Here is a 1,153,433-nt window from a genome sequence, read left to right as displayed (position 1 = left end):
TAGCTTTTTTTCCTTGGAATGTTCTTCTGTGACGTCCTCTCTTTTTAACACCGCAGTGAGTCCATCGTCAGGCACTGCGGCGATTCAGCATTTATGGAAAAAATGAAATGTATTCGCAGTTGCGGATATGGACAATCATCTGCTGTGTAATGGAATGACGACAATGAAAATTTGAGCCGGATGGGAACTCGATTTCACTCTTATCGCGAGCGGTCGCCTTACCATTTGGTTATCCGAACACGACTCATGGACGGACCTAAACTTCCATATGTCGTCAACCATGTGTCTATCACCTGTACTCGTATATCCATTATGTATATTTCCGTACAGGCGAGACATTTTACTTGGAAGCTGCTTGCCCGGCGTCGCCGGATAAATACAGTATGCAGTGCCTGACTCATTCCGAATTACGATGCAATGTGCTTGTCCAAAGGAACATTGCATCGTAATTCGAGATAACAGAGGCACTGAAATATCGTAGTTGTTTATCATACGTTGGTATCTGACAGATAATGTGATTAGCGGGTGCACTTGCAGCAGGGTGCTTGATGAGAAGCGGAAGGAGGAAATAGTGTGAAGTGATGAAACGGGCACGGCATAAGTGACCCAAAATCATACGGATACTGCTGGTCATATGGGGCTTCCGCCACTGCAGCAACTGAAATTACATCGCAACGTAATTTCAGTTCCCTTTCAGGAGGCACTTTGCGAATTTCTGATAGAAATGTCAGGAGGGAATGCCTGTGTTTAGCATTCGCTTCTTCCTTGGAATGCTCTTCTGCGGCGTCCTCTTTTTTGAACACCGCAATGAGTCCATCTTCTTGATTTTTACATACTTTCTTTATTCTATTTTTGGGTTTACCAGTATAGGATGCAATTAAACGTACCATGATAGACCCCGTGCGACAGTTCTAATGGTCATGGCTACTATCTTCTTCTTTAAAACTGCCTGTTGTTTTCTTGGAAAGAGTTTCCGAGAGACACAGTTGATCAAAATATACCTATTGCTCTTTGTTAAAAGCTTCTGCCCCGTTTTTTTTATGTTTTTCACCAACTGAAGCTCCTGGGCAAGAACCAACAGATTTCCATTTCTTCTGTACGACTGCCACTGGAAAATAATTACATGACGTAGAGAGAGATGGAACACAGAATGTTGTGAGACACTGCAACAAGCACGATCTTCACCGTGTTGTATAAAAAAGTAATGGAAAAAAACTGTGCGACTGAGAGCACATGCTCAAGTCACGTATCACATGTGCGCGAAGGTTCATCTGGTGAAAAGTGGCACCATTCACGACTAATAGGCTACATACACTGTGTATCCGGACACCTGGCTGAAAATAACTTACAAGTTCGTGGCGCCCTTCATCGGTAATGCTGATACTCATTTTGGTGTTGGCTCACCCTTAGCCTTGATGACAGCTTCCACTCTCGCAGGCATACGTTCAGTCAGGTGTTGGAAGTTGCTTGGGGAATGGCAACCAATTCTTCACGGAGTGCTGCACTGAGGAAAGGTATCGATGTCGGTCGGTGGGGCCTGGCACGAAGTCGGCGTTTCAAAACATCCCAAAGGTGTTCTATAGGATACAGATCAGAACTCTGTGCAGGCCAGTCCATTGTTGTTGTTGTTGTGGTCTTCAGTCCTGAGACTGGTTTGATGCAGCTCTCCATGCTACTCTATCCTGTGCAAGACTCTTCATCTCCCAGTACCTACTGCAACCTACATCCTTCTGAATCTGCTTAGTGTATTGATTTCTTGGTCTCCCTCTACGATTTTTACCCTCCACGCTGCCCTCCAATGCTAAATTTGTGATCCCTTGATGCCTCAAAACATGTCCTACCAACCGATCCCTTCTTCTAGTCAAGTTGTGCCACAAACTTCTCTTCTCCCCAATCCTATTCAATACCTCCTCATTAGTTACGTGATCTACCCACCTTATCTTCAGCATTCTTCTGTAGCACCACATTTCGAAAGCTTCTATTCTCTTCTTGTCCAAACTGGTTATCGTCCATGTTTCACTTCCATACATGGCTACACTCCATACTAATACTTTCAGAAACGACTTCCTGACACTTAAATCTAAACTCGATGTTAACAAATTTCTCTTCTTCAGAAACGATTTCCTTGCCATTGCCAGTCTACATTTTATATCCTCTCTACTTCGACCATCATCAGTTATTTTACTCCCTAAATAGCAAAACTCCTTTACTACTTTAAGTGTCTCATTTCCTAATCTAATCCCCTCAGCATCACCCGATTTAATTTGACTACATTCCATTATCCTCGTTTTGCTTTTGTTGATGTTCATCTTATATTCTCCTTTCAAGACACTGTCCATTCCGTTCAACTGCTCTTCCAAGTCCTTTGCTGTCTCTGACAGAATTACAATGTCATCGGCGAACCTCAAAGTTTTTACTTCTTCTCCATGAATTTTAATACCTACTCCGAAATTTTCTTTTGTTTCCTTTACTGCTTGCTCAATATACAGATTGAATAACATCGGGGAGAGGCTACAACCCTGTCTCACTCCTTTCCCAACCACTGCTTCCCTTTCATGCCCCTCGACTCTTATAACTGCCATCTGCTTTCTGTATAAATTGTAAATAGCCTTTCGCTCCCTGTATTTTACCCCTGCCACCTTTAGAATTTGAAAGAGAGTATTCCAGTCAACGTTGTCAAAAGCTTTCTCTAAGTCTACAAATGCTAGAAACGTAGGTTTGCCTTTCCTTAATCTTTCTTCTAAGATAAGTCGTAAGGTTAGTATTGCCTCACGTGTTCCAACATTTCTACGAAATCCAAACTGCTCTTCCCCGAGGTCCGCTTCTACCAGTTTTTCCATTCGTGTGTAAAGAATTCGCGTTAGTATTTTGCAGCTGTGACTTATAAACTGATAGTTCGGTAATTTTCACATCTGTCAACACCTGCTTTCTTTGGGATTGGAATTATTATATTCTTCTTGAAGTCTGTGGGTATTTCGCCTGTCTCATACATCTTGCTCACCAGATGGTAGAGTTTTGTCAGGACTGGCTCTCCCAAGGCCGTCAGTAGTTCTAATGGAATGTTGTCTACTCCCGGGGTCTTGTTTCGACTCAGGTCTTTCAGTGCTCTGTCAAACTCTTCACGCAGTATCTTATCTCCCATTTCATCTTCATCTACATCCTCTTCCATTTCCATAATATTGTCCTCAAGTACATCGCCCTTGTATAAACCCTCTATATACTCCTTCCACCTTTCTGCTTTCCCTTCTTTGCTTAGAACTGGGTTGCCATCTGAGCTCTTGATATTCATACAAGTGGTTCTCTTCTCTCCAAAGGTCTCTTTAATTTTCCTGTAGGCAGTATCTATCTTACCCCTAGTGAGACAAGCCTCTACATCCTTACATTTGTCCTCTAGCCATCCCTGCTTAGCCATTTTGCACTTCCTGTCGATCTCATTTTTGAGACGTTTGTATTCCTTTTTGCCTGCTTCATTTACTGCATTTTTATATTTTCTCCTTTCATCAATTAAATTCAATATTTCTTCTGTTACCCAAGGATTTCTATTAGCCCTCGTCTTTTTACCTACTTGATCCTCTGCTGCCTTCACTACTTCATCCCTCAGAGCTACCCATTCTTCTTCTACTGTATTTCTTTCCCCCATTCCTGTCAATTGTCCCCTTATGCTCTCCCTGAAACTCTTTACAACCTCTGGTTCTTTCAGTTTATCCAGGTCCCATCTCCTTAAATTCCCACCTTTTTGCAGTTTCTTCAGTTTCAATCTGCAGGTCATAACCAATAGATTGTGGTCAGAATCCACATCTGCCCCTGGAAATGTCTTACAATTTAAAACCTGGTTCCGAAATCTCTGTCTTACCATTATATAATCTATCTGATACCTTTTAGTATCTCCAGGATTCTTCCAGGTATACAACCTTCTTTTATGATTCTTGAACCAAGTGTTAGCTATGATTAAGTTATGCTCTGTGCAAAATTCTACAAGGCGGCTTCCTCTTTCATTTCTTCCCCCCAATCCATATTCACCTACTATGTTTCCTTCTCTCCCTTTTCCTACTGACGAATTCCAGTCGCCCATGACTATTAAATTTTCGTCTCCCTTCACTACCTGAATAATTTCTTTTATCTCGTCATACATTTCATCAATTTCTTCATCATCTGCAGAGCTAGTTGGCATATATACTTGTACTACTGTAGTAGGCATGGGCTTTGTGTCTATCTTGGCCACAATAATGCGTTCACTATGCTGTTTGTAGTAGCTAACCCGCACTCCTATTTTTTTATTCATTATTAAACCTACTCCTGCATTACCCCTATTTGATGTTGTATTTATAACCCTGTAATCACCTGACCAAAAGTCTTGTTCCTCCTGCCACCGAACTTCACTAATTCCCACTATATCTAACTTTAACCTATCCATTTCCCTTTTTAAATTTTCTAACCTACCTGCCCGATTAAGGGATCTGACATTCCACGCTCCGATCCGTAGAACGCCAGTTTTCTTTCTCCTGATAACGACGTCCTCTTGAGTAGTCTCCGCCCAGATATCCGAATGGGGGACTATTTTACCTCCGGAATATTTTACCCAAGAGGACGCCATCATCATTTAATCATACAGTAAAGCTGCATGTCCTCGGGAAAAATTACGGCTGTCGTTTCCCCTTGCTTTCAGCCGTTCGCAGTACCAGCACAGCAAGGCCGTTTTGGTTAATGTTACAAGGCCAGATCAGTCAATCATCCAGACTGTTGCCCCTGCAACTACTGAAAAGGCTGCTGCCCCTCTTCAGGAACCACATGTTTGTCTGGCCTCTCAACAGATACCCCTCAGTTGTGGTTGCACCTACGGTACGGCCATCTGTATCGCTGAGGCACGCAAGCCTCCCCACCAAAGGCAAGGTCCATGGTTCATGGCTGGGGCCAGTCCATTACGGGGATGTTAATGTCGAGTAACCACTCCGCCACAGGCCGAGCATTATGAACAGGTGCTCTATCGTGTTGAAAGATGCATTCGCCATTCCCGAATTGCTCTTCAACAGTGGGAAGCAAGAAGGTGCTTAAAACATCGATGCAGGCCAGTGCTGTGCTAGTGCCACGCAAAACAACAAGGGGTGCAAGCCCCCTCCACGAAAAACACGACCACACCATGACACCACAGCCTCCGAATTTTACTGTTGGCACTGCACACTGTAGCACATGACGTTCATCGGGCATTCGTCATATCTACACCCTGTCATCGGACCGCCACATTGTGTACCGTGATTAGGCACTCCACACAACGTTTTTCTACTATTCAATCGTCTAATGTTTACGCTCCTTACAGCAAGCGAGGCGTCGTTTGGCATTTACCGGGGTGATGTGTGGCTTACGAGCAGCCGCTCGACCATGAAATCCCTGTTTTCTCATCTCCCGCCTAACTGTCACAGTACTTGCAGTGGATGAAGTTTGGAATTCCTGTGTGATGGTCTGGTTAGATGTCTGCCTATTACACATTACGACCCTCTTCAACTGTCGGCGGTCTCTGTCAGTCAACAGACGTGGTCGATCTGTACCCTTTTGTGCTGTACGTGTCCCTTCACGTTTCCTCTTCACTATCACATCAGAAACAGAGGACCTAGGGATATTTACGAGTGAGGAAATCTCGCGCACAGACATATGACACAAGTGACACTCAATCCCCTTACTACGTTCGCGGTCCGTGAGTTCCACGGAGCGAACCGTTCTGCTGTCTCACGATGTCTAATGACTACTGAGGTCGCTGATATGGAGTAACTGGCAGTAGGTCTCAGTACAATGCACCTAATATGTGTTTTTGGGGGTGTCCGGATACCTTTGATCACATAGTGTATACCGCAATGCTCTGTAACGATCTCGGGCAACTTCAAGTGGACAGAGCTGTTACCGGATGCGGCAGCTACTGGATTAGTGGCGCCAATAGTTGCCGCTGGTTAATGGGCTCCTGCCTCTGCTCAGAAGAAACAGTGCACTAAACCCTCTGAGAACCAGTGGCGGCACTCATGACATCAGAAGTGGCGCCATGAGATCCCTCAGCTAATAGGGGCCAGCCGTGGGTCAACAGTGGCGCAACTTCTTGCCCGATCAACGCACGCGCGCATACTGTAAGTCACTCCAACTCGTGCCTTCAGCTCCACCGCCCTTCAATAACTTGTTGCTACAATACAGTGAACATCATGTTTCTTGCCGTGCGTTACAGCATCGCCATTTTTTAATAAATAGATGAATATGAAACCAACAAATAATGTAGAACGAGAAGAGAGAGAAATGAATAAACCGTTCTAAAGTATAATGAATATGTTGACGGAAAAATCCGCAACACCGAGAAGAAGTTGTGTGACAGAAACGAACGTTGGTAGATGTTTCCTACATCTGAAAGATGGTGTATGTTCAAAATTAGCGCCATACGCGTAAGAGTGGTCTAGTAGCACCACTGTGAGGATGCATATCATATTTGCTTTAAATAAACGCTGTAACGGTTGTCAGCTTTAGTTAAATTTGAGATTGGACGAGGTGAGATGATGATAGTCTAGAATGGGTTTAAGGGTGCAAACACGCTGTTAACAACACCTCACTGGGTCTAAACGAGAAGCTAGAGGATCTTTCTGCAATATTGCAATACATGATTGCTGTCAGCGGTGGTCACGAGAATGTACAGCCGGAAGATGACCGGCCTCCAGACGGCCTCGTGGCACTACCGAGAGGGAAGGCCATTGTGTTCGGCGTATGGCTCTGGTGCATTGTACTGCATCTGAGTGCAGCAATCTCAGCAGCAGTTGGCACCGCAGTGGCACAGTGAACAGCTACAAATCGGTTACTTCAAGGACAGTTCCCAGCCACTCGCCCTGAAGCGAGCATTCCACTGACCCCAACCCACCGCCTTTTGCGACTTCAGTGCTGTCAAGCGAGAGCTCGTAGGAGAGCAGGGAGCTGAAGTATATCGTGTTTTCCGGTAAAATGGCTCTGAGCTCTATGGGACTTAACATCTGAGGTCATCAGTCCCCTACAACTTAGAACCACTTAAACCTAACTATTCTAAGGACACCACACACATCCCATGCCCGACGCAGGATTAGAACTTGCGACAGTAGCGATCGCGCTGTTCCAGACTGAAGCGCCTAGAACCGCCCGGCCACACCGATCGGCTTTCTGCTAAAAGCCGGTTCTGCTTCAGTGTCATGGATGGCAACCTGTCTGCGTGCTAGACACACTGGATCTACAACTGGAGACATGATCTGGGGTGCGATTCCGAACGACAACAGAGGCACTCTTGTGGTTGCCTCACGCACCCTGGTTGCAAATTTGTACGTCAGTCTGTGATTCGTCCTATTGTGCTCCCATTCGTAAACAGCATTCCAGGGGGTGTTTTTCAACAGGCTAGCGTTTGGCCACATACCGCTGTTGTAACCCAACATTCTCTGTAGAGTATCGATATCTTGCCTTGGCCTGCTCGATTACCAGATCTGACTACAGTCGGGAAATCATCGGAGGATAACACCAACGTTATCGATAACTAATATTAACCGTTCCTGTATCGGTCGACCAAATGCAACAGGCATGGAACTACATGCTACAAACTGACATACAACACCTGTACAACACAATGCATGCACATCTGCACGCTTTCATTCAACATTCTACCAGTTACAATGGTCATTAATTTACCAACATTTCACATTTGCAATGGCTTATCTCGCGTTTGCATTAACCTATGATCCTGCAATATTAATTACTTAAATATCTCACTTAGGCATCATAGCTAACACTTGGTTCAAGAATCATGAAAGAAGGCTGTATACATGGAAGAAGCCTGGAGATACTGACGGGTATCAGATAGATTATATAATGGCAAGACAGAGATTTAGGAACCAGGTTTTAAATTGTAAGACATTTCCAGGGGCAGATGTGGACTCTGACCACAATCTATGGGTTATGACCTGTAGATTAAAACTGAAGAAACTGCAAAAAGGTGGGAATTTAAGGAGATGGGACCTGGATAAACTGAAAGAACCAGAGGTTGTAGAGAGTTTCAGGGAGAGCACAAGGGAACAATTGACAGGAATGGGGGAAAGAAATACAGTAGAAGAAGAATGGGTAGCTTTGAGGGATGAAGTAGTGAAGGCAGCAGAGGAGCAAGTAGGTAAAAAGACGAGAGCTAGTAGAAATCCTTGGGTAACAGAAGTAATATTGAAGTTAATTGATGGAAGGAGAAAATATAAAAATGCAGTAAATGAAGCAGGCAAAAAGGAATACAAACGTCTCAAAAATGAGATCGACAGGAAGTGCAAAATGGCTAAGCAGGGATGGCTAGAGGACAAATGTAAGGATGTAGAGGCTTGTCTCACTAGGGGTAAGATAGATACTGCCTACAGGAAAATTAAAGAGACCTTTGGAGAGAAGAGAACCACTTGTATGAATATCAAGAGCTCAGATGGCAACCCAGTTCTAAGCAAAGAAGGGAAGGCAGAAAGGTGGAAGGAGTATATAGAGGGTTTATACAAGGGCGATGTACTTGAGGACAATATTACGGAAATGGAAGAGGATGTAGATGAAGATGAAATGGGAGATACGATACTGCGTGAAGAGTTTGACAGAGCACTGAAAGACCTGAGTCGAAACAAGGCCCCGGGAGTAGACAACATTCCATTAGAACTACTGACGGCCTTGGGAGAGCCAGTCCTGACAAAACTCTACCATCTGGTGAGCAAGATGTATCAGACAGGCGAAATACCCTCAGATTCAAGAAGAATATAATAATTCCAATCCCAAAGAAAGCAGGTGTTGACAGATGTGAAAATTACCGAACTATCAGTTTAATAAGTCACAGCTGCAAAATACTAACGCGAATTCTTTACACACGAATGGAAAAACTAGTAGAAGCCGACCGCGGGGAAGATCAGTTTGGATTCCGTAGAAATATTGGAACACGTGAGGCAATACTGACCTTACGACTTATCTTAGAAGAAAGATTAAGGAAAGGCAAACCTAAGTTTCTAGCATTTGTAGACTTAGAGAAAGCTTTTGACAATGTTGACTGGAATACTCTCTTTCAAATTCTAAAGGTGGCAGGGGTAAAATACAGGGAGCGAAAGGCTATTTGCAATTTGTACAGAAAGCAGATGGCAGCTATAAGAGTCGAGGGGCATGAAAGGGAAGCAGTGGTTGCGAAGGGAGTGAGACAGGGTTGTAGCCTCTCCCTGATGTTATTCAATCTGTATATTGAGCAAGCAGTAAAGGAATCAAAAGAAAAATTTGGAGTAGGTATTAAAATCCAGGGAGAAGAAATAAAAACTTTGAGGTTCGCCGATGACATTGTAATTCTGTCAGAGACAGCAAAGGACTTGGAAGAGCAGTTGAACGGAATGGACAGTATCTTGAAAGGAGGATGTAAAATGAACATCAACAAAAGCAAAACAAGGATAATGGAATGTAGTCGAATTAAGTCGGGCGATGCTGAGGGAATTGGATTAGGAAATGAGACACTTAAAGTAGTAAATAATTTTGCTATTTTGGAGCAAAATAACTGATGATGGTTGAAGTAGAGAGGATATAAAATGTAGACTGGCAATGGCAAGGAAATCATTTCTGAAGAAGAGAAATTTGTTAACATCGAGTATAGATTTAAGTGTCAGGAAGTCGTTTCTGAAAGTATTAGTATGGAGTGTAGCCATGTATGGAAGTGAAACATGGACAATAAGTAGTCTGGACAAGAAGAGAATAGAAGCTTTCGAAATGTGGTGCTACAGAAGAATGTTGAAGATTAGGTGGGTAGATCACATAATAATGAGGAGGTATTGAATAGGACTGGGGATAAGTTTGTGTCACAACTTGACTAGAAGAAGGGATCGGTTGGTAGGACATGTCCTGAGGCATCAAGGGATCACAAATTTAGCATTGAAGGGCAGCGTGGAGGGTAAAAATCGTAGAGGGAGACCAAGAGATGAATACACTAAGCAGATTCAGAAGGATATAGGTTGCAGTAGGTAGTGGGAGATGAAGGAGCTTGCACAGGACAGATTAGCATGGAGAGCTGCATCAAACCAGTCTCAGGACTGAAGACCACAACAACAACAACACGAATATGTTTGTAAGACGTGTATATTTCTATTGTCTATTGGCAAATCATAATTTATGAAAGATGTTTATATTATATTAATAGGATTAAGTAGGAATAATTAATATTGGTCATGTTTGAAATAATTGGGGTAGCAGGGAATGTCTGCACCAAAGTATTGTTGACAAGAGAGACCGTAAATCCATATAATTTTAAAAAAAGGTCGGGAGAGACCGCGTATGGGTACATTTTAAGAAAAGAGCGGGAAAGACCGCGCATTGGTACATTTTGTAATGGTAGCAGGGATTGTCTGCACCAGAAAGCATTGTTGGCAGGAGGGACCGCACTTTAGCGTTCGTAGGAAGTCAGTAGTAAGCGGGATGTGAAGCGAGTTGGTAGCAGGTCTGAAGCGAGATGTTAAGAGGAGCGGTGTGCCTGCCAGCCACTAGCTATGATTTACAAGTGATTATAAACGGATGTACAGAGACATCAGCTAACTGTTATAATAAGAGGAACTAATATTATTGAATTAATTTTTTAAGAAACTCAAGACTACTGAAGTTATGTTTGCGCATTGCTTGTTGTAAGATTATTGTAAAAAGTAAGTCCCATTTGAACGTTTGTAAAATCATTTCATTCAGAATATAATTAACTTCTGCCAGCTATATTGCATTTCTAATTATAATCCATCCCAAAAACCATCAGCGTAAAACTTTGCAAAATTTTATTGTTGTCAAGAAAAAGTTTAACTATGAATTACGTAACTTCATCAAATTAATTAAAGAATAACGTCAGCTTTGCTATTAAAGAATAACGTCAGCTTTGGTAATAAATACAGCCACTTATTATGAAAGCCCACCAGCAGCTAATAGAGGATAGTGAAACTGAGTAAGTATATTAATGTCGCAGTTCGATGTAGCAGTCAGATGGCGATCCAGTGACAGTAAAAAAGGTAAGGAACAGTTTTGGGTTATTGCAGATAACGACTGAGGGGCACACGACGACGACACATTCTATGTTTCGTCGAAATAATCCGAAAATCACTTTTAAAAAGCAGCATTTAAATTTGTATGCGAAGATTGAGAAAGAGAATAAATTTCAAAGGGAAGATTTCATTTGTTATTATTAAGCAAGAGATAGAAATCCTACGGAAAGGTTCCATAGTTTATTGAAAAAGGGAGGGTTATAATTAACAAAAGAGGTATAGAGGAGACGGGAAGGTTTCACGATACTACACGAATATGTAATAAAAAATGGGGGTTCCTATTTAAAAAGACGCAGCTGATATCTGTTTGACCTATGGCAGCGCCATCTAGCGGGCCAAACATAGCGCCATCTGGTTTCCCCGTTCAAGCTAGACGAGTTTCGTTTTTTGTAGTTTTTTCGTTTGATACTTATTTCGTGAGATATTTGGCCCGGTCACTATCAATGGGCCACCCTGTATAGTGTATCATTTCAAAGTCCTTGTGTCAAAGTATTGGCTAGGAACCATTCATTTAATGTCCATGAAAATTTCAGAAACCGGACTTTGTGAAACCGTACTTAACTTGATATTTATTGCAATGATTGTACGAGTTGCAAACAAGACTGTCTTACTAATGAGAGGTCATTACCACAAATAATAAACAGTAAGGCTAGCATTGGCCTATCGACAAGGAGATCGTCAGATGAGTCACGCTTTGGATTCAACGTATTGTAGTTCTGAGGAGGAGGAGGTGAGACATTGACTGCTGGCACGGCAGAATGGCCCGCAGCTGGCACTAGGTGGCGTGGCTTACCGCTGGCCGAGGAACCACGTGTACGCGCTAAGCCGCGCGGCGGACAGGTTCAACGGCCGCCGCTGCACGGACACCTTACACCGAGGCTAGACCAGGAACCGGCTGTGCCCAGTCCCAGGCGAAGGCGAGGGAAAAGGATATTCCCCTGCGGTCTCAAGCCTCCAGCTGGACGCTCCTGTTGTGCCGACTGCCACCCGAGACAAACGTCTCGGAGTTATGGCGCACCTCGATACGTTTGACAGATGAAACGGAGTCCTGTAACTTGTACCCAGTGAAATTGGCGCCTAGTGAAATTTGCGCCCGGAAAAAGTCGAGAGGAAAGTTCTACCTGTCCGAACTTCAGATCTTGCTGTTAGGCAGAACATTCCGAGAGCTCTTGCGTGGTCTACTGAAGAACAGGACTGGAGATGCCTGAACAAGAGCTGTAGTGCCAAAATTTTTAGTCAGGAGTGACATAAATTTTATTTTTTGTCGGACACAATCACAAAATTTTACTTATGACTAGATCTTCAGATACTACACTACTCGCCATTGAAATTGCTACACCACGAAGATGACGTGCTACAGACGCGAAATTTAACCGACAGGAAGAAGATGCTGTGATATGCAAATGATTAGCTTTTCAGAGCATTCACACAAGGTTGGCGCCGGTGGCGACACCTACAACGTGCTGACGTGAGGAAAGTTTCCAACCGATTTCTCATATACAAACAGCAGTTGACTGGCGTTGCCTGGTGAAACGTTGTTGTGATGACTCGTGTAAGGAGGAGAAATGCGTACCATCACGTTTCCGACTTTGATAAAGGTCAGATTGTAGCCTATCGCGATTGTGGTTTATCGCACCGTGAAATTGCTGCTCGCGTTGGTCGACATCCAATGGCTATTAGCAGAATATGGAATCGGTGGGTTCAGGAGGGTAATACGGAACGCCGTGCTGGATACCAACGGCCTCGAGATGACAGGCATCTTATCCACATGGCTGTAACGGATCGTGCAGCCACGTCTCGATCCCTGAATCAACAGATGGGAACGTTTGCAAGACAACAACCATCTGTACGAACAGTTCGACGAAGTTTGCAGCAGCATGGACTATCAGCTCGGAGACTATGGCTGCAGTTACCCTTGACGCTGCATCGCTGCCAGGAGCGCCTGCGATGGTGTACTCAACGACGAACCTGGGTGCACGAATGGCAAAACGTCATTTTTTCGGATGAATCCAGTGTGGTGTCACCGCCAGACACCACACTTGCTAGGTGGTAGCCTTTAAATCGGCCGCTGTCCGGTAGTATACGTCGGACCCGAGTGTCGCCACTATCAGTGATTGCAGACCGAGCGCCGCCACACGGCAGGTCTAGAGAGCCTTCCTAGCACTCGCCCAGTTGTACAGCCGACTTTGCTAGCGATGGTTCACTGACAAAATACGCTCTCATTTGCCGAGACGATAGTTTAGCATAGCCTTCAGCTACGTCATTTGCTACGACCTAGCAAGGCGCCATTATCAGTTACTATTGATATTGAATCATGTACCGTCCAGACCGACGTTCACCATTAATGGATTAAAGTTAAGTATTCCACCAGCTACGTCCTTTTTTCTAAATTCTAATTTCCTTGTCCTGTTCCAGACCTCACGCCAGCCTGCGTGAGCTAAAACGCGTGCCTTTCGGCTTCCTCTAGTAACACGGTGTTGGCTCTCCTGCCAACCAAAACATCCAGTTTCTGTTTACAGCATCATGATGGTCGCATCCGTGTTTGGCGACATCGCGGTGAACGCTCATTGGAAGCGTGTATTCGTCATCGCCATACTGGCGTATCACCCGGCGTGAGGGCATGGGGTGCCATTGGTTACACGTCTCGGTCACCTCTTGTTCGCATTGACTGCACTTTTAACAATGGACGTTACATTTCAGATGTGTTACGACCCGTGGCTCTACCCTTCATTCGATCCCTGCGAAACACTAAATTTCAGCAGGATAATGCAGGACGGCATGTTGCAGCTTGCATGGGGGCTTAATTAAAATAGAATGCAAATAATTTTATTTTTTTGATTCAGTAGCTGTCTGTTCGGTTACGAAGTCTCGTAACGGTTGGCTCTGACTAGTATTATTACGCTATCTGACTGCATAGAACAACAACAAAGAATGAAATGGAAATTTTCATTAACACAATTAATTAATTAAGTCCCCAGCAACTATAAAACCTACGAAACCAAAGCACAAGTATAACTGTTCTGTGTGTGGAAGTGTGATTCAACGTACGCATCTGGCACGGTTCTTCTTCAACAACACATGACTTTTTAAATATCATTTATACTGAATTAATTAAAGAAAATAGAAATACCATAATTACTCAAGAAAACCAGAATTACACTCTAATACAAGAACACAAGCCAGATGCTTTGTTGACTGAACCTGTAATTTATATTGATGAAAAGCACTCTAGACATTACAATCTCTCCACACCGACTCGCTACTATCACATCTCAACAAGAACTTTTCAGTGTCACATCTCAGCAAGCACTGCCTACTAGCTCATCTCAACAAACACTACTCACTACGACATCTCAGCACTGACTACCACGAATTCTCCCAAAGCACTGCCCACTACGAGTTCTCAATAATCACTGCCAGTGGAGGCGGCGGAACAATGCTCTCTAGCGCGATCTCTGGCGCTGTGGCTCAGTGTAGCCACCTTTCATATGCCCTTCCTCCACGGCTAGAATTTGATGGTATTTTTGCCAGCATTGGTGGTGAAAATACCACCAAATTCGTCAAAAAAATACAGACAAAAATAAAAGATAATATTAATACGTAAATATCATATAACTAGATAAAATTTTGGCTTTGCACTGACCTTTCAATAACCTAATATGTAAAATACAGTAAGCAATACAAATTCTTTCATACATGTGACTTTACATAACAGTTTACACAAGTATTATGTGGTTAAACAGTTCAATCAATAGCGTCAGCAATGACGAATATGTGCAGGTAAGAGTCTCATAACTTTTCACAAACAGTAATACACAAAAAATCAGTTTATACAAATATTCACATAAACGCTTTCCATAGCTCAAGAATAAGCAGTTGACAGTTCCAGCAGTAGCACCCAGCAATGGTCAACAGGTGCAAATACCAACAAGTAACATTATTTCAGTAGAAACAGTCCATCAGTGGCACCCAGCAATGTTGAGCAGGTGCCGACACCAACAAGTAACACCATTTCAGTAGAAGCAGTCCATCAGTGGCACCCAGCAATGTTGAGCAGGTGCAGACATCAACAGGTAACACCATTTCAGTATAAGCAGTTCCATTAGTGGCACCAGCAATGTTGAACAGGTGCAGGTATCAACAGGTGACATCTTTTCAGTAGAAGCAGTCCATCAGTGGCACCCAGTAATGTTGAATAGGTGCAGACACCAACAAGTAACACCATTTCAGTATAAGCAGTTCCATTAGTGGCACCCAGCAATGTTGAGCAGGTGCAGACATCAACAGGTGACATCTTTTCAGTAGAAGCGGTCCATCAGTGGCACCCAGCAATGTTGAGCAGGTGCAGACATCAAATAGTAACACCATTTCAGTATAAGCAGTTCCATTAGTAGCACCTGCAATGTTGAGCAGGTACACACAGCAACAGGTGACATCTTTTCAGTAGAAGCAGTCCATCAGTGGCACCCAGCAATGTTGAGCAGGTGCAGACATCAACAAGTGACACCATTTCGGTAGAAGCAGTCCATCAGTGGCACCCAGTAATGTTGACCAGGTGCTGACCGCAGTCCATAAAATTCACTTTCACTAATCACACTGTTCATCAGCAGAAATTAAACATGTTCTAGTGGCACCAATCATGTAGAAAAAGTGCAAATAACAGTTCATAATATTCCCTATCACTAATCACACAGTTCATCAGCAGAAATTAAACATGTCCAGGTGGCATCCACCATGTTGAAAAGTGCAGCACCATCACTAATCAGACAGTTCAGGCATGAACAATAGTTTGAATACACATACAATGCTTTTACACTAAACATACAAATCATAACAAACACACAAATGATATCAGATAATTGTCCTATTAACTATTACAATACACAAATACCAGTAAACCTATAATATTTGTGGGTGTCAGTGCAAGCCACAACAAACAAGTAAAATAATATTTAGGAGATAGGTTGGGATCACTTCTCTGGGATTATAAAAGGAAAACACACAAAAGACACTCACTCATCTTTCATCCACATTAGTGCTACTGTGTAATTGAATAGTGTTAACTGTGTAAATGCAATTCTGTCAAAATTTTATGTTCATCATGTGTATCAAGTAGTAGTGGCAGCAATGTATAACAGTCAATAATAGTTAGTCAACGTCATAGTCATCACGTCAAGACCAATGTTTGCCAAGCCAGATCAAATTGTACGGTTGCTGAACAACTGTCAGTGAGCCAAGATATGCAAATGCTTCCTCTCTCAAAAAAAAAGTATATACTGCTTACTGATTTAACAAAGTGTGTGTGTAGACAATCTTTCTTCTACTTAAGTGTTCTAGTCTGCCATCTTCATCCTCCTTGTTCCATATAGACCAACAAAAAAAAATGCTCCTCACTTACTTTACCTCTTATCCACCAAAACTCCAATAATCATCAGCATCAATACATCGATACATATAAACCTTTGTCCACGAAAACTCCAATAATCATCATCATTACTTTACCTCTTATCCACCAAAACTCCAATAATCATCAGCATCAATACATCGATACATATAAACCTTAGCACCAATATCATTTCACTTCCATAACAACTCTTTCCTCTAGTCAGTCTCCTCGAACAAGTACAGACAAAATCCTAGTGCAACTTCAATTCAGCATCCCATACAATCCGAAGACACAGTGTCCACACACACCTCTGTATAATCCATCTCACCCAAATCTTCTACTCATTATAAATTATAAGATGCATTTTGGTTCCTTGTCCATCATTAAATAAAAGAAATGCGTACATGACCTCTAACAGATTTAGTTCGAATAACTCTCAGTAATAAATTACGATTACGGAGTGTGAATGATCATAATATTTCACAGTGTGTACACCACTTCAAGAATCATGGCAGAAGCAAACATGTGGAGTATTTCTTGTGTCAAGTGTCACTTCCTATTTCAATTGCTCACGAAGAATGCAGTGTAATAACTCTCAATGGTCTAAACCTAGTTTTGGTATGTCATGTCGTTAGCTTCCTTCCTATTAGCATAAATTTATACAGCTTCCATAAAACCTCCAGCTCATGTGACTTCTATGCAGTTTCTTGTACCAATGTCGTTCGTAGAATTATAGCAGTTCATTTTCTTATCTTAAAAATATAAAGCACTGAGCGTAAGCAAAACATGCAATAGCGCGTAAATATACCAGTAGAGAACAGAATGTCAACAAGTGGATGCAGCGCAATCCTTACAACGAGGCTCTGCCAAGCGAACAATCTATAATTAATACCATAGTGTGACCTAAACTCTATGTTTGTACACAGTATATCAGCATTTCTATATACCAGCTTATAGTTATGACAACAAAACAGAAGTGTGTAAATATGCAATCCATACGCACAGCAGCAAACATATATCTTACGTAATAAACAAGTCATTAGCATCATTCAGCATAAGCAAATAAATGTTCGTGTGTCATCTTAATAAGTAAACATAAGGCGCAAGCAGATAAATCACAAAGTGTAACCCACATACCTAATTACAGTCAGCACAATTAATCAGGTGACAATTATAATTTAAATAAATAAGCACAGCAGGCACATAATAGAAAAATATGACATCAGTGAAAAAGCAGTGCAGCCAAGCGATGCATAATATATACAAATAACAAGCCTGTTCATTAATCAATCATCGTCAAAATCAGTTAATGTGCGTAAGCACGTCGCTTCACAAGTAAATTCATAGAACATGAAATTTAGCACAAAGTATGAGTCACGTAATCGCAAGCAGCAAATTACGTCTAAAGTACGTACCTAAGTGGAAATATGTTACCTGAAAAATAAACTCAATTAATAGTTACCCTTTTTGGTTTTTTTTTTCTTTTTTCTTTGAAATTACATTCTTCCTGAAATTTTCTCCATAGCAAGTCGTCTTTACGTCGGACACGCACAGAATTTACCTGAAGGTCTTAAATATTTTACACAACAGTATCCTGAAAAATACTGAACGTTAATAACATAATTTATAAAGTCACCATAGCTTTATACAGAATTTAGTCGGAGAAATTAGACTGTGTATTTGTTTACGTCTGTCAGTGCATTCGCACTGAGCGCTCGATCAGCTGTAGGCGCGTGACGTAGGAAGTAATTGTTTGCGGTCAACGACTGCCTTGTGCGGCGCGCAGACTGACTGTTGCTTTGAGTATCTGCCGCCGCCGGAACACGGCGCGGTATCCTTGCATTCTCCGCATGTTTACGTATAACTGTTGGTTTCTCAGTAGTATGTCATTCCACAAAAATTTTAACGTTAGATATGTGATGTATTCCCTTAGAGCGCCGAGATTTAAGAGTTTCTACTTCAATAGTGTTATCATGAATAATTTTGCGAATTCTATATGGACCGTTATAAAGCAGAAAAAATTTGCGACATAAGCCTTTTCCTTTGTGAGACAAACGATGAGACTTAATTAATACCTTCTGACCAACTGACAAAGTTTTTAAACGACCAGGACGCTTCGCTGATTTTTCTCTTCTAGCAGCCGCAGATGCAATATTTCGTAGAGCGAGGTTGACAACTTCAGAATGCCGCAGTTTCCGTGAAGGCGGAAAAGGAACAATTTCAGAAATGCGATTAGTCGGTGTTTTTTTTTTAATATCAATAGAGGCGGTAAAGAAGTTGAGTCATTAGGAAGTTCATTCAGAATGTTTTGAAAAATATGAAGATACTGATCCCACGTTCTGTGATTCTGATGACAATAAAGACGGCACAATTTATTGATTTCCTTCATCCATCTTTCTGAAGCGTTAGATTGAGGGTGAAAAAGTGAAATAAAAATTGGTTTAATCTTACGACGCCGTAGAGTACGAAGCCAAATTTTAGAGCGAAACTGTGATCCATTATCTGATATAACCTTATCAACATGACCCACTTCTTTAAGAAAATGTTTGATGAAAGCATTAGATACTGAACGAGCTGTTGCTTTGCGTAAAGGTGTAAAACACACATATTTTGATGTTGATTCCACTGCTACGAAAATGTACGCAAAACCATTAGTAGAACGAACCACTGGACCGAACAAATCGACTGCAGCCATGTCCTTTAATTTCGCTGGAATGATAGGAAACAACGGTGCTCTGTGAGAAACAGTTGGCGGCTTAGCCTGTTGACATAATTTGCATTTGGCAAGAACAGAACGAATACGTTTTTCCATATTATTGAAGTAGCAATTTTCCCGTAATTTATGAAAGCATTTTCTGGGACCAAAGTGTGCATAACTGAAATGCGTATACCAAATCAGCTTATTAACCCACTCATCAGGAATACAAACTAACCAAACACAGTTGTCGACCGATTTTCGTTTAAAAAGAATGTCGTTGCGAACTAAATAATGCTGTCTAATCGCTACGCTTTCCTTTCTCCTCCACTTCTCCTTAATGTCCTTCCAGATTGGATCCTTATTTTGCTCCTTAGCGATGTCCTGGAGCGAAGACGAAATAAAGTTCTCAAACGCAACACCTTGAATGTACATCAAACAATAATGGTTTTCTTTGCAGTCCTCCTCAGCACTTTGTTTCAAACCCATAGGTGCACGTGATAAAGCATCAGCAACAATATTTGAAGATCCCTGTATGTAAACAATACTAAAATCAAACTCCTGTAGGTACAACGCCCATCGTGACAATCTGCCATGAGTTAATTTTGTTGACATAAGAAATTCCAGAGCTCGATGATCGGTGTAAACCTTAGTATGTCTGCCAAACAAAAATGTGCGAAATTTTGTGAAAGCCCAAACACCAGCCAAAGCTTCAAGTTCCGTAATCGAATAATTCTTTTCGGATTTAGAGAGAACACGACTTCCAAATGCAATAGTCTTCTGTACTACAACGCCGTTTTCTTCTATCTCTTGAAATAAGTGTGCACCTAGGCCCTTGTATGATGAATCCGTTGCAAAACAAAAATCTTTAGATAAATCCGGGTGTGAAAGAAGTGGAGCAGCAACTAAAACATCACGAAGTTGTTCAAATTCTGACTGAGCTTCCTCATCCCAACACCAGTTAGATTTCTTTCCAGATAGTTCACATAAACGAGGTGTGGCCAAATTGTCCAATCTAACAAAGCGTCTAAGAAAATTACAGACACCAAGGAAACTACGAACATCACTTTTTGTGGTAGGAACAGCATAATTACGAATAGTGTCTAGTTTCTCTGGATCAGGGAGAATACCTTCTGTAGAAATAATGTGACCGAGAAATTTCACCTGTGAACGACCAAATTCAGATTTTTCTAAGTTCACTGTAATGCCAACTCTTGCAAAAATACGTAATAATGAATCTAAAATTTTTTTGTGCTCACTCCAAGAATGTTTAGCAATAAGAATGTCGTCAACATATGAAGTAATATTGTCACGAAGATAAACAGGTAAAATTTCATTTAAACTACGAATGAATGCTGCAGAAGACACAGTAAGTCCAAACGGTAATTTCCGAAACTGGTAACAGTTACCAAAGGCTAAAAAGGCAGTGTATTTTCTACAATCAGGGTGGAGTTCTATTTGCCAAAAACTTGCGCGCATATCAATCGTGGATAAAACTTTAATTCCATGGAAATGTTGAAGAAGTTCATCTAAATTTTGTGGACGGTCAGTTTCAGGAATAATAATATTATTTATCTGTCTGGAGCCCAGAACCAAGCGAATTGACCCATTCTTTTTAAGAACAACGTGTAATGGGCTGGTATAAGGGCTGACTGCTGGCTCAATAATGCCCTGATCTAACATGTATTGAAGTTCATTCTTAACCTTGTCTCTGTAAGCCAAAGGAATAGCGTACGTTTTCCCGCGAAATGGTGTGTGTTCTTTTACTTTAAATAAATATTGTAAGCCTTGTATAGTTCCTGTGTGATGACTAAACACTGTAGCATGTGAAGTCAAAATGTGGTGCAGCTCTTCTTTTGCAACGTCATCTGGCACTTCAGCTTTCTTAACCTTTTCATTAATTAATTCTTCGCTATTAATTATATCCTCCATCGCGTCTCTGTATCTGTTGTCATTGTCATGAATAAACACACTGTCGTCATAATGCTCAACGAAAACATCAGAAGTAAGAAACCTTAAACATTTTGTATCTGATTCAGATCTTGCTAAACACTCGAAAAATTTCAGACATTTCGGCATTCCGGCAACAGTCAAATTCACACTTCCTTCTTTAAAGTTCAAAATTGCCTTATGTGTGTTAAGAAACTCCATACCTAATATAATCTGTGTGCTGAGTAATGGAACAATAATAAAATTAGCAGAAAATTCGTATCCTTGACAAATGAAATTTAGGTTGGTCTGTTGTTTAACTTCCACACCTTTTCCAGAAATCGCTCCTCGAATTGTAGTTTTAGAAATAGGTAACACAGGACAGGCAATAGTTCTTTCACATATACGAAAAACTGATTCACTAATGACGTTCAATGGGCTCCCAGAATCTAGAACTGCAGTGAACTTATTCTTACCCACACATACTTCAATAACAGGATGTAAAAATGCGTCTACATTATTTTCCTTTTCGCCTAGCAAAATGTCTCTCATATCTTCCAGGCGTACGTAGTGTAAAGTTGTAGTGTCATTACTTTCTGAACCGTCTATATTGCTGCCAGAAGCCGAAGCTGCTAGTCATTGTCGATTGTTTGCGTCACGTCTCTGATTATTCCCGACATTTCGCGGATCAATTTCTACTATTTCCACTTGTCTCTCTGAATTTCTGTCACGCGGAGGATGCCAATTAGGTCCTTCCTGTCTGTTAGATGCAAATTCTTGGTTGTGTCTGTTATTAAAATTTCTGTTTTCCTGTCTGTCTGCATAACTACTTCTTGTATAATTTCGACTGTCACTTCTGAAATTATTGTTGTATCTACTACCCTGGTTATTTCTGTAGTAAGAATTTCTATTATTGTATGAATAATTTCTGTCTTGATGATACCGATTACTGTTTCCGTATGATTGATCATTCCGGTAGGAATTACCGTTATTATAATTGTCTGTGTAATTTCTGTTAGAACGTCTGTTATTGTCATAAGGCTGGTATCTATTGTCCTGTCTGTTTCGTCTGTCATTCTCAAAGTTACCCATGTAACGCCCGTTCCTATCACTATCCCTTTTCTCTGAAAATCTATCGTAATTACTGTTACTGAAAAAGTTACAAGAAGTCCCGTCGTCGTTGTCATACTCAAGTTCTTGTAACAAAGTCTTAAAAGTCTCAATGTCGTCTTTACATCTTCCGGCTAAAGCAATTTGTCTTATGGATTGTGGCAGCTTAGTTAAACAAATGCGAATTAATTCAGTCGGGCTATAAGGGTTGGACAAGAACTGATTCTTTCGAATCATGTCTTCAAAGTATTCTGCCGGCGTGCGGAACTCAGTTTAAAATTACGCTGCATAATCAGACTATGTTTGACTCTGTCTTGTGTGTTTTCGGACCAATATGCCGATAGAAATGCATGATAAAAATCATTCAGATTATTACAATCTCTAATGAGTGCGCGCATCCGCGTCGCCGGTTCGTTTTCTAAATATCCACACATAAATTCCAGTTTGTGACTTAGTGGCCAATTTGGTGGGAGTGCATACATAAATTGATCTAACCATGCACATGGATGTATGTCATTCTTAGAATTGCGGAAGATCTTAAATTTCCGAACAGTCAAAAAGTGTTTATAGTCAAAGTTTTCGCCTCGTGGCGACAAAGACCTACCGCGTCTGTCCCAGTTTGAATGTCGATTATTGTCAAGTTCGCGCGCCTGGCGCTCTCTTGTTGCGTCCCGTAAATGAAACAAATTATCTTCTTCAAAGCCCTCTGCTATCTGTGATTCTAAATTTCTTCTGCTGTCTTTTCCTACGATTTCGCCTTCAATTTGTTTGACTTGCTTTCGTAATGCCTCAACTTCCCTTTTAACGCGTTCATTAAATTTTCCCTGATTTTCAACATGCTTATTTATGTTCTGGTACTCTTCGGTTTCTGCAAATGGTAATGGGGCTGTATCATCTGAATCTCTATCCCCATTTAAACTAAGACTTGTCAATTTATCTGAAATCTCCTCAACTCTTTCCGATAAGTCACCTATTTTTTCTTTCTGTTTATTTACGTCTTCCGTAAGTGTCGCGACTCGGGTTTCAGTATTGTCACATTTAGTAGTTAACTGTTCACACTGTTGCGTTAAGTTATTTATTCTGTCATTTGGTACGGATTCCTCGATTCTCTCAAATATTTCTTCCTTATCGTGTGCACGTTGTAAATTTAACTCTGAAAATTTTTGTACTATCACGCGATCTCTTTCTTCCTGTTCTCTATCTTGTTCCCTTTGTCTAATCTCTACTGCAATTAATCTATTATTGTGAGAATTCAAAATCGGTTGCACTTCTTCTCTGATTTCTTTCTTTAACTCATCTTTCATATTTTTGAAACATGTCCCTATTCGTGAATCTAACCGTTTCCAAAGTTCCCATCTCTGTTTTAAATTCAGATCGAAACTGCTCCATTGTTCCCCTATCTGTTTTTAATTCAGATCTCAAAGTTCCCATCTCTGTTTTAATTGTTCCTATTTGTGATCCCAGTGAGTCTAACCGTGTTTCCATTGTTCCCCTTTGTAAGTCTAACCGTGTTGTCACTGTTTTTAATTCAGATCCCAAATTTAATATTGCACCCATCAACTGCTCCATAATAGCCGGTTCGAAATTCTTTTCGCCCCTAACATTTCCCGCGAAACCAACTTCTTTCGTCATGGCTGTAAAGCTATCTGTGTTCGATACTATTTCAGAATCTTCTATCGTTAATCTCGTATTCTGTGAATTTTCTGATTGAGAAAAATTTTGAAATGTTTCCGGACTATTTTCCCGACTTATTAAATTGTTTTCCACTTCATTATTCAACATACTGTTCTCCTGTGTTGGCGAGTTCGCCATGTCAACAACTTCGTCATTCTCACTATTCATCATTTTTGCCTTTTTCATTGATCGCGTAATCATTTACAAAATATACAAAACTCGTCACTGCACGAAAATTACACACAATGACACTATATCTCCAACAATACCATTCACACGAAATGTTTCGCTCAAACACGATTAATCGAACAATTGAAATAATTGCACTAATTGTCAAACCCGTAGACAAGACAACAGAAATGAAATTTTGCAAAAAAAAAAAATACCATTAGAAGAATGACAATTACCAAATCTACACATGCAATATAGACTACAATTACTAAACTACAAATTACTACAACAATCCTACTGTCTACTATTTTTTACAATCAGAAGAATTCCAAGGGACGATCCGAAGCAGCGGTCGCCACGTGCATGGGGGCTTAATTAAAATAAAATGAAAATAATTTTAATTTTTGGTAGCTGTCTGTTCGGTTACGAAGTCTCGTAACGGTTGGCCCTGACTAGTATTATTACGCTATCTGACTGCATAGAACAACAACAAAGAATGAAATGGAAATTTTCATTAACACAATTAATTAATTAAGTCCCCAGCAACTATAAAACCTACGAAACCAAAGCACAAGTATAACTGTTCTGTGTGTGGAAGTGTGATTCAACGTACGCATCTGGCACGGTTCTTCTTCAACAACACATGAATTTTTAAATATCATTTATACTGAATTAATTAAAGAAAATAGAAATACCATAATTACTCAAGGAAACCAGAATTACACTCTAATACAAGAACACAAGCCAGATGCTTTCTTGACTGAACCTGTAATGACGCATTATTCAGGACATTGAAATAATGAGAAAGAAAAGAAAAGTAGTTTGTTACCTTAATTTATATTGATGAAAAGCACTCTAGACATTACAATCTCTCCACACCGACTCGCTACTATCACATCTCAACAAGAACTTTTCAGTGTCACATCTCAGCAAGCACTGCCTACTAGCTCATCTCAACAAACACTACTCACTACGACATCTCAGCACTGACTACCACGAATTCTCCCAAAGCACTGCCCACTACGAGTTCTCAATAATCACTGCCAGTGGAGGCGGCGGAACAATGCTCTCTAGCGCGATCTCTGGCGCTGTGGCTCAGTGTAGCCACCTTTCAAGGTCCTGTACGGGCCTTTCTGGATATAGAAAATGTTCGACTGCTGCCCCGGCCAGCAAATTCTCCAGATCTCTCAACAATTGAAAACGTCTGGTCAGTGGTGGGCGAGCCACTGGCTCGTCACAATACACCAGTCACTACTCTTGAAGAACTGTGGCATCGCGTTGAAGCTGCATGGGCAGCTGTACCTGTACACGCCATCCAAGGTCTGTTTGACTCAATGCTCAGGCGTATCAAGGCCGTTATTACGGCCAGAGGAGGTTGTTCTGGGTAGTGATTTCTCAGGCTCTATGCACCCAAATTGCGTGAAAATGTAATCACATGTCAGTTCTAGTATAATATATTTGTCCAATGAATACCCGTTTATCATCTGCATTTCTTCTTGGTGTAGCAATTTTAATGGCCAGTAGTGTATAATCTGCGGCTGCAAGCTCGACTCCAGTTCACCACCAGCAGTGAAGGGTGAAGCTTTGACAATGTCATCTGCGCGTGCTGGCGAAAGGTCACAGAAATCGTCAAACATACGCCGGCGCCGGCGAAGCACCCGAGGCAGAAGCCAACACGCTGTTTGTCAACAAGTGGACACGAAAGCCTTAACAATTTTTTACATACACTCTCTACCAGTAGAACACTATTGGCTACATAGAGCATTCTGTCATTCACTACCTTCCTTTAACTCCTTGTAGCGTTAGTCTTCGAACAAGCAGCGTCTCGAATCTTGTGGCTAACATTTATACCGTTGAACAACCTATGCATTCTCGATCTCAAGTTAGGTTACTTAGCTAATACCACAACTTTGACAGCTGTGCACAAAAACGAAGGCTATGTCAAAAATGGCAACTATTACCTAATTAGGTAATGCAAGGCCTTATCTAGTCAGAAATACCTCCATAATCTTCTAAAATCAAGTGTACCTGCCAGGCCGCCTATCTCCATACAGGAGAGCTTATATACTCACTTGTCAGTCTGGCATAAAAAGTGAAGGACTCAGGAGGAGAGGAGGAAACAAAATGAAACTTTACGGGTTGAGAGGGGCCGAAGTGGCCGTGCGGTTCTAGGCGCTGCAGTCTGGAACCACGAGACCGCTACGGTCGCAGGTTCGAATCCTGCCTCGGGCATGGATGTGTGTGATGTCCTTAGGTTAGTTAGGTTTAATTAGTTCTAAGTTCTAGGGGACTAATGACCTCAGAAGTTGAGTCCCATAGTGCTCAGAGCCATTTGAACCATTTTTACGGGTTGAGAGGGTATTTGATGTTGTTTCAGTGATTACAATACCGATTCGAAATTACAAAGAACTTGTCAGTATGCGCCCAGTCATCAATACGACGTTGCACACCCTGTGTACTGGCTGCGTGCAACGATGCGGTTTGGTTTCCGGGAGGTTCTCATAAAGCCATTGTATCCTCTTCTGAGGGCTCGTGTCCCGAGTACTATTGCAACTGGTACATGATATCCTGTATAATGTTAACTAGGATGAAGTTGACGTCCGAGCTGCTACCACACATATGATACCGGGGACAGATCTGGGAATCTTGCTGGCCGACGAATACCTTAACATCACGCAGGCGGTTCATACCGACATGTGCCGTTTAGGCAAAAATTGTCGTGTTGAAAAATGGGATAACGGTAACGCCGTATGAGAGGTAACACAGGACGACGCGGGATGTCTGTCACATACCGCTGTGCTGTCATAGTTTGCTCAATCACTACCAGCCTTGACCTGAAGTCATACCGTATGACTACTCCCATCACGACGCCAGGAGTAACATCGATGTTCTTCTCCAAATCAGTGAAGAATGAGATGTGTCCCCAGGTATCTGGAATTATGCAGAACCGCGATTCGTCGTTGAACACAAGCTACACCATTTATTAGCAGCCTGTGCTTCCCGCTAATGGCATCACGGCAAACACAGTCATCTGAGTTATGGTGTCGACGGCAGGCTACGCATGGGACGGTAATTCCTTCGCCCGGCTGCCGCTACTCTCCGACCAATGGTGTAAGATGACACAGAATGTAGCCTGAGTCCATTACATGTTTTCGGATGGAAAGTAGAGTTGAGAAGGTGTAACGATGCGCTTGGTGCACAATACGGCGATTCTCCTTTGAAGTGATCAGCCGTGGCCGACCCGAACCTCAACGAAAATCATGCTTGCCCCTCATGTCCTCGTGCAGTCCAAAATCGGGCCACTGTCACATTCGAATGCACCCACAGCCAAATTGCTGACCACCTAATAGACTATAACCACCACCCAACTACAACAGAAACAGGTTTAAAAATACTGTAATCCAGCCACAGCCCATACCACACAGTGACAATAGAACTACAACATTCAGAAGGCAATATCAGAAGGTAAACAAGTTGTAAGTGATAAGACTACACTCTGTTAAAGCATTTAACAGATTAAAGTAACTTTGCAGGAAAGAAAAAGCAAACAGTTAAGGAGCTTACACACACACACACACACAGAGAGAGAGAGAGAGAGAGAGAGAGAGACAGACAGACAGACAGACAGAAAGAGAGAAAAAATGTAAACAAAACTCAAATTCGGCACCAAACTCTCAGTCGGCCGGGGTGGCCGAGCGGTTCTAAGCGCCACAGTCTGAACCCGTGCGACCGCTACGGTCGCAGAATCCTGTCTGGGGCATGGATGTGTGTGATGTCCTTAGGTTAGTTAGGTATAAGTAGTTCTAAGTTCTAGGGGACTGATGACCTTAGACGTTGAGTCCCATGGTGCTCAGAGACATTTGAACCATTTGAACCAAACTCTCTAGGGAAATGTGGCCGTTGGGATCCAGCACGGCGTTCCGTATTACCCTCCTGAACCCACCGACTCCATATTCTGCTAACATTCATTGGATCTCGAACAACGCGAGCAGCAATGTCGCGATACGATAAACCGTAATCGCGATAGGCTACAATCCGACCTTTATCAAAGTCGGAAACGTGATGGTACACATTTCTCTTCCTTACACGACGTATCGCAACAACGTTTCGCCAGGCAACGCCGGTCAACTGCTGCTTGTGTATGAGAAATCGGTTGGAAACGTTCCTCATGTCAGCACGTTGTAGGTGTCGCCACCGGCGCCAACCTTGTTTGAATGCTCTGAAAAGCTAATCATTTGCATGTCACAGCATCTTCTTCCTGTCCGTTAAACTTCGCGTCTGTAGCACGTCGTCTTCGTGGTGTAGCAATTTTAATGGCCAGTAGTGTATGTACCTGGCGCGCAACGTCCACTCCTGCTGGCGAACCGTCAGACAAATCATCAAACAAACGTCGGCCGAAGAAGCCGAGACAGAAGCCAATAGGCAGTTTGTAAGGTTTATGTAAAGAAAGTAAACCAGTTCAGATGACCACTGTCTTGTTCTTTCTCAAAACTGCTAGATTCAAACTCCAATTGAGATTTCTCTGCTGGTTGTCTGCTGCTAACCAGGACGCTGTCCATCGTAGGCTAGAATGATGGTCTCCTCGTCATCACAGTACATTGCTTCGCCTCTACTCGTCACAAACTGGTTAAGTATCTGTCTGCTACTAACTGATATCGAGTGGATACGCCATAATTCAAGAGAAGGTAACGAAAAAGGAAACATTCACGACTTAAACCAAGAATCGCTGTGAGAGTATCGGAAGCAACAGCTTTCGACAGTTTGGAGGTTCTATTTATTACTCTCTTTCCGACGTTTTAGCTTACTCTTTCTGCAGGAATCAACTGAAATTTCAGTAAATATTCTGAGACAGTTTCTCATGGTTATTGGAAAACTTCAAAATAGTTTCTAAAATAAGTAAAGCAGATCTGTCTTTCTAATCGCAGTCATACGACAGATACTCGCAACTTGCTCTCAAAACGAATGTTATTTATACGTCACATTTGTCTTTATTATTGCGGAACAATCTTTTCTTAGATAAATAATGAATTACGAAGAGATTACTGTACCTCATAAAATATTGCCGGGAAGATAATGTGGACGTCTGAGTTTCTCAGAGGAAAAAACACGGCCTGGCATGGGGGTTCGTGAACCTCATCTGTTTTTGCTGTAATAACATGATACTCGAGAAAACTGAGACCGATATTTTGTTCCCGACTGTGTCGTGTGCGGTCTTGTGGTTCGAATTACCCATAAACCACACAACAGACTTACGCAACTGCGTGTAGGGTAAACGGAAGACAATACACGCTCGCCAGCTTATCGGGCGTGACTTAAAAGAGCCGTCCCCGAGGAACATAGTGCACTGGAACGCTCGTTCGATTAAACGTAATTAAATCAACAACCAGCGACAAGTCGAACACAGAAAGACAAGCGACATCTAAGTACAAGGGCAAAGATTATGTGAACCCAGAGCTGATTTCTAACGTCTGGCACGAGAATAACCGATTTTCCAGAAGTCTCACGAACACTATAAGGTGGCTTACACTCAAGCACGGCTGTTGCAGGAAGCATCTACATCGCTCTGGTCTGGTCGCGACCCCATCGTGCGAATATCGCGAAGTCAGTCGCATCTTTCTTGGCAGCACTAACAGATACAACACTAGAAGGCTCTCCTGTAACGTCTAGTCACCATCGGTTGCTGTTTGCCGACGTGTCTACTTGAAAGACTTGAGAAATTATCGCCTTTTTATGTCTTCTTTCTTTCTGCAAAAGCATATGAACTTCCGACATGATTCTACTATAATTTTATGTGTATGTTTGTGTTAAATGTTATATATATATATATATATGACGCTGGCTGTATGAGTTCTGCTCGGATGTTAAAATGAAAATAATTAAATAAATAAAAAGTTGAGCGGAAGACCTACTGAAGTGACAGTCATAAAATTAAATTATTAATTCGCAGTTCGACAAACTATGCTGCTATTACGTATCCGATTAAAAAGCACTCTATTCAGCTCGAATAATGCTGCACTGCATTAATAAGGCGCACAGAATAGCAAACCGATTTTCTCATTCTGGTTTTCTTTAATTTCGTCAAGCCTCAATAAGTTAATGTTACGCGAGAACCGCAAGCAACGTCATTGGCATACTTGAACATCCGTTTCACCTCACATCTGAGTACACAGGAAGAAGGACTAATAACGCCTTCAGCCAAAAATTTTCGTCTTTTATTATATCACCTCACGCATTTTCACCCTTTGGGACCACAAACAGGTGCAAATCGCTTTAATACATTTTGTGCTTCTGTTCTTGAGTGAAGTGATGTTAAGCGTATGTTCCTGTTCTGAGAAGGTTGTATGTTAACTTTCGAAATCCGCCAATCAAACAACGGAAAATGTGATGAGAAACCATGAAAAACTTACCGAAAGATCTAGGAAGAACATTTTAAAGCTTTACTGTCAGCAAACGTTGATTTATTTATCCACACTGTAAGTGCGAATCACGTCACTCAAGGCGAACACTTGGTTGTGTTATTTCAGAAACGCTTCACAGATACACTTCATTGTTTAACATGGGGTGAGCAAAGACGAAACTTACTATGTAGCGTGAGATATTAGAGTTTTAAAATAAATTGACATATGTAAGCTGCTAAATTTAAAGTAACTCTTTAAGATTATTAAAATAACATGGCTAGCGTAATCTGTCTGTTCACTTAACACTTGTAAATAATTTCATCGTCCGCTAATCGCCATATAGAAAATAATGTCTAGAAAGTCACATGAATAAAGATTTGGAGTAAAATGTAATACACCCAAAAACTGAATGTGTTATTATGAGGATATCGCTCGAGGTGAGTTGAGGTATGTACTGTGAAACATCCTGGGAGATTGAACGATAGTTTTCTGTTCACCGGTACTTGTAAATGAGCCGATAAAGTAGTAAGATTCTACCTTTAAAACTGTTTGCGAAAATACTTACCGGATATGACACACTCCAGTGCATTCAACTTTATTGATCTTTTTCGCTGTATAAAGCTCTGTACGCACCAGAACTTAGTAGGTCACATATTTTTTCCTTATAGACTTCCAGAGTCACAGAATTTATCAGTACGCCGGAGGGCCGTGTCAGTATCCTCATGCAACTTTCGTATCGCAATATTTCCTTAGAAGTATTACTTCTTTGTGGAAGATGTTTCGTAAATGCTAGTGGTACCCCACTTTCAGACAGTCTTTTAAATAAACAGGAACATATTCGCTTTTTTGTGCTTCGATAGGAACGTTTTGACGCTGCTAGCTAAGTGAACTTTGTTAATTTTTGATGGGATTGTACAGCTGTGAATCACGTAAGTTGTGGCCATGCGTACTAGTTGGTCACGTGGCCGTTCAATCTAAGAAGCACTAATTTAAACAAAGAAGCAACTTAATTTCCTGTGACTTTTAATTCAAAATTGATCACAGGAGATATTACGAATACAAAAACCTCTCTCATCAAACAGGAAACGTCTTACTCCGAAACTAGCTGTGCTAGATATACGAAGAAGCTGTAATGGCCATCTGTCAAAAGGTTTAAGAGAATCTCATCCATAAATATTCAGTTACAGAATTTTTTTAAAACAAAGTGGTTAATCTGACCGCTTTTCTGCTTATTAAGATATTGAAAAACATTCCAGCGAACCATTGCACTGTGCAAAGTAAGTTTATCCAAACACTATTTTAATATTCCAATTTGTCTTTATTAAAAGAGATTAAGTTAGAGAGTGTATGATAGATTCAGATGATGTGTGATGAATGCAGTGTTCTGGACCAGCCATGCTCAAGTGAATTGTCAGTCATCAAAATGGATGAAAACCTTAAATAGTAATGGAGTTGTCCAAACCTGATGAATCACCACGAGGTAGATCATGCTTGTAGAGGACACATGCATAGCAGAAAATTCTGTTGGGACAGACAAAAAAATATACTTCTTGCTTGTACCCCCTCGACAGAGGAGATAATTAAGACCGGGAAGAACAAGCAGAACTTTGGCCCTATACCTGTGAAGATTTCTCACAGTGGTGTTACAGAGTTATTATTTGTGTTGAAATTTCATTGCTTCATTTCGCTCTGAGAGTTAAGCACCGTCATGGAGCTGGAACGATTCAACATATACGCACCGAGCTAAGACATTGGATGTGCATTCGGGAGGTTGGCGATCTAAATCCATCAATGAGTATTTTGGTTTCTTGTGCTTCTGCTAAACCGTATACGATAAATGATGTAGTCGCCTTTCCCAGTCCCAACTTGTTCTCCGTCTCTAATGGGCTCGCCGTCAACCTGGACATTAAACCCTCATCCTCTTTTCTTCCATAAACATACGAGTATGCGCGTCGAAAGCAGCCACGACCTGTCAGGCCAAGCTATAAATTGATGCCGGCTGGTTTGAAATGAAGGGCGGCGGGGGAGGCGGTGAGAGAATAAGGATGAGGAAGAGGAGGAGGAGGAGGAGGAGGAAGTGGTCGGGGCAGCTGAAGTAAAAAGTCCGGAGAAGTGCGAGGTTACACCAAAATATGACGACAATGCCAAAGAGAATTCTGCACGCATCGGTTCAGAAGATAGTTTCGGTAAAGAATAATTGGATTTCCGTCTACACAGAGGAAAGGTAAGCATTCGGAGAAACAAGTTTCTTACAGACTCACTAAAAAAGATTCATGTAGGACATCTGACCATAAAACCTCAATGGCAACTCGTCTATCCGTAAGAAGGGCTATGCGTTCAGCCTACAAGAATTTTAACCGATGCTGCTGACAGATCTAGCGGGTGATAAAAAAGCAGTATAAATTTGAAAACTGAATAAATCACGGAATAATGTAGATAGAGAGGTACAAATTAACACACATGCTTGGAATGAAAAGGGGATTTATTAGAACCAAAAAAATACAAAAGTTCGAAAAATGTCCGACAGATGGCGCTTCATCTGATCAGAATAGCAATAATTAGCATAACAAAGTAAGACAAAGCAAAGATGATGTTCTTTACAGGAAATGCTCAATATGTCCACCATCATTCCTCAACAATAGCTGTAGTCGAGGAATAATGTTGTGAACAGCACTGTAAAGCATGTCCGGAGTTATGGTGAGGCATTGGCTTCGGATGTTGTCTTTCAGCATCCTTAGAGATGCCGGTCGATCACGATACACTTTCGACTTCAGGTAACCCCAAAGCCAATAATCGCACGGACTGAGATCTGTGGACCTGGGAGGCCAAGCATGACGGAAGTGGCGGCTGAGCACACGATCATCATCAAACGACGCGCGCAAGAGATCTTTCACGCGTCTAGCAATATAGGGTGGGGCGCCATCCTACTTAAATATCGTACGTTCCAGCAGGTGTTTATCAGCCAGGCTGGGGATGATGCGATTCTGTCACATATCGGCGTACATCTCAACCGTCACGGTAGCAGTTGCAAAACCAGAATCACGCATTTCCTCGAAGAGAAAACGCCCGATAACGGTAGATGTGGTAAATCCAACCCATACTGTGACTTTCTCGTCGTGCAATGGAGTTTCCCCGACAGTTCTAGGATTTTCGGTAACCCACGTTCTGCAGTTGTGGGCGTTGACAGACCCTCGGAGCGTGAAATGAGCTTCGTCGGTCCACAACCAATCGTCATCTTCCGCCATATTTTGAAACGCCCACACCGCAAATGTCCTCCGCTTCCTTAAATTGCCAGGTAACAGTTCATGATGCCGATGGATTTTCTACGGATAGCATCGGAGGGTAGGCCTAAGTGCCAACCAAACAGTAGTGTATGGAATGCCGGTGCGACGTGCGACTGCACGAGCGCTGACTTCCCCGTGCATAGACGAACCCGCTAGTCTCCATTTCTTCCTGAACTGTCTCAGCAGCATTACACCTTGTGCTCGGTCGGCCACTACGGGGTCTATCGTCTAAACAACCCGTGGCTTCGAACTTCGAAATCATTCCCGCCACAGTTGCATTTGTCAACGGATCTTTACCCGTTCGAATCCACTTCCTATGCCGATAGGATCGTAACGCTGAACTAGCACATTCCCCATTTTGATAATACAGCTTCACTAAAATCTCCTTTTCAGGTAACGTCAACATGCTGCGACTGCTGGCGCCTCTGATTCTCTCTCTTTTTTTTTTTTTTTTTACTTTATTGTTATTTTAATACCTGTACAAAGCAAGTAGGCTGGCAGCGGCACACTACGCCGCTCTTCAGCCACAGCGGTTTACAAAAGTAGAAAAACGGAGAAAGACAATGAAACAAAGTGACGGGCAAAAGAAAGATGTCACATAGACACAAAAAATACGGAGTCGTTCATACGTGACGATAACAACACTGATAACACATTGGCACGGCGCACACAACACTGATGAATCCGACGGCACAAGTGAACGTAGTAGTGGGACGGCGGACACCAAAAACACTAAACGGCGGCACACACACGAGACACAGAAGGCGATGATCTCCGGCGCGCGAATGTTCACTATGCGTGTGCGAGTCCGGGGACCTGCCAAGAGAGGAGGAGGAGGAAGTGGAGAGGGAGAGCGAGAGGGGAGAGCAGGGATGCCATGGGCAAAGGAGAGAGGGGGAGGGAGGAAGGGGGTGGGGAAGCCCGGGGGAGAGGGGAGGAGGGAGGGGGGAAAGGAAAGAGAAGGGAGGGGATAGGAGGGAGGGAGGGTGCCTAAAGGATAGGACACAGGAGGAGGGGGGGGATCAAAGTTGATAGGAGGGGTAGATGGAGGGGAGGAGGACATCATCAGGGAGAGGGAGCTGGCGGAAGCCACCTCGGGAGAGGGTAAGGAGGGTGGAGAGATGGAGACCGGGTGGGACATGGGAGTACAGGCGCGGCAGCGGGCGGGGGTGGGAGAGGATCGGGGAGACGAGCGGGTGAGGAGGATCGAGTTTACGGGAGGTGTATAGGATTCGTATCCTTTCGAGGAAGAGGAGGAGGTGGGGGAAGGGGATAAGGTCATACAGGATCCGCGTGGGGGAGGGGAGACGGATGCGATAGGCAAGGCGGAGAGCATGGCGTTCAAGGATTTGGAGGGATTTATAAAAGGAAGGGGGGGCGGAGATCCAGGCTGGATGGGCGTAACAGAGGATAGGGCGGATGAGGGACTTATAGGTGTGGAGGATGGTGGAGGGGTCCAGACCCCACGTACGGCCAGAAAGGAGCTTGAGGAGACGGAGTCGGGAACGTGCCTTGGCTTGGATTGTCTGGAGATGGGGAGTCCAGGAGAGACGACGGTCGAGGGTGACGCCAAGGTACTTAAGGGTGGGGGTGAGAGCGATGGGACGGCCATAAACGGTGAGATAGAAATCAAGGAGGCGGAAGGAAGGAGTGGTTTTGCCTACAATGATCGCCTGGGTTTTGGAAGGATTGACCTTGAGCAACCACTGGTTGCACCAAGCGGTGAACCGGTCAAGATGGGATTGGAGAAGGTGTTGGGAGCGTTGCAGGGTGGGGGCAAGGGCAAGGAAGGCGGTGTCATCGGCAAACTGGAGAAGGTGGACGGGGGGTGGCGGCGGCGGCATGTCCGCCGTGTACAACAAGTACAGAAGGGGGGAGAGGACGGAGCCTTGGGGCACACCGGCGGAGGGGAAAAAGGTGTAGGAATCGGTGTTATGGATGGTGACATGGGAAGGACGGCGGGAGAGAAAGGAACCGATCAGACGAACGTAGTTAATGGGAAGGGCGAAGGTTTGGAGCTTGAAGAGGAGACCGGAATGCCATACGCGGTCATATGCGCGTTCGAGGTCAAGAGAGAGGAAGATTGCGGAGCGACGGGAATTGAGCTGTTCGGAAAGGAGATGAGTGAGGTGAAGGAGAAGATCGTCGGAAGAGAAGGACGGCCGAAAGCCACACTGGGTAACGGGGAGGAGGCGGTGCTGGCGGAGATGCTGGTGGATGCGGCGGGTGAGGATAGATTCCAGGACCTTGCTGAAGACCGAGGTAAGGCTGATGGGACGGTAGGAGGAGACGGCGGACGGCGATTTGCCAGGTTTGAGGAACATGAGGATACGAGAGGTTTTCCACAGGTCGGGGTAGTAACCGGTGGACAGGACTACATTGTAGAGCCTGGCCAGGGTGGAGAGGAAAGAGACAGGAGCTTCACGAAGGTGACGGTAGGTGACACGATCGTGACCAGGAGCGGTGTTGCGTTTGGTGCGGAGTGTAGTAATGAGATCCTGTGTAGTGATGGGGGCATTAAGTTCCGTGTGTGGAATGTTGTCCAAGTACTGGAAACCAGGAGCGAGGGGAGGGACAGAGGTGTCAGTTCGATCGCGGATATCGGGGAAGAGGGAGTAATCGAACCGGGGATCTGATTCTCTCTCTCATTACAGCTCCTTTTATACACGATTGTCATGCGCAGTCACTGACGTTTTGCTGTCCAGCGCCATCTGTCGGACATTTTCCGAACTTTTTTTTGTTCTAATAAAACCCCATGTCATTCCAAGCATGTGTGTCAATTTTACCTCTCTATCTACATTATTCCGTGGTTTATTAAGTTTTCAAATTTATACCGACTTTTTGATCACCCGGTAATTCTATACTTCATCAATGATTTATTCCCAAAATTCCACCCTGGCTCTCGTGGATCAGTCTAGTGCTGAAGCTGAAGGCAACAGAGAAAAATACGAAATATTAACTTCCGCTTTAGAATACTTCCAGTGTTTCAAAGGTGCATTCATTCGTGCAAGGGAGATGTTTCGAAATACAAGTATGTTCATATGCATTCAAAAAGTAATGAAAACTAAATATACGTAGTACCAGCTGTTGACGGAATTCATATTAGATAATATACTGTATGTACTGCGAGATCACTACTTTCCACAATTAATCGCTCGCGATTGGTAAAGAGCGTCGGCCATCTTCCTTCGCATAAAGGCTAAAAGGAACATTGTACTGAACTAAAGAGCAGCTACATTATCCGACTATCCTAAGTTGGATTTTTCGCGATGTCTCTAAATCGCTCTGTGCAAATGCTGGGATGGTTGCTTTGAAAGGGCACGGCCGATTTCTGTCTCCATCCTTCCATGATCTGAGCTTGTACTTCGTCTCTAACGATCTCGTTGTCGACGGGACGTTTTTTCAAAGAATTTTTAACTACTAGAACCTAGTACGTTATACTGGCTGGGGAGTGTTGAAAAGAAACGAAAGAATGACCACATATCGACGAGAAAGGATGCGATAGGATCCGGTTACTAGATCGGCGGTAAACTTCTGGAGCAAGTTACGTTCTTTAAATATCCAAGAGTAATACTAAGAAACGACATGAAGTATGGCGAACACGTAAATTAGACTTGCGAACGAAATATGCGTCTTTAAAGGAAAAAAGCTACTGGGACCAATTGCAGACTAGCGTTCGAGCATTTGGGGTTTGTATCAAGTAAGAAACACAGCAGGCTTCGAATGAATCCAGAAACTCATTATTAGAATCGTAATAGGTCAGTATAGTTTTTAAAAAATGCAAGAGAAGTCTTAAATGCAAATCTTAGGATGACGTCCTACGTTGTTCCCGCGACGCACTTACGGGTAAATTTAGAGAATCGGTTTCCAAGGAAGACTACCTGCATCGCATTTGGTACGTATGAACCATGAAAATAAGAAACGTTAGGGCACTTAACGAGACATAACATGTACATATCCTTAATTCCATACACGAATGTAACAGATTTGGAAGTCGTTCTTTACAGACGAATGGAAAAACTGGTACAAGCGGACCTCGGGGAAGATCAGTTTGGATTCCGCAGAAATGTTGCAACACGTGAGGCAATACTATCCTTACGACTTATCTTAGAAGAAAGGTTAAGGAAAGGCAAACCTACGTTTCTAGCATTTGTAGACTTAGAGAAAGCTTTTGACAATGTTAACTGGAATACTCTCTTTCAAATTCTGAAGGTTGTAGGGGTAAAATACAGGGAGCGAAAGGCTATTTACAATTTGTACAGAAACCAGATGGCAGTTATAAGAGTCGGGCATGAAAGGGAAGCAGTGGTTGGGAAAGGAGTGAGACAGGGTTGTAGCCTCTCCCCGATGTTATTCAATCTGTATATTGAGCAAGCAGTAAAGGAAGCAAAAGAAAAATTCGTAGTAGGTATTAAAATTCATGGAGAAGAAGTAAAAACTTTGAGGTTCGCCGATGACATTGTAATTCTGTCAGAGACAGCAAAGGACTTGGAAGAGCAGTTGAACGGAATGGACAGTGTCTTGAAAGGAGGATATAAGATGAACATCAACAAAAGCAAAACGAGGATAATGGAATGCAGTCAAATTAAGTCGGGTGATGCTGAGGGAATTAGATTAGGAAATGAGACACTTAAAGTAGTAAATAATTTTGCTATTTTGGAGTAAAATAACTGATGATGGTCGAAGTAGAGAGGATATAAAATGTAGACTGGCAATGGCAAGGAAATCGTTTCTGAAGAAGAGAAATTTGTTAACGTCGAGTATAGACTTAAGTGTCAGGAAGTCGTTTCTGAAAGTATTTGTATGGAGTGTAGCCATGTATGGAAGTGAAACATGGACGATAACTAGTTTGGACAAGAAGAGAATAGAAGCTTTCGAAATGTGGTGCTACAGAAGAATGCTGAAGATTAGATGGGTAGATCACATAACTAATGAGGAGGTGTTGAATAGGATTGGGGAGAAGAGACTTTTGTGGCACAACTTGACTAGAAGAAGGGATCGGTAGGTAGGACATGTTTTGAGGCATCAAGGGATCGCAAATTTAGCATTGGAGGGCAGCGTGGAGGGTAAAAATCGTAGAGGGAGACCAAGAGATGAATACACTAAGCAGATTCAGAAGGATGTAGGTTGCAGTAGGTACTGGTAGATGAAGAAGCTTGCACAGGATAGAGTAGCATGGAGAGCTGCATCAAACCAGTCTCAGGACTGAAGACCACAAAAACAACAATACTGAAAAATTATTTTTTCCATGCGTATAAAATAAAAGAATGTATTTGTATGGTCCATCTTCCTGCGATACTATTTCGAGATGATAGCGATCTTATGTGAATAAGTGATATATCGATCAACTTTGAGAGTTACATGGCCTTTCATTCGTGTCGTAAGTCAACAAACTATACAAATTTCTTCAACAGATAGTAGAAATTAGGGGGAGAAGACAGCCAACAGTTGCAGTCACCAGTCTCAGTGAAGAAGATTCTACAGAGACAACTACAACACGCGAGGAGCCCGTTGAGCTGTTTAGCATACACCTAATATGATGTAGGTCCGATCCTTGGAGACCTACAGAGACGAGAAGATCCCAATAAGATTATGCAAATTTAAGAAAGAAAACAGTGCGCACAACGGAAACGTTTTATTGAAGGAAAACTAATACGGGTGGCTCAATCAGCCGGCCCGAGAGTCCAAGCGGTTCTAGGCGCTACAGTCTAGAACCGAGCGACCGCTACAGTCGCAGATTCGAATCCTGCCTCGGGCATGGATGTGTGTGATATCCTTCGGTTAGTTAGGTTTATGTAGTTCTAAGTTCTCGGGGACTGATGACCTCAGAAGTTAAGTCCCATAGTGCTCTGAGCCATTTTTTGGCTCAATCAAACGTGAAAACACGAGTGCAACACCACGTACATGGATATACACAAGTCGTGGGTTAAGCACGTATATGGCTGGCGGTAGTATCACGAACACAAGGTATAAGAGGGCAATGCACTGTATCCAGGTGCTTCATGCGAAAGGTTTCCGACTTCATTGCGGCCGCGCGACGCGAATTAACCGACTTCTGACGCAGAATGGTAGTTGGAGACAGACGCTTGGGACATTTCGTTTCGGAAAAAGCGAATTCTTTATCCCGAGTTTCAAGAGTGTGCCGAGAATACAAAATTTCAGGCATTACCTCTCGCCACGGACAACCCAGTTGCCGACGGCCTTCGCTTAACGACCAAGAGCAGCGGCGTTTGTGTAGAGTTGTCAGTGTTAACAGACAAGCAAAAATGCGTGAAATAACCGCAGAAATCGATGTGGGACGTACGACGAACGTATCCGTTAGGCCAGAGCGGCGAAATTTGATGTCAATGGGCTATAGCAGCAGAGACGGATGCGAGTGCCTTTGGTAACAGCACCACATCGCCTATAGATCGGTTGGACCTAGACGACTGGAAAACCGCGGCCTGATCAGATGAGTCCCGATTTCTGTTGGTAAGCGCTGATGGTAGGGTTCTAGTGTGACGCAGATCTCACGAAGCCATGGAGTCAAGTTGTCAATAAGGTACTGTGAAAGCTATTGGTAGCTCCATAGCGGCGTGGGCTGTGTTTACGTGGGACGGGTTGGGATTTCTGGTCCAACTGATCCTATCATTAACTGGAAATGGTTATGTTCAGCTACTTGGAGACATTCTGCAGCCATTCGTGGATTTTATGCTCCCAATCATTGATGACATGCCACCTGGCCACAACTGTTCGCAACTGGATTGAAGAACATTATGGACAAGTCGAGCGAATGATTTGGTCACCCAGATCGCCCTACATGAATGCCATCGAACATTTATGGGACATAAACTAGAAGTCAGTTTGCACAAAATCCTGCACCGGCAGCAGAAGAAGGTCCTACATGATATTAGGAGGTATCCCATGACTTTTGGCATCTCAGTGTATTAATGAAGGTGCTCGTCTGTCTACAACAGAAACAACCAGTCACTTTAACAATTTGTTTTACTACTGTAGGGCATCAACATATGAATTACTCTGTGAAATACGCGTGTGAACATTTAATAAATAGTTAAGGGAATGTAGTTATGAAATCTAACCTTCGCACAGATGGGCGAACACAATAAATGCTAAATCACGGATATGGCCAATGACTGTGAAAATCGTTTGTTATTAAAGAAATAACATGTAAAACTAAGTATGAACACTAGGATAAGGGCCAAAGCGCATGATGGAAACAGCTAGCTGGCTACGAACATTAAAATTGTGCAGTTAGCACTTGATGGAAGCTAACTGGCACCGCGTTCCCCTTGACTTGGTGATTGCATCAGAGCCTCATCTTGCCACTCCTATAAGGTGTGCCTGTGGAAGATGGCGGCGTCAACGGCTGTAAATTCTGACACCAGGAAGATTTATGTACTCTGTTCTGCTATGGAGACATCCTTCTGTATGACAGCACGTCACGTCTTATCAGTTGCCTGGCAGCGACTCTTTACTCTTCCATCTCCCAGTAGCAAGATTCTTCTGACTTAACTTTCCGAAACTCGGCTGTTTTTCCCAGCGTAAGGTACTTACTGGTCAATTGCAGTAGACCTCGTGTGTTCTGTCTAATTATAATTTCTTAAATAAGCTACACAACCTTTTACTTCTGTGGATTTTGTCATAATTAACCAATGATGGCCTGGCAACGGAAGAAGACAATTTGGAAATTTGTGGTAAGTTCCTATGGGACCAAACTGCTGAGGTCATCGGTCCCTAGGCTTACATACTACTTAATCTAACTTAAACTAACTTACGCTAAGGACAACACACACACACATGCCCGAGGGAGGACTCGAACCTCCGACGGGGGGAACCGTCCGAACCGTGGCAAGACGCCAGGAGGAAGATATACAATCTCTCCTACTCTATGACAGGTATTTGACCTTGGCCTACTGAATGGCTTGCATGCAGGCACACATGGGAAAGTGCGTGTTCAACAAAAATAATTATAGTGAGCCAATCAGAGGACCTATTGCAAGGATTTTAAACTAATATTCTTCAGTGCTGAGCCAGCAGAGTATTTGGCATATTCCAGACATCTCCTGTTCTGACGTCTGCACCTCGCTACACACGCTATCTTTCCAAAATGATTTCTTTATGGGTCGTACAATGGAATTTAACGACGGAGAGGCTATTCAGCTCTGAACACGTTTATAGCCTCTCCTGGTCCATTTAAGCAAACTTTTATGTCGCCCAAGCCTGCTAGGAAGTTTTCAACGTGGTAGAAAAATAACAGGCCACTCACCGTAATGAAAGGAAGGAAAGAGAAGAAGTAATTAGTGGGCAATCACTGTCGGCGTAAAAGGGTCTGCTACACTGACCATGGACAGGTGCATACAACATCGTATATTAACAACATTAAGAATATATAAAATATATAAATATGTAAAATATATAAATATGTAAAAATTTCCACTGCCTTCATCGCAATTTACATAAGAGAGTTGAAACATGATGACTATATAGTTTCGGTTGTGTACAACAGATCGTAAAAAAGGATGAATATGCATCGATAATTTCTGGTAATGTCATGCATACCTGATTATGAAATACACTACTGGCCATTAACATTGCTGCCGGCCGAAGTGGCCGTGCGGTTAAAGGCGCTGCAGTCTGGAACCGCAAGACCGCTACGGTCGCAGGTTCGAATCCTGCCTCGGGCATGGATGTTTGTGATGTCCTTAGGTTAGTTAGGTTTAACTAGTTCTAAGTTGTAGGGGACTAATGACCTCAGCAGTTGAGTCCCATAGTGCTCAGAGCCATTTGAACCATTTGAACCATTAACATTGCTACACCAGGTAGAAATGCAGATGATAAACACGTATTCAATGGACAAATATATTATACTAGAACTAACATGTGATTACATTTTCACGCAATTCGGGTGCATAGATCCCGAGACATCAGTACCCAGAACAACCACCTCTGGCTGTAATAATGGCCTTGATATGCCTGGACATTGAGTCAAACAGAGCTTGGATGGCGTGTACAGGTACAGCTGCACATGCAGCTACCACAGTTCAACAAAAGTAACGACTGGCGTACTGTGACGAGCCAGTTGCTCGGCCACCATTGACCAGACGTTTTCAGTTGGTGAGAGATCTGGAGAATGTGCTGGCCAGGGCAGCAGTCGAACATTTTCTGTATCCAGAAAGGCCCGTACAGGACCTGCAACACGCGGTCGTGCATTATCCTGCTGAAATGTAGGGTTTCGCAGGGATCGAATGAAGGGTAGAGCTACGGGTCGCAACAAAACTGAAATGTAACGTACACTGTTCAAAGTGCAGTCAATGCAAACAAGTGGTGACCGAGACATGTAACCAATGGCACCCCATACCATCACGGCTGGTGATACGCCAGTATGGCTATAACGAATACACGCTTCCAATGTGCGTTCACCGCGATGTCGCCAAACACGGATGCGACCATCATGATGCTGTAAACAGAACCTAGATTCATCCGAAAAATGACGTTTTGCCATTCGTGCACCCAGGTTCGTCGTTGAGTACACCATCGCATGAGCCCCTGTCTGTGATGCAGCGTCAACGGTAACCGCAGCCATGGTAACCGAGCTGATAGTCCATGCTGCTGCAAACGTCGCCGAACTGTTCGTTCAGATGGTTGTTGTCTTGCAAACGTCCCCATCTGTTGACTCAGGGATCCAGACGTGGCTGCACGATCCGTTACAGCCATGCGGATAAGATGCCTGTCATCTCGACTGCAAGTAACACGTGGCCGTTGGGATCCAGCACGGCGTTCCGTATTACCCTCCTGAACCCACCGATTCCATATTCTGCTAACAGTCATTAGATCTCGACCAACGCGAGCAGCAATGTCGCGATACGATAAACCGCAATTGCGATAGGCTACAATCCGACCTTTATAAAAGTCGGAAGCGTGATGGTACGCATTTCTCCCCCTTACACGAGGCATCACAACAACGTTTCACCAGGCAACGATGGTCAATTGCTGTTTGTGTATGAGAAATCGGTTGGAAACTTTCCTCATGTCAGCACGTTGTAGTTTGTCGCCACCTGCGCCAGCCTTGTGTGAATGCTCTGAAAAGCTAATCTTTTGCACATCACAGCATCCTCTTCCTGTCGGTTAAATTTCGCGTCTGTAGCACGTCATCTTCGTGGTGTAGCAATTTTAATGGCCAGTAGTGTATATTGCGTGACAGTATGGGAATAAACTGTCACTTAACAAAAGGATCCTGCGTAAAATGCAGCTGGCAGACAAATTATCTCTTAAAGAAGCAGGTATTTTTTAGAATTGTATGTCCATTACGAAAGTGGTGTGGACTTGCCGGAAGGGGCATTATGTGTCACGAAGCGCCAGTTTATTCATTTCGAAAAGAAACATGAGCCGAAAAAAGTGGCGCTGTCATTGATATCGAATGTGGCAACTCAGAAGAAAAATTGTTTTGTGTGATTTCTAAACGATATATCTGTAGGATAAGTTTCCCGGCTACTAGATCTCATAAGAATGGTACACAGACATGTCAGAGCATTAGTAAATGGAACAATTTAAGGTGTAAGAGGTGGATATGCAGATGAGGGTCCGGCTTCATTGGTTGATGAATGTCCTTGGGAAAGTAATGCGACATCTTCCAGGTGGATAGATTGATCGCACATCGTGCGCCTCCCTGCCTGCCTGCGTGATTTCTTTCTTTGTGGCTTCGTCAACGTTAAAATTTGTGTTCCTCCGTCACTATGTTCACATGGTTTTACAAATCTGATTTTCTATAAACAAACTGCCCAGTTTTAATTTCATTCATTGTGATCAATGTTTATAGAAAACTTGCAGCTCTGGCATTCACGATTTTAATGATAAAGCACTGCACGCGATACGAAGTTTTTATGCGCGAAAAGTTTCTTACTAGCATGTGCAAATAGTTGCATAGGTACATCTTGCTATATTTATGTTTGTGTGTGCTATGCAGCTACCTGTATGAGAAACAGAATACAGTCGCCCACGCAAACATCACAAAAATGCCAATTTACATATGTGCACTTGATAATGAGAATAAGTTTTCGAAACGCATCACGCTATGCATGGAAAATGTTCAGCTGGCGCTGAGTTTTATTATTTAAATCTTTAATTTCCGCCGCACGGGGTAGCCGAGCGGTCTGAAGAGCCTTATCACGGTCCGCGTGGCTCCCCCCGTCGGAGGTTCGAGTCCTCCCTCAGGCATGGGTGTGTGTGTTGTCCTTACCGTAAGTTAGAGTAAGTTAAATTAAGTAGTGTGTAAGCTTAGGGACCGGTGACCTTAGCAGTTTGGTCCCATAAGACCTAACCACAAATTTCCAAATTTTTCCTTAAATTTCCGAATACCGTTTGGCTTCCGGATTTCAGTTCCCAGAATCTATTTCCGCTCTATGAAACGTTCCAATGCATTTGAGTCACGACTGGATAGTCAAGTCCCTAATTACGTTATAAAATTTTGTTTAATGTGGATGCAGTTGGTTTGTGAAGAGAGAAAGAAAAGAAATACTAGTGGTATTGAAGTGTCAATAAATTTCGAATTTATGAAGGTGGCAGGGAGAAAATACAGGGAGCTAAAGGCTATTTACAGTTTGTATAGAAACCAGATGGCAGTTATGTGAATCGAGGGGCACGAAAGGGAAGCAGTGATTGAAAAGGGAGTGAGATAGGGTTTTGGCCTATCCCTGATGTTATTGAATCGGTATACTGACCGAGCAGTAAAGGAAACAGAAGAAAAACTTGGAGTAGGAATTAAAATCCATGGAGAAGAAATAAAAACTTTGAGGTTTATCGATGACATTGTAATTCTATAAGAGACAGCAAAGGACCTGGAAGAGCAGTTGAACGGAATGGGCAGTGTCTTGTAAGGAGGATACAAGATGAACATCAACAAAAGCAAAACGAGGATAATGGAATGTAGTCGAATTACATCAGGTGATGCTGAGGGAATTAGATTAGAAAATGAGACACTTAAATTAGTAGACGAGTTTTGCTATCTGGAGAGCAAAATAATTGACGATGGTCGAATTATAGAAGAAATAAAATATAGACTGGCTCTGGCAAGGAAAGCGTTTCTGGAGAAGAGAACTTTTTTAACATCAAATACAGATTTAAGTATTTTCTGAAAGTAGTTGTATGGAGTGTAGCATGTTTGGAAGCGAAACATGGACGATAAGTAGTTTAGATAAGAAGAGAATAGAAGCTTTCCAAATGTGGTGCTATAGAAGGATGCTGAAGATTAGATGGGTAGATCACGTAGCTAATGAGGAGGAACTGAATACAATTGGGGAGAAGAGGAATTTGTGGCACAACCTGACAAAAAGAATGAATCGGTTGGTAGGACACGTTCTGAGGTATCATGGGATCATCAATTTAGTATTGAGGGGAAGCGTGGAAGGTAAAAATCGTAGAGGGAGACCAAGAGATGAAAACACTAGGCAGATTCAGAAGTATGTAGGTTGCAGTAATTACTCGAAGATGAAGCTTGCACAGGATAGAGTGCATTAGACCAGTATCCGGACTGAAGACCACAACAACAAAAAGTGAAGAAAAGCACAGTTGACATTAATAAGATCTAAAGACATAGATAAATGCTGATATATTTGTTAAATTAGTAAGTCGAACGGATTTGCAAAAGCGCTGTATTCTGCATAGCTCTCTCTTAGTGGCAAAGGCTGTCACATACAGTCAATGGCTGGTAACAAAACATTCGCTATTCGGGTGCCCAGAAATAGTAACATCTCTTTACTCGTTTAGATGGTTCAAATGGCTCTGAGCACTATGGGACTTAACTTCTGAGGTCATCATTCCCCTAGAACTTAGAACTACGTAAACCTAACTAACCTAGGGACATCACACACAACCATGCCCGAGGCAGGATTCGAACCTGTGACCGTAGCGGTCGGTTGGTTCCAGCCCGTAGCGCCTAGAACCGCTCGGCCACGCCGGCCGGCTTACTCGTTTAGAAGTTTTCTATTTTCAGCTTCCACAACGTTAGAGTATAAAAAAGTTCCACCAGCGATCACTTCACACTTTTCCCCACAATCTTCACGGTTTCAAGAAAATAGTAGCACACTCGGTAACTGGCTTGTATAACATTCTTGAAATTAACTCTTGATCCAGCTCTAACACGTGCGCCTTACGAGTTCACTGGCATCCTTAACGAAATCGTATTCATTCTTTATGAAAAATATTGCGGAATAAAGACTGCCTTCGTAGTAGATACTGTCGGAAGTTCCTTGCGGCTTTTCGCGGATGATGCTGTAGCATACAGAAAAGTTGCAGCATTAGAAAACTGTAGCGAAATGCAGGAAGATCTGCAGAGGATAGGCACTTGGTGCAGGGAGTGGCAACTGACACTTAACATAGACAAATGTAATGTATTGCGAATACATAGAAAGAAGGATCCTTTATTGTATGATTATATGATAGCGGAACAAACACTGGTAGCAGTTACTTCTGTAAAATATCTGAGAGTATGCGTGCGGAACGATTGGAAGTGGAATGATCATATAAAATTAATTGCTGGTAAGGCGGGTGCCAGGTTGAGATTCATTGGGAGAGTCCTTAGAAAATGTTGTCCATCAACAAAGGAGGTGGCTTACAAAACACTCATTCCACCTATACTTGAGTATTGCTCAACAGTGTGGGATCCGTACCAGGTCGATTTGACAGAGGAGATAGAGAAGATCCAAAGAAGAGCGGCACGTTTCGTCACAGGGTTATTTGGTAAGCGTGATAGCGTTACGGAGATGTTTAGAAAACTCAAGTGGCAGACTCTGCAAGAGAGGCGCTTTGTATCGCGGTGTAGCTTGCTGTCCGGGTTTCGAGAGGGTGCGTTTCTGGATGAGGTATCGAATATATTGCTTCCCCCTACTTATACCTCCCGAGGAGATCACGAATGTAAAATTAGAGAGATTTGAGCGTGCACGGAGGCTTTCCGGCAGTCGTTCTTCCCGCGAACCATACGCAACTGGAACAGGAAAGGGAGGTAATGACAGTGGCACGTAAAGTGCCCTCCGCCACACACCGTTGGGTGGCTTGCGCAGTATAAATGTAGATGTAGATGTAGAAATGAGGAGACTAAATCAGCTCATTTGCGGTCACCATTCGTCCAAAACAAGTGACACTCGAAGCACCGATGTTTGATCAGGCTAGCAGGCAGGAGTGGTCGAGCGGTTCTACGCGCTTCAGTTTGGAACCGCGCGACCGCTACGTTCGTGGATTCGAATCCTGCCTCGGGCATGGATGTGTGTGATGTCCTTAGGTTAGTTAGGTTTAAGTAGTTGGTTGGTTGGTTTGTGGGAGTAAAGGGACCAGACTGCTACGGTCATCGGTCCCTAGGTTTAAGTAGTTCTAAGTTCTAGGGGACTGATGATGACCTGAGATGTTAAGTCCCATAGCGCTCAGAGCCATTTGAACCATCTTCGATCGGGCTAGCTAAACCCGATTCAGGTATCGTCTGTGAACGCGACAGCGAATATCGTTTTCCTAAATTATAGTTTCGTCCCCCGCAAGCGGTGTGGCAGGTAAATGTTGGGACTGTAGGGTTTAATGGGGCTGCGAGATGAGAGAGGCGTCTCGTGTGAAGCGAGTCTGGTTCGGCTTAATGAGGCAGCGCCCGCAGGTGTTAGCCGGCCGGCCACCGGAAGCACTGCACGCAGGCGCGGTGGCCCGATCACGCAGCGGCCGTCTGCGCCGCTTCGTGTGAAAAAGGCAGCCGAGACCCGGCCGACCCGCGCCTGCCTCGCCGGAAGCGACGTCAGCGAAACCGGAGCGCCCGAGCTGATTCCGGGAGGTGAGGCGGCTGCCCCGGCAGTCGCAGTCAGCACACCGCACAGCCGTCCAGCCGCCACCTTAGCCCTGGCTGGCCACAGTCCTCCAGTTTCTGCGGCGTGAGCACAGCAAATCCATTGCTGATTGCTACCGTCCTGTCACGCAAAGCGCCAAGCTCAGTGGGAAGATTGCGTGGCTCTCGGGACTCCCTGTTGCGTAAATTTAGAAAATGTTCAAATGTGTGTGAAATCTTATGGGACTTAACTGCTAAGGTCATCAGTCCCTAAGCTTACACACCACTTAACCTAAATTATCCTAAGGACAAATACACACACCCATGCCCGAGGGAGCACTCGAACCTCCGCCGGGACCAGCCGCACAGTCCACGACTGCAGCGCTCGAGACCGCTCGGCTAACCCCACGCGGCTGCGTAAATTTAGAAAACCCTTATTCGGAGAATATTGTCCGATAATTATGCTATAGCTATCGTATACGAGATATGTTCAAAAAATTCCGGAACTTTGTCCATAAAATTTTCCTACGCTTACGTTTTACTTATTGTGCATTGTCTCCTTCGAAATACTCCACTACACAATTGACACCGTTTCCACTCCCGGAAGCAGTCTTGGTACCCCTCTTGCTGGATCGCGCGAAGCGCCGTCTGCTAATTTTCTTTTACCTCGTCTATCGTTGCAAATCTTCGTCGTTTTAAGGGGTTTTCAACTTCAGTTTTCCGTCATTCCTTCACGAAAGAAGACGAAGTAAATATTCCAGAATTCCAAACCAGAACAGCTGTTAGCATGAGTGACATAAAAGTAGATATCATAGGTGTTGCGAAACAACTCAAATCACTTGAGAAAGGTAAGTCTTCCGGTCCAGAAGGTATACCAATCCGATTCTTTTCAGAGTATGCAGACACAATATCGCCTTTATTAGCAATCATATACAACCGCTCACTTGACGAAAGGTCTATTCCTAAAGACTGGAAAGTAGCACAGATCACACCAATATACAAGAAAGGAAACAGGTGTAATCCATTGAATTACAGACCCATATCATTGACTTCAATTTGCAGTACGATTTTGGAGCATATATTGAACTCGAACATTATGAATCACCTTGAAGAAAATGACTTATTGATACATAACCAACACGGATTCAGAAAATATCGGTCTTGTGCAACACAACTTGTGCAGCTGTATTCCCATGAAGTAATGAGTGCTGTTGACAAGGGATCTCAGATCGATTCCATAATCCTAGATTTCCAGAAGGCTTTTGATACCGTTCCTCACAAGCGAGTATTAATCAAATTGCGTGCATATGGAGTATCGTCTCAGTTGTGCGACTGGATTCAAGATTTCCTCTCAGAGAGGTCACAGTTCGTAGCGATAGACGCTAAATCATCGAGTACAGCAGGAGTGATATCTGGCGTTCCGCAAGGTAGTGCCATAGGCCCTCTGCTGTTCCTGTTTTACATAAATGATCTAGGCGATAATCTGAGCAGCCACCTTAGATTGCTTGCAGATGACGCTGTAATTTACCATCTAGTAAAATCATCAGACGATCAATTACAATTAAGAAGTTGAAAGGTCTCTGTTGGATTCCTTTCATGTTAATTTCTTAAATCTGTTGTCATTTACGGCATAAATTCCTTTTCTAAATTTACTGTGGTGTTTCTGACTATCTGGGAGGAGACTGAGCAGTGAAACGTGTTACTTTTACACATAAACAAGAACGATGTGTCACACTACTACACTTTAAAACACAGTTTATATGTAATTCATGTCACACAGTCTCATACGGAACCTACATCCACTTTATTTTTTATACCGTATATGATAAGATACTGTCATCCCCCTTCCCTTCTCTGTGAAAGAATGAATGAGCAAATGTATTTCTAGTTGCATGCTGGATGGTAGCAGACAAGCCTGTCTGCTAGAAAACAGTTGGACCAAACGCGGAACAGGTAGCTACGCTTTCTAGAAGCAAAGAGGTTTCTATTCTTAGTATGGTCCTGTCCGTCCCGTGTCATGTTGGTATAGGGAGCTGCCTCTCTATTCACTTCCGTTTGTATTTGTGAAGCACGCTCGGTAGGAGTCCAGCAGGTCAGTCTGTCCGCGGCGAGCGTCTGAAGTGGTTAGATCTCCGGCTAAGCGCGTGTCTGCTAAGTCCGTAGGACAATGGATTTCTTAAGTTCAGCCTAACTGAAAATTTAATCACCTTTATTTCAGGTTTAGCTCTAAAATATCTAATGTTATCTTAAATTGCAGTGTAATTCGCGTGTGAAGTTCAGAATATCTTCCGGTAGTTGCTTTGTCACTACTTTGTGAGTAAAGTGGAACCACGTGTTGATCAGTAACTCTAACTAAGATCATTAATCTTAAATGCGAATGTGCGTGAGATTGTAACATCTCGTCTTGACAATATTTTTCAATATAGCAACTTTTCTTCATGTTCAACCCACGTGGGGTGTGCTTTGTGAGACCAGTACCACGTGCTTATACAATTGTTTGACCCATCAGGTTAATAGTAAGACGATAGTAACCAGTTCGAGGTTATTTCTTTTGTAAATTGCGTTTCGATGTAATTTATTTTAATTATCAAAATTATTGTGGAGTTACACTCTTTGTGTAAACCAAGTTGACCACGTGAAGCATGTGGTGTAAGCATCAAAGTAGCCCTCAGCTATGCTTTTCAGGAAGATTTCACAGAGGGTTAGTATGAATTTAGTATACCAGTGTGTGGTAATTTCATGACGGACAGGATTGCGCTACGAACGTAACTTCTTTGGGTGAAGTTTGAATCGGTTGGTTGTGGTTAATTTCCTCTTTCATATGTTTCAACGTTCTTTGTGTGTTATTTTATGAATGCAGTGTTGTATGCAGTCTGCCAATCTTTACTCCATATTTGATGTGTTCTGTAAGATTACAAACTCACATTTTCACAATCCTAAATAAGGCACCAGTTTAGTTATGAATCAAGTTCAATATGCTGAAATTTCAATGATCAATGTTAAAATAAATTTCCAAATATAAACTGATTTATTTCTTTTTATTTAAATTCTCTTTTATATATATATATATATATATCACCGGTTGTTGTATGACTATTAAAAGATTATAATTAATGTTAGTCTGGGTGGGAATTTGGTAAGCTAGACTGGATACCTGGTGAAACTGTTGCTCAGTAATGCAAGGTTAACTTCCCCAGACAGCTCACAGCTTTTAAACCACTTTTATTGTCTATCAGCACCGTTTTCAGAAGAAATTAAAGCAACAACTTACACATGGCGACCCTGTTCTGTGATTCCGCTAGACTCTGGAATCTCGGAAACGTTAGATTGCGAGCGTTGTATAATCTTAATTTTTTTCCCTGCAGCGCTCAAACAACTTCTCCGTTGTTTCTGAGGAGACTTTCCAAAGATTCACTGCGTTGTTGTGCGGCGTTGTGTTGTTTGTCTTTTTTTTGTTTTCTATATTTGTGTGATTTATATGTACATGTTTTTTTTCTAGCTTGTAAATTGCACTGACTTCGATCAAAGATATAAATTTGTTTTGCGTGTGAAAAAGTGCGTACTAGGTTGGGTACCTTTCGTGTGACTGTCGTAATTTTTGGGGGATACATTTATTTTGATTAGTGTTTCGCGTACTGGGTATAAACTGAACTAATGCAGACACGTAACCAAGCTAAAAGTAGGCGGTCCAACAACTTAAGCAACATGGACCGAGGGGATAATTTGATTTCGAATATTAACGCGTCGGACGGCTCCGAAAATGCATTGGGGAATACTTCAGAGGAAATGCAAAACAGGACGAACGGGCTCACATCAGAGCCAGAAATTAATTTGCCTCCAACTAACCAAATTGATTTGGCAGAACTCATGAAAGCCTTATTGCAACAAAATAAAGAAAACGCAGAGAAATCTGAAAAATCGATCCGAGAGCTAGGCGATAAAATGACGCAAAAATCTGAAAAATCGATCCGAGAGCTAGGCGAACAAATGACGCAGAAATCTGAAAAATCGAACCGAGAGCTAGGCAAACAAATGACGCAGAAATCTGAAAAATCGATCCGCGAGCTAGGCGAACAAATGACGCAGAAATCTGAAAAATCGATCCGAGAGCTAGGCGAACAAATGACGCAGAAATCTGAAAAATCGAACCGAGAGCTAGGCAAACAAATGACGCAGAAATCTGAAAAATCGATCCGTGAGCTAGGCGAACAAATGACGCAGAAATCTGAAAAATCGAACCGAGAGCTAGGCGAACAAATGACGCAGAAATCTGAAAAATCGATCCGCGAGCTAGGTTAACAAATAGACGAAAAACTAATCCAGCAGACAAATAAAGTCGACAAGTCGATGCAGAGAGTGTCCGATGATATCTCACAAAGAATAAACAATCCGGCAAGTGAAATAAAAAGTGATATTATGAAAGAATTAGGCCGTACATTTGAACAAATCGATGATCGTCTGCAAGCCTTAGAACAGGGCAAGCGGAGTCGCGATGCGGAATCGAAAGAGAGCGAAGAACAGCTACTTAGGAATTTCCAAGTGCTGAGAGAAGAATGCCAAAGAGAACACCAGCAGGTACTTTCCAGGGTCCAGGAGGCGGAAACGCATTGTCCCGCGTCCATTAGCAACACAGTAGCAGACAACAGTTAAGCGATTCACGCACTCGAACAACAAGTAGAACAATTGAAGCAGACTGGGACGGAGGACAACAGACAAATACATGATAAGATTGCGGCATTAGCGGACATCATAGGCACAATAAAGGTGACGGAGAGCGATAACTATACTACACCGGTAGCGGTCGCAGAGACCGAAGAAGTGCGTTCACTTCTTAAATTTCAGAAGGGACTGTTCGAAGTGAACAGGCGAGACAAAGCTGTAACAGGCGAATTACAAGAACGCGTGGCGCATCTGGAAAACCGCATGGCGTGTGATTACGAACTCGCCAATAGCACTAAAGATAACTGTACGAACAGTGCAGAGAGGGACTCGGGCCACGAGGGAGATTTTGACGACAGGGAAGAATGTACTTTGAGGGGCAGACATGAGAAAAATAGAAATATTCAAGGGCCTTGCTGGGAGGAAATGCAGGGATTTGATTTCAGACATTTCCTTACGGTGAGAAAGTTTGAGATATTCCGAAATTCGCAAAAAGGAATACATCCACAAGCATGGCTCGAGCAATTTGAGTTCTGTCTTCCTCCCGACTGGGCAAGTTCACATAAGATAGAATATATGTGTGGCTATTTGGAAGGTGAACCGGCGATTCGCATGAAGTCGGCAGCGCGTCACTGCAACTCCACTCGGGAGTTTCGACAAGCCTTTCTGTCCGCCTATTGATCGGAAGCGGCACAAGATAGGGTCAAGCATGGCATAATTATGCTGCCAAATTTGAACCAGTCTGGTTTCGGCAGCCCAGGACGCCTATTCGACACATACTGCAGGCAAATCAATTTCTATACGACTCATACGGGCCTGCGGTACTAATTAGGATATGCTGAAAGGTCTGTTGGATTCCTTTCCTGTTAATTTCTTAAATCTGTTGTCATTTACGGCATAAATTCCTCTTCTAAATTTACTGTGGTGTTTCTGACTATCTGGGAGGAGACTGAGCAGTGAAACGTGTTACTTTTACACATAAACAAGAACAATCTGTCACACTACTACACTTTAAAACACAGTTTATATGTAATTCATGTCACACAGTCTCATACGGAACCTACATCCACTTTCTTTTATATACCGTATATGATAATATACTGTCATCCCCCTTCCCTTCTCTCTGAAAGAATGAATGAGCAAATGTATTTCTAGTTGCATGCTTGATGGTAGCAGACAAGCCTGTCTGCTAGAAAACAGTTGGACCAACGTCGGAACAGGTTGCTACGCTTTCTAAAAGCAAAGAGGTTTCTATCCTTAGTATGGTCCTGTCCGTCCCTTGTCGTGTTGGTATAGGAAGCTGCCTCTCTATTCACTTCCGTTTGTATTTGTGAGGCACCCCTCAGGAAGGGACCACGGCAGTCTGTCCGCGGCGAGCGTCTGAAGTGGTAAGATCTCCGGCTAAGCGCGTGTCTGCTAAGTCCGTAGGACAATGGATTTCTTAAGTTCAGCCTAACTGAAAATTTAATCACCTTTAATTCAGGTTTGGATCTAAAATATCTAATGTTATCTAAATTACAATGCAGTGTATTTCGAGTGTGAAGTTCAGAATATCTTCCATTAGTTGCTTTGTCACTACTTTGTGAGTAAAGTGGAACCACGTGTTGATCAGTAACTCTAACTAAGATCATCAATCTTAAATGCGAATGTTCGTGAGATTATAACATCTCGTCTTGACAATATTTTTCAATATAGCAACTTTTCTTTATGTTCAACCCACGTGGGGTGTACTTTGTGAGACCAGTACCACGTGCTTAAACAATTGTTTGACCCATCAGGTTAATAGTAATACGATAGTAACCAGTTCGAGGTGTTTCTGTTGTAAATTGCTTTTCGATCTAATATATTTTAATTATCAGAATTATTGTGGAGTTACACTCTTTGTGTAAACCAAGTTGACCACGTGAAGCATGTGGTGTAATCATCAAAGTAGCCCTCAGCTATTCTTTTCGGGAAGATTTCACAGAGAGTTAGAATGAATTTAGTATACCAGTGTGTGGTAATTACATGACGGACAGGATTGCGCTACGAACGTAACTTCTTTGGGTGAAAATTGAATCGGTTGGTTGTGGTTAATTTCCTCTTTCATATGTTTCAACGTTCTTTGTGTGTTATTTTATGAATGCAGTGTTGTATGCAATCTCCCAATCTTGACTCCATATTTAATGTGTTCTGTAAGATTACAAACTCACATTTTCACAGTCCTAAATAAGGCATCAGCTTAGTTATGAATCAAGTTAAATATGCTGAAATTTCAATGATCAATGTTAAAATAAATTTCCAAATATAAACTGATTTATTTCTTTTTATTTAAATACTCTTATATATATATATATATATATATATATATATATATATATATATATATATTCCTGGAAATTGAAATAAGAACACCGTGAATTCATTGTCCCAGGAAGGGGAAACTTTATTGACACATTCCTGGGGTCAGATACATCACATGATCACACTGACAGAACCACAGGCACATAGACACAGGCAACAGAGCATGCACAATGTCGGCACTAGTACAGTGTATATCCACCTTTCGCAGCAATGCAGGCTGCTATTCTCCCATGGAGACGATCGTAGAGATGCTGGATGTAGTCCTGTGGAACGGCTTGCCATGCCATTTCCACCTGGCGCCTCAGTTGGACCAGCGTTCATGCTGGACGTGCAGACCGCGTGAGACGACGGTTCATCCAGTCCCAAACATGCTCAATGTGGGACAGATCCGGAGATCTTGCTGGCCAGGGTAGCTGACTTACACCTTCTAGAGCACGTTGGGTGGCACGGGATACATGCGGACGTGCATTGTCCTGTTGGAACAGCAAGTTCGCTTGCCGGTCTAGGAATGGTAGAACGATGGGTTCGATGACGGTTTGGATGTACCGTGCACTATTCAGTGTCCCCTCGACGATCACCAGTGGTGTACGGCCAGTGTAGGAGATCGCTCCCCACACCATGATGCCGGGTGTTGGCCCTGTGTGCCTCGGTCGTATGCAGGCCTGATTGTGGCGCTCACCTGCACGGCGCCAAACACGCATACGACCATCATTGGCACCAAGGCAGAAGCGACTCTCATCGCTGAAGACGACACGTCTCCATTCGTCCCTCCATTCACGCCTGTCGCGACACCACTGGAGGCGGGCTGCACGATGTTGGGGCGTGAGCGGAAGACGGCCTAACGGTGTGCGGGACCGTAGCCCAGCTTCATGGAGACGGTTGCGAATGGTCCTCGCCGATACCCCAGGAGCAAGTGTCCCTAATTTGCTGGGAAGTGGCGGTGCGGTCCCCTACGGCACTGCGTAGGATCCTACGGTCTTGGCGTGCATCCGTGCGTCGCTGCGGTCCGGTTCCAGGTCGACGGGCACGTGCACCTTCCGCCGACCACTGGCGACAACATCGATGTACTGTGGAGACCTCACGCCCCACGTGTTGAGCAATTCGGCGGTACGTCCACCCGGCCTTCCGCATGCCCACTATACGCCCTCGCTCAAAGTCCGTCAACTGCACATACGGTTCACGTCCACGCTGTCGCGGCATGCTACCAGTGTTAAAGACTGCGATGGAGCTCCGTATGCCACGGCAAACTGGCTGACACTGACGGCGGCGGTGCACAAATGCTGCGCAGCTAGCGCCATTCGACGGCCAACACCGCGGTTCCTGGTGTGTCCGCTGTGCCGTGCGTGTGATCATTGCTTGTACAGCCCTCTCGCAGTGTCCGGAGCAAGTATGGTGGGTCTGACACACCGGTGTCAATGTGTTTTTTTTCCATTTCCAGGAGTGTATATATATATATCACCGGTTGTCGTATGACTATTAGAAGATTATAATTAATGTTAGTCTGGTTGGGAATTTGGTAAGCTAGACACACCGGTGTCAATGTGTTCTTTTTTCCATTTCCAGGAGTGTATATATATATATCACCGGTTGTCGTATGACTATTAGAAGATTATAATTAATGTTAGTCCGGTTGGGAATTTGGTAAGCTCAGTAATGCAAGGTTAACTTCCCCAGACAGCTCACAGCTTTTAAACCGCTTTTATTGTTTATCAGTACCGCTTTCATAGAAAATTAAAGCAAGAACATTACAATGCATCACCAAATTGCCGATGCACTTGCGCCACGTCATTCTTGCGGGACGATGCAATGAAGACGTGGAAACGTTTAAGACACTTCTCCAAGAGTTAGAACATAATACAGCAGAATGCCCGCCTAATCAGGCACAAAGCTATTACGGGCACAGAAGCGCGATCGCAGTCGTGGCCGTAGTACTAATCAACGGCGTGACTGGTCGTCGCGACGCGAACGGAACAATAATCGGGACCGGCCGTATAAAAACTGGGGTAACAGTCGCGAACACAGGTGGAACAACGGAAATGATCGAGGTCGTGGACAGGATCGTGAACGCAACAGTTACGGCAACCAGAATCGATACGACGGTGAACACGGTGGGAATAGGACTGTAGGCGGAGCACCTCATGATGTAGAAATTCGGCCGGCTAACCCTAGACATAATCCAGCAAATGGAAATGAACAAAACCGGCAATGACAAACGATCAGTGCAGAAGGCGCCCAATCGGAACAAATGAGTGACATGGCAAATGAGTGCATACGGTATATAGAGAGGGAAGATATTAGAGAGGATTTGTTGCAAGAAACTACGAGTGCTAAAATTTCGGGAATAAATCCAGTCGTGACAGTTGCAGTAAACGAAATATGTTTTAAGTGTGTCATTGACACTGGAAGCCCTTTCTCCATAATGAGTGAGGCAGCATTTCAAAAATGCGAAGGGACTGGGACTTGGCCCGTTTTTCAAGTGCGAGGAATAAAGGTGAAGGGCGCAATCCACGGTAAGAGCGTAGAAATCCGAAGGCAGACTCGGCTTAGTTTTACCTGCCAGGGAAGAGAGTTTGAGTACAACTTCTTTGTGCTCCCAATGCTGAATGTGGCAATGATTTTAGGAAATGACTTCATGAATATCCACCATGCAGTAATTGACATGGGTGGAGGAGTAATAACAGTTCAAGTTGGGGATCAGCCAATTAATTTAGTATTTGATGAATGCATATTACGTGCCGAGTCAGAAATTAGTTGCCTAAAATTTCAAGCTCAAACCGAGTCGCTACCCAGACTGGAGCTACTCGTGAACTATGTAAGTGAGTCGTGCTCTACGTCTGGTGAGCAGGGGAAAGATGTTTTTGCTGATGCACTGAGAAAGAGCATCGCGGGTGTCAGAACCACGGACAGGGAAAAGGAGAAATTGTATTGCCTACTTAGGAATCATGAACGGGTATTTTCTGAGACTCCGGGGGCGATTAAGGGTTTTACTTACCAATTCAGAGTACGTGACCATCAGAAGTTTTCTGTTAGACCATACCCTATTCCCGTGGCGTATAAAGCCCAGGTGGAGAAGGAAATAATCAAGATGTTAGAACAAGGAATAATTGAGCGGGCAGTAAGCTCGTACAACTTACCCTTGCTTGTCGTACCAAAACGCGACAACTCGGTTCGTTTGGTACTAGACTCGAGACAGATAAACACAATTATTATGTCGGAAACGGACAGGCCTGAGAGCCTTGAGGAACTCTTACAACGTTTCCACGGGGTAAAGGTACCTCTGTCGACCTCCGTTCGAGTTTTTGGCAAATCGTGCTACACCCATCTTGCAGATTATATACAGCGTTCCTGTGTTATGGAAATTGTTTCCAATTCCGGCGTCTCCCGTTCGGACTAAACGTCTCATCAGTTGCTTTTATAAGGGGATTAAATAGCATTTTGCCTGATGATTTGAAACAGCGAGTCACAATTTACATGGATGACATATTAATTGCGGAAAAGTCGTGGGAGGATCATAATGACGTTCTGAACAGACTACTGTACCTTTACCCCGTGGAAACGTTGTAAGAGTTCCTCAAGGCTCTCAGGCCTGTCCGTTTCCGACATAATAATTGTGTTTATCTGTCACGAGTCTAGTACCAAACGAACCGAGTTGTCGCGTTTTGGTACGACAAGCAAGGGTAAGTTGTACGAGCTTACTGCCCGCTCAATTATTCCTTGTTCTAACATCTTGATTATTTCCTTCTCCACCTGGGCTTTATACGCCACGGGAATAGGGTATGGTCTAACAGAAAACTTCTGATGGTCACGTACTCTGAATTGGTAAGTAAAACCCTTAATCGCCCCCGGAGTCTCAGAAAATACCCGTTCATGATTCCTAAGTAGGCAATACAATATCTCCTTTCCCTGTCCTTGGTTCTGACACCCGCGATGCTCTTTCTCAGTGCATCAGCAAAAACAACGTCTTTCCCCTGCTCACCAGACTACTGGATGTTTTTGAGAAGGCAGGTGTAACAGTCAACTTAGATAAGTCACAGTTCGCACGAGAGAACATAAAATTCTTAGGCCATATTGTCTCAGCAAATGGAATACAACCTGACCCGGAGAAAATTGCGGCGATAGCGGAGTGTGCAATGCCGACAAATAAAAAACAGTTGCGAGCATTCTTAGGCCAGTGCAATTTTTATAAGCGATTTATAAATTTTAGTGTACTTGGTACACCCCGTCTATGTGGACTAACAGGGAAGAACGTTTTGTGGGTCTGGGATCAAGAGGCACAGGATGAATTTTATAAATTGAAAAAGGCATTGGTAGAGGCTCCAATCCTCGTGCATCCCGACCTGACACAAGAATTCTGTTTAATGACGGACAGTTCCTTGTCAGGATTAGGTGCGGTACTGTTTCAAACGGAAGGAAATGATGATATTACAACTTGAAAAAGGCATTGGTAGAGGCTCCAATCCTCGTGCATCCCGACCTGACACAAGAATTCTGTTTAATGACGGACAGTTCCTAGTCAGGATTAGGTGCGGTACTGTTTCAAACGGAAGGACATGATGATATTACAACTTGGAAAACAGTCTCGTTTGGGAGCAGGGTGCTCTCTCGATGTGAAAAAAATTATTTCGTGACAGAACTCGAAGCACTCGCGATAGTTTGGGCATTCTCAGAATTTAGGTATTTCTTATTTGGGAGGACCACCAGGGTGTACACCGACCATCGTGCACTCCAATTTCTTATGAGCACAAAAATCACGCATGGGAGACTAGGACGCTGGGCACTATACCTACAGGAATATAATTTCACTGTAGAAAACATTCCGGGACAGAAAAATGTAATTGCTGACGCTTTATCGCGCATTCCTATAGGTTTGGTTCACACAGAAGAAGGGGAACTCGGTGTAAACAATTTTAGCATCCTATACTTACAGAATGTAGCGTTCGAGAACTTTGTTACCACCTCTTTAGGGAGTATAGTGGGCGAACAGGATAAGGACGCAGTATTGAAAGATATAAAGAAGAAGTAGGAGGACAAGGAGAATGTAGGAATACGCCAGTACTACTCAGTGCGCAATAGAATACTATTCAAGAAACGAGCCCCGGACGACTCCAGATGGGTGTTGGTGATTCTGGAGGAACTCGTAAACAAAATTATATGGTACATACATTTGAGTTATGGTCACTTCGGAGCACAGAAATGTTGTGAAAAACTGAAGGAGACATGCTATTTTAATAACATGCTACGGCGTATTCGTTGTGTACTTAGAGTGTGCGGACCTTGTCAGCGAGCAAAGGCGGCCACAGTGACGTATGCTGCATCATTGCACCCGATAATACCAAGCAAACTTTGTGACCTCGCGGCCGTGGATCTATTTGGGCCACTAATACGATCTAAAGCAGGTTTTTCATATGTTTTCGTAGCGGTGGAGCTAACCTCCAAGTTTGTGTGTCTGACTCCGTTGAGGCGAGCCACAGGAAGGGCAGTGGCAACTGCATTTGCAAAGCACTTTCTGCATGAATTGGGCGTGTGAAAAGGGTTATCTCGGATAATGGACCACAATTTAGATCGCAATACTGGCAGCGGACGCTTCGAAGGAGAAGAATTAAACCTATATATATATATCTCTATTTCACCCCAGCTCGAACCCCAGTGAGCGTATTATGCGTGAATTAGGAAAATTATGTAGGTTATACTGCAGTCGTGATCACCGATCGTGGGACATACACATAAAAGGATTTCAGAACATAATTAATGAGTTGCCTAATACGTCAACAAAGCTTCCGCCAATCACTGTGCTAAAAAACAAGGAGCCCCCGAGCAAAATCAAAGAGGTGGTGCCTTGGCCACTAGAGCCGAGACTACGCCGGAACGCAATTGTTGACTTAGCTTTACGCAACATCAAGCGTGCAGCAGAAGCCAGAGTCAAGGCGTATAACAAAAACGTGAGAGAAACAGTGTTTCATGTAGGAAAAAAAGTTCTTATCAGATCACACAAGCTGTCTAACAAACAGTCAGTTGTCTGCAAGAAATTTTTTAATCTCTTTAACGGCCCGTATCGGATAAGGAAGATTCCTCATGAAAACGTCATAGAAGCTGAAACTCTTCGATCGAAGAAATCAAAAGGGCTACATCATGTGTCAAACGTAAAACCATACATTGAGTAGAAAGGACAGTGAGGAGTAGAGAGGACGGTGAAGAGAAACAATTGATTAGTTTACATTTGTGATAAATGCATTTTGAATAATATGTTGGTAAAAATAATGATAAAGATGTTTCTATGTGACTGATTGAAGTGATGTTTTTAATTTTTTTTCTTTCCTTGTGCAATTAGGATTTAGGTTGGTTCAAATGTGAAGATAAAAGGTTTCTTTGCGAACGAGTGAAATGCTGTTTATGTTTTTTTGTGTAAATTGAAAAGAGTCGCTCCTGATAGAAGCAAGATCTGTGTTGAATTAATGCAAAACTCAGGGGAATATCCGATCTGTGGGTATTATGGGTCTGGCAAACCCAGGTCCCCAGCTGTTAGTAGCCTTGTTTCCGATTATCTGCTTTCAGTGCTACTATCTATCTATTACTATTCTATATCTGTCAATATAAATGAGCATTTCTTACTATAGTATGCGTGCTGTATGAATATTTTAAGATAGGAGAACTCTGAGAAAGGAATGAGTAAGTTTGGAATCTTGAAAACAGGATGCGATAATACGATTGTTTAACCAATGGCCTCCCAATATGCGCTAATATGTTAATATTGATGATATATGTCTTTTTTGTTCTTTATAGCTGAGTATGTAAAGTGCTGTCTGTGGATTTCGTCAGTATATTGATTCCCTTCAAGGTGAAAGAAGAATTGTGGTTTGTGTAATTTACGTGGCCCTGAAATATTATTGTGGTAGTCAAATACGAGCAGTTTTTCAGCAAATGGAGAATGGAACGGAAATATGGATCCTTTTTGTAGTCTGGCTTGATGTTGAGCCAGAGCCTAAAGAAATTATTCTGCGCTAATACTTGTCCTAGAAAAGGGACGTTTATGTGTTTTGTTGATGCTGTGAGCATTACAGCTTACTGTTTTCGCTGGTGCTGGATGCACTGCAGCCTATATGAGTTGAACTGAAGAAATTTCCCTTTGAAGGTAGAGGAAGATTAAATAATTTTGATTATGGGACCGAAGGAAAGCTTGGTTTAATGTACTAAGGATGAAGCAAAACATTTGTCATTTAAACTACAGGAGGATTCGGATCTTTTGTGTCTGTTGTAAGTTCAATATGTTAAGATGAAACTGTTTTACAGAATAGATGTGACCACAATTTTGCCATTCATGAGAAATGAATCCAGAGTGACCACCACAGGCGAAATAACTGATTTGGAAGCGAAAGGTAACTTAAAGAAGGAACGAAATGGGTAAGAAAATGTAGTATAACCCGTATAATGAAAATATTTTTACCCTTCTCAGATTTATCTACGTGATTAATTCTTGTGATAACGTAATTTTAGACGAAATTGTCTTACTGTTTTATGTATAAACATATGAGTATGATAAATGTATAATTGCGAGTCTCTTATCAGGTGTGTCAACTGGTATAAATGTTTAGGCGTGTAAATAACCATTGTTCTTTTTACTGTGTATGTTTAGGGAAAGTTCCTCCATATTTATCATGTGACAAGACGTATGCCGTGAGCGTCAAGAAGAGGACGAATTAGAACAATGTTGTAGTGGTATAAACGCTGTGTTGAAGTAGCATTGGAGTAGCCTGTTGGATTAACTAGTAGTGGATTGAAGTAGAATTTTGAGTAATACATGTTTATGGGTAGTTAGTTTGTAGTATAGACAACAGGTGTGCATGTGTGTGTGTGTGTAAACAACATGTGAACCCTATGCTGTCCTGACCTATACTTGCACAAGGCATAATCCTATTCATTTTAGTGAATTAATAAGTAGCATTTGATTTATTAAAATGGAAGTGAACCACATTAGTGATGTGGATTTAGATATTATATTGTCAGTTCATTTAATTTTTATTTTTATACTGTCAAGTAATTTCACTTTTATTTTTTATATTGTCAAGTCATGTAACTTTTATTTTTATATTGTCGATTCATCTAACTTTTATATTTAAAAAAAATTAAGTCTCACTTTTGTTCTTAAAAATTGTGAAAGACATTACTAAGTGGTATTACGTATGACATATTGTAATCACATAACTATGATGAACAATTTCTGTGAATGCAGTTGAGAACGTGAAAGCGAAGCGGCTAAACTCTTACGAGACAACGGGAGCAGCGAAGAGGAGGACTAGGTGTTAACAGGCGGGTTTCCCAGCAGGACACACTGTCAGCCAGGCCACTTCTGGAGCACGCTCGCCAACAAATGAAGGGCTGCGGGGCAAACACTTTCCCTTGCACCCGGAGCTAATGGCTGGCCGCACCAGTGCGACCCTTTGTCGAGGCGATGACCTGAGATGGCCGAGCGGTCCACCGCGCGGAAATACTTCTGCTGGCAACGCACCACACGCACGCGACCGTGACGAGACGGCCGCGGGGAAACGACAAAAGACAGGGGATAAAGGGGCGTGGAGCCTTTTCACAGGTACTGTCCAAAGAAACTTGCAGACGTCAACGACGAATATCAACATTTCTTGGCGGAAGCCCATTGTCAAGCGACAGTAAATCATGGTTCAGTGTTCTCTGGTTGCTAAGGGAGGCACAAAGAAGAGCCACTAAGTGTCATCCTTGCCCAGGAATATCAAACCGGCGAGCCAATTCAGGATAAGAATTTAAAAACACAAGGGGCGTGGAGCCTTTTGACACGTACTGTCCAGAGAAATTGGCAGACTTCAACGACGCCTATCAACATTTCTTGACGGATGTCCACTGTCAAGCGACAGTAAATCATGGTTCGAAGTTCTCTGGTCGCTAAGGGTGGTACAAAGAAGAGCAATTAAGTGTCATCCTTTCCCAGGAATATCAACCTGGCATGTCAAACGAGGATACCGCACGAATTTGACAACACAAACATGGAACCAAAATCGAGATGTACGTGACACGGGCCACCAAGAGAAACTTCCTGAGAGGGCAGAGACGGCGGGATTGCACGCAACAGATGGACAAAAATCCCTACTAACAGCTGCGGCGACGAACCCCCCCCCCCCACCCCTCCCCTTATATTGTGCCTCGGAACAGTGGAACTACTGAATGGGTCAATGAACAATGATGAAACGGTTCTTAGTCCAATGCATATACGTGTGTTTCTTTCAGAGAAACTTTGATTGTGTGTTTTGCAGGGGTTCGATTTATTGGTATTTTTTTATTAGACTGACTCTTGTATTTTGCAGGTGTTTTATTTATTGGTGTTTTGTTTAAGACGTTGACTACTGTACTTTCAGAGCTGTTTTATTTCTCAATGTTTGTTTTTGTGTGTTGTATTAGATTTGTGATATTTTGTTTCGTAAATTCATTCCTGTGGCATTGCTTCGTTTATCAGTCAGATAGCTATTCATGCTCATTGGACAATGATCGATTAGCTTTTGCATGGGGCATATTTATAGTGAGGAACCCCTTAAGGGTAACAATCACATAATTAGTTGCAGTTTCAGTATAATGACACAGTGATCATTGTTTGCTAACTAACTGACATATAGTAGAGTGATTAAATTAGTGCCACAAAGCTATTTTAATTCTACAAATTATTAGTTTTATAAGAGATAGAATTTTTTGCGATAACCACTTTGTAAAACATGTTTTTTCTCTTATTTTCTTTTTGCTATTGCGGATTGTGCATTGTAATGTTCTGATTTATAATACTGATGTTATTTTCATGTTCTTTTTAAATTGCTGTGGCACCTTTGCTATTTTCATAAATTTTACTTGTTGATAAACATTCATAAATTTTCCTGTGATCAGTTGGCTCTTGCAATGAGAAAATACTGGTGAACTCCATAAGGGTAACAACCAGAAAATGTTTTCATATTAATGACACAGGAACCATTGTTTTTACTTGCTGACCGAATTAGGTCTACACTATCTTTTAAATAGGTGTCACAGATTGTTTTTTTCTCTTTGAAATTGGTAGATTCTAAAGATGCGTTGAAATTATTGTGTTTTAGCAAGTAGCTGGTGACCTTTTGCCTTTTCTTTACATTTTTGAATTAATTTGGGTGTGAGAAGCCTGCTTGGGAATGTCCTAGCATGGCCAGAAAATTCCCTGCACAGTCTTTTCCCGGAGCGTTGGGGTTATGAAAGGTCTCTGTTGGATTCCTTTCATGTTAATTTCTTAAATCTGTTGTCATTTATGGCATAAATTCCTCTTCTAAATTTACTGTGGTGTTTCTGACTATCTGGGAGGAGACTGAGCAGTGATAGTAAGACGATAGTAACCAGTTCGAGGTTTTTCTTTTGTAAACAAGAACGATATGTCACACTACTACACTTTAAAATACAGTTTATATGTAATTCATGTCACACAGTCTCATACGGAACCTAAAGCCGCTTTCTTTTATATATGGTATATGATAAGATACTGTCATTCCCTTCCCTTCTGTGTGAGAGGATGAATGAGCAAATGTATTTCTAGTTGCATGCTGGATGGTAGCAGACAAGCCTGTCTGCTAGAAAACAGTTGGACCAAACTCGGAACAGGTAGCTACGCTTTCTAGAAGCAAAGAGGTTTCTATTCTTAGTATGGTCCTGTCCGTCCCTTGTCATGTTGGTATAGGAAGCTGCCTCTCTGGTCACTTCCGTTTGTATTTGTGAAGCACGCTCGGTAGGAGTCCAGCAGGTCAGTCTGTCCGCGGCGAGCGTCTGAAGTGGTAAGATCTCCGGCTAAGCGCGTGTCTGCTAAGTCCGTAGGACAATGGATTTCTTAAGATCAGCCTAACTGAAAATTTAATCACCTTTATTTCAGGTTTAGATCTAAAATATCTAATGTTATCTTAAATTGCAACGCAGTGTAATTCGCGTGTGAAGTTCAGAATATCTTCCGGTAGCTGCTTTGTCACTACTGTGTGAGTAAAGTGGAACCACGTGTTGATCAGTTACTCTAAGATCATCAATCTCAAATGCGAATGTGCGTGAGATTATAACGTCTCGTCTTGACAATATTTTTCAATATAGCAACTTTTCTTTATGTTCAACCCACGTGGGGTGTACTTTGTGAGACCAGTACCACGTGCTTATACAATTGTTTGACCCATCAGGTTAATAGTAAGACGATAGTAACCAGTTCGAGGTTTTTCTTTTGTAAATTGCTTTTCGATGTAATTTATTTTAATTATCAAAATTATTGTGGAGTTACACTCTTTGTGTAAACCAAGTTGACCACGTGAAGCATGTGGTGTAAGCATCAAAGTAGCCCCCAGCTATTCTTTTCGGGAAGATTTCACATAGAGTTAGTATGAATTTAGTATACCAGTGTGTGGTAATTTCATGACGGACAGGATTGCGCTATGAACGTAACTTCTTTGGGTGAAAATTGAACAACGTTCTTTGTGTGTTATTTCATGAATGCAGTGTTGTATCCAGTCTCCTAATCTTGACTCCATATTTGATGTGTTCTGTAAGATTACAAACTTACATTTTCACAGTCCTAAATAAGGCACCAGCTTAGTTATGAATCAAGTTTAATATGCTGAAATTTGAATGATCAATGTTAAAATAAATTTCCAAATATAAACTGATTTATTTCTTTTTATTTAAATTCTCTCTTTTATATATATCACCGGTTGTCGTATGACTATTAAAGGAATATAATCAATGTTAGTCTGGTTGGGAGTTTGGTAAGCTAGACTGGATACCTGGTGAAACAGTTGCGCAGTAATGGAAGGTTAACTTCCCCAGACAGCTCACAGCTTTTAAACCGCTTTTATTGTCTATCAGCACCGCTTTCATAACGAATTAATGTAACAACGTTAGAAAGTGATCTAGAGAGAATTTTTGTATGGTGCGAAAAGTGCACTATGGGACTTAACTGCTGAGGTCATCAGTCACCCTAGAACTTAGAACTACTTAAACCTAACTAACCTAAGGACATCACACACAGCCATGCCCGAGGCAGGATTCGAACCTGCGACCGTAGCGGTCGCGCGGTTCCAGACTGCAGCGGGGACCGCTCGGCCAGCGACAAGTGGCAATTGGCACTAATCAAAGAAAAGTGCGAGGTCATCCACATGAGTACTAAAAGAAATCCGATAAATTTTGGGTATACCATAAATAGCACAAATCTAAGGGCTGTCAATTCGACTAAATACCTACGAATTACAATTACGAGCAACTTAAATTGGAAAGACCACATAGATAATATTGTGGGGAAGATGAAACAACGACTGCGCTTTGTTGGCAGAACACTTAGAAGTTGCGACAAACTCACTAAAGAGACAGCCTACATTACACTTGTCCGTCCTCTACTGGAATAATGCTGCGCGATATGGGATCCTTACCAGGTAGGATTGACGGAGGACATCGAAAAAGTGAAAAGAAGGGCAGCTCGTTTCGTGTTATAGCGTAGTAGGTGTGATGTGTCAAGTTTGCACCCGTGGCACGTATTCACGTTGAACGAACCCTTCCAAGTCAAGGAAAACTATTGGCATGGCTTTGACATTTGACTTGGCCTGACGAGCCTTTTTTGATCTTGGAGAACGTTTTCCGATCCATTGTCGAGATTAAACCTTGGCCTTAGCTGGTCGGTATGGCCGAGCGGTTCTAGGCGCTTCAGTCTGGAACCGCGCGACCGCTACGGTCGCAGGTTCGAATCCTGCCTCGGGCATGGATGTGTGTGATGTCCTTAGGTTGGTTAGATTTAAGTAGTTCCACGTTCTAGATGACTGATGACCTTAGAAGTTAAGTCCCATAGTGCTAAGAGCCATTTGAACCATTTTTTGAACCTTGGTCTTAACATCATAACAGTAGACCCACGTCTCATTACCAGTTATGATTTTCCTAAGGAACATCTCTTTCTTATTTGCGCGATCCAAAAGCTCTTCACAGATTGCGAGGCGAAGGCCTTTCTGGTGTTGACCGCCGGCCGGAGTGGCATCATCGAAAACTTTTTAATACATATCTGTGTATGATCTTTTCTAGGGTTACCAACTTTTTGGGTTATCATATTCTTGTATTTCATTCTTACATTAGTCGAGCGGTTCTAGGCGCTTCAGTCCGGAATTACGCGGCTGCTACGGTCGCAGGTTCGAATCCTGCCTCGGGCATGGATGTGTGTGATGTCCTTAGGTTTTAGTTAGGTTTAAGTAGTTCTAAGTTCTAGGGGACTGATGACCTCAGAAGTTAAGTCCCATAGTCTTCAGAGCCACTTGTTGTTGACTCGTGAACCGTCGGACGAACTTGGTGGCAACAAGATGAATTCTAAGATGCTGAATCAGGATTTCATCTAACTGAAATGTTACATTCTTCTGCTATCTCTCGGACAGTCAGTCTTGGCACGGTTTCGTTGACGTTCCTGATGTGGGTTCAAAATGGTTCAAATGGCTCTAGGCACTATGGGACTTAATATCTGAGGTCATCAGTCTCCTAAACTTAGAAATACTTAAACCTAACTAACCTAAGGACATCACACACATCCATGCCCGAGGCAGGATTTGAACCTGCGACCGTAGCAGCAGTGCGGTTCCGGACTGAAGCGCCTAGAACCGCTCGGCCACAGCGGCCGGCCATGATGTGGGCGTTACCGGTAGATTCGAAGGGCGTCCTGATCGAGGGTCATTTTTAATTTCCGCCCACCCAATTTTAAACAGTGTGAATCATAAATAACACCGAGTACGGCTTAGGGCTCATGAGCGTAGGCTTCCTGTATCATTTGGTAGGGCTCATGAGCGTAGGCTTCCTGCATCATTTGGTGCGTCACTGTACTTGAGTTTGACGCAAAATTTAATGCTGACTCTGCCGTCTCGATATTCGCAAACTGTGTGGGGCAATGTTCTACCCTAACCACTGGACAATAACTAATAGAAATACAAGAATGAAACTTACAGAAGGTACACTTTAAACTCAGGCGTGTGTAAGGATGCCAACCGCATTTATTTCCAACACACCATTGGCGCGAAATTATGGATGTTCCGGAACTTTTTGAACAGGCTTCGTAAGCACCTCGCTTAGGGATCGTAAGAATAAGATAGGAGAGATTAGCGCGCGTGCAGAGATATAAAGTCATGTCCTCCTCCCTCCGCTCGGCATTCGAAAGGATCAAAGTCGATAATATTGCACCCGTAGCCATGCACTGCACAGTGACTTGCGTAGCATATATTTAGACATAGATGTAAATCCACATTTAAACCTTTATTCTGAAGTTTTTTAGAAGGCCAAATTTTTGTGTTATTATTATTATTATTATTATTACCGAATTCTCCCTATAAATGGAAGACTTTAAAGCAAATAACTAGGTTCTTAGTGTTGTTCCAATATGCTTTCATTCTTGCCGAGAAGGCTTGTTTATGTTTTTCCGACAACTTTGGTTTCTAGTGGCTTCTGATGATGAACCTGTCGATTCGAAACCGGTAATGGAGCTATTTGTGTGAATGAACAGCATTATCAAAAATGGATGGTTTCTGTTTTTTTCCCTGCAAGACTCAGCCTGCAATACCCATGACTTCTTTCTTCAGTTCCTCTTCATTTTGAAGTTTACAGTTTGGCATTCTATTCCGTTGGATAATTCCTACACACTGAATCCCCGGCTTGAACGGGTATACAACGAGATCCACTGTGTGACTCGACATTTTTAATATTAACGGAGACGAAACAGGGGCTCTGCGACCTAGGACCTACTCAATATCGTGTACTCGGCCATTTTATTTGTAGACTGACGCCTAGGAATCAAACAACACAGATGTACTATTCAAATTATGAAACTACAAGAGAGCAGTTAGGATCATAAAGTTAGTTTTCAAAACGTATAAATCTAAAAATCCTTCCCCATGAACCATGGACCTTGCCGTTGGTGGAGAGGCTTTCGTGTCTCAGCGATACAGATGGCCGTACCGTAGGTGCAACCACAACGGAGGGGTATCTGTTGAGAGGCCAGACAAACGTGTGGTTCCTGAAGAGGGGCAGCAGCCTTTTCAGTAGTTGCAGGGGCAACAGTCTGGATGACTGACTGACCTGGCCTTGCAACATTAACCAAAATGGCCTTGCTGTGCTGGTACTGCGAACGGCTGAAAGCAAGGGGAAACTACGGCCGTAATTTTTCCGGAGGGCATGCAGCTTTACTGTATGGATAAATGATGATGGCGTCCCCTTGGGTAAAATATTCCGGAGGTAAAATAGTCCCCCATTCGGATCTCCGGGCGGAGACTACTCAAGAGGACGTCGTTATCAGGAAAAAGAAACCTGGCGTTCTACGGATCGGAGCGTGGAATGTCAGATCCCTTAACCGGGCAGGTAGATTAGAAAATTTAAAAAGGGAAATGGATAGGTTAAAGTTAGATATAGTGGGAATTAGTAAAATTCGGTGGCAGGAGGAACAAGACTTTTTGTCAGGTGAATACAGGGTTATAAACACAAAATAGAATAGGGGTAATGCAGGAGTAGGTTTAATAATGAATAAAAAAATAGGAGTGCGGGTAAGCTACTACAAACAGCATAGTGAACGCATTATTGTGGCCAAGATAGATACGAAGCCCACGCCTACGACAATAGTACAAGTTTATATGCCGACTAGCTCTGCAGATGACGAAGAAATTGATGAAATGTATGATGAGATAAAAGAAATTATTCAGATAGTGAAGGGAGACGAAAATTTAATAGTCATGGGTGACTGGAATGCGAGAGTAGGAAAAGGGAGAGAAGGAAACATAGTAGGTGAATATGTATTGGGGCTAAGAAATGAAAGAGGAAGCCGCCTGGTAGAGTTTTGCACAGAGCATAACTTAATCATAGCTAACACTTGGTTCAATAATCATGAAAGAAGGTTGTATACATGGAATAATCCTGGAGATACTAGAAGGTATCAGATAGATTATATAATGGTAAGACAGAGATTTAGGAACCAGGTTTTAAATTGTAAGACATTTCCAAGGGCAGATGTGGACTCTGACCACAATCTACTGGTTATGAACTGTAGATTAAAACTGAAGAAATGCAAAAAGGTGGGAATTTAAGGAGATGGGACCTGGATAAACTGACTAAACCAGAGGTTGTACAGAGCTTCAGGGAGAGCATAAGGGAAAAATTGACAGGAATGGGGGAAAGAAATACAGTAGAAGAAGAATGGGTAGCTCTGAGGGATGAAGTAGTGAAGGCAGCAGAGGATCAAGTAGGTAAAAAGACGAGGACTAGTAGAACTTTAGATAATTACTATTAAAAACAGTCTTGATCACGATTTATTTAACAAGGTGACCGGTCTCAACCACTACTGTGGTCATCTTCAGACCCATAAGTTGTATACAAAGCTCTAATTAGAGGGTTACATACATTAAACAAAATACATAAAGTTATAAAGCTATAAAACGTTGAATTACCATTGAGTAGGAACCTCTTTCTGTTGAAGAATCACTACTAGAGAAACCAGTGCACGTCTTACTATATATAATGGAGGCTCCACCCACTTCTGACTACATGATGTCATTATTAACCGATGAGTTATAAGTCGAATTACAATTTAAAATTTCTTAGTTAAAAGAACATTGTCAAGAATTAGAAATAAATACACACTAAACTTAGCTTATTAAACAGCTATTGTCAATTAAGAAGCGTTAAAAGTATTTAAATATGTAGGAAAATTAACTTCGGTTTGGCAGTACATGGGTTGCCCTCTCAAGGCCTGTCAGTGAACCATTTGGAACCACTTGTTGCTATGGTGAAGTGGCCTGCTGCCATATCTTTGCACTGGCGTTTGTCCTCACCATGGCAACCACTAGTTCGACTATCGACCTTACAATAATTTCAGTGAAAAAAGCATGCTGCTTCATCTTTGCAACGGCGTCTAACTTCACCATAGCAACAAGTGGTTCCAAATGGTTCACTGACAGGCCTTGAGAGGGCAACCCATGTACTGCCAAACCGAAGTTAATTTTCCTACATATTTAAATACTTTTAACGCTTCTTAATTGACAATAGCTGTTTAATAAGCTAAGTTTAGTGTGTATTTATTTCTAATTCTTGACAATGTTCTTTTAACTAAGAAATTTTAAATTGTAATTCGACTTATAACTCATTGGTTAATAATGACATCATGTAGTCAGAAGTGGGTGGAGCCTCCATTATATATAGTAAGACGTGCACTGGTTTCTCCAGTAGTGATTCTTCAACAGAAAGAGGTTCCTACTCAATGGTAATTCAACGTTTTATAGCTTTATAACTTTATGTATTTTGTTTAATGTATGTAACCCTCTAATTAGAGCTTTGTATACAACTTTTAGGTCTGAAGATGACCACAGTAGTGGTTGAAACCGGTCACCTTGTTAAATAAATCGTGATCAAGACTGTTTTTAATAGTAATTATCTATAAGACATTGATCCCTGCTGTGCCCATAATGTATTCAAAAGTAACTAGTAGAACTCCTTGGGTAACAGAAGAAGTATTGAACTTAATTGACGAAAGGAGAAAATATAAAAATGCAGTAAATGAAGCAGGCAAAAAGGAATACAGGCGTCTCAAAAATGAGATCGACAGGAAGTGCAAAATGGCTAAGCAGGGATGGCTAGAGGACAAATGTAAGGATGTAGAGGCTTATCTCACTGGGGGTAAGATAGATACTGCCTACAGAAAAATTAGACCTTTGGAGAAAAGAGAATCACTTGTATGAATATCAAGAGCTCAGATGGAAACCCAGTTCTAAGCAAAGAAGGGAAAGCAGAAAGGTGGAAGGAGTATATAGAGGGTCTATACAAGGTCTATGTACTTGAGGAAAATATTATGGAAATGGAAGAGGATGTAGATGAAGATGAAATGGTAGATACGATACTGCGTGAAGAGTTTGACAGAGCGCTGAAAGACCTGAGTCGAAACAAGGCCCCAGGAGTAGACAACATTCCATTAGAACTACTGACGGCCTTGGGAGAGCCAGACCTGACAAAAGTCTACCATCTGGTGAGCAAGATGTATGAGACAGGCGAAATACCCTCAGACTTCAAGAAGAATATAATAATACCAATCCCAAAGAAAGCAGGTGTTGACAGATGCGAAAATTACCGAACTATCAGTTTAATAAGTCACGGTTGCAAAATACTAACGCGAATTCTTTACAGACGAGTGGAAAAACTGGCAGAAGCCGACCTCGGGGCAGATCAGTTTGGAATCCGTAGAAATATGGGACACGTGCGGCAATATTGACCCTACGACTTATTTTAGAAGCTAGATTAAGAAAAGGCAAACGTACTTTTCTAGCATTAGTAGACTTAGAGAAAGCTTTTGACAATGTTGACTGGAATACTCTCTTTCAAATTCTGATGGTGGCAGGGGTAAAATACGGGGAGCGAAAGGCTATTTACAATTTGTACAGAAAGCAGATGGCAGTTATAAGAGTCGAGGGGCATGAAAGGGAAGCAGTGGTTCGGAAAGGAGTGAGACAGGGTTGTAGCCTCTCCCCGACGTTATTCAATCTATATATTGAGCAAGCAGTAAAGGAAACAAAAGAAAAATTCGGAGTAGGTATTAAAATCCAGGGAGAAGAAATGAAAACTTTGAGGTTCGCCGATGACATTGTAATTCTATCAGAGACAGCAAAGGACTTGGAAGAGCAGTTGAACGGAATGGACAGTGTTTTTAAAGGAGGATATAAGATGAACATCAACAAAAGCAAAACGAGGATAATGGAATGTAGTCGAATTAAGTCGGGTGATGCTGATGGAATTAGATTAGGAAATGAGGCACTTAAAGTAGTAACGGAGGTTTGCTATTTAGGGAGAAAAATAACTGATGATGGTCGAAGTAGAGAAGATATAAAGTGTAGACTGGCAATGGCAAGGAAAGCGTTTCGGAAGAAGAGAAATTTGTTAACATCGAGTATAGATTTAAGTGTCAGGAAGTCGTTTCTGAAAGTATTTGTATGGAGTGTAGCCATACTGTGGAAGTGAAACATGGACGATAAGTAGTTTGGACAAGAAGAGAATAGAAGCTTTCGAAATGTGGTGCTACAGAAGAATGCTGAAGATTAGATGGGTAGACCACATAACTAATGATGAAGTATTGAATAGAATTGTGGAGAAGAGGAGTATGTGGCACAACTTGACAAAAAGAAGGGACCGGTTAGTAGGACATGTTCTGAGGCATCAAGGGATCAGAAATTTAGCATTGTAGGGCAGCGTGGAGGGTAAAAATCGTAGAGGGAGACCAAGAGATGAATACACTAAGCAGATTCAGTAAGTACTGGGAGATGAAGAAGCTTGCACAGGATAGGGTAGCATGGAGAGCTGCATCAAACCAGTCTCAGGACTGAAGACCACAACAACAACAACAAATCTAAAAATAAAAATGATTACCAGACAATAAAATTTGCTTGATGCTAGCGAAGCGAGTACCTTTTGAACATAATATTTGAAATGGAATCTACTGTTTGTAGTATTCTAAAGCTTAAATTGAGCCAATACCTGTAACAGATTACCTGCGGGAATAATGGCATAATTGGCTTCAGTACGTCAAAACAATGGAATGTTTCAGAGTTTCGCCATTCTGAATTAAATATCTAGCGTCATCCATAGAAGTGGTGCAAGCAGATCACAACAGGCCATTAGGGCTGTTATTTGAAAGGATGATGACCATAATAATATGTATTGTTAGCTCCGCAAAACTGTTTTTCTTGTACGCTTAATTTCGCAAATCCCTTTTTTAGGTTTCTGCCCTTTCTTCAGATGTGCTGTACTGATGATCACCAGCTCTTTTGGGTATCAACGTGTCTTTCTGTAGTCCTTAGTTCATTGCTAACAGAGTTCAACACGTCGTTCTTAACGGGACGACAATGTCTACAGGAAGACGGCAACGCCAGAAAACTGTAACGAAATGGAGGAAGACAGCGACTGGCAGTTGACTCTCAGCGCAAATAAATGTAGCACATTACATATAAATAGGCAAAGAGATCCACTGCTATTCGATTTCGCTATTGCCTACAAACCACTAGAAATAGAAAGGACCATAAAATATCTAGGACTAAGCGTACAGAGCGATCTGAGGAGGAATGAACACTACTGCAGGTAGATTAGGTGCCAGACTGACGAGGAGAACACGGCAAATACCATAACCTGATTTCTCAGAAACTTCTTTCATTCGAAGAGGAGTTAGAATAAGCGAACACGTGGCTCAGCTTATCTGCAGACACTCGACCGTTTCTGAGAAAACGACCGTCAGGTTTTTTAGGAACTTTATATGCCTTTCAGCGCCCAATAGGCTCAGCGGAAATGGTGGCACAGTGATTGCCCTCGGGGCTTCTCAGATTTGCGGCCTGTGTTCGAAATCCGGTTATTGGTTGTATTTTTTTTCCATTTATTTACCCATATCTGCAGGAGGTTACTGCAAGAATGCTTCTATCAAGTTAGGAGATACTAGAGAATTATATTAATTGTAAAATTATAACCGGGCACTGTGGCAAACGCGCCTTCGCGCGATTCCTGTTGTGTTCGGAATTTCAACGTTTGGGATGTTTTTACGATCGGTATCACTGAAGAGAATCATCAAATCTTCCGGAAGAATAAACATAAGAATAAACTATAAGAATTAATGTAAGAATGGTTCAAATGGCTCTAAGCACTATGAGACTTAACATATGAGGTCATCAGTCCGCTAGACTTAGAACTACGTAAACCTAACTAACCTAAGGCATCACACACATCCATGCCCGAGGCAGGATTCTAACCTGCGACCGTAGCAGCCGCGTAATTCCGGACTGAAGCGCCTAGAACCGCCCGACTAATGTAAGAATGAAATACAAGAATATGATAACCCAAAAAGTTGGTAACCCTAGAAAAGATCATACACAGATATATATTTAAAAGTTTTCGATGATGCTAAGTCACAATTATGCAACTTTTTCGAAAGAATAGACCGCCACTTGACTGTGTATTAGTGTATTTATCATCTCTACGATCTAGATCTCGGCTTTTATGCCATTATCGAGTCAATGCTAAAAGTTCTTAGACCATTAACACATAATATCTATCTATCTGTATATTGAGCAAGCAGTAACAAAAGAAAAATTCGGAGTAGGTATTAAAATCCATGGAGAAGAAATAAAAACTTTGAGGTTCGCCGATGACATTGTAATTCTATCAGAGACAGCAAAGGACTTGGAAGAGCAGTTGAAAGGAATAGACAGTGTCTTGAAAGGAGGATATATGATGAACATCAACAAAAGCAAAACGAGGGTAATTGAATGTAGTCGAATTAAGTCGGGTGATGCTGAGGGAATTAGATTAGGAAAGGTGACACTTAAAGTAGTAAAGGAGTTTTGCTATTTTTGGGGAGCAAAATAACTGATGATGGTCGAAGTAGAGAGGATATAAAATGTAGACTGACAATGGCAAGGAAAGCGTTTCTGAAGAAGAGAAATTTGTTAACATCGAGTATAGATTTAAGTGTCAGGAAGTCGTTTCTGAAAGTATTTGTATGGAGTGTAGCCATGTATGAAAGTGAAACATGGACTATAAATAGTTTGGACAAGAAGAGAATAGAAGCTTTCGAAATGTGGTGCTACAGAAGAATGCTGAACATTAAATGGGTAGATCACATAACTAATGAGGAGGTATTGAATAGAATTGGGGACATGCGGAGTTTGTGCCACAACTTGACTAGAAGAAGGGATCGGTTGGTAGGACATGTTCTGAGGCATCAGGGGATCACAAATTTAGCATTGGAGGGCCGCGTGGAGGGTAAAAATCGTAGAGGGAGACCAAGAGATAAATACTCTAAGCAGATTCAGAAGGATGTAGGTTGCAGTAAGTACTCGGAAATGAAGAAGCTTGCACAGGATAGAGTAGCGTCGAGAGCTGCATCAAACCAGTCTCAGGACTGAAGACCACAACAACAACAACAACAACAACAACGACATCTATTAAGGCAGTCCAGAGCAGGTAATGGCATCAAAGACGAAATCTAAATGGTACGGAAGGTAAATGCAGTAATTACACAGTCAAATAGTAGGTTATTTTTTAAATAAATAAAAGAAACAGATATTATATACTAAATGTATGACATTTACTAAGGGCGAGCGAGGTGGCGCAGTGGTTAGTACACTGAATTCGTGTTCGGGACGACGACGGTTCAAACCCGCGTCCGCAAGCCTGATTCAGGTTTTCCGTGATTTCCCTAAATTTCAAGTAAATGCCGGGATGCTTCCTTTGATAGGCCGCGGCCGATCCTTCCCCATGCGTCCCTAATCCGAGCTTGTGCTACATCTCTGGTGGCCTCATTGTCAAAGGTACGTTGAACACTAATGTCTTCCTGCTCCTCCACTTACTGTGAAGCCGAGTCGTAATTTGATACGAGGGTCATTCAATAATTAAAGAGACAAATAGGTCTGGGGGAAAAATTGTTAGTAGGGCAAGTCTGGTGCTTTTATGGCTTTAAGTTGGCACCACTGGGATGAGCCCTGATCAGCTGATGTATCAACATTTTTTTGTTTATAATCTCTTTCAAGTTGGTAAGTCCGCTTGAAACGTCCACATTAGTTGAATAACCACTGTGCCAGCGTTTCCGGTGAGATTATTGTGCGCTAAAAGGCAGATAAAACATCTCGAAAATTTTGAACGTCTTTTTCTCAGAAACGATCGAGTACCAAGGGTTAAGCCGAGACAAGACTTCCCTTCCACTGTGCTAAAGCTCTGGGAAATCGAGTTATGGCACGTGCCGTATTCTCCTCGTGACATTCGTCGGAAGAACTTCAGGAAATGTAAATCATCCACCGAATACGTGGTTAACAAAACACTCGTTCAACTGAGTCTTGCTCAAAATCAAGGACCGTTTCCAGGTTGAGTTAACAGAAAAATTTTGTCACAGTACCTTTTAACAAACGCGAGAGTGTTACTGAGATGCTCTACAAACTTTAATGCCAGACGCTACAAGAGTGGTGTCGTACATCACGGGGAAGATGCTAAAATTCCAAGAAAGTACTTTTCAAGAAGAGCCAGACAGCACATTACTTCCTCCCATTTACTTTCTGCGATATGACCATGACGAGCAGTCAGAGAAATTAGATCTCATACACTCGTTCTTCAACGTACAATTAACCAATATAGCTGGGTATGGGTATTTGATATTAGTGTCACAAGTATCCTCTGCCACACACTGCAAGGTTCCTCGCGGAGTGTAAACATAGATTTAGTGTTGATGACAAGTAATATTGTTGATGATAACTGATTTAAGTTGAGCGCACAAGTCAGATCGCTTATTGCTCCATCACAGACATTTCCCCCTTCAGCAACAAAAACTTCAGATCTTGAGAAGGGGCTCTCGGCTTTGACCAAGCGATTCTTTGCATTCGACTGACAGAGAGCTGCAGAAATGCTTGTGTCGAGATACTTTTACTGTGTCTGCGCGTTTGGGTTACATCAAACTGTTTCGTCATGTTCGCACATAACATAGTCAGCTAGGGTAAGATATTACAATCAGGGTTCCCAACTAGTAGGTTTTCCTCTCTCTGGTCCATCTCTCACCAATTGTTGCAACCATGTTGTGTTATTATAGTATGTAGTGTTAATAATGTGTTATTAATAAAAAATGTGCTCTAACGGTAAACGAGATTGATCACAGAGTGGCGTCACCGCGAGGTATTGTCGAGTAAATAACAAAACTTCTCATTAACCAGCTACGCCCTATATTTACCTGACACCTGCTGAGCTAACTTCACGAAACACAACTGATTAAGGAATCTAGGAACATCATTCGTCCTGTTACAGATTGCCCTCGCAGAGATAATCAAGTTAACATAAGATTAGAAACAGCTCTCACAGATAGACGTCAGCAGCTATTTCACCATGTTTCACACGGAAATGTAACCGGAAGAATCATTAAAAGTCAGTAAAATAAAATGTCATTTGTTGTTGCTGAACAAAACATAGACACATTGTTGAAGGATAGATGCATTAAAAACAAAAAGCTATGCTCAGCTACTATGGATACTACAGTGAAGAGCCAAAGGTACTGGTACACCTGCCTAATATCGTTTAGGGTCCCTGCTATTACGCCGAAGTGCCGCAACACGACGTGAGATGGACTTCACTAATGTCTGAAGTAGTGCTGGAGGGAAATGAAACCTTGAATCTTGCATGACTGTCCATAAATCCGTAAGAGTAAGAGGAGATGGAGATCTCTTCTGAACAGCTCGTTGAAAGGCTTACCAGATATGCTCAATAATGTTCGTGTCTGTGGAGTTTGTGGCCAGCGGAAGTGTTTAAACTCAGAAGGATGTTCCTGAAGGCCCTCTGTAGCAATTCTGGGCACCTGCGATGTCGCATTGTCCTGCTGGAATTGCCAAGTTCGTCGGAATGCGCAATGGACACGAATGGATGGAGGTGATCAGGCTGCTTACGTACGTGTCACCTGTCAGAGCCGTATGCACACGTATCGGGGGTCCCATATCACTCCAAGGGTTAGGTTAGGTTAGGTTAGGTTAGGTTAGGTTAGGTTAGGTTAGGTTAGGTTAACCATTACAGAGCCTCCACAAGCTCGAACACTACCCTGCTGACATGCAGGTTCCATGTACTGATGAGGTACACACCCATCGGCTCGATACAATCTAAAACGAGACTCGTTCGAGCTGGCAACATGTTTTCAGTTATCAACAGTCCAATGTCAGTGCTGACGGGCCTAGGCGAGGCGTAAAGCTTGTGTTGAGCAGTCATCAAGAGTATACGAGTGGACCTTCGGCTCTGAAAGCCTATATCGATGATGTTCCGTTAGGGTTGCACTTCTGTGACGTTGAACGATTCTCTTCAGTCGTCCTCGGTCCCGTTCTTGCACGATCTTTTTTCGGCCGCAGCGATGTCAGAGATCTGATGTTTTACCTGATTCCTGATATTCACGGTACACTCGTGAAATGGTCATACGGGAAAATCCCCACTTCATCGCTAACTCGGAGATGCTGTATCCCATCGTTCGTGCGTCGACTATAACACCACATTTAAACTCACTTAAATCTTGATAACCTGCCATTGTAGCAGCAGTAACCGATCTAACAACTGCAACAGGCGCTTGTTGTGTTTTGTAGGCGTTGCCGACCGCAGCGCCGCATTCTGTCTGTTTACATATCTCTGTATTTGAATACGCATGCCTATACCAGTTTCTTTAGCGTTTTAGTGTAAATATAGGAAGGAATATGAAGATTCAACGTCCCATCGATGACGATGTCAATAGAGCTGCAACACAAGCTCGGACTGGAAAAGTTGTGGCCATTTCGAAGGATTGAGAGCGGTATACGCCCTAAGTGATTTGCGGTAAAGCAGATAGAATCAAAATCTTGGTTTCAGTGCAGTAATTTGAAATGCACAACCCATTTCTCTCGAATGCGAGCCCAGTATATAAACAACTGCCCCACCAATCTCTGTGCTCCTACCACCATCGTAATTTTTTTGTTTATCAGACTAACAGTAGAAAGAATGCTCCTGTCGGAGCACAGCAAAGGCGAATATGTTTCTCTTTAAAAGACATTTACAGAAAATTTGGCAACTAGATGAACCAACCCTCATTCCGCCTTCCTCACCAAAAATTTTGTCATGCGACCACATTAGCGCGCTTTTTACACTGAACATTCTAAATCCTTTTACCCAGTTTCTCTTTGTAGTTACGTCTTTATACTCAGCAGCTCCCCCCTACTGTCACTGTCTATGTGTGTCTCTATCCCACTGTCTCCTTTTTCTCCCTTTTATAGTCTATCCCACTGCCATTGTCCCCTCTCTCACTTATATTGTCTCCTTTTGTCTTTCCTTCCCACTGTAGCTTTCTCCACCATGTGTTAGGAGCTCGAAAATTGTGGGGTCTTCCCATATGTCTACGTGTTAAAGTTCACTGGTCTGGCACCGCCTACATCACCTCCCCCTCCCCCCCCCCCCCAAAGCCTACATACGGTCGGCACTCATCTGTATTTTTCATTTTTCATTTGCATTATGTCCTTTCTCTCTTTCGCCCCCTCTGATTCTATCTCCAGCCGTCTCTCTTTCTCTTTTATTGCAATAGTCTCTCACTGACCATCTATTTCTCCTCTTTTTTGGCTCGTACTGCTGTTCTCTCCATCTACCAGCGAATCTTATCACTGATATGCTTTCACCTTGAATTTTTAATTTCGGTCTTGAGCTTTTCTTTTATGTCCGTAATTGCTTCTTCGACGTATAGATTAAACAGTAGGGGCGAAAGACTACATCTCTGTCGTCTTATTACCCTTTCTAATCCGAGCACTTTGTTCCTCGTCTCCCCCTCTTACTGCTCCCTCTTGATTCTTGTAGATATTGTATAATGCCTGGCTTTCCCTGTAGCTTACCCCAATTTTTCTCAGAATTTCGAACATCTTGCTCTATTAGATACTGTCGGATGCTTTTTCCTTGTCGACAAATCCTGTGAATTTCTCTTGATTTTTCTTCAGTTTTGCTTCCATTAGCAACCGCAGTGTCAGAATTGCCTGCCTGGTGCCTTTACCTTTCCTAAAGTCAAACTGATGGTCATCTAACAGATCCTCAATACTGGATTCCCTGATTCTTCTATATCGACGTCTATTTCTCCTCCTATCACGTCATCAGACGAGTCTTCCTCCTCATAGATCCCTTCAATGTGCTCTTTTCACCCATCCCCTCTCTCCTCTGCATTTAACAGTGGAATTCCAATTGTACTCCGAACGTTACCACCCTTGCTTTTAATTTCACCGAAGGTTGTCTTGACTTTTCTATGCGCTGAGTCAGTCCTTCCGACAATCATTTCTTTTTCGATTTCTTCACATTTTCGTGCAGCCATTTCGCCTTAACTTCCCTGCACTCGGTTCTAGGCGCTACAGGCTGGAACTGCGCGACCACTATGGTCGCAGGTTCGAATCCTGCCTCGGGCATGGGTGTGTGTGATGTCCTTAGGATAGTTGGGTTTAAGTAGTTCTAAGTTCTATGGGACTGATGACCTCAGAAGTTACGTCCCATTGTGCTCAGAGCGTATTGAACCATTTTTCCCTGCTCTTCCTATTTATTTATTTCCTAAGTGACTTATATTTCTGTATTCCTGAATTTCCCTGAAGGTTTTTTTCCTGCTTTCTATCATCGATCAACTGAAGTATTCCTTCTGTGATCCATGGCTTCATCGCAGTTACCTTCTTTCTACCTATATTTTTCCATCCAACTTCTGTCCGTGCCATTTATAGAGATGTCCATTCCTCTTCAGCTGAGCTGCCTACTCAGCTATTCCTTATCGCAGTATCTACAGCCTCAGAGAATTTCCTTAGTAATTCTGTGTCCCATATCTTTGTGCGTTGATTTTTCCTGACTAGTCTTTGAAACTTAGCGTACCCATCATCACTACTAAATCTACTGCTGAAATTTTCTCGTATCTCCCGGCCTTTTCCAAATATACCCTCTCCTCTTGTGATTCGTGGACGTGTATTCACTATTAATAGCTGAAATTTATTGCAGAAATCAACTAGTCTTCCTCCTCTCTCACTCCTAGTACCAAGCCCACATTCTCTCATAACTCTTTCATCTACTCCTTCCCCCACAACCGCCTTCCAATTCCTCATGACTATTGGATTTTTATCTCCTTTTATGTACTGAATTGCCAGTTCAGTATCCTCATACGCTTTCTCTATCTCTTCATCTTCGGTTTGTGAGATCGACATGTATACTCGCTATCGTTGTTGATTTTGATGAGAATAACACTATCATTGAACTCTACGCTACTTTCCTGTTCATAACGAATCCTATACCCGTTACACGATTTTGTTATGCTATCGATAGTACCCTATATTCATCTGACCATAAATTCTAGTATTCTTTTCATTTCAGTTCACTGATCCTCCACTATATCTGGATTGAGTTTTAGCATTTCCCTTTTCAGATTTTCTAGTTTCCCTATCACGTTACAGCTTCTGACATACGACGCCCCGATTTGTAGAACGTTAATTTTTCGTTGGCTATTCAATTTTTCCTCATGGTCACCTCCCCCGTGGCAGTCCCTTCCCGGAGATCCGAATGGGGGACTCACTGAGAATCTTTTGCCTTTGGAGATATCATCATGAAACTTTTTCAGTTACAGGCCACATGTTCTGTGTCTTTAAAGCAGTTGTTTCCATTGTCTTCTGCATCCTCATGCCGTTCAACATTGCTGATTCTTCTGCTTTTGGGGCAGTTTCCCACCAAGAGGGAAACGGAGTGCCCTGGATCTCTGTCCGCGTCTCCGCCCTCTGTTGACAAGGTCGTTGGCAGAATGAGGTTGACTTCTTATCCCGGAAGTCTTCGGCTACCATTGCTGATATCTTTTATTCAAAATTTAAGCGCTGGCGGGGTTCGAAACCGGGACCGCTACCCCTAGGCCAATGGTGCATCCAACAGCTGTACAACAATTGACTACAACTGTTATTTTACATATCGAGGACCCACTGCCACGTGTTGATGTAGATACAATGACATGCTTTCATTCTCGTAAAATGTTGCATATGGACTAGTTAAAATATGGCCTCAAGTGTGGTACAGAAATTTTAATTATGTGCCACATCTTATGTGATGCACCATGCAGTACTCATCCACACGTGCTTCATAATGACGTAACTGCACAAAACGGCCGATAGTAGACTAATAAAATAATAAAAACAATACAGACTACTATGGACCATGCTCTCCTTCATACAATTTCTAGTGGTCGTGGTCGTGGTCCCACACAGAGGCAAAATTGTAAAGAGAAAGTGATGCAGGGTAGCAGAAATAAGATTAGTGATAAACTTAACATTAACGAAGAACACCTAGTTGACAAAGTGAAGAAATTGTCTTTTAAATGATAGACCACAGCATGCACTCGTCCTTTTCTTTCAGGTTTAATTAGGCAAATCTAGATTCCGGCTAGAGCCTAGCCATTATCAATGCACTATTTCATAGCATCAATGCATGTCCCAGTATGTCAATCCGCTGTTGTTCGGCATTCTGTCACAGTTCGTTCAAAACTAGAAATCTAGATTTGTCTAATAAAACATGAAAGAAAAGGACGACTCATTGCTGTGCGCTATCATGTGAAAGTCATACCACGGTCGTTACTTGCAGCCACATTCCTAATGGAAGGTAACTTGATGAAGGAGTTGTGCTACCTTCGCAGCAAAATAACTTATAACGGACGAATACGGCGCATAAAAAGCAGTCTAGCACAGGCAAAGATGGCATTCGTGGTCAGTCATTTACGAAGACAGAATCTTACTTTGTTCGTATCATGTTGCAACATGAGCTGTGGTCACACCTCATGTTGTACTGGTATTACATCTGCTGTAGTTCTGGATGGTTTGAGAATGGGCGCAAGTATGAAACTAGTAACCATCAATAAGGAAAGGAGACTTCAAAACGCAACTTACGACAGTACTCCAACCATTTATTTCATGAAAGATAAAGCTGCGGTCCTGCTTCACCGCCGGATGCTGGAGACCTGTAAAAATAAGTCTAAAAGCAACAAACATTGGCCTTAATTTGAAAGAAATTTCTGAGAATGTACGTCTGGCGCACAGTAAATGGAAGTGAATCATGGATTTCGCGGAAACCGGAGAAGAAAAGAATCAAAGCGTTTTGAGAAGTGATACTACAGAAGAACACTGAAAATTAGATGGATTATTAAGTTGAGGAATACCGTATATTACGGACTATAAGATGGACTTTTTTCTTCGAAAAATTGCTTCCAAAATTCAGACTGGTCTTATAATCGAAATTAATATAAAACTACTTCATTTGTGTGGTCATATTGTCCGTAGTTGCTTTACAATTCTTGAGGCTATTTTTGTTCTCTCGTTTTAATTACAAAAGTGCGTGGTTTCTTTCACCAGACGCGTTTCGTTTCATTGACAAAAGTACAATCAGCGGTCTCTAATTACGTTATTTACATTTTGATTGTTTTAGATCGAAAAGCAGTTCGTTATGAAAATGATGATTTGTACTTACGGTGATTTTCGCTTGATTTCTCGCTTACATCGGGAAATGCCGTCTGTTAGCACATAGTTAATGTTTTTCTGCATTAGACACTGATAATTTTGGTCTAAGTTTTAGTTGTTCTTCAGCACTATTCATTTCTTATGTGTTTCATATCACACTTCTAGTCACACAACTGTTTTCTGTTTGTTTTTGCACTTATTAATATGTGTTGTGGTTTGTGTTTTGTAGTGTCGCCAATATAACCTTTCCACTAGTTTGTCTTTGGTCTACAACCTTTTTTTCATTAGGGTATTGTATGTGTGTAAATCAATTTAATTATGTCGCTGTGTATTTATATACTGTGTGAAAGTAGGGAAGGAATAGTGATGGAGGGCTTTTCTTTTGGTGTGGGGGAGGGAAAAACCATGATGAGTGCACGTATGGATACAGCAGTGTGATGGACTGTGAGGCCAAGGAGAAGGTGAGGAGCAAGAAGTGAAATGAAATTGTGAGTGGGGGGGGGGGGTTGTGGGAGAGTGGGAGGGGGTTGAAGTATGGAAAAGGCTCTTTACTTTTTCATGCAGTTTCATCAGTTGTTTTATATAGAGTCTGGTTTCCAATATTTATTTGGTCATTGAGCAACTGTTTATTTTCTGTTAACGCTTTGTGAAACTTTTCAATATTGCATGGTGTGTGCGGTGTTCTTGTTTTAGATGATCTGCAAATGTTCAATGGTTTGTACCATACTTAAATGCTCTGGTGTGTTCTTTATATGTTGTGTTAGATGTCCTGCCAGTCATTCCAACGTATATCTTTTCACAATCTCTGCAACTGAGCTGATAGATACCACATTGTCGGTATCTGTCTGGTTCTGATTTCAGTTTTGGGATGCACTTTTGTATTGGGTTGTTTGTTTTGTAAGCAATGTTTATGCCTTGTTTTTTGAATATGTTACCTATTTCATGTGTGAATTTGTTGTGGTAGGTCATTGTATGCTAGTTTTTTAGTAGCGAATTGGTATGGTTTGGTTAGTTTTTTCATTATTTGTCTCTCTATATGTTTGTTTAGTTTCTCTACCATTGTTTCTTTGTGTCCATTTTATTAATGCTACTTGTTTTATAAGGGCTACCTCTTTCTGACAATCAGAAGTGTTTAGGGACATCCTGTTCAGAGTTTTTAATATGTATCTGCATGTTTGTGATTCTGTGGGTGGTTTGAGATTGCATTTAAGATAATGTCACTTGTTGTGTGTTTTCTGTATCTGTCAAATGTGTGTTTATTATAGCCTTTTCTTATGGTTATGTCTAGAAAGTTGAGTGAGTTTTATTGTTCTTCTATTGTGAACTTTATGATTTTGTGTACTGTTTTTATGTCTTTGTGTAGTTGCTGTATTCTGTCTTTAGGTTCATCTACCATGCATATTATGTTGTCCACGTATCTGTACCAGCCAATGATGTTGTTGCTTTTCTTTGTTATTATGTCTTCAAATATTAATTTTTCTATACGATTCATGAAACTGTTGGCAAATGTTCCTGAAATAGGTGAACTCATGGATAAACCTTCCTTTATGTAGTATTCTTCATCGAATTCAAAATAATTTTGTTGTGTTATTAACTGCAATGATTTTATTATTTTGTCTGAGAGTTCATGAGGTAGCTGGTTGTTTGTTTTCAGGTTTTCATCAATTATTTTTATGGTTTCGTTAACAGGTATGCAACTGTTCATAGTGTACATAGTGTAAATAGACCAAGCACTATTGAAAAAGATATGAATATCATAAAACTCAGGAAAGACAGACACCTCCTCCCTTTCCAAGAAAATTTCCACATACAGAAAGCATTAATACAAAATAAACAGTTGCTCGATGACAAAATAAATATTGCAAATGTAGTTGCAACGTCAGAACAAAAATACCCTCAAGTATAATAAAAATGTCCAGTTTTTATTTAAAATTCCCACCAGCCTTATAATGACCATATACTTGATGCCGCAGGAAATCTATCTCTGTCTGGTAGTATTGGATTCAACTGGCAGCAGCGGTCCACCGATGCGACGAACACCAGTTGTGGGGGGCGATCGACAACACTGTCTCCTTCCCGCCCCGTCTTCACAAACCCAGAACACCGTCTAGCCTATGATGCATCGCTGCAGTGTACGTGCCAGTGAACTCGAAAGTGATTTGTGTGATCAGTTACAGTCCAATAATTGCGTTAGTGGCTAGTTTCGTAATGAAAAAAAAAACCTAAAACGTATTCATATGATGCGGGCTATAAATTGAAAGTAACAACATATGCCGAAGAACATGGAAACAGAGCAGCCTGAACGGCATTTTGGCCCTCCACCTAGAGCCAACACTATTCGCGATTGGCGGACTGGTGAAGAAGAAGTAAAAAAATCAGGGAGACTAAACGTTCAAATAGAGGACCGAATGCAATATGACCAAAACTATAATGTGACGTATTGAAATGGATTCAAGGATCCATCAAAATGGCGCTGGAATTATTACAAAAACGATTCAAATAGACGCTCATAAGCTAGCGCTACAGTACAACTTAACAGACTTTAACAGTGGAGTTGTTTGGTTCAAATGGTTCAAATGGCTCTGAGCACTATGGGACTCAACTTCTGAGGTCATCAGTCCCTTAGAACTTAGAACTAGTTAAACCTAACTAACCTAAGGACATCACAAACATCCATGCCCGAGGCAGGATTCGAACCTGCGACCGTAGCGGTCTTGCGGTTCCAGACTGCAGCGCCTTTAACCGCACGGCCACTTCGGCCGGCGGAGTTGTTTGGTGCTGCAGGTTTATGAAGCGTCATGAACTTAGCAAGCCAACAAGAACCAAAATACCTCAGAAAATGCCACAAGAGTACGAAGAGAAAATATTATCTTTCCATCGCTTTATTATTCAACATCGAAAGAAAACTAGTGTGGAATTAAGGCAAATAGCGAATATAGACCAAACTCCTCTGACATTTTATGTGCCGAATAACAGAACTGTTGCCACGAAAGGTGCTAAAACTGTGACTGTAAAAACAAGTGGACATGAAAAAATCCACTACACTGTTGCGCTGACAATACTAAACTGACTGCAACAATCAGTAGCAAGCGCAAAACAATGCCAAAACCTGAAATACCACCAGGTTTTGATGTTCAAGTGCGTGATAATGGTTATACTGGTATGAAATTGTGGATTAACAGAGTGCGGGAGAGAAGAAAAGGTGCTTTATTGAAGAAGACTTCTCTTCTTGTGCTAGATCAGTTTAAATGGCTCTGAGCACTATGGGACTCAACTTCTGAGATCATTAGTGCCCTATAACTTAGAACTAGTTAAACCTAACTAACCTAAGGACATCACACACATCCATGCCCGAGGCAGGATTCGAACCTGCGACCGTAGCGGTCTCGCGGTTCCAGACTGCAGCGCCTAGAACCGCACGGCCAATTCGCTAGATCAGTTTAACAGTCATCTGAAAAATTCTGTGAAAGAAAAATTTAGGCAGAGAAATACAGAGTATGCTGTAATTCCGGCAGGACTTACTTCAAAACTGCAACGTATTGATGCCTCGATAAATAAACCATTTAAAGTGTATATGACAGAGGATGGAACAAATGGATGATGAATGAAACCCAACATGAATTCACGCCGAACGGAGCCTTAAAACGACGTACAATCAAAGAAATGTGTCAGTGGATAAAACAGTCGTGCTCTAGAGTGAGAGAAGACATTATTGTTAAATCTTTCAGGAAGTGCGACATGAGTAACGCTCTCGATGGCAATGAATAGCATCTTATGTATGAAGAGGGCGACGATGACGACGAAGAGAAAGAAGAAGAAAGTTCAAATGACGATTTTCAGGGATTTTATAGGTTAGTTCAGTTTTATAAACTAAGGAATTTTTAGTCTGGCTTTGCAATCTAATAACAAAAATAGTTAAAATGTTAGTTTTTAAAACTGCTAAAAATTTAAGGTGCGTCTTACAGTCCGTGGCATCTTATAGTGCGTAAAATACGGTAAGTAGTTTCTCCGCAGAATTGGCGAGGAAAGAAAATGTGGAATACACTGACACGATGCTGTGCGGCGAGCCTTAAGTTGGGAATTTGAGGCTGACGGAGAGCGTGTCCAGAAGATGAGGCGAATAATGCAACCGTTCTGGAGAAGCAAACATCCGGGTTCGAACACTTGCTACTGACCAGGTGGTTACACGCATTTTAGCCCAACCATCGAACGACGTCATTCGACATGCTAGTACAGCCGAAGTCTCCTGGGCTATAATGCATTCCGCTGCTAGGAAAGCCCCTGGTCATGATGGCATTCAAAACCGTGTCCTCCAGGAGTTCACGGACAAAGCCACAGAATACCTAACACACATAACGAATGCCATACTAAAACACCAACACTTCCCCGCCTTTTGGAAGACGGCCAAGGTCCTGACGTTCAGGAAGCCGGGGAAAGACCACAGCCTCCCACAAAATTACCGACCCATCAGTCTTCTGAGTTCGCTCAGCAAGATTGTTGAGAAGGTGATTCTCAAACGCATCACTAGGCACTGTATAACAAATCCTGAGACGGGGGCAGTTCGGCTTCAGGAATCACGACTCCACAACACAACAACTCTTACGGGTCGCTGAACATATAACACGTGGCTTCAACACAAACAAAGCAACATGGGCGGTGTTCCTGGACATCGAAATGGATTTCAACCGTTTATGGCACAACGGCCTCATTCGCAAACTCTGCGACGCGGGGTTCCCCGACGGGCTGGTGCGTCTCATACACTCATACCTCACAGACAGGAGTTTCAACACTGACGTGCAGGGAAAACAATCAACACGACACGGTATACACGGGGAGTACCCCAGGGAAGCATCCTAGGGCGCCTACTATTTAACCTCTAAATAAACGATCTCCCAACCACACACAACACAACGATGGCAATCTAAGCGGATGGCACAGCCATCCTCGCGCATGATTGGAAACCATCAAACATCACGTCACGCTTACAGACCGCACTCAGAGTGGGTGAGCCTTGGGTAGAGAAATGGCGTATTAGAGTAAACGTCGACAAGTGCGAAGCCGTTCTGTTCACTAGAAGACGGAAGCAACTGTGCAAACACCGATACTGCAGACCAATAACTCTACATGCACGATCAATACGTTTCCGCGAGAAAGATACCATGGTGTCTGGCTGGACCGGAAATTACTCTGGGGGGACCACATAAAACACATGACCAACAGAGCAAGCGCGAGGCTAAAACAGCTCTACCCTATGCTCAACAGGCGTAGCACACTGAACAGACGGGTGTCGAGGTCCATGTACATGACACTTATTTGACCCCTGATGACGTACGCAGCCCCTGTCTGGGGATACGCTGCGTCCACACGCCTGCGCCGTCTGCAGATCGTACAAAACAAAGTACTCAAAATCATAAGCAATGCTCCACGATAAGCACGCATCGCGGATCTTCACCGGGAATACCGACTTGAGACTCTCACGGAGGTAATCCACAAACTCACCACAAGACTGTACAGAAACTCCAGACATTCGCACAAGCTGTTCATTCTGAATCTGGGGAACTACGACCACAACCATAGATGGAAACATAACAGACCAGAAGATATACTTGCAAAGACCTAACGTCTATGGCCAAGTACACGCAAACACAACGGTACAGGTGAGCCCCTGTTAATCAGCCACCATTACTGGATATCCAGTTGGAACGTACTTGCCTAATAACTGGCACCACGCAGGGAGCTGTACCGTACACTACATGCAGACAAGTTATACACAACCCCCACACAGTGAGATGATCTATGGCCGATCTCCCACTAATATATAACGACCCTGATTGTTCCAGGAATGCAGCGGCTGCAGCAAACCGGGATACATCGCCATCGCTTGCCACAGTAATGATGCATGATACCCACACTAACAAACCCAACCTTGCATGAACTATCGCAGCAAGTAAGCCACTACTGCTGTTACTGCCCATCCCACTGTCGCAGAGGTTTTTTTCACTCGGCACGAGCCTTGGCACTTTTTTCCCTCTGCTCTTCAAATTGCTACCCTCATTCGCGTTTCGTCCACTTCCTATCACCTGATGGACCGTGTTAATGCGTAGTCTTACCCAGACGCACGGATAACATCACAGCCCAGCATCCTGTGATCCACCTATTAGATAACTAACATGTTGACGGAGGTGACAGTAGAACTTTTGGTTTGGTCACCACGTTGGTGCGGGCGTGGAGGGGCCCTATCTCTATTAAAATCCGGGTTCGAGTCTCGCTCCGGCACAGATTTTCAGCTCTCGCCGTTGCATTGCTCAGTATCCTGACGTACATGTTTCTAGAGGGGGCTTTAGAGGACGTTTGATGTAAGATTTAACTCTGAGATGGAGAAGGTGGCACATGAGAGGAAGTCGTAGAGGGCTGCAAACGAGTGAGAGGTCTGGAAGAATGTGGATCACCTCCGTCACTGCCACTGTTACCCCACTATTACTACTGCTACTATTACCACACCTACTACCGTCTATCATTGCCTCTGCTGATCATGATTACTATTTTCCCTTCTCTTAATGCATGTATACTTTAACCAAGGTAGTTAAAATACCTCGTCAGTTTTTTCCAGTACTTCAGTTGCCGCTGGATGCGTCTTCTTATAGTATAGCTCAACTCATGTGAACACTGAAAATACTGAACTGTGTGAGAAGTAACCGTTACCGTATTAGTCCATTACTGGACTGTGAAGTTTTTACTATGACACACCTGGTATCATCTTGTTCTGAGGCAGTGACTTTGCATTTCAGAGCAAGCTCAGTCACTGTCCACAGATGAGCACCTATCAGAAACGCTCCGCGCTTCCTACTTCAAATCTTAACTGGTTGTTATCACCCGTTTTCTTTCATCCAGAGATTTTTTCAAGTTTGCTAATTGTTGCTGTTGAATTGGCGAGATCTCTGACACTTAAATGTGACGCGCTCCTCTCCACATTGTTATCGCGGATTTATCTGAGATCTGAAAATGGTCATCGCTGACAGAAACTAGTAGTCTAAGGACCTAACAATTTTGTAATCGTAAACTAAGTAAAAGAAAATTACCATCTGAGATAGACATCGTACTGCCTCCTCCGCAAGTACCCACTTGGCCCCTTTACAATTTTCAATTTCCGTTTTATTGTTCTGTTTGATGACCAAAGGCTGACAGCCTGTGGCGTGCTCGTTTACAAGTAAGGAATCATTGTTGTAAAGACTGCTTGTTTGGACAACTACTTATGACTTGTAGTGTATGACTCAGAAGAGCTTATTGAGCGAACGGTCGGTAATAATAGTACTGCGAGCAAAAGCTGCCGCTATTATCCTTTTCATTTAGCATAGACAGCGACGTCGCCTTGAACGAAACGCTTGTAGGCCCAAATCAGGACGTGGATGCTGCCTTGCCTGAAGCTTAGCCTACTAAACGCCTCAGACACAATGGAGGTCAGACAGCCAGCCAAGAGCGCTGGGGACCGGTTCTGGGGCGCGGGGGCGGATCTCCAGACGGGGTCACGGTCAACAATGCCCTCCGTCTCGATACAACAGGTACCGCTAGCGCCCTTCGCAACTGCAAACGCCTCACCTCCCAACACGCAATGCGTCATGCAGCTCAGCTACAAGCACATAATACAATCTTCACCAGCAGTGATAGGGTTCCTTAGATAATGATTTAGTTATTAGTACCTGTACGCAAGAAATCGCTCGTCTCTGAGAACGTATTCATTCTTAAACATTATGTTTTGCAGTGTCATTAGGATTCTCTATGAGTTATTTTGATAAAACAGTGTACCACTGCCGGCCGGAGTGGCCGAGCGGTTCTAGGCACTACAGTCTGCAACCGCGTGACCGCTACGGTCGCAGATTCGAATCCAGCCTCGGGCATGGCTGTGTGTGATGTCCTTAGGTTAGTTTCGTTAAAGTAGTTCTAAGTTCTAGGGGACTGATGACATTAGCAGTTAAGTCCCATAGTGCTCAGAGCCAGTCGAGAGTGTACCACTAATGGAAGCAGGGATTGGTTAAGTCGCTGTACTCAGATTCAACGAAGCCTAGTTAACATTCCGTCCTACTTTACTATTCAGGTTTTCATCTTTTAGTACTTTAATAAAAATGCCAAGAGAGTAGTCCTGAAAAATACTTGTCCCATATTCCCTTGCATTCAGGCGAAGAATCACTAAGAGAATCAACAGCGGAACAGTTCTCAAACAATGTATAAAGTACTATATGAATGATTCTTTTTTAAAAATTTCTGTTAAAACCTGTAGTTACCGTACTAAAGACGACCGTGTTAAAGTAAAGCTAATCTGCCTCTAAACTTAAATACCGTGAACTATTTCCGCTGCCTGTGACTCGAAAACTCCAGTATCGAAGTGCAGTGACACATATTGGATTCTGTTTCTCACACAAAATATTAATTTTTGAATGAAACGTAATTATTGCCTGGACTGGTTATGGCCTTGACATTCATCAGCACGTAATCACGCAAGAAGACAGAAAAATTATATAAAATTACCTACTTGAAAACAATGCACACAGACACATATAAAAACAAAAACAAAAAAATTGTGAAACACTTTTCATTAAAAATGTAATTTAAGTGAGCACATGTCTTTGCAACACGCATGTACTCTCAATGCAGCAATATCACTGCAAATGAAATGTAACAGTAAGACCCAAAGACGAGAAACACTTTCGCTTTCACACTCGGGTTAGCACAATTACACTGGATCCACTCGCTGATCATAAATAATTAGAACAATGCTACAAACGTACTTGCAATCTAGTGGCAAAAAAATATATCATGATTTCACTGAACAAGTGTCTAGTGCCGCGTAACCACTCTTCTTGTGAGTTTGAAATGGATACTTTACTAATTATTCTACAGTGACCAATTTATGAAACAGCAATGGCTCATGTCTCTTGAGTGTAATTTCGAAAAGAGGGACATATTGAAGCTCAGGATAAAACATTTTACACAGTTGTAGTTCATTTGAAGCATCATATTTCCAATTATAATGTGTATGAAGTTTCTGAGTGGTCCATCAAGAAAACTGGGTGGACCTTAGCAGAGGTATAGCAGTTCTTCAGCACTTAGCACGTAACAGTAGCTGCTGACACGTGGGAATATGTTTCCAGCACTTTCATCTCTCTCAGCGAGCATATCTACATTTACATAATCGCGTTGCATCTCCTCGAGTATAGCTGCTGATAACCTTGTCGTTGAGCGCCGATAACCCACAAACACACACACCCTTCTCGATTAATGGTACGGCCATCATCTCCATATATATAATTATCTTGATAATGCCCATTTGCATATGCTCACCAGTGCGAGGACGTCCTCGTGCATTCCTCGCTAGCTACATCCTTATTGCTCTGTGACCGTAACGCAACAGATATTTATTTGAAACGCGCAACAATGCCATACTGGCCATTCACGAAATAAATATTGTTTACAAATATTTCCCCATACAACAGCTTTCGATGATAAGGTGACAAATGAGCCCATATACGCATTATACGAAATCTGAATATGACAATTTCCAAAAAACATAATCTTACGTAGTGCATAAACCACCTAAATAAACGGCTAACAAATCTACATCTACATCTATCTCGATACTCCGCAGTCCACCTTACGGTGCGTGGTGGAGGGTACATCGTATCACTACTAGTCATTTCCTTTCCTGTTCCACACGCCAATAGAACGAGGACAAAACGGCTGACTATATGCGCTAATTTCTCGTATATTATCTTCGTGGTCTTCAAGCGCAACGTATGTTGGAGGCAACAGAATCGTTATGCAGCTAGCTTCAAATGACGGTTCTCTAAATTTTGTCATTAGTGTTCCTCGGAAAGAACGTCGCCGTCTCTCTAGGGCTACCCATTTGAGTTCCCGAAGCATCCCAGTAACACTTACGTGTGGTTCGAACCTACATGCGCCGCGCGGTTTGAGGCGCTCTGTCACGAATTGCGCGGACCCTCCCGCTGGAGGTCCGAGTCCTCCCTCGGGCATGGGTGTGTGTGTTGTTCTTAGCATAAGCTAGTTTTAGTTAGTTTAAGTATTGCGTAAGTCTAGAGACCGATGACATCAGCAGTTTAGTCCCTCAGAAATTTACACACAATTGAACATTTTTTTCGAACCTACCGGCAACAAACCTAGCAGCCCGCCTCTGAATTGCCTCGATGTAATATTTCAATCCGACCTGGTATAGATATCAAAACTGGAGTAGTACTCAAGAATAGGTCGCACCAGCATCCTGTATACGGTCCCCTTTACAGATGAACCACACTTTCCCAAAATTCTCCCAGTATACCGAAATCGCACATTCGCCTTCCTTATCACAATCCTCACATGCTCGTACAATTTCATACAGCGAAGCCGGATATCAGTGTGGGAAAGAGTGACAATTTATTTATTTAATTGATCACATGTGCACTCCCACAAAGTAAATCCTTACATCCAGTTTGGTGAGATCTGTGAAATGAATGAATGTATGGTCGTCTGCTAACCGCAGATAGTGAATGTGAATATATGATCATCTTTGAGACGATCCTTTGGCCACCTTTGGTGGAACCAAAGAGATGAAACTTACCGGAGCTTTAAGCGCCTGAAATGTGGCTGACCAATACGGTAGCAAGGTGCTCCCCCACTTCAGCAGAGGTGCGAGAGGACCTGAACAACGGCCATGTTTCAGGACTCTGCCGCTGTATCTTGTGCTGTTAAGACCTGTCTTAGTTGTGCTCCGTAAAGACAAAAGAGTGGAGACATGGTATGCATGTGGAATATTTAAGAGTAGTTTGAAATAATAATTTCTCTATTTCAGGAACTTTTGTGGGGAGAATTAAATGTCAGGCAGGTAATATTAATGGGATCGTAGTAATCTTCGGAAGTGACCAACGGTCACAATGAAACCACATGTAGCAATAAGTTGAAATACTTCCGTGTGCTTAAGTTAAGCTGAATTACTAGCGTGTATACTATAAGTTGAAATATTTAAGAAATAGCGTGTGCAGGACTTGAAATTAGAGGCGAGTACTTCCACGTGGTGAGTACTGTGTGAGTCTCAATCTGTGTATGAGACAAAGGATAAAGAGAAGTACTCGTCCATGGTATCAGTTGAGGACTCGTGTGTGTGATGAATATGTTCTTAATATTACTTTGCGAGATATGTTTCCGTGTGACGCTTGATTCAAACTATAATGCTCTGAGAGAGAAGCAAGGTGAGTCAGCCGTCTATCCAGCAACGCCACATGGCTTGCATTGCACAGGAAGATGTGCTTATATCTCCAGAGTTCATAGTAGGAAAGTAGAATTACGAAGTGGGGCAGTGTCGTCTGAAACTGGGATAAATACTAATTGAAGTGGGAAAGCTGAAAGTGTTAGTGTTGTGACTATTTATTGTATTGTATTCCATGTTGTAGTGTGGTGTATGTCATGTAATTTGGGTATGTGTGGTTTGGATGGGAGAGTAGCAAGGTAGTTTCAAAAGATTAGTGGGTTATGCTTGTCCTTCTGTACCGCTCGATCTGGAGGAAAGTTTCGTGATGATGATTGTGAGAGTCGAAGTGTGAGATATAATAAAAGATCCACCATCCTATCCAGAAAGTGCACTGTAGTGTTAAATAATTACGAGACCATAAGGTAGAGAATCACCAATGTAAAGCCATGCCCACTGGGCGGAATTTCTCATGTGTTATTGTTGTAGGTTATAGAATTTGTGTGTTTAGGTTAGAGAATTTATCGGAATAAATAAGATAGTGAAAAGAAAAAGATTGGTGGACTTTTCCTTCGAATTGTATGTTGTCATGATGTCCCGAATTTATAATGTGTGCGCCATTCATATTCAGTGCGGTGGCCACGTGTTGACAAAAGCCGTTAAATAAAAAAGAAAGAAAATGTGGTATTGCCAGTGCGTAGTGAACAGTCGGAGTTCTGTAAATTACTGATAGTCAGATGCGTGTTTCCGTTGCGTATTAGTCATATAGGAGGATAACTTGTAACTTAATTGTGAGTACTAGAGTTCATGTTACTCGATAAATAAGAATGAATCCACTCGCTTGGCAGACCACTCATCCTGCAGGCCTGACTGCTTGATGCCACAGTATGAGCAAGGCATGTGGGTGCCTCTCAATTTAAACGACGTGACAGTGTCAAGCAAGACACTACCAATGCTGTATCCGAACATTATGGGTTTGTTTTTCCTTCTCATCCGCATTAAGTTTCATTTCCAACACTTAGAGCTAGCTGCCATTCATCACACCAACTAGAAATTCCCTACCTTACGTACACCATAGCACCATCAGCAAACCACGGAAGATTGCTGCCCACTCTGTCCGCCAAATAATTTATGTGTACAGAGAATAATAGCGGTGCTATCACACTTTCATGGGGCACTCCTGACGAAACCCTTGTCTCTGATGAACACTTTCCGTCGAGGACAACAGACTAGATTCTATAATTTAAGTAGTCTTCGAGCCACTTACACATCTGTGAACCTATTCCATATGCTCGTACCTTTTTTAATAGCCTGTAATGGGGCATCGGATCAAACGCATTCCGGAAATCTAGAAATATGGAATCTACCTGTAGGCCTTCATCTATGGTTCGCGGTATATCATGTGAGAAAAAGGGAAGCTGAGTTTCGCACGAGCGATTCTTTCCAAAACCGTGGTGGTTCGTGGGCATAAGATTCTCGGTCACAAGAAAATTTATTACGTTCGAACTGAGAATATGTTCAACGATTCTGCAGCAAACTTGTGTTAGGGATAATGGTCAATAATTTTGCAGGTCCATCGTAAACATAGGAGTCACCCACGATTTTTCCCAGTCGCTTGGGACTTTACGCTAGGAAACAGATTCACGATAAATCCAATCTAAGTAAAGGACCAATGCCACAGAGTACTCTTTGAAAAACCAAATTTGGATCACAACTTAAGATGGGGACTTACTTTTTTTTTCAAATACTTCAGTTGTTTCTCCATGGATGCTTATTACTGTCGTCTATACGGGAGACTGTTCGATGCTCAAACAACAGTACGAAGTGTGACAATAAGTAATGAGACTAATGTGAAAAAAAAAAAATTTCCAGCGCTTCTGCCATTGATGGTAACATTTCTGGAACTCATCTTCTGTAATAACCTCTAAGACCCTCGTCACAGCTTTTTGGACATCTGGTGTTGTTTGAAAATGGTGTCCCTAGACCGCCGTTTTGACTCTTGGAAATAGAAAAAACTCGCACGGAGTGATATCTGGTGAATAAGGTGGCTGTGGTAGTACTGAAATTTGTTTTGAGGTTAAAAATTGCTGTACTGACAGACCAGTGTGGGATGGCGCATAATCGTGATTTTTGTAGAAATTTTTCTCATACCAAGATCTTCCGTTATTATTAGACGGTCCGTTTTTCGATTGATGTTCAGTTCTTCTGCAACCATTTTCACAGATAATCTTCGATCAGATTGTACGAGTTTATGCACCCGGGCCAAGTTGACATCCGTCTGTGAGGTAGATGGTCGTCCACTGCGGTCTTCATCTTCAACATTAGTTCTGCCTTCACTAAACATTGTATGCTAAAGAAAAACTTGAGATCTTGACATAACCTCCTCTCCAAAAGCCTTCTGAAGCTTACCGTAAGTTGTCGTCGCATTTTCACCCAATTTAACGCAAAAAGAAATGACATACCGTTGCGCAATATTATGCAGTTCCATTTCCGTGACGAGAGACACAAACACGTGTTAACGTATTACAGCTCAACTCACGACTTATGAGTTGCATCGATGTGCTGCTTGGAGTAGAAGCAGCTTATAGAACAAGGTCAAAGATATTGTGCCTGCACAAGCCTGCAGGGTTGCCACATCTTGCAAAGAAAATCAGTCTCCTTACTTTATTGTCGCACCTCGTATGTCTGTGTGATTCTTCTGGGTGAACGATTTCTTGAATGTGAAAATAAGACTCTGGCTTTCGTTTTGCTGTCTTCAACAGGCAGACCAGATTGGCCAGTAAGCGACCAGATGGAAGCCTTAGGCTCAGTGATTTTACATAGGGCAAAAATTTTCTCGGGTTCTCTGTCAAGTAAGGTATGCTAAGTTATGACAGTGGTAATAGTTGTATGCTTCGTGCATAGATCTTCTCACAGACACACAAATCTCCACTACCCTTTGTTTTTTGTCATTTGCGCCACAGTATTGCAGTTGTTCAAAATGTGTGTGAAATCTTATGGGACTTAACTGCTAAGGTCATCAGTCCCTAAGCTTACACACTACTTAACCTAAACTATCCTAAGGAGAAACACATACACCCATGCACGAGGGAGGACTCGAACCTTCGCCAGGACCAGCCGCACAGTCCATGACTGCAGCGCCTTAGACCGCTCGGCTAATCCCGCACGAGTATTGCAGTTATCAGAACAATGAGAAATCCAGCGGTATAAGTACAAAAACACAGCATGGGAGTTTGATAGCCGCTTGTTTCACAGTTCTGGGAAATTGGGCAGGCTCCTCTTCTGAAATGGTTCACTGTTTCTTCAAACCGTTATTCACATTTATTTGATTGCAACGGTAATGATCATATGGCTTCTGAGGTTTTTCTCGCCCCCTTGTTACTTATTTCCGAGCCTCAATGAATGCGCGAAAGACTTCTTACTCGCACCAGCTGTCAGCTTTCGAGCAGCGCCTCCATTTCCTTCGTTCTCCTCGCACGTAGCTCGGGAGTGGCCAGGGTGCCCCCCCCCCCCCTGAAATTAGTCGTCACATTGTTCCCGTTGTGCAGGTTTCAAGCTCAGGGAGAAAGACGGACCGGCGACTCCGCGTCGCCAACCGGCTTAGCGTTCTTCCCCAGACTACAGACGTGGGCAAAGGGCGTTCCCACTCATTCCCGTTCATACTCTAAAGCCCCTTTTACACGAGCGACTGTCTTGTCTCAATGGACTGAGCGTCGTAAGTCTACTGCAGCGCCCCTGGCGTTTTATTTCTATACGAGGTGTGGCTAGAAAAAAACCGGACTAGTACTGGTGAAACAATAAAACGAATGCAATAAGGCTGAAAGTCGCGTGGCCTGTCACGTGACTCTCGCTCCGCCTACTGCTCGAGTTTCATCTGCCTCCTGCACTCAGTCTGCCCGTGGCGTCTGTTTTAAGTAGTTGACGTTTTGTCTGTGCGTCGGAAAATGTTGAGTGTACAGAAAGAACCAGCGTGTTAACATCAAATTTTGTTTCAAACTAGGAAAATCTGCAAGTGAAACGTTTGTAATGTTACAACAAGTGTACGGCGATGATTTTTTATCGCGAACACAAGTGTTTGAGTGGTTTAAACGATTTAAAGATGGCCGCGAAGACACCAGTGATGACATTCGCACTGGCAGACCATTGTCAGCAAAAATTGATGCAAACATTGAAAAAATCGGTAAACTTGTTCGACAAGATCGCCGTTTAACAATCAGAGCAGTGTCTGAGTTAACAGGAGTTGACAAGGAAACTTGTCGAACAAGTTTACCGATTTTTTCAATGTTTGCATCAGTTTTTGCTGACAATGGTCTGCCAGTGCGAGTGTCATCACTGGTGTCTTCGCGGCCATCTTTAAATCGTTTAAACCACTCAAACACTTGTGTTCGCGATAAACAATCATCGCCGTACACTTGTTGTAACATTACAAACGTTTCACTTGCAGATTTTCCTAGTTTGAAACAAAATTTGATGTTAACACGCTGGTTCTTTCTGTACACTCAACATTTTCCGACGCACAGACAAAACGTCAACTACTTAAAACAGACGCTACGGGCAGACTGAGTCGCAGGAGGCAGATGAAACTCGAGCAGTAGGCGGAGCGAGAGTCACGTGACAGGCCACGCGACTTTCAGCCTTATTGCATTCGTTTTATTGTTTCACCAGTACTAGTCCGGTTTTTTTCCAGCCACACCTCGTACTGAGTATCGTCTGTCACAAGTGGTAGTTTACGTTTACACGGCAGCGTCGAAATGGCGTATGTTCTCAAACCTGTCTGCAGTACAGTCTTGTATGTGAATGGTGAAAGTTTCGGTTCACGAAAATATCGAAATAAAGTAACAGCTGTAGGAACACGAATGATAATAAAGTTTCCTAATGACGACAAAAGCAAAATTCGTAGTAGAAGTTCTTGACAAGGATCACTCGCCAGGGTAGCCGAGAGCACTAACGCGCTGCTTCCTGGACTCAGGTAGGCGCGCCAGCCCCGGATCGAATCCGCCCGGCGGATTAACGACGAGGGCCAGTGTTCCGGCTAGCCTGGATGTGGTTTTTAGGTGGTTTTCCACATCCCGCTATATGAATACTGGGCTGGCCCCCACGTTCCGCCCCAGTTACGCGCGTCGCAGACATTTGAAACTCGTCCGCACTCTTTCACGATTTCAACTACACGCAGACAGTTGGGGTACACTGATTGCGTCCTGGGGGATACGGGGTGGCGGCAGGAAGGGCATCTGGCCATCCCTAAAACTAACCTTGCCAAATCCATTGTAACCTCGCCGACACTGCGATCGCTGCGGGACTATGGCGTAAGCGAAAGAAAGAAAGGTCTTGACAAGGATCGTATGATAAATTCCCTACACTGCTGAAAGCTGAAAGAAAGGGAAAAGTGGCGTTGAAACATTTCAAAACACCTAAATTCATTGCTCGAGAAAATATATACTTACAAACACATCAAACAATGCTAAGAAGGTAAAACATAGCACCTTTCTACTTTATCTTTTGAATATTATTTCCTTTCTAAATTTCAAATAACACTGGAAATCATTTTCCTCATTAAACATAGCGGTTGGAAACATCGCGATAAACGCAGATGCTAGCGAAACCTGCTTGTCGCCCTGTTGTATCTGACCACAAACGACACCTGTGTTCTGTTCACAATACGTTTCAGTGAATTAGAGCGTGAGAAAATTGTTGGTGCTCGTATGGTTGATACTTCCGTAACCGAGGTAGCCGAAGTGTTTGTTGTTTCAAGAGGCGTCGTATCGAAGGTTTATATCACATGTAGGAGTAGAGGAAAACCATTTTGCCAGACTTTTGTATCCCGCGGCGCGTGGGTTGGATCAGGAAAGTCCGCAGCTCGTGGTCGTGCGGTAGCGTTCTCGCTTCCCGCGCCCGGGTTCCCGGGTTCGATTCCCGGCGGGGACAGGGATTTTCTCTGCCTCGTGATGACTGGGTGTTGTGTGATGTCCTTAGGTTAGTTAGGTTTAAGTAGTTCTAAGTTCTAGGGGACTGATGACCTCAGATGTTAAGTCCCATAGTACTCAGAGCCATTTGCACCATTTGGATCAGGAAAAGGTAAAACACGTCGGTACTGCTGTATGAATTTAAATCCCCGTTACTCAAGCAATAAGAATACATAACGTGCAAGGTGGTGCGCAGTTGAAGCGAAGTGTCCTGGCTGTCTGCACCTGATGAAATGGGGCAGAATCTGTAGCGGAGCTCGTAGCGCTGCACAGCACCAGCTAGAGGGCGCTGCCGTCGGTGTCTCGTGGTCGTTCCAACTTCTGAAACTATGTGGCATCGTTATTATCGATACCACACATTTACTAAGTCACAACGCGGAGGAAAGTGTGTGTTGAGTAGGAGAGAGAGGTGGTTATTGAAGAGGATTGTGACGAAAGAGAACTACAGCAGCAAAAGTCGCTGTAGAACAGAATGTCGTCCTCCCGAACCCTGTCAGCACCGAAACAACACGAAGGGAGCTCCATAAACAGCAAATTGCAGGACGGGTTGGAATTCCTAAATCACTCATCAGCGATGCAAGTATCCTTACTAAGAAAACGTGGTGCCGAAGCCACAAAAACCTGAACTATGGATCTGTGGAAGTAAGTCATTGTTCAGATGAGTCTTACTTTACACTGGATTTCCGGCCGAGGTTACGTCACAGAAGTAAAACATGGCTGGGGTTCGGTGGCGATTTGGGCAACCATATCGTGGCATTCCATGAGCCCAATGTTCACTTTGCAAGGTCGCATGCTGCCAAGGATTATGTGACCATTTTGGCTGATCAGGTCCATCCCATGGTACAATGTTTGTTCCCCAACAGCGATGCTCTGTTCGAATTGACAGAGCCCCTGTTCACACATCTCGCATCTTTCGAAACTGTGTTTGTGAGCAGGAGGATGAAGTGTCGCATCTCCCCTGGCTACAAGTCACTACATCTCAATATTACTGTGCCTTTGTTGCCCACTTTGGAGAGACAGGTGCGTGATCACTATCTACGTCCATCTTCGTTACCTGAACTTGTTATTCTTTTGCAGGAAAAATGGTATGTATCCATTCCGGGACAAGTGGAAGCTGTTTCGAAAGCCAACGGATTTCCGACGCCATATTAGCCATGGTAATGTATTGTGTGTTTGATGTTTCCATATTTTTGTCCAACCCATGTAGAACTCACTTATTCATTGTTCAAACAGTTCTCATTAAAAATATTTATCCAATTTACGTCCTTATTTGTGAAAAATTTAGGCTTTTTCTATGTCCAGATATTGTAGAACGTAAATACCTTTTTCTTTTCTGATATTTCATTACTCTTGTGAAAGAACATCAGTACGAAAAGATACCAGTTCAGAGAGTAACCTCCGCAGTATGTCTCAGAAACAAAGTAAACAACTTTATAAATATTAAAAAGTCACAAAATTCATTAACATGACAGGAATGAGTTCAGCGAGAATATGTGAACATCTTACGTCCCTCTTCTTGCGCGTGAGCACTGTGCAGCGTATTCGTACTCAGCATACTCCACACACAGTCAACTGACCATTGACGTCATTGATCCCCGTGACATGCTTGGCGGTTAATTTACATGCAAGTAGAAGAAGCGGACCCATAACCAAAGTCGATTTTGGCCAGAAAGTTACTCGTGTAAAACTGGCTTAACCGGAGAAGAGCTTTGAAACTCATCGTATAACACGGTGCTATCCATTCACCGATTCTGGTATGTGTGGTTTCTCAAAACGTCATTTAACAGCTAGTTTATTTTTTAACCGGCCGGAGGAGGCAAGCACCCAACTCAAGCAGATCGAATGGTTCAGATGGCTCTGAGCACTATGGGACTTAACATCTGAGCTCATCAGTCCTCTAGACTTAGAACTACTTAAACCTAACTAACCTAAGGACATCACAGACATCCATGCCCGAGGCAGGATTCTAACCTGCGACCGTAGCAGCAGCGCGGTTCCGGACGGTAGCGCCTAGACAAGCAGATGACTGCCAGTTGTGATGTGCCTCCAGCTTCTTACCGCCACTGCCACTGGACTGTTTCACTATATTTCTCCGTTCATCTGGACTCGACTTCTCCAGAGATTGTCCCCAGCTACTGTACACCTATGTCTTATCACCGCCACTGGCGCTGGACTTTGTTTCACGATATTGCTGCACTCATCTGGACTCAACTTCTCCGAAGATTGGCGGCAGCTGCGATACACCACAGTCTCCTCATGGCCAATGCCCTCAACTCTGTCTCGTGATATCGTTCTGCTAATTTGTAATCGACTTCTCCAAAGACTGTCGCCAGCTGCGATACGCCCCCGCCTCCTCATGGTCAGCGCCCCTCAACTCTGTTGCATGATGTCGCTCAGCTCATCTGCACTCAACTTCCCCGAAGATCGTCGCCAACTGTGATACAGCCCGGTTTTCTCACCGCCACTGCACCTGGACTCTTGTCTCACATTAGTCCATTCATCTGGACTCGACGTCTCCGCAGTTCGTCGCCAGTTTCGACACGCCCCGTGTCCCCATCGCAACTACCCCTCGACTCTCATGATCTCGCTCCTCTCACGTAGATTCGACTTCTCGGAATCCGACTCGCCATGTTACACGATCATGGGTCTATCTCAGAAGTGTTCAACCACAGGTGAGAGACACTGAAACATTCTGTCAGCATACACTATGTGATCCGGAGACCCCCAAAAACATTCGTCTTTCACATTAGGTGCCTTGTGCTGCTACCTACTGCCAGGTAGTCCATATCATCGACCTCAGTAGTCATTAACATCGTGAGAGCAGAATAGAGCGCTCCGCGGAACTCACGGACTTCGAACGTGGTCAGGTGATTGGCTGTCACTTGTGTCATGTCTGTACGCGAGATACCCACACTACCAAACGTCCCTACGTCCACTGTTTCCCAAGTGATAGTGAGATGGAAACGTGAAGGGACACTTACAGTACAAAAGTGGACAGGCCGACCTCGTCTGTTGACTGACAGAGACCGCCGACAGTTGAAGAGGGTCGTAATGTGTAATAGGCAGATATCTAACCAAACCATCACAGAGGAATTCCAGACTGCATCCACTGCAAGTACTGTGACAGTTAGGCGGGAGGTGTGAAAACTTGGATTTCATGGTCGAGCGGCTGCTCGTAATCTACACATCCCGCCGGTAAATGCCAAACGACGCCTCGCTTGGTGTAAGGAGCGAAAACATTGGACGATTGAACAGTGGCAAATCATTATGTGGAGTGACGAATCATGGTACACAATGTGGCGATCCGATGGCAGGGTGTTGGTATGACGAATGCCCGCTGAACTTCATCTGCCAGCATGTGTAGTGCCAACAGTAAAATTCGGAGGTGTGGTCGTGTTTTTCACGTAGGGGGCTTGCACCCCTTGTCGTTTTTTGTGGCACTATCACAGTACAGGCCGACATTGATGTTTTAAGCACGTTCTAGCTTCCCACTGTTGAAGATCAATCCGTGGATGGTGATTGCACCTTTCAACACGATCGAGTACCTGTTCATAATGCACGGCCTGTGGCCGAGTGATTACAAGAAATTAACATCCCTGTAATGGATTGGCCTGCACAGAGTCCTGACCTGAATCGTATAAAACATCTTTGGGATGTTTTGGAACGCCGACTCCGTGCCAGGCCTCGCCGACCGACATCGTTATCTCTCCTCAGTGTAGCACCCCGTGAAGAACGGCCTGCCATCCGCCAAGAAATCTTGTACCACCTGACTGAAGGTATGTCTGCGAGAGTGGAAGCTGTCATCAAGGCTAAGGGTGGACCAACACCATATTGAATTCCAGCATTACTCGATGGAGGGCGCCACGAACTTGTAAGTCATTTTCAGCCAGGTGTCCGGATACTTTTGATCACATAGTGTATTTGGTACTTCTGTGGCCGATGTTGCGTGGGAAACTAAACTTGGTCTCTTCGTTATCAAGACTGTGTAAGATCTCATGTTTATTTTAAACACTTCAATATAGGAATAGTAATTCTATTACAATATATTTTAATATGCTACCCTCTGTGATTCTTAGCAAGGCAGCGATTTACATTCTTTAATTCCCTGATCGAGCACTTGTCTTTCACTCCACAAAGACCCAGACAAAGTCAGGTATTAGCACCTTGACACTTTTTGTAATAAGCTCAGCCACTGTTTTGTGGAAGCATAATACGATTAGTTATTACTGCGGTTCTCACGTATTTAGCACGAAAAGGTAGCATATATGAGCCCTCGTTGGCATTCTACAATCTACAGTGCTCTAAAGAAAACTAAAGAAAAGTCAAGAGAAGCTTTCTCTCTATCATTTAATAGTCACTATTAAACCCCTCACATTTCCATGTTCACAGAAAAAGCTGCCGGACAGTGAAGAAGTTGTGCAGAAAGTAAATTGTTCTCGTATCTCATAATTTCAACCACCACAATAATAGTATTAACGGAAAAGGGATTTAAATGTAACATAATATTCATTTATTAAATCACAAACTTAATATTTAATGAAAGAGGAGAAGCGGTTGCACGCATAAACAGCTTTAAATATTATTGCAAATTTAGCTATTTGTCTTGTACCTGTTTAACTGTGGATCAAATAACTACATTTTGAAAATTTTGTTGCATGTACAAAGTGTATCCGGACAAGGACCTGAAATATAAACAACCATGAAAGCAATTACGAAATCAGATAGATATTCACTTGGATTTTTCATGCAAGTTGACCAATATTTTTACAGCTTTATAAAAATTCCCAGTAACGAATTCTGCACTAACTCATTGAAGCAGATATTTACTTTCAGCTGTATTAATAAATAAAAATAACTGAAGTGTGCAGAGCTTTTGCCATGACAGTATTTTACATTTTACTGTGATTTTTGAGCAAGCCATTATGTCCACATAGCATTAGTGTAGCATGGTTCTCTTTAGCACAACGAGATTTTTTAGTTATCCATCCATTGTTGTTTGCAACTAACTATTATGAGCAGTGCAGCTCCAATTAACATTATTGATTAGTGCAAATACCTAAGAGCATTTAATAATCTTATTGTTTAGTCAATATTTCAACTTTTCTTATGTATTTACATAGATAACCATTCTGCTCTAGGTCGGATTACTTGAGTTCACCAGCTTTCGAGCCTGACACTGTGCCGGAATGTGCGATGGTATTAAATGCTCAACAGAAAATGAACGCTAATATGGCAAAGCTAGAGTAAATAGTACACGTAGTAGATGTCGTGGCTTGCTTTGTGACGAAAGTTAATGCAACAGCTTCTATTGCAAAAGAACGAACACGCATTACAACCAAAATAAATATAATAGATTCTATCACGGAGAATATGAATATGATAGATTCCATCGCAGAAACGATCGATACAATTGAATCCAAAATGGAAAAGAGACATCAGGTAATAGCTGAGCAAGAAAACATTAACGAAACTGGTAAGGAGTTCTCATTTTCAGTCAGAATAGACATATAGGTATACGAAAAACTGAGTGAGCACGTTCCTTGAATGAAGAAACAAGTGTCTGATTGGGTACCTTACCAAGGCAAGAAAACTGAATAACCTGTTGAAACAAGACTTCCACATTGAAGCAGGTTCATACTGAGCACATTGCGTAGTAGAGTCAAGACCAGAATAAATGACTCAATGCTGCAGTCGGAACGACAGTCCATTTACATTTACGTGACACGTAAGTATGTGATTCCAAAGTTATGAGAAAGAAACTACCAAAGCATGATGTGAGCCATGATAGTCGCAGGGTCCAATTAGGTGAGGAAACGCAATACGCGTACCTAGAAATTACTGTCTTGAAAAACAATCTGAAACTATTAGAAACTGGCAGGCCGTTGTTCGATGCGGATGACACTTCTAGTTAGTGGAAGCAGCCATGCTACACATAGTATCATAACAGTGGGCGAAACGATAGTGGAAGTAGTCAAATAGAATTAACCCAGTACATCATGTTACGGAGAGGGGGGGGGGCAGTGCCACGTCTTCTTACCTATTTCGTGGAGGAAAAGGTGCTCCGGTAGAGACAGTTTGCCATTTTCTCGCCAGAACGTCAGGATACGCACCCCGTCGTATCATAACGTCACTCAAAGGTGTTGTTCCAAATAGCTGGAATGACACACAGTAGATTCAACTCATGGCTGGTTTTATGCATGGTAATTCTTCCTTGTGGGAAACCGAAGCTTCAGAAAAATATCTGCCAGTAAAGTATTACGACCTCGATGAGGTTCCCTTGAATAGATATTGGTCTAAAGGTCAACAAGAGAGACTAAGAAGTCAGGTGTTTAATACTGTCACCTATCAGAGTAAGCAAGGCACCTTGCATTCTTACGGAGAGAAATATTTAAATAAGAGAAAGTATTGGAACCAAGAAACGACACCCACAGACGTTATGATGATTTTGAACGGAAAGTACCCTCTAATATTCGAGAAAAGCCCGTGATCATTCCAGATCCTGATGTTGATGAGTTTTTTTTTTGTGCAGTTGGCACGATCAACTTGCTGCACGAAGATCGACGCTGCACTGAAAACAATAGTCGTGCGTTGCATGACAACAATCATGGAAACATAATGGTAGCCACTCTCGCGATAATTCGCGTGAACGGCAGGATCCATCGCCGCAAGGAAAATTGTGCCATGAGTGGCAAAACATTAGTGAAAGCAAGAGAAACAATACGAGACAAACCACTGGGTGATGGTAGTTAGCCCCAATGTATTGGTCGATGGGGATTAAGGGGCATCGAAGTTGACGTCCGCATTTTGCGATATAGCGGTGGAACAGATAAGTGCCTTAGAGGAAGACACAATCAGGAATACAGCCAACAAACAATTGAGGACGTAGGTTGCAAATGTTACACTGAGATGAGAAGGTTGGCACAGGAGGAATTCATGGCGGGCCGCATCAGACCAGTCAAAAGACTGATGACTCAAAAATAAAGAAAAAAAAAAAAAAACTCGCGCGGGTCTGAGGCGTCTTGTCACGGTCCGCGCTGCTCCCCCCGTCCGAGGTTCGAGTCCTCGGTCGGGCATGGATGTGTGTGTTGTCCATGGCGTAAGTTAGTTTAAGTTAGATTAAGTAGTGTGTAAGCTTAGGGACCGATGACCTAAGCAGTTTGGACCCATAGAGTCTTACCACAAATTTACAAATTTTTCAAAAAAAAAAAAATACTTGCTTGTTATCAGCGAAACATATCCTCAAATAGATCCACACGATCGGTCAGCACACACGAAACTGAAGCAATGAAAACTGTGACAGTTATTGATTCGTAAGCACGGACGATGCTGAACTCCACTGGATTATTTAAGCAGATTACATAATGCAGGGCGGTGCCAACTCTACCTGTTAAGGCTTGTAGAATCCTTGCTGCCGTAAGTACACGAAGCCAGGCTGTTAAACTGCAAGCACACATTAAAGTGAAACTAGAGAAACAGATAGCGTTTCATACCTTCTTCATTGTCGATGGCCTTGTTCCAAATTGCATCCTTGATGTTGATTTCCTTGCGGAGAAAAATACAATGATCGACTTTTCTGCCAAAGCCTTTGTTTTGCGTTTAGGGGGTCAAACCTTGAAGGTTAATTTGCTTGATTCAGTAGAAGGCCGTGGCCAGCTCTGTCCGCAGATACAAGAACACTTGGTGACTATCAACCACAGGCCTACATACCACAGCATCCAAGGTCCTTCTATTCCCATTAACGCAACAACTACCACTGAACAGAAGTTAGCCGAGGGGTGTCATAACGACAACCACCAGCGAGCCAATTTGCACCGTATCTTAGCTGATACAATGATATACTCAAAGAAAACCTGGCATGACGAACTGATATGAGTATTGACTAAATGGCGTACCTCATGAACCCTTCAATCTGACGTATTACTCCAGCCCCTGTGCGAAAAGACATACCGTTTCTAGTTATGTCAATCAAATGCTACATTGCGGTATCATCAAATGATCCACCAACAACAATAATTCAGGGTCTATGCTAGCCCTATTTTGGCAATAACCAAACCCTCAGGTGAGATCAGCTTGTTCTCGAAGCCAGAAGCATCAATAAAATCTTGGTATCAGTACTGTGACCTGTGGTCTAGGGGTTGCGTCTGTGATAAATAATAAAAACGGCCTCAGTCATGGCTTCGAAATCCGCCACCGTCCGCATTTAGATTAATAATCAAAACTGCCGGCCGAAGACTTCCAGCATAAAAAGTCGCCCTCACTCTGCCATCGGCCTTGTTAAAGAGGGCAGAGGAGCGAATAGAGGTTCAGGGCACTCTCGTGTCCTTGGGGAGCGAAACTGCCCCTAAAGGCGGAAGAATCAGCAATGATCAACGGCATGAGGATGCAGAAGGCCATGGAAACCACTGCATTAAAGACACATAACGTGTATCCACAGGACTTGTGGCCTGTAATTGAAAACGAGACCGGACTGTCTAAGGGGAGGTGACCATGTGATAAATATTGAATAACCAACGAAAGGATAACGTTCCAGGAGTCGGGACGTGGATTGCCAGAAGCTTGAACGTGGTAGGGAAGCCAGAAAATCTGAAAATGGAAATGCTAAGGCTCGGTTTAGATATATTAGGGGGCAGTGAAGTGAAATGGAAAGAAAACAAGGATTTCTGGTCAGCATAATATAGATAATATCAGCAGCAGCAGAAAATGGTATGAAGAGAGTAGGATTCATTATCAATAGGAAGGTAGGGCAGAGAGTGTGTTACTGTGAACAGTTCAGTAATAGGGTTGTTCTCATCAGAATCGACAGCAAACCAACACCAACAACAATAATTCAGGTCTACATGCCGACGTCGCAAGCTGAATATGAAGAGATACAGAAAGTAAAAGAGGATACTGACAGAGTCATTCAGTACGTAAAGGGAGATGAAAATCAAATAGTCATGGGGGACTGGAATACAGTCGTAGCGAAGGAGTAGGAGAAAATGTTACAGAAGACTATGGGTTTGGGACAAGGAATAACAGAGGAGGAAGACATTGAGTTCTGTAATAAATTTCAGTAGGTAATATCGAATGCTCTGTTAAAGAATGACAAGAGGAGGAGGTGTACTTGGAAACGGCCGGGAAGATTTCAGTTACGTCAGAGAGAGATTCCGAAATCAGATACTGGATTGTAAGGCTTACTCAGGAGCAGATATAGACTCAGATCACAATACAGTAGTGATGAACAGTAGGTTGACGTTTAAGACATTAGTCAGGAAGAATCTATACGCAAAGAAGTGGGATACGGAAGTACTAAGTAATGACGAGATACACTTGAAGTTCACTAGGGCTTTAGGTAGAACAATAAGGGATAGCTCAATAGGCAGTACAGTTGAAGAGGAATGGGTGTGTCTAAAGAGGGCAATCGCAGAAGCTGGAAAGAAAGATATAGGTACAAAGAAGGCAGCTGCGAAGAAACCATGGGCAACAGAAGAAATACATCAGTTGATTGATGAACGTAGGAAGTACAAAAATGTTCAGGGAAATTTAGGAACACAGGAATACAAGTCACTGAGGAATGAAATAAATAGGAAGTGCAGGGAAGCCAAGACGAAATGTCTGCTTTAAAACTGTGAAGAAATCTAAAAGAAATTATTGTCGGAAGAAATGACTTAGCATATAGGAGAGTCAAAATAACATTTGGTGAAATTAAAAGCAAGAGCGGTAACATTAAAAGTGCAATGGAACATTCTCTATTAAATGCAGGTGAAAGGAGTACACTGAAGGCCTCTGTGAGAGGGTCGATTTGTCTGATGTGATAGAAGAAGAAACAGGAGTCGATTTAGAAGAGATAGGGGATCCAGTATTAGACACATAATTTAAGAAAGCTTTAGAGGACTTAAAATCAAATAAGGCAGAAGGTGTAGATGACATTCGATGATAATTTCTAAAATCACCTGGGGAAGTGGCAACAAAACGACTGTACAAGTTGGTGGGTAGAACGTATGAGTCGGGCGACGTAGCATCTGACTTCCGGAAAATTACGATCCACACAACTCCGAAGACTGTAAGAGCTGACAAGTGTGAGAATTACCGCACCAGTTTACCAGTTGATGCAACCAAGTTGCTGACAGGAATAATATACAGAAGAATGGAAAACAAAATTGAGGATGTGTTACATGACGATCAAGCGATGATGGAAGCAAGACCAAAGAAAAATCACGACACATTCATAGGATCTGTTGACCTTGGAAAAGCGTTCTACAATGTAAAATGGTGCAAGACGTTCAAAATTCTGAGAAAAATAGGGGTATGCTATAGGGAGAGACGGATAAAATACAAATTGTATAGGAGCCAAGAGGGATTAATAAGAGTGAACGACCAAGAACGAAGTGCTCTGATTAAAAAGGGTGTAAGGCAGGGATGTAGTCTTTCGCCGCTACTGTCCAATCTGTACATAAGCAATGATGGAAATAAAAGAAAGGTTCAGGAATGGAATTAAAATTTAAGGTGAAAGGATATCCATCATTCGATTCGCTGATGACATTGCTATCCTAAGTGAAAGTGAAGAAGAATTAAATGATATGCTGAATGAAATGGTCTAGAGAGTACAAAAAATGTATTGAGAGTCAATCGAAGAAAGACGGAAGTAGTGAGGAATAGCAGAAATTAGAACAGCTAGAAAGTTAACATCATGGTTGACGGTCTGGAAATACTTGAGGTTAAGGAATCCTACTCCCTAGGCAGCAAACTAACCAATGACGGACGGAGCAGAGCCACATCAAAAGCAGGCTAGCACTGGCAAAAACGTCTTTCCTGGCCCAGAGAAGTCTACTAGTGTAAAACATAGGCCTTCATTTGAGGAAGAAATTTCTGAGAATTTACGTTTGGGGCACAGCATTGTATGGTAGTGAAACATGGACTGTGGGAAAACCGGATCAGAAGAGACTCGAAACATTTGAAATATGGTGCTACAGATGAATTTTGAAAATCACTTGGGCTGATAAAGTAACGAACGAATGAGGAAGTTTTGCGAAGAATTGGAGAGGAAAGGGATGTATGGGAAACACTGACAAGGAGAAGGGACAAGGTGATAGGACATTTGTAAGACATGACCGAATGACTTCCATGGTACTAGAGGGAGCTGTAGGGGGAAAAACTGTAGAGGAAGACAGAGATTGGAATACATCCAGAAGATGGTGCACACCGGTCTTCAATTAATCCGAAGTAGAGAATTATCACACAATCAACTCAACAGCTCAAGCATCCAAGCTACTGACCGGAATAATATACAGAAGAATGGAAAAGAAAACAGGGTTTTGTTAGATGATTGTTTGGCTTTAGCAAAGGTAAAGGCATCAGAGAGGCAGTTCTGACTTTGCAGTTGATAATGTAAGCAAGAATGAAGAAAAATCAAGACATGTTCATAGCTTTTGTCGACCTTGAAGAAGCGTTCGACAATGTAAAATGGTGCAAGATATTCGAAATTCTGAGAAAAACAGGGGTAAGCTATGAAGAAAACAGGTGATATAGAGGCAAAAAAGGAAGTAAATAAAGAGTCAAGAGAGGAATTAAAATTCAGGGTGAAAGGATATCAATTTTAAGATTCGCTGATGATTTTGCCATCCTCAGTGAATGTGAAGAAGAATTACAGGATCTGTTGAATGGAGCGAACAGTCTAATTAGTACAGAATATGGAGTGAGAGTAGATAGAAGAAAGACGAAAGTAATGAGAAGTAGCAGAAATAAGATCAGCGAGAGGCTTAGCATCAAAATTGGTGATCACGATGTAAATGAAGTTAAGGAATTCTGCTACATAGACAGCAAAATAGCTCATGATGGACGGGGCAAGGAGGACATAAAAAGCAGAGTAGCACTGGCGAAAAGGGCATATCTGACCAGTCTAGTACTATCAAACATTAGCCTTAATTTGAGGAAGACATTTCTGAGAATGTATGTTTGGAGAATAGCATTGTATGGCTCTGAAACCTGAATTGTGGGGAAACTAGAACAGAAGAGAATCGAAGTTTTGAAATGTGGAGCTACAGAAAAATTTTAAAAATTAGGATGACTGATAGGGTAAGGAGTGAGGAGGTTTTGCTCAAAATCGGCGAGTTAAGGAATGTATGCAAAACACTGACGAGAAGAAGGGACAGGACGATAGAACATCTGTTAAAACATCATGAAATAACTTCCATTATATTAGAGGGAGTTGTAGTCGGTGAAAACTGCAGAGAAAGAGATTACAACCAGCAAATAATTGAGAACACACGATACAAATGCTACTCTGAGATGAAAAGGTTGGCACAGCCGAGGAATTCAAGGAGGTCCACATCAAACCCGTCAGACGACTGATTATCTACATATCGTCCACTCACGACCTACTGCTTGGACTAACTGACTAGCAAGTCGCATTGCAATCAGGGAACACACAAGAACACTGTAAGAAAACGTAACAACATCATACCTAGCAACTATGCAATTTGAATGGCACAAACAAATGTCGGTGTGGGAACTTTGCACAATACAGTATCACGTAAACGACTCGCACTAGAGTCTTGCAACGAACACCACTGACATTCTAATTTAACCCACTTTTAGTTTGTTAATGTCAATAGGCATTGTCCCATTTGAAAAAAAATGTATGTTTGTACAAAAACACGCTTTATAGGTATTATTACAGTACGTTTACTAGCTAACCTTACGAACCCCTGACTACCAGTTCATTCTGTGAAAACCGCACATCAATAGCATCTTCCATTTCTGTAATATTTTTGGTGCATGTGTTGGGTGATTCGCCGGCCGCGGTGGTCTAGCGGTTCTGGCGCTGCAGTCCGGAACCGCGGGACCGCTACCGTCACAGGTTCGAATCCTGCCTCGGGCATGGGTGTGTGTGATGTCCTTAGGTTAGTTAGGTTTACGTAGTTCTAAGTTCTAGGGGACTTATGACCTAAGATGTTGAGTCCCATAGTGCTCAGAGCCATTTTTTTGTTGGGTGATTCACTCTGTACACAAAGATTAAAAAATGAGAATTCCTGTTGATTGAACCATTCGAAATAACACGAATTCCATCTCCTGGAACATACTCGATAAGCTTTCCAGGTTCAGGTAGACTCAACAGATTGTATCCCTACCAGCATACGAAATATTTTTACAAGTGAATGAGGCCGTAGGATATCAATGGTGTGTAGAGTATGTACATAGTTTTGTTTTGCTATTTTTTAAATTTATGTGACTTGCAGTATATTTGACTTTTCTATGTGTTTCTGTGATATTGAGTACGATATTCTCATTTTCTATGTAGGAAGAGAAAAATGTTTATTTAGTACCGAGTTAGACTACGCATGTCATAGTAACCTGTACTGCAAAAGTAGGATACAGGCGGCAAGATGACTGCATTACTCATAGTTGTTATGTGCGTACAATACTGATCAGCTGCAGTTATGGTCTATTTTTAAATTATACGCTATCTTGTCTTGTACCCACAACAGACACATTCACTTCATTTCACATCACATCCATGTACACCAATATCTCCACCACAGAAACCATCAACATCACCAAACAATAATTAGAAGAACAAGCCAAAATTCCCAAACATAAAAGAAGTAGCTAGCTTTCTAAAACTAATCACAGAGCAAAACTATTTCTCATTTGACAATAAGTTATACTCACAAGGAGATGGGCTTCCAATGGAGTCACCAGTCACTGGACTCCTAGCCAACATTTTTCTCAGTCAGATTGAAAATAAAATATTTGAAACAACAGTAAGACACAAACAATACCGGATAATATATTGGTACCGTTGTGTAGATGATATCATATGGCTTGTAGATGAAACACCAAGTCGCATCCAACAACTCTACAGTGATATAAACAAAGTACACCCAAAAATTAAATTCAGCATACAAACAGAACAGCACAAAAGTTTAAACTTCCTTGACCTCACAATATACAGACACAACAACCAACACCAGTTCTCTATATTCACGAAAGTGACCACCACCAGCACAGCCATTCACGAAGATTCTAATCATCCGATTACACACAAACTAGCCAGCTTCCAGTGCTTGCTACACAGACTGAACAAAACCCCACTCACTGAAAACAGCTACAAGAATGAATTACAGACAATCAGACAAATAGCAGTAGAGAATGGATATGACACAAACACTATAGATAAACTGAACCACAAACTTACAACAAAATTAAAAAGGAGACCCAGCACACAAAAACAAAAGCCTCCTCATCAACTTACAAACATACAGAACCCACATATGAGCACACATGAACAAGAAACACCCACAATGACAAACAAGTGGTTCACTCCCACCTACAACAACAAACCAGTCCACAGAATAGGCAACATACTCAAAAAACAAGGGGTAAAAATAGCCTGCAGGACAAGCAACTGCCGGCCGAAGTGGCCGCGCGGTTCTGGCGCTGCAGTCTGGAACCGCGAGACCGCTACGGTCGCAGGTTCGAATCCTGCCTCGGGCATGGATGTGTGTGATGTCCTTAGGTTAGTTAGGTTTAACTAGTTCTAAGTTCTAGGGGACTAATGACCTCAGCAGTTGAGTCCCATAGTGCTCAGAGCCATTTGAACCATTTTTTTTGACAAGCAACTCAACACAGAGAAAACCAAGGACAACCAACACAGTCACAGACAAACACAACACATCTGGTATTTACCAACTAACATGTGAAGACTGAAAATCATTTTATATAGGGCAGACAAGCAGAAACTTTAATATCAGATACACAGAACACAGAAGAGCATTAAAAATTAACAGCTGTCATTCCACATTTGCTGAACACCTCATGGACAAGAAACATAACCCAACAAACATCAATACCGATTTGAAAATTCTCAAATGCAGCAACAGCCCCCCATATAAACTAATAAATGAAGAAAATTCTCAGATACAAAAAGCCATAGTAGAAGGGAAAAAAGTGGTAAATGAATACACAGCTCTCTGCAATGGAACTCTGTTCTCTGTCCTCAAAGAATTATTCGACAATACCAACCTATAGAACACTCGCCCACACCCACCACCACCCCAGCCCCCCCCCCCCCCCCACACACACACACACCAAAAAAATCCTGAAACCTACTGTCACACTCTCTCTCTCTCTCTCTCTCTCTCTCCCTCTCTCGCTCTCCCTTTTCACACACCATACACACACACACACACACAAATAAAAATAAAATAATCACAGACACCTCTGAAAGATTCAGAACAACCTCCAGGAACACCTTCAACTGTTCCACTGTCAGCCATCTTGTTTTTACAGCTGGTAAACAGTGAAACAGTGACAGTGACAGTGGCAACTCAATATTTAGTGTTTGACAGTCATGAAGATGAGAAAAAGAAAACGTAAGTGAAACATTATGTAAATAGACACACACACACACACACATTTCAACTTTTGTCTGGGGCAGTGGTCAACATATCCTCCCAATTTAGAACCCTTCTGTTCCACACCCTCTCTACTGTGATATTTGGATTGCAAGAGAAACAGAGTTTAACATGGTAAACAGGATATCAGGCAGCCAAAAAGAACCGATAAAGGTACCGTGGATATAAATATCATTCTTTCAGAAGACGGGTAAATCACTGTAAGAAAATATGGTATAAACCAGATGAAGAGTAGCCAACACGAGGAAAAGCATACGAAGGGACAGAGCTGATAGATTTGACAGAATTAAAACAGGCATTCAAGGAAAAAAATAGAAAAGCATCTGTGTTAGATGCTTTTAATTCAGAACTGTTAATATACAGCGGAACTTTTCTAGAGTTCAGAAAGCACCATCTCTAAAACATATATTGGCTTACAAGTGAAATATCAGAAGAATGAAAATTCGCTGAAATTATTTCACTGTTAAAAAAATTGAGACTGAAGTAACACAAATAACTGCGGGAGGACCAGTCTTCCGAAAGCTTCTTATAAGATCTACAGGAAAATAATTAATGATAGGTTTCGAAACATCTCTGACTCAGTTTTATTAGGACGGCAAAAAGGCTTCCGCACAGAAAGATTCCGTGGCAATGATATTTTCACACTGAAATAAATTACACAAAAAAAAATGAGAATTCAATTTGGAAACATATCTAACATTTATCGATTATGAGAAAGCTTTGACCGCATCCACAGAAGAAAGGTGTGGTCAATAATGGAGAAAAGAGGTTTCCCCAGGCACCTTATAAAAATATGCCAAGGGTTATATAAAAACACCAAATTGATACTAGCAAAGTTCCAGCACCAGAGATCGACTTAAATGATAAAGTACAGAATAACTCAACACATAAGAATTGGGACAGATAAATTTTTAAATACAATGCTTTTTGCCGACGACCAAGTAATCATACAGGACAATGAAGACATATTACAGATAGCAATACATAGATTAAACAATATCAACCTGAATTATAATCTGAACATATCAACAAACTATAAACAAAACAATTTTATAAACATGGATATAAGGACCAAAATGGTAATTAGTAACATAACAATAGAACTGGAATCCCATTTTCAGCATCTAGGATACGATATAGATTTTGAAGAAGAGAAAGACATAAATAAGAAAATTGGTACCTATGAACATATGTGGGGCGATAAAAAGAATATTAAGGGGTAAAACGAGAAGAGATACACAGATTAAACAATATAAACCTGAATTATAATCTGAAGATATCAACAGACTATAACCAAAACAATTTTAGAAAAATACATATAAAGACCAAAATGGTAATTAGTATCATAGTAATAGAACTGGAATCCCATTTTCAGCATCTAGGATACGATAAACTTTTGAAGAAGAGAAAGACATAAATAAGAAAATCAGTACCTATGAACATATGTGGGGCGATAAGAAGAATATTAAGGGGTAAAACGAGAAGAGAAACCCAAATTAAATTTTAGAAGGTCTTGACACTATCCAGCATTACTTTGACAGAAAAAAATCGAACCACAAAAAATAATTAATGTAGAGTAATGAAATTACGGGAATACATTTTTGTAGGTAACATGTAAGTGATTAACACTGAAAGATTACAGATAATGTAAGCGCGAGATGAGCCATTGCAAATGTCAAATGCTGGTACATTAATAACTGGTGTAACCACAATAATGTTGAATGCAAGCATGTAAACGTGCCTGCATTGTGTTGTGCACCTGCCAGATGTCAGTTTGTGGAATGGAGTTCCATACCTGTTGCGCCTGATCGACCAATACAGGGACTGTTAATGCTGCTTGTGAATGACGCTGGATTTGTCCTGTCATGCGGCATATGTGCTCAGTTACAGATAGATCTGGTGATCGAGCAGGCCAAGACAACATATCAAGACTGTGTAGAGTATGTTGCGTTACTTCAGCGGTATATGGCCGAGCGTTATCCAACTGGAAACACCCCCTGGAATGTCGTTCATGAACGACAGCACAACTGGTCGCATCACCAGATTGACGTAAAAATTTGCAGTCAGGTTGCGAGGGATAACTACTAGAGTGTTCGTGCTGACGTGCGAAATCACACCCCAAACCACAGCTCCAGGTGTAGGTCCAAAGATCTAACACGCAAACAGGATGGTTGCAAGCCCTCAACTGGCCTCCTCCTAACCAGCACACAGCCATCACTGGCACCGAGGCTCAACCAGCTTTCATCAGAAAACACAACAGACCCTCAACCTGCCCTCCAACGAGTTTTCGCTTGATACCACTGAAGTTGCGAATGGGAGTGGTTCGTGGCCAGTGGAATGCACGCTACAGGGCGTCTGTCTCGGAGCTGTCGTTGAAGTAACCGATTTGTAATAACTTGTGAATTATAGACTACAGCGATCAGTCGTCCTTTTTAAATTTTATTGTGCGGATCTAGATTTCGGCTAGAAGCTAGCCATTCTCAATACTAAGAATATAATAAGTACATAGATCATGTCATGAAAAGTTACAAGTAATGGCTCAACTCATATGGTTTGTATATTACATACCACTATTATTTTCGCACAATGCATGGAATGCCTGTTGGTTGGGCTTCATTCACAGTTCATTGAATGCTACTGTTTGCGGAAGGCAGGCTGTATGGAGAACACATCGGTTGGTTGCATGTTACATGGTTCCCTCTACGTATATAAACTTCAAGAGAAGTAAACCACTTCAAATTTGCACGAGAATTACATAAAATGAAACAAGTAAAATTCTTACATTGTCGTCCGACTTATTTCACATTTGCCAGCAAGTAATAAAATTTCCATGTTCACTTCTCGTGTGTCCGTTATTAATATTAAAACGTTTAAATTACGTCACGTGGGTAAAACTTTTTAATTTTTTTAATTTATAAAACACAAGAAGACACGTGCTGTAAACACCTATTAGTTGATATGGCTTAAATATATTTATCTTTATATTATATCTCCCTTTCTTAAAACTTAATAAGTATACTGTTCCTCACATTTACTAAATAGTTCATAGATGGCGCCAAATGTCAGTCAGATGCATGGTTGGTGCAATTTGGCTATTCCGCTATAGATATAGAGGATGCTAGTCTCTTTATCCCTTCAATCGATTTTCGTTGTAAATGCAAAACAACCAATATATTGAATTGTTGTTAATAATACTGTTTATGCACCTGAACTAACATATTATGTAAGAAGTTCTGTTGGTTCAGAATTATGATCATTGTACTCGTTTAGTACGATGCAAATGGCTGCTACATATTGGCAAGACAGCAGGTGTTACCTTCCCGTCCACCTTCTCCAGTTTGCCGATGACACCGCCTTCCTTGCCCTTGCCCCCACCCTACAGCACTCCCAACACCTTCTCCAATCCCATCTTGACCGGTTCACCGCTTGGTGCAACCAGTGGTTGCTCAAGGTCAATCCCTCCAAAACCCAGGCGATCATTGTAGGCAAAACCACCCCTTCCTTCCGCCTCCTTAATTTCTATCTCACCATCTATGGCCGTCCTATCGCCCTCACTCCCACCCTTAAGTACCTTGGCGTCACCCTCGACCGTCGCCTCTCCTGGACTCCCAACCTCCGGACAGTCCAAGCCAAGGCACGCTCCCGACTCAGTCTCCTCAAGCTCCTCTCCGGCCGTACGTGGGGTCTGGACCCCTCCACACCTATAAGTCCCTCATCCGCCCTATCCTTTGTTATTCCCATCCGGCTTGGATCTCCGCCCCCCCCCCCCTACCTTTTATAAATCCCTCCAAATCCTTGAACGTCATGCTCTCCGCCTCGCCTATCGCATCCGTCTCCCCTCCCCAACGCGGATCCTGTATGATCTCATCCCCTTCCCCCACCTCCTCCTTTTCCTTGAAAGGATACGGATCCTGTACACCTCCCGCAAACTCGATCCTCCTCACCCGCTCGTCTCCCCGATCCTCTCCCACCCCTGCCCACTGCCGCGCCTGTATTCGCACGTCCCACCCGGTCTCCATCTCTCCACCCTCCTTACCCTCTCCCAAGGTGGATTCCGCCAGCTCCCCCTCCCTGATGATGCCCTCCTCCCCTCCATCTACCCCTCCTACCAACTTTGATCCTCCCTCCCTCTTCCTGTTTCTGTTCCCTTGGGCACCCTCCATCCCTCCTCCCCTTCTCCTCACTCCTCCCCCGGGCCTCCCCTCCCCTGTCCTTCTACTCCTCCTCCCATCTCCTCAGCCATTGGCATCTCTGTTCTCCCCTCTCCACCCTCTCCGCCCGCCCTCACCCTTCTTCCCCTCTTGGCAGGTCCCCGGACTCGCACACGCTACGTGGACTTTTGCGCACCGGAGATCATCGCCATCTGTGTCTCGTGTGTGTGACGTCGTTTGTGTTTTTAGTGTCCGCCGTCACGCTTCTACGTTCCTTTGTGCCATCGGATTCATCAGTGTTATGTGCGCCGTGCCAACGTGTTTTCAGTATCTTTCTCGTCGAGTGTGAACGGCTCCGTGTTTTTATGTGTCTGTGCCTACTATTTTTTTGCCCGTCTCTATGTTCATTTTCATTCTCCATTATTGTACTGTGATTGTCAACTCTCTGGCTGAAGAGCGGCGTAGCATGCCGCTGTCAGCCTACCTGATTGTTCAGGTGTTAAAATAACAATAAAGTAAAAAAAAAAATAAAAGGTGTTACCTTCTTTCCCCTGGGCCAAACCCTACACCGTTTTCCAGCAACAAATCTTCGAACGACTCCCAGAACCGCACATTTTTCGTAACAACCTGCTCATTAATCAGTTGCTGCCGATTTCTGTGTGATGCCAGAAGATGTTGAGCTGTTTCAGGGGGTCGAGGAACCTGCACTTTTCACGCTTATGCAGCAACCTCACATTGGGTGTAATGATTAGTTGGGTCACTATGGTGCCAACTGCTGTTCAAATTGCTGCTGCAGATGCAGTACAACGTACCAGAGCCATACGCCGATTAGGATGGTCTTCCCTCTCGGTAGTGCCACGTGGCCGTCCGAACCAGATCGTCTTGAGACCGTCCATTCCAGTGATCACTACTGCCAGCAATCACGCACAGTGGCTCCATTCGTGCCAAGTCTCTCTGCAGTATCACAGTAGGAAAATCCAGCTTCTGTCACACGACCTAGTTCAAGCGCAGTGAGGTGTTGATAATGTCTTCGTTGCCTTAAAGGCATTCTTGACTAACATCAATTCACCAAATCCAATCTCAAAGGTAACTTACGCTCACAACTTTTTTTTATTATTATTATTGGATTTCAATCCCCTCCCCAGAGGGAGGGAGGGCTGGCAGCAGCGTAATATGCTGCTCTTCAGCCCACAGAAAAGTTAAAAAACATAATGAGAATAGAAACAAACAAGAAAAACAGGCGATGAAACGGCACGCTCACGAACTTTACAGTGAGTATTTAAAGCAAATCTGATTTGCATACTCACAGTGGCGCTGCTGGCGCCAGTGTTATGCGAAAGGCGCGAAATTTGAATAGACATCGTCTTTCAGCTGTAGAAACAGGCCTACCAACTTTCGTTTATGTCGCTCAACTTCTTCTTGGCGTTGCAGTATTTTTCTCCATCAGTGTATGTGGGGCAGAAAGGTTGACATAAGATCAAAAGACTTAAGACAACTTGAAATATCAGAAATTAAGGTCCATAGATCAGAGGAAGGCTGTTCCGTTAAAACATTTTGAAGTAGTAAAAGTTTTTGGTTGGGTTGTGTGGAGTGCTAAGTACTCCACTGGGGTTTTATGAAACACAAAATATTTCATATTACCCCGATATTCCACCTTGAAAAAGTAACTCTTCTAACATCTATGGACAAGGAATCAATTAAAAAATAACCAATTCATTATAAATGTCAGTTTGAATGTACATTACATTTAATCTCAATGTCTATGACACACGTCTAATAGTTACTACAAAACCTTGAAAACTTACTTGCAGAAATTTCAGAAAATTGAATCACAGTTTTCCTGAACGGCTAACGATGCAGTTCTAGCAAACTGTTGACACTCACTACTAAGATCATGGGGAGGCTTGTGTACGATATCACCGCGACGCAGCAGCACTATTATGGCATAGTTGGGCACTATGGAATACCGAGGTTGGTCCTCAAACCTCGGTATTCCAAAGTGCCCAACTATTTCATAATACCCTAATCTCCTCTATACGCAGTCGTTACCTAATAAATGGTAAACCTGTGGATAATGGAAAGAGGAGTTTAAAGAAAGGCAGAAAAGTTCATATACACATATCGTAATTTTTTTTTACTTTTATAGTTGCACACTATTTTTTGTTGTTACTCTCATGGATTTTCTCAATCGCTCCCACATTCCAGGCGTTTGCTGTATTTACTGAAATCCTTCGTGAACATTCTGACGAGGGATGTCAACATTCGCAACAGATCTTGAATAGTTTCTTGATGATTGGATCTGCAGTGAAACATATGTCTTGAGAGGATACTGCAAGTTCCAGTATCACTGCTTATAATATTTATTGATTATTACTACAGCTGTTTCGAAAGATTTCCATTTTCAAGTACGTCTACGTTGTACTGACGTATATATAACATCTTAACATCCCGTGTGGCTGTATCTGGTGATTGTTTTCGTTAATTTTCACATAAAATTCTAAAATGTTTATTTCATGTCAATCTTGTGCTATTTTTTCAGTGTGGCGTAATATTTTGGTATAATACTATAAATATTTCCTCTAATTTCCTCTAACAGTTCACCTCAGGGATGTTTCATATACTATATTATATTATATGTATGAGTCTGTTAATTTGCAAATATAAAACGTCTACGGTGTGAACTGTCAAAAAATTAGAGGAAATATCTACAATATTATATCAAAATATTGGGCCACACTGTAAAAAAGCAGCACAAAATCGATGTGAAATCGACATTTTAGAATTTCACGTGACACATAACGAGAAAAGTCATCAGATACAGTCACACCACATATTACATACAGGGTGGTCCATTGATCGTGACCGCGCCAAATATCTCACGAAATAAGCGTCAAACGGTAAAACTACAAAGAACGAAACTTGTCTAGCTTGAAGGAGGAAGCCAGATGGCGCTATGGTTGGCCCGCTAGATGGCGCTGCCATAGGTCAAACGGATGTCAACTGCATTCTTTTAAATAGGAACCCTCATTTTTTATTACATATTCGTGTAGTACGCAAAGAAATATGAATGTTTTAGTTGGTCCACTTTCTTCGCTTTGTGATAAATGGCGCTGTAATAGTCACAAACATATGGCTCACAATTTTAGACGAACAGTTGGTAACAGATAGGATTTTTAAATAAAAATACAGAACTTAGGTACGTTTGAACATTTTATTTCGGTTGTTCCAATGTGTTACATGTACCTTTGTGAACTTATCATTTCTCAGAACGCATGCTGTTACAGCGTGAGTACCTGTAAATACCACATTAATGCAATAAATGCTCAAAATGATGTTCGTCATTCTCAATGCATTTGGCAATACGTGTAACGACATTCCTCTCAACAGCAAGAAGTTCGCCTTCTGTAATGTTCGCACTTTCATTGAGAATGCGCTGCGACCGCTACGGCCGCAGATTCGAATCCTGCCTCGGGCTTGGATGTGTGTGATGTCCTTAGGTTAGTTAGGTTTAAGTAGTTCTAAGTTGTAGGGGACTGATGACATAAGCAGTTAAGTCCCATAGTGCTCAGATCCATTTGAACCATTTTGAACAATGCGCTGACGCATGTTGTCGGTGGATCACGATAGCAAATATCCTTCAACTTTCCCCACAGAAAGAAATCCGGGGACGTCAGATCCGGTGAACTTGCGGGCCATGGTATGGTGCTTCGAAGACCAATCCACCTGTCATGAAATATGCTATTCAATACCGCTTCAACCGCACGCGAGCTATGTGCCAGACATCCATCATGTTGGAAGTACATCGCCATTCTGTCATGCAGTGAAACATCTTGTAGTAACATCGGTAGAGCATTACGTAGGAAATCAGCATACATTGCAGCATTTAGATTGCCATCGATAAAATGGGGGCCGATAATCCTTCCTCCCATAATGCCGCACCATACATTAACCCGCCAAGGTCGCCGATCCTCCACTTGTCGCAGCCATCGTGGGCTTTCCGTTGCCCAATAGTGCATATTATGCCGGTTTACGTTACTGCTGTTGGTGAATGACGCTCCGTCGCTAAATGGAAAGCGTGCAAAAAATCTGTCATCGTCCCGTAATTTCTCTTGTGCCCAGTGGCAGAACTGTACACGACGTTCAAAGTCGTCGCCATGCAATTCCTGGTGCATAGAAATATGGTACGGATGCAGTCGATGTTGATGTAGCATTCTCAACACCGACGTTTTTGAGATTCCCGATTCTCGCGCGATTTGTGTGCTACTGATATGTGGATTAGTCGTGACAGCAGCTAAAACACCTACTTGGGCATCATCATTTTTTGCAGGTCGTGGTTGACGTTTCACATGTCGCTGAACACTTCCTGTTTCCTTAAATAACGTAACTATCCGGCGAACGGTCCGGACACTTGGATGATGTCGTTCAGGATACCGAGCAGCATACATAGCACACGCCCGTTGTGCATTTTGGTCACAATAGCCATACATCAACACGATATCGACCTTTCCGCAATTGGTAAACGGTCCATTTTAACACGGGTAATGTATCACGAAGCAAATACCGTCCGTGCTGGTGGAATGTTACGTGATACCACGTACTTATACGTTTGTGACTATTACAGCGCCATCTATCATAAAGCGAAGAAAGTGGTCCAACTAAAACATTCATATTTCTTTACGTACTACATGAATATGTAATAAAATTGGGGGTTCCTATTAAAAAAAAACGAAGTTGATATCCGATTGACCTATTGCAGCGCCTTCTAGCAGGCCAACCATAGCACCATCTTGTTTCCCCTTCAAGCGAGACGAGTTTCGTTCTTTGTAGTTTTTTTGTTTGATGCTTATTTCGTGAGATATTTGGCCCGGTCACTATCAATGGACCACCCTGTATACCTCAGGAAAACGTAGACGTACATGAAAATGTAAATCTTCCAAAACAGCTGTAGTAATAATAAAGAAATGTTTTAAGCAGTGACACTGGAACCTTAATTACAGGGTCTTGAATACGCTGCTTCCTTTGAATGCAACCAAAAATGAAAACTCTATGAACTGAGATCAGGAGCTCCAGCAAGCCAAGAAGTTGCCACCTCACGACATATCCATTTATTTGGGAAACTGTCGAGTAAGATATGACTACTGATTGTGTTCTCAGTACTAAGAGGATTTGTTTATTTACTAGCACCATGACAAATACGATAAACATAAGAAGGGTTAGACTCAACACTTATCAAAACAAACAGCATTTAAAAAGATAAAACATCTGTAGAACCAAGATGCAAATTTCAAAGCAAAAAGACAAAAATGAAGCAATTACGTAACAACAGCAAAATTTCTGTAACTAAGGAAATAAAAGATAGAAGCGAAGCAAACACATACTAAAAATGAGTATCTGTAAGTAACAAAGTAAAAAAAAGTCGACAAAATCGAACTTATTTAGCCTATATATACATTGACAAAATGTATAGGTAGCAGGGGTAAAATGCAGGGAGCGAAACGCTATGTAAAGCTTGTACAGAAACCAGATGGCAGTTGTAAGCAGTGATTGAGAAGGGAACGAGGCCCAGTTTTAACCTATTGCCAAATTTATTCAGTCAGTACATTGAACAAGCAATAAAAGAAACCAATGAAATTATTAATTAAAGTTCAGTGAGAAGAAATAAAAACTTTGAGGTTTGCCGATGACATTGTAATTGTGTCAGAGACAGTAAAGGACTTGGAAGAGCAGCTGAGCGAAATCGACAATGTCTTGAAATGAGGGTATAAGATGAACGTCAACAAAAGAACAAGGATAATAAAATGTAGTCGAATTAAATGAGGTGATGCTGATTACATTATGAAACGAGACACTTAAAGTAGTAGATTGGTTACTTGGAAACAACTGATGAAGACCGAATATAAAATGTAGAAGAGAATACAAGCTTTTAAAATGTGGAGCGACAGAAGAATGCTGATGATTAGATGGATAGATCACAAAACTAACGAGGAGATACTGAGTAGAATTGGGGAGAAAAGGAATTTGTGACGCAACCCGACTAGAAGAAGGGATCGGATGTTACCAGTTTAGTACTGAAGGGAAGTGTGTGTGTACGTGGCTGCGGGGGGTGGGGATGGGGGTGGGGGGTAAAACCATAGAGTGAAGCCAAGAGATGAATACAGTAAGCAGATTCAGAAGTATGTAGGTTGCAGTAATTAATCGGAGACGAAGAGGTTTCTACAGAATAGAGAAGCACGGAGAGCTGCATCAAATCAGTCTTCGAATGAAGACCACTACAATAACAATTTATATGAACTTCTTTGCTTATTTGTAAGTACTGTGTCTATTCCAGAGGTTCCCCACATTTTAGTTAACACTCTGTATCGTTCGTTTCAAGGATTAATGTCTTCCGAGTTTGATTCGAGGCCAAGGTCGTGGGCGTGCAAGGATGGCAAGACTGATCGCTAATGACAGGTGACAGGTTAAAGTTGCAGTCTGGTATATGTATATTCAGAACAGTTGACACTCAGCAAAGAGTGAAAGAATTACATCACCGGAGCAGCTATGTTGCGACACGTGCCTGTTCGCTACTGCGGGGGTAGTTGAGGTACGACCGAAGATGTTAAGTAAGCAAGGGACCGGCATCACCCACTGGTGGGGGTCTGCCCTGGGTCTCATTTGCTCCGGTGTAGCTCTGGAAATGACGACGTTTTGCTCTAATATGGTGGCCAACAGATGGCTGCAGCGCCGCGTGGAAGTGAGTGTGGCATTCGGCGGCTCGGCAGAGGGTGAGGGAGCAGGTAGTCAGTCGCCTGTCCCTGGAGAGGCACAAAAAGCTGTCGGTTTTTGTGAACGGCTCGGAGCAGCCAGTGAAAGAGACGTCGAGGGCCAAAGCGCCGCCAGTTATCGAGATTGTGCATGTGTGTGTTGTGGGGAGGGCAGGGGAGGGGATGGGAGAGGAGGGGAGTGTGTGAGGCGTCAGCGGCTCTCCCCTCCCCCCTCCCCCCACCCCTTGCCATGGCGGCCCGTGCCCCTTGTTATCTTTACATCCCCCGCTCGGCCCTTCCGATTCATTAGCGCACAAAGAGGAGTCTACAGCTGTGGTACGCGCGACACGATCATTCGGCGCCGTCTGATAAAAGGACGCGCCGTGCCTCCTAACGAACGGTCGGGTTTTGAGACTGTGAGCTACGTAATGCTAATGGCGGCCAGCCGGCGGCTTCCAGCACTGTCGGTCTGCACGAAGGGGCGCGGGTAAATATTAATGTAGCGCGCCGCGCACGGCTAGGACAGAGGGAGAGAGAGAGAGAGAGACGGAGGCAGCCAGGCATCGGCCCTTCAGAAGCGGACCGGATGGAGGGCGCTGGAGGCTGAGGGCCCTCGCAACGCGGCCTCAAGTGTCGGCCGAGAGGAGCTCCGCCTGTGACCTAAGCCTTCCGTCGCCTCAGACGACGTATGACGTCGGGCTGATCCCGGGTTGGCGTTTCTTCTTCGCCAAAGTTGAAACTGAGTAGTTCCAGAACTTTCTCTTTACTGTTCAGAAAATTCCGGAACATTAGTAATTTCGCGACAATGGTTTGCTGAAGTGTGGTTGGTATCCGTGCACACGCCTACGGTGATGAGTGCTTAAGCCGTACTCGGTGTTAAGAAAGGTTCACACAGTTTAAAAAAATGGCTGGACGGAAGTAGAACATGAGCCGTTTTCAGGACACCCTTCGACGTCTACGCTAATGTCAACGAAATTGTTCTTGCCAGTCGCAGACTCATTGTCCGAGAGACTGCAGAAGAATGTTCAATTGGATAATGTCGTGAAATCCTGACAGAAAATCTTAAACTGCATTTGAAACGTCCCCTTAGAAAAATTTATGAATTACTGTGCTGGTAAACCCCTTACGTTATTTGATTTTCAAACAGTTGAGCAAAACTGAACGTACTCAAGACATTTCTTTCTTTACTTGTTCTGATCAACACTAAACTGATCACACAATATTACAACCGCAACGCAATCTACAAAATCCCTACAAAAGAATGGCCCTGACTAACAATACCCTATACCTTTCATGAATCACTTACCTCACAAAAATCTTCATTACTCGAACTACTGCAATACAGCGAGCGCTAATACTGCCAGCTAAATAAAAGATTCTAACTACTGAAGGTACTAACTACTGATAGGCATAGTCAGAAAATGAAAGATTTTGATAGAGAACAAAAAATGTATTTACCTTAATCAGTTCATGATATCTAGTATTACAAATTTACTCTTTCTGATGGACACACGTCCAGATCGTCCGCTCTCAAAATTCTGCCATCTCTCTCCCCACATCCACCACTGCTGGCGGCTCACCTCCAACTGCGCAACGCTTTGTGCTGTTCACATCCAACTGCTCACCACTACAATAGCGCATATTGCAACAATGCCAACCAGCCACAGACTGCACACAACACAGTCAGTGATTTTCATACAGAGCGCTACGTGGTGTTACCAACATAAAAACCTAAACAGCCTACTTACACATTGTGTTGCCGTAAAACTCGTCCCACGACTCATGAGTCGTCACCAGAAAGACCTTCGCCTGGCAATCTGTGAAGAGCTTTTGGATAGCGCAGATGAGGAAGAGATGTTGGAGATGTTCCTTAAGAGAATCATAAAATGATTCAAATGACTCTGAGCACTATGGGACTTAACTTCTGAGGTCATCAGTCCCCTAGAACTTAGAACTACTTAAACCTATCTAACCTAAGGACATCACACACATCCACGCCCAAGGCAGGATTCGAACCTGCGACCGTAGCGGTCGCGCGGTTCCAGACTGTAGCGCCTAGAACCGCGCGGCCACGCCGGCCGGCAAGAGAATCATAACTGGTGAAGAGACGTGGGTCTATGGTTATGATGTTGAGACCAAGGTTCAGTTTTCACAGTGGGTCAGGAAAGGTTCTCTAAGACCAAAAAAGCTCGTCGGGTCAATACAGATCAAAATGCAAAGCCACGCTGATAGTTTCCTTTTACTTTGAAGGATTACTTCATCATGAATTCGCGCCACAGGTACAAACTGTTAATCGAAGGTCCTATCAAGACGTGTTGCGACGCCTGCTACAAAATGTGAGAAGGAAACGGCCTGAAATGAGGCGAGACGATTCATGATTCTTGCATCACGATAACGCACGCGCGAATTCATCCCTGTTGGTGCGTGACTGTTGCATAAAAAACTAAATCGCTGTGCTGCTTCATCCTCCGTAGTCTCCAGACCTGCCTGGCCTCCGCAAACTTTTTATTATTCCGAAGTTGAAAACCCCGTTGAAAGGACTAAGCTTTGCAACGATAGATGAGATAAAAGGAAATTCGCAGACGGCACTTCGTACGACTCAGCGTTGGGAGCGATGTATCAATTGTGTTGTAGAGTACTTAGGAGACAATGCACAATAAGTAAAAGGTATGTGTGCAAAAATGTTGTGCGCAGGGTATAGCGACGTCAGCGTAGTTAACTACGGCGGCAGGTTGAACTGACAACTATTAAAAACAGATGTGCATTCGACCAGTTGTAACGCAGTGACTTTGCCAAGCACAAAACGCACGTGGCAACGCCTCAGCATCTGTCCATACCATGGAGGAAGAGAGTAAAAATACTAATCCTTTAATTTCGATCACAGATTCGAACTCCAAACATAATTCCGAGTAAACTGATTCCTAACTCAGACCAGTCGACTAATTGATCAACAGGTAGTCAAAGTTAATTACTCAATTGATATTGCTAAATTAATTTTCCGAAGTCCACAGACAGTACCAAGGTATTTTCTACAATGAGGACCTTAGATTGGAGGAGTTTAAATAATACAGAAAACTCCCAAGATGACGAAATCTAGCTTGGTCTCCTGGCCGTTATTTCGAGTCGTTGTTGAAGCCATGCGGTAGAGGAGCCACACACAGTTCTCCCACGTTCTGAGAATTCGTGCCAGTTCAGGTCATCCACCAACTTGAGGGCCGGAACTCGGCCACTCCAGGCGGCAGGACAGCAGGAACGGTTCCACCTCCTACCCCTGCTAGGGTGACTACAAGAACCTTATCACGTACCGCGGTGGTGCACCGTAGCCAAAGAAACTAATACACCTGCCCAATATCGTATAGGGCCCCCGCGAGCACACGGAAGTGCGGCAACACGACATCGCGTGGTCTCGACTAATGTCTGAAGTAGTGCTGGAGGGAATTGGCGCCATGAATCTTGTAGGGCTGTCCATAAACCCGTAAGAGTTCGAGTGGTTGAGATCTCATCTGAACAGGACGTTGCAAGGCATCCCAGATATGCTCAATAATGTTCATGTCTGCGGAGTTTGGTGGTCAGCGGAAGTGTTTAAACTCAAAAAAATTGTTCCTTGACCCACTCTGTAGCAATTCTGGAACTGTGGGCTGTCGCATTGTCCTGGTGGATTTGCCCAAGTTCGTCGGAATGCATAATGGACATGAATGGATGCAGGTGATCAGACAGCATGCTTACGTACGTGTCACCTGTCAGAGTCGTATCTAGACGCATCAGGGGTCCCACATCATTCCAACTGCACAAACCCCACATCATTACAGAGCCTCCACCAGCTTGAACAGTCTCCTGCTGACATGCAGCGTCCTTGGATTCATGTGGTTGTCTCCATACCCGTACATGTCCATCCGCTCGATACAATTTGATACGAGACTCGTGCTACCAGATAACTTGTTTCCAGTCATCAGCAGTCCAATGTTGGTGTTGACGGGCCCAGGCGAGGCGTAAAGCTTTGTGTCGAGCAGTTATCAAGGGTACACGAGTGGGCCTTCGACTTCGAAAGCCCATCTCGATGAAGTTTCGTTTAATGTTTCGCATTCTGACACTTGTTGATGGCCCAGCACTGAAATCTGCAACAATCTAACGAAGAGTTGCACTTCTATTACGTTGAATGATTCTGTTCAGTCGTCGTTGGCCCCGTTTTTGCAGGATCTTTTTCGCGTCGCAGTGATGTTAGAGGTGATGTTTTACCGACTCCCTGCTACTCACGGAACACTCATGAAATGGTCGTACGCGAAAGTCCTCACTTCATTGCTATTTCGGAGATGCTGTGTCCCATCGCATGTGCGCTGACTGTAACACCACGTTCAAAGTCACTTAACAGAAGTAACAACTGCGGCACACACTTGTTGTCTTATACAGGCGCAACCGACCGCAGCGCCGTATTCTGCCTGTTTACATATCTCTGTATTTGAATATGCATGCCTATAACAGTATCTTTGGGGCTTCAGTGTATAACCTGGGAAGCAGCTCTTCAGACCATTCCATTGCAGTTTCTAGTGATGTCAACACCGCGTGGTTCAGTGTATGGCAGATACCGCCATTTAGTGGTTAGTCATCCGTGAAACACTCGTGACGTTTAAAGTTACTAAGCACATCGCAATTACAGTGGTTGCGACTGTACTGCAGCTACGTCTGCTTTGCAAGATACTGACGCTGCAGATGGACATGTAGCGTGATAACCCATGGTTGATTTCTTCTATTTAATGATACACGTAATTTCATTTCTGTGCTCTCTCTGGGGACGATTCTTTATTCTGAAGACGATTTTGTCGTGTGAATCTGTTTACTTTAAACTTCTCTTGCAGCACGTCTAATGCTCGTCAACGGCTACATTCTGTGAGTGATAATTTATGGAAACTTGTGACAGCGCTACCTCTCATTTATGTGTTCATTTTTGAATACACGGTTCTCAAGATTATTGCGACTTTCGGTGTCTGTAGCTTCCCTACTGCCCCTTTTGTATATCATTTTGTTACTAGAAGATGAAACACCAGCTGTAAGCAATGAAGACCGACATCTGGGTCAGAAGAGACACTGGTAAGTGATCTGCTAGGGAACAATGTTAGTCGGTGCTTCTTTGCTAATCTGATACAGTTACATCCACCAACACCCAAAGGCTTGTGTGCGGGCAGTGTTAAGTGGCGGACGTGTGACAGTGGTGTGTCAACGTTGTTGCGTAACAGATCCCAACGTAACAACTTCTCTAAATCATGTGTTCAAGACCACTCCACAGAATGTTTCGAAGAAGAGAAAAATGTGTGTAAAGTTTGTCCTGCACGCCTTGACACCCGAACAACGACGCGTGTACGCCTTCCGTGATTTGATTGAAATGAAAAAAAGGACTATTATTTTATGCACAAAATGTCACAAGTGACGAATACGAACCCACCACAAGACGACAATGTGCAGAAAATTGCTTGAAAGATCAATACTTTGACGACACAACCGATATTGAAGCCAGTGTGACCTACGAGTTGAACAACATCGTAATGAAGACTTGTCTGACCGTTTCACACTGTTATATGAACATTATGTGCGCTGTAGTCAAGAGGGTGAAGACTATGCTGAACACCACTGCCTAAACGTTTCTCTATTTTTGTATTAATCCAGTCTCGAATCTTCTTGAACTTTCTGAATACGTCTACGCTCAACAGGGTGTTTCCGTGAGGTGTTAGTTTGAGCAACACCAGTTTTTTAAGATCGCGTAAGTTGGAGTCACGAACGATGTCGGCCGAGTTTAGACTTGTTGTGCGCACCTACGTCACGTGTTCTCCAACAGCCGATGAGCGTTCAATACTGTTGTGAACGCTCTGCTGCAAATGCCGGAGCTATAATGCGAGCATTAAAAGTGATCGTAGCGAGTTGTTTAGTGAATTTCGATTCCGTTTGTTGCGACTTGTCACCGCTGATTGTAGTCGAAAGTGATAAATTGTGCACAAGCAACGGAGAGAAATGATTTGCAGGATATACGCTTTCTTCAAGTAGAAAGCACGGGCATGCGCGTACCGCAACAGTCGCTTGGAATCGTTAACATTGCAATCCCTGTCCGTGCGTAAACATGCACGAACCGCCTTCGTTCGTAGATCGGACGCCCATGCTGTAACCATTTACCCTGAACTCTCGTCTGAAATGCTGCAATTGAGTATAAAGACTAACGTGTTCAGGACGGCTTTCTTGTGTGCAGAGCGGTGAAAACTATTGGCGTTTAACTATCGGTCAGTGTGCGTTGAATTTTCCGTAAACTGGATGATTACTCCGGCCTGTTGCGTTCCGCTCAACTAAACTTCCAAAAACGGTTGCTTCCTTTCCCTCTCCATCCAGCAGTAAATTTATTGTTGGAGTGGACACCGTTCATGTGATCGACGAACTGCTGGAGTGCATTTTCACCATGAGGCCATATTAAGAAAGTGGCGTCAACGTACCGTAGGAAGTAATATGGACGCAACATCGCTGAGTTCTGAGCTTGCACGTAAAAGTACTTCATGGAGCTAGCCCTGGAAGTCAGTGGTTATTTACTCGTAATGACGATAGAGGGGACAACTGTCGAAAGCTCGAGTATTTTATTCGGAGTAACGTAGCTTGTAAACCGAATTCTTTTTTTAAATTCATTATAGAGGACCAAGACCGCTCATGCGATTCTGAATCAAAACAACAGTACGTTTCCGAGTGTCAAATAGTTAACAGTTTCTGCTGCGTTTTACAACGATGCACATACTCTAGTGTTGTTTTCTTTTCTTATAAGTAATATTACATTTTCATTGTATCTTTTGATACAACTGATACTATTCTCTACGTTGTAGGCTGTAAGTGTCTCTCCCAAGTAGTAACAGTGGGAATCTGAACTGCCACAGGGACACGTTCAGGTTGTATCGGACAAAGCAATTTCGGAATGTGCTGAAGAAAACAGATACTATAATAAACTAAAATTTTATGTTTTTTTTCTTTGACAGACAACAATGGAGAAGACATGACATAAATGGGATAAAAATAGCATGAAGCCGCAACAAAAAGGTCAGACTTCTCGAAATAGCTGTCAGGGAATCGAGCAAGAAACATTCAGTTCCACGTAGTACGTTACACGATAGATTTCAAAGTTTGCGAGATAATAAAGAGCCTGTGAAGCATGTTTTAGAAAATAACAAGCTTTTCCCGAGAACATGGAACAATCAACAGGAAACAATACTGTACCTTCAATAAACCTTCAAAGAGGACTGCATGAGAATTGCGTCCAGAGAAAACTCAACAGCTATTATTCTACACGTGAAAAACGTTTCATTGAAGGCTGAAGCAATGTTTTGATTTAGGTCTACACTGTTCAAAACTTTAACTTAATAACTTTTTGCTTATTGAACCAACTTCCACCCGACATGAAAAGTTAGTACTAAGAGATATAACTTGTACTTACTTAAGTTTACTGTTTATAACCATTTACGGACCAATTAAAAGTTTATGCAACAAAAACATCTTCTTCGCATGTTACAATTTCATGACCGCTACTACCCTTAAACATTTTAAACTATCAAATTACAAAGAGTGGAAAAATGAAAAAAAGGAAAAAAATCAGTGAACTGATATTCTTATGTCACTGAGTTGTATAACTCTATTAAGTAACACATAGTAATTTTTAGCGCGAAGAACGTTACGGCACAACCTCCAGAGAAAATTATTTCGAGAAAGCTTACGCGTCACTAGGTGACCTTCCCTCACACATTGCTGAATAGGAGTCCTGCAGTTCCACTCGCGCATGGTGTCTGTCCCGTGCGAACACGGTGGCACATACATGGGTCAAACTGTTCGTACCCTTGCTGTGTTGTGTTGAGTACACGCGACATATGAAAAAAGGAAACTTGAGAAGCCGACGGTGACGGAACACCTTCGGAAAAACAGACAAAAAATGGTTCAAATGGCTCTAAGCACTATGGTACTTAACATCTGAGGTCATCAGTCCCCTAGACTTAGAACTACTTAAACCTAACTAAAATAACGACATCACACACATCCATGTCCGAGGCAGGATTCGAACCTGCGACCGTAGCAGCAGCGCGGTTCCGGACTGAAGCGCCTAGAACCGCTCGCCCACAGCGGCCGGCAAAACAGACAAGAAATACAATTTGTAAAGACAAGAATCTTGGCCATGCGTCTATATTTTGGGATTCCGTTGTAAAGGAGGCAGCAGGGTTTCGAATAAACCGCAAAAACGTTAAAACAGACCAGAGATTCGACGTATTAGGACATGAGAGTGGTCTTCGGATATCGAACGCAAGCCTGCTTGATGGATGTACGGAAGCCGGAGCGACAGTTATAAACGTAGTGCCGGCCCCTCGTGCTCCCTGACGTCACCAGTCCAGCTGCAGAGCCATCAAGATGTGCGGGCCCTGCAGCGAACTTGTGACGTCACACTAGCAGGCTTGTCCACCACACTTTGGGAACGTCCAGCTCCGTACAGGGCTTACAGGAAACCAAAATTTAGTTGAAAAGGTGCCCACTAAAGGTCTCAGTTTTCTATTGTGCATCGAGAACTTGCATCCATTTAAACGTGCAGTTAAGAATTATTAAATTGATCTGAAATAGTTACTCGCTCCCCTCCGCAGACGTTTGCTGGCACTCGTAAGATCTGCAGTGTCACGTGCTGTGATCTGGCGTAAGCACCACAGCCTGTCTTTCTCGTGGGCCTACTCCGGCAAAGGGGCGGAGCTGCTATGAGGTGCCCAGATCATCTTCGGGCGCATCTGTCACTCTGGCCCTCCCTGGAAGGATCCAGACACAGCTATCGCATCTGTATAAGCGGAACACCATGCTAGCCCTGGCAGTCAATGAACTGTTACTCCTGATACGATACCAGAGACAGCTTTCAAAAGCTCGTGTGTTTAATTCGAAATGTTCAAATGTTTGTGAATTCTTAAGGGACCAAACTGCTGAGGTCATCGGTCCCTAGACATACACACTAGTTAAACTACAGGTTGATTCAAAAAGAATACCACAACTTTAGGAATTTAAAACTCTACAACGACAAAAGGCAGAGCTAAGCACTATCTGTCGGCGAATTAAGGGAGTTATAAAGTTTCATTTAGTTGTACATTTGTTCGCTTGAGGCGCTGTTGACTAGGCGTCAGCGTCAGTTGATGCTAAGATGGCGACCGCTCAACAGAAAGCTTTTTGTGTTATTGAGTACGGCAGAAGTGAATCGACGACAGTTGTTCAGCGTGCATTTCGAACGAAGTATGGTGTTAAACCTCCTGATAGGTGGTGTATTAAACGTTGGTATAAACAGTTTACAGAGAATGGGTGTTTGTGCAAAGGGAAAAGTTCTGGACGGCCGAGAACGAGTGATGAAAATGTAGCACGCATCCAGCAAGCATTTGTTCGCTGCCCAGGAAAATCGACTCTCAGAGCTAGCAGAGAGCTGCAAATTCCACAATCAACTGTATGGAGAGTCCTACGAAAAAGGTTAGTTATGAAACCTGAACGTCAACTACCCGAGGCGATGGATCGGCCGCCAGGCAGCCCGTGACAGAGCACTTCATCACTGGCCTCCAAGAAGCCCTGATCTTACCCCCTGCGATTTTTTCTTATGGGGGTATGTTAAGGATATGGTGTTTCGGCCACCTCTCCCAGCCACCATTGATGATTTGAAACGAGAAATAACAGCAGCTATCCAAACTGTTACGCCTGATATGCTACAGAGAGTGTGGAACGAGTTGGAGTATCGGGTTGATATTGCTCGTGTGTCTGGAGGGGGCCATATTGAACATCTCTGAACTTGTTTTTGAGTGAAAAAAACCTTTTTAAATACTCTTTGTAATGATGTATAACAGAAGGTTGTATTATGTTTCTTTCATTAAATACACATTTTTAAAGTTGTGGTATTCTTTTTGAATCACCCTGTAGCTTATGCTGAGAACAGCACACACACACATGCCGGAGGGAGGATTCGAACCTCCGGCAGGAGGGGCCACGCAATCCGTGACAAAGCGCCTCAAACCGCGCGGCCACTCCGCGCGGCTAATTCGAAATGACACAGTTTGTAAACTGTAAAGATTTTATTCAGGCATACCACCGTACAAGACTCGGAGGACGCATTCTTCCACCACAGTGCAAACTGAAGTGGCACTTAGATGTTTCCACTAGCGCTATAGTTTATAAAGAGCTTGCGCCCAACACGATTCGATGGCTGATACTACTTCGAGGTGACAAAAGTTATGGAATAACTTCTAATATCGCGTCGGACTTTTTGCCTACCATAGTGCAGCACTCGACGGGTCCTGAACTCAACAAGTCTTTGGGAGCCCCTGCAGAAATACTGAGCCTTGCTGCTCTATAACCGTCCATAACTGCGAAAGCGTTGTCAGTGTAGGATTATGCGTACGAACTGACTTCTCGATTATGTCCCATAAAGGTTCGATGCAATTCAAATCAGACTATCTGGGTGGCCATATCGCTCCAACTGTCAACAATGTTCTTCAAACCAATCGCAAACACAGACAATCCTGTTGGAGAAACATCTGCAGCTCAGCATTATACAGGGTGTTACAAAAAGGTACGGCCAAACTTTCAGGAAACATTCCTCACACACAAAGAAAGAAAATATGTTATGTGGACATGTGTCCGGAAACGCTTACTTTCCATGTTAGAGCTCATTTTATTACTTCTCTTCAAATCACATTAATCATGGAAACACACAGCAACAGAACGTACCAGCGTGACTTCAAACACTTTGTTACAGGAAATGTTCAATATGTCCTCCGTTAGCGAGGATACATACATCCACCCTCCGTCGCATGGAATCCCTGATGTGCTGATGCAGCCCTGGAGAATGGCGTATTGCATCACAGCCGTCCACAATACGAGCACGAAGAGTCTCTACATTTGGTACCGGGGTTGCGTAGACAAGAGCTTTCAAATGCCCCCATAATGAAAGTCAAGAGCGTTGAGGTCAGGAGAGCGTGGAGGCCATGGAATTGGTCCTCCTCTACCAATCCATCGGTCACTGAATCTGTTGTTGAGAAGCGTACGAACACTTCTACTGAAATTTGCAGGAGCTCCATCGTGCATGAACCACATGTTGTGTCGTACTTGTAAAGGCACATGTTCTAACAGCACAGGTAGAGTATCCCGTATGAAATCACGATAACGTGCTCCATTGAGCGTAGGTGGAAGAAATTAAAATGAGCTCTAACATGGAAATTAAGCGTTTCCAGACACATGTCCACATAACATCTTTTCTTTATTTGTGTGTGAGGAATGTTTCCTGAAAGTTTGGCCGTACCTTTTTGTAACACCCTGTAGAAGAGGTTGACAATACCGGTTCAGTTGCAACGTTCTTTTTATTTAGAGCACGATAGGTTTTCGGCGCTTATATGCCCATCATCAGATGTTGTACTGAAAATAAACAAGAGACAGTAACTAATAATAGTTTTTACTCCCAGTCTTCTTCTTCTGTAGTGGTCAATCCAAGGATTGGTTTGCAACAGGTACAATGGCAGCTTGTCTCTATTCTGTGCGTCTTTCAGCTTTTCTCTTCATTTCTTTATAGGTGTTACATCTCACATCTTTCACGATTTGATCCTTGTACCTCAGTCGTGGTCTTCGTCTTTTTCCCTCGACATATCCCTCTATGATTGCGTTCTGGAGTCCTTTATGTCTTAATAGATGGCCTGTAAATTGCACTCTTCTTTTAACAACGAAACTCCAGAAGCTTCTCTTCTCATCTGCTCTTTCCAGAACCACTTCGTCTGTAAGCTTGTCGATACATTTTATTTTGAGCATGCGTCTGTAGCACCACATTTCAAAAGAATTTAGCTTCTGGTCTTCCTCTGTCCCGAGAGTCCATGTTTCACACCCATAGCATGCCACACTCCACATATATGATTTCAAAAATCTTTTCCTGATTTCAAGGCTGATGCTCTTAGATGTTAATATGTTTTTCTTCTTGTTAAAAGCAGCCTTTTCTTGAGCTATTCTACTTCTCACTTCTGCCTTGCTCCTTCCATCCCTGGTAATATTACTGCCCAGATAAGTAAATTTATCAACTTGTTGAAGCAGTTCATTGCCTACATGAATTTGGACTTTCACTTGATCTTCTTTGTCGCATGCCATTACTTTTGTTTTTACTTTATTAATTCTCATATTATTTTCTTCACCCATAACTTTATCCATTCTATTCAGTAGGACTACAAGATCTTCTTCACTTTCAGCCAGGACAGCTATATCATCGGCATATCTTATCATATCTATCCGTTGGCCATGAATTACTACACCTGTCTGTGAATTTTCCCTTACTTTTTTCAGCGCCTCTTCAATGTATACGTTAAAGACAACAGGGGATAGTGCGCAACCTTGTCGGACACCTTTCCGTATCTGCACCTCTTCTTGTTTTGTCCGTCCACGGATAACTGCTGTCTCGTTTTTGTACAGGTTCCATTTCATTTTTCTATCCTTGTGGTCTATTCCTACTTTTTTGAGTACCTCAAACATCTTATCCCATTTAACATTATCATAGGCTTTCTCTACATCTACGAAAGCTATGTATGTTTTCAGGTTCTTATCTAGTCGTTTCTCTATTATTAGTTTTAGAGCAAATGTTGCTTCTCTGGTTCCTCTATCTTTCCTGAATCCAAACTGGTCTTCGGAGAGTGTAGCTTCGACTTTTTGTTCTATGCGTTTTAGGATAATTGAGGTTAATATTTTAGAGGCGTGCGTAACTAGGCTGAGCGTCCTATAATTTTCACATCTTGTAGCATTTGCCTTCTTTGGAATGGGGGTCATAATGTTTTTCTCAAAGTCTGTAGGAATTTTACCCTGCTCGTACATGTTGAAAACAAGATTATACAACTCCTGATTCAGTTTTGCTCCTCCAGATTTCAGAAGTTCGGCTGGGATATTGTCTATACCAAGCGATTTGTTGTTTTTCAATTTTTTCAGAGCTAGTTCAAACTCTTCCTTTAATATAGGTTCACCTATGTTGTGTGCATCTACTTCTGTTTCTTCTTCCATGATGTTTTCAGACAGGTCTGGTTCGCTGTACAGTTTTCCTATATATTGTTTCCATCTTCTTGCAACTTCATCATCGTCATCCAACATATTGCCATTTTCATCCATCACAGCCCTACACTTGTTTCTTCCGTCTCCAAAGCAATGTCTCACACATTTATAGGCCTTGTCGATATTTCCCTTGCTCATGTTGTCCTCAACTGGAATACAGAGATCATCAAGGTTATTTTTCTCTTGCTTGTTTTGCCTCTCTGTTGATTCTGTTTTTCAGACTCTTGTATTTCTCTTGGTCTTCCTTCTTCACAGAATTTTTTAATTTCCTTCTTTCTTCCATCATATTTAGTAGGTCATTAGTGATCCATTCCTTCCTTTTCTCTTCCCTTTCTTTTCCTATTACTTCTTCTGCTGCTTCTAAAATACCAGTTTTTATTTTTTCCCAGCTGCTTTGGATGTCATTGCAGCCCTGTGTATTTGTTTCTTGTCTGTTTCTAGTTGATAGTGCTTCAGTGTATTTTCGTTTTTCAGGTTTGTCAAATCCCATTTACATGTACTTCTTTTTTTAATGTTCTTGAATTTTATGGTGGTGGTGGTTAGTGTTTAACGTCCCGTCGACAACGAGGTCATTAGAGACGGAGCGTAAGCTCGGGTTAAGGAAGGATTGGGAAGGAAATCGGCCGTGCCCTTTCAAAGGATCTTGAATTTTAGTTCAGTCGTCATCATAACGAGTATGTGGTCACTTTCCACATCACAGCCTGGATACGATCTGCTGTCCTTAACTTGGTTTTTAAATCTTTGCTTCACTAATAAGAAGTCAATTTGATATCTGTTAATGTCACCAGGCATTTTCCAAGTATATCTTCTTCTTGGATGATGATTAAAGAAGGTATTTGTAATGCAAAGTTTATTTCTTTGGCAGAATTCTACAAGTTTATCCCCTCTTTCATTTCTTAATCCTAATCCAAAATTCCCTGTCACATCCTCTTCTTTACCTTCCCCAACAATGGCATTCATATCTCCCATGATGACAAGGTTTTCAGCTCCTTTAATTCTGCCAATTACTTCTTCATGGTGGTCATACATCATGTCGATTTCATCATCCTCGTGCCTCGTAGTTGGCATGTATACTTGGATTATGATTGTGCGTCTTGGTTTAGTTTCCAATCGGACATAAATTATCCTCTCACTGTGTTGAACAAATCCTTTTACTCTTAACCCCATCTCTTTACTGAGGATAATTCCCACTCCTGCAATCCCGGGATTGTCTTGTGCTGTTCCAGTGTGTATGATTCTGTAATCCCCTGACCAAAAGTCGCCAGCGTTTAGCCATCTCATTTCTGAGACTCCCAGTACATCAATATCCATTCGTTTCATTTCCATTTTCAAGTTTTCCAGTTTACCACATTTAAGAAGTGAGTTGACGTTCCATGTTGCTATCCTTCTTACATTAATGCTTTTGGATTTTGGTATCTCTTTAGTTGTCCCCGCCCGGAGATCCGAATGGGGGACTATTTTACCTCCGAAGAATTTAACCAAAGAGCTTTCCATCATAAGCTGTTGATACTTGGGATACCCGCCCGGGTCTTTATTGGAGTGGTTTCCCGTTGCCTTCTCCATTCTATGCCGTTGGCCACCTTGTGGCTCCTCCGCCTTTAGGAGCAGTTTCCCACCCCAAGGGCAAGAGAGTGCCCTTCCTTCTAGCCGCTCATCCGCCCTCCTACAAGGCCGTTGGCAATTGATAGAAGACAATCTCCTTATCCCGGCAGATATTCGGCTCAGTAGAAGTATAGGTTGGAAATGGAAGACCCCTAGCCCTCGAAACCTAATAGCGTCAGGGTCGGAAAAGAACAAGAGTTGCCCGAGGGTGGCCAAATAGGAAAGATAAAAGTGAGGAACCTGGCATAAGTAAGTGGAAGCAATGCCAGGACTCAGCTCGGGACCCCGTGGCCGCCAGTCACGTACTCACTAGGTGTCAGTCCCAGTAATACCCATAAAAAAATAAAGAAGTTCCATATAACATTTTAGAAACCAACGGTCAGGCTAAGTGCTGTAAAACCTAAGTCCATGTGGCAAAGCGACACCAGATAATACGACGGACGACTGCCTGGCTAAAGAATAGGACACTTACACTTTGTGCTGCGACATCGAGCTTCGCGGTGGACGAGTACAGGACGCGGTGTTACCACCAGCGAGCGCAGGGGAGCGAAGGGGAAAGCAAACTGGTGAACCAGAATGGCAAAACTACTGCCGAGAAGAAGAACGCGGGGCCACTAGCCCGACCGTTCACAATTTGAATTATTGATCTACATTCAAAGTGAAGAAAAAAGTCGCATAGAAAGTTAAAAGTAGATTATGAGTGGTAAAGGAACATAGTGAACAGGACAGTACAGAACTGACTGGAAGGTGGCGACATAAAATTTATGTAGAAATCGTAAAACACAAAGAAAATCTTTCCCTTTCTACGAGTGGCACGCAAGTTTTTAATTTAGTGGGAATATATATGGCGCTGTGGACAACACGCCAGTCATCATTTAAAAGAACATACACATGTATCGCTCCTATTAAAAATCATCTCGGTACTGAACAAGATGGAAGGTACCAAAACCTTACACTCCAAATTGTCAAACACTACTATGCCAATGAATACGTAGCTGCAATAGCACTAAAGGAACACATTAAAAGTGGGATCAGCTTACAACCCGATATCTAAAGGCCGACGACTAGAAGAGGCTTACATAAGATAAGACATGAGACTGATTTTACATCATGAAAGACAGGTAAACTTAAAATTAGTGAGGACACAGGTAATGACGCACAATAGTGAGCCGAAGTAATAGGATAAAATATGAAAAATATGCAAACTTCTATTAAAAGAGGACACTTTACAGTTATGTAAAATAAACTGGGTGGACCTTGCAGACCTCTCTATAGGATGCAGGCATATGCCGTACATTCGCTAAGCCTAATTAAGGGCCACAAAAGTATTTGCAAAAACACTAATCCAATTAAGAGGTACACATGTGTACAATAATCAGAAACCGGAAGGGGAAGGAAATGAGGCTGGACGCTGCTTTAAAAAAAAAAAATATTCTGCAGGACTGCGCGTGCTGAAGCGCAGTGGATAATTACTGTTTCTTCCAAAATGTTTGAAACAGGCCAGTTGCGTTGAATATGTAGAATGCTGCAGTTCGTGTTTATATAGGAAATGGAATGATTATGATACTTCAGATGGTTAGTGAGAGCAGATTTAGAATTGCTAAGGTCCTGGTGGGACGCCGGACTACTCAGGAGGACGTCGTTATCAGGAGAAAGATAACTGGCATTCTACGTATCGGAGCACGGAATGTCAGATCCCTTAATTGGGCAGGTAGGTTAGAAAATTTAAAAAGGGAAATGGATAGGTTGAAGTTAGATATAGTGGGAATTAATGAAGTTCAGTGGCAGGAGGAACAAAACTTCTGGGCAGGTGATTACAGGGTTATAAATACAAAATCAAATAGAGGTAACGCAGGAGTAGGTTGAATAATGATTAAAAAAAATTGGAGTGCGGGTAAGCTACTACGAACAGCATAGTGAACGCATTATTGTAACCAAGATAGACACGAAGCCCACACCTACCACCTTAACACAAGTTTATGTGCCAACTAGCTCCGCAGATGACGAAGACATTGATGAAATGTATGATAAGATAAAAGAAATTATTCAGATAGTGAAAGGAGACGAAAATTTAATAGACATGGCAAACTGGAATTTTGCACAGAGTATAACTTAATAATAACTAACACTTGGTTCAAAAATCATGAAAGGAGGTTGTATACATGGAAGAGGCCTGGAGACACTTGGAGGTTTCAGATAGATTATATAATGGTAAGACAGAAATTTAGGAGCCAGGTTTTGAATTGTAAGACATTTCCAGCGGCAGATGTGGACTCTGGCCACAATCTATTGGTTATGAACTGTAGATTAAAACTGAAGAAACTGCAAAAAGGTGGGAATTGAAGGAGATGGGGTCTTGATAAACTGACGGAACCAAAGGGTGTGGAGAGTTTCAGGGAGAGCATTAGGGAACGATTGATTAGAATTGGGGAAAGAAATACAGTAGAAGAAGAGAGATGAAATAGTGAAGGCAGAAGAGGATCAAGTAGGTAAAAAGACGAGAGCTAGTAAAAATTCTTGGGTAACTGAAGAAATATTGACTTTAATTGATGAGAGGAGAAAATATAAAAATGCAGTCAATGAAGCAGGCAAAAAGGAGTAAAAACGTCTCAAAAATGAGATCGACAGGAAGTGCAATATGGCTAAGCCGCGATGGCTAGAGGACAAATGTAAGGATGTAGAGGCATATGTCACTAGGGGTAAGATAGATACTGCCGGAAAATTAAAGAGACCTCTCGAGAAAAGAGAACCACTTGCATGAATATCAAGGGCTCAGATGGAAACCCAGTTCTAAGCAAAGAAGGGAAAGCAGAAAGGTGGAAGGAATATATAGAGGGTCCATACAAGGACGATGTACTTGAGAACAATTTTATGGAAACGGAAGAGGGCGTAGATGAAGATGAAATGGGAGATATCATACTGCGTCAAGAGTTTGACAGAGCTCTGAAAGATCTAAGTCAAAACAAGGCCCCGGGAGTAGACAACATTCGACTAGAACTACTGATAGCCTCGGAAGAGCCAGCCCTGACAAAACTCTACCATCTGGTGAGCAAGATATATGAGACAGGCGAAATACCCTCAGGCGTCAAGAAGGATATAATAATTCCAATCCCAAAGATAGCAGGTGTTGACAGATGTGAAAATTGCCGAACTATCAGTTTAATAAGCCACGGCTGCAAAATACTGACACGAATTCTTTACAGACGAATGGAAAAACTGGTAGAAGTAGACCACGGGGAAGATCAGTTTGGATTCCGTAGAAATGTTGGACCACGCGAGGCAATACTGACCCTACGACTTACCTTAGATGATAGATTAAGGGCAGGCAAACCTACGTTTCTAGCATTTGTAGACATAGAGAAAGCTTTTGACAATGTTGCCTGGAATACTCTCTTTCAATATTGAATTTGGCAGGGGTCAAATACAGGGAACGAAAGGCTATTTACAATTTTTTACAGAAACCAGATGGCAGTTATAAGAGTCGAGGGGCATGAAAGGGAAGCAATGGTTGGGAAGGGAGTGCGACACGGTTGTAGCCTATCCCAGATGTTATTCAACCTGTATATTGAGCAAGCAGTAAAGGAAACAAAAGAAAATTTCGAGTAGTAATCCATGGAGAAGAGATAAAAACTTCGAGGTTTTTATGATGACATTGTAATTCTATCAGAGACAGCAAAGAACATGGGAGAGCAGTTGAACGGAATGGACAATGTCTTGAAAGGAGGATATGAGATGAACATCAACAAAAGCAAAACGAGGATAATGGAATGTAGTCGAATTAAATCGGGTGATGCTGAGGGAATTAGATTAGGAAATGAGACACTTAAAGTAGTAGATGAGTTCTGCTATTTGGGGAGCAAAATAACTGATGATGGTCGAAGTAGAGAGGATATAAAATGTAGACTGACAATGGCAAGGAAAACGTTTCTGAAGAAGAGAGATTTGTTAATATCGAGTATAGATTTGTCAGGAAGTCGTTTCTGAAAGTATTTGTACGGAGTGTAGCTATGTAAGGAAGTGAAAAATGGACGATAAATAGTTTAGACAAGAAGAGGATAGAAGCATTCGAAATGTGGTGCTACAGAAGAATGCTGAAGATTAGATGTGTAGATCACATAAATAATGAGCAGCTACTGAACAGAATTGGGTAGAAGAGCAATTTGTGGCACAACTTGACTAGAAGAAGGGGTCGGTTGGTAGGACACGTTCTGAGGCAACAAGGGATCACCAATTTAGTACTGGAGGGCAGCATGAATGGTAAGAATGGTAGAGGGAGACAAAGAGATGAATACACTAATCAGATTCAGAAGAATGTAGGTTGCAGTAGGTACTGGGAGAAGAAGAACTTGCACAGGATAGAGTAGCATGGAGAGCTGCATCAAACCAGTCTCAGGACTGAAGACCACAACAACAACAAGGTCCTGATGCTCTCTGAACCGTATGTTAAAGAAGCGGCCAGCTTGGCCTCTGTAGGCGGAAGGACACAATGCAGATAACCGCTGATCATGTGAGATGTATCATTTCTATGAAGCTGCTCCTTTAAAGCTATGGTATTCATGTTTCCTGTGTTCTGATTAAAGTATAGTTTGGCTTTGAATTCATTTACAAATGTCAACAAGAATAAGTGTATATAATGTGTTTGTTATCAAGGAAATTAGAAAACTGTAAGTAAATTAAAAGTAATGTGTGATCGATGCTTTGTGAGTAATAGAAATTTAAATGAAATATTATTATTTAAGTTTGGTTATGAGCCAAAGACATGCCAGTCTTCAGGAGTCAGCCAGTTATCGACATTGAAAATGCAGCTAAGTTATGCAGAATAGTCAGCAGGTTATTGGGTCTAGATAACACTTTAAACAACTACTGTGAGGCGTCTCCCTCTTCTACACAGGCATCGCACAAAATTCTGTTGTACCTCATCAAACAACCCCGATATTATTAGAACAGTGTCAAAGGTAGTGGGAATTCTTCCTGGGCGATCCTCTTCAATCTCGACAGGTACTTAGTATACAAGAATTTTCATATGACCCCAGAAAAGGTCATAAAGAGGAGTCAGATCAGATGAACCTATGAATTTTCACGCTGTAGCAGAATGTATATTTGAAACTGTCTGCTGGGCTGGAAGCCGATCCCGGTCCGTTCATTGGTTACCACACTGGACTTACATCGGGAACACGACATTTCGAGTCCGCATCCTGTCACCCAGATTTCCGTCGTGCGCTCCAAGCAATGTTGGGATGGTTCATTTCAAAGGGTAAGGGCAATTTCCTTCCCCATCCTTGACCCAGTCGGATCATATACTCCATCTCTAATGACCACGACTTCGACGGGATGTTACACCGTAATATTCCTTCCTTCCTTCTTCCTGAAACTGTGACACTGACGGGTAAGTGCTCTATCGACTGAATTGTCCACGATGATGATGATGATGATGATTAGTGTTTTAGGGCGCACAACAGCGAGGTTATCAGCGCCCGTATTGTCCACGCACGACTCATTATCCGCTAGTTCCACCAGTATGTTTCTCCCTCTTTCCAAACTTGACAGATGTGCTCCTGCATTTTTCGTGGGATTGGCACTCGAGAAAGAGACGATATTGCGGGAAAATGGCTTAGGCACATTCCAGGAAATTATTTCCAGAGTAAATTTTCTCTCTGTAGAGGAGTGTACGCTGATGTGAAATTTCCTGCCATATTCGAATTTGTACCAAGAGATGTTCGAACGCAGAGTCCATTGAGATATTTGAGAACTTCCGTAAATTTTGGGAAGTAGTAGAGTACTGGCAGAAGTGGAGCTGTGAGGGCGGGTCGTGGGTCGGCCCAAATACTTCAGCCAGTAGAGTAAAATGGAAAGGTAGAAGTTACTTGTTCAACACTTTTTCTGAAGCACAGTCTTAATTTGCCACGAAGCTTCAAAGGCAGGGAACGAGTTGTGCGTGGAACAGGACTTCCTCGTTCTCTCCATCATTTACTGAATGCCAGACTCAAGTTTTCACGAGCAAAATGTGCAAAGAGACCTCGGACTCCATCCAACTAGAACCATACGAAGATCTAGTAGGAGTTTCCTAATGCGACCGTACACAATGAATGCTTAAATATTGCTCTAGTTCGCAGATGTTAGAAACACGTCCATGATGATGATGATGTTTGGTTTGTAGGGCGCTCAATTGCATGGTCATCAGCCCCCGTACAAAGACCCAATCTTTACACAGTCTAGTCTAGCCACTTTCACGAATGATGATGAAATGACGAGGACAAAACAAACATCCAGTCCCGGGCAGAGAAAATACCCAACCACGCCGGAAATCTAACCCAGGAGCCTGTGATCCAGTGGCAGGAACGCTAGCCGCTAGACCACGACCAGCGGACTGCGTCGATGATGAACCAGTGTATCATATGATGCAAACAACTATTTATAAGTTAACAAACTCCTGTGGCACAGCTATCCCACAGCACTTATGGTATCGTTACTTCCGACTCTTCCGTTTCTCAACCAGCGTTCCTTTCCCTTATTGATATAGTTACGCTTCTCCATCTAACTCAAAAAAAATGGTTCAAATGGCTCTGAGCACTATGGGACTCAACTGCTGTTGTCATCAGTCCCCTAGAACTTAGAACTACTTAAACCTAACTAACCTAAGGACATCACACACATCCATGCCCGAGGCAGGATTCGAACCTGCGACCGTAGCAGTCACGCGGCTCCGGACTGGAGCGCCTAGAACCGCATGGCCACCAAGGCCGGCTCCATCTAACTCTGACAGTTTTTACCGTCCTCATGCAATCACCTTGTATACGCATGTGATCTCCTAAGTTGCATGTGAGGAGACTCACGCCTGAATCTTCAAACGAATTAAATGGTTTACTACATTAATCAATATTTTATTGTTGCTACATCTCTATGTGTAGCAGGCGATGTCCTGACAAACTGAATCATCAACGCCCAGCCTAAACCGCTAAGGATATAAACTTGAAATTTGGGAAAGGTGTTGATCTTATACTGTAGGCATCATTTACCAGGGGTTTGTCGACATCGTATCCCTAAGGGGTTGAAAGACGAGATCTCTAAGTGTTATTGGAAATTCAGCTCGTAAAGGGGTGAAATACGACCTAACTGATTCATTGTCTCATCATCAACCAGCCCAAACCGCTAAGGATAGAAACCTGAAATTTGGAAAGGGTGTTAATCCTACACTGTAGGCATCGTTTAGTGATGGGTTGTTCTTCGAAATTCTATTCCTAAAAGGGTGAAGTAGTCGATTGGAAGATGTGTGGAGTCGCTATTAAAGCAATTTTGAAGCTACAAGTACAAAAAACAGTAATTGGTTTCTCGGTCAAAAGTAAAAAAAAAAAAGTACAAACTTCATCATTTTTGGACATTTAATCACTAACGGGGTACAAAAGTGGGTGAAAGTTCTTTTTAAAAATAAATCATTATTGATGTACTAATAAAGCAATTATAAAGCTACATCGATGATAATTGGTATTTCGCTTCTCAGTTACATACAAAAAAAATACATGTTTCAGTATTTTTGGAAATTCAACTCCTAAGGGGTAAAAGGGATGAAAATTTTTATAGAAATACTTCATTACGAAAGAATGTTTGAAACTAAATCTCTGAAAATTTGTATTTTGTTTCTTGGTTAGAAATTTAAAAAAACACGTGTTTCAACGTTTTTTTGGGAATTCAACACATAATTGGGTGAAAGGGGGGATGAAAATGTTTATGAAAATATTTCGTTGTTTTAAGGCATATACAAAGCTAAATCTATGAAAATTTGTATTAGACTCCTAAAGAAATATGTGTCAGATGATGACAGTGCCTGGGGAAGTGTCGCCAGAGGAACTCAAATGCAGGGCTAACACAGGCCTGGCTTCCAGAATCGCTTTTTGTTGAGAATATATGCGGGAAAGACTATGCTTTTATGGTCGTAATTATAGTGCAAAGCTTAGAATATGTTGCAATTTGGTGGTAAGTTCCTATGGGACCAAACTGCTGAGGTCATCGGTCCCAAGGCTTACACACTACTTAATCTAACTTAAACTAACTTACGCTAAGGACAACACACACACGCATGCCCGAGGGAGGACTCGAACCTCCGACAGGGGGAGCCGCACGAACCGTTTTAAGACGCCTGAGACCGCGTGGCGTTGCAATTTGTGAACAACATAAAAATTAGATTCAAGAAAATAAAAATACCCGTGCAGACCCCATAGTCAATGCGAGCGAAGCAGCGGGGGCCAAGCTAGTCTACACATATATTCTGCAACAGACTGATACAGCGCATAGCAGAGGGCACTTCTTACTGACACTACCTAATTTCTGTACAATTTCATTCACGAGTGGAGAGAGGGAAGAGTAACTGCCTGTATGGCATTCGGACGGCATTTGCTTCCATACCACAGTAAATACAAGATCGTGTTCATGCCCATGCATGCCACACTTCATACTGATGCTGATGACGCTCGTCAGATGCGAATGGGATGCCATTTTAATCATTTAATAGATGAACATATCCACAATGTTTGATAAATATCGGGCTGATGTTTCATCATGCAACACAATTTTCGTCATGGTAATTTTGTTCAAAGGCAACTGATGATGTCCTCTCGAGGAACATCGTGCCAATCACAATAGATTAACCTTTGAAATAGTTAATGTTACTGAAAACCAATTTCATTTACATATTGCCTCTTCTGTGGAAATCAAAGTAAAGTAAGTGATAAAGTTAACGTTTTAGTTTACCTGTATTGGATGAATAAAATAATATGATCATCCATCTAATGTGGAACATGTGGAATATTACAACTTCTGTATTTAAAAAAATCTAAATCTTCGTAGCGATTGATACCTGTGAACCCTATGATCAGGTTAACCTGTTGTCTTTCCAATCAGTGGAACTAAATTTTATATAAGAGCCACTGAAAAGAAAAAATACAAGCTGATAACAATACTTGTTGGGTTATTTAATCTTCTCATCGCCTCCCCCCTCTCGCTCTCCCCCCTATCGACTCATACACATTCATTTATATACAGGACGACGCGCCTTCATTTTTCACCATAAATTACTTTTGACCCACTGAAGACGTTTATAACCTTTCACTTAGGAAAGCGTTTCCGCAACTTCCCTAAGTACCAAGATACAGGCATCAACTTTGTTTTTAAACTGAACAGTGCTATCATTTTCTCCAGAATAGCTGATCTCTACGAGACAAATTCAGTTATATAATTTTTTCATAGATCTGACAAGAAATTATGGAAGAAAGAAATGTTAAATAACGAAATTTGTGTGCTCCTGTTGTGGCCATTGAATTGCCAGCCACTTGGATGTTTACGACACTCTTCAAAGAAATTTACGCCGCCGATGCAGTTAGGTACTCTTATGTTTACGCTACTCTCTATGGAAACCTGTGATGTCGATAAAAGGGAGACGTCGTCAACTTTGTTTTTCCCTTCGGTGCAGTTAAGTGTAGCGACAGATTGCAGGGCACTCTCACTTCTGATTCATGCCATTTAATGCCACTTAATGTTCTTAGGAAAGGTGATCCTTATTACGATCTGACTTCAGACATCATGATGAAATGGTGGGCAGTAGTTATCGCTGTTGCTTGTGTGCTCTAGTGAAGGAATAGCAGTAAGATTTACCTGCGTCCAGTGGAATAGGGTGCTGTTTAAAACGACTACAGTAAAAGCATACAGCGACTGAGGGCCGAGAGGAGCGTTTTTTCTGCAGAACCTGGGTGAAAACGTTTGCGGACTGCTGAATTCGGCGGTCTTATTGTGCAGATACGTTCGATGGCAGCGGTCGGTCGACAGCTGCGTCCAGGTAGGCTGACTAGCGCCGAGAAGTAGGCGCTGCAATGGGCAGTGCATTAAAGACCGTCAATAAAGCAGAGGGTGGGCCCTTGTTAGGCAGGAAGTCGATGAGACGACTGTGAGCTTTCTGCGAATTTCCGTGGGATAGATCACTGGCGCCCAGACGTGTAGACTCTGTTACAAAACATATTTGTGAAGGCATAATGCTTTCAGTGACTTTATGGCCGTTTTTTGAAACATCGAAATGGAGGCAACAGAGGAGATAACGATATTTTTATGCAAGGCTGTGGTTCCATCCTGCTCATGTTGTTACCAGTAGACAAGACAAACGCGTGGGAAAGAGGCTGTGAAGTTGAATCTTCTTTTTTCTTTTCTCCTAATTAATTTAAAAGTCTCCAGAATGAGATTTTCACTCTGCAGCGGAGTGTGCGCTGATATGAAACTTCCTGGCAGATTAAAACTGTGTGCCCGACCGAGACTCGAACTCAGGACCTTTGCCTTTCGCGGGCAAGTGCTCTACCAACTGAGCTACCGAAGCACGACTCACGGCCGGTACTCACAGCTTTACTTCAGCCAGTACCTCGTCTCCTACCTTCCAAACTTTACAGAAGCTCTCCTGCGAACCTTGCAGAACTAGCACTCCTGAAAGAAAGGATATTGCGGGGACATGGCTTAGCCACAGCCTGGGGGATGTTTCCAGAATGAGATTTTCACTCTGCAGCGGAGTGTGCGCTGATATGAAACTTCCTGGCAGATTAAAACTGTGTGCCCGACCGAGAAAAAAGTCTCTGATTGGTCAAATCTGTGTATGCAGAGCGAGAGAGAGTCTCCCATTTTTGAATGCGGCGCTCCAGCTCGTGATTGGGTTGTGATAAAATGGGAGTAGTCTAAGATGAAAATGTGCTTTTCTACCGAGCTGTTGAGGAAAGCGGTGAGAAAGAGGACACACTTGTACTGGCGCTTTGCTAGTAAAGAAATGCAGGTCTCTACCTAAACGGTGAGAGTTGTATCCTTTGCTAGTATGCCACTTACAGCCTGTGCCAGTCTTCTTCTGAACCGCCAGAGGTACTGCTTCTAGAATCACACACACGTGGGTGTACTTATTTGTCTTGAGTCGACAGTCCAAACATTTGACATGTTCCGTCACGCATAGTCGTGGGACATAGTCAGATTGGTTTGGCAGACCAGAAAACGGGTCCACCTGCACACGGGAATCCACCGGGGTTTCGGAGGTTCATAGGCAAGTACCTGCGTTCCGAATTAGCCGAACGCAAGACCGCGTACTTTCATTTCTTTCGGGCGCGTGCCATTAATAAGAGATTGTTGCCGTCCATGGCTTCAGCCGCCAAACGCATCGTGGTGTGCCACCCTGACCAGGAGAAGCGTAAAGCATTCGCTGTTACGGCGTAGGACTCCAATATATGTTTCTCAGCAACCTGTTCTTTAGAACCACATTTTTCTTTTTGGAATAATTGTTGTTGTTGTTGTTGTGGTCTTCAGTCCTGAGACTGGTTTGATGCAGCTCTCCATGCTACTCTATCCTGTGCAAGCTTCTTCATCTCCCAGTAACTACTGCAACCTACATCTTTCTGAATCTGCTTAGTGTATTCATCTCTTGGTCTCCCTCTACGATTTTTACCAATACCAATCCAATACTAAATTGGTGATCCCTTGATGCCTCAGAACATGTCCTACCAACCGATCCCTTCTGCTAGTCAACTTGTGCCACAATCTTCTCTCCTCCCCAATCCTATTATGTGATCTACCCATCTAATCTTCAGCATTCTTCTGTAGCACCACATTTCAAGAGCTTCTATTCTCTTCTTGTCCAAACTATTTATCGTCCATGTTTCACTTTCACACATGGGCACACTCCATACAAATACTCTCAGAAACGACTTCCTGACACTTAAATCTATACTCGATGTTAACAAATTTCTCTTCTTCAGAAACGCTTTCCTTGCCATTGCCAGTCTACATTTTATATCCTCTCTTCTTCTACCATCATCAGTTATTTTGCTCCCCAAAAAGAAAACTCCTTTACTACTTTAAGTGTCTCATTCCCTAATCTAATATCCTCAACATCACCCGACTTAATTCGACTACATTCCATTATCCTCGTTTTGCTTTTGTTGATGTTCATCTTATATCTTCCTTTCAAGACACTGTCCATTCCATTCAACTGCTCTTCCACGTCCTTTGCTGTTTCTGACAGAATTACAATGTCATCGGCGAAACTCAAAGTTTTTATGTCTTCTCCATGGATTTTAATACCTACTCCGAATTTTTCATTTGTTTCCTTTACTGCTTGCTCAATATGCAGATTGAATAACATCGGAGAGAGGCTACAACCCTGTCTCACTCCCTTCCCAACCACTGCTTCTCTTTCGTGTCCCTCGACTCTTATAACTGCCATCTGGTTTCTGTACAAATTGCAAATAGCCTTTCGCTCCTGTATTTTACCCCTGCCCCCTTCAGAATTTGGAAGAGAGTATTCCAGTCAACATTGTCAAAACCTTTCTCTAAGTCTACGAATGCTAGAAACGTAGGTTTGCTTTTCCTTAATCTCTTCTAAGATAAGTCGTAGGGTCAGTATTGCCTCACGTGTTCCAAGATTTCTACGGAATCCAAACTGATCTTCCCCGAGGTCGGCTTCTACCAGTTTTTCCAATCGTCCGTAAAGAATTCGTGTTAGTATTTTGCAGCCATGACTTATTAAACTGACAGTTCAGTAATTTTCACATCTGTCAACACCTGCTATCTTTGGGATTGGAATTATTATATCCTTCTTGACGTCTGAGGGTATTTCGCCTGTCTTATACATCTTGCTCACCAGATGGTAGAGTTTTGTCAGGGCTGGCTCTTCCAAGGCTATCAGTAGTTCTAGTCGAATGTTGTCTACTCCCGGGGCCTTGTTTTGACTTAGATCTTTCAGAGCTCTGTCAAACTCTTGACGCAGTATGATATCTCCCATTTCATCTTCATCTACGCCCTCTTCCATTTCCATAAAATTGTTCTCAAGTACATCGCCCTTGTATGGACCGTCTATATATTCCTTCCACCTTTCTGCTTTCCCTTCTTTGCTTAGAACTGGGTTTCCATCTGAGCCCTTGATATTCATGCAAGTGGTTCTCTTTTCTCCAAAGGTCTCTTTAATTTTCCTGTAGGCAGTATCTATCTTACCCCTAGTGACATATGCCTCTACATCCTTACATTTGTCCTCTAGCCATCGCGGCTTAGCCATATTGCACTTCCTGTCGATCTCATTTTTGAGACGTTTTTATTCCTTTTTGCCTGCTTCATTTACTGCATTTTTATATTTTCCCCTTTCATCAATTAAAGTCAATATTTCTTCAGTTACCCAAGAATTTTTACTAGCTCTCGTCTTTTTACCTACTTGATCCTCTTCTGCCTTCACTATTTCATCTCTCAAAGCTACCCATTCTTCTTCTACTGTATTTCTTTCCCCAATTCTTATCAATCGTTCCCTAATGCTCTCCCTGAAACTCTCCACACCCTTTGGTTCCGTCAGTTTATCAAGACCCCATCTCCTTCAATTCCCACCTTTTTGCAGTTTCTTCAGTTTTAATCTACAGTTCATAACCAATAGATTGTGGCCAGAGTCACATCTGCCGCTGGAAGTGTCTTACAATTCAAAACCTGGCTCCTAAATCTCTGTCTTACCATTATATAATCTATATGAAACCTCCAAGTGTCTCCAGGCTTCTTCCATGTATACAACCTTCTTTTATGATTCTTGAACCAAGTGTTAGCTATGATTAAGTTGTGATCTGTGCAAAATTCTACCAGGCGGCTTCCTCTTTCATTTCTTACCCCCAATCCATATTCACCTACTACATTTCCTTCTCTCCCTTTTCCTACTACCGAATTCCAGTCACCCATGACTATTAAATTTTCGTCTCCCTTCACTGTCTGAATAATTTCTTTTATTTCATCATACATTTCCTCATTTTCTTCGTCATCTGCAGAGCTAGTTGGCATAGAGTATAGATATTAGTGAAAACGTTTGTCAAATGAAAATTTTCCTGAAACATTTCTTTAGCCTTTTTTTGTCTGTGATGTTTAGAATGAATAAAGCTATTGTTATTTAGATCATAACTCCTCCCTGTATTCTGATTAACAAGACCTTTCCATTTTTATTGAAGTCCTGATTAAAAAAGAAAGTAGCAACGTTGCAGTAATACAATGCAATCAGTATCTGTCTACAAAAGGTTTCTCATGAGGAATGCAATAATTGACGTACAGCTTGTTGTTTATAAACATTCGCATTGTTTAATAGCTAGTAATGCATAAACCTTTTTCAGGATTACAGTGCATTTAATAATGATGAATTGATCTACGTGCTATTAATTTAGGACCTGTGCTACCAAAAAGCATCTTCCGTGAGTTTTATGTGTTGAATTCTACAGTGTAGCAACTTATCGCCCGCTGCTGCCCTCGAGTAGACTGTATGGTCAGCATAATTTTTTTTATTTTTTGTTTCCTTTTATCGAATTTTTAAGTTGCTGACAAATTGCAACATCTTCTATACTTTTCGCACAAATTAAGGCCATAGAAGAAGCATGATCTGACAAAAAAAAAAAAAAAAAACATGCCTTTTGCGTTCATGTGGTAATAGTACCATAGAAACTTTCACCACCTAACTTACTGTTCTTTATAGCTCACCGAAAAGTGGAATACCAATAGATTTAGCTTAAGAAATTTTTTAATAGAGCGAAATATTTTCTAAAAGTTCTCATTCACTATTTCACACCCTTAGGGACTGAATTTCCAAAACAGTGAAACACTTTTTTGTTTGTAATAGAGGTCAAATACAAATTTTCATAGATTTATCTTTGAAAATCCATTCATAATGAAATAATTTCATAACACTTTTCATCCACTGTTTCATTCCCTTAGAGGATTGAATTTCCAAAAGCGCTGAAACACGTTTTCTTTTATTCGTAATCAAGAAGTCAAATAGCAGTTTTCATAGGTGTAGTTTTAAAAATACCCTAGTTGTTTACATATGTTTCTGGATGGGGTTCTCCTTTACCCAAGCACAATTTTGTTTTTTATCCCAGACATGTTTCACTGCAGTGTCAGCATCAACAGTGGGCTTTTATTTTATGGCTGTGAAAGATAAAGAATGCTGCAACTGCAGTGAAACATCCTTGGGATAAAAAACAAAATTGTGTTTTGCTAAATGCGGAAAACGTCCAGAAACGTATGTATTGTTAAAGCAAACACGGGAAAACAGAGCTTCAACCTCAAGATGATTATCTTAGTTATTCTTTAACAGTTATTTATTTTTTTCAATAAAACTTTTCATCCTGTATTTCATCCCTTAGGGATCGATTTTCCAAAAACGATGAAATACGTATTTCTTTATCTCTGACCAAGAAACGGAATACCAATTCTAGCTTCGAAATTGCCTTAAAAGCGACATATTTTTACAAAGCCTTTTGTCCCCTATTTCACCCTCTTAGGGAAGGAATACGGAAAATTCCCTTCTTAAACAACGCCTACAGTATAAGCTCAACATCCTCTGCAAATTTCAAATTTCTATCCTTATTTGTTTGGGCTGGGCGATGATGAGTTAATGAGTGAGTGAGTTAGTGAATCAGTCAGTCAGTCATTGGTTTTTAATACGGAGTTCAGTGACCTGTTCCTTTTGTTTCACCAGTCAATAATAGAGATTGCAACGGCGTGGTCTGGGCTCTAATCCCCACTTGTGGTTTCCTTGTTTTTTCTAAATGGGGACGATTCCTTCGAGAAGAGAATCAGTGACCAGCGACGTACGTAGTGACTGTCTCTGATGACCTCGTTGTAGATGAAACATTAAAGCATAAAAAATAAGCCTTTTATGTGCATGTTACCGGTAGTGGCTGCATTTCAGTACACGTAAATGACAGTACTTGTACCAGAAATTGAACTATTATACGAAGTGAAGGATAATTCTAAGTTTTGCGGTGAGACAAAGTAGGGAACAATTTCTTGCCCGTGTGCCTAACGATACGGTGGAGAGACAACGTCCGGCGGTAGAGGTAATGGCCGCGATGAAAGCCCGTTGGTGGAGCAGAGGGGACGCCGACGGGGTGTTACTAACCTCCCGTCTCAGCGGCCGCGAGAATCCATTACAAAGTCGAATGCACCAACGCCGGATGTTATCAGTTCTTTCGGTCAGGTCGCTGGACACGCTACCCTGGCAGGTTCTGTGCAGCATTTGCAATGATTTTGCTCAGCTGCTGCCGAGGAGAACCTGTGAGTAGCGCGAAAAATCTTTTTCGTTCCATGTAATCAAGGTACGAAGCATACTAGCAATAACCCTCCTGATGAGGTGACCCACTTACTGTAATGTGTTTGCGATCTTTTTATTTCGTTTTTCCGTGAAACAAACGGACGGCAACTAAAATTATTAATGCTACATGAACATCAATTTTCTGCTGGCGGTTAACATCGCAACACCACGAGCGATACCAAGTAATGTCATTTTACTTGTATATATGCAGTAAAGTAAGAATAATATATTATTAAATTTGCAGCTGATTTAGCGCATGACTTGACTTATTTTCTGTTGCGCTCACGCGGAGTATAGGGCTTTGATGAAGCTCCGCCAGCGGACTCTATTTCTTGGAATCTTCACTCTGCAAGTGTTTTCCCGTCTTTCTTGGCTTCTTCCTGCACTGTCCTCCTCCATGATGTCTTGGCCTTCCTCGTTTCATTTTACTCTGTGGCTCCCGGGAGACAGCTCGTGTCTCCAAGGAATTCTGACTTTTTCGGAGGATGTGGCCGATCCAGCTCGAATTCCTTTTCTTGATTTGGATGACGGTAGGTTTGTAACACGCTTGGCGGTACAACTGGTGAGGGCCCTTAAACTGCTCTCGCTTTGACCTGTGCCCTGTCGACGCCACGTACCTGATACTCCCGTGGCGGTCGTATTATTTCTCCACACTGCTGCTGGCTTGCCTGAAATTATATATATACATTACTGGCCATTAAAATTGCTACACGACGAAGATGACGTGCTACAGACGCGAAATTTAACCGACAGGAAGAAGACGCTCTGATATGCAAATGATTAGCTTTTCAGAGCATTCACACAAGGTTGGCGCCGGTAGCGACACCTACAACGTGCTGACATGAGAAAAGTTTCCAACCGATTTCTCGTACACAAACAGCAGTTGACCGGCGTTGCCTGGTGAAACGTTGTTGTGATGCCTCGTGTAAGGAGGAGAAATGCGTACCATCACGTTTCCGACTTTGATAAAGGTCGGATTGTAGCCTGTCGCGATGGCGGTTTATCGTATCGCGACATTGCTGCTCGCGTTGGTCGAGATCCAATGACTGTTAGCAGAATATGGAATCGGTGGGTTCAGGAGGGTAATACGGAACGCCGTGCTGGATCCCAATGGCCTCGTATCACTAGCAATCGAGATGATGGGCATCTTATCCGCATGGCTGTAACGGATCGTGCAGCCACGTCTCGATCCCTGAGTCAACAGATGGGGACGTTTGCAAGACAACAACATGGCTGCGGTTTCCCTTGACGCTGCATGACAGACAGGAGCACCTGCGATGGTGTACTCAACGACGAACCTGGGTGCACGAATGGCAAAACATCATTTTTTCGGATGAATCCAGGCTCTGTTTACAGCATCATGATGGTCGCATCCGTGTTTGGCGACATCGCGGTGAACGCACATTGGAAGCGTGTAATCGTCAACTCCATACTGGCGTATCACCCGGCGTGATGGTATGGGGTGCCATTGGTTACACGTCTCGGTCACCTTGTAACCTCCACACAAAATAATTTAAAATCATTAATATAAATAAATATCGTCATTCAGTGTAACCTGCCCACAAAATTCTTTCTCATTTGTAACCTCCCTACAAAATTCTTTCTGATTTGCAACGTCCCTACCAAATTCATTTACATTTATAACCTCCCTACAAAATTCTTTTCACATTAACCTCCACACAAAATTCTTTCTGATTTAATCCAAGCTCAAAATTCATTCTAATTTAGCGTAACCTCAAAACAGAAAATATTAACATAAATAATATTCACGTTTAGTGTAACGTCCCAATAAAAAATAAATGCAGTAACCTGGTAATAAAACAATGTAACTAACCTCTCAATTAAATTGTCGCTCACTTATGACTTTTCAATAATTAACTGTGAATTTAACCTGGTAAATTTTGGACGACAGCAGTGCTGCGTCATGGCCCTGAAAGATCATTCTGAATAAGAAAAGGAAAAATTCTTACCTCAATGAAGTCGCCGGATATATCTGCTCTAACAATAAATTTTTCCGGCACAGCTCTGTGCAATGCTGGCCGACCTATCTGTCATTTATGAAAGGAAGCAACTGATTTTTCTATTGCAATAATCGGGATGATCATGGATGGGAGAAATTAGTAAATTATTTAAATTGAAATGAATGGTTGTTAAAAGTTACGTTTTATGAGGAAGATTATTATTACGAGAGTTTTAAAACATTTACATACGACTTGAGATAACATTAATACATATGCGCGAGGCTGCTTTTTTACCTTATACAATAATACTCAGGCTCCGACATCGCTGCACCACGACCGGGCCAGCCAACACGATACACCAGACCAGACCAGAGCAGACTCCAGACTAGCAACAACTTAAAGCTACACAGTTCCTACTGCAGTCAACACTGCTCTCTGGTCAGAGACCTTGCATATCGCAGGCAGCGCATGAGAAATACATCGAAATTACATCTGCTCGGACCTCTTACAACCTCTTATTCGCATTGACGGCACTTTTAACAGTGCACGTTACATTTCAGATGTGTTACGACCCGTGGCTCTACCCTTCATTCGATCCCTGTGAAACCCTACATTTCAACAGGATAATGCACGACCGCATATTGCAGGCCCTGTACAGGCCTTTGTGGATACAGAAAATGTTCGACTGCTGCCCTGGTCAGCACATTCGCCAGATCTCTCACCAACTGAAAACGTCTGGTCAATGGTGGCCGAGCAACTGGCTCGTCACAATACGCCAGTCACTACTGTTGATGAACTGTGGTATCGTGTTGAAGGTGCATGGGCAGCTGTACCTGTACACGCCATCCAAGCTCTGTTTGACTCAATGCCCAGGCGTATCAAGGCCGTTATTACAGCCAGAGGTGGTTGTTCTGGGTACTGATTTCTCAGGATCTACGCACCCAAATTGCGTGAAAATGTAATCACATGTCAGTTCTAGTATAATATATTTGTCCAATGAATACCCGTTTATCATCTGCATTTCTTCTTGGTGTAGCAATTTTAATGGCCAATAGTGGAAATATGCAAGCGTTTTTGGGGGAGCCACTCAACTCAAAACGCAACACTCTCCTACGTCTGGTACGAAAAATTATATTGTGAGAGGAGAAGAAAATCGCAGATTGCACTGTTTACACACCAGGTCGTAAGTGTTGATGCCAATTAACATTCCTGCTAATCTAACGAGAGGTCATAGTTATCATTCCCTTATTATTGTACAATATTCTTGACGATGTTAATGACTGTCGCTATTGTACTTCACGCCGTCCCACGTATTTCACAATGTTACTCTAGCCGAATCTTCAGTGATAAATATGCAGACAGTGATTGTGATTATCTGTCTTCAGTTATCACGCGTAACCGACACGACGAGGATGATTGTTGATTATGCGGAAGCCGAATGGTCGAACTAAAGTTCTCACGCTCGTTACGCACACAGATATCTGGTACCAGTCCTTCTTGACACTTGTGATAATAGAACATCATTCATGAAAGTTAATATACAGTACACAGTTCTCACTTGTTCAAATTCAAATGGCTCTGAGCACTATGGGACTTAACATCTATGGTCATCAGTCCCCTAGAACTTAGGACTACTTAAACCTAACTAACCTAAGGACAGCACACAACACCCAGCCATCACGAGGCAGAGAAAATCCCTGACCCCGCCGGGAATCGAACCCGGGAACCCGGGCGTGGGAAGCGAGAACGCTACCGCACGACCACGAGATGCGGGCAGTTCTCACTTGTACGAACGCGCATAACTGTCGCTACGCAGCTGGTTGTTGATGATGCGGAAACGCGATGACCGAACGCATGTTCTCACGCTTGCGACAAGATACTGGCAATTGATTGCTCTCCTTTGTGGTAAATAATATTATTGATTCACATTAGTTTCATTCTGGGAGGCCGAACACGACGCAGATGATTGATGTTGTGCGGTACGACTCGCAAACGGGCGGATACTGAAATACGTTATCGGCGGCATTGCTCATACGTAATTGATTCTTTACGCACTTTTTACTGATTCCACTTTCATATCTCATTACTTCACAATAATAGTACTTCCAACCACACTAGAAATTCCATAATAATGCCTTTGCCATGCAGAGCTACCCACAATAGAACAGAGCAGTTTCGTGTCTCGTGCTCGATTCTGCAAATGCGGCCGCCGCAAAGATACTCCGCAACCAAGCCAGCGATATGACAATACGTTTACAGGTGCTTCTCTAGTTCTGTTTCAAAGGTCTTCGTCGGATTTGGCATTTGGCTAACAGATTTTAAGGATTTTCATAAGACATCTCTTGAGGAAAGATTCTAAACTCTTAGTGGTTGTAGAGGTAACCTTCCAATTTTCACATTTGTATAGCAACACTCTCTTCCCCCTCCATAAAGGCCCCATTTTCGCATACATGCACGGAACTTACAAGGGAACCTCCCCATCGCACCCCTCTCAGATTTAGTTATAAGTTGGCACAGTGGATAGGCCTTGAAAAACTGAACACAGATCAATCGAGAAAACAGGAAGAAGTTGTGTGGAACTATGAAAAAAAATAAGCAAAATATACAAACTGAGTAGTCCATCTGCAAGATAAGCAACATCAAGGGAAGTGTGCGCTCAGGAGCGCCGTGGTCCTGTGGTTAGCGTGACCAGCTGCGGAACGAGAGGTCGTTGGTTCAAGTCTTTCCTGGAGGGAAAATTTTACTTTCTTTATTTTCGCAAAGTTATGATCTGTCCGTTCGTTCATTGACGTCTCTGTTCACTGTAATAAGTTTAGTGTCTGTGTTTTGCGACCGCATCGCAAAACCGCGCGATTACTAGACGAAAGGACGTGCCTCTCCAATGAGAACCGAAAACATTTGATCGCAAGGTCATAGGTCAACCGATTCCTCCACAGGAAAACGCGTCTGATATATTCTATACGACACGGCTGACGGCATGTGCGTCACATGACAGGAATATGTTGTCGACCCACCTAACTTGTACACTTGGCGAATGGGTAAAAAGATTCTTCTACCTTTCCCGATTTAGGTTTTCTTGTGGATGTTGAAAGATTGTATCTCTAATTTGCTTTGCTGAATAGCTTAAGATTGTGACTTGAATTTGGTATGCTGAAATCGAGTGCTAATTAGACCATGAAAGCGGTTACAAGCCGTTGAGCTGTCTGGGGAGAAGTTAACCGTGCGTTTACTTGCCCACTGTTTCACGACTGGGTAACTAGTCTAGGTTTACCACATTACCAATCAGACTAACATTGATTATAATCTTTTACAGTCATACAACAACCGGTAATATATCTATATAAAAGGAGAATTTAAATAAAAAGAAAGAAATCAGTTTATATTTGCAAATTTATTTTAAAGATTGTTCATTGAAATTTCAGCATATTATACGTGAGTTATAACTGAGCTGGTGCCTTATTTACGATTGTGAGACTGGGAGATTGGAATATTACGGAACACATAAAATATGGAGCCAAGATTGGGAGACTGGATACAACACTGCATTCATAAAACAACACACAAAGAACATTGAAACACATGCAAGAGAAAGTTAATCACTACAAACAGATTCAAATTTTTACCCAAAGAATTTCCGTTCGAAGCACAATCCTGTCCGTCATGTAATTACCCTTCACGTGGTCAACTTGGTTTACAGAAAGCGTATAACTCCGCAATAATTTAGATAATAAAAATACATTCGATCGAAAACCAAATTACAAAAGAAAAACCTCGAACTGGTTACTAACGTCTTACTACTAACCTGATGGGTCAAACAGTTATATAAGCACGTGGTACTGGTCTCACAAAGTACACGCCACGTGGGTTGAACATAAAGAAAAGTTGGTATATTCAAAATCTTTTCAAGACGATACGTTATAATCACACAAGCATTTGCCTTTAAGACTGATCTTACTTAGAGTTACTGACCAACACGTGGTTCCACTTTACTCACAAAGTAATAACAAAGCAACTACCGCCAATTAATCTGAACTGGACACGAGAATTACACTCCGCTGCAATTAAAGATAACCTTAGCTATTTTAAAGCTAACCCGAAATAAAATGATTAAATTCTCAGTTAACCTGAACTTAACAAATCCATTGTCCTATGGACTTAACAGACACGCGCTTGGCCGGAGATCTTACCACTTCAGACGCTCGCACCGCCAGACTGCAACTGCTGGACTGCCCTGCGCTACTACTGGACTCCAACTGCCTACTCTCCAGCTGCCAGACTCCTACTGAACTACCCAGCGTGCTCCCGAGAGTCGCTCACAAAGACCAACGGAAGGCGCCAGAGGGGCAGCTTCCTATACCAACATGACAGGGGACGGACCGGACCATACTAAGAATGGAAACCTCTCTGCTTTTAGGAACCGTAGCTACCTGTTTCAACGTTGGTCCTACTGTTCTCTAGCAGACAGCCTTGTCTGCTACCCTCAAGCATGCAGCTACAAACACATTTGATCATTCATCCTCTCACACAGAAGGGAAGGGGGATGACAGTATCTTATCATACACAGTATATAAAAGAAAGCGGATGTAGGTTCCGTATGAGACTGTGTGACATGAATTACATATAAGAATTACATATAAACTGTGCTTTAAAGTGTAGTAGTGTGAGAGATCGTTCTTGTTTACGTGTAAAAGTAACACGTTCCACTACTCAGTCTCCTCCCAGATAGTCAGAAACGCCACAGTAAATTTAGAAGAGGAATTTATTCCTTAAAAGACAACAAATTTGAGAAATTAAACATGAAAGGAATCCAACAGAGACCTTTCATAACCCCAACGCTCCGGGAAAAGACTGTGCAGGGAATTTTCTGGCCATGCTAGGACATTCCCAAGCAGGCTTCTCACACCCTACTTAAACCAAAAGTGTAAAGAAAAAGGCAAAAGGTCACCAGCTACTTGCTAAAACACAATAATTTCAAACATCTTTACAATCTACCAATTTCAAAGAGAGAAAAAAAAACACACAATCTGTGACACCTATTTAAAAGGTCGTGTAGACCTAAATCGGTCAGCAAGTAAAAACAATGGTTCCTGTGTCACTGATATGAAAACAATTTCTGGTTGTTACCCTTATGGAGTTCACCAGTATTTGCTCATTGCAAGAGCCAACTGATCACAGGCAAATTTATGACTGTTTATTAACAAGCAAAATTTATGAAAATAGCAAAGGTGCCACAGCAATTAAAAAGCAACAGGAAATAACATCAGTATTACAAGGCAGAACATTACAATCCACAATCGGCAAAAGCAAAAAATCGACAAAAAAAACATGTTTTACTAAGTGGTTATCGCAAAAAAATTCTATATCTTATAAAACTAATAATCTGTAGGATTAACCTAACTATGTGGCACTAATTTAATCACTCTACAATATTTCAGTTAGTTAGCAAACAATGAGCACTGTGTCATTATACTGAAAGTACAATAATTGTGTGATTGTTACCCTTAAGGGGTTCCTCACAATAAATATGCCCCATGCAAAGGCTAATCGATCACAGCCCAATGAGAATGAATAGCAATCTGACTGATAAAGGAAGCAGTGCCACAGTAATGAATTTATGAAACAAAATATCACAAATCTAATACCTAACACAAGAACAAACATTGATCAATAAAACAGTACAATAGTCAACATCTAAAACAAAACACCAATAAATAAAACACCTGCAAAATACAAGAGTCAGAGTTTAATAAACACCAATAAATCGAGTCCCTGCAAAACACACGAGTCAAAGTTTCTGTGACAGAAACACACGTATATGCATTGAATTAAGAATCGTATAATCACTGTTCACTGATACACTCACTAGTTCCACTGTTCCGTGGCACAATATAAGGGGTGGGGGAGGGGGTTCGTCGCCGCAGCTGTCAGTAGGGATTTTTGTCCATCTGTTGCGTGCGATCCCGCCGTCTCTGCCCTCTCATGAAGTTTCTCTTGTGTCACGAACATCTCGATTTTGTTCCATGTTTGTATTGTCAAATTCGTGCAGTATCCTCGATTGACATGCCAGGTTGATATTCCTGGGCAAGGATGACACTTCAATGGCTCTTCTTCGTGTCACCCTTAGCGACCAGAGAACATCTAACCATGAATTACTGTCGCTTGACAGTAGGCATCCGTCAGGAAATGTCGATAGGCGTCGTTGACGTCTGCAAGTTTCTTTGGACAGTACCTGTCAAAAGGCTCCACGCCCCTTGTGTTGTTTCTCCGCGGCCGTCTCGTCACGGTCGCGTGCGTTGCCAGGAGATGGATTTCCGCGCGGTGGACCGCTCGCCCATCTCAGGTCATTCCCTTCAGCTAGGGTCGCGCGGGGCGGCCGCCCATTAGCTACAGGTGCAAGGGAAAGTGTTTTCCGCATCCTTTTGTTGTCGGCCGCGCTCCCGAAGTGGCCTGGCTGACAGCGTGTCCCGCTGGGAAACCCGCCAGTTTACAACTAGCTGGCTGCTCCCGCTGTCTCTTAAGAGTTTTGTCGGTTCGCTTTCACGTTCTCTACTGCATTCACAGAAATTTTTTTATCATCCTTATGTGATTACACAATGTCATACATAATACCACTTAGTATTGTCTTTCACAATTTTTAAGAACAAAGTTATATGAATCGACAATATAAAATTAAAAGTTAAATGACTTGACAATATAAAAAATAAAAGTGAAATGACTTTACAATGTAAAAATAAAAATTAAATGAACTGACAACATAATATTTAAATCCACATCACTAATGTGGTTCACTTGTGTTTTAATAAATCAAATGCCACTTATTAATCCACTAAAATGAATTATGCCTTGCGCAAGTATAGGTTAGGAGAGCATGGGGTTCACATGTTATTTACACACACACATGCACACCTGTTGTCTATTCTACAAACTAACTACCCATAAACATGCATTACTCAAAATTCTACTTCTATCCACTACTAATTAATCCCACAAGCCACTTCAATGCTACTTCAACAAAGTGTTTACACCACTACAGAAATGTTCTAATTCGCCCTCTTCTTGACGCTCGCGGCATACGTCTTGTCACATGATAAATGGAGAACTTTCCTTAAACATACACAGTAAAGAGAACAATGGTTATTTACACGCAAAAACATTTATACCAGTTCACACACCTGAAAAGAGACTCGCAATTATACATTTATCATACTCATATATTCACACATAACACAGTAAGAAAATTTCATCTAAAATTACGTTATTACAAGAATTAATCACACAGATGGCTCTGAGAAAGTAAAATATTTTAATTATACAGGTTATATTACATTTTCTTACCCATTTTGCTTCGATTTCGTTCCTTCTTTACGTTACCTTTCGCCTTCAAATCAGTTATTTCGCCTGTGGTGGTTATTCTGGATTCATTTCTCATGAATGGCAAAATTGTGGTCACCTCTATTCTGTAAAACAGTATCATCTTAACATATTGAACTTACAACAGACACAAAAGATCCGAATCCTCCTGTAGTTTAAATGACAAATGTTTTGCTTCATCCTTATTACCTTAAACCAAGCTTTCCTTCGTTCCCATAATCAAAATTATTTAACCATCCTCTACCTTCAAGAGGGAAATTTCCTCAGTACAAATCATATAGGCTGCAGTGCATCCCGCACCAGCGAAAACAGTAGGCTGTATTGCTCACAGCATCAGCAAAACACAAAACACATAAACGTCGCTTTTCTGGGACAAGTATTAACGCAGAATAAGTTTTCCAGGCTTTGGCTCAACATCAATCAAGACTACAAAAAGGATCCATATTTCCGTTCCATCCTCCATTTGCTGAAAAAAAAAAACTGCTCGTATTTGACTATCACAATAATATTTCAGGGCCACGTAAATTACACAAACCACAATTCTTCTTTCACCTTGAAGGGAATCAATCTACTTACGAAATCCACAGACATCACTTTACGTACTCAGCTATAAAGAACAAAAAAGACATATATCACCAATATTAACAAATCATCGTATATTGGGAAGCCAATGGTTAAACAATCGTATTATCGCATCCGGTTTTCCAGATTCCAAACTTACTCATTCCTTTCTCAGAGTTCTCCTATCTTAAAATATTCATACAGCACGCATACTATAGTAAGAGATCCTCATTTATACTGACAGATATAGAATAGTAATAGATAGATAGTAGCACTGAAAGCAGAAAATCGGAAACAAGGCTACTAACAGCTGGGGACCTGGGTTTGCCAGACCCATAATACCCACAGATCGGATATTCCCCTGAGTTTTTGCAATTTCAACAACGATCTTGCTTCTCTCAGGAGCAACTCTTTTCAATTGACACAAAAAAAAAAGCATTTCACTTGTTCACAAGGAAACCTTTTATCTTTACGTTTGAATCAAACTAAATCCTAATTGCACAAGGAAAGAAAACAAATTAACAACATCACTTCAATCAATCACATAAAAATATCTTTATCACTATATTTACCATCATATTATTCAAAATGCATACATCACAAATTTAAACTAATCAATTCATTCTCTTCACCATCCTCTCTACTCATTTGCCATGTCGCTCATTTGTTCCGATTTGGCGCCTTCTGGGCTGATCATTTGTCATTGCCGGTTTCGTTCATTTCCATTTGTTGGATTATGTCTGGGGTTGGCTGGCCGAATTTCGACATCATGTGGGGCTCCTCCTACAATTCTACTCCCACCGTGTTCATCGTAGTAACGATGCTGGTTGCCGTACCTGTTGCGTTCACGATCTTGTCCCCATCCTCGATCATTTCTGTTGCTCCATCTGTGTTCGCGACTGTTACCCCAGTTTCTATACGGCCTGTCTCGATTATTGTTTCGTTCGCGTCGCGACGACCAGTCACGCCGTTGATTAGTAATACGGCCACGACTGCGATCGCGCTGCTGTGCCCCGTAATAACTTTGTGCCTGATTAGGCGGACATTCTGGTGTATTGTATTCCAACTCTTGGAGAAGCGTTTTAAACGTTTCCACGTCCTCTTTGCATCGTCCCGCAAGAATAACGTGCCGCAAGTGCATCGGCAATTTGGTGATGCATATCCTAATTAGTTCCGCAGGTCCGTATGGGTCGTATAAAAATTGATTTGCCTGCAGCATGTGGTCGAATAGGCGTGCAGGGCTGCCGAAACCAGACTGGTTCAAATTTGGCAGCATAATTATGCCATGTTTGACCCTATCTTGTGCCGCTTCCGACCAATAGGCGGAGAGAAAGGCTTGTCGAAACTCCCGAGTGGAGTTGCAGTGACGCGCTGCCGACCTCATACGACTCGCCGGTTCGCCTTCCAAATAGCCACACATATACTCTATTTTATGTGAACTTGCCCAGTCGGGAGGAAGACAGAACTCAAATTGCTCGAGCCATGCTCGTGGATGTATGCCTTTTTGAGAATTACGGAATATCTCAAATTTTCTTACCGTAAGGAAATGTTTGAAATCAAATCCCCGCATTTCCTCCTGGCGAGGCCCTTGAATGTTTCTATTTGTCTCATGTCTGCCCCTTAAATTACATTCTTCCCTGTCGTCACAATCTCCCTCGTGGCCGGAGTCCCTCTCTGCACTGTTCGTACGGCTATTTTTATTGCTATTGGCGAGTTCGGAATCACACGCCATGCGGTTTTCCAGATGCGCCACGCGTTCTTGTAAATCGCCTGTTACAGCTTTGTGCTGTCTGTTCACTTCAAACTGTCCCTTCTGAAATTTAAGAAGCGAACGCACTTCTTCGGTCTCTGCGGCCGCTACCGGTGTAGTATTGTTCTCGCTTTCCGTCAGCTTCATTGTGCCTACAATGTCCGCTAATGCCGCGATCTTCTCATCTATTTGTCTCTTGTCCTCCGCCCCAGTCTGCTTCAATTGTTCGACCTGCAGTTCCAACGCGTGGATCGCTAAACTGTTGTCCGCTATTGTGTTGCTAACGGCCGTGGGACAATGCGTTTCAGCCTCTTGGACACTCGAGAGTACCTGCTGACGATCTCTTTGGCATTGTTCTCTCAGCTCTTGGAAATTCCTAAGTAGCCGTTCTTCGCTTTCTTTAGATTCGGCCTCGCCACTGCGCTTGCTCTGTTCTAACGCTTGCAGACGGTCATCGATCTGTTCAAATGTTCGGCCTAATTCTTTCATAATATCGCTTTTTATTTCACTTGCCAGATTGTTTATTCTTTGTGAGATATCATCGGACACTCTCTGCATCGACTTGTCAACTTTATTTGTCTGCTGGATTAATTTTTCGTCTATTTGTTCGCCTAGCTCGCGGATCGATTTTTCAGATTCTTTTTGTTCTCGGAACAATTTTTCTGATAATTCTTTTTGTTCTCGAAACGATTCTTTATTTTGTTGTAATAAGGCTTTCACGAGTTCTGCCAAATCAATTTGGTTAGTTGGAGGCACATTAATTTGTGACTCTGATGTGAGGCCGTTCGTGCTGTTTTGCATTTCGTCTGAAGTATTCCCCATTGCATTTTCGGAACCGCCCGACGCGTTAATATTGGAAATCAAATTATCCCCTTGGTCCATGTTGCTTAAGTTGTCGGACCGCTTACTTTTAGCTTGGTTACGTGTCAGCATTAGTGCAATTTACACCCAGTACGCAACACACTAATCACAATAAATGTGTCCCCCAAAAATTACGACAGTCACACGAAAGATACTCAACCTAGTACGCACTTTTTCATACGCAAAACAAATTTTTTATCTTTGTTCGAAACAGTGGAATTTACAAGCGAGAAAAAAAAACACACATATATAGAACAAACAAATATAGAAAACAAAACAAGACAAACAACACAACGCCGATCAACAACGCCGTGAATCTTTTGAACGTCTGCTCGGAAACAACGCAAAAGTTGTTTGAGCGCTGTAGGAAAAAAAATTAAGATTATAACACGCTTGCAATCTAACGTCTCAGAGATTCCAGAGTCTAGCGGAATCACAGAACAGGGTCGCCATGTGAAAGATTGTAACTCTAATTTGCTTTGCTGAATAGCGTAAGATTGTGACTTGAATTTGGTATGCTGAAATCGGGTGCTAATTAGACCATGAAAGCGGTTTAAAACTGTGAGCTGTCTTGGGAGATTAACCGTGTGTTTACTGGGCCACTGTTTCACGACTGGGTAACTAGTCTAGGTTTACCACCTTACCAATCAGATTAACATTGATTATAATCTTTTACAGTCATACAACAACGGGTAATATATCTATATAAAAGGAGAATTTAAATAAAAAGAAAGAAATCAGTTTATATTTCCAAATTTATTTTAAAGATTGTTCATTGAAATTTCAGCATATTATACGTGAGTTATAACTGAGCTGGTGCCTTATTTACGATTGTGAGACTATGAGATTGGAATATTACGGAACACATAAAATATGGAGCCAAGATTGGGAGACTGGGTACAACACTGCATTCATAAAACAACACACAAAGAACATTGAAACACATGCAACAGAAAGTTCACCACAACCAATAGATTCAAATTTTCAGTTAAAGAAATTATTTTCGTAGCACAATCCTGTCCGTCTTGTAATTACCCTTCACGTGGTCAACTTGGTTTACAGAAAGCGTATAACTCCACAATAATTTAGATAATAAAAATAAATTAGATCAAAAAGCAAATTACAAAACAAAAACCTCGAACTGGTTACTAACGTCCTACTATTAACCTGATGGGTCAAACAGTTATATAAGCACGTGGTACTGGTCTCACAAAGTACACGCCACGTGGGTTGAACATAAAGAAAAGTTGGTATATTCAAAATCTTTTCAAGACGATACGTTATAATCACACAAGCATTTGCATTTAAGATTGATCTTACTTAGAGTTACTGACCAACACGTGGTTCCACTTTACTCACAAAGTAGTAACAAAGCAACTACCGCAAATTAATCTGAACTGGACACGAGAACTACACTCCGCTGCAATTAAAGATAACCTTAGCTATTTTAAAGCTAACCCGAAATAAAATGATTAAATTCTCAGTTAACCTGAACTTAACAAATCCATTGTCCTATGGACTTAACAGACACGCGCTTGGCCGGAGATCTTACCACTTCAGACGCTCGCACCGCCAGACTGCAACTGCTGGACTGCCCTGCGCTACTACTGGACTCCAACTGCCTACTCTCCAGCTGCCAGACTCCTACTGAACTACCCAGCGTGCTCCCGAGAGTCGCTCACAAAGACCAACGGAAGGCGCCAGAGGGGCAGCTTCCTATACCAACATGACAGGGGACGGACCGGACCATACTAAGAATGGAAACCTCTCTGCTTTTAGGAACCGTAGCTACCTGTTTCAACGTTGGTCCTACTGTTCTCTAGCAGACAGCCTTGTCTGCTACCCTCAAGCATGCAGCTACAAACACATTTGATCATTCATCCTCTCACACAGAAGGGAAGGGGGATGACAGTATCTTATCATACACAGTATATAAAAGAAAGCGGATGTAGGTTCCGTATGAGACTGTGTGACATGAATTACATATAAGAATTACATATAAACTGTGCTTTAAAGTGTAGTAGTGTGAGAGATCGTTCTTGTTTACGTGTAAAAGTAACACGTTCCACTACTCAGTCTCCTCCCAGATAGTCAGAAACGCCACAGTAAATTTAGAAGAGGAATTTATTCCTTAAAAGACAACAAATTTGAGAAATTAAACATGAAAGGAATCCAACAGAGACCTTTCAATGTGATAATCACTCCCAAAAAAGTGATGAAAACATAAGAGTTTGTCGCATAAACTGCAACAAATGAATGCAACAGTTTCACAGTCGCACAGTTTTCCCTGTATTCTGTCAAAACATGTTTTCTAATTTTTCCATGTGTAGACCGCCAAATCCTGCATAAGTCCAAGCAAATCTGAACATCTACTGGAATTTTGGAGTGCGAAGTTGATTTTGTGTGAGTGCCTGAAGTTTGATAACTGTCTGAAAATAAAAAATTAAAATTTTCACTCCAGGAAAGACTTTAACCAAGCACCTCTGGTTCCGCAACTGCTCACGCTAACCACGGGACCACGGCGCTCCTAAGCGCTGATTATCCTTGATGTTGCCTATCTTGTAGATGGACTACTCAGTTTGTAATTTTGCTTATTTTTTTCATAGTTCCATACAACTTCTTCCTGTTTTCTCGATTGATCTGCGTTCAGTTTCTCAAGGCCTATCCACTGTGCCAACTTATAACTAAATGTGAGGGGGGTGCGATGGGGAGGTTCCCTTGTTAGTACACAGAACTGCCGCCTCGGGTAGTAAACAACGGCACCTACCCGGTTGGTCATCGAATCAAACAGTTGTTTAAAATTACTTGATAGTCGACACTTCACGAGCTGGATCTGGTTTCCTCCAATCAGAGCGCTCAACGTCACGTCCAAACCGTTTGCCAAACTGCCGTAACAATTGCTCAGTTCACTTCCAGTCCCTTGTCCGGTAGTCTTTCTTGTTGTGTTTGGATCCCGAATAATTTAATTACTCGTGGTAACCACACAAAAAACAAAATGCACGCGCAATGATGCTCCTGAAATCCACACGATCCACACAGAGCACTAACCAAAAACTACTGGATTCTTCCGCACAAAACGCGTTTGTGCGTCACGTATACAGTTATCAGTGACTGGATAACCACAGTCATAAATGTAACCACAGTACCTAGCCCTATTGCGTACCGCAATCGTTATCGTTTTAACCTGACGTGTAGAAGATTGTAGATTCGAATCTCATCAAGTGTGCTGAAACTTTTCTTATGTATCGAAATTTAATCGAAAGAGTTTATTACTTTTATTAAATTAATTGGTTTAAATGTAATTTTTTGTTTATTTTCGTCATCGTATTGACTTTTTTATTTGTTCTTATTTTTCTTCCTGTAATTCTACTTTCATTTGAAAACTGCCTATATCGCCTGTAACCTGAAACCAAGTGCCAACGAAGACGGGTCATCGGTTGGTGACGCGGCAACCAGTGTGAGGATAGTTTCAGTTAACCAATGTTAGCCAGAAATTACAGTTTGCTTTTAGCGCTGCAACTGAAATATTTCTGTCTAAATTTGCTCTTAAAGGTCAATTTTAATCACCGTGAACAAAACGATCGTGACTTTAGTTCTGCCAGAGATTGTTGATCGCCGTTTTCTCGGATAACATTGCACATCACGAGGTTGTGTCTAGCTTAGGACATCAGTTCAAATCCGCAGTTAGAAAACGCGTCGGCTGCAGCGGTTCAGTCATTAGTCACTTAAAATCAGCTGTCGACAGAGAATCTCGCATTTCCGGCATAACTTGCGGCGCCCACTTCCTTCATTGCTCCGCGACACACATTAAAAGCCTATGTGAAATGAGCCGCCATGTTCTTGCGCCACATAGCCACGAGCGGTAGTCGGCAGCTGATGTGGCAACGCTGTAGCGACGAGTGACAGACATCAACTACCAAGTAATTTTAATCGGACAGAGACGGGTACGTCATTTCAGTGTGCTTCACCTGTATGTCAGAGTTCATCAATCGTAGTGATTTGTGGGTGATGACGTACCAGTTTCTCTGCAGCCCTTGTGAGCAAATGTCTTCAGTGGTGGGAGATCAGGAGGCGTGCTGGCCAGGGCAACAGTCAGACAGCCCCCCCCCCCCCCCCCCTATAGGACAGGACGGGTAAAATGTAGCCTTGTGTTTCTCTGTTGAAAAATAGCGTCGTGGAGACATGAAAGACTGGCCAATATGGAAGTAGAAGGTCTTGTCGAATTCAGATTCAAGCGTATACTTCGAGTGCAACAACTTATGTGTGCAAAAGCTGCTGAGAAGAAACTCTTGTCGAATGTCTGAATCCCAGCTTAGGCAATTCTGTCAAGTCCTTGTTCTTAAATATTTCTAAATATTTCTAATTATAGACTGAAGTTATTTGTTCTTATGTTTTAGTTCCTTGATTGCAATAAGCAAGAAAACACGCAGGTGTTTTAGTCACCTGCTGCATTTTAGAATCTTTCACAAATATTTGGTACTTACCTTATTTTTCTACAAAAGTAAAAATACTATTAACACTCACATAAACAATATGTTTTGCTTCTGTTTCAATCTTTTTATAAAGAAAAACATTATAACACTCTTTTACTTACTTGTTTTAACGACGATTGATGAAAGATCGTGAATTTCTTCCGAAAACTTTAAAATGAAAAAACTTTACTCCCAAAAACTTATGTTTGACAGTGTACTATTCATTTGAGAAATGTATTGTCAACATTAAGACACTGAAACTCCACCCAAATACGAATGAAACGGTGGTTTTCTACTATGGGTCAAAAATGGTCCATATGGTACTACTAGGGGTACGACGAAGTCCGGTACTTCTAGTGTGAAATTGACAAGTGTCAATTGGAACTGGTAAATTCATTGGAGAATTTAAAGATGTCTAAGCGCCGAGTTAAACTTAAAATATAATTTGTTTGAGTAAACTGCCTGTCTAGTTCGAAAATTTAGACGGACAGTGCCGATTCACATTGATTCAAAGGCGGCTAAGCTCAGAGTTAAATTTCATGTTTTGTTTCCGCAAACTTCAGACCACTGGTAAATTTATCTTATTTTATATTGTGTGTAGATGGTAATAAAGTGGCTGTTGCCAGTTCAAGTAGGGGAGTCGAGTTAAGTGTTTTAAGGCAGTTACACGTCGATTAAAATTTTAGCATTTTGATTGTTGTGTATTGCTTATATGGTTATTCCCATTGAGCGGTTAGTGCCAACTGGAAGCGAGAATCGTAAATGATCATTTTAGGTGAGACTGCTGAGAATCTTGGGTAATGTTAAGCTATTATTGTCTCGTAACTAGCTAGTACCGCAAGGCTAGTTCAATTTGGATTGCTTGTTAGCTTGTGTCATTTGTGTGAAAGACGCTTTGGGCCGTTTGAAACTTAAGAACCTTGATTAGTCGGTTCTCGATTAATTAAACTGAAAACTGGAATGTGTTATTGTGGTGTCACCGCCAGACACCACACTTGCTAGGTGGTAGCCTTTAAATCGGTCGCGGTCCATTAGTATACGTCGGACCCGCGTGTCGCCACTGTCAGTGATAGCAGACCGAGCGCCACCACACGGCAGGTCTAGAGAGACGTCCTGGCACTCGCCCCAGTTGTACAGACGACTTTGCCAGAAGGGGATCACTGACAATTACGCTCTTATTTGCCGAGACGATAGTTAGCATAGCCTTCAGCTACGTCATTTGCTACGACCTAGCAAGGCGCCATAGCATTTAATAATTAATATTGTGAAGCATGTACCGTAACGAGAGATGTTCACCAATTGTGGATTAAAGTTAAGTATTACAGCAACTGCGTCGACGTCGCAGGAAATCACGTCAATTAGCAAGTGATCCTGTACCAGTGTCTGTTCACGTTGCACGAGACAGTCGCTCTTGTCGTCAGCAGGACAATAAACTTTTTGTAGACTTGGACATTCATGGCCACGTAATACCATTCCAGCTCGATACCGGAGCTGCAGTTTCATTGATCAATAACGACACGTACAAACATCTGGGCAAACCTCCGTTGCGTGCCGCAAATGTTAAGCTAACTACATATTGAGGACAAGCTATCCCTGTGTTAGGACAGTGCAGCCTTCTTGAAACATACAAGGGACAAACAAAACTTGTGTCGTTTTACGTACTTCGTTCTTCTTCTGCAGTGAACTTGTTTGGTTTAGATTTATTTCAGTTGTTTAACTTGTCTATAGTCAATCAGGTCCTCTCAGTGAACCAGACTGTGCCTTCAGACAGTGTTTCTCGTCTATGTGAAGAATTTGCAGACATTTTTGCACCGGGCCTTGGTTGCGCTAAGAACTATCAAGCACATTTGGACCTGAAAGTAAACGCGCAACCGAAATTTTTCCGAGCGCGCAATGTTCCCCACGCATTGCGTGATGAGGTCACACAAACCTTACACGATTTGGAATCACAAGGTGTGATTGAACGTATGCAGGCTTCTCTCTGGGCCTCACCCTTAGTAATTTTGCCAAAACCTTCCGGAAAATTGAGACTTTGTGTGGACTTCAAAGCTACAGTGAATCCACAACTAGTGATTGCAACTTTTCCTTTACCCCGCCCGGAAGATCTTTTTGACAAACTGTGCCCGGGTAAATATTTTTCGAAGTTGGACCTAGCAGACGCGTACTTGCAAATACCAGTGGACGACGAATCCCAGCGCATCTTGGTGGTTAATACGCATCTTGGTTTGTACCGATTCAAAAGACTGTCATTTGGGTGTGCATCCTCCCCTGCATTGTTTCAGCAATATCTGCAAACTGTTTGTGCCTCGGTCCCTACTGCAGCAAACTATCTGGACGATATTGTGATCTCCGGAAAGACGGCAGAAGAACATTTAGTCAATCTCCGAACATTATTTCAGGTCTTGCGACAAAATGGTCTTCGCTTGCGGAAGGACAAATGTGTGTTATTTGCTTGTGACTTACCCTATCTGGGACATGTAATCAATGCTCAGGGCATACATCCCAGTCCCGAGCACCTCCGTGCCATACAAGACTTGCCTTCGCCGCAGAATTTGAAGCAGCTACAGAGTGTGCTGGGAAAAATTAATTATTACAACCGATATGTGCGCCATGCCTCTTCCATTTCAGCTCCGCTTCATCGCTTACGCCGTAAAGGTGTTCCGTTTGTCTGGACGACGGAATACGAACGCGCCTTTCGCCAGTTGAAATCGGCGTTGCTTTCAAATACTTGCCTTACGCCATTCGATCCCCAGAAACCCCTTTTGTTGACGGTCGATGCATCGGATTTCGGGATCGGTGCTGTGCTTGCGCACAAAGATGGATCGCATGATCGCCCTATTGCCTTTGCGTCCAAATTGCTCTCGTCTGCGCAAAGAATTTATTCACAGATCGAGAAAGAAGCTTTGGCTCTCGTCTTTGGTGTTACTAAGTTCCATAATTTCTTGTATGGTCGTCACTTTACCATGATCACAGACCACAAACCTTTGACGTCGCTTTTTCATCCGAACAAGCCTGTACCTCCACGTACAGCGCAGACATTCATTCGCTGGTCTATTTTCCTCTCGCAGTACCGCTACGATATCTTGTATCGGTCCACTGCTAAGCGCGGAAACGCCGATGCGTTGTCCCGTTTGCCTGTTGCTGAGGATAGAACATTCGATTCTTCCAAACTTGCTTGTATGTTCATTGATTCAGAAACCGATGACGTGGTCGAATCGTTACCGATTGATTTTCGTCGTGTAGCTACAGCAACAGCTGCTGACCCTGTCCTTGCTACCGTTCTGCGTTTTGTTGCTACGCAATGGCCCTTGTCAAAGTCACGGATCGAGGATCCGTTGGTTCGCCGATTTTTTGCTCACAAGGAGAGACTTTTTGTTCGACGTGGTGTTTTGCTGTTGCGTTCTGATAATGATCAGTCCAGGGTCGTGGTCCCACGTTCGTTCCAGTCCTCTGTCTTACGGCTTCTCCACCAAGGTCATTGGGGTATAGTGCGAACGAAACAACTTGCTCGTCAGCACTGTACTTGGTTCGGAGTCGATGCTGCGATTGCGAATATGTGCTCTTCTTGTATGGAGTGTGCCGAACACCAATCCGCAATGCAAAGCCACTTCCCCTTGGCAACGCTTACACATTGATTTTGCTGGTCCATTCTGGAATGCTCGATGGTTGGTTGTGGTAGATTCATTCAGTAATTTTCCTTTTGTTGTCAAGATGCCTTCCACGACGTCATCTGCCACCATCCAAGCGTTATCCGCTATCTTTTGCATTGAAGGTCTTCTGCAGACTATTGTTTCCGACAATGGCCCACAATTCATCTCCGGGGAATTTCAGTCATTCTGCAAGGCCAATGGTATTCAACATCTGACATCCGCGCCGTTTTCGCCTCAGTCAAACGGTGCCGCTGAACGTTTGGTCCGGACTTTCAAGTCACAGATGTTGAAGTTGAAAGAGTCCCATTCTCGGGAGGACACGTTATTGCTCTTTTTGTCTTCGTATCGCTCTCAGCCCCGAGATGGTCGCTCGCCGGCTGAGTTGTTGCACGGTCGTCCTCATCGAACCTTGATGTCTTTGTTACATCCGCCGCATCAGGTTCCTGTGCAGCGGCAGCCACCTGCTTTTGCGCCAGGCGACGTTGTCTACTATCGCAACTATCGAGGTTCACGGCGTTGGCTCGCAGGGCGCATTCTTCGTTGCCTCGGCCGCGCTATGTATCTGGTTTTGGGGGCCTCTGGTGAGGTGCGTCGGCATCTCAATCAGCTGCGCCTCTGTCGTCGCACGGGTTCTGCCGCTCCCCGTCTGCTTTCAGCGACGGTGCCGTCCGGTCAGCGCCCTGGGGACCCATCTACTGGCTCGCCTCATCCCCAGGTGTTACCGACGATGCCTTCCATTTTGCCCCATGGCGAAGGGCCGCCGCCGCCGCCTGTTCTCCCGCCGGCGACGCCCTCAGTGGACGCGTCGCTGCAACCGCCGGGCGCCTCCCTGGGTCACGCACCGCCGATCGCTTCCCGTGACCAGCTGTCCTCCGAAATGGAACTCTTGCCCGCTCCGGACCAGATGTCGTCTTCGCCCGTCGGGTGCCCCGACCACATGGAGGTCGACCCTTCGGCCCCTCCTGTCTCTTTACGGGCGCATACACCGCATGTTGGCGTGCACCCTGGACTAGGTTTTCAGGCGTTTCCTAGCTCCCCTCAGACCGAATGGCAGGGTGCGGGTGGCACAGCCTCGCCTGTTGTTAGGCTCCCCACCTCGTCGCATACGTCAACATGGGGTCCTCCCCACGGCGGGCGGAAGCCTTATAACACAACCGTTCGCCGATTTGCGGGGGAGGAATGTGGTGTCACCGCCAGACACCACACTTGCTAGGTGGTAGCCTTTAAATCGGTCGCGGTCCATTAGTATACGTCGGACCCGCGTGTCGCCACTGTCAGTGATAGCAGACCGAGCGCCACCACACGGCAGGTCTAGAGAGACGTCCTGGCACTCGCCCCAGTTGTACAGACGACTTTGCCAGAAGGGGATCACTGACAATTACGCTCTCATTTGCCGAGACGATAGTTAGCATAGCCTTCAGCTACGTCATTTGCTACGACCTAGCAAGGCGCCATAGCATTTGATAATTAATATTGTGAAGCATGTACCGTAACGAGAGATGTTCACCAATTGTGGATTAAAGTTAAGTATTACAGCAACTGCGTCCGTTTTCTACGTTCTCATTTCCTTGTAATGTTCCAGACCTCACGCCAGCCTGCGTGAGCTAAACGCGTGCATTTCGGCCTCCTCTAGCAACACGGTGTTGGCTCTTCTGCCAACACATCAGTTATTATCTAATGTCACTAATGCCAATTATATGCTGTTTTCTTAATAATTGTGTACACTGCTCAAGTGCCGAAGTACGATTTTCTGAATAAAGTAAATTTCATTTTTTGTGCTTAATACCTTTCACTCCAAGACTGGTCTGTCCTTTCTACTCCTGCTCCAAAGATATCCCCATTCCTTGTTTCTGTGCTAGGACAAATGGTGGGGGGAGGATATCAGTAACCTCCCACATAACTGAGATTCGCTCTGCCCCTCTCTCCCCCCTCCCCCAAGTACATTTGGCTGGAAAGAAGTGCCCGCTTTCCTCCATGGAGCAGGAAATAAAAATTTCAAAACAAAAAAACAGTCTAAATCAATTAAAATGAAAATACATTATTGTCATTAATTACTGGCAGTTACATCATTTCTTCTCTTACCGCCCACTGCTATGACATACCACACTCCAAACATTTTCTTGCAACCTCCACGATAGTTCCACTGAGTCAATACAATACATAGCCTACGACTTTGCAGGGTGTATAGTTTACAAGTTAAACAAGATGAGAACTAACATCCCAAAGAAGTTCAGGCTCACATGCGGTTCCTCTTCGTCGAAATGTCTTGGCTCAAACTCGTCTAGGGGTTGAACCGCACGTATCGCATTACACGCCCAAAATTAGACACTTTGGAACCTTTTGATAAATTGTCTGGCTGATGGCAAGTTTGCGAAATTGTATGAAACATACAAAGTTAATATAACATATAATAACAATAATAATAATATCTGGAGCTAAATTAACAATCCTTAAATGATGTATGCCACACAGTTGCGATTTGGTTAGAATAATGTTTATTCAGAAAGCAAACTAATAGCGAAAGTGGTCGTATTTAGAGTTACTGTTATGCACGAGCGCATATCCATTTGACACAATTCGATCATTCACAATCTCATCCCGATATACAAGTCCAGTACTCCACCTCGTTATCTATGCGAAAAGTTAAGAGTTCACACCAGGCGCGCGGCTGTTCACCGCTCAGAGACAATGTCACGCGATACCACACAATGAGAAATTTTCTAAGTCGTTTCACTTCCTAGCTACTTAAAGATCGACTGTCCGCTTTCGCGTCTCAATCGAAACTGTACCCTTTGGTGTCTGGACCAGCACTGTGCCTCTGCCCGTCTCCGGCCGCGTCTCCCGCGTGCCAAACATCGTCGCTCAACAGACTGGTGCAGTTACGTTCCCTGAAGCCGTCCATCTGACTGGCTACATCTTATTCTACATTATTTCACATTTTAACATATTTAAATAATCAAAGCTTGTCCACTTTCACATTCTAAATAAAGCAACAATAATATCCATTACATAATAAATGTTAAATTCTTTTACATAAAACAAATACAATTTCCTTCTTAACTTTGAATGTCATGGCCAGTAGCCTTGCACCAATGTGTTTTCTGATAGATAAATAAAGAAGAAAAGTAACTATTATGCACTAAACTTTACAACAAATATTCTATTGCCTAATGGGTGTCATGCTGTCATCGTTCAATGAGTTTTGTGTGGAGGAAATGGTGATCTGATCGTTAACTGAAAATACTGATAATTTAAATTAACTATGTGTTTTAAACAAATAAAGTTACAGACTTGATATTTACAAAATTTGTCATTTTAATGTTGCGCTTTTATATGAAATGTCGATCGTTAAGATCGACCAAAGCGTTCAGGTCTTCGTTACAAAACTTGTTAATCTCCTTAAACAGTAAACTCTGAACTATTATGTTGTTTGTTGTTGTTGTGGTCTTCAGTCCTGAGACTGGTTTGATGCAGCTCTCCATGCTACTCTATCCTGTGCAAGCTTCTTCATCTCCCAGTACCTACTGCAACCTATATCCTTCTGAATCTCCTTAGTGTATTCATCTCTTGGTCTCCCTCTACGATTTTTACCCTCCACGCTGCCCTCCAATACTAAATTGGTGATCCCCTGATGCCTCAGAACATGTCCTACCAACCGGTCCCGTCTTCTGGTCAAGTTGTGCCACAAACTTCTCTTCTCCCCAGTCCTATTCAGTACTTCCTCATTAGTTACGTGATCTACCCATCTAATCTTCAGCATTCTTCTGTAGCACCACATTTCGAAAGCTTCTATTCTCTTCTTGTCCAAACTATTTATCGTCCATGTTTCACTTCCATACATGGCTACACTCCATACAAATACTTTCAGAAATGACTTCCTGACACTTAAATCTATACTCGATGTTAACAAATTTCTCTTCTTCAGAAACGCTTTCCTTGCCATTGCCAGTCTACATTTTATGTCCTCTCTACTTCGACCATCATCAGTTATTTTGCTCCCCAAATAGCAAAACTCTTTTACTACTTTAAGTGTCTCATTTCCTAATCTAATTCCCTCAGCATCACCCGACTTAATTCGACTACATTCCATTATCCTCGTTTTGCTTTTGTTGATGTTCATCTTATATCCTCCTTTCAAGACACTGTCCATTCCATTCAACTGCTCTTCCAAGTCCTTTGCTGTCTCTGACAGAATTACAATGTCATCGGCGAACCTCAAAGTTTTTATTTCTTCTCCATGGATTTTAATACCTACTCCGGATTTTTCTTTTGTTTCCTTTACTGCTTGCTCAATATATAGATTGAATAACATCGGGGAGAGGCTACAACCCTGTCTTACTCCCTTCCCAACAACTGCTTCCCTTTCATGTCCCTCGACTCTTATAACTGCCATCTGGTTTCTGTACAAATTGTAAATAGCCTTTCGCTCCCTGTATTTTACCCCTGCCACCTTTAGAATTTGAAAGAGAGTATTCCAGTCAACATTGTCAAAAGCTTTCTCTAAGTCTACAAATGCTATTATAGATATGACCAATATTCCAGTTATATTGAGATCACCATGAAAATTTATGAAGGATGGTAGATTAAAATTACTTTGGCTTTATTCCCTGGATCACTACAGAATTAAAATGGTTTTCATAAATGTTGCCCTTTATGGCCGATCTTAGGTCCGCCGTATTTAACACTGCTACGCCTCCTTGGTCACAAACAGCTCCTACGGAGTTTCCCTGTGACGTAGGTTCTCGTCTGTCTCACTCGCACACTACAGCGCTTAGGCCTGATCAGCCTGGCCTCATTCGGTACAATAGATGCCTGTGAGTTTCCCTATCTCGTGGCGAATCTGCGCTCTTTGTGGCCCACGGACCTGGACGACAGGATTCGTTTCACAATTCCTGGAAGGCTGTCACTTTCGGCCATACACTTAAATGAGAGAGAAATGCTCGTTAACTCACAAAGACTGTTTTTAATGGTTCCAGATAATGTTTAATTTATAACATGTGCACACTTCTCATATTTAGTTTACAGTTTTTAAGTAATCGTGAAACTGATTATGCATAATAAATGCATGAAGAAAACTCATATTCGTGAAAAAGAATAAAATTAAATTTTTCAGTATAATCATGTGATATAGTGTTGCATATTGTGCTGTAGTTTAACAGCATCGTTAAACAGAACCACTTGAGACAAAATGGCGGTTGTAAGTAGCGGTTGTTTCTAAGCTCTCATAACAACCAGACCCGTAAATGCTTTTCCCTGACATCTTTAGTGTTCGTGATGAAAACATTCTCATCTTCAGGTGTATTTTAGGTAACCTTACGTCAAAAACAACTCTAATTAAATTTGATATTTGCAGTACACTTTACAAATTTACATCATAAATTTAGATAAACTAAAATCTATGTTAAGTGATGCTAGCAAGGAAGTTGGGACTGCGATGTGCGTCAGCTCTATCGATGTCCTTAGAGGTTAGTGTCGATATAGCAGCAGACTGACGTATCTGTGGCGTCGACCGCCGTCGACAGGTCAGGAGAGTTAGTGGATAAAGGAGATTTTAAGTTTGGCTGTGCAGGGCGAGGGAGATTGGTTGGAGTTGGACCGGAGATATGCTGTGACAACTGAGGCGGCACATGACCGCGAATCCAAAACCGCAGCAGTGGATGCTTACATATATCGATGTGCAGTGCCGGTGGCGGCAACCGAGATTTGGATCTGCGCGGTCTGTTGTGGCTCTAAAGTTTCAGTTATGGTCCGTTGAGTGGGCGCATTGTGGATTAATTCATGACTGCACTTCCTGGTTAATGACATTCTTAGTCGGTCTCTAATCACTAGCATTCTGTTCACCACATGTCATCATTGTGTTCATTGAATACAGAAGGTGCACAGGTCACTTGGTGGGTTTTCAATATTTATTAAATTGTTTTGTTGTAATGATGTGCGCGTAATTGCAACGAGCGGTTTTATGTGTGCATATGTATATGGCTATCATACCGTTTGGGACATTCAATTTCCAGTAGTTTTTTGCCGCTTCTTTCATATGTGGATTCGTCATAAGTTTCAGACAGTCATGGCATCAATGTTCTGAACCACCAAAACCTTGACTGGCACAATTTGTACTTAGACCACTGACTTTTAACATTTGCTGTGGGATTCTTAAACGAGTGGTCTTGCTGATATCTGCCACTGTATGAAAAGGTGAATTTCTTTGATCGCTTGCTATTATTTAATCTTGTACGTTTGTAAGATGGCATGGTCTCCTGACCTTAATTTCTTACATATTCCGTCCTCACGATCGTATTCTGCACATCAAGACGCTTCATTCGAAACCAAACTCGATAAGTCAGAGTCAATTTTGTATGAATTCATGTAAGCGATATGCAAATCTAATAAGTAAATCACAAGTGCGCACCAAGATTTAAAAAGTTGAGGCTGGCGTACACAACACGATAGCCATAGCAATTTTCGTTCTAAAGATGCAACCAGCCCGCTGGGAGGCCCGTCCCGTCAGAGGGGTGAGTCAACACACACCTACTTCGGCAGGAGCGACTGCCCAGAGAGAGGACAGCTTTTGCCAGAGCGAAGGGATAACGACCCCCATGTTTGACTTAAAAGCAAATTCCGCTACATTGTGTGGGAGCGCCCAGAAGACGCATTTTTTGACAGACTGACTGCATAGTTACTGAGTTCTCACAGGAGGACAGTATACACCTAACGGAGATCCTATATATTTGCGCATTGGTCGACTTAAACGAAACGTCATTCTCCCGTTTAAAAGAGCAACGCTAATTGGCGGAATATTGCTGACGCAAAGAGCCAGAGGAGTGAAGGAAGACAGCGAATGATATACCCTTGCAATTTTTCCAGATAAAGGGGCCATTCCGTTGTTGCTCTTGGAGTGAGAACACATAACGAGAGCGAGTGCGCTCTTACGTGTACACAAAGAGCGAGGAACAAAGTCTCTCCTCAGTACTTCACTCGGAGAGCGCCTCTGTCATTAGTGAATCGGAGTGATACTCTATATTGAGTCGCTCGTGATTAAGCGTTGCTCACTGTGTTGGCCACCACACTTATTGTGCGGTGTGAACACGGACAGAGTACTAGTTAAACGCATGTGAGCGAATTTTGAGTGGCATCGCGGTAGACTGATTATCTGACCGGTGTACTGCGCCAGTAGTTAGACTAGGGGGGGATACGAGTCCTTGACTTCATCCAGGCATAGGGAGAGTTTGATTGGCGAAGGTCAATCCACATAGAAAGAGATAGTTGTGTTATTTGTCAGCAACGAGCGACGCAGGCAGCAGTTGTTGCAGCTCACAGTATTGTGCGCTACAGCGTATGCGAGCCCCATCTGTCCTCCATAACAGTACACTCCATTACATTTCTCATGCAGCAGCCTTGACCGTACCTAGAATAGTTATTCAAGTTGTGTAGGCGCCTCTCTCAGCCATTCTGCCGAGTAAATAACATTTTTAAAGGAAATGGAGAAAAGAACCTTTCCATACTTTGTAAAATAAGAGGCAATCTACTGTTCCGAAAAGAACCCGGAAATTTATTAATTTATAAGAAAAAGTTTCACTTGATTTCTCAGAATTTTTATGCAATAAATAATATTTTTCGTTCGTTTAATGTTTTTCTTACACTAACTAGCAATACTCCAGCACCTGAGTATTCCACTAGTTAAGTAAGAATATAGAATATTTTTGTGTCTTTTCCTTACAGCGGACGACTCCAGAAGATATTTGCTGCTGAATGTTCTTCAAGCAGTTGTTTTTGGTACATTAGGAGCTTCTGTCTGACTTCTGTAGTAGTGTGAGGTGGAAATTGTTTCTTGCAGGAGCCAAAGGGTACTTGTTGGATCAATCCATTGCACAACTTGACAAAATAAAACCCACACACTCACACGATTATCATAGTCCTTAGATAGGTTTTAAGGTAAATTACTAGCTAATGTATGTGACTAAACTGTGTGACCCTCAGGCACTGCGTTTTCACATGCAGGTGCCATGCTATTACTATTGAATGTGTTCGCTGTAGACGCCATTACTTGCTCGCGTTGAGGCACATTTTCCTCCGCCTGACTTGTTCGCATACTTTTGTGCCCCCCCTTTTTTTTCAAAGGTTGTGGCCTATAAATAAGGTTGGAGGTTACAACACTTAACCATTACTTGTGAGACTTGTATAGAACTTGATTACCGCTTGACTGAATTACTTAAAACGTTCATTTGATTACTTGATACCTTTGATGCGAGCTGTGGCAGCAGTGGTGTAGATGCATTAGGACGACTTGTTTTTGTACTAGCTTTTATCTGAATATGATTGTCATCGTATTGTATTTAAGACCTGTTAAAGGTCAATCAAAACACTGAGTTATATGACTGTGAGTGTTGAAGAAATACTGTTTACTTGAATCTGTTCCTTAACACTGTAATTCAGCTTTTGCCTAACATATATATAATAATTGTTTCCATGATTTCAGCATTGAAACAAGCTACATAGTAACTGTTTAAATTTCCCATCTTGATTAACCCTGTATTGTTTCAGATAAAATATACGTTAATTAATTTTCTAATAAAGGATGTTAAGTCATGCTTTTGGATTTAATGGGCTCAGCACCTTACCAATCATCACAGTGACACTCTACCAGAATAATGGTAGCAGAGCGTGCTCGCGTTGAGCGGTGGGGTTCTGATCCGGTGCTGGGTGGGAAGTTTGAATTCGTGGGTTTTAAAAACGATTTGTGTACTGGATGATCTGGTTTTCGGGGTTGCAAGGTAACTGTGTTGGTGGTTGACTATGTACGAGGGGCGTTTGAAAAGTCTTTGCAAAAATAAAAACAACTTATGTGTTTGAGGTAAACCTTTTTTTAATTTTTCGACATAGTCTCCTTTTAGACTTATACACTTCGTCCAACGCTGTTCTAATTTGTTGATTCCTTCCGAATAATAGGAATTGTCTAAGTCTGCAAAATAGCTATTAGTTGCTGCAATCATCTCCTCGTTTGAATAAAATCTTTGTCCCGCCAGCCATTTCTTCAAATTTGGATAACAAATAGTAGTCCGAGGGAGCCAAGTCTACCGAATAGGAGGGATGTGAAAAGAGTTGGAATCCTATTTCCATTAATTTTGCGACCACAACTGCTGAGGTGTTTGCTGGTGCATTGCCATGATGGAAAAGGACATTTTTGCGAGCCAATCGCCGGCGTTTTTGTTGCAGCTCGCTTTAAAACGGTCCAATAAGGATGAATAATATGCACCTGTAATAGTTTTACCTTTTTCCAGAGAGCCGAAGAGGATTATCCCTTGCGAATCCCAAAAGACAGTCGCCATAACCTTTCCGGCCGAAGGAATGGTCTTCGCCTTCTTTTGGTGCAGATTCTCCCTTGATAACCAATTGTTTAGATTGTTGTTAGGTCTCAGGAGTATAGTAATGTATCCATGTTTCATCCACGGTGATGAAACGACGCTTAAAGTCCGGCGGATTCTTCCTGAACAGCTGCAAACCAACCTTGCAACACTTCACACGATTCCGCTTTTGGTCAAGCGTGAGCAATCGCAGAACGCATCTTGCGGATAGCTTTCTTATGTCCAAATGTTTATCCAAAATATTATGTACCCGTTCATTTGAGATGCCCACAGCACTAGGAATCTCACGCACCTTAACTCTTCTCTCATCCATCACCATATCATGGATTTTATCAATGATTTCTGGAGCCGTAGTCTCCACAGGGCGTCCAGGACTTTCAGCATCACTTGTGCCCATATGGCCACTCCGAAAAGTTTGAAACCACTTATAAACTGTTCTAATCGAAGGTGCACAGTCACCGTAGTGTTTATCAAGTTTCTCTTTAGTCTCCTGAGGCGTTTTGTCTTTCATAAAGTAATGTTTAATCACCTCACGAAATTCCTTTTCGTCCATTTTTTGACAATCACTCGACTTCCTTGATTCACACGAATGCCAAACACAAAGAAACAGACCAATATGGCTGAAACTTGGTGTGCGTTCTTTCCAAAAATGCTACTAACTAAAGATGACCTCGATACGCCCCAGTGGTACCATCTCTCGGACTTTGCACGGACTTTTCAAATGCCCCTCGTATCCAAGGAAGGTAATAGGTATTTTTATTTACGTAATAAATGTGCATGAAAATGATAGTATTTTTGGGCACTTCTAGGAAAACAACAAGTACCTAAGTAATTCTACAAAACAGTGAATCTGAGGACATTTAACCTCATGTAACAGTATCAAACAACATACTTTTATTATTGTGCACATAAATATTACTATCGTTGTGGTGTCTGCCAGATATACTTCGATATAACAAGATGTAATGAACTTCGCCGTGACATATACCCTTCCTTCCAACTATAACGTAGCCTTGTTCCCCCCCTCTCGAGGGCCCCCTTTTTCCTCTTCCCTCCTTCTCCCAGAGCGTATTTTCCTCCTCAACCCCCCCCCCCCCCCCAAGACCTTGCACCCCATCCTTACCTCTTTCCGTCCCTCATCCCTCCCTATCTGACCCTCCTCGGCGCCCCCCCCCACCATCTCCCCCACTCTCTTCCCCTCCCTCCCTTCTTCCATTCACCCTCATATCCTGGCGGCCGAGCGAGGTGGCGCAGTGGTTAAATACTGGACTCGCATTAGAGAGGACGACGGTTCAATCCCGCGTCCGGCCAGCCTGATTTAGGTTTTCCGTGATTTCCCTAAATTGCTCTAGGGAAACGCCGGGATGGTTCCTTTCAAAGGGCACAGCCAACTTCCTTCCCTGTCCTTCTCTAATCCGATGAGACCGTCTGTCTGGTCTCCTTCCCCAAGACAATCCAATCCCATATCCTTGCGCCTGGCAGGTCCTCTGTTTTGATCATCGACAGTGTCCCACGTCAGTGCTGTGTTTAGTGCTGTTTCTCCTGTGCGTCGAGAGGTGTGATTTTAATTCCGTGCTGGCCTTGTACTTAGTGTTACTGTCAGTGTTTGTTATGTGCTACGCCGTCCGTAGATACTTTTATGCTCCTGTCATACTGTGCCTTGTGTTCTTTAACTGTCCCATTGTGTGTTTTTTTGTGTGCTACTTTTTTACGGTTTTTATCTCCATTTTACAGTCGCCCCTTTTTTGTCTATTGTCTTCCATGATGTTCCCCCTTTTTTATATCTATGTTCACCATGTTTTCTCCTTTGTTATTTTTAAATGTCTTCTATTGTTTGTTCTATGTCTTTCGGCTGAAGTGCAGCGCATATGCTGCTGCCAGCCCGCCCCGATGGGGAATTGACATACAATAAAGGGGGGGGGGGGCAAAAAAGATGTCGAAGCTAGTCAAGAACATGAGAAGCTAAGCAATGAATGTTTCACTTATAAAAGATTATGTAATTTTTTGTTTACAATCGCCAGAGGCACTTAGTGTCTTAAATAAAATGAAACAATATTTGAAAAAAAAACAACATAGCATGCTATATTATATCATACAAAGGGCTAAGCAAAAAACGGACATCACAAGTTCGATGCAGGATTGTACCTAACTGAAGATTATGGTGGGGGGGGGGGATAGGGAGAGAGGGTGAGAGAGTGAGAGAGAGAGGGAGAGGAGGGAGGAGGGGGGAGAGAAAGAGAAAGAGAAGGAGGGAGGGAATTAAATCCAGCGTGCAGTCGTGCCACTTTGGCGTAGCGACGCCTGGCTTATTTAACGGGAGCTCGGCGCGAATGCAGGCGGTGTTAGTTTACTGGGCGGGCCGGAAACGGCGACGGCGAGTCTGGCGCGCCGGCAGCTGTCGGCAGGCGGCTCTGGGCAGACGTGCCGCTGTTGGCTGCTGGCACCCTCTCCCTGCGACTTCCAAAACGCACGCACTTCTGCCCTCCGAATAGGGCTCTCAACTTTCCTCAGAGAAAATAAGGGGTCGAGGAGGAAGCCTACAAAATAAACATTGCAAATAGTGTTTTCTGCAAAGAACAGTAGGAATATATTTTAAATGTGCGTGCATGATTTATTTTACATTATTACTTGTATTTATTTACAGACTTCGATTCTTTTTGCAAAGATACACTACTGGCCATTAAAAATGCTACACAACGAAGATGGCGTGCATCAGACGAGGAATTTAACCGACAGGAAGACGATGCTGTGATATGCAAATGATTAGCTTTTCAGAGCATTCACACAAGGTTGGCTCCGGTGGCGACACCTACAACGTGCTAACATGAGGAAAGTTTCCTACCGATTTCTCATACACAAACAGCAGTTGACCGGCGTTGCTGGTGAAACGTTGTTGTGATGCCTCGTGTAAGGAGGAGAAATGCATACCATCACGTTTCCGACTTTGATAAAGGTCGGCTTGTAACCTATCGAGATTGCGGTTTATCGTATCGCGACATTGCTGCTCGCGTTGGTCGAGACCCAATGACTGTTAGCATAATATGGAGTCGGTGGGTTCAGGAGGGTAATACGGAACGCCGTGCTGGATCCCAACGGCCTCGTATCACTAGCAGTCGAGATGACAGGCATCTTATCCACATGGCTGTAACGGATCGTGCAGCCACGTCTCGATCCCTGAGTCAACAGATGGGGACGTTTGCAACACAACAACCCATCTGCACGAACAGTTCGACGACGTTTGCAGCAGCATGGACTATCAGCTCGGCGGCCATGGCTGCGGTTACCCTTGACGCTGCATCACAGACAGGAGCTCCTGCGATGGTGTACTCAACGACGAACGTGGATGCACGAATGGCAAAACGCCATTTTTTCGGATGAATCCACGTTCTGTTTACACCATCATGATGGTCGCATCCGTGTTTGGCGACATCGCGGTGAACGCACATTGGAAGCGTGTATTCGTCATCGCCATACTGGCGTACCACCCGGCTTGATGGTATGGGGTGCCATTGGTTACACGTCTCGGTCACTTCTTGTTTGCATTGACGGCACTTTGAACAGTGGTCGTTACATTTCAGATGTGTTACGACCCGTGGCTCTACCCTTCATTCGATCCCAGCGAAACCCTACATTTCAACAGGATAATGCACGAACGCATATTGCTTGATGGTATGGGGTGCCATTGGTTACACGTCTCGGTCACTTCTTGTTTGCATTGACGGCACTTTGAACAGTGGTCGTTACATTTCAGATGTGTTACGACCCGTGGCTCTACCCTTCATTCGATCCCAGCGAAACCCTACATTTCAACAGGATAATGCACGAACGCATATTGCAGGTCCTGTACGGGTCATTCTGGATACAGAAAATGATCGACTGCTGCCCTGGCCATCCCATTCTCCAGATCTCTCACCAATTGAAAACGTCTGGTCAAAGGTGGCTGAGCAACTGGCTCGTCACAATTCGCCAGTCACTACTCTTGATGAACTGTGGTATCGTGTTGAAGCTGCATCGGCAGCTGTACAGGGTGATTCAAAAAGAATACCACAACTTTAAAAATGTGTATTTAATGAAAGAAACATAATATAACCTTCTGTTATACATCATTACAAAGAGTATTTAAAAAGGTTTTTTTCACTCAAAAACAAGTTCAGAGATGTTCAATATGGCCCTCTCCAGACACTCGAGCAATATCCACCCGATACTCCAACTCGTTCCACACTCTCTGTAGCATATCAGGCGTAACAGTTTGGATAGCTGCTGTTATTTCTCGTTTCAAATCATCAATGGTGGCTGGGAGAGGTGGCCGAAACACCATATCCTTAATTTACCCCCATAAGAAAAAATCGCAGGGGGTAAGATCAGGGCTTCTTGGAGGTCAGTGATGAAGTGCTCTGTCACGGGCTGCCTGGCGGCCGATCCATCGCCTCGGGTAGTTGACGTTCAGGTAGTTACGGACAGATAAGTGTCAATGTGCTGGCGCTCCATCCTGCTGAAATAGCCGTTTGTCGTTGCAGAGTTTTAAATTCCTAAAGTTGTGGTATTCTTTTTGAATCACCCTGTACCTGTACACGCCATCCAGGCTATGTTTGACTCAATGCCCAGGCCTATCAAGGTCATTATTGCGGCCGGAGGTGGTTGTTCTGGGTACTGATTTCTCAGGATCTATGCACACAAATTGCGTGATAATGTAATCACATGTCAGTTCTAGTATAATATATTTGTCCAATGAATACCCGTTTATCATCTGCATTTCTTCTTGGTGTAGCTACTTTAATGGCCAGTAGTGTACATCTGATTTTACAAACGTAAACAATTCCCTGCGGCTAAAATTCACAAGTACTTGCAGTTCTGCTTTTGTAAGCCCTGTGGTACATTTGTTGCGCATTTCTGTCCGTTTATGGTTCATTAGAGAAAAAATACTTTCTGCCTCAGCATATGGACCAGGAACGCTAAATACAAACCCAGCTACTTTCAGAAAATTGTGAACTTGCACGTCTTCGGCGCTCAAAATACTGAAAACATTAATCCACCTTGTGTGTTACATTACCGTCTATGGATATGCCTTGCTTCAAAATATCCTTTGCATTACAAAATTTGTCATACAATGTTCAACTACATTCCCGACCTGAAACCAATTATTTCTTGAAGATGACTAAATTTTAGCTCGGAACTTAGACTCTAATGACGTTAGCACTAGATCCTCAAATTTGACATTTCCTTATTACAACAAGAAAGCACTAATGCCGAATCTGACCAGACTAACGCTCACGGCGTCTAGTTTAGCGTAATGTGGTCCTTAGTCCAGTTTCCGGGTCACCGACTGGTAGAGCAGACTCGTAACGTAAGAGGTGTTGACGGTTTACTTGTTTGCTCGTTCACCACAGGACCCGAGATTGTAAGGAAAGCCGTGGCGTGTCAGGAGGAATAAATTATCTTAACTACCGTTGCAAAAGTTAGAAAAAAAAAGGAATGGATTGGAAACAATACGAGACACTGGACTTTACAAGAAAAAGTAGCTAAAATACGGGATTTCCCGGGAAATACGGGTTAGTTGGCAGCCCTGTCTCACAACTACGCCATTCACTATTAAAATTAAATCATTAAGGCAGCATGCAACGAACTTCAAATCGGCATAAACTATCTACATGCTTGCGTACGCAAACGATTAGCATTTGAGAGCAATCGCTTGAAGTTTGTAGGAATAACGCCATGTGTTTCAACCGTCCTACGAGTACAACCACTTTCCATAGATGCTCACGACAATAGTACACTAACAGTCGATCAGCCCCATTCCCAGGCAGCGGGCCATAACAAATGGCTCTGAGCACTATGCGACTTAACTTCTGAGGTCATCAGTTGCCTAGAACTTAGAACTAGTAAACCTAAGTAACCTAAGGACATCACACACATCCATGCCCGAGGTAGGATTCGAACCTGCGACCGTAGCGGTCGCTCGTTCCAGACTGTAGCGCCTAGAACCGCACGGCCACCCCGGCCGGCAGCGGGCCATAACAATCTGCCCTTTAACAGTCTCTCTACGTCAGAGGATTTCGCATTTGCACCCGTATTGTAGCTAGAAGGATCCCCATTCAACTCCGCTTCGCATATGTAGGCTGTTAAAAAAAAGTCACATATTCCTACACGAAGAAGAAAACTAAAAAAACACTTCGTACAATTATACGAGGGCCGTTCAGAAAGTAACCTCCGGTTGATTTAAAAAAAATACACCAAGTTAAATAAAAATATTTTAATATATACATCTTACAACTACATCTTTGCACTATTTTTCTACATAGTCTCCATAGCGATTGAGGCACTTATCGTATCTCTTCACAAGCTTTGAAATTCCTTCTGCATAAAAATCACCCGCTTGTGCCTGGAGCCAGCCTGTGACCGCATCTTTGAGCTCTTCGTCGTCATCAAACCGCTGTGACCCGAGGCATTTCTTCAAATGCATGAAGAGGTGATAATCACTTGGCGCCAGGTCTGGGCTGTAAGGTGGATGGTTGATAACGTCCCACTTGAAGGACTTAAGAAGGGCCGTTGTTCTGCGAGCAGAGTGAGGACGGGCGTTATCGTGCAAAAAAACGATACCGGAAGTCAGCATACCACGGCGTTTGTTCTGTATAGCCCGTCGTAACTTTTTTATTGTTTCACAGTACACGTCTTGATTAATGGTCGTACCACGTTCCATGAATTCAACCAACAACACCCCTTTGGCATCCCAAAACACCGTTGCCATCAGTTTTCTGGCAGAAAAATCTTGCGAGGCTTTTCTTGGTTTGGTAGGCGAATTTGAATGTGCCCACATCTTTGGTTGTTCTTTTGTCTCAGGGTTCACGTACTTAATCCAGGTTTCGTCACCGGTCACGATTCTGTTTAACAATGGTTCTCCTTCGTCCTCATAACGTGACAGAAAGTACTAATGCAGAGGCCATTCTTTGAGTTTTGTGGTGGTCGGTAAGAATTTTGGGCACCCATCGTGCACAGAACTTACGGTAACCCAATCTTGCTGTCACTATCTCGTACAAGAGAGTCTTAGAAATCTGTGGAAAACCAGTAGACAACTCCGACATTGAGAAACGTCGATTTTCACGAACTTTTGCATCAACTGTCTGAACGAGTTCGTCAGTCACCAATGATGGTCTACCACTCCTCTCTTCATAATGAACGTTTTCTCGTCCACTTTTAAATAAACGTACCCATTCACGGACAACTCCTTCACTCATAACTCTTGGTCCGTACACGGCACAAAGCTCACGATGAATAGCTGCTGCAGAATATCCTTTGGCTGTAAAAAACCTTATGACAGCACGCACTTCACATTTGGCGGGGTTTTCTATTGCAGCACACATTTCAAACTGCCACAAAAACTAAACTAGCGCAGGTACGACGTTCACTCGACCACGGCTTGATGCCGACTGACCTGTTGAGTGCGTGAACGCACAGATGGCGTCGCTACTCCCCCCACAACCCGCACTGTGACCAATCGGAGGTTACTTTCTGAACCGCCCTCGTATATCTGGAAAGCAATAACAGCTGAGACTCGCAGCCAAGGCGGTGTGTCTCGATCCGCAAGTATATCAGTGTGGCATCCCCCTGCACACACTCACGTCGCTGTTGGGCTCACGAGTCATGCGTCGGAGGGAGGATGAGTGGCTGGAAATGACTGACAGTAAGCTCCGTTCAGTCAACCCCACAACGCGTGTGTGGTGTACTTCTTTCCAACCCCGTAGACGCGACGAGGTTCTCCTCACTCGGCTTCGGACAGGCCACAGCCCTACAGCGCATGGCTTCCTGCTCCGGCGAGAGGACCCTCCAGTGTGTGATGCTTGTGGCGTCCAGATCACTGTCCGCCACGTTTTATTGGATTGCGTTGTATGTTCTGACCAGAGGGCAGCGGCTGACTTGCCGGCGGATGTGCCATCTCTTTTAGGAAATGCTCAAACAAATGTGGTTAAAGTTTTAAAGTTCTGTGACTTGTCCAATGTTTTACCAAGATTTTAGGGAGAGGGTCTTAATTTGTTCACAGGATGACAAGCTCGCCCATATTTTATGTAAGTGACCAGCCAATGACAATTTACTGTGACATTCTTGACGCTCAGTTTTCGCTTTCTTTGCGTTTTACTTTCTTCTACAGCATTTTCCTTCTTTCTAGTCCGTCCACATTCGTTTCTTTTAATGTGTGTCAGGGCGCTGATGACCTCGGCGTTGAGCGCCCGTAAAGGCCTGGCCAGACAGAATCCGGCCTGCCGCTGAGACGGCCAGGGACGCCACACAGGCAACGGCCGGCCGCAGCGACTCTTGATGCGTCAGCTGTTAACACTATAGAAATGGCCGAACCCCATTATTAAGCTTGCGTGTGTAGCGCAATTGTCCTGGCGTTAGACGATTTGGAAGCTTCACGTGGGACACGTTATCTTTGTGCGAGTTATTATTATTATTATTATTTTAAGTGCAGAAATGAGTAGCTCGCACTAGCCATACGAAATTGCACCAAGAAGAGGAGGTGTTGGGTGCACGACATTAATAGCAAGAGAGAAAGCTTAGGAGAGAACTGTCATCTGTGTATTGATCTAGAGTCTGACGAAGATTGGATCTTCAAATATTTTCGTATGTCGCGAGAATGTTTCGAGGAACTGCATCGCCTGATAAAAAAGGTAGCACCGAGAAGTGGACAACGAACTGTAGAAAGCCAGTTGATACAGGGCACAGACTAGCCATTTGTTTGCGGTAAGTTTTGCCATTTTTTGCCTTTTTGTGCTTCAAACAAAGTCTTATACTTTATTCCATTTCAGTTTTGCTGTATCATATGAAAGATTCGGCGGAAGAAAATGCTATCCCACAACGTAGTTACGAGTGAAGTGATAAATTTATCTGAAGTGTTTACGAATACAGCAAACGATAGTTACATCTAGTTCCGTATGTCCCACTAGAGAGAACTTTCTACTTAATAGATTGTTTTGTTTCATTGTATTCATAACATTGTCATTGAATTTAAACAAACATATCTTTGATCGTTAACTCATCTGTTCGTTCTATCGGCATAAGATACTTGACTACAGGCAACAGTCACCAGACCATAGCTTTTTCTTTTCGATTAGGACGTTCAACAGTCTCAGAAATTGTGAAACAAGTGTGCCAGGCAATATGGACTGTTCTACAACCCAAGTATTTACCCACTCCTACAACAGAGATGTGGAAGAAATCTGAAAAGGATTTCTAGAACTTTGGGGGTTTCTGAACTGCCTTGGAAGCATAGACGGAAAGCATATCAGGTTAAAATGCCCGAAGGATAGTGGATCCCAGTTCTTCTGTTACAAACAATTCTTTTCGATGGTTCTCCTGGCGATCGTTGATCCATACTACGAGTTTACAGTAGTTGATATTGGATATTATGGACGTCACGGTGACAACACTATTTCTGAGAATTCAGCTTTCTATCAAGAGTATATGGAGGGCAAAATTATTCTACCTCCAAATCAGGATCGCGTGTATCGTTCAAAAAGTTGTATTGTCTCACCTCTTCTATAAGTCTTTCTGTGTCCATGATGCATGCCCAACGAGCTGCAAGACAAAAACCGCCTCACGCCGCTGCTTCCAGTGTGACCACAGAGCGGTTGAGAGCGCCAACGGAGGCAAGCAGCCGCTCCGGCTTGCGGCGAATCTGTAATCTGTGACAACCCGGCGGCGGCCGGTGCGGCAGGCCGCGTGCCGGTGCGTCAGTGCCGCACTCTGTGTGACAGCCACCATACAATAACGAGCGATTCAACAGTGCGGCCTGCCCGCTGCGGTTCAAGGCCACAGGCTGGACGGCCAGGCCGCATTCTGTCTGGCCAGGCCTTAAGGCCAACACACACACACACATATACACACACAACAGCTGAGATATGGTCGGTGGAGATTTGCAGTTCGCAGCCTACATTTTATTTACAAATGAGGCAGGATTCACAAGAGATCGATTGGTAAATTACTATAATACGAATGTGTAGGCAGGTGTGATGCTCGAGCAATTATGAAGGTGGATTATCAAGATCGTTTGAGTATCAATGTACGGGAAGTCTCACATAACCTTTTTCTTTTTTTTTTTTTTAAGTCTTAATTCTTGTGCTGGTTTGACGCGACCTGCCACAAATTCCTCTCCTGCGACATCCTTTTCATTTCAGAGCAGCATTTGCATACTAGGTCTTGAATTATTTTCTGGATATATCCAAATCTCTGGCTACCCTCCAGTTTTTACCCCCTACAGTTCCTTCTAGTGTTATAGAAGTTACTCCCTGATGGCTTAACACGTGTCCTATCATCCTGTTGCTTCTTGTTGTCAGTGTTCTCCATACGTTTATTTCTTGGTCGATTCTGCGGGAAGACCTCCTCATTCCTTACCTTATCAGTTTACCTAATTTTCAATATTCTTCTTGAAACGTCCCCCTTAGAAAATTAAGAATGACAGTGCTGGAAAAACTCTTACGTTATTTGATTTTCAAACAGCTGAGCAAAACTAAACGTACTGAGACTGTTTTATCTTTTCTTACTCTGATCATGTCTACTCTGACACACAATATTTTAGCGCAACGCAATCTGACTTCCAATAATCCCTACAAAAGAATAGCCCTGACTAACAATAACCGATACACTTCACGAATCAGTTACCTCACAAAAATCTTCGTTACTCGAACTACTGCAAAACAGTGAGCGCCAATACTGCCAGCTAAGTAAAAGATTCCTACTACTGACAGGCGTAGTTAGCAAATGAAAGATTTTGATAGAGAACAATGTATTTATCTTAATAGTGTTCGAAAGTCATAATATATATATATCAGTTCATGACATCCAGTCTTGCAAATTTCCTTTTTCTGACGGACACACGTCCAGATCGTCCGCTCACAGCAACCTTACAAAACTCTGGCATCTCTCTCTCCACATCCACCACTGCTGGCGGCTCACCTCCAACTGCCCAACGCTACGCGCTGTTCACATCCAACTGCCCAACACTACAGTAGCGAATATTCCAACAATGAGTCCAACCAGCCACTGACTGCACACAGCGCAGTCAGCGACTTTCATACAGGACAGTAAGTGGCGTTATCAACATAAAACCTAAACAGCCTACTTACATTCTGTAACGCCACTTTTCAAAAGCTTTGACCCTCTTCTGGTCTGGTTTTCACACTGTTCACGATTTACTAGCATATAATGCTGTGCTCCAAAGGTACAGGTCCATTGACTACACAAAAATCCGTTGGATTTACGGCGGTGGGGAGATTGAAAGGAATTGTGCGGTGTATCGCCAGTTTCTGAGCGATGAATTACCAGCGCCTTTGGGGAACGCTACCGTTACTTCTGTGTGGTTTGTGAATGTCGGGGCACACCTGCATTTTGTACGGATCGTACGGAGGTAACACTTCACAACGTTTCATAAGCGGACGTCCGGTAGGATGGCCACGCCGTTCACCACATCTGAATCCGTTGAGTTATGGCGATGGGGAGATTTAAAGGAATTGGTGCACGCGCAGCTATGGACATTATAGAGATGTTACAGGAGCGTATGACCAACGCAAGTGACGCAATTTGAATGGAGCCAGGTATATCTGAAAGAATGCGAGAGTGACTGCGAAGGAGGACTGTGGGATGTTGCAGGAAGCGATGGAACCACTGCCTATAGAGCCTAATTGTGTGTGGCAGACAGATGGGTGTGAGAGAACTGATTGCCCCATCCCGCTATAGGTATTACTTTCCAGACACATCGTTATGGGATCTTTTCTTTTCTTTTGTTTTTTAAAATGGCTCTAAGCACTATGGGACTTAACATCTGAGGTCATCAGTCCCCTAGACTTAGAACTACTTAAACCTAACTAATCTAAGGAGATCACACATATGCATGCCCGAGGCAGGATTCGAACCTGCGACCGTAGCAGCCGCGTGGTTCCGGACTGAAGCGCCTAGAACCGCTCGGCCACAGCGGCCAGCTGAACTTTTCTTCCAACACAGTGTGCCATCCTTGTTTAAGTCTACGTGCCACGGCGATAAAATAGGAAGCAGTGTCGTTTGGTGAAAATATGGTGAAGTGTAAAATGAAAGCCAATACAGTGCGTCCACAACTCGTAAAATGTATAAAGAATAGTAGATGACAATGTTTGGCTTGGATAAACTCAACAACCTCTCTGGCGTAATAAACGTACAAAGCGCCGACAGAGAGAAAACACTCTTTTGTCTCGCTTACTGCTTGCAAAACCAAAACGTATGTATTATAAATGTATTACTTTGAACTTAATTTCAGAATATAATTCAATAGTTAAAATATTAACCTACATTGTTCCTTTCTGAAAAGCTTCTCTCCTTGAATCAGAAAGTAATTACGTAAGCGTTTTGTAACGGTCATAAGCCACTGAACATCATTGCAGCATCGCGTCCATAATCCGCTAACAGCTTTATATTTAAAAATTTTAAACATATTTATTGGCTGAGGTCCAGCAACCTTGCGTTAACTTAATTACAGTATGTAATTGTGCAATCGAGGTGGCTATACATCCTGTAATTTAAAATAAATGCTTTATATTTATGTAATGATTTGCGGGCTTCACATGTCTTCTTGAATAATATTACAGCAACAAATGGCTCTGAGCACCATGGGACTTAACTGCTGAGGTCATCAGTCCCATAGAGCTTAGAACTACTTAAACCTAACTAACCTAAGGACATCACACACATCCATGACCGAGGCAGGATTCGAACCTGCGACCGCAGCGGTCGCGCGGTTCCAGACTGTAGCGCCTAGAACCACTCGGCCACTACAGGAATAAAAACCAGTAGAATATTTAGTCTTTTAATGATACCATAAAACATGAATTCTCAGGAATAATTTATTTTGCTTACGTTATAAAATGCACTTACTTGCTCGATTTCGCTTCACAAGCTCTGGTAAGAGTGAATGTTTTATTAAAGAAGTAAGTTGAAGACAGAAACTGAACAGATAACCGACGTCGAGTTTGTTTCATTCTGTATGCTCAAGTAATAATAACTTCGTTTCAATAATTTTTCGTTACTTGAGTGTTTGTATTGGCAATACCTCTCGATAGTGCACGTTGCATGTCGGGCAAACCTAAACAATTTCATACTATTGACGTCATGTACGCGAAGCCTTATCAGACAAATTGGTTTGGAAGATTAAGTTTAACAACGTTTCAGAACCTATTGCTCACGTAATGTCAAAATCATTAACAATGACAAGCGCAAGGCAAGTTTCTGCGCTTTGTCGCTGTATTCATTTCACTGTTTTCATATGCCGAGCAGCTGCGGCGTGGGTGTAATGTAAATCATTACAGGCAATTCCGGTCGCGTAACCACCGACCAAGTAAGATGATTCATTCTTAAACTTTATAATGATAAGGTCCCGTACTCCGAGGAGCGTAGGGGATGATGCGGGAGACCCGCACCGCCAACTAGGCAAGGTCCTAGCGGAGGTGGTTTGCCATTGCCTTCCTCTGACACTAATGAGGATGAATGATGATGATGAAGACGACAAAACACCCAGTCATCTCGAGGCAGGAAAAATCCCTGACACCGCCGGGAATCGAACGCGGGACCCCGCGCGCGGGAAGCGAGAACGCTACCGCAAGACCACTTTTTTTTATCTCATTTTGTTCGTTTTCGTTCGTTGCATTTGCTCGGGGCGGACGTCACAAGACACCCGTTTCACTTCGTCGTTGACCCATTAACTCAGTTTTTTTTTTCTTACAGAAAGCAGCTAACCCTCTGACCGAACACCCTAACACCCTGAGTTACAGTGCCGGGTCATGACATCCGTTCAAGTTCGCTGTTGATCTTTTCACTCAGTTTTTTTATGACAGAGGCCAGCCAGCTGTCTGACCGAACACGCTGAGCTACCGTGCCGGCAAAATTTTACAGTTCAGGTGAGTTTTGAACTCCCGACCCTCCATACAACAGCCTAGTATCATAACTACAACACCACGGTGCCTGTAATATTTTTTTCTCATTTTGTTCGTTATAGTTCGTTGAAACTGTTCGTGGCGGACGTCACCTGACGCCCGTTCAAGTTCGTTATAGGTCCATTCACTCAAGTTTTTTTTTATTACAGAGGGTAACTAATCCTCTGACCGAACACGCTGAGCTACCGTGACGGTGCCACTTGAAATATAAAATAAATTCTATTAAAAATATACACTAAACAATAGATTCGATATGACGTCACGAAGGGATTAGATACAGGCTCCCAGGTAGATGCTATTTTCCTTGACTTCCGGAAGGCGTTCGATACAGTTCCACACTGTCGCCTGATAAACAAAGTAAGAGCCTAAGGAAGATCAGACCAGCTGTGTGGCTGGATTGAAGAGTTTTTAGCAAACAGAAAACAGCATGTTGTTCTCAATGGAAAGACGTCTACAGACGTTAAGGTAACCTCTCGCGTGCCATAGGAGAGTGTTATGGGACCATTGCTTTTCACAATATATGTAAATGACCTAGTAGATAGTGTCGGAAGTTCAAAGAAATTGTTCAAATGGCTCTGAGCACTATGGGACTTAACTTCTGAGGTCATCAGTCCCCTAGAACTTAGAACTACTTAAACCTAACTAACCTAAGGACATCACACACATCCATGCCCGAAGCAGGATTCGAACCTGCGACCGTAGCGGTGGCGCGGTTCCGGGCTGTAGTGCCTAGAACCGCTCGGCCACCCCGGCCGGCCGTCGGAAGTTCCATGCGGCTTTTCGTGGATGATGCTGTAGTATACAGAGAAGTTGCAGCATTAGAAAATTGCAGCGAAATGCAGGAAGATCTGCAGCGGATAGCCACTTGGTGCAGGGAGTGGCAACTGACCCTTAACATAGACAAATGTAATGTATTGCGAATACATAGAAAGAAGGATCCTTTATTGTATGATTATATGATAGCGGAACAAACACTGGTAGCAGTTACTCCTGTAAAATATCTGGGAGTATGCGTGCGGAACGATTTGAAGTGGAATGATCATATAAAATTAATTGTTGGTAAGGCGGGTACCAGGTTGAGATTCATTGGGAGATTCCTTAGAAAATGTAGTCCATCAACAAAGGAGGTGGCTTACAAAACACTTGTTCGACATATACTTGAGTATTGCTTATCAGTTTGGGATACGTACCAGGTCGGCTTGACAGAGGAGATAGAGAAGATCGAAAGAAGAGCGGCGCGTTTCGTCACAGGGTTATTTGGTAAGCGTGATAGCGTTACGGAGATGTTTAATAAACTCAAGTGGCAGACTCTGCAAGAGAGGCGCTTTGCATCGCGGTGTAGCTTGCTGTCCAGGTTTCGAGAGGGTGCGTTTCTGGATGAGGTATCGAATATATTGCTTCCCCCTACGTATAGCTCCCGAGGAGATCACGAATGTAAAATTAGAGAGATTCGAGCGCGCACGGAGGCTTTCCGGCAGTCGTTCTTCCCGCGAACCATACGTGACTGGAACAGGAAAGGGACAGTGGCACGTAAAGTGCCCTCCGCCACACACCGTTGGGTGGCTTGCGGAGTATAAATGTAGATGTAGATGTAGAAGGGAGTACGCGACTATGTTGAAAAATATATATGCGGTCTGCCACATGTCGAACAGGTCTCTGAGAAAACAATTGTTTTGCCAGGATGCAAACATTTTGCGGACTGCTCATACTTTTCTTCCAGTTTGCCTGCTGCAGGAGTACGCGAGACTCATTTTTTTAAACAGCCTGTACAGTTTCCTTACGGCGTCACGTGGCCGCAAAGCCACGAGGCGGCACGCAGTCTGGCTGACCTGTGTGCGGACAGCATTCCGCTATGAGAATGCCGCCAGCCAGCCAGCCAGCCGGCAGTGAGTGAGACGTAGCAGGCTCGGGCAGGCGCAACCGCAGCACGCCCGCGGTCGGCTGCAGCCACGTCTGGTTTCGCGTATCGCGACCTTGTACGGCCCGTCTGCGGCCAGTGAGCCGTGCAGCCTCCGCTTCCCGGAACACTGACTCGTGGGGAAAGCACGCCGCCGGGGATTTCTCTCCCGCCTGCCGGCCACCGTTCGAGGCTCGGCACCAGCTTTGCGTCACGAACCCCTAGTTTACACTCGCAAGTCTCCAAAACATGATAAAAGGAACCATACGTTGCTTTTAACAAAAATTAGTTTATTATGCGATCCCCTGTTATGAAGGATAAAATCTATGACATGTTTACATTGTTGTTGTTGTGGTCTTCAGTCCTGAGACTGGTTTGATGCAGCTCTCCATGCTACTCTATCCTGTGCAAGCTGCTTCATCTTCTAGTACGAACTGCAGCCTACATCCTTCTGAATGTGCTTAGTGTATTACTCTCTTGGTCTCCCTCTACGATTTTTACCCTCCACGCTGCTCTCCAATACTAAATTGGTGATCCCTTGATGCCTCAGAACGTGCTCTACCAACCGATTCCTTCTTCTAGTCAAGTTGTGCCACAAACTCCTCTTCTCCCCAATTCTGTTCAATACCTCCTCATTAGTTATGTGATCTACCCATCTAATCTTCAGCATTCTTCTGTAGCACCACATTTCGAAAGCTTCTATTCTCTTCGTGTCCAAACTATTTGTCGTCCATGTTTCACTTACATACAGGGGTACACTCCATACAAATACTTCCAGAAACGACTTACTGACACTTAAATCTATATTCGATGTTAACAAACTTCTCTTCTTCAGAAACGCTTTCCTTGCCATTGCCAGTCTATATTTTATATCCTCCCCAAATAGCAAAACTCCTTTACTACTTTAAGTGTCTCATTTCCTAAACTAATTCCCTCAGCATCACCCGACTTAATTCGATTACATTCCATTATCCTCTTTTTGCTTTTGTTGATGTTCATCTTATATCCTCCCTTCAAGACACCATCCATTCCGTTCAACTGCTCTTCCAAGTCCTTTGCTGTCTCTGACAGAATTACAATGTCATCGGCGAACCTCAAAGTTTTTATTTCTTCTCCATGGATTTTAATACCTACTCCGAATTTTTCTTTTGTTTCCTTTACTGCTTGCTCAATATACAGATTGAATAACATCGGGGAGAGGCTACAACCCTGTCTTACTCCCTTCCCAACCACTGCTTCCCTTTCATGTCCCTCGATTCTTATAACTGCCATCTGGTTTCTATACAAATTGTAAATAGCCTTTCGCTCCCTGTATTTTACCCCTGCCACCTTCAGAATTTGAAAGAGCGTATTCAGTCAACATGCACCAACCAAAACTGTTACGAAAATTGATTTTTCTGCAGCCGGCCGGAGTGACCGAGCGGTTCTAGGTGCTATAGTCTGGAACTGCGCGACCGCTACGGTAGCACGTTCGAGTCCAGCCTCGGGCATGGATGTGTGTGATGTCCTAAGGTTAGTTAGGTTTAAGTAGTTCTAAGTTCTAGGACACTGATGATCTCGTATGTTAAGTCTCAGTGCTCAGAGCCATTTGAACCATTTGATTTTGCTGCAACTAATTTCAGCTATTTCGTCATCATCGGGTGCAAATTTCAAGCTTTTGGTATGGACCGCCACAAATTCCTCTCCTGCGCCAAGCTCTGCATCTCACATTAGCAACTGTAACATACGTCTTCAGTTATCTGCTTGATGTATTCCAATCTCTGCCGTCCTCTACACTTTTTAACCCCTGCAGTTCCCTCTAGTGCCATAGAAGTTATTCCCTGATGTAGCACTTGTCCTTTGATCTGCCCTCTCTTCTTGTCAGTGTTCCCCATATCTTCCTTTCTTCAACAATTTTCAGGAGAACCTCCTCACTCCTTGCTTTAGCAGCCCACCCAGTCTTCAACTTCTTTCTGTAGCACCATATCTCTAACATTTCGAGTCTCTTCTGTGCCCGTATTTCTGAAGGCCATAATTCATTACCATACAATCCTGTGCTCCAAGCGTACGTATTTCTGAAATTTCTTCCTCAAATTAAGACCTTTGTTTGATAGTCCTATATTTCTTTTGAACAGGAATGCCCTGTTTGCCTGTGATAGGCCACTTTTTATGTCCTCGTTGTTTCGTCCGCCATGTATTACTGTGCCTCAACCGTAGAAAAACTCCAGGAATTTCTCTACTTTCTTATCACTAATTTTGATTTTAAGTTTCTAGCTATTCCTATTTATGCTACTTATGACTACTTTAGTCTCTTTTCGGTTTGTTCTCAATCCATATTCTCTGTTCAATGCACTCAATAGATCTTGTAATTCTTCTTCACCTTCACTGAGCATAGCAGTCTTACCAGCCTTTCACGCTAAATGTCAGTTCCACTCTTCGATTTGTAATCTCAACGCCAATATTTTGTGCCGCCAGTGTATGAGACAGTGCTCGAGATTTATGAAGCGATGAATACTTTTTCAGAAATGACTTTTAAGCCTATTTGTCAGACCTGTGGAAAGACATATTATTATATTGTGAAATTTCGACCAATAGTAGGTTTTATTATTTTTATAAACAGTTTTCTATAGAGAATAATCGTACAACAAAGGATAATACCACTAAAATAATTCATTGGCATTGTATTCTCTGTGGAATTTTTCCTTCTTCTGTTCTTATCTATGACGTATGAAGTGGATGTGATCGGAGATAAGCTGAGATCCGTCCTTTTAAATATTGTAAAAGGAAGTCGTAAGTGATCAAAAGAAAAATATAAGTACAATTTATTAAATGGAATTCTAATGTACGGACTTTTATTTGAAACTAAACCACGTACGGATGCTTTAGGTTTTGTGTCCGCAGCAGTCCAGACTGTGCTTTGCCTGCCGCCATTAGTGAGCGTATGGGGCGGCAATTTCAAACTGCAGAAATAACCAGACATTAATTCTTAAGAAGAAGACAAGAACCCACAGGTATTTTTTTTCTATTCTAACAGTGAAAATAACATTCAGTAGCAGACTTTAAGTAAATTACATAATTTTTATGGCTGGTGCGTAAGATTAATTTTCCTCAGAATAATTTATCAGTGACTTTAAATAAAAATATTTACGACATCAGTGTTGTTATGGGTAGAGGTTGTGGTGTGATATATTAATTATTTGGTGCATATATTTTAATGTCACGTAAAGAATTATTGAAACTCATTATAGTCGGGCTAAGCAGCACATAAATAAGAATAATGAGAGATTATTTATTTATTTCAAACAATACTGTTATTAAACTTCCTGGCAGATTAAAACTGTGTGCCCGACCGAGACTCGAACTCGGGACCTTTGCCCTTCGCGGGCAAGTGCTCTACCAACTGAGCTACCGAAGCACGACTCACGCCCGGTACCCACAGCTTTACTTCTGCCAGTACCTCGCCTCCTACCTTCCAAACTTTACAGAAGCTCTCCTGCGAACCATGCAGAACTAGCACTCCTGAAAGAAAGGATATTGCGGAGACATGGCTTAGCCACAGCCTGGGGGATGTTTCCAGAATGAGATTTTCACTCTGCAGCGGAGTGTGCGCTGATATGAAACTTCCTGGCAGATTAAAACTGTGTGCCCGACCGAGACTCGAACTCGGGACCTTTGCCCTTCGCGGGCAAGTGCTCTACCAACTGAGCTACCGAAGCACGACTCACGCCCGGTACCCACAGCTTTACTTCTGCCAGTACCTCGCCTCCTACCTTCCAAACTTTACAGAAGCTCTCCTGCGAACCATGCAGAACTAGCACTCCTGAAAGAAAGGATATTGCGGAGACATGGCTTAGCCACAGCCTGGGGGATGTTTCCAGAATGAGATTTTCACTCTGCAGCGGAGTGTGCGCTGATATGAAACTTCCTGGCAGATTAAAACTGTGTGCCCGACCGAGACTCGAACTCGGGACCTTTGCCCTTCGCGGGCAAGTGCTCTACCAACTGAGCTACCGAAGCACGACTCACGCCCGGTACCCACAGCTTTACTTCTGCCAGTGCCTCGCCTCCTACCTTCCAAACTTTACAGAAGCTCTCCTGCGAACCATGCAGAACTAGCACTCCTGAAAGAAAGGATATTGCGGAGACATGGCTTAGCCACAGCCTGGGGGATGTTTCCAGAATGAGATTTTCACTCTGCAGCGGAGTGTGCGCTGATATGAAACTTCCTGGCAGATTAAAACTGTGTGCCCGACCGAGACTCGAACTCGGGACCTTTGCCCTTCGCGGGCAAGTGCTCTACCAACTGAGCTACCGAAGCACGACTCACGCCCGGTACCCACAGCTTTACTTCTGCCAGTACCTCGCCTCCTACCTTCCAAACTTTACAGAAGCTCTCCTGCGAACCATGCAGAACTAGCACTCCTGAAAGAAAGGATATTGCGGAGACATGGCTTAGCCACAGCCTGGGGGATGTTTCCAGAATGAGATTTTCACTCTGCAGCGGAGTGTGCGCTGATATGAAACTTCCTGGCAGATTAAAACTGTGTGCCCGACCGAGACTCGAACTCGGGACCTTTGCCCTTCGCGGGCAAGTGCTCTACCAACTGAGCTACCGAAGCACGACTCACGCCCGGTACCCACAGCTTTACTTCTGCCAGTACCTCGCCTCCTACCTTCCAAACTTTACAGAAGCTCTCCTGCGAACCATGCAGAACTAGCACTCCTGAAAGAAAGGATATTGCGGAGACATGGCTTAGCCACAGCCTGGGGGATGTTTCCAGAATGAGATTTTCACTCTGCAGCGGAGTGTGCGCTGATATGAAACTTCCTGGCAGATTAAAACTGTGTGCCCGACCGAGACTCGAACTCGGGACCTTTGCCCTTCGCGGGCAAGTGCTCTACCAACTGAGCTACCGAAGCACGACTCACGCCCGGTACCCACAGCTTTACTTCTGCCAGTACCTCGCCTCCTACCTTCCAAACTTTACAGAAGCTCTCCTGCGAACCATGCAGAACTAGCACTCCTGAAAGAAAGGATATTGCGGAGACATGGCTTAGCCACAGCCTGGGGGATGTTTCCAGAATGAGATTTTCACTCTGCAGCGGAGTGTGCGCTGATATGAAACTTCCTGGCAGATTAAAACTGTGTGCCCGACCGAGACTCGAACTCCCCCAGGCTGTGGCTAAGCCATGTCTCCGCAATATCCTTTCTTTCAGGAGTGCTAGTTCTGCATGGTTCGCAGGAGAGCTTCTGTAAAGTTTGGAAGGTAGGAGGCGAGGTACTGGCAGAAGTAAAGCTGTGGGTACCGGGCGTGAGTCGTGCTTCGGTAGCTCAGTTGGTAGAGCACTTGCCCGCGAAGGGCAAAGGTCCCGAGTTCGAGTCTCGGTCGGGCACACAGTTTTAATCTGCCAGGAAGTTTCATATCAGCGCACACTCCGCTGCAGAGTAAAAATCTCATTCTGGAAACATCCCCCAGGCTGTGGCTAAGCCATGTCTCCGCAATATCCTTTCTTTCAGGAGTGCTAGTTCTGCATGGTTCGCAGGAGAGCTTCTGTAAAGTTTGGAAGGTAGGAGGCGAGGTACTGGCAGAAGTAAAGCTGTGGGTACCGGGCGTGAGTCGTGCTTCGGTAGCTCAGTTGGTAGAGCACTTGCCCGCGAAGGGCAAAGGTCCCGAGTTCGAGTCTCGGTCGGGCACACAGTTTTAATCTGCCAGGAAGTTTCATATCAGCGCACACTCCGCTGCAGAGTGAAAATCTCATTCTGGAAACATCCCCCAGGCTGTGGCTAAGCCATGTCTCCGCAATATCCTTTCTTTCAGGAGTGCTAGTTCTGCATGGTTCGCAGGAGAGCTTCTGTAAAGTTTGGAAGGTAGGAGGCGAGGTACTGGCAGAAGTAAAGCTGTGGGTACCGGGCGTGAGTCGTGCTTCGGTAGCTCAGTTGGTAGAGCACTTGCCCGCGAAGGGCAAAGGTCCCGAGTTCGAGTCTCGGTCGGGCACACAGTTTTAATCTGCCAGGAAGTTTCATATCAGCGCACACTCCGCTGCAGAGTGAAAATCTCATTCTGGAAACATCCCCCAGGCTGTGGCTAAGCCATGTCTCCGCAATATCCTTTCTTTCAGGAGTGCTAGTTCTGCATGGTTCGCAGGAGAGCTTCTGTAAAGTTTGGAAGGTAGGAGGCGAGGTACTGGCAGAAGTAAAGCTGTGGGTACCGGGCGTGAGTCGTGCTTCGGTAGCTCAGTTGGTAGAGCACTTGCCCGCGAAGGGCAAAGGTCCCGAGTTCGAGTCTCGGTCGGGCACACAGTTTTAATCTGCCAGGAAGTTTCATATCAGCGCACACTCCGCTGCAGAGTGAAAATCTCATTCTGGAAACATCCCCCAGGCTGTGGCTAAGCCATGTCTCCGCAATATCCTTTCTTTCAGGAGTGCTAGTTCTGCATGGTTCGCAGGAGAGCTTCTGTAAAGTTTGGAAGGTAGGAGGCGAGGTACTGGCAGAAGTAAAGCTGTGGGTACCGGGCGTGAGTCGTGCTTCGGTAGCTCAGTTGGTAGAGCACTTGCCCGCGAAGGGCAAAGGTCCCGAGTTCGAGTCTCGGTCGGGCACACAGTTTTAATCTGCCAGGAAGTTTCATATCAGCGCACACTCCGCTGCAGAGTGAAAATCTCATTCTGGAAACATCCCCCAGGCTGTGGCTAAGCCATGTCTCCGCAATATCCTTTCTTTCAGGAGTGCTAGTTCTGCATGGTTCGCAGGAGAGCTTCTGTAAAGTTTGGAAGGTAGGAGGCGAGGTACTGGCAGAAGTAAAGCTGTGGGTACCGGGCGTGAGTCGTGCTTCGGTAGCTCAGTTGGTAGAGCACTTGCCCGCGAAGGGCAAAGGTCCCGAGTTCGAGTCTCGGTCGGGCACACAGTTTTAATCTGCCAGGAAGTTTCATATCAGCGCACACTCCGCTGCAGAGTGAAAATCTCATTCTGAATACTGTTATTCTTGCTGCTACATTTTCATGCGTTTTACAATAACACGTGCACACCACCACAACTGTAAATCGATCCCATTACTCGTTACAGACTTTACTTTTATTTCTGTCATTGCTTCTTCAATGTATAGGCTGAACGACAGCGGTGAAAGACTGCAGTGCTGTCTTACCCCCTTCTTAATCCAAGCACCTCGTTCCTGGTTTTCCAATCTTATTGTCCCCTCTTGGTTCAAATGGCTCTGAGCACTATGGGACTTAACTTCTGAGGCCATCAGTCCCCTAGAACTTAGAACTACTTAAACCTAACGAACCTAAGGACATCACACACATCCATGCCCGAGGCAGGATTCGAACCTGCGACCGTAGCGGTCGCGCGGTTCCAGACTGTAGCGCCTAGAACCGCTCGGCCATTCCGGCCGGCCTTGTCCCCTCTTGGTTATACACTGTGTTCATTACGCGTCTTTCCCTATAGCTTACTCCTATTTTTCTCATGCTTTCGAACTTGTTGCACCACTTCACGCAGTCGAACGCATTTTCAAGGCTGACAGACTCTACGATCGTGTCTTCGTATTTCTTCAGTCTTACTTCCATTATCAGGACTGATTCCCAGGAATCTCTATCTTTCCCCAACCCAAACTGATCATCTCTAACAGTTCCACTCTTCTGTATACCGCCTAAGACCACAAAAACGGACGACTCACCTTGAAGTAACTATGCGAATGGTACAGAATTCGGCAGATGTGATGTACATGTACAGAGAAACAAGTGATTACAATTTCAGAAAAATTGGATGATTTACTGAAGGGGAAGAAATTCAGAAATTGAGCAAATCAATAGCATGTAGGCCCACCCATCGCCCTTATTGCAAGCAGCTATTCTGGTTGGCATTGACTGATATAGTTGTCGTAGGTCTTATTTAGGAACATCGTGCCAAATTCTGTCCAACTGGCGCATCGGATCGTCAAAATCCCGTGGTGGTTGGAAGGCTCAGCCCTTAATGCCGCAAAAGTTCTCGATTGCGGAGAGATCTGGAGATTTTTGCTGGCAAAGGTAGGGTTTGGCAAGCACGGAGACAAGCAGTAGAAACTCTGTGTGCGGGCGGGCGTTATCTTGCTGAAATGTAAGGTCAGAACAGCCTGCTATGAAGGGCAACAAACTGGGGAGTAGAATAATTTTGACGTATCGCTGTGCTGTTAGGATGCCACGGATGATAAGCAAAGGTATGAATAGAAATGGCACCCGAGACTATCACTCGTGGTTGTTGGGCCATATGGCAGGTGGCAGGTGGCAGCCAGGTTGGCAGACCAGAGCGTCTCCAGACACATCTCCACTGGTCATCGGGCCTCAGTTCGTAGAGAGACTCTGAGCCGTGACGCGGCTGGCGCCAGTGTTCTGGCACTTAGAATGGCATCACTGCCATCGAGTACAGGGTCACCATCTTTGCCTCCCGCGATTCAGGCCTGTGGTCGGGTGGTTAACGAGGGGAGAGAAAAGAGAGCGGAGGGATTCGCAGGGTGGGAGGTGGCTTGTTGACGTTTACCGTGAGGCCCGTGGTACGACGCCTGTACGCTATGGGCAGGGTCAACGAGAGATCCCGGCAGTGACTTGATGGGACCTCTGGTTTGGTATCGCGGTGGTGCACTGTTGTGTTTTCGGGCTTTTCTGCTGCGAGGGCATGTATAGGTTCATGTTACTGGCCATTGAAATTGAGATGTGTCTATGCCGTGACGGAGGAAGTGTGTGAAGCTCGCCGCTGTTGCATGTGAAAACGCTTCGTCTGCCCTGTGTCTGTTGTCTGTGCAGGAAATTATGTGAAGTGAATAGCTGATACCGCGGCGACGCCTTGCTCTCACGCGTTGTTGAATATATTTCGGAATTACTGAATGGTGAAGATATCCCACGTGTAAAGCAAATAAACCCATTTGCGCCATACTAAGGTACTGTTTTCTTCTGCTTAAATCTGTGTCAGTTATATGTGTATTTATGTGCCCTTCTTTAAAAAAAATGGTTCAAATGGCTCTGAGCACTATGGGACTCAACTGCTGAGGTCATTAGTCCCCTAGAACTTAGAACTAGTTAAACCTAACTAACCTAAGGACATCACAAACATCCATGCCCGAGGCAGGATTCGAACCTGCAACCGTAGCGGTCCTGCGGTTCCAGGCTGCAGCGCCTTTAACCGCACGGCCACTTCGGCCGGCCGCCCTTCTTTAGTTGCAGAACTTATAGACGTGTGTAAACAGAGAGCTATGTGGAAAGGGATGTAAAGTTGAAACCTTTCCAATAAGTGAATACACTCGAACTCTGTATTACTAAAGGTACCTTTCGATACCAGCACCTACCTTGGGTAATAAGTGTTATTCGGAGGTTGTCATGGTACTGTAAGTAATTATTATACACAAAATTGTTTATTCTGATTATACTAAATTGGAGATGTAAGGTCGGTTGTGTGCCGCTGTAAGTTACTATTGTCTCCTCTGTGTGGCAGCCTAGCATTGTCAGTGGCTTCAATCATTATTCCTGTCATATTTCGAGTTTTGTATTCGCGGGTTTGCTTAAGCTGACACTGTTGAGTTGTAAGACCTATAAACAGGCAAGTCAAACTGAGTATTCTGTGAGCTCAAGACGACATTCTATTACGAGGTACCTTCGGTTGTTATAGGTAAGAAGTATTTTACGTGTTATTAATATTCTGCTGTTTGCTTTGTCTAAAGAGGAGCTAGTTCTGTGAAGTAGTCGTTTATATTTTATTAGTGTGTTCCGCGTTGTGCCTTTTCATGTTAATTGGTTTAAGAAGCTACAAATGACTGTGTATGTTGCAGGTAGCTGAAACTGACGTGTTCACAGGGGTCGTGTCCTGACGGTGTTGATAGTGGCCCTTTTTACTACGGCATATACGGCTATCCTCCTTCAGTACAATTGTCTCGCTTATATCGTTACTACTTTTGTCGAGTGGAATTAGGACTTACTGTAATCATCTTATATGTTGAAGTTTGAAACGCGTTTGTATTCAGTACAACGATGGCGAGGCATGACAGAATCTCTGACCAGAGAGTTATTTATCGTTGCTAGTCTGCGCTTGACCGCGCGAGAGTTCAGTGCAGTTGCGGTCGAGTTGCGAGAGAGTTCAGTTGCATGTAGGGAGTCAGTAGTAGCAGTTGCTAGTAGCACTCAGGCAGTGCTAGTAGCGCGCGAGAGACAGTCGGAGTTGTGTGTGAGGAGTCGGCGGGCGTCGACATGGCCCTCTGGTCAAGATTCAGGACGAGGTATATTTTTTTAAAGGTAAGGTAATCAAGCAGCATTGCGCACATCTGAGAATGTAATGTGTCTTAACTGTAATTAATTTGTTCAAGAATCGCCCCAATAATAATTTTGTTTTCAAAGTAATTTTTTTTAAGAAAACAATCATTTGAATTGAAAGAAAGTTTCCCATGCATTTCCTTAAAGAAAAGTTTCACTTAAATTCAAAGTTGCACTGGGCCTAAGATCGACATTTCGGTCTATTTTGCGTTTTCATTGTCACTGAGATTTCATTATCATTGAATTGACTTACATTTTTGTGGGAGCTCAACAACATTTGGGTCATTATTATTCAGTAATCTTGTGGGGAAATAACTTTTGGCACGTTTTCATTATCATAGGCTTTTCTTTTATTTTTTCTGGGAGGTTGCGTTGAACACTATTTCCATTCACATTTAAAATTATTGATTTTTCTTTTATTTTTGCTGGGAGGTTACAAGGTAAGTATCTCCCATGCCAGGGCGCGAACATCCGAGGATATAGTCGTATTCTCATCTGTAAAGACTGATAGTGTTATTCATTTGTTATTGTCACATGTATGATTATTTATCTTGTTATATTTAATGACCCCCCCCTCCCCCATGAACCATGGACCTTGCCGTTGGTGGGGAGGCTTGCGTGTCTGAGCGATACAGATAGCCGTACCGTAGGTGCAACCACAACGGAGGGGTATCTGTTGAGAGGCCAGACAAACATGTGGTTCCTGAAGAGGGGCAGCAGCCTTTTCAGTAGTTGCAGAGGCAACAGTCTGGATGATTGACTGATCTGGCCTTGTAACATTAACCAAAACGGCCTTGCTGTGCTGGTACTGCGAACGGCTGAAAGCAAGGGGAAACTACAGCCGTAATTTTTCCCGAGGGCATGCAGCTTTACTGTATGGTTAAATGATGATGGCGTCCTCTTGGGTAAAATATTCCGGAGGTAAAATAGTCCCCCATTCGGATCTCCGGGCGGGGACTACTCAAGAGGACGTCGTTATCAGGAAAAAGAAAAACTGGCGTTCTACGGATCGGAGCGTGGAATGTCAGATCCCTTAACCGGGCAGGTATATTAGAAAATTTTAAAAAGGGAAATGGATAGGTTAAAGTTAGATATAGTGGGAATTAGTGAAGTTCGGTGGCAGGAGGAACAAGACTTCTGGTCAGGTGACTACAGGGTTATAAACACAAAATCAAATAGGGGTAATGCAGGAGCAGGTTTAATAATGAATAGAAAAATAGGAATGCGGGTAAGCTACTACAAACAGCATAGTGAACACATTATTGTGGCCAAGATAGATACGAAGCCCACGCCTACGACAATAGTACAAGTTTATATGCCGACTAGCTCTGCAGATGACGAAGAAATTGATGAAATGTATGATAAAATAAAAGAAATTATTCAGATAGTGAAGGGAGACGAAAATTTAATAGTCATGGGTGACTGGAATTCGTCGGTAGGAAAAGGGAGAGAAGGAAACGTAGTAGGTGAATATGGATTGGGGCTAAGAAATGAAAGAGGAAGCCGCCTGGTAGAATTTTGAAAAGAGCATAACTTAATCATAGCTAACACTTGGTTCAAAAATAATGAAAGAAGGCTGTATACATGGAAGAAGCCTGGAGATACTGACAGGTTTCAGATAGATTATATAATGGTAAGACAGAGATTTAGGAACCAGGTTTTAAATTGTAAGACATTTCCAGGGGCAGATGTGGACTCTGACCAGGGCGAGCACTAGGAAACCATTGACAAGAATGAGGGAAAGAAATACAATAGAAGAAGAATGGGCAGCTTTGAGAGGTGAAATAGTGAAGGCAGCGGAAGATCAAGTAGGTAAAAAGACGAGGGCTAATAGAAATCCTTGGGTAACAGAAGAAGTATTGAATTTAATTGATGAAAGGAGAAAATATAAAAATGCAGTAAATGAAGCAGGCAAAAAGGAATAAAAACGTCTCAAAAATGAGATCGACAGGAAGTGTAAAATGGCTAAGGAGGGATGGCTGGAGGACAAATGTAAGGATGTTGAGGCTTATCTCACTAGGGGTAAGATAGATACTGCCTACAGTAAAATTAAAGAGACCTTTGGAGAAAAGAGAACCACTTGTATGAATATCAAGAGCTCAGATGGAAACCCAGTTCTAAGCAAGGAGGGGAAAGCAGAAAGGTGGAAGCAGTATATAGAGGGTCTACACAAGGGCGATGTACTTGAGGACAATATTATGGAAATGGAAGAGGATGTAGATGAAGATGAAATGGGAGATGTGATACTGCGTGAAGAGTTTGACAGAGCACTGAAAGACCTGAGTCGAAACAAGCCCCGGGAGTAGACAACATTCCATTGGAACTGCTGACAGCCTTGGGAGAGCCAGACCTGACAAAACTCTACCATCTGGTGAGCAAGATGTATGAGACAGGCGAAATACCCTCAAACTTCAAGAAGAATATAATAATTCCAATCCCAAAGAAAGCAGGTGTTGACAGATGTGAAAATTACCGAACTATCAGTTTAATAAGTCACGGCTGCAAAATACTTACGCGAATTCTTTACAGACGAATGGAAAAACTAGTAGAAGCCGACCTCGGGGAAGATCAATTTGGATTCCGTAGAAATATTGGAACACGTGAGGCAATACTGACCTTACGACTTATCTTAGAAGCTAGATTAAGGAAAGGCAAACCTAAATTTCTAGCATTTGTAGACTTAGAGAAAGCTTTTGACAATGTTGACTGGAATACTCTCTTTCAAATTCTGAAGGTGGCAGGGGTAAAATACAGGGAGCGAAAAACCATTTACAATTTGTACAGAAACCGGATGGCAGTTATAAGAGTCGAGGGACATCAAAGGGAAGCAGTGGTTGGGAAGGGAGTGAGACATGGTTGTAGCCTCTCCCCGATGTTATTCAATCTGTATATTGAGCAAGCAGTGAAGGAATCAAAAGAAAAATTCGTAGTAGGTATTAAAATCCATGGAGAAGAAATAAAAACTTTGAGGTTCGCCGATGACATTGTAATTCTGTCAGAGACAGCAAAGGACTTGGAAGAGCAGCTGAACGTAATGGACAGTGTCTTGAAAGGAGGGTGTAAGATGGACGTCAACAAAAGCAAGACGAGGATAATGGAATGTAGTCGAATTAAGTCGGGTGATGCTGAGGGAATTATATTAGGAAATGAGACACTTAAAGTAGTAAAGGAGTTTTGCTATTTGGGGAGCAAAATAACTGATGATTGTCGAAGTAGAGAGGATATAAAATGTATACTGGCAATGGCAAGGAAAGCATTTCTGAAGAAGGGAAATTTGTTAACATCGAGTATAGATTTAAGTATCAGGAAGTCGTTTCTGAAAGTATTTGTATGGAGTGTAGCCATGTTTGGAAGTGAAACATGGACGATGAATAGTTTGGACAAGAAGAGAATAGAAGCTTTTGAAATGTGGTGCTACAGAAGAATGCTGAAGATTAGATGGGTAGATCACATAACTAATGAGGAAGTACTGAATAGGATTGGGGAGAAGAGGAGTTTGTGGCACAACTTGACTAGAAGAAGGGATCGGTTGGTAGGACATGTTATGAGGCATCAAGGGATCACCAATTTGGTGTTGGAGGGCCGCGTGGAGGGTAAAAATCGTAGAGGGAGCCCAAGAGATGAATACACCAAACAGATACAGAAGGATGTAGGTTGCAGTAGGTACTGGGAGATGAAGAAGCTTGCACAGGATAGAGTAGCATGGAGAGCTGCATCAAACCAGTCTCAGGTCTGAAGACCACAACAACAACAACATTTAATGAGAGTGAAATGTAAGTGTTAGCGAGGTCCGAATGGGACGTTGTATTCTCCTCTTGTGGAAACAAATTTAAGTGATTTTATTCCATTTTTAAGTAGCCTTTAGGTGCGTACATTTTGCCTCCATGTTTGGTGATTTTATGGCTTTCACGTTAATTAAAATTACAATAGAGGTAAATTTGGCAACGGAGGGTTTCGTGTATTTATTAGTTGCTAAGTTAAGTGCAGGAACCCTACCAGACTGATCACTGCAAACAGTTCTACTCCAGTCAATACGATTCCAGGTCGAATGTCTCAGATACGACTCCAAACGGGCTTGTTGGTGTACAGAGGTGAATGTTACTCGGCGCAAGACGCGCCGTGGCTTGGCCCCCTTTCTGTGAGTGGCCTATTAATGGTCGTTGTGCTCACTGAAGCACTAATTGCTCGTCGAATCGACGATAATAAGGAATCGGGGGCTCTGACTGGCTCTCTGACGATTGCTTGTTCCTCACGTTCTGGCCTGTTTCTAGGTCGACCGCTTTCTGCTTAGCGCTGTGTTCTGCAGCGGTTCACCCATTCCTGCCAACATCGTCAAATATTGGCATCGCTCCTATTCAAACTCGCCGACTACTCCAACAAATTTCTTTGAGCCCTGCTACACAACTTGTGCGTACATTGTTCTCTCGTCTCCCTGCAACATCCGCCTGCAACACGTAGTTAAGGTCCAACTGAGTACACGAAATGAAATTCTCAAAGACTTTATGCTCTGGTGTCGACATGTCCCCTGTATTCTATGCTTGCCAGTTGCGTGGTGAAACTGTGCTGTAGCGTCACACATTCATCCATCGTCCGCCAAGGTTTACAGTTTTGCATTTTACGTCGATACGTGTACGAATATCAGTTTTTGACCAATTTGCATAGCTCCTTCGTGGTGCGTAGCTTCTTTTGTCTTAGAGTGTAGTACTGTCGTCAGCAGCGTGGATATACGAGCGCTTAAGCTGACTGTGCTATATGAGGGGAGGGGCGTTTGAAAAGTCCATGCAAAAATAAATACTACTTACGTGTTTGGGGTAAACCTTTATTTTTCGACATAGTCTCACTTTAGACTTATATACTTTGTCCAACGCTGTTCTAATTTGTTGATCCCTTCCGAAAAATAGGAATTGTCCAAGTCTGCAAAATAGCTATTAGTTGCTGCAATCACCTCCTCGTTTGAATAAAATGTTTGTCCCGCCAGACATTTCTTCAAATTGGGGAATAAATAGTAGTCCGAGGGAGCCAGGTCTGGAGAATAGGGGAGATGTGAAACGAGTTGGATTCCTATTTACATTAATTTTACGACCACATCCTCTGAGGCGTGTGCCGGGAAATTGTTGTGATGGAAAAGAACTTTTTCCGGCCCATTCGCCGGCGTTTTTCTCGCAGCTCGGTTTTCAAACGGTCCAATAACGATGAATAATTTGCACCTGTAGTAGTTTTACCCTTTTCCAGATAATAGATGAGGATTATCCCTTGTGAATCCGAAAAGACAGTCGTCATAACCGGTCGAAGGAATGGTCTTCGCCTTTTTTGGTGCAGATTCTCCCTTGTTAATCCATTGTTTAGATTGTTCTTTGGTCTCAGGAGTATAGTAATGCATCCGCGTTTCATGCACAATGACGAAACGACGCTTAAAGTCCTGCGGATTCTTCCTGAACAGCTGCAAACCATCCTTGCAACACTTCACACGATTCCGTTTTTGTTCAAGCGTGAGCAATCGCGGAACCCATCTTGTGGATAGCTTTCTCATGATTATCCTAAATATTATGTACCCTTTCATTTCAGATGCCCACAGCACAGGCAATCTCATGCACCTTAACTCTTCTCTCATCCATCACCATATCATGCATTTTATCAATGATTTCTGGAGCCGTAGTCTCCACTGGGCGTCCAGGACGTTCAGCATCACTTGTGCTCATGTGGCCACTCCGAAAAGTTTGAAACCACTTATAAACTGTTCTAATCGAAGGTGCAGAGTCACCGTAGTGTTTATCAAGCTTCTCTTTAGTCTTCTGAGGCGTTTTGTCTTTCATAAAGTAATGTTTAATCACCACACGAAATTCCTTTTCGTCCATTTTTTGACAATCACTCGACTTCTTTGATTCACACGAATGCCAAACACAAAGAAATAGACCAATATGGCGGAAATTTGGTGTGCTTTCTTTCCAAATGATCGTGGTGGCAATACAGGATCCTCAACCATCTTTCAGCCAATGCGTCGCTAAGTCTGTACTGTCGACGAAGGTCACGACACATAGTTGTAACTCAGTTTTAACAAAACAGACTAGATCGCGACTAATTTTTATTGAGGCAAACGGTTTCATTCAAACATGACCATCTTCATACGACTAAATCCATGGTGATGTGTTGCGATGTTATCTATCGGTTTCCTGGTGCTGAGTAGTTGCTCTTTAGATAGCGACCCACACTAGCAAAACAGTTGTGACTTTAACTGATGTTGCTCTCGCCTTAGGTAATTGGGTTATTCTACTGATTTAATTAATAAATTTAAGAATAATAATTACGATGGAAATTTTCTGGCTCCGCACAAGAGGTACAACAATAGTGAGTTAGCTCGGGAGCGTGTATCTCAGCTAATTTACGCACAGGAACGCACACTCCACTCAGGCTTACTATTTTTTGTCTACACAAAAAATCTATAACATATAATGTTAAATTATTAGATGATATTGCTTCTAACCTTGAAGTTATTTACCTCCTCCTCTTCTTTGAAGTCAATGTTACGGCGTCCAGCTTGCTCTCCTAAAAGTTTGTTTCTGCGAGATATTGCATGTACTGGTGACACAGAGAGATCATGTGAAATAAAGGACTAATAAGGGACATTGGCTTATTACTATAAGAATTAATATATTCATCACTTAGATTTGCAGCTCCTTTTGTTTACCGTATTTGCAGTTAAAATTGTAGGATGTGAGGTCCGCCAGTTATGCAAAGCACCGTTTTATCTCAGCACACAAACATGTTTAAGCACCACTACGCCATCATCAGTGGATTTCCGTTTTATTTAATCTGTATGTGAAACATTTTTACTAAATGATTACAAAATTATGTAGATATTTAGTTCAAACAATAGTTTGTTTCTTTTTGTTAACACCTTTACACTTGGTGTGCATGATTTTTCAGGACCACTTGTGTATTATTTATTATAGGTAGTTTGTCATCTGCAACCAAATGATGTGGATGAGAAATTTTGTTGGAAGTTAACCTTTCATCTAAGCGCAATTTAGTTTGTCGCGATATTTCGCGCCTATATTCGTTTTTACTTAGGTTTTCGTGTGGCAAGCCCTTTCATACAGTGTATTACGTAAATATAACAGGTATTTTCACAAATAAGATCATAAAAACGCTTTGCACTTCACCAAAACACAGTGTAATTGTGGTTGTTGTGTGTCACAGCCCAGCCAGCGTTCATTTGTCCACCAGAGAGTTCGGCGACAAATTTGAATTTTGTTTACACTTTATCTGTGCGTGTGTGTTTTCTGTGCGCTTCTCAGCTCTTTGTGTTGCCTTTCACATGGTGTTGCTTTTGTGTGTAAAACGGAGAGTCTTTGCAGAGTGCCGTGTATCCAGTTTTCGTGTGTGTGTGCGGGGGGGGGGGGGGGGGCTTTATATGTTTGTGTTGTCTTTTTTGTAAAGTTCTTTTAATACGTTAAATAGTGTGCCCTTTCAGAGTGAAGTGTATTCATTTATGAGCTGTTTTCCTTCTGCTATTGCCTTCTGTATGTGGAAGCTTCCCTCAATAGTTTGCTGTATAGGCTGTGGCTGGGTTTTAGTATTCTTAAGTCTGTTTCTGTTGTAGTTGGGTGGTGATTGTGGGCTATAAGGTGGTCAGCAAATGTGCTATGGGACCTGTTGCATTTTAAAGCTCTGAGATGTTCTGAATAATTAGTTTCGAAGTTTTCCTGTGTACACTGACTGACAAGTGTTGGATGTGAGTTCCTATACTCCTGATCTGTTAAATTTATTAGTGGGTGTTTCTTGTGTTCCGATCTTTTTCTGTGATGTGCTCTCTGTCCTGTATCCCCTTTGGAGTCCCTGTTTCTTTAATATGTTGCCTATTCTGTGAACAATCTTTTTATTGTAGGTGAGTATGTGCCATTTCGTTTTGTGTGTGTGTTGTTGCTCTGTTGTGTCTTGTTTGTCGTCATAGTTCGTGTTTTGTGTTGTTCTGTGTTGGGTGAGGATTTGTGTGCGTGTGGTATGTTCATTTTTGTACTGTTTACATATTTTTGATTTAACTTGCATACCACATGGGTATCATAACTATTTTCTACCGCCATTAGTTTTATTGTGTTTAGTTCTTGAGTGTAGTTCTGTTTGTTCATGGGTGCTCTGTTTAATCTATGGAGCATGAATATGAAACAGCTGTCTTTCCGGTTTCTTTCAGCTTGTATGAAAGTCTGCAATTCCTGGGGCATTTCGCATTCTTCCAAGCGACCGAATTCTGTACAAATTTCCAGTCGTGGGGTTTACCCGTTTCCTGTCAGGCCTTTGTAACCACACCCGGGCTCGCAGCAACGGTCGCTGCGACTCAACTGGTCGCAGCACTTTAGCAGTCCTAGGGCTTTCCGCCAGCGCTCAGCCTTACAAGCAGTCACATCACCTCGTACCAATTCTAGGCCGTCAATTAACACGCCTCTATAAGCATAACATTACAGTGTGGAGTTGGTGCTTGGAGCTGCTGTGTGCACCAAAAGGTAACAATCAACAGCTAGTTGCTGAAAATTACTTGTGAATGGACAAAGACACAGATTACCCTGGATTACAAAAAGGAGAAGGTAGTAGTTAGGTGGACTAAACTGGAGGGGTACTACCATCTCTGCAGTAACATACAGATCTAAAATATTTTTCCTCAAACCAGAACTGCCACACTACAACACTATAGTGAGATTTTCAGTGCTATATGGCTCAGAATTCCTGAACATCAAGAGAAAAGGAAAACTCAAAAGATAGAACTAAATAGCAGAAATACTCTGACAAAACTAGTAGGCCCCATCAAAGAAAGTGGGACAAGTAGAATTAGACACAATAAGGAATTCTACCAACATGGAGCGCAATACCACAGGAGTGAGAGAGAGGAGACTAACCATTTACGATTATATACTTAGGATGGACAGCTGGAGACTCAGAAACCTTGGAACTGTCTGTAGAGGGAAAGCGACTTTTGTCACGTAAGTTGGATTAATAGGAAAGACCTTGGGCAACTAGAAATTAACAACCACATTGGCGACAGAGACCAATACAGAAAGCCTGTCAGAACACCAGATTTTCTCCATATATATATATATATATATATATATATATATATATATATATATATATATATATATATACTGAGTCCATTTCCCGGGCGGCGTTTTACTGATATTTGAAGAAGATCTGGTGGTCCATTGATCGTGACCCGGCCAAATATCACACGAAGCAAGCGTCAAACGAAAAAACTACAAAGAACGAAACTTGCCTAGCTTGAAGGGGGAAGCCAGATGGCGCTATGGTTGGCCCGCTAGATGGCGCTGCCATAGGTCAAACGGATATCAACTGCGTTTTTATAAATAGGAACCCCCATTTTTATTACATATTCGTGTAGTACGTAAAGAAATATGAATGTTTTAGTTGGACCACTTTTTTCGCTTTGTGATAGATGGCGCTGTAATAGTCACAAACATATGGCTCACAATTTTAGACGAACAGTTGGTAACAGGTAGGTTTTTTAAAACTGGTTCAAATGCCTCTGAGCACTATGGGACTTAACTTCTAAGGTCATCAGTCCCCTAGAACTTAGAACTACTTAAACCTAACTAACCTAAGGACATCACACACATCCATACCCGAGGCAGGATTCGAACCTGCGACCGTAGCGGCCGCGCGGTTCCAGACTGTAGCGCCTAGAACCGCTCGGCCACCCCGGCCGGGGTAGGTCTTTTAATTTATAATACAGAAAGTAGGTATGTTTGAACATTTTATTTCGGTTGTTCCAATGTGATACATGTACTTTTGTGAACTTATCATTTCTGAGAACGCATGCTGTTACAGCGTGATTACCTGTAAGTACCACATTAATGCAATAAATGCACAGAATTATGTCCGTCAACCTCAATGCAATTGGCAATACGTGTAACGACATTCCTCTCAACAGCGAGTAGTTCGCCTTCCGTAATGTTCGCACATGCATTTACAATGCGCTGACGCATGTTGTCAGGCGTTGTCGGTGGATCACGATAGTAAATATGGCTCCTTCAACTTTCCCCACAGAAAGAAATCCGGGGACGTCAGATCCGGTGAACGTGCGGGGCCATTGTATGGTGCTTCGAGGACCAATCCAGCTGTCATGAAATATGCTATTCAATACCGCTTCAACCGCACGCGAGCTATGTGCCGCACATCCATCATGTTGGAAGTACATCGCCATTCTCTCATGCAGTGAAACATGTTGTAGTAACATCGGTAGAACATTACGTAGGATATCAGCATACATTGCACCATTTACATTGCCATCGATAAAATGGGGGCCGATTATCCTTACTTCCATAATGCCGCACTTTACATTAACCCGCCAAGGTCGCTGATGTTCCACTTGTCGCAGCCACCGTGGATTTTCCGTTGCCCAATAGTGCATATTACTCCGGTTTACGTTACCGCTGTTAGTGAATGACGCTTCGTCGCTAAATAGAACGCGTGTCAAAAATCTGTCATCGTTCCGTAATTTCTCTTGTGCCCAGTGGCAGAACTGTACACGACATTCAAAGTCGTCGCCATGCAATTCCTGGTGCATAGAAATATGGTACGGGTGCAATCGATGTTGATGTAGCATTCTCAACACCTATGTTTTTGAGATTCCCGATTCTCGCGCAATTTGTCTGCTACTGATGTGCGGATTAGCCGCGATAGCAGCTAAAACACCTACTTGGGCATCATTGTTGCAGGTCGTGGTTGACGTTTCACATGTGGCTGAACACTTCCTGTTTCCTTAAATAATGTAATTATCCGGTCAACGGTCCAGACACTTGGATGATGTCGTCCAGGATACCGAGCAGCATACATAGCACACGCCCGTTGGGCATTTTGATCACAATAGCCATACATCAACACGATATCGACCTTTTCCGCAATTGGTAAACGGTCCGTTTTAACACGGGTAATGTATCACGAAGCAAATACCGTCCGCACTGGCGGAATGTTATTATTATTTTTTTTTCTTTATTGTGATTTCATTCCCCTGCCCCATATGGGCAGGGGAGGGCTGTCAGCAGCACAATCCGCCGCTCTTCAGCCGAGTGACATGACAACTAAAACAAGAAGAAAATAATACATACAGAAGGAGGTAAAAAAAGGGGAACATAAAACAGAGGAAGGGGAGAAAATGGAGGTAAAAATACACTGATATGTAGACGTTAATTGGGGACAGTTAAAAAAGTCAGCAGAAAGTTAAAAAACACAGTTGGCGATTCTTAAAACACGGAGAAGTCACTGGATGCGCAGGCACAGGTTAAAAGTCGGCCACAGTATTAAAAACACTCAGAAACAACACAGTTAAAACCCACTTGGAGCACACACGACGAAGAATAAAACTACCAGGTGGGACCTGCCGAGGGAAAGGTCAGAGAGGATGGAAAAGGAGGGGAGAGCATGGGGCAGCTGGGGAAGCGGCGGGATGAAGAGAGGAGGGGTAACCGTGGGTTCACGAAGAGGCAGGAGACACATGGGGCGGGAGAGGAAAAGGGAAGACAGGGCAGGAGGGAGCGCAGAGACACTGAAAGAAGGCACAAGAGATGGAGGGGGAGTAGGAGGGCAAATCCGCTCAGAAAGAGGGAGGGGGAGGAGAGGGAGCCCTGAGGAGGAGGCAGGAAGAGGGGGTTAGAGATGGTAGGAAGGGTAGATGTCAGGGCGAAGCTCATCATCCGGGAGTGGTAGACGGTGGAAGTTGTGGCGGGAAAGGAGATGGAGGGTGCGGACATGGAGGGACACAACAGTAAAGGCGCGGCAACTGGTCGGGAGTGGAGAGGAAGGGAGACACCAGGGGGTGAGGGGGATCAAGGCGACGGACAATATATAGTGTGCGGATGTGTTCAAGGAAAAGGAGAAGGTGACGGAATGTTACGTGATACCACGTACTTATACGTTTGTAACTATTACAGTGCCATCTATCATAAAGCGAAAAAAGTGGTCCAACTAAAACATTCAAATTTTTTTTACGTACTACACGAATATGTAATAAAAAATGGGGGTTCCTATTTTAAAGAAAAACGCCGTTGATATCCGTTTGACATATGGCAGCGCCATCTAGCGGGCCGACCATAGCGCCATCTGGTTTCCCCCTTCAAAGTAGACGAGTTTCGTTCTTTGTAGTTCTTTCGTTGTATGCTTATTTCGTGAGATATTTGGCCCGGTCACTATCAATGGACCACCCTGTATATGTTGGGACAAGGTGGTACGGACTTCTTTTGGTCCAAGATTGTCGCAGTTCTGGTTCACCCCGTATATACACCTTCATAAGCGTCAGTAGTTTCCTATTTAGTTTTGCGCGAGATTGTTTTTTAATGATATATGGTAGTCTTTCGTTTCCTGGGCACCATACAAGGACACATTACGTAAGGGGTTATCAGAAAGTTTCCGTTCGCAGGCCGAATAGTCCTGAATTGGTCGGTGTTTGTCCTTCGGCAACAATGAGAAAAATAACAGCACGTTGTCCATGTCTGGTAACATCACCATAGTGCGTTTCCGCATTTACTGCACGCTTGTCGGAAAGACACGAATGCCACACTGATCCCCTGCCTCCATATCAGTGCTTCTGTATCCGCAGCAGAGTTTCGCTACGTTGCATATACTCTGTTTCGATGCCCTCAAACGGAAGCTTTTTGATGGCTTCTTATATTTCAAGATGCTACTACATAACATTCGAAATTGCTACTTTATCTATGAATAAACAGGTTAGTTCTTAATTCATTTTTATTAATAAAATCCTACGCATTTCATTGCTATAGAGAAAAGTCTACAGAAGAACAGCAATTGCCATTTTCCTGGAGTAGACCAGCTGTAATATCGTGACGCCGTTTCAAAGTAAAAGGAAATATTAACATAAGAGAGGCTGAGAAGGAGGGTATGGGTATAGATAGGTAATGGTAGATAAACGGAGATATCATACAGTGCAGATCGAAACAATCTGTGTAAACAATATAATACAAAGGGGAAAATTGTTAGCAAAGTATCTTGAAATGTGCTAGACCGATTTAATTCAAATTTTACACTTTACTGCAATAAAAATTGAGACTGACGTAATCTATATACTTTTGTAAACAACAATGTACAGATTTTCTGTTAAAACCGACTGCGAGAAAAAAAATTTTTTGTTATGCTGTCCTGTCAAAATACGCGATTTCGTTATCTTCCTCGCAGTCCGGTTTCACAGGAAACAAGTAAACTGTATTTATGACTTATCTGCTTGTGGTTACAATAATACTACGGAATTTGAATCGACTAGAACTTTGTAATTCTACCAATTCGCAGATTAAAACTGTGCGAAATACTGTAACTGCAGCCACTGTTCTCACAGATCCAGCAGCAAGAAAGCTCTCTCATACACCTTATGCTTATGATTCCAACTTATTTACCTGTTCATTTGTTCTACTTCTATTCCCAGCCAAGTTTTGTTGGCAATGACAAGACTAAATCAAGGTCAGAGAGAAGGGGAAGAGGAGATGGACATAGGGTGGGGTGGGGGGGTAAAAAGATACGGAGGGTGGGAGAAGGAGAATATCAGCAGAGAGGGAGGGGAAGGAGGAGGTGGAGAAAGAGAGGGGGATGAAGGATATAGACAGAGAGAGATAGTGATAATCAGGGAGAGATTTCTTCTAGAGGAGGAGGAGGAGGAGGAGGAGGAGGAGAAGAAGAAGAAGAAGCGCATACATATGAAACGATATCTATTAATGTACAGTTACACTATTGATGAAATTGTTCAGATTGCTCTAACTATGGGACTTAACATCTGAGGTCATCAGTCCCCTAGATTTAGAACTACTTAAACCTAACTAACCTAAGGACATCACACACATCCATGCCCGAGGCAGGATTCGAGCTTGCGACTGTAGCAGCAGCGCGGTTCGGGACTGAAGCGCGTAGAACCGTTCGGCCACACTATTGATGACAGACCGCTGGAAGCAGTATCTACCGTAAAATATTTAAGAGTAGCCATCCAGAGCGACTATAAGTGGAGTGACCACGTAACAGAAATAGTGGGAAAAGCTGATGCCAACCTCAGATTCAGAGGAAGAATATTAAGGAAATGTAACTCATCCACGAAGGAAGTGGCTTATAAGGCGCTTGTTCGACGGAGTCTTGAGTACTGTTGATCTATCTGAGATCCCTACTAGGTAGAACTGTTATAAGAGATAGAGAAGATCCAACAAAGAACGGCGCGTTTCGTCACGGGATCATTTAGCTGGCGAGACCGTATTACGAAGATGCTCAACGAACTCCACTGGCAGACGTTATAGTAGGGTCGTTGTGGGTCACGAGGAGATTTACTATTGAAATTTCGAGAGAGCACTTCCTGGGGAGAGTCGGACAACATATTACTCCTCCCCGCCCCCCCCCCCCCCGCCGCTCCCACCCCCATAAGACTCCCATAATAACCATGAGGAGAAAATGCTAGAGATTAGAGCCAACGCAAAGGCTTACCGACAGTCGTTCTTCCCAAGCACTATTCGCGAGTGGAACAGGGTTGGAGGGCTCAGTGGTTCAAAAACCACTCTCCGCCACACCATTAAGAGGCCTGCAGAGTATGATGTAAAACCAAAAGAAATGGTGGAGGAGACGGACAGAGAAAACAGGCAGAAGGAGATTAGAATGTGTATCCAATTCTCATATATATTTAGCAATTGCGAAGCATTTCCGGGTTCTAATGAAAAGATCACTCAGAAAGTTGAAGATATTGTACAGAGCACCACATATTCAGAAAAAGTTAAAGAAAGTGCACTGGAAAAGATTGGGACGCGGAACGGTAATCTGAGATAGGTACGGTTGTAAACGAAAATGTCCTGTAAGAGTGGAGATAAGGGGCGGTGAGAACACGAAGGTGCAGTGGAAGTGTTATATAAGTGAGTGGCGTGTGTCGGCAGGAGAGCAGCCACTGGCGGTTAGTTTGAAAGAACTGGACCGGGGCGCGGTATCAGAGCTGGTCCGCCTCGCGGCAGCAGGTGTCCCGCTATCTCGCGTGTCCAGAGGCGGCGCGGCGCGACAGGTGTTTTGCGGCCTGTGTCACGCAACGGTTCGCCGTGACGGTCGCCGATGACATCCGAGAGATAACCCATTGCCGCTGCCACTGCAGACGCCGCCTGCCCGCTATTGTCTCCAGTTGCACCGCCGACCGGCCGCCTATTCCCAGGGCGCGGCGCAGCTGACTGCGCGTAACACGATTCTCCCTCCTGCACTCTGCCGCTTTCCTCTGAATAGGGAAGTAAAACGTTATCCCTCTCTCTTGTTCAGTATATGGCACATAGTTAAAAATTAATATTAACAATTATCTCAGATTATGAACTAATATCCAGGCCGCGAATGTCGCCTCTTGATCCCTTCGTCGTCACCAGGAATTGTATTGGTTCGCCAGAGAAAACTCTCTGAGGGCGTTCTTGAATAGAATGGTAAACAGTCTGCTTTTCAGCGATGCAGTCACGATTTGGAGAAGTTATCTCCTCCCCTATGGCTTACGTGCCATTAGTTGTGTATGACAGAGTCATCTTAGAGAAGCTGGACATGAGCAGAAATGATTAGCGAACAAGTTAATACAGTAAACAGAAGATTACTTAATTTGTATAGCATCACATAACGAAGCGGCTCCTAGTGTTGTATTGGACAGTGTGGCTGCTGCGGCCGTCCTCCATTGCAGCGTCAGAGGCCACTAGTAGGGGAACTAGGCCACCGTCACCCCAACTACCGTTATCCAAGTTGGCGGCGGTGACGTCATCCAAGATGGCGGCTGTGACGTAATCTGATGACATCATCTAAGACGGCGGATTTTGGCGGGAAGTTTGAATTTTGTTGGGAAGATAGGTCAATTGGGCTACTTCCACTAACCTTAACCCCCTCCCCTCCCCTCCCCCAGAAAATGGTGGGAAACTCAAATTCCATCAGCACACTGCAACACACCACAGCTACCTCTACTAACCTAAGAAATTGGCGAGAAGATAGATCAACTGGGCCACGTCCACTAATCTAAGTCATCCGACCGCCACCTCTCCTAGGGATTGAATGGAAATTTGAATATTGTTGGTAAAGAAAGGTCACGTGGGCTGTCTCTACTAACCTAAGAAAATGGTGGAAAGAAAGGGCACTTGCGCTACCTCCACTAACCTAACTCATCTGACCGCCACATCTTCCTAGGAAATGGTGGGAAGAGGACTCAACCTGCGCTGGACATATAAGTCTTTGAATTCAGCCTTTATTTAAACAATTAGAGGCAGTACCTCCATCCAGTGTGTTCACCCACTGACGTACGTTCCATGATGTAATCCAAGACGGCGATCTCGGGTGAGGGAAAATGGGGGGAAATAGTGTGTTCACCATGAGGTCTAGACCTAGTACACAATACCACCACCCGAGAGCACTGTCATCCCTCCCGTGACGTAAACCAATATGGCGGTTAGGGGTAGGGGAAAATGGCAGGGAAAGGACTCAGCACAGATACTGTGCTGGATAGGATGGACGTAGGTCTTTATTTTGCATGTAGTCTTCATTTAAACAATTGAGGCAGTGCATAAATCCAGTGTGTCCACCATGAGGTCCGGAGTCAAAATGGCCGTTCGTAGCTTGTCAGTTCAGTAAAACCTCACACGCCACCTGCTGAAGTCTGGGGAAAGGGGTCACAGCATATGGGGCGGCCAGAGCTCCCTTCTAGAGATGGGCAAAGTCGTTCATCCTTGGGAAATAGTTCACCGGTGATCGCTCTTTTTTGGGAACCAATCATTTTTACTCGTTCACCGTTCACTGTGCTTGGTATATGGTTCTTATGAAAAATTGAATATTAGTAGCGTAGGTGACTGAAGATGGAAGGCACCGAGAGGGGGCACTTGCCTCTCCCTGGAGTACAGAGTTTTTATTCATAACAGAATTCTCACACACTTGTAATTTTCGTGATTCTGCAAAACATCTCGTTTAGTGATCGCAGTGGAATAATATAAGGTGGCGCACGAAAAACCGGCCTCGAGTATAGACTGCTCGCCAATTACAAACGATTTGTGGACCGCTACGAGCAAAATAGATAAACATGAAATAACAAATAAGCTAATACAAACAACTTCGAAACAATAGATGATGATTGGTAAACGACAATGAGCAGGGCCGATTTTTCGTGCGCCACCCTGTGCCACTGAAATAATATTGTGGAAGTTATCGTATTCTCTTTACAAACTGTAACACCATACATTCGATTACGAAGCGCGGGCTTCATTCGGTTATAAGTCGGTCTACCTTCTATAACAATGAACATGCTGTTTTGCCTTGGATCAAAAAAAGAAGGAAAATGGTCACTCGTGTGTGCCGTGCCGACGTCCTTTGCATGTGTAATAACGAAAAATCTTGCCTTTTTACAAGTATTTCTTCTGCTGTTTATCGAAATAGTGAAGTAAGATGATACGCCGTTTTGTTACCTGAAGAAAAAAAAATGTTCAAATGTGTGTGAAATCTTATGGGACTTAACTGCTAAGGTCATCAGTCCCTAAACTTACACACTACTTAACCTAAATTATCCTAAGGACAAACACACGCACACCCATGTCCGAGGGAAGACTCGAACCTCCGTCGGGACCAGCCGCACAGTCCATGACTGCAGCGCCTAAGACCGCTCGGCTAATCCCGCGCGGATTACCTGAAAAGATGTATGTATTAAATACCATGTAATTTTTATATAGTTTACATAATTATAAAATACATTTTAATTACCGGTCGTGGACAATGAATAGAATACGCAAAGAACCAGGAGTTCAGAGTTCAAAAAAGGTTTGAAACAGATTTAGAATGGGTGTGCGAAGCGAACGAAACGAACAACAACAACAACTCGATACTGAACTATGAGCAGTCGGCAGTGGAACTGCGACGAGTGGCCACGCGAAGGACGAGTCCGGCCGCGCGAGACCGAGACCGAGACAGACGGGAACGGGACAGAGGCTGGAACGAGACCGACCGACGTGCCGCTGCGGGAACGGGACCGACCGTTACCCGTTCCCGGGAACTATAAGTAGAAAGCCGCGACCGAAGTGAACTACGAAAGACCGTTCCTTAGAATTCGTTCCTCGCTCGTTCCGTTCATCTTGGTGAACCGTTCCTTTGGACCCGTTCGTTTGCGAACGACTCATCTCTACTCCCTTCCCAGGTACTAGTGGCCGCGCAAAGCCGGACACAACCTATGCGAATCTAAAATGTTATGAGAACGAAGCTCACGTATGCCTTGAATGGTTTAAAGTGCCCAGTAATCGGTGTTGCCAAGCACCAAGCCAGCAAGATGAGTTCACAGATCAAGCTAAACAACTGCCTTGGCCCTCTGCTGTTCAATTTGTACATATCAGATACACCTGGAGCCACATCAAAAAAGGTTGGATATTCTGATGACTGGGCACTCGCTATCAGGAATAGAGATCTCGAAGCTTCCGAATCCGCATCAAGCAGCTGTTTATCAATTATTGGTAAATACTTCCGTCGACAGGGAGGAGACAGGGGATGTAGTATTAAAATAAGAATTTAAACGAGCTATGGACGACTTAAAATCAAACAAGGCAAAAGGCATAGATAACATTTGATCGGAATATCTAAAATCATTGGGGAAAGTGGAAACAAAACGACATTCACGATGCTGTGTAGAATATATGACACTGGAGATATACCATCAGACTTTAGGAGAAACATTATCCACACAGTTCTGAAGATAGCAAGAGCCGACAAGTGCGAGTGTTGTTGCACAATCAGCTTAACAGCTCATGCATCCTACTTGCTGACAAGAATAATATACAGGATAATGGAAAAGCAAGTTGAGGATCTTCTCGATGACGAACAGTTGGCTAAGACACCAAAGAGGTAATTCGGAAGTTGTGATTGACAATGGAAGGAAGGAGGGGGAAAATCAAGACACATTCGTAGGATTTGTCGACCCAAGCGATCCACAATGAAAAATGGTGCAAGATGTTCGAAATTTTAAGAAAAACTGGGCTAGACTATAGGGAAATACGGGTAATATACAACATTTACAATGAAGAGCCAAAGAAACTGATGCACCTGACGAATATCGTCTACCGCCCTCGCGAGCAAGCGTGGCATGGACTCGACTAATGTCTGAAGTACTGGTTCAAATGGCTCTGAGCACTATGGGACTTAATATCTGAGGTCATCAGTCCCCTAGACTTAGAACTACTTAAACCTAACCAACCGAAGGACATCACACACATCCATGCCCGAGGCTGGATTCGAACCTGCGATCGTAGCAGCAGCACGATTCCGGACTGAAGTGCCTAGAACCGCTCGGTCACAACGGCTGGCCTAAAAGCGTATTGATCCACCTTTGGCACACAATGCGGTAGTGACGTTGCGTGGTATGAGTTTGACTCCTTGGTAAGTTATCAGAGTTATGTGACACCGGACTCCAACATAAAGATCACGCCATTCTCGCAAATTAAGCGCTTGTGGTTTGTGGGTGCTGAGTTGGCGTCCGATAGCATCGCGGACGTCCTCCGTTTGTTTCAGATTTGGTGAAATTAGTGGCCAATGCATCAACGTGAGTTCACTTTCACGCCCCTCAACCCACTGTAGCACGGTTTTGGCCTTGTGACACAGCCATCCCACTGAACGATGCCTCGCTGTCAGGGAAGACATTAAGCATGGACGGATGCAGTGGTTCCGCAATAATGCACGCGTTGTTAGCATGTCATTGTGTCATCGATTACTGCCAGAGGCCCCATGAAAGCCCAGGTGAATGTCCGCATAGCATAACGATATTGCCTCCGACCGAACTGCGTCCGTGACACAGCGCATGTTCCAAGCAACCATTCGCCTGGATGACGGCGTATACAGATACGACCATCGGCGTGGTGTAAAAAGAAACGTGATTCATCCGACCAGTTGACACTTTTCCATGAATCCACAGTCGTATCTCGATGAGACCGTGCCCACTGCAACAGTGTTAGGGGCGATCAAAATGTTTCCGCTTGAGGGCGTTGCTGCAGCGTCTATGCAAAGTAGCGCGATTTCGATGCGGTTATATAAGCACAAACATGTAGGCAAGGGTTTAGTGTGGCTTTCGTGTCTTTCCGACGTTTTATTTATTTTTATTTAGCTATGGCATCTACAGAGTAAAATTGTACACATACTATTAATTAATATAATAAACGAATTACAAATATTTTACTAAACGATTGATTGCAAACAACAATATGCGAAAGATTAGAGAGACAGCCACTGCAGCTATTACAAGTTCACATCTAAGCAGGTCACCCACTGAACAGCACGTGGAGTAGCATTCATGATATCCCTCCACTCTCCTTCAAACATTCGAAGATCAGGTGAGGGATTGTTTGTTCTTCTGCACTACAGTCGCATCGTGGTTCATCAGTGAGTTTCCATTTGTGGAGAATGGCCTTAAACCTGCCGTGGTTAGTCCTCACACGATTAAGTCTGTACCAAGTTCTTCTGGTCATTTGCATCCCTTCCACCGGTACCGAAGAATCAAAATCAGTGATGAGAGGATGGTGATTATTCAGCGACTAGTATTTCCTCCATTCCCTTCCTATGTCGTACCTTTCTGGGAATTTGAGGACTTCGTCTTCCCATATAGGTTTCCTGGATTTTATGCGGGTAGTTGGTAGAGGGTCCAATATTTTTCAGACAGGTATCTCTTCAAAGACAGAGGGGTCATTAATTTTCTTCTATTCTCGGATAGCTGCTTGTTGCCCTCTGAGGGAGGAAGGAGCTATATTGCAAAGGGCATGAAGCCAGGGAAGTGGAGTTGATTGCAGAGTTCCTGAGACAATCCTCATGGTGGTATTAAGCTGGACATCTATTTTCTTCGTGTGCCTGCTCTTGTACCAGACTGGGGCGCAGTATTCTGCCACCGAGTAAACATGAGATTGTGCTGCGGTGCGTAGGGTGTTAGCTTGAGCTCCCCAGGAGGTTCCAGTCAGCTTTCTTAATGTTATTTCGATTTTTTATCTTTTGACTGGTTATTTCTAGGTGTTTTTTATAGGTTAGTGACCGGTCAAGACTGATTCCTAGATAATTTGGATGGCTGTTGTGCGTCAATTGCTCATTTCAGAATGTTGCTTCTAACTCTCGTCTTACCTCATGATTGTTCAGGTGGAATACGGTTACCTCAGTTTTATTTGGATTTGGTCAGAGCCTCCATTTCGTATAATACTGGTTAAGAAGTTGAAGGTCAGTTGACAGAGTAGCTTCCCCCTCTTCGAATGTCTCGCTCTGAGTGGCTATTGCAATGTCATCTGCATGACAGAATTTTTGCTATTTAGTTGCTGGCATGTCACTCGTGTATAGGTTGAAGAGAAGGGGAGCCAACACTGATCCCTGTGGGAGCCCATCTTTCCGACTTTCTTGTGGTAAATGCATAAACGTGAATTATGGCGACATTATTACCAAATGCGTCCAAACAGGACCAATGTGCTGTTATTATTTTCTTGGTTGCTGAAGGATAAAAACTACTAAATCTCCAAAGGAGAATGAAAAATGTGTACCGGGTAATATGCCAGACGAAAATTACCGTTATGGAATGGTGCACATAGTACCATGCTGCTGTTTCATGATAACGCATGTCTACATTTCGCAAATGTCGTAACGCAGAAGTTACGCCAACGCAAATGGGAGATGTTTCGAGCGCCCGCCCTACAGTCTTGTGTCTCCCAGTGCGATTATCACACATTCGGCCCCTTAAAAAAGATATTGAAGGGTCAGAGATATCTGTTAGACGAGGGTGTGCAGCAGGCAGTTGCAAAGTTCTCCACGCAGCAGGACACGGTGTGTTACCTAGCAAACGGGTATCTTCAACCTGGTGTACCGATAGGATGATTGCTTCAATGCTCACGGTGATTTTACCTGATTGGCACACCGATTCTGGACTACACAGCCTTCGAACGGAAACGTTTTGATCGCCACATATAACTGACAATGTCGTTGAGTCAACATGGAAATACGAAGGGGTCGCATGCTGTGGAGCCCCATCTTCAGCAATGTGCGCTGAACGATGTGCTTCGAAACTTTTGTGCCTGCACCGGCACTGTATTCTGTCGTAAGATCCGCCACAGTTTAGCGCCTGAGCCGCTTTACAGATTGGGTAACGCTGCGACCTTCATATTCTGTGATGAGGCGCGAGCGTACGACAAATTCTCGGCTACTCTTGGTATTACTGTTCTCCAACAACTTTCAGTAGACGATGATGACAGTAGCAAGAGAACAACCGACGAGCTTCGCCGCTTCCGGCAGACGCGTTCCCAGGCGCCAGACAGTAACAATCCGCACTTGTAGTCAAAGTCACTTGTGCCTATGGTATTCCCCATTTGCGCCCGTATCGTGGCTATAATCGTTTCCCATTCGTCCCTGCTCTGCATGTGTACAGTACTTTCCTTGCCGTGTAACATGTCTACAGTGCCATCGGGCAGCTTTCAGTCTTTTATTGAGCAGTGGTCACACTGTTTTGGCTCCTCAGCATACATTTTCTGTGATTTCCCATAACTCGCTACAAACAACTGCCTGTATGATTCTTTCGACAGACGTGGTGCATTGGTTAAGAATCTGTGTAATCTATCTTTCTAATCTATCTTTCCCATGCTCGTAGCATGTTCTCAGAATGCTAATTCATGAAATTTATTCGCAGTAGCCTATACAGGTTGTAAATTTTAAGTTGACAAATCAGAATAACTCGAAAAATAAGCTTCACACGAAAAAATGTGTAGAATCCAAAGATGATTATTTTCGAAGGGGACATCTGCCGGTGCTAAAATTAGCCAGCAACCTCAGCCCCATGGGGGTGGGCCGGGAGACAACTTTAAAATTTCAAGTGGAAACCCCCATTGTTAATTGCAGAATCAGATTTTACATTTTGTCTTAAACATCTGTTTTGATTCTTGGTAGTTGGCACTGTAATTCAAGAAAATTCTCATTTTTGCGTGGAAAATGGTTAAGGATAAATACAAAATACTTATTTACTTCGTAAATTTTGATTCGCTAAAACTCTCCCTCTCTCCCCATAGTGTGGGGTTTGAGGGAGAGGAATTTGAGTTTTAGAAATGTTGACCCACATATTAATTTTTTCCGCAGATTCGGATAAGTTTTGTTTGTTTCGTGGTCATGATGCCACACAACTTTGAACTATCAAACACATCATCTGACTAGCTAGCTAACTAACTAACACAAACATCCTACTTACTTACGAGTGAAATCATTGACTAACAGGCGCCGGCCGGTGTGGCCGAGCGGTTCTAGGCGCTTCAGTCCGGAACCGCGCGACCGCTACAGTCGCAGGTTCGAATCTTGCCTCAGGCTTGGATGAGTGTGATGTCCGCAGGTTAGTTAGGTTTAAGTAGTTCTAAGTTCAAGGGGACTGATGACCTCAGATGTTAAGTCCCATAGTGCTCAGAGCCATTTGAACCATTAACTAACAGAGTTAACAAAATAAAAGACTAACTGAGGAAAAGATTTTCTTGAATTACAGCGTCAACTACCGCGAATCAAAACAAATGTTTAAGACTAAATGTACGTAGTTTTTTATGTAGAATCTGATTCTGCAATAAAAAATGGGGGTTTCCACTTGAAATTTTAAAGTTGCCTCCCGGCCCACCCCCAGGCGGCTGGGGTTGCTGGCTAATTTTAGCACCGGCAGATATCCCCCTCGAAAATAATCATCTTTGGATTCTACACATTTTATCGCGTGAAGCTTATTTTTCGAGTTATTCTGGTTTGTCACCTTAAAATTTACACCCTGTATATGGGAATTACGACAGTGAAAATTTGTGCCGGATCGGGAATCGAACTCGGTTTTATTGCGTTACACGAGCGGTCGCCTCAACCGGTTTCGCTCTCCGTGCACCACGCACGGCCAGACCTAAGCTTCCATCTGTCGTCGCTCGTGCGTCCAAGCGTGCACCAGTACACGCGTTAGGTAGTTCGTGTTCAGGGTAGGACATTTCAATTGAAAGTCTCTGCTTGGTATCAGCGGATAAATACGATACTGAAGTGGCTGTGTTGTTAAGAAAAACGATGAATGTCTGGCCGTGTGTCGTACACGGGTAGTCAAAGCGATTAAGGCGACAGCTCGCGTAAAGCTCGGAATCCAGCTTCTAGTCCCGGTCCGGCACAATTTTCAGTGTTGTCATGTCTTATGCAGCTGATGGCTGTTCATGTTAGCAACTGTGAATACATTTCATGTATTTCATAACGTCTGTAGTCGCTGAAGTGCCTGTTCCTTCGGACATGCGTGCATCTCGGAATTAACACTGCATCGTTCTTCTTAACAAGTCAAGCACTGAAATATCGTAGAGAGCTAATTATTAAATCCAGATTTCAATCGAGAGAGTAATTTTATGCGCTTCTTTTGCGAGATAACTGACCGCTATAGTCATTGAGACCAACGTAATCCTCAGAGCGATTTTTTTGAAAACGTTCGGAAGTGCACAGGAGCTGGAATACCCTTTTTGCTGGTAACCTCAGTGGTAATTTACAGCCGGTTTCCAAAATGCTATGATAATGTTGGTCTTACGGTGCTCAACGAGAAGGTCATAAGAACCCTCGAAGGATATCAACGCATACACTATGTGAAAAGAACACTGCCTTTCCTCACAAGCTATCTTTTTGTGACAATTCATGCGGTGTTGAGAAAATCGACTCGTAAGCTCCAAGCAGGCAGAAAAAGCAAACCTCTACACCATGGGGCTCCTGGAAACTCCATAAATAGCTAACTCCAAGATCAGGTCCCAAAGGCGCGGCTGTCTGTCCTGTCAGACCCAAAAGAAAGTAAAATCCTTATCCCAATTTAAATTCAGATTGCGTAATTGCTTCTCGAAAGCCTCGTTCAACAGGCACTGTAATAACCTGTTACACGCTGGACCTGCGGCGAGCGGACAGGGATTAAATTATATGTACGACCAACCAGCTGTTTGTTTACTGTGGTTTTTCTAAATCACTTTAGGCAAATGCCCTGATGTTTCCTTTGACAACCGCACACTAAGTTTCCTTCCATGAAAAGCACTTTCCTGAAATATAGTTTCGTGCTAGACTGCACTGAGAAGCATAAAGAATACGGTCATTACTATATACTATGAGTTCTTTGAACGTGTGTGAACGCGCTGTCCATCCATTTGTTAGTGAATGCATTTCCTGTGCTTTCATTCGCTGATTTCGAGGTAATTGATGCCTGTTGCGTGGTCTACATGCATTGCTATTCAGCAGTCCATTAAGTGTGCTCAGTTATTTTTCATTTTCTTTTCTGTTGTGTTAAATGTTGTGCAGCAGTGTTTGTAAATGAGTACATATACACTTTGGAAGAGAATTGTTTGGTGTTTCAATTTGTACAGTTACGTAATGTCCTTCCCATAGGTCAGTCAGTTAATTTCGACCGTAATCAGCTGACTACCGTTAAAGAAATGGATAAAAGGCCTGTTTAGCTGTGGAATTAACTTCAGCGAGTACGTCCACCCTAACGAATATACAATGCTCCGTGCTGCGGCTCGCCTTGGTGCCATTGATAGGTTGCCGTCGTGTGCTGGGATTGTCACCTCTCGTTTTCTTACTCTGTTCACTGACGCCACTATGTTTGCTCACTTTGTCTGTCCGTCAGTGGCAGCAGCAGCGCTTATCGATAACAAGTACTGTGGTACTATCTTTGGAGCGACGTCTAGTATTTCCGGGTCGTCGTGTGTCAGGCAGTTCGCGTAGTACAGAGGAGCAGTGAGGTCCGCACAGCGCCAGTACTCGCCGGGACAGCTGGCGATACACGCACTGCCCGATGGAAGGATGTGGTCGCGAGAGTTCACGACCACGTCGAGGTCCGGATTCAGCGAGTTTAAGTTGAAGGGTCGTTATATTCGAGTAGTGCTACCTTCACTTGCGTCTGTGTATCCGTCCGTGGTAGTGACCTCATGGCGATAATCTGTCAGTCGACGATTCATGTTACGTTATGTTAACCGGGGACCTAGAAACGCCGGAGAGGCTCCGTCCCCGCAACAGCCGCAGTGGTCCACAACCCCACGACGACTGCCGCAGTCCGCCGTCCCACACCGAACCCAGGCTTATTGTGCGGTTCGACCCCCAGTGGACCCCCCAGGGAACGTCTCACACCAGACGAGTGTAACCCCTACGTTTGCGTGGTAGAGTAATGGTGGTATACGCGTACGTGGAGAACTTGTTTGCGCAGCAATCGCCGACATAGTGTAGCTGAGGCGGAATAATGGGATTCAGCCCGCATTCGCCGAGGCAGATGGAAAACCGCCTAAAAACTATCCACAGACTGGCCGGGTCACCGGACCTCGACACAAATCCGCCGGGCGGATTCGTGCCGGGGACCAGGCGCTCCTTCCCGCCCGGAAAGTCGTGCATTAGACCGCACGGCCAACCGGGCGACGATTCATACTGCCACCTTTCCCTTGCCTGACTTGAGCGGATACGACCGTTGGTTGGTCGTTCGGTCGGTCGTCTCATCGGATGACGTGTATTTGGTCTTCCGACCGCTTCTGGGCTTTGTTTCGACTTGTGGTTCGTGCTTGTTGTTCCACAGTGACTGGTTTTAGCAGTGTTTGAGTTGTTAGTGGAATTGTTTTCACGGGTCCGTGTGTATCTAGTGCGTTTCAATGAGCAGTTATTTTAACGCTATCTGCGTACTGCATTTACGACGTCGTTCCTTCTGCCTTTCGACGTTTTAAAAGCCAGATTCTCCAGACGCGCCCTCGCCTGAATTATTACATCGTTGTACTGGTTATCAGATGTTAGGTGTATTTGGTAAGAGGGTTGGTCGGCGTTTAAACTGTCCCTATTTTGTGTTTCCAACCTGTTACGTGAGCATAACGCTTGGCTGCCTGTCTCACTGCTTACGCAGCTGTAGGGACTTTCTCAGGTCGATCCTTGGAGCACTGTCTGTGGATCACTCCCTTCTTTATTCGGTTTGATTGTGTCAATTGTTTAAAAATAATATTTCGTTTAAATTATTCCTATTGTGGCTGAGTGGTTCTAGGCGCTACAGTGTAGAACCGCGCGACCGCTACGGTCGCAGGTTCGAATCCTGCCTCGGGCATGGGTGTGTATGATGACCGTAGGTTAGATAGGTTTCAGTAGTTGTAAGTTCTAGGGGACTGATGACCTCAGATGTTAAGTCCCATAGTGCTCGGAGCCATTTTTATTCCTATTGCTTGTGGCCTTCAGCCGACAAATAATTTTGAATTCGTTCGTAATAAGACCTTCAGCCGTCAGTGTAGCTTGTGTTACAGTCAATTTTCTTAAAAATGATTTTTTTAAATTATTTCCTTAAATAAGGTGTATGTGTTTACCGTGCAACCAACGGTAACTGATTAGGCTCCGTCCACACCTTTTCCTGCTTTCCCTAAGTCCCATGTTTCATTCAAGGGCGGCAAAAAAAGAATAAAAGAAAACAGCAGCACAAAGGAGTTGTGCGACATACTCGAACGGCGGTGGGCCTGTTTCTAATCATATTTCGCGCCATTCGCATAAGAGTGGCGCTAGCAGTGCAATTATGAGGATGCAAAGCAGGCTCGCTTGGTTACCATTGAGATTGGACGTGGTGAGTTGGTTAGTCACCCTGACTTTAAGGCGACGAAGACGCCATTATCAACACCTCACTGCACTAGAACGAGGTCGTGGAAAAGGGCTACAGGAAGATGGATGTCCCTTTCACGATACTGCAGAAAGACTTGGCAGGAATGTATCCACTCTACATGACTCCTGGCAGCGGTGGTCCCGAGAATGTACGGTCGCAAGAAGACCGGGCTCCGGCGAGTCATGTGGCACTACCGAGAGGAAAGACCATCGTACTCGGCGCTTAGCTCTGGCGCATCGTTCTGCATCTGTAGCAGCCATCTGAGGAGCAGTTGGAACCACAGTGACACAACGGACTGTTACAAATCGATTACTTCAAGGAGAACTCCGAGCCAGACTCCCTGTAGCGTGCTTTGCACTGACCTCAAACCACCGCCATTTGCACCGAGCGAGGTGGCGCAGTGGTTAGACACTGGACTCGCATTCGGAAGGACGACGGTTCAATCCCGCGTCCGGCCATCCTGATTTAGGTTTTCCGTGATTTCCCTAAATCACTCCAGGCAAATGCCGGGATGGTTCCTCTCAAAGGGCACGGCCGACTTCCTTCCCCATCCTTCCCTAATCCGATGAGACCGATGACCAAGCTGTCTGGTCTTCCCCAAACCAACCAACCAACCGCCATTTGCGACTGCAATGGAGTTAAGCTTCAAATGGTTCAAATGGCTGCAAGCACTATGGGACTTAACATCTGAGTTCATCAGACCCCTAAACTTAGAACTACTTAAACCTAACTAACCTAAGGACACCACACACATCCATGCCCGAGGCAGGATTCGAACCTGTGACCGTATCAGCAGCGCGGTTCCGGGCTGAAGCGCCGAGAACCGCTCGGCCACAGCGGCCGGCTTGGAGTTAAGCGAGAGCTCACTGGAGGGCAAGGTGGAAGTCTATTGTGTCTTCTGATGAAAGCTGGTTCTGCTTTGGTGCCAGTGATGGCTGTATGCTAGTTAGGAGGCGACTTGTGGGCCTGCAACCAAACTGTCTGCATGCCAGACCCACTGGTGCTACACCTGGAGGTACGGTCCGGGGTGCGATTTCGCATAACATCAGGGGCACTTTCGTGGTTATCCTCCGCACCCCGACTGCAAATTTGTACGTTTGTGTGGTGATTCGACCTGTTGTGCTGTCATTCATGGACAGCATTCCAGGGGATGTTTGCCAACGCTTGCCCACATACCACTGTCGTAAATCGACATGTTGCCTTGGCCTGCTCGATCACCAGATCTGTCTCCAGTCGAGCACATATGGGACAACATCGGACGAAAACTGCAGCGTCATCCACAAACAGCATTAACTGTCCCTGTATTGACCGACTAAGTGCAACAAGCATGGAACTCCGTCCCACAATCTGACATCCGGCACCTGTACAACACATTGCACGCACGCTTGCATTGTGGTACATTATTAATGTCCCAGCATTTCACATTTTCAATAGCTTACCTCGCTCTTACATTAACCTGTGGTGTTGTAATGTTAATCACTTAAATATCTTACCTAGACAAAAGTGATCCAAAAATTTCATTACTCTGCATTCATTACTTTTTGGTGTTGCGACTTTTTTCGTCAGTTTATTTTATAGAGCCAGTAGAAGTGATTGCGCCTCGTTTTAATCCAGATTGAGTATTTTGTGCATAGCTATACAGGGTGTACATAAAGTCCGGGAACACTTTCAATTATTTAATGCACAAGAACTAAACATTGTACAGATATCATACATATTGCATTTTGAAGAGAAACTGTGATTTTTTTTTTTTTTTTTTTTTTTTTGCAAACATTCGATATGTGAACCACGACTGACAAAGCAGACGTCAATTCGGTAATCGAATTCTTGCCACAGAAGTCCCATATGGCATCATCGACTATGGCAGTCGCTTCCCGGATTCTCTCCCGGAGCTCTGCTACATTACATGGTAGAGGCGGTACATACAAAAAAAAAAAAAAAAAAAAAAGTTTCAAATGGCTCTGAACATTATGGGACTTAAAACCTGAGGTCATCAGTCTCCTTGAACTTAGAACTACTTAAACCTAACTAACCTAAGGACATCACACACATCCATGTCCGAGGCAGGATTCGAACCTGCGACCGTCGCGGTCTCGCGGTTCCAGACTGTAGCGCCTAGAACCGCTCGGCCACCCCGGCTGGCACGGCACATACAACAGATCTTTAATGTGTCCCCACAGAAAAAGGTCACACGCAGTAAGTGAGATCCGGTGATCGGGGAGGCCATTTCATGACCTCCAACCCACAGAAAGCTCGCTCCGCACCTGAACTCGCCGTGTTTGCGACTAGCGCCGACTATCGGAAAATTACCAAACTACGCTGTGGCGGTATACACGAAAAAAAAAAAAAAATACCTTTCAGGGTTTCTCTTCAAAATGACGTATGTATGATATCTGATGATATCTGTACAATGTTTGGTTCTTGTGCAACAAGTAGTTGAAAGTGTTCCAGGACTTCATGAACACCCTGTATTTACATATGCAAAGTCGTTTGGCTCCCAGCTGGCGCAGGATAGGCGGCCGAAGTGGCCGAGCGGTTCTAGGCGCTATAGTCTGGAACCGCGGGACTGCTACGGTCGCAGGTTCGAATCCTGCCTCGGGCATGGATGTGTGTGATGTCCTTAGGTTAGTTAGGTTTAAGTAGTTCTAAGTTATGGGGGATTGATGACCTCAGATGTTAAGTCCCATAGTGTTCAGAGCCATTTGAATCATTTTTTTTGGCGCAGGATACACATAACGTCGTTTACGCCGTTGAACGCGACTATAGTTCGTAACCAGACCTTCAGCTGCCGTTTCCTTAACGCCCATTGTTTGGCAGCGACCAAATGTTGCGTTATTTCTGCTTTTTGGTCAGGACGGCGCCGAGGCCACTTACGGGAGCAGACAGCACCGCCCTCTCGCCCCATCCCTCCCTCTCATTCAGCGGGCACCCTCGTATCGCGCTTCTCGTGAGTATCGTCGGGCCCCACTAATATGGACCTTAGTTATCAGCCACGTAGTCCAAAATGGCCTCCAGCAATTCGTGCAGCTGGTCAAACTGTCGGAGACTTCCGGCTCGTCTATGAAGAAATTCGCATGCCATGATTTTCATTTTCGCGTGTAATACCGCAGATATAGTGACGAGACTTAAAAAATCTTTCATTACCACAATCGCAGCTAATGAAAAGCACAGTATTCCCACATCGGTCCTTTTCTCTCTTTAATATTACACTACTGGCCATTAAAATTGCTAAACCACATGCTACAGACGCGAAATTTAACCGACAGGAAGAAGATGCTGTCATATGCATATGTTTAGCTTTTCAGAGCATTCACAAAAGGTTGGAGCCGGTGGCGACACCAACAACGTGCTGACATGAGTAAATTTTCCAACCGATTTCTCATACACAAACAGCATCTGACCGGCGTTGTCTGGTGAAATGTTGTTCTGATGCCTCGTGTAAGGAGGAGAAATGCTTACCATCACGTTTCCGACTTTGATAAAGGTCGGATTGTAGCCTATCACGATTGCGGTTTATCGTATTGCGACAATGCTGCTCGCGTTGGTCGAGATCTAATGACTGTCAGCACAATATGGAATCGGTGATTTCAGGAGGGTAATACGGAACGCCGTGCTGGATCCCAACGGCCTCGCATCACTAGCAGTCGAGATGACAGGCATCTTATCCGCATGGCTGTAACGGATCGTGCAGCCACGTCTCGATCCCTGAGTCAACAGATGGGGACGTTTGCAAGACAACATCCATCTGCACGAACAGTTCGACGACGTTTGCAGCAGCATGGACTATCAGCTCGGAGACCATGGCTGCGGTTACCCTTGACGCTGCATCATAGACAAGAGCGCCTGCGATGGTGTACTCAACGACGAACCTGGGTGCACGAATGGCAAAACGTCATTTTTGCGGATGAATCCAGGTTCTGTTTACAGTATCATGATTCTCGCATCCGTGTTTGGCGACATCGCGGTGAACACACATTCGAAGCGTGTATTCGTCATCGCCATACTGGCGTATCACCCGGCGTGATGGTACGCGGTGCCATTGGCTACATGTCTCGGTCACCTCTTGTTCGCATTTACGGCACTTTGAACAGTGAACGTCACATTTCAGATGTGTTACGACCCGTGGCTCTACCCTTCATTCGATTCCTGCCAAACCATACATTTCAGCAGGATAATGCACGGCCGCATGATGCAGGTCCTGTACGGTCCTTTCTGGATACAGAAAATGTTCGACTGCTGGCCTGGCCTGCAAATTCTCCAGATCTCTCACCAATTGAAAACGTCTGGTCAATGGTGGCCGATCAACTGGCTCGTCACAATACGCCAGTCACTACTCTTCATGAACTGTGGTATCGTGTTGAAGCTGCATGGGCAGCTGTACCTGTACACGCCATCCAAGCTCTGTTTGACTCAATGCCCAGGAGTATCAAGGCCGTTATTACGGCCAGAGGTGGTTGTTCTGGGTACTGATTTCTCAGGATCTATGCACCCAAATTGCGTGAAAATGTAATTACATGTCAGTTCTAGTATAATATATTTGTCCAATGAATACCCGTTTATCATCTGCATTTCTACTTGGTGTAGAAATTTTAATGGCTAGTAGTGTAGTTCTGAAAAGTTCTGTTTTATATTTTAATCGCTCTGAAAGTTGTGTCTGATGTATGCCACATATACCTCGAGAAGCGTAAGTGTAATTCTCGTTATAAAAGAAACCTTCGATCGTACAAGAATTTCTTACATCGGATTCTTAATACAGCTCATCGTTGGGTTTGGACTCCGCACACAGCGAAAGTCTGGAAGACCAAGAACGGAGCGCTCGGATAAAACAGGTGTAAGACAGAGATATGGATAAAAAAGGTGTGAGACAGGGGTGTAGTCGTTCACTCCTACTATTAAGTGTATACATCGAAGAAACAATGACATAAATAAAAGATGGTTTCAAGATTGGAACTGAAACTAACGATGAAAGGATGTGAATGTTAAGATCCGCTGATGACATTGATATCCTCTGTGAAACTGAAGAAGAATTGCAGGATGTGTTGAGTAGAATGAACGGTGTAATCCGTACAGAATATGGATTGAAAATAAATCGAAGAAAGACGAAAGCAATGAGAAATAGCAGAAATGAGAACAGCGAAAATCTTAACATCAGGATTGGTGATTACGAGGCAGATAATTGTGCTACCTAGGCAGTAAAATAACCCTTGACGGACGGAGCGAGGAGGATATAAAAAGCAGAATAGCACTGCCGAAAAAGGCATTCCTGGCCACGAGAAGTTCGCTAGTATCAAACATAGCTCTTAACCTGAGGAAGAACTTTCTGAAAATGTACGTTTGGAGCACAGCATCGCAAGGTAGTGAGACATGAACTGTGGGAAAGTCAGATCAGAAGAGAATTTAAGCATTTGAAGAGTGGTTCTACAGATGAATGTTGACAATTAGGTGAACTGATAAGGTAAGGATGGTTCAAATGGCTCTGAGCGCTATGGGACTTAACATCTGAGGTCATCAGTCCCCTAGACTTAGAACTACTTAAACATACCGACATCACACACATCCATGCCCGAGGCAGGATTCGAAGCTGCGACCGTAGCGGTCGCGCGGTTCCAGACTGAAGCGCCTAGAACCGCTCGGCCACATCGGCCGGCCGATAAGGTAAGGAATGAGGAGGTTCTCCGCAGAGTCGACGAGGAAAGGTATACATGGAAAACGCTGCCAAGAAGAAGGGACAGGACGACAGAACATCTGTTAAGGCGTCTGGGCATAGCTTGCATGGTACTAGAGTCAGCAGTAGAGTGTGGAAACTGCAGAGGAAGACAGAGAATGGAATGCATCCACCAAATAATTGAAGACGTAGGATGCAATTGGTCGTCTGAGATGAAAATGCTGGCACAGGAGATGAATTTGTGGTGTGCCGCATCAAACCAATAAGAAGACCGATGACCAAAAAAAGCATCGCCAGAGTGAGAATAACAAGATTGGATGTATAAGAGACTGTTATTTGTGGGTCGTCTAACTATGGAAAAGTGGCGTGACAGTGAGAGGTCTTGAAAGCTATTAGCTCTAATCACTGGCATAAACCACTTTACAATTAACAGAGAGCAAAGTTTTATAAAACTCAGATCAAATTACAAAATGTCTAACATTGTGGGGAGGTATCAAAAAGCGTGGAGGACTGAACGGAGAAAGCGTAACAAGATCTGTTCATACGGACAGCTTACGAAATCGCAGTTAACGATATAACAAGATGTCACAAGTTGTAACCAAATCAAGCATCACGAGTTTTGTGGCAAAGGAAGCTAATACGAGCAGCTCAGAATGCAGACCTCGTTATCGCAATTTGTGGCACTTAAATTTCTCCAGATCATCTAGCACGTGGCAATCAGCACAAGATGGCCCTAAGATACGAACCCCCTCTCAACTACGGCCCTGAGACGACTGCCCAGAATCTACGTTCACAGCCACCCACTCTGTGCTTTCAAAAACTCTGCGTGGAGGGGACAACTCAATGCTGTTGCCAATGTGATGGACAATAATATCCCTTATTTTACGAAAGAAACAGGCGAAACTGGAACAAACTTCCCACTCTTGACACACAAAACTTGCAGTAACAATCAGAACGTTGGTAACAACCAGGAGAAGTGTTTCCCTGGTTCGTGAGGCCCTTCGCCTCAAGCACAGTGCACTCAGTTAGACTGGATAGCAAACATTGTGGAGTGAAACCAAGCGCCATTCTCACGTTTGCCAGGTAGTGCTGCTGTGTCTAGGCCTTTGATGTTCGGGCAGAAGAGGCAGAAATGCCCACAATAGCACGAAACACCCAGCAGCACCACTTCTACAGGAACTGCCCAAGCCCCTGAGGAGGGACGTGTCTCATAATGAAATTCACAGACTGCCTTCTGTCGACAATGGAACCCTAGGACCACGCTGATAGTGTCACTCTATTTGGTATGCCTTAGTCTGATCCTTGAATTGTCTTACACACCCAGATACATGGGTCTTAGTTTGATTCTGAAAGATGTTGGAACTGACACAGGTCCAGTAGCCACAAAATATTAACCATTAAATAGTGGCAGAGAATGAAAATCGTCACATAGTGATATACACTACTGGCCATTTAAATTGCTACACCATGAAGATGACGTGCTACAGACGCGAACTTTAACCGACAGGAAGAAGATGCTGTGATATGCAAATGATTAGCTTTTCAGAGCATTCACAAAAGGTTGGCGCCGGTGGCGACACGAACAACGTGCTGACATGAGGAAAGTTTCCAACCGATTTCTCATACACAAACAGCAGTTGACCGGCGGTGCCTGGTGAAATGTTGTTGTGATGCCTCGTGTAAGGGGAGAAATGCGTACCATCACGTTTCCGACTTTGATAAAGCTCGGATTGTAGTCTATCGCGATTGCGGTTTATCGTATCGCAACATTGCTGCTCGCGTTCGTCAAGATCCAATGACTGTTAGCAGAATATGGAATCGGTGGGTTCAGGAGGGTAATACGGAACGCCGTGTTCGATCCCAACGCCTCGTATCACTAGCAGTCGAGATAGGCATCTTATCCGCATGGCTGTAACGCATCGTGCAGCCACGTCTCGATCCCTGAGTCAACAGATGGAGACGTTTGCAAGACAACAACCTCCTGCACGAACAGTTCGATGACGTTTGCAGCAGCATGGACTATCAGCTCGGAGACCATGGCTGCGGTTACCCTCGACGCTGCATCAAAGACAGGAGCGCCTGCGATGGTGTACTCAACGACGAACCTGGGTGCACGAATGGCAAAACGTCATTTTTTCGGATGAATCCAGGCTATGTTTACTCATGATGGTCGCATCCGTGTTTGGCGACATCGCAGTGAACGCACATTGGAAGCGTGTATTCGTCATCGCCATACTGAGGTATCACCCGGCGTGATGGTATGGGATGCCACTGGTTACACGTCTCGGTCACTTCTTGTTCGCATTGACGGCACTTTGAACAGTGGACGTTATACATTTCAGATGTGTTACGACCCATGGCTCTACCCTTCATTCGATCCCTGCGAAACCCTACATTTTAGCAGGATAATTTACGACCGCATGTTGCAGGTCCTGTACGGGCCTTTCTGGATACAGAAAATGTTCGACTGCTACCCTGGCCAGCTCATTCTCCAGATCTCTCACCAATTGAAAACGTCTGGTCAATGGTGGCCGAGCAACTGGCTCGTCACAATACGCCAGTCACTACTCTTGATGAACTGCGGTATTGAAGCTGCATGGGCAGCTGTACCTGTAGACGCCATCGTAGCTCTGTTTGACTCAATGCCTAGGCGTATCAAGGCCGTTATTACGGCCAGAGGTGGTTGGTCTGGTTACTAATTTCTCAGGATCTATGTACCCAAATTGCGTGAAAATGTGATCACATTTCAGTTCTAGTATAATATATTTGTCCAATGAATACCCGTTTATCATCTGCATTTCTTCTTTGTGTAGCAATTTAATGGACAGTAGTGTATTACAGTAATGGCACGACTGTCTACAGCCATTCATGGGAAAACATTATTTTGTGCAGTTTCTGTGTTGACAATGTAAGTGCTTATTGAGCTAAAAGGGCTCTCAAATTTATTTCTTTATTGTGTTCGTGTTTACCGAACGTTGCTGTGCTCTCTTATGGATGGTTCATAATTTTACAGGATTGGGGAAAACCAAACCTACTTATAAGTGAATTCCAGTAGGACTTGGAGCCAACATCAGATTTAAATGGATAATCTGGCGACGTCAAGTAGACTCAGTTCCACCGTCTTCCTTTCTTATTTCGCCCTTTGTCATTACACCAGTAAACAAAAATGATGCTCTCTGCAGGTGACGTCCTCCCTCGGTATATGGCCTTTTTGCTCAGTAGTTTTATCAAATCTGTTCACTTTCTAGTCGTTTTACGCTGAAGAGGCAAAGAAACTGGTACACATGTCTAATACGTGGAGGGGCCCCGCGAGCACGCAGAAGTGCCGCAACACGGCATGGCATGGGCTCGACCAGAGTCTGAAGTAGTGCTCGAAGGAACTGACACCATGAATCCCGTAGGGCTGTAAGAGTACGAGGGGGTGGCTTTCTCTTCTGAACAGCACCAGTGGAAGTTATTTTCTTCCTTTCGTCTTGGAAACATAATTTTCCATAATTTTGACAGCTAAATTTGTACATATAACAAAGGAAATAAGATAATCAATCCTTAAGCATGTTCAGCTTTCACATTTGGTAACTATTCGTGTACAGTGAGGTTACGGAAGAGATGGGATATCGATATGCACATATGCAGACGACAGTCATATCGCGCACACAAGGTATAAATGGGTGCTGAAATGGCGGAGCTGTCATTTGTAGTCAGGAGATTCATGTGGAAATGTTTCCGACGTTGTTATGGCCGCATGAAGGGAATTAACAGACTTTGAACGCAGTCTGGTAGTTGGAGCTAACCGCATAGTACATTCCATTTCGGAAAGCGTTAGAGAATTCAAGATTTCGAGATACACAGTGTCAATCGTGTGCCGATAATACCAAATTTCAGACATTGCCTCTCAAAACGGACAACACAGTGGACAACAGCCTTCAGTTCATGACCGAGAACAGCGGCGTTGGCGTAAAGTTGTCAATGCTAACAGACAAGCAACTTTCCGTTAGGACAGTGCGGCGAAATCTGGCGTTAACAGGCTATGGCAACAGATGACCGACGCTAGTGTCTTTGCTAACAGCACGACATGGCCCGCAGAGCCTCGCCTGGGCTCGTGACCAAATCAGTCGGACCGTAGAAAACTGAAAAACCGTGTCCTGATCAGATGAGTCCCGATTTCAGTTTGTAATAGCTGACGGTAGAGTTCGAGTGTGGCGCAGACCCCACGAAGCTATGGAGCCAAGTTGTTCAAGCTGGTAATGTCTGCATAATGTTCTTGGCTGTGTTTACATGGAATGGACTGGGTCCTCTGGTCCACATGAACGGATCTTTGACGATCTGTAGCCATTCATGGGCTTCATGACCCCGAGCAACGATGGAATTTTTATGTCCGACAATGCGCCATGCCACCGAGCCACAGATGTTCGCGGCTGGTTTAAAGAACATTCGTGACAATTCCAACGAATAATTTGGCCACGCAGATCACCCGAAGTGAATCCCATCGAACACTGACGAGGCAATCGTGAGATCAGTTCATACACAACATCCTACTCCGGCAACACTTTCGCAATTATGGAAACTGCAGATTTGTGGTAAGTTCCTGTGGGACCAAACTGCTAAGGTCATCGGTCCCTAGGATTACACACTATGTAATCTAATTTAAAATAACTTACGCTAAGGAAAACACACACACCATGCCCAAGGGAGGACTCGAACCTCCGACGAGGGAGCCGCGCAAACCGTGGCAAGGCGCCCGAGACCGTGCGGCTTCCCAATTATGGACGGCTGTACAGGCGTCATGGCTCGGTATTTCTTCAGGCGATTCCAGTGACTTGTTGAGCCATGCCACGTATAGTTGCTGCACTATGCAGGGCAAAAGGAGGTCCGACACAGTACGAGGGGCGTTTGAAAAGTCCGTGCAAAATCCGAGAGATGGCACCACCGGCGCGAATCGACGCCATGTTTAGTTAGTAGTATCTTTGGAAAGAACTCACACCACGTTTCAGCCATATTGGTCAATTTCTTTGTGTTTGGCATTCGTGTGAATCACAGTCTAACATAACAGTCGCGACACTTCGCCTCGATTTTGTTGCCTTCAGCGCCAGCAGCGCTCCAAGCGGCCGGTAGGTTGAACTGTGAGTTCGGCGCGATCGCGAAAGCGAATAGTGATTGTTTATTTTGATTTATACAATGGTTTTTACCATCGGGAGCGTTTGTAGCGCAATAAATTGCAGCAGCAATAGGCAGAAGACACCACAGCCGTCTTTTTTAGGTTTCCTAAGGATCCTGAGAGCATCATGTTACTAAACTGTATCGTCATGATTCACTTGCAAATGTATGTGTATAAATGATGAATGTTTCGTTTCAGGAGCAAAAATATGGCTAGTTAATAGCAGACGAGAAGACCTTATGAAGAAAGACCCGGTTTACCTGTATAATAACATTAGGTTTTGTTCGCTACATTTCGAACAAAACCAGTTCATGGACGCAGACAATAACAAACTCGCGTGAAACGCAGTACCCACACTGCTTGACATTCCAAATAAGCCACCTCAACTGACGATGAAGAGGAAATTGCCACAAAGATTCGACAGTCAATCTAAAGCTGTAAAACAGTCCTATGACACAGAAGCAGCCAGTTCAACTCTCCATGTATTAGTGCCAGATTCTTGAGTATCGTCAACACAGACCTGCTTTGACGATGAAGTGGTTAGATTAAATGCAGCTGTTCGTGTCTTACAAAAGCGTGTGAAGTGTCAGAATGTGCAGATCGCTAGACTTCGAGCGAAACTATTATGGGACAAGGAAAGTGCCTACAGACAGATTGTTTGAAAATTATTCAAATATTTGATTTTTCGTGAAATGTAATGTAATCAGCTCATTATAATGTTTTCAGCATATTTCTCCCACTATTTGTCAGTTGCTTAGAATAATATAAAGATGAAGGTCGTACTTGTGGCAACAGGCGACAATGACACACACAACAGGCCTACAGAACGATAAACGAGCTGTCCATCGCTTTTACATGTCTGTGCTTCTTACATGTGAATCTGTGTGTTTATATTCTTTTGATATCAACGTGGTAAGCTGCAATTCTGTCCAATGTCACAAGTGTTTCTTCACGAATGTGTTGTAGCTTGCCACACTATTCATGGTTTTTGTCCACACTTGCGCTTATTTTAGAATCATTTTTAGAAACATATATGCCTTATGATACTACACAAACTCTTGGAGGCAAGAAACTAACTCGAATAATTCGAAAATTACGTAGGAAATGGATGCAAACAAACATTATGCTTACGACGCGTCTGACGTTCACCTTACCTGCCGCTTGGAGCGCTAGTGTCGCTCCATCTGTCAAACGGCAACAACTTTTACAGCAGTGAGTGTCGCGACTGTTATGTTAGACTGTGGTGTGAATCAAGGATGTCGAGTGATTGTCAAAAAATGGATGAAAAAGAATTTCGTGTGGTGATTAAACATTACTTTATGAAAGGCGAAACGCCTCAGGAGATTAAAGGGATGCTTGATAAACTTTATGGTGACTCTGCACCTTCGATTAGAACAGTTTATAAGTAATTTCAAAATTTTTGGAGTGGCCATATGGGCACAAGTGATGCTGAACGTTCTAGACCCCTGTGGAGGTTATGAGTCCAGAAATCATTGATAAAATCCATGATATGGTAATAGATGACAGAAGAGTTAAGGTGCGTGAGATTGCTAGTGCTGTGGGCATCTCAAATGAACGGGTACATAATATTTTGGATAACCATGTGGACATGAGAAAGCTATCTGGAAGATGGGTTCCGCGATTGCTCACGCTTGACCAAAAACGGAATCGTGTGAAGTGTTGCAAGGATGGTTTGCAGCTGTTCAGGAAGAATCCGCAGGACTTTAAACGTCGTTTCGTCATTGTGCATGAAACATGGATACATTACTACATTCTTGAGACCAAACAACAATCTAAACAATGGGTTACCAAGGCAGAATCTGCACCAAAAAAGGCGAAAACCATTCCTTCGGGGGGAAAGGTAATGGCAACTGTCTTTTGGGATTCGCAAGGGGTAATCCTCATCTACTATCTGGAAAAGGGTAAAACCATTACAGGTGTGTATTATTCATCGTTATTGGACCGTTTGAAAACCGAGCTGCAAGCTGCAGTGATTGGACCGCAAAAAAGTCCTTTTCCATCACGTCAATTCACCAACACACACCTCAGCAGTTGTGGTCGCAAAATTAATGGAAATAGGATTCCAACTCGTTTCACATCCCCCCTATTCTCCAGTCTTGTCTCCCTATTTGTTCCCAAATTTGAAGAAATGGCTGGTGGGACAAAGATTTTATTCAAACGAGGAGGTGATTGCAGCAACTAATAGCTATTTTGCAGACTTGGACAATTCCTATGATTCGGAAGGGATCAACAAATTAGAACAGCGTTGGCGAAGTGTATAAGTCTAATGGGAGACCATGTCGGAAACTAAATAAGGCTTACCCCAAGCACATAAGCAGTTTTTATTTTTGCACGGACTTTTCAGACGCCCCTCGTATTAGGAGGTATCTCATGACTTTGGTCACCTCAATGTATTTGGTAAATATAGAGTAGTGCCGCCGTTCGGAGTTCAGTTAAACTATTGGTTTCTATGTAGCTGCTTGGGGAAGTTGGTTCGACTGTCATTCGGAGACAGAGTTGAATGGTAGCTTCCACTGTACCTGGCTCGGTACGTCAGTTCGAAGTTCGGTCAAAGTATACCAATTAAAGCAACATCATCATTCTGAGTCTGCGATAAAATGTAGCTGCCCCTGTACCTGAATGAGAAAGTCAATTCGAAGAATGGACGAAGGTGTACCAACTGAAACATGCCTAGTAAAGCACTGCAGTCTTCGTTTTGTGGACAGGACGTAATATCTATACAGGAAATAGAAGTGTTTCCCCGCTTTGTTCATTTTTCTGCTTTCAATGTGTCTGGTATACATATCATATTCCTGTATGTTACGTTTAAAAAATGAGCAAAGAGGACCAAGTAGTCATGCTTCGTATCTATGCTGTGTATGTGGAGTCCAATTGTTCTTGCCTTTTCCATCATTTAACGTACTTTCATGTCATTTCATCGTAAAACTGAAATTTTTACTTTTAGTATTTAACTGGAATGCCAATCCGTATTCAACAGTAGCGCCGATTGCGGCAGTTGGTTGTTGTTACCTCAGTAAGCTGAAACGCGACTAAGTGTGGCACTTATCACTCAACTCAGTACAAAGATTAGATGCAACACTGGATATGATACACCGCTGTCTCATTCCTTTCTCACTTTAGAAAGCTGTACAATAAAGTACGCTGCTTAAGGACCAACTCGGGTGGCCACGATCTTTAGCTTAAGCTACGAGGGTAAGTCAAGAATTATCCGCAGTGTTGACATAACTCTTGCTGTTGTAGTCCTGCTATGAAACTTTGGTGCTAATTCCTCCATTTGTCTTCCTTTCGTGGTAGACAGGTCATGGCGACTCCGTTAGAAGTTCACACCAAAGAGGGACAACGAACGGTAATTCGTTTTTTGTGGTCGGGAGGTCTATCAAGGGCCGCAGTCCATCAACGACTTTCAGCACAATACGGGAACAGCGTCTTGTCGCAACGAAGTATCTACTAACGGATTACAAAATTCAAAAACGGTAGCTTAAGTTTTAGCGTGAGGAAGGAGCCGGACGATCATCCACGGCCACAAATGGTGACAACATTGAGCTTGTTCGTGACGTGCTTCTGGTAGACTGCCGAGTGGCCATTGATGTAGTGGTACAAGGCCTGCAAGTTAGTCATGGTTCCGCCTACAAAATCACCCACAACAGACATGAGTTATATAAAGTCTGTGCAAGATGGGCCTTGAAATAACTCAGTGTTGCATAAACAAACGCGCTTGGATGTCTGCCAAAAGCCGGCCGAAGTGGCCGTGCGGTTAAAGGCGCTGCAGTCTGGAACCGCAAGACCGCTACGGTCACAGGTTCGAATCCTGCCTCGGGCATGGATGTTTGTGATGTCCTTAGGTTAGTTAGGTTTAACTAGTTCTAAGTTCTAGGGGACTAATGACCTCAGCAGTTGAGTCCCATAGTGCTCAGAGCCATTTTATTTTGTCTGCCAAAAACATTTGGATCGCTGTGGTAACGAACGTGATGGCTTCTCAGACAGAATCACGACTGGTGACGAAACATGGATCCACCATTACGAGCCGGAAACTAAGAGGAGGGTCTGAAATGGGAACATCCACAATCGCCCACCAGGAAAAGATTCAAAACTCAGCCATCCGCAGGAAAACTGATGCTTACCGTTTTTTGGGACGCACAGGGTCCAGTACTGCAAAAGTATCAGGATAGTGGCACTATACTAAACGGTAAGCGTTACAGTGAGATGCGTACAGTAGGCTAAAGCCTGCAATTCGAAGCTAACGCCGAGGACCAGTGTCGAAAGCTGTTGTGTTATTGCATGGCAAAGTCCGCCAACATACCGTTCCCCGCACTGCTGAAACAGTCCGGAAACTCAAGTTTCAAGTAATGGCTCGTCCTCCGTATAGCCCTAACCTTGCCTCTTCCATCTACCACTTCCTTCGTCCACTCAAAGAAGCATAAGGTGCAGTCGATACACCTCGGACCAACAAGTGAAGGACGATGTGCGTATGTGACAAGCCGAAAAACTTTTCTGAGGGCATCAGGAAGCTTGGGCAACGATGGGCCAAGTGTGATGAAAAGCATGGGAAAAATTATGTTAACGTACGTGTCCTATTTGTAAATTAATAAACGTATAACTGCGTTGCGGATAATTTTTTACTTACTATCGTAGATGGAATATCTAACTGCGCTCATCCTAAATAAGAATCCAAGATTCAATAGCTAGACCACCTCGCTCAGCCTTTTAGTGAACGGGGATACGTCGTTCGGAAATATTTCTCGAGGTTTTTGTCGCGAAAACAAAGGAATGTGACACGAATGTAGCCGGCCATTCTTGGCGTGCCTTCCACACGTCGCCTTCAGTTGTTTATGACGCACTGCCGCCATATTTGTCTTCGTCTCTGGGAGATGTAGGCACGAAGCTAGGAATATCTGTGTATCTTAACAAATATATTGTACACGAAGAAAATATTTCTTAAAAGAGAAAAAAAAAATTGGTTTTGTTGGAGAAACCAAAGGAAACATATGCAGTTTCAGCCAGAGAATGAAAAAAACAGCACTATGTCACTGATTACAAGTGCAGCATTCCGCCTCCCCCCCATGAGCCATGGACATTACCGTTGGTGCGGAGGCTTGCGTGCCTCAGCGATACAGATAGCCGTACCGTAGGTGCAACCACAATGGAGGGGTATCTGTTGAGAGGCCAGACAAACGTGTGGTTCCTGAAGACGGGCAGCAGCCTTTTCAGTAGTTGCAGGGACAACAGTCTGGATGATTGACTAATCTGGGCTTATAACACTAACCAAAACGGCCTTACTGTGCTGCTACTGCTAACGGCTGAAAGCAAGGGGAAACTACAGCCGTAATTTTTCCCGACGGCATGCAGTTTTACTATATGGTTAAATGATGATGGCGTCCTCTTGGGTAAAATATTCCGGAGGTAAAATAGTCCCCCATTCGGTTCTCCGGGCGGGGACTCCTCAGGAGGACGTCGTTATCAGGAGAAAGAAAACTGGCATTCTATGGCTCGGAGCATAGAATGTCAGATCCCTTAATCGGGCAGGTCGGTTAGAAACTTGATGATGATGATGATGATGATGATGATGATGATGATGATGATTGGAAATGGATAGGTTAAAGTTAGATATGTCCGCAGCTCATGGTCTCGCGGTAGCGTTCTCGCTTCCCGAACACGGGGTCCCGGGTTCGATTCTCGGCGGGGTCAGCGATTTTTCCTGCCTCGAGATGACTGGGTGTTGTTGTGCCGTCTTCATCATCATCATTCATCCTCATTACGGTCGGAGGAAGGCAATGGCAAACCACCTCCACTAGGACCTTGCCTAGTAAGGGGGCGCGGGTCTCCCGCGTCGTTCCCCTACGCTCTGTAAAGAAGCATGAGACTTCATCATCATTATCATCATCATCATACAGTTAGATATATGGGAACTAGTGAAGTTTGGTGCCAGAAGGAACAAGACTTCTAGTCAGGTGAGTACAGGATTATAATTACAAAATCAAATAGGGGTGATGCAGAGTAGGTTCAATAATGAATAAAAAAATAGGAGTGCGGGTAGGCTACTACAAACAGCGTAGTGAACGCATTATTAAGGCCAAAATAGACACGAAGAACACGGCTACCACAGTAGTACAATTTTATATGCCAACTAGCTCCGCAGATGATGAAGAGATTGATGAAATGTATTATGAAATAAAAGAAATTATTCAGATAGTGAAGGAAGTCGAAAATTTAATAGTCATGGGTAACTGGAATCCAATAGTTGGGCCGGCCGGTGTGGCCGAGCAGTTCTAGGCGCTATAGTCTGGAATCGCGCGACCCCTACGGTCGCAGGTTTGAATGCTGCCTCGGGCATGGATGTGTGTGATGTCCTTAGATTAGTTAAGTTTAAGCAGTTCTAAGTTCTAGTGGACCGATAACCTCAGAAGTTAAGTCCGATAGTGCTCAGAGCCATTTGAACCATTTCAATGGTAGGAAAAGGAAGAGAAGGAAACGTAGTAGGTAAATATGGAATGGGGGTAAGAAATGAAAGAGGAAGCCACCTGGTAGAATTTTGAACAGAGCATAACTTAATCATAGCTAACATTTGGTTCAATATTCATGAAAGAAGGCTGTATACATGGAAGAGGCCTGGATATACTAGTGACAGATAGATTATATACTGGTATGACAGAGATTTAGGAACCAGGTTTTAAATTGTAAGACATGTCCAGGGGCAGATGTGGACTCTGACCACAATCTGTTGGTTATGAACTGTAGATTAAAACTGAAGAATCTGAAAAAAGGTGGGAATTTAAGGAGATGGGACCTAGATAAAGTTGATAGAACCAGAGGTTTTAGAGAGTTTCAGGGAGAGCACTAGGAAACCATTGACAAGAATGAGGGAAAGAAATACAATAGAAGAAGAATGGGCAGCTTTGAGAGATGAAATAGTGAAGGCAGCGGAAGACCAAGTAGGTAAAAAGACGAGGGCTAGTAGAAATCCTTGGGTAACAGAAGAAATACTGAATTTAATTGATGAAAGGAGAAAATACAAAAATGCAGTAAACGAATCAGACGAAATACAATACAAACGTCTCAAAAATGAGATCGACAGGAAGCGCAAAATGGCTAAGCAGGGATGGCTAGAGGACAAATGTAAGGATGTAGAGGTGTATGTCACTAGTGGTATGATTAATACTGCGTACAGGAGAATTTAAGAGATCTTTGAAGAAAAGAGAACCACTTGTATGATTATCAAGAGCTCAGATGGAAACTCAGTTCTAAGCAAAGAAGGGAAAGAAGAAAGGTGGAAGGAGTATACTGTATAGAGGGTGTATAGAAGGGCGATGTTCTTGAGGACAATATTATGGAAATGGAAGAGGATGTAGATGAAGATGAAATGGGAGATATGATACTGCGTGAAGAGTTTGACAGAGCACTGAAAGACCTGAGTCAAAACAAGGCCCCGGTAGTAGACGAAATTCGATTAGAACTACTGATGGCCTTGGGAGAGCCAGTCATGACAAAACTCTACCATCTGGTGAGCAAGATGTATGAGACAGGCGAAATACCCTCGTACTTCAAGAAGAATATAATAATTCCAATCCCAAAGAAAGCAGGCGTTGACAGATGTGAAAATTACCGAACTATCAGTTTAATATGCCACGGCTGCAAAATGCTAACACGAATTCTTTACAGACTAAAGGAAAAACTGGTAGAAGCCGACCTCGGGGAAGATCAGTTTGGATTCCGTAGAAATGTTGGAACACGTGAGGCAATACTGACTCTACGGCTTATCTTAGAAAATAGATTAAGAAAAGGCAAACCTACGTTTCTAGCATTTGTAGATTTAGAGAAAGTTCTACAATGTTGACTGGAATACTCTCCTTCAAATTCCGAAGGTGGCAGGGGTAAAATACAGGGAGCGAAAGGCTATTTACAATTTGTACGGAAACCAGATGGTAGTTATAAGAATCGAGGGGCTTCATGGAGTGGTTGAGAAGGGAGTGAGACAGGGTTGTAGCCTCTCCCCGATGTTATTCAATCTGTATATTGAGCAAGCAGTAAAGGAAACAAAAGAAAAACTCGGAGTAGGAATTAAAATCCATGGAGAAGTGGAGAAGAAATAAAAACTTTGAGGTTCGCCGATGACATTGTAATTCTGTCAGAGACAGCAAAGGACTTGGAAGAGCAGTTGCATGGAATGGGCTGTGTCTTGAAAGGAGGACATAAGATGAACATCAACAAAAGCAAAACAAGGATAATGGAATGTAGTCGAATTAAATCAGGTGATGCAGAGGAAATTAGATTAGGAAATGAGCCGCTTAAAATAATGAATGAGTTCTGCTCTTTGGGGAGCAAAATAACAGATGATGGTCGAAATAGAGAGGACATAAAATGTAGACTGGCAATGGCAAGGAAAGCGTTTCTGAAACAGAAATTTTTTATCATCGAGTATAGATTTATGTGTCAGGAAGTCGTTTCTGAAAGTATTTGTATGGAGTGTAGCCATGTATGGAAGTGAAACATGGACGATAAATAGTTTAGACAAGAAGAGAATAGAAGCTTTCGAAATGTGGTGCTACAGAAGAATGCTGAAGATTAGATGGGTAGATCACATAACTAATGAGGAGGTACTGAATAGAATTGGGGAGGAGGGAAATTTGTGACACAACTTGATTAGAAGAAGGGATCGGTTTGTAGGACATATTCTGAGGCATCAAGGGATCACCAATTTAGTATTGGAGGGCAGCGTGGAGGGCAAAAATCGGAGAGGGAGACCGGGAGGTGAGTACACTAAGCAGATTCAGAGGATGTAGGTTGCACTAGTTACTGGGATATGAAGAAGCTTGCACAAGATAGAGTAGCATGGAGAGCTGCATTAAACCAGCCTCTGGACTGAAGACCACAACATTCCTCCTATCGGAGAACAAACAGTACCTAAACAGGACTGGATTCTTTAGACGGGGATCAAACTGTGACTAACTGAACATTGTTGGATAATCTAGTACTGCAGTTTGTTATTATTGTTGTTGTTGTGGTGGTGGTCTTCAGTCAGAAGACTGGTTTGATGCTACTGTCGCCCACCCTGCCCAAGTCTCTTCACCTCTGCACAAAAATGGGTCAAATGGCTCTGAGTACTATGGGACTCAACTGCTGAGGTCATAAGTCCCCTAGAACTTAGAACTACTTAAACCTAACTAACCTAAGGACATCACACACATCCATGCCCGAGGCAGGATTCGAACCTGCGACCGTAGCAGTCGCGCGGCTCCGGACTGAGCGCCTAGAACCGCTAGACCACCGCGGCCGGCTCACCTCTGCACAACTACTGCAACCTACATCCGTATGACTCTGCTTATTATTATTGAAGCTTTCACGCCCCACTCTTCCCACACGGACACACAGGCAATTTTTCTATTTCCAAGTGACGATTCTTTCATCCCTTGAAGTGTCCCGTCAACAGATTCCCTCTTTTAGTAAAGCTGAAACGCGTCAGCTATATGTGTGCCTGCAGATTTCATAACTCGCTCCACATTAAGACCCCAAACGCGGTCAAGACGAAAGAAATGTACATAAACGAAAAAATTACTAGTAGTTTTTGAAACTTCATGCATGTTTTCAGTTTCTCCTTCCTTTATCAATATAGTAATCATAGTTAGGATCCTCTCTGAACTATCTTCGATAGTACAGCTGACAGTTTCAAAGTAAATCGATACTGTGTCTTTGGTTCCGTGTTTTGCAAACACAGTTATTGGGCAGCGTAGTTTGCGAGGCATTCATTGAGCCCACGTTGGCAGCAACCGCATCTGTGAACTCCTCTGGGCTACAAGGGGCAGGAAATGAGCGACTGTGACCCGTCATGGTGGGGTGTTCGTTCACTGGTTGCCGGAGGAGCCGCACCCACGACCGCTGCTCTTGTAAGCATACACTACCTGAGACTCCGTTAGAAGCTGATGGTAGCTAAACCGCACCAAATACTGAGTTACTGTCGAAATTTCTGAAGGTACATTTGTAACGTGCTCAACGAAGTTATCTGTGTGGCACCGTGGGTGTTGCCGTAAGAGGGGAGGGGTCTTATTTACGCACGTGATGTAACATTTGAGTAAAAAATGTATAGTGTCTGTCTTTGAGAAAATTGAATATTTTGTTTTCCAAAGCTTTCTCCTCATGCAACGTGTACTTAAGTGTCGTGTTCTGTTGCTGAGCAGAACTGACTGTTCCCTCGCTGTGTACTGCGCATGTGAACAGCGTCGTGAAATAAAACTTTAAATTTCACGAAATGCAAAGTTTGAAATAAAGAAAATGGATCTAATTAATTGTGTGCTCAATGAAATCTATATAGCTAAAACTCAGTACTGAAGTACAATATGAACGTAGCTTGATAAGAAGGCCAATGTTTGTTTTTTGTATCTTGAGTAATGACATTCGAGAGCAAATAAAAATCAGTATATGCAGCAGCTAAAGATATAGTCTCCTCTAAAACTGTTTGTCAGAAAGTCTGTGACTTTGTGTGGCGTAAGGTTCAGTGCACACACGACAAAATCGTCACAACTTTGCTACGAATCATGGAGGTGGATATTGCTATAAAGAAAATCGTTCTTCAGAAATCAAGACCTGTTTACTAAGAAAAAGACAATACAACGTAAGAAAACTTTAACAATTACAAAATTCTCTCATCACAGAAAGTACAAACATAACTTTAAAATTCCTTCAAAATATTTTCCATCAATACAAGGAAGAAGAAAACGTTATAAATCAGTTTCATCTCCATAATAAACCATAGAAGATAGTTTCTCCCAGTATCACAAATAACAAATCTCTTATATCTCAAACGAGAATGCCCCAGCGCCTCGTAACTAATTGACTAGCAAGTCAACAACAGATAAAACTACACATACAGTCATTAATCTTATTCACTACTCATGCAGTACGCTTATTCATCTTTGTCTCATTAGAGTAAAGGTGAATTATTTACAATAGCAGAAAACGAATCAGAACATCACGGTGTTAATGTTGCACTACGGCGTGGTCACGACACAGAAGGGGTTGAGAAAGCATTTGTACCCTTTGATGCTTCTTATCACGTTCAAATTTCGCAAATGGTTTTCAACGGTCCCTTATGATCCCACATTCACACGAGGGAAAAAATGGTGGTCGCGCTGCACTCCAAAGGAGTGCGATCACGTTCAATTGACTTGAAGCATCCGAGAGTGTCGAAAGTGTCAAAGGTTATTAACATCATCTTCCTGCTGCTCATCGCAGCGCGAACTGTCGTTTCCGACCGCGAAATGTGTGAGAATCAGCACCACAAGGAAGGGATGATCTTATTGACGCCCTTTATGCCACCTCGTGAGACCAGTTCGTGTCGATTCGGAGCAGCATTGTGTCTGAAATATTTTCCTTGCCACCCATAAGCAACCGCTTAAATTTCAACGAAGAGCGCGGTTCGATTTCCATCGCAAAGACGTCAAAGGAAAGGACGAAATGTGTGTAAGGATTGTGTTACACGTCCAGGGTGGCATTGGTCAGAATTTGGTGAAATTTGGTGCCAATGTGACATCATTAATGCAGCTTTCACGTCACATTATCTTCTGAGATGTGGCCTTTTCATCGTATGTGTCGACACTTCGCTGTCTGAAGAGTTCCGAGCCCAAGGGTGACCATACGGAGCGCCACGCTTTTTCAGCTTTGCGGAGGATGTTCTTAGGTACATTTTAGCCAAATTTTGTAACGTCCCCTTAAAAATATTATGAATTACTGTGCTGGTAAACTTCTTACATTATTTGATGTACAAACAGCTGAGCAAAACTCAACGTACTCAAACAGTTTTCTCTTTACTTATTCTGATCATCACTAAACTGACACACAATATTTTTAGCGCAACGCAGTCTGACTCTCAATAATTCCTACAGAAGAATGGCCCTCACTAACAATAACCTATACTTATCATAAATCACTTACCTCACAAAAATCTTTGTTACTCGAACTACTGCAATACAGCGAGCGCCAACACTGCCAGCTGAATAAAAGATTCTAACTACTAAAGGCACTAACTACTGATAGGTATAGTTAGCAAATGAAAGATTTTGATAGAGAACAAACAATGTATTTACCTTAATAATGTTCAAAAGTCATTATATCAATTCATGACATCCATCTTTACAAATTTCCTTCTTCTGGCGGACACACGTCCAGATCGTCCGCTTTCAAAACTCTGGCATTTCCGAAAAAGTGATCCTTTAATTTTGTTGTGCAGTGTACGAGTAGATTGCCGATTTAATTGTTCGGTTTTGTGATACTTTGCTTTTGTAATGGATCATGTGGATAGGAGCCACTGAGGGCAGATGAATACTTCCATAGCGTCTCCTTTCCCTCTCTGACTGATATAGAAAGGATTTCACTTGTCATTCTACTACAAATGAAGGGATGATTTGGTTCATTTCGGAAAGCTTGCATTGTCTGAAAGTCCATGTGCATTGTGCCACGTGAAGTTCCAGGAATGATGTCATGGTATGAAATAATTTTCAATTCGAATTCACCGCTGGACTATGTCGCCTTGTGTTCAGTCAGCGCAGTTATTGTGTGTGCAATACCTTCGTACCTTCTTTTTATGTTTTCCTAAGCCTACATTACTATAACAAAGTTATTTGAAGGAGTCGGCGATTTGGTAAGGACTAGTTTCATCAACGTATCTGCTGTACACTGAAGCGCCAAAGAAACTGGTATAGGCAGGCGTATTCATATACAGAGATATATTAAAACTATAAACTGAACTCCTCCCGAACAGGTCATGATGGCCCAACAGTACCGACCAGCCGCCGAATCATCCTCAGCCCACAGGAGTCACTGGATGCGGGGTTGGAGGAGATGTGGTCAGCACACCGCTCGCCAGGCCATATGTCGGTTTTCGAGACCGGATCCGCTACTTCTCAATCAAGTAGCTCCTCAGTTTGCCTCGCAAGGGCCCGCTTGCCAAAAGCGCTCGGCAGTCCGGATGGTCACCCATCCAAGTTCAAGCGCAGCCCGACAGCGCTTAACTTCGGTGATCTGACGGGAACCGGTGTTACCACTGCGGCAAGGCCGTTGGCACTACACGGATATATGCGAGATGCGGCTAGAAAAAAACCGGACTGATGCAGGAAAAAACATTTATTTACAATTATTTACAATTTCATGTTATCTCCTTCAATGTACTCTCCTCCTCGGTCTCTACACCGCTCCATACGAATTTTCCACTGTTCATAGCAATGCTGCAGATCATTTTCGGTAAGTCCATACATTACTTCCGTCGCATTTTCTTTTACTGCTTCAACAGTCTCAAATCTAGTTCCTTTCAAAGCTGACTTGACTTTAGGGAAAAGAAAAAAGTCACAGGGGGCCAAATCAGGTGAGTAGGGTGGATGATCTAAGATGGGAATGTTGTGTTTTGCCAAAAACGTCTTCACTGACAACGCACTGTGAGCTGGGGCATTGTCTTGGTGAAGGATCCATGACTTTTTTCTCCACAAATCGTTCCGTTTTCACCGTACTCGCTCACGTAGGGTAGCCAGGACGCTAATGTAGTAATGCTGATTCACTGTTTGTCCCTCTGGTACCCAATCAATGTGCACAATACCTTTGATGTCAAAAAAAACAATCATCATTGCCTTGAATTTCGATTTTGACATTCGTGCTTTTTTTTGTCGTGGAGAACCAGGAGTTTTCCAATGCATCGATTGGCGTTTAGTTTCGGGATCGTAAGTAAAAAACCACGATTCATCGCAAGTAATAACATTTTGTAAGAAGGTGGGATCACTTTCAATGTTTTCCAGGATATCAGAACAAATCATTCTTCGGCGTTCCTTCTGTTCAATTGTGAGACACTTTGGAACCATTTTTGAACATACTTTGTTCATGTTGAAACTTTCATGAAGAATCTGCCTAACACTTTCCTTGTCAACTCCTGTTTACTCAGACACTGTTCTGATTGATAAACGGCGATCTTGTCGAACAAGTTTACCGATTTTTTCAATGTTTGCATCAGTTTTTGCTGACAATGGTCTGCCAGTGCGAGTGTCATCACTGGTGTCTTCGCTGCCATCTTTAAATCGTTTAAACCACTCAAACACTTGTGTTCGCGATAAACAATCATCGCCGTACACTTGTTGTAACATTACAAACGTTTCACTTGCAGATTTTCCTAGTTTGAAACAAAATTTGATGTTAATACGCTGTTCTTTCTGTACACTCAACATTTTCCGACGCACAGACGAAACGTCAACTACTTAAAACAGACGCCACGGGCAGACTGAGTGCAGGAGGCAGATGAAACTCGAGCAGTAGGCGGAGCGAGAGTCACGTGACAGGCCACGCGACTTTCAGCCTTATTGCATTCGTTTTATTGTTTCACCAGTACTAGTCCGGTTTTTTTCTAGCCACACCTCGTAAACAGGCAAAAAAGGGGGCTGCGGTCGGCATCGCCTAAATAAGACAAGAAGTGCCTGGCGCAGTTATTGGATCGGTTACTGCTCCTACAATGGAAAGTTGTCAAAATTTAAGTGAGTTTGAACGTGGTGTTATAGTCGGCACACGAGCGATGGGACACAGAATCTCCGAGGTAGCCGTGAAGTGGGGATTTTCCCGTACGGCCATTTCACGAGTGTACTGTGAATATCTGGTATCCGGTAAAACACCAGATCTCCGACATCGCTGCGGCCGGAAAAAGATCCTGTAAGAACGGGACCAACGACGGCTGAAGAGAATCGTTCAACGTGAGAGAAGTGCAATGCTTCTGCAAACTGCTGCAGATTTCAATGCTGGGCCGTCAACAAGTGTCAGCGTGTGAACCATTCAACGAAACATCACCGATATGGGCTTTAGGAGCCGAAGGCCCACTCGTGTACCCTTGATGACTGAACGACACAAAGCTTTACACCTCGCCTGGGCCCGTCAGCACTGACATTGAACTGTTAATTACTGGAAACATGTCGCCTGGTCGGACGAGTCTCGTTTTAAATCAGATCGAGCGGATGGGCGTCTACGGGTGTCGAGACAACCTCATGGATCCGTGATCCCTGCATGTCAGCAGGGGACTGTTCAAGCTGCAGGAGCTCTGTAGTGGTGTGGGGCGTGTCTAGTTGGAGTGGTATGAGGCCCCTGGCACGTCTAGGTACGACTCTGACAGGTGACACGTACGTAAGCATCCTGCCTGATCACCTGCATCAACTCATGTCCATTGTGGATTCCGACGGACTTGGGAAATTTTAGCAGGACAACAAGACATCCCACACATCCGGAATCGCTACAGAATGGTTCCAGGAACATCCTTCTGAGTTTAAACACTTCCACTGGCCACCAAACTCCCCAGACATGAACATTATTGAGCATATAGGGGTTGCGTTGCAACCTATTGTTCAGAAGAGATTTCCACTCCCTCGTACTCTTACAGAATTAGGGGCAGCCTTGTAGGATTCATGGTGTCTATTCCCTCCAGCACTACGTCAGTGATTTAGGGAAATCACGGAAAACCTAAATCAGGATGGCCGGAGTCCAGTGTGCTAACCACTGCGCCACCTCGCTCGGTCATATTTGAATTTAATAAAACATATAACACCCAGTATCTCTAAATACGTTCTTGTGGGTTAGCACTTTTTCCGCCGTCCCTCAGCCTTCCCCATGCGCGTTTGAAGCGTGAGTTAGTCCTTTCTAGTAGTATAATGTGTTCTGCCCCGGCAAAGTGTCAGCTGTTAGAATCCTGTACAATAAATGTTACCCACTAACCAATTTCTACCGCATCATGCAAAAATGCTGACCACTGTTTTAGTTGCACTCAAATTCAAAGGTATCACATTAGTCAACCTGTTTCATCTATTCTCCTTGTGTACAAGGTAGAACTGAGTGCTGAAATATGGACGTGTGTCATAAGGGCCATATATAATGACTTTAAATTTTAATTTACGTAATCACTGCCTTTGCTAAATTTTGTTTAAATGGATCACCTAGTAGTTTGCGTATCTTTTGATGTAGAAAATAACACCACGCTTCTTGCAGAACTGAGCTACAATTTTTTCTCCTCACGTTGATTCAGTACCTATTCACTATTTGTTCGAACTACGCATCTAATTCTCAACATACTTCTATAGGACCATATTTCAAAAGGTTCTTTTCCCATCTTGTCTGAACTGCTGATCGACCATGTTTCACCATCGTACAAGTCCACACTCCATACATGTTCATTCCTCCAAACACTGTAGAATTGGCGTCGCAAGTCCAATTTCTTTTTACTAAAGAATAATACAGCTATCGGTTCGTTTACAGAGGACTCTTAGCGTGCAGTGAACGAAACCAATTTTATTACATGCTACTTACTTGTAAAATAGCCAGAATGAGAATCTAGAACACTGTACATTATGACGTTGATTTCTGCGATTAGTTGATTTCCAGCCGATTGACGCTCTACCAAAAGGTGGCGTAAGTGAATCGTATTGAAATGTCACAAACCACAGAAAACCTTGAATTGAATGGTTCTACGGGGATTTCAACCCTGCTCCTCCCAAATCCCAGTCTTGTTTCGCAGGCACTGCGCCACTCCTCTCAGTTCGGGGTCCATATCCCCGTTTGCCACCCTGATTTACGTTTTCCATTGCTTCCCTAAATTGCTTCATGGGATTTCCAGGACGATTAATTAGTTGGAACCAGAACCGATTTCCTTTCCAGTAACTGTCCGAACTGAACTTTTGTTGCGTTACTGTTCATCGTCGTGTCGGCGGAATGTTAATTTACTGATCCATACTTGCCCCAAAACTCTTTTATACCTCTTTCCTTTCTTTCTTTGGAACCTGAATTTGTTCTTATAGGGTACAAAACGCGCCTTATGCCGCTACAATATACGCTGAAGTACTACAGTTATATTAATGCATACCAAGTTGTGAAAAGTGAGAGATGTTTGGGGAAAGCTGATTAACGCCCTGCCGCATTTATGTATCAGAAAAACGTTTTTCCTCAAGTGAAAACAATATTTTTTGTAACCATATAACACTTCAACTACATTTACGTAGCGTGTGCAATCAAATACCAAACTTGGTTTATTGCGTACTATGCCCCAACAGAACAAATAGTCCTGTCAAGGAAAAGGTACGTTTAACACTACCGTCTGCTGCTACTGCTATACCATAACCTCTAAGTTGGAGGCAGTTCGTATGGTAAAATTATTTTTGTTAAACCTATTATGGTATAAAGTGACAGTGCCGTGTTACCCTCTGAAAGGAATTTTGTTGAGTTGACCGTGATACACCTAACGGAGGTCAGAATTACGTAAATATTTAAACAGTAACAAACAATAATTTACCTATCCACAGTGTCCAAATGATAATAAAAAATGGTTCAAATGGCTCTGAGCACTATGGGACTCAACTGCTGTGGTCATCAGTCCCCTAGAACTTAGAACTACTTAAACCTAACTAACCTAAGGACATCACACACATCCATGCCCGAGGCAGGATTCGAACCTGCGACCGTAGCGGTCACGCGGTTCCAGACTGAAGCGCCTTTAACCGCACGGCCACACCGGCCGGCAAAATGATAATACAAACGGTCGCCAGCCTCATTAGGCATAAGAATGAGTAACATTCTTGTTCAAGAAACTGAAAATAAGTAACTTCAATGGCAAACACAGCCTATATTTTGTCACACGAGAGTGCGATGAACTCTGGCATCTGCATATGTTAGCGTTAACGTTGGAGCTGACAGTTAGAGCAGAACAAACTATTTGCATAAATATAACATATAACAATACAGACTATTACCTTCAGGACTTAGTCAAATTGATTCGTCTCAATAATATTGCTATTAATATTCACTGTAGAATCATAAATTGGACATAGGTCCAGTATTACTTTTCAAACATTTTCCTATCTGACAAAAAATTGTAAATGTAGTTCACTGCAAAATTAAGGACTGGGCATAGGTTAAGTCTCTCTCAGCTAAATACTTTTCTATTTAGAATGAATGTTAAATGTATTTCACTAACACTTTCGCACTGACCTTTGAATAAAAGAAGTCACTGTTATCATAGATAGTGGTCTTTCTATTAATCGTTATTTAGCTTAGCACAATAGACAAACTGTGGGTCTTGTTACACTATTAATGAGCACTTTCAATACACAAGAGGAACCCATTAATGTACAGAAATTGACAGGAGTAGCAGGAGTAATTGAAACTGTCTATAATTAAGTAACTTTGTGCATGTAGACTACTTTCAATTGGGGGAGGGGGGTTAATCTTGACCACTGTAGTAGAGTAAAATAAACGCACTTTCATTACATTAGTGAAACAAGCACTTAGCAAGCATAAACATGTAACTCTCAACAGTTGAACAGTAGCAGTTCTGAACTTTTACTTCAGTGAAACACAAAATTGAGATACTTGTAAGATCCTTTCAACAAACAATAGCCGGCCGGAGTGGCCGAGCGCTTCTAGGCGCAACAGTCTGGAGCCGCGCGGCCGCTGCGTCGCTGGTTCGAATCCTACCTCGGGCATGGATGTGTGTGATGTCCTTAGGTTAGTTAGGTTTAAGTAGTTCTAAGTTCTAGGGGACTGATGACCACAGCAGTTAAGTCCCATAGTGCTCAGAGCCATTTGAACAAACAATATTAATTTTAGCACACTCTACTGCCACATTAATTTTAAGGTGCTTTCAATAAAGGACACTCGTTAAGCACTTGAGCGTGGGAGGGTCCCTAAGTGGATATGTGACTGAGGATAAATCACGGTAGGTACAAGAGCTTAGTTATAATTTACCATATATTTGACTACACTATAACATCCAATGAGCTGATCCTTCACTGTACATTACTATAGTTCTTCTGCTCTATTGCAGTGATTGCGCAATTTGGTGGCGAGTGCATGTTGGCAGGTGGATTTGCAGGTAGAATTGCTGGACTCTGTCATTTCTTGGTGGCGATGGTAGATATCAATTCCAATACAATTTTAGCTAGTTACTGCATCCATCCGAGGCTTTGGCACATTGGAGAACGGCACAAAAAGCCCTTCTCGGCACCAGCACAATTCACAACCTTTTCGTGAGCTGTTGGTGGTTCAGTAACTTATCCCCGACTGACTATTGGTTCCACCTTGCTATCCCTGCCAATCACATTTTGCGCACGCTGCACGATTCCGTTCCCGAGGGGGACCACACCACCTTCTACATACAAAATAACTAAGAACCCTAAGTGAATGTCAGCAGTTTACGTAACAACAAACAATCACTTTAAACAAAACATATCGTTTGCACATATTGGTAGTTCTACACAAAATTATTTAAATAAAATTATTCAGTTTTAAAGATAACCAAAGAGATTATATGAGAAAGACAAAACATATCATTTGCTCATATTGTACATATTACAGAGATAACACTTCCTACACTCTAAAAGCCATCAAAGTTTTTAACAGAGAAAAAAATAAACACTCTTATGGTATCGATTCAATCCAACATTTACAGAAACTCAGCTATATAACATTAAATAAAACAAAAGACAAAATAAATCAGTAGAGCATTAGAGCTATGGTGTTACAACTACAGAGGAGACAATGCTAGGTTTTAGATAACACTAATTTTAGGAAAAATATGTACCAGACAGGTTCTTTGAGAGAAAAGAAAATGGGATTCGAAGTAGCTTGCAAAAACCTGCTAGATTTTAGATAGAAAGGTTAAATAACACTAATTTTAGGAAAAACATATACCAGATTGAGGTTCTTTGAGAGAAAAGGAAATAGGATTCTAAGTGGCTTACAAAAACCTTGTTCTATCGAATTCTGAATATTACTCGTCGGTCTGGATATCGTACCAAGTTGGATTAATAGTAGAGATAGAGTGGATCAGTTGAACAGCTGCACATTTCGTCAAGAGAACGCTTAATCGGCATGAGACGTTAGGGAGATGACTCAAGAAACTCCAGTGAAAATTGCGGCAAGAGGGCCGTTGTGCAGCACAGGTCATTGCTAGAAGAGTCTGACAATGCACAATGCATTACTTGCTCCTAGGTGCGTCTCGCGAAATGACCAGGACGAGAAAATCAAATTAGTGCTCATGCTGAGGATTACCCGACAATTGTTCTTGCCACGGACTATTGGCAAATAAAAGAGGGAAGGGAGGAAAAGCTTGTAAGTAGGCTGTTTATGTTTTCTTATTGGTAACGCCACGTAGCGCTCTGTATGAAAATCACTGGCTGTGCTGTGTGCAGTCTGTGGCTGGTTTGCATTGTTGTTGGCCATTGTAGTGTTGGGCAGTTTGCTGTTAACAGCGCGTAGCGTTGCGCAGTTGGAGGTGAGCCGCCAGCAGTGGTGGATGTGGGGAGAGAGATGCGGAGTTTTGAAATTTGTAAGACTGGATGTCAATTATGACTATTAAGGTAAATACATTGTTTGTTCTCTATCAAAATCTTTCATTTGCTAACTACGCCTAACAGTAGTTAGTGCCTTCAGTAGTTTGAATCTTTTATTTAGCTGGCAGTAGTGGCGCTCGCTGTATTGCAGTAGTTCGAGTAACGAAGTTTTTTGTGAGGTAAGTGATTTGTGAAAGGTATAGGTTAATGTTAGTCAGGGCCATTCTTTTGTAGGGATTTTTGAAAGTCAGATTGCGTTGCGCTAAAAAATATTGTGTGTCAGTTTAAACACAGTCGTGTATAAATTTTTCTAAGGGGACGTTTCAAGCTAGAGGTATCATAAGTAATAAGTACCCGCCGCCGCATACCGTCAGGTGACTTACGGAGTGAAGATGTCGACTGCCAGAGAGAGATAGATAGAGAGAGAGAGAGAGAGAGAGAGAGAGAGAGAGAGAGTTGACTCTGTGTCATACGTTTGTCACAGAAATGCACAACACATTCCAATAGAAGTCGATTGTGTAAAGCTTTACTTGTAAAATTTTGAGAGTCCTCTCTACTAAACGAATTACCGGCTGTGTTTCTATCCATGCACCATGGAACACTTTAGCGAAGTATAATAAGTGCCCACCGTCACGCACCGTATGGTGGTTTGCGGAGTGCGGATACAGATTAATTCAAGCCAGCGTATTAACCACTGCGCCAGAAAGAGATGGGGCCCCTCCACGACCGCACCAACGTGGTGACCATACCAACAGCTCTACTGTCACCTCCGTCAACATGTTAGTTATCTAACAGGTGGATCACAGGATGCTGGGCTGTGATGTTATCGGTGCGTCTGGGTAAGACTACGCATTAACACGGTCCATCAAGTGATAGGTAGTGGACGAAACGCGAATGGTTCAAATGGCTCTGAGCACTATGGGACTTAACATCTGAGGTCATCAGTCCCCTAGAACTTAGAACTACTTAAACCTAACTAACCTAAGGACATCACACACATCCATGCCTGAGGCAGGATTCGAACCTCCGACAGTAGCGGTCGCGCGGTTCCAGACTGTAGCGCCTAGAACCGCTCGGCCACCCTGGCCGGCAAACGTGAATGAGGGTAGCAATTTGAAGAGCAGAGGGAAAAAAGTGCCAAGGCTCGTGCCGAGGGAAAAAACCTCTACGACAGTGGTATGGGTAGTAAGAGCAGTAGTGGCTTACTAGCTGCGATAGTTCATGCAAGGATGGGTTTGTTAGTGTGGGTATCATCCATCATTACCGTGGCAGGCGATGGCGATGTATCCCGGTTTGCTGCAGCCGCTGCATTCCTGGAACAATCAAGATCGTTATATAGTAGTGGGAGATCGGTCATAGATCATCTCACTGCGTTTGTGTGTGGGGGGGGGGGGGCGGAGCTTGTCTGCATGCAGTGTACGGTACGGCTTCCCTGCGTGGTACCAGTTATTCGGCAAGTATGTTCCAGCTGGATATCGAGTAATGGTGTCTGATTAACAGGGGCTCACCTGTACCGTTGTGTTTGCGTGTACTTGGCCATAGATGTTAGGTCCTTACAAGTATGTCTTTTATGTTTCCATCTATGGTTGTGGTCGTAGTTCCCCAGATTCAGAATAAACGGGTTCTGCGAATGTCTGGAGTTTCTGTATAGTCTTGTGGTGAGTTTGTGGATTACCTTCGTGTGAGTCTCAAGTCGGTATTCCCGGTGAAGGTCCGCGATGCGTATGTATCATGGAGCATTGCTTATGATTTTGAGTACTGTGTTTTGTATGAGCTGCAGACGGCGCAGGCGTGTGGGCACAGCGTATCCCCAGACAGGAGTTGCGTACGTCATCAGGGGTCGAATAAGTGTCATGTACATGGACCCCGACACCCTTCTGTTCAGTGTGCTACGCCTGTCGAGCATAGGGCAGAGCTGTTTGAGCCTCGCGCTTGCTCGGTTGGTCATGTGTTGTATGTGGTCCTCCCAGAGTAATTTCCGGTCCAGCTAGACACCGAGGTATTTCACTTTCTCGCGGAAACGTATTGGGCGTGCATGTAGAGTTATTGGTCTGCAGTATCGGTGTTTGCGCAGTTTCTTCGGTCTTCTAGTGAACAGAACGGCTTGGCACTTGTCGACGTTTACTCTAACACGCCATTTCTCCAACCAAGGCTCAGCCACGCCACCTTGCTTAGTAGGCAGGTAGGGTGTTACCCGCATAGCCGCTAGACGGTAGCATGCAAGTGAACAGGATCCACTTACAGACAGAAACGAACTCTCTCAGGAACCGGGAGGATGTCTCAGCAGAGATAAGAAGGTAAAAGAGGCCGCCCGGTGTCAGGACGTGGCTGCCCGCTCTGCCGACACGTGGGACAACCCGCAGGTGAAGCAGGCGCTGTGGACGCGATGGGGCTAGTGGATCACGGCAGGACGAACTCTGGTGGCCTGTAACAGCCTCTGCTATGGAAACTAGTACCCTCCGCTTTCAGTGTTTAAACTAGGAAAAAATGGTGCTAACTCGATCAGCTGCTCAATGCTGAAACTGCATCATAACTGCAAAGCTTTGTCACACTCTCAGTTGTGGTGGACAGCTGTAGCCCACAGGACAACAGACAGTCTGGTTTAAACGAAGTAATGTCATTTATCAGTAAAGGATGAAGGAAATACCTTGTTGATGTGGTAATCCTTCGTCTCTCGCCGTCTGACATTAGACTGAAACTGTTTCATTTTGTTCTACTGAACGCACTGTGCAGCATGGACGTTTTACACATTCCTCGTGCCTTTTTTCGTCACAGACAATGAAAAAACCAAAAAACAATGAACAAATAACGAGGACAGGTATCTGGAATTGAAAGGGTCCTGTGGTCCCCTTTCATTATCATTTTATTTGCTTTCCAGTGATACAGAACTCTGTGACATGCGTGAGTGAATGAATGTGAGTGTGTCTCATTTTGCTATACGGTGGTTTAGTCTGCTGCAGAGAATCATCGTACAGAATGGCCAACCCTTGTTGTTTTCAGGTAGGCAAAGAGGTTTGCTCCACTTGCTTGAAAGTTACTTTCGTTATGTTGGTGGCGGAAGCCTCATCTCTGGGTTTTCCTGGCCAAGGGGTCGCGTGGGAGACGTTGGAGTGGGTGAGACGGGCAGTCTGCTTCCAACTCGCCGAGGGTCTGCAGCCGAAGTCTCTTCAAAGAAGCGTGAGTTGACTTAACCGCGTGGCGCGTTGTCTCATAGCAAGAGTAGAGCTTTTAACTTTTGGTCTCGCGTTTCATCTCATAAAGATTGATTTGCTGGGTCGCAGCAGTGAATGCAAGGCTTTTGCAGACTTTCAGTTTGATTCCTAATGCAGACTTGACTTTGATCCGTAAGAAGAACGTAGCACAAAGGCGTTGCATATGCCGAAGCGCCCTCGGTTCAGTTTGAATGTTTGTGTGCCTGCAAATGCGTGTGTATACATTCTAATCTTTTCCGAATCTTGGTAATTTTTGCTTCTTTGTGAATTTTCTTTGTGTCATTACTTTGTCCGGTGGAAACCATCCACAAGGGTTAATATTAGTTTGTTGGCCGTCTGCCATTATCCATTGTTTATTCAAATGTGTGCTCTGTAAAATGTTAATTGTTCGCGACTGCGTAGTTTGATTTACTAAAATTTGGCCGCGGTACGTAATAATTGTCTCTCCGCGAACCACATGGGCACACGAGTCTGTCACAAGCAATTTTACTTAGTTGCCAGGCAACAACAGTCTATAGATGCATTACATCAATGTTCTAAGGAGTAAATAATTTTGCCTCCAATCTCTTCCAGTGTACCGATGTTACGTCTCCGTTGCCTACGCCATTTACCTTGCAGTTTTCCTTGTTAGCCCATCCATTGCGTTTCCATGTGCACAGGTCCAATAATTAGTGTCATTTTTTATTTAAAACAAATGTTCTGGAATAGATTTTGTTTTCAGGAATGTTGCTGCAAGCTGCACTTATGCACAGTGTTTGCGCACTCTATACTTTTTCAATATTGGATTCACGGGAAGAATTCCTGGATCATATTAATAATTACATTCCGTTCTTTATCAGTGACTTTGCAATGAATGCTCTTTCGTGAGTTTTTCTTATGAATAAATTAAGTAATTTTCCGCCTCAGCGCATCCTCTTATTTGTCGTTTGGCTGGAGTTGGTGGCGACCCAATCTTTTACGTTGATTTCAGTGTCAGATAGCATTTTCTTATTCAAGTGCGCGTGGCTCTTATAGCCATCAAGATACATTCAAAGTGCGCTTCACACTACTTACAGCATATGAGGATCAAGCAGTATCTCAAAATATACGGCCAGAAAAAAAAAATTAGTACACCTGGAAAGACGACATCGATTTTGATCCGATGACGGCATATGCCACCTGGGGGATAGTAGGTGTACTGATTCTGGTTTCAGCGTCGTCCGCCAACAGATAGCGTAGTGGCATAGCTACCAGAGCGTCCTCTGTGCCTACCCTTTAATAAGGAATGCTCACAGCCAGGAAGCTCTCCCCCCCCCCTTTTCGTTTTTGCTCTCCTCCCTCCTTGTTTCCCCCCCCCCCATCTGTCCAGGTCCCCCCCCCCTCCCATCTGCCCTTGGCTATGGTGTGTCATCTTTGTGCCGAGATTTTAGTGCAGTGTTTACAGTGAGTGTTCAGTGTTGTCTGTCTTGTCCGAAGTGTTGCGAACGGACATCATACTGTCGCTGGGTGTGATTTTTATGTCTCTTGCGAACAGAAACCAGGCTGTCGCCATGTTTTTTTTAATTTTCTGTCTACTATGTTACCTGTCTGCTTCCTGTGTATTTTATTAGCTTTGCCAACCCTTTGCTTTATGTTTCAACATTCCCCAATTTTCCACCGTTTTACAATTTAAGTCACGGTTTTATCACCTGCTTTTATTGTTTCTTATCTACTTCTTACGTTTTTAAAAAGTCTGTAGGCCGCAGAGCAGCGTACTAAGCTGCTGCCAGCCCCGCCCCCTTCGGGGGGGGGGGGGATCGAAATTCAATAAAGGAAAAAAAAAAAAACAGAAAGCTCAGTGTGGTGCAAAAGTGTGAAACAAGCAGGCAACCACGCCACGGAGAGGCATTCGTGCTTCCTACGGCCAAATTAGTGAGATTCAAAGGGATCAAATTGTAGCCTTCCGAGTGGTCCGAGATGGTCATTTCGGAGAACTGTCACAAGAGTTGGACGCGTTGCACCAGTTGTGCGAAATGGCTCTGAGCACTATGGGACTTAACATCTGTCGTCAACAGTCCCCTAGAACATAGAACTACTTAAACCTAACTAACCTAAGGACATCACACACATCCATGACCGAGACAGGATTCGAACCTGCGACCGTAGCAGTCGCGCGGTTCCGGACTGAGCGCCTAGTGTGCAACAATGCCTGTATCAATGGTAACGTGAACATTCTCACACTCGTAGACGAGATGGTGGATGTCCACGCAGCAGACGCCTGCCAGGATCGTCATATTGTAAGGGCAGCAATGGCAGGTCGTTTAGCTACCCTAGCGCAGATAAGAGGGCTTATGAGCCCAGACGTGTCAACATGAACTGTTGCGAACCGTTTATTAGCAGTGGGACTACAGCATACCTCTAGCTCGTCTTCCACTCACGCCACAACTTTGACATGCCCAGCTCGACCGGTGCCATCAGAAGATCGCTTGGTAGTTGGAATGGCACGCCGTGGTCTTCAGCGATGAAAGTGGACTCTACCTACACATTTGCGCGTACAACGTAGATCTGGTGAGCGCTGTCTAGGGTGCAATAATCTAGCTCTTATTCACTTTAGGTGTTTTTGGGCCGGCCGCTATGGCCGAGCGGCTCTAGGCGCTGCAGTCCGGAACCGCGCTGCTGCTACGGTTGCAGGTTCGAATCCTTCCTCTGGCATGGATGTGTGTGCTGTCCTTAGGTTTCTTAGGTTTAAGTAGTTCTAAGTTCTAGGGGACTGATGACCTCAGATGTTAACTCACATAGCGCTCAGAGCCATTTGAACCATTTTTTTTTAGTGTTTCTGGACCAGTGCTAGATACGTGTAGAATGTTGTTAGACCTGTTCTTTTGCCATTCCCGCAACAGGAAGCTAATATGTTGTTCTAACAGGATAATGCTCGCCCACAAACTGCCTGTGTAAATCAACGTGCTCTGCAAGACGTGCAGCAACTTCCCTGGACAACACGATCTCCTGACTTGTCTCTAAACGAGCAACTGTGGGATGCAATGGGACGAGAAGGAACTCTTGCGACTAGCGTGACAATTCTTACAGAACTATGTGAACAGGTCGAGCAGGCGTGGCATAATGTATCCCAGGACAGTATTTGCTAATTCTGGGAACGACAGGACTCCAGAGTTAGCGCCTGCATTACCGCCTATGGAGGCTACAGTACGTACTAAAATGGGTGTTCTGGCATGGGTCGAGCCTGATATCTCAGAACCGCTTGTGCTATTGATCTGTAAATGTAATCATTTCATGTACTCCTTATGTACTGCTGTAACAATATCTACATCTACATACATACTCCGCAATCCACCATACGGTGCGTGGCGGAGGGTACCTCGTACCACAACTAGCATCTTCTCTCCCTGTTCCACTCCCAAACAGAACGAGGGAAAAATGACTGCCTATATGCCTCTGTACGAGCCCTAATCTCTCTTATCTTATCCTTGTTGTCTATCTGCGAGATATAAGTTGGCGGCAGTAAAATTGTACTGCAGCCAGCCTCAAATGCTGGTTCTCTAAATTTCCTCAGTAGCGATTCACGAAAAGAACGCCTCCTTTCCACCAGAGACTCCCACCCGAGTTCCTGAAGCATTTCAGTAACACTCGCGTGATGATCAAACCTACCAGTAACAAATCTAGCAGCCCGCCTCTGAATTGCTTCTATGTCCTCCCTCAATCCGACCTGATAGGGATCCCAAACGCTCGAGCAGTACTCAAGAATACGTCGTATTAGTGTTTTATAAGCGGTCTCCTTTACAGATGAACCACATCTTCCCAAAATTCTACCAATGAACCGAAGACGACTATCCGCCTTCCCAACAACTGCCATTACATGCTTGTCCTACTTCATATCGCTCTGCAATGTTACGCCCAAATATTTAATCGACGTGACTGTGTCAAGCGCTACACTACTAATGGAGTATTCAAACATTACGGGATTCTTTTTCTTATTCATCTGTATTAATTTACATTCATCTATATTTAGAGTTAGTTGCCATTCTTCACACCAATCACAAATTCTGTCCAAGTCATCTTGTATCCTGCTACAGTCACTCAACGACGACACCTTCCTGTACACCACAGCATCATCAGTAAACAGCCGCACATTGCTATCCACCCTATCCAAAAGATCATTTATGTAGATAGAAAACAACAGCGGACCTACCACACTTCCCTGGGGCACTCCAGATGATACCCTCACCTCCGATGAACACTCACCATAGAGGACAACGAACTGGGTTCTATTACTTAAGAAGTCTTCGAGCCACTCACATATTTGTGAACCAATCCCATATGCTCGTACCTTACTTAGGAGTCTGCAGTGGGGCACCGAGTCAAACGCTTTTCCGGAAGTCAAGGAATATGGCATCCGTCTGATACCCTTCATCCATGGTTCGCAAGATAAGATGTGAAAAAAGGGCGAGATGCGTTTCGCAGGAGCGATGCTTTCTAAAGCCGTGCTGATGCATGGACAGCAACTTCTCTGTCTCAAGGAAATTCATTATATTCGAACTGAGAATATGTTCGAGAATCCTGGAACAAACCGATGTTAAGGATATTGGTCTGTAATTTTGAGGATCTTGATTGAACTGGAAACCTCTATAAGGGTGCACTAATTTTTTTTTTCCTGTCATTGTGTGTCGGTTACTAGTGGTATTTACTCTCGGTCTCACAGGGTAAGTTTGAGCTGTTCTCGAAAGTTGGTACACTTCTCAGATATTAGCCGCATTAAAACGTGTTGCATGAACGGTAGCATCTTCTATGTAGACCACAAACATGAGCACACAACTCTCTACATGCTTCATTATCGTGCTGTATCGATGATGTCCTGTATGTTTCAAATGTAAGTTATTTACCAAATCTGTGTTCTTATGTCTTATATATGCTCGATCTACACTTTCGGTGTCCCGCCTCCGAGTTTGTTAATGCATGCTTGTGCAGTGACGTTCGGCGCAGAGGTAACCGGTTCCAATCATGGTAGCGGCAAATTTTCAAAATCAAATGGCTCTAAGCGCTATGGGATTTAACATCAGAGGTCATCAGTCCCCTAGACTTAGAACTACTTAAACCTAAAGAACCTAAGGACAGCACACACATCCATGCCCGAGGCAGGATTCGAACCTGCGACCGTAGCAGTCGCGCGGTTCCAGACTGTAGCGCCTAGAACCGCTCTGTCACAACGGCCGGCGGCAAATTTTCACTTTGGCCGGCAGGGAGAGGCATGGTGATGGCGTAAAGGTCGTATCACCACTCTTTGCGCCAATGTTCTGGTTTAAATTCCTAATCTCTGTGCAGTGACTCATGGAGTGAGGGTTTGTGGTGGTACGTCCATCAGATGACGACAATAAGCTCGGCACGCTCTTTGGTGGTATTAGTAGGCTACGTGCTAGCACCACATTTCTCCCTTTCCCTTGCTTCCACCCGTAACAACACAAACCAGACATGACGCCGCAGAAGAACTCATTATGTTATTTACACGACTCTGATAAACACATGACACTTCCTAACAGGTCGGAGGAAAGCAATGGCAAACCACCTTAACTAGGGCCTTGATTGGCAATGCAAGATCTGCATTTGCACGGCTACCCTGAGTATGGGACCACTTTGACTTTGATACATTAGGTAACTTTTATCGTACGACGGACATAACTCGAAAAATATCTTTGCAGTTGTGAGATAGCTACTGTGTTGGAGATATGATGCTTCTGTCTTCACGTCGTATAATCATGATGGGCTTTGTGCTTAACGTCGGTTCAGTGGAGGGTACGGTGGGCAAAACATGCGGTACCAATGCCTTTGATCGTGGTCACATCATGTGAACCTGACATATTGTACTCTACATTACGAAGTGGTTCTTCACTATTCATGTGCCAGTGTGTCAAGAATGTTTCTGGAGTAAGGAGGGTAGGACGTCAAACGGGCCGACTTGGAGCAGGACAGGCACCACAGGACATTTTAATTTCCTTGGTCTATACCTTTACAAATAAATTCATAAAACTTTGTCAGCATGGCCAGGAAGGATTCAGGGTTCACACTCATAGCAGTGGAATTTCAAAAATGTAACGAAATAATTTTTTTTACATGTGAAATTTCATCAGTTTTGTAACTACTATTGGCTGCAGTTGTTGCTATGGGTACACTTTTGTTCATAAGTAAGCGAGATTCTTCGATGAATTTTGCACAGCATACAAACCATACTTACAAGTATATGAAAATCTAGAATTTATTTAAAAATGAATGAGCTGTTACATTTTAAACATCATGTTTAGAAAAAACTCAAATTTTATAGTTAATTATCTCAATTTTTATCACAGTTTTTAGTAGATTTGGAAAATTCTAGAGTTTTGCATTGAGGAGTTTGTGTTTGATAAGAATACCAAGTTTGAAAGTAATAGGATATTTATTCTGGATGTTACATGAACCTAAGTACAGAAATTTGTGTTTTGCAGGAAATGGCCGCTAAAGTTTCTTCTTGTATTTGGCATTCTTTTAGAACTGTCCAGCACCGTAAGCAGGTTCTTTTTCATTTTCTAAATCAGTCTTCTTCCTTTTCACCTTCCTATGAGTTACTCTTTTTGATTTTATCACCACCAAAAATGATTTATCTGCTTTCACTATATGCCCTCTGTTGTTCACATCGGGCTTAATTCCCATTTTCTCTAAAACATATTCCCTGCTTTGCACATCATCATTAAAACATGAAACTGCATCATAAGCACCAATAGCAAGTGCATTTCTTCCCACAGAAATGGTTTATGGCAATCTTTCCCATACACCTTGGTTAAAACTTTCATTTGGGTTTTGGGTACTGTCATGAAGACATTTTTGCAAGGTCTGTCAATATACAGTAGGTTTCATGGCTTCCATTACAACAGTTAGGAGAGAATTCCTGTGATGTTATTCTTCGCCACCAACAATTCTTTGGTAGCCACACCATGATTCACTTCCTTTTGGGCACAAGTTGAGGATAGCGTTATTATCTGTGGACATTTTGTGGAAGTATAAGGCCCAAACTGCTTGCTTCATATTTTTCAAGTCCCCTGTGTTCCTTCTTATTGCCAAGCCAAATGAAAATCGTTTCGAAATTCACAACACCACATTGCAAGCCTTTCAAAACAGAGAGCAAACAAAATCAGTGATCAAAACAAGGCACATCGACATCGACAACAACAGAGAAAGCAAATTTTTGACGTCCTACCCTCCTTAAAGGAAAACAACCAGAACACTTGCTATGCAGAGCTACCTTTTTATAGCAGAGGTCGACTTCCACCACTGTGGATTGTCAGTGGATGGCATCAACAGCAAATTAAAGGCAGGACAACATACCACTCAGCACTACATCCTTGCTGCACACCATAGGGTACACAGATTAACACGTGGTGTATCCAACTCAGAGTTAAACAGCAAACCCAGAATGGATATCATTATCATGCAGATGTTTATACCAGTTAGCACCAGGCGGAGCTAGCCACCTGGTCTGAACGTTACACGGAGCTCACACCAAATTACACAGGCAGACAAAGTGATGCTACCTGCTCTTCTTCCATAGGCTCCTCAAGTCAAAATGGCTGCAAGCTTGAACCTTGCCAACAACTCGCCTACAGGTCTACACAACTACTCAGTTGCCTCATAGGACCCAGACTTACTACAGGAACGTCCTTGGACTTCAGTGTATGTTGTGATTATTTTGATCACCGCCCATGGACTATTCTGGTAAACCACCGACCTGTCTTGACGTATGCTTCCGCAGCTCGTGGTCGTGTGGTAGCGTTCTCGCTTCCCACGCCCGGGTTCCCGGGTTCGATTCCCGGCGGGGTCAGGGATTTTCTCTGCCTCGTGATGACTGGGTGTTGTGTGATGTCCTTCGGTTAGTAAGGGTTAAGTAGTTTTAAGTTCTAGGGGACTGATGACCATGGAATTTAAGTCCCATAGTGCTCAGAGCCATTTGAACCATTTTTGACATATGCTTCATGACAAATTGGCCATTCCACCATTCTGGAACAATGAAGAAATTGTATTTTTAGTACTGTGTAATAAATGGCTGTCACATGACACAGCAACGTGGTTGCAGTAACAATGAAGCTTGGCGCTTGGTATCGCTGAATAACAGTGATATGTAGCTTGCAGCTATTCTTGCACCACCAAGAGAGCTACCAATGTGAGGCTCTAAGAGACACCACAAGTACCACTATAGTCACGTCTCGTGAGCAACTCCTCTGTCCCAGATCTGCAAATAAGGGGACCATCTCTGCAGCTTACAGCTCACACCCAACCAGTAGGTTGTAACTTTTCAAAAGAGACTTTTATGTTCAGTATAATTTTCGAATTTCATTATCTGTTAGTGTAGTGCAAGTTTCCAACTGTGTTAACTTTTCAAAAGAGAGCTTTTTTCATTACTGCCTCTCAGTGAGACCTTTTCATGTTAATTGGACAGTGTACATGATGTCTCTTTATGTTCAGTAATGGTTTCATGTAACCATTAATTGTATCACATAGGAAGCTTCTATGTATAAAAGTATGTATGTGCAAAATTTTATACTTTATCTGCATTTCTCATTAAAATTATGCATCTGACTTACTATATGTGATAATTATATTACTGTATAAACTTTATAGACAATTTCAGTATTTAGATTTCTAGTGCAAAATACTTACACAACCATTGAACTAAGTAATACCATAAGGGATTTCAAACTAGCTATTATTTTACTTAATGTAATCTGAATATACAGTCACTGTTCCCTAAGTCGACAAATCAATATTCAATTCTGGCTGTATGAATTACTTGCCTTACATGTGCAATAATGGATAATCTGGCAGTTGTAGTGCAACTGCATTTCTCTGGAATATGCTGAAATATATAACGCAGTTATTGTCATTACTAAAATACAGCCTGCAGACAGTAACGCTAGTAAAAATCAGATCCTGTGAGCTGCCATGCGACTCCAAATGGCTATGTTATAAAAGTTTTAAGTACTAAGTGGGATATGACGGCTCATGTCGAATAATTTAAAAACTGTTTTGAATTACCTCTATATTAATCAATGAAATTTGAACAAGACACCATTACTGATCATTGTTGGTAATGTGAATAGCAAACACAATGCTCAGGAAATTAATCTATTAGACAAAACACCTTACTTTCATGACATTAACTCTTTAAACAAAACGTACATTCAGTGCAATATTTAAAATTAAAAGGGACAAAGAGAGACGTGTTACCTTGCAGAGCTAAAGCATTTATGAGGTAGTTGTAACAACAGTACCAAATAGTCAAACAATATGAGTTACGAAATTTACAAAACTGAAAATATTTCCTAAACACGATACCCACTTTGTGCAATGACAGCGCACGCCGTAAATTATCTTCTTTAATATGCAGAAAGCTGTAGGACCAGTGTTCTGAAATATGGCCTTCACGCTAGCAATACACACCTACTTCAGCCAACGCCGGACATCGAAGTCTTCCCCATGCGGACTCAATACATGACAATAATATAGACTTTGGAATCTGTACCCTATCCTTTATACATGTACTCAGGAAAAGTGTTTGCTGTGACAAATATCACAACCAAAATTGTCATTTCTCATAACGAAACAATGTTTTAAGATACTACGACATTACTTTGTATTTACCTATACAGTTTCTCATGTCCGAGGCTTTCGGTTTTTTGTCTGTGAGATATCGTCCCAGAATTACATAAAAACAGTTCCCATTCCCCTGTTCTGACCATGGTTTTCAGGAGGTTTCCTTTGATTGTGAGAAAAATCCTGGAATGGGAAATCCTCTCCCGAATGTTGAGACTCCATCTCGCCTGATATTTGGATGAGAATCCCCCGTGTTCACAATGCGTCATTACTCAAACGGCAAACTCTGTCCTGAGAATAGAAAGTATACAGTGCTGTGGTTACCAAGAATGTCACTCAACTCCTCGCTATGGAAATTTATCGGATCAGCGCTGCAAATTGCTTTTTCTTGGCCTGCTCTTCAGACTCTATTGACGCAACTTGTGAAATGATCTAGTTCCTTTTAAAAAGGGTGCTACACCGGATTTGTTCTCTAGGCTTATCGTTGTTTGTATCTGCATTGATTCCTCCAGAGGTTCTACTGTACAGTCATAATAAACTGTTCTTTGGGCAAACACAAAACAGTGCATGGAAAAAGGCCGCCTGGTGCAGTACATCTTAGTACACAATGAGGGCAAGGTAGCAGTATTCCAAAATCGCATAAGGCAATGCATCCCATCTGGCAACAGGGCATCATTCACACAGATAGCGAAGGTATTCTCCTTAGTGGGAGGATTACATCCGATGAAAAGGGCCCCTGATACATCAGCCATCGTTTCACATGACTGAATGACTCAGGAGCCTACTGTCCAATTATGTGCATCCCTTTGCTTACATGCAGCATCTCCACAGGTGATTCTACTTTTAGCAAGATAATGCAACGCTTTCGTTCCAGTATTGTGTCACAACGATTTCAGGAAAACTTCTACGGTGTAAGAGTGCTTGTTTGGGCTCCTTGAATGTCTGACCTCAATCCTGCTAAGCGCGTCTGTGACGCCTTTGAGGAAGATATGCACACGTTGGTCACACCTGTGACTATAGTGCGCGTCATTTACGACGGCGGCCGAGTTTAGTTTCGTTCTGCGCGTCTGACGTCACAAAACGCAGTCAGCCAATGAACAGAGAACGACGTTGCCAGAGCTCGACAGCTTTGCAGAGCACGGACGAGTGTCTTCAGTTTTAGAAATATTCAGTCATAAATAAAGTAATTGAACAAAAGCAATGCCTTGATAGCAGACTTTCTTTTATAGAAAGTTTGGAAAAAGCATTCTTTATACTAGTTGCTTCATATTCTATTAATTAATTAAGCCAAACAAACAATAAGCCTTCTAATTCAGGCGATAGCAAGGAAAGGTGTTTGTATCATTCTCACGAACCGCTTTTTCGCAATAAAGAACAGCGGTAATTGTTTATTTTCTATTTTACTTCGACGAAACGTGAGTAATTCATAGTCATACCAACAGTGTTTGTCGGTATTTTGCGTGATATTTTAGAGTTCTCCAGGAATTCTGTCGGATGATGAGCTGTGGTAGCGTAATGGTTAAGGTGTTGCCGGCACGGTAGTTCAGCGTGTTCGGTCAGATGGTTAGCAGCCCTCTGTAATAAAAAAACTGAGCTAATAGATCAACAACGCCCCGAGCAGATGCAACGAACAAAAGCGAACAAAATGAGATTTTAAAAAAATTAAGGTGTTGGGTTGCAACATGAATGGTTCCGAGTTCAAACATTGATCGGTGCTTAATATTTTCTTTATTTAAAAACAATATCGAAGTGTCTTACTTCATGAATTTTATTCGTTTGAATGTAGTTTTTTGAAATTTCTAGTGGTTTGGCTCTTCATTATAATCATAATAAGTTTTCTGTTTTTCTAATTTTGGGGCCAAATAGCTTTTATGAAATCGAATGATAAGTGTGTCAAAGCAGTCGGAACACCATGTGTCTGCACAGGCGAGCAGTGCAGTGATGACAAAATCGCGCACAGCGCGGAATGCGGGAAGCACGTCTCTGTAGCATCGAAAGGGTTAATGCGGCCGTGGTGGCTTTACTTCATAAACACCGCGCTTCCCCCTAAACGTAAGTTTGCGAACTATGCTGTACTATGGCTCTGCTTCTCTTGGCGCGTGCGTCGTTTGCAACTGGCAACGCAGCAATCTCCCGCGTCTGGGCGGGCATGCGCGAGCCGCCAAGATAAAAGAATTGAACTACAATATCCACCAGTTGTGGGCAGCAGTTAAACCGCCAGGGCTAAAGATGACTCCTGAACGCTTTCTGTTTCTTACAGAGTCCGGGTCACAAGCATAGTTGTCACCGTGAGAGTGAAATAATGTACCACACGCCCACGACTCTGTTACGGGAGGTCTGCTTGGTTTAATGATACAATAGGCAAATGCGTTGTTCACCTCTTGCTTGTATCGCCCTGGGTACGTATCAACAAAGCGCCAACTATTAAATACATTGCAGGTGCTTTGTACACTACAGGAAATTGACTATGTTACGCTATGAAGCAGCACTCTCCACGAACCTACTACGGTGTCGTAGCAGGCGGAGAGTTGATACTCCGACGTGGCGCATCCCAGGTGGCGGATAGGGGGGTCCTCACCGGTTTACCGGCGGACTTGAGCGAAATAAAGTAGCTCTCGCGGACCAAACACTAAACAACCTCTACGGCTAACAACCGTAGTTGTAACTCGGAGCTTGCTCCATACAAGGTTGACTACCTTTGAAAGTCAAACATGGAAGGAAATCTTTCAAGGAATAATCCACCTCTTGGCAATAACCAAGGAAGACTGCACTCGGATATGGTGGGCAGTCACCTGAAAGATAACTTGGATGAGTCGGAGCATCTGAAAATACCCAAAACGGACAGACGACCAAAACTCAAGACAGGACAAATAAACTACATTGCGACACACAATATAAATTCCCTCATACAACCAGGCAAACTCAAAATTCTGACGGATGAAATGGATCGCAAGGGGATTCTCATAACCGGACTTCAAGAAATGAGAAATACTGATCAGGAGCCGATAGAATCACAAGGATATAGGATTTATAAGGGAATACCAGGGAAAAGAGTCATGAAACAGTGTCCACAATTTGGAACAGGATTCGTGGTGAGTCTGAAAATAATAGAGTCCATAATAGAATTTAAAGCACAATCTCCCAGGCTCTCAACATTAACTCTAAAAGCTGCAAATAAAATGTACACAATAATAAATGCCCATGCCCCGACAAATGATAAAAATAATAAAAAAAGAACACAGAGAAGAGGTAGAAAAATTTTGGGAGCTCTTAGATCAAACGACGAATAACATTAATAAAATCACATCAAAATTTTAATTGGAGACTTCAATGCCCAGTTAGGAAGGGAAAAGAGATATAGAGACATAATAGGGAAATGGACAGCACAAAGAAGAACAAACAAAAATGGCATAAGACTAGTGGAATTTTGCAGAAACCATGACATGATCTCAAAGTCGACGTATTTTAAGAGAAGACCAAGTAAACTAAAAACTTGGAAACATCCAGACTGGAAAAAAGGAGAATGGCAACTGGACCATGTCTGCATGGATAAGAATTACCACAAGGAAATTTACAATGTGAAAGTACTGAGAGATACAGATACCGGATCAGATCATTACATGATAAAAATTAAAATTAAATTAACCCCATTAGCAAAGAAAAAATCCCACCAGAAGAAGAAGAGAACCTATGACCCTCATAAACTGATACAAAATGAGGATTATGAAGCACAAACCAGGGATATAAAAATAACAGATGATCTGGAAGAAATAATTCCCAAATTGAAACAAATAGCTGAACAAGTTGCCCCTATAAATCCAAGGAAAAAACACCAGTGGTGGAACGATGAATGTGATGAAGCAGTGTTGGATCGACACCAAGCCTGGTTAAGGCATCAAAATGAAAAAAACAGAAAAATCATATTTGGAACTCACAAAACAAAGGAAGACAACACAAAAAATAATAAGGAGAGTTAAACGTCAGTACCAAAAAGATATACTTCTAATGATAGAAACAAATATAGAAAAGACAAACTCAAGAGACTATTACAAAATATTTGGCAGACAATTACAAAGATATGATCCTCCAACATTAATGTTAAAAGATAGCAATAGTAAAAATACAGAAATTCTAGCAGAAACATTTAACAAGTTACTAAATTGTGAAGATCCCCCAGAACTTCTTCAGATAAACACAGAAACCCCAATTAAAACACCAGCAGAAAATATAAATCCACCTACAATTAATGAGGTCTACAGAGCTTTGAAAGAACTCAAAAACTACAAAGCAAGTGGAGAAGATCAAACGTTTGCTGAACTTTGGAAATATGCAGCAAAACCAGTAAAGATAGCATTACACCAATGCATAGTAAAAATCTGGAATGAAGAGAAATTACCAGAAAATTGGACTACTGCTATAATACATCCATTACATAAGAAAGGAGAAAAATCAAATCCAGACAACTATAGAGGAATTTCCCTTTTGGACTGCACGTATAAGATCATGTCAAGCATACTATACAACCGCTGTAAAGATCAACTAGAACTGGAACTGGGAGAATATCAAGGAGGATTTAGACCCTGGAGAAGCTGCCCAGAACAGATAATCACCTTGAAGTTAGTTATGGATGTCTACAAAAGAAGGCAAAAACAACTAGTCATAACCTTTGTAGATTTCAAAAAGGCGTATGATTGCATCCATAGATCTTCAATGATGAAAATATTAAGGAATTTTGGACTTCATCCTAAATTAATAAAAATGATACAGTTAACCTTAACAAACACCAAATCCAAAGTAAAATTTAGAGGAGAAATATCTGAACCATTTACGATTAAAACAGGGTTGAGACAGGGAGATTGTTTATCACCATTGCTATTCAGTTGTGCTCTTGAATATGTAATGAGAGAATGGTACAAGGAAAATCCTATGAATATTAAAATTGGAACTAAGAAAGATAAAATAAACCTAAATTGCTTGGGATTTGCTGATGACCTAGCATTACTAGCTAATAATATTCAGGAAGCCACGAAACAAATAACAAGCTTACAAAATATAGCACAAAAATTAGGACTCCAGATATCATTTGAAAAGACTGAAATAATGGTAACGGATCCACTTGTAATAGATCACATCACAGTGAACAATAGGGAAATTAAAATAGTGAAACAATATAAATACCTGGGTGAAATTATAACACATAAATTGGACGAGAAATCTGCATGGCGAGCAAGAACTAATAAAATGATAAAAGCTCAAAAACTAACATGGTCTACGTACAATAAAAAATGTCTATCAATTAAAACAAAATTAAAACATTACAAGACGGTGGTTCAACCAGAGGTTACATACGGAAGTGAAACTCTTTTTAAAGTCACCCAGAAAAACAGAATTGACAAAATTTTAAAAGTAGAGAGAAGAATTGCTAGAACATGCATAAATAAGAAATATCAAAAAGCTGGGCAATGACGGATAGTTCCAAATGAAGTGTTATACAGAGAACTGGAGCCCATCACTGATACTATACGAAAGAAAAGGATCTCTTTTTGTGGTCACATTCTGAGGACACCAGAAACCAGATTATCAAGGAAAATTATTGAGAAACTCTGGAATTTGAAACAACAAGGAGGATGGCTTAAGGAAATAAGAGAGGATATGGAAGAACTGGAAATAACTCTGGATGATTTGCAGAACAAAACGCCAAATTTAAAGAAGTTGAGGGACACAGAAATAAGATTTAAACCAAAAATTGACAAACGACATACAATGAAAAGGGTATTTACAGATAAGGAACGACGAAAAGCATCGGAACGAATGAAGAGATACTGGGCCACTCGGAAGGGGAAGATACCAAAGAAGAGGACCAGAAATGATTGACTGAAGTGGTCCAATGAGGCCGTAAAAGCAGAAGAAGAAGAAGAAGAAGCAGCACTCTGATAATAATAAAACTTTATACCTACATACATCACACTACAGGTATTAATCAAACAATGGAAAATCCAGGATGGAATGTAACAATATTAGAGAAGGAAAGTTGCTACTCACCATAACGGAGATGTTGAGTAGCGATAGGCACAACAAAAAGATTCACACAATATAGCTTTCGGCCATTGGGGCCTTTGTCAGCAATAGCCACACAAACACACACACACACATACGCAACTTGCACACACTTCTGACGTGTGTGCTAGTTGCGTATGCATGAGTGTGTGTGTGTGTGTCTATTGTTGACAAAGACCCCAATGGCCGAAAGCTACAGTGTGTGAATCTTTTTGTTGTGCCTATCGCGACTCAGCAACTCCGCTGTATGGTGAGCAGCAACTTTCTTTCTTCTCTAATATTGTTACACTACAGGTATTAGAGGATTGAAATTTCGTACCATTCGAAATTGATTCCCATCATCACAATCAGTATTACGTGTGACGTACACGTACACGAATATGCTATTGTATTTTTTCTAGCATTGAAGCAAACAGTAAACGAATAAGTTAAGGAACTTCTGGTCTCAAAGTCAGACAGAAGACATAAACTGCGATTCCATGTCACTGGGTATGCTGCGTTGTGATAAGCATCTGAAAATTTTCTGTAACTTTAGAAATTCATATTTCTGTAAAAAAAAAACTCGCGTAAGAATGACATTTTGATCAACATATTCCACATGCAAAGAAATGCTGGAGTACCAGTTCGGTAGCGTTCGGACACAATGTTCGTGATGTAACATGTGTAACATTTCCATCAGAGTAGAATGAGCAAGTTTTCAAACGTATTAGGCGCGTTGTGCCACTTAGACTCTACCATATGAGTGACTTTCCTACAGGGAGTGGCCGTGTGACAGATGTTATACTTCTGCGGTGAGAAACCGCGCGTACGACAGGCAGAGCTGTGTAGAAGTGAAAATGAGCAGAAAGCAGGCGGCCGCGAACTTTCCCTTGTAAACGTACAAGAAACTTACACTTTACAAGCCGTCCTGAAAAGTGGTTTTCACCGCAGCGCATTTTGCAGCCAAAACATTGTCTTGTCGCGTTTATCCGTCGTATCTTGTTAATGAATATCCGTGACTCAGTAGCCTGACGTTATCAATTCTGCACTTATTCAGTGTAAAAAAACTACTCACGTCTCTACCACCTACATATGATTGGAACCTCAGGTAGAAACAAGTTTCCAATAGGTAAGGACAATTTTTAAAGTGAATGTGTGATCTTAAGCTTTCTCACCCAGTCGACTGTTCGCACTGCTCTCGGGTGTCCAGTCATGTACGGTCGTCTTCGTAATACGAAATTTCGACAGCCTACCATGCCCTCATCTTCAGGCGATACCTGCAGGACGAGCGTCTTCACTACAATCCGCCACTGTGACCCTTCCCCGACCTTTCCCTCAAAACCCGGTCTCACGACGTATCGGGGGGAGGGGGGAATGACATCGTCGACGGCTGGGTTCGAACCCGGTCCCTTAGTGGTTCGGGAGGCCGCGTCGGGCGCGAATGTGGCTCTTGGCCGACGCTGAGATTTTATTTGGCTGAAGTACACTTCAATAAAGTATGAAGTACGAAGATACGGAAGTGTTAAGACAGACGTTGTCGTTTCGGATTTGTGTTTTGAGGGAGGCTATTGAAATTCGAGTGACCGAAGGGCTGATCAACAAAGACAGTGGTTAGACGCTGAGCAAAGCTTACAAGCGAGCTCTCAGCCAACTAAAATCACAGACTCAGTCGAGAGCCATAGAAGCACTGAGGGACCGGGATTCGAGACCAGCCTTCGGCGATGCGGTTCCCCACCACTACACCCGACGCGTCGTGTGTCCGAGTAGTGGGGGAAGGAGTGGGAGCGATCATAGTATAAAGGAGGCAGGATGTAGCGAAGACGCTTATTTACAGTTATCACCTGAAGATGGCTGCAAGGTACACAGTCGAAATATCGTGCTATGAAAGCAACTACACCTGTCTGGACACCCAACAACAGTACAAACGGATCCCGAATTTTGGTCATCATTGGAAATTCTATTACTGAATAGCGCTGGAAGATGTTAATCACGAACCAAAAACAGAATAATGACGAAGTAAGGTCGAGCGAAGCATCATAGATTAAATTCTGTAAAGCTACTGCAACTCAGTTCGGAATGCTAGTCAGGGAAAGAGTGCCAACTAAATTTTACTATAAAAACACAGCGACCAGCCACTTTTTTTTTAATTGCGTTTTATTTATGCCAATATGCATTTCGAGTTTGCACTCATCTTCAGCTGGCAAATTACATGTACACTCCTGGAAATGGAAAAAAGAACACATTGACACCGGTGTGTCAGACCCACCATACTTGCTCCGGAGACTGCAAGAGGGCTGTACAAGCAATGATCACATGCACGGCACAGCGGACACATCAGGAACCGCGGTGTTGGCCGTCGAATGGCGCTAGCTGCGCAGCATTTGTGCACCGCCGCCGTCAGTGTCAGTTTGCCGTGGCATACGGAGCTCCATCGCAGTCTTTAACACTGGTAGCATGCCGCGACAGCGTGGACGTGAACCGTATGTGCAGTTGACGGACTTTGAGCGAGGGCGTATAGTGGGCATGCGGGAGGCCGGGTGGACGTACCGCCGAATTGCTCAACACGTGGGGCGTGAGGTCTCCACAGTACATCGATGTTGTCGCCAGTGGTCGGCGGAAGGTGCACGTGCCCGTCGACCTGGGACCGGACCGCAGCGACGCACGGATGCACGCCAAGACCGTAGGATCCTATGCAGTGCCGTAGGGGACCGCACCGCCACTTCCCAGCAAATTAGGGACACTGTTGCTCCTGGGGTATCGGCGAGGACCATTCGCAACCGTCTCCATGAAGCTGGGCTACGGTCCCGCACACCGTTAGGCCGTCTTCCGCTCACGCCCCAACATCGTGCAGCCCGCCTCCAGTGGTGTCGCGACAGGCGTGAATGGAGGGACGAATGGAGACGTGTCGTCTTCAGCGATGAGAGTCGCTTCTGCCTTGGTGCCAATGATGGTCGTATGCGTGTTTGGCGCCGTGCAGGTGAGCACCACAATCAGGACTGCATACGACCGAGGCACACAGGGCCAACGCCCGGCATCATGGTGTGGGGAGCGATCTCCTACACTGGCCGTACACCACTGGTGATCGTCGAGGGGACACTGAATAGTGCACGGTACTTCCAAACCGTCATCGAACCCATCGTTCTACCATTCCTAGACCGGCAAGGGAACTTGCTGTTCCAACAGGACAATGCACGTCCGCATGTATCCCGTGCCACCCAACGTGCTCTAGAAGGTGTAAGTCAACTACCCTGGCCAGCAAGATCTCCGGATCTGTCCCCCATTGAGCATGTTTGGGACTGGATGAAGCGTCGTCTCACGCGGTCTGCACGTCCAGCACGAACGCTGGTCCAACTGAGGCGCCAGGTGGAAATGGCATGGCAAGCCGTTCCACAGGACTACATCCAGCATCTCTACGATCGTCTCCATGGGAGAATAGCAGCCTGCATTGCTGCGAAAGGTGGATATACACTGTACTAGTGCCGACATTGTGCATGCTCTGTTGCCTGTGTCTATGTGCCTGTGGTTCTGTCAGTGTGATCATGTGATGTATCTGACCCCAGGAATGTGTCAATAAAGTTTCCCCTTCCTGGGACAATGAATTCACGGTGTTCTTATTTCAATTTCCAGGAGTGTATCTTCAGTTTCTACAGTGAAGATGGGTGCAAACCCGAAATGCATATTGGCATAAATAAAACGCAATAAAAAAGTGGCTGGTCGCCGTATTTTTATAGTAAAATATCATTATCCACGGCCACGGAGCTCAACTGGCCACATAAAATGGACAAATTGTTATTGCTAACTAAACTGCTACAGTAAGCATGTGGTACATAAAATAGTAGAACGAGCACTCCAAACAGTAATAATACGGTAACGGTGGCTCTTGACAATGATTAACACAAAGGAGGAGTTAAAGAAGGCTGAACTATACATCATAGAGGCCGTTACAGATGAAGTGCTCGTTAAATCGCTCATCTTCATTTACATCCAAAATCCGCATACGCCTCACTTTCTTTAATTTTGCTCTCGTGGCCATTAAGCGAGATATAGATTGGGGAAAGTAATAGTTTCCTGACTCTTATTGCAACGCGAACTCTTGTGATTTTGCGCATTAGGATCTTCTTGCAGCGATTGTGGCTAACGCCACTGCAGACAAGCAGAGACCTGAATTTATTTACATTCTCAATCCCGTTTTGGATAAAGCTTTTCCCCTCTTCGCCACGTCCTGTGACAGCTCAGTTTTAGGAATTGAAGCACATGAAAAAAGCTGTCTTGTTTTTCAGTTTACCTTTACAGTGCTTACATTGGTATTAAAGATAAACGAACTAGTCGGTTTTGAGTACCCTGTCTCAAGCATCTAATGCTACTCAAAAGATTAGTAAGCAAACTGATTTTCTCTTATGCTCATTTTTGTGTTCAGTGTCTGAAATGCAATAACACCTGATAAAGTAGCTGAAAATATCGATGTGTCAGCGTAGCATTTCCACACCCTCTATTAAAATGAGACTGGAAATGAAGTCCCATGCTTATTGACAGAGCGTAGGGGAACGATGCGGGAGACCCGCACCGCCGTACTAGGCAAGGTCCTCATGGAGGTGGTTTGTCGTTGCCTTCCCCCACCGTAATGGGGATGAATGATGATGATGAAGGCGACACATCAACACCCAGTCATCTCGCTTCAGAAGCGAGAACGCTACCGCTAGACCACGAGCGGCGGATTAAAATGAGATCATAATAATGACGCAAAAGATGTAGAAAAGTTCAGTGCATCGAGAGAATATAAAATAAAATGTCCAGAGTGTGATAAGTTTTACAAAGGACAGATAGAGCTCGGTTAGCCGCGCGGAATGGCCGTACGGTTTAGGGCGCCATGTCACGGACTCTGCGGCCGCTCCCGCCGGAGGTTCGAGTCCTCCCTCGGGCATGGGTGCGTGTGTTGTTCTTAGCATAAGTTAGATTAAGCTAGTTTAACTAGTGCGTAAGTCTAGGGGCCGATGGCCTCAGCAGTTATATCCCTTAGGAGTTCAGACACACACACATGAATCCCACTGAACATTCATGGGACGCAATCGAGATGTCAGTTCGTTCCCAAAATCCTGCACCGGCGACACTTCCGCAATTATGAACGGCTATAGAGGCTCAATATTTCCGCAGGGAACTTACAACGACTTGCTGAGTCCATGCCGAGCCGAGTTGCTGCACTATGCAGGGCAAAAGAGGGCCGACATGATATTGGGAGGAATCCCATAACTTTCGTCACCTCAGTGTATAAAGACATTGTTTAGACACATACCGCCATATACAGTACAAGCTGAAGCAGTTACGCAGCTACACAGTTTACACCGGCCGAAGGGGCCAGCTCGGTGAAGACGAGACCAGCCCAACAGCAGAAATGAACTACAGGCTGTATTTGTTGTACTAAGATACAAGATTGAAGAAATTTTGTGTGAACCGCGAGATTCTCTTCTACTGCAGTTTTAGTTTGATTCACAGACCAGAATTTTATCTTTCTTACTTTTCTGTAATTACACAAGGACTTTACCATCTTGATGTAAACATATGCTCTCAAAAAGTTTCGGAACATATTTCCACAGGACTTGAAACGCCAGCTCGTGCAAGCACTCGTTCTACCGAACCTCCACTATTGTGATGTGATTCAACAAGGCATGAGTAGTGAAAACAAAAGACGGCTAGAGCTAACCATGAATGCCTGTGTGCGTTACACCTGCAACATTCGCCGATATGATCATGTTAGTGCTTCATACTCCGAGCTAGGGTGGCTGCGGCCGGACAAATTGCGTGACTACCACACTCTATGTCTGCTCCACCGACTCCTCGTCGCGCAAGCACCCGAGTACCTTGCTTCAGAGATTAAAAACCTGTCATGCCATCATAATCGAAACACGAGGTCATTCTTATTTGGTATCCTAACTGTGCCCACTCACAAAACCAAAACTTTTGCAAACTCCTTCTCAGTTGCCGCTGTCCGCCTCTGGAACAAACTACTCCTTACCTTGCGCAAAATTCAATCTCCTGCTGCTTTTAAGAAGAAGTTGAAGCATTTCCTACTATCATCCTCATAAAGTTCTCCACAAAATTAATGTACAAGGCCAATCCTCTCATCTCTCAAATAGCAAAGCTAGCGTCTCCTATCTTTCTCCTGAGATGCCTTCCTCTTCATCTATCTCTATTAGCCACGCAATCTTCTTTTCCTTTATATTTCCTTAATTATGTTTCATCATGTCTCTCTATTCTTCTCCTCCCTTCACCATCAGTCTCCCTCATACTCCCTGCTCCCAGCACTCCTATCTAAAATCTGTCTCTTCAATAATGTCTAATTATAACAGTACTTATGATCTAAGAATATAAACTCTATATGTATGTATTTTTCCAGGTGTACCTTTCTAATTGTTTATTTCACTTTTTGTACTAGATGTAGTTTAACATGCCTACTAAAACATATGAATGTAAAATAAGTAGAATGCCTGGTTACATGTAAGAGAGGGCCTGATGGCCCTAATCTTGCCAGGTTAAATAAATCAATAATTAAAAAAATAAAAAAATATAGAGGGTGGCACCGCCTGATATGTTTTTCTACATTGGTTTATAATTGCTGACTTTGTAGTGCAACTACATTATCACAGGGAGGTTATAACTGCATTTATTGACAGAGGTTTAGTGCGGGCTAAGACTATTGTACGACAGCGAAACTTGGTACATATTCTAATGCGTTAATATCAACGAATTTACGATGGAAAATAACTGGTTCCAATTTTGACCACCAGTTGTAAATCTGGCGCTGTGAATGGAAGAAAGACGTATAGAAATATGTAACGGTTTAGAAACGGCTCGTAGATAGGAAATGTCAAAGAAGTGAGAAAGGTATAATCTTGGTATTATTACTAACCGCAGCTTATACAATTTGTTCAATATGAGCACCGGAGACTTCGACGAGATGCTGCATCCGTAAAATGACGTTATCAACAGCTACTGACAGCAGTCACGGTGGAATCTGAGCAACGTGCTCCTGTACACTGGCTTTCAGATCAGGTAGACATTGAACATGTCGTTGGTTTTAGCGTTGTTCTAGATACCCCCGAGCCAAATTTCTCATGGATTCAGGTCTGGCGATCTTGCAGGCCAAGCGCATGGGAAGCCTCTGGAGGTAACATGTATGTGACAGGTTGCATTAAGGACATCCGTCACTGGGCGAGCAACATGAGATTTTGGCCATCTTGCATGTAATTTCCACACCGTTGCGCTCTTCCAAAGCGGGAATCACATGCTGTACAAGGAGGTCTCTATAAGTTGCAGTGGGCACAGTACATCTGACATTCTCTTCAATGAAGAACGGACAGAGAACAGAGTTGCTTGTGAATACACACCATAGGGCCATACACAGCGAGCTCATGGCTCTTCATGAACAACACACGGTTTAACAGTACCCCAAATTCGTTAGTTATATGTACTCAAAACTGCACTCTGTAACGCAAAATATGCCTCGTCACTCCACAGAATATTGCCCGGCCACATGTCATTACTTTTGATCCATGCCAGAAACTGAAAAGCAAAATCAGAATGTTGCTGCCGATCATGAGGTTTCAGTTGCTACACCATCTGGATCTTGTACAGGTACCAGTTTAAAAAGACGCATAATTTTCTTCACTGGTGACCGTAGGATGATCAGCTCTCGTGACACTGACTTCGGGCCTCTCATTAGAATTTTCAGTCAGCAATACTCTCTCACAGGCCGTAATTGCTGCAGTTCATATAAAACAGTTACACTGACAGCTCACAGTCTCTATGCTCGACAGTCATTCTGTTCACTCTCGTTATGCCTTCTCAAATGACAGTGTGGTTGTCATACTATCTTACTGTGTGCAATGCCAGGTTTGCACCTGGTGCCCAAAATTGGAACTATTTGTTTTTTAGGCGTGAGTCAGTACTGCATTAAAGCATTTTCATATCTACGAAGTTTCGCTGCCATACGGTAAGCTCAGCCCACCTGGTACTTATGGAAGCTTCGCGCAGCACACTAAACGTAGAATAGGTATCACATAAACGTTTATCTATACTAATAATAAAACTGTAAAAATGGTTCAAATGGCTCTGAGCACTATGGGACTCAACATCTTAGGTCATAAGTCCCCTAGAACTTAGAACTACTGAAACTTAACTAACCTAAGGACATCACACACACCCATGCCCGAGGCAGGATTCGAACCTGCGACCGTAGCAGTCCCGCGGTTCCGGACTGCAGCGCCAGAACCGCTAGACCACCGCGGCCGGCAATAAAACTGTAAACCACCGTGAATGTAAGAGGTCTGATCGAGAAAGACTGAGGCTTTTTTTGTCACATGTGTTTATTACTCCATTTTCGTGTTTACATGGTCTTTTTCAAAGTATTCCCCACCTACTTGAATGCACTTTTCATGGCATCTCTGCCAGCCCTTGAATACAGATGCATACCTTTCGTTGAGAATCACCTCACTTTTCTTGAGCATTGCTTCAGAATTCTCACGTTGAATGCACCCGAAGATGTGCCTTTAGTGATGGGAATAGAAAAATCGTAGGGTGCAAGATCAGGGTTGTAAGGCGGATGCAGTACACGGATAATGTTGAATTCAGCCAGGAACTGCATGACTAGTTCTGCGACCTGAGGGCGCGCATTGTCTTGATGAAGTCACCACGCAGTCCGCAAAAGCTCTGGGCGTTTCCTTGCAATATCGTCCCTCAGGTTAGCCAATGCTGACGTGTAGTATGCTGTAGTAATTGTACTGTGAGATGAAAATGCATACTGGTAAAACATTATATTTCAGTCAAAAAAAATGTGATAAATGTGACAAACATCACTTTCCGTGCAGACGAAACAACTTTCGCATTTTTTGGTATTGAAGAACCTAGCGATTCCCACAGTCAGGCTCGTTTCCCTTCAGGACCACAATTACGCAATTCTGACTCATCACCGATGATAACCGATTCCAGAAACGCATCCCTCCCATCACCAAGAAGACGCAGCACCTCACGGCTGTCTCCATTCGCTCAACCTTTTGTTCGGGAGTCAACAGACGTGGCATTCAACGGGCGCAAGCACAGGTCATATGGAGACGATCATGCATAATCGTAAAGTCACTGCCATATGAAGTTCTCAACATTTCACTGATCCACACGGACAATCACAGCAGTTGTGCTGATGTTGACTTCAGTCACAGCAAAAACCGAAACACTATCTTGCGTAACACAGACAAGTCAGCCTTCTCTGAAGTCCTTGAATCACCTAAACACTGCTGCACAAGGTAATGCATCTTTACCGTACGAAGCGCCGCAGCTTTCCGCCAGCTTCAGTAGCTGTACGTTTAAACGAACACAGCATTTTATTCTGGTATACTGCTCCCATTGCGTCACCTCAAATTGTTTGGTACGTGAAATGCAAAGAGCGTCTACAAGACAGAGCATTGCTACCAACCTACCTGTATGAGAGTGCTGCCGCCTATGGACGTTATACAAAAACCGGCTCTTTTCAAATATTCGTGGTACAGTTAGGAAACTGTCAAGGAAAGTACAACTGCCAAAAAATGATGGCGGGTGCTGCAGGGAGTGTAACAGAATACAATAAGATTATTTCGAAAAACTTTGTATGTCTGTTAGAACACGCTAATCTTCTACACTTCTGGACGAATTTTCATGGAGTTTTCACAGTTTACTTCAGCGTAGTTTCGACCAGCAAGTAGGCTTTATTTATTAAAATCGATCACGGAAGAAAAGATATCTTAATTTAAAATTTTAGTAGTCACCTCAGTTTAATAGTTCGAACGTTTACCTCAGTGACATGATTATCATGGCGTGGTACTCCAAAGAACAATAGTTGGCGCTGTTAGTTTCATAGTACACCAAAGAACCAACAGATGGCACTGTCAGGTTTTCTACGTCAGGGTCAGAAGTATTTTCGGAAGTTTACGTGAGCGATAGAATTAGGCGCAGCAGTTTTATCTTTACAAATACAAACTAACATTGAATTTATTTGGGTAGGATATATGTATGTACTGATTTCGCTTTGTGTGTCAAAAACTTAATGAAATCTTTCGATAGGTTTTAAGGTTTACTTTTTGGGTAGGAAAACAAAATTATTAAGTTTGCTTTGGGATGTGGTTGCCTCCTTATTACATTTTGATACCATTTTGCTTATAAATAAAAATGTAGAGAAAATGTTCGAGTCTTATTCAGCTCACTAGAATGGGTAAAAGACTGAGGACTACGCACTTTTAAGAATCCAATGAAGATAGTGAGGCGAGGCTTGCTGTGGTTCGAGAATATCAAGCTTTAACTCACACTTTGGAAACTCCTTCCGAAAGCGAAGTGCGAGATGACTCTGATCGAGAACGTCATGCATTATCTCGCTCTTCACTACATATTATAACAAATCATTCGGCCAGAGATACTTAATGCTATCCATTCGAAGCTGGAGTGGATCGCTAATATTTATGATATGTGTATCAGATTGGTTATATAAGATCAGACTTAGCATGTATTTTATTTGTTTTAACAGATCTCAAGGGATTCGAAATTTGAATGAAACTTCCAATCTCTATTTTCACACCTCACAATGGGCTGTAATAAAAAATATTAAAGTGCTTGAATAGTATCTGACAACTAGCGAAAACGAAATTTATGCTGAATTGGAAAGCCTCATATCTTATCACCTTCTTGTGGTTGATGCAGCTCTCCTTTCTACTCAATCCGGTACAAGCTCCTTTATCTCAAAGTAACAACTGCACCCTACATCCTTCCGAATCTGATTAGTGTATTAATCCCTTGGTCTCCCTCTACGATTTTTACCGTCCACGCTGCCTTCAATACTGAATTGGTGATCCCTAGATGCCTCAGAACATGTCCTACCAACCGGTCCTTCTTCTTGTCAAGTTGTGCCACAAACTCCTCTGCCCGCATCTCGTGGTCGTGCGGTAGCGTTCTCGCTTCCCACGCCCGGGTTCCCGGGTTCGATTCCCGGCGGGGTCAGGGATTTTCTCTGCCTCGTGATGGCTGGGTGTTGTGTACTGTCCTTAGGTTAGTTAGGTTTAAGTAGTTCTAAGTTCTAGGGGACTTATGACCACAGCAGTTGAGTCTCATAGTGCTCAGAGCCATTTGAACAAACTCCTCTTCTCCCCAATTCTATTCAGTACATTCTCATTAGTTACGTGATCTACCCATCTAGTCTCCAGCATTCTTCTGTAGCACCACATTTCGAAAGCTTCTATTCTCTTCTTGTCTAAAATATTTAAAGTCCATGTTTCACATCCTTACATGGCTAAACCCCATACAAACACTTTCAGAAAAGACTTCCTGCCCTTAAATCTATACTAGATGTTAACAAATTTCTCTTCTTCAGAAACGCTTTCCTTGCCATTGACAGTCTACATTTTATATCCTCTCTACTTCGACCATCATCAGTTATTTTACTCCCCGAATAACAAAACTCATTTACTACTTTAAGTGTCTCATTTCCTAATCTAATTCCCTCAGCATCAATTGATTTAATTCGACTACATTCCATTATACTCGTTTTGCTTTTGTTGATGTTCATCTTATATCCTCCTTTCAAGACACTGTCCATTCCTTTCAGCTGCTATTCCAAGTCCTTTGCTGTCTCTGACAGAATTACAGTGTCATCGGCAAACTTCAAAGCTTTTTTTTCCTCTCCATGGGTTTTAATTGCTGCTCCAAATTTTTCTTTTGTTTCCTTTATTGCTTCCTCAATATATAGGTTGAATAACATCGGGAATAAGCTACAGCGCTGTCTCAGTCCCTTCCCAACCACTGCTTTCCTTTCATGCCCCTCGACTCTTATGACTGCCATCTGGTTTCTGTACAAATTGTAAATAGCGTTTCGCTCCCTGCATTTTACCCCTGCCACGTTCAGAATTTGAAAGAGAGTATTCCAGTCAACACTGTCAAAAGCTTTCTCTAAGTCTACAAATGCTATAAACGTAGGGTTACCTTTCCGTAGGTGCAACCACAACGGAGGGTTATCTGTTGAGAGGCCAGACAAACATGTGGTTCCTGAAGAGGGGCAGCAGCCTTTTCAGTAGTTGCAGGGGCAACAGTCTGGATGATTGACTGATCTGGCCTTGTAACATTAACGAAAACGGCCTTGCTGTGCTGGTACTGCGAACGGCTGAAAGCAAGGGGAAACTACAGCCGTGATTTTTCCCGAGGACATGCAGCTTTACTGTATGGTTAAATGATGATGGCGTCCTCTTGGGTAAAATATTCCGGAGGTAAAATAGTCCCCCATTCGGATCTCCGGGCGGGGACTACTCTGAGGACGTCGTTATCAGGAGAAAGAAAACTGGCGTTCTACGGATCGGAGCGTGGAATGTCAGATCCCTTAATCGGGCAGGTAGGTTAGAAAATTTAAAAAGGGAAATGGATAGGTTAAAGTTAGATATAGTGGGAATTAGTGAAGTTCGGTGGCAGGAGGAACAAGACTTTTGGTCAGGTGATTACAGGGTTATAAATAAAAAATCAAATAGGGGTAATGCAGGAGTAGGTTTAATAATGAATAAAAAAATAGGAGTGCGGGTTAGCTACTACAAACAGCATAGTGAACGCATTATTGTGGCCAAGATAGACACAAAGCCCATGCCTACTACAGTAGTACAACTTTATATAAGGAAAAGGGAGAGAAGGAAACATAGTAGGTGAATATGGATTGGGGGGAAGATATGAAAGAGGAAGCCGCCTTGTAGAATTATGCACAGAGCATAACTTAATCATAGCTAACACTTGGTTCAAGAATCATAAAAGAAGGTTGTATACCTGGAAGAATCCTGGAGATACTAAAAGGTATCAGATAGATTATATAATGGTAAGACAGAGATTTAGGAACCAGGTCTTAAATTGTAAGACATTTCCAGGGGCAGATGTGGATTCTGACCACAATCTATTGGTTATGAACTGCAGATTGAAACTGAAGAAACTGCAAAAAGGTGGGAATTTAAGGAGATGGGACCTGGATAAACTGAAAGAACCAGAGGTTGTCGAGAGTTTCAGGGAGAGCATAAGGGAACAATTGACAGGAATGGGAGAAAGAAATACAGTAGAAGAAGAATGGGTAGCTCTGAGGGATGAAGTAGTGAAGGCAGGAGAGGATCAAGTAGGTAAAAAGACGAGGGCTAGTAGAAATCCTTGGGTAACAGAAGAAATATTGAATTTAATTGATGAAAGGAGAAAATATAAAAATGCAGTAAATGAAGCAGGCAAAAAGGAATACAAACGTCTCAAAAATGAGATCGACACGAAGTGCAAAATGGCTAAGCAGGGATGGCTAGAGGACAAATGTAAGGATGTAGAGGCTTGTCTCACTAGGGGTAAGATACACTCCTGGAAATTGAAATAAGAACACCGTGAATTCATTGTCCCAGGAAGGGGAAACTTTATTGACACATTCCTGGGGTCAGATACATCACATGATCACACTGACAGAACCACAGGCACATAGACACAGGCAACAGAGCATGCACAATGTCGGCACTAGTACAGTGTATATCCACCTTTCGCAGCAATGCAGGCTGCTATTCTCCCATGGAGACGATCGTAGAGATGCTGGATGTAGTCCTGTGGAACGGCTTGCCATGCCATTTCCACCTGGCGCCTCAGTTGGACCAGCGTTCGTGCTGGACGTGCAGACCGCGTGAGACGACGCTTCATCCAGTCCCAAACATGCTCAATGGGGGACAGATCCGGAGATCTTGCTGGCCAGGCTAGTTGACTTACACCTTCTAGAGCACGTTGGGTGGCACGGGATACATGCGGACGTGCATTGTCCTGTTGGAACAGCAAGTTCCCTTGCCGGTCTAGGAATGATAGAACGATGGGTTCGATGACGGTTTGGATGTACCGTGCACTATTCAGTGTCCCCTCGACGATCACCAGTGGTGTACGGCCAGTGTAGGAGATCGCTCCCCACACCATGATGCCGGGTGTTGGCCCTGTGTGCCTCGGTCGTATGCAGTCCTGATTGTGGCGCTCACCTGCACGGCGCCAAACACGCATACGACCATCATTGGCACCAAGGCAGAAGCGACTCTCATCGCTGAAGACGACACGTCTCCATTCGTCCCTCCATTCACGCCTGTCGCGACACCACTGGAGGCGGGCTGCACGATGTTGGGGCGTGAGCGGAAGACGGCCTAACGGTGTGCGGGACCGTAGCCCAGCTTCATGGAGACGGTTGCGAATGGTCCTCGCCGATACCCCAGGAGCAACAGTGTCCCTAATTTGCTGGGAAGTGGCGGTGCTGTCCCCTACGGCACTGCGTAGGATCCTACGGTCTTGGCGTGCATCCGTGCGTCGCTGCGGTCCGGTCCCAGGTCGACGGGCACGTGCACCTTCCGCCGACCACTGGCGACAACATCGATGTACTGTGGAGACCTCACGCCCCACGTGTTGAGCAATTCGGCGGTACGTCCACCCGGCCTCCCGCATGCCCACTATACGCCCTCGCTCAAAGTCCGTCAACTGCACATACGGTTCACGTCCACGCTGTCGCGGCATGCTACCAGTGTTAAAGACTGCGATGGAGCTCCGTATGCCACGGCAAACTGGCTGACACTGACGGCGGCGGTGCACAAATGCTGCGCAGCTAGCGCCATTCGACGGCCAACACCGCGGTTCCTGGTGTGTCCGCTGTGCCGTGCGTGTGATCATTGCTTGTACAGCCCTCTCGCAGTGTCCGGAGCAAGTATGGTGGGTCTGACACACCGGTGTCAATGTGTTCTTTTTTCCATTTCCAGGAGTGTAGATACTGCCTACAGGAAAATTAAAGAGACCTTTGGAGAGAAGAGAACCACTTGTATGAATATCAAGAGCTCAGATGGCAACCCAGTTCTAAGCAAAGAAGGGAAGGCAGAAAGGTGGAAGGAGTATATAGAGGGTTTATACAAGGGCGATGTACTTGAGGACAGTATTATGGAAATGGAAGAGGATGTAGATGAAGATGAAAAGGGAGATAAGATACTGCGTGAAGAGTTTGACAGAGCACTGAAAGACCTGAGTTGAAACAAGGCCCCGGGAGTAGACAACATTCCATTAGAACTACTGATGGCCTTGGGAGAGCCAGTCATGACAAAACTCTACCATCTGGTGAGCAAGATGTATGAGACAGGCGAAATACCCTCAGACTTTAAGAAGAATATCATAATTCCAATCCCAAAGAAAGCAGGTGTTGACAGATGTGAAAATTACCGGACTATCAGTTTAATAAGTCACAGCTGCAAAATACTAACGCGAATTCTTTACAGACGAATGGAAAAACTGGTAGAAGCCGACCTCGGGGAAGATCAGTTTGGATTCCGTAGAAATGTTGGAACACGTGAGGCAATACTAACCTTACGACTTATCTTAGAAGAAAGATTAAGAAAAGGCAAACGTACGTTTCTAGCATTTGTAGACTTAGAGAAAGCTTTTGACAACGTTAACTGGAATACTCTCTTTCAAATTCTGAAGGTGGCAGGGGTAAAATACAGGGAGCGAAAAACTATTTACAATTTGTACAGAAACCAGATGGCAGTTATAAGAGTCGAGGGGCATGAAAGGGAAGCAGTGGTTGGGAAAGGAGTGAGACAGGGTTGTAGCCTCTCCCCGATGTTATTCAATCCGTATATTGAGCAAGCAGTAAAGGAAACAAAAGAAAAATTCGGAGTAGGTATTAAAATTCATGGAGAAGAAGTAAAAACTTTGAGGTTCACCGATGACATTGTAATTCTGTCAGAGACAGCAAAGGACTTGGAAGAGCAGTTGAACGGAATGGACAGTGTCTTGACAGGAGGATATAAGATGAACATCAACAAAAGCAAAACGAGGATAATGGAATGTAGTCAAATTAAATCGGGTGATGCTGAGGGGATTAGATTAGGAAATGAGACACTTAAAGTAGTAAAGGAGTTTTGCTATTTAGGGAGTAAAATAACTGATGATGGTCGAAGTAGAGAGGATATAAAATGTAGACTGGCAATGGCAAGGAAATCGTTTCTTAAGAAGAGAAATTTGTTAACATCGAGTATAGATTTAAGTGTCAGGAAGTCGTTTCTGAAAGTATTTGTATGGAGTGTAGCCATGTATGGAAGTGAAACATGGACGATAACCAGTTTGGACAAGAACAGAATAGAAGCTTTCGAAATGTGGTGCTACAGAAGAATGCTGAAGATAATGTGGGTAGATCACGTAACTAGTGAGGAGGTATTGAATAGGATTGGGGAGAAGAGAAGTTTGTGGCACAACTTGACTAGAAGAAGGGATCGGTTGGTAGGACATGTTTTGAGGCATCAAGGGATCACAAATTTAACATTGGAGGGCAGCGTGGAGGGTAAAAATCGTAGGGGGAGACCAAGAGATCAATACACTAAGCAGATTCAGAAGGATGTAGGTTGCAGTAGGTACTGGGAGATGAAGAAGCTTGCACAGGATAGAGTAGCATGGAGAGCTGCATCAAACCAGTCTCAGGACTGAAGACCACAACAACAACAACCTTTTCTTAATCTATACTCTAAGATGAGTCGTAGGGTTAGTACTGCCTCGCGTGTTCCAACATTTCTACGGAATCCAAACTGATCTTCCCCAAGGTCGACTTCTACCAGTTTTTCCTTTCGTATATAAGGAATTGGTGTCAGTATTTTGCAGCCGTGACTTACTAAACTGATAGTTTGGTAATTTTCGCACCTGTCAACACCTGCTTTCTTTGGGATTCGAATTATTATATTCTTCTTGAAGTCTGAGGGTATTTCGCCTGTTTCACACATCTTGTTCACCAGATGGTAGAGTTTTGTCAGGGCTGGCTCTCCCAACGCTATTAGTAGTTCGAATGGAATGTTGTCTACTCCCTGGATCTTGGTCCCACTTAGGTCTTCCAGTACTCTGTCAAATTCTTCACGCAGTATCATATCTTAACCTATGTCCGCTTTCATTTCCAGAATATTTCCCTCAAGTACATCGTCCTTGTATAGACCCTCTACATACTCCTTCATCCTTTCTGCTTTCGCTCCTTTGCCTAGTACTGGTTTTCCATCTGAGCTCTTGATATTCATACAAGTCGTTCCCTTTTCGTCAAAGGTCTCCTTAATTTTCCTGTAGGCAGTGATATATGCATCCTTACATATGTCCTCTACTCATCCCTGCTTAGCCATTTGCACTTCCTGTTGATCTCATTTTTGAGACATTTATGTTCCGTTTCGCCTGCTTCATTTGCTGCATTTTTATATTTTCTCCTTTCATCAATTAAATTCAATATCTCTTCTGTTACCCAAGGATTTCTACTAGCCCACGTCTTTTTACCTACTCTGCTGCCTTCACTATTTCATCTCTCAAAGCTACCCATTGTCCTTCTATTGTATTTCTTTCCCCTGTTCTTGTCAATCGTTCCCTAATGCTCTCTCTGAAACTCTCTACAACCTCTGGTTATTTTAATTTATCCAGGTCCCATCTCCTTAAATTCCCACCTTTTTTGCGGTTTCTTCTGTTTTAATCTACATCTCATAACCAATAGATTGTGTTCAGAATACACATCTCTCCCTGGAAATGTCTTACAATTTAATACCTGGTTCCTAAATCTCTGTCTTTCAATTATATAACCTATCTGAAACCTTCCACTGCTTCCAGGCCTTTCTCATGTTAGCTGTGGTTAAGTTATGCTCTGTCCAAAATTCAACCAGGCGGCTACCTCTTTCGTTCCTTACCCCCATTCCGTATTCAACTACTACTTTTCCTTCTCTTTCTTTTCCAACTACCCAGTTTCAGTCACCCATGACTATTAAATCCTCGTCGCCCGTCACTATCTGAATAATTTCTTTTATCTCATCACATATTTCTTCAGTCTCTCCTCATCTGCGGCACTAGTTGACTGCTATGGTACGTGGGCCTCGTGCCTGTCTTGGCCACAATAATGCGTTCACTATGTTGTTTGTAGTAGCTTACCCGCGCTCCTACTTTTTTATTCATTATTAAAATTATTCCTGTATTACCCCTATTTGATTTTGTATCTATAACCGTGTATTCCCCTGACAATAAGTCTTTTTCCTCCTGCCACCGAACTTCACTAATCCCCACTATATCTAACTTTAACCTATCCATTTCCCTTTTTAAAATTTCTAACCTATCTGCCCGATTAAGGGATCTGACGTCCCATGTTCCTATCCGTAGAACGCCAGTTTTCTTTCTCCTGATAACGACGTCCTCTTGAGTAGTCCTCGCTGGAGATCCGAATGGGGGCCGGTTTATCTCCGGAATATTTTACCCAAGAGGACGCCATCATCATTTAGCCATCCAGTAAAGCTGCATGCTCTCGGGAAAAATTACTGCTGTAATTTCCCCTTGCTTTCAGCCGTTCGCAGTACCAGCACAGCAAGGCCGTTTTGGTTAATGTTACAAGGCCAGATCAGTCAATCATCCAGACTGTTGCCCCTGCAACTACTGAAAAGGCTGCTGCCTCTCTTCAGGAACCACACGTTTGTCTGGCCAGTCTACAGATACCCCTCCGTTGTGGTTGCACCTACGGTACGGCTATCTGTATCGTTGAGGCACGCAAGCCTCCCCACCAACGGCAAGGTCCACGGTTGATGGAGGATGGGGGGTGCTTATCAGTATATACGCATGCAAAACAGAAAGAGGTAGAATGCATATTTAGAAATGTTCAGAGTTCCGAGAACAAAAATGATGGCTTTATTGGAGTGCAAAGAATAATTTTATAGCACATTACACTCTCTCCTTTCCTACGGGAGACGCATGTGACGGCAATTATGTGATGACAAATAGAAGCAGATTCAGATAATTTTATACATTTGTGAAATGTCTTTATGTTACCTACTTGAAGAAACTTCAGATATTTTAATATTTTATTATTTCTGTAACAACTTGTAATTACGATACCAGCAGTTACGTCTATACTAAGAGAAACGTAAATGTGACTTCTCTTGTACCCTGCAGAAAAAAATAAAGAAATATTAATCTTTCTTTTCCTTCCCGCCACTTAGTAGTGTACTGTGTCATGTTCGTGTCCGTAGATGAACAAAAATCAAAGATCACTTAAATTCGTACGACTCATAACACACGTGTTGCTGCTCAGCTTCGTCACTAACCACCTCACCATGTGGTGTCGTTTCACTTATCTCAGTACGCTCTAATGCCTGCAAGCGGTATCTCACGTCATAGCTATTCGAGAACCACTCGGTGTGATAGTGTTATAGTGGTCATTTTAAAGACCGGTAATGTAACGAAATGATGTTAACCCCTTTTGTATACCAGCCCCTTTAACTCCACTTATATTTTATTGCATATCATGCCATGCAACTGCCTTATAACAACGTATCACCAACGTAAGATTCGACCGTGGCACAAATATGTCTGTTTGAAGGATTAAACTATTTAAGTTCCCTCTTTTTTTCTGCCAACAACCAATGGTTATTTTGTACCTACATTTTAATGATGGTACGTCTGGTATGATTTTAGACACATGAAAATACCTATACACTTGAAGCTGTGCATTCGTGAAAGAGGCAAATTGAAAGTATATTCTGACTGTCATTAAAAAAAAATTAAGAATCATTAACGGTACTCTTTTTTCGGTGTAGAAAACTGACTTGAATTTTCTCATATCTGTCTTTAACACTTCAGATGCAATCATTTGTAACTGCTGCTGGCGTTCTGTCCAGAGGAACTAGTCATACGAGTAACGCAGCTGTAGGGCCGCCAAAACGAAGCAGTTCTCTCACAGATCTTGCCTGTGTATCTGGTCGTTAAAAGGAGAACGTGACTTTTTTTAAAAGTGTTGCCATATATGAGAGATAGACCAGTTTAAGGAGCGAGGATGTGTTCTGCCTTCTGGTCACATGGGCGTGCGCACCGACGACATGTCTGACCCAGTTTCCTTCGCAAGAACGGAGCTGGTCGTTGTTCGTTAGTGAAGAAGAGGGCAGCGCGCTCATGGCGACGTGAAATGCCTCTCTAATGGATTTTGTTTCTGAGGAGACGTTTGGGGTACTACTTTGATAGATGGTAAATGCAATGCATTTACTATTACATATATGTTTTCTCATCAAAATAAGTAATTTAGTAATCAGTTTTATTCTTGTTCAGTTCTGACGCCTGGCCCATACAGTTAGTGCAGTTCGCTGATTTCCATATTTCTCCTTCCTCTCCTCTAAGAGCCTGATGTCACTGCCAGCAGCCTTGGAAGGAGAGGAGTGGAGAGCGGTGCGAAATTTGTATTTAGAACAAAGTGTAACACCATAGCTTGCACCCTACATACCTTTTGTTGATTCATTTAGCTTTCTATTTTGTTCAGCATCCCATCATTGAACTTCTGTAATTATGAATGTTTAATTTGATACTGTAATGAAGTGTAATCTCTGTAATATGCACAATATGAGCAAATGATATGTTTTGTCTTTCTCACATAATATTTTTGGTTGTCTTTAAAACTGAATAATTTTATTTAAATAATTTTGTGTAGAACTACCAATATGTGCACATAATATGTTTTGTTTAAAGTGATTGTTTGCTGTTATGTAAACTGCTGACCTTCACTTACGGTTCTTAGTTATTTTGTATGTAGAAGGTGGTGTGGTTCCCCTCCGGAATGGAACTTAGTAGTGCGCACAAATTGTGGTTGGCATAGGTAGAAGAGGTGGATTAAGAGTCAGTCGGGGACGAGCTACCAAACTGTCAACTGCCCATGTAAAGGTTGTGTATTGTGCTGGTGCCGAGAGAGGCTTTTCGTGCCGCTCTCCAATGCCTCGGATGGATGGATAAAGAGCTGGAACTACTCTGGAACTGGTATCTATCATCGCCACCAAGAAATGACAGAGTCCTACATTTCCGCCTGCAAATCTGCTCACCGACATGCATTCGCCACCACGTTGCGCAATCACTGAAAAGTAACTGTAGAAATGTACAGTGAAGGATCAGCTCATGCGGATGATTTATTTGTTTTCAGTTACAAGATAAACCAAAAGACTATTCATAGAAACTTACCTTGATTTATCCTCTGTCACATTTCCACTTACGATCCTTCCATGCTAAAGTGATTACCGAGTGTTCTTATTGAAAGAACTTTAAAGCCCAGTGTTTTACTAATTAATGCCACTTCAAGATAGTAATAAGAAACTAAGTTAAAGTTAATGTAGCAGAACTGAGTAATATAGTAAATGTTGCTTGCTGAAAATAATTTTTCTATTAAAACTGCTTATTAATATTTTGTTGCCAATTTCTAAAGTGAATGTTCTCAAAACTGTGGCTTATAGAGTTTTACAAATTAAATTATCACAGTGCAGCCTGTTGGAAATCACCCAACGGTGAGCTACTGTCTTATAACCACATCAAGTTGTGTTCTACTGCAGTAAAAGTTGAGAACTATTACTGTTGGAAGTTACATGTTCATGCTTGTTAAGAGCTTGTTCTCTAGTGTATTGAAAGTGTGTTTAGTTTGAGCTGCTACAGTGGTTAAGATTAAGGGCCACCCTCCACTGAAAACCGAGCGAGGTGGCGCAGTGGTTAGCACACTGGACTCGCATTCGGGAGGACGACGGTTCAATCCCGTCTCCGGCCATCCTGATTTAGGTTTTCCGTGATTTCCCTAAATCGTTTCAGGCAAATGCCGGGATGGTTCCTTTGAAAGGGCACGGCCGATTTCCTTCCCAATCCTTCCCTAACCCGAGCTTGCGCTCCGTCTCTAATGACCTCGTTGTCGACGGGACGTTACACACTAACCACCACACCACCTCCACTGAAAGTAGTTCAAATGCACGAAGTTACTTAATTATAGAAAGTTTCAATTACTCTTGCTATACAAGTCAAATTCTGTACAATATTGGGCTCCTCTTGCGTATTAAAAGTGCATATTAATGGTGTAACAGGATCCACAGTTTGTCTATTGTAGTCATGCTAGATAAGGCTTAATAGGAAGACCACTATCTATGAAAACAGTAACTTCTTTATTCAAAAGACACTGAGAAGTAATTTGTTGGTGAACTCCATTTAATTTTCATTCTAGGTAGAAAGGTGTTTAGTAGTGAGAGACTTAATCAATGCGCAATAACTAATTTTGCTGTGAATCATATCCATATTTCATGTCAGATAGGAATATGTTTGAAAAGTAATATTGAACGTATGTCCAATTTACGATTCTACAGTGAATATTAATAGTAACGTTATTGAGACCATTCAGTTTGACTAAGTCCTCAAGGTAATAGTGTGTTTCGTTATCTGTTATATTTATACAAATAGTTTCTTCTGTTCTGTCAGCTCCAACCTTAACGTTAACATATGCCGGTGCCAGAGTTCATTGCACTCTCGTGTGGCAAAGTATAGGTTGTGTTTGTCCGTTAAAGTTACTCATACCTATTTTCTTGAACAAGAATGTTAATCATTCTCATGCCTAAATAGGCTGGTGACCGTTTTCTTTATCCTTTGAACAGTGTGGATAGGTAAAATATTGTTTGTTACTGTTTAAATATTTACGTAATTCACTTCCGATAAGCCACCTCCGTTAGGTACATCGCGGTCAACACAACAAAATTCCTTTCAGAGGGTAACACTGCTCTGTTGCTTTATACCATAATTGCTTTAACAAGATAGTTCCATTTTACGATCTGCCTCCAACTTTAAGGTTATGGTATAGCAGCAGCAGACCGTAGTTATAAAACGATTACAGTTAAATGAAATGTCTGCGGAAAGTATGATGGGAAAGGCAGTGAGGCAAAGCTGCTGTCTTTCCAATCACTAAGACAAAAACAAAGTGCATGGTGATTGGAAAAGGAGATAAAATAACTAGTATTAAGATATGACGAATTAAAGTTAGATAATTGACAACTTTCAAGAACATAGGAAGCATATTAACGGAAGATTTAAAGTGCTGCCAGAAGGCCGAAGTTCGAATTGCGGTAGCCAAGGAAACTAGCGGTAGAAAGAGAAACTTATTATTTGTGAAGCTAGATAAAGAGCTCAGGAACAGATTAAGAATAATTTGGTATGACTCCATGGCCTGGTGCAAGCCTTTCAGTCGGACGCCAGTTTAGTGACTTTCATGTCCCAAATCTGCCTCACTTTTCAAACCGTGGAAAGAGTGCCTACCGTTTAACGTGGAATCCAAACCACTTGTTGTACCGGACATAGAGAGTAACCGTGTGAAGCACAGCCTTCTGGGAGAACATTAATAACAGCAGCTGTATAAGAATTATGATCTGTCGATGTACTGTAGCTCCGTAAAAGTCCCGCCTCAAAGTTTCAAACAGGTGTGCTAGATGTAGCATTTCTCTCTTACCACACTTCCCCTCTAAAATAGTCTCCAGTAGCGTTACGTATCGCAGGATGCTCCTCATCAAGTTACTCATTCTTCTACTGGTGTTCCATAGTTCCTGTCACTCAGTGACTTTTCTGTACTGTGACAGGCGTGGCCAAAATTATACCGTTGGCCTGCGACCATTTTTGAAGTTGTCAAGGTGGTAGTATTCTAAGAGAGACCTTTCGTAGTTCTTTAGTGCATCAATAAGGACGAGTTGAAAGTTGGAGAATATGTTTCATGACTTTGTCTAAACCCAATTGTCCTTGATGTTGGGACTGATGTAGCCCCACCTCGTTAGCTTGGCTCAAGACATGCTCACTTCTCAGTCTGTTCAAACGTTTCCACGATCCAATTACTGAATTCATGGAACTCAGTACTTTCAAAAAATTTGCTATTTCATGTGAAGCAGCCAGTTCTTTCGATGTTCACAGGCCAAAGGCTACCTAGCGAGCTGGAGTTATTTCGGTCCCAACAATATAAAGTGCCAGTCGGCCAAGACCAAACTATAAAATATGCACCAGTGTTCAGTTTTTGCTCCTCTTTAAACAGACATCAAAAAAAGTTTTGCATCACCTCGGTTCCGAGAGTTCCAGAACCGGTACATAAAATTGCAATAGAGATCAACATAAACATCACTTCCACCCTTTTTATTGCTCATGGAAACCACTCATTGCATGTTGTACCACCATACAGAGGTGGTGGTCCAGTTTGCTGTACACACGGGTACCTCTAATACCCAGTAGGGCGTCCTCTTGCATTGATACTTGCCTGTATTCATCATGGCATACTATCCACAAGTTCCTCAACGCGTTTCGGCGTAGCTCCCTCGGAGTGGTTGGTGGGTCACGTCGTCCATAAACAGCCCTTTTCAATCAATCCCAGCCATGTTCGATAGGGTTCATGTCTGGAGAACGTGCTGGCCACTCTAGTCGAGCGACCTCATTATCCTGAAGGAAGTTATCCACAAGATGCACGATAGGGGCGCGAATTGTCGTCCATGAAGACAAATGCCTCGCCAATAAGCTGCCGATATGGTTGCACTATCGGTCGGAAGATGGCATTCACATACCGTACAGCGGTTACGGCGCCTTCCATGACCACCAGCGGCGTACGCCGGTCCCATATAATGCCACCCCAAAACAGTAGGGAACCTCCACCTTGTTGCACTCGCTGGACAGTGTGTCTAAGGCGTTCAGCCTGACCCGGTTGCCTCGAGACACGTCTCCGACGATTGTCTGGTTGAAGACATTTGAGACACTCACCGGTGAAGAGAACGTGATGCCAATCCTGAGCGGTCCATTCGGCATGTTGTTGGGTCCATCTGTACCGCGACGCATGGTGTTGTGGTTGCAAAGATGGACCTTGCCATGGACATCGGGAGTGAAGTTGAGCATCATGCAGCCTACTGCGCACAGTTTGAGTCGTAACACGACGTCTTGTGGCTGCACGAAAAGCATTATTCAACATGGTGGCGTTGCTGTCAGGGTTCCTCAGAGCCATAATCCGTAGGTAGCGGCCATACACTGCAGTAGTAGCCTTTGGGCGGCCTGAGCGAGGCGTATCATCGACAGTTCTTGTCTCTCTGTATCACCTCCATGTCCGAACAATATTGCTTTGGTTCATAAGGAGACGTCTGGGCACTTCCCTTGTTGAGAGTGGCACAAAGTAACAATGCGGACACGATCGAACCCCGGTATTGGCCGTCTAGGCATGGTTGAACTACAGACAACACGAGCTGTGTACCTCCTTCCCGGTGGAGTGACTGGAAATGATCGGCTGTCAGATCACCTACGTCTAATAGGCGCTGCTCATGCATGGTTGTTTACATCTTTGGGCGGGTTTGGTGACATCTGTGAACAGTCAAATGGACTGAGTCTGTGACACAATACTCACTGTCAACGTCTATCTTCAAGAGTTCTGAGAACCGGGGTGATGCAAAACTTTTTTTGATGCGTGTACTAAAGATGTACTGTTTGAGACAATGCAGGATGCACCCGATGTTGTTCAACACAGCTGGAAATGGTTGTTCATTGCGATATTTAACTGCGTAAAAGTTTCTGACAAGAAAGTAGTAATAATTGATTTTCTGTTGGACTACTTCGTTTGGAACTATCTTCATCAACTTTGTCCTCAGTGTTTACGTATAGCAGCGTACCTCGAACGAATCGATCACTCCCATATGTAATTCCGATACACACACAAATCTCCTCTTACCTTCATCTGAGGAAGCTATTTATAACATCTGAAGTGAGTATGGGGGCTGGACAAAAATATGTAAATACCAAAAACACGACACGTTAGCATGCCTAATTCGGTGTAGGAAACCCGTTGGCATTCAAAACAGCTTCCAGTCGTCTCGGAATGGATAAATATATGTCTTGTACGGTTTTCTAGGGAATCTTATACCATGCTTCCTGCATGATAGTGGCAAGTTCAGGTAAGAATGTTGGAGGTGGAAAACGGTCAAGAAACCTTCTCTCCTAACTATGCCACAAAGACTCATTAATATTAAGATCTGGTTAAACTGATGTCGACAGGGAAAATGCAAAAATTCATCCTAGTGCTCAAAAAACTAGTGCTGGACGATGCGAGCTGTGTGAACAGGGGCCCTTTCATCATCTTGAAACACATAATATTTTGTCGTGTGTGCATTGCACCTTACGTCACAAGAAGCCAGATAGTTTCTGACAACAAAAAGTAAATTTTGTAGTGAGGGTAGATTATTTTTCCTTAGGTGCTGCATTTGCTGATTTCAATTTTCTTTCGAGAACGTCAGTACGCCATAAACAAAACATGCTGAGCACGAGGGAAGTTGCTTTTATTTCAGAGCAAATCTCACTTTGCATTCTTGTGAGCAAACAGGTATTGTGGTTATTAAGCAGATTAATTTACAGTGAACAATGCAGGTAATGTTAAACAGCTATTTTCTGTCAAGTGGAGGAGTATTTTATTTCGTGGACAGTTCAAGTCAATCTTTGCACTTCATGTTACGTAACTTTCATAACATCATTCAGTATTGAGTTACAGTGAAATAGTTTTCACTGAGCACACTAAGAGTTTCTTTTGGGATTTAACCAGATTAACTTTCATTATTTCAAATTCAGCGTTTCACTTCCGCACTGTTCACAAGCGCAACAAAGGACCGACAACAGTCAGTATTTCTCAGCAGTTGAATACGACATCTGAAGCTCACAGTACTGCTTGCCTTCTGGAGCAGACACTTGTGCCATAAACTTCCGTGAAAATAAACTTTATTTACAGGGAAAAACTCCGTTACGAGTTATAAAGTGTCAAAACTGATAAAGAGGAGCTTTCTTTACAAAATATTACGAAAAAAATTAATTAAATGTACCATGGCCTACAAAGAACTGTTATATCGTAAACTAATATCTATGATCATTTTTATTCTTAGAACAAAAATGCTCTGATGGTTTTTTTGTTCTCCTTCTTCTTCATCATCGATTTCTGACGGTGTATCTTGAGCGTGCTGGAGGCCAGACGTGATTGCTGTAAGTGTAATTTGGTAATTTAAAGCAATTGATGAAGTGTTACGTAATTTTGTACTCTCTTATTGTAGTATTTTATAACCCCACCAGCCTACGCTTTAAGAAGTGTCTGTGAATATTTTAAATAACGCGCGGAGACGCAGATGCTATTCATATTGTTGTCGGCCATCTTGAGACCTATTACGTTATTTCACTACATTTCTGAACTGATTAATAATATTCAGCTCAGATTTATTTTAAAAGATAATACTAATAATACTCCTTCTGAGTTGATAGTAATTTTACGTAAAAACATCGTGCTTCTGTGTTCTGATCGAATCTGTGGCAAAGACGATGTTTATTTATCGAGAGAAGTTTTAAATATTACCAGATGGTACATACAATTGTTCATGCTAGGACGTAACCCATGATAGCTGTATACTTTATTAAAGAAGTACAGGGTCACGTCATTTCGTAACTCATTTGTTTTTCCAAGCTCTGCTGGTACTGCTGTAGAGATCCCAGCGGGATATCTAATGTGCGTCGTAAATTGCGAAAGAAACAATTGGTAACACATTTAGTGCGCCACCCTGTATATTTGGTATTTAATAAAAAGATAGCCCTGAGAGCTTACTAGCCGGAACTTACAACTGTACCCACCAAAGACAGTTTAATATCATGTGGTTTTGGTTTGGCGAGGTGCGAGTTGGTGAGATGTATTTTCTGATAAATCAGATGAACAATTAATAGAATCTTACCACCAAATGGAACTGCTGTTACGTATGTGCATGCTGTTTCAATTTAAAGGATGTTTCAGAGGTAAAGCTAGTTACCTGCTTTTTAATAATTCATGATCCTCGCAGATTGTTTTCAGTGTATGTTTTGAAAGTTTCACGTAACATTTTACGCAAACAATATTAAACTAGGCCCACATCCAAAGATTTACGGGACACAAACAAGCTTTGTGAGATATGAAACTTCCTGGGAGATTAAAACTCTGTGCCGGACCGAGACTCGAACTCGGGAACTTTGCCTTTCGCGGGCAAGTGCTCTACCATCTGAGCTACCCAAGCACGACTCACAACCCATCCCCACAGCTTTAATTCCGCCAGTACCTCGTCTCCTACCTTCCATACTTCACAGAAGCTCTCTTGCGAACCTTGCAGAACTAGCACATAGTCACAGCCTGGGGGATGTTTCTATAATGAAATTTTTACTCTACAGCCGAGTGTGCGTTGGTATGAAACTTCCTGGCAGATTGAAACTGTGTGCCGGACCGAGACTCGAATTGGGGATCTTTGCCTTTCGCGGACAAGTGCTCTACCATCTGAGCTACCCTAGCACGACTCACGACCCGTCCCCACAGCTGTAATTCCGCCAGGAAATTTCCGCCACAGCTCACACTCCGCTGTAGAGTGAAAATTTCATTCTAGTAACATCCCCCACGCTGTGACTAAGCCATGTCTCCGCAATATCCTTTCTTCCAGGAGTGCTAGTTCTGCAAGGTTCGCAGGAGACCTGTGAAGTTTGGAGGGTAGGAGACGAGGTACTGGCGGAATTAAAGCTGTGGGGATGGGCCGTGAGTCGCGCTTGGGTAGCTCAGATGATAGAGCACTTGCCCGCGAAAAGGCAAAGGTCCCGAGTTCGAGTCTCGGTCCGGCACACAGTTTTAATCTGCCAGGAAGTTTCATATCAGCGTACACTCCGCTGTAGAGTGAAAATTTCATTCTAGAAGCTTTGTCAGATTAGTACGATGCATTTCAGAGCGTGTTCTTACAACCGTACCACACAAAGGTCAAAATTTTAATAACGATTGTGGTGTTGCTCACGCTGCTAAATACTGCATTTTCGGGCAACAACAGTCATATTATGAGGCAGGTGTCATTAGAGCACAGTTAATTAAGTCATTTCATGTAATAATAAAAAAAACTAGGCACTCATCTTTTTGTGTTTCCCACGCTGGTCTCGTATTATCATGGCTCAATCGTTGAAAGTCTAGGTGATTGTGATTCCAAGCTCGGATGCAAAGAGGCCTAGGTTTTATTCTGCTATATTCAAAAGTTTTTGTAGATGCGCTTCACAAACCATTCTTGAAGATTACAATTTTGCTGGACAATGGTGATGTAAAAAAATAATCAGCACTCCGAAATTAAGTTACACTTCCTTTTAATTGCTTTTATTGCAATATCACGTGACACAAACATCACTTCACAATACAAAACATACTTGAAAACCTCTTACTCACAGTCACTGTTAAAGTTCACATTTTATAAGCTGACAACGTTATGCGTCTTTCCAACGTGACGTCCAACACTTGACTTTCGCAAGGTCCGACTCTCTAACAACTTAACAACTAACAATGCTTACGCGCCCAAAAATCAGAGTTACAAGTACGTCAAAGTTCATAGTGACAAAAGAAAGAATACACATAAGAATAAATTCATTGCAATATGAACATATCGATGTATCAAAAGCGAAATCAAATCTGAATGTTGCCTCAGAAATATGTTAAGTAGTTAACAGAAATACAGTAGAATATTAGTGGTATCGAGAGGTTCAGGTGAGGTACCATAATGGTTACGTAATTCAAGTACCATTATAGTGTGCCTGTCTTTAATACAATAACACGATTCATACAGACAGACATTCTACACGCCACGACACCGTACACACCACATCACATTATACGAGGAGAAAGTTTTTGAAAAACGAATATTCATTATTTTCATTAACAGATAAAGTTTTATAGGAAGCCTCAACCATAACAGCAACCAACGCTGCTTCGATAGGAATGTTAATGCGAGGAAAGTGCCCGCGGAGAGACAGAGCAGGCCGTGCTTTACGGGCTGCTAGGGCAGGAAGCACGGGCAGCGGTATCAGCAGGTCAGTGGACCAGGAGCGCGCGGCTGTCTGGGCAGTAAACAGCCGCATATGCGGTCGGCGCGGGGTCTGTTAGGCGTCACTCGCTGCCGCCCTTTACACGGCCGGCGGTCTCTGCCGCAGCAAAGCCCGGCGGGACTCGCCTGTCGTCGGCGTTGATTACCCAGCGCTCAGCGGCCTACTGAGCGCTCTGTACAACTAGCTCCATGACAGTTCTTTCGATATGAGTTCAAAGCAGCCGCATTAGGGCCCCGGTTAAAATAAGAGACAGCTATGTGATTCTTTCGAAGCATCTGTTATTGTTTTGTTTCGGCGCTATTCATAATAAGTTTCAGGCACGTGGGCTTGCATTGTAAGAATGGGCATCCAACTTCTAGTGGCAGCTGACACGGAGGTGACTTTCGATAGGTTTTTGTTCTCGAATGGGTGCACATCCATGTTATGTTAGTAATCTGGCTCCTTGCTTTTTTTGTTTGTACACGTCGAGTATGACGAGTAGACTATATTTGCTCTTGATGTTCACTCTCATTAGTGTGCTACATGTAATGTGTTGTTATCAGAATATAAGTATTATGAACAATTTGTTACTTATCTTTTTCAATGCCTAACCTTGCTCTGCTAACAGGTTATGAGCCCAGAATGGTAACTCTGTGGAGTGAACTATGTTTCTTGTGTGGGTGTGAAGATAAATAACTGAAGAAGCGTGTTAGGTTATGTGTCCGCGTTGTGTGTGATACTTGTTTTGATTTGTGTTTTGTCAACTTCATCAGCATTTGAACTCTCGTTTTTTCAGAAGAAATCAATCACCTATTCTAATGCTTTAAATTCGAGTGTCTGAAAATGGCTTCAAATGTAAGTTTGACAAAAACCATTACTCCAGTGGTAGACAAACTGAGAAACAAGGACAATTATAACACGTGGAAGTTCGGAATGGCTAAATGGCTCTGAGCACTATGGGACTTAAATTCTGAGGTCATCAGTCCCCTAGAACTTAGAACTACTTAAACCTAACTAACCTAAGGACATCACGCACAACCATGCCCGAGGCAAGATTCGAACCTGTGACCGTAGCGGTCGTGCGGTTCCACACTGTAGCGCCTATAACCGCTCGGCCACTCCGGCCGGCAGTTCGGAATGAAACTCATTCTAATGGGCGAGAAATTATGGGATTATACCATAGGTGCAAGTACTGCTACAAATTCAGAGAAGGATATAGATGCGTGGACACTTATTCTTTTGCATGTGGATAAATCTCTGTATGCACACGTGGAAAACACAACAAAAGCAAAGGAAGCTTGGGATACTTTGGAAAACCTGCTTGCTGGTAAGAATAAAACCATCTCTTTGCCCAAATGCAAAGGAAATATTCATAATTACGTTACTCACATTTTGGATGTAGCCAACACACTGCAGAGCATGGGCACCAGTTTATGATAGGCTAATTGCACTGATTATGCTTAGAGGTTTGCCAAAAGTTTGTTTACCATACCGGATGGGTATAGAGTCCAGTACAACAGACGAAAATTTCACATCAGAAAATATCAAAGCGAAGTTGCTGAATGGAAGTGTGGAAGAATACCTCAAGTTGGACAAAGATGGCAGTGATAGTTCCTTATTTACAAGGAATTATAAGAAATCGCAACAGGATTTCTCAAAAGACAAGCAAGAAAAGAAGATAGTGAAATGTTTCAATTACTGGAAGTATGGTCACTTCAAGTCCGAATGACCTCAAAAGCAAGTATCGTCAAAGACAGAATCAAAGGGAACAGAAAACTCATTGTTTTGTGCACTTGGTATGTCAGATTTCAACCAGAATGAGTGGATCATTGATTCCGGAGCATCGTCACACTTATCAAGAAAGGAATGGCTTAAAGATTTTGAAACAGAAAATACCAAACAAAAAATTGTGAAGTGTGCTGATAATGTTGAATTAGTGAGCGAAGTGAAAGGTTATGTTATTGTCAATTCACCGGGTATATCCTCAATAAAGAATGTTATTCTTGTCCCTCGCTTAGCGACTAATTTGTTGTCACTTTCTGCTTTAGTCAAGAAAGGAATAAATGTTGTTTTTGACAAAGATGGATGTAAGATGCTCAAAAGTGGTGAGATACTTTGTTCTGGATCAGAGTCAAATGGCATTTATGAACTAAAAAATGTTGAACCTGTGCTGTCAGATAAGCATGCTCTCGCTGTTAAAAATTTTATTTATCTGGAAGACTTATGGCATCGTAGACTTGGTCATGTTGGAGTTGACACTGGACTTAAGCTATGTTTACAGAGTGGTGGCATAAAGTTGGAGTGTTGTAACTCTGAAACTCTTGACAAGTACAAATCGCGTGTGCTAGGTAAGATGTCGAAACTGCCATTTGCTAAGGCTGGATGGCAATGTGCATCTGAGCTGCTCGGCCTTGTGCATGTGGATTTATGTGGTCACTTTCTTAAGTGTGCTACATGTAATGTGTTGTTATCAGAATAAAAGTATTATGAACAATGTGTTACTTATCTTTTTCAATGCCTAACCTTGCTCTAACAATCCTGAAAGGTGGCTACACTGAGCCACAGCGCCAGAGATCGCGCTAGAGAGTATTGTTACGCCGCCTCCACTGCCAGTGATTATTGAGATGTCGTAGTGGGCAGTGGTTGTTGAGAACTCGTAGTAGTCAGTGCTTGTTAAGAACTCGTAGCAGAGAGTGTTTGTTGAGATGTGCTAGTAGGGAGTGCTTGCTGAGATGTGATACTGAAAAGTTCTTGTTGAGATGTGGTAATAGCGAGTCGGTGTGGAGATATATTGTAATGATTGGAGTGATTTTGGTCAATATATGAAGGTAACGAAACTTGATTTATTTTTCATTATTTAATGTCGTAAATAATGCTTCATTACAGGTTCAGTCAACAAAGCATCTGGCTTGTGTTCTGGGATTAGAGTGTAATTCTGGTTTTCTTGAGTAATTATGGTATTTCTATTTCCTTTAATTAATTCAGTATAAATGATATTTAAAATTTCTTGTGTTGTTGAAGAAGAACCGTGCCAGATGCGTACGTTGAGTCATACTCCCACACAAAGAACAGTTACACTTGTGCTTTGGTTTCGTAGGTTTTATAGTTGCTGGGGACTTAATTAATTAATTGTGTTAACGAAAATTTTCATTTCAGTCTTTGTTGTTGTTCTATGCAGTCAGATTGCGTAATAATACTAGTCAGGGCCAACCGTTTACGAGACTTCGTAATCGAACAGACAGCTACTAAATAAAAAAAAAAAAAAAAAATTATTTGCATTTTATTTTAATTAAGCCCCCATGCACGTGGCGACCGCTGCTTCGGATGGTCCCTTGGAATTCTTCTGATTGTAAAAATAGTAGACAGTAGTATTGTTGTAGTAATTTGTAGTTTAGTAATTGTAGTCTATATTGCATGTGTAGATTTGGCAATTGTCATTCTTCTATTGTTCGTTAATCGTGTATGAGGGAAGCATTTCGTGTGAATGATATTGTTGGAGATATAGTGTCATTGTGTGTAATTTTCATATAGTGACGAGTTTTGTATATTTTGTAAATGATTACACGATCGATGAAAAAGGCAAAAATGATGGATAGTCAGAATGACGAAATTGTTGACATGACGAACTCGCCAACACAGGAGAACAGTATGATGAATAATGAAAGGGAAAACAATGTAATAAGTCGGGAAAATAGTCCGGAACCATTTCAAAATTTTTCTCAATCAGAAAACTCACAGAATACGAGATTAACGATAGAAGGTTCTGAAATAGTATCGAACACAGATAGCTTTACAGCTATGACGAAGGAAACTGGTTTTGCGAGACTTGTTAGGGGCAAAAAGAATTTCGAACCAGATCATATGGAGCAGTTGATGGGTGCAATATTAGATTTGGGATCACAAATAGGAACAATTAAAACAGAGATGGGAACTTTACAATCTGAATTAAAAACGGATATGGGAACTTTACGATCTGAATTAAAAACTGATATGGGAACTTTACGATCTGAATTAAAAACTGATATGGGAACAATGGAAACACGGTTTGGATCTGAATTAAAGACAGAGATGGGAACTTTGGAAACACGGTTAGATTCACGAATAGGGACATGTTTCAAAAATATGAAAGATGAATTAAAGAAAGAAATTAGAGAAGAAGTACAACCGATTTTGAATTCTCACAATAATAGATTAATTGCAGTAGAGATTAGACAAAGGGAACAGGATAGAGAACAGGAAGAAAGAGATCGCGTGATAGTACAAAAATTTTCAGAGTTAAATTTACAACGTGCACACGATAAGGAGGAAATATTTGAGAGAATCGAGGAATCCGTACCAAATGACAGAATAAATAATCTAACACAACAATATGAACAGTTAACTACTAAATGTGTCAATACTGAAACCCGAGTCGCGACACTTACGGAAGACGTAAATAAACAGAAAGAGCAATTAGGTGACTTATCGGAAAGAGTTGAGGAGATTTCAGATAAATTGACAAATCTTAGTTTACATGGGGACAGAGATTCAGATGATACAGCACCATTGCCATTTGCAGAATCCGAAGAGTATCAGAACATAAATAAGCATGTTGAAAATCAGGGAAAATTTAATGAACGCGTGAAAAGGGAATTTGAGGCATTAAAAAAGCAAGTCAAACAAATTGAAGGCGAAATCGTAGGAAAAGACGGCAAAAGAAATTTAGAATCACAGATACCAGAGGGGTTTGAAGAAAATAATTTGTTTCATTTACGGGATGCAACAAGAGAGCGCCAGGCGCGCGAACTTGACAATAATCGACATTGGGACTGGGACAGACGCGGTAGGTCTTTGTCGCCACGAAGCGAAAACTTTGACTATAAACACTTTTTGACTGTTCGGAAATTTAAGATCTTCCGCAATTCTAAGAATGACATACATCCATGTGCGTGGTTAGATCAATTTATGTACGCACTCCCACCAAATTGGCCACTAAGTCACAAACTGGAATTTATGTGTGGATATTTAGAAAACGAACCGGCGACGCGGATGCGCGCACTCATTAGAGATTGTAATAATCTGAATGATTTTTATCATGCATTTCTATCGGCATATTGGTCCGAAAACACACAAGACAGAGTCAAACACAGTCTTATTATGCAGCGTAATTTCAAACAGTCTGAGTTCCGCACGCCAGCGGAATATTTTGAAGACATGATTCGAAAGAATCAGTTCCTTTCCAACCCTTATAGCCCGACTGAATTAATTCGCATTTGTTTAACTAAGCTGCCACAATCCATAAGACAAATTGCTTTAGCTGGAAGATGTAAAGACGACATTGAGACTTTTAAGACTTTGTTACAAGAACTTGAGTATGACAACGACGACGGGACTTCTTGTAACTTTTTCAGTAACAGTAATTACGATAGATTTTCAGAGAAAAGGGATAGTGATCGGAACGGGCGTTATATGGGTAATTTTGAGAATGACAGACGTAACAGACAGGACAATAGATACCAGCCTTATGACAATAACAGACGTTCTAACAGAAATTACACAGACAATTATAATAACGCTAATTCTTACCGGAATGATCAATCATACGGAAACAGTAATCGGTATCATCAAGACAGAAATTATTCATACAATAATAGAAACTCTTACCACAGAAATAACCAGGGTAGTAGGTATAACAATAATTTCAGAAGTGACAGTCGAAATTATACAAGAAGTAGTTATGCAGACAGACAGGAAAACAGAAATTTTAATAACAGACACAACCAAGAATTTGCATCTAACAGACAGGAAGGACCTAATTGGCATCCTCCGCGTGACAGAAATTCAGAGAGACAAGTGGAAATAGTAGAAATTGATCCGCGAAATGACGGGAATAATCAAAGACGTGACGCAAACAATCGACCATGACTTGCAGCTTCGGATTCTGGCAGCAATATAGACGGTTCAAAAAGTAATGACACTACAACTTTACACTACGTACGCCTGGAAGATATGAGAGACATTTTGCTAGGCGAAAAGGAGAATAATGTAGACGCATTTTTACATCCTGTTATTGAAGTATGTGTGGGTAAGAATAAGTTCACTGCAGTTCTAGATTCTGGGAGCCCATTGAACGTCATTAGTGAATCAGTTTTTCGTATATGTGAAAGAACTATTGCCTGTCCTGTGTTAACTATTTCTAAAACTACAATTCGAGGAGCGATTTCTGGAAAAGGTGTGGAAGTTAAACAACAGACCAACCTAAATTTCATTTGTCAAGGATACGAATTTTCTGCTAATTTTATTATTGTTCCATTACTCAGTACACAGATTATATTAGGTATGGAGTTTCTTAACACACATAAGGCAATTTTGAACTTTAAAGAAGGAAGTGTGAATTTGACTGTTGCCGGAATGCCGAAATGTCTGAAATTTTTCGAGTGTTTAGCAAGATCTGAATCAGATACAAAATGTTTAAGGTTTCTTACTTCTGATGTTTTCGTTGAGCATTATGACGACAGTGTGTTTATTCATGACAATGACAATAGATACAGAGACGCGATGGAGGATATAATTAATAGCGAAGAATTAATTAATGAAAAGGTTAAGAAATCTGAAGTGCCAGATGACGTTGCAAGAGAAGAGTTGCACCACATTTTGACTTCACATGCTACAGTGTTTAGTCATCACACAGGAACTATACAAGGCTTACAATATTTATTTAAAGTTAAAGAACACACACCATTTCGCGGGAAAACGTACGCTATTCCTTTGGCTTACAGAGACAAGGTTAAGGATGAACTTCAATACATGTTAGATCAGGGCATTATTGAGCCAGCAGTCAGCCCTTATACCAGCCCATTACATGTCGTTCTTAAAAAGGATGGGTCAATTCGTTTGGTTCTGGATTCCAGACAGATAAATAATATTATTATTTCTGAAACTGACCGTCCACAAAATTTAGATGAACTTCTTCAACATTTCCATGGAATTAAAGTTTTATCCACGATTGATATGCGCGCAAGTTTTTGGCAAATAGAACTCCACCCTGATTGTAGAAAATATACTGCCTTTTTAGCCTTTGGTAACTGTTACCAGTTTCGGAAATTACCGTTTGGACTTACTGTATCTTCAGCAGCATTCATTCGTAGCTTAAATGAAATTTTACCTGTTTATCTTCGTGACAATATTACTTCATATGTTGACGATATTCTTATTGCTAAACGTTCTTGGAGTGAGCATAACAAAATTTTGGATTCATTATTACGTATTTTTGCACGAGTTGGCATGACAGTGAACTTGGAAAAATCTGAATTTGGTCGTTCTCAGGTGAAATTTCTCGGTCACATTATTTCTACAGAAGGTATTCTTCCTGATCCAGAAAAACTAGACGCTATTCGTAATTATGCTGTTCCTACCACAAAACGTGATGTTGTAGTTTCCTTGGTGTCTGTAATTTTCTTAGACGCTTTGTTAGATTGGACAATTTGGCCACACCTCGTTTATGTGAACTATCTGGAAAGAATTCTAATTGGTGTTGGGATGAGGAAGCTCAGTCAGAATTTGAACAACTTCGTGATGCTTTAGTTGCTGCTCCACTTCTTTCGCATCCGGATTTATCTAAAGATTTTTGTTTGGCGACGGACTCATCATACAAAGGCCTAGGTGCACATTTATTTCAAGAGATAGAAGAAAACGGCGTTGTAGAACAGAAGACTATTGCATTTGGAAGTCGTGTTCTCTCTAAATCCGAAAAGAATTATTCGATTACGGAACTTTAAGCTTTGGCTGTTGTTTGGGCTTTCACAAAATTTCGCACATTTTTGTTCGGTAGACATACTAAGGTTTACACTGATCATCGAGCTTTGGAATTTCTTATGTCGACAAAATTAACTCATGGCAGATTGTCACGATGGGCGTTGTACCTACAGGAATTTGATTTTAGTATTGTTTACATACAGGGAGCTTCAAATATTGTTGCTGATGCTTTATCACGTGCACCTATGGGTTTGAAACAAAGTGCTGAAGAGGACTGCAAAGAAAACCATTATTGTTTGATGTACATTCAAGGTGTTGCGTTTGAGAACTTTATTTCGTCTTCGCTCCAGGACATCGCTAAGGAGCAAAATAAGGATCCAATCTGGAAGGACATTAAGGAGAAGTGGAGGAGAAAGGAAAGCGTAGCGATCAGACAGTATTATTTAGTTCGCAATGATATTCTTTTCAAACGAAAATCGGTCGACAACTCTGTTTGGTTAGTTTGTATTCCTGATGAGTGGGTCAATAAATTGATTTGGTACACACATTTCAGTTATGCGCACTTTGGTCCCAGAAAATGCTTTTATAAATTACGAGAAAATTGCTACTTCAGTAATATGGAAAAACGTATTCGATCTGTTCTTGCCAAATGCAAATTACGTCAAAAGGCTAAGCCGCCAACTGTTTCTCACAGAGCACCGTTGTTTCCTATCATTCCAGCGAAATTAAAGGACATGGCTGCAGTCGATTTGTTCGGTCCAGTGGTTCGTTCTACTAATGGTTTTGCGTACATTTTCGTAGCAGTGGAATTAACATCAAAATATGTGTGTTTTACACCTTTACGCAAAGCAACAGCTCGTTCAGTATCTAACGCTTTCATCAAACATTTTCTTAAAGAAGTTGGTCATGTTGATAAGGTTATATCAGATAATGGATCACAGTTTCGCTCTAAAATTTGGCTTCGTACTCTACGGCGTCATAAGATTAAACCAATTTTCATTTCACTTTTTCACCCTCAATCTAACGCTTCAGGGAGATGGATGAAGGAAATCAATAAATTGTGTCGTCTTTATTGTCATCGGAATCACAGAACTTGCGATCAGTATCTTCATATTTTTCAAAACATTCTGAATGAACTTCCTAATGACTCAACTTCTTTACCGCCTCTATTGACATTAAAAAACAAAGCACCGTCAAATCGCATTTCTGAAATTGTTCCTTTTCCGCCTACACGGAAACTGCGGCATTCTGAAGTTGTCAACCTGGCTCTACGAAATATTGCATCTGCGGCTGCTAGAAGAGCGAAATCAGCGAAACGTCCTGGTCGTTTAAAAATTTTGTCAATTGGTCAAAAGGTGTTAATTAAGTCTCATCGTTTGTCTCATAAAGGAAAAGGCTTATGTCGCAAATTTTTTCTGCTTTATAACGGTCCATACAGAATTCGCAAAATTATCCATGATAACACTGTTGAAGTAGAAACCCTTAAATCTCGGCGCTCTAAGGGAATACAGCATATATCGAACGTAAAAATTTTTGTGGAATGACATACTTTAGAGAAACTAACAGCTACATGTAAACATGCAGAGAATACAAGGATACCGCGCCGTGTTCCGGCGGCGTCACATACACAAAGCAACAGTGAAGTCTGCGCGCCGCACAAGGCAGTCGTTGACCACAAACAATCACTTCCTACGTCAAGCGCCTACAGCTGATCGAGCGCTCAGTGTGAATGCACTGACAGCCGTAAACAAATACACAGTCTAATTTTTCCGACTAAATTCTGTATAAAGCTATGGTGACTTTATAAATTATGTTATTAACGTTCAGTATTTTTCAGGATACGGTTGTGTAAAATATTTAAGACCTTTAGGTAAATTCTGTGCGTGTCCGACGTTAAGACGACTTGCTATGGAGAAAATTTCAGGAAGAATGTAATTTCGAAGAAAAAAGTAATAAACTAAAAAGGGTAACTATTAATTGAGTTTATTTTTCAGGTAACATATTTCCACTTAGGTACGTACTTCAGACGTAATTTGCTGCTTGCGATTACGTGACTCATACTTTGTGCTAAATTTCATGTTCTATGAATTTACTTGTGAAGCGACGTGCTTGTGTACATTTACTGATTTTGACAATGTTTTATTGGCCGGCCGAAGTGGCCGAGCGGTTAAAGGCGCTACAGTCTGGAACCGCACGACCGCTACGGTCGCAGGTTCGAATCCTGCCTCGGGCATGGATGTGTGTGATGTCCTTAGGTTAGTTAGGTTTAAGTAGTTCTAAGTTCTAGGGGACTTATGACCACAGCAGTTGAGTCCCATAGTGCTCAGAGCCATTTGAACCATTTTTTGACAATGTTTTATTAATGAACAGTGTTATTACTTGCGTATATTATGCATCGCTAGGCTGCTATGCTTTTTCACTGATGTCATATTTTTTTATTATGTGCCTGCTGTGTTTATTTATTTAAATTGTAATTGTCAACTGATTAATTGTGCTGACTGTGGTTATGTATGTAGGTTATACTTTGTGATTTATCTGCTTGCGCCTTCATGTTTACTTATTAAGATTACATATGAACATTTATTTGCTTATGCTGAATGATGCTAATGACTTGTTTATTTCGTAAGATATATGTTTGCTGCTGTGCGTATGGATTGCAAATTTACACATTTCTGTTTTGTTGTCATAATTACTCTTCAATTTAGAATATAGAAATGCTGATATATTGTGTACGAACATAGAGTTTAGGTTACACTGTGGTATTAATTATAGATTGTTCTCTTGGCAGAGCCTTGTTGTAGGAATTGTGTTGCATCCACTTGTTGACATTCTGCTCTCTACTCGTATATTTACTCGCTATTGCATGTTTTGCTTACGCTCAGTGCCTTATATTTTTAAGATAAGAAAATGAACTGCTATAATTCTACGAACGACATTGGTACAAGAAACTGCATAGAAGTCACATGAGCTGGAGGTTTTATGGAAGCTGTATAAATTTATGTTACTAGGAAGGAAGCTAACGACATGACACACCAACATTAGGTTTAGACCATTGACAGTTATTACACTGCATTCTTCGTGAGCAATTGAAATAGGAAGTGACACGTGACACAAGAAATACTCCACATGTTTGCTTCTGTTTGCCATAATTTTTGAAGTGGTGTACACACTGAAATATCACGATCATTAACACTTCGTAATCGTACTTAATTACTGAGAGTTATTCGAACTAAGTCTGTTAGAGGTCATGTATGCATTTCTTTTATTTAATGATGGACAAGGAACCAAAATGTATCTTATAATTTATAATGAGTAGCAGATTTGGATCAGATGGATTACACGAGAGGTTGTGTGTTGACATTGTGTCTTCGGATTGTATGAGATGATGAATTGAGGTTTGCATTAGGATTTTATCTGTACTTGTTCGAGGAGACTGACTAGAGGAAAGAGTTGTTATGAAAGTGAAACGATATTGGTGCTAAGGTTTATATGTTTCGACGTATTGAAGAGGTATTATTGAGATTATGTGAAGTTGATGATTATTGGAGTTTTCGTGGACAAGAGGTAAGGTAAATGATATTGATGATAAGGTTTATATGTATCGACGTATTGAAGAGGTATTAGTGAAGTATTGAGATTATGTGATGCTGATGATTATTGGAGTTTTGGTGGATAAGAGGTAAAGTAAGTGAGGAGCATATTTTTTTTGTTGGTCCATATGGAACAAGGAGGATGAAGATGGCAGACTAGAACACTCAAGTAGAAGGAAGATTGTCTACACACACACTTTGTTAAATCACTAAGCAGTATATACTTTTTTTTTGGAGAGAGGAAGCAATTGCATATCTTGGGTCACTGACAGTTGTTCAGCAACCGTACATTTTGATCTGGCTTGGCAAACATTGGTCTTGACATGATGACTATGACGTTGACTAACTATTATTGACTGTTATACATTGCTGCCACTACTACTTGATACACATGATGAACATAAAATTTTGACAGAATTGCATTTACACAGTTAACGCTATTCAACTACACAGTAGCACTAAATGTGGATGAAAGATGAGTGAGTGTGTTTTGTGTGTTTTCCTTTTATAATCCCAGAGAAGTGATCCCAACCTATCTCCTAAATATTATTTTACTTGTTTGTTGTGGCTTGCACTGACACCCATAAATATTATAGGTTTACTGCTATTTGTGTATTGTAATAGTTAATAGGACAATTATCTGATATCATTTGTGTGTTTGTTATGATTTGTATGTTTAGTGTAAAAGCATTGTATGTGTATTCAAACTATTGTTCATGCCTGAACTGTCTGATTAGTGATGGTGCTGCACTTTTCAACATGATGTGTGACATTTAGAAATGTTTAATTTCTGCTGATGAACTGTGTGATCAGTGATAGTAAATATTATGGACTGTTACTTGTACCTTTTCTACATGATTGGTGCCACCTGGACATGTTTAATTTCTGCTGATGAACTGTGTGATTAATGATAGGGAATATTATGGACTGTTATTTGCACTTTTTCTACATGATTGGTGCCACTAGAACATGTTTAATTTCTGCTGATGAACAGTGTGATTAGTGAAAGTGAATATTATGGACTGCGGTCAGCACCTGTTCAACATTACTGGGTGCCACTGATGGACTGCTTATACTGAAATGGTGTCACTTGTTGCTGTGTGTACCTGCTCAACATTGGTGGGTGCCACTAATGGAACTGCTTCTGTTGAGAAATGTGACTTGTTGCTGTGTGCACCTATTCAACATTGCTGGGTGCCACGCATGGAACTGCTTCTACTTAAATGAAGTCACTTGTTGGTGTCTGCACCTGCTCAACATTGCTGGGTGCCACTGGTGGACTGCTTCTACTGAAAAGATGTCACCTGTTGATATCTGCACCTGTTCAACATTACTGGTGCCACTAATGGAACTGCTTATACTGAAATGGTGTTACTTGTTGGTGTCTGCACCTATTCAACATTACTGGGTGCCACTGATGGACTGCTTCTACTGAAATGATGTCACTTGTTGATGTCTGCACCTGCTCAACATTGCTGGTGCCACTAATGGAACTGCTTATACTGAAATGGTGTTACTTGTTGGTGTCTGCACCTATTCAACATTACTGGGTGCCACTGATGGACTGTTTCTACTGAAAAAATGTCACTTGTTGGTTTTTGCACCTGTTGACCATTGCTGGGTGCTACTGCTGGAACTGTCAACTACTTGTTTCTTGGGCTATGGAAAGCGTTTATGTGAATATTTGTATAAACTGATTTTTTGTGTATTACTGTTGTGAAAAGTTATGAGACTCTTACCTCCACATATTCGTCATTGCTGACGCTATTGATTGAACTGTTTAACCACATAATACTTGTGTAAACTATTATGTAAAGTCACATGTATGAAAGAATTTGTATTGCTTACTGTATTTTATATATTAGGTTATTGAAAAGTCAGTGCAAAGCCAAAATTTTATCTAGTTATATGATATTTACGCATTAATATTATCTTTTATTTTTGTCTGTATTTTTTTGACGAATTTGGTGGTATTTTCACCACCAATGCTGGCAAAAATACCATCAAATTCTAGCCGTGGAGGAAGGGCATATGAAAGGTGGCTACACTGAGCCACAGCGCCAGAGATCGCGCTAGAGAGTATTGTTACGCCGCCTCCACTGGCAGTGATTATTGAGATGTCGTAGTGGGCAGTGGTTGTTGAGAACTCGTAGCAGAGAGTGTTTGTTGAGATGTGCTAGTAGGGAGTGCTTGCTGAGATGTGATACTGAAAAGTTCTTGTTGAGATGTGGTAATAGCGAGTCGGTGTGGAGATATATTGTAATGATTAGAGTGATTTTGGTCAATATATGAAGGTAACGAAACTTGATTTATTTTTCATTATTTAATGTCGTAAATAATGCTTCATTACAGGTTCAATCAACAAAGCATCTGGCTTGTGTTCTGGGATTAGAGTGTAATTCTGGTTTTCTTGAGTAATTATGGTATTTCTATTTCCTTTAATTAATTCAGTATAAATGATATTTAAAATTTCTTGTGTTGTTGAAGAAGAACCGTGCCAGATGCATACGTTGAGTCATACTCCCACACACAGAACAGTTACACTTGTGCTTTGGTTTCGTAGGTTTTATAGTTGCTGGGGACTTAATTAATTAATTGTGTTAACGAAAATTTTCATTTCAGTCTTTGTTGTTGTTCTATGCAGTCAGATTGCGTAATAATACTAGTCAGGGCCAACCGTTTACGAGACTTCGTAATCGAACAGACAGCTACTAAATCAAAAAAAAAAATTATTTGCATTTTATTTTAATTAAGCCCCCATGCAATCCATCACAAAGAGTAGCTGTCATTACATCGAAGTTAACGTCTCTCACGCTGAACACTAATGGTACAATAAAGACTGGCTGTTTGTTATAACCAGTCTGTTAAACTCTTACAGGGAGAGTACACACTTTGCTAAACTCAGATTTTGACGAGCTTCTGCATACTAACCAAGGATCACTCAAATGTAATGGGTTAAATTAGTAAGCGTTCTTCTTCGAAAATTTCGAGATCAAAGATAATGATGTAGTTTAATGTTACCTCTAATTTAACTGAAATGTGGCAGGGGGATTAGATAAATAATTAACTGTTGTTTCTTGTCTCACTACTGCTACACCTGAAGGAAATAATCAACAGAAATAAGTAATTACGAAGTTAACCAATATGAAAGCTCCTTGCAATTAAGTTATTTTGGGACAGGGAAGATTCTCATTAAAGTTCGACTGAGTTAAAATGCTTCGTTGTTATCTATTAAGAGAAAATACAGATTTCTTCCACTACCTTCAATGCTCTGGTTTAGATTTCTTCCTGTATTCTGTTCAAAATTCAATAGTCACTGCCAAGAAACGTAAGACGGTAATTAATGGCGCTCGATGATCGCTTGTGTAGGAGCAGCTGCAGATATCCATCGGTTGCCTGTATATTGCTAGTAATGTTTAGGGCTTTGTATAGAAGCTTCTGAAACTGATCCAGTGCAATTGCGTTACCATTTGGTTCGACGGTGCGTAGCCGGACAGCAGATTACTTCAATCATCGGTAAAAACACCTCTCGATGTATCCTAAGTCCTTGACTCAGATTCGTCAGCAAACATAACGAACCAAATGTCCGAAGGTCCTACGGAAGCATTGCACGTACGTCCACTCTTGGAAATGTACTGTTTACAAAATGAAACTTGTTTATAAAATAAAATTTGTTCAAATAACTTTCCAAAAGTATATTATATCCTTATCAAAAGGGTATATCGGTACTTTTAACACATTCGTCACAGTAGTAAAGTAAAATAAAATTGCATTTAATGACGCGCAACAATGAGTTACAACTCTGTTCAAGACTTGGGCACGTCCATTTTCGATCGCATACCCTTACAGATTGTGTCATTTATCTCTGCTTATTGCTCTAGACACAGTCTAATAAATGTTACATATGTTGGATTTGTTGTCACCAAGATTAAATTGATGAGACTTGTACACACCACGTTCAAAATTAATAGTTTGATAAAATTAAAGAATTAATTGTAAGTAAGTTTTCAGTCTCACTGTTTAAAACATTTCTTGATTATTACGACAGTTGCTTCAACAATTTCCATTTTCAAGTACCTGCGTATACAAAGTTTGAGAATTGCTATGTGCTATAGTTCTATTGCAGACTTAATTTTTATAAGTGAAGAATTTCGTTAGTTATTGAGGTATAACAGAAATTGTAGTCGTAATTTTAATTATCACGAATTACACAAACAACTATGTTGTAATTATCAAAATATCCACGGGTGTGCTGCCGGTCTATAGTGTCCAACAGGCACAATATTTCGGCGATCATACATGTCGCCATCATCAGGTGAACTGACGGACTGAGCTCCTGTGAACGTGCCGGCACGGAGATACGTACGCTATGGCTGCTCAGAGGGAACTGGGTTCGGTCGCGGCAGCGGCCGATTTAAATACCCTCCGCCCGCGGCGCGCTCCCTCCGCCGTCCGCGCCCCGCGCCACGGTCGCGCGGTGGAACAGATTGCGACAGCGTCTGAGATGACGTCGGTGTGATGACTCTGTCCGCCGTGGTCGTCACAACTATACGTTTGCTCGATTTACTCTTGATTAACCCAATCGCTGGTTCCCAAGCCTTGCTGATTATAGCCACAGTCACGGTTTATAAGGTCGTCATAGGTGCGAATTTCGATGGCCTCTCTAACAACGCTGTCCCAGTATCTCGACGTCTGTACCAGAATCCTCGTGCGGTCATACTCCATGGCGTGATTTTCCGACAAACAATGTTCAGCGACCGCCGACTTGCTCGGATACATCAGTCGAGTGTGCCTCTGGTGTTCACGGCATCGATCCTCAACGGTACGCATCGTCTGACCAATATACGACTTGCCACATTGACACGGAATCTGGTACACGCCGGCCTTCCTCAAACCGAGGTCATCTTTGGCGCTCCCCACCAGTGCACGGGTTTTATTCGGAGGACAAAACACAGTTCCGACCCGGTGTTTCTCCAGAATGCGGGCGATTTTCCCCGAGAGTGCGCCTGTGTATGGAATAAATGCAGTGCCTACCTCCTCCCTCGTGACTTCATCCATCTGAACAGGTTGTGCTGCAGTGGTTGGGCGGAGAGCACGTTGAATCTGCCACTCTGAGTACCCATTTTTTCGAAATACAGTTCTCAGATGTTCCAATTCCTGGGGTAGACTCTCTGCGTCAGATATAGTGCGCGCCCTATGTACTAGAGTTTTAAGTACCCCATTCCTCTGTGAAGGGTGGTGGCAGCTGTCTGCGTGCAAATACAGATCAGTGTGCGTTGTCGTCCGATACACCCCATGACCTAGGGTGCCGTCAGCCCTTCTCTTGACCAAGACGTCAAGGAAAGGTAATTTACCCTCCGTTTCAGTCTCCATAGTGAATTTGATGTTGGGGTGTATGGAGTTTAGATGTGTAAGGAAGTCAAGGAGTTTATCCGTACCATGTGACCAGATGACGAACGTGTCGTCCACGTAACGGAAAAAGCAAGTGGGTTTACATACGGATGACGACAGGGCTTCCTCCTCGAAGTTCTCCATGTACAAATTCGCTACCACCTGTGAGAGTGGGCTACCCATGGCGACCCCCTCCGTTTGTTCGCAGTATTCTCCATTAAAAAGAAAATACGTGGAAGTCAAGACATGCCTAAAAAGTTCAGTGGTCTTCTCGTCAAACTTCTGACTAATAAATTCTAGTGACTCTTGCAGGGGTACCCTCGCAAACAAGGAAACGACGTCAAAACTCACCATGATGTCTGACTCATCCAACCTGAAGCTATCAAGGCGTTTAACAAAATCCACGGAATTACGGATGTGATGAGGGCATTTATCCACATAAGGACAATATTCCCGTCAGGTATTTGGCCAACAAATATGTAGGTGCCCTGATGTTGCTGACAATGGGGCGTAATGGTACCCCCTCTTTGTGAACCTTCGGGAGTCCATATAGTCTAGGCGGTACCGGACCTTGGGGTAACAATTTCTTAGCGTCACCCTCCGGTAAATCTGCGTCCTTGAGAAGCGCCCTCGTCTTGTTCTCCACCTTCTTTGAAGGGTCAACGCTGATCTTCCGGTAGGAATCGTCATTTAGCAGGCTCTGCATCTTATCAGTGTAGTCCTTATGGGAGACAACAACTGTAGCATTGCCTTTGTCAGCCGGCAAGACAACAATTTCAGAGCGCTCCCTCAGATCACGAATGGCCGCCCTCTCTTTACTGCTGATATTTGACTTCATCGGCTTGGATTTCGTCAGCGCACGACAAGTTTCACGACGTATTTCCTCGGCTGATTCTGGCGGAAGTCGAGCTGCAACCTGTTCAACAACACTAACAATTTCTGCGACCGGAGTGAACTTGGGGGTGGGAGCGAAGTTGAGACCTTTCTGCAAAACCGAGATCGCATCATCACTCAACACCATGCCACTCAAATTGATGACAGTCTTGCACGGAACCTGCAGAGATGGTTTGTCAAGGAGACGTGAGAACTTAGCTGTTTGACGTCCCGTAGCCTTCTTATGGGCGGAATCAGCTGAAATATTGTGCCCGTTGGACACTATAGACCGGCAGCACACCCGTGGATATTTTGATTATCAAATACGCCGGGAGAAACTCAAGAATCATATGTTGTAATTAATTTTTACATTTCTAAATTATGTAAGTAAGAGGGAGACTTCCTTCTACGCTGTCCTGACGTATCTGCTGTGGTTGTATCTGATGACTGTTCTCGTTATATTTCACGTGAAATTCTAAAATATAGATTTTACGTCGATTTTATACTGTATCATAGAGTGTGGCGTAATATTTTGATATAATATTGTAGATATTGCTCGTAATTTTTGATAGTTCACACCACAGATGTTTTATATTTACATAGTAAGAGGCTATGGTCAGACGTGATTACATCTTTAGGCAAGGTTACTAAATAATAAGGTTGGGCAGTAAGCGCTCTGCTCTGCCATTGGCTGGCCTAGTGACGTCAGCGTGGAAGCAAGCGCTCACAAGCAGAGGACACGGCATGCGCGTTTACGTCAAGTTTTTGGGGGAAGATTTTGTTTATACCAGAATTGAGATGTCTAAACTGCTTTTCTGCTGCTAAACTATCACAGTTAAAACTGATGAGTTATATTCTTTCTCAGCTTATGCCTCACACATCGGTAAAATATCAGATCACAGCCACACTGACACACACTTGAAATTCGAAACCTCGGCTCAAATAAATCAGAAACTATTGATTTAATCGCATTGAAATGAATATACTTAAGAGCTCGAAGTTGCACACACTTGTTTGTAAGAACAGCATTCCTTCTTTCTAAAGCCGCTATAGTATTCATGAAAGTAACTTTATCCCTGCCTGGAAAAAAAACTGTCATCTGTACATGTGCTCTTATTATGATGTTTCTTATTTGGTGACAGCTTTTCCAGAGTTTCCAGAGATCTCTTATGTAGTTCTCGTTTCTTATACCGTTTGGTTCTGTCTTCTGTTGCGGGTGACACATTGACAGTCGCATTACTGCACGGCAAATTGCACGAAGGAACTGCATCTGGCTTGAGCATTCTTTTTCGGGGCAAATTAAACAATTCAGACTTAAAATCCCTTAAGTAATCTGTTTCTGCGAAATGGCGAGAACATATTCGTGCATGCGCAACATTTACACTGTCTTTCCTACAACATTTCGACAACCATAGTTTTTGTAATGTTTCATTACGCGGGGAACTGTATCACATTACGTCAGTTCCCTTTGTGCTCCGGTTGTAGGAAAAACAGCCCGTAAAAGCAGAGCCTGGCATTGTAAAAATTAATTTTCTCACTCACTTGTAGATTCTCCAATAAGAATTTCACAGGACGAACCATAAACTATAGAGCTAGCGAACACAATGTTGATCCCGCTGTCCACTGTCGCTAACTATTTCAGTTCCGAATCAAATATCAATTACAGCAAAAACCGTTAACACTCCAGAATTCCGAATGTTTCCGCTGTTGACTGAGTACCTCAGAGAAAGAAATCAATCAAAATACTCCTTCAAACACAAAACAACGCAAGAAAAACAATCACACACAATTCGAACTGTGTACTGTTTGGCACAGCTGCTTCCACCGTGACGTCATGCGCACAACTGAGAAAACACGTTGCTTTCTGCGCATAGCTTTCTGCGCCCCCCTGTCTTTAGGTATCTGAAGTATGTGTGTCTTATCTTTGGTTCCCAACTTATGTCAACGTTTTTCTGACGTATAAATAATATCTGGTGTGACTGTTATTTCTACAATTCATGTAAAATTCAAGAAATTCCGCTGCCACTTTTCTAATACACGATAATTAAATTGCTTTTCGCACTAACAACAATTTATGAGCGAAACTACATTTCGCAACCACTAGAAATTACCATTACTCAGAAACAGGAATTTACAAAATCACATGCGCTAACTGCAATAAGTTCTACGTTGGTCAGCCAGGGCCACGGCCGACTAAAGACGGTCGGTCGTGAGACAGGACGTAATTTCATCATGCGTTTCCGTGAACGCGTAAGAGTCAGTGAAAACAACCAATCAAGTTTCTATCTACACCTAAAGAAACCTAAAACCACTCTAACAACATTACACAAGACACCAAAAGGACCAGAAATAAATATTTTGGAAGAACTTGTGGTACATATTCACACAAAAATACCCGAAGGAAAATCTTAATGAACACAACGAATTCAAACGCAAAAATTACTTATATAACTTTATTGAGTTAATCGATATAGGTTGAGAGCGAAAGAGTGGATACACATGCCAAGGATGCCTAAAGACATCGTCATCTCTGACCAAAGTCTGCTCTCACGTAATGTAAAGCATCTGTGGTGTCGACTATCATACATTATGCTAAATATTTACGATTTTACACTATAATGTCATTTCCTGCTGTACGAAACCTAACAGCATAAAATCAAAATGACACCGAAATTTATTAAATTTCACATGAAATGTCGCAAGAACAGTGGCACCAGATATTATTTATACGTCAGAAAAACGTTGACAGTAGTTGAGAGCCAAAGATAGGATACAAATACTTGAGATACCTGAAGATATAAACACCTCTGCCCATAGTCTGTTACTACGCAAGTATAAAACATCTATAGTGTGAACTGTCAAAAATTACATGAAATATCTACAATTTTATATCAAAATGTTATGCCACACTATATAAAACAATACAAAATCGACGTGAAATCAATACTTCAGAATTTCATGTGAAATATAAAAAGAACAGTCACCAGATACATTCACAGCAGATGTCTCCCTCTTACGTGTATAATATAAAAATTAATTACAACATAGTTGTTTGTGTAATTCGCCATAATGAAACTTACGGCTACAATTCCTGTTATACAGTAATTAACGAAATTTTTCATTCTTAGAAATTAAGTCTAAAATTCCTGTAGAAGTATAGTCCATAGTAATTCTCAAACTTCGAACAAGCAGGTACTTGAAACTGGAAGTCTTCCGACACAGCTGTCATAATTATTACTTATTTTAAGCAGTGATACTGGAACCGTACTTACAATGTCTTTTCAAGATATATATTTCACTGCAGCCCCAACCATCAAGAAAAAAAAATAAATTTTTTCGAGCCATTGAATAAGTCATCCTGTTTCCCACTATTCGGTGACCAAATGGTATGAGGCTCTCTCTTGTATCAGTTACCTTCAGTGCACTTGGGCACGAATCGTACTTAATACAATAACAGAAAATACAACTTATCATGGGAAGGTTTGAGAACTGGGTATAGCGCAATGGACCTCTTGCAAGTCATGAAATTAAATTCTACAATGGAGCAATGTGCATCAGTTACCACCCTGATAACAATTCGTACGTTTTGAGAAGCATGAGATTCAATGTCAACAATATATCTACTAAAAATTGTTGGGTAATATGATAATGATTCTTTACGTCAGTATACTGAAAAATATATACCGTTAGGTTCATCAAGATAGTGAGATACTCAGAATTAAAAGAGGAAATAGGCAAAGAGAATCTGTATCACTAAAACTATTCTCAGAAGTTGTAGAGGAAGTTTTCAGATCGTAAAAGTGGTAATACGAATAATTACGCATTGGTGGAATGTTCCAGAACAAGATACAGTTTAAAATTCAATAAAACAGTCCTCATCGCAACAGATGTTTATTTTAGTTAGCAACCGGTTTCGGTTTATAACTCGGACCATCTTCTGGCCGTAAGCACCATGATGACAGCTGGAGTCTGTGGACGGAACAAGATCCGTAAGGGCGCGAACATCGACCTCAGTCATAGAGACAGTAACGTTTTTTATTTGCTTTTTTTACGACAACGACAGAAGGACAGTAAAATAAACAAGCTGAGAGTATATATCGCGTGGAGTGAGTTTGGCAAACTAAACATGGTTTACAGTAGTAATGCAACAACAATTCAAAAATTGTATCTGTCTCATCGCGCTATGGCCTGATGCTTGCTGGGATTTACTACGATATACAGACAATCAGACGGGCCAGGAAACATAGTAGCGAGGAAAAAGTTATTACAACTCACGAGCTGCAACATAGTTGCAGAAAAAATACGCAACTAACCAGGAACGGCGATTTCGTATTTATTCCAGTTACGAACATCAAAAGTTTACAAAGGGTTATTGATTTCGGCTTATGCTGGCCATCTTCAGACCTGTGGACAAACGATTTTTCAGACACATCGAGCATATATATGTAAATATGGTACAAAGTAAGAAGCCGAACAAGCTTCTTCGTTTTTACGTAAAACTGTAAGTACCACATACACTGTGCTAACAGACATGTTGACTGTATAATCTTTACAGACTCTAACAGTCTGTGACTAACGAAAATGACGTGGAGATGGGTAGGACATGTAGACAGACGCAAGGACAGTATGTGGTCCAAGGAACCATTTGACTGGATTTGAATAGATAGGAAGAAAACCTTAGGAAATGTGCGTAGATGGCATTGTAAAACTTACTGGGACAGCATGTCTGCGCTTTAATGAAAATTGTCTTCGTTGGAAGTTCCCAACAGAAATTTCTAATCACTAGTAGATGATGGTGATGGTGACCTCTTGGAAGCACATGGTCTGGATTGTATAATACACGTGAAGGTACGTCTTGCATTACATACAGCTGAGCTGTACATTTTCTCCAATATTTTCAAATTGTTTTTCAGTACGGGTTTTCTCATTCTCTAAGCACAGAAGCCAAGTATTTGCAATGTGAGTCAAAGAAGGGGTGACTGTTTTGATACTACTTCGTGTACTCTCTTGCACTAAAAAATTTTTTGTAAAGTTTGCGTCAGTAACAAACGGTGTTATTTTGCTCGCTTTAAAGGAGAACTAAATAATGTGTACTGCTGTGTGGATCACACAATAGGACTATCTCTCTGATGTATACTTCTAAAATTTAATAGGTATCTAGCAGTGGAAATGCTCGCATGAGTTGCTGTTGAGCAACTGGAAACGCTGTACGGTGTCCATTGGTGGCGAAGATAATATCAGAATCTGCAGATATTTCGTGATTATATCAATCTTAAAAATGTTGATGGAATGAAGCGACAACAGCCTTTCCTTACGCAGTAACTTTTCTTACACAAACCCTTACCGACTAGAACATATGGGCTCTTTCAGATTGCTAAATTCACGTGTCAGTACGTCAGATAGCAGGGGCTATAGGCAGAATGTTGGCAGTGATTTGCTATGGGAAAATAATTTTTTACATCAGCGCCGTTTTCGATGGAGAAATTATAGGTGTGTGCTTTGTTTGCGAATGTGTTGAAAATACCGGGCTAAGGTAACCTTAGATGGTTTGGCAGTAAGACTCGCTTGTCCCAAACGCTCAATAACAAGACGTAGTTTCTCCAAATGATACCGTTCGTGGCTCAGATGTAGCAATAATTATGGAATTTCTGTGTTGGTAAACAATTTTATTGCATTTGACGTTTTATTAAGACGTCTGTGTGGTTTTCCCTTTATCTAGAGTTATGGTGGTTTAGTTGTAATGTCAAACAATGTGAGTGTTACACCCCATACAGGTTTCCTACGTTCCACCTTCACTGATTTTGCTGAAACTGTAGGAACAAAACTTCGCGCTATTGGGTGGATATAAGACGTATTACTGTAAAGGGTCATATCTTCTGGTCTTTACTAGAAACTTTTTGTTATTAAAGGAAAACTGTCCTGTAGTGTACCAACTCACACCGCCCAGGGTCTTTAGGAAACTAAAGAATGACAAATGTGGTGTTATCTTCTAGTTATTTTCGATCTTTATGGCACTAAAAACGCTCCTTGCTTTAAAAAGTATGCTGTAAATCAATATAAACGAAAGTATTCGTACTCATCCGATACCATATTCAGAAGTGCCACTTGCTAGCCGCTTCTCGCGCTGATATCGCAGTGGGTAACAAAAACGCGACTGTTACTTTAGAATGCGACATTACTAAGCGTCTAACCCGGTTCATGGTTCATTATATCATTGCAGTTTGCCTACCTAATGGCTTCCAGGGCAACAAAAATTTGAATTTCAGTGTTTCTTAGAATTATTAGCCTAACTTAGAAACTTAAAATGCTATCATAACCTAGAAGATTTAACACAGTAAGACAAGTATTACAGTTAAAAATCGCGTTACGTCTTGAGACAGCATAAATAACTTCCCGCAAGTACCCAGACTGTATTCATTTACTGCACTATTTGAGAAAGAGAGTAAGTAGCCACTTCCAACGAGCTTTACACACAATTTCAACCTACTAACTCTATTCGCAACAGATTTGGCAGACGGGCTCTTTACATACTACTGAGTGTACCTGCGAAATTATACCGCGAAATTATATCATTGAACGACGCAAAGTTCAGGAGATAAGATGTATAAACATTGAGATGCGCGAAAAAACTAGCTTTTACTTAAACCGAAGCGCAAATTATCCATACTGTACTCATTCAGTTGAGAGAACTCACCAACTTCCAACAATCTTTAAACAGAATTTCAAACCTTTGGCAAACTTTTTCTCGCTTATATACTTAACGTCAAACACTTAACATATTAACTCATCTGTAAAACAACAAGAAGTTTGAAGCTTTTTACGCATGGGGGATCGATTCCTTAAAGACTCGAGGGTTTACTTGTATGAAACAAATCTCTGTAAATTCACAAGCAAGTAGTTCCAAAAATGTTTTGCCGATTTTTACTAATGGATGTACTGTTTTTGAAAACACATTACGATAGTTACTGTACGGTAAAACAACTGAGTGCTGGCATACAAGAAGCACAGATCTTTTACCTTTTCTCTTTTCGAAGTTATTTTTACAACCTTAAATTAGCACTCTTAAATGCCGTAGTACTTCCCTCGTAGGCACGCGACCAATTCAGACTCAAGTGTTCCTCCTAAGCCTTTTGCACTCCAGTGGTATTCGAAAATAAATATTCTCCAGTTTTATCTTCATCGTCTCAAGAACACTCAAAGCAAACTCTCTCTCTCTCTCTCTCTCTCTCTGTCTCTCTCTCTCTCACACACACACACACACACACAAAAAACCTAAACTAAGATCTTAAAAAACTAAAGTGACATGTATTCGTTGTAGCTGAAACTTAAAAACACATGCTTATATGTAAGAGATACCTCATAGGAAATTGTAAATTATTTAAGGGACCTCTAATTCTGAACATGAGGTGGTTCATTGTGGGATTTTGGCTCAGGAAGCGATTTACCTTTGTTGCACAAATCACGCCTGGCTTTAATCAGGAAATTTTAGTGAGATTTGAATCGGTGATCTGTTTCTCTAAGTTCACGGGCCTTTGAAGTTTCACAAGTGCGGTAAATCTATTATTTTGGTAATTAATTTAAATCTGTTACGTATGTTTCCTAATTGTTTATGTTTGTGATTACGTATACTGAAAACTATTTATTGAATACGGTACATAATGCGAGGATGTGTGGTCTCCCCTACACTTTTCAGTCGAGCTAATCGATGTCATGCTTTAATCAAATGTTCTTAGGGGTGAACGCCAAACTGCACTACAGTCCAAAAGGAGTAAGCTCGCGTTGGGGTCAAGATCGCATTTGGGATTGCTACTCGGATTTTTCACTCACCATTGGTTAAGCTTACGCCATATAAGGACTGTATGAAATGGTAGGAACTTTACAGCTACGTCCGAGCGGTTCTAGGCACTTCAGTCTGGAATCGCGCGACCGCTACGGTCGCAAGTTCGAATCCTACCTCGGGCATGGATGTGTGTGATGTTCTTAGGTTAGTTAGGTTTAAGTAATTCTAAGTTCTAGGGGACTGATGACCTCAGATGTTAAGTTCCATAGTGCTCAGAGCCATTTGAACCTTTTTTTACAGCTGTACGTCTGTAGTGTTTTGGGGGAAACAATGGATACTACCTAAATCCGAATTTTCATCAGGCGTTGGATCCTCATCTTTATGTTACTAAAGCACTACCATACTTTGTACTTAACTGCAGCCGTGTCTTACCCAATAAGTTACGAAATTTGCACATATTGTTATTACACGTTCTGCAAAAAATTCTTGAACAAGTATTTTTGACGAATAATATTTCATGGTGCTAATCGTCCACCGTCACAGGTACCTATCACTGATTTACGAGTAGGTTTTTTTTCTCCTTGTGGCGCTTTCATTTTCCGCTCTTTAAAAGGAACGGAAGGGTTCTTTAATTTACGAAGTCAGTCATTCTTCTCGGAATCTTTGAGAGCAGCGTAATATCGATAACTGGCTATAGAGTTGTAAGAAATTAAAATTTTAAATACGAGTACACCCGATCCTTCAGAAATTTAATAACGCCAGTGCTGAGAGCGTACGAGAGCCGGGGAAGAGAAGTCACACAAGCTCGCTTAATGAGATAAAAGAGAACGCCAGACCGTTCACTGAGACCGAGGGAATTCTGAGCGACTTTCCCATGAAAAGTGTAATCCCTGTGTCTGTTGTGCTCAAGAGTAGAGCAGTGTGGTTTATCTTTTACGTTACACTGGACGCTGTGATCAAAGTAATTCCTGCACACTAACTCTGTAGTCATAAATTATAACTCCGTCGTTAGGAGAAACGCTTTCTAACTCTTTGTTAGTCGTGACGACATAAAAGTGTTAGCTGACAGGATGAGATGTGATTTCCAAATGATATAGAACGAAGTGAAATTGAAGTTTCTTCCTTCAGCACAGGAAAATTTTCTGCGGCGAGAAATCTTGCACCTATTCATTGTCTTGAGACGTTTACTAACATGTACAAAGACTGGAATGAAATCTTCACTCTGCAGCGGAGTGTGCGCTGATATGAAATTTCCTGACAGATTAAAACTGTGTGCCGGACCGACATTCTAACTCGGGACCTTTGCCTTTCACGGGCAAGTGCTCTACCATCTTTGTTTTCTCTGTATTTTGTTGACTTTTGTTAGTTGCATTTCATCGTAGCGGACGTCACATGAAATCCGTTGAAGTTCGTTATTGACCGCTTCACTCAGTTTTTTTTATTACACAGACCACCCAGCTCTCTGACCGAACAAACTGAGCTAGCGTGCCGGCATCAGCTGAGCCACCCAAGCACGACTCAATACCCGTCCTCGCAGCTCCAGTTCCGCCAGTTCCTCGTCTCCTACTTTCCAAACTCCACAGAAGCTCTCCTGCGAACGTTACTGAACTAGCAATCCTGGAAGAATGGATATTGCGGAGACATGGCTTTGCCACAGGCTGTAGCTAAGCCATGTCTCCGCAATATACTTTCTTCCAGGAGTGCTAGTTCTACAACGTTCGCAGGAGAGCTTCTGTGAAGTTTGGAAAGTAGGAGACGAGAAACTGGCGGAATTGGAGCTATGAGCACCGGTCGTGACTCGTGCTCAGGTAGCTCAGATGGTAGAGCACTTGCCTGCGAAAGGCAAAAGTCACGAGTTCGAGTCTCGGTCTGGCACACAGTTTTAATCTGCCAGGAGGTTTCACGTATAAAGACTTTTCTGATAGCATGGAAAACTATCAGAACTGACTTACAAAGTTAGGGTTGTCCCTTAACTTCATTTATGCCAACAAATATCAGTATATGCCTGTGAATCAGTAGTGGTAGAGGAGGGGGGGGGGGTGCTGGATCGAGATTGCTTTACACATTTTACAAGAAAATTATTTATTACATAGAGATTGGATTTTAATATTAAGGCTCAGAACTTGGTTGTCCTTCAAGTTAAACGTCAAGAGTAACAGCTTGACAGTTTGTTAGCAACACACATGAAATCAAGTTTTACACACTGACTGTAACTCAGGAAAAGAAAGTTTTAAAACTAACATCAGTTTCACATAGCTTAGGTAACAACATACAAGTTAAAGTATGAGTTGGAAAACTTAGCTGCGCTTTCGCTTATTTTGACGTAATCCATTTCCAAAAGAATGAACTTACAATTACTACATATTCTGACATGACTGTCGTAAAGAGTGTGACTAAAATATAACTTAAATGTTTATTTGAGACTACAATACTGAAGCCATAGTCACAGTATATAATTTTTTTCTTTAAAAAGAAAGGGTTACATTACCGGTTTCAACGAACTACGTCGTCAGTTTTAAATGTAAAACATCAGTTGGAGAATATATAATGGGAATTATGGCTATACATCTGACAAAAATTACGAGAAGTAATGAGACCAGGTAACTGAGGCAATGGTGGCACGACCACGTCACTAAAAGTTATGCCTATGCTTACCCAAACGTTTATTCCATGTCCTAATATGGATTAGGTAAAAACTACACCACGGTGAAATCTGCCAAGTATTCTTGCAATGTGTCCTGCTGTGACACAACGACCGTATGGCTGATATAAATTCACAATTCGTAATTGTATCAAGCACAGCAAGCTTCCATATAGAATGCAGCACGTAATTTTACTATGGTCCGAAAAAAGAATATCAAAACACAACGTAATTTCATGTAGAACTGACACACTAGTAAGCCGCCCGCGGTGGCCGAGCGGTTCTAGGCGCGCAGTCCGGAACCGCGCGACTTCCTCGGTCGCAGGTTCGAATCCTGCCTCGGGCATGGATGTGTGTGATGTCCTTAGGTTAGTTAGGTTTAACTAGTTCTAAGTTCTAGGGGACTGATGACCACAGACGTTAAGTCCCATAGTGCTCAGAGCCATTTCAGCCATTTGACACACTAGTAATTTTGTAACATATCATTACCCCATTTGCCCGGTAGCCCATTCTGTCACTCATGACAGGAAAATTTCAAAGGCACACCCTCAGCCACTAAAGTCATGGCGACCGTCTTCTGGATCTCTGAAGGGGTTATTTTGTTTGATGTCCTCCTTCATGCCACAACGACCAACTCTGAAGTGTATTGCACTATCCTCACGAAATTGAAGAAAAGACGTCATCGTGTCCGTCGCCACAAAAATCAATCGAACTTCTCCTTCTCCATCACAGAGCAAGGTCTCACACATGTCTGAGAACGCGAGAAGAGCTCACATACACTATGTGATCAAAAGTATCCGGACATCTCCAAAAATACACGTTCTTCATATTAGGTGCATTGTGCTGCCACCTACTGCCAGGTACTCCATATCAGCATCCTCAGTAGTCATTAGACATCGTGAGAGAGCACAATGGGGCGCTCTGCGGAACTCACGGACTTCGAACTTGATCAGGTGAAAGGGTGTCACTTGTGTTATACGTAAGTATGCGAGATTTCTACACTCCTAAACATCCTTAGGTCCACTGTTTCACATCCTTAGGTCCACTGTTCCCGATGTGATAGTGAAGTGGAAGCGTGAAGGGGCACGTACAGCCAAAAGCGTACTGGCTGACCTCATCTGTTGGCTGACAGAGACCGCCGACAGTTGAAGAGGGTCGTGATATGTAATAGTCAGACATCTATCCAGACCATCACACACAAATTCCAAACTGCATCAGGATCCACTGCAAGTACTATGACAGTTAGGGTGGGAGGTGAGAAAACTTCGATTTCATTGTCGAGCGGCTGCTCATAAGCCACACATCACGCCGTTAAACGCCAAACGGCGCCTCGCTTGTGTAAGAAGCTTAAACATTGGACGATTGAACAGTGGAAAAATGTTGTGTGGAGTGAGGAATCACGGTACACAATGTGGCGATCCGATGGCAACGTGTGGGTATGACGAATGCCCGGCGAACGTCATCTGCCAGCGCGTGTAGTGCCAACAGTAAATTTCGGAGACGGTGGTGTTACGGTGTGGTCGTGTTTTTCATGGAGGGGGAGCTTTCTCCCCTTGTTGTTTTGCGTGGCACTATCACAGCACAGGCCTACATTGATGTTTTAAGCACCTTCTTGCTTCCCATTGTTGAAGACCGATTCGGGGATGGCGGTAGCATCTTTCAACACGATCGAGCACCTGTTCGCAATGCACGGCTTGTGGCGGAGTGGTTACACAACAATAACATCCCTGTAATGGACTGCCTGCACAGAGTCCTGACCTGGATCCTATAGAACACCTTTGGGATGTTTTGGAACGCCGACTCCGTGCCAGGCCTCACCGACCGACATCGACACCTCTCCTCAGTGCAGCACGCCGTGAAGAATGGCCTGCCATCACCCACAAACCCTTCCGGCACGTGATTGAACGTATGCCTGCAAGAGTGGAAACTGTCATAGAGGCTAAAGGTGGGCCAACACCATATTGAATTCCAGCATTACCGATGGAGGGTTCCACGAACTTGTAAGCCATTTTCAGTCAGGTGTCCGGATATCTTTGATCTCGTAATGTAGCTGAATTAGAATGTTCTTCCTCATCTACCCTACAGCGCGGATCTCGCACCTTCAACTTGTTTGGCTCAATGAAGGATGCACTCCACGGAAATAAATACGTGGATGTTGAGTAAGTTATTGACGCAGCAAGCCGTTCGCTCAGACGTTGACCAGTAGAGTTGTACACACGGGCATTACAGGCTCTCCCAGCAAGGTGGCGTAAGTCCGTCGCATTGAAGAGAGTCCGCAGCTCGTGGTCGTGCGGTAGCGTTCTCGCTTCCCGCGCCCGGGTTCCCGGTTTCGATTCCCGGCGGGGTCAGGGATTTTCTCTGCCTCGTGATGACTGGGTGTTGTGTGATGTCCTTAGGTTAGTTAGGTTTAAGTAGTTCTAAGTTCTAGGGGACTGATGACCATCGATGTTAAGTCCCATAGTGCTCAGAGCCATTTGAACCATTGAAGAGAGGTTATGTTGAACAATAGACTTTTGATGCCAAAAGAGTGGGGAATAAAACGATGTACTTGAATCCGGAATAAATTTTACCTGCTTTCAGAAAAAAATGAGTTGCATTAGTTGTTGAATGCCCCTTGTAATATGGAGATCTTCAAATTGCATGAAAAGTATTTTTGAAAAAGAGGGCTCTGTTAACATCTAATGTCCCTAAAAGTGTCGGTGAGTCTTTTGTGAAAGTGTTTCTCTGGAGTGTAGCATTGTATGGAAGTGAAACACGGTTGACAAACAGTTCAGATAAGAAGAGAAATTTGTGGTAAGTTCCTATGGGACCAAACTGCTGAGGTCATCGGTCGCTAGGCTTACACACTACTAAACTAACTTGCGCTAAGGCCGACACACACACTCATACCCTCCGACGGGGAGGGGGGGGGGGGGTGCGAAGCCACTCGAACCGCGGCAACGCGCCTGAGAACTCGCGGCTACCGCGCGTGGTGGTAAGAAGAGAGTAGAGAGTAGAAGCTTTTAAAATGCGCTATTATAGAAGAACGCTTTAGATGAGATGGATTAAGAAATGAGGTACTGAATCGAACTGGGAAAAAGAAGTTCATTCCAGAATGTGACTAGAAGAAAGGGTCGATTGATACACCCCTCCTGAGGCATCATGGAATTGTCAGTTTCGTAATGGAAAGAAAACTGGGGTAATAAACGTACAGGGAGTCCAAGACATGAGTACGTTAAAGAGATACAATTGGATGTAAGCTGAGATAGTTATGCAGAGATGAAGAGGTTTGCATAGGACAGACTATCATGGAGTACTGCATCAAACAAGTCTTCGGACTGAAGACCACGACTACATTAAATAGATATGCAGTGCTCAAAAGTTTCACCATTAAGCGTGTTGTAAGGCGACCAAACCCTCGTAGACCTCACATGCCACCTCACACCTTTATTAATACACAGATGATTAAAATTCTTTATATGTACATAAATATCTAAATTCGACCTTGAACTCTCTGTTCGTTTGATGTTGCTATTTGATTATAAAAATATCGGGAAAAAAAAGAATTATCCACTTACCTCACTGACATACGAAAGGCGGATATTTTGTTGTTGTCAACAACCCACGCCGTTCACGAGATTACAGCAGACGAGCCCGGCGGAAGGAATACGAATTTAGTGTGAGCGAGCCGGTACCAGCGAAGGGAACGGCGATGGATGACGTGGAAGAATGAGAAAAGCATTTCTAAAATTAACATTTGGGACAATGTCGAGGCTACAAGAAAGGCGCGAGTGTTACACGCAAAATAATAAAACAAGTCACTAGACCAGGGAAACATCAAAAGGACTGAGAAGTTTAAGTATTTCGGCGAATGGATTGAATCCAGCTTATTAGAAAAAACGTCATTATTCATGGGAGTCAACAAGTGAGAACTAGCCTATCAACTGACTGTGAACACCTACAACAAAAAATGCCTGTCACGCAACCTGAAACTTAAGCACGTCACATCAGTCATACGACCAGAAGCCCTGTATGCCATGGAATGTCTTTCTATGAACCGGAGTGGTCTGATGGTGAAATTGGAAGTCGGAGAAAGGAGAATCCCCAGGAAGATCGTAGGCCCGGTAGAAGAAATGGGGATTTCAGAAGGCGACATAACTCTGAGCTATACGAGGATATCGAGAGGCTTTCTGACTGTGCAAGAAAAAGAAGGGCAGCTTTCTATAGCCATGTTGCAAGATTGCCTTCTAACAGATTGACCAACCGTCTGTTCGCCTTCTGGCAAAACAAGAAGGTTCGCGCCACTTGGGTGACAGAAATTGAGAAGGACATTAAAGAACTGGGAATAACTGATCTCCGGAACTGACAGCCTGTGAGACGTACCCTGAAGGAAGCCCGAGGATTTCAGGAAAAGCCCCGAAGAAAAGGTACCCCCTGGAAAGAAGAAAGGAAGCAGTTACATCGGCAGCGGATGGGAAAGTACTGGGCAAAGATTAAGGCCCAACAGTTGTGAGAGGTGGCCATTGTTTTTGGAAATGGCAACTCTCATTTATATTTCTAACAATGTAACAATACTTAATGCAATTGGTCGTCGTGTTCTTCAAAGAACGCGAGTTTGATCGAAATAACATCATTTTTTGATCGTAATAATATCATTTAATTTACTAAGCACAGACTTACTGTCGGTGTCTGCAAACCATCACCAAGTTATAAAAGAATGACCAGTGGAATCGAACTGTTTTTATTGATTGAACAAGTTAAGAATGCCCACTGTTTCCTATATTTCCTTATCCTATTGAGTCCACAGCAGGAGGGAGGAAGAAATGAATGTATGAAAATAATTGCAGGAAGAATATTTGGGGAGAGAATAAGGATCGAACGAAATTTAGCGATTGTGGGTGTACGATAGGAAACAATTAGTCGATAGGCAGCGATAATGGAAGCTCTGAAACTTCAACCTTTGGCTGTAGCAAGGTGTACGAAGGTTAGATAGTCTGCAAACCTTACGTTTCAGTCTTTGGGAAGCAAAGCGCGGGATCTTTCCCATTATGTAGAAGGGTGGTTTGACCGGCAACTTTAAACCGGGGAATTTCTGAGCTGATTATTGGCTGGGAGCCGTCCCCACCATGAGCTGTCAGGCGAGCAGAACCGTAGCGTGGGTGCGAGTCGGGACGCTTTTCTGAGATGGGTCGCGCCATGCTCGATTTAAGTCTGGGAGATGTGCTATATTTATGATTAATGGTTTCACATTTGGTGAACAAACATTTTTTGCAGCTAGACGTAAAGTAATACTAATATTTTGGGGGAACGAAATTTACTAAGGTAGGTAATGTGCAGTAGTAGGTGATGTAAAAATTGTTGCTTTCCTTTGTGATAGTAATTTGCAACTTTGGGGTTTTATAACAATTTCGCAGTGAATAATTTAATCTAATTTGTTTGAGCAAGCAAGTCCATCAGGAAAAATGAAATATTTAAGTGCGTGTGGCAATTTATTTAGTTTTACACCTGGCACTCACCACGTGGTGCTGATCAAGAAGTTTATAACTAGTGGATAAACGAGTGCTAGGGACCTATAGCATGTAAGTAAGAAGAGTGCTATTACATGAAATATGCGTGTGAAATTAAGTACTGTTATAAATTTTCAATTTTCTAACATATCTGCAATCTTGAAAGATTTAGTAACGTGGATCCATTGTTAAGGACACGTGGTGTCTCGTGTGAAAGCGTTTGTAGAATTTTCGCGAACCAAGTGAGGATAATGATTGCTTATTCATGTTTATTGGAATGTAGAGTCACGTGGGGAGATTTTCTGAATAATTAAAATTGCAAAGCGGGGAAAGAGATTAGTAAACTGATAACGTAGCCATGAATTTTGGCTGCAACAAAGTAAGTAGTTCATCTTGAGTGTGTGTTTTTTTGTATGTGTAATTTTGGAAGGGTTTTCATATTTCAGTGGGTGAATTTGAGTCGCGGGTAGCCAGCAGTACAATAGTGGCTATTAAAGGGAATGGTCAAATAGGCGCGGAAGTTATATGTAATAATTTTGGTTTTCGGTGGAATAATTTTGAGTAGAGATAGTTACTGTATGGTGAATATCGGAACTGCTAACTGCTCGATCCTTACGTTTCTCCTGTGCATATGTTGGTGCAGTAATTGTTTGTGTATGTTGATTAATGGATACAGTCGTGGAATATCCTTTTCTTCCGATCTAAAAGAAGACACTTGTGGTAATAAGAGATACCATTCTGTAGGAGACGATAGTTTTAGTAAAAAGTCAGATGCGTTAACGAAAAATAAAGATACAAAGTCAGATGCGTTAAATTTTACATTGTTAATAAGAAAGTCAGATGCGTTTAAATTACATTATGGAATCTGATGCAAATTTCATGCTGTGTAAAGATCAGCAGCTTTAATATTTGTTTAAAGAAGTGAATTTTTTATTCTTATACTTATCTGAAATGCTTAATGAATAAACCAATTTGTGCTATAAAAATTCAAATTTGAGTCGGAACATTCTTTCTATAAGAATAGACAAACCTTTCATTGTTTTCAAGTTAGGGCATTTATGCAAATGTCCCGCAAATAAATCCGTTGCGCACAGTGTTAAACTGAAGCAGTAGTGGGTACTTTGCAGTTGAACAAGCGTGGTCCAAAGTAGTCCCATTCGAAACAAGAAGAAGAAACAAGTATAGAAACGCTGTCGATGTTCGAAAAAGCATCTATCATGATTAGGGCCCGTTTAATGCCCAAGCAACACAAGCCGCCACTTCCGGCGACAAGCTGATAAGGGTGCTAGTGGCGCCGAAGTCCAAGATTTGAATACAATGCCTTATCACAAATAGTAGCGAAAACTGGCACGGGCGGAAGCGTACGAGGGAAAAGGGGGGGGGGGGGCGGGAAGTTACCAAATAATTGTGTTCGTAAAAGACTTCGAAGCCGGCCAGAAAATGATTTATCAATTTTTGGAATGACTTTCCGACATTTAACTGTATGTTGCAAAATTCATTTATTTCACGCTATCGCCATTTCAGCTTTACGTCCATTTTGAAGTGCAAAGGTAAAATATCACAAATGTCGGAGCTGCCTGAATGACATGTCATTGTCGAAATATTTCAAGATGTAGTGTCGGAAAAAAAAATCACAACACCGAGAAGGAGCTTTGCGACATAAACGAAAGTTGGTAGGCGTGTTTCTACATCCGAAAGATAATGTCTGTTCAGATTTCTCGCCTGTCGCATAATAGTGGCGCTAGCAGCGCCACACTGAGGATGTAAATCAGGTTTGCTTTAAATATACGCTGTGTTGTTCCTGAGCGTTAGTTACCTTTGAGATTGGACGTGGTGAGTTCAGGTCAGTCAAGAATGTTTTTAAGGCGACAGAGATGCCATTATCAACACGTCACTGAGTCTCAACGAGGTCGTATAATAGAGCTTCGAGAAGCGGGATGTTCCTTCTGCGATACTGCAGAATGACTTGGCAGGAATGAGGTGACTGTACATGATTGTAGTCCCGATAATATACGGTTGCAAGAAGACCAGGTTCGGAAGGCCATGTGAGACTACCGAAAGGGAAGGCTGTCGTGTTTGGCTCTGCCGCATCGTACTGGTACTGCAGCATCAATCTGAACAGCAGCTGGCATCACAGTGACGCAACGAACTGTTACAAAGAGGTTACTTCAAGGACAGCTCTGAGCCAGACGCACTGTAGCATCCATGCCACTCAACCCAAATCACAGTCTTTTGCGACTTCAGCTTATTGGAAGGGAGGGTGGAGGTCTGTTGCGTTTTCTGATGAGAGTTGGTTCTGCCTCGATGCCAATGAGGGTCTGCAACCAACCTGTCTGCGTGCTTGACACACTTGATCTTCAACTGGAGGTATGGTCTGGGGTGATGTTTCATATGGCAGTAGGAGGACTCTTGTGCTTATCCCAAGCACACTGATGTCAAATTCGACCTGTTGTGCTGCCATTCACGAACAGCATTCCATGGGGTGTTTTCCAACAGGATATGCTCGCCTAAATACCGCTGTTGAAACCCAATAAGCTCTACAGTGTCGACATATCGCATTGGCATCCTAGATCACCAGATTTGTCTCCAGCCGAGCACATACTGGACATCATCGGACGACAACTCCAGCGTCATCCACAAACAGCTTCAACCGTCCCTGCTATTGACCCACCAAGTGAAGCAGGCGCCGAACTCCATAGCACAAACTGACATGCAGCACCTGTACAACATAATGCATGCACATTTGCATCATGCATTAAGCATTTTGACGGTTACACCGGTTATTCGTGCACCAGCATTTCACATTTGCTATTGCTTATCTTGCGCTTACTTTAATCGTAGTTTTGCAATGTTATTCACTTATATATGTTACCTTGACAAACGTGTTCCCGACATTTCATTACTCTACATTCTTCTTCTTCTTCGCGAATGGATCACTTAGGACCACGCGTAATCAACATTTGTTGGCCTTCCTTTTCGCCCAGTATTCCTTCATAAACAACGAATGGGCTAGCTTTCGTTGCGTAGACCATGTATGTCAACATGGATACAGCACCTTCAAAGACAAATTACTCTACATTAATTACGTACAAATACTGCAAAATACTAACGCGAATTCCTTACAGACGAATGGAAAAACTGGTAGAAGCCGACCTCGGGGGAGATCAATTTGAATTCCGTAGCAGTGTTGGAAAACGCGGGGCAATACTGACCCTACGATTTAAGTGTCAGGAAGTCGTTTCTGAAAGTATTTGTATGGAGTGTAGCCATCTATGGAAGTGAAACATGAACGATAAATACTTTGGACAAGAAGAGAATAGAAGCTTTCGAAATGTGGTGCTACAGAAGAATGCTGAAGATTAGATGGGTAGATCAGATAGGTAATGAGGAGGTACTGAATAGAATTGGGGAGAAGAGAAATTTGTGGCACAACTTGACTAGAAGAAGGGATTGGTTTGTAGGGCATATTCTGAGGCACCAAGGGATCACCAATTTAGTATTGGAGGGCAGCGTGGAGGGTAAAAATCGTAGAGGGAGGCCAAGAGATGAATCCACTAAGCAGATTCAGAAGGATGTAGGTTGCAGTAGGTACTGGGAGATGAAGCAGCTTGCACAGGATACAGTAGCATGGAGAGCTGCATCAAACCAGTCTCAGGACTGAAGACCACAACAACAACAACATTAATTATTTTTTGTTCTTGGTATTTTTGTCCGTCAGTGAATACACCTGGTTTTACAAACCAGCCGTCATTTTATAGGGTATGAATGCAGTTTAAAATTATACAATATAGGTTACACTGTGCACAGCAGGCAAACGTCGGCACAATGTATTGCGTATATGAAAGCTGATACAGTGCTATGACATACATCACATCCATAAAAAACAAAGAGGTCATCGGTCCCATCGGGTTAGGGGAGGATGGGGAATAAAGTCGACCGTGCCCTCTCAAAGGAACCACAATCGGCATTTGCCTGAAGCCATTTAGGGAAATCACGGAAAACCTAAATCAGTATGGCCGGACACAGGTTTGAACCGGAGTCCAGTGTGCTAACCACTGCGCCATCTCGCTCGGTAATCAGGATTAATCAAGGTGGTGCAGTTGGTAGTAGCTTTCTATGTTAACAGTCGGTGCTCCCTGATAACTTCGGCGCTAGGCAGCCGTAAGCTCCTCCCAACAGTCTGTGCCGAAAAAGCAAAGTCAAGAATAATAATTTATGACCTCTGGGTTTCTTTTTTGATGTAATTCACTTTTCACACGATGTCCCCATGAAAGGAGTGACGCATTCAGCCAGAGCTCACGCCGTGTAAAACAGAACACGTTACTGGCATGCTCTGGAAACTATGTCTTCAATAAAAAAGACAAAAATAGTTCAAATGGCTCTAAGTACTATGGGACTTAACACCTGAGGTCATCATTCCCCTAGACTTAAACCTAACTAACCTAAGGACATCACACACATCCATGCCCGAGGCAGGATTCGAACCTGCGACCGTAGCAACAGCGCGGTTCCGGACTGAAGCGCCTAGAACCGCTCGGTCACAACGGCCGGCTGAAAAAAGACAGATCAGAACACATTTTTTTTAAATATAAAGTCTGTGGGATTAAGTGGCAAGTATAAATAATGTGTGTCGCAGGTTCTCTTATGTTTCCTTTCACAATCAGATCATATCGAACAAAAAATAAGCCACTGTACAAATATAAAGGTAAAAAGGTTGACATTAAGAGAGCATGAGTATTAACAGACAATTCTTATTATACAGAGTAAACATTCAGAAATGATGTAATTAATCAGCTATATACGAATTCCGTTACAATTTCATCACGAGGTTCACTCTAACCAGATACTGTACTGTAGGCATTACCTCATATGGAAACAGACCTTCCATTCACTTCACGACGTGCAAATTTTGTGCGAGTCTTTCCGTAGACAATAGCATCGTCACAATCTTATAATTTTGTAGGTCCTATCTGATAAACCATTTTATGTAAGGGTGATTGAAGAATTGTTAATTTATGTGAAGGAAGCACTTATTCTGGTTATACTGCCATCTTCTAATTAAGTACTGCAGTGAAGTACTGAACTGGCAGTTCCCTGTTTCAGGCACTGTTACTGTCATTTAAATAAGGTTTATATTCGGAAACAAGCAAATAATCCTTATTCACAGACCGATCGTAACTGTTGAAGTAACTAATTATGGCGAACGACACAAGACTTGAAAAGTCAGCTGACAGGCGAAGATTCTCTGCTCCTTTACCAGAGTTCTCCAACTATTCTGTTTAGAGATCGCTGTCTGCAATGTTTACAGCAAACTCATAACTTGAGGTTTCCCGGTAAGCTGCGTGCCGGATGCCCAGCAGCTTGTGTTCCGCTCACAGCAGTGCAAGGACGTCGGCGTTTTTTGAAGAATCAGCAACATCCAGATTTAATGCTGTATCAGTGGACACACGCGCTCTTCACCGGTATTGCAGAAGACTCCACTGATGCTTTCGCGTTGAGTGGTGGTGGGATTCTGGTTTGGAGATGAACCGCTTTGTGGGGGTGGACGGAGTTTCAAGCTTCATTCTTGGTGGGAGCAATGCTTTTGAACACCAGCTGTGCAGGCATGAAGCACTGCAGTCACATGCATTGCTTTGAATGGTGCAGTTGCTCCAGATTTCATTTTAATGTTTATAAATGCCCTTCCATATCGAACTCAGATATCTGGTTAGCGAGGTACCCAGTTCGGAATCCTTCAAGTGTTCGGGGGCGCATTACTGGAGTATCTCGTGGGTGCGCCTATGTTTCCAAAGAAGGTTTGAATAAATATTATATTACAATTCAACAGTCTTTTTTATAGTAAAATTATGACAGGTTAGCTTAAAATGAAACAAGAAAAGTAATTTATTGAAAGAAATAGATTGCAAACTGAAGTTGTTTAAAGTACAATATTTGTTTAAGAAGCAGGAATTACGAACAGTATAACAGCTGACAAATTGCTTGTTGGCTTCTGTGCCGGGTTCTTGGAGCGACGTTTGTTTGATAATGTTTCTGACCTTTTGCCAGCACGGGTGGGTTGCATAGTCAAAGCTTCACCCTCAATTGTTGATGTTAGTGGGAGATGCTTTAACAATGTCAGCCTCTCGTGCTAGCGAAACGTCAGAAAAATTACGAAACAAGAGTCAGTCAGCCAAAGAACCAGAGACGGAAGCAAACAGGCAATTTGTCAATAAGCGGACATGAAAGCCTCAAAGATTGTGCAATGTACATAGTCTCTATACTTTTCTTCTACTTGCACGTACAGATCAATATTGTTGCAGTTTCAAAAGCAAATTAAAATAACATGACTAATTGGGAAAATATTTTTTCGATCTAGCAGTACAATGAAGTCCAGAAAAGATTATGTGCAGTACATTGAATGTGAGTGAAAATATAGAAGAAGATCGATACATTTCGAAATGAATGCGGTACACGCTACTAAAAACAACGTGTGATATTTACGAACATAATCCTATAGGTACCTGAAGAACAAAACTGACTTAAGCGTCTTCTGTCTGGAAAGTGTGATGTTAAAGAAGCACCTCAACAAAGCAGCACTGGAACCGTCAATGAAACGACGAAATAAGTAGAAGAACACTGATAATTAGAAACTTTAGTCAAGAAACAGTTTTAAAACATTCAGGTCAGGCTGTATTTTAGTGGCTCAGTTACACGTGATCTCACAATAGACCATCAGTGAACATTATGTGAAACAGAACAAATGTTTACAGTTTTTCAAACTGTTAGTTTTTATTTTCTTTTATTTTTTGTACTTATCGGCCATCCTTCCCTTCTTCTTGTTAGTGTTTTCCGTATATTACTTTCCTCGCCGACGATTTTCCGGAGAACCACCTCATTCCTTACCTTAACAGTCCACTTAATTTTCAATATTCTTCTGCAACACCAAATTTCAGATGCTTCGATTCTCTTCTTTTCTGCTTTCGCACAGTCCAAGTTTCACTGCCATACAATGCTGTGCTCCAAACGTACATTCTCAGAAATTTCTTCCTCAAATTAAGGTCTATGCTTGATACTAGTAGACTTTTCTTGGTCAGGAATGCCCTTCGTGTCAGTGTGGTCTCCTTCTTATGTCCTCCTTGCTCCGACCGTCATTGGTTATTTTGCTGCCTAGGTAACAGAATTCCTTAACTTCATCTACTTCTTGAACACCAATCCTGATGTTAAGTTTCTCGCTGTTCTGATTTCTGCTGCTTCTCATGACCCTCTTTCTTCGATTTATTCTCAATTCACATTCTGTACTAATTAGACTGTTCAGTCCATATAGCAGATCCCGTAATTTTTTTTCACTTTCAGTCAGGATAGCGATGTCGTCAGCGAATCATATCATTGATATCCTTTCATCATGAATTCTATTTCCACTCTTGAATTTTTCTTTTATTTCCGTCATTGCGTACTCGATGTGTAGATTGAACAGTAAGGGCGAAAGGCTACATCCCTGTTTTTCACCCTTTTTAATCGTAGCACTTCGTTGCCCGCTCTTATTATCCCCTCTTGGTTCTTGTACGTATTGTATATTACTCGGCTTTCCCTATAGCTTACTCCTATTTTTCTGTGAATTTCTAACATCTTGCACTATTTGACATTGTCGAACGCTTTTTCCAGATCGACAAATCCTATGAAAGTGTGTTGATTTTTCTTCAGTCTTGCTTCCATTATCTATTTCATCATCTACTTTAAATGGCGACCTCGACGGGGCATACACGTATATTTTGCTTGTTAATTTGTATTGCAATATAATGTCGTTTACATTATGTGTCATGAGTGGTCATTGGAGGAGTCCAGTGTTCAGTAGCAGAGAAGTCCAGTTCCCTCACATGAGAATTTACCATCACTAAAGAACAGCGAACAGGCAAGCACTCACAGCAGACTTCAGTTGTCACTCACTTATGGCATTCAGATAATTTAGATTTCTCTTCAAACTTACAGAAGCAGACTGATGGTATTTTGTTTTACCACTATCTTCTGCGTAGTGTCTTCAGGAGTGTTTATTCTTTTCAGGAATTTTTGTGCAATGTGAAGTGATTAGAATAAGTTGTGCAATAGTTATAAGAGTCTCATTTGTGAGGTTACTGTTTCTTAACTGAATTTTTCGTAATATGGTAAGGACTCGGTCTCATATTAAGATGGACCCAGATCATCAATTAGATGTTCAACCAGTGAGGGAGATTGAAGAAGTTCAGCAACCGGCCACATCGACTATATTTGTAGTTGATCCACTGACGCAAAGATTGCAACAGTTAAAGCTTTTGTCTGCTAACATTGACGGTATGCCTACTAAACAGAATTTTTAGCGGTCACAACACAAGTGTCCACCATTGCTCAAAATCAGATAGATATCTCTGTTGGGATTAGTCAACTGCGTCAAGCTGTGGAGCGTTTTCCTCTGCAATTACAAAAGGTAACACAAGAAATACAGGATTTGCGAAACAGGCAAGAAGAAGTAGAAATTATGTATGACAGTTAGCTGATATAATAACGAACTTAGCTTCTGGTTGTGATCAGCTGACTGAACAAAAACTTGAGGAGCACTAATTAAAATTTTCAACCAAATTAGACGAATGGGAACAAGGTGAAGAACAGCAAGCAATTCGCTATGTTAATAAAAGTATTAAAGAGACAGTAGCAAATCTTTCGCTGGAGAATGTACCTTCCACTAATGAAGTTAAACAGAATTTGCAAAAAGTGAAAGACCAATTAGAATCCGATTTCTCGCAATGGTGGAAAAATATGATCCAGTCCGTAGAGACATTCAAATGAGATACACAGGATGTCCGGAGGTGGGGGAGGGGATAATAAAAGAATATCGATCCTAATGGTACAAGGAGGATGGACAACAGACCTCGAGCACCGCTTCAGAATATGGTAACATGCATGCTTACCGAATGATTAACAACAATCCAAATAGTGCGCAAGCCGTTCTTTGACCGACAAATCTTTAACGACTATGCTGATGGAGGAAAAACTCTGAAACCTAGATAATTTGAAATATTCTCGCCCGACCAGAAAACTCTGAATCCAGTTGTTTTTGTACGAGGGAGTATTACCGAGCTCCTGGAGTGAAACTAAAAAAAATAAATTATATATCAGGATACATACAAGGAGATGGCGCATTATGGCCTACAAATATGAAGGACTCGTGTGGAGCATTCATAGCCAAATATTGGCCTCATGGAATACAAGAATGCACGAGGAAGGAATTTTCCGTCCGGGACCTTTCTCTTTTAAAGCCAGTGTCTTGTGGTAATACTATGAAAAGCAGTTAAACAAAACAAGGTACTGGGACTAATAGTCCAGTCAAATTGCAGAAATACCTTGCAAAAGGTGGGGTAGAAGAGTTTATTTTTTCAACTCGTTCAAATGGTTGGAAATACTAGAAAACCGAGTTTTGCCAACAAAATTTCGCTTGGGAAAACTTTCTGCAGTCAAAAAACTTGGAAAATTTCGGTCTTTTTTTCGTTTTTTCAAAATATCTCAGTTTCATTTGCTCCTATCGCTTTAACGTCTATTTTCTGTTTTAAAGAGCACAAAATTCTCTACAAATTTGATTCTTGCCATTTTTTTCTACTCCCAATATCTAAGGCGCTACAGCGCCTCAAAAATACCAATTTTTCAAATTTTTAGCATAGTGGCAAGATACCTTATTTTTGAACACTATTTTTTCGGTTTCTGTTTGTGTAGTATAAATACATTATACATCATGTTATATGTTGGAATTTACCACCTCACTTTCAAGTATTCAATTTTTCTGTATGCAACATAAGGATTGCTGGGCACCCAACTATTGTGATTCTTACTGTTGTGTCTAGACCATACAGCCCAGACACAATGCTGTAGCCGATAGGGCACGCAAGGCTAACGCAGACGGGCGTGAAGTCTGGAACATGAGACTTATAAATGCACTAAAGAAAAATACGTAGCTTTTTTAATACTTAACTTTATTCTCTTGTTGGAATACATCTCTCCTGCATACTCGTAAGCTATTGGCACTGATACAAATGGCGCCTTGCTAGGTGGTCGCCTTTTAACTTAGCAGAGGGCTATTCTACTGTCTATCTCTCGGCAAATGAGAGCAAGGCTTAGCACGTCCATTCGCTAGCTATGTTGTCCGTACAACTGGGGACGAGGTCTCCTCAGTCTCTCGAGACCTGCCATGTGGTGGCGCTAGGTTTGCGATCACACAGTGGCGACACGCGGGTCCGACATGTACTACAGGACCGCGGCCGATTTAAGTTACCACCTAGTAAGTGTGGTGTCTAGCGGTGACACCACATTCCTCCCCCGCAAATCGGCGAACGGTCGTGAGATAAGGCTTCCGCCCGCCGTGGGGAGGACCGCATGTTGACGTATGCGATGAGGTGGGGAGCCTAACAACAGGCGAGGCTGTGCCACCCGCACCCGGCCATTCGGTCCGAGGGGAGCTAGGAAACGCCTGAAAACCTAGTCCAGGGTGCACGTCAACATGCGGTGTATGCGCACGTAATGAGACAGGAGGGGCCGAAGGGTCGACCTCCATTGCGTCGGGGAATCCGACGCGCGATGACGACATCTGGTCCGGAGCGGGCAAGAGGTCCATGGCGGAGGACGGCTGGTCACGGGAAGCGAGCGGCGGCGCGTGACCCTGGGAGGCGCCGGGCGGTTGCAGCGAAGCGTCCACTGCGGGCGGCGCCGGCGGCGGCTGCGGCGGCGGCGCGACGCCATGAGGCAAAAGGGAAGGCAGCGTCGGTAACACCTGGGGATGAGACGAGCCAGTAGATGGGTCCCCAAGGCGCTGACCGGACGGCTCCGTCGCTGAAAACAGACGGGGAGCGGCAGAACCCAGGCGACGACAGAGGCGCAGCTGATTGAGATGCCGTCGCACCTCACCAGAGGCCCCCACCAAATACATCGCGCGGCCGAGGCAGCGAAGAATGCGCCCTGCGAGCCAACGCTGTGAACCGCGCTAGGTGCGATAATAGACAATGTCGCCAGGAGCAAAAGCAGGAGTCTGCCGCTGCACAGGAACCTGATGTGGCGGATGCAGCAAAGACATCAAGGTGCGATGAGAACGACCATGGAGCAACTCAGCCGGCGAGCGACCATCGCGGGGCTGAGAGCGATACGAAGACAAAAAGAGCAACAATGCGTCCTCCCGAGAATGCGACTCTTTCAACTTCAACATCTGTGACTTGAAAGTCCGGACCAATCGTTCCGCGGCACCGTTTGACTGAGGCGAAAACGGCGCGGATGTCAGATGTTGAATACCATTGGCCTTGCAGAATGACTGAAATTCAGCGGACATGAATTGTGGGCCATTGTCGGAAACAATAGTCTGCGGAAGACCTTCAATGCAAAAGATAGCAGACAAGGCTTGGATTGTGGGAGAAGACGTCGTGGAAGACATCCGGACAACAAAAGGAAAATTACTGAAAGCATCGACCACAACCAACCATCGAGCATTCCAGAATGGACCAGCAAAATCGATGTGCAAACGTTGCCAAGGGGAAGTGGCTTTCGGCCATGCAAAGAATTTCCGCGGTGGTGCGGATTGTTGTTCGGCACACGCCACGCAAGAGGAGCACATATTCGTAATCGCAGCATCGATTCCGAACCAAGTACAGTGCTGACGAGCAAGTTGTTTCGTACGCACTATACCCCAATGTCCTTGGTGAAGAAGCTTTAAGACAGAGGACTGTAACGAACGTGGGACCACGACTCTGGATTGATCATTATCGGAACGCAACAACAAAACACCACGTTGTACAAAAAGTCTCTCCTTGTGAGCAAAAAAACGGCGAACCAAAGGATCCTCGATCCGTGACTTTGACAAGGGCCATTGCGTAGCAACAAAACGCAAAACAGTAGCAAGGACAGGGTCAGCAGCTGTGGCTGTAGCTACACGACGAAAATCAATCGGAAACGATTCGACCACGTCATCGGTTTCCGAATCAATGAACATGCAAGCAAGTTCGGAAGAATTGAATGCTTTATCCTCAGCAACAGGCAAACGGGACAACGCATCAGCGTTTCCGTGCTTAGCAGTGGACCGATACAAGATATCGTAGCGGTACTGCGAGAGAAAAAGTGACCAGCGAATGAATTTCTGCGCTGTACGTGGAGGTACTGGCTTGTTCGGATGAAAAAGCGATGTCAAAGGTTTGTGGTCCGTGATGATTGTAAAGTGACGACCATACAAGAAATCATGAAACTTTGTAACACCAAACACGAGAGCTAAAGCTTCTTTCTCTATCTGGGAATAATTTCTTTGCGCAGATGAGAGCAATTTGGACGCAAAGGCAATAGGGCGATCATGCGAACCATCTTTGTGCGCAAGCACAGCACCGAACCCGAAATCCGAGGCATCTACCATCAACAAAAGAGGTTTTCGGGGATCGAATGGCGTAAGGCACGTATTTGAAAGTAACGCCGATTTCAACTGGCGAAAGGCGCGGTCGCATTCCGTCGTCCAGACGAACGGAACACCTTTACGGCGTAAGCGATGAAGCGGAGCTGAAATGGAAGAAGCGCGCGGCACAAACTTTGCATAATAATTAATTTTACCCAACACACTCTGTAGCTGTTTCAAGTTCCGCGGTGCAGGTAAATCCTGTATGGCACGGAGGTGCTCGGGACTCGGATGTATACCTTGGGCATTTATGACATGCCCCAGGTAGGGTAAGTCACGAGCAAAAAACACACATTTGTCCTTCCTCAAGCGAAGACCATTCTGACGCAAGACCTGAAATAATGTTCGGAGATTTTGCAAATGTTCGGCTTCTGTCTTTCCTGAGATCACAATATCGTCCAGATAGTTCGCAGCAGTAGGGACCGACGCACACACAGTTTGTAAATATTGCTGAAACAAAGCAGGGGCGGATGCACACCCGAACGGTAGTCTTTTGAAGCGATACAAGCCAAGATGCGTGTTAACCACTAAGACGCGCTGGGATTCTTCGTCCACAGGTATTTGCAAGTACGCATCTGCTAGGTCCAATTTGGAAAAATTTTTTCCCGGGTACAGTTTGTCAAAAAGATCTTCCGGGCGGGGCAAAGGAAAAGTGGCAGTCACAAGTTGTGGATTCACTGTTGCCTTGAAGTCCACACAAAGTCTCAGTTTACCGGAAGGTTTTGGCAAAATTACTAAGGGTGAGGCCCAGAGAGAAGCCTGCACACGTTCAATTACACCTTGAGATTCTAAATCGGCTAATGTTCTGGCGACCTCATCACGCAATGCGTGGGGAACATTGCGCGCTCTGAAAAATTTCGGTTGCGCGTTTTCTTGCAGTTCCAAATGCGCTTCATAGTTCTTAGCGCAACCAAGGCCCGGTGCAAAAATGTCTGCAAATTCTTCACAAAGACTAGAAACACTGGCGGAAGGCACAGTCTGATTCACTGATAGGACCTGATTTACTATAGACATATTAAACAATTGAAATAAATCTAAACCAAACAAGTTCACTGCAGAAGTAGAACGAAGAACGTAAAATGATACAAGTTTCGTCTGTCCCATGTATGTGGCAAGAAGGCTGCACTGTCCTAACACAGGTATATGCTGTCCAGAGTAACTATGTAACTTAACATTTGCAGCACGCAATGGCGGTTTGCCCAGTTGTTTGTACGTGTCGTGATTGAGCAATGAAACTGCAGCTCCGGTATCGAGCTGGAAGGGTATCACTTTGCCTTCAAAGTCTAAGTCCACAAAAAGTTTGTTGTCCTGCTGACGACAAGAGCGACTGTCACGTGCAATTTGAACTGATACAGGTACAGAAGCACTTGCGACTTCACGGGATTTTCGGCGACGTCGACGCACACTGTTTGTGGGACGAACACAGTCACCGTTAGCTAAAGTGTCACTGGACGGGTGGGAATGAACTACATGAATGTCCATGGGCGAAGGTCCACGAGCCTGAGTGTCCTGGGTTCGATTCCGGCGCGAAGCAAAGGGCCTGGAATTATTGTGATTGTCTGATCTAAGCTTTTTCTGGCAAACACTTTGAACATGTCCTTTCTTTTGACAGTAAAAGCAAATAGCTTGGTGTGACGGGCAATTTTCACGCGAATGTCTAGCTGCACACCGCGGGCATGATTTCACTACAGTTGCTTGCGTACGCGGCGCACGTGTTTGCAAGGTAGGCTGCCGCTGCCGTGACGGGCGCGAGGGCCGCGGAGCGTCCCGTGCAGCGGGCCCGGCGGGCCGGTTAATGTGACACACTGCTGGCGAAGTTTCAAATGAGTCCTGAGCAGAGTCAAGTGTGTCTTGCCTATCCAATATGTCTATCACTTGTTGAAGGGAGAGATTTACTAGTTTCAAAATCTGTTCCCGTATGCGAACATCAGAAACGTTCTGTGCAATTGCATCACGCACCATAGTATCTGAATAAGGGAGGCCACATTCACATTCAAACGCACACTCCCTAGTAAGTCCTTGCAATGTCGCAACCCACTCCCTATTAGTCTGACCGGCCGTACGTTTTGTACGAAAGAACGTATACCGTTTTGCAACAACATTTACTGTTTCTTTGAAATAGGCATCTAACGCCGACAAAATTTCTTCGTAGGACAGAGTTGCTACGTCGCGCCGGGGAAACAACTTCACTATCACACGGTAGGTGCACACACCGACACAAGAAAGCAAAAACGGCTGCCGCTCATTACCTTGAATTCTGTAGGCGGCTAGATGAAAGCTGAACTGGCGGGACCATTCCGGCCAGGACTCCAAGGATGAGTCAAAATGACGGAAGGGCGGTGCAATGGCGTGTGGTGGCTGCGGTAGCGATGAAGCGGCGGCTGCCGCATCGTGTTGCAGCACACGTTGACCCTGGACGAGCTGTCCCAGGGCATCCAATAACGCCTGCGACTGCTGATTCTGCAAGCGAAAAAATTCGGACAGTACATCCGGAGATTGTGGCGAAGCCATGACACAAACGAATTAATACAAACTCTTTTTCTCGTCGCCAATAATGTTGTGTCTAGACCATACAGCCCAGACACAATGCTGTAGCCGATAGGGCACGCAAGGCTAACGCAGACGGGCGTGAAGTCTGGAACATGAGACTTATAAATGCACTAAAGAAAAATACGTAGCTTTTTTAATACTTAACTTTATTCTCTTGTTGGAATACATCTCTCCTGCATACTCGTAAGCTATTGGCACTGATACAAATGGCGCCTTGCTAGGTGGTCGCCTTTTAACTTAGCAGAGGGCTATTCTACTGTCTATCTCTCGGCAAATGAGAGCAAGGCTTAGCACGTCCAATCGCTAGCTATGTTGTCCGTACAACTGGGGACGAGGTCTCCTCAGTCTCTCGAGACCTGCCATGTGGTGGCGCTAGGTTTGCGATCACACAGTGGCGACACGCGGGTCCGACATGTACTACAGGACCGCGGCCGATTTAAGTTACCACCTAGTAAGTGTGGTGTCTAGCGGTGACACTACACTTACATCACTACCTGAAGTTCAGTATGGGCCACCTCAGCCCTGGTATTTGTAAAACTATAAATATAAAAATCATCATTAAGAGACATAGACACACACACACACACACACACACACACAAAATAAATTGTCTCAGGAAACTGAACTATTATTAGCTGCAATAGGCAACCTAATTAGGTAGGTAATTATTCTTGTGTATAAAAGCCACACAGTTGACATTAAAAATAACTAGCTTTATTACAATTAAAATGCATTGTCAGTTACTAAAAAATGTTGACAGTTCTGGGTGTGTAATACTTGTAATATCGCACATTAGCGCACTTGAGAAAGATATGAGCATCACTTCCAACGTTTTGATGGGCCAGGTTCCTCAGTGTCACCAGAAATACCTTGAGTTACGGATTCAGGGTCTGTACCTAGAGTTGATCCCAGATTGACCTCTTCTTTAAAAAGCGAGTCAGCCTCAGCAAGTTCCTCAACATCCTCCATAACATCTTCTTCACTGTCTTCATATAAAAATTTTGGCACGTTTTCACAGTTTACCCCAATACATTTCCTGCAAATTGAAGAACATTTCACACCCGCTTTTCTGCAGGAGCACGCTCCGCCACAGTTCAGCTTGCATGAGCATGAAACAATTTGAAGAAGTGCTTCAGGTGCTGGATCTTGGCTCATTATAACGGGTATTGGACCGTGGTCACTGTGATTCCAGCCCCATTTCTCAGGAGGTTTCCAGTTTCCCATCCAACTTTGCACTTGTTGGTAAGTCCGCAACGAATGATGTTGTGCAGCATCTTGTGTAGGTGTCAACCGTGCAAGATTCAGTTTGCTTTTTGTGGCAGACTTGGCGAATAGCTGGTACCGCAAATGGTCTAGTGTGTGGGAATTGCTGACACCTCCACTATACAATGCGATGGTAACCTGTTTTCTTGCTGTTGTTATTTCTTCACGGGTAGCATGTGGTTTATTGAACGTGCAAAGCGCTGAGGTTAGGTGTTCATTTTTCGCAACAATATTGCAGCACTTAATTTTTCCTTGACCAAAAAAAGCGGATGTTGTATCACATCCGCTAAAGGCGTGAGTGAACAGAATATATTCACTGTCAAACTTGTAAGATGCAGTGGAAAACCAATTGTCTTCTGCATTTCTTCTTCCTGGCTTTAAGAAAAATAAGTTTTCAATGCCTTGCCCCAAACCGGTCATGAGCACAAGCAGGTCAACATCTTCTCCTACAATGACAACACTTCCAAAATCTTTGCTTCTTGAAATGACAGATGTTACAATTATAACGTCAGCATCTTCTTGTGGCTGGTGCACTTCAACGCTACACTCCAGAAATTCCTTTTTAAGAAGTGTGATCAAACGCATCTTGTTTCGTTCGTTGTACAAGAACTTGTCCTGAGGGACTTGGTTCACCATCCCTGATCCAACCACAACGTCAACCGAAGAATGTTTTTTGGACCTACGAATCCTCTCAGCACTCTTTGTGCTACATTTGTCTCCCTCACATGGATACCCATCAAATACAATAGCAAATTGAGATCCAAATTGACGTTGCAAGTAAGAAACATAGCTTTGGGCTATTGACTTGAAGCAAACAGTTCGAGTCCAAGTCACTTTGTGGATAAGGTACCCTCCATCAAAATTTCGTTTGGCATATGGCAGTATTAACTGCTTGGTTTAAAAGTCATCAGAATTCCCTTTAGCACATAAGAAACATTTTTCTTTGAACTTGAACTGACCTTTTTCCTGCGACCGACGTAGCACGCCTGTTGGTTTCTGAGGATGTCGAAGGCTAGCTGCTATCATTCTCTCATTAATGTACTCCTTGTAGCATGCTTCATGCACCATCACTTCACTGAGCGTTTTCAAAAAACGGGTGTGAGCAGACTCCCTGCGTTTAGCACTACAATCGATAAGTGTGCTCAGTCCCTTGTTTCTCACATTGCATCCACCACTCACCATAGTTTTTTCGCAAATGAAACACAAATTCATGTCAGACATACTCATTTTCAGCACCACAACATATACTGAATGGAAGCGACTCCCAACTGTAGGACCCTTATTGTTGTGTGCTAATAGCTGTCAGCGCCCTGTGAACAATCACTAGAGATAATTGCCATCCGCCCGCCAAAGAATAAATACGCTTTTGTCCGCTAAAGAACAATTCCTACATACTTTTTCTTATAACTGATCATTAACGTCAATCAACTGGAGAAAATGTACGGCACCTGCATGCAATCGAATTACATATTGTAACACAAATAAACTTCACGCAATCCGACGTGAATGTGTTCGTAGTTACTGAATATGAGGCTGTTTGTCCTGGCCCTGCAGCAGAGTGAGATGGTACATTCCAATGAATAACATGATGAGTAATATGTTTATACCACACAAATAGAAACTGAAATAACAGTGTTCAAAAAGTAGGTAATTTGCCACTTTGCTCGCAATTTGAAAAATTGTTATGTTTTGAAGCGCTGTAGCGCCTTAGATATTGAGAGTAGAAAAAAATGGTAAAAATCAAATTTGTAGAGAATTTTGTGCTCTTTAAAAAAGAAAATAGACGTCAAAGCGATAGGAGCAAATGAAACTGAGATATTTTGAAAAAAAACTGAAAAACGTCCGAAATTTTCGAAGTATTTTGACTGCTGAAAGTTTTCCCAAGAGAAATTTTGTTGGCAAAACTTGGTTTTCTAGCCTTTCTAACAATATGAACGAGTTAAAAAAATAAAATCTTCTACCCCACCTTTTGCAAGGTACAGGCTTTTTTTCTGACAGTTTCACTGGACTGTAACTCATTATTGATAAGGATGTATTAAGAATTCTACAAGCAAAACTACCAAATATGATTCGTAAGAAGGGAATTCATACTTGAGAAGAAAATCTGGACGAATTTATGCCTGTCTTTGATTCTGTTGACTTAATACAAGAAGGTTAAATCAAGACATGGACAAAGAAACTTATGTGTGCCCAGCGCTGGCTCGCATAACAGTCATGTTACATGAAACAAGTGCCAGCTACGGTAATGGACAACATGATAACCGTAGATAAAATGGGAATGGTAATGATTTCTACCCTAATCATGGTAGACAGAATTAAATGGAAAGAAGATTTAACTTAGGAAATAATTCCAGTGTCAATAAATTGCACTGCAATTACAATAATAACAGATGCAGCCACCGTCGCTGTCGATTTTATTTTAACGGGCACCGATCATGTAATTGAACAGCATCGTCGACCGCTTCCGTTATCACAGGTGGCTGTTCTCGCCAGATTATAACAGGCGAGAACAACCACCTGTAGTAACAGTGGTAAAACAAAATCGACCGTATTGTGCCCCAGAGGAGTAATGGTCGATTGCAATAGAGGCTATGATGGAACGAATATTAAGAAACGCTGCTCATATGTTAATCAGTGTGAGAGAGAATATCCATCAGTGCCCATATCAGCAATTGAAGCTGCGGATATTCCAGTTACCGTTGTCTTAGATACTGGTGAGTCGGTGAATGCTGTTTCTAGTAGCTTCTTTCAGAAAGTGTTCCAAAAAAACCAAGCCGCCCACTTTTCTGGTGCGTAATTGTAAAATTGTTGGAACAGTAGCACATTGTCACAGGCTATAAGAATACAGACACGGCTGGAGCTTAAACTTGGAAATTCTGTGATTACATGCACCTTCCTCATTATAAATAAATTGGTAGTCGACTGTATTCTAGGCATTGAGAGTACCTAAGGGCAAGGTGTTCTTCATAATCGACAGAGCTGTTGCCCCAAGTAGACCTGCTATGGAAGGAAGGTTTTACTACTGAGGTGCAAGTATACATTTAATTATGAAGCAGAACATGTGGGCCTGTACGTTTCCGGTAAATGTAATGAGAGTATTCAGCTTGTCTGACCAAGTACTACACAAGTTAACTGAACCAGAGCACCTGACAACTAAACAAATAAACCAGTTAGCGGACCTTCTAACAACTATTATAAAAGATTATACTTGCCATTTAGATGTATACCCTGAAAGAACGTTTCGCCATAGCTTCTGCCCAATTCCATAGCAGATGAAGAGATACGATTACATGGAATTTAATTGAACCATTAACCAGCTCCTACTGCAGTCCACTCCTAGTGGTGCCCCAACCTGAGGAGAAAGTAAGAACCATTTCAGCCGATCTGACCGACAGAGCTAAGAAAAGAAGATTGATTTGCAATAAAAGAGAGTGCGATTTCAGCTTTTCAATTTAAGAGGAAAGGTTTTACTATGAACTGCTGTCTACTATGAACTATTGTCTACTGGTCCATTTGTGATTTTGTGAATATATCATTCTGGATCATATGTATTAGGATATCTAAATACCATTTTAATCAAGAGACTGTAACCTCGACAAGGCCTCAAGAAATACCATGCTTAATGCTGAGAGGAGAAAATAGTTTTCTTGTGCTTAAGGATAAATATGTCTACTTTGTTTCCAGACATGTATTGTGTCAGTTCTACTGTGAAGATTTATGTTCTTTAATTCTTTTCAGCAAGTGGTTCCTGTAATAGAAATCATGTAAGAGTGAAGAATGATTACTTATAACAAAGTAAGTATGCCTGTAAATGTACTAATGAAATTTTTATTTCAGATAGTATACAGCTCATTAATGTATCTATATTGTGAATAGTGAGGACTAAATAGTGAGGAATTTTCATATTTCATTTGCCATTAGTAAATAACATCAAGGACGATTCAATAACAATACACAGTAAGATTGTTTACTTTAATGGTTTAAAATGATTGTATTTTTCTGTTAAAGAGAAAATGTTTAGCGATACTTAATGAAATGATAAATGCGAGTGAGCAGTAAACACTTTTCTGTCATGAATGAGGTGATTATATAACACGTTGTTAAGGCAGATAAACTCACTCCGATATGAAGAATAAACTGAAATGTTATCTATTTGTTCTCTTTGGTCAGTAACAAGTGCAATCTGGTACTCGTACATATAAGAGAAGTCTTGAGACTGTTGCGACATGTTCTGCGCTCAGAACTTACGATCCTACATTTGAGCCGAATACTAGGTTCGCAACGTCAGTACTGAGTGTGGTGTCACTATTTGGATAAATTTCTGAGCTGAATTCATTTCGAGTCATAGGTGGTAATTTTAATAATTATTTTGTTGTTGTGTCTTATAATGGATCGAACTTTCAGTTTCCAAAATCAATGAAATAGCGTAACGAGTAAATGACTAACAACCAGAAACTAACTTCTTATGAAGATTTTGTCTCGTATGCTATTTTTTATTTCAGATAGTATATAGCTCATTAACGAATATATATTGTGAGATGACTTTTCACGTTTCATTTGCCCTTACTAAATAACATCAAGGACAATTCAATAACAATACACAGTGACATTGTTTACTTTAATGGTTTAAAACGATTGTATTTTTCTGTTGAAGAGAAAATGTTTAACTATTCTTAATGAAGTGATACTCAGTTGCGTGTGAGCAGTGAACACTTTCCTATCATGAATGGGATGGTTATCTAACCATACATGAGGACATGTGTCTGCAGCAATATAAGAATGTTAAAGGTATGTGTACGTATGAACTATGAAAATGACTGCAAATTGGCGGAATGTTACGCAACAGTCGGCCAGCGCGATATAGACGATTCTCACCGAGTTGTTAAGAAGTGCATTGGCTGCTATAATTCAAGTGACGAATATGTGAAACTGTGACTAAACCAGGGACAACCAGTGATAGCTGAGATAACTATCCGCAGTTCACAAATGAATAGAAAAGGGATGTCAGTATACATCGCAAGAAAAGCAAGCTCTCGACTCATATTGAGATAATTTTGTGGCACACATCTTACAAATCCAAGAATTCAAAACTTGAATAAACTGTTTGTACTATCACCATTTTTCCAGGTCTATAGCCTTAATTCAGTTCTCCTTTAAACATGAAAGGCAACGGCCTTGCCGCAGTGGCTACACCGGTTCCCGTGAGACCACCGAAGTTAAGCGCTGTCGGGCGTGGCCGGCGCTTGGATGGGTCACCATCCCGCCGCCATGTGCTGTTGCCATTTTTCGGGGTGCACTCAGCCTCGTGATGCCAATTGAGGAGCTACTCGACCGATTAGTAGCGGCTTCGGTCAAAGAATACCGTCCTAACGGTCGGGAGTGCGGTGTGCTGACCACACGCCCCTCCTTATCCGCATCCTCCTCGGAAGATGACACGGCGGCCGGACGGTCCCGGAAGGGCCACTTGTGGCCTAAAGACGGAGCTTTTTTTTTTTTTTTTAAACATGAAATATATTCACACGCCACTGCTACAAGCGTAGTGCTATGAGGATATGATCCTAACTACTTTCCTACCTGAGGAAGAATCCTGTTCCTGTTCCATTCACACAACCGTTCTGGTACCAAGAAGGGCTCCCTTCAGTTTCAGGTGTACACCACCGGTCCTGCAACTTAACCTGACTTCGCCATGTCGTCGTTTTGGGAATTTGTGGTAAGTTCCTATGGGAAAAACTGCTAAGGTCATCGGTCCCTAGGCTTACACACTACTTAATCTAACTTAAACTAACTTACGTCAAGGACAACAAACACACCCATGCCGCAGGGAGGACTCGAACCTCCGACGAGGGGAGCCGCGCGAACCGTGGCAAGGGGCCTTGACCACGTGGCTAGATGTCGTTCCCAACTTGTTACGCAGACTATAGTATTTTCGTGTGTTGCTGTTTCACACCTGAATCCGTCAACCAACTTAAACCGAAACCAAATTTTGAACAATATGAATTTATGCAAACTATTCTGGTGTCAACATGTACCACCACAATTATTTTCCGTTACTATAAGATACTCAAACAATTAGTACTACAGTAACTGAAGTTTTTAACTCTGTTTTTAAGTTTCACAGATGTATAACATTCTGATCATCCATTTCTGTGGAGGAGACCGCATATAAAACAATAGTGCGAGCTATTATTGAGTATTGCTCGATTTCTTGGGATCCCCAAGACATCGGATTAAAGGAAAACATCGAAGAAATAATGAGGCGTGCTCCTAAATTTGTTACCCAGAAATGCCCCGGAAACTCAAATCGGGATCCCTGGAGGGAAGACGATGTTCTTTTCGCGGGTCAAAACCATTCCGCTGCTGCCAACCAACGTACAAGACCAGATAACAGAAATCAGGGCTCGCACGGAAGCACGTAGAAAGTCGTAATGTCCTCACTCCATTTGCGAGTAGAACAAGAAAGGGAAAGGCTACCAGTGGTACAAGCTACCCTCCTCTACGCACCGTACGGTGACTCGTGGAGTGTAGATGTAGATGCAGATGATGGGTTGGTCACTTTCTAATTCTTATACTGCTAGGAAAGTCTGAATAACACGTGTTGTGCGCTCCTTCGATGAGTCATCTCTATCGGTGAGAAAAAAAAAATGCATTGCACGTACTAATCCTGCTCCTACTTACAAGATAATTCTGATTCGTGATATGTGTAAGATTGATGTCTCATTTTTACAGATGGGTCTATGTGCTATTGTTTGTTTTTCACACTCTACTTAACTGTGATTTGCAGGGGTGGGCTAAAATACTGATTACATGTTGCAACGGTCCAAGTTCAGCCAGGTTCCAGAAATCTGTTGTGTGATAGGTTCCACGAAGCTCATGACATGCAGTCAAATCTGCGAAACAGACTGCATTGGTGAAGCACTGTTCAAGCCGGTGGAGGCTCTGTAATGGTATGGGGCGTGTGCATTTGGAGTGATATGGAACCCCTGATACGTCTAGATACGATTCTGACCGGTGATACGTACGTAAACATCCTGTCTGATAATTTATTTTTATTTATTTACACGTCAAGTTTCGTAAGACCAAATTGAGGAGCACATCTCCAAGGTCATGGAACGTGTCAGTACATGAAATTACGACATAAAAGTAATAACAGATAAAAATAAATGTTCATGAACCTGAAAAAAGTGAGTTCATAAGTTTAAGTAAACGCTATCAGCAATACAATAAGAATCAGCTTAATTTTTCAAGGAACTCTTCGACAGAATAGAAGGAGTGACCCATGACGAAACTCTTCAGTTTCGATTTGAAAGCCCGTGGATTACTGCTAAGATTTTTGAATTCGAGTGGCAACTTATTGAAAATGGATGCAGCACTATACTGCACACCTTTTTGCACAAGAGTTAAGGAAGTCCGATCCAAATGCAGGTTTGATTTCTGCCGAGTATTAACCGAATGAAAGCTGCTTATTCTTGGTAGTAAACTAATACTGGTAACAAGAAACGACAATCAGGAATATGTATATTGAGAGGCCAATGTCAAAATCCCAGACTTGTGAACAAATGTCGACAAGAGGTTCGTGAACTAACACCACTTATTGCCCGTACAGCCCGTTTCTCAGCCAAAAATATCCTTTTAGAATGGGAAGAGTTACCCCAAAATACAATACCATACGACATAAGCAAATGAAAATAAGCAAAGTAGACTAATTTTCGTGTCGAACAATCACTCACTTCTGGTATCGTTCGAATAGTAAAAATGTCGGTATAAAGTCTTTGAACAAGATCCTGAGCGTGGGCTTTCCACGACGGCTTACTATTTATCTGAACATCTAGAAATTTGAACTGTTCAGTTTCACTAATTATATGCCCGTTCTGTGAAATCATCTGCATCCATTCATATCCATTGTGCATTCTGGCGGACTTGGGCAACTCCAACAGGGCAATGCGACACCATATACGTACATAATTGTTACAGAGTTGCTCCTAGAACACTCTACTGAGTTTAAATACTTCCGCTGGCCACCAAACCCCCTAGACATGAACATTATTGAGCGTATCTGGGAGGCCCTGCAACGTGCTGTTCAGAAGAGATCTCCCCCCCCCCTCCCCCCCCCACTCTTGTATTCTTGCGGATTTATGGACAGCCCTGCAAGATTCATGGTGTCAGTTCCCTCAAGCATTACTTCACACATTAGTCGAGTCCATCCCATATCGTATTGTGGAACTTCTGCTCGTGCTACACGATATTAGCCAGGTGTACCAATTTCTTTGGTTTTTCACTGTAGTATTGCACATCTGTATACTACGCAAGTACACGACTCCACTCAGTAAAGCACAACAATCTTGTAGCTGTAAACGTGACACAGCTGCCGCAGTGGAAGTGCGACACAGCTACCGCAGAGGAAAAACTCTGCACTCGGTAATCCTCACCTGGTAACTCTTACCAAACGAACGGGTATGTGCGGGGCGCGAACAACACCCTGACTACATGGAGCATAACAGATTGAGGGCCAGAACTCGGAGGCTGCCTGTTACGGTGACAGGGAACGAGTGGCAGGGTACTGTTTGTTTTAAATTGATAGAACTTTAACAGCAAGAACAAAAACATTGTAATGAAAAGTAAATGTTTCCAGAATTAAAATTTCGCTCTGAATCAGAATGTACGCCGATATGAAACTTCTTAGCAGATTAAAACACTGTTCCGGAGTGGGACTCCAACCCGCAACATCTGCATTACGTGGACAAATGTCCTACCAACCGAGTTATTCAGGCACCCGTTTTTAAACTGACAAGAAGTTTTCAAAAATTGAATCGTATTCCCATTGCCATTTCAAAAAGGAAGCAAATTGTCAAAACTCGCTTTTATGTTGGCCCATTTTCCCCAACTAAAATTCAATAGGGTCCATCATTGAACATTTTATTTTCTTAAAAGATACGACACAGTGACAGCGTTGTTTTAATAGGTAAGTTAATATCACCCATCCCAAGTCGTTCGTGACTTAAGACGCAGTTTCTAATGGTATTACTAGCGCTCGGTTTATGAGTTATGGTGATCTTTTTTTCCATATTGATTAACGTACTCACAATGGACAATAAGCAACAAAACGTAATGCTGTACGTCAGTAGCTTGAGCCATGCACATCGAATTTCCTGCAGCAAGTCTACCCTCTCATTACTGCTCGCGATAACTAAAATACATTCTGGCTCACGCGACTTCTACCAGTAACATAACACACTTCCTATTTCTCACTCTTGACACTAACTGCGCTCGGCTCTGGCATTGGTAACGCAAAGACACCGCTATTACGGATTTTCCGCCCCGTAAATGGGGTAGCTTGTGAAATGAGCAGGCCACTGAAAGGAAGGAAAATCATCTTAAAATGGCCAAGGAATGGCGTCGGATGTACGCATGTCCGAATTCTATGTGTGTAATACAGTTCCCCGTCCCCAACAAATAAAACATTGTCTTGCCTCTCCCTCCCAAGCGAATATTACGGACGTACTTACAGGATTTGATTCCAAGTATCCGGACATCAGTTTCCTATAGTAGTGCAACGTAATTAAAGAAAAGGTATTTAAAAAATCACCTTTGAAAATTGGGAGCTTTTAGAGCGCTGCAAAGTATATTTCGATAAAATCGCCGCTGGCTGAGTAGATAATGTATTAGAAATTAGTTAGAAAACAGTCTAGAAAGCAAAGGCATGTTTATTACAAGGTGACCGGTTTCGATCATCACTTGATCAGCTTCTAACCTTCAGTGCTGTAACATGATAAAGTATATAAATGAGAGAGATACAGAAAAAGAACTTAAAATTAGTTATACAATTACAAAACATAAATACAACCATACTGAGGGACAATGCCTGCACAAGGAGCAGGAACCGCTGAATGACTGGAGAGGGGCTCAACTAGTTCTTAAATACTGGCGGCTCCGCCTGCAGCTGACAGCTTGATGTCAGTCGGGGGTAAGTCGAAAGAATTATGTACCAAAAGATGTACTTCTCAGTAAATAGAACATCAGAATTACATAGACTAATTTTATAGTAAATAAGTTTGTTAGTGCAGCTATTGTCAAATATACTAAGAGATTTAAAAAGGAAAGAAATAAACATCGCATTCGTTGTGTATAGTTTGCCCTCTAGGGGCATGCTAGAAAAATAATTACGATGGTGGGTGCCGTTCTAAGGTTGTAGCAGCAGGGCGATTTCCAGGAAGATGGTGGTGAGTGTCGATAGGTGATATTCAGCAGACTACATTCCATAGATGTACGAAGTAGTTGGTAACTATGGACATGGTTGACGGTGACTTCGGACGGTTTTTGATATAAAAAATCGACTTTACTAGCACTAAAGTTATTGTTAATAGAACTTTGTTCTAGTTTCTTTTTGAACTACATGATGTTGAAGAAGTAATTTCATTAGCCTATGTATCATTGTTTGGAAGAACTCTTTCTTAGACTTAGTAGAGTGACATGAAATGGCATTAATTATTATATTCGTTGATGGCAGAGCTCTGTAAATAGAGGTACAGTGTTTCCATATTGATTTAAGATTGTAAGGTGTAGAAAATTAATACTTTTTAGCATTTCGTCCTCTACCGTGAAAGAAAAATTAAATATAAAAAAAGTTCTTCCAACAATGATACTTAGGTTATTAAAATTACCTCTTGAACCTGGTGCAGTTCAAAAAGAAACTGATCTTTCAAAATAAATTTTTGTTGCCAAGAACTTTAGTGTAAGTCAAGTTGACTTTTCATATCAAAAATGAGTACAGACAAATTCCAGTGGTAGGTTTACTAAAATGATGATTTACGTAGGACTTATTTCAAACAAAATAAACGGATTATTTAAAAAACCAATCTGATGATAGTCTTCACAGATTACAATCTGTTACAAAAAATTGAAACACACAATTGGCAAATACAACAAATACGAAAATTCTGGCGTCTGTAAAAGACAGTGTAGCGACTGCGATAAACAACATGTCGAGAAAATTGTCCATAACTTTTTAATACGTTACAGAGAGCGTACTACTGTTACTGCAGGTTGCAAATCACTGTTTGGTCAGCTTCGTGATGACCATAATCACTCTGATAGTTCATTTCAACAACATGAAAATTTTACTTAATACACCTAAAGGGCTATCTCATAACGCGTTAGAGGAAATAGAAGTATTCACATTAAACAAATAAAACCTCATCTTTTATAAGTGAGCATCTAGACTTCAAAGACAACTTTGAACTTTTTGACGATCTGCTGTCCAATTCTTACTCTGATGTCTTGATTTTATAACTATACAAATCTATTTTATAACCTTCTTCACACTCTTTTTATTGAGACTCATACTATTGTGCTTCATGTTACTGTATTTAAATATTAGCGGAGAATCCCGGCATCGGCCAGGTGTTTATTTATAGCTGTGCATATTGCCCATGCCACACAGTGTCTGTCTGGCCTTGTGCTTAACATTAATGACGTCATATCTCCTGAACTATGTGTTTTACAATGGTGTAATTTGGTAGGTACATTCTGCGGCATATGCAGATTCTGTTTGCAAAATGTGTTGCGACGGGCTTTAGTAGCAACAAAGTAATAAATTTACACGTCATGCAGGATGCGGCAGTTTTTTACCTGGTATAATAGTCTAGATACATTCAGTAGCATATGTAGATACTGTCTGCGGAATTTATTGCGAAGAGAGTTAGTAGCAAAGATGTAATAAATTTAAAGGTCATGAATGATGCAGCAGTTTTTTACGCTCCTTATTGTTTATGACATCATATCTCCTGAACTATGAGTCATATAATGATACAATTTTGCACTTACATTCAGTGGTATATGTGCATACTGCCTGTAAAATCTCCAGCGAATACACTGAGTAATAAAGAAGTAACGAATTATAACATATACTTCATGCGGTACTTTTACTATACGAAGAGCGGAAAAGTAGTAAGCAATAAACGGTGTAGGGTTGTCAGTGAGTAGGAATTTCGTAAAGTTTGAATTTATGTGAAAAGTTTATTGCATGTCCCTAAGTGCACCCATTCTAAAATACTGGATGAATAAATTCTGAGAATTCACCCGTCACGGGCTACGCTCCTTTTTCACCCCATCCACACTCCTTTGAAAGGTAGGTGGTTCTTACCCCCACAGCGATTGCCGCCTAATAGTAAGGTATATGTGTACCAAATTTGGTTGTAATCGGTCAATTGTTTTAGGAGGAGATGCAGAATATAAACGTACACACACACACACACACACACACACACACACACACATATATATATATATATATATATATATATATATATATATATACGTGTGTGTGTGTGTGTAATGTTTATGTAATGTTTTACATTGTACGGAAAATCGGCGCGTTGAGTCAGTCAGCACAGTATTTTTTATTTATACTTGTTCATCATGGAATTATCTCAATTTATTATTCTTTGACATTACTTATTTTTTCACTAGTTATTACATTATGTATTTTAGAAATATGGGCATGCATTTTTCTTTAATATTACTAGCCTCTGAAACCACTTTCGTTATTATCTCCTAGCATATTACGATAAAAAATCTGTTAGTATAGATCGGTACGTACAACAATGGATACCACTTATTTATACCCTGGGATTGCATCTATGTATTGTTCTCTACTAAGCTTCATTTCTCGATATTTCTGGCCGTTTCAATGGAAACCTTCTCCATAGTAACCAGCTACCTCGTGCTGCATTTATGGAATATCGCCTGCAGGATATCACCTATCGGTGCTCACCGCCATCTCTTTGGAAGTCGCCCAGCTACTGCATCTTTGGAACGGCGTCCACCATCTACATGGTGCCAACAACATCGCAATGATTTTTCAGAATGCGCCTTGAGGGCAGCCCATGCGCAACGAATGCGATTTTTATTTGTTTCCAAGTGAAAGGTCCTAGAATATTGATTTGACAACCGTCGGATTAACAAGCTCTTCCTTCTGTATTATAAAACTGTTCTACGGAATTTTGACGTTCTATTTATTAATAAGAACATCTTGTCGTACATAAGTCTTTTGACTTATTCCTGATTGGCTAATACTGACATCATGCTGTCAGATGTGGACGGAGTCTCCAGTATTTAAGAAATAGCTGCGCGGCTCTCTCCAGCAGTTCACTATCGTCATTCAGCCATTGTCCGTCTATATGGGTACATCTGTGTTTTGTAATTTCATTGCTAATTTTAAGTTCATTTTATGTATCCCTCTAATTTTGATGTCGGAAAAGGTTCACATGATGACCGAAACCGGTCACCTAGTAATAAACGTGCCTTTCCGATCTAGAATGTTTTATAATTAATTTCAAATATTCTATTTTGATCGCTGACTGTCTCCAGCAATGTTTTCAAAGATTATCGATAGTGTATTAGCCTAGTGATCAGAAAACCGGTTTCTAATATTCGCCAGTAGTAACTTTTATTCTGCTTTTGTGTAAATTGGAAATGGGAATGTTAATTAACAAATGGTGAATCATAACATTTACTGAAACCAACAACTTTTACTTTTAGTTATACCTACATGAAAATAAATTAGAATTTGATGCATGCCTCAGTGTTAAATAAGGAATTCTATGTATCAATAAAAATAAGAAAACTATTTTATTTTCTATTTGAGGTTTCATTTTTCTGAACCAAATTTTAATCTGTTGTAAATATTCACATTTTCATGCCGCTACTAATTTTTAACAAATGTTACTTTTATTAAAAATGATTGAACATTGGCTAACTAATATTCGCATTTGATAATTGAAACAGAATTTAAATTAAGTTAAAAAAAGTACCTACTAGCGAGAAGTGAACCAGTGATTCGCGATTACTACCCACATAGCTATTGTTAATTTCACTGAAATACGTCAAATGCATTGTACTTAACACGGTTCGGAAATCATCTAATCTTCAACAGCAATTCTTTCGAATTATTTTTACAGCTGCGTCATCCTGCTTTAGCAAATTGGCCAGCCAGTCACTACCCTCGGTTCTTTACGGAACCGAATCACTGCTGTATAAGAAAAGGTAGTTTTTCACGCACTTAAACTTTTATGACGACATCTCTTGAACTTCATATCATACAATAATATAGTTTTGCAGATAAATTCATGATATATGTGGATACTGTCTGTAAAATAGGTTGCGAACAGAATTAGTAATAAAGAGGTAATAAATCAAAACGACATACCTAATTCTGAAATTATGTGTAAATTTTGTTGGAAATGGCTAAGTGCTTTCATTTTCAAATATAGTCTGGTAATTTGCGCAGCATCGTTTATGCTGCCTCAATACTTATACGCAGTTTCTAAATTTAGTACTTATTGCGTGTAATCTTTAAGGTAAGGTTATACCTCTTCATGAGTAGATTACACAGCATTTCAAATTTTTCATTTCGATCAATAAGATACCTTTGGAGAGAAGAGAACCACTTCTATGAATATCAAGAGCTCAGATGGCAACCCCGTTCTAAGCAAAGAAGGGAAGGCAGAAAGGTGGAAGGAGTATATAGAGGGTTTATACAAGGGCGAAGTACTTGAGGACAATATTATGGAAATGGAAGAGGATGTAGATGAAGACGAAATAGGAGATAAGATAATGCGTGAAGAGTTTGACAGAGCACTGAAAGACCTGAGTCGAAACAAGGCCCCGGGAGTAGACAACATTCCAGTCGAACTACTGATGGCCTTGGCAGAGCCAGTCATGACAAAACTCTACCATCAGGTGAGCAAGATGTATGAGACAGGCGAATTACCCTCAGACTTCAAGAAGAATATAATAATTCCAATCCCAAAGAAAGCAGGTGTTGACAGATGTGAAAATTACCGAACTATCAGTTTAATAAGTCACAGCTGCAAAATACTAACGCGAATTCTTTACAGACGAATGGAAAAACTGGTAGAAGCAGACCTTGGGGAAGATCAGTTTGGATTCCGTAGAAATGTTGGAACACGTGAGGCAATACTAACCTTACGACTTATCTTAGAAGAAAGATTAAGAAAAGACAAACCTACGTTTCTAGCATTTGTAGACTTAGAGAAAACTTTTGACAATGTTGACTGGAATACTCTCTTTCAAATTCTGAAGGTGGCAGGGGTAAAATACAGGGAGCGAAAGGCTATTTACAATTTGTACAGAAACCAGATGGCAGTTATGAGAGTCGAGGGGCATGAAATGGAAGCAGTGGTTGGGAAAGGAGTGAGACAGGGTTGTAGCCTCTCCCCGATGTTATTCAATCTGTATATTGAGCAAGCAGTAAAGGAAACAAAAGAAAAATTCGGAGTAGGCATTAAAATTCATGGAGAAGAAGTAAAAACTTTGAGGTTCGCCGATGACATTGGAATTCTGTCAGAGACAGCAAAAGACTTGGAAGAGCAGTTGAACGGAATGGACAGTGTCTTGAAAGGAGGATATAAGATGAACATCAACAAAAGCAAAACGAGGATAATGGAATGTAGTCGAATTAAGTCGGGTGATGCTGAGGGAATTAGATTAGGAAATGACACACTTAAAGTAGTAAGGGAATTTTGCTATTTAGGGAGTAAAATAACTGATGATGGTCGAAGTAGAGAGGATATAAAATGTAGACTGGGAATGGCAAGGAAATCGTTTCTGAAGAAGAGAAATTTGTTAACATCAAGTATAGATTTAAGTGTCAGGAAATCGTTTCTGAAAGTATTTGTATGGAGTGTAGCCATGTATGAAAGTGAAACATGGACGATAACTAGTGTGGACAAGAAGAGAATAGAAGCTTTCGAAATGTGGTGCTACAGAAGAATGCTGAAGATAAGGTGGGTAGATCACGTAACTAATGAGGAGGTATTGAATAGGATTGGGGAGAAGAGAAGTTTGTGGCACAACTTGACTAGAAGAAGGGATCGGTTGGTAGGACATGTTTTGAGGCATCAAGGGATCACAAATTTAGCATTGGAGGGCAGCGTGGAGGGTAAAAATCGTAGAGGGAGACCAAGAGATGAATACACTAAGCAGATTCAGAAGGATGTAGGTTGCAGTAGGTACTGGGAGATGAAGAAGCTTGCACAGGATAGAGTAGCATGGAGAGCTGCATCAAACCAGTCTCAGGACTGAAGACCACAACAACAACAACAACAATAATTATATCAAATATCGAACACCAAATTTTTGTTGCCCCTGAAAGCCATGTATTAGGCAACCTGCAACTGGTTCCGGATGACCGTTTAAGACAGGGGGTAACTGGTATAACTGCAGATATTTTTATGTGTGGTGCCTTAATTAACACACATCAGTTTGTTGCTTGTTTTTTCTCTGCACCGAACAGTCTTCCCACAAACACGTCACAAACTTTACGACCTGTCGTTTTCTGCGTGGTCGTCACTGCATCGCTGAGTAGACTATGCCTGTCAGTATAGACTAACCTTTTGTGTCCATGTGTCTACACTTCAAAACCTGATCTGCTGCCCAGGGGAAGGTATTAATGTTTTGCTATTGCCACACGTTCTTGGAGGTACTAACCAACCTAAAACATACTAGTTGTACTAGCTGTAATCATTCGTCTGCAGTTGACGTAAATACTAATGTAATGTCGTTCAGAACACAGTCCAATAGGAATATCTGCATTTATATCCGTTACACCGTGTATATCCGAGAACTGACCTTCAAATCCTGTACGTCTGATGCAAATTGAAGAGTAGTAGTAGTAGTAGTAGTAGAGGGTTTTTTGGGCGCACGACAGCAAGGGCTTTAGCGCCTGCTCAGTAACATAGTGAGACGGGTGTCAAGAAAATACTCAGAAAGGTAAGATAAAACAGAACATAAAACACAGGTAACAAGCTTTGAAAAATATGTGCCTACCCACACCGAAGCGTGGGACGAAGCATGTCGTCAGCAGTAAAACATGGACAACACAGGAAGAAAGTGGAAGAGGGAGCTAAAACAATATAGCAAATAGAAGTGGGTGGCAAGGGAAAAAGGTAGGAGGCAGCCACTCTGCAATACACTAAAACCTCCAGCCTAAAAGTTGAGGCCAGAGTCCAGACACATCACAAAACTTTAAAACCCTAGACACACACATCTCATCGTTAGCTAAAACACAAGGCAGATCCCCATCAACTTGTGCTTCTGCCCTTGTATCACAGTATAAAATGTAGTCTGTTAAAATGTGCCGGACAGAGATGTGCACACGAAAACTGAAGAGGGGCCAGTACATCAAGTCGCCGTGTAAGCTATTATAATATACTGCATAGATGAAATAAGACAATTATAATATGTCAGTAACTGGTTTCGCAAAAATTTGCGACATTTAAATATAAAGAGTGAAGCATCAGGATAATAAGAAGAAACCATAGAAATACCGTAGATTGAAACTCAGCTGCGATCGCATTCATACCAAAAAAATTCCCGCATCCATATCGCTAGTTTTAATTTGGAAGCGAAAAACGATTGATAATTTTACACGTATAACTGTGAAGGTGTCTGATAACAGTCTAAAATTTGTAATATTTTACAGACGACAAATATCAGATATCTAAGTGAGTATAACGAACCATTATTTTACAGCAACAGCATTGTGAACCGACAAAAGTTATTTTCAATGCTATATTTAACTCGATATCCGAATCCTTCATTTAACTATGAGTGCATCGTATTCAAACGTTGCTTATTCCTTTTTCTCCTGGTATATTCTCCATAAGCATGAGTAGCAGGGCGAATTCCAAAAACATGGCGGTGAGCATGGATAGGTGATATCCAGCAGGTGGTATTCCATAGATGCACGATTTAGTTGGTTACTATGGAGACGGCAGAAGCTGACCTTAGACGGTTTCCACTGAAACGGCTAGAAATATCGATAAATGAAGCTTACAAGGGGAGGCCGCCAATTGTGAAATTCAGATTCGATTCATACTGCGCATAATAAAAGCTCATGGCCAAAGGTGTAATGTGGCAAAGCACCAAGATGCACTTCTCAGCCGTTGTCGAGAAAATCGACAGTTAAAAGAAACCATTGCGGTGAAATACTCTCGACGATTGATAAATTTCTACAGCGTCGTGGTGCAGCGGTAAACGCTCGCGTTCGTAATCCAAAGGCCGCCGGATCGAATCTCGCGCCATGAAATTTTTTTTTATTAGTTTTTTGGAATTTTATATATATATATATATATATATATATATATATATATATATATATATATATATATATATATATATATATATACTATTAATGAATTGCTTATGCATGTTGGTGAAGGCGGATCGCTCTCCAATTGTACCGCCTCCATTTTTCCGTTTTTTTTAACAGGGTGTACCAAAGCTCTCCCGTCCGCACTGATTTTCGACGATGTTACAAGTTGCGCTAGGGACCGCATCTACCTTCTTTCGAAGTTAGCAGGCAACTACGCTGTTATGCGGCGGCTCGTTTCGGCCCATTCAACATCTGTCCTTCAAGTGTAACGAGCGAGTAACGGAGTTTATATTTCATACCCGCCACAGCAAATTTGTGTTCGTGGGGTCTCTATTCTAATTCGAACGTTTGACTTACGCTATACGTATTCGTTTCGGAATATCGTTTCTACGTCTTCCGTTAACTATGAGTGGTTAACATTATGAAGACAATTAATAACATTTGTAAAATACAACTTTGTTTGCGGAAAACATAATGATGTTCGAAGTCGCCAGTTTTTCCACGACAAACGACTTTCAACAACTTATTATATGCATAATTGTTGCAACTGATTGCCGGGAATTATATATATATATCTATATATGAATTATAAAAAACAAATACTAAAAAAAAAGTTGCATAGCGCGAGATTCGATCCGGCGACCTTCGGATTACGAACCAGAGCGCTTACCGCTGCGCCACGACGCTGTAGAGAATTATTAATCGTAGAGAGTATTTCACTTCAACGGTTCCTTTTAACTGTCGATTTTCTCGACAACGGCTGAGAAGTGCATCTTGGTGCTTTGCCACATTACACCTCTGGCCATGAGCTTTTATTATGCGCAGTATGAATCGAATCTGAATTTCGCAATTGGCGGCCTCCCCTTGTTAGTAGAGAACGCTCCATAGATGCAATCCCTTTCTTGTGAAGGCTGCCACTTACGGAGGCAAAACGTTTGCACACTCCCGCACAATCCGCGCGCCTAGATTTGTATATAGATTTGCCACAGAGTCCTGTTTCCTGTGTGAAGCCAGACATACCAACATCTCATCTACGACGTACTGCAGTGCAAAACAACTCCTTATTTCGGATTTTCCCAGTAATATTCCCATAAATTTTACTTATTTTAATAAATATTTTCCTTACATTACAAATATATAAAAGAAGCTGTATTTATTGTGAATATTTTAATTTACAAGGTAAGATGTGATTCAAACTCAACACTAAAGTTATAACTGTAAATCTCATGGGCTCCGTCTTGGTACTTTTGCATTGTAACCTGGTGTCATCTTCACTTCAACAGTGTTTCTATTGAACTCGCGAATAACTGGGAACATTTTATCCATATATAAGAGGCCTTCTAGCCATCTAAAAAAATCTCGCGAGGTAGTGAGGTTATACATTACACTATTACATATTAACAAACCACAGTAAACTATCAATATCGATTTATTTGTTTACTAGTCAATGCAAACAAATGAGATAAAAAAATGAAATACCTTTCACTACTTTCACGTTGCAAGCTACGCGTTGGTACCTTCGTTTGTGTAAATAAAATTACATAGAAACCCGTTTGTGGAAAGCTAATTTCGCGTTCCTCAGTATGAGAACAACGCATAGCGGGGTAGGTATGGCACGGCAGGAGTAGAAGGAATATCAAAGTCCTGCTTCTTACATACAGGTTACCTCAAGTTTTTGAAAGTGCTTTTTCTTCAGTGCAGAGCGGAAAAAAGTTTACCGTGGTGGTAAACCAGCACAGGCGCACCTACATTACGGACTGGCGTCTGGTAAGAGTAACGCTTTTCTACACTACTGACCATGAAAACTGCTACACCACGAAGATGACGTGCTACAGACGCGAAATTTAACCGACAGGAAGAAGATGCTGTGATATGCAAATGATTAGCTTTACAGAGCATTCACACAAGATTGGCGCTGGTGGCGACCCCTACAACGTGCTGACATGAGGAACGTTTCCAATCCGATTTCTCATACACAGACAGCAGTTGACTGGCGTTGCCTGGTGAAACGTTGTTGTGATGCCTCGTGTAAGGAGGAGAAATACGTACCATCACGTTTCCGACTTTGATAAAGGTCGGATTGTAACCTATCGTGATTGCACAATATGGAATCGGTGGGTTCAGGAGGGTAATACGGAACGCCGTGCAGGATCTCAACGGCCACGTATCACTAGCAGTCGAGATGACAGGCATCTTATCCGCATGGCTGTAACGGATCGTGCAGCCACGTCTCGATCCCTGAGTCAACAGATGGGGACGTTTGCAAGACAACAACCATCTGCACGAACAGTTCGACGTTTGCAGCAACATGGACTATTAACTCGGAGACCATGGCTGCGGTTACCCTTGACGCTGCATCATAGACAGGAGCGCCTGTGATGGTGTACTCAACGACGAACCTGGGTGCACGAATGTCAAAACGTCATTTTTTTCGGATGAATCCAGGTTCTGTTTACAGCATCATGATGGTCGCATCCGTGTTTGGCGACATGGCGGTGAATGCACATTGGAAGCGTGTATTCGTCATCGCCATACTGGCGTATCACCCGGCGTGATGGTATGGGGTACCATTGGTTACATGTCTCGGTCACCTCTTTATCGCACTGACGGCACTTTGGACAGTGGACTTTACATTTCAGATGTGTTACTATTCGTGGCTCTACCCTTCATTCGATCCCTGCGAAACCGTACATTTCAGCAGGATAATGCACGACCTCATGATGCAGGTCCTGTACGGGCCTTTCTGGATACAGAAAATGTTCGACTGCTGCCTTGGCCAGCACATTCTGCAGATCTCTCACCAATTGAAAACGTCTGGTCAATGGTGGCCGAGCAATTGGCTCGTCACAATACGCCAGTCACTACTCTTGATGAACTGGGGTATCGTGTTGAAGCTGCATTTGCAGCTGTACCTGTACACGCCATCCAAGCTCTGTTTGACTCAATGCCAGGCATATCAAGGCCGTTATTAGGGCCAGAGGTGGTTGTTCTGGGTACTGATTTCTCAGGATCTATGCACCCAAATTGCGTGAAAATGTAATCGCATGTCAGTTGTAGTATAATATATTTGTCCAACGAATACCCGTTTACCATCTGCGTTTCTTCTTGGTGTAGCAATTTTAATGACCAGTAATGTATCATGGTTGCGAATGGTGAAATCCAGTTGGTAAAACCGTTTAAATGTACGATACATGTTCGTCGCCACCCATTCCTGCATTCGGTGCTCTAGGCTGCTGCCTAGTTGAGCTACGCTGTACGGTAGCGCAGGCTCTGCCAAGAAATGCAAACTAAACTGCGTGGATAACCAAAACAAGTAGTTACACAACAGGAACAGTCGTGGAATGACCATATCACGCCTACCGTTTACTTAGTTTAAACTCTCTCCAAAGGAAGTGCAGCGGCACTTAACGGCTGCAAAAGTGTTCGCGTGGGATGCAGGATAAGGCGAGCAGTGGTAATGAGGATGATGTGGCGATGCTGTCAGCTCGTTTGGCGACCTCGCATGCATCGCGTCATTTTCCGCGTCTTTGTCTCATTTATGTCTTGCAGCAAGTTTCGTTTCGTTCCAGACTCTGGTGCACGCGCATCACACACACACACACACACACACACACACACACACGCACACGTACCCTCCTACACACAGACACTGACCGACCCTACCGCGATGCTTTTCGCCGATTAACAAACAATGGTGACTGGCTCGCAGACTTCCTTCATTGAAAGTCACAACTGATTCGAATGCGCGCCGGCAACACACATACGATTACGTTACACGCCTCACGTCTTCAGGCGAGGAGCTAAGAATACGCCACATGTTCATTCATTCAAACTGCCTGGTGTATTTGCACGTTTCCTTTCAACGTTACTAGGCCAGATGGAAAGTGTTATTTATTTTTTGCATGTTTTTTTTCTATCTGGATAGAATTTTAATTCCTCATTTGTAGAGTTTTATCACTTACCTGGCGTCTCGCTTATAGAGATTGAGAAGCGGTTACTCTCACTTCTGGATTATTTCCTCAGTCCACGTGTAGCAGCTATGTCTCTCGCTTGTCTAGGTTTAAGAAAAGAAGGGAAACTGGATAAACTGTGGTAAATACTATAACAAATAACACCATAATCTAAAAATATTATGGGCAATCATGTACTTAAAGAGGTCTGTCAACTACCTTCGTTTTCAATTTTGTTATCTTGAACATTATTTTTACCTTCTAACCAACCAACCACTGCTAGCTGAAAACTTCTGTATTCATTTTTTTGTGGCCAAGCTAGTAGGATTACCATCCAGAAAATCATACAGAAACCACTTTAAATGTCTCGGTATTATGACGTTACCTAGCCTGTACGTGTGTATAACTGATATATGCCAGAGAACATCTGGAAAAATTCAACATGAGATGTGTTGTGCATGTGCACAGCACTAGAAAGGGCACCTGTTGGATTTGCCTTCCTCAAGACTTGTTATAATTCATATTAACTAGAAATAGTTAAGTATAAAAGTTTTCAGTGGACTACCATACTCAGCTCGTATAGTACCTGTAAATAAATGTAACAGCGTATTACAAATATGGCTGAAATAGCGTGAACTCTATTCAACTGAAGAATTCCTATAAACTAATAATTGTAATAGTTGTTTTTCCCGAGCGACAAAGAAAATTAATTCGTTCTTAAATAAGTCAGTTATCTCCTGTGTTATGTCCTGTATATGTAATTGACTTTAGTATAAAACGTGACACCACTGTAAACTTTGACGAAGCTCATTGTATGAAAAATACTGAAACGCGAATATAAAAATATTCCATGCCGTACTGTTCTTTTAGTTTCAACAATGCTTCAACAATCGGAATATTTTTATCGATTGTTTTATCCATGCAACAAGACACCTTTCAGAATTAGGAATTCAAAATTTCAGTTTCTATTAATACTAACATATCGCTTGAGCACTGAGACATTTTGGAAATTTTCTCTATTACCTTCTTATAAAAAGTAGACTGAAGCACGTCAAACTTAATCAGAATCTCCGTACATGATTTCTCGTCGAGGGATGCACTCACAATTATATTATGCAAGGCGAATGCGTTATTCTTTGTAGACACTCTGAGAATGCGACACATCTTCTCTGCGGTCAACGCTTGTGAACTACACTCCTGGAAATGGAAAAAAGAACACATTGACACCGGTGTGTCAGACCCACCATACTTGCTCCGGACACTGCGAGAGGGCTGTACAAGCAATGATCACACGTACGGCACAGCGGACACACCAGGAACCGCGGTGTTGGCCGTCGAATGGCGCTAGCTGCGCAGCATTTGTGCACCGCCGCCGTCAGTGTCAGCCAGTTTGCCGTGGCATACGGAGCTCCATCGCAGTCTTTAACACTGGTAGCATGCCGCGACAGCGTGGACGTGAACCGTATGTGCAGTTGACGGACTTTGAGCGAGGGCGTATAGTGGGCATGCGGGAGGCCGGGTGGACGTACCGCCGAATTGCTCAACACGTGGGGCGTAAGGTCTCCACAGTACATCGATGTTGTCGCCAGTGGTCGGCGGAAGGTGCACGTGCCCGTCGACCTGGGACCGGACCGCAGCGACGCACGGATGCACGCCAAGACCGTAGGATCCTACGCAGTGCCGTAGGGGACCGCACCGCCACTTCCCAGCAAATTAGGGACACTGTTGCTCCTGGGGTATCGGCGAGGACCATTCGCAACCGTCTCCATGAAGCTGGGCTACGGTCCCGCACACCGTTAGGCCGTCTTCCGCTCACGCCCCAACATCGTGCAGCCCGCCTCCAGTGGTGTCGCGACAGGCGTGAATGGAGGGACGAATGGAGACGTGTCGTCTTCAGCGATGAGAGTCGCTTCTGCCTTGGTGCCAATGATGGTCGTATGCGTGTTTGGCGCCGTGCAGGTGAGCGCCACAATCAGGACTGCATACGACCGAGGCACACAGGGCCAACACCCGGCATCATGGTGTGGGGAGCGATCTCCTACACTGGCCGTACACCACTGGTGATCGTCGAGGGGACACTGAATAGTGCACGGTACATCCAAACCGTCATCGAACCCATCGTTCTACCATTCCTAGACCGGCAAGGGAACTTGCTGTTCCAACAGGACAATGCACGTCCGCATGTATCCCGTGCCACCCAACGTGCTCTAGAAGGTGTAAGTCAGCTACCCTGGCCAGCAAGATCTCCGGATCTGTCCCCCATTGAGCATGTTTGGGACTGGATGAAGCGTCGTCTCACGCGGTCTGCACGTCCAGCACGAACGCTGGTCCAACTGAGGCGCCAGGTGGAAATGGCATGGCAAGCCGTTCCACAGGACTACATCCAGCATCTCTACGATCGTCTCCATGGGAGAATAGCAGCCTGCATTGCTGCGAAAGGTGGATATACACTGTACTAGTGCCGACATTGTGCATGCTCTGTTGCCTGTGTCTATGTGCCTGTGGTTCTGTCAGTGTGATCATGTGATGTATCTGACCCCAGGAATGTGTCAATAAAGATTCCCCTTCCTGGGACAATGAATTCACGGTGTTCTTATTTCAATTTCCAGGAGTGTATATTATGCAAGGCGAATGCGTTGTTCTTTGTAGACACTCTGAGAATGCGACATATCTTCTCTGCGGTCAACGCTTGTGAACTATTTCCCGTCTAATTGCTAAAGCGCTGGCCGGTGTGGCCGTGCGGTTAAAGGCGCTTCAGTCTGGAACCGCGTGACCGCTACGATCGCAGGTTCGAATCCTGCCTCAGGCATGGATGTGTGTGATGTCCTTAGGTTAGTTAGGTTTAAGTAGTTCTAAGTTCTAGGGCACTCATGACCACAGATGTTAAGTCCCATAGTGCTCAAGAGCCATTTAATTGCTAAAGCGTTCATGCCATGCTGTGTCAAGAAATAATAACCACAAGCTTGTTTAACGTAACAAAACACCAGTAATCAGCTACATTTCCCGGGGTATGTACAAATAATCAAAATACAGTTTATCAATACGGTTACAAATTACCCAAACTTCCCTTGTAGATATTTTAAGAGATTAAAGTTACGAAATCTAAGTGACAAGTCTGATTCGTAGATTTTTCTCGTCCAGTATCGATTGAACTCCTATGCAGAGAAGATGGTTGCCATACAAGATGTCTGAAATAAAATAATGAATACGTAGTGTTAATGGCCTGAAATTAAAATGTTGGAATCACCCCCGAATTACAAACCGCTACATCACACATAACGTCAGTGTTGTTTACGAAATTGTACGTTGAGTAACAAGTTCATACCGACTTCCGCTTTCGTTACGTCCACAACTCTAGCTCCAATTTTCACAGTTTGCCTTTTCAAGCACCGCCTATTACGTATTTACAAGTAATGGAGATAGTCGTAAGATGACAAAATCTGATCCAGCCACATGCTAGGTATTTCAGGTGGAAACGTGACTAATTTCATTGACACATTGCACCATCTGTTGCGAAAATTTTGATGAGACTTTTTGCTATCGCAAGTACACGTCATTCCTTGTTGCCTGCAATGATTCCGTCCGTTGGGGCGACTGTGACTATGATTATGTGTAGTCACAAGGATCACTTGACCTTGACGACTACTTTCCGGACTATAGCTCTGCTGAAGGTCAGAGTCTAAAAACAGGAAGTTAAAACAAGAGAGGAATTACTTAAGCCCGTTGGAAGCGGCTGTGCACGCTTTAATATAGGTAGAATAAAGACGCAAACTATGTTTAGCAACACAGTATTTGTATATATGAGTTTTAAACTATATTTAAGTTCGAGACAGCATTTTCAAACACGATTAGGTAAATAATACTGGCATTAGAAAATTAGTGACGAACTGTTGATCTCCTATCAGCTACAATGAAACAAATGAGATTAGATCAGCAATTTATCTTATGTTTTCTGTTTAGAATTTCCCACTCTATTATCTCATTTAGATATCTGTCTCCTTCTGAAATATGCTACAGATACTGATATTTTTCGCCGATAAATTAAGCTGAAAAAAGGCCTATAGGAACTTTATCAAATGGCTCTGAGCACTATGGGACTTAACTTCTAAGGTCATCAGTCCCCTACAACTTAGAACTACCTAAACCTAACTAACCTAAGGACATCACACACATTCATGCCCGAGGCAGGAATCGAACCTGCGACCGTAGCGGTCGCGCGGTTACAGACTGTAGCGCCTAGAACCGCTCTGCCACCACGGCCGGCTAGGAACTTTATCGTCGATGTCTGGTAACTACTGTGTATGAGTTAAAATTTCATTTTTCCTCGTTACGAGCTACCAGTCTCCAAGAACCAGAAAGATGGGGAAGGATGAAATTGTATTATGACAGGTATCTCTCTATAGGCGTTGTCAAATTACAGTGGCAAAAAAATACATAAACGTGGCAAAATGCCTGCTGGAGAATCAGGGGTCAGTTTGTGATTTCTTTTCCCAGAATCAATCCATCATTCTTCTGCAGCGTGTAGGCTGTAACGACATTTCCTGAAAAATTAAACGATGTGGAGTACGGAGACTCGAACACGGATATTTCCAATCGCGCACATCGCTCTTAACGATTAAGCCACCACGGATAATCCTCAGGTTCCCATTTATTATACATCAACTGGTACTAAACTGTCAGAAAATTTCAATTCTTACGTTATACTGTTCTCTGGCGTTATCTCTTCTATCTTGTGGAAACGGCTACATAATAAGGCATATTTCATGTAGTCTTGATAGAATAATAAGTAAAAGAAATTAAATAAGTATACGTATTAAAAGAGTATCACTTTGGAGATATAATCAATTTAAAGATATTGACAGCTGAAGAAAAAATCCGTTTAAAGCAATCCTTGTGTGCAAGAATTCTTTCAAAGATTTCTCACACATAAAGATTTACCGTCTGCATTTTAATAAATTCTGTCCCTGAGTTTCCGTCTTCCCTGGAATTTAAATATATTAATGCCAATAAATAAATCTTTTCAATTTCTTGCAGTACGTGAATTTAGGTAATTTCATTCGGCGTGTTGTTCTGATTTTGAGGAACCATATTTATATTATAATTTTCATAGCTCTAAAATATCTTTCAGAAATTACTGTATAAAGACAACCATTGATTACTGAAAAAAGGAGACAAAGATTATAATTTTGTGTATACAAATATAAGCTGAACTTCTGTCAACACCATTGGTTTTATCTGTTGAAGGAAGGTTTTCGAATCGATTTAACTTACATGAATTGGCTATTTTTGTCACATTTAATTCCTGTTGTTGATGTGGTCTTCGCTTTGAAGACAAGTCTGGTGCAGCTCTCCATGCTAGTCTATCCTGCACAGACCTCTTCATTTCTCCATAACTAGCGCAATCTATTTCCCATTCAACCTTTTTACTGTACTCAAGTCTTTGCCTCCCTCTACAATTTTTATCCCCCACATTTTCTTCCACTGCCAAATTGACGATTCTGCGTGCCTCAGGTTGTGTCCTACCAACAGGTTCCTCCATAGGTCAAGTTATGCCACAAAATTTCACTTTTCCGCCAGTTCGAGTCAGTATCTCCTCATCTGTTATTCGATCCACCCATCTAACTTCAACATCCTTCAGCAATTATTATTCTCTTCTTGTCTGAACCATTTACATTCCGCGATTCATGATACAAGGCTATACACCAGACAAATACCAAAATTTGAGTTAATATTATATTTTAACAAATCCCTCTTTTCCGGAAATGCTATTCGTGATATTGCCAATTTGCATTTTATATCCTCTCTACTTCTACCATCAACTATTTTGCTGCCCAAGTAGCAAACCTCATCCACTGCTATTAGTATCTTAGTTTCTAGCCTAATTCACTCATCATTAATTGGTATACTTCGACTACATTCCATTATCCTTATTTTACTTTTATAGATGTTCATCTTACAATCTCTATTCAAGGTACGATCCATTCCGTTCAGCTGCTCTTTCCAAGTCCCATGCCGTCTCTGACAGAATTATAATGGCATCCGTAACTCTCAAAGTTTTTGTTTCGTCTCTCTAAATTTTAGTTCCATTTCCAAAATCCTCCGTCGTTTCCTTCACAGCTGGTTCAATGTGCAGATTAAATATAACCTGAATAGGCTACACCCTGTCTTTCACCTCTCTCGACTGCAGCTACCATTTCATGCATTTGAATCTTAGAACGATTGTCTGGTTTTTGTACAAGTTGTAAATAACCTTTTGAATCCCGCATTTTACCTGTCCTACCTTCGTAATTTCGAAGAGTGTAGTCGATTTATCACTGCCAATAGCTGTCTCCAAATCTACAAACGCTATAATCGTAGGTCTGCTTTTCTTTAAGGTCTGTTCTAGGATAATTCACAGGGTCAGTATTGCCTCACGTGTTCCTGCGTTTCTCCGGAACCAAAATTGACATTCCCTGCGATCGGCTTCTACCAGTTTTTTTCCATTCTTCTGTAAATAAATCGTGTCAATATTTTGCAACCATGATTTATTAAACTGATGGTTCGATATGATTGCCGGCCGGAGTGGTCGAGCGGTTCCAGGCGCTACAGTCTGGAACCGCGCGACCGCTGCGGTCGCAGGTTCGAATCCTGCCTCGGGCATGGATGTGTGTGATGTCCTTAGGTTAGTTAAGTTTAAGTAGTTCTAAGTTCTAGGGGACTGATGACCTCAGAAGCAAAGTCCCATAGTGCTCAGAGCCATTTGAACCATTTTTCGATATGATTCATACCTTGACGAGGGTACGTTTTTTCGCCTCCCTTTCAAAATTTCGTGTATTTTATAGCGTAGTGGCCCGATATTGATATTGATGCGCACATTTCTTTCATTATCTCAAAACATGCTGACAGTTGGGGGATCGTTGTAATAGTTTATGGTTTTCCTTTTATTTTCAGGAAACAGGCACCTACTTCCCTGTGTCCATTGCTAGTTTCCGTCCTCCTTTGTCCGTTCCGTTGAAAGCATGGCTGAGTATTTTTGCGTGTCCCTTAGAGACCAGAGAAGTTTCTTTTTCCTCTGGTGTTACCAACTTTTAGATTTATGCTTCTCATTTCTCAGTTTGAGGCCCAAAGATGCTTTGTGGAATAATCTATAGCAAATCATGATTTTTCGCTGTTCTTTCTGCTTTTCCAGGAACAAAGCATGCAGCAAATAACGGTTTTTCTTTCCTCGCCATTGGCCAGTTGAGATGGTGCCACCGCGTAAACTGGTAAAAAAAAAAGTAATGTGCGGTTCCTAACGGCGGAGCAGAGGCGTATTTTTGACAGGGAGTTGTGCTGCAGATCTTGTTGAACATGTTAGTATGAGCACTTTCATATTCCATTATTAATTAATTACGTCCCTTTCGATAATATTTGTGTGTTAAGAGTAATAAAAGTGTGAATAACGTTAAATCTTCTGTTCATACTTTGTTCGTTAACAGTAGTTGTCCATGTGATGATTTCACATTTCCTTGGAATAACTTTCTTGCATTAGTCATTACACGTTGTTTCATTTATCAAAGAGTAATCTGCCCGGAATTCTTGTTTGGAAGGAAAACTTAACATCAGAGTAAACTTCGTAGCTGGCTTGAGCGCCAGCACCACGTGTGTCCCTTGTAATCTTTATTTCCGTTCAGCATTCCTTGTTTTATCGACTTCATCGAATTCTTATAACAGTAATTCTAGCATGGGTGGCAAGTTACTTTCTGACAGGAACGTAACATTTCCTAAAGCCACGTAGCTCCGTTTTTGTAGTGTTCAACCACACGCATCAAACAAGTTCTGCTGTTTCATTAGACAGAACTCGATCTTTCAAGTACAATGAATACAGCCACTGGTAGTCTTTGCATTTTATGATATATTAGCTGAGAATCTGGTATTGCCCAGGTATTTATTTTTAGCTGAGACTTCTGTGCACGCGGAAATTGTTTTTGACTTATAAAGCCTCTTTGTACAGAATTTTGAAGTTGCATGATTGCGGACGTGAACGAAGAGCTTGTTTGCTGTAGTTTCATGGGAGAGATCCACGAAAAACTGGCCATGCAAAATGTAACTGACGTGAAGATGCACGCCCGCAACATCCAGCGTCTGGCCTTGTGCTTTGTTTATGGTCTAGGCATAACATTAGCTCACATTTAAAGTGAAACGGTAAATTTCCAGGAATAATGGGGATGCGGAGTATAAAAACTCACTCGGCTGCGCCACTTCCTGTCGAAATTTCCTCTTCTGTGATGTTACATTGGAGAGAAATAACTTTAAGCCTTTGTGAATGAAGGGTGTTGAGAACTGAGCCAGTGCATGACCCTCTCGATCAGAGCTACTTCGTGGCTCGCTTTCGGGAGGCGTTTCCAAAGACCAAGTTAAAGCCTGATGTTCTTGAGCTGCAGTAACTCTCGCCTCACAATCTTCATCGTATTTCTGAACTGCATATCCTCTATGTTTTGGCCAGAATGTATTCACAAAGGCTCTTCTGTTTCCTAGGAATTTTTATTTGTAAACAAAACAAAATCAAATTGTAATGGGTAGGCATCCAAATTAAAAGCAAACTCAATAAATTCGTTTTTACTGGGAAAGAATATGAATAAAATCAATCGAAAGAAGCAAAGCAATGTTGATAAGTTTTTAATGCACAATGCGAAATCAGGAAATCAGTAAATCTGTATATCCTAGCCAAGTCATTATTCATTCATTATGAATAGTATTCATTTATTATGAATAGTATTCATAACGATAAGAATGTGAAGCTTAATTCTGTCATTGACGTAAACTTCCGCAAACACATCTTTCACTGAGTTAAAAAAACCAACAGTGCTATTTATTTGTTCTTTGGTGCACTACGAAACTAAAAGCGTCATGTATTGGTTCTTTGGTAAATACACCATCACTAACTAAATATCGGAATTACTAAGCTGAGCAGATAATTTTAGATAAAACTTTAAATTACAGTATACTTTTTTCCCATGTTCCGATGTTGATGAAATAGAGCCTATATGCTGCCCCAAGCTACTCTCAGATTACCTGTGAAAACCTCATGAAAATTTGTCTAATAATTTTGGAGATTACTGTGTTCAAACAGACAGACAGACAGGCATGGTGGTTTTAGATAAAACTTTAAATCGCAATATCCTTTCCTGTGTTCCGATTTTGGTGAAATAAAGCGTTGCCCCAGATTACGCACAAATTACTTGGGAAAACGACTTGGAAATTTGTCTAATAGTTTCACAATTAGCGTATTCAGACATACAAACACACAGTTAACATTGCCTAATGCTCCCTCTGAAACTCTGAACAACCTCGTGTTCCTTCATTTTATTCAGCTCCCACTTCATTTCCTACCTTTTTGGAATTTCTTCAGTTAAAAATCTGTAGTTCATAACCGGTCATAATATATATTTGCCCTTGGAAAATGCCTTGCAGTTAAAGTCTAGGTATGAAACCTCTGTCTTACCATTTCATGAACATTATAATTTTCATGCTTCTTTAACCAACTGTTAGCTATGCTCAAACCATACTCTGTGCAAAACTCTACCAAGTGAATACATTTTTCATTCCTTTCCCCCATTCCATGTTCTCTTACTATTTATCCTTCACTTCCTTTTCCTGCTATGGAATTCCAGTCAAGATTCACAATTTAATTTTCACCTCCCTTAACTATTTCAATAATGTGCTTTATCTCACTATACATGCATCGATCTTTTCATCATATACAGAACCAGCAGCCATATAAAATTGTACTAGTGCGGTTGGTGTAGCCCTCATTCATATTGTAACCTCCCCGCAAAAATAAGAAGACAACATTAATGAGCTAAAAGTGTAACCTCCCCGCAAGAATTTTAATATTAAAAGAATTGAATAGAAATGCAAATAGTGCCAAATGTTAGCTTCCCACAGTGATAAAATTCAATGATAATAAAATGTGCAAAAATGTTATGTCCCCAGAAAATTAACGTTACGATGAACATGATAAATTTTATAAGGGCAGCTGCGCTGACCTTCGGCCCTGTGCAATAATTAAACCTGAACACAAAAACCAAAATTCTTACCTCAGTAAACTGCATCTATATCTGCTCTTATTTTTACTGCATCTACATCTACTCTTATTTTTCGGCACAGCTCCGTGCAATGCTGGGCCATGTTTAATTTTGATTCTTGGAGGGAAAGCCTGGGAAATATTATTTAACTTGAAATGAATCCTTTTTGTTTAAAACAGTTACTTTAAAAGAAAATTATTATTGGGGCAATTCTTGAACAAATTAATTACAATTAACATATGTTATTGGCTGAGCGCAATGCTGCTTCATTACCTTCGATAACAATATACCTCGTCCAGAACCGTGACCAGAGACCCATGTCGACGCCCGCCGACTCCTCACACACTCGCAACTGTTCCTCGCGACTCCCTACACGCAACTCCTACTCGCAACTGCCTACTCGCAACTGAATACTACCGCAGACAGAGTGCAACTCGCAACTGAACACTCGCGCGGTCAAGCGCAGACTAGCAACGATAAATAACTCTCTGGTCAGAGATTCTGTCATGCCTCGCCATCGCTGTACTGAATACATACATGTTTCATAACCCTCCACTGGGGGGGGCAAAAATTTGGCAGCGATGGTGAGTCATTTGGACTTGCCATGAGCAACAAATTTTTTCTTAACTGATTAACATTACAAACAGATGTAGAACATGAAGTAAATATAGTGCACATGCACCGAGTACACAACATATTAGGCAATAACAAAATGTGAGTACAAAAAATATTAACAAATGACATAAGTGCACATGCACTGAAAAATTCTTCAATGTTTGCACAACAAATAGACATAATGAGTACAAATCTCATTAATAAATGACATAAGTGCACATGTACTGTAGTTCAGAACATATCAGCAAATGAAAAAAATGTACATACAATGAGTAGAAATCATGTTAGAAAAATGACAAAAGTGCACACGCACTATAATTCAAAATATATCAGCAAATCAAAAAAAATGTATTGGTCATGAATATAAATTATATTAGCAAAAAATGATTTTCACTATGTTACAAGAATTAGGATAGAAAAGGGAAGGATTGCATCATGGTTGTAGCACTTTAGGTTGCACGCAGCTGCACTAAAAGTCCATATCTTTCTACTGTAGCACAACACCAAGTGGAACAATCTGAAGTTCTTTTCCCAGAAGTATTTATCAGCGTAGCCAAGACACTGAAATGTCGTAGTAATATTCCATGTTATCATTTTAGCAGTACATTAGGTACACCAAACAGTGGGACCATAATAACATCTCCATCGCTCAAGGTGGTAGACAGCATGTCGTGTCAACACCACGTTCTTGTAAAGTACACCAACGTAGAATTAGTGCAAAAACCAAATATAGTGCTCCATGATCAAGAGGATATACAGGATAAACGGATATTGCAGTAATTCAGGGTAGTTAGGTCAGAAGATGAAGGACATTAAGTCACATACTAGTCTTCACTGAGAATTACATTAATAGTTTGCGGCATTCATTGCCCAGTTATTGAACATTTCTGTACCATGAATAATGTTCATAAATTGGCGTTTTACAGAGAACATTGGCACTTATTGCGTAATTATAAATCATCAGAAGTCATAATATTCATATGGTGTTTTACAGAGAACATTGGCACTCATTTCCTAATTACAAGTCATCAGAAGTATTAATGTGGTGTTTTACAGAGAACATTGGTACTCATTTCCTAATTACAAATCATCAGAAGTCATTACATAATAATATTCATATAATGATTTAAAGAGAACATAGGCACTCATTTCCTAATTACAAATCATCAGAAGTCATTATATTCATGTAGTGCTTTACAGAGAACATTGGTACTCATTTCCTAATTACAAATCATCAGAAGTCATTATATTCATGTGGTGCTTTACAGAGAACATTGGTACTCATTTCCTAATTACAAATCATCAGAAGTCATTACATAATAATATTCATATAATCATTTACAGAGAACATAGGCACTCATTTTCTAATTACAAATCATCAGAAGTCATAACTTAAAACAGGAGGTAGTCAATAACATAGTATTACAGAATAATGTTCATAATTAATCATTGCTCATTTCAATACAGTAATCAGTAGCATTAATTTCCCAGTTACAAAGCATTATTATTCATTATGCAAGTGACATACTATTCAGAGCTGAGCAGTATTGCTCATGACTTTCTTAAACTGGTATCATTATTTGGGACTGGTAATACATTTTTTGTTAGCAATGCATTGTGTTGGGTAATTACAGGGGAAAGAAAAAAAATTGCTTTTGGGTTGTTGCTGTAAATGAAAATGTGTCACGTCATTCGTCATGAGTCAGCTGTAGCAAGATTATGGAACAAATAGAGTATATGTAATCACATTCATAAGTGACACAGGTTTAATGACTAACTGCTTATAGCACATTAATTTCGTAAATAATTTCTCCTGCAAAAAATATACAAAAAAATGGATTATTAATCTGAAGGAAGAAACGCATTTTATGCTGAAAAGTAGTGACCTCGAATTAACAGGTAGTGAAATGTGTATAAAAATGTGTTCCATAGCTGTCCTTTCCAAAACCTTCATTCATCCTACTATGCCATATAACACATACTGTCAAAACGAACTGCAACAAATACTTAAATAACTACATAGCATAAATACATAGCTTCAACATTATCCTCATCTGTAAAGAAAAAACTTCATTATCCATATTATCATAACTCCATTATTATCATGACCTGTAAAGAAAAACTTCATTATCCATAGTAGCATATTCTTCATCATTATTCATCAGCATTCATTATCATCTGCAAAAAAAAAAAAATCACTTCATTACTCATTACACAACTATTCCCTATTTCTATCATATTTCATCACTAAAACTAACATGTGTAGTTCTGTCTGACAGCCTGCATCAATCGCCTTGTATTCTGAAAGAAAATATTGGTTAAGACTGCTATTCTACGATGTGTATAGTATATTCTTGTTAATGCTTGTTAATTCTGATCCATTTTCTCTTCATCACGAAGTATTGCATTCTCTTTCGATCATTCCGAAGGTGAAATTCCCATTTTTGTTTAATTTATTTCTTTTACTCATCATTTCTTTCTGAAATTGACGAACAAAGATTAATGTCTTGCATTTAAATCATATACCCATTAGATAAAACTGGTTTATAGTGATATAATTAAGCATACAGCATAGCATAACACAAAACGTATTATGTCAAAAAAAAAAATAGAGAGTGTTCAAATGCAAAAATGTACACAGAATATCACGATGCAGCAGCAAAAATGTAAAACAGTCACGATGTTGAGATATCATAGGGCAAAAATGTCAAATTCAACTGGTGTGTTTTATATCTTAACTATTTTATAGTACATACAAAGAAAACAGGAAAACAACCATACATACATAAAAAATGGAAAATATGCACGGTCTGATGTGTAACGACAAGAAAAGCGACCTGCTAACCTTACCTTGCCGGGCACTTGCCAAGAAAAAATACGATAATCATCAGTAAGTAGTCATGTGAATATAATTGCATAAGTGATCATAAAATTAGAAAATGGCATTATAGCATGTTAAATCATAAAGTATCTTCATTCAATAAAAGGTTTGATGTTTGACCAGTGGTGGTTTCCTTTCGATTTTCTGGTTCTCAAAGTTTCGACGTGTACAACATTGGGGTGAGGAATGCTGCGAATCCGATATGGTCCTGCGTATAGAAGTTCAAATTTACTGCACCTACCTTTTCCTTTATTAGATAAATGGTGTGTACGTACTAATATCTTCTCTCCAATGTGAAAGTCACGGCGTGTACAAACCTGTTTTTGTTGTGTTCTCCGGCGCTCTGCGGCACGTTTGATGTTGTTCAGCGCAATGTCAATTATTTCATGGTGTCGTAGTCGACGAGATGTAGGAAATGTTACTAATTCTTTAATTTTGTTAGGTGGTTCAGCATTTTTCAGTATAACAGACGGAGATAGCATAGTGGATTCATTTGGTATGGAATTAATTACATCCTGGAATGAGAGTATGTGTGTGTCCCAATCAATATGTCTTTTATGGCAGTATATTCTACACAGTTTACCAATTTCTTTCATTAATCGTTCACAAGGGTTCGAAGAAGCATGGTACCTTGATATATAGATCGGAGAAATGTTTCTAGCTCGTAACATACGTGTCCATATAGCAGAACGAAATTGTGATCCATTGTCGGAAATTACTTTCATCACATGCCCTACATGAAATAGAAAATGTTTTACAAATGCTTTCGAAACAGTTTTAGCAGTAGCTTTGCGTAACAGAGTGAAGGTAACAAATTTTGAAGTGAGTTCGACAGCGACAAAGATGTAGCAAAAACCTCTATTAGTTCTGGGAATCGGACCAAAAATGTCTACAGCGGCCATGTTTCTTAATTTAACAAGTACAATTGGATGTAATGGAGGAATATGTGAAGTTGTGTCTGACTTAGCTTTCTGGCAGATTTTACATGACGCTAAAACTCGTCGTATACGTTTCTCCATGTTGGTAAAATAACAGTTCTGTCTCAGTATAAGAAAACATTTTCTAGCTCCGTAATGTGCGTAACTTAAATGAGTATACCAGATTAATTTGTTAACAAGCTCGTCAGGAATGCATAATAACCAATTGTTGCTGTCAGGATGAGAGCGGCGAAATATAATGTCATTGCGTACAGTGTAATGGTTTCTAATCGTAACATTATTCCTATCTTGCCAGAGGTATTTAATCTCTTTCCATACGTTGTCTTTATTCTGCTCTTGTGCTATGTCCTGTAATGACGATGAAATGAAATTTTCAAATGCAACTTGTTGAATGTACATGACGTTGAAATTTGCTTTGCAGAAGTTGGTTGCGATGTCTTGCTGATTGTTGCTGAGAGAACGGGATAATGTGTCTGCTACGACATTTTGTGTGCCGGGAATGTGAACAATTGTAAAATTAAATTCTTGTAAATAAAGCTTCCATCTACTTAACCTGTCGTGAGTAAATTTAGCTGAAAGTAAAAATTGTATCGCTCTGTGGTCTGTGTAAACGGTGGTATGTCTGCCATAAAGAAAGTGCCTAAATCTCGTAAAAGCCCATACAACACATAATGTTTCCAGTTCTGTAACAGAATAATTTCGTTCAGCAGCTGACAGAATGCGACTTGCAAATGCGATGTTTTTAATTACATTTGAGCCATCTTCTTCAATTTCCTGGAAAATATGTATGACTAAAGCGGTGTTAGAACTGTCTGTGGCAATGGAAAAATTTCTGGTAAGATCTGGGTGCGATAAAAGTGGTGCATTCGACAAAACATGTTTCAAATAACATTCTCGTGAACAAGATTCTGCGTGTCAAAAGTATTGCTTGCGTTACTGGAATATGCAACCTGTACTGTATTTAATTAAATTCTATCTGTCGTGTTATTATTTTCGGGAGGATGCTGTGGCAGTTCCACTATTTGTACTGTTCTGTTAATTCTTCCTAACGTCTTACGTTCTAGATGATATCTACTGTCTGGTACATTCATGATTATTTGTTGTGGCGGATGTTCTTGTTGCTGATGAGACCGACTGTTATTATGCGTACGCTGAAAATTGTGCTCATTAATTTTACGTCTGTCATGATAGTCATTTCTATACGGTGCATTGCGATAGGAATTGAAGTAGTGTGTCTTCTGTACGTACTGATTTCCTTGTTGCTGTGCGCTACCATTTGTTGGAGCTGAGACTATACGTGCACGCGGCGAAACATTAAAGCCTGGCTGACCTTATGCATTACATTGTTGGTTATGTATGCTAACCGGCTGACTTTCATACTTTCATACTGTTGTGGTGAAAAACGTCTATTGTTACCAAATTGTGGTCGCGACTGCTGATGATTTTACACATACTGATGATTACAATTTTATCTGTTATTAAAATTACGGCGGTAGTTGTCATTTCGGGAGTGTCTAAAGAGAATTGTTACTTTCGGTAAAATTTGTCTTATCGGGTTTTCTTTACTCACTTTTCTTAATCCTAGATAGAGCAATAGTTAAAGAGCTGTTTTGATAGATATAAAGGATAGTAGAAGAGAAGGCAGCAGTGCAGAAAACTAAAGATGAAACAGCACTACTACAGCTCGGGGCCCTATGCACGCTACGGCACATATTCATTAAAGCGTAATGAATCCCCTGAGGTCAATTACGCGCTACAGATACATTTCAGCTTTTGCGTTACAGGCAATGGCGGTAAAAATTCAGAAGTAAATTGTTGTATCCATGCTAATTCAAGTTTCTTCATTACAGGCAATGCTACCGAAACTACAAAAATAAATTGTCGTATACAGTTCAAAGCGTGTACCTGTGCTCTGTCATTATTAAGTTCCTTATATTTTCTTACGGATAAAAATTGGTCGTAATCTACGTTCTCGTCTCTGAATTTGTGAACACGTTCAGGTTTGTGTGAGAATCTGTTTGTCTGTGTCATTTCGGATTTCAAGTTGCGTAGCTTTTCAGATTTTAAGTCGCGTAGCTTTTCGATTTTAAGTTGCGTAGTCTCTGTAAATTATCCAAATTACACTGGCTGTGTGAGTGTGACAAATGCTCGCAACGTGGCGTTTTCTGTGACGTGTTATTAACTGAAATAATTTTAATTTCTGCTACTTTAATACTTTGGTCAATTTGGCTGATCTGTTGTTCAAATTTCTTATCGTTTTCCGTATCCAGCGTGTGTGACACTTCTGGTGACTTTAAATTAAACTCGTCGCGTATCTGTGTTGCGTTTCTAGGACATTGTTCAGTGACTACATTAATTTCGTCTTTGACTGATTCTGTTGTGCCTACACGTGTACTACTTAATTCTTGTGCAACAGTTCCAACTTCTTCATTACTGTTACTAGCACAAGCCTTAGTATCCTCACGTAATTGTTCTTTCGTATCGTGACGTTGCACGGTAACATCTGTAATCTGTGCACTAACTTGTTTGTTCTGTTCGTTAAGGTTGTCGTGTTTTTCGTTCGTCAGTTTGAAAGTTTCATTAAGTTGTTTGAAATTGTTCTCTTCTCTTTCATTCTGTTGTTTGAAATAGTTGTCTAGTTTTTTATCAAGTTGTTTAAAAAGTGCCATAACTAGATCCAACCCAATATAACCTACTCTATTCTCTGTGCTGTTTGATGGTGTATCTGCAATTGTCGCGTATTGTATGACCATTTGGTCATTCTGTAATTTACAAAAAGGTTTGCCAGTCGGATGTACACTGTCAGTCACTACCTCGGAATTAAATAAATCTGTCGTATTCTGATTACACTGTTCATTTTCATTAGACAAATTTGTCTGTTCGTTACGTGAATTTTGCAAACCGGTTGTGTTAAGCTGGGCAGCGCTCATTGCAACAGAACGCCCCGCGTCATCAGTTGTCGTTAAATTAACAGACGACGCAATTGAATTTATCTGTTCATCAATAAGATCAAAATCAACATTGGTGGTCGGTATATATTGATTGTCAGTAAACGGAGGATTGTCATCATTACACTGCGTGTCACAATTACTATCGGTCAAGTTGTTTAATTCGGCTATTTCACTCATTATACCTCGCGATGTACTATTAACAGTTTTTCGCGGCATTTTTACACAAATCACAATTATTCACAAATGAAATAAGCACAATGCAAAAAGCAACAAATACAAATACAACAAAGAGCAACGAATTGCCGATGATCTGAGGAAAGAAAGTCACAAAATTAGTAAAAGCGTTGCGCCAAATGCTAATTATATTTTAATAAATAAGAGAAGATATCTGACTGCTTCTCAAAAGATTCTCAAAGAAATACGATCCTGGTCCGGATGTCGCCAAGTGTAACCTCCCCGCAAAAATAAGAAGACAATATTAATGAGCTAAAAGTGTAACCTCCCCGCAAGAATTTTAAAATGAAAAGAATTGAATAGAAATGCAAATAGTGCCAAATGTTAGCTTCCCACAGTAATAAAATTCAATGATAATAAAATGTGCAAAAATGTTATGTCCCAACAAAATTAACGTTAAGATGAACATGATAAATTTTATAAGGGCAGCTGCGCTGACCTTCGGCCCTGTGCAATAATTAAACCTGAACACAAAAACCAAAATTCTTACCTCAGTAAAACTGCATCAATATCTGCTCTTATTTTTCGGCACAGCTCCGTGCAATGCTGGGCCATGTTTAATTTTGATTCTTGGAGGGAAAGCATGGGAAATATTATTTAACTTGAAATGAATCCTTTTTGTTTAAAACAGTTACTTTAAAAGAAAATTATTATTGGGGCAATTCTTGAACAAATTAATTACAATTAACATATGTTATTGGCTGAGCGCAATGCTGCTTCATTACCTTCGATAACAATATACTTCGTGCAGAACCGTGACCAGAGACCCATGTCGACGCCCGCCGACTCCTCACACACTCGCAACTGTTCCTCGCGACTCCCTACTCGCAACTGCCTACTCGCAACTGACTACTACCGCAGACAGAGTGCAACTCGCAACTGAACACTCGCGCGGTCAAGCGCAGACTAGCAACGATAAATAACTCTCTGGTCAGAGATTCTGTCATGCCTCGCCATCGCTGTACTGAATACATACATGTTTCAATATTTTCTTGCTAATTACTGGGTCTAGTCTGGCACTATGCATATTTGATTTTCTGTTGGAAACACGGAGCGAGGTGGCACAGTGGTTAGCACATTGAACTCTCATCTCGGCCATCGTAATTTAGGTTTTCTGTGATTTCCTCAAATCTCCTTCCTTTGGAAGGACATGACCTATTTCCTTTATCAACCTTCGATATTCCCAGCTTGTACTCCGTTTCTAATGACTCTGTAGTCGTCCAGAACTCCTGTTCCTCTTACCGCAACGCTTCACTAGCTCCCACTGTATCTGGCTTTAAACTATGATTTCCGTTTTTAAATTCTCTAACCTACCTACCTACTAAAGGGATCAAACTTCCCACGCACCTACCGGTAAAATGCTAGCTTTGTTTTTTCTGATGACGACGTCCTCCCCAGTCGCCCATGCCTCCAGATTCACTGAGCAATATACACTACTCGCCATTAAAATTGCTACACCACGAAGATGACATGCTACAGACGAGAAATTTAACCGACAGGAAGAAAATGCTGTGATATGCAAATGATTAGCTTTTCGGAGCACTCACACAAGGTTGGCGCCGGTGGCGACACCTACAACCTGCTGACATGAGGAAAGTTTAAAACCGATTTCTCATACACAAACAGCAGTTGACTGGCGTTACCTGGAGAAACGTTGTTGTGATGCCTCGTGTAAGGAGGAGAAATACGTACCATCACGTTTCCGACTTTGATAAAGGTCGGATTGTAGCCTATCGCGATTGCGGTTTATCGTATCGCGACATTGCTGCTCGCGTTTGTCGCGATCCCATGACTGTTAGCAGAATATGAAATCGCTGGGTTCAGGAGGGTAATACGGAACGCCGTGCTGGATCCCAACGGCCTCGTATCACTAGCAGTCGAAATGACAGGCATCTTATCTGCATGGCTGTAACGGATCGTGCAGCCACGGCTCGGTCCCTGAGTCAACAGATGGGGACGTTTGCAAGACAACAACCATCTGCACGAACAGTTCGACGACGTTTGCAGCAGCATGGACTATCAGCTCGGAGACCACGGCTGCAGTTTCCCTTGACGCTGCATCACAGATAGGAGTGTGAGCGATGGTGTACTCAGCGTCGTCGTTGAGTACACCATCGCAGGCACCTGGGTGCACGAATGGCAATACGTCATTTTTTCGGATGAATCCAGGTTCTGTTTACAGCATTATGATGGTCGCATCCGTGTTTGGCGGCATCGCGGTGAACGCACATTGGAAGCGTGTACTCGTCATCGCCATACTGGCGTATCACCCGGCGTGATGGTATGGGGTGCCATTGGTTACACGTCTCGGTCACCTCTTGTTCCACATTGAACAGTGGACGTTACGTTTCAGATGTGTTACGACCCGTGGCTCTACCCTTCATTCGATCCCTGCGAAACCCTACATTTCAGCAGGATAACGCTCGGCGGCATGTTGCAGGTCCTGTATGGGCCTTTCTGGATACAGAAAATGTTCAAATGGCTCTGAGCACTATGGGACTCAACTGCTGAGGTAGAACTAGTTAAACCTAACTAACCTAAGGACATCACAAACATCCATGCCCGAGGCAGGATTCGAACCTGCGACCGTAGCGGTCTTGCGGTTCCAGACTGCAGCGCCTTTAACCGCACGGCCACTTCGGCCGGCTAGAAAATGTTCGACTGCTGCCCTGGCCAGCACATTCTCCAGATCTCTCACCAATTGAAAACGTCTGGTCAATGGTGGCCGAGCAACTGGCTCGTCACAATACGCCAGTCACTACTCTTGATGAACTGTGGTATCGTGTTGAAGCTGCATGGGCAGCTGTGCCTGTACATGCCATCCAAGCTCTGTTTGACTAAATGCCCAGGCGTATCAAGGCCGTTATTACGGCCACAGGTGGTTGTTCTGGGTACTGATTTCTCAGGATCTATGCACCCAAATTGCGTGAAAATGTAATCACATGTCAGTTGTAGTATAATATATTTGTCCAATGAATACCCGTTTATCATCTGCATTTCTTATTTGTGTAGCAATTTTAATGGCCAGTAGTGTAGATGTGCTGCACGCCTTCGGGGAAGTGAATTACGTGTTAGTGTGCCCTCTCCACAGCTCCCCCTCCGTTGTGGTTGCATCTACGGTAGGTCTACCCGTGTTGTTGATGCTCTTAAAATACCCCACCCCTGCAAGATCCTCGTTCATGGGGAAGGGTGGGACTGATTTCATAGTCATTAATACTCATAAATGCTTTATTATTTGTAGAAAAACGTTATGAAATTAAAACAGACAATTAATGGATTATTTCTCATGGGCTTACTTCCACAATTCATTCATGCTTCTTGTGATATGCTCTGTCCTTTTTGTTCCTGTGTATGGTGTCAGTCTAGCACTCCCCCTCTGTCAACGAGAGATGAACTCAACAGAAATTTTAGATTACGCTCAGAGGAACAAGAGACGCCGAGCTGTCGCCATGTCACCCTCTGTCATATAGCATTATTCGGATGCGGTATGGAGGAATATGGACTCACGATTCGGCTCTCCAGATTTCCAGACCTTGAAGCCGCACAGTTAGCACCACGAGACAGATTGGACCCCGTTGGAGCCCTCCCACAAAGGAAAAATCTATGGCAGTACCGGAAGTTAAGCCTTGGCCTTTCGCACGTCAGTCAGACGCGTTTGTCACTCAGCTGCGGAGACAAGCGTACCAACGAGAGATGTGCGTAACAATTTTCACTTAAATTAAAATCACTTGTCTCCACAAGTGGAGGTACAGTGACAAGCAAAGATCTTTTCGCAGCAAGGCATTCCGATTGATAATTTGGGCACAGATACCCGTCTTCAGTCAACACACATACGTTTCTGGATTCTTGAACAAAAAAGTCAATAGAGTGGCACCTCAATCTCATGTTAAAACCTAACAAGCTTCTGAAAACTATAACACAACGAAAATATTACGTTTGGGTCCCAGCAGAAGTCACTTTTTGCATCAAACGCCTATGCGTTTCAGCATCTTGGGAACTCGTAGGTTTCTTGGCATTTTTTACGTCTGTTTGCGACTGACTACGCTATTTATGGTAACATGCCGTAACAAGACTTTTTATCAAGCGATTCAGAGAGTGGAGACGGATGATGTATTTCAGCCATTGAACATTCGCAGTCTATGATGTCATGCTCCGGAGTTTTCCGCTGAACCAGAGAGCAGAATTCGTTTCTGCTTCCTTCTGGTCACGGAAATATTCATGCGACCACCATCCAGCGATTCAGATTTAGGTTTCCCATCGTTTAAGGCGAATACTAGGATGCTTCCTCTAATGAGAACGTGGTCGATTTCCTCCATCTTTGTCATATCTGAGTTTGTAATCCGTCTCTAATTACTATGACGCCGACGATACGTCAAACTCTAATGTTCTTGTTTTCCCAGAATATTCACGCAGTCGGGAACTTAGTTGTTTCTGCAGCATGGTGTAGAAAATTGTTTGATAGAGTGGTACAGCCACAGCCAACAGTATTTTGGTGACCATTAAAGGACCATCTCCTAAGCAAGACTAGAGAAATGACTTTCAGTGTAGCCAAAATCCACACTTTTTCTTGTTGGGAAAAGATGATGCCTCTAGATGGACAGACAATGTGACGGTTTGTTTTCCAGGATTCAGCAACACAAGTTACAAATTATTACAACTTTTTTTTATTAAGGTACTTGCTATAAGCTAGTGTTTCACAAAAGAAGTTAAAGGAGGGCCTTTGTATGCCATCGCTGTTCAAGATTCCCTAATTTTTGGTAAAAACGGAACCCTTATAGAGTCACTTTGCCAATAAATTCTTTTTTCCTAGACAAGAAAATTAATATAAATGAAATCTATCAAATGGAGGAAAGCAATTTCGTTAAGATTTTAATACACAAAATGATATTAGTAAATCTTTATATCCTAGCTAAATAAAATTCAGTGTTGGACTGTATTCGTAAAGATAAAATTGCAGCGCATAATTCTGTCACTGACGTAAACTTCCGACAATATTGCTGTCACTAGCGCCATATATTTGTTCTTTGACGTATTACGAAACAAACAGTACCACATAATGGTTATTTCGTGTACTAGCTGTCACTAAGATAAACATCTACACTACTAAACTGAGCAGACTCCTAAAACTTGAAATTACGGTAACTTTTTTCCCACTATCCAATTTTAATTAAATAAAGCCTACTTGTTGCCCCACGCTATACTCAAGTCACTTGTGAAAACTCGATGAAAATTCGTTTAGTAGTTTTGGAGATTAGTGGGTTCAAACAGACAGAAAGTCACGACGGTTTTATGTTTTATTATTAGTAGGACTATAGATAGAAGATGTGCAGTCTTGGTTTATGGAAATCTCAACCATTTTATGCAGTGGCTTAGCACATTCTCTCAACATGACCCCAACAGATTTTTGTAGGATGTTATCGAGACTCCAGTCCTCTTCAAGAAACCCCAGGTATAAAAACAAGACTGCAGTGAGCAGTGGGTTTCGATATTTCTCCACAAGCCGTACAAGACAATGTATCATACTGGGTAAGACACTGCACACCTATTCAGGAGAAACGGCTTTCAAATCCACGTCGTTCTGTTCTGACATGTGTCTTTCATGGTTTCCCTAAATCATTCGAATTCCTTGCTGGATGCCTCAGTAACGTCACATCAGATTTTTCTTCCCGTCCTGGACCAAATATATGACGACGGAATGTAAAACTCAACAGTCCTATCTGTATTTACATCTAAAATTTACTCTTGACTATTTCTCTTTTTTGTGATAATGAAACTCCTGGCAGGTTTCTCATATTCTAAGCCTTATCTCCCCTACGAGCTTGGCTATCCGCGTTTTTGCTCATTAACAAGGGAGCGCCCATAATATCAACCGGTTGTTTTTGCCTTCTAAGAGCGTTCAGTTTCATAACTACCAATATATTTGTGTTGATCGCAGACACAAAAAAGTATTGCAACTGTAAGATAGGTAAAAAGACGTTAAATCTACAGATTAATAGTTTGGCTGAACACTAGTTCAAATGGTTCAAATGGCTCTGAGCACTATGGGACTCAACTGCTGAGGTCATTAGTCCCCTAGAACTTAGAACTAGTTAAACCTAACTAACCTAAGGACATCACAAACATCCATGCCCGAGGCAGGATTCGAACCTGCGACCGTAGCGGTCTTGCGGTTCCAGACTGCAGCGCCTTTAACCGCACGGCCACTTCGGCCGGCTCTGAACACTAGTCGAGGTTGTGTTACATGCAGTGTATCTTGGTGGCTGTAATACTGGTGACTAGAAAGTACTCAATAGCTTTGCAGCATCACAGACACAGAAATGCTCGCAGGGACACAAGTCACGCTTTTGTTCGAAAAGGCGCTGGATGTTTTACTCTGGGAGGCAACATTCCCGATTGTTGTATCACGCGTATTTCTCCGTCACTGTAGTACATTCAGCTAAAACGAGCATTTGTTGCCAAATATATCGCCACTGTATTGAGACGCCCATAGCGGTCTGAGGCATTGTTGTTGATGTTCAGGTCTTCAAAAAAGGAATGGTTCAAATGGTTCTGAGCATTATGGGACTTCACATCTGAGGTCATCAGTCTCCCAGAACTAACCAAAGGACATCACACACATCCATGTCCGAGGCAGGATTCGAACCTGCGACCGTAGCGGTCGCGCGGTTCCAGACTGAAGCGACTAGAACCACTCGGACACAGCGGCCGGCTGTTCAGGTCTTCAATCTGAAGGATTGTTTGATGGGCGCTACACAATATTGCCCAAGTATCTTTACACCTGCATGACTGCTGCATCAGACTAGCACTGGCAAGAAGGGCATTCGTTCTTTTGCTGGTATCAAACAAAGACCTTAATTTGAGGAAGAAATTTCTGAGAATGTACATTTGGAGCACAACATTGTATGGCAGTGTACTGCGGGAAAACCGGAAAAGAAGAGAAACGAAGCATTTGAGTTGTGGAGCTACAAAAGAAAAGAATGAAGTAGACTGATAAGGTAAGAAATGAGGAGGTTGTCCGCAGGGTCGGTGAAGAAAAGGAAACGTAGAAAACACTGACGAGAGGAAGGGAGAGGATGATACGAAATATGTTAAGACATCAGAGAATAACTTCCAAGGTACTAGAGGGAGCTGTAGAGGATGAAAACTGTAGGGAAGACAGAGATTCAATTAATTGAGGACGCAGGTTGTAAGTGCTGCTCTGCGATGTAGTGAAATAAAAAGGAAAGGAGAAGAAGAAAAAGAAAGCTGCACCCAACAGCCATTTAAACCTTCATAATGTGTATTGTCTCCCACTACAAATTTAAACCTCCACGATATCCTACATAAGCAAATTAAATAGACTTTTGGTGCCTCAGGATGTATCCTTATCAACGTACACGTCCATTTAGACAAGGTGTGCCTCAACGTCCTCTCCTCAGCTTCATTCAGGAACAAACGAGCAATAAATTACAAGGAGATTGCAGTAACATGTTGTCATCTTATGAAAAACTTGGTTGCAACATGTCATTGAAAATGCATTGTTTACATAGTCATCTTGGCTTCTTCCCAAATGATTGTGGTGCAGTAAGTGATGAACATGGGTAGCGATTTCATTAAGATATTGCCACATTTGAGAATAAGTATGCCAGAAAGTGGAGCCGTACTAGTTTAGCATATTACTGCTGGACTGTCATAAGGGATGTTCCCGAGTATGTGTATAAACGTCAAGCCAAGCGAAAACGGTCATCTTCTGAATTTATCTCTGAACAAAGTATGTAATTGTACATACTGTACATATGGACATTTAACATTCTTAATCCTTTATATACATTTTTGACCAGTTAATTTATATATTTTCTTTTGTGCTTTACACAGTTCTGGTGCAAAGCAGACTTAGAAAGTATTTCCATTCATGTAATATTATCTTAATTTTTTCTTAATATTTTACTTTTGTACTTACAGAATGGCACTGAAATTTATCAATGCATAACACATAACACAATTCAACACTTAAAATTTGTTATGCTGACTCGTGGAACATGAATGCATATTTAGTTAGTGAGTTATTTATTCAAAAATGTAGATTACTTTTTTTAAAAAAAAACTAGAGCCAAATATTTATGAAGATGATGATTTTGTATCATTTTATACTGAAATAAACATTACTAATTCAAAATCATGCAATTTACACACTTTCACTTCAAATTTGTTGTTCAGTATTTTCTTCCAGTGTTTAGATGCGACTTTTCTGACAGCCTCGTTGCTGATTGCCTCTACTGCAGACAGTGTAATTTTTTATACTTTGGATTCATATCAGTTAAACTGGTAGAAGCAATAGTGACAAGGTGAGAGGCTGATGACTGACTGCATATATGTTTTTGCTAGTTCGTTGATTTCGTATATGGGAAAAATGGTTCAAATGGCTCTGAGCACTATGGGACTTAACATCTATGGTCATCAGTCACCTAGAACTTAGAACTATTTAAACCTAACTAACCTAAGGACAGCACACAACACCCAGTCATCATGAGGCAGAGAAAATCCCTGACCCCGCCGGGAATCGAACCCGGGAACCCGGGCGTGTGAAGCGAGAACGCTACCGCACGACCACGATCTGCGGACTCGTATATGGGAACTGTGGGTTTTGGAGAGATATTAGATCCATAAAGTCCACCTTTTTTAAAGTTTTCACTTACTTCGGTGTTTAGAACCTGAAGCCAATCATCTCCTTTCGCTCTGCGATGGTGGGCGTCTTGTCAACAACAACTGAATGATTTGGAACATTATCAAGAACAGTTGTTGACGCAGTAGACACTTAACACACGAACCATTTCACTCGACTAACCTTAAACAGCAATGTTCTTGTCGAAAGAGCGATGTCGAACGTTTTCAGTGAATAGCATTTGTCGAAACTGCTTCTGACATTGTTTAATATCATGCAAAAAACAACAGTTAACAACAGTTAACCTTGCAAATGTAAGAAATTAAAACAAACAAAATCTCAGCGCGCAACGAACGATCCCACAGAACAGGAAGCTGTCTGAAACAAATCACAGTGATTGAGAAGTCGTAATTTCCACAACAGCGACTATGCAGTATCTGGCTGCGATTTCAGTCGCAAATAGGAAATAATAATAGCATTTCACATTCAGCATCATATATCATTAGCAGACACCCGTTCATACTTCCTTCTAAGAACCTTGCATCTCATGGCATGGATGTATAATCTGACTGGGGTCGAAGAAAAGAACTAAAAAACTAATTTTCTCTGAGAAAAATTTACGCTTGGTTTTTTACCTGGTAGCAGCACTATTTGTTTGGCTACAGTGCGATACTGGACACACACACACACACACACACACACACACACACACACACACACGCCCCTCACCCCGCCTTGAAATTTTGGTTGTGGTGACAGATTGATCAGTAGCGTAGTCCTCGGTCTTGGTTAGGTTCAAAGGTAATAATTCGTTTGAGAGTTTATGAATGCGAAATAGAGGTTGTAACTACAGACTGACCTATATACTTTAGCCTAATGTTTACTTTCGCGTCATACTTAAGCAGACACAAAGCACTTTTCATCATAAATACTAAACTGGAAGGATAGGTTAAAAGTAGTGTCAGGTGACGAGTCGAACCCACATCTTTGCCATTTACAGACAACTCTTCTTCATGCAGGCATCTCGCAGTCTTTCCTCCCGCTTTTTAAGCCAAGTAAAAGGAGATTATAACGAAGAAAGGAATCACGTTACATTCAAAATGTGGTTCGAAGATTCAGTAATATCAAATCTTGAAAAATCGTCAACAATGTTTCTAGGTAATGCTTCTTGCTATTCAGTTGTTCCTGACAAGGCACCTACCATGGCAAAGCGAAAGAAGGAAATGATTGATTGACTTCAGCGTCATAACGTCAATGTAAATGATGACCTTAAAAAGATGGAGCATATGGAAAAAATATCCCTCCAAAAGCCATAGATTCCCCTAAACGAAATCGACGAACAATCAAAAAAAAAAAAAAAGGCTTATAATCGTTAGACTAGCACCTTACCACTTGTCATTTCAACCCAATAGGATTAATATGGGTCCAAATTGAAGGTTGCATTGCCAGAAATCATAACAAATTCACCCTCTCTGCAGTTGAAGCATTCACAAGACAAGCTGTCAGGAATGTTGCCTCTGAAGCTTGGAAGAAATCCATCAAACATTCACATGGAAAGAGTATGGCAGAATGAAGCTCTTTTGGAAAATTCAGCAGAAGAGATGATAATTTCATAAATGACAATAAATACAATGATAACGACACTTCAAGAATTCTTCATAGCAACGAGAGTGATATCAGTGAATTTTTTCCATTATCCACATAGAAATAGATCACAGGCAGATTCAGCTACATGTTTAGTGTGTGCAGTTTACATCTGCAAATACCTACATAACAAAATTATATCATCATAAGTTTTGAAATTTTAATAAAAAGGCTTTAACAGCAACTAATTTCGAAGGAAGTTTAACATAGGAATCCAGTGAATCACAAAATAAATATTACTGTTTACAATAAACTGTAATACAGGAGCCCTGTTATTTATATTGTTTATGTACTTTCTAAACAACTGAGGTTGGTCTATTTAACATATGGTTTCCCACTGTGGTGAACACGATTAAAGTTATTTTTTGTTGTGTTAGAATTAAGTAGGCCATAATGTAAATTTCAGTAACAAAAAGTTTATGGGAGGTCAAAAATTTGGTAACGGCACGACGGAAGATATTTTGGTAAACTGTCTTTATATCGTATTACTAATTTGTTTCTGCAGATAAAACTAAAATTAAAACGTAGCGTATCTCTTACAGAACACTCTGATGCAATTTAAGTCAATAGTTTGCCTGTTTGAGCAAGACGAATGAAATATTGAAACTTCCCCTTTGAAAATTAAGGAATGACAGTGCTGGAAAACTCTTACGTTTTTTGATTTTCAAACAGCTGAGCAAAACTGAACGTACTCAGACATTTCTCTCTTTACTCATTCTGACCATCTCTAAACTAACACACGATATTTTTAGCGCAACATAATCAGACTTTCAATAATCCCTACAAAAGAATGGCCCTGACTAACAATAACCTATACCTTTCATGAATCATTTACCTCACAAAAATCTTCGTTACTCGCACTACTGCAATACAGCGAGCGCCAATACTGCCAGCTAAATAAAAGATTCTAACTACTGAAGACACTAACTACTGATAGGCATAGTTAGCAAATGAAAGATTTTTATAGAGAACAAACAATGTATTTACCTTAATAGTGTTCAAAAGTCATTATATATATGACATCCAGTCTTACAAATTTCCTTTTTTTGACGGGCACACGTCCAGATCGTCCGCTCTCAAAACTCTGGCATCTCTCTCCCCACATCCACAGACTGCACACAGCGCAGTCAGCGATTTTCATACAGAGCACTACGTGGCGTTACCAACATAAAAACCTAAACAGCCTACTTACAATATAAGATTACATGCGTGTTCATTCCGTGTGTGACGTGGCAACTCTGTTTCACGCCTCTACGTGCTCCCGCCGATGTCTCACTCCTAAAGTACTATAGTGTGCACAGAAAAACGTGGCTGGTAGAGTCGCATGTTGCCATGTTAAAGTTTGCTTCTTTTGCCGAAACAGGAAGGATTTTACATAATATCACCGCCCTAATATGTTGTGCAGACGCAACTGCAAGAGGATTCTGAAACAGTGGTCTATTAATTTCATTAAGTGAGGAACTGAGAAAAAGTAATGTCAATAGTTTATGAAAAAGCAGTTCCTCGGTACAAAAATAAGCATGTAATATCTTCAATTATATTGTTCCAAAACCCGCAGCATTTCTTGCATTACCACCTATTTGTGGCCCTTGTAGATTTTACATTCTTTCATCGAAAAAGTTAGTAGTTTGTGGAATAACACAGTAGATAATGAAGTTTTCCGTAATAACCATATTGCAAAATACTCACCTTTTTATGTGCTATCATTTCGCCAAAATGTCATTTCGATATCTGAGACCGTTTATGAAATATGAGTAACGCTGTGGAAATTTCATTCTGGCTTTATCACTGGCGCTCACAATCGCAAATGTGTGTGTTGGATCAGAACAATTTTCTCGAGGTTGGAGACAGAAAGCTCGACCAAAGTCTAAAGAAGAAATCAATATGTTCGCTAAATTTCATATCAAGCAACATATTGTGTTATAAACGCAAAATCATAGCGACCCCTATTTTTCACTGCAACCTTTTTCGAATTTCGGGAAGTTTCTTATTTAAATGCAAATATCACAGTAACTATCATCATTATCGAAATGATGGCACTCTCGCATCCGTCGCCCGTCGTATTTTAATTTATTATTTACTACAGAAATTTATTGGTAATGGTGATTGTTGCCGACTTACGTGGTGGGCCTAAATCAAAATGATATTTCATTCAATTTTGATTTACAATGAAATGCTTTTGTGAAGTTCTCTTTTTTTAACGATGTTAATCTTCAGTGGAAATTATTTGGTTCGTTAATGAACGTTAGACTCGCTGAATCTTAAAACATGAGCATATAAGTTGAACAATGGAATAAACTTTTCATATTAATTTCCTCGGATAGTCAGTTCATTTTAAAGCAAAAAATCTTAAGTTATTAATTACAATTGCGGCCCACACACGAGCGAGAGTATTTTTTCTTACCTCTGTTGACCATTGCCTTGTAGTCGGAGTCCTGGCTCTGGCTCTCGGCTGTTGCACTGAAAATAAGAATCTTAAAGCCATGTATTTTCTGCAACGTCGGCGGCTGTGGAGAAAAATGAATATTATGTTAAAAACAGACAGGGTTTTTCGCTTCCGCTACTTTTTATAAGTTAATACCCCCACGTAATGGCGGCACTGACTGCATCGGCCGCTGCTATTGTTGCACTGTAAATTACTAGAATGCAGGTTAATTCAAGGAAGGTGGACATGAAATCGGGATCACCTCTTACAAATTAAAAGTGATCAATAATATTAAATCAATATATTATCTGCTTAACTAGTACAAATATGCTTACATTTGTCAGCACTCGCAAGATGTCCGTCTACACGCATCCAAGACAAGAGAAGAACTGAAGACGACTTAAAAATTAACAAAAGAGCGTATCTTGTCGTCTCTTTAGATCATTTTGCCCTCGAAATTTACACAGAGAAACTATTATAATACGGATACATGAGAAAATTGTATGTTCGCCTGAGTGCTTGGTGTCCACTCATTATTCAATTTTTAAATGTCTCTTCTTTATAAATAATGTTTTTAAGCCCTTTTCCCTCCCCCCAAGAACCATGGACCTTGCCGTTGGTGGGGAGGCTTGCGTGCCTCAGCGATACAGATAGCCGTACCGTAGGTGCAACCACAACGGAGGGGTATCTGTTGAGAGGCCAGACAAACGTGTGGTTCCTGAAGAGGGGCAGCAGCCTTTCCAGTAGTTGCAGCGGCAAATCTGGATGATTGACTGATCTGGCCTTGTAACACTAACCAAACCAGCCTTGCTGTGCTGGTACTGCGAACGGCTGAAAGCAAGGGGAAACTACAGCCGTAATTTTTCCCGAGGGCATACAGCTTTACTGTATGGTTAATGATGATGGCGCCCTCTTGGGTAAAATATTCCGGAGGTAAAATAGTCCCCCATTCAGATATCCGGGCGGGGACTCCTCAGGAGGACGTCGTTATCAGGAGAAAGAAAACTGGCGTTCTACGGATCGGAGCGTGGAATGTCAGACCCCTTAATCGGGCAGGTATGTTAGAAAATTTAAAAAGGGAAATGGATAGGTTAAAGTTAGATATAGTGGGAATTAGTGAAGTTCGGTGGCAGGAGGAACAAGACTTTTGGTCAGGTGACTACAGGGTTATAAATACAAAATCAAATGGGGTATGCAGGAGTCGGTTTAATAATGAATAAAAAAATAGGAGTGCGGGTAAGCTACTACAAACAGCATAGTGAACGCATTATTGTGGCCAAGATAGACACGAAGCCCACGCCTGCTACAGTAGTACAAGTTTATATGCCAACTAGCTCTGCAGATGACGAAGAAATTGAAGAAATCTATGATGAAATAAAAGAAATTATTCAGATAGTGAAGGGAGACGAAAATTTAATAGTCATGGATGACTGGAATTCGGTAGTAGGAAATGGGAGAGAAGGAAACGTAGTAGGTGAATATGGATTGGGGCTAAGAAATGAAAGAGGAAGCCACCTGATAGAATTTTGCACAGAGCACAACTTAATCATATATAACACTTGGTTCAAGAATCATAAAAAAAGGTTGTATACATGAAAGAAGCCTGGAGATACTGACAGGTTTCAGATAGATTACATAATGGTAAGACAGAGATTTAGGAACCAGGTTTTAAATTGTAAGACATTTCCAGGGGCAGATGTGGACTCTGATCACAATCTATTGGTTATGAACTGTAGACTAAATCTGAAGAAACTGCAAAAAGGTGGGAATTTAAGGAGATGAGACCTGGATAAACTGAAAGAACCAGAGGTTGTACAGAGTTTCAGGGAGAGCATAAGGGAACAACTGACAGGAATGGGGGAAAGAAATACAGTAGAAGAAGAATGGGTAGCTCTGAGGGATGAAGTAGTGAAGGCGGCAGAGGATCAAGTAGGTAAAAAGACAAGGGCTAGTAGAAATCCTTGGGCAACAGAAGAAATATTGAATTTAATTGATGAAAGGAGAAAATACAAAAACGCTGTAAATGAAGCAGGCAAAAAGGAATACAAACGTCTCAAAAACGAGATCGACAGGAAGTGCAAAATGGCTAAGCAGAGATGGCTAGAGGACAAATGTAAGGATGTAGAGGGTTATCTCACTAGGGTAAGATAGATACTGCCTACAGGAAAATTAAAGAGACCTTTGGAGAAAAGAAAACCACTTGTATGAATATCAAGAGCTCAGATGGAAACCCAGTTCTAAGCAAAGAAGGGAAAGCAGAAAGGTGGAGGGAGTATATAGAGGGCCTATACAAGGGCAATGTACTTGAGGACAATATTATGGAAAGGCAAGAGGATGTAGATGAAGATGAAATGGGAGATAAGATACTGCGTGAAGAGTTTGACAGAGCACTGAAAGACCTGAGTCGAAACAAGGCCCCGGGAGTAGACAACATTCCATTAGAACTACTGACAACCTTGGGAGAGCCAGTCCTGACAAAACTCTACCATCTGGTGAGCAAGATGTATGAGACAGGCGAAATACCCTCAGACTTCAAGAAGAATATAATAATTCCGATCCCAAAGAAAGCAGGTGCTGACAGATATGAAAATTACCGAACAGTCAGTTTAATAAGTGACGGATGCAAAATACTAACGCGTATTCTCTACAGACGAATGTAAAAACTGGTAGAAGCTGACCTCGGGGAAGATCAGTTTGGATTCCGTAGAAATGTTGGAACACGTGAGGCAATACTGACCCTACGACTTGTCTTAGAAGCTAGATTAAGGAAAGGCAAACCTACCTTTCTAGCATTTTTAGACTTAGAGAAGGCTTTTGACAGTGTTGACTGGAATACTCTCTTTCAAATTCTGAAGGTGGTAGGGGTAAAATACAGGGAGCGAAAGGCTATTTACAATTTGTACAGAAACCAGATGACAGTTATAAGAGTCGAGGGGCACGAAAGGGAAGGAGTGGTTGGGAAGGGAGTGAGACAGGGTTGTAGCCTATCCCCGATGTTATGTATATTGAGCAAGCAGTGAAGGAAACAAAAGAAAAATTCGGAGTAGGTATTAAAATTCATGGAGAAGAAATAAAAGCTTTGAGGTTCGCCGATGACATTGCAATTCTGTCAGAGACAGCAAAGGACTTGGAAGAGCAGTTGAATCGAATGGACAGTGTCTTGAAAGGAGGATATAAGATGAACATCAACAAAAGCAAAACAAGGATAATGAAATGTAGTCTAATGAAGTCGGGTGATGCTGAGGGAATTAGATTAGGAAATGAGACACTTAAAGTAGTAAAGGAGTTTTGCTATTTGGGGAGCAAAATAACTGATGATGGTCGAAGTAGAGAGGATATAAAATGTAGACTGGCAATGGCAAGGAAAGCGTTTCTGAAGAAGAGAAATTTGTTAACATCGAGTATTGAGTTAAGTGTCAGGAAGTCGTTTCTGAAAGTATTTGTATGGACCGTAGGCATGTATGGAAGTGAAACATGGACGATAACTAGTTTGGACAAGAAGAGAATAGAAGCTTTCGAAATGTGGTGCTACAGAAGAATGCTGAAGATTAGATGGGTAGATCATATAGCTAATGAGGAGGTATTGAATAGGATTGGGGAGAAGAGAAGTTTGTGGCACAACTTAACTAGAAGAAGGGATCGGTTGGTAGGACATGTTCTGAAGCATCAAGGGATCACCAATTTAGTATTGGAGGGCAGCGTGGAGGGTAAAAATCGTAGAGGGAGACCAAGAGATGAATACACTAAACAGATTCAGAAGGATGGGAGATGAAGAAGCTTGCACAGGATAGAGTAGCATGGAGAGCTGCATCAAACCAGTCTCAGGACTGAAGACCACAACAACAACAAGCCCTTTTCTTCGTATTTAACTGGGGACGGTATAGCACATCGTCATGAAGCTAAATATAAAGCTATAAGTAAAGCAAAAACGAATTTTTTACAGAATAGTTTCTGTAAAATCATTTGGGAAAGATTGCAGTGCGTGCGCCTCGACTCTGACATCGCAACGTGTCGCCGACCGGCCGTAAGCGGGCAAACGATATTGGCCTCCGCTTGACGAATGAATTCACCCAGCGCACTGGACGAAAACTGGTCACTCCGCGTCGGCGACCGTATCCTGCGCGGATCTTATAAACCATAATTTTGGATTTGTTGCTCGCTACCTGCATGGTGAATCGTCACTGTTAAGTCGTTTCATAAGACGGTTGTCAAATTCGGTACAACGTATTCACTTTACTACCTGATTTTAGCACAATTAGTGAACTCTTCCAGAAAGACTGAGCACTCAAATAAGGCCTATTGAATATTATATGTGTGTTTTAATGTGGGGTTTCGGTTTTGTTTTGTGAGAAACGCTGCTGAGTTGGTCATCGTCTGCTGGGAGCAGACGATGTTGCTTCTCGTTCGAAGGAAAGCACAGGATGACCTAGGTTTCCAATACCTGAACAGAGAGGTTTACACATCTTAGTCGAAAGCTGTTTTTGTGTGTGAGGTTGGTGACGGAGGGCTACCCCTCTGGTAGCTTCCGCTGCACGGAGAGCTAGGTAATCTCGAAAGAGAAAGGGGCACTCTTCGGTGAACGCTTGGTGAGTACGGATCGTAGCTCTTACGGGCGGTTTCAGGTGTTGGGAAGCAGGATGAGTTAGGACTTCGTTATGTTTAACTGGTGAAATACTTAAGAACTTCAGCTTAAGTGAAACGTGTGAAGCGAGTTATTTTTCCGAATGTGCCATAATTATATTGCTTTAAATAGGCGATTTTTGGGTGTTTGAGTTAAAAGTGTGCAAGTTACTTAGTTCATTTTGAACAACGATGAAGTAGAATTTCGAACGGTAAATCTGATTAGGAAAAGCTGGTTAGGATCACTTCAACCGTACATGAGTGTAATACTGTGTCGAAGCAAGTGTGATATTTAATGATTTTTAATCTTGTATTTTGTGGAAGTTGCTTTTGTCTTTGTGTGTCGGTTTTGTGCCACGTGTTTGGTAATCAATGGCCATTCTGGTCCACCACAGCACCGCAATAGGCTTTATTTTAACAGTTTGCTTGTTTAATGAGCTATAATTTCTGCAAGAATATCTGTCCTTTCGTGCGCTTTCTACAAAGCAGCACAACAGTTTGATTCGGGATGCACCACGTGCTCTAGTTCGGCCGTTTGCACGCAACAGACGCAGTTAGTATGTTGAATTGGTTAAATCTCTGTCCAGAATAGTGCATGCGTAGAATCGTAATGCGAATCTCACTGAGATATTTTTATGGTATGAATGCAAAGGACATTATAGTATCATTGTCTCCCACCCCCGTTTGCTGTGTTTCTTCTTGCTGTAGTTAAATAGTGCTCTGTTTCATTCTCACGTAATTCTTACTTAAATATTTCGAGTCAGGCACCAGTTATGTGTAGTTAGGATGTGCAACCATATATTTGGTTACAATAAATAATCTACGTAAAAGATAAATTCTTCGGAGTCGATCTAACCACCTTACTCCGATTTCCAATCCTGAATTAATCAAGTTGCTTCATGTACGACATGGAGTGCTGCTTATCTGGCTGCTTAAAGAAGTTTGCGTACTTGTGATTAAATTGTTAAAGTAATTAAACTAATAATTTTCCAGCTCCTTTTTTTCTAAATGATTAGGAAGGGCTTGGGCTGGTGGCGACCCAGAATTTCTGAATTTTTATCATTAATTGTGTGAGAGAAGCAGCTAGAAATGCGAGATAATGTATATGGCACGATGAGCAACGTCTTAAAAATAGTAATATGTTACAATGGTGTCGCAGTTTCAGTGGCCAGCAGCGTAGTATTCAGTCTCGCAGGCTCGGACGGCCTTCCGAAGCAATTAGGTTCGTATGAGCAGTTGCCAGCGGGCTCGTGCGCATGCGCAGAGCTGAATTCGCGTACGAGCAGTGCCTTCTTCCCGCTTCTGGCTACTTGAAGTGTGGCTGTATGAGCTGTAGCAGCAAGTAGCCAGATGCTACCCGGAAAATTTTTTCCGGCGCGCCCAAGCTGCCAGATTAGCGCATGCGCAGAGCAAGCTGAGTAACATAGTATGGGGGCGGGGGTAGGGGGGGGTCCTTCTCCACGTGACCCGTAAATATGTTTCGTGATATTGCTGGTCTTTTAGTTTATGGCTCCCATGTCAAATGAAAACAAAACAGATCTCTGTGGTCGGGAGCCATCAAGTGAATTAATATAATAATGGCGTGTGACGAGGGCCTCCCGTCGGGTAGACCGCTCGCATGGCGCAAGTCTTTCGATTTGAGGCCACTTCGGCGACTTGCGCGTCGATGGGGATGAAATGATGATGATTAGGACAACACAACACCCAGTCCCTGAGCAGAGGAAATCTCCGACCCAGCCGGGAATCGAACCGGGGTCCTTAGGATTGACAGTCTGTCGCGCTGACCACTTTTTTTTTCTTTTTTTTTAGTGTAGTGGACCGGTGGGGGCTCGGGGGGCAAAGTGGGCAGGGGTCGAAACCCGAGGCCTGGCCACAGTGTCCTCCCCACCACCACCGGCTCGGTGGTGCTTAGGGAAATGGGAGACACAGGAATCAACAGTAGTGGAAGGCGCTGTTATTTATTTATTTGCATGTGTTTGTGTAAGATTCACTAATATCAAGAAATTATGTGAACACATCGGCGAAAGAGAAAGGAAGTATAAATTCTGGTTAAAGAAAAAGAAAGGAAAAAGGAAAAGCAAAAAGAAATAAAATCCGCGCAATCTGCGACGCGCTCTCCCATCCGCGGATGTCAGAAGTAGAATAGATGGTAGGCGGTTGAAACTCAGACACCCTCTGAGCGAGGCACCCCCCAAATCAGTGGAGGTCTAACAAAAACCGTTCGAAGATAGTTAGCAAATAATGTTCGGTAACGTGGCGTGTTTTCGAGAGCTGCATGGGCTGTTCGTAAATAGGTCCAGAAGTCGAGGCGTGATTTAGGTCCCTCATGAAAGAGATAAGCGACCGCCCACCCTTTGACCCACGTAATAGCATGACATTTGGCGGCGGGAAAATGTCGGTCCTCCGGGTATAGAAACATTCGAGGTTCGATTGTGTCTGGTGGCACCCGGAGATAGCAGGCGATGATTTGCTGCACGAAGCGCCATACATCTTGCGATGAGGCGCATGTCAGACGGTGTTCATCAGTGTCCAGTAGCTGGCAAAGAAGACAAAGAAGGGATTCTGACAAGCCAATGTTGTGCAGGCGCTGCTTCGTGGCCAATTTCCTGTTGACTATGTGATACCACAGTGCCCGGACGTCCGTAGGGAGGAAGGGCTGGTGGACGGTAGTCCACACTATGGGCCACTGGATGGAGGGATGTTTGGTCTCCATCACATTCCGGGCAACACAGCGCAGCAACAGGCTGTAAAAATCCTTAGTCCTAGGTGGGCGTGTATCTGGGAGACTGGTATGTATGTAACTGTAGTCGACGAAAAAGGTCGAAATATGGGACAAATAAGGCACGATATGGCCGACAGACACCGGTGGTGAGGTGGAAGCAGGTAGGAGGACCTCAAGCAAGCTGCGTGTCAGAGATGTACCCTGGCCCATCCACTGTTTTCTCATGGTACTCATGTACAAGGCTGCAGCTCGCATACGGACACTGACGAGCCCGACGCCACCATACCGTGAGGGCAGGGTAAGTGTCTCATAACGGACTTTAAACATTGAACCAGCCGTGAGATAATAGCCAAAAGCCGCCTAAAGGTTGCGCCCAATTACAGTGGGCAGAGGGAGAACTTGCGCGAAGTGAACCAATTTTGATGCCACATAAAGATTAAGAAACTCAACCCGTTGAAGGGTGTCCTGGCGGCGCAAGAGGTTCTGGCGGACGTCGTTGCGGATGACGTGTAACAGGCGACGGACGGAAATTCGTTGCCACTGTGCGTGTGACCGTGGGGGTAAAGGTAATGCCCAGGTACCGGAAAGTCTGCACAAGCGGCAGGGGGGCCACTTCACCCTCCTGGAGGCCTCGTCCAGTGTGCATTGCAGAAGATTTGGCGACATTCATGGCACTGCCAGCGGCAGCCCCATAACGGGTAATCAATTCGAGGACGTCTCGAATCTCAGAGCCGGAGCGAATGAGGAGGAGGAGGTCATCAGCATATGCCCGACAGCGAAAAGTGTGTTGGCGTAGGGTGAGGCCAGAGAGCTTGGTCGTCAAGCCACCAATAAGGGGCTCAACGGCAATGGCATACAGGAGGGTAGAGAGGGGGCACCCCTGCCGTATCGAACGGCAGATAGGTACCGGCCCTGCTAAACGTCCATTGACTTGGACACGTGAACTGGCACTGTCGTAAAGACGCCGGATGACGTCGAGGAACGGAGGGGGGATGCCCATTCGGGCTGCCACCGAAAACAGGAAACGATGACGCACTTTATAGAAGGCGCTGTCGAAGTGTATAGCGACGACCGCTGCCCGGAGTTTGCAGGCCGCCGCTATCGCAATAAGTCGCGGCATTCCCCTGTGGCAGTCTGTATGTTAACCTGTCCGCCAGGCGTCGTTTGCTCTGGCGAGAGGATATGAGGGAGTGTTGTTCGGAGCCGCATTGCCAGTAAGCGCGCGAAAATCTTGTAATCGGCATTGACTAGGGTGAGCGGTCTGTAACTCGTGACCATCGAACCACGGGCTGGTTTGTGGACTGGTATGATGATGCCCTCAGCAAAGGCGGGTGGGATTACTTGGTCAGATGTCATCAGTTCTTGATACATAGTCGTCCACCGTGGTGCCATGAGGTCCCGAAAGGTACGGTAAAACTCAATCGGTAAGCCGTCAATGCCGGGCGATCTGTTGACTGCACCCTTGGCGATTGCGTTGTTGACTTCGTCTAGCGTGACCGCCACTGTCAAAGCATCCGCCTCCGTGTGGGGGAGGGTGCGCGTGACGTAATGCAAAATGGAGTCGTCTGCTGCATTATCAGCGTCTTCATCACTATAAGTACGACGGTAGTGCTCGACGAATGCGTGGACGATGTCATTCTGAGTGGTCACCTGCGTTCCATGAGGCGTGGTCAGAGTGCTGATGATCTGCCGACGCCGCCTTCGTTCGTCGGACACTATATGATGCATGGATGGAATTTCTAAATCCGCGTGATCGTGGCGCCGCGTCCGTATCTCGACCCGTTGCAGTTTCCGGCGTGCCAGCGCAATTATCTTCGCCTTAGTTCTTTGCCGTTCCAACTGGTTGTCCGGGGTTGGCGGTTGAACGTCCAGATCTCGGAGAATCGCGTAATAGAAGTCAACAGTGGTGCGATGCCAGTCAGCCATGTCCTTCCCGTATCTCATCAGTGTCCTCCGGATCGCCGGCTTGGCGCAGTCCAACCGCCATGTCAATGTCGAGCGGTAGCGGGGAAGGCGTCGATCGCAGGCTGTCCACGTTTCAGTGACGTGTTGGCGACACGCCAGGTCATGCAAGTGTGAGGTATTGAGTCTCCATGGCGCACGGCTGCGCCATACTGATTGTGGCGGAAGGAGGACCGTACAGATGTAAGCACAATGGTCGGAAAAGGCCAGCGGCTAGCGTTCGGCGCCCCGTATCGCAGATCTAAGAGTTTGTGAGACATATATCCCGTCTAGTCGGCTTGCGGAATGACTTGTAAGAAAGGTATGGTCAGAAAGGTCGCCGTGTTGAACTTCCCAGGTATCGTGAAGCAGGAGGTCTCGTACCACTATACGTAGCTCCTGGCATGTAGTATAGTGGGGAATCTGATCTTTAGGACGCAGAACGCAGTTAAAATCACCTCCTAGTAGGCAATGGTCATAACGCCCTAAAAACAGGAGAGCGATTTCCTCGGAATAAAACTGGGCTCTTTCATGCCGTCGGTCGGTGCCTGAGGGAGCGTAGACATTAATGATGCGTGTCCCCATGGCAGTGAATGCCATGCCCCGAGCTGATGGAAGGAAGGCGACATCGGTCACAGAAATCCCGTGGCGGACGTAGATGGCCACTCCGCGGCCCATAGGATCACTCGCGGAGGCATGGGCGGTATAGCCATTGATATCCGGGAGACTAGCCAAGTGAACTTCCTGCAGAAGGGCGAAATCAATATCCGAAGTCCAGAACATCTTCTTCATAAGGCGGATTTTCACCCTGGAAGGGATATTGTTGGTGTTGATGGTTGCTATCCGGTAGGCCTGGTGTCGGATTGCTGGAGGCTGGTCCACTCCGCTGTCCGCGCAAAGGTGTGGGCGTCGCAGCGGAACGTTATCCCGCTGGCCCGCAGGGGAGTCTGGGGAGAGTATGATTAGTGGTGCGGCCGTGACGGCGCAGGGTCCCGTAACGGGTCCTGCTCCTCGACCTCCTCCTCGTGCCACGCCGTGGAAGCGGACACTGGTGTATCTTCCATTTTGTCTGCAGAAGATGTTGTAATTGTGCGTGGTGTAGTGTCACCTGTGATACGTTCATGATTTAGTTGAGCGTCAGCACGGGGCGCAGGCACACCGATAGATGTCTCCGCGCTCATTACGTCTTCGTCAGCAGTAGCGGGTTCTGAGGCCTCGTGCTGGTCGACGGTTACGTCCTCCTCGACTTGTAACGTCTCCTCTTGGCCGGAAACGGTGCGACGTCTTCGCTTGCGACGTTTCGGAGAACGTTGTTTCCTTGTGCGACCCTCCGTGTCCGACGACGAAAGGGAGTCGCGTCGTTCTGGCAGGAAGGCCGCTGTAGGAACGATGAGCGAGTCGATCGATATCGTGTTTCCGAGGTCAGGGTCAGCGTCTGGTTGTGCCGGCATCTTCGGAGCGGCGTCGATGGCCGGCCGAGGCGGCGGGCCGTCCGAGGCGCTCTCCGTCGGTGTCTGGTCGGGCTCGTTGGTGGCGTCGCTTGTGGTGACCGGGCGACGTTGCAAAGCGGTAGGAGAAGCTAGAGCAGCGGCATAGGTCACCGGTAGCACTGTAGGTTGCGACGTGGGTGGATCTTCGGCAGCTGGAAGTTGCGTAATACGCCGTTGTAGGCATTCGGATCTAAGGTGGCCTTCTTTGCCGCACCCGGAACAGGTCCGAGGCTGGCCGTCGTATATAATTATTGCACGGCATCCCCCGATCTGTAAGTAGGACGGGGCGTGGCTTCGGAGATCAATGGTGACCTGTCGGACCCCGTTTAGGAGAGGATACGTCCGAAACTGTGTCCACTTCTCCGCAGTGTGGCCGTGGACTGTGCCGTATGGGCGCAGTGCCGCGACGACTTCCTCAGCAGGAAATTCGAATGGCAATTCGAAAATGCGTATCGTTCGCATACCTAAGCCTGCGTGGTCGACGGTTACCTCCCCCACATTGCCATCAGCGTGACAGAAGCGGAGCGCCTGTTTGGTCTCACGTAGTATGCGTTCGCACGCCGCGTCGTTAATGATTTTCACATAGACCGTGCTGCTCACTATGGACAAATGTATGCCGATAATATCGGTCGCCGGGATCTTCACTTCCTCTCGCAGAAAACGCTCCACCTCGAGTGCTTTGGGTCGGGCATAATCGTTGCAGAAAATAAATCGGAGTGTTGATTTACGGTAACGGTTCGCCATGGATTGTACAAGGTAAGCCGGCACTTAAGCAACAGCCGTCAGAATGTAAACAAGGCGAGCTCGCGCTCCGCACGAAGACAACACGTACGCGTCCGCTCTGTTGCCCTGCCGAAGGCAGACTGTCGACCACTCAGCTACCGGGGGCGGACATCAAGTGAATTAATATACATTCTCATAATCATGAAAGACCATAATAAGTTAGTAGTTTCTGTTTTCTGATTTTATATTATTTCCACGTTATTAGCAATCAACCATTAATGTCTTAATGAAGCTATTTCTGTCTGTTTTATAGAAAAATTTGCTTCTATTAATTTTTTTTTTCCGATGAGGCAGTTAGTTTATTTGAAACGAAGTGTTTCATTCCGCACTATTGGCTACTTTCAACCTCGTTCAATTTAGAGCGCAAATTTTCATTTTCTGGGACGAATAACGTTATACCATAATAAAAAACCAAACATGAGAATACAGTACTGACCTCCAAGAAAATTGGTATCACGAAAACCACATCAATAGCTGAATAACAGGTACTTCAGAGTGCATTTGGACATAGAAATGTGCAATTAGAGCGGAATGAAGCATTTTAGTATGGTTTATGAAATTCTGATGCTGCTGGAGTAGTCTCTGATGTCCTGTTCCTTTTATGACACTGTAAGGTCTCTTAATGCTATACACGTACGAAGATACGTAAACATTGACTTAAAGCTGACTAAGTAGGCAAATTTGGTCACTAGCTTTGAACTAAATATTTTGTTTCAAATATAATGACAGCTGTAGCAGAATTATACAAATCTGCCTAAAGTGTTTTTTGATGACAAGGCACTTGTCTAGTACTTCCTCTAGGCCTGAAGTTATTTCTTAATGTGTGTTTACGTCTTAAATTTATAAAATGCCATTCTACGCTAAATTTTAGACTGGCAGCATACCGTGTTTTATCGTTATAACTCCCCAAATGGCTTCATATTTATTCCTAGAGTAGAACATAAACTGTCAGTTGTACAGTTTCTTTGCCTCACAGACAACCCATGTTAATTTTTTCACATTTTGAAATAGTCATGAAATTTATTGTCCTTTATTCCGGTGTAACCTACACAAGAAACTGTCCTTTCTTTTTTTTTGCAAGAAATTTGTATTCCATCCTACTAGCTTTTTGCAGTGCTGTGTAGATGTAAACGTGTTGGAAATGCTACATAACAATATTGCAGAGTACGAATTTAAAGAAAAAATCCGTCAAAGTCACCACTTAGCAAAATTTTATGGTACTTTGAGCTGTGGAGTCTAATTTTGAAATGATATTATGCCAAGAACTGCTTCCTCATTTGCATCCTTTATCTGGGCGGGATACGATAAAACAGTTGCTCTAAGTACAACTCAGGATGTCCTCTCAACAACATGCCGCAGGGCTGCACATGGCCACGTGGTGATGCCCCACCACGCACGAAATTCCACGAGAAATACGACGAAAAGCGTAAGAGCAGAGCAAGCTCCAAGCACGGGCTGCCTACGTCATCGTAGCTGCGCATGCGCAGTGCAGCCTGGTCTCTGGCGCTTTCTGGTAACTGCTCAAACGAACCTAATGTAACATACGACGAGCAAAGATACGGTTTGAAGTTCTCGTTGGGGATACAGTTTCAAGCTGGCAGGCAAACAACAGATCAGGAGGCAAGGCGCGTCGACGGAATCGCTTTCTCCGAAACCTGACAGCGCGGCGGGCGGTTTCACATTTTCCCCGCGACCCGTGCGCCACGCACAGCTTGTTCTGCGACGACAGCTGTCGCAAAAGGCAGCCGCCCGCGCCCCGGCGCCACGAGGAGGACGTGGCCGGCGCGGCTCGGCCTGCAGCTCGTTAGCCGCGGGAAAGCCGCACCCCGCGGGGCCCGCGCTTCGTTACGCCGCCACTCGGCTCTTTTCTGCGCGGCCCACAGATGCGCGGTCCCCTAATGGGCGCCGCCGAGGTGGCGTTCGTCAGTCGCACCATCTCGCCCGTCGATCACACCAGAGCTACACACTTTTCAAAACTGTCCAATAAAAAGTGTTACAAAAATTTCTATTTTACACAACCGTTTATCCTGCTACTTTTTCAGTATTTCGAAAATTTTATTTAATTATACTGACGAAAAGCAATCGCAGCATCCAAAAATAATTGTTGTTGTTGTGGTCTTCAGTCCAGAGACTGTTTTAATGCAGCTCTCCATGCTCCTCTGTCCTGGGCGTGACTCTTCATCACCGAATAACTACTGCAACCTTCATCCTTCGAATCTGCTTAATGTATTCATTTCTTGGTCTCCCTCTACGATTCTTACCCTTACGCCTCCCTCCAGTAATAAACTGGTGAGCCCTCGATGCCTCAGAATGTATCCTACCAACCGAGCCCTTCTTCTAGTCAAATTCCTCTTCTCCCCAATTCTGTTCAGTACCTCCTAGAAGGCTTCTGCGGCCGAGCGATTCTAGGCTCTTTAGTCCAGAACTGCTCTGCTGCTATGGTCGCAGGTTCGAATCCTGTACGGGCATGTCTGTGTGTCATGTCCTTAGGTTAGTTAGGTTTAAGTAGTTCTAAGTCTAGGGGACTGATGACCTCAGATGTTAAGTTGTAAGTAGGCTGTTTAGGTTTTTTTATTGGTAACGCCACCTCTGTATGAAAATCACTGGCTGTGCTGTGTGCAGTCTGTGGCTGCTTTGCATTGTTGTAATACTCGCCATTGTAGTGTTAGGCAGCTGGCTGTGAACAGCGCATAGCGTTGCGCAGTTGGAGGTGAGCCGCCAGCAGTGGTGGATGTGGGGAGAGAGATGGCGGAGTTTTGTAATTTGTCATGAACTGCTATATATATGATGATATCAAGGTAAATACATTCTTTGTTCTCTATTAATATCTTTCATTTGCTAACTATCCCTATCAGTAGTTAGTGCCTTCCATAGTTTGAATCTTTTATTTAGCTGGCAGTAGTGGCGCTCGCTGTATTGCAGTAGCTTGAGCAGCGAAGATTTTTGTGAGGTAAGTGATTTGTGAAAGGTATAGTTTAATGTTAGTCAGGGCCATTCTTTTGTAGGGAATTTTGAAAGTCAGGTTGCGTTGCGCTAACAAAATATTGTGTGTCAGTATAAGCACAGTAGTGTACTATTATTGAAAGGGGACGTTTCAAAGTCCCATAGTCTTTAGAGCCCAGAATGAGATTTTCACTCTGCAGCAGAGTGTGCGCTGATATGAAACTTCCTGGCAGATTAAAACTGTATGCTGGACCGAGTTCGAGTCTCGGTCCAGCACACAGTTTTAATCTGCCAGGAAGTTTCATATCAGTGTGAGAGGTGGCAGAAGCCCCCTCTCATATTTCTATCTTACTCTGAGTAATTCGATTTTCCTCTCTAATTGCATGCAGTGAAAAGTTGCTATTCCTTCACACGCGGACTTCCCACGCAGCGTGTCTCGTCACCTGGGTGGTCCGGTGACAGGCGGGCTCTGCTGATCTTGTAAGGGTTAAGCCGACGGGTGTGAGGGAGTCGAGTGAATGCTTTCCAGACGCCGACATCGTCATAATAGCAGCGGAGACACGCCCGCAGGGGCCTGAAGGAGCGGCTGGGCTAGAGATTCCGTTACTTCGCAGAAACTTAGCGAAAACACTTTCTGGCAGGCTACCAGCGAGGCATGGGAATGACTTCTGTCCCCAGGCAGTCTTTGCGGGCAAATTCCCGCGTTTTCTGCAAAATCGTAACTGTGATAGGATTGCTCAAGACATAGCTCCGTGACGTAGCAAAATCGGCGCAGAAATTGGCGCCAAGAATCTCCATTGGTGGAATGGTAGTGCTTCGGCAATAGAGTGGAATTTTCCGCCGGTTTTCGAGTTGCTGATTGGAACGTTTAACCACGACCACTGTCGTGGGGGCGGGAATGTTCTGTAATCGGTTTGTACGGGTGCTCTGGTGGTAGTCGGTTCTCGCCTTTCCGTCGGAGTAGGTTACAAGACTGAGCTCTCGCTGCTCTGGACAGCCTGCCTTCCGTTGGCTGTCTAATATACTTTTATTTGATTGTAACTGTTTAACGAAGTTGCTGAAGTTTCGACTTCAACGTAAATTTCCAAGTACAGTTGGTAATTGAGCATTCTGCGTACAAGCGGCTTATGTTGTCTGTCTTGGGCAGTTTTGGCTAAAGTTGACTGTATTGGAGTTACTGTGTGACTTCGCTTGTTAAAATCAATCACTGTACCGTCAGTGATTGTGTGGCGAGCCTTCTTCGTCTCCCTCAGAGGCGCATTTGTATTGATAGGAAGTCTTTAGTCTGGAACAACCAGACCAGAACAATTTGTTTCGGACTATACTCGCGGCATTATCATCACCACGACGGGATGTGGAAGCAACCAGCCATCGCTTCCGGTACGCCAGATCGTGTCCTTGCAGTTAAGAAGACAGCTTGGTAATGTATGTCCGCAGCACCGGCAGACTAGGGAATTTGCACTGTGATAATCAGAGCTCAGCAGAGCACGCCTGTTCGTCTTTTCTAACTTTGTTCTGTCTTGGGTGTTCATTGTCTGAGTTATCACTACCGTAGCAGCAATTAATGTTGAGTTGGCTGGGTGTTTCTCTTAATATTTGAGTTGCAAGGAATTGGCTCCACATACCACTTCGTTATAAACGTCACAATCTAGTTTATGGACAACTTCACCTTCACAGCATTTATTTGAGTATCCAATTTGATCCAGTTTGATGTATTGTAAATGTTTCGTGTGTTTTTGATTTTGAGTTTAGTCATAATAAATCAAATTGTTATTTTGGACAGAACTTTCATTCTGTTAATCGGTAGAGCAACCCTTTCATTTCTTACTATGTTACTGAAACTTTCCTTTATTTAATTAATGTCTATCAAATTAAATTATTGCAGGTGCCAAACTCTTTTCTACTCCACTTGCAGGGACGATTACAGTCAGTTTGCGTTTCTTCTTAATCCATGTGCAACAGCAAAAGTAGGAGTTAGAAAAGGGGAGGCTTAGAGCATCATTTCCATATGAAGATTCGAGAAGAATTTAGTGTTAAATACACTGTTAGCCCCGGCACCTCGCAAGTGCACACTCCGCTGGAGAGTGAAAATCTCATTCTGGAAACATCCCCAAGGCTGTGTCAAAGCCATGTCTCCGCAATATCCTTTCTTTCAGGAGTGCTAGTTCTGCAAGGTTCGCAGGAGAGCTTCTGTTAAGTTTGGAAGGTAGGAGGCGAGGTACTGGCAGAAGTAATGCTGTGAGGACGGGGCGTGAGTCGTGCTTGGGTAGCTCAGCTGGTAGAGCACTTGCCTGCGAAAGGCAAAGGTCCCGAGTTCGAGTCTCGGTCCAGCACACAGTTTTAATCTCCCAGGAAGTTTCCGTCTTTAGAGCCATTTGAACCATTTGAGTACCTCCTCATTAGCTACTTGATCTAGCCATCTAATCTTCAGCATTCTTCCGTAGCACCACATTTCGAAAGCTTCTACTCTCTTCTTGTCTAAACTAGCTATCGTCCACGTTTCACTAACATGCATGGCTACACTCCACAGAAATACCTTCAGAAAAGACTTACTGACACATCTGTACTCGATGTTAACAAATTTCTCTGCTTCAGAAACGCTTGCCTTGCTGCAGCCAGCCTACATTCTTTATCCTCCATACTTCGTCCATCATCATTTATTTTGCTTCCCTATAGCAAAACTCATTTACTGCTTTAAGCGTCTCATTTCCTAATCTAGTTCCCTCAGCATCACCTGATTTAGTTCGTCTATAATCTATCATCCTCGTTTTGCTTTTGTTGATGTTCATCTTATATCATCCTTTCAAGACACTGTCCATTCCGTTCAGCTGCTCTTCCAGGTCCTTTGCTGTCTCTTGACAGAATTACAATGTTATCGGCAAACCTCAAAGTTTTTATTTCTTCTGAATTGATTTTAATTGTTACTCCGTTTTGTTTCCTTTGCTGCTTCCACAATATACTGATTGAATAACATCGGGGATAGGCTACAACCCTGTCTCACTCCCTTCTCAAACACTGCTTCCTTTTCGTGCCTCTCGACTCTTATAACTGCCATCTGGTTTCTGTACAAACTGTAAATAGCGTTTCCCTCTCTGTATTTTACCCCCGCCATGTTCAGAATTTGAAAGAACGTATTCCAGTGAACATTCAAAAGCATCTAAGTCTACAAATGTTAGAAACGTAGGTTTGGCTTTCCTTAATCTTTCCTGTAGGATAAGGCCTAGGGTCAGTATTGCCAGTATATACTGTTTTCCCTTCTTTGCTTAGGACTGATTTTCCATCTGAGCTCTTGATATTCATACAGTAAATAATTAATGTACAGTAATGCAATTTTAGGAATACATTTGTTCAGGTACCGTTTGTAAGTGATCAAAATTGAAGCTGACACGTTAATATAAGCGCAAGATAAGCCATTGCAAATTAGAAATGCTGGTACATTAACAAATGGTGTTACCGTCAGATGGTTGAATGCAAGCATACAAGCGTGCATCCATTGTGTCGTATGGGTGACTGATGTGAGTTTGGGGGATGGAGTTCCATGCCTGTTGCTGTTGCACCGCGTCGGGGAGTACAGGGATGGTTAATGCTGTTTGTGGATGATGCTGGAGTTGTCATCCGATGGTGTCCCGTATGTGCCGGATTGCAGACAGATCTGGTGACCGAGCAGGCCAACGCAACACGTCCACACGCGGTAGAGCATGTTGTGTTACAATAGCGGTATGTGGACGAGTGCTGTCCTCTTGGAAAACACCCCCTGGAACACTGTTCATGAATAACAGCATAACAGATCGAATCACTAGACAGGGTACAAATTTGCAGTCTGGGTGCGTGAGATATCCACGGGCGCGCTGCTGCTTTCATACGAAATCGCATCCTAGACCATAACTCTAGGAGTAGGTGAAGTGTGTGCAGCACGCAGACAAATGCGGGTCAGACCCTCAACTGGTCTCCTTCTAACCAACACATGGCCATCACTGGCACCGAGGCAGAACCAGCTTTCATCAGAAAATACAACAGACCTCCACCCTGCCCGCCCAATGATCTCTCGCTTGACACCACTGAAATCATTAACGGCGGTGGTTTGGAGTCGGAGGAATACACGCTACATTGCGTCTTACTCGGAGCTGCCCTTGAAGTCACCGATTTGTAACAGTTCGTTGTGTCACTCTGATGCTCAAATTCATCCTCGGTAGTGCCACGTAACCCGTGGTCTCGGGGTAGCGTCTTTGATTCATAATCAAAACGTTTTCGGTCACGGGTTCGATCCCCGCCATTGCCTAAATCTTGATAAATAATCAGCATTGGCGGCCGAAGACTTCCGGCATAAGATGTCAGCCTCATTCTGCCAACGGCCTTGTCAAAGAAGGCGGAGGAGCGGATAGAGGTTCAGGGCACTCTCTTGTCCTAGGGATGGGAAATTGCCCCTAAAGGCGGAAGAATCAGCAATGATCAACGACATGAGGATGCAGAAGGCAATGGAAACCACTGCATTAAAGACACGTAACGTGTATCCACCGGACATGTGGCATGTAATTGAAGAAGTGTCATGATGATCTCTCCATTGGCAAAAGATTCCGGAATAGTCCCCCATTCGGATCTCCGGGAGGGGAGTGCCAAGGGGGAGGTTACCATGAGAAAAAGATTGAATAATCAACGAAAGGATAACGTTTTACGAGTCGAGGCGTGGAATGTCAGAAGAACGTGGTAGGGAAACTAGAAAATCTGAAAAGGGAAATGCAAAGGCTCAATCTAGATATAGTAGGGGTCAGTGAAGTGAAGTGGAAGGAAGACAAGGATTTCTGGTCAGATGAGTATCGGGTAATATCAACAGCAGCAGAAAATGGTATAACAGGTGTAGGATTCGTTATGAATAGGAAGGTAGGGCAGAGGGTGTGTTACTGTGAACAGTTCAGTGACTGGGTTGTTCTAATCAGAATCGACAGCAGACCAACACCGACAACGATAGTTCAGGTATACATGCCGACGTCGCAAGCTGAAGATGAACAGATAGAGAAAGTGTATGAGGATATTGAAAGGGTAATGCGGTATGTAAAGGGGGACGAAAATCTAATAGTCATGGGCGACTGGAATGCAGTTGTAGGGGAAGGAGTAGAAGAAAAGGTTACAGGAGAATATGGGCTTGGGACAAGGAATGAAAGAGGAGAAAGACTAATTGAGTTCTGTAACAAGTTTCAGCTAGTAATAGCGAATACCCTGTTCAAGAATCACAAGAGCCGGAGGTATACTAGGAAAAGGCCGGGAGATACGGGAAGATTTCAATTACATTACATCATGGTAAGACAGAGATTCCGAAATCAGATACTGGATTGTAAGGCGTACCCAGGAGCTGATACAGACTCAGATCACAATATAGTAGTGATGAAGAGTAGGCTGAAGTTCAAGACATTAGTCAGGAAGAATCAATACGCAAAGAAGTGGGATACGGAAGTACTATGGAATGACGAGAGACGTTTGAAGTTCTCTAACGCTATAGATACAGCAATAAGGAATAGCGCAGTAGGCAGTACAGTTGAAGAGGAATAGACATCTCTAAAAAAGGCCATCACTAAAGTTGGGAAGGAAAAAATAGGTACAAAGAAGGTAGCTGCGAAGAAACCATGGGTAACAGAAGAAATACTTCAGTTGATTGATGAAAGGAGGAAGTACAAACATGTTCCGGGAAAATCAGGAATACAGAGATACAAGTCGCTGAGGAATGAAATAAATAGGAAGTGCAGGGAAGCTAAGACGAAATGGCCGCAGGAAAAATGTGAAGACATCGAAAAAGATATGATTGTCGGAAGGACAGACTCAGCATACAGGAAAGTCCAAACAACCTTTGGTGACATTAAAAGCAACGGTGGTAACATTAAGAGTGCAACGGGAATTCCACTGTTAAATGCAGAGGAGAGAGCAGATAGGTGGAAAGAATACATTGAAAGCCTCTATGAGGGTGAAGATTTGTCTGATGTGATAGAAGAAGAAACAGGAGTCGATTTAGAAGAGATAGGGGATCCAGTATTAGAATCGGAATTTAAAAGAGCTTTGGAGGACTTACGGTCAAATAAGGCAGAAGGGATAGATAACATTCCATCAGAATTTCTAAAATCATTCGGGGAAGTGGCAACAAAACGACTATTCACGTTGGTGTGTAGAATATATGAGTCTGGCGACATACCATCTGACTTTCGGGAAAGCATCATCCACACAATTCCGAAGACGGCAAGAGCTGACAAGTGCGAGAATTATCGCACAATCAGCTTACCAGCTCATGCATCGAAGCTGCTTACAAGAATAATATACAGAAGAATGGAAAAGAACATTGAGAATGCGCTAGGTGACGATCAGTTTAGCTTTAGGAAAAGTAAAGGGACGAGAGAGACAATTCTGACGTTACAGCTAATAATGGAAGCAAGGCTAAAGAAAAATCAAGACACTTTCATAGGATTTGTCGACCTGGAAAAAGCGTTCGACAATATAAAATGGTGCAAGCTGTTTGAGATTCTGTAAAAAGTAGGGGTAAGCTATAGGGAGAGACGGGTCATATACAATATGTACAACAACCAAGATGGAATAATAAGAGTGGACGATCAAGAACGAAGTGCTCGTATTAAGAAGGGTGTAAGACAAGGCTGTAGCCTTTCGCCCCTACTCTTCAATCTGTACATCGAGGAAGCAATGATGGAAATAAAAGAAAGGTTCAGGAGTGGAATTAAAATACAAGGTGAAAGGATATCAATGATACGATTCGCTGATGACATTGCTATCCTGAGTGAAAGTGAAGAAGAATTAAATGATCTGCTGAACGGAATGAACGGTCTAATGAGTACACAGTACGGTTTGAGACTAAATCGGAGAAAGACGAAGGTAATGAGAAGTAGTAGAAATGAGAACAGCGAGAAACTTAACATCAGGATTGATGGTCACGAAGTCAATGAAGTTAAGGAATTCAGCTACCTAGGCAGTAAAATAACCAATGACGGACGGAGCAAGGAGGACATCAAAAGCAGACTCGCTATGGCAAAAAAGGCATTTCTGGCCAAGAGAAGTCTACTAATATCAAATACCGGCCTTAATTTGAGGAAGAAATTTCTGAGGATGTACGTCTGGAGTACAGCATTGTATGGTAGTGAAACATGGACTGTGGGAAAACCGGAACAGAAGAGAATCGAAGCATTTGAGATGTGGTGCTATAGACGAATGTTGAAAATTAGGTGGACTGATAAGGTAAGGAATGAGGAGGTTCTACGCAGAATCGGAGAGGAAAGGAATATGTGGAAAACACTGATAAGGAGAAGGGACAGGATGATAGGACATCTGCTAAGACATGAGGGAATGACTTCCATGGTACTAGAGGTAGCTGTAGAGGGCAAAAACTGTAGAGGAAGACAGAGATTGGAATACGTCAAGCAAATAATAGAGGACGTAGGTTGCAAGTGCTACTCTGAGATGAAGAGGTTAGCACAGGAAAGGAATTCGTGGCGGGCCGCATCAAACCAGTCAGTAGACTGATGACCAAAAACAAAAAAGTGCCACGTGACCATCCGTAGCCCGCTCTTCTTGCGACCGTACATTATCGTGACCACCGCTCCAATCAATCATGAGCAGTAGCAACATTCCTGCCATAGGCGCAGAAAGAACATCGAGCTTCTCGTAGCCCTATTACACGACCTCGATCAAACTCAGTGAGATGTCGATAATGACATATTTGTCGACTTAAAGGCTTCAGCTCAACACGTCTAATCCCAAAGGTAACAAGTGCTCACGACCTTTGTAGCGTGTATTTAAAGCAAACCTGATTTGCATCGTCATTGTGGCATTACGGTCGCCACTCTTAAGCGACTGGCGTGAAATTTGAATAGATATCATCTCTCTGATGTAGAAACACGCTACCAACTTTCGCTTATATCGCACAACACCTTCTTGCTGTTGTTGTTTTTTTTTTTGCCATCAGTGTTTTAACTTTGCGACCGGATTTCCTTGCTGACGCCACAGTCGTGACGGTAACGTTAAGTCGTGAGCGCCATCTGTCTGTAAATCGTGTAACCTTGTTCCATGTGGTATTGTTTTTAACTGTTTGAGGCGGAATTAGGGAACCAGCACAGCATTTTCCTAAACGCGAATGGGAAACTGCCAAAAAATGTCGGCTGGTATACTAGCCCATAGTCGTTAATCCGCCACGCGATTCCATCGCGGGTCTTGCTCACCTTGCCCCCCAAGTTAGAGCCCTTTGACCTGTGAGGCATGCTGTTCGAGCTGGTCGTTATGTGCTTGGATTTTTCTACAGTGCTATGGACGTTTCAATGCGTCCCCACCCGCCGCCCTCTCACTGGTGAAGACGACTTTTTTCCGTATCTCGGTGAATACAAACTTTTCGATCATTTATCATACGACAAATGTGCCTCATTGCGTGCTATCATTTGCAGAAAACCTCGTTTCGATATCCTGAAGCCGGCCGCGGTGGTCTCGCGGTTCTAGGAGCGCAGTCCGGAACCGTGCGACTGCTACGGTCGCAGGTTCGAATCGTGCCTCGGGCATGGATGTGTGCGATGTCCTTAGGTTAGTTAGGTTTAAGTAGTTATAAGTTCTAGGGGACTAATGACCACAGTAGTTGAGTCCCATAGTGCTCAGAGCCATTTGAACCATTTTGATATCCTGAATCGTTTATGAGTTGTGACGATTTTAATGACCACGTGATTCGTGATGCGCAAGGATGTGAACGGGCGTGTAGCGCGAAACCGTCCTTTGGGTCGAGCGAGGTGGTGCAGTGTTTAGCACACTGGACTCGGATTCGGGAGGACGACGGTTCAATCCCGCGTCCGGCCATCCTGATTTAGGTTTTCCGTGATTTCCCTAAATCGCTTCAGGAAAATGCCGGGATGGTTCCTTTAAAAGAGCACGGCCGATTTCCTTCCCCGTCCTTCTCTCATACGATGAGACCGATGACCTCGCTGTTTGGTCTCTTCCCCCAAACAACCTAACCCAACCCGTCCTTCGGATATGAAACGCAATAACTCGAGAACAAAATGAGATATCCTCCGGCTCTCAGTTTTAAATAAAATATTGATATGTTGTCCACACTTCATTTGCAGAAACGTATGAGCTAAAACCAATCATACGCGAAGTTGATGCAATGCTTTTTTGCTTCTGAAAAATCTTTAAAATTTCGGGCACTGTTTTAGTTAATTTGATGCAGCACAGTAAGTATGATGGGTAACGAAAAGAAATTCAGTTCTATATCGATTAATGATATCAGACTGTAAGATGCCCAACAACCAATTTATTTTCACCTAATAATTTTAGAAAAATCGGGTTATAAGTATTTCATATAGGCCGAACGTCGTCACTCAGCACAGGCAATAGCATTTGGCAAACATACAGCCATGACAGTAGAAAGCCTCAGCACGGGACGCAAAGATGTCGTCTGTAGCAGCGAAAGGGTTAAACGTGTTACATACCTCTCCTTTATTTAGCTACCTAACTAAATACGTTTGTTCACATTCGGTTGCCTCCAAGACGTCCCCCCAACAGTGCTAAATGAAATTAACTGGGCCATCAGCCTTACTATAAAATGTTCACCCCGTGAAATTGGAAATTTGTGGTAAGTTCTTATGGGACCAAACTACTGAGGTCATCGGTCCCTAAACTTACACACTACTTAATCGAACTTAGACTAACTTACGCTAAGCATAACACACACACACACGCATGCCCGAGGGAGGACGCGAACCTCCGACACGAGGAGCTGCGCGGACCGTGACTGTGCGCCCTAGACCGCACGGCTACCCCGCGCGGCTGTTCACCCCGTGAGAGAAGGGTAATTTCCCAACTGCGAATCATCGCGACACATCTCGAAGATCCAGCATGAAGTATTCAGCTTTGAAACTGAATGAAATTTTTGACATCGAACTGCTGTAGAAGCTTAGAACATCCTCTCACTTCAGATGTAATGAGGTATGTATAGCCGAATAATACCCTCCATGTTGATCAGTGAATGTTCTGAAAACAACAGTCATGCAAAACACAACTCACTCTTTTCTCACATGACATTCTGGCGCCATGTAGTAGGGCAGTCAGGTAAAAGCAGTGTTTCTTGACCTCTGAAAAACTTTTGACTCGTTGTCATACCAGCGTTCATTAGCATCACAGTCACAGTACAACATATGAAATACGGGGATAATCCCAAACGTAAGGTATCCCATTTTTTTATAAGTAGAGAATTCTTCTTATGTGGCAGTTGGTCACACTGTTATGAAGAGTGCTTCACTCGCTGTGTGTAGACATGCGCACGCCTCGCTGAGGCGCTCAGTCTTGGCTTGGCAGCCGTTGAGAATGGAGCTTCCGTTGGATGTTACCGCCAAGTGCGAACTGCACGCAGTTATTCGGTTTTTGAACGCAAAGGGCACTGCGCCGGTTGAAATCCATCGCCAATTGACGGAAGTGTATGGTGAGTCGTGCATGGATGTCAAAAATGTTCGTAAGTGGTGTTCTCGAGTTCGTAGCTGGTGGGACCGAAATTCCCGACGAACAAAGCAGCGGGAGACCGTCAATTTCTGAGGAGACAGTGTTTAAGGTTGAGCAAAGTATGCGTGAAGATCAGTGGATCACCCTGGATGAGCTCTGCACGTTGGTTCCTGGGGTTTCCCGAAGCACCGCTCACAGAATTTTAACGGAAACATTGAACTACAGGAAGGTGTGCGTAAGATGGGTACCACGCATGCTGACTGAAGACCACATGCGGCAACCAGTTGATGCTTCCCGCGCATTTCTTCACCGCCTTGCAGCCGAAGAGGACAACTTTCAGTACTGGTTAAAATAACATTTTGCCGGAAAGCAATTCAGCTCCGACGACGAGGTGAAAGAAGAGGTTCATAACTTTCTGAACAGCATGGCGGCGAGCTGGTATAACATGGCCATACAAAAACTGCCAGAGCGTCTACAAAAATGCATCGACAGAAATGGTGATTACGTCGAAAAGTAGCCAAATGTTCAAGCTGTAAACTGATGTAAACCATTGTAGAAATGAACAGGTCTATGTGCTTATAAAAAATAGGAGACCTTACTTTTGGGATTACCCTCGTAATTTGTAACCCTTCAGTACCGAGTCAAAGTCCACTAGAGCCCAACGGAATGAAATAGCTGACCCAGAATCTCCAGGTATCCAAAGCCAAGTCATCGTTCACGATAACAAAAGTCCTTCAATGTAGTAATCCGGTACGTATCCAAGTCCACAGACAACAATAGCTTTGTGTTTTTCAAGTGTTGTCGCACTTCAAAGTGGGATAACGTTGTCTGGAAACATGATTGGCACTAATCACGCGATTGATAACTGCGCTGAATATCCTTAATATTGGTTGAATAACAGTTGTTCGATGGCTTCACGACAGGCAAGATGGTACTACAGTTGGAGTCACGAACGATGACGGTCGAGATTAGGCTTGTTCTGCACACCTACGTCACGTGATCTCCGACAGCCAATGAGCGTTCGAAAGTGTACTGAGCGCTTTGTTGTGAATGTTGTATGCTTTGCCACCGATTAACGTGATCGTAGTGAGTTATTTAGTGAATTTTTATTCCATTTGTTGCGAGACGTCATCACATACGGTGGGTGTAAGCGACAAATTCTACGTAAGCAATGGAGATATACGAGGGCGGTTCAGAAAGTAACCTCCGATTGGTCACAGTGCGGGTTGTGGGGGGAGTAGCGACGCCATCTGTGCGTTCACGCACTCAACAGGTCAGTCGGCATCAAGCCGTGGTCGAGTGAACGTCGTACCTGCGCTAGTTTAGTTTTTGTGGCAGTTTGAAATGTGTGCTGCAATAGAAAACCCCGCCAAATGTGAAGTGCGTGCTGTCATAAGGTTTTTTATAGCCAAAGGATATTCTGCAGCAGCTATTCATCGTGAGCTATGTGCCGTGTATGGACCAAGAGTTATGAGTGAAGGAGTTGTCCGTGAATGGGTACATTTATTTAAAAGTGGACGAGAAAACGTTCATGATGAAGAGAGGAGTGGTAGACCATCATTGGTGACTGACGAACTCGTTCAGACAGTTGATGCAAAAGTTCGTGAAAATCGACGTTTCTCAATGTCGGAGTTGTCTACTGGTTTTCCACAGATTTCTAAGACTCTCTTGTACGAGATAGTGACAGCAAGATTGGGTTACCGTAAGTTCTGTGCACGATGGGTGCCCAAAATTCTTACCGACCACCACAAAACTCAAAGAATGGCCTCTGCATTAGACTTTCTGTCACGTTATGAGGACGAAGGAGAACCATTGTTAAACAGAATCGTGACCGGTGACGAAACCTGGATTAAGTACGCGAACCCTGAGACAAAAGAACAATCAAAGATGTGGGCACATTCAAATTCGCCTACCAAACCAAGAAAAGCCTCGCAAGATTTTTCTGCCAGAAAACTGATGGCAACGGTGTTTTGGGATGCCAAAGGGGTGTTGTTGGTTGAATTCATGGAACGTGATACGACCATTAATCAAGACGTGTACTGTGAAACAATAAAAAAGTTACGACGGGCTATACAGAACAAACGCCGTGGTATGCTGACTTCCGGTATCGTTTTTTTGCACGATAACGCCCGTCCTCACTCTGCTCGCAGAACAACGGCCCTTCTTGAGTCCTTCAAGTGGGACGTTATCAACCATCCACCTTACAGCCCAGACCTGGCGCCAAGTGATTATCACCTCTTCATGCATTTGAAGAAATGGCTCGGGTCACAGCGGTTTGATGACGACGAAGAGCTCAAAGATGCGGTCACAGGCTGGCTCCAGGCACAAGCGGGTGATTTTTATGCAGAAGGAATTTCAAAGCTTGTGAAGAGATACGATAAGTGCCTCAATCGCTATGGAGACTATGTAGAAAAATAGTGCAAAGATGTAGTTGTAAGATGTATATATTAAAATATTTTTATTTAACTTGGTGTATTTTTTTTAGATCAACCGGAGGTTACTTTCTGAACGGCCCTCGTAATTTGCGGGATACGCGCTTTTAGACAGCGCATAGAACGTATGCGCGTACCGCAACTGTCGCTTGGATCCGTCAATAAGCCAATCCCCGTCCTTGTCTCGAACTGCGCGAACCGCCATCGTTCGTGGATCGGACTGTAGCTACTTGGTATTCCGAAGTACTTCGGCACGACCGATATACATCCCTAAATAACCGGCCAACTGCTCTACCTGAAGGTCCACTTAATGCACCGACACTAGGATAACCCTCCCGAGAAGGATGTGTGTTCAACAGTCAGCGATCAGAATAACATTAATGGCCGGCGCCCAACAGGTACTACACAGCGTTAATGCTTAAGCTCCTATTGCAGTATAAAATATCGTATAATGTTAAGGCCTCCGGTCCAGATTGTGTACCAGCCAGGTTCCCCTCAGAGTGTGCTGATAAAATAGCTCCATATTTAGCGATTATATACAACCACTCTTTCACAGAAAGATCCGTACCTAAAGACTGGAAAATTGCTCAAGTCACACCGATACCCAAAAAGAGAAGTAGGAATAATCCGCTGAATTACAGGCCTATATCACTAACGTCGATTTGCAGTAGTGTTTTGGAACATATACTGTATTCGAACATTATGAAGTACCTCGAAGAAAACGATTTATTGACACATAGTTGGCACGGAATCAGAAAATATTGCTCTTGTGAAACACAACTAGCTCTTTATACTCATGAAGTAATAAGTGCTATCGAGAGGCGATGTCAAATTGATTCCATATTTTTAGATTTCCAGAAGGCTTTCGACACCGTTCCTCACAAGTGTCTTCTAACCAAACTGCGTGCCTACGGAGTATCGCCTCAGTTGTGCGACTGGATTCGTGATTTCGTGTCAGAAAGGTCACAGTTCGTAGTAATAGACGGAAAATCATCGAGTAAAACAGAAGTAATATCCGGCGTTCCCCAAGGAAGTGTTACAGGCCCTCTATTGTTCCTGACCTATATTAATGACATAGGAGACAATCTGAATAGCCGTCTTAGATTGTTTGCAGATGAAGCTGTCATTTACCGTCTTGTAAAGTCATCAGATGATCAAAACGACTTGCAAAATGATTTAGATATGATATCTGTATGGTGCGAAAAGTGGCAATTGACCCTTAATAAGGAGAAGTGTGAAGTTATTCACATGAGTAGTAAAAGAAATCAGTTAAATTTCGATTACGCGAAAAGTCACACAAATCTGAAAGCTGTAAATTCAACTAAATACTTAGGTTCAAATGGTTCAAATGGCTCTGAGCACTATGCGACTTAACTTCTGAGGTCATCAGTCGCCTAGAACTTAGAACTAATTAAACCTATCTAACCTAAGGACATCACACACATCCATGCCCGAGGCAGGATTCGAACCTGCGACGGTAGCGGTCGCTCGGCTCCAGACTGTAGCGCCTAGAACCGCACGGCCACTAAATACTTAGGGATTACAATTACAAATAACCTAAATTGGAACGATCACGTAGATAATATTGTGGGTAGAGCAAACCAAAGACTGCGATTCACTGGCAGAACACTTAGAAGGTGCAACAGGTCTACTAAAGAGATTGCTTCCACCACGCTTGTCCGCCCTATTCTGGAGTACTGCTGTGCGGTGTGGGATCCGCATCAGGTGGGACTGACGGATGACATCGAAAAAGTACGAAGAAGGGTAGCTCGTTTTGTATTATCGCGAAATAGGGGAGATAGTGTCACAGACATGATACGTGAATTGGAGTGGCAATCATTAAAACCAAGGTGTTTTTCGTTGCGACGGAATCTTCTCATGAAATTTAAGTCACCAGTTTTCTCCTCCGATTGCGAAAACATTCTTTTCGCACCCACCTACATAGGGAGAAACGATCATCACGATAAAATAAGAGAAGTGAGGGCTTGCACAGAAAAATTTAAGTGCTCGTTTTTCCCGCATGCAGTTTGAGAGTGAAACGGTAGAGAGACAGCTTGAAGGTGGTTCATTGAACCCTCTGCCAGGCACTTTATTGTGAATAACAGAGTAATCACGTAGATGTAGATGTAGAGAGATCGTTACGTTTATTTGCGTACAGACTCATTCACTTAATAGTTCTGAATGCTATACAGACAACGACAATACTATTGACAACCAAAGGCCAAATTGCTCTGTGGTGCAACATATCGACTATAAAGACTGCTGTCTGAAAAATATCCAGTGTACAAGTATAAAGCATAACACATCGAATAAAGAGAGAACTGACGTCACTCTCATCTAATACTAATAACAAACTAGAGACTTCACACATTATCGCGGAGGAGCGTTGAGAGGGAAATCATTCTAACGACGATGCGGGCTTTCGCGCTCTTGAAGCAAGGCAGGCGGTAATCTGTGGTAGATCTCACGACAGAACACCATATTGGTGCAGACGATGGTGTTTCGGAGCACATCGTTCAGCACGCATTGCAGAACATTTGAACATGTGGTTCCGCAGCAGGCGACCCCTACGCGCCTTCATGTTGACCTAAAAATGTTCAAATGTGTGTGAAATCTTAAGGGACTTAACTGCTAAGGTCATCAGTCCCTAAGCCTACACACTACTTAACCTAAACTATCCTAAGGAGAAACACACACACCCATGCCCGAAGGAGGACTCGAACCTCCGCCGGGACCAGCCGCACAGTCCATGACTGCAGCGCCCAAGACCGCTCGGCTAATCCCGCGCGGCCCATGTTGACCTGAAGACATGGATTAAGATTACTGAGAACACGGGGCCATGGGAATTGGAGCGCGGATTAATGGAAAACCTGTCTCCAGATCTAACCAATCATGTTTCTTGTAACACCAGGGTCTGACAGCTAATGCCGTCGCGCTGGCGAAGGGCTGCTCGGACCGTGACAGCGCCACGGACCCAAGATGGCGCGGGCAGTACTGTGCTATGCAGGGACATTCACCTGAACTTCCATGAAACGCGCGGTAGTAATCGAAGGCACTGTAAAGGCTGTGGACTAGGTGAACATTATTGTGAACGTCCTGTATCTCTTCATGCTTGATGTCAAGTCCGTGTCTCAAGGTCAGAATAGTGCTATATAGTTTTGAGCAAGATGATAGTGAACTCATGTTGATATCTTGGCCACCAAATCCTCTCTATTTCTATCGCGCGGAACGCATCTATGTTGCTACTGGGTGCCAGGTCCTTGCCCACAAACCACCAGACCGGGAATTACGTGAGCTCTACTTTCTGGTGTGGCACACCTCCCGAAAACAATGTCGTGGGCTTTCCGACCGTGGGCGTTGCGACCTGTGCCTACCCAGGCATTTTAGTTTTCAATCCAGAGAAACGTCTTTCGTATGTATTTTGACTTTTGTCTGGGAGCAAAGCAAATAAAAAAGGATATATCTTCGTCTCTTCTTCTGTGCTTCAGATATCAACGTGTATGTTGTTCAGTTCTATAAACTGTTTCGAAAAACTGTCAAATGTCCCGTCCATACGGACAGTTCCACTCCATACAGGATTTTCTTGGCTTGTTTAGATCCCAACACCATGATTCTTTAATCAGGACGAGACCCATTGTCAGTTTTCAAAAAAACTTTTACCTTCAGTTATCTTCAAAATGTCTTACCTCAGTATCTCCGAATTACACATTTTGTTTTCTTTGTTTTTCGGCCTTTTTTCCGCAGTTGCAGATATAGAAGTTCAAATGATTCAAATGGCTCTGAGCACTATGGGACTTAACATCTGTGGTCATCAGTCCCCTAGAACTTAGAACTACTTAAACCTAACTAAACTAAGGACATCACACACATCCATGCCCGAGGCAGGATTCGAACCTGCAACCGTAGTAGTCGCGCAGTTCCGGACTGAGCGCCTGAGATATAGAAGTTGTTTATAAAACACAAACTCTAGTCGTAAAATATAAAAACACTCACAGAGCCATAGCAGACGCTTCCACCACTACCAAAACAAACAAAAAACAAAAGACGAACGCATTCTGCAATATAAATACATAACACATGAAACAGCGAGATGTCAGTGGTTCTGCTCAACACAGACAATTGAATATATACAGCCGGCCGGCGTGGCCGAGCGGTTCTAGGCGTTTCAGTCTGGAACCGCGCGACCGCTACGGTCGCAGGCTCGAATCCTGCCTCGGGCATGGATATGTGTGACTGATGACCTCAGATGTTAAGTCCCATACTGCTCAGAGCCATTTGAACCATTTGAATATATATAGGGCAGTGAAAGTGGTGTGCGCAGAAGCCATCACATACACGTGGAAGAACAAGGAGAATGAAATAAAGAACAAAAAACCGTGGGTAACGATAAGAATTAAAACTATTTGTAGTAGTAAGTAAAAGCCTGCGAACTGTTCATGATCCTAGCAAACAAAATTGTAAGAGGAAAAAACCATATGGTTACAGTGTCCACCGAAAATGCTTTAGAATAAAGCGAAAAGCGTTTTATCTTAATAAGACCTTCATTATAGTTGCAAAAGAGGTAATTAACCTATAAAACTTATACCTCCGAATTGGTGCCGGGATTCTTGGTCGTCCCAGTAGTTTCCGTTATTGCTTTACACAATGCCGTCTTAGAGTTCTCAGAATTTGGCATATTTGCGACCAAACTTAAACTTTTATCCTTCAAACCTTTGAATAAATCTGTAAGTAGGCTGTTTAGGTTTTTACGTTGGTAGGGCCACGTAGCGCTCTGAATGAAAATAACTGACTGTGCTGTGTGCAGTCTGTAGCTGGTTTGCATTGTTGGAATATTTGCTATTGTAGTGTTGGGCAGTAAGACGTGAACGGTGCGTAGCGTTGGGCAGTTGGAGGTGAGCCGCCAGCAGTGGTGGATGTGAGGAGAGAGATGGCAGAATTTTGAGAGCGGACGATCTGGACGTGTGTCCGCCAGAAATAGGAAATTTGTAAGACTGGATGTCATGATTAGTGCCTTCAGTAGTTAGAATCTTTTATTTAGCTGGCAGTATTGGCGCTCGCTGTATTGCCGTAGTTCGAATAACGAAGATTTTTGTGAGGTAAGTGATTCATGAAAGGTATAGGTTATTGTTAGCCAGGGCCATTCTTTTGTAGGGATTATTGAAAGCCAGATTGCGTTGCGCTAAGAATATTGTGTGTCAGTTTATTGATGATCAGAATAAGTAAAGAGAGAAATGTCTGAGCACGTTCAGTTTTGCTCAGCTGTTTGAACATCAAGTAACATAAGAGGTTTATCAGCACACTCATTTATAATTTTCCAAAGGGGACGTTTCAAATCTTTCAGTATTTGTAAAATAGGCACTGTGTTTTCTTTGTAGGCTCTTTCCCTGAAGTTACGCATTCGTTTCTCAGTCTGTACATCTGCTTCGTCGGGTGGGCAACAGTGTTGCTGTTCAGCCACTATTCTGCCATTTGCATTGTTTGAACTGTTTCGGCACTTACTTCGTTCCGAATTCAAGCACAACCAGTTCGTATACCCACCATTTCTGTGCACCCCTTAGCGATGAGCATTCTTGGGAAGATACCGCTACCTTTCATTGCTGTAATTATTTCCATTGCTCACAGTGTGTAGGACTCAACTAGCTTAGACGTAGGAAACTGTACGGAAACTGACTGACAGCGACAACATATACGCTGCTGGTGAACGACTGTTGTAAATCAGCAGTTGGGAGGCTCTGGTCGGAAAAACCACAGTGCAAAACTAGTTGGGCGGAAGTCCCACGGCAACTCCGACACCTGCAACAGGGTCAGAAACACCGCAGTCGGAAAGCGCACGCAGTCCGGAAACCTAGCGAGGGAGGACTTGCCGTACTAGTGACACAAAGAATCGCTGCTGCACTGCGTTCCAAAAGTGGACCAACATGTCCCTAAGCAGGCTGACAAAATGGGATGGCTCATCAACGACAGTTAGGGTTGCACCCTATGCCTAACCGAGCATACGGGAAGACAGCGAGGCCGATCGCCAGACTACTTTGTATCAAATACGTGCGCTTGTGTGGGGAAGTGAAGGCGCCGTATTTGCGGGCGCAGCCGATAAGATAGCGCGCTCCGTTCACAAGGTACCAGCTGTCGAGGCTGACGGCCGCTTCCGGTGGTCCCGGGAAAAAGCAAACACTCGATAGGCCGGCGCGGCTTAGGTAGCGACGGCCAGGCCTCTGCGGTTTCATTCTTCCCTCCTCCAGAAACCAGAAAGAGCACGCCAGCTGCTTCGTTATGACATTGTCTCACACGCGACTTCCAGCTGCGTCTGCAGCCTCCTCAGCACTCCAATTACGCGTGGTCTGAAGTAATTGACCGGAGCGTGCCCAGTTTCTCCTTCTGCCTCTTATCCGGCTCTAAGCGGAAATGGAAGTCCTATGACGACGTTGGTATTCCTGCACGACATTCTGCAAATCCTTATATTAGTACTTCTTAAATGATTCATTCGTTTTCAAAGCCCTATAGAATCCAGAGTATTACATTCATAAATATGAATGATTGATGAACAGAACCGCAAACTGACCGAGTTTGCATTCCGCACACGCCCAAACGGTAATCCGTACCTTGTGGTGTCTCATAACATTTCCGTGGTAAAGGCCATGGCACATCAAAAATGGTTCAAATGGCTCTAAGCACTATGGGACTTAACATCTGAGGTCATCAGTCCCCTAGACTTAGAACTATTTAAACCTAACTAACCTGAGGCCGGCCGAAGTGGCCGTGCGGTTAAAGGCGCTGCAGTCTGGAACCGCAAGACCGCTACGGTCGCAGGTTCGAATCCTGCCTCGGGCATGGATGTTTGTGATGTCCTTAGGTTAGTCAGGTTTAACTAGTTCTAAGTTGTAGGGGACTGATGACCTCAGATGTTAAGTCCCATAGTGCTTAGAGCCATTTGAACCATAACTAACCTGAGGACATCACACACATCCATGCCAGAGGCAAGATTCGAACCTGCGACCGCAGCAGCAGCACGGTTCCAGACTGAAACGCCTAGAACCGCTCGGTCACAACGGCCGGCATGGCGCATCCTTAGGCTCTTCAAATTGAGAAGGATAGCCGCGTGAACGAAATAAAAAGAACTGTATGTAGCTTAGATGGACGTTGTAGAAATAGCACACCGGCGAGAGGGTCTCTTTCTACAGAGTCAAGTTAGATATGGCGCTACCTTGGTGTGCAGCTGAGCGGTGAGCGGACGTGTACACTTGCTGCTGAAGTGCACTATTTCATGCTGTCGCCAGTTGAAGGTGCTTTACAGGTGCGCCACAGAATACGCAATCAGGCCACTCCAAGAATGTTAGTACTAGTAAAGACGTAAAACAGACTTGTTGATTTTGGGTGAAGGTCCTGATCAAAAATTATTGTTATACGGGGTTACTCTGAATGATGGACCCAGTTTCAAAAATTCGTACACTACTGGTCATTAAAATTGCTATACCAAAAAGAAATGCAGATGATAAACGGGTATTGATTGGAAAAATATATTATACAAGAACTGACATGTGATTACATTTTCACGCAATTTGGGTGCATAGATCCTGAGAAATCAGTACCCAGAACAACCATCTCTGGCCGTAATAACGGCCTTGATACGCCTGGGCATTGAGTCAAACAGAGCTCGGATGGCGTGTACAGGTAGAGCTTCCCATGACGCTTTAACACGATACCAAAGTTCATCAAGAATTGTGACGTATTGTGACGAGCCAGTTGCTCGGCCACCATTGACCAGACGTTTTCAATTGGTGAGAGATCTGCAGAATGTGCTGGTCAGGGTAGCAGTCGAACATTTTCTGTATCCAGAAAGGCCCGTAAAGGACCTGCATCATGCGGTCCTGCATTATCCTGCTGAAAGGTAGGGTTGCGCAGGGATAGAATGAAGGGTAGAGCCACGGGTCGTAACACATCTGAAATGTAACGTCCACTGTTCAAAGTGCCGTCAATGCGAACAAGAGGTGACCGAGACGTGTAACAAATAGCACACCATACCATCACGCTGGGTGCTACGCCAGTATGGCGATGACGAATACACGCTTCCAACGTGCATTCAATGCGATGTCGCCAAACGCGAATGCGACTATCATGATGCTGTAAACAGAACCTGGATTCATTCGAAAAAATGACGTTTTGCCATTCGTGCACCCAGGTTCGTCGTTGGGTACACCATCGCAGGCGCTCCTGTCTGTGATGCAGCGTCAAGGGTAACCGCAGCCATGGTCTCCGAGCTGATAGTCCATGCTGCTGCAAACATCGTCGAACTGTTCGTGCAGATGGTTGTTGTCTTGCAAACGTCCCCACCTGTTGACTCAGGGATCGAGACGTTGCTGCACGATCCGTTACAGCCATGCGGATAAGATGCCTGTCATCTCGACCGCTAGTGATACGAGGCCGTTGGGATCCAGCACGGCGTTCCGTACTACCCTCCTGAACCCACCGATCCCATATTGTGCTAACAGTCATTGGATCTCGACCAACGCGAGCAGCAATGTCGTGATACCATAAACCGCAATCGCGATAGGCTATAAACCGACCTTTATCAAAGTCGGAAACGTGATGGTACGCATTTCTCCTCCTTACACGAGGCATCATAACGACGCTTCACAAGGCAACGCCGGTCAACTGCTGTCTGTGTATGAGAAATCGATTGGAAACTTTCCTCATGCCAGCACGTTGTAGGTGTTGCCACCGGCGCCAACGTTGTCTGAATGCTCTGAAAAGCTAATCATTTACATATCACAGCATCATCTTCCTGTCGGTTTAGTTTCGCGTCTGTAGTACGTCATCTTCGTGGTGTAGCAATTTTAATGGCCAGTAGTGCATTTATTCAAGTACAAATCCAAAATGAACAGCGCAGTGGTTAGACACTGGACTCGCATTCGGGAGGACGACGGTTCAATCCCGCGTCCCGCCATCCTGATTTAGGTTTTCCGTGATTTCCCTAAATCGCTCCAGGCAAATGCCGGGATGGTTCCTCTCAAAGGGCACGGCCGACTTCCTTCCCCGTCCTTCCCTAATCCGATGGGACCGATGACCTCGCTGTCTAGTCTCCTTCCCCAAACCAACCAACCAAAATGAACAATCTTTATACCAATGAAAAGAGGAAGTTTCAAAGTTTTTGGCGGGCGGCGGCGGGCGGGCGGTGATGGTTTCAGAAGCGGCCGGTAGAGTTCGCGCGGCAGTAGGGCTGTCATTCTATTTCACTGTCAGTTGTGAGTGAGATAGTGACTGTGGAGCACAAGGTTTCTGCGTTCTTGACTTCGCGAAAACTGAGTCGCAAACTGCAGTGCAGCGGGCATTTCGTACCAAATTCGGTATTCAACCACCAACTCGCAAAGGCATTAGCCATTGGTTTAAGGGCCGGCCGAAGTGGCCGTGCGGTTAAAGGCGCTGCAGTCTGGAACCGCAAGACCGCTACGGTCGCAGGTTCGAATCCTGCCTCGGGCATGGATGTTTGTGATGTCCTTAGGTTAGTTAGGTTTAACTAGTTCTAAGTTCTAGGGGACTAATGACCTCAGCAGTTGAGTCCCATAGTGCTCAGAGCCATTTTGAAGCATTGGTTTAAGGAATTTAAATACTGGGAGTGTGTGCAAAGAAAAGAGCACAGGCCGATAGCGTGGGTCAGAAGATGATGTCTGACGGATTCAGGAAAGTTTTGTGCGCAGTCCCAGTAAGTCTACCAATACCGCAACCAACTGTATGGAAAGTTCTGAGACGGCGTTTGCTGTACAAGCCCTACCGATTACAACCTGTAGAGGCTCTCAAATCCAATGACAAAGAAAAGCGTCTCGCATTTTGTGGTTATGTGCTAGCAAAGATGGAGGATGACGCATTTCTACAGCGTGTAATTTTTAGCGATGAAACAACGTTCCACCTTAGAGGAAAAGTCAACAGCTACGATGTTCACATATGGGGTTTCGAAAATCCACATTCACCATTGCAACACGAAAGAGACTCACCGGAGATCAACGTGTTCTGTGCCGTATCCCGTAAAAAGGTTTATGGTCCATTTTCCCTGGCGGAAAGAACTTTAATGGGAATCACGTACCTGGACACGTTGGAACAATGGCTGTTCCCTCAAGTCATGGAAAATTCCCAGGACTTCATTTTCCAACAGGAGGAGCTCCGCCCCATTGGCACCGTGATGTACGAGGCTTTTTGAATGACTCCCTTCCTCAGCACCGGATCGCCCGCAAGGGACTTGTAGCGTTGCTCTTGGGGGGGGGGGGGGGGGTTATGGTCCATTTTCCCTGGCGGAAAGAACTTTAATGGGAATCACGTACCTGGACACGTTGGAACAATGGCTGTTCCCTCAAGTCATGGAAAATTCCCAGGACTTCATTTTCCAACAGGAGGAGCTCCGCCCCATTGGCACCGTGATGTACGAGGCTTTTTGAATGACTCCCTTCCTCAGCACCAGATCGCCCGCAAGGGACTTGTAGCGTTGCTCTTGGGGGGGGGGGGGGTGGAAGAATTGTTATTTTATATTTTTTTGAAAACGTCGAAAAAGTGAATATTTTGGTGGGCCACTTGGCAACAGAATCAGGGATTGATTACACTATTATAATAACATACGTTGAGCATTAAATACCTGGTTCGATTATTTTGAATAAGAGCAGCAGATTAATTTATTTGACATCTTTCGGAAGAAACATTATCATTTCTGTGCATTTTTATAGTCGCGATGTAGTCATACCCGGAACAACACTAAGGGACCAGAAGATTTACAGACTTTAAAAGAAATGCAACACTACACAATTAAAAAAAGAGCTGATTCAGAAACAATAGGAAAACGACAATGTTCCTTCTGCCTCATGCTGCGTTCGGCCCATCAGCGTGATCGTAATTTCTCGTGATGAACTAACACAAAATAATTAACATTCAAGTAAATGAGGAGATGGAAATCATCAAGGTTAATTTAATAAAGTAAGCACACTTATCTTTAACACACGTTTTTTAATGCTACGTACCTTTCCATATTAAATTACAATAGATGACCATTGTGATTAAATACTTTATACATAACAGTCAAAATGTCATCTTGATGCTGTCTGTTCGTAATCAATTACAAGAAACCACATGTTTTCTGATTGGAAAAATAACAATTAGCATATTTACAGAATATTTTCACATAAAATATAAAATACCGATGCGGAACGCAGCAAGTCCGCGTCCGCTTTTCATGGAATACAAACAGTAAAAGGCGAGGCGCCCAATGCCTCATTTGTCTTGAAACAACAGAATTCTTTTTTATATCATTAATCGATACATGTGCATAGAGATATACAGGCACCGCGCAAGAACGGCAAAGATAAAGAATAATAGATTCTGTCGCTGCTGTGCGATGGTTCATTTCTTACTTTACAATTGTTTGATAACTTTGGGGCATCTATTGAGCGTATATTAATGTTTGTGAGGCGAAAAATACTAATATTACAGCCTTCAAAAAGTGGTTAACATGGCTCTGAGCACTATGGGACTTAACATCTGAGGTCATCAGTCCCCTAGACTTAGAACTATTTAAACCTAACTAACCTAAGGAGATCACACACATCCACGCCCGTGGCAAGGTTCGAACCTGCGACCGTAGCAGCAGCGCGGTTCTAGACTGAAGCGCCTAGAACCGCTCGGCCACAGCGGCCGGCCACTTGAGAGCCTTACTCTGCACTTCTAGCTACCGAGACCTCTTGATCTCACACCCTACGACTATTTCTTATGGGGTTATGTGAAGAAAGCTGCTTACGTCCCGCCTCTACCAACCACTCTTGAACGATCTGCGGAGCCGGATCACTGCTGCCATGCACTCAGTAACAGCAGATAAGCTTTCGCGTGTGTGGGACGAGTTTTGCTACCGCGTCGATGTTTGTCGTGCAGCCAACAGTGGCCACATTGAACATTTATAACATTCATCACATTTCTAATTATTAAATAATTATTAAAAACTAATAAATTATTAAATTTATTAAATTGATATCAAACATTATGAAAAAAAAACCTTTGAAAATTCCTCTTTTCTTTGGTATAAAGCTTGTTCATTTTGGATTTGTACTTGAATAAATACGAATATTTGAAAATGGGTCCGTCATTTAGAATAACCCTGTATGGTTGCGAATTATAATTGTGTACGTTTATGGCAGAAAATGCAGTGTTTAAAGCAAATTCGCTGTCGAAAATAATTTAAGTACCTAAAGATAGCAGAGACCACGATCTCTTTCAGGGAAGCACTAGTACTGTGGAAAAGAACTTACCGAACACGGCAAAAAGTCAAGTTGGAATTGACTAGCTGGTCCAGGTCATGATTGTTATTAAAGGTGATCGTAAGTCCAGTGTTAACATTTTTACATTCAACCAACTAAAGAAAAGGCGGCGTTACTACCTGGTTTCGAGTACGGTGAAGCACAGCAACACCAGGGAACCTTCTTCAATAAAATTCTTCAGGGTATCAGACCGCATCGTCATAATTTAAAATGCGCCAACGTTTCGGCCAGCGTTGCAGCTAGCCTTCATCAGGGCCTTACGTTAACTGCTAAATGAACACACTTGGTTCCTTAAATAGCTGCACGAGAAACCGTGTCGTTACTTGATTGGCTGTAAAAGGAGGAGGAGGAGGGGTGAAAGGTATGCTTTATTGGTGTTTCCTTTATTATCTGTCATTGGCAACATGAATAGAGAGGACGGGTACAAGCTTCCGAGGTCTTGGCTGCCTGCAATAGCAGGGCTACGGAGCGGCGGCAGAGCCGTGGCGGCCCATGCAGACACGCGGAGAGCCGCAGTAGTGGTCGCGAACACACAAAGCAATGGCACGCCGCAGCCGGCTTCTGGACAGCATGGAAACAGTGTGACGTCACAGCCATCACCTGTTCGCTATTCGTCCGTCTCCTCCAATGGGGTGGATTAATATAAAGACCAATAGAAAACAGCTATTTCAGCCAATAATAAAGGAAACACCAATAAAGCATACCTTTCACCCCTCCTCCTCCTCCTTTTACAGCCAATCAAGTAACGACACGGTTTCTCGTGCAGCTATTTAAGGAACCAAGTGTGTTCATTTAGCAGTTAACGTAAGGCCCTGATGAAGGCTAGCTGCAACGCTGGCCGAAACGTTGGCGCATTTTAAATTATGACGATGCGGTCTGATACCCTGAAGAATTTTATTGAAGAAGACAACGGCCGCGGAAGCCTACGCTTACACCAGGGAACCTGATAAACCCCGTAACCTCATGTAGCAGTATCCTGCCATAGTCAACACAGCAGCACTGATGCAATCTTTGAGCTGTTCCATTGTTCTTGGTAGTGGGGGTACATAAACACGGTCCTTATTGTAACCCCTAATAAAAGAAGTCACAAGGCATTGGGTCAGGCAATATAGGGGGGACAAGGAAACAGAGCCACAGTATCTTCCCTACTATGCCCAATTCAGTAAAGCGGCAGTTCGTCGTTTACATAGTGACGAACATCGATACTCCAACGCGGGGCGCGGCATCTTGTGGAGATGAAGTTCTCTGGATTAGCAGTCAGTCGTGGGAACAACCTCAGCTGCAATATATCAAGGTAAGACATACCTGTCACAATCTTCTCGCAGAAGAAAAACGGCCCATACAGCTAGCTTCGCCTGTGACACTGCACAGAAAACGTAACCCTTCGGCGAATCTCATTCGTGCGCCACAATTTCATGAGAGTTTTCAGTGTCCCACACTCTCACATTGTGGTGATAAATCTTTCCAGATAAATGGAAGGTTGCTTCGTCGCTGGATACCAACATGGAGGCGAAATGTTCACCTTCAACTGCTTCCAGCACTGTGATGTAAAATTGAAGACGCCGGCCATAATCTTCCGGTTTTAATTGTTGCACGAGTTGCGGACGGTTCGGTTTGACATGTAACCTCTACCGCAAAATTTCTCACACCGTTTGCGGTGAGGACCGTTGACGTTTTTGAACTGCGCATGAAACTTTCCTTCGCCCTCCCCACGGTTGCATGTGGCAATTGATCGAGCTGTTACTTTTCTGTCTACAAAGACAACCAGTGTCCCTAAACTGTCGACACCAACGCACAATGGTCTGTTTACATGGCGCTTCTTTTCCATAATTCCTTCCGAATGCACATTGCACTCCTGTAGCAAATAAACATCTCTACTGTGTGGTGGCTAGCAATCTATACTTTTCGTAATATTGTCATTATTCCATCCCGTATTCCATTGTTAGATAAACATCTCTCATATTTTAACACACAAAAACAGTTTTCTTCCTTTCTCGCCATTTGGTCAAGACATTGCACTCCTAACGCCAACTGGTAGCCACAATGCGAACTCGGTGAGTTTACGGTTCTATTCATGCATCTATCATATATCTTTTTACATGCAACAGTTTGGAAAATACAGAACACAGATAACGAATGAAACATTTATAGTAGCTCTGTACAGGGTGTCCATAAAGTCCCGCTGTCACTTTAAAATCTCATGACTTGGAAACTAATACAAATATAGCAGAAGGCATAGTGTGTCATCTGGTATGCAGAATCTAAATCTGTGACAGTCGTACAACGGGATTGTCCACATCATAATGGGAGGCTAACACCGGCAAAACCTTGTATAGCGAGGACGCTCAAAAATTTTAAAGGAGAAAGGAAGTATCAACACCACTATTCGAAGCTGACGTCCCCCTGCGTCTCCAGCATATGTTGGCAGAGTGCAAGCTGCATTTTAACGCAGTCCCCAGAAGTCAATTCGTCGTGGATCACGCTAACTGCAGGAAGCAAGATCAATTGTCTACAAAGTTTTAACATAAACGGGTTAAATGCAAATTAAATGCCTGCTTTCAGACGAAACAACGTTACACATATCTGGACATACGAATTGCCACAACATTATGATTTGGGGCTCCGGAAACTCTTACAAAATGCGTGAACAGCTCTATTAAAACGTCCCCTTTGAACAATTATACATGACTGTGCTTAAACTGACACACAATATTTTTTGCGCAACGCAATCTGACTTTCAAAAATCCCTACAAAAGAATGGCCCTGACTGACATTAACCTATACCTTTCACAAATCACTTACCTCACCAAAAATCTTCGTTGCTCGAACTACTGCAATACAGCGAGCGCCACTACTGCCAGCTAAATACAAGATTCAAACTACGGAAGGCACTAACTACTGATAGGCATAGTTAGCAAATGAAAGATTTTAATAGAGAACAAACAATGTATTTACCTTAATAATCATTATATATATAGCAGTTCATGCCATCCAGTCTTACAAATTTCAAATCTCCGCCATTTCTCTCCCCACATCCACCACTGCTGGCGGCTCACCTCCAACTGCGCAACGCTATGCGCTGTTCACATCCAGCTGCCCAACACTACAATGGCAGACAACAATGCAAACTAGCCACAGACTGCACACAGCACAGCCAGTGATTTTCATACAGAGCGCTACGTGGCGTTACCAATAAGAAAACATAAACAGCCTACTTACATAACCCCCATGCTCCCCACAAAAAATTTTACAAATTGTATTGGGCAGTGGCCAATAATGATTTGATAAAATTTTTCATAATTACAATAACAAAGATATCAAATGCACACACTTATTGATACAATGTTGGTCAAAAGCTAAAATTTTCTCACAGTCCATTAAGACAGTCCTGATCGTTCATTACAGTAAAATTGCAGTGTTTTTCTCAAAGTCTGAGCAGTAAAAGAAAATGCACACGGAAGTAGTGGATTTACATGCAGCCTTGAAGAAGTAGTGTTGTCCTTCCAACGGAAAGACAGTGCTGACTCTAGACCTGCAGACAGGTAATGGTCCACAACAGAGCAAACCCACAGCAGAGTCTCTCGAAGCTGTGAAGAATATTGGTAGGCAGGTCATCACAGAGTAGACCCACTGTAGTCCTGGTAGAGATTACGGTATTGGTGGGCCACCCGAGGTGCAGACCCACTGTAGTCCTGGTAGAGATTGTGGTATTGGTGGGCCACCAGAGGTCCAGACCCACTGTAGTTCTTGTAGAAATGGCCAGCAGCCATCTGTTGTGACTGTGCAGGTGCACAATCACCATCGAAGAGTCTTGCGGAGAATATAGCAAGTCCTTAAACCATCACTTGTGCACTCACACAGTTTTTGGAATTGTCCTTAGAACCAGCAATGCTGTTATCCAGTCCCTTGCTGAATTATTAACACACATACAAACACTAACAGTCCCTACTTCTCACATATTGTCCATATACTATGACCAACAGAAACGTATGCAGTGAAATGTAACTTACAAGTTACTTAATTTGATGAACTGGTGTCAATTACAATTTTATAACATAAGAATACAATAACAAAGGTACAAATACATCATTAAAGAACATAATAGTACAGATAACATTTGTAGTAAAACAGGCATTACAAAAGAATAGAAATAAACATGCACATCAGTGTTACAAGAATTATGACGTAAGTACATACATAAAGATCAGAATAACTGTTGAAACACCAACTTCACATATGAGCAACAAAATAGAACAGATAAATAATGTCTAAACATCTTTAAAAAGTAAATAAGATAGTATTAGAAAAATTCTACAATGTAACTCATATCAGCTAAACACATAAAGACAGGAAAAAAACAAATATACAAGAGTACACAAACACATAGCAGAATAACACAAGAGGAAAGGGCAGGGTTTGTTTTCAGTGTAACATTTGGTACTGCAGTATTTTGCAAAAAAAAACCTGTTTTTTCTTGGAGATCTCCCTTCGTTCATCATTATTCCCAGAAGGTCCTATCTATACCTGCTTTCTGTACTTTTTTCGTATAACTTTTCAATGCATTTCTTCCAATTCATCGCAACTCATTCTCTTATATAGTCTACCCCCTCTTAAGCTAACTTAAATCTACTGAGCTCAGATGCTAAACTAAGGGATGAGGCAATGCAGCAGTACAAAACAATTAAGACAAACAGCAATGACAAAATATTCAAATTGGCCAAGCAAGCAGCAATATTACAACTAATATAACGCAATGAGCAGCAAACAAGAAAAATAAATTAGTAGTAAAACTGGCTTAACAGAGTAATGTAAAATGAAATTTAGTAGTACTATGCCTGGCAAACAGCAGAAGCAAATGCAATAAATTATATCTCAAGCAGAAAAATATTACAGTAAAGACAACAATGCAGATAAGGGAAATGTCTATTCACATTTTAATACCTATGTCATTAAAGTGGTGCACCACAACTTATTCTACAAAATAAATTACCAAGTACTTGAAAAGAAAATTATGAATGCAGTTCCTGTGAAGGTAAATGTCTTTTTGTGCTCCCTCATTTTTTTGAAAAAAATTATTATTTACTCGATCTGTAGACAGAAAATATTTATATTAGTACATCTATAAATTTTATTTTAACCAATGCTGCAGCGCAGCTAGAAACTAGATATTAAACAAATTGAGTAAATAAATACATAAAGCAAATCATATGGCATTTCTCTCAACTAGCAAGACACTAGCCGTGAAATGTTTCTCATCGTTTCATTAGGCATTTTAGTAAATATCATAAATTAAGAGCTCCACAGTATAATCATGTTTCCAAGTTTGAGCGTGTCGTATTTGCGTTGCTTTCTACAAAGGAATGTCAATAGCGAGGATAATGGCCTCCCTTTTTTATCTACCTGTGCCTCTGAAAAGGCACACACTAATGGCTTTTTCTCCAGGCGTCCGACACAGCTGGGTGCCCACGACGCATTACGTGCAGGTGGTCACTTAACTTTCTTACGGAAATATTTACGACAGCAGTTTCCGCTACAGTGGCAGTCTCATATAAAAAATTTCACAGGTCGAGAATTTGCGTTGCAAATGTGTAGAAACAAAATCCCATGAATATAACAGTGTCCAAAAAATTTTCAGTGGCGTTGTGTTACATTCACACATGTACACACATTTCATAACTCTTAAAATACGATTCTTGGTTTCCAACAACCTTTTTCACAAACCAGAGTCCCTAACCACTACTCATTATTCCTTACCTTATTCTTCGACACTTCTTCAATATTTCATCATAACAGATACGTAGCATACTCAAATAACTCATATAGCATCAGCTTATTGATCATAAACATACCGCAACAGCATAATACACATAGTCATCGTAATAATAACATCATAACACCTCAGTCAACTCTCAAAATCGTCGTAGCTTCCTCCAATAATTTAAAAACCTAAAAAAAAATTCTCTGCTCATTTCAATAGTGTCATCTACCTCAAACGTACTTTAAAATCATGCTCCCTTACCAAATACATCATTTAAAGCTCTCATAGTATCACAATGGTTCCAAAAAAGTATGAACAGTTCACAAAGTACAGACAAAATACAATTTCGTAAGTGTGAAGTTATCCAACTGTGTAATTACGTAAACATCTGTCACTGCCGTAGTAAAAAAGTTTGTCTCTCTGAGTTAAATGATCAGATAGCTGTGTAATACTGTGTTAGAGAAATATGGTACCGATGAGTAAAGTTGTATAAGCAAATACCATATTAGCTAGGGCTCCTTGTGCTTGCCAAACACATGGTACACAAAGTAGGCGTGTACCCCCCTGAGGATTAATGTAATTATACCCTCAGGTGTTACAGATTACAGCAGTGGAATGAAATGTATCACGGAAAACCTTTGTATCATTGTACTTCAAATATCTTTAAAAATAAATGATTTAAGTGCAAAATTAATCACTCAAATACGTGTCCTGTAGCGCTAAATGTGCGTCTTGTTGCAACATAATCTCTGTGGAAGTGTCGTAGTTATCGTCCTCCGAAAGCTAAGTTCTGCAGAAGTCAATGTACTTACCTCATGATAAACAAAAGTGAAATGCTTTGCGTATAGATATCTTAGTTATTACGCTTATTGCTGTGATGAAGAAAGTACTGTGCTCTAACATATTGTTGTGCTACGGAAAAGGCTGTCTCATTGTAGCTATACCACAAAAGTTACTACTAAAACATGTTTTACTTTCCAGAATAATTCAGAAAAACTGTGCAGATATAAAACAGATACACCGCAAAAGCAACATTGTAAATTGTCACTCATTAGTAGCGTCGTGATAAAATCGTGTAACTGTCACATAAACTAACCACTGTGTCATCTGGTATTTCACAGAAAGTACTTTAAATCCAGAATGTATTTTCAAGTAAAACAAAATGTTGCATTAAAATCTCATTAGCAGTACTGGTAAATGTTCTAAGTATGTGAGCCTTATAGTCGTTACGTAATCATGCAACTAACAAGCAAGAATGTACAAATAACAACATTGTGTCATCTGTTCACAATAACAATGCATTCATAATTTCTGTTGCAATAAGTTCTCTTGGTTCTTGACTGGATATTTAACTTCAAACATTGTTGCATATTAACAGATTCTAAGTCTGACAAAGCCTACTAGCAATGTAAGGTGAAAAGTTATATGGCAAAGACAAAGTTAAAAAGCAGATTATCTTTCAATAAACGGTTTTACATGTGAAATGTGATGTAAACCTTTACTCTTCCTAGTACGCAGAGTTTCAACCTCAACGCAATTATCATGTGGTATACGTCGGATTCTGTAAGGTCCATTGTAAACTAGAAAGAATTTGTGACTCAAGTGTTTCTTCTTATGGGACAATGAATGAGCTTTAATGAGAACTTTCTGACCAATATATAATTTCTTTGCATTTGCTTTACCGTGTAGTTTTCTCCTTTTGTCTGCTGCAGATTTTATATTTATAATAGCCAAATCAATTATGTCTTTGTGTCGAAGTTTACGTGTATTCGGGAAAGGTACAAGCTCTCTGATTCTGTTCGGTGGTTCTTCATTCTTTAGTACAAGAGTAGGTGGTAAAGCAGTGGAGTCGTGAGGCATTTCATTCAGCACGTTTTGAAATAAGTGTAAATATCTGTCCCAATGCTGATGCTTTCTATGACAATAAAGTCTGCAAAGCTTATTGATTTCTTTCATAATCCGTTCAGACGGGTTACAATGTGGTGAGTACAATGAAATAAAAACAAGTTTGATTTTATGATTCCGAAGCATGCGTGACCAAACAGCAGATCTGAATTGCAGTCCGTTATCTGAAATGACTTAACTAACATGTCCAACTTCACGTAAGAAATTTTTAACAAAGGCGTTGGATACAGACCGTCCAGTGGCTTTACGTAACGGAGTGAAAGAAACAAATTTTGAAGTAAGTTCAACAGCGACTAGAACGTACGAAAATCCATTAGATGTTCTCACAAGCGGTCCCAAGAGATCAACAGCAGCAAATTCTTTTAATTTAGAAGGAACAATAGGAAACAACAGAGCACGATGTGAGACAGTAGATGGTTTTGCCTTTTGACAAAGTTTACAAATAGACAAGACTCTTCGAATTCTCTTTTCCATATTGTTAATATAACAAGTCGTTCGAAGAATACGATAACATTTTCGTGGACCAAAATGTGCGTAGCTGAAATGAATGTACCAAATGAGCTTATTAACAAAATCGTCAGGAATGCAAAGTACCCATAGCTTGTCATCAACAGTGCAGCGTTTGAACAGTATGTTGTTTCTAACCAGATAATAATGCCGAATCTGTGTGTGTGTCTTTTCATGCCATTTGCTCTTGATGTCTTTCCAAATCGGATCTTTATCTTGTTCATGAGCAATGTCCTTTAAAGATGTGGTGATGAAGTTTTCAAAGGCGACTTTCTGAATGTAAAGAATACTGAAATTTTTCTCGAGGTTGCCTTCTGTGTTACTTTTCTCAAGCCCAGCCGGTGCGCGTGACAGTGCGTCCGCAACAATGTTCTCCTTACCGGGAATGTAGACTATTGTGAAGTGGAATTCTTGCAGAAACAATGCCCAACGTTTTAACCTGTCATGATTTAATTTTGAAGACATAAGAAATTGTAATGCACGATGATCACTGTATACTTTTACGTGCTTACCAGAAAGAAAGAAACGGAATTTGTTAAATGCCCAAACGATAGCTAAAGCTTCTAATTCAGTAACGGAATAATTTTTTTCAGATTTTGTTAGCACTCGGCTAGCAAAAGCAATGGTTTTCTGAATGGTAGTGTCATTTTCTATGGCTTCTTGAAATAAATGGGCACCAAGACCGCTTTTAGAAGAATCCGTGCCAAGGCAGAAATCTTTTGACAGATCTGGATGAGCTGGTATTGGCGAGTTAAGTAGCGATTCTTTCAAAGAATTGAATTCCAACTGTGCTTGTTCGTCCCAGTTCCAAATAGTATTTTTTCCAGTGAGAGAACAAAGTTTTGGTGTAACAAGAATTTGCATATTCAGAAAACGACGGTAAAAATTTACGAGACCTAGAAAAGTGCGGACTTGTTTTTTTGTGGATGGAACTGGAATGGCTCTGATTGCTTCTAACTTTTCAGGATCCGGCTGAATGCCTTCAGAAGAAATAATATGTCCCAAAAACCTCACCTTTGACCTACCGAATTCAGACTTTTCCAAGTTAACTGTAATTCCAGATTCTGCAAAAATACGTAACAGACTGTTGAGGATGCGATTATGTTGTTCCCAATGAAGCTTCTGCTATTAGAATATCGTCCACATATAAGGTGATGTGACGTTTTAAGAACTCAGGTAATATGGAATTTAGCCTGCGAATGAATGCTGCTGTAGAAATGTTCAAACCAAAAGGGAGTTTCCGAAACTGATAACAAACGCCGAAACAAAGGAAAGCTGTGTATTTTCTACATTCTGGATGAAGTTCGATCTGATAAAAGCTGGATCTGAGATCAATGGAAGACAACACTTTTACACCATTAAAATTTTGAAGAAGTTCTTCCAACGTTTGCGGCCTGTCTGTTTCAGGAATAATGATAGTATTGATTTGTCTCGAATCTAAGACAAGCCTGATCGATCCATTTTTCTTCTCAACAACATGTAATGGATTGTTGTATGAGCTTACTGCAGGCTCAATAATGCCCTCGTCAAGCATAGATTGTATTTCTGTTCTAACACGGTCCCTATAATGTGCTGGAATTACGTATGGTCTAACACAAAAGTTAGTATGCTCACGAACACGAAATTGGTATTGAAATCCCTTGATTGTTCCTGTTTTGCGAGTAAAAACTGTGGAATGTGCTTGTAAAATCTCAAAAAGGTCCTGCCTATCAGTGTCATTACAATTCTCAATTGTTTGAATTTTATTCTGAATTAACTCATTAGTATGAAATATGCCGTCGTTATCATCCCTGTCAGTACTTGCAGAGTGATTGTTAGTGTCTAGTTCCATAGAAAATTCCGAACCGTTGTCTAACAGAAGGTAAAGCCGATTAATTTCCTCGTCATGGTTTCAAAGCTATTGACTTACCTTCCTTCTCTAAACTTATTTCAGCATCGTGAAAGTTTAAGATTGCTTTGTATTCATTCAAAAAGTCTACTCCCAATATAATTTCCGTCGACAATAATGGAACAATAAGAAAGTTCATAGAGAAGCTGTGGCTTTGGCAAAAGAATTCTAAATTGGTTTGTTGGCGTATATCTACACTTTTTCCAAAGATTGCACCTTGTAATTTAATCTTACGTAACGGAAGTGTGGGGCAATCGTTCGATTTGTTGCATTTGCTAAAAGCTGTTTCACTAATTACTGAAATGGGACTGCCAGAGTCAAGTACTGCCGTAAATTTTACGTCATTTACAGTAATGTGAATCACAGGATATGCAATGTTGTTATGTTTTACGTCGTATTCCTGGAGTAAGATGTCCCTAATGTCTTCCATTTTTACGTAATTACTAGCTACGGCAGCTGCGTCGTCAGTTTCATCAATACGTTTTTTGGCTGACAGCGGTATGAGTCATTGCCTATTGTGTCTTTGTTGGCGCGCGTCGTTATTGGGATTTGGAGACCTAACTTCTACAAATTCACCTTGTCAAGAGGGCCCTGCTCTGTTCGAATCCCGCCAGTTCTGATGCAATTCAGGTCTGTCGTTACGATCATATCGTCTGTCGTCATGTCGGTAGATTCCATAGTTTCTTTCTTGTCGGTCACGTGGTGGAGAATTTCTCCCTGAATCGTAACTGCGCGATGAACTGTTGCGTCTGAAGTTATTCTGTCTCCCTTGATAATAATTGTTTTGGTTCCCATATTGTCTGTTTCTATGTTTACCTCTGTCATATTCGTTACTACGGAAATGCGATCTTTCTCTGTAACTACTTTTCTGCCAACCGTTGGCATACGGGTGGTTTCTGTTTTGGTCACGATTTACGTTGTAAGAATAGCCTTGTCGTGTCAAGTTATTATTTCATTCATCGCGGAATTGCGACGGATGTGACCTGTAATTGTTGTGTTCCTGTTTTCGCGTTCCGCGATTGGCAGTGTCAATTTCTAATTCTTGTAAAAGTCCCTGAAAAGCTTCAATGTCGTCTTTGCAACGTCCTGCCAAAATAATATTTCTTAAATGTTCAGGCAATTTCATTAACCAAATGCGGATGAGTTCTGAAGGGCTGTATGGGTTTGAAAGATATTGATTCTTATGGAACATGTCTTCAAAATATTTCACAAGACTGGAAAATTCCGATTGTTCGAAATGTTTCATCATTATGATGCTATGTTTTACTCGGTCTTGTGTAGCTTGAGACCAATATGCTGAGAGGAAGGCATGATAAAAATCTCCTTCACTGTGACAATCGTGAATGACCGATCGCATTCTTACAGCTGGTTCATTCTCCAAGTAGCCACACATAAATTCTAACCTGTACTCCAATGACCAGTTGGGAGGAAAACAATGAGAGAATTGATGGAGCCACGCTTGTGGATGAATGTCGTTGTCTGAATTCTTAAATGTTTTGAATTTACGTGTAGTAATGAACAGCTTATAGTCAAAATCATCGTGTCGGCGAGTAGCATATCGGTCAGTGTTACGTCGTGTCGGCGGTTCCATTTCAAAATTCGGTGCACCTGGTCAATTTCTTTCATAATTTCCGAAATGCTCTGTGTTATTATTTTGTGGCTTTTCCATATTTCTAAGTTCCTCTTCCCGTGTTGGAGCGCGAGTGTCCTCTGAAATATGAAATTTTTGTATTACTTGTGCCAACTGATCTTGTACTTCCCGGATTTCTCTTTTGTATTGCGTATTAATTTGATTCTGATTTTCTTTGAATTTCTTAATTTGTTCATACTCTTCTGTGTCAGTGATGGCTACAGGTCTTGTATCATTCAGATCATCATCTACCTTTGCAGAAAAGTTAGTGAACTGATCCGAAAGTTCGGCTACTTTCTCCGATAGTGTACCTACTTCCTCAGTGTGTTTTTATGAACCAAGTTTCAGAGTGTCCATTTGTGTTGAAATCGTATCTACTGTGTCCTGTAAGTTTTCTTGAGTTTTTGCAAGTTGCGTAACCGAATCGGTAGATGCAACTGAGTCAATTTTAGCTTGCAAGGTGTCGTGATTTTCATGAACAATAGTTTGCAGTTCTTTTATGGCTGGTTCGTGATTCTGTATTGCACTTTCATGACGCGAAAAAATAGGTTGGAAATGCTCACAAATTTGTGTTTTTACGTCATTACAGACTTTTTGACATTTCGATTCGATGTTATGTAGCTCAGTAGTTAAATCTTCACGTGTTTGTTCAAGCGTGGTGTCTAACGTCCGAAGATTTTGTTCCATTGTGTCTAACTTTTGAAGCTTTTCCTGTGTTTGTCTCTGATTTTGTTCCAAGGTGTCTAACTTTTGAAGATTTTGTTCCATTGTGTCTAACTTTTGAAGATTTTGTTCCATTGTGTCTAACTTTTGAAGCTTTTGCCCATTTGTTGCATTAATTGTAATAACAATGCACTGGTGTCTGAAACATGCTCCTCAGTGCTTTTCGGCAGTGGATTTGCGCCAGCAACATTCACATTTTGATAAGCGGAAAATGTGTCTTGACTCATTTGAGAAAACGGTGAGAACCCAAAACCTGAGTCTACAGTATTTGCAATATTGTGTTCTGTCATTCCCGATTCCTGAGGCGAGCTGTTGCCGACCGATCGATCGATAATGCTTCCCTGTTCACTACCTGTTTCACTGTCTACACCATTATTTGACGCCCGCTCCATTTCCCTATGCACAGTTACCAAATTACTACTTTGAATGTCTGTTAATTCATTACACAGTGGTGCTGGTAAGCTACGCTCGTCGTCACTGTCATTTCTCAGTTTACTTTGGAGCCTAGTGTTACGTTTTTCACACGCCATTATTGACACAATATTTCATACGATAACACAGAAAAGCACAATTTGAAGAGCAAAAATAAGAGAACACATTAACATAGCACTGAAAATAATATCTAGTTAATTGCAGCTGCGAAATACTTGGTGCAAATCTACATGCATGCCACAACTGTTTTAATGTACAACAAAGAAAGACTGCAACTACAAAGGAGATTCTCTCTACAATTACGCGCTAGCAATAAACAAAATCTACACTAATTACACAAACTACAAGAAAAAATCAGAAGATTCCAGTGAGATATCCTCGGCTGCGGGTCGACATATGAAACGTCCCCTTAGAAAAATTAATTAAGACTGTGCTTAAACTGACACACAATATTTTTAGCGCAACGCAGTCTGACTTTCAAAAATCCCTACAAAAGAATGGCCCTGACTAACATTAACCTATACCTTTCACAAATCACTTACCTCACCAAAAATCTTCGTTGCTCGAACTACTGCAATACAGCGAGCGCCACTACTGCCAGCTAAATAAAAGATTCAAACTACTGAAGGCACTAACTACTGATAGGCATAGTTAGCAAATGAAAGATTTTAATAGAGAACAAACAATGTATTTACCTTAATAATCATTATATATAGCAGTTCATGCCATCCAGTCTTACAAATTTCAAATCTCCGCCATTTGTCTCCCCACATCCACCACTGCTGGCGGCTCACCTCCAAGTGCGCAACGCTACGCGCTGTTCACATCCAGCTGCCCAACACTACAATGGCAGACAACAATGCAAACTGGCCACGGACTGCACACAGCACAGCCAGTGATTTTCATACAGAGCGCTACGTAACGTTGCCAATAAGAAAACATAAACAGTCTACTTACACTATGATAGCCCGAAGTTTAATTTCTGGTGTTGCCTAAAGCACGATAAGATGAGAGACCCATTTTTCTTCGCATGCTCTAACAGTTCCTGCTACTACAGATCAAAGTGCTGCAGCGGCCCATCACCTTCCAGCATAATGGAGCACGCCAACACTGGAATTTGAACATGCGGGTTGTGCAGATGACTCATTTCCTGAGAGGTGGATGGGTGGTGACGCTCCCTTCGCATGACACATGAACTCTCATGGTGTCACACCGTTAGATTTCATGTTGTGGAGTTACATCAATGATCGCATACGCACATCATCGATCAATGACATTATTGTCTTTCGTGCACAAGTAGCTGAAGCAGTCAAAAGTGTTAATGCTGCACTGCTGACCTCTCCATGGACAAACTAGAATTTCGCGTCAATGTTATACGAACGAAGAACACACATTGCAGTTTTGTCATAACAGAAATAAACTTTGACGGCTGCGAAACGTTCTACAACACTCAGTAAACTAACTTGTTACTACTAAGTCAGACTCGCGGGAAGCGAAGCAATTGATAAAGAGAAGTCTACCGGCCCACTGGTGTCCAAAATTACAGCAACATCCAGAAATTCTGCAGGGTTTCGTTTATTTTGCCACAAAACATTATAAACAGGTGATAGTAAAGTAGAAACAATTTGAAGAATACAGAACGTAATCAACTGCAACATGCTCAACGGTGTATAAAAATGTTCTTGGTTTTTTTTTCCAACTTGACGGATTTGCACACATATTCTGACAACTGGTTAATGAGAGCTCAGTATGGGGTGTGATTACCGCCTGCACCAATACAGGCCTGACAACGACGGGATACGCTGTGAATGATGTCATCAATCTGATGTTGAGGCAATAACGCCCATTCTTCCTACAGACCCGCTCACAAGTCTTGGAGAGTGGGTGGTGGATGCTGGCGTGATGCAACCCGTCTCCCTAGTGCATCCCACACGTGCTCTGTGGGGTTCAAATCGGGATAGCGAGCAGGCCACGCCACTTTCTCAGTATCTTCCGTTTCCAAAAAAACATCACCCACCAGTGCTCTATGAGGTCGAGGATTATTGCCCGCCGGTATCTGCGGCCGAGGAGTTCTAGGCGCTTCAGTCTGGACCCGCGCTGCTGCTACGGTTGCAGGTTCGAATCCTGTCTCGGGCATGGACGTGTGTGATGTCCTTAGGTTAGTTAGGTTTAAGTAGTTCTAGGTCTAGGGGACTGATGACCTTAGATGTTGAGTCCCATAATTATTAGTGCCATTTTTTGATAATTGTCCATCAGTACGAAGTCTGCACCCACAGCACCTGGTAACAGCCGTACATGTGGTCCCAAGATGACATCACGGTTCTTGACAACAGTTAAATGTTGCTGATTCATCTGTACTATCACATGAAGAGGTCTTCGAGTGGTCAACATAATCCCTGCCCATGCCATTAGGGATCCTCCAAGATATTGGCCTCTTTCCACAATGTTTGGGTTCTGAAACCGTGTTCCACGCGCCCTCCAGATGCGAATCCGTCGAGAATCACTCTACATCCCAAATCGGGACTCATCAATGAAAAGGATATTGGCCCAACGTTCGACCGTCCAGGTAACATGTTGACGGTTACCCTCTAGACGTTTCCTTCTGTGAAGACAGGCCAGAGGTAAACAGACAATAGGTCTCGAACAATAAAGGCCACTCTGTTGAAGCCTTTTGTACGCCGTTTGCCCTGATACAACGCGTCTAGGATATGCTGCGAGGTCAGATGCTAGTTGCAGCACGGTAGTAAGACGATACCTTCGTGCCCTTACACTCAAATAACGGTCCAATCTTTCTGATGTCACACGTGTTCGGCCCTATCCTGGTCTCCGGAAGACACTTCCGGTCTCTGTAAACTGTCACCTCATCCGAGAAACAACAGAACGACTCACATTAAGCCATCGGGCCACATCAGTTTGCGACTATCTTGCTTCCATTCTTCGTACGGCCCTCCACAGCAGAGAGTCTGTAGGCGTCATCTGTGCCTTAAATGCACCGTCTGGGACTGTGTATACAGCGACTGTGGATGTTGGACTACCCTGCAAAACTAACCCGCTGACAGGTGCCCTAAAGTCATTACTGGCATCTTCTGCGCAGAACACGATCGTAACGACATCTGTAAACAGTATGTATGATTATATCGTGAATTAGACACAGGACGGGTAAATAGCAGTTTTATGCTTTAATTTTGGACACCATTGTACGTATACCTTAAGGTCCCTTTCAAAATATTCTGATGAAATTGCTCGATTTTCAGCAGTTATATACAACCACTAGCTTGACGAATGATGCATTACTAATGAGGCCGCATGAATAGACAAGAAAGAAGTAAACATCTGAATTATAGATCCATATCAATGTCATTGACTTCTTTTAGGATTTCTTAGAATTTTTATTTCTTCTCGAAAGGACCTTTACGGTAAAATCAGAAAAATTGGAGCGCGAAGCCTTACCAAAAATCATTCTTTGAGTCCATAATTCACTCATGGAACGGGAACTAGAGGGTAAAGGGTTCCGTTAACCAAATATGTACGTAGATATAAAACTTGTTGTCACTGGGTTACGAATGGTTTCATTTAGGTAACAATATCTTTGGCCCAAACTCTTTCTGTTGAAGAAACGAACAGACTGTGAGTTTTAACTTTTCTCTATCCCATTTTCTTGTTCCCATTTGTGAGTGTGATTACTCATCAACCACAGCAGATGCCGCACTTGACATCAAATATTTTTTGTTAGAAAAAGAAATTGCGGCACGTTTTCCACACTGAGATTACTTTAAGACCAACATGGTAACGGTAAGACGGCTGGATAGTTAATAGCATCAGATATTCGACGCCATCGACAGAGACGTTTTGGCTGGTTAGCAGATTACTTGTCACGTGAGTTTGCAGAATACGCGATCAGCAACGTATCGCTCCCTCGGCCCCGGTTTCTCTCGTCTGAGGAGCAGGACGTTGTTAATGCATGAATGCCAATCACGTATTTGCACAACCACTATAAGAAACCTGTTATAATTGGTCGTGTTTCACAGGGCTAATTACTTCTCCCTTTTACACCCGTCTTAGATAGCACATCCTGTCTGCGGCTGTTCTAAATAAAAGGGATGGGAGTGGCGTCCGATATGCTAGTTTGTTTTTAATGTTGCCTTGCTACTCGAGTAAATGAGTGAACAAAGTACTTATGAACCAAAATGTTATTCCCAGCACAATGTCTCTTTTCTATGAATTTTCCTGTTGGTTGTTTATGTCCTAGCCTTGTTCGCACTTACACGTTGGCTCTTTTGACGAGTTTTGGGATTTAAAGTTAAACGTGCTATACCAACTACGGTCGCATTTTCCATACACATGAAATGTCGTCACTGTGAAAACAATATATTGTAGCAGTAACACATTTTAAAACGAGCCAGGAATTGGACACAGAAGTTAAGTACACTGCTAGATTAGAGAATAGGTTGGTGGATGCACAATTGTGTGGGTGCAAGGCGGATAAAATGGAGGAGAGCGTTGGATTTATGTAAAGCATAGCAAATGGCGTATGTCGAGCAGGCTTGTAGCAAAATTCATTGATGTAATTCATTTGTACAAATGCGTAAGCTACATTTTAAAAAGAAAGGGTACCAAGTTTTTGAATGGATCTCGTAATAACAAATTAATTTTGTAAGGTGTCAGTCTAGTTTCTCAGTACTTCGTGTCCTTTTACCTTTTTGCATGTAACTCCGTTGCTTTAAGTTTGTTAACCAAAATCCCGTTCTAGTTTTACCATAGCTTTACATATTATCATAGTTAGTAGCATTTGAACCTATTATTCCTTTTATGATTGATATTTGCTTTTCCCCTCAAGGGCATCGGTAGATGTTTGAAATTAGACTCTCTCGGCGTGTGTTTTGAATGACAAATTCTCGGGTTCCAGCAGGGTACCAGCGTTGAAATTCTGCGTCTTTCGACAAGTATCACATCCATCATTATTAATATGATATAATATGTAATAATAAATGAGTTACATAGATAAAATTGATATTTACAACTGATAGATTTGTTCTATATTTGTTTCTCATATTTTACTACAAAATATTGATTTAAAGTAAAGTATATATTTCATACTATAATATGTTATTTTTCCTTAAAAATTGTGTTGCACTGCAGCTGTTCGAGACAGAAACTTATTACTCACTTCACGGTAGTTTAGTTCCTGAAGTCGGGTTAAAGTAAAGAAACAGCATTTTAAAAATGGTTGGCAGACTCGAAATTACAAAGATGTAAAACACAACAGAAAGCATACTGTTTTGGGAATGCATGTCATCTTGGGTACTCAGAACGTGTACTCCAGGAAAAGAAACCTCGCTGATACTGCCGGATACTTACAATCGCATTGTTCTAAGATGAGTCATCAGATTTATTCTGCACAATATTTCAATGTCATTCCTCCTCTTCTTCGGCAAGTGATCTGAAGCATTCTAAAGCACTGAAAGAACAAAAGAAAATTCAGCTTCCAGTACTTCGATTGTTGGCGAATGGTATGGAGATAAACTAAAAAAAAAGTCTCTCTCTCTTTTCGCACGAAGAGTTGTTGTCTCACAGCCATAAGACAAATATTGGTACTGTATATTGATAGTGACTTTTTCGTTTCAGGCAGACCGGAAACTTAGTTTTTAAAAATATGTTCCATTTACTAGAAGCATTGTAAGACAGTTTTACTGTAATACTTATTTATGACCGTGTCGTCACCTATTTGCTTTATGAAAACTATCCTAAATTCAAAGGTTATCAATTAGTTCGAAGACTGCACTGTTAATCTGAACTATTTTCTGTTAGATGTCTTTATTACACATTATTTTAATTTTGCTCTGTTCTATTCAGTGCTTTCATTCATTTTTAAGATAATTTGCAGAAACAGCCCACTGCAATCACCAAGCGTTTTCCATTAATTCCTGCTTCATCTTTTTTCCCAGTTTACGAAGGAGAAAAATTCCTCTAGCGTTGTTGAGAATAGTTTGGAAATATGGAATCTTCTTACCTGATTTCTCTTGTAATTCCGAATTTCTCACAATCGTCTGAAGTTGTCGCATTGCTGCATATGTTATTCAGTGTATAAAAATATTGAACCATCGTCTTATTTCTTAATGGCTGTTAGCACGAATTTTGTGAAAACGAGTAAACTTTCTCAACAAATATGAATACTTGGAAAAGTCTTAATTCATATCCATGGCTCCGTGTAGTAATTTTTTTCAGGGCTTGTAAATGATCCATTGCTTCACATCCATTCCAAAGCAACTTGTTATTCTGATTAAAATGCAGCTGGTGAAACGCTGAGTGAATATGTATTACATTACTTTGCAGAGAGAAATAGCTGACACGTCTGTGCAGCTCTCACACAAAGCAGTTCTGTGACTACAACTTCCTGAAAGCTTTCTTCTATGCCACATCGAACTGTCTTGCGATATTTTATTCGACTTCGGTATTTTTTTACACTTCGGTCTTTTCGTGTAATTACGGCCGCTGCAACTTCTCATAGTTTTTTTAAACCACTCTGAGCAACGCAGTCGTTAAAAAGTATACTTAAAGCAGAAGTTACATGTGGACGTAAAAAAACTGGCATTTGTGGGGGAATCTCATCAAGGTCTGCTGGTTTCTTATTTCGTAAACCCTATAAAATAATCAGTACCGGTATAGCAAAGTCTGAGAAAGGGTGGACAACAGTTGTTGTTGTTGTTGTGGTCTTCAGTCCTGAGACTGGTTTGATGCAGCTCTCCATGCTACTCTATCCTGTGCAAGCTTCTTCATCTCCCAGTACCTACTGCAACCTACATCCTTCTGAATCTGCATAGTGTATTCATCTCTTGGTCTCCCTCTACGATTTTTACCCTCCACGCTGCCCTCCAATGCTAAATTTGTGATCCCTTGATGCCTCAAAACATGTCCTACCAACCGATCCCTTCTTCTAGTCAAATTGTGCCACAAACTTCTCTTCTCCCCAATCCTATTCAATACCTCCTCATTAGTTACGTGATCTACCCACCTTATCTTCAGCATTCTTCTGTAGCACCACATTTCGAAAGCTTCTATTCTCTTCTTGTCCAAACTGGTTATCGTCCATGTTTCACTTCCATACATGGCTACACTCCATACAAATACTTTGAGAAACGACTTCCTGACACTTAAATCTATACTCGATGTTAACAAATTTCTCTTCTTCAGAAACGATTTCCTTGCCATTGCCAATCTACATTTCATATCCTCTCTACTTCGACCATCATCAGTTATTTTACTCCCTAAATAGCAAAACTCCTTTACTATTTTAAGTGTCTCATTTCCCAATCTAATCCCCTCAGCATCACCCGATTTAATTTGACTACATTCCATTATCCTCGTTTTGCTTTTGTTGATGTTCATCTTATATCCTCCTTTCAAGACACTGTCCATTCCGTTCAACTGCTCTTCCAAGTCCTTTGCTGTTTCTGACAGAATTACAATGTCATCGGCGAACCTCAAAGTTTTTACTTCTTCTCCATGAATTTTAATACCTACTCCGAATTTTTCTTTTGTTTCCTTTACTGCTTGCTCAATATACAGATTGAATAACATCGGGGAGAGGTTACAACCCTGACTCACTCCTTTCCCAACCACTGCTTCCCTTTCATGCCCCTCGACTCTTATAACTGCCATCTGGTTTCTGTACAAATTGTAAATAGCCTTTCGCTCCCTGTATTTTACCCCTGCCACCTTCAGAATTTGAAAGAGAGTATTCCAGTTAACGTTGTCAAAAGCTTTCTCTAAGTCTACAAATGCTAGAAACGTAGGTTTGCCTTTCCTTAATCTTTCTTCTAAGATAAGTCGTAAGGTTAGTATTGCCTCACGTGTTCCAACATTTCTACGGAATCCAAACTGATCTTCCCCGAGGTCCGCTTCTACCAGTTTTTCCATTCGTCTGTAAAGAATTCGCGTTAGTATTTTGCAGCTGTGGCTTATTAAACTGATAGTTCGGTAATTTTCACATCTGTCAACACCTGCTTTCTTTGGGATTGGAATTATTATATTCTTCTTGAAGTCTGTGGGTATTTCGCCTGTCTCATACATCTTGCTCACCGGATGGTAGAGTTTTGTGATGACTGGTTCTCCCAAGGCCATCAGTAGTTCTAATGGAATGTTGTCTACTCCCGGGGCCTTGTTTCGACTCAGGTCTTTCAGTGCTCTGTCAAACTCTTCACGCAGTATCATATCTCCCATTTCATCTTCATCTACATCCTCTTCCATTTCCATAATATTGTCCTCAAGTACATCGCCCTTGTATAAACCCTCTATATACTCCTTCCATCTTTCTGCCTTCCCTTCTTTGCTTAGAACTGGGTTTCCATCTGAGCTCTTGATATTCATACAAGTTGTTCTCTTCTCTCCAAAGGTCTCTTTAATTTTCCTGTAGGCAGTATCTATCTTACCCCTAGTGAGACAAGCCTCTACATCCTTACATTTATCCTCCAGCCATCCGTTTTTCAAAGTCTGCTTAAAAGATGTTTGGATATCAACTTTCAGGTGATATGCCTTTGGTAACAAATGAAGGCTGGTGAAAGGAATAGCTCTGGACTTTAAAAGGAATCACACCAGAGTTCTGCAGATGTGATTTAAGGTACTATGTACAATCTAAATCAAGGCTTCGAATCGTGCACTTCACAGATTCTAGTACAGTGAATTAAACAACGCGCGACGTTGCTCAACCTACAATGTGCTACTGTTTAATAGCTGGTCTTTAAGAACATGGGTATGCAACTGTTAATACAGTAGTGTAACTAGTACTTGAAGCAGATGCAACTCTTTAGCCAATTCCTGTACCTACACGTGATCGTCTTGCCGCAGTGACGATCGGGACAGGTTGATGACCGCGTTACACGAACGTCGTTAAAACACACGGCTGCCACTTGAGTAAATATTTGCAGAGGCTGGATGCGACTGGCCGTCGGGAAGAAACCGTCCCTGTGTCTCGCTAGCGAGCAGTGTAGACGTGGCTGGGTTTGCGAGCGGCGAATCTCAAGTCGTCGTCCGTTCCTCAGCGGTGAGGTCACCCGAAAGCATAAACGGGTTGCTGTACGACTAAAAAAGATTTCAAGGGTTTGCCGAAACGCTGAATTTCGAGTAACAGATACAGGCACAGTAATGTGTTCTCTCCGTGACTTAAGATGACAAACAGGATCCCAACTCACGCCTGCACTCTGCCGATCACGGCTTCGATAAAACGACACAACGAGGTCTTGGGTTCTGCGACAACTTCTTCTCGCCTCCATAAAGGAGTCTACATTGTGTATGCATGTGGATTGCGAAAAAGAGATATTGTAGCAAACCGAAGGAAGAGTTGCGGTAGGCTGTATGTAACTCGTGACAGTGTTCATTTTATTGCACTTTCGCAGTCGCGGAGTATTTCGAGTGCCATTATACGGTTCAGTTTTCATTAATTGGATTACCTGGTAGGGCTTGTCAGAATATAAGAATAACAAAGGAGAAAAACAATGCCTTTGCTTCTATTCCGCAACAATTAGCATTTACTCATAAACTGGTCTTCGGCTTCATTAGCCTTCTTCAAGTGTCAACTGTCTCGACCTCAGAGAAAGTAACTGTAGAACTGAGGTATTAGGTCACACGGAAAGTATGAGATCTACAGATGTGTAGTTAACTTTTCGTACTGATTCCATAGAAATGAAAATAGTTTATAGTTAAAAATATGTATGCGAATTGGTCAGTTTTGCAGACATACATTTTGAATGCACCAAAATCGACGAAACCTGCTTCTGATAAAGTTAACAGTGACTCAGAACTGAAATACCTGGGATAAGTAATAGACTTCAATGGATTCACTAAAGATGCAAATGATAGCAGGACCAGAAAGCTTTATGTGGCGTGCCAGCTCATAAAGGGCAAGAGCAATAAAACAATTTTCTTTAACTTTTTTTTTAAGCCATCAGTCTCCCGACTAGTTTCATGCGAACCGCCACAAATTCCTCTCCTGTATCAATCTTTTCATCTCAGAGTAGCAATTGTAACCTACATACTCAGTTATTTTCTGAATATATTCCAGCCTCTGCCTTCCTCTACAGTTTTTACCCCCTACAGCTCCCTCTAGTGCCATGGAAATTATACAATGATGCCTTAACATACGTCAAACCATCCTGTTCCTTCATCTTCTCAGTTTTTTTCCATAGATTCCTTTCCTCACCGATTCTACGCAGAATCTCATTTCTTACCCTGTTAGTCTCCCTGATTTTCAACGTTCTTCCATCGCACCACACCTCAGGTGCTTCCATCCTCTTCTGTACCGGTTTTACCACAGTACATGTTTCACTACCATACAATGCTGTGCTCCAGACGTACATTCTCAGAAATTTCTTCCTCAAATAAAGGCCTCGATGGTGAGTGTTCATCGGAGGTGAGGGTATCATCTGTAGTGCACCAGGGAACTGTGGTAGGTCCGCTGTTGTTTTCTGTCTACATAAATGATCTTTTGGATAAGGTGGATAGCAATGTGCGGCTGTTTGCTGATGATGCTGTGGTGTACGAGAAGGTGTCGTCGTTGAGTTACTGTAGGAGGATACAAGATGACTTGGACAGGATTTGTGATTGGTGTAAAGAATGGCAGCTAACTCTATAGATAAATGAAAATTAATGCAGATGGATAGGAAAAAGAATCCCGTAATGTTTGAATACTCCATCAGTAGTGTGGCGCTTGACACAGTCATGTCGATTAAATATTTGGGCGTAACATTGCAGAGCGATATGAAGTGGGACAAGCATGTAATGGCAGTTTTGGGGAAGGCGGATAGTCGTCTTCGGTTCATTGGTTGAATTTTGGGAAGATATGGTTCATCTGTAAAGGAAACCGCTTATAAAACACTAATACGACCTATTCTTGAGTACTGCTCGAGCGTTTGGGATCCCTATCAGGTCGGATTGAGGGAGGACATAGAAGCAATTCAGAGATGGGCTGCTAGATTTGTTACTGGTAGGTTTGATCATCACGCGAGTGTTACGGAAATGCTTCAGGAACTCTGGTGGGAGTCTCTAGAGGAAAGGAGGCGTTCATTTCGTGAATCGCTACTGAGGAAATTTAGAGAACGACATTTGAGGTTGACTGCAGTACAATTTTCCTGCTGCCGACTTTCATTTCGCGGAAAGGCCACAAACTAAGAAACGAGAAATTAGGGCTCATACAGAGGCATATAGGCAGTCATTTTTCCCTCGTTCTGTTTGGGAGTGGAACAGGGAGAGAAGATGCTAGTTGTGGTACGAGGTACCCTCCGCCACGCACCGTATGGTGGATTGCGGAGTATGTATGTAGATGTAGGTTTAGATACTACACACATCAAATAAAGTTTTGCATCACCCCGGTTCCCAGAACTCCTGAAGATAAACGTTGACTGTGGATATTGTATCACAGACATTGTCCCTTTGACTGTTCAGAGATGTCACTAAACCCGCCCAAAGATGTAAACAACCACGCATGAACACCGCAGGTGGTCCGACAGCCGTTCAGTTCCAGTCACTCCACCAGAAATGAGGTACAGGGCTCGTTTTGTCACCATGCCTAGACGGTCAATACACTGTACGATCGCGTCCACATTCTTACTTTGTGCCAGGAAGGCCACTCAACAAGGCAAGTGTCCAGATGTCTCGGAGTGAACCATAGCGATGTTGTTCGGACATGGAGGAGATACAGAGAGACAGGAACTGTCGATGACATGCAGGCGCTGACTCTGGCGTCCAGTCGATCGTACATGTCTTGGGATGCGTTATGCCACGGCTGTTCGACTTGTTCACATAGTTCCGTAAGACTTGTTCTTTGCCGAGTGGCACTTATCACTTCTGTTCCCATCATACCTCACACGTGCTCGACTGGAGACAAGTTCGGAGATCGCATTGCTGCACGTCTTGCAGAGCATGTTGAGTTTCACGGGCAGCGTGTGGCGATCATTATCCTGTTGGACATCACCTTCATGTTCCAAGAACCGTAACAGAACGGGTCTAACAACTCTCTGCATGTATCGAGCGCTGGTTAGCGTCCCTTCCAGAAACAACAAAGGTGAACGAGAGTTGAACCATATCGCACCCCAGACCATAACGCCTGGGTAGGGCCACTGTGTCTTGGACGAATGCACTCTACGAGACAGTGTTCACCAGACCTACGTCGAACGTGCAAACGATCATCATTTGCTTGTAGGTGAATACCATGGAGCGCCATTCCATGTCCCAAACGATCCTCTGGCAGCAATCGAGCCGTCACGTCAGTGCTGTGGCGTGAGTGAAGATGGGCTAGACGTGTGCTTGCCCATAGTCCTACTGCCAATAATCAGTTCACAATCGTTTTATCTATGCTGTGGTAGCCGTACGAGCTGCCACTGCTACGCTTACAGTACGACGATCCTGCCGGGCGTCTGTGCTGCGTGGACGTCCAGAACCTCATATACGGGTGTGAGAGTTTTCACGAGACCAGTGACACCAGCATCCTTGCACAACTGACGCAGCGTGTCCATCTGGTGTGGCAATTATCCGAAAGGACCATCCCGCCATTTGGTAGGCCACAATTTGACTCCTGTAGCAAGCACGAATGCGTCTCCGTAGCATGGTTGTCTGATTGCTTCACACGGTTGCATCTCACTGAGTCTACTGGCTGTGAGCTTTCCCTATTAAAGGACAGACAGAGATGGCAACCTGGTAACTATGCCACTACGCTATCTGTTGGCGGAACAACACTGGTAGCAGTTACTTCTGTAAAATATCTCAGAGTATGCGTGCGGAACTATTTGAAGTGGAATGATCATATAAAATCAATTGTTGGTAAGGCAGGTACCAGGTTGAGATTCATTGGGAGAGTCCTTAGAAGATGTAGTCCATCAACAAAGGAGGTGGCTTACAAAACACTCGTTCGACCTATACTGGAGTATGGCTCATCAGTGTGGGATCCGTACCAGATCGGGTAGACGGAGGAGATAGAGAAGATCCAAAGAAGAGCGGCGCGTTTCGTCACAGGGTTATTTGGTAAGCGTGATAGCGTTACGGAGATGTTTAGCAGAGTCAAGTGGCAGACTCTGCAAGAGAGGCGCTCTGCATCGCGGTGTAGCTTGCTATCCTGGTTTCGAGAGGGTGCGTTTCTGGATGAGGTATCGAATATATTGCTTCCCCCTACTTATACCTCCCGAGGAGATCACGAATGTAAAATTAGAGAGATTCGAGCGCGCACGGAGGCTTTCCGGCAGTCGTTCTTCCCGCGAACCATACGCGACTGGAAGAGAAAAGGGAGGTAATGACAGTGGCACGTAGGGTGCCCTCCGCCACACACCGTTGGGTGGCTTGCGGAGTATAAATGTAGATGTAGATGACGTTGAAACCATTATCGACATACCTTATATCCCCCATACTACAAATGCCATCATCGGATCAAAATCGACATCGTCTTTCCAGGCGTACTAATTTTTTTCCCGGCAGTATATTAAGTTGGCGTCTAATATTAAATGCTTCATCCGATCACAACGTTAATCATTGCATTATCCACGTAAGCAGACTGCAGCGCCATTGCTCGTCACTCACGTGGTTGCAACGTTTTCTTGTCATCTGCAATGTTTTCCCGAATTATTCCCATATTGTGATCACTAATGGCTTCATGGGTGTTTACTGTTGTATTACTCTGCTGGTTTGGCAAGCACTGTCTGCTTGCCGTCACTTCCAGAAGCTGTTGGAGGAAGGATCGCTGTTGGCGCCGCAGAGGCTGGAGTCGCCAGCCGTCGCCAGCGCAGGTCCCCCCGTCATTTGTCTAGCTCCCCTCGCTCCTACATTATGCATTGACTCGGTTGCAAATCTGCCGAGAACTTGCCTCCGACTGCCGGATGCTTATTCTAATCGGCCACGCGTATTAATTAATACATGCAGCGAACCGCCTCGTGCAGACGTCGAATCCGAAATTAACCAGCAACCCCATCCGAGCTCTTTGCAGTATATCTCTACCAGGAACGAAGGAGATTTCGCGGTCTTCATTCCTTTCCATCTCTCTGGGAGTAAATGCACGTGCTCTGCCATGACAAAGTGAACAACATTAGTTCATTTGTCTGCGGATGTAACTGTTAGATAATGTCGACATCTCAGGTCTCTAAAGCACGTACACTTGCGAGATTTTCTGTCAATTCCAGAGGGACGGACTGGAGAAGTTAGTCATCGGTGATGAGTGTACCATCCTTACGCACACTGCTCTCAGACTTTTTATTTTTTTTTCATTCAACACGTATCGACAGAAATGACTTCGTAGTAAAGGAGCTGGTTAAACTACAATAGTGGTTCAAATGGCTCTGAGCACTATGGGACTCAACTGCTGAGGTCATTAGTCCCCTTGAACTTAGAACTAGTTAAACCTAACTAACATAAGGACATCACAAACATCCATGCCCGAGGCAGGATTCGAACCTGCGGCCGTAGCGGTCTTGCAGTTCCAGACTGCAGCGCCTTTAACCGCACGGCCACTTCGACCGGCAAACTACAATAGTAAAACTCCGTATCTATCACAATACTGAACTCTAAACGTGTCTGATGCTAGACTGACGTTTTATCCAGCGTAAATGATTAATATCATCCTGATTGGATGAGGTACAAAATAACATGAGCATTAGAGAGTCAGTGAACAAATTCTTGATTAGTTACTGGTTGGGGTGCAATATGTAACAATACATTATATTAGTATTTAGACACATCACGTTTACATTGTTCCATATATCGTCGTCAATATCAACAGTGTCTTGCTTGACCAAAAAGTGAACCACACAGAAGACATAGTCGGATGTCAGCGTACCTCCGTACATGTGCACAAAATCATTTCCGGAATGCGTTTGACACTTTGCCCCTTTGCAGACTGTTAAGGAAGGTACGAGTTTATGGACTAGGTTCACAGGTATGTGATTGTCTCGTAGACTTCTTAAGTTATAGAGCCCAGTATGTTGTCCTCGACGGCGAGTGTTGATTAGAGACAAGGGTATCATCAGGAGTGCCCCAGGGACGTGTGATAGGACCTCTGTTGTTCTCTATTACCTGGTGATCAAAAGGTCAGTATAAATTTGAAAACTTAATAAACCAGGGAATAATGTAGATAGATCGGTAAAAATTGGCACACATGCTTGGAATGACATGGGGTTTTATTAGAACCAAAAAAAAAAAAACAACGTTCACAAAATGTCCGACAGATGGCGCTGGACAACTACCGTGACGGGTGAGAGGTACGCCGATATGTTACAGAATCGCATCATCCCCAGCCTGGCTGATAAACACCTGCTGGAACGTACGATGTTTATGCAGGATGGCGCTCCACGCCATATTGCTAGACGCGTGGAAGATCCCTCGCGCGCGTCGTTTGGTGACGATCGTGTGCTCAGCCGCCACTTTCGTCATGCTTGGCCTCCCAGGTCCCCAGACCTCAGTACGTGCGATTATTGGCTTTGGGGTTACCTGAAGTGATCGACCGACATCTCTAGGGATGCTGAAAGACAACATCCGACGCCAATGCCTCACCATAACTCCGGACATGCTTTACAGTGCTGTTCACAACATTATTCCTCTATTGTTGAGGAATGATGGTGGACATATTGAGCATTTCCTGTAAAGAACATCGTCTTTGCTTTGTCTTACTTTGTTATGCTGATTATTGCTATTCTGATCAGATGAAGCGCCATATGCTGGACATTTTTTGAACTTTTGTATTTTTTTGGTTCTAACAAAACCCCATTCATTCCAAGCATGTGTGTCCATGTGTACCTCTATTTGAGAGTGGAGCAGGAAATAAGACTAATAGTGGTACAGGATATCCTCTGCCACGAGGCGTACATTGGTCTGCGGACTACCTATGTAGATCTCCTTGACGTATGGGTGTGTAAATGATCAGAGTTGCAATTATGTTTGATAAGCAGAACAGCAACCAGAGTGCACTAGTGTTGTTCATGCTTATTGTTGTTACCAGACCCGGTAGGGCAAATGAGGGTCGTGAACAGTATTAAATGTTGAGTGATCTCTGTGGAGGACACAAAGATGCCGTGTACTCGTGTGAGACAGCATAATGAACACCTGACACCGTTTGAAAGGGGCCTTATTTTGGATCTCCATTCGGCCTGCTGGTCGAATCGTGAAGATTTGTGGTGCATTCGAATGTGACAGTAGCCCTATGTTGGACTGCTTGGGAACTTGAAGTCAGCCATACTTTTCGTTAAGGCTCTGGTGGACCAGATCTGACCACCACATGGGAGGATCGCCGTACTGTGACCCCTTCACATCTGCGCCGGCTATTCCAGAATAAGTAAGGGATTCCCTGCAATATTCTGTCGCCCCACACCGTTTGTCGGGGAGTGCCAGCAGCCGGATTACTGGATTACCGTCGCATGCGAAGGATACCGTCAACACCCAACACAAACGGCTTCGTTTGGAGTGATGCCGTGATTGGTAAGCATGGACTAGCGAAGAATGATGGCGCATTGTACTCAGCTCTGCACTAACACGAACGACCGCCGTCGGCCGGTATTTCGGCGATGTTGTGGGACGTTCCATTCTTCCAATGTTTCAGAGGGATACAACAGTGTTGCTCCTGGGGTCACTGTGTTGGCTGGTAGTGACTGAAGGAGGTCTGATGGCATAATGGTACCTCATGGACAGCCTCATCCTCACTAGGCACGTGTGTCTATGAGCTGTCTGCATGATGTTGAGGAACTTCCCTGGCTAACAAGAAACCTAGGTCGGTCCCCGATAGATGGCATTTGCGACCAGCTAGGACGCCATCTCTGTCCCAGTACCAGTATCCAGAATATCCAAGACCAGTTACTCAGATGTGGAACAGCTGGTCTCAGGAAAGGATACAACGGCATTATGAAACCCTTCCCAGCCATATCAGGGCATGCATTCAGGACAGAGGGGGTGCAACGTCATATTGACAATTGAGCTCATACTGCTATGTTCTTTGTTAAGACTCGACTCTGTAATCACTGAAATAATATCACATACCCTCTCAATTCCTAAAGTGTCATTTTGGAACTTCCTGGTAGATTAAAACTGTGTGCAGGACCGAGACTCGAACTCGGGACCTTTGCTTATCACGGAAAAGTGCTCTATCAACTGAGTTACACAAGCACGAGTCAAGACCCGTCCTCACAGCTTTACTTCCTCCAGTATCTCGTCTCCTACCTTCCAAACTTCACAGACGCTCTCCTTGGTAGAGCACTTGCCCGCGAAAGGCAAAGGTCTCGAGTTCGAGTCTAGGTCCAGCACGCAGTTTTAATCTGCCAGGAAGTTCCATATCAGCGCACAGTGCGCTGCAGAGCGAAAATTTCATTCTTCAAGTACCATTTTGTTTCCTCCTCCCCTTCTGGGTGCTTTGCTTTTTTTATATATATTAATTGCTAGATAAAGGCTTCTAGAGGCGGCAGGGAGCTGGTTGTTGAGTGGTAAGGTACAGGGACCACAGAATAATGCATACTTGGAAAGTCGTTTATTACCAGAAACAGTAAAGTTCTTTACAGTGAGAAGATACACCATTTAATAGGGGGAGCGCTGACGGCTGGGGAATAAGACAGTTAAAGTCAAGGTTCATCACATCAATAAATATAGCCCTTAAAATGCAAGGGAGCAAGATGTCAAAATACAAGAACAGCCCACGTTGACAGGCCAAAATAAAATCATCAAAATAAGTTGAAGTACTAACAGTAAAATTGTTTATTGCCATACGGCGTTGCTCGTTAATAGCCAGTAGGGGTAAGAATATTAACAGATCAAGCTAATAAGTACACTTCGCAACTGCACATACAGCTTAAGACCCAATGATAAATGCCTACTAAGACGAAACTAAAATAAATGTACATTCAAGTTTAATTAAGGAACACGATGCATCACCAAAAGACTATTTTACGATAACACTGACCAATCTCACGTGAACAGAATTTTACTAAAAGGAACTTTAATAACATTTAAGACAGATGCAGAATAACTGCCGGCGGTCATGCAAACAAGCTTTTCTAATGGCGAAGGTGCTTTGGCATCCACATCAAATATGGTTAAAATACAAGAGATTCATTGGTAACGATACTGAGGAACCTTAAGCTTACGACACCACGGGCAGGTATGTTATCAGGCTTATAAACAGACTGAGCTTTACGGCGCAATGGCCGACCAAAACGCTAGGCGGTGTTGCTTATGTTTACTTAAGCGGGATTTACAAGAGATCAGTTGTATTAAATGATATACAACTGTACTGTAGAACACCGAAGCAAGGCAGCCGCTTAATCTCAGAGGTTAGAAGTTAGCAAACCATGGCAGCTGCCGACCAAATACACAGGTGGAATTATCTAAGCTCATTGGGCAGAAATGGCAAATAAAGAAATCACGACAGTTATTACATAGGCGGATAGTTCGGAAAGTAGCTAATGACAAGCAATGCGGATCTACTAGAATCACCTGGTCAGCTATCTTACCAAAATAGATACCTTTTGTGCAGATGTATGAGGAATTTACATTCCAAAATGATTTGGTGAATGTCAGAAAACCATCAAAAGCATACAGTGAGGCCCCTTTCCAGGTTTGCCTCTGGATTCGATAAACACGACATTACATAATGACTTACCTGACCTGTAACACACGCACATAAGCAAAGATAAACACTGTTCTGAGAAAATACTAACTGCCAGTGAACAAAGCAAGTTTGGCAAGCACTGGAAGCGTTAAACGCTATTACAGTAGAATAGGTACAGCAATGAATAAAACAAGATTGCTAAGCTTATAGTTAACTTTAACAGTAAGCGTATTAAACACTATTCTAATAAAATGCTAAAAACATCAATGAATCAAAGAAGGCCGGAGAGCATTAAATAAATAATAACGCCAAGTAGGTAGCTTGAAATTAGCCTTGAGAAAAAGCGCGGTCTTGCGTAAACAAACAACGCAGCCACACTACCCAGTAACGTGTCGAGTAAACAAAAAATAATTAAATTGTATGCCACGTTCGCCACAAACAGCGAATACGTGTCCAAAAGGATCGGCTAAATACAGCCTGGTAGAGAAATTCAAACGAGCGCTTTCGCCCACAACAGGAAACCGGAGCAACGACCTCAAATACCATCGAGACCCGAAAGGAACCAGGATGCAGTGGGTCACACATCAGCAAAGCACAAAATTACTAACCGTTACAAAAGGTCGCAATTACAGGCATGCAATGGTTCCCCGAGCTGGCTCGCTTCCTCCAACGACAGAGTAGCTGACAGCTGAACTCCACCCAGCGAGGTAACGTCAGTGACACTCCACTGTCCAGGCCGACACCTCCAGTTAGACTGAGACGACAAAAGTCATGGAATAACTCTTAATATTGTGTCCGACCTCCTTTGCCTGGTTTGGTGCAGCATTCGACGAGGCATGGACTCAACAAGTCGCCGCAAGTTCCCTGCAGAAAAGTTGAGCCATTCTGTCTCTATAACCGTCCATCATTGCGAAAGTGATTCCAATGCAGGATTTTGTGCATGAACAGACCTCTCGATTATGTCGCATAGATGTTCGATGGGATTCATACCGTGCGATCTGGATGGCCAAATCATTCACCTGAATTGTCCAGAATGTTCTTCAAACGAATCACGAACAGTTGTGGTCCGGTGACATAGCACATTGTCATCCGTAAAAGTACCATCGTTGTTTGTGATCATGGAGTCTATGACTGGCTGCATCTGGTCTCCAAATAGAAAATAATCGGTGGACCAGATGACCCCGAGCATTCCATGTAAACACAGCCCACATCGTTATGGAGCCACCACCATCTTGCGCAGTGCCTTGTTGAATACCTGGGTGCATGGTTTCCCGGGAACTGCGTCACACTCTACCATCAGATCTTACCAACTGAAATCGGGACTCACATGATCAGACCACCGTTTTCGAGTTGTCTAGAGTCCAACCGATATGGTCACGAACTCAAGAGAGGTGCTGCAGGCGATGTCGTGATGTTAGCAAAGGCACTCGTGTCGGTCGTCTGCTGCCATAGCCCATTAACGCCATAGTCCGCAGCTCTCGCTTCCCACGCCCGGTTTCCCGGGTTCGATTCCCGGCGGGGTCAGGGATTTTCTCTGCCTCGTGATGACTGGGTGTTGTGTGATGTCCTTACGTTAGTTAGGTTTAAGTAGTTCTAAGTTCTAGGGGACTGATGACCATAGATGTTAAGTCCCATAGTGCTCAGAGCCATTTGAACCCATTAACGCCACATTTCGCCGCATTGTCCTAACGGATGTATTCGTCGTACGTCCCACACTTATTTCTGCGGTTATTTCCATGGGTGTTGCTTGTCTGTTAGCACTGAAAACTCTGCTTGTCTGCTAGCTACTCTACATAAACGACGCTGCTCTCGGCCGTTAAATGAAGGTCGTTGGCCACTGCGTTGTACGTGGTGAGAGGTAATACCTGAAATTTGGTATTCTCGATACACTCTCGACATTGTGGGTCTCGGAATATTGAATTCCCTAACGATTTCCTAACTGTAATGTCCTGTACGACTAGCTCCAACTACCGTTCTGCGCTCAAAGTCTGTTACTTCCCGTCTTGCGGCCATGATCACATCGGACACCTTACCATATGAATCACCTGAGTACAAATGACAGCTCCACCAATGCATTGCCGCTTTACACCTTGTGCACGCGATAATAACGCCATGTATATATGTGCGTATCGCTGTCCCATGATTTTTGTCAGCTCAGAGTGTATTTGGCCCAACATAGCGTTCGGTAAACCCAGAGCTCCAACTGTCCATGCCACTGCCAGCAGTTCACTCCCCCCACCCGTTGTTTGCGGAGCACGCCATGGCGTCATCCAGCAACGGGCAGAGATATAAACAGACCAGGTAAAACTGATTACTGAGCGCCAAGGATGACGCGCCCGCACCTCACTCCTCTCTACTCATTAAGTCAGCATCCCCGATGCTCCTGCATGTTCTATAATGTCATCTACCCACATTCCATTAGGTCCTGGTCACTCCTTAGCTCTTGGTATCCGGCAAGAAACTCCCTTCGTCCACCTACATTCGTTCACCTGGCTACGTGATCCGATCATCTACATTTCATTGTCACTGTGGCCGTAATAGGGAAGTATAACCACTACAGTCTGTTCCCTAAGCCATTTTATTTTTTGCTTTCCTGCCTGTGTTAGTGAATTCCAACATGTACTTCTGTACGGCTTGCTGAACAATCCTCAGTTTTAGTAGTGATCTCGAAATAACTTACTGCCGTAAGTCAAAATTGGTACTACACTCCTGGAAATGGAAAAAAGAACACATTGACACCGGTGTGTCAGACCCACCATACTTGCTCCGGACACTGCGAGAGGGCTGTACAAGCAATGATCACACGCACGGCACAGCGGACACACCAGGAACCACGGTGTTGGCCGTCGAATGGCGCTAGCTGTGCAGCATTTGTGCACCGCCGCCGTCAGTGTCAGCCAGTTTGCCGTGGCATACGGAGCTCCATCGCAGTCTTTAACACTGGTAGCATGCCGCGACAGCGTGGACGTGAACCGTATATGCAGTTGACGGACTTTGAGCGAGGGCGTATAGTGGGCATGCGGGAGGCCGGGTGGACGTACCGCCGAATTGCTCAACACGTGGGGCGTGAGGTCTCCACAGTACATCGATGTTGTCGCCAGTGGTCGGCGGAAGGCGCACGTGCCCGTCGACCTGGGACCGGACCGCAGCGACGCACGGATGCACGCCAAGACCGTAGGATCCTACGCAGTGCCGTAGGGGACCGCACCGCCACTTCCCAGCAAATTAGGGACACTGTTGCTCCTGGGGTATCGGCGAGGACCATTCGCAACCGTCTCCATGAAGCTGGGCTACGGTCCCGCACACCGTTAGGCCGTCTTCCGCTCACGCCCCAACATCGTGCAGCCCGCCTCCAGTGGTGTCGCGACAGGCGTGAATGGAGGGACGAATGGAGACGTGTCGTCTTCAGCGATGAGAGTCGCTTCTGCCTTGGTGCCAATGATGGTCGTATGCGTGTTTGGCGCCGTGCAGGTGAGCGCCACAATCAGGACTGCATACGACCGAGGCACACAGGGCCAACACCCGGCATCATGGTGTGGGGAGCGATCTCCTACACTGGCCGTACACCACTGGTGATCGTCGAGGGGACACTGAATAGTGCACGGTACATCCAAACCGTCATCGAACCCATCGTTCTACCATTCCTAGACCGGCAAGGGAACTTGCTGTTCCAACAGGACAATGCACGTCCACATGTATCCCGTGCCACCCAACGTGCTCTAGAAGGTGTAAGTCAACTACCCTGGCCAGCAAGATCTCCGGATCTGTCCCCCATTGAGCATGTTTGGGACTGGATGAAGCGTCGTCTCACGCGGTCTGCACGTCCAGCACGAACGCTGGTCCAACTGAGGCGCCAGGTGGAAATGGCATGGCAAGCCGTTCCACAGGACTACATCCAGCATCTCTACGATCGTCTCCATGGGAGAATAGCAGCCTGCATTGCTGCGAAAGGTGGATATACACTGTACTAGTGCCGACATTGTGCATGCTCTGTTGCCTGTGTCTATGTGCCTGTGGTTCTGTCAGTGTGATCATGTGATGTATCTGACCCCAGGAATGTGTCAATAAAGTTTCCCCTTCCTGGGACAATGAATTCACGGTGTTCTTATTTCAATTTCCAGGAGTGTATATGCTGAAAGCAACCTTTCCACAGCAGACAAGTAGGATCGTCAGTTTTAAAGACACAACCCATTGTACTAATAGCAACCAAAGTTACTTTTACACTACTGTTTATTTCTTTTGCTGTCCATCCAGTTATTGCCTTCAGCACCCCTAGTGTGAAATACTATAAAGTGATTTAAATCTTTATCTCCCTGCGGCCACATTCCCATAATCTACTACAACTTTTACTACGCAATAATAATCATAACTGTATGATACATCCTTGTACATACATTTCCAAGCGTCCAAAAATGTGTTTTGTATTCGGAACGTTTGTCCGGGCTTGTATGGCGGACAGAGAGCAGGGACTGTCAGTATGGCTACATTACCTATACCTTTAACTCGTAAATATTTTCAGTTACAGTAAGCACGTTAGGCCATAGCAGCAATAGGTAACATCAAAATTCAAGGCGACAATGACAAATGTGTTTGTGTCATTTCGGTAAGTATACTTGTTTAGAAAAAAACTTGTACGACGGAATACTTCAGTGGTCGCGGTTATGGCGTATGAGAACGCTGTATACATTATCCAAGTAATAAGTACTTCAAACAAAAAGAAACTGAATTTGTTATAAGATAATATGAAAAAAGAATCTCTTATTCGTGATTAATAAGTTAGCTTCGTAAAATATAGGCACCTGTGATGCCCGTTTTCCTATAATAGTTAAAGGTCTCTTTTATGTTAAAATTTTCCACAAACACTAAATTTTTACGCAAAATCGGTATTTAGCGCCATAAGCCGGCTAAAAAACTTTATAGCAACAACTCGTTCATGCCAGTACGATTATTGTGAGTTGAGAAAAAGCGGTGTTAACTTGAGGAACAATGTATATAAGTTTTCATTAGCTGCTCTTGATGTTTTTCAAATGCATAAAATGTATGCAAGAGTCAATAACACGTCCTAGAAGCTTACACACAGCTGTGTCAACTGAAGCGTTCTCAAGATACACAGACTTAACATTTTTCGAGAATAAATGTATTTGCGAATGGAAAGTGGGATTTTAATATATCGAATTTTTCGAGGTGGTTTTGAGACGCAGCTCAGGCTCCTATTGGACGAGGATTGTGCAGGAAATCAGCCATGGTCATTTCACAGCAGTCATCGCGACATTCGCCAAATCTTAGGGAAATAGCTGAACGTTAATTTGAACAACCAAATGAAGTCCGCTCTGTAACACTAATATCTGTACCACTAATATCTTACACAATGCACCACCGGCTTCATTAACGAATTCCATTTGTCTGGAACTGTAGACGAACTTTTAATCTTGACTGATGTGAAGAGAATTGTTTACAAGACACAATCCGACGTCACCGAGAACATTTTTTCGAATCATTCAAATATGGCTCCCTGTATTACAACTAGTGAAATACTCCATCGCGAATCGTTGCACTGATGTTACTTTGTGGGACTTTATTTAAAGGAACGTACAGGAACAGTATCGCAGAATTCAGCACGAATTTGTGTTTATGTTTAGTTGTTACGTCAGAGATCGCGCAGTAGGCAACAATTTTTTTCTTTTCCTTTGCTTTGTTTATCTCTCAGAATCTTCTGTTGTCTACAGCACAGATTACTCGTACACAACTCGTATCTAGACAAGTGCAGTAGTGATAAGTCACTGGACTCAAATTCGAGAGGACGACGGTTCAATTCTCCTTCCGGCTATTCAGATTTAGGTTTCCGTGATGGATGGTTTCTACATCTTCTTAGACATGCGTACTACTCAAGGGACCATACGGTGCGTGTCGGAGGGTTACACTTTTATTCATTCACTTTCCTCCTCCATTTGCAAATGGAGCGAGAAGAAAGGGCTATCTGTGTGTTTCCGTACAAGCCCCGATTTCTCTTTTCTTCGCAGTCCTTACGCTATATTTATGTTGGTGGCAATATAATCATGAGCACGACATTTACTTACAATAGAAATGGATGTTGATACACGAGCACCGGCCGCTGTGACCAAGCGGTTCTAGGCGCTGCAGCCCAGAACCGCGCGACTGCTCCGGTCGCAGGTTCGAATCCTGTCTCGGACATGGATGTGTGTGATGTCCTTAGGTTAGTTAGGTTTAAGTAGTTCTAAGTTCTAGGGGACTGATGACCTCAGATGTTAAGTCCCATAATGCTCAGAGCCATTTGAAACATTTTGATACACGAGCATATTTTACATCAGCAACAATAATTTTTGCCATTCCAACAGGAATTAAGGTATTCAGTTGACTAGCAACACTATATGCTGAGTAGCAATCTATGCCGCTTTTCTAAACATTTTGAATAATCTTCCCTGAAAAGAACTTCTTCCCTACACAGATTCTCATTCAATTTCACGGAGTATTTCCGTAATACTTGAGTGTTGATATAACCTACCAATAGGAAATCTAGCAGCAGGCCTCTGAATTGCTTCGACATCTTCCTCTGATACGACTTTGCTGTGATCCAAAATATTCGAGCCGTACTCAAGAATGACTCGCACAAGTATTACACAGTCGGTCCCCTCTATAGATGAATTACACTCTCCTATGTTTCTGCCAATAAACCGAAACCGGCCATTCGCCTTCCACACAAGCGACTTTTGCAACGCAACGTCGCAAATGAAAGATTTTGATAGAGAACAAACAATGTATTTACCTTAATAATGTTCAAAAGTCATCATATATATATATCTACCAATTCATGACCTCCATCTTTACAAATTTCCTTTTTTCTGGCGGACACACGTCCAGATCGTCCGCTTATAGCAACCTATCAAAACTCTGGCATCTCTCTCTGCACATCTACCACTGCTGGCGGCTCACCTCCAACTGCCCAACACTACACTAGCGAATATTCCAACAATGCCAACCATCCACAGACTGCACATAGCACAGTCAGTGATTTTCATACTGAGCGCTACGTGGCGTTATCAACATAAAAATCTAAACAGCCTACTTACATAGCCCCCATGCTCCTCACAAAAAAATTTACATATTATGTTGGGCAGTGCCCAATAATTATTTGCTATTTTTTATATTAACGATAACAAATATATCAAATGCACACAATTATTGATACAATGTTGGTCAAAAGCAAAAGTCCTGATCATTCATCACAGTAGTAGTTGCAGTTTTCTTCTCAATTGTTTGTTCTCTATCAAAATCTTTCGTTTGCTAACTGTGCCTATCAGTAGTTAGTGCCTTCAGTAGTTAGAATCTTTTATTTAGCTGGCAGTATTGGCGCTCGCTCTATTGCAGTAGTTCGAGTATCGAAGATTCTTGTGAGGTAAGTGATTCATGAAAAGTATAGGCTATTGTTAGTCAGGGCCATTCTTTTGCGGGGATTATTGAAAGTCAGATTGCGTTGCACTAAAAATATTGTGTGTCAGTTTAGTGATGATCAGAATCAGTAAAGTGAGAAATGACTGAGTACGTTCGTTCAGTTTTGCTCAGCTGTTTGAAAATCAAATAACGTAAGAGGTTAACCATCACAGTCATTTGTAATTTTTCTAAGGGGACGTTGCAGTTCGAAACGGAATTCATCACTGAAGACAGTTCTACTCTAGCTGATGAAATTTCAGACGTGTCGGCCCAGACAGTAGTGAGTTGCAATCTGACTGCCACTCGCCACAATGTCTGAGAACGAGAAGCGATGGCCTGGGTGCCATTTCCCTTCATATCGGAACTAGTTTGGTTGTCATCCGCGGCAGCCTTACAGCACAGCTGCACGACGACGACTATCCACGTCCCATATTGTTGCCCTTCATGGCGAACCATACTGGAGTTACATTTCAGCAAGAGAATGCCCGCTCGCGCACGGCGAGAGTTTCCACTGCTTGTCTGCGTGCCTGGCAATCCCTACTTTGTCCAGAAACGTCGGCGCTTCTCTCCCCAGTTGAGAACGTCTGCAGCATTTTGGGCAGGGTTCTCCAACCAGATCGGGGATTTTGACGATATAACGCACCATTTGATCAGGATTTGGCACTGTATCCTTCAGGAGCATATCCAACAACTCTGTCAGTCAATGCCAAGACTAATAACTGCTGGCATAAGGGTCAGAGTTGGACCAACGGGTTATTGACTTGCTCAGGGTGTGAAGCTCTTTATCTTGCACGAATCATCCAGTTGTTCTCAAATTGTAATCATTTGTTTGTCTGTACTTGTTAATCACATGTTCTGATTTCCGTTCCATTTGGATAATTCCTTCGTGATGCGTTGTTTTCTTTTGTCTTGGAGTGTCTATTCCAACTTACAATCTTCCTCTTATGTTCGTTAGCGTTAATCGCGCGCCAAGTACGGGTTTCACTGTAGTCAAGATTTAAATTTTGTGGCCAGATACACTTCCTGTCTCGACAGTCGTCAGAGTCCTCCGGTGAGGGGGACTCATGTGTCCTACCATCCTGTTAGCTGTCTGTGACTTTGTTCTACAGGGTGTTTCAAAAATGACCGGTATATTTGAAACGGCAATAAAAACTAAACGAGCAGCGATAGAAATACACCGTTTGTTGCAATATGCTTGGGACAACAGTACATTTTCAGGCGGACAAACTTTCGAAATTACAGTAGTTACAATTTTCAACAACAGATGGCGCTGCAAGTGATGTGAAAGATATAGAAGACAACGCAGTCTGTGGGTGCCCCATTCTGTACGTCGTCTTTCTGCTGTAAGCGTGTGCTGTTCACAACGTGCAAGTGTGCTGTAGACAACATGGTTTATTCCTTAGAACAGAGGATTTTTCTGGTGTTGGAATTCCACCGCCTAGAACACAGTGTTGTTGCAACAAGACGAAGTTTTCAACGGAGGTTTAATGTAACCAAAGGACCGAAAAGCGATACAATAAAGGATCTGTTTGAACAATTTCAACGGACTGGGAACGTGACAGATGAACGTGCTGGAAAGGTAGGGCGACCGCGTACGGCAACCACAGAGGGCAACGCGCAGCTAGTGCAGCAGGTGATCCAACAGCGGCCTCGGGTTTCCGTTCGCCGTGGTGCAGCTGCGGTCCAAATGACGCCAACGTCCACGTATCGTCTCATGCGCCAGAGTTTACACCTCTATCCATACAAAATTCAAACGCGGCAACCCCTCAGCGCCTCTACCATTGCTGCACGAGAGACATTCGCTAACGATATAGTGCACAGGATTGATCACGGCGATATGCATGTGGGCAGCATTTGGTTTACTGACGAAGCTTATTTTTACCTGGACGGCTTCGTCAATAAACAGAACTGGCGCATATGGGGAACCGAAAAGCCCCATGTTGCAGTCCCATCGTCCCTGCATCCTCAAAAAGTACTGGTCTGGGCCGCCATGTCTTCCAAAGGAATCATTGGCCCATTTTTCAGATCCGAAACGATTACTGCATCACGCTATCTGGACATTCTTCGTGAATTTGTGGCGGTACAAACTGCCTTAGACGACACTGCGAACACCTCGTGGTTTATGCAAGATGGTGCCCGGCCACATCGCACGGCCGACGTCTTTAATTTCCTGTATGAATATTTCGATGATCGTGTGATTGCTTTGGGCTATCCGAAACATACAGGAGGCGGCGTGGATTGGCCTCCCTATTCGCCAGACATGAACCCCTGTGACGTCTTTCTGTGGGGACACTTGAAAGACCAGGTGTACCGCCAGAATCCAGAAACAATTGAACAGCTGAAGCAGTACATCTCATCTGCATGTGAAGCCATTCCGCCAGACACGTTGTCAAAGGTTTCGGGTAATTTCATTCAGAGACTACGCCATATTATTGCTACGCATGGTGGATATGAGGAAAATATCGTACTATAGAGTTTCCCAGACCGCAGCGCCATCTGTAGTTGAAAATTGTAACTACTGTAATTTCGAAAGTTTGTCTGCCTGAAAATGTACTGTTGTCCCAAGCATATTGCAACAAACGGTGTATTTCTATCGCTGCTCGTTTAGTTTTTATTGCCGTTTCAAATATACCGGTCATTTTTGAAACACCCTGTATGTGTGATAGTATTTTCTTTTTTTAGCTGTTTGTGTATCGTATTTTATGAAACGGCAATTTGAGATCAGCCCAGCATTCGCCTAAACGAGCGTGGAAAACCGCCTAAAAAAATAAACGTTGGCTCGCCGGTGCACCAGCTACGGCCGTGAATCAGCTGCGCACAGCTAGAGCGCTGTGCATTACGCTATTTGAGCAGGCTCATATTCGAATTTAGAAAATGCGAATTCTGTAGCAAACCGACGTTAAGGATACTGGTGGTCGTCGACGAGAGATTAAGCTGTACTCCTACCTCATTTTCTGAAAATTATGACTGTATGAGGTTTTGTGTTTAGCCTAGAAGAGGTGGAACATTTAGAGCTGCGACGTGGGGGGGGGGGGGGGGGGCGGTGATCCTTCAGTCACATAATAGATTTAAGAGCTGCCATTATTAAACCGTTAAGTTCTTCGAAAAAGAAAGATTTTAATGAACAATCTTCTCTATGTACGAGGGCTATTCGGAAAGTAAGGAACGATCCGTCACGAAATGGGAACCACACTGAAAATCAAAGCTGTTTTATTTGCAACAGTTAGCTACACATTTCAGCTACTTCTCTACGTAGTCGCCGCTCCGACTTAGACACGTGTCGTTGCGTTGTACCAATTTTCCAGTACTATCGTCACAGAAGACAGCCACCTGTGCTTTTTGACAGTTTTCTGCTCTGGACTGCAGCTCGTTGTCTGTGTCAAAATTCTCTTCATAGTCATCAGTTCATGTGAGCGGAGGGACACAAGACCGGGTTGTAAGGTGGGTGATCTAACACTTCCCATCTAAAACGCTGCAGGAGCATCCTTCATTGCCTCTACAGTGTGCGACCTAGAACTGTCATGAAGAAGGAACTGCATAACAATTAGGTTATGTGAGGTTACATGAAATCGGACGAAATCTCTCGGCAGGCACCAATACTTGGCGAAAGACACTATTTTCGGGACATATTTACTCGCTCACTGTGCGCTCAGAACTTAGAAGAGCGACGTGACGCTATCTGCAGGCATACTAGAGACACAGCCCAACACATCTGTGCAAATGTTCATCTGATTTTTCACTGTGTTTTCCATTTTGCGAGTGATCGTTTCTTACTTTCCGAACAGCCCTCGGATAGCTATACATCAACCAGTAACACTACCGTTAACAGTCTGCAGTTACTGTATGATTTAAAAGGTTATTACTCCTAATTGCTTAAAAGCAGAGCAGGAGACCACATGGATAATGTTGGAGAAATTAGGACGCATACGGAGGCGCGCACGCTATCGTTCCCTGCGCACATCTGTCGACTGTGTAGGAAGAGAAGCAGATGGTTCCGCTAGCAGGGTCCCTCTGCCAGCCACGGGCTTCTGCAGTATGATGAAAAGAATCAATCTGAAGGCAACAACGTTTTCGTTAAATGTACTTTGTGCTGTCATCTATACTTACACATTGTAGCACTGATCATTCAGAAGTTTATCCTACGTCAATTTAGTTGCCCCTCCTTATGCCTTGCGGTCGTTTGGGGTCCGTCTAATCTGCATCAGCAAACTGTAAGATTCATGATACAGAAAGCGTTTACCAGTCTCACATTGCTTCAAATTAGGTACTACGTAACGGCAGCGCGAAAGATGATTAACATGTCCTCCCTATCTCACCTATTCAAAAATGTATTGTGCCCAACCGACACGGTGCAGTTGTTACGCCACTGTATCCGCTGTTGAGAACAACGGACGTGAAACCCCCACCCTGTCATCCCCATTCAGATTTTCCAAGCTATCTCTAAGTCGTTCCAAGCCAATTCGGTACTTCTTCAACGCTGGCGCGTTCATATTCTCCAATCCGCTTGGTCCAACAGCGATAGTATTCAATCTCTATGTGATCTCGTGACGTACCATCTTCTTTTTTTACCTTTTATAAGGCTATTTCAACGTTTCGTTCATACCAGCCGTAGTCAATGTCGACCTGAGAGTGGCTAAAACTTGAGTAATCTTCACAGTTTGTATAAATGGTTAATTATTTCCTTACTTTTGTCCCATAGGTGACGATGCCGAGATGCGTGAGAGGTGACACCTCTGAGTCCGCATTCACCAATGGAAGTGAGAAATGGAAGTGAGAAACGTGACATCTGATGGGATCCGCCGCAGCTACACAAGGCTGTGATCTCCAAAGAATTACATATTGTGCTGCACAAATATTCAGTCACAACTTGTAGAGATTTCAAAGTGGTGTAAAGACTGCCATTTGCTATCGCTGTTCGGAAATATAAATTTGCGCACTTCACGAAACGAAAAAAAACGCAATATCCTACGAATACAACATCAGAGAGACACGGTTTGATTCGGTTAAGAGGGTTTTCTGGTGTAGAGGTTCGAGTTTTACATAATTTTCAACATTTTTTTCTGAGGTGAAATCAAAAGATAAGTCAAAGAATGCTTATGTCCTTTTATACATCTATCTTTTAACTGAATTTTAAAAAAATTTTGCCCAAAAATATTAAGGAGTGATAAAACAAAATGGCAGTGAAGATCGTAATCCACGCCGTGCCCCGGTAGACGGGTGACCTGATTCAGACAACTGGGTGGTCTGAAACAGACCAGACCAAAAAATTACTAAATGACGGTTAATTGAAACCCTCAGCTGCCGACAGGTGTTGTTGATATACATCGATAGGGCCAGCTGAAAATGTGTGCCCCGACAGGGATTCGAACCGGGGATCTCCTGCTTACATGGCAGTCACTCTATCCATCATTTTTTTAATCTCATTTTGTTCTATGTTGTTCGTTGAATTTGTTCGTGGCGGACGTCCGATGACACCCGTTAAGGTTGTTCGTTGATCCGTTCACTCAGTTTTTTATTACAGGGAGTAGCTAACCCTCTGACCGAGCACGCTGAGCTACCGCGCCGGCTTTCATCTGAGCCACCGAGAACACAGATGAATAGCACGACTGCAGGGACTTATGCCTTGCACGTTTCCCGTGAGACCCACATTCTCAACTGCCCCCAATCTACATACGTAGTGTACGTAATAGATATTTGCCCATCCACTCATTACTCGCGCACACTAAGGTGATGATTCCCGTAAGAATTCGAGCAACCTGTGCGCATTCGCACAGACGAAGGTGAATGTCTGGGTAGCCCTTCACTACAGATATGAAGATAGTAACTGTTCTCGAAAGAACAGATACCACTGATGGCCGTGCAGCTTCTCTAGAATAAATGATGACTCATTGAAACCCTCAGTTACCGACAGGTTTTGTTGATATACCTCGATGGGGACAGCTGAAAATGTGTGCCCCGACCGGGGCTCGAACCCGGGATCTCCTGCGTACATGACAGGAATAGTCCCCTTAGTGTGCGCGAGTAATGAGTGGATGGGCAACTATCTCTTAGGTACATTACGTATGTAGATTGTGGACAGTTGAGAATGTGGGTCTCACGGGAAACGTGCAAGGGATAAGTCCCTGCAGTCGTGCTATTCATCTGTGTCCTCGGTGGCTCAGATGGATAGAGCGTCTGCCATGTAAGCAGGAGATCCCGGGTTCGAGGAGTCCCGGTCGGGGAACACATTTTCAGCTGCCCCTTCGAAGTATATCAACAACACCTGTCGGCAGCAGCTGAGGGTTTCAAGTAATCATCATTTATTCTAGAGAAGCTGCACGGTTATCAATGGTATCTGTTCTTTCGAGAACAGCTACTATCTTCATACACAAAAAATTATTAATATGCAGGAGTGTAGCTATGGTCGAAACCTAAAAAAAGAAAAAATGTCAATTTTGTCACAAAATGGTGGCTATTTGGAAAAAAAGTAAGAAAAATCGACTTTGTTTCGCGATTGAAACGTACATGAAAAATCGAATTTTGAAAATGGTTTAACTTTTAGAGGTTCCAACCATGGCCAGTTCCACTCTCTACAAAAATAGGTAAACGGCATCAAAATAGACCGAATAGTTTTTCGCCGGCCGGGGTGGCCGAGCGGTTCTAGGCGCTACAGTCTGGCACCGCGCGACCGCTACGGTCGCAGGTTCGAATCCTGCCTCGGGCATGGATGTGTGTGATGTCCTTAGGTTAGTTAGGTTTAAGTAGTTCTAAGTTCTAGGGGACTGATGACCTTAGAAGTTAAGTCCCATAGTGCTCAGAGCCATTTGAACCATTTTGAATAGTTTTTCGGCAATGCAGACACCCAGCAAAAAATATATGACTTTTAGGAAATCGTGTTCAACGTTTGGGAAAGGGTTTTCACCGGTTTCTTTGAGACTTACCAACAATCTGCCACGCCTTCCTCGATCTCGTGAATCTCTTTCGCGTGACCGCTTCCTCCCGCGCAGCAGATCTTGATTCTTCACTAGCAGTAGACCTGCAAAAGTCGAACGTCGTGTTGCAAAGTTGAATGCCCATGACATTCATTGTCTATGCGAGTGCCGCGAACCCGTCGTTGAACATGACTGTAGCCAAATTAGAATGAAATTTTCACTCCACAGCGGTTTGTGCGCTGATATTAAACTTTCTGGCAGATTAAAACTGTGTGCTGGACCGAGACTCGAACTCGGGACCTTTACCTTTCGCGGGCAAGTGCTCTACCAACTTTTTTTTATCATTTCACTCTGGTCTTTTTATTACAGAGGGCAGACAGCTCTCTGACCGAACACGCTTTTTTTTGAGTGAGGGGTTTTTATTTATTTGTTTTGTATGAAGGAAGGTAGGAGAAACAGAAACCTTTATTATTCACAAAATATAGTACGTCCTGACACATGATAACTGTTCTGGAAGGAACCTCGCTGCCGCCCTACCATGTAGCATGAAATAACAACAAAATCGAAGTGGGGCCACCTCCGGCACCCTAAAGAAAAGTATTTTGGATATGAAAACAAAATTTGAAGTACATCCATTTGCTAACTGTTCAAGCGTGAGTTTTTCGTAGGTCGCATACTCGCATAGTGTTCTTAGTCGATCACATTACTTGGTCGGTTTCACAGCGAAAGCACCGCCGCTCATCTTTGCGCACCCGGCACACCCCAAGTATATGACGGGTCCGCAAAAACCGTTACTAGGAAATTGGCATATCAATCCTTGTACTTTTGTAGCCGTAATAGTTTTGTGTGTCCATCTTGCAAGTATTGCCAGTAATCCAGGACGTTCAGTAAGTTCGTACGTGTGTGTCTATTGATGTAATGGACCGCCATACCTGTGATCCACGCCACTGCGTTCGTCTTACGACGCGGAAAATACGTTTCCTCTGGAAAAAATACTATGTCAGAACAGACTGCTGTATACGAGGCCTGTTCAGAAAGTAAGCTCTGATTGATTGCCAAATTGAAACCACAGTGAACATCAGAAATGTTTTACTTGTAACAATTAGCTACACCTTTCAGCTACTTCTCTACGTAGTCGCCGTTCTGACTTAGACTTTTGTCATAGCGTTGTACCAACTTTTCAATAGCCTCATCATAGAAGGCAGCCGCCAGTGCTTTCCGCCAATTCTCCACGCTGGCCTACACCTCGTTGTCTGTGTCAAAATGTTGTCTTCAAAAACAGCGGTTCATGTGACCAGAGATGAAACTCGTTGTTGTTGTTGTGGTCTTCAGTCCTGAGACTGGTTTGATGCAGCTCTCCATGCTACTCTATCCTGTGCAAGCTTCTTCATCTCCCAGTACCTACTGCAACCTACATCCTTCTGAATCTGCTTAGTGTATTGATCTCTTGGTCTCCCTCTACGATTTTTACCCTCCACGCTGCCCTCCAATGCTAAATTTGTGATCCCTTGATGCCTCAAAACATGTCCTACCAACCGATCCCTTCTTCTAGTCAAGTTGTGCCACAAACTTCTCTTCTCCCCAATCCTATTCAATACCTCCTCATTAGTTACGTGATCTACCCACCTTATCTTCAGCATTCTTCTGTAGCACCACATTTCGAAAGCTTCTATTCTCTTCTTGTCCAAACTGGTTATCGTCCATGTTTCACTTCCATACATGGCTACACTCCATACAAATACTTTCAGAAACGACTTCCTGACACTTAAATCTATACTCGATGTTAACAAATTTCTCTTCTTCACAAACGATTTCCTTGCCATTGCCAGTCTACATTTTATATCCTCTCTACTTCGACCATCATCGGTTATTTTACTCCCTAAATAGCAAAACTCCTTTACTACTTTAAGTGTCTCATTTCCTAATGTAATTCCCTCAGCATCACCCGACTTAATTTGACTACATTCCATTATCCTCGTTTTGCTTTTGTTGATGTTCATCTTATATCCTCCTTTCAAGACACTGTCCATTCCGTTCAACTGCTCTTCCAAGTCCTTTGCTGTCTCTGAAAGAATTACAATGTCATCGGCGAACCTCAAAGTTTTTACTTCTTCTCCATGAATTTTAATACCTACTCCGAATTTTTCTTTTGTTTCCTTTACTGCTTGCTCAATATACAGATTGAATAACATCGGGGAGAGGCTACAACCCTGTCTCACTCCTTTCCCAACCACTGCTTCCCTTTCATGCCCCTCGACTCTTATAACTGCCATCTGGTTTCTGTACAAATTGTAAATAGCCTTTCGCTCCCTGTATTTTACCCCTGCCACCTTCAGAATTTGAAAGAGAGTATTCCAGTCAACATTGTCAAAAGCTTTCTCTAAGTCTACAAATGCTAGAAACGTAGGTTTGCCTTTTCTTAATCTTTCTTCCAAGATAAGTCGTAAGGTCAGTATTGCCTCACGTGTTCCAACATTCCTACGGAATCCAAACTGATCTTCCCCGAGGTCAGCTTCTACCAGTTTTTCCATTCGTCTGTAAAGAATTCGCGTTAGTATTTTGCAGCTGTGACTTATTAAACTGATAGTTCGGTAATTTTCACATCTGTCAACACCTGCTTTCTTTGGGATTGGAATTATTATATTCTTCTTGAAGTCTGAGGGTATTTCGCCTGTCTCATACATCGTGCTCACCAGATGGTAGAGTTTTGTCATGACTGGCTCTCCCGAGGCCATCAGTAGTTCTAGTGGAATGTTGTCTACTCCCGGGGCCTTGTTTCGACTCAGGTCTTTCAGTGCTCTGTCAAACTCTTCACGCAGTATCTTATCTCCCATTTCGTCTTCATCTACATCCTCTTCCATTTCCATAATATTGTCCTCAAGTACATCTCCCTTGTATAAACCCTCTATATACTCCTTCCACCTTTCTACCTTCCCTTCTTTGCTTAGAACTGGGTTTCCATCTGAGCTCTTGATATTCATACAAGTGGTTCTCTTCTCTCCAAAGGTCTCTTTAATTTTCCTGTAGGCAGTATCTATCTACAGCGGTTCATGTGACCAGAGATGAAACTCAGGGGGGAGACAATTGCGGACTGTATTGTGGGTAATCTCACATTTCCATTTGAAAACGATGCAGGAGCATCTTCATTGCCCCTGCAGAATGCGGCTGAGAATTGTCTTGAAGAAGAAACAGCACGACAGTTATGTAATGTTAGCTGCATAGCTTCAGGCGAAATTTCTCACCAGGCCCTCGTACTTGGCGGCAGACACTATTTTCTAGACATCTTTACGCACTCACTGCGAGCTCAGAAATGAGAAGAGCGACGTGATGCTAACTGGGGTTATACTAGAGACACTACCCAACACATCTGTGCAAAGCTTTATCGGATTTTCATAGTCGTTTCCATTTCGCGACCGATCGGAGCTTACTTTCTGAACGCCCCTCGTAGATAGTGCGCCGCATGAACGCTATTATCTTTCTTGCGAGAGTCCAGACAGCCAATGCCTCGCCGCAGACAGGCCGATGGTCGTCCGTATCCAGCACGCCGCATTGCTGACACAAGGGCGAATCCGCCAAATGTATTGCGTACTTTTTATCATTTGTAGGGTATTTTCGGTTGACGACAATGTACCATGTTGATCTGACTGATGTAGGTAGGTCGGGGTGGTGGACCGTGCGCCACACCACGTGCCAATTAACAGCTGGATGTTTGCGTTCCACCCTATTCCGGGCGATCTGTCGAAGAAGCAGATGGTACACGTCCTTCGATGTCGACTGTCGGGTTGTCGGTAAACGCTCTCGAACGTAACTGTGTTCCACGATGAACGTGCGCACATACGTTAAAGGGGGCGATATATGGCCGACACTGACTGGAGGAAGATGCGATGTTGGTACGAGATCTTCGATGATCGTCCCCGTAAGCGAATGATTCCTGTTGCGCCACCGTTTGAGCATAGTATTAATATACATGGCACGCGCCTTCTCGTGCACGTTCACTAAACCAACGCCCCCCTCTCGCGCTGGGAGGGTAAGCGTGTTGTACTGTACCTTAAAGAGTTGTCCCAGGCACACATAGTACCCAAAAGGCGCCTGAATCCTCATAGCCATCGTGCGCGTCAAGGGGAGAAGGTGTGTCAGGTGGTACATCATGGGCGCGAGATAAAGGTTAACGAGTAACACTAGCTGCAGCATATCCATCGACCGTAGGGCGTTTAGTCGTACTGCCGTGCGGACTCTGAGTAACAGTCTTCGGTAGTTGTCCGCAGCCATTCTCGCTGTCTCTTTATGAAAGGTGATACCCAAACAGCGGAGGGTTTCCACCGCAGGTAAGGGTCCTTCCGTTCCTGGTTCTAGTCCACGCCCCACATGCATGAATTGTGATTTTCGGTAGTTGACCACACTTCCAGCTGCCATCCCATACGTCTGTAGCCAATCCAGTGCTGTTTGAGTTTCCCTCTCATTCCGTACGAGGAACACAATATCATCCGCGTATGCTCTGCATTTGAATGATAAATGCCGTAGGGAGATCCCGGTAAGACGGCGGCGAAGGCCTGCGAGGCACGGTTCTAAGGCGATCGCATAAAGGAGGATCGACGAGGGGCAACCCTGTCTCACTGATCTTAAGATCTTAAAATACTCAGTTCTCCCTCCGTTGACCACCATCGCTGATCTGGCGCCGTATAACAGCCGCATCACAGCATTGGTCAATAATGGCGAGACACCCATCCTGTTCATCACCGCCGCGAGGTACACATGATCCACGCGATCAAAAGCATGATCGAAATCTACTGCAACCATCGCCCCCCGGAGGCGGCATGCAGCCGCGAGGGCGACGACGTCACGATAAAGGCTGTGTGGATATTACTGATGCCGCCAAGACAAGTCTGATCGGTATGTATACGATTCTCCAGCGACTTTTTGATACGACTTCCCAGGATGCGCATGAAGATCTTGTAGTCACTATTAAGGAGGGTCAAGGGGCGATAATCACAAGGCCGTTTGCCACCACGGGGCTTCGGTATCGGTATCATGAGCCCTTCCGTGAATTGAATGTGAACCGGTACTTCTTGCCGCAGAAGCTCATTAAACATACATAGCCACATCGGTGTCATAATGGTCACAAAGGCACGGTAAAATTCCAACGGGAATCCATCTGGACCTGGGGACTTGTTGCAAGCACCTCGTGTAATCGCTTCCTCCAGCTCTTCACACGTAATTTCAGATAACCCGTCTGCTTCCCCGTTCGCACTCGTCGGGTCTGGGATCTCTTCCAGGACGTTCCCCAACTCCCTCTGACCCTCCCCGTTGCTCGTATAGAATCTGCTAAAATGATCCGTGAACGCCTGTGCGATGCCCCTTTGTGTTGTAAAACGATGGCCATCGCCGAGATCGATCTCATGTATTAAATTCCTGCGTCTTCTTCGTCTTTCCTTTATCACGTAATGCATCGAGGGAACCTGGTTGGGCAGGATATCCTGCGACCTCGCGCGTATCATCGTACCTGCCATCCTCTGCGTCGCAAGTTGTACCAGCTTCGCCTGAACTCGGTGGACGGCCGTCTGGCGTTCTGGTGTAGGTGGTTGAGCTAACAGTTCCCGGAGAGCCGTAAAGTAAAACTCAGTGGTCGTGCGCTGCCATTGAGAAACCTCCTTCCCGTAACCTATTAACGTCCTCCGTAAAGCTGGTTTCGCGCACTCGATCCACCACTGCAGGACAGAACCGAAAGAATTTCGTCGACGGAGGCAGCCATGCCACGCGTCCTCCACCATGCGTCGGCATTCTGCATCTCGCTGGTGGGAGACGTTCATCTTCCAATTAGCCCTCCGTCTCCATACCTGCTGTCTATCAAGGTTAACCGTACAAATATATGCCTCGTGGTCTGTAAACGCTGTCGGCCATATTTCTGCGTCCACCGTCGACATTGCTAACGCCCTTGAAACGTAGATTCGGTCCAAACGGCCCGCGGAGTGGCTAGTAAAAAATGTATATCCTGGTTGGTTGCGATACTTCAGGTCCCATGTATCGACTAATTCCATCGCGTTGACCAGTTCCCTAAGTTCTTGGCTAGTAGTATAGTTAGGTTGTTGGTCCTTTCTGTCGAGCACACAATTAAAATCTCCGCCGAGTATGCAACCATCGTATCGTCCCTGGAACAACGGTGCAACCTCATGGGCGTAAAAATCTGCTCTGTCCCTTCTCTTATCCGAGCCTGACGGTGCGTATATGTTGATCAAACGTATTCCACCTATGGTCACGGCCGTACCACGGGCAGAAGGCAAATACTCTACTTCGTCTGCACGTATAGCTGTGCCAACGCCTCTCTCGTCACACGGGGAACAGTAAATGTCGTAACCGTAAAAGTCCGAGGGGGGAAGTACCCGAACTTCTTGTAATAGTGCGACGTCTAAATCCGCAGCCTTTATCATGTCACTAAGCATCTTGCTTTTTATCGGCGTTCCAATGCTATTGATGTTAACAGACCCTATCCGATAAGCTTGTTGCATGGCGTTCAACGTAGATAGGGTACCGTACGGTCGCTAATTTTGCCGTACATAGGCTGCTGTCGGACTAACGTCCCCCGCCGTCCCCTCATATGGTCTGCCATTATTCCGTGCAGTCTGCTGGTCTTACACCGGGAGAGTGCGTGGGAGCAGCTCCTCCGGCATCATCTGTTCCCCACGGAGGTGGCTCTTCTGACCAGTCCCCTAGTGTCCCATCGTTGTCGTGCGGTGCAGGCGCCGTAGCCTCCTCAGTAGCCTGTTGCCGTCTATCGAGCTCCTTCGCTGTGTCTGGAGTATCGTCAGTGGTAGGACGTGCCGCCGTTCCACTGGTCACCGTTGCATCCACGCTAGGCAGTTCTTCTGTATCCATGGTCGTCTGTTCTGTACCCGTAAACTTCTCAGAATTATCTGCTAGATCAGAGTGGTCGTTCTCCACCGTGAGGCGGCGCTTCTTCCGGCGTTTTGGTGATCGCTGTTTACGTTGCCGGGCCTCGGAATTAGAGGTCAGCATGGTCTCCAGTTGTTCGTGGGGGACGTCGGAATCGTGCGCCGTCGTATTATCGACGTCTCCAAGTGCCTTATCTGAAGGGGCCGCAAGCGGAACCGAAGAGAGGGCGTCGTGTGACTGCTGCAGGCGCCACGATCCGCCGCTCTCTGTGTGTTCTGGTACGCTTCTGTCTCGCGGCCCATGTCATCGCGTAATGCGGCGACGTAAGTCATGGGGAGCACAGTCGGATGCGGCGTGAGGGGTGGATCATCCCGTGGCAGCTGTAATAACCTTCGTTGAGCACACTCAGAACGTATGTGTCCCTCCTTCCCACATCCAGAGCACGTCCTTGGTTGTCCGTCGTAAATGACAATCGCCCTACAACCGGCGATGTACAAGTATGACGGGACGTGTTTTCGGAGTTGGCTCGGCTCTGAGCACTATGGGACTTAACAGCTATGGTCATCAGTCCCCTAGAACTTAGAACTACTTAAACCTAACTAACCTAAGGACATCACACAACACCCAGTCATCACGAGGCAGAGAAAATCCCTGACCCCGCCGGGAATCGAACCCGGGAACCCGGGCGCGGGAAGCGAGAACGCTACCGCACGACCACGAGCTGCGGACGTTTTCGGAGTTCGATCCGTAGTTGTCTGACGCCATTGAGGACAGGATACGTCTTGAAACTCGCCCATTTTTCAGCCACGTGGAATAGGACCGTTCCGTAAGGACGCAGGGCGTCTGTCACCAATTCTTCTGGCACTTCGAATGGAAGCTCAAAGACGCGGATCGTTCGGAGGCCCATGCCAGCGTGTTCAACTGGTACCGCTCCAACATTCCCGTCCGAATGACAGAAACCAAGTCCTTGTCGGTGTCGAAGTAGTAGTTCGTCACATGCCGCTTCATTTATGAGCTTGACATAAACCACGCTGCTGACTATAGATAAGTGTACTCCAACTAGAACGTCAGGTTCGATTTTCACCTCGTCCCGTAAATAACGTTCGATCTCGTGAGCCTTCGGTCGAGCATATTCGTTAACAAAACTAAATTTCAGTGTCGATTTGCGGAACGACAAGGCCATGATTCGTTCTATGTATACCGCGACACACCGCTACACACTTAACGTAAACACCTCTCGCGCAGACGTGCGGCAGGGACGTAAACACCATCCGAACCACTGCGCCGCCGAAGGCTGACTGTGGGTACGACTCACGCCCCTTCCTCACAGCTTTAATTCTGCCAGTACCTCGTCTCCTACTTTCCAAACTTCACAGAAGCTCTGCTGCGAACCTTGCAGAACCAGCACTCCTGGAAGAAAGGATATTCCGGAGACATTGCTTAGCCACAGCCTGTGGGATGTTTCTAGAATGAGCAGGAGAGCTTCTGTGAAGTTTGGAAGGTAGAAGACGAGGTACTGGCGGAATTAAAGCTGTGAGGAGGGGGCATGAGTCGTGCTTGGGTAGCTCAGTTGGTAGCGCACTTGCCCGCGAAAGACAAAGGTCGAGCTCGAGTCTCGGTCCAGCACACAGTTTTAATCTGCTAGGAAGTTTTGTAGCCAAATTGTTTGTATCGACTACTGTTACACCGGAATAAATGTGTTTTGGGGAAAGCGTCAAAATCAGCGAATTTATAGACTCGTTAGAGTTTTGAGAGTTCGCGCCAACACATCTTTCCAGTAAATTGTCATTCGATTGGTCTTCATATACAGGTCTGGTTGCCTCCGAACTCTGTCCATAGGCGCTCAACGATGCGGGATTGCCGGTCCGATGATCGTGTATTTCGACTAAAAGTTTACGGGCAAAACGCTTTCGCCCACGTGTTCTCCATAATATAAGGTATCGAAATATGCAATAAAAAATTGATCTTTTAACTTCTAGACCACGAAACCCCCTTAACTCATACAAATGCCGGGGGTAACACTTTGTAGGAATATGAAATGGTAAGACCTCATAGGATCAGTCGTAGGAAAAGCAGGTAACAGACTACGGCTCATTTGGTGGAATACTAGGGAAATGCAATCAGTCTACAAAGGTGATTGTTTACAAATTACTCGTGCAATCCATCTCAGAATACTGCTCATGTGAGATCTGTACCAGATAGGACTTACTGGGGATACTGAATTTGTACAGAGAACGGCAGCACGAATAGTCACTGAAGAAACTGAACCAGCAGAACACCTGAAGATAGACGTAAATTATCCAGAGAATGCCTACTTACAAAGTTTCAAGAACAAGCTTTAAATGATGCACCTGGGAATATACTACAACCCGCTACATATCTCTCTCGTAGGGATCTTGAGGACAAGATTAGAATAATTACAGCGCGCAGTGAGGCATTTAAACGTTCTTCCCGCGCTCCATACGTGAACGGAATGGGAAGAAACCCCAATAACAAGTATAATGGGACGTACCATCTGCCATGCGCTTCACAGGGGCTTGCAGTGTGTGGCTGTAGATGTAGATGTACAAGCTGTATCCCTAGCGTCTGAATTATTTGGAGAAGCTGTGTGGGGGAAATCGCTAATATTGGTTTTTAGTCGATCTGTGTTTTATTGTTATGTTAGACTCGAGGTTTTGTACATCATTACTCTTTATCTCGGTTTATTATAGTAGCAAAAACTGAAATATAGAAACTTGTGGTGAACTATTTAATTGCCTATCTAATTACTTAAGAAATAAAGTACATATTGTAGGCCTCTAAAGATGCTTGGAAAATAAAAAGATCTAAATCGTCTCAAAATCAAACAAACAGACTATTTTTAGTTGCACAATCGGAATTAATACGCTAAGAAGATATTAATATACAGATTCGCGACAAACAGTAAGGAATACAGGAGATACACAAAATTACATCATTCCAATCAACAAGAAACATCTGTGCGCAATCTTTTTAATTATATCGGAGTAACTTTTTCTTTTGTGTGTCATTAAGAAACATTAGCCCATGGCAGAATGTGCTGGGGAAGAGAAATGATATTTGTTTCATTGAGTGATAGTTAATTAGTATCGCGAACCTAACGATTAAACCTAAAACACATCGTCAGTATGAGTATATAGGCGTCGTAAAGTGTTTGCTGTCACGAAAAACACGATAACTGGAATTTGAGAGAAGGATGTTAAACCGACTAATTTACCTCTATCAAATAAATTATATTCAACACCAGGTTAACTGCAAAACATTTATACCTCCACGGCAGAAACAGTGGCCTCGAAGTTCTCTTGTTTTAAAACGGCTTTCCATTCAATAAGGCAAGAATCATTGCCTGACATTCCAGTGAAATGTTCATCAACAGCCATCTAGAATCAATGTCTTGGCTTCCACTGATAATTACACCATATATACAGAAGTCGTTGAGTGCTTAGCTACTCATATGTGCTTGGTTCAAAAGAGAAATTTCATAATTCACTCACAGAAGATATATTTTTAATGTTCTGTTTTGGATAGTTCTACAGAATAATGTAGATGCATAATAATGTAAAAATTAGTCGTTTTGGAGGGTAAAATAGGGAAATAATTCTTTTATACAGTTAAAGAACAGCGTTATCTGTCTAATGTTAATAGCGAATGAGTGTTACAGTAAATGATAGGATATTGATAAGCGTGCATGGTATTACTCTATCATTATAAAAACAATCGTATTAAAATAAAAAGACTGTACTTACTCAAGCCTTTCCACCAATTTTACCTTTGTACTGTCCCTCGTCCTCTGTACCTAAAGTTGTCCATTTGCATAACAAACATTTTCCTGGATTCCCGCGACATTCATTCCACTGATTCGTGAGTACCTGTCATGTCTTTACAAGTATCCTCTGGTTGGTACATCTGTACAAGTTCCCTGGTTGTTCCGTCTTCAATTCTCCCTCGTGTTGCCTTACCAGCGCTTCTACCAGCTTTTATCTTTATATATTTCCAGTTTTTCTGTCGTGCTTTAGTTATATGATCTCATCGGCATTTGGCATTTAATCTTGCGCTGTTCTGCAAACAAAAGCCTTCGAAGCCTACACAATGTGTCGGCCAAATGTATCAAATCTGTCAGTCTGTACGGGAGAGAAAGAGGATTAAGGTGTAATTTTTTGTAAGCACTGTTGTGTCAAAGAAACTTAAAGCAGAAATAACTTATGGGGTGGTTTGAAAAGCGCATTGTTCGGCCGCCATTATCCAGTTCCAAGCGGTTTGACTTCGCCCTCCTACGGTTTGGCAAACCGCTGACCCACATAGCATGAGCGGATATGCGGTTTAACGTGAAACCGGAAACATGGCGCCATTGGTGATTTTTCGCCCACTCAGTGAAAAGCGTGCTAACCACCAGATGAAAAACCCAGAGCTAACAACTGTTCAAAATATTTAACTAATATAATGAAGCAGTGAGAGAAACACTAACAGTACCAAATGCGGAACAAAACCCTATTTTAAGCTGAAAAAACGAAATTCACTCCTTACTTCCATATCTAGATGCTAATGCGAACATGTGGAATCGTACGTAGCGCAAGATTATTCAGTTCATTGATAATGCCGTAATGTTAAATTTATGAACTATGCCCAGCTTTAGTATTCAGGGACCAAAAGTCTGTAGTAATCTACAACACTCCACGTTCTGTAGATACGCTGCTTTTCGCAAGGCATGGTGCGTATATTACTTACAAACATCCAGATTCTTTTCTTGAATTAGTGAGTAAACTTATCGGTAAGTTCATTCCAAACTTAGCTGTTATAACTATTTGGAGAGATCTTGATGACTGGCTTGTCGTTTGCATCTTTTACATGCCACTTAACGTAGACTGAGTTAGAAAAACATAATACAGGAATCTCATGGTAGCCACAGTAACTTTTCTTAACAAAACTGAGACAGACAAATGAATGGAAATTAAAGACAGAGGTCGGATTTTATTATTTAAGAATAGGAGTTGTCCTTCTAGAAATGTTGGGGACAACTGAGGAATATAAAAGAATCGTTCAAAAGATCTATGGAACATGTAACTAACTAACGAATAAGTAAAGGATGTCCTCAGCCCGAAGATTCGTTTGAATATCGTAGGGTTTTACTAGGCATTGTCCTATGGAGATGATATCCTCTTCATTTCCTCCGATCTTTGAACAGAACCAGTCATGAGAGTGCCTATAGTTTAGTTTGGAATCCGCGGTGCATATATCGCATATAGCTGTCAGGGGTAAAGCCATAAGTCGCAGAATAAACTTCCCAGTAAAACGTTTAAAAATATGTAAAGCTGAAAAACTGTTCCTTCATTTTGTATGCATGAACGATGTACCAATCCTCATTATTCTTAGCCAAATGCCGAATGGCAATCTCATCATGGGTTACAGTTCTATCAGAATAAGACAGAATTGAACAAACGTCTACTCTGGCCTAAGATGTGGGCAAGTCTCACTTGCACACTCAACTACCCATTCATAAACAGATACAAATATAACTTTACGGCACTGCTTTTATACACTGAGGAACTAAAGAACCTGTTACACCTGTCTAATATCGTGTAGGGCCGCCTCCAGCAAGCAGAAGGACTCGACTAATGTCTAAAGTAGTGCTGGAGAGAACTGACACCATGAATCCATAGGCTGTTCATAAATCCGTAAGAGTACGAGGGAGTGGCGATCTCTTCTGAACAGCAGGTTGCAAGGCATGCCAGATATGCTCAATAATGTTCATCTCTGAGGAGTTCAGTGGCCAGCGGAAGTGTTTAAACTCAAAAGAGTGTTCCTGGAGCCACTCTGTTGCAATTCTGGACGTGTGGGGTGTGTCATTGTTCTGCTGGTATTGCCCAAGTCCGTCGGATTGGACAACGGACATGAATGGATTCAGGAGATCAGACAGGATGCTTTCTTACGTGTCACCCGTCAGAGTCGTATCTAGACGTATCAGGGGTTCCATATTGCTCCAACTGCACACCCCTCGCCATTACAGAGCCTCAACCAGCTTGAACAGCGCCCTGCTGACATGCAGGGTCCATGGATTCATGATGTTATCTCCTCACCCATACACGTCTATCCGCTCGATACAACTTGAAACGAGATTCGTCCGACCAGGTAACATGTTTTCCGTCAGCACCAGTCCGATGTCGGTGTTGACGGGCTCAGGCGAGGTGTAAAACTTTGTGTGGTCTTCAAGGATACACGAGTGGGTCTTCGGCTCCAAACAAATGGCTCTGAGCACTATGGGACTTAACATCTATGGTCATCAGTCCCTTAGAACTTAGAACTACTTAAACCTAACTAACCTAAGGACATCACACAACACCCAGTCATCACGTCGGCTCCAAAAGCCCGTATCGATTGTGTTTTGTTGAATGGTTCGCAAGCTGATACTTGTTGATGGCCCAGGACTGAAATCTGCAGCAATCTGCGGAAGGGCTACACTTCTGTCACGTTGAACGATTCTCTTCAGTCGTCGTTGGTCCGGTTCTTGCAGGATCTTTTTCCGGGCGCAGCGATGTCGAAGATTTGACGTTTTACCGGGTTCCTGATATTCACGGTCGCACGGGAAAATCACCACTTCATAGCTAGCTCAAAGATACTGTGTCCCATCGCTCGTGCACCGTCTATAACGCCACGTTCAAACTGACTTGAATCTTGATAACCTGCCATTGTAGCAGCAGTAACCGATCCAACAACTGCGCCAGACATTTGTTGTCTTTATATATGCGTAATCGACCACAGCGCCGTATTCTGCCTGTTTACATATCGCCGGCCGCTGTGGCCGAGCGGTTCTAGGCGTGGAGTCCGGAACCGCGCGACTTCTACGGTCGCAGGTTCGAATCCTGCCTCGGGCATGGATGTGTGTGCTGTCCTTAGGTTAGTTAGGTTTAAGTAGTTCTAAGTTCTAGGGGACTGATGCCTCAGCTGTTAAGTCCCATAGTGCTCAGAGCCATTTGAATTTTTGTTTACATATCTCTGTGTTTGAATACGCTTGCTTATACCAGTTTCTTTGGTGCTTCAATGCACGTATGTGAGTAAAATGAGTTACATTGCGATTCAGGCAGAGTTAAGCAGAGCTACTAAGTATTGATGTCGCTAGTACAAATTTTCCAACGCAAAGTTATAAACGTTCGACCTGTTGTGAACCTACCGAAACTGTTAAAAGATTTGTGGGGAACTACGCGCAGATGAACTGTAACTGAGTATCGACGTGTAAATGGTCGTACACTAGGTATAGTGACGTAGTGACATATTTGAACCAAACAGAACTATCGTATCAGGGAAACTTAACTTCATTCAAAGTGCTTTAATACGGACGTTTTATACAATAAAGCAAAGGAACTGACCTGCAAATAATACCTTTGCCTTCTCTGCAGAATAGAATGCATTTAGTTTTACTGGCAACTTTTGGAATAATCATCACTGTCGTAATTACTTTGCTGATAGCTATGTTGAAATACTGTCATTAGTATGCCTTAATTTCATGTGCCCACACACTCGTCTGTTATGATGGGTATGCTAGAGATTTACAGCCTTTTCATGTCATCTGTGATTGCAGGAGTGGCGTTAGATGAATGCTAGTCTCCGGCACTGCAATTGCCTCCACTGCCTTCAGAAGCTGACAGTAATGGCGATGAGCGGTTTGGTAACCAGTCATATTATCTTAAAACGTTAAGTGACTACGCTACGGCTCCGTCAACCTGTCCTACAACTAGAATTCCTTTAAGACACATAGGTAGGGTATGAAGGTGGGATTTCGATGTCTTTTTCACAAGAGCACACTGTCTTAAACACGACACTGGATGCCCACACATCAGTTTGTTACACAGCGTGATGTGAATTTATTGAATATTTTCACTCTCAACTAATCAGTGCTTGGTTTTCACAATAGTTAACGTTGACAGTCGATACACCGTTCCAAGTCCGTTTCCGTAGCATAACACATTGCTCAACAGTCGCTTTCTTTGTATATTCCGCTGTCGCTGTATCCGCCGGCTCATTCCGCCTCTCATTCAAAACAAATAGCCGTTATCTTCTCCATACACTTCAACTGTTCTGTACACTCAAATTCCTTTGACGAGAACCGACAAAATTCTATCCCTTTGAGGACTTGATATCTTCGTGCTTGATTATCTGCTTCGTCGACTCTCTTGACAAATCTAGTGTCAATTAATATTGGTATTTCCATCTTCTCTCTTCCATGTTTAAAACGTTGGTGTTTCTTCGTAAATTTCAGTGATTCATTACAACAATGACGCCATTACACATCTCTGGAAGCACCCTCCGTCTTCTCGTCGCTAAACTTCCAAAACTGCTTGCCATTCTCTCAATACTTCGACTCTCCTCTTCTCACTGTGCTATCCATAAAAAAACACAAAGAAACAACTTCCCTACCACAATAATACAATTTATTTGTCCACCAACAAAGCTGCTATGTCCTCGCTGTCCATGTTCTTACTACAGACTCCCGTCGTCAACTGTCTCTTCCTTCTCGATAAAATCACATCTATGATTTTTAACCTACTGGCCCATAGCACTTAACATTTATACCGTTAACATGACATAGAATTTACATTTGGTCAACAAAACACGTATTTATAGATTACATTGGATTCATTTATATTGATGCTGTTTTTATCATTTTCGTACTAAAAAGCATTAAAACACATATTGTATTTGGGGAGCAAAAATAACTGATGATGGTCGAAGTAGAGAGGATATAAAATGTAGGCTGGCAATGGCAAGGAGAGCCTTTCTGAAGAAGAGAAATTTGTTAACATCGAGTATAGATTTAAGTGTCAGGAAGTCGTTTCTGAGAGTATTTGTATGGAGTGTAGCAATGTTTGGAAGTGAAACATGGACGATAAATAGTTCGGACAAGAAGAGAATAGAAGCTTTCGAAATGTGGTGCCACAGAAGAATGCTGAAGATTAGATGGGTAGATCACATAACTAATGAGGAGGTATTGAATAGAATTGGGGAGAAAAGGAGTTTGTGGCACAACTTGACTAGAAGAAGGGATCGGTTGGTAGGACATGTTCTGAGTCATCAAGCGATCACCAATTCAGTGTTGGAGGCAGCGTGGAGGGTAAAAGTCGTAGAGAGAGACCAAGAGATGAATACACTAAGCAGATTCAGAAGGATGTAGGCTGCAGTAGGTACTGGGAGATAAAGCAGCTTGCACAGGATAGAGTAGCATGGAGAGCTGCATCAAATCAGTTCAAAAAGGTTCAAATGGCTCTGAGCACTATGGGACTCAACTTCTGAGGTCATTAGTCCCCTAGGACGTAGAACTAGTTAAACCTAACTAACCTAAGGACATCACAAACATCCACGCCCGAGGCAGGATTCGAACCTGCGACCGTAGCGGTCTTGCGGTTCCAGACTGCAGCGCCTTTAACCGCACGGCCACTTCGGCCGGCATCAAATCAGTCTCTGGACTGAAGACCACAACAACAACAACAACAACATTGCATTTGAAGCTTATTAACATATTAAACCATGAACAAAAGATTCTACACTAACTCACAGTGGAGAAAGTCTCCGTCACACTAGGACTGCCAGAGGATTGAATCCTGAAACTTTGGATTTCTCAGTTTCACACTTACGCACTTAGCAGGAGTTCTGAACAAATTCTCACCCAACACGAGCGAAGACATTTTTATAAATTAGCTACAATGTAAAACAGTAGAAAAATAACATCTATACTACAAGAGATAGAGAATAAGTGATAGTATAAGAATATAATGTTGCAAAGCTTCTTTCTTCTACTGATAGTTACATTATCGTTCTGTTTTTCACTGTTAAGAACCGTTTTAAGGAGTCAGTAACTATGTTAAGTGAATGTACTGGCGTAATTCTATTTAATCTAATTCAAAATATAGGAAAAGGGAGTTGGTGGACCCCCACGATGCCAGCGATGTCACTTTGTGTATAAAATATTGCATCTCGTTACAGATTGAAATACTACATTCGGCAGTGCTACAGATGGAGGAAACAGGATGCCTTGTTAACAACGCTACTCAAAAGCCAATTTACAATTTGAGATGCTACAATGTCTAGCTGACGTCAAACATTAAATTGGCTTTTAAGTAGCTTGGTGAACAAGGCATCCTGTTTCATCTATCTGTAGCACTGCCGAATGTCTAGCTGACAAGTCCACCATCTTCTGTAGCTTACACTATCGTTATACACTCCCGGAAATTGAAATAAGAACACCGTGAATTCATTGTCCCAGGAAGGGGAAACTTTATTGACACATTCCTGGGGTCAGATACATCACATGATCACACTGACAGAACCACAGGCACATAGACACAGGCAACAGAGCATGCACAATGTCGGCACTAGTACAGTGTATATCCACCTTTCGCAGCAATGCAGGCTGCTATTCTCCCACGGAGACGATCGTAGAGATGCTGGATGTAGTCCTGTGGAACGGCTTGCCATGCCATTTCCACCTGGCGCCTCAGTTGGACCAGCGTTCGTGCTGGACGTGCAGACCGCGTGAGACGACGCTTCATCCAGTCCCAAACATGCTCAATGGGGGACAGATCCGGAGATCTTGCTGGCCAGGGTAGTTGACTTACACCTTCTAGAGCACGTTGGGTGGCACGGGATACATGCGGACGTGCATTGTCTTGTTGGAATAGCAAGTTCCCTTGCCGGTCTAGGAATGGTAGAACGATGGGTTCGATGACGGTTTGGATGTACCGTGCACTATTCAGTGTCCCCTCGACGATCACCAGTGGTGTACGGCCAGTGTAGGAGATCGCTCCCCACACCATGATGCCGGGTGTTGGCCCTGTGTGCCTCGGTCGTATGCAGTCCTGATTGTGGCGCTCACCTGCACGGCGCCAAACACGCATACGACCATCATTGGCACCAAGGCAGAAGCGACTCTCATCGCTGAAGACGACACGTCTCCATTCGTCCCTCCATTCACGCCTGTCGCGACACCACTGGAGGCGGGCTGCACGATGTTGGGGCGTGAGCGGAAGACGGCCTAACGGTGTGCGGGACCGTAGCCCAGCTTCATGGAGACGGTTGCGAATGGTCCTCGCCGATACCCCAGGAGCAACAGTGTCCCTAATTTGCTGGGAAGTGGCGGTGCGGTCCCCTACGGCACTGCGTAGGATCCTACGGTCTTGGCGTGCATCCGTGCGTCGCTGCGGTCCGGTCCCAGGTCGACGGGCACGTGCACCTTCCGCCGACCACTGGCGACAACATCGATGTACTGTGGAGACCTCACGCCCCACGTGTTGAGCAATTCGGCGGTACGTCCACCCGGCCTCCCGCATGCCCACTATACGCCCTCGCTCAAAGTCCGTCAACTGCACATACGGTTCACGTCCACGCTGTCGCGGCATGCTACCAGTGTTAAAGACTGCGATGGAGCTCCGTATGCCACGGCAAACTGGCTGACACTGACGGCGGCGGTGCACAAATGCTGCGCAGCTAGCGCCATTCGACGGCCAACACCGCGGTTCCTGGTGTGTCCGCTGTCCCGTGCGTGTGATCATTGCTTGTACAGCCCTCTCGCAGTGTCCGGAGCAAGTATGGTGGGTCTGACACACCGGTGTCAATGTGTTCTTTTTTCCATTTCCAGGAGTGTATTATGTTCACAAACCGTTGATACGCAACACAATGCAACCTATGTAAGGTGAAATTTCTAAACAGCTTCAGGACTCATATTAACACTCCAGATTTCTTCAGTCATCTACGTGAACGTCTTTTAAATGACGATAAGGTGAGCGTCCTTAATAGGGCCAATGTTTTTCAGCCGAAGAAAAGTCGTGACTGGTGCACACCGAATGGAATCGGCTTTTATTTTATTACGAGTTACGATTTGTTGTCGAGCCTAACAAGCCGTATTTGAGAGCGTACCCCACATACGTCTTGGTGAACAGCTCCCCTCCTGCTTGACCCCAATTTTGCTTGACTGGAACTCCATTGGAAGGCGCACTGTAGCCAGATCAGCATATCCCTCATTTGTTTCAGAGCTGGAAACTGCCGTTCGATAGTAACGGTTAATCATACCATGGTAAAACTTTGATGTTCGCTTCGCATCCAGGAGACCAGGAAAAGCGGCTGTTAATCATTGTTGGCTAGTCGTGGTGATGTTGCAACGTATTAGGCGGCAGTATTGAGGGGCTTCGCCTGTTTCTGAGCGTCTTGACTATTTCAAAAATTGTTCTCTCACGTCTTCAGCCATCTAGGGCAGCATTACAGAGACGTTTCACCGGCATATTCCGCTTTATTATGCCATATCTGAATACTGATCTCCATTACACTTAATACTAGAGGCTGATCTTCATGTAACGCTTATAATAATTACAAAGTTTACACCGCTGCACATAGCAACTGACAGAAACATCAGCAAGGATTCATAAAAAGGCACGAAAGACAGTGATGTGAAGTCGTTACGGTGAAGTACCTCATAAACGTTGGCGAGAGGTTACGGCGTTATGTTTCTTCCCACCAATCTTAACGTGTTACATTGCTTACCTGCGAATAAAAGAAATGTGTTTCATTTGTGTACCTTTGAACTGCTGACGCTTGTCAGCTTTCCTCTTCATATCAGCACAGCTACTGTATCGCACATCACAAACGACTTAAAAGGGTGAAAGGTGGCTACACTGAGCCACAGCGCCAGAGATCGCTAGAGAGCATTGTTCCGCCCGCCTCCACTGGCAGTGATTATTGAGATGTCGTAGTGGGCAGTGCTTGTCGAGGACTCGTGGTAGTCAGTTCGTGTTCAGATGTGCTAGTGGGGAGTGCTTGCTGAGATGTGATGCTGAAAGGTTCTTGTTGAGATGTGGTAATAGCGAGTCGGTGTGGAGATATATTGTAATTATGAGAGTGATTTTGGTCAATATATGAAGGTAACGAAACTTGATTTATTTTTCATTATTTCCATGTTTTAAATAATGTGTCATTACAGGTTCAGTCAACAAAGCATCTGGCTTGTGTTCTTGGATTAGAGTGTAATTGTGGTTCTCTTGAGTAATTATGGTATTTGTATTTTCTTTAATTAATTCAGTATAAATGGTATTTGAAATTCTTGTCTTTTGAAGAAGAACCGTGCCAGATGTGTACGTTGAGTCACACTCCCACACACAGAACAGTTACTCTTGTGCTTGTTGTTGCGTTGGTTTTATAGTTGCTGGGGGCTTAATTAATTAACAGTGTTAATGAAAATTTCCATTTCATTCCTTGTTGTTGTTCTATGCAGTCAGATAGCGTAATAATACTAGTCAGGGCCAACCGTTACGAGACTTCGTAAACGGACAGACAGCTACTAAAGCAAAAATTAAAATTATTTGCATTCAATATTTTTATTAAGCCCCCATGCACGTGGCGACCACTGCTTCGGATCGTCCCTTGGAATCTTCTGATTGTAAAAAATAGTAGACAGTAGCATTGTTGTAGTAACTTGTAGTTTAGTAATTATAGTCTGTTTTGCATGTGTAGATTTGGTAATTGTCATTCTTATAATGGTATTTTTTCTCTGAATTTGATTTGTTGTCTTGTATACGCGTTTGACGATTTAGTGCAATTATTTCAATTGTTCGTTAATCGTGTTTGAGGGAAACATTTCGAGTGAATGGTATTGTTGATGATAAAGAGTCATTGTGTGTAATTTTCGTACAGTGACGAGTTTTGTTTGTTTTGTAAATGATTACGCGATCAATGAAAAAGGCAAAAATGATGAATAGTGAGAATGATGAAATTGTTGACATGGCGAACTCGCCAACACAAGAGAACAGTATGTTGAATAATGAAGTGGAAAACAATGTAATAAGTCGGGAAAATAGTCCGGAACCAATTCAAAACTTTTCACAATTAGAAAATTTTCAGAATTCGAGACTAACGACAGAAGATTCTGGAATAGTATCGAACACAGATGGCTATACAGCTATGACGAAGGAAACTGGTTTTGCGAGAAATGATAGGGGCGAAAAGAATTTCGAACCAGATCAAATGGAGCAGTTGATGGGTATAATATTAAATTTGGGATCTGAATTAAAAACACAGATGGGAACAATGGAAACACGAATGGAAACACGGATGGGAACTTTGGGATCTGAATTAAAAAATGATATGGGAACAATGGAAACACAGTTTAGATCTGAATTAAAAACACAGATGGAAACAATGGAAACACGGTTAGATTCACGAATAGGGACTTGTTTTAAAAATATGAAAGATGAATTAAAGAGAGAAATCAGAGAAGAAGTACAACCAATTTTGAATGCTCACAATAATAGATTAATTGTAGTAGAGATTAGACAAAGGGAACAGGATAGAGAACAGGAAGAAAGAGATCACGTGATAGTACAAAAATTTTCAGAGTTAAATTTACAACGTGCACACGATAAGGAAAAAATATTTGAGAGAATCGAGGAATCCGTTCCAAATGACAGAATAAATAACTTAACGCAACAGTGTGAACAGTTAACTACTAAATGTGACAATACTGAAACCCGAGTCGCGACACTTACGGAAGACGTAAATAAACAGAAAGAACAAATAGGTGATTTATCGGAAAGAGTTGAGGAGATTTCAGATAAATTGACAAGTCTTGGTCTAAATGGGGACAGAGATTCGGATGATACAGCTCCATTACCGTTTGCAGAAACCGGAGAGTACCAGAACATAAATAAGCATGTTGAAAATCAGGGAAAATTTAATGAACGCGTTAAAAGGGAAGTTGAGGCATTACGAAAGCAAGTCAAACAAATTGAAGGCGAAATCGTAGGAAAAGACAGCAGAAGAAATTTAGAATCACAGATAGCAGAGGGGTTTGAAGAAAGTAATTTGTTTCATTTACGGGATGCAACAAGAGAGCGCCAGGCGCGGGAACTTGACAATAATCGACATTTGGACTGGGACAGACGCGGTAGGTCTTTGTCGCCACGAGACGGAAGCTTTGACTGTAAACACTTCTTGACTATTCGGAAATTTAAGATCTTTTGCAATTCTAGGAATGACATACGTCCATGTTCATGGTTGGATCGATTTACGTGCGCACTTCCGCCAGATGTGCCACAGTGTCACAAACTGAAATTTATGTGCAGCTATTAAAGTCCTCAGGGGATTCACTACACTAAGTGAATATGTGCCGTAGCGATCACAGGGCCCCGAGCTGTAGTGGTGCCATTTCCATTTTAGTTTTCTGCACCGCTGCCTACTCTTTCACTATTCTTTGCATCTATAAAAACAATTCTTCTACTATCCATCTATCTAGACAGTAGGTAAAAAATAACCGGATTTGACTGTTTTACCCAAAAGAGATTTCGGAAATTACCGTTTGGACTTAATATATTTTCTGCAGCATTCATTCGTAGCTTAAATGAAATTTTACCTGTTTATCTTCGTGACAATATTACTTCATATGTTGACGACATTCTTATTGCTAAACGTTCTTGGAGTGAACACAACAAAATTTTGGATTCATTATTACGTATTTTTGCACGAGTTGGCATGACAGTGAACTTGGAAAAATCAGAATTTGGTCGTTCTCAGGTGAAATTTCTCGGTCACATTATTTCTACAGAAGGTATTCTCCCTGATCCAGAGAAACTAGACGCTATTCGTAATTACGCTGTTCCTACCACAAAACGTGAGGTTCGTAGTTTCCAAAATTTTTGTGGAATGATATACTTTTAAAAAAAAATGTTTGTGGAATGACATACTTTAGAGAAAATAACAGCTACATGTAAACATGCGGAGAGTACAAGGATACCGCGCCGTGTTCCGGCGGCGGCAGATACTCAAAGCAACACTGAAGTCTGCGCGCCGCACAAAGCAGTCGTTGACCGCAAACAATCGCTTCCTACGTCACGCGCCTACAGCTGATCGAGCGCTCAGTGCGAATGCACTGACAGACGTAAATAAATACACAGTTTAATTTCTCCGAATAAATTCTGTATAAAGCTATAAGGACTTCATAAATTATGTTATTAACGTTCAGTATTTTTCAGGATACGGTTGTATAAAGTATTTAAGACCTTCAGGTAAATTCTGTGCGTGTCCGACGTTAAGACGACTTGCTTTGGAGAAAATTTTCAGGAAGAATGTCATTTCGAAGAAGAAAGTAATAGACAAAAAAAAAAGGTAACGGTTAATTGAGTTTATTTTTCAGGTAACATAATTCCACTTAGGTACGTACTTTAGACGTAATTTGCTGCTCGCGATTACGTGACTCATACTTTGTGCTAAATTTTATGTTCTATGAATTTACTTGTGAAGCGACGTGCTTGTGTACATTTACTGATTTTGACAATTATTGATTAATGAACAGTGTTATTACTTGTGTATATTATGCATCGCTTGGCTGCTATGCTTTTTCACTGATGTCATATTTTTTTTTTTATTATGTGCCTGCTGTGCTTATTTATTTAAATTATAATTGTCACCTGATTAGTTGTGCTGTTATGTATGTAGGTTACACTTTGTGATTTATCTGCTTGCGCCTTCATGTGTACTTATTAAGATTACATATGAGCATTTATTTGCTTATGTCGATGTAATGCTAATGACCTGTTTATTGTGTAAGGCATGTTTGCTGCTGTGCGTATGGATTGCATATTTACACATTTCTGTTTTGTTGTCATAACTACTCTTCAATTTAGAATATAGCAATGCTGATGTACAGTGTACGAACATAGAGTTTAGGTTACACTGTGGTATTAATTATAGATTGTTCGCTTGGCAGAGCCTCGTTATAGGGATTGTGCTGCATCCACTTGTTGACATTCTGTTCGCTACTGGTATATTTACTCGCTATTGCATGTTTTGCTTACGCTCAGTGCCTTATATTTTTAAGATAAGAAAATGAACTGCTATAATTCGACGAACGACATTAGTACAAGAAAGTCATAGAAGTCACATGAGCTGAGGTTTTATGGAGGCTGTATAAATTTATGCTAATAGGAAGGGAGCTAACGACATGACATACCAACACTAGGTTAGACCATTGACAGTTATTACACTGCATTTTTCGTGAGTAATTGAAATAAGAAGTGACACTTGACACAAAAAATACTCCACATGTTTGTTTCTGCCATGATTCTTGAAGTGGTGTACACACTGTGAAATATTATGATTATTCACACTCCGTAATCGTACTTAATTACTGAGAGTTATTCGAACTAAGTCTGTTAGAGGTCAAGTATGCATTTCTTTTATTTAATGATGGACAAGGAACCAAAATGTATCTTATAATTTATAATGAGTAGAAAATTTGGGTCAGATGGATTACACAGAGGTTGTGTGTGGACACTGTGTCTTCGGATTGTATGGGATGCTTAACTGAAGTTGCACTAGGATTTTGTCTGTACTTGTTCGAGGAGACTGACTAGAGGAAAGAGTTGTTATGGAAGTGAAATGATATTGGTGCTGAGGTTTATATGTATCGACGTATTATTGAGGTATTGAGATTAGGTGAAGTTGATGATTATTGGAGTTTTGGTGGATAAGAGGTAAAGTAAATGAGGAGCATATTGTTTTGTTGGTTTATATGGAACAAGGAGGATGAAGATGGCAGACTAGAACACTAAAGTGGAAGGAAGATTGTCTATACACACACTTGTTAAATCACTAAGCAGTATATACTTTTTTTGAGAGAGGAAGCATGTGCATATCTTGGCTCACTGACAGTTGTTCAGCAACCGTACATTTTGATCTGGCTTGGCAAACATTGGTCTTGACATGATGACTATGACGTTGACTTAACTATTATTGACTGTTATACATTGCTGCCACTACTACTTGATACACATAATGAACATAAAATTTCGACAGAATTGCATTTACACGGTTAACACTATTCAATTACACAGTAGCACTAATGTGGATGAAAGATGAGTGAGTGTGTTTTGTGTGTTTTCCTTTTATAATCCCAGAGAAGTGATCCCAACCTATCTCCTAAATATTATTTCACTTGTTTGTTGTGGCTTGCACTGACACCCATAAATATTATAGGTTAACTGTTATTGTGTACTGTAATAGTTAAAGTGACAATTACCTGATATCATTTGTGTGTTTATTATGATTTGTATGTTTAGTGTAAGAGCATTGATAATAATTTGTTAAAGAAATTGTATGTGCATTCAAACTATTGTTCATGACTGAACTGTCTCAGTAGTTATGGTGAATAGTATGGACTGTTACTTGTACTTTTTCTACAATATTGGTGCCACTAGGACATGTTTAATTTCTGCTGAACAGTGTGATCAGTGACAGTGTATTTTATGGAACTGCTTCTGCTGAGAAATGTGACTTGTTGCTGTGTGTACCTGCTCAGCTTTGCTGGTGCCACTAATGGACTGCTTCTACTGAAATGGTGTTACCTGTTGGTGTCTGCACCTACTCAACATTGCGGGTGCCACTGATGGACTGCTTCTACCGAAATGATGTCACCTGTTGATGTCTGCACCTACTCAACATTGCTGGGTGCCACTGATGGACTGCTTCTACTGAAAAGATGTCACCTGTTGATGTCTGCACCTGCTCAACATTGCTGGGTGCCACTGATGGATTGCTTCTACTGAAATGAAGTCACCTGTTGCTGTGTGCACCTGATCAACATTGCTGGTGCCACTAATGGACTGCTTCTACTGAAATGGTGTTACTTGTTGGTGTCTGCACCTACTCAACATTGCTGGGTGCCACTGATGGATTGCTTCTACTGAAATGAAGTCACCTGTTGCTGTGTGCACCTACTCAACATTGCTGGGTGCCACTGATGGACTGCTTCTATTGAAAAAATGTTACTTATTGGTTTTTGCACCTGTTGACCATTGCTGGGTGCTACTGCTGGAACTATCAACTGCTTATTCTTGAGCTATGGAAAGCGTTTATGTGAATATTTGTATAAACTGATTTTTTGTGTATTACTGTTTGTGGATAGTTATGAGACTGTTACCTGCACATATTCGTCATTGCTGACGCTATTTATTGAACTGTTTAACCACATAATACTTGTGTAAACTATTATGTAAAGTCACATGCATGTAAGAATTTGTATTGCTTACTGTATTCTATATAATAGGTTATTGAAAGGTCAGTGCAAAGCCAAAATTTTATCTAGTTATATGGTATTTACGTATTAATATTATCTTTTATTTTTGTCTGTATTTTTTTGACGAATTTGGTGGTATTTTCACCACCAATGCTGGCAAAAATACCATCAAATTCTAGCCGTGGAGGAAGGGCATATGAAAGGTGGCTACACTGAGCCACAGCGCCAGAGATCGCTAGAGAGCATTGTTCCGCCCGCCTCCACTGGCAGTGATTATTGAGATGTCGTAGTGGGCAGTGCTTGTCGAGGACTCGTGGTAGTCAGTTCGTGTTCAGATGTGCTAGTGGGGAGTGCTTGCTGAGATGTGATGCTGAAAGGTTCTTGTTGAGATGTGGTAATAGCGAGTCGGTGTGGAGATATATTGTAATTATGAGAGTGATTTTGGTCAATATATGAAGGTAACGAAACTTGATTTATTTTTCATTATTTCCATGTTTTAAATAATGTGTCATTACAGGTTCAGTCAACAAAGCATCTGGCTTGTGTTCTTGGATTAGAGTGTAATTGTGGTTCTCTTGAGTAATTATGGTATTTGTATTTTCTTTAATTAATTCAGTATAAATGGTATTTGAAATTCTTGTCTTTTGAAGAAGAACCGTGCCAGATGTGTACGTTGAGTCACACTCCCACACACAGAACAGTTACTCTTGTGCTTGTTGTTGCGTTGGTTTTATAGTTGCTGGGGGCTTAATTAATTAACAGTGTTAATGAAAATTTCCATTTCATTCCTTGTTGTTGTTCTATGCAGTCAGATAGCGTAATAATACTAGTCAGGGCCAACCGTTACGAGACTTCGTAAACGGACAGACAGCTACTAAAGCAAAAATTAAAATTATTTGCATTTCATAGAATTAAGCCCCCATGCAAGGGATTGGGCAAAAATTTGGAAACACCGAAAACACAACATATTACCATGCCTCATAAAGTGTAGGAAATCCGATGGCATCCAAGAAGGCTTCCAAACGTCTCGGAATGCATAATTACAAGTCCTGTATTCTTTTCAGGAGAAACCTACACCATTCCTACTGCAAAATAGTGGCAAGTTCAGGTAACTATGACAGAGGTGGACAGCGATAGCGCATCCTTCTCTCCATCACAGACCACAAAGGGCCAGTAATGCTGAGATCTGGTGATTTTTGTGCCCAGGGGAGATGCGAGGCTTCATCCTCGTATTCACGGACCTCGTCCTGGACGAAGCGCCGGCAGGTATGGCCGTGCGGTTCTAGGCGCTTCAGTCGGGAACCGCGTGACCGCTACGGTCGCAGGTTCGAATCCTGCCTCGGGCATGGATGTGTGTGATGTCCTCAGGTTAGTTAGGTTTAATTAGTTCTAAGTTCTAGGCGACTGATGACCTCAGAAGTTAAGTAGCATAGTGCTCAGAGCCATTTGAACCATTTGTAATTAAGCTATTTTCATTTTGGTTTGCTTTTATATCGAAAAACAGTTCATTAAGAATATGTTGATTTGTATTTACGGTGAGTTTCGCTTGATTTCTCGTTTACATCGGGAAATGCCAAACACACAAACCACAACACATACTTAGAAGTACAAAAAAAATGGTTCAAATGGCTCTGAGCACTATCGGACTTAACATCTATGGTCATCAGTCCCCTAGAACTTAGAACTACTTAAACCTAACTAACCTAAGGACAGCACACAACACCCAGTCATCACGAGGCAGAGAAATACAAAAACAAACAGAATACAGTAGTGTGCCGAAACGTGTGTTCTGAAAAACACTTACGCACTTAGCAGGAGTTCTGAACAAATTCTCACCCAACACGAGCGAAGACATTTTTATAAATTAGCTACAATGTAAAACAGTAGAAAAATAACATCTATACTACAAGAGATAGAGAATAAGTGATAGTATAAGAATATAATGTTGCAAAGCTTCTTTCTTCTACTGATAGTTACATTATCGTTCTGTTTTTCACTGTTAAGAACCGTTTTAAGGAGTCAGTAACTATGTTAAGTGAATGTACTGGCGTAATTCTATTTAATCTAATTCAAAATATAGGAAAAGGGAGTTGGTGGACCCCCACGATGCCAGCGATGTCACTTTGTGTATAAAATATTGCATCTCGTTACAGATTGAAATACTACATTCGGCAGTGCTACAGATGGAGGAAACAGGATGCCTTGTTAACAACGCTACTCAAAAGCCAATTTACAATTTGAGATGCTACAATGTCTAGCTGACGTCAAACATTAAATTGGCTTTTAAGTAGCTTGGTGAACAAGGCATCCTGTTTCCTCTATCTGTAGCACTGCCGAATGTCTAGCTGACAAGTCCACCATCTTCTGTAGCTTACACTATCGTTATACACTCCCGGAAATTGAAATAAGAACACCGTGAATTCATTGTCCCAGGAAGGGGAAACTTTATTGACACATTCCTGGGGTCAGATACATCACATGATCACACTGACAGAACCACAGGCACATAGACACAGGCAACAGAGCATGCACAATGTCGGCACTAGTACAGTGTATATCCACCTTTCGCAGCAATGCAGGCTGCTATTCTCCCACGGAGACGATCGTAGAGATGCTGGATGTAGTCCTGTGGAACGGCTTGCCATGCCATTTCCACCTGGCGCCTCAGTTGGACCAGCGTTCGTGCCGGACGTGCAGACCGCGTGAGACGACGCTTCATCCAGTCCCAAACATGCTCAATGGGGGACAGATCCGGAGATCTTGCTGGCCAGGGTAGTTGACTTACACCTTCTAGAGCACGTTGGGTGGCACGGGATACATGCGGACGTGCATTGTCTTGTTGGAATAGCAAGTTCCCTTGCCGGTCTAGGAATGGTAGAACGATGGGTTCGATGACGGTTTGGATGTACCGTGCACTATTCAGTGTCCCCTCGACGATCACCAGTGGTGTACGGCCAGTGTAGGAGATCGCTCCCCACACCATGATGCCGGGTGTTGGCCCTGTGTGCCTCGGTCGTATGCAGTCCTGATTGTGGCGCTCACCTGCACGGCGCCAAACACGCATACGACCATCATTGGCACCAAGGCAGAAGCGACTCTCATCGCTGAAGACGACACGTCTCCATTCGTCCCTCCATTCACGCCTGTCGCGACACCACTGGAGGCGGGCTGCACGATGTTGGGGCGTGAGCGGAAGACGGCCTAACGGTGTGCGGGACCGTAGCCCAGCTTCATGGAGACGGTTGCGAATGGTCCTCGCCGATACCCCAGGAGCAACAGTGTCCCTAATTTGCTGGGAAGTGGCGGTGCGGTCCCCTACGGCACTGCGTAGGATCCTACGGTCTTGGCGTGCATCCGTGCGTCGCTGCGGTCCGGTCCCAGGTCGACGGGCACGTGCACCTTCCGCCGACCACTGGCGACAACATCGATGTATTGTGGAGACCTCACGCCCCACGTGTTGAGCAATTCGGCGGTACGTCCACCCGGCCTCCCGCATGCCCACTATACGCCCTCGCTCAAAGTCCGTCAACTGCACATACGGTTCACGTCCACGCTGTCGCGGCATGCTACCAGTGTTAAAGACTGCGATGGAGCTCCGTATGCCACGGCAAACTGGCTGACACTGACGGCGGCGGTGCACAAATGCTGCGCAGCTAGCGCCATTCGACGGCCAACACCGCGGTTCCTGGTGTGTCCGCTGTCCCGTGCGTGTGATCATTGCTTGTACAGCCCTCTCGCAGTGTCCGGAGCAAGTATGGTGGGTCTGACACACCGGTGTCAATGTGTTCTTTTTTCCATTTCCAGGAGTGTATTATGTTCACAAACCGTTGATACGCAACACAATGCAACCTATGTAAGGTGAAATTTCTAAACAGCTTCAGGACTCATATTAACACTCCAGATTTCTTCAGTCATCTACGTGAACGTCTTTTAAATGACGATAAGGTGAGCGTCCTTAATAGGGCCAATGTTTTTCAGCCGAAGAAAAGTCGTGACTGGTGCACACCGAATGGAATCGGCTTTTATTTTATTACGAGTTACGATTTGTTGTCGAGCCTAACAAGCCGTATTTGAGAGCGTACCCCACATACGTCTTGGTGAACAGCTCCCCTCCTGCTTGACCCCAATTTTGCTTGACTGGAACTCCATTGGAAGGCGCACTGTAGCCAGATCAGCATATCCCTCATTTGTTTCAGAGCTGGAAACTGCCGTTCGATAGTAACGGTTAATCATACCATGGTAAAACTTTGATGTTCGCTTCGCATCCAGGAGACCAGGAAAAGCGGCTGTTAATCATTGTTGGCTAGTCGTGGTGATGTTGCAACGTATTAGGCGGCAGTATTGAGGGGCTTCGCCTGTTTCTGAGCGTCTTGACTATTTCAAAAATTGTTCTCTCACGTCTTCAGCCATCTAGGGCAGCATTACAGAGACGTTTCACCGGCATATTCCGCTTTATTATGCCATATCTGAATACTGATCTCCATTACACTTAATACTAGAGGCTGATCTTCATGTAACGCTTATAATAATTACAAAGTTTACACCGCTGCACATAGCAACTGACAGAAACATCAGCAAGGATTCATAAAAAGGCACGAAAGACAGTGATGTGAAGTCGTTACGGTGAAGTACCTCATAAACGTGTTACATTGCTTACCTGCGAATAAAAGAAATGTGTTTCATTTGTGTACCTTTGAACTGCTGACGCTTGTCAGCTTTCCTCTTCATATCAGCACAGCTGCTATATCGCATATCACAAACGACTTAAAAGGGATTGGGCAAAAATTTGGAAACACCGAAAACACAACATATTACCATGCCTCATAAAGTGTAGGAAATCCGATGGCATCCAAGAAGGCTTCCAAACGTCTCGGAATGCATAATTACAAGTCCTGTATTGTTTTCAGGAGAAACCTACACCAATCCTACTGCAAAATAGTGGCAAGTTCAGGTAACTATGACAGAGGTGGACAGCGATAGCGCATCCTTCTCTCCATCACAGACCACAAAGGGCCAGTAATGCTGAGATCTGGTGATTTTTGTGCCCAGGGGAGATGCGAGGCTTCATCCTCGTATTCACGGACCTCGTCCTGGACGAAGCGCCGGCAGGTATGGCCGTGCGGTTCTAGGCGCTTCAGTCGGGAACCGCGTGACCGCTACGGTCGCAGGTTCGAATCCTGCCTCGGGCATGGATGTGTGTGATGTCCTCAGGTTAGTTAGGTTTAATTAGTTCTAAGTTCTAGGCGACTGATGACCTCAGAAGTTAAGTAGCATAGTGCTCAGAGCCATTTGAACCATTTGTAATTAAGCTATTTTCATTTTGGTTTGCTTTTATATCGAAAAACAGTTCATTAAGAATATGTTGATTTGTATTTACGGTGAGTTTCGCTTGATTTCTCGTTTACATCGGGAAATGCCAAACACACAAACCACAACACATACTTAGAAGTACAAAAAAATGGTTCAAATGGCTCTGAGCACTATCGGACTTAACATCTATGGTCATCAGTCCCCTAGAACTTAGAACTACTTAAACCTAACTAACCTAAGGACAGCACACAACACCCAGTCATCACGAGGCAGAGAAATACAAAAACAAACAGAATACAGTAGTGTGCCGAAACGTGTGTTCTGAAAAACACTTACGCACTTAGCAGGAGTTCTGAACAAATTCTCACCCAACACGAGCGAAGACATTTTTATAAATTAGCTACAATGTAAAACAGTAGAAAAATAACATCTATACTACAAGAGATAGAGAATAAGTGATAGTATAAGAATATAATGTTGCAAAGCTTCTTTCTTCTACTGATAGTTACATTATCGTTCTGTTTTTCACTGTTAAGAACCGTTTTAAGGAGTCAGTAACTATGTTAAGTGAATGTACTGGCGTAATTCTATTTAATCTAATTCAAAATATAGGAAAAGGGAGTTGGTGGACCCCCACGATGCCAGCGATGTCACTTTGTGTATAAAATATTGCATCTCGTTACAGATTGAAATACTACATTCGGCAGTGCTACAGATGGAGGAAACAGGATGCCTTGTTAACAACGCTACTCAAAAGCCAATTTACAATTTGAGATGCTACAATGTCTAGCTGACGTCAAACATTAAATTGGCTTTTAAGTAGCTTGGTGAACAAGGCATCCTGTTTCCTCTATCTGTAGCACTGCCGAATGTCTAGCTGACAAGTCCACCATCTTCTGTAGCTTACACTATCGTTATACACTCCCGGAAATTGAAATAAGAACACCGTGAATTCATTGTCCCAGGAAGGGGAAACTTTATTGACACATTCCTGGGGTCAGATACATCACATGATCACACTGACAGAACCACAGGCACATAGACACAGGCAACAGAGCATGCACAATGTCGGCACTAGTACAGTGTATATCCACCTTTCGCAGCAATGCAGGCTGCTATTCTCCCACGGAGACGATCGTAGAGATGCTGGATGTAGTCCTGTGGAACGGCTTGCCATGCCATTTCCACCTGGCGCCTCAGTTGGACCAGCGTTCGTGCTGGACGTGCAGACCGCGTGAGACGACGCTTCATCCAGTCCCAAACATGCTCAATGGGGGACAGATCCGGAGATCTTGCTGGCCAGGGTAGTTGACTTACACCTTCTAGAGCACGTTGGGTGGCACGGGATACATGCGGACGTGCATTGTCTTGTTGGAATAGCAAGTTCCCTTGCCGGTCTAGGAATGGTAGAACGATGGGTTCGATGACGGTTTGGATGTACCGTGCACTATTCAGTGTCCCCTCGACGATCACCAGTGGTGTACGGCCAGTGTAGGAGATCGCTCCCCACACCATGATGCCGGGTGTTGGCCCTGTGTGCCTCGGTCGTATGCAGTCCTGATTGTGGCGCTCACCTGCACGGCGCCAAACACGCATACGACCATCATTGGCACCAAGGCAGAAGCGACTCTCATCGCTGAAGACGACACGTCTCCATTCGTCCCTCCATTCACGCCTGTCGCGACACCACTGGAGGCGGGCTGCACGATGTTGGGGCGTGAGCGGAAGACGGCCTAACGGTGTGCGGGACCGTAGCCCAGCTTCATGGAGACGGTTGCGAATGGTCCTCGCCGATACCCCAGGAGCAACAGTGTCCCTAATTTGCTGGGAAGTGGCGGTGCGGTCCCCTACGGCACTGCGTAGGATCCTACGGTCTTGGCGTGCATCCGTGCGTCGCTGCGGTCCGGTCCCAGGTCGACGGGCACGTGCACCTTCCGCCGACCACTGGCGACAACATCGATGTACTGTGGAGACCTCACGCCCCACGTGTTGAGCAATTCGGCGGTACGTCCACCCGGCCTCCCGCATGCCCACTATACGCCCTCGCTCAAAGTCCGTCAACTGCACATACGGTTCACGTCCACGCTGTCGCGGCATGCTACCAGTGTTAAAGACTGCGATGGAGCTCCGTATGCCACGGCAAACTGGCTGACACTGACGGCGGCGGTGCACAAATGCTGCGCAGCTAGCGCCATTCGACGGCCAACACCGCGGTTCCTGGTGTGTCCGCTGTCCCGTGCGTGTGATCATTGCTTGTACAGCCCTCTCGCAGTGTCCGGAGCAAGTATGGTGGGTCTGACACACCGGTGTCAATGTGTTCTTTTTTCCATTTCCAGGAGTGTATTATGTTCACAAACCGTTGATACGCAACACAATGCAACCTATGTAAGGTGAAATTTCTAAACAGCTTCAGGACTCATATTAACACTCCAGATTTCTTCAGTCATCTACGTGAACGTCTTTTAAATGACGATAAGGTGAGCGTCCTTAATAGGGCCAATGTTTTTCAGCCGAAGAAAAGTCGTGACTGGTGCACACCGAATGGAATCGGCTTTTATTTTATTACGAGTTACGATTTGTTGTCGAGCCTAACAAGCCGTATTTGAGAGCGTACCCCACATACGTCTTGGTGAACAGCTCCCCTCCTGCTTGACCCCAATTTTGCTTGACTGGAACTCCATTGGAAGGCGCACTGTAGCCAGATCAGCATATCCCTCATTTGTTTCAGAGCTGGAAACTGCCGTTCGATAGTAACGGTTAATCATACCATGGTAAAACTTTGATGTTCGCTTCGCATCCAGGAGACCAGGAAAAGCGGCTGTTAATCATTGTTGGCTAGTCGTGGTGATGTTGCAACGTATTAGGCGGCAGTATTGAGGGGCTTCGCCTGTTTCTGAGCGTCTTGACTATTTCAAAAATTGTTCTCTCACGTCTTCAGCCATCTAGGGCAGCATTACAGAGACGTTTCACCGGCATATTCCGCTTTATTATGCCATATCTGAATACTGATCTCCATTACACTTAATACTAGAGGCTGATCTTCATGTAACGCTTATAATAATTACAAAGTTTACACCGCTGCACATAGCAACTGACAGAAACATCAGCAAGGATTCATAAAAAGGCACGAAAGACAGTGATGTGAAGTCGTTACGGTGAAGTACCTCATAAACGTTGGCGAGAGGTTACGGCGTTATGTTTCTTCCCACCAATCTTAACGTGTTACATTGCTTACCTGCGAATAAAAGAAATGTGTTTCATTTGTGTACCTTTGAACTGCTGACGCTTGTCAGCTTTCCTCTTCATATCAGCACAGCTGCTGTATCGCACATCACAAACGACTTAAAAGGGATTGGGCAAAAATTTGGAAACACCGAAAACACAACATATTACCATGCCTCATAAATTGTAGGAAATCCGATGGCATCCAAGAAGGCTTCCAAACGTCTCGGAATGCATAATTACAAGTCCTGTATTGTTTTCAGGAGAAACCTACACCATTCCTACTGCAAAATAGTGGCAAGTTCAGGTAACTATGACAGAGGTGGACAGCGATAGCGCATCCTTCTCTCCATCACAGACCACAAAGGGCCAGTAATGCTGAGATCTGGTGATTTTTGTGCCCAGGGGAGATGCGAGGCTTCATCCTCGTATTCACGGACTTCGTCCTGGACGAAGCGCCGGCAGGTATGGCCGTGCGGTTCTAGGCGCTTCAGTCGGGAACCGCGTGACCGCTACGGTCGCAGGTTCGAATCCTGCCTCGGGCATGGATGTGTGTGATGTCCTCAGGTTAGTTAGGTTTAATTAGTTCTAAGTTCTAGGCGACTGATGACCTCAGAAGTTAAGTAGCATAGTGCTCAGAGCCATTTGAACCATTTGTAATTAAGCTATTTTCATTTTGGTTTGCTTTTATATCGAAAAACAGTTCATTAAGAATATGTTGATTTGTATTTACGGTGAGTTTCGCTTGATTTCTCGTTTACATCGGGAAATGCCAAACACACAAACCACAACACATACTTAGAAGTACAAAAAAATGGTTCAAATGGCTCTGAGCACTATCGGACTTAACATCTATGGTCATCAGTCCCCTAGAACTTAGAACTACTTAAACCTAACTAACCTAAGGACAGCACACAACACCCAGTCATCACGAGGCAGAGAAATACAAAAACAAACAGAATACAGTAGTGTGCCGAAACGTGTGTTCTGAAAAACATACAAAATGCATCGTGCTACAGCAAAACTAAAAATTGGGCCAAAATAATCAGTGTCTAACGATGTGCTAGCGGACGGCATTTCCTGATGTAAGCGAAAAATCAAGCGAAAATCACCGTAAGTACAAATCAAGATATTCTTAACGAACTGTTTTTCGATCTAAATGCAAATCAAAATGTAAATAACTTAATTGCAGATCACTGATGATGCTTTATCTCAATAAAGCGAAACGCGTCTGGTGAAAAAAATAACGCAATTTTGTAGCCGCAACGACAGAACAAAAATACCAAGAATAGGACTATTATTTTCTGTTCATTTGATTAGTGTGCAGTTCTTGAATAACTGCTTGACGTTACAATGAATAATCATTCCCTTAAATTGTCAGTTTCAGTCGAACTGTTTTGTTAGCAGCACTAGCAGCGCCGGAACATTTTGTGGGAGTCAGACGCTACATCCAGGGTCGAAGTTTTGACTTTTATACTGGTAAAATAAAAATCACGTCGCAGCTGTGAAGGCAAGTGCTTTCAAGGCTGAGTTCTTTAGTGTATATAAATGTGTCAGACCGGTTGGTATCTTATACCCTAACTGTACAACATCTGCACTGATGATGTCATTAGGAAAGCTCTTGATGGCTGGACTAGAGGCACCTCAGTTAGTGGAAGAACTATTAATAACCAACATATTTTCGCACGACAACGTGCTTTTAGCCAGCAGCGAAGACGAACTTGCTCAGCTGCTGACAAAAAGAAAGGACGTTAACCTATCATAAGAATCAGACATCAATTTTAGGAAGTTCAGTCTCATAATTACTGATCCAGAACAAATGTCCAAGTCACAGGTCGATTAAAGGAACTGGATGTCGTGCTTTCTTTCACCTATCTTCGGCAGCTGCGACACGGGAAATTGTGAAGGTCGGATAAGAAGACGAATCGCGCAATTGCGAGTTGCTTTGAAGAATCTCACAAAAATCTACCAGAATCCGGCAACAACGAACAGTACAATCTGGCTTACTGAAACGTTCGTGTTTTCCGTCTTCTTATACCGTTGCCACCCTCAAAACCAGAGAAAGCTGCGAGCTTTAGTATCGGCGAAGGATACTAGGCGTAAAATGGACCGAAATTATAGTTAACTGGTCCATTATCACGCAGGTACATCTCTTTTCCTGTCAACCAAAAATTTCTTCATTTCTTTGCCAAATTGTGAGAAGAGATTGAGAAAATATAGAAAAAATAATCATTGGAAGGAAAGATCGAGGACGCGAGACCATAGGGGAGAGCAGCGAGCGGATGAATAGACCAGATGAAGACGAGTCCAGTCTAACTCTTGAGCAGGCGCTAAGAGAAGTCATAACTGTCCTGGATGTCGATGATTCGCTCATGCGGTAACGATGTTGAAGATTGTGTACAACGGCCTGGAAGGTTGACAGGAACTCCGTCTTTCCAGATTTATCCGTTTTTATCATCTAATTTTGGTAGTCCGTGTTTTTCTTTCCCCGGAATCCCTAATAAGCTGTTTCTTTTGTAAGTTCCTGTTCATGCAAATACTTTGCTGACTTTCTGAAGAACTTTAAACACTAGGCAACCATAACGTTGTTGTTTGCATGGATATATGTACAATAAACGTTAATGGTGGTTACAGATATTAGCTGTTAACACTTACAACCAGTCAATTCTTGAGAAGAAATGCACAGCGGCTAGCGTCAGACTACAGTCTATGCGCTTAGAGCAGGCGTTTTGCCCTTATTCTGCTTGAGGCTTAGCGGTACAATTCGGTAGGCTTCGTGACTAGGTTTGGTAGGCTTTCAACAGCTGATATCGGTAGCGATCAAATAGTTATTACAAAAAGCTTTATTGACAATGTTACTACACTATTGGTTATTACTATTAGTTCAAATGGCTCTGAGCACTATGGGACTTAACTGCTGAGGTCATCAGTCCCCTAGAACTTAGAACTACTTAAACCTAACTAACCTAAGGACATCACACTCATCCATGCCCGAGGCAGGATTCGAACCTGCGACCGTAGCGGTCTCGCGGTTCCAGACTGAAGCGCCTAGAACCGCACGGCCACTCTACTATCAGTTACTGCCAATAAGTACCACAAATTAACATAAACGCCCCCATAATGCGCTTCCGGAAAACATTGTTGCGTCCGTGTATCATTTCCTCCGGAAATGGAGGTCGATTATATGCGGTAGGCGTTGGGAGGAGTGTACAAGACAGAGAGAGAGAAATACTTCGTCCTTTTCATTCTCTTCTCCTCGCACTATCCCTGCCTTTCCGCACATCATGGGCGGGGCTATGCGCACAGGCTGCAACAGCCACAAACCACTGCTGCGTAGCCTTTTATGTTTATTATGCGTTATTGTCAGTATTACCAGATTCCGTTCATCTCTAGACAGAGGGAGACGCATTTCCGCTTCACCTATTTTCTTGCGAAACCCACTGGTAAGTACACATTCTTGTATTGTCACCATCAGTATTAAACAAGGCAATGCATGCAACAGTGAAGTAAATTGGCTATTTTAATTAGTTTCGGAATGAGTCACCGTGAAATTTAAGAGACTCCCCCAGAGAAAATACTGGAATCTAATCACACTCAAGTGCATCTGAAGATTTGGGAAAACACGTTTTCTTGGGTTAAACCGGGACCGAACGAATATCGGGATATTTGTGTTTTATGCAAGGATTTTAGCATTTCTCTCAGTGGACAAAACGACTTGTGCCAATACGCAGAATGTAAGGGACATACAATAAAAGAAAAATGTAGTATTGAATCATAGAAACTGCAGAATTATTTCTTAAGTAAAAAGAATACAACGGAACATCATAATCTTGCTTCAAGTGGACTAGCCTTAGTCTATCATGCAGTGAAACAGAACGACAGTTACTCCATTTTGAACTGCGGAAATAAGGTCGTTTCCCACAAGTCAAAGATTCTGCGACGGCTTCAACCAAAAAGCAGAACCAAAAGCGAAAACGTTGGTGGAGATCATACTGGCTCTCTTTTTTTTTTTATTGACAACAGACGTATCTAATAGGGCAACAGAAAGATGTTTCCTCTTTTCATTCGCTATTTTGTGCCACTGAAAAGAGTACAAAACAAACTTTTGAGTTTCGTTGAAAATGCTGTTATAGATGCTGATGAAACGTCTTCTGAAGTGACTGATTTACTACTGTTAAGTTTAGAGAGCCATAAGGTGGGTGTAAATAATTTCTGATAATACAACTGTTAATTTTGGAATCAGTTTTTCAGTCACTTCTCAATAAGAATAAAATACTATAAAAGCAAATTGCCCCAATAATTAACTCCACAATGCAATTAAGACTGCGACTGATAAATTAGACATCGATGTGGACAGCACAGTTCTAAAAATTTATAATTATTTCACGGTTTCTGCAAAAAGGAGAGAGGAACTGAAATATTTTTTCCAGTTCGTGGAACTGGAATGGGCACAGATATTGAGACTTATTGCCACAAGATGGTTTTCTTTGACTGGGGTCCGCAGCTCGTGGTCGTGCGGTAGCGTTCTCACTTCCCGCGCCCGGGTTCCCGGGTTCGATTCCCGGCGGGGTCAGGGATTTTCTCTGCCTCGTGATGACTGGGTGTTGTGTGATGTCCTTAGGTTAGTTAGGTTTAAGTAGTTCTAAGTTCTAGGGGCCTGATGACCATAGAAGTTAAGTCCCATAGTGCTCAGAGCCATTTGAGCCATTTTCTTTGACTGGGGCTGTAAATAAGATTCTTCTGAACTGTGGTGCGACCAAGAGCTGCTGATGAGTGTCCAAAATTTTTGAGGTCACTTTTTCTGAATGAAAACACTGAGCAAGACGTCATGGCAGAAATATACCTCCACTTTCTGAGCAATGTTGGAAATTTCTTGGATATAGCTAAAAGAACGTTAGAAGGTTGTGATTTGAGTGTCTTGGAGACCTTTGAACAAATGAAACCGATAGCTTAAACAGTGGCAGAAGGATGGTTTTTATAGCTGCAAGACAAAGGAACCATTGGATGGCTAATCTCATTGCTTACAAAAAAATGTTTCAGTAGATTTCAAAGGCTTTTGCTACATTTAATTTCATTACCTGGGAAACATATATGATATTACCGCCAATAATCGATATACATGCTTAGCTGGTTTTTCTTTGGAGAAATTGAATTTGAAAACATTGAAACTGCAGTGGAAATTCTTAACCTGAGAGATCACTTTTGTATTGATAGTTTGTACGAAGAAGTCTCTGAATTCAAGCCTAAGTTACTTAAAAGAGTTAACTAGGACGGTAGTGGCGTATCGAAGTGGCTAAGTTTCTTTGCAGCTGTGCTACAACATAAAGTGCCAAATAGTACAAGATAGAGCAATTGCTGTCCATTATATTAGCGTCTAATGCTTGCGTGGAAAGGGTGTTCTCATTAATGAATAACAAATGGAATGAGACAAGAAACAGATGTAATACGGAACTAATTGAGGCAGTGATCCAAATTATGTTGAATTTCAATCAGTCATGTTAATATTTTTTGAATATGTAAAGCAAGATCTTACATTATTGAAAGATGCGAAAACATCTACAAAATATCAGTAAACGTTGAATGAATATATATATATATATATATATATATATATATATATATATATATATATATTTGCGTAATTGGAATAAATCTCGTTATTACAACATTTTGTAAGTGCTTATTTTTATGCCTCAAAAAATCTAGGAAATTCGAAAAACTCCGGTTTTTTCCCTCCAGAAACGGAGTAGCTTAAAAAACGCTCCGTTTTTCCTGCAAAAAAATACGCAACGCTAAGGACTTGTGATGAATAAAAGTCCAAGGGTAAATTTAATTAGAGGATACTTTCAATTAGACCCCTTAATGTGGTCATTCACCTGAGCCAGATTATAAGAAATAACATTTTCACTTAACTTTAGTGCTCAGGATTGGAGGCTATCAAACAACTTTTACATAAACTCCTCCTCAAGAAAGGGATCAGCCAGAAGGCGTAGCGTTCCAAAAGGCAAAACAATCAACAAACAAACTCGGATCAGCTATACTAAAAAAAAGGAAAAGAACGACATACTACGAAGGAATTATTTAGAACGGGACAGAAATCGGTAGATATGATGTACTTGTATAGACAAACAAATGATTATAGTTTCAAAAATGTTGATTATTTATTTAGGAGAAAGTGCTTCACAAATTGAGCACGTCAGCAACGTGTTGGTCGACCTTTGGCCTTTATACAGGCAGTTATTGGACTTGGCACCGATTGACAGAGTTGTTGGAAGTCCTCCAGAGGGGCATCGTGCCAAATTCTGTCCAGTTGGCGAGTTAGATCGTCAAAATCCCGAGATGGCTGGGAGACCCTGTCCATAATGCTCCAGTCGTTTTCAACTGGGAGAGATCCAGCGGCCTTGCTGGCCAGGGTAGGTTTTGGCAAGCGCGGAGACAACAGTTGAAACTCTCGCCCGTGTGGGCGGGCATTATCTTGCTGAAAAGTAAGGCCTGGGTGGCTTGCCATTAAGGGCAACAAAACGGGGCATAGAATTACGTCGACGTATTACTGTGCTGTATGGGCGCCGCTGATGACAACCAAAGGGTGACTGCTGTGAAAACAAATGGCATCCCGGGGCACCACTCCTGGTTGTCCTGTCATACTGTCGGGAACGGCGAGGATGATATCCCACCGCTTTCCGGCGCTTCTCCAGACACGTCTTCGCTGCTCAGCGGGGCTCAGTTTGAAACAGGACTCATCACTGAAGACAATTCTACTCCAGGCAATGAGATTCGGGGCCGAACACATTTAACAATTGTAGTCCCATTCAGTTAATTCCATTGTGGTGCATCGTTTTTTTGTGTGTATGTATGTGTGTCTGAGTGTACATGGAAATTGCTGGTAGAATCCGGACTCACACCGTATGTAACCGTCGAGAAGGGCAACCATTGCCGTTTTGTGCTGTTCACGTTGCGGCGGTTGTCCAACTGTGCTGTGGCTGTCTGAGGGATGACCCTTGCGAACTCCTTGCGCCAGCGGCGGCGGCGGCGGCGGCGGCGGCGGCGGCAGGAAGGCCGGGTGCATAAGTCAAGCGGATAAAATCTGCGAGCCAAGAATGCGTAACGACCGCCATCCGCTATGCACGCGGCTGCGCTGCGCTGGATCTGCCCGCGGCTGCGTGATACAGTGCGCGCCCGCCTGGGAGAGGCAGGCGTGCGCTGTGTTGCGCTCTGTGCTCTGTGCAGGCCGTCGCAAGGGCGCTTCAGACGGCAATTAGCGGCGCGGCCACGTTCACGGCGTCTGCGTGCGGCCGTCCTGGCGACTCTCCCGTGCTCGGCTGTTTGCGTCAATTCAACATGCGCCCCCGCCACCTTTGTATAAGCTACTCTGTCCCTGAGTACTGCCGACGTGACTCACACTGTACACAACGTCCTACAGAGCAGGCAACTTGTATAGCTAACGCGAGGGACCGGGTTCCAGTCTCGGACCGGCATAGTTTTAATCTGGCTGGAAGTTTCAAAAGCGCACACTCCCCACAGCGGTGTGAAAATTATGTTCCGAAGGCAGCTTCTAGGCTGTGTCTATTCGCCAACGGTATCCTTTCGTCCAGGATTATTACAAAACGTCCGTGGTGCGAGTCTATATTATTAATGTGCAATACCATTGCTTACTTCAGTCTGCCGTGTGGTACCCTACGTGACAGTCACTCTTCAGCAACACCACAATAAAACTACACAAAACTGAGATTGTTTCTAGTTAATATTTTGGCCCTAACGGTGAAACTGCAGTGGACATTCCAATGTTCCTATGTGTGTGAAATCTTATGGGACTTAGCTGCTAAGGTCATCAGTCCCTAAGCTTACACACTACTTAACCAAAATTATCCTAAGGACAAACACACACACCCATGCCCGAGGGAGGACTCGAACCTCTGCCGGGACCAGCACAGTCCATAGACCGGAAGTGGACGTAATTTAATATATTCACCATTACTTCAGCTATGTCCCAGATACACTTCTTTAGTTTTCTTTAGTTACGTCATGTTCCGTAGATCAAAAAAATGGTTCAAATGGCTCTGAGCACTATGGGACTTAACTGCTGAGGTCATCAGTCCCCTAGAACTTAGAACTACTTAAACCTAACTAACCTAAGGACATCACACACATCCATACCCGAGGCAGGATTCGAACCTGCGACTGTAGCGGCCTCGCGGTTCCCGACTGTAGCGCCTATAACCGCACGGCCACTCCGGCCGGCGTTCCGTAGATCATTTTTACGATTATTTTATCGATATGATGTGGAACAAGTCAGATTACAAGACATATATACCCACACGAATAGTGCTAATATTAATATTAGTGAAATTTTTAGTTCTACACATCCAACTACATCTAAAGGATTTTTTTCCAGTTCTGAAACAGAAACTCGTCCATGGAATAGAAGGAGTTGGCCAAAATAAATGAGTTTAAGCTAGATTTAAAACTTGATCTGCTACCTGCCCGACACTTTATGTTGTTGGGCAAATGATCAAAGAATTTTGTTGCTGAATAATGTACTCCTTTTTGAGCAACTGACAGCTTCAGTAACGGATAGGAAAGGTAATTTTTCCCTCTAGTGCTGTACGGATGAACATCACTGTTCTTCGCGAACTGAGATGGATTAATTATAACGAATTTCATTAGCGAATGTATGTACTCTGATGGTGCAATTAAAATACCTAACTCCTTGAATAGGTGCCTACATGACGTCCTTGGGTGAATACCACTAATTATTCTCACTGCTCTATTTTGTGCAATCAATACTTTACGTCAAGTCGTGAGTTACCCCAGAAAACTATTCCATAAGATATTATTGAGTGGAAATATGCAAAGTACGTTAGGAGGCTGATCTGTTTATTATCAAGACTAGCGATTATACGAACAGCGAAAGAAGCTGAACTTAATTGTTGGAGAAACTCAGTAATATGCTTCTTCCAGTTCAAGTTGTCATCAATGTGAACACCCAAAAATTTGGAGCAGTCTACTCTGTTAACTGAGCCCTGTTCATATGCTACATCAATTGTCGGTATGACTCTGTTCGACGTACAGAACTGGATATAGTGAGTTTTTTCAAAACTAAGGGAGAGACCATTTTCTAAGAATCACTTAATAATTCTTTGAAAGACATCCTTAACAATATCTTCAACTGCATTTTCTGGAATGGGATTTATTATAACACTCGTGTCATCTGGAAAAAGTACTAGTTCTGCTTGCTGAACGTTAAGTGAGAGGTGATTCACATGAATAAAGAACAGCAGAGGACCCAAATTTGAACCCTGTGGGACTCCCTTTGTGATAACTTCCCATTCACTAGGATTTACCACGCTCCCAACATTATTTATGTTATTCAGCACAACCTTTTGCTTTTTGTTCGTCTGCAACCGCGCGACCGCTACGATCGCAGGTTCGAATCCTGACTCGGACATGGATGTGTGTGATGTCCTTAGGTTAGTTAGGTTTAAGTAGTTCTAAGTTCAGGGGACTGATGTCCTCAGTAGTTAAGTCGCATAGTGCTCAGAGCCATTTGAACCATTTGTAGATAGAAAACAACAGCGAACCTACCACACTTCCCTGGGGCACTCCAAATGATACCCTCACCTCCGATGAACACTCACCATGCCTCGTGTAAGGAGAAATGCGAACCATCACGTTTTCGACTTCGATAAAGGTCGGATAGTCGCCTATCGCTATTGCTGTTTGTCGCATCGCGACATTGCTGGTCGCGTTGGTCGAGATCCAATGACTGTTACCAGAATATGGTATCGGTGGGTTCAGGAGGGTAATACGGAACGGCGTGTTGGATCCCAACGGCCTCGTATCACTAGCAGTCGAGTTGACAGTTATCTAATCCGCATGGCTGTAACGGATCGTGTAGCCACGTCTCGATCCCTGAGTCAACAGATGGGGACGTTTGCAAGACAACAACCATCTGCACGAACAGTTCGACGACGTTTGCAGCAGCATGGACTATCAGCTCGGAGACCATGGCTGCGGTTACCCTTGACGCTGCATCACAGACAGGAGCGCCTGCGATGGTGTACTCAACGACGAACCCGGGTGCACGAATGGCAAAACGTAATTTTTTCGGATGAATCTAGGTTCTGTTTACAGCATCATGATGGTCGCATCCGTGTTTGGCGGCATCGCGGTGAACGCACATTGTAAGCGTGTACTCGTCATCGCAATACTGTAGTATCACCCGGCGTGATGGTATGGGGTGCCATTGGTTACACGTCTCGGTCACCTCTTGCTCGCATTGACGGCACTTTGAACAGTGGACGTTACATTTCAGATGCGTTACGACCCGTGGCTCTATCCTTCATTCGATTCCTGCGAAACCCTACTTTTCAGCAGGATAATGCACGACCGCATGTTACAGGTGCTGTACGGGCCTTTCTGGATACAGAAAATGTTCGACTGCTACTCTGGCCAGCACATTCTCCAGATATCTCACCAACTGAAAACGTCTGGTCAATGGTGGCCGAGCAACTGGCTCGTCACAGTACGCCGGTCACTACTCTTGATGAACTGTGGTATCGTGTTGAAGCTGCATGGGCAGCTGTACCTGCACACGCCATCCAAGCTCTGTTTGACTCAATGTCCAGGCGTATCAAGGCCGTTATTACGGCCAGAGGTGGTTGTTCTGGGTACTGAATTCTCAGGATCTATGCATCCAAAATGCGTGAAAATGTAATCACATGTCAGTTCTAGTGTAATATATTTGTCCAATGAATACCCGTTTATCATCTGCATTTCTTCTTGGCGTAGCAATTTTAATGACCAGTAGGGTAGCAGGACTTGCCGAATCCGTGCCGCGGAGAATTGTTACTGTATGGTGTTACAACGTTGGACAAACAGGCTGTTAAATAGCTGGTCATAATATTTTGGCTCTTCAGTCTGTTCTACTACACAGAGGGAACTAACGGAATCTCTCCACAACTGGACTTTTTCCTTTGGCGTACCTTAGAATGCATCATTTTAAATGCTTGATACTTGGAAATTGTCCACTTTCCTTCTATATTGCCCGTGGATGCTTCATAGCCATGTTCCGCTTTAGTAAAGCGATAATACTATAAAATCCGCCGATTTGAATGCCTACAATTACTAGGGACTTTTAATAACTAATGCAACACTTTCTTTAAAAAAATCAAGTTGCTTTTATTCTGGATTCCGGCAGACCATATTATTCCCTACTCTTTTGGCTACAAAGCCCTATTTTTCAACATAATCTCAGTTTAGTGCCACAGCCTTACGCGATGTTACTGTGAGAGTCTGTATGCCCCTGTGGTACCACTCTACTGGTCGACGTCAGGGCCAAGGTCTGCGTCGTCAGTAACCTCCACATCATCCACATACTGCTTCAAACGGTTCAAATGGCTCTGAGCACTGTGGGACTTAACATCTGAGGTCATCAGTCCCCTAGAATTAGAACTACTTAAACCTAACTAACCTAAGGACAGCACACACATCCATGCCCTAGGCAGGGTTCGAACCTGCGACTGTAGCAGCAGCGAGGTTCCGGACTGAAGCGCCTAGAACCGCTCGGTCACAACGGCCGGCACATACTGCTTCCCACAAGTGCATTCTTCAACGGGCATAGTAGATGGATGTCGGAAGGTGTGAGATTCGGGCTGTAGGGTGGATGAGGAAGGACAGTCCGGTGAAGTACTGTGAGATCCTCTAGGGTGTGCAGAGTTGGATGAGGCCTTGCACTGTCATGGAGAAGGACGGTTGCGTTTCTACGGTGACGAACACACTGAAGTCGTTTCTCCGATGTCCTGACGGTAGCGCAGCACACTTCAGAATTGGTCGTTGTTCCACGAGGGAAGTCATCAGGCGGAATAGCCCCTTCAGAGTCCTAACTGACAGTCGCCATGACTTTACCTGCTGAGGGTGCGACTTTCAACTTTTCCTTCGGAGGAGACATAGTGTGGTGCCACTCCAGGAATTGCCCTTTTGTTTTCGGTTCGAAGTGATGAACCCTTTCATAGCCTATGTCCGCCTGCTCAGCTGGGTGATAACGCGCTTGCCTCTTATGCAAGTGGGCCCGGGTTCGATTCCTAGCCGGGTTGGAGATTTTCTCCGCTCGTGGACTGAGTGTTGTGTTGTCCACATCATCATTTCATCCTCATCACCGGCGAGCAAGTCGCCCAATGTGGTATCGAAGGAAATAAGACTTGCACTTGGCGGCCGAACTTCCCCGGATTGGGCCTCCCCGCCTACCATACCACACGCTCATTTCCGTTTTTCATCGCCTATGATGATGTTCCACAAAAGATTGTCACAGTCAGCCTTGTAACGCTCAAGCAATTCCGCACAGAAGGTCCTCCATTGTTCTTTATGCTCCTCTCTTAGGCGTCGAGGAAACCAGCGGGCACACACCTTTCAGCACCCAAACTGATGGACGAGCATGTCAGCACTAGCAACAGAGACGTCCAGACGAGCAGCGAGATGTTTTGTTGTTATCCCTCCATCGCCTCGAATAAGAGCTTCCGCCTCTACATAGGCAGTTTCGAGAGGTGCCCGTGCTATGCAGCGCTTCAGCTGGCGTGACACAGCGGAGCAATCACGCAGAGAGAAGCTAAATTGTACTCCAGACTGCAATTCCAGTTTCACTCGTTTTGTGGGTCAGTATTAATGAAACTTTGTACTATGGAATTATATGACACTATGCATTTCAAGTCAGTGTCTATCACAGTTTTGGGGATGTAGAAATATCCTTAAAAACAGTTTTCAAAAACGAATTACAGATGGCATATTATTAGAATGTGTACGAACGTGAAGAATGAGTCATGAAAATGGTTCAAATGGCTCTAAGCACTATGGGACTTAACGTCTGATGTCATCAGTCCCCTAGACTTAGAACTACTTGAACCTAACTAACCTAAGGACAACACACACATCCATGCCCGAGGCAGGATTCGAACCTGCGACCGTAGCAGCAGCGCGGTTCCGGACTGAAGCGCCTAGAACCGCTCGGCCACAGCGGCCGGCTGAATCATGAAATACTGAGCCGTTAAGAATGTGTGATCATGTGAAATAACATTATGCTATAGTGGAATAAAACACATACCCGGAGTGAATGAAGGATTACGAAAACAGCCAGTATTTACTTGGAAAAAAATATTTTTACGCCAATCTATATGAAGTGAAAGTATATAAATATTAAAATTTCATTCGATATTTTGGAAATATTTACGCAGTTATCACTGTGGTGTCACCGCCAGACACCACACTTGCTAGGTGGTAGCCTTTAAATCGGCCGCGGTCCGTTAGTATACGTCGGACCCGCGTGTCGCCTCTATCAGTGATTGCAGATCGAGTGCCGCCACACGGCAGGTCTAGAGAGCCTTCCTAGCACTCGCCCCAGTTGTACAGCCGACTTTGCTAGCGATGGTTCACTGACAAATTACGTTCTCATTTGCCGGGACGATATTTAGCACAGCCTTCAGTTACGTCATTTGCTACGACCTAGCAAGGCGCCATAATCATTTGCTATTTATCTTGTGATGCATGTACCGTCAGACCGATGTTCACCAATTATGGATTAAAGTTAAGTATTCCAGAAGCTACGTACTTTTTTTACTAGACTCCACTCCTTTAACTGTTCCAGACCTCACGCCAGCCTGCGTGAGCCTAAACGAGTGCCTTTCGGCTTCCTCTCATAGTGGCTTGGCTGTCTTGCCAAGTCACAGCAATCACAAACTACATTCAAGAGATATGGTTAGTCAGGTAAGTTCTTAATTACGTGAGAAAAAGTATGTTGCGTGTAGCAATGCAATACACATATCCGAGCAGTAAGGAACTTAGATGTGGGTTTTGACGGTATGGTTAAAATAAAACTAAACTAAACTCCGTCCGAACGGGTCTCGGAAAGCGTTAACGGTACTGACCGACGACCATGTCATCCTCAGGCGATGGGTGTCACCGGATGCGGATATGGAGGCGCTACTTCTATATCAAATAGCTCCTCAATTTGCTCCATCAGGCTGAGTGCACCGCTACTGCCAACAGCACTTGTCAGACAGGACGGTCACCCAAACAAGTGCAAGCCAAGCCGTCAGAGTCCGCAGCTCGTGGTCGTGTAGTAGCGTTCTCGCTTCCCGCGCCCGGGTTCCCGGGTTCGATTCCCGGCGGGGTCAGGGATTTTCTCTGCCTCGTGATGACTGGGTGTTGTGTGATGTCCTTACGTTAGTTAGGTTTAAGTAGTTCTAAGTTCTAGGGGACAAATGGCCATAGATGTTAAGTCCCACAGTGCTCAGAGCCAAGCCGTCAGATCTTAACTTCGGTGACGTGACGGGAACCGGTGTTACCACTGCGGCAAGACCGTTGGAATATGGTTAAAGTAAGTACCAAAATTTATCTACAATAAATAAAACAGATAAGGGTGTTCGTTAGAGTCGGCTTTATTTATCGTATACTTGTGCACCTGCCAACTACTCCTTTGCACCTTACACCTGTCTCGAGCATCTCCCCTCTCTCGTTCATTTTCCAACTCTTTCTTACCGTGTCCAACCCTTCTCTGTCCATCTCAGTCTGTCCCCAGCCCTGTTCAACGGCACGTGTAGGCCCCGCAGGACTGAAATAGCTATCTCCATTAAATAATTTGTTCGCAAAACAAATTTCAACTACTTCTTTCACCACCGAGTTCTAAAATATGAAGCATACAGTGACCGTTGACAATGTGTTATGCCACAGCACATTTATTGGATTTTAAGAGCCAGGTGTACTTACGATGTTCTGAGTATCTCTCAAGGACTTTCTGTCCGATGTATGAAAGGTCACACTCGCAGCGGTTACTGTAAACTCCAGGCTTCCAGAGAATCAAACCATCTTTAACGCAACCCAAGACTGCTGCTGTTTACGCTGGAGGGCACAAAACCACTTTTACTTTGTGTTTGCTGAGGATTCGTCCTGCTTTTTACGATAGAATTCCCTCATACGGAAGGAAAGTCAATTATTTAATTCTTTCTGTGTCTTCTTTCGCGTTCCTTATGTCAGGAAGTCGTTTCTGAAAGTATTTGTACGGAATGTAGCCATGTATGGAAGTGAAACATCGACGATAAATAGTTTGGTGAAGAAGAGAATAGAAGCTTTCGAAATGTGGTGCTACAGAAGAATACTGAAGATTAGATGGGTAGATCACATAACTAATGAAGAGGTATTGAATAGAATTGGGGAGAAGAGGAGTTTGTGGCACAACTTGACCAGAAGAAGGGATCGGTTGGTAGGACATGTTCTGAGGCATCAAGGGATCACAAATTTAGCATTGGAGTGCAGCGTGGAGGGAAAAAATCGTAGAAGGAGACCAAGAGATGAATACACTAAGCAGATTCAGAAGGATGGAGGTTGCAGTAGGTACTGGGACATGAAGAAGCTTGCACAGGATAGAGTAGCATGGAGAGCTGCATCAAACCAGACTCAGGACTGAACACAACAACAACAACAACACGCCCACCTTGGGTTTTATTCGTAGCGCCTTACGGATCTACTGCGGAGAACAGCCGTTGGCTTCGAAAACTCTCTTTGAGTGTAGAAGCTCGTCCTGCGGACTACTCTCGTCAGAACTGATGTGTGCTCTGTGAACCAAAATTCTGAGAATACTCGACGACTGGGAAGGATGGTGGCACTGCACGTAAATATAAATCCATGTGTTGGTTTCTTATATACTGTATGGGTCTATAGTAAAGTATCATTGTAACGTTGTTGCTTTAATTTGCTATGAAAGCAATACTGATAGACAATAAAAGCGGGTTAAAAGCTGTGAACTGTCTGGGGAAGTTAACCTTGCATTACTGAGCAACTGTTTCACCAGGTATCCAGTCTAGCTTACCAAATTCCCAACCAGACTAACATTAATTATAATCTTTTAATCGTCATACGACAACCGGTGATATATATATAAAGAGAATTTAAATAAAAAGAAATAAATCAGTTTATATTTCGAAATTTATTTTAACATTGATCATTGCAATTTCAGCATATTAAACATGAGTCATAACTAAACTGGTGCCTCATTTACGTCTGTGAAAATTTGAATTTGTAATCTTACGGAACACATCAAATAGGGAGCCAAGATTGGGAGACTGCATGCAACACTGCATTCATAAAATAACACACGAAGAACGTTGAAACATATGCAAGAGGAAATTAACCACAACCAACCGATTCAATTTTGACCCAAAGAAGTTACGTTCGTAGCGCAATCATGTCCGTCATGTAATTACCACACATTGGTATATTAAATTCATACTAACTCTCTGTGAAATCTTCCCGAAAAGAATAGCTGAGGGCTACTTTGATGATTACACCACATGCTTCATGTGGTCAGCTTGGTTTACACAAAGAGTGTAACTCCACAATAATTTTCATAATTAAAATAAATTAGATCGAAAACCAATTTACAAAAGAAAAACCGCGAACTGGTTACTATCGTCTTACTATTAACCTGATGGGTCAAACAATTGTATAAGCACGTGGTACTGGTCTCACAAAGTACACCCCACGTGGGTTGAACATAAAGAAAAGTTGCTATATTGAAAAATATTGTCAAGACGAGACGTTATAATCTCACGCACATTCGCATTTAAGATTGATGATGCTAGTTAGAGTTACTGATCAACACGTGGTTCCACTTTACTCACAAAGTAGTAACAAAGCAACTACCGGAATATATTCTGAACTTCACACTCGAATTACACTGCGTTGCAATTTAAGATAACATTAGATATTTTAGAGCTAAACCTGAAATATAGGTGATTAAATTTTCAGTTAGGCTGAACTTAAGAAATCCATTGTCCTACGGACTTAGCAGACACGCGCTTAGCCGGAGATCTTACCACTTCAGACGCTCGCCGCGGACAGACTGCCGTGGTCCCTTCCTGAGGGGTGCCTCACAAATACAAACGGAAGTGACCAGAGAGGCAGCTTCCTATACCAACATGACAAGGGACGGACTGGACCATACTAAGGATAGAAACCTCTTTGCTTCAGAAAGCGTAGCTACCTGTTCTGACGTTGGTCCTACTGTTCTCTAGCAGACAGGCTTGTCTGCTACCATCCAGCATGCAACTACAAATACATTTGCTCATTCATCCTCTCACACAGAAGGGAAGGGGGATGACAGTATCTTTTCATATACAGTATATAAAAGAAAGCGGATGTAGGTTCCGTGTGAGACTGTGTGACACGAATTACATATAAACTGTGTTTTAAAGTGTATTGGTGTGACAGATCGTTTTTGTTTATGTGTAAAAGTAACACGTTCCACTACTCACTCTCCTCCCAGATAGTCAGAAACGCCACAGTAAATTTAGAAGAGGAATTTATGCCGTAAAAGACAACATATTTAAGAAATCAACATGAAAGGAATCCAACAGAGACCTTTCATCATTATATTCTCGCCAAACCGAAACATCTATAAACGGACGGCATCCCTCCTTTCCGATTTCCATTGTAAATTGGATTTTTCCATGGATGGAATTGAAATGGTTTAAAAATTCTTGTAATTTATCTTCACCGCGAGCCACACTACAAACTCGTCTTCAGTATATTTCTAATATTCTGTGTGCTTCACACTAGCAGAATCCGATGCCTTTTCCTCACAGTCTTCCATAAACAGTCAGGCCACCAACGCCGACAAGGGATACCCATCGCGACACTCTCAGTCGGTTCAAAAAATTCGTTATTAAAAAAAGGTACGTCGAGGTTGTATCATGTTTTCACAAAGCTGAAACTTGTTTATCAAAACTTTCCCGAATAAGGGACAAGGGTTCTGAAATAGGAGCTGAAACGCCCGGTTAAATCCGCAAGACAGAACAGGTAGTTGGAATTGTGGAACGGGGCCAGTTACACTCGAACACATATAAATTTATTTAGTTGCCCAAACATTACAGCACAAATTTCCGACCTTAACTATCGACTGAATATGTTACACAATCTTATGGCTTAAGGGCACAACCTCTTTAATTTTTAAAATGGCTTAAGGCCCATGAGTTAAAACACAACTACAATAAATTTTCAAAGTCAGAAGGACCAAAGTTTTATCCTTAAATAATTTTTAAAGAAGGAGGCTGAAGGCCCAAACAATCTAAGACTTATCAATAAGGAATTTTACTTTTAAAACGGCTGAAGGCCCATGGTTCAAAACACAGCAACAATAAATTTTCAAAGGCAGAAGGCGCAAAGCTTTATCCTTAAATAATTTTTAAAAATGGAGGCAGAAGGCCCGAACAATCTAAGAGTTAATAGTAAGGATTATTACTTTTAAAACAACTGAAGGCCCATGATTCAAAACGTAACTGCAATAAATTTTTACAAGGCAGAAAGCCCAAGGCTTTATCCTTCAATAAATTTTTTAAAATGAGGCTGAGGGCCCAAACAATCCAAGATTTAACAAATAAGGAATTTTAATTTTAAGACGGCTGAAGGCCCATAATTAAAAAACACAACTACAATGAATTTTCAAAAGGCGAAGGCCCAAAGCTTTATCCAAAAAATATTTTAAATGAGGCTGAAGGCCCAAACAGTGCAAGACTTGACAAGTAAGGAACTTTCAATTTTAAAGCGGCTGAAGAACCATTATTTAAAACCCAACTAAAAGCACACAAATTCAAACCATCGGCTATGAGCCATTAAAATACACAATCAAACACCAATAAGAAAAGGCAGTGCAGTCAGCGGCGCTCAGACGTTTCCGGGGGTCGGCCTGCACTTGAAATTTTAACGTTCGCTTAGGGGAGACAGGTAGTCGGCCCAATTATATCCGACCCGCCGGCAACCCAACGAAGAGACAGACAACGTACCCACCGACGACTTCCTTTTCACCCGACCAGTACACAACGAACTCCAAAGTCAAAACGTAAAAGGCGTAGCCGCTCACAACCAAGTATGCATAAGCTGTCAAAACTACACACACGTGTTGGACAGCGATAACACGTTGAGGAAAGGACACTGTATGAATTTTACATCAGCGGCCAGGGCAGGAAACGTGAACGCTAACTGTCACAAGACAGAAAATTCCTCTGGTGCACTTGGACTTCAAATAACCAAAATACAGTTAAACTCCACCAAACTTTCGCCAACTCAAGCACTTGCTGTTGCTGACGGGAATACACCCAACAGCCAACCATGAAAATCAACGGCACAATGTGAACAGACTGGCTTCGATAATTAAATCACCACTCAACTTAGATGTCCTCGGTTGGTGAGCCACGAATCTCGTAGCAATCGGCACAGCTCCCAGACACTCCGACAGTGCGTAGAGACCGCCAGCGGGCCCTGCCCACTGTGCCGCACGGAGATTTCCTGGCTGATCCACACCAACCGACCGACTGCCGCACATCAGCACAGAGAGAGCACTAAAATAAGTGATCAGTCGACATCACAAGCTACACACAGTTTCACCGACAGTAGGACGAAGGACTAGACCATACTAACGGCAGCGACGGTGCAATAACAAGGACGAATCACGAGTCGGCACACGCAGGCAACCCATAAGCGATCGCCGGCCAACGTACACGTCGTCCGGCACGACGACCTCCCGACGAGCAACCAAGGTGGTCCGCACTCAAGTGATCTGTATCGGCAACCGTCGGGCGAGTCATGGCTGTCCGGACCTCACTGCAGCCGCGCCCCGACTGAACTTCTGCCGCGACCTAAGTCAAACAGTGCCAGGTCCGAACTGCACTGCTAGCGCCTCCCAACTCATTGGCAGATCCCAATTAACTCCGAACACACGACAACCGGGGAGTAATAGCATATAAAAGGTAATACGCCAGGGCTTGTATCGATAAGCGCCGCTGCTGCCGCTCACGGGCAGGCAAGGCGGCAACTCAGTGACACCAGTAATTGAAATTAACATAACGAGGTAGTAGTACAGTTAAAACAGGATGTCAAATGAGATATGGCACGAATACGAGCCACGCATGGCTCAGGAGCCTTTGTCAGTAAAGGCACCACATCGAGGCTGACTAATAAATGAGAACTGTGCAGTTTCGCAGTCAAATTTGCCAATGAAGCCCACAGAGTTTCGTATGTGATACGCTGGTGTTATACTGTGATTCTTCCAGATGATAAAGGTAATGACACAGTTTTAATGTCTCGTAACGACTGTCACCATAAAATAAGAAGGCAGAGTCTCGGGCGGTAACACTTAATAAAATGTTCTCGGGTTTGCAGCTCCATCAAGTGATTAAAATTACACGAGCTTACGGCTAAGCATTCCTTGGCCATTGCCAAATGGTATGACTGCCACTGGGCAGCTGGTGCGCTCCTTTATACACCAGCTGCCGGCTGTGATGTCACTGGTGCTTGCGACGTCATTGGTGCTCGCGGTATCGCCATGTATGGGCAAATGTTGACTAGTAGTTCGATGCGGCCGCTCCAAGCGCGTGGTCACTGGATCCCACTCCGTACTGACAAGGGGAGGCCGCCAATTGTGAAATTCAGATTCGATTCATACTGCGCATAATAAAAGCTCATGGTCAGAGGTGTAATGTGGCAAAGCACCAAGATGCACTTCTCAGCCGTTGTCGAGAAAATCGACAGTTAAAAGAAACCGTTTCGATGAAATACTCTCTACGAGTAATCACTTTTCTACAGTGTCGTGGCGCTGCGGTAAGCGCTCGGGTTCGTAATATGAGGGTCGCCGGATCGAATCTCGCGCCATGCAATTTTTTTTATTATTAGTTTTTTGTAATTCAAACATTAATGAATTGCTCATGCATGTTGGTGAAGGCGGATCGCTCTCCAATTGTACCGCCTCCATTTTTCCGTTTTTTTAACAGGGTGTACCAAAGCTCTCCCGTCCGCACTGATTTTCGACGATGTTATAAGTTGCGCTAGGGACCGCATCTACCTTCTTTCGAAGTTAGCAGGCAACTACGCTGTTATGCGACGGCTCGTTTCGGCCCATTCAACATCTGTCCTTCAAGTGTAACGAGCGAGTAACGGAGTTTATATTTCATACCTGCCACAGCAAATTTGTGTTCGTGGGGTGTCTATTCTAATTCGAATGTTTGACTTAAGCTATACGTATTCGTTTCGGAATATCGTTTCTACGTCGTCCGTTAACTATACGTGGTTAACATTATGAAGACAATTAATAACATTTGTGAAATACAACTTTGTTTGCGGAAAACATAATGATGTTCGAAGTCGCCAGTTTTTCCACGACAAACGACTTACAACAACTTATTATATGCATAATTGTTGCAACTGATTGCCGGGAATTATATATATATAATCAGTGCGGACGTGAGAGCTTTGGTACACCCTGTTAAACAAACGGAAAAATGGAGGCGGTACAATTGGAGAGCGATCCGCCTTCACCAAGATGCATAAGCAATTCATTAATAGTTTTTATATATATGACTTACAAAAAACTAATAATAAAAAAAATTGGACGGCGCGAGTTTCGATCCGGCGACTTTCGGATTACGAACCCGAGCGCTTACCGCTGCGCCACGACACTGTAGAAAAGTGTTACTCGTAGAGAGTATTTCACCGTAACGGTATCTTTTAACTGTCGATTTTCTCGACAACGGCTGAGAAGTGCACCTTGGTGCTTTGCCACATTACACCTCTGGCCATGAGCTTTTATTATGCGCAGTATGAATCGAATCTGAATTTCACAATTGGCGGCCTCCCCTTGTGAGCTGCAGGCCAACGTATTAAAGTTTGGCGGGCTGGGACCGTCTAACTAAAGAAGCAAATAAAATACGGATCACCAATAACACCCAAAGCAGATGCAGTGGCCTGCAGCTCGGCATGGCGTGGGATCCAACGACGGCACGGTTGAAACGGATGTTTCGGTTCGACGGGAATAATACTTTGGGACATAAAGTAAGTTGACAGAACTTTTAGCGGTAGTGCACATTGGAGGCTGATTTTGTGAAGAAAATTGCTAGGAATTATTAAGCTGATGGAAGATGCAGAGAGAACGGATTTACATCATGGATATGTTTTTAAGGTAATAATTCCTGTTGGCGCGTACTGATAATGTTAGCGACTCTTGCAACAGAACAGTCCACCTCCCCCCTACCTCAATTTAGGCCATTTTAATTCAGTTCATTTCAATTCGCATAATCGTAAAAGCATTCCCTTGTAAGACTTTTGTAAAGAAAGTTTTTGGTTTCCTGTGATGTGTATGTTCTTGTAAAATAAGAGTGTAAAATACAGCTTTGTCATTATAATGAAAGGCTTAGTATTTTTATTTAAAGTAAGAAGTTTTTTAGTGTGAGAAAATCATCCCAGTCTTTCTCCCTGTAGTTTGGTTTTACTTTGGCATAGTTTGGATGGCACGATTTCTTCGTGCTGTGCTGTTGCTGCTGATTATGCTGTAATTTTTTGGGTGTGGTTCTTTCCGCATTTTGTTGGTTCTTTCGTATCTCATCTCACGTTTCCACCACAGAAATTCTAAGCATTTTCTTTATGATACAGATATTTAATAAGCCAGTGGACAGTTGTGTTACATAGTGTTGCTACGTAATTTCGGTGTTTCAATTTTTTTTTTTTTTTTGGCAATGCACAGTTTGATTTTGGTAGTGGTTTTCGAGTAACAGGTTTGATTTATTTTCCTGCACAGTGAACGCAAGTTAGATTTCGTAAGATGGCAAGAACTATGCCCCTTACATGAAGACATTAAAGATCACCTAACTCACGTTGAGCGAACAGTAGGGCTGAACAAAAACGACTGACAAGGCATAATGCATCTTGTAGAGGGTATAGTATGGACGTATTGGAATAATTAATGTCGGGTGATTTAAAGTAATTCACACGACATGAAAACTTTGTGGAAACGTGTCGATTTACTGGAGGCTAGTTTATCCCAGGGAAGTTGAATGTGGCCGGCTGGGGAGTGGCGAAGGGAAGCGACAATAGGCAGCTTAGGGCGGCTAAAGCCCTGAGAAAGCGGTAACGGGGCGCGGCTTCCAGCTGCCTTAAGATGAGTGACAGTGAGTGGGTGGTTGACCCCATGCTGGTTTACTGGGAAGCTGACGGAGAACTTGTAGGCCTGTTGATAAATGTCCGTCGTCCCCTTTTTCAGTGAAACATGCGAGAAAGCCGTGCAAAGCTACGGTGGAGCGGTCAACAAAGGCCAAAATATGCATGTGACTGTAGCAACTTCACGCTGAATTCACGGTCCGCAGAGTCTGAAGTAAATCAGATGAAGAGCGACAGAATGAAATACGCTGGCCTCCGATGGGAACGTAGGATCAATGAATTTGAAGTATTCTCCTGGGAGTCAGAATTCCGGAAAAATTGGTGTTTTGTGCAGACACTAACCTTGATGGGTGGCCTGGGAGGAGCTAAGTAGCAGAAGTTGAGTGGAAGGGAAATTTTGTGGGAATTTGTTCACTTCCAAGAGAAGGAATTGGTCAGTGCTGGGAAGCGACGCATAATTAACGCGACTTGCACTGCAATTGGCGTAAGTATTTTTGCTGGAGGGGAAATCGAGGCGAAGAGCGGACTGGGAGAAGTCTCCGTAGGAGTCTTCCGTTCCCAGCTTGCCTAGAGTGCGGACGTGGCGTTCTTGACTCGGCTTGCCTGAGAAAGAGTGAGCATCTCTGCAGTTTAGTAGTTAGAAAATGGAACGATTGAGCTTGGAGATAGAAAGTTTTGGTTCAGCTATGTACTGAGCAAGATAGCTAGGAGTGAATAGACGAGCACAGCCTCGCAGCACCACGAGGCCGGCCGACATCCTCACAACGACGCCGCCCCCCCCCCCCGCCCCCTCCCGCTGAATTCGGTGATATTGCACTCGCTCCGGCTTGAATTAGGCCACATTAATTTGTTGGATCACGTCGGCAAAGTTTCCACGAGGATCTCATGGGCCGTGTATTGCGGAATTATTCTCGCACTTTGCGTTACGCCTGGGTCAGTCGATAGGAATTACTTTTGATTTATCGCGCTTTACTCCGCATAAACGCAATTTATTACCACAGCCTGATAGGAGAGTCATGTAATGTGATGATTGAAAGTTGGGAGTTAAAATAAATTTGTGCTAAACGACTGCATCTGTTTTCAATCAAGTAGTTGAAATCCCAAGTCACTTTCTTAATTAATTTTATGTTCAACATTTGCATCTGGTGTTCAATAACTGAACATAACATCAATGTGCACCCCTTTTTAATTAAAAGTGATCAATTCTGAATCAATTAATGTCAACACTGCCACCGCAGTTCAATCAGGAGTCACAGGGCCTTATTACTTTCTTTACGTTGTCCGATACTGCGGCAGTTTTGCACTCTCTGTTGATCTGTTAGTCAATTAACTGGGGTGAACACACGCCAAAGCCAGATAAGTGACGGGTGGGGTGTTACAATTTTTTTTCATGTAAATGTGGGTGCTGAGACACGCTTTTCGCAATAGGAATTTCAGTTCAACCCTTTTATAACAGAGGACAGTACATTCGGTTTTGACTGTAAAAGTAGGCAAACATTTTAACGCACATGAACGAACAGACGATCTAGTCAGAGTAAGTAACTGAGTAAGTAGGCTGTATAGGTTTTTATGTTGGTAACGGCACTTAACGCTCTGTATGAAAATCACTGACTGTGCTGTGTGCAGTCTGTGGCTGGTTGGACTCATTGTTGGAATATTCGCTTGTGTAGTGTTGGGCAGTTGGATATGAACAGCGCGTAGCGTTGGGCAGTTGGAGGTGATCCGCCAGCAGTGGTGGATGTGGGAAGAGAGATGGCAGAGTTTTGAGAGCGGACGATCTGGACGTGTGTCCGTCAGAAAAAGGAAATTTGTAAAACTGCATGTCATGAACTGATATATATATATATATATATATATATATATATATATATATATAATGATTTTGAACACTATTAAGGTAAATACATCGTTTGTTCTCTATCAAAATCTTTCATTTGCTAACTATGCCTATCAGTAGTTAGTGCCTTCAGTAGTTAGAAACTTATATTTAGCTGGCAGTATTGGCGCTCGCCGTATTGCAGTAGTTTGAGTAATGAAGATTTTTGTGAGGTAAGTGATTCATGAAAGGTATATGTTATTGTTAGTCAGGGCCATTCTTTTGTAGGGATTATTGAAAGTCAGATTGCGTTGCGCTAAAAAAAAAAAAAGAAGGAATTGTGTCAATTTACAGTTGATCAGAATAAGTAAAAAGACAAATGTCTTAGTACGTTCAGTTTTGCTCAGCTATTTGAAAATCAAATAATTTAAGAGGTTTGCCAGCTCAGTAATTCATAATTCTTCTAATAAGGGGACGTTTCAACAGTCAACAACAGACGCCGAGTCAACTTATGCCCCATATAAGGCGATACCGTGAGTACCAGTAAGGCGACAGCAGGCAGCTGGTGTATGTAAGGGGCGTACAGGGAGCCAAACCACTTGACAATGGACGAGGAGTGCTTGGCCGAAGCGCGAGTAATTTCAACCACTTGACGCGGCTATAAACCCGAGAACGTTTCATTCATAATGATAGAATGTAGAGTTTGCTGAGTGATAGCACAACAAACCTCCTGGCAGATTAAAACTGTGAGGACGGGTCATGAGTCGTGCTTGGGTGGCTCAGATGTTAGCCGGCACGGTAGCTCAGCGTGTTCGGTCAGAGAGCTGGCTGGGCTCTGGAATAAAAAAAAAAAAAAAAAAAAACTGAGTGAAAGACCTACAACGAACTTCAATGGATGTCATGTGACGTCCGCTACGACGAAATACAACGAACCATAAATAACAAAAAGAAAAAAAAGAAATGCGAAAAGCAAAGATCCCGAGTTCGAGTCTCGGTCCAGCAGACAGTTTTAATCTGCCAGTAATTTTTATATCATCGCACACTCCGCTGCAGAGTGTAAAACTCATTCTGTCAACAACGATGTTATTCAGTTGATAACGAGAAAAAGATTTCGTTAGTGAAATATGCCGCGAAAAAACGTATTCTCACACAGTCTTGATCAATACCCGCAATTTTGTCGGTAGCACTCAGTTCGTATACAAAATGTAAACAAATATTAACAAGAATTTTAGTTTTCATCGAAAGTTGATAGTTAATCTTGTAACCTCCCCACAGAAAAATAATGAAAATGGACCAAGTGTAACCTCCCCACAGAAAAATTAATAATGAAAATAGACCATGAACCAAGCGTAAACTCCCCACAAAATTAATAATTAAATGAATTTTTCTAATATTGTAACCTCTGAACAAAATTGATTTTAATGTAACCTCTGAACAAAATTGGCTTCCATTTGTAATCTGTGTGCAGAAATGCATTCACATTTAATGTAACCTCAAAATTCAATTCGTAAATCCGGAAATAATAAAAAAACAAATTAGTAACCTGATAAATTTTATGAGGACAACAGCGCTGCCCTTCGGCCCTGTATTCTGAATAAAAAATCAAAAATTCTTACCTCAATTAAAAACTGCAAATATATCTGCTCTTATGTAGAAATTTTTTGATACAGCTTCGTGCAATGCTGGCGTATATTTTTTTTTTTTTTTGATTCTTGGAAGGAATGATCATGCATTGGAAATATTCTTTAAATTGAAATGAATGCTTTTCTTTAAAAAAGTTACTTTATATTGTAAAAATTATTATTGGGGCATTTTTTGTGAACAAATTAAATGACAATTAACATACATTATTAGATATGCGCAAGGCTGCTTCTTCTACAACGATACTCATCCTGCAGAGTCCTGACCAGAGTCCCGAGCAGAGCAGACAGCCGACACGCGCCGACTCCCGCCGTCTAAAGACTACTCAAGACTACTGTCGACTCACGCAGACTACTCAAGACTACTGTCGACTCGTGCAGACAAGCGCAGACTAGCGACAAGCAACAACTAACGACATACTAGTCTCTGGTCAGAGACTCTGTCATGCCTCGCCCATCGCCGGCAAAGCATACGTCTTACATATGTAATGCCTCGCCCATCGCCGGCAAAGCATACGTCTTACATAACCCTCCACTGGGGGTGGGGGGGGGGCAAAAATTTGGCAGCGATGGTGAGTCAATTGGACTTGCCATGAGCAACAAATGTTTCCTAATTAACTAAGTTTACAATCACAGAATATATACATATATATAAGTGCAGAACATGAAATAAAATATAGTGCACATGCACTGAGTACAGAACGTATCAGGCAATCACAAATGTATAGGCAATGAGTACAAATCATATTGAGAAATGACAAAAGTGCACACGCACTGTAGTTCAGAACATATCAGCAAATCACAAAATGTATACGGAATGAGTAGAAATCATATTAACAAATGACATAAAGTGCACACGCACTGTAGTACACAACATATCAGGAAATCACAAAATGTATAGGCAATGAGTACAAATCATATTGACAAATGGCATAAAGTGCACACGCACTGTAAAACTCTTTAGCATTTTTACAACAAATAAACCTATCAAGGAGTGAAATAAAGTGCACATGCACTGTAGAAGTCTTTAGCATTTTTACATAACATATCATAGAGTGCAATAAAGTGCACACGCACTGTATAAGTCTTTAGCATATTTAGGACAACTGATCTTGTTAACAAATGAAATGAAGTGCACACGCACTGTATATGTCTTTATCATTTTACAAGAGTTTAAACGCATTGTATAAGTGTTTACCATTTTACAAGAACTAGGAAAGGAATGGGAAGGATTGCGTCATGGTTGTAGCACTTAAGGTTGCACGCAGCTGCACTGAAAGTCCATATCTTTCTACAGAAGCACAACACCAAGTGAGACAATCTGAAGTTCTTTTCCTTGAAGTATTAATCAGTGTAGCCAAGACACTGAAATGTCGTTTTAATATTCCATGCTATCATTTTGGTAGTACACTAGGCACACCAAACAGTGGGACCATTATAGCATCTCCATCGCTCAAGGTGGTGGACAGCATGTCGTGTCAACACCACGTTCTTGTATAGTACACCAACGTAGAATTAGTGCAAAAACCAAATATAGTGCTCCATGATCATGAGGATAGACAGGACAAAAGGATATTGCAGTAATTTCTGGTAATTAGGTCAGAAGGTGAAGGACATTAAGTCACATACTAGTCTTCATTGAGAGTTACACTAGTCTGACAACTGATTTGAGTAATTTGTGGCACTCATCACCCAGTTACTGAACATTTCTGTCCCATGTATTAAGTATTACAGAATAATGTTCATAAATTATCTGTTTACAGAGAACATTGGCACTCATTGGCCAGTTACGAAACATATAGCAAGTATTGAATAGTACAAAACATTTTTCATCATTCAAGTGACATACGACAATTTAAAATAATTATTGGCACTCATTGGCCAGTTACAAAGTATTCTTATATTTTTATAAAACCTTATTCAGTGTTATTCAGAAGTTATCATTTAAAATGAGAGTCAATTATTGGCATAGCATTTATAGAGTATAACAAAATATTATTTACAGAAATTATGGGCATAGTATTTATGCATTATTACAAAGCATCATTCAGTATTACTCAGAACTGATCACTCCAGTGACATAGGACATATTGAAAATGTAACATACTGTAACTATTATTCAAGATCTGTGACTAGAAAATATTATTCAGTATTACTTAGAATTCATCATTCAGATGACATATTACTCAGAACTGATCATTCCAGTGACATAGAACATATTGAAAATGTAACATACTGTAACTATTATTCAAGGTCTGTGACTAGAAACATTACTCAGAATTACTCAGAACTCCCTTTTTTTTGTGCTAGCAATGCATTGCGTTGAGATCGATAATTAATTACTGGGGCATAACGATATTTCCTTTTGAGTTATTGCTGCAAATGAAGATGTGTAACGTCATTCGTCATGAGTCAGCTGTAGCAAGGTTATGAAACAAGTAGAGTATATGTGGTCACATTCATAAATGACACAGGTTTAATGACCAACTGCTTATAGCACATTAATTTCATGAATAATTTCTCCTGCAAAAAATACAAAATGGATTATTAAAGTGAAAAAAGAAACGCATATTATGCTGAAAAGTAGTGAACTTCGAATTAACAGGTAGTGAAATGTGTATCAAATATATATGTTCTCTAGCTGTCCTTTCCAAAACCTTCAGTCATCATACCATGCGACATAAGACATACTGTCAAAACGAACTGCAACAAATACTTAAATAACTACATAGCATAAATACATAAACTTCAACATTATCCTCATCTGAAAAGAAAAACTTCATTATCCATATCATCATAACTCCATTATTATCATCACCTGTAAAGAAAAACTTCATTACCCATATTAGCATATTCTTCATCATTATTCATCACCATTCATTATCATCTGCAAAAAAGTCACTTCATTATTCATTATACAACTATTCCTTATTTCTAGCATATTTCATCACTAAAACTAAGATGTGTAGTTCTGTCTGACAGCCTGCATCAATCGCCTCGTATTCTGAAAGAAAAAGTTATTTAAGACTGCTATTCTACGATGTGTATAGTATATTCTTGTTAATGCTTGTTAATTCTGATCCATTTACTCTTCGTGACGAGGTATTGCATCTTCTTTCGTTCATTCCGAAGGTGAAATTCCCATTTCTGTTTAATTTATTTCTTTTACACGTTATTTCTTTCTGAAAATGATGAACAAAGATTAATGTCTTGCATTTAAATCATATACCCACTAAATAAAAACTGGTTTATAGTAACATAGTTGAGCATACAGCATATCATGACAGAAAACGTAATATGTCAAAAACATAGACAGTGTGCAGGTGCAAAAAAATTGTACACGGAGTATCACAATGTAGCAGCAAAAAAAAGTGTAAAATAGTCACGATGTTGAGATATCATAAGGCAAAATGTCAAAGTCAACTGGTATTTGTTATATCTTAAATATTTGATGGTGCATACAAACAAAACAGGAAAACAATCATACATACATGAAAAATGGAAAATATCCACGGTCTGATATATAATGACAAGGAATGTGACCTTCTTTGTGTTCAGCTTGTATGTTGTGTAGTTAATAGAGGCGAGAATTGTAGACTTTAATGGAGAGAGAATTTAATAAAATTAATATGTCACTAGATAGAATTGCATAATTATTCATAAGATACGTAAGTTTATCTGGAAAAATATGCACGGTCTGATGTGTAACGACAAGAAAAGCGACCTGCTAACCTTGCCTTGCCGGGCACTTGCCAAGAAGAAATACGACAATAATCAGTAAGTGTTCATGTGAATATAATTGCATAAGTGGTCATAAAAAAATTAGGAAATGGCATTACAGTGTGATAAATCATAAAGTATGTTCATTCAATAAAAGGTTTGATGTTGGAGACGTGGTGGTTCCCTTTGGTTTTTCTGGTTCTCAAAGTTTCGACGTGTACTACATTGGGGTGAGGAATGCTGCGAATTCGATGTGGACCTGCGTATAGAAGCTCAAATTTACTGCATCTACTCTTTCCTCTGTTGGATAAATAGTGTGTACGTACTAATATCTTCTGTCCAATGTGAAAGTCACGCCGTGTACAAACCTGTTTTTGCTGTCTTCTCCGGCGCTCTGCGGCACGTTTGATGTTGTTCAGCGCAATGTCAATTATTTCATGGTGTCGTAGTCGAAGAGATGTAGGAAAGGTTACTAATTCTTTAATTTTGTTAGGTGGTTCAGCATTTTTCAGTATAACAGACGGAGATAGCATAGTAGATTCATTTGGTATGGAGTTAATTACATCTTGGAATGAGAGTATGTGTGTGTCCCAATCAATATGTTTTTTATGGCACTATATTCTACATAGTTTACCAATTTCTTTCATTAGTCGTTCACAAGGATTCGAAGAAGCGTGGTACCTGGATATATAGATCGGAGAAATGTTTCTTGCTCTTAACATACGAGTCCATATAGCAGATCGAAACTGTGGTCCATTGTCGGAAATTGCTTTCAATACATGCCCTACATGAAATAAAAAATGTTTTACAAATGTTTTCGAAACAGTTTTAGCAGTAGCTTTGCGTAACGGAGTGAAGGTAACAAATTTTGAAGGGAGTTCAACAGCGACAAAGATGTAGCAAAAACCTCTATTAGTTCTGGGAATCGGACCAAAAATGTCTACAACGGCCGTAAGTCTCAATTTAATCGGTACAATAGGATGTAATTGAGGAATATGTGAAGTCGTGTCTGATTTAGCTTTCTGGCAGATTTTACATGACGCTAAAACTCGTCGTATACGTTTCTCCATGTTGGTAAAATAACAGTTCTGTCTCAGTATAAGAAAACATTTTCTGGCTCCGTAATGTGCGTAACGTAAATGAGTATACCAGATTAATTTGTTAACAAGTTCGTCATGAATGCATAATAACCAATTATTGCTGTCAGGATGAGAGCGGCGAAACGGAATATTATTGCATACAGTGTAATGGTTTCTAATGGTAACATTATTCCTATCTTGCCAAAGGTATTTAATTCCTTTCCACGCGTTGTCTTTACTCTGCTCTTGTGCTATGTCTTGTAATGACGACGAAATGAAATTTTCAAATGCAACTTGTTGAATGTACATGACGCTGAAATTTGCTTTGCAGAAGTTGGTTGCGATGTCTTGCTGATTGTTGCTAAGAGAACGGGATAGTGCGTCTGCTATAATATTTTGTGTACCGGGAATGTGAACAATTGTAAAATTAAATTATTGTAAATAAAGTTTCCATCTACTTAGTCTGTCGTGTGTAAATTTAGCCGAAAGTAAAAACTGGATCGCTCTATGATCTGTGTAAATGGTAGTGTGTCTTCCATAAAGAAAATGCCGAAATCTCGTAAAAGCCCATACAACACATAATGTTTCAAGTTCTGTAACAGAATAATTTCGTTCAGCAGGTGACAGAATGCGACTCGCAAAGGCTATGTTTTTAATTACTCTAGTCCCATCTTCTTCAATTTCTTGAAAAATGTGTACGCCTATAGCGGTGTTAGAACTGTCGGTGGCAATGGAAAAATTTCTAGTAAGATCTGGGTGCGATAAAAGTGGTGCATTCAACAAGGCATGTTTCAAATAACATTTTCGTGAACAAGATTCTGTGTATCTGAAGTATTGCTTACGTTGCTGGAAGATGCAACCTGTACTGTATCTAGTCAAATTCTATATGAAGTGCTATTATTGTCGGGGAGGATGCTGTAGCATTTCAAGTATTTGTACTGACCTGTTATTTCTTCCTGACGTATTACGTTCGGGATGATACCTACTGTCTGGTTCATTCATGATAATATGTTGTTGCGGATGATTTTGCTGCTGGTAACACCGACTGTTATTAAATGTACGCTGAAAATTGTGCTCATTATTTTTACGTCTGTCATGATAGTCATTTCTATACGGTGCATTGCGATAGGAATTGAAATGGTGCGTTTTCTGTACGTACTGGTTTCCTTGTTGCTGTGCATTACTATTTGTTGGGGCCGACGCTATACGTGCACGCGGCGAAACATTAAAGCTTGGTTAACCTTGTACAATACATTGTTGGTTAGGTATGCTAACCGGTTGGCTTTCATGCTGTTGTGGAGAAAAACGTCTATTGTTACCAAAATGTGTTTGCGACTGCTGAAAATTTTGTACATACTGATGATTAAGATTTTCTCTGACATTAAAATTAAGCTGGTAGTTGTCATTTCGGGAGTGTCTAACGAGAACTGTCAGTTTCGGTAAAATTTGTCATATCAGGTTTTCTTTACTCATTCTTAATCCTAGATAGAGCGATAGTTAAAGAGCTATTCAGATAGATATAAAGGATAGTAGAAGAGAAGGCAGAAGTGCAGAAAACTAAAGATGAAATAGCACTACTACGGCTTGGGGCCTGTGCACGCTACGGCACATATTCATTAAAGCGTAATGAATCCCCTGAGGTCTATTACGCGCTGCAAATAAATTTTAGCTTTTGTGTTACAGGCAATGCCGGTGAAAATTCGAAAGCAAATTGTTGTATCCAAGCCAATGCTAGTTTCTGCATTACACGCAATGGCGGTGAAAGTACAAAAATAAATTGTCGTATCCAGTTCAAAGCGTGTACCTGTGCTCTGTCATTTTCAAAAACCTTAGATTTTTTTACGGATAAAAATTGCTCGTAATCAACGTTATCGTCACTGAATGTGTGAACAGGTTCACGATTGCATAAGAATCTGTTTGTATGTGTCACTTCGTATTCTAAGTCACGTAGTCTCTGTAAATTACATAAGTTATACTGGCTGTACGAGTGTGAGAAATGTTCGGAATGTGGCGTATGCTGTGCCGTGTTATTGACTGAAACATTTTTCATTTCTGTTACTTTAATACTTTCGTCAATTTGACTGATCTGTTGTTCAAATTTCTTATCAACTTCCGTAGCCAGAGTGTGTGAAAGTTCTGGTGACTTTAAATTAAACTCGTCGCGTATCTGTGTTGCGTTTTCTGAACATTGTTCAGTGACTGCATTAATTTCATCTCTATGTGATTCTGTTGTGCCTGCATGTCTATTACCTAATTCTTGCGCAACAGATCTAATTTCCTCACTACTGTTACTAGCACAAGCCTTAATTTCGTCACGTAATTGTTCTTTAGTATCATGACGTTGCACGGTAACAGCTGTAATATGTTCACTAAGTTGTTTGTTCTGTTCATTAAGGTTGTCGTGTTTTTCGTTCGGCTGTTTAAAACTTTCATTAAATTGTTTGCACGATTCATTAAGTTGTTTGAAATGGTTGTCGAAACTTTCATTAAGTTGTTTGAAATGGTTGTTAAGTTGTTTGAAATCTTCACTAAGTTGTTGTATGAGATTTTCATTATTTTCATTAAGTTGTTTGAAATTTGCACTATGTTGTAGCAATACTGCCATAATTTGATCCAAGCCAATACTACCTACTCTATTCTCTGTGCTGTTTGATGGCGTACCTGCAATTGTCACGTTTTGTGTAACCATTTGGCTATTCTGTGATTCTTGAAAATGTTTCCCAATCGGATGTGCACTGTTAGTCACTACCTCGGAATCAAATAAATATGTCCTACTTTGAGTATACTGTTCATTTTCGTTAGAAAAATTTGTCTGTTCATTACGTAAATTTTGCAAATCGGGTGTGTTAAACTGGGCAGCGTTCATTGTAACAGAACGTCCCGCGTCATCAATTGTCGTTAAATTAACAGAGGCCATAATTGAATTGATTTGTTCATCATTAGGATCAAAATCATTACTAGCGGTCAGTACGCATTGATTGTCTGTAAATGGAGAATTGTCATCATTACACTGAGTGTAGCAAATATTATCGGTCAAATTATTAGAGTCGGTTATTTCGCTCATTACACATCGCGATGTACTGTTAACAATTTTTTGCGGCATTTTTACACAAATCAAAATTATTCACAAATAAAACAAAGACAATGCAAAATGCAACAAACACAATTACAAGAAAGAGCAACAAATTGCCGATGATCTGTGAAAGAAAGAGTGACAAATTAGTAAATGCGTTGCGCCAGATGCAAACTACATTTAAGTAAATAAGAGCAGATATATGACTACTTCTCAGAAGATTCGCAAAGAAATACGATCCTGGCCGGATGTCGCCAAGTGTAACCTCCCCACAGAAAAATAATAATGAAAATGGACCAAGTGTAACCTCCCCACAGAAAAATTAATAATGAAAATGGACCATGAACTAAGCGTAAACTCCCCACAAAATTAATAATTAAATGAATTTTTCTAATATTGTAACCTCTGAACAAAATTGATTTTAATGTAACCTCTGAACAAAATTGGCTTCCATTTGTAATCTGTGTGCAGAAATACATTCACATTTAATGTAACCTCAAAATTCAATTCGTAAATCCGGAAATAATAAAAAAACAAATTAGTAACCTGATAAATTTTATGAGGCAACAGCGCTGCCCTTCGGCCCTGTATTCTGAATAAAAAAGCAAAAATTCTTACCTCAATTAAAAACTGCAAATATATCTGCTCTTATGTAGAAATTTTTTGATACAGATTCGTGCAATGCTGGCGTATATTTTTTTTTTTTTTTTGATTCTTGGAAGGAATGATCATGCATTGGAAATATTCTTTAAATTGAAATGAATGCTTTTCTTTAAAAAAGTTACTTTATATTGTAAAAATTATTATTGGGGCATTTTTTGTGAACAAATTAAATGACAATTAACATACATTATTAGATATGCGCAAGGCTGCTTCTTCTACAACAATACTCATCCTGCAGAGTCCTGACCAGAGTCCCGAGCAGAGCAGACAGCCGACACGCGCCGACTCCCGCCGTCTAAAGACTACTCAAGACTACTGTCGACTCACGCAAAATACTCAAGACTACTGTCGACTCGCGCAGACTACTCAAGACTACTGTCGACTCGTGCAGACAAGCGCAGACTAGCGACAAGCAACAACTAACGACATACTACTCTCTGGTCAGAGACTCTGTCATGCCTCGCCCAACGCCGGCAAAGCATACGTCTTACATATGTCATGCCTCGCCCATCGCCGGCAAAGCATACGTCTTACAATCTGCAATTCTGGTCTCGTTCTCTTCTCAGAACATACTATATTGTTTGTATCAAACCTTAACCGGAAAACTAAACACATCAGCAACACTGAATGTACGCTGAAACATCAGCACTAAGAAAATACACGAAGAGAATGGATGAAGTGGGTAGGAAGTAATTTTTAATTTTTTACTGAATATTTTATGTTGTTATGAGGACATTTTTTCTATTAACATCCTGCTGGTCGAGGTGACAGGCTACGCTGCCAATTGAGTAAATTTGCTACAGTTAAAATAAAGTATTCAGTTAAAAGGTGGAGTTGAGCTTACATCCGGCCGGAGCGGCCGAGCGGTTGTAGGCGCTACAGTCTGGAGCCGCGCGACTGCTGCGGTCGCAAGTTCGAATCCTACCTCGGGCATGGATGTGTGTGATGTCCTTAAGTTAGTTAGGTTTAAGTAGTTCTAAGTTCTAGGGGACTGATGACCTCAGAAGTTAAGTCCCATAGTGCTCAGAGTCATTTGAACCATTTTTTTTGAGCTTGCAGCGGTGACAGTGTAGACTAATTTTCAGATAATTATTGTTTGATTGAACTATATGTTGCTAAAGATTTTGATACGAAATAAATAGCTGACAACAGCACAGAGGTGTTTTCAGCAAAGGAATGAACAATAGTTTTTATTTTGGAACAAAAAGATGTCGTTCCTACCAACGTTTTACAACTGACTTGAAATAACGATATTTGCACTTCATTTTGATCCTATTACTTTCACTTGACTGAAATACTGCCCTGTGTCAGTGAGTAAACGCTCTCTCTCTCTCTCTCTCTCTCTCTCTCTCTGTGTGTGTGTGTGTGTGTGTTTGAGAGAGAGAGAGTCGGTGTGTTGGTGGGTGGATGGGTGGGTGTGTACGTTGAGTGAGTAGGGGGTGTATGGTTCTAGAAAAAAATGGCTCTGAGCACTATGGGATTTAACTTCTGAGGTCATCAGTCCACTAGAACTTAGAACTACTTAAACCTAACTAACCTAAGGACATCACACACATCCATGCCCGAGTCAGGATTCGAACCTGCGATCGCAGCGGTCGCGCTGTTCCAGACTGTAGCGCCTAGAACCGCTCGGCCACTCCGGCGGGCTGTGATTCTAGAACCTCGATATGCGCTACGTATGTGCAACGGAAAGACCAATGACATCATGCAGAGCTTCTTCGTTTATCGTCTTTGCAGACGTGACGTTAAACATTTCCTTCTCTCTCCTAGTTATCTCATTGTTCTTGTGAGACAGTCTCTTTACGTTACTAGCGGAGATGGCAACTGGAACGGTAGTACAACGTTAATTTGCAAAACAAGAGTGGCATGCCTACAATGGAGCTCCGCAATTTCCTGGGCTACGGGACAACGCCGGAAGTCGCACGGCGTGGGAGAACCTCGGCGACACATGGCACACAAAATCACGAGAACTGGTTCTCAGAAGTCAGCTGACATTACCGGAAGTACCTAACGTGACCTCGGCACCTACCTCGGTTGACATTTTCTCTATGCAAAACTGTAAAGCGGCGAGGTGTGATAGATAGTATTAAAATTACTGTAGGATTATTTACTCATTTTCATCTTGCTTGGGACTAAATATCGTGGATGCTAAGTTATCATTTAACAATGCTGTATTCAGTTGCACACAGACGGTCCTAACTTAAAAATCATTAACATAGTACCAAACCAAAATTTCATAATCGTCCGTACTTTAAGAAACATCAGCAAATATTTTGAAGCGCAACTGTCATTTTAACATGTTATCTATTTTTAAATGTTTCATAGACACGAATCATGATAGAAGGTTGTATACATGGAAGAACCCTGGAGATACTAAAAGGTATCAGATAGATTATATAATGGTAAGACAGAGATTTAGGAACCAGGTTTTAAATTGTAAGACATTTCCAGGGGCAGATGTGGACTCTGACCATAATCCATTGGTTATGACCTGTAGATTAAAACTGAAGAAACTGCAAAAAGGTGGGAATTTTAGGAGATGGGACCTGGATAAACTAAAAGAACCAGAGGTTGTACAGAGTTTCAGGGAGAGCATAAGGGAACAATTGACAGGAATGGGGGAAAGAAATACAGTAGAAGAGGAATGGGTAGCTTTGAGGGATGAAGTAGTGAAGGCAGCAGAGGATCAAATAGGTAAAAAGACGAGGGCTAGTAGAAATCCTTGGGTAACAGAAGAAATATTGAATTTAATTGATGAAAGGAGAAAATATAAAAATGCAGTAAATGAAGCAGGCAAAAAGGAATACAAACGTCTCAAAAATGAGATCGACAGGAAGTGCAAAATGGCTAAGCAGGGATGGCTAGAGGACAAATGTAAGGATATAGAGGCTTTTCTCACTAGGGGTAAGATAGATACTGCCTACAGGAAAATTAAAGAGACCTTTGGAGATAAGAGAACCACTTGTATGAACATCAAGAGCTCAGATGGAAACCCAGTTCTAAGCAAAGAAGGGAAAGCAGAAAGGTGGAAGGAGTATATAGAGGGTCTATACAAGGGCGATGTACTTGAGGACAATATTATGGAAATGGAAGAGGATGTAGATGAAGATGAAATGGGAGATACGATACTGCGTGAAGAGTTTGACAGAGCACTGAAAGACCTGAGTCGAAACAAGGCCCCCGGAGTAGACAACATTCCATTGGAACTACTGACGGCCTTGGGAGAGCCAGTCCTGACAAAATTCTACCATCTGGTGAGCAAGATGTATGAAACAGGTGAAATACCCTCAGACTTCAAGAAGAATATTATAATTCCAATCCCAAAGAAAGCAGGTGTTGACAGATGTGAAAATTACCGGACAATCAGTTTAATAAGCCACAGCTGCAAAATACTAACACGAATTCTTTACAGACGAATGGAAAAACTAGTAGAAGCCGACCTCGCGGAAGATCAGTTTGGATTCCGTAGAAATACTGGAACACGTGAGGCAATACTGACCTTACGACTTACCTTAGAAGAAAGATTAAGGAAAGGCAAACCTACGTTTCTAGCATTTGTAGACTTAGAGAAAGCTTTTGACAATGTTGACTGGAATACTCTCTTTCAAATTCTAAAGGTGGCAGGGGTAAAATACAGGGAGCGAAAGGCTATTTACAATTTGTACAGAAACCAGATGGCAGTTTAAGAGTCGAGGGACGTGAAAGGGAAGCAGCGGTTGGGAAGGGAGTAAGACAGGGTTGTAGCCTCTCCCCGATGTTATTCAATCTGTATATTGAGCAAGCAGTAAAGGAAAAAAAAGAAAAATTCGGAGTAGGTATTAAAATCCAGGGAGAAGAAATAAAAACTTTGAGGTTCGCCGATGACATTGTAATTCTGTCAGAGACAGTAAAGGACTTGGAAGAGCAGTTGAACGGAATGGATGGTGTCTTGAAGGGAGGATATAAGATGAACATCAACAAAAGCAAAACGAGGATAATGGAATGTAGTCGAATTAAGTCGGGTGATGTTGAGGGTATTAGATTAGGAAATGAGACACTTAAAGTAGTGAAGGAGTTTTGCTATTTGGGGAGCAAAATAACCAATGATGGTCGAAGTAGAGAGGATATAAAATGTAGACTGGCAATGGCAAGGAAAGCGTTTCTGAAGAAGAGAAATTTGTTAACATCGAGTATAGATTTAAGTGTCAGGAAGTCATTTCTGAAAGTATTTGTATGGAGTGTAGCCATGTATGGAAGTGAAACATGGACGGTAAATAGTTTGGACAAGAAGAGAATAGAAGCTTTCGAAATGTGGTGCTACAGAAGAATGCTGAAGATTAGATGGGTAGATCACATAACTAATGAGGAGGTACTGAATAGGATTGGGGAGAAGAGGAGTTTGTGGCACAACTTGACCAGAAGAAGGGATCGGTTGGTAGGACATGTTCTGAGGCATCAAGGGATCACCAATTTAGTATTGGAGGGCATCGTGGAGGGTAAAAATCGTAGGGGGAGACCAAGAGATGAATACACTAAGCAGATTCAGAAGGATGTAGGTTGCAGTAGGTACTGGGAGATGAAGAAGCTTGCACAGGATAGAGTAGCATGGAGAGCTGCATCAAACCAGTCTCAGGACTGAAGACCACAACAACAACACAGACACGAACTGGAAAATCTTAAGGAAGCCGGTATCTAAAATACCTGAAATATCCGTTATCGTAGCGCTTGGAGAATATTCTATTGAAACAAGAACTGCTAATGGTACGATACACACTGTCGGGTCGCAGTTAGTGATCGGTCGTGAACTGTTAACCAGACACTGGATCCCCAGAGGAGTGGCCACCACGCACCACACCGTCTGCACGCTCTCTAACTCTAGCCCACTAGCTGCAGAATGCTAGCTACACAAACTGGCCACGGTGAGGGCGGTATGCAAGAAAATGGCATGAAAGGTACTGCTAGCTTGGATATCTGAAGGATTTGCGTTCCAGACCAATTGCACAAAACAGTAACGCCATCTACATAAGGAAAGACCACATAGTGGGTTTTTTATTCAGAAATTGCATTTCAGTGTTTTGTTTGAGAATGTTGTGTTCTACCGAATGTAAGAAGGAGACACGTCTCTCAGCACATGTCGGAATTCAGTTATCATTATAAGATACTGCTGCTCCCGTAGGCTGGGATTTCACGACTGCCTAGCGAACGTGGAAGTGATGGGTTCAGGAGGGCCATGCAGGATCTCAAAAGCTCCAAGGAGTCTGGTGTCCGAGAGGACAGACTTTTTCGCCCGACAGTGCAACATATCAACCCCAGCGCATCGAATGTCTGGGAGGACAGACAATGCTCGCCCGACGGTGCAGGATCTCGACAGCCCCAATGAATCTAGGATCCGAGAGGACGGCCACTGTTTACTCGTCTGTGCAGTGTCTCCACAGTCCCAACACGTGTAGCATCTGAGGAGACAGGCGTTGTTTGCTTGCCTGTGCAGGATTTTGACAGCCCCAACGTGTCCAGCGTGTGAGAGGACAGACACTTTCTGATCGACTGTGCAGGATCTCAACAACCACAACAAGATGTAATTGGGAAAATATCTATTAGGAGTACTACGAATGTAGGTTCTGAATAGTTGGGATAGTTGGAAATGTGGGTCTCGCAGCAGGAGTGCAAGGGAGAAGTCCCTGCAGTCGCACTATCCTCTGTGCCCTTGGTGGCTCAGATGGATAGAGCGCCTGCCATGTAAGCAGGAGATCCCGGGTTCGAATCCCGGCAGGGGCACACATTTTCAGCTGTCCCAATTGATGTTTATCAACAACACCTGTCAGCAGCTAAGGTTTTCGATTTAACTACCATTTCAACCACAAGTCTAGTGTCCGAGAGGACAGACATCTTTCGCTCGACTGTGCAACAGTCCCAACGCGTCTAGCATGCAAGAGGAAAGATATTGCTCGACTATGCAGGACCTTACAGCCATGACACATACCTAGAGACAGGAAATATGATTGTTTGAATCAAGGCAGTTATCCAAATAGACTGTGCGACGACATCTCAAACACCACCAACTATCAGCACAGCAACCGTTACTGCATCTTCCCATGATGCAGCAGCAGAGAGAGGGGTGCCAACATTAGTGGGCCCAACAACAATGGACAAGTGATTGGTGCCACGCCATGGACAACGAAGTTGCCGGATTGCATACGTCTTCTTTATACAGTGCAGGCCACGACGTGGAGGTATGGGATGCCATTTGGTTCACAACATACTAATACTAATGTGAACAGAAGTCATCACATTTCTGCTGTGTGAAGGCTGAGGCCGTACTCTCTCTTTGAGGTCTCCTGTCGTAATCTACACTACTGGCCATTAAAATTGCTACACGAAGAAGAAATGCAGATGATAAACGAGTGTTCATTAGACAAATATATTATACTAGAACTGATATGTGATTACATTTTCACGCAATTTGGGTGCATAGATCCTGAGAAATCAGTACCCAGAACAACCACCTCTGGCCGTAATAACGGCCTTGATATATCTGGGCATTGAGTCAAACAGAGCTTGCATGGCGTGTACAGGTACAGTTGCCCATCCAGCTTCAACACGATGCCACAGTTCAAGAGTAGTGACTGGTGTATTGTGACGAGCCAGTTGTTCGGCCACCATTGACCAGAAGTTTTCAATTGATGATAGATCTGGAGAATGTGCTGGCCAGGGCAGCAGTCGAACATTTTCTGTATCCAGAAAGGCCCGTACAGGACCTGCAACATGCGGTCGTGCATTATCTTGCTGAAATCGAATGAAGGGTAGAGCCACGGGTCGTAACACATCTGAAATGTAACGTCCACTGTTCAATGTTCCGTCAATGTGAACAAGAGGTGACCGAGACGTGTAACAAATAGCACCCCATACCATCACGCCGGGTGATACGCCAGTATGTCGATGACGAATACACGCTTCAAATGTGCATTCACCGTGATGTCTCCGAAAACGGATGCGACCATCATGCTGCTGTAAACAGAACCTGGATTCATCCGAAAAAATGACGCTTTGCCATTCGTGCACTCAGGTTCGTCGTTGAGTACACCATCGCAGGCGCTCCTGTCTGTGATGCGGCGTCAGGGGTAACCGCAGCCATGGTCTCCGAGATGATAGTCCATGCTGCTGCAAACGTCGTCGAACTGTGCGGATAAGATGCCTGTCATCTCGACTACTAGTGATACGAGGCCGTTGGGATCCAGCACGGCGTTCCGTATTACCCTCCTAAACCCACCGATTCCATATTCTGCTAACGGTCATTGGATCTCGACCAACGAGCAGCAATGTCGCGATACGATACACCGCAATCGCGAGAGGCTACAATCCGATCTTTATCAAAGTCGGAAACGTGATGGTACGCATTTCTCCTCCTTACACGAGGCGTCACAACAACGTTTCACCAGGCAACGCCGTCAACTGCTGTTTTTGTATGAGAAATCGGTTGGAAACTTTCCTCATGTCAGCACGTTGAAGGCGTCGCCACCGGCGCTAGCCTTGTGTGAATGCTCTGAAAAGCTAATCATCTGCATATCACAACATCTTCTTCCTGCCGGTTAAATTTCGCGTCTGTAGCACGTCATCTTCGTGGTGTAGCAATTTTATAAGCCAGTAGTGTATCAACAGGGTAACGCAAGACCGTTTATTGCCCTACCTCTTCTAACCTACTTCGATATAGACGTTGTTCGACGGTTTTCCTGTCTGGCATGTCCCATAGGTCTCTCGCCCAGAGAAAACGGTTAGTCAGGATTGAATGCGACCAATCTCCAGGCAGTGCAAATGATGAACTCTGGCATAGGGAGTGAAGCAGCGTGGAATGAAGTACCTGGGTTGGTCTTGATAGCTCAGTTCGATTCGATGCGCAACCTTGTTAGAGCCTCTGTTGGTGCCAGATGTGGCAGGTCTGTGTACTAAATTTCACACGATGTATACTATGAAACGCGACAGACTGTAGCCAGCCACGTGTTTCATTCTCCTTTTTCTCATCACACTTAATCCATCGATAAGATAGGTCTAATTAATCAATAAATTTCGATGTCCAACCCAAAGATCGGTATTATCCGTGCGAGTGGGTGATGATTGTTGAGAATTTCCTTTAGTTTCTCTTAATTCTAAAGTGCTGGTTTAATTTAGTCTGGTACTTAGCGGAGAGTGAAAACATGGCTCTTACAACTTCTAGCGTTGGCCTGCCTTCAGCAGGCTGACTGGACGCTCGCTGGGAGGTAGCGCCGGCCAAATAAAGACGTTTCTCCGAACGACAGACTACCCACTTACATGGTGAATCCCTTGCGATGGCAAAAAATTGTTCAGATGTGTGTGAAATCTTATGGGACTTAACTGCTGAGGTCATCAGTCCCTAAGCTTACACACTACTTAACCTAAATTATCCTAAGGACAAACACACACACCCATGCCCGAGGAAGGACTCGAACCTCCGCCGGGATCAGCCGCACAGTCCATGACTGCAGCGCCCACAGACCGCTCGGCTAATCCCGGGCGGCTTGCGATAACATAGCAGTATTGTTCAGTAAGGTTGGGGCGCCTCCACAGGCGAGTTTTTTATCTAGTGCCGAGAGTCGCCTTGAACATAAACATTGAGAAGACAAAGTTACAGAAAGTTTTCGGTGGGACGCCATTTGATAGGTCAAAACTCGGAATCTTTGGCAACGGCGATGTGTCATAGGACGAAACGGCAAGTTGCTTGAAAGAGGAGTTCGGATAGGCCGGGGATTGGAATCTTCCAAAAGAATCGACGCTGAACGTTCCAGAACAAAATTGGTAGGAGCTTTCGGGTTGGTGAAAATCAAGAACGCGGTTTCAGATTGGTCAAAATGGCAGTTCTGATGTGCTCGCTCCGAGAAGGTGCAAACGAGTAAAGTATCAAACACTTCCTCGCTGAGAGCCATAGTAAGCACTTCCTCGTCGGGTGCCCCAGCAGGTGGACGCGGTCCTCGAGAGGCTCAGAGAACAGCATTCTTCACCGCGAGAGGAGAAGGCAATTCTCGGAGCGGAGGGAGCGCGCCATGCTGGCGTCATATCCTGCCTGCCACCTCAGCACACCTCGTCACGCGCAAATAACGCAAGTGTCGCAGCCACGGCGTGCGGAATGATAGGCGCATTGGTTCATATTGATCATTCACTGCGTGGGGACCTATCGGCCATGATTTTACTCTCTGGGGTTCTATTTCTCTTTACTCACTAACCTTCCTATGCGGTAATCACCAACACTTCAATTCCGCGATTAGCAGTCAGTTAACATGATTTCTCGTTCGTCCGGTCCATTTTATGAGAGTTTTTCCAGTCTTTTCCCTTCGAAGTTCCACAGTTATCACATGCTCATATTTGTATACGGACTCATTCTCCCATGATGAGTACATAACCCGTGTTTGTTCAGAGCAGTCATTGAAGTCATAACAATACATACCTAATTTGTAACCCTTGTTTCATTACAATAGCTGATACTTCCCATCGCTACTTAGTAATTGTTATTGTTTAATCAGAGCACACAACTACAGTTCAAATGTTAGGGCCAACCGTTCCTTCAGTTTCCGAGAGGACAATTCCCTTAGATACAACTGGACCGCCGGCCGTGGTGGCCGAGCGGTTCTAGGCGCTACAGTCTGGAACATGGATGTGTGTGATGTCCTTAGGTTAGTTAGGTTTGAGCAGTTCTAAGTTCTAGGGGGCTCATGACTTTAGAAGTTGAGTCCCATAGTGCTCAGAGCCATTTGAACCATTTGAACAACTGGACCGTAATGGGGGACACGTTGAGAGGGGATAGATACTCAGTTCATTTCAGCAGCAAAACAAGTCGGCTAGCTCTTTACCCCAGTGGAGCCCTGCAACCCCCGTATGTTGCACAAACTGAATAATGTTTCCTTCCTAGTACGTCATATATTCACAATAAATGTGCTATCCTTTCTGACGTTGAAACTTTATTGGCCAGCATTGTCCTTCGATCAGGGTCTCTTTTTCTTTCGAAAGTCATTCCACTCCATTCCCAAGGGTACGGCAAGCGTGTTAGTGTTATAGAGAAAATTCAGTCGTGGTTGCAATAAAGATGGATTTATTATTTATTAATTTGCGACGCGTTTCCGCTGTATTGAAAAGCATCTTCAGATAATCTAGGAAAACTACAATACCCAGTACAAATATAGTGGCCATATACAAAAATTCTAAAACAACAAAACCACGTAAAAATTGTTTAACCTCATAACATATAAGTTACAGGTCCTAAATTGAGTTTGATTGAGGGGGAGGGGGGGGGGAGGGGGTGATGGTAACTGAAGTGTGTACTAGCTCTCATAGTATGAAATATAAAGTTTAACTTACCGAACTCATGAAATGAGTAGTCAAATGCATAAAATTACATCCAGGAAAGGATAAACCAAGTGCATGTATAGCGCTAAAATACGCAACAATACCGATGGTCACAATATGTAAGCAAAACAAGAACGACATAGGTTGCATACAACATTAGCAATAGCCATAAAAGAGAAACAGGCAAAAGGTTTACAGTAATGTGGTAACATACCACAAGGCGATAAAGATAAAATAGGACTCTCATTTGGTAAAATTTAATATGACTTTTTAAAAAAATACAGGTTCTGTCAACCACATAAAACACGTCATTTGGAGATGACGTCCCTTAAACACAAAATAGGGCCTGTTTACATCTGTTATATATGCACAACGTAATGTTCTTGTTTTAGGTACAAATTACGACCATCAGCATTGTTCCGTATTTTAGCGTTACACGCGCACTTGGCGCAATGTTTCCTGGGTGAAATGTTATGCGTTTTATCCTTCATTTCATGACATGATTATTAACCCATAGTTCCGAAAATGTTAAATTTTGTATTTCATACTAGAGGAGCAAGTATAGTCTTTGGTTATCAACCCCCTTCCCCCCCCCCCCCCCCCCAAGTGCAATTAAGGACTTCCAACTTCTGTGTTGCAGGTATGAAGAATTTTTACGTGGTTTTGCTGTTTTATAATTTTTTTACACTACTGGTCATTAAAATTGCTACACCACGAAAATGACGTGCTACAGACGCGAAATTTAACCCACAGGCAGAAGATGCTGTGATATGTAAATGATTAGTTTTTCAGAGCGTTCACACAAGGTTGGCGCCGGTGGCGACACCTACAACGTGCTGACATGAGGAAAGTTTCCAACCGATTTCTCATACACAAACAGCAGTTGACCGGCGTTGCCTAGTCAAACGTTGTTGTGTGCCTCGTGTAAGGAGGAGAAATGCGTACCATCACGTTTCCGACTTCGATAAAGGTCGGATTGTAGCCTATCGCGACTGCGGTTTATCGTATCGCTACATTGCTGCTCGCGTTGGTCGAGATTCAATGACTGTTAGCAGAATATGGAATCGGTGGGTTCAGGAGGGTAATACGGAACGCCGTGCTGGATCCCAACGGCCTCGTATCACTAGCAGTTTAGATGACAGGCATCTTATCCGCATGGCTGTAACGGATCGTGCAGCCACGTTTCGATCCCTGAGTCAACAGATGGGGACGTTTGCAAGACAACAACCATCTGCACGAACAGTTCGACGACGTTTGCAGCAGCATGGACTAACAGCTCGGAATGGCTGTTGTTACGCTTGACGCTGCATCACAGATAGGAGCGCCTGCGATGGTGTACTCAACGACGAACCTGGGTGCACGAATGGCAAAACGTCATTTTTTCGGATGAATCCAGGTTCTGTTTACAGCATCATGATGGTGGCATCCGTGTTTGACGACATCGCGGTTTACGCACATTGAAAGCGTGTATTCGTCATCGCCATACTGGCATATCACCTGGCGTAATGGTATGAGGTGCCATTGGTTACACGTCTCGGTCCCGTTTTGTTCGCATTGACGGCACTTTGAACAGTGGACGTTAGATTTCAGATGTGTTACGAGCAGTGGCTCTACCCTTCATTCGATCCTTGCGAAACCCTACATTTCAGCAGGATAATGCACGACCGCATGTTGCAGGTCCTGTACGGGCCTTTCTGGATACAGAAAATGTTCGATTGCTGCCCTGGCCAGCACATTCTCCAGCTCTCTCACCAACTGAAAACCTCTGGTCAATGGTGGCCGAGCAACTGGCTCGTCACAATACGCCAGTCACTACTCTCCATGAACTGTGGTATCGTGTTGAAGCTGCATGGGCAACTGTACCTGTACATGCCATCCAACCTCTGTTTGACTCAATGCCCAGGCATATCAAGGCCAGAGGTGGTTTGTCTGGGTACTGATTTCTCAGGATGTATGGACCCAAATTGCGTGAAAATGTAATCACATGTCAGTTCTAGTATAATATATTTGTCCAATGAATACCCGTTTATCATCTGCATTTCTTCTTGGTGTAGCAATTTTAGTGGCCAGTAGTGTATTTCATACTACAGGAGGAAATACACTCTTTGTTTAGCAACCCCGTCCCCCTCCCCCCCCCCCCCTCTCCAAGTGCAATTAAGGACCTGAAACTTGTGTGTTGCAGGTTTAAAGAATCTTTACGTGGTTTTGCAGTTTTAGAATTTTTGTATACGGTCATTATATTTTTATCGGGGTTTGTAATTTGCCAAGGTTGTTTGATGATGCCTTTCACTACAGGAGAAACGCTTCGCAATGAAGAACTAATAAATCCATCTTTATTGCAACCACGACTTAATTCCCTCCCTCTCCCCCCCCCCCTTTTTTTTAACTCAAGCCAGCCGTCATATTCACGTACCCCACACTTTATGAAATTTTCCCTGCACTGTGATCAACAAAAAAATGCCCCCCCCCCCCCCACACACACATTCAAAAGTCTTTTCTGTCTATTTTTCTTATTTGTTCTAAATTTGACACTATCGTAGATACTAAGAATCTCGACATTCGTCAGCCCGAAATCCAATTGATGGCCGACAGGAGAGTCGCTGTTCCTACGACTGCCTCATCTGAGCAGCAAACGCCACATCGATCCGAGGAACAAGCCGCGAAGGCTGTCACGCAAAGCCGCGGTTGTGGCTCCGGAGATATCGACGCGGCGCGACGCAAAAAACGCAGCCGAGTCTGGCGGCGCGGCTCCCTTTTCGGGACAAACGACCTTCACGCGGTGGGGCGCTCGAGCAGGGAGGCGAGAGGCGCCTGCCGGTATTTCTCGCCAAGTGAATAGCCTAGCCGTAAAGCCGCCCTCGCACAGCACGTGTCTTTCATCCCGAAGCACGACAAACGCACCCCATCTCGGTTGGTGCACGCTCAGGAACGAATCGACACATCACACGGAACGTATTGCTCAACGCGTTTTGCTACCGGACTACTCTCACCAGCGGTAATCGTCGGCTACATATAGCACGCAAATCACACAGTTTGATTCCGAAAATGGACACGCCTAAAACTGGAAAGTAAGCTCTATAATTTTGTCCATCTGCTCCTTTTTATGTATGTAGACGGTAGCTGCGAGTGAAAATTTGTACCAACGCCGGGAATCGAGCCCGGGTCTTCTGCTTATTAGGCAGGTGCGTTAGCCATGAAGTTACCTTGGCACAGCGTTTCACACAACTGCACTGATTACACTGGCACGCCTCCCTCCTTGGTCCAAGTTCTCACTGCCGCCCCAGTCTACTTTAAATTCCTCCTTACACACGAACATAATTCCCGGGGCTCTCCACGTTCTGGAATAGCACCTAAACATAGAACGTAAATGGGGGATCCAGGCTGAAATCTTTTTTTTTTCTTTATTGATATTTTGATCACCTTATACAAAGGCGGGCTGGCAGCAGCATATTACGCTGCTCTTCAGCCGCGAGTGGTACAATAAGTATTACATACAGGTGGCACAGATAATACAATAAAAACGGCGGGCAAAAACTGTAGACACGAAAAACAATAAACATGGAGCCGTTCACGCTGGACAAGAAAAAACTCTAACACTAGTTGACACGAAGCACATAACAGGGATGACTGCGACGGCACATGTGAACAGTGGTGGCGTTACGGCGAAAGAACACTAAAAACAAAACGAATGCCCACACACGAGACACTGATGGCGATGATCTCCGACGCGCGAATGTTCACTGAGCATGTGCGAGTCCGGAGACCTGCCAAGAGAGGAGGAGAGGGGTGGGAGAGGGAGAGGGGAGAGCAGAGATGCCACGGGCAGGGGAGAGAGGGAAGGGAAGAAGGGGGAGGGGAAGCCCGGGGGAAGAGGGGTGGAGGAAGGGGGGATGGGGGAAAAGGAGAGAGAAGGGAGAGAGGGTGCCCAAAGACACAGGAAGTGGGAGGGGAGGATCAAAGTTGAGCCTGAAACCCAGATGCAGGTGCTTATACAAATGAAATGACACAATTTCGGAGACTTTACTGTTCTCATGTAGATACGATTTTACATAAAATATGATTTTATCTACATTTACACAATCTTATTTACATTACATACACTACTGGCCATTAAAATTGCTACATTACGAAGATGACGTGCTACACACACGAAATTTAACCGACAGGAAGAAGCTGCTGTGATATGCAAATGATTAGCTTTTCAGAGCATTCACACAAGGGTGGCGCCGGTGGCGACACCTGCAACGTGCTGACGTGAGGAAATTTTCCAACCAATTTCTCATACACAAACAGCAGTTGACCGGCGTTGCCAGCTGAAACGTTGTTGTGATGCCTCGTGTAAGGGGGAGAAATGCGTACCATCACGTTTCCGATTGTAGCCTATCGCAATCGCGGTTTATCGTATCGCGACATTGCTGCTCGCGTTGGTCGAGATCCAATGCCTGTTAGCAGAATATGGAATCGGTGGGTTCAGGAGGGTAATTCAGAACGCCGTGCTGGATCCCAACTGCCTCGTATCACTAGCCGTCGAGATGACAGGCATCTTATCCGCATGGCTGTAGCGGATCGTGCAGCCACGTCTCGATCCCTGAGTCAACAGATGGGGACTTTTGCAAGACAACAACCATCTGCACGAACAGTTCGACGACGTTTGCAGCAACATGGACTATCAGCTCGGAGACCATGGCTGCGATTACCCTTGACGCTGCATCACAGACAGGAGCGCCTGCGATGGTGTCCTCAACGAGGAACCTGGGTGCATGAATGGCAAAACGTCATTTTTTTGGATGAATTCAGGTTCTGTTTACAGCATCATGATGGTCGCATCCGTGATTGGCGGCATCGCGGTTTACGCACATTGGAAGCGTGTATTCGTCATCGCCATACTGGCGTATGACCCTGCGTGATGGTATGGGGTGCCACTGGTTACACGTCTCGGTCACCTCTTGTTCGCATTGACGGCACTTTGAACAGTGGACGTTACGTTTCAGATGTGTTACGACCTGTGGCTCTATCCTTCATCCGAACCCTGTGAAACCCTACATTTCAACAGGATAATGCACGACCACATGTCGCAGGTCCTGCACGGGCCTTTCTGGATACAGGAAATGTTCGACTGTTGCCCTGGCCAGCACATTCTCCAGATCTCTCACCAACTGAAAACCTCTGGTCAATGGTGGCCGAGCAACTGGCTCGTCACAATACGCCAGTCACTACTCTTGATGAACTGTGGTACCGTGCTGATGCTGCATTGGAAACTGAGCCTGTACACGCCATCCAACCTCTGTTTGACTCAATGCCCAGGCATATCAAGGCCAGAGGTGGTTTGTCTGGGTACTGATTTCTCAGGATGTATGGACCCAAATTGCGTGAAAATGTAATCACATGTCAGTTCTAGTATAATATATTTGTCCAATGAATACCCGTTTATCATCTGCATTTCTTCTTGGTGTAGCAATTTTAGTGGCCAGTAGTGTATTTCATACTACAGGAGGAAATACACTCTTTGTTTAGCAACCCCGTCCCCCTCCCCCCCCCCTCTCCAAGTGCAATTAAGGACCTGAAACTTGTGTGTTGCAGGTTTAAAGAATCTTTACGTGGTTTTGCAGTTTTAGAATTTTTGTATACGGTCATTATATTTTTATCGGGGTTTGTAATTTGCCAAGGTTGTTTGATGATGCCTTTCACTACAGGAGAAACGCTTCGCAATGAAGAACTAATAAATCCATCTTTATTGCAACCACGACTTAATTCCCTCCCTCTCCCCCCCCCTTTTTTTTAACTCAAGCCAGCCGTCATATTCACGTACCCCACACTTTATGAAATTTTCCCTGCACTGTGATCAACAAAAAAATGCCCCCCCCCCCCACACACACATTCAAAAGTCTTTTCTGTCTATTTTTCTTATTTGTTCTAAATTTGACACTATCGTAGATACTAAGAATCTCGACATTCGTCAGCCCGAAATCCAATTGATGGCCGACAGGAGAGTCGCTGTTCCTACGACTGCCTCATCTGAGCAGCAAACGCCACATCGATCCGAGGAACAAGCCGCGAAGGCTGTCACGCAAAGCCGCGGTTGTGGCTCCGGAGATATCGACGCGGCGCGACGCAAAAAACGCAGCCGAGTCTGGCGGCGCGGCTCCCTTTTCGGGACAAACGACCTTCACGCGGTGGGGCGCTCGAGCAGGGAGGCGAGAGGCGCCTGCCGGTATTTCTCGCCAAGTGAATAGCCTAGCCGTAAAGCCGCCCTCGCACAGCACGTGTCTTTCATCCCGAAGCACGACAAACGCACCCCATCTCGGTTGGTGCACGCTCAGGAACGAATCGACACATCACACGGAACGTATTGCTCAACGCGTTTTGCTACCGGACTACTCTCACCAGCGGTAATCGTCGGCTACATATAGCACGCAAATCACACAGTTTGATTCCGAAAATGGACACGCCTAAAACTGGAAAGTAAGCTCTATAATTTTGTCCATCTGCTCCTTTTTATGTATGTAGACGGTAGCTGCGAGTGAAAATTTGTACCAACGCCGGGAATCGAGCCCGGGTCTTCTGCTTATTAGGCAGGTGCGTTAGCCATGAAGTTACCTTGGCACAGCGTTTCACACAACTGCACTGATTACACTGGCACGCCTCCCTCCTTGGTCCAAGTTCTCACTGCCGCCCCAGTCTACTTTAAATTCCTCCTTACACACGAACATAATTCCCGGGGCTCTCCACGTTCTGGAATAGCACCTAAACATAGAACGTAAATGGGGGATCCAGGCTGAAATCTTTTTTTTTTCTTTATTGATATTTTGATCACCTTATACAAAGGCGGGCTGGCAGCAGCATATTACGCTGCTCTTCAGCCGCGAGTGGTACAATAAGTATTACATACAGGTGGCACAGATAATACAATAAAAACGGCGGGCAAAAACTGTAGACACGAAAAACAATAAACATGGAGCCGTTCACGCTGGACAAGAAAAAACTCTAACACTAGTTGACACGAAGCACATAACAGGGATGACTGCGACGGCACATGTGAACAGTGGTGGCGTTACGGCGAAAGAACACTAAAAACAAAACGAATGCCCACACACGAGACACTGATGGCGATGATCTCCGACGCGCGAATGTTCACTGAGCATGTGCGAGTCCGGAGACCTGCCAAGAGAGGAGGAGAGGGGTGGGAGAGGGAGAGGGGAGAGCAGAGATGCCACGGGCAGGGGAGAGAGGGAAGGGAAGAAGGGGGAGGGGAAGCCCGGGGGAAGAGGGGTGGAGGAAGGGGGGATGGGGGAAAAGGAGAGAGAAGGGAGAGAGGGTGCCCAAAGACACAGGAAGTGGGAGGGGAGGATCAAAGTTGAGCCTGAAACCCAGATGCAGGTGCTTATACAAATGAAATGACACAATTTCGGAGACTTTACTGTTCTCATGTAGATACGATTTTACATAAAATATGATTTTATCTACATTTACACAATCTTATTTACATTACATACACTACTGGCCATTAAAATTGCTACATTACGAAGATGACGTGCTACACACACGAAATTTAACCGACAGGAAGAAGCTGCTGTGATATGCAAATGATTAGCTTTTCAGAGCATTCACACAAGGGTGGCGCCGGTGGCGACACCTGCAACGTGCTGACGTGAGGAAATTTTCCAACCAATTTCTCATACACAAACAGCAGTTGACCGGCGTTGCCAGCTGAAACGTTGTTGTGATGCCTCGTGTAAGGGGGAGAAATGCGTACCATCACGTTTCCGATTGTAGCCTATCGCAATCGCGGTTTATCGTATCGCGACATTGCTGCTCGCGTTGGTCGAGATCCAATGCCTGTTAGCAGAATATGGAATCGGTGGGTTCAGGAGGGTAATTCAGAACGCCGTGCTGGATCCCAACTGCCTCGTATCACTAGCCGTCGAGATGACAGGCATCTTATCTGCATGGCTGTAGCGGATCGTGCAGCCACGTCTCGATCCCTGAGTCAACAGATGGGGACTTTTGCAAGACAACAACCATCTGCACGAACAGTACGACGACGTTTGCAGCAACATGGACTATCAGCTCGGAGACCATGGCTGCGATTACCCTTGACGCTGCATCACAGACAGGAGCGCCTGCGATGGTGTCCTCAACGAGGAACCTGGGTGCATGAATGGCAAAACGTCATTTTTTCGGATGAATTCAGGTTCTGTTTACAGCATCATGATGGTCGCATCCGTGATTGGCGGCATCGCGGTTTACGCACATTGGAAGCGTGTATTCGTCATCGCCATACTGGCGTATGACCCTGCGTGATGGTATGGGGTGCCACTGGTTACACGTCTCGGTCACCTCTTGTTCGCATTGACGGCACTTTGAACAGTGGACGTTACGTTTCAGATGTGTTACGACCTGTGGCTCTATCCTTCATCCGAACCCTGTGAAACCCTACATTTCAACAGGATAATGCACGACCACATGTCGCAGGTCCTGCACGGGCCTTTCTGGATACAGGAAATGTTCGACTGTTGCCCTGGCCAGCACATTCTCCAGATCTCTCACCAACTGAAAACCTCTGGTCAATGGTGGCCGAGCAACTGGCTCGTCACAATACGCCAGTCACTACTCTTGATGAACTGTGGTACCGTGCTGATGCTGCATTGGAAACTGAGCCTGTACACGCCATCCAACCTCTGTTTGACTCAATGCCCAGGCGTATCAAGGCCGTTATTACGGCCAGAGGTGGTTGTTCTGGGTACTGATTTCTCTGGAACTATGCACCCATATTGCATGAAAATGTAATCACACGTCAGTTCTAGTATAATATATTTGTCCAATATATACCCGTTTATCATCTCCATTTCTTCTTGGTGTAGCAATTTTAATGGCCAGTAGTGTATAATTTTACACAAAATCGTACCTATATGACTTTTGCACAAAAGAGCGAGTTTACTAAAGAATTAATTCGTTTATTGTACGCAACATCAAATTTGGCTCTGTGGTTTGTCGAAAAGTTGGACGTCTAGGCGCTGAAAGAAAACAGTATTATAATGTCTCAGCAATTGACTGTATGTGATATCACTAGTTCTTGGGGGACTCGAGCTCAGTAACAAACAATGTTGGGAGAAAAGATATTTCATCACGAAGACAGTGCTGCGCCAGAGCAGCTGTAGAATTTTTAGCACAGACCCAACAAAAACACTGGAAAATGTTTGCTTCAAAATCGTATTAAAGGCAAAGAAATTAAGGCAGGAATCTTTCGCTCTTTCGCACTGCCTCTAACATGGAAAAGACAACCAATCTTTAACAACTTAGAATCAGAAATCGATGTTCAAGAGCTCAATGGAGTAAATATTGGCCGACTATTCTGCACAGATGTGTGACAGTATCATTAACCATATCAGTGCAGAAATGAGAAAACATATTGTAAAGGAAATAGCACAAGCGGACGATAAGTTTGCGACCTTCATTGACGATTCAGCTACTTTAAGCAAAACATCAACCCTAATTTTGTTCATTACAGTTTGCCTTACACAACTGAGTATCGAATCCCTTGTAAATTTATCAGGCCAGTGTCCTACGTTGATTGTGAAAGAGATTTTATTCAGATTAATCTGATCATTACGGACGGTAGAGCCTTTCTGTTTAAAAAACCTGTTTCTACACTGTTTCTGATGTTGAAGTCACTGACTCATATGGACTCTACAAAGTACGTGCAAACTTGGCTGCTTCGTGGAGAGCACTCCGCTATGGACACCAACAACAAGGGAAGAGAGAGAGAGAGAGAGAGAGAGAGAGGAGGCGTGTACAACAAAAACTTTTCAAAGCTTTGGACAGTTTTATAAACTGTACGTTAAAAGGTATAAGTTTTTCCGTGTATAGTTCGAACTTACGTGTGTTCACCTTACTGTAATTCCTTTTTTGTAGCGGATGGTAAATTGACAAATAATATGTAATTAATTAATAAAACATGTAATAAAAGATTGTTGGTGCACATGGGAGTTTTTTTTTACCAGTACAAATGTTGTATTCACAACTTTAAAGCCCTCAGAAAAGCGTTGAAATAACTTTTTAAGGAGTCTAAATTTCAAAAACCCCAGCCAGAAGGTCACGGTACGGCAAACTCGATTTTTACAAATTAATGACGGCACATAACCACACACAACACGTATAAAAGAAATGATGCATTGATGCATCCCACAATCTGGAAAGACTTCCGAATGAATGAAAGTTACATAGTGAATTACTAGCCAACCAGACAGTGATATATATAGATGAATCTTCCAATTCATTGATCCGTACTCCTTGACACATTCAAAAAATCGAATAAGCTCACTCCTGAACGGAGACTTTCATCTTCATAACACTGTTTCTGTTGAAGCAATAAGAAAGTCCCAGGATATTTCAGAAAAGGAAACTGAATAATATATATATATATATATATATATATATATATATATATATGTGTGTGTGTGTGTGTGTGTGTGTGTGTGTGTGTGTGTGTGTGTGTGTGTGTGTGTGTGTGTTAAGCAGAACGCGAACGGTAACCTTCCACTGCACTACATCCATATCTCTGAACGTACGACGATCTGAAGGCTGTAATCAACGAATGTCGTTAGTTTACCGTTATAACAAACGGTATCAAAAATTATTAGTTTTTAATTAATCTTCAGCGCATCTGTGCCATGAACGACGTGCTTTCGTAGCACGGAACTCATAATATGGAAAGCCTTTAACCACCAATATGTTTTTTCCTGTCATTTTGTTACATCAGATAGTAACAAAAACGACGCGTTTTCGAGAGCCCTACAACGTGCTAGAGCACTGAAACAGTGTGCATTCGTAGCACATAATCCACTGAATACCCGATAACACGTAATCCTACAAGGCGTCTTCGACGTTCTGCTTCTGACGTAAAAGCGGACTTGCGTCTCATTGGCAGTTTTCCTCTCCATGAAGCAAAAATCTAACTTGTGTGATGTTCCCTCTCACGCTTGGGAATGCTCCGCAGCGTGAAATTTCCCGTTATGACGTCACAAAATTCGATCAGCCTTCGTCCACATTCAGACGCTTTGCAGAATATAAATAGCAGCGACGCGCCATACTGAGGGAGGTTAGTCAGAGGATCATATTCGATAGGAGCTAGGTTCAGATGTGGGTGCTGTCATCCTCAGTTTCACGTGGTTTCGCAGGACCAATACAGGAGAGGGCCTCGACCCATTCCCTCTCTACATCACCTTGCTTGACGAACTTCCAACAAGATTTGTTTCTGTCACGGGGAATACCAGTCAGCAGTACAGAATAGGCCCCAGAGACTAGTCATCCAATTATCGAAACCTGTAAGGCTCAGTGAAACAGAGAACCGGGTGACGAGCGGGAGCTCGTTCAAAAAATGGCTCTGAGCACTATGGGATTCAACATCTGTGGTCAACAGTCCCCTAGAACTTAGAACTACTTAAACCTAACTAACCTAAGGACATCACACACATCCATGCCCGAGGCAGGATTCGAACCTGCGACCGTAGCAGTCGCGCGGTTCCGGACTGAGTGCCATAACCGCGAGACCACCGCGGCCGGCGGGAGCTCGTTGTGAGTAAAAAAAAGTTCAAATGTGTGTGAAATCTTATGGGACTTAACTGCTAAGGTCATCAGTCCCTAAGCGTACACACTACTTAACCTAAATTATCCTAAGGACAAACACACCCACCCATGCCCGAGGAGGACTCGAACCTCCGCCGGGACCAGCCGCACAGTCCATGACTGCAACGCCGTAGACCGGCGAGTAAGTGACTTGCTGTGCAGTGAATGTAAGTTCAAAATGACTCTGAGCGCTATGGAACTCAACATCTGAGGTCATGAGTCCCCTAGAACTAAGAACTACTTAAACCTAACTAATCTAAAGACGTCACACACATCCATGCCCGAGGCAGGATTCGAACCTGTGACCGTAGCGGTCGCGCGGTTCCAGACTGTAGCGCCTAGAACCGCTCGGCCACTCCGGCCGGCTTGAACGTAAGTAATAGTTGCGATGACGAGCTACTGTTCCTTTTACTAACAGTCTCTTTGAGAAAGCGAACAAACATTTTATATCACATTATTAGTAAATTACTTGCCCATGGTGAATTTCGACATCTTATGAAACGTCCCCTTAGAAAAATTTATACATGACTGTGCTTAAACTGACACACAATATTTTTAGCGCAACGCAATCTGACTTTCAATAATCCCTACAAAAGAATGGCCCTGACTAACATTAACCTATACCTTTCACAAATCACTTACCTCACAAAAATCTTCGTTACTCGACTACTGCAATACAGCGAGCGCCACTACTGCCAGCTAGATACAAGATTCAAACTACAGAAGGCACTAACTACTGATAGGCATAGTTAGCAAACGAAAGATTTTAATAGAGACCAAACAATGTATTTACCTTAATAGTGTTGAAAAATCATAATATTCATAGCAGTTCATGACATCCAGTCTTACAAATTTCAAAACTCCACCTTTTCTCTCCCCACATCCACCACTCTGGCGGCTCACCTCCAACTGCGCAACGCTACGCGCTGTTAACATCCAGCTGCCCAACACTACAATGGCAGACAACAATGCAAACTAGCCACAGACTGCACACAGCACAGCCAGTGATTTTCATACAGAGCGCTACATGGCGTTACCAATAAGAAAACATAAACAGCCTACTTACATAGCTCCCCACAAAAAATTTTACAAATTGTTTTGGGCAGTGGCCAATAATGATTTGATAAAATTTTTCATAATTACAATAACAAAGATATCAAATGCACACACTTATTGATACAATGTTGGTCAAAAGCTAAAATTTTATCACAGTCCATAAAGACAGGCCTGATCATTCATCACAGTAAAATAGCAGTGTTTTTCTCAAAGTCTGAGCAGTAAAAGAAAATGCACACGGAAGTAGTGGATTTCCATGCAGTCTTGAAGAGGTAGTGTGGTCCATCCAACGGAAAGACAGTGCTGACTCTCGACATGCAGACAGGTAATGGGCCACAACAGAGCAAACCCACAGCAGAGTCAGTCGAAGTTTTGAAGAATACTGGTAGGTAGGTCATCACAGAGCAGACCCACTGTAGTCCTGGTAGAGATTACGGTATTGGTGGGCCACCAGAGGTGCATACCCACTGCAGTCCTTGTAGAAATAATGGTACTGTTGAGTCAGCAAAGTCCTTGTAGAAATAATGGTATTGGTGGGTCAACAAAGATGGAGACCCACTGTAGTCCCTGTAGAGATGGCCAGCAGCCATCTGTTGTGACTGTGCAGGTGCACAACCACCATTGAAGAGTCTTGCGGATAATATAGCAAGTCCATAACCACTACTTGTGCACTCACAAAGTTTTTGGAATTGTCCTTTGAACCAGCAATGCTGTTAACCAGTCCCTTGCTGAATTATCAACGCACGTGCAAACACTAACAGCCCTCTCTTTTTTTTCACATATTGTGCATATACTATGACCAACAGAAATGTGTGCAGTGAAATGTATGCTTACAAGTTACTTAATTTGCTGAACTGGTGCCCATTACAATTTTATAACATGAGAATACAGTTACAAAGATACAGAAAACATCATTGAAAACATAATAATACAGATAAAATTTGTAGTACAAGCTTTACAAAAGAATCGAAATAACATATACATCACTGTTACAGGAATTATGAGATGAGTACATACATAAAAGATCAGAATAACTTTCGAAACATCAACTCCACACGTGAGCATTAAAACAAAACAGAATAAATAATGTCTAAACATCTTTACAAAGTAAATAACATATTATCAGAAAAATTCTACAACATAACTCTCATCAGATAAACACATAAAGACAGGAAGAACACAAATATACAAGAGTACACAAACACATAGCGGAATAACAGAAAGGGAAAGGACAGGGTTTGTTTTACTGCAGTATCGTGCAAACAAAACTTTCTTTACTTCTTAGAGATCTCCCTTCGTTCTTCATTATTTCAAAAAGTGCTATCTATACCTGCTTGCTGTACTTTTTTTGTAAAACTTCTCAACGCATTTCTTCCGATTCATCGCAGCTCATTCTCTTATATAGTCTACCAATCTTAAGCTAACTTAAATCTACTGAGCTCAGATGCTAAACTAAGGGACGAGGCAATGCAGCAGCACAAAACAATTAATGCCACCAGCAATGACAAAAATTGCAGATTTGCCAAGCAAGCAGCATTATAGAAATTAGCAAAGCAAGTGCAATATTACAACTAATATAAGTCAATGTGCAGCAAACAAGAAAAATAAATCATTAGTAAACTGGATTAGCAGAGTAACACAAATTAAAATTCAATAGCACTATGCCTGGCAAACAGCAGCAGCAAATACAATAACTTATGTCTAAACACGACAAAGCTCAGGCAGAAAAAATATTACAGTACAAACGGCCATGTTTAATACCCATGTCACATCTTAATACTAGAGTGATGCATCACAATTTATTCTACAAAAGAAATTACCAAGTACTTGAAAACAAAATTATGTATGCAGTTACTGTTAGTAATCCCTTCTTATTGTTCTTTCCTTTCCAAGTGCTCCTTTTTCGAAGAATGTGGATCATAAAACAATTATTTAATAGATCTGTTGACAGAAAGTGTTCACATTAGCAAATGTACAAAGTAAAGCATAAAATAATCATTCAGTAGTCATGAGGCATTTCACAAGTCAGTAGAAATTCTCTCATTCTCGTAGAAAGACACTTGTCACAATCAGGTGTCAGATGTACGAATATTTCCCATCAATTCATATGCATTTCAATAAGTAGCACAAAGTACGAGTAATCATGTTTCCAAGTAATGAGCGTGTCGTATTTGCGATGCTTTCTACAAAGAAATGTCAGTAGCGAGAATAATGGCCTCTTTTTTTCTCCACCTTTGCCTCTGAAAGGCAGGTGGTACAGCTGGGCGTCCACGACGCATTACGTGAAGGTGGTCACTTAACTTTCTTACCAAAATATTTACGACAGCAGTAACAGTCTCATATAAAAATTTCTCAGGTCAAGAATTTGCGTTACAAATCTGTAGAAACAAAATCCTATTGATATAACAGTGTCCAAAAAAATTTCGTCGGCATTGTAATACATTCACACATTTACATACATTTCATAATTTTTAAAGACGATTCTTGGTTTCCAACATCCTTTTTCACAAGTCAGAGTCCCTAACCACTACTCCTTATTCCTTACCTTATTACACATATACATATTCGTCGTCAATTCTTCAATATTTCATCATAACAAATACATAGCATAATCAAATTCCTCATATAGCATCAGCTTATTGATCATAAACATACCTCAGCAGCATTATACACATCGTCGTCGTAAAAATAACATCATAACACCTCAGTCAAATCTCAAAAACGTCGTAGCTTTCTGCAATAATTTAAAAACCTAAAAAAAATTCTCTGCTCATTTCAATAGTGTCATCCACCTCAAACGTACTTTAAAAATCATGATCCCATACCAAATACATCATTCAAAGCTCTCATAACATCACAATGGTTCCGAAAAAATAAGAACATTTCACAAAGTACAGACAAAACACAATTTCATAAGTGTGAAGTTATCCAACCGTGTAATTACGTAAACATCTGTCACTGATGTAGTAAAAAAAATGTTTGTCTCTCAGTAAAATGATCAGATAGCTGTGTAATTTATGTGTCAGAGAAATATGGTACCGATGTGTAAAGTTGTAAAAGCAAATACCATATTAGCTAGGGCTCCTTGTGCTTGCCAGACACATGGTACACAAAGTAAGCGTGTGCCCCCCTGAGGATTAATGTAATTATACCCTTAGGTGTTACAGATTACAGCAATGGAATGAAATGTATCACGGAAAACTTTCTTTGTAATTCAAAAATCTTGAAAAATAAATGGTTTAAGTACAAAATTAAGCACTCAAATACGTGTCCTGTAGCGCTAAATGTGCGTCTTGCTGTAAGATAATTCTGTGGAACTGTCGTAGTTATCGTCCTCTGTAAGCAAAGTTCTGCTGAAGTCAATGTACTTACCTCATCATAAACGAAAGTGAAATGCTTTGCTTATAGATATCGTAGTTATTACGTACCTTACCATGATCAAGGAAGTACTATAATGTAACGTATTGTTGTGCTACGAAAAAGGCTGTCTCATTGTAGCTATTCCACAAAAGCTACTACTAAAACATGTTTTACTTTCCAGAATAATATAGAAAAACTGTGCAGATATAAAACAGAAACACCACAAAAGCAACAACGTAAATTGTGTCACACATTAGTAGCGTCGTGATATAATCGTGTAGCTGTCAAAGAAACCAAATACTAAGTCATCTTTAATCTCACAAAAACTACTTCAAATAAGGAATGTCTTTTCAAGTAAACCAAAATGTTGCATTAAAATCTCATTAGCAGTATATGTTCTAAGTATGTAAGCCTTATAGTCGTTACGTAATCGTGCAACTAACAAGCAAGAATGTACACACACAGTAACACTGTGTCCTCTGTTCACTATCACAATGCAGTGGTAATTTCTGTTTAAATAAGTTCTCTTGGTTTTTGACTGGATATTTAACTTCAAACATTGTTGCATGTTAACAGATTCTAAGTCTGACTAAGCATACTGGTAATGTAAAGTGAAAAGTTTTATGGCAAAGACAAAGTTAAAAAGCAGATTATCTTTCAATAAACGGTTTTACATGTGAAATGTGGTGTAAACCTTTACTCTTCCTAGTACGCAGAGTTTCAACCTGAACGCAATTATCATGCGGTATACGTCGATAAAGAATACAGGAATTTTTCTCAACGTTAGCGTCTATGTTATTTTTCTCTGAGCCAGCCGGCGCACGTGGCTGCCTGCGGTGCGAGTCACTGTCTGTCTCTTTGTTGGCGTGCGTCGTTATTGGGATTAGGAGACCTAACTTCTACAAATTCACCTTTTCGAGAGTGCCGTGCTCTGTTTGAATCCCGCCAGTTCTGATGGAATTCAGGTCTGTCGTTTTGTCGGTAGTTTACATAGTTTCTTGTTTGTCGGTCATGTGGTGGAGAATTTCTCCCGGAATCGTAACTGCGTGCTGAACTGTTGTGTCTGAAGTTATTCTGTCTCCCTTGATAATAATTGTTTTTGTTCCCATATTGTCCATTTCTATAGTAATCTCTGTCATATTCATTACTACGGAAATGCGATCTTTCTCTGTAACTATTATTACTCTGCCAGTGGTTGTCATATGGGTGGTGTCTGTTTTGGTCACGATTTGCGTTGTAAGAATAGACTTGTTGTGTCCAGTTATTGTTTCTGTCGTCACGGAATTGTGACGGATGTGACCTGTAGTGATTGTTTTCCTGTTTTCGCATCCCGCGACTGTCTGTGTCAATTTCTAATTCTTGTAAGAGTCCCTGAAAAGCTTCAATGTTGTCTTTGCAACGTCCTGCCAAAATAATGTGTCGTAAATGTTCAGGCAATTTGATTAAGCAAATCCGGATGAGTTCTGAGGGGCTGTATGGGTTTGAAAGATACTGATTCTTATGCAACAGGTCTTCAAAATATTTGACAAGACTGGAAAATTCAGATTGTTCAAAGTGTTTCATCATCATGATGCTATGTTTTACTCGGTCTTGTGTAGCTTGAGACCAATATACTGAGAGGAAGGCATGGTAAAATTCTCCTTCACTGTGACAATCGTGAATGACCGATCGCATTCTTACAGCTGGTTCATTCTCTAAATAGCCACACATAAATTCTAATCTGTGTTCTAACGACCAGTTGGGAGGAAAACAATGAGAGAATTGATGGAGCCATGCTTGTGGATGAATGTCGTTGCCAGAATTCTTAAATGTTTTGAATTTACGTGTAGTAATGAACAGCTTATAGTCAAAGTCATCATGTCGGCGAGTCGCATATCGGTCATTGTTACGTCGTTTCGGCGGTTCCATTTCAAAATTCGGTGCACCTTGCCAATTTCTTTCATAATTTCCGAAGTGTCCTGTGTTATTATTTTGTGGTTGTTCCGTATTTCTATGTCCCTCTTCCCGTGTTGGAGCGCGAGTGTCCTCTGAAATACGTAATTCTTGTATTACCTGTGTCAGCTGATCTTGTACTTCCCGGATTTCTACTTGGTGTTGCGTATTAATTTGATTCAGATTTTGTTTCAGTTTCCTAATTTGTTCGCACTCTTCTGTGTCATTAAAGACTACCGGTTTTGTGTCATTCAGATTATCAACTACCTTCGTAGATAAATTATTTAGCTGATCCGAAAGTTCAACTACTTTCTCTGATAATGTACTAATTTCCTCCATGTGTCTTTCTACTGTGTCCTTTAAGTTTTCCTGGGTTTTTGCAAGTTGCGTAACCGAATCGGTAGATGCAACTGAGTCAATTTTAGCTTGCAAGGTCTCATGATTTTCATGAACAATAATTTGCAGTTCTTTTATGGCTGCTTCGTGATTCTGTAATGCATTTTCATGCCGCGAAAAAATAGGTTGAAAATGCTCACAAATCTGTGGTTTTACGTCATTACAGACTTTTTGACATTTCGATTCAACGATATGTAACTCAGTAGTTAAATCTTCACGTGTTTGTTCAAGTGTGGTGTCTAACTTTTGAAGCTTTTGCTGTGTTTGTCTCTGATTTTGTTCCATTGTGTCTAACTGTTGCTGTGTTTGTGTCTGATTTTGTTCCATTGTGTCTAACTTTTGAAGATTTTGTTCCATTGTGTCTAACTTTTGAAGCTTTTGTCCCATTTGTTGCATTAATTGTAATAACAATGCACTGGTGTCTGAAACATGTACCTCAGTGCTATTCGGCAATGCATTTGAACCGGAAATATTCGCAGTTTGAAAAGCAGAAAATGTGTCTTGACTTATTTGAGAAAACGGTGAGGACGCAAAACCTGAATCTACAGTATTTGCAAGATTGTGTCTTGTCATTTCGGATTCCCGAGGCAAGCTGTTGCCGACCGATCGATCGATAATGCTTCCCTGTTCACTAATTGTTTCACTGTCTACACCATTGTTTGCAGCCCGCTCCATTTCCCTATGTACAATTACCAAATTACTACTTGAACATTAGTTAATTCATTACTCGGTGGCGCTAACTCACTGCTTTCGTCTTCACTGTCGTTTCTCAGTTTACTTTGGAGCCTAGTATTACGTTTTTCACACTCCATTATTGTCACAATATTTCACACGATAACACAGAAAAGCACAATTTGAAGAGCAAAAATAAGAAAACACATTAACATAGCACTGAAAATAATATCTAGTTAATTGCAAGCGCAGCTGCGAAATACTTGCTGCAAATCTACATGCATGCCACAACTGTTTTACTGTACAACAATGAATAACTACAACTACAAAGGAAATTCTCTCTATAATTACGCGCTAGCAATAAACAAAAGCTACACTAATTACACAAACTACAAGAAAAAAATCAGAAGATTCCAGTGAGGTATCCTCGGCTAAGGGTCTACATATGAAACGTCCCCTTAGAAATATTATACATGACTGTGCTTAAACTGGTACACAATATTTTTTAGCGCAACGCAATCTGACTTTCAATAATCCTTACAAAAGAATGGCCATGACTAACATTAACCTATACCTTTCACAAATCACTTACCTCACAAAAATCTTCGTTACTCGAACTACTGCAATACAGCGAGCGCCACTACTGCCAGCTAAATACAAGATTCTAACTACGGAAGGCACTAACTACTGATAGGCATAGTTAGCAAACGAAAGATTTTAATAGAGACCAAACAATGTATTTACCTTAATAGTGTAGAAAAATCATAATATACATAGCAGTTCATGACATCCAGTCTTACAAATTTCAAAACTCCGCCATTTCTCTCCCCACATCCACCACTGCTGGCGGCTCACCTCCAACTGCGCAACGCTACGCGCTGTTAACATCCAGCTGCCCAACACTACAATGGCATACAACTATGCAAACTAGCCACAGACTGCACACAGCACAGCCAGTGATTTTCATACAGAGCGCTACGTGGCGTTACCAATAAGAAAACATAAACAGCCTACTTACAATCTTTACAGCGAACTCTAGCACCGTTTCTTCAGTTATTTTAAAATGTCTCGTCGGCAATTCGAGACCGGGACAAACGAGATACACGGGCCCTGCAACCAACTTGTGACGTCACACCAATAGGCTTGTCCGCAACACTTCGCGAACGGTTGGCTCCTCACAGGTCCCACAGGAAATCAGTATTTAATTTGAAAAGGCATTCCCTAAAGGTCTTCATTTTGTCGCGTGCTACCGAGAACTTGCATGTATTTCAAACGCAGTCAAGAATCATTAAACTCGTCTGAAATAGTTATTCGCGCTCCGCCAGAGACAGCTGCTGCCACTCTTTAAGACATGCAGTGCCACGTGCTGTGACGTACGCAGCACGGCCTTTCTTTCTCGTAGGCCTCGTTCGAAACGTAATATAACTGGCCGTAACGGTGAAAAAATTCTTTGTTCAAGTTCGCCACTCTCCTTGTGTGGTCTCGAAAGTTTTATAGGTGTTGTCCGTTAAGTGGAGACTGTTGCACGGTTTCTGTCTCATTCTACCCACCTTCCACATTATTATTATTAGTATAATTATTGGAAGGATGCCTGCAAGCATAGCCGGCCGCTGTGGCCAAGTGGATCTAGGCGCTTCAGTCCGGAACCACGCGGCTGCTACGGTCGCAGATTCGAATCCAGTCTCGGGCATGGATGTGTGTGATGTCCTTAAGTTACTTAGGTTTAAGTAGTTCTAAGTCTAGGGAATTGATGACGTCAGATGTTAAGTCCCATAGTGCTTCGAGCCATTTGAACCTGGAAGCATAGTCAGTCTTGCTGGTATTCAATTGCATCTCCGCAAGAGCGATTAGCTTATTGTGTTTTGGTTGCCTCTCTGTGTTATTTGTTGAACCAATATATTTTTTTATTACACACATCAAAAAAAGTTTTGCATCACCTCGGTTCCCAGAGTTCCGGAACCTCTACAGAAAATTGGAATAGAGATCAAAATAAACATTATTTCTGCCCTTTTTATTTCTCATGAAAACCACACATTACATGTTGTACCACCGTACAGCGAGACCATCAGAGGTGGTGCTCCAGATTGCTGTACACACCGGTACCTATAATACCCACTAGCACGTCCTCTTGCATTGATGCATGGCTGTATTCGTCGTGGCATACTATCCACAAGTTCATCAAGGCACTGTTGGTCCAGATTGTCCCACTCCTCAATGGCGTAGATCCCTCAGAGTGGTTGGTATGTCACGTCGCCCATAAACAGATCTTTGCAATCTATACCAGGCATGTTCGATAGGGTTCATGTCTGGAGAACATGCTGGCCACTTTAGTCGAGCGATGTTGCTGTCCTGAAGGAAGTCTTTCAAAAGATGTGCAGGACGGGGGCGTGGATTGTCCTCCATGCTGCCGATATGGTTGCACTATCGGTCGGAGCATGGCATTCACGTATCCTACAGCCGTTACGTGTTCCATGACCACCAGCGGCATACGTCGGGCCCACATAATGCCACCCGAAAACAGCAGGGAACTTCCACCTTGCTGCACTCCCTGGACAGTATGTCTAAGGCGTTCAGCCTGACAGGGTTGCCTCCAGACACGTCTGCGACGATTGTCTGGTTGAAGGCATATGCGACACTCATCGGCGAAGAGAACGTGATGCCAATCCCGAGCGGGCCATTCGGCACCTTGTTAGGTCCATCTGTACCGTGTTGCATTGTGTTGTGGTTGCAAAGATGGACCTCTCCATGGACGTCGGGAGTGAAGTTGCGCATTATGCAGCCTATTGCGCACAGTTTCAGTCGTTACATGACGTCCTGTGGCTGCACTAAAAGCATCATTCAACATGGTGCGTTGCTGCCAGGGGTCCTCCGAGCCATAATCCGTAGGTAGCGGTCATCCACTGCAGTAGTAGCCCTTGGACGGCCTGAGCGAGGCATGTCATCGACAGTTCATCTCTCTCTGTATCTCCTCCATGTCCGAACAACATCACTTTGATTCACTCCGAGACGCCTGGACACGTCCCTTGTTGAGAGCCCTTCCTGGTACAAAGTAACAATGTGAACACATCGAACCGCGGTATTGACCGTCTAGGCATGGTTGAACTACAGACAACACGAGCCGTTTACCTCCTTCTTGGTGGAATGTCTGGAACTAATCTGCTGTCAGACCACTCCCTCTAATAGGCGCTGCTCGTGCATGGTTGTTTATGTCTTTGGGCGGATTTAGCGACATATCTGAACAGTCAAATGGACTGTGTCTGTGAGACAATATCCACAGTCAACGTATATCTTCAGGAGTTCTGGGAACCGAGGTGATGCAAAACTTTTTTTGATGTGTGTACTATTTGTCGTGTCTTGTGCAAATTACTGTAAGAGTCTGTGTTTCAGACCCATCTGGTTTTGTAAACGTGTTGTATGATGTTTAATGGAACCTACTGGAAAATTAGCATAATGTGTTGAGCACAAAAAATGCGGGTCGTATTAGCACGCAACTAGTCCATATTCAGAAGACGTGGTAGAATTCTGGCGTAATTGTTCCTGGGTGTCGACAGCGCTGTCGTATGGCAAACATAAGCAGATTATGTCACACCAAAGAAAATTTTATTTTTATATTTTTGGGCTGCACATAATAACATACTTCACACTAACTAGGAGCGCTGAGCAAAAACTAGGGGGAATGGACCAATAAGAGAAAAGCATAGCAAGACGAGAGTTCCAAATCGAATATTATTTAACGTAATTTTACATAAACAGAGTTTTATGAATTTTTTCTCCCGATCGTGTGATGGATGCTCGCTCCTTGGGCCGCAACAGTTCTTGCTTTGGGAAGTGTGCATCCCACGGGCCGCGGGTTGGACACCTCTACTCTACTCTATCAGCGATATTATTCGATCTGTACATAGAACAAGATGCGGAGAAGCAAGGGTGTGAATTCCTAAGGGACCAAACTGGATAGGTCCCTGGACTTACACACTACTTAAACTAACTTATGCTAAGAAAAACACAGACACCCATGCCCAAGGGAGGACTCGAACCTCCAGCGGGAGGTGCCGCGCGGTCCGTGACAGGACGCCTCAAACCGCGCGGCCGCTCCGCGCGGATGGAGATGCGAGGATAAATTAGAAAACGAGTTAAAGTTCAGGGAGAACAAACAAAAACTTTGAGTTTTGCAGCTTCCGTTATACTTCTGTATGAAGGCTAAGAACTTGAAAGAGCAGTTGAAAGGAATGGAGCGAAAATGTGGTTAAAAGATGAACATTATCAAAGGACAAACGATGATAAAGGAATGCAATTAAATGAGGTGATACTGAGACACCAAAAGTAGTAGCTGAGTTTCGCTACTTGGTCAGCAAAATAACTAATAGCAAGAAAAGTACTTCTGAAAAATGACATTTATTTACATCGAATATAACAGTTGAGACAAAAATAAAATAGAAACTTTTGAAATGTGGTACTGCGTAAGAATGCTGAAGATTATATTAGTAGATCGAATAGCTAATGGGGAGATTCTGAACCGGATTGGGTAAAAGAAATTTATGCACGACCTTACTAAATGACGAGATCGTTCGATTGAATACGTCCTGGGACATAAAGGATTTGTCAGTTGGCTAGAGGGAGCGGGGGAGGGGAGGAGGGAGGGGAGGAGTAAAAATTATAGAGCGAGATCCAGGTTCGAATACAGGAAGCAAGTTCAAATGGATGTAGATTATAGTGGCTTCACAGGATAAAATATGTGTACTGTATCAAACCAGTCTTAGTACTGAAGACCACAACAAAAACGCTATATATCATCTAAGTACGCATTTATTCATAATATAATGCCTGTTTCATTCGGACTAGTGTCTATTTCTTTCCAGGTTGCCACCTTTTACGACAAATTTTCGTCTTCGGTATGGCGTGCGTCGTGCAAAAATAGGTTTGTAGGCACCAAATAATCAGGCATTAGGACTTCATCCGACATTTGTCACACTCGTCCGCCGCGGTCGGTGCAGAAATTCACAACCTGCTGCGGTTGGCAAGAGAGGTTCCGCGCGGCAGGCCGCCTCCTGTTTAACCAGGAAGTGGCTGCTCGCTCCCTGTTTGATCGCGCCCTTCAAATCGGAAGGCTGTGGGGAAGCAAGTAGGGGTTCCTGTAAGCAACCTACGTGCTAACGAGCCTCCGGCGCACTGGGTTCGGGACTTCCCCAGGCTGCATGCATGGCCCGCGCTATGTGTGGCGTGTAGCTTGCTGGTAGAGATGGCACTGTGCAGTTTCATACATTCAGTGCATAACTAAGTAAAACATAAATAAATAAACGAAAACAAAAAAAGATATGCAAAGTTTGATGTCGCTTCAAAAAGTACTTTTTTTTAATATTTAACTGTAGTTGATAGTTTTAAGGGCACTGTAAACAGTAGGAATAAACTTGAAATTTGCAGATAACGAATATTTCGATATGAAAATATAATGTTTTAGGCTACTTATATTCGTTATTTGCCAAGTTATTGAGAAAAATTTGATTTTCCTACTACAAGGCGTAAATGCATAGTACAAGCATTAACTGTTAGGCCTATCCTTGCATCAGAAATCGCAACTTAAAGAATCAACATGGACTTTTGAGGGACTGTAGCCTGCTCTTGTATTTTAATGTGTTATCACGGAGAGTTTCTGTAGCATCTGATGAACTGTCAGGCCATAGTGCGGTCTCGTACACATTGTTTAATCCTAACCTTACTAGAGCCATCGTAGATTATCTCACGATCTCACTTCAGAAGACACTGGTGAATTTATACAGTTCTTTACTTTTTCCTAAAAATGTGTAAGAGAATTGTGATAGTTGCCAGTTACCATAGCGTGTTACCACGGCCTTATTTGCTACGTGCTCTGTACGCCCTATAGCTGCATGGCGTGAGCTAGCCAAAGAAACTGGTACACCTGGTTAACATCATGTAGGGTCACTGCGAGCATGCAGAGGTACCACAGCGAGACATGGCATGGACTTGACTAATATCTGAAGTAGTGCTGGAGGGAACTGACACCATGAATCCTGCATGGCTGCCCATAAATCCGTAAGAGTACGAGGGGATGGGGATCTCTTTCGAACAGCACGTTGCAAGGCATTCCAGATAGGCTCAATAATGTTCATGTCTGGGGAGTTTGGTTGCCAACGGAAGTGTCTAAACTCAAAAAACTGTTCCTGGAGCCACTCTGTAGCAATTCTGGACGTGTAGGATGTCGCATTGGCTCTGAGCACTATGGGACTTCACTTCTGAGGTCATCAGTCCCCTAGAAATTAGAACTACTTAAACCTAACTAACCTAAGGACATCACAAACATCGAAGCCCGAGGCAGGATTCGAACCTGCGACCGTAACGGCCGCGCGGTTCCAGACTGTAGCGCCTAGAACCGCTCGGCCACTCTGGCTGTCAGGGTGTCGCACTGTCATGCTGAAATTGCCCAAGACCTTCGGAATGCACAATGGACATGAATGGATGCAGGTGATCAGACAGAGTGCTTACGTACATGTCACCTGTCGGGGTCGTATCTAGACGCATCAGGGGTCCCATATCACTCCAACTGCACACGCCCCAAACCATTAAGAGGTTCCACCAGCTTGAACAGTCTACTGCTGACATGCAGGGTCCATGGATTCATGAGGTTATCTCCATACCCGTACATGTCCATCCGCTCGATACAATTTGAAACGAGAGTCGGCCGACGACGCAACATGTTTCCAGTCATCAACAGTCCAATGTCGGTGTTGACGGGCCCAGGTGAGGCGTAAAGATTTGTGTCGAGCTGTCATCGAGGGTACACGAGTGGGCCGACGGCTCCGAAAGCGCATATCGATGATGTTTCGTTGAATGGTTCGCATGCTGAACTTTTTGATGGCTCGGCATTGAAGTCTGCAGCAATTTGCGGAAGGGTTGCACTTCAGTCACGTTCAACGATTCTCTTCAGCCGTCGTTGCTTGCATGATCTTTTTCCGGCCGCAGTGGTGTCGGAGATCTGATGTTTAGCCGGAGTCCTGCTATTCACGGTACACTCGTGAAATAGTAGTACCGGACAATCCCCATTTCATCGCTACCTCGGAGATGCTGTGTCCTATCGCCCGTGCGCCGACTATAACACTACGTTCAAACTTACTTAAATCTTGATAATGTGCCATTGTAGCAGCAGTAACCTTTCTATCAACTGTGCCAGACTCTTGTTGTCGAATATAGGGGTTGCCGAACGCAGGACCGTATTCTACCTGTTTACATATCTCTGTACTTGAATACGCATGTCTATACCAGTTTCCTTGGCGCTTCATTGTATCTCTGTAACGACCTTGTAAAGTTAGCGTATAATTTAGATAGTTCCGAAATGTGTTGACTACTTAACGTACCGTTAAATTTCTTATCTACGGTCAAATTACGATGTGTAATTTTCGGGGGAGATCTAGACCATCATAATGAGCTAAAATGTACATAACGTGACTAGGATCCCAGTGAGTTTCGGAATCGCGCTTGTTTATTGCACACGCATTGGAAACGCCACTAAACGGGTAAATCATTTTTTATTGGTCACGTACTTGCCTCTAAAGCAGGTACACATGGCACTGAGTATTGGAAATCTCAATGACGTAATCGTAGCGGGCCATTGATGCTTTATCGACACAGACGTAGCTCCTTGTCACAGAATAAACCTGTCAAGCGCTTTTTTTTGTACGTCTTGACCAACAGCAAAAAGAACGACGGAAATAAAAATAAATTTTTCAACAAATACTTACCGAAAGAAATAAGCTAGTGTCTTACAAATGACTTTATTTATTGGTGTTATTTGAGCATTTGAGACAAACTCGTTGCGTTAAATGACCAGATGTCAGTGGCTGTCTTACTCGTTATGTAGCCGGCCGGTGTGGCCGTGCGGTTCTAGGCGCTACAGTCTGGAACCGCGTGACTGCTACGGTCGCAGGTTCGAATCCTGCCTCGGGCATGGATGTGTGTGATGTCCTTAGGTTAGTTAGGTTTAATTAGTTCTAAGTTCTAGGGGACTGATGACCTTAGAAGATAAGTCCCATAGTGCTCAGAGCCAACTCGTTATGTGTTAGCGATAATGAATGGTTTCAGTAAATGATTTTCAGAGCTACGCACGTTGTCTGCTTCAGTACTTTTACTACCAAAAATACTAACGGCAAGTTGCTGACGGCACCACTATAATAATACAAAGCACAATAAAAGAAGCACATATAAAGAAATACTAATCTCAGAGCTGAAGACAAATCACGATTTGCAAACAGCTTTTTTACGAGTCGTACAAGGATGCGGACTGTCTTCCTTCCTCCTAAATACGTATGGGAATGCTGTGAAATGAGACGTAAGGTTAATAAAACACTAACTAGGTCGTAAAGGATATAACTGCAGATACTTTTATTGGTGACTGAGGACTGTTTACTGTACAACATTACATAAGTATGACTAATTATAGCTATTACAAGTAGTATGTCTTTAGGTTGTTTAGTACCTCCAACTAATGCAACAAGAGCAACCAATTAATGCTTATTTTCCCAGGACAGCAGGTCAGGTATGAAGTGTGGACGTGAAAGAGTAAGTCTACTGTGACAGGCGTAGTCCATTTAGAGGCGCAGTTACGACCGTATAGAGAATATCAGGTAGTAAATATGTGACGTGTTTGCTGGAAAACTGTGCGACACAGAAAAAAAAGAAGCGGCACACTGACGTGGGTACATATTAAGATACCACATATAAAATTATCCGCACTGTTGACCCATCATCCATTGCCCACACCTAAACGCACTGATTTGTGCAGACCATTAGCCTTAATAACAGCTGCAGAAAACAATTTACAAATACTAGCCATAACCTTAAAAATACACTTACAGAAATGGAAACTGATTCACCGTGAACACCTTGACAGATCGGTACCACACTGATGCTAGGGTATTTCCATACCTGCAGGGTGTATTGATTAATATTTTGTACTTATGTGAGCTTTTTTTCAGTACAGAATAAAGCAGCCTATACAGGTAAAGAATCATGTCAGTACACGCGGCTGTTGAGTGTGTCTAACATTACTGGAACGATTCAGGTGGATGTCACAACTCAGATACGCCAAAGACATACACGTGCATCTTATGACCATCATTCACACTCCGAGGAAAGTCGAATCATTGACATGATGGACATGGGAAAATCGTATCGATAGACTGCACAGACAGTTGACTGCATTGGAACGCCGGTATGACGAGATGGACTGAGGACAACAGTGTGGAAAGAAAAGGCATGGCTCCATCGAGAGAAGATCGTAGGACTGGGTCTAGCGAGTAGACGGATGACAACTCTCAAATCCAGTCAAACGTTACAGGCAGAGAGTCACCGTCGAAGCAGATTTCTGAATGTTACCTGAATACTTTCACACAAGCTTACAGCTAGCAGCGTTCGTGAACTAACCCTTTTTTTTCAGGTACGCCAAGGAATTCCTAAAGATAACATTTGGAGGCTGTTTTTTTTTTCGATGCCACAACGAGTACAACAGACTAGTCGTGTTGTAGGGGCCACACTTCATACTGACTTTGATGACGGACATCAGTTGCGAATGTAATGAAAGTTCGTTTAATACCCGTTATGAGATGAACATCGTCCCAAAATTTGATATACATCGGACTGATGCTTCGTAGTGCATTTCCATTCCCGTCAGTGCATTTACGATACTCTCAGTGGTGGCCGCTGAGGCGTTCCAAAAGCGGCGGAAAAAATGGAGCCAATAGAGTAACAGAAATAAACATTTATTACAATAGCGCTGTTCTTACGCACAGTAAGAGTTTCATATATTCCTGGAAAACATAATAGCAAGCGTTTGTATACGACTTCGAGAGAGACGCAGTGATTGCTGTAGCTATCATTTTCTCACGTCTGCGAAGGAAGTACACTTGTGCCATTAAAATTGCTACACCAAGAAGAAATGCAGATGATAAACGGGTATTCATTGGACAAATATATTATACTAGAACTGACATTTGATTACATTTTCACGCAATTTCGGTCCATAGATCCTGATAAATCGGTACCCAGAACAACCACCTCTGACCGTAATAACGGCCTGGATACGTCTGGGCATTGAGTCAAACAGAGCTTGGATGGCGTGTAAAGGTACAGCTGCCCATGCAGCTTCAACACGATACCACAGTTCATTAAGAGTAGTGACGCGTATTGAGGAGAGCCAGTTGCTCGGCCACCATTGTCGAGACGTTTTCAGTTAGTTAGAGGTCTGAAGAATGTGCTGGCCAGGGCAGCAGTCGAACATTATCTGTATCCAGAAAGGACCGTACAGGACCTGCACCATGCGGTCGTGCATTATCATGCTGAAATGTAGGGTTTCGCAGGGATCGAATGAGGGGTAGAGCCACGGGTCGTAACACATCTGAAATGTAACGTCCACTGTTCAAAGTGCCGTCAATGCGAACATTAGGTGACCGAGACGTGCAACCAATGGCACCCCATACCATTACGCCAGTACGGCAATGACGAATACACGCTTCCAATGTGCGTTCACCGCGATGACGCCAAACACGGATGCGGCCATCATGATGCTGTAAACAGAACCTGGATTCATCCGAAAAAATGACGTTTTGCCATTCGTGCACCCGGGTTTGTCGTTGAGTACGCCATCGCAGGCGCTCCTGCCTGTGATGCAGCGTCAAGGGTAACCGCAGCCATGGTCTCCGAGCTGATAGTCCGTGCTGCTGCAAACGTCGTCGAACTGTTCGTGCAGATGGTTGTTGTCTTGCAAACGTCCCATCTGTTGACTCAAGGATCGAGACGTGGCTGCACAATCCGTTACAGCCATGCGGATAAGATGCCTGTCATCTCGACTGCTACTGATACGATGCCGTTGGGATCCAACACGGCGTTCCGTATTACCCTCCTGAACCCACCGATTCCATATTCTGCTAACAGTCATTGGATCTCGACCAACGAGCAGCAATGTAGCGATACGATAAACCGCAATCGCGATAGGCTACAATCCGACGTTTATCAAAGTCGGAAACGTGATGGTATGCATTTCTCCTCCTTACACGAGGCATCACAACAACGTTTCACCAGGCAACGCCCGTCAACTGCTGTTTGTGTATGAGAAACCGGTTGGAAACTTTCCTCATGTCAGCGCGTTTTAGGTGTCGCCACCGGCGCCAATCTTGTGCGAATGATCTGGAAAGCTAATCATTTGCATATCTTCTTCCTGTCGGTTAAATTTCGCGTCTGTAGCACGTCATCTTCGTGGTGTAGCAATTTTAATGGCCAGTAGTGTACATCGTGGTAATATCGCGTACACAATGTGTCAAAGGCAGTGTATTGGTGGAGCTGTCATTTTTACTCAGGTGATTCATTTGAAAAGGTTTCCTGTGTGATTATGGCCGCACGTCGGGTATTATCAGTGAAATGGTAACTGGAGCGAAGCGTGGGACATTTCATTTCGAAAACCGTTAGGACATTCAATATTCTGAGATCCACAGTTTCAAGAGTGTGCCGAGAATACCAAATTGCAGGCATTACCTCTCACCACGGACAACGCAGTGGCTCACGGCCGTCTCTTAACGACCGAAAGTCGCGACCTTTGCTTAGAGATGTCAGTGTTAAATGACATGCACCACTGCGTGAAATAACCGCCTGAATCAATATTGGACGTACGACGATCGTATCTGTTAGGACAGTTTGGTGAAATTCGGCCTTAATGGATTACGGCAGCAGAAGACCGACGCGTGTGCCTTTGTTAACAGCATGACATCACCTGCAGCGCCTCTCCTGGGCTCCTGACCATACGGTTGGACACTAGAAGACTGGAAAGTCGTGGGCTGGCAGATGAATCCCGATTTCAGTTGGTAGCATCTGATGGTAGGGTTCGAGTGTGGCACAGAATGGCTCTGAGCACTATGGGACTTAACTTCTGTGGTCATCAGTCCCCTAGAACTTAGAACTACTTAAACCTAACTAACCTAAGGCCATCACACACATCCATGCCCGAGGCAGGATTCGAACCTGCGACCGGAGCAGTCGCGCGGGTCCGGACTGTGTGGCACAGACCCTACCAAGCCATGGACCCATCTTTTCACTGTGTAAGCCTGAAGTGGCTCCATACTGGTATGCCCTGTGTTTACATGGAATTTACTGGATCCTCTGGTCCAACTGAAGTGTACATTTATTGGAACTGTCTAGGTTCGGCTACTTGCAGCTATTCATGGACTTCATGTTCCCAAACAAGATGGAGTTTTCGTAGATGGTAATGCTTCATTTCACTGGACCACAATTGTACGTGATTGGTTTGAAGAATATTCCGGACAATATGAATGGATGAGCTGGTCCGTTTGCTAACAGCAAGAAATCGCTAGCATCGCCTTTTCTGGGCTCTTGAGCATATCGGTTGAGTCTTAGGCCACTGGAAAACCGTAGCCTGGTCAGATGAATCCTAATTTCAGTTGGTAAGAGCTAATGGTAGGGTTCGAGTGTCACGCAGACACAACGAAGCCAAAACCCAGAGTATCAGCAAGGCACTGTGCAGGCTGGTGGTGGCTCCACACTGGTGTGGGCTGCATTTACATCGAGTGGACTGGGCCCTCTGGTCCAAGTGAATCGATGATTAACTGGGAATTATGTTCGGCAACATGGAGACCATTGACAGTCATTTTGGACTTCATGTTCCCAAACAAGGATGAATTTTTTATGGATGACAATGCGCCATGTCACTGGGCGACAGTTGTTGGCGATTGGTTTGAAGAGCATTCTGGACTATTGGACCGAATGATTTAACCGCCCAGATCTCCCAACATGAATCGCATCGAACATTTATGGGACATTATCGAGAGGTTAGTTCGTGCACAAAATCCTACACCAACAACATTTTTGCAGTTACAGACGGATATAGAGGCAGCATGGCTAAATATTTCTGCAGGGGTCCTCCAACGACTTGTTGAGGGCATACCACTTAGAGTCGATGCGCTATGCATGACAAAAGGAGGGCCGACACGATACTAGGAAGTATCCCATGTCTTTTGTCACCTCAGTGTAGGCTGTCATTATATTATGGGCCATCAGTGTAGGAAAATGGGACAATGAAGTTCGATTGTTACTTTTCTCGGCGTGATAATACACAGCATCTCATCGTTTCAGTAATTTGATCGCCATAATTTCTTAGTGTTTTCCGTTCTAAATCTTTAGACTGACGAACATGTAAAAAATAATTATCAATTGCATTTTTAAACAGACGATCACAGAAGACTGCAGAGAATCGGTTCTAATGTTATAGGGAAAGTACACTGCTCTGCGAAACTTAAGGACAGGATGGATAAAATAACGTAACGTATTAACTACACACATAAAAAAAAGGTTCGCATCACCGCGGTTCCCAGAACTCCTGTTGAATGTGATATAGTATCACAAACACAGTCACTTCGACTCTTCAGAGATGTCACTAAACCCGCCCAAAGATATAAACAACCATCCATGAGCAGCGCCTATTAGACGGAGGGGTCCGACAGCCGATCAGTTCCAGTCATTCCAACATGAAGGAGGTACACGGCTCGTGTTGTCTGTAGTTCAATCATGCCTAGACGGTCAATACCACGGTTCGATCGCTTCCGCATTGTTACTTTGTGCCAGGAAGGGCTCTCAACGAGGGAAGTGTCCAGGCATCTCGGAGTGAACAAAAGCGATCTTGTTCGGACATGGAGGAGATACAGAGAGACAGGAACTGTCGATGACATGCCTCGCTCAGGCCGTCCAAGGGCTACTACTGCAGTGAATGACCGCTACCTACAGATTATGGCTCGGAGGAACCCTGACAGCAATGGCACCATGTTGAATAATGCTTTTCGTGCAGCCACATGACGTCGTGTTACTACTCAAATTGTGCGCAGTAGGCTATAAGATGGGTAACTCCACTCCCGATGTCCATGTCGAGGTCCATCTTTGCAACCACGACACCATGCAGCGCGGTACAGATGGGCCCAACAACATGCCGAATGGATCGCTCAGGATTGGATCACGTTCTCTTCACCGATGAGTGTTGCATATGTCTTCAGCCAGACAATCGTCGGAGACGTGTTTGGAGGCAACCCGGTCAGGCTGTACGCCTTAGGTACACTGTCCACCGAGTGCAGCAAGGTGGAGGTTTCCTGCTGTTTTGGGGTGGCATTATGTGGGCCCGACGTACGCCAGTGGTGTCCTGGAAGGCGCCGTAATAGCTGTACGATACGTGAATGCCATCCTCCTACCGATAGTGCAACCATATCAGTAGCATATTGGCGAGACACTCGTCTTCATGGACGACAATTCGCGCCCCCATTGTGCATATCTTGTGAATGACTTCCTTCAGCATAACGACATCGCTTGACTGTAGTGGCCAGCATGTTGTCCAGACACACATAATGCACCCAGGAATATTGTCGAACGTGATCGTTTTGGTGGCCCAGTTGTTATAGGGTGGGAAAGGTTAGTTTTGTCTGAGCGTAGTGACCTCCAAATCTTTGAACACGCTACACTCTCCAGTCAGCGTTATTGTAACACTGTATTCCTGACGAAATAAATATCGGATGAACATCCTGGTATGAGTGTGCGTAGGACACAATATTTCGGCAATCGACCACGTTGCCATCATCAGATGCGCTGATGTACTGTATTCCTTCTCCATTTGTGTCTTTTGACGGTTGTATACAGCCCTGACTTCATTTTTCTGACTTACAATGCGCGACCACGTCGACTATTGAACGCAGGGGAGATCTTGGAACCAGCGGATATTCGGCCAGTGGACTGGTCTGCCATCGAGCACATTTGTGATGAATTTGGGAGGTTCTTAGCAGTATGTGCGACTGTCCCGCAGTTGTAATCCACACTGGTGGAAGAGAAGGGGAGATGAACTCTGACACCACATCCATCACATCCCAGTTGAGTTCGATCGGGTTCAGATCTGGCTAGTTGGGGGGCCAACACATAAATTAACACTCGCCACTATATTCCTCGTTCCACTGCATCGCACGCTCGGTCTTGTGACTTGGCACATTGTCTTGTTGAATATTGTCAGTGCCATTGGGAAACGTGATCGTCATGAAGGGGTGTACGTGATCTGCAACCAGTATACGATACTCTTGGTGCCTTGCACGAGCTCCACCGGATTCCTGGTTGCCGACGTGTATGTTCCCTAGAGTATAATGGAGCCGCTGCCAGCTTGGTTCCGTCCTGCTGTACAGGTGTCAAGAAGCTGTTCACATGGAACACGACGAATTCACGCCCTCTCATCGGCATGATGAAAAAGGCATCGGGATTCATCATACCGTGCAACGCTCTGCCTCTGCGCCAGCGTCCAGTGCCGATGGTCACCTGCCTATTTCACTGCTAGCTGCCGATGTCGTGGTGTTAATATTAGCACATGCATGGCTCGGTGGCTGCGGAGGCCCATCATTAGTAGCGTTCGGTACACTGAGTTTGAGACATATGTTGTACTCTGCCCAGCATTAAAGTCTGACGTTAGTTTCGCCACAGTTCGCCGCCTGTCCTGTTTAATCAGTCTGCCCAGGCTACGACGACTGGCGTCTATAATGAGGGATGACTGTCCAACCTCAAGATGTATGGACAAGATTTTACCTTGGTTTCGCCAAGTCTTGAAGACACTCACCATGACACTCCTCAACACCCGACAAGTCGTGGAGTTTCCAAAATGCACGTTACTACCACGCCATATTATCCTCAGGCGTCCTATACCGGAAGAGTGAAGCGTGATCTTAAGTCGTCGTTGATTGTATTCCATGATAAGTCCCCAAGTAAATGGGAAAATACCCTCCCTTGGCTCAACTTTCTGTTTAATTCCACTCAACATGAAGCATCGAAAGCTGCCCTTATGCTGTCGTATCCCCTCAATTCTCCACTATCTAACTTGTGGAATATTAATGATCTTCTGCCCGCACCTATCACTCCTGATAACCTTCAGGAAAATTGACAATGGACTACGAACAATATCGAATCGGCCCATCATCGACAGGCAAAGCGCTATTACCAGGGTAGACGTCCCTTTCAGGGCTAGGTAGGGGATAACATCTTCGTTAGAACTTTATCAGTACGTATTCTATTGTTAAGGTTCTGGGGCCAGTTAATTGCTGGTCAAAAATTTAGCCTCTGGCAAGACCGTCAGAGTGCAGCTCAGTTAAGTTAAGCTGGTTAATGGACCTCTCCGCCTTTCCGTAGGGAAGGGGGGAGGGGCGGGGGGCGGTCAGAATAATTAGTTTAAAGGGGGGGGGGGGCAGGTTGAGCCACGGTGCCTTTAATTTTGGCGGGTATGGTTCCAGTGACTGCTTGGGCTGCCAACATCGATACTGATCATATGTCGGAAGCTAGGGTCTTTGGTCGAGGCGGGTGTTGTTGGTTTTTGGCGGCCGTGGTAGTGGCAGTTAACTGGGGGCCACGTGGCTAGCAAGTTGTTGGTTTTGCTGTCCGGTATTGTCCTCGAGAAGCTGCGAGTGGTTAAATCGGTCGGAGGAAAACTTTGCAGGCTGGATTAAGGACTGACGGCGGCGAGTTGCGGAAAGAGCAGCGGACGGCGCGTGCAACCTGATCGCAAGTTCCCAGCCAACTCTGCAAGCTTAAATTTTTCGGCACCTGGTGGATCACATGTACAGATTGGAGGCAATAACACCCCCACTTGGAATCCTGGAGACGCGGTTCCTTCAGTGGAGTTCAGTGATGTTTTTTTATTGGTACTCGTTATCGTAATGCCACGTCTGTATTAATGTGGTATTAGACCTGACGTATCAACGCGCCTCCGAGTGATTGTGTCGTTGGTCATTTATCAGTGTAACTGATAATAAATTGTTGTTCCAAGCCTTATTCTGAGCAAGTGTAAGAGCGTTCCCTGTTGTAAATTGAATTGATGGAATTGAAATTGTAACATAGTTTGTGTCGAAGGCAAGGCATTCTTTACAGATGAGTAGGCCCTAGCCACTGGATTTGCAATCACTGGTATTTTACCTTGTTAATTTTCAGGTAACTGGAGGGGGAGTTAAGCTTGTAACTTGTATGTGTAGTCACTTCCGGAATAAGTTAATATTGCCTACAGCCTAGACATTCTCGTGTGTAACCTTATTTGGGCAGACTGCTGTTCCCATCTGATGTGTGTTGGCAGGGTAGTTTTGGCAGCGGACGACGCGTTCCTGTTTCCTGGGCCCGCAGCAGAGATATGTTTTCTTACTGCTGTGGTGACACTTCTGTCGTCACACGACGTCTAGATTGGCTTGCAACTTGGTGAGTCTACCAGACGCCTCGTGTTGGCTCAAGTTAAGTAAATTTGATCGTTTGATACATGCCATGGCAGAATGTCACCAATTAATGCCAGAACTCTTGATCTATTCAATATTGTGAATTCAGCAAGCTTTGAAGCATGTTCTGCAAGTCCAAAGTTCCTTGCCACTATACTTGCTCTTTGGCTACTTTTTTAAACCTTGCATCCTTATTGCTAATTCTGGAGAGTGTTAAGTTTTAAAGCCCTTACTTATTAGTATGGACTGCTGAGTTTCTCCTTTTCTGTCCACAATCGTTAGCTAACTACATGCATTGTAAAACTTGCCTGCTGTGGTAGGCCGTCTGCTGTAATTGGCCACCTTTTCTTGTATTTAGGGAGACTGCATATTTATTTAAGGATCATTGTTAATGTTTCTGCTGGAATGTACTAGTTGGGAGTCACCTTTAAATTGAATGTCATCATAGCTTATCTGGTATTTTGGGGGACTTTAGGTTTATTCAAGGGTCGTTGTTAATATTTTTGCTGGTGTGTACCAGTTGGGAGTCACATTTAAATTGCATATCTTCCCAGCTTATCTTGCATTTTGGTGAATTGTATATTTATTTAAGGGTAATCTGTAATGTTTCTGGTGGTGTGTACCAGCTGGGAGTCACATTTCACTTGTATCCCTTCCCAGCTTTTCTTGTACTTTGGGGTATTGTGCATTTTATTGCTTAAAGGATTTTATTAAGATTTATAGATTGTTAAGGACTTTCCAAGAGCCACAACCAGTGGCGTGACTTGCTATCCTTTCTGTATTTTGGGGCTTCAGTCCGGAACCGCGCTGCTGCTACGGCCGCAGGTTCGAATCCTGCCTCGGGCATGGATGTGCGTGATGTCCTTAGGATAGTTAGGTTTAAGTAGCTCTAAGGCTAGGCGACTGATGACCTCAGATGTTACGTCCCATAGTGCTTAGAGCCATTTGAACCATTTTTGTATTTCGGGTGGGCGTTGTCTGCTTGGAAATTGTTAGTACCTTTAGTGGTAGTCATTTGTAATTCACTTTATTGATAAGACTCAGTTTCTTGAACGAGCTTGCAGCCACAACCTAGTTTTTGTGTGACTTCTTACTTGTATTTGGGAACTGTATGTTCCTGGTATCAAGCCCTGTTCTAAACGGTATGAAATGGTTCAAATGGCTCTGAGCACTATGGGACTCAACGGCTGAGGTCATTAGTCCCCTAGAACTTAGAACTAGTTAAACCTAACTAACCTAAGGACATCACACACATCCATGCCCGAGGCAGGAACGAACCTGCGACCGTAGCGGTCTCGCGTTTCCAGACTGCAGCGCCAGAACCGCGCGGCCACTTCGGCCGGCTCTAAACGGTATAATGTGTTAAAGTTTGTTATCAATGAATTGATATTGTTCAAGTTCTTTAAATTACTGTGAACGTTGTTATTCTTTTTGACAACGTTTTTAATTCCTAATGATAATAATTGCTGTTAAACAACAAAGTGTATTTAATGAAATGGCAAATGACGAAATACGTGATTCCACCTTCCATGTGTTTTTCCTTAAAATTATCTCAATCCTTGTTGTGACGTATCAGTCAGTTCGTGCACGAAATCCTGCACCGGCAACATTGTCGCAGTTCTGGACGTCTATAAAAGCAGCACGGCTCAGTATTTCTGCAGGAGACTTCCAACAACTGCCACGTCGAGGTGCTGAACTACGCCAGCTTAATGGGGTCCAGCATGATATTAGGAGGCATCCCATTACTTTTGGCACATCAGTGTATACTGTAGCAGTTCTTTCTATGCGTGGTACCAAGTTTTATAGAGCTATGTTACTTGGCAGTGACGAATCATGCGAAAGTTACTTTCGTCCTTAAGCTTTACACATCCACACCAGCGTGTTTAAATCACATTCATTATCTGAATTCATAAATTTATTGGGTGTTATTGGTTAAACAGCCTCGCGGGTCATCTCCGTCAGCCGTGATAAGCGGCTCGTGCTGCGCGGTACGTTGCTGCATTTGTCAACGCAGCGGTGACCTCTGGAGCTGCTGCCTTCTCGTAAACACGTTGCACTGCTAATGCGCCGCACAAGTGCGGCGCCGGAGGGTTTATCTCAGCGCTGGCGGCGGAACAGTTGACCGGCTGTAACGCTTTTAATTTACCACCACCGCTGTTAGTGCTGCAATTAGAAGCAAAGTACTCTGGCTGCAAAGAAAAGTGGGAGGTAAAATGTAGTTAAATCCATAAAAGAACATATAATGAATGGCTACCATAATGAATACGCGAACGAAAAAATTTTTCTGTGCTTCAACTTCCTCTGGGGCCTTTTTTTCAGTATATCCATTGTGGATGACGCACTGCGACTATGTTATAATTGGCGATTTATCTGTTAATAGATATGCAACCAGTCGTTTTTTTAAGCTTTTTGATACGATTTATTCTACCATAAATATTTTTTCTAGCCACAGCAGACTCATCAACAGATGAAGGTGCTACAAGAACAGTATGCTGTGGACCATGTGTAGCTAGATTCTGTGCTGCTGCTGCTGGCGAAAATGTCGGAAATTTAGTAATCGGTGACGAAACGTTTATGAAACCGGAAGTTTTTATGTTTTAGGTACTTACAGTACACAGTATCACATCAATGATTTTTTGAGGTGATTTAATTTGTTCAATGAGGTCCATCTGTATTCCTGTCTATGCAATATGCAGCACAGACTATCATTGGTTTCACCAACAATGTGTTCATGATGAGCAACATGTGATGCAAAGCTGGACTTATTTACGTTTTTGAGTCGAAGGGCGCCTATATGTTCTTTGTAGTGAGTTGCAAAATTTCTTCCTTTTTGACCTATCCGGAATCAAGAACAGGAGCATGTGAGTTTGTATATGCCAGAATTTTTATGCCATCTCCAGTGTATTTGTAAGGTGGCAGATTAAATCAATGTCAATTTCGCGCCTTACTTGAGAGGTTTTATACACCGTAACAGGAAGGTGAATGGTTCAAAATGGTTCAAATGGCTCTGAGCACTATGGGACTAAACATCTGTAGTCATCAGTCCCCTAGAACTTAGAACTACTTAAACCTAACCTAAAGACATCACACACATCCATGCCCGAGGCAGGATTCGAACCTGCGACCGTAGCAGTCGCGCGGTTCCGGACTGAGCGCCTAGAACCGCTAGACCGAAGGTGAATATGTCACCTGACATACTTTGGTAAAATTGAGCAGATTTGCCTATTAAAATGTACAGTATGCAATTCAAAGGGATGACACTCAATCAACAGTATTAACACACTGAACCTAAATCCTGCATGTCAATGAGCAAAAGGTGAAACAAGCTGCTGGAGGAAACGTTTCGTTTGGGAGCAGATGCGAATGGCGACATCATAGGCCAAGTACAACGGAACGCTCCTAAAGCGACCCGTGGGCGAGGGACAACGAATGGGCCAAGTGACTCATCGAAGAGGGCAGGTAGCGAGCCAGTGGCATGGTAAAAGAGAATCTTTAGAAAACTGTGCAGGGGAATTCCCAGATGGAAACAAACAGACCAGCGGCACAGTCGATCATGTGAACTGCGTGTGGTACGCTCACGATGTACGTGTGTAACTTTTAGGCATCTGGAACGGGCACAAAATGTCCGATTGGCTGACATGAACTAGGAAGAAGTAAGGTGCCAAAATTTCGACGCAGTTTGATGGGAGGCCCTTTGCGATTGGTAGAGATAGTTTCCACAAGATGAAAGGAACGCTCCTATTGGTCGGAAAAAGCTGTGACACGGAGCACAAAAGGATCCAGGTGGGGAACCATTTTGCTACGAGAGACACAACACCGAAAATTTCGGGGACTCTCCTCTGAAACAGCGTCAAGTGCAGAACAGGGTGCATCACACTCTATACGATACAAAGGAGGAATTTTGAGTGTACACTGCGTTCACTTCAGCTGACATTCAGCTATACAGGGTTATTACAAATGATTGAAGCGATTTCACAGCTCTACAATAACTTTATTATTTGAGATATTTTCACAATGCTTTGCACACACATACAAAAACTCAAAAAGTTTTTTTAGGCATTCACAAATGTTCGATATGTGCCCCTTTAGTGATTCGGCAGACATCAAGCCGATAATCAAGTTCCTCCCACACTCGGCGCAGCATGTCCCCATCAACGAGTTCGAAAGCATCGTTGATGCGAGCTCGCAGTTCTGGCACATTTCTTGGTAGAGGAAGTTTAAACACTGAATCTTTTACATAACCCCACAGAAAGAAATCGCATGGGATTAAGTCGGGAGAGCGTGGAGGCCATGACATGAATTGCTGATCATGATCTCCACCACGACCGATCCATCGGTTTTCCAATCTCCTGTTTAAGAAATGCCGAACATCATGATGGAAGTGCGGTGGAGCACCATCCTGTTGAAACATGAAGTCGGCGCTGTCGGTCTCCAGTTGTGGCATGAGCCAATTTTCCAGCATGTCCAGATACACGTGTCTTGTAACGTTTTTTTCTCAGAAGAAAAAGGGGCTGTAAACTTTAAACCGTGATATTGCACAAAACACGTTAACTTTTGGTGAATTGCGAATTTGCTGCACGAATGCGTGAGGATTCTCTAACGCCCAGATTCGCACATTGTGTCTGTTCACTTCACCATTAAGAAAAACTGTTGCTTCATCACTGAAAACAAGTTTCGCACTGAACGCACCCTCTTCCATGAGCTGTTGCAACCGCGCCGAAAATTCAAAGCGTTTGACTTTGTCATTGGGTGTCCGTAAGATTTTCCAAACCGTCGGCTGTGGTACGTATAGCTCCCTGCTTGTTTTATTCGTCGACTTCCGCGGGCTACGCGTGAAACTTGCCCGCACGCGTTCAACCGTTTCTTCGCTCACTGCAGGCCGACCCGTTGATTTCCCCTTACAGAGGCATCCAGAAGCTTTAAACTGCGCATACCATCGCCGAATGGAGTTAGCAGTTGGTGGATCTTTGTTGAACTTCGTCCTGAAGTGTCGTTGCACTGTTGTGACTGACTGATGTGAGTGCATTTCAAGCACGACATACGCTTTCTCGGCTCCTGTCGCCATTTTGTCTCACTGCGCTCTCGAGCGCTCTGGCGGCAGAAACCTGAAGTGCGGCTTCAGCCGAACAAAACTTTATGAGTTTTTCTACGTATCTGTAGTGTGTCGTGACCGTATGTCAATGAATGGAGCTACAGTGAATTTATGAAATCGCTTCAATCATTTGTAATAGCCCTGTATATTAGCTGTAGTGTCGTTGAGCTTCAACAGTGGAGAAACGAAACAGCCATGTAGTTAATTGTTCTTGCGAGAACTGAGAGGGCATTGTAATATGCACGATGCTCCATCCATGCACGTGCATATCGCCATATTTCAAGACTAGGTATGAGACAGCTCATCGCAGCTACGGTAGATACCACTAGCAGAGGTGTAAACTTGTTGGCTCACCAGCTTGCGTCCACTGTGATCTCGAGCAACTTAATTGTCATCCTAAATAGTACCGAACTTAGAAACAGAACTGGATGATTTATCGTAATATTGGCCAACTTCACGATGTAGTAGTAAGAATAATTTTGTAGAGAACCTTCTGGTTAAAATTTGATATTGTTGTGTTCAGTGTCGTGTTATTTCAATTAAACAGGACGTAATGCGTTGTCTTGACAACTGTCCTAATATTGTCAGGTTACAACCTATGTAAATTCATGTACTTCTTTGGCAATAATCTTGAATTAAAAACAACTTGTGTGCAGATTAACACCGTTGCGCTCTGTCATAGAATAAGAGTCAGTTCTTTACCCCAGTCATTTATTCTATAGACGCTAACACACTCACAGGGTGTTTTCGCTGATGTCTGACGATAGAGAAAAGGAGTGGAGTGTCAGATTATTATTGTGATCAGTTTCATTTTGTAGTTTATTGTCAGTGTGGAAGGATATTTTTATGCTGTGTGGTCTGAAAAGATTTTCAAATTTAGATGGCACTTTACCAAGGAATGGAAGAGAGACAAATTTTAGCATTTTTTTCTTAACCTGTAATGGTGATGGTGGTTTACTTTGAATTTTTTCAACTAGGGTCTACATCAAAGAGGTGTTATAACCATTCTTTTGGGCTATAGATTTAAGTATGTTCATTTCTTTACATGCGCCTTCTTCACTGATAGGGGTGCGTAGCATACAGTTTGCAGACGACCTGAAGAAAGCAGTTTGTGTTGATTCCTGTGGCATGAGGTATAGTTAATGGCAACATCACTGGTAGTCAGTTTTCTGTATATTTGAAAAGTGTGCTTGTTATTTCGAGTGGAAACAGTCATGTCAAGGAAATTAATTCCTTCAGTGGTCTCGTGCCCAACTGTGAATTCGATATTTGGGTGAATTTTATTCATTTCATCTAGTGGGTTATTTAGTTCGTCTTTTGCACCATTGAAAAGTATTATTGTGTCATCCACATATATTTTACAATACATAATTTTGTGAGTACGTTAAGAAGAATTCTTGTTCCAGATGATTTACAAATATTCCAGCAAGCAAGCCAGGAAGCCTGCTACCCATTGCCAGACAGGTGTTTTGCATGTAAAATTTGCCATTGAATGAAAAGTAATTATGTGAGAGGATTACATCAAGCGACATCAAGATTTCATAGATTTCCGGGTTGCTTAGCTTTTTGTATTTGATTAGATTCTTCTATATTATTGTGAGAGTGTCTTTCTACAGGATATCAGTGTTATTTCAAAGCAGGCAAATGTTGTTGTGTCTGACACTGTTAGATCCTTAATGTTGTTGATTAACTCAAAACTATTGTTAATTGAAAAGCTATTTTCAAAGACGTAATTTTTCTTCAGTATATTACGAAGTTTTCTGGTAATTTTGCATCCTGGGCTGTTTACAGTATTTACAAGTGGACAAACGACACAACCACTTTCGTGGATCTTAGGCTGGGATTTTAACCTAGGTGCCTGTGGATTCATTACAACACAATACTGAGCTTCATTACTGGTCAGTAGAAAATTGCAGTTTTTAAGTAGTCTTTTCAGCTTCTCTTGGTACTTTTGGGTGGAATCTGTTCGTAGTTCGGTGATATTGTTAGACTGAAAAAAAATCAAATGTTTTGTTATTGTCTACATCTACATCTACATACATACTGCGCAATCCACCATACGGTGCGTGGCGGAGGGTACCTCGTACCACAACTAGCATCTTCTCTCCTTGTTCCACTCCCAAACAGAACGAGGGAAAAATGACTGCCTATATTCCTCTGTACGAGCCCTAATCTTATATTTGTGGTCTTTCCGCGAAATGTAAGTTGGCGGCAGTAAAATTGTACTGCAGATCTAAAATATTTCCATTACGCGTTGGCTGTCGATTTAGCTGCTCAAGACAGTTTTCGGGTAATGTGTTCAAAAATAATTCACACGACGGCTTGTCTGTACCACCTGTAATGAATCCATAGACATCCCAGTCTATACTAGGTAGGTTGAAGTCGCCTCCGACTAGTATAGCATGATTGGGTACTTCTGCGATACAGAGTGTAGACTCCCTTTGAATGATCCTAGAACTGTCACGGTGGAACCTGGTGGCCGGTAATAACACCCAACAATTAAGTTTATTTCTCCTAGCCCTGTTAAACGTGTCCAGATAACTTCACAATCACACTCTACTTCGACCTCAGTAGACACAATATTTTTGTCAACTGCAATGAAGACACCTCCTCCTACGGTGTTGGTTCAAATGGCTCGGAGCACTATGGGACTTAACATCTGAGGTCATCAGTCCCCTAGAATTTAGAACTGCTTAAACCTAACTAACCTAAGGACATCACACACATCCACGCCCGAGGCAGGATTCGAACCTGCGACCGTAGCGGTCCAGACTGAAGTGCCTAAATCCGCTCGGTCACACCGGCCGGCTCCTACGGTGTCTAAGCTGTCTTTCCGATAAATATTCCAACCCTCACTAAATATTTACGACATTCCTATCTCAGGGTTCAGCCAGGTCTCAATCCCGAGAATAATTTGCGCGCCACACTCTTCCTGGAGGGAAGTAAATTCAGGAACTCTATTCCGAACGTTCTGAAAATTTACTGCTAATATCTTGATAGCTGAAGTGTCTTTACACTGAGCTCGTCCTGATTTCCCTGCCTGCACGTCGAATGGTGAGTGTTCATCAGGACACCTCGCGCTACTGCCTAGCCTAAAAAAAACCATGTGCACGCCACAAGTACTCTGCTACCCGAGTAGCCGCTTCCTTTGTGTAGTGCACCCCTGACCTATCTAGGGGCGTCCTACAATTCCCCAAGTCTACAAATCTGCAGCGGAGACCGTCACAGAGTCGACGAAGCCTCTGGTTGAGACCCTCCACTCGGCTCCAAACCAAAGGACCCCGATCCACTCTGGGAACGATGCAGCAAATAGAGAGCTCTGCTTGCACCCCGCGTGTGAGGCCAGCGGTCTTCACCAAATCCGCCAGCCGCCTGTACGAACTGAGGATCGCCTCAGAACCCAAGCGACAGGCATCATTGGTGCCGACGTGAGCAACTATTTGCAGACGACTGCACCCCGTACGCTCGATAGCCGCAGGCAAGGCTGCCTCCATACCTTGGATGAGGCCCCCCGGCAGACAAACCGAGTGTGCAATTCTTTCCAGCCCTGTACGCTATTTCCCTAAGGGGCTCCATCACCCGCCTAACGTTGGAGCTCCCAATAACCAGCAGGCCTTTGCCCCCGTGTGCCTGCTCGGGCCCTGGTAAAGGAGCGGCCACCTGCCCACTGACAGGATGAACGGGCGAGGCCAGCCGGACAGCCTCCACATTGACCCTCCGCCTCGAGCGACGCGAACGCGTTGCAGTCCGCCACTCACCGCGAGGTGAGGGCGGCCCCAACACGCCGGGTACACTGGAAGGTGCCTCGGCGGCTGAGTCAGCGGACGCAGCAAGCGACACCTGGTGTGTCTCAAGCGACGCGCCAGACCCTCCGCCGTCGCTGCACCTCGAGGCAGCAGCCTGAAGGCGGCTGACCGTGGCCAACAGCACGCTTAGCTGCTCGCGAACCGCGGCCAGCTCCTCATGCGCCTGCACACAGCACGCACACACTCTACCCATTCTACTGCTAATATCTAACGACTCCGCGAATTTATACTCTACAGCTATCAATAAGCAATATTACTCGTCTGAAATACGAGAATACGCAGGGATTTTATGTAATAAAATATGCAAGCGCACAAACACTCGGAAAGAAATTAAGAATCAAACTACAAAACAAATATGAAAGCTAAATATGCGACTCGCTACTGCACTGCTGCTGCACTACTGTTGCACTGATACTTCACCAGCGGCTGCTCAAGGCTCAGTCTATTTCATGTAGTCTCTTTGGTACATGATAACTGCTGTGTAGCTTCTATCTTCTTTTATTACAAGGGTTCCATGTTGGTGATTTCAGTGACAATATTTCCTTCCAGAATTTCCAAGACATCCTGGCAACAAAACACCAGATATGGCATTAATAACACATATTCGCACATATTCGCAGGAGACCTTCTGTAAAGTTTGGAAGGTAGGAGACGAGATACTGGCAGAAGTGAAGCTGTGAGACCGGGCGTGAGTCGTGCTTCGGTAGCTCAGATAGTAGAGCACTTGCCCGCGAAAGACAAAGGTCCCGAGTTCGAGTCTCGGTCGGGCACACAGTTTAATCTGCCAGGAAGTTTCATATCAGCGCACACTCCGCTGCAGAGTGAAAATCTCATTCTGGATAACACATATTCATCCTCCTGCATAAATTCTGTTATCCTTGTCATAAAACAATTATGGCATTCTGTAACTTATAAAAAATTTTCAAATACGTAGAAAATATTCCACTCTATTTGTTTACCTCTTCTATAACTTTTAGCATATATTACATTTATATTGCCAATAGAAAAACACTCCGGCAGCTAGCAAAATTTACTTAAATATAACATCTGTACTAGTAATACACTCCTGGAAATATAAATAAGAACACCGTGAATTCATTGTCCCAGGAAGGGGAAACTTTATTGACACATTCCTGGGGTCAGATACATCACATGATCACACTGACAGAACCACAGGCACATAGACACAGGCAACAGAGCATGCACAATGTCGGCACTAGTACAGTGTATATCCACCTTTCGCAGCAATGCAGGCTGCTATTCTCCCATGGAGACGATCGTAGAGATGCTGGATGTAGTCCTGTGGAACGGCTTGCCATGCCATTTCCACCTGGCGCCTCAGTTGGACCAGCGTTCGTGCTGGACGTGCAGACCGCGTGAGACGACGCTTCATCCAGTCCCAAACATGCTCAATGGGGGACAGATCCGGAGATCTTGCTGGCCAGGGTAGTTGACTTACACCTTCTAGAGCACGTTGGGTGGCACGGGATACATGCGGACGTGCATTGTCCTGTTGGAACAGCAAGTTCCCTTGCCGGTCTAGGAATGGTAGAACGATGGGTTCGATGACGGTTTGGATGTACCGTGCACTATTCAGTGTCCCCTCGACGATCACCAGTGGTGTACGGCCAGTGTAGGAGATCGCTCCCCACACCATGATGCCGGGTGTTGGCCCTGTGTGCCTCGGTCGTAAGCGGTCCTGATTGTGGCGCTCACCTGCACGGCGCCAAACACGCATACGACCATCATTGGCACCAAGGCAGAAGCGACTCTCATCGCTGAAGACGACACGTCTCCATTCGTCCCTCCATTCACGCCTGTCGCGACACCACTGGAGGCGGGCTGCACGATGTTGGGGCGTGAGCGGAAGACGGCCTAACGGTGTGCGGGACCGTAGCCCAGCTTCATGGAGACGGTTGCGAATGGTCCTCGCCGATACCCCAGGAGCAACAGTGTCCCTAATTTGCTGGGAAGTGGCGGTGCGGTCCCCTACGGCACTGCGTAGGATCCTACGGTCTTGGCGTGCATCCGTGCGTCGCTGCGGTCCGGTCCCAGGTCGACGGGCACGTGCACCTTCCGCCGACCACTGGCGACAACATCGATGTACTGTGGAGACCTCACGCCCCACGTGTTGAGCAATTCGGCGGTACGTCCACCCGGCCTCCCGCATGCCCACTATACGCCCTCGCTCAAAGTCCGTCAACTGCACATACGGTTCACGTCCATGCTGTCGCGGCATGCTTCCAGTGTTAAAGACTGCGATGGAGCTCCGTATGCCACGGCAAACTGGCTGACACTGACGGCGGCGGTGCACAAATGCTGCGCAGCTAGCGCCATTCGACGGCCAACACCGCGGGTCCTGGTGTGTCCGCTGTGCCGTGCGTGTGATCATTGCTTGTACAGCCCTCTCGCAGTGTCCGGAACAAGTATGGTGGGTCTGACACACCGGTGTCAATGTGTTCTTTTTTCCATTTCCAGGAGTGTATTTGTATTGTGATGCAATGTATCTCATGCGAAAGCCAAAGATGTTATAAAGTGTAATATCTATCATATCAACATTCTTTGTAAAAACATCCAGGGTTTACTCTCCGTGAATCAGTGTAAAATCAAGTGCAGCTAAGTGCTGTATATTTGTCTACATAGCTTGATAATGTACTTTATAGGAACGGATTTGATATGGATACCAGAATGCAGTGCACTGTAAGTACCTAAAACATAACAAAATTCAATTTCATAAACCAATTACTAATTTCCGTCATTCTCGCCAGCAGTATCAGCACAACATCTAGCTATACTTAGCCCACAGCATAATGTTCTCGTATGTTGATGAGCCTGCAGTGGCTCGAATACATGTTTATGGTGGTATAAATCGTATAAAAAACTTTAAAAAAAGACTGGTTGCATATTTTTTAACAGATAAATCGTCAGTTCCTTTGGCGCATCGAATGTTAAAAATAATTTACGGGAATGACGCCGGGTATCGTCCTCGTGTTGAAAAAATAAGACTAGAGTTAAGTCGTGACGATACTGATATTATATGCGATTTCGGTAGGACATTCAACACTGTTCTGTTCCACAAATTAATTGTAATGTAATGAAACTATCGTTGGATGAACTGGAAACTGACATCCACTGTGAATAATTGTGTGTTATCTAAGGGCTGAACGTCTCAGACCAAAACCATCAGATCAGGATCGCTGTCCTTGTTCATTGGTTACACTAATAGCCCCCTTCGGCGTCGATCGTTCCTTGCACTTTCTCGTGCTCTCCAGCCAGTACGTAAATTTCTCCGACCTTTAAATTATTTTCTGTACCAACAATATTGACGATATACTTGTATCAGTCTAATTCATGTCTTTTTGAAGGTGACCAATGTATGACACTTTCCAGGAAATTAGTAAAATATTTGTGCTCAAGATCGGAAAACAAATTATGCAAGTGCAATTATGACTGCTGGAACTCATTTTGGTTTGATGCAAAACATTTCAGATATATCTAAACATAAAAAAGGAGTCGGTTCAATCGCAGGTGGGTTACATGATAGCTTCAGAGCTTACTTTGTTCATTTACTTTATTCATTATAGTGTATTTATTTTGATTCTCTATGTATATTCTTACATATTATATTATCTCTCTGAAATGACTATTAACATGTTTCCATTTTGTGGTCTGTATTATCGAAGCTTCACTTTACGTAGATGTTTTCGTTTATCTTTATTTATTGCGACTGTGGCCTGATCGCCATGCAGCCGTTTCACGGTTTTGGAACTCCACAGAGTAACGTTACGTTTATCTAAAACATTTCAAAATTAATTTTAAAGCTAATACATTACTTTGACGAAGGAGAGTTGCTACAGCAGTTGATAATGGTTGATGACATCTGATTAGTTATCGACTGAAATCGATTTGATGATTTGCATACAGTTTAAATTCGAAAAATTTGTGATTGATATCTGCTACTGATGTTCCATCACATTCACAGTAGAGTTATCTCGAACGTGTATTGGGTGAAAATGGCTATGAAATGATCATAATTAAATATCATGCAAATTATGGCACTTCCCGACACAACCATCGAACGAGAAGAAACAAAAGTATCTACAGGGTGTTTCAAAAATGACCGGTATATTTGAAACGGCAATAAAACCTAAACGAGCAGCGATAGAAATACACCGTTTGTCGCAATATGCTTGGGACAACAGTACATTTTCAGGCGGACAAACTTTCGAAATTACAGTAGTTACAATTTTCAACAACAGATGGCGCTGCAAGTGATGTGAAAGATATAGAAGACAACACAGTCTGTGGGTGCGCCATCCTGTACGTCGTCTTTCTGCTGTAAGCGTGTGCTGTTCACAACGTGCAAGTGTGCTGTGGACAACATGGTTTATTCCTTAGAACAGAGGATTTTTCTGGTGTTGGAATTCCACCGCCTAGAACACAGTGTTGTTGCAACAAGACGAAGTTTTCAACGGAGGTTTAATGTAACCAAAGGACCGAAAAGCGATACAATAAAGGATCTGTTTGAAAAATTTCAACGGACTGGGAACGTGACGGATGAACGTGCTGGAAAGGTAGGGCGACCGCGTACGGCAACCACAGAGGGCAACGCGCAGCTAGTGCAGCAGGTGATCCAACAGCGGCCTCGGGTTTCCGTTCGCCGTGTTGCAGCTGCGGTCCAAATGACGCCAACGTCCACGTATCGTCTCATGCGCCAGAGTTTACACCTCTATCCATACAAAATTCAAACGCGGCAACCCCTCAGCGCCGCTACCATTGCTGCACGAGAGACATTCGCTAACGATATAGTGCACAGGATTGATGACGGCGATATGCATGTGGGCAGCATTTGGTTTACTGACGAAGCTTATTTTTACCTGGACGGCTTCGTCAATAAACAGAACTGGCGCATATGGGGAACCGAAAAGCCCCATGTTGCAGTCCCATCGTCCCTGCATCCTCAAAAAGTACTGGTCTGGGCCGCCATTTCTTCCAAAGGAATCATTGGCCCATTTTTCAGATCCGAAACGATTACTGCATCACGCTATCTGGACATTCTTCGTGAATTTGTGGCGGTACAAACTGCCTTACACGACACTGCGAACACCTCGTGGTTTATGCAAGATGGTGCCCGGCCACATCGCACGGCCGACGTCTTTAATTTCCTGAATGAATATTTCGATGATCGTGTGATTGCTTTGGGCTATCCGAAACATACAGGAGGCGGCGTGGATTGGCCTCCCTATTCGCCAGACATGAACCCCTGTGACTTCTTTCTGTGGGGACACTTGAAAGACCAGGTGTACCGCCAGAATCCAGAAACAATTGAACAGCTGAAGCAGTACATCTCATCTGCATGTGAAGCCATTCCGCCAGACACGTTGTCAAAGGTTTCGGGTAATTTCATTCAGAGACTACGCCATATTATTGCTACGCATGGTGGATATGTGGAAAATATCGTACTATAGAGTTTCCCCGACCGCAGCGCCATCTGTTGTTGAAAATTGTAACTACTGTAATTTCGAAAGTTTGTCTGCCTGAAAATGTACTGTTGTCCCAAGCATATTGCAACAAACGGTGTGTTTCTATCGCTGCTCGTTTAGTTTTTATTGCCGTTTCAAATATACCGGTCATTTTTGAAACACCCTGTAGGTTCATCGTTGCCCGGGAAGCTATTCAACTGCAGATTTTGCAGTACATAATTTGACTGCTCTGGAAAAGAATTCTTGACAGTAGGATCTATGAGAAAGGACTGAACAAGGCACAGTAGAAGTAGTATAGAGTGCGCATTTATTTGTAAGAGGAGCGTCCAGTAAGTAATGCAACACAGGTTTTTCTAGGTCAGTTTCGGTCGAAAAAATGTGGAATTTTTTGCGGGACATCGTAGACTATTCCTGCTTCAGTCCCTATAGTTTTATGACGTTTCGATAGGTGGCGGCGCTATTTGAAGCTTTCAAAATGGCGTCTATAACATAGGTGCGTTTCATGCAGAGAACTGTCAGTGAGTTTCATTTGACAGCAAACCAGAGCATCACAGATATTCATAGGCGCTTGCACAATGTCTACGGAGACCTGTCAGTGAATAAAATCACGCTGGATCGTTGGGAGAGGCGTCTGTGATCGTAGCAACAAGGTCACGCACACCTGTCCGATCTTCCTCGCGCCGGCCGTCCGCACACAGCTGTCGCTCCTGCAATATTGGAACGTGCGGACACTCTCATTCGAGATCATAGACGGTTCACAGTCACACATCTCGCTGCTCAGCTGGACGTCTCTGTTGGTTGTGTTGACACACTTGTCCACCATTTGGGGTACTCAGAGGTGTGTGCCCGCAGGTTTCCTCACCGCCTAGCAGAAGACCATAGAGAACGACGAAGGACCTGCCGGCCGCGGTGGTCTGGCAGTTCTAGGCGCTCAGTCCGGGACCGCGCGACTGCTACGGTCGCAGGTTCGAATCCTGTCTCGGGCATGGATGTGTGTGATGTCCTTAGGTTAGTTAGGTTTAAGTAGTTCTAAGTTCTAGGGGACTGATGACCACAGATGTTAAGTCCCATAGTGCTCAGAGCCATTTGAACCAATCGTGACAATTTTTGTCGAACATCATCACCGGCGAAGAAACATAGGTTCATCACTTCGAATCGGAAACAAAATTACAATCGATGGTGTGGAACCACTGTACTTCTCCTCCAAAGAAAAGGTTCAAAGTCGCACACTCGGGCGGTGCAGTCATGGCGACAGTTTTCTGGGACTCTGAAGGGGTTATCATGTTTGGCGTGCTCCATCTTGGTGCTACGTTCAACTGTGAAGTGTATTCTGCTACCCTCAGGAAATTGTAAAACGACTTCAACTTGTTCGTCGCCATAAAAATGCAAACGAACTTCTCCTTCTCCATGACAACGCAAGGGCTCGCACAAGTCTGCGCACCTGAGAGGAGCTCACAAAACTTCACGAGACTGTTCTTTCTCATCCAACCTACAGCCCAGATCTCGCACCTTCCGACTTCCAACTGTTTGGCCCAATGAAATATGCCCGCCACGGCAAGCACTACGTGGATGACAGGGAGATTATTGATGCAGCAAGAGTTGTTTCCGACGTCGACCAATACAGTAGTACTACGAGGACATGCAGGACCTCCCGGTAAGGTGGCGTAAGACCGTCGCAATGAACGGAGATTATGTTGGAAAATAGGGTTCTGTAACCAGAAGAGTGGGGGAAAATACGATGTATTGGAATCCTGAAAAAAACCGACCTGATTTCATAAGAGAAGTGTTTTGCATTACTTATTGAACGCCCTTCGTAGCTATGGCCGTAAACCATCGTTTCGGGAAGCACCAATAGTTGCTGATTTCTGTTAAATGTGAATGATAGTATGAAAGCTGAATGTGTTCCCCAAAACGTAGTACCCGTAAGAGAGGAACATCAGGATACTTCCAAGCAACTAGTATTGCGCATGCTACAATCCGTCATGTAATACGAGTACCATAACATGAAAAAACACCATAGGAAATACTTGGTCTTAAAAAAAAAGTCGTTGAGAAATTATTTAGCCTATTTCTATCTTGGAAATTATTTAGCCTATTTCTACCTCAGTCCACAAGCTGCTTCGTTACTGTAACGGAGTTACTGTGTACTTCAACAATGTCATTCAACAATACCTAATTACTGCTATTTTTAATGTCATTATTATTATTATCAATATTATGATATGAAGTTTTGAATCGATGTAGAAAATAAGAAAATATTTTGCTATACAGGGTATTCCAGAAGGAATGGTCAATTTTTCAGAGGTATGACAGGATTATTCGCAGCAAATAAGTCTAGTAAACATGGGCTCTAAACAGTTCTAATAGCCATTATTTATTTCGTTTCTGTGAAACAAATCTCTTCTACTGCTAGCATTTGCTTTCCATATTTGAAGAGAAGGTAATATCAATAGAACGAACAACCAGTACAAGTTGCAAATATTTTGTTTTTCTCTCGATGACTAGATACGGGCTGGGACCAATTTTCAAATGAACATAACAAAGTCGAAAATGGCATTTCCGAAGATGTCACAAAAAATGTGAAATGTACGCGTGACTGCGTGTGAGATCGCTCTCTAAGTTTTCATCTATTTTTAGGTTTCAGATATATATTTTAACGGTTTTTGTGATAATATTTACTATATAAGTGACTTATTAGTGGTTTCTTCATTCACCTCTGCATTTCTTGTGTTGTGACCTGATATTTGGGTTTCGTATCGAGCAACTTAACCTCTTACCCGTGTTTACATTCCGCGCTGACCAGTTGCAGCTGTAGCGGCGCATCGAAAGCTAAGTACTAATTAATTGTTTGTGTATAGTAGTTTATTTAGGAACTTTAGTAGTCTTCAACCGGTGTTCTTGGTGTTTTCCGGTGAAATAACTTCAGAAGAAATTTTTGTGAACTGCTTTCAGTTTCGTTACTGTCATGAGACGTTTGAATTTCTTCCTGTGTTAGTATTTTGTTATATTCTCATTTGTTGTTGATTAATACTGTCAATAATAGTAGTTACTTCCCTTGTAGAGCAAGTTTGTGATTATTGTAGTCAGTTTTTAACATCTCCTTATTGTAGTAGCGGAACTTAGATAAAGTTGTTTTCTTGTTTCAATAACTGTAAAATTTTGCCATGAGTGAGAAGTGTGGGCTTTGCCGTAGGTTCGTGAGTAGTGGATTGCGGTGTGAGACTTGTTCGAAGTATTTTCACTGGGGGGAATGCAGTGGGGAAGCCAGTGGGCATTCTGGTGAGATCCTCTCCTGGAACTGCAGGTTATGTAGCAAGAGTAAGTTGATAGAGGAGCAGGAGTGTAAGATCTGTGCCCTTCAGGTGCAGTTGAAAAACGCACAGGAGGAGCTAGATAGGACGAGGAGGGAGAAGGGGGTTGGGGAATGGGAGCTGGCTGTTGGCAAGAGATCTGCTAGGAGAAGGAGATTTTCAGATAGCTTTACTATTGGTGTTTGTAATAGATATGACCAACTGTCAGAGTCTAGTGGAGAGGCATCTCTAGTAGCTGTAGATGTAGGAAGTATGCAGCAGACCTCAGCAGTTACGGTGGCTAGGAAAGTTGCAAAGTCTAAGAGAAAGAATAAGGTTCTGCTGTTAGGTAGTTCTCATGGTAGAGGTGTAGGCCAGCAGTTGCAGGAAGTTTTGGGGAGTGTGTACCAGGTCACCAGCATTGTGAAGCCTAATGCAGGATTGGCTCAGGTGACTTTTAACGTAGGGGGGTTATGTAGGAATTTTACTAAAGAGGATCAGGTAGTGATTGTGGGTGGGGCTGGTAATAGTCTTGATAGGGATGGGGACTATGACATAGATGGTGACCTGGAAAAGATAGCCACTCAGACTGGCAACACGAATGTGCTATTTCGTGGGACTGTTTCAGCGTCACGATCGGCCTCATCTTAATACAGCCGTCAGGCGTAATGACATGAGACTTGGGGGTGCGCTGATTACAGAAGGCATGAGTCACATTTCAGTGGTGTCGGTGGAGTCTATCAGCAGGACGGGTTTCACTAGACATGGCCTGCACCTCAACAGGTATGGAAAGGGGAGGTTGGCAAAGCTTATAGGTGACAGCATAGGTGGGGGTGGTGGGATCACTCATGGGAAAATTCCGGTAGTTGTGGGTGTTAGAGCTGTACCTTTTTTAGATTGAAGTCAGCTGATAGGTATTCCTGCTTAAGGGAAGTCTCTCTAACAAAGAAACCACTTTCTACAAAGCTTAGGTATCCGATTAATGAGGGAATTAGTATATTTCATCAAAATATACAAGGTATTAGAGATAAAGTTAGTGAACTGCTTATAGATGTTGACTCTGAAATTATTGGTATATCTGAACACTTCTTAAATAAGGAGATAATTCAGAGGCTTCCTTTATCAGGATACAGGTTGGCTGGCAGCTTTTCTAGGAGCTCTTTGCGGTGTGGGGGAGTAGCCATGTATGTGAAAAACGGTATCCCATTTGAGTCAATTGATGTTTCAAAGTACTGCACTGAAAAGGTGTTTGAATGTTGTGCAGGTGTGGTTAAATTTAGTGGAGCTAAACTTCTTGCTGTTGTTATTTATAGATCCCCAGACTCCGATTTCATAACATTTTTGTTAAAGCTAGAGGAGGTTCTTGGTTCACTTTATAGGAAATACAAAAAGTTAGTTATATGTGGTGACTTCAATATTAATTGTATAAGTGATTGTGCAAGGAAAAGGATGCTGGTAGACCTCCTTAATTCATATAATCTTATGCAAACCGTATTCTTTCCAACGAGAGTGCAAGGGAACAGTAGAACAACCATAGACAATATTTTTGTTCATTCGTCATTACTAGAAGGGCATTCTGTTAGCAAAAAGGTGAATGGCCTTTCAGACCATGATGCACAAATTTTAAATCTAAAAGATTTTTGTGCTGCAACACATGTTAAATATAGTTACCAACTTTTTAGGAAAGCTGATCCAGTTGCTGTACAGACTTGTAAACCTTATCAAGGAACAAGAGTGGCAAGATGTTTATAGTGCTGATACAGTAGACGATAAATATAATGCTTTCCTCTTTGAAAGTTGCTTTCCGTTAGAACGTTCAAAACAGGGTACTAGCACAAACAGGCAGCCTGGGTGGCTGACTAAAGGGATAAGAATATCTTGTAGAACAAAGTGGCAATTATATCAAAACGTTAGAAACAGTCACAATCTAAATGCAGCAGCCCATTACAAACAGTATTGTAAGGTGCTTAAAAATGTTGTTAGGAAGGCAAAAAGTATGTGGTATGCAGATAGAATAGCTAAGTCTCAGGATAAAATTAAAACCATATGGTCAGTCGTGAAGGAAGTGGCTGGTCTGCAGAGACAGGTCGAGGATATAGAATCAGTGCGTAGTGGGAATGTCCGTGTTACTGATAAGTCGCATATATGTACAGTATTTAATAATCACTTTCTGAATATAGCAGGTGAACTAAATAGAAACCTAGTCCCAACAGGGAATCATATAGCGCTCTTAGAAAAAAGTGTTCCGAGACTGTTACCTGAAATGCTCCTCCATGATACTGACAAGAGGGAGATTGAGTTAATAATTAAATCACTAAAGACCAAGAACTCACATGGATATGACGGGGTATCTAGCAGAATACTGAAGTATTGTTCTATGTATGTTAGCCCAGTACTTAGCCATATCTGTAATTTTTCCTTTAGGAGTGGTCGGTTTCCTGACCGACTAAAGTACTCGGTAGTGAAGCCACTTTATAAAAAGGGAGACAGGGATAATGTTGACAATTATAGACCTATTTCTATGGCATCGGTGTTTGCTAAAGTTATCGAGAGGGTTGTATATACGAGGTTACTGCAGCATTTAAATTCACATAATTTGCTGTCAAATGTACAGTTTGGTTTTAGAAATGGCTTAACAACTGAAAATGCTATAGTCTCTTTTCTCTGTGAGGTTTTGGACGGATTAAATAAAAGGTTGCGAACGTTAGGTGTTCTTTGATTTAACGAAGGCTTTTGACTGTGTTGACCACAAAATATTACTGCAGAAGTTGGACCATTATGGAATAAGGGGAGTAGCTTACAATTGGTTCGCCTCTTACTTTAAGAACAGAAAGCAGAAGGTAATTCTCCGCAATATTGAGAGTGGTAATGATGTTCAGTCCCACTGGGGCACTCTTAAATGGGGCGTTCCCCAAGGGTCGGTGCTGGGGCCACTGCTGTTTCTTATTTATATAAATGATATGCCTTCTAGTATTATAGGTGATTCAAAAATATTTCTGTTTGCTGATGACACCAGCTTGGTAGTGAAGGATCTTGTGTGTAATATTGAAACATTATCAAATAATGTAGTTCATGAAATAAGTTCGTGGCTTGTGGAAAATAATTTGATGCTAAATCACAGTAAGACTCAGTTTTTACAGTTTCTAACTCACAATTCAACAAGAACTGATATTTTAATCAGACAGAATGGGCATGTTATAAGCGAGACGGAACAGTTCAAGTTCCTAGGCGTACGGATAGATAGTAAGCTGTTGTGGAAAGCCCATGTTCAGGATCTTGTTCAGAAACTAAATGCCGCTTTATTTACCATTAGAACAGTATCTGAAATAAGTGACATTTCAACACGAAAAGGAGTCTACTTCGCATATTTTCATACGCTTATGTCATATGGTATTATTTTTTGGGGTAATTCTTCTTGTTCAAAAAGGGTATTTTTGGCTCAAAAACGGGCTGTTCGAGCTATGTGTGGTGTAAGTTCGAAAACCTCTTGTCGTCCCCTGTTCAATAGTCTGGGAATTTTGACATTGCCCTCACAGTATGTATTTTCTTTAATGTCGTTTGTTGTTAGCAATATTAGCTTATTCCCAAGAGTTAGCAGCTTTCACTCAGTTAATACTAGGCAGAAATCAAATCTGCATGTGGAATGCACTTCCTTGACTTGTGCAGGAAGGAGTGCAGTATTCTGCTGCATCCATTTTCAATAAGCTACCGCAAGAACTCAAAAATCTTAGCAGTAGCCCAAACACTTTTAAGTCTAAACTGAAGAGTTTCCTCATGGCTCACTCCTTCTATTCTGTCGAGGAGTTCCTGGAAGAGCTAAAAAATTAAGCAAATTCTAGTGTTACATTCTTGATTTTCTTTATTTAAACTAACGACTTGTCGCCTGAATATGTTTCTTATATTTCATTTTATCTGTTTCTACAATCTACAACTGAATATGTTCCTTATATTTCATTTTATCTGTTTCTACAATCGTGTTATAATTTCATGTATTGACTCGGTCCATGACCATGGAGACTTCTCCTTAATGTGGTCCCACGGAACAATAAATAAATAAATTTACAGTGTGTACAGATAACTGTAACTGTACAGTACACATTTTTGTGACATCTTCAGAAATACTATTTTCGACTTTGTTATATTTACAGTGTGTACAGATAACTGTAACTGTACATTATACATTTTTGTGATATCTTCGAAAATGCCACTTTCGACTTTTTTAGGTTGACTTGAAAATGGGTCTCGACCCGAAACTAGAAATGAATGAAAAATAAAATATTTGCAACTTGAACTGGTTCTTCGCTCCACTGATTAACACAATTTACTGACCCAAGTTACTCCAGCATGCTGGAAGTTCGAAGGTAATATGGGCCAAAACAAGAAATAAATGTCCAGTAAATATGGGCTCTAATGGTTCAAATGGCTCTGAGCACTATGGGACTTAACTTCTGAGGTCATCAGTCCCCTAGAACTTAGAACTACTTAAACCTAACTAACCTAAGGACATCACACACATCCATGCCTGAGGCAGGATTCTAACCTGCGACCGTAGCGGTAGCGCGGTTCCAGACTGTAGCGCTTAGAACCGCTCGGCCACCCCGGCCGGCCATGGGCTCTGAAATGCATACGTTAAGTGCTATGATCATTTTTTCAATAAACGAGATTTTTCACAGTAGCGAAGATGAAAGAGTGCTCATAGCTTTTAACGTACGCCCTTTTAGAGCACGTGTTTAGTGGACATTTATTTCTTGTTTTGGTCCATACTACCATCTCTCAGAATACTGAAAGCATAAAGAGCTTGCTTTAGAAGAGATTTGATTTACAGTATCGAATATGAAGAAGTTTTCCTACCTCTTTAGGTACGCATTTTAGAGGCCATGTTTACTATAGTTTTTTTGCTCCAATTGATCGTTTCAGTCATATTACGAGTATGTACCATTCGCCCTGGACACCCTGAATTGCAGAAAACAGTAGTTTGATAATCGCGGAAAATAGTGCATGGATAAAGCACCGTTCATCTCACATTTATACTTTGTTTTACTCTTAGGCCCTGTCTGTGTTCAGTCCTTCTCAGTATATCTTCGTACAATGAAATTGTAATGATTTGGACATCCCTCCATTCGCTGAGTTCTAAATTTAATTTTTCTAATTCTTAATTTAATAATTGTACCTCTTTTATTTTGAAGTCTACACGGGATGGATAATTTGAGTGTTGAGCTAGAAAGGAAAACTGGCACTCGTAGAATCAGGTGACGCAGCCTACTCGCTACCAAAAGGAAGGGAGGAAGATTAGAGTTTCACATCCCGTCGACGACGTGGTCGTTAGAGACAGAGGACAAGTGCGGTATTGTGCATGTATGGGGATCGAAAATGGCCACATCATATTACAAGGGCATTTGCCTTGAGCGATATACAGAAACCCGGCACATATGGATGGCATGACTTGTTCTCCAGAACGAGTAACCAATTTCGCTAAGTCGCCGATAGCCGCCTAGAGATCAGAAACGGAAACAGTACGAGTCCAATGTGCACAAATCAAAGGGCCGCTGGTACATCAGCGCTAACGGGCTTTCTTCGTTCCTGCTGTAGTGTGTATGACGAGTTTGAAAACTGTGGCGCTGCGGTCGCTTCATACTCGTCTACTTTTTCTCTCTTACTGACGCGTGTATGTTTCCTGTATATAGACCCTCTATATCTCCTTCCACCTTATAACCTTCCCATCTTTGCTTAGTGTGGGATTCACATCTGAGCTCTTAAAATTCATACAGGTGCTTCTTTCTCTCTTCTCCAAACGTCTCTTTAATCTTCCTATAGGCAGCATCTATCTTTCTGCTATTCATGCTTGCTTCTCGTGCTGCTTTCTCGTCTGGCCATTCCTGATTTGCCATTTTGCACTTCCTGTCAGTTTCTTTCTCTCTTTTTTTTTTGACATCTGTATTTTCTTTTGTCTGCTTCACTTGCTGCAGCTTTACATTTTCACCTTTTATCAGTTAGATTTAATATCTCATGTGTTTTCCAAGGATTTGTACTCTGTCTCGTCGTTTTTGCCTATTTGATTGCTGCTTTCACTAGTTCATTTCTCAAAGCTGCCTATACATCTTCTACTAAATTCATTTTCCCTAGTTCAGTTAACCATGCTCTAATGCTGTATTTGAAATATCCCTACAATCTCTGCTTCTTTTAACTTATCGGGGTCCTATCTCGTAAATTTCCTACCTTTCTGCAATTTTTTCGCGTTTAATCTGCAGTTCATAACCAGTAAATCATAGCCAGGGTTAGCAAATACTCCCGGAAAAGTTTTGTAGTTTTAAATGCAGTTTCGAAAAATTTGTCTGAAAACTTCCGGTATCTCTAGGCCTTTTCCGCGTACACAATCGTCTTTCATGGTTCGTAACAAGTATTAGCAATGATTAAATTGTGCTCTGCGCAATCGCATTCTTCTCTCTTCGTTAGTGTTTCAGCTGGAGATTCTTCATCGTGTCCTATTCTGAGCATTTTTCTTCATCCATCTGTATCGTCATCCTCTTCTAATATCATCCATCATTTCAATTCTGTAATTTCTTCCACTTTTCCCTATATAATTCTTTGTCGGAGACAGTATATATCCCGGCCAAGAGTTTTTCCTCTTTCTTATCACTTCGAATAGTCTACTTCTTTCCCCTATTTTCTTCATTACTTCCTCATTCGTAAGTCCGTAAGTTCACTTCGCCTTAAGCATTGTTCTGCATAGCCACATTTAAAATATCTTTCTTTTTTAACTGTCCATGATTCACTGCTGCATAAGCTACACTCCACACATAACATTTAGCAAATCTTTCCCTCAGCTCCACTGGAGTTCTTCTAAATGTTAGTAAGCGTTTCACCTTTTCAAATGACCTATGTCCCACATATATCCTCGTCCTTATTTCTTTTGTATAGCTTCCGTTACACGCAACGAAATTTCCCATGTCCAGGAAGAATTTAACTTGTTCTATTTTCCACCTAAGAATATGTTAACTTTGGCTTCATTATTCCTTATTCTCATCACTTTTGTCTTTCCTGTATTTATCTTTACACCATACTACTCGGCCCTTCTTGCAATACTCTTCAACATCTTCTGTAGCTCCTATTCAGATTCTGCCAGCACTGCTTGATCATCCGCTTATTTTATAGTCTTCATCTTTTCTTCTTTAATTACAATGTCTCTTGCATCCTCTATGGATGCAAGAACCTATCAGTTCTTGTGTAGCGCACCTGTTTATTATTGTAATTAGGTTGGCTGCTGTAGCCTGGTACATTATTATGTGAATTTAAAGTGAGATTTTTACTACAGAAGGTATCTCGGGTCGCCACCTGTATTGACCTACTACTTAATTACCGTGAATATTTGCTTGGAAAGGAAAAAACAGTTAGTGGATAGGCCTCAATTCAGGAAAAATTAATGAAATTTTGATTACCTTGATAATACTTGATTAATTCTGCAGTAGAATCACCTTCAGAAATGCTCTTAAATATACTAAGGCGTCATAAAAGGGTCAGCTAAGCTGCCCTGGAAGAGCCTCGGTAGGGAACTGAGTAAATAGCAAGTGAGTTATAGAACATCATGGATGGTTTCTACTATAAATATATTTCATGATTGAATCTTTAAAAGCGAAGAATTGAGCAAACGTATATTTAACAGAAAAGTCTTAACCTACTATGGACTGTTGGTAATGGATATTGTTGTTAAAACGGTCCGGAATGTATACATGAATTAAACGATTATTTCAAATCGGGAGTCCCGCGAGAAAGATGGATTACACACACACACATTCAAACTAACCATTCATCACACAGAAAGTAGTTGTTCAATAATTCAGTAAGGGAAACAAGATTCAATTTGAGTTAGACTAGCCTCGATGGTCGAATACTGTAACGGAAAATTATTTCCACATTAATAATAAAAATTACTCGAAACTGCAATTAAGAGCCGGCCGATGTGGCTGAGCGGTTCTAGGCGCTTCAGTCTGGAACCGCGCGACCGCTACGGTCGCAGGTTCGAATCCTGCTTCGGGCATGGATGTTTGTGATGTCCTTAGGTTAGTTAGGTTTAAGTAGTTCTAAGTTCTAGGGGACTGGTGACCTCAGATGTTAAGTCCCATAGTGCTCAGATCCATTTGAACCATTTTGCAATCAAGCACAATGAACAGAAACTACGTTTTGTGAGTAATTCTTCCAAAAGATAGGGGCCACCTAAAATAAAAAATAACCACGTGGCTACCCATTTCAACGAAAAATCGATAAAATACAAGAAATATCACGAAATCAAACAATAACATTCGAGCATTTATTTAACCAAAGAAACTGGTTTAATTGCCAGCAAAGAATACTAAAGCACAATCTCACGAACAAAACACGTGGTAACGGCTACCAACCAAACATAAATTGAAACCGCATGCTCTGCTCACAATCAATTATACGATTTATTCAGGAATCTAGTAATATTCGTATATCCACGTTGCCTCATGCCCCACAACCACAACGAAATTTCCCAGGTCCAGGAAGAATTTAACTTGCAAAATTGTCTTCAATTCCTGCCTACATAAGACATCCCGAGTTTTCCTATAATAGCTGAAACCTACGAAGAAATTAGTTAAGTACTCAGTTAAGCTGAAATTTACACATTCACAAAATTACAACACGAAGGACTAAAACTGGATGCTACCTGCTCAACGATTCCCAGCTCAGTGAGGCTGCTCGCTGCTCGCCTACAGTCCCTACTGCGGACCGGAAGCCAGCACGCAGACAATATGCATATTCTGCCTCTACCAACTTAACAAAAGCGACGGATCATACCTCGGCGGTATCTCTCTCTCTGTCTCTCTCTCTCCCTCCCTCTCTCTCTCTCTCTCTCTCTCTCTCTCTCTCTCTCTCTCTCTCGCTCCCCTCCCCCTCCCAGAACCGTCCCCCTTTGCTACATACAAAAGATGGCCAAGCTGTCCCTGCATTCAGAGAAACTTACCACAAGTCCAGAGACATATAGACACTCCAACAGACGACAAACACGCTTCCAAGCAGACAATCAGAGGGATGTAACAATAAAACAGCGGGTGACAATGCAACTATATGATGATTTACTTTTCTGTATCAAATTAAACTCGTAATATGTATCTGGTTACGTGGAAAATGATTTAGATAAGAAATACAAATCAGATACGGTAATTTAATATTGAAGTGTCACTATGGCTGCCAGATATATCACCCAGCTCATCATCTTTCTCTCAGTCTGAACTTACAGGAGCACAGACACACAAACGATGCAGTTTAAAAATGTGAAAGTGGGTATCAAACCTGAAAGTCAATAAAGCGATTTACTGTATGTAGAGAAGCTTCAGTTCTACATAATGTCATAATGTCTACATATATCAGAAATGTATTAAGTTATTTAAGGAATAATGCATTCAACTAGCAATGAACTATATTCTATTTCAACTAACAAGTTACAAACGTAAGTGTATTTCTCATGTGAAGCTAAAATTCATGTGTTCCATGTATGAAGTGCTCAATCAGCATTTAATCTGTATAATCTGTGTAGACATACATTAGCACAAACCATTTCAGATGAGAATACCTCGAGGTTGTACCAAGACCTTCTCATCTGAAATAGAAATAGACAATTACTAACCAACATGCTACTTACTATTACTCATCTAAATCCAGCATATCACTTCCATCTATATATTACAAATTATTCTTAACCACGCTCATTGTGTTACATTTTCTTTTTTTATTTTTCTTTGACATTTGCAATGTATAAATTATATTCTCATCAACTAGGTAGTAACAAATTATATGGAACCATTTTAACAATTGTTAAGCATTCAATTCGCTGCAACCTCAGAGAACTCTTTATATATTATGTTCTTTACATTATTTTTAAAAAAAGCATTAACAACTGTATACCAATAAGACTGTAACAATGAGAAGTTTTTGCAATTATATTCAGAAGCATCCGACTCACCTTACAGCTCGCTGCGGTGGATTACTCTGTACTGTTAATGACATAAATAAATAAATAATGTCGAACAGCTTCGGTGGCAGTGAGCATCCTTGCCTCACAACCCTTGCAGTGCTCATCTCTTCCGGCTCCTCATTACCTACGCTGTCATTTTTTGTTTTGTACATATCTCCTTTATTAACTTTTTATCTTTCCAGTCTGTACGAACATCTTTTAAATTGCTCACCGGTAGGCCTATACTCGAATTGAAAGCCTTCTCCCAGTCGATAAAACAAAAATACCGTACACCTCTTAGTTCGTTTTCACCATTCTTCCTCGAATCATCCTCCTACAAGCTATGTTCCTTTACCCTTTCTGAACCCGAACTCATTTTCCCTAGTATTTTCCTCAGTTTTCTTTGCAATTATTCTTAAAATGACTCTGTAACATGGCAGATAAAACTAATTGTTCAAATGGTTCAAATGGCTCTAAGCATTATGGGACTTAACAACTGAGGTCATCAGTCCCCTAGACTTAGAACTACTTAAACGTAACCAACCTAAAGACAACACAGACATCCATGGCCGAGACAGGATTCGAACCTGCGACTGTAGCAGCAGCGCGCTTCCGGACTGGAGCGCCTAGAATGCTCAGCCACAGCGGCCGGCAAAACTAATTGTCCTACAGTCTTTGCATACTTTTGCGTTGCACATTTCTGGTTACGGTACTAGAATGGGTCTTAAGTAGAGTTTGAGACCAAATTCCTGTGTCATAAATTCTGTTTAATACCTCAGCCAGTCTAGTTATTTGGATCTGAGACCTTTAGTGCCTCAGATTGGAGACGAAATAAAGAGGAAACTAAGAAAGATGTAAAGGAGCGGCTGGTTCGTTCAATGAGGTTGGTCAGGACCACACCGACATCCTGGATGCCCTCAGTGACGGACGAGAGAAACATCAGGAGCAAAGGAACGGCCTCCTTGTTCGCCTGTCCCAATACACTGCGAGGTGGCACAGCTACAACACCAACCGGTGAAGATAATACAGTCCACGATCTATATTTTGCGTGACGTGGTCATCAGCGCCCTGGCACACATTAAAAGAAACGAATGTGGACAAACTTAGTTAAATGGAAGCATACACGCAAAGAAAGCGGGAAAAGATGAAAAATGCTGTATAAGAAAATAAAACGTAAGGAAAACGAGAAAGGAGCGTCAAGTATGCCACGAGAAATTGTCACTAGCTGGCCACTTACGTAAAATACGAGCGAGCCAATCACCCTGTGAACAAATTAAAACCCTCTACCTAAAATCTTGATAAAACATTGGACAAGTCACAGGACTTCAAAACTTTAACCACATTCGTTTGAGTTTTACCGAGAAGAGATGGCACATCCACCGGCAAGTCAGCCGCGGCCCGCTGGTCCAACACAAAACGCAATCCGATAAAACGTGGTGCTCAGTGACCTGACGCCACAAGCACCACACATTGGTGGGTCCTCTCACCAGAGCAGGAAGCCATGTGTCATAGAACTGTGACCTATCCGAAGCCGAATGAGGAGAACCTCGTCCCATCTACAGGGTTGGAAAGAAGTACACCACACACGCGTTGTGGGATTGACTAAACGGAGCTAATTGTCAATCATTTCCAGCCACTCATCCTCCCACCGACACATGACTCGTGAGCTCAACAGCGAGGTGAGTGCGTGCAGGGGTATGGCGCACTGAAATACTTGCGGATCGAGACACGCCCCCTTGGCTGCGAGATCTGCCCTTTCTTTCCCAGCAATGCCGACGTGCCCTGGAACCCAGCTGAGGCCACCGCCTTCCCCAGTCGTTTCAGTTGGAGGAGAGCATCCTGAATGGTCTGAACTATTTTATCTGCTGGATACAAAGGTTGCAGTCAGTGAAGGGAACTTAGTGCATCGGAACAGATAAGAAATTTAGGACGGGAAGAACGTCTCATCTGCTCCAGTGCCAGCAAGATCGAAGGCAATTCTGCATCAGAGACAGTAAACGCTTCAGGCAGTCGTACCTTGAGGACACGATCCTGAAAAACAACCGAGCATCAACATAATCTCCCTGTTTGGACACATCCATAAAAAGAGCTACATAGTCGTGGTGCTCAGATAAAATGGCAGAAAATGTTGCATTAAAAAGGGTTGCAGGAGTGCAATCTCTCTTGTACTGCACCAAATCTAAAATCACTCTGGGCCTCTCCAGTAACCAGAGTGGCAGGCGGTTAAAACTCTAGATTTGGGGCCGTACGGGCTCCACACTGAGGGACTCCAGCACACGTTGCACACGGATCCCAAACGGCATCGTGGTGTGGGAACAGCGGGAAAAAAGACGGTCCAGAGGTGGATGAGCAACAATATGGTGAGTGGGTGAGGTTGGAGCTGCAAGAAACGTACACACCTGGCGCACCAGGAGGAGCTGCCGCCGGATGGTTAGTGGCGGTTCCCTGGCCTCAGCACGGAGGATGGGTATGGGACTGGTCCGATAAGCACCCGTGGCCAGTCGAATCGTGGACAGCGTCAAGGATCCGCAACTAAGAGGGCCTCGCTGACCCATACACCGTGCACCCGCAGTCCAGCCGTCAACGCACAGAAGCCCCATAAAACTGGAGGAGACGCAACCTGTTCGCTCTCCAAGACCTGTGGCTGAGGCACTTGAGGATGTTCTGTGCCTTCAGGATATTGGCTTCCAAGTCTTGCGGGGGTCAACCATGACAATCTGTAGTCAAAAATGAGGCCCAGAAACCGCACTGTGTCTCTAAAATGTAGGATAGTGTCCCCCATATACAAGGCAGGCAAATAAAAGGACGACGAGAACGATTAAAATGAACACACATACACTTATCGGCAGAAAACTGAAAACCCTTCTTTTGCAGCACACTCCTCTAACTGCTGCTCTTTAAGTTGCAACTGACAGCTCACCATTGCAACACTGGAGGAGGAACAGAAAACAGCAAAGCAAAGCAAAAATAAGGAGGACTCCTTACCGTAGATGTTATACTGTTGATGGCTATGGCAAAGAGGGTAACACTTAAAACACTGCCCTGAGGGACACCATTCTCCTGCTCAAATCAATCAGACAGTGTCACCAACTCGGGTCTGAAAAAACCGCTAACAAGAAAGACCGAATGAAATTGAGGAGGTGGCCACGAAAGCCCCATTGATGCAGTTGTGCGAGAATACAGTGTCTCCAAGTAGTATTGTATGCCTTACTGATATCAAAGATCATGCCGATACAGTGATGCTGACGGAGGAAAGCCTGCTGAATAGCCGCCTCTAGGAGGGTCAGGTTGTCGACTGTGGACCAAAATGTTCGGAATCCAAACCGAGAGCGGCCAAGGAGTTGCCTGATCTCTAACAGACAGACCACACGACGGTTAATCATCCGTTCCAGGGTCTTTCCTACACAGCTCGTCAAGGCGATACTCCGATAACTACTGAGACATGTGCGGCCCTTTCCTGGTTTGAGGAGAGGGGTGAGAATTACCTTCCTCCACGAGTTGGGGAAGACGCCTGTCTGGCATATTAGATTAAAACATTCGAGGAGGATTTCCTTTGACGCCGCTGGCAGATGTCGAAGCATGCCGTACTGGATGTGGTCGTGACCAGGTGCAGTGTAAAATCAGTGCCGATTCGAGCTCCCATAGGGAGAAAGGGGCGTTGTAGGCCTGCAACTGTTAGACCCAAAGTCCAACTTTTCCCTCTCGACAGTCGCATGGTAGCAACGAAACGCTATATCCTGGCTTGCATTGGCAGTAGTTTGTGCAAAATGCTGGGCCAGCATCTGAGCAATGTTTCTAGGTGTTGTTTGGAGCCACACCTCGTTCATCGGCGTCCCATACTTTTGAGGAACAAGTCGAACGATTGATGGGGTTCAGGAACTCATGCCATGACCGCTTTTTGCTATCTTTAATGACACGGCGAGCCCTGGCTCTCGCGATTCGAAAGGTTGTGAGATTGTCCGCTGTCGCGCGGCATTTAAACCATCGAAGAGCCGCAACCTGTCCTGGATAGCTAAATGGCCCCCTTCCGTCCACCAAGTGACAGGTCGCCTATGAAGGGGGCCGAAAGACTTTGGTATGGATAGATCAGCAGCATGATGGATCACATACGTGATGTAATCCACCCATTCCTGGACACTGTCACGGTGTTCAAACACAGCCAACTGGCCGAACAGCGTCCAGTTAGCCTTGCCAGTCATCCATATTGGTGGCTTCTGCTCCAGCAACACACGAGCGAGTAGCTGAAGGCGGCTTGGGAAGTGGTCGCTGGAATGAAGGTCGTCAATGACCTCCCAGTGAACAGAGTCGATGGCTGACAATGACCCAGTAGCAGCGCAGAAATGAGTTGGAGCACCAGCGTTTAGGATGCACAGCTCTCGAGATGTCAGGAGGCTCTCCAAAACTCGACCCCAAGGGTAAGTAGACGTTGAGCCCCTCAGGACATGGTGGGCAGGAGGAGAAATGGTCAGGGGAGTTGTGCGATAAGATCTGTGAGAGCCTCAGAACCTACTGCACCCAATGGAGGTAAATAAAGAGAACAAACAGTAAGCCTCTGACGTGCAGAAATTTCAGCTGCAATTGCTTGCAGGTTGATATCCAGAGGAGTGGTGCCCATTATTGACAAATGGCTCTGAGCACTATGAGACTCAACATCTTAGGTCATAAGTCCCCTAGAACTTAGAACTACTTAAACCTAACTAACCTAAGGACATCACACACACCCATGCCCGAGGCAGGATTCGAACCTGCGACCGTAGCAGTCCCGCGGTTCCGGACTGCAGCGCCAGAACCGCTAGACCACCGCGGCCGGCATTATTGACAAACACAGCAACCCCTCCTTTGGCTCTTTCCCCAGTCAGGTCATCCTTGTAAAATATAGTCCTGTAGTGCAGGGGCATCAGATGCTTTGAAATGTGTTTCCTGCAGATACAAGCGCAGAGGGCGCTGTGGGCTAGGAGTTTCAGTTCCTCCATGTGCGTCCTGAATCCATTCACGTTCCACTGTATAATGGGAGCCATCTATTATGGGGGGGGGGGGGGGGAGGTAGTACTTTCATCCTGACTTTCTGACACTGAGGGGAGCTCACAATGGGTGGAGGCTCAGTTTTGGAGCGAAATGGTTGCCCAAATCCGACATCAAGTCCCATAGCCTCTAAAGGAGAATCGACAGAGACATCAGAGAGGTCGATGTCGACATCGTCAGGCTGTTTTCTGCCCGATTCCACCAGTGTTTGACGTTTTGCCTTGGATTTTTGTCCTGGGTATACTTCGAACCCAGAATTGTGGTTGTGGGTGTGGCAACATTGGACAGTGTACCAGACGGAATCTTTGGAGGGGGAGGGAGCTCTACAATGTCAGCAACCACAGCTTTTTCTGAAGTTCTCGGCGGCGGAACAGGCTTAGAAACGACTGCAGCAGCACAAGTGCATGGACACACGCAGGTGTTAGTGCCGACACCAGCAGCCTCCGTTTGTGTCGCAGCGTCAGCTTTCCATGTGGGCTGTTTAGCAACTGAAGTGAAGGAGGTAGCAAAACACAGGGGCAGCATGGCATTATAGAGCTTTTTGCCTCAATATAGGGGATGCACTTAATAGTTGTAAGCTCCTGTATCTTCCAGATACACTTTGCAGTCCCGACTCTAGATGGGGTGAGGCCCAGAGCAATTCACACACTTCAATGGAGACAAATAATGGACACCTTCATGGGCGGCCTCGCCACACTTGCCACGAGTAGCTTCTCCACGACACTCAAGAGTAGTATGCCCAAAGTACTGGCATTTGAAACACCGCATTGGATTGGGTACATAAGGCCACACAGTTTAGCGAAGGCAACCTGCCTTAATTTGCTCAGGAGGTTTAGTGCTATTAAACGTCAGAATAAAGGAGTCGGACATCCACCTTCTTCTCTTGTTGGATTGTGTGTTGAAACCTACCAGCGGCCCACCCTTTCAGCTGGGAGGAGGCAAAGAAGATTTCGAAGGACCCATCTCGGTCCCACGAGCAGCTAGGGAACTAAAGTCCACCTAGACATAGCCCCCGTGCCTAGGTAAGCCTTATACAAATGAGGTACGGCAGGTTCCCCTGATGTTACCCGCTAACGACTGTTCCACCTCAACAGCCATGCATCTCATCAGCGCGCAGCACACCTTGAGACTGAGGTTTCTCTTATAGACGTTTATTTCATCCTCGCGATCCGGGCGGTCAAGCCGAGATCACCATACCCTGAGACACACTACGTTCCAGCGCTGAAGCATGCCCAGAGCTTACGGTGACAGGGGACTGGAGGCGCTTCTAGTTCCCAGCTCAGGAACACCGGGTTCGCCAAGCCCGTTCCCAGCAAATGAATGCCGAGCCCCTGGGAGCTATATATTTTTTTGCCGATTATGATGGTTATGCGGGATGCTTATTGCGTCATGTAAAACCATTTCAAGAAGTTCATTTTGCAGCGACGTTGCACCGTATAATACGTGGCAGAGTACGACAGATATGTCGATGACGACAGCAACGCAATCATTCTTGACCTAAAAGACAGTCTCTCAAACGGCGTAAGCTACCACTTAATTTATAAGTAAGTATTTTTTTAATATGCTGACAATAGCAAGGAAAATCCATTTTCAGTTAGAAAGCAATTGCAGTTTTAGTTTGTGGAGCTTTCGCAACTATTACGTTTCGATAATGTGTGTTATCGTTTGCACAATGCAGATAATTCTGAAACAGAACCTCCTGCGAGAATTTCTCGTAAGACAGCTCACGATTTAACACTATTTTACGATTGCGACTGGATTGAAGTCTGTATTTTAATAGCATTGTGGCTACAGCTACTTTCCAATATAGAGGAAGAACAAAGAAATCGATAAAGAAACAATAGAAAACTACTCAACGATGATTTCCCGTGTTTTCGTTGCATTTTCGTTTTTCGATGTGGTGTAGCACATAAGTGTTTCCTGTTTACAGTTATCACTATTTCACCTACTCATTTCGTTGGCGTCATTTATTTATTTGCAGTTGTTTCCTTTGCGTCATAATTGATTTCTAATTCATTTCTTCATTAATCATCAGTATTTCTGATATTTTTCTTTTGGTTTCATGTCTGGAACTGTAATCAGAATATTAACTCCTTTATTAAACGTTAAATTGCGAATTCTGTTTTTAATTTATGACACTGCACCGTCGATAAACGACTTCGCAGACAGAATGAGCGTTCGGCCCACTATGAGATGGTGTGTGCTTAGGGTGACCGTACTTGCCGATTAATCGCGATTGTCCCGTTTCTGAGCTTCAAAAATTTGTCCCAAGCCTTTCCAAAAAAACTAACAATATGTCATGATTTTCAAATGATTATTTTCAAATATTTCCAAACCCGTTGAAATATTTTCTTATTACCGATTTTATAAACTAACACTCGACGGTGTTATTCCTTATGTTAGCAGCCCCTGGTACATGTACAGAGTAAGCGCAATAATTCTGCTTGGCTTTGGCGTCAGCCTCAATTTCGCGTCTTGCCAGTACACGGTGCCGGTAAGTTATAACGAGTTGTAATAATCATAATTCCGAAATGGAAAGTAAAGTTTTCAGAAGAGCTTCAGCACAAATTCCCTTGCTTCAGTGCCACAAACAATGATTGTTCAGCAAAATATAAGATATGTGACTGTCCAGTATCCGTGTCTCGTGGTAGTTCTTCAGATCTCAACTATCAAAAAAATGGTTCGAATGGCTCTGAGCACTATGGGACTTAACATCTATGTTCATCAGTCCTCTAGAACTTAGAACTACTTAAAACTAACTAACCTAAGGACATCACACAACACCCAGTCATCACGAGGCAGAGAAAATCCCTGACCCCGCCGGGAATCGAACCCGGGAACCCGGGTCTCAACTATCACATGGATTCCTAGAAACACAGGAAGAATCTTCGATCGACAGTTTCCTCGCTAAAAATAACTAATATTTTATGATTTCAAACACAAAGGAGCAGAAAAACGTAGCTGCCAGCAGAAGGAAACATGTCATTCCATGTTGTTAAATACCACCAAAGCTATCGTTCTAATGACTGCATTGTTCAAATACAAAAAAGAAACTGAGTTTCGAACAATGCAGCAAATGTTTCACGCGGAAGTCGGCCGGGGTGGCCGAGCGGTTCTAGGCCCTACAGTCTGGAACCGTGCGACCACTACAGTCGCAGGTTCGAATCCTACCTCGGGCATGGATGTGTGTGATGTCCTTAGGTTAGTTAGGTTTAAGTAGTTCTAAGTTCTAGAGGACTGATGACCTCAGTAGTTAAGTCCCATAGTGCTCAGAGCCATTTGAACCATTTTTTTCACGTGGAAGAAACAAGTGTGAGGCAATTATCAACAATGTTGCAACTCCACATTCCCAGAAACAGGTAATAGCTGCTGCAAACAGTACAAGATACTTTTCGACAGCTACTGATACTAGTACCCATGAGCATCAGAAAATTTTTCCTGTGATAGTTCAGGATTTATTTATTTATTTATTTATTTTTGTAACTGAAGTTGAAAGGAAGGTCAAATTGATCGACCTTGATGAGTTAGAGTACGGGAAGTCTGATACAATTTCCAATTATCTTTGTCACGTCATACTATCATTTAATATAATTTAACATATCCTCAAAGTTTGTTGCATTTGGTGCAGACAACACTGATTGTAATATTTAGAGGTTAATGAAGAAAGAAGGAAATAACATTTTCACACATCTGAAAGCAGGATTAAAAACTCTTAACTTTGTTGGCATAGGCTGCTCAGCGCATGTTGTTCGTAACACACTTCTAAGTGTTTGTGTCGTGTTAACATGACGTTCTTCAACCATTTTCGTAGTTTCTCTATTCGTGTTGTAGAACTCACTGAGTTCATTGAATTTGTTGGTGTCACTTAAACAAATTTACTTTCTTTTTCCACAACCAGGTGGCCAGCTGTTGAATAGATATTAAAAATAGAGGAACCTTTGAATTGTTACTTTTTGTCACAGTCTTATTCAAAGTCCCCTCCAATCTTAAAGTTTTTTTCTGTGATCTTAGAAATTAGTGTTATTTACTTTTTGTATATTCACAAATAAGTGTATTCCAACATTCTGTTCTGAGCGGCGAGAAACAGAATAATTCCATAAGTATTAGCAGTCTTAAGTAAAGTTTTGAAAAGTCTAAATTCACGAAAACTAATGAATGATTGTGATCAGCAGTCTGTTAAGAAATTTGACATAGCAATATCAACATTTTAAGATGCGTTAGTAATCTGCAAAGAATTTTTCACTCTGCAGCGAAGTGTGCGCTGATATCAAACTTCCTGGCAGATTAAAACAATGTGCTGGACCGAGACTCGAACTCGGGACCTTTGCCTTTCGCGGGCAAGTGCTCTACCGACTGAATTTGGAAGGTGGGAGACGAGGTACTGGGAGAATTAAAGCTTCGGGTAGTTCAGTCGGTAGACTACTTGCCTGCGAAAGGCAAAGGTCCCGATTTCGAGTCTCGGTCCGGCACCTAGTTTTAATCCGTCAGGAAGTTTAATATCAGCGTTAGTAAACTGTTTATTCTCTTGTTTACTTGAAATATCTGTGTTTTCTATATTTCCATGGATGCTGCTCACAAAATTTTCAGTATGGTTAGTAGTTGAAGATACGTTAATGTGGCTAAAAGAAAAGGACGTTACAGTAAATAACAGTCTCTTATTTGATGAAGTAGTTCTCATTCAGTAACTCGCAAAACAAGTGGAAAAGGCAGTGAACAATGGAATTAGTTGATGGTGCGTGATAAGTGATGTAGGTTTGTCAGCTCTTGCAAATGTAATGAACAGTTCAGAAAAGCGCTATGAATGGCACATTACTTCTTTTCACCGTCTGCCCACAATGCAAGTGTTGAAAGAGTTTTAGCTTGCTATCGTCGCAGTGGATAGATGAGAGGAACAGGTTTACTGTGAGAAGTGTTAGGTGTGTTTTACTGACCTGTTTCAACCTCTGTAAATACAACAGTACTAATTTCTATTCTTATGTATTGGGCAAACCTGCGTCACTGAATGAAATTTCATCTTCAAAGAATTATAATTGTTGTATGGAATCCACAAGAACATCAATTCCTTGTGTTCATTCAAAACTTTTTCCAGCACGATTGTTACTGTATGTATTTCTACATTCTGTATTATGAATGTTACATTTCCCAACATGCCAATTTCTGAAAGCTTGAAATGTATTTCTTTACAGTTTTTCACACGCTTGATTACAATTACGCACATCAGTACAGGCTGCATTGCCAGGGGAAGAGGAAATTAGAATTAAAAGCGATAGTTAACGAGAGATTAAAAATAGTTTCACTTTTTGACCAGGAAAAGGTATGAAAATCCCACTATCGTCGGAAGAAATCATGGTCACCGTAGCTGTGCCTTTCTGTTTTGTCACCTCCAGTGTCGTGACACGGTACTACGACGGGGAGATTTCTGTGTGTGCCAAGACGGCAGAAAAAAAATTAATGACGTAACTTTATCGCTTACTACCCCTCGAATGTGCTGTATGGCGCATTCGACGAGACACCTGTCGCTGTCTTATAGCGATGAGAGCGCTTGGACCCAACGTCTGTTACCCGGAGACAAAACCAAATTAGGCTGCTGTAAGGGTGCTAGTGTGAACGGCCTTGCTTTATGGTTGTCAGACTCCAAGTGCATGTTGCACTTCTAGATCGTTCTATGTAAATCGGGGAATTATCACAGAGACAGACCCGGATCTACGATACTTCCGAACCAGGACTAAATATTTGATAGTGGCGCCTTCCCCCCCCCCCTCCCCTCCCACTCGAGCGTTTGAGATAGGACGTTAAAAATTTTAAAAATATCGCCTTTTTAAAAATATGTTCATTTTGTAGCGCACATCTTTCTGAAGGTTTGATACCGTATATAAAATATATACAGGGTGTTTCACTAAATGTGTTTGTAAGTTACGAAGTAATAGGCGGCGAAGATATTTACTTTCAGTTTGGGAGCTACAACTCTTGAAACTTTCAGGGGCAGATACCACACAAGCTGCGCATAACGCAATGCGCCTTCTGAATGTGGTACGGCCGAACTGTAACGTCGCTGGTGTCACGGAGCAACATGCGTCCTCGATGCGCCGTTTTAGATCATTTGGGGATGTGGGCTCAGTGACATAAACTCGATCCTTTAGATATCCCCACAAAAAGAAATCTAATGGTGTTAAATCGGGCGACTTTGCGGGCCATGAATGTGGACCATGGCGCCCCAACCATCCTCCTGCAAACCTGTTGTTTAGTTCTTCCACAATAGCACGCGCAGAATGGGATGGGTGACCATCGTGCTGCATCCACATATGGACCCTCGTGTGGACCCAAACTAACTACTATAAACGCGCGATATAACTGACCTGTCAGTGTACCTGGGAAGTAGTGTGGACCGATGATTTCATCCCCAAGGATTCCACACCATACACTAATAGACCGCCTACGTTGACGGTCGACAGGTCGTACCCACTGAGGATTGCCCGCGGCCCAATAGTGCACGTTATGGCGATTCACTGCACCAAAATTTGTGAACGTGAACTCATCAGAGAACATAACACCTTGTCAAGACTCCAGCGCGAAATGACGTACGGCCCATTCACAGAATGTAAGTCTCGCACGGAAATCTTTCCCCTGCAGCTCCTGGGTCAGTGACAGGCGGTACGGGTGAAACCTGTAGCCGTGTGCTATACGCCACACAGATGTGAGACTGACACCAGTGACTGCAGCAACGGCTCATAAACTGACATGACGGTCGTGGAGTACTGCAGCTAAAACAAACACCTCCGTCTCCTCACTTCTTGCAGTTCTTCGTCTGTTACTGCGGCACATTACCAAGGTGCCTGTTACCCGAAGTCGTTGTTGGGCACATAAGAACGTACTGGCTGCCGGAGCTCTTCGCCTAGGATATCTCACGGCGTACGCTATGGCTGCTTCAGTGGCATCGTGTCGGCACTCGCCGAGCATCAGCAACATGTCAACATACTCGTTGTTCGTGTATTTCATCTTCATCCGATGTCAGTAACTGTGGTATATTGCGCCCCATTTGTTTGCGTGGCTCGAACTGTCAGGTATACGGCCGTGTGAGGCGACAGTCGGCAGTCTAACAGCGCATCGAGGAAGCTTCTCGCTCCGTGACACCAGCGACCATGGAGGTATAAGGAGGGGAGATGGCACTATGGCCGTCTGCTGTACGTCTGTTTGAAGCCGGTGGGCCGCCATGTTTGATTGGTCAAAACAGTGACAGAGCTCTTGATAGAATTGCGTGTTCTTCATATTTAACGTTATGTCTGCGAAATAATTTCAGATGATGAGTGTTACAATGTTTACATGCATAACACAACGTCAGAATAGCTTTTTCAGGTGTTTTCGTTTTGTTTTTAATGCGTTTTTGCCCCAGCAATACAACTGATTTGGTCTCGTTAACTGAAGTGTTTCTTTTGGATACGAACTTCGAATGATGAAAAATAACAGTGTACAAAGCTCTTTTCAAACTCAAATCACCTTTTACTGTATTTGTGTCGATTTAAACTCACAGCAGAACCTGAAAGCTATGCTAGTTTACATACCGGATGATATTTCTTACTCGTTTACACACTTATACAAAATTTCATTTGTAAATACAAACATCGTTTGTGCTTTGTCAAGAAAAAATAAGCATATGAACCCACAGAGCCCTACGAGCTTCATTGATCGGAAATCTGAAATAAAATAAGAAGAAAACAGTTTCACAAAACGTAAACAAGGCCGCACATCTCACGAATATAAACGACAATATTTTACGAACGGGGCCACTTACGCATGGAACGTGATTCCCTTTAACTTGGTAGCACTATTCCAACGGTTAGTACACCCGTAAACAACGCAAACCGGCATTTTAAAATGAAAAAACCTTCAGCAGCTCTAGACAGTAGCACAATCGGAAACGAGTCTTCTGACCAAACTGCAATGGCGGAGCTCGGTTTCTGTCGGCTTCAAGTTTGTGACGTCATGGCATCTCCCCTCCTTATACCTCCATGCCAGCGACGTTACAATTTGGCCGCACCACGTTTAGAAGGCGCATTGCGTTATGCGCAGCGTGTGTGGTATCTGCCCCTGAAACTTTGAAGAGTTGTAGTTCCCAAACTAAAAGTGATAGGAATACAATTTAAATTGATGTATACACAGCTGGTGTTACTGATTCCAGTGCATGATAGAAACAACTATTGTTCCATTTAAAAATTGTATCTTTTTGCTGTAACTCTTTGGATAATAATACAATAACCTATGTTTTATAGCTCCGCAAACAGTGTAACGTTTCGTATGGTGACCTACCACAATAAATATTTCCGTCGCCTATTACTTCGTAACTTACAGAGGCAAACACAGTTACTGAAACACCCTGTATCTTCGAGGAAATGTAAGACAAGTTATTCGGTCTTCAGTGTGCCAAAGTGCAGTGCCATGCCTCTTCACAAAGCATTCTTCTACCGAACGCAACTGTATTTCGTTCTGTGGAGTTCAAACGTCTATATTTTGTAACGGAATTCATCAAACCTATCTTCAGGACAGTGGAAATTAAAATGTCCTGTGGTGCCTATCCTACTTCCAGTCGACCGGTTTCATATCCTAACCCCTTAAAAAAAAAAAAACAGTTAATATTAGGTGCCATTATTTGTGACCGGAAGAATAAGAATTCTTCAGAAAATTCGCACTCTGTATTGCCTAATAGCTGATAAATTTCTCTTTTTGTGTAACATAAAGTTAAATATAGGTAACATAAGACCAGAGAAGACAAGAGACAAGCAATACAGTAAACATTTCTTCAATCCTTAGTCCCAGCACTTTTTTCTCTTTAATGTTGCTCCAGCTTTACATGGCATGCTTTCCTTTCTGCTAAAGAATCTATTACCTCATCAAAGTTCGTCAACACGAATAGTACCCAAGAACAGCGTGGTTTCTCGATTTGATTACGTCTGTCTTGTTACTGTCTGCTAGATAAAACGCAATAGGCATTTCTAATATTGCAGCAGTTGTAGCACACGCCAAATAAGGAGACTGTTTTGACACAAATAATCATTTATCTACCTCATTTACATTATAACAACACAACAGAATATAATTCACGAAGTACCAATATGAAATGCCTATTAGGCCTACTACAAGCAAAAAGTTCTATATTTGGAAATAGTTTCACATTTCATTCAGATGCTCCAGTTAATTACGTTGAGATCGAAATGTAATAGTAATACGAAATTTTTATATAAATTTGGAATTGTCATATTCTATCATATAATTTTGTGTGATGTCCCCGTTTCTTCTCCTCCCTCATTTTAAGAAACACGCTTGTCATCACCAATCCTGCAACTATTCCTGCAGTTGTCAAAACTTATTCTCCGGTTGGCTTCGCTATCCCTGCCAGAATCGCCGGTTCAGTTATCCCGCGTTTATTTTCTTGTTTTCCGTGCTGTTTCGAGAATAGAACTTAAGCTGCTCCTAACCGTGGATTGTACAACTGGCCCTTAGTAGTGTAGCGATCTTGAAAAAAATTTCTGTCAAACTTATATTTTCTAGGATACACCAAAGAACATAATATGTATGAGAGCTAGTGTCTCAGGATGGGGCAGGAGAAGGTTACGATTGTGGATGGGGCGGTAATCAGTTACTCTCGCCTGCACAACAAATACGTAAACTTTATTTAAAGAGATTAAAATTTTTAAAAGAATCTCTTAAAAAACGCAATTGACAGTATGACGGCTGAAGGTCTTATCACAGAAAAAAATCCACAATTTTAGGGCCGAAGGCCACTCTAGCAATAACCTCAAACAACAAACGGCTGAAGGCCTGAATTAGAAGTCAGAAGAACAATTCCAAATAGCACACATCTTAACAAATACCTTGCTTTTAAAACAACTTTGCTTAAAAAAAACTTACTGTAACATGGCTGAAGGCCTTAACACCAAAGAAGTGAAATTATTGCTCGGCTGAAGGCCACACCAACAATAATTAAGAAGTTACAAATATCCTTAAAACAAACATCACAATCTAAGTAATCAGGACAGACCGTTCTCAGCAAGTGTTCCAAGGGTCGGCCTGGGAAGGTACTCATACGTAAGGTAAGGTGAGACAGGCAGCCAAGAGTTGTACTGACGTAACAGGATGACAACTCAAACTAGGGGAGCTTACGCGCCGACCGACCGACTAACCAATGCGCCTAACCTCCGATCACCGGTACAACGATGGAATATTTTTAGGCAAGTGCGAAGAGACAGACAGCAGTACGTCTTCAGAAAACACCCAAGACCGAAGGAAACACTAGAACGCTGCGGTGGCCGTGCGGTTCTAGGCGCTGCAGTCCGGAACAGCGGGACTGCTACGGTCGCAGGTTCGAATCCTGCCTCGGGCATGGATGTGTGTGATGTCCTTAGGTTAGTTAGGTTTAAGTAGTTCTTCGCTCTAAGGGACTGATGACCTAAGATGTTAAGTCCCATAGTGCTCAGAGCCATTTGAACCATTTTTTTTTTTTTTTTTTGATTTACCGCCTTATAAAGTCAGCCGGCCGAGGAAACACTAGAACCATGTAGACCTCCCAAAAAAATATGCACAGTAAAAAACAAGAGGCTGTCGAACTACACAGCGTGTCGCACAGCATCAACACGATGAGGAAAGTTTCACTGCCGGAAAGTACACTCACCTCCATGGCAGGTAACTGGGGTGTTAGCGGCCACAAGGCAGAAAATACCGCTGATTGCACTTCACTAATAAGAATAATAATAAATTCAATGATGAATAACAAGTAGAGAAAGATGGCTGCAATATTTCACCGCCTCGAAGCACTTCACTCGTTGCTGCCAGGCTCAGCGGCCCTGGGAGCAACAACCCGCAGACCAAAGGCGAGATCTCAGAATAGTCGAGGTTGCATTAGCAGTTAACTCTTCACTCAACTTAAACGTCCAGGGTACGGTGTGCAACGAAGTCGTCGCTCTCGCAGCTACCCCTCCTCGCTCCCGCCGCCAGCGGCCCCGGCTTGCCCCCGCGCTGCACAGACCTGCTCGCTGTTGCACCCCCAACCGATCTGATGTCCGTTCGTCACCTCCTCACCAAATCCAGTACGCAGACAGCATTAAAATAACTGCTCATTCAAAAACACAAGATACACACGGATCCGGGAAAACAATTCCACCAACTACTCACAATAGTAAAACCAGTCACTGTGAAACAACACGGGCGAATTATAAGTCGGCACAAACACAGAGAAGCCAGAAGCGGTCGGAAGACCAAATGCACGTCGTCCGCTGCGACGACCGACCGAACGACCAACCAACGGTCGTCCGCACTCAGGTCTGGCACGGGAAAGATACCAATATAAATCGTCGACTGACAATTTATTGCCATGAGGGCACTTCGACGGGTGGACACACACACACAAAGTTGAAAGTTGCGCTACTCGAATATCACGGTCCATTCAACGAAAACTCACTGACTCCGGTCCTTGACGTGGTCGTGCGCTCCCGCGACCACATCCTTCCGTCGGAGAGTGCATGCGTGTGGCCAGCGGTCGGGCGAGTACTAGCTGTCCTGACCTCACTGCTGCTCCGTCCCATCTCAACTAGCTCAACACACGACGACCTGGAAATACTAGAGGCCGCTCCAAAGATGGTACCACAATACGCGCTACCGATACGCGCTGGTGTTGCTACTCACGTACAGATAGGGCGAGCAAACGTAGTGGCGCCCGTGAACACACTAAGAAACTCTTGAGGCAAAACCAAATCTGGCTGTTATATAGGGTGCTAGCGTGAATGGTGCTGCTTCCACCCGCTCCTTCCGCCTCCTTGATTTCTACCTCACCATTTATGGCCGTCCTATCCACCTCACTCCTACCCTCATATACCTTGGCCTCACACTCGACCGTCACCTCACCTGGACTCCCCATCTCCTTACCATCCAAAACAAAGCTCACAAACGCCTCCTGAAACTCCTGTCCGGCCGGACGTGGGGTCTGCATCCTTCCACCATCCTTCGCACCTACAAATCCTTGATCCGCCCCATCGTTATGCCAGCGTAGCATGGATTTCCGCCCCTCCCCGGTTCTATAAAACCCTCCAAATCCTCGAACGACACGCGCTCCGCCTCACCTTCCGCATCCGCCTTCCGTCCCCCACGCGCTTCCTCTATGACGGCATCCCCTTCCCCCACCTTCTCCTTTTCCTTGAACACATCCGCACACTATATATTGTCCGCCGCCTTGATCCTCCTCACCCCCTGGTGTCCCCCTTCCTCTCCACCCCCAACCAGTTGCCGCGCCTTTCCCGTTGTGTCCCACCCTCTCTCCATCTCCACACCCTCCATCTCCCTTCCCACTGCAACTTCCACCGTCTCTCCCTCCCGGATGATGAGCTTCGCCCTGACATATACCCTTCCTACCAACTGTAACACTATCTTCCTGCCTCCTCCTCAGGGCTCCCTCTCCTCCCCCTCCCTCCTCCTGAGCGGCTTCCCCCTCCTCCCCCTCCCACCCTTGTGCCCCCTTTCAGTGTCTCTGCATTCCTCCTGCTCTGTCTTCCCTCTTCATCTCCCTCCCCACGTGTTTCCTGCCTCTTCGTGTACCCGCTGACGCCCCTACTCTCTTCATCCTGCCACTTCCCCTGCTGCCCCTTGCTCTTCCCTCCTTTTCCATCATCTCTGACCTTTTCCTAGGCAGGTCCCACCTGGCAGTTTTATTCTTCGTCATGTGTGCTCCAAGTGGGTTTTAAGTGTGTTCTTCAAATTGGTTCAAATGGCTCTGAGCACTATGGGACTTAACATCTATGGTCATCAGTCCCCTAGAACTTAGAACTACTTAAACCTAACTAACCTAACGACATCACACAACACCCAGTCATCATGAGGCAGAGAAAATCCCTGACCCCGTCGGAAATCGAACCGGGAACCCGGGCGTGGGAAGCGAGAACGCTACCGCACGACCACGAGCTGCGGACTGTGTTGTTCTGGAGTGTCTTCTCTGTGTTTTAAGATTCGCCAACTGTGTTTTTTAACTTTCTGGTGACTTTTTTAACTGTCCCCCATGAACGTCTCCATGTCAGTCTATTTTTACGTCCATTTTCTCCCATTACTCTGTTTTATGTCCCCCTTTTTTATCGCCTTATGTATGTAACATTTTATTCTTATTTTAGTTGTCGTGTCACTCGGCTGAAGAGCGGCGGATTGTGCCGCTGACAGCCCTCCCCTGCCCATATGATGCAGGGGAATGAGATCACAATAAAGAAAATAAAAAAAACGGTGCTGCTTTATAGTTGTCAGGCTTCAAGTGCATGTGAAGCTCCAAAACAATGTGAATCGGGGAGTTATCAGACAGAATGATGAAGGACAGGGGGAGTGTGTTTGAAGATGGAATGGGAGTGTTGAGGTGCGAGTAGGAGGCTGCAGCAGGGCAGGTGCAGGTGAGATGCGGCGCGTGGGCTGCGCGCTGCAGCTGGCCGGCGGTGCACGCGGCGACGCCACGCCAGATGGCGCTGAGCGCGCGCGGCGGCGGCGGCGGCGGCGGCGGAGGCTCGGCCGCAGTGCTCCTCCGTCCTCCGGCGGACCAAGACGTCACCTGCCTGCACGCACGCCGCCGCCACGCCGACGAGACCGCGCAGACGCCGTAAGTACGACCGCCACCTGGCCGCAGTCTCACCGCTGTCGAGCACGACGCTGTCCTAACGATCACAGCCGCACCGCTCCTGCATCCTCTCGTGCGTCGCCGTGGCCGCTCACCTCAAGTGATTGTAAATATGTTCTGTGACGTGGTGATGGAAACGCCGAGCTATTACAGAAGGCGTCTCGAATATTCTTCTTGGTAGCTACACCGTCCTTTTCACGAGCTAAGCACAAGCTGTTGTGGATCTCTTCAGCTCTCGTTTAGCTCAGCCTTGGACCTGACAAGTGGATTTTGCAAAGTGAATATGCGTTCCGTTTAGCGCCCTGTCAGAGCAGAGATTGTAGTTCGACACTTTTCTCTATGTCGATCCGTGTGATCAGATGTCTGAGAAGTAGTATCTTTGGACAATATTTGTCTATAGTCTCTAGTGAACCATCCTTCTGGAAATCTTTTTTCTTAAAGAAGATCCAGCGATAATATAAACCATGTGTTGACATCAGAAATGAAATTCCAGCTACATTCACTAATGCTGTTATGGTTGTTTCTGCGAAATAATACATCCAGTGTAGTTAACTTTAACGGTGAATTTATTCGTGAAAGTGTCATCACAATCCATAAAATTTTGATCCTTGTGGAGCACTTTCGACCGACAGGAGAAATCTCGCATTGAATGATGATTGCAATCTTTATTTATCAGAGCGAATACTAGACCTTTTTGTCTGTCGTGTGTGTCTCGTCAGTTGTACGTGTGCGCGCGCGCGCGCGCGCGCGCGCGCGCGTGTGTGTGTGTGTGTGTGTGTGTGTGTGTGTGAGAGAGAGAGAGAGATGTCCTTGGGTTAGTTAGGTTTAGGTAGTTCTACGTTCTAGGGGACTGATGACCAAAGATGTTAAGTCCCATAATGCTCAGAGCCATTTGTGTGTGTGTGGTGTGTGTGTATTTTTTGAGAAGGGAGGAGGGTGGCATGGAGGAGATAATGAACTGAAAGAGGGAGGGAGAAATTGTGCTCTAGTGCCGCGTCAAACTGAAATAAAAAAGCCCAGACCGATTCAAGAAGTCCAAGCAGAAGAACCTGCTGAGATTCTTTTGGCACCGTTGATCACGCATCAATTTAGTGACAGTTGCAAGCCGTTCATGGCAGCGTCTCCAATGCCAAAAGTTACAGCTCGAATGTCAACGAAACGAAGTAACAGCACGGAACAACTCTCAAGGTTACTAGAGACAGAGAGCTCCAACGTTGTCAGGTAAGAGTGAAAGAAAGGGGGGGCGAAGCTATTAAGAAATTTGACAGCACTGACTCAAGGAAACCTCTTAACATATACAGTATATCAAGATGTCTGAAGCCGAACGGTGATTTGGATTAGGCTCCTGTGGGTTTAGCTCAGTTGGTGAAGTCTCGTTTCCAAACCACTTCTAAACCATTTAAGGACTTCACATTCAAGGAAGATAATAAATAATGCTTAAACAAGCAATGTTAGAAATTTATTAAATGTAGTATCATTAATTATTGCGGGGATCACTTTTTTGGCTGACCAAAATGTGCACAGTGATTTGGTGCAGCTGAACATGCTTTTGTTATCTGTTTCTGTCACCTGAGAAGCTCCATGTATTAAAAAGAACTGCAGTCTTGCGTAAAACGTGCATGTGAAACACTCAAACTGTTGTCTTCCCGAAGTTCTTAAACCGTAGGCCTTCACAAAAAAATTTTATCATGAGTAAAACTGTGTAACATCAGGCATATCATACCTGGTGAACCAAAAAAAAAGTGTAATTGCATTTAGTATAGCGGAATAACCCGGTCTGTGTCTGGAATGAGGTACAAAAGTCATTGACATCTGATCCGGAAATTCAATACGAAAAGAAACCTGTGGAGCGACAGAATGGAAAGCAGTTCATTGACAGGTTTTGTGTGATAGATAAAGCTCCAGAGTGCCAAAAAATACGCATAGATTTTTCTGAATCGTCATCTTAGTCATGATACATGTTTACAATGGATTAATACTTCTGTTTTTGTACTGTGTCCGATTTCGAGTTCAGTGAATCATTTTCGTGCTTTTGTAACAGCCTCTGTCTTAAGACATGCATAACGTTGGCTCCGCTATCTGATGTTTAGTATTCTTCGCACTGCAAGAGGAAATAAAATTCCTATACATTCAAAGCGTCTCACGTAACGTGGACAAATCACAAATGATTCCAGATATCGATACGAAGTTTTTAGCAAATTTTCGCGCTCCAAGGGGTGAATGATCTCCAACTCGATTTCATGCACTAAGATACTGAACGAAATATTTTTAATGAAACTGCGAATTATTTGCAGCGTCATCCGTGAAATGTTTTATGTAGAGGCTCTAGTAACATAACGCTTGATATCATATGTGTCGTGAAACATTTGCAAAATTAGCCAGGGAGTGTAATAAATGTGAGGATAATTGTTTCAACAACTTTGCCATATAAACATTGTACTTTTCCAGCTGCCTTGGCCTTCTTATTTAGAAATATTTTAGTGCAATGAAGGAAATGTATCACTACACTAACTGAGCGAGGTGATAAGAAGACTGGGCTCGTTTCTGGCAGGACTGCAGGTCGTGTGCCCATCCGACCATCTACGTTAGGTTTCCTGCAATGTGAGTGTTGAGTCTCTAATGACATCATCGTCGACGGGACTTGAAAACCTCTACTCTGGCTGCTGGAAACCTGTTAAGGAGTACGTAGTTCCAATAAGGAAACTGAAGCTGACCTGCACTCGAAGGTTGCTTTGAAGATCACAGTACTTTGCTAGGTGGTTTACTCTTGCGTTCCTCTGAGTTGGAGCAGATTTACATTGCCGGTTACAGGGGACCTACAATGTAATGTGGACGAGTCACGCTGCTACTCGCTTTCTTTCGCATTTCGAAAGCATTGCCAGAGACAAGGGGAAGGGATAGAATAAACCCTGAGACAGACTGGTGGATCGGACACCAGATCCTTGAACTTGAAGACCTAGTGTTGTGCCTCATTGACTAGACTACAAATGGCACACTAGAAGATCGCACTTTTTCGATTGGTGAATGTCGGCTGACTTCGGATTCTACGAAATGTTTACACTCGTTGCCAGCATTGTCCAACGTAGCAATAAGCGGCCATTGTGAAAACAGTGTTGACTAAAAAAAAAATGGTTCAAAAGGCTCTGAGCACTATGGGACTTAACATCTGTGGTCATCAGTCCCCTAGAACTTAGAACGACTTAAACCTAACTAACCTAAGGACATCACACACATCCATGCCCGAGGCAGGATTCGAACCTGCGACCGTAGCAGTCGCGCGGTTCCGGACTGCGCGCCTAGAACCGCTAGACCACCGCGGCCGGCTGTGTTGACTCCTGTGCGGTTATGTGTGGTGGTTACTATTATTATTACTCAGAAAAATGAGCGAACAGGCTGTACTTAGTCCCTCAAGCAGCTAGCCGTCTACTTTTGTGTCACTTCTGTGATGCATAAAATCATCACGAGTTCTTTCCTATTACAAGCTGTAAGCTGGCTGTCTTGGGAGGAGGAGGCGGAGCTTGTACCAGCAGCCAATTAGGCTTTCGCTCCCAGCATCCTCTACGGAAACGCCACCTTACCGTGTGATATTAGTGTAGTATCTGGTGAACTACACCGAGGCGACAATAGCCATGGGATAGCTCCTAATATCGTATCGATCCTCCTTTTGCCCGGCTTAGAGCACCTGTTCGACGTGGCATGGACTCAAAAAGTCGTTAGAAGAGTCCATGCTGCCTGTAAAGCCGTTCGTAATTGCCAACGTGTTCCCGGTGCAGGATTTTGTGCGCTAACTGAGCTGTCGATTATGTCCCGTAAATGGCCGATGGGATTCGTGTCAGTCCATCTGGCTGGCCAAATAATTTGCTCGAATTGTCCGACTAATCCGAAAAATTGTGGCCCGGTGACATGGCGCTTTATCATCCATAAAAGTTCCATCGTTGTTAGGGAATACGAAGCCTATGAAAGGCTGCAAATGGTCAGCAGGTGACCGAACATAAGCATTTCCAGTTAATGATCGGTTCATATGGACCGGAGGACACCGTCTATTCCATGTGAACACAGCCCACACCATTTCGGACCCATCACCAGCTTGCACAGTGCCTTGTTGACAACTTGCGTCCATAGCTTCGTGGCTTCTGCGCCACACTCGGACCCTACCATTAGCTCTTACCAACTCATATGACGAGGCCACGGTTTTCCAGTCATCAAAGGCCCAACCAGGCGCTACAGGCGATGTCGTGCTTTCAGCAAAGGCACTCTCGTCTGCCATCTGCTGCCATAGCCAATTAACGCCCAATTTCGCCGCACTGTCCTAACGGATACGTCCATCGTACGTGATTCCTGCGCTTATTTCACGCTGTGTTGCTTGTCAGTTAGCGGTGACACCTCTATGCGAGCGCCGTTAAGTGTCCGAGGTGAGAGGTAATGCCTGAAATCTGGTATTCTCGGCACACTCTTGAGAATGTGGATCACGATATTCTGAATTCCGCAACGATTTTCGGAATGGAATGTCCCATGCGCCAAGCTCCAACTAGAATTTCGCGTAAGTCTGTTAATTCCCATTGTGGTGCCGAGCACGTCGGAGACCTTTTCACACGAATCACGTGAGCGCAAATCACAGCCCCGCCAATGCACTGCTCTTTTGTACATTGTGCACGTGATACTGATGCCATCTGCATAGATACATATCGCCATCCCACGGCTTCTGTTAACTCAGTGTAAAAGTGTTGAAACGTCACCTTAGAAAAATTTATGAATGACTGTTCTCATAGACCTCTTACATTATTTGATTTTTCAAACAGCTGAGCAGAACTGAACGTACTCAGACATTTCTCTCCTTACTTATTCTGATCAACACTTAACTGACACACAATATTTTTAGCGCAACGAAATCTGACTTCCAATAATCTCTACAAAAGAATGGCCCTGACTAGCAGTAACCTATACCTTTCATGAATCACTTACCTTATAAAAATATTCGTTACTCGAACTACTGCAATACAGCGAGCGCCACTACTGCCAGCTAAATAAAAGATTCTAACTACTGAAGGCACTAACTACTGGTACACATACTTTTGATAGAGAACAAACAATGTGATGTGGGGAGTGAGATGGCGGAGTTTTGAGAGCGGATGATCGGGACGTGTGTCTATCAGAGACAGTAAAATTGTAAGACTGGATGTCATGAACTAATATATATATATATATATATATATATATATATATATATATATATATATATATATATATATATATATTAGTTCATGACATCCAGTCTGCTGGTGGCTCACCTCCAACTGCGCAACGCTACGCGCTGTTCGCATCCAACTGCCCAACACTACAATGGCGAATATTCCAACAATGCCAACCAGCCACAGACTGCACACAGCACAGCCAGTGATTTTCATACACACCGCTAGGTGACGTTACCAACATAAAAACCTAAACAGCCTACTTACAGTGTACTATATTTTATCATCTGACAAATCGCTGTTATCGTAGTGAACATTCCCTTTCTGGCGAACGTTGCGTCAGGAGAGCATCATGCGGCATTCTTTCGATCTCTTCAGCACGTGTGTGTACGTGTACGTGTGTGCGCGCGCGCGCGCGCGCGCGCGTATGTGTGTGTGTGTGTGTGTGTGTGTGTGTGTGTGTGTGTATGTGTGTGTGTTCGGCCGTGTTTCAAAAATGGTTCAAATGGCTCTGATCACAATGGGGAGGTCATCAGTCCCCTAGAACTTAGAACTACTTAAACCTAACCAACCTAAGGACATCACACACATCCATGCCAGAGGCAGGATTCGAACCTGCGGCCGTAGCGGTTGCGCGGTTCCAGACTGAAGCGCCTAGAACCGCTCGGCCACAGCGGCAGGCTCGCCCGTGTTTCATTTCCTCGACAAGTTAGTTCGGAATTGCTCCCCCAGCCTAATTTTCTTGACACGGTCTTGAGTTGCTGGGGTTAATTCCCAGACCAGGAGACACGGTGTTGTGATCCCTGGAGGGTGGCGCAGCTCTCGACGGCCGCCTTTTGGAGCGCCGTGTGGCATACCTCGGCTTGGCCAGCCGGGGTGGCGTGAGTTCCCCCTCCAGCGCCAGCTGCGGCCGGTCGGGCCGGCTGCTGGAGAACACGGACCCACCGAGCGCTCCTCAGTTCTCCGGCCGCCGGCCTACGGTGCGCGCGCCGCGTGTGTGTCTGTCTGTGTCGCTCGCCACAGCTTGCTAGCGCTGCCTGTATTCACCCAAGACTCCGGCGACAGCTCGTCATCCGTAAGTACGCCACCTCCTCTCCAAAGACGACCGCCCGTGCATCGTCTTTTGTTTGACACATCGCTCGTTTCGTAGTAACAGTCTTTACAAGTTAAGACCTTACCTCAAGCGGCTTCTAATCAAATTACGTGCCTATGGACTACAGTTACTGACGGAAAGTCATCGAGTGTAACAGAAATAATATTTGGCCTTCCCCAAGGAAGTGTTACAAAATGTTCAAATGTGTGTGGAATCTTATGGGACTTAACTGCTAAGGTCATCAGTCCCTAAGCTTACACACTACTTAACCTAAATTATCCTAAGGACAAACACACACACCCATGCCCGAGGGAGGACTCGAACCTCCGCCGGGACCAGCCGCACAGGAAGTGTTACAGGTCCTCTGATGTTCCTGATCTACACAAAACGATTTAGGAGACAGTCTGATTGTAACAATCTAGGTTGTTTGCAGATGATGCTGTGATTTACCGCCTTATAAAGTCAGCCGGCCGCGGTGGCCGTGCTGTTCTAGGCGCTTGTGTGTGATGTCCTTAGGTTAGGTTAGGTTTAAGTAGTACTAAGTTCTAGGGGACTGATGACCATAGATGTTAAGTCCCATAGTGCTCAGAGCCATTTGAACCATTTTTTTTTTTTTTTTATTTACCGCCTTATAAAGTCAGCCGGCCGAGGTGGCCGCGCGGTTGTAGTCGCTTCAGTCCGGAACCGCGAGACTGCTACGGTCGCAGGTTCGGGATGTGTGTGATGTCCTTAGGTTAGTTAGGTGTAAGTAGTTCTAAGTTCTAGGGGACTGATGACCTCAGATGTTAAGTCCCATAGTGCTCAGAGCCATATAAAGGCATCAGATGGTCAAAACAAACTCCAGAACGGTATGTGTATGGTGCGAAAAGTGGCAATTGACCCTAAATAATGATAAGTGTGAAGTCATCGTTATGAGTACCAAAAGGAATCTGCCAAATTTCGGTTACACGATAATTCACACAAATCCGCAGGCTAAAAATTTAACTAAATTCATGCGGAATACGAGTAACTTAAGTTGGAGCGATCACTTAGATAAAGTTGTGGGTTAAGCAAACCAAATACTACGTTTTATTGGTAGAACACTGAGAAAATCCAATAGGTCTACTAAAGAAACTTCTTACAGCACGCATTTACGTTCTCTTTTGGGGTGAGACCCGCATCAGATAGGAGGACACAGGACATCGAAAAAGTTCAAAGGACAGGTCGTTGTGTATTATCGCGAAACAGGAGAGAGAGACAGCCACGTATATGATATATGAATTGGGGTGTCAGTCATTAAAACAGAGGCACATTTCGTTGCGACAGGATCTCAAGAAATTGCAATCACTAACTTTGTCCTCAGAGTGTGAAAATATGTTGGCGCCCACCTGCATAGGGAGGAATGATCATCATAAATAAGACAAATCAAAGCGCAATCAGAAATATTTAAGAGTTCGTTTCTCCCGCGAGCTGTTCGAGATGGAACGGTAAAGAAATAGCTTGAAGGTGGTTCGATGAACCTCTGCCAGGCGCTTATTTGAGAATTGCAGAGTAATCATGTAAATGAACATGCAGATACATGCATACGATACATGATTGCAACAGTGCACCGCCCTTGAGGTCTGCAGAGTGAACCAGTACTCCACCGAAATATTTTCAGAGGCTGTTCACAGATATTTGCTGAGTGTTTGGGTATGAGGCCCGGTGGGCTTCAGTGGAGCGTCACAGCACAGTAATAGGCTAAAATCTAGATCGGAACCGGCCGCTACGGTCGCAGGTTCGAATCCTGCCTCGGGCATGGATGTGTGTGATGTCCTTAGGTTAGTTAGGTTTAATTAGTTCTAAGTTCTAGGCGACTGATGACCTCAGAAGTTAAGTCGCATAGTGCTCAGAGCCATTTGAACCATTTTTTCTAGATCGGGACCAGCGCTAGTCACGGCAGTGTTCTGTACGTTGGCAACTTGTCAGTTTCACTTAGCCTGTTTGGTGATATTTTCACGTATTAGTGTGAGACACTATTTCTAGCGCCGAAATTGAAACTCTGATTCGAACTTATTTTAATATGTTAACCCTTGAAGTGTTCACCAGGATCACTTTGATCCTGCAGTTTTTTGCTTGTTACTGTGCGTGCGCCACTGCACATTAACAACCCACTGCCACCAATGTTAATTCAGCATTGAGTGAGGCCTGTTAGATGATGGGCGTTCGAGGTTAATTAATTTGACAGAAATTGATGGTTCAAATGGCTCTGAGCACTATGGGACTTAACATCTGTGGTCATTAGTCCCCTAGAACTTAGAACTACTTAAACCTAACTAACCTAAGGACATCACACACATTCATGCCCGAGGCAGGATTCGAACCTGCGGCCGTAGCAGTCGCGCGGTTCCGGACTGATCGCCTAGAACCGCATGGCCACTGTGGCCGGCTTCAGAAATTGATTTTGAAGACTCATTGTGACCCTGGAGTACACATTGTGTAACTGTTCTGTCGCTGAATGTGAAGTTCATGTATGTGAAAATGACACGGAGGAATGACATTTTACTAACGGAAGATACGACACGGGAATCATTGTTTACAAGAACTCAACCGTGAAAGTGACGTAAGTGATTTCTGTGATGAAAGTCATTTTCAAGCTGATGTTCCTCGTGCAATTAAGTTAACTCTTCCGAATACGATCGCTGTTTTTTCTGAATACATAATACATTTCATACCTATATTAAAGTGAGAATATAACAATATTCCTTCCCCGCTTGCTGCCAAATACGTCGTCCGCCAGCTGCTCACAGTGATTGCATACGAGCAGCTGACACGCCCCCTTTCATTCTCTTCAATTTCATTTCCTCATGTCGATTGCTGGCAATATTGCTGCAGGGACATCTAAGTACCTCACTGACCCCGATCTAGACTTTTAACCATTAGCGCAATTATGTTTTATTCCTTCGCAACAGTGACTTAGCCTATAAGTGTTGTCACATAAACTCACATTAAAAATGCAAAAGAACGCAAGTGAAACACGGTTGCCGCCGGTATGGGAACAACTCAACATAAGAGTCGTGCTGCTCTTCCGTTACATTCAGTGACTCCACATACGAGATGCGTAACAGCTAACTGTTCTGTATCACTGTTAGCGTACAACTAACACTACCAGATAAACAAACCCGAGACAGAACCAACCGCCACCGAAGCTTGAGGGCGAAGGGTGAAGTGGGGCATTACTGTTCTCAGCAGTTAGAACAATGAGTGAATGGAACAAGTTTGTTTCCAAACAAATCACACATTTCGCACTGTCGACATTTGGAGCTTTGTGCAGATATTTTCAGTGTAGTACAGATACCAGGATAAATGGGGGCAGTAAATCAAACGAAATGCAACTGAAGTGTAACGGCCATTGGAGACAACGGGTCCCTTATGCCAAAACGCTCAGAAAATAACCCTGAACAGCCTCCGGTGTTTTATCGACGGCATCCGCGGTCTCCGAGTATAATCTCGCGCCAGAATGAAACAACGGAAATATATTACTTCCGGCCAATACAGAAACAAATGGTGCCATTCGGAATCGGAAATCTATTTCAGGTCTGCAGTTTTCTCAATTTTATACCGCTCAACAAGGATTGCAACCATAAATCGCTTGTGCCGTTCGACGGCATATCAATTCTACATTGACTTTCAACCTTTCACGGCATAAGCTGCTCCTACATCGCTTCATTAGCGAATTGCAGCAATCTAGTATCGAACACGTCTTACTTGTCGTTAAGATGAAACACTAGAGCTGTCTATTTGTTACTACTCAACGCGCGATATTGTAAGCGGTTAGCAGGCATTATTGATCATTGACATCTATAACATTGATGTAGTATCGCGATATTTACGAGAGTGCCCAAAATAAGGTACATATCATTCGGAAGCTCAGGTGTTGATCCAAGTGTTTCACATTGCTTCGGCAAGTTCTCTGATTACAACCAAGTTCGTCATATAATACGTGGTTCTGACTGAGATGTCGAAAGAGGGATGCTGAAATTTAAATAAAAAAGTGATAAACTGCGCAGAATAGTGCTTATCATGCTCGTAATAGATTGTTTGCAAAAAAATACGTAGAGAGCAGTAAATATCAACAATTTCAGCGTGGTACTTGCATTTGAAGGCTGGCCGGTGTGGCCGTGCGGTTAAAGGCGCTTCAGTCTGGAACCGCGTGACCGCTACGGTCGCAGGTTCGAATCCTGCCTCGGGCATGGATGTGTGTGATGTCCTTAGGTTAGTTAGGTTTAATTAGTTCTAAGTTCTAGGCGACTGATGACCTCAGAAGTTAAGTCGCATAGTGCTCAGAGCCATTTGAACCATTTTTTTGCATTTGAAGTCGCTGAATTTTGATGGTACAGTAATATATAAAAACATCTTATTAGTGAATCACGTAGTCTCCTATTTTAGGAATTCCTTATTTAGTGATGGTAGTAGGAATATTCACGTTGAATACTCAACAAATAACCAAAAAGCCTAAGAAGTTTGATAGAAGTGTTTCCATTATTTTGTCTGTTCTCCCGTTGTGTTCCCTCAGTCTGAACAGTGACTCATTGGCATGATTAAAGGTGAAAGGAAAGTCGTAAAACGTAAGTAGAAGGATTTTCCCAAAGGTTAGCTGTGGATCTGGATTTTACTACTCATAGGTTATTCTGACGAGTTGTGATTGACGATTGGACTCCTTGCAGCAGACGAGTGGAACGGATATGCGTATTGAATGTAACCACCGTTATTCTTGCTACGAAGATGCAAATGAGATTAAGACATGTGCTGTCCCCTTCATTGGAGCTCGCATGTAAAATACGGGTCACCACAAACAGTTCTTCCACCGTGAGAAACTGCAAAGATATTTGCGATTTATCACACAACGTTGCAGCACATTCTCCTAATCGGAATCATAACGCCCCTCCGTCTAATCGTTTTGCAAGGCGCGAAGTACACACTGAACAGGATCCCTTCAGCTCAAACGCCACCACATCACTACACATGTTTTAAACTATGAACAAAGAATGAGAAATTATGGAAGCGCTGTATGAAGATTTATTTGAAATGTTCTCCGAAGAACCGTAGCCTTGAGATGCAGATGTCTGGTTCTCTTTAGCATGAGATTTAATGTTTTCTAGACAGATTGTAGTGAAAATCACTGTGACTACTGCCATGTTGCGTTCTCCATGAGCGACAAGCATATTGCGTAGTGACGATTACTGGAATACGAGGCGTGTTTTTTAAGTAACTACCGTTTCGAAATTAAAAAAAGACGTGCAACGATATCTCAATAATTATATTTTTACATGAAAGCCTGTACTGTAATCTACTTTTCTACATAATTTTCGTCAATATTGAGGCACTTGTCATAACGTTGTACCAGTTTTTGAATACCCTCCTCATAGAAGTCTGCCGCCTGACTTGTTAACCACTGTTTTGACTTCGTCATCGTCTTGAAGACGCTGACCGCCAGGTGTTTCTTCAAGTGCAGGAACAGATGGTAGTCACCGGGCGCAATATCGGGGCTGTACGGAGTATGATCTAGAGGTTCCCATCGAAAAGATGTGATGAGATCTTTGCTCTGACACGCCAAATGCGGACGGGCATTGTCTTGCAGCAAAACGATGCCCTTGCTCAACTTCCATGGACTGTTGCTTTGATTCTGGTGGGACGTAGGCCACCGATGTTTCATCGCCCGTAACAATTTGGCTTAAGAAATCATCACCGTCGTTGTGGTACCGCTCAAGGAAAGTCAACGCACTTCTAAACGTTTGGTTTTGTGCACATCCGTCAACATTTTCGGTACCCAAGGTGCGCACAATTTTCGGTAATTCAAGTGCTCGGTCACAGTGCCATACAAAACACTACGAGAAACATTAGGAAAGTCATTCAGCAAGGAGTAAATCGTAAAGCGTCTCTTTTCTCTCACCTTATTGTCCACTTCCTGCACCAAACTTTCATTAACGACCGTAGGACGCCCACTCCGTTGTTCATCATGCACATTTGTGCGGCCATCTTTAAATGGTCTCACCCCATTTCTTACCATTCCATCACTCATAATTTTTTCGCCTGCGATGGATATCGATCGCTTTTAGGCCTTTAGCACTACGAAATCTAATAACAGCCCGTATTTCACAGTCGACGGGACTCAAGATTATCGGAGGCATCTTAAACACTCAGTACACAACGTAAGCAAGGAAGAATCAGACTGTAATGGCGTCAGTGCGTAGATTAAGATACAGGCTTTCATGTAAAAATAAAATTATTGAGATAACTTAGCATGTCTTTTTTTAAATTCAAAACGATACTTTCTTAAAAAAACACGCCTCGTATATTACTGAGAGAAGTGGCGTCGTGGATGAGGCTCTGGACTTGCATTCGGGAAACGTGAGGTTTAACGCCACCTCTGGCCGTCCATATTTAGATTTTCGTGCTCTCATTAAATCACGGCCGATTTCACTCCCCGTCTTTGTCAAATCCGAGCTCTTTTCTCAAGTCTACAGTAACCTCTTTTTTTCCCACTGGAGCGCCAAAGGGCTGTGACTGAAAGAGATCCTTGTGTCACGAAATTAATAAGCGCCGAGGGCGAATCTTTCTATGGTCTCTAACAGATAAAACGCAGCAGAGAAGGGCTCAGTTTTAGCCGTAATTACTGCTAGTCTCTTTAGCAATTCACAGGCTGCGTTTGTGCGTTTTGTACAAGAGGAAAGGGAGCGTGTTGGAGGGGGGGTTGAAGGGCAGGGGAATGTGGCGCAGCAGGGGAGCGGCCATGTGGGTAGTTCAGTGATGTGTGAGGCGGAGGGTGCGAAGCGCAAGTTCTGCGCCGTGTCAGGAGCAGGAAAAGTTATTGCAGCCGGGCCGTAAATAAAATCCTCGGCGCTCCTGTGTAATCGTGCGGGATACCGGGCCGGCGGAAAGAATTCACGACGCATTTCTGTCAAAGCGATGGTAAATCGTTTTTTAAGTTTACTCTCAAAATGTTCTTGCAACTTTACATTTTAGTCGTTTCACGTTCCAGTAATATGTCCTACAGTCTCCAGCAGTTACTTTCGATAGTGTTCCGTTTTACTGAGATTAAATGTGTGTTCTGGAATATAAATATTGTCGTGTTTCTGTCACTTAACAGATCAAAACCATCTACTGGATCAGTGTTTCAAAGCAGATCTCTACCTTTTGCAGGCAGTGCTTTCAGCGACGGAGTCAGAAGTGAAAGACCTTGGCTGTTGCTTACGTGTATTTACCGTACTGAAACTCACACGGTTGATCAGTTTCGCCCTCACAGACTACTTTCATGTGTTGTCGGTGCCATTATGTATTAATATTATTCAATTATTTAACACAGGACATAGCAGTTCTGAGAGTGAGCACACAATGTGCAAGCGTCAAACCTAAAGACAGAATGTGTGCTTATGGAGTAATGTCGACATCGACCTTGCTGCTTCGTTATAAGTCACTGCATGAGCTCGCTTTCGTCGTTAAAAACCGGCTGTCAGTTCTGGCAGCCCGGAAAACAGAGACAGCGGACAGAAGCGACAGCTGGTTTTTATCAACGAAAGCGAGCACGTACACCGAGGTAACAAAAATCACAGAGTACCTCCTAATATCGTGTCGGACCTTCTTTTGCCCGGCTTGGTAGAGTAACTCGACGTGGCATGGGCTGAACATGTCGCTAAAAGTCTCTTACAAAAAAATATTGAGCGCATTACTGTCTCTGTAGCCGTCCAAAATTGCGAAAGTGTTGCAGCTGCATGATTTTGTGTACGAACTGACCTCTCGATTTTGTCCCATAAATGTTCGATGCCCCATAAGTGTTCATATCGGGCGATGTGAGTGGCTAAATCATTCGCTTGACTTGTCCAGAATTTTCGTCAAATTCATCGCGAACAGTTGTGGCCTGGTGACATGTTTGAGAACATGACGTCCATGAATGGCTGAAAATTGCTTCTAGGTAACCGAAAATAACAATTTCCAGTCAATGATCGGTTCAGTTGGACCCACCAACACCTTACGCAGTGCCTTATTGAAACTTGGTTCCATGGCTTCGTAGAGTCTGCGCCACACCCGATTATCAGTTCAGTTGGGCCATGTAAACACAGCCCACACCATCACATTCTTATGACACAGTCTTAACCTGTTTCGGCCATACAATGACCATCTTCAGATTCTATAACAATACAAAAGAAAATTTATATAAAAACCTAAAAATAAGTGCAATATTTAAACAGGCTTATTAGTAATATTTTAGGCTTTTGAAAAATAAACACTATCTTATAGAGGGCGCGCCCATCTAGCGCAAAGAGGGGGAACAAAATCTAGCAAATTTTTATATCTATATAAGACCGGTGTTGTACATTTTACAGCTAGTTTGACAACGCATGAACCTGTGTTCAGTGTATGCCGCCTTTAGGTATGAACTATATGTGTTTCGCATAAATTCAGTTAGATTACTATTAAGCCCGGTTAAATATTGCACTTATTTTTAGGTTTTAAGATAAATTTTCTTTTGTATTGTTATAGAATCTGAAGATGGTCATTGTATGGCTGAAATCGGTTATGACTGTGTTATAAGAATGTGATTGTACCTATAAATAAACAAAAAAAATTTATAAAATAATCAATCACTCACTCCATTGACAAAACGTCGTTTTTTCCAAAAATATCCCTCACCGTTATGAAAAAAATTGTAAATTTGTGGTAAGATCTTATGGGACCAAACTGCTAAGGTCATCGGTCCCTAGGCTTACACACTACTTAATCTAACTTCAACTAACTTACGCTGTGGACAACACACACACCCATGCCCGAGGGAGGATTCGAACCTCTGACGGGGGCAGCCGCATGGACCGTGACAAGACGTCTCAGACCGCGCGGCACACCGTTATGGGCCCGCCACCATTCTTACACCCCGTGAGGTCTGCGGCAAACACAATTGTCGGTTCAGTTGGACCATGTAAACACAGCCCACACCATTATAGACCCGCCAGCATCTTACACAGTGCCCTATTGGCAATTTAGTTCCACGGCTTCGTGGGGTCTGCGCTACACTCGAACCCTACCATCGGCTATTACCAACTGAAATCGGGACTCAACTGACCAGGCGACGATTTTCCGCTTGTCTACGGTCCAACCGGTATGGCCACGAACCCAGAAGAGGCGGTGCAGGCGATGTCCGTGCTGTTAGCAAAGGAAATCGCGTTGGTCGTCTCCTGCCATAGTCCATTAACGCCAGACTTCGCCGCATGGTCCTAACGGATACGTTCGTCGTACGTCCCACATTGATTTCTGCGGTTATGTCACGCAGTGCTGCTTGTGTGTTAGCTCTGACAACTGTACAAAAACGCAGCTGCTCTCTGTCGTTAAGTGAACTCCTTTGGCAACTTCGTTGTCGGTGGGGAGAGGTAGCGCTTGAAATTTGGTATTCACTGCACATTCTGTGTGGATCCTGAAATACTGAATTGCATAGCGATTTCCGGAATAGAATGTCCCATGCGTCTAGCTCCAACTATCATTCCGCCTTGAAAGTATGTCAATTGCCGCCGTGCCGCCATAATCACGTCGGAAACATTTTCACATGAATGACCTGAGTACAAATGACGGCTCCGTGAATGCTCTGCCCGTTTTGTATCTCCTGTACGCGATACTACCGCCATAAGTATATGTCCTCTGTTAAATACCACGGTAATGTTGTGACGTGCTGGTATCTACTGCACTTGAAAATGGTCAGTAAGACCGAATTTGCTCAGTTGTGGGAGTTTCAGTAAAGCAAATACGTGTAAGCAACAACTGAGGTGGCAGCTTTAAAATGACCTTCAGAGAATATCAGGATGTGGAATCCCACCTGAAGAAAATAATCGAGTCAACATCGCCCTGTCTCATGGCCTGGTTCGAAGCATGAAATAGGGGGAGAGTTCTACAGCAATGCCGCGAACAGTAAATGTCTGGTTTTGAGTACCGATCCGGCACACCGATTGAATTTGTTGGACATTTTTTTACTTTTTCTTTCAATGTAGTTACATGTCGACGTCTGTGTCAATCCTGTGCTTCGAGGTGATCACTCGAATTTTTGTTTCTGTTTCATGCACAGTTTTTTGACGACTGACGCACTCGTCATCTTCAGGTGCAGCATAGGGCGACGGGATTTTTCTTCGTAATTTTGTGAGTAAAATGGAAACAGAAACTCAGCTGAACGCGAGGAAGTACACCATTAATCAGTAACGACGACAAAACGAGAGCGATCACGTGGTGCCTAGGTTATTACAACCAGGTCGCTTACCTCAACAAATATCCGAGAAATAACCGCCTGCGGCCTTGGCGTCGCACTAGGATTTATAATGTACCGAAACAGAAAATTCATACGAAACTTAATTTAGGTAAGAGGAACAAGTGTCGAACTCGATTCCTTCCGGATACATGTACATTACGCCAACGTCCTTGAACCATATTCATAGGGTAAAAAGTTGCATAATTAATAACCAACAGGGGGAGGAAAAGTACAGGTTTATGTTATCTCTCAATACTAAATTTTCTGCACACGTGAAGTTGATACGTCCAAAAGTAACAATTGTCTAGTACGCAATGTCTTGACATAACTTACGGTGATTCGGCAAAAAGCGTCTCAATAATTACAAATCATCTTTCTTGATGAAAGAAGAGCTCTCATGCAACAGAAGTCGGAAATTATTCAGAAGGCAGAGACAGCAGACGTAAGAACGGTTCATCTTTCTAACAAAAAAATTAAATGAAAATAGTTTAGGAAAAGAAATGCTTAACACGTGTGTTCAGTTACAGTATTCGAATCGTCATTAGAAACACAATATATCGCCCTGACTTTTACATAAGTAATTTTGACCTTGAACAAAAATAATATTTAAAGGCTACAATGCTACTGATATTACCTCGCTTTCGTCGCAGAAACCAAACGATATGGTTCTTTTGATTTTTGTGAATCTAACCTGCGCTGGGATGGATTTATTCGTGCCACATAATTTTTACGTAGTGTAGTGTTTCCCATCCCAGTATGAATCCTGTGAAGTGTGTTTTGTGTGTTTTCTGTTTAAAGTGTTCGTGTATTTTGTTTGTGGAATAAATACAAGACGAGCGCGTGGATCCGTTCAGGTGAGTGGATCTGGTCAGAGAGTTAACATAAGCTGCCTGTCTTCCCTTGTGTAAACTAGTCGACAGACATGATGACTGTGCTAATGTTCTTCAAATATAATCGATTTATAAACAATAGATTAAATAAGTTCACTGTTTTATATCCTGTATCATGCCGTTTTCAAAAAGGAGCTATTTCTATTCTGCGAATGAAACATTGGAATAACCGTTTGACTATGTTAGCACCGGAGACACGGGAAATGTTCAGATGTCACGTCTGAGCTCCTTTGGTGCTATCTAGATATGTGTTTGCGTCATCCCAATAATGGGAAACAGCCACCCGGAAAGGCGCTAAGTAGCCCTGCACGAGCGCCGTAGCTCTGATGACGGGGTAACGACCTACTGGACGTAGCGTGATCTCTGCTAAGCGCGGTGACATAACGCCCCCGGGAGCCTTAACGGACGCTTTGGCCAGTCGCGGTTGCAACGAGTTGAGTCTACCGAGAGGTGCTGCAAATGAAGAAAAACCAAGAGGCACGTAACGCGTGAATATAGTCATTATTTTCTCGAGCCTGGTAGTTAACCACTTTCTCCAACGGAGGCCGTGATGTTGACATGTGCTGAGTTGTGCTGCAAAAATGTAGGAACAGCAGTGGATGCATGACTTGTTAGACTGGAGGTAATTTTGAACAGTTTTTTTCCGTTTGCCATTGCGTTAGTTTGTTCTTGAAACAGACGCACTGAGACTGATTTGCCTTTGACGTCATCGGCCCGTGGATAACGCGTCAGACATTTAGCCGTGTCAGGCATGGCTAGACGAGAGCTTGAGCGTATTTCGTTTCTGTTGAGTGGACGTTTATTGAAATGAAAGGAATGAAGATGATGGAATTTGTTGCAGATAAATAGTCTATTCCTCTCGATCGGCATCAAAGGACCTGTCGTAATCAAATGCCGGATCATCCTATGCACTCTTATCATAAGTCACTGTAGAAAACTTAAGACTACCCTGCTTAACTGCAAGGTGCTGTTCCCGAGCTGGACGTAGTCTCACCTACTCCCCTCTGTTGTTCAATTCCACTCACGTACATTTTTCCACCAGGACTGAAAGCGCGCGGGATTAGTCGAGCCGGTCTCAGGCGCTACAGTCACGGACTGTGCGGCTGGTCCCGGCGGAGGTTCGAGTCCTCCCTCGGGCATGGGTGTGTGTGTTTGTCCTTAGGATAATTTAGGTTAAATATTGTGTAAGCTTAGGGGCTGATGACCTTAGCAGTTAAGTCCCATAATATTTCACACACATTTGAACATTGTTTGACTGAAAGCGGACACCAGAGAGTCTCTCGCCACGATATTAACGCGGCACCTCCATCTACCTCTACTATACATGTTTTGACCAGTGTGTTAAGATTTCTGTTTCGTTCCACTCACGTGTAGTATGTTTACCTCTATGCGAGTTGTTATCAGTTGCCTTTAATATTCGCATTGAGAAGGAAAACGATGGGTATAAAAAGGTTTTTGGATTTTCGTAGCAGGTTTTTGGTCGATATCAGGCACTTTATTCCAATTCGTCAGTTTTGCACTGAGCCCATCCCTCGGGTTAACTAAGAGCCTGTTCTTGTGGGTCTTCTATACTTTATACCCTCTGTAAGTCGAAGATAATCTGCATGTTACGAGTATACAGGGTGTAACAAAAATGTGCGGCACAAATTGCAGCACACATTCGTCACATGTAGATGAAGGAATTGTGTTACATGAACACCGGTCTGGAAACGCTTTGTTTCCACGTTACAACTCATTTTCTCCCACGAGTTTCAACGATATTAGATTGGAAATTTTTACAATCGCCATGTATGGGCGTACCTCAATCCTTACGCAACTGTTGGAGAAAGTCATCAACAAAGATTTTCTATCAATGTTTGCGCCAGCATTTTTGGTTACTGGTAGGGCGTTACATTCTTCCACCCAGGCTCAGTGGACATGTGAACTGACAAGACAGCCAGTCCACAGTGACGGGTAACCGAAAGGCACGCGCTTAAACTCACGCAGGCTAGAGAGGTCTGAAACAGGATACGTAATGAATGCTATAAAGAAAAGTACGTAGCTTCTGGAATACTTAACTTTAATCCATCCTTGTTGTACATCGCTCTTGACAATACAAGTGAGACTCTGTAGATACATGCTAATTGCGCCTTGCTAGGTCGTAGCCATGGACTTAGCTGAAGGCTATTCTATCTGCTCTGCAAATGAGCGAGGCTTCGACAGTGTGCATCGCTAGCTACGTCGTCCGTACAACTGGGGCGAGTGCTAGTCCGTCTCTCGAGACCTGCCGTGTGGTGGCGCTCGGTCTGCGATCACTGACAGTGGCGACACGTGGGTCCGACATGTACTAATGGACCGCGGCCGATTTAAAGCTACCACCTAGCAAGTGTGGTGTCTGGCGGTGACACCACAGGACAACGTTCTAATTTCGTTAAGAATGTTCTACCTGATCTGTTAGCAGATATGACTTCAGCCGTGCGACAAAACATGTACTTCATCATTTTACTGTTAGTGTCCGTCGGCTTCTAAATACCGGATTCGGTGACAGATGGGTTGGTAGAGATGGACCAGTTGCCTGGCCTCTACGCTCTCCGGACCTGAACCCACTGGACTCTTTATTCGTTGGGGCATGTGAAAGGTATTGTGTATGGAACCCTTTAGAAGATGTTCAGAGCCCCCGATATTCACTACAACGTCATGTTCATGCATGTATCAATGCCTACAGGGGGCATATTGAACATCTGTGAGAAAGTGTTGCATGTTGTATGCTGGTGCATTCTGTTCGTGTGTGTTTCCCATGAGTAATGAGGTGGAGAAAATGAGTTGTAACACAGAAACAAAGATGCTGCAGACCCATGTTCATGTAACATAACTCCTTCGTGTACATATGAGGAATGTGTCCTTCAATTTGTGCCGCACGTTTCCGTTACAACCCGTATACACTCGAACATTATTGTAGTATCGGCGTTACAAGTGCTTTACAAGCATCTGTTTTGAGCATAAATCGCAATCTCATTCCCCTAGTGAATGTACTAGTGAATGAAACTCTTACCATAATCTGCTGCTGAATGTATGTGATATCGCTCGCAGATATTTGTATGGCACGACTTCATTTGTGATTTAGAGTCATGCGGTCAGGGATAAACGACGGAGACAAAAACAATGCAATATTTGATCAATAGAACAGAAAACAAAAGGATTCAAATAGCAGCCCGGTCATCCAGTTTAGAATTCTTTTACCAGTGCAACAGTCTACTCTGTTTACTGTCATTTTGGAATATTATTTTCACAGAGACTGTAGTTTATTAGGATGTGAGAGAAAGAAATAGAAAAAAACGTGGATAAGAAACCTTGTAGCCCACAACGAAAGAGGGTGGATTAAAATCTAACGGAACTGCATAATGCTGCGCAGACCACTTTGAAGTGCATGGCAGAGGGTATTTAACATGGTGCCACATGTTGGGATTTATTCCCTTTCTAGCCGCGTAAGGCGCGCGGGAAGAATGCGAGCTTAAACGCTAATGTGCTTGCTATAATTAATTTTGATATTACAGTCCATAGGCGAGCGATAGGTTGGTGGCCGAAGAATTCCTGTGGATTCTTCCCTCAATATTGGTTCTCAAAGTTTTGTAAGTAGGCTTTCATGGAATAATTCGTTTCCATCTTCGAAAGTCGGCCAAAATCAGGATTTTTGTAATATTTCCTTACGCTGTCCCGTGAGGCAAAGAAACCTGAGACTATCCGTGCCGCTCTTTTTTGTGTTCGTTAAACATCCCCTGTAAATCGTACAGGGCGTCGACAAAAATATGGAAACACTGAAAGCACACAACTCTGCCATGCCTAATACCCTGTAGGACACTCGGTGGCATTCAAAGCAGCTTTCACGCGTCTCGGAATGAATAAATACACGCCCTGTATTATTTTCAAGAGAATTGTAGACCAGTCTTCCTACAAAATAGTGGCAAGTTCAGGTAACGATGGCGGAGGTGGAGAGCGATAATGCTCCCTTACTATAGAGTACATTGAGATCTGGCGACTGGTAACTGAAGGAAACTTCCGCAAGCCAAGATCCCCAGACTTCCCATGTCAAGAATATATCTCGAGACTGTGATAGTCATGGGAGGCGAGACAATTCATCCCCGTGCTCACAAACCAGTACTGGAGGATGCAAGCTGTGTGAACAGGCGTCTTGTTTCTTGGAACACGGCATCGCCATTGGGGAACAAACACTGCATCATGGGATGGACCTGATGACCCAAAATGGTCACATAATCTTCGGCAGCAGTGCGACCTCCCAGAATGAGCATGTTACCCATGGAATACTGCCCACATCATTACTGAACCTCCGTCATATTTCAATCTCGGGACGGAAAACAGGCCAGAAGTTGGAAAGAGTGTGAAACAAGACTCACCTGTCCAAATGACATTTTTCCATTGGTCCACAGTCTACGTGTTATGGCTTTGGCATCACTTTCCCCTGTTATGGACATTTGCATCACTGTGTATGATTTTAGAACTGCAGCGCGCCCTGCAGTTGCCTGTCTGTGGAGTACCCGTCGTGTTGTTTTGCTGCTGACAGGTGTGCGAGAGCGACATTCAGTTCTGCAGTGACATATGCAGCTGACGTCCTCTTATTTTTTGTCGCAGTCCTGTTGAATTACTGTCTGTCGCGATCACTCAACTCGCACTTCTGTCCGTATTGTGACTTGACGCTTTCTCTGTGTGTGGTATAAATATTCGATACGGTACCTCTAGATACACCATACACTTCGGCTCAGTTGATTACGATAGCACCCACCGCACGACCACAAACAATTTTCTCGCGTGTGAATTCACTTAGTTCCGACATAATCCACTCGAAATTACAAAGAATACTGTTCCGGCCACGACCGATATTCGCAATGTATTGAGGGCAGTGCTAAGGTGCCGTTTATGGTCAAAGACATGAACGCCGCCTGCAAGCTTGACTACGATTCATTCAGCATAAGAACAAACCTGATGTAAACAAACGCAATGATTGGTCAGAAGCCGTAGCACACGTACACTGGTGTCGCTACGATCTTGGAAGTAGGTACTACTTATGTTTTAGATATCTTACTACTAAGTTATGTTAAATAGAACTTTAAGCTATTCAAATGTATTAACAGCCATCAACGTTTTTCTTAATCTCGTTTTAGCTACGTAGTTTTTATTTCAAAATTCTTGTACAGTCATAGCCTCTGCAGCGTTGTGCTATCATTGTGGCGCTGATAGTGCGCAGTATGAAAATGACTGAGGCTGCTTTCTGTTCCGTAGCGGAACACGGTTAAAAAGTGCCGAGAAATAGGCTATTCTTAATTTTTTTCATCAATTTACGAAGATAATCGGCTTTGAAGTATTCTCACTGTTGTATATAATCCAGTTCACAAGTATGCATTGAAGGTGTAGTGCAGTCGGTAGCATGATGGACTGCGAAACCAATGTGGTTGTTCGTGCTGTGGTTCAAAACCGCATGGCGTCATTTTATTTCTCTCGTTCAATTTGAAATAGCTACATCTTGTAAATATAAAACTAATACCATTATTTATGAATAATGCACGGCCTGTTGTTTCTAATTACGTATTGGACGTGAAATTCCTGTTTCCATTTCCAATACAAATTCTTAATTATAGATGTTTTATGAAAGACTGTTCAAAAAAGTTGTCGAAATTAAGAAAACATAACAATTTAATTTTTTAAAGCAAAAATGAAAAACCAAATCCTCTTTATTTGGACTATGTCCTACGCTTTATACCACAGAGATATAGATACGTATCGTAGAAACATGAAAAACAATATTTTCAAATCATCGAACACATCGTAGAAACGCAGCAATTTGACATTTGCTGCTGTAACATTACAATATGAACCCAACAGAACTGATCTGGAGCCAAGTTGCGAGATCTGGCCCGAGAAGTAACAAGACTTTGTTAAGCTGCCACACGTACTGGAACTACTTTTATCACACGTCACTGCCGAACGCTGGCGGGATATAGAACGGTCGCCATAAAAGAAGAAGAGAGAATGCTGTGCATGGTTGGCTTTGTGGATTCTGTTGATGCCACGCTCGTTAACAACGTAGCAGGTGACACTTTCTCTGTTTCGGATAAGGAAGGAGCTAAAGAGATTACCAGACCACTGACTGTAAGTAATAGCTTCAGTGGCTTCAGTATTTAACTACACGGTGAAATCCTTCAATAATCTCTTACGTTACACACAGCTTATGCAGAAAAATTACCCAGTGGTTAAGTCAGGAATTTTCATCATTCTTGTTTTGTTTGATACGTTAGCTAAAAACGATGACGTGTTGCGGTTTTCGTCTAGTCGTCTAAGGAGCTTATTGTGGGAGATTTGCAGTGTGTTGTTTCATTTTGCTTGAAAATTAAATGACATTCGATGCTTATTGCTCCTCTGGTCGTCTCTCTTTATGTGTGAACTGCAGCTGGTCACGCCACTGCAGGCTAACTGTACCAGCTCAACGGCCAATGCTATCCATGTTAAATGCGCCGGTAAAGCTGTTGTCCCGTATTGTCGCTAAGTGGATGTGCAAGTAAAGCAGAGCACGAAACGTACCCTTATTATCGTACTTGACAGTACTCGAGACGACTTGGCTGCAGTCCCACGTCAAACGGAAATCCAATGAGGTTCCAGCAAACGCGCAAGAATACAAAATGGTTCAAATGGCTCTGAGCACTATGGGACTCAACTACTGAGGTCATTAGTCCCCTAGAACTCGTTAAACCTAAGGACATCACAAACATCCATGCCCGAGGCAGGATTCGAACCTGCGACCGCAGCGCCTTTAACCGCACGGCCACTTCGGCCGGCGCAAGAATACATAATGCAATATTTACATCAGGTTTATTCTTATGGTGATCAGATTATAGTATCTGCGTTTATATTCAAGCACGTACACTACTGGCCATTAAAATTGCTACATCACGAAGATGACAGACGCCAAATTTAACCGACAGGAAGAAGATGCTGTGATATGCAAATGATTAGCTTTTCACAGCATTCACACAAGGTTGGCGCCGGTGGCGACAACTACAATGTGCTGACATGAGGAAAGTTTCCAACCGATTTCTCATACGCAAACAGCAGTTGACCGGCGTTGCCTGGTGAAACGTTGTGATGCCTCGTCTAAGGAGGAGAAATGCGTACCATCACGTTTCCGACTTTGATAAAGGTCGGATTGTAGCCTATCGCGATTGCAGTTTATCGTATCGGGACATTGCTGCTCGCGTTGGTCGAGATCCAATGACTGTTGGTAGAATATGGAATCTGTCGGTTCAGGAGGGTAATACGGAACGCCGCGCTGGATACCAACAGCCTCGTATCACTAGCAGTCGAGATGACAGGCATCTTATTCGCATGGTTGTAACGGAGCGTGCAGCCACGTCTCGATCCCTGAGTCAACAGATGGGGACGTTTGCAAGACAACAACCATTTGCACGAACAGTTCGACGACGTTCGCAGCAGCATGGACTATCAGCTCGGATACCATGGCTGTGGTTACCCTTGACGCTGCATCACAGGAAGGAGCGCCTGCGATGATGTACTCAACGACGAACCTGGGTGCACGAATGGCAAAACGTCATTTTTTCGGATGAATCCAGGTTCTGTTTACAGCATCATGATGGTCGCATCCGTGTTTGGCGACATCGCGGTGAACGCACATTAGAAGTGTGTATTCGTCTTCGCAATACCGGCGTATCACCCGGCGTGATGGTATGGGGTGCACGTCTCGGTCACCTCTTGTTCGCATTGACGGCACTTTGAACAGTGGACGCTACATTTTAGATGTGCTGCGACCCGTGGCTCTACCCTTCGTTCGATCCCTGCGAAACCCTACATTTCAGCAGGATAATGCACCACCGCATGTTGAAGGTCCTGTACGGGCCTTTCTGGTACAGAAAATGTTCGACTGCTGCCCTGGCCAGCACATTCTCCAGATCTCTCACCAACTGTAAACGTCTGGTCAATGGTGGCCGAGCAACTGTCACAATACGCCAGTCACTACTCTTGATGAACTGTGGTATCGTGTTGAAGCTGCATGGGCAGCTGTACTTGTACACGCCATCCAAGCTCTGTTTGACTCAATGCCCAAGCGTATCAAGGTCGTTATTAAGGCGAGAGGTGGTTGTTCTGGGTACTGATTTCTCAGGATCTATGCACCCAAATGGTTCAAATGGTTCAAATGGTTCTGAGCACTATGGGACTCAACTTCTGAGGTCATTAGTCCCCTAGAACTTAGAACTAGTTAAACCTAACTAACCTAAGGACATCACAAACATCCATGCCCGAGGCAGGATTCGAACCTGCGACCGTAGCGGTCTTGCGGTTCCAGACTGCAGCGCCTTTAACCGCACGGCCGCTTCGGCCGGCTATGCACCCAAATTGCGTGAAAATGTAATCACATGTCAGTTCTAGTATAATATATTTGTCCAATGAATACCCGTTTATCATCTGCATTTCTTCTTGGTGTATCAACTTTAATGACAAGTAGTGTATTTCCTGCTGTGTTTCCACGTTTTTTGTCCGACCCCCATAAGGGGTCCCATACTTCCGCAATATTCTAAGATCGGACGCAGAGGTAATTTGTAAGTGTCCTTTGGGAACTGAATTTTCCCACTATTACGCAAATGAATTGAAACTTGTCAACTGTCCTAACGGCCCGTTTTGGAATGTCGTAAAATAGGAAGAAATGACTGTTGCTATGGGAAGTAAGTTCCTACATAGCGCCACACGTGTGTCTCATTCTCACAGCTGAATGCCCATTTCTCTTCAGATTGCTCACTCTGAAAGTACTTATGCGTAACACTTTTTGGATATAAGGACGTACCATCTTGTTTAGTGTTGGGTAATAGAATTCTGCAGCTTCTGCGACGTAATGTGGCAGCCGAGTCTCCACTAGGAAACTTGCATAATGAGAGTGTGTGGGTTTCGGTTTGTGCCTGGCACGAGACGACAAGAGAAGCGATTCGTGGAACTGCAGACGGTTGGAAGTGGTATTTCCCGTCGGGCGGTCTGCGGAGGAGCCTTGGCCCGGTTGGGACTCGGGCGGTCGCGGCGTGGGAGGTCACCCCGGCGCTGTTTCACGGTTCGCCTCCTCCGCAGCCGATACTGACCACCAGACGGCGGCAGCCCGCCCGATACCGCCGTATTTTTAGTGCCCGAGCCGCGAATCTGCGTCTGGCAGCTGCATTTCACGACCTTCGTCTAGCGATTAGGACTTATTTTGTTTCTGCCAAATGTCACTGGCTCTGAAGCGGCTAAAGAGACTTTTTCGCCGTACTGGTAGTCATGACGCTTCACGGACACTGACCACGATCTATTCGCTTTCGCATCTCAGTATCTTGGATTTTTTGGTTTTAAAAATATTGTATGGCATTAACATTCTTTCTATTTCAGTAGCCAACGTCAATAATCCACGCTAGTGCGGCGGCAAAAGTTGCGATGGGCGATGAGGGTTTCATTAAGATTAAAGAGCATTCGGGGCGGTTTTGCTTTTGTAAAGAGTTCAATTTCTCCACTGTCCCTTTATAGGCTGATTCCATGTACGAGGGTAACCCCAAAAGTAAGGTCTCCTATTTTTTTATAAGTACATAGACATATTTATGTCAACAATGGTTTACATTAGTTTACAGCTTGAACATTTAGCAATTTTTCGACATAATCACCATTTCTGTCGATGGATTTTTGTAGACGCTGTGGCAGTTTTTGTATGCCCATGTCATACCAGCTCGCCGCCATGCTGTTCAGAAAGTTATGAGCCTCTTCTTTCACCTCGTCGTCGCAGCTGAATCGCTTTCCGGCCAAATGTTCTTTTAACCTAGGTAACAGTGGGCGCCAACTCAGGACTATATGGTGGGTGGGTGATTATGTTCCACTGAAACTGTAGCAGGAGAGCAACGGTTTACCGAGAGATGTGTGGGCGAGCGTTGTCATGGAGAATGTGTACGCTTTTGCTCAACATTCCTCTTCTCCGGTTCTGAATTGCCCGTTTTTTCAGAGTCTGACAGTAGCTGTTAGCATTAATTGTAGTCCCAGCGATTCAGCTCCGACGAAGAGGTGAAAGAAGAGATTCATAACTTTCTAACCAGCATGGCGGCGAGCTGGTATGACATGGGCATACAAAAACTGCCACAGCGTCTACAAAAATGCATCGACAGTAATGTTGATTATGTCGAAATATAGCTAAATGTTCGAGCTGTAGACTGATGTAAACCATTGTAGAAATGAACAGGTCTAAGTACTTATAAAAAAATAGGAGACCTTACTTTTGGGATTACTCTCGTACTTCTGCTTTTTTTTCTTGGCCTTTTCATCAGTTTATAAGTAAAACTAAAAGTACTGTCAGACACAATATTTAAAGCGTGTATCATAAGCAGTAACTGTAAGTAGGCTGTTTAGGTTTTTATGTTGGTAACGCCACGTAGCGCTCTGTATGAAAATCACTGACTGCGCTCTGTGCAGTCTGTGGCTGGTTTGCATTGCTGGAATTTGCTATTGTAGTGTTGAGCAGTTGGCTGTTAACAGCGCGTAGCGTTGCGCAGTTGGAGGTGAGCCGCCAGCAGTGGTGGATGTGGGGAGAGAGATGGCGGAGTTTTGAAAGCGGATGATCTGGACGTGTGTCCATCAGAGACAGTAAATTTGTAAGACTTGATGTCACGAACTGATATATATATAATGACTTTTGAACACTATTAAGGTAAATACATTGTTTGTTCTCTATCAAAATCTTTCATTTTCTAAGTATGCCTATCAGTAGTTAGTGCCTTCAGTAGTTAGAATCTTTTATTTAGCTGTCAGTATTGGCGCTCGCTGTATTGCAGTAGTTCGAGTAACGAAGATTTTTGTGAGGTAAGTAAGTGATTCATGAAAGGTGTAGGTTATTGTTAGTCAGGGCCATTCTTTTTTAGGAATTATTGAAAGTCAGATTGCGTTGCGCTAAAAATATTGTGTGTCAGTTTAGTGTTGATCAGAATAGGTAAAGAGCGAAATGTCTGAGTACGTTCAGTTCCGCTCAGCTGTTTGAAAATCAAATAATGTAAGAGGTTTATTAGCACAGTAATTCATTAATTTTTCTATGGGGATGTTTCATAACGAAAACTAATATGGTGAAAGTATACAATATACGGGAAAAAACCTTGTAGTAAACATGGATCCCTGACCGAAATGGCTGCGAATGTGTGGTTACGAGGCGGCGCTGTCTTCAGTGTGAAATATTGGCTTAGTCTAAATTTTTTTGAAATGTCAGTGTTATAATTAAATTCCAGTCCTACTGGGCTCAATTTTGACGTAAACCTACAAGCTGATCATGAGTCGCTACATGAACGACGGTTCCAATTGGATGTGTGGTTAGGGTTACGAGATGATCGTCTCTTTGGATCGTCTGTGATTGATGAGGATATCCCCCTGCGCGATGCTGCGGAATGTGTTGTGTGCGTGGTGCGGCACCATCACATCGAGCTGTTTTCATAACACATCATACAAGCAGATTCCGTGATGATGTTACATACTTCCAGGAATGGAAATGGAAATGCCGTGTGGCTAGGGCCTCCCGTCGTGTAGACCGTTCGCTTGGTGCATCTCTTTCGAGTTGACGCCACTTCGGTGACTTGCGCGTCAATGGGAATGAAATGATGATGATCGTCAATACAACACCCAGTCCCTGAGAGGAGTAAATCTCCGACCCAGCCGGGAATCGATACCGGGCCGTTAGGTATGACATTCCGTCGCGCTGACCACTCAGTTACCAGGGGCGGACACTTCCAGGAATGATGGATAAGGATAAGTGTATCAGATATAGGTAAACATTCCTATTCTGGAAACGACCGTGTCGAAGAGCGAAAATCGTTTTGATACCTCTGAAGTGGATTACATGCACCGGTACTGTTGTTGCTAATATTTTATATAGGGCAGGCAACATTCGCAGGTGATATTGTATGAACGGAAACCCTAGTAAACATGGGCTCTAAAATGTATACGTTAGGACCTACGAGCACTTATCCATCTTCAATACTGTGGCATCTCGTCTACTGCAAGCTCTTTGGTTTCCATATTTTTGGTATGGGCGGTATCGACCAAACCAAGAAGAAAAGCGCAGTAGGCGAGGGCTCTAAAATGCTTACTTTCAAAGTTATGAGTAGTTGTTCAATGGGAGAGGTGTGTTCCACATTAGCGAAGATGAACAAATGCTGATAGCTATTAAGGGTGCATTTTAGAGTCGATCTTTACTGGAGCATCTCTGAAAGTACAGGCATTCCACTGTCAGAGGTATTAGAACGATTTTTGATTATATCTTTCAGCCCTGTCGTTCCCCATCGTCCTTGACAGTTTGTAACATCATCCTGTGTAGCGCGTCACTACGGTTTCGGGTGGAGAGGTGGAGCAGGGCCTGTATCTCTACTCCCGACGTAACCTGACGTGAATCCTCTGGATTATTCTGTCAGGAGTCATCTCCGGACAGTGTTACAAAGCTTTACGAGATTATTTGGGGAGGAGGGTGGTGCGATTGGAAGAATTTGTGACTCACTGCAGAGGCGAGTACAGTAGGGAATCCAAATACCAGGATGGCACGTGAAAAACTTTCTTTAAAGATGTGAGTGTACTGTAAATTGTAGCGTGGAACGTGCTGTAGTAGCATTGCATTTCTTGTTAAAGTAGCCCACGGTTAAAATTTGAAACCAGTTAGGTGTTGACGCAAGTGAAAAGTTGATATTTAGCAAAAATGTGTTCTGAATGGGTCAATAATTTCGCACTGTACTCAGTTCCGCAAACTATTCCTTCGCAGACCTATGTTTCTGAACCTTTTTGCTTCTATTACCGTGTGCTTTCACTGGTGTCAGCTTAAGATATTAATTATGATACCCTAGATGTTAATTATGAAACCTCATTTATTTACTAGTGGTGCTATTTCTCAGTTTTGAAATTTGTACTGTTAGCCCTTCGTGGGGCTTAAACAGTGCTGATGGATTTATGTGTGCAACGATCACTGGTATCATTTAACATTCTTTCAAAAGGTTGCCGTAGTTTATATCCCCAGTACATATTTCGAAATATCACAGGTCGCGTAACAGCAGGAAGCCAGTATATGTGCAATTTTTTTTTCTTTCTTTCTTTATTGATTTTCAATTCCCCCCGAAGGGGACGGGCTGGCAGCAGCTTACTACGCTGCTCTACAGCCTACAGACTTTTTTTAAATAAAGGAAGAAGAAAGAAACAAGGTAAAACAGGCGATAAAATGGTGATTTAAAGTGTAAAATGGCGTAAAAAGGCGGAAAGTTAAAACAGAAAGCAAAAGGGGTTGGCAATGTAGATAAAATACACAGGAATCAGACAAGTAACATAGTAGACACACAATTAAAAAAACACGGCGACAGTCTGGTTTCTGTTCGCAAGAGATAAAAGGCACACCCAGCAACAGTATGATGACCGTTCGCAACAAGTCCCAAAAAACACAACACGGAACACTCACTGTAAAACACGCACTATAGAACACTCACTGGAGAATACTGCACGAAAGTGGCAGCACAAAGATGACACTACCGAGCCAAAGGCAGATGGGGGGGACCTGCAGGAGGGGGAAAAACAAGGAGGGAGGAGAGGAAAAAAAAACGAAAAGGGGGGGGGGGAACCAAGGAGGGAGAGGACTAATAAAGGGGGTATATGTGCAAGACAGGTACAGAATATTTACAGAAACAAAACAGAATATTTCTTGGGAACAAATATGCTTCAGCATACACAGAGGAGAAACTACAACTAACATAAGACAAACCTGCTAAAGCAACATTATACAGGGTGGTCCATTGATAGTGACCGGGCCAAATATCACGAAATAAGCATCAAACGATAAAACTACAAAGAACGAAACTTGTCCAGCTTGAACAGGGAAACCAGATGGCGATATGGATGACCCGCTAGATGGCACTGCCATAGGGCACACGGATCTCAACTGCGTTTTTTAAAATAGGAACCGCCATTTTTTATTACATATTCGTGTAGTACGTAAAGTGTGATACATGCACCTTTGTGAACTTATCATTTCTGAGAACTCATGCTGTTACAGCGTGATTACCTGTAAATACCACATTAATATAATATATCCTCAAAATGATGTCCGTCAACCTCAATGCATATGGCAACACGTGTAACGACATTGCTTTCAATAGCGAGTAGTTTGCCTTCCGTTATGTTCACACATGCATTGACAATGCGCTGACACATGTTGTCAAGCGTTGTCGGAGGATCACGATAGCAAATATCCTTCAACTTTCCCCACAGAAAGAAATCCGGGGACGTCAGATCCGGTGAGCATCCGGGCCATGGTATGGTGCTTCGACAACCAATCCACCTGTCATGAAATATGCTATTCAATACCACTTCAACCGCATGCGAGCTATGTGCTAGACATCCATCATGTTGGAAGTACCTCGCCATTCTGTCATGCAGCGAAACATCTCGTAGTAACATCGGTAGAACATTACGTAGGAAATTAGCATGCATTTCACCATTTAGATTGGTTTGTGACTATTACAGCGCCATCTGTCACAAAGCGAAAAAAGTGGTCCAACCAAAACATTCGTATTTCTTTACGTACTACACGAATATGTAATAAAAATGGGGGTTCCTATAAAAAAAAACGCAGTTGATATACGTTTGATCTATGGCAGCGCCATCTAGCGGGCCAACCATAGCGCCATCTGGTTTCCCCCTTCATGCCAGACAAGTTTCGTTATTTGTAGTTTTTTCGTTTGATGCTTATTTCGTGAGATATTTGGCCCGGTCACCCTGTATAAGTAGCAAGAATCAAATAGGTCAGTTGTTAGAAAATGGTGTAGAATATACTGAATTTTCCTCGGTATCCTGATGCCAGTAGTTTAGTAAAATGTGACCGATGATCTGTCAGCTTGTTCTTGTCGTTTTCGGATACTAACCCGTATAAATGGGTTTGTATGTTTGTGATAAGCAATCTCCGCCAGCACCGCCTCCTTCCCGTTACCCAGTGTGGCTTTCGGCCGTCCTTCTCTTCCGACGACCTTCTCCTTCACCTCACTCATCTCCTTTCCGAACAGCTTAATTCCCGTCGCTCCGCAATCTTCCTCTCCCTGGACCTCGAACGTGCCTATGACCGCGTATGTCATTCCGGTCTCCTCTTCAAGCTCCAAACCTTCGCCCTTCCCGTTAACTACGTCCGTCTGATCGGCTCCTTTCTCTCCCGCCGTCCTTCCTATGTCACCGTCCATAACACAGATTCCTACACCTTTTTCCCCTCTGCCGGTGTGCCCCAAGGCTCCGTCCTCTCCCCCCTTCTGTACCTTTTGTACACGGCGGACATGCCGCCGCCGTCAGCCCCCGTCCACCTTCTCCAGTTTGCCGATGACACCGCCTTCCTTGCCCTTGCCCCCACCCTACAGCGCTCCCAACACCTTCTCCAATCCCATCTTGACCGGTTCTCCGCTTGGTGCAACCAGTGGTTGCTCAAGGTCAATCCCTCCAAAACCCAGGCGATCATTGTAGGCAAAACCACCCCTTCCTTCCGCCTCCTTGATTTCTACATCACCATCTATGGCCGTCCTATCGCCCTCACTCCCACCCTTAAGTACCTTGGCGTCACCTTCGACCGTCGCCTCTCCTGGACTCCCCACCTCCGGACAATCCAAGCCAAGGCACGCTCCCGACTCAGTCTCCTCAAGCTCCTCTCTGGCCGCACGTGGCGTCTGGACCCCTCCACCATCCTCCACACTTATAAATCCCTCATCCGCCCTATCCTTTGTTATGCCCATCTGGCTTGGATCTCCGCCCCCCCTTCCTTTTATAAATCCCTCCAAATCCTTGAACGCCATACTCTCCGCCTCGCCTATCACATCTGTCTCCCCTCCCCTACGCGGATCCTGTACGATCTCATCCCCTTCCCCCACCTCCTCCTTTTCCTTGAAAGGATACGGATCCTGTACACCTCCCGCAAACTCGATCCTCCTCACCCGCTCGTCTCCCCAATCCTCTCCCCCCCCCCCCCCCCGCTGCCGCGCCTGTATGCCCACGTCCCACCCTTACCCTCTCCCAAAGTGGCTTCCGCCAGCTCCCCCTCCCTGATGATGTCCTCCTCCCCTCCATCTACCCCTCCTATCAACTTTGACCCTGCCCCACCCCCCACTTCCGGTGTCCTATCCTTTAGGCACCCTCCCTCCCTCCCTTCTCTTCCCTTCCCTTCCCTTCTCTTTCCTTTTCCCCCGTCCCCTCCCTCCACCCCTCTTCCCCCTGGGCTTACCCTCCCCCTTCCTCCCTCCCCCCTTTCTCCCCTGCCCGTGGCATCTCTGCTCTCCCCTCTCCCTCTCCCACTCCCACTCCCCTTCCTCCTCCTCCTCTCTTGGCAGGTCCCCCGGACTCGCACACGCATAGTGAACATTCGCGCGCCGGAGATCATCGCCATCAGTGTCTAGTGTGTGTGCTTCGTTTTGTGTTTCGTGCAGTTACAACTCAACTGTTCACATGTGCCGCCGCCGTTCTCCGTGTTTTGTGCGCCGTGTCAACAAGTGTTAGTGTTTTTATCGTCCAACGTGAACGGCTTCTTGTTTTTTGTTTTTTGTAACTTTCTTTGCCCGCCATTTTTTGTATTGTCTGTGTCACCTATGTCATATTATTGTACCCCATAAGGCTGAAGAGCAGCGTATTAAGCTGCTGCCAGCCCGCCTTGTATGAGGTGATTAAAATTACAATAAAGAAAAAAAAATGTGATAAGCAAACTTTTAGACGTTTACTTTTTGCGCTCCAGAGCGTCATTCTTTGCAATATAAGACCCAGGCTAATTTAAGTAAATGGGCGGTATACACATAGACCACAACTAATACAGTTACTGTGCCATTAGCAGGTACGAGAGGGGTTTAATGGCTATCATCTTGTCACGATTAGCTGGTAGCAGCTGATGATTCTGAATGTCGCAATGGAGGCCGTTTGCATCACAGGCAGTGACCACTGCTTGCTGACCGACTCAAGAGTCTCATATACTCTCTGCCTGTAGAACTGAAGTCCCAGCAGAACCCACCTACATAGCCAAGGAAACTAACGTATGCTTGTAGGGTGTCCCTCGACTCGAAAGGCCGTCGCTTTAGAATCATTACCCAGATGATGGAAGAACTTTTCGCCATTAATATTAACCAGCTACGAGAGAAGAGAGGGGTTGCACCCCTCTACCATCCTCCACACCTACAAATCCTTAATCCGTCCCATCCTCTGTTATGCCAGTCCTGCCTGGATGTCTGCCCCCCCCCCCCCCAAATTCTATCAGTCCCTCCAGATCCTTGAGCGTCATGCACTCCGCCTCGCCTTCCGTATCCGCCTCCCGTCCCCCACGCGGATCCTCTATGATCTCATTCCTTTCCCCCATCTGCTCCTATTCCTCGAACATATCCGCATCCTCTACACCTCCCGCCGTCTTGAACCCCCTCAACCCCTGGTTGCTCCTCTCCTCTCCCATCCCCGCCCCCTGCCACGTCTTCACCGTTGTGTCCCCCTACCCTCCATCTCTACACCCTCCATCTCCTTTCCCAAGGTGGCTTCCGTCAACTCCCCCTCCCGGATGATGCCCTCTCTCCCTCCATTTATCCTTCCTGTCAACTCTGATCCTCACTCCCTCTTCTTTCCTCTGTCCTTTCCCTGGGCTCCCTCTTCCCCCCCCCTTCCGTCCTGTTTTCTCCCCACTACACCTCTCCCTACCTCCCTTCTCCCCCCCCCAGTCCTTTTGTATTCCCCTCCTCTGCCTCCCCCACTCCCTGTCGCGGCTGCCCTCCACCCCTCTTCTGGGTCCTCATCCTCCATCAGCTCCTTTCCCGGTTCCCCCCTTCGCTTTTACTCTCCTTTCCCCCCCTTTTTGTTTTCCCATCTTCTGTCCCGTCTCCCCCCACCTGCTCTCGACTGTGGTGTCACATTTGCCAACTTTTTAGTGCAGTGTTCCAGTGACTATTCAGTGTTGTTTGTCTTTCTCGTGTTGCGAACAGAAACCATGCTGTCGCTCGGTGTGAATTTTATGTCTTTTGCGAACAGAATCCAGACTGTCGCCGTGTTTTTTAATTGTCTATTGTTTTCCCTGTCTGCTTCGTATGTATTTTTCTTAGCATCATCATCCCTCTGTTGTTGTTTTAAGTTCCACGATTTCTTTTCGCCTTGTTACTCTCTAAGTCTCCGATTTTATCGCCTGTTTTTTATTATTTGTTCTCTTGATCTTTGTCACAAAATCTGTCGGCTGCAGAGCGGCATACTAAGCTGCTGCCAGCCCGCCCCCTTCGGGGGGGGGGGGGGGAATTGAAATTCAATAAAGAAAAAAAAAAAGAGAAGAGATGGTGGCGTTCCTGAGCACTAGACTTGGCGCGAATATCCTTGGCTAAATAACGAACGTCTCAGCTCCGTCTCACAAAGTGAGGGTATGTGGTGCTTCCCGTGAAATTGGAACGTTAACCTCAGCAGCCGTCTTGGTGATGTTTAACGGCAGCAGGCGAGTACCGACGCCGCGTTTCATATTTTACCTTAGCAGCCATAGCAATCAACCGCACTGACACGGCAATAAACTCTGCACGGACACTACATAATAACCCTCGTTCCACGTACTCGCCAGGGACCCAACACTTGCAATTCAGGTGTCAGTGAGCTCGAAGAAAGAATACATTTCCAATTAGGGAGTGCACTTACCTCTCGGGTACTTTTCTGTGGAGTGCTTGGAGGAGGTTAATTGGTACCAATATGTGGCGATCCTAGAAGGCCTTTACAACTTCACATACATACAGAATTTTATTGAAACGACTGTAATGTAACGAGCGTGCTACCTTGTTGCAAAATATTTCAACTTTAATTCCTTTATTAATGTAGGTTAATTCTTATAAAGAAGAAGACAACAACCAGCCACAATTTGTAAATCTGCAATCTTTGTGGTAACTTCACATGTGGCAAATTCTTTTTGGCGTGTGTGTGTGTGTGTGTGTGTGTGTGTGTGTGTGTGTGTGTGTGTGTGTGGTGCTTTGCACAATATGGTGATGTACAAATTACACAAGTGCTGGATATATTTTGGAATATTCGAAAAATACAATCCTGCAACTTCGCAATAAAATCGCGCGGAATTTTCGACGGCACCAACACACCAAAAATATTTTGCCACATTGGAAGAATAATAAAAATCGAGAACTGACGATAATGTTAAGTGTATCTTGCGAATCATATGAACAGCCGTCTGATGATGAACTCGCCAGTTCGAAACCGGTAACGGCGCTATTTACCTAAATACATAACAGAATTAATAGTGACTGGTTGCTGTCTTCTTGTTTGTAAGAATTAACCTACATTAATTGTACACAGCCACAGTCTCACCATGTCAGTTTTAGACAAAATAGCAATTCCTTTATTGTTGTAGTACCAAATTCCGACACTAGAAACGACAGAAATGTGGAAATCATGTGGTTAAGGAGCCATCGTGTATCAAAAGTGGCATCTCAGTTTCGTTCAAGCTGGTTGTAACATTCGTCTAACAAATCTCCAAGTCGCCCACGAGTTTCTAGGGCTATCAGCGAGCGAGTGAGAGAGAGCTTAGTTCATAGTCCCAGAAAATTGAGTTTCTCAGTCTGGTGTCTGGAGAGAATTACGAAAAAGCTTGTACCTGAAGCCATACAGAGTGACAATGTTACACGCCCTCACAGACACAGATAAGGTGGCACGTAACGCTTTTTGTGCAGACATGTTACGTCGGATTGAGAAAGATGACACGTTGCTTACTCACATGGCTTTTAGCGACGAGTCAAAGTTCCATGTCTGGTACAGTGATGGTGAATGTATGAGATGGAACTTGCAGAATTTTGGTACTACATGACGTTTCTAGTACCTGTATAAGCCTTCTCAATAAAATTCGGTATTTAAGTAAAGTACTTTACGATTCATCCTATATTATTCATTTTCTGTCCTATTCCATTCGGTTTGTTGGCGGGGGAGAAATGACTCTGTATGCCCCTGTACACGCCCCAATCCTTTTTTGTCTAGTTTTCATGATCCCTACGCGTTATATACCACTCTTGGAGCACAATGGTTCTTCCAGAGATTCCCATCTAAGCACTCCGAGCATTTCTGTTTAGTTTTGCATGAGCTGTATCACCCTGTTATGAAACTAGCAGCACGCCTCTCGAATTCGTCCTATGTCTGTTGGAGTGAATGCTTGATACCGGCTTCTACCACTGGAGTGAGTCGGTCACAGCGAGTACGAGGTTCCCTATACAGATGGATTGCAGTTTCGCAGAATCCTTCTAAAAAATCTGTCTTTCTTTAGTCTTCCCCATTACTGATTTTACGTTACCTTTCCATTTCAAATCGCTTCTTAGTATTGCCCGTAATACTTCGTCAATATGCTCACCGCTAATCTTGTAGTGGAATACTATTGGGTGCTTTATGTTTGTTATAGCCCTTACTTTACATTTATCCACGTTTAAGGAGAGCTGCCATTAATTGCGGGTAGTGGAAATTTTGTCCAGGTCTTTCTTCAGTAATAATTGGTTCTCCAACAAGAGTTGGCTTCTAGGACATGTGAGGTACATGTGAGTGTACAGTATCTGTGAATTATTCTTGGGCAGTCCGCCCCGATAGCTGAGTGGTCAGCGTGACGGATTGCCGTCCTACGGGCCCGGGTTCGATTCTCGGCTGGATCGGAGATTTTCTCCGTTCAGGGACTGGGTGTTGTGTTGTCTTCATCATCATTTCATCCCCATCCGGCGCGCAGGTCGCCCAATGCGGCGCCGAATGTAATAAGACCTGCACCAAGGCGGCCGGACCTGCCCCGCAAGGGGCCTCCCGGCCAATGGCGCCAAACGCTCATTTCCATTTCCATTTCTTGGGCAATAACAGAAAAGAGTGTGTGGAGTAGAGAAAGTAAGTACCGTCCAGTACTTGGATTACCACGGCGGGGCATTAGTTCACAGCGAGTAAGCTCTGCTTTCTTCATGGGTTCAACAACTATACCCGTTATTTCTGCTGCACACGGCTTGTCAGTAAAGTAACAATAATAAACAGGTAATGAATGCTTAAATGGTTCGCATAATATAAATTAGTAAAGAACTATTGATTCGTTAGATAAAGATTCTTATTGCTGCAACATATGTACCAGTTCTCAAAGGTAATATAAAATTAAAGTGCACAAAAATGAGTTATCACGCTTTGGTTCTTAGTGGTCTGAGATAATTCACTTGCATTCCAAAATCTTCGACCTTCATCTGATTCAGAGCTAGACTACTGTATGATTACACGGTTGCAGGACAGTCACTGGAAGCAATCACATCCATAAAATATCTAGAAGTATGGATGTGGAGCGATTTAGAGTGGAACGACCAAATAAAACTAATCATAGGTAAGGCAGATGCCAGACCGGTTCATTGGAAGAATTCTTTGTTAGCTTACAAAACCTCGTTCGACTAATACTTCAGTATTGCTCGTCACTATGAGGAAGAATCGATAGACTAGAGAAGATCCAAATAAGAACAGCGCGATTCGTTACAGGTTCACTTAGCACGAAAGCGTCTCCGTGATGTTCAGCCAGAGACAGACCACTGCAACAGATGCGTTTTGCATCACGGCGTGGTTTACTGAAGTTCTGAGAGCATACGTTCCTAGAATAGACAACCAATTTATTGCTCCGCCCGACGTATATTTCGCGAAAAGGTGAAGGTAAAATCAGAGAGAGTCGAGGTCACACGGAGGCTTCCAGGCAATCGTTCTTCCTGCGAACCATTCGCGACTGGAACAGGAATAGGTCGAAGTGAGAGTGGAACACAAAATACCCTACGCTACACATCGTAAAGTGCCTTGCGGAGCATACTTGTAGATACAGATAGAGGAGAGCACAATAAAACCCATATCTACCACAACTGCTACATCGCATCATCTTACAAGATACGATGGAAATTAAGTGATATTATCTTTAAGTTTGGTCGTAACTATAGTTAACCAGCATACAAAAATGATGATATGCGTAATACAGACTTTTTTCTACAAAAAAAAAAATGATGAACAGCACCCGATGTGTCGGAAATTCATTAGACGTGCTGTACGTGTATAGACAAAGAAGTGTTCTCAACGCCAGCACGGACGGCCTTGTTCCACACCAGTGATCTCTACTACCACCAAGGAGTCTATATCTGAGACGGACGTGGTGGCCGAGCGGTTCTAGGCGCTTCAATCCGGAACCGTGCGACTGCAACGGTCGCAGGTTGGAATCCTGCCTCGGGCATGGATGTGTGTGATGTCCTTAAGTTAGTTAGGTTTATGTAGTTCTAAGTTCTAGGGGACTGATGACCTCAGATGTTAAGTCCCATAGTGCTCAGAGCCATTTGAAGCCAGTCTAAATCTGATGATAATGTCTGTAACAGATCGAAACCGGTGAGTCACAAATAAAAAGTAGCTGCACTGCTGGACATTAAAATTGCTACACCACGAAGATGACGTGCTACAGACGCGAAATTTAGCCGACAGGAAGAAGATGCTGTGATGTGCAAATGATTATCTTTTCAGAGCATTCACACAAGGTTGGCGCCGGTGGCGACACCTACAACGTGCTGACATGAGGAAAGTTTCCAACAGATTTCTCATACACAAACAGCAGTTGACCGGCATTGCCTGGTGAAACGTTGTTGTGATGCCTCGTGTAAGGAGCGAAATGCCTATCATCACGGTTCCGACTTCGATAAAGGTCGGATTGTAGCCTATCGCGATTGCGGTTTATCGTATCGTGACATTGCTGCTCGCGTTGGTCAAGATCCAATCACTGTTAGCAGAATATGGAGTCGGTGGGTTCAGGAGGGTAATATGGAACACCGTGCTGGATCCCAACGGCCTCGTATCACTAGCAGTCGAGATGACAGGCATCTTATCCGCATGGCTGTAACGGATCGTGCAGCCACGTCTCGATCCCTGAGTCAACAGATGGGGACGTTTGCAAGACAACAACCAGCTGCACGAACAGTTCGACGACGTTTGCAGCACCATGGACTATCTGCTCTGAGACCATGGCTGCAGTTACCCTTGACGCTGCATCACAGACAGGAGCGGCTGCGATGGTGTACTCAACGACGAACTTGGGTGCACGAATGGCAAAACGTCTTTTTTTCGATGAATCCGAGTTCTGTTTACAGCATCATCAAGGTCGCATCCGTGTTTGGCGACATCGCGGTGAACGCACATTAGAAGCGTGTATTCGTCATCGCCATATTGGCGTATCACCCGGCGTGATGGTACGGGGCGCCATTGGTTACACGTCTCGGTCACCTCTTGTTCGCATTGACGGCACTTTGAACAGTGGACGTTACATTTCACATGTGTTACGAGCAGTGGCTCTACCTTTCATTCGATCCCTGCAAAACACTACATTTCAGCAGGATAATGCACGACCGCATGTTGCAGGTCCTGCACGGACCTTTCTGGATACAGAAAATGTTTGACTGCTACCCTTGCCAGCACATTCTCCAGATCTCTCACCAATTGAAAACGTCTGGTCAATGGTGGCTGAGCAACTGGCTCGTCACAATACGCCAGTCACTACTCTTGATGAACTGTGGTATCGTGTTGAAGCTGCATGGACAGCTGTACCTGTACACGCCATCCAAGCTCTGTTTGACTCAGTGCCCAATACCCGTAATAACGGCCAGAGGTGGTTGTTCTGGGTAGTGGTTCCTCAGGATCCATGCACCCAAATTACGTGAAAATGTAATCACATGTCAGTTCTAGTATAATATATTTGTCGATAGAATACCCGTTTATCATCTGATTTTCGTCTTGGTGTAGCAGTTTTAATGGCCAGTAGTGTAGATTGGTGATATGAATGATGTTATTATGACTTTTTTTTTACCTCTGTTTAAGACAGTATTACTACTCAAGGCACATATTGGTTGAAAGCACCGATGATGGCTGTTAATCAGTTGAAATCGATTTGCAAAAGTGAATAAAGAAAACATGATTTTGTGACTGGTTACTGCCTATTTGGTAATTTTATCGTTTACGGTCGCTGCACGACTTGGGAACCACATGGAGCCCACCATTCATAAAGTCTACAGTGGTTCACCGTTTTTTTTTTTTTTTTTTTTTTCATTTCAGAGTGTACATTGAAGTTTGATCGTCACCTGAGTTCCACAGTATCTGGACCATTAACATTCCTCGACTGTGTAGCCGAATCACGATGGCGTCGGCAGGAGCTAGGTTTTTTTGTATTTTCCGTTTACAAAACCGGAGGCAGTGGGTAGAGCGACAAAGGTGGGGGCGTGCGGCAGTCCCCTGCGAATAACTTTGGGGCTTTAATTAATTTCGTTTCAGCGTCCCCTCCCCGGCTTGCCTACGGGCCAACAATTAGCGCCGCTTGTCTGTGAGGGTGGCGGCAGCCGGCGCTCCGCAGCCTGCATCTCCCATCTGCGCCGAGGTGCTCCCCTGCACGTCCACTAGGGAGGACATCGATCCGGGGACAACGACGAGGGGCGCGATAAAGACTCCGCACCAGCGGCCGAGATGCTGTATGACAGCGCAGCTCGCGTGCTGCCTAATGTGCCTTTATGGCTAATAGTGCCTCTTCGGTGCCCCAACCCCCTCGTTAATGTGCCACTATCGATGAAAGTGTCAGTGAGGTTTCTGCTTGAATCAGCTTTTCCTCAGAGGAACTAGATTGATTATTAAACTTACTCCAGCAAAAACAAGTCAAGTGCATGAAATGATTATGTCACACTTGTTGTTGTTGTTGTGGTCTTCAGTCCTGAGACTGGTTTGATGCAGCTCTCCATGCTACTCTATCCTGTGCAAGCTTCTTCATCTCCCTGTACCTACTGCAGCCTACATCCTTCTGAATCTGTTTAGTGTATTCATCTCTTGGCCTCCCTCTACGATTTTTACCCTTCACCCTGCCCTCCAGTTCTAAATTGGTGATCCCTTGATGCCTCAGAACATGTCCTACCAACCGATCCCTTCTTCTGGTCAAGTTGTGCCACAAACTCCTCTTCTCCCCAATCCTATTCAGTAGTTCCTCATTAGTTATGTGATCTATCCATCTAATCTTCAGCATTCTTCTGTAGCACCACATTTCGAAAGCTTCTATTCTCTTCTTGTCTACACTATTTATCGTCCACGTTTCACTTCCATACATGGCTACACTCCATACAAATACTTTGAGAAACGACTTCCTGACACTTAAATCTATACTCGATGTTAACAAATTTCTCTTCTTCAGAAACGCTTTCTTTGCCATTGCCAGTCTACATTTTATATCCTCTCTACTTCGACCATCATCAGTTATTTTGGTCCCCAAATTGCAAAACTCATTTACTACTTTAAGCGTCTCATTTCCTAATCTAATTCCCTCAGCATCACCCGACTTAATTCGACTACATTCCATTATCCTCGTTTTGCTTTTGTTGATGTTCATCGTATACCCTCCTTTCAAGACACTATCCATTCCGTTCAACTGCTCTTTCAAGTCCTTTGCTGACGGAATTACAACGTCATCGGCGAACTTCAAATTTTTATTTCTTCTCCATGGATTTTAATACCTACTCCGAAATTTTCTTTTGTTTCCTTTACTGCTTGTTCAATATACAGATTGAATAACATCGGGGAGAGGCTACAAGCCTGTCTCACTCCCTTTCCAACCACCGCTTCCCTTTCATGCCCCTCGACTCTTATAACTGTCATCTGCTTTTTGTACAAATTGTAAATAGCCTTTCGCTCCCTGTATTTTACCCCTGCCACCGTGTTAACGGACAAATAATAAGGATCGCAAAAAACGAGGGTAATGGCATTTGTCGAATTAGATCAGGTGATTCTGGCAGAATTAAATTAGTGAAAAGTTTCATTGACGTTAGCCGCATTTGGGAACTGAAATGTGACAGTGGAAACAGGTGAAAATTTTGGACTCGAACCCATATTTACCGCTTTACGCGAGCGGGCGCCTTAACTGCGTCGGACTTCCGTGCACGCTTCCATTTCGATCCCAATTCCCTGCCTGTTACACACTACTCAAGTAGCGTCACCTACCCACGAGTCCCTTAACACTCGCGGATCCTCATTTCCACAAGTGTTCATCATCGCCGAAAGAAAGGATAACAGTTCGTATAAAAATTAGATTAGGCATCAGGAAATGAGACACACAAAAAGAAGCTGACGAGTTTAGCTATCTGAGAAGCGAAATAGCTGACGACGGTCAAATTGGAGATATGTAATTTGATAAAAGGGCATTCTCGGCCAATGAAAGAGTACTAATATCAAACACAGGCTTTAATGTGAGGAAGAAATCTCTGAGCATGTGCATTTGGAGCACGGCACTGTGTGGTAGTGAAACACGAACTGTGGGGAAACCGAGACAGAAGAGAATCGAAGCCCTTGAGGTGTGGTACTGCAGAAGAATGTTGAAAGTTAGGAGGATTGATAAGGTAAGTAATGAGGAGGTTCTCCGCTGAATCGGCGAGGAAAGGACTATATGGGAAACACGGAAAAGAAAGGAAAAGATGATAGAACTCCAGTTAAGACACAAGGGAATAACTTTTCCCCAGACACCAGAGAGAGCAGTGGAGGATAAAAACTGTAGGGGAAGACAAATATTCGAATACATCCAGCGAATAATTGAGGACGTAGGTTGCAAGTGCTACTCTGAGATGAGAAGGTTGGCACTGGAGAGTAATTCGTGGCGGGCAGCTTCAAATCAGTCAGAAGACTGACGACTCAAAAGATAAAATGCAGACTGACAATGCCAATAAAAGTATTTGGAAGTGAACGTGGGCAATAGACAGTGCAGGCAAGAAGAGTACAGAAGCTTTTGAAATGCAGTCTTACGAAAGAATGTTTAAGATTAGATGGGTAATTCGAATAACTAATGACGAGGTACTGAATGGAATGGAGGGAAAAAAATAAATATGTGCCGTAGCTTGAGTAAAAGAAGAGATTAGTTGATAGAACACATTCTTAGGCGGTAAGGGATCATTCAGTTCGACAATGGTGGAGTTGTGGGCGGCAAAACTTGTAGGAGACAAAGACTCGAATACAATATGCAGGCTGAAACGGATGTACAGTAGAGCGTCGATTATCCGAAGTAATTGGGGGACATGGGTGTTCGGAAAACTGGTTTGTTCGGATAATCGAACTGTACATGTTTATTTGCCAAAAAGAAGTACTGTACAGTAAATTTATTCATAAAAACGGGCATCTCTTTTAGTATTACAAAGTAACATACAAAGGCAACTTCAGTAGGAATATATAGTAATAATCTCGTACTTGTCCCTCATAGAAAGCACAACACGTTTACGTCTAAGCATATTGTATCGTCAAGTTCACTTCTTCACGCAGTAGCTGTGATGTTACAAAATAAAAGTGATGTTGTTATTCAATGGAAAGTTGGAAATTGAGATTTAGCTTACTGTTTTATCAATCACAATTGGCGTAAGAATCATGGATTGACCATTGTCATAAAATATTGCACAGCACACAAGTGGTCGTAACAGAGAACAGAAGGTGACTGTTTGCACCGTGAGAAGCTCTTGGGGGCGCGCAATCCTTCAAACTGCGCCTCAACCCTAAGCTGGGGCAGCTGTTGCTGTGAACAGCTTTGATACTGCCACTACTTCTACTGCCAGTGCCAAGCCGACAGAAGTGTGCTGATTGTTGAAACACAGCGACTGGCTGCTTGACCGGTCAGCAGCGCCTTGTGAAGGCCCCATTAGAAGCAATGTTCCGCCAGCGGTGGCCCAGTGCGGCGACTACTGAGGGAAACTTGGTTTGGGAGTGAGGGGGATGATGGAAGGTAGGGTAGGAGAGTAACAGGTGCGAGCGAGTACACAGTTCGGTTAAGCGGTCGTTCGGTTGACCGACGTTCGGATAATCGACGCTCTACTGTAGTTGCAGATGAAGAGGCTTGCACGGAACTGACTAACGTGGAGAGCTGCATCAGGCCAGACTGAAGACCACAGAACAACATCTGCGTATTGATCTCTGAATTCACTGTAATGTGAAAGACCACTTGCAACAACAAGAGCCTCAAAAAGTTATGCCATGAAATGTGCCTGACGAATCTCTTTCCGCATAGTTTGTATGCGTGTTCACATAGCGTCAACATTATTAGAGGACGGGAACAGGCAAGCCAGTCAACCGTACCCAAACATGAGTCGCAAATGCGCCTGCCAAGGAGGGAGAAGTACCCTAGGATCTTCTAAACAGTCTTGCGCGCCGGCCGGGAATTCTGTTGCTGAAATATGAGAGCCGAAATTGCCTTACTACTCGCCTGTACATTTGTGTCAAAAAATCGTCCCTAATATTGCGAATGCTATTCAAATTTCTCTCGATACACAGCCTAGATCTCATGTTGCATGCAACAGTGATCCAAACCACCACATTTTACAGTTGTCCGCCAAGTCTCAACAGTGCAGGGAGCTACGTCTCGATCACCCCTGCAACGTTCAGAGCTTGTGGGTGTCACCAGTATTGGACAGACTGTAGCGGGACACTAAATTTACTTGCGAAGAGAGCCAGGGGCTGCGATTAGGTGGCCGTCTCGTTGTGAGACGCTAGTGATTTTTGGGCAATTAAAGTCCGTTGATTGTTATGAAATCATGACTTACCAGTCCTAGTCGTAGAAGGCGATGCCGCACCGAGACACAAAACTTTACGTCCATGCAGTGCTTCACCTTTAACAAAATGAAGAAACCGCAACAGTTCTTGAACCAGTAATTCTGTCTTCTGGCAAAAAAAAAAAAAATATTTTAGCCACTTACGGCATACTTTCCGCTTGAGTCTGTTTCAATGTGTTGTCTGTTTGGACCAATTTCTCTGGTCTGTTTTTTTAAGTGACACACCTTTGTGTTTTATATCTATCTCTTCTTCCTTAGCTTTTAGAGTATCCAAATATCCATACTCTGTTACTTGGTTTTCCCGCTCGCGGTTTTAAACCTACCGCATACCGTAGCTGCACGCAGCAACTTTCTTTGTATCGCTCGTTGCGCGCGCTCACACTGCTCTCTCCCCTCACCTGTTTACGGGTTTCCTGTTAGTACAAGACGAGCAAGGCGGTGGTTGCTGTCGCTTTCCTATGTAAGTGTCATTCACATATTGTGTGTTCCGTTTACTCTTCCTAATATTTATTTTGTGTTTCTTGTTTCTGTAGATAGAGGTTTTTAGTGGATATTTTCGTTTCGTAGCTTCTTAGATTCTCTACTTATTAAAGCGGGACGTGGAACTTTTGTTGCCGGACGGTGTGGCCGAGCGGTTCTAGGCGCTTCAGTCTGGAACCGCGCGACCGCTACGGTCGCATGTTCGAATCCTGCCTCGGGGATGGATGTGTGTGATGTCCTTCGGTTAGTTAGGTTTAAGTAGTTCTAAGTTCTCCTGGACTGATGACCTCAGATGTTAAGTCCTATAGTGCTCAGAGCCATTTGAACCATTTGAACTTTTGTTCAAAAGAGGATATAGCGTAGAAGACTACCTTAGTTTGCCTACGTTTTATGTGAGTAATGTACGGTCATCAGTTTTGTGTTAAATTTTCATTTTTGATTAGGGCTTATTATAACGTATTGTTTCTATCGCTACAGTGCATGCCACAAGATACAATTTTATTATTCTGAAACCGGTCGTAAACAATAAAATATTGTTGGTTCAACAACTGTTGAGGTTTCATCATTTTGTGAAAATGGACTGAACAGTGGCGGTTGCCCTGTGTAAAGAACTCAGCGCACCAACGTTGAACCAACGCTGCGGAAGGAGCTGTAGTGTCTGTTACAGTCATGGGAAGAAGATGGAAGTGAAACCTAGCTATGGCCATATTGCGTCGTTCAGTACTGACACGATGCCGGGTACGAACCTCCTACTCATTGGATCCATACATATGTTGCGAACATAGCTGTTGTAAAAGTATGCTCCGTACCAGCCTAATTCTCACGATATGACAGATCCGTTTTCTAGAGATGGATCATTCTGCCCCTCTCTAACTCACTTTCGATAATGGCGCCCTCTGAAGGTTATGAGCCCAACTGCACTAGCTTTCACAGGTCACTTCGCTTCACAGCTGAGAATATTGAGGGCTATTCTCAGCTTGGTGTTACACTGACACTTTCTTCCACGTAAGAGAGGACGCTGGGAGCATTCTCCATCATCGTCTAACTCTTAATCACTTACTGGTGGTTCACTGTTGCACACCTCCTTTGACATCGGATTCATTGGTGCTTCCTGTTCTGTGCATTGCAACTTACGTAAACGTCAGTGCACCCCGGATTTGGTTGAAGCCTACTTTTCCTTGGTGGAGTTTGCTAACGCACGCAAGAGTACTGGTACTAAACCTGGAGGAAATCGGTTCGAATCGTCGTAGCAGAAAAGTTTTTCATCACTAGTAACTGGACCGAAAGCGAAGTATAGGGCATATAGTCACAGATCATCATGCAGTTTGGCAATGTTTCTTCAAATCTCAGACTTATCTGCACTGTCTCGTGGAGTGAGGGAATGTGACTCTACTGATAGTGATCTACACACACACACACACACACACACACACACACACACACACACACACACACACACACACACACTTCACACTCTGTAGTGAGAAAATAAGGGGTGAAGACCCTCCCTGTGAAGGCTGCTGGCTGAAATATGGTCTCTCTAAGAAATGTTTTGATATCATTCTTTGGACAGCATAGGGATGAAAATGAACAGCTCACAGTTCATGGAATCGGACTGCGTATTAAACTCCGTGATTCAATGCGATAGATCTTTGCGGCCTTTAACCAGTCGCTTAGGACGTTGATGGTGTCGTCCGCAGTACAATATTTTGTGCTCGGTATAGCGTTTTGTCTTGTTGACTGGGTGAGAGACAGCATTTCAATTTGCATTGTGCTGAGTCGCTACTCGAACACAGAGGGGCTGTGTTCCATCATTTCAGTCATCCAACATCCTCTTACATTTGTTCTGATTGTACCCCACGCCTTATTCCAGGCGCCAAGTCAGGAAACGAGGCGTAATAGTATGGCTAAGTCGGTGCAACATTTCCTACAATAACTACAGCTTAAGAGGCAACCAAGACCAAATCTCATCGCTATACCACTGAAAGAATGTGGGTAAAATACATTTCTTACGCTGTCTTATTTTGTCCTTCTGTTTTTTGCTCATATGGCAAAGTATTAAAGCGACATTCTTCGTAGACCCATCTTTCTGGTGGAATATTGCATCCTCATGCATACCGAATAAGAATCATTATATTTACTCTTCCTTGATGGCAGTCAGCATGTCCTAAGTATGGCATTAAGAAACTCAGCTCTTGTGTGTATCGAGTCTTAGACATCAGACTACATCATCGGCTTCTTCCTTATCATCATCATCATCAACTTTACTCCACTTATTTAACGTCTGAATCAGTTCAGCCTGACAATTCCTGCTTCGTCATCGTTTAAAAGCACTCGATTAACGTGCCACGACCTCCAGCTGCTATTGCCTGTATATAAATCATGACTCCGCCGTTTATTTGGTGATGGAAGACTTCAGGAGCCTGTCTGGACTACATTATAGAGTTCCCACCGACTGTGGGCCAAGATGTGTGTGGAGGGAGCAGGAAACGCGCTCGACTTCTTCGAGTAACAGGCAGCTACCTCAAATAACGGACTACAGTGGAAACTAACTGCTAACTGCTTGTTACCCCCTGCAGGATTTAAAAAAAAAAAAAATTGTCAAATCTTAAATGCGTTCGCCATAGCGAAAACAAAGTTCATGATGTTACTAAGACCCATCCTAGAGACACACAAACTGATATGAGAGACCAAATAACATATCACTAGACAAAGAAAGAAGAGCGCAGAGAGACTAAAAATCGCCTCAATGAAAACCAACACAAGATTCCGTTAGCAGAGATCATGCAAGAAACAGCTTGCCCTGTCCGTCCATGAAATCCGCAGCGCCGTAGACGTGGTTGATAGCGTGTTCCCTGACTTCCGCGACGCATTGTATACAGTTCCGCAATGTCGTTCACTTATCAAAATAAGAGCTTACGACTTGTGACTGGATTCGCGACTTCCTGAAAGACAGAACTCGGTACATTACTCTTAATGGGAAGAAATCGACAGATGTAGAGGTAATTCCTGGACTATCCCGACGGAGTGTTTAGGGCCATTGCTACTTACAACATAACATGTAAATGATCTTGTGGCTACATCAGAAGCTGTGCGAGGCTTTTGCAAACGATGTTGTGTGTGGCAGGGTTGTAGTGCCTGAAGAATGTAGCGAAATGAAAAACGTCTGCAAGGACAGGCACTTGACGCTGAACGTAAATAAACTACACTCCTGGAAATTGAAATAAGAACACCGTGAATTCATTGTCCCAGGAAGGGGAAACTTTATTGACACATTCCTGGGGTCAGATACATCACATGATCACACTGACAGAACCACAGGCACATAGACACAGGCAACAGAGCATGCACAATATCGGCACTAGTACAGTGTATATCCACCTTTCGCAGCAATGCAGGCTGCTATTCTCCCATGGAGACGATCGTAGAGATGCTGGATGTAGTCCTGTGGAACGGCTTGCCATGCCATTTCCACCTGGCGCCTCAGTTGGACCAGCGTTCGTGCTGGACGTGCAGACCGCGTGAGACGACGCTTCATCCAGTCCCAAACATGCTCAATGGGGGACAGATCCGGAGATCTTGCTGGCCAGGGTAGTTGACTTACACCTTCTAGAGCACGTTGGGTGGCACGGGATACATGCGGACGTGCATTGTCCTGTTGGAACAGCAAGTTCCCTTGCCGGTCTAGGAATGGTAGAACGATGGGTTCGATGACGGTTTGGATGTACCGTGCACTATTCAGTGTCCCCTCGACGATCACCAGTGGTGTACGGCCAGTGTAGGAGATCGCTCCCCACACCATGATGCCGGGTGTTGGCCCTGTGTGCCTCGGTCGTATGCAGTCCTGATTGTGGCGCTCACCTGCACGGCGCCAAACACGCATACGACCATCATTGGCACCAAGGCAGAAGCGACTCTCATCGCTGAAGACGACACGTCTCCATTCGTCCCTCCATTCACGCCTGTCGCGACACCACTGGAGGCGGGCTGCACGATGTTGGGGCGTGAGCGGAAGACGGCCTAACGGTGTGCGGGACCGTAGCCCAGCTTCATGGAGACGGTTGCGAATGGTCCTCGCCGATACCCCAGGAGCAACAGTGTCCCTAATTTGCTGGGAAGTGGCGGTGCGGTCCCCTACGGCACTGCGTAGGATCCTACGGTCTTGGCGTGCATCCGTGCGTCGCTGCGGTCCGGTCCCAGGTCGACGGGCACGTGCACCTTCCGCCGACCACTGGCGACAACATCGATGTACTGTGGAGACCTCACGCCCCACGTGTTGAGCAATTCGGCGGTACGTCCACCCGGCCTCCCGCATGCCCACTATACGCCCTCGCTCAAAGTCCGTCAACTGCACACACGGTTCACGTCCATGCTGTCGCGGCATGCTACCAGTGTTAAAGACTGCGATGGAGCTCCGTATGCCACGGCAAACTGGCTGACACTGACGGCGGCGGTGCACAAATGCTGCGCAGCTAGCGCCATTCGACGGCCAACACCGCAGTTCCTGGTGTGTCCGCTGTGCCGTGCGTGTGATCATTGCTTGTACAGCCCTCTCGCAGTGTCCGGAGCAAGTATGGTGGGTCTGACACACCGGTGTCAATGTGTTCTTTTTTCCATTTCCAGGAGTGTAAAATAATGCGGGAAAATAAAGGAATACTATTCAAGTATTTGTAGGAAAAGCAGACACCAGGCAGAGATTCATTGAAAGAACTTTAAGAAGACGTAATTCATCCACGAAAGAAGTGCATTACAAAATACTTCTTTGACTGCTTCTTAAGTGTTGCTCATCAGTATGAGAGTACCCTTAACAAGTAGGATTAACAGAAGAGAGAGATCGAGAGAAGATCGAAGAAAGTGCGACACGTTTCGTCACGGCATCGTTTAGTCAGCGTGAGAGTGGTAGGGTGTAATGGTAGTCTCACTACAAGAGAGACGTTTTGTATGAATGAAAAGGTTACTGTTGAAATTCCGGGAACGTAAGTTCGAAGATGTGTTGAGAAACATTTGTCTTCCTCCCACATATGTCTTGCTACACGATCACGAGCAAAAAATTCGAAAAATCGTAGGTAATTCGGAAGTGTATCGATATCGTTCTGCTCACACATCATTCGTGAGTGGAATAGAGAAGGCGGAAGATGATGCACCATACATCGTAAGATAGCTTGCGGAGTGTAGATGTAGATAAGTGTCAGTTTATCCTCTGAGCATCAGCGCAAGCGACAAAGCACGGAAGGTGTAATTACTAGAAAAAACAAAGTTAAAAAACCAGCCATTATCTCTCTTAAGCGACGGTGAAAGGAAGTATGCGATGACGCAGTTCTTAATATCATGCATGTTGCTACTGAAGTAGTTATTAATGAGAGTACTTCGAGTTACAGGTGTAAGTATAGACGTAACTAACACTAAACTTCCAGAACGTGCCACAAAGTCTCGTATGCAACTCCATAGTGAACGATGGTTTGCCTAATCCGTTGTCATATTCCTGTGTAGTACCGGTACTGCGCTTGAATCTTTTAGGCCGTACTAACTAGGATATTGTCTAGATTCGCGATGTCAAAGAGAAATCTAAAGGGCTCCAATCACAAGTCTGTCTTCACGTTTCGTCAGACCGCAACGATTTTGAAGACCTTGTGTTAGAGTAGTTGTGGGTGAAATTTACTTATGATTAGTAACAAAATTCGAACAAAAATTCATATTTGCAGACCAGAGTAATTTGATATTCACACAGACTATTACTATGTGTTATATTACTACTATCATTATCGCGACTCTTCTTATTCCTCACCCCATTACCTATATCCAAACAGCACTACTTTTACCAGTATGCTTGTCCCCCGATTAATTCTCTTATTAACAGCTACTATTTTCCTCTACAAGTACTCTGAATTTTCTACATTCAGATTTGTTCATTGCTAGTGGATACAGCCAGAATTAACACTAGAAGTTACGACGCTTGGTGAGCTTTCCAGTAAGTAAAATTTCAACAGTACGTGTTCGGTCTCCTCGGTTTCGTGGGAAACAAGACACACGCGCCCTGTTTTCCCGCGGCCCGGAGTTGCTTTGCGTAACACCCTCCCAGCTCGAACGACAGCGAAAGTTCTGTGGAATCAACGATATTTTGAGATTTAAGTCACTTAACCCCCACGCAAGGTACGGATCAATTTGCGCAGGGAATACAATTTCATTATATTCCATGGGGACGAGTAACTGAAACTACGATTTTGTGTTACAGTCTCTGTAACACCGTAAATAGCTTTTCTTGCAGCGGTTTCCGAGTGAACCTTGAAGGCTACTGGCACGAAGGTCTCAGATCCAGTGCCTGATAACTGTACACCTTGCTGTGCTAGGAAATAAAACGCGATTTGCTTTAGTTTCTAGATCCCATCGCAAAAGTACGTGAGTAAATAAGCAGCAGTAACGAAACACAAGTCGGCAAGCGGTACCCGCCTGGGATAAAGACGACATTTATTACTGTTTACTGCGAGCAGCCTACGACTGGGTTGCCGTGAACGTAGTTCACGAGCTTCAGATGCTAGCATACAGCGAATTTATCCGATATAAATATCCTGGCTAGATACTTTTCCATTAAAAGCTTTAGTGCCAAAGAGAGATTCGTTCTGGGTACTTCGCAATCCATGTAATGGTCACTTTCAGCTCATTGTAAATAAAAATATCTACTTACTCAAAGGAAAATAGCAGAGTGACGATAACCGAGAATCGTATTCTAAAAAACCTGTCTAATTCCCTGATGTGCATGAGTACTATGAACGCCTAACATAACACCATTAGCGTTATAACAAAAAAAGGGGGGGGGATTTGTAATGACTCAACATGCAACTGAACAGAGGCAGTAAATACCAGCGCTCGCCAAGGGTGATGCCGTGGTCCTCGACTTCCAGAAGGTGTTTGAGTCTGTTCCGCGCTGTCGCTTAATTGGATCACGCTGTCCCGAGTTCGATTCCCGGCTGGGTTGGCGATTTTCTCTGCCCGAGGACTGGGCGTTTGTGTTGTCCTCACCATTTCATCATCATCATTCGTGACAGTGGCTAGATTGGACCGTGTAAAAATTGAGACTTTGTGCGGGCGCTGATGACCGCGCAGTTGAGCGCCCAGAAGCCAAACATCATCAAAAAACAAAAGGGTCGCTTCATGAAAAAAAATATCAGCGTACGAAATATGAGGCCACGTTTTGGCTAGACTGATGATTTCACAGAAATATAACATAGCGCATCATTCTTAACGGATAGAACGTAGAAACAAATTCGAATGTACCGAAGAGAGCGTTATAGGACTATTACTTTTCACAATGTATATAAATGACCCAGCGGATAACGTCGGAAACTCGTCCTGTCGGCCTGGTGCACGGATCGACAGTTGAGTAGTTTATAAACTAATGTTACGTATTGCGAATAAAAAGGTGGAAATTCCATTTGCTGTATAATTGCACGAGTGCTGAACAAACACTGAATAGGAGTATCAATGAAATATTGGGGAGTCTGCCTATGGATCACATAACTAATGAGGAGGTATTGAATAGAATTGGGGAGAAGATAAGTTTGTGGCACTACTTGACTAGAAGAAGGGATCGTTTGGTAGGACATGTTCTGAGGCATCAAGGGATCACCAATTTAGTATTGGAGGGCAGCGTGGAGGGTAAAAATCGTAGAGGGAGACCAAGAGATGAATACACTAAGCAGATTCAGAAGGATGTAGGCTGTAGTCCGTACTGGGAGATAAAGCAGCTTGCACTGGATAGAGTAGCATGGAGAGCTGCATCAAACCAGTCTCAGTACTGAAGACCACAACAACAACAACAGGCCTATGGAAAGATTTAACTTAGAACGACCATATAAAACTAACAGTGGTTTCAGCCAAATGCCACGCTGTCAGTCGTTGGAAGAATCCTCAAAGAGTTTAGTCCGCCGACGAAAGAAGTAGATTACGTAACCCTCTTTCGGTTGTTTCTTAAGCACTGATCGTTAGTGTGGGGCTGAATACCACATAAGATTGATAGAGAAAATGAAGAACATCCAAAGAAGGCAAATAATTTCGCCACATGTTCGTTTAGTAAGCGCGAAAGGGTAACGGAAATTTATCATCCAGCTCTGTGGCAGACGCCACAAGACAGGCGATGAGCAGCATGCTGTGGTTTAATGTTAAAATTCCTCCTATGTATATCTCGCGAAAAGACCCCGAAAGTCAGATCAGAGCGAGTCGAGCTCACGCGGAAGCCTACCAACAATCGTCTTCCCTCGGACTGATCGCGACTGGAACAACGGAGTGCCAGTGGTATACAAAGTGCTCTCGGCCGAACACCATAAGATAGCTAGCGGAGTATACAGGGTGTTGCAAAAAGGTACGGCCAAACTTTCAGGAAATATTCCTCACACAGAAATAAAGAAAAGATGTTATGTGGACATGTGTCCGGAAACGCTTAATTTCCATGTTAGAGCTCATTTTAGTTTCGTCAGTATGCACTGTCCTTCCTCAATTCACCGCCAGTTGGCCCAATTGAAGGAAGGTAAGGCTGACTTCGGTGCTTGAGTTTACACGGGACTCATTGCTCTACAGTACGTAGCATCAAGAGGTTAGCGTTCATCACGAACGTGGTTTTGCAGTCAGTGCAATGTTTACAAATGCTGAGTTGGCAGATACCCATTTGATGTATGGATTAGCACGGGGCAATAGTCGTGGCGCGGTACGTTTGTATCGAGACAGATTTCCAGAACGAAGGTGTCCCGACAGGAAGACGTTCGAAGCAATTGATCAGCGTCTTAGGGAGCACGGAATATTCCAGCCTATGACTCGCGACTGGGGAAGACCTATAACGACGATGACACCTGCAATGGACGAGGCAATTCTTCGTGCAGTTGACGCTAGCCCTAATCTCAGCGTCAGAGAAGTTGCTGCTGTACAAGGTAACGTTGACCACGTCACTGTATAGAGAGTGCTACGGGAGAACCAGTTGTTTCCGTACCATGTACAGCGTGTGCAGGCACTATCAGCAGCTGATACACGGGTACACTTCTGCGAATGGTTCATCCAACAACGTGTCAGTCCTCATTTCAGTGCAAATGTTCTCTTTACGGATGAGGCTTCATTCCAACGTGATCAAATTGTAAATTTTCACAATCAACATGTGTGTGCTGACGAGAATCCGCACGCAATTGTGCAATCACGTCATCAACACAGATTGTCTGTGAACGTTTGGGCAGGCATTGTTGGTGATGTCTTGACTGGGCTCCATGTTCTTCCATCTACGCTCAATGGAGCACGTTATGATGATTTCATACGGGATACTCTACCTGTGCTGCTAAAACATGTGCCTTTACAAGTTCGACACAACATGTGGTTCATGCACGATGGAGCTCCTGCACGTTTCAGTCGAAGTGTTCGTACCGTTCTCAACAACAGATTCGGTGACCGATGGATTGGTATAGGCGGACCAATTCCATGGACTCCACGCTCTCCTGACCTCAACCCTCTTGACTTTCAATTATGGGGGCATTTGAAAGCTCTTCTGTACGCAACCCCGGTGCCAAATGTAGAGACTCTTCGTGCTCGTATGGTGGACGGCTGTGATACAATACGCCATTCTCCAGGGCTGCATCAGCGCATCAGGGATTCCATGCGATGGAGGGTGGATGCATGTATCCTCGCTAACTGAGGACATTTTGAACATTTCCTGTAACAAAGTGTGTGAAGTCACGCTGGTACGTTCTGTTGCTGTGTGTTTCCATTCCATGATTAATGTGATTTGAAGAGAAGTAATAAAATGAGCTCTAACATAGAAAGTAAGCGTTTCCGGACACACGTCCACATAACAAATTTTCTTTCTTTGTGTGTGAGGAATGTTTCCTGAAAGTTTGGCCGTATCTTTTTGTAACACCCTGTAGATGTAGCTGCAGACAGTGAGATTGCCAGCCGGTGTGGCCGAGCGGTTCTAGGCGCTTCAGTTTGGAACCGCGCGACCGCTACGGTCGCAGGTTCGAATCCTGCCTCGGGCATGGATGTGTGTGATGTCCTTAGGTTAGTTAGGTTTAAGTAGTTCTAAGTTCTCCTGGACTGATGACCTCCGATGTTAAGTCCCATAGTACTCAGAGCCATTTCAACCATTTTGAACAGTGAGATTACTGTAGGCTGTGGTAGCAGCAGAGACCGGGCTTCCAGGTCTGGCACGGGCCACGAAGCCGGCCGGAGGCAATTTGGCTCAATTGCTGCTCAGCGGTCGGTGCGCAATCTGTTCATTACGAGGCGGCGCTGCCTGCGAGCCGCACCGCCGCCGCCGCCGCCGCCTCCTGGAGTCCGACCTGCCCCAACCGCGACTGTGTTGTGGCCGTCCGTCCAGACCGCCAGACGCCGCCGTCACGCCGCATCCTGGCAGTCTGCCACCGCATCCGCTACCGTGGCGCCCCGAGCGGCCGAACCAAGTACTTGCCGTTGCATGCATTTCCCGGTCAACAAGTCGACGGACACCTCTCAGCTCTCTTTAAAGATGCGATTACACGGGCCATATCTTATGGCAATCTGTGGAAGCAATAGCGTTGCTGTGAACATTGCTGCAATACGGGGGCAATACACGTAGTGATGAGATATTAGTGGGCAATGTTGAAGATGGAACAGCTTGCTGCATATGATATGTCTGTTGATCATTAATGATGCTGATTAAACTAGATTGGATTTACTTTCATTCCAATTGATCCTAGTGAAGAGGTCCTCCAGGATGTGGAACATGTCAGAAAAACAACAATACATGACAAATATTTAAAGGAAAACAAATAAGCTAATGTACCATTCCACAGGTCCCAAGTGGAATGATCGTCATTTTTAATGAACACTATATGAAAGAGTCATTTTACAAATAGTAATGCACTGAATTTAAAAAAGTTTTTTATTCAGTTGGTTTTACCGAGAAATTCATCAATGGAGTAGAAGGAGTTGGCCACCAATAAATCCTTTAGGCCTCTCTTAAACTGAATTTCATTGGTTGTTAAGCTTTTTATGGCTGCTGGCAAGCTATTGAAAATGTGTGTTCCTGAATAATGCACACCTTTTTGTACAAGACGAAGTGACTTTAAATCCTTGTGAAGATTATTCTTAGTTCTAGTATTGATTCCATGAATTGAGCTGTTAGTTTGAAAAAGTGATATATTTTTAATGACAAATTTCATTAAGGAATAAATATATTGGGAAGCAGTAGTTAGTATCCCTAGTTCAAATGGCTCTGAGCACTATGAGACTTAACTTCTGAGGTCATCAGTCCACTAGAACTTAGAACTACTTAAACCTAACTAACCTAAGGACATCACACACATCCATGCCCGAGGCAGGATTCGAACCTGCAACCGTAGCGGTCACGCGGTTTCAGACTGAAGCTCCTAGAACCGCACGGCCACACCGGCCGGCATCCCTAGTTCCCTAAACAGGCTTCTGCAGGATGTTCTCGAGTACACACCACATATTACTGTTCCTGCACGTTTTTGTGCCCGGAAAACTTTCGCTTGGCTTGATGAATTACCCCAAAAGATAATCCCATATGACATTATGGAATGAAAGTAAGCATTGTATGCCACCTTTTTCATTTTTATATCCCCTATGTCTGACAAAATTCGCCTTGCAAACAGAGATTTGTTAAGACGCTTCAGCAGTTCTGTTGTGTGCTCCTCCCAGTTGAATTTATTATCAAGCTGTAATCCCAAAAATTTAACATTGTCCACTTCTTCTATCTTCTTGTCATCGTATGTTAGACATATACTCGTGGGACACCACTTACAAGTTCTGAACTGCATGTAGTGTGTTTTTTTTCAAAGTTTAGTGACAAAGAATTGGCTAGGAACCAGTAATTAATGTCTACAAATATTTTATTAGCTGATCTTTCTAAGACTACACTTGATTTGCTATTTATTACAATGTTTGTATCATCGGCAAACAAAACGAACTTGGCATCTGGTAATGTTACTGATTAAAGGTCATTGCTATACACAAGAAAAAGTAAGGGCCCCAAAATGGAACCTTGTGGGACCCTACATGTAATTAGTTCCCAGTTGGGTGATGCCTGGTAGCTTGATACATGTCTCTTTCCTAATAACACCCTCTGTTTCCTGCCAGAGATATAAGATTTGAACCATTTTGCAGAGTATTTCATACAGCCAGGCCATAGCTAGCCGCACGGTCTTCAATGAAGCCTCCTTCGGAAAATGGTTTTACATCGAAGAAAAAGTAAGGGCCCCAAAATGGAACCTTGTGGAACCCCACATGTAATTAGTTCCCAGTAGGATGATGACTGATAACTTGATACATGTCTCTTTGCTAATAACACCCTTTGTTTCCTGCGAGAGATATTAAGATTTGAACCATTTTGCAGAGTATTTCATACGGCCAGACCATAGCTAGCCCCGCGGTCTTCAATGAAGTCTCCTGCGAAAACGGTTTTATATCGACAGTTGAGTGACTGGATTGAAGAGTTCCTAGATAACAGAACGCAGCATGTCATTCTCAATGGAGAGAAGTCTTCCGAAGTAAGAGTGATTTCAGGTGTGCCACAGGGGAGTTTCATAGGACCGTTGCTATTCACAATATACATAAATGACGTTGTGGATGACATCGGAAGTTCACTGAGCTTTTTTGCGGATCATGCTGTGGTATATCGAGAGGTTGTAACAATGGAAAATTGTACTGGAATGCAGGAGGATCTGCAGCGAATTGACGCATGGTGCAGGGAATGGCAATCGAATCTCAATGTAGACAAGTGTAATGAGCTGCGAATACATAGAAAGAAAGATCCCTTATCATTTAGCTACAATATAGCAGGCAGCAACTGGAAGCAGTTAATTCCATAAATTATCTGGGAGTACGCATTACGAGTGATTTAAAATGGAATTACCATATAAAATTAATCGTCAGTAAAGCAGATGCCAGACTGAGATTCATTGGAAGAATCCTAACGCAATGCAATCCGAAAACAAAGGAAGTAGGTTACAGTACGCTTGTTCGCCCACTGATTGAATACTGCTCAGCAGTGTGGGATCCGTACCAGATAGGGTTGATAGAAGAGATAGAGAAGATCCAACGGAGAGCAGCGCGCTTCGTTACAGGATCATTTAGTAATCGCGAAAGCGTTACGGAGATGATAGATAAACTCCAGTGGAAGACTCTGCTAGAGAGACGCTCTGTAGCTCGGTACGGGCTTTTGTTGAAGTTTCGAGAACATGCCTTCACCGAGGAGTCAAGCAGTATATTGCTCCCTCCTACGTATATCTCGCGAAGAGACCATGAGGATAAAATCAGAGAGATTAGAGCCCACACAGAAGCATACCGACAATCCTTCTTTCCACGAACAATACGAGACTGGAATAGAAGGGAGAACCGATAGAGGTACTCAAGGTACCCTCCACCACTCACCGTCAGATGGCTTGCGGAGTATGGATGTAGATGTAGAACATTCTTACGAGAAATACAGGGTGTACATAAAGTTCGGGAACACTTTCAATTATGTACTGCACAAGAACCAAACATTGTAAAGATATCATACATATGTCACTTTGAAGAGAAACCCAGAAAGTTTTTTATTCATGTATTCCGCCCCAGCGTAGTGTGGTAATTTGCCGATAGTCAGCGCTAGTCGCAAACATAGCGAGTTCAGGTGCGGAGCTAGCTTTCTGTGTGTTGAAGTTCATGAAATGGCCTCCCCGATCACCAGATCTCAATCCGTGTGACTTTTTTCTGTCGGGACATATTAAAGATCTGGTGTATGTACCGCCTCTACCACGTGATGTAGCAGGGCTGCGGAAGAGAATACGGGAAGCGACTGCCACCGTCGACGATGCCATGTTGGGACGGGTATGGCAAGAATTCGATTACCGTATTGACGTCTGCCGGGTCACTCGTGGTTCGCATATCGAATGTTTGTAAAAAGAAATGCAATATGTGTGACATCTGTAAAATGTTTAGTTCTTGTGGAATAAATAATTGAAACTGGTCCCGGACTTTATGTACTCGCTGTATTGTTTTTTGGTATGACCATCCGCGTTATCGATGGTCTGCGGGACTTTGCCATTCACTTACGTAACACAATGAAACACCTGCAGCCGTCGTTTTTAGTTTCGGTGACGCAATAGTTGATTCACAGAGCACGGTGTTTTTCTGAATGACCTGCATCTTACAAATTATGAGACATACTTTCATCAAATCACTAAAGTTAAGTCGCAGTTGCTGCTAAACGAAAATGGTTTTACAAGAGGCATTCAATAAGTAATGGAACTCATTTTTTTCCATTATATATGAAGATAGATGGATATAGCGTCTGCCATGTAAGCAGGAGATCCCGGGTTCGAGTCCCGGTCGGGGCACGCACACATTTTCAGCTGTCCCCATCGAGGTATATCAACAACACCTGTCGGCAGCTGAGGGTTTCAACTAATTATCATTTTTTCGTTAATTAGCGTTGAAAAAATGCGAAATTTGTACTGAGACATAATGGAATACTTGTGCTTCGGCCGCGCGGGGTAGCCGCGCGGTCTAGGGCGTCTTGTCACGGTCCGCGCGGCTCCCTCCGTCGGAGATTCGAGTCCTCCCTCGGGAATGGGTGTGTGTGTCGTCCTTAGCGTAAATTATTTTAAATTAGGTTAAGTAGTGTGTAAGCGTAGGGACCTGTGACCTCAGCAGTTTGGTCCCAAAAGACCTTACCACAAATTTCCAAATTTTTTACTTGTGCTTCGCCGTTATAGTGTCATGCAGTTCCCAAATGTGGCGGCGCTATGCGTAGCATTCAAAATGACGCTGTACGTAGCCTTCTTGGATTCCAAGGAGAGAGCTGTCACTGAGTTTCTTTTGGCGAAAAACCACAGCATCGCCGATATTCAGAGGCGATTGCTTAATGTCTGTGGGGACGTGGCAGTTTACTAAAGCACTACGACACGTTGGGCAGGCGTCTGTCATCAATGCAGTGAAGTCGCGCAAACCTGGCCGGTCACGTGGATGCCGGCCGTTCGCATAAGCTGTGACTCCTGCAATGCTGAAACGTGCGGACACTCTCATTCGTGTTGATGAACGGATCACCACTGAACACCTCGCTGCTAACTGGACGTCTCTGTTGGCAGTGCTGACACACTCATCAACCATTTGGGATGCTCAAAGGTGTCTGCCCCCTGGGTTCCTCGCCGCCTAACAGAAGAACATAAAGCGCAACTGAGGACCATCTGTGCGGAATTACTTAAGATACTAATCGTGACAATTTTTGTCGAATATCGTCACTGGCGATGAAACATGGGTTCATCATTTCGAACCGGAAACAAAACGACACCGCATGGACTGGCGCCACACCACCTCTTCTCTGAATAAACAATTGAAAGCTGCACTCTCAGCCGATAAACTCATGGCAACGGTCTTTTGGGACTCTGAACGGGTTATTCTGTATGGTGTCCTCCTTCATGGTTTGACGATCAACTCTGAAGTGTAATGTACTACCATCAGTAAATTGAAGAAACGTTTTTAATGTGTTCATCGCCACAAAAATACAAACGAAGTTCTGCTTCACCATGACAATGAATGGCTTCACAGAAGTCTGCGCAGGCGAGAGGAGCTCACAAAATTTCATTGGATTGTTCTTGCTCATCCACCTTACAGCCCGGATGTCACACCTTCCGGCTCCCATGTATTTGGCCCAATGAAAGATGTACTCGGCGGAAAGTAGTACGTAGCTGATCGGGAGGTTAGTAATGAAGCAAGACGTAAGCTACGATTAAGTAAATTAGAATATTATGGTGTAACAGGAAATGCTGTAAAATGGTTCAAATCTTATATCTCTGGCAAGAAACAAAGGAAAGAGACATGTATTAAGCTATCAGGCATCATCCAACTGGGAACTACTTACATGTGGGGTCCACAAGGTTCCATTTTAGGGCCTTACTTTTTATTTTGTACATCAATGACCTTTCATCAGTAACATTACCAGATGCCAAGTTCGTTTTGTTTGCCGATGATACACACATTGCCATAAATAGCAAATCAAGTGTAGTCTTAGAAAGATCAGCTAATAAAATATTTGTGGACATTAATCACTGGTTCCTAGCCAATTCTTTGTCACTAACCTTTGAAAAAACACACTACATGTAGTTCAGAACTTGTAAGGGGTGTCCTACGAGTATAATGCCTAACATACGATGACAAGCAGATAGAAGAAGTGGACAGTGTTAAATTCTTGGGATTACAGCTTGATAATAAATTCAACTGGGAGGAGCACACCTCAGAACTGCTGAAGCGTCTTAACAAATCTCTATTTGTAATGTGAATTGTGTCAGACATAGGGGATATAAAAATGAAAAAGCTGGCATACTATGCTTACTTTCACTGCATAATGTCATACGGGATTATTTTTTGGGGTAATTCATCAAGCCAAGCTAAAGTTTTCCCGGCACAAAAACGTGCAGTAAGAGTTATATGTGGCGTGAACTCAAGAACATCCTGTAGAGGACTGTTTAGGGAACTATGGATACTAACCACTGCTTCCCAATATATTTATTCCTTAATGAAATTTGTCATTAAAAATATATCACTTTTTCAAACCAACAGCTCAATTTATGAAATCAATACTAGAAAAAAGAATAATCTTCACAATGATTTACTTAGTCTTGTACAAAAATGTGTGCATTATTCAAGAATACACATTTTCAATAACTTGCCAGCAGCCATAAAAATCGTAACAACCGATGAAATTCAGTTTAACAGAAACCTAAAGGATTTATTGGCGGCCAACTCCTTCTACTCCATTGATGAATTTCTCAGTAGAACCAACTGATTTGTGTGTGTGTGTGTGTGTGTGTGTGTGTGTTGTGTGTGTGTGTGTGTGTGTGGGTATGTAAGTACAATCCAACTTCAGTGTTCATTTAAAAAAATGACGGTCACTCCACTTGGGACATGTGGAAGGTACATTAGCTTATTTGTTTCAGTTGTAAATAAAATTTGTCTTGCATTATTGTTTTTGACATATTCCACATCCTGGAGGACCTCCTCACTACGGATCAATTAGAATGAAAGTAAATCTAATCTAATCTAATCTAACAGTAGAGTGGTACCACGAAGGCGTACAGGTCCTCCCAGAAAGGTTTCGTAAGGCCGTCACACTGAACGGAGATTATGTTGAAAAATAGGGTTTTGCAGCCAAAACCGTGAGAAATAATATATGTATTGGAATCCTGAAAAAACCTACTTGCTTTAAAAAAAATTGGTTGCATCACTTATTGAAAGGCCCTCGTATTTCATCTATTTTCTCTGTTGCCATCATGTTACAAGTTACCAACAGGCATCTTTAAAGTGTGTGGTAACTTAATTCGTTAGACTGTCATAACCTCGTTGACTGTCTGACACGTTTGCTTGTAGGTCTAGAATTAATGTTTTGCGCTTGCCATTCAAACTTTTGTCTTATTTCTCTGAGTGATTTACAGCATAATGCTGTTGTAAATTGTATTTAATTATGTAATTTAGTATTTTGTGGCATAGTAAACATTTCGCAAAACCATAACAAGTTCCAAAAGATACAGAATTTCCCATGCAACTTTACAAACACTTGACATTGCTTATCTGTTAGAACATTCGATTTTACCGTTTCGGCGCTGGTCATTGTGATCGAGCATTTCTAGACGCTACAGTCTGGAACCGCGCGACCGCTACGGTCACAGGTTCGAATCCTGCCTCGGGCATGGGTGAATGTGATGTCCTTAGGTTAGTTAGGTTTAAGTTGTTCTAAGTTCTAGGGGACTGATGACCTCAGAAGTTAAGACCCGTAGTGCTCAGAGCCATTTGAACCATTTTTTTACCGTTTCGACACCCACATTACACAGCCTAGTTATATAAAAGAAATAATTTAATTTTTTAAAGAGTTATTAGGATCTCCTAAAAAGCTTCTGCGCATTAGCTGTTAATAGTTCTTTTAGTGCAGGATCAATCGCGATGGGTTTCGCGATGATTTAATCGCTTCCTCAGGTGTGTACACATAACCAATTTAACATTGGGTCATTAAAGATACACGGTCTCCCAACGTTTCGATAGCGTTCGAATTGTCAGAACCGCATAAATTGGATGGTTGCAAAATGAAACATCCGAAATTCCAACCTGTTAGAAGTTTATATGTTTATTTTGTTACTATCCAATTTTAGTGGTCTGACAATTCATGTAATATAATGCATCGTGTCAAGTAAAGTAACGTGATATATTATCCCCTGTCGTATGATATTACACGTGTTATCATACCATCGAACATGTCCTTTGTCATATCGTGCAACATAGTACAACGTGCCATTAACGTTTAGGGTGCATGCATTCCCACTCTGGGATACTTATTGTTATAGATCCACCCCCAACCTCGGATATTTTAGATGCACCCCACTATCTAGAGGCACCTAAATTTGCGTCCGTACGTTCGTACACCCCTTACCATACACAGAACAGGGAGTGGGTCTAAGACAGCACGCTGCACTGGGGGACCGGGGTTAAATCGTAAAGAAGCGGGAATATGCAAGCTGTTTTGATTTAAATGTCTATGAAGCTGCCAGATAAGCCGAAAAGATAGTGTCCTTCTGACATACCTAACCCCGTCCAAGACATATTCCACCTATTTTGTGCTACGATACACTTCTACTCCACCATAATTTTGACATTACACCGCCGTAAGTTGGCAACCGATGTAGATTTTTGTTGACTCGAGCAACGACAATGGATAAATCTTTTACAACCATTAATCAAGTATATTTTTCTACTTTATTCGAAGCACAAGTTTGAAAGAAACAAGTGGCGCGCGTAATAAATACTCATGAAAAAACTTGGTTTCTGCACGTTAAATCCGAAGGAAACTAGATTCTTGAGGCGAGTTTTCAATTATATCGCGAGAATATTATCTGATTGACTACAAACCGTTTCGGCGCATTCAGATTGTGTAAGAATGTATTTTACGTGCTACTTTTAGATCAACTTTAAGCCAACGTATGTCGACAAAGGATGAACATTATTGGATTAAAAAAATCGTTTTGACTTTACCCATTTATCTACTCTCGTGCGAAGTTTAAACCGATTGGTGCAAGTGTGAAGTTTTAAGTGTGCTGTTCAGAAACATCCAAGAAAAAGTGTTCTTCGCACGTAAATACCGAACGAAGCAAGATTTTTTCGCTTGAATAAAACCTATCTTGGACCGAGGTCCCAAACACAGGTGGACCAAATTTGAATCACCAGTCTCGCGGAGTTATTTATGGGCGACTATTTTTGCACGTGCAATCCGAACGAGGGTGACTGTTTTTGCACATAAAATCCGAATGGTGCACATAAAATGGTCCCATTTGCTGATCATTAATTTCAGCCCAATTAAAATCTTTTGTAAGAGTAAATAATCGATTCGCACAATTTACCTCTTCGTCCTTCTTCCTTCAAACAATGTTTGATATACTGGCCGTAGTAAGACAGATGTTCGAATGGCTATAGAAATGGCCGCTGGTCCGGGCTAAACCAAAAACTTTTCATCCAATGTTCCCAGCTCAAATAGGAACCGAGCACCAATATCTCCTTAACCGCAATTCTGGACACATCCTTTTCAAATCTTTTTGTTGCAGCGCTTCCGCGCTATAACGATAAGTTCTCGTACAGGGCTTCGCTAAAACAACAATGCCTTTCTTTTCAGGTTTTTCTGGTAGCGGAGTGGACATTTTAATTTTATTCCAGCTTCGCTGTGTATCTTAGTTACATTTTCGTATGGACTACACCAACTCGGATACTGCCATTGTACCAACTTGAAAATTCATTTAGAGATTCAGTGCACTTTGCCAAAACCGTTCCAACAAATTTTCTTCCATTCGACTTCCCTGCGAGCCTTAAACATTTAAACATGACGGACTCTAGAAATTCACCACTAATCTTATAATCATGTACTATGAGGATCTTTCGCCCGAGCAGCATACAGCTCTTCACGACAAGCAGTTACTGACGAAAACTGATACAAAAAGCTGGGTATTACGGAAAAAGAAATATTTTTGTCGTAGTCATCAAAACGACAGATGTGCAAAAGTCACTGGAATGCCTGTAGTAGCAGATGCTTCTTCGCTCTCCTACTCCTCTCAGTCCCTATACGTTAGGATACTATACTAAATGTAGTATCTACTTGTCGCTTGGCAGCTGTAGTCTTTTTATTAACGTTACTGCCCCAGCCACATATCATTGTATCACACCTTCGGCAGTGTGATAAGGGGCGACAGTGCACAGTTTCTAACCATTTCGTTTTCGTAGACTGATAGTGGGTGAAAGGTAACGATCGATCACATACAGTAGAATCTTTATTATTTTTCTTGTCAGCTGCTGACAGTTTCGCGGCTGAGTTCCTACAGCCAAACTGCCGTGTTTACTGCCACAAGACTCCATCCTAAGGCACAATAATGATAGAATCGATGTACAGTACATATACAGGGTGGCACACGAAATGTGTAACCAATTGTTTCTTTCACAATTTACGACGCACATTAGATAGCCCGCTGGGATCTCTACAGCAGTACCAGCAGAGCTTGGAAAAACAAATGAGTTACGAAATGACGTGTAATTCACGATACTGCCGCTAGGAGACTAAAGTGCGCGTCATTTATGTTGGCGGCCGAGTTTAGGTTCGTTCTGCGCATCTGACGTCAAAAAATACAGTCAGCCAATGAACAGAGAACGACGTTGCCAGATCTCGACTGCAGAGCAGAGCAGGGACCAGTGTCTTCAGTTTTAGAAACGTTCAGTCATAAATAAAGTAATAGAACAAAAGCAATGTCTTGATAGCAGACTTTGTTTTATAGAAAGTTTGGAAAAACCATTCTTTATACCAATTGCTTCATTTTCTATTAATTAATTAAACCAAACAAGCAATAAGACTCCTAATTCAGGCGATAGCAAGAAAAGGTGTTTGTATTAATTTCACGAACCGCTTTTTCGCTATAAAGAACAGCGGTAATTGTTTATTTCCTATTGTACTTCGACGAAGTGCGAGTAATTCATAGGCAGCAATGGCTGACAATGGAAGACTGACGACACAGCAACAATCGGCAATTGTGTTACTTTTTCAAGAAACGAAAAGCCTTGTTGTGACTCAGAGGCGTTCTCGACAACAGTTTAACACACGATGGGTCCCTTGCAAGAAGACCATCCACAAGTTGTACGATAAATTTGCACAGGAAGGAACAGTATTGGAAGCGAAGCGACCTCGGCCTAAGCTTATTGCCGTGCGGTTAAAGGCGCTGCAGTCTGGAACCGCAGGACCGCTACGGTCGCAGGTTCGAATCCTGCCTCGGGCATGGATGTTTGTGATGTCCTTAGGTTAGTTAGGTTTAACTAGTTCTAAGTTCTAGGGGACTAATGACCTCAGCAGTTGAGTCCCATAGTGCTCAGAGCCGTTTGAACCATTTGAACCTATGCTTATTTGTTCGCCGGAGAATATTGATGCGGTACGAGTTGCTGTACAGCGAAGTCCCGGGAAATCGTGTAGAAAGGCAGCAGTGCAACTGGGAATATCCAGACGCTCTGTTCAACGCATTCTTAAAAGTGACTTCCATATGTACCCATACAAGATGACCTGTGCACAGAAGCTCACTGAAGAACACAAGCAGCAGAGACTACTGCTTGCTCAGTGGGCGGAGGATAGGGAAGAAACTCTCAACAACGTTTGGTTTTCAGACGAGGCGCATTTTCATTTAGATGGTGTGGTTAAAATAAAATGTACGCTTTTGGGCCACTGAAAATCCACAAGTGCTTCATGAACGACAACATTATGCTCCAAAGATTACAGCGTGGGCACCAATTTCCAGTCACGGACTTATTGGACCCTTTTTCTTTGAAGAATCTGTGAACAACGAGCGTTATTTGAGCATGCTTCGCAATAGCTTCATTCCACAGCTTCTTGCTACTGCCTTGCCCTTCAACACGCAGTGGTTCATGCAAGATGGAGCAAGGCCAAATAGTGCAAACACTAAAAAAATTTCCCGAAACGTCCACGTGATTTAATGCAACTCAGAAGACTTATTCTTCAAGCTTGCAGTGAAATTACGGAAGACATGTGCCGTAGGGTAATCACTAACTTCAGTGTTCGTTTGAAGGAAGTTAGGAAACGAAATGGTGGACATATTGAGCATGTGTTGAGTTAGAACAAATCTCCATGGACGGCTCTTCATTGTAGTGTATGTTCCTTTCATATTGTATTGACAATAAAATTTATATTCATAAACAAAATGGTAACACATTTCGTGGGCCACCCCGTATAATTAGAACGTGAGGAAACGGATCATCCATTTATCCATTAACGAGTACGAGTACGTCAACTCATTTCCGTTCAGTATGAAGAGTCTACAACTCCTTTTTATATATGAAGCCTTAAGACACGCTGTGATTAACTCCTTTTTATCTATGAAACCTTAAGTTATGCTTTGAATAGCTCTTTTTTATATATGAATCCTTAAGATACGCTGTGAATAACTGTAATTTGCGAACAATTTACATCTTGCGTACGCACGTCCTACGTGGTGATCTCGATTGACTATGTTTGCTTTTCAGTTGTATATTCGTAGCCGCTTGCCGAGAACCGTAGTCAACAGTGTCTTTCACAGCCATCTGGCTTGCTGCTACTCCACACATCCTGCCCAGGCCGGTTTCGCCTGGTAAGCCCATACTCTGAACTGCAAGCACTGCACTCAAGAAGGCCCTTGGAAACTCCGTCCGTGCCGCAGCTGGAACCCCAGCTGTGCATACCGCGCGCGGTGCTTTGGTCGTTTCTGGGAAGACCTCTTGATGCTCTACATTTCTGTCTCGAGGAAGGCCCAGCCGGTCCACGTACCATCTGGCAGAAGCGCTTCTGGCTCTTCCTCCCGCTGACCTAGGTCCGTGTGTGTGTTTCCCACGCCTCGTGCCTCCTAATTTATTCGTGGGCACACTCACAAGTTGTAAATTTCAGTGCAGTCTTTTTTCTATAAATCTCTGTCTGAGCGAGGTAGCACATTGGCTTAGACAAATTTTCAGCAAGTACCTGGCAGAACCCATATCTCATCAGGCGTAATCCTGTTTGTTTACTGTGGCCTTCATTCCGTAGATTGGTTTGATGCAGCTCCCCACGTTATCCTGTGCAAACCTCTTCATCTGTAAGTAACTCTCACAACCTACGTCCTTTTGAACCTGCTTAAACTGCCTCGGTTAATTTAGTCAAACATAAATAAAGATGTTAATAACGGCAATAAATTCCTAAATGAGACTGTGACGATTACGATTTTTTTATTATAATACCGTCTATATTTCTCAAACATATTTTTATTTCTTCGACACGTTTGTTACTTACCACCAGTACTAAAACGTAAAACAAATGAAATATAGTTCAGAATTAGTTACAGTAAAACGATTAACTTTTGTTTCACGAGTTCAAAGTTTTGTATCTGATGATATCAGTAATCTGAGCATGTTGTAAAAAGCAAAAATACATTGAGTCGTTTAGATGGTATTCCAAAAGATTCGCAGTGTATCAACGACTGAATTCCTTATTTCGAGAAGCAGATTGGCCTATTTGGTTTCAGATCCATCTCGTAATGGTCTCGCATCCACTTGTGAAGCCCTTCAGTTGCCTCATCCGGCAACCTTTTTTAATACTTCCATTCAGGCGGTTGTTTTGCGACCACTCGTTGATTGACTGGTCCGTTAGTTGTGGAAACAGACCGAACGATCTCAGCGAGAGTTGACTGACATCCGGGAGCAGCAGGAATCAAACCCCGTCTCGCTATCCGTATTCAGCATTACCATGCCTTCCCTCTATGGTTCAAAGCAGTCATCATCAAACTGCGGCCCTAATCAAAAGTATTGGCGCGGCCCGCGGTTATCGGCCGTATTTTATGATAGTGTGCATCTAACAACAGCCGAATCCAAAAGCTAATGTTAAGAACTTGTTAAGAGTGTAGTTTCCATGCTCAGGAACAAACAGAAATGTTACCCCCGAGGCCGTTAATGATAGTTGGTGAACTGCGCAACCAGCTAAAAATACTTTGTGAATGTTTTATTTTACTGCCATAAACGATTTCAGGCTACCATGCTCTTCTTCACATGGCTAACATTTTTCGTTACATAGATGTTTTGGTTAACAACGTGTCGCCTCGTCCACACTTCCTAAGAATATTTGAGTATTTAGTGCCACATTATCAGTTGTTTCATTAATAAAGTGTTTCAGAAGTGATGCTCAGTACTCAGGAATGACAGGAACGATCATGCACACCTTAAGAGCTTTGAGCAATTCTTGCTCTTCGATACTGTGAAACAAATCTCTTCTACTGCAGGCTCTTTGCTTTCCTTATTTTGGGACCAAAACAAGAAAAAAAGTCTAGTGTACATATATGCTCTAAAATGCTTACCTTAAAAGTTATGATCACATGTTTACTAGAAGAGCTGTGTTTCAAAGTACTGAAATATGGAAAGCAAACAGCTTGCAGTAGAAGCGATTTGTTCACAGTATCGAAAATCAAGAATTACTCATAGCTCTCAAGGTATGCGTTTTACAACCTATGTTTACTTGTCTTTGTTGTTTCGAATGATCATTCCTGTCATGCCCCTGAACGTTGATCATCCCTTCTGAAACACCCTGTATTAATGCGTATTTTTATTAATGAAACAACTGATAAAATGGCACTAAATACTCAAATATTGTTGTGCAGTGTGGAGCAGATGACATGTTGTTAACCAAAACATCCGTGTAACGAAAAATGTTAGTCCTCTGAAGAAGGGCATGGTTGCCTGAAACTGGTTATGGCAGAAAAATAAAACATTCAAAAAGTATTTGTGGCTGGTTGCATCATTAACCAACAAACAAAAACACTTAATTTTAATTGACGTTGGTTCATTCGGCCATGAATTGAGTAAAGTTGGCAGCTTACCACAGGGTAGACGGATAAGTAGAGAGAGGGAAAGTTTTGTTGTTTCTCTTACGGTACTGACAACACACGGGCTTGCACAACTTACCAAGCTGCTGGTATGGTATAAAATTTGACGTGAAAGGAAAACTGATTCGTGAATGCGCATTACAGAGACGATCATCTTCAAATGCATTTCGTATTTGTAGAAAGGAATATGAAATTCGGTTGAGGCTGTTGTAATACTTTACAATGCGAAGAGTAGAAGAAAACAGACATTCAAAACGTTTAGGAGGTATTTGCGGTCGTATTGCATATTGCATACGGCTTTTAAACACCGTTATTAATCAGTTAATAGTCCGCTCAGCCATACGGCAGACGACCTTTGTCATTGTCACGACTTTTGGGTCGCTGGGGGGTGGCAGCAATGTAAAGCAGAGAACAGTCGACACAAAGTGTTCCGAATGGTGGTGACTTTTAAAAGATCATACGATATTGCGGTGCTTGTGTTATTCTGATTACGAAGGAATTATTAGATCGGCTACTGCTGCTACAATGGCAGATTATCAAGATTCAAATGAGTTTGAACGCGGTGTTGCAGTCGGAGCACGAGCGACGGGACACAGCATCTCCGAGGTAGCGATGAAGGGATTTTTCCGTGCGATCATTTCACGAGTGTACCGTGAATTATCAGGAATCTGGTAAAACACCAAATCTCTGACATCGCTAGGGCCGGAAAAAGATCATGCAAGAAAGGGACCAAGGACGAGTGAAGAAAATCGTTCGACGTGACAGAAGTGCAACCCTTACGCAGATTGCTGTAGATTTCAATGCTGGGCCATCAACAAGTGTCAGCGTGCGAACCATTCACCGAAACATAATCGATATGGGCTTTCGGAGCCGGAGGCCCACTCATATACTCTTGATGACTGCGCGACACAAAGCTTCACGGCTCGCCTGGGCCCGTCAACATTGACATTGGACTGTTGATGACTGGAAACACATAGCTTGGTCGGACGATTCTCGTTTCAAATAGTATCGAGAGGATGGACGTGTACTGGTATGTAGACAACGTCAAACATCCATGGACCAAGCGGGCCAGCTGGGGCTGTTCAAGCTGGCAGAGGCTCTGTAATGGTGTGGGGAGTGTGCAGTTGGAGTTATATGGGATACCTGATGCATCTAGATAAGACGCTGATAGGCGAAATGTAAGTAAGCAATGTGTCTGTCATCTGTAGTCGCTCGTGTTCATTTTGCATTCCGACGGACTTGGGCAGTCACAGCACGACAGTGCGACGCCTCACACGTCCGGAATTGCTACAGAGTGCCTCCAGGAACACTCTCCCGAGTTTGAACACTTCCGCTGGCTACCAAACTCCCCAGACACGAACATTGTTGAGAATGCTTTGCAACGTAGAGTTCAGAAGGGATCTCCAGCCTCTCGTACTCTTACGGATTTATGGACAGCCCTGCAGGATTCGTGGTGTCAATTCCTTCCAGCTCTACTTCACACACTAGTCGAGTCCATTCCATGTCGTGTTGCGGCACTTCTGCGTGCTCGCGACGTTAGGTAGGTGTATCAGTTCCTTTGAGTCTTCAGTCTAAAATGTTGTTTGGTGTGGAGAATCCAGTCTAAAATGTTCTTTGGTGTGGAGAATCCGCATTTGTTACGATGAATGGCGGGATAGTTCGTTCGACAAAGGTTCGACCATTTTCTTTCGGGATTCGTAGCTAAACTGTGAACGAGCAGTTAGTTTGTTTCTGGGTGTGTCATGGCGGCGTGATACATATCGGAAACATATCTTTCGTTTGCTGCTGCAGGTAGTTTTCATCAGGATGGAATCGACGAAGAATGCTGCCTACAGCGATAGGCAAGACGTTGGTTCTCATCGCGTACTGTGGTGCTGTTGCACACTCGTATTGAACCTGACTCCAGTAGTTGTGGCGGGTGCCTGTTGTTAATCACGTTCGGTCGCCGTGACGCATGACCTCGTCACAGGGGCGCATGGCGGGATGCGCGTAGACCGGAACAGGGGCCGTGGCGGGTCGGGTGCTGACCCTTCGCCTTTCACTTCGTGACCAGACCGGCCCGGCACGGCTCGGCCCAGTCCAGCTCAGCTGGGCTCCAGCACTTTGCAGATCCCGAGCAACGGCGAGAAAGACCTTCGGCCGCGGAGCTCAAACCACGAACACAACCGTTTGGAACGACAGCTCGTGGTAACCTCTACCTCGGTTGAAGACGTCGAGGCAATGAGATCCTTCGCTGCTGTTCCAAGGAGCAGTCAGATGAAAACCGAACACCTTCCACAACGGGACCGTGGAATGGCCCCATTCAAAAGTAATCACCACACTCGTTAACACATTGATCCCATTGGGAGAGGAGACGTAGTCGGCGGCTGACGGATCAACAACCGCACCTACACTTGCACTTCCTCGTCCGAGTGAAACCAACTTCGAGACATGTCTTTCTTCAGCACGCCGAAGATGTGAAAATGACACGGTAAAAGATCCGGGCTGTACAGAGGATGTTGCAGTGTTTCTCACCCATATTTGGATGCTTCCAATCGATAGCATTCATGGGCGTTTTGTTGGTACAGATTTTGTTGAAAATGGACCGAAAGCTTGTTCTATATATTTAGGTGTCCCAGTCAACGTGGTAATTCGTGAGCATCGCCCCATTAAATAATTCAGCTGCTGTCTTGCAGATTGTCTTTTGTTTGATTAAAATTCATTGGTTGTCGTATGTAGTTCGTTATTATGATTTTACTGAATTCCTCAATATGGTTCAAATGGCTCTGAGCACTATGGGACTTAGCTTCTGAGGTCATCAGTCACCTAGAACTTAGAACTATTTAAACCTAACTACCCTAAGGACATCACACACTTCCATGCCCGAGGCAGGATTGGAACCTGCGACTGTAGCGGTCATGCGGTTCCAGATTGTAGCGCCTGGAACCGCTCGCCCTCCCCCGCCGGCTTACTGAATAACTGATTCATATTTTCGTTTTACAGTTCTTTCAGGACATGTATATTCGAAGTTATTTTGATAAGTTAACCAGATTTTGTGGAAATAATGTGTAGTGTAACCTAGGTCTATGCGAAGTGCTTGCTTCTATGCAGCTCGCGCAAATCGGTTGTGAAGGCAGTAGAAGGACATAACTGGGGCGGGGATCCAAATTTTATGGTACCAGGTACTCTCTGCTGTATACCGTATGATAGCTTCCGAAATAATTGTAACTATAAAATGGCTGAGGCTGTTTACATAATCACCACAGAACGTAAAAAGGAAAATCTTGACATGCGCCAAAACGAAAATTAAAATTTAATCTTCTGCGACGAGTTCATTACAGACAGAGCAAAGGCACTGATTCGGGAAGAAAATCGGTCGTGCCTTTCATGCATTCGTCTTAAGCGATTTACGGAAATCACGGAAAATCTATATTAGAACATTTGATACTCTCTAATACTAGTGCAGTGTCTTAACCACTGTACCACCATTCGATCAGCGATATGCACTGATATCCTTACACAAATTATTCTTCATAACGATAACGCTGATGAAAGAGCACGGAAATCGTGTGCACCAAGTCGTTACGGAGTAGAGAGAGGTCGTCAGACTGTGGTGAAATCTTGGGCTATCAGTATAGCCCGCTGTCAACACGGAACGATTCACGATACTGCTTACGCTTACGTAGCCGATACCCCCGACAGATTTCATCCCGTCAGACAGCGTGGAAAAAAAAACCGACTAATTCTAGGACAAATAAGTAAATTCACTCGCACAAGTACTAGAGAAAATAATATTGCTAAGCAGTTGTCTGTAACCAACGTGTTGTGCCATCCTATCTCATCAAAATATTTAGTCAGCACTCATAGGTTCCCCATCCGTGTAACATCTGTAACTATAATAACCGACCAACGTTGTTGCAAGTGATGTTGCATTCAAGCAACAGAACCGTTACAAGTGAGTGAAACCACGACAAAACTTCATCAGGCTGTCTAGATGGTTTTAACCCAGCTATTTCTAGTGATTTTATCTCTTATTTTGTGAGGAACACGAATCTAGCTTTTCCTACACTCTGACTAAAACTACCCATTCTTTGACGTTTGATGACATGGTGCTACAGTATTGTCATATCGTGTGTCAGCTACGACACGGTAAAGCAACCTGTACACAAGAAAGTTTCTTCGCTCTGTCGACTATTCGTGGTCTTGCGGTAGCGTTCTCGCTTCCCGCGCATGGGGTCCCGGGTTCGATTCCCGGCGAGGTCAGGGATTTTCTCTGCCTCGTGATGACTGGGTGTTGTGTGTTCATCATTTCATCCTCATTAACTCGCAAGTCGCCGAAGTGGCGTCAACTAAAAAAAAGAACTTGCAATACGGTGGCCTCCCGGCCAACAATGCCATACGATCATCATTCATTCGTGGCAAACGAATGTACTGCAGAGTAGCTGGTGTATTATTATTGTACTGAGATTCGTCTGTCACTAGTATTCGTTTTCGTTCGCACGTCGGCGCCAAAATTGCATATGTTTTGAGTACATCTACATGTGCATGCTTTCTCCGCAAGCCATCGCCCCGAACATGGCGAGGGGTATGCTGTACCAAAACTAGTAATTTCCTTTCTTTTTCCACTCGCAAATAGAGAGAGGGGAAAAATGAGTGTCTATGTATGTGCCTCCGTGTGAGCCCTAATTTCTCGTGTCTTCGCGGTACTTACGCGAAATGTATGTTGGCGGCAGGCACTCAACTTTGACACCTTACCGTAAACCTCAGTATCATCAGCAAACAACCGCAGATTGTTGCCCTCCCTCTCCGCCAAATCATTTATATGTGTAGAGAGTAATAGCGGTCCAGTCGTATCCCACTGCGCCCCCCCCTTTCCCCCCTCCTCCCGTGTGAGCCCTAATTTCTCGTGTCTTCGCAGTACTTACGCGAAATGTATGTTGGCGGCAGGCACTCAACTTTGACACCTTACCGTAAACCTCAGTATCATCAGCAAACAATCGCAGATTGTTGCCCTCCCTCTCCGCCAAATAATTTATATGTGTAGAGAGTAATAGCGGTCCAGTCGTATCCCACTGCGCCCCCCCCCCCTTTCCCCCCTCCTCCCGCGAGACACTTCTGACGATACGCTCGTCTCTGACGGCTGTTGTGCAGTTTGGAGCCTGAATGGTGCAAGTGAGGTTATGATGGACCTTCCTCACAAAATGTCGAAATATGTAGTAACAGAATGTAGGAACAAATAATGATACCGGAGTTTATTGATGACCGAAGCAAAAGTCATCGAGGAAGAAACAGTACTGAGAACTAGAATGAGTAGGGAAATGTCTTGTCCAAGCATTTCAAAACATTAACATTTATTTGCTTGAGAAAATACATACATCTAAACAAATGAGGCAATATTTACAAGGCAGTTGAAGGTTCCTTGCATACTTTATCGGTTGTTTCTAACTGGCAAGTGTCGTAGATTCTTTTATGTGTTTGTCTATTTTTTGTTTGTCTGTTGTAGATGTATTATGCTCGCAGTAAAAGGTCGTAACAACGTGATAAAATTGTCTCTGATAGTGCTGTTAAAAGAATTACTGTTTGTCGCGCGTATGAAGAGTCTTGGGAGAGTAGGCTGGATATTTTTAGCAACTATTCATACATGAGATTGCAGGTTCGAGTGCTGTTGTCCACGTCTCTTCCCGTACACGTCGCATTCAATCTGAAACAATTCTGCTATTTCAATACTTCCAAAAATACTAATAAAAGTCGTGACGCTCACCTTTGTTCTCATGAAATAATAACGGTTTATTGTGTCTCTTGTCCAATTCTCCACATAACACCAAAAGAAGCGAACAGAAAACTCTAGTTACCCTTAGTTACGAGTAAACCACAGAGAAAGTAATATTCCGGGTCAACGATATAATTATCATAGTGTCTCTCAGATAACGTCTTTGCCACTTAGCTTTCTCACAGTCGATTCGGTACATTACATATTTATTACACTACACAAGTAACATACAACTATTATTCTACTTCAGTAGAGCTGCCTTTTGCACTGCTGAAATAGCTGTGGTGAAATTAACGTGGCAGCACTAAGAAGGATAGCAAATAGCATCGGTAAAGAACCGCGCTGCTGCTACGGTCGCAGCTTCGAGTACTGCCTCGGGCATGGATGTGTGTGATGTCCTTAAGTTACGTAGATTTAAGTAGTTCCAAGTCTAGGGGACTGATGACCTCAGATGTTAAGTCCCATACTGCTTAGAGCCATTTGAACCATTTGAGCAAATACGACAAACATCAAGTTCTATTCCACGAAGACAAAGCAAACAATGAAAGATTAAGAAGACACATGGGCACATGAGTGAGAGGGGTGAGAATTGGTTGACTTCTTGTATTAGTAGTTGACGCGTCCGTCACCTGTTGCTTCTGCCCTTGAACAGTCTTCAGCTTAATCAAGATTTTAGATCTCTACTCTCGGTGCAATAAGTTGATCGCTGACGTCACTGATTCACTCGCCGTGACTGATGGTTGATTCAGACTCTGGCACGTTACGTACACCCACTATTAGTAGCCTCTCGTATAAAATAGGACTAAGACTTGGACAGCGGGTAGGGTCAGCCCCCGGTAGCTGAGTGGTCAGCGCGACAGAATGTCAACCCTAAGGGCCCGGGTTCGATTCCTGGCTGGGTCTGAGATTTTCTCCGGGTGTTGTGTTGTGCTAGTCATCATCAAGTCATCCCCATCGACGCGCAAGTCGCCGAAGTGGCGTCAAATCGAAAGACTTGCACCCGGCGAACGGTCTACCCGGCGGGAGACCATAGTCACACGACATTCATTCATTCATTCAGCGGCTAGCGGACTGCCGACACGGGGAGAACGTGGTTAAGCGCTCTGCGATCAGTGGGGTGCGAATGTGCGTAATAACGGGTTTCTCGTGTATGGCGACTATTCGCTCGATGCAAGTTCACTGAAGTTTTCTTACGGCGCATTCCAACGGCAAACAGTTCGCGTGTGGCAGACTACAGTCGCCGCACTAGCCCGATCATTGCCGGTAGTGTTGGTGACGTAGGTGCCGATATCCCCTGAAAAGAACCCAGCAAGAGCCTCGCAGTATGAATCTCGCCAAATCTACAGTGGAGCGTGGCTTTTAGCGACTCGGTTCTCGGTGTGTCGGCCGGTGTTGCATGGACGGCAGACCGTTAGACACCTCCACTGCGGCATACTGTATCTCTCGTTACCGCCAAGGTCGCGCCAGCGCCGCAGCTGTCACGCCATCACGAGCCGCGCATGCCCGAGGTGTCCCAGCCCAGTCCAGTTCCCGCCTTTCAAAGCAAATCACCGCTCCCATAGGCGGCCACCCTGCGCTGTAGGACAATGCGCGGCCCAGCCCGAAGAGGAGGAGGTCGTCGTCCTTACCTTCAGCGGCACCACCAGGAAGGCTAACAACTTAAGAAATGGATTTTATTATGCGTATACGACGCACTGAGGTGACAAAACTCATGAGCCACCTACTAATATCGTGTCGGGCCTCACTTTAGTCCGGTGTAGTGCAGCAACTCGACGACGTCGCATGGACTCAACAACTCGTTGGAAGTACCCTGCAGAAATACTGAGCCATTTGCCTCCAAAAGTTTTCACAATTGCGAAAGGTTTGCCGCTGCGAGATTTTAAGTAAGAACTGAGCTCTCCATTATGTCCCGTAGTTTTTGATGGGTGCCCAAATCATAACACTTCCACCACAAAATTTCTGCTCATTCTTACTTGCTGGTCTGTTCTCAGATCATGCCAATAATGTTGGAATCCATCCAGCCCATCTAAATTACACTTATTCTCATCACTGAAGATAACTTTATCCATTCTGACATCCATGACATATCTTTTCCAGCGAACTCCAGTCTAGCCTGTTTATGTTTGGGTGTTAGAGCAGGTTTCTGCGGTCGTTTCTTGAATACAAGATGTTCTTTTGTGTGACAAAATTTGTCGTATACCTCTAGCAGTTACTGGCAACCGTAGATAAGCAACAGATTAAGAAGAATAACGAGTTGTGGCCCTTGTTTGGAGCAAAACTTACCGTTTCGATGTATCAGATAATTTTCTACTTTGCCCATATTTTACGTTCTGTTCATATTGTGCATTAATGGTTCAAATGGCTCTGAGCACTATGGGACTCAACATCTGTGGTCATAAGTCCCCTAGAACTTAGAACGACTTAAACCTAACTAACCTAAGGACATCACACACATCCATGCCCGAGGCAGGATTCGAACCTGCGACCGAAGCAGTCGCGCGGTTCCTGACTGAGCGCCTAGAACCGCTAGACCACCGCGGCCGGCATATTGTGCATTAATTCTTATGAAATTATCAATCACTGTACTTGAATGGTTCAAATGGTTCAAATGGCTCTGAGCACTATGGGACTTAACATCTATGGTCATCAGTCCCCTAGAACTTAGAACTACTTAAACCTAACTAACCTAAGGACATCACACAACACCCAGCCATCACGAGGCAGAGAAAATCCCTGACCCCGCCGGGAATCGAACCCGGGAACCCGGGCGTGGGAAGCGAGAACGCTACCGCACGACCACGAGATGCGGGCTTGAATGGTTCAACTTCTTGTCGTTTTGACTATTAGAGAGTCGCATTTCCTTGTACGCACCGCTTTTTGCTTTTTCATGAGATGACAACGGTTTTCCGAGTGGCTTTGTCACAGTCGTGGTTTATGTACATGACACGCACTGTCGCTAATGATGTCTGAAGTAAAGGCACGTACGCACCCACACACTAACACCTCACATAGCCGACTGTCTTTTTAAGGACTTCACCCTCTGCCTTTCGAAACCTTGATGTCTTGTTATATACTGTACTAGTGACGTCAAATGCGATATCGTTTGACTGCATTTCTCGGTATATTGGATCTCATACTATTGCGTATACACTGTACACAACTATTCCAGTCGACAGTGTTAAGAGGACTGTACACGGAAGCAAGTAGTCAAGTTTTCAGCACAAAATTTTAATCTGTTGAAGACGTTTTCAGTCCGTGGAGTTTGGAGTGGTCTGACGCAGTCCTTCATTTATATCTGACCCTCCTTCCTCCTCTGTGGGGCCGTCAGTACCGTTTTTTATGATATTTCTTAGGCTGTATTTAAAATTTGTGCGCAGTTAGTGTACTATAATGCCGTCAGCTACACAGTTTCAACAAATTTACATCCACAAGCCACTGTAGTGCGCGAGGGAGGTATTCGCAAAAGCACGCTCATTTGATCTTTTTGTAAACAGAGTTGTAGGAAAATACCTGACTGAAGGAATGTGCTTTGTCATTTTCACGAAGACATTTTCTGTCTCGATGTAGGTCTCTGAGTTCGTCCCGTCTTCTGCTAGAGGGTTGAAGTGTTTTGACACAGACGTTGGAGTTGTACTCGAAAACAGATCTCACGAATTGCTGTTTTACTGTCTCTGTGCGCTTTCCCACACTTCTCACAACAAACAGAAAATACACATGCTACGTTTGTGAAATTGACAGATCATTGCTGTCTGTCGAGATGGCACTCCAATCGCAATTTTATTGTTCCGCGGTTGTGTTCTGCAGCTCCTTTTTCTACTGTGTTTCAGTTTGTTTTCTCTATTAATATTAGTGTATACCCCGCTACAGAGTTAACCTTAATCTCGTATCAACGACAGTGGCGGTTGCTTCTAAGAACTGTTTATAAAGATGATGAAGTTGTTCTAGCGTCTAGGTATTGCCGGCCAGAGTGGCCGAGCGGCTCTAGGCGCTTCAGTCTGGAACCGCGCGACCGCCACGGTCGCAGGTTCGAATCCTGCCTCGGGCATGGATGTGTGTGATGTCCTTAGGTTGGTTAGGTTTACGTAGTTCTAAGTCTAGGGGACTGATGACCTCAGAAGTTAAGTCCCATAGTGCTCAGAGCCATTTGAACCATTTGTCTAGGTATTGTTACTATAACCGATGCTGGGGTCGAATTCTTATGATTCAATGAGAGACCATATGTGGCAAACGGTGTTGGTTTATCTGATGTCCGAGCGAAATTTCCGTATATCAAGAAGCCACGCTCACAGCCGACTTATTATTTGGAATTCCTTTACTGGATGATGGTGAATAATCAGGGAGGCGTGTACTCATTTCATGCCGACGGTTGCAGCTGCGCTGTCGTCACGTTCTCAAATATTTGTCTGCCTCCTACGATTGCTCAAGACGCGGCAAGGGAATAGAGCAGCAACGGAATATTACGGAGCGCCATGACCAAACAGAAAACAGACAGCGTAGTATAGGGAAACTAACCCTACTCAGAGACTGTTCATTCCTGTCGTAACCTAACCAACGATGCAAAATTGACTGCTGAAGATCATCAGGATCACCTGACAAGGTTTGTTCGGTACTACATTGAAGTCTTCTTGGATTATATTTGTCGAAAACCATGTTGCACCGTAGCCATCTGGTATGATAGCCTTTACTTGTGGTGTCATGGGATAGTGATATCTGGCCGTGCGGTTAAAGTCGCTGCAGTCTGGAACCGCAAGACCGCTACGGTCGCAGGTTCGAATCCTGCCTGGGGCATGGATGTTTGTGATGTCCTTAGGTTAGTTAGGTTTAACTAGTTCTAAGTTCTAGGGGACTAATGACCTCAGCAGTTGAGTCCCATAGTGCTCAGAACCATTTGAACCATTTGATAGTGATATCTACTTACAGAGATGGCAGTAGTATCGTGTACACAAGGTAGAGAAGGACAGTGCATTTGGCGGAGCTCTCATTTGCATTCAGGTGATTCATTTGAAAATGTTTCAGATGTGATTATGGCCGCACGACGGGAATTAACAGATTTTGAACGCGAAATGGTAGTTGGAGCTAAATGCATGGAACATTCCATTTCAGAAATCGTTAGGGAATTCAATATTCGGGGATCCACCGTGTCAAGAGTGTGCCGAGAATACCAGATTTCAGGCATTACCTCTCACTACGAAGAACGCAGCAGTTCACGACCTTCACTTAATGACCAAGAGCAGCGGCGTTTGCGTAGAGTTGTCAGTGCCGACAGACACGTAACACTGCGTGTAATAACCGCAGAAATCAATGTGGGACATAAGACGAATGTATGCGTTAAGACAGTGCCGCGCAATTAGGTGTTAATGGTGTATGGCAGCAAATAACTGATCCGAGTGCCTTTGTTAACAGCACGAAATCGCCTGCAGGGTCTCTCATAGACCGTGACCACATCGTTGGACTCTTAGAAGACTGGACGACTGGAAAACCGAGGCTGGTCAGATGAGTCCCGATTTCAGTTGGTAAGAGCTGATGGTAGAGGTCGAGTGTGGCGCATAGGGCTGTTGATAAAGTATCGATATATCGATATTATTCAAAAATTCACGATATATATCGACGGTATTACTTTCACGTACATGCCGATATATAGACTTCGAAATGGCAATACTGAGTGCAGATATTTTTACTTTACATTTTATCGCAATTTTTGTAAATATTTGAAATTGTTCTTTTGAAATAGTAGTAGAACATAATTTTACTTTCTCTTTGCCAACACCACCTTTTGAGCTTTCATCAAGTCCAGTCTTTCTCTTTGGCTGTGGAAAGCAGTTACCCACCAGATACCTTTTATTGGTTCAAATGGCTCTGAGTACTATGGGACTTAACTTCTGAGGTCGTCAGTCCCCTAGAACTTAGAACTACTTAAACCTAAGTAACCTAAGGACATCACACACATCCGTGCCCGAGGCAGGATTCGAACCTGCGACCGTAGCGCCTAGAACCGCTCGGCCACCCTGGCCGGCACCTTTTATTGCGCCACTTACATGCAGTTACCATGGTTAGCAAAGTCGTTATCGTCAAGCCGCCAAGTGTGAACGTGCTTCGTTTGCAAAAAAAAAAAAAAAAAAAAAAAAAATGGTTCAAATGGCTCTGAGCACTATGGGACTCAACTGCTGTGGTTATTAGTCCCCTAGAACTTAGAACTACTTAAACCTAACTAACCTAAGGACATCACACATCCATGCCCGAGGCAGGATTCGAACCTGCGGCCGTAGCAGTCGCACGGTTCCGGACTGCGCGCCTAGAACCGCGAGACCACCGCGGCCGGCCTTCGTTTGCAGAATGAGATTTTCACTCTGCAGCGGAGTGTGCGCTGATATGAGACTTCCTGGCAGATTAAAACTATGTGCCCTACCGAGACTCGAACTCGGGAGGTTTGCCTTTCGCGGGCAAGTGCTCTACCATCTGAGCTACCGAAGCACGACTCACGCCCGGTCTCACAGCTTTAATCTGCCAGGAAGTTTCATATCAGCGCACACTCCGCTGCAGAGTGAAAATCTCATTCTGGAAACATCCCCCAGGCTGTGGCTAAGCCATGTCTCCGCAGTATCCTTTCTTTCAGGAGTGCTAGTTCTGCAAGGTTCGCAGGAGAGCTTCTGTAAAGTTTGGAAGGTAGGAGACGAGATACTGGCAGAAGTAAAGCTGTGAGACCGGGCGTGAGTCGTGCTTCGGTAGCTCAGATGGTAGAGCACTTGCCCGCGAAAAGCAAAGGTCCCGAGTTCGAGTCTCGGTCGGGCACACAGTTTTAATCTGCCAGGAAGTTTCATGCTTCGTTTTCCTTTCAGTTCTTGCTCTAAGGGGGATAAGCAGGTTGATAACTTGTTGTCTTACAGAATCTCTAATAGTAAATCAGTACTTAATTATATAGGTCTCAAACCGGCAGTGTATTTACAGTGTGCAGCCGATACTTTCATAGGCCAGTACGTCGGCATTCTTTCGCAGATATATCGTCGTACTGACACCCTTTCTCGATATATCGAGGGAACAAAACGATATTTTGTAAATATCGACGTATCGATTCCAGACACTTTTAACGATAACAACAGTTCTAATGCCGCAGACCTCACGAAGGCATGGACCCAAGCTGTCAACAAGGCAGTGTGCAATCCGCTGGTGACTCTGTAATGGTGTGGGCTGGGTCCTCATTCCAACTGAACCGATCGCTGACTGGAAATATTTATGTTCGGCCTACTTATTCCTAAACAACGATGGAATTTTTATGGCTGGCAATGGACCATTTTACCGGGTCTTAGTTGTTCGCGTTTGGTTTGAAGAACATTTTGGACAATTCGAGCGAGTGATTTGGCTATCCTGGTCATCCGACATGAATCTCGTCGTACATTTATGGGACATAATTGAGAGGTCAGTTCGTACACAAAATCCTGCACCGGGAACACTTTCGCAAATATCTACATGTACGTCTACATTTATACTCCTCAAGCCACCCAACGGTGTGTGGCGGAGGGCACTTTACGGGCCACTGTTGTTACCTCCCTTTCCTGTTCCAATCGCATATGGTTCGCGGGAAGAACGATTGCCAGAAAGCTTCCGTGCGCGCTCGAATCTCTCTAATTTTACATTCGTGACCTCCTCGGGAGGTGAGGTATAAGTAGGGGTAAGCAATATATTCGATACCTCATCCAGAAACGCACCCTCTCGAAACCTGGCGAGCAAGCTACACCGCGATGCAGAGCGCCTCTCTTGCAGAGTCTGCCACTTGAGTTTGTTAAACATCTCCGTAACGCTATCACGGTTACCAAATAACCCTGTGACGAAACGCGCCGCTCTTCTTTGGATCTTCTCTATCTCCTCCGTCAACCCGATCTGGTACGGATCCCACACTGATGAGCAATACTCAAGTATAGGTCGAACGAGTGTTTTGTAAGCCACCTCCTTTGTTGATGGACTACATTTTCTAAGCACTCTCCCAATGAATTTCAACCTGGTACCCGCCTTACCAACAATTAATTTTATATGATCATTCCACTTCAAATCGTTCCGCACGCATACTCCCAGATATTTTACAGAAGTAACTGCTACCAGTGTTTGTTTCGCTATCATATAATCATACAATAAAGGATCCTTCTTTCTATGTATTCGCAATACATTACATTTGTCTATGTCAAGGGACAGTTGCCACTCCCTGCACCAAGTGCCTATCCGTTGCAGATCTTCCTGCATTTCGCTACAATTTTCTAATGCTTTAACTTCTCTGTATACTACAGCATCATCCGCGAAAAGCCGCATGGAACTTCCGACACTATCTACTAGAACATTTATATATATTGTGAAAAGCAATGGTCCCATAACACTCCCCTGTGGCACGCCAGAGGTTACTTTAACGTCTGTAGACGTCTCTCCATTGATAACAACATGCTGTGTTCTGTTTGCTAAAAACTCTTCAATCCAGCCACACAGCTGGTCTGATATTCTGCAGGCTCTTACTTTGTTTATCAGGCGACAGTGCGGAAACGTATCGAACGCCTTCCGGAAGTCAAGAAAAATAGCATCTACCTGGGAGTCTGTATCTAATATTTTCTGGGTCTCATGAACAAATAAAGCGAGTTGGGTCTCACACGATCGCTGTTTCCGGAATCCATGTTGATTCCTACATAGCAGATTCTGGGTTTCCAAAAACGACATGATACTCGAGCAAAAAACATGTTCTAAAATTCTACAACAGATCGACGTCAGAGATATAGGTCTATAGTTTTGCGCATGTGCTCGACGACCCTTCTTGAAGACTGGGACTACCTGTGCTCTTTTCCAATCATTTGGAACCTTCTGTTCCTGTAGAGACTTGCGGTACACGGCTGTTAGAAGGGGGGGGGGGGGGGGGGGCAGGTTCTTTCGCGTACTCTGTGTAGAATCGAATTGGTATCCCGTCAGGTCCAGTGGACTTTGCTCTGTTGAGTGATTCCAGTTGCTTTTCTATTCCTTGCACACTTATTTCGATGTCAGCCATTTTTTCGTTTGTGCGAGGATTTAGAGAAGGAACTGCAGTGCGGTCTTCCTCTGTGAAACAGCTTTGGAAAAAGGTGTTTAGTATTTCAGCTTTACGCATGTCATCCTCTGTTTCAATGCCATCATCATCCCGGAGTGTCTGGATATGCTGTTTCGAGCCACTTACTGATTTAACGTAAGACCAGAACTTCCTAGGATTTTCTGTCAAGTCGGTACATAGAATTTTACTTTCAAATTCACTGAACGCTTCACGCATAGCCCTCCTTACGCTAACTTTGACATCGTTTAGCTTCTGTTTGTCTGAGAGGTTTTGGCTGCGTTTAAACTTGGAGTGAAGCTCTCTTTGCTTTCGCAGTAGTTTCCTAACTTTGTTGTTGTACCACGGTGGGTTTTTCCCGTCCCTCACAGTTTTACTCGGCACGTACCTGTCTAAAACGCATTTTACGATTGCCTTGAACTTTTTCCATAAACACTCAACATTGTCAGTGTCGGAACAGAAATTTTCGTTTTGATCTGTTAGGTAGTCTGAAATCTGCCTTCTATTACTCTTGCTAAACAGATAAACCTTCCTCCCTTTTTTTATATTCCTATTAACTTCCATATTCAGGGATGCTGCAACGGCCTTATGATCACTGATTCCCTGTTCTGCACATACAGAGTCGAAAAGTTCGGGTCTGTTTGTTATCAGTAGGTCCAAGATGTTATCTCCACGAGTCGGTTCTCTGTTTAATTGCTCGAGGTAATTTTCGGATAGTGCACTCAGTATAATGTCACTCGATGCTCTATAGAGGCAGCATGGCTCCATATTTATCCGGGGGCTTCCAACGACTTGCTGAGTCCGTGCCACGTCGAGTTGCTGCACTACGTGGGACCAAAGGAGATTCGAAACGATATTGAGATGTATCCCATTACTTTTGTCACCTCAGTGTGCATGATGCTATACACGGCTCTAAATTGAGTGAAAATCATAGAACTCAATTCATCGAATTTAAACATTGTCAATTCATAGAATGTAAACTTTATCCAGAGATCTGATGTGTCAATAATGCAATAAACAGTACACTACATCCAACCTCTCAAGGCCTTTAAACTACTGGAACATCAGTGAAGGTCGTTTGAACAACCACTGACCAAAATTTGATTGTAGCCCTACTGTGTTTAATTGTGGTAAAATATTGGAAGTTACAACAGTGAAGAAAACAACGATAGTTCATAAGCGAACTGCGACCAGAGCGTTCTATGCAAATAAATTAGTACGCGCACGGGTTCATATCGCCACATCTTACAGGTCTCTAGGATACCATTTCCTTGTTGTATGCAGTACTCTGCCAACAGAAACTGATGCATCGGAGCAAACGCTGCAGATGAATTTTGGAAATTTGTGGTAAGGTCTTATGGGACCAAACTGCTAACATCATCGGTTTCTAAGCTTACGCACTACCGCACTACTTAATCTAACTGAAACTAACTTACGCTAAGGACGACACACACACCCATGCCCGAGGGAGGACTCGGACCTCCGACGGGAGGAGCCCCGCGAACTGTGGCAAGGCGCCGAAGACCGCGCGGCTACCCCGCGCGACGTTGCAGAAGAGTTGCTTCGCATCTCTAGCGACTAGTTCCTTTTCTGCAGGTTTTTAAGTTGCGTGCATTTAAAGAAAGGAAACGAAATGAAGACCTGGTTCAATAATTGATATTCGTCCGCCACGAAGGTACTTGTTGGATTGTATGGGTGACCCTTTAGCCATGTGGATTACAAAAGACGAATTTGAAAATTTTGTCTGCGCGACTGTGCTCGATAAATCTTTCAGTGTTGATTTCGATCTTTAAGAATAATGTAATGTGTGTCTCAATTTTATGGGCAACTGGGCATTCCATGTCTCGCATTAGTTATATCGGCAGATATAACTGCGTATGGTGATCCTCTGTTGGAATCAACATTGAATAACGTAAAAACTAATTGTGTGAACCTCAACTCGATCTTTTTGACCATAAAATACAGAGGGCAATAGGTTCAAATGGCTCTAAGCACCATAGGACGTTTCATCTGAGGTCATCAGTCCCCTAGACTTAGAACTACTTAAACCTAACTAACCTAAGGACATCACCCACATCCATGCTCGAGGCAGGATTCGAACCTGCGACCGCAGCAGCAGCGCGGTTCCGGACTGAGATGGCAATAGGTCCCGCTCAGCATGATACAGTGTTACTTGTCCCCCAGATGGCTTTCGATACAGTTTCAACCGCGCGACCGCTACGGTTGCAGGTTAGCATCCTGCCTTGGGCATGGATGTGTGTGATGTACTTAGGTTAGTTAGGTTTAAGTAGTTCTGAGTTCTAGGGGACTGATGACCCCAGATGTTAAGTCCCATAGTGCTCAGAGCCATTTGAACCATTTTATACAGTTTCGCACTGTCCCATAGAGTGAGAAAAATAATATTTATGGAGTTCAGGACTTCTGATCCGGACTCAACGCATCATTCTTTGTGGGATGTAATTGTAAGGTCTAAAAGAGACTGCGAGTATACCCTCAAGCGTGAAGTATATGTCCAAAGAAGAGCAGTGCATTTCGTTATAGATTCAATTAGTAAATTCTAAAGCGTGATGGAGACGATCAGCAAGCTCCAGTGACACAGGCTGCAAGAGAGGCTTTCTGCATCCACTGTGTGGTTTACTGCTTAATTTCCGTGAGTGTGCAGTAGATTCCTAGAAGATTATGTAAATTGAAGGGGGAGAAGGGGAGAAAGGAAAGGGAAAGGAACTATTGATGTCAATTGCAGCGTGACTTTATGCAGAATCGGCTGCGACGAGTGAAAATGTGTGCCGGACCGGAATTCGAATCCGGGATCTCCTGCTTACTAGGCAGTTACGTTAATCACGCGTCATGTGGGCAGATGGTCCAGTTGTGATAAACACTGTGTCAGGATGTAGCGCAACTGCCTACGAAGCAGGAGATCCCGTGATCGAGTACCGATCTGGCAAACATTTTCGCTCGTTCACCACTGATTACGCATAAAATCCCGGTGCAGCTGACATCAATAATTCCTTCCCTTTCCATTCTCCCCCGTCCACCTTCAGTTTACGTAATTTGTATCACAGCTGCGGATTCCGCGTGCTTTCAGACATAACACATTCATATAGTTCCTTGAAGAATCAAATGGTTCAAATGGCTCTGAGCACTATGGGACTTAACAGCTGTGGTCATCAGTCCCCTAGAACCTAGAACTACTTAAACCTAACTAACCTAAGGACATCACACACATCCATGCCCGAGGCAGGATTCGAACCTGCGACCGTAGCAGTCGCGCGATTCCGGACTGCGCGCCTAGAACCGCGAGACCACCGCGGCCGGCTCCTTGAAGAATCAGCCAGTATATTGCTTCCTTCTAAGTATATCTGGCAAAAAGACCATGAAGATAAAACTGATTCGGGCTCTCACGACGGCTTGCCAAGAATGGTTGTTCCCGCGAAACATTCGCCACTGGAACAGAAAAGGAGGTATGTGACAGCAGAACACAAAGTACCCTCCGCCACACACCGTAAGGCGGCTTTCGGAGTACAGATCCAGCTGTAGTTCTGAGAGACAAAGTCGGAGATTTCGTGAAACTGTTCGCCGCTTATGCTGTCGTCTGTAGAGAAGTCGCAAGCCAGAGAATAGTAGCGTGGATCGATGCTTGGCGCGCAGTCTGTTACTTGAGCTTGAACGTATGTAAATGTAACCTGTTGCTCTCAAATCGAGGTAAAAACCCATTATATCATTATGATAAATCAATGGAACCAATATCAACAGTAAAATGCCATGGAGCATCCGTTCGGAGGCACCTACTAACAGTCGTAGGAAAATTAGATGCTTGGCAGAGAATCGGTGTAAGAATTTTAGGGAAATCTAATTTACATATGAAAAGAGCAGCTTGGAAATTCCATAGTCCTACCCATTACTGAGAAGTGAAAGTCAGTCTCTTACCATGTAGGGTTAATAGGGAAGATGCTGTCAAAAGAAAAAAAAAAAAAAAAGGTTCAAATGGCTCTGAGCACTATGGGACGAAACATCTGAGGTCATAAGTCCCCTAGACTTAGAACTACTTAAACCTAACTACCCTAAGGACACCACACACATCCATTCCCGAGGCAGGATTCGAACCTGCGACCGTAGCGGTCGCGCGGTTCCAGACTGAAGCGCCTAGGACCGCTCGGCCACACCGGCCATGGAAGATGCTGTCGTCACGGGCTTATTTAGTACGCGCGGGAGGCGAGAGTGTCGCGAAACTATCCGGGCAGGAGCTCCAAGACAGTGGCTGGGCATCGGGAGAGGTTTACTGTTAATATTCAGAGAGTGTACGTTCCAAGAAGTCAGGCAACATATTACTTCCTCTCATAGAACTCCCTTGTAATGGCCGTGACGGAGAAATCAGAAGCCTCCAACGTAGTGTTACTAGGCAGTTGTTCTCGCGTACTGTTCGCGAATAGACAGAGGAAAAGATAGACTGCTGCACGAAGTACACCCTTGCCAGGCACCGCATGTGGGTTGCAGATTATAGATCTTGATGTAGAAATGTTGCATGGTGAGGTTGTCAATAGACTGTGAAGAGGTTATGGAATTACATCAGTTCAGTGTTATTTGTACTTACGAGGAGCAGTCACAAAGTTTTAATTATGACCTTCAAAGCGTCAAGTTGTGACTGTTAAATCTGGTGCTATCGTGGTCTACACATTCTCCGTTCAATGCGAGACATTTTTCCGAACGATGATTTACTTGGCAGTGATCGTGGTTGCAGAATTTTGCATTTTGACTGTTTGGGTAACGTTCTACCTACACAATCATCTCGTCGTCGTTTTGGAAATTTCTACAACTTACGAGCAGTTCTCACTGAGGCGATACGATGTGCAGTACGACATGTTGCAGTTCGCGCGTGATAACGCTTAACTTTGCGGCACCCGTGTTCCTGCAGGAGCAATACGGCAAGCAACAAGACATAGGAGGCGGCAATACGTTTGGGTGAGGCGTGTCGCTTTTAGGTACACTGCCTGAGAAAAATAGCAACACCAAAAAATTAATTATTGCAGAGTAACGATATTCCGGGAATACGTTGTCTAGGTAACATGTTAAAGTGATAAACATTGCAAGATCACAGGTTAATGTAAACGCGAGATAAGCCATTGCAAATGTTAAATGCTGGTATATTAATAACCGGCGTAACAGCCAGAATGTTGAATGCAAGAGTGCAAACGTGCAGACATTGTTTTGTACAGGTGCCGGATGTCAGTTTGTGGGATAGAGTTCCATGCCTGTTCCACTTGGACGCTGCATGGGGGCTTAATTAAAATGCAATAATTTTTGTAGCTGTGTATCCGGTTACGAAGTCTCGTAACCGGTTGGCCCTGACTAGTCTTAGTACGCAATCTGACTGCATAAAATAACAATAAAGAATGAAAGGAAATTTCCGTTAACACAATTGATTATTAATTAAGTCCCCTGCAACTATAAAAGCTACGAAACAACAAAGCACAAGTGTAACTGTTCTGTGTGTGGAAGTGTGATTCAACGTACATGTATCTGGCACGGTTCTTCCTCAATACAACAAGATATTTTAAACACCATTTACAATGAACTAATTGAAAAACCAGAAATACTATAATTGCATATAGAAACCAGAATTACAAGTCTAATACATTGTAACCTCCCCCTCACTTATCGACCTTAATGACAGTGAAAAATTAAACCGCGTGTACCTAATGGAAATTTGGGAAAAAGCAATCGTCACCGAAGTTAATCTGTCGGTAAAGAGGGAGGAAAGGGTTACATCTAAATGAGAGGAAAAATGCAAATGAAACTGGTGGAAATTAATTTTGAAAAGGGGTAAAGTTAATAAAGAAAGTAAATGTGCGGCCGTTACGTTAACAATTAACTAGCCGTAATTAGATATTTGAGATTTGGGGGAAATTGCGGTCGCCAGTCCTAAGGACAATTACTATAGTAACAGGAAAAGAAAGGTTATTACACATATAATTAGCACTAAAAGCGTGGCAACTGAAGGTTGACACGTGTTGTGTGAAAACTGAATGTTTGTCTGAAGTAATAAATTTCGCTACACCCTGACTTAATTTAGCAAAAGAATTAATAAAACTGGAAAATTGAAAGTTAGTTTAGTGACTGAAATAAATAGTGAACTTTGTTTCTGAAGCATATCGAAATTCAGTAAAATACAGTTAGTCTTGGGCTACCTCAACAATCATTTCAAAAGCTACTTGAATCTACGCAATTTAGAAATAAGAGATTTAACTTCGAACTTGAATTAAATGATTCTGAACAATTAACAATAGTAAAATTTAGTACGTACCAAGCTGAGCTGCAGTCACAGGTAAGCTAAAATATGCTAACAAAACTCGCACTCTTAATTTGTGCTCGTGTAATCTAAATATTGTAGCCAGCTATGAATAATTTAACTGAACTTTGAAATTAAGGCAGTGAAATTGAATTATATTATTTTAATGCTGGCGTTTGAATTTCAACGACACTCTGGTTCATTTCGGAAAAGGAAGGGACCCTGCTTGGCAATGCAATTGGGACAATGAGCAACAAAGGTTCATGCTAAGTTGCTGTAATTTTGTGATGCAACAATTTTAAAAGCTGAGGTCCGCCATACAGTTCTGAAACTTTACGTGCTTTTAGTCTTCCTTGTTGGCTGATTGAAGGTTTGAAGTCGTCGATCGAGGAGGTGGCGACAGTCACTCATTGTCGGCCGTCGCTGTTGCAGAAGCTGGATGCTGGCGCGCCTTCTTCTCGACACGGTCACCAGGCGAAACGGGCTCTTGATGTGTGCCAGCTAATGCTTCCCATCCGCGACACCGTGCTAGAAACTATTATAGCCAGTCGAGCGCAATTACATGCTGCCAAACCCCGAAAGCGCGGCAACTCGCGGGAGCGTCACACAACACACCCTGCTCCACTGCACTACTCCAGCCAGACCCCCTCTGCTCTGCCCGCGCTCCACGCGGCAAAGTTAACACTACCAAAGATCCTAAACACTTTGGTTCTCCACACGACCTATCGATGTAATGGTTCGATAGCATAGTTTCCCTAGGCCAGACCCAGCGTAAAAATACAAATAATCTTTACACAACAAACCAATTATACATCGACATAAATGCATATATATACAAATAGTAAAACAATTACAATATACAAAGACACAGAAACGTCATATATTCAGGTAACAAAATAAGGACAAAAATTTGCAGTGCAATAGATCGAAATAGGAGGATATGCATTTCCGGCGTTACAACATGAACACGAGCCAGACGCTTTGTTGACTGAACCTGTGACCAAGAGGCATTGTCATTAAGGAAATGTGAAATAAAAATTTTGTTTTTACCTCCATATATTTTGACGAAAAATACACTGTGATCATTGCAACATTTTCCATCTATACATTACACCAACCGAACAGCATCTACTGTCTCGCCCAACAGAACAACAACTGCACTCGACATCCTCTGAAGTAGTACTGCTCTCGACATCCTCTCAACAAGAACTGCCCACGACAACCTCTGAACTACTACTGCACCAGTGGAGGCGGCGGAATAACAATCTTTGGCGCAATCTCTGGCGCTGTGACTCAGTGTAGCCACCTTTCAACGCTCAGTACTGGTTTAGTGACTGCTGTTTGTGGATAACGCTGGAGTTGTCGTTCAATATGTGCTCGATTGGAGACGGATCTGCTGATCGAGCAGGCCAAGGTCCAACTGGTTCAAATGGCTCTGATCACTATGGGACTTAACTTCTGAGGTCATCAGTCCCCTAGAACTTAGAACTACTTAAACCTAACCAACCTAAGGACATCACACACATCCATGCCCGAGGCAGGATTCCAGCCTCCGACCGTAGCGGTCGCGCGGTTCCAGACTCAAGCGCATAGAGCCGCTCGGCCACAACGTCCGCCTTGAGCAGGCCAAGGAAACATCTCAACACTCTGTAGACCATGTTGGGTTACAACAGGAAAACTCTCATCCACATACCGTGGTTGCAGCGATTGCAAAGCTTCAGCAAGATAACACCCCCTGGAATATTCTTCGCGAATGGCACTATAACAAGTCGAATCACCAGACTGACGAACAAGTTTTAAATCATGTTCCGTGGGATAACCATGAGAATATTGCTGCTGTCATACAATATCGCACCCGAGACCATAACTCCAGGTGCAGATACATTGTGTCTAGCACGCAGATAGGTTGGATGCAGGGCCTCACCTGGTCAGCTTCTTACCAACACACGGCTATCAATGGCAACGAGGCAGAAATAGCGTTGGTTGGACAACACAACGGACCTGCACCCCACCCTTCAAGGGGCTCTTGCTTGACAACACTGATGCCACAAAAGGCGGTGGTTTCGGGGTCAGTGGAATGCACGTTACAGGCCGTTTTCCTCGGAGCTGTCCTTCAAATAACCGATTTGTAACAGTTCCTTGTATCAAAGTGGCGCCAACTGCTGCTCTATTGCTGCAGCAGATACCTTATGCTCAACACTATGGCTTCGCTCTTTGTAATGCCACTTGGCTGTCCAGAGACTGGTCTTCTTGCGACCGTGAGCAGTGCTGCCATCATGTACAGTGGCTATATTTCTGCCAGGTCCTGCAATACCACAGAAGGAACATCCAGCTTCTCGTAGCCCTATTACATGATCTCATTCAAACTCAGTGAGGTGTTGATAATGGCGCTTTTGTTGCCTTAAAGGTATTCTTGACTAACATCAACTCACCATGTCCAGTCTCAACGGTAAATAACGCTCACGACCGTTTCAGCGTTTATTTAAGCAAACGTGATTTGCATGCATCCTCAAAGGCTAGTGGCGCCACTAGCGCCACTCTTATGCGACTAGCGCGAAATTTGAATAGACATCATCTTTCAGTTGTAAAAGCACGGCTACCAACTTTCGTTTATGTCGCACAACATCTTCTTGGTGTTGTGTTTCTTTTTTCTCAAAGAACAGCCTTGATGAAGTAAAGTACACTACTGGCCATTAAAATTGCTACACCAAAAAGAAATGCAGATGATAAACGGGTACTTATTGGACAAATATATTGTACTAGAACTGACATGTGATTACATTTTCACGCAATTTGGGTGCATAGATCCTGAGAATTCAGTACCTCTGGCCGTAATAACGGCCTTGATACGCCTGGGCATTGAGTCAAACAGAGCTTGGATGGCGTGTACAGGTACAGCTGCCCATGGGGTTCATCAAGAGTAGTGACTGGTTATTGTGACGAGCCAGTTGCTCGGCCACCATTGACCAGACGTTTTCAATTGGTGAGAGATCTGGAGAATGTGCTGGCCAGGGCAGCAGTCGAACATTTTCTGTATCCAGAAAGGCCCGTACAGGACCTGCAATATGCGGTCGTGCATTATCCTGCTGAAATGTAGGGTTTCGCAGCTATCGAATGAAGGGTAGAGCCACGGGTCGTAACACATCTGAAATGTAACGTCCACTGTTAAAAGTGCCGTCAATGCGAACAAGTGGTGACCGAGACGTGTAACCAGTGGCACCCCATACCATCTCGCCGGGTGATATGCCAATATGGCGATGACGAATACACGCTTCCAATGTGCGTTCACCGCGATGTCGCCAAACACGGATGCGTCCATCATGATGCTGTAAACAGAACCTGGATTCGTCCGAAAAAAATGACATTTTGGCATTCGTGCACCCAGGATCGTCGTCGAGTACACCATCGGAGGCGCTCCTGTCTGTGATGTAGCGTCAAGGGTAACCGCAGCCATGGTCTCCGAGCTGATAGTCCATGCTGCTGCAAACGTCGTCGACCTGTGCGGATAAGATGCCTGTCAACTAGACTGCTATTGATACGAGGCCGCTGGGATCCAGCACGGCGTTCCGTATTACCCTCCTGAACCCACCGATTCGATATTCTGCTAACAGTCATTGGATCTCGACCAACGCGAGCAGCAATATCGCGATACGATAAACCGCAATCGCGATAGGTTACCATCCGACCTTTATCAAATTCGGAAATGTGATGGTACGCATTTCTCCTCCTTAACACGAGGCATCACAACGTTTCACCAGGCAACGCCGGTCAACTGCTGTTTATGTATGAGAAATCGGTTGGAAATTTTCCTCGTGTCAGCACGTTGTAGGTGTCACCATCGGCGCCAACCTTGTGTGAACGCTCTGAAAAGCTAATCATTTGCATATCACAGCATCTTCTTCCTGTCGGTTAAATTTCGCGTCTTCAGCACGTCAGTTTCGTGGTGTTGCAATTTTAATGGCCAGTAGTGTAAGTAAGCAGGACTGCGGACACCCACCTGCGGCAGGTGCGGCATACGTGGCGGCCTTTCGTCGAGTCCCAGAATTGGCCGGCCGGGCTAGTTCCGAGGGTCCGGGAGACGTGTCGGCTCGTCAGAATAAAAACCCTGCGGCTGGGGCATTCCCGGCGGCTGTGTCGCTGGTACTGGTGCTGCTGGTGGTGACGCGGCAGTCTGGGGACACGCCCACGGCGACACGCACCAGCGGGCAGCGCCCGGCCAAACCGCGGTCCGGCCTCGCGTCCACTGATCGCCGCCACACTGCTTTTTAGTCGCGCCTTTCCCTTGCTACTGGGGCCCGTCCCTCTGCCGGAAAATATACAGAGGCGTCCAAAAAAATGTATCCACTGTTTACAAGTTCGTAACTGGCAAACAAACTGACGGAGTTGTCTCATCTTTGGTAGTGTAATAGCTTGTAGTTCCGGCAATCGCCACACGAGCGTTGTATTGCGTTGTTTTGTTTTGCGAGATGACAGTCGCCAGATAGTCAGTGTTTTCCTCTTAGTTGCACCTAGTTACTCGAGTAAACATGGCTGGCGCAAGGCTTACATTCCATGAAAGGAAGTGGTATTTTAAGTACAAAAACATTAATGAGGTTAGACGGCAATGGCGAAATGGGTATCAAACAGAGCCACCGACACTTTTAACGATTTGTGGCATTCGAGGCAAATTTGAAGCCGAAGGCTGTGTTAAAGATGTACACAAATAACGATCTGGACGACCTGTGACAGTAACAAGTCCAGCTAACTCCCGTCGTGTTTTACAACAATTCACTCGCTCACCACAGACGTCTGTGAGACAGTGTGCCCGTGAAACTGGAGTCGCAAATTTTGAAGGCAGCAAAGTGGAAGTGCTACATCCCACGATTGCTACAAGCAATGAACGTGGACGACCCAGATCGTAGAATGGAGTACTGCGAGTGGTTTACTAACATGGTGTGCAACGATGAAGAGTTTGCAGAGATGACTGTGTAGTCTGATGAGGCACAGTTCAAACTCAATGGTACACTAAATCGGCACAATTGCATGTACTGGACGACCTGTAACAGTAACAAGTCCAGTTAACTCCCGTCGTGTGTTACAACAATTCACTCGCTCACCACGGAAATCTGCGAGACAGTGTGCCGATGAAACTGGAGTGAGTCGCGAATTTTGAAGACACAAAGTGGAAGTGCTATATCCCACGATTACTACACGCAATGAACGATGACGACCCATATCGTAGAATGGAGTACTGCGACTGGTTTACTAACATGGTGCGCAACGATGAAGAGTTTGCAGAGATGATTGTGCGGTCTGATGAGGCACAGTTCAAACTCAATGGTACAGTAAATCGCCACAATTGCATCTACTGGGCCGCCGAAAATCCGAACGTCCATGTAGACAAAGCCGTGAATTTGCCAGGAGTAAATGTGTGGTGTGGCTTGCCTCACCGGGACTTGATTGGGCCATTCTTCTTTGACGGCACAGTTACCAGTGAGGTGTACCTTCAGAAGCTTCAGACATCCATTTTACCTGCCATCGGAGACTTGTATGGAGATGGAAGAGTTTACTATCAACAAGATGGTGCCTCAGCCCACTATCAAAATCGTGTCAGGGCGTAACTCAACGAAAATCTACCAGGAAGATGGATAGGCCGTAGAGGTGCTGTGGAGTATCCACCACGTTCCCCAGACCTAACTCCTCTGGACTTTTACCTGTGGGGAACACTAAAGGACGTCGTTTATCGATAAAAGCCACGCACATTGGATGAACTTCGAGAATCCATCGTACATTCATGTGCAAATATCCAACTGAACACTTTGCAGTCAGTAGTTCGTGCTGCAGTTCGGCGGCATCGTTTGTGTGTGGGTGTTAATGGTGACCATTTCGAACAGCTACAGTGAAATCTTTAAGTTGGACTTTAAGCTACACTTTCACCAAAAATGAGACACCTCCGTCAATTAGTCTGCAAGTTATGGACTTTTAAACAGTGGATACATTTTTTTGGACCCCTCTGTATTCTATGTCTGGCTCTGACAGGCGGCTGGACCATTGGCGAGCACCGACAACACTGTGCATCGCAAAACGCTATACGTAAGTTATCGTATGTATGAAAAAAACAGACAGTCTCTGGCAGGTCACTGTAACATCATGCCATATGTGCGAGTGACATCTCAAAAGTAAGATCCAAATATGCTCAACACAAACACATGTATAACAAGAACTTTCTATGGAATCCACTTTCTGTGGAATCCACACAAAAACAGGATGTTCATAATTAGTTCTAGTATCAAAACACTGTAGAAAGATAACCAACAATGCTCAGAACGACGTCAGATTTTATTGACTCACGGGGAAACGCATGAAACGAAAGAAAGCGGAAATTTGACCAATAGATGGCGCTGTACGCGTCAGAATATGCACACCACCAGACGCGCGACACACGGCTGTTTCTCAATTTGCGACCGAGACGCTCAACATAACTCTCTCCATGAAGTATCGGGTGCTGCTGGTAAATCTCTTTTACAAGAAAGGTGGACGTGCGCCAGTAGCCCTGCAGAAGTTCCGGACGCTCAATGGTATGGAAAAAGGCGATGGGCCGATGTCTTTTAAGGGCCTGGAGAAAATGATTACAGTATTGGAAAAGACAGGTTCTTTTGAACTACTTTGGAGCAGAGGGAGGAAAGCAGTTCATCCGATATCTGTCGAAGTTGTGGCCGCAGCATTGCAAGAGGTGCCGAGCAGTGGTGTGAAAACACGCTGTGCACGGTGAATTGCCCGATCAATGGACATGTCCGAGAGCACGGTGCATAAAATACTACGAACCATCCTTCATTGTTATCGCCCATGTTCAGCAGTTGCTTCCTGCTGACCCGCCAGCAAGACGAACGTTCGCTCTGGAATTTCTCGATCGCATGGAAGTGGACAATGAATGACCGTGGAACATTCTGTTGTTGTTATGGTCTTCAGTCCAGAGACTGGTTTTATGCAGCTCTCCATGCTACTCTATCCTGTGCAAGTTTCTTCATCTCCCAGTACCTACTGCAACCTACATCCTTCTGAATCTGTTTAGTGTATTCATCTCTTGGTCTCCCTCTACGATTTTTACCCTCCACGCTTCCCTCCAATACTAAATTGGTGATCCCTCGATGCCTCAGAACATGTCCAACCAACCGATCTCTTCTTCTAGTAAAGTTGTGCCACAAACTCCTCTTCTCCCTAATTCTGTTCAATACCTCCTCATTAGTTATGTGATCTACCCATCTAATCTTCAGCATTCTTCCGTAGCACCACATTTCAAAAGCTTCTATTCTCTTCTTGTCCAAACTATTTATCGTCCACGTTTCACTTCCATACATGGCTATACTCCATACAAATACTTTCAGAAACGACTTCCTGACACTTAAATCTATACTCGATGTTAACAAATTTCTCTTCTTCAGAAACGCTATCCTTGCCATTGCCAGTCTACATTTTATATCCTCTCTACTTCGACCATCATCAGTTATTTTGCTCCCCAAGTAGCAAAACTCCTTTACTACTTGAAGTGTCTCATTTCCTAATCTAATTCCGTCAGCATCACCTGATTTTATTCGACTACATTCAATTATCCTCGTTTTGCTTTTATTGATGTTCATCTTATATCCTCCTTTCGAGACACTACCCATTCCGTTCAACAGCTCTTCCAAGTCCTTTGCTGTCTCTGACAGAATTGCAATGTCATCGGCGAACCTCTTAAGTTTTTATTTCTTCTCCATCGACTTTAAATACCTACTCCGAATGTTTCTTTTGTTCCCTTTACTGCTTGTTCAATATACAGAGTGAATAACATCGGTCCGCAGCTCGTGGTCGTGCGGTAGCGTTCTCGCTTCCCCCGCCCGGGTTCCCGGGTTCGATTCCCGGCGGGGTCAGGGATTTTCTCTGCCTCGTGATGACTGGGTGTTGTGTGCTGTCCTTAGGTTAGTTAGGTTTAAGTAGTTCTAAGTTCTAGGGGACTGATGACCATATATGTTAAGTCCCATAGTGCTCAGAGCCATTTGAACCATTTTTTTGAATAACATCGGGGAGAGGCTTCAACCCTGTCTCACTCCCTTCCGAACCATTCTGTGGACAAACGAAGCTCATTTCCATTTCCAGGGACACGTCAATACGCAGAATTGCATAATATGGGCGACGGAAAATCGGCATGCACATCAACCGGTACCACTCCCTCCTGCACAGGTGACTGTGTGGTGCGGGTTGACGGCATCAATTATCGTAGGGCCGTATTTTTTCGCGAAGATGAGTCTTGCGGGATATGTTACGTGTACCGTCACAGGTTAACGCTATGACAGCCTTTAGCGCACCAACGTCGTTCCAGCTCTTCAACAGCGCGAATGTGTTAGCAGGATCATTTTCATGCAAGACGGCACTCCTCTGCACATTGCACAGCCAGTGAAGCTGCAGAAGCATATTGTTATGTTAGAATTGTCAGCCGTCATTTCCCTACACAGCCACGCCGTCCACATTGCCTGATCTTATTAATCCGTGTGACCTCTGGCCTTTGGGTTATCTGAAAGATGCTGTGCTTCAATCACGGACGTAGCTGAAGCCACGCATTGCCCAACGTATTCTGAACGTGATCCCTTAGACACTCCGATCAGTTGTGGAAATGATGTTTCTCGATTTCAACTTGTAGCAGAAAATGGTGGACAGAATACTGAACATGTCTTCCACCGGTCTCACGACAATTTGAAACCGATGTGATTTTGATTTCTACGCGAGTTTTGGCCCCAGGTCAATTAAAAACCGCTGTCATTTTTCTTTTTATGCGGTTTTTGCCCTCGTTGTTGTGGTCTTCAGTCCTGAGACCGCCCCGATGCAGCTCTCCATGCTACTCTATCCTGTGCAAGCTTCTTCATCTCCCAGTACCTACTGCAACCTACATCCTTCTGAATCTGCTTAGTGTATTCATCTCTTGGTCTCCCTCTACGATTTTTACCCTCCACGCTGCCCTCCAATGCTAAATTTGTGATCCCTTGATGCCTCCAGACATGTCCTACCAACCGATCCCTTCTTCTAGTCAAGTTGTGCCACAAACTTCTCTTCTCCCCAATCCTATTCAATACCTCCTCATTAGTTACGTGATCTACCCACCTTATCTTCAGCATTCTTCTGTAGCACCACATTTCGAACCTCAGGACACTTAAAAACCAATTTTTGCCATCCGATGTGGTGCCACCTTGCCATAGTGGATGGTCTACCCTACCAAGGAGTGCGACAGCTACTGGCTGCCTAACTTTTGCTGTCATGCACATTAAACAGTACGGATAGTGTACTGTGCACCTCAAAACATAGCCCTCTTACCGCGATTCATCTGTCATTTGTAGCTGATCCCATCTGCGTTAAGGCGCTTACAGTACCATCTACTGGTACAATTTTCGTTAAATTTTTTCCCGTGACGTTTCTCCCTGCGACAACTGTATGCTGTTCAAATTTGACATCATTTTGAGCTGTGGCTCTCTCTCTACGGCGTTTTGAAACTCGATTATTAATAATGGACAACCTGTACACACACACACACACACACACACACACACATACACACACACACACACACCAGCGGAACGTCAAGGAAAGTTTTGTGTGGGGTGACCGATAGTGAAGCCACGAAGTTTTCCTTTCCTCTTTTGTTTTAGATTTAATAATCGTAGCTGTAAGAAAAGTAATTCGTGAGTGGTATGAATCGCATATGAATAACATTTAAAGTGTATCGTGTAAGGCACATTTTATCTGTGTTCTATGCCCGGAAATGCGACAGCTATGTATTGTGGAAAAAAACATTTGCATCAAAGTGTAGAGATATACGTAACACGCCTGAACATTTCGTTTTGCTTTTGTGTATAAATCTAGTGAAAAAGCTACATGCAAATGATTTCTGACGTTTTTCTGCGTTTTCTTTCAAGCAAATGTATCAAAAGAGCTGTAAATAGACGTAAAACGGAATATAATTGCCATCTACTAACGAACCCTGAATTCTTTTGCAATTAATATTTGCATGATTTATTTTTCAATCACTCTATTAATTTCATTGGCAAGCCACATTAACTTATTTAGGGGGAACAGGAAAAACTTAAAATCATAAATGCATGCAGAAGTCGATACCTTTGCAATTATACGTGAGACTTTCACGAAATCTCGCTGAAAGACATACAAGTATTGTCTACTCATTTTCTTAGAACAAGAGCAAACAAAAACAATTCCTCTTACGAAGGAAGTAATGTAGTCATACCATTATTTTTACCTTGAGACATTACATGTTGGTAGCCTTGCCGTGTAAACTTCACGCAGCAAGCATCAAAAATATTTTTGTAATTTTGCAACGTAGTTATGTTCTCGTAAAACAATGTTTCTTTTGTAAGTTGTATTTACATGAAACAGCTAGATTTCAAATATTTATTGTATTAAATGTCCGTTTGGTACTTTCTCGCAGTTACATATAGTGATACGTCCCTCGCTTACTACGGTATTCCCGTTGACCAATTGTGGACGTACTGTCTTGGCGCCTAGCCGATATGCTGCAGCGGAGAATAATCATATTATACAATGTTTACTCCTAATTGGTAGTGCGAAGACTGCACGCATTGTGCACTAAACGGAACATTACCTTGCCCAAACAATATTCATTTTAAGCATGAACGTGTCATGGGCTGCATGTAAACAAGTTGAAGTGCGGTTGTATGTAGCGTGTACTGCACTTACTTAACGTGAGGGTGTAAGAAGGAGACAGGCAAGCAATCAGCGAGAAAGAAGTAGTATTAATCTTGGGTCGATGACAGAGGAGGGGAATGACCTAGCAAATTTCTATTCTGATAACAATTATCACAGCTTGTACGCAATTCTAAAATGGTCATGTTTATTCACACATTTAGGCAGTCATTCACTTTACGAGATTCCGCTGGACACGGGTAGTAATGCATTACACCGGACGCAAATGCATTACTGTCTAGCATAGTACGGGCGGTAGTTCTGGATCCCGCAGGGCCATAAAGATTAGGGGGAGGGGAAGGGCGACAGTATCACACCAGGGGGGGGGGGGGGGCCGCGAGCAGCGGGGTGCTCCGCATTGTTATTCAGATGCCGGTGTCGCTTTGAGGGTGCTGCGAGCGGGGGGAGAGCTTAGGATGGAGCAGATGGACGAAATATGGCTCACCTTACGCTACACAATGTTGCCGACGCCCAAGAGGAATTCCAGCAATGGTATATAGACAGAAAATTTAAAATCTGATGTTTGAAAATCTGATGTTTGATGAGAGCCAATCAAACTGTGGTGAAACTATGTAAATGAGAAAGATAGAATACTAGCACTTGATTTAGAACACGTTATGATGTACCAGCGAAGAATGATCTTTAAGTTCATTCAAACGCAGTTTCAAGAAAGCGTATATTAGGCTCCTGTGGTGGGTGATAATTTCAGTGTTACCGCCGCTTGTGGAAAAGACACTGGGGGCGTCACACGTCTCATCAGCAACGAATTCTTAGGGGAACGGTGTGTGAACAAGCTAGTGGTAGATTAGCCAGGAAATAACCTCCCACATTACGAAAAGCAGTTCGCAAAAAAACTGATTCTGTGTCAAGGGAAAATTGTAATCGGAGACACGTCTGCAGCAGCTGGGGTTGGTCTGCTTGACTTTATGTGACGTAACTTTTAACATCAAATTGGAGGAGACGCCATTTGGACATCTGGAAGCTTCGGCTGAAAGATCTTGAAAATTGTTAACAGATTTTTCTGTTATTCGACATCGACTGTAGCGGCATGTGAAACGTATTGTAAGAATATTATTGAAACTTCCTGACTGATTAAAACTGCGTGCTGGACCGAGACTCGAACTCGAGACCTTTGCCTGTCAGAGGCAAGTGCTCTACCGTCTGAGCTGCCCAAGCGCGACTCACGACCCGTCCTCACAGCTTCAGTTCTGCCGGGACCTCGTCTCCTGCGTTCCGGGCTTCGCGGGGGCTCTTCTGCGAGCCTTGCGGAACTAGCACTCCCATGTCTCCGCAATATCCTTTCTTCCAGGAGTGCTAGTTCCGCAAGGTTCGCGGGAGAGCTTCTGTGATGTTTGGAGGGCGGGAGACGGGGTATTGGCAGGGTTGAGGCTGTGAGGACTGAGGACGGGTCGTCAGTCGTGCTTGGGTGGCTCGGACGGTGGAGCGCTTGTTCACGAAAGGCAAAGGTCCCGAGTTCGAGTCTCGGTCCGGCGGACAGTTTTAATCTGTCAGGAAGTCTCATATCAGTGCACACTCCGCTGCAGAGTGCAAATCTCATTCAATAATATTATTAACTTGGTCAACGGTATGTCACGAAAATATGTTCAATGGAAAGGTTACTCACAAGGGAACTTCCCCATTGCACCTCCCTCAGAATTAGTTATAAGTTGACACAGTGGGTGGGCCTTGAGGGACTGAACACGGATCAATCGAGAGAACGGGAGAGGTTGTGTGGAGCTATGAAAGAAATAAGCGGGATGTACAGGCTGAGTGGTCCATGCGCCAGATAGGCAACATCAAGGAGTGAATGAGCGAAGGTGCGCCGTGGTGCCGTGGTTGGCGTGGGCGGCTGTGGAGCGAGGGATCCTTGGTTCAAGTCTTTCCTCGAGTGAAAAGATTACTTTTTTTTGTTTTTGCAAAGGTATGATCTATCCATTCGTTCATTGACGTCTCTGTTCACTGTAATAAGTTTAGTGTCTGTGTTTTGCGACCGCACCGCAAAACTGTGCGATTAGTAGACGAAAGGACGTGTCTCTCCAATGGGAACCGAAAACATTTGATCGCAAGGTCATAGGTCAACCGATTCCTCCACAGGAAAACACATCTGATATATTCTATACGACACTGGTGACGGCATGTGCGTCACATGACAGGAATATGTTGTCGACCCACCTAACTTGTACACATGGCGAATGGGTAAAAAGATTCTTCTACCTTGCCCGATTTAGGTTTTCTTATGGCTGTGTTAATCACTCCCAAAAAGTGATGAAAACTTAAGAGTTTGTCACATAACCTGCAACAAATGAATGCAACAGTTTAGGTGTAGCGTCCCCATACTACGGCGCATTACCTCGCATCGGACGGACGGACAGATAATAATTGTCTGAAAATAAAAAATAAAATTCTTCACTTTAGGGAAGACTTGAACCAAGGACCTCTCGTTCTGCAGCTGCTCACGCTAACCACGGAACCACGGCGCTCCTGATCTCAGACTATCCTTGATGTTGCCTATGTTGTGCATGGACTAATCAGTTTGTATATGTGCTTATTTTTTTCATAGTTCCACACAACTTCTTCCTGTTTTCTCTATTGATCTGTGTTCACTTTTTCAAGGCCTATCCACTGTGCCAACTTATAACTAAATCTGAGGGGGGTGCGATGGGGAGGTTCCCTTGTCAGTGTGGTGAAAATAGCGTCCAATGGCTGATTATTTTCATGGTGTAGATGGGTGGTGTACTGCCATAGCCATTTACTTACAGAGTTGTTAATCGTGTGACTACGTAAATCTACAAAACACAAAAAAACCATGGAACCTGTCAATTACCAAAACGTCTGTCTGTAGTTTTCGTTAGCAGAAGATTGTGAAAACGTTACATAATCATTGCGCCTTCCAGCATGTTGGCAGAAGTTTTTAGAAGAGCTATGCGAACGCGTATTACATTTCTCAAGTGTGGGGATGTTAGTTGTTTGACGCATAAGCAACGACAGGCTTCAAAGTAAATAGGGCAGTCTATTACAGCGCAAGAAACAACGGAACCATGACCTTCCAATTGAGAACTATCCATCGGATTGCGCAGTACGACTCTCAGCGGCAAAGCAGATAAATGAGGAACAGCAGTGACACAGGAGTGTGGTAACTCACATTTGCAGTAAATTAAGATCTACTTATGCCTGCATGAAAGATACATCTTATATCTGCTTCCGAAAAGTCATTCTTTACTACAAAAAAAAAGATATTTTGATGTACTTTTAGTCTACTCTGACGGCTGCTCAAGCTTTTCATCTCTGCTTAATATAGTAAAAGTCTTCTGGAATCAATTTTATTTAATGCTTCCACTATATAAGTTACTTAATAACTTCAGGATGCCTTAGTCTCTATCCAATTAACGTGCTCCGTCTTCTGCTACAGTTATTCCACACTGTTCTTTCTTCGTCTCTTTCTTCTAGTAGACTTGCATCATGTGATACATCTGTTCACTTTACTTTTAACATTCTTCGGTAGCCACTATTTTCAGATGTTTACAGCATCGTTGCCTCCGGTATAAAAATTGTTGTTTTCAGTTCTTATTTCTTGTTCTTTCGTTTCACCTTCTTTGGGGTGCGCTGGATCAATCATTTCTTTGTGCGTTGTTCTCTCCTTTGGGCCCAGTATTTCTTCATTCTTTCTGATCTTCTTTCCCTCTCTTATTCCGAGATGAAGGGTTTGGATTTTTGTGTAGTTTTGCCTTGGAACCTTATGTTTTCATCTTTAGTAATTAATTTAGCTGTTCGATCAATAAGTGAATTTTCTGAAATCTTTAATTCTGCTAGGTTTTTCTTAGTTTCTTTAAACCAGTTGGGTTTCGTTTTGCGGTTACCGATAAAGTCAAAGATTTGTTTAGTTAATCTGTTGGAATTCATTCTGTGAAGATGACATTAAAAATTTATTCTCCTTTTTCGCATAGTATCTAAAAGTTTTTCAGTTTTCTTGTAGAGAGTTTCATTTTTGATGTATGTAATCTTATTGTCTTGAAATTTTGGTCCTATGATTTTTCTTAAAATTTTTCTTTGCTTTAGCTCAAGTTTATCCATGTGGCCTTTGAAATTCATGTTTAGTGTTTCTGCTGCATACAGTGCTTCTGTCTTTTAGCTTTTCAGTTCTTTATTAGCACCGGATTGCAATAAAGATCTGTTTGCCGTGCTTCAGCCATCTTGCCTGATGTCGGTTCCAAATAACATAATTTTTCCCGTTTTAACAGTTCCATGTTTAGAGAGTTTTCGTTTCTGCTACTATTCGTAACTTTCGTCTGTTTTGTTTCTTCTTGATCTTAACACCTGGTAGGTAGCTCGTCCATATGATTCTACATTTCTTGTGGAAAATTCGCATATTTGTGGAAGTTGTCTGAAATTTACGACGGTAGTGTAAGCACTTCATGCATATCACCAGTACCTACTCGACTAAATACACAGAGGCAGCTTTCAGTAAAGTTGTCGGAACATTTTATTGCTTTAATATAAGGCTTACATCTTAAATAACAAGGCTGCATGGATCTGATGGTATCAAGGCGCTGAACAAAGGCAGATGCTCCCTGGATGTGACGGAACGGAACGTCAAAACATTCCACAATGCATTTCAAAATGGAGGCTTTCCCACAGACCCTCAACGAAGCCGATCGTCAACGTCACCGATTTATGGGAAGGAAGTTTTAACGTTGTTTTTGAGTGAGAGAGTGGCATCATTTGCTAACACTGCAAGTTAATCATTTCTCGCCGCGCGCTCTCATGTTACAATGGTGGGTATTGCGCTTCTGTCTTCTTAATCTTTTTATTTTATTGTTTGCTTCTACTGGTCACATTTTGCGGCGGTTCCCTGAGAACATGAATATTTTTCGTATTACACTACTGGCCATTAAAATTGCTACACCAAGAAGAAATGCAGATGATAAACGGGTATTCATTGGACAAATATACTAGAACTGACATGTCATTTACATTTTCACACAATTCGGGTGCATAGATCCTGAGAAATCAGTACCCAGAACAACCACCTCTGGCCGTGATAACGGCCTTGATACGCCTGGGCATTGAGTCAAACAGAGCTTGGATGGCGTGTACAGGTACAGTTGCCCATGCAGCTTCAACACGATACCAGTTGCTCGGCCACCATTGCCCAGACGTTTTCAATTAGTGAGAGATCTGGAGAATGTGCTGGCCAGGGCAGCAGTCGAACATTTTCTGTATCCAGAAAGGCCCGTACAGGACCTGCAACATGCGGTCGTGCGTTATCCTGCTGAAATGTAGGGTTTCGCAGCGATCGAATGAAGGGTAGAGCCACGGGTCGTAACACATCTGAAATGTAACGTCCACTGTTCAAAGTGCACCCTTGCCAACCTTCTGTGAATGCTCTGAAAAGCTATTCATTTGCATATCACAGTACAGGGTGATTCAAAAAGAATACTACAACTTTAAAAATGTGTATTTAATGAAAGAAACATAATATAACCTTCTGTTATACATCATTACAAAGAGTATTTAAAAAGGTTTTTTTTCACTCAAAAACAAGTTCAGAGATGTTCAATATGGCCCCCTCCAGACACTCGAGCAATGTCAACCCGATACTCCAACTCGTTCCACACTCTCTGTAGCATATCAGGCGTAACAATTTGGATAGCTGCTGTTATTTTTCGTTTCAAATCATCAGTGGTGGCTGGTCGATTCACTTCTGCCGTACTCAATAACACAAAAAGCTTTCTGTTGAGCGGTCGCCATCTTAGCATCAACTGACGCTGACGCCTAGTCAACAGCGCCTCAAGCGAACAAATGTACAACTAAATGAAACTTTATAGCTCCCTTAATTCGCCGACAGATAGTGCTTAGCTCTGCCTTTTGTCGTTGCAGAGTTTTAAACTCCTAAAGTTGTGGTATTCTTTTTGAATCACCCTGTATATTCTTCCTGTCGGTTAAATTTCGCGTCTGTAGCCCGTCATCCTCGTGGTGTAAGAATTTTCGACGTTGTATGGTACCTAAGGAAGAAGAAAGTAATGAATAAGGTAAAAAGGCTCTATGTACTGTCTTGGGCCGGCCGAAGTGGCCGTGCGGTTAAAGGCGCTGCAGTCTGGAACCGCAAGTCCGCTACGGTCGCAGGTTCGAATCCTGCCTCGGGCATGGATGTTTGTGATGTACTTAGGTTAGTTAGGTTTAACTAGTTCTAAGTTCTAGGGGATTAATGACCTCAGCAGTTGAGTCCCATAGTGCTCAGAGCCAGAGCCACTGTCTTGTAAATATTCTTTGAGGTGTTTGTGTGTGTATACAATGTGTAACGCATATGAATGGGGATATTTCTACTGGTGACTGAGGATGGTGTACTGAACAACATTACACCAGACTAATCATTATAGCTGTTACAAGGCGTACATTTTTATGTTGAGTAGTACCTCCAAGTAAATGTGGCAAGAGCAAGTCGTTAATGCTTATTTTTTCCTGGTTAGCTGACCACGTTTTGAAGTGAGGATGCTTGGACGCAAAATGGTTAGTCTATAGTGGCAGGTGTAGGCAACTTGGTGGGACAGTTATGACCGTGCAGAAAACATCAGGTAGTACATCATGTAACGTGTCTGCGGGAAGACTGTTCGACCAAGAGAAGAAACAACCAGCATACTGATGTGTGTTCATATTAAGGCACCACATATAAAAATATCTGCGCTTATATCAGTTACGCCCTGCATTTTCCCGAAAAAAAAACAATGATGTTGCGAGAAAAGGTTCAAATGGCTCTGAGCACTATGGGACTTAACATCTGCGGTCATCTGTCCCCTAGACTTAGAACTACTTAAACCTAACTAACCTAAGGACATGACACACAGCCATGCCCGAGGCAGGATTCAGAACCGGCGACCGTAGCAGCAGCGCGGTTCCGGACTGAAGCGCCTACAACCGCTCGGCCACGGCGGCCGGCTGTTTCGAAACGTTTGGACGTTATTTTTCCTGTTCTTTCACTTCTCAGCACCGTTGAAAATTTACCGTATAAGCTATGTCATGAATATCCGTTACCAAGTTTGCTTTTTTCCATCAATAAATTCGTCGGCCGTTGTGGCCGAGCGGTTCTAGGCGCTTCATTCCGGAACCGCGCTGCTGCTACGGTCGCAGGTTCGACTCCTGCCTAGGGCATGGAAGTGTGTGGTGTCCTTAGGTTAGTTAGGTTTAAGTAGTTCTAAGTTGTAGGGGACAGATGACCTCAGCTGTTAAGTCCCATATTTTTTTGAGACGTTTGCAGCATTACTGGCAGGATCCTCCAATCAGCTCGGGGTTTTGACGAGCTTAGCGCGCCAATTGGACAGAATTTGGCACGATGTCCAACATCCAACAATTCTGTCGATACCAAACCGAATAAAAGCTTGTACACGGGTCAGAGGGGGACGAACGCATTATTGACTTGCTCAATTTGTGGAGATCTTTACCTCGAATAAATCATCCATTTTTATGAAATTGTAATCATTTGTTTGTCTGTACATGTAGGTCACATTCACCGATTTTCGACCCATTCGGATAATTCCCTCGTGGTGTGCCTTTTTTTTCTTTTTCTTTTTTTTTAGACACACAAAACAAACCGCAGTATGTAAAAGATGTATCTGATTTATACAAATTAAAGATGTGTCAGCATTTGATGGGAGCTGGGCAACACGAAATTTTGCTAAAAAGCGACAAAGGTACGTGAGAAGCAGCGCGAGAGGTTTCCCTCATTCGCATGAGAACTGAACATTTCGGGAGACCGCGATGCAATAAGAGAAAAGACGTGTTCTCATAGGCACGTCTACCGTGCTTTAATTAATGAGTGGATGCCGCCAACTTTCGTACAGTGGAGACAGATTATGAAACAGGCAACCGGTTTAAACTCTCGCACATTTTTCCGCAAGAGTAACTTCGTGGGAATCACACACTAAGTAGAACAACTTTGAGTGTCATGAAAAAAAAAAGTTGCCCTTCGGGTTTTTCTTTCGTTTGTTCTCACAACTTCACAAGAAAATGCTGTTCTTTGCAGTTATTGATGTTCCTGAGCAACAGTCATGTACTAATTTTTAAATGAACACACCAGCATTTGATTGTATTGTTGTTTATTTAATTACGACCTAGGTTTCGGCCTTTTATACCATTTTCAACTGATAGACTTTGTCATTAATTTCCTGCAGTCTGTGTTAATGACATAAAATAAATCACTTGCAAATGGCATAAACGGCCGATACCTGCGTAGTAATTAAATAAACAACGATACAATCAAATGGCTGTGTGTTTTTTTAAAAAAGCTGTTCTTTGCATCTGTCCTGTGCGTAGCGTTTCATTATTGTCAACCATCAAACATACTTACAAAATATCAAGTTAATGTGACGTCAGAGAGACAGTGTGTTTCGTGAGAAAAAGAATATCCATAACATGCAGGACCACCCTCTATAGGAATATATTACTGAAGTCATTACTGTTCTATACATATCGGGCTGTGATTACATGCATAACATTAGAAAAATTTCAGGTATGTAAGAAAGTGAAGATAAGCGTCGCCATACTTGTTCCTCGCTTCATGACATCGAACAGTCTCGTTGGCATGCCCTCTGTCAGTGTCATGTTTGTCGGGATAATTACAAGGGCAATGAACCTGCACCGACGAAAAAATATCTCAGCACCAAGAAGGAATTGTGTGACATAAACGGAAGTTGACAGGCGTGTTTCTAAATCTGAAAGATGATTGTCTATTCAAATTTCGAGCCAGTCGCATAAGAGTGACGCTAGTGGCGCCACTAGGAGGATGCAAATAAGGTTTTCTTTACATAACCACTGTAACTGCCGGGAGCATTAATTCCCTTTGTGATTGGACGCGGTAATTTGATGTTAGTCAAGAATGCCTTCAAGACAACAAAAAGGTCATCATCAACAACTCACTGAGTTTGAACGAGGTCATGTAATAGGGATACGAGAACCTGAATGTACCTTCTGGGATACTGTAGAAAGACTTGGCAGAAATGTATCCACTGTACATGATTGCTAGCAGCGGTGGTGACGAGAATGCATAATCGAAAGAAGACCAGGCTCCAGATCCTCGTGGTCAGTATATATCTGGCGCAACGTACAGCTTCTGCAGCACCAGTTTGATCAGTAGTTGGCACCACAGTGACACAACGAACTGCTAACACAAACCGGTTAGAGTGCATTACACTGACCCCAAACTGCCGCCATTGCTATTTCAGTGTTGTCAAGCGAGAGCTCATTGGAGGGCAGGGTAGAGGTCTGTTGCGTTTTCTCATGAAAGCTGGTTCTGCCTCAGTGCCAGTGATGGTCGTATGTTGGTTAGAAGGAGATCAGTTGAGGGCCTGTACCACATGTCTGCCTGCTAAACACTCTGGACCTAGACCTGGAGTTATGGACCTGGGTGCGATTTCGTATGACAGCAGTACTGGTTATCCCACGCAACGTGACTGCAAGTTTGTACGTCAATCTGGTGATTCTACTACTCTGCCATTCGAGAACGGCGTTTCAGGGTGTGTTCTCTAAAGGATAACGCTCCCCCACTTTTGTAACCCAACATGTTGGCTTGGCCTGCTCGATCACCAGATATGTCTCCAATCGATCACATATGGGACATCATCGGATGACAACTCCAGCATCTGACCGACCTTATGCAACAGACATGGAACTCCATCCCACAAACTTGTACATCCGACACTTGTACAGCTCAATTCATTCACATTTGCAGGCTTGCAGTCAACATTCCGACGGTTACCCCGGTTACCCCAGCATTTCACGTCTGCAACGGCTTATCACGCGCTTACATTAATGTATGATCTAGTCATTTAAATATGTTACCTAGGCATAGGTCTTCCAGAAATTTCATTACTCTGCATTAATTTTTTTTCGTTTTTTGATGTTGCGACTTTTTTCCGCCAATGTATTCAGCGCAAAAACCCCCAGAGCTGTTACTATCCACAACGCCCTAAATTTTGAATTTTTGAACACCTCAACGGATTATACGCCCAAAACAGTTAATACGTTGTCTACAGTTTGTTGGAAGAAGACGTTTTAATTAGCGTCTAAGTTTTTTGGGTGGCACTAACTCATCTTCTTATCAGGTTATACGCAACGTTTAAAGACCCCACGTAATTTACAAGGCTGAAATTGTATTTAGAGATGCAGCGTTGATCACGAACACCCACGTAAGCCTCGCGGCGTGGAACTATTGGTCTTATTTGTCTATATTAAATATTCAAGGTCAGCTCTGAGTCACTAGAGATGCAACAGCCTGGAAGAAATTTCCTGGAGTCAACAGAGGTCTCGGACACGGTGCTTCTGAGGTGCACACACAATTCTAGAAGATCATATGCAAGAAGATTAGAGTGGTTTATATGATGGCCATAAATTGGGGGGACTGATGACCTCAGATGTTAAGTCCCATAGTGCTCAGAGCCATAGCATTGGACCGGATGTACCAGTTCAGCGATGAGAATGTCTGGCGTCTATGACAATACTGACGTACCAGATGTACACGAGCGACTTGTTATCGCATGCTCGCAGCGTCATTTCCCAGCAGCACAAGTGAAACAATGGAGCAACGCTCATCGCGGCAGTAGATCTACGAGCTCATAGAGAAGACGTGGCGAAAGTACATGATCGCCGATTGCCGCTGCAGCACTGCTGGGGGTGCGCTCTCTTTCACAACCGTAGCAACAGCTGCCGTCAACCAACCATGCACAGAGGGGGGGGGGGGGGATGTATAATGTTTTATCAAAGAGGTGAAGAAATACACTGAAATGTGGGCTACACAATGAACAATCCAAAATACCGTAGTTATACGCGCCGGCTGCTCAAAAGCAGAAGAAATAATAATAAATCAAAGCACAAGATACTCTTTAACATCTATATTTAGGATCTCTAACAAAATCATGGGATACTTCCTACTATTGTGTTCGACCACCTTTTGCCCAGAGTAGTGCAGCCGCTCGACGTGGCATGGACTCATCAAGTCGCTGGAAGTCCGCTGTATAAATATTGAGCCATGCTGCCCCTATAGCCGTCCACAGTTGCGAAAGTATTGCCGGTGCAGGATGTTGTGCACGAACTAACTCTCAATGGTGTCTCATAAGCCGGCCGTTGTGGCCGAGCGGTTCTAGGCGCTACAGTCTGGAACCGCGCGACCGCCACGGTCGCAGTTTAGAATCCTGCTTCGGGCATGGATGTGTGTGATGTCCTTAGGTTAGTTAGGTTTAAGTAGTTTTAAGTCTAGGGGACTGATGACCTCAGAAGTTAAGTTCCATAGCGCTCAGAGCCATTTGAACCATATGTCCCATAAATGTCCGATGGGATTCATGTCGGGCCATGGGGTTGGGGAAATCATTCACACGAACTATTCAGAATGTTCTTCAAACAAATCATGAGCAGTTTTGGCTCGGTGGCAGGACATCGTTGTTTGGGAACATGAAGTCCATGAAAGGTTGCAAATTGTCTCCAGTGTAAACACAGCCCCCACCTTTATGGAGCCATCACCAGCTTGCACAGTGCTTTCTTGACAACTTGGATCCTTGGCTTTGTGGGATCTGTGCCACAGTGAAACCCTACCATCTGCTCTTACCAACTGAAATTCGGACTCACGTGACCAGCCTATTGTTTTCCAGTCGTCGAGGGTCCAATCGATCTGGTCACGTTGCAGGCGATGTCGTGGTGTTAGCAAAGGCATTTACGTCGGTCGTCTGGTACCACATGCCAGATTTGGTCTGAATTTCTAATGGATAGGTTCGTCGTACATTCCACATTGGTTTCTGCGGTTATATCACGCAGTGTTGCTTGTCTGTTAGCACTTTCAACTCTACGCAAACGCCACTGCCCTCGATCGTTAAGCGAAGGCCGTCGGTCACAGCGTTGTGCATAGTGAGAGGCACTTCCTGAAATTCGGTATTCTCGGCACACACTTGAAGCTGTGGATCTCGGAATATTGAATTCTCTAACGATTTCCGAAACTGAATGTCCAATGCATGTAGCTCCAACCACCATTCCGCGTTCAAAGTCTGTTAATTTCCGTGGTGCGGCCACAATCACGTCGGAAACCGTTTCACGCGAATCACTTGAGCACAAATGATTGCTCCGCCAATGCACTGCCATATTATACCTAGTGCATGCGATACTACCGCCATCTGTAGATGCGCTTAGCGCTATCTCATGACTCGATAGGGGAGGCCACGACGTTTGGAACGCGGATTTACTGCAAACTTCGTACACTCCTACTACTCCATTAGAACAAAATGTGTAAGCAATAGCTTGTACTTCTCAAGCGTTATTGAGAAAATCGCAAGGTAATTTCGACCGTCAAATGTCGTCAAATATATACACCTGCGCGTGGCCATTTTTACCAGGAAGCGCCGGCAGCCGAGTGGTAGCAAGAGTAAAAAAAAAAAAATAATGGTTAGCATTGAAGTCCCGTAATAGCTGGGTCGCTCGATCGAGTCCCACTAGTCAATTTTTTTTTTTAAATTTCCAACACAGTCATTTTCTTTACTATCGATATTACAATTGATGTAATGGGAAAAATACGTGTAATCGGATGAACTTTTATTAAATTTACAATGTTATTTGCCAGTCTACAAATTTTTATTGTCACAAATAATATAATATTCATAACTACCAACTAGTAAACGACCAAACGCATAAAGTGTTTGAAAATGTATGCTTGTCCGTGATTTGAGAAATCCCTTATACCTGGAAGGAGCCCGAAACGACTTGTTCCCTTCAAGTTTTGACCGACACAGACGGCTTTCGAAAGATGTACAATTAATCGTCGCTTTCGACATTACGATTACAAGTTGCGGGATGGTATTTTTCGTAAAAACATGAAAAACAGAGTTAAACGGCACCAGCTGCATTGAATAAATGCTATGTTTCCGCACACGCAAGGTGTTTTGAGGTTTTCCGTGGAAAAACAAACCTCGTTAACCTTTTCAAAAACCTCTCTTTCAGCCGATAATTTGGAAGCAAATCATGCATAACGCAGCATTTCCTTAAATATCGGCGCTGATCATTGGTCATGTAGTATCGAGTGTATTTTAATAGCGTCTTCACGAGAAGCAATTTCTCGTTCTCTTTAGATTAAATACGAACAATTTTGAAGACACGGACAACCATACGTTTTCAGTATAACTTTATGCGTTTGGTCGTTTACTAGTCGTTAGGTATGAATATTACATTATATATGATAATAAAAGTTTGTAGACTACCAATTAACATTGTAAATTTAATAAAAGCTCATCCGATTACACGTATTTTTCCCATTACATCAATCGTAATATAAATAGTAAAGAAAAAGACTGTGTTGGAAATTTAAAAAGAATGACTAGTGGGACTCGATCCAGCGACCCAGCTATTACGGGACTTCAGTGCTAACCACTTTTTTTTTACTTTTTTGTTTTACTACCACTCGGCTGCCGGCGCTTCCTGGGAAAAAAGGCCACGCACAGGTGTATATATTTGACGACATTTGACGGTCGAAATTATCTTGCGATTTTCTCAATAACGCTTGAGAAGTACACGCTATTGCTTGCACATTTTGTTGTTCTAGTGGAGTACTACGAGTGTACGAAGTTTGCAGTAAATCCGCGTTCCAAACGTCGTGGCCTCCCCTTGTCAGTGTATATTAAACCGTCTGGCACAACTGTTAAAGTGACATCTGAAGGGATCCACAGGTACTAGCAGGGAGCTGTGGTCTGGGAGACGTGCGCGAGAGCGCAACAACCCTGTCGTGACGCAAGAGCGGACAGCTGCTGGCGCGTTTTGCACGCGATGACCGTGTCATTATTCCGGGAGAAGAAGCTGCTGTTTGCCGAGGATTTGGTCTTTTTGGGCGGCGCTCGTCCTTTGTCCGCAGCTGCGGTCCTTTCTCCGGGCCCCGTGCGTGCCAGCTGCGTCCCTTTGTGGCCGGCTTTCGCGTGGCGTGGCGTGGCTCGGGCCTCAGACAATCCGGCCCGGAGCGGCCGCTGGCCCATTCAGGCCGTGGGCCGCTGAATGCGCTGAATACGGCCGCGTGCCGCCTCCTTCAGCTGTCATTACGACTCGGACAAAGTGTCACCAAGGCGTTCGCGACGCGCTGTCGTTCCTTTTGCCGGCTAAAGTGGTGAATGTGGCACGCACGTGGATACGTGTGTGTCGTGTATACAGAGTGCCCCAGACTTTTAAGGTCAATGTACAGGGTGGCGCACGAAATGTGTTACCATTTTGTTTTTAAATATAAACTTTATTGTCAATACAATCTGAAAGGAACATATACTACAATGAAGAGCCGTCCATGGAGATTTGTTCCAACTCAGCACATGCTCAATATGTCCACCATTTCGTTTCCTAACTTCCTTCAAACGATCACTGAAGTTAGTGATTACCCTACGGCACATGTCTTCCGTAATTTCACTGCAAGCTTGAAGAATAAGTCTTCTGAGCTCCATTAAATTACTTGGACGTTTCGGGAAAATTTTTTCCTTTAGGTACCCCCAAAGAAAAAAGTCACATGGATTGAGGTCTGGACTATTGGGGGGGGGGGGGGTAATTTTGCCCGTCATTGAAGCGGCCTGGAAACCTGAGTGAAATGATTCGCATGTCGAAATGCTAGTGTAAAAACTCCAACACAGTGTTTGCAGTATGTGGCCTTGCTCCATCTTTTTTTTTTTTTTTTTAAATATCTTTATTCTTCAAAACCCAATATTATACATAACTAACCCACCACCTGAAATCATTAGTGGGTCGAACTTAGCTCCATCTTGCATGAACCATCTTGAAGGGGAAGCCAGTAGCAAGAAGCCGTGGAATGAAGCTATTGCGAAGCATGCTCAAATAACGCTCGCTGTTCACAGTTTCTTCAAAGAAAAAGGGTACAATAAGTCCGTGACTGGAATTGCTGCCCACGCTGTAATCCTCGGAGCATAATGTTGTCGTTCATGAAGCACTTATGGGTTTTCAGTGGCCCAAAAGCTTACCTTTTGTTTGTTAACCACACCGTCTAAATGAAAATGCGCCTCGTCTGAAAACCAAACTTTGTTGAGAGTTTCTTCCCTATCCTTCGCCCACTGAGCAAACAGTAGTCTCTGCTGCTTGTGTTCTTCAGTGAGCTTCTGTGCACAGGTCATCCTGTATGGGTACAAATGGAGGTCACTTTTAAGAATGCGTTGAACGGAGCGCCTGGATATTCCCAGTTGCACTACTACCTTTCTACACGATTTCCTGGGACTTCTCTGTACAGCAAGCAACTCGTACCGCTTCAATATTCTCCGGCGAACAAACAGACTTAGGCCGAGGTCGCTTCGCTTCCAATACTGTTCCTTCCTGTACAAATTTATCGTACAACCTCTGGATGGTCTTCTTGCAAGGGACCCATCGTGTGTTAAACTGTTGTCGAAAACGCCTCTGAGTCACAACAAGGCTTTTCGTTTCTTGAAAAAGTAACACAATTGCCGATCGTTACTGTGTCGTCAGTCTTCCATTGTCAGCCATTGCTGCTTACTAGTCTCATAGGGCAGTATCGTGAATTACACGTCATTTCGTAACTCATTTGTTTTTCCAAGCTCAGCTGGTACTGCTGTAGAGATCCCAACGGGATATATAAAGTGCATCGTAAATTGTGAAAGAAACAATTGGTAACATTTCGTGCGCCACCCTGTAATACAGACGGTAGAGCAATGTAAATAGAGTATTTTGCGGTCGGAAGTGAATGTTTCACGCTAACTGAAACCTTGAACAAGCAATGCATCTGTAGGTAATTTCCTACGTTTCGCATTAAAGAACTGTTTGACGCATTACGCACTGAAATTGGTGGCTGTTACAATAACAAACAGTACACAGTCGACTATGTTGATAGATCAAGCGGCTACACTGCTCAAGATCTGGATTTGTGCAGGCAGGAACCCTTCCCTCACGGTAAAACAGACCTGTGCGTTATGATGAGATCAGCGATGAAATTATAACTCTTCATACGAACTTTAATTATTTGATTATTATCTGTGTTCTTTCTGATTACATTGTGTTTAAAAAAACGCGAAACGCGTACAGCGGTCTTCCTCCTTCTTCTTGCTGGAGGCTCGCTACTAAGTCATGTGTTAAACGAGCCCTGTATTTTAGTGTCAAATAATAATTAATTTTACCTTAAATATGTTTATATTTAGTAATACTGAGTCTATTCGTGTTCTTTTCTAATGATTCATCTCTCTGTATATTTTTCAGCCTTTTCAATTCGTTGCAAGTGATCGGTTTGGTGACGCAACGATCGCCCGCCGTAAGCCCGCTATCGTGTATACATTTCCCGAAATCCATAATTTCAGTCCGCCAGACCAGTTCGACGTAACTCTCAAAAATTCTCGATGAAATTGACTTTGTCGTTTTCCGAATCTCTCTGACATCCTTGTTCCGACGTAACGACAAGCGCCGGTACGACGCTGAATAAACGGAACACCAGAGAGGACTGTGAGACGACGTCAGCCAACAGTACGCTCTCTAGGACGACACCAAAACACGAGCGGCATCTATACGAAGAGACTATAAGCGCCGCTCCGCCTAGTGGCGGGGAATGTAAGACGAGCGAGCCATCATGCCTACGATACAGCAGTGACTTATGAACTGGATTGTTTTGCTTGCATTGAAATTGTATACACCAAGGACATTGATTATTTGCGTGTCGAAAATTGCTTGCGACACACCTTTGCTAATATGCAAAGTTAAGTATTGGTTCAAATGGCTCTGAGCACTATGGGACTTAACATCGGAGGTCATCAGTCCCCTATAACTTAGAACTACTTAAACCTACCTAACCTAAGGACATCACACACATCCATGCCCGAGGCAGGATTCGAACCTGCGACCGTAGCGGCCGCGCGGTTTCCAGACGGAAGCGCCTAAAACCGCTCAGCCACAGCGGCCGGCTGAGAGCTGCATCAAACCGGTCTTCAGACAGAATACCACGATGACAAAGCCATAAAACTGTCTGTGGAGAAATGGGAAACTACTGAATTCCTGTCTATAACAAAATATACCATATTTCCTGTGGTCATTCTGAAATATTCTTTAAATATTAGTGTGTGGTCTATAATAAACACTGAGGTGCAAAAGTAATGGAACAGCGATGTGCACATATACAGATGGCGGTATTGTCGCATACACAAGGTACAAAAGGGTAGTGCATTGACAGATCTGTCATTTGTAATCAGATGATTTATGTGAAAAGGTTTTCGATGTGATTTTGGTCACACGATGGGGATTTTGAACGCCGAGTTGTAGTTGGAGCTAGAAGTACGGGGTATTCCATTTCGGAAATCAGTAGGGAATTCAGTATTTCGAGTATACGAGGGCTATTCGGAAAATAAGGAACGATAGGTAACGAAATGGAAACCACAGTGAAAATCAAAACTGTATTATTTGCAACAGTTAGCTACAACTTCCAGCTACTTCTCTCCGCAATCGCCGATCCGACTTAGACGTTTGTCGTAGCGTTGTACCAACTGTCCAATACCCTAGTTATAGAAGGCAGCCGCCAGTGCTTTCCGCCAATTCTCTACGCTTGCCTACAGCTCGTTGTCTGCGCCAAAATGTTGTCTTCATAGCCAGCGGTTCATGTAAGCAAAGATGAAACTCAGAGGGTGTTGTGTACATAGTTCCGCGTAGGCAGCGCGTACACAACTTTCCCAATAGAGCGCGTCCCGCTAAGCACAAAAGCGCAGGCGCAGCGCTCGTCCGTCTCCGCACTAAAAGATGGCGCTATCTTAGAGACGGACCAAATTCTGCTTCCGCCGATCCACGTATTAATATGCAACGAAGCCAATGAGATTGCTGCTAACGTAGAACCTTTTCTCCTTGCGGATCACACTCGCGCAGTGATACCTGAACGCGCGAGGTATTATAACGAGTGTACAGACCTCCGATTAGTCAGTCCGCATTAGTCTATAGTCAAGTTTCAGTCTGCACCTAATAAGATTACCATATTCCTGTACATAGCCGTGAAGATAAATGTATAGACACTTTGTCAAGTATCAGAGATATGTGAGAATAAGATTAACGTACCAAGACCAAAGGAACTTCACACTGTCAATTGTAAACAGCATCCAGAATCAAGTTAAGTAATTTCTATCATTTTTATTATTTTAATAAATGTGTGTGAAAATTAATCAAGTTCTGTTTAAAGTTCTGTTTAAAGTTGGTCACCGTCAATCTGCTACTCTAAGCGTGCAAGTGGCATTTCTATCGTCTGACCTAACGGCAGAAGATAAACACGCCACGATAAGACCACGAGACATTGCTGACACTCGCCTACTTCGCTAGAGCGACAAGTTAAATAATCTGATGGTGTGTGTACCGAAGGTCTTACAGTACGCACACCACAGAGGGAGACAATTACGGGCTGTATTGTGGGTAATCAAACATTTACAATTGAAAACGATGGAGGAGCATCTTCATTGCCCCTGCAGAATGCGGCTGAGAATTGTCTTGAAGACAGTTATGTAATGGTGGCTGCATAGCTTCAGGCGAAATTTTTCACCAGCCCTCGTACTTGGCGGGAGACACTATTGTTCTAGGTATCTTTATGTGCTCCCTGTGTGCTCAGAACTAAAAAGAACGACGTAACGCGATCGACGGGAATACTAGAGACGCTGCCCAACACACCTGTGCAAAACTTCATCTAATTTTCACTGTGGTTCCCAATTCGTGACTGATCGTACAGTGTCAAGAGTGTGCCGAAAATAGCAAATTACAGGCATCACCTCTCATCACGGACAACGCAGTGGCCGATGGCCTTAACGACCGAGAGCTGCGGCGTTTGCGTAGGGTTGTCAGTGCTCGTTAACGGGCTATGGCAGCAGACGACCGATGCGAGTGCCTTTGCTAAGAGCACGACATCGCCTGCATCGCTTCTCCTGGACTCGTGACCATATCGGTTGGACCCTCAACGTCTGAAAAACCGTGGCCTGGCCATATGAGTCCGCATTTCAGTTGATAAGAACTGATGGTAGGCTTCGAGTGTGGCGCAGACCCCACGAAGTAATGGTTGCACTGTGCAACTGCTCGTGCCTACATAATGATGTGGGCTGTGTTTACATGGAGTGGACTGGGTCACCTGGTCCAATTGGACCTATCATTGACTAAAAATGGTTATGTCCGGCTACTTGGAGACCATTTGAATCCAGTAATGGACGCCATGTTCCCATGACAATGTGCCCTGTCATCGGTCCACAACTGTTTGAGAGCGGTTTGAAGAACATTCTGGACAGTTCAAGCGAATTATTTGGCCACCCAGATCGCCGGAAATGAATCCCAGCGAACATTTATTGCATATAATATTGAGTTCAGTTCGTGCACAAAATCCTGCACCGCCAACACTTTCTCAGTTACAAGTGACTGAGGCAGCATGGGTCAATATGCCAGCAGAGAGACTTCGAACGACGTCGAGTTCCTGCACTACGCTGAGAAAAACGAGGTCCGACACGAAATCTACATCTGCATCTACATCCGCAAGCCACCTGACGGTGTATGGTGGAGGGTACCTTGGGTACCTCTATCGGTTCTCTCTTCTACTCCAGTCACGTATTGTTCATGGAAAGAAGGATTATCGGTATGCCTCTGTGTGGGCTCTAATCTCTCTGATTTTATCCTCATGCTCTCTTTGCGAGATATACGTAGGAGGGAGTAATATACTGCTTGACTGCTCGGTGAAGGTATGTACTCGAAACTTCATCAAAAGCCCGTACCGAGCTACTGAGCGTCTCTCTTGCAGAGTCTTCCACTGGAGTTTATCTATCATCTCCCTAACGCTTCGCGATTACTAAATGATCCTGTAACGAAGCGCTCTGCTCTCCGTTGGATCTTCTTTATTTCTTCTATCAACCCTATCTGGTACGGATCCCACATCGGCGAGCAGTATTCAAGCAGTTGGCGAACAAGTGTACTGTAACCTACTTCCTTTGTTTTCGGACTACATTTCCTTAGGATTCTTCCAATGAATCTCAGTGTGGCATCTGCTTTACCGACGATTACTTTTATATGGTCATTCCATTTTAAATCAGTCCTAATGCCTACTCCCAGATAATTTATGGAATAAACTGCTTCCAGTTGCTGACCTGCTATATTGTAGCTAAATGATAAAGGATCTTTCTTTCTATGTATTCGCAGCACTTTACACTTGTCTACATTGAGATTCAATTACCTTTCCCTGCGCTACGCCCGCAGGTTCGAATCCTACTTCGGGTTCAAAAAAATGGTTCAAATGGCTCCGAGCACTATGGGACTTAACAGCTATGGTCATCAGTCCCCTAGAACTTAGAACTACTTAAACCTAACTAATCTAAGGACATCACACAACACCCAGTCATCACGAGGCTGAGAAAATCCCAGATCCCGCCAAAAATCGAACCCGAGAACCCGGGCGCGGGAAGCGAGAACGCTACCGCACGACCACGAGCTTCGGACCCTACCTCGGGCATGGACGTGTGTTATGTCCTTAGATTAGTTAGGTTTAAGTAGTTCTATGTTCTAGGGGACTGATGACCTCAGAAGTCCCATAGTGCTCAGAGCCATTTGAACCATTTTTGAACCATTCCCTGCACCATGCGTTAATTCGTTGCAGATCCTCCTGCATTTCAGTACAATTTTCCATTGTTACAACCTCTCGATATACTACAGCATCATCCGCAAAAAGCCTCAGTGAATTTCCCATGTTATCCACAAGGTCATTTATATATATTGTGAATAGCAACGGTCCTATGACACTCCCCTGCGGCTCACCTGAAATCACTCCTACTTCGGAACACTTCTCTCCATTGAGAATGACATGCTGCGTTCTGTTATCTATAAACTCTTCAATCCAATCACTCAATTGGTCTAATATTCCATACGCTCTTACTTTGTTCATTAAACAAGTGTGGGGAACTGTATCAAACGCCATGCGGAAGTCAAGAAACACGGCATCTACCTGAGAACCCGTGTCTATGGCCCTCTGGGTCTCGTGGACGAATAGCGCGAGCTAGGTTTCACACGATCATATTTTTCGAAACCCATGCTGACTCCTGCACAGTAGATTTCTAGTCTCCAGAAAAGTCATTATTACTCGAACATAATACGTGTTCCAAAATTCTACAACTGGTCGACGTTAGAGATATTGGTCTATAGTTCTGCACATCTGTTCGACGTCCCTTCTTGAAAACGGGGATGACCTGTGCCCTTTTCCAATCTTTTGGAACGCTACCTACGGTACACCGCTGCAAGAAAGGGGCAAGTTCCTTCGCGTACTTTGTTTAAAATCGAAGTGTTATCCCATCAGGTCCAGCGGCCTTTCCTCTTTTGAGCGATTTTAATTGTTTTTCTATCCCTCGGTCATCTATTTAGATGTCTACCATTTTGTCATCTGTGCGACAATCTAGAGAAGGAACTACAGTGCAGTCTTCCTCTGTGAAACAGCTTTGGAAAAATACATTTAGTATTTCGGCCTTTAGTCAGTCATCCTCTGACATATTACGAGGTATCCAATGACTTTTGTCACCTCAGTGTAATTATTAAAATGAAGGCTGTAGTCTACACACCAGTGGTTGTGGGGACTATGAAAGCCACATTAGTTTTTCGGGTAGCGCATAAATTCACACGGTACCTCAGAACCTCAGAGTGTGTACAGGACGCTCGCGAGGCACCTCATATAGATGTTGCTACCGGGGCGTGCTCCCCTGTGGAGCAACCCCAAGCTCTCTCTTGTCGCCGGCGTCCCCAACTAGTTTGCCGTCCCATATTAACAAAGCTTGTTGCGGAGGGCCCTCTGTAAGCCTACACGCTCCAGCTAACTCTTGAATGTCCCTTAACGGCGCAACAGTGGAACGCGTGCCCCGGTGGGGTACTGGTCAATAGCAGAGGCTGTGAGGGCTGTTCTCCTCTCATTACCTTCATTCATTTTTGATTTGGATTACAGCCGTTTCATTTCAGAGTACCGAGATGCAAGTCGTTACGTACAAAGTTGTAGAACAGCAAGAAAAAGGGATCGTTTTGTATTGGTAAGCCCGCATCTCGTGGTCGTGCGGTAGCGTTCTCGCTTCCCACGCTCGGGTTCCCGGGTTCGATTCCCGGCGGGGTCAGGGATTTTCTCTACCTCGTGATGGCTGGGTGTTGTGTGCTGTCCTTAGGTTAGTTAGGTTTAAGTAGTTCTAAGTTCTAGGGGACTTATGACCACAGCAGTTGAGTCCCATAGTGCTCAGAGCCATTTGAACAGCTACGACACCTGAGGATGGCTTAAAACAGTCCGAAACCGGTTTCGAGAGATGGAGTAAGACTCCCCTCCCCCCTTCCGTCCCCCCCCCCCCTTGTGTTTTCACAGGCCGTGGTGGTCTCGCGGTTCTAGGCGCGCAGTCCGGAACCGTGCGACTGCTACGGTCGCAGGTTCGAATCTTGCCTCGGGCATGGATGTGTGTGATGTCCTTAGGTTAGTTAGGTTTAAGTAGTACTAAGTTCTAGGGGACTGATGACCACAGCAGTTGAGTCCCATAGTGCTCAGAGCCATTTGAACCAACCTTGTGTTTTCACTGTGTCCAGTGAAATGCCTACTTCCTACCAAAGCCAGTTAGCTGTACCTCGAGATTCCTTACGTCAGTTCGGTTTTAGCAAGATGCGGCATATGGAAGCGGTAATGTGAGCTCAAATTTTGCCCATCACCTTTCGTCGAAGGTGCCGCAAACGGCGTTGGTTTGCGCAGCTGCAAGGTGCAGGCAGCGCCGCTTGCGGAACGCTTGGCGGAAATCACGAGCGCTGTGAATGCAACGGACCTTCGCGCCCTTCAGCTCTTAACGACTTTTCCACGAAGTGAAGCGCCTTATAGTTAACTGAAGCGGTTGACATTCGCCCCAGTGCCTATACCGCTACAGCACGTTTTCACACTGCTCTGTTCTCTGAATCAATTGTGGGAGGAGGGGGGGGGGGGGGGGAGAAGTTCGGACGTGTCTTGATTATACACCGAAAGCGTTATGCATAACGCTGTCTTTTGTTATTAACGATACACTGTTGTTATTTCTCTTTAGTAATTGATTTTTCGTCAGTAATGAATTGGTTTGAGAACATTTTATAGTGCTGGTATTTGGACACTGCGACATCCTTCGGCTTTTTCACGACGGACACCAACACGGAAGTGCGTGTGTGGAACAAGTGCGCAGTTCAGACGTCATTGTTCACTGCATCTGACGAAGGCAACAAGGTCGCCCGAGAAATATAGTACCCATCGGAGACAATAACGCGGCCATACGACTGAAGAAAAAAAGTCCAAATGGCTCTGAGCACTATGGGACTTAACTTCTGAGGTCAGCAGTCCCCTAGAACTTAGAACTACTTAAACCTTTAACCTAACTAGTCTAAGGACATCACACACATCCATGATCGAGGCAGGATTCGAAACTGCGCCGTAGCGGTCTCACGGTTCCAGACTGTAGCGCCTAGAACCGCTCGGCTACCCCGGCCGGCGCTACGACTGACAATTATCCTCTGAACATACAGTCACGGAAGAAGTGATCATACAACTTTGATCATACAGAATCACTTTATTTATGAGAACTAAAGATCCAAACCGGAGATGCTGTTTGGTAAACTAGCAGTATGGGGGTTTCCTTCCTAATCTGCATATATAAAATGATTAACTGAATTAGCCTTCTGCAAAAAGTAAAAGAGTGCTGGAAAACGTATTCATACACTACTAGAAATGTAAACATAGAAACGACTAACGAACCGCTTACAGCACGGAACGCCTTCAGTGACAAGCTGCATTTCGTGCATGTTGGTTCTGACACACGGTGAACGCTTTTCAACAACAAAATAGGCTCCAAAGGGGAGGAAACAAGTGTAGAGGAAAGGCAAATAGGTATCTCCCAATTCTAAAAAGCAAAATCATTTTCAGAAATAGCTGATGTTATTGGAAGAAGCCAGGCAGCTGTGCAGACTATAATATCGCAATATTCAGAAAGAGGTACCCTCATTAATAGCGAAAAGGAACGAATTATGTTAATAAGGGTGGTCAAAAAAGATCCTAAATTAACAGCTTCTGCATTGTTTGCTCTTGTTAATGACCACTTCGGGAAGAAAATCACTCCAAGGGCTGCTGTTCGCTACATATAAAGTAAAGCAGGTTGTGGAGCTGCGGTACCTAGAAGAAAACCGTACATTAGCAAGAAGACCAAGAAACTGAGACTTTTACTCGAGAGGACATAAGCAAGATCAAAAGTTTCTGGGACAAGATACTGTTCGCATATGATTGTAAATTTAAAATATTTGTAAATTATGGCAGAATTTTGGTGTGGAGACGACCAAATACTGAGTTGGATCCTAAACATATTCAGCCTACAGTAAAGCACGGTGGTGGATAAATTATGGTGTGGGGATGTGTGGCTACATCAAGTGTTGGATGTATTTCAATATTTAAATATCTTCAAGGTAAATTGCAAAAAAATAGTTTAGGCACAGATTACTACTTCCAGTCTCAGACAATGACCCTAAGCATACAGCGGAAATTGTTCGTCTGTGGTTGTTGCACTACACGCCCCATGTCGTCAAATATCCAGTACAAGAGTGCAGACGTTAATCGAACTGAACGCGTTTGGAGTACGCTTGAAAGTATGGTCAGCAACCATCAAATACGAAACAAGACTGCTCTGAAACAGTGGCTACAGCAAGAATGGTAAAACATTACCTCAGGGACTACCAAAAAGCTGGTTCATTCCACCCCAACACATAAGAGGAATCCTGCCTCGGGCATGGATGTGTGTGATGGCCTTAGGTTGGTTAGGTTTAAGTAGTTCTATGTTCTAGGGGACTGATGACCTCAGATGTTAAGTCCCATAGTGCTCAGAGCCATGTGGATCACGTATTAGTCTCACCGCGGACTTCCAGTACTCAGCCACACACAATTGATATCATCATAGTGTTCGGGCCTGAAGATGGCGTTGACGCACCGTCGAAACTAGTAGCCAAATAAATATGAAATCTTAAGTACAGCTGGAGGAGTTTCATTTTTAATAAAAATTATACCTGCTGATGTCCCATCATCATCCAATTTATATGTGGATGTACGAAGATAAATTTCTGTGTTCCCCAGTTCGATTCAGTACCTCCTTATTTGTTATTCGACCTAACCATCTAATCTTCAATATTCTTCTATAGCACATTTCAAAAGCTTTTATTCTCTTCCTGTCTGAACTACTTATGATCCGTGTTTCGCCTCCATACAAGACTACACTCCAGACAAATATCTTTAACAAAGACGTCCTAACACTTAAATTGCCAACAGTTGTCAACTTATTCCTCGGTTACAAAAGCGATTTTCTTGCTATTAGCGGTCTGCATTTTATAGCCTCCCTACTTCGGCCGTCATCTGTTATTGCACTCCCCAAATAACAAAACTCACCTACTACTTCTCTCGTCTCATAACCTAATTCTCTCAGCTTTGCCTGATTTAATTCGAATACGCTCAATCTTATAATGTCTTCAAGAAACCGTCAATTTCGTTCAACTGTTCGTCCAAATCCTTTGCTGTCCCTGACAAAATCACAGTGACATAGGCAAACAATGTTTCTATTTCTTTTCCATGAACTTTAATTCCTTTTTAAAAATTTCTCCATGGTTTCCGTTATTGAATGCTCCGTGTACATACTGAGTAACTTCGGTTATATGGCTATAATGTTGCCTTACAGTATCCATAAGGTGATTATTGGTACTCAATTAAGGATCCTCTACCAATTATACAGTTCTGACTGTGTACCACTACCTCTGGCGAAAAAAATCATAACTGTAAGTTTTAAGACATGGTACGATTGAAGTTACGTAAAACAGATGTTGTATTCACATTTTTAAAATGCCCAGAAAAGGGGGAAATAACGTTTTAAGAAGTCTAAATTTCAAAAAATACCGCTCGGGGAGGTTAGAGTACTGGAACTTCTTTTTTCACAAATCAAGCACTCATATATTGCCTCAAGACAGTGATTAACATCACGGCTATGATGTGGGATCTGAGTGTGGTACTGGCAAGTAGGGGGTGCCCCAGGGATCAGTGTTGGGGCCACTCCTGTTCCTTGTTTATATAAATGATATGTCCTCTAGTATTACAGGTAACTCTAAAATATTTCTGTTTACTGATGACACTAGCTTGGTAGTAAAGAATGTTGTGTGAAACATTGGATCGGTTTCAAATAGTGCAGTGCATGACCTCAGTTCATGGCTTGTAGAAAATAAACTAACGTTAAATCACAGTAAGACTCATTTTTTGCAGTTTCTAACACAAAATTCAACAAAACCTGACGTTTTAATTTCACAGAACGGGCATATGATTAGCGAAAATGAGCAGTTCAAATTTCTAGGTGTTCAGATAGATAGTAAGCTGTCGTTAAAATGGTTCAAATGGCTCTGAGCACTATGGGACTCAACTTCTGAGGTCATTAGTCCCCTAGAACTTAGAACTAGTTAAACCTAACTAACCTAAGGACATTACATACATCCATGCCCGAGGCAGGATTCGAACCTGCGACCATAGCAGTCGCGTGGTTACGGACTGAGCGCCTAGAACCGCAAGACCACCGCGGCCGGCTAAGCTGTCGTGGAAAGCCCACGTTCAGGATCTTGTTCAAAGACTTAATACTGCCATTTTTACTATTCGAACGGTATCAGAAGTGAGTGATACTTCGACACGAAAATTAGTCTACTTTGCTCATTTTCATTCGATTATGTCGTATGGTATTATATTTTGCGGTAACTCTTCCCATTCTCCAAGGATATTTTTGGTTCTGAAACGGGCGGTCGGGCAATAAGTGGTGTGAGATCACGAACCTCTTGTCGACCTCTGTTCAAGAGTCTGGGTATTTTGACATTGGCCTCTCAATATGTATATTCCTTATTTTCGTTTCACTCTGTTAATACTCGGCAGAAATCAAACCTGCAATTTGATCGGACTTCCTTAACTCTTGTGTACTTAAACTTATGGACTGACTTTTTTCAGGTTCATTAACATTTATTTTTATCTCTTAGTACTTTTATGTTGTAATTTCATGTACTGACACGTTCCATGACCTTGGGGATTTGCTCCTCAATTTGGTCCTACGGAACTTGACGTGTAAATAAATAAATAAATTATTTCAGTTCTCCTTGTTTCCTTTTTCTTATCATCTTCGTTAAATCTCTTCATTCTTCGGCTGTGTTCTGTTTCCTTTGCTCCGTCTGTATTTTCCATGTTTTCTTCCTTTGTTTTACTTCAGATTTCATAGCCGTGGCGAATCTGCATTCTAGCTCGTACGAGCCGGTTGTTAGTGTTACGGATGGTGAGGGCAGACTTGCACCAGGAAAGCGAAACCGAGAGTGAGTGTCTCCTGGCGCGGTCGCCAGCCAGGGTGGGCGGTGTTGGCGGCTGTGGCCGCGTGTGGACCGGTCCGCCTCCGCAAGGCGCTGCACACCACGCCACGCGGGCCCCGCTGCCAGCACCGCGCAGGTAGCACGGTAGCCTATTAACTGTGTCAACAGGCGGCCGGCGCGGTAAATTGTCAATAATTGCAGCCTCTCCCCTCGCTGGGAAGGGCCGGCCTTCCGCAGCTGCCGCCAACTGTCGCTTCCACACCTGCTTCACTGTCTGAGCAGACACTGCGCGTGGACCAGGTAGCTGATGGCGAAGACAGAGCGCCTCACAACAGCATCAGTCTCTCTGTGTGTCCATGTCCACGATTTCATTGCCTCTAAAATCGTTATGCAAACTGTACGCCAGGGTCAGAGGTGACCCTCAATTACCGGCTGGAGAAATTGATTGAATATACGAGGGTCACTCCAAAAGAAATGCACACTATTTTTGTAAAAATACAGTTTTCATTCTGCATGTGTGAAAGTTTTACAGTGTGTAGATACATCCTTCCCGCTTGTTTTCAAACGTACAAGGAGACGGCACGACCGTGGGGTCGGGGATTTGTCCTACATTTTGTGTGGTGAAAGAGGACCCCTAACACCCCACGTGGTTAAAATATTAGGACGCACTACCCGGAAAATCCCGGTAAAAATCGTTCCAAAGTTTCTTAGGTGGCTTATAAGTACAAAATGTTAACCCTTTGCCGACCCGCTGTCTGGCCTAGATGTTAAGGGCTCGGACTCTTATGCCAGAGGTCTCGGGTTCGATTCCTCCTCGGGCACCTTTTTTTTCTTTTGTTTCATTTTCTTTTGTTATTCCACCAATTATTCAGAAAGTTTCCCAAACCTACATTATCTTTAACAAATTAGTTACATTACTGAATAAAAATTATTTTCTTTTTGTCCAACAACACAATTCATGGCGGTGGGTTTTCCATTTTTCATTGTAAAGTATATGAGGAGAAACTATGTGTTTTTAATCAGAATATTGGAAAACATTCAATTTTTATACATATAATAATTATAAACAAGAACTGCAGTGGTAATTATCGTAAATGCAAACAAAGCAATAATTTTTGCGACATCTTGTGCAACACATAAAAGCGGATTTTTTACTATCACAGGGCGTTTGCAATAAATCTGTACAAAAACATGCCCCATTAACATTTACGAAAATGTTTTGAGTTTCTGATAATTTTGAGGCAAACCAGGCATATTGAATCATGTCTCGGAATATTGGTGACGATAATTGATGGTGAATTATAGAATGAATTTTTATACAATCTTCCCTGGAATTAATTTCACGATTCTCCCGTAACAGTGCGCTGCAATTTTGCAAGCACCAGAAGAAAAAAAAATGTGCCAGAGGAGGAATCGAACTCGAGACCTCTGGCGTAAAGGTCCAAGCGCTAACTGTTGTGTCGATTCCCTAAGGTCTCGACACAATGAGTGGCTAGGTGCACGCGAAACTAACGCAGACGGGCGTAAATTCTGAAACAGGAGACTGGATGAAAAACTATAAAGAAAAGAAGAGAGATTGTCATCTACTTAACTTTTAATGATGTTCTTCTTGTTGAAATACATCTCTTGCATAGTAGTAAGCAATTAGCAATGATACACATGGCGCCTTGCTAGGTAGTAGCGATGGACTAGCTGAAGGCTATTTAATCTGTCTCTCGGCAAATGAGAGGAAGACGTGATACGTCTTGTCGCAAGCTATGTCGTCCGTACAACTGGGGCGAGGTCAAGTCCGTGTCTTGTGACCTGCCCTGTGGTGGCGCTACGTTTGCGAATACACAGTGGCGACACGCGGGTCCGACATGTACTACAGGACCGCGGCCGATTTAAGTTACCACCTAGCAAGTGTGGTGTCTAGCGGTGACACCACATTCCTCCCCCGCAAATCGGCGAACGGTCGTGAGATAAGGCTTCCGCCCGCCGTGGGGAGGACCCCATGTTGACGTATGCGATGAGGTGGGGAGCCTAACAACAGGCGAGGCTGTGCCACCCGCACCCGGCCATTCGGTCCGAGGGGAGCTAGGAAACGCCTGCAAACCTAGTCCAGGGTGCACGTCAACATGAGGTGTATGCGCACGTAATGATATAAGAGGAGCCGCGGGGTCGACCTCCATGTGGTCGGAGCACCCGACGGGCGAAGACGACATCTGGTCCGGAGCGGGCAAGAGGTCCATGGCGGAGGACGGCTGGTCACGGGAAGCAAGCGGCGGCGCGTGACCCAGGGAGGCGCGAGGCGGCTGCAGCGAAGCGTCCGCTGCTGGCGGCGCCGGCGGCGGCTGCGGCGGCGCGACGCCATGAGGCAAAATGGAAGGCATCGTCGGTAACACCTGGGGATGAGGCGAGCCAGTAGATGGGTCCCCAGGGCGCTGACCCGACGGCTCCGTCGCTGAAAGCAGACGGGGGGCGGCAGAACCCAGGCGACGACAGAGGCGCAGCTGATTGAGATGCCGACGCACCTCACCAGAGGCCCCCAAAACCAAATACATCGCGCGGCCGAGGCAGCGAAGAATGCGCCCTGCGAGCCAACGCTGTGAACCGCGATAGTTGCGATAATAGACAACGTCGCCAGGAGCAAAAGCAGGAGTCTGCCGCTGCACAGGAACCGGATGTGGCGGATGCAGCAAAGACATCAGAGTTCGATGAGGACGACCATGGAGCAATTCAGCCGGCGAGCGACCATCGCGGGGCTGAGAGCGATACGAAGACAAAAAGAGCAACAAAGCGTCCTCCCGAGAATGCGACTCTTTCAATTTCAACATCTGGGACTTGAAAGTCCGGACCAATCGTTCCGCGGCACCGTTTGACTGAGGCGAAAACGGCGCGGATGTCAGATGTTGAATACCATTGGCCTTGCAGAACGACTGAAATTCTGCGGACATGAATTGTGGGCCATTGTCGGAAACAAGAGTCTGCGGAAGACCTTCAATGCAAAAGATAGCAGACAAGGCTTGGATGGTGGCAGAAGACGTCGTGGAAGACATCCGGACAACAAAAGGAAAATTACTGAAAGCATCGACCACAACCAACCATCGAGCATTCCAGAATGGACCAGCAAAATCGATGTGCAAGCGTTGCCAAGGGGAAGTGGCTTTCGGCCATGCAAAGAATTTCCGCGGCGGTGCGGATTGTTGTTCGGCACACGCCACGCAAGAGGAGCACATATTCGTAATCGCAGCATCGATTCCGAACCAAGTACAGTGCTGTCGAGCAAGTTGTTTCGTTCGCACTATACCCCAATGTCCTTGGTGAAGAAGCTTTAAGACAGAGGACTGTAACGAACGTGGGACGACGACTCGAGACTGATCATTATCGGAACGCAACAACAACACACCACGTCGTACAAAAAGTCTCTCCTTGTGAGCAAAAAATCTGCGAACCAAAAGATCCTCGATCCGTGACTTTGATAAGGGCCATTGCGTAGCAACAAAACGCAAAACAGTAGCAAGGACAGGGTCAGCAGCTGTGGCAGTAGCTACACGACGAAAATCAATCGGAAACGATGCGACCACGTCATCGGCTTCCGAATCAATGAACATGCAAGCAAGTTCGGAAGAATCGAATGCTTTATCCTCAGCAACAGGCAAACGGGACAACGCATCAGCGTTTCCGTGCTTAGCAGTGGACCGATACAAGATATCGTAGCGGTACTGCGAGAGAAAAAGCGACCAGCGAATGAATTTCTGCGCTGTACGTGGAGGTACAGGCTTGTTCGGATGAAAAAGCGATGTCAAAGGCTTGTGGTCCGTGATGATGGTAAAGTGACGACCATACAAGAAATCGTGAAACTTTGTTACACCAAACACAAGAGCCAAAGCTTCCTTCTCTATTTGTGAATAATTTCTTTGCGCAGATGAGAGCAATTTTGACGCAAAGGCAATAGGGCGATCATGCGAACCATCTTTGTGCGCAAGCACCGCACCGATCCCGAAATCCGATGCATCAACCATCAACAAAAGGGGTTTTCGGGGATCGAATGGCGTAAGGCAAGTATTTGAAAGTAACGCCGATTTCAACTGGCGAAAGGCGCGTTCGCATTCCGTCGTCCAGACGAACGGAACACCTTTACGGCGTAAGCGATGAAGCGGAGCTGAAATGGAAGAAGCATTGCGCACAAACTTTGAATAATAATTTACCTTACCCAGCACACTCTGTAGCTGTTTTAAGTTCTGCGGTGACGGCAAGTCCTGAATGGCACGAAGGTGCTCTGGACTCGGATGTATACCTTGGGCATTTATGACATGCCCCAGGTACGGTAAGTCACGAGCAAAAAACACACATTTGTCCTTCCTCAAGCGAAGACCATTTTGTCGCAATACCTGAAATAATGTTCGGAGATGTTGCAAATGTTCTGCTTCTGTCTTTCCTGAGATTACAATATCGTCCAGATAGTTCGCAGCCGTAGGGACCGACGCACAAATAGTTTGTAAATATTGCTGAAATAAAGCAGGGGCGGATGCACACCCGAATGGCAGTCTTTTGAAGCGATACAAGCCAAGATGCGTGTTAACCACTAAGACGCGCTGGGATTCTTCGTCCACAGGTATTTGCAAGTACGCATCTGCTAGGTCCAATTTTGAAAAATATTTTCCCGGGCACAGTTTGTCAAAAAGATCTTCCGGGCGGGGCAAAGGAAAAGTAGCAGTCACAAGTTGTGGATTCACAGTTGCCTTGAAGTCCACGCAAAGTCTCAATTTTCCGGAAGGTTTGGGCAAAATTACTAAGGGTGAAGCCCAGAGAGAAGCCTGCACTCGTTCAATGACACCTTGAGATTCTAATTCGGCTAATGTTCGTGCGACCTCATCACGCAATGCGTGGGGAACATTGCGCGCTCGGAAAAATTTCGGTTGCGCGTTGTCTTTCAGTTCCAAATGCGCTTCATAGTTCTTAGCGCAACCAAGGCCCGGTGCAAAAATGTCTGCAAATTCTTCACAAAGACTAGAAACACTGGCGGAAGGCACAGTCTGATTCACTGATAGGACCTGATTCACTATAGACAAATTAAACAATTGAAACAAATCTAAACCAAACAAGTTCACGGCACTAGAGGAACGAAGAACATAAAATGACACAAGTTTTGTCTGTCCCTTGTATGTTGCAATAAGGCTGCACTGTCCTAACACAGGTATGTGCTGTCCTGAGTAACTAGTTAACGTAACATTTGCGGCACGCAATGGCGGGGCGCCCAGTTGTTTGTACGTGTCGTGATTGAGCAAGGAAACTGCAGCTCCGGTATCGAGCTGGAATGGTATCACTTTTCCTGCAAAGTCTAAGTCCACAAAAAGTTTATTGTCTTGGGGACGACAAGAGCGACTGTCTCGTGCAATTTGAACTGATACAGGTCCAGAAGCACTTGCAACTTTACGGGATTTCCGGCGACGTCGACGCACACTTTGGGTGGGACGAACACAGTCACTGTTAGCTAAAGTGTCACTGGACGGGTGGGAATGTACTACATGGATGTCCATGGGTGAAGGTCCACGAGCCCGATTGTCCTGGGTTCGATTCCGGCGCGAAGCAAAGGGCCTGGAATTTGTGTGATTGTCTGACCTAAGCTTTTTCTGGCAAACACTTTGTACATGTCCTTTCTTTTGACAGTAAAAGCAAATAGCTTGGCGTGACGGGCAATTTTCACGCGAATGTCTAATTGCACACCGCGGGCAAGATTTCACTGCATTTGCTTGCTTACGCGGCGCACGTGGTTGCAAGCTAGGCGGCCGCTGCGAAGTCGGGCGCGAGGGCCGCTCAGCGTCCCGTGCAGCGGGCCGGGCGGGCCGATTAACGTGACACACTGCTGGCGAAGTTTCAAATGATTCCTGAGCAAAGTCAAGTGTGTCTTGCCTGTCCAATATGTCTATCACTTGTTGCAGGGAGGGATTAACTAGCTTCAAAATCTGTTCCCTTATGCGAACATCAGAAACGTTCTGTGCAATTGCATCACGCACCATAGTATCTGAATATGGGAGGCCACATTCACAGGCAAACGCACAGTCTCTAGTAAGTCCTTGCAAAGTTGCAACCCACTCCCTATTAGTCTGACCGGCCGTACGTTTTGTACGAAAAAACGTATACCGTTTTGCAACTACATTAACTGTTTCTTTGAAATAGGCATCTAAAGCAGACAAAATTTCTTCGTAGGACAGAGTTGCTACGTCGCGTCTGGGAAACAATTTCACTATCACACGGTAGGTAGACACACCGACACAAGAAAGCAAAAACGGCTGCCGCTCTTTACCTTGAATTCCATAAGCAGTGAGGTGGAAGTTGAACTGATCGGCCCACTCAGTCCAGCTTTCGGTTGTGGCCTCAAAGGGCCGAAATGGCGGGGCGACAGCGTTGTGTGGCTGCGGTAGCGAAGAAGCGGCTGCCGCCGCATCGGTTTGCAGCGCACGTTGACCCTGGACGAGCTGTCCAAGGGCTTCCAATAACGCCTGCGTCTGCTGATTCTGCAAGCGAAAAAATTCGGACAGTACATCTGGAGAATGCGGCGAAGCCATGACACAAGCAAATTAGAGCAAATAGAACACAAAAACTGCAACGTGGGCGCGGCATCCCATCCTCGTCGCCAAAATATTGTTGTGTCGATTCCCTAAGGTCTCGACACAATGAGTGGCTAGGTGCACGCGAAACTAACGCAGACGGGCGTAAATTCTGAAACAGGAGACTGGATGAAAAACTATAAAGAAAAGAAGAGAGATTGTCATCTACTTAACTTTTAATGATGTTCTTCTTGTTGAAATACATCTCTTGCATAGTAGTAAGCAATTAGCAATGATACACATGGCGCCTTGCTAGGTAGTAGCGATGGACTAGCTGAAGGCTATTTAATCTGTCTCTCGGCAAATGAGAGGAAGACGTGATACGTCTTGTCGCAAGCTATGTCGTCCGTACAACTGGGGCGAGGTCAAGTCCGTGTCTTGTGACCTGCCCTGTGGTGGCGCTACGTTTGCGAATACACAGTGGCGACACGCGGGTCCGACATGTACTACAGGACCGCGGCCGATTTAAGTTACCACCTAGCAAGTGTGGTGTCTAGCGGTGACACCACACTAACCCTGTAGCCCAGACGGCGGTTTAGCAAGGGACTAACATTTTATACTCATAAGGCACCTAAGAAACTTTGGATCGATTTTTCTTGGGATTTTCCGAGTAGTGCATCCTAATATTTTAACCATGTGAGGTGTTACGGGTCCTCTTTCACCACACAAAATTGCGGACAAATCCCCGACCCCACGGTCGTGCCGTCTCCTTGTTAGTTCAATCTGTTCCCGTTAGTGGCGCCGTCACAGCATGTCTTCAAGATGTCTGCTATACTTGACGTTCGTCAGAAGCAACGTACTGTCATAGAATTTCTGTGCTGTGAAAACGAGAAAGTGGGAAACATCCACAAGAGGTTGAAAAAGGTGTATGGAGATGCTGCTGTCGATGGCAGTACAGTTAGTCGGTGGGCAAGCAGGTTACGTGATGAAAGCGGGCACGGCAGTATTGAGGACTGTCCACGCAGCGTAGTCATGGACAGTGCGGCTGTTCCCGGTGGAGAGTCCTCCCTCGGGCATGGGTGTGTGTGTTTGTCCTTAGGATAATTTAGGTTAAGTAGTGTGTAAGCTTAGGGACTGATGACCTTAGCAGTTAAGTCCCATATGATTTCACACACATTTGAACATATTTTTTGTCCTCCGGCAGGCTTCGTACTGCACACACTCCAGACAATATGCAGAGAGTTAACGAATTGGTGACTGCTGACAGACGCATCACAGTGAACGAATTGTCACGCTACGTTGGGATAGGAGAAGGAAGTGTTCGTAGAATACTGAAAGTGTTGGCTTTAAAAAAGGTTTGTTCCAGATGGATTCCCCGAATGTTGACAGTGGCTCACAAAGAAACAAGAAAAAAGGTATGCAGTGAACTTTTATAACGGTACGAGAATGGTGGAGATGAATTTCTTGGAACAATTGTGACAGGTGATGAAACATGGCTCCATCATTTTTCACCAGAGACGAATAGGCAATCAATGGAGTGGCATCATGCAAATTCAACCAAGAAAAAAAAATTCAAAACCACACCTTCTGCTGGAAAAAGTATCGCTACGGTGTGTTTCGATTCCGAAGGACTCTTGCTTGTGGACATCATGCCAAGTGGAACCACCATAAATTCTGATGCGTGTGTGAAGACACTGAAGAAACTTCAAGCTCGACTGAGTCGTGTTCGACCACATCGGCAAAAGCAGGATGTGACTCCCTTGTGCACGCTGCCAAACAGTGGCTCCAACAGGTTGGCCCAGAATTTTACCGTGCGGGTATACAGGCGCTGGTTCCAAGATGGCGTAAGGCTGTTGAGAGGGATGGTAATTATGTGGAGAAATGAAAACATTGTTCCTAAAGGATGTATCTACACACTGTAAAACTGTAGAATAAAAGATGGATTTTAAAACAATAGTGTGTATTTCTTTTGGAGTGACCCTCGTAGAATGTTTTATAATGGAACTGGACTCAGTATACTAAATGCATTTCATTTCACATTTGTTACGTATTTCTGCAATCAATGTTCATATTAATACATCCTAAATTCGAGACTAAGTAAAGTACTTAAACTTCAAAGTTATCAGGCTCTATAAACTTTATTTGCGGTTTAACTGGATAAATACGACTTTCATTTCATAAAATGTACGTATTTCACAACCATTTTGAAGTGTCCTCAATTATTCATAAACCGATTATCATTATTTCCACGCTCTTGGAATATGGACGACAACGTTACAGGCAACTGGAAGGCCTCTTCGTTTAGGGACAGCTGTGTTCCAACTGTGACCATTCTTGCCGCCGACATCTGTATTTTCTTCTTTGCTGGCTGAAATTCGGCAGACTGATCACGCAGAATCACTTACATCACGAAACTCTTTTACGTTGCTTTCCCGACTGAATTCCTGTAACAGTGCTTTCCGTGTAACTTATACACTTCACACTCGACGACAGAATAATTACACGACGTATACTCCAGGGTCACACAGCCAAGTCAAAGATATTTCTGTAAAGTTAATTAAACAACAAACTCTCACAACCTCGAACGTCCTTCCTCTGTTAGGTTTTACTGAGTGCTGAATTGACATTGATAGCTGCGGGCTATGTATGTGCAGTGACGCATGCACAGTAACAAACAAAAAAACTCCACGGTCAAGATGACCCTGGTGTACACTTTTAGGGTTAATGTTCTGCACATCGTTAGAATAACAGTAACTTAATGTTATGCTAGTACTACTTCATGTCTCACACACTAACTGTTTTCGGCGGAGGAGTTTTAGTACACCATTCGGAATGTGATAGACACTGCGGATTTTCAAAATAGTTCAAATGGCTCTGAGCACTATGGGACTTAATATCTGAGGTCATCAGTCCCCTAGAACTTAGAACTACTTAAACCTAACTAACCTAAGGACATAACACAGATCCATTCCCCAGGCAGGATTCGAACCTGCGACCGTAGCAGTCGCGCGGTTCCGGACTGAAGCGCCTGGAACCGCTTGCCCACCGCGGCCGGCTGCGATTTTCATTAATTGTTGGACGTTTCGGCGCATTTTCTTTACACATTTAGAATCACATTTTTGGTCCAGTGATCGCTTCCAATTTTTTTCTTTATTTTTAAAACTGTACTTTTTACAATACTTAGCTTTCCATTGTTAGGCAATCTTTTTTGTAGTTTTAAGACTTAATTTACTACATTTATTTCTGTTGTTGCTTGACATAGCTGCAGATGAAAATGACTGACTCGCGAGAGAAGTTGAATAGAAACAGTCTTGCAAGAATAATTATTCAGTTTGAATAGAAACAGCCTTGCGGGAATAATGATTCAATTCCAGAATAGTTTTTTGTCAGGTAGTCATGTATGTGGAAAAGTATGAACTAGCTACAGCTGACTTTGTAACTACTTTTTACAAACTATAAACTGCGAAATATGCGCCGAAACGGCACTTAAGCCTACTCCATTTTGCCACGATCAGAGAAAGCAGATCCAGCACAGTAGACATGAAACTATATACCATAGGAAATAATAAGTAAAATTAACATTTAAAGTAAGCCGAAATATATGAGCCAAAATTGCTTTATCAGGAATTAATGCTAAACACCAACTGAAAAAAATATGCTTCAAAAATAAGTTTCGGATATACATCAACTTTTCTGCAATATATCGAAAGCTACAGAGACCGCTCCGAAAATAAATAAACAAATAAATAAGGAAACACGTGTCGTTTGAAGTTGCGTAACGGAAGAAATCAACTGATTTTAGCGACTAAGGAACCGACGGCAGAAATACAAAATGAAATATTTATGAAGTTTCCTTTTCGTCGAACGGAAGATCTTTTCGCATTTGGCATTAATCCAGAAGAAATATCTGCCATTATCAATTTATTGCTGTTGCGAAAGTACAATATCCGTTCCCAAAGACACCTTCAATACCTTGACGTAATTATATTGTGAAACATAATAAACGCCCTTTTTTAAATGAATTAAAATTTTGTTTCAAAACAGCATGCGGATAACTCTCTGAGGTGATCAGTCGGAGGAGTGGAGAAATGAAACAAACGTCGGTTCTTTGATGTTCGCATTTTCGTGAGTGGAGAACGTTTTTGGATACATGCCTCTGAATAGCGCACTTCGTGTCTATAGAGCTCTCTCCACTCTGCTAAACAAAGTTCCTCCGAAGAGAAAAGAACTTCAGCTGCCCTTTAACGTAAAGCACGGCTGCTTTCACCGTCTCGTACAATAAACGTGGAAGTACATTTCAAAAACAAGCGGAAATTGCAACAGCTTAATCCCCCGAAAGAGTCACGCTGCTTTGGAAGTGCAGCAGGCGGGCGGAAGGCAATCTGCTCTGTAGGTAACTGACAAAGGAGGATGACTCGTGCGGGCGACGTAACGGTGGTCCGCGCTGAAAGCCGCGCCCTCTCGGTCAGCGCACAGCGATCGCCGGATTTCCCGCACCGGCCGCGGCCGTTCGCAGAAGCACACGCGGTCGCCGGCCAACTCCAGGTTTAACTGCGGACGTGGGCGAGCCGCGGCTCATTGTGCCCCCTTCATTTGTCTCGCGGGCTATTGTACTGCGGCACGAGCCGTAGCTCACCGAGAGAGCGAGAGAGAGAGAGAGCCTCTACTGAGAGGGCACGCGTGATCAGATCTCATTAGTGCGTACTGAAGCTGTCGTAGTAACCGTTTAATAAACAAGTGCGGGCTGTCCAATGAACAAATAAGACACCTGCCTGCCTCAAGCAATGTATTTCGTTGGCTCATTGTTTCGCCTGTCGTATATTTTGGGCTACAAACGGTGTGCTGCGTTAATTATAGGCTTGTACCTAATCTCACAGAGTCGGCATGTCTGCATTTAGTGCATTGATCCAATCCTTTTCCACAGCTTTGCAATTACTATGAGCTACTTACAGCCTGTGGCTTCCGTGTCAAGAGAAAGGTGCCCATGGATAAGAGACGATTTATACTCCATCTCAATACCTGTACATTGTTGATAGACTGGTGCCTGGCAATTGCTTATTTCTTACGTGGATCTTCAGTATTCCTTTATTTTATAGCTTTCTTCTTCCTCACAACCTGAAAAAGGTTGCTGTGAATCTCAAAGCTATACTTTAATGAACGATTAGTTTTGATGAACGTGTCTAGCCGGCCGAAGTGGCCGTGCGGTTAAAGGCGCTGCAGTCTGGAACCGCAAGACCGCTACGGTCGCAGGTTCGAATCCTGCCTCGGGCATGGATGTTTGTGATGTCCTTAGGTTAGTTAGGTTTAACTAGTTCTAAGTTCTAGGGGACTAATGACCTCAGCAGTTGAGTCCCATAGTGCTCAGAGCCAGCCATTTGAACGTGTCTTCTCTTTCGCTGCTGTTGAATTTTGTGGATGACCTTAATTCACTGCGATTTCGACTGTTTATCTCGATAACTTTATCCTGGAACTCTTCCATTTGGTCCGTGTTTGCATAGAAGAACAACAATATCAGAATTGAGTCCGCCTTGTTGCTTCGACTGTTTATCTCGGTAACTTTATCTTAGAATTCTCCCATTTGACCTGCGTTTGCATAGAAAAACAACAATATCGGAATTGAGTCCGCCTTGATGCAAAACTCTTTGTTATTTGTTTACTTATTAATTTCCCAAACTAGTTTCGGCGACAAATATCCCTATCATCAGTGTTTTTTTTATATCTTATGTTATGGTATGTCGTTAAGAATTATTGTCGCTGTTTGCGGCATACGCTATGTGCTTTTTTTTCTGTTGCCGTTTTTACTCACCTTACATCATGTCATCTGCAAGTTCGTTGGACGGCATGTAGCTGATTCTGTACACGAAAAACCAAACTTTCGCACTTTGTTTATGATCTTGAAACAAAATTTTCGCACTTAGTTTATGATCGTTCTTTCCCATATGAGGGCGAAATGGATCTATCTGTATGGCTTAATAGGGCGCTTATAAGCGAAGATCGGTTAGCAGATGGCTGAAGAAAATTCGAAGATTCCTGTCTGAATACACAGAAAAACAAAACTTTCGCAGTTTGTTTATGATCTTCAAAGAAAACCTTCTCACTTTGTTTATAATCTTGGTCATAAACAAAAGTGGGTGTGGGTGTGGGTAGAAGAACGGTGACTCTTGAATTTACAGCCAATGTTCTTACCATACAAGCACGCTTCACAATATCCGCCAGTGAACGGTAGGTGACGGAAGTCATTAATTGCGTCTCATCCTTTAAATTTGCTCAAATGCCACCATGTCTGATATGGGGAAGCAATATTTTAGGGTGGCATGTCGTCATCATACAAGTGACACCGATGAAATAGCGCTGACATACAGTGAAGTCATGGGATAGCGATATGTACGTGTGCAGATGGCGGTAGTAAAGCGTGCACAAGGTATACAATGGCATTGCATTGGCGAAGCTGTCTTTTGTACTCAGGTGTTTCACGTGAAAAAGTTTCCGACGAATAGCCGCATTACGGGAATTAACTGGTTCAAATGGTTCAAATGGCTCTGAGCACTAAGGGACTTAACATCTATGGTCATCAATCCCCTAGAACTTAGAACTACTTAAACCTAACTAACCTAAGTACAGCACACAACACCCAGTCATCACGAGGAATTAACTGGCTTTGAAGCGTAATGGTAGTTTAAGCTAGAGGCATGGGACATTCCATTTCGGAAGTCATTAGAGAATTCTATATTCCGAGATGCATAGTGACAAGGGTGTACCGATGATACCAAATTTCAGGTATTACCTCTCATCACCGACAACGCAGTGGCGGACAGCCTTCACTTAACGACCGAGAGCAATGTCGTTCGCTTGGAGTTGTCAGTGCTAACAGACGATCAACACTGTTCGGAATAACCGCAGATATCAATGTGGGGCGTAAGAAGAATGTATCCGTTAGGACAGTGAGGCGAAATTAGGCGTTAATGGGGAATGGCAGCAGATGACCGATGGCGAGTGCCTTTTCTAACAGCACGACACTGCCTGCAGTGTCTCTCCTGGGCTCATGACTATATCGGTTAGACCCTAGACGACTGGAAAACCATGGCCTGGTCAGTTGAGCCGCGACTTCAGTGGGTAAGAGCTGGTGGTAAAAGTCGAGGATGGCACAGGCCCCAAAAAGCCATGGCTGCAAATCGTCTCCAAGTACTCGAACATAACCATGTCCAGTCAATGATAGGTGCAGATGGACCTGAGGACACAGCGCCACACGCGAACATGATCATCAGCTATTACCGTTTTCCAGTCGTCTGGTATCCAACCAATATAGTAAGAAGCCCTTTAGAGCCGCTGCAGGCGATGTGCTGTTAGCAAAGGCACTCACATCGCTCGTCTGCTGCCACAGCCCATTACCGTCCGATTTCGCCACACTGTCCTAACGGATACGTTCGTCGGACGTCCCGCAGTGGTTTCTGCGGTTATTTTACGCAGTGTTGCTTGTCTGTTAGCACTGACAACTCTCAAGCAAACACTGCTGCTCTCCGTCGTTCAGTGAAGGCTGTCGGCCACTGCGTTTACCGTGGTTAGAGGTAATGAGTGAAATTTGGTATTCTCGGCACATTCATGACAGCATGGATCTCGGAATATTGAATTCCCTAACGATTTCTGAAATGGAATGTTCCATGCGTCTAACCCCAACTACCATTCCACATTCAAAGTCTGTTCATTCCCGTTGTGCGGCAAAAATCACGTCGAACACTTTATCACATAAATCACCTATGTAGATATGATACCTCCGCCAATGCATTGCCTTTTTGTACTTTGTGTACGCGATACTACCGATATGTGTATATGTGGATTTCGCTATGCTATGAGTTCTGTCACCTCAATGTAATGTTTTGGTCCATCATTGTATGAGAGTATCACGATTGCGGTAAACGGATGCAGTGCATGCTACGAAAATGCTGCTTTGCACTGTGAGCCGTGCGTGGCTCATGTTCCCACCATCATTTATTTTACACCCTGTTTTTAACATACTTCCACCTCACTACGTTAACTTAAATTACTACTGTCACTGAGTTGCTGCTTTCCCTGACCGTGACCGCCGCTAGCAGCGAGTATGGATAAATCCCCTCTCCTAGTACCTTTGCTCGACTGCTACACTACTGGCCATTAAAATTGCTACACCATGAAGATGACGTGCTACAGACGCGAAATTTAACCGACAGGAAGAAGATGCTGTGATATGCAAATGATTAGCTTTTCAGAGCATTCACACAAGGTTGGCGCCGGTGGCGATACCTACAACGTGCTGACATGAGGAAAGTTTCCAACCGATTTCTCACACACAAACAGCAGTTGACCGGCGTTGCCTGGTGAAACGTTGTTGTGATGCCTCGTGTAAGGAGGAGAAATGCGTACCATCACGTTTCCGACTTTGATAAAGGTCGGATTGTAGCCTATCGCGATTGCGGTTTATCGTATCGCGATATTGCTGCTCGCGTTGGTAGAGATCCAATGACTGTTAGCAGAATATGGAATCGGTGGGTTCAGGAGGGTAATACGGAACGCTGTGCTGGATCCAAACGGTATCGTATCACTAGCAGTCGAGATGACAGGCATCTTATCCGCATGGCTGTAACGGATCGTGCAGCCACGTCTCGAGCCCTGAGTCAACAGGTGGGGACGTTTGCAAGACAACAACCATCTGCACGAACAGTTCGACGACGTTTGCAGCAGCATGGACTATCAGCTCGGAGACCATGGCTGCTGTTACCCTTGACGCTGCATCACAGACAGGAGCGTCTGCGATGGTGTCCTCAACGACGAACCTGGGTGCACGAATGGCAAAACGTCATTTTTCCGGATGAATCCAGGTTCTGTTTACAGCATTATGATGGTCGCATCCGTGTTTGACGACATAGCGGTGAACGCACATTGGAAGCGTGTATTCGTCATCGCCATACTGGCGCATCACCCGGCGTGATGGTATGGGATGCCATTGGTTTCACATCTCGGTCACCTCTTGTTCGCATTGACGACACTTTGAACAGCGGACGTTACATTTCAGATGTTTTACGACCCGTGGCTCTACCCGGCATTTGATCCCTGCGAAACTCTACATTTCAGCAGGATAATGCACGACCGCGTATTGCAGGTCCTGTACGGGGCTTTCTGGATACAGAAAATGTTCGACTGCTGCCCTGGCCAGCACGTTCTCCAGATCTTTCACCAATTGAAAACGTCTGGTCAATAGTGACCGAGCAACTGGCTCGTCACAATACACCAGTCACTACTCTTGATGAAACGTTGTATCGTGTTGAAGCTGCCTGGGCAGCTGTACCTGTACACGCCATCCAAGTTCTGTTTGACTCAATGCCCAGGCGTATCAGTGCCGTTATTACGACCAGAGGTGGTTGTTGTGGGTACTAATTTCTCAGGATCTATACACCCAAATTGCGTGAAAATGTAATCACATGTAAGTTTTAGTATAATATATTTGTCCAATGAATATCCGTTTATCAACTGCATTTCTTCTTGGTGTAGCAATTTTAATGGCCAGTAGTGTATTACTTTCCGGTCGTTGTCCGTCGTTAGTTAAGTCGGGTCGCGAGTTGGGGTCTGCCAGTAAGTTGGCAAGCGTCTGCACCGCACTCCGCACCTGCCAGTCGGGGAATTGCAATGCGGCACTAGTGTAGTCGGGTTGGAGCAGCAGTGAGGTCGACATGGCTCGCCCGACCATTGCCGGCACGCATCACTTGAGCTGAACCACGGTCTTGGTGGATCTTCGGTCGGTCGTCCTACCGGACGACGCGTTTTGGCTCGCCGATCGTTCATGAGTCGACTGTGTGTGTGTGCATCGACCTCCTATTTGTCTTCCTGCGTGCGTAGTTACTGTTGGGTATCGTTCAGGTCTTCGTGCAAGTGTTTGTCAGGTTGTGTGTGTAGTTGCCGTTATTTCCACTGACGACTATTTTAGATGTTGTAGGCATTCTGCGGCTAGTCGGTCGGTTGCTGCGGACCAGGGAAGTTATCTCCGCTCGGGGCTGTCGGCTGGGTCCGCTGGCGGTCCCTGCGCAGTGTCGGAGCATGTGTGGAGCTGCCCGATCGCTAAACGTCCTTCCCTCACCTGTTGTCGCTGTGCAACATGGTGTGTAGTTTTGACAGCTAATACATCTTTTTTTGTGGATAATCACGTCCGTAACCTTTTGTGTTCGAGTTCTCATGTACTGATTGGCGGCAAGCAAGTCCTTGTGTTGGTCAGTCTGTCGCCTGGTTGGGTTCCGACGGATCAAGTGTAGCTGAGCTCACCATCTGTCTCACCTAAGTGAACGAGGGCAGACCGACCTCCCTGGCGGCTTCTGAGTGCCGTTTTCTTTATTGTCCTTCTCACCGGTGTTTAATTGTCTGTTTATAATCTATGATAGCCAGTGATTTAAAAATTATTGTTTTTATTGGACTTTATGTATTTATGAGTTTTGGAAAATCAATTGTGGGCCTTAAGCCGCTTAAAACGTTCGATACAGTTCCGCACTGTCGCCTGATAAACAAAGGAAGAGCCTACGGAATATCAGACCAGCTGTGTGGCTGGATTGAAGAGTTTTTAGCAAACAGAACACAGCATGTTGTTATCAATGGAGAGACGTCTACAGACGTTAAAGTAACCTCTGGCGTGCCACAGGGGAGTGTTATGGGACCATTGCTTTTCACAATATATATAAATGACCTAGTAGATAGTGTCGGAAGTTCCATGCGGCTTTTCGCGGATGATGCTGTATTATACAGAGAAGTTGCAGCATTAGAAAATTGTAGCGAAATGCAGGAAGATCTGCAGCGGATAAGCACTTGGTGCAGGGAGTGGCAACTGTCCCTTAACATAGACAAATGTAATGTATTGCGAATACATAGAAAGAAGGATGCTTTATTGTATGATTATATGATAGCGGAACAAACACTGGTAGCAGTTACTTCTGTAAAATATCTGGGAGGATGCGTGCGGAACGATTTGAAGTGGAATGATCATATAAAATTAATCGTTGGTAAGGCGGGCACCAGGTTGAGATTGATTGGGAGAGTGCTTAGAAAATGTAGTCCATCAACAAAGGAGGTGGCTTACAAAACACTCGTTAGACCTATACTTGAGTATTGCTCATCAGTGTGGGATCCGTACCAGATCGGGTTGACTGAGGAGGTAGAGAAGATCCAAAGAAGAGCGGCGCGTTTCATCACAGGGTTATTTGGTAACCGTGATAGCGTTACGGAGATGTTTAATAAACTCAAGTGGCAGACTCTGCAAGAGAGGCGCTCTGCATCACGGTGTAGCTTGCTCGCCAGGTTTCGAGAGGGTGCGTTTCTGGATGAGGTATCGAATATATTGCTTCCCCCTACTTATACCTCCCGAGGAGATCACGAATGTAAAATTAGAGATATTAGAGCGCGCACGGAGGCTTTCAGACAGTCGTTCTTCCCGCGAACCATACGCGACTGGAACAAGAAAGGGAGGTAATGACAGTGGCACGTAAAGTGCCCTCCGCCACACACCGTTGGGTGGCTTGCGGAGTATAAATGTAGATGTAGATATAAAACCTTATTCCTGCCGGCTGTTGTGCCGAGCGGTTCTAGGCCCTTCAGTCTGGAACCGCGCTGCAGCTACGGTCGCAGGTTCGAATCCTGCCTCGAGCATGGATGTATGTGATGTCCTTAGGTTAGTTAGGTTTAAGTAGTTCTAAGTTCTAGGGGACTGATGACCACAGATGTTAAGTCCCATAGTACTCAGAGCCATTTGTTATTAAAGTTCAATTTTGAGTGAACCTGACTGACACCTTATTGGGCCCTTTCCACCTGTTCTGCCCTGCCGTTTTAGCGGGCGTTTCACACTGGCCTCAGTCCGGATGATTTTTCGTCTCCGCTGAAGGAGGTTTGGCACGCGTCGGGCGGCGCGCGCCGATGAGCAATTGTAGCGGCCGACCATTACGTAGGGCGCTGGCGCGGAAGCTGCACTGCTATCTTTACCACACCGACACCAACTGCGCTCTTGGCTCCCTGCTCAGAGCCGCCGGTTCGACATGCGGCCGCGGTTGCCGGCAATCTTCCCGTGCCACGGGAAGCCGTTGACCGCTATTAAAGCCCGTGAAATGGGATAGTAATTGCCCGGATTAAGCATATTCGCGTGCGTTACGGGACACCTTGTCCGGCGGCTACGTGTATCGGATGGGGGAGAAGGAGTTCACTGAAGAGGGGATAGTAAAAAGTGGGTGGGTGGAGTGTATTGTGCCCGCGGTAACGGGTGTCTGCCGGACGCCGTGGAACGCCGGCGGCGGCGCCGGCGGCTGCTGAGTCACTCCACCTCATGGCGCCGGACTCTCCCGGAATGGGGGGCGAAGCGCTACCCACACAGGCAGAGAACCGCGCGCCAGTACACCGGTGCGCAAACCGCTAGAGGGGCCAAGTTGTGATTGCTTCCGTTCACGCTCACATTTCAACGTGAATGCAGGATACTTCCGTGATGATGATACGACATTGTTGCAACTGCTCAGGAAAATCGAGAGTTTTCAGAAATGGCTCTAAGCACTATGGGACTTAACATCTGAGGTCATCAGTCCACTAGACTTAGAACTACGTAAACCTAACTAACCTAAGGACATCACACACATCCATGCCCGAGGCAGGATTCGAACCTGCGACTGCTGTAGCAGCAGCGTGGTTCCGGACTGAAGCGCTTAGAACCGCTCGGCCACAGCGGCCGGGGAGTTTTCAGAGAAACTGAATTTTCTGAATTAGGCCAGGGAAGTGGCAGAGAATTATGAATTAGATCTGAGAGACTAGGGCGAATTGAACTGTTCGTTGACGGAAACAAAAGTCCAGAACTATTTTGGTACCAATCGCTATGGAATTCTGCTTTGAAAATAAGTGATTGTGGAGTCGCATAATGAAATGTGGAGAATGGCATTGAATTGTTGGACATATATGAAATGCATTGTTTTATATATGTATTCGACCAGAGCTGCCACGTATTCTTTCTTACGTTACTTTATTTTTCCGATGTTAGTGCCGAGCATGGCTCAGTTTCAAGCCATATATTTAAGGGCTCTTTAACGTTAATTATGATGAAATAATACGGTTTCTCGTATTTATGACAAAGCGAATAATGTCGTTGGTGCTAAGTAACGTTAAAGATCTCGTAAATGAACCGCTTGAAAATAAACTATAGTCGACACTAGATTCGGAAAAATTAAAATAACATAAAAAAAATAAATTGTAGTTGAGATGGTATACACCTACAAAAAAGGTATTTCGGTGTATTGGAGCTGCAGAACGTACCAAAAATAATCATTTGTAGTAATGTTTTGCTACATCGCAGCTACCTCGGGCGCACTGACCGATTTCGGGAACCTTCGTTATCGTTCGCGGGTTTCAGTTCTGTTCCCGATTGCATATTAACGTAGGAGATACGCGTGAGAACTTGCCTGGAAGTTGTCGATGCGGCATTCACACAAAAGCAAAGACTTTTCTTTCGCCAGTTAACAAAGTATAAATACGGATCTACACTCCTGGAAATGGAAAAAAGAACACATTGACACCGGTGTGTCAGACCCACCATACTTGCTCCGGACACTGCGAGAGGGCTGTACAAGCAATGATCACACGCACGGCACAGCGGACACACCAGGAACCGCGGTGTTGGCCGTCGAATGGCGCTAGCTGCGCAGCATTTGTGCACCGCCGCCGTCAGTGTCAGCCAGTTTGCCGTGGCATACGGAGCTCCATCGCAGTCTTTAACACTGGTAGCATGCCGCGACAGCGTGGACGTGAACCGTATGTGCAGTTGACGGACTTTGAGCGAGGGCGTATAGTGGGCATGCGGGAGGCCGGGTGGACGTACCGCCGAATTGCTCAACACGTGGGGCGTGAGGTCTCCACAGTACATCGATGTTGTCGCCAGTGGTCGGCGGAAGGTGCACGTGCCCGTCGACCTGGGACCGGACCGCAGCGACGCACGGATGCACGCCAAGACCGTAGGATCCTACGCAGTGCCGTAGGGGACCGCACCGCCACTTCCCAGCAAATTAGGGACACTGTTGCTCCTGGGGTATCGGCGAGGACCATTCGCAACCGTCTCCATGAAGCTGGGCTACGGTCCTGCACACCGTTAGGCCGTCTTCCGCTCACGCCCCAACATCGTGCAGCCCGCCTCCAGTGGTGTCGCGACAGGCGTGAATGGAGGGACGAATGGAGACGTGTCGTCTTCAGCGATGAGAGTCGCTTCTGCCTTGGTGCCAATGATGGTCGTATGCGTGTTTGGCGCCGTGCAGGTGAGCGCCACAATCAGGACTGCATACGACCGAGGCACACAGGGCCAACACCCGGCATCATGGTGTGGGGAGCGATCTCCTACACTGGCCGTACACCACTGGTGATCGTCGAGGGGACACTGAATAGTGCACGGTACATCCAAACCGTCATCGAACCCATCGTTCTACCATTCCTAGACCGGCAAGGGAACTTGCTGTTCCAACAGGACAATGCACGTCCGCATGTATCCCGTGCCACCCAACGTGCTCTAGAAGGTGTAAGTCAACTACCCTGGCCAGCAAGATCTCCGGATCTGTCCCCCATTGAGCATTTTTGGGACTGGATGAAGCGTCGTCTCACGCGGTCTGCACGTCCAGCACGAATGCTGGTCCAACTGAGGCGCCAGGTGGAAATGGCATGCCAAGCCGTTCCACAGGACTACATCCAGCGTCTCTACGATTGCCTCCATGGGAGAATAGCAGCCTGCATTGCTGCGAAAGGTGGATATACACTGTACTAGTGCCGACATTGTGCATGCTCTGTTGCCTGTGTCTATGTGCCTGTGGTTCTGTCAGCGTGATCATGTGATGTATCTGACCCCAGGAATGTGTCAATAAAGTTTCCCCTTCCTGGGACAATGAATTCACGGTGTTCTTATTTCAATTTCCAGGAGTATATATTTGAAAATAGATTTGTAGATCAGCACTGAATATTGAAATTCGGTTCCTTTTTACAAATTTCAGTGCAAATGAGGACTTAGCCGTCTTTCTCGTGGTGCCATTCTTCAAAATTACAAGGATCATACCTGTGAGGAGAGGGACCAGTTTGAAACATGGTGTCAAAACCTGTTGATTTTATATTCCCGTGACAACTGTACAGAGCGTGTACTTGCGAGAATCTCCTGTATACCTGAAGTTATCGCACAATGGCACGACGTACGTGTATTGATGACGGGCTGCGCGGCAAATTAGGAGCTTCCAGAGCCGGCAAGAGCTTGTAACCTACTGAAATATTAATGCAATAGTTCATAAAATTTCATTTGCGGACATGATAACTAGTAAAGAACAATTGCTCTCTCATACAACACAAATTTATTCAGAGACATTTTGAATAGAAACATTCGAAACCAGGTGAACACCGGGAAACCTTTTGGTGTTCAAATGGTTCAAATGGCTCTGAGCACTATGGGACTTAACATCTGAGGTCGTCAGTCACCTATAACTTAGAACTACTTAAATATAATTAACCTAATGACATCACACACATCCATACTCGAGGCAGGATTCGAACCTGCGACCGTAGCAGTCGCGCGGTTTCTAAGTGAAGTGCCTAGAACCGCTTAGCCATTGCGGCCGGCTCGTTTGGTGACGCTAGGTTGCCACTCTGTAATAAGCGTAGTATCGTGTTGCTACAGCAGTGTGGAATCTGAAGCAGAGTGTGGCGACTACAGTAACTGTCTAGCTTATAGTTCTGCAAACACGTCACACAGGCGTGGTTGTTAATCTGCTACAGCAAATTAATAGACAGCCTGTCATCTGGATCGATAAAATATGCGGCAAAGTGTCCTAAGTCAGGTGGAAGAAAGGCATTTTAACATGACAGGCAGAAAGTAAGTAAAACTCGCCGATGATGTGTTTAATATAAAAAGAGAGATATGTCTGGAAAGAAAAAATTGAGCCGCGTGGTTTGAGGCGCCATGTCACGGATCGCGCACCTCGCGCGGAACGTTCGAGTCCTCCCTCGGGCATGGTGCGTGTGTTGTTCTTAGCATGTGTAGTAAGTGTGTAAGTCTAGGGAGCGATGACCTCAGCTCTTTGGTTCATTAGGAATTCACACGCACCATTTGAAAAAATTAGTTAATTGTAGCTGAAGAAAGGCGTTTCAGTTTATAAAAACCATTACATTTACCTCTTGCGAATCTAGGTCTATGAGAGGGATATAACAGCAAACGTTCAATTTTGCATGTGAACTTTCTTATCTCGTGAAACACAATGGACAAAAACTCCGTCCGAATAAGCCTCGGAAGGGCCAACAGAACCGACCGACCACCGTATCATCCTCGGTCAATAGGCGTCACTGAATGTGGACATGGAGGGACATGTGGTCAGCATCCCGCCCTCCCAGCAGTCGTCATCTTCCGTGCCGGAGCCCCTACTTCTCGGTCAAGCAGCTCCTCAGCTGGCCTCACAAGGGCTGGGTGCACCCCGCTTGGTAACAGCGCTCGGCAGACCCGGACGATCTCCAATCTTGAGAAGTCCGACAGCGCTTAACTTCGGTGATCTGACGGGAACCGGTGACACCACAATGGCAAGGCCTTTGGAACTATGGCGCCGTATGAAAATTCTAAAAGACTTTGTGGGCCTTATAATATCCCGCCGCTGACGGAGAAGCGTGCAGATTCTGTCTTTCAGCTATGACGCATGAGGCAGGGAATGGCAATTGAATCTCAATGCAGACAAGTGTCAAGTGCTGCGAATACATAGAAAGAAAGATCCTTTATCATTTAGCTACAATATAGCAGATCAGTAACTGGAAGCAGTTAATTCCATAAATTATCTGGGAGTACGCATTAGGAGTGATTTAAAATGGAATGATCATATAAAGTTGATCGTCGTTAAGCAGATGCCAGACTGAGATTCACTGGAAGAATCCTAAGGAAATGCCATCCGAAAACAAAGGAAGTAGGTTACAGTACACTTGTTCGCCCACTGCTTGAATACTGCTCAGCAGTGTGGGACCCGTACAAGATAGGGTTGATAGAAAAGATAGAGAAGATCCAATGGAGAGCAGCGCGCTTCGTTACAGGATCATTTAGTAATCGCGAAAGCGTTACGGAGATGATAGATAAACTCCAGTGGAAGACTCAGCAAGAGAGACGCTCTGTAGCTCGGTACGGGCTTTTGTTGAAGTTTCGAGAACATACCTTCACCGAGGAGTCAAGCAGTATATTGCTCCCTCCTACGTATATCTCGCGAAGAGACCATGAGGATAAAATCAGAGAGATTAGAGCCCACACAGAGGCATACCGACAATCCTTCTTTCCACGAACAATACGAGACTGGAACAGAAGGGAGAACCGATAGATGTACTCAAGGTACCCTCCGCCACACACCGTCAGGTGGCTTGCGGAGTATGGATGTAGATGTAGATGTTGGTGTATGGTGTTTAGCGCCTCATTGACGGCAGCATTTGAACCTAAATATGCACCTTTTAAGCATATAATTACATATTTCGCGAGAACATCCATCTTACTGACACGGAAAAGCAAAGGTGCGTTTTCGGCAGAGCTGTGACGTGTAATCGTGAGAGTGATGTGCACGGGAAAGAGACACCGTCTCTGTTGTGCGGCGACGTATTCATTTTTACGTCGCTGAAGTGCTGCAGCGTTTACCGTAATGAGTTCTGGCTCGGCTGGGTGCCGGCAGCAATGAGCGTACAACTTCCCAGCGCTCTTTTCATGTCGGCAGTGCAACACCGCCGAGCGGCGCCAACCGGAAATTGACACACACACACACACACACACACACACACACACACACACACACACACACACACAATCCGCATGCGTGAGGGTGGCAAACACGGAAAACATTTCGCAATTCCAGCTTGTATGAAGAGAGCCAGAAGTATGAGAAATGGCACATGCAATAAGGTAAGGAACTTCAAAGCGTCCCCATCAACAACTCCGCTAAATTTTATATCATGATTTGATATCCTGATAATGTAGTTCAGTTGTTTTCTAACATGTACTGAGGTTACAATGCCATCATTCTCAATTGCCAGCTGTTTAAATACTCGAAAATGGAAGTATCCGAAATGTGCGTTTTTAGGACACAGTATATTTCCTACCTCCTAAGGTTTGCTAGTGGTTCGATACATCAGTTCCTTGACAATTATTTAATACGACTAGTGCTACAATTTAATGGGTACACTACACTACAAGTACGAGTATGTTTCAGAGGAGTTTACCATCCAACAAGACAAATGGTTCAAATGGCTCTGAGCGCTATGGAACTTAACATCTGAGGTCATCAGTCCCCTAGAACTTAGAACTACTTAAACCTAACTAAGCTAAGGACATCACACACATCCACGCCCGAGGCAGGATTCGAACCTGCGACCGTAGAGGTCGCGCGGTTCCAGACTGTAGCGCCTAGAACCGCTCGGCCCAACAAGACACAAACTGATTTCTAGTCGACATAGCCTCACAGATGATAACGTTTCATTCTGAAATTATTTGTTATCTTTATTTGAATCAATTTATTCTGAAGGCCCAATTTTCTACATTTCACTTACGGGAGGTTAGTTTCGTGTCCTGGAAAATACCTCTCACCGCAATAGAATGAGGTTTAAAGGAATTTATCTCATTTATTAGGCGATTAGTATTCCGGATGAACACAATTCACCGTAGATGTTGTTACACTTATGGTTAAAATCATGTTTCTCTCTTCAAAGTAATATCCGGGCTTTTGTAGTATAGTGGAGCTCTTCTAGCGAAATAGTTTATATGTACAGGATGAGTTCGTGATGACGTTGCGAAATTTCAGTATGAGGTAAGAGACCGTGATCTGGAAACGATAAAGAGTCGAAAATTATAAGGGAAAACCGTTCTGATACCTCTGAGAGAGGAATGCATTTACAGACATTGTTGTTTCTAAGACTGTAGGGTGGGCAACTTTCAGAGGTGGTAGTATATACCAAAACAAGGAAAAAAATGTCTTATAAACATGGGCTCTAAAATGCTTACCTTAAGAGCAATGAGCACTTGTTCCTCTTCATTACTATGAAACACATCTCTTCTACTCAACAATTGCCCATACCTCTATAGCCCATGTTTACTAGACTTATTTTATTTTTCCTTTGTCCATACTAACTCGGCGAAAAATATGGAAAATAAAGAGCTTGCAGTAGAAGACACGTGTTTCACAGTATCGAAAATGTACAAGTGTTTGCAACTTTTAAGGTATATATTTTAAAACCTATGTTTACTAGATATCTTTTCCTTGTTTTTCTCAATACTACCACTCCGAAAGATGCCTATCCTAAAATTTTATAAACAGCAGTACCGGTACATGTATTCCACGGTCAGAAGTATCACAACGATTTTCGCTTGTAACTTTCGACTCTGTCGTTTCCGGACTGGGGTTTCTCACCTCAAATTGATGCATGTACCCTTCTCCATCATCTCTGAAAGATTGTAACACCATCACGGAATCACCTTGTACATAGTCTTCCAGTATAGTGTTTTCAGAGGAAACGTGAGTTTTATATTCAAGTACTGAATTCATCAAAAATACTGAAAGGCAAGCAGACTAAGTACGCTACAGTAGCTCATGCAGTCGTTGAACTCTGCTCTCGGAACAGTGATGAACGCACGTAACTGGTCTTTCTTATGAGAAGCAAATAATCGCACTGAAACTTTTGAGTCACTTTTGCAACAGAAATTCTGGAAACGAATCAGATGATGATCCGCTAGTCAATCTTCATAACATGAAAGAGGCAGGACACGTAAGGGAAAAAAAGTAATAATTGAAACTAAATAAAATTGTTTTAATGAAGCTAACAGAAAACTCCAATACCAGAAAGAGTTTAGGAACCTAGTGAAGAACCCAGTTGCTCCACGACGTTCATCAATGTGACAAATACGTTGTGTCCAACTCTTCAACCACGCAGGCAGTAAGCGGCTATTAAGGGGCAGTAAACCTTTAGCCACATACAGTCTTATCAGAAAGTGCATCGTACCTTATGCGTTTGCCTGTTTTAGCAAACCGCAGTTACGACCACTTACCCCACGGCGTGTAGATTATTTCCTGTCTTCATAACACAATGTGAAAACGTTCAAGGCTCACGAAAGCAATCTACGTATCTCAGAGAAACAATTTTTTAAAAAAATTGCAAAATGTCATGATTATCGCACCGAGTTGCTGATAAAATTCGTTGTTTAATAACCAATTTCGGTGGGCAGACCATCATCAGGTTCTTACCATCATTTACAACGTCATATTAGGTGTGTGTAACACCACTGACGTCAATAATAAAATCATAAATTATTCACTGTTGCCACATGGTAATATAAATTACATTGTCAATATAAGAACTGTGCTAGGCAGTGCACTCTTTCATGTTACATCAGCATTCGGCGTTAAGGCTGTGATGGGATTCATAGCGTTAAGGACGATTTCTGATGTAACACGAAAGGGTGCAGTGCCTACTTCAGTAATGTAATGTATATGAAGCCTTGGCGATGGAGATAAATTCGTGCTTAATTATTGACGTCAGTGATATATATGGTAACATTCACTGCTGTGTCTTCGCAGGATATACTGTGGCAGGGCTTGTCTCCTTTCCTGAACGGAATGTATCTCGTTTGTATCTATGTAGTTATAGCTCTCGAACAGCAACAAAGGCATTATCAAGCCTAAAGTCTCCCTCACCCCCTCCCTCCAAATCAGATTGACGGGTCACCATAAAAAATTACGCAAGCCTTATTCCGTGAGACACTGTATTTTGAGATTTACCCCAAGTCACTGGTACACGTTCTTGTGACTTATGATAAAGGACAACTACTCTCTTCTTCGTGTGCATGACTAGTGATGAAACTTTCTTGTATCATCAGAAATGGAACAGGATACTGTAACAAATCTCTGTTTCGCTATTTCAGCCATAGAACTATTGTGTTTAAAACAGAACTTACGTCCTTGCAATCAGTTAATATATTCTTGCGACTTTTGATCATTTAATTTGTTTTTAAAAGGAAATACAATAAGTCTTCTTCTTGCTACCTTTCTTGTTCCGACCGCCATGCTGTTAAGGTCATTCTAATTTTACATGAAATAAATATCTGTTTGATCTTAAATATGTTTTTGTTCATTAGTACCAACGGACAGTGAACGACTCGGATCGAGTGATATGGAGTGATGAATCACGCCGTTAGGTTTAAGTAGTTCTAAGTTCTAGGGGACTGATGACCTCAGATGTTATGTCCCATAGTGCTTAGAGCCATTTGAACAAAGCGATGTTGTTCGGTCATAGAGGAGATACAGAGAGACAGGAACTGTCGAAGACATACCTCGCTCAGGCCGCCCAAGGGCTACTACTGCAGTGGATGACGGCTACCTACGGATTATGGCTCGAAGGAACCCTGACAGCAACGTCACCATGTTGAATGATGATTTTCGTGCAGCCACAGGACGTCGTCTTACCAGTCAAACTGTGCGCAATAGGCTGCATGACGCTCAACTTTACTCCCGATGATGAATCACACTGTACCCTGTGGCAGTCCGACGGAAAGGTTTGGATTTGGCGAATGGCTGGAGAACGTTATCTGCCACCAGGTGTATGCCAACACTGAAGTTCAGAGGAAGTGGTGTTATTGCACTCAAGAAGGCGCAAAATGTGGAAGGGTACGAACACATTTTAGTGTATTGTGTACTGTGTACAATAGAGGAACAGTTCGGAGACGATTATCCTTTGTTTCAGCATGGCACTGCACCCTGTCATAAACCAACTTAATATGGGAGATAACGACATGTGGACAATAACATTTCTGAAATGGACTGGTCTGCCCAGAGTCCAGGAATGAGTTGGAACGTAAACTTTGCACCAGACCGTAGTGTCCAACGTAAATGGATTGGTTCCAGCATGAACCAGTGGAGCACCTTTGGGATGAGTTACGAGTAGAGCGTTTATTTGGCCCAGGAGTCAGCGTCCAACATCACTACCTTCTCTGGTTTGTGCACTTGAGGAAGAACGGGCTCCCATTATTCCTCAGGCATTCAGTTGCCTCATTGAAAGCGTACCAGAAGAATTCAAGCCGTCATCAAGACGAACAATGGATACGTTAAAAGCGGTGGCTCGTTTTTTATTTTACAGTTTACTATTCCTTGCTGTAAGGCTGTGATTTTTGATATTTTTTGTCTACACCGGCATGATAGAACAGAGGCCACTACTTCCACCACATCAAGTGCATTTAGTGCTCACATACTCACACTGAGCCGTGAACACTACCCAGTTTATCAATGGGGAATAATTGAACATGATTACTACTGTTATCGGTGCCATGTGTGCGATGGTCGTGTCAGGCGCGCGATATTGAATCTTTGTACTATCGTTAATGGCGCGAGACCTGCACGACCTTATAGCAACCGTTATAGCTCTGCATTATTCTGTTACACTTGAGCTGAGTTCACGTAATGAAAGAGAGAGAATGTAAGATTAACGGACTCATTTATTAAACAGTTGAGAATCGAACAATAATACAACCAAATGGGGGTGGGGGGAAGAAAGATTCGAGTTCAGCAGCCTGCCCCAACGTACGTTCATAACCAGCCACGATAGCAGGAGGAAAGGAATCACCATATTATCAAATAGAATCCCATTTAGTAAAGGAAAGGGTTGCAGGCGTGCAACGACCACCACCATGAATCAGCCAAAGACCAAGAAAGATGCTACTGTGCGTGAATCGCTAGGTATCCTCCCATACTGAAGGAATAAAACCCGCAAGACGCGAAACTATTCACAACGACCTATAAGGTTCCCTCTAGGCCGCAGGGCGCGAATCTACAGTGTACGTCGGCGCTCATGCTTAACGAACTTCATCTCCTGGAAGCGGCACCTCCGGTCTCCGGCACGGTCACACTAGAACTGCCGTACTGCCCCTTTGTCCACCACCCATCCGCGGAGGGCGGTTGGCGCCCGCCCGCGAAAAACGGGCGCGCACCTGAACTGGCCAATCATAGGGCCGGAATTACACAGGGAGGCGACCTCGCGACGTTAAAATTGAGCAGAAATAACGGTTACAAGGTTGGTAAGGCAGGTTGGGGAACTGAGAACAGGAGAAACTTTGGCCACTGCTGAACGTTCAAACGACACCACGTGCTACCCTGGCGATCGGAAAAGGGATGGGAAACGGGAAGCCATCATGGCTGCTAGGAAGACTGCTGCCCTCGCCCATAAATAAAGAAAATTTCTAGCGCCAAGCTCCTCTCACAGATCAGTGTGAGACAAGCTGTAAAAATCGTCAAATGAATCAGGTAACCCATAGAAATTATTAATATTACCTGAATTATTATTTTACCGAGTACCAGAATGCTGGGATTAGAAATATGAAATACGAGCACTGAATGGTGAATGAAGTGCACGTCTTTCAACAAGCCATATTAATGCCCATTGATGAGTGTCCGGATACTTTTGATCAGATAGTGTATGTGCTGCTTGAGGTACAGCTGCACACAGAAATTGCTGTGTCAGTTGCAATTGTAAATCAGTACACGGCGGTGCTGAGTTGCAGCGGACTGTCGAACGTCCTCCGTCCTCGGCGCCCATGCAGAGGCAGCCTCCGCTGGACACCTGGAACGGCCGACGCTGGAGCCAGCTTCCACTCTCGGCGTGGCCCTTTCGTCTCGCTGGCACCAGCCTTGCCGCCCCATTGACAGGCGTGACCGCTTAGGCGGCTCGCATTTAATTACGGCGGGTCACGCCGCCGCCGGGCGGTAAGCCGGCGGAACGGCGCAGCGACGTCTCCCGTCTGCTGGCGCCGCCGCGCCCTTGAGGGCTCCCACCTGCCCTTGGGCGCCCCCCACGCAGCCTGATTCACCGCGCAGGGACCGCCCACCGCGGACTCCGCCGCGCTTCTCCCTGTTCTTTCTGCTCTGTAGCTAGTCCACGTATAGGCTAGGCACATCTCAGAACCGCATCGGCAGTTTCGGATAAGATCATCTGCCATCGTAGGATGATAAGAAGAAAAGCCTGAATTCAAGCAGACTACTTTAGCGACGCTCCATTGATCATGTTCAAATAGGTCATTGGGTAGACACCTCTTCTTGGAAGTTGGAGCTTTGATTCCGACAAGAAGAAAAGTCCTAATTCAAGCAGACTACTTTAGCGAAGCTCTGTTGGTAATGTTCAGAGAGGTTGTCGACTAGACAACTCTTCTTGAAAGGTAGAGCTTCGATTTCGAATGCTAGTCCAGTATACAGTACGAAGGGACTTAAGAAAAGTAATTTTCAAGTTACTATGACAGGCCAAGTAACTTTTGTTGACTATTGCGCTATACTTCAGGAGCAGGTACATACATTATTTTCCAACACAGTCACCAAGTCTCTTAAACAACGGTCAGAACGTTCTATGTATCCTTCAGTTCCTCGACTCTAGAAGTGTGTTCATTGGTCACGAAGCCATTCGAGAATCACTGTGTGAATGTCTTGGTTAAAATGGCTCTGAGCACTATGAGACTTAACATCTGAGGTCATCAGTCCCCTAGAACTTAGAACTACTTAAACCTAACTAACCTAAGGACACCACACACATCCATGCCCGAGGCAGGATTCGAACCTTTGACCGTAGCGGTCGCGCGGTTCCAGACTGTAGCGCCTAGAACCGCTCGGCGACACCGGCCGGCAGTACCCTAGAACTTAGAACTACTTAAACCTAACTAACCTAAGGACATCATACACATCCATGCCCGAGGCAGGATTCGAACCTTTGACCGTAGCGGTCGCGCGGTTCCAGACTGTAGCGCCTAGAACCGCTCGGCGACACCGGCCGGCAGTACCCTAGAACTTAGAACTACTTAAACCTAACTAACCTAAGGACATCATACACATCCATGCCCGAGGCAGGATTCGAACCTGCGACTGTAGCGGTCGAGTGGTTCTAGACTGAAGCGCCTAGAACCGCTCGGCCACATCGACCGGCTGTGGATGTCTTCATCGTCGGAAAATCTGCGATTGGTGCGAGTCAGTTCTTCGATTGTCTGGTCATTGTGTGCGATCGACTTCGATAACCTTCCTTCTTATTTACCCTCATCCACGTACAATGAGGTGACAAAAGTCATGGAATAGCGATATGCACTTATACAGATGGCTGTAGTAGCGCGTACACATGGTATAAAAGAGCAGTGCATTGGCGGAGCTGTCATTTGTACTCTCCTGTCTCATGTGAAAAGATTTCCGACGAGATTATGGTCGCACGATGGGAATTAAGAGACTGAATGCGGAATTGTGTTTGGAGCTAAATGTGTGGGACAATCCGTTTCGGAAAACGTCAGGTAATTCAGTATTCCCAGATCCACAGTTTCAAAAGTGTGCCAAGAGTACTAAATTGCAGGCGTTACCGTTCACCATCGTCAACGCAGTGGCCGATGGCCCTCACGACCAAGAGCAGCGGCTTTTGCATAGAGTTGCCAGTGCTAACAGACAAGCAACACTGCGTGAAATAATCGCAGAAATCGAAGTGGGACGTACGACGAACGTATCGGTTAGGACAGAGCGGCGAAATTTGACGTTAATGGGTTATGGCATCGGACGACCGACACGAGTGTCTTTGCTAACAGCAAGACATAGCATGCAGCGCTTCCCCTGGGAACCGACCATGTCGGTTGGACCCTAGACTACTGGAAAACTATGGCCTGGTGAGATGAGTTGAAATTTGAGTTAGTTAGAGCTAATGGTAGGATTACAGTGTGGCGCAGACCCCTCGAAGCCATGGGATCAAGATGTCAACAAGCCACTGTGCAAGCTGATGGCGTGGTCGTGCGGTAGCGTTCTCGCTTCCCGCGCCCGTGTTCCCGGGTTCGATTCCCAGCGGGGTCAGGGATTTTCTTTGCCTCGTGATGATAGGGTGTTGTGTGATGTCCTTAGGTTAGTTAGGTTTAAGTAGTTCTAGGGGACTGATGACCATAGATGTTACGTCCCATAGTGCTCAGATCTATTTGAACCATTTTTGCAAGCTGGCGGTGGCTCCATAATGGCGTGGGCTGTGTTTATATGGAGTGGACTGCATCTTCCGGTCCAACTAAATGGTAATGATTATGTTCGGCTTATTGGAGACTGAACAACGATGGAATTTTTCTGGATGACAATGCACCGTATGACTGGGCCAGAAATGTTCGCAACTGGTTTCAAGAACATTCTGGACGATTTATGACACAGTATTTCTGCAGGGGACTTCCAACGACTTGTTGCGTGTCGAGTTTCTGCCGGGCAAAAGAAGGCCCCACACGATGTTCTGAGATAACCAAAACAAAATGTTCAAATGTGTGTGAAATCCTATGGGTCTTAAGTGCTAAGGTCATCAGTCCCTAAGCTTACACACTACTTAACCTAAATTATCCTAACGACAAACACACACACACCCATGCCCGAGGGAGGGCTAGAACCTCCGCCGGGACCAGCCGCTGAGATAACCTATCAATTTTGTTACGTTAATGTATACGTATGTCGACCGTTGTGAAACTGTTGGCTCCATTTCACTACGGTTGGACGCGACATTGTTTTTGTCCATATAACACTTGAATTTCACGGTGAATCTGTGTGCAATTAAGACGTTTTTCCCTAAAAAATCTTAGTGTTCCGCGTACCTCAGTTTTGGGTTACGTTTCTAGTTGCCACGTTCTGCTGCCTGTTGTCCGTGCGGCCGAAGAACTGTCTCTGCAGGGAATCCAGAACGTGTAATCTCTTCTGACGATTCACCGCTCTTGTTGCGAAATGATCTTAGCGTGGCATCACATGTATAACTTACTTTTTGAAGTCGAGTCGTACATTTCACCGCGTTGCCTTAAACGTAAACATTTCGTCTTTTCGTAAAACTCGTAGACTCGTAGCTTAATGATAGATTACCAATCTATAGTCGGCCTTTTCATTATCTCTTCTTTTAACTCTGGCAATCATCTGTTAATGTGGAAAATATCAAAGTTGCACCACGTTTCGGAGCTCACGTTAAACAATAAGCAAGCCCCCCCCCCCCTCTCCCCCGAAAAAAGTCACCCCCGGAGACGTGTCGCTAGTACCGTGTAACACTATCTCTTGTCTATGGCCTCAATTTGGGGAGGAAGAGAGTCCACAAATGTCAATAGGTATGTTAAATCCAGCTGAAGCCACTCTTTCATGATTAGACCCACATAGCTACTAAATTAAGGAGATATTTCTTTCTACGTTTCACCCGCTGTTCCAAGTAATCCTCGATATTTCCTACGAGATTAAGATCTCAGAAGACGGGAATGACCACAGCATACTCACCACAAAGGTGTGGAAGAAAGGCAAACATTTGGTCTCCGACAATGTTGACATGAACGTCATGGTTCACGTTCACGGTAAACTGTATAAGCGGGGTTAAGTCATGATACGAATAACACACCAAAAGCGTCACAATCTGCGCCTCTTTTCTTTTTTTGCGATCTACGCCTCGTACCATTTGAAAAGAGGCAAAATCACTGCTTGTCGGATCACATTGTGTGTCTCAAGTCAGCTACTATTCAGTTTCTATATACTTGGCCCATTGAAGACGTGGCAGTCTTACGCGTCGCTGTAAACAATGGCGTTTTGCGAGGTACTCGGCTCCACACGTACGCTGCTTGCATTTCCTTTGCCGTGTTTGCTCGGGAACCGGTTGACGTGAACCTGCATCCATTGAGAGCAGGAGTTCCTTTCGGGTCTCAAACCGATCGGGCAACTTCATTCACAGTATGGAGACGGGCACTTCTAAACACGATGGTTCATTTCTCTAATTTGGCATGTCTCCAAGTCACCCACTTTACTGTACTTCTTCCGTACATCTAACTGGCACTACTCCACTGCCATGATGTACATCAGCGGTGAAGAGATACATCCCTGCCTGGCAGCAATCCAACACTGTGTACTACATTCCAAACGGACCAATATGCTCTTTTAAGAGGATGATAACGTTGTGACTGGTCAGGTTAGTTCCCCCTATAGCTTGCTGCGTATAGCATTTCAGAGGTAAGAGGGCAAGACTGTACCACTGCAGTAGGACCGTGCCTAGAGTAGCAATGTTGTGTTCAAACCATCCTTAGATTTGACCGGCGCTTTACTTTGTATAGGTTTCATGTTCGCCTCACTACAGCTCGACTACTGAACTAGTCGTCTTCCTTAAACGTCACCAAAACTTACCTGGATTCTACTTCCAGTATGCACGTCGTCCGGTCTCACATACCTGAAGACGAAGGTGTATCCTGGCTGGATAATGGTTCAAATGGCTCTGAGCACTATGGGACTTAACATCTATGGTCACCAGTCCCCTAGAACTTAGAACTACTTAAACCTAACTAACCTAAGGACATCACACAACACCCAGTCATCACGAGGCAGAGAAAATCCCTGACCCCGCCGGGAATCGAACCCGGGCGCCGGAAGCGAGAACGCTACCGCACGACCACGAGCTGCGGACCCTGGCTGGATAACACGTAGGCGTTCCACACCACAGAAATACAATAGTGAAACCATTGTGGATCAAGTTCTCTCAAGACTTCCATTTGCTTATGCTGTGCTATGCCTGATTAGTAACATTTATTGAATCTGAGTCATTGCATTTATAGAAATGGGTTTTTTAACTTTTACTCTTCGGTCTAGTTCTCTTCTCAGCAGGTATTTTGTAGTATATGCCCATACAATACCACAGAAGAATCATTGTGGACGTGCCTCACACGGCCGGCCGCTGTGACCGAGCGGTTCTAGGCGCTTCAGTCCTGAACCGCACTGCTGCTACGGTCGCAGGTTCGAAGCTTGCCTCGGGCATGGATGTGTGTGATGTCCTTAGATTTAAGTAGTTCTAAGTCTAGGGGACTGATGACCTCAGATGTTAAGTCCCATAGTGCTTAGAGCCATTTGAACCATTTGCCTCACACGTCTTTGTGTTGCCTCGAGACATGCTACACAGATAACAGTGCAAGAAAGATCCCGACGAATCGTGGTTAGTAACACTTACTATAAATCGTATTTGTTTAATCTAATTGAATGTATCCATTGCTTTTACGTGAGACGAGCTCAGTTACTGCAGTCATCCAACCTAGCGGAGCCCCCATTCCCCGTTAACCATGTTAGCCGGCGAGGCAGTAAGCTGCCCTCAGCAGACTTACGTAAACTATATTCGATCGATTTGCCTCGAACGTCCATAGAGGCGGATGTTTCTTGCAATACGCGCTGTCGTCTGGGACGTCGGGAAAATGGGCGCCCAGCCAGCTTTTTTTAATCCAGAGCGTCACTTCCCATTTCATACGAACATGTTAACAGGGAGGGGCGTGTTTTCTCGTTTGGCAATACTTGCTTCAGTATAGGAATAACGTCTAATTACGTTACGCACAGGAGAATATTCATGTGGAGGAACGTGAGTTTTTGTTCTGGACTTCCTTGTATTAAATGCGACAGAGAAAAATGGGTATACAGGGTGAGTCACCTAACGTTACCGCTGGATATATTTCGTAAACCACATCAAATACTGATGAACCGATTCCACAGACCGAACGTGAGGAGAGGGGCTACTGTAATTGTTTAATACAAACCATACAAAAATGCACGGAAGTATGTTTTTTAACACAAACCTACGTTTTTTTAAATGGAACCACGTTAGTTTTGTTAGCACATCTGACCATATAAACAAATACGTAATCAGTGCCGTTTGTTGCATTGTAAAATGTTAATTACATCCGGAGATATTGTAATCTAAAGTTGACGCTTGAAACCTCTGCCGTTCAGTTGCATGTTGTAACAAACAGCTGCAACATACATCGCGTTCCTACAGAATGATCTGCCAACGCTGCTCGGAAATGTCCCACTGGAAACGCGTCGACGTATGTGGTATCAGCATGATGGTGCACCTGCACAGCCGGCCGAGGTGGCCGAGCGGTTCTAGCCGCTACAGTCTGGATCCGCGCGACCGCTACGGTCGCAGGTTCGAATCCTGCCTCGGGCATGGATGTGTGTGATGTCCTTAGGTTAGTTAGGTTTAAGTAGTTCTAGGGGACTGATGACCTCAGAAGTTAAGTCCCATAGTGCTCAGAGCCATTTTTGCACCTGCACATTCCGCAATTAACACTAGGCTGACCCTTGACAGGATGTTCGACGGGCGTTTCAAAGGACGTGGAGGACGCGTAAATTGGCCAGCCCGTTCTCCTGATCTTACACCTCTGGACTTCTTTCTGTGGGGTACGTTAAAGGAGAATGTGTATCGTGATGTGCCTACAACCCCAGAGGATATGAAACAACGTATTGTGGCAGCCTGCGGCGACATTACACCAGATGTACTGCGGCGTGTACGACATTCATTACGCCAGAGATTGCAATTGTGTGCAGCAAATGATGGCCACCACATTGAACATCTATTGGCCTGACATGTCGGGACACACTCTATTCCACTCCGTAATTGAAAACGGAAACCACGTGTGTACGTGTACCTCACCCCTCATGGTAATGTACATGTGCGTCAGTGAAAAAGACCAATAAAAAGGTGTTAGCATGTGGACGTAATGTGCTGTACCAGTCTCTTCTGTACCTAAGGTCCATCACCGTTCCCTTTTGGGTCCCTACGTAATTCGGTGCTCTCCGATACACACGATCGAACAGCGGAGGAGTGGTACTCAAGCGTCAACTCTAGGTTACAATATCTCCGGATGTAATTAACATTTTACAATGCAACAAACGGCACTGATTACGTATTTGTTTATATGTTCAGATGTGCTAACAAAACTAACGGGGTTCTATTTAAAAAAACGTAGGTTTGTGTTAAAAAACATACTTCCGTGCATTTTTTTATGGTTTGTATTAACCAATTACACTAGCCCCTCTCCTCACGTTCGGTCTGTGGCATCGATTCGTCAGTATTTGATGTGATTTACGAAATATATCCAGCGGTAATGTTAGGTGACTCACCCTGTATATGTGTATTCATATTTGTATCTCGTATTTTGTTACTTTTTCTGCGTTGCCGATTAATTATTTTAGTTTTTAACCGTTTCCAGAGGTTATATCAGACATTGCTGATGCAATGCAGGACTCCTAGATTTTACTTTTAAGTTTTGTTGAAGAGAATCTGTAGCCACAGATTAACCTCACAAATGCCTTTGGCACAGTTAATCACACCATCTAACTGCAAAATATTTATTCCATAACTAGTTTAGACGTTATCTCAAAGACCGAGGTCCTCGAATAAATGATATCAAACCTTCAGGAGTTGCCAGTACAGCACTTTCATCTACACAAACCGTAAAGTGTGGAGTTCCACAAGGATCAGTCTTAGGCCTCTAATTACTCTTGCTTTATATTAAATGACCTGCCCTTAAACTGACATACCAATAGAACCTTTTTATTTGCTGGTGACAATACATTTCTCATATCTGCCACAGAAGAGTCACTCCACACTGCGGTGAATGGAAGCACAGCCTAAATAAAATTAGATATGTTGTTCATACTTGCTCCTGCTTACTTTGCTATGTCAGATTCCAATAATTTCTGTGTGCTTTATTATGAGCGAGTTATGCTAAAATATTTTAGCTCCTTGATGTTGCTTATTAATGTTGCTAGATTTTTCTACTGTTTTATTCCCTTATACGTAATACCTTTGCTGTACAGCCTTGCGGAGCAGGAAACTAACCTTAGCGAGCTTTATGATCTGCTGTCATTTTGTTCTGATCCACTGTCACTGGGCTGATCGAATTGATGAAAGTGTAGGAACACAATTCAAGAGCGTAAAATAATCTCGCTCTAAAGTTCCTCTACAACCAGACCCTTAGCTGTCTTTTTTTTGTTTTTATGAATGTATGTATTAAATAACAGCCATCAATAAGTTCGGCCCCTCGAGATATGTGATATGTTCCAACTTGCTGGCTTCTGTTCGCATGCTACTCAGCTTCCCCACACTCCTGGGTACAGGCCATAGCGACAGGTGTTGCACTGTTCACTGTCACTTTCTCTGCCTTCATCGATACCCGGTGCCGCTTGCCTTCTCTTAATGAACCGCAGCTCGCTACACGAAATTACTCAACATAATATGCCCAAAACTGTAAATTTGCATGACCAGGACCACGACAGATTTGGTAAAGACAAAATTAATTCAGCATCATGACTAATTCGTGCAAGCAAGCGCTAGTAACTTCGTGTATGACATTCCACATTTTGAAGAGAAGGTAGGTAATTCAATCAATGGTATAAGATTTTCAGGAGCTCTTAGAATAACTTGGAGAAAGTCTGAACTCCAATAGGTTGCTGGCAGCAGCATCGGAAGAAAAGAGTACCGAGTAATTTAAAACGTATACAAAACCTAGTCAGAATAATTTAACAACGACATAAAATAATGACATGGACTTGATGAAACATGTCAGTCTGGGCTGCAAATATTCGGCTCTGTTTTCCAGATTTTGTGTCGAAAAGAGAGAGAAAAAGATGTGCAAGAAAATTTCAGAAGGGATTGAAAAGCGTTAGGGGACTTATGTAAAAGGTAAGATAGCAAAGGTGGCAACCATTCGGCACGAAACTGCAAAGTGTTAGAAGGATGTCTAAGTGAATTAAAAACATTCTACTACACAACTTATGTTTAGTACAAATAGACTTCAGACGAATGCGTGAAAGAGCCGTAGAAAGGAGAATAGCGACATGGTAATATTAAAAATTTGCAGCAACAGCGTACCAGTTCTCCTATCTAAGAACGAAGTGAGTCATAAGAAGCAGATTATCACTGGAAAAGTAAATGTTATAAAAAAACTGATATTAAGTACTGAAACGTCCCCTTTGAACAATTTTACAAGACTGTGCTTAACCTGACACACAATATTTATAGCGCAACGCAATCTGACTTTCAAAATTCCCTACAAAAGAATGGCCCTGACTAACATTAAACTATACCTTTCACAAATCACTTACCTCACAAAAATCTTCGCTGCTCAAGCTACTGCAATACAGCGAGCGCCACTACTGCCAGCTAAATAAAAGATTCAAACTATGGAAGGCACTAATTACTGATAGGGATAGTTAGCAAATGAAAGATATTAATAGAGAACAAACAATGTATTTACCTTTATATCATTTATAAATGTAGCAGTTCATGACAAATTACAAAGCTCCGCCATCTCTCTCCCCACATCCACCACTGCTGGCGGCTCACCTCCAACTGCCCAACGCTACGCGCTGTTCACAGCCAGCTGCCTAACACTACAATGGTTGAGTATTACAACAATGCAAAGCAGCCACAGACTGCACACGGCACAGCCAGTGATTTTTATACAGAGGTGGAGTTACCAATAAAAAAACCTAAACAGCCTACTTACAGTACTGACATCGAATGGATGGCGTTTCCGAAAATTTAAGTCTGTAACACAATATTTTGCAAGCATAAAATGAGGACCGTACGAAAACTGGAAGCTAGAAGGAAATTAAAGGAGTTTTAAATGTGAGTCTCCAGAAAGAAATAAAGAAAGTAATCGGGAAAGGTATGTAATTAAGTTCTAGAAAGAATGTGAGGAAAACTTTGTGTAAAAAAGTTTTTTTATGAAGACGGAGCATGTTATAAGGCATCCAGCAAAGAGCAGATAACAAAAAATGGTTCAAATGGCTCTGAGCACTATGGGACTTAACTTCTAAGGTCATCAGTCCCCTAGAACTTAGAACTATTTAAACCTAACTAACCTAAGGACATCACACACATCCATGCCCGAGGCAGGATTCGAACCTGCGACCGTAGCAGTCGCGCGGTTCCAGACTGTAGCGCCTTTAACCGCTTGGCCACCACGGCCGGCAGCAGATAACATGAAACAACAAGGATGGAGCGCGTAATAGACTTTTAGAAATTAAGCGGTTGGTACGATCGGGGAAAGCTGTGGATGACGTAAACCAGTCGGTGATTGATGGAGTAGTTAGAAAGAAAAGCAACTGTCGTACTCATTTGAATTCCTCATGGACAAGATTCGAGAATTGTCTTCACTAGGTACGCAATGGAAAATGACTATGAAGCTTGAAATTCACTATATCATCCATGCAACACACCTGGGACACTCGACAGTAGCACTCGTCTGGCCGGCGCTCGGCCTACGTGCAAGTCCGCACGAGAACAGGAGGGACCGGCTAACAGCCATGGCGGACCAGCCACTATTACGCCGGCTGCTGCGGGCCACTCGGGCTGAATTACCATAACGACGCGCCGGCGACGGAAGGGGTCGTAAAGAGTGAACACCGCTCTCATCTCTCGCTGTTGTTTACAGCCGTCATCGCCTGCGTATCATCAACAGAGCGTGTTTTGGTTTTCACGTGATCACTGCTTAGGAAATCCGTGTTGGTTGCCACGGAGACATTTTTTCCGAAGTAGATCATTACGTTTCGCGTGACTGCTGCTTATGAAATCCATGATGGTTCTTACGGAAATGGTTATTTGGTTCGAGGCAAGTCTTATGTTCTATGTAGATGTAAGACATAGGAGGATCATTATTGCTCTCCTCTCTGTAAGTGGGTGTGACATGTATTTTTTTTTTCAGTCTATGGACAGTTAGCTATTCAAGGCTATATTAATAAATTACTAGTAAAGCTCCGAGTCTCCAAAGAATAAAACCCATACGTATAAACCAGCTTCGAATTTCCAATTACCTCGAGATGAGTTAATGTGTTAAATATTTAACTTTAAAACGAAAATGAGAAAAAGTTCAGGAAAGGGGTGACATCACTTTTAAAGTTTGTGGAAAGTCGCTAAGTGCTCTCATTCACAAACACTGGATGAGTATGTGTTGTTAATGTGGTCTTCAGTCCAGAGACTGGTTTGATGCAGCTCTCCATCCTACTCTATCCTGTGCAAGCTTCTTCATCTCCTAGTACCTACTGCAAACTACATCCTTCTGAATCTGTTTAGTGTATTCATCTCTTGGTCTCCCTCTACGATTTTTATCCTCCACGCTGCCCTTCAATACTAAATTGGAGATCCCTTGATGCCTCAAAATATGTCCTACCAACCGATCCCTTCTTCTAGTCAAGTTGTGCCACAAATTTCTCTTCTCCCAAGTTCTGTTCAATAACTCCTCATTAGTTATGTGATCTACCCATCTAATATTCAGCATTCTTCTGTAGCACCACATTTCGAAAGCTTCTATTCTCTTCTTGTCTAAACTATTTATCGTCCACGTTTCACTTCCATACATGGCTACACTCCATGCAAATACTTTCAGAAACGCTGACACTTAAATGTGTATTGGATGTTAACAAATTTCTGTTCTTCAGAAACGCTTTCCTTGCCATTGCCAATCTACATTTTATATCCTCTCTACTTCGACCATCGTGAGTTATTTTGCTCCCCAAATAGCAAACCTCATTTACTACTTTAAGTGTCTCATTTCCTAATCTAATTCCCTCAGCATCACCCGATTTAATTCGACTACATTCCATTATCCTCGTTTTGCTTTTGTTGATGTTCATCTTATATCCTCCTTTCAAGACACTGTCCATTCCGTTCCGCTGCTCTTCTAGGTCCTTTGCTGTCTCTGACAGAATTACAATGTCATCTGCGAACCTCAAAGTTTTAATTTCTTCCCCATGGATTTTAATTCCTACTCCGAATTTTTCTTTAGTTTCCTTTACCGCTTGCTCAATATACAGATTGAATAACATCGGGGATAGGGTACAACCCTGTCTCACTCCCTTCCCAACCACTGCTTCCCTTTCATGACCCTCAACTCCTATAACTGCCATTTGGTTTCTATACAAATTGTAAATAGCCTTTCGCTCCCTGTATTTTACCCCTGCCACCTTGAGAATTTGAAAGAGAGTATTCCAGTCAACATTGTCAAAAGCTTTCTCTAAATCTACAAATTCTAGAAACGTAGGTTTGCCTTTCTTTAATCTAGCTTCTAAGATAAGCCGTAGGGTCAGTATTGCCTCACGTGTTCCAACATTTCTACGGAATCCAAACTGATCTTCACCGAGGTCAGCTTCTACCAGTTTTTCCATTCGTCTGTAAAGAATTCCTGTTAGCATTTTGCAGCCGTGGCTTATTAAACTGATAGTTCGGTATATTCTGGGTAATTTGCGTTTTAGGCGAAAGATAGTTTTTCAAGCATCTCAAAGTTTATGACTTTTATCCCCTGAAGCATGTGTCGTACAACGATATAACTTTGCAGGTGCGTCCTATGGTATATGTGGTGACTGTCTGGAAAATGTGTCGCGAATAGATTTATTAGCAAGGAAAAAATAAATTATAACGTCACGTATGATGCAGTAGTTTTACTGTATGAAGAGCGAAAATAAAGTATTTGTGTGCGGAGCAGGAAGATTGGCAAAGGTTTTGTGTGAAGTCTGTTGTCAGTCACCAAGCGCTCTTGTTCCCAAATAATGGGTGAATATAGTCTGGGTATTTGCACATGGTGAATTACGTTGACTCAAGACGTTTAGCTACATAGTTTATAGCTGTAATACTTACTTTACTGTGTTGAATCCTTCCCTTAAGATTACACCTCTTACTAGCAGATTATGTCAACATTTAAAATTTTTAAACTCGGTCACTATTTATATGAAATATTGAAAATTAAATGTTCTTTGCTGAATAAAAACCACTGCTGCTGCTGTAAATCCATTACTAAAGGCACGACCGGTTTCGTAACTGAAACTACATCACCAGTTGCTAATATTATAACGCTCAAGCCACAGGCTACAAGCCAAGTTCTTTTATGGCAGGCGCTGCGTTCCGTGCCGGCGCGGTTTCAGCTGAGATTCCAGTTCCACTGCAGAGTTTTAGCCTATGACTACCGCTTATTTCGACATTTCACAAATTTGATAAAAAAGGTTTGGATCGAACTGTAAAAGTGGCTTGACCACTCTAATATTTGCGCCTGGTAATTTAGTTCAAATTACGAAACCCGTCATGCTTTTAGTAAGAGTTTGGCTGTGGATGACCGTCCAATATATTGCCATGTTAAATTTTTGCTGCCTCTGGGAGCAGTTCTGTAGGTGGGTTTCGTGGCCCGCGATAGTTTTTTAGTGACATAGATGGTCGAATGGAGGTGACCCTTTTGTAGATAGCGTATACTTATTGACAGGAGCTTCGTACAGTTCTAACGCTTCTATGTCTTAGGAGCTTCAGCCACTTTTAAAGACATCGACATCATCATCATCGTTATCATTATCGTCACCACTGCCCATTTGACAGTTATGGTTGGATAAAGGCTCCTCCAAAATGCGCCATGCATCATTGTCTTCTCACGTGTGCGTTTTCAAGCCTACCAGACTTCCTGTATGAAGATTTTCTTTTCGCTTTTGAAATTTTTCCGTACTAGAGGTAAATATCCATGGATAACTACTTGAAAGGAACACCAACAAGCAGAAAAAATTTCACTTGCTTCAGCGACTTGCAATTCACTTCAAATATAAATAAATTCAATACTCTCCGTGAACAGTAACGCCACCGAGAAAATTTTAAATAATTATTCCAACTAAGCTACGAAACATTTAAAGCTAACGAAAGATGTATACATCTTGTGATGCAAGATGTGTACATCTTGTGATGACGTGTGCATCGTGGTCGACACCTAGAACGCCAGGAGTGAGTCTATGGTCGACGAGCAGCAGTATTGAAGCACTTCGAATATTCCGATTTATATTAACTTTAGATTTTGACAGACTGGTGAAAGTCCAGCGATGGAAACAGTGAACTAATGCTCGGATAGAGTACTGTAATAACATTAGACTGAAGTCCCTTGCCATCAGTACGTTCCTCCAGCCGCACCTACAGTGTTTCGTCCCTAATGATGTCTTTTTAGGCTACTACTGATCCATAACGCACAAAGAAAAAGACGTTCCGGTTCAGTAAGACGATTTATGCCATCCACGATTGGTTTCAGTTGTCACGACACAAGCATGTATTCTGCTTCATGACTTCGTACCTATCAAAATGCTTAATGCAGAGACAGAAACGGTGATGACGAAGAAAAATGTTTCGTGCGTTAGAGGTAAGTGTACATCTGCTCTCCGTTGTACAAATTGTCAAAGGTGAAGGTTACCAATCAGTACGAACCACAACTATCTTCCAACGCCAGCCGCTGTGGATGCAAATGTAAGTCTGTGATCTAGATATCGGGAACACAAGAGCAGCGGACATGTGGTATCATGTTGTCGCTCTCTTGAAAACGCAGATGCACATCCGGTGAGTTAACACAAGATCAGCACACAGCTTTACCGCTGGTCTGCGGAACTGCATGCACTAAACTGGAAGAATTTTATACCGGCGAGGTGTTAAAATCGTTTTGAGGTCGCTTAAGAAGAGATGCTGCCTCCTGTGAAGGGTAGTCATTGTTTCAGAGTCCCAGTTATTTATAATATTCTGCGTAAGTGTGTTTGTAGTTACTTACGGGAATGTGTTACAAGCGTTTGCCATCAGAACTCTACATCAGTCAGCAGTGGCCGAACACAGCCATACGAACAAACACAAGTTCTTGTTTGAGCAGGAATGGATTGTAGCCAGAACTTACAATTAGTAAGAAGCAATCACTAAAGAGGTTTAGAATGTGTGCAGTCATCTTCATTGGAATGGGTAGCACAAACAGTATATACGGCCGGTCGACTTGCCTAGCGCAGCGGTAATAAATTACATACACAAACCTTCCTTGTGGATCAGTCTGTCTACTAGTGGAAACCGTATCAAAATCCTTAGAGTAGGGGTTATAGTCACGTAAAAGTGGAAAAACGTGGCGGAGTACTGTAATTCAGTAACTTACAAGTTTAATATTTGGTCCATTCCGACTCCTGTTTGGCAGTCATTATTTTTCGTGATGAAGGCTCTGATGCATATTGTCGACAGCAAGGAATTTTTTGAAAACTTAATGCGGAAAGCTCTTGCGGAATAGCTATAGCGAAAAAAACTTCTTACTTATCGTTGAGAGTTATTGGCAACATGGGAGGAATACGATTTTGCGTTCCATTGAGCATGGTGCTGCCACAGAGAGAGAGAGAGAGAGAGAGAGAGAGAGAGAGAGAGAGAGAGAGGGGGGGTGCTCGATTATGCCAACGGACTTCTAAAACCGGTGGAGTTTCCGGTGCTGTGTTGTACATCTGGAGCTTGGAGTGACAGCATTGAGCTACTCTTGTTATACTTATACACTTACTTAGACACATAGATCCACTATTCCCCCACTCCAAACACTACTAATGTGCTATTTAGACCAAATGACCCATGTTAAGATGGCACATATGGAAGCCTTTTATCTACCGACAGATTATGACAGATGATAAATGGATCGTGATTCCTCTCAAAAATATTTCATCGATCCAAACTATGGAAATATACTGAAAGTATGTTCATCAATGCTTCGGTTTACGTTACACTCGTCATAATTGTGAGAAATTCGGAACTGAAAGAGGAGCTAGGTAAAGAAATCGGATACCAACAAAACTTTTCTCAGCAACCCCTAGAGGATGTCTTCAGATCTCTATACAGTGAATAGTAGGAACTAATACACCTCACAGCAACATCCCTGAATTATCTCCGTTTTGTGCAGATAAGCTTTAGCGACTAATGGAAGAACGTAAGAAAGAGAATTTGATAGTAGGGCTGACAACCAATTACAAAACCGATTAATAAATACATCGAAAAGAAGGTGGTACCAACTAATTACGAGGTCACAGAGAACCAATTGGTGAGTTTGTTGTGTGCCCGCGGGTTCAACGAGTTGAATAAACGCACTAGAACATAGAGTGATTAAAACATAAGTGTATTTATTTATGATGTATAAAATATTGAGTACACGTAACTTTGTATCTGATAGTCTCTTTGCAATCGGTGACTGTTCCATTAGTACTGGTTATCAATGTTCACTAGCGGTCGGAGAAGCAATATTGTCGTGCTAGGTTCGTAAGTTTTCACTACGTTGTCGTCCGTACGGTCGGAGTAATCTGAGAGTAGTCTCATGATAACCTAAAGATAATCTGAAGGGGAGCTTTTTCTTTATTGTTATTTCATCCCCCTCGCCCCATATGGGCGGGGCGGGGAGGGGGGGGGGCTCCGTTCTTCAGCCAAGCGAGTTAAAAATATTTGTAATGAGAAATAGAAACAAAATTTGGGCTGTTTTCTTTCTATTTTAAATTCAAAATCAAAGACAGACAGTTGAAAAACGAAAATAAACACATTTTAACAACACATCGCAGGAAGGTGAAATTCTGCTGATAAAAACACTGAAGCTTAAAATCTGAAAGAGTTGCACTAGGATCACAAGTATTGCCGGAGGAGAGAGTATGTTCCAAAGGATTGAGCGGTGTGGGTAGAAACATAAAGATCTGTTAGGGCCGAAAACTGCGGAAGGTAGGAGTGCAGGTGGATAGTGGGAAACACAGTCGGTGGGAAAGGGAAAGGATGAGGAGTAGCGTGTTGTGGGGATAGGGAAGTGATTAGAAGAGGAAAGGGATGGGGTTGCATAGTTAAAGTTGATGAGAGGGATAAATATTGGGGTGGATCTCAATGTCTGGGGGAGGGAGTTGTTTGAAGTTGCATTGCTATAGGATATGGAGTGTGACTACGTATAGGGACGGAGGGATGTGTTTGTGAAGGCGCGGCAATGTACCAGGGTTGGAGATCGGAGACAATGGGGGTGGTTCGAATCTAGTTTGAGGACAGTGTAGGAGATGCGGCGGAGGTCCGACTGCGGCGGCTTAGAAAGACGTGCGGACCAATCCCGATTGCAGGCAGTGAAGTGATGCGAATTCGGCGTCCTCTGGTGGCGTCTGTAGCGCCACCTGGCGGTGTGTGGGGAACCCTCTGTACCAGCGGTTGGTTTCTTCTGCGGAGATACAACCGGCGTGCGAAGCAGCGTGTGCAATCGACGAAGACCCTTCGATACCGCACAGTTCTTGTGTAATGCTTCCTCGCCAAAAAGACCATGAACGTAAAATTGGAGGGTACACTGAGGCTCACCAAGAAGTGTTCCTCCCACGATCCATTAGCGACTGTAACAGGAAAGGGAGGAAATGACAGTGGTAGACAAAGTACCATCTGCCACCCATCAGTGGCGGCTTGTGGAGAATAGATGTATAAGTCCTGGGGTTTGAGGCAATATGCAGGGTAAGATAAAGTGATTGGGACACGAGAATAAGTCTTAGTGGGTCTCTTAGAACTAGTCTGAAGACCTATAAAAAACAGGTCATCCAATCTCCTTAAAAATTCAAAATCTTAACAGGACATAGTGGATGCTCCACTGGCGTTCCCCAAGGTAGTGTTATAGGTCCTTTGTTGTTCCTTATCTATATAAACGATTTGGGAGACAATCTGAGAGGCCGTCTTCGGTTGTTTGCAGATGACGCTGTCGTTTATCGACTAATAAAGTCATCAGAAGATCAAAACAAACTGCAAAACGATTTAGAAAAAATATCTGAATGGTGCGAAAAGTGGCAGTTGACCCTGAATAACGAAAAGTGTGAGGTCATCCACATGAGTGCTAAAAGCAACTCGTTAAATTTCGGCTACACGATAAATCAGTCTAATCTAAAAACCGTAAATTCAACTAAATACCTAGGTATTACAATTACGAACAACTTAAATTGGAAGGAACACGTAGAAAATGTTGTGGGGAAGGCTAACCAAAGACTGCGTTTTATTGGCAGGACACTTAGAAAATGTAACAGACCTACTAAGGAGTCTGCCTACACTACGCTTGTACGTCCTCTTTTAGAATGCTGCTGCGCGGTGTGGGATCCTTACCAGATAGGACTCACGGAGTACATCGAAAAAGTTCAAAGAAAGGCAGCACGTTTCGTATTATCGCGAAACATGGGAGAGAGTGTCACAGAAATGATACAGGATTTGGGTTGGAAATCGTTAAAAGAAAGGCGTTTTTCGTTGCGACGGAATCTTCTCACGAAATTTCAATCACCAAATTTCTCCTCCGAATGCGAAAATATTTTCTTTGACACCGACCTACATAGGGAGGAACGATCGCCACGATAAAATAAGGGATATCAGAGCTCGTACGGAAAGATATAGGTGTTCATTCTTTCGGCGCGCTATACGAGATTGGAATAATAGAGAATTGTGAAGGTGGTTCGATGAACCCTCTGCCAGGCACTTAAATGTGATTTGCAGAGTATCCATTTAGATGTAGATGTAGATGTAGATGAACAATTTGAGGCAGTGAAACTGGGGTCGGAGAAGCCAGCCAACGGAGATAATAAGAATAAAATCTCATTACTGTGTACTTTTTTATTTACGTTAGTTATAGTTAACTGCAAACACTATCATTGAGTCAGTGAACGTACTATTTGTACGTATCTTACAAAATGTGCTGAAACTGACGGCCATCAACCTCAATGCAAGCATGACATGGGCGAACAAGATCCTGACGCAGCCTGACAAATGTTTCGGATCACATCACAGGCAGCAACTATTCTGGCCGCTAATTCCATCTTCGTATCACTAGGTTCACATACACAAGTGAGTTTAGATATCCCCATAGGAAATAATCTAGAGGGCCTCCCCTTCCAATCCAGCGACCAGGAAATATAGCACTGAAATGGTTGCAGACACCCACACTGAGGTAAACACTCGTCGCGACGGATGATGCCCGTTAGGAAATCGTTCTCTGTATAGCCTTTCAGCAGAGAGCATTTCAACGTACTTTCTCATAAACAAGGTGAGTGCTTCGAAACTGTACCGGCACTACTCCACCGTGTTGTACTGTACGTCTCCGTGTTGTGCGTGAATTTCTAAGGGACCAAACTGCTGAGGTCCGGTCCCTAGACTCGCACACTACTTAAACTACCTTATGTAAGAACAACACACGCATCAATGTCCGAGGGAGGGCTCGAACCTCCGGCGGGAGTTGCCGCACAGTCAGTGACATGGCGCATCTAACCGCGCGGCTGTACGTCTCTGAGCAGCACTGGGTAATGAATGGGTCTGTCGTTGATTCATAGCACGTTTTCTCATGGGACAATGTAAATACGATACACGTTATGGACAAGTGAAGTAAACAAAGGTATGTTGGTAGTTCCTGAGCTCAGGAATATCCGCGATACCTTCATCGAGCTCTGAAAATCAACAGACGGCAGTGTGGAATTTTCGGCAAGTGGTGGCTCAGTGTGAAGAGACGGTAATGCACTAATCAAAACAACATCGGGAAACCGAAGCACGTGACTCATAACGAAAATATTGCGGAATGTACTGCAAAAACAAAAGTAAGCAAAACCTAATCGTGAGTTCCTAGTAATCAGGCTCGTCCTCCTTGTTTCCTTGCAGGAAGTGAAGTACTGGGTGATCATAAAGTCAGTATAAATTTGAAAACTGAATAAATCACGGAATAATGTAGATAGAGAGGTACAAATTGACACACATGCTTGAAATGACATAGGGGTTTTCTTAGAACCAAAAAAATACAAAAGTTCAGAAAATGGCCGACAGATGGCGCTTCATCTGATCAGAATAGCAATAATTAGCATAACAAAGTAAGACAAAGCAAAGATGATGTTCTTTACAGGAAATACTCGATATGTCCACCATCATTGCTGAATAATAGCTGTAGTCGAGGAATAATGTTGTGAACAGCACTGTAAAGCAAGTCTGGAGTTATGGTGAGGTATTGGCGTCAGACGTTGTCTTTCAGCATCCCTAGAGATGTCGGTAGATCACGATACACTTGCGACTTCAGGTAACGCCAAAGCCAATAATCGCACGGACTGACGTCTGGGGACCTGGGAGGCCAAGCATGACGAAAGTGGCGGCTGAGCACACTATCATCACCAAACGACGCGCGCAGGAGATCTTTCACGCGTCTAGCAATGTGGGGTGGAGCGCCATCCTGCATAAACATCGTACGCCCCAGCAGCTGTTTATGAGCCAGGTTGGGGATGAAGCGTTTCTGTAACACATCGGCGTACCTCTCATCCGTCACGGTAGCAGTTACAAAACCAGAATCACGCATTTCCTCGAAGAAAAAAGGCCCGATAACGGTAGAAGTGTAAAATCCAACCCATACCGTGACTTTCTCGTCGTGCAATAGAGCTTCCACGACAGTTCTATGATTTTCGGTAACCCAGATTCTGCAGTTGTGGGCGTTGAAGGACCCTCGGAGCGTGAAATGAGCTTCGTCGGTCCACAACACGTTACTCAACCAATCGTCGTCTTCCGCCATCTTTTGTAACGCCCACACCGCAAATGCCCTCCGCTTCACTAAATCGCCAGGTAACAGTTGATGATGCCGATGGATTTTACACGGATAGCATCGGAGGGTACGCCTAAGTGCCAACCAAACAGTAGTGTATGGAATGCCGGTGCGACGTGCGACTGCACGAGCGCTGACTTCCCCGTGCATAGACGAACCCGCTACAGGCTCCATTTCTTCCTGAACTGTCTCGGGAGAATTACGCCTTGTGCTCGGTCGGTCACTACGGGGTCTATCCTCTAAACAACCCGTGGCTTCGAAGTTCGGAAGCATTCTCGCCACGGCTGCATTTGTCAACGTACCTTGAACCGTTCGAATCCCCTTCCTATGGCGATAGGATTGTAACGCTGAACTAGCACATTCCCCATTCTGATAATACAGCTTCACTAAAAGCGCCTTTTCAGGTAACGTCAACATGCTGCGACTGCTGGTGCATCTGATTCTCTTTCTAATTACAGCTCCTTTTATACACGATTGTCATGCGCAGTCACTGACGTTTTGCTGTCCAGCGCCATCTGTCGGACATTTTGTGAACTTTGTTTTGTTTTTGATTCTAATAAAACCCCATGTCATTCCAAGCATGTGTGTCAATTTTTACCTCTGTACCTACATTATTCCGTGGTTTATAACGTTTCAAAGTTTATACTGACTTTTTGATTATCCGGTACAAGTAAATAAACAACACAGTACGTGTAAACTTGTACGCATGCTGGTTGTAAATAAGATGGAAAACAGTAATGCTGGACAAAGCGACAAGTTTACTTCGATATCTCCTTAAACTGGCTTCTCCGACCCCAGGTTCCCTACCTTAAATTGTTCTGTGGAGCATTCTCTACGTACTGTTACATTTTTGCACGCTCTTACGGAAACATTTTTAGTACGCAGTTTCATCTTATCAAATGATGTCCAAACACTGATACTGGGGAATGCAAATTTTATTTGAGCCTGCAGATGGAGAGTGTTGGCCCGAGTGTGATGCCCGTCAGCGACGCGGGAGAGCGGGGTCGTTGACCGCCCGCTCCGGTCTTGCAGAGTCCGCGCGGCGTCTGCAGGGAGACCGCTGCCGCTGCTACCGCCTCGTGGCCTGCGCTCCGACGCCAGGAAATTGGATTCTATATTTAGGGAAGCGAGGCGAGCGGGCGCGGCGTTTAAGAGCCCCTTGCGGCGGCGGCGCTCGCCCTTCTGAGGGCCCGTCCTCGCAGCGGGAACAGGGCGGAAGGGCGGCCGGTATTAATAGTGCAGCCAGAGGGGGACGCTGCACCTGCCCGCAACCACCGGCTGGCCGGTCGCTAGGGCTATTGTAGCCGCCCGGAGAACACCTGGGTTCGGGCCGCCTGGTGCTGGCTGGCTTCCTCCTTGTGCTCTCCTCCGGTGTGACGGTTCATCGTCCAGACGCTAGTATCGGGATAAAGGCTGTTCTCTATAGGCACTAATCCAAGGTTCAGTTCTGGGTGAGGGGGAGGGGGTTGTCACGGTCTCTTACTGGCTCTACCCCTGCCCGTCCTCCCACAAAATAAACTACCCGTCAACGTCTCTTTTGTCAAGCCACAGTTGCCTATGGTCTTTAATAACAACAATAAAGTTAAAATACTAATAAGTCTTAGTCGCAAAGCTTTATTAAGAATTAATGATTAAATGGTAACCGGTTTCGATTTTACTCAAAAATCATCTTCCGACCATGTCTCATCAGATGCTGAACAGGGACGACGGATGGAGCATTCGGAAATGTCGGAGGATGTCACTAGTGAGGATCTGTTGGATAGGGGACATCGGCTGGTTAAGTAATTGTCAAGGTCAATGAAATTCACCAACAGCCTTGTAACTTAAGATTTTATTTTGAAGGCTACCAGTTTTAGCATTTCACTATGCCATCTTCAGGCCCTATATGCATCCTTTCAAATAAATGAGTATGTCACATGGATGTCGTGAATTCAATCGTTACACTAGTGCTTCATTCGAAGACTTGATAGCACGGATGTTGGCGAATTTCATTGACACTGACAATCACTAGTGGGCAGTTACGCAGTTACTAGGGCTGTTCTCCAACACTCACCAACGTTCCAGCCGTCATCTCTGTTCAGCATCTGATGAGACATCAAAATCAAAACAGGTTACCATTTTGACGTGTTATTATTAATATTTAATAAAGCCTTACGAGCATGACTGATTAGTATTTCAATTAGCTGTCAGTTCGGTGATATTTTCCAATAATGTTTCCAAAATTTATCAACAATAAAATGTATTAGATGTTTAATTATAATAATATGTTTACATCAGTACTTAGTAAAACATTTTAACCTCGTCAGTCCTGAACTTAGATTTTATGAATAGGGAATTTTTATTGGTGGTCAATTTTCCGAAACAAAATAAGATAAAAATACTGCGTCTAAAAATTGTTGTGATACACCAGAGTTTTAGAAAATGTTCAAAGTGAATAGTATTTGTGTTACAAAATAACTGAAATACGTTGAGCACTCAGAAAGATCGGTATTAAATACGCAAAAATTATGAAAATGATTCCACTGGAATTTAGAGGTGTACGTCATTGCCGAATGTAGTCTGCATCTACATTACTAGCCTGTAATTCACAGTTAAGTGCGTGGCAAGGGCTTCACTCTTCGTCTCTACGGTTCCAGTCTCGAAAAGCGCGCGGGAGAAACGAACACTTACTTATTTCCATGCAGCTCTGATTTCTGTAATTTTGTTACTTGATTTTCTCCCTATGTAGGTTGGTGTCAATATTTTCGCATCGGGAGGGGGGGAGGGGACGTTGGAGAGGGAAATTTCGTGACAAGATCTCGCCGCAACGAAATATGCCTTTGTTTTAATGACTGCCTCCCATTTCGCATGTTATGTCCGTGGCACTCTCTGCCCTATTTCGCGATAATTCATAACGAGCTGCCCTTCTTTGAACTTTTTCCATGTCCTCCGTCAGTCCTGTTCGGCAAGGATCACATATTGCACAGCAATATTCTTGGAAGGACGGGCAAGCGTAGTACACCCAGTCTCTTTAGACGGTAAATGACAGCTTCATCTACAAATTATCAAAGACGTCTCCTCAGATTGTCTCCTTAATCATTTATATAGTTTAGAAACAGCTGTCCTAGTGCTACACCGATAAAATTACATCGCTATATTGTCGTGATGAAATTAAGAATCACATATTCGACAGTTAGCTATCGCAGCATGTTCTAAACAGAATCTAGTTCAAAACGACTCAAATCGAACAGAAATCACCTTTATTTCTCGAAGACATACTGACAATGCGATAAACAGCTTTCTTCAAGCAGATGATGCCACCTACTGAGAACATGCAGAAACAAAAACAAGTACGTGATGAAAGTATACACTATAATCAGACACAACGAGTTTAGTTCATTCTGTTAGTTAGAACAAAAAATACATTTTGGATGTAGCATGTATGCTATGTAAGGACTGAGTATTGCAGTAGAAACGAATACATAATTTGAAAAGCATTCATCCGAAAAAAAAGTATGTGTCATGGAATCGTTTTAAGAACTGTAGCAGCAACAAAGTCTCACAACTTTAACAAGCATTTTACACCGCACTACGAATGTGAACACATATGTCCAAACTAGTGTTATGAGAGCGTGTAGATAAAGTGAAACGCTGTTCCTTTCAGTCGTTTTAGCCTATATTAGGGAATTTCAGACCGCGTTAGTTTCTGTTACTGGCGTGTCCCCCCCCCCCCCCCTCCTTCTTGTCACGTCTTAACAAATCATCCTGCTTGTAATCTTGTAGAATTCCTTTTCATTTCCGAAATCCACAGTTTTGTTTCAACTTTATCAATGTCCGAAAGCTGGATGAAAAATTGGAGATTGGTATATGTAAAAATATGAGTGTTTTGAATAACTATTGTTTCGGAAGAGGAGCACGGCACCCCTCCCTCATCCCCCCTTGTATCCTCGCTTGGTTCTCTCGTACTTTAGCTAGAATGATTGACAGGTGCTAAAGAATCAAATATTCACATCTCTTTTAAATTTACATCCGTCGTGTGACATTAAAAACAGCAAACAGAAAATGAAGTCTAGAAGATATGCAGACGTTATTTCCACGAAGGACGGAAATCTCTCAGAGAAAAGAAATGAGATAAAAGGGAGAAAATGAAAAGATGTAGGTGGTTATATTCCGAGCAGCGTGTGATGATAGTATTGGTCAGTCTCCTATGTATGTTAGCTGGAATGATTCGGTGGCTTACTTCGAAAGTTCGCCTGAGACCGCTCACGGATGATGCTATTGTATTTAGAAATATTAGAACGCCAGAAAACAAGTGAAATCCACGAAGACATAAGAGGATCGGTTTGGTGCTGGAATTGATCCTTACCTTAAAACCACATTGGTTGTAAATAGGCGAAAAGACTCATAAAGGATTGACGGTGTATCACTGGAAATAGTTGGATTAGCAACCAAAAATATCTAGGAGTGTGCTAAATTAGAAGACCATTTGGGAAAGCAGACGCCAAATTGAAAGACATTGGAAGACTCCCACAGAAATCTAATTCGCCAACAAATTTCTTTTGATCGATTCTTATCGGTTTGGGAGCATTACTAGGTCGGATTAATGGAGATGACAGAAAAAAAAAGACTCAAAGACGAGCGATGTGTTTAGACACGGTTTCGTTAAGTAAATGTGGGAAGATGTTCATTAAATTCCAGCGGGGGACGATGCAAGATGTTGTGTGGGTCATGGAAGTACTCTTTAAAATTCCAAGACAGTTCGTTCCTCAAGAGTCATCCAAGGTACTACTTCCTCCCACATACATCTCTTAAAATTGCGACAGAAAAAATACCACTGGAAGTACAACCTACCACTCACCGTCTTCGGCATATCGAACTCTCTTATTGGTTTTGAGCGTGGCAACCTGTTCCTCATTTTCTCCAAAGCGTCTGCTGTCGGAAAACGCTTTCAATCCGGGACTAGGTTCAAATGGCTCTGAGCACTATGGGACTTAACATCTATGGTCATCAGTCCCCTAGAACTTAGAACTACTTAAACCTAACTAGCCTAAGGACACCACACAACACCCAGTCATCGCGAGGCAGAGAAAATCCCTGACCCCGCCGGGAATGGAACCCGGGAACCCGGGCGTGGGAAGCGAGAACGCTACCGCACGACCACGAGCTGCGGACCGGGGACTAGCGCAAGTGAGTTTAAGTAGTGATTCGCTACATGACGGTCGGCATTTCTCATCTGATCTCACGAAAATTAAGAAAAAATAAAAATAAGTAAAATACGATGCAGGCGTTCCACGAGAACAACGTCACCTTTCCTGTTTATATTTCCTGAGTAGTTTTGTTAAATTTTCGTACGGACTTTAGTGATCTGTTACGGTCATTGTAGCGCGTCTCATAATTTGTGCGAGTTGTGCTTAGGCCTAACTGACAAGGTTTCTAAAGTCTCTACAGATTAAACCTCTATAATTAGTCGTCCAGCTCACACTAAGAAAATCAAGGTCGTACTCAAACAACTCTTAAGACTGATGGCTGCTTTACTTTTATATGACCTTCAATTCACGTCAAACCCGTAGACGGATATGTTATTTCGATGTGCACCATTCAAAAAGTCGTCTACTCATGTCACAACGCTACAATAATTGGGAGAAACTGGTTCTGAACATCTTCGCGTGAGTCGACAGTGAAGCTCCACCTATCAACCCAGGCTTGTTATGAAATATTTGTTGTTCAATTCGGCATCTATTTTTGAAGTAAATGATTTTTCGGAAACTCGTTTACAGGCTGTCGATCTCGTCCAGGGTAAACAATGTGGTATGGACGCTGTGTGTCGGCGGCACCGTTTTACACCAGTGCCCGACAGTCGCCCTCGGCAGGCGCACGCAATGTCGTGACCTTGACCGAAAGCACGCCAGCAGTGAGTGGGTGATTAATTATACGGCGCTGCGCGGCAGCGCTTTTATACGTCCACAACCGTGTTCTGTAGGTCGCGGAGCTCGCGTGGGGGAACTTTCTTGCGTCCTTCTTTCTAGACTATCGCACTACTTCTAACATGAAGTTTTAAGAGCAGCATGTAGCGGGACTTTGAATTTCGCCGCGCTACACTCGTTCCCTCAGATAAAAAATATCCCGTCGCAGCGGTATGAGCGCTCGACGGCAGAGAAAATACTAAAATTGTAACTCTTTTTTTGTTTTCTATTCGTTTCTTAATTGTCTCTCGAGAGCGGAAGCTTAATGCAGACGTGATCTGATGCTGACGTAAAAAACTTAATAGCTAGTCTTGATCTGATTTTAATGTGTAGACATATTGAGGAAGTTGTTATGAAATTTGGAGGAGGGAAGCAACGTAAAATAAATTACATTTAATATCAAGACGTTTTTGTGTACATTAGAAATTCCTGGACAATGGAACTTATTGCAAGATTTCGGAGCAGACTTTTCACGCAGAAATGAAGTAGGAGATTTTTGAAGACCTGGACGCCGCATGAAACAAGAAGACATGTTAACATGGTAAAGAATTATTCTAAGCTACGCCATTTCCCCCTGTCCGTTACATTTTGTTATTCTCTGTTCTTTTTCAATAATTTTTGTAGTGGAAATTGGTTTAACTTTTGCTCAAAAACGCCACAAGGACAACCCCAACAATAGCTTTTCCGAGTCACGAAGTCCGATAGCTTTTCTGTAATACGAAGTCCGATTTGTTTTTCATTTTTCCCCTTTTTCACGGTCATTTACGATTTTAAAACCCCCTTTTTATTCACCATTTCTTACCACATTTTCAGCCTTTTTTTCTTTTCTTCTCATTTTCTTTTTTTTTTTATTATTATTAACCACTACAAGCACAAGTGGCATTCGTAATCATGTCACTCGCATTTATATTTGTATGTAAAAAACACGTGAATCATACGGGTCTAAAGGACAAAGGGAAACTGTTCCCCTGGAACACGTGTAATAGGTACAAATGAGCCTGTGATACGAGCTGCGACAGTAAACTAATAAGACTGATGTGAAAAAAAAGTTGCTTACCGTTTCACTCAAGTTTAGTGTTCTCTCCTTCAAAATAGTTCCCTTCTGATTGCACACATTTTTTCCAGCGCTTCTGCTATTGATGGTAGCATTTCTGGAACTCATCTTCTGTAACATCCTCCAAGACCCTCGTCACAGCTTTTTGGACATCTTGTGTTGTTTGAAATGGTGTCCCTTGACCGCCGTTTTGACTCTTGGAAATAAAAAAAAAAGTCGCTCGGAGCGATATCTGGTGAATAAGGTGGCTTTGGTAGTAATGAAATTTGTTTTGAGATTAAAAATTGCAGAGCAGTATGGGATGGCGCATTATCGTGATGCAGAATCCAATTATCAGCAATGTTGGCATGAACACGAAGAACTCTTTTATGAAGTCTTTCTAAAATTTCTTTGTAGTAATATTGGTTAACTGTCTGTCCAGGAGGCACCCACTCTTTATGAACAATTCCCTTGGAAATAAAGAAGCACACAAGCATGCATTTCACTTTTGACTGCGAGCTGTTTTGGTCTGGGTTTTGTCTCTGGATCGTACTGAAAAAATCAACTTTCATCACCAGTTCAAATGGCTCTGAGCACTATGGGACTTAACTTTTGAGGGCATCAGTCCCATAGAACTTAGAACAACTCAAACCTAACTAACCTAAGGACATCACACACATCCATGCCCGAGGCAGGATTCGAACCTGCGACTGTAGAGGTCGCGCGGTTCCAGACTGTAGCGCCTAGAGCCGCTCGGCCACTTCGGCCGGCTTATCACCAGTGATAACACGGCTCAACAATACTGGATTGATTTCCGTTTACTGTAACAGATCGGCTGCCACATTTTTCCGTGTTTTTCTGTTGTGCTGTGAGATTTCTGGGGACCATTTTTCCACAAATCTTTCTCATACCAAGATCTTCAATTATTATTAGACGAACCGTTTCTCGAATGGTTCTTCTGCAACCATTTTCACGGATAATCTTCGATGAGATCGTACGAGTTCACGTACCCTGGCCAAGTTGGAATCTGTCTGTGAGGGTGATGGTCGCCCACTGCGGTCTTCATCTTCAGCATTCGTTCTGCCTTCACTAAACATTTTATGCTAGCGAAAAACTGGAGCTCTTGACATAATCCCCACTGCAAAAGCCTTCTGAAGCATACCGTAAATTGTCATCGCGTTTTCACCCACTTTAACGCAAAAAGAAATGGCATACCGTTGCGCAATATTATGTGGTTCCAATTCCGTGAAGGGAGACACAAACACATGTTAACTTATTACAGAACAACTCACGACTGAGCAATTGCATCGATGTGCCGCTTGGACTAGAAGCAGCTTATAGACCGAGGTCAAAGATATTGCGCCCACGCAAGCCTGCAGGGTTGCCACATCTTGCAAAGAAAACCAGTCTCATTACTTTATTGTCGCTCCTCATATACCAGACCTAATATGGAATCGGATTATAGTATCAGAATTAAGAAACTAGTAGTGTTAAAGTTCATTAATTCATAGCTGGTGGTCTTGTCAAATTTTGAATGGCAATATTCTGGAAAGTTAAATAGTTAGAAAAAACATCAGCGTTTATTTTCTAGAGAACATATATACATACGAGTGGTGTTCAAGAAGTAATGCAACACATTTTTTCCTAGGCCAGTTTCGGTTGAAAAAACGAGGAATTTGTTGTGGGACATGGTGGAATACTCCTGCTTTGGCCCCTACGGTTTTCATGGCGTCTGTAACAGAGGTGTGATCCGAGCAGAGAGCTGTCACTGCGTTTCTTTTCGCGGAAAACCGGAGTGTCACAGGTATATTCATTGGCGCTTGCAGAATGTCTACTGACGCCTGGCATTGAACAAAAGCACGGCGAGTCGTTGGGTGAGGCGTGTGTCACCATCGCAAACAAGGTCGCGCAAACCTGTCAGATCTCCCGCGTGCCGGCCGGCCACACACAGCTGTGACTCCAGCCGTGTTGGAACGTGCGGACACTCTCATTCGAGGTGATCGATGCATCACAGTCAGACACCTCGCTGGACTTTGAAAGGGTTATTCTGTTTGAAGTCCTCCCTCATAGTGCAACGAGCAACTCAGAAGTGTTCGTGCTACCCTCAGGAAATTGAAGAAACGACATGAGGGTGTTTGCTGCCAGAAATGCAAACGAACTTCTCCTTCTCCATGACAACGCAACGCCTCACATTAGTCCGCACACCCAAGAGGAGCTCAGAGAACTTCATTGAACTGTTCCTCCTCAGTCCGAACCTCGCGCTTTTCGACTTCTGCTTTGGTCCAGTCAAGGATACAAGCCGCGTGAAGCAGTACGTGTATGATAGGGAGGTTATTGATGCAGAAAGACGTTAGCTCCGACGTCGACCAGCAGAGTGGTACCATGTGAGCATACGGGTCCTCCCAGTAAGGTGGAGTAAGGAGATTATGTTGAAAAATAAGGTTTTGTAGCCAAAAGAATGGTGAAAAAATGATGTATTGGAATCCTGAATAAAACCAACCTATTTTAAGAAAACCCATGTAGCGTTACTCGTTGAACGCCTCCTGTACAAAAAAATGGTTCAAATGGCTCTGAGCACTATGGGACTCAACTGCTGAGGTCATTAGTCCCCTAGAACTTAGAACTAGTTAAACCTAACTAACCTAAGGACATCACAAACATCCATGCCCGAGGCAGGATTCGAACCTGCGACCGTAGCGGTCTTGCGGTTCCAGACTGCAGCGCCTTTAACCGCACGGCCACTTCGGCCGGCTGTACAAAAAATTCAGATGATGTTTAGAAGGCAATACATAGAGTCTTATCCATTGTGTGTGTGTGTGTGTGTGTGTGTGTGTGTGTGTGTGTGTGTGTGTGTGTGTGCGCGCGCTCGTGCGTACTTGTGTTACCTCTCCTTCTAACTACTGCGGAGGAACTTGCAACATCTCTAGCTAAATGCTGAAATGAAAGTGTGGTTGGTTTTAACAGCTTGACAGTTCAAGTGAGAGCTGCTGCTGGACATGTACAACGTTGACACACATCGCCTGATTTCTAGTTGTCCACTTTGCGTCTTATGAAGCTGAGTCCCTCTAGCAGGAGACAACATACGGCCGTAGTTTCGTTTATGATGTGACTCTGTGAAACTGTTACAGGTATATGCAAGACTACTTTCTAGTAATGCGTACGAATTTTTCTGTAACGGCCGCCATGGGGGTATTCCACGAATGTACTAATTGCCGCAAAACTTTTCACTATACTATCGCCGGCCAGTGTGGCCGAGTGGTTCTAGGCGCTTCAGTCTGGAACCGCGCGACCGCTACGGTCGCAGGTTCGAATCCAGCCTCGGGCATGGATGTGTGTGATGTCCTTAGGTTAGTTAGGTTTAAGTAGTTCTAAGTTCTAGGGGACTGATGACCTCAGATGTTAAGTCCCATAGTGATCAGAGCCATTTGAACTATACTATCACCCTTACCACCTGCTACACCCATCTAAATGACTGCACAGTGTTGTCTCTGGGCATAAATAAACGCCTCGTTTTACGCTGTAATCGGAATGCAAGCTGCGAACTTAGCGAAATGGGCATAATGTTGAATCAGGAAGTATTAAAATTAACTACTCTGAGCATTAAACGCACTTCTACTCACGCGACGATACACGGGCGTTCTCGGCTACGACCATCACCTAAGTTGTTAATAGTAAAGCAATTAATGTTTACTAGCACTTTTTCATTGATAGATACTGTGAGCAGTGAACATGCTACGGCTCATACTACAAACTTAAGATACGAGTGACTTCTCACTGACGAACGCTCTCGGCGGTAGACGCCTCCCAACTCTTTGTCAAGTGTCAGTGGAATCTCTGTCTATAATTCTGGCCAATCAGAGGCCAGGAAAAGTAACGCCACCATTTCAAGTCCATTCTACGATCAACCATTGAATTCGTCTCTTTTGGCATTATGAGGCTACATCACAATAAAAATTATTATACTTACAATATGTTACATTCAAGGGTGCCCATACGATAGCTTGTAAGGGGGAGGAGTAGGAGCTAGACCTGGAGGTACGGTATATTTTTAATTCTCGTGCGTCAAATCAAATCGTGACAAAAGATGCTGACGGCGCTTTAATGGGAAACGTTGAAAGTAACGAATTCGACTCTGTTTGAAGTAAGTGGCGCAACAGTTCTACTGTTCCCATAGTATAATGCGCTTAGAGCTATGAAAATAAAATAAGAGTCAGGTATACAGTTCTTTTTCCTTCACCCCATCCAAGAGTAGAATTGGACAAGCAGTGGAAGCAAGTACTGCGCTATACTCTGTACAGTATACTCACACGATGAATAGCAACTGTCTTCGAGACTACCCGAAGGAGGTTTCGAAAAGAGATCTTTCGAACAGAAGTCCTTGAGACGAGCGAGATAGTGTATAGCGGTGATACCACATGGCGTGTTGAAATATACGCACATACCAGGCAACGCTAGACGAATGGGTCGCGTGATCTTCAGTAATTACGTATGCCGTTTAATGGATCGTAAAGATCAGCGGCACGGCAGTTATATGGTTATTACGCCACGTGGAAGAACTCTAACGATGTGCGACCTACTTATGTAATGGGAAATTATATCTCCAATCCCGCAAGATTCCACTACTAGATATTTTTTCCGCCTCTCAGAAAGAAATGCGCACTTTGCCATGGAATGTACGCGCCCTGTTGATGAAACTCCGAAAAGATTAAAAATGCGTGATTAGGTACCCTTCTACAAACTATAGAGGGGAGTATTATACATTAGAACACTTCCGCTTCTAGCCAGCCCTGTAATAGAAGTGGAATGTATTTTCTTATTCCGTTTTGAAGTGATAGCATTCACTTGAGACGCGCTGCCGTCTATTTCTTAAATTACAAAAATTAATCCAGAAACGTAAGGTTTTCACAAATGTAAAAAAAAACTGTTCCAAGGTACAACATGGTACTAGTTTCCAGACTAAAGGCAACATCACCAACTACATGAAAAACAAATGAACAAACACAAACACTGAAATACTGTGCTGAATGCATAATACATGTAACTGCAGGTCTATTTCTAAAGTGAGGTGAAGTGCAAATAACGCCAATGTAGCGTAAGAAGAACTACTTCCAAAAAGTGCAAAAAACTGCCAAGTGTAAATGTACAACGAAGTTTCTTTCGACCTTAGCATCCGCGAAAAACGAAGAAAAAGGCAGTGTTTTGCACAATATGTGACAAACAGGCATAAATACCGTAAGCAAATTACACGCCAGCAACAACACGCGATTGTAGGTTCGCCTTGATACATAACACCTTTTTGTTGCTGTTTTTTACGCAAACACGGACCAGCCGAAGAGTTTCGAGCGCAAATGTTTGCTACACACCAACTTTACAAAGAAATAATGTTTTTAACCTATGACAAGCAAAAATGTACAAACGTATGTAACCATATGCCAGACTGACCACATACTATGCTTTGTAAATAAAAGCGAAGCAGGTCTGGTGTAAAATTCTCTTTAATTAATTGCAGCAACCTTAAGACGGAGAAACCAAGAATAATTGACGATCTTCTCATAACGGGTTTCGGTTGAAAATATTACATTAGTTTTACATATAACGTTTCATTTTAGAAATTCTCTGTTTCCAGATGCCATTTCCCTTGTCAACAATGAACAGTTTGGAATATAGGTGAATACCGTTGTAACCCTTTACAGACATAACGTCAACGTTTATGATATACCGGTGTTTTTTGTTGTAGGACATATGCATTATCGTTGTGTGTTCTACGACCTTCATTAGAATTCTAGGCGGCAAGTTCACGTATGTGTAGACGGGTAAAAAAAAAATGTGTGCTTTACTGGCGCATGTGTGTTGTTCAAGTTCAGGGTCTTATAAAATTGACGTTCTGCCATTCACCCACCTGAATAATTCTCGTAAATTTACCAAAATGTGCTCAGTGATTGCTGATAGTTATGAAGTGTGCATCATGGTGATTCTGGAACAGTGGCCGAGATTATGTCGTTACTTTGTCATTGACAAACTCGCACAGAAATTTTAGTACTGTGAAGACAGCTAGCCTATCTCAAGGGCAGGCACCTGATTAACATGTAATAAAATCGTGACAACAGACAACAGCCCTCATAGTGATTGGTCGTGTGCCAGGGAGCAGGCGATGCCTTGCTGCGCAGTACTTCCTTCAACCAAATGACCCAATTACCAGGAAAAATATGCGACCGATATAAACAGGCGCATCAAAATTCATTACGCCATCTCATTTCGGGGCAATTACCCGTGGACGAAATTGGCGGCGTACGGGCCAAGGCAGCTGCCAATCTCAGCACACGGCAAGGTCTGCCCTGACGTACACAGGGGGGGGGGGGGATTAGAGATCGCTATCGGAGGCGAAGTGTATGCTTCATCAGCACTCATTTACCTGGGAAGATTGGTGCAGTTTATTGGTATTAGACAACGATTCCCCTCACATTAGGCATCTGAATACCTGTTGCCATTACCCCAGCTTTAGTAATCAGTTGATACTTTGATAGATGGCACCAGTGATCGCGTCTCGTTAATGAAATATACAGTCCCAATGCACCACATCGTTTGCTCGACATAACAACAAATATGTAATAAAACCTTAGGCAAAGTTCCGCACTGATACCTAGTAAATAAAATCAGTTCATACGGAAACATCTAACAGACAGTGACGCGTCAGACTTCCTAGCGAATAAGTGATGCTCCAGAGTTTCCAAGTACTTACGCAGCCAAGACACTGCAGTATGGGTTTATACTGTATATTTGCGATTGTTGTGGCGAGTCGCATCAAACTATCGAGAAGACCGACGGAAAAGAGCTTGCTTCGATAATATTCTTATTTTCAGGTTGATCCAAAAAAAGAAAAATTCTTGTTTTCAAAAGTGTTCGGTGGTATATTTAAATTAGCGCTCGCCGACGAAATCGAGCGAATGCAGTCGTACGATAAACTGAGAGCTAGAATTTTTGCCTAAGACTACAATTAAATGGCCTTCCGTTTTATGTTAATATCATTTCGAGGCTTCTACGTTCATCTTCCGATGTACCTGATGCATGTACACCAAATATAATAGTCGTACGTTCATCTTAGACCTTGTTTTGCTGTCGAAAATTGTCCATAAGTAATGTGCAGCGTCAAACCAGAGACCCACAACACCACTCACGAAGCGAAAGCTTCAGCGGCCGGCTGCAGAGTGTAGTATGGTTCAGCTTTGTATGTTACTGCAGAACAATTGGTGACAGAAGGTTAAGGCCCCAAGATAAACACAATACACGTCTACTTGATGTATATGTATCAGACACGTGAGCCTAGAAGCATAGAAATACACCATGTTAAAATAAAACTGAGGATCATTGAATTGCAGTCTGAGGAAAATTCGTCCTTTCTCTCAGTTGTTCAGTGGTAGTGTTGTCGAAACTAGCCGAACTGTAGGTTTTTGTGAACGCAGCTGTTGTACATCTATACTTCCACTGGAACTCCATCAGCCACTGTAGACGAGCGAACTCAAGTTAACTTCTCAGCGGTTTTAACGGTTGTGGTTCTGTAGATGTTGTTATGCATTTGTCTTCCTTCAACCTGCGAATGAATAAAGGAGTCTGGCTAATTATTGCGCACATGCCTTTTATGATGGAATCAGTGACAGAGGGAATTCCTACATTTTGAACGTACTGCGGACTATAGTATAGCTACCGTTCCTGTACGTAGAAAAAGAAGTTGACTTTTTTTATTTATTTTATTATTTTTTTTAGTCGAACAAATCAATCATACTGGCGTTCTCTCTCAACGCCGGTGACAATACTGTGCCACATAACATAACTTAAGAAACATGCATCTAAAATTTCGAGGCTGAAAGATGTGTCTTCTGTGTTGCATAAGATGTAATAAATACTTGCACCTGTAGATGGCACCATGCTGTCAAAACGCGTCGTATCGTGTTAGTTTTGGTTGCACAAGTCCATCAAGAGCACATGTGACGTTTAGTAAATTTCGTAGCGCATTCGCAGAGCTCTAACAACATTTTAATACTAACTAGCTACTCGTACGAGCTTCACAAGAGTAGTACTAAGTAACTGAGGATGGACAACTTGTTTATAATATGTAGTGGTATACGCTAGCAAACGTTCCTCGTGAATCATTCTACCTATTATTTAAAATCATATCAAAATCCTTTAATTAGTTCCCGAGATTAGCCTTCATATACAGAAAAGAATATGTCGCGGGGTGTGGTTTGCATGGGTTGGATAAAAAATAGTGGCAACACTAATGTAACGTGAAGGATGTACATCACATGGCATGTCTGCTGCGGGCCCGCCGGTGTGGCCGTGCGGTTCTAGGCGCTTCAGTCGGGAACCGCGTGACCGCTACACTCGCAGGTTCGAATCCTGCCTCGGGCATGGATGTATGTGATGCCCTTAGGTTAGTTAGGTTTAAGTAGTTCTACGTTCTAGGGGACTGATGACCTCAGATGTTAAGTCCCTTAGTGCTCAGAGCCATTTGAACCATGTCTGCTGCCTGTAGCTGATAGCAGAAGGTCAGTGGAAGTAGTGCAGTGAGTGGCGATAGCTGAGACAGTGGGGAAAAGGGATAGATATGTGGAGCGATTATACTGAGAATATGTACTGCAATGAACGTCTGTCAGTGAAGTCTGGTATGAATTATAACCAAGTTGCCACTACTTTCTATCTAGCCCTTGTTCAGAAGGGCGCTCTGATGTGGGTATAAAGGGTGTAAATTTTAAATTGACAAATCAGAATAACTCGAAAAATAAGCTTCACCCGAAAAAATGTGTAGAATCCAGAGTTGATTATTTTCGAGGGGGATATCTGCTGGTGCTAAAATTAGCCCGCCACCCCAGCCCCCTGGGGGTGGGGCGGGAGGCAACTTTAAAATTTCAAATGGGAAGCCCCATTTTTTATTGCAGAATCAGAAAAAAATAATGGCATTGAAACAGAGGATGACACGCGTAAAGCTGAAATACTAAACACCTTAGGATGACACGCGTAAAGCTGAAATACTAAACACCTTTTTCCAAAGCTGTTTCACAGAGGAAGACCGCACTGCAGTTCCTTCTCTAAATCCTCTCACGAACGAAAAAATGGCTGACATCGAAATAAGTGTCCAAGGAATAGAAAAGCGACTGAAATCACTCAACAGAGGAAAGTCCACTGGACCTGACGGGATACCAATTCGATTCTACACAGAGTACGCGAAAGAACTTGCCCCACTTCTAACAGCCGTGTACCGCAAGTCTCTAGAGGAACGGAAGGTTCCAAATGATTGGAAAAGAGCACAGGTAGTTCCAGTTTTCAAGAAGGGTCGTCGAGCAGATGCTCAAAACTATAGGCCTAATCTCTTGACATCGATCTGTTGTAGAATTTTAGAACATGTTTTTTGCTCGCGTATCATGTCATTTCTGATAACCCAGAATCTACTCTGTAGGAATCAATATGGATTTCGGAAACAGCGATCGTGTGAGACCCAACTCGCTTTATTTGTTCATGAGACCCAGAAAATATTAGATGCAGGCTCCCAGGAACATGCCATTTTTCTTGACTTCCGGAAGGCGTTCGATACAGTTCCACACTGTCGCCTGATAAACAAAGTAAGAGCCTACGGAATATCAGACCAGCTGTGTGACTGGTTGAAGAGTTTTTAGCAAACAGAACACAGCATGTTGGTCTGAATGAAGAGACGTTTACAGTCGTTAAAGTAACAGCTGGCGTGCCACAGGGGAGTGTTATGGGACCATTGCTTTTCACAATATTTTTAATGACCTAGTAGATAGTGTCGGAAGTTCCATGCGGCTTTTCGCGGATGATGCTGTAGTATACAGAGAAGTTGCAGCATTAGAAAATTGCAGCTAAATGCAGGAAGATCTGCAGCGGATAGGCACTTGGTGCAGGGAGTGGCAACTGACTCTTAACATAGACAAATGTAATGTATTGCGAATACATAGAAAGAAGGATGCTTTATTGTATGATTATATGATAGCGGAACAAACACTGGTAGCAGTTACTTCTGTAAAATATCTGGGAGCATGTGTGCGGAACGATTTGAAGTGGCATGATCATATAAAATTAATTGTTGGTAAGGTGGGTACCAGGTTCAGATTCATTGGGAGAGTCCTTGGAAAATGTAGTCCATCAACAAAGGAGGTGGCTTACAAAACACTCGTTCGACCTATACTTGAGTATTGCTCATCAGTGTGGGATCCGTACCAGATCCGGTTGACGGAGGAGATAGAGAAGATCCGAAGAAGAGCGGCGCGTTTCGTCACAGGGTTATTTGGTAGCCGTGATAGCGTTACGGAGATGTTTAGCAAACTCAAGTGGCAGACTCTGCAAGAGAGGCGCTCTGCATCGCGGTGTAGCTTGCTGTCCAGGTTTCGAGAGGGTGCGTTTCTGGATAAGGTATCGAATATATTGCTTTCCCCTACTTATACCTCCCGAGGAGTTCACGAATGTAAAATTAGAGAGATTCGAGCGCGCACGGAGGCTTTCCGGCAGTCGTTCTTCCCGCGAACCATACGCGACTGGAACAGGAAAGGGAGGTAATGAATGACAGTGGCACGTAAAGTGCCCTCCGCCACACACCGTTGGGTGACTTGCGGAGTATAAATGTAGATGTAGAGATGAATGTGTCACTGAACATACTACTCACAAATGAATTCTTGCTGTCTGCTGCTAACGCAAAGTTTATTATTTGAGAATAGATATCAAAACATTATCGGTTGTTTTTTCAGGTTTCCAACTCCATACGACCGACCTGGAAGTGACGGAAGGAAGTGGGTAGCAGCCGCGGCAGGAACCCGCTGAACACGAGGTAAGTTCCGTTACGGAGAGCTGAAAGCGCGCCGGCCACCGGAAATTGCGGGGCGCGCCATTCTGTGGGACGGGCCGTGGGCAGTGGGCAGTGGGCGTGGCGCTGCGCCGCACGGCGCGCTGTTGGGACAGCCGGTCGGCCGGCGCTCACCCGCTCGCCTGGGATTAACGGCGGCCGCGCATTAAGCCGCGATAACCTGTGGCCCATCACGGAAACTTACCGCGACCGCTGTTCCTGGATGGGCCGGCATCACGCACCGGGACGACGTTCAGTCGGGGACTGCGCCGTACAACTTGTACAGACTGCAGAGTGTGCCTGGAAAGGAAAGGTACACGTATAACGTGTCTGGAAGGGACGTCTATTTGTCACAGTTGGCGACACTGCAGTTTCCTTTGCTATCTGCGTGACAAGGCACAATTTATCAGACCTCAACTGCAGAACAGGAGAGGGAATACAGAATGGTCGCGTCGACTGCACATTCTGCCGAGTGCAAAGTTGGTACCGCGATTCATTTTCTGTGCTTGAAAGAGAAAATTAATCACCACCTCGATTCTACGAAGCAAAAAGTAAGCAGTGTTTAAGAAAAAAATATAATATTTTCACAACTTGCTACTTAGTTGCGAATTAAAACAGTGATCCTGGCCGGCCGCGGTGGTCTCGCGGTTCTAGGCGCGCAGTCCGGAACCGTGCGACTGCTACGGTCGCAGGTTCGAATCCTGCCTCGGGCATGGATGTTTGTGATGTCCTTAGGTTAGTTAGGTTTAAGTAGTTCTAAGTTCTAGGGGACTAATGACCACAGCAGTTGTGTCCCATAGTGCTCAGAGCCATTTGAACCAGTGATCCTCGAAATGAAGTGCGATTTTTTTTTTTTTTTAAGCCAATAACCACGAAACGTTTGGTTCGTAGACTAACGGTTTCGGTCAGTAATGACCATCTTCAAATCTGCTGCGAAACAAGGGAAATGAAATAACACTAGCGAATAGATTACGTCTTAGGACAATAAAATACGCCATAACGAAAAATTATTTCTTTCATAGACATGAAAACTTGCACCTGAAATATGACGAGGCATACCTGTTTTATAACATATCATAACATAATAAGTCACAGTGGCATCATCACAAAATATGCACAAAATCAGAGCAGCATCGTCACACATATTTACACTAGTGGCCATTAAAATTGCTACACCACGAAGATGACGTGCTACAGACGCGAAATTTAACCGACAGGAAGAAGATGCCGTGATATGTAAATGATTAGCTTTTCAGAGCATCCACACAAGATTGGCGCCGGTGGCGACACCTACAACGTGCTGACATGAGGAAAGTTTCCAAACGATTTCTCATATACAAACAGCAGTTGACCGGCGTTGCCTGGTGAAACGTTGTTGTGATGCCTCGTGTAAGGAGGAGAAATGCGTACCATCACGTTTCCGACTTTGATAAAGGTCGGATTGTAGCCTATCGCGATTGCGGTTTATCGTATCGCGACATTGCTGCTCTCGTTGGTCGAGATCCAATGACTGTTGGCAAAATGTGGAATCCGGGGGGTTCAGGAGGGTAATACGGAACGCCGTGCAACGGCATCGTATCACTAGCAGTCGAGATGACAGGCATCTTAACCGCATGGCTGTAACGGATCGTGCAGCCACGTCTCGATCCCTGAGTCAACAGACGGGGACGTTCGCAAAACAACAACCATCTGCACGAGCAGTTCGACGACGTTTGCAGCAGCATGGATTATCAACTTGGAGGCCATGGCTGCGGTTACCCTTTACGCTGTATCACAGACAGGAGCGCCTGCGATGGTGTACTCATCGACGAGTCTGCTTGCACGAATGGCAAAACGTCTTTTTCTCGGAAGAATCCAGGTTCTGTTTACAGCATCATGATGGTCACATCCGTGTTTGGCGACATCGCGGTGAACGCACATTGGAAGCGTGTATTCGTCATCGCCATACTGGCGTATCACCAGGCGTGATGGTATGGGGTGCCATTGGTTACACGTCTCTTGTCACCTCTTGTTCGCTTTGACGGCACTTTGAACAGTGGACGTTACATTTCAGATGTGTTACGACCCGTGGCTCTACCCTTCATTCGATCCCTGCGAAACCCTACATTTCAGAAGGATAATGCACGATCGCATGTTGCAGGTCCTGTACGAGCCTTTCTGGATACAGAAAATGTTCGACTGCTGTCCTGGCCAGCACATTCTCCAGATCTTTCACCAATTGAAAACGTCTGATCAATGGTGGCCGAGCAACTGGCTCGTCACAATACGCCAGTCACTACTCTTGATGAACTGTCATATGGTGTTGAAGCTGCATGGGCAGCTGTACCTGTACACGCCATCCACATTCTGTTTGACTCAATGCCCAGGCGTATCAAGGCCGTTATTTCGGCCACAGGTGGTTGTTCTGGGTACTGACTTCTCAGGATCTATGCACCCAAACTGCCTGAAAATGTGATCACATGTCAGTTCTAGTATAATATATTTATCCATTGAAAACTCGTTTATCATCTGCATTTCTTCTTGGTGTAGCAGTTTTAATGGCCAAGAGTGTAGAATACGATGTAAGCTAGGCCACAGTTCCAGCACAGTCATACTGTCTCTATCACTACTCTGCAGTATAGTAGGCACAACACTTATGAACAGTAGCGACAGAGATACTGTTCATAACAAACTGCAGTGCAATATGCACAGCAGTTATGAAGAGTAGTGATAGTGACAGTATGACTGCCAGAACTGTTACCGTTTTGTACATATGTGCCGGCTGCGGTGGTCTAGCGGTTCTAGGCGCTCAGTCCGGAACCGCGCGACTGCTACGGTCGCAGGTTCGAATCCTGCCTCGGGCATGGATGTGTGTGATGTCCTAAGGTTAGTTAGGTTTAAGTAGTTCTAAGTTCTAGTGGACTAATGACCTCAGAAGTTGAGTCCCATAGTGCTCAGAGCCATTTGAACCATTTTTTTGTACATATGTGCGACTATGCTACCGGTTTTGTGTATATTTTGTGACGATACCTCTATGGCTTTCTTATATTAGGACATGTTGTATAACAGGTATATCTCGTCATATTTTTAGCTCATGTTTCCATATTCATTAAGGTAATAATTTTTCATTATGGTATATTTTATTGACCTAAAGCGTAATCTGTTGAGTAGTTCTATTTCATTTCCCGTGTTTCCGTGCATATTTGAAGATGGTCGCTGCTGACTGAAACCTGTTGTCTAAGGACCAAAAGTTTTGTTATCATCGGTGGAAATATAAGAAATTCATAAAAACATTTATTTCAAACCAAAATTTATTTTTACAACAAAGAGCATTTCTAAATTATTTTTCTACATAGTTACCACGATTATGTATACAGTTGCCACAAGCCAGCCTCTGTGACCGATCTGTTCTAGGCGCTTCAGTCTGGAACCGCGCGATCGTTAGGGTGGCAGGTTCGAATCCTGCCTTGGGAATTGATGAATGTGATGTCCTTAGGTTAGTTAGGTTTAAGTAGTTCTAAGTTCTGGGGGACTGATGACCTCAGATGTTAAGTCCCATAGTGCTCAGAGCCATTGGAACCATTTTTTGAACATTTGCCACAGCGGGAAGCCAACTTTTCTCTGTCCTCTTCATAGAAAGATGCCGCCATTGAGAACAGCCACTGCTGAACATTGGCTTTTGCGTCGTTTTCTACTTATTGCATCCTTCCCCATAGGTGAGACCGTAAATGTGCTACGACAATGTGAAACACTGAGACAACTCCGGCACGCAATTGGAAACAAAAGGCGTGGAATGCTCAGTCAAGGCATCGTGTTGCTTCATGACAAAGCACGTCTCCATTCTGCTGGTGTCATTCAAAACCTTATTCATGAGTTCGGTTGGAAGCCAGTTCGATCAACGGCCGTCCAGCCCCGTTCTCCCATCTCCTGACTACCACTTGTTCTTTAACTTGAAGCGTAATTTTGGAGGAAGGCGCTTTGACGAGGAAGACGACGCAAAAAACGGTTTCTAGCAGTGTCTGACGTCACTGGCGGCATCTTTCTATGAACGTGGCATTCAAAAGTTAGCTTCCCGCTGTGACAGATGTTTGAACTATTACGGCAACTATCTAGAAAACTAGTTTAAGAAATGCTCCTTCTAGTAAAAATAAATGTTGGCGTGAAAAATGTTTTTATGAGTATTTTTTTTAAAAAAAACGGTACTTACTTTCCAAACAAGCCTGACTAGGTAATGAAAGAAGGCATCGTGACTAAGTCATAAGAACATAATATGATAACGTGAAAACTTCTCTAACTGGTACAGAGATAGCTGTAAAAACTGTGAAATATCGCTTTATTGTGTTGTACAATAACATGTGCGAAGGGTCGATTTGATCTTCCTAATAGCTACGTTCGCACATTTTTTTTAAAGTAGCTGTGTGGTCTGTACAGCATACAGACAACAGCATACAGCTCTTTGTTCCATTATGTTGTCCGGCTACATTCTTGTGACTGTATGTGTCAAAATGTCTTGGATTCGTCGCCAATTTCATCAGTTAATCCATCAACACTGCCGTCACTGTTATTAAACAAAGGGCGATAATTTTGTCATTAAAAATCAGACCGTAGCCAGAGATGTACAGTCATTTCGCTGATAGTCATTTACATTGCTAGCACCTATGTCTGAGCACCCTGGAATCTTTTCAACTGCTTCAACACCAAATTCAGCAGCAAAGTTTGTCGACAATTCTCCATTATTCGTTCCCTGTAGCGCGTGTACACAACCACCTTTCTCCTTGACGTCATTTTACTGTCACAACAAAGATGGACTATACAGCAGTTGTTAACTGACACTTTCCCAAGGACTGTGTATGGTGGTTGCCTAGGTTTAAATTTAATGATTTTAGTACTAAATTGTAGCCGCTCTTACGTCTAGCTTATCAAATATTATACAGTTGCCGTACTACACAGGAAACCTGGATGAGAACGAGTAGGACTTGAGCATCGAGGGTTCCATACAAACATAATTATTGCGAATAATTTTAAACCAAGGTCAACCACACAGAACTTTCAAGCAGTAAAATCCACATATTGAAATGGATAAAACTGACGTACATATAGCTGAACGAAAGCTCGTTAACCCACTATGGCTGTATTTATTGAAATCTTTGTAGACTCGCACTACAGGTTTTGCACCATTTTTAATTGCATCTTCTGGTTCACCTCTGTATAAAAATTACCAATAATATTATAGCAGTGAAACGCTGGTCGGTGTGCTCAATTCCCACAGTACGGAACTGAACTACTGCTCAGTTTGCTCAATTTCCACGGTACAGAACTGAACCGCTGGTCAGTCTGCTCAATTCCCACGGTACAGAACTGAACCGCTGGTCAGTCTGCTCAATTCCCACAGTACAGAACTGAACTGTTGCTCAGTCAGCTCAATTCTCACTGCACAGAACTGAACCGCTGGTCAGTCTGCAGTATTCTTGTGGCACAGAACTAAACCACTGGTCAGTCTGCTCAATTCTCACAGTACAGAACTGAACCCGCTGGTCAATCTGCTCAGTTCTCACGGCACAGAACTGAAACACTGGTCAGTCTGCTCAATTCTCGTAGCTGATACACGACACCGTGCCCACATGATTGGCCGCCAGTTTAACATGGTCTGCACATTGATATGATGAGACATGTGTTGCAACCATTTTCATCAATTAAAGGAGGTGTAATCAGCTCTCGCCACAGCGCCGGCAGTTAGTAAGTTCAGTTCTGTATGTCTATGCTGGTCACGACGTCATTCCTATTCCAAGTCTCGGATAGCACGTTATCTGTTATAGTTACCATCTTACATTAAAAATTTTGTTATAGGGCCATTCACGTGATCTGGATGAAACATTTACAGGCTACAACAGTAATGCTCTTGTTTACAAACGGTTTCGGCACATTCGATATTCAACAGTTGGTTTTCAGATTAGTTTAACTAATTTTTGGGCATATAAGCCCTATGTTTTTACCTCAGCGTAAGTCAGTTTTATCACTTTTGTAGAGATTCCTGACACATGCAAAAGGTGGTCAAGCATGTTTTAATTTTCGCAATTGCGGAGGATATTGCAGCTCACTGTTACACCTTATGAACCATAAACTATAATCTATAATAGCTACATGTAACAGCAATGTAAGTTAAGTCCACAGTGCGCCAATATATGTTCAAAATCAATATGCAGAAGCAGCCCCTTATAGAGGCTCATAATTAAACTACTTTATCTTTAATATTAAGCATATTGGTTGTCTGGTAATCCGCATCCAGTTTTTTATATGAGTCAAACCACAAAAAATTTATTCTATGTATTAACGAATTTGCCGTTATAATACTATTGGTAATTTTTGTACAGTCATTGCAGCTATAGTGAATTAACGAGCTTTCATTCAGCTACAAGTTCATCAGTTTTACCCATTTTAACATATAGATTTTCTTTATTGAAAGTTCTGTAAACTATGCATAAACTTAATTGTACGTGTAGATTGTTCATACATCCCGGTAATCGACAATATCGACAATTTTTATCGGTTATCAATATGGATATTGGCAAGATATCGGTTCCAGGAATTCTAAGACGTTCGAGAAAGACCGAAAACATACGTTTTCTTGTAGTATAATTACAAATTAACAATTTTCTGATCTTTTGCTTTGCTTTTCCTGTGAAACCCTGCTTCTTGCTTAATTTCATGGTTTTAAGCCAACAGGAAGTACCCTATAGTTCTTTATGGGTGAGTTTGGGAGTATCAAAATATGTGACATAAATGACGTATTTTTAGATTGCGTTGACTTTGAAGCTTCAGTTTTTTGCTTTGCCCAGGCGCCGTTGATGTTGGTGTGTGACATAATTTCAGCATGATTCGTCTACCCATTATGGAGAACACAGGTTTTTAACATTCGGACAGACAAATATATATATACACCAAAGTGGTCGTATAAGAGTTCCGTTTTTACCAATTTATGTTTGGAACCCTAAAAGAGGTCCGAATGAACCGGGGATCCGAATTAATTCCAGTTTTGTCAATCAGGTTGCTAAGTTTCTGTCCCATATGCCTGATTTCCCTTTTCTGGCTGCAGCACGTTTAAGCTGGAAGTCCGGACATAAAATGAAAAGATTTCCGCGGAAAATGTGTGGACTGGTCTTGCCGTTCCCAGGAAGTGACAGGGCATTACTTATCTGACGCGAATGTGTGTTCTGCTTTTGTGCAGTCGGGAACGCACGTTCCAGAAAAAAACACGTGTGTATGAGAAGAGAGCCGCCAGCTGAACAAACGGCAGCGAACCTGGCCCAACCAGGCAGGAGGTTAGCGGCGCGTGCGGCAGCTGCCTCACTTTAGTAACTGTTACGCCCACCATTCAGCACCTTCCTGGAGACCATATACTTGACTCGTACAGCGTTCTCCCACTCTCCCCCTCCTACGAGCTTCCAGCGCCCTCTCAAAAGGAAGCCGCTCGTAGTATGCCCGTTTGAGCTCCCTTCGGCGAGTTGCGGAAGAAAGGAGCAGATGTCCTCGCCGCCTTCTTTTGTGGTACGTGTTTTGCCTCCTCAGCGCCAAGGCTTCCCGCATCTGGCGTCCAGCATAAACACAACGAGAAGGGCGGAAAGCAGCGAAGAAGAGGAGCAGACACGTGAGGAAATTGCTAAACCGCACCGGAGTAATGTGCGGAGGCCGCTTTGGCAGCGCGCTAAACGACTTCCCAGGGAGACCGGTGAAACGCTTTATTGCTTAACTACCACAAATTTTCGGCAATTCCGAGCTCGGGAAGTTGTCACGCCAAGTCACCACTGTTAACGACCTTGGGGAACGGATCCTCTTCCCGTGACCCAGAAACAATTGACCTATTTTACCTTGACGAACTGCGCATGAGCAGCGCTACGTGTCACTTGCCGAGTAGCAAAACATAATATAAAAAACATACTCGAGTGAAGAATAGTAACAGGCCGCTATGGTCGAGCGGTTATAGGCGCTTCAGTCCGGAACCACGGGGCTACTACGGTCGCAGGTTCGAATCCTGCCTCGGGCATGGATGTGTGTGATGTCCTTAGGTTAGTTACGTTTAAGTAGTTCTAAGTCTAGGGGAAAGATGACCTCAGATGTTAAGTTCCATTGTGCTTAGAGCTATTTTTGAAGAATAGTATTGGGTTAAATGCACTTAGTACTCGAACGACATTTATTTGTGATTTTCCCTCAAACTTCCCAGAATCATTTACACATCCTTCGATTAGGTTAAACTAATTTTGACCATATAAACCTAGGTAGAATTTTCGCTGCGATCAGTTATATGCCATCAACATGTGAGAAAGGACAGCATGGAATTTGCATGATTTAACGTTTAAGTGACAGTGGACTAGATTCGCAATCCGAATTCTTTGAATAGCAAGTACAAATCCTATAGTCTTCGCTTTGATATGCCGACTCAGTCGTCTAACAAGAACAATATGGCTCTGAGCACTATGGGACTCAACTGCTGAGGTCATTAGTCCCCTAGAACTTAGAACTAGTTAAACCTAACTAACCTAAGGACATCACAAACATCCATGCCCGAGGCAGGATTCGAACCTGCGACCGTAGCGGTCATGCGGTTCCAGACTGCAGCGCCTTTAACCGCACGGCCACTTCGGCCGGCAAGAACAATACAAATTCCTGCAAAATGGGATCTGCCCAGTAGTCCCTAATGTTATTCACTTCATTCTTGTTGTAGAATAGAATATTGTATACAACTTGAGTGTTCTCTACCCTGCTGCAACTAAAATATCGACAATATTTTGCGCCTGGACAGATCTTGAAGAGCTTTGTAACAATGTAACAGCTGAAAAGAAGAGAGAAATATATTACTCAGTTTCTTTTGGTAACTGCTAAGGACCTCTTCATCACATTTGTCTTTCGACTACACACTAAATGAAATCAAATATACTCTAGAATCTGGAGCAAACATGAACGTGGTTCACGATTCTCGTTGAAGAGGACAAATAGTGATGCCTGTGTCAAATTTCAGAATAGATATAAAAGTGCACGGGTAACAAATGTTTGTTCAAATGGTTCAAACGGTTCAAATGGCTCTAAGCACTATGGGACGTAACATCTGAGGTCATCAGGCCCCTAGACTTAGAACTAAAAAATGGTTCAAATGGCTCTGAGCACTATGGGACTTAACATCTATGGTCATCAGTCCCCTAGAACTTAGAACTACTTAAACCTAACTAACCTAAGGACATCACAGATATCCATACCCGAGGCATGATTCGACCCTGCGACCGTAGCAGCAGCGCGGTTCCGGACTGAAGCGCCTAGAACCACTCGGCCACAGTGGCCGGCTAACAAATGTTTGTGCTTAAGTCCTTTCACATTTATTTAACTGCAATTTGAATTTTTGTACTTTAATAATTGACAGGCATAATACTGAAGTAATTAAGCTCTACATATTGAAATTAGAGTTGTCTGCGAAACACATACATATTCTACACACACACACACACACACACACCTCATTTCGCTATTTCATCATGCTTATTAGGTGACACAAAGTTTAATAACTTTTGTTGATCGAATTTTGGTGTACTTTTACAGTTGTAAATCTGTTTGCATCAGTTACATGTATATTATGTAATAAAACATTTTTTCTGATTAAAACAATGTTTGTATTTAAAGCTCGCAAGAACAAGTGCAGATTTTCTGATTTTTGCATCTGACAATCCTTCTGGCACTAAGTGAAGAAACTGTGAAGAATTATCGAATCGACTCGCCAGCCTACTTAGCACAGAGTATAGTTTAAACCGGGACGGTTTAAAGAAAGCTATAAATAGAAATGAGAAAGAGAGTGGTAACTTTATAAACATTACAACTGATCGCTATTTTGTCGAAAGTCGACATGTTAAGAAACGTGGCTGTTGTACTTAACGTTTATAATTTATATAAAAAAACAGCTACATGTGGCTGGTAGCTGTTTTTTATATAAATTATAAACCTTAATTACAACTGATGTATCATCAAAAGAAGAAATGAGAAGTCGCCGTGTCTTAGAAGCAAAAATAAAGTATACGGCTGAACCATGGAAGATGTCAAAATATAGTCTTCGATTTAAGATCTCCACTGGTCTCAACGGTAAATGGAAATGCCGTGTGGCTAGGGCTCCCGTCCGGTAGACCGTTCGCCTGGTGCAAGGCTTTCGAGTTGACGCCACTTCGGCGACTTATGTGTCGATGGGGATGAAGTGATGATGATTAGAACAACACAACACCCAGTCCCTGAGCGGAGAAAATCTCCAACCTAGCCGGAAATAGAAACCCGGGCCGTTAGGTATGACATTCCGTCGCGCTGACTACTCAGCTACCGGGGGCGGACTGGTCTCAATTGTTCACATGCAATGGAGGATAAAGTTTGGGAAACTTTACTTATGGAGCACACGCCATTATACATAAAATGTCAGCCGCTGAGAAACCCAAAGAAGAATGTAATACGTACAGAGGTATGTGATCTTATTAAGTGCGAAATGAAGAGCTACTACAGTAAATATACCAGGAAAGAATGAACACGTCAGTGGGACACGTACTAAAACATCCAGTGTGCACGCGGATAGGGGACGAGACAAAGATCATAATATATAAAATTCAGTAATAAAGATGTTGGGTGCCGTAACAATGTAGACATCTACATAAATAGTCCGTAAGCTACTCAGCTGTAGAGGGTAAAAACTGTATAGGAAGACAGATTGGACTACGTGCAGCAAATAATTGATGACGTAGGTTGCAAGTGCTACTCTGAGATGCGGAGGTTTGTTCTCTTATCTCGTTCTCAAGATCTATACGCGAAATACACCGTGGTGGCAGCATGCTGGTCGCTCAGCCATCGTCAAATTCAGGTTCTCTAAAGTTCCGCAGCAGGGTATCGCTAGACGTAAGTGGTCTCCATCCAAGAATCCCAATTTTTAAGTTCCACTATCATTTCTGTCACACTTTCGTATGGGGTTTACCAACCTCTTACCGTTCTAGCAGCTCGTCTCTGAACTCACACCATGTCATCATGGCTACTCAATGAAAAAATTTATATATATATATATATATATATATATATATATATATATATATATATATATATATATATATTCATTGAGTAGCCATGATGACATGGTGTGAGTTCAGAGACGAGCTGCTAGAACGGTAAGAGGTTGGTAAACCCCATACGAAAGTGTGACAGAAATGATAGTGGAACTTAAAAATTGGGATTCTTGGATGGAGACCACTTACGTCTAGCGATACCCTGCTGCGGAACTTTAGAGAACCTGAATATATATATATAGAGATAAAAATAATAATCTCGTGTAGCTCAATGGCCTGATTCAAGTTTTTCTTTTGGATACCACATCAGCGACCAGCGTGTCGCCAACCTACGTCTAAATCTACATCTACGTACAGTGTAGTGACATAAGTCAAGGGATACGTCCTAATATTGTGTCGGATCCTATTTTGCTCAGCGTAGTGCAACTACTCGACGTGGCGTGGGCTTGTTGAAAGTACCGTGCAAATATATTGAGCCATGCTGTCTCTATAGCCGTATGTAGATGCAAAAGTATAGTCGGTGCAGGATTTTGTGTGCGAACTGACCTCTCGGTTATATCCCATAAGTGCTCCATGCGCTTCACGTCAGGCGGTCTGGGTGGCCAATCATTCGCTCGAATTGTGTAGTGCGTCCTTCAATTAAGTCGCGCGGTGAAGTGGCACACTGTCCGCCAGAAAAAGTCTATCGTTGTTTTGGAACATGAAGTCCATGAATGGCTGCCAATTGTCTCCAACAAGGCAAACATAACCATTCCCAGTCAACGATCGTTTCAAATGATTTAAATGGCTCTGAGCACTATGGGACGGAACTTCTGAGGTCATCATTCCCCTAGAACTTAGAACTACTTAAACCTAACTAACCTAAAGACATCACACATCCATGCCCGAGGCAGGATTCGAGCCTGCGACCGTAGCGGTCGCGCGGCTCCAGACTGTAGCGCCTAGAACCGCTCGGCACAACCCCGGCCGACAATGATCGGTTCATTTCGACCAGAGGGCCCAGTCTATTCCATGTAAACACAGCCCACACCATTACAGAGCCACCACTAGCTTGCACAGTGCATGTTGACTACTTAGGTCCATAGCTTTGTGGGGTCTGGGAGACACTAAAACCCTACCATCAGCTCTTACCAACTAAAATCGGGACTCATCTGACAACGCCACCGTTTTCCAATCGCCTAATTTCCAACAGATATGGTCACACGAGCCTTGGAGAGGCGTTGCCGCTGCGTGCTGTTAGCAAAGGCACCCGCGTTGCTCGCCTGTTACCATGGACCATAAACACCATATTTGGCCACGCTGCCCAAAAGGATACGCTCGTCGTACGTCCCATGTTTATTTCTGCGGTTATTTCATGCAGTGTTGCTGGTCTGTTAGTGCTGACAACTCTAGGCAAAGTCCTCTACTGTCTGTCGTTAACTGAAGGCCGTCGGCCAATGAGTTGTCCGTAGTGAGAAGTAATGCCTGAAATTTGTTGTTCTCGGCCCTCTCGTGGGATTGTGGATCTCGGAATATTGAAATCTCTGACGATGTCCGGAGTGGAATGTCTCGTACCCCTAGCTCCATCTACCATTGCACGGTCAAAGTCTATTAATTCCCGTCGTGCGGCCAAAATCACGTCAGAAACGTTTTCACATGAATCACATCTGACAGCTTCGTCAATGCACTGCCCTTTTATACGTTGTATACGCGATACTATTGCCATCTGTATATGTGCGTATCACTATCCCATGACTTTTGTCACTTACGTGTATCTACTTCGCAAGCCACGTACTATGGCATAGTGTACTCTGTGCTAACATTTCCTTTTCTGCTCTACCGTGTGTATGCCTCCGTATCTTGGTCCACCATGGCGGCAGTAGATTGATTGTGCAACCAGCTTCAAATGCTGTGTCTCAAAATTTTCACAATAGTTTTCCTCGAAAAGAACGTCGCCTTCCCTTCAGAGATTCACATTTGAGTTCCCGAAGCATCTCGGCAATACTCGTCTCTTGTTCGAGCCTACCGGTAACAAATCTAGCAGTTCGCCATTAAACTGCTTCGATGTCTTCCTTTTGTCCGACATGGTGCGGATCCCAAACACTGGAACTGTACTCAAGAATAGGTCGTACCAGTTTCCTACCCGAGTTATCCAGCAAGGTGTTGGGAACCTCCAGTTTAACCCTTTCGGTCACGAATTATTTTTTTCCTGAAAAAAATTATGGCTTAGCTATCCAGTTCTTCGAATTAAATTACGATTTTTCAGATGTATAAAATATTCCGAGGTTCCCCCCCCCCTCCCCCTCCCCCGGGGGGATACAACGCGTCCCAAAATGAGGACATTGTGTTCAAGTGGGTGCAGTAGAAGTCAAAACGTCGAAGTATTTTATATGATTTTATTTCACCGAAATACATAAATTACACAAATAAAGCATTTGCATAACCATTTGGACCGCACACTACTAACAATAACGGCTGAGAAAAAAAAGAAAAAAACCGGAATGTACCAACGAGAGAATAGAATACCGCGGGATGAATACCCCTGATCTTTAGCTTGTGACGAATAAGTTTGCGAGTCGAAACTGTGACATATATAGCCGTATCTTTTGACGGCATTGACTTAGAAGCTTAAATTTTTCACATTGCCAAGGGGTCGCACACCTTTCTTAACGATGCAGTTGACTTTTCTGTTTGCGTCTTTTCACATTGCCAAGGGGTCGCACACCTTTCTTAACGATGCAGTTGACTTTTCTGTTTGCGTCATGGAAAGACATATGCATCCTGCCCGACGAGTAGTCACACGTAAGAATAAAGCACATGCTGCGTGTTGTCACAACAGTAAGCCATGTGCAAGACAACGCGAGCAAGGTTGCACGCGAGGCGGAAGAAGGAACGTTCTTGGAAGAAAAACAGAAGCAGCTGTTACGCCAATGTGTGCCAGGTGGTTCACATCGCTGTAGTCGCAGGCGATTGTGGGTAAGAGAAACGCGGGAAAAAACGCTGCAGGCTGGCTGTTGAGAAATTATAAACGGAATTACAGGAGACTTCTGGGCAAGTCATGATTAATACCAGTGCAGGTTCGATGTCGATACGTCTAAAATGAATTATAACCGATGGTTTCTGTACAGGGAAGACAAGACATGCATGATGAAGTTGTATACCAGCTGATTACTGGTAGTTGATAATACCGTTGCTCTGTGCCTTAAAAGTGAAAGATTCTGTCAGGCTTTCCTGTTCCGATGTACATGTTGCCAAGGTTGTTGTGACTACGCTGGGAAGCCCTTAGATATCTTCCACATAGTCCCATCTCTCCCCGTGCGATGTCTGCATGTTTGGAGCCACGTAGAAAGACATTCGTAACCATCTGTTTGCTTCGGCAAAAGAGATATACGCCCGGGTACCATCAAAGTTTTGTAGGCAGCCGTAAACATTTTCCCATGAAAGCAGTGGCCGTCATGTCTCACAGTCAGAAAATTTTTATTAACAGCTACGGCGATTACTTTTGAAGTAATAAACAGTTTACTCACTTTTTTTCCATCTGTCTCGTTTTCATTTGCCTGCTCCTTAAACACACATCAAAAAAAGTTTTACATCACCTCGGTTCCGAGATTTCCGGAACCTGTACAGAATATTGGAATCTGGACCAACATAAACATCATTTCCGCCCTTTTTATTGCTCATGAAACCACACATTGCATGTTGTACCACCGTACAGCGAGACCTTCAGAGGTGGTGGTCCTGATTGCTGTACACACCGGTACCTGTAATACCCAGTAGCACATCCTTGGTTCGCAGGAGAGCTTCTGTAAAGTTTGGAAGGTAGGAGACGAGGTACTGGCAGAAGTAAAGCTGTGGGCACGGGGCGAGAGTCGTGCTTGGATAGCTCAGTTGGTAGAGCGCTTGCCCGCGAAAGGCAAAGGTCCCGAGTTCGAGTCTCGGACCGGCACACAATTTTAATCTGCCAGGAAGTTTCATGTCCTTATGGAATCCTCTCTAAATTCTCCTAATGCTTTGCGTGGATTTTTTCCTTCACTTTGAAGGTTTGATTGCATTTTCTTCGTTTTGTAAGTCTGAAACTTTAACCATGCTCGGTGTCTTTCTTCATAGTATGTCACATGCGCGTTTTCGTCGTGGGTTCAAGGGAGCTAGATTCTCGGCATGTTTGTTGAGACCTGGTGCCAGTTTTTCTATATTATCTGTTACTTTAATGGTTTGCGCTATTTTTTGGTATTTGTCCTTTTTAATTAGCTGGTATATGTCGTATCTCTTTCTTGTTTTATTAGTTTTTTCATGTGTTTCCTTCAATGAAGTGCATTTGATTTTAATTTTATCTAAGTAGTGGTCTGAATTCATGTCTACTCATCTCAGTGCTCTAACACTCTATACTTCCTTATCAAAATTTTTTATCTGTTCGGATATGGTCTAACTGCCACTTTCTCCAGTCTGGGTGTTTCCATGTTCCAAGTTTTTTGGGTTCCTCATGAAGTATGTTGATTGAGATTTAAGGTTGTGTTCTCTGCTGAGTTGTACATGTCTTTGACCGTTCTTGATTGTAAAGTTATGTGAACTCCATTTTCCAATTACATCTCTACAATTCGTTTCTTTTCCCAGCTGGGCGTCGAAGCCTCCCAAAAATATTTTTAAATTTCTTTTATTTATTCTGTTAACAGTTTTTTCGAGAAGGTCCCAAAATTTACCTACCTCTTCTTTGTTTTTGTTAAATTTTTCTTTTCATTTGTAGGGGCGTGAGTATTTACAATTGTGTAGGTTTTGTTCATTGTTTTAAAAGCCAAAGAAGCAATTCTTGGTGATATTGCTTGAAAATCAGTTACTGAATCTTTTATTTTTATGTTCATTGTTCCAGGTTGGGGACATTGCTTCATAACCCTTTGTCCTGCTGTCCCATTATAAATTCTATATCCTTGTGATGAGTGGCTTTTCGTTTGTGTTTTTCGTTTCTTGGAGCCCCACTGTTAAATTTTTTAGTTTACTTAATTCATCTGTGCCAGTACCGGTTTCCATCAGATTACTGAAGTTAAGCGCTGTCGGTCTGGGCTAGCACTTAGATGGATGACCATCCGCTCTGCCGAGCGCTGTTGGCAAGTGGGGTGCACTCATCCCTTGTGAGGCAAACTAAGGAGCTACTTGATTGAGAAGTAGCGGCTCCGGTCTCAGTAACTGACATACTGACCGCGTGGCCCTCCATATCCCCATCCAGTGACGCCTGTGGGCTGAGAATGACATGGCGGCCGGTCGGTGCCGTTGGGCCGTCATGGCCTATTCGGGAGGAGTTAAGTTTAATTTTAATTCATGTGTGAAATTCTTGAGTTTTCCATTCTTAAGTAGAGAGTTTCTGTTGTTCGTTGCTATACAATCTATTTGCTTCTGTTGAACCTTTTTTTTTTACCTGTCAGTATGCAACTGAGTCATTGCAAATTGTCCGCAGCTCGTGGTCGTGCGGTAGCGTTCTCGGTTCCCACGCCCGGGTTCCCGGGTTCGATTCCCGGCGGGGTGAGGGATTTTCTCTGCCTCGTGATGACTGGGTGTTGTGTGATGTCCTTAGGTTAGTTAGGTTTAAGTAGTTCTAAGTTCTAGGGGACTGATGACCATAGATGTTAAGTCCCATAGTGCTCAGAGCCATTGCAAATGCTCGGGTTTGTTGCTGTCTTCTAGATGGATACCCACCAAATCTGATGTAGGTTTTGCCTGCCTTTTTGGCCCTGACGATGATATTGTTATCTTAAAAGACGTTTTCATATTTGAGTGTCAAGGGTAATTAACCTTAGCTGGAGCTAGTTCCGATTTACAACTACGGTTGTTAACCGAAGAGGGTATGTTTGGTCCGCGAGAGCTATTGTTTTTCTCTTAAGTGCGCCCGTAAACTGGTTGGGACCCCCCTATCCACCTTCAGGGTGGCGCCACGCAGGAGTATCACCTCTCCTGCTATGACAGAGTAGTAGGTTTGTGTTAATCTGTTTTATTGGCTCTGGTTTTTTCTATCATACAGCCATCTCCAAAATATGGCACATACTCTAGTTTAGTCACACAACGACATTATCACACAGGCAAGGGATAAATTCGAATCGCAAGTTTGTCACGACGCTCAGTACTGGTTAGGTTCATGATAGGTTGTACAAACATGATAACACATTAGAATTAATAAAACGTACAAAATTGTACACAAGAAACATACAAAGTTATATGCATGAAGCACACTAGCACAGTTCTTTTCAAATCCGTCTCACTGCTGTGAAATAGTGGGTACTGTTAAGAGATCCTCTTTCCTCTATGCACGGTATTTCGACCATAAATTTAAAGTCGTGGTGCACAATGACGTCAGAGCATTGTTACACCGAATGTATCTCGTGTCCCATGCTTCTCGGCTTCAGCAGTAGTGCGTCCGTCGCTTGATTCCATTGTTAACACTCAAGCAGCAAATGGTTATGATCTTCTTCCCCCCTTTCCTCATTCACAGCAGATGGAGTCCGCTCTTCCTAGATGGTTTTCGTAGCGTCCGTGGCTGTACTTCAGGAATGTCACCATCACAAAACATGCGTGGGTGGGACTGTACACTCAGTGATACGACACGTTATCTGATCAAAAGTATCCGGACATTCCTGTTTAATGCGGAACTGACCACTAGATGTTACACGAGGCGTACGCGCTAGTATAAAAGGGGGCGGGAAGTACTGTGTTACCAGTAGTGAAGCGCGGTCAAGAGCGCAGCCACTTCGAATATGGACTAGTTACTGAATGTCACTTGAGGAACAGGTCCATCAGTGAAATTCCAGTCCTCCAGTAGAATGTTGGTGACGTGACTGTTAATTGGAAACGCGTGTTCCGAAGTGCCACCAGCAGTCCTGTAACACATTGTGTAATCAGTGTTAAGCGAATGCCCGCATCTCGTGGTCGTGCGGTAGCGTTCTCGCTTCCCACGCCCGGGTTCCCGGGTTCGATTCCCGGCGGGGTCAGGGATTTTCTCTGCCTCGTGATGGCTGGGTGTTGTGTGCTGTCCTTAGGTTAGTTAGGTTTAAGTAGTTCTAAGTTCTAGGGGACTTATGACCACAGCAGTTGAGTCCCATAGTGCTCAGAGCCATTTTTGTTAAGCGATGCATGAGTTGGTGTGAAAACTGGACAGTAAATAACTGGAAACGGATATTTGGAATGATGAGCCACGCTGTACCTTGTGGCAATCCGTGGGAGGGGATTGGATTTGTTGAATCCCTGTACAAATGAAGTGAAGTACAGACGGATTGGTGTTGCAGCATGGAGATGTCTTCCGTCGTTTGGGTGTGGTCTTCTTACTCCGCTTAAGAAGACGCTACAGGAGGAAAGATATGAATACATCTTACAGCACTGTGCGCACTACAGTAAAGGAACAGTTCCGAGATAATGGTTCAAAAATGGCTCAAATGGCTCTGAGCACTATGGGACTTAACATCTGCGGTCATCAGTCACCTAGAACTTAGAACTACTTAAACCTAACTAACCTAAGGACATCACACACATCCATGCCCGAGGCAGGATTCGAACCTGCGACGGTAGAGGTCACGCGGTTCCAGACTGTAGCACCTAGAACCGCACGGCCACACCGGCCGGCCCGAGATAATGATAATGACTGTATCAGCACCACAATGCACCTTGTCTCAGAGCTGCATTTTTGAGGCAATGATTTATCAACAACAACATTCCTGAAATTCACAGGCCTGTCCAGAATCCTGACCTGAACCCATGGAACATCTTTTGGATGACCTAGAACGTCGACTTCGTTCGTAACTCAAGAGTCCAACATCACAACCCTTTTTGATCTCGTCTGTAGAGGACGAATGGGTTGCCATTCCTCGACTTTCAGACACCTATTGAAGGTCTCCCCAGCGGAGTTTTACCTTCCATAAAGATTAAGGGTGTTCTCGCTCTATATTAATGCCCACTAAAAAGTGTACGAATATTTTTGATTGGATAGAGTAGTTCAGTAGAGGACTGCCTCGCAGAGGCGCTAAGGGTTCTAAATTCATTTTAGTACTTGTTTGTGATGCCTGCAGAGTCGCAACAAAGCTTAAAGAACGGCATAATGCAACCACCAAAGCTGCTTTAGTTTTCTTTCACGGGCAGGCACTTTTAGTCTAGGGACCATTTCCAAATCATAGATTAACAGCACAGCAACTTGAAAGACGATTCCTTTGGATCAAATGCATAATTTTTTTCAACTAAAACGTCTGTCAGTACTATTTTATACATTTTTTGTCAACAAATGTAAAAATCGACTGTCTATTGCAGTGTTCAACGTACTATCTGACCAAACTCGTGTCATAAACTGACAACTGAATCAGCCAGTGCTTGTTTTCAAAACAAACATAAACTGAATTATATGTAGCAACTGAGAACAATTATGTATTTGACCCCAAGGAACGTTCCTTTAACTTTATTTAGTGGTATTCCGTGGCTTTGGAGACGATCGCTTGACCGAAGATGGTTGTCTATGTTTGTCTATGAAATTTAGCACGAGATTCGTATAATAGTTTCCACAACGAAACTTTGTCTCGAAACGTGGTACAAAATCCAAAGAGATACTGGTCGGTTGTAAATAACGCTAGCGGCAAGGAACAGTCAACGGCTTCTTTGCGCGATAAAAATGGAAAAAAAATGGAAATACTATCGATGACAGTGCTGCAAAAGCAGGTTTACTAAATACAGCCTTCCGAAGTTCCTTCACCGAAGAAGACGAAGTAAATGTTCCAGAATTCGAATCAAGAACAGTAACTCAGAAGTAGATATCCTTGGTGTAGCGAAGCAGCTTAAAACAGTTAAGAAAAGCAAGGCTTCTGGTGTAGATTGTATACCAGTCTGGTTCCTTTCAAGGTGTGCTGAGGCAGTAGCTGCAAATTTAACAATCATATACAACCGCTCCCTCGACGAAAGATCCGTACCCAAAAACTGGAAAATTGAACAGGTCACACCAAACTTGAAGAAAGGCAGTAGAAGTAATCCAGTAAATTACAGGCCCATATCATGAACGTCGATATGCAGCAGGATTGTGGAACATGTATTTTGTTCGAACACCATGAATCACCTCGAAGAGAACAGTCTGTTGACACATACTCAACACGGATTTAGAAAACTTTGTTCTTGTGAAACACAACGAGCTCTTTACTTACACGAAGTACTGAATGCTATCGACAAGGGCTTTCAAACCGTTTCCATACTTCCAGATGTGTCAGAGAGGTTACGGTTCTTAGTAATTCACGGAAAGCCATCAAGAAAAACAGAAGCGATTTGTGGAGTTCCCCTCTGTTGCTTATCTGTATAAACGATTTAGGAGACAATGTGAGCAGCCGTCTTAGGTTGTTTGCGGATGATGCTGTTGTTTATCGTCTAGTAAAGTCATCAGAAAATCAAAACAAATTGCAAAACTGTTTAGAAAAGATATATTTATGGTGCGAAAATTGGCAGTTGACCTTAAATAATGAAAAGTGTGATGTCATCAACATGAATCCTAAAAGGAATCTTAAAAACTTCGGTTACAGGGTAAATCAATCAAATCTAAAGGCGGTGAATTCAACTGAAACCTATCAATAAGAATTACGAACAACTTAAATTGAAAGGAACACAGAGAAGATGTTATGGGGAAGGCGAACCAAGACTGCGTTTTTTTGGCAGAATACTTAGAAGATGCAACAGTTCTGCTGAAGAGACTACATACACTACGCTTGTCCGTTATCTTTTGGAGTACTGCTGCGCGGTCTGGGACGCGTACCAGATGAGATTAACAGAGTACATCGATAGAATTTAAAGAATGGCACTGAAACAAGACCGTTTCTCGTTGCGGCGGCATCTTCTCGCGAAATTTCAATCATCAGCTTTCTCCTCCGAATGCGAAAATATTTTGTTGACGCCGACCTACATAGGGAGAAGCGAACATCATAATAAAATAAGGGAAATCAGAGCTCGCACGGAAAGATTTAGAAGTTTGCTTTTTCAGCGCGCTGTTCGAGAGTGGAATAATGGAGAATTAGAGTGAAGTTGGTTCGATAAATCCTCTACTAAGCACTTCAGATGACACAAGCTGTGACATGGTCACGAACTGAACAGTGACCTGAAAATAGAATAAATTTCCTTTACTTCAAGTTATGGTCACGTATTTTTATGTCATCAGATTTCCTGTTTCGGTATATAATGACCATCTTCAGATCTGTTTTATGAAAACATGGGCCACTATGGCTCCATATATTAGGACATGTTTTTATAAAATATATGGAGCCATAGTGGCCCATGTTTTCATAAAACAGATCTGAAGATGGTCACTATAGACCGAAACCGGAAGTCTGATGAGATAATAATTTGTGACCATAGACGTGAAGTAAAGCAAATTTACTTAAGTGTGAGTTGCAAAAGTAGCCTTGTAGATGTAGGTGTAGAAGTACAGGATGGTTCCGTGATGTCGTCCTTTAAAGAATTGAATCTGTGCAGATTTGTTTAGAGAGAAAATATGTGGCAAAGAAGTGTTCAAGACGTTGTCCTACTCATGACTGCCCATGTTGTTCCCGCCTGCCAGTCTGTTCGTTATCCCGCAAGCCACAATGGCGCTTTACCCAAACAAATCCAATTTCCATGTTGTTCTGTTGTGAAGTGCCCTCTTTTGCATTATCTCGACCGCTACAGAGTTACTGTGGCGTTTCCTGCAATAAATCGATCGCTTAGGGAGCACAGTTGAGAAGCGAGTAAGCGGCAGGAGCTGCTAACGCCGGTATGTTTGCTGACAATCTACTGGCGAGCTACGCAAGAGCGGCTGCAGCACGTGCGCAGCGTACTAGCGCTCCCCTGGTCTGGAATACACGACTGAGATAGGTGGCATGGTTCCGCAAATCTGCTCCGGCGTACACACAGGACGGGATGCTGAGCAGCCATTGTGTACGCATTGTGTAGGGACGCACAGAAAACAGATGTGTATCCGGAGAGGAGCGCATGGCACGCCGGCGGAATGCAGCTGCCTGCCATAGGCGGCCGCGCCGCCGTTATCGAGGAATCCGCCCGTGCGGCTCTGGTTAAAAATACACGGCGCTCTCTGTTCTATTAAGTAACGGCACAAAACGAAGAGCCCTCGGCGTCTCTCGTGGCACGTGGGAAGCGGGGACACCCGCAGCCTCTACTCCAGTAGTGATGTAACGTGTGTTTTCCTGAGCGCGCCTTGCAGGCTGCTGTGCCTGTGCGCTATTGTGGTCGCAAGAGCGAAGGCACTTTCGTTTTCGACCAGTACATCATGGATCGGTCTGTTCCTAGTCCTCCTAGATGGGTTATGAACGGAGCCGGTTAGGCTAAGGGCAACGAAATTTACTGTGACGACAGATGTTACTATTCGGGAACTATGTGGCAGTTCCAGAATGAGATCTTCACTCTGCAGCGGTGTGTGCTTTTACATGAAACTTACTGGCAGATGAAAACTGTGCACCGGATCGAGACTCGAAATGGGGACCTTTGCATTTCCCGGGCAAGAGCTCTACTGACTGAGCTACCCAAGCGCGACTCACGACACATTCTCACAGTTCTAGATCCGCCAGTACTTCATCTGCTGTGAGGATGGGAATGAGTCGTTCTTGGGTAGCGCAGTCGGTAGAGCATTTGTCTGCTAAAGGCGAAGGTCTGGAGTCGAGTCTCGCTCCGGCACACAGTTTTAAACAGCCAAAAAGTTTCAAATCAACGCATACTCCGCTGCACAAAGAAGATTTCGTTCTGGAACGTCTCCCAGCCTGTCGCTAAGCAGTTTCTCCGCAATATCTTCCATGAGTGTTAGGCTTGCAAGTTTGGAGGAGAGTTTCTGTGAAGTATGGATTCTAGGAGCTGGGATACAGGCGGATCTAGAGCTGTGACGACGGGTCCTGATACGTCGTTGAGTACTCAGTCGGTAGAGCACTTACTCGTGAAAGGGAAAGGTCCCGAGTTCTAGTCTCGGTCCGGCACACAGTATTAATCAGCCAGGAAGTTTCATATGTGGCAGTTAACTACACTCATGCTCATAAATTAATGATAATTGCAGAATGTGGTGCCACACAACTTGGCACTACACAAAACTGGCACTAATAGCATAGGCACATAGCGAACACACACGACACAAATCTGTAAGTCCACGGTATTGGTGATAAGTTGAGAAAACCGCCCCGAAACACATGTGCTACAAAACGTCAGTTTCCTGCGCATGTACTCCGACATCAATATGGGATATGATCTCCATGCACACGTACACAGGCCGCACAACGGGTTATCATACTCTGGATCGGGTGGTCGAGCAGCTGCTGGGGTATGGCCTCCCATTCTTGCACCAGTGCCTGTCGGAGCTCCTGAAGTGTCCTAGGGGTTTGAAGACGCGCAGCGATACGTCGACCGAGAACATCCCAGACGTGCTCGATGGGGTTTAGGTCTGGAGAACAGACAGGCCACTCCATTCGCCTGATATCTTCTGTTTCATGGTACTCCTCCACGATGGCAGCTCGGTGTGGCCGTTCGTTATCATCCATCAGGAGGAAGGTGGGACCGACTGCACCCCTGAAAAGGCGGAGATACTGGTGAAAAATGACGTCCCGATACACCTGACCTGTTACAGTTCCTCTGTCAAAGATATGTAGGCGTGTACGTGCACCAATCATAATCCCACCCCACACCATGAACCCACGACCTCCATACAGGTCCCTTTCACGGACATTAAGGGGTTGGTATATGGTTCCTGGTTCACGCCAGATGAAAACCCGACGAGAATCACTGTTCAGACTGTATCTGGACTCGTCCATGAACATAACCTGGGACTACTGTTCCAATGACCATGTACTGTGCTCTTAACACCAGGCTTTACGGGCTCTCCTTTGACCAGGGCTCAGTGGAATGCATCTTGTAGGTCTCCGGGCGAATAAACCATGTCTGTTCAGTCGTCTGTAGACTGTGTGTGTGGAGACAACGGTTACAGGGGCTGCGGTAAGGTCCCGAGCAAGGCTACCTGCAGTGCTCCGTGGCCTTCTGCGGGCACTGATGGTGAGATATCGGTCTTCTTGTGGTGTTGTACACTGTGGACGTCCCATACTGTAGCGCCTGAACACGTTTCCTGTCTGCTGGAATCGTTGCTATAATCTTGAGATCACACTTTGTGGCACACAGAGGGCCGGTGCTAGGACCTGCTGTGTTTGACCAGCCTCCAGTCGCCCTAGTATTCTACCCCTCATAACGTCATCAATATGTGTTCATTAGCCATTTTCAGCACACAGTCACCATTAGCACGTCTGAAAACGTCTGCACACTTACTCGCTGCGCCGTACTCTGACATGCACCAACACACCTCTGCGTATGTGGACTGCTGCCAGCGCCACCATGGCGCCACCGCAGGTCAAATGCACCGCATTGTCATAAAAAATGGCTCTGAGCACTATGGGACTTAACATCTATGGTCATCAGTCCCCTAGAACTTAGAACTACTTAAACCTAACTAACCTAAGGACAGCACACAACACCCAGCCATCACGAGGCAGAGAAAATCCCTGACCCCGCCGGGAATCGAACCCGGGAACCCGTGCGTGGGAAGCGAGAACGCTACCGCACGACCACGAGATGCGGGCTCCGCATGGTCATACCCCGAGGTGATTTAAACCCGCAAATCGCTCACCAGAGGGTTGTTTCACCATGTATCAGCATTATCCGTAATTTGTGAGCATGGGTGTACGTTGCTAAAGGTCAGTTCGCTGTCAGGTGTTGTGGACCGAAAGATGGATATACAAGATTGGATAACAGATTTGCTGGTGATTGTCAATGAAAGACGTAACAGATGCCCCATTTCATTCCATCTAAACGTCTCACACACTAGAAAATCTCTGCTACCTGCTTAAGCAGTACGCATTTGGCGTGCTCCATGCAGCCCCTACGTAGTTTACGATATACTCGTGTCCTGCTGTCTACGCAAATCAGCGTGTATGGACAATACAATGCCGGAAGAAAAATTAGTACACACTTTTAGAGATTTACAATTCACTCAATATCTGTTTTGCAACAGTGCATATGGAGTACATGAAGCCGTTATATTTACACATCAATAGTACAAGCGCTTCTGAGAGACCAGGTATCGCCCCATGCTGAAAGAAGCATTAAAAACGCTAAATAACAGTAAGACTCAGTTTTTACAGTTTCTAACAGACAACTCAACAAAACCCAACGTTTTAATTTCACAGAATGGGCATATGATTAGTGAAACTGAATAGTTCATATTTCTAGATGTTCAGATAGATAATAAGCTGTCGTGAAAAGCCCACGTTCAGGATCTTGTTCAAAGAGTTAATGCTGCCATTTTTACTATTCGAACGGTATCTGAAGTAAGTGATTGTTAGACACGAAAATTAGTGTACTTTGCATATTTTCGTTCGCTTATGTCGTATGGCATTATATTTTGGGGTATCTCCTCCCATCCTAAAATGGTATTTTTGGCTCAGAAACGGGCAGTTCGGGCAATAAGTAGTGTAAGTTCGCGAACCTCTTGTCGACCGCTGTTGACTACTCTTTGTATTTTGACATTGGCTTCTCAAAATTATATATATATATATATATATATATATATATATATATATATATATATATATATATATATATATATATATATATATATATATATATATATATATATAGGCAACGGCCTTGCCGCAGTGGCTACACCGGTTCCCGTGAGATCACCGAAGTTAAGCGCTGTCGGGCGTGGCCGGCGCTTGGATGGGTCACCATCCCGCCGCCACGTGCTGTTGCCATTTTTCGGGGTGCACTCAGCCTCGTGATGCCCATTGAGGAGCTACTCGACCGATTAGTAGCGGCTTCGGTCAAAGAATACCGTCCTAACGGTCGGGAGTGCGGTGTGCTGACCACACGCCCCTCCTTATCCGCATCCTCCTCGGAAGATGACACGGCGGCCGGACGGTCCCGGAAGGGCCACTTGTGGCCTAAAGACGGAGCTTTAAAAAAAAAAAAATATATATATATATATATATATATATATATATATATATATATATATATATATATATTCTTTACTGTCGTTTCTTGTTAACAATATCAGCTTATTCCCAAGAATTAGCTGCTTTCACTCAGTTAATACTATGCAGAAATCCAATCTGAATTTGGATTGCACTTTCTTAACTCTTACGCAGAAAGGTGTGCAGTATACTGCTGCATCCATTTTCAGTGAGCTACCAAAGGAATACAAAAATCTTAGCAGTAATCCACGCGCTTTCAAATCGAAACTGAAGAGTTTCCTCATGGGTCACTCTTTCTATTCTGTTGAGGAGTTTCTTAAAAAATTAAGCTGATTCTTATGTTATATTGTTCATTAGGTTTATTTAAACTTATGCCTTGATTTTTTGGGTTCATAAACATTTTATTTTCTCTGTTATTACCTTTATATTGTAATTTCAGATACTGACACGTTCCATGACCTTGGAGATTTGCTCCTCAATTTGGTGCCACGGAACTAAACGTGTAAATAAAATAAATAAATCACATGATTTTCATTTAAGAAAGATAGTACATTACCATCGTGTCTAATGGGTGTTGTGTTCATTGTAAATGAAGTGTCTTCAAGAAGCGATTTGGGCTTTATAAGATCTGCATCTATCTCTCCGTTCACGAATCAAAACATCGTATAGTTTGGAAATTAGACTGTTATGTCGAACAGAGTACAGTATTAGCTAATCTGCACAAACAGGAAATAGAACATAAACTTCAGGTACTTTCTGTGTTGTGCGTGCGGTCCTGTGCTGGTGCATTAAAGCGATCACCTCCTCGGTTCAGAGAATGCTGTGTTTACATTGCTCACTCTTGGCGGAGGGGTTCGCCTGATGGATGTTGAGCCGAAAGCGTTTAAACGGAGATGTTTGTCTCCTGAGCTCATGTTTTTAGTCGAATCTGAGACCCCTTCGGGCTTGTTTAGAGTGTTCTTTGAGGACGAAAGCACTCGTAAATGGAAGCCAGGTTAGGGACGTTGTGTTTGTGGAGCTTCACATGTGTAGTGCTGTTTTAAGTGACAACGGAGATTGATGTAACACCGACGAAATTCTTTAGAGATATTAACAAATTTCATAGATGTGTTTTAGACCATCACCTGGGCGTCTGCGGAAACTGTTCATGAACCAGTACGGTATGAAACACAAAATTAGCATTAGTTTACTCGTGTTGAGCCCAAAGGGGCGATCTGTACTGATTACTTAGGAGAAGAAGACCTTCTCAGTTGAGACCGCTCTAAAAAATTTTATTGTACATATCCGGTTTCGGTAAAACATTTTCAGATATGTATTGAAATTACAAGGAGTGCTACGAACTGTTATACAGATAATGCGACATTAACCAATAGAAGAAATGAATGACAACATAGCTTCGTAATGGTTATTAGAAATATCTTGAGCCACCTACACACAAAATCTTTCCTTTGAACTTCCAGATACATAAAACATGAAATGAGCAATGCGTTGTCACGTCAAAATTAAAACTGCTATGTACATCAAAATTCGCCAAAGCATCGTTCCCACAATATAACACGTCATGCTTACCATAGCGCCACAAGACTGACTATCAGTGTCCAATGCGTGAGACGAACTGATCACAAGCACGTAGGTGTCGGTGTAGTACATAGATTCTATCAGTAAAAGTCAAATACGTAATTTAAAACAACCATGATCCCAAATGTACATATTTGAGAAATTTTGAATTGTTTATAAAATACTTTCGACGATTTCTTCATGACAGAATACAGCTAAGAAACCCCATATACCATATTTTACGATACTATGATTATGTCATTACAAAACTGCAAGTACCTTTTTCGACAGCATCGAATAGTAAGCGACAGACATAGTTACAAAAGAAAAATAATTCCTTTTCTTTTTTTGAAAAAACGTATTATAAGAAACGGAAGTTAGACTGTACGCTAAGGAATTTTTTGTAAATTATTAAAATCAAAGTACAGCTGTGTTCAGCCATGTATATGAAGCTGGCGCAACAGTCTGAAAATTATATCATTATAGTGCAACGCATCATACACTCCTGGAAATGGAAAAAAGAACACATTGACACCGGTGTGTCAGACCCACCAAACTTGCTCCGGACACTGCGAGAGGGCTGTACAAACAATGATCACACGCACGGCACAGCGGACACACCAGGAACCGCGGTGTTGGCCGTCGAATGGCGCTAGCTGCGCAGCATTTGTGCACCGCCGCCGTCAGTGTCAGCCAGTTTGCCGAGGCATACGGAGCTCCATCGCAGTCTTTAACACTGGTAGCATGCCGCGACAGCGTGGACGTGAACCGTATGTGCAGTTGACGGACTTTGAGCGAGGGCGTATAGTGGGCATGCGGGAGGCCGGGTGGACGTACCGCCGAATTGCTCAACACGTGGGGCGTGAGGTCTCCACAGTACATCGATGTTGTCGCCAGTGGTCGGCGGAAGGTGCACGTGCCCGTCGACCTGGGACCGGACCGCAGCGACGCACGGATGCACGCCAAGACCGTAGGATCCTACGCAGTGCCGTAGGGGACCGCACCGCCACTTCCCAGCAAATTAGGGACACTGTTGCTCCTGGGGTATCGGCGAGGACCATTCGCAACCGTCTCCATGAAGCTGGGCTACGGTCCCGCACACCGTTAGGCCGTCTTCCGCTCACGCCCCAACATCGTGCAGCCCGCCTCCAGTGGTGTCGCGACAGGCGTGAATGGAGGGACGAATGGAGACGTGTCGTCTTCAGCGATGAGAGTCGCTTCTGCCTTGGTGCCAATGATGGTCGTATGCGTGTTTGGCACCGTGCAGGTGAGCCCCACAATCAGGACTGCATACGACCGAGGCACACAGGGCCAACACCCGGCATCATGGTGTGGGCAGCGATCTCCTACACTGGTGATCGTCGAGGGGACACTGAATAGTGCACGGTACATCCAAACCGTCATCGAACCCATCGTTCTACCATTCCTAGACCGGCAAGGGAACTTGCTGTTCCAACAGGACAATGCACGTCCGCATGTATCCCGTGCCACCCAACGTGCTCTAGAAGGTGTAAGTCAACTACCCTGGCCAGCAAGATCTCCGGATCTGTCCCCCATTGAGCATGTTTGGGACTGGATGAAGCGTTGTCTCACGCGGTCTGCACGTCCAGCACGAACGCTGGTCCAACTGAGGCGCCAGGTGGAAATGGCATGGCAAGCCGTTCCACAGGACTACATCCAGCATCTCTACGATCGTCTCCATGGGAGAATAGCAGCCTGCATTGCTGCGAAAGGATGATATACACTGTACTAGTGCCGACATTGTGCATGCTCTGTTGCCTGTGTCTATGTGCCTGTGGTTCTGTCAGTGTGATCATGTGATGTATCTGACCCCAGGAATGTGTCAATAAAGTTTCCCCTTCCTGGGACAATGAATTCACGGTGTTCTTATTTCAATTTCCAGGAGTGTATTTAGTGCACCAAACAAAGTTAGGCATGATGGCCTATGCCAGGGTCATTAACACTACGTGGGATACTAACGGAAACCCGTCAAAAATAAGTACAGCATGCATCTTTGATAGAGTACATTTACGTCTGTAGCCAAAGACTACTGGGCATGAGAAACCAAAAGGCAGTCCTGACTCACAAACCTACGAAAACTCATTCATTGCGCTGTATTAATCCTGCAACTGAATACCATCCTTTGTCTGAAGAAAAGACGGCCAAAGTTTTGGCTCTGAGCACTATGGGACTCAACTGCTGTGGTTATCAGTCCCCTAGAACTTAGAACTACTTAAACCTAACTAACCTAAGGACATCACACACATCCATGCCCGAGGCAGGATTCGAACCTGCGACCGTAGCAGTCGCACGGTTCCGGACTGCGCGCCTAGAACCGCGAGACGCCAAAGCTTTACTAGATATCTACCTATGAACGTACACTTCGGGCTATGTAGTGGTGAAAATGTCGCATAACTGTTGATGTATTTCATACGTTGACATCTAGTGAAACTTTGGCCGTGTACTCTTCAGATAGAAGATGGTATTTAGTTCCTACAAAGTGGAAATTTCTCAGATCCTAACCGTTAATACTGCACGAATTATTGGACAGTGGTTTGGCATACACTTTGATTTAGGTTATTATGAGTATGATGGTCTACTTTATACCGTGTAAATAGAGGATAATCGCAGACATATGATAGGTTGTCAGATGTCTTTGATTAAATTTGTCTGTGCTATTGTGCAACACCTATTGTGCTTGCGGTCAGTTCGTCTCAAGCATTAGCTACTAACAGTCTTGTGGCGGCCTTGTGGGCATGACGTATGTTATTACGTATGATACAGAAACAATGTTTTGGCGAGTTGTGATGTACATAATAATTTTAGTTTTGAGGTGCCAACGCATCGCTCATTTCATGTTTTATGTACCTGTTAGTTCAATGGAAAGCCCGCATCTCGTGGTCGTGCGGTAGCGTTCTCGCTTCCCACGCCCGGGTTCCCGGGTTCGATTCCCGGCGGGGTCAGGGATTTTCTCTGCCTCGTGATGGCTGGGTGTTGTGTGATGTCCTTAGGTTAGTTAGGTTTAAGTAGTTCTAAGTTCTAGGGGACTGATGACCATAGATGTTAAGTCCCATAGTGCTCAGAGCCATTTGAACCATTTTTCAATGGAAAGATTTTGTGTGGAGGTGACAAAGATGTTTGTAATAACGTTCATGAAGGTACGTTGTCATCCGTTTCTTCTATTGGTTAATGTTGCATTATTTGTATAACGGTTTGTAGCACTTCTGGTAATTTCATTACAGATCTGAAGATGTTTAGCAACATGAGATCCTGGTATTGTGGGGCCAGGTACCATGGGAAGGTATTATACAGTTTTTCTGAGGAAAAATAAGAATTCATTTTCGCCAGTTTCATAGCTGCTACCAAAGTGATAACGTATTTGCAAGATCGCAAGATGATTGATTCACTGGTGGTGAAGGCATTCCAAAGAAAGTAGGCCAAAACATTTATGTACCTGAACAAACCGGAGAATATATATATATGTAGGGTAAAATGTTTCAAGCAAATGTTCTTTAGCCGTCAGGAGGACATGTATCAGCATGATTGCCTTCGTTGTAGCTTTGTTTTTTACAAAGATATGAACAGCGGTATGACTTTTTTAAATGGCACCCTGTATTTTTTATTCGGTAATTCATTTCCGAAAAACAAACATATTTCGCAACATTCTTTGGGATCTTAAAACAATGTATGTACATGAAATATGGGATTCATGAGGGTAATGCATCAAAAGGATAGTTTTAAAGGAACCATTGCGGTACTAATTATGCTATTGCCGGGATAATATTTGAAAATATGTGAACTATGCAATTTTTGGACACTATTTCAAGTTATTCCTCAAGCCCTCCAGGTCAGTAAAACCTTTAAGTTCTGATGCAACTCGCCGACATGTAATCACAAGCAATGATCGTTGCTGTACCATATTTGACACAACTTACACACCGTTGCGTTTCGGGGTGCCAACGGTTTACTCGTAATATCAAAGGCAGTTATTGGAGTCGCACCAAGCCTGATGACACTTTGCATTTGAAATCTCTTTAAACATGGTTTGAAACGCAGGATTTGGTTCCCTGTTCTGTCGTTAAATCAATCACTAAATGTTACATGAGTATTAACGAACTGATAATGCTAATCGTTCACAGAAGCAACTCATGTCCTTTACGCTGGAAAAGTAAAAATTTCTCGACATAACGGAGGAACACTACGCCTTTAGTTAAAAAAGAATGAACATGTTTATCAACGTAATCAGCTTTTATGTCAGTGCACTGGTAGTGCTACAGGGTACCCTGCGCCACGCAGCGTATGATGGTTTGAGGGGTATCTTTGTAGCTGTAGATGTAGATCGTTTCCCAGCGACCAGATTATAAATTTGAAGGGCAACTCGGAAAGACTCACAAAACTCTACCCTGCTTCCGATGGATGTTTTCCGGCATCAGTACTATACTGATGAAAGAATACTTTCATTTTTCTTTGAAATCTATATCATTTCTCACGTTTCTTTTTATCCATGTGGCTGTGATGACTTGCGTAGTGCTTTCCAATTATTTTTTTACTAGTCACAAGATAATAAACAATAAGCTATCGCTTTGCATCCCAGAAGCCTCCTCAACAGAAAAAAATCCAACTTAGCAACCTACATCGAAATCTACAGCACACTCCTAGACATTTAAAATACTATGTTGTAATTATATTTTGTGATACTAATAACTAGTACTGTGCACCATGAAACTGTATTTCGTTTCCTTTGAAATCGTACCAGAAACGTTAATCATGAAGACTATTGTGATTCTTCCAGAGGCAGGTCGATGTTGTTAGCTCTAAAACATGTTCCTAGTGTTGCATTCATTTTTTTTTCGCACAGATCCCTGAAAAAGAGGTCACGAACTCGATCCTTTTCTGCACGAGCGAACCTCTTCTTTTGCTTTTGTTGGTGTCCCGTATAAAATTTCGCAGGGCTCTGTTATCCCCCACAGGAGCTTTCACTAGCCTGAGGTTATTACTGAAGCTTGATTTTTTTTTTTTTTTTGCTTTATTTGGAGACCTCTCATTTTTGTTCATAGCTTTGACGAAGTCTGTGTATTACATCAGTTTTTTAACTTGAAGTGACTTGTTTTTTAAGAAAATCGGTTGGTATGCTTATAAATTTAGTTCTGTCAATGAATTTATTTTCTGCGTAAGACATATGCTTCATACTTATTCGATCAGTAAAAACAGCGGTGGTATTTATTTGCTATAGTGCCCAGTGGCAGACGCCTTTGTATATTTCTCAGCCGGCCTTATATTTCAATCTTCCATTCCATACAACATTTTCTGTGACATTAACTGGCACGAAACCTGTGAAATTTGCTACCACGTAGTTTTTCGCAGACACGTGAGAGTTCATTTCGAAGAGATATGGGTTATAGATTCTGTTCCTTAACCAGGAGTGTTGCTCATGGCAGCCTATCACAGACATCTGTCTAGCGTTGTCAGTGGGCATCAGTATGGAGCAGTATGCTAAGCTGTGGCCCGGGCTGAACACTTGGTCGTGTCACATTAATTAGCGCTGCGAAATAAGGAGGAAAATTGCCGAAGATATTCCGCGGCGCGTCTGAGACGTGGCTGTTATCAGCTGTTGGTGTCGTTGATCCGGGCGCACTATTTATGGGTCATTCGATTGGCCTGCAGCTCGTATCGCTTGACCTTTCTAAACAGGAATATCGACCAATCGCGCCGGCGACCTCATCATTCCACAGCCGGGCACCGTGAAGCAACAAGCCAGGCTCTGTCCCACGCTTCACGTGACACGCCTGGAATCTTTGAGTCATCTCTGAAGTCTCTGGCACAAACTGCTGTGCTCGTTAAAACAGGAAATACATTTCCTGCATGAATCTTCGTTCATTTTGGATGTTTTGTGAATAAAGCCTTCTAGACAGCTTAATATAGTAGTTCAGACTGCAGCCAATGAAGTGAACAGTTTGGGAGATAATTCACTACACGGAATGAAAAGGGGAAGCTATAAATATCGTTGAAATTATAAATAATCTACATCGTATTAGTCAGTCACAACTTTACGTAATACGTACCGTGGTCACACGTTACAACCTATGCCGTGCGAAGTAGTGGTACAGTGCGGAGGCAGTTACGGCTAAGAAACAAGCGTCCGGAATTTCTTGGTCAGTCAGTACCACAGACGGCACATTGCCACCTAGTGGTCAGTTTCTGCGTCTTTCTTGTTGGCAGTCTGTCTATTCGTGAAACTAGACAAATAGGTGGTATGATTGTAGATGCTGCCTTCCCCATTCTTTGCTGGATCACAAGGCAATCCTGAATTTCCGATCTTTTGACTAGTACAAGCATAGTATAGACTGCATTTTGGGCGTCAGCACAGATTGCGAATTTCTCAGTATAAATTCGTCCCATCGGATTCAGTGCCCTTAAGATTTCTTCATCTTAAGGAGAAACTTTGGTGGAGTGACGCGCGGTCTCAGGCGTCTTGTCACGGTCCGCACTCCGCACCCCCCCTTCCCCCCCGTCGGAGGTTCGAGTCCACCCTCGGTCATGGGTGTGTGTCGTCCTTAGCGTTAGTTTTAGATTAAATAGTGTGTAAGCTTCGGGACCGATGACCTCAGCAGTATGGTCCCGTAAGACCTTACCAAAAATTTCCAAATTTTGGTGGACCGATTCTGAGGATACGACCAAGGCCAAACAAGCAATCAAGGGAGTACCCATCTTCAGACTCCTCTATAAACAATGTTAAATACTTGCAGTGCTTATTTAGAATTTCGTAAAATTTCCTAGGGTTCACTTGAAGTAACATATGGATACATTTGAAACCTCAGTTTGGATAGCCGAGCTTAGATATGGCCTGCCTATGTACGGTTCCTGACTTAAAGGCCTGGCCAGACAGAACGCGGCCTGGCCGTCCGGCCTGTGGCCGTGAACCGCAGCCGGCAGGCCGCACTGTTGAATCTCTCGTTACTGTATGGCGGCGGTCACACAGGGTGCGGCTCTGACGCACCGGCAGCCGGCCTGCCGCAGCGGCCGCCGCCGGGTTGTCATAGATTACAGATTCGCCGCAAGCCGCAGCGGCTGCCTGCCTCTGTTGGCGCACTCAACTGCTCTGCTGTCACACTGGAAGCAGTGGCGTGAGGCGGTTTTTGTCTTGCGGCTCGTAGTGCATACACAGAGAAAAACTTATAGAGGAGGTGAGAGAATACAACTTTCTGTATGATCCACGCGATCCTGATTTGGAGGTAGAATACATTTGCCCTCGATATACTCTTGATAGAAAGCTGAATGGTGTTGTCACTGTGACGTCCATAACTTCCAATATCAACTACTATAAACTCATAGTATGGATCAACGATCGCCAGGAGAAGCAGCGAAAAGAATTGTTTGTAACAGAAGAACTGGGATCCACTATCCTTCGGGCATTTTAACCATCTTTTCCGTCTAAGCTTCCAAGGCAGTTCGGAAACCCCCCGTTCTATAAATCCTTCTTCAGATTTCTTCCACATCTCTGTTGTAGGAGTAGGTAAATACTTGGGCTGTAGAACAGTCCATATTGCCTGGCACACTTATCTGAGACTGTAGAAGGTCCTAACCGAAAAGAAAAAGCTATGGTCTGGTGACCGTCGCCTGTAGTCAAGTATCTGAAAAAGATTAAAATCTGTTATGCCGATAGAACGAATGGATAAGTTAACGACCAAATGTATGTTTGTTTAAATTCAATGACAATGTTATGAATACAATGAAACAAAACAATCTATTAAGTAGAAAGGTCTCTCTAGCGGGACATACGGAACTAGATGTTACTATGTTTCCTGTATTCGTAAACACTGCAGATAAATTTATCAAAAATGGTTCAAATGGCTCTGAGCACTATGGGACTTAACTGCTACGGTCATCAGTCCCCTAGAACTTAGAACTACTTAAACCTAACTAACCTAAGGACAGCACACAACACCCAGCCATCACGAGGCAGAGAAAATATCTGACCCCGCCGGGAATCGAACCCGGGAACCCGGGCGTGGGAAGCGAGAACGCTACCGCACGACCACGAGATGCGGGCATAAATTTATCATTCCACTAATAAATACGTTGTGGGATAGCACTTTCTTCCGCCGAACCTTTCATATGATACAGCAAAACTGAAATGGAATAATTTATATGACTTCTAATTCAAGCACAAAGAGGCCACAGACGGTAAAACTTGCCTCAAACAAATGGCTAGTCTGTGCCTTGTATCAATTCGCTTTCTCCAGTTCGTTGTGCACTTATCGGTGCTACCTTTTTATCAGCCGATGCATTTCCTCGAAACATTCTCGCAACATACGAAAATATTTGAAGAACCTATCTTCGTCAGACTAGATCAATACACAGACGATGGTATTCTCCTAAGCTTTCTCTCTTGCTATCAATGTCGTGCAGCCAACATCTCCTCTTCTTGGTGCCATTACGTATCGCTAGTGCAAGCTACTCATTTCTGCAATTAAAATAAAAATGAACTCGCACAAAGATAACGTGTCCCGCGTGAAGATTCCAAATCGTCTAACGCAAGACAATCGCACTACGCATCCAAGCTTCATAATGGGGTTCGGCCCCTTCCACAGTGTAACAGCTGACGCATGAAGAGTCGCTGCGGCCGGCCGGCCGGCCGGCCGTTGCCTGTGTGGCGTCCCTGGCCGCTGACATGTCCGGCCCACCGCTGCGCCGTCCGTCGCAGCGGCAGGCCGGATTCTGTCTGGCCAGGCCCTTACTAACTGCGACACCTTGTTGATGTCACTTCAGCAAGACTGAAGAACTGCCTGCCACAGAACACAGCGATTTTGTTGTAAGTGGAGTTTCACTGTAGACATTTGACAAATGACAGAATTTAACTGTCAATGAAAGAAAGGGCTGTTCACCGCAACCATCGCATGAGACGTGTTAATTGCACCGAACATTGTGAGATTCCTGCACCTTTTGTGAAACTCATTCAAATCTGTCTGAAATACTAAACATCCATGTGTTCACAGTGTCAGGGAAATGAAATAGGATAGTTGTTATTTTCTGTATATATGAATGATCTGGCGGACAGGGTAAACAGCAGTCTGCAGCTGTCGGCTGATGCTGTGGAGTATGAGAAGGTATCGTCGTTGAGTGACTGTAGGTGGACACAAGATGACGTAGAAAAAATTTCTAGTCTGTGTGATGAATGACAGCAAGCTCTCACTCTACAAAAACGCAAGTTAATGCAGATGAGTTTAAATATCTAGGTTTAAATATCTAGGCGTAACGTTGCAAGCAGTATGAAATGGGATGAGCACATAAGGATTGTACTAGGGATGGCGAATGGTCGACATTGGTTTATTGGGCGTATTTTAGGAGAGTGTGGTTCATCTGTAGAGGAGACAGCATTTAGGACTCTAGTGCGATCCACTACCGAGCACTGTTCGAGTGTTTGGAATCCTCAACAGGTTGGCAGCCTCCTAGATTTATTACCAGTATGTTTGAACAACACGCAAGTACTACGAAGATCCAGTCGTTTTCCCTCGCTCTATTTACCAATTGGGAGGAAAGGAAATTACTAGTAGTGTTGCAGAGTACCCTCCAAGCACCATACGGTGGCCTGAGGAGTGTGTATGTAGATGCAGATGTAACTGGTAGTATCGCTTTTAAAAACATTAATTTTGTATGTTCCTTGATGAGCTTCTTGTATCCGGTCAAGGACGGCGTTCTCCAAGTACCAGTGCTTCATATCAGAGAGCCGGCAAGTCCACGATAGTTTCGAAAAGCATGCTGAATTATTTCAGTGGATGATATTGGGGTTGTGGTCAACAATCACGAATGTTCCAAATCGAGCACTACTCAGTTTGCAGTAACCAAGCGTTTACGAGCGGCTATCGAGACTGTATCATTTGTACATCGACCTACTGTAACGCGCTGCAGATGTCTTAAGATAATTTTCTCATGTCTTCTGAGTCTTCTTTGCGTGCACGTGCAAAAATAGATGAGCTATTGGAGATGTTCATGTCTCAGATTTTAGTTCATAATGCAGTGTTTTCCAAACGCACCAACGGCGAAACCTTTCTAGTGCGATCATCAGTATTTGTGTAACCTTTTCATTCAAGGCATTTGAAGCTGCTAGCGACAAGCGACTATGACGTAGTACGTGATCAAATGGTAACATCCAGAATGAACTTTTTACTCTGTAACGGAGTATACTCTGAAACAGAAGCAAAGCTGTGAGCTGGCGGCAGTAAAGCTGCCAGGACATCTCGCAGCTTGTGCTTGAGTAGGTCAGTTGGTAGAGTTCTTGCCGGGGAAAGGCAAAGGTCCAGGGTCCGCCACACAGTTTTAATCTGCCAGGAAGTTTCAAGGGGTACCTAGTAGCTTAATGGAGACTGGAAAGATTTCCTCAAAAATATTCGCAGCATTTTCGCTCCTGACTTTGGGAGAATTGCCTGACAGCGAAGCCGCTAGTTTGAGGTACTCGGTGCATTTCGCATCTGCTGAATCAGGGTTCGGGTCGTTGTGAGGGCCAAGGTCTGCCGTGACGACAGCTGCAAGCGGGCAACCAGCAGCGCCAGAGCCGGTGTCCCAACGGCGAGGTCGACGGCTGGTTACCTCACGAGGGCGCCGACCAGCCGATGACGCAAATTCGTTCGGCACCCGCGACCTTTGCACATCCATGTCGACAGTCTGCCTCTGCAGTGGTTTATGAAGTATTTTTTCGCGACCTCAGCAACGCCACCGGCGAGTTTGATCTCTAGTGAAAAAGTGAAGTAAGATTAAGATTCAACGTCCGGTCAACAACGAGATAATTAGGGGCGAAGCACGAGCTCTAATTAAACAAGGATACAGCAAGATATCACGTGTAGTATTTCTCAGGGAGCTACCTAGGTATTCACTTTTTTGATTTAGGAGAACAACAGAAAATAAATGTGAATGACGTGAAATAATCTCATCCTAGCTTCTCTCCAGCTCCACTGAGATACCAGTATCCTAATTACTGAGTCACCTTACTTGATGGAATAAACACATTTCTAGTGACAACAGAGTACGGAATGTCAGTTATTCCTGACATCTTAGTGTTATTAGTCTGTCTGACTGACAACCTATCATTAAAGAGAGTATGGTATTTAAGCCCTTACAAGAACGTGTAAGTGTCTGCTGTTGAAAATTAGGGAGAATTATGAAACCTGAGATACGGTGCATAGATCTGAAACTGAAAGCAAATTTTTTTTTCATCTATCCATACAGAGGTTTGCGATTATGTTGTTTTACAAGAAATATATGTTCCGTCTCGATCGAATTTTTTTGTTTTAATTAAGCCGGTAAATGACTCGTTTCAGTAACGCCATCACTGAAATAAAAACGATACTACATAACGAGCAGATATATTCGAACTGAAGCAGATAAAGTATTTCCTGACCTGCTAAACATTACAGACAAAATCATGTTATAAAAATAATTTTATGGCACTTCTTATGATAGGCCTATGTTTTTATTTGACTCATGTATTTTTAGTAATCACTACTGCTATGATTTTATTAAAATATTTGTGCGATCAAGACAGTACATTTAACAATTGCCAGTTTTTTCATTCTGCTAAGGAAGTCTAGCATTTCACAGCTGGCTACCCTTTCGGTAGCAATGTTAGCTGTTCTCAAATTTGTGATGAGACGAATTTCAGATTAACGACAATTCACCATCATTAGATTTCTCCGCGAATAATTAAATAGTTAGAAGACTGTTCCATATGTAGTGGTTTAACAGTGCAACACCTCTGTAAAGGGAAACGAAAATGAAGAAACTCCTCAAAATTCCACTTCCAATCTGATTAATGTCGTCTGCACCAGTGTGGATAAAAATCAGAAAGAGGTGAAACAAAGTTCCTCTTTATCTCGCCGTGTCACTTACAGATTATTGGAAGTGATTTACAAGTTTCTCGTGTAGAAAAGTAGGCTGCTTCCTGGTCACCGCCGTTGATGTGCGATCGACCTCATCATCATGAAAGTAGCTTGTTCGAATAAGGTACTGGAGCAAATTATGATCACCAGATACTGATATGGAAGAGAGGTGGCGTCCATGGTCAATAGATAAAGCGCGGTTGATAGATTATAAATTTTTTCGCAATGTTTCATGAGGAGAGGGTATAAGCCACTTCTGATGGTGATCCGTCGTTGGATTGGGAAAAATTTAAATCCGCCGTACTCTTACTGATCTACGAGAAGAGTAGGTACTACACGCTTCTAAGCTGCAAGACCTCAACTCGCTAAGGAAGATGGCAGTATGCATTAGTAGATAGCACTGACCTCATGGTCTTCCGGACCACAGTGCTAAGGTTTCTTTCTTCTGCCTACTTCATTCAAATGAGAGCTGCAAGTCAACAGGTTAAGGTTCTTCATTGTTGTCTCTGACATCAGAGCACAAACCACGACATTTTACTCAAGGTCTTATCATAACTTGCAAAATGCGGGGGTCAAACCTCAGTAAAATGAACTCTGATCTATGAATTTCGGGTGTCAGTGAGAGGAACTACTGTATCCACCAGAAAGCGTCTAATATCGAAGCGCAAACCGTACCTACTAATACTTCTTAACAGTTTTTCCCTGAAAGCCTTCGGAAACAGCCAAACGGATGGAAACTACCACAGAAAAGTGTTTTAATTAACAGACTTTTCAAATAAACTGGAAGGAAGCATTTCTACAACTACAGCTTTATTCGATAATTGGTAGTTACGAAGTTTCTGCCCCATTTTTAAGCGTTGCTATGTACGAGTATAAGTAAATAAAAATTTAAAAGTTCTTTGGTTCAGAATCGTAAATATCCGAAACTTCTTCACAGATTGCTTTGAAGTTTTGACACAACGTTGCATTAGAATACGTGCATGTTTTTATATACCTACTGAAGCGCAATATATATATATATATATATATGTGTGTGTGTGTGTGTGTGTGTGTGTGTGTGTGTGTGTGGCGATTCAGTAGGTATATAAAAAACACGCACGTATTCGAATGCAACGTTGAATCAGAATTTCAATTGGTGAAGTAAGATTTTGAACAAACGAAGATTTACATGTATACAAATAAAAATGTTAATGTTTGTTTGTTCAAAAACATAACTCTCCTACTGCATCGAAATTTTGCCCGAACGTTGCATTCCATTACGCGTGTTTTATATACTTTTCTCAATATATACAATATAAATATATAATATATAAAGGGGAAACGTTATTACCAACAATCTCGGTAAATTATTGACCGACTTACATCAAATTTTTACACAACACTCTTATGAACAATCGGACGGACATTCGTCAACACAACCTCATTCAAATATTAGTCAATTTGTGTTTGAATCATAAAGCTGTTCTTGATTGAAAATGTCAGTTTATGAGCCTAATTCTCCTCATTTGCGGGAGGTGTTACTGTTTTGTTTCAACATGGAGGAAACAGCGGCTGAGTCTCATTGAATGCTCTCAAGTACGTATGGGAAGGATGCTATTAGTGAAAGAATATGTCGTGAGTGGTTTTTATATATATATATATATATATATAAAATATGTATAACAATAAAAGGTTGTTAGCAAACAAGAAAGTTGTAATTATGGCTTTTCGGCTTATGATTACAATACTACTACTGAATCTGAATGTGCAATAACAATAAACAAGACTCAATGCAGAGAGTGGTTGGGGCAATTAGAGATGGACAGAAGGGTAGGAAGAAGCTGTCGAAGAAAGCACAAAGAAGGAGATGGACAGAGAGAGGGAGCTGGAGGAGATGGAGAGAGAGATAGGGAGGAGGAGAAGATGGACAGAGAACCAATACGTCTTCCACATTGTTGCCCGGAATTGATGTTCTACAGCTTCCAGGGCGGTTGTAGTCTTCAGTGTCTTCTCGACCCTCTCTGACACGTTTATACCACTGGTAAACTCTTCTTACTCACAGCAGATTCGCCGAAAGCCACAGCCAACATTTCAATCAAAATGTAATGCAAATTCTTTGATCCATGTTCTCGAAAGTAAAAATTCACCGGGCATCGAAAAGCTCTTTCGACTGTCCACATTAAACTAAATACTCAAAATACCTGAAAATGCAAATATATATGAGGAACATGTGTACCAACAGGATAAAAAAACTGGAAATTCGGACGCATAAAGCCCGCGAAATTAAAAAATTCCGGTTACTTTTGGATCAGCCCTCGTATGTAGCTGTGGACTGGTGATGATGATGAGGTCCCATACTCGGAGGAGCGGAGGGAATGATGCGGGAGACCCCTCACTGCCGACTAGCAAGGTCGTAGCGGAGGTGGTTTGCCATTGCCTTCCTCCAATGGAGAACAGTTGGCATAATAGATCAGTAACGTGAATTGAAATTAATTGGAACGAGGAACAAACTACAGTGATTCATATTTGTCGTGGTTTCGAAGACATACCCTCAGGTCAATAGCTGGATGGCTCCTGTAAGAAAAGCACGCCTTGTGGTTCGCCGAAGAGGTTAGTGCAAATATTTGTCGGCCGTGTTGGTGGAGGCGCTGCGCCCCCGCGCCGCTCGGCCGTGCTCACCTGGCCGCCGTTACCCCGGCAACCTTTGTAACCGAATCTCTCCGGAAGCCCGGCGGGCCTCAGAGAGTGGCACGCCCCTGGCCGCAGCCGTTTCTGGGGCTTGAGTTCAGTCTGCGTGGCAGCGGCCCTGGGAGACCGGTGCGAGAGCGGGCAGTGTTCTCAGCTGCACGCCCTGGAGTGCCAGGGAAAAGCTGTAGTGGTCTCCTTATACACGCAAGGATCCCGTCCGTGACAGGTATTCCACATCATATCATTTTAATCAGTCTGCACCCAATTTGTCTAGTCTCTTTGTTTCCCTCTCTACTGATAACAACAGACAGCTTTGAAGCATGCATTTTTTTTATACTTGTACATTCATGTTCAGAAAAAAACATAACTCCATGAACGACTGGAGGTAGGACATTCATATTCACAGGACATGAGCATTAGTGTGTCCTGCAGAAACGATTAGCATTTCAGTCACCTCGGTCCAGCCTGTGTCCTGTTGCGTAGTAGGACAGCGTAGGCCATGGGCCCTGATAACTTGTTCCATATGTGATGGCAGTGACGCGTATAAGACGTGAATGACATCCTCTGGTATAGCCATCCATGCTGCATTCACCTGGTTCCAAAGTTCGTCTGTGGTGGCTGGCTTTGGGCCACAGCGCTGCACCCGTCGTTCACCATATCACATACATTTTCGATTGGCGGTAGATCGGGTGATCTGGCGGGTCAGGGCAAAAGGCTGATATCCTGTGACACCAAGAAGGCCCGTGTTCGTGCAGCAACAAGTGTTCGTGCATTGTCTTGCTAAAAAATGGTGTCTGGGGTGTTGTGCAGAAAGGGTATGGCTACGGGTTGCAGGATGTCATACACGTAGGTCACACTAGTCACAGTGTCCTGGGCATGCACCAACTGTGATTTGTGGTTGCACCCAATAGCACCCCGCACCATAAGGCTGTGAGTTGGCGCTGTATGTCTTGTGCGAATGCAGTCACTGTCGTGCTGCTCCCCCGTCAGCGGCGAACCAAACTGCGGCCATCATTTCCAAACAAACAGAACCTGGATTCGCCCGAAAACACTATCTAATGCCATTCACATCCTTAGTGACGTCATCCCATACACCGTCGCCGTCTTATTTTTCTGCAGATTCGTCAGTGGTAGGCGGAGAGGTGGATGACGCGCACCCATGCCGTAATAAAAGGTGACGGATTGTCACCCCTGATACGTTCCGCAGTTGCGCTAGAGCCGAGGAGGATGCAGATTGTCCTGCAATGCCATACGAATGAGGTGCCGATCTTCTCAAGGTGGTGCGACCTGACCTATCTCGTCGTGTTCTACGACCTTCTGTGAATCATTCGGCATACGCCCGTTACACTGCCGAAACATTTCGTGTCACACGAGCAGCAATTTCCCGGATGGAAGCCAATAACGGGTCCTTTTTGAAACTCACTGATTTGACGGTACGGTTCGCGCGTATGTCCGCAAGGCATCCAGCACATCTGTTCAAGTTACACTGATCCATTACCTTCGGTTTATAGCGACTACAGAGCCGCAGGCACATTTTGAACCTGCGGGCCGACATGGTTCAAATGCTGATCCTGTCTGCTGAACATACTAATGAACACGTCCTGTGAATATGAATGCTATATGTAGCCGTCCAAGGTGTTTTTTTTTAATATCAGTGTACATCTTTTTATTATTATCCTTATTTTCACAACGTGTGATTTAATTTTCTGGAGCTGAGGTTCAAGTAACATTGCTTCCACTTCCCACAGAAACACTAGTAATATTCACGCGATTTTATAGCGCGATTCCAACAGTACTACTTCCTGTATATCAATATATTTCATCATCACGGAGTCAACATGTTGATCTGAATTTAACTACGGCGGCCGAATGCCCTTCCTATCCATACCCTTCCCCCCGGTGACGGAAATGTGTAGCTCTGATCTATCTGTGTCTACTATTGTTCCATGTAAAAGGGTAATAACGTTAGTTCATTGTTTGCGAATCGTGTAACTGAGGCGCGTTGTGGGTACCAGCCGGGCGTATTCACCTAGTCCGACTAGCGAAACCGTGTAAATACTACATCCAGACAGGTCGCCACACCAGCTCTCGTCGTTAATATGCCGGGCGGACCGGATCTGGGACCGGCGCGCTTCCCCAGATCCCAGAAGCGGCGTCCTAACACTGTTATTACAGCGACGACCTACCCTTATGGCCGTTTATGGCTGTGTGTTTAGCCAGGTTCCTGTACTTACGTTTTGCGTCACGTGGACTAGGTACGTAAATTACGAGGCAAGACTTTCGTCTTGCCTGCCTTCTTGCGTGGTACGATTCTATCGATTGAGTATTCGTTGGTCATTTAGGATAACGTTACATCCAGTTGTTACTACTGTGTGTGTGAACGTCGTTCTTTAAATGCTCTGCCTATCTGCTAGAGAAGGTATGAAGAGTCCTTTCCTGTTTCTTCATATGTTCCATGATGACGATGACAATAATGATAATTGTTACGATCATGAGAATCTCAATTAGATACATCTATCTGTAAAGCGTTGCACTTACCAATGCCCAGATGACGGTGGCGACGCATCGTACTATGGACGCCACAGGAAATCGAAATCATTCTGGATTCACCATTATCAAATGGTTCAAATGGCTCTGAGCACTATGGTCATCAGTCCCCTAGAACTTAGAACTACTTAAACCTAACTAACCTAAGGACCTCACACAACACCCAGCCATCACGAGGCAGAGAAAATCCCTGACCCCGCCGGGAATCGAACCCGGGCGTGGGAAGCGAGAACGCTACCGCACGACAACGAGATGCGGGCCTCACCATTATCCATTACCACTCAACCGCTGTCTACATCTGCTGATACTGAAAAAACAGGCATGAGCAGTAACGTGAATAGCTCGGTTATAAGGGGTTTTGTATGAGAATAAGATTCGGAATCGAGAGCGCTGAGTTTTTCGAGCAAGGTTTTTTTTGTTCTCGGCCTTATAAAAAATCTCATGTCATCAAAATTCCATCACAGTAACCATCCACCTTTTTAAAAGAAAGGGGAAAAAACAAGCAGGAAAGACCTGACTTTAGCACCGTGAGTAAATGAGAACTTCATGCACAAGGATTCAGCAGACTGTCACCTACTTACTGGTAATCTTGATCTTTTGAAAGCTTATGAGAACTTAATCTGTCACTTCTGTCTGATGTAATCCTTCATAAAACATGGCACGCCGCAATAAATCCCTACGCGCTTTTATTCTTAAAAAACATACGATAGCGGTGTCAACGTGACACTGTAGGAATTACAGTTTTGATCCAATAGCATTCAGATGTATGCAAGTAGTTAGAAATGTTAGTTGAAAATCTTTTTTCTTTCACTTACAAAATGACGCATAAAGCAATGGAGATTGCGCATTTTGTCACTGTCTGTGGTTCTTCAGTTTTTCATCGGGTATTATAACAAAATTATTTAAACGCAAAACTTCAGTCTGGGAAAAGTACTTTGAATCTTACAATACGAGAACAGGTGGTTGAGAGATAAAGTATTACGTATTCTTGATATTTACGTAATTAAGGATAGTTTATCTCCTCAGCTGCCGAAGGACAGGAAAACGTGGTTTTATCTCATGAGTTACATATTGTCAGGAGAGCTGTGATACAAACTTAATAAGAATGGAAGGAACTTGTTTTTTCACTGGTTTCACTGTTCACCTGTATACATGCAACATAAGCTAGTAAATAGTTCATGGCGGAGGCTACTACTCAATATCAGTATCAACAATTTTCTGTTCCATTCGCGTACTGAGCGAGAGAAAAATCACTAGTCTCTTTGCCTCGGTATGTGCCTTAATCTCGTGTCATTCTCTTGATCCCTGCGCGTTATCTGTAATTCAGATAGCGCAATTTTCTGTCTTCCCCAAATATTAGTTCTGTGGATTTACCAAACAGGGTTTCACGAAAACAGTGTCGCTTATTTTCCATGTAATTCTGCTAAAGTTCTCTGAGCATTTTGGTTATACTTTAGTACAATTGATGACATTGTCATTTCCCGTTTTGTCCTTAGCGCGCCGTAATTCAGTTGAGTTATACTGAGGCGCTGTCTCTTTCGCAAAGTGAGATCAGATTACCCATATCGATTATATAAATCGACAAGTGTAAGGATGTTTTTGGTTCGTTTCATGCACATGAGAGGAATAATTACGGCATTACTACTTGGGATATCTGGAATACTGTACATTTTAACTTCACTCCTTTATTGGCCCACTGGGCAAGCTGTCATCGTATAATATTCGAACTTCTGCTGGTACAGAAGTGGCTCGTTTGCTGTGGTCTGGGTTTGTATCCCAGACCCAGATATTGAGGCGCTCTGGTGAGTATTCGGGCTGTGAAGCGTAAGGTAGGTGACATGGCCGTAGTGCGCCGACTGGCGGTCGGCGCTTTAAGTCCTGTGCTACGCAGAGAGTGAGGAGGAACCAAGGCGTGCTGAAAGAGGGTTGGCGAAGCGACAAGAAGGGCGGCGTACTGCACTAGCTGTCAGCACGGCTAGTGTACAACGGAATTTGGTGGTTGCCCACGATGATATAAGGAAACGGGCCTAGATATTTAAAGGTGATCAACGATAACTTCAGGCCTCGTACCACTGATCGGAGAAGCTGGTTCTTCGAGGAACTGGCAGATAGCCCAGATGCTGCCACCGGTAAACTGCAGAGTCAATGGTATTTTGGATTGAGGAGGGAAGCGAGCTAGAATATTCTGTGCAGTCGTGTAAAGCCGCTGTGCCATGATGGCGTAGTGACTAGCGCATCTGCCTAGTGATTGGGAGACTCAGGTTCGAATTCCGTTCTTGTACAAATTTTCATTCGTCCCTTCAGTCTGCATGTATACAAACTGCTTAGTGGCTATTTCCCCGACTGTCTGTGGAGTACAAAACTTTCTCGTTGTGCGTACAACATAATTTTTATGTTTATATTTAACCTCGTGTTTGATTTTCGTATCAACCGTTGCAGTACATTCCAAAATATTGCCGGAGCAGCTCCTCAGTGCCTCAACTGACTGTAGACAACACGCCGCTGGATGTTCGGCGGCTGTAGTTCTTGCGATTCCGTGAATGGAGCTCTACCTTCAAGTCGGTTACGGTATTGCCCTCTATGAGGTACCACGTGTAACTCAGAGTCAGTATTAACTTTTGTTGTTGCACACCTCGGGTAGTGCGAAGAATGAAAATAAGAAAGACACTGTCGAGGCTGAAACTTCCTGGCAGATTAAAACTGTGTGCCGGACCGAGATTCGAACTCGGGACCTATGCCTTTCGCGGGCAAGTGCTCTACCAACTGAGCTACCCAAGCACGACTCACGCCCCGTCCTCACAGCTTTACTTCTGCCAGTATGAGGAGGACGGGGCGTGAGTCGTGCTTGGGTAGCTCAGTTGGTAGAGCACTTGCCCGCGAAAGGCATAGGTCCCGAGTTCGAGTCTCGGTCCGGCACACAGTTTTAATCTGCCAGGAAGCTTCATATCAGCGAACACCCCGGTGCAGAGTGAAAATCTCATTCTGGAACCTTCGAAGCTGATCGCTTACTCGCCTTTGTTTAACGTGAAAATGTTTTAACAAGAACTGTGAATTTTAAAAAAGGTAGACCGATGTTCACTATGGGAGAAGGACTGAATGGTCATCCGTAACTGCGGCTTAAAACCCCAAAAGATTGACGAATAATCCTGCCTCACAGGGTCTTCATCAGCGAAGCTCCCCAATGTGACAAACTAACTTTATTCTTATGAAACCTCTCCACGAACCAGCAATTGCCGGACGTTTGTTACCGCAAGGAATGAAAGTAAATAAGAGAATTATGTAATAACATATTCCCGGAGCTAAGCGTCTAAATCACCCATGTGCAATGTTTCTCTGTCTTGACCGCTGGTTCGAATCTCGGTGGCAGAAGAAATTTTCAGCAGAAAAGTTCAGTCAGAAAGGAGAGGAGCGATTATGGTTTACACGTCTGCACCACCATATTGTATGATCACATCCAGAGATAGATCCTAAATCTCTCTGCTTTAACTTACTGAGTGAAGGTATTTACTACTGGTATTAATCCATCCGTCAGATGGGAACTCAGATTTAGGTCTCCCAAGGTATTCTTAAATTGGGCCAATTCGGAGGTGGTTCCTTTAACTAGGACACAGCGAATTTAACCCACTCTTTTGGAAACCAAATTGGTGTTCTCTCTCAAAGAAGCCCATGTGAATTTCCCCCATCACATAATACCGCCCCACAGGCCTGTGTCCGTAGCGCGGTGCATGCTGCGAGCAGACGTTCGCTTGGATGATGGCGTAACTGGACACACGACCGTCGCTGTGATGTAAGAAGCAAATTGATTCATCCAAACAGGCGAAACGTTTTCATTGACCTACGGCCATGCTCGATGATCCTGTGCCAACTACAGTCATAACTGATGACGTCGGATCAGCAAGGGAACACGTAGTGCTCGTCAGTTCTTTCTCTCTCTCTCTCTCTCTCTCTCTCTCTCTCTCTCTCCCTCTCTCTCTCTCTGTATATTCCTTTGGTCGGTTCCGACCCTCGGTGATCCCGTGAACCAAAGCACACAAATTTCTTCCGTCTTGCACTTTCTCCCGTAGCCTTTCCAGGTCGGAAACATTACTACTGTGATGCCATCAATCCATCTCGTCCACTGACGTCCTCTTATTTCAGCGCCTTCGATCTTCTACATCTACATCCAAACGCCACAAGCCACGTGACGGTGTTTGGCGGAGGGCACCTTGAGTACCTCTATCGGTTCTCCCTTCTATTCCAGTCTCGTATTGTTCGTGGAAAGAAAGATTGCCGGTATGCTTCTGCGTGGGCTCTAATCTCTCTGAGTTTATCCTCATGGTCTCTTCGCGAGATATACGTAGGAGGGAGCAATATACGGCTTGACTCCTCGGTGAAGGTATGTTCTCGAAACTTCAACAAAAGCCCGAACCGAGCTACTGAGCGTCTCTCTTGCAGAGTATTCCACTGGGGTTTGTCTATCATCTCCGTAACGCTTTCGGCATTACTAAATGATCCTGTAACGAAGCGCGCTGCTCTCCGTTGGATCTTTTTTATCTCTTCTATCAACCCTATCTGGTACGGATCCCACACCGGTGAGCAGTATTCAAGCAGTGAGCGAACAAGTGTACTGTAACCTACTTCCTCTGCTTTCGGACTGCATTTTCTTAGGATTCTTCCAATGAATCTCAATGTGGCATCTGCTTTACCGACGATTAATTTTATATGGACATTCCATTGTAAATCACTCCTAATGCCTACTCCCAGATAATTTATGGAATTAACTGCTTCCAGTTTCTGACCTGCTATATTTTAGCTAAATGATAGATCTTTCTTTCTACGTATTCACAGCACATTACACTTGTCTACATTGAGATTCAATTGCCATTCCCTGCACCATGCGTCAATTCGCTGCAGATGCTCCTGCATTTCAGTATAATTTTCCATTGTTACAACCTCTCGATATACTACAACATCATCCGGAAATAGCCTCAGTGAACTTCCGATGTTATCCACAAGGTCATTTATGTATATTGTGAATAGCAACGGTCCTACGATACTCCCCTGCGGCACACCTGAAATCACTCTTACTTCGGAAGACTTTTCTCCATTGAAAATGACATGCTGCGTTCTGTTATCTAGGAACTCTTCAATCCAATCACACAATTGGTCTAATAGTCCACATGCTCTTACTTTGTTCATTAAACGACTGTGGGGAACTGTATCAAACCCCTTGCGGAAGTCAAGAAACACGGCATCTACCTGGGAACCCCTGTCTATGGCCCTCTTCCCAGCATTATACCTTATTTCCGATGAAACATGTCTCCAAAGTAGGTCAGCTTTCGTCTTAGCACCAGACCTTCCAGGGAGCACTCTGGATTTATTTGCTCTAATACAAATGACCTATTCGTTCTCTTTGCAGTCCTGGGACTCTTAAGAAGTTTCCTCCAACGCCACAATTCAAGGGAGTCTATTCTTCGCCGTCCCGTCTTTCTAATGGTCCACGTCTCACATCCATACATTACAAGGTGAAAGACCACAGTCGTTACAGTACGGCTACTCCTTAAAACCTTATCAAGGTTTGATGTTGCATTTATACCAAGCACCAAGCGTCTCCTGATTTTGCGGCTGCAGTCACCATCAGCAGAAATCTTGGAACTGAAGTAATTGAACGTAGACACTACCATCATTGTTTCTCCTATATGGCATGAAGTGATAGGTGTAGTTGTCATTCAGCCTAAGACCAGCTTTTTCACTTGCAAGAGAGTCTTTAACTCTTCTTCACTTTCTGCCAACAGTATAGTATCATCTGCATATCTATGGTTGTTTCCATTTCTCCCAGCTACTTTAATTCCGGGTTCTTCTTCATCTAGCCCGACATTCGTCATAACGTGCTCTGCACACAAATTGGATAAGTGAGGTGATAATATGCAGCCTTCCCGTACCCCTTTCTGAATTTTGATCCATTTAGCTGTTCCACATACAAATGTTCCACCGATCGGCACCTATACTGCTATACAGGGTGGGTAAGCCTCCAGCCATCACGTTCGACGAGGCGTGGCGCGTCAAATACCATGTGGTTTCACTGCCCTTCCCCCACTTTCCATTGGTGCTCATAACAAAAGCGCGCGAATAATCCGCCAGCTTCGCCATTTCCACAAATATGATTCCCAGACGGCGGGCCATTCCTTTTGTCAAGGTCGCCTGTGTCAATGTATCTCCCCTTTTGCGGCCCTTACCGTTGCTAGAATGTTCTCCCATTCGTCTTTGCTCCTCTTATACACTGTTCCTACCGCGTTACATGCCTCAACACCAACAGGTGACATTCAATTTCGCAACGAGTAGGAGCCAAATGTTTGGCTCAGGAGTGTAGGCTTGACCACTCAACAACAGATCGGAGGTAGGCAATGGCGAGCCATCTTCTGAACATTGCTCTGGATACCAATGCGGGTTCCTCGCTTTGTGACCAGTGCATATTGACTTCGATAGTCGTCACGATATGCCGGCCGAGGTGGCCGAGCGGTTCTAGGCGCTACAGTCTGGAACCGAGCGACCGCTACGGTCGCAAGTTCGAATCCTGATTCGGACATGGGTGTGTGTGATGTCAAAAATGGTTCAAATGGCTCTGAGCACTATGGGACTCAACTGCTGTGGTCATAAGTCCCCTAGAACTTAGAACTACTTAAACCTAACTAACCTAAGGACAGCACACAACACCCAGCCATCACGAGGCAGAGAAAATCCCTGACCCCGCCGGGAATCGAACCCGGGAACCCGGGCGTGGGAAGCGAGAACGCTACCGCACGACCACGAGATGCGGGCTGTGTGATGTCCTTAGGTTAGTTAGGTTTAAGTAGTTCTAAGTTCTAGGGGACTGATGACCTCAGAAGTTAAGTCCCATAGTGCTCAGAGCCTACTGAACCATTTTAGACGTCACGATTGGATCTAGTGTATTTCGTGTCAGCTTCCACTGTTAGGCTTTCGCGACGTGGGTTCTTTGTGTGTCGTTGTCCCCGTTTGTGATGCAGCCCCACGCCTCCCGTTAGGAGATCTCGCGGTCCCTGAGGAGTGCTCGCTGGGAGTGCCGTTGGTGGCAGATGCGTGGCCGCGAGTGACGGCTGCGCGGCATGTGTGGGCCCGCGCCGCTGCACGTGTGCCGTAAGGGGAAAAACAAACGGCTGCGGCGAACTCTTCAGGACGCCGACCTGCGTAAAGGGACGAAGTGGCTTCCGCACTTCCCAACAGTATTGTGCTCGAAGCAGACTGTCACTTTCAGATGTCAACGGGCTGCCATCTCAACCATCGTTGACACGTGTTTGCGGTATTTACACAAAATATGTCTAGAAGTAGTAAATATATCGCAGTGTCGTTTTGGGTCATGTTACATAGGACAGTGTGAGAAATTTTTTCACGGGCACAAGTAATTTTTTACATTTATAGCTGTGGATTATGACTTCGAGAATTCTATAACGCGACGGTTCAATCCCGCGTCCGGCCATCCTGATTTAGGTTTTCCGTGATTTCCCTAAATTGCTCCAGGCAAATGCCGGGGTGGTTCCTTTGAAAGAGCATGGCCGAGTTACTTCCCTAATCCGATGAGACCGATGAACTCGCTGTCTGGTCTCCTTCCCTAAACAACCCAACCCAGTTGTATAATGCAACTATGCAGGGTGCTCGAAAAGTCCCGTTACAAGCTTATAGGACTTTTAGAGGGGAGATAGTACACAATATCTTGAACAGGAACCGATGTCCGGAGACGTACCGTTTCCGTTCTACGACGGGTCCATTTCAGATAAACTCATCCACTCTTGCTTGGGGAACTGAATTTAGGCGTGACGCAGTACAATTATTAGGTAGCAATTCGAAAGGAAACATAACGACGCATCCGTTGATCACATAAGCACATTTGTTTGTATTAACACTTCAACACTACGTGTTCACATTTCTCCAAAACAATAAAGAACCCATCATACTGTACGTACAGAACAGTACTAATGCATTACAACAGTGATTCGATGTGACGACCAACAACGTTGTTACAGACACGATACCTACGAAGCAAGTTCTGGTACACACCCTCCAACCCATCTAGTGTCCCTCCAATTTCTAGCTCAGTGCCCAGAACTCGCGCAGCATATCTTCATCTGTCTCTTCCGGAATATCGTATATTAAATTTTGCATACGACCCCACAAGAAGCAGTCCACGTCATCTTGTCTACCCTATTACAATTCTGAGACTTTTCTATTTCCCTCAGCAGACGTGGACGCGTTACACATCTGAACTGAAACGGTACGTTTGGGGACATGGTTTCCGATTCAAAGTACAGAGTGTATCAAAAAGAATCATCCAATTAAAAAAAAAATCGTAACTACCATGTTATTTGAGATACTGTTGAAAAGAGCAAACTCTGTGATTTTATGTGGTTCCCGTAAGGTAGCAGCAGTGGGCGCCCACTTCAGTGAAAATGGTGTCGGGACAACAGAGAGCGCTTTGTGCTGTGCGTTTTGTGCAATGTGGTTCAGTAATAACTGTTCAGTGTGACTTTCGTACTAAGTATGGTGTGGATCCTCCTGCTACAGCACAGAGCATTAGACGATGGCATGAAAATTCCGAGAAAAAGGTTGTTTGTGTAAAGGAGGGCATAGACGTCGAACACACATTTTCACAAGGAGTCCTCAGAAATCCGTTCGCCGTGCAGCTCGACAGCTCAACATGCCCCCAGAATACGGGGTTCGGAACAACCACATGAAGTTGTACAATATGAGAGGGACTCTCCAAAATTTTATGTGTTTTGTACAGTTTTACGGAAAAAGGTGTATGGTCCATTTTTCTTTGCCGAAACACTGTTACAGGAAGCACATATCTCGATATGCTTGAGAACTTTCTTTTCCCACAGTTGGAGACTGACTCGAACTGATTTACCGACAGGGTGGGGCACCGCAACACTGTCATCTGGAAGTGCAGGAATTTGGGAATCAAATGATTATTGAACGATGGATCGGTCGAGCTAGAAACAATGGTTCATCCTTGTATTACTGGTCTCCAAGGTCATCAGACCTGACTGTATGTAAATATTGCTTGTGGAGGTTTATAAAAGACTCTGTTTATTTACCTCCGTTACCAACAACAATGAATGAACTGAGACATTGCATAACAACAGCAGTGGAAGCTGTAACTCGAGACATGATCGCTGCAGTATGAGAACAATTTGAATACCGCGTTTCACATATGCCGTGCATCTCTAAGTGGACATCTTGAAGACTTGTGAAAAGATATGAAAGAAAAACTTTTTGAGTTTCCCTTTCATCAAACAACAAAATTCATTGTACATATTAGTTTCAGAAAAATTGACGTACCAAATCGGATGATTCTTATTGATACACCCTGTATTATGTACTCATTCCCCTATAAAAGATCTAGGAGCTCGTAACGGGAATTTCCGAACACCCTTTATGCCGGTGTCTCTCCTAAGAGTTTCCTGACGCATTTTCTCTACTGTTTCGGCAGATATTTGCATTTTGTTTTCGCATTGTGTAGCTAGAGTCAACCCAAACGATTACTGCCCCTCACTCATGCGACGCCTGTTGTCAACAGAAGGCGTCTGTTCCCGTTACAAACAAAATTGATTTTTAATCAGTTACTCTACTCAATATTCGTTTTATCCATTTGTATTAGAGATGACAGCAAATCACGAAGAATAAACAGCAATCAACCAGCGACTCAGTAGGGCTGCATTCTTGCGCTAGTAGTTTTTACGGGAAGCAGATCAACACTTTCCATCGACGCTGAGCGTCACATGAAAGACCCGATTAGCACTACTTGTTCGGACTGACTCCAGCTACAGAACGCAAAAACGAAATTTCAAATATTTTGTGAAGCCGGCCGCGGTGGCCGAGCGGCTCTAGGCGCTTCAGTCCGGAACCGCGCGACTGCTACGGTCGCAGGTTCGAATCCTGCCTCGGGCATGGATGTGTGTGGTGTCCTTAGGTTAGTTAGGTTTAAGTAGTTCTAAGTTCTAGGGAACTGATGACCTCAGATGTTAAGTCCCATAGTGCTCAGAGCCATTTGAACCATTTATTTGCTGAAGCAACAGAGAAAATGAGCCTGACGACTGTTTTTCTGTAAAGCGCCTTCAAAGAAGACTTCAGCGGCACAAGTGTGGGACGTGATAAAATGCTAATAAAAGAACAGCATCCTGCGAGAGAGGGATGAACATTTTACTACTTTAATGTCATTAATCAAAGCTTTGTAACAGCTGAACGACTTTGAGAAAGAGGCCAAGATCCGACCACTCCACTGAAGCAAGCACACTGTTTACAGTTCTTACACCGCCTCCCCTAGCTTCCAACATCTTCCACTGATAATTTCCATATAACGAAACAACGCTAATTAGGGAAAAGTTCACACAAAAAAATCACTCTCGAATTTGCAAGGAAACACAAATATTGTCCTCAAATAGTTCTTTCCGCAGGGCACTCGGAGCTGTACATGTCGATTTTCACAAAATGAAGAAAACCGCAACAGTTGTTGAACCAGTACTGTTTGTACTACCAGTTTCGTAACTACGTAATTTCATCTTCTGGCGTACACTTAACGATGGAGACAATGTGTTACAATTATGGATAAGCAGTAATTAAAAATGAAAATGTAACAGCAAACTGATGACCTCTTAACTAAGCGGTCTGATTTTTTTTCTAGAAAACTGGTTAATGTGGTGGTTACGTATCTTTGTGTTTTATATCTAGATGTACAGGTTCTCTCGCTCCCTAGTGTTTTTTTAGAGTACCCATACTTCTTCATCTGGTTTTCCCTCTCGCGGGTTTAAACCTTCCACCTATGGTAGCTGCACGCAACTACTGTGTTTGCGTCACGTGTCGCTCGCTCGCACTGCACTCTCCGTTCACCTGGTTCGGTTTTCCTGCTAGTGCGGCTAGACGAGCAAGACTGTGGGTGCTGTCGGGATCCTACGTAAATTTCTTAAGCGTATTGTGTGGTCCTTTGCCTCTTTTTTAATATTTCTTTGGTGTTTCGTGGTTCTCTAACAGTTTTTTTTTTTAGTTTTGGTGACTTCTTTGGTTCCCTATTGTATAAACTGGTACAAGAAACTGTGGTTCCTCAGGACAACATTAGTTATTTTATGCGTTATGTGAGAAAGGTCCGGTCATAAATTAAATGTTATATTTTCTTTTTTGAATTTCTGCTTATCCATAATTGTAACATATTTTACGCCTTAAGATGTTAGGTGTTTCGTGGTTCTCTAACGTTTTTTTTTTTAGTTTTGGTGACTTCTTTGGTTCCTTATTGTATAAACTGGTACAAGAAACTGTGGTTCCGTAGGACAACATTAGTTATTTTATGCGTTATGTGAGTAAGGCCCGGTCATAAATTTGTTGTTATATTTTCTTTTTTGAATTTCTGCTTATCCGTAATTTAACATATTTTACATCTTAAGATGGGATTACATTACTCCGAAACTCGTAGCAAGCAATGAAATAACATTCTTTCACAACTGTTGCTGTTTTCTTCATTTTGTGAAAAATGTGAACGATGTTTTCAGACGTAAAAGTAACGTTGGGTGCACCCCAAAGGAGTGTTATAGGATAATTAACCTTCACCATACACGTAAGGGTCATTTCATGAAAAGTGAAGGTTTTGTTATGTCAGTAGTACTCCCTGTTCCTTTGTTTACTTGTATATCAAAGCAGTTCGCATTATCAACTCTTCGGAGTACATTGTTCACATTCAGGTCTATGTTCATTTATTTTCATTTTAATACTCCAATGTTAATTGTAGAAATGTTGCGTCCGTAACCATGGAATGACCCATAAATGACCTTGTCGATAACGTTTTACAATTTTTGCAGCCTTGCGACTTCTCTGCATACGGAATTTCCGTTCCGTATACAAAGAAGTCGCAAGGCTGCAAAAATTGTAACGAAATGCTGCAAGCACTGCAGAGGAGCCGATGCTTGGTGCAAGGGTTCCCAATTCACCCTTAACACAAATAAATGTGACATATTTGACATAAACAAGCAGAAGGACCCATTATTGGATGATTACACCATTGCAGAACCGAAATCAGTCACATCCCCAAAATGTCAAAAGATTATGCATATTCAGCGATTTAAAGTGGAACGATCGCATCAAACTAATCACATCTAAGGCAGAGAAGAGAAAGATTGACTGGAAGAATCCTCAGGAAGTTTAGTCCATTGACAAATGGTGATGATATTGTGCGAAACCGATCACTCGAAATTCAAGTAATAACGATATCAGTCTTCAGTGGAGCGTTGAATTCCATAGGTGCCGGACGCAGTACGCAATGCGACGGAGTATCGGAAACTTTAATTGAATTGTTCAGCGATACACAGTGGTCTGTAACATACCAGTTTGGTCTGTAATACAGGACCAAGTAAAGCCAGTTGAAGAATATTGTATGTTATTTTGGTTATTAATCGTGGCGATTGAGTGTACCTTGAGAATGATTGTCTATGTTGAACTGCCTCCGTAAGTGTTCTGTATTTGATATCGTAGGAAGCATGCAAGCAAAGCTTCGTCTTCTGGCCCACACGGAACAATTGAGACCGGCCGACCGCCTTATCATCCTCACACAGTGAAATCATTAAGGTGAGTTATTATACAGGGGTATGGAGTCTGCGCCTCGCCCATCTACCATTGTTGGTTTCCTTGACCTTGAAGCATCTACTTCTCACTCAGACAGCTCCTCAATTTGCTCACAGATGCGAGGCAGAATACATCCGGTTATAGCTCTCTCACGAAGGAAATACCTCTGGCAGCACCGGGAATTGAACCCGTGTCCTCGGCATAGAAGCCAGATGCTCTGCGGAACGCGGAATACGGTCAAATATCCTTTTACTCGGCCAAATTCGTTCTCGTACATAGTTTGGAAGTTGCAGTAGTTCACCGGAACACGAAACAGACAGCACAAGGTAGGTGACAGGAAACAGTGCAACGCTGCAGGTTCAGTGGAAATGGTCGACGGATACGTGAAGTAATACAAACTGCCACATTGCTCCATACGTCGGTCGCTGGAGAATATGTAAATCAGTGTCGTCGATGGACAGTGTACTAAGGAATGACTGAAGCAGCGTATGGTCTTGCTAGGTATTAGCAACTTTAGATAAGGCAGCCAATGAACGGAGATGAAGTTGAACCGGTAACTTTACAAGCTCACCATTACGAATTTTGCGTAAGACTTAAGGTGAATTTATTTCTTAAAATAATTGTATATATCAGTAATTTCTTCATGTATGGGTTCGAGTCCTCCCTCGGGCATGGGTGTGTGTGTTTATCCTTAGGATAATTTAGGTTAAGTAGTGTGTAAGCTTAGGGACTGATGACCTTCGCAGTTAAGTCAACAGATCACTATCAATCGTACTTCACAGGGCACACACATTTGAACCTCTTTTTTTTTTTTTTCCATCGCCCTCGAGAAGACATCAAGCATGAAGGGATGCAGGCGGTTCGCAGTTGTCAGCGTGTCTTCGATTACTACCACAGGTCCCATTCAAGCGCAGCAGAATGTCTCCCATAGCATAATACTGCTCACACCAGCCGGCGTCCGTGGCGCGCTGCACCTTTCGAGCCGCCGTCATCGAGGTGAACGGAGACGACCATCGCCCTAGTGTAGCACAAACGTGATTCACGCGAAGAGCTACCACGTTTCCATTCACAGACGGTCGAATCCCGATGGTCCCACTGCAGTCGTAATTGATGATGCCGTTGGGGCAAAGCGTGAACACATAAGGGGCGGTCTGCTGCGGAGCTCCCGAGTTCAACAATGTTATGAACGGTGTGCTCGGAAACACTTGTGCGTGCACTAGGGTTGTGCTCTTTCGACAGAGATGCAACAGATCACTATCAATCGTACTTTACAGGGCAGACATTCCTCCGAAACGCATGTTCTGTGAAAAGTCGTAGACGTCCAACCATTTAGCGCCTAGTGGTGAAGAGTCGTAGACGTCCAACCATTTAGCGTCTATTGGTAAAGAGTCGTAGATGTCCAACCATTTAGCGCCTAGTGGTGAAGAGTTGTAGACATCCAACCATTTAGCGCCTAGTGGTGATGAGTCGTAGACGTCCAACCATTCAGCAACTAGTGGTGAAGAGTCATAGACATCCAACCATTTAGTGATGATGAGTCATAGACATCCACTCGTTTAGCGACTAGTGGTGAAGAGTCGTAGATGTCCAACCATTTAGCGACTAGTGGTGAAGAGTCGTAGATGTCTAACCATTTAGCGCCTCGTGGTGAAGAGTGGTAGACGTCCTACCATTTAGCGCCTAGTGGGGATAAGTCGTAGACGTCCAACCGTTTATTGCCAAGTGGTAGTTTCACTGCCCTTCTAACTGATTCCGTAGATGCTCACGACAGTAGCACCTGAACATTCGACCAGCTTCACCGTTTTCGAGGTACTCCTTCACAGGGTCTGCGTGATAATAAACTGCCGTTTGTCGAAAACACTTATCTCAATGGATTTCGCCATTTGCTCCGCTTACATACCTCTGTTACCGCGTCACGTGCCCACAACGCCACCAGACGGCAGCAACGTCCCGGTGGGCAGTGATCGTAATGTTTTGGCTTATCAGCATATGTATGAGAGCGGAAAAGCACACGAATACTGCTAAAATAATGTGCAAGGACCAGTAAGATACCTGTTATTAAGGTTGTTGCATATGTGACGTGTTGTGGAAGTTGTTCCTGTAAAGTGATTGGTACGTGCAAGACTATCTATAATATTCGACATATGTCTGTGTGTGGCATTGTGTAACCAGTGGCTCCTGAAAATCAATCCTTCCAAGACCCAGGAAATTTTCGTAGGTTGTACCACGCGTTCCTTTTGGCTCCTTGATTTTTCCCTTACCATATGCACCCATCCTGTCTGCCTCTCCCCCACCCTCACCTAACTTGGCCTCACCATTGACCGTCACCTCACCTGGATCCCTCATCTCTGCTCTATCCAATCGAAAGCCTACAACCGCCTCCGACTCCTCAAACTCCTCTCTGGCCAGACATGGAGGTTGAACCCCTTTACCATCCTCCACACCTATAAATCCTTACTCCGTCCCATCCTCTGTTATGCCAGTCCTGCCTGAATATCCGTCCCCTCTCCCCCCCCCCCCCCCAAATTCTAGAAGTCTCTCCAGATCCTCGAGCACAATGCACTCCACCTCGCCATCCATATAGGTCTCCGATGCCCCATGCAGATCGTCTACGACCTCATTCCTATTCCTCTAACATATTCGCATCCTCTACACCTCCCGCAGCCTAGATCTCCCTCATCGCCTGGTTGCTCCTCTCAACTCCCGACCTCTGCCGCGCCTTCACGGTTGTGTCCCCCCTACCCTCCACCTCTACACCCTTCATCTCCTTTCCCAAATTGGCTTCCATCGACTCCCCATGATGGATGATGCCCTCTCTCCCTCCATTTATCCCTCCTATCAACTCTGATCCTCATCTGCCTCTCCCTTCCTCTGTCCGTTTCCCGGGCTCCCTCTCCCTCCCTTCCATCCTATTTTTACCTGCCTACCCTCTCTCTGCTTCCCTTCTCTCCCCTGAGTCCTTTTGCTCTCCTCTCCACTGCCTTTCCCACTCCTTCTCGCGTCTACCCAGCCCCCCTTTTTTTCTATGTCCCCTCCCTCCATCGGCACCCCCATTTTTTTCCTTTCCTCTCCTCCCCCCCTTTTTCCCCTTCATCGTTCCAGGTCCCCCTCACCCCCCCCCCCATCTGATGCCGTGTCGCCTCTTCAGTGCTGGTTAAGTGAGTGTTCTTTGCTGTGTGTCCCCTGTCAGTGTTGTGAACATCCACCATACTGTCGCTAGTTGTATTTTTATCTCATGTGAACAGAAACCAGAATGTCGCCATGTTTTTAATTGTGCTTGTCTCCTTCCTGTGTGTCCTCATCCGCATCGCCAATGCCGTGTTTTTGTATTTTACGTTCTGCCACTTTCCGCTGTATTCCTGTTTTTAACGAAGTCACCGATTTATCGTCTTTTTATATATTGTTTGTTCTCTCATAATTGTTTGTTTAACTTTTCTCTGGGCTGTAGGGCAGCGTATTAACCTGGCACACATATCGCCAATCTCATAATTTGATAATCGCGTAAGGCACAAACTGACCAGTAAAGTAATAAAGGAATAAAACTGATAGCCTACTTGGTTTAAATGGTTCCATCATTTAGACGATATTTAACAGTTGTTTAGTCAGGGTTTCACAAACTCGCTCATTTGTTCACGTATGTGAATACTGTACGTAAATCGAAACGCAGAACTCAGGTGAGCGTTGTGGCAGACTGGATGCGTGCGGCCCACCTGTACTGCGTAGCGACCAGCGACAGACTTGTCAGAGTTGATCCCTCCGCCTTGGGGCAGGCTTAAGACAGCGCCTGTTCCCTCGCCTTCCGCCCCTCCGCCACACGTGCGCGCCATTAAGCCCGCTACGCTTAATTAGGCGACCGTCTTGCCTCTCCTCTCCTATGGTTACGCGAACCGCGCCTGGTCCTCCGGTGCGGAAGGCAGCACTTAAACAGCGGTACCAGTGAGCGACCGACGAATTTCGTGAGCGCCACGAAGATTTGGCAAAACACAGGTCTCTTTGTGTCCGAGTCATGGTACAATTTACATACAACTCCTTTAGTATTGTAGTTGTATTGCGCTCAGCTGCGTGCTTCTTTTCATGCCTGTGACTAAGGAAAGTGTCGGACTGCTAATTCACATGTACAGGGTTCAATAATCTAGAGGTTTATTTTGTCACTTGTCGCTTCTTTTATCTCCGAGAACTTTTTCGTTGTGAAAAATTCCAACAACGGTAAACTGTAGTTTCCGATGATGACAGCACAGATCTGTCGAAGCCGCGCGGGATTAGCCGAGCGGTCTCATGCGCTGCAGTCATGGACTGTGCTGCTGGTCCCGACGGAGGTTCGAGTCCTCCCTCGGGCATGGGTGTGTGTGTTTGTCCTTAGGGTAATTTAGGTTACGTAGTGTGTAAGCTTAGGGACTGATGACCTTAGCAGTTAAGTCCCATATGATTTCACACACATCTGAACATTTGAATCTGTCGAAACCGGTAATCAGTAAAAAGATACAAAAAGTGCTCTTGGCGTACCTGATTTTTCGGAATAGTGTTTAAGGCGTTGCGGGCTGCATAAAACACATATGTAGGGGAAGCTGAATCACTCTCTATATATGAGGGTTGGAACTTTAATAGTGGCAACTATTTATTTACAGCTCTAACAAAATAGATACATGTTTCAAAGTTTTACTGACCTTCAAAGTAGTCACCAGCATTTTGTATAACCCGTTGCCAGCTATGTGGACGTTGTAGGATACTCTTAGCGGTGCCAGTTGTGTTGACAGTTCGAGCGGCGCGGTCTATTGCCCACCCAATTTGTAGCAGTTCTGTAGCGAATACCGTGAAGTGTTTCCTTAAGTTTATAAATCGAGTTGAACACACGAGGGCTAACGTCGGGGGAGTTCAGTAGGTGGTATGGCACTTACAAGGGAACCTCCCCATCGCACCCCCCTCAGATTTAGTTATAAGTTGGATAGGCCTTGAAAAACTGAACACAGATCAATCGAGAAAACAGGAAGAAGTTGTGTGGAACTATGAAAAAACTAAGCAAAATATACAAACTGAGTAGTCCATGTGCAAGATAGGCAACATCTAGGAGAGTCCGAGTTCAGGAGCGCCGTGGTCCCGTGGTTAGCGTGAGCATCTGCGGAAGGAGAGGTTCTGGGTTCAAATCCTCCCTAGAGTGAAAAGTTTACTTTCTTTATTTTTGCAAAGTTATGATCTGTCCGTTCGTTCATTGACGTCTCTGTTCAGTGTAATAAGTTTAGTGTCTGTGTTTTGCGACCGCACCGCAAAACCGTGCGATTAGTAACCGAAAGGACGTGCCTGTCCAATGGAAACCGAAAACATTTTATTGCAAGGTCATAGGTCAACCGATTCCTCCACAGGAAAACACGTCTGATATATTCTATACGACACTGGTGACGGCATGTGCGTCACATGACAGGAGTATGTTGTCGACCCACTTGTACACTTGGTGAATGGGTAAAAAGATTCTTCTACCTTGCCCAATTTAGGTTTCCTTGTGGATGTGATAATCACTCCCAAAAAAAGTGTGAAAACATAAGAGTTTGTCACATAAACTGCAACAAATGAATGCAACAGTTTCACAGTCGCACAGTTTTGTCTGTGCTCTGTCAAAACATATGTTTTTAACGTTTTCAAATTTTTCCGTGTGTAGACCGTCAAATCCTGCATATTTCCAAGCAAATCTGAACATGTCCTGGAATTTTGGAGAGCGAAGTTGATTATATGTGAGTGCCTGAACTTTGATAATTGTCTGAAAATAAAAAATAAAAATTTCTCCCATGGAAAGACTTGAACCAAGGACCTATCGTTCCGCAACTGCACACGCTAACCACGGGACCACGACGCTCATGGGTTTACACCCACCTGGATGTTGCCTATCTTACACATGGACTACTCAGTTTGTATATTTTGCTTATTTTTCACAGTTCCACATAACTTCTTCCTGTTTTCTCGATTGATCTGTGTTCAGTTTTTCAAGGCCTATCCACTGTACCAACTTATAACTAATTCTGAGGGGGTGCGATGGGGAGGTTCCCTTGTTAGCAGCCCCATCAGTCAAACAAATCAGTAACAGATTGCATTGTTCGTGCTTGAACATTGTCCTGAAAAATGATGGTCAGGTCCTGCAGAAAGTTTCATCACTTCTGTCTCTAAGCTGGTCGTAGGTTGTGTTCCAAAAATGAACAGCATAGAGACAGAAGTGATGACACTTGCTGCAGGACTTGACCATCATTTTTAGGACTATGGTCTAGCAAGTACAGTGCAAGCTGTTACTGATTTGTTTGATGGATCGGGCTGCTAAGTGCTATACCACCTACTGCACTCTCCTGACTTAAGCCCTCGTGAGTTCAACTCGATTTCTAAACTGAAGGAAACACTTCACGGCATTCGCTTCAGAACTGCTACAAATTCGGCGAGCAATAGACTGCGCCGCTATAAATGTCAACACAACTGGCACTGCTAAGAGTATCCTACGACTTCCACAGCGCTGGCAACGGGTTATACACAATGCTGACTACTTTGAAGGTCAGTAAAACTTTGAAACACGTATCTATTTTGTACGAGCTGTAAATAAATAGCTGCCACTATTAAAGTTCCAACTCTCGTATATATATTGGACAAAGATCCCCACTATTTAAGTGATTTTTCATGCAAACAGAAAGCTTGTTAGATGTATGTCATTAGTTAAAAAGACGACAGACAACCTACTAGTTTCGAAGTAGTTACTTCTTTCTATTTGCTTTAAAGGAATTGTACTCGCAAGTATTGCTAAAGGCAAACGCAACCAACTACAAATACTTTTAATATAGCTTTATTTTATTACCAAGACCTGTTCAGTGGTACCATGCTGACCTTCAGAACGCTGTATTTGTTGCAGTACAATATATGATTCGTGTGAAGGATGCCTCGTAAGAATATTCGCGTAGCTAGCACCTGAGGCGACAAAAGTTATGGCGTACGTAATAACGTCATCTGGGACCTCCTTTTGCTCGGCATTGTGGAGCAACTCGCCATGGCAGAGATTCAACAAGTCGTTGCAAGTCTCCGCACAAATATTGAGCCATGCTACCTCTATAGCCGTCCATATTCCCGAAAGCGTTGCAAGCGCAGGATTTTGTGCACGAACTGACCTTCCGATTATGCCCATAAATGGTCGATGGGATTCATGTCGGGCGATGCGGGTGGCCAAATCATTCACTCGAACTGTCCAGAATGTTCTTCAAACCAATCGCGAAAAGTTGTGGCTTCGTGATATGTTTGGGAACATGAATTCCAGGAATGGCTACAAACGGTCTCCAAGTAGCCGAACAAGACCATTTCCAGTTAATGATCGGTTCACTTGGACCAGAGAACTTATTCCATGTAAACACAGCCCACACCATTATGGAGAGGCGCCGCAGGCGAAGTCGTGCTGTTAGCAAAGGCACTCACATAGGTCGTCGGCTGCCACACCACATTAATGTCATATTTCGCCGCACTATCTAAACGGATACCTTCATTGTACGTACCACATTGAATTCTGCGAATATTTCACGTGGTGCTGCGTGTTTCTTGGCAGTGAGAATTCTGTGCATACGCCAGTGCCCTCGGTCGTTAAGTGAAGGTCGTCGGCCACTGCGCTGTATATGGTGAAAGATAATACCTGAAATTTAGTATTCTCGGCTCACTTTTGATACTGTGGACCTCAGAATATTGAATTCCCAACGATATCATAAATGGAATGTCGCACGCGTCTAGCGCCCACAACTATTCTGCGTTCAAAGTCTGTTAATTCCTGTCGCGCGGCCGGAATCACATCGGAAATGTTTTCACATGAATCACTTACGTGACATCTCCGCCAGTGCACTGGCCTTTTATACCTTGTGTACGCGATACTATTGCGATCTGCATATGTGTATCTGCATCGCTATCCTATGACTTTTGTCACCGAAGTGTGTGTGTGTGACTTTAGTAACGCAGAAAAATATGATGATGGGCTGCAGTCGGTAACAGTCCTGGACTAAAAACAACAACGGGTTCAACGTCATGTGTATAAAATAACTTTTATTGTCACAGCATTCGTCATATGGTAATTGCTACATCCTGAGACTTTTGTTAACTGTTTACCGACCACCTGCCTAGTAGCTTGATGACCCACCTTAGGAAACCAACAGGACTTTTTTTTTTTCACTTGCCGCCCTCATTTTACGACCCACCACCTGATTTCTTAAGGTGGGTCTTTATTGACGGCTTGGCCGCTGCGATCGGTATATGGGGCTGATGTGGCTAGAACCTCCACACCAGTTCCCGCATCCGATCGCACCGTTGCCACGTGGAGGCGCGTCATAGTTGATCTTGTTTTTTTTTTTCTTTTCTTTCCTTTGTGGCAGCTTTCCCAAACCGTTTAACAAAAATTTACGCATTTAAATTTTGAAAAGGAAATACAAAAATATAGTTGAGAAAGAAGAAGAGGAAAGAAGATAGCAAAGGAAGAAATTTATAGTCCCTCCACCCTGGGGAACTGAGGATGAAAGCCTTGGAATTTTTCGTCAAGCCACTGATCCTCAGTCTCCAATCCTTTGCTTACCTTCAAACTAAGAAGATCTGTGCTAAACTATAATTACTATGCTAATTACCAAAGCTGTTACTAAAATAATTACGCTATTGACAGGACAACCATTCAGCATGGCATGAGTTCCACAAGTCTTTGGTAGGTTTCGATGTTCGTAAATCGTGAACCAATGGTATGCGAACTGGAAGCTGGCGAATAATAACTCTCCGTATGTGTTCAACCTGGTTCATAACAGGAGAATTTAGCGGCAAAGACTTCAGCATCAGTTCATTATTAGCACCTCACACCATGAAGCACCATTCTGGCCCTGCCGCCCGGACAGTTATCCTGCTGGAAAATTCGATCGTCATGGAGACGTTATCAAGCACGAAGGGATGCGGTGGTCCACACTAACGATGGCTTAGTTATTGTGGTGCCTTCGATTACTACCACAGGTCCCAGGCAGCCCAGCCGAAAGTTTGACATAGCGTAATAGTGACCTCACCGGCATGCGTCCGTGGCGCTGTTCATATACTACTGGCCATTAAAATTGCTACACCAAGAAGAAATGCAGATGATAAACGGGTATTCATTGGACAAAAATATTATACTAGAACTGACATGTGATTACATTTTCACGCAATTTGGGCGCATAGATCCTGAGAAATCAGTACCCAGAACAAACACCTCTGGCCCTAATAACGGCCTTGATAGTCTGGGCATTAAGTCACACAGAGCTTGGATGGTGTTTACAGGTACAGCTGCGCATGCAGCTTCAACACGTTACCACAGTTCATCAAGAGTAGTGACTGGCGTATTGTGACGAGCCAGTTTCTCGGCCACCATTGACCAGACGTTTTCAGTTGGTGAGAGATCTGGAGAATGTGCTGGCCAGGACAGCAGTCGAACATTTTCTGTATCCGGAAAGGCCCGTACAGGACCTGCAACATACGGTCGTGCATTATCCTGCTGAAATGTAGGGTTTCGCAGGGATCGAATGAAGCGTAGAGCCACGGGTCGTAACAAATCTGAAATGTGACGTCAACTGTTCAAAGTGCCGTCAATCCGAACAAGAGGTCACCGAGACGTGTAACCAATGGCATCCCATACCATCACGCCGGGAGATACGCCATTATGGCGATGACGAATACACGCTTACAATGCGCGTTCACCGCGATGTCGCCAAACACGGATGCGACCACCATGATGCTGTAAACAGAACCTGGATTCATCCGAAAAAATGACGTTTTGCCATTCGTGCACCCAGGTTCGTCGTTGAATACACCATCTCAGGCGCTCCCGTCTGTGATGCAGCGTCAAGGGTAACCGCAGCCACGGTCTCCGAGATGATAGTCCATGCTGCTGCAAACGTCGTCGAACTGTTCGTGCAGATGGTTGTTGTCTTCCAAATGTCCCCATCTGTTGACCCAAAGATCGAGACGTGGCTGCACGATCCGTTACAGCCATGCGGATAAGGTGCCTGTCATCTCGACTACTAGTGATACGAGGCCGTTGGGATCCAGCACGGCGTTCCGTATTACCCTCCTGAACCCCCCGGATTCCACATTCTGCCAACAGTCATTGGATCTCGACCAACGCGAGCAGCAATGTCGCGATACGATAAACCGCAATCGCGATAGGCTACGATCCGACCTTTATCAAAGTCGGAAATTTTTGGTACGCAATTCTCCTCTTTACATGTGGCATCACAACAACATTTCAGCAGACAACGCCGGTTAACTGCGGTTTGTGTGTGAGAAATCGGTTGGAAACTTTCCTCATGTCAGCACGTTGTAGGTGTGAATGCTCTGAAAAGCTAATCATTTGCATATCACAGCATCTTATTCCTCTCGGTTAAATTTCGCGTCTGTAGTAGGTCATCTTCGTGGTGTAGCAATTTTAATGGCCAGTAGTGTATTTTGAGCAGCAGTATGTCTGGATGACGGCGTATCTGCACTCGACCCGACCAGGTGTTGCAAGAAACGCTATTCACCCGACCAAGTGAAACATTTCAATTGCTGGTCAAACACAGATAGTCATGTATTCTGTTTTACAGAGCACACAAGCCTCGACGTTGTGTAACGTTGTCGCCTACTTGTGGTTTCTGCGTCCTTCAGACCTTTTTCATAGATGCTCACGGTAGTAGATCGCGAACAGCCGGCGAGATCCTCCGTTTCCGAGATTTTCGTTCCCAGGCACCGGATCATAACCATCTTCCCTCTGTGGAAGTCGTTTATGCCAGTGGAATTATCCATTTTTGGCCGTATCGTTGCCAGAACGATTTCCCATTCGTGTCTACTCCGCTTATATGAGGTGTTTCACGATTCATGTTACACACTTCTAGAGGCTGTACAGGGGACATAGAGTTTTCCGCAGGCACCCACGACCGGAACCGTCATCGAACGACGACACATAAAGTCAAAGTTATAGGCGCCGGCACTGTAAACGTATTTATATAAAGGATAAGTCCATGATGATGTTACAAACTTTCTTTCCTGTGCCGTAAACGAACTAGTTGAAATTTATAAGTGAAAACCGTTTTGATACTTCTGACAGTGGAATAATACATTTACTGGTACCGGTGTTGCTGAGAATGAAGGTCAAGTTTCAGAGATTGTATTATGGACCAAACCAAAAGAAAATTCTAGTAAACATGGGCTCTAAAATGCATACCTAAGGAGCTATGAGCACTTGTTCATCTTAGCTACTATAAAACACATCTCCTCTACAGAACAAGTGTTCATAACTCTTAAGGTATGCATTTTACAGTCCATGTTTACTACACATTTTTTCATGTTTTGGTCCATACACTTCTGAAAGTTGTCTATCCTATATTTTCAGCAAAAACAGTACCAGTACATGTATTATTCCACTGTCAGAGGCATCAAAATGGTTTTCGCTTACAACTTTAGACTCCATCGTTTCCGATAGAAGGACACTTACCTCAAATGGATACCTTTAACGTTCTCCATCATCCTAGGATGTTTGTAACATCATCACAGAATCACCCTTTATACAGTGTGGTCCATTGATTGTGACCGGGCCAATATCTCACGAAATAAGCATCAAACGAAAAAACTGCAAAGAACGAAACTCGTCTAGCTTGAAGGGGGAAACCATATGGCGCTATGGTTGGCCCGCTAGATGGCGCTGCCATTGGTCAAACGGATATCAACTGCGTTTTTTAAAATAGGAACCCCCATTTCTTATTACATATTCACGTAGTACGTAAGGAAATATGAATGTTTTAGTTGGACCACTTTTTTCGCTTTGTGATAGATGGCGCTGTAATAGTCACAAACGTATAAGTACGTGGTATCACGTAACATTCCGCCAGTGCGGACGGTATTTGCTTCTTGATACATTAGCCGTGTTAAAATCGACCGTTTGCCAATTGCGGAAAAGGTCAATATCGAGTTGATCTATGGCTATTGTGATCAAAATGCCCAACGGGCGTGTGCTATGTATGCCGATCGGTATCCTGGACGACATCATCCAAGTGTCCGGACCGTTCGCCGGATAGTTACGTTATTTAAGGAAACAGAAAGTGTTCAGCCACATGTGAGACGTCAACCACGACCTGCAACAAATGATGATGCCGAAGTAGGTGTTTTAGCGGCTGTCGTGGCTAATCCGCACATCAGTAGCAGACAAATTGCGCGAGATTCGCGAATCTCAAAAACGTCGGTGTTGAGAATGCTACATCAACATCGATTGCACCCGTACCGTATTTCTATGCACCAGGAATGCATGGCGACGACTTTGAACGTCGTGTACAGTTCTTCCACTGGGCACTAGAGAAATTACGGGACGATGACAGATTTTTTGCACGCGTTCTATTTAGCGACGAAGCGTCATTCACCAACAGCGGTAACGTAAACCTACGTAATATGCACTATTGGGCAACGGAAAATCCACGACGGCTGCGACAAGTGGAACATCAGCGACCTTGGCGGGTTAATGTATGGTGCGACATTATGGGAGGAAGGATAACTGGCCCCCATTGTATCGATGGCGATCTAAATGGTGCAATATATGCTGATTTCCTACGTAATGTTCTACCGATGTTACTACAAGATGTTTCACTGCATAACAGAATGGCGATGTACTTCCAACATGATGGATGTCCGGCACATAGCTCGCGTGGGGTTGAAGCGGTTTTGAATAGCATATTTCATGATAGGTGGATTGGTCGTCGAAGCACCATACCATGGCCCGCACGTTCACCGGATCTGACGTCCCCGGATTTATTTCTGTGGGGAAAGTTGAAGGATATTTGCTATCGTGCCCCACCGTCAACACCTGACAACATGCGTCAGCGCATTGTGAATGCATATGCGAACATTACGGAAGGCGAACTACTCGCTGTTGAGACGAATGTCGTTACACGTATTGCCAAATGCATTGAGGTTGACGGACATCATTTTGAGCATTTATTGCATTAATGTGGTATTTACAGGTAATCACGTTGTAACAGCATGCTTTCTCAGAAATGATAAGTTCACAAAGGTACACTTTGGAACTTTGGAACAACCCAAATAAAATGTTCAAACGTACCTACGTTCTGTATTTTAATTTAAAAAACCTACCTGTTACCAACTGTTCATCTAAAATTGTGAGCCATATGTTTGTGACAATTACAGCGCCATCTATCACAATGCGAAAAATGTGGTCCTACTAAAACATTCATATTTCTTTACGTACTATGCGAATATGTAATAAAAAATGGGGGTTCCTATTTTAAAAAACGCAGTTGATATCCGTTTGACCTATGGCAGCGCCATCTAGGGGGCCAACCATAGCGCTATCTGGTTACCCCCTTCAAGCTAGACAAGTATCGTTCTTTGTAGTTTTTTCGTTTGACGCTTATTTCGTGAGATGTTTGGCACGGTCACGATCAATGGACCACCCCAAATATATATACATTTACAGGCGCCAGCGACTACAACTTTGACGTTCCGTAGTGTCGTTGGATGACTTTTCCGGGCATGGGTTCATATGTAAAACTTGCTCTTCGGTGTCAACTCTACAACCTATAGAAGTGTGTAACATGAACTGTGAAACACCCTGTATATTTTCCTCGCCACATACCGTGGCTGCAATGCCATCAGACTACATTCAGTTTGGTGGTGGGTAGTGGTCATAAACTTTTAGCTAATGAATGTAACAGGTAGTCTTAATTTCTAATAACACTTCCACAGCGTTCGTCTTTACGTTACGTAAGTTAAGATCGAAATTAAGATTTCTGTATGTGTCTACACACATGCGTATAGTTAGATAGTCTAATAGTTGATTCTTTTACACGCTGCGGCGTCTATAAATATGGAGCTATCACACTTGAGCAACAGGTTTGTCATGTCACCCGAGTGTACCCTTATGTTTGTCGCTCGTCGTCGCTACATGGAGTCCGTGTCTTCTAAAGCAGTTACGCAACGTCTCTGCTGCAGTTGGCATATAGAGAGACAGACAGGCAATCAAACACACCAGCACAGGATGACGTAGGTACACGTGTGGCCCCCGCTGGCGCAACTGTAATGGGACGTCCTCATACGTCAGTCTCCTGTGTCTCGACAACGAATAACTACGTTCGTCGTGAATGTAGATTACACGTTATTACCGAAAATCGCTGTGTAACGTGCCGTTGCGGGCAACTGCCCGGGGGTGTGCATTTACATTCATGAGCGTAAGCAGTACTGCATTCTACTCCAATCTGCAGGCACATCGGCTCGTAAATTTTCTTCTGTCACAGACTTGCAGTACTTGACTTGCTGACTTCTAACCATGAAGCAGGAATCAAAATATCTGGAAAGCCTTCAGACCGACCCGTCTGAGGGCGAACGGAGCTGAAACCATTGTTTCTTCACGCTAAGAACAAGAGGTCCAGCAAAAGCTTAATCTGGCAGATAGCTGATGGGGAAACTAGGTCGGGTTTAATCTCCGAAAGTAAAACAACTGAAGACGCAGCTTTAGAAAAAGAGTTAGGTTTTAGCTGAGGCGCCATAGTAGCAAACACAAGGAATCCCTTGAGAGCGAAGTCTTAGGTTCAATCATAAGCAACGATGATTTGAAAGTGTCGTATTAACAATTATGACAGGAAAAATATTAGCTGCTAATGACACTCTTTTTGCATCAGGAGGGCGACAGAAAATGAGTGTCCGGGAGATGCAGAGATCAACCTCCCGACATACAAGAAATCTTCAAAACAAACTATTAACTTAACGCCGTGAACACCGAATGAAAAACAGTGATCACGAAGGTTTGCACCAACAAGACCGAGGCCCAACTCCTTGTGAGTTACAAACGGTCCAGCACTTTCAGCTAGGTATCCACTCTTAAAGAATGCACATAGAATCATGTTGGCGTAATGGTATGATGAGAACTGGTGGATTGTGATGGCATGCAATAGAATGCGAAACAGTTTGCCGTGGAGTGTATCGTGAAACAAGGTGTAGCTGCAGATAGTAGGATAATATGTTTTATAGGCACCGCAAAAACAAACATCCAGAGGCAAAATTTGTCCTTTGGCACACTTTTCAGGTGGTATAGTTAGCTCTAACGGAGTACGATTTTTATATGCAAACCAGGAATCAAGTAAAAGCAAATTATTTTGACCAGCTATTGGCCAAAGACAGTGCTCATATCATAGTTATAGATCTCTTACGCCCATTTTCCCACTCTTGCTTGCTGTGACTTAACTGTTGCCTGCGGCCCTTTCAAGATCGCGCACTCGTAAGAATCGTAGGAGGCAGAGCACCACCAGCTTCTCGCAGCACAATAAATTACTTTCCAGATATCCAGCCAATTTACAGTCTAGATTCACATTCACGTACAGTACTGGAAATCACCATAAATGGAGGATTCATACGAAAGTAATAGTACAGTGTCTTACCATATTGTATCGACTTTATTGTGAAAGTAGTAGATACATATAAGACATGAACAGTCATGAAGTAATTATATAGTTCCTTTCATAACACGAGCTACAAAATAAGGCGTTCGCATTTCCTCGATGGAAATTGGGATAAAGGCACTCACGGTACTGTTGTTTTACTACATCGTTAGAACTTTGTCCTACGTCCGTTCTTCCTAATCACCTCAAAAATTCTCTTAGGCATTGATTTTGCTAGGGTTTGTAGTTCTTGCAGTGAAATTGTAGCCCATTGGTCTCATATCGCAATTTTAAGCTCACATACGGCCTCAAATTACCTTCCATTGCGATAAACATGCCTTGCAAGTATTCCCCGAAGGCTTTCTGCAGGGCTACGTGCAGGCCAGGGTAAGACACCGATATCTTTATCTTCAAACCACTTTTTGGTTGTGGCAGAAACATACAAAAATGAATTATCTTGTTGAAACATTACACTTTCATTCCCTAGGTCCTCATACATTGTAAACAATTCCGTCTCAGAGTTCATTCTAGTGTTCAGCCAAGCAATGAGTGTTTCACCTGTAGCGCAGAAAGCTGCTTACGTCCTAACGCTTCCACCACCAAAATTTCTGCTCATTCTTACCTTCTGCTCTGTTTTCAAATCATGCAAATAATACTGCAATCCATCTGGTGCATCTAAATTAAACATATTGTCATCAGCGAAGATTACTTTATCCCATTCTGAAGTCAATGACTTACGCTCCAGAGAACCGCAATATTGTCTGTTTACATTTGGTTGTTGGTTCAGGTTTCTGCAGTCGTTTCTCGAATGCAAGATGATTTCTCTTTTGACAAAATTTGTGTATACGTCTGGCAGTTACTGACAGCTGTAAATCAGCAACATGTTGAGAAGTACAACGTTTTGTGGCCGTTGCTTTGCGCAAAAGGGAGCGTTTCAATGCTTCAAATAATTTTTTACCTAGGCCATATATTCCGTTCTGTCCATATCGTGCACCTAATCTAACGAAATTATCAATCACTGTTCAACTTCTTGGCCGTTTGATGATTGGAAAGTCCCATTTCCTTGTACGCACCATTTTTTTTTTCAAATCATGATAACTGTTTACCGCGTGGCATTATCAAACCGTGGTTTGTGTACGTAACGCGCTCTCTCACTAATGGTGCCTGTTTCCTATCTACAGTAAAGGCACGTACGCACCCGCTAACACGACACATAACCGACTGCCTTTCTACTTAGTTCCGCCGTCTACGAAATGAATCATCGATAACGTGTTATATACTATACTACTGACATCAAATGCGATACCACTTCACTGCATTTGTCAGCATACTGGATCTCATACTATTGCATATATACTGTACACAAGTATTCCAGCCGACAATATTTATTTTCTATACAAATATCCATGCCTTTATACTGATTTCCACTTCTGTAGATGTAGATGCAGACCCATGAGGACTTACACACTTACTTTGGTGTGGTGCGTATTGAAGCAACACAGCTTGTTTGACAGCCGCGCGACCTGCAAGACGGCGCCCAGAGATGGGGCAGCAGAGTCGCCAACTGCTCCCCTCTGCACTTCGCTCGCGGTTGCATGATTACGGCGCTGCAAGGGGAACCTCGGCTCTGCTCCTGATGCGGGCTGTTTTGTTCTGTTCGCATTGCCGGCCCCTCTCGCGACCCCTGGCTGCCCGCGCCACGCCACGCCGGAAGTTAATTGAGGGAATTCCCCCCCCCCTTCCCCATCGCCACCCCCTCCAACCCCCTCCCTCCCCTTCACCAGCCGTGCGTCCCAACACCCTGTGCACTGATGCGAAAGTACCGCCGGTGCCCATCAGGACTCCGCAATCGAAAATTTATCGTCCAATCTGTCTTCCGTCGGGGGGGGGGGGGGGGGGGGGGTCGATTCAACTGACTACGACTGCTGAAGTCGCGGGGTGCAGTAATCACACACTCTGCATCACTTCAGCACTTCAGGCCGGTGCAGTGGGACAGCTCTCCTCAGATCGTAATGGTCATAGGGTGCATGTGAATGTCGTCGGGACGTAAAGGAGTAAAATTGTTTTCGTTCGCAAAGGTTTACGCGAGAAGAGACACAAAGGTGTGCCGCAGGGGAGTGTCGTAGGACCGTTACTATTCACAATATACATAAATGACCTTGCGGATAACATCGGAAGTTCACTGAGGCATTTTGCGGATAATGCTGTGGTATATCGAGAGGTTGTAACAATGGAAAATTGTACTGAAATGCAGGAGGACCTGCAGCGAATTGACGCATGGTGCAGGGAATGGCAATTGAATCTCAATGTAGACAAGTGTAATGTGCTACGAATACACAGAAAGAAAGATCCCTTATCATTTAGCTACAATATAGCAGGTCAGCAACTGGAAGCAGTTAATTCCATAAATTATCTGGGAGTAGGCATTAGGAATGATTTAAAATGGAATGATCATATAAAGGTGATCGTCGGTAAAGCAGATGCCGGACTGAGATTCATTGGAAGAATCCTAAGGAAATGCCGTACCAGTACAAAGGAAGTAGGTTATAGTACACTTGTTCGCCCACTGCTTGAATACTGCTCACCAGTGTGGGATCCGTACCAGATAGGGTTGATAGAAGAGATAGAGAAGATCCAACGGAGAGCATCGCGCTTCGTTACAGGATCATTTAGTAATCGCGAAAGCGTTACGGAGATTATAGATGAACTCCAGTGGAAGACTCTGCAGGAGAGACGCTCAGTAGCTCGGTACGGGCTTTTGTTGAAGTTTCGAGAACATACCTTCACCGAGGATTCAAGCAGTATATTGCTCCCTCCTACGTATATCTCGCGAAGAGACCATGAGGATAAAATCAGAGAGATTAGAGCCCACACAGAGGCATACCGACAATCCTTCTTTCCACGAACAATACGAGACTGGAATAGAAGAGCAGAGGTACTCAAGGTACCCTCCGCCACACACCGTTAGGTGGCTTGCGGAGTATGGATGTAGATATAGATGTAGAGAAGCAAATTCGTGGTGAATATACTTTCTCAAACTTCCGTAGCTCGGCTCCTGTCTGATGTCCATGCGGATGCTCTAGGTTCGATTGCCAGTATAAAATGAAAGAGTAGTATGAATATGGTGTCTGAGAGTTCGGTTCACCCAACCAATGGCGGATTTTCTTTCTGCTCACACAATGGTATCTTCCTTCGCTGTGTGTAAGACTCGTGTCTGTAATGGACGAGATTAAGGGGGTCGCTGGGCATAACGTCCCAATCCGATGGACGGATCACCATCAGCTATGTCTCAAGTCCTCGTTTTATGAGACGCAGCAGAGAGGCTTGAAATTTAATACCGGACATAGGTGCAAAGTCTGATGATAAGTTACTTTACGCCACAACTCTGCACTCTCCCGTCATTCCCCCAACACCTCCTCCGCCCAGTACTAGTCACATGTGACTAGGATTCGAACCGTCTACCTCCGAGTCGAGCGCCTCCTGCATACGGATGTGTTAGCGATCACGGTTACGGAGATGGTTTCTATTGTTGGCGTAGTCAGCTGAGGGAAGAAGATTACGAAAGAAATTTTGAGCACATCGAGAAAGACGAATGTTGTACACAAAGTTAGCTGGCACAGAAAGACGAAAGAATAGTACTGATGAAGATACAAGATGTGGGGAAGAATAGTGAGATGACCGTAATTATGGAATGACAAAAGAGAATTGGAGAAATGGAATTCGAAAGAAAACTGTGAGAAGACGTGGCAGGAGATAGAGTTCGAGTGTGAAGAGGATGAAAGACAAAAATAATTGTGCAGTCTCAATGGCGGTATTGCAATAAAGATGGATTTGCGAAACGAAAAAGCTCGCTAGTTTGACTAACAAAAGCTTTACACGAAAACGATGATGTATAGACTGAAGGCCAGAACAAGAAGATTGGAAAAATAGTTTATCCAATACATGTTGTATCAAAAAGAATCATCCGATTTGGCACGTCTGTATTTCTGAAAGCAATAAACATGAACAATGAATTTTTTTTTGATGAACGGGAAACTCAAAAAGCTCTTTTTCATACATTTTTGTAGGTGTTCAATATGCTCCTAGAGACGAGATTGTTCAAATGGCTCTGAGCACTATGGGACTTAACTTGTGAGGTCATCAGTCCCCTAGAACTTAGAACTACTTAAACCTTACTAACCTAAGGACATCACACACATCCATGCCCGTGGCAGGATTCGAACCTGTGAACGTAGCGGTCGCGCGGTTCCAGACTGTAGCGCCTAGAACCCTCGGTCGCCCCGACCGGCCTAGAGAAGAGGTGCACGGCATATGCCAGTGCGGTATTCAAATTGTTCCCACAACTGCATCGAGCATGTCTTGAGTTACAGCTTCCAGAGCTGCTGTTACGCGATGTATCAGTTCATTCATTGTTGTTGGTAACGGTGGCAGATATAAACCCCCACAACAAATAATCACATACAGTCAGGTCCGATGACCTTGTAGGCAAGTAATGTAAGGCTGAATCATTTGGTCCAGTGCGACCGATCCATCGTTCAGTAATCCATTGATTTAAAAATTCCCATACTTCCTGATGCCAGTGTGGCGGGAACCGTGTAAAAGTCTAAAATTTGCTCTTTCCAACAGTACGTTGTTCACGCACATATTTCAAATAACGTAATAACTAAGATTTTTTTTTTTAAATCGGATGATTCTTTTTGATGCACCCCGTATTTTGTGTGAAATCATACGTGTGATTTCGTGAGACGTAGCGGAGCTACGTAGTTTACATTTGCAAAATTTATGTTTAACAATGTAAATTAATGTGTGCCCATTCGTTATTTGTATTGTTATTTATGAACTTACTACTGACTCCAACATTATGTGACGTTCCAAACTGTAAAAATAAATTGTTGCGAAGTTCTGTGAAACTTCCTGGAAGATTAAAACTGTGTACCGGATCGAGACTCGAACTCGGGACCTTTGCCGTACGCGGGCAAGGTCCCGAGTTCGAGTATCGGTCCGACACACAGTTTTAATCTGCCAGGAAGTTTCATATCAGCGCACAATCCGCTGCAGAGTGAAAATCTCATTCTGGAAGTTCTGCGAAGTTTAAATAGTTTGTTCTATTCGAGTGATTAAAATTTTTGCGTATCCAGCTGCAGGTATATTGTGGGTTCCCTGTATCGCTTAATGCGCGGGGTGTCATGTTTGTGACGATGATGAGAGGGGAAACACAGTGCGACACACAGCAACTTCTCTCGTAGAAAGCAGAGCTTAGCCTCGCAATCCGACCGACGGATCACAATCGACGATGGTTCCTTTGAAAAGGACAGCGGAAGTTGCCTTCGTGTGTAATGAGGTCGTCACTGATAAGATGTTGATTCTTAATTTTAATTCCCTTGATTTTCTATTCCGTCCGTCTTTCCTTCTTTTACAGTGGCGGAAATTTTTAATAGGACAAATGTTGACATGTATCGTACAAATTCGACCACTTAACGTTCAACCATCGATTACATTGGGGTAACTTTTTTTGAAAGGACTAGGTCACACGAAGCAAGCCAGCTACAGTTGTGTCCATGGAAGAATGGAAGAAAATACCTGCTTTAATTTACAGCAACAAAATGGAAGGTCTTTTTAGATGGACAGGGATTGCGAAAGTGTCAAAATTCCGTACTCAACAACAGCAGAGCCAGATAAACAACCTCTGCATGGTTCTTGTCATCAATGACAGTGTAATGTACTTAACAGTATCACTTCTCAAAACAGTGCAGCTTTTCTGCAAAGGCTGCAAAATTACCATTTCGCATTTTTTTCTTCAGCCAGTTGAAAGAGACCTCCAGAGTCGCCATGGCAGCGACAGTCTTTGTGAAGGTCTCTCGTTTGTGTCAAATTAGCAGCAGATCCTTAAGGTGATCTTCTGGGAGAATTGTTCGCGTGACTGAAAATTGTGGGAAGAATACGTCGTGTAAACAGCCTACCAGTCGGTGGGCAGAAATCTTCCGGTAAGTCAGGAGAGTTGCGTAACGTGTTCGCGTAGCTTAGCATAATCAGTAAGATAATTACTAACAACCAGTGTGCGATTCTTGTGCTTCTTGATGGCTGCTTTCCATGTTTATTATCTTTTAGGTGGCGTATAGCAATTAGAATTACAACGGTTCGATTCCACTGTTGTAACAAGGATTCTTGCAGCATGCAGATATCTTCCAGCAACGGAATAGAAATGCTTTCCAAAACTGTGAATGCAATCGATTCTGAAGAAGCGCTGTAATCGCAGTGATCAGTTACTTTCCATACATGTGTAGACTGACTCAGGTAAGAATATAGCAATGCCTTTCTTGAATCTCATCTTCAGAACTGCCCGTAGATTTGCCTCTTGTGAAGTACGAATCTTTCAGCCATATTATGGAACATTCAGCTGCCATTACTATATGCACGTTTCAGTTTGGGTGTGCAGTTTGTAAACTCAGTCAAGACTTCTTATCCTAATAGATTTTTCTCTCGTCGGAATACTGCAGTCGTATCAAGAATAAAAATATAACAAGGACGGATGACTTGCAGTGCTTAAATTTCCTCATGCTGACAAGTAAGAGTTTAGTTAGAGAAGTAAATTTGACAATACACTGAGATTACAAAAGTCGTATGATGGCGAGGCGGCAGTACCCCGTACACAGGTCAGTGCATTGACGGAGTTGTCATTTGCACCAGTGTGCGATTTGCAGGGGGGGATGGGGGGGGGATTTCCCCCCCTCTGCATCAGACCATCCCCTCCTCTGGTTTTAGTTTATGCATCCCAACCTGGGATGTTTATTTCCCACTGACTGGACTAAAACTTTACATATAATTTAAATTTATGGAACCGAACACTGAAAGGTTACTATTAATACTATTAATATGTTTTCTTATTAATTTTGAAAAAGCGTTATGTAGTAGTTAAGCATTTCAAAACATTTGGAACTAAATGACAAGACGACGCACGCCCCATTTCCGTAGCATGCCACAATGTTGCAAGACGTCGTCCCAGCGTAAACGAGGCTTTAGAGCCAGGTCTGTATTGTATGGTGGATGTGATGTGTTGCGTACGAAACTAAAACCTGCAATCAGATCCAAACGACGTGGAAAACTATGAACAGGTGTCATCCTGCAGCAAGATAACGCTCGCCCACATTCTGCCCAACGAACAGCCGACGCAATAAAGGAGTTGAGATTCGAGGTGCTGGAACATCCACCTTACAGTCCAGACCTGGCTCCAAGCGATTTTCACATGTTTGCACCGTTGACGGAAGCACTACAGGGATGAAGATTTGAAAGTGATGAAGACGTCATTGCTGTGGTGCAAAATTGGTTACAGATGCAACCGATAAACGTATTTTCTGATGAAATAAAAAAAAACTCGTAAAACGTCGGGAAAACTGCATTGAAGTCCAGGGAGGTTACGTAGAAAAATAACGCATGTTTCAGTTTTCTATCATCAGAATAAGTACAGCTTTTCACAAATGTGCCTTTACTTTTCGAATTCCCCTCGAATACCTGTATGTAGATGATTTTGTAAATAAGCTTTACCTATAATGTACTTTTAAAGATATAAGAAGGGATGGTTCAAATGGTTCAAATGGCTCTGAGCACTATGGGACTCAACTGCTGTGGTCATCAGTCCCCTAGAACTTAGAACTACTTAAACCTAACTAACCTAAGGACATCACACACACCCATGCCCGAGGCAGGATTCGAACCTGCGACCGTAGCAGTCGCACGGTTCCGGACTGCGCGCCTAGAACCGCGAGACCACCGCGGCCGGCTAAGAAGGGATGGCTTTTCTGATAGTGCATACGCGTGAATAGTGAGTTTCGGCATAACTGTTTAACCATGGGTAACGCCACGGTCCAAGCTAGTAACATATATAATTATACTAACCCCCTAAGACCCTCCCCCCCCCCCCCCACTGGTAAAAGCACAAATCGCACACAGACTTGCACTAAGATGATTCATGTGAAACCGACTGATTATGGCCGCCCGATGGTAATTAACAGACTTTGAACGCGGAATGGCAGATGGAACTAGAAGCATGGGACTTCCCATTTGGGAAATCTTTAGGGAATTCAGAATTTCCAGATCGACAGTGTCATGAGTGTGCTGAAAATACCAAATTACAGGCATTAAATCTCACCACGGACAATGCAGTGGTCGACGGCCTTCACTTAACCGAGAGCAGCGACGTTTGCGTAATCAGTGCTAACAGACAAGCAACAATGCGCGTAATAACCGCCGAATGAATGTGGGACGTCTGACGAACGATCCGTTAGGAGAGTGCGGCGAAATTTGACGTTATTGGGCTATGGCAGCAGCAGGCCGACGCGAGTGTCTCTGCTAGCAGCGCATCGCCTGCAGTGCCTCTCCTGGGCTCGTGACCATATCAGTTGGACGCTAGACGACTGGAAAACCGTGGTCTGGTGAGATGAATCCCAGTTTCAGTTGGTAATAAGGTTCAAGTATGGCGCAGACCTCGCGAAGCGATGGACCCAAGTTGTCAGCAAGGTACTGTGTAGGCTGGCGGTGGCTGTTTTTACATAGAGCATTGACTGGAAGTGGTTATATTCTGCTACTTCGAGACCATTTACAGCCTTTCATGGACTTCATGTTCCCAAACAAAGATGGAACTTTTATGGATGACAATGCGCAATGTCACTGGGCCACAATAGTTAGCTACTGGTTTGAAGAACATTCTGGACAATTCAAGCACCCAGATCGCTCGACATGAATCCCATCAAACATTTATGGGGCATAATCCAAGATCAGTTCATGTACAAAACCTTCGTAATTACTGACGGCTATACAGATAGCATCACCAAATATTTTTGCAGGGGATTTCCAACGACGTGTTGAGTCCATTCCATGTCGACTTGTTGCGCTATGCCGGGCAGGAGGAGGTCCGAGACGATATTAAGAGCAGTCTGTCTGTCACGTATTTAGGAATGCAAATGAATGCCCACATTAACGGGAACCAATCACATTGTTATAGTGGGTAAGGCAAGTGGCAGATTTGGCTTCAATCCTGATATACTCGGGAATTGCTTTGGTGAAACTACCAGGCAGATTAAAACCTGTGCCGGAACGACACTGGAGGCTGGAGTCTTCGGTAGGACGACGGTTCAATCCCGCGTCCAGCCGTCCTGATTTACGTTTTCCGTGATTTTCCTAACTCACTTCAGGCAAATGCCAGGATGGTTCGTTTGACAGGGCACGGCCGACTTCTTTCCCCACCCTTCCCTAATCCAATGAGACCGATGACCTCGCTGTTTGGTCTCTTCCCCCAAATCAGTCCAATCCAATCGTATCTGTGGGAGCCGACTGAGCCCTCACAGTGTCTCGCTAGTAATTCTCTCCTACTTTCTAAACTTCACAGCTCCCCTGCATACCTTGCTGGACTAGCACACCTGGAAGAACGAGTATCGTGGAGGAATGGTTGAGCCGGCCGGGGTGGCCGAGCGGTTCTAGGCGCTACAGTCTACGGTCGCAGGTTCGAATTCTGCCTCAGGCATGGATGTATGTGATGTCCTTAGGTTAGTTAGGTTTAAGTAATTGTAAGTTCTAGGGGATTGATGACCTCAGAAGTTAAGTCCCATAGTGCTCAGAGCCATTTGAACCATTTTTGAATGGTTGAGCCTCAGCCTAAGGGATTCTCACTACAATTAATCCTGAGTCTACAAACTATTGTTTCACTGCGAAATATCAGTATTCCGAATGAAATACTGCTCGAGTATGTGGGATCATTGTCAGATTGACTACAGAGGTTGTCAATGCTGAAATATATTGTCTGTTTTCGTCAGTTACGGCCTCGTCAGTATGTAGTATTAGCGATCTCCTCAGGTCCTCAGGTATCCTACTAGATCCTCTAGTAGGAGACTAGTGTAGATGAACGCTGCTACTACATACTGACGCAGCCAACAGATAGGGAGTAAACACTGGGTATTATGAATAACGTAAGTGACGAAAACGGACGAGCGAAAGGACAACATATTTCAGCATTATGCATTTTCAACAGCAAACCCTTTTATTTCGTGAAGAGTTCATTATAAATCACTACAAATAAGATTTCTAATAAACTTTTCATGATATTTCAGCATTGACTGTTATTCAGTGTAGCCAAATTTAATGTGCTCACTGATGCCCTATGTCAACAATATTGCAGATATCACCTTGTTAGATCGGTCTAACAGGGAATAACCGAAATGTAGAAGAAGCTGACTCGACACATACAAATGAAACAGTAGACAAATAGGCTGTCATGTCAAGGAGAGTGTTTGTTGCCTACAGATTAAATTTATTGAATGAAGCAGTTCGTGCCTTTTGGCACCATGTTATGTAACTAGTTACGGTTTATAACAAAGTGTGTGGTTTTAGAATGAGCGAGTCAGCCCGAAAACCGTTAACCACTGCAGCAATAATTGTATACTCATGCAACTGCAAGATATTCATGGAAAAAATCCTCTCTGTAGAAGGAGGGTTTAGAGCGATGGTTTCCACATTTATTCAGCTCGCAGGAAAGAGTCACAAAAATGTGGAAGAAGTAGTATAACTTCTAGTGTAACCCCCTTAGTAAATTCCAAGAACTAATTTCAATAAATATTGTTTACGTCCTCTCCATGCTTCTCCCGTACGGACCAATAAAATAAAATTATGATAGCAATAGCTTACACAAAGACGACTCCTTGAATAGGACGGGAAAAACGACGCTACTTGGAATGCGAATATTATTCCGGCTCGTAGTCGACTTTTCCATTCCATACAAGAACTGAAAATTGTTAAATAAGAAAACATGCGCCCAAAACAAGAAAGGAAAAGCATTTTGCGTTCATTTTCATTTCTGTCACTGAGACACTGCAGCACAAAGACCGTATCCAGAACATGAACTAGGTTGTGGGTGGGATATACAACTCTTGCTAGTTTGGCGGTGAATGCCGAAATAGTTTCGAAGTTTCACGGCAAAAGTTCTAGGTATACTTGCAAGTAGTCAACAATCATTACCTGCTCTATTTTTCTCCAAGCTGATACTGAACTGACAGGAAAGGATATAAGTTCGATTTGCGAAATTCTTTTTCCTTCAGTCTGGGAGAGGGAGAGGTGTGGCAGGGGGGAGCTACTCTCTCCTGCCCTCACTGATTACACTCTTGGCACAAACACCTTTCTCCACATTTCACGCCTCTGCTCGTTTTCTAGAGTGCGAAGGTGCCATACTACCAGGTAACTCCGTCAGACTGCGAACAGCTGTACGGAATTTGATATTGCTGTGCGTCAGTGATGGGAAGCGACTTAGCGACAACGGTTTCGCTGTTCTCGGTTACAAACAAAGGACTCGAGGCTTACGCCGGTGGGCCAAGAGGAAGGGCCGTGCGCACGCGACGTATAAACGGCGTCCAGGCAGCCGCACGTTGACGTAAGAGGCGTGGGAGTGTTTTCGCGTTATCGGCGTCAATGCTCGCCAGATGACGCCGAACAAGACGGTGTCTGTTGGGCAGCGCGTGAGAAGCGGTCCTGGCCCTGGCTTCCTGAAGTCTGGGTCTCGCTCACTCCACACACACACACACACACACACACACACACACACACCGATGTACTGTTCACATCTGTCAACACTATCAATTCTGGCGTATGTCGATGTTTCAATTATGACCGGTTCAAACTGGATGCAGGCAGCCGCTCATCTGACTTGCAGTCTCGAAATGACGTGCTTTCTGTAATTACAATGTTGTCCTACGTCTGCACCTGCTTCTCAGTTTCATAAACCTCCGTGTGGTGTGTACTGGAGGATGTGTGAGGTGCCAGTATTACACTTTAATATTCGGACATTATGATATGTTAACCTTATAACTTGATTCGTAACAAAACATACAACCAAGTATTATATTCCGTGATGTGTCTTGTAAATAATACAATAAACTTTATTAAGATAACGTACATAAGTTTTTATAAAACTATTTAAATACAACTCGATCCTATATTCAAGTTACTTTAATATTCGGACACTTTGCAGAACTAATCATTTCAAGACAAGATTTTGTGGAACATTAAATGTTTCAGCTGGCCGGGGTGGCCGTACGGTTCTAGGCGCTACAGTCTTGAACCGCGCGACCGCTGCGGTCGCAGGTTCGAATCCTTAGGTTACTTAGGTTTAAATAGTTCTAAGTTTTAGGGGACTGATGACCTCAGAAGTTAAGTCCCATAGTGCTAAGAGCCATTTAAACCATTTTAAATGTTTCAATATCTTGTCGGGTAGCCATTGTGTTTTATCACTTCTTTCAAACGCCGCAGCATACTGCAAATGATCTTTCTTAAATAGTCCGCATGTAGACTGCCCCATTCTTCTTTTAATCGACGCTTCAGAGTTTCCTTGGACGATACTGGTGTTTTTCTAAAACGTCGTTCCAGTTCTCCCCACACATTCTCAATGCGGTTGAGATCTGGTGATTGAGGTGGTGGTTATAAGACTTTGGGGCAACTGTACAACAAATATTCCTGCACAATGCGACCCTTATGTTTTGGGTCATTGTCCTGGAAAAACTTGAACATATTTCATATCCCCATGGTTTCAGCACTTTTCCGTAAATTGTTCTTTAATATGTTCAGATAGACATATTTTTCCATAATACTGTCGACGAACTCCAATTCGCCCGGTCTAAATATCGATATACAGCCCCAGACAAGGACGCTGCCACCTTCGTGCTTTACAGCCGGTTTAATATTTGTGACTGCAAATTCTTCGTTCTTCTTCCGCCACACTATGCTTCGTCCATCCGACCCCAAAACGTTAAATGACGTCGTTCCACCATATTTCGTCTTTCGTAATAAACCCCCTGGCAAAGTACAATCTCTTCTTTCGATTCTGTTCATTCACATGCGGTTTCTTCCTGGCCACTCTTCCATTGTAGCCACTTTTATTCAATGCTCTGCGAATCGTTTGAGGATGTATCTCCTTGCCAGTCTCATTTAGCTCACGTGCTAATCTGGGTGCATTGAGTGTAGGATCCTTTATTTTCCGTATTAGCTGCCTCTTTTCACGTGCATCCCGCTTCGGTGGCTGGCCCTTTTGCGGTATAGAGTCGATACGGTCGTCATTTTTGAATTGTCTGACAATGTCTGCCACAGTATTCTTACTTATGTTATGCGTGGCAGCAATTTGTCTATATGATTTACCTTTCGCGTTGTGAAAAATCACAAGCTGTCGTATCTCAAAACTAGTATTAGCTCTGTGTGGCATCGTAACGTCTGGAAAGTGGACCGCGCTTGTAAACACACACTAGTCTTCTGACTCGAAGTATTTACCCCGTTGTGAACGGTGAAAACAAGTGCGGCACTGCCACCTGTCTGGATATTAAAGTAACGGGACCATCGAAGAGTGCTTTATTTCCATCGTATTATTTAAAAGTGGTATACGTTGTGTAAACATCATTTATACAGTTGTATACTAGACATCTACCTTCATTTAATATTTGGATATATTATATTTTTCTTTTATTCAGAATACAGTTATGATGCACCAAAGTAAAAATCTCTTAGTGTCCGAATATTAAGGTTACACACAGTACTTCATGTTCCTTTTCCGTTGCTTCAGATTACACTACTTGCAAGCACGTGGAAGACATGTACACACAATCGGTGGGCATGTAAATGATTAAGAAATGGCTCTGAGCACTATGGGACTTAACATCTATGGTCATCAGTCCCCTAGAACTTAGAACTACTTAAACCTAACTAACCTAACTAACCTAAGGACATCACAAAACACCCAGTGTAAATGATTAAGAGTGAAATTCTCTGTGACACGTAGGACGGCCATCAGAGTGCGTTAGTGTTTTCGTGTTCAGTGTTCTTAGTAGGCCTGGTAGGGTATACAAGGGGCCTGAAAAAAGCACATATTGAGCGATCACTGTGAAGGAAGTTCCCGCGTGAGACAGAGTCATCAGCACCCGACACAGTCTGAAAAGGGCCTCATTGCGGCTCATCATTTATCCGGCTGGTCGACTCGTACAACATGCAGATTTGTGGGGCATTCGGATGTGACAGTCACCCAATGTTGGATACATGGGAACGTGGCGGCAGACAAAACTCCTCATGGGTCCGGTCGTCCACTTCTGACCAGCCCAAGGGAGGGACGCCATATTGTGCACCAATCGAGGCAAGACTCCGTACAACGTTCTGTGTCATCCTGTATCATTAGTCAGAGATTATCACCAGCCAGACTAGGGAATTATCGTCTGACGTGTAAGCTGCCATTAACACCACAACACCAACGGCTGCATATGGAGGCCGGCCGAAGTGGCCGTGCGGTTAAAGGCGCTGCAGTCTGGAACCGCAAGACCGCTACGGTCGCAGGTTCGAATCCTGCCTCGGGCATGGATGTTTGTGATGTCCTTAGGTTAGTTAGGTTTAACTAGTTCTAAGTTCTAGGGGACTAATGACCTCAGCAGTTGAGTCCCATAGTGCTCAGAGCCATTTTGCATATGGAGTGGTATCATGACAGCTGATGAATGGCGTCTCATTCTACTCAGTGATGAATTACGTTTCTGCAGAAACAGACATGAACATCGCAGGCGAGTAAGGCAGCGACCTGGGGAGAGGTAGCATTCTTGCAATGCTTTGGAGAGATACAGAGGTGATAGTCCTAGCGTCATGGTTTGGGGAGCCTCGGGTACGACTGCAGGCTACGGTTGGTGGTGATCACGGCACAATGGTACGTCATGGACATCGTGCACCCTCATGTGTTACCTCTCGTGCGGTAGTGGGACCATTTTCCAACAGGACAATGTTCGTCTACATATGACACATGGCACTACGACTTCTCTGCTTGATGCCGAGGTACTTCCGTGGCCAGCAAGAGCCTCAGTTCTGTTCCCAACAGAACATGTGCGGAACAGACTGACGTCAACTCCGTCGCAGTGCCAGTATCCTGGATATCAAACATCAATTACAACACTTCGGGCCAGATTGTCTAAGGAGAAGATGCGGCGGCTTTTTGACACTCTTCCCAAACGAATGGGCGCATGCGTCCAGGATAAATATGACTAGAATTAGTGGTCACAGAAATAACACCACGTACCCTGCCAATTCGTGAAGTTTCATTTCCTTCCCTCCGCCCCGTATTTGTGCTTCACTTTTTGGGAAGGTCGATAATTCGAAAGATTATATATAGAATATGCAACACAACGTTCCCTTTTTTGAAAAGAGATTCACCAAAGATTAGTAGGAAAATAGGTCAGTTCTGATCGTCGTAAATCAAGAGGGGGCTGATTTTGAGGAAGTGCTCCGGCTTGTAGAACTTAACTACGGGCTTACACGGCAAACGTAAATTTGTTGTGTATGTGCAGAACACGGTTGGTGGTCGTGTGTGATGGCATTTTGAAGACAGGGGCATCCTTCCTGTAGGCAGGCAAAGTCATGCTCACAGTGTTCTGGGATTTAAAGGTGTGGTGCATTTTGAACTCGTACCTATCGTACCTAAAGGCGCCCGCATAAACACTGAAAGGTATCCTGGACAGTCAGGAAACTGAAAACACGAGCTCGAGAGTTCATCCACACATGGAGCATTCTCCCCTTCAGCATGACAGTACCACGAAGGCAGTGTTGATGTGACACTCAACTCGCTGAATTGCCTTTACGAAATACAGATGGATGATTTATACAGTAGTATTTCTGATTTTTCCGACTGAGGTGGCACCGTGAACACTTTAACTCGAATTCGGAGCGCTAGAGTACTTTACTCATCCTGGTAACCCGAATTCCTGTTTTCCGTAATTTCCGTACATACGTCACTCAAATTTTCAGATACACCCTCGAATTCCTCATCTGTACGTTTAGAATGCGAGCTGGTTGACCCTTTCCAATGATCTCGACGTCGATGGGACGGTAATTCTACCTTTTCCGGTCAATTGCTGACGTTTATTAAGTCATATTACCTTAGTGCTAACATTAACTCATTAGTTCTTGCAATGAAATTTATTTGCCTTGAAGGAGAGTATATCACGCATATTTTGTTGTTTTTATATCGCTGCCGGAATTAAGAAGACGTAATTCTTCTGAATGAAGATTTGAGCTAATCACGAAGGATTCCCATAGACGCTCACGACACTAAAAATAAGCATGACGCTATAATACCAATAAAGAATAGAAATAATATTATATCTTCATTCAGCAAAACAAGTAAAAAAATGCTCTGTTGCAGGTGAAAATGTATTATCACGCATCACATCTCAATCGAACACTAACTGTGACTAATTATTTTCGCAAGAACATTTATTTCATTTTAATGGAATCAGCTGTGGGTTCTTGGTGAAACATTGTAAATTAACTAAACAAACAAGGCAAAAAGAGTGTTTGTTTAGTTAACATTAATTTCAGTCATTAATGACGTTTCAACGGATCCATAAAAGATTAGACTACGTAAAACGTCATCAGACCAAGTTCATTTAATGTTAGGTTTTTTTGCTGTCACAGAACTTTAGAGCAAGCAGTACAACGTGTAAAAAGTACACCTGACTGTCGATAAAATACTACTGTAATCAATGAACGTACAGTCAATAGTATCTAAACAACAGACAATTAGCAAATAGTTTAAATTTGTGAATTTTCAAGTGAATATCCTATGAGCAATGAATTATTTCCATATCGTACAATCTAAACGCACCTATCGTGAATCGCTCACAGTCGCTACTGTTCCTGCAGAATGTGACACATTTAAATTTTTTTCGTGTACCGTTTTTACTTCACACATAAGTGAAAAAATAGCTTCCGCGTTAGACCCCTACTGAAAATTCTATCTCTAATATTATAAAGGACTGACTTTCGCTTCTCGTCTTTCTTTCTCTGTCTCTCTCTCTCTCTCTCTCTCTTTCTCTCTAGCGGAAAGCCACCTGCTGAGAAAGCGTATACCAGTGAGACAACACCTGTGATGGATCTGTGACTGTCTTGAATTCCTGCAGGTGTCAGTAGTATGTGAAGATGTTGACATATGTGGTAGAAACTGATATGTTGCCGTTTCGTTTGTGGTACCATGCCCTACTTTTTCTTTCTTGTTTTTCACTCAAGGTATCGGTCAACGCTTCCTTGTCGCTACAACGTTGGCTTGTACCATTTTTCCTAATTGTCATTTCATCCCCCTGGTCTCCTACTGTCCGGCAAATTTGCTGCTAGTGGTACAAATTACACTCGATTGCCAGCCAAATGATTTAGATGGAATATGATAGTAGCTCCTAGAGAATCGTGCTCTAGAGGTGTGAAATGTAATGGTGGAATAGAGAGTAAGATTTAGCAAATTAGGAATTTTAAGAGTGGAGTAGGTTTGTATTTAACAAGAAATAGATTTTACTGAATGATCATTCGGGAGATTTATGGGATGGTTTAGTTTATGTCATACACTTAGCGGCAGCGTATGTAGAAAGAACGAGTTATCTGTGAGGAGCCGGCTCTTTGCGTGGAAAGAAAACCGAGGATCCCTGTTAAAACTGGTAGGAGTGGAATTTGTTGGCAATGGCTCAGTGGCACGTCAGATTGATAATTATGGGAGGGGGGGGGGGCGATGTGATTATTGAAATAAAGTTTGTGGGATTTATGAGATTCAGGAAGATGCTCGGCGTTATGAGGAGCGTGGAGAATTTCATGAGTCGGTAGAGGAATAGGGTGGGTGAGGATAAGGGAATGTTGCCGGCCGGAGTGGCCGAGTGGTTCTAGGCGCTACAGTCTGGAACCGAGCGACCGCTACGGTCGCAGGTTCGAATCCTGCCTCGGGCATGGATGTGTGTGATGTCCTTAGGTTAGTTAGGTTTAAGTAGTTCTAGGGGACTGATGACCTCAGAAGTTAAGTCCCATAGTGCTCAGAGCCATTTGATAAGGGAATGTTAGATGCGAGACGGAGTGCACACGTTCAAGGATTTGGAGGGGCTAATAGAATCTGGGTTGAGCAGATTACCAGGCGATACTGGCGTACCAGAAGAAGGATCGAATCAAAGATATGTAGGTGTGGAGAATGGTGGACAAGTGGGAACCACCACATTCGGCCAGACTGTAGCTTTAGAATTTGTAATATATTCTGGATTTTCTTTTGGACGGGTGGTACTTGTCGCTTTATTTTACTGTACAATCGAGGGTTAGTGTGAGAGAGTTCATTGTGCTACTTAATAGGAGATAGATAGTCATAAATGGTTAGGTAAAGGACAAGGGGGTGGAAGCTAGGAGTGGTTTGTTCTATAATTATTGCCATAGTTCTGGAAGGAGCCATTCGTTCTGGAGGAGTCATTGGTTGCACCAGGTGATGAACTATACTTCTGGCATTAAAACTGCAACACCATGCTACGAGTCAAATTGGCGTGAAGTGAACTACGTCCTTGGAGGAGTAAATGTCTACAACTCAATGGAGTTACTGGTAAAAGCCATCTTCAGCCAACCACATTTGTATACAAGGAAAGAATACGCTTCGGGTTTCCTACTCAGAAATCCCATTTCAGTGTTGGTTGTTAGTGAGAGGATCGTGTTACGACGCGTATAAGAAGGAGCAACATCTAACAGCACGTTTCGGAAATCGACAACTGCAAGATCGTGGCCTAATGAGACAGTGGTTTATCGTTCCGTGGTATTGTTGCTCGCGTTGCTTGGGAACCCGCGACTGTTATGCTAATATGGAATCGATGGATTTAGGAGTGCCATACTCAACGCCTTGCAAGATCTTAACGGTGCGACACGACTAGCGCCCGAAAGGACAGACATTGTTCGCTCGACTGCTAGTACTGCTAGTCACAGCACAAGTCTTCAGTCATGAAATAGGCTTGTTTGCAGCAAGACAAATGTCTACATGGACAGTGCGACACCGTCTCTGGAGCATTATTAGATATGAATTTTAGAACCCGTGTTTACTGCACTTTTTTGTTTCGAGTGATCGTTCCTCTTATATCACTGAATACTGACGTTCCTCTTGGAACACGCTGTATAGTTTCGTTGCGCTCATAGTGTTTATAGAGTTAATACTTTCAATTTCCGACTGTGTAGGACCCCCTTATTACAACAGAATGAATTACGACAGCAGTTCATACATATTACTCAAGAGTGATGACTATCTTAGAGACAAATTACATGGTGAAATTCTGTCTCAGCCGCTCCCCTAAGGCGACGCCGTCGCCTCCAGCGGCCTGTCAGTTATTTCCTGGTTGACTCCTGCAGAGTCGTTACGTGCGGCCCAGGCCGCGGCAAGAGCCCATCTGCCGAGAAAATCCATATCGTCCCCCAGGATTAAACTCCCCTCGCCTCGGCTCGTCGCTCGTAGCCGGCGGCACTTTGAAGGCAGTTGCTCCCTTCCCCCCCAGAGATCGCGGACCGCTACCCCGCCGAGCACTACACCGGCCGCCATCCCGTCCTACACCGCTACGGCGAGCGCAGCTTCCGAAGAACGCGCCAGCCCTGCCTTTCACGGCAGTGTCTAGCGAGCACGCGGAAATGTCTGCTCGCCGGTTTCCAGTCCGGTGAATCAAAGCGAGAGCGAAGCAACGCTTTCATCGCCTTCCGTGAATCTCACTACCCTTTATGGTACATCTGTCGAGCCTACCTGCCCATCTTAACTGGCCATTAAAACGCATGTTGAAACGTAAAGCCTACGAATTTTTTTATATGAATCACTATCAAAATGAACTTCTCGAAGGTGTTGTTTAACTTTTGGAAACAGACGAAAATCGGGTGGGGCGAAGTCGGAACTGTAAGGAGGATGATACGTTACAGTGAACTCAAGATGTCGGATTGTTGCAGATGTCACAGCTCTCGTTGTGGTCTTGTACTGTCATGCCGAAGGAGACGGTGCTCCATGTGTGGATGAACTCTCGAGTTCGTGTTATCAGTTTCCTGACTGTCTCTGAATACCTTTCAGTGTTTATGCGGGCGCCTTTAGGCACGAGTTCAAAATGCACCACACCTTTAACATCCCAGAACAGTGTTAGCATGACTTTGCCTGCTGGTGGTATGGACTTGAACTTTTTTGGCATCGGTGATTCTTTGAGGCGGAACTCCACGGATGTTCTGTTGTTTTCTGGGTCAAAGTGGAGAACCAAGCTTTCATCACCTGTCACAGGTGTGTTGAGGGAACCATCACAATCACGCTCAAAACGCAAAATAAATTGTTGACTCATGTCTCAAAAAATCAAATGTGTGTGAAATCTTATGGGACTTAACTGCTAAGGTCATCAGTCCCTAAGTTTACACACTACTTAACCTAAATTATCCTAAGGACAAACACACACACCCATGCCCGAGGGAGGACTCGAACCTCCGCTGGGACCAGCCGCACAGTCCATGACTGCAGCGCTAGACCGCTAGGCTAATCCCGCGCGGCGGCTCATGGCTAGTCTGCTCTGATTGATGTCAGGAGTGAGCAATCGGGGCACCCACAGTGTGCACAGTCTAGTGTGTCGCAGTCCTGCAGTGATGGCCTGTACACGCTTTCGTGATGTGGCTCACGTAACTGTGAGCTGTGACTGTCTCAGCCAACGATTTTCTCTGATTAGTTCATCAATCTGATTCCGATTAGTCTCGTCCGTTGCCGTACGCATTCGAACACTCCGAGTGCTGTCACACACGTTGAGGCTGACACCACCGCTTCCTTCGTTACAACCACTGCCAATTGAACGCCGGACATTACTGATGTCGATACAATCATAACCGCACGCAGATTTCATTCTTACATGGCTCTATACATCCAAGAAACAATGACGGAAATAAAAGAATGGTTCAAGAAAGGGATTCAGATTATGAAAGGATATCAATCATAAGATTTGCTGATGACATTGATATTCTCAGTGAAAGTCAAGAAGAATTACAGGACCTATTGAAAGGAATCAACAGCGTAGTAAGTACAGACTATGGATTGAGAGTAAATCGAAGAAAGACGAACGTAATGAGAAGTAGCAGAAATGATAACCGCGAGAAGCTTAACATGAGAACTGTTGGTCAGGAAGTAGATGAAGGAATTCTGCTACCACGGCAGCAAAATAACCAATAACGAACGGAGCAAGGAGGACATCAAAAGCCGTCTAGCTCTGGCAGAATGGGCGTTCCTGGTCAAGAGAAATCTGCTACTATCAATCATAGATCTTAATTTGAGGATGTACGTCTGGAGCACAGACCTGCATGATAGTGAAATATGGACTGTGGGAAAACGAGAACGGAAAAGAACAGAAGCATTTTAGGTGTGGTGCTATACAAGAATGTTGCAAATTAGTTGGAGGTAAGGAGGTAAGGAATGAGGCAGTTCTCCATAGAACTGGCAAGCAAAAGGAATATATATATGGAAAACACTGACAAGGAGAAGGGACAGGATGATAGAATATCTGTTAAGGCATCGGGGAATAACTTCCCTGATACTAGAGGAAGCTGCAGAGGGTAAAAACTGTAGATGAAGCCGAGTTTGAAATACATCCAGCAAATAATTGAGGACGTAGGTTGCAATTGGTAGTCTGAGATGAAAAGGTTGGCACAAGAGAGGAATTCGTGGTGAGCAGCATCACACCTCAGGTGACTGATGAAAAAAAATTAAAAAATAATTTCAATTAAAGGCACGTTTTCTGCTGTTAGAAACTCGATTACAAGACCTTGTTTCTCACGCAACGACATAGTTACATTACACTCCGCCATATTACACGCTACAATTCGGAGCCCTCTACCGGCAGAGGGTTGTATCTTGTCAGAGAAGCAGGAAAGTCGGCCGAAGAATATGCATGACATCCAGTACCTCATCGTCTATTGGGAACAGAACAAAAAATTCGGAGGCATCACTTTTCAGCACGCTCTCGTAATAGCAACACGGTTAAATTTGCAAGTGATTTGGGGCTACGTGTGAAATGTGATAGATATGCCACCTCTGAGATCAAAAAATGGTTCAAATGGCTCTGAGCACTATGGGACTTCACATCTGTGGTCATCAGACCCCTAGAACTTAGAACTACTTAAACCTAACTAACCTAAGGACATCACACACATCCATGCCCGAGGCAGGATTTGAACCTGCAGCAGAAGAGATCTGTTTCACAGCATCAAAAATGATGAAGTGTTCATAGATCTTAAGGTATGCACTTTAGAGCCCACAGTTTCCTGAAGATTGACTATTCCTCCTAGGATATGCTGTATAGTACAGAGTGGCCATGAAGTCCCGCATTCGTTTCCAAAAATCGTAACTCTGAAACTATTAAAGAAAGTTTATCGTGGTTTTGTTGTAAAACGCTTAGCAAATCTCAAAGTTTATTTCCTTTTTGCTTTCTTTAAAATTTTATGTGCATTGAATCGAATTGCCGGTAGTCCAGCAGAAGGCGCAATGTGCTATCTGGTTTGCAGAATCCAAATCTTTGACTACGGTACTGCAGAATTATCAACGTCATGTTGAAGAGGATGCCATCGGCAAAAACAAGCAGTTATGTGTTTCAAAAACTTTAAAGAGATGGGCACTCTTTGAAACGCTTTCTCCGAAGTAGACGCCACCCCCCCCCCCCCAAAAAAAAAAAAGAAAATAAAAAAACTTTAAGAAATGATAAACGTTTTACAAAAAATACAATGCTCTGTCTGTCATATTTTCCAAGTTATGTTTTTTGAAACGATAGCGCGGCATTAAGGACACCCTGTATTTCCACGCTTGTGGAATATGTTGATTAAAATTTCATCCATATGTGAGTTCATTTTTCGTACAGATAAAGCAATTTCTACACATGAACAGTGGCATGAACACATGATGGCTATTGGTAGTGTCTAACTTTACTTGAACGTATTAGGTAGAGATCGCAACACAGCAAACCTGAATGCGGGCAGTGTCACCATGAATCGTCAAAAGCAGATTGCTGGAAGCTGCGTAGATGTCTCGGGTTCCCATGCGTTGTTTACGCTGACACCATACCACAAACAACAGAGACTTGCATTGTGTAGAGATAGTAAACTGGGACATCGAGTGGCATGCTGTGTTCGGAGATGAGTCACGCTTTTGTTTGTGGCGGCCGGATCGACACCAACGTGTCTGTAGGTGCCCTGGTGGAAGGTCACAGACAGCATCGAATCTACAGTCTCATATGTACCGAATTTGGGGAATTGTGGTGTGGGGAGTTATTGGATACAACAGACTGAAGGAAAGCTAAATGCTTGCCAGTATGTGGCAAGAACGGAACCTAACCTAACCTAATCCTCTCGCTGTCAGGTCCCCTGATTTGTCACCCATAAAGCATTTTAGCGATGCGATGAGGAAACATACACTTTCATACCAGACTCCAGCCAGTAATCGTCATAAAGTGGAACAGAATATGTTTCAAGGATGGTAAGAAATTTCTCAAGTTAACGTTTGGAGGCTGTTTACTTCCATGCCATAACGAATAAAGAAGAGTGCTTATACCTCATATTGATGTTGATGTAGGGCATCTGTTCTAAATGGAAGATTAGTTTAATGATGCAATATCTTTTGCGTGATGAACATCCCTACCAAGTTTTAAGAATAACTTGCTGGTGCTTCATGGTGTGACACTTTCCATTTCCGTCATTGCAATTCAGTTCATTTACTCGAATGGTACGTATTCACACTGGAATTAATACACGGGCATCGCAGTGGCCGACGGCCTTCACGCAACGACGGAGAACAGCGGCGTTTGGATAGAGTTGTCACTGCTAACAGATGAACAACACTTCGTGAAATAACCGCAGAAATCAATGTTTGACGTACGAACAAGGTATCCGTTGGAACAGTGCGGTGAAATGTGGCATTAATGGGCTATGGCAGCAGACAACGGAAGAACGTGCCTTTGCTAACAGCACGACATCGCCTGCAGCGCTTGCCCTGGGACACGTGACTACATAAGTTGGACCCTAGACGACAATTGCCAGGTCAGACGAGTCCCGCTTTCAGTTTGTAAGAGCTGATGGCAGGGTTCGAGTGTGGCGCAGACTCCACAAAGACAGCCCGCATCTCGTGGTCGTGCGGTAGCGTTCTCGCTTTCCACACCCGGGTTCCCGGGTTCGATTCCCGGCGGGGTCAGGGATTTTCTCTGCCTCGTGATGGCTGGGTGTTGTGTGATGTCCTTAGGTTAGTTAGGTTTAAGTAGTTCTAAGTTCTAGGGGACTTATGACCACAGCAGTTCAGTCCTATGGTGCTCAGAGCCACTCCACAAAGACATGAACCCTAGTGCTCAAACAAGGCACTGTGTAAGCTTGTGGTGGCTCTACACAATGGTGTGTGCTGTATTTACATGGAATTGACTGAGTCCTCCTGTCCAATTGAACCGATCATTGGCTGGAAATCGTTGTGTTCGGCTACTTACTGACTGTTTGCAGCTATTCATGGACTTTACATGTTAGGGTGTAGAAAAATTTCCGCTACCAGTCACAATGAAAGGTTATTTATTTTTCACACGACCGGTTTCGGGCTTGCGCCCATCCTCGGGTGTTTATAAATTCATGTATATGTTTATAATGCTGGAAATCACTGTATAAATACAAAAAAATTATTTGCTGGTGACTAAACAGATTAAAGTGGGTCAATTGTAAGTGACAAGGCAGCATTTGTCGAAAATATATACTTACTTACATAAAGATGAAGCATCATTATTATAGTTACGCTGTGGTGACTGTTTCTCCACTTGGTTACACACTTATTACCATTTTCACGTCCATATTTCACTTTTATAAAGTTTAGCTGCATATTTCACTATTACGATGTGCAGTTGTGAAATACACCGTGTTTACGTACAAACATGTGGGCTGCGGTCAAAGAACTTAGACGTAGCAGATGTAAAGATGTTGCTCATACAGAAACATGTAGGTCATGTTCAAAGGACTTAGCCACAGGAAGTGCAAGGGTGTTGCACATATAGAAACTTAAAAAGCTATTGTATACTGCGAAGTTTTCTGATACACATTATGAAATTTTTTGATCCACATTTTTGTCGGGTCGGAGAACTTAGATCTAGGAAGTACAATGATGGTATATATATATATATATATATATATATATATATATATATATATATATATATAATTACTAAAAGCTATTGCATATTAAAAAATGACAGCTAGAACTGTTTTGAGCCACACTTTACATGTTCCCAAACAACAACGGAATTTTTATGGATAACAATGCGCTATGTCACCGGGCCATAGTTGTTCGCAATTGGTTTGAAGAAAAATCTAGACAGTTGGAACGGGTGATTTGTCCAGTCAGCTCGCCCGACATGAATCCCATCGAATATTTATGGGACATAATGGAGAGGTCACGTCGTGCACAAAGTCCTGCACCTGCAACACTTCCGCAGTTATCGACGGCTGCTGAGGCAGCACGGCTCAGTATTATTGCAGGGGACTTCAAACGACAGTCCATGCCACGTAGAGTCGCTGCACTACGCCAGACAAAAAGAGGCCCGACATGATATTTGGAAGCATCCCATGACTTTTGTCGCCTCAGTGTAGTACATCCTACATATTTCTAGAATGGGAGAGTATTTTAATATGTGCGGTATTAAAAATGGGTCATCTGTAGGTGGCTGGTCAGTGCGGCTGTCTACCATGCGGGGCATCCGTGATCAATTCCCGGTACTGCCAGGTATTTTTCCTATTTGAGAGGACTGGTTCGTAGTGCACTCAGCCACAGCTGAGGAACTACCCGATCAGTAACGCTCCACTCCATTATGGCTCCATGGTACCACTGGCAGAGGATGCCATGGCAGTCGGTCGTGCCTGTTTGGCCCCGTTAGAGCCTGAACACAGAACTTAACTTCCAGTAAGACGTGGAAATAATTTTCACGGAAGAATATTTAGTTTACTTGAAACTAGCTAACTGTTCCTTATAACAACTGTCTCGTAGCAACTGTTCAAACTGAGGACCGTCATTCTGTAAGTGGGACGATGTCTCGTCGTGTTGAAACTACGTCTTCTCGCGAATAACGAGAAACAGGAGATAGTGGCAGACTGAGTCTGTGAGGGTAGGTCGTGAATCGTGGTAGGATAACTTAAGTCGGTAAAAGGATTGCCAACGAAAACAAGAAAATGTTCAAATGTGTGTGAAATCTTATGGGACTTCACTGCTAAGGTCATCAGTCCCTAAGTTTACACACTACTTAACCTAAATTATCCTAAGGACAAACATACACACACCCATGCCCGAGGGAGGACTCGAACCTCCGCCGGGACCAGCCGCACAGTCGATGACTGCAGCGAAAACAAGATCGTGGGTTCGAGACCCAGTCCAGTACGCAGTATTAATCTGCGAAGAAGTTTCAATACGGCAAACACTCAGCGGAATAATGTGTTATCACCTTACATTGATCAGTTCAGCCTAAAACTGATAGTTTTGGCGCATGGATTTTTCTAACTTGGCCAGTGGAACAATTGAAATCAGTTCAAATGGCTCTGAGCACTGTGGGACTTATCTCAGGTCATGAGTCCCCTAGACTTAGAACTACGACAACCTAAGGACATCACACACATCCATGCCCGAGGCAGGATTCGAACCTACGACCGTAGCAGCAACGCGGTTCCAGACTGAAGCGCCTAGAACCGCTCAGCCACAGCGGCCGGCGTTGAAATCAGTGTCATGGGTGAAAGACTGCTTTTGTGAACAACACAAACTGTAGGAAGATTGCCACGGCAGTGCTGTGCAGGATAAATCATTGACAGAACAGAACTCTCAGCTTAAAATCATTTGGCTCCACTGCTTCCACACGTTATAGATGATGTAATTGTTGTTCCTCTAGTTTTATCCACACTATTTTCTTGGTAGTTTGCGTTTGATGTGCAAATGTAAGCTTGCTTGTTGATGAATCTTATGCATTTGAGAGAACACCTCCTCCAGAAAGTTCTGTGAAAATAATTGAGTTTCTCACCGCCTGAAATATCCATTTTTGAACATTGGTTCAGTACTTCAAAACAGTTCAGCATCTTCTACCGCATGTGTATCGAGCAAGGAAATAATCGATTCTTCATGTGGTACAGCGTCGGCTTTCTAGTCGCTGCGATATTTCGAAACTTGCCACAGACTATCGTGCTGCGCGTTGTGCGTCTCTCTAACCCTTGCTGGAGTCAGGACAGACTTGTGGCAGTTAAAGACCAGCAGTCACTGCAAAGACTGATTATTTCGTATGTCGGCCTTTGCTTGTGACACACCTGTGTTATTGCCAAAGCTAAGTAACTGTAATTGTCTTTTTGTAATAAAACTCATTGTTGTTGTTGTGGTCTTCAGTCCTGAGACTGGTTTGATGCAGCTCTCCATGCTACTCTATCCTGTGCAAGCTTCTTCATCTCCCAGTACCTACTGCAACCTACATCCTTCTGAATCTGCTTAGTGTATTCATCTCTTGGTCTCCCTCTACGATTTTTACCCTCCACGCTGCCCTCCAATGCTAAATTTGTGATCCCTTGATGCCTCAAAACATGTCCTACCAACCGATCCCTTCTTCTAGTCAAGTTGTGCCACAAACTTCTCTTCTCCCCAATCCTATTCAATACCTCCTCATTAGTTACGTGATCTACCCATCTTATCTTCAGCATTCTTCTGTAGCACCACATTTCGAAAGCTTCTATTCTCTTCTTGTCCAAACTAGTTATCGTCCATGTCTCACTTCCATACATGGCTACACTCCATACAAATACTTTCAGAAACGACTTCCTGACACCTAAATCTATACTCGATGTTAACAAATTTCTCTTCTTCAGAAACGCTTTCCTTGCCATTGCCAGTCTACATTTTATATCCTCTCTACTTCGACCATCATCGGTTATTTTACTCCCTAAATAGCAAAACTCCTTTACTACTTTAAGTGTCTCATTTCCTAATCTAATTCCCTCAGCATCACCCGACTTAATTCGACCACATTCCATTATCCTTGTTTTGCTTTTGTTGATGTTCATCTTATATCCTCCTTTCAAGACACTGTCCATTCCGTTCAACTGCTCTTCCAAGTCCTTTGCTGTCTCTGACAGAATTACAATGTCATCGGCGAACCTCAAAGTTTTTACTTCTTCTCCATGAATTTTAATACCTACTCCGAATTTTTCTTTTGTTTCCTTTACTGCTTGCTCAATATACAGATTGAATAACATCGGGGAGAGGCTACAACCCTGTCTCACTCCTTTACCAACCACTGCTTCCCTTTCATGCCCCTCGACTCTTATAACTGCCATCTGGTTTCTGTACAAATTGTAAATAGCCTTTCGCTCCCTGTATTTTACCCCTGCCACCTTCAGAATTTGAAAGAGAGTATTCCAGTCAACATTGTCAAAAGCTTTCTCTAAGTCTACAAATGCTAGAAACGTAGGTTTGCCTTTTCTTAATCTTTCTTCCAAGATAAGTCGTAAGGTCAGTATTGCCTCACGTGTTCCAACCTTTCTACGGAATCCAAACTGATCTTCCCCGAGGTCCGCTTCTACCAGTTTTTCCATTCGTCTGTAAAGAATTCGCGTTAGTATTTTGCAGCTGTGACTTATTAAACTGATAGTTCGGTAATTTTCACATCTGTCAACACCTGCTTTCTTTGGTATTGGAATTATTATATTCTTCTTGAAGTCTGTGGGTATTTCGCCTGTCTCATACATCTTGCTCACCAGATGGTAGAGTTTTGTCATGACTGGCTCTCCCAAGGCCATCAGTAGTTCTAATGGAATGTTGTCTACTCCCGGGGCCTTGTTTCGACTGAGGTCTTTCAGTGCTCTGTCAAACTCTTCACGCAGTATCTTATCTCCCATTTCGTCTTCATCTACATCCTCTTCCATTTCCATAATATTGTCCTCAAGTACATCGCCCTTGTATAAACCCTCTATATACTCCTTCCACCTTTCTGCCTTCCCTTCTTTGCTTAGAACTGGGTTGCCATCTGAGCTCTTGATATTCATACAAGTGGTTCTCTTCTCTCCAAAGGTCTCTTTAATTTTCCTGTAGGCAGTATCTATCTTACCCCTAGTGAGACAAGCCTCTACATCCTTACATTTGTCCTCTAGCCATCCCTGCTTAGCCATTTTGCACTTCCTGAAGATTTCATTTTTGAGACGTTTGTATTCCTTTTTGCCTGCTTCATTTAATGCATTTTTATATTTTCTCCTTTCATCAATTAAATTCAATATTTCTTCTGTTACCCAAGGATTTCTATTAGCCCTCGTCTTTTTACCTACTTGATCATTTGCTGCCTTCACCACTTCATCCCTCAGAGCTACCCATTCTTCTTCTACTGTATTTCTTTCCCCCATTCCTGTCAATTGTTCCCTTATGCTCTCCCTGAAACTCTCTACAACCTCTGGTTCTTTCAGTTTATCCAGGTCCCATCTCCTTAAATTCCCACCTTTTTGCAGTTTCTTCAGTTTCAATCTGCAGTTCATAACCAATAGATTGTGGTCAGAATCCACATCTGCCCCAGGAAATGTCTTACAATTTAAAACCTGGTTCCTAAATCTCTGTCTTACCATTATATAATCTATCTGAAACCTGTCAGTATCTCCAGGCGTCTTCCATGTATACAGCCTCCTTTCATGATTCTTGAACCAAGTGTTAGCTATGATTAAGCTATGCTCTGTGCAAAATTCTACAAGGCGGCTTCCTCTTTCATTCCTTCCCCCCAATCCATATTCACCTACTATGTTTCCTTCTCTCCCTTTTCCTACTGATGAATTCCAGTCACCCATGACTATTAAATTTTCGTCTCCCTTCACTACCTGAATAATTTCTTTTATCTCGTCATACATTTCATCTATTTCTTCATCATCTGCAGAGCTAGTTGGCATATAAACTTGTACTACTGTAGTAGGCATGGGCTTTGTGTCTATCTTGGCCACAATAATGCGTTCACTATGCTGTTTGTAGTAGCTAACCCGCACTCCTATTTTTTTATTCATTATTAAACCTACTCCTGCATTACCCCTATTTGATTTTGTATTTATAACCCTGTAATCACCTGACCAAAAGTCTTGTTCCTCCTGCCACCGAACTTCACTAATTCCCACTATATCTAACTTTAACCTATCCATTTCCCTTTTCAAATTTTCTAACCTACCTGCCCGATTAAGTGATCTGACATTCCACGCTCCGATCCGTAGAACGCCAGTTTTCTTTCTCCTGATAACGATGTCCTCTTGAGTAGTCCCCGCCCGGAGATCCGAATGGGGGACTATTTTACCTCCGGAATATTTTACCCAAGAGGACGCCATCATCATTTAATCATACAGTAGAGCTGCATGTCCTCGGGAAAAATTACGGCTGTAGTTTCCCCTTGCTTTCAGCCGTTCGCAGTACCAGCACAGCAAGGCCGTTTTGGTTAATGTTACAAGGCCAGATCAGTCAATCATCCAGACTGTTGCCCCTGCAACTACTGAAAAGGCTGCTGCCCCTCTTCAGGAACCACATGTTTGTCTGGCCTCTCAACAGATACCCCTCCGTTGTGGTTGCACCTACGGTACGGCCATCTGTATCGCTGAGGCACGCAAGCCTCCCCACCAACGGCAAGGTCCATGGTTCATGGGGGGGGGGGGGGGGTTAACACGAGTTTTTCGATTGTTTGCCTAGCGAACCGAGTAGGCAGGATTCTTAGACACAATACAAATGTAACTCAAGCTATATCAGATAGTCGTTAATTATCATGAAGTACAGCAAACATTCTGAAGAGGATGGCAGCACCGCCAACGCTGTCTCAGTGTACGATCACAAGCATTTATGAAGATGGAATATATGTCCTCATATGACTAACCTAAAAAATAAAAAAATAAAAACAGTAGTGGAGAAGTGGCGCTGAAAAGAGCTGTACTTTCTTTTTCCATTTTTTTCATTTCACAGAAATCGGGTGCTTATTCTGTGCACTTTCCGTAGACAAGCAGTAAGAGCCCTTTTTCATACTATTAAGAGCCTATTAGCTGACAGACCGTTTATCAATTTTACAATATTAAAAGAACGAGTGAAATCATTTTTCGTTGGACAATGTTTTTCTTAAGCCCTGGTTAATCGGCTTTCTAGTGCCCAAGAATTCTGACGTTCAGTTTTGGTAAAGACACAACAGGTTCCTGATGCAATACATAGATATGGTAAAAATGTGCAACTAAGACTGAAAAATAAACGATATAAATGAAAAAAAATGAATCTTACAGAATTTGTTGGAAAATCATATTCTCAAGTTTTCGAGCAATTAATTGATAACGTCTCTCAAACAATGGACCTGTGTTATCTTTTAAATCGCTGGGAAATTTATTCTTTTACTGGTACAACCTGCAGACCTCGATCAAATTGTAAAATGTTACGAAAAAGGTATTTCACGGTGAGAGACAGATTGATAAGCAATAAAGACACGTTTTATAATTTTTGAAGAGTCAAAATGCAGACAATATACTTGGGGAAAGTTATGGACTTCTTAAAAAAATGTTTTTGGATAAGCGGAGTACTTCCTCAGTTTAGCGATTTATTCGTTTGGTCATTAAATGATTCCTTGACAATATAGTTCAAACAAACGAAATTTTTCTCTTTTGTGTCGATTCAAAACTTATTTAAGATTAACAGAGTCGCATGTTTACTGTGACATCTGCAATTAACTAGATTTAGATGATTTGTTGTACACATTTGATGTGTTTCGCGACACTCAAAGCGAAGCTCACTTTTTGCATTATGTCAGTGATTTTTTTGTACTGAATAGCCTTTAACTAAATAACATTTTACGAGTTATTTTGAATTTTACTGTAATTAGCCATAAAATCTTTTTCCTATGAATTTTTTTTGTTCTGTTTACAATATCGGGGGAAGGCGAATGCACGGAGGACCGTTGTTGGGACAACTACGCAAAAAAATGTTCAAATGTGTGTGAAATCTTATGGGACTTAACTGCTAAGGTCATCAGTCCCTAAGCTTACACACTACTTAACCTAAATTATCCTAAGGACAAACACACACGTCCATGCCCGAGGGAGGACTCGAATCTCCACCGGGATCACAACTACGCACTCCGATGAGTTATACACCGCCGGGCCTATATGACACTATTTCGACAGTTGACGTCTGTCACCTACTGCTGCAGTGTTGCCACATCGGCTGCCGGCTACCGCTCGGTTATAGGCGACGCACAAACACGGCGGGTCACTTCACAAATGCTGTTAACATGTAACACGGAACCATGTTGTAAGCGGCCGCCGCGATGAATGACGGAAATCCAAAGTGCTCAGATTTTAAGTGACCTATTCTGAACTGCGGCAGGACGACGCGTGTCGTAGCCCTGAATTTTAACTCATGTTCTAACGTAACTTCAACCTTGTGATACGCAGTGTATCCGAGGAAACGGCAGTCGACAATCTGCGACTAAACAAACTGTAATTTCTCGCTGTCGCTGATTATCTGAAACTATTCTCACTTTGACATCACGGTAGTTGGCAGCTCTGGCGCAGACTGCACACATGGAATATTGAGCTCGTGAAGATAAGTAATTAATTCTACAACAACTGTCAATTAAGTTATTATTACACTGTAAGGAGGTTAATAGGAGTCTATTTCATATTATCTATTGAATGTTTCACTCGTTTCAAAGTATTTCTCGAACAAAACAAAAACATAACCCAGGGGCCGGTTTCCGCGTACTTTAGACGTAGGTTTACGTACAAATTTAAGACGTTTGCATCAGTATTAAGTGAAGAATTTAGGTTTTTTTATTACACATATGTTTAGTAGTGCCGTATCTACTCGGGGAATTAAAGGTTTTTAGTTTTATCTTTTATTTCAAAACGCATAAAGTCTATATCGCGAATATGCGACCATAGGCCTAATTTTTCGGGCATACAGGATTTGAGTCTTAACGTTAGTTTAATCGCATTAAGTTATTATATTAATAGTATACACGTATATTAGTGTTCCACATAGCTTTAGTGACTCTTGTGACCTGTAGTTAATAGGACATTACTGTTACTGCCTAGATAAATTTTGCAAAAATATTGTAAACAGCCACGAGCCGGAAGTGTTTCAGATGCTGTAAGAAAGTTTGTTCTGGGGTTCTCTGCAGCTGTTGTGACAGATGGTTACATTGGGGGAAATGTAGTGGCTTGATAATTGGGGAAGTAAATTGGTCTCTTCCACGGTACTGCTGAGTATATTAAAGGGATAGGCAAATAGCTAAAAAGGAAGGGAAGATTAAGAGCCCTTTAAGGATGAACTGGATAATGCTACTGAGGAACTGATGAGGTTAAGGGGGAGAAGGGTGAGAACAGGTGGGAAGTAATAGCAAGGAACAGGAGCCATAGTAAGTGAACAGTATCTGACTGTTTCATCATTACAAAAACAACAGATTTGCTTTGCTGCCTCAGTTAACTAAGGAAGAGGCTCAGGTAGATGTAAGTGTAGTCAGCACCCAACAGACTTTCACCAGGAAACCAACTGTTTCAAAAAAAGTAGAAAGTAAGAGGAAAGTTCTGGTGCTAGGTAGTAGCCATGGAAGAGGTGTGGGCCAGGTCTTACCGGAAAAATTAGGTGACGGGTACCACGTCAAAAGTTTTTTCAAGTCCAGTGCATGTCAGCCAAGTGATAGAGAATGTAGGATCGTTGTGCAAGGGTTTTATAAAGCAGGACCATGTTGTGGTAGTGGGTTGAGTGGGAAACAAATGGTTCAAATGGCTCTGAGCACTATGCGACTTAACTTCTGAGGTCATCAGTCGCCTAGAACTTAGAACTAATTAAACCTAACCTAAGGACATCACACACATCCATGCCCGAGGCAGGATTCGAACCTGCGGCCACTCGGCTCCAGACTGTAGCGCCTAGAACCGCACGGCCACTCCGGCCGGCGGAGTGGGAAACAGTATTGATAGGTATCAGAGGTACAATATTGAGTGTGACCTGGTAAAAATAGCATCTGCAACGGACCATACAGATGTTGGCTTGGTTCCTGCGTTCATGCTGTATGATCGTTCCCAATTGAACAGCTCTGTCAGGAGGGTCAATATGGAGGTAGATAGCTGCTTCAGGCGGTTACTTTGTAAGGCATAGGTTTGGTTCCTGTTGATGGCACTGGTAAATGGGACTTCACAAGACATGGCCTGCATCTCTATATTAAAGGGAAGGATAAATTGGCTGGGATGATAGCAAAATCTTTAAGGGGGGTACAGTGAAAAATGATGTTAGAATGTCACAAGATTCTCATAAAATCACAGTTAAAAATAATGTTAGTATATTGCATCGGAATATCAGGGGATTAAAAAACAAAATAGATGAGCTTCTTGTTTGTTTAGAAGATTTAGAAACTGAGGGTGGAATAGATGTACTATGCCTGTCTCAGCATCATATAGTCACAGACAGGGGAAAGGTAAAGGTAGGTGGATATAAGCTTTCAGCACATGTAATTAGAGACACTATGGGCAGAGGAGGAGTTGCCTTATATGTTCTAATCAGGCACAGTGTGAAAAATTTAGAAACTAAAAAAATTTGTGTAGAGAAACATATAGAAGCATGTGCCTATGAGCTTAAACTGAATAATGGTACTTTTATAATTGTTGCCGTGTTTAGGTCCGCATTGGGAAATTTTCAGCTATTTTGAAAAATTTGGATTCTGTGTTGTGCTACCTGTCAGACAGAGGAAAGCAAATTGTTTTTGGGGATTTCAATGTAGATTTTCTGAAAGAGTCTGATAGAAAGCTTGACCTTGAAGTATTACTTGGTTCTTTTAATTTGACATCAGTTATTGATTATCCTACTTGGGTGGTACAGGAAAGCAGTACATTGATAGATAATGTTTTTATAGACTAAGATAAATTTAATCAAATAAGTACTTTTTCTGTTAAGAATGGTCTGTCTGATCATGATGCACAGCTAGTTACAGTACGTGACATAGTTCCATCAGTGATGCAAAACAGTCCTTCAAAATAGTGCATTCAGTTAATGATTTAACAGGTGAATGTTTTAGGGAAAGCTTGCAACAGCTAGACTGGGAGGAGGTGTACAGGGTACCTGATGCGCTCATTTAAAACTTAACCCATTTCATGATACCTTTGTGAGCATATTTGAAAGAGTTCCCCAAAGAAAACAGTGAAATATATTTGTAAGAATCCATATAAAAATCCATGCTTTACTATAGGAATAAAAACAGCTTGTAAACAGGAAAGGGAAATTTATCTAATAGCTAGAAGGAGTAATGATCCAGAAACAGCAAACATTATAGAAACTGCTGTACTGTATTAAGAGAAGTTCTTAAAAAGTCCAGAAGTTTGTGCTTATGTCTGAGAGTAGCACCTCTTATAATAAAATTAAAACAATTTGGAATATTGTTAAAAGAGAAACAGGGCAACTGAGAGCACAAGAAGACTGTATCAAACTCAATGAAAAATATGTTACCAACAAGTCAGAAGTACAAAACAGCTGTAATAATCATTTTTTAGGTGTTGTAGAGAAAATAGGATCCAGCTATTCATTGGAAGATGCAAGGAAGTACATGGAAGATGCAATACCTATGCAATTTGATAAAACTGAAATTGAACCCACCGCTTGTACTGAAGTTAGAAAAATAATAAATTCACTACTAAGTAAAAGCTCACATGGAATTGACGGCATTTCCAACAGAGTACGAAAGATGGTTTCCAACAGATAAGCAGGATTCTCAGCCACATATGTAGTAGCTCACTGAAACAAGGCTTTTTTCCAGATAGATTGAAATACGCTATTGTTAAACCATTGCATAAAAAAAGGGATATGTCTGATACAAACAACTACCACCCAATCTCACTTCTGACAGTTTTATCCAAAATTCTTGAGAAAGTAATTTACTCAAGAGTAGCATCACATATTTGTAGCCGGGTGGAGTGGCCGTGCCGTTCTAGGCGCTACAGTCTGGAACCGAGCGACCGCTACGGTCTCAGGTTCGAATCCTGCCTCGGGCATGGATGTGTGTGATGTCCTTAGGTTAGTTAGGTTTAATTAGTTCTAAGTTCTAGGGGACTGATGACCTCAGAAGTTAAGTCGCATGGTGCTCAGAGCCATTTGAACCATTTGAACATATTTGTAAAAATGAAGCTCTAGCAAAATGTCAGTTTGGTTGTCAGAAAGGCTTTTCATCAGAAAATGCTGTAAATGCTTTCACTGATAAAATATAAAATGCTTTGAATAACCAAACATCACCCATTGGGACATTTTGTGATCTTTCAAAGGCTTTTGACTGTGTGAATTACAAAATTCTTCTAGATACGCTTAAGTATTGTGGTATGAGTGGGACAGCCCACATATGGTTTAATTCATATTTAACTGGAAGAATGCAGAAGGTTGAAATTAACAGTACAGATAGTCTGCAAAAATCAACGGAGTCCTCTAACTGGGGAAGTATCAAGAATGGTGTCCAGCAGGGTTTAGTCTTGGGCCCTTATTGTTCTTAATGTATATTCATGATTTGCCACTCTATATTCATCAAGATGCAAAGCTAGTTCACTTTGCTGATGATACAAGTGTAGTATCATACCCACCAAACATGAATCAGCTGTGGAAATTGTATACAACGTCTTCAAAAAAATTGTTAAGTGGTTCTCTGCAAATGGACTCTCACTAAATTTTGAAAAAAACATAGTGTATACAGTTCTGTACAGTAAATGCCGTAACAGCACTGATAAATATGGGCTTTGAACAGAATTCTTTTCCTAAGACAAAATATTCGAAATTTCTGGGTATATGTGTGCACTGATGAGAAACTGAATTGAAAGAAACACATTAATGATCTGCTGAAATCGTTAGTTCTGCTACTTATGCTATTAAGGTTATTGCAAATTTTGATGATAGGCATACGGGCCTATTTTCATTCACTGATTTCAGATGGCATCATATTTTGAGGTAATTCATCATTAAGAGGAAAAGTATTCATTGCACAAAAGCGGGTAATCAGAATAATATCTGGAGTCCACCCAAGATCACCTTGCAGACATTTATTTAAGGAACTCGGGATATTCACAGTACCTTATCAATACATACATTCATTTATGAGATATGTTTTTAATAATCCATCCCAATTAAAAAATTACAACGACGTGCATAGCTACAACACTAGAAGAAAGGACGGGCTTTACTATTCTGTGTTAACTCTGACTTTGGCACAGAAAAGGGTGAATTACGCTCCCACAAAAATCTTTGATCATTTGCTAGATAGCATTAAAAGTCTGACAGATAACCAACCAACATTTAAAAACAGATTAAAAGAATTTCTGAATGGACTACTCCTTCTACTGAATAGACAAATTTTTAGATATGAAGTAGTAACTGTAAAAAAAGAATAATATTGTTTAAAGAAAACTTATGTTAAATTGACACTTTCAACATCATTACGAATTGTCATATATGTGATCCATGGAACAAATATTAATGTAATGTAATGTAACACGAACTGCCGCGTTGCCAGCAGTTAAGCGGACCTCGTTGATACTAGGTATTATTTCTATTATGTTTTTGTTTTCACTAAAAACCTGTTGTAACGAAATTGTAAACCATATATAACAACGCACTTGCGAGAAAAATAAATTGTATCAAAAAATAAATATGTAAAAACCCTATGGCTGAAAAGGGACGCCAGCATGCCCTCAAACAGCCCGCCCTCCTCCTTCAGAGTTGGGAATGAAAAGTGCCAAAAAAAGTTGAATATTATAGGCGACACAGGCACATTCCAAACGAAAAAAGGATGACAGGAAGAAAAATGAGAGTAAATAAAAAGGGCAGAACCCCGCTGATGTAAATAACGCAGCCACGTATCAGAAATTAAAAATATACATTTTAACCAATTAATGGATTAGTTTTACGAATTAAAAAAAAATGGTGCACTTGACGAGATTGAACCAGCGACCTTCAATACATCGGGGGCTTTATGCGCTGACCAGTGTGCCATGTCTTTTGAGTGCCATAAATTGCTACACCACGAAGATGACGTGCTACAGACGCGAAATTTAACCGACAGGAAGAAGATGCTGTGATGTGCAAATGATTAGCTTTTCAGAGGATTCACACAAGGTTGGCGCCGGTGGCGACACCTACAACGTGCTGACATGAGGAAAGTTTGCAACCGATTTCTCATACAAAAACAGCAGTTAACCGGCGTTGCCTAGTAAAACGTTGTTGTGATGCCTCGTGTAAGGGGGAGAAATACGTACCATCACGTTTCCGACTTTGATAAAGGTCGGATTGTAGCCTATCGCGATTGCGGTTTATCGTATAGCGACATTGCTGATCGCGTTGGTCGAGATCCAATGACTGTTAGCAGAATACGGAATCGATGGGTTCAGGAGGGTAACACGGGACGCCGTGCTGGATCCCAACGGTCTCGTATCACTAGCAGTCGAGATGACAGGCATCTTATCCGCATGGCTGTAACGGATCGTGCAGCCACGTCTCGATCCCTGAGTCAACAGATGGGGACGTTTGCAAGACAACAACCATCTGCACGAACAGTTCGACGACGTTTGCAGCAGCATGGACTATCAGCTCGGAGACCATGGCTGCGGTTACCCTTGACGCAGCATCACAGACAGGAGCGCCTGCGATGGTGTACTCAAAGACGAACCTGCGTGCACGAATGGCAAAACGTCATTCTTTCGGATGAATCCAGGTTCTGTTTACAGCATCATGATGGTGGCATCCGTGTTTGGCGACATCGCGGTCAACGCACATTGGAAGCGTGTAATCGTCATCGCCATAATGGCGTATCACCCGGCGTGATGGTATGGGATGCCATTGGTTACACGTCTCGGTCACCTCTTGTTCGCATTGACGGCACTTTGAACAGTGGACGTTACATTTCAGATCTGTTACGACCCGTGGCGCTACCCTTCATTCGATCCCTGCGAAACCCTACATTTCAGCAGGATAATGCACGACCGCATGTTGCAGGTCCTGTACGGGCCTTTCTGGATACAGAAAATGTTCGACTGTTGCCCTGGTCAGCACATTCTCCAGCTCTCTCATTAACTGAAAACGTCTGGTCAATGGTGGCCGAGCAACTGACTCGTGACAATACGCCAGTCACTACTCTTGATGAACTGTGGTATCGTGTTGAAACTGTATGGGCAGCTGTACCTGTACACGCCATCCAAGCTCTGTTTGACTCAGTGCCCATGCGTATCAAGGCAGTTATTACGGCCAGAGGTGGTTGTCTCAGGATCTATGCACCCAAACTGCGTGAAAATTTAATCACATGTCAATTCCAGTATAATGTATTTGTCCAATGAATACCCGTTTATCATCTGCATTTCTTCTTGGTGTAGTAATTTTAATGGCCAGTAGTGTATTTATGACACTGGTGACCCAGTTGCAATGTTGCATTGCAGCCTTCAAAAATTCGGCTTCACACAGTGTCGTGTGAAGCTCATAGAATACAAACTGATCTCTGTGATCATAACTGCGTCTTTTGCGAAAGGATCCAGTAGTGTTTGGATAGTGCTGTGTATGAAACGTGTGTACTTCTTTAGCGTCTTTGTGTGTGTGTGTGTGTGTGTGTGTGTGTGTGTGTGTGTGTGTGTGTGTGTGTGTGAGTGTGTGAGTGCCCAGGATTCGGGATCCAAAGACAACAAGAAAAAAAGCCAGACAAGGAATTGGAAGCGGACTGACCAATTTTTGTGGCTGTTTTGCAACGGCGAACGGTTTGAGTATGCCGTTGAGCGCTCTGATTGGAGGAAACCAGCTCCAACGCGTCAAGTGCCAACTACAAGTTATTTTAATAGGACAATAGTAGAGTGACGGTAGCAAAAAAATACGTATCGCAGTACAGTGGACAGATGTGAGTGGTGCGTACACGTGTATGTGCAGAGGCTGGCGGACATCGCGTGGACGGCAGGTGTGTCCGGCGTGTAACGCGAACTGGCTGCTACCGGCGGCTGACCGCAGCAGCGACAGCAACAGGTGGAAACCCGACACCCTGCCGGTGGCCGCCTGGCCGGTAAACGCGAGACAGCCAGCCAGCCAGCCCCGGCGACAGCTGTTAGCGAGCCGCGACACGCCACGCCGGCCGCTCCGCTCTTCCTGCATTCCCACGTCACGCCGTCGCGTCGGCACAACACGTGGCGTTCGACTCACCACCTGCAGTCCCAACATTGTGACATACCGAACAATCGACCTGACTGCTGTATGTCGCTCGGACAACCAAGCGTTTCGAAATAGATGAGTTTTCAAAACGACACTTCAGACTGTTATAGATGAAGTCTATATCGCTGAAAATACGTTGTGAAATTACGTCTGTCTTTTATAAATACGTTTTGCGAGTTGTCCATAGAAGGAAAACTTCCTCAGTAGGAATAATCCAGATCTCGCAAATGCGATCTCCTGAAACTCAGGTAGCCATCTTCGTTCATAGGGCCAAGAAGGCGGAAGGTAACGGTGTCTCAGTTTGATACCGGATCCATTGACGTCCAAGAAATGTTCAGCATAATTCCTCACTGTTGTGTACTCAACAAAATTTGAGGTTATGGAATATCGCTTCTACTTTGTGCCTCCTTAGCAGACAGCATTCAGCACGTGGTCCTTAAGGGGACGAAATCTTCAGATGTGAAAGTAAGCTCAAGAGTACTGCAAGGAACTGTTATGGAGACATTACTGTTAGTAGGAGGACAAGGCGAGCATCGGCGCATTTTGTTAGTGCAGGTTGCCTACATCAGGGGTAGGTATACACTCAGGGGCAAACCTATTGTTCTCCTTTGATTGACAGGTAGTTAACGTATTGTTCTGCTAAAAGGATCCTTCCTTTTGATTGACAGGTACTTAAGCTATTGTTCCCCCCTCCCCCTACCCCCAACCCCTCTCCCCCCCTCTGTCCTTGCTGCTACAGGTACACTTTCAGGTCTGAGTTATTGGAATAGCTCCTCTCATTCTTATCAATTTGATTGACTACTTAATTAAATTACCTCTCACCCACTGGTAAACCCCATCCCCTCTCCTCCCCAGAAAATGGTGGGAAGTTCAAATTCCATCAGAACAATGCAACACATGCAACACACCATGGCTGCCTCTACTAACCTAAGAAAATGGCGGGAAAATAGGTCACTTGGGCTAACTCCACTAACCTAAGTCATCCGACCACCACCTCTTCCTAGGAATTGGCGGGAAATGGACTCAGCCTGTGTTGGACGTAAGTATTTTGCGTGCAGTCTTTATTTAAACAATTAGACATAGTACCAATATCAAGTGCAGTTGCTATGGGGTCCGGAGTCCAACTGACCTAGTACACCGTACTGCCGCCAGAGGGTGCTGTCATCCCGTGGTGGTGCAATCCAAGATGGTGGTCTGAGGTGGGGTAAAATGGAGGGAAAAGGACATGTCTTTATTTAAAAAATTAGAGACAGTACCACCATCAAGTGTGTTCGCCATGAGGTCTGGAGTCCAACTGACATAGTACACAGTACTGCCACCAGAGAGTACTGTCGTCCCTACTGTGACATGATCCAAGATGGCGATCTGGTGGTGGAGAGGAAGGATCTCATAACAGGAAATACAAGGGTATATTGTTTATTTATAAAAAAAGTCAGTTTGTGAGGGTTGGATTTCTCTTGCTCATCATTCTCTGCTGTTTGGAAACATGTACGTCTTGTAAGAAGTAATTACATGGAGCAAACACGCTACATAGCCTAATGTTCGCCACTGTACTCTGGGTGTCTTAAACTAATGTTTGGCCCTTTGTCGGCACTTAACCTATTGTTCTGTTATGTGGCTTTCGATGTCACCCCCGTTTCCTTAAACTATTGTATCGCCTTTGATACCAAATTAATTAATTAGTTATGTCCTCCCACCATTTTCTGGTCACTTTTCGAATTTCACATCATTTTGAACGTCATTTCTGGCGCATTATTCTTTGTCACCCACCCCCTTAAACTATTGTACTGCGTTTTAGATAAAAGTTATGCAAATTAACCTAGTGTTCTGCACTTTACCTGCTGTTCTGCTCCATGTCACCCACTCACGCACACCCTCCCCTTAACAACTGTACCACCTTGATATAAAAAATTCATACAAATTAATTAATTCGATATTCACATTTATGGAGTAGTTTTTTTTTAATTCGCAGCATCCTGTTAGTCGGTAAAATCGATAGAATATAGTTTAAACAAAAGATTGCTAATAACAAAAACACATCCCCCCACTTGACACCTGACGCCGACGCAGCTGTCAGTTGTCAAACCACGTGTAGGTGTCAGTTTGGGTCCCGCAAGAATGAGACAATGGCAATTCTTTCAGACTTGGCACTTGAGAAATTCCTGTCGAAATACGTGTTCACCTAGGCACCGTTGCCGATGCGATAACGCATAGCTGCAGTGCAGGTCCAGCGCCGAGAGAGATGTTCCAATGCTTCCCAGAATAGCGCAGGGTGCACTGTTCCTAGCGATCCTAACGGGACAGCCCATTCGTCACTGAATTTACCCATCAAACTGCTGCTGCTGCCGGTGTGGGAACACCATCCGCCATTATTTTCTGCAGACGAGACTTTCAGTGACAAAATTATTTTGCACAGATCGCTAAATTGCACTAACAGTTAAACCCCACAAAAATTGTCTACAGACCATCAAATACATTCAAGACTCACAAGAATATTGGGAGCCAGTAACATATTCACCAGTGTAACTACAATTAAATATTACAATTGCTGCTGTGATGCACATCACTTACAGACGCCATTTTGAAAAAGTGTTGCACCTGCGCTACCAGTAGGAGGAAACGGAAATTTGCGCGTGCACCTAGGAAACTTACCTCAAACCTACAGTTCTACATTTGCAACGTTGCTGTCAGCTGGGCATGTGTGACATTACTCTGGCAGAGCCTCATGTAAGGTACAGGTGGATAACGTCCGGAGCTCTGCGAGACCGTCCACGGGTGACGTTGTGGTATAAAAGGAAATTACATAGGTAGATAAGCGTAGAGAAGTGTAGGAAGACCTGCAGACGTTCGACGCTTGGTATTCGGACTAGCACTTGACTCTTAATTGTAAACAAATGTAACATATATATGTGGGAGCATACAGTGACTAACATGTGGGGGATCCAGATTCAATACTCGATGCTTTCAGAGATTTTTTCGTACAGGGAGAACTGGAAAGGGATGCTCTGAGCATCGCGAGGCCAGCTGAGGAGTTCCTTCAATTGGAAATAGTGTCACAAGGTCTGGGAAACTGAAAATGGTTGTGTGTTGACCCCGTGCTCCCCAGGCCGCTCGGCATCGCGTGGTCATCTTATCCTGATCGCGGAGTTACTTTATCTGCTAAAACAGACGTAAAAGTAGTGATAGGAAAAGTGGATATAAGGCTGAATAACACTGGATAAATCCAAAGTGATGGTATTGACCCTTGTTAGACAGTCCCGGAGTAGCTCTTATCAGTCGGTGATCATCACAAGGTGGTCTGTAGGGAGATCTGAAGAAGAGCGGCGCGTTTCGCCACGAGTTCCCTTAGCAAACGCTGGATCATCACCGAAATTTAAATCGTAATTATATATTAATTTAATCTGTTTAAAGAGCGTTGCAAAAAAGCCAACGTATTTCTGAAATATGGAACATTGTGGTATCAGATGAATTGTAGAACCAGTTTCAAAAATAGTAGGCAATAAATCTTTAACTTTTGTGACAGAACGAAATGAAATTAAAAAAATAGACATGAAGAACAGTAAATGTGTTCGCTGCTTCGACTTGGAAAGGAGATGTAACATCACATGGGCCTATCGTTTCAATTGTATTATATTCAAACACCTGGCACCCCTGGTATGCTCCTCATAACTGATAGAAAATGGAGTACATTCCCCGCCGAAACAATTTTCCAGAACTAAACCACGTCGCTTTAGTACTATTTGGTTGGCAAGACACGTTCCACGTATATGCGGATAATTGATTTATGTCATGTGAATCTCAAATGGTTCAAATGAGTCGAAGCACTATGGGACTTAACATCTGAGGTCATCAGTCCCCTACACTTAGAACTACTTAAACCTAACTGACCTAAGGACATCACACACATCCAGGCCCGGTGCAGGATTCGAACCTGCGACCGTAGCAGCAGCGTGGTTCCGGAGTGAAGCACCTAGAACAGTTCGGTCACAGCGGCCGGCCTTGTGAATCTGATACGCGTGTTACCACATGTAGGTAGGGACTTCAGAAAGTAAGTTACATATGTCGTCTCACATTAAGACCACTACACAACAAGAGAGGCTCATGATCAGAAGGGAGTACACGTTCCTGCTTTCCTGCATACACAGTTCCGCCGCGGTGCTGATAACAGGTGCATCACAGCTTAAGAGAAATGGCGCGGCAACTGAGATGTACTCCAAAGTCGAAGTACGCCAGACAGTACGATTCTTGTGGGGAAAATGCCTCATTTGCACACAGTTTCACGGTGGAAATCTGTTGGTATATGGACCAAATGTAGCCGTGGTGAAATCGTGACAATAATTTGAGGAAGGCCGCACAGACGTGGGTGACGCTGATCGGGAAAGAAGGCCATCGATATCGTCCAAATGGTTCAAATGGCTCTGAACACTATGGGACTTAACATCTCAGGTCTTCAGTCCCCTAGAACTTAGAACTACTTAAACCTAACTAACCTAAGGACATCACACACATGCATGCCCGAGGCAGGATTCGAACCTGCTACCGTAGCGGTCACGCGGTTCCAGACTGAAGCGCCTAGAACCGCTCGACCACATCGGCCGGCGACATCGTCCACAGACAACAATGCCCAGGCAATATAAGAACTGATTCGCAGGTTCTCCGCCGATGAAGTCTTTCGCACAGTGGTTGTCGAGTAGTTCCGTGACCAAAGAGCGGATTTCTAGCGTCGAGGAACTGAACGATGGGTAGAAAGCTGTTCACAGAGACTTGGTGACTTAGTTGAAAAATAGTGTTATTTATTTGTGTCACTTCGAAGTGTAGTTCAATATTCAATAAAAGGTACTTGGCCTACCATAATACTCGTAATGTGTAATTTCCTGTTTGAAGTCCCCTCCTGTCAGAAAATGACAGTGATTGCACTGTATAGTGGCTATGGAGGGCATGATGTGAGCAAGTGGATTTTTAAGAATATATAAAAAAAGTTCAAATGTCTGTAAAATCCTATGGGACGTCACTGCAAAAATCATCAGTCGCTAAGCTTACGCACTACTTAACCTAAATTATCCTAAGGACAAACACACACACCCATGCCCGCCGGGACCAGCCGCACAGTCCATGACTGCAGCGCCTCAGACCGCTCGGCTAATCCCGCGCGGCTAAGAATATCAGACAGGCTTCAACCATGATGCACGCTCTGTTACATGCTATAGCGATGGCTTGTGTAACAATTTCGAGGGTACCTCAGTAGTACTGTCTGCCCTTAGAGGTTGCTCATCGAATGGGATTTTTCATTTGTTTCTTTTCCGTAATGCTAAAGAAAGATGTTCCCTTTCACGGACAGTCTTCTTGAAGAGGCCAGCTGCAGTCGTGCTGATCATTTTAACAGTCGGACTTGTAACGACTGGGCTTTTTGAGAAAGCTACTGCAATAGCTCTTCGATTTTACCAGCAAAAGTTTTTCGTCAACATTTGAGCTGGAATGGTTTTCAAAGACTTTTAGGTCTGTTAGAGCTCTTGAAGGTAAAAGGTTATCACCAGTTTCTACACGCCAAACTTACAGAGGTGCAGGACGTTATACTGTTTACTGTATAAGGTTTTTCTGTTCTTTAAATGGGCGCGAGTCTTCAAGAGAACAGCCTAGAGTTGTCCAATGTAAGACGAGGAACGATGTGCATTGGTCTGCACATGAAAGGAAAAGTTTCATGCTACACCTCTCGTCAGCTTCGACTGTAGTGCGTCTGGACTCACGGCTGCCATTGTGTGAACCGGAGGCACACAGCGCAAAGTGGCAGACCCTGCACTGTGCTGAGTCGTACCCGCGTCAGCCACTTGTTGCCGCTTCCTCTGCGTTTCGTGAAGACTGAAGACTGTGTCCACTCTTCACCGCATATTAGGTTTCACCTCCACCATGCGCGTGCCCGTGACCAGAGCGTCCTCGACAAGCGGTGGACAAGTATTGGGAAAGGAACCGGCGCTGCTCTTCAAGGGGAAAGCAAAGTAAAACCACAGTCTAATATACAGGGTGGTCCATTGATCGTGACCGGGCCAAATATATCACAAAATAAGCGTCAAACGAAAAAACTACAAAGAACGAAACTTGTCTAGCTTGAAGGGGGAAACCAGATGGCGCTATGGTTAGCCTGCTAGATGGCGCTACCATAGCTCAAACGGATATCAACTGCGTTTTTTTCAAATAGGAACCCCCCCCCCCATTTTTATTACATGTTCGTGTAGTACGTAAAGAAATATGAATGTTTTAGTTGAACCAATTTTTTCGCTTTGTGATACACGGCGCTGTAATAGTCACAAACATGGCTCACAATTTTAGACTAACAGTTGGTAACAGGAAGGTTTTTTAAATTAAAATACTGAACGTAGGTACTTATGAACGTAGGTACTTATGAACGTTTTATTTCGGTTGTTCCAATGTGATACATGTACCTTAGTCAGCTTATCATTTCTGAGAACGCATGCTGTTACAGCGTGATTACCTGTAAATACCACATTAATGCAATAAATGCTCAAAATGATGTCCGTCAACCTCAATGGATTTGGCAATACGTGTAACGACATTCCTCTCAACAGCGAGTAGTTCGCCTTCCGTAATGTTCGCACATGCATTGACAGTGCGCTGACGCATGTTGTCAGGCGTTGGCGGTGGCTCACGATAGCAAATATCCTTCAACTTTCCCCACAGAAATAAATCCGGGGACGTCAGATCCGGTGAACGTGCGGGCCATGGTATGGTGTTTCGACGACCAATCCACCTGTCATGAAATATGCTATTCAATACCGCTTCAACCGCACGCGAGCTATGTGCCGGACATCCATCATGTTGGAAGTACATCGCCATTCTGTTATGCAGTGAAACATCTTGTAGTAACATCGGTAGAACATTACGTAGGAAATCAGCATACACTGCACCATTTAGATTGCCATCGATAAAATGGGGGCCAATTATCCTTCCTCCCATAATGTCGCACCATACAGTAACCCGCCAAGGTCGCTGATGTTCCACTTGTCGCAGCCATCGTGGATTTTCCATTGCCCAGTAGTGCATATTATGCCGGTTTACGTTACCGCTGTTGGTGAATGACGCTTCGTCGCTAAATATAACGCGTGCAAAAAATCTGTCATCGTCCCGTAATTTCTCTAGTGCCCAGTGGCAGAACTGTACACGACGTTCAGAGTCGTCGCCATGCAATTCCTGGTGCATAGAAATATGGTACGGGTGCAATCGATGTTGATGTAGCATTCTCAACACCGACGTTTTTGAGATTCCCGATTCTCGCGCAATTTGTCTGCTACTGATGTGCGGATTAGCCGCGACAGCAGCGAAAACACTACTTGGGCATCATCATTTGTTCCAGGTCGTGGTTGACGTTTCACATGTGGCTGAACACTTCCTGTTTCCTTATATACCGTAACTATCCGGCGAACGGTCCGGACACTTGGATGATGTCGTCCAGGATACCAAGCAGCATACATAGCACACGCCCCTTGGGCATTTTGATCACAATAGCCATACATCAACACGATATCGACCTTTTCCGTGATTGGTAAACGGTTCATTTTAACACTGGCAATGTATCACGAAGCAAATACCGTCCGCACTGTCAGAATGTTATTGTCTTTTTTTTTTCTTTATTGTGATTTCATTCCCCTGCCCCATATGGGCAGGGGAGGGCTGTCAGCAGCACAATCCGCCGCTCTTCAGCCGAGTGACATGACAATTAAAACAAGAAGAAAATAATACATACATAAGGAGGTAAAAAAGGGGAACATAAAACAATATAAGGGGAGAAAATGGAGGTAAAAATACACTGATATGTAGACGTTCATTGGGGACAGTTAAAAAAGTCACCAGAAAGGTCCGAATGTTACGTGATACCACGTACTTATACGTTTGTGGCTATTACAGCGCCATCTATAACAAAGCGAAAAAAGTGGTCCAACTAAAACATTCATATTTCTTTACGTACTACACGAAAATGTAATTAAAAAATGGGGGTTCCTATTTAAAAAAAAACCAGTTGATATCCGTTTGACCTATGGCAGCGCCATCTAGCGATCCAACCATAGCACCATCTGGTTTCCCCCTTCAAGTTAGACAAGTTTCGTTCTTTGTAGTTTTTTCGTTTGACGCTTATTTCGTGAGTTATTTGGCCCGGTCACGATCATTGGACCACTCTGTATACAGTCGGAACACTTTCTGCTGTGAAAATTGTTACCGTTTGACATTTGGTGCGACAGTAGTGCCACAAGCGGCGAGAGAGCAGCCGTAATATTAAAGATAGTATTTAATGATGTTTCTAGTTAATTACCGAAATAGTTATTCCATTCTTGAGTTCCAAGCATTAGTAAATTATCAAGAGACATGAGTTATCATTAAATACATGTCAAAACAGCCGAACCACCCTGGTTCAGTGACATAAGCTACAACTTTACGGTAAAGTAATATTCTCGAATATGTGTATAAATGCAGCTTACTCCGCTGAGAACAACAGAATACACAAACACATTTCATACTTGAGAAGAACATTTCTTTCGTGGTCTTTTCTTATCATGACAAGCTTTCCTTGAGACGTAACAACTTTGTAGAGAGCCTGTTTCGCTTAGTCTTGCACGTCACTCGACTTTCTAATACATAAACATTTTTATAAATGCAATTACTAGCAACAACTGTGCAATTTGTTTCTTCTGTGTTGGAAAACAACCTTCTTGTTTTTGTTCTTTTAGTGTGACGTCTGCGTGGTTTTTCCTTCAGCTACAGTGCGGTTGCTTATCTGCTACGTTAAACAATGTAGGTAACGCATTCCATACACGTTCCGTATGTTCCACATTCACAGATTTGACTGGAAGTGCTGTGAAGAGAACGTCACGTTTTTGAGTAGATATACGACGCCTTTCTGCAAAAGGCTAGGTCTTCTGTTGTTTACTAGCAGTTTTTTGGTCTTAAAGAACACGACATTTTCCAGTAAATATCTGTAGGTTACACGAAAATCGTAAATAAACTGTTATGTAATGTAGAGGTTCACACCTTCTTTGGTTGTTAGGGAACCTAAAAAAAAAAAGAACAAATGTGGTGTCTTCTTCGTCTTGTAGCTGCAATTTATTGCGCTACAGACGCTCCCGTTTGAAAAACGATTCTACAAACCATTATAAACAATTAGACTTGCTTTTGCTTTCACAAGATCTCGTCCAATTCAATAGTATAAATTCCTGGCCGCATGGCACGCTGCGGTCGCAGTAGCAACCAAAAGAGAGACGGAGTGCCGCGACTGTTATGTTAGACTGTGGTAAAGTAAACCATTAGATGCTCCGACAGAGATTTAATTTCCGCCAATCCCAAATATGAGTCCAGCGTCTCCACTGCTGCGCCATAGCTCTTTGTGGCACTATTCTATATCACTTTACGATATTTCGCTTCAATGTGTACGTATTTCAATGTTTGACTATACGTAAAGCAGTTGTGGGGACAGATTGTACACAGAAATAGCTAAATTCTGTTCGTCAGAATATTACAACTACATCAATAAAATAACACTGGTTCATAAGACTTCTAAAATTCACGTTAAAACTGTAGCGCACTGGATCCATTTCAGTACTTTTCTGGTAATTTAGTCTCCAAAGTACACATGAATGGAACACAAAAGCGATTTCGTAAGAAAAATAATCACCAGTGTGAAAAATAGGCCAAACACCACAGTGCGTTACTATTCGAAATGGTGGTGGCATGGATTCCCTTCGTCCTTTTTATCAAAGACTTCTTATCATTCGTATGTCACCCCAAGATCCACATTATTTCATACAGGAACTATATAGTATACTCGAATAAATCATGTTACGGTATTTTGCTGATATTATGTTCATAGCGTACTAAGGCAAGGATTGTGTGAACATTTTGGGTCATCAGATCCATTACAAAGTGCAGATCATTGTTATAAAATTCCATTGCCATTTGGAAGTTGTATTTATCGATTCCAAGCGTATGCAAGTTTTTTTTTTTCACGGCAGTTTTTTTGTCTTGTCACCTTGTCGTTGCCAGCCACTGAATTCATAACATTGCAACTGATCACGCGCCGGCCGGAGTAGCCGAGCGGCTCTAGGCGCTACAGTCTGGAACCGTGCGACCGCTGCGGTCGCAGGTTCGGATCCAGCCTCGGGCATGGATGTGTGTGATGTCCTTAGGTTAGTTAGGTTTAAGTAGTTCTACGTTCTAGGGGACTGATGACCTCAGATGTTAAGTCCCATAGTGCTCAGAGCCATTTTTTGAAGTGATCACACCATCCTCTTGTCGTTCTATTTAAGAGCAGCCATTCTGTTGCTAACTGACCCCATCTGTCATGAGATCTCAAGGCATGCTCTGTCCTTCGTCATTTCATGGCTTTACCTTGGGTCAGCATATCGTTTCCTTCTGTTTTGTATGTGGCCCTGTGGGTGTGAGTCTAGGCCCGCAGCCAGATGTCTGAATGATAGTACTTGTACTGGTACACATAATGGTGTAGGTATGTATTCAAGTAGGGTGTTATTTACCTTCATCAGTGGATTTTGCAGATCATTAGTAATGATCTTTGTTTATAATAGACCAAAATATATGTCATTTTTATGACTCATTTCTTTGAGATCCAAGACTCTGCTAATCTGAGATGATTTAATTTGTTTTCTGCTATTGAGGTGCCTTTATTCTCTTAGTCTAGTCACCTAAAGTTATGTTCTGAAGTTGCTATAAATTCATTGCGATTGGATTTCATTATTTGCCATCTCTTTCACTGTTAAGTTACATAACTTCTCCTGTTCAATATAATTTGCGCTGTTGTCGTGAACATAGGTTGTATACCTTGTTGTGTTACGGCTCCATATGGTTTTATAAAACACTCCTGGATCTCAGATTAATTTACTTGATTATAATTATAAATGAAAAGCTCTATGAAGTGTATTTTCTGCAGAATTAGTTTATATTTGGCTAACAAGCCTATCATCAGACTTAAACTGAGTGTCGTCGTCAAAGAAGGTAAAATATTCATGAACAACACTGAAAAAGATGTCACACACCTTAGAGTGAGGTACGAACGCAGAGTATATGTCATCTTTGACAGTGAGTAGTAACACAACTTTTAAATATAAAGGAACAAACCATAAAACACTCATCTCGGAAAAAATATGCCTATATGATAATTTAAATTAAATTAACAAACAAAAAATATCGCCAGCCGCTGTGGCCGAGCGGTTCTAGGCACTTCAGTCCGGAACCGCGCTGCTGCGACGGTTGCAGGTTCGAATCCTGTCTCGGGCAAGGATGTGTGTGATGTCCTTAGGTTAGTTAGGTTTAAGTAGTTCTAAGTTCTAGGGGACTGATGACCTCAGATGTTGAGTCCCACAGTGCTCAGAGCCATTTGAACCATTATTGAACAAAAATATCAGCAGACTAGAAATTTACTCTGTAGGAATCAGCATGGGCTACGAAAAAGACGATCGTGTGAAACCCAGCTCACGCTATTCGCCCACGAGGCTCAGAGGGCCATAGGCACGGGTATCCAGGTAGATGCCGTGTTTCTTGACTTCCGCAAGGCGTTCGATACAGTTCCACACAGTCGTTTAATGAACAAAGTAAGAGCATATGGACTATCAGACCAATTGTGCGATTGGATTGAAGAGTTCCTAGATACCAGAACGCAGCATGTCATTCTCAATGGAGAGAAGTCTTCCGAAGTAAGAGTGATTTCAGTCGCAGGGGAGTGTCGTAGGACCGTTGCTATTCACAATATACGTAAATGACCTTGTGGATAACATCGGAAGTTCACTGAGGCTTTTTGCGGATGATGCTTGAGAGGTTGTAACAATGGAAAATTGTACTGAAATGCAGGAGGATCTGCAACGAATTGACGCATGGTGCAGTGAATGACAATTGAATCTCAATGGAGACAAGTGTAATGTGCTTCAAATACGTAGAAAGAAAGATCCTTTATCATTTAGCTACAATATAGCAGGTCAGCAACTGGAAGCAGTTAATTCCATAAATTATCTGGGAGTAGGCACTGGGAGTAACTTAAAATGGAATGATCATATAAAGTTGATCGTCGGTAAAGCAGATGCCAGACAGATTCATTGGAAGAATCCTAAGGAAATGCCATCCGAAAACAAAGGAAGTAGGTTACAGTACACTTGTTCGCCCACTGCTTGAATATTGCTCAGCAGTGTGGGATCCGTACCAGATAGGGTTGATAGAAGAGATAGAGAAGATCCAACGGGGAGCAGCGCGCTTCGTTACAGGATGATTTAGTAATCGCGAAAGCGTTACTGTACGGAGATGATAGATGAACGCCAGTGGAAGACTTTGCAGGAGAGACGCTCAGTAGCTCGGTACGGGCTTTTGTTGAAGTTTCGAGAACATACCTTCACCGAGGAGTCAAGCAGTATATTGCTCCCTCCTACGTATATCTCGCGAAGAGACCATGATGATAAAATCAGAGAGATTAGAGACCACACAGAGGCATACCGACTATCTTTCTTTCCACGAACAATACGAGACTGGAATAGAAGGGAGAACCGATAGAGGTACTCAAAGTCCCCTCTGCCACACACCGTCAGGTGGCTTGCGGAGTATGGATGTAGTTGTAGAATACCGAGGAATAGTTTGAGGAGGTCATCTACCATGAAACGATGGAAGAATCAGTTGATATCACGAATGTGACTGGCGTTATCATATTTGAATATAATCACTCTTGAAAGAAAAAAAAACAAGTTCAACCACCTGAGGGTAGACTCCTTATCTACTTGCAGTGATTAATAAAATATTCACATTCGAATGTGAAGCCTCTTTCAGCGTATGATAGATATCCCTCGATTAGACGTCAGTATATTAAGGAGCGCGCCCTGTAACAAGCAGAAGCAAACATTAACAGCGGAGCGTGGATGGTGGTCCCGCAGGCAATAAATTACCCGCCTGGAAGGAGCCGGGGGTGTTTGGAGGGCGCAGCACAGCGCTGCGTAGGCCTGCCCACCTCCGGCGCTCCTTAGTGGAAGCACACCGGCTGACAGCCAGACGGATGAGGGCGCGCCTTTTGTGGTGGCTGCGGCCGAGGCGGCGGCAGCTGAACTAGGTACGGCTGCGCAGCTGTCGCCGGCGGCTGCTGCGCCACCGACACGGCCCGTGTTGCGGCTTCTGGTAGCGAACTAACACAACACAACACAACACGCACGCCCTCTGTCCCCCTTGCAGAATCATCTGCCCGTTTGTGCGTCTACTTCTAACGGCGAAATTATATCGATTTTGCGGTTAAAACTCACGTACACTGACGGAAAAAATTCGCAACATCAAGAAGGAGTTGTGCGACATAAAGGAAAGTTGGTAGGTATAATGGTCGCCTAGTCGTAGATATTGCTATAATCGCACTATTTCACTCCCATTTACGGAGCTTGTTAGCACTTGATGTTAGGTTGGCGCCATTAAAATGCATTGTGGTAATCGCTGCTGCTTACTGGATCGCTGCTGTGTCTCGATGCTAATGCTGGCTCTAAATCTGGTTGTCTAGGGGTAAAAAGATGAGGTCCCGTGTTTCTGATGAGCTTTTGATGATAAATAATGAGCGAAACCAACAAATATTTAAACTTCAAATATTTATTACTCTGGTGGCCGTCTTAATTCCACTGTCCACCAAAGACAATGAAACATCACAAAGTAGCACATCTTTTACATGTTCTTGGCAATGTTTATCCAATGTTTATCGAACAATAACACACATACACTTTACCAAAGTGGCATTCAGACTCCGCTCCCGACTCATCTTGCTGCTTGTATTTATAACCTTGTCTAAGAACTACTAAAAAGAGATATAGTTTATAAGTCACTTGTACATCTGTTATCGTAATTTGTGCAGAAAAGTTATTAATTTATATCGAGTGACATAATTTAACAGGTTATTAAAATGACAGACAGATTTGTTGACTTAACAGAATAATTCTTTGTTACAAAAAAGCCGTTTTTTAGAAGTTTGTCAATTGACTTGCATAAATAAGTAAATAACATGAATTATGGAGAATTACATTGGTTTTCGTCTAAAATAGGAGTGTTTACGTTAATACTGAGTGAAAACGGTCCTAGTCAACAAATAGGTTTCACTGGGTGATTTTTATTTAAGGAGATCCAAAATACGTAAGTTAGCCACTATTTTTCGTACTTCATATTAATTATTTAAGATGAACTTAGTGTTTTTACATGATGACATTTGCTGTATCAGTGATAAAGTGATATTAACTTTTGTGTGGGTCAGTTATTCAGTATAATTTAATGGGTTGACTGTTTATGGAGACATGTTATGCAATCATTGTTGACATACACAATAACTTTTCTATAATCATAAATACTCGTTAAACTGGTTGAATTTGGAGGGTATCGCATACTTCGGTAAAGTAAAGCGTTTAATAGGTTCCGTTACATAGGGGAGTTTCTATATCTGGAACATGATGTCTATTCAGATTTCACACGAGTCGCTTAAGAGTGGCGATATTAGTGCTACTGTCCGCCCCGATAGCTGAGTGGTCAGCGCGGCGGTCTGTCACGCCAAGAGGCCCAGGTTCGATTCCCGGCTGGGTCGGGGAGGTTTTCTCCGCTCAGGGACTGGGCGTTGTGTTGTCCTCATTATCATTTCATCATCATCAGTGGAAGGCAACGAGAAACCACCAGTGGAATCACTTCCCTAGACGCTCATGCGATGGACCTCTCTGACGAGGCTTCCCCCATGACAAGACTTGCCGTAAGGCACAACACAATGTTTTTCATTACTGCCACTGTGAAGACGCAAATCGGGTCTGCTTTAAATACACATTGTAACGGTCGTGAGCGTTAGTTACCTTTGAGATTGGACTTGGTGAGTCAATCTTAAAATATTTCAAATGGCTCTGAGCACTATGGGACTTAACGTCTGAAGTCATCACTCCCCTAGACTTAGAACTACTTAAACCTAACTAACCTAAGGTCATCACACACATCCATGCCCGAGGCAGAAGTCGAATCTGCGACCGTAGCAGCAGCCCGGGTCCGGACTGAAGCGCCTAGAACCGCTCGGCCACAGCGGCCCGCGAGTCAATCTTAGTCAAGAATGTCTTTAAGGCGACGAAGACGCCATTTTAGCACCTCACTGTGTCTGAACGAGTTCGTGTAACAGGGGCATGAGAATAGATGTGCCTCCTGCGATATTGCAGAAAGACTTGGCAGGAATGTAGCCACTGTACATGTTGCTAGCACCGGTGATTAGGAGAATGTTCGGTCACAAGATGACCGGGCTCCTAACGGCCACGTGGCACTACCGATAGGGGAGACCACCGTGTTCGTTGTATGACTCTGGCACAACGTACTGCATCTGCAGCAGCAATCTGAGCAGCGGCTGGCACACCAGTGACACAATGCACTATTACAAATCGGTTGTATTGTATTGTATTGTATTGTATGTTAACCGGGGACCTAGAAACGACGGAGAGGCTCCGTCCCCGCCGCAGCCGTAGTGGTCCACATCCTTACGACGACTACCAAAGTCCACTTCACCCCTCCGCCGCCCCAAACCGAACCCAGGGATACTGTGTGGTTCGACCCCCCAGAGAACGTCTCACACCAGAGGAGTGTAACCCCTATGTTTGCGTGGTAAAGTAAAGGTGGTGCACGCGTACGTGGAGAACTTGTTTGCGCAACAATCGCTGACATAGTGTAGCTGAGGCGGAATAAGAAGAACCAGCCCGCATTCGCCGAGGTAGATGGGAAACAACCTAAAAACGATCCACAGACTGGCCGGCTCACCGGACATCGACACAAGTCCGACGGGCGGATTCGTGCCGGGGACCAGGCGCTCCTTCCTGCCCGGAAAGCCGTGCGTTAGACCGCACGGCCAACCGGGCGGGCCTACAAATCAGTTACTTCAAATGCGGCCCTGTATTGTAGCCCAACGTGCTCTTCAGAGGGTCGACACGTTGCCATGGCCAGCTCGATCACTACATGTCTCCAATCGAGCACCTATAGGACATCATCGGACGACAACTCTAGCGTCATCAGAACCAGCATTAACCGTTCCTCTAATGGCCGACAAAGTGCAACAGGGATGGAACTGCATCGCACAAACTGACATCCGGCACCTGTGCAACACCATGCATGCACGTTTTCATGCCTGCATTCAACATTCTGAGCGGATACAAATGTTATTAATGTACCAGCATTTTACGTTTGCAATGGGTTACCTGGCGCTTACATTAACCTAGGACCTTGCAGTGTTAATCACTTACACGTGCTACCTCGATATATGTATTCCCGAAATTTCATTGCTCTGCATTAATTATTTTTTGGTGTTGCTATTTTTTTCCGTCAGAGCATTTTGTTTGTGTTTGTTTTAGATGTATTTCTGGCCCGCGCTGAATGCGGCCGCGATGCAGCAGCGCTGCTCGTGGCTGCTTGAGTACTGGTTATTCTTCGTGTTTTACAGTCCCGGTTAGTACATGCCGATAAAATGGACATCGTACTAGACTAATTTCGGACTGATCTATCGAATGGCCACGTGAAATTCCACTTTAAAAATCCTTTTCTTTGTAATAGCAAACAAACCGACACTTACCACCGACACAAGATGTCGCATGAAAGAAGCAGCCGGTGTGGCAAAGCGGTTCTAGGCGCTTCAGTCTGGACCCACACGACTGCTACGGTCGCAGGTTCGCATCCTGCCTCGGGCATTGATGTGTGTGATGTCCTTAGGTTAGTTAGGTTTAAGTAGTTCTAAGTTCTAGGGGACTGATGACCTCAGATGTTAAGTCCCATAGTGCTCAGAGCCATTTGAACCAATTTTTTCGCATGAAAGAGGCGATGAGCACTATTTGTTTGCGTCGACTCCAGTTACACATTGGAACGAAATTGCAAATATCTCTCTAAGCATCAGACAAATTGTACCTGACAATTGTTCACATTCTTCTCAGTGCACACATTGAGTTACTTAGTAGAGAGGTTACAATCCGTACTATCTCTAAAGCACTGAGTCTCTTTCTTGTCCTTCTATTCTTACAGCTGCAATATGCTGTCTCCACAAATTGTAGATAACCATTCGCTCCCAGCATTTCATCCCTGCGGAGTTTTAAAACATGTTTTCCAGTCAAAATTATGGAAGGATTTTCCTAAATCTACAGATGCTATAATCGTTCTATATTTCTTCAGTCTAGCTTCTAATGTAAATCATATAAATCATAGGTTCAGTACTGCAGCACATGTTCCAAAGTTTCATCGGAACCGAAACTGATAATGCCCATGTCGGCTTGTACCATTTTTTCCATTCGTCTGTAGGTAGTTCATGTCAGTATTTGCCTGTTTCATGTATTTTGTATACCAACACGTGGGAAAATATTGTCGTGGTTGACTGTCCCAAAGACCTCAGTAATTTTGCGGGAATGTAGTCTACTCCTCGTGCCTTGTTTTCACACTGGTCCTTCAGTCTTCCTTCAAATTCTTCCTCGCAGAATTATATCTCCCATCTAATGTTCACCAACTCCCTCTTCTCTTTCTCCCCCACTCCCGGCCTGTTATTGGGATATTTGGCAGAAAAGGACGAAGTCCTGATCTCACGAGCTGGGAATGAAAGATTAAAAATAAAAAAAGCTATTCAATTTAGTTTCTCTTGTAGAATTAAGGAATTCATTTTATGCTCCGTATTTTACTTTTTGGAGAATAAAAATTATCAAAATGAATTCCGCAGAGATTAATAGAAACTCAGCTCTCTATGTTCGTTTACGTGACCACGGCATCTCTGTTGATACGGTGTTCCTAGACTTCCGAAAAGCGTTCTATAAAGCTAAGCACTGTTGCTAAGTGAAGAAAATACGATCATACCGATTATCGATGCAGATTTAGCAGACAGAACCCAACACGACATTCGTAAATATGATAAACTATGAGGCTGTTTCGCGGATGATGCTGTATATGGGAAAACTGCAACGCCCAAAGGCTGAGCGAAATGTTGGAAGGCTTGAGGAAGATCGACGCTTGGTGCAAAGCGCAACGCAAACAGATGTAAAATATTGCTCATGAGTAGATAGAGATCCATTATTGTTCGACGAGAAACCGCTGGAAACAGTAACAGCCGTCAAATACCAAGGAGTAGCCGTCTGAATAATGAGAAGTGGGATGATTACATAAAATTAATTGTAGTAAAAGCAGATGCCAGGCTGAGATTAATTGGAAGAATCTATTGGAAATACAAATCATCTACGGAAGACATAGCTTATAAACAATTTATCTACGAAAGACATGGCTTATAACACACTCGTTACCGGTTCTTGCTCAATACTCTGACCTGACACCCTTATCAAGTAGATTACTAGATTCATTCAGCAAGATCGAGAGCCTTAGAAAGATGCCCAACAAACTCCAGTGGCAGACTCTACGGGAATAGCGTTGTGCATCGTGGAGAGGTTAACTGTTGAAATTCCTAAAACCTACGTCCCAGTGATAGTTACATATCACTTCCTCCGACGTACATCTCCCGAAATGACCACAACGAGGAAAGCAGGGAAATTGTAGTTCATACGGAGATTTATTGTTAGTAGGAATTCCCAAGAACCATTCTGAAATGAAAAGGTCGATGATTCAGAACGATTCCATGGATGTGAAAATCGACTGCGCAATTTACCTTCCGAAACTCTCTGAATATATTCAGCGATTGTAGTATTACAATTAGCATCGGACAGTTCCTGAAGTGTGAATGGATGTATTATTGTCATTGTAACCTGACTGTTCGTCAGGGAATACTGTTTGCATAATCGGGGCAAGATGATCACCCTCGACAGTCGCGTAATTTCTTCGTGTTACCCGCTCGTACAGGAAAAATGAGCCAAGACTACGGTGCTGGCTCGTGTTCCGCAGTATCACTGACATCAAGACGGATTTCACAGTAAGATGGTAACAGGCAACGCCATAGACTCTCGAAACGTAAACACTTCCATTCGTTGAAAATGCTACCTGCAGGTCTGTGTTCATCTAAGATGTTATCAGCGAAGCAGGTGTCGTATTCTCAGTGGCTTCAAAGCTCTTCTGTCTCTACCAGCCAGCTTCGACTTTTGCCGCTTGTTGTGCTTCGCAGATTTTATTTTTCGTTGTTTAATATAGGTTGTCATAACATTCGACACGGCGCTTTTCCCGACGCCAGTAAGCGTGGCAGTTTTCGTTACTGAGGCTCCGAGAAGAGGGCTCCAACAATCATGCCTCGTTTGAAATCTGCGACGTCACTCATAGTAAATTAATAAAACCGCAGTATATTTTGCATCCGACTGCGATCACTGCTACTAATAGTCCGATGTGTGTGCGCCCACTACGTCGCAGGCTTCACCACTGTAGAGGGCGGAAGTATACTGCAACTACTACAACTCTTTCTTCAACTGCTGCTGTTCCAAAGTTGTTCATGTTATTTTGTCCAACTCCCTGTAACTAACTAAACTAGCAAAATACTCAAAAGATGTGGATGTGGCCAATCGCGCCTGGAATATCTTGGAATTAAGCTAGCAAATAAATATTTCAAATACTTACCGTTTTGAAATTCAGTTCGTTACAGTGCACTATGGCACATGATTATAAATGTGTTGAGCCCTTCTGAAGATGGACAGTCTCAGTTCGAAACCGGTTTTGGGCGATGAGCTATCTCAGTTCGAATCCGGCCCCGTTGCCAATGCCGGTTTCGAACTGAGATAGCTCATCATTAGTTATCCGAGCTAACCGTCTAATGTTCAGCATTCTTCTGTAGCACTGTATTTCAAAAACTTGGTGCATAGACATCTGTGCCACATACTTCCTGTCAAGGACTTGTAGAATCCATGCCAAGCAGAATCTCTGTTGTGTTCGAAAGGTGGAAAGGCAGGCTATTAAAGAGGTGGTCATAATGTCTTGGCTCACTGGTGTAAATAGTGCCATTAGCTGAGCATCAGCTTCAGCCCAATTAAAATCTTTTGCAAAAAGGATTAATCGAATCGCACAATTTGCCTGCGCGCCAGCTCCGGTTCGTCTTTCAGTTCTCGCTTAACATACTGTAAAATAGCTACAATAAGACAGATGTTCGAATGGCTATACAAATGGCCGCTGGCAGGGCTAAACCAAACCCATCTTACCCCATATTCCTAGCTCAAATAGGAACGAGCAACAAGATTCCGTGTACGACCTTTTCAGATATATTTGTTACAGCACCTCCGCGCTGTAACGATAAAGAGGTAATTTGTTTTTACAAATACTACCACAAGTAAAGAATCCAAATGGTGTTTGACCACACACTGGATGTGCTAGGTATTGTTACGTTATGTGTATTGATAATGGGACAGTGTAGCCAGAAAAAGATTGCGTGAAATGGAATAGTAAGATCAGCGTATTGTGGTATAAAATTTCGGCAGCTTGTCTGTCAACCATTGGAACCGATGGAATGGCTTATGAGGAACGTCTAGCATGTCGTGATTATGTGCGCCAACGTGTTCTCTGTGTCTGTTACATAAAGTTGATCAAATTGCTTCTCTCAAGGCGTCTAGCAGCAAAATTCACTTTTTTCAGTCAGCCAATACATTTCCCATTTATCCTGTATAAGCTAAATATGAGAATATTTCATTCATAATCTGTGTGTGGCGGAAAAATGCATGAGAGTATTATATTTTAAGTTTCCAAGTGAATCCATATTTGTACTCTCCAAATTATTATGAAGTGCATAACAAATGGTAACTGTACTCGACCAGTGGCACAAATGTTCTTCCGTTCACGGAGAGAGCATGGGAAGAATGTTTGCATGCGCCCATGCGGGCACTAGTAAATTTAATCTTATCTACAGGACTACTGAGATGCAATGTGTAGAAGTCTGAAGGACGTTCCTGGATTTCTGACGCAAAACCAAAACAAAAATGCTGTGAGGAGATTTTCACTGCATCATCGACTAGTAAAACTTTGTTGAGCTTCAACAAACTCTTGTGTTGAGATGTGCCCATGTTTATCGGCGTCATCCTGCGAATGTGTACCACTTCACATTTGCAACAGGTTTGTAACCGTCAGGTGAAAACCGTATGACCATTCGCATTGGCTTTCCCGTATTCATTCGAAACTTCCTGTTGCCCAACAAGTTACTGGTCTGACACATTCGAGAGTATTTCGCCACGGGTTATGTAAGTGTTTTGCAACCAGTCTCTTGTGCTAAACGAACTTCACTTGCCTAATATCCTACCAGTGAACGAAAGCCTTGCGTTTGACCTTTGTAGTCCCCTTATTTCAAATCCAAGCGCATCGTTAGACGTTGTTAGAATTCGATGTGACGGATATCTTTTAATTAGAACATGCAACCGTTTTACATTTAATGATAGAGCCAGTATCAGCACATCTGGATGATATCTTGATAAGATCTGGCTTGATATTTTTGTTTGTTAGTTTTCTAGAGTTAACCCTTCGCTGTAGAAAACATGTTTATTGATAAGAAATAGACATTACAAATACTGGTGTACACAACATGTCTACCATACGTCCCTGAGGCATATGGGAAATGTACCGTTCTGTCAACTGTTGACTATCGTTGCAGGATTTATCGTGTATTACACCCGCGAGAAAGTAACTTGTCATGTCACAAACGCTACTTTGTATCGCTTGCGAGTGTATTTTATGTGGTACGCGTTATAACTTGATAGTCTAGTGTAGGCTGCGCCATTATACACATACAGTTCTATATGACTGCACGAATTAGCAAAATTATACTTTGTATCTACTTGGGATTAATGAACGAGGTCCTCAGTAATTGAACTAATACTGTATAAGTACTGTGAAGCATTTGTTCCTTGGTCGTATTTAGTATTTGTTATACAGGGTGAAAAGTATTTAAACCGACAAACTCTGGCAGGTTGTAGGGGACATCAAAACAAATGTTTTTCCCTAAAGTCATTTTTTCCTATGAGGAGTATTTAAACCGTTAGAGAAAGATTTCTCTGGCGGCAAAATAATTAAACCAACAAACACTTTTCCATTTTTTTTATGACCAAGAGACAACAACTAGGTAGCAGATACGGTCCAATTAAACAGCCCCCAACAACACCAACCCACACATTAACGATGCTCCCTGCCACCGTTGGATAAGCAGCTGCAGCAGCAAGTCGTATACTCTTAGCTCACTTATTTGTTACATAGTTTAGTTCTCAATTTCGTTGCGTGTTTTTGGTATTTGCATTGTTTAATTCATAAATTTCGGGCGTATTACAGTATTTGAGAGTTGTAGCATCGCGTTTTAATACCTGAATAGTGTAAAATCGCGTAGTCTCCTTCCGCCGCCGAGCAATGTGTCAGCAGTGCGCAAGTAGCAGCACTACTGCATTTAATAGGCAATCTTGTATTTTAATAACCGTTTAAATTTTGTGTCGATTTGTTTGTGCTCTCTGTAGATTAGTTCAGACGCTCTTTGCACAAAAGTTTTTAGCATGGATAGGGACTGCAACTGCTGTGTTCGGATGCAGGCTGAGTTGGCATCCCTTCGCTCCCAGCCTCAGGCAGTGTTGGCTTCGGTCACACAGCTTGAGGCTGTTGCCAATGGGCATCACAGTGGAGGTCCGGATGGGGGTTTGTCGGGGACGGCCAGCTCGTCCCACGCATCCCCCGATCGGACTACGACTGTGGCTGCCCGGGATACTGCCCACATCGAGGCTGATCCCTCACCTGTGGTAGAGTGGGAGGTCGTCTCGAGGTGTGGCAGGGGGCGAAAGACATTCCGGAGGGCTGAACGGAAGGCCTCTCCAGTTTGTCTGACGAACCGGTTTCAGGCTCTGTCTCAGGCTGATACTGATCTTCGGCCTGAAATGGCTGCTTGTCCTGTTCCAGAGGTTGCCCCTCAGTCTGCAAGATCCGGACGGTCGCAGAGGGTGGGCTTACTGGTAGTTGGGAGCTCCAACGTCAGGCGCGTAATGGGGCCCCTAAGAGATATGGCAGCAAGAGAGGGGAAGATAACCAATGTGCACTCCGTGTGCATACCGGGGAGAGTCATTCCAGATGTGGAAAGGGTCCTTCCGGATACCATGAAGGGTACAGGGTGCACCCATCTGCAGGTGGTCGCTCATGTCGGCACCAATGATGTGTGTCGCTATAGATCGGAGGAAATCCTCTCTGGCTTCCGGCGGCTATCTGATTTGGTGAAGACTGCCAGTCTCGCTAGCGGGATGAAAGCAGAGCTCACCATCTGCAGCATTGTCGGCAGGACTGACTACGGACCTTTGGTACAGAGCCGAGTGGAGGGTCTGAATCAGAGGCTCAGACGGTTCTGCGACCGTGTGGGCTGCAGATTCCTCGACTTGCGCCAGAGGGTGGTGGGGTTTCGGGTTCAGCTGGATAGGTCAGGAGTCCACTACACGCAGCAAGCGGCTACACGGGTAGCAGGGGTTGTGTGGTGTGGACTGGGCGGTTTTTTAGGTTAGATGGCCTCGGGCAAGTACATAAAGGGCAGCAGCCTCAAAGGGTGCGGGGCAAAGTAAGGACATGCGGGGGCCAAACAGCAATCGGTATTGTAATTGTAAACTGTCGAAGCTGCATTGGTAAAGTACCGGAACTTCAAGCGCTGATAGAAAGCACCGAAGCTGAAATCGTTATAGGTACAGAAAGCTGGCTGAAGCCAGAGATAAATTCTGCCGAAATTTTTACAACGGCACAGACGGTGTTTAGAAAGGATAGATTGCTTGCAACAGGTGGTGGCGTATTTGTCGCTGTTAGTAGTCGTTTATCCCGTAGTGAAGTAGAAGTGGATAGTTCCTGTGAATTATTATGGGTGGAGGTTACACTCAACAACCGAGCCAGGTCAATAATTGGCTCCTTTTACCGACCTCCCGACTCAGCAGCATTAGTGGCAGAACAACTGAGAGAAAATTTCTCCTCTTCTGCAATTTCCCTTATGCTCTTCCAAACGTTTAGAAACAGTTCTTTTAGTGGTACCCACATAAACATCACCACAGCTGCATGGGATCCTATACACTCCAGCTTTTTCCAGTGGTTTGCGAGCGTCCTTGGCAGGATTAAGGTATTCCTGTATCTTCCTCGTGGGCTTGTAAATTACGGTAATATTCCGCTTCGTCAAGATCCTCCCTATTCTTTCCGTTACATTTTTAACAAACGGCAGGAAAACCTTAGATTTTGCAGTAGCCTGTATGTCAGTATGATTTCTGCGTGGGTGCCTCAACGCACGTTTTATTTCGGCGGACGAATATCCGTTCTTCATTAGTGCATTGTGGAGATGTTCCATCTCAGCGTCGAGCAACTCAGGTTCACAAATATTTCTAGCTCTGTCCGCTAACGTCTTGATAACACCCCGCTTCTGTTGTGGGTGGTGGTTCGAATCCCGGTGCAAATAACGGTCCGTGTGCGTGGGTTTGCGGTATACTGAGTGGCCCAAACTACCATTTTCGTTTCTAAAAACAAGCACATCGAGGAAATGTAACTTGCCGTCTACCTCCTCCTCCATTGTAAACTGAATTCTCAAGTTTATATTGTTCAGATGGTCGTGGAACCGGCTTAGTTCCTCCCTACCATGTCTCCACAGCACAAACGTGTCATCCACGTGTCGGAACCATACATTTGGTTTTTTGCTGGCAGTACCTAAAGCCTGTTCTTCGAATTTCTCCATAAAGAAGTTTGCAATTACGGGACTTACGGGGCTTCCCATAGCCACGCCATCCCTTTGCTCATAAAACTGTTCATTCCACTTGAAGTATGTGGTCGTCAAACAACACTTAAACAGTTCTGAAATATCGGCAGGAAAAATTCGATCCCGCTGTTCCAATACATCATTAAGTGGAACCATGGTAAACAGCGATACCACATCGAAGCTGACCAATATGTCCGGCTGGACCACTATGCCATTCAATCTGCTGATGAAATGTGTCGAATTCTTTATATAAGAGTCCGAACGGCCCACATGTGGTTTTAGCAGCGTAGTCAAAAACTTGGCTAACGAGTAGGTGGGCGAACCAATGGCACTTAGTATCGGTCTTAACGGCACATTTTCTTTATGAATTTTGGGCAATCCATAAAGCCTCGGTGGTAGCGCAACCGAATTGCAGAGACCTTTCTGTACACTCTCTTCAATGGAGGACTTTTTTATTAACCGCGACACAGTTCTGAGAACGCTGTTCAGCTTCCTATATGCTTGCGGATCCAGCAGATCAGTAATTTTACTCCGATAGTCGGCCACATCCATAACCACCGTTGCGCTTCCTTTGTCAGCTGGGAGAACCAAAATACTATCGTCGTTATTCAGGAGTTTTAAAGCTCTTCTCTCACCCACAGTTATATTACTTATCGGCGGTTTCGCATTGGCTAATATTCTTACTGTTTCTATACGGATTTCTTCAGCTGTTACAGAATCCACACTGCGAATTCCTGCTTCTACACTGGCTGTAATTTCTAACGTGGGCACAAAACGCGGATTAACAGCAAAATTTCCTCCCTTGGCAAGCACAGATGTCTCATCGTCAGATAACGAACGTTTGGACAAATTGATAACGGTCCGGGAAACGTCTAAATGCCGAACAGTCTGATTAGGTAGCAAATTATCAAACTTCTTCTTCTGTCTACTTGACGTTGTCAACATACGCTTCCCCATGGTATCATGCAGTAGTCTATCAATTTTATCCCAGTCACCGCTGCACAGTTTATTACTGATCGTAATATGGAGAGACATTAACTTACAGTTTGTGCTTGCCAAGTCCCGTCGGGTCTGCTGAATGCGCTCTCGTAGTAAGGCCTCCTCAGTCCGTTTGAAAATGCGTTGTGCCTTCCCCGAATAGAACAGTCACTTTATCTTCAGAAACTTCGGTATAACGCCGACGGCTCTGCAACGAGACATGAATGTGAGGGAACACAAAGCTGCACTCTCTTCTTCTGGAGTCCTTCCAGGCGTCGCACTTCTCTTGACATCTCCTCTCCGTAGAGGCGTCTGATACTAAAATATAGACTTTCACGGCCGGAAATATCATGTCCATTATAATTATCCGGGCTGTTATGCCGTGGTCGGTTGACGAATTCTGTGTCGATTCCCAACGTTTCGTCTCCGACTGCGGGAGACATCTTCAAGGGGGTCCGTAGCTCAATGGAAGGTCCAACACACCCACTGGCTCGCTACTGACTGCCGCTAGACTGGGACACTCAGATGTTTAGGACGGGTGGTAGGGACAGAGCATCGAGTGACGTTATACTGAGTGCACTATCCGAAAATTACCTCTAGCAATTAAACAGAGAACCGACTCGTGGAGATAACATCTTGGACCTACTGATAACAAACAGACCCAAACTTTTCGACTCTGTAAGTGCAGAACAGGGAATCAGTGATCATAAGGCCGTTGCAGCATCCCTGAATATGGAAGCTAATAGGAATATAAAAAAAGGGAGGAAGGTTTATCTGTTTAGCAAGAGTAATAGGAGGCACATTTCAGACTACCTAGCAGCTCAAAACGAAAATTTCTGTTCCGACACTGACAATGTTGAGTGTTTATGGAAAAAGTTCAAGACAATCGTAAAATGCGTTTTAGACAGGTACGTGCCGAGTAAAACTGTGAGGGACGGAAAAAACCCACCGTGGTTCAACAACAAAGTTAGGAAACTACTGCGAAAGCAAACAGAGCTTCACTCCAAGTTTAAACGCAGCCAAAACCTCTCAGACAAACAGAAGCTAAACGATGTCAAAGTTAGCGTAAGGAGGGCTATGCGTGAAGCGTTCAGTGAATTCGAAAGTAAAATTCTATGTACCGACTTGACAGAAAATCGTAGGAAGTTCTGGTCTTACGTTAAATCAGTAAGTGGCTCGAAACAGCATATACAGACACTCCGGGATGATGATGGCATTGAAACAGAGGATGACACGCGTAAAGCTGAAATACTAAACACCTTTTTCCAAAGCTGTTTCACAGAGGAAGACCGCACTGCAGTTCCTTCTCTAAATCCTCGCACAAACGAAAAAATGGCTGACATCGAAATAAGTGTCCAAGGAATAGAAAAGCAACTGGAATCACTCAACAGAGGAAAGTCCACTGGAACTGACGGGATACCAATTCTATTCTACACAGAGTATGCGAAAGAACTTGCCCCCCTTCTAACAGCCGTGTACCGCAAGTCTCTAGAGGAACGGAAGGTTCCAAATGATTGGAAAAGAGCAAAGGTAGTCCCAGTCTTCAAGAAAGGTCGTCGAGTAGATGCGCAAAACTATAGACCTATATCTCTGACGTCGATCTGTTGTAGAACTTTAGAACATGTTTTTTGCTCGTGTATCATGTCGTTTTTGGAAACCCAGAATCTACTCTGTAGGAATTAACATGGATTCCGGAAACAGCGATCGTGTGAGACCCAACTCGCTTTATTTGTTCATGAGACCCAGAAAATATTAGATACAGGCTCCCAGGTAGATGCTATTTTCCTTGACTTCCGGAAGGCGTTCGATACAGTTCCGCACTGTCGCCTGATAAACAAAGTAAGAGCCTACGGAATATCAGACCAGCTGTGTGGCTGGATTGAAGAGTTTTTAGCAAACAGAACACAGCATGTTGTTATCAATGGAGAGACGTCTACAGACGTTAAAGTAACCTCTGGCGTGCCACAGGGGAGTGTTATGGGACCATTGCTTTTCACAACATATATAAATGACCTAGCAGATAGTGTCGGAAGTTCCATGCGGCTTTTCGCGGATGATGCTGTAGTATACAGAGAAGTTGCAGCATTAGAAAATTGTAGCGAAATGCAGGATGATCTGCAACGGATAGGCACTTGGTGCAGGGAGTGGCAACTGACCCTTAACATTGACAAATGTAATGTATTGCGAATACATAGAAAGAAGGATCCTTTATTGTATGATTATATGATAGCGGAACAAACACTGGTAGCAGTTACTTCTGTAAAATGTCTGAGAGTATGCGTGCGGAACGACTTGAAGTGGAATGATCTTATAAAATTAATTGTTGGTAAGGCGGTTACCAGGTTGAGATTCATTGGGAGAGTCCTTAGAAAATGTAGTCCATCAACAAAGGAGGTGGCTTACAAAACACTCGTTCGACGTATACTTGAGTATTGCTCATCAGTGTGGGATCCGTATCAGATCGGGTTGACGGAGAAGATAGAGAAGATCCAAAGAAGAGCGGCGCGTTTCGTCACAGGGTTATTTGGTAACCGTGATAGCGTTACGGAGATGTTTAGCAAACTCAAGTGGCAGACTCTGCAAGAGAGGCGCTCTGCATCGCGGTGTAGCTTGCTCGCCAGGTTTCGAGAGACTGCGTTTCTGGATGAGGTATCGAATATAATGCTTCCCCCTACTTATACCTCCCGAGCAGATCACGAATGTAAAATTAGAGAGACTCGAGCGCGCACGGAGGCTTTCAGACAATCGTTCTTCCCGCGAACCATACGCGACTGGAATAGAAAAGGGAGGTACTGACAGTGGCACGTAAAGTGCGCCACACACCGTTGGGTGGCTTGCGGGGTATAAATGTAGATTTAGATGTAGATGTAGAACCGCACTTGATGGGCGCTAGTAACTGTGACATGTGGGTTATCCTCACTCCAAACATGCGAATTGTTTATGTTGAAGACTCCATCACGCCCGGAAGTTGCTTCATCGGTAAACAACACAGAGGATGGAAATGTAGGGTGCATTTCACACTGTTCCAGGTACCACTGCGAAAACTGTACTCTGGGTGGATAATCAACTGGTTCCAGGTTGTGGACACGCTGTAAGTGAAATGGACGTAACAATTGCTCTCGAAGGACTGTTCTTACATTCTTCTGATTCGTCCCCATGTTACGTGCAATTGCACGAGTGCTGATTGAAGGATCCCGCTCCACATGCTGCAAGACAGCTTCCTCAACTTGCAGCGTTCTTACCGTGCGACGGCGTCCCTGTCCAGGTAATCTGCTAAATGACCCGGTCTGACGCAGACGTTGGTACACAGCAGCAAAGGTCGTATGATGCGGGATACGGCGATTAGGATATTGTTCTTGATAAACCCGCTGTGCTGCTCGTCCGTTGTGGTGTGCTACGTAGTACGCACCAACCATATCAGTGTACTCCAGGTGTGTCGCTCCATTAGTAAACAGAGACAAAGCACTACTACACTGGTGGACAGCAGTTGCCTGCAACTGAAGAGCATAATACGTCCTGTAACAACTGAAGAACGTAATACAGCCTCCACCGGTTTAAATAATATTCGTAGGAAAAAAATGGCATTAGGGAAAATATTTGTTCTGATTTCCCCTACAACCTCCTAGAGTTTGTCGGTTTAAATACTTTTCACCCTGTACATGTCCGCTGGCACTCAACTAACTTAACGGTTTGAAAGCCGGTAGCTCCTACAAGTGTTTGCCTTCTAGTTAACGTTGCGTTCCTTCTCTCAGTGAAATACTAGCCCCCTCCCTCTTCCCCCTGCTCCCCGCCAGCTAACTGGACTAGCTGACTGACAGTTCAGAGGCCCGAAGCAGTATACGAATTTCAGTTGGCACATGCATATTGAATTACTATTGTGTTCAAAGCTTTCTCACGGTTGATGGTAACTTTACCTATTTTACACAAATTGTTTGAAGCTAATTTATCCCAGAAAGCGAATACTTGATGCTAGCTCTATTCAGAGATTTCTATCCATTATGGGGAGAGACGGGTAATACATAATATGTGCAAGGACCAAGAGGGAATAATAAGAGTGGACGACCATGAACGAAATGCTCGGATTCAAAAGGGTGTAAGACAGGGATGTAGTCTCTCGCCCTTACTGTTCAATAGGTGATATTGCTGTTCTGCGTGAAAGTGAAGAAGAATTACATGATCTGCTAAATGGAATGGACACTCTAATGAGTACAGAGTATGGACTGAGAGTGAATCGAGAAAGATGAAGATAATGAGAAGTAGTAGAAATGGGAACAGCGAGAAACTTAACATCTGGATTGATGGTCACGAAGTTGATAAAGTTAAGGAATTCTGCTACCTAGGCAGTAAAATAACCAATGACGGACGGAGCAAGGAGGACATCGGCAGCAAACTAGCAATGGCAAAAAGGGCATTCGTGACCAAGAGAAATCTATTAATATCAAGTATCGGCCTTAATTTGAGGAAGAAATTTCTGAGAATGTACGTCTGGAGTACAGCATTGTATTTTACTGAAACATAGAGTGTGGGAAAACCGGAATAGAAGAGAATCGAAGCACTTTAGATGTGGTTCTACAGGTGAATGTTGAAAATTGGGTGGACTGGTAAGGTAAGGAATGAGAAGGTTCTGCACGGAATCGGAGAGGAAAAGAATATGTGGAAAACACAAGGAGAAGAGACTGAAAGATAGGACGTCTGTTAAGACATCAGGAACTGCCTTCCATGGTACTAAAGGGGCTGTAGAGGGCCAGAACGGTAGGGGAAGACAGAGAGTAGAATATATCCAGCAGACAACTGAGGACGTACGTTAGAAGTGGTCCTCTGAGATGAAGAGTTTGTCAAACGTGAGAAATTCGTTGCGGGCCGCATCAAACCAGTCAGAAGACTGAAGACTCAAAAAAACAAAACAAAAAAATTAATAAAAAATAAAGAAATTAAAAAAGTGTGGTTCGGTCTTCCATTATTATTGTGGGAGTATTGCGAACCGCTTCTGCACAGTACCTACTTCGCGTTAAGTTGTAAAGGACAGACGCACCAAAGTTTGCTGGAAATCTCTTACGAGCTCCCCATGATTTAATTTAAATAGTGAGGCTGATGCATTTGTGTGATGTTAGACCAGGGTTGAGAAAAAGTCGGCTTAAAAAACCCAGGGGGCTAAACTGGATTTCTATGGGTTTTATTTGGTTTTTTAATTTTTTTGCCGTCTTGACTATTAGATATGCCAACACTGCTTCCTTTGAGAGAATCTTCTCCTCCTATGGGCTTGTTTGGTTAAAATTAAGGAATAATTAAGGAGAGAAAATACTCAGAAATATAATTTTTTTCTGGAAGTGTAAATGTTATTTAGCTATGTTTCTTATATTGAAAGAAAAGTTAAAGCACGATATTAATAAAATAAATTCTTATGACACTAAATAGTCGCCTTCAGTAAATATATATATTTTTTAATTTGTGTAAGACTAACTATGTAACATTTTGCATGCTAATTAAACTTCCATAATTAGTCTTTACTGAGGTTTTGGTGGGCTTTTTTAAATGAGTTTTTCAGTTTTTTAAACCGCGTGTTTTTTGGCTCAGGTATGAGAGAAAAGTATTACTTCTGCTCAGTGCGTTACGTGTTTCTGGATAGTAAGTTTCCGTTCCCAAAAAACTCTGTGCTTCAAACTCTGATGACTGCAGACTATAATGATTAGTAGGTTATAATAACAAACGCAAGTGTGAAATAAAAGTAAGCTGATGTTTATGCCCAGTAGGTATGCAATTATGTTTCAGTTTTGGTCAATAAATTTCATCCTCAAGTCAATTAGCGTGCTTCAACCTCTGATGTTAAACGCCAAACGCACGCTATAGTGATTATGACTTTTGGGGAACAAACACAGGGGCGAAATAAAAGTTCTGCTGTGTGTACGTTTCACCTTTTCTCGTAAATTTCGTCCTCAAGACAAGTAGCATGGTTTGAGCCCTGGTGTTGGATGCCAACTGCATACTACAGGGTCAGAACCAGTACAACAGCCTCGTATTTGCTGACGTAGCATTAACGGGCCAACCAGTTGGGAGGCCAGGTGTCAGTATTGTCGGATACTGATGCAGTTCCCTGCTCCAGCACTCGGCTACCTGCTCCAGCCTGGATTCCGGTGCCGATAAAGGGAGAGGTCGGGGCAGCTTATGAAAGGCACGGCGGGGCGCCTGGTGGTCCAGATGAAACTCACTGAATGGGGCGGAGGCCTTGACGTCGGCGGAAGGCTGACGTACGAGCCAAGGCTGGTGAGCCTCACTGATGGGATTATCGTTATGTTGAGTGAAACCATGACTGCACCTCACCGGTCGTACAATATCTCACTCTAACAGCATGAGGCATTCTGAAAGGTATCCCCAGCGTTATTAATTGTGTATTCGCACAGGTCACGAGTGCGTATAAATATCCAGGTCGAAGCGCCGAGAGCATTGTGCCAGTGATGTTATTGCTCATTCGTGGGAGTCGCGGAATAGAAGGCAGTGGTGGTGGTCGGCAGTAGCGAGTAGATGCACAACAAATAGCCGTAATTGCGAACAACTTAAACTGGAACGATCGCACATATAATGTTGTGAGAAAGGCGAACCAAAGGCTGCGTTTTATTGGCGGAACACTTAAATAACGAAACATGTCGACTAAAGAGGCTGTTTACTCTACGCTTGTCCGTCCTCTTCTGGAGTATTGCTGCGCGAAACGGGATCGTTACCCGATATTAATGATGGATGGTTTCGAAAAAGTTCAAAGGACAGCAAGTTTTATGTTATCGCGAAGTAAGGGAGAGTGGGATGGCAATCATTAAAACAAAAACTTTCTCGTTGCGGAAATATCTTTTCACGAAACTTCAATCTCCAACTTTCTCCTTCGAACACGAAGATATTTTGTTCTGGCCCACCTACATTGGGAGAGATGCTCACTGTAATTAAATAAAAGAAATCAGAAACCGCACAGATTTAAGCATTCGTTTTTCCCGCGCGCTGTTGGGGTGTGGAACGGTAGAGAGTTAGTACGAAAGTGGTTCGATGAATCCTTTCCTAGGCACTTAAAGTGCGAATTGCAAAGTACTCACATAGTGTGATTACAATAATGGATAGGAAATTGTATTTTGTATTAAGAGTGTACAGGTATATAAAAGAGTATACAGAAGTAAACTACTACAATGTTCGTGTCTTCCGGTGATGTCCTTGACAGATTGCTGTGTTGACTGGATTACAGTGTTTGATATGCACAGGATGATTCAAAAACAAAGAACAGATCAACTGTTTATTACAGACGAGCTATGAAAGATAGAAAGGCATTGCACATGTCACTGGATATGGTAAAGTTCTTGTTTTGTGTTCGCAGAGGCACTATACCGTACACGGCAGTTTACTTCATTGCACACACGAATCAACAGGTCCCTGTTTATTGATTCGACCGCTTAAACAATTCGTTTTCTCAGCTCTTGAAAAGTAATTGCCATAGGTAGAACAAAGACACTATTTTTTATGAAACCCCACAGGAAAAAGTCGGAAAGTTTGAGTCTGGTGGCCTGGAAGGCCAAAAGCTATGAAGAAGCTCTTGTCGCCTACCTGTTGCAATGGAGTTCAGATAAGGCTGCACCTCAAGGTGAAAGTGGTGCCGGGTGCCGTCATTTTTTTGTTGTTGTTGTGGTTTTAGGGCGCACAACTACAGTGGTCATTAGCGCCCAGACTAAGTTATGAATACACTGCGAGGCACAATGTTAAAACAGCAACTAAAAAGGACAACACTATAAAAGGCACATTAACAGGCAAGGGATTAAAAGAAAACAGCAGAATCAAATGTCCTTAGACAGGTTTGTCAAGTGGATAAAACGAAGAACGCGAGCAGCTGCTCCTGGGTCATCCGCTAAAATTTCATCCAGAGTACATGGCAGGCCAAGATCAATGCGCAGTGTATTAAAATTCGGACAGGACGTTAAAATGTGGCGTACCGTCAGCAATTGCCCACATGGGCAGAACGGCGCCGGTGCAGCCGTCAGCAGATGGCGGTGGCTGAACCGGCAGTGTCTAATCCGTAACCGAGCCAAAACGACCTCCTCCCGCCGAGAAGGGCGCAAAGAGGTCGTCCAAGCCGTGGGGAGAGGGTTCAAGGCCCGAAGCTTGTTTTCAGTAAGTGTAGACCAATCGGCATGCCACAGTGATAAAATGCGCTGACAAATGACCCTGATAAAATCAGACGAAGGCACACAACAAGAAGCACAGAAATGAAATCATTTGAATCTTCGTGAAGTTAACGAAGTAACCAGTTTTGCAGCATGTCCAGGTATGACACTCCCGTCACAGTATCCACCGCAAAACAGAAACGTCCATAAACACTGAATAGGAACGGCACATTAGTTCGGTGAATTTCTTTCAGGTTCGACGACGACGCCAGAATGTTGTGACCCCAAAATTCGGGCATTATGGCGGTTTATTTTACCCCTTAGATGAAACATCGATTCGTCCGAAAAGATGAGTCGTTCGGAAAAAGTCCTCTGCCAAATACAAAATTCGTACCTTCTGTATGGTCGCCGGAACTTAATTGCTGCAGAAACTGCAACTTGTAAGGTTTCATATGCAGGTGTCGCTTCAGAACACGTCTTACCGTTGTTTGAGAAAGTTGTCCCTGTCCTGCCCGCCGTGTGGACTTCTGAGAGGCTTCCGTGTGAACGCATCTATGTAGCGTACGCAGACGCTCGACATTTTCATCAGATGTGTGTGGTCGACGACTGCTCTTTCCTTTGCGTATGCAACCAACTTCCAAGAATTTTGTATGCCAGTCATAAATCCGCTTGTGGAGAGACGGCTGCTTGCTGAATCGACGGCGGAATGCACGTTGCAGCTGAACAAAGGATTGCCTGCGCGCAAATTCCAACACACAAAATGATTTTCTAGGGTTGTAGTCGCCATGTTGCTGAAAATAAGCAATAGCGCTGCTGTGTCAAAACTTTGAACCTTCCCCTACCCAGGTGACATGCGCAATGTGTCTCTTTCTTTTATAATTTGTCTGGAATAAACCATTGAAATTGCTCTTTCTTTTTGAATCAGCTGGTATGTATCATCAGAGTGGCGTGTGTCGTTCAGTATTTCAGTTTAGTACGGAAATGAAATGAAGTGATCGTATGGCATTGTTGGACGGGAGGCCCCATTCGGGTTCAGCCGCCAAGTGAAAGTCTTATTTCAGTCGACGTCACATTGGGCGACTTGCGTGCCGATGATGAGGATGAAATGATGATGAGGACAATACAACATCCAGTTTACGAGCGGAGAAAATCTCCAACCCGGCCGGGAATCGAAGCCGGCTCCACTGCCTGGGAGGCAAGCACGTTACCACTCAGCTAAGCAGGAGGACAGTTTTGTACTGTGTCGAGCTTAAAAGTTATTAGTTTTTAAGATGAAGCGGTGACTGCAACATGCTTCCATCTATACGTGAAGTCCCTCGCCGCTTTTTTTTCTTTTTTTTTTTCCCCTGCTACTCTCAGGAACTACTGTACGGATTTTGATACGTTTTTCACTAGAAGATCGACTGATGTACTAGGAAGGTTTGTGTGTATCATTCATTATCGGCACGCCAGACAAAGTCATCCAGATATATATACTTAGTCCTACCTATGCAAAGTTGGGGCGAGTCGCTAGCTTTGTCTAGTACATTTGTGTGTGTGTGAAATCTTATGGGACTTAACTGCTAAGGTCATCAGTCCCTAAGCTTACACAATACTTAACCTAAATTAACCTAAGGACAAACACACACACCCATGCCCGAGGGAGGACTCGAACCTCCGCCGGGACCAGCCGCACAGTCCATGACTGCAGCGCCTCAGACCGCTCGGCTAATCCCGCTCGGCCTCTAGTACATTTGTCTGTATAGCAAACTCAATAATGGCTTAAACTAAATGAAACCTACAACTTCATTCAGTATCAGTCTGCAGCCACAATGTCGTTGAAAAATCTCCCTTACAGTTAGCAAGTCGATGTAACAAATGTAAATTTCGTGTGACAAGGGCCTCCCGTCGGGTAGACCGTTCGCCGGGTGCAAGTCTTCCGATTTGACGCCACTTCGGCGACTTGCCCGTCGATGGGGATGAAATGATGATGATTAGGACAACACAATACCCAGTCGCTGAGCGGAGGAAATCTCCGACCCAGCCGGGAATCGAACCGGGGCCCTTAGGATTGACATTCTGTCGCACTGACCACCCAGCTACCGGGGGCGGACAGTGAGACGTTTATCCTTATTCATTAGCCACTATCAATCTAGTTTTAGGGGTCTTTCTTATTCTAAATAACAGATTTAGCATTCAAGAATCGAGTGTTTTTTCGGTTCCCAGCATACAGTTTTGCAATCCTTGTGATTAATAACCACCGTACGAACCATTGTTGTGACTTTAACAAATGCGTGTTTTAAATAGTGGCGACGCATTGAGCAGAATTGTATGAAACTGTGTGTGTGTGTGTGTGTGTGTGTGTGTGTGTGTGTGTGTGTATGTCTATGTGTTGTTTAATAGGGCACATTCCTGATTGAACTGAACATAATGTGTTTTCTTTTTGGAACTGTGCGAATTGACATTTGTGACTGATTGTGAGAGACCGAGACGTCTGCTGTATTCCAGTGCATGACTTCGGTACATCAGTACAACAAGCCTAATTTATTTATGATGCCTTTCATGATGCAAAATAGGACTTTTCGTATTTTAGGTCTTCCACTATAAAGATATAGACCTTCAAAACAGTAACCAAGTTATGAAGAAATGGTAACGGAGTGTCCAGCAAGTGTTTAAAAGAAAAAAGTGTTAAACAGCGACGTTATTAGCTAAAATCAGAGTAAGCTGAGTAAATATGTAAATTTAATTGTGTAACATGATAATGTTTTATGTATAACATTAACAAATGGCTTATGCAGTTCTTTTTTTCTTTTCTTTTCAGGTAGGCTGTGACAGAAAAGTGATCCAAGGGGAATGTGAGTGTAAAGCAGGCCTGTCGCGGCGCCTTAAACGTATTGCTGCTTCATTAATAGTGAAAGAGATTTCTCTGTTACAATCGTTTCACAATAATGGGAAAATCTAGGTCGTTCTCGTTGCAGCTTGTACTGTGAAAGTATGCGTTATTGCACGGTTTTGGGCCTTACACAGTTTCATCGCAGTCTATTATATAAGAACAATTTTCAAAATTTTTTAAATGAATTTAGCATAATGCTGTGTACCGTAGATTTTTGAGGCCTAAATGTCCACTCCTTCCTTCACACAAGTGGTACAACATAAATTTGAAACTAGCCACATTGTTTTCCTATGACAATTAAAAAAACACCACAAGAGCAGCAAAACTAATTGCTAATTTCATTTTCATTAAAAAGATAAGAAGGATATTCCCTTTTTTTATTCGCAGTTTGGGTGAAAACAATGTTACAATGAAAGTAAAATATGAAACACTTTTAATTTTACACCAGTCGTGGTCGTGAGGTTTCCTTCATTATTTTCTGTATAGACATGTACTTTGAAATGTGCTAGGACTTATTACGTCAGCTTGAACATCACAACTGTCTTTACACAACGCTCTGTCATAGATTGTTTACTCACCGCCGCAATTGCAAATTTGAACCTGCATCTCCCAGCTACATTTTGAACTCCGTCTGGTTATATGCTTGGGATGATTTAGACCCTCAATGAAATACATCGGTGTAGTTCCCTGCAGATTCTTCTGTCCTGCTGTATCTTGTTTCTTCTTTTGTATCTCGCAGTAATATCATCTGTTACAACGTCCAGGCAGATAATTTTGGTGTTATGTGCAACCTTGGCGCGTATACTGGGCAGTGAGCTTCTCTTGTGGGGGTACGTCTACAAACGCGAGAATGTTTTGCAGGAGTCAATTAGTTACCCTCAGCTGTATTCTTCTCCAACGCCGTGATTCAAACTTTCCGTCTAGCTGCTCGTTGCTTTCCATATGGAAAGGATAACACGTTCGTTACTGGAAGAGAGCTGCTATATTTGAAGTTACAACCACCGGAAGAAGACTTACAAGTACCCTTTCTAAAGTCGAAAGCTCTAAATTCAGTCATCTTTGCAAGAGCAGGTTTTATGCGAAACAATTTACTCCTTGAAGACTACTGCACGGCTATCCGCTCTGGAATGTAGCACTTCTTATGCTCCCGACACATTTTGTATCTCGCAGTCTTCATCCTGGCAGCTCACATTCTGAAGCTATAAGACTAACTAAGTTCTTTGCACTCTAAAAGGTTTTGGAGGCGAGTGTTTTAAAAATTGTGAGACTTAGTTATGGGAAGATCTACATTTGTTTTAGGATTGCAAAATACCTGTGCGTAGATTAACGCGAAATAGTAATTCCTGCATCATATTTATTCTTTGTTACCATTAAAGAATGGTACATTGGTCTGTATGTTAGCGCTAACCCGAAAACAAAAAAGATGTAGTTGATACAGGGACTTCATCAGTATCATGTCCTGTTCCTTCCCATGATATCTGGCCAGTCAGTGCATAAGCTACTGAGGAATTAAAAATACATAATTCTGTGTCAAACTTATGTCACCCACTAGGCGTTCCGATGATGTTTGTATTAAACGTGACTTACGCAGAACTACATGCATCAAAAAAGTTTTGCATCACCGCGGTTCCCGGAACTCCGGAAGACAGACGTTGACTGTGGGTTTTGTTTCACAGACACAGTCCCTTTGTCTGTTTAGAGATGTCACTAAACCCGCCCAAAGATGTAAACAACCACGCATGAGCAGCGCCTATTAGACGGAGGGGGACCGACAGCCAATTAGTTCCAGTCATTCCACCAGGAAGGAAGTACACGGCTTGTGTTGTCTATAGTTCAACCATGCCTAGACGGTCAATACCGCGGTTCGATCGCGTCCGCATTGTTACTTTGTGCCAGGAAGGGCTCTCAACGAGGAAAGTGTCCAGGCGTCTCGGAGTGAACCAAAGCGATTTTGTTCGAACATGGAGGAGATACAGAGAGACAGGAACTGTCGATGACATGCCACGCTCAGGCCGCCCAAGGGCGACTACTGCAGTGGATGACCGCTACCTACGGATTATGGCTCGGAGGAACCCTTACAGCAACGCCACCGTGTTGAATAATGCATTTCGTGCAGTCACAGGACGTTGTTTTAAGACTCAAACTGTGCGCAATAGGCTGCATTAAGCGCAACTTCACTCCCGACGTCCATAGCGAGGTCCATATTTGCAACAACGACACCATGCAGCGCGGTACAGATGGACCCAATAAAATGCCGAATGGAAGCTCAGGATTGGCATCACGTTCTCTTCGCCGATGAGTGTCGCATATGCCTTCAATCAGATAATCGCGGAGATGTGTTTGGGGAGGCAACCCGGTCAGGCTGAACGCCTTAGGCACACTGTTCAGCGAGTGCAGCAAAGTGGAGGTTCCCTGTTGTTTTGCCGTGACATTATGTGGGGCCGACGTACGCCGTTGGTGTTCAAGGAAGACGTCGTAAAGGTTGTACGATACGTGAATGCCATCCTTCGCCCGATAGTGCAACCATATCGGCAGCCTATTGGCGAGGCATTCGTCTTCATGGACGACAATACGCGCCCCCATCGTGCACATATTGTGAATGACTTCCTTCAGAATAGCGACATCGCTCGGCTAGAGTGGCGAGCATGTTCTCCAGACATGAACCCTACCGAACATGCCTGGGATAGAGTGAAAAGGGCTGTTTATGGAGGACATGACCCACCAACCATTCTGAGGGATCTACGCCGAATCGCCGTTGAGTAGTGTGACAATCTGGACCGACAATACCTTGATGAACTTGTGGATAGCATGCCACGAGGAATGCAGGCATGCAACAATGCAAGAGGACGTGCTGTTGGGTATTAGATGCAGCGGTGTGTACAGCAATCTGGACCACCATTTCTGAATGTCTCGCTGTATGGTGGTACAACATGCAATGTGTGGTTTTCATGAGCAATAAAAAGGGCGGAAATGATGCTTATGTTGATCTCTATTCCAATTTTCTGTATAGGTTCCGGATCTCTCGGAACCGAGGTGATGCAAAACTTTTTTTGATGTGTGTATATATTTTGCATTCTATTGAACTATCGCAGTCTTCACAGGATGGTCCATAAAGGACGTGATTGTTGTTAGTTACAGAGATACATGGTAACCTTATGTAAAGATAATTAGTTCTCAGACAGCAATCGAACCTCCCAGTATGTGCACACTGTAGAGCAGCATGGAAGCCTCCTAATTTCTCTGGCTTAACTTGCCAACTCTTCCTCCTTTGAAAACTAGTAATTAAGTCTACCTGCTACGAAAGGAGAAAGGACATTAACGGGATTAGAACTTACGACAAAGAATCGAATTCGTTGCTCATGTGCGTGGCCTATTTTATAACCGAGCAAACCTCACGTTGCTGTACGCCATACCATTTAAATAAATTTCTAATTAAAACCTCCCTGTTGCATCCTGATTTATTAATTTTTAATTCTCCCTCCCGAAACAGTTCCTCGCGTGCACTCATTAAAGATCGTCCACGACTATTGCTAGAAACGAAGTAATGCCACTAATGCTTTCAAACACTGTGCCTACAGAACCTGTTACTAGTGCCCAAAGAAACCTGAATACATAAATTGTCGAGTGAACGAAGGCGCTACCAGAGCCGCATCGAGGGGCTGCCGAGATGGGCCCCAGCAAAGGGCGCAGATACAGAGGGGGAGCAAAAAGTAATTTATTCGCGCGCAGTTCGGCTTCGCGCCGTAGACTTTTCGTGCAAACGTTTGAATAAAATCGCAACAAATGTTTAGGACAAAATTATAACAAATGTTTCTTATTAATATCTAATTTCATTATCATTTTCTTTAATGCAGAGGTTACACAGTGTAGTATAGTGACTGCAGAATAGATAAATTACAAGTCTAAGAACCAAAAATTCGGTGATCGTCTACGTAAGAAAAGAAATTTATTCTACCAATTTATCGCATGTGTAGCGTCTGTTGACAACACGACGAAATTGGTGGTCACGATAAACACTCGTTTGGTGTTGTCACATTGTCATCAGCGTCTGTTGACACTGAGGCTTTGGTTTGTTTGGGGAAGGAGACCAGACAGCGATGTCATCGGTCTCATCGGATTAGGGAAGGACGGGGAAGGAAGTCGGCCGTGCCCTTTGAAAGGAACCATCCCGGCATTTGCCTGGAGCGATTTAGGGAAATCTCGGAAAACCTAAATCGGGATGGCCGGACGCGGGATTGAACCGTCGTCCTCCCGAATGCGAGTCCAGTGTCTAACCACTGCACCACCTCGCTCGGTGACACTGAGGTGACAGAAGTCATGGGAATGTGATATGCACATATACAGATGGCGGTAGTATCGCGTACACAAGGTACAAAAGGGCAGTGCATAGGCGGAGCTGTCATTGGTACTCAGGTAATTCATTTGAAAAGATTTCCGACGTCATTATGGCGGCACCAGGGAAATTAACAGACCTTGAGCGTGGAATGTTAGTTGGAGCTAGATGCATGGGACAGTCCATTTCAGAAATCCTTAGGGTACTCAATATTCCGAGAGCCAAAGTGTCAAGAGTGTGCCGAAAATACCAAATTTCAGGCATTACCTCTCACCACGGACAATGCAGTGGCCGACAGCAGTCACGTAACGACCTAGGGCAGCGGCATTACGCAGATTCGTCAGTGCTAACAGAAAAGCAACACTGCGTGAAGTAATCACAAGAATCAGTGTAGGACGTACGACCAACGTATCTCTTTGGAAGTGCGGCAAAATTTGCTGTTGATGGGCTATGACAGCAGACAACCGATGCGAGTGCCGTTTCTAACAGCAAGACTTCGCCTGAAGCGCCTCTCCTGGGCTCGTGACCATATCGGTTGGATCCTAGACGACAGTAAATCCGTGGCCTGGTCTGATGGGCCCCTATTTGATTTGGTAAGAGTTGATGGTAGGGTTCGAGTTTGGCGCAGACCCCACGAAGTCATGGAACCCAGTTGTCAGCACAGCACCATACAAACTGGTCGTGGCTCCGAAATGGTGTGGGCTGTGTTTACATGGAATGCACAGGATTCTCTGGACCGACTGAATCGATTATCGACTGGAAATGGCTATATTCTGCTACTTGGAGACCATTTTCAGCCATTCATGGGTGACAATGCGCCATGTCGCCGAGCTACAACTGTTCGCAATTGGTTTGAAGAACGCCCGACGTGAATCCCATCGAACATTTATGGGACACAATCGAGAGATCAGTTCGTACACAGTATCCTGCACCGACAGCACTCCTGCAATTGCGGACGGCTACATAGGAGGCAGCAGGGCTCAATATTTCTTCAGGGGACTTCCAACGACGTCACGATGTCACGATGACCTGCTCTACGCAGGGCTTGAGAAGGTCCGACATGATATTAAGATGTATCTCAAAAATTCTGTCACGTCAGTGTACCACGGTTTCCTGTAATGCCTTCAAGCGACGCTTGATCATGATACGTTAGACGTTTGGGCTGTCGCTGGCCCCTTTATGCCCTATGAGCCAGCTAGTAATTGGTTCGCGCCGTACTTACATTTTCCTTTCTCACGCACCCATATCGCTGGACTTCCTATTTTTTAGGCTTTTGAGATTCTTTTCTACGCGAGGTTTCCTCTGACACGTGTTTTCCGTAATTCCGAGCGTAATTGCTACTGATATGAAACGTCATCTATCACTATGTTGTAGTTTACAATTTAATACCGATTTTCACTTACATTCCGGCTGTTATTTTTACTGGCTGACTTTTGGTTCTGGTAGTGCTCCGCATGCTCTTTACAATGACACCGGGAGCAGTGCCCTAGCTAAACGCGTATCCACGTTACGGCAGTTTATAACATTTACAGAAAGTTGATTCGTTCCAAGCACGAGCTTGCACGCACACTGGTTCGATGACGTCACAGCCAAAACAAATACTTCGCGATAAGCACGTACAGGTTTTGACGGCTTGGTTGATTAATAATGTGTTACCGGGCGTTCGCCCGAGTTGTTGTTTCTGCAGCAGCATAACATACGAGTACACTGAAAAAAAAGATGGTGGTTTCAGTTTAAATAATAGTTGGTGTCTGGTACTCAATCTATTAAAACCTCGCCAGCCATCACAATCGCCAGAGATTGAAAATTCATATTAAAAATGAAGAAATTCCTCCAGCTGTATTTAAAATGTCTATTTTATTTTGGCAACTAGTTTCAACGTGGTAACAACGTCATTTTCAGGCCCTATAAAATATACCATACACACAACAACCAATGTGATATCAGTAATCTATGAGTTATTATGTAAACAAATACATTATAAACACATTACACAATGGACGAATTCAATAAAATTAATTACATTTTGGCCGTTTTCTTTAAATGCAATCATTCTAGAAATTAACAATTTATGTGATACCAGTAAGTACAAACGAAATTTTATATACTTATTATATATACTGCTTGTCACCTAAGTTTTTTATATATACTCCGATTTCATTTAATGCTTGACGTTGACCTGTAATAAAAACGATCATATATATATATATATATATATATATATATATATATATATATATATATAATTTCATTTGTATTTATTGGTACCACATTAATTGTTAATTTTCGGAATGATTGCATTTAATAAAAACGGCCAAAATGTAATTAATTTCATTGAAATCGTCCATTATGTAATATGTTTATAATATATTTGTTTTCATAATAACTCATGGATTACTGAAGTCACATTGGTTGTTGTGTGTATGGTATATTTTATAGGGCCTGAAGATGACGTTGTTACGACGTTAAAACTAGTTGCCAAAATAAAATCGACATCTTAAATACAGCTGGAGGAATCTTTATTCATTTTTAATATAAATTTATACCAGCTGACGTCCCACTGTCCTCCATTGCAACTATGGATGTACGAAGAGTTTGAAAATGCCGAGGGAATTTTCCGTTTCGAGGAATGTCAATGCGAGCTCTGAAAAGAAAAAGAAGATCAAAGGGCGTAGTGGGCCTCGGGAATCGAACCTGGCGGTAAATAGTGGCGTGAGGCCAGCAATAGTTTACAGCAGAGTTCACCGAACTGTGTTCCGCAGAACACTGTTTTTCCGCGGAAGTGAACAAGTGCTCCGCGAAAAGTTACTAAGAACGTGATCGAATTCTCATGGTGGGGTTTCACAGTCGTGTAGAATTTTTTAAAGGAAATCATATTCGCCGACTGTAGAAATTATTTATTTACAATCGCAATTTCGGCGTTTGGGCCATTTTCATGTGGTACTGTAAAAGATTTTGCTTCAGCATATGCCAGGCTTTAGAATCCTCCGACATATTTGCACGTCATCGTCAGAACCATGCCTTTTCACTGTAGAAACATCAAGCGAGTGTGAAGCTCTGTACATCGCGAAATGACGTAAATTACGTGAACTGCTACCAGCGTTGACATCCTAAGCACAGATCGCTACAAATCAATGTTATAACACACTGTTCACATGTAAATAGTATGATAGATCCTCGTTCTTCTTCCTCCACCGTTCTCCTTTATTTACTTTCTCCATATATTCCTCATTACTAATCTTTCAAATGTTGCTAATTTTTCCTTTTTTCGTTTAATCATGCATCAGGTTTCTGAACCGTACGTGTCTACTGGGCATAACAGTGTGTTACAGATTCTCATCTTTGTCCACTGATATTGATTTTGAGCTGTCCCTGAGGCAAAACTGCTATTTTTTTCTTGATGCCCATTCCTGTCGTTCTCATTGGTAAAGCAAGGTCCAAGAATTAAAAATGGTGTCTACAATTTGCGGTTTATACACTAGAACCATATATTTAATTTTTTATGCAGTATTAATTCATCAATATAGTTACTTAGAATAATATCCACACATACGCCGGCCGAAGTGGCCGTACGGTTCTAGGCGCTACAGTCTGGAACCGCGCGACCGTTCCGGTCGCAGGTTCGAATCCTGCCTCGGGCATGGATGTGTGTGATGTCCTTAGGTTAGTTAGGTTTAATTAGTTCTAAGTTCTAGGTGACTGATGACCTCAGAAGTTAAGTCGCATAGTGCTCAGAGCCATTTGAACCATTATCCATACATACTATAAATATGTACGTTTGTGTGTGTGTTCCACATCTCCTAAACCACTGGACTCATTTCAACCAAACTTGGCACACATATCGTAGAGACTTGTGACAAACTTAACACATCATTTCAAACCTTCACGAAACGTTTTCTCACTGGCAACACCCACAAAAAGATGAAAAGACAAAAGTTCGTCGTTTATTACATTTTCGCTGTTCATGCAGTAAAATTTAAAATTGCCACATGAAGCATGCCGTTTTAATTTATTACTTCTTTACTACTAACTGTATTCGTGACACATTTTGCAGACAGTATTCAGATATACCAATGAGTGTACTTATGTTATAGGACGACACATAGTTCAGGCAATATCACCAAGATAAACATTAATCTGCATGAAAATGAAATTTCAGGGTGAAATTCGCGAGAGAAATATATGTACAACTACACTTGCAATACGTTTAACATGTGTGAAATACGTTTGACGTGTGTGTGTGCGAGCAGAGTTACGTGTAAAACATCATCCTAAACCCTTGGAACGATTTCAAGCCAATTTGGTACGTATATCAGGAAAGAAATACTGTAGGGGTAAGAAATACCAGCCTCCTAATGGGGTGAGTGTGATAGCGTGGAGGGAGAGGGGAGGACGAGCAGATCGACAGGCATTTAGTGGGACGGAGGAGATAGGTACAGTTAGGAGAAGGAAGAAACGGACAGAGAAAGAGGAGGGAGAATGGGAGAGAAGAGAGAGGAGGAGATGGACACAGACAGGGGAGAAACAGACAGGCAGAGATATGGGGAGGAGAATACACTATGTGATCAAAAGTCTAGCGTTCTAAAACATCCCAAAGGTGTTCTGTAGGATTCAGGTGAGGGCTCTGTGCAGGCTCAAATGGCTCTGAGCACTATGGGACTCAACTGCTGAGGTTATTAGTCCCCTAGAACTTAGAACTAGTTAAACCTACCTAACCTAAGGACATCACAAACATCCATGCCCGAGGCAGGATTCGAACCTGCGACCGTAGCGGTCTTGCGGTTCCAGACTGCAGCGCCTTTAACCGCACGGCCACTTCGGCCGGCTCTCTGTGCAGGCCATTCCATTACAGGGATGTTGTTGTTGTGTAACCACTCCATCACAAACAGTGCATTATGAACAGGTGCTCGATCGTGTTGAAAGATGCATTCGCCATCCCCGAATTGGTTTTCAACAGTGGGAAACAAGAAGGTGCTTAAAATATCAATGTAGGCCTGCCACGCAAAGCAGCAAGGGGTGCAAGCCCCCTCCATGAAAAACACGATCACACCATAACACCACAGCCTCCGAATTTTACCGTTGACACTACTCACGTTGGCAGATGACGTTCACCGGGCATTCGCCATACCCATACCTTGCCATCGGATCGCCACATTGTGTACCGTGATTCGTCACTCTACAAATGTTTTTTCACTGTCCAGTTGTCCAATGTTTGCGCTCCTTACACCGAGCGAGGTGTCATTTGGCATTTACCGGCGTGATGTGCGGCTTATGAGCAGACGCTCAACCATAAAATCAAGGTCTTCTCACCTCCCGCCTAACTGTCATAGTACTAGCAGTGGATACTGAATGCAGTTTAGAATTCCTGTGTTATGGTCTGAATAGATGTATGCCTATTACAACTTACGACCTTCAACTGTCGGCGGTCTCTGTCAGTTAACAAATGAGGTTGGCCTGTACGCTTTTGTGCTGTACGTGTCCCTTCACGTTTCCACATCACTATCATATCGGAAACAGTGGGCCTAGGGATGTTTAGGAGTGTGGAAATCTCGCGTACAGACGTACGACACAAGTGACACCCAATCACCTGAGCTCCGCGGAGCGCCCCATTCTGCTCTCTCACGATGTCTAATGACTACTGAGGTCGATGATATGGAGCACCTGGCAGTAGGTGGCAGCACAATGGACCTAATATGAAAAACTTATGTTTTTGGGGGTGTCCCTATACTTTTGATCACACAGTGTATGAACAGAGGGGGAGGAGGAAATGAACGCTGAAAGGATAGGGGAGGAGATGAACAGGGAGAGAGGGGAGGAGGGTTAGATGGACATGGAGAGGGGCAGGAGGACATGGACAGAAAGGAGGAGGGAGGAGAAGATAGACTAAAAGAAGAGTGGAGTAAATAAATACCCGGGAACGCCGCGTTTCTCAGCCAATTTTTCAATAAAATGATTCATTTTTATTAAACCTGTTCAAAATTATAAAATTTTGTAAACTGGCGTAGAAAACATTGTAGAAAGCTACTTTTACTGGCCTGGGGCGTGGGCACAGCTTTGGCAGATCTGACAGAGGCGCAGGATCACCTCGACACCGTTCTGGGTGCGACAGCAGCAGCCTTGCGGCTATCACAAGCGAGTCTCTTGGAAATGAATATCTGCATGCGTACGCGCCTTTGCTAAGTGTCCGTCAGTCGTCCGTTTACAACCTCGTAGAGAGCCGTAGTAGGAGTTAACAGAGTGCTGATACCTCGGCCAGATCGCGTGACAGAAACTCCGGCGGACCTGGAGCCCAGCCGCGGCTGAGGAGTGCTTTTTTGCCGTTGCAGTCCCGTCCTTGGCGGCGTTGGATGACCGGGCTGACAGTTATGAAAATGAACTCCCCACTGCTCCTTCCCTGCTCCAGGGGTCGGGTCGCCGTCCGACGGAAATTCCGTCCTCCCTCCCGAGGCGACAGACACGCAGTGATTTGCTGCACGGAAATGTTTCCCCCTCCTGCAGCCGGCACTACAGAGCAGCTGTGGAAATACGCAGCGTCACGGGAGATGCGCTGACGCCTTAGCTGCGCAAACAGTGGTAATTTCCTCGCACCGAAACTGCGCGAACTGTAGTTCCAACTCTTTGGCCAAGTACGTCAAATCGTGATAGCAGTATATCGCTGTTCTGCGAGTAGCCTGTTCGCTGCAGGGTTGCTTGGAAGAGCTACTTTGTATTGTCATGGAATCCATACTTCATTTGCAGCTCAGTGGAACACTGTTCGGTCGAGTAAGCAGTCAGTTGACACGTTGGACGACACACAGCTCGTCCCATGCATTACGACCTAGCTAATCACTCTTTTTGAAAGAGGTCTCGAGTGAACTTCACAGTGGATGTTTATTCACAAAGTAGAGTGCAATGCCGTCGGTAAGCGACCGAATGCAGCTAACAATCACCGGACAAACATTTTTTTCTCACGTTGTCGATCATAGCTGTTATATGATAAATTAAGGTCTTGAAAGGGACCAAAATCTGCAACAGAAATAAAATTATTATTATGTAAAATGTCAACTTTTGGTAGTTTGCAAAATGTTGTTCAAAAAATGGCTCTGAGCACTATGGGACTCAACTTCTGAGGTCATCAGTCCCCTACAACTTAGAACTACTTAAACCTAACTAACCTAAGGACATCACACACATCCATGCCCGAGGCACGACTCGAACCTGCGACCGTAGCGGTCTCGCGGTTCCAGACTGTAGCGCCTAGAACTGCACGGCCACTCCGGCCGGCGCAAAATGTTGTCCATTAATTACTGAATACTGGCAGAATAATAAGACATCCATTTCAGACCATTGCATCTGGAATCAAAACTGAAACGTACAAACCGCTTGGTACAGAAAATGTGAATCACAAATAACGCCCCCCCCCTCCCCCTCGATTCTTTAAAGACGGGAACTTTCATGTATATAAGAGCTTCGTTTTTTTAAAAAAAAACTAGTTTTCACACAACCCTGTGTTCATGAGGTTATATCTTAAATATGTTTCGTACAATAATATAATTTTGTAGGAACACTCAGTGGTATAGGAGGAGGAGGGGGAGGGGGGGTTGATAGCGTCTGCAATATGGGCTGCGAATAGAGTTAGTAGTAAAGATGTAATAAATTAAAACGACACGTCTGATGTAGAAGTTTTACTGTGTGAACATAGAAAAAGTAGTAAGCGAAATCTTTTTTCCTTTCATTACTCCGTATCGAGTGTCAGTGAGAAGAAAAGTTTTGAAATTATACGTAAAGTTTGTTAGAAGTCGAAAAGTGCTTCTATTCTCAAACAGTCGATGAATATAGTCTGAGTAATCTGTAAGCCATGAGATATGCTGCCTCACAGTTCCCAACGTCAATATTTGACTCCTTGTTTCAAACCGTTCATGTAAGATTATACCTCTTACTGAGTAGATTATGACAGCATTTTAAATTCGGTAAATAATTAATGAAAATTAAATTTTTCTACACCCTATAAAGGAACAGTCACGGAGTTCGACAGCATCCACCATGGATGACATTCATTCAAATTTTTGTTCCCTTTGAAAGCCATTAGAAAGCTGGGATCTGTTGACGTTTTAGACTTTAGTAATGTAGGTACTCCACTGTGCACATATCATCGTTTGATGAATTACATTGAATCTCGTTTACTCTCAGGACCTTCCAGTTACCGTTTGCTGCATCTGTGCACCCGAATGATTTTCTGACTCCGTCCCAGGCCGATTTTCATCAAGGCCTTTCCACTGCTGATAAATTGGCTTGCCTGGAACCTGCCATACAAACAGTTTTTGTCCGACGTCAGCATCTTATTGCTATCTTCTTCGTTCTGCAAAAGGCTTCCGACACCACATGGCGCCTCGCCGACACCAAATCCTCGCTACCTTACATGAGTGGGGTCTCCAGCGCCCACCCCGGAATTTTGTTCAGAAATTCTTGTCGTACTGTACTTCCTGGGTTCAAGTTGGTGCTTCCCACAGTGCCCCACATACCAAGAGAATGGGGTCCCGCAGGGCTCTGTTTTGAGTTTCCCTCTCTTTGCCGGCCGGTGTGGCCGAGGGGTTCTAGGCGCTTCAGTCTGGAACCGCGCGACCGCTACGGTCGCAGGTTCGAATCCTGCGTCGGGCATGGATGTGTGTGATGTCCTTAGGTTAGTTAGGTTTAATTAGTTCTAAGTTCTAGGGGACTGATGACCTCAGATGTTAAGTCCAAGAGTGCTCAGAGCCATTTGAACCATTTGAACCCTCTCTTTCTAGTGGCTATCAATGGTCTAGCAGCAGCCTAAGGTCCTCATTATCACTCTCTTCGTATGCGCCGATTTCTCCTTTTACTATGGTATTCCTCCTCTAGTGTGGGTGTTGCTGAACGCCGATTGCAAAGCACTATTCCGAAGACGCAGTCATGGACCCTCACCCAAGGCTTTCGGTTTTCAGCCACCAAAACGCGCGTCATTCACTTCTCTCGACGTAATACTGTTTAACTATAAAGGCAACTTTACCTCGACGATCAATCACTCGATGTGGTGGCGACTTATCGCTTTTTGGAACTGGTCTTTTATGTCCAGTTGACGTGGCTTCTTCTTCGATAACTTAAGAATACGAGCTGGCTACACCTTAATACACTTCGCTTCCTCAGTAACACCAGCTGGGATGCAGACAACTCCATCCTTCTGCGGCTTTACAAAGCCCTAATCCTTTCCCGTCTTTATCATGGGAGTCTGGCGTACGGTTCAGGATCTCCCTCAGCATTGTTGCCCCTGGACCCGATGCACCACTGTGGGGTTCGACTTGCAACAACAACCTTTCGAACTAGCTCTGTGAATCTCCTACTCGTCGAAGCTGGGACCCTGTACTACTGATCAGGTACCAACAAGAGCTTCTCAATTATGCTACACACGTTCACAGTTCTCCTAAGGATTCTACCGTGCAAACATCGAAAAAATCGGTAAACTTGTTCGACACTTTCCTTGTCAACTCCTATTAACTCAGACACTGCTCTGATTGTTAAACGGCGATCTTGTCGAACAAGTTTACCGATTTTTTCAATGTTTGCATCAGGTTTTGCTGACAATGGTCTGCCAGTGCGAGTGTCATCACTGGTGTCTTCGCGGCCATCTTTAAATCGTTTAAACCACTCAAACACTTGTGTTCGCGATAAACGATCATCGCCGTACACTTTTTGTAACATTACAAACGTTTCACTTGCAGATTTTCCTAGTTTGAAACAAAATTTGATGTTAATACGCTGTTCTTTCTGTACACTCAACATTTTCCGACGCACAGACAAAACGTCAACTACTTAAAACAGACGCCACGGGCAGACTGAGTGCAGGAGGCAGATGAAACTCGAGCAGTAGGCGGAGCGAGAGTCATGTGACAGGCCACGCGACTTTCAGCCTTATTGCATTCGTTTTATTGTTTCACCAGTACTAGTCCGGTTTTTTTCTAGCCACACCTCATAGATCAGTGCTACCCTCTTCACCCAGTAGTCACGATTATCCAGGATCTTCATTCTGATCTCCATCAAGCTAAACGGCTGGTCGTCTTTGTTCGCACCCCTGGTCATGTTGGGATCTCAGTTGGTCAGACCACCTGGCAAAGTTCGCTCCAGGATGCCGATTTTGGATATGTGGGTCCCAGAACTGGACCTTTAGTCAACTCTATGTCATCAGTTGCTATAGGTCTGGAACTCTGAATGGTCCACCCTGGACTCTCCAAACAAACTGATGGAAATGAAGGAGACCACGACCACGTGGCAGTCTTGTCACGCGCTTCTCTGACTGTGTAATGGCTACTCTTGGCTGACCCATGATCCCATTCTCTGACATGGTGAGGACCCACCTTTCTGCTGATGTAGTACCCACCTGATGGTGGCCCACAACCTACTAGACTGCTTTGAGGCGGTGTCTAAAACTTTCTGACACACTCCTTCTGGTGCTGATGGACGACGATGGAGAAGTTAGCTTCTTCTCGTGTCTCTAAGGTGGGGCACTTTGAACTCACTGACTGCCTGAGGGGTTGGAGAGGCATCCTCTCCTACTGTGGCCCAGAGGACCCACGGCAGTCCTTGCTCGATGGTCTGGCCTGGCTCCTACACATCCAACTTGTTATTCTCCTTGCTCTTTTATATTTGCCGTTTTTAATGTTTCGTCTTTCCTAAAATTTTATCATCTTCTCTGTGCTGTTCGTTTTCTTGGGGTAACGGAGGGAGAGCTAATACTAGGCGGATGCAGATGGTGCATCTCCAACCGCGTACCTTGCCCCAGGGGCTCTCCAACTGCATTCTGGGCAGAGGGACTCGCCCATCTTACTGCCAGTCACTCTTCGACTACTTCTCCTTGCTTTCCTACTTCTCCTTGCTTTTATCTCTGTCTTACTGTATCTTGGTTACAATCAGACTTCTCAGGATTTGCCATCTGTACCCATCCACTGAGGATTATTCCTGGTTTGATACGTATAGGATGAAGGGACTGTTGACCTTGCAGTTTGGTCCTTTTACCTCCAAAAAACCAACGAACCAACCTGAGTGATATTTCTAAATGTGATAGAGAAATATGCTGGGGAAATAGGATTCAGATCTCCAACAGCCAGTTTCATTTAGTTTTTCAGACTTTTCTGTCGTTCAATCCGCGATTAGACAGAGGGTCTAAGCGCTCCTACATGTTCTTCTCCATTGCCGCACTTTGTCGCCAGTCAACTCCCATACCAGTTTATCTCAGATTTTCCCGGATTCCATCAATACTAGTTTCGCTTTGTCTGCTGGCAGACTCCTTCTTGTGACAAGAAATTTATTAGGCTTAAAGGCCAACTTTAGGCATTTATTCTGACGTCATTTACTTCTTCTTATACCTTGTTTGGTTCGTTCTGTAATTTCTCAAGTCTGTAATTGTACCAGATGCGGTATTCTCTCGTAGCTATGTCTAGAATGGGCCAAAGATTTTCTGTAAAATCTTCGCATTAGAATGTGAGGACATGGCTGTAGTCCAGTTTCCAATACACACGAGTACAAATAATCTACAGATCTGGGATGCAATCGCGCAGTTATTAAGTCTGGTGGGTGGATAAGAGAGTTTTCCCTTTTTTTTCTTTTTCCACTGCACCAAGAAAAGTGACTTCCCTCAATAAGAAAATATGTAAGTTGTGGTTTATTCCGACTGTTTTTTTCTTCGGTTTATAGATTTAATCGACAAGTAGATTTGCAATGTCATGTTCGATCTCTTTAGCTTAGCTAAAGTTCATGCACCAACGAATGCAACCGTGTATTGTCACAGACAATGAACACGTCGAACACGTGATGACATGGAATTTTAAAGAAGTGTCGATGACTACATTCGTTTGTGGTTTCATTTTTGTTGTTTTGGCTTACGTAATTAATGCAATGTAAATGTGTATGTTGACATTAAATTCATGATGCAAAGTTATTACTTAACAACCTTTATACTTCAATTCCGTGTTTTAGAAATCAATTTAATTTTTAGTGAGCATCTTCCTTTCAAGGCTCTCGCAGAAAAAAGAGTGGAACTGTTACAGTAGTTAGCTTGTGAATCTCCCTTAGATTCTAGGTACTTTACCCTAATATTAGTGTGTCTGCCCAGCTACATTTAGCCAAATATGATTACATCAGTTTTAAATTAGGAAAAAATTCCACTATTCCGCTTTTGTAAGTAGATTTTTAGCTACGTCAAGTTGGAGCGCCGCATAAATCTAAAGCGCCGGCCGGTGTGGCCGAGCGGTTCTAGGCGCTACAGTCTGAAACCGCGCGACCGCTCCGGTCGCAGGTTCGAATCCTGCCTCGGGCATGGATGTGTGTGATGTCCTTAGGTTAGTTAGGTTTAAGTAGTTCTAAGTTCTAGTGGACTGATGACCTCAGAAGTTAAGTCCTATAGTGCTCAGAGCCATTTGAACCAAACCTACAGCGAAACTTCCGTATAACAACACGAACTTCCGTATGACAGCAGTTGCTTTCATGTTCAAAACAGATAAATTCCAAGTTCGGGTTTTGAAAATTGTAAAGATGCTTAATTCGTCGCTTTTACAACTAAAATACGAGCAGCAAAAATTACTATAGTTACCTCTGAAAAAGCCCGTTGATACCGATAGCCTTGTAATTAATGTAGCTATGAAAAGAGGCTGCAGGTCATTTAATTATGACTTTTTCACTTTCCAAGTGGGTGGAAACAGAAGTACGATAAGGTATCTCAAACGGCTTCCAGATCAGAAGACAGCAGCAACGAATACGACCCAGTGAATGTTGAAGAGCCACTTGCGACATAAGATGGTAGGAAGGTGTAGAGGTGAAACCCCGTTGGCTCACACTGCGGGTGACGGGGAACGAGTCTTCAGTGTCGGTGCTGTTTGGGCTGGCGTCGGCACGCGGTGAGGTCGGCTGGCGTTCGACTGGCCGCCAATGGAGCGAAATGGACTCTCGCCCGCGCCGTCGTTTAATTAACGGGGGAATTCGAAAAGCGCTGCCGGAGAGCGATTTCGGTTAATTAAAAGCAAACAGAACGCGCCTCCTGTCCGCCGGCCGGGCACGTTGTAGCGGCCGTCTTGTTAGTTCGTTACCGGGCCCCACCGATGGCCGGCACAGATCCGTAGAGCCGGCGCCGCTCTGAGGAGGCCTTGACAAGAAACTCACGCGTTCTCCTGAACGATTAAGTTATTTCTCCAGTTTTAGCGATATGGCTGAAGATTTACGTTTTCCGTGAAGATTTCATTCGCTTAGAGCATTCACTACCGCTTATTTCCTCGGAGACAAGTCAGTAGCGTTATTTTTCCTCCATTACAGGTGATTTGACCTAAAATTCCGTACACACGGCAGCCTTTCGTAAAACCGTGCACCTTCTTCTAAAATTTATCAAATTTTTTTTTTGTTACGACCATTCTAGCTACAGTAACAAATCTTACCGATGTATTCTTCGTCTCTATCTTGACCTTTTTTCTCCCTTTTTGATCATTTATCGCACAACGCAAACTGTTTTGCAGTCAGGAGGACTAGCTGCTGGACATTGCAAAAAGCTTTGGCCGAATTGAAACAATACTTCGAAATCAAAATAAAAAGGAAACAACTGCACTGTGTGATATAGAAGCCAAATACACTACTGGCCATTAAAATTGCTACACCAAGAGGAAATGCAGATGATAAACGGGTCTTCATTGGACAAATATATTATACTAGAACTGACATGTGATTACATTTTCACAAAATTTGGGTGCATAGATCCTGAGAAATCAGTACCCAGAACAACCACCTCTGGCCATAATAATGGCCTTGATACGCCTGGGCATTGAGTCAAACAGAGCTTGGATGGCGTGTACAGGTACAGCTGCCCATGCAGCTTCAACACGATACCACAGTTCATCAAGAGTAGTGACTGGCGTATTGTGACGAGCCAGTTGCTCGGCCACCATTGAAAAGACGTTTTCAGTCGGTGAGAGATCTGGAGAATGTGCTGGCCAGGGCAGCAGTCGAACATTTACTGTATCCAGAAAGGCCCGTACAGGACCTGAAACATGCGGTCGTGCATTATCCTGCTGAAATGTAGGGTTTCGCAGTGATCGAATAAAGGGTAGAGCCACGAGTCGTAACAAATCTGAAATGTAACGTCCACTGTTCAAAGTCCCGTCAGTACACAACAAGAGGTGACCGAGACGTGTAACCAGTGGCACCCCATACCATCACGCCGGGTGATACGCCAGTACGGCGATGACGAATACACGCTTCCAATGTGCGTTGACCGCGATGTCGCCAAACACGGATGCCACCATCATGATGCTGTAAACAGAACCTGGATTCATCCGAAAAAATGACGTTTTGCCATTCGTGCACCCAGGTTCGTCGTTGAGTACACCATCGCAGGCGCTCCTGTCTATGATGCAGCGTCAAGGGTAACCGCAGCCATGGTCTCCGAGTTGATAGTCCATGCTGCTGCAAACGTCGTCGAACTGTTCGTGCAGATGGTTGTTGTCTTGCAAACGTGCCCATCTGTTGACTCAGGGATCGAGACGTGGCTGCACGATCCGTTACAGCCATGCGAATAAGATGCCTGTCATTTCGACTGCTAGTGACACGAGGCCGTTGGGATCCAGCACGGCGTTCCTTATTACCCTCCTGAACCCACCGATTCCATATTCTGGTAACAGTCACTGGATCTCGACCAACGTGAGCAGCAATGTCGCGATACTATAAACCGCAATTGCGATAGGCTACAATCCGAGCTTTATCAAAGTCGGAACCGTGATGGTGCGCAGTTCTCCTCCTTACATGAGGCATCATAACAACGTTTCACCAGGCAACGCCGGTCAGCTGCTGTTTGTGTATGAGAAATCGGTTGGAAACTTTCCTCATGTCAGCACGTGGTAGGCGTCGCCATCGCTCTGAAAAGCTAATCATTTGCATATCACAGCATCTTCTTCCTGTCGGTTAAATTTCGCGCCTGTAGGACGTCATCCTCGTGGTGTAGCAATTTTAATGGCCAGTAGTGTAGTTTGGAATTCGGATGGGGTGCTCTAGAGGAAGAGGAACCACGGAGATTCCAATCAGAATGCACGAACTGAGATTTGAGTACCGCTCCACCGCAATGCATGTCCTTCCTGTTTTATCAAGGGTTAATGCCGTGTCACGGCTCAAACCCATTCGCTCTGAGTTCACATAATTTGACAGTACTTTTCACAACGTTATGCTACCCTTTCTGTCTTTTGTAAGCAGGGATATCGACACACTGTCGTCTCACTCTGTTATTTAATGGGAGTAGTGGACTCTTAATGTCTGCGAAACCTCTTAACCAGACTTGCGTTGTAGCAAAAATTTCAAGATCACTAGTAGAAAGTGTAGTCGCTTAATTTATTTTCTGGGGATGCCGTATCGGAAACAGCTGAGTGAACAAAGACATTCAAGCGGACCAAAGAACTAGTCCTATTAAGAATGTAATACCAACAAAACGAGGTCAGCCTTTTCTGATAAAATACGAACAACGAGTACGACTGTGCAGCCTAACTATGGGGATCAGCTGCCGGTTTGACGCGCCGAAAGTGAACAGGTTGGCCGGAAATATCTTCGTCGCTGGAGTCCAAATCAGTTTAAGTCGGGCAATTAACGCTCGGAGGCGCTACAAGTAATTATAGATATCGATTTTACGCTCCAGTTTTAATGAAATTTTCTCAGTTGCCGACGAGAAATTTCACTGGACGAGATTGTATCGCCGTAAATGGCGCTTCCCCTGTTTACGCCTGTGTGGATGTAATTCCGTGTAATAGCGCGGCGGGCAGGTACGTGCCACGGCCGGGCGGGATGGCTCCTGCTCGCTGCGGTGCGTCGCCTCCTAGCTCCGTCCCTTGCGACCCTCGTCAGCCGCGGAAAAGCCGCCGACGGTAGTCTCTGACGTAAGAAGATTAAAACAAGAACATTTTAGGACGACGACGTGAAAGACAGGACGCATAAATAGGATCACAAAGTGGATGACACAAAATAAAGACTCGTGCTGAGGGTATACAGACTAATGTTTAAACTTTTTATGGTACATTATCTGCTCAAAAGTATCCAAACACGCATAAGTACTGTGAGATTGACCACTAGATGTCATGAGAGGCAGTTCGCCACTACAAAAAGGAAGTGGGGAGTACTGTGTTGTTGAAACGTACCCGCCAATTTTCTGGGTGACACGTTTCCTGTAGATAAATTTCTACCACAATGTCCTTAATTTCGCCAGTCGATTCGATTTGAGGACAAGAGTATATCAGTTATAACAGAAATAAACGCGATGTTGTTGTTGTGGTCTTCAGCCCAGAGACTGGTTCTTACGGAAATGGTTATTTGGTTCGAGGCAAGTCTTACGTTCTATGTAGATGTAAGACATAGGAGGATCATTATTGCTCTCCTCTCTGTAAGTGTGTGTGACATGTATTTTTTTTCAGTCTATGGATGGTTAGCTAATCAAGGCTATATTAATAAATTACTAGTAAAGCTCCGAGTCTCCAAAGAATCGAACCCATACGTATAAAACAGCTTCGAATTTCCAATTACCTCGAGATGAGTTAATGTGTTAAATATTTAACTTTAAAACGAAAATGAGAAAAAGTTCAGGAAAGGGTGACATCACTTTTAAAGTTTGTGGAAAGTCGCTAAGTGCTCTCATTCACAAACATTGGATGAGTATGTGTTGTTGTTGTGGTCTTCAGTCCAGAGACTGGTTTGATGCAGCTTTCCATGCTACTCTGTCCTGTGCAAGCTTCTTCATCTCCCAATACCTACTGCAACCTACATCCTTCTGAATCTGTTTAGTTTATTCATCTCTTGGTCTCCCTCTACGATGTTTACCCTCCACGCTGCCCCCCAATACTAAATTGGTGGATCCCTTGAGCCTCAGGATATGTTCTACCCACCGATCCCTTCTTCTGGTCAAGTTGTGCCACAAATTTCTCTTCTCCCCAATTCTGTTCAATACCTCCTCATTAGTTATGTGATCTACCCATCTAATCTTCAGCATTCTTCTGTAGCACCACATTTCGAAAGCTTCTATTCTCTTCTTGTCCAAACTATTTATCGTCCACTTTCACTTCCATACGTGGCCACACTCCATACAATTACTTTCAGAAACGACTTCCTGGCACCTAAATCTATACTCGATGATAACAAATTTCTTTTCTTCAGAAACGCTTTCCTTGCCATTGCCAGTCTACATTTTATATCCTCTTTACGTCGACCATCATTAGTTATTTTTCTCCCCAAATAGGAAAGTCTCATTTACTACTTTAAGCGTCTTACTTCCTAATATAATTCCCTCAGCATCAACCGATTTAATTCGACTGCATTCTCTTATCCTCGTTTTGCTTTTGTTGATGTTCATATTATATCCTCCTTTCAAGACACTGTCCATTCCGTTCAGCTGCTCTTCCAAGTCCTTTGCTGTCTCTTCCTTTCAAGAAACTGTGCATTCCGTTCAGCTGCTCTTCCAGGTCCTTTGCTGTCTCTGACAGAATTACAAACAGAATTATAATGTCATCGGATAACCTCAAAGTTTTTGTTTCATCTCCATGGATTTTAATACGTACTCCGAATAGCTCTTTTGTTTCCTTTTGTTTCTTTTACTGCTTGCTCAACTTATCTTCAGCATTCTTCTGTAGCACCGCATTTCGAAAGCTTCTATTCTCTTCTTGTCTAAACTATTTATCGTCCACGCTTCACTTCCATACATGGCAACACTCCATACAAATACTTTCAGAAACGACTTCCTGACACTTAAATCTATACTCGGTGTTAACAAATTTCTCTTCTTTAGATATAAGATACACAGATTGAATAACATCGAGGAGAGGCTACAACCCTGTCTCACTCCCTTCCCAACCACTGCTTCCCTTTCATGTCCCTCGACTCTTATAACTGCCTTCTGGTTTCTGTACAAATTGTAAATAGCCTTTCGCTCCCTGTATTTTACCGCTGCCACCTTCAGAATTTGAAACATATTATTCCAGTCAACATTGTCAAAAGCTTTCTCTAAGTCTACAAATGCTAGAAACGTAGGTTTGCCTTTCCTTAATCTATTTTCTAAGATAACTCGTAGGGTCAGTAGTGCCTCACGTGTTCCAACATTTCTACGGAATGCAAACTGATCTTCCCCGAGGTCGACTTCTACCAGTTTTTCCATTCGTCTGTAAAGAATTCGTGTTAGTATTTTGCAGCCGTGGCTTACTAAACTGATAGTTCGGTATTTTTCACATCAGTCAACTCCTGCTTTCTTTGGGATTGGAATTATTATTTTCTTCTTAAAGCCTGAGGCTATTTCGCCTGTCTCATGCATCTTGCTCACTAGACGGTAGAGTTTTGTTAGGCCTGGCTCTCCCACGGCTGTCAGTAGTTCTAATTTAATGTTGTCTACTCCGGGGGCCTTGTTTCGACTTAGGTCTTTCAGCGCTCTGTCAAACTCTTCGCGCAGTATCATATCTCCTCTTTCATCTTCATCTACATTCGTGTTAGTATTTTGCAGCCGTGCCTTATTAAACTGCGATGTATCAAGTCGCAAACATCTTTATCTCGCCTCTTTCTACCGGGTGAGACCAATTACAGTGCAACTGCTCTCGGCAGTTCAGTGTGGGCTGTAATTGTCGTATGGCAGCTAAACTTAGCAGATGCGCTAATGCGTTAATGCGGAACCGATTTATGCTAGAAAAACAATTAGTTTCAATTATGGCCACCGGGTGAAAATCTGGCGCTGTACCATGTATGACGGAATGGCATCTAAGCTTGTCATTTGATAAGCCGTAATGTGGGTGAACAGTATAGCTACCGAGAAGTGAGACCGTACGCTGTTAATGAAACTCTTTTATGCGAACGGCAGCAATTAATAGTGCTGCGTTGGGAGAGGAGGAAATTTCTGAGGATGTACGTCTGGAGTACAGCATTGTATGGTAGTGAAACATGGACTGTGGGAAAACCGGAACAGAAGAGAAACGAAGCATGTGAGATGTGGTGCTATAGACGAATGTTGAAAATTAGGTGGACTGATAAGGTAAGGAATAAGGAGGTTCTATGCAGAATCGGAGAGGAAAGGAATATGTGGAAAACACTGATCAGGAGAAGGGACAGGATGATAGGACATCTGCTAAGACATGAGGGAATGATTTCCATGGTACTAGAGGGAGGTGTAGAGGGCAAAAACTGTAGAGGAAGACAGAGATTGGAATACGTCAAGCAAATAATTGAGGACGTAGGTTGCAAGTGCTACTCTGATATGAAGAGGTTAGCACAGGAAAGGAATTCGTGGCGGGCCGCATCAAACCAGTCAGTAGACTGATGACAAAAAAAAAAAAAAAAAAAAAAAAAAAGGGAGAGTACCGCCGACTGAAAGGTCTGAGAGGCCCGATATCATTAAATGGTCTAAAGAAGATGATAAAGAAATTCGAAAATATGGGTGATCTTGATGTGGCGCCTGCAAGAGGAAGGCTTCATATCCCAGTGGTTACTGACGAGGTGGCTGCAATGTGACTGATCTCGCAGCATGTGCCCTCGGTGGTACTAGTGTTAGTGCAGTGTCACAAGAATTGTGCATCCTGTGGTCCATATTACGAAAAGCTTTGCACACTGGTACCCGTACAATACATAGACGGTGTAGCAACTGACACCTCATGATCCGCAGCAACTGAATTTCCTCTTCGGTTTCTTCCACGGATCGAAGTTGATAACATATGGTTCGCCAATATTTTGTGCAGTGACGAGGCCCAGTTTACACTAAAAGGCGCAGTGACTACACAAAAGTGCCGGATTTGGGGTACTATGAAACCGCATGTTGTGCTCGAAGAGCCATTGTATTCGCCGTATGTAACTGTGTGGTGTGGATTCACAGCACCTTTATACTCAGTCTGTTCTTCGTAGAAGAAAATACACGCAAAGGGCCTGTCAGGTAGACTGTGACGACCTCCTTGTACAGCATAAGATTCCTCCTTTGGAAGAGCGCAACTGTGTGGAAATCACTGTTTTCGTGCAAGATGGGACCCCTCATGACGCTCGCCTAATGGAAGAGCTGCTTAATGCAACCTCCCATGAACGTGTTATCTCCAGACGTTTTCCAGATGTTTGGCCTGATCGCCTGATATAAAGCCATGTGAATTTTGGCTCTGGGGATAATGAGAATATTAAAAATGTGCCTTTACAGAGAATAACTTCGAAGAACTGCTAGGCGCCAGCAGCAAGGCAACTGAAACCAGAGATGTATCAAGTTGTTGCCTATCTGCAGGCGTCTAGCACTACTTCGAAGGTTTTCTCTGTAAAGGCACATTTTTAAAATTCTGAATTAACGGGGCCGGGTGCCACCGAGGCTGGCAGCAGTTCATGAACAGCTGAATGCGCTTTCGGTTGTGGTCGATCACCTTCAGGCTGCTGCCTCAGGATGTGGCAGTGGCTGAGAATCTGGCGCATTTCGTGAAGCACCTCAGGTGTTACTTGTTTCGCCCTCAGGCTCTGCTACCGAGGTATCTCCTAGAGCACCAGAGGCAGTGAATCCGCCCTCACAGCAGAGTGAATGCCAGATGGTAATGTGTTTGCGTCTCTCGAGGCAGAGGGCTAATGTGGAGACTAATGGTCTGGTCTCGCTCATTCATCCTTTGAGTGCACTGGTGGCCACTCCTTCAGCAGGCTCCGAGCAGGCACAAGGGGGGAGGGGTTTACTAGATATCGGGAGCTCCGACCTTAGACGCGTGATGGAGCCCCTTAGGAAGACAGCGTTCAGGGCCGGAGAGAAGGCCAGCGTGCACTTGGAAGCCTCATCCGAGATATGGAGGTGGCCTTGCCTGCATCTGTGGAGCGTGCAGGGTGCAGTCGTTTGCAAGTTGTGGCTCATTTTGGCACCAACGACGCCTGTCGCATAGGTTCTTGAGGCTTTCCTCAGTTCATACAGGCGGCTGGCGGGAGTGATGAAGGCTGCTGGCCTCGGGAATGAGGTGCAAGCAGAGCTTTGAATTTGCAGCGTTCTTCCCAGAGTTGATCGGTTCCTTTGGTTAGGAGCATAGCGGAGGATCTCAGCAAAAGGATTCGTTGACTCTGGAATTGTCTTGGCAGCAGATTTTTAGCCCCGCGTTATAGTTGGGGATTAGTAGGACTCCCCCCCCCCCCCCCCCCTTGACAAGTCAGGAATGCACTACGCAAAGGAAGCTGCCCATACGGAGGCATGTAGAAAGTCGTTTCTCCCTCATTCTATTTGCGAGGCTAACAAGAAAGAAAATGATTGGTAGTGGGGAGTATCGATGTAGATTTAGATGTAGACGTAGGTTGTTGTCGAACAGCGGGGGTGGGGGGCTCAGAGGCACACTTTGCCGTACCATTCACTCATGTGTCGATGTCGCACCACTCCGTGATCACACTACAGGAGGTCGTGAAACAAGAGCACTGCTGGAAAGGCGTAAGACCCCTTTGCCCTTTGCTGTTTCGGATCAGGTTGAAATTTCGTCGAATGGCTTTGAACGGTCAATAGTGGTGCCATCCTGTACACCAGAGCAAAAATTGCGGTCGTACTGCTAAGTGTCAGCAGTATCGAAGATTGTCGAGGAAGTCTCCATGTTGCGGGTCCCACTTGACCGTGAAATTTGTAGGAATCAACGTCTCAAGCAAAGGGGTGGTTTCATTGACGCCCTTTATGCCACCCCCCTGAGTGCTTTCATGTCGATTCTGAGTGGCGGTGTGTATAAAATGTTTTCCTGTGCAATTTATAAGAAAAAGGCGTGATTTCAACTCTGGGCGTCGCGGTTCTGAGCTCCATCGCAGAGGCGCCAAAACAAGGGGTGAAATGTGGGTAAGACGGGTTGTGACGACCTTCCCATCGTGTAACACGCCTACGGTGGCGTTGGGCAGAATTGTGGTGTCAATGTGACATAATTAAACCCGCTTATACGTCACATGAACTTATTGCTCTGTTTCGAAAAAGTGATCTCTTATTTCTGTTGCACATTGTAATTTCTCACGTTCAGACACCGTATGGGTGATCAGGGACGTTCAGTTTCAATTATATATATATATATATATATATATATATATTAACAATTATCTTAAGTTTATGCTCACAGATGTCGTTGATGTGTATACGTAAAGTGACTTATATTTACAACTTTATTAGGCTATAACAGATTGACTGGTTTACTGAACCTCATGTTGGTTGATTCATCAGTTTATTTAGTATTATCGTCTTAATATCAGCGTATCATATATATATATGATTCATCAGTTTATCTTGTATTATCGTCTTAATATCAGCGTGTCGCATATATATATATATATATATATATATATATATATATATATATATATATATATATATATATATATATATATGATACGCTGATATCACACTTCATTTTGTTATGTGCATGACATAATGCATGTATCGGTGTATGAGAACATCTGCTCTGTCAGTATTTCTGCTTATTCCAGATGTGTATTGTGAATTTCCATAAAAATTCATACGGCGTAGTTTGTTTTCCTTATTGCTGATTTCTTCAAGGAAGTATTATCTAGCAAATTCTTTTAATCAGCAGAATTTTCTTTGAGCTATCGTCAGCTAAACACAGTTCATAGTTCATAACACATTACAAAGTAAAATTTTAATAATGCTGCTGTATGAGACTGCGTCAATACAACAGTGTTCTCTTTCTGTTTCAGGTAAGAGCTTCTCAAGAGAGACGTCCTCATTAGAACGCAGAACTTCGAGCAGTCGGATAGAAAGCCTCTTCTTTGCAGGTAGAAGAAGAGTGCAAAATTTCTTATCGTTTATGTGCGAATATTTTCTTTCTCAAAATATTTTATGGACGTAACAGCACAATGACAGAAAGATTTAAATTGATCTCTCAGACACTGTATATCACAACACGTTTTTACTTATTACAAAGTCTTCAGTTCCTTCCAGTGAGGTAATCAACACCCAAAGCACTTGGAAAAAGTGAACAAACCAAAGTCATTTCTATGTTTTGGTTATTATTCCACATGGAGACTCCGCCAGCTTAATATTCTCGATCTTTTTGTTCGGTTGATTTGGTACTGACTTTCTACTTGCACTACTCCCCTTCTATCCACACTACATCGACGATCTCAGTAGTGTCTCTCACAGATATTCTTCCATCATATATCTTTTGTCGTAACTTCCTTTCTCCAGCCGCATTTTGCGCTTTCCACGGTCGCACTTTGTTATTCCCATGAGCTTTGTACTTTTTCTCCCTCTCAACCTGTAGATCTAACTTTTCTGTCAGTGATATTCTCTTTTTGTACCTTTCCGACAGAACAGCCTTGTTATCTGAGACACTTTAATATTATTATACTCTTCTGTTAGACGTTGAATGTAACTATGATTATTTGTTTCACTTCTGCCATTGCTCCTTCCGGATCATGTCAACGGCAATATTATGACTAGCCGCGGAGCATGTTGCTATTAACAGTAGTCTACCTACAAGGCCTTCTGCATCGCCGCAGGCAGATAACAACGTAATTAATGTTGACGAAGGGGCCACGCAGTTTCTGTAGACTACGACTAAGGGGTTGGAAATGCTTCACCTACTCAACAAAAATATGCCAGACTTATTCGACAGAATGGAAATTTTGCAGTTACGAAGATCAGGACATGAATGGAAATTCTGTATCATGATTCTCAAGCCTTTCTAGCACGATTATAGCTTTGTGGTGCGTGTAAAATGTCCTGATAAAAAACACCATGTTCGGTGCAGAAGGTATCGCCCATGCAAGTGATCGGTAGCAATGTTGACGAATACCGCATTTTCCATGGTACTTCCTGTGAGAATCGTAAATCTTCAACAATACTGCACGGTGCAGTAACATTAATGTGACCACCGCCAGTGTTCGAAGTCAACGTGTAATAACCTTTCACAGACGGCAGGCGGCAACACTAACAGTGGAGGGCATATAAAGCGTTATGGGGGGATCAATTTATCTGACGTCCAAAAGGGCATGATCAATGGCTTTCGGGCCAAGGATGGAAGCATTTCCGAAACGGCTAAGTTTGTAAACTGTTGGCGTACCGCTGTGGTAAAAGTATAGTGTGGATGGTAAAACGGTGCTACCCAAAACCGTCGCCGAGTCTGGTGCACCATGGGCCAAGGATGTCAGGGGTGGACGACGGTTCGCAGATTTGTACGGGCGGATAGGCGTGCAGCTGTTGAGCCAGATGAACCACGGAGCTACCAACAGTGTCTCCCCAACGACCATTCAGTATGGGCCTTTGCACTGCTTCATGCATGCACTCATGATCACTGCTGTTCATCGGCGACGAAGGCTGGAATTTGCATGCCATTACCACAATTTCTCTGCCTCGTGATGACTAGGTGTTGTGTGTTCTTCACCATCATTTCATCATCATTGACTCGCAAGTCGCCGAAGTGGCCGCACCTAAAAAGGACTTGCAATTCGGCGGCCGAACTTCCCCGCATGGGGCCTCCCGACCAACAATGCCATACGATCATTTCATTTCAACTGGACATCACTGAGTGGCGACAGGTGGCCTTTTCAGATGAATCACGTTTTATGCTCCATCGGACAGGTGGCCACAGTCGTGTAAGGCGCGAAACGTCTGAAAGCAAGCTCCCTGCAACAATTATCGATGGGAATGTTTTTGTGGCATTCCCTTGTTGATCTCGTTATTTTGGAAGGCACAATGGGTGAATACAAGTATGCATATATCCTTAGTGACCATATCCACCGCTACAAGCAGTCTGCATTTCCCTCAGAACTTGAAACGTCCTGCCGCGCGGGATTAACCGAGCGGTCTTAGGCACTGCAGTCATAGACTGTGCGGCTTGTCCCGGCGGAGGTTCGAGTCCTCCCTCGGGCATGGGTGTATGTGTTTGTCCTTAGGATAATTTAGGTTAAGTAGTGTGTAAGCTTAGGGGCTGATGACCTTAGCAGTTAAGTCCCATAAGATTTCACACACATTTGAACATTTCGAACATTTGAAACGTCCCCTTCGAAAAATTTATGAATCACTGTGCTGATAAACCTCTTACACTATTTGATTTTCAAACAGCTGAGCAGAACTGAACGTACTCAGACATTTCGCTCTTTATCTATTCTGATCAACACTAAACTGACACACAATATTTTTAGCGCAACGCAATCTGACTTTCAATGATCCCTACTAAAGAATGGCCCTGACTAACAATAACCTATACCTTTCATGAATCGCTTACCTCACAAAAATCTTCGCTACTCGAACTACTGCAATACAGCGAACGCCAATACTGCCAGCTAAATAAAAGATTCTAACTACCGAAGGCACTAACTACTGATAGGCATACTTAGCAAATGAAAGATTTTGATAGAGAACAAACAATGTATTTACCTTAATAGTGTTCATAAGTCAGATCATCCGCTCTCAAAACTCCGCCATCTCTCTCCCCACAGCCAACTGCCCAACACTACAATAGAAAATTCCAACAATTCAAACCAGCCACAGACTGCACACAGCACAGTCAGTGAGTTTCATATAGGGCGCTACATGGCGTTACCAACATAAAAACCTAAACAGCCTACTTACGAACTATAGCATCTACCAGCAGGGCAACGCAACGTATCACACAGCTTGTGTACGTGCGTCATTCGAAGAGCACCAGGATGAGTCTACCGTACTCCACTGGCCACCAGACTCCCCAGATTTAAGCTCAATCGAGAACCTGTAGCCGCGCGGAGTGGCCGCACGGTTTGAGGCGCCCTGTCACGGATTGGACGGCCACTCTCGCCGGAAGTTCGAGTCCTCCCTCGGGCATGGAATGTGTGTGTTGTTTAACATAAGTTAGTTTAGTAGTGTGTAAGTCTAGGGACCGATGACCTCAGTAGTTTAGTCCCTTAGGAATTCACACACATTTGAACATTTTTGAGAACCTGTGGGACCACCCCGATCGGTCTCTTCGCACCGTGGATTCTTAACCGAGAAACCTAGCTCAGCCGGCCATGACACTGTCGGGACCCTCCAAAACTCCATTACTCTTTTTCAACTCGTCCGCGCTGCAAAAGATGTTTATTTAGGCTTTTGACAGTTGGTCACATTAATGTCACGGACCGTGTATAACTGCTTGGAATACTACTGGAGGAATAATTTCTCATCAATGGGATTTTGCTGAAAAGGAGAGAACCAATATATAGGACGAGGAGGGACGTGTCGTGTAGGTGTTATCTTAGAAGGCTGCGTCTCCCTATACGACGGCCTACGTTATCGAACATTGTTTCATCTTACTAGCCAACGTATATCTATTACTTTGTGGGACCATTCATGAATAGAAGCCACGTCTAGAGCAACGGTAACTGACAACCTCATAGCGTCAGTATGAACGCTTTGTCAAGTCAGCTGCTTCGGTATACATTTGCAACAAAGTGCCACGGATTGATGCCTGGTATGTTTTACAGAACTGAAAAGCCTCCGACGTCAATTAGAGCCTTCGAAGTTCAGTGGCTGTCGGTAGTTTCGTCCCCATTCGTGTACTTCTTATTGGTTGATGAAAGTGGAAGGGCGTGAGCATTAAATGAGTCTCTCAGTTTCCTTGATGCTCACGCGCAGTTACAGGCTGCAGTTTGGTAGAATAACCTAAATTCGGAATTCTTCGGTGCTCTAAGCTGCTAATTTCCACAGTAGGTGAATGCTCGTTTTATTTCGGCTAATCAAAGTAAATGAAACAGGACAGACGCTACAGATCAGCTCAGATTCTCTCAGCTCCGAAATACAAGACGCTAGAGCTTACTTTGGATGATGATGATGATTTTTGTTTTGTGGGGCGCTCAACTGCGCAGTCATCAGCGCCCGTACATATTCCTGATCTCTACACAGTCCAGTGTAGCCACTTTCATGAATGATGATGGAATGATGAGGACAACACAAAGACCCGGTCCCCGTGCATAGAAAATCCCCAACCCGGCCGTGAATCGAACCCGGGACCCCGTGATCCATCATCGTTTGAGGTGGACGTAAGCGGTGGGAAACTCGCTATGGGAAGCATTTCTCCTCTCTGAGATTTTACCGAGAAGGAAACAAGACTTGATGAGGGAACCACTGTCACCAGACTGCCGGGCAGTGTCTCATACTAAATCCCAACGCTACCAGTTCAACAAGAATGTGGAAGCCGTTATCTGTATGAAATAAAAGATGCTATTATGAATATACGTTTACATGAAAATACATTTTATCACTAACTGCACAATTATTAAGAAGTTATCCAATCGCAACCATTATCGACTATAGCTTGGCACCTTAGCTCTCTCTCCCGTAAATGATCCGCGTTTCCAACCTCTAAATATCATTTGACCCACTTCGCAACGAATGTCCTTGACTTTCTAACATCTTTAGCAGCAGCTTCGTATGAAAGCTTTGGTCCCTTGGGATGATTTATAAGAAACACTGCCTTCTGGTACTTAAGATATTTTGCACTAATTTTAAACTGCAACCGACCAAACCAAACATTCATATCTATACACAGTGTGAAAGCGCATTGATTACACATTCGAGATCACTACCAGAGATGTCGCTGCGGACGTTACTTTTAAAATTGTGACGTACACTTTCTTGTGTAACTGACTGTACAGTTAGGACGCAACACGAAAAATGATGCAATTTTAAATATTGTAGTTTCAACTAGATACCTAGGGAATACAATGTCAAGCAACTTAAAGTGAAACTATCACACAGAAAATATTGTGGGGAAGGTGAATCAAAGACTGCATTTTATTGGTTCAAATGGCTCTGAGCACTATGGGACTTAACATCTGTGGTCATCAGTCCCCTAGAACTTAGGACTACTTAAACCTAACTAACTTAAGGACATCACACACATCCATGCCCGAGGCAGGATTCGAACCTGCGACCGTAGCAGTAGCGCGGTTCCGGACTGAGCGCCTAGAACCGCTAGACCACCGCGACCGGCTGCATTTTATTGATAGAACATTTAGAACAAGCAATGACTCTATTAAAACGACTGCCTACACTATGTTTGGCCGCCCTCTTGTCACGGATATGACAAGCAGGTTGAGGTAGGCATATACGTCAGAGTTTTTCACTCTCAGAGAGCTTTTGTGAGCAATATGTGTCGTGTAAACAGCGCCGAGAGTCCTCGCCGGCAGTGTCCGGGGATTGCGCAAGATCCCAGGCAGTCGGGCTTTGCGAGTTTAGACCGCGCGGGGAGACGGTAACCTCCATCCCTCGAGCGCTGATCGCTGAAGCTCTCAGGCACGAAAAACTATACCGGCATTATCGGGAGAGCTGTGAGTGATGAGAAGCCATATAGCGTCCCAGGCTTGTGCCATATTTCACAGTTCGTACTACCACATGTGGTGTATATTTTGCCGTACTCATGTATATATCAAATAAAAGTAACCACGAAACTGCGTGTTTTGAGCCATAAAATGTGGCCGTGGCATGCTTCTGAGCGAAGGAATCGCAGTTTTACCTCCTGAATGAACATCAACAGCAGTTAGCCAATTTCGAAAGTTCTAGACTTAAACAGTGCTGTGCAGCAAATAACATATAAAAACATCATAGACATATTGTATAGAATTAACAAACGAAAATAATTGTTACCGAAGAGACTCGATCCAGCGACAGTACGAAAATATGAATGTCTGACTAGCCCATTACCCACTGCACCACACTGGCACTGCATCAAGCCTCTAAATGCCTGAGGGTATTATCGTTCTGCCGTGACAACAACAAGAAAATGCGTGCTTTTTTCACCAGGCGCATTCTGCTTTGTTGAGGTGAAGCATCATCAGTGGTGTTAATTCCCGTATTTATCAATGGGCGAGAAACCAAGCAGAAATCATTCATTACTGACGATGCTTTACCTCAATAAAGCGAAACGCGTCTGGAGGGAAAAAAAAGAAAACAAAAAAAACCGCATTTTCTTGTTGTAACGACTGAACGAAAATACCCTCAGGAATTGTAAAGGAACTACGGACAATGTAGTCAGACAAATGAAGAGCCTTTCTAAATGTGTACCGGAATCGTTGGGGACTGTTGAGACAACCGTCGCTATGGATACGCATTGTCAGTGAGAATGTCTGCGTTGTGTCGGCAAAAAAAGTAAAGAAGAAAGCTGCCCGGAAGTGGACTTAGGACGAAGTCGCACATTTAATTAAATTCTATGAGGATAAGTCAGCGTTATGGAATGTACAGTAACTGGACAACGGGACTGTGAGAAGAAGTATAGTTTGTAGGCTGAAACGGCAGCTTTTAACACCTACACAGAAGAAATTTGCCAGAACATCAACAATTCAAAGAATCAGAGCAAAGTAGCTTTATAACATAGATTAATTAACACAGAGAAACAAGTGAAGTTATGTTTGACAGTAATCGTTTTGGGACTCGGGAAATTGCCTTTTAATTTCAAGTAATAGAGATGTATCTGTAATTTCATATCACGTGGTATTTATTGATCGTATTATCGTATTGGGGGCTCAAGAACAAACCTTCAAGAATTTACGAGTGGTTCTGTAAGTCATTAGAAGTAAAAACGTTCAAATAAATGTATGTCCGGAAATTCTTCATTTATCAGATATCCGCTGTATTTGGCTTTTGAAGGTCTACGGGGATCAGTATTAAATTGGTGTAATATTATTTCATCGTAACTTACCAAATATTAAAGAGAATAAACGTAGCTAATGCTAGAAAGATTAATGTCACAAGCTCTCTGTCTTTAACACTAACGGATTTACGAGTAATAATATCTAGATTGGCAGTTTTGAATCCATTTATAAAGAGTATTTCTTCCATCGCCATCGTTGTCATCTTCCTGAAATTTCCATATTGATATGGATTTTCCATCACAAGCTGTACATTGAGATTCGTGCATGCTCCAAAATCATACTGCCGCCTAATCCGCTCTCTTTTTCTTTGCATTCAAAACATTAAAAGCCCATCGCTTTCCTGTCGCAACCTCTTCCTTCACGCACAGAACTACGACAGAAAAATCTCGCGAAGCGCGATGTCAGAGCTCTCACAGACACGCATTTTGATTTATCATGGTCGGTCATTGACCTTTGTGAGGTATCACAACAAACGAGAAAATGCGTGTAGCAGGCTGATTTTTAATGCAATGGACCAAAGGTAGATAAAGGGGTAGGACTCGAAACGTTCAACAGCCGTGACGTCATCGCCTACCGGAAATCTCAGATTTGCGAGGTCTACAACAGAAATCATCATCACAACAGAAATCATCTTGCTATATGTAAATGCAAGACTCTCAGACTCCACCAGAAAGTAAATTTAAAGAACTATCAGCGAAAATACGGCCCTAGTGTAAAAATTCTACGAGTACTATCTGAGAGTACTAAACTGGTTGAGAGCAAATAACTCATGCATATCCCAGCCCTTAATGTGGCCGATATTGAAACAAGGGCGTTTTTCTTTGCGGCGAAATGATCTCACGAAATTTGAACCACCAACTTTCTTCTACGATAACCATAATATTCTGTTGACTCCCATCTACATACGGAGAACTGATCATCGTAATGAAATAGGAGTTAGAGCTTGCACGGAAAGATGTAGGTGTTCATTTAAGCCATGTGTTACTTCCGAGAGTGGAACGGTCGAGGTATAGTCTAAAGTAGTTCTATGAGGCCTTTACCACACACTTAAGTGTGAATTGCAGAGCAATCATGTATATGTAGGTAAAAGTACTTCACATCGGAGAGATGCCTATATGCAGTAATAAAAGTGGTAAACTTAGATTACCACTCATGTCTTTCAGCCAAGAATGCTATACCATCTTTTCATTCCTTTGGTCGCATTTCACGTTTCTTATTCGCACTTGGTGTTTGTCTGCGTGTGATTTCTCTGCTCATTTCAAAAACTGAACTCCACTTTTTCATCATGATGCTGTCTCTACTTCAATCAGCGGTTTCAATTTACGTTCCCCAGAGTTATTCAGTTACGGAAGCCGTGCCACGCCCTCCATAAGCTGAGCGATTACGATGAATCAATTATAGTCCGTTATAGAACTCAGTCGTTAGTCATCTTTCGAGTGACGCGAATGCACAGATTTTTTATGTTCCAAGACGAGTAGACTCACTTCCTACACGGAAGCGTTTTCAGATTTCTTTCGAGAATTTGACACAGCGGCGTTATATCAGCGGCTGGTTATGAAACGAGCTCGGGGAACGCCTTGGCAGCAGATAAGCCATCGCCCGTCCCCGGCAATGCTGATAAGCGTTGGCGCCGACATTGATCTTCTGGTGACTGGGTGTCAGTCTGATCCCTGGCCGGCCCCGTACAGATAGCTCGGTGCGTAGGTGAAGCGCGGACGTGCGGCAGCAGTGGTATCGAACACGAGGAATACCTGCTGAGTCTTCACTTCTGACCGTGTGGTTACCCGTATCCGTGATAAGGCTGTGATAGTTGAAACAGACTACTGGTGTCCGCAGACATCCTCTGTGGCTTCACGAACGACGTATCAGTTTCTCCATACCAGCAAAAACTTCCAGAAGACTACTGCACGGCGATCCGTAATATGTAAGTACTTGTGACTGATGTATCACTTTTTGCCAGATAGACTTGGCTCAGCCAATTGGTACAGAACTGATATGTATATTTATCTCACTAAACTCTCATCTTAGGGACCTGAGATACAGTGCTTGGAGATTTTGTAGCTGTACTAGCGAGCCATCGCGGCTTCACATGGGGAGGATATCTATGGCCAGACGACGTTTTTGTAGTACGTGTAGATACGCACACATGAATCGGTCTGTCTATTAGTGGAAACCGTATTAAAATACTTTCTGTAGTTCCTGAGTTGCACTTTCGCATACAGACGGAGAGCGGCGTGGTATGTATTCAGCGACTGCGCTTGTAATCTCCATTCTTTCTACACGCGCACACCTGCTCATAAAGCGTAAGGTTCAGCAAACCGGGTTGTGTGTTACAGAGGTGAGCCCAGACTCGGATCCAATCCGCGTGACGAATAAACGACCATGGGTGCGGTGCACCGACTACACTGAGTGTGGGTTTTAGGTGGTTTCCCAAGGTCGTCGACGCAAATTCTGGGCTAATCCTCACATTCCAGCTCAGAACATATGATATGCAAGCAGTTAAAATACGATAGCACACACAATGCAGTTTACACGTTTCAGAGACAGATGGCGCTACACGACTTCCCTCCTTTAGGTTAAAAAAAAATGTTAAAATGACTCTGAGCGCCATGGGACTTAACATCTGAGGTCATCAGTCCCCTAGAACTTAGAACTACTTAAACCTAACTAACCTAAGGACATCACACACATCCATGCCCGAGGCAGGATTCGAACCTGCGATCGTAGCGGTCGCGCGGTTCCAGACTGTAGCGCCTAGAACCGATCGGCTACCCCGGCCGGCGGCACCTTAAAAGACTAGGACGTCAGGAAGAGTACCCGGCCACCAAGTCATATAATAATACAAAAATGCCTAAATCCTGACAAAGAACACACAGTACCAGACGGGATAAAGGCGAGGGAAAATAAAAAAGTCAAGATGCACATCCAAAGATGCGGAGAGGCTCATTTCTGCAGACAGAAAAGTACTTTGCAGTACGTCGTGGAATTATCACTGATTTATATCTTTCTCCTCTGTGACGGATTTCGTTCTTTCCAATAATTTTGGCATTTTTCTGGGCTCGAAGTATTTAACACCTTTCGGTGCGGTAGCTCAACGCCTGAAGAAGTTTGTGGCACAGTGGTTATAATATTTGTCTCATTTCTAACAGTCAGGTTAAAATCCCCGTCCTGCCATCCAGATTTCCAGTTTTCCGAAGTTTCCCAAAATCGTTTAAGGCTGAAACGGTTCCTTTAGGAGAATTGACTCGATCCAGTTGCTTCCCCATCCTTGTCAATTACTATCTTATACTCCGCCCTCAATGACTTCATCGTCGACGAGATAATACCAACTAATATTCCTTCGATTCCTTCCTGAAGTAACTAAAATGGTGGCAACAGTTTCTGTCACTAGGCGCTTCAGTCCGGAACCGTGCGACCGCTACGGTCGCAGGTTCGAATCCTGCCTGGGGCATGGATGTGTGTGATGTCCTTAGGTTAGTTAGGTTTAAGTAGGTCTAAGTTCTAGGGGATTGATGACCTCAAATGTTAAGTCCCATAGTTCTCAGAGCCATTTGAACCATTTTTCCTGTCACTAGGATTTCCCTGGGACGGAGAAGAGAGGTAGTGGAGCACAATGCCTAAGGACCAGCTTGCGTCTTACCAGCTTGGATTAATTCCCAAACCTCTCTGCAGCGTCTCGTGGAACGATGGCGAGTGACTCTATTGATGTTGATCCGTCCGTCGGATGGAGATTTTAGGCTTTACCTCTCCCTTGCAATTGCACGGGAGGAGAAGCTATATACCAGCACCATGTTCTACCCACTCACTTCATCAACAAAGCAACCGAAAGTTCACTTTAAACGTCTGGATTTCGACACAAAACTCTTAGATTATGAAGGAAAGGTAACACTGTGAGGGAAGCAATACCGTATGTGGAAAAGAAGCGCGCTAAAAGCAGGCTATATTATCTTGCTGGGAACATACTTCAGCGGTGCACATACTGCCGCGTACCGGACAGTTATGACGACGTACGTAGCTGAAACTAACGTGTTAACTAGATACTGTCACCGTGCTGCGAACAGGAGAAGCATCATTCACTTCTACGGTGGCATCCTCCACAGCAGAGGTCACTTTTTAAACTTTGTGTTCTGCCTTACGACAGGTCTTGTCATGGGGGAAGCCTCGTCAAGGAGGTCCACCGCATGAGCGTCTAGGGAAGTGATTCCAATGGTGGTTTCCCGTTGCCTTCCACTGGTGATAATGAAATGATAATGAGGACAACACAACATCTAGTCCCTGAGCGGAGAAAATCTTCGACCCAGCCGGGAATCGAACCCGGGCCCCTTGGTGCGACAGATCGCCGCGCTGACCACTCAGCTATCGGGGCGGACCGAGGTCACTAAGGCGCCCTTGTACGGTGGCTGTCGAAGGTTGCCGGTTCGAATCCTGGTGGTGTAAGACATTTTCACTTCCACTATTTGGCCGGCGAGAGGAGGAGAGGTGGTGTAAAGTTACTGACCACCAGATTGCATTAAATTGCAAACCTCTTCTCAGCGTCTCATGAAGTGAGGGTTGTGACGTTACTGATTGCGGTCGGGTTGTCGGCTGGGTATAGCAAGCTCGGCGGTTTCTTGGTGCTATTCAAGAGAACCAAGCTATCTGTCGAAACTGGGTTGCTCCACACAAACACAATTCACACACCCACTACATCGCCTCCACTCTGGTGAGAGTGCAGGTGATGTAAAGGGTGTGTTATCGTGTTTACATTTAAGAGACAGCTCTTACTCTCCACGTGAAAACTGGCCTTTGTGTGCAGATTAGAAGGCTGGACAGCCCTTCGGTGTTTCCCATCCAGCAATGTCATACGATTATTTCTTTATTCTTTAGTCAGTTAAGTAGTGGAGAAACGCTGAGGTGCTAAGTGTTATTTTCATATGAATATTGTTCCATTGTTTGAAATGTTCATAGATGGACATTTATCGGCTGATGTCCTGGGTATAGCTTTCTTGCTTCTCTCGTTAATACTATACATTGAAGATGACACATTGGTGCCGGTGTAACTTGTATAGCACCAGTTACCTGTGGCCGACACCAGAATAAAATGTGCGGATATTTTTAAGCTTTCCCACAAGTTTTGCAGTCTGCTGTTTCAGATTTGCAGGAGATTCGGCATCTTGTTGATTTTGACAATCCTGTATCATTTATGGTCAAATCTGTTAACCGACGGATAACACTGATCGAGATTATGTTTTGGAAGATGTGAACTAATACAGGCGATTAAATCTAGGTAAAACTAGAATTAAACTAAACTAAACTCCGTGTGAATAGGCCTTGGAAGGCCCATTGGTACCGACCAACCGCTGCATCCTCCTCCTAGCCAAGCCCGACAGCGCTTCACTTCGGTGATCTGCCAGGAACCAGTGTTACACCAGATGCAGTGTTGTGCGAAGCCTTTCTAGCTTTAATGCCTCAACTCAGATTTATGCTATCTACAACGGTTCACCCAATTCACCCAAAAATTACGACGTTTTAAGTGAAACCATCACAGCGGACAAGTAAACGTTTCAGTCAGAATTGAGTGTAAATATCAGTTTCCCATTTTGAACCGATTACATTTATTTTTTTGACTTTTTTCTCCGTAATTTTATTGTGTCACTTCAGAAACCCATAATAACATCACCGAGAGGGATAACAACTCAGAAACATATGACACGTAACTTACAGAGGGGTATTAAACCACGAAGCGCTTCTTACATTATTGACAAATTAAATTCTGACTCCTTAGGATTTTCATTATGTTTTCCTACGACTGTTCAACATACTCACTGTAGGTGTGACATTAAAGTCATTGCTTGCAAAATAAAAATCTTACTGGTAAATGGAGTATAGACTAATGCAGCTTTTATAATCGATTGAACTTATTATTGGATTGCAATCAGTGTTTAAGAAATACAGAATGTTTTGTCGAATATTAATATTATCGTCCTGCAAAAAGTAATTATTTGCAAGGGAAAGACAGGAAGTTCATGTAGGCCATCATGGGCCACTTTCTGACGTTAAATGATCTTCTGCAAGTTTTGAGGATCGCATTTCAAAAAATGGTTCAGATGTCTCTAAGGTCTATGGGACTTAACATCTGAGGTCATCAGGCCCCTAGACTTAGAACTACTTAAACCTAACTAACCTAAGGACATCATACATATCAATGTCCGAGGCAGGATTCGAACCTGCGACCGTAGCAGCAGCGCGGTTCCGCACTGAAGCGCCTAGAACCGCTCGGCCACAACGGCCGGCTGATCGCACTTGCTGCTGCTTTTTGCTTCAGTGTGAGTGGAGGCTGTCCAGATCTGCCTACGCAGAAAACCTATTAACTTTATCCCAGAACTGAAACATATTGCCTCTGTTAATAATCACTAAAGTTAAAGGGACATTCAGTGACGATGTTAAATAATGCAATGGTGTCCTATTCACATCGTCTTGTTCTGTTCAGTTGGTATTCCCACACTCGTCTAGACAAATACTCGTGTGGTTTCGCGTCTCCTCCTCGGAAATCGAAAGTGTAGTTTGAACATGGAGAATAAAATCTGCACAATCTGCAGGCGGGTGTATGAATGCAATTGCTTCCGATACAACGGGGTAACGCCATGCCGACAAGAGCAGCACCCAGACACACAGATAAAGTGATACTAACTCCAAGACGAGGAAATTTCCAGTGCATTCTCTCCGTGAGAAATGTGAGAAATTATGTTTTATTCTTTGGGTATTATAATTCACAGTCCAATCAACACTGAAATTTATTGTAAGTAAATAATGCTTCGGAGACCCTGAAAAGTGCGTTGCTGATTTAAATGCTGAGCTGTTGCTCAATCTGAAACTGCTCATAACAACCAGGGGGAGATAGGCTGGTTTACAGAGACAGAAAAAAATACTCTTCTATTTCGATCCTTTCAAAGTGAAACGTTAGATGTACGCGTTCTGGACGTTGGCCAGCAGGTTTCTCGAGTTGGCTTCTGCCTCGTAACCGTTCCCTATCTTATCTGCGCGCTGTGTGAACCTTGAGTGACACGGACACGTCACCACAAGGCGGAGTTAACGCTAGTTTTCCCGTACGGATGGATTGTTTGGTTGCATCTCAACTCTTAATCTTTTCCTTTTCAGGTCCGACTAATAGTCTATCACTTTTCATTGCTACAATTTGAAGATGCGTAAGGAATCAACATGAGGGCAGGCCCTTACACATCCTCCATACGTACCGATCTTTCCCCAAGAGATTTCCATATTTTTGCAGCCTTGAAGAAAGACATTCGCGGCCGTCGATTTCTTTCGGACGAAGAGTTATTTGTCTTCCAAGTTGTCAGAATTCATTTGCCTATACTCCTTGTATTGCATGCCACAACAGCATCAGATACAGTACACATCCCCCTTAGGCAAACCAATATCATCGTTTACAGATCACAAAAGGGCGCTAATCTTAGATGGTGATCGAAAAACACACTTTACATTGTGTTTCCACGGAATACGACTAATCCATTCGGCAATGCGTCTTACGTAAGGGAAAAAGGGCGTAGACTTAGGTGCCATCTTGTTATTTTCAACACTCAATCGATTCAGGATTGGTCGATAGAGAAACGCATGTCTCATCTGGCTTTCATTATAATTATTCTAGCGAAGCATGACGCCGAGATGGGCTAACTCAGAAGATAAACTTTTAGGATGTCATATGACGTGGCCCCTATGAACCAAGGTACTATGACGTGGCCCCTATGAACCAAGGTACGATGTAGCCCTTCGCCCTGTAGCGGATGGTGACAGGATCAGCATGAAGATACAAATCAGTGCGAATTGGCTTTCAATAAACGGCATGCCCCAAAGTTCGCGTCCCATCAACGTTCTTCCTGATAACACATCAGTGAAGGAAAGGCAGCCAACCTTTTCCACCTCCGTAGTCATGCGAACATTCGGGCAGGTTGAATTCAGGTGTTCTGAAACGCTGTTCGAATTCTCAGTCAAGAAGCCGAAGGAAGAGAACAATATCGTCTACATCTCTCAAAAAAGCATGCAGGTTTCAATGCAGCCGATTGTAGCGGTCTCTCGTTGCGTTTGTGTCTTTAAAATGATGGAGTATTCACCTGTTAACGCTTACTGTTAAAATGCAGCAGACTTAATTGAATATTTGTCACTAAGAATGTAAGTAACTATTTTCTATCTGTGACAACCAATAATAAAATAAATGCTATTTGATGTTCGTTGTTATACTCACTGAAACGGGCACGTAATAAAAAAGTATTTTGTAGGTATGTGAGAGGTATCTTTTACTTTTCGTTTCGGAAGGATTGTTGTAACCGCTCCGTACACTTTCGTAGGACCTTTGAAACGCGCATACATGAGATGCTGCGAAGGTGTGCGTATGGTTTTGTAATCTGCCTGCCCCTTGATACACACATGCCCGCAAAATCAGTGCGTAGTGCGGGCTCCCATTCGGAAGTTTTGCTATTACTGTCGTATTATTACGACTTTGTCTACATACATAGCATTTTTGCGTTGTGTAGATACCTAGAAAACCACTGTTACTATGTTGTGTCGATACCTATATAACCACTGTTAGTTATCGGTAAGTCCAAAGAATATTGTGGGTCTGAGCAACTCGTTCACGAAGGTTAATAACGGAAGGCGGAGGATAAATTGGATTTTGCTTTTCTTGTAACACAGTGCAATACGAGCACTCTACACCAACATCGTTAACACGAGCAGCGGCTTTAAATAATATAGAAAACTATGTAAAACACAGAGAGCAGTTAAGAAAGCTACAATACCTTTTGCACATGATTCTGAAATCATACTAAATACGTTTGTATTCATGATTTGTAGATAATAAAATATTGGAGTTGAATCAATATTGTCATCGCGAAAGTAAAACTGAGTCTGTGGAAACTGTGTCAGTTGCGATATGGTTTTAATACAAAGTCACAGAGTAAATAGTCTCGCTCTCGACAAATTATACGTTTACAAAAAGTCAGAGTAAATAGTCTCGCTCTCGACAAATTATACGTTTACAAAAAGTCAGAGTAAATATTCTCGCTCTCGACAAATTATACGTTTACAAAAAGTCAGAGTAAATAGTCTCGCTCTTGACAAATTATACGTTTACAAAAAGTCAAGTTTGTAGCTAAATCTAGTATGAGAGTTATCTCTTCGTTTAACCAAAATACACCGAAAATTTTTCTTACTGAAAACTGTGGCCAGTAGTTGGAAAAAAGCGCAGATGGTACCCTTCTACAAAAACGGTATTGCCGTCCAAAAATGCTCAAATCCGCTGAAGAGAAATTTGTGACAAATTCTGAACTCAAATGTAACGGGATATCTCGAACAGAATTGACGGGCTCCTTGCCAAACAGCGTAGTTTCCAAAAAGTAGATCATGAGAAACCCAACTCGCGGTTTTCTCATATGACAAGGTGTAAGCCATGGATCAAGGCAAGCGGGTGGATGCAGTATTTCTTGACTTCCTACAATATTTAAAAAAAGAAGTACGACCATGTGGCAGAATCGAACGCAACTGGTGAATGGATTGAAGATCCCTTGGTGGGGACGGTGCTGCATGTTATTGTGATGGGAGAGTCATCGACAGGTTTTAAAAAAATGGTTCAAATGGCTCTGAGCACTATGGGACGTAACTTCTGAGGTCATCAGTCCTCTAGAACTTAGAACTACTGAAACCTAACTAACCTAAGGACATCACACACAGCCATGCCCGAGGCAGGATTCGAACCTGCGACCGTAGCGGTCGCGCGGTGCCAGACTGTAGCGCCTAGAACCGCTCGGCCACTCCGGCCGGCGACAGGTTTTAAACTTCGGAAGTGCCCTCGGTAAGTGTACTGGGACTCCAGGTGTTTGTGTCGTTTATTAATGATCTGGCAAACAACATTAATAGCATTCTCAGCTTTTTGCAGATGATGCAAGTATATATAGTGACCAAACATCTAGAAAAGCTATACAGACATTCAGTCGGATCTTGATGCGGCTCATAAATATAACGTTGTGCATCTGTGTACTTCACAAAATGCAAAAAAGTTATACCCTTTGACTACAATATGAACGAGTCACAAATGGAGTCGGCCAACTCAAACAAATACTTGGCTATAAAAATTTGTAGAGATTTGTAATGGAATGATGCCGTAGGTTCAGTCGTTGGGGTAGAGGGTGGCAGACCTGGATTCATTTGTTGAATACGGGTAAAAGCAATGAGTTTACAAAGGAGACTGCTCACAACACACTCTCACGAACCGTCCTAGAATAGCGCTAAAGTATGAGGGACCATATAAAAAGATGAACGATATGACACAGGTTTGTCTGACACAAAAGAACGTCATGGAAGTCCTGAAAACAAATTGCAATTGGCATACCCTTGAAGGTAGACGTCAAGGATCCCACGAATGCCTAATGTTAAGTTTCAGCAACCGGCGAGGAATATACTAGAACTTGCTCAGAATTTTTTATATAAAAACTCTTAAAGCTTCTTAAAGAAAACAAACAATAGTAAGATTCTACATCTTCGTTCTTCACGTCTACAGTTTTATTCCTCCTTGGCGACGAACACGTTTCTCCCGATGGGGGACCAGTTTGTTGATACCGTCATTGTGAATGTTTGATTTTATTGACGGAGCCATAACCTCACTGTGAAAGTAAAGTCCTCGAATGTCTTGTTTAAGTTGTGGAAACAGATAAAACTCGGATAGGGCCAAGTCGGGACTGTATTTGGATTGAACGATGACAGCGAACCAAATGCGTCTGATCGTTGCGGGTTGCGCAGAGGTCGTGCGTGGGGTGGTATTTTCGTGCTGAAGGAGAGGATATTTCATGTGTGGACGAAGTTTTCTGTGGTTAGAAACTAGATTACAGCACGATGTTTCTCACGCACTGACATAGTTGCGTTACACGCCGCCAAAATGCAGCGTAGGGATTTGCAGATCGCGCCAGCGAAGAGGAAAATTCAACCGAGTAACACGCATTACATGGAGTACCTCAACCCATATTGAGAACAGATTAAAAAAATCGGAGGCGTTGCTTTTCAGCACGCCCTCGTAGGTGTGTACAACAAATCCTACGCATAACTAACCTAGGACTATGAAGACAAGCTTAGACTTTTTACTGTGTGCACAAAGGCATTTGAAAAGTCATTCATCCCCGTCCTTCATGCGCCAGTGGAACGGGTAAAAACCCTAATACATGATAGAGTGGGAAGTACCCTTTGCACTTAGTAGATTGCAGAGTATTCATGTAGATGTAGATAACAAGTAATTTACACTAGGAAATTACACTTTAAACACCCTACTACATGCCAGCCGCGCAAGAGATACAAAAATAACCGCATTACGTACAACCTGAAATCTTCTCTAAACTGCGGATATGAATGCAAATGGCGGTAAAATTAACTCCTCTCTTTATTTGCCCATCACTTCATACACTTAATTCAGCGTTAGCCGGGAGTGTATGCAGTCTACCAGGAATTCACTTTTGTGCACCGAACTGCAATCAGTGACAAAAAAGAAAAAAAGTAGTGAAGGCCCTAGGGGACATGTAGGATGCCAATTTAGCTTCGTACACGTGCATACTATCGGCGGTTACGTAATTGATTAGAGCTGCAAATCTCCGTGACAGATGTAACGACCACCATAGTGCATTCGCTTTGTTCGTGTTTAGCGTTGTTACAAGGCCTGGTAGGGTGTACAAAGGACGAGAACAGCGCTTGATGTTGAGTGATCACTGTGAAGCACGTGAAGATAGTCATGTGAGACAGCGTTATCAGCACCTGACAGACTTTGAAATGGGCCCGTGAGTGTACATTTTTCCGGCTGGTCGAGTCTTATAACATGCAGATTTGTGACGAATTCGGACGCTACACTGGTCCGATGTTGGGCTGCTTGGCAACGTGACTGCAGGCATACGCGTCGTGAAAGTTGCGGTGGATGACATCGGACAGCCATAAGGGAAGTTGGCTGTATTGTGCGTCGAGCACATCTTAACCCCATTAGATGTGCGGTTGCCATCCGACAGCAAGTAATGAACTTCCTGTAGCGTGTTGTGGCATCCCGTACTATTGGCTCAGTAGGACTTTTGATATTTTTAAAATATCGGGAATCCAACATATCGATATTTCAAAAGATATCATTATCGGACCTCGATACATCGAAACATTATCGATATACCGACAGGAAAAGATTCGACGTATCAGCCAAAAAAAAAAAAAAAAAATATCGGTTGCACATTGTAAATATACTGCCAGTTTTAGAGCTGCATAGTTAAGTATTAGATATTTTGTACGTCAACAAGCTAGCTTCCTCCTTATCCCCCTGAAAGCAAGAATTGAAAGGAACGATGCACGTTCACTCGTGGCGATAACCACTTTGCTGTAACTGCAGGTATGTGGTACAATAAAAGGCGTCCGACGAGACCGTCGTTCGGTTTCGTCACATATCGGATTTGTCTGGAACACTTCATGTCGACTTCCCCGTTTTTTAATTTCTGCAAACGACAGCAACTTAGCAGTTGTACCCTCAAAATTTCGAAATTGCGTGGTGAAGTGTAAACGTTGCAGTTTGCGTTGGTAGCGACGAGCACCGATTACGTCAGCATATTCCTCACACATGTGCACCCACCGGCAAGACCAGTCTTGTCATTTGGATTTTTGTTCATCAGTTTCAGGAACTGTTTTGAGAATGTCGATGCGAAGAAATAGCACACTAGTGGCGCTAAAAATTGTTTTCTAACGCAACTGGCGTGCTGTTTCTTCACATCAGATATTTTGTTATTCCCCTCATACCGCCACTCCACAGTGCAATCGGAGTTCTACTTTGCGCCATCTACACTTATCTACACTTGCTTCACACAGTCAAAGAGGAAGACTGGACGTGATGAAAGCTCAAAAGTAGTAAGACTCCTTCTCGCAGTGAAAGTAAAATTATGTTCTACTACAATTTGGAAAGATCGAAGTGAAATATTTATCAAAAATTGCGAAAAAATAGAAATAATGATGTCGGCACTAGACGTTGCCGTTTCGATTTTCGACATATCGATACGTAGCTCGAAAAACCTACGCTACATATCGATAATTTTGGCGACATCATTGATTATCGATATTACATCAACAGCCTAATTGGCTGGAGAATAGCTGCGGGAGGCCTAAGCAGTCATCGTCTCATACATAGGCTGCCGTTAACAACACCAATGATTGAGTTTGGAGTGGTGCCGTGTCCGGTAAGCATAAACTGCTGACGAATGGCGGTACATTATATTGAGTGATAAATGGCGCTTCTGTACTACTGCAGAGTCGGCGAATATGACGGGGACATGGACGGGGGCCTGTTCTTCCAACATTTTTGAGAGACACAGTGGTGTAACTCCTGGTGTCGTGGTATGGGGTGAAATCGGTTATGGCATCAGATTACGGCTTGTGGTGTTTGGAGGAACTCTGACAGCACAACGGTACGTCGCGGGCATCCTACGTCCTCTTGCGGTTATGTCTCATGCCACAGTATCATAGTGCTATTTTTCAAACAGAGTAATGTTCGTCCACGCATGGCACGTATCTCGATGAACTGTCTACTATCTACGTGATGTTGAGGTCCTTCCGTGGCCAACAAGTACCCCATATACACAGGGTGTTTCAAAATTCATTTTACACACTTCTAGAGGTTATAGAGGGAACTTAGTAGATCAAGTTTCACATAGGAAGCCATGTTAGGAAACGCAATCCACCGACGCTACAGAACGTCAAAGTTATAGTCGCCTATAAATGTACTCATATATATATACAGGGTGATTCCGTGATGATGTTAAAAACTTTTTAGAATGGTGGAGAAGGATTAATGTATCAGTTTGAGGTAAGGGTCCCTGTACCGGAAACGAACGAGTCCACAGTTATTAGTGGAAAACCGATCTGATACCTTTGATGGTGGAATTCATGTACTGGTACTGTTGTTGCTAAGTTTCTACGGTAAGCAATTTTCAGAGGTGGTAGTAGGGACAAAAATAAAAATCAAAGCACCAGTATTCATGGGCTCCGAAATGCTTACCTTCAGAGTTATGAGCAATTGTTCACTAGAGGAGATGTGTTTCACAGTAGCGAAGACGAACACGTGTTCACGTGTTCATCCGTGACGTATGCATTTTAAGGCCCACGTTTAATGGACTGTTTTTCCTTGTTTTGGCCCATACTATCACCTCTGAAATTTGCCTACCCTACAATCTTAAAAACAAAAGTAGCAGTACATGTATTCCACCGTCAGAGGTATCCGAATGATTTTCGGTTGCGATTTACGGTTGTAACTTTCCACTCGTTCGTTTCCGAACCAGGGACCCTTGCCTCAAATGGATACATTTATCCTTCTCCATCATCTCAGAAAGTTTGTGACATCATCACGGAATCACTCTTCATATACATATATTCACAGGCGCCAGCGCTTACAACTTTGACGCTCAGTAGCGTCTTGGATGGCGTTTCTGGACATAGTTCCTTGTATAAAACTGGATCTACTAAGTCCCCCCTACAACTTGTATAAGTGTGTAACATGTACGTCCTCAATCCCAGCCAAATCAGAGCACCCACCAGGGTAGTTGCGCGTGTTAAAGCGATTACTTCCGGGACAGGGAGTACGTCGGCACTCAACCGAATCCGTCCGGCAGATTAACGAGAAGGGTATGCCGGTTTTTAGGCGGTTTCCCACATCCCACTAGGTGAATACAGGGTTGGTTCCCATGTTCCTCTTCAGATACACGCTACGCAAACATTCAGAACACTTTCTCACGCTTGAACACAGAATCTACACTATGCAGACAGATAAAGGGGGAGGGAGACTGATAACCTTCGCTGTTTGGTCTCCTTAAACACTTCACCAGCATCCAGGGAGTGCGAAGTCATAGTGATTAGTGGGCTCATACTGCCAATTTCTTTGTAAATCTGACTGGATTTTGTAATTACTGAAATAACATCAGATAGCCTTGCAACTCGTGCAGTTTCATTTCGTTTCCTCCTCTTCTAGGTGCTTCCCCTTTTCCTTTAGGCAGTCGCAGGAATCGCCAGAGAGCTGCGGCGTCAGCTGGCGGCGACGCGGCGTGCTAATCCGGAGCTGGTACAGAGAACAGCTGCGCCCCTTGTGGTCTCATTAGCGCGCCGTCGTGTGCCTGGCCCGCCGCTGACTGCCGGCAGATAACATAATCCCCTAGCGAGCTGCGGGTCCCGGGGCTTCGAGGCCTTGGACACGCTAATAAAAATAGAGGAAGCGCCTGGAACACACGACGCTGATGTCACCGGCCTTCCAGCCTATCTCGCTGGAGCACTGGAGGCCAACCGCAGTGATTCTCCGCGCTTCAACTCTCAGCACTTCTGTTCTGATGTGTCGAAGCTCGCGTTGACACTGGCGACCAATATATCCAGTGGCATCGTTTTACAATACATTGTACACTACTGATGCGAAAAACCGATCGGTTGAAACCGATACCGGTTTTTTAGTTCTGAATCCCGGTATTGTTCGGTGTTTGTTTTGGTTTCGCTTGTAACAGGTGGCAGTGCTAAAAAATTTTCGTTTTAAAATAAACGCCAGCCGCTGTGGCCGAGCGGTTCTAGGCGCTTCAGTCTGGAACCGCGCTGTTGCTACGGTCGCAGGTTCGAATCCTGCCTCGGGCATGGCTGTGTGTGATGTCCGTAGGTTAGTTAGGTTTAAGTAGTTCTAAGTTCTAGGGGACTGATGACCTCAGATGTTAAGTCCCATAGTGCTTAGAGCCATTTGAACCATTTTTTAAATAAACCTTTTTTAAAGAATGAGTAATTTGTATCCGTAAAATTTGCATTGCTTTGAAACATTGCGCTATTATAGAAACTGGGAAAAGTTACCAGCGCTATGTTAATAACAATACCGACAGAAACAAACGGAAAGCATATGGCGTAAGACTTGGTGCAGCACTGCTGAGGCAATGGTGTACTTGTTACCATGGGGCGTGGCCTTTTACATGCCACGCGTGTACATGCTATGTGCAGAAATTGCTCCATCTGGTCTATCTGCTAGTTTCTCACTGCTCACTGTCGTCGTCGGGCATTACATTTGCTTTAATATAAGAGAAGACCCACAACAAACTTGTGTATAAGAGGGACGAAACGTCGAGTTTTTATGTGAAATCCATTCGACCACGGCATCATAGCCCTGAATATTTTATTGATTGAAACCTTCTCTCTGAGACATTAATATCTGAGGTCTTGTAACGTAAGGAAAAATTATACACCAACAAACAATTATGGATATTTCTGATGATAGCTTGACTGTATGTAGGTGCCGCTTGAGTATAAGATATCGCTCAAAACAGGTAGCGGTAAGTACATGCATGTTATAAAAATGAATGTGTATGTCTGTGCTTCTTTCTCTTTCACATCACGTCCTAAACCCCTCGACCAATTTCAGCTAAAGTTGGTACACATATACCTTATTGTCAGGCAACAAGTGCCTGACAGCCGCAGTGGGGATAAGAACCACCTGCCCATCGACAGGTTGGGGCTGAAAAGCGCAGCCCGCGACGCGTGAATTACCAGACTTTATTCAGCCAGTATTTGAGAATGTGAGCATTCAGTGACTTGTAACAAACTTTGCACATAATTTCAAAACTTTACGAATTTTTTTCTCCTTCACAATCCATACGAAAAGATAAAAGGTAAAAAGTTCCTCGCTTACAATTTTTCCGCTGTTCGTGCAGTAGAAGTACCGCATGAGGCATGACGACATTATAACTTATTACTTCTTTGCTACCGATTCGATTCGCAATAAATATGTCGCTGAATGTACCTACATCTACATCTACATTTATACTCCGCAAGCCACCCAACGGTTTGTGGCGGAGGGCACTTTACGTGCCACTGTCATTACCTCCCTTTTCTGTTCCAGTCGCGTATGGTTCGCGGGAAGAACGACTGCCGGAAAGCCTCCGTGCGCGCTCGAATCTCTCTAATGTTACATTCGTGAACTCCTCGGGAGGTATAAGTAGGGGAAAGCAATGTATTCGATACCTCATCCACAAACGCACCCTCTCGAAACCTGGACAGCAAGCTACACCGCGATGCAGAGCGCCTCTCTTGCAGAGTCTGCCACTTGAGTTTGCTAAACATCTCCGTAACGCTCTCACGGTTACCAAATAACCCTGTGACGAAACGCGCCGCTCTTCTTTGGATCTTCTCTATCTCCTCCGTCAACCCGATCTGGTACGGGTCCCACACTGATGAGCAATACTCAAGTATAGGTCGAACGAGTGTTTTGTAAGCCACCTCCTTTGTTGATGGACTACATTTTCTAAGGATTCTCCCAATGAATCTCAACCTGGTACCAGCCTTACCAACAATTAATTTTATATGATCATTCCACCTCAAATCGTTCCGCATGCATACTCCCAGATACTTTACAGAAGTAACTGCTACCAGTGTTTGTTCCGCTATCATATAATCATACAATAAAAGATCATTCTTTCTATGTATTCTCAATACATTACATTTGTCTATGTTAAGGGTCAGTTGCCACTCCCTGCACCAAGTGCCTATCCGCTGCAGATCTTCCTGCATTTCGCTGCAATTTTCTAATGCTGCAGCTTCTCTGTATACTGCGGCATTATCCGCGAAAAGCAGCAGGGAACTTCCGACACTATCTACTAGGTCATTTATATGTATTGTGAAAAGCAATGGTCCCATAACACTCCTCTGTGGCACACCAGTGGTTACTTTAACTTCTGTAGACGTCTCTCCATTGAGAACAACATGCTGTGTTCTGTTTGCTAAAAACCCTTCAATCCTGCCACACAGCTGGTCTGATATTCCGTAGGCTCTTACTTTGTTTATCAGGCGACAGTGCGGAACTGTATCGAACGCCTTCCGGAAGTCAAGGAAAATAGCACCTACCTGGGAGCCTGTATCTAATATTTTCTGGGTCTCATGAACAAATAAAGCGAGTTGGGTCTCACACGATCGCTGTTTCCGGAATCCATGTTGATTCCTACAGAGTAGATTCTGGGTTTCCAAAAACGACATGATACGCGAGCAAAAAACATGTTCTAAAATTCTACAATACCTACAGTATTATACTATTGTGCGACACATAGTTTAGGAGATTTGACGTCGTAAACAGTGAGATGCGTGAAAACCTGCTTCGTCGTGCATGAAGTGTAAACTTATTACTTCGTTGCTACGTTTCTCCATTCGCAACACCTTTTGCAAATAGTATCCGCGTATACTGCTGAGTATTACCTGCAAAATTATATCACTATACGGCAGATAGTTTAGGAGATACGACGTCATAAACATTAAGCACAAGGCCAGAGAGTGCGTGGTACGGGTGCGGGCGCACAGCTATAAATAAATACCTCGGCATGTTGGGTTTCTCTACCAGTAAAAAATAAAAAAAAAACAGCTTTAATGGATTATTATTACAGCAGAATGCTACTCCTACAGTTACAGTACGATCGTCTTACAAACAACCTAGATACAAATGGGATTTCTGAATGAGGCACCCACTTTCCCTTATACACAGACTGTCGGTGGCTTTACTCACTTCTACTTTGTGGAATTGCGCTGAAATGCTAATCTTTTGAATATCCGAGCACGCCAGTCTGACATTTGTTGCAGGGAGGCTTCATAGTGTTGCAGTTTAAACGTCCAGGGGTGTATATTTTTTGTAAAACGGACGTTCCGTCTTAACCGAATTTTCGCCGCTCATTAGAGGACTGAGTGACGTCACGTAGCACTGACTTTTCGTCTAACAAGGGGAGGTCCCCAGCAGTACTATCGAAATTTCGAAACTACCTATACAGTGATGTAGGTTAAGATCCTAGGTATTACACACTGCAGCCATTCACCCTGGTAGCTCCTCGTTTGCGAGCAATTGGCGAAAAAAAAAAAATTAGGAATTTTGTGTGACACTCGATATCTTTAAATAAGATGGATTATGTAGTCTGGTTGCATGATATAGTGGAAAGAATAACAGCTTCATACGCAGAAGGTTGCAGGTTCGAATGTTTTCAGGTGCACTATATTTCTTTTATTTTTAAACCTTTATCGAAATGACTTCGATCATTATTTTCTTCAATTAATGGGTTCAAATGTAATTTTTTAATTCCATTCCTTTGTCATATAATTTTAATCATAATACCAGCAACTTCATTTACTCTCAGTTTCCTTCCTATCATTCTTTCTCCACTTGAAATCTTTGGTCATGTGTTTTTATTGATTTTTGGTAGTGATTCGGTTTAATTTCTTTTGTTTTATCGCCCCGCTTTCTCGTTCACATTATTGCGTTCCTTATATCTATTTTTAGTTTTGCTTGAATTTCGTTTCATTCATAACCTCATCTTTCATTTAAATTTTCGTCTTGCGTTATTTTGTCCATAGTGCATCAGGTATTCAGGTTATGGTTTAAATGTTTGTACGACGATTACTGTGCAAAAAAATTGCACATCTGGTGACAAAAATACTTTTTTCATACCATTTCACAAATATAAATAGATTATTTCGTCTTTTGCTTTTTAACCGATAGATCAAAATTTTCAGGTAATTGAATATAATAATACATTAATATAATCAGATTCATATTCACAAAAAAGGAAAAAGAATGATATAAAGAAAAAAATAAAAGAAATGGAAAACTTCATACTGTGGTTAAAATGATAAGAGAAAGGAATATAAATAGGAAATTACATAGAACAATTTAATTGAATAAAATTAATGATCGAAATCGTTTCGATAAAGATTTAAAAATAATAAATTTAGTGCACCTGAAAAGACACTAACTCACTTGTCTCCTGCATGTGAAGCTGTTATCCTATCCATTATACCACGCAAGCAGACTAAATAATCCAACTTCTTTAACGCTATTGAGTGTCACACAAAGTTCCGATTTTTTTTCATCAATTACTCGCAAACGAGGGGCCACCAGGGTGAATGGTTCAAATGGCTCTAAGCACTATGAGACTTAAGATCTGAGGTCATCAGTCCCGTAGACTTAAAACTACTTAAACCTAACTAACCTAAGGACACCACACACATCCATGCCCGAGGCAGGATTCGAACCTGATACCGCAGCAGCTGCGTGGTTCCGGACTGAAGCGCCTAGAACCGCTCGGCCACCGCGGCCGTCCAGGGTGAATGGCTGTAATGTGTGATACCTGGGATCTTAACCTATATCACTGTATAGTTAGTTTCAAAAAGTCGATCGCACTGCTGGGGACCTCTCTTGTAAGGTGAACAAATTAAGTGACGTTCTGCTCCTTTCCTTGATGGTCGATTATGTCCAGTCTGAATCGATATTTATAGACACCATTAGTATAAACCACCTAACGCAGGGAAAAGAGGTATGTGATGGAGGTGATAAAATCGAGTCACGGCTAACTTACAAAAATTAAAAAAAAGTGTGTGAAATCTTATGGGACTTAACTGCTTAGGTCATCTGTCCCTTAGCTTACACACTACTTAACCTTAATTATCCTAAGGACAAACACACACACACCCATGCCCGATGGAGGACTCGAACCTCCGCCGGGACCAGCCGCACAGTCCATGACTGCAGCGCCTTAGACCGCTCGGCTAATCCTGCGCGGCCGGAGTAACTTACAAAGACGTCATCCATAATTACTTACATCCCTGAAAGAACAGACCTTGCTGACGGTCCAGCTGTAACAAAATAATTCGAAATTTATCCTCTGATCGAAATCGTTGACATTAGCTGTGTTAGGTACAAATGTACACCTATTACTGACGGAAGAAAACTTATGCCAGACCGGGACTCGAAACAGGATTTCTTGCTTATTGCGAGCAGTCGTCTTAAGCGCTTCGGCTATCCGTGCATGTTCCTCAGACCGACCAAAACCATCAATGTCACACACACAGCAATTCATAACCTAATGCTCAGCAACACCTTTCATTGGATTCCCGCACCCCTGATACAGCTGTTGTTAAAGAATTCGAAGTCAGAGAATAAATTTCGAATTTCAACATCGAAATTCCGTTTTCGTCGTCCACTAGTTGTGTTGCATGTTAAACCTGGTAACCGTAACGACGTAGAGCTGAATGAAGGAGACGTGTCCGCCCACCTGCACAAAGAGAAAGAGCCGATTGTTCAACCCTGCTGCCCCGTACGGCAGACTTGATTGTTAAATCCGTTATCGGGTCATAAGAATGGAAACGTAGCGTGCCTCGGCGCAGTATGAGCGTCTAACCCACGCCGACGGGAGGAGGTCGGGTGTCCAGTGGGGTTGCCGTGACCCAGCGAGCCATCTGGCCGTTCGTCCGGCGGCAGTAAAGTGTTGTTATGGGCCCCGCGGGAGGCGGATCGCTCCTGCTTCGTCTTTTTTCCGGTCGGGCTGCGGAGACATGAAACACGCGCGGCCGCGGTCTGCTCAGCCTCTCGTCCCGTCGCAGTTCGCCGCTATGGGGAGAGGAGGAGGAGGACGAGGAGGTTGTACGCGCCGCGGGTGGCCCCAGCCGAGATAAAAGCCGCGGCCGAGTCGTAATTTAACAAAAAGGCCTCGCTAACAGATAAAGCGGAACTAGAAGAAGAGCGACGCGCCCGCTTTGATCAGGGCCCGCGCTCCCCGCGTCCCACCCAGTGAACGCGGCGCTGGACCTGCACCAACGTCCCCGCTGGAAACGAACTACAGCAGACTCGCCTTCTCATCTAATTTTCCCACCGCATTACTAGGAATGCCGGACATTTGCCATGCCGGACATTTGCCACGCCGGACATTTGCCACACTTGCCCCTTCGCCAGGTAGCGATCCCTCAGGTAAGGGACGCCCTTCCTCGTACTACTTCTGTCCGCTTTCAAACCGCCGCTCCACATCTTACTCGATACAACCAGTATGCAAGGGACCTTCTTCTTCGACAAAAAATGGTTCAAATGGCTCTGAGCACTATGCGACTTAACTTCTGAGGTCATCAGTCGCCTAGAACTTAGAACTAATTAAACCTAACTAACCTAAGGACATCACACACATCCATGCCCGAGGCAGGATTCGAACCTGCGACCGTAGCGGTCGCTCGTTTCCAGACTGCAGCGCCTAGAACCGCACGGCCACTCCGGCCGGCTCTTCTTCGACATCTTGGCCAAATACAGAGCTTCTTTTCCGAAATCGAGATATTTATAACTTTTGGGAAACGAAAGCAATTCCGACGATTATGTCAGTATGTAATTAGTTTTGCCAAGTATAAATATAGATCCCTCTGTCTACGGTAGCTTCCTTTCACGCTTGTGATTGCGATAGAAACAGTCCATCGCCATGGGAGCAACAAAAAAGGATCGATGTAAAGAGAATGCGAATGTACGCTAATCATTTCTTTTTGATCACTGCATTTGTGCCTACTTTAATTACTACAACTGCATGCCCAAAAGACAATAAGGAAAGAAGAAGTGGGTATGTGAATGTTCGAAAAGAAGAACGACATACTCCATATTAATTTACTCTCTAAAATCCGATATCCCTTGCTGCGAAACATTAGTTAATAAAGTGTAGCCGGACAATGTTCAAAACATGACTGAAAAACAGAGATAATAACATCTATGATTGACATCTCATCTAAATTCGACGTACAGTTTCAAAATGTTAGAAATAAGGAAATGAAGTAACACAGAATGCTATGCTTGTAACGTACGTTGTTGTTCTACATTGTCTAGCTCTGGTATTTACAGGGTCACAGAGAAAGCACTGGGGTTTTGGAGGGAAAAGCCGTAATTGTAATTATCTCCACAACAACAGAAACAAGAAGCACAACTTAAGGAAAAATAATGTAATGTGTGTTCCAGCTCACAAGCGACATTGAAGCAGGTAGTTTCTGTGACTTAGTATGGGCAGAGGTTATATTAGACAACCGGAATAAATTAATAACTGGCTCCTCTTACCGACCCCCGGTCTCAGATGAAACAGTTGCTGAACATTTCAAAGAAAACTCGAGTCTCATCGCAAATAGGTACGTAACTCATACAATTGTAGTTGGCAGTGACTTGAATCTACCTTCCATATGTTGACAAAAATACATTTTCAGACCCTACTGTAGATAGAAAACAACTTCCGTAAGTGTTCTAAATGCTTTTTTAAAAATTATTTTGACCAATTAGTTCACGAGGCCATTCAAATTGTAAATGATTACGAAAACACACTTGACCTCTTAGCCACATCCCGGCGGAGGTTCGAGTCCTCCCTCCGGCATGGGTGTGTGTGTTTGTCCTTAGGGTAATTTAGGTTAAGTAGTGTGTAAGCTTAGGGACTGATAACCTTAAAAGTTAAGTCCCATAAGATTTCACAGAAATTTGAACACATTTCTTAGTCACAAATAACCCTGAGCATCACGACAGATACAGGGATTAGTGAAAACACAGTCGTACAGAGGCTCAATTCCGTAACAAAAAAAATCACCAAAACTAAACGCGAAATATATCTATTTATAAAAGCAACTGAAAATTCGGTTGACTTCTTTCTAAGAGACAGTCTCCAATCCTTTCAATCTATGTAAGTGAAGACCATATGTGGCTGAAGTTCAAAGAAATAGTATAAACAGCACTCGAGAGAGTCATGCCGAATATATCAATAACAGACGGAACTGATTCCCCATGGTACACAAAACACGACAGAAGGCTGCTGCAGGAGCGCCGAAAAAGGCACGTATAATTTAGACGAGCGCAAAATCTCCAAGGTTGGCGAAGTTTTACCGAGACTCGAAATTTGATGTGGATTTCAATACGAGATGCATTTAATAGTTTCCACAACGAAACTCTCTCTAGAAGTGTTGCGGAAAATCTTTCTCTGTGACCCTGTAAATACCAGAGCTAAACAGTGTAGAACAACAACGTACGTTACAAGCATAGCATTCTGTATTACTTCATTACCTTATTTCTAACATTTTAAAATTGTACGTGGACTTTAGATGACATGTCAATCATAGATGTTCTTATCTCTATATAGTGAATGTATTTTCAGTCATGTTTTGAACATTGTCCCGCTACACTTTATTAACTAATGTTTCGCAGCAAGGGATATCGGATTTTAGAGAGTAAATTAATATGGAGTATGTCGTTCTTCTTTTCGAACGTTCACATACCCATTTCTTCTTTCCTTATTGTCTTTTGGGCATGCAGTTGTAGTAATTCAAGTAGGCACAAATGCAGTGATCAAAAAGAAATGATTAGCGTACATTCACACTCTCTTCACAACGTTCCTTTATTGTTGCTCCTCTGCCGATGGACTGTTTCTAAGCCGGCCGAAGTGGCCTTGCGGTTAAAGGCGCTGCAGTCTGGAACCGCAAGACCGCTACGGTCGCAGGTTCGAATCCTGCCTTGGGCATGGATGTTTGTGATGTCCTTAGGTTAGTTAGGTTTAACTAGTTCTAAGTTCTAGGGGACTAATGACCTCAGCAGTTGAGTTCCATAGTGCTCAGAGCCATTTGAACCATTTGACTGTTTCTATAGCGATCAGTAAGCATGAAAGGAAGCTACCGTACAGACAGAGGGATCTATATTTATACTTGGCAGAACTAATTACATACTGACATAATCGTCGGTATTGCTTTCGTTTCCCAAAAGTTATAAATAGTTTGATTTCGGAAAAGAAGCTCTGCATGTCGCCAAGATGTAGAAGTAGGAGGTCCCTTACGTACTGGTTGTATCGAGTAAGATGTGGAGACGGCGGTTTGAAAGCGGACAGAAGAAGTACGAGGAAGGGAGTCCCTTACCTGAGGGATCGCTACCTGGCGAAGGGGCAAGTGTGGCAAATGTCCGGCGTGGCAAATGTCCGGCATTCGAACGGTTCACCAAGATGAACGGAACGAGCGAGGAACGAATTCTAAGGAACGGTCTTTCATAGTTCACTTCGGTCGCGGCTTTCTACTTATAGTTTCCGGGAACGGGAATCGGTCGGTCTCTTTCCCGCAACGGCATGTCGGCCGGACTCGTCCTTCTTCGCGTGGCTATTCGTCGCAGTTCCACTGCCGACTGCTCATAGTTCCGTTTCGAGTTGTTGTTCGTTTCGTTCGCTTCGCACTCCAATTTTAGATCTGTTTCAAACCTTTTTTGATCTCCGAACTTGTGGTTCTTTTCGTATTCTATTCAGCGTCCACGACCGTTAATTAAAATGTATTTTATAATTACGCAAACTACATAAAATTACGTGGTATGTAACACATACATCTTTTCAGGTAACAAAACGGCGTATCAGCTTACTTCACTGTTTCGATAAACAGCAGAAGAAATACTTGTAAAAAGGCAAATTTTTTTGTTATTACACACGCAAAGGACGTCGGCACGGCACTCACGAGTGGCCATTTTCCGTCTTTTTTTTATCCAAGGTAAAAGAGCATGTTTATTGTTATGTAAGGCAGACCGACTTACAACCGAATGAAGCCCACGAGTGTATTGTGTCACATTTTGTAAACAGAATATTATTTTAGTGGTACAGGATGGTGCACGAAAAATCAGGCCCGAGTACTAGACTGCACATTGCTTACCAATAGTCATCTATTTTTTCGGAGTTGTTGGCATTAGCTTACTTGTTATTTCTTCACTGCCTAACTATTACACGTGTATCTACTTTGCTCGCGGCGGTCATCACATCGTGCGTAATTGGCGAGCAGTCTGTACTCGGGTCTGGTTTTTCGTGTGCCACCTTATATTATTTCACTGTGATCAGTCACATAACGCTACAGTTGGCTAAACGAGATGTTTTACAGAATTACGAAAATTACAAGTTTGTGACAATTCTGTTATGAATAAAAACTCTGTACTCCAGGGGGGAGGCAAGTGCCCGCTCATGGTGCCTTCCATCTTCAGTCACCTATGTTACAAATTTCAATTTTTCATAAGAACCATATACCAAACACAATGAACGGTGAACGAGTAAAAATGAATGGTTCCCAAAAAAGAGCGATCACCAGAGAACTAATTCCCAAGGATGAACGACTTTGCCCATCTCTACGCATTACTGCACTACTGATGGTTATTACGTGCCCAGAAGAAAAATGACCTCATGGTAACATAACACAAGTGTTCAACATAGGCAAGGGTGCCCCGGGGAAGTGTGAGAGGACCACTCTCGTTCTCCCTCAACGTTGAAGAGTAGCAATTTGCGACTGTTTGCTGATGACGGTGTAGAGTATGGGAAAGTGTCGGCTTTGAGTGACTATAAGAGAATGAGATTGCCATCCTCACTCAAAGTGAGGAAAAATTACAGAATCTGTAGAATGGATTGAACAGGCTAATGAATACAGGCCATGGATTGAGAGTAAATCGAAGAAAGTAATGAGAAGTAGCAGAAATGAGAACAGCAAGGAACTTAACATCACAATTGGCGGTCATCAATTTGTTGAGGACTTCTGCTACCTACGCAGAAAATTACGCAAATGGTTCAAATGGCTCTGAGCACTATGGGACTTAACATGTGAGGTCATCAGTCGCCTAGAACTTAGAACTACATAAACTTAGTAACCTAAGGACATCACACACAGCTATACCCGAGGCAGGACTCGAACCTGCGACCGTAGCAGTCGCGCAGTTCCGGACTGAAGCGCCTAGAACCGCTCGGCCACAACGGCCGGCTGCAAAATAAGCAAGGCGGGAATAAAAAGGAGAGGAGCACTGTCAAAAAGGGCATTCCTGGCCAAGAGAAGTCTACTAGTATCAAACATAGGCCTTAATTTGAGGAAGAAATTTCTGAGAATGTACGTTTGGAGCACAGAATTGTATGGTTTTGAAACATGGACTGTGGGAAAACCGGAACAGAAGAGAATCGAAGCATCTGAGATGTGGAGCTACAGACAAATGTTGAAAATTAGTTGGATTGGTAAGGTAAGGAATAAGGAGGTTCTCCAGAATCGGCGAGGAAAGGAATGTATGGAAAAAACCGATAATAAGAAGGGACAGGGTAATAGGACATAACAGGACATCGTTTCAGACAGCAGGCGGTGTGCATAGGTCCCGTAACAACCGGGAAAAAACTAAGATTTTTATCATCCGGGAAACAAGCGGGATTTTTTGAGAATTCCGCGCATTTTTCATTGTTTCAGTTCTCAGATAAATAGATAAATTTTTGTGATTTTTGCTGATAAGAACTGATACTCTAACGAAGAAGTTTACTTTGGCCCGCTACAGCACTATAACACTGCAGCAATAAAACTTAAACGCAAGTATAGCATCAAAATAAAACTTCAGTTGCAAAGAAAATGCGTCATTTACAAAAACAAAACACGGTGCATGCACAATCGCCTGCGACAGCAAAATGTCTCAAAGGCTTTAGGACAAAAACTAAGCAATACTTCATAACAACAAACCACTTTCGATGACGCGCAGAGCAGTCCAAGTTGTGGTGCTGGGTAATCTCCATGTGCCACACGTTCCTTTTTTTCTGTTTCGTTTACAGCTCTCACGTCAAATGGAAACAAAACGGATTTCTGAGATTAGGAGCTATCAATTGTATTAAAGCACATACACATAATTACGGAAGACTAAATTTATTATCAGTTTCAGTTTTCTGGCTTTATTTTGTTTCCACGTTATTAGCAATCAAACATTAAACGTATTGCAGGAAAATGAATTTATTTTTGGCGGTTTGCTGAAGAAATGGGGCTTTTATTAATGTTTCCCGCAGAGGCAGTCAATTTATTCGATACCAGTTGTTTCATTCCACACTGTTGGCTGGTTTCAGCTGTTCGCTGAATTTTAAGTGCACGTTTTCATCTTCTTGCAAGTATGACATTATGCCATAATAAAGAACCAAACATGAGATTGTAACACCCCACCCGTCACTTATCTGGTTTTGACGTGTGTTCATCCCAGCTAATACACTAATAGATCAACAGAGAGTGCAAAACTGCCGCAATATCGGATAACGCAAAAAATAATACGGGCCTGTGACTCCTGACTGAACTGCTGTGGCAATGTTGATATTAATTGATTCAGAACTGATCATTTATAATTAAAAAGGGGTGCACATTGATGTTATATTCAGCTATTGAACACCAGATGCAAATGTTGAACATAAAATTAATTAAGAAAGTGACTTGGGATTTCAACTACTTGATTGAAAACAGATGCAGTCGATTAGCACAAATTTATTTTAACTCCCGACCTTCAATCATCACATTACAAGACTCTCCTATCAGGCAGTGGTAATAAATTGCGTTTGCGTGGAGTAAAGCGCAATAACTCAAAAGTAATTCCTATCGACTGACCTAGGTGTAATGCGAAGTGCGAGAAGAATTCTACAATACACAGCCCATGAAACCCTCGAGGAAACGTTGCCGACGTGATCCAACAAATTAATCAATGGTCGGAGCGGGCGCAATATCACCGAATACAGCGTGGTGGAGCGGCGTCGTTGTGCGGACGTTGACCGACCTCGTGGTGCTGCAAGGCAGCGCTCGTCTATTCACTCCTAGCTATCTTGCTCAGTACATAGCTGAACCAAAACTTCCTATCTCCAAGCTCAATCGTTCCATTTGCTAAGTCCTAAACTGCAGAGATGCTCACTCTTTCTCAGGCAAGCTGAGTAAAGAACAACACTTCCGCAAGCTGGGAACGGAAGACCACTACGGAGACTTCTCCCAGTCCGCTCTTCACATTGGTTTCCCCTCCAGCAAAATCACTTACGCCAATTGCAGCGCAAGTCGTGTTAATTATGCGTCGCTTCCCAGCGCCGACCAATGCCTGCTCTGGGAAGTGAACAAATTCCCACAAAATTTCCCTTCCTCTCAACTTCTGCTATTTAGCTCCTCCCAGGCCACCCATCAAGGTTAGCGTCTGCACAAAACACCAATTTTTCCGGAATTATGACTCCCAGGAGAGTACTTCAAATTCCTTGGTCCTACGTTCCCATCGGAGGCTGGCGTATTTCATTCTGTCGCTCTTCACCTTATTTACTTCAGACTCTGCGGACTGTGAATTCAGCGTGAAGTTGCTATAGTCACGAACATGCATATTTTGACCTCTGTTGACCGCTCCACTGTAGCTTTGCGCGGCTTTCTCGCATGTTTCACTGAAAACGGGACGACGGACATTTATCAACAGGCGTACAAGTTCTCTGTCTGCTTCCCGGTACACCAGCATGGGATCAACGACTCACTCACTGTCACTCATCTTAAGGCAGCTGAAGGCTGCGCCCCGTTACCGCTTTCTCAGAGCTTGAGCCGCCCTAAACTGCCTATTGACGCTTCCCTTCGCCGCTCCCCATCCAGCCACGGTCACTCGAATACTTCCCTGGGATACACTAGCCTCCAGTAAATCTACGCGTTTCCACAAAGTTTTCATGTCGTGTGAATTACTTTAAAACCATCACCCAACATTAATTATTCCAATACGTCCATACTATACCATCTACATGATACATTGTGCCTTGTCAGTCATTTTCGTTCAGCCCTACTGTTCGCTCAACGTGAGTTAGGTGATCTTTAAAGACTTCATGTAAGGGGCATAGTTCTTGCCATCTTACAAGATAATACAGTATTGGTACTCCAAGAGCACAGGCAAACCGAAAACCACGCTGAAATGTTTCATGCTAGGTGGAGGCCTACATCAATGTGAATTTGGACGTACGAATGTGCACTTTAAGCCGTATTTTGCATTTTAGTTTAATTTCAGAAATTTCAGTGTTCTTGGAGTATTGTCTGATGTCCTTTTTTTATGACATAACGTAAGATCCGTTAATACTATAAACGTACTAACATACGTAAATTAAAGATGACTAAACAGGCAAATTCGGTCAGTTGTATTGAATAAAATATTTTGTTTGAGATATATTGAAAACTTCGGCATAATTTTACGAATCTGGCTTCCGTGAAACATAGTGTTTTAGATCGCAAGATGTGTTTCAACACTTGTCTGGTACCTCCTTTAGGCTTGACGTTATTTCTTAATTTGTGTTGTTTTCGTCTTAAATTTACAAAACGCCATTTTGCGATAAACTATAGACTGACAGCGCACCGTGTTTTATCATTGTAACTCCCTACATAGCTTTACAATTCTTCCAGGAGTAGAATATAAACTACCAGTTGTACAGTTTCTTGGCTCACAGACAACCTTGTTAATTTTTAATACAGTTTGAAACAGTTATGAAAGGCTTATTGTACTTTATTGTCTTCAGTTCAGGTGCATACAAACAACAAAATGGCTCTGAGCACTATGGGACTCAACTGCTGAGGTCATTAGTCCCCTAGAACTTAGAACTAGTTAAACCTAACTAACCTAAGGACATCACAAACATCCATGCCCGAGGCAGGATTCGAACCTGCGACCGTAGCGGTCTTGCGGTTCCAGACTGCAGCGCCTTTAACCGCACGGCCACTTCGGCCGGCCACCATACAAACAACAGCTTTTTATTTTTGCAAGAAACTTGTAGTCCTCCTTACTAGCTATTCGCAGTGTTGTGTCGAAGTAAACCTGATTCGAAATGCTACATAACAGCATTGCAGAGCACGAATAACAAAAATCTATGTTAAAAGTCATCACATAGCAAAATATTGGCGTGTTTTCAGTTGTAGGGTCTAGTTTTGAAATGATAAGGACTCCTTTATTTGGCACTCCTTATCTCGATAGGATACGGTAAACAATTGCCCTAAATACAATAGCTCCTATCTCTCCTCCGGACAACATGCCACAGTATTGCACATTGTCATGTGATGCCCCAGTACGCACGAAATTCCAAATAAAAATGTAACGAAAGCCATATGAGCAGAGCCAACACCAAGCACTGACATCCTACGTCAGCGTAGCTGCGCATGCGCAGTCACGCATGTTCTCTAAATATTGCGAATGGTGGTTTTAGTGGCGTTATTTTCTAAGTAAATTTTCTTTCACGCAAGATGAATTATGTTACTTGTGAGAATATACGATGAATTTCTAAAATCACGGAGCGTTTTAGTCTCGTTCAAAACTTAACACATTGAGGATCAGCTACTTAGAAAAATTTCCGGCCCAGAAGACCAGCCATTTATGCTATTATGTAAAATTATACTGACATATTTATTATCAGGCATCGTTTGCTCCGAATATTTGCTGTTATTAGCTGGCGTGATCACATGACGTGAGCTGAAATTGACAGACAAATCGTATCGTATTTCGATTTAAGTGCTTAGGAAGCTACCGTGCTGTATTTGGTGGAATTCGTATTTGTAAATGGCTCTGAGCACTATGGGAGTTAACATCTGAGGTCATCAGTCCCCTAGAACGTAGAACTACTTAAACCTCACTAACCTAAGTACATCACACACATCCATGCCTGAGGCAGGATTCGAACCTGCGACCGTAGCAGTCGCGCGGTTCCGGACTGAATCTCCTAGAACCGCTCGACCACAGCGGCCGGCTCGTATTTGTACATAAAGACCATTCCAAAACGTGCTGTTTTTTGCCAAATTTTATTTCCTAAAGTGACCGGAAGTTCTATGCCGGTATATAATACCTTTACCTTTTACAACTACAGGGGAAAAAAGTGTTTTTTGAACCGGGAAGTTCGGGAAAAATCCGAGATTTTTTTTTTTCTTGACTGCATATACATCCTGACAGGGAGTAACTTCCATAGTACTAGAGGGAGCTGCAGACGGTAAAAACTGTAGGGGAAGACAGATTGGAATGAGGACGCAGGCTAAAACTGCTACTCTGAGATGAAAAGGTTGGCACAGGAGAGGAATTCGTGATACACTATGCTTCTCTTGTAGCGAATGCTACTGGAGGTTGTTCAGCATCTCCATAACGTTCTGGTGCTGACTAAATGGTTCCGTGACAATAGGTCTCTCTTTCTCTGTCTTTCTCTTTTTCTCTCCTGTTATCCTACTTGGTAACGGACACAACATAGTGAAAAATATTGAGCAACCGGTCGAACAAGTGCTTTGTAAGTCACTTCTTTCGTGGGTGAATCACATTGCCTTACTATTTGTTTTATGTGGCCATTCCGTTTTAGGTCGCTCTGGATAATTACTCCGACGTATTTCACGGTTGTTAACTGTTTCCTGTGATCCGTCACCAATAGCGTTATCGAACAGTAATGTATCTCTTCGCCAATTCACGGGCAATTATTATTTACGTTCAGGGTCAACTGCCATAGCGTGCACCTATTATCGATCCTCCGTAGGTCTTCCTGCATTTCGCTGTCTTCTAGCATTGCTCATGGAGCTTGCAACTGTATACACCCGCTCATTTAAGTCTACTGCAAAACTCTTGGGGTAATCCAGAAATTCTCTTTACCTCTCAAGAATAACATATTGAGTTCTATTTCTTAGAAAGTTCTGCGTCCAATTACAACCGTGATCTGATACTCGGTAAGCTCCTAGTCTGGGTACTAAACGACAGTAAGGAACTATTGCATACTTTTCAGAAGTCAAGGAACACAGCATCAAGCTCCGCTCCTTTGCCGACGCGCTGGATTTCATGAACGAACAGAGCGAATTGTATTCCGAAAGATGTGTTTACGGAATCCATGTTGGCTGTTACAGAGGAGATTTCGTGCTCGAGAAACTTTATATGCTTCCTTGTGTGGGATAAACATAATTCCTTCACTGACTACCAGAAAAAGAATGTAAACTGATGGTACAGAGGATATTTCGTACTCCATTAACGTCGTAATACTTCCTTATGTGGATTAAACGTAAATTCTACACTGACTACCAGTAAATGAATACAAATGACGGCAACAGTTCACCCAGTCAACGAGTGCTCCCCGCCTGAAATCTGTACGGTAGAAATAAATGCGCACGGGCTGTTTTCTGTTTTATGTAAGTTCTCCGCCACACCAAGCGCGACACTCGTTTCATTTCCGAGAACGACTACTCTCAACGACATTCTCGGAGACGGGGATTGGCGTAGGGAGGGAAGTGGGAAGGCAGGATAGAACACTCTTGTTTGCCCACCCAGCGTTATTGCCTGGGTAGCGACACCACAGCCCCACCGACGTTCGCTTTCAAGCAGGTTTTTTGTGCTCTCCTGTAATCGAGAGGTCCTGTGAGAAGATTCTCGTGTTATTACACGCGCCCAGAGCAGAGCAGCCGCGGAGGGAAACACAGCATAGGCTCAAGATGGTGGGATCCGCGCGTTTCCTCAATACGTATATGTCAAGTTGCCGGTTCTGCATCTCCAGCAAGAAAGAAATACAGCCAAAATGGAAACTGATTCTGCAATGACGCTGGAAAATCAAAGAGTTTGGCTTAATCTGATCTCCTTTCGCTGTATTTGTTGCGCGGAAGATCGTCTTTTTATTTCGGGGAAGCTCAAATAAGGGTAGACGATCCCGAACTACGATTCAGCATTTATTACAGCTTTGCTACACGTGTACGGTTCGGCGTTTATTAAGTTTCCTTTCCTTCTGGTCAAAAACAGTCTAGATCGCGATGGTTATTTTATTAAAATGACCGATTTCGGCCTAGTCTTGGGCCATCTTCAGAACAGCACCATCAGCTGAAGTTGACGATGTGTAGGACACGCAGTTGATCTCAGTCGCTAAAAATGCAATCAACTTCAGCTGATCGTGCTGTTCTGAAGATTGCCGTAAGACTAAGCCGAAAACGGTCATTTTAATAAAATAACCATCGCGTTATAAACAGTTTTTTCACGGATTTAGTATAGCTTACCAGATCACTGTTTCCCAAAAATGTTACCAAAATTTTGAATACTGTTTACCAAAAATGTTACCAAAAATACGTTGTTCATATTTAGCTGTGGTCGAAATTCGACCAATAGCGTTTATAAAATAACGAAAGTCAGTTTTTATTTGATTAATTAGAATTTACTCATATGCAAATTTTTAGATCTTGCCTATGACAAAAAATGTCGTTTGTTGAAAGTGGTACATTCCACGCGTCAGATACGTTAGCCTCAGAACTGACCATAGGAAATGCTGCATTGTAGCTACGAATATTTTCCATTGTGGCAACACAATGTGAATGCCGTTGTATCACGTAAACTCAGATGCAAAATGTTTGCCATTATAGAATCTGTGCTTAGTTACAACTCCAAAAATGATTTGGAATTGCTTTCAGTGCACATTTAAATGTGTCATTCAAAACAACAATACATTTATCACTATCAGTGTCCATATTACTTCTGTTACTTCGTCTACGCAAGAAATGTCTCTCTAGCTCTTTGTTTTTGAGTCCGTTCCGTTAATGTTCTTCTCCGAGGCACAGACTAAATCAAATAGAGTTTCGGTCTAATAAGGGAATTCATAGCTATTCAGAACGAAGAAACTGAAAATTAGGAACGTACATCAAATTTTGTATTAACTGCGGCAAATGAATACAAAGTTAGTTCCGTTTACTCTTAGACAAAAGTAAGCGAAAAAACGACTCCAATAAACAACGGTATGTACTGTTTGTGTTTCCCTAGTACAGTCTGTGTTGCCTTTTTTAGTACGAAGTTTTGTTTTCCACTGCTGACATCAACGACATAGCGGTTGCAGCACTGTAGGTGCGCGGTTTGCGTTTGTTACAGCAAATAATCCACCTGCAACATTTAAACATGAACGTCACCAGAATACGGTTTCACGAACCGTTGTTACTTTCGTCTGTCAGTTGTACCATAGCATGCGATCGGTGCGCGAGGTAGAAGCTAGTATAGCAGTGTGAGAGACAGAGCAAAACTTTTCTCATTTGTCTTTGTCCACTTCCATTTACCTTCCTTAACGGCTACGTACAAACATTATTTTTTCCCCACATCTATGGCACAGTACCTTTCAAATTGTATGTTTCATTGTCCTCCCTGTATAATTAACATTAAAAATCGGTACTTCAGTTTTCGATGTCCACGTATTAATTTTATGATGTGTGTCTCCAGTGCCATACTGATTGTAAATATTAAAAGAAAAAATCATAATTATCTTGTACCTACATTTACACGTTCTCAAGCCAATGCACAGTGCGTGGTGAATGATATTTCGTTGCTTCTTCCACTTATATTCCGTTAGAGTGTGAAACGTGAGAAAAATGGCTATCTGTAATCTTCCACATCTGATTCTCATGGCTCTTCCGTGAAACACACGATGGAGGCAGCACCGATGTTGCGCTGTTTTCCTCGAATGTCAGTTCCCTAAATTTACGCGACAGGGTTTTATGGTAACAAACCCGCCTTTCTTCCGAACATACGAACTTCAGTTCTCCAAATTCATCACAGTTTGTAAACGATGCACTGGCCTGATATGAGCCTAGCGCAAGTCTCTATATTAGTTCTATGCCTTCAGCCACTGATACTTCATAAAGATACCAAACTCTGGAGAAATTCCCGTTTCTCCAGAAACTGGACCTAGCGAAATGGCGCAGTGGTTAGCACTCGCATTCAGGAGGACGACGGTTGAAAACCGCGTCCGGCCATCCTGATTTAGGTTTCCCGTGATCTCCCTAAAGCGCCTCAGGCGAATGTCGGGATGGTTCCTTTGAAAGGGCACGGTCGATTTCCTTCCCTATCCTTCCCTAATCCGATGGAACCGATGACCTCGCTGTTTGGTCCCCTCTCCCAAATCAAAGAACCAACAAAACAACCAGGAACTGGTCCCATTAGCGTATTCCATGCGATTTCTTTTACACATGCACTACTTACCTAGAACCCTTCTTACAAATCTACATTTTCTATTCGCTTTCCCTACTACTGATTTAGCGCACTCATCCCTTTTCATATCGGTAATTAGCATAACAGACTCGGGGAGTTCACTTCTATCATGTACTAGGATACAACAGCGTTTTTTCTTTTTGGCAAGGACATTGCAAAATAACGCAGAGAAAGGAACTAAACAATGTCGTAACGTCTACCAGCAGCTTGGAAAGTATTATTTCTACAGCAACAAAATCTTTCTGCTAGCTATCACTTCGTTATTTTAACAGCTACCATTACAACACTACATTTACTGCTTGTTCCTGTTTGAAATAACAACAATTTTAAATTATATTTAAGACATTATTTTGTGATAATCAGTAGCTATTTACATAATTATGATTTGGGGGAGCAACAAAAAGAAAAAAGAAAACAGCGAAGATTTCCGAATTTCTTGTTCGTTCCGCCATTTTGGCGTCGTTACATAAAACATGGTCTGGATGCCCCTTTAAATTCTACTTTGCCTATTGCCTGTCCTTCCTCAGTAACCCACTTAACTGATGATATTGTGGCACAAAAAAAGGGGGGGGGGGGAGAGATACTTTCTGTAAATCTTATCTTAGCACAAATTTGTGGTAGAATTCTGCAATGATGCAGTGTTACTTAGTCCGCCGTATTAAGATCCGGTTTCTACTGGAATATCTTGAAATTCAAACAAACAATAATAGTACGAAATAATTAACTTTTCTCACAAAAAGACACTGGATTGGCGTATTACTGTAAAAATAGATTGAATTTAACTATGTTTTTGCCTTGCTAGCAGGTACTGAATATCTTCTTTACGTGACATTGTATAGGTGTCTATACATCTAATAACCTGATTGCGTTGAGATGCTGCAGATATGTTTCACGATTAGTGCTGATGAAAAAGAATTAATATTGCAACAGATCGAATATTGCACCATCAGTATATTTTAGTGCAAAATGGTAGACCCCGAACCCCGTCTGTTGCCGTGGAGATACGTTTCCTGTGACCATTCTTTCTTCCGTGTGCATATGCCCGCATCTCGTGGTCGTGCGGTAGCGTTCTCGCTTCCCACGCCCGGGTTCCCGGGTTCGATTCCCGGCGGGGTCAGGGATTTTCTCTGCCTCGTGATGGCTGGGTGTTGTGTGATGTCCTTAGGTTAGTTAGGTTTAAGTAGTTCTAAGTTCTAGGGGACTGATGACCATAGATGTTAAGTCCCATAGTGCTCAGAGCCATTTGAACCATTTTTTTTCGTGGGCATGTCTTTAATAAGTAAGTGGAGACGTTGATGAAAAAGCCTCCAAATTGTGTGCACGAGTCTATGAGCCACTCAGGATTATTATTACAAGAATAGTAGTCCGTTCTTGCTGCTTGGCATTAATAATATCGTTGTAACTGTAGTAATCTAGATCATAAACAGGTAACGCTTACCTTAAAAGCCGACACGTGCAAAATAAAGTTAACGCTACTTCCACCATCAAAATATAGGAAAAAAGGTAAAGGGCTCATAAAGATCTTTGAAAATTTCTCGTTTACACGCATCTTTGAAACAGTATCAAGTTTCGAATAACTGCAGATTCACACTAGTAGTTCTGTCACTGTAATGTATTGACAAGAACGTTACATGGCAGAATATTGCGACATCTGTATTTCTCCGACAGACGCTACGGAGAACTGCAGAAAGTACTTGCACTTGGACGTCTTCGAGGAGCCCGCAATCTGCTGCTACAGTGCATTCAGAGAATTCCGTTATTTCAGACAGCGTTATCGCTACCTTTTTATCTCTAGTTTCTGTGCTTGTTTTGTGGGCGTTACAGCAAAAACGAACCGGAAACATAAAGAAATTACGTAAAGGATGAGTCAAGTGGTGGTTCTTTATTTGCACAGTAATCCCGCAGCAAAGAGTGAACAAGATGTGAGAACGGTTGATCGGAGACTGAAAGTAACTTCTGATAATACCTTGATAGTGATTTACATTCTAACGTTGTATTAAGTAATATACAACGTACAAGTGCGTAAGTGTGTTGCTTTGATTAAATGCTAAGCCGCAATTAGGCGACATTTTTATTTTGTCATCTTCATAAAGTCAACGGAAATTTTGACGAATTTGTCACTACGAATTTAAACGTTTGTTTTTAGGTTTGTATCTCTGTAGCACAATAAAACCTTATGACAAAGACACCTAGAACTGTTTCTAGCACAAAAACGCAGTGTTATGTGTATGTAAAAAAAGGCTTGCTTTACCATGATTGACTATCTACGCCGATTTCAACTTATACCAGTTTGTTACAGTTTGTAGCGTCATGAAATGGAACGATAGTATGACCTCAGTCGCAGGTATAACAGGTGGCAGCCTTCGTCTACAAAGGAAATTGTTGACAAAACACACGTGCGACCAGATTATTCCTCAAATGTGTGGCACTCGTACGAGATAGGACTGACAGTGAATACTGAACATACACAAAGAATAGAATACTGGGTAGATCACTGGATTGTAGTTGCTCAAGTCACTCCAATACCCAAGAAAGAAAATAGCGGTAATCCGCTGAGTTACAGACCCAGATCAAAAATGTTCAAATGTGTGTGAAATCTTATGGGACCTAACTGCTAAGGTCATTAGTCCCTAAACCTACACACTATTTACCCTAAATTATCCTAAGGACAAACACACTCACCCATGCCCGAGGGAGGACTCGAAACTCCGCCGGAACCAGCCGCACAGTCTATGACTGCAGCGCCTCTACCCCGCTTGGCTAATCCCGCGCGGCCGACCCATATCACTAATGTCGATTTGCATTAGGATTTTGGAATGTATGCTGTGTTCTAACATTATGAATTACCTCAAAGAAAACGATTTATTGACACACAGAGCGGATTCAAAAAATATCGTTCTTTTGTAACACAACTAGCTCTTTATTCTCCCAAAGAAATGAGTGCTATCGACAAGGGATGTCAGATTGATTCTATATTTTTAGATTTCTGGGAAGGCTTTTGACACCCTTCCTCACAAACGACTTCTAATCAAATTGCGTGACTATGGGGCATCGCCTCAGTTGTGCGACTGGATTCGTGACCTCCTGTCAGAAAGATAACAGTTCGTAGTAAGTGTCGGGAAGTCATCGAGTAAAACAGATGTAATATCTGGCGCTCTCAGAGGAACTGCTAAAAGCCTTCTGTTGTTCTTGATTTACATATACGACATAAGAGACCGTCTGAGTAGCCCTCTTACATTGTTCACAGATGTTGCTGTCATTTACCGTCATGTAAAGTCATCAAATGATTAAAACCAATAGCAAAATGATTTAGATGAGAGCTCTCCATGGCGGAAAAAGTGACAATTGGCTCTTGTGAAGTCACCCGCATGAGTAGTAAAAGAAATCCGCCAAATTTCCATTACACGACAAATCACACAAATCTAATGGCCGTAAATTCGACTAAATACTTGGAGATTATACGTACAAATAACTTAAATTGTAAAGATCAAATATTGTGGGGAAAGCAAACCAAAGACTGCTATTTATTAGCAGAACATTTAGAAAATGCAACAAGTCCACTAAGGGGGCAGCTTACACTGCACTTGTCCGCCCTCACCCAGTTTATTGGGGTGTGCAGTGTGGCAAACGCAACAAACAATAATAACGGAGGACAACGAGAAATTTAAAATAAGGGCCCCTATCGCGAAATAGGGGAGAGAGTGCCATGGACATGATACGTGATTTGGGGTAGCAATCATTAAAACAAAGGAGTTTTTCGTTGTTGCAGGATTTTGTCAGCAACTTTCTCCTCCGATTGCGAAAATATTGTGTTGGCGACCATCTACATAGCGAGAAATGATCATCATGATAAGACAAATCAGAGCACGCACGCCTTTCGAGAGTGGAACGGTACTTCGAAGGTGGTGCAATAACCCTCTGTCAGGCTCTCAATAGTGGATTGCAGAAAAATCATGTAGATGTAGGTGATCCTAGTAAATCACTGTCGTGGTCAAGGACTGAGACTAGTAAACCAAAGTCGTGTTCAAGTGAGTTTTCAAGTTAATTACTATTTTCTCGCAATACATAAATTGCACAAGGGCATTGCAGCTGCTATATACATCCCTTATTGGAATAACTATGAAGACAAATGACGCTGAAAATATACAAAGTGATTACGTGATAATTTACAAACTTTCAGGGCTACTTGAAGAGGGTAAAATTATCCGTAAGTAACAATGCTCCGAAAACAATCGAGTCAAAATTATAAGCAAAATTGTTTTGATACCTAGACAGTGGAATACGTGAACCGGTACTGTTGTTGCTAAGAATTTAGGTTCGGTAACTTACTAAGGTGGTAGTATGGACAGAAACAAGAAAAAATGTTTGGTAAACATGGGCTCTAAAATGCATACCTTGTGAGCTATGAGCACTCATCTCATCTGCTGAGGAGATTCGTTTCACAGTCTCGAAGATGAATAAATGCTCGTAGGGCTCTTTTCTTATTTTCTTCTGACTGGTTTGATGGGGCCCGCCACGAATTCTTCACCTGTGCCAACCTCTTCATCTGAGAGAAGCACTTGCAACCTACGTCCTCAGTTGTTTGCTGGATGAATTCCAGTTTCAGTCTTCCTCTACAGTTTTTGCCCTATACAGCACCCTCTAGTACTATGGAAGCCATTCCCAGGTGTCTTAACAGATGTCCTATTATCCTGATCCTTCTTATTATCGATGTTTTCCACATATTCTTTTCCTCGCCGATTCTGTGGAGAACTTATTCCCTACCTTATCAGTCCGACTAATTTTCAACACTCGTCTGTAGCACCACATCTCAAATGCTTCTCTTCTGTTCAGATTTTCCCACAGTCCATGTTTCACTACCATACAATGCTGTACTGCAGACGTACATTCTCAGAAATTTCTTCCGCAAATGAAGGCCTATGTTTGATACTAGTAGACGTCTCTTGGCCATAGGGCTTATGGTATGCATTTGCGAGTCCGTCTTTACCAGACATTTTCTGTCCTTGTCACGGTCCATACTACCACCTGTGGAAGTTGTCTACGCTACAGTCTTTGCAATAACAATATCGGTACATGTATACTACTGTATCACAACGATTTTAGCATATAACTTTCTATTCTGTCGTTTCCGGACCAGGGAACGTTAACTCAAATTTATACATTTGACGTCCATGAGCACGGAAGCACGCTGTAAAAACGGTCTCCGCCCTGTTTACATTCAATTAACAGCTTCTTCTCTTGTACATAAATCCGTTTTTCTTGTTTTCCAGCAAGGCAGAGGATGCTTGTAGCCTTCTTGAAAAGCTAATTTAAGATTCACCTGGAGTAGTTTATGAATTTGAACGTTATCACTTTGGGTTAAGAAAGAGTCGTAAAGAAACGTGACTACACTAAAATTCAAAAAATAGTATAAGCAAGTTATATGCTTCTTATATTATAGGGATGAAGGGAGCAGCTTCTGAAAGTCAGTTTAAAAACATTAAAACAGTAATCATCGTAGTATCATTCCTCTCTATCTGTTCAACAACTTAAAAACTCCATTGGCTTTGTAGGTAGCATAGCTATTTCCTATTTTCTGAGATTTGTCACACATCAGCCTTAAAAATTCAGATGACACTGTAAAATTGCCTACGCTTTTTTGTGACGACAAAATTAGTGTGCATAATATGTATGTACTAATTTGGACAAGGATTGTACAACTTGGATATTTACGGATGGGTTAAGTACTTGATTCATTGGCACAAACTGTGAGTTTGTTTTCCGCTTCTGCGAGATGACTAAAAGACCCAAAATCCAATAGCATTTGATTCTTCATCTCGTGGGATAAAGTTAGTACTTTAACACATGGTATTTTTGTTATAATTTCAAAGGTGGTGAGATCATTTATAGAGCAATAAAACAAATAACTTCTTGTTTTTACTAACGTAAACGAGATTCTTTCAAGTTTGTAACTGTGTAGTTACTGAATCGAAAGCAGATCAAGTGCCCTGGACCAGATTTTTTAAATGTACAGCTTTTAGGCTCTTGAATACTGGAACAAATTCCTGAAACACGTCATGATTTGCATATATAACCATACAGTACCCTAGTAGGATAATTTGTTTTTCAACTAAAACAAGACAATTTTTTGTTTGCGTCCCGCCCACAGGTATCTATTTAGAGACTGAGCAACGACTGTCTTAATCTCGACAAGAGACAGGAGTAATGATGAGGAAGAATGAGAGAGAGGGTGGAGCACGGATGCGAGGATATACGTCCGTGACTAATAAATCAAGAGGGGACTGTGAAAAACTATTGTTTTTGTGTTAACTCGCGCCTGAAATTGACGTTCAACGCAAGAGTACCCATAAGCATTTGTTGACATGGCTGAAGTTGTTTATAATAAGTGAAAACTGAAAGACTTGACAAAATGTTCTGTAAAATTATACCCCAAAAAATAAAAATACGTTCACTGTTCTGGTGCGAGATATCGTATCGCTTCCAGACTAACGTAGCACTTACCCGTCTGCTGGCTAGAAATTTACATGTAAGATGCTGGCCATTCTGCGTCGACGTCGAAACAGGAGTCAATCGAAAAACCATTGGGCAGCACTCTGAACGCGAAATAGTATATTAGACGGCGTAACCTCAATTGATTTACCATTGGAGACGTGATTGTGATTCATGTGAGCGTTGATCGGGGCAATTCAATTGAGCGTCGTACGACGCCTTAGCTGCATCGAGCCCCGCTGGCTTTTCCGTGCCTTCCTGTGCACTGCAGAGCAATACTCCACACTCTGTTACGGGGCTGACTCAGTGCCTTCTGTTTTGTCTCACATCGCTTTGCATTTATAACGCTTTCCGTACACACGCACTGCAAACTGGTTGGATCAGGGACTGTACCTGGGGTTGAACGGCCTAGTTCTGCGTCAGCGATGTTCCCTCTGGTTTGTTTGTTTCTCAAGCGATGACGTTAATCGTACTGAATCGTTTCAGTGTGATCACTTTTGAACTCTTTTTGAAGAACTCAGAAAATCGCATACTTGAAAATATAACTGAGGAAAGAGGTCAGTACTTTTATGTGCTAATAAGCGTCAGTCTGCTACTCTGGAGTTTAATGATTCGATCAGTAGCTGACTACAGATTTTATTCTGGTCCGTACGTAGCGTCTCATCCGCGACAATACTCTGCATATTTGATAAATTTTACGGGTTGTATTCCACATTAAACAACATATCCTCCCGTAATTGGCTGGATGAGTTATGCCACAGGACTGAGGACGTCAAGAGTGTGTCGTCTCCAACAGAATAGTGCCTAGCAAGACAATGTGGTCTTCACAGCAATTCCTTTTTTAATTACTGCTTTACTGACTTCATTGGAGTTTAGGAGAAGCAACTCAGACCACTTCGGAATAGAGGAAAGTCTAATTCGCTAAGGATGACGCAGATTGTTCCAAGTTAACGATAATTTTAATTTATCTTACACTGTTACCGTTATCATCAGTAATGTAAGATGAAAGAGGATAAAAGTAGAAATTGGAGATGAACCTATGTACTGAGGTGACAAAACTCATGAGATATTGATATGCATATATACAAAGTAGTATTGCGTACAGAAGGTATAAAAGGGCAGTGCATTGGCAGAGCTGTAATTATGGCCGCAACGGAAATTAACGGACTTTGAATGCGGAATGGTAGTTGGAGCTAGACGCAGGGCAAATTCCATTTCGTAAATCTTAGGGGATTCAACATTCCGAGATCCACAGTGTCAAGAGTGTGTCGTGAATACCAAATTTCAGGCGTTACGTCTCACCACGGACGACGCAGTGGCCGACGGCCTTCACTGAACGACCGAGAGCACTGGCTTTCCATAGAATTGTAAGTGGTAACAGAGCAAAACTGCGTGAAATAACCGCAGAAATAACGCGGGACGTAAGACTAACGTATCCGTTACGACAGAGCGGCGAAACTTGGCTTTGATTGGCTATGGCAGCAGACAACCGACGCCAGTGCTAACACCATGACGTTGCGTACGGCGCCTCTTCAGGGCTCGTGGCCGTGGCCTGTTCACATGAGCCCCGATTTCAGTTGGTAAGAGCTGATGGTAGGGCTCGAGTGTGGCGCAGACCCACGATGTCATGGACCCAAGTTGTCAACAAGGCACTGTGCAAGTTGTTTGTGGCTCCGTGATGGTGTCGGCTGTGTTTACCTGAAATAGACTGGGTTTTCTGGTCCAACTGAACGGATCATTGATTGGATATGGTTATCTTGGGCTACTTGGAGACCATTTGGAGCCATTGGTGGACTTCATGATTCCAAAGAACGATGGAATTCTAACGGATTTCAATGTGCCATGTCACGGGGCCACAGTAGTGTTCACGACTGGTTTGAAGAACGTTCTGGACGATTCGAGTGAATGGTTTGGCCATCCAGAGCTCCCTACTTGAATCTCATCGAACATTTATGGGAAATAATTGAGAGATCAGTTCGTGCACAAAAGCCTGCACCGGCAACACTTTCGCCATTATGGAGGGCTGCAGAGACAGCATGGCTCACTATTTCTGCAGGAAACTTCCAGGGACTTGTTGAGGCCACCTCAGTGTGTATATTATATCTTGACCTATAAACGACGAACCAAATAATTTTGAGCACTGGCCATAGCGATGCTGAATGCAGACTGATGGCGTTGCGGGCACTTGACGCGGTAAGGAAAGTATATACTCGTAAATGGAGCAGTGTCGAATGCGAAAATACAGCGACGATATGGACTGCAAATGAGAAAATCAACTGACATAAAGTCATATGGCCGGCCGGAGTGGCCGAGCGGTTCTAGGCGCTACAGTCTGGAACCGCGCGACCGCTACGGTCACAGGTTCGAATCCTGCCTCGGGCATGGATGTGTGTGATGTCCTTAGGTTAGTTGGGTTTAAGTAGTTCTACGTTCTAGGGGACTGATGACCTCAGAAGTTAAGTCCCATAGTGCTCAGAGCCATTTGAACCCTTTGAAAAGTCATATGGTTTTGACCCTACGCCTACGAATGAGCATCTGTTGAACAGCCAAGTTGGACCGCTGTTGGCGTGCTTCTGTCTGGAGCATCAATGGCTACAGGTTGAAGGACGGTGAAACTACAAACAGGTGACATGCTGTTGGTCATCCACGCCTCATTTAGAACGTCGAGATCGGAGGCTTTTCCGCTCTGTAAAGAAGGTTAGGTGGCGATCTGTGGTCGATTTGACGACAGAGTGCAATGCTGGTGCAGGCAAAAGTGTTTCGGAGCACACTGTTCGGCGCACTTCGTTGCACATGGGGCTCCGCAGCAGACGATCCCTACGTGTCCCCATGTTGAACCAACGACATCGACCATTACGATTACAGTGGGTACAGGAGCATCAAGATTTTATAATGGATCAACGCAAACGTGTTGCGTGGTGGGATGAGGCGGATGGTCAGGTCTACGATTTTTATACAAACGTATCAGTAGCTATAGCATTTGACTGATGGGAGGGGAGTTGGAGAGCATGTCTACAGTGGATAAGTAAACGTGTCTGAAGGCGCAAAATAAAGCTTTTTTGTTATGTCAACTGAGACCTTGATCTAGAAAGCCTCCCGAGATCAAAATTTTGTATGCCTGACCGGAACTCGGACCCGGATATCTGTCTCGCGACAGTTGCAGCACCATTTGAGCTATCCGTGCGTGCGTCGTGGAATCCAATTTACAATCAAGCTCAACAGAGGATCTCGTGTTAAGCTCCCTATGGAAGCAAACGTACAGCAGAAAGTTCTCGTTTACCACTTCCTCGAGGGACAAAAAGCGTCTATTGTGCGCGCCTTTTACTCTACCACACTTGAAATCATGATCGAGTGAGTTGGTACCACACTAAGAATCGAGAGGAACGACATTCCAGTATGTGCCCGATCAACCTGAAGTTGGTTTCCCGTAGCTGTCTACAAATCGTGTGAGTTCTCTAATGGAATCGTTAATTCAAAAATGCCACGATCGAATCCCTCTGTAGTTACAGTTTCATCTTTTGATTACCTGGATGCCGACGAGACGTTAAATTGTGACATTCCTCCTCAAATAATCGCCCACATGATGAGGATGGAAGAAGTCAAATAGTTTTGAGGAAGAGGTGACAGGTAGGATGGAAATGTGCGAGCGACATAAGGCCGCGCCTACTGGCGTTAATTGCGGCTGGAGCTTTGGGCTCGCAGCTGGGCCACGTGAGGACAGGGAGCGGCTTATCGCCAGCAGGTAGATAGGCTCGCGTTGAGCACACACCATCAGCCGAACACCATCTGCTCGCCGCGCGTCCCAGATATTCCGCAGCATTCGGATCGTTACGATACGCGCAAAGCTTTGGAGCATACGGACCCCTACCAAGCGCTAACGGAATATTCGGTTTTGATGCAGCATGAGCTCTTTATAGCAGCTTCTCCTTCGTCGCTTTTTCAGCACTCGTCCCAAATTAGCCACCAAAATGTATGTTACTCGAAGACTATTAACGGCTTCATCGAGGGAAAAAAAAGCATCTTATGAGTTCTTTTAAATGTCTAGTTCAATAAATGAGTCGGTAAAAAAGATATTTAATAATGATATGCCGGAATCAATGTGTTGTTAAAAGAGAAATTGTTAAAGCTGAAGGCAAAGTAACGCAAAAGAAACTAGTAAAATTGTTTACTGAGTACCTGCATTGGAAGACATTTTCTCAACACTGAAACAGTTTTGTCGTTGCTCAGCTTCATAGAAAGAAAACAGACGCGTAAAAAAAAAGGGCTGTAGGCCTATTAGACATCTCTCCGTAATGTACAAGATTAGATTAGAGGTCTTTTTCGTTCCAAAAGATTCACAGTGAGGACAACCTCCAGGATGTAGAACTTGCTAGAAAACAAGAATACACAATAAATATTTGAAAAGAAAAACAAATATCACAAAACATGTAAATGTTCCGTACACTGACATGCATATGCTCATTCTTAGGCTATTGTAGCCATGCATCGTCATACAGAAAAATCATTTACAATGCTTATTTACAATGATCGCATTACTGCAGTGAATGTATACAGAAGCCACATAGTAGTAATACTTGCATTATTACTTGGTTCTGCGAAGAAATTCATCAGTAGAGTAGTAGTTGGCCACCAATAAATCCTTTAGGCTCCACTAAATGGAACTGTAATAAAAGTTAATTTTTTTATGGCTGGTGACAGGTTATTGAATGCATGTGTTACTGAATATTGTGGACATCTTTCTGGAACATAGGAAGTGACATTAAATCTTCGTGAAAATTATTCTTATTTCAAGTACTGAAACCATAAAATGACCTTTCTGTTGGAGAAAGATATATATATTTTAATGACAAATTTCATTAAGGAATAAATATGTTGGGACGCAGTAGTTAGTATCCATTTTTCCATAAACAGATCTCAGCAGGATGTTCTTGAGTTCACGCCATAATTCTTATTACACGATTTTGGACCCAAAAAACTTTAAAGGTTGGCTTATTGAGTTGCCCCAAAAAATAATCCCGCATGACATGGAATGAAAGGAAGTATAGTATGCTAGCTTTTTTTTATATATTTTTATCACCTATGTCTGACAACATTCACATTACAGACAGAGATTTATTCAGGCGCTTTAGTAGTTCTGGTATACTCCACCCACTTGAATTTATTATCATGCTGTAATCCCAAAAATTTAAATTTGTCAAATCTATGTGTGGTCATATTGCCGGCATATACTGGCGGGAAACGTCTTACAAGTTCTAAACGGCGTTTAGTGTGGTTTTCCAAAGTTAGTGACAATGAACAGACTAGGAACTATTTATTAACAGTCATGAACATTTCATTAACCGACCTGATAAGCTGATAACTAAAATCATGACAAACCGGATGAAAAAGAGACAATCAATTTGAATCTGGCAAAGGAACAAGCTAGCTTCAGGCGTTGATACAGGACAACAAAAATTGTGAAATACGTCATAAAACGGAGCATCGGATACCTATCAATTGCCGTTTTGCCTGGGATCCATAGTCTGTGAGCAAGATTAAGACTCAGTTGCAGTAAAATCTGTACTAACAGCTATTCAGAAATGAGCCGCTGATTCAGTCACTGTTACTGCACTGAAAAGCACGTACGTGAATGCTACATCTATCATTAAACTTCAAGCCTGATCATCAGGATGGTGAGAAATTCAGGACTGATTGAGACGTCAACGGGTAAGACTCCATTATGACGAAAATTATACACAGCAGACCTACATGAAGTTTTAAGATCTCTAAATTAGGGAAACGAAAAAGAGACGTGTGTTAATGGAATCTATAGGAACCATTTTCATTCTTCTGCTGACATTATTCTTCTTACCTCTGGAGCAGGAAAACCTCAACAACTAGAGGAATGATTTAATAGAGTAAGTTTGAAAGAATCTCTGAAAATCAATTTTAATAAGATTGAAACAATGTGCAGTGAAGGTATCGGAAAGAAAATGGTGCAGACTGGCAATGAAGTCATTCAACCAGTGGTTGAGTTTTTGTATTTAAGGAAGTGGCCGAAGATAACGAATGGATGCACAGAGAGAGAAATAAACCGCGAGATTATGACATAACGGAAAACTCATGGAATTGCGTATTATGGATGATCAAATAAGCAACATTGTAAAAGCCAAAGATCAATGCTAGAGCTCTCCAGAAAAGCGGAAGGAAGGAAGATTCGTTATGAACATCCCGTGGCCAACGAGATCATTAAATACAATATTGTAGTTCCTGTGTTCTTAAGAAGGACGATGTAATGTTCTTTGGGGCAGGCATTAAAATGTCCTTCCCTGTACGGGAATTATATGTACATACGAGTAGAGGTTGTGACGCAGGAACGACGAAATATGAAAGTTTGGGTCTGGCCGTGAGTGGTGCAGGGATGGCCGAAGCTGTAAAGGCGACCGCTCACGTAAAGCGGCACATCTGGGTTTGAGTCCCGGTCCGGCAAAAATTTTCATTGTCGTGTTCTCTTATACAGCAGTTGGTTGTTTGTTCGCAACTGCAAATACATTTCATGACGTCATTAAAGACCGAGCACCAACTCGGATTATGAAAGGACGGGGAAGAAATCGGCCGAACCCTTTCAAAGGAACCATCCCAGCATTTGCCTTAAGCGATTTAGGGAAATCGCGGAAAACCTAAATGTTGATGGCCGGACGAAGATATGAACCATCGTCCATCACTGCAAGAACAGAAACATGCTAGATTAATACATCATTAACAGGATTGCAGCGTCAGCTACTGGCCCTCGCCTAAAGCTTTTTAGAAAAAAAAAAAAAAAGTGTGTCAGCGACCACGAATGACCAGTTATATCCGTCCTATCATTTTATATATATTTGCGAAGTGGAATGCAGTGCATCATGATTGCCATCCTTTATACAACAAATTTATGCCATGCAACGGCACAAATTGGTTGTGCTTGAAAACGACGTAAACGTTCACATTGCTGTAGAAATTAACAGATAAGAACAACCGTAAATAGAAAATAACACCCTGCAATTTTTAGCGTACTTTGTCATGTGGTTTGTTTACATCTTTAATGTAATGAAACAAAAATGGAGGCGTTTCAAGCAACAACGCTTCATTCTGTTGTTACGTTGAAAAGTGATTCGTGAAGTTCAGTGTATTTTCCCTGTAGAGACACGATTTTAGTTTTCTGTCTTTGTTGTCATCATTCGTCCAACATGTGTGATACCGTCCCCCAGTTAATTCAATTCAGTGACTTTTATCTCTGCGCATTCCTCACACTCAGTGCCCTTAGTAACTTGTATCACACCTTCGTTGTTCCTTTCAGATTTTATCTCAGCTGTACCTTTAATTGTTAAAGCTTACGACGTAAAGAGTATTCTTCTGGTGAGTTTTATCAGCATATTCTGTGACTTCGTTTTCACTGTTTTTCTATGTCGTCCTTGATTTCATGCCGGCCGAAGTGGCCGTGCGGTTCTAGGCGCTGCAGTCTGGAACCGCGAGACCACTACGGTCGCAGGTTCGAATCCTGCCTCGGGCATGGATGTGTGTAATGTCCTTAGGTTAGTTCGGTTTAACTAGTTCTAAGTTCTAGGGGACTAATGACCTTAGAAGTTGAGTCCCATAGTGCTCAGAGCCATTTGAACCATTTTGAACCTTGATTTCATCGAGGAGAGAAACGTCTGCTAGCCGTAACATTGACATCAGTTTCTTTATTTCGACTTTTCTTTCATTCTTTCAAACTCTTTTCGACTATAAAACGTAGGAAGTGTAAATATGTTAATTTTATTCTTAGCTGGCATTCAATTAATTCTCCTACAGCGCTCAAGTAATTCTGCATAATGTCTGCATCGATTCACTGAGTACAAAGAAACCATAGCATGAGGTTAGCCTTCAGTGAGAAGTACGACGATATGTTATTCGTACTCTAGATATTATCTTGCTTTTCCATTTAAAAAATGGTTCAAATGGCTCTGAGCACTATGGGACTTAACATCTGAGGTCATCACTCGCCTGGAACTTAGAACTACTTAAACCTAACTAACCTAAGGAAATCACAAACATTCATGCCCGAGGCAGGAGTCGAACCTGCGGTTCCAGACTGAAGCGCCTAGAACAGCTCGACCATACCAGCCGGCGCTTTTCCACCCTAACAGTTACGTGGCAGGGTAATTGCATTTGAGGTCTCGAAAACCACCATAAATAGAGAAGTTGTAACAGCTGCAAACAATAGACTGCTGTGAAAGATCCACTCTATTAGCCAGTGATGTGAAGGTTATTGACCTTCGGTTGGCAGTTCCCCGTGCACGACTTCGCTGACTTTGTGTTACTTCGTGAAGCTGATTGTGTGTTCTTATTAAGCCAACCAAAGCTACGCTGTGGGAACAAAAGTACATCACGCTCTCCCGAAACTGCAGGTGAAGTTGTGTTGCAGACAAATTACTCATTTCATGTACTAAAGTGTCATAGAGAACCCGATCTTGTTCTTCGCAGAGAGTTGCAGTGAGGACAGCCACCGACAGAATCCTTTAGTATCTGGCACGAATACTTTTCCCGAAACGTCCTATAAACGTTTACTAAGCGTACAGAATTCTGAATAAGCTAATTTTTTATCGATACACATGTTGTTATATAATTACTGTCTTCCGGATCGTGCATTACAAATAAGCATACTTTCATGTTGATTTCCAACAATGCTCAGTACCGAATCATTCGTCCGTTCAGTACATCCTTCCAAGCTTCTCCCATGATACTGACAAACAGAGAAATGTGACGTTAGTCCTCTCCAAGAGGAAACGAGAGTTAGGAAAGAAAGGACAGAAACCCGTGACAAACTGGAACTTCGGTCGCTTAGTGGAGCATGTTGGAATGGTGAAAGTGGGAATGTATTCCCTACGAAATGCGGCGATCAATCGATTCAAGATGCGACACCCGGTTTTCACGTGTCGCATTCAGTGTAACGGCTAAAATGTGTGCTGCACACGTCTCGATTCCTCCAACTGTATTGTTGCTAGACCGACGTTGTCTGTCTACTCCATGAAGGAGATGATGTAGTATGCTCTGTTCGACTGTTATCAAGGTACTTTTGAACACATAGTGTCTTCTCTTGTTCGTCTATATCCTGTAGTTAAATTCAATTAATCTCTGACATCTAAACTCAAAGGCTTAAGGCCGCATAAACATTATTACTAGGTCTAAAGTTTAAAGACACTCGAAGTGAACTGTGTACTGACGAAACACATCGTGTTTACTGTAGTTGTAAAATGACACCGAGCAACTAAAGATACCTTTTAGTTCGTCTTATAGCAGGTGGTAACACAGTTAGGTGTGTTCCAGGGATGCGAGAGAAAGAGCATCGCGGAACACTTGAGAAGGGATGCTGTGAAATACAGAACAATGTTCATGGCTGCATAGTTAGGTGAACGTCTACCTAGTGCGCCTGAAACCTGTCTGCAAGATAGAGCCCAACGTACAAAAGCCAGCATCTGGCACAGAGTAGCCTTGCGCCCTACTTTCGAAACACATTGTACATTTGTTACTGCGCTGTTACATAAACGTGGAAGGTTAACAGGGTGGCATTACGTATGTGCCTCTTGTAAGTGTGCTTTAGATGCCACGTTGCTTTGCCGCGGTCTGCGTCGGATGATCCAGTATTTCGTACGTGAAATGAACATTTATTAAGAAGGCAGCATACCCTTTGCACAACGTATTAATGTCACTGTAAAAACATTCTGATTAACATCAAACTGTTTACATAATCTTTCTAATATTCTCTCCTTCACCTGAGGCTGAAGAGCACAATAGGTCGATACGCATTAACTAACCACCGAGATAGTTAATCCTGTCGTTAAATTTACAATTTGACAAAAGTAGTAAATAGTATTTTTCGTTCTTAGATGTCTTAGATGAAATACACTGAACTTTCTCAAACTGTACTTGTCAATACAGTTAAGGGTATCAAGAGGAAATATCTCACATTGTAAAGAGATCCTGGGCCAAAGGATAGGTCGAAGCAGTCATTATAACTGCTCTCTAAAATGTATGTTGTCACTGATAACGCCGAGTACTGTTCTACATGTGCATGGCACTGATTTCACGTTATCATAAGGTTTATATTGCCACTCGTCAAACAAGAATGACCGTCAGTTCATTAACAGTATTGGATGGAGATGCCTTCGCTACAACACGTCTTCCAAGCAAATCACAGACATGTTTAGTAGGATTCAAGCTCCCTCCAGTGTGCATATGATACTTAACCTTAAGTCATGTATTCCCGAAACTGATCTTCAAGAGCCGGCCGGGGTGGCCGAGCGGTTCTAGGCGCTACAGTCTGGAACCGCGCGACCGCTACGGTCGCAGGTTCGAATCCTGCCTCGGGCATGGATGTGTCTGATGTCCTTAGGTTAGTTAGGTTTAAGTAGTTCTAAGTTCTAGGGGACTGATGACCTCAGAAGTTAAGTCCCATAGTGCTCAGAGCCATTTGAACCATTTTTTTGATCTTCAAGGGGGCGAACATTACCTTTTCTAAATAGCAAACAATACAGAAGTTCGGAGTTCAGTCCTCACCTCTGGCAATGATTTGTCGACGGAAGAGGAAGTCAAGGGAATATTATCTCCAAGCCTAGTAAAACGCAATGACGTTCAAACCAACCTTCTTTTATCTTCGAGTAATCTTCGGGTGGTAGATGTGGTGTGGCGGTCTGCTAGTCCTGATACACTATGTGATCAAAAGTATTCGGACACCCTCAAAACATATATTTTTCATATTAGGTGCGTTGTGCTGCCACCTACTGCCAGCTACTCCATATCAGCGACCTCAGTAGTCATTAGACATTGTGAGAGAGCAGAATTCACGCCGGTAAATGCTGAACGACGCCTCGCTTGGTGTAAGGAGCGTAAACATTGGACGATTGAACAGTGGAAAAACGTTGTGTGGAGTGACGAATCACGGTACACAATGTGGCGATCCGATGGCAGTGTGAGGGTATTGCGAATGCACAGTGAACGTCATCTGCCAGCGTGTGTAGTGCCAACAGTAAAATTCGGAGGCGGTGGTGTTATGATGTGGTCGTGTTTTTCATGGAGGGGGTTTGCACACCTTGTTGTTGCGTTGCACTATCACAGCAAAGGCCTACATTGATGTTTTAAGCACCTTCTTGCTTCCCACTGTTGAAGAGCAATTCTGGGATGGCGATTGCATCTTCCAGCACGATCGAGCACCTGTTCAGAATGCACGGCCTCTGGCGGGTTGGTTACACGACAACATTCATGTAATGGACTGGCCTGCACAGAGTCCTGACCCGGATCCTATAGAAGACCTTAGGGATGTTTTGGAACGCCGACTCGGTGCCAGGCCTCACCGACCGACTTCGATACCTCTTCTCAGCGCATCCCTCCTTGAAGGATGGGCTGCCATTCCCCAAGAAACCTTCCAGCACCAGATTGAACGTATGCCTGCGAGAGTGAAGCTGTCATCAAGGCTAAGGGTGGGCCAACACCATATTGAATTCCAGCATTACCACGACGTGGCACTATCACAGCACAGGCCACGAACTTGTAAGTCATTTTCAGCCAGGGGTCCGGATACTTTTGATCACATAGTGTATCTTTCCACTCTATTTGTCACTACCACAATTTCTCGAAGTTTCCAAATTAGCGTCGAGTTTCAGGCTCACTTAAGTTGCAGACAAATGTGTTGTTATTTCAGACACGCCACTAAATCACTGTTCAGTTGATAACAAAGCGCGGCTCCCTCGTGTTTCTTCGCACCGTACGAGGCATCTCCAGAAAGGGCAAAAAACCATTTTCTTTCAAACCAAAATTTATTTTACAAGAAGGAGCATTTCTTAAACTATCTTTATACACTGTTGCTACCATAGTTCAGACATTTGTCATAGCGGGAAACCAACTTTTCAATGATCACTTCATAGAAAGATACCGGCAATGAAGACAGTCACTGCTAAATATAGCTTTTTGCGTCGTCACCGCTGTCAAAGCGCCTTCTTCTAAAATCACGTTTCGAGTTCTAGAACAAGTGGTAGTCAGTAGGTGCGAAAGTGGGACTCTACAGCCTGTGATCGAACCGCTGCAAACTGAATTGCTGAATAAGGTTTTGAGTGACACCAGCAGAATGGTGACGTGCTTTGTCATGAAGCAATACAATGCCTTGATTGAGCATTCCACGCCTTTTGTTTTGAATTGCGCCTCGAAGTTTTCTCAGTGTTTCACAGTATCGTACTGCATCGACGGTTTAACTTCTGGGAAAGAACTCAACTAGCAGACAACGACGCAAAAACGGTGTTCAGCAGTAGCTAGCTCCACAGGCGGCATCTTTCTACATCTACATCTACATCTATACTCCGCGAGCCACCTTACGGTGTGTGGCGGAGGGTACTTATTGTACCACTATCTGATCCCCCCTTCCCTGTTCCATTCACGAATTGTGCGTGGGAAGAACGACTGCTTGTAAGTCTCCGTATTTGCTCTAATTTCTCGGATCTTTTCGTTGTGATCATTACGCGAGATATATGTGGGCGGTAGTAATATGTTGCCCATCTCTTCCCGGAATGTGCTCTCTCGTAATTTCGATAATAAACCTCTCCGTATTGCGTAACGCCTTTCTTGAAGTGTCCGCCACTGGAGCTTGTTCAGCATCTCCGTAACGCTCTCGCGCTGACTAAATGTCCCCATGACGAATCGCGCTGCTTTTCGCTGGATCATGTCTATCTCTTCTATTAATCCAACCTGGTAAGGGTCCCATACTGATGAGCAATACTCAAGAGTCGGACGAACAAGCGTTTTGTAAGCTACTTCTTTCGTCGATGAGTCACATTTTCTTAGAATTCTTCCTATGAATCTCAACCTGGCTCCTGCTTTTCCCACTATTTGTTTTATGTGATCATTCCACTTCAGATCGCTCCGGATAGTAACTCCTAAGTATTTTACGGTCGTTACCGCTTCCAATGATTTACCACCTATGGCATAATCGTACTGGAATGGATTTCTGCCCCTATGTATGCGCATTATATTACATTTATCTACGTTTAGGGAAAGCTGCCAGCTGTCGCACCATTCATTAATCCTCTGCAGGTCTTCCTGGAGTACGTACGAGTCTTCTGATGTTGCTACTTTCTTGTAGACAACCGTGTCATCTGCAAATAGCCTCACGGAGCTACCGATGTTGTCAACTAAGTCATTTATGTATATTGTAAACAATAAAGGTCCTATCACGCTTCCTTGCGGTACTCCCGAAATTACCTCTACATCTGCAGATTTCTATGAAGAGGACAGAGAAAAACTTGTTTCTCGTTATGACAAATGTCTGAACAATGGTGGCAACTATTCGAAAAATAGTTTAAGAAATGCTCTTTCTTGTGAACAGAAATTTTAGTTCAAAACAAATGTTTTTATGAGGTTTTTTTTCCAAAACGGTACTTACTTTCCGGACATGCCTCGTATGTTATTAATGGGGCGATCCCCATGGGAACCTTCTCCAATGCGGCTGTGGACAGTTGCTTCTAAAAACAAAACGCCCAACAAAAGATTACCTGTTGGCTTGCGTAACACAGTTATGAAATCCGTCTACTATGGAGTTGCAGAGGGAACTTAAGGCTGCGCGCTTCAAGCCTACTATTTTTTGGAACTGTTTATCAGAAGTTGCTGACTTTTTTATAGTGCAAACTGAGTAACTTCAAAAGTAAAGGCGTTTTTTAGGAATAACGAAGGGACCAACCTTTTAGTTATTGACGTACATTATTACTACAATGAAATATAGGTGGAGCTCACGCATTCAGCTTTTACGGCATCATTTATTAAAAAATTAGACATTTTTCCGTATCGTTTATTCCTGCAGCAGACAATTCTTTCTTATAACCATTTGGTTGCGTTGACAATTTCAATAGATAAGACGCGTCAAAAAGTATTCAGACATTGGGGAGAGAATCACTCTCTCGTTTTGAAGAACATGATACGGTTTTGGAACTATCAATAGCCGTGACGTTGGCATCTGTATAGTGTTTAAGAGAAACCGAGTGCAGCAAACCCAAGAAAAATCTTATTTGCTCCCAAACGCAGGGGCGCACACGCGCATGTAGCATTTACAATCCAGAAAAAAACATATTTACAGAATCACAGTCACGTAAAATGAAACTCAAGTTTCTTTGTTTTTCTGAATTTTGAAGGGCGTAAAAATCCAGTAAAATGAAGTAGGCCTGCATAAATATCACGTTTATTATTTTTTCAGCCACTTCTAAGGATAGTATTATGTGAGTGGTGTTTTAATAACACATTGCTAAAGTGGTACACAGATATTGCAAACTTCCGATAGTCATCGCCAGTGGAATGGAGCCGACTTCTTATTGTACTACTAACCATAATTTTGTTAACAGTTTCAGGGCGACATGTGTAGAACGTAGAGTTCAAATAATCCCAGAGAAGAACTAAAGTTACATGGATTCAAATGAAGCGACTGACGAGGTGAGCTGATGTCATAGTCGAAGAAGTCAGCTGGTCAGGAAACATATACGATAGCTGCAGTCTGCACGATATTTAATACGTTAAAAATATGCTAGTTATTTGCATTTGTCAGAGCAGTTATTTTTTCTGTACCTTATTTAAGGCTTTTCTTTATTGCCCTTCAAAATCTGGGCGTTATTAAACGTTATCACAGCATGCCGTAACTGCCTAGTCAAGATTTACATAGTCGTTATATTATCCGACGATGGGGAATTAATCCCTAAAAGTGGTGGAAATGCTAATGTGTTTTAGAAATAGTGACTGCGCGTTGAAGCCAAGAGGTAATACTGTTAACCAAATACAACGTGGTGGTTTTCAGTTTAGTAGGCCCATAAATTTCGATTTGACGCCACTTCGTCTGTTTGCACATCATTCCCTGCTTCAGATGGTCATTCGACCTCACAAGGCTAATTGGATCCCGTTCCAGACATGCACACTCCATAAATCTGTGCAGCTACTTCAATTTCTCATTGCTCCTCACGAGGCTAATTGGACCCGGTTCCAGACATACTCATCGCATAAATGTGTGCGGCAGTCAACAGGAATCGGCATGAGATCTCTCCGTCAGTGGATTTAGACCGCGGTTACGCGTGCTGGCTCTAACGTTTCACCATGGCATATTTAACGGTTGAATTGTCAGAGCTATTTCAGCTAGTCCTCGGTAGGTTATTAACAAGGGGATCTTATGAACTTCCTCTCAATCATTTATTCATATTGATGTGTTATGTAGCACATACGTAAACAGGAAGACATAGCTCACAATCGTTTTCGAGAAAATCGAGTTTGAAAATTTTATGCATGCAAAAAAATGGCTCTGAGCACTATGGGACTTAACTGCTGTGGCCATCAGTCCCCTAGAACTTAGAACTACTTAAACCTAACTAACCTAAGGACATCACACACATCCATGCCCGAGACAGGATTTGAACCTGCGAGCGTGGCGGTCACGCGGTTCCAGACTGTAGCGCCTAGAACCTCACGGCCACTCCGGCCGGCTTGTGCATGCATATGTACTTTGTATGATCATTAACATTCAAGGAGACCGCAGCACAACGGGTAAGCTCTTAGTTTCATAAGCGCAAGGCCTTTGGGTCGAATTTCGTTGCCGTTACGTCTTTTTCATTCCCACGCAGTTGTGTGTACACAAATACAAAATGTCACAGTAACATCTTCAAGATCCGGGACATTCACAACAGCATTATACAAGAATTTTGTAACCAACGTCTTGTAGCCATACGTGAGAGAACAATTTCGTTTGCTCTTCGATTCATGGGGAGGGCAAACGAACCTGCAATTGTACGATGAAATTTTTCATGATTGAGATGGTCTACAAACCGTGCAGTACTAAAGCATTTCCTCCAAAGTGTACTCCGCTGGTGCAGCCTTCTGACGTTTATTTTTACAGGCAAGGGAAGAATCTCATAAAACGACTACAAAATTGCACCTACACCACGAACAGATTGGAGAGAGAGAGCTTCTAGAGAAGGTTGCATAAAAATTCAATCAGTTTTACGCCATTAGTTGACTATATTAATATCCGGTGATGTGCTTCGAAATGCGTGGTACATTGCGAATTTGTCTGATGACTAGGAACCGTTTACGAATGTAACCGAAGTTGGTTTTGCAGTAGACACATTGAAAAGATCATGCACATGCAAAAATTTAGTGTTCATTATATTTGTTGTATGTCGCAATAATTGTTGTTTTCGATGTTTCTACGACCGACAGCATTACAATTCGTGCAGTTCTCCATATTTTACACAATATATTGTTCAAATGTAAATACAATAATATAAATAAAACGACTATACTGATTTGATTGAAATTACCCGTGTATCCTTTTTTATTTCCAAATTCCTTACGAAAAATTTACTCGATTTTTCAGGATAAAGATTATGAAAATAATAAATAAACCATTAAAAACTGATAATTTACACAATCATAATAAATATGTTTTGAGAACTACGTAGGAATGAAGAAAAGAGTACCAGCAGTGAGATTCGATCTAGAGACCTCGCACTTAAGAAACAGCGCTTATACGCTTTTTTTAGGGGGGGGGGGGGGAGATGGTCCCGGCACAAAGTGGCCATGGGTCATTTTACAAGGCCTGGACACAATGTCTCCGTTGCCAAACACGAACATATGGATCGGTTAAATAGCCACAGGAGAATACTCTAATTTATTGACAGAAAATACACTCCTGGAAATTGAAATAAGAACACCGTGAATTCATTGTCCCAGGAAGGGGAAACTTTATTGACACATTCCTGGGGTCAGATACAGCACATGATCACACTGACAGAACCACAGGCACATAGACATAGGCAACAGAGCATGCACAATGTCGGCACTAGTACAGTGTATATCCACCTTTCGCAGCAATGCAGGCTGCTATTCTCCCATGGAGACGATCGTAGAGATGCTAGATGTAGTCCTGTGGAACGGCTTGCCATGCCATTTCCACCTGGCGCCTCAGTTGGACCAGCGTTCGTGCTGGACGTGCAGACGGCGTGAGACGACGCTTCATCCAGTCCCAAACATGCTCAATGGGGGACAGATCCGAAGATCTTGCTGGCCAGGGTAGTTGACTTACACCTTCTAGAGCACGTTGGGTGGCACGGGATACATGCGGACGTGCATTGTCCTGTTGGAACAGCAAGTTCCCTTGCCGGTCTAGGAATGGTAGAACGATGGGTTCGATGACGGTTTGGATGTACCGTGCACTATTCAGTGTCCCCTCGACGATCACCAGTGGTGTACGGCCAGTGTAGGAGATCGCTCCCCACACCATGATGCCGGGTGTTGGCCCTGTGTGCCTCGGTCGTATGCAGTCCTGATTGTGGCGCTCACCTGCACGGCGCCAAACACGCATACGACCATCATTGGCACCAAGGCAGAAGCGACTCTCATCGCTGAAGACGACACGTCTCCATTCGTCCCTCCATTCACGCCTGTCGCGACACCACTGGAGGCGGGCTGCACGATGTTGGGGCGTGAGCGGAAGACGGCCTAACGGTGTGCGGGACCGTAGCCCAGCTTCATGGAGACGGTTGCGAATGGTCCTCGCCGATACCCCAGGAGCAACAGTGTCCCTAATTTGCTGGGAAGTGGCGGTGCGGTCCCCTACGGCACTGCGTAGGATCCTACGGTCTTGGCGTGCATCCGTGCGTCGCTGCGGTCCGGTCCCAGGTCGACGGGCACGTGCACCTACCGCCGACCACTGGCGACAACATCGATGTACTGTGGAGACCTCACGCCCCACGTGTTGAGCAATTCGGCGGTACGTCCACCCGGCCTCCCGCATGCCCACTATACGCCCTCGCTCAAAGTCCGTCAACTGCACATACGGTTCACGTCCACGCTGTCGCGGCATGCTACCAGTGTTAAAGACTGCGATGGAGCTCCGTATGCCACGGCAAACTGGCTGACACTGACGGCGGCGGTGCACAAATGCTGCGCAGCTAGCGCCATTCGACGGCCAACACCGCGGTTCCTGGTGTGTCCGCTGTGCCGTGCGTGTGATCATTGCTTGTACAGCCCTCTCGCAGTGTCCGGAGCAAGTATGGTGGGTCTGACACACCGGTGTCAATGTGTTCTTTTTTCCATTTCCAGGAGTGTATATCCGCCTTTTCCATGGAGAGTGTCTGTCGCCACGATTTTAAAAAAGAAGAGGGAGTACGTACTACTTGCGTGGAAAACACTTACGCACGCACGCGCACGCACACACACACACACACACACACACACACACACACACACACACACACACACACACGCATTCATGAGGTAACACTTCTGGACCACGGACATGCGAAGTCGATACTCCACCGACGCCGCCGCCACATCTTCATGGCATGTCTTCTCTTAATGTCGTGCAAGTACCGTCATCTGTTCAATCTTCTACCTGTGGATGTGTCAGATTCATCACCTGCCATGAATGAGCCAACTACGGTGTGGATCGTAGAAGATGATCTGCAAAGGAGTTCGAAAAATATTGGTTGTACGTAGGGTTCTTCAAAATAGCATAATGCAGATCGTTTATTACTTATGAAGAAACAATGACAATCGAAAAATATCATTTATTTAAAATGACCGGTTCCGGCACATACATTAGGCCATCTTCAGACTGATTGCCCCATTTGCTGCAGCTGGCGACGAGTTTAGCAGCTGCGTGTAGTCAGGGCGATAACTGCTCACGTCTTTAAGCAGTTATCGTCTTGACAACACGCATCTGCTCAATTCAATACATGCCTCCCGACGTCATTTCCGAGCAGGATAATGTCCCAACCCACTATCATGGGGATGTTACCACATTTCTTCCTGAGTTTTGGTTCGGAAGGGGGGTTCCATTGCCTGGCCCCTCGGTCTTCCGATTTGACTCCGCTGATTTCAGTGCTTGGGGGTTTATCAAGGACGCTGTATAAAGAACAAAGGTTCGAGATCTGGTAGATTTGAGACAACAGATCGACGCCACAGTAGGACTGAGGTATCGTTTCGATATCTGTTGAGCTACAATCGGTGCCCACGGTGAACTGTACGAACATGCATAAAAAGTTTGAGCTCCTGTATAAAATGTTGGAGAAATAAAGTTATCAGTCTTAAAAAGAAGTGAAATAGAAACAAATGTTTTGTATACCTCTAAACTGGACATCCTGTTTATAAGTACGAGTAAAAGTTTCAAACTAGATCTTCTCGAAAACGGTTGAGAGTTGCGTCCTCTTGTTCAAATACTATGCAGCCCTGGTCGTGCGCTACACACCTTGTCAATATGAGTAAAATCGGTGAGGTGAAGTTCATATGGTCGCCTTGCAAGCAGTGTGGCCAGTGGCACGTCTGTCGCAGTGAAGCTTCAGCAGTCTTGTAGAGAGACGGCAGCTGTCGGCTACGCGGCCTCTGCAGCCTGGTTGGAAAGCGGTGCGCCGCGGGGCTCGAACCGGCGGCCGCCCGGTCCATAAATAGCAGAGCGGCCTCCCACGCCTGGCTCAGTCCGCGTGACCTGCATACGACAAGTGGGCCATGGACCCCGATGGCCGGCTCTGATAGCGCGTCAGAAAGGACGACGTTCTCCAGCACACGCTCGCTGCCCGCACTCTCCAGGCTATCTCGTGTTGTCCGGCACGAAGACGTGGAGCTCTTCAACCGCACCTCTCTAGCCGAGGTCATTAAAGCACGTCAAAGCGGCGGATCTCTACTCAAAGAAAGGTGGTTCGAACCCATACGGTGGAACTTCACCAACAGTATTTGGTCGGCAAGGGGTAGAGTGGTTGTGGCGTAAAAGTCCTTGATTACCAGACTTCGCGCCAATGTCCTGGATGAAATTCCAAACTTCTCCAGTGTGTCTCATGAAGTGGAGGCTTCTCTCACAGTCGATAGTGATCCGTCCGTCGACTGACGGCACCCTTGATGCTATTCGAGAGTAGGTTGTGTTGGCATCTACTTTCACCCTCTCCCTTCTCTCATCATCATCATCATCATACCACACAAACAAGACACCACTCACACTACACTACAAACACCATGATTACTGTCTCATAAACTCAACAGACACGACACAACGCAAGGAAAGGTATATTTTTTAATATACTGGGCCTCCAATGACGGGAGCGCCCCCACTGCTTAGAGTAAAGCCTGTATTTGTTCTGTAGTATAATCAAACTAGTAACGTCGACCCTAATCTAGGAAATTTCTGCGAATTTACGTTTGGAGAATAGTAAACTGTTGGCTACCCAAGAGATAATACACGTACAGATACAAAGCAGTGTTATCCTACGTAACGGTAAGTCAGATTGGGCATCAAAGTGAAAATGTTTTAAATCTGCCCTGATTATTCGGCAAGAATAAACCTGTTAGTGAATAACATCGTACAAGCGAGAGCAGATCCGTGGCTGGGCACGAATCGCACACAGTGCAATGCACGACACACTTACGCAAGAAGTCGTCATCAATAAGGATATTTGTATTTTTACTTAATCAATGGAAATGTTCATTACAAGGCCCAAGATTGCAGTTGTTGTTCAGACTTATCATTAGCTCGTAAACAAATTCGAACCACAGCGATTATTATAGAAGGAAATCAGTAGAAAATAATTTAATAAGTCATGAATGATATTAATGAGTTTGTTTGAACTTTCTCACCGGAACGGCTTTGTTCGTCACAATCCTGTTAGAGGAGCGATATTGGCACCTCTCAAGATCATGCGGAAACTAGTTACACAAAATGCCTGCAAAAAGCGATGCAATAGTAATATGACTAGTCTCAAGTATATAGCTCGTAAACGAATCCTAGAATCTTTTTCTCTCCTCCCTGACTTTGTGGAACAGTTGAACGGAGCAGCGCCACAGATAACTATATGCAGAATGCGCTCTTTACTGAACCCGTTAACGAACATCTACTCTGACCCATACAAATCATGGAGCTACCAAACGAGACATTACAGTAGCATTCTAATTTAAGTAAATTATGGACTGTGGAAAAATCGGAAAAGAAACGAATATAAGCGTTCAAAATGTGTTGCGGTAGAAGGATGCTGAAAGTTAGGTGGTCTGATAAGGTTTTCCGCAGAATCAGCGAATGAGCATAGTAAAAACACCGGCAACAAGTAGTGAGGGAGTGCTAGTACGTACGTTAAGACATCAGGGAATAATTTCCATGGCACTACAGGAAGGTGTAGAGGGGAAAATCTCTAGGGCAAGACAGAGACTGAAATACATTCAACAAATAATTGGGGACGTAAGGTGCAAGTGAAGCTCTGATTTGAAGAGATTGGCACAGGAGAGGAATTCGTGGCTGGCGGCATAGAACCAATCAGGAGATCAATAAAAAATTGTAACCATTTATTTTTAATTGACGGTTGTGTATCGCAGTCACCTACACTCAGTCGAAATACACGTAACGGCACAATTCGCACACCGTGAGGAAAGAGGAAATTGTGCGCGGAGGAATGAACCCTTTCGTAATAGGCGATTTAACATGCCCTCGGAGTCGCCTTGCCAATAATGCTATGGGACTTTTTCTTTTCCTTTCCCCTTCTAACACTCAATTTATTCGTTGAATTACGACGACGGGAACTCATTGAGGGTGACGAGTTTCTTCTCGCTGGCTTTTATTTTATTTCTTTTTCGTGATTCTACGTTCTGTTGGCAACACGATCCACAGAGACGAAAAATCAGCTGCAATAGGCTACAGTTTTGAACAGAATTAGCGGTGGATTAGCTGAAGGATCAGTCCCGGGATTCACCGGAAACGATTACGGGGAACGAGGCAAACGCAATTTGTGAATACCATCCGTTGTTGAAGCCAGCGACTCCTTACTATAGAATTTGGAAGTCCAGCATCTAGCTTAATGTTTAGCTTCAGATCTATGTTGAGATTATTAGACTTGCAGTACTACTCCTCTACAGGGCTCGGTCCCTTTTGTTTATGCAAAACACAACGTGATTTTATGTAGAAATACGTTTCAGCACATGTATGTGTGTCCTTGTTATTAAAAATACGTTTTATGAAACCATTTGTGAGTAATACTTTGTTACGATTTTCGTTTTTTACCTTAACTGATAGCTGGCATGGTTTCGTGAAGCATCGTTAAGTTTTGTATAGCTTTTCATCTTCAACAAAACGATGTTTTTATATAGGTGCTTGGAAAAGTTATTCAACCCTTTAATGTAGCTTGTTGGCAACCTTATCAGCTAATAATTACACAAAAATCCCAACAGAAAAATGGTTCAAATGGCTCTAAGCACTATGGGACTTAGCATCGAATGCCATCAGTCCCCTGGACTTAAAACTATTTAAACCTAACTAACCTAAGGACATCAGACACATCCATGCCCGACGCAGGATTTTAACCTGCGACCGTAGCAGCAGCGCGGTTCCGGACTGAAGCGCCTAGAAACGCTCACAATCGCAACAGACACAACGAAATTTTTAGGCATAATTTTCGCTCGGAACTGTTATCATAGAACATTTTGTACTATCAGACTGTCAATAAAATAACGCTTATCCATGGTGTTTGGATCTGGTGAAACATGTTTGAACAAGAAAGCTAAGAAGAATTATATTTTTCAGAAAGAGGTGCAATCAAGTCCTTTAATATTTTCTGCATACACTTGTGCTTTAGAGCAACATAAACCAAAGGATAATTATCTTTCTTGGACAGACAAAAAAATATGCACCCCTTCGTAGAAAGACGCTGGAATTAGTTTTTCACGATTTAAGGAAACAGCGATAACGTAACTCAAAATGTACGTCACAAACATTGCGAAGAAATCAGAGTCGGATCCTGTTATTCTTCTTTACTTTCACTGGCAATAGCAATATCATCAGCGAATCTTATCAGTAATATCCTTTCAACTTGAATTTTAATTCCCCTCTTGAATCTTTCTCTTATTTCCATCATTGCATCTTCGATGTACAGATTGAATAGTAAGGGCAAAAGACTACACCCCGTCTTACACCCTTCTCAATCCGAGCACTTCGTTCTTGATCTTCCACTCTTACTATTCCCTCTTGGCTCTTGTACATGTTGAATATTACCCGTCTCTCACTATAGCTTACCCCAGATTTCCTCAGAATTTTGAACATCTTGCACCATTTTACATTGTCGAACGTTTTTTTTTATTTTTTTAGTCTCGCTTCCATTATCAGCCGCTACATCAGAACTGCCTCTCTCGTGTCTTCATCTTTCCTACAGCCAAACTTATCGTCATCTAATACATCCTAAATTTTCTTTTCCATTCTTCTGTATATTACTCTTGTCAGCAACTTTGATGCATGGGCTGTTAAGCTGATTGTGCGATAATTGTCGCACTTTTCAGCCCTTGCAGTCTTTGGAACCGGGTGGATGATATTTTTCCGAAAGTCAGATGGTATATCGTCAGGCTCATGCATTCTACACATCAACGTAAATAGTAGTTTTGTTGCTATTTCCCCCAATGATGTTAGAAATTCTGATGGAATGTTATCTATTCCTTCTGTCTTATTTGATTTTAAGTCCTCCAAATTCTGATTCTAATTCTAGATCCCCTATCTTTTCTAAATAGATTCCTGTTTCTTTTTCTGTCACATCAGACAAATCTTCCTCCTCGTAGAGGCCTTCAACGTACTCTTGCTACCTATGCGCTCACTCCTATGCATTAACAGTGGAATTCCCGTTGCACTCTTAATGTTACCACTCTTGCTTTTAATGTCACGAAAGGTTTTTTTGACTTTCCTTTATTCTGAGTCTGTCCATCCGACAATCATTTCTTTTTAGATTTCTTCACATTTTTCATCCAGCCATTTCGCCTTAGGTTCCCTGCACTTCCTGTTTATTTTATTCCTAACTAACTTGTATTTCTGTATTCCTCAGTTTCCCTGAACATTTTTGTAATTCCTTCTTTCATCTATCAATTGAAGTATTTCTGCTGTTGCCCATGGTTTCTTTGCAGTCACCTTCCTTGTACCTATTTTCCTTTCCAACTTCTGTGATTGCTCTTTTTAGAGCTGTCCATTCCTCTTCAGCTGAACTGCTTACTGAGCTATTCCTTATCGTAGTACCAATAGCCTCAGAGAACTTCGAGCGTATCTCTTAATTCCGTAGTACTTCCGTCGTAGGGAGGAAGAATGTAGGCACTTAAGTGTCAAATTTCAAATTTCTGCGTCGCGGTGCGAGGCAGTCACGAGGTTTCGAAAAAGCTACTCTTAATTTTACTGAGACCATTTTAAGCAAAAACTAGTTTTTCACGAAAACAAATGTTTATGACGTCACATTTCCTGAGCTGTGTGTCGTACAATTATATAATTTTGCAGGTACATTCTCTGGTATACGTGGATACTGTCTGCAACATGTGTTACGGATGCAGTTAGTAGTGAAGAAATAATAAATAAAATCTTCATGCCTGATACTAAAGTTTGACTGCATCTATATCTACATCTACATGGATACTCTCCAAATCAAATTTAAGTGCCTGGCAGAGGGTTCATCGAACCACCTTCAAAATTCTCTATTATTCGAATCTCGTATAGTGCGCGGAAAGAACGAACACCTATATCTTTCCGTACGAGCTCTGATTTCCCTTATTTTATCGTGGTGGTCGTTTCTCCCTATGTAGGTCGGTGTCAAGAAAATATTTTCGCTTCGGAGGAGAAAGCTGGAGACTGTAACTTCGTGAGAAGATTCCGTTGCCAGAACAGCGAAAATGTAATTAGCGTAAACCTTTTTTTCTTTCATCACTTTGTGGAGGGTGTTATCGAGAAGTAGTTTCGTATACGTTTGATATTATGTGTGAACTTTGTTGCAAGTCGCTAAGTGCTAGTCAGTTATGCTGTCTCAAGACAAACGCACAATCTTTAACTGTATTAATTTTCTCCTACTGTCAAACTTTCAATAAACGGCTGTACCTCTTAATGATTATATTATGACAGCATTTAAAATTTTTAAGTTCGGTCATTAATTACGCGAAATAATGAAAATCGAAGTTTTGCTGTACCTCTGCAGCAAGTGGTATCAGGTTCCGGATTAGAATTTTAGTAATATAGATACTTTAAACTCCGTATGAAAATTTACGTGAAACTTCATATCAAGGAGCTATGGAGCCTTCCTGTTGTTCCATTTGTCTACGGTGTCGGCATCGTTATATGGGTTGTAGTTAGTGTCAGCTAAGGGCTGGATAGTCTTCCTGCCCCCCAATCTCCGCCCCCCTCCCCCTTGTCCCACCCATCGGCGTATAGTGTAAATCACATGTGTTCACATCTGAGATAGTTTTCTAAATGTTTGTGATTCATATATACGAGACAGGACATGGACACGAGCCCGGTATTTACTTGGATGGATGTGGGAAACCTCCTAAAAACTCCGTCCGGGCTACTCGGCTCACCAGCTCTCGTCGTTAATCCTTGAAGCGGATTCGATTGTGGGCAAGGTCTTCTCCCCGAATTACGGAAGCGGCGAGCTGAAGCGCTCGGCTTTACTGACAGGTCATCAAGGATGGAGTCCACGACAGATATAAACTATTTTGTATTCAAGAGGGAGACCAACGACCTTTTGAGTGACTGTTCATCGTATGGAAACCCACGCAGCGAAGAGTTCCTCCATTTCGCTTCAACTGTTTTCGTTCCTATCTTCCGTACCGATAAGCCTTGACTCACAGTCCAGAGTGCGTTCACAGGCTAGGTTATCCAGCAGCTAGTGTTTCATGCGACACGTCGGGTTTTCTGACTAGGTGAAAGAAAGTCTTGTGGACTTTAATCCTAGCAATGCGTCATTTGACAGTAGTCGCACAGGACGTGTTACGCAGTGTGTTCATGGTGGCATGCCCTGTAAACTGAGATTAACTGCAACTGCTCTTCCATATTCCTCGTAAAGACACCTTAATATTATATGCTTAGCAAATATAACGAATTTGGCGCTCCGAAGAACAGAAGAAATCAGACAACAGATTGATAGTATCCTGCTTTAGACCGTGAAGCATTTTGTAATAAGCCAGTCATACATCGCTAACGACAACATAAACAGTTATAATAGGTTCAAATTCCAGCCTAACATCAATCTTCTATCACGTTGACACCACCTTTTGATATTCGCAAAACAAACGAAACGAAACGTAAGCTTGGTCATTCAGGTAACGCTAGTTACAAAAATGGTTCAAATGGCACTGAGCACTATGGGACTCAACATCTGTGGTCATAAGTCCCCTAGAACTTAGAACTAATTAAACCTAACTAACCTAAGGGTCTGCACTATGGGACTCAACATCTGTGGTCATAAGTCCCCTAGAACTTAGAACTAATTAAACCTACCTAACCTAAGGGCATCACACACATCCATGCCCGAGGCAGGATTCGAACTTGCGACCGTAGCAGTCGCGCGGAACGCTAGTTACAATGTGTTTTTATGTAACTAGCGGAAGACGGAGAAATGTGAATAACATTTCGACATTTGTAGCTTCTTAACATCAGATTACACATAATTACAAACTTTTGCTTACTGTCCGTGGTCCTATCATATTGGTTTAAGAAACAAGGCCTCGCGAGGAGCTTCGCTGATAAAATTCCGAGAATGCACACTTCCAGTGACGTATTACTTCGTCCAACACATATACCGGGAAATGATAGAAATGGGGAAAAACAGAATTCATCTACGTCGATTCATTCGCGAAGTTGGAGGGGCTATGATAGTGAACCCAGAAGTATCCTCCGTCACACAAAATAAGCTCAATCACAGAGTATACAGATAGTTGTAATTCACGAGAATGTGTTGTCCGACACGACGCAGACAGTTTGGCTGTGACAAAGAAAATGGCACGCAGAAGTGTGCGCTTCCAGCGAATGGGCGGTGTCCGCTGACAGCAAACACAGCGGGCGCATGGGCGCTCTCGGTTTGCAGTGAGGCAACCTCAGCGGCTGCCTCTGGCTTCGTGGAACGCCTTAGAGTCCGTGAACAGTACTCGCTACCGACTTCCTCACAAAAAACGTTATACGCCGAGAAGACATGTTAAGGTATCAGTGGAGCTTTGTATACGTACATAACATCGATGAATGTGTAAGTAATTAGCGCTGCATTTCTCTGTGATAGGTAGAATGGCCATCAAAGTGGATTAATACTATTCGTGTTTAGTGTTGTTACAGACAGACTAAGGTGGTTACAATGGTTCCATCTTTTGGACAATACTTTGAGGCTGTGGACCCGTACATCTAGAAATTATTGCAGTAAAAATTATAATTTTGATAGTAAGTAAGAGCTCTGCAAGCCATTATTCAGGAAGTTGGGAATAATGATTTTATAGCCATCGTATATTATGTGCCTCACCCATGTCAAGGAAAACCTAAGTTCATTTAGCAAGAGGTATGAGGCAGACAATTACAGCTATCCGGACACCCTATGTAATGCGCAGTTGACCACTACGTATCAGACGAGGCGGTTCTGCCATCATAGAAGGAGGCATGGAATATTGTGTTGTCAATGGAGTAATAGTAACAGCAGAATGGGTCGGTCAGGCTAGTCGGTGACTTCGAATGTGAGCCAGTCTTCGGGTGCCACGTGAGTAACAAATCGGGCGGGGACATTTCAATTCTTCTAAAACTACCCAAGTGATGTGACTGCGTAGTAAAAACGAGAAGAACGGCCAAAGTTAAACCAAGACCAGGTAAACCTCAGATATTGATGCACAGGGTCTGCCGAACACTGTGGCGAGTGACTGTAAAAAATTGCATGAAATCAGCGCAAGGAATTACTCGGTAGTTCCAAAGTCCTACCAGCAATCCAACTAGCACAGTGAATTTGCACGAGGAGTTAAATTTCTGTTGTCGGTGTTAAGCGGCGCTTGAGGTGGTGTCAAGAGGTACCTCACTAGACAGTGGGTGTCTGAAAACGAGTGATTTGGAGTAATGCATCGTGCTACGCCATGTGACAGTGCGATGGAACGGTTTAAGTTCGACGAATGCCTCGAGAACGTTATCTGTCATCGTCTGTAGTACCAACAGTGAAGTGCAGAGAAGTGGTGTTACTGGAGGGGGTGTTTTTTGTAGTTAGGGCGTAGCGCCCATATATTGCGCTTAATAAAGCGCTAAATTCAGGAGGAGACGAACTCATTTGACAGCATTGTGTATTGTGTACAGTAGAAGAACTGTTAGCAGACCCGACGATTGTTTATAGCAGCATGAAAGGGCATCCTGTCATAAAGCTGGTTGTGTGTGGTTCGACAGTAACATTCTTGAAATGGACCGGCCTTCCCAGGGTCCCGACCTGAACCCAGTGGAACACTGCTGGCGTGAGTCAGAACTTTGACTACGTTCCATACCTCAGCGTCCAAAATCATTACATTCTCTGCGTTCTGCTCTTGAGGAAGAATGGGCTACCATTCCTCCACAGGCATCTAAACACCTCACTGAAATTGTCTCCAGCAGAATTCAAACCGTCATAAAAGCAAAGTGCTGACACAGTTCTTATTAATATACATTAAAATGCCGTGTGGCTGGGGCCTCCCGTCGGGTAGACCGTTCGCCTGGTGCAAAGTCTTTAGAGTTGACGCCACTTCGGCGACTTGCGTATCGATGGGTTCAAAAACGGCTCTGAGCACTATGCGACTTAACTTCGGAGGTCATCAGTCGCCTAGAACTTAAAACTAATTAAACCTAACAAACCTAAGGACATCACACACATCCATTCCCGAGGCAGGATTCGAACCTGCGAGCGTAGCGGTCACGCGGTTCCAGACTGAAGCGCCTAGAACCACACGGTCACACCGGCCGGCGTATCGATGGGGATGAAATGATGATGAAAAGGACAACACGACACCCGGGAATCTAACCCGGGCCGTTAGGTATGACATTCCGTCGCGCTGACCATTCAGCTACCAGGGGCGGGTAATATACAGGGTGTTCATAAATGAATATCGGGGTTTTAACGCTTTATAATATTTAGTATATTAAACTTACAGTTACAAATGAAATGTCAAATGAAAGAGCAACTTAAACAGTTTTACCAAGAACCTTATAAATGTTCAATGTGAGCACCATTTGTCACACGGCACACATCAAGTCTATAGCTGTGTTCTTCCCAAACGTTGATAAGTGTGTCTTCAGTGAATGTTGCAACAGCTGATTCAGTCCGGTTTCTTAATTCAGGGAGGTCTGCTGGTAGCGGAGGCACGTACACATGATCCTTGAAGGAAAAAATCGCATGGCGATCAGACGGGTGAACTTGGAGGCCATGCAAAGCAAGCCCTGTCATTGGGCCCCTTGCGGCCTATGCAGCGCTTGGGTACAGTGAAGTACAACCAATTGCGTACTTCGCTATTATTTAACATTTATAAGGTTCTTGGTAAAATTGTTTGAGCTGCTCAATCATTTGACATATCATTTATAACCGTAAGTTTAATATAATAAATAGTATAAAGCGTTAAAACCCCGATATTCATTTATAAACACCCTGTACATTAATAGATGTCTAGATAATTTTGATCAGGACTTGTTTACATTACTAGTAATGTCTTATATTGTTCGCATTGTACTTTATTAATGTTGCAAATTTGACACAGTCTGTCAGGCCGCATCTGCGTATCTGATGGATGGCGCAGATCTGGTAATAAATAGTTGTTGTTGTTGTGGTCTTCAGTCCTGAGACTGGTTTGATGCAGCTCTCCATGCTACTCTAGCCTGTGCAAACTTCTTCATCTCCCAGTACCTACTGCAGCCTACATCCTTCTGAATCTGCTTAGTGTATTCATCTCTTGGTCTCCCTCTACGATTTTTACCCTCTACGCTGCCCTCCAATACTAAATTGGTGATCCCTCGATGTCTCAGAACATGTCTTACCAACCGATCCCTTCTTCTAGTCAAGTTGTACCGCAAGCTCCTCTTTTCCCCAATTCTATTCAATACCTCCTCATTAGTTATGTGATCTACCCACCTAAACATCAGCATTCTTCTGGCGGTTCTAGGCGCTTCAGTCTGGAACCGCGCGACCGCTACGGTCGCAGGTTCGAATCCTGCCTCGGGCATGGATGTGTGTCATGTCCTTAGGTTACTTAGGTTTAAGTAGTTCTAAGTTCTAGGAGACTGATGACCTCAGAAGCTAAGTCCCAGAGTGCTCAGAGCCATTTGAACCATTTTGCATCTACTTCGACCATCATCAGTTATTTTGCTCCCCAAATAGCAAAACTCCTTTACTACTTTAAGTGTCTCATTTCCTAATCTAATTCCCTCAGCATCACCCGACTTAATTCGACTACATTCCATTATCCTAGTTTTGATTTTGTTCAAATCAAATGGCTCTGAGCACTACGGGACTTAACATCTGAGGTCATCAGTCCCCTAGAACTTAGAACGACTTAAACCTAACTAACCTAAGGACATCACACACCTCCATGCCCTAGGCAGTATTCGAACCTGCGACCGTTGCGGTCACACCGTTCCAGACTGCAGCGCCTAGAACCGCTCGGCCACTCCGGCCGGCTTGCTTTTGTTGATGTTCATCTTATACCCTCCTTTCAAGACACTGTCCATTCCGTTCAACTGCTCTTCCAAGTCCTTTGCTGTCTCTGACAGAATTACAATGTCATCGGCGAACCTCAAAGTTTTTATTTCTTCTCCATGGATTTTAATACCTACTCCGAACTTTTCTTTTGTTTCCTTTATTGCTTGCTGAATATATAGATTCAATAGTAATTGCTTTTTAATAGTGTACGAATCTCAAGCGTGCTTAACAGACGTGAGACATGCAGCTCATTTTCGTTACGTGTTTCAGATCGCTGAGGTTCAAGATGAGGGGCGCCATGAGCTCCTCGTGCACGCTACTCCTGCTGCTGGTGCTGCCGCTGTCGGAGGGAGCACCGGCGGCGCCAGGCCTCTGCAGTCCCGGCTGCCTCTGTTACCGCCTGCCCGAGGGCGGACGAGCTGCCAACTGCTCCCGCTTCGAGACTGCCCGCGGGAAGCACACCGAGCTGCCCACTGACCTGCGTTCGCTCCGCGTCCTTCCCAACGCTCCGGGACTGGCATCTTTCCTTGAGGAACGCCTCGCGCATCACGCTCGCCACCTCGAAGAACTGTACCTCACTGATAATGAGGTAGTCGGGTCGCGGCTGCGGTCGTTACGTGTACTACACAAGCTGCGTGTGCTGGACTTGTCTTTCTGCGAGTTGTCGAACACCAACCAGATAGCTTCTCTGGTGAAGCATAGCGACAGTTTGGAGACGCTACGTCTGAGTGGCAACCCGCTGACTTCATTGCCAGTGCTCGTGTCGGACACGCTGAGGGACCTGGACGTGTCCGACTGTGACATCGCCAGCGTGCGAGCGGACACCTTCACTGGCCTGAAACGCCTACGTCGCCTCATTCTCGCGCGCAACCGTCTAACGAACTTAGCGGCGGATCTTCCACACTCCTTGAGGCTCCTCGACCTCAGCGGCAACAGTCTGACCCACTTGTCTCCCAAGCTTGTGGCGACGTTACACAGGGTGGACTTGTCGGGCAACCCGCTACATTGTACGTGTGCTTTGCTGCGGCTGCGCGAGCAACGCACGGGCGAACACGTGGCGGTGGGTGCAGGAGCTGCTTGCACTGGTCCCGAGCAGCTGAGAGGGTTGTCTCTAACTGGAGCGCGTCGCCTCTGCGAAAGTCGCGTAGGCTCGACGACGGGGACTAGGCAGCGGCGCCAAGCAGATCCGTTGGACGTCCTGGAAGGATCTGGTGGTGGCGAGGGCGACGGAATCGGCGAGGACGAAGAGCTCGATGAGGAGACTGGAGACGACTTCGTTGACGACGACTATGACGAAGAAATTGATGGTAGTACCGGAACGGGGGGAGCAGACGATGCTTCGGGCACCTCCCAGCTTGGCCCGCAGAACTTTGATGTCGAGAGCGCCCTTAGCTCCAGCTCAGCGCCACCCGTCCCTGCGTCGAATGAGGACACCACTCGTTCCCTAGAAGACGATATCTATGAACCCACGATACCGCCACCAGTCCCGGCGGCTGTGGACGCCGACGCTAGCGCCCAGCTTCCAAGCGAGACACCGCCAGAATCGGGTCCTCCAGCGGCGGAAACGGTGGAAGGAAATCGTGCCGAATCCGCTCCGGACGAGACGGACGATGTCGACGGCATCAGCGAGGTACCTGAACGTAAAGAAGAGTCGGAACCTGTTGCGGCTGGTTTAGTTCCCGACCCTGAGGGCGAGAGTGACGTAAAAGAGGAGGAGGCTAATACAGATGCTGAAGACATCTTTAATGAAGTGATGAAAAATGAAGAAGAAGCAGTGGACGAGGACGAGGACTACGACTATGACGAGGAGACAGAATCAACTACAGATGAAGTCAGTGTCCCTCACCATGTACCACTCGATAATGGAAAGGAAGGTGAGCAAGAAACCGCTCAACATTCTAACGAAACTCACTCTTCATCTCCCGAAACTTTAGACAAAAAGGAAACTTTGGATTCTTCTCCGCTGTCACCTGAAGAAGAATCTGATAAAGACTATGAAGAAGGCGAGGAGGAAATTGAAGAAAAAGCTAATGAAGTGGAAAATACTGATGACGTGAAGGCCATTCACGCAAAAGTAGCCACTGAGGAATCGACTAAAACAACGCCTGCGCCAATAGATGCAGTACACACAAATATGACGTCAGAGACTGTCGTACCAGCTCATGACGTGGAACCAAACGAAGACAATGAAGAAGCTGAGACAGACATAAAAGTTATAGGAGAAGCTGAAGGATCTGGAGAGGGTGATAGTGATGACAGTTTGCCACTAGGCCCAATTACTGGTTTTATAGATACCAATGGACATGATGGGGCAACTACGACAGAGGAGCCGGATGAAAGAACGTTACTGATAGATGAAGAAGACGAAGAAGAAACAGACGAAGGTGATTCGCCTCTAGTCCCTCCCGGTGCTGATGACGAGAACATGATTGCATCCACCGAAGACAGTACTGTAACTGAATCCGACAGTAAATTTGGCGTTCTGGTGAATGATACAGAGGGAGGCAGTAGCGTTAGTCCACAGGACGATGGCGAAGAAGAGGGCTCTGGTATGCTGTTCCCCTTCGAAGGAGTCGACTGGGATGTAGAGAAGACCAATGAAACTGATGAAGCTGAAGTTACCTCGCTAGGACCAACAGAAATACACGAAGATGGGCTGATAGTTAACCGAATTATTCCACTAGAATCTGGGAGACAGTCGTCCTCCTCAGAGTCTCCACTGACTACGACCACCACCGAGAAGCCAGTAGGCCACGGCGGGATCTTACGTTTAGACCTGCCTAAGGAAGAAGATATGACAACATCAGAGGCTCCTATACACACAGTACCACCTGTCAATGTTGAAGCTGAAGGAGTGTCTTCTTCAACAGCACCCCAAGGTGAGGTAGAGGAGCGCATCGCTACAGCCCCTCCGGTACCTGCCGTCGAAGCAGTGCCATCGGAAGAACCTACTCTCCCTCCAGAAGAACCTGCTGTACCTCTGGAAGAACCTGCTCTACCTACAGCAGAGACGTCACCTCCCCCGCCACCTGTGCTCACATCCGAAGTTCCAGTGGAGCCGGGTGCTCCGGAGTGGGCTGACAAGGAGCCAACGCCTGGTCCGGAACCGGTCGACATTGATCAGGATGAGATATCAGAGGTAGAAACGGTGATGCCTACAGATGACACATCATCCAATGACACGGCCCGCGTCATCGTTGCCGGCAGTGAGAAGCCACCAGAAGAGACTCCGCTCAACTCGGCGGGGTCGTACGTTGTTCTGGGTATCATCATGGCGCTGGTCGTTTTCCTCCTGGGCTACGCCGTCATGCGCAGCCGGCGAGGTCGGCAGCGGGCGGCCGCCAAAGCCAACGGGAAGGACGCGGAGGCGGCGGGCGGTCAGCAAGAGGGTCGTGAGCTCAAGGAAATCAGCAAGCCGCTCCTGGGCACCCCGGCAGCAGTGCCTGCGGCCAACGGGAAGGGGGAACACCTGCAGCCGCTCGTCACCAAGCCGACCGACAATCCCGACCTCAAAGACGTAAGTATCAAGACCATTTCAGTCAATGCTTACATATCATCCCACGCCACGAGTTGTAACAGCTTGTAAGCATGCCAGCTGGCACCGGCGCTACAGTATGAACTGCTAACGTTGGCTCACATATCACTTAACACTTAGACGGTTGAAGTTTCGCAACTCGTGATGGGCATGCGCAACAGCGCACTTCCCTCCTGCTGTGCCCATCGCCCCTCTGAAAGCAGCTGGCAGCCATAGTTCAGTGTACAGTACTATACTAGTTTTGACACACAAGTCGATAACCCATAAGTATTGCTTGGCCAATGGACGCCTCAAAGCATGCTAAGAGTCAATATTTAATTGCGCCTTCTACTAAAGGTTGGGTTGGGTTGTTTTGAGGGAGGAGACCACACAGCGAGGTCACCGGCCTCATCGGTTTAGAGGAGGATGGGGAAGGAAGTCGGCCGTGCCCTTTCAAAGGAACCATGCCATCCCGGAATTTGCCTGGAGCGATTTAGGGAGATCACGGAAAACCTAAATCAGGATGGCCGGACGGGATTGAACCGTCGATTGAACCATCGTCCTCCCGAATGCGAGTCCAGTGCGTTAACCACTGCGCCACCTCGCTCGGTCTACTAACGACTCCTTTTGTAGGGGCCTCAAATGTTGACTCTTACCATGCTTTGACACAATCAGTGCTCAAGATAATTATATTTATAATAATATGATTAAAACTATATTGAATACTGTCAAAACGGGAGACAGGACAGCCATCCACTGAACATGATACCATAACAAACTAAATAAAAGGCACTCTCTTGGTGCCTCTAATTTCCAGGGTTCCTTTCATACGCATTTCCTCTTCAAATCCCTACTGGTCAGAGTTAAAAACAAATTCCTTACTGAACGATGGGATAGATTCGTTTATATAATTTACAAATTATCGCGCTAATTCCGCAGTTTGCTTTGTGTATCTTACGTCTTCCAGTTCTGTGGCACTGTTTGAAGTTATGCAACCATCTACTGCTTCGCTTGAAATGACTGTAATCTAAGTCGCGCGAAATTTGGTGTACATAACGTAGCAGGTCATTATCATCCACATCCTGTAAATTGTATCGGGCATCCTTGAAAAGCACAAACACCAGGTTTCGTAATTAGTGCGCCTTATCCTCGCTTGAACAACCATAGTTTTTCACTGTCATATTGATGCAGTGTTATTCGAAATCTGTTCATATTATTTTTTTTACTATGCTGCGGATGATCTTCCATGTACGTTATTATGTTTAATACCTGTTCGCTGGACGATGATTGATCTTTTTCAACGCGTCGCTAGAGTCGAGTTTGGTGGCTCCCTGTCGGACAAGGATGATGAACTACATGGTTCGACACTTGTTCAATATCATTCTCACTTGTTAAGCATGTTGCGTCATCATTGTGTTTCTCATGCACATTGTCCACTCAGTCGAACCTATACAACACCACTTTCATATTGCAGAAATGCTAATGTTTCATCTGCCGGTTCTTTATCGCTCTGCGATATTCCTTGGATTCCTTTTCTGACGAAATGTCAGCTTTGGCAACTGTTGTAGATATAAAGTAATGTTCACTTTGTTTATCGTTGCCATTGCTCTGCTTTGTATCAAAACCACTAGCACTGTTGTGAGTTAGGCTACTTGTGAGCAGTTCAAGTACACTATTCCTTGTTAGTGAATAGAACATTCTTCCTTGCAAAGACCAAAAATGCAACAGTAGTTATCCAAATTCGTTCACATTTTATTAACAGATACTACAAACATTACATTTTAACGGAAATCAGTATACTATAGTTGGAGTCACGAACGATGGCATTCGTGTTTTTAGTCTCGTTCTGCGTACGTACGTCACACATTCTCCGACAGCCAATGAGTATTCAGTAGTGTTATGAGCGCTCTGCTGTGATGACATGTCCAGTGCGAGCAGTAAAGGTGATCGTAGCGAGTTATATAGTAAATTTTTAATCCATTAGTTGCGAGTTGTTATGGCTAATGGTGATGCTGGTAAGTGGCAAATTCTACACAAGTAAGTGAGAAACAATTTGCAGTATATATGTTTCAAGTGCAAAGCACGTGTATGTGGGTCCTGCAACTGCCGCTCAGTACCGGTAACAATGCAATCTCTGTCTATTTTTCAAGATGGCGGCGAGTATACACGTAGTTTCAAATCGCTCGGTAATTTGTGATCGTATTTCGTCAGTGAAGTGTACCATATGCCATAAAATTGTGTAAAATGGATTAAGAATCTGCGCGTTCAATCATAAGTGGTGCCATACCCATTGTTTCTCACGATCGGAAGTTCTAAATAAGTGCGACTGCGGTATAGAATGCAACGGGCGGGACAATGCCAGTGAAATGCACAGGGCAGGTTTGCAAGTGAATGTAGAGAACGAACTTAGGAAAGAACTCGATTATACAGGGTGATTCAACAAGAATACCACAACTTTAGGAATTTAAAACTCTGCAACGACAAAAGGCAGAGCTAAGCACTATCTGTCGGCGAATTAAGGGAGCTATAAAGTTTCATTTAGTTGTACATTTGTTCGCTTGAGGCGCTGTTGACTAGGCGTCAGCGTCAGTTGATGCTAAGATGGCGACCGCTCAACAGAAAGCTTTTTGTGTTATTGAGTACGGCAGAAGTGAATCGATGACAGTTGTTCAGCGTGCATTTCGAACGAAGTATGGTGTTAAACTTCCTGATAGGTGGTGTATTAAACGTTGGTATAAACAGTTTACAGAGAATGGGTGTTTGTGCAAAGGGAAAAGTTCTGGACGGCCGAGAACGAGTGATGAAAATGTAGCACACATCCAGCAAGCATTTGTTCGCAGCCCAGGAAAATCGACTCGCAGAGCTAGCAGAGAGCTGCAAATTCCACAATCAACTGTATGGAGAGTCCTACGCCACCACATTGGCACTTATCTGTCCGTAACTACCTGAACGTCAACTACCCGAGGCGATGGATCGGCCGCCAGGCAGCCCGTGACAGAGCACTTCAGCACTGGCCTCCAAGAAGCCCTGATCTTACCCCCTGCGATTTTTTCTTATGGGGGTATGTTAAGGATATGGTGTTTCGGCCACCTCTCCCAGCCACCATTGATGATTTGAAACGAGAAATAACAGCAGCTATCCAAACTGTTACGCCTGATATGCTACAGAGAGTGTGGAATGAGTTGGAGTATCGGGTTGATATTGCTCGAATGTCTGGAGGGGGCCATATTGAACATCTCTGAACTTGTTTTTGAGTGAAAAAAAAAACCTTTTTAAATACTCTTTGTAATGATGTATAACAGAAGGTTACATTATGTTTCTTTCATTAAATACACATTTTTAAAGTTGTGGTATTCTTTTTGAATCACCCTGTATTATAAAATACGCAAAAACGCTTGAAAACTTGGTAATAAGTGTGAGCAAATAATATGAACAGATTTCGAATAACACTGCATCAATATGACAGTGAAAAACTATGGTTGTTCAAGCGAGGATAAGGCGCACTAATTACGAAACCTGGTGTTTGTGCTTTTCAAGGATGCCCGATACAAGAGTTCTCAAATACCAGTCAAATAAGCAGCACACGACCAAAAACAAAAACCGCGGAACTTACTTTAAAACTAAGTAATAGGTTTAGTGTGCTTGAAAATAGCACAGAGGAGAAAGAACAATTAAATTGTACCATCAACCACTCGGACAGTTCTGTAATCAACGCTAAATTGCGCTCACAAAGCAAAACAAATCGGCCTGCTATTTGTAAACAAAACAAAAAACACACGTTGGAAAATAGACATGAAATCCTTATTCTAGCAGACAGCCATGGAAGAGGTGTAGCCGAAATTATGAGTTCTAAGAAAACAGGATTCAAGGTAACTGGCGTAATCAAACCAGGAGCGCCACTATGTGAAGTTTTAAATAGCTGTAATCAATCTATGACGAATGGCAGCACATGTGTGATAATTGGAGGCGCCAACGATGTATACATAATGAAACTAGACGTGCTACAACAGTTTTAAAGCAAGTAATTTGTAAAATGCCTGAAGTGAAATTTTTTGTTGTCAGTATCCCTCATAGGTATGATCTCATGGAAAACTCTTGCGTGAATACTGAGATTATTACCGCCAACAGACTTTTCGCTAAGATATGTCGAGGTTATCCTAATGCTACATATGTTGGGATAAATAGTGATTGCAGAGAGCATTTTACAGAGCATGGACTTCACAGAAACATGAAAGGGAAAGAAGCCATGAGTGCTGAAATATCGAATGCTATTAAAGACTCTAAAGTAGAACGAAACACTATTACACTGTCTGAAAACGGCTTTATTAAAGTATCAACATTAGTGGAAATAGGAAGAGCTGATGTCCCACAGTCATTGGTAGCAACAGAAGATTCTTTGACGTTAGAAGAAGTAAAAAAATCTGAAGTGTCGTTCAGTACAGCAGCCACATCAGCCAAATTGTCAGTAGTGTCGAAATCATCAAAAACAGCTGAACCATTATCATCAGCAGCAGATGTACCACCCTCCCCAGCAGGTTCAAAATCAAGTCCAGAATCTGTGACTAGTCCATCAATCAGAAGAACAGAGTCAAGAACAGTGGTACAAAATGCCACTCAGATATCATCAACAGAAGAAAAATCAACACCATCGAAGCATCATTTATCAGCTTCATACGCAGCTTCAACGTCCACAGTAACGTCAGTGCCAACTGTAGTTCAAGATTTAAACGAAAATACAGTTTCAGCAAAAGTTCCAGTATCAATTGGAACATCACTTACAAAACCAGACTCAGCATCAAAACTGGCAGCATCTCCAACATCCACTGAATCATCACCTTCAGAAACACCTCCAGCATCCACTGAAACAGCAGCTACAACTACAGATACAACAAGTATAGTGGCACGTCCAGGGGTAAGAAATACAAGGAGCAGGAAACGTGTAATTCTTAAGGATTTTTGGTACCCAGCCTCAGCAAGGAACAGCCGGTAACATTGGGAAGCATGAGTACAAACTCCTCTCAATCTAATTTCAATAATTTAAAAATAATGAGCCTTAACATAGAATGCATTAAAAATAAAATATTAGAACTTGAGATTGCAGCCAGTGAAGCTAGTATAGACTGTATTTGCATTCAAGAACATTGGTGCATGAGTTATGAACTAGAAAGTATTTGCATTTCCCCATACAAATTAGTAAGCCATTTTTGCAGGAAGGAAACAAGACATGGTGGTGTTTGCATTTATGTAAAACCTGGAGTAAAGGTTAAAAATATGACTGTAACTGAATCCTTGATTGCAGAAAAACATTTTGAGGCTGCAGCAATACAGTTGAATATGCAAAAGAGTAAATTAATAATAATGTCAGTGTACAGATCACCATGTGGTGATCCTGAAATTTTTAGAAATAAGTTAGAGGCATTGCTCAAAATATTGCTTCATAAAAAATCAACAATAATTATAAGTGGAGATTTTAATGTCAACTTATTGACTGAAGATGCATCCAAAGTTCAGTTCCTGAATGTTTTCCTAGCTTCAATTTGTATCCACATATAACTAACACTACAAGAATAACAAACTCTTCAAAAAGTCTCATAGATAATGTTGTTGTTGTGGTCTTCAGTCCTGAGACTGGTTTGATGCAGCTCTCCATGCTACTCTATCCTGTGCAAGCTTCTTCATCTCCCAGTACCTACTGCAACCTACATCCTTCTGAATCTGCTTAGTGTATGCATCTCTTGGTCTCCCCCTACGATTTTTACCCTCCACGCTGCCCTCCAATACTAAATTGGTGATCCCTTGATGCCTCAGAACATGTCCTACCAACCGATCCCTTCTTCTGGTCTAGTTGTGCCACAAACTCCTTTTCTCCCCAATCCTATTCAGTACCTCCTCATTAGTTATGTGATCTACCCATCTAATCTTCAGCATTCTTCTGTAGCACCACATTTCAAAAGCTTCTATTCTCTTCTTGTCCAAACTATTTATCATCCATGTTTCACTTCCATACATGGCTACACTCCATACAAATACTTTCAGAAACGACTTCCTGACACTTAAATCTATACTAGATGTTAACAAATTTCTCTTCTTCAGAAACAATTTCCTTGCCATTGCCAGTCTACATTTTATATCCTCTCTACTTCGACCATCATCAGTTATTTTGCTCCCTAAATAGCAAAACTCCTTTACTACTTTAAGTGTCTCATTTCCTAATCTAATCCCCTCAGCATCACCCGATTTAATTTGACTACATTCCATTATCCTCGTTTTGCTTTTGTTGATGTTCATCGTATATCCTCCCTTCAAGACACTGTCCATTCCGTTCAACTGCTCTTCCAAGTCCTTTGCTGTCTCTGACAGAATTACAATGTCATCGGTGAACCTCAAAGTTTTTATTTCTTCTCCATGGATTTTAATACCTACTCCGAATTTTTCTTTTGTTTCCTTTACTGCTTGCTCAATATACAGATTGAATAACATCGGGGAGAGGCTACAACCCTGTCTTACTCCCTTCCCAACCACTGCTTCCCTTTCATGTCCCACGACTCTTATAACTGCCATCTGGTTTCTGTACAAATTGTAAATAGCCCTTCGCTCCCTGTATTTTACCCCTGCCACCTTTAGAATTTGAAAGAGAGTATTCCAGTCAACATTGTCAAAAGCTTTCTCTAAGTCTACAAATGCTAGAAACGTAGGTTTGCCTTTCCTTAATCTTTCTTCTAAGATAAGTCGTAAGGTCAGTATTGCCTCACGTGTTCCAGTATTTCTATGGAATCCAAACTGATCTTCCCCAAGGTCGGCTTCTACTAGTTTTTCCATTCGTCTGTAAAGAATTCTTGTTAGTATTTTGCAGCTGTGGCTTATTAAACTGATTGTTCGGTAATTCTCACATCTGTCAACACCTGCTTTCTTTGGGATTGGAATTATTATATTCTTCTTGAAGTCTGAGGGTATTTCGCCTGTTTCATACATCTTGCTCACCAGATGGTAGAGTTTTGTCAGGACTGGCTCTCCCAAGGCCGTCAGTAGTTCCAATGGAATGTTGTCTACTCCGGGGGCCTTGTTTCGACTCAGGTCTTTCAGTGCTCTGTCAAACTCTTCACGCAGTATCGTATCTCCCATTTCATCTTCATCTACATCCTCTTCCATTTCCATAATATTGTCCTCAAGTACATTGCCCTTGTATAGACCCTCTATATACTCCTTCCACCTTTCTGCTTTCCCTTCTTTGCTTAGAACTGGGTTTCCATCTGAGCTCTTGATGTTCATACAAGTGGTTCTCTTATCTCCAAAGGTCTCTTTAATTTTCCTGTAGGCAGTATCTATCTTACCCCTAGTGAGATAAGCCTCTACATCCTTACATTTGTCCTCTAGCCATCCCTGCTTAGCCATTTTGCACTTCCTGTCGATCTCATTTTTGAGACGTTTGTATTCCTTTTTGCCTGCTTCATTTACTGCATTTTTATATTTTCTCCTTTCATCAATTAAATTCAATATTTCTTCTGTTACCCAAGGATTTCTACTAGCCCTTGTCTTTTTACCTACTTGATCCTCTGCTGCCTTCACTACTTCATCCCTCAAAGCTACCCATTCTTCTTCTACTGTATTTCTTTCCCCCATTCCTGTCAATTGTTCCCTTATGCTCTCCCTGAAACTCTGTACAACCTCTGGTTCTTTCAGTTTATCCAGGTCCCATCTCCTTAAATTCCCACCTTTTTGCAGTTTCTTCAGTTTTAATCTACAGGTCATAACCAATAGATTGTGGTCAGAGTCCACATCTGCCCCTGGAAATGTCTTACAATTTAAAACCTGGTTCCTAAATCTCTGTCTTACCATTACATAATCTATCTGATACCTTTTAGTATCTCCAGGCTTCTTCCATGTATACAACCTTCTATCATGATTCTTAAACCAAGTGTTAGCTATGATTAAGTTGTGCTCTGTGCAAAATTCTACCAGGCGGCTTGCTCTTTCATTTCTTAGCCCCAATCCATATTCACCTACTACGTTTCCTTCTCTCCCTTTTCCTACACTCGAATTCCAGTCACCCATGACTATTAAATTTTCGTCTCCCTTCACTATCTGAATAATTTCTTTTATTTCATCATACATTTCTTCAATTTATTCATCATCTGCAGAGCTAGTTGGCATATAAACTTGTACTACTGTAGTAGGTGTGGGCTTCGTATCTATCTTGGCCACAATAATGCGTTCACTAAGCTGTTTGTAGTAGCTTACCCGCGTTCCTATTTTCCTATTCATTATTAAACCTACACCCTGCATTACCCCTATTTGACTTTGTGTTTATAACCCTGTAGTCACCTGACCAGAAGTCTTGTTCCTCCTGCCACCGAACTTCACTAATTCCCACTATATCTAACTTTAACCTATCCATTTCCCTTTTCAAATTTTCTAACCTACCTGCCCGATTAAGGGACCTGACATTCCACGCTCCGATCCGTAGAACGTCAGTTTTCTTTCTCCTGATAACGACATCCTCTTGAGTAGTCCCCGCCCGGAGATCCGAATGGGGGACAATTTTACCCAAGAGGACGCCATCATCATTTAATCATACAGTAAAGCTGCATGCCCTCGGGAAAAATTACGGCCGTAGTTTCCCCTTGCTTTCAGCCGTTCGCAGTACCAGCACAGCAAGGCCGTTTTGGTTATTGTTACAAGGCCAGATCAGTCAATCATCCAGACTGTTGCCCTTGCAACTACTGAAAAGGCTGCTGCCCCTCTTCAGGAACCACACGTTTGTCTGGCCTCTCAACAGATACCCCTCCGTTGTGGTTGTACCTACGGTACGGCTATCTGTATCGCTGAGGCACGCAAGCCTCCCCACCAATGGCAAGGTCCATGGTTCATGGATAATATCTTCACAAATATAGATGCCATAGATATAGATGTAACAAATGTTGACCTAGGAATATCTGATCACAATGCACTTATCCTTAAATTTCCCATAGCCCCTGTGACCAAAAATAGTTCATACCAAATGTACAAAAGAACCTTCTACACAAATAGTTGCAGTCACTTCATAAATACACTGACTAACCAATCATGGGCAGAAGTACTGTTACAAACTAGCACAAACACTGCATATAATGTTTTTTCTTCCCTGTTTATGTTGAATTTTGAAATTTGTTTTCCTAAGAAACTTGTCAAAACAAACACATATGGGCATACACATGCTAACTCCTGGATCACAACAGGTAGTAGAAATTCCTCCAGGACCATGAAAATGCTTAACTATAGACTGAAAAGTTGGACTGACCCCAAGTTTAAAGAATATGTAACAAATTACAAAAAATATATAGAAAAGTAATTACAAAAGCAAAATTACTAAGTAATGATAAATTAATAAGAAAATCAGGCAATAAATCAAAAACTATTTGGGAAATTGTGAAAAGGGAAACAGGTAAGGGCCTCAAGGATCAGGAAATAGTACTCAAAAATAGTGAAAATATTGAATTAAAAGATGAAACTCTGGCAAATTACATTAATAATTACTTTTTAAGTGTACCAATGTCATTAAGTAAAAACTTTACTAAACATGAGAAATTAACAGCCCCAGAAGTAGACAGTAGTATGTTGTTAACTCCCACAAATGATAATGAAATATTAAAGGAGATAAAGAGTCTAAAATCAAAAATGTCTGCAGGTGTTGATGAAGTGCCTGTGTCAATAATAAAAAAAGTTGCCCAAGAAATTATAAAGCCCCTGGTACATATTGCCAATTTGTCTTTCAGCGAGGGTGTGTTTCCTGAGAGGTTGAAAATCTCTAAGGTTAGACCTCTGTTTAAAAAAGGAGATCCATAGAAGGTAGAAAATTATAGACCAATATCCCTTCTCCAATCATTTTCAAAAATTCTAGAGAAATTAATGAAAACTAGACTCATAAATTACTTAGATGCTCACAAACTTCTAAACTGCAATCAACATGGCTTTCGCTCTGGCCACAGCACAGAATCAGCTATCCATGCCTATACCAAAGAGATTGTCAGGAGTCTCGACACTAAAAAATGTGTAGTGGGAATTAACTTAGATTTATCTAAAGCTTTTGATACAGTAAATCACAAAATTCTGGAGGCAATAGGTGTAAGGGGAGTTGTGAAGCAGTGGTTTGAATCTTACCTTCAAGATAGAACTCAGGTAGTAGAAATCATCGCAGAACATAAAAATCAGAAAATCAAGTGGGTCTCAGATGCAAAGAAATTGGAAATAGGTGTCCCACAGGGCAGTGTTCTTGGCCCTTATTATTCTTGCTTTATATAAATGACATAAAAAATCCTAATATTTCTACCAAAATAATGTTGTTCGCAGATGACACTAGCATAATTATAAGTCATGATAAAAAATCATTAACCACCACAACTAATATAGTCCTGAAATATATTCAACATTGGTTTAATGCTAATGAGTTAACACTTAATCTAAGTAAAACAAATTATATACAGTATGGCAAAGCAACTCAAGATATGGACCTCCAGTTAAAACTAATGGATAAGAAGATAGAGTGTGTACAATACACAAAGTTTTTGGGCATGCACATTGATCAAAACTTAAGCTGGAAAGACCATCTCAAGTACTTATCCCAAAGGCTCAATTCGGCATGTTTTGCATTGAGGATATTATCTAGAGTATGCAGCACAGACTGTACTAGACTAGTGTATTTTTCTTACTTTCAGTCCATCGTGTCTTACAGCATAGTGTTCTGGGGTAAAACTAAATCAAGCTTAACAGATATCTTCAAATTTCAGAAAAGAGCTATACGAATCATAACACACAACTCTCCAAGAACTCATTGTAGGCCCCTTTTCAAAGAATTGCAAATACTCACAATACCATCACTGTATATTTTTAAAAGCATTCTGTGTACAAGAGCACATATGAAAAATCTACATACAAATGAGGACTGCCATAATTATAATACTAGAACTCGTAAGAATTTGTATGTAGAAAGGGTAAGGACAACAGAAACCCAAAAGCATGTAAGTTATTTTGGAATAAAACTCTACAATGCTCTGCCAGTGTACATGAAGGCAATAACAGATGAAGTAAAATTTAAGACTGAGGTTAAAAATTACCTTTTAAGCAAAACTTTCTATGATGTAGATGAGTACTTTGATTGTGTGTAAATTTATTGTCAAAAATTTTAATTTATATGTCTAAATTTGTATTTTTAAAAAATGCCTTGAAAGTGATGTTCCATTATTATGTCTGTAGTACTTGTACTAGTATGATAACTTTGTTGTGACAATTCCTACATCATGTAAATGATATACAGGAAGATAATAAAATGAAATGAAATGAAAATGAACCTGCACGAATCACCTTTGTTCGTGGATCGGTGTATAGAACCTCCTCCCCAATCAAAACCTGGAGGTCTGCATTAAGAACAACAAAATATGAAAAGGGATGCGAACAAAAACATCGTAGAGTATGAGTACTAACAATGCATGCAAATCAAGCAGTTCGCACACGGATTTGTAATCAGAAACAAAGACAAGCAAAGAATACCATGCGATAAAACCAGTTTGTTTCATATCAAACATGGAACAAGAATGGAATCATTTACCCCACCCAGTATTATGAATGCGAACAAAAATTAAGCAGAATACTAGCAACTGAAACAGTCCAGTACAAGGAGGACATCGTAATAAGAAACACTGTACTATGAAACCAGCTTTCGTGCACGTCATGTCAGATGATTTTCAGGTTTTGACAAGTGCTGAAGAGCAGTTATTTCCACTTGATACTGACTGTGTTGTCAGGATTGCAATATTGGATATTATAAATAAATAATTTTGCAGTCAAAAGGTGTGACCGCAGTGTCATTAAGTTAATATTGGTTTTTGATTTAGATTTCTCGAATATTACTAAGCAAGGTAATAAATACGTTTCCAAGTACACTCTTCACCACCACCACCACCACCACCACCTGAGTCGTATTTCGCAAAGCAAGAATACGGATATCTGGGCTATATTTTCTTGTATTCGAAGGTCTCTACCAGGCCACTAGGTGCGCTACTGTCTTCTCTGTTTCCGTATCGTAACGAGGGCCTAGCACTTCTCATAATTTGGTGTTTTGTGGGGCACTTGCACTTTCATAGAATCTGGGGATATAGAATTTATTGCCAAATTCTCTTGCATTTCTAGCAATTACTGACTGCGATCCTATTATATCGTTGATTACCGTTAATGGGAAGTACTGCGGTTTTTTCTGCTTCTCCACTTGAAGTATTAATATGACAGTAGTGCCTGATCGCATTCTGTTACTGTCCAACAGGATTTTCTCCATCGTTCTGATTTTGCTTCCTGTTTAACATTTTTAATTTTTGTGACAATATAGCTTTATCGGCACATGGATTAAAATATTTCATGCGAATAACTTTTTGAATAGCCACGCATTAAGTCATGATCAGAATATAAAGTTAATTTCAGATTGTTTCATCAAAATGATGGAAGTCATAGTCATGCTACCAACATAGATATATGTTCATAGACTATACTAATCAAACATGTTTATCATTTTGATATTAAAAACACTGAGTGGGTACTTATCCATCGTTTATGGTACAAAACTTTTAGTGTAATGATTGTAAAATATACTTCATGGGGCTCTATAAGTTCTCAAATTCACGAAATCTGATACCAATACAGCAAAACTGGAAATTTTAGAACTTTGCCCTCTGCTGGATAAATTTCTGTGGACGCCCATGGTTTAACCATAATGATCTGTGGCCATAAACTAATTGCGGCAAATAAATTAATTTCCAGAGCATCTGCAGCTGGTTACACTTTCATTCACCATTCTTTAGCTAGACAAATAGAAACATTGTGACTGACAACAGGGAAGAGAAGATGTCGATCTGCTGGGATTGTGACCACAGAGGAGGCAGGTGGATACACTTTCTCCCTGACATCAATACCATGTTAAAGACAAGAGCACATAAAATCATTCCACATTTCCTGTAGGGATTGGGTTCGTACAACACTTTGACCATGCCAAGTGGTTCCCAAAACACACTAGATCACAGTGTTTTTTAACACGTGTTGTTACTTGATAATCTCAAGTCCACAATTCAACAATTACGACAGCTTTAAACATAGTGTGCTAGGTCTCTACACCACCATTGCCAGTAGCTTACTTCATCACTACCACATAAAGATGGAGTACTATGAAATGAGTACCTACACACAGCTTTGCTCTTAATTCAATGATCTCAGTGCCTTATGTGAGATTTAGTTCTGCATTCAAGACTTATTAAAAATATATTTCAAAGAAGTGTGACACGTCTAATAAGCAGGAAAACTTTTCTCCCTCTGGAATGTCCTCCTTTGTAATGCAGAAGAATTTTGGTAGGTCAGGTCAAACACTGAAACCTAACCTATAGCATAGTGCTCTATCAGAAACATGTGCATCAAATGCAAAGTCTGCCCCAGAACATACTTCTGTAGTGTCCATGTGATGTGAAATAGTTCACCAATCACATTTGTGGCATTCTATGCATGGAACAGACCCAGTTAAACTGGGGTAACTTATCACATGCTTGTGAATAAGCGACAATTAATGAAATACACAATCATATGCATTGTTTTCATATTTATCAGCAGCTGTATGTTTTTTTCTAACTCTCCATGACTGTGATTATTGTAATGTTATTTTTTCCCCCAAACAGGATGACGGAGATGAAACAGTTGCTGAGAAACCACTCCTGGAACCGAAAACTCACATCTATGAGACACTGAACGGAGGTGAGAAGGAGCGCATACCAGTGCATCCTCCTTCACCTAAGAAGAGTCCTGCAGCAGCCTCTGACACAGTTTCAGCAGACGGTGACGCCAAAGGCCACACGCCACCGGTGCCTGAGAAGCGGAGGGTGCTCTCCAGGCTTCCAGAGACAGCAGTGGACGGCCCACCTAACATGTACTCCACTGATGGGCTGCCTGGTGAGGTTGTGGCACAGCCACAACAGCAGCAACCAACTGCCAATGGCGCTGCCACATCACCTGTCAACGGGCTATCTTCATTTGCTCCACCTGTGTCGCCCAGTTCTGGCCGCGTCAAAGTGGTGGCGCGTGAGGACCCTGACTCGGTGCCCAAGAAGCCGGTGTTTGTGGTGAATCAAGGCCCTAGTACAGCCAGCGGTGTCGTATAGCAGCCTCGATCCTCCAGACGACCACCTTCTGGTGGCCAGACTGCCTCCACATCGAGACACCGTCGCCATCATCTTGTGCCACCTTCTGTCTCATAGCACCAACAGGAGCTGCTGATGGATGCTATGACAGGACTTGTGTGATCCCTTTGTGTTGGGATTGCAACGTCTCACAGATGATTTCCCCTGCCACCTAACTTGCTGCCTCAGTGAATGAGGGACATCATGTGACTAAAATTTCTGTGAATGTTCCAGTTCAGTGGTTCAGAGTAGACATCTGTACAGAGTCTCTTGTGTTACCGGAACTAGGGTTCTCATTGTTTCTCATTCTTCTTCCCAAGATCTTTTCTCGAGTTCAGTTGTTTTCTACTCTGTAAATTGAATTAGGGCTAAAATTATTATTTGACCTCAAAAGATTCAAGACAGTAACCATATCAAAAACTGCTGCAGGAAATTAATTTCATTTCTGCATCATATGTATTGTTATATTCCTCTTTTGCAGTAAACTCGTTTATAACAGAAAGTTGCCCTGCATCAGTTAATTAATTATTGATGTTCTCAGTATTTTTAGTTTTTGACATATGACTTGAATGTTTGGTTTATGAATACTATTACTGCTGCTGGATTCACTCACCTGTATGGTACATATGTTTGGCTTGACACAAAAATCTGTAAGTTAGACAATGAAGTCTTTTGATAGCCATCCTTTCTCTATTTATATTCATACAGGTCTCCTATAAAGTACTCTCAACTGTATAGTTGAGAAACTGCCTAGTGAATATAAGAAAATGAGAAAAAAATGGGGCCTATTTTTCTATAAAAATTATGAAAAGAACTTTGGACCAATTATATTCTAAATTGTATGTAGGTACTGTAGTGTTCATAATGAATGCTAGAATGATAAGTTTCAGACTGACGATAATAATTACCAGACATTGAAAAAGTGCATAATTTATTTATTGTTTTATAAAGAAGGTAAATGAAGCTGGTCACTTAAACAGTGAGACATGATTGACTGAAAGATTGCTACAACAGAACATTTTCATAATAACAGAATGACTAGACCATTTGTGATCCAAGTCATCGGCATTTATTGAAATATCACAAACTAAGACTTATTTGCTGATTAATCTTCCGGCAAAGATACACATGCTGCGATATATCATGTGACACAACAAAGAAATGATAAATGTTTCTTTAAAATTTGTGTATATAGCATTAAGATGTGACAAATATGTTTCAGAATGCAGTGTTTTCTGGACACTTGACCAACAAAAGAGTGCCAGTATGTTAACACGGAATTAAACAGTGAAACTGTTTTCTATTAATGCCCTGTACTGCTATAATATGTGCATTAGCAATGTTTTTATTTTCTATTCAGGTACAATACTGACATGTGGATGGAAAAATCTGGAGAAATCAGTTTTTTTCTGTTCATTCCATGTTCAAAGTGAAATTAAGTCCCAGTGTTACAAATTAAATTTACCTTCAGTTGAGACGATAGGAAGTGTCTTATAAATTTCGTTTTGTAAAAATTCAGCACAAAACACTTAGTTAAAGGTAATGTTCCTTTTATTGACTGTTAGTTTTATAAAAAACTATTCAAGTGAAGACTTTCATTGTAATTAGTCTTATGATGAGGCATTACAATTGCTTTTCTAAATATTTTTTGCTGAAGTCGTGTGAACTGGTAAAAACATGAAAACAGAGTGAATGTGCAACATAAGAGAGAATGTTCTGGTCTTGTGCTGTGGACAGCTGTTGCCCAGTGAGACTGCTTATGTAGTTCCATAGAATATTCTGGGTCTGTGAATAGCTTGTAAATTAAAGAGGTATATGTACATGTATTTTCCATTGTGATTTGTTTATACAGAAAAGTAATTTTAAATAAAATATATGTTTCTAATTTATAATTGTTTTTGTGTGTGTGTTTTATTAATACCCTTATTTTTATTTCTGTAAGAAATTTGATGAAAACTGTGCATTACAGAGTTGTGATGATACAGTATGTCAGATACATGAGTACTGTCCTGAAATCAAAGCCAACCCTGTTTCTTTTCAAAGTTATAATCAAATTTATAAAACTATGACACTGCATGTTGTCAGCAAAAAACATCAACAGTCTTTCAAAGAAGTACCTCTTTTCAGTATGCTGTCTGTCTTTTCTATTTATGTCCATGTCCACCTCCATAGCGTAGCGGTAGCGTTTCCGCCTACCATGCAAGGAGCCTGAGTTTGATTCCCGGCAGGGGACTAGGTGTCGCGTGTCCATCAACATTGACCTCCAAGTCGCCAAAGTAGCGTCAGCTAAAAAGGACTTAATCCGGCAGCTGAACTCCCCCGCGTGGGGCTTCCCGGCCAACAGTGCCATATGATCATTTTCATCTCTGTCCATCATGAAATCTTGTCAGTATTCTTATGGTGATGACTGACAAATTATAAATGTAGACAAGATATATCATTTCCACGTAATCTACACAAGGAAAAATTTTTAACACGTACTTGGTCCACAAGAGGAATCAGAATTGAAATCTGTACTTCTTTGTGAATATAGTGAAGATACATGTTCATTAGAAGCAGCAAGGCAGTTAATGGAAGAGGCCTTACCTCCCCTTCTGAAATTAGGAAGATAAAAAACTCTCTCAAGAATAAAAGCTCACATGGAATTGATGGCATTTCCAGCAGGATAATAAAAGCTCGTTCCCAAGAGATAAGTGGAATTCTTAGTAATATCTTTCTGAAGCAGGGTATTTTCCCTGATAGACTGAAGTATGCCATTGTTAAACCACTGCATAAAAAAGGGGATACGTCTGATGTCAACAACTACCGCCCACTCTCTCTTCTGACTGCCTTATCCAAAATTCTTGAAAAAGTAATGTATTGTACAGTAGCTTCACACCTTTGTAAAAATAAAGTTTTAACAAAATGTCAGTTTCGTTTCCAGAAAGGTGTTTCAATGGAAAATGCTATATTTACTTTCACTAATGAAATATTAAATGCTCTGAGTGACTGGAAGTCTCCCGTTGGGATTTTTTGGGATCTCTCAAACACTTTTGATTGTGTAAATCATGGAATACTTCTAGATAAGCTCAAGTACTGTGGTATGAATGGGGCAGTGCTCAAATGGTTTAAATCATACCTAACTGGAAGAGTGCAGAAAGTTGAAATTAGCAGTTCACATAATATGCAAAAAATTGGTGATTTATCAAACAGGGGAACAATCAAGAATGGGGTTCCGCAAGGTTCGGTCTTGGGTCCTCTGCTGTTCTTCATTTATATTAATGAATTGCCATTCTATATTCATGAAGATGCAAAGCTGGTACTTTTTGCCAATGATACAAGTATAGCTATCACACCCAACAGACAAGAATTAACTGATGAAATTGTAACGATGTATTTCAGAAAATCATTAAGTGGTTCTCTGCAAATGGGCTCTCATTAAACTTTGACAAAACACAGTATATACAGTTCCACACAGTAAATGGAATGACACCACTAATAAATATAGACTTCGATCAGAAATCAGTAGCTAAGGTTGAATATTCAAAATTTCTAGGTATATGCTTTGATGAGGGGTTGAACTGGAAAAAACACACTGAAGATCTGCTGAAACGTTTGAGTTCAGCTATTTATGATATTAAGGTCATTGCAAATTTTGGCGATATACATCTTAATAAATTAGCTTACCACACCTATTTTCATTTTCTGCTTTCATATGGCATTATATTCTGGGGTAACTCATCATTGAGTAAAAGTGTTCATTGCACAAAAGCGTGTAATCAGAATAATTGCTGGAGCTCATCCAAGATCATCCTGCAGACACTTTAAAAAGAGCTAGGGATCTTCACTGTAGCCCCCCCAATATACGTATTCACTTACGAAATTTGTTATTAACAATCCGAACGAATTCAAAAGTAATAGCAGTGTGCATGGCTACAACACTAGGAGAAAGAATTATCTTCACTACTCAAGGTTAAATCTAACTTTGGCTCAGAACGGGGTAAATTATGCTGCCACAAAAGTCTTGGCCACTTACCTAATAGCATCAAAAGTCTGATAGATAGCCATATAGCATTTAAAAGGAAATTAAAAGAATTTCTGCATGGCAACTCCTTCTACTCATTAGATGAATTTTTGGCCATAGTAAGTGGGTAATTTCCCACCCCCACCCAAAAAAAAAATGTCATGTAATATTTTGAGTAATGTAATATCTTGTATAGACACCTTTTATTAACCTGACAAGTTCCACATCATTACAAAGTGTCGTATTCATGATCTATGGAACAAGTACTCTAATCTAATCTAATCTAATTACAAATTCTGAAAAGGTCAACCAACAAAGCTAATACTCCGGCTGTTATTTGCACATTAACTGAACTTAACTAATAATGATATCTGGAATATCAACAATATGAAAAGTATAGCTTGTTACTCAACATATAGATCGGGCACTGAGTGACAGCCACAATGGAAAAGACTGTTGGATACTAGTCAGCTATTGGAGTGACCCCATCATCAGATGTAAACAAAACAAAATTCACACACCTTCACAGAAGCACAAAACACACACACACACACACACACACACACACACACACACACACATACATGACCACTGTCAACTCTGGGTGCTAGTGCCTGACTGCTACTCTGTCTGGGGTGAGCAGTGAACTTGGGCAACGGGGGTGTAGAAGATCTGTGGGGTGGAGAGTGGGAGGAATAGAAGGCAGGGGTGGGGCAAGATGCTAGTGCTGCCTATGAGAGTGTGCAGGGACAGAATAGTGGGCTGCTAGGTGGAGCATCAGGAGGCCATGGTGGAGGGGAGTGGGGTGGGGGTGGGGGGAGAAAAGAGGAGAGGAGAGAAGTACGGGGACTGTGTAGGTGCACTGGCAGCAGTACAGAAATCGTGTAGGCCTCAAATGGGAGCAGGAGAGGCGATAGGATGGTGGAAGACAAAGGGGTTATGGAAATAAAGGGTAGGTTACAGTGAGATTTGCCACCAGCACAGTTCATAAAAGCTGGTGGAAGAATACAGATGGCACAGGTTTGGAGCACAAAGTACTGGGTGGCGTGCTCAGCAACTGGGCGATTTGTCTCTTGGCCAAAGTTTGGTAATACCATTAATGTGAATAGACAGTTTTATTAATTGTTATGCTTGTGGGATAGCTCACAGTAATTGCCACTAACAAGGGAAGCTCCCCATGATGCACTGGCTACTCTGGTTCACCCGATGTTGCATATCTTGAGCTTGGACTGTTCACTGTTTCCATTTTGCCTCTTTTTTCACATTTCAATACATCTTCTTCCTGTTTTCATGCGTGTTCAGTTTTTGATGGTCTACCCACTGGGTCATTTTACCACTACATTTGAGAGGGGTGTGACGGAGAGTTTCCACTGTAAATAGGTAGACCACTCAGCTGTCTTCACAGGTGGTCCTGCCTTCGATGGGGTAGGAGATGTTTATGACAGGACAATTTCAGTGAGGGTGGGGATGTATGGGACTTCTAAGTTTGTTGCATTGACATGAACCATGGAGCAAGGGGTTTGGAACAGGGTTGGAATATGGATGGATAAGAATATTGAATAGATATTTTAGGGCACAAATTTGAGGTCTTCAAAATATTGACACAGAATGCGGTTCAGGGGTGGTATTGAGTCACGGGAGGGTTGCTCCTTTGTAGCCAGATAGTAGGTATGTGGAGATGGCAGGTGACTGGGGAGACAAGGTACAGAAGAAGGTAATTTTGGTCTGTGACTGCCTCAGGAAGGCCCTTGGCATATTTGAGAGGGGCTGCTCGTCACAACAGATGCAACAGCCATGGGTGGCTAGGCTGTATTTCAGGGACTTCTTCATATGGAATGGTGGCAGCTGTTGAAGTGGAGGTATTGCTGGTGGTTGGTAGGTCTAATATGGGCAGAGGTACTGCGGTAGCCATCCTTGAGGTGGATGTCATTACTGAGGGAGATAGCTTCTTGGTGGTAGACCAATGGTGAATGGGGAAAATAGTTCATACTACAGAGGAACATGGATAGGGTGTCCTCACCCTTGGTCCTGATCATGATGATATCATCAATGAATCTGAACCAGGTGAGGAGTTTGAAACTATGGGTGGTTGAAAAGAATTCCTCTGAATGGGCCATGAATAGGTTAACATAGGCTGGTGAGGTCGATCATGACGCTGCAACAGATCAACAAAGTGTGTGTTGGTGCCATGAGTCAGGGAAGCTATCTTGTCCAGGTCACCACCTATGTCATATACCCCATCCCTGTCCAAACTGTTTCACACCCCACCCACTATCACTACATGGTCCTCTTTTGTAAAGTCCTTACATAAAGACCCCAAGTCCTCTATCACATGACTTAGCCCTGCATTTGGCTTGAAGATACTGGTGGCCTGGTATGCTGCCCCTAAAAGTTCCTGTAACTGAGGGCCTACACCTTGCCCGTGGCTACTACCTAGCAGTAGCACTTATTTTTTCCTAACACTTTATACATTGTAAGGTTTCTTGGCATCAGTTGAAGTGTGCTGCAGATTTCCTGCTCCTTGTTCTACCTGAGGCTCTTCTCCACTTAACTCTGGCAGTGGTAAATACCTGTTTTTGGTGACGATGATAAAACTGTCAGATCGAGTTCTCTTTCTTCCTATCCTCCTACCAGCTGCCAGTTCCCAAGCACCCTCCTCCCCCCTATCTCCCTTGATCCTTATCAGTTTCTTCCTTGCTTCCTGCAACTGAGCCTGAAGGGCACAGATTTTCCTTTCCTGTTCCCCAATCAAAATTTTCCTACTGCATACTCTGCAGTTCCAGGAGAGAGCCTCTTCTGTTCTCCCGATATTCTCCCCACTGCATCCGTCTCGGTGAAAATATTTCCTACAAGACTGGCAGCAAATCCCTCTACTCACTACTCTATAACAGCTCCCACATTTCTCACTCATGGTCAGTTTTGAGAGAATAATTAAGTTTAGAAAATGTTTTAAATTTGTCCAGGATGCAAGTTTGGCTGTATGTGCACAAAAAACGACACAAAGGTCTTATGTGCAGTTTTTGTTGTATTTCTACTGATTTAGAGATACAATGACAGAAGAATGAATTAGTAATTACTCTGCTTTTAGAGAATTTACATTATCAAGCATGTTTGGCCAGGTTTCTATACGTTTATAACCCAGAAGATTTAGGCCTAGATCACATCAATCTAACTAGTAAACAACACAAAATGTGTTAAATAATATTTAGAAACGTTTAATTACATTTTTACGGCGACAATAGACACTGATGAAACTAGTAGCTAGTGACGAGGCAACATTACATTTAAATGGAAAGGTGAACTGTCATAATGGGAGTGTATGGGGTGCAGAACAACCACAGAAAGCTGTACAACATGAGAGGGACGTTCCAAAATTTAATATGTTTTGTGCAGTTTCACAGGGAAAGATTTATGGTCCATTTTTCTTTGCTGAGAACACTGTTACAGGAAGCACATATCTCAATATGCTTGAGAACTTCCTTTTCCCACAGTTGGAGGCTTTTGGGTGACTTCATTTGCCAACAGGAATGGCATGAGGAAGTGCGGAAATTTTTAAATCAACGGATTACTTAACAATGGCTCAGTCGTACTGGACCAAATGATTCAGCCTTACACTTCTGGCCTCCAAAGTCACCAGACCTGACTGTAGGTGATTATTTCTTGTGGGGGTTTATAAAAGACTCTGTTTATGTGCCTCCATTACCAACAACAGTGAA

At 43.3% G+C, this 1,153,433-nt stretch overlaps 1 protein-coding gene, 1 non-coding gene and 1 pseudogene across 5 annotated transcripts; 2 read left to right on the top strand and 1 right to left on the bottom strand.

Annotated features, from left to right (window-relative positions):
- Positions 1-267,245: 267,245 nt before the first annotated feature.
- LOC126212096 (5S ribosomal RNA) lies at positions 267,246-267,363 on the bottom strand (annotated as a pseudogene).
- A 318,581-nt stretch (positions 267,364-585,944) lies between these two features.
- Positions 585,945-586,019, top strand: Trnat-ugu (transfer RNA threonine (anticodon UGU)). Its single transcript has one exon. It is a non-coding gene; the product is annotated as a tRNA-Thr (tRNA).
- Positions 586,020-629,017: 42,998 nt separating this feature from the next.
- Positions 629,018-1,147,606, top strand: LOC126245396 (titin-like). 4 transcript variants are annotated; one of them, XM_049948312.1, is made up of 4 exons: positions 629,018-629,122; positions 872,204-872,283; positions 1,128,288-1,131,534; positions 1,145,217-1,147,606. In XM_049948312.1, exons 3-4 carry the CDS (start codon positions 1,128,304-1,128,306, stop codon positions 1,145,694-1,145,696), a joined length of 3,711 nt encoding a protein of 1,236 aa, XP_049804269.1. In that variant the 5' UTR covers positions 629,018-629,122; positions 872,204-872,283; positions 1,128,288-1,128,303; the 3' UTR covers positions 1,145,697-1,147,606. The 4 variants fall into 4 exon arrangements, with proteins under 4 accessions (XP_049804269.1, XP_049804268.1, XP_049804267.1 ...); XM_049948311.1 differs by lacking the exon at positions 629,018-629,122 and adding an exon at positions 673,115-673,192; XM_049948310.1 differs by lacking the exon at positions 629,018-629,122 and adding an exon at positions 679,367-679,474.
- Positions 1,147,607-1,153,433: the final 5,827 nt, after the last annotated feature.

The sequence above is a fragment of the Schistocerca nitens genome, chromosome 1 (assembly GCF_023898315.1).
Source record: "Schistocerca nitens isolate TAMUIC-IGC-003100 chromosome 1, iqSchNite1.1, whole genome shotgun sequence".
Classification (NCBI taxonomy): Eukaryota; Metazoa; Arthropoda; class Insecta; order Orthoptera; family Acrididae; genus Schistocerca; species Schistocerca nitens.
The sequence above is the reverse complement of the archived record's forward strand: the minus strand, read 5'-3'. Positions and strand labels throughout refer to the sequence as shown.

Coding starts and splice junctions, on each gene's coding strand:
- LOC126245396 (XM_049948312.1), top strand. CDS start 1,128,304: ATGAGGGGCGCCATGAGCTCCTCGTGCACGCTACTCCTGCTGCTGGTG. Junction 1,131,535..1,145,216: donor ACAATCCCGACCTCAAAGAC/GTAAGTATCAAG, acceptor TCCCCCAAACAG/GATGACGGAGATGAAACAGT.